We start from the raw sequence: 1,081,863 nt of genomic DNA, 5'->3' as shown, positions 1-1,081,863 counted from the left end.
TGAGTGCAGACTTGCCTACAACAGAAGATTATGGCTGTGGACAATCTGTGTGGTTCTCTCCAAGACGGGGTATTTCAGCTCACATTGGGATGAAAGAACAGGAATTCAAGTGGCTTGGAAGAGATTTTCAATTTTTTCACATGCAACAGAAGAAAACTGAAAAGAATCTGAACCATGTACACCCTAACTGCAGTTCACCGTTAGTGCTGAGGTGATGCGATGGTACTCACCAGAGTCTCAGAGGCAAAGAGAAACTTCCCTGAGGCCAGCACTAACATGGCCGGGGACAAGCAGGAAGAGTTGCCCCGTTCCACTCAGCAGGGTTTACTTGAGCTGTGCAGAAGGGTCCTGCAGTGCCTATTGACAAGACAGTCACATTGTAGGGAAATGGGGTAGCTAGTATTTCCAATTACTGAATTGGGAAATTAGCTCCTTTAACCCAAAGCCATGAGGTAATGGAATAGTCCAGTTGAAGTATAGAATGGCAGTTTGCACGGCTCCCTCTTATCTGGCTTTGTCAGTACTCCCACCAAGGCTGGAGAAAGGCAATAAACCACTGAGCTAACTGGATGCCAACCCAGGATCCTTCGACGTGAGAGATGTTTTTGTGGCCTTGGGAAGCTGGAAGGGAAGGCAGTTGGAGGGAAGACTGCAATGGGAGAAATGAAATGCTGGGTGAGTTCAGCAGCTTTCCAGATCCACAGAATTGCCCCGAACATGCCATGGACTGGCCTCCAAAACACTTGGGTCATCAAGATGCACCAAAATCCCTGAGTAAAAACCTTAATTTGCAATGGAAGTCAAGGGGCGCCTGGCTGGCTCAGTCAGTGGAGGGCAGCTCTCTATGCTCAGGGTCGTCAGTTCGAGCCCCATGTTGGGTGTAGAGATTAAGATCTTAAATAAAAATACAGTGGAAGTCAGTGAACATGAAGGATTGGTTTGAGAGAACTTCTCTCTGCAAGAATGCATACATTCCATGAAATAATGATCCTATAACGGTCTGAACACCAGCACATTCTCACATGTACCAAAAACAGATGAGTATGTGACTGTTGGGAGATTGCATAGGTTTTCAAAGGGTGACAAACATCTCGACTAGTCCTAGACTGGTTAGTGATGGTATTTGAGGCCTACCCCTACTATCATTTCTTAACTTTCTTTTCAGGTCAGTGTGTTCTAACATTTCTAGCCTCTCCAAGACCCTACCTTAATCATGAAGGCTAACTTCTTCTCTCTTCTCCTAAGAGCAACCTCTACCTGGGCTGGAAATGGCATTGAACTAGCAAAAGAAGTGGATTCTATACTAATTCTTCAGTGGAGTCGCTGCATGAGCCTTGGGCAAGTCACTCAAACTCTTGAGGTCCCTCTCAATTCTAAAATTGGATTCCTTCAATTCCATGGGTTCTTGGGTCCCATCCTGTGGAGTTCTCATTCCTGAGACATCCCTGCCATGTCTACCAGAACCGGTCAGTAAGCCGAGTTCTTTGACAGGTGTGCAACTGCTCAGAGCCTGAAGGTCCTCACCTATAAACAGGGAGAATGCCTGTCTCTGTGTATCATTAGAGGATTAAATGAGCAACTATAAATATAGCTTAGAACAGTGCCAGATATATAGAAAGCACTAAAATGTGTGCTATCATTAACACATCCTCTCTTTTTGGCTCTCCTTGCTTATTGTTAACAACGTGTACACCATGTAGAAGGCTTTTTTTTTTTTTTAGAAGGCTTTTTTAAATGGGGTCTGCCAAGGAATATAGACAGTAAGTTTCTCTCTCAGAGAATTTACTATTTAAAGATTTTTTTTTTTAATTTATTTGACAGACAGATTACAAGTAGGCAGAGAGGCAGGCAGAGAGAGACAGGAGGAGGAGGCAGACTCCCCACCGAGCAGAGAGCCCGATGCGGGACTCGATCCCAGGACCCCGAGATCATGACCCGAGCCGAAGGCAGAGGCTTTAACCACTGAGCCACCCAGGCGCCCCGAGAATTTACTATTTATTAGCAAACCTTAATCTGAAACCATAGGAAAAGAATACATTATCCCCCATTAAAATGGACCTTTCTAAAGCAGAGTCTAAGGCCTTGAATATCCCCTCCAGTTGGGGAAGCCAACAATCTAAAGGTTATGCCTGTGAGCTGGGAGCTTCAAAAAAAAAAAAAAAAAAAAAGGCAGGCCTGGCTGATTGGGGTCTCACATCTCCTTGCTTATGACAGTAAGTCTGCAGGGGCTAGGGGAGGAGTGGCAGACTTCATGAAACTGTAGTCTTGTTGTGGTAGTGCTGGAGATGACCCAGACCTCAGGAGCTGGGACAGCAAACTTGTCTCTGGCCTTCAGAGCTGAAATTCCCCAGTCTGGCATTGGACCAGCCCTAGAGAATCAGGAAAGTGGCAAGCCATGGAAATGCTCAGCGTTTGTGCCAAGGAAAAGTTTTGACCAGAGTTTTCCATGCAGGATTGTTTCGTGTGTGTGTGTGTGTGTGTGTGTGTGTGTGTGTGTGTGTGTGTGTGAGAGAGAAATACTCTGTAACCTCTGATTCAAGAAGAAGGTGAGCTGTAACAAAGCCAATAGTGGTCTGGTTAGGCCAAAGGGGTAAAAGGGTCAGAGTTGGACCCCAGCCCACTAAACCCTCAGGACAGACCTGGAATAGGGATCTAAGAGCACACTCGTGGCACTTGGAGAGGACAGGCAGAGAAACATGAGACAGGAGGGTTTTGAATTGCTGGTGGAAAGAGGCAATGGAATTATACTTGGGGAAAAAAAGCTTTTCAAATAGAACACATTCACCAGAAGAGCAGCCAGAGCAAGGGTGGGAGACACTGGAGGGCATGGAAGTGTTCAGACCTAAATTAGCGCTTTTGACCTTGTCCTGAAGGAGGTGGAGGGGGGCGGGGGGAGGAGGGGGTTAGCTCCATCATCCACTTCAGCCCCCGCGTGTTCGAGAGAAAATGGCCTGGCCTGGCCTCTGAGGCTAGCATTTTCCTGACATCTTGCTATTCCTAAAGTGGTTTTTTGGTTGGGCGGAGGAGCTTCCCTTGATCTCACCCTCACCCAGCGTGACTCCAGGCTCTGATTACAATACACAGCCACGGCGGCACGATTGAAAATGGCTGGCAAGGAGGCACAGTGAGGAGAGAAGGGCCTGGTGCAGAGAAAAAATCCAGGCCAGCCTAGCCTGGACCACCCTAGCCCCCAGAAAATCAACATAAGTTCCTTAAACTCAGACTAACGCCACCCATCCCTGTACCATTCAGCAAGTCTGACCCCTCCAGGATTGCTGCATGCCTCCCTGACATTTCAGCCCCTGGGGATGGCAATAAATCCCTTGGAAGACTTCAGAGAGGAGCAGCAAACACCCCGGGGCGACTGGAGGAAAAGATCAAAGGAACCAGAGGGTGGGAGCTGAGGTGCTGGGGCTTGAGGTATGCAGGGACTTAAGGACAGAAGCAGACCCTTCCGAGTTGTGAGCACTCCAGGGCCAGAAGAGGATGGAACAAATTTTAAATGATATCTGCCCAGTTGCAGGGCCGGGAAGACTGGTTCAAATCACTGTGCTCTTCTTAGCTGTCAGGTCCTGGTGAGATCTTTTTCCGAAATGAGCTGGGAGAAGCCGCTTAAAGCTCAGACCCCTTTATCTTTATTTCTGTCTTAAACTTTCCTGCCCAAAGGAAATTCCTGCATTTTGTTCCCCAAGTAGCGATCTGGAACTCCCTGGGCAGAAGCTGCCAAGCTTCACCTCCTGGGAAAGACTGGTGGAGACTGCCTCATTCCAAGTCTGACCGTGGGGCAAGGGATGGCATAAAGGCAAGCTTGTCCTTCTGCTCAGGCCATGTCCAAATCCTGCATCTCCCTCAGCTTGTGCTTCTGTAGAGGGACCTGTGAGGATGTCCCAGGTGTGGGCTCCTGTTGAATGAGAGTATTCCTAGTGAAGCCGGTAGAGTCTAGTCAGCAGCTACATGAGACCTACTCACTCCTCTCTCCTCCCCTGACTTGGGGTCCAGACAGCAACCATCCTTCCCCCTAAGACCAGCAAGTCTGCTTGAGATATCCCTGAGGAGTGGGGTTTGAACCCCCTCCCTCCTTAACGGCTACACTGCTTTTACCTCTTGATTCCTCGTATTAATGTGTTTCGGAATGGAGAACTCAGGAAGAAGCAAGTCCTTGGATTCCACTTGGAAGAGAGGGAAGAGGTTTGGCTAGGCTGAAGTCGGTGCACCAGACAACAGGAGCAAGGGGGAGCCAGGAGGAGGGATGGGAGCCTGAAAAGAGGACCGAGGTGAGTGTGCCTCTGGGTCTCCTTCAGGAAGAAGTCAAACTTACAGGATAGACTGGAGTGGTTGGGGTAGCGGGCCCTAGAGGCCAAGCTCTGTCTTCATTCAAGACAATCAGCTTGTTTGTGTCCAGCAAGATCATTTAGATTTTGTTTGCAGTTGGGGTTGGCTCTTGTGATTGCTGATGTGTAGTAATAGATCAAAGACTCTGCCACAGCAGCCTTGGGTGCCCGTGGAGCCAGGAACAAGGACTTGGCTGTCAGAAAGGGGATCTCTGGGGGCGCTGGGCTGGCTCAGTTGGTAGAGCTTGTGACCCTTGATCTTGGACTTGTGGATTCGAGCCCCACATTGAGTGTAGAGATTACTTAAAAATAAATTAATTTTTTTAATAAGATTTTATTTATTTATTTGACAGACAGAGATCACAAGTAGGCAGAGAGGCAGGCAGAGAGAGAGGAGGAAGCAGGCTCCCTGCTGAGCAGAGAGCCCAATGTGGGGATCGATCCCAGTACTCTGGGATCATGACCTGAGCCGAAGGCAGAGGCTTTAACCCTCTGAGCCACCCAGGCGCCCCTACTTAAAAATAAATTATTAAAAAAAAAAAAAAAAGGAAGGGGATCTCTATCCAGGTCCTTGCTGGGGACACCTGACCCCACGATTAAGTGACAGCCTCTTCAATTCCTGGATGGTACTTAAGCTCCAGGGTGCCCACCTTCAAGATCTGGAATGATGGGAAGCCTCTTAAGATGATCTCTAGGCACCAGAAGGCAAGAATCTGCCTATGCTTCTGCCTATCTCTGAGGGCTACCATTCAGCTGGGTCTATAGGAACAGCCCGTCCTGGAGCTGTGGGAGGCACTTCTGGCCCAGCTGTATACCACAGGACTGCAGGCTCTGTCAAGTGGAGCTCCCAGTCCAGAAAGGGAGACATTTGAGCTCCACAGTTCTGCTCCTTTACTTGCTCCCTGCCCCCATGCTGAGTGCACTGTGAGCTCTTCCCCAGAGCGCCGCACATTCCCCTACCCGATCTTCCTTTCCTCTTTCCCGGCAGGTCCACCAGCCCCATGGCCAGCCAGCCTGAGAGCCCAGGTCATTGCATAGTGGGTGGGGAGAAAATGGGCACTTGGGGAGGGAAAACTTGAGCCCAGCTCAGATCTGTGCCACCTGCTGAGCCCCACAGTCTATCGACTTCCTTCCCTTTGGGCCCCAGTGTGACTTCAAGGCCTAGGAGAGGCTCAGCTGCCCAGTTTCCCAGGCTGCTTCTGTTGTTCAGCCTGCCTCCCTCTGGGGCACACTGGGGCTCGCTTTGGAAGGGGCAGTGGGGTCAGAGGGTAAGACTGAGAAGTGGCTACTGCATCGTCCCTGCTTTCTCATGACCAGAGCCTCCTTTGCCCCCCCAACCCCATCTGGGCATTTCTGTCCAGCTGCTGCTTCCCCTCAGTCCCAGCAGAGAGGGAACTAACAAGCTTTATTCCATCTGTAAACTGTCTCCTGAGCCTTGTGTCCCTTCCTGGTGCCAAGAAACCTCCTTCCCTCATGCTCTGAGTCAGAGCACAGTTGCCTTAGAATAGCAGAAGTAGTGAGTCAGGGTGAGATGGGGGACTAGGAGGGGTGGAAAGTGGGGGTCCAAGGTAGCCTGGGGAAGCAGAAAGTAAAACCAGTAAACTCTGTGAAATGGGCCAGGTCACTAATACTTCTGACCCTGAATTTCTTCACGTACAAAGTTGAGATGAGGCTTACCTTCAGTGCTATCGTGCGGATTTGTGCAAGCACACGCACGGCCCCTGACACAATGTCCAGCACGCAGCAGGCTTTGGATAAGGAGAGCTGCTCCTATTGTCATCATAATCATGTCTTCACTCAAGTCCAGTGACCTGCTGACCTTTGGCCCCATGTCCACAATGCTGGTGTTAAGCACTGTGTTGAGGACAAGCAGAAGTAGGGAGTCCCGGTGACTTCAAAGATGTCACCTTCTCCTACTTATTCTCTCTTGGGATTTACGAGAACCCAATTCTAGAAATAAACCTCAGTGTTGGGAAATGCTGGGTTCTCTTTTTGTCCTAAATCCTTCCGAGTTAAGCCAGCCACAGAAGCGTCTCCACAGAGGTAGAGTTTGAAAACAAGCCGCTGGTGAGGAGGAAGTAGCAGCAGCGAGCCAAGGAAGCAAGAGGCACACACAGCCACTGTGTCCCATCCCAGGTGCTTGCTGGGACAGTCCAGAGAGCTTTGGTCTGTCCAGGACTATGGACTTCCCTTTCAGAAAAGCCAATCAAGAGAAATCCAAACTCAGGAAACCAAAATGAGGACAAAGGGATTCATATTACATACAAATGGATTCCTTGCAAAAGGCTTTTGATAATGCCCATCTGCTGTGTAAGAAGAGGCCCCCTTGGGTGTGGGTGTGTCAGGTAAGCTCTGAGTGAGTACTTAACCAAGGAACCACTCCTCTTCAGTACACTCTCAGTGATCTGTCAATCCCCAACCTTGCCCAAATGGTTGACCGTCCCCACATGTAGAAACTTCCCCCATGGAAGAAATTTCTCAGGTTCTGCTATCCATAAGGATTTTAATCTCTCTCTCTAAGAAGTCACTGACATCAGAGCTAAAAATTCCCAGTGGATCATTTGAATTCTCCCTTTTCCTCCCATTCCTTGGCACTCCCGAGTGCTGGCCAGGGTTCTCGGAGCCGGTTCCCTGCCAGCACCTTCTCCCCAGTTTGAAACGAGAAAATAGTCATTATAGGGTCAAAGATCTTTGTACCCCAAGAACAAAGCAAAGTGTTTAGAACAGTAGTCTTCCTTCAGAATTGTAATCCACAAGGAATAAAGAACAACCCTCCTTTATGAGACCAGAAGCTTTAGGGGATTAAGTTAAAAACTTAGCAAAGTGATGCGACGTGAAAGAAAAAGATGAGAAATGAAGGTCTATCTTTATTCTTCAGTAGGCACAGTGCGTTTCGGTACTGGTGTCCTGGGGCTTGGCGAGGCTGGATGGTGAATGTATGTCTTGGCTATTATGGCTCTGTGGGAAACATGGATGAAAGCAATTCCATCTTCTCCTTGTGTCCCCGATCTTGTTCCCCACCAGCACTACTGACAGTAAGTATGCACAGATTCCATGTTCAGCAGTCCATTCCTGGACGCATATTCTAGACATTCTCATCAAGGTCCTGAAGGGGACCTGAACCACGATGTCCACTGTGGGTTTGTGGGTGGTGCCAGGGAAGTATTTGTCCCTGTGGGAGTAGGTATGCCAAATGTGGTAGCAGCCCAGTCCCCCAAGGGCCACACAGCCGCAGGCAGTAATGGATCAGATATACTACTCACGGCAACATAGATGGATCCTAAAAGCACAAGGCTGACTGGAGTGTCAAACAGAATAAGAACTGTAACACCCTACCGTGTACGCAGATTAAAAATGCATGCACACAAGAGGAATGCACATTTATCATAAAAACATTAAATGAAAGACACACATGACATATAGGAGAACTGTCTCCCGTGGAAGGAAGATGAGCTTAATGCACGAATAAACCAAGAGAAGAGAGGGCCACACAAAAATGTGTAGATTCATGTTCATAGCAGAATTATGCATAATACCCAGAAGGTGGAAACAACCCAGAAGTCCATGAGCTGGTGAGTGGATGAATGTAGGTGGTCTGTCCATGTAAGCGGTGTTATTTGGCCATAAACAGGAATGAAGTAGGGATACGTGCTACAACACGGATGCCCTTTGCAAACATCATGCTGGATGAAAGAAGCCAGTCACCGGAGCCTCCACATGTTGTATGATTCCATTTATATGAAATTTCTAGAACGGACAAATCTGGAGAAACAAAGTACGTTAAGGTTACCTAGGGCTGTGGGTGATGAAAATGTGTTAAACTTAGACTGTAGTGACGGTTCAGCTCAGTAAATACACGAAAAATCATGGTACACTTTAAATGGGTGAGTTTCACAGTATGTGAATTTTATCTCAATAAAGATACTGTCTTTTCATTTTTTTTTTTTAAGATTTTATTTTTAAATAATCTTTCCACCCACCATGGGGCCCGAACTTACAACCCTGAGACTGAGAGTTGCACACTCCAGTGACTGAGCCAGCCAGGGACGCCTCAATAAAGATATTTAAAAAGAAAAACAGGGCGCCTGGGTGGCTCAGTGGGTTAAGCCGCTGCCTTCAGCTCAGGTCATGATCTCAGGGTCCTGGGATCGAGTCCCGCATCGGGCTCTCTGCTCAGCAGGGAGCCTGCTTCCCTCTGTCTCTCTCTCTGCCTGACTCTCTGTCTACTTGTGATCTCTCTCTGTCAAATAAATAAATAAAAAAAAACTTTAAAAAAAAAAAAAAAAAAAGAAAAACAGGGTGCCTGCGTGGATCAGTCAGTGAAGCTTCCGACTCCTGATTTCGGCTCCGGCCATGATCTCAGGGTTGTGAGATCAAGCCCCATGTTGGGCTCCACACTCAGCTCGGATTCTGCTTGGGAGTCTCTCTCTCTCTCTCTGACCTTCTCCCAGCTTGACCACATGCTCTTTCCCTCTAAAATAAATAAATAAAATCTTAAAAAAAAAAAAAAAGGAAAGAAAGAAAAAGAAAAACAAGATGGAGAGTATGCTCATGTGTTTCCCGTGGGTCCTTCCTCTTTGTGCTTCTGGTTTCATACTGGAATTGGGTGAGCTTCACCTACCTTAACCCTGCCCATGGGCCACTGCCCTCAAATGGTGCACACTTGCCTCTGGCCTTCCGGCTTGGAAACCCAGCACTGGCCTACGACGCCCTGGAACCAACTCGGAGCTGATTCCAGGGCAGGACTGACTGGCTCCACACAGCTCCCTTCCTCCACCCCCTGACGTGGCTTACAGCCAGACTGTAGCCGAGGGTTTTCTCACAATGGAAGTTAGAAAGGACATATTCAGGGCCTATGCGTTCTGTTAACCAACCATAAGTTTATCCTTAGTTGACAGTATGACACTAAGAAAGCATGTTTTTCCTTCCTGGCTTTGCCAGCATTAGTTGTGAGACTTTTTTATTTTTTGAAAGTTTTTTTTTTTTTTTTTTTAATAAGTAATCTCTACACCCAATATGGGACTTGAACCTAACAACCCTGAGATCAAGACTCGCACACTTCACTGACTGAACCAGCCAGGCACCCCAGTTGTGTGACTCTAAAGTGCTACCTCTGTAAGTCTCAGTTTGTCTCTTTGGACCACTACGGCCAGGGCAATGCCCATGACAGCTCCTAAAGCCATGATGGCGAGAGGCATGGTGCTGGGCTGATGAGCTTTGATAAATCAGTTCACCTGGAAAATCACAACTTGCCTCACAGTGGGCGAAGGTGGAAGGACATTGAGAACATGAACACGATGCCTACCACAGGACCCCATATTTCACTTATAGATGGGAAAACTGGGGTCCAAGTTTGTACATTCAGTTTGTGGCAAATCTAAGACCAGATATTAGTGGTGTTGCCTAGAGTTGGCTGCTTTTGAATCAATAATGGAATAGAGGCCTTAATGGGTAATAAAACCCCATCACCCCATCACTAGGGAGCTTCAAGCCGAGGCTAGATGGCATTGTGGCTATAAAAGGAATGACCACACTGATCTCCAAGAGAGGACGGAAAGCTCTGTTACAGACATTGCATGAGAACAGTGTGGAGACGAGACAGCTAATCCCAGGGTGGGATGGTGGAGATGGGGCCCTGCACCAGGAACAGGTTGATCCTGTCTACTTTCTTGGATTTGCAGCTTCCTGAGAGAGGTTCTGTCTCCCCTTTACCTCCCCCTCCTCCCTGCCCAATTCCCAGGCCGAGGGGAGCAAGCCAGGGCTGGTAAATTGTGTTAGCTCAGTTTCCTCCCTAATCCTTCCCTCCTCATAATCTGATTTCCAAGGGACGGGGGAAAGCAGGGCCCAGGCTCAGGAAGAAATGTGTTCCCTCGTGTCCACTGGGCCTGCTAATTTGATAGGACTATTTGCTGAGCTTCCACAGAACCCCCATTAGGAACAAATTTCATCTGGTTTCCACAGCCCTCACCCTGAAGAGCTCTCTGGGTCTCAGCTCAGAAGGAAATTCAGCTTCCAATTCAATTTTTGCATAAGGAAATGAAGTCTCTGTTATAATAACAACAACCAGAGATTGAGCACCTACTGTGAGTCATCCCCAGCTTTGTATTTGATGACTCCCTAGGTGGGCAGTCGTCCCCCCACCCCATGAGTTCACAGGTGCTGCAAGCTAGGTCCTTTGGCTGATGATTCCATTTGTCATGGGATCCTCCCTCCAGATGAATGGATTTGCCCTTGTGTCTGGCTGGGGTCTTTGGCCAGCCCCAGTGAGATCCTCAGGGTAGCTGTGTTTCTGGGCCAGGATGGCTGCTCACACGTGAAGCAGGCTCTCAGCCAGTCCCCTCTCCTTTCCAAGGCTTCCTGGTGTCTGAGAGGTGCCAACAGCCTCTCAGAATGCCTATCCGAGCTCCCCTTTGCCGTGACAAACACCGACGGCTGTGAGCCCCATTTTGAAGCTCAGCCCGCCAGGCGTCCTGGCCAGTGTGCATGAGCATGTTAAGAAAAGACACCGGCTGCTGGAGAGAAGCAGCTTTGCAACCTGTTAGCCGTGGGACCTTGGAGATTTTTCCTAAACTCCAAACTGGGTCTTCCTCATCTAGGAAATGGCAAAAGTAGAGTAGAGCAGTTGTGAGAATTACGGGAAAAAGGAATGTGCAGCGTAGTCTCCAGTTTCACTGTGTGGGACGAGAACTATGAATCACCCCCGCTCAAGTGTGTTCCCAGAGCCTGAACCACCTGTGTGCTCCGGCATCGGGCCCTCCACTTTGACTTCCTCCCCAGGAATCCCCGGGGACTCACAGGGTTAGGGGGAAGGGAGGGGGCTTGCCAGATTGCTCATAACATGGAAACTGGGGTCTCTTGCTTGTTTTTCGAGGGTCCCTGTCCCCAAGGAGACCATGACACAGACAGATGACAGATAAGGGAATAAATATATAAAGTCCTATGTGGTGACACAAGCTGTGTTCCAGGAGACATCAGGGAGGCTCCCGGATCCCCAGCTAGGTGCCGGTGTCCTTGCCACCCAGGGAAGTGACAAGTGACTTTCCTTGCCCCATGCTACCCAGACAATAGGCTCTTGCCCCCTAGGCTGTCAGCTGGCTACTAGCATCAGTCTGGGTGCACAGAAGTACGGCGGGCATTACCCCCAGCCCAAAGAAGCCCCTTCCTGAAGGCTGTTACTGAGGGGCACACCTGGGCTCAACCCCCAGCTTCTGCTCCATCACTGGTGTGTGTGCAGATTCCGGGCAGCCTTGAGAGACACTAACTCCCCTCTCAGAGAGCTCCATGCCTGGCTCTCCCCAGCTTGTTTTCCTGCCTTTTTCAAATTTATTCAAATATCACCTCTCCCTGACCACCTGATCTAAATCAGACAGCCCCAAGCATGACCCCCACTCCACTCTCCTCCCTGTCCTGCCTGCCCATCTCCTTAGCCAAAACTAAGGAGCGACTTTAGCAAGGTCATAGGATACAAAGCCCATATAAAAAAATTGTATTTCTAGGATTCATTTGAGTTAACTTTTGCATATGATGTGGGGTAATGGGTGAAGTTAGCTCTTTTCATATGGATATAAAGTTGTTCAAGCACCATTTGTTGAAAATGTTATTGTTTCTCCAGTAAATAACCTGTGCTTTTGTAAGAACGTTGGCTGACTATAGATCTTTTGGTCTATTTCTGAGCTCTATAATATTCCGTTCATCTATATGTCTACCATTATATTAATACCACAGTCTTGATTATGTAGCTTTGCATGAAGTTATTTTTTAAAAGATTTTATCTAGGGGCGCCTGAGTGTCTCAGTGGGTTAAGCCACTGCCTTCGGCTCGGGTCATGGTCTCAGGGTCCTGGGATCGAGCCCCACATCGGCCTCTCTGCTCAGCGGGAAGCCTGCTTCCCCCTCTGTCTCTGCCTATCTCTCTGCCTACTTGTGATCTCTGTCAAATAAATAAACAAAAAAAAATCTAAAAAATATATATTAAAAAAAGATTTTATTTATTTGGGAGAGAGAAAGAAAGCGTAAGCACACAAGTGAGGGGAGTGGTAGAGGGAAAAGGAGAAGCAGACTCCCCACTGAGCAGGGAACCGGACCCTGAGATCATGACCTGAGCCAAAAGCAGACGCTCAACCGACTGAGCCACCCAGGCTCCCCTGTAATAAGTCTTGAAATCAGATATTGTAAGTCCTCTAAATTTCTTCTTTCATAACATTGTTTTGAATATTCTACATACTTTTAATTTCCACATACATTTTAGAGTCAGCCTCTCAATTTCTCTGAACAAACAAAGCCAACTGGCATTTTTATTGGAATTGTTTTGAACCAATAGCTTAGTTTGAGGAGAATTGGTATTTTTTTTAAAAAGATTTTATTTATTTGACAGACAGAGATCACAAGTAGGCAGAGAGGCAGGCAGAGAGAGAGGGGGAAGCAGGCTCCCTGCTGAGCAGAGAGCCCAATGCGGGGCTCGATCCCAGGAACCCGGGATCATGACCTGAGCTGAAGGCAGAGGCTTTAACCCACCGAGCCACCCAGGCATCCTGAGAATTGATATCTTAACAATATTGAGTCTATCAATCCATAAACATGGTGTATCTGTCCCTTTAATTGGGTGTTCATAAAATTTTCAAGGTAAGGGACACCTGGATGGCTCAGCCAAGATAGTTGAGCATCCGACTCTTGGTTTCAGCTCAGGTTGTAATCTCATGGGTCATGGGGTCACGCCCCTGGTTGAGCCCTGAATCCTGGGCTCCACTCTCAGCAGGATGTCTACTCAAAGATTCTCTCCCTCTGCCCCTCCCCCCACTCCCTCTCTTTCTCTCTCTCTCAAATAAATAAATCTTCAAAAAAATTAAAAAGTAAAAATTTTCAGCTAACATAATACTTAATGCTGAAAGACTGAATGCTCTTCTCCAAAGATTGGGTAAAGGGTAAAGGGCAAAAATGTCTGATTCACCACTTCTTTTCCATGTTTTACTGGAGATGCTGGAGCTCAATCTCACAGCCATGAGATCATGACCATGAGACCATGACCTGAGCCGAAACCAAAAGTCAGGCGCTTAACTGACTGAGCCACCCAGGCACCCCTAGCTAAAGTTTTTTGTTTTTGTTTTGTTTTAAAGATTTTATTTATTTATCCGAGAGAGCGAGCACAAGCAGTGGGGAGAGGCAGGGAGAGGGAGAAGGAGGCTCCCCAGTGAGCAAGGAGAAAGGGACTTGATTCCAGGATCCTGGGACCATGACCTGAGCTAAAGGCATACACTTAACCAACTGAGCCATCTGGGCCTCCCAAAGTTTTTTAAAAGATGTTCTTTTCAAGGGACCTGGGTGGTCCATTTGGTTAAGCATCTCACCCTTATTCTCAGCTCAGGTCTTAATCTCAGGGTTGTGAGTTCAAGCCCTGTGTTGGGCTCCACACTGTGGCACCTACCCAAAGGAAGAAAAAAAAAAAAAAAAAAGATGTCCTTATCAAGTTAGGAAAATTCCCTTCTATTACTTGTTTACTGAATGGCTTTTGAATTTTGTCAAAATTTTTATGACTCTAATCAGATGATCACGCAGGCTTTTAAAAAATTGTTCTAGTATGGGGAATTACATTGATTAATTTTTTAATGGCAAACAAACATTTTATTCCTGGGATAAACCTGATTTGGACATGCCTCATTTCCCTTTCTATCTACTGTTAGATTTGATTTGCTAAAATTTTGTTAAGGGTCTATGTACTTTAGAGATTGATTTCTTCTTAATCTTCTAATCAAATCTTTTGTTTGACTTGGATATCAGGGTAGTGTTGGCCTTGAGATATGAACTGGGAAATGGCCTTTTTTCTTCCATTCTCTGAAGGAGTTTGTGTAGAATTGATCTTATTTCTTCTAAATGTTAACCTAAATGTAACCTAAATGTTAGGTAGGATTTGCTATTAAAGCCATCTGAACCTGGAGTTTCCTTTATGGAAATTTTTTTTTAATCAATTTACTTTAAAATAATTTTTATATTGTGATAAATTCCATGTAACATGAAATTCACCATTTTAACTATCTTGAAGTATATAATTTGGTGGGATTTCCTACATTCACAACATTGTGCAACCATCACCATTATCTAACTCCAGAACTTTTTTATTTTCTTAAAAAGAAACCTCATACCTCCCAATTTCCTCTTTCCCCCATTCTCTGTTTAAACACTTCTACTTTCTGTTTACATGTACTAGCCTATTCTGGATACTTTATAGAAATGAAATAATATAATACATGGCTTTTTGTGTCTGGTTTCTTTCACGTTGCATAATATTTTCAAGATCCATCCATGGGCACCATGTATCAGTACTTCATTCATTTTTATTGCTGGATGATATTCCATTGCATGGATATGCCACATTTTGTTTATCCGTTTATCAGGATGGACACTTGAGTTGTTTCCTGTTTTTGACTATTACAAATAGTGCCTCTATGAACACTCGTGTACAAGTTCATGGGAACATGTATTTTCAATTCTCTTGGGTAGGAGTGGAATTAGTAGTTCATATGTAACTCTGTTTAACTTCTTGAGGAACTGCCAGACTGTTTTTCAAAATGGCTGGGCCATTTTATACTCCTGATAGCAATATATTAGGTGTCTGAATTCTTCATGTCCTTGTCAACACTTATCATTTTCCATTTTCTTATTATAGTCATACTAGTGCATGTGAAGTTGTATCTCATTGTGGTGTGGAGTTGCATTTCCTTAATGATTAATGACTTAGCCATATTTATATCTTCTTTAGAGAAATGTCTGTTCAAATCCTTTGTCCATTTTAAAATTGGGTTGTCTTTTATATTGGTGAGTTGTTTTTTATGTATTCTAGATATTAGACCTTTATCAGATACATGATTTGTAAATATCACATTCTGTGGGTTGTGATTCCACATTTTTGATAGTGTCCTTTGATGCATAATAATTTAATTTTTTCCCTTTGGTTGCTTGTGGTTTTAGTATCATAATTAAGAAACTACTAAATAGGGGATGCCTGGGTGGCTTAGTTGGTTGAGCCTCTGGCTCTTGATTTCAGCTCAGCTCATGATCTCAGGGACATGGGATCAAGCCCTGTGTCAGGCTCCTTGCTCAGCAGGGAGTCTGCTTGGGCTTCTCACTCTCCCTCTGCCCCTCCTCCAGATTGCTCTCTCTTTCTCTCAAAATAAATAAATCTTTAAAAAAAACTTAACAAAAAAAGAAACTACTACATAATCTAAGATCACAAGCATTTATATCTAAGAGTTTTATCGTTTTACCTATTACATTTAAATCTTTGGTCTAGTTTGAGTTAACTTTTTAATATAGGGTGACATAGGAATTCAACATCATTATTTTGAATGTGAATATCCAGTTATCTCAGCACCATTTGTTATAAAGACTATTTCTCCCCCATTGAGTGGTTTTGACAACCTTATAGAAAATGAACTGATCATAGAGGTATAAGTTTATTTTTGGATGGTCAGCTCTATTCCATTGATAGACATGTTTATCCTTTGTCCATACCACATTGCTTTAATTATGATAGTTTTGTAGTGAGTTCTGGAATCACGAAATGTTTGTCTTCCAACTTTGTTCTTCCTTTTTCTTTTCTTTCTTTTTTTTTTTTAAAGATTTATTTATTTGACAGAGAGAGACACAGTGAGAGAGGGAACACAAGCAGGGGAAGTGGGAGAGGGAGAAGCAGGCTTCCTGCCAAGCAGGGAGCCCCGATGCAGGCCTCGATCCCAGGACCCTGGGATCATGACCTGAGCTGAAGGCAGATGCTTAATGACTGAGCCACCCAGGCGCCCCTCCTTTTTTTTTCTTTTTAAGACTTATTTATTTGAGAGAGAGACAGACAGACAGACAGAGGGCTTGAGGGGGGGGGTGGGATGGGTAGAGGGGAAGCAGATTCCCCATTGAACCACCCGGGCAGCCCCTGTTCTTCCTTTTCAAAATCATTTTGGTTATTCCAGTTCCTTGCATTTCCATATGAATTTTAGGATCAGTTTGTTCATTTCTGCAAAAGGGGCCAATAGAATTTTGACAAAGGTTGTACTGAATCTGGATCAATTTGAGAAGTATTGCTAGCTTAACAATATTAACTTTCAATCAAAGAACATGGAGTAGATTTCAATTTTATTTAGGTCTTGTTTAATTTTTTTCAACAGTGTTTTGTGTGTGTTTGTGTGTTTAAGATATTATTTATTTATTTGACAGAGAAAGACACAGCAAGAGAGGGAACACAAGCAAAGAAAGTGGGAAAGGGAGAAGCAGGCTTCCCGGAGCAGGGAGCCAGCCGGATACGGGGCTGGATCCCAGGACCCTGAGATCATGAACTGAGCTGAAGGCAGATGCTTAACGATTGAGCCACTGGGCACCCCAGTTTTGTGGTTTTCAATATGTAAGTCTTGCACTTCAGCAGGAATGATTGATTGATTGATTGATAAGTTTTTTAAAAAGATTTTATTTATTTATTTGACAGAGAGAGAGCACAGCAGGGGGAGTGGCAGGCAGAGGGAGAAGCAGGCTCCCTCCCGAGCACAGAGCATGATTGGGGCTCGATTCCAGGATCCTGGGTTCATGACCTGAAACAAAGACAAATGCTTAACCAACTGCCCACCCAGGCACCCCTCCTATAGAAATAATTTATGTCTCCTTTCTTTTTTCTTGATCAGGCTATCTAGATGTTTAAGAATTTTATTCATTTTTTCAAAGATCCAGCTTTTGATTTCATCAATTTTCTCTATTGTTTGTTTCATTAATCTGTTTTTTCATTTTCTTTTTCTTTTTTTTTTTTTAAAGATTTTATTTATTTATTTGACAGAGAGAGATCACAAGCAGGCAGAGAGGCAGGTAGAGAGAGGGGAGGAAGCAGGCTCCCTGCTGAGCAGAGAGCCTGATGCGGGGCTCGATCCCAGGACCCTGAGATCATGACCTGAGCTGAAGGCAGCGGCTTAACCCACTGAGCCACCCAGGCGCCCCTGTTTTTTCATTTTCTATTTCATTAATCTCCACATTATCATTGTTTCCTGCTTTTGGACTAATTTAATTTGCTCTTCTTTTTCTAGTTTCTTAAGGTGCAAACTTGCTTTATTGATTTGAGATCCTTTAATTTTTTTAATATAAGTGTTTGATGCTATGAGTATTTGTAACTTTTTTCAGTTTTATTGAGATACAATTGACATATCCAAATTTTTTTTTTTTTCAAGTAAGCTCTATACCCAACGTGGGTCTTGATCTCATGACTCTGAGATCAAGAGTCACATGTACTACTGAGTCAGCCGGGCTCCCCACTATGAGTTTTATTTTAAGCATTGCATTGACTGTATCCCACAAATTCTGATATATTATATTTTCACTCAATTCACAGTATGTCCTTATGTCCCTTGGATTTTTTGTGGTTTGGGGTTTTTTTGACTCTAGATTTTTTTTTTTTTTTTAAAGATTTTATTTATTTATTTGACAGAGAGAGATCACAAGTAGATGGAGAGGCAGGCAGAGAGAGAGAGAGAGGGAAGCAGGCTCCCTGCTGAGCAGAGAGCCCGATGCGGGCCTCGATCCCAGGACCCTGAGATCATGACCTGAGCCGAAGGCAGCGGTCTAACCCACTGAGCCACCCAGGCACCCTTGACTCTAGATTTCTTTAAAAGTGTTCTTTAGGGGCACCTGGGTGGCTCAGCGGGTTAAGCCTCTGCCTTCAGCTCAGGTCATGATCTCAGGGTCCTGGGATCGAGCCCCACATCGGGCTCTCTGCTCAGCGGGGAGCCTGCTTCCCCCCCTCTCTCTGCCTGCCTCTCTGCCTACTTGTGATCTCTCTCTCTGTCAAATAAATAAATAAGATCTTTAAATAAATAAATAAAAATAAAAGTGTTCTTTAAATTTCCAAATATTTGCAAAATTAACCAGAAATCTTTCTCATTGGTGTTTAGTTGAAGTCTCTTGTGATCAGAGAATATACTCTGATTCACTTCAATCACTTTACATTTATTTGACTGTTTTATGGCCCAGAATATGTCTGTTTTGTTGATTGTTTCTCACGTGCACTATAAAGGAACTTAATTAAGTAATGCTGTCCTTAAGTGTATATTATAAATATCAATTAGATCAAGTTGTTCTATATTGTTATTTTTTATTTATTCTATTACTGGGAAAAGTATTGAAATCTCTAACTATAATTTTGGGTTTTCCAATTTCTCCCTTTTATCTTTTATGTTGTAAAGCTCTTTTATTAGGTTTATATACATTGAGGATTATTATGTCTTCTTGATGAATTGATCCTTTATCATTTGAAAGGTCCCTCTTTATCCCTGGTAATATTTGAAAATTAAGATGTTTCCATTTTTAAAAAATATTTTATTTATTTTACAGACAGAGATCACAAGTAGGCAGAGAGGCAGGCAGAGAGAGAGAGAAGAGGAAGCAGGCTCCCCACTGAGCAGAGAGCCCAATTTGGGGCTCAATCCCAGGACCCTGGGATCACGACATGAGCTGAAGGCAGAGGCTTAACCCACTGAGCCACCCAGGCGCCCCTGTTCATTCTTTTTAAAGTTTTATTTATTTAATTATTTACTTGAGAGGGAGATTGGGGGTGAGGAGAGGCAGCAGGAGAGAGAGAAAATCTTAAGCAGACTCCATGCCCAGCATAGAACTCGACGTGGGGCTCAGTCTCTCTACCCTAAGATCATGACCTGAGCCAAAATCAATAGTCAGATGCTTAACTGCCTGAGCCACTCAGGAACCCCAAGTTTTATTTTAATTTAACAGCTTTATTGAGATATAATTGACATGTAATATATTGCACATATTTAGAATATATAATTTGGTTATAAATTTTGATAAATGTATACACCCATGAAACCATCTTCACAATCTGGCTCTCTTTTGATTAGTGTTTGTGTGGTATGCTTTTCCCATTGTTTCACTTCTAATGTATCTCTATCTTTACGTTTAAAGTGGACTTCTGGGTACCTGGCTGGCTCAGTTAGAAGAGCACACAACTTTTGATCTCAGGGTTGTAAGTTTGAGCCCCACATTGGGTGTAGAGATTACTAAAAATAAATAAATAAACTTAGAGAAAAAATAAAGTGGATTTCCTTCTCTTTTTCAATAGAATGACAATCTCTGCCTTTCAAGTGGAATATTTAGACTATTTTACTTTATGTAAATATCAATACACTTGGGGTTAAATGTATCATCTTACTATATGTCTTCTACTTTTCTTTTTCTTTCTTTTTTTTTTAAAAGATTTTATTTATTTATTTGTCAGAGAGAGAGAGAGCACAGGCAGACAGAGTGTCAGAGGGAGAAATAGGATCCCTGCAGAGCAAGGAGCCCGATGTGGGACTCGATCCCAAGACGCTGGGATCATGACCTGAGCCGAAGGCAGTCGCTTAACCAACTGAGCCACCCAGGCATCCCTACTTTTCTTTTTCTTTTTTGAAGTAGGTTCCATGCCCAGCTTGGAGCCCAATGCAGGGCTTGAACTCAAGATGCTGAGACCCAAGACCTGCACTGAGATCAAGAGTCAGACACTTAACCTACTGAGCCACCCAGATGCCCCTTCTTTTTATATTTTTTAAAAGATTTTATTTTTAGTTAATCTCTACCCCAGTGTGGGGGTCAAATTTATAAACCTGAGATCAAGATTTTCATGCTCTACTGACTGAATGATCCAAGCACCCCTGTTTTCTACTTTTCTTTGTTCATTTTCCTGCTTTCTTTCTGACTGAGTATCTTTATGAATCAATAGTATCTCAACTATTATCTCCATAACTCTATGTTTTTGCTTCATCTTGGGAATTCTCACAGCTCTTAGTTTATCCACATGGTAGAAGTAAAAAAAAAAAATCCTATAAGTTGATTACAGTGTATAAGTGAGTGTTTGCCGAGGTATTGATGACTGATGATATGTTGATGTTGACCTATCCAGATGACATATTTTCATTTGAGTCATAGTTTCACCCCTTCCAAAAGTGATTAGTAGGGAAAGTTTTCTGATCCAATAAGCCAAGTTCTTTGGGCTTATTTGACAAGTACATAGCCACTTAACCATGGGTTATGAGAGGTGACAGGACCTTCCTCTCCTGGTTGTCATGAAGATTAAATGAGATAATGCATTAATCCCACGTACAGTGATTGAGCACACACTAGAGAGCAGTCACTGCTCTTGATAACTAAGGTACATCAAAGAACAAAACAGACAAAAATCTCCATATTCATAGAGCTTATATGATAGTAAAGGAGGACTTAGAATAAACACACAATCTACGGTGTGTTTCATGATACTCTGTGCTACATTAAAAATAAGAATAAAATAAAATAAAAATAAAGCAAGATTTTGAATGTTGGGAGGTTTAATTTCAACTAGAGTGGAAGGCCTCACTGAGAAGATGATGCTTTGGTAAAAATTAAGGAGGTGAGGGAGTGAGTCACATAGGTCTCCGGAGTAAGAGGGCTCCAGCCAGAGGGAACAGCAAGTGTGAAGACCCTGGGGCAGGAGTACTGCTGGTGTTTGGGGAGTAAGGAGGCCCATATGGTTGTTGTTGGGTGAGGGAGGCATAGTGGGAGATGAGGTCGGATTGTTCAGGGTCTTGAAGTCTATGGGAAGGGTTTTGGCCTTTGCTCTGAGTGAGAGGAAGCCACTAGAGCATTTTGTGCAAAGGAATGACATGATCTGCTTGACGGCTTAGCAGAATCCCCTGTGTGGGCTGCTGCATGGAAAATAAGCAAAGTGGGTAAGGTCTGAAATAGACAGACCAGCTGGGAGACTGTGGCCGTAATCCCAGCCAGAGGAGCGTATCAAGTACAAGAGCGAAGTGAATGGCCCAGCAGGTGCCTAAGGCAGGGACTCAGTCAGATTTGGGTTGGTTTCCAGGAGCAGAAACACATTCACTCTGTCACAAGTGAAAACAGTCAGGTCCAGGGGCATCTGGTTGGTTCATTCAGTGGAGTCTGCGACTCTTGGTCTTCAGGCTATGAGTTCAAGTCCCAGGTTAGGTGCGGAGATTACTTAAATTAAAAAATCCTTTAAAAAATCATTTAAATCAAAAAATCCTTTAAAAAATCATTTAAAAAAATGGGGGTGCCTGGGTGGCTCAGACAGTTAAGCATTGGGCTTTGGATTTCAGGTCAGGTTGTGATCTCAGGGTTGTGACATCAAGCCCCGGCTCAGGATCTGCACTCAGCATGGAGCCTGCTTCAGATTCTCTCCCTCGGGGTGCCTGGGTGGTTTAGTTGGTTGAGGGCCCGATTCTTGGTTTCAGTTCAGGTTGTAAGTGATCTTGGGGCTGTGGGATTGAGCTCCCCACTCAGCAGAGTCTGTTTCCCCTTTCCCACTCCTTCTGCCCCACCCCCTGCTCAGGCATGGTCTCTCTCTCAAATAAGTAAATCTTAAAAAAAAAAAAAAGATTCTCTCCCTCTACCCCTCCCACCCCCCCAACCCCAACTTGTGAGCAAGCATTCTCTCTCTCTCTCTCTCTCTAAAAAAAAAAAAAAGGAGAAGTGGGAAAAGGGAGGTTCAAGTCCAGAGGATGGTTAATAGGACAGAAGGGAATCTGGACTTGGGAACCAGCTAATGAGTTGGTGAACTGCACCCCCCACCGTGGGTCTCCGTGGTCAGTTGTCTGTCACCTGCTCTCTCTCTTTCTTTGCTTGATCAGGACGGGGCTGAAGAGGAGCTGTCCTTCTCTCATGTCCAAGGATGTCCCCTCCCCTTTCAACTGGCCTGACTTCCCATTATTGATTAGACTAAAGCAGCTCCTGACAGGCGCAAGTCTCAGCCTCTCACAAAATCCTCTTTCCAGTTCTATTATTTTAGATTTTTTTTTTTTTTTTGGACAGACAGAGATCACAAGTAGGCAGAGAGGCAGACAGAGAGAGAAGAGGAAGCAGGCTCCCCGATGAACATAGAGCCCTATGCAGGGCTCGATCCCAGGGCCCTGGGACCATGACCTGAGCTGAAGGCAGAAGCTTTAACCCACTGAGCCACCCAGGTGCTCCTCCAGTTCTATTATTAATAATGATAATAATTTTTTCCATTTATGTCCATGTTTCATAGTTTTTTTTTTTTTTAATTTATTTGACAGAGAGAGATTACAAGTAGACAGAGAGGCAGGCAGAGAGAGAGAGAGAGAGGGAAGCAGTCTCCCTGCTGAGCAGAGAGCCCGATGTGGGACTCGATCCCAGGACCCTGAGATCACGACCTGAGCAGAAGGCAGCGGCTCAACCCACTGAGCCACCCAGGCGCCCCAATGTTTCATAGTTTTTAAAGCTGGAAAATAACATATTCTAGGAGGGCAGAAAGCATTATGGCTAAGATGTGGGTTCTGGAACCCAACGTTTGGAGTTAGAATCCTAGTTCCACCACTTCTTAGCTCTGTGACCTTGGGAAAATTATGTGACCTCATTTATAAAAGCCATTTCATGTGTGTGCTTGAATTGCTAGTCCATGCAAGTATAAAACTCAGAAGGCACAGGGGCGCCTGGGTGGCTCAGTGGTTTGAGTCTCTGCCTTCCGCTTGGGTCGTGATCTCAGGGTCCTGGGATCGAGCCCCGAGTCAGGCTCTCTGCTTGGCAGAGAGGCTGCTTCCCCACCCCTCTGCCTGCCTCTCTGCTTACTTGTGATCTCTTTCTGTCTGTCAAATAAATAAATAAGATCTTAAAAAAAAAAAAAAACAACTCAGAAGGCACAAAAGGATATACAGTAACCACAGTTTTCCTCCCACCCTTGCCTCCTGAATCATCTCAACAATGGAGTTGACTAACTACAGTGATCAGTTTCTTAACCTTCTGGAGCCTCAATTTCCTTTTCTGTGAAATGGGAACAGTGACACTCGCCAGCCTCCCACCCAGAGCTTTTACAAAGATCAAATGAAATAATACATGCAGAAGAGCTTCACCAGCAGCTGCAAAGGCTACACCAGTGGAAGGAGCCAGTGACTCCTGAACTCGAGACTGCTTGCAGCAGGTCCTACCTTTCAATAGCCAGAGTCCATCAGACTGTCCTCATGGATCCCAAGTCTAGACTTTGTTGAGATAAAACAAACTGACTCATGGAGTCTCTCATAATTTTTGAATTGTCGAAATCCCACCTGTCTTTCAAATCCCAGCTCAGGTGTCCCCTGTTCTGAGAGATTTTCCCTAGTTCCTCATGCCAACCTCTCACCCCAATTCAGATGTGCTTGCTATCTCTTTGGGACCCACACAATCTCCTTCCAGATCTTTCTCTCCTTTGAGAGGCATTTCCCTTGTTTGCTGACATATTGCAAGGCAGCCCTGTGTGGTGGGTAAGCAAAGCTTGGATCCTGGTGTCACTTCCTGTGGGCTGTGTGACCTACCTCTACACCTCAGTCCCTTCATCCATGGATTTTGGTTAATAACCACCTCTAAGGCAACACTTCTCAGATATTTTGGTCTCAGGACCCAAAAAGAAATTTTATTTATGCAGGTTATAGCTGAATACTTATTTATCAAAAAATGTACACTCTTGGGGCGCCTGGGTGGCTCAGTGGGTTAAAGCCTCTGCCTTCGGCTCAGGTCATGTTCCCAGGGTCCTGGGATTGAGCCCCAAATTGGGCTCTCTGCTCAGTGGGGAGCCTGCTTCCTCCTCTCTCTCTCTCTCTCTCTGCCTGCCTCTCTGCCTACTTGTGATCTCTGTCTGTAAAATAAATAAATAAAATCTTTTAAAAAAATTTACACTCTTATTTATAGCTATATTTTTGTTTATCCGTATGTATCATGTTAAAAATTAAAACTGAGAAATTAAAACATTTATTTATTCCTTTAAAAAGAACAATAGCCCACCCATTGCACGTTAACAATGTTATTTTTAGTTTTAAAAGTTATTTGTGCGGGGCGCCTGGGTGGCTCAGTGGGTTAAGGCCTCTGCCTTCGGCTCAGGTCATGATCCCAGGGTCCAGGGATCGAGCCCCACATCGGGCTCTCTGCTCAGCGGGGAGCCTGCTTCCTCCTCTCTCTCTGCCTGCCTCTCTGCCTGCTTGTGATCTCTTTCTGTCAGATAAATAAATAAAATCTTAAAAAAAAAAAGTTATTTGTGCTTTCCAAAACAAAAATACTTAGGAGAAGAATGATGTTCTTTTACATTTTTGCAAGTCTTTTCAATGGAAGATAGCTAGATTCTCATTATTTATTCTATATTCAATCTGTTGAGATATGTACTTCTGGTCGAAGTATATGAAGACAATCCAGCCTCATGGAGATATGCAGTTGGAAAAGACAGGAGTATTTAGCATGGTCTTTTTCAAATTATTGTGAATATTCTTTTCGACATTATACCAAAAATCAGCAAGTGGGAATTTCCTAAAGATCAACTGTGATGCATAACCTGAATCTATCCAAAAATCTTCTCATCTTCTGTCCCATTGAAATCCCTATCTTCTACTTCAAGTTTATCTTTAACCCACGCAGGATCTTGCAATTTCATGCATTTGTCATTTGGAAAATATTGTTTTATTGACTATGCAAATCTTCTAAAACATTAGATAACATTTGTTATCAACATTAAAAAAAAAAAAACCCATATGGCTAATATCACCAATTTCATCAGAAAAGTCTTTAAGCATCAGGAAGCTGTCAAGTTCACGGTGGCAAGATACAAGTTTCCCCAAATTCTATCTTACTGCTGTTCTCTTTGAAGCGGCAGGCTCGTTTTATTTTTGAGAAAATGCCTGCCAAATATCCAAATATGAATACGTGATTGTCTGTCAGGCTGTCTTTCAAGTCAGAATGATGCTCCATGAAAATGTGGCTGATTTAGGTCCCAACCCAAAAATACAAGTACTTTTCCTCGAGACAGCCACTGTACTGTAGAGGGCAATCGCCGTATTTTTTGTGTACTTCTCATTCTGTCGCACAGAATAGTCAAAAGCCAGGCACTCGGGGAGATTTAACAAGACAATAATTCTTACTGCCTCGTCAAGGACATTCCTCAGTGAAACTGGAATCCGCAGATGTGTGGTGGTGAGCCATGGCCTTAGTAGAGTTGGGTGCCACTGCCTTGACTCCTGCTCCCACATCAGCGTCCTGAGCCCACCATGGCTTTGTACCATTGCTGTTGATGTCCACACAGCGAAGAAGGCGAATAACATCTTAGTAGTATCATGCAAATAGTTCTAACCTTGAGGGATTCCTTGCAAGGGTCTTGGGAATCCCCAAAGGCCAGCAGACTATACTTTGAGAACCGCTGCTCTAGGGTTGTTGTAAGAATCAGACAGAAGGATGTATGCAAAGCAGTTGCCATGGTGCCTGGCACATTCTAAGTGCTTCCTAAATGCAAGTGATTCTATTTATTATTCAGCATGATTTCACATATTTTATCCCACAATGACCTCTCTGTCCCACCCTATCTAGCCCAGTCTGCCCGTGTAGTAGGAGTTCACTGGATGGTATTCATCGAGGAGCTTCTCAAGGACATGTATCTGTAGCCCAGAGGTTTGCCTAGTGTCCAGCTTATTTAAATGAATAAATTAGTGAGTCAAGGTCTATCTATATGCCAATTTCCCTTGCTGAGTGTCTGCGATAGACTGACTTTTCAGCCAATCACTGTGCTAATAAGGTCAAGCTGAGGAGCCGCGGAGAGGGTTAGGCAGCAAAGTAGGGGAGGGGAGCCCACTGAGAGTAAAATGTGGAGGAAAGGCAGGGAAAATCTTCGACTCGTGTAAAGATTATAAACAGTCTGCCCACAGACCAGGCTTGCCCACTGATGCCTGCACAGTGCTTTACATTTTAAATAGCTCCCAAGAAGAGTGATAAGGGAGTATAAAGCAGGAATTTGCAAAAGAGGAATCTGAAGGCTAAAAACCATCTGAAGAGATGTTCAAACTCATGAGTAATCAGAGAAATGCAAATGAGAAGAGCAACGAGATCTTCTTTTACACCTTATCCACGGGCAACATGGGAGAGCTAGTGATACCCGGCTTTGGTGTGGAGGTGGGTAAACAGGGACTCCCATGAACTTCTGCTGAGCAGGTGAGCTGCTGTTCTGAAGCTTAACGGGACAGCGGCTAGTCAAATGAGGCCCAGGCTCCCTAGGACACGATCTGGGCGAGTATCCTAAATGGATTCTCCAGCTGGTGCCTAAGTTGGTAGAAGGCTGCCGGAAACCGTTCCGTGGGGCAGTGTTTACGGGTGACAGAGAACCAGAGGTATCTGAGGGTCCATCGCGATGGGGTGAAGAGGCGAAGTGTGGTGCGTGTCCATCATGGGTTACTGTGTCAGTTGGGTCCCCACAGGACCCAGATGCAGGCTTGAAAGGGGTGAGTGAGGATAGTTTAGGAAAAGACTGGTTATAAGGTGTGGGCATGGCTCAGGGAGACCAACAAGGAATGGTAGAGCCCCGAGATCTAACAAGAGGGACGAGTGGAGAGAACAACTGAAATCCGCCAGAACTGTAGCTCTAAGGGTGGGAGCCTGGCAGAGGCTGCGGCCTCAGGGAGAGGGACTCTGCTAAGGGCTCAGTAAGGAGGGAGGGACACACCCTGATGCTGCTCTTTCTCCCTGCCCTCTGATCTCCTGATTGTGTCCCTGACTGGCCACGCCCCCTGGGAGTTCGGAGGGCAAGGGAAGCCAGGGCATGGAGCAGGAAGGAGACAGGTAGAGAGGAAAGCTCAAGGGGCAAATGCAGACTACTGATCGGAAGAGTGATGCTCTCGGTGCGAATAATGAACTAGATGTGCACGGAGCAACAGGGATGGGTCTGAAAATCTAGGGCTGAGAGTAAAAACTAAGAAACAGAATGAGATCCACAACACAATGCCATGTACGTCATTTTAAAAATGCATACAAGCTGGGGCGCCTGGCTGGTGCAGTTGGTAGAGCATGTGACCCTCGATTTTAGGGTCCTGAGTTCGAGCCCTGCACTGGGCACAGAGATTTCTTTAAAAAATGCATAAATCTAATATATATATATAATTATAATCATATATATATAACTATATATATCATATGTTAATAGAATTACATATAACGGCATAAAATACCTGGGAATAATTTTTTTTTAAGATTTTATTTATTTATTTGACAGAGATCACAAGTAGGCAGAGAAGCAGGCAGCGGGGGTGGGGTTAAGCAGGCTCCCCGCTGAGCAGAGAGCCTGATGCAGGGCTCCATCCCAGGACTCTGGGATCATGACCTGCGCCGATGGCAGAGGCTTTAACCCACTGAGCCACCCAGGCGCCCCCTGGGAATAATTTGAATGGAAGATGTGTAAGTGCCATACGCTGGAAATGAGAGCACATTCCTGAACGAGACTGAGAAGCAAACAAGCAGAATGATAGGCCCTGTTCACGGATCGAAAGAATCAGTATCGTGAAAACATCAGGGTTCCTCAAATTCAATGCAATAGATTTAATGCAATCCTAAGCAAATTCTAAAATTTATATAAAAATGCAAAGAACCGGGTGCTCAGTGGCTCAGCCGGTTAAGCGGCTGCCTTGGGCTCAGGTTGTAATCTCTGGGTCCTGGGATCACGCCTGCTCAGTGGGGAGCCTGCTTCTCCCTTTGCCTCTCCCCCTGCTTGTGTTGTGCTCTCTCTGTGTCTCAAATAATAAATAAATAAATAAATAAATAAATAAATAGAAATGCAAAAGACTAATAATAGCCAAAATAATCTTTAAAAAGAAGAAAAAAATGTAGAACTCCACACTACCTGATTTGAAGACTTGTGATAAGACTGTGATGATCAAGGGACGCCTGGGTGGCTCAGTTGGTTAAGCGGCTGCCGTTGGCTCAGGTCATGATCCCAGCATCCTGGAATCGAGTCCCGCATCGGGCTCCTTGCTCAGCAGGGAGCCTGCTTCTCCCTCTGCCTCTGCCTGCCACTCTGTCTGCCTGTGCCCACTCTCTCTCTCTGACAAATAAATAAAATCTTTTTTTTTTTTAAAGATTTTATTTATTGGGGCACCTGGGTGGCTCAGTGGGTTAAAGCCTCTGCCTTCGGCTCAGGTCATGATCCCGGGGTCCTGGGATCGAGCCCCGCATCGGGCTCTCTCCTCGGCGGGAAGCCTGCTTCTCCCTCTCTCTCTCTGCCTGCCTCTCTGCCTACTTGTGATTTCTGTCTGTCAAATAAATAAATAAAATCTTTAAAAAAAAAAAGATTTTATTTATTTATTTGACAGAGAGATCACAAGCAGGCAGAGAGGCAGGCAGAGAGAGAGGAGGAAGCAGGCTCCCTGCTGAGCAGAGAGCCCGATGCGGGGCTCGATCCCAGGACTCCGAGATCATGACCTGAGCCGAAGGCAGCGGCCCAACCCACTGAGCCACCCAGGCGCCCCTAAAATCTTTAAAAAAAAAAAAAAAAAAAAAGACTGTGATGATCAAGATAGTGTGGTAGTGGAACAGGAGAGCCCAGAAGCAGATCCATGCAAAATACAGTTCACTGATTTTCAGAAAGACATCAAGGCAATTCAGTGGGTAAAAGAAAGTTACATCAACAAAGCGTGCTGGAACAACAACAAGTTACTCATATAGAAAAAAATGAACCTTGACCCGTCTCCTACCATGCACAAAAGTTAGTTCGAAGGGAGTTGGGGGAAATTGGAGGGGGAGACGAACCATGAGAGACTGTGGACTCTGAGAAACAAACTGAGGGTTTTGGAGTGGCAGGAGGTGGGAGGTTGGGTGAGCCTGGTGGTGGTTATTATGGGGGCACGTATTGCATGGAGCACTGGGTGCATAAACAATGAATTCTGGATCACTGAAAAGAAATTAAAAAAATTTTAAAAAATTTTAAAAAAAGAAAGAAACAAAGAAAAGCTAGTTCTAAATGTATCACGAGCCTAAACATAAAAGCCAAAACTCTAAGGCTTCTGTATGAAAACATAGGAGACCCTCTTCACAAACTTGGAGTAGACAAATTATTTTTTAGATGGAACACAGAAGCAGTAAACCTAAACGAAAGAAACCAATGCATTTCCCTTCTTTTCTAGAAGAGTCCCTGAGTCTCCCTCCATGGCTGGCATGCTTCCTCTGCAGCTTGAGGTCTTAACACTCCCCCACATATCCCATGCAAAGCCCCCAGCCCTCCGCTCCCCCTGCTACCGTGTTTCCCCAAACCGAGGACCTTCTGGGATCATTCATATAACTTTGCCACAATTAACTCAACTTTTTACTTTATTTTATTTTTTTTTTAAGATTTTTATTTATTTGACAGACCGAGATCACAAGTAGGCAAAGAGGCAGGCAGAGAGAGAGGAGGAAGCAGGCTCCCTGCTGAACAGAGGGCCCAATGTGGGGCTCGATCCCAGGACCCTGGGATCATGACCTGAGCCGAAGGCAGAGGCTTTAACCCACTGAGCCACCCAGGCACCCCTCAACTTTTTACTTTAAAGCAACTCACTCCCTTTCACTTAAATCTTGCTCTACCTTCTTTAGCTGTGTCTTTTTTTTTTTTTTTTTTTTAAGATTTTTTTATTTCACGGTGGGTGTTTAACAAGTAGGCAGGCAGGGGGTGGGAGGAAGCAGGCTCCCTCATGAACAGAGAGTCCGATTCGGGGCTCGATCCCAGGACTCTGAGATCATGACCTGAGCCGAAGGCAGAGACTTAACCCACTTAGCCACCCAGGTGCCCCTCTTAGCTGTGTCTTAAACAATCACTGCTGTGAAGTCCCTGGTTTGATACGCTGGTCATTTTTCTCTATTATATATTAAAATAAATCATTAACTATTAAGGGTTTCTGAAAATGTGTGAATAACCTAAAATTATTTTATGTACTGCCCTTTTTACATGTTCTTGGGAAGGTGTGTATAAGGGTATGTGAGCATGTATGTGTGTGTCTGCAGGTGTGTGTGAGTACGTGTGCATGTGTGAGCATCTCTGTGTGTGTGTAAGTGTGAGGGTGTGGGAGGTGAGTGTGTATGTGTGTGTGAGTGTGCATGAATATGCAAGTGTGCATCTGATCGATCTGCTGTGTTCCTGAGTGTGCCTGGAGGTGTAGCGTCTGTGAGTGTGAGGTGGGCTGGGCCTGGAGGAAGACGAGACAATCCACATAATGACGAGTTTTGGAGGAGGGTGACCACCTCTCCCCTACCCCCTAGCAGCGAACCCCACTCACCAGGAACTATGCAGGGCAGAGAAAAGGCATGTGGCCAGCGCCCCTCCAGTCACTTCCCTGCCTGGTATCCACAGGCCCTCTGAGGAGTAGGGAAGTCTGTCCTTGGCCAAGGGAGCACCTGGTTACAGCCAGCATCCTGGTAACGATCACCAGGGACTGAGAGTACTTCTGGGAACAGCAGGAGCCAGCAGGCGGGGGCAGATCCTTGTTGCTATATTTATAGGTCTGCATTTAGCATAGGACCTTGAGACAAGGGACTGAGCTCCCAAGGTTTCAATATGATCATCCCCCTGGCAAAATCTTGTGTAAGGGACATTTTTCAGGAGTTCAGAGAGGTTAGGTAAATTGCCCAAGGTCACACAGCTAGGATATTCAGAACCAGAGCAGAACCCAAGTCTTCTGGCTCTAAGGTCAATGGTTTTTCTCTGACAGCACAGGTAGCAGGGGGCCCCCAAAAGCCCTGTGCAGCCACTCCCTGGATGTGAGAAACCAGGCAAGAATGCCAAATGTCACCTGATTTCGCTCTGGTTGTTATCAAATGGGTCAGCCTCCGTGGTCTTGGCTAAGTGGTTCTTTTGAGCGTTCCCATCCGAGTACCGAAAACCCACGCAGGGTGTGGCACTCCACACAGCTCCCAGCACACCAAGGAAGTGAGCAAACAGAACTAATGTAGCTTGAGGGGCTAGGGCAGGTCCTGGCTGAAGGTGAGGGTCTCCAGGGAAGGGTAGGGGCCCCCAGAGCGCTGGGGACACTTAAGGCGGGGGGGGGGGGTGGTGGAGATCAGGACTGGGACTAATTACCAAGCAGAATGGAAGCACTTAAACAATTCTGGCACATTCTGGCTGTGTGTCAGCCTTATGCAAAGATTTTTGTACTTTCACTCTTCTCGGAGGTGGAAGATGAGGCAATTGCTCTGTCCTTCCCTTCTTCTGTCCTCCACTCCCTAGCATCATGGACTGAGCCCTTGATAGAGAATCCCTTTTTCTGAGACTTCAGGCTTTCCTCTTAAGGCCTTCCACTGATTGGATGAGACCCACCCACCTTGTGGAGGGCGGTCTGCTCTACTTAAAATCCACTGATTGTAAATGTTAATCATATCTAAAAAAATACTGTCACAGCAACAGTTAGGTTAGCATTTTACCAAATAGCTGGGTACCACAGCCTAGTCAAGTGGACATGTAAAATTAATCATCACATTTTCTTTGACCTCTAGGAAAGATGAGCACGCCCTTCCCTCCGTACTCCATACCTACATGCTATTCTTGAACTTGGTACCGCTCCCTCATAGAAACACCACACTATCTAATGCTATCTGCTTGGCTTTGCTCTTCTACAGATTTTCCACCCTGTGTCCAAGGTACGAATTTGTGTTATTTATTTTCTCGGGACTCTGGGTATTTATTCTCTGAGGATTGAAGTTTTTTCTTCACCTTTGATCAATTTCCCAGCCATTTTTCTCTTCAAATATTGCCCCTTCCCCATTCACTCTTCATTCTTCTGGATGTGCTGGCTAAGGTGTGCTAGAGCTTGTCATTTCTTTCTCTATATCTCTTGGCCATGGTTGTTCCCATATTTTTCTTCTCTTCACTTTCTCACTGTGTACTAGCAGAGTGATTTTTTCCCAGAGTTATAACCCAACTTGCTAAGTGTCTTATTCTGCTGTTCAACCTATTAATTTTAATCATTTATTTATTTATAAAGATTTTATCTGTTTATCCAACAGAGATCACAAGTAGGCAAAGAGGCAGGCAGAGAGAGAGGGGGAAGGAGGCTCCCCACTGAGCAGAGAGCCCGATGCGGGGCTCAATCTCAGGACCCAGAGACCCTGACCCGAGCCAAAGGCAGAAGCTTAAACTACTGAGCCACCCAGGTGCCCTAATCAATAATTTATTAAGACTGTATTTTTTCATTTCTAGAACTTCTTTTTGGCTTGTCTTCCATCACTTTTTTCATATTATCCTTTCTCTATTATTGTTTATTTTCTTTCTTTTTTTTAATGTTTTTATTCTTAAGTAATCTCTTTGAGTCTAAGACTCAAACCCACAAACCCGAGATCAAGGGTTGCAAGCACTACTGACTAAGCCAGCCAGGCATCCCTTCTTTTAAAAAACTCTTTATAATCACTTAAAATGTTTATTTTGTTTTTAGATTTGTCTATTAGTTCTATTTCTGAGAGGGTGAATTTTTCTGCCTTTTTTTCTTGTGTTTTGTTTTGTATTTACTGATTTTCTCTCTCTCTCTCTCTCTCTCTCTTTTCTTTCTTCTTCTTCTTCTTCTTTTTTTTTAGTGATTTTCTCTTATTGATAGTTTCTTTCCCTGCATGGTTTGTAATTTTGATTGGGAACTCATCCTCACTGGGAGTTGTTTTTGTTAATGGGATTTTGTGAGCCCTACATTGTGAAAATGTTCTTACAGAATACTTTGGGGTTTGCTTTTTTCAGGGTGTTAAGTTCTGGGCTAATTCGTACGTTAACTTTTGGTGCAAGAGTTCTGGGGCCAGGGATGGAGTGGGAGGAGTCCACCTCTCTTCCATGTGGGTCAGGCCCAGAACTCCCATCTTTCACAGGAACTTTTCTCTCACCCAAGCCCAGGATGCTGAAAAAGTGTTGTTGCTCCTTCTGCAGGCCAGGTTGGTAGAATTTTCCCAGCCTCCTTTTTCCCTGACTAGGGCTCTTTTTTAAGGGTCCAAGCCTTAAAAGGATAAGTTCAGGGAGATGAATTCCAGCTCTCCTCCCTCAAACAGCCTAGGGCTATCTCCTGTCTTTGAAAGGACCTTAGAACTCCAGGCTCCAGGCCTGAGAGCCTTTGCCTAGTCAAAACCCCATGAATCATAGGCTGAGTTCCCATTCCTTACCCTGGATTTGAGTTTGTGCATTATCTCTGGAATCTGAGGATTTTCTTTTCTTTCTTTTGAGCTCAGCTGTGTTGTCTCATGTTCTACACAGCATATGGTGGCAAGGAAAAGGCAAACTGAAATAGGTCAATCTGACATGTTGCCAAAAGGATTCTGACACATTGATCTATGTATTGTCCAAGTAATATTAGTCTCCCCCACTAGACCGTAAAGTCTGTGAGGCAGGGACTGTGTTGGCTTTCGCTCCCCAAAACAGCTGAGCATATGGGGAGAGCTCAATAAATATTTTTGTAAATGGATGAATGAAGAAACTCTCTCTGGGGAGATTAGCATCTAATTCATAGGACTGCTGGTAGAACTTAGCAAGAGAGGGTATGTCAGATGCTTGGTATCTGGTAGGAGCACAGAGATGGCATCTATTATAATAATCATGTCTCTTAAGGCAGAGGCTCGACCATGGTGGTTTTCCTATAATTCAGCTCCTAACCCTCAGCTCAGACATTATTTCTGGCCTAGTGGGGCAGAGAGGTTCCGTGGGTCCGGCCTCCTGATCCTTCCTCAGAGGACAAAAATCAGCCCTTCCTGCCAGAACAGCATCTTAGTTTTATCCTGAGCCCCGATGCCTGGATATGAATTGGGGAGACTCCTCCCACCACCACATTCTGATTGATCCTGTCCTGTCTAGGGATCCCTGACTGTGCCATTACCAGTGACCCCTCTTGTGGCCAGGATTTTTCTCTAGAAATCTTCTTTTTTTTTTTTTTTTTTAAGATTTTACTTATTTATTTGACAGACAAAGATCACAAGCAGGCAGAGAGGCAGGCAGAGAGAGAGGAGGAAGCAGACTCCCTGCTGAGCAGAGAGTCAGATGCTTCCAGGACCCTGGGATCACTACCTGAGCCAAAGGCAGAGGCTTTAACCCACTGAACCACCCAGGCACCCTAGAAATCTTCATTTTTGAGAGGTTTGTGGAGGAAAAATGCATGTAACAGGTAATCATTGATCTATTTTTGTATCTTAATTAATCAAAGGCATTTAACTGCCAGGGCTTCCAATCAGTAAGAGGTGAGATAATTTTAGCCCAAAGCAAGGAAACAACATTTCAATCAGGCTGTGCAGCTTTTTTTTTTTTGGGTGAATGCATGGGGCACCGTCTTTCTCCATTCCTAACCCAGGGATTTGAAGACTCCAAATGAGAAAGTCCTGTCCTGGGGGGACCCCCTAGTAATAGCAGTGCCTCACACATCAAACCTAAAGAAGACACAAAGAACCTTCTAAGATGGGACCCAGGGGCAACCTTAGAAGCATTAAAGTAATCCCAAGAAACTAGTTGGCAATAGTGTGAGGCGAGAGTGGGACTGACAAACGGCACATTTGGACTCATGCAGTCTCAGGAGGAAGATTTATTACTTTAAAAAAAAAATTTTTTTTTAAGATCTTATTTATTTGACAGACAGAGATCACAAGTAGGCAGAGAAGCAGGCAGAGAGAGAGGAGGAAGCAGGCTCCCCGCCGAGCAGAGAGCCCGATGTGGGGCTCGATCCAGGACCCTGGGATCACGACCTGAGCCGAAGGCAGAGGCTTTAACTGGCTGAGCCACCCAGACGCCCCTCAGGAGGAAGATTTAAAATGTATGTGTGGGGGGAGGGTGGGTAACATCTTTTTTTTTTTTTTTAAGATTTTATTTATTTATTTGAGAGAGAGACAGTGAGAGAGAGCATGAGCGAGAAGGTCAGAGGGAGAAGCAGACTCCCCATGGAGCTGGGAGCCCGATGCGGGACTCGATCCCGGGACTCCGGGATCATGACCTGAGCCGAAGGCAGTTGTCCAAACCAACTGAGCCACCCAGGCGTCCCAGGGTAACATCTTCTTGAGCGTGTTGGAAGGTGTATTCAACCGATGAGGGGAACTTTGAGCTATGGACTATTAATAATAATACATATTAAATTCCTATTATGTATCAGGCACCCTAATTAACTTAATGCAATTCCTCAAAACCCACCTGTGAGGTTGGTACTGCCCCCCCCTTTTTAACGATTTTATTTATTTATTTGACAGAGAGACATAGCTAGAGAGGGAACACAAGCAGGGGTAGTGGGAGAAGCAGGCTTCCCGATGAGCAGGGAGCCCAGTTCCAGGGAGCCTTGATTCCAGGACCCTGGGATTATGACCTGAGCTGAAGGCAGACGCTTAACAACTGAGCCACTCAGGAGCCCCGATACTGCCCGCCATTTTAGAAATGAGGAAGCTGAGTCAGAGAAGCCTTAAGGAACTTGCCCAAGGTCATGTGGCTAGTAGGTCAAGAGCCACTTGTCTGACCCCCAAACCAGCCTCCAGCCACTGGAGACCTGGCTCTCCTGTGCATGAGAAATGAGCATCGAGTACTGGGTCTCAGTTTTGGCTGCTGGTTGGACTCTCTTGGGGAGCTTTAAGAAATATTGATGCCTGGGTCCTACAGCTATGGATTTTTCTTTAATGGAGCATGGGGACTTTTAAAGGTTCCCCGGTGGGAGGTGGTTCTAACATGCAGCCAGGGCTGAGCGCCCCTGGCTTTGCAGGTACCGTGCCCACCACCTGACCATCTCCAGGATTAAGAAACAGGGCAGAGAAGCCCCCGCCAAGCTCAAAGTCCAAGGTTGGTAACTGGGGCTGGCCGGGAGCCAAACTGGGAACTAGGCACCAGTAATGATAGCACGATGTCAATCACAGAGACAGACAATACTTTGATCCTGATATATTGAGCTGTACAGGTGCTCTAGCCACGCTCACAGCAAGGTGAGGAGGTAGGTACAACAATAAATTTCTCCAGTTTGTAATGGAGGACACTGAGGCACAGACAGCTTAAGTGCAGGGTCACTTAGCTAGGCTGGGTTGGGCTGCTGACCCCTGGCTTCTCTATACCACCTCTCTAACCCAAGGCCACTCTCAGCTTTGCAAACCCTGCACCCCCCCACCCCCCTTCCCCCCTCCCCCCTCCCCAGAGGTCTTGTACCAAGGACAGCCCTCTGGTGCCTGATTGGCTGGGGGCCTGCTCTGCCAGGGAGAGGTGGGGGTGGGGAAGGTGGAATCCTGTCCCCCTAACCCTAATGGGTCTCCCAGTCTGGTAGGGGAGTAAGGGCAGAATCCCCAGGCTCTTAGAGCAGACACAGTAAGCCAGGACCTTGCATGTTGGGGGCACTAGGACACAGAGGACTTGAGGGGGTTGGGGCTCCTCCCAAATCCCCAGCTGATGGAGGGATCCTAACCCCAGGGGGGCAAGCATCCAAGACCCCTCTGAACCTCAGTGTTAAGCATCAGAGTCTGGCTCCCTGGGCTCTCTTTATGGCCCCCACAAAGCATCTAGACAGAGACAGGACAGTAGTCAAGACACATGTAGTACAGGGCCAGACCTTCAACGCTGTGGACACCGCTTCCCCTCTCATAACAGGCCCTCCCCGCAGGTTTGGGGCGGGGGTGGGGGCGGGGAGCCACCTGAGCCAGTCTGGCACTGCTAGGAGCCCCTCCCCCACAGCCATTTCCTCCCCTTACCCTGCACTTCCATCACCAGAGCCCGGCGAGGCTGTCCAGCCGCTTCCTGAGCTCTGACTGTTCATGGTGAATGGAAACTCTGAGAGGACCATGTCTCTCTGCATTTCCCCAGCAACCAACAAGGGCCTGGCACAGGGCTTCTTCAGAAATGCTCACCAGGCGGAATTGTTCTCGGCTGGCGGTGCGGCCGGGTGACTCAGCCCATCCTGAGAGATGCGCTTGGACCAGGGCGTCCAGGCCAGTCAACCCCTGTTAGCCAGCCTGGAGTCAGTGGTTCCCTGGCCCAGGCGCCCCGGGGGGGTTGGGTGGGGTGTGTCCACGGGGGGCGCCGTGGGGATGGGAGCCGAGGGTATTCAGGTCCCAAGGCCCAGGGTGCCCCAGACCGTCCAAATCAAGGTCTCGTGGCAAAGGCCCAGGCAGACATGTGACTTACACAGTCCCTTCTGGTGTCACCTGAGGGTCTTTGTGTGACAAGACAGGAGTGTTAGCTTACAATACAGTATCCGGGCGTAGGTCCCAAACCAGATGAATCTATGCCTCTGACCCATCCCTGAGGGATTCCTTTTTTCTTATTTTCTTATGATTTTATTTGCACAGTAAGCTATAGGAATTTCTGAAGGACACCAGGGTGAGGAAGAAGCAGGCCTGGCCCCCAGGGCTACCTGGTGGAGCGGGGTGGGGGGGGGGACCCTGGGGGGATGAGGAGGCAAGTCTGTGGAGGGGGGCTGGGTGGGGGCTTCCTGCAGGAGGCAGAGCCACATTCCTCTCATTCCCTAAGAATGAATTTCTGGAGCACCTGAGGGGCTCAGCGGCTTGAGTCTAACTCTTGAGCTCAGCTAAGATGTAGATTTCAGGGCTGTGAGTTCAAGCACCCTATTCGGTCCCATGATGGGTGTGGAGCCTACTTTAAAAAAAAAAAAAAAAAAAAAGGGCACCTGGGTGGCTTAGTGGGTTAAGCCTCTGACTTCGGCTCAGGTCATGATCTCAGGGTCCTGGGATCGGCAGGGAGCCTGCTTCCTCCTCTCTCTCTCCCCTGCCTCTCCTGCCTCTCTGCCTACTTGTGATCTCTATCTGTCAAATAAATAAAGTCTTAAAAAAAATTAAAAAAAAAAGAATGAATTTTTTTTTTCTTAAGAATTTAAAATTTGTGTGAGAAAGCACGCAAGAGAGAGCTAGAGAGAGCATGGTCGGGGAGGAGAGGGAGAAGCAGACTCCCACTGAGCAGGGAGCCTGAGAGGGACTCCAATCCCAGGACCCAGGGATCTTGACCTGAGCTGAAGGCAGATGGTTAACTGACTGAGCCACCCAAGCATCCCAAAACAATGAATTTCTAAGAGTAGAATTTCAAGGGTGGTAAACAAAGAGGCAAGAGGAGCTTTTACTTATTTACTTCTCCATCCATTCATCCATCCATCCATTTCTTTGCTTCCTCTAATGCGCTCCTGGGGCTAATCAGCTTGCCCTAGCACAGCCTCCAAGGTCGGCTTCTCTTAACCTCCCAGCCTGGCTGAAGAGACCCATACAGAACTCACACCAACCCCAGGGAAGCTGCATCCCAGACAGAGAACAAGTGTTGGGGGGGGTGACTTTGAGTCCCAGGAGAGCTCTGGGAGCCCCTGCTCCTAGCCCACAGATATGACCCAGCTGTTCCTGGGCCTGTGGAGCCCCCAGGACCAGGAATGAAAGAGACCAGGATCTAAATGGCCCCCAGGGCTGGCTGAGGGATCCCTGGGAGGCTGACCCCGGGGGGCAGCAGCGGTGGCTCTGGTGACCATGGGACCATCCTGGGAATGGGCTCTGGCTTCTATTCCAGAAGCAGCTCTGGGGCAGACATGCGGTCTTCTAGGTGCATTAGCCTGAGCCGAGGCCCCTTCCTCATAGCATGTGTCCAGGGCAACACAGGCTCACGCATTCAGTCAACACTTGCTATGAGCCAGGCACCTTGCTTGGCTCTGCAAGTCAGCCCTGAATGACACCAACAAGGCGGGACTCTGGTGGAGAAGGAGGGGAACAGACACCAAACTGCAAACACATCAGTACAGAACCTAATCAGGTCAGTGGTATCAGGAAGAAGGATGAAGCGAGATAAGGGAAGAGAGAGTGGTTGGTGTGGAAAGGTGAGCTATTTCTGCTCCTGGGCGGGGGATGCCTTGGAAGGCAGTGAGCAGAGGCCTGAGGGAAAGGAGTGGAGCCAGCAGACTGGAGGGAAGGAGGGAAGGAACCTGCAGGTATGGAGGTTCTGCTCCCAGAAGGAGCTTGAGGCGTGACAAGGAGGTCAGCATGGCTACCGTGCTGGAAAGGAGAGTGTGATGGCAAATGGGGGTGCAGAGGTAGGAAGGGCTGCATCTCTGCGACCCACGGGGCCCCGCTTTTTCTGTGTGTCGTGACAGGAGGCCACAGGTTGGCTTGGGAGGAGCGAGGAGCGAGGGATTTGAAAGCTGCCAACTCTTGGGGAAGTTGAGACAGGAGGATTCGATGCTGGGATGGAGGCAGGTGTGAGGAAAGAGGAGGAGGCAAGTCTGGTTCCTAGGTTTGCCTCCTGAGTTTCCAAGCCCACAGTGCTGGCGAGGGGAACTTAAGAATTCTGCTGGGGACCCGTGACACTTGAGGTGTCCAACTGTGGAGACTCTGGCTTGTGGCTGGGGATGGGAGGCTGTGAGGCTGGATCTGGGGTGGGGTCGGGTCTGGCTTACAGGTGGGGCTGACAGGTGGAGCTGACACCTCTGGGAGAGATGGAATCCCTGGAGAAACTGAGAAGTGAGGAGAGGCAAAGTGAGCACCGAGCCCCAGGCCTCTACCACGGAGGTCCGCTAGAGGAGGCCAAACCAGCCCAGGAGACCAAACAAGAGGAGCTGGACAAGAAAGATGAAACCAAGTGGACAAGGCAATGTGACCAAGTGAAGGCACACCGGCAGGAAAGGGGCCAGCTGACCTGCGCCCAGACTGCTCATAGGTGAGAACATTTAGACCGGCTTGCTGGAGGCCACGGGTGACGTGGACCAGAGAGCCTCAGCGGGGTGATGGAGACTGAGGCCTCGGAAGAGTGGGTGCAGCCATGCGTGGGACAGAGGGACAGCAAGGGCAGACAAATGTCCCTGAGGGCGTTCGCTATGCAAGGGAACAGGGAAATGGAGCCAGAGATTAGCCAGTGGCACCTGCAGGGTGAAGAAGGCCATGGGCCCTAATGACCTTGCTGAGAGCTTTCAGAGCTGCAGAAGTAGAAGCGGACTGTTAGTTGGGAGGCCGGCATGTCGTCCTGGAGACTGGAAGGAAAGACATAAGGAAGGAGAAATAGGCAGGCAGCTCTGAAGGGGATGGAGGGCCTCTGCCAAGGCTAAAAGCCTCTGACTTAGCAAACAAGGGGAAAGATGCTTAAGTAGCGCCCCGTTATTACCAGCCAAGAGCAGAGCTGAGATGGAGGCTGGTGGAGGAGGGCCCCAAGATAAAGGGGGAGCTCTAGTTAGAGCCCTTTTGCCCCAGGCGGGTCCTAAGAGCTGGCCAGGCTGGGATCCAGCATGGGATGGGACATCAGCAAACAGCCAGCCTCACAGCCCAGGATTTTCTTACTACTAGATGAGGCATTGGCTTAAGAAGCCATCGGCTCTGCTTGGGGGCCTGGTGACACAGAGGGGCTAATAGACCTCTGGCAGGGAGAGGCCCTTCTTGCTGTCTCCCCATTCCGGAGGGCTTCCTCCACCCACACTAGTGAAATAGTGAGGATGGACTTTTACCTCTAGAACCTGGATGAACCAGTTAGGATGCCTTAAACCAATGTAACAGTGATGCTCGCAACTCAAAGTACGGTCCCTGAACCAACAGCTTCGACATTAACTGGGGTCTTGCTAAAAAATATAGAAGCTCAGACCTACCGAATCAGTCTTAGTTTAATGAATTCCCAGGTGATTTGTAAGCACGTAAATACTGGCTTATGCAGCTGGGTCTCAAATTAGCTGTACCTTGGAATCACCAGATTTTTAAAAATATTGGTGCCTGAGTACCACCCCACCTTCTGCAGACCTCCCAGAAATGCTGACTTTACTGGTGGGGCTGTGGCTTGGGCATCAGGAATCTTAAAATCTTTCCAGGTGATTCCAACATGCTAACTTAACCACAAACTCTGAAAACCACTAACTGAAACTGTGAAGAAATTTATTTTGGGAGTTAGATTCCAGGGTTCCTCCAGGGTAGGTTCAGCAACCCCCCTGATGTAATTGAGGACAAACCATTATTAGAGGGTTTTTTGATCCTTAGGTTGGTCACCTCATGGTTGCAAAATGGCTGCCATAGCTCCTGGAATCATTCACCCACATAACAGGGGTCAAAAGTTGGGAATGAGGTGCAGGGCCCATGTGATGAGTTTGGTTTTGGGCTTCTCTCCTCTTGTCAAGCGGGGAAAAAACATTCTTAGATCCTTGTATAGATGTCCCCTTCGTTCTCATCAGGCAAAGACAGGTCACGCTTAGCTGCTGGGGAGACTGGGAAAGTGAATTTTGGGGTTTTTCACTGTCCACAGCAGGAAGCAGAAAATGGAGAAGAGGGCTGGAAAGGCTCCCGGGTCTGCCAGAAAAGGCACATCTGAAATACAAAGGCACAGGTGGCAAGCTTAATGCTTAACACATGAAATAACTGAGTCATTAGTTAACTACCCCCACCCCTAAGCAAGAAGCCACTCCCTGACTCCCCCAAATGGGAATGTTCTCAGAGGCTTCTGGAGACCCTGCCCACTTGGCCCAGTTTATGTTTTGGTGGAAACTCTTAATATTTCCATTGTCTGACTTGAGAGTGTTGAAATTATTCATCTTAATTAAGTGTTGCCTAGGTGTTATTTTGACAGAGACTCTTACCCATTGAATTTTCTTTACCTCTTCTTTGTTTTAGAAGCCAAGAAGGAAAACGTGTTAGTGGGAGGGCAACTTTCCTGCCTGCAGCCTCTGTATCTGAAAGATTGCTGGAAGAAATGACAGTCAGGTTGGCCCCAGGATGGCCTGCCTTCCCACTCAGCCAGTCTTTTAGAGTCTTGAAAGGCAGAGAGAACTCTTTCTTTGCAGAAGTAGCTGCCCGGGTTCCAAGATAGGTCAAATAACATCCCTCACCTAAGTAGACCAGGTGCTGGTTTCACGAGGGGATATTTATCCTCTGGACTAAAATGTGGATTCCTAATGTGTACCAGGAGGTTTTTGTGAGGAGAGGGAGCAAACAAGTCTACACAGGTGACCATGAGCAGCCTCTCAGTGTGGCATTTGACCTGAGACTTTTTTTTTTTTTTTGAGCTGAGACTTGAATGGACATCCAACCATAAGCCAGTCTGGGTAAACAGAGTCGCAGAGGAAATCACAAGGGAAAAGACTCGTGTGGGAATGAATTTGGCCATTTCTAGGAAAGATGGAAGCCTGGGAAGTCTGAAGTGACAGGACCAAAGGTATAGATATTTTTTTTTAAAGATTTTATTTATTTATTTATTTGAGAGAAAGAAAGACAAAGAGCAGGGAGAGGGGCAGAGGGAGATGGAGAGAGGGAATCTTAAGCAGATTGCACGCCCAGCACAGAGCCCCATGCAGGGCTTGGTCTCATGACCAAGCCCAGACCAAGAGTTGGATGCTCAATGGACTGAACTATCTTTGGCCTCCTGTTACAGATGTTTTTAAAATGACTTTTGATACACACACATATGTATATATGGCTGGCTTGTTTTCCAAAATGAACATATATAGTTCACGGGTCCAGTTGCTAACAGTTGTTATTCCTGGGGTGTGGGATGTAGAGGTTGACATGATGAGAAAGGGGGCTTTAAAGTTTCCATCTTCTGCATGATTTGAATTTTGGCTAAATATTTTGGTATATATCATTTGTAAAACTTAAAGTGACCTAATGTTTTAGAACATTGGTAATAAGCAAGGTGGTAGATAGAGTGTTTTATTATTCTAAATATTATATATGTGTTATATAAATTCTGTTATTAGTATGAAATATTTCATACCAAAAACTTGATTTTTATAAAGTGTATTAATTTATACATCACCAGGTAGTTCTGAATATGACAGTTTCCCTACATACACACGAAGATTAACGATTATTCCTTTTTAATAGTTTTGCTTCTTTATTCAGGTGTAGGCTCTGATTCGCTCTAAGCCACTTCATACTCTTGTAGGTTTAAGTTTTTTGTCAAATGGGAAGAAAGATCTGACTAACCTCTCAATTCCCTAATAGAATTGTTCAGGAAATTTTTTTTTTTTTAAAGATTTTATTTATTTATTTGACAGAGAGAGATCACAAGTAGGCAGAGAGGCAGGCAGAGAGAGAGAGAGGGAAGCAGGCTCCCTGCTGAGCAGAGAGCCCGACGCGGGACTCGATCCCAGGACCCTGAGATCATGACCTGAGCCGAAGGCAGCGGCTTAACCCACTGAGCCACCCAGGCGCCCGAATTGTTCAGGAAATTAAATGAAACGGTAAATGAAAGGCACTCTGTAGATTTTTATTTTTAAAAAATATTCATTCATTCATTCATTCAAGGGGCAAGGAGCAGAGGGAGAGGGAAAGAGAGAATCTTCTTTTCTTTTTAAGATTTTATTTATTTGAGAGAGAGAGAGAGAGCATGTGCGCGTTTGCACGGCATGAAGCGGGGAGGGGCAGAGGGACAAACAGACTCCCTGTTGAGCAAGGAGCCCAACGTTGGGTTTGATCCCAGGACCCAGAGATCATGACCTGAGACGAAAGCAAGAGTCAGATGCCCGACGACCAAACCATCCAGGCACCTCTCTGCAGACTTTTAAATGCAGTAGAATAGAATGGAGGAGGAAAGAGAATTAGAAAGGAATTTTCACTGGGAATGAACTCCCCCTTTAATCACATCTCACCAAAGCCAGCGGCTTCTCAGTGCAGCCTTCCTGGACTCTACCATTCACCCTGGTCTCTCCATTCTCTTAATTCTGTCTCGAATGTTCTTGGCTACATGATGTGACCCTTCAGTGGTTTTGTATGCATTGACAATGACCTCCCCCAGAGAAGGGCCCCACGAAGGCACCAAGTCCTGATGGTGGGATTTGAGGCATTAGGGAAGAGGTAGAGAGGAGATAATTTAAGGGGAAAAGGTGATCTTTTACAGAGACTTGTACGTGTTGGGAAGAGCTTCAGATTAGGCTGTGGAAGAACTGAGTTCTAGTCGTTCAGGGACGAACTCTGAGCATGTCAAGTCTTTTCACCTCCCTCGTTTTGGTTTTCTTGAGCTGTGTGTGGGGCAGTTTACGTTTTTGTTCTGTCATTTACTACCTGCGAGTCGTGAAACGTCCCTGTGGTCCACGTGCTGTAGAGTCCCCACTCTCTGGGTCTCCTCCTCTCCCAGGAGTGTGAAGACGCAGCTTGCTGGTGGCTGGGTGGGGTGATGGGACTAGATCACTTCCAGGCAGAGTGAACCCCATGGGCCTGGTTCTCCAGGCTCCCTCCTGCCCTGCCCCGGCGATTGTGGAAGGAGTCCTGGCATGGACACAGTGTGCGGAAGGGTCAAGGCCACTGAGATCGCTGAGTCCCTGCACGGAGAGCTGCTGTGGGAGTGGGAAATGGACTCAAGCTACATAAAACCACTGAGATTCCTGGGACCTTCTGTTACCTAGACTGGCCTCATGAACGTACAGACTGAGCCTCAGTTTCCCCTCCTCTGGAGTAATGACACCTGGTTTACATGGTTGTGGTGAACACTGAATGAGAGAGAGAATGGGTGTCAGATTTGGTGCTCAGTGTCGGATCATGGAAAGACTCACTACACGTTTGCTCCTTGCCCTTCCCTAGCAAGATGCTCATTCTTGGCAAAGACAGGGAGGCCATCTGACCAGCCCTTCCTGTGGACCCCTGGGGCATGACAATGAGGTCAGTAGCTCCCCATGGAAAGAGGCACATAATCGTTATAAAGCAGCAGTTCTTCTGAGTTCTGTCTGTCCACACTTCCCGTTGCCTTCCATGTACATCCCGGGGCAGGAGTTTGGGGTTATTGAGCAACTGGGACTGAGGGCTTCTGTCATCCACCTTCCACTTGAAACAAGCCTTGGCAGCTGCACTTTCTCCCCTCCTTGGCCCCTAGCTGCCTCTGTCCTGCTGGGAGGGGACCATGGGAGTGGGGGTGGGGGAGGGGAGGGAGCCCTCCCCATTTACTGTGAACGGTCCCCTTGGTGCCATGAAACAGGGAAGAAAGATTTGGGACTATGGGCATCCAGTAGTAGGGCCCTCGCGCCTCACTTCGTCTATGCCTTGACTCTAGTCACAACAACAGAAGATAAATAAATAAATAAATAAATAAAATGAAAACAGACCTCTGAGCTACAAGTGCTTTTTTTTTTTTTTTTAAAGAGGAAAGTTTATTGAAATGGTGGTGCATGGAACAGAACATGAGCCTGAGAGTTTAATGGAGAGAAACCCCCACCCCCACCCCCCGGGGAAAGCACGCTTCCCTTGTGAATGATGGCAGGGTCTGTGGGAGGCACAGCTCTGTGTGGGGATTCCTGCAACCAGTCCCATACATACTTTCAGGTGCCTCAAGACAGCAGTTTCCTGAATCCCACCCACAGGAGTGGACAAGAGAGGTTAAAGTGTTCTTAGGAATTTGAATTAGTTCAATGGCAGAATTTTCCAGAGCCAGTGACTCAGGACTGAAATCCCACTGAAATCCCCCAGCCCCACAGGTCTAGTTATGGAGGAGAGGATGGGAGCAACTTGGAAATGCTTTTAGCCGAAACTTTAAAGACTCAAAAGAAAGTCAAGTCCATTTTCAAAGTCTGGGCCTGGCTGTGGGAGGCCCTGGTCCTACTTCAGCTGCTCTCTGAACCCACAGGGTCTGTGGCCGACAAGTAAGGAGCTATCCCAGAGAGTTCAGAAAGATGGATTCCATCTTATGAGAAACAGATGACTCCTTGCTCCGAAATGGCGAGCGCCTCCAGGAATCCATCCTTGTCCCTTCCTTGTTCCAAAGCAAACACTTGCCTTGGCTTCTGTTCTCACGCCCAGACGTGCTCTGTGGGAGTGGAGCTCCTGAGCCAAGGACCTGGGACTTGAATTTGAATGGAATTCAACAAGCCTATCCATGAGCTGTGACCACAGAGTAGAGGGACTGCCTTCATAACGAACCTTCCAGACTTAAACATCCACCTAAGTGTCATCCCCTACGACATGGTCACCTCAGTGGGCCACACATTTGTATCCCAGGTGATTATAATAGCACGGGATCAGCATTTACGGAGCATTTACCAAGTGTTAGGCTCTGTGCTAGAAACTTCTGGGTATTTCTCATTGGACCCTCATAGTCCCATTACCAGATGAAAAAAACCCGACGTTTAGCGAGATCAAGCCATGTGACCAGTGGATGATAAGGCTGGGAGTCAAACGCTGGCCCAAAGCTCTCCACTCCAGGGTCAGAATGACCTTGAGAACTTCGAATGACTGCTGTCCTTCCAGATCCTCACTGCTGGTGTGAGGGTTCACCTTCACTCAGGTTCATACCTGGGAATCAGGAACTTTCACATTCCTTCACTATGTCGTTGAAATCTCCCCCGTTGGGAGGCATGTGGACAATCATCCCAGCCCCCAGCCATTTTCAGGACAAGCCAGGGATGCTCAGAGAGGGTAAGGAACTTTCAGGAAGTGGCAGTGCAATAACTCTTGGGAATGGACTTGATTTTTTTTTTTTTTTTAAACAGCCAAAAGCTATTTGGAGCCAAGTCTAGTAATCTAGGTAATACATCCGACTTGGCAAAATTAGGGATGTTCAGCATAAATTTACACAAGACTTATCATCTTGCAGGGTTCATAGTCTGGTCATGAAGGCAATTCCAGAAGAGGCATTTCGGGAATGGTCAGAAATTTCTTTCTGGTCTGAACCAAAATCTGCCTCCTTGTGATTTGCTCCTGGGGCTCTAGTTTGAATCCTGGAGCCACAGACTTGGCCCCATCACCACCATTCTCCATACCCCACTCTGTCCTAACAAGCTCAGTTATCTAGGTTAGAAGCAGCAAATGGAAAAGATGAACATGCACATTACGTCTTTAACCTACAATGTCCAGAGAGTCAGCTTTTTCCAACAGCCTGATGGATAAAAGTATAGTTGCTTTTTTCAAGTTTATCAAGTGACTTTAACACAGGGTTGAGAACCACTGTGTTAAGAAGAAAGGACAATTTAAACCCGGAGCAGCTCAGTAACTCCTAGCCCAAGGCGGCCCAGGAACCATGCCCCAGAGCTGGGCTTCAAGTCACCCACCAACTGGACACACCCACTCTCCTTGACCCACAAGGGTTCCCTGCGCTTGGGGTCCCAGCAGGGACAGCGAGGGAGAAACAGTGTCTGTGACATGCTTTTCACCCCCAGCAATGCTGGATTCCTTGTTTGGAAGGCCTCCGTGTGGGATGTGCTGTCTGGATTGCTGGAACGCCGAAGGCAGGCAGTGCTCAGGTGCTCCTGGGTTCTGACTCTGCTCAGCCCCCACATGAGGGTATAGCCCTAGTGACATGGTCCGGGTCCAGAACCAGGAGAGGCCTGTGTTTGCAGACATTCTCTTATCACACGGGATGGTTAGATATTGATTCCTCTGGAACTATGAAGTAAGCTCTGTTGTAATAGGGTAAGAAATTCAAATTTCCAGTGAGATCTCACCTCCCAGGGATGAAGGCAGGCAGGCACCCCTCCCCACCTGCTCTAGAATTCCTCTAGAATTCTGAGGGCCAAAGGAAGCTCCTGTCACTACCTTTCTTCTGATAAGATTTTGAGTCCTTCTCTAATTTAATTTAACCTAGCCTTACAGGGATTAAGTGTAGCATCAGTGCCCATAACTTCAGTTTGGGACATGAGGAAGGGCTGACCTCCTGGCCCTGGATCTGAGCCTGATAGGAATAACGGGCCTAAAGGAACCAAGGCAGGGATGGGCGGGGGTTACCTCTACCAAGGCTCCTCTGGGAGCCTGCCTGCTAGCCAGGCCTGGCCTCCATGGCCCCTCCCTCTGTAGCCCCTCTATTTCAGCCTCCCCAGTGGTCTTTTTTTCTTAAACCCAAAGCCTCCCAGGACGTTCTGGTCCCAGCTCTCTGTCAGCTCTCTGCAGCTGAAGTGGCCTTTTGGCCATTTGCCTTCCATGGCTGTCTCTACTCCCTTCCCTCAAGTCAAGGACAACGACAGGAGGGAATTTCAGGCCAAGAGCAAGACATGGTTGTAGCGGTTAATCAAATGCCAGCCATCTATTTACATGACTACAAATGAACTGCTTCCATGGACACAGTGATTTTACATGCTGTGCCATCCAGATGATCTTGTGTGATAGTTAATGTTATGTGCTTACTTGACTGAACCACTCATGCCCAGATGTTTGGTCAGATATTATGGTGGGTGGTTCTGGATGAGATTAACATTGAAATCAGTAGATGGAGTGAAGCAGATTGCTCTCCTTAATGTGGGTGGGCCTCAACCAATCAGTTGAAGGTCGGCCTAGAACAAAAAGACTGACTCTGCCCTAAGTGAGGAAGAATTCATCTTGTCTGATGGCCTTTGAACTGGTTTGTCAGCCTTCTTCCTGCCTTTGGACTTGGGCTGAATCGAAACACTGGCTTTTCCTGGGTCCTGAGCCTGTGGACCTGAGCACTGGGACTGCAGTATCCGCTCCCCTGCTTCTCAGACATTCAGAATCGACCAGAACTAACCATCTGGCTCTCCTGAGTCTCCAGCTTACCAGCTTATCCTGGGGATGCTGGGACTTGCCCGCCTCTACTATCAGGTGAGACAATTCCTTATAGTAAGTCTCTTTGTCTCTCTCCATATATATCCTATTGGTTCTGTTTCTCCAGAGACCCCGACCTTGCCTCACAGATATTGCTAATATTCCCATTTTACAGATGGAGAAAAGGGCCACCCTCCCCACCCCCCACACTCAGGTGTATGCTGCCCTGCCCTCTCCAGCAGCACCAGCTGGATCCCGCTTACTCCAGCTCTGCTCTCCTCCTTCCCTCCTTCGGATCTGCACCTGCGCATCTGGCTCACCTTGTCTCGGTGGAAGCCCTGCCTCCATCCCTCTGCCCACCTGGTCCCGGATGTGCCTGGATCTAGGCTCTGTGATTCTTCCCTGCTTTCAAAGCCAAGTCCATATTCCTGGGGGAGTTAAAACACACTTGCTGGCCTTCATTGGTGCAGTCACTTCCTTTTTAAACAGTTGGAAATATTTCAGGACCCACATGATTCCATTTGGTTGTCAAGCCACATCATTGTTTTGGAGAGCAGGCTTGTATTTCCTGGAGACTGTGCCTAATCTCCATGCCTTTCCCCACCTCTTTACACATTCCTTTCTCACTCCAGACAATCTCCTCCTTCATGCAGGTTTATTTCCAAAACAACTCAGGGAAAGGTGTTCGGCTGGCCCATACATTTTGAACCACTGTGTTTTCCCAAAATCTAGGGGGTAGATGAGCTGCTTCTTGGCCATAGGCTGGTTAATTTTTGTGCTAGAGCAAATGTATTCTGACTTTTTGATGGTAGAAAGAAAGGAAGGAAAGGAAGAAAAAAGGAGAGGAAAGAAACCAATAGCAACACCTAACAGCCAAATTGATATGCACATTGTGGTAACAATTCTGCAAGAACAGGGGGTACTCACAGACAACTTAGCCTCTGGCCGACCAGGAACAGGGGGCACCGACAACCAGCAAGCCATATACCAACCATAAGATTGTATTTGCCCAAGTACTTTTCCCATCCCTATTCAAAAACACTTCAGCACATCAATGCTTCTTCCTTCTGAACATCCAGAGAAACAGGTCGGTGAAGGGGATGGCTCGGGCTGGTGGACGGAGGTGGGAGACGAGAAGATCTGCGAGGCCCGGACAGTGTTCTCTGTGAGACTTCTGCTCAAGGCTGGAACCCGGGACCGGGGTCATAAACTATGCCACAGTGAAGTTAGGGAAGGTGGAGGAAAGCTTTCCAGAAGGCAGGAGCATGAAAGAGGGTTTGAAGAAAAGGCTTGTGGAGGGCGTGCCAAGAGAGCCCTGAAGTAAAGTTCCCAGAACCCTCCAGCCCTCTGGTTAAAGGACCATTAACCACGAATTATCGTCCAGGCTATTCTTTCTGTCTGCAATCACAGCCATGACAATGGATGCTGCAAAGGTCAACCCCAGAGCTCCTGTTGCCTAATCCATTTAGTGAGGGCTGGAGGCGGAAATGAGCTGATGAAGTTTGTTGTTGATCCAGACACGTTTCAGCTGGCCGGCCGCACAGTCTGTGAGAAACTCCAGATGGAGTTAATCTCTGCGTCCTGGGCAAGGAGGGCGGCTAAAATTGACCCTGAGCCCATTCAAGGTAAGGCACAAGGAGTGAAAGCTCATCTCCGCGTCCTTGGTGAGGACTCCCGGTGGGGTCCTGACGGGGAGTGGGCACTCGCCCAGCTCGGGGCAGAGGCCCGCCTGGGGCACCAGACCACGCAACTTGCCTGCTGTAGAAGGACCCCGGGCTCCGGCCTCCTGAGCAGCTGCTAGGCCCACAGGAGTCTGGGCTGCCCCTTTTATCTGGAGTCATGTCAAATCCCACCTGGCGTTGCAAAGACCCACCCAAGGGCACCCAGTTAGATAGAGGACGAGCCAGGCCCAGAAGCCGAAGCATTTCCACTCCACCTACCTGTAGCTACCCCGCCCCACCAGAGGCAAGTAAACAGCAACCTTGAAGCCTCCAGCCGGAGGTGGTGGGGGATGGGGAGCATGGAGCCATACCCGTCTCACTCGCTCCAGTCAGGCTTTCCAGCAAATACATATTGAGCCTCTGCTGCTTCTCATGCACGGTTCCATGTGGCGGATGAGGGCACGGAGGTCGGAGTCAGACCTTGGTCATTTAATTCTTCTGAGCCTTGATTTCCTCATCTGGAAAATGGGCAACATTCATCGCTGGGCCTCACACATACAGTGAGGGCTCCATGAAAGGAGGCTACATAAGATGAGGGCCTGGCCCCCAAGAAGTTCTTGGTCTCTCAGGGGAGCCAGATTCGTTAATAATTGTTCGTAGTATACATGACCACAGTGTTTCACTAGCCAACGCGGGCTCTGCCACTCACCCGAGGGACGACTGCCACAAGTTCCTCAACCTCTTTAGAGGGCCTGGATCTGCTTACTTGCGCATGGGGATGATATAAATAGCGCGTATATTTAGGGTCATGGATTTGCGATTTGGACCTCATAAATACGAAGGACCCAATGCTCAGGAGGCATCAGTAAAGTAGTATCAATTCTGAGGTGAAATCAGAGAATCTTCACAGGAGAGGTGACATTTGAACTGGCTTTTGAGCGGAGTTTTACAGGGAGAAGTTGGGCAGAATGGCATGGACCAGGGCATGAAGATGTGGAAATACGGCATTTTCAGAGAAGAGCGAGCAGCGTGACAAGTCTGAAGCAGGGAGCTTGTGGGAGGGCGGGGACGAGGGCTCTGGGAATAAGCTATGGTGGCCATGTGCCCCATGTAGAGAAATTTGACCTTTTGGGCAATGAAGGCCAGTGGAGGTTTTTGAGCTCAGGTAGGACAGGGTCAAATCGGCCTTTTTAAGATGTACTTTGTTAGCACTTCACTGGCTGCTGGTTTTTTGTTTTGCCAAGAGCCATGTTATAACAGCAGTAATACAATAGTGATAAACTCCTGAGTAATTGTCAGCACGCTGTTGGTTGCCAGTGAAGGAAAACCAAAATCAGACTAGGAGCGCTGGTTTTCAGATATGTCCACAAGTTCTTTGATCTTCCTTCCTTTGAGAAGGATGCCCCTCCCCTTGAGTGGAGGCTTAATGTCACAACTCACTTCTAACCAGCAGAGTAAACGGAAGTCACCGTGCACTTGAGAGACCAACTCAAAAGGCACTCCTCATTGCTCCCTTGGACATCTGGTCGTGGGGGTGTCAACTGCCACGTTGTGAGGACACTCAGTCAGCCTCTAGAGAGCCCACGGGACGAGGAGCAGAGGGCTCCCACCACTGACCACACCGCTAGCCCCTGGGAAAGCATATCCTTCAGACCCGGCCCAGTCAGGCCTTCAGAGTCCTTGGTAATACCCAGACTGAACTCCTTGGAGGGACTCTGAGCCAGAACTGCTCAGCTAAGATCACCCCCAAATCCCTGACCTATGGAAAGTATGATATGGGAGATGTCAGTTACCGCATCTTGCTGTAGTTCGTTGGTTTGTGCGGCGACAGGTAACCCACCAGCGTATGCAACCCAACAGATCAGGCAATTAATCGGAGCACATGAATTGAGAGATTCTGAAGTAGGTACGACTTGATGCACAGGATCAAAATATGTCGACAGGATTCAGTTTCTTTTCAGCCCTTCGATCTGGCTTCCTCTGCATTGGCTTTTTTTCAGGTTCCCCGTGTTGGCTCCTGAGAGCTCCAGGCTCCGGTCATCCTTAGGGTTAAGATCTCCAGGGGAAGAGACTGTGTGACTTTGTCCCAAGGGTATGCCTTTCATTCTGATTGGGTTCCATGCTTATTCTAAACCAATTATTGTGCTCTGATTGGCCAGGCCCATCATTTGCCATCATTAGGGGTGGGGCCACCCTACCAGCAGGATGGGGCCTGGGGCAAGGGAGGTGCCTCCCTAGAGGAAAATCAGGGTTGAGTTGCCTGGAGGGGAAATGGTTGCTGGGCAGTGAAACAATGGGTATCTATTATACCCACATTTGCATTGTACTTGTGTGTGTGTGTGTGTGTGTGTCTGCTCTGTGTTACTCCACAATAGACACCCGATCTCTTGGTTGTTCCTCAAATGCTTTAGCTTCCTCCCTCTCCTTTAGGTCTTAAATGTTACTCAATGAAATTTCCCCTGAACACGCCATTTTATTTTACTTTATTATTTTTTAAAGGATTTTATTTATTTATTTGATAGGGAGAGACACAGCGAGAGAGGGAATACAAGCAGAGGGAGCAGGGAAGGCAGAAGCAGGCTCCCCGCAGAGCAGTGAGCCCAATACAGGGCTCGATCCCAGGACCCTGGGATCATGACCTGAGCTGAAGGCAGATGCTTAATGACTGAGTCATTGAGCCACCCTGAACGTGCCACTTTAAAAATGTCACCTCCTGGGGCGCCTGGGTGGCTCAGTGGGTTAAGCCGCTGCCTTTGGCTCGGATCATGATCTCAGGGTCCTGGGATCGAGCCCCGCATCGGGCTCTCTGCTCAGCAGGGAGCCTGCTTCCTCCTCTCTCTCTCTCTGCCTGCCTCTCTGCCTGCTTGTGATCTCTGTCTGTCAAATAAAAAAAAAAAAATGTCACCTCCCTCTACTTCTCCACTGAGATATTGTGATTTTTTAAAGTTTTTTTTTAAGCAATCTTTACACCCAAAGTGGGGCTTGAACTCATGACCCTGAGGTCAAGCATTACATGCTTTTCTGACAGAGCCAGCCAGGTGCCCCGATACTGTGATTTATAATAAGAAATATATATTTGGTCTTTGTGTCCATTTTTGGCACAAAGTTCCTAAAACCCTTCAATTTCCTGTGTGATAAGACTGACGAAGTTGCTCTTATTGAACTCCTTTCAATAACACCTGGGTTTATGTAAATGAGGTGATTTTTGGAAAGCACTGGGTGGTGCTGGTTGTGGGGGAGGGGGGAAGGGGGAAGGGGGGGAGTGGGGGTAGCCAACCATGTGTTGGAAGGGTTAGACCCTTCAGTCTCATCCCCCTGATCTTCAGGGAGAGGAGAGGGATCGGAGGTTAGATCAATTGCTAGTGGGCAATGATTTAATCAGTCATGCCTGTGTAATGAATCCCCCATAAAAACCCAAAAAAGGATGGGGTTTGGAAAGCCTCTGGGTTGGTGAACATGTGGAGAACCCAGGAGAATGGATCCTGTCCCCATAGGCACCACTTCCATCTGGCTGCTTCTGAACAATATCCTTTTATAATAAACCAATCATCAAGTAAGTAAAACGTGTCTGAATTTTCTGAACTACTCTGGCAAATTAATCAAACCCATGGAGGGGGCTGTGGGGACCTGGAATCTAGAGCCATTCAGTCCAAAATCGAGGTGACATCCTGAACTTGGGATTAGCATCTGAATCTTGCAGGTGTGGGAACTTAACCAGTGGGGCCCGATGCTGGCACCAGGTAGGGTTGTAAAGGAGTTGAATTGTTGGACACCCGCTGGTGTCAGGGAATTGCTTGGTGATATCGAAAAACCCACATTATCAGATCCCCATAAGCTGTTCCCTTCCCTGCCTGGGTTTTTTTTTCTTCATACTATCATATTGTTTTCTTCATTTATCTTATTATCAGTCTCCCCTGCTGGAATGTCAGCTCCACAGGGCAGGGATTTTTGTCCATTTTGGTCACTGCTATACCCTGTGTGCCTAGAACATAGTAGGTACTCAATAAATAATGATAGGATGAATGAATGAATGTTCACAGTCATCCTGTGAAGTAGGTAGAATCAAGGTGATTCTCCTTCCCTCTCTTTCTCTCTCTTTTTTAAAAGATTTATTTATTTATTTGAGAGAGAGAGAGGTTGTGCGAGGGAGGGTGGTGGTACACAGAAGGAAAGAATCTGGAGCAGACTCCCTGGTGAGGTGGAGCCTGAGGTGGGGAGCCATCCCTCCAGCCCGGAGATCATGGCCTGAGCTGCAGTCAAGAATCAGACACCTAGGGGCACTTGGGTGGCTCAGTGGGTTAAAGCCTCTGCCTTCAGCTCGGGTCATGATCCCAGGGTCCTGGGATCCAGCCCTGCATTGGGCTCTCTGCTCCGCGGGGAGCCTGCTCCCCGGCCCCTCTCTGCCTAGTTGTGATCTCTGTCTGTCAAATAAATAAATAAAATCTAAAAAAAAAAAAAAAAAAATTAGACACCTAACCAACTGAGCCACCCGGGCACCCTGGTGATACTTCTTTTATAGATAAGGACATTGAAACTTTTTTTAAAAAAAGATTTTATTGGGGCGCCTGGGTGGCTCAGTGGGTTGGGCCGCTGCCTTCGGCTCGGGTCGTGGTCTCAGGGTCCTGGGATCGGGCCCCGCATCGAGCTCTCTGCTCGGCGGGGAGTCTGCTTCCCTCTCTCTCTCTGCCTGCCTCTCTGCCTACTTGTAATCTCTCTCTGTCAAATAAATAAATAAAATCTTTAAAAAATAAAAATAAAAAAATAAAAAAAGATTTTATTTATTTATTTGACAGAGATCACAAGCAGGCAGAGAGATAGAGGAGGAAGGAAGCAGGCTCCCCGCTGAGCAGAGAGCCTGATGTGGGGCTCCATCCCAGAATCCCAGGATCATGACCTGAGCTGAAGGCAGAGGCTTTAACCCACTGAGCCACCCAGGCGCCCCCATTGAAACTTTTTTTAGAGTAAAAAAAATTTTTTCCAGGTGCCTGTGTGGCTTAGTGGGTTAAGCATCTGCCTTCAGCTCAGGTCAAGATCCCAGGGTCCTGGGATGGAGACCTGCATGAGCAGAGAGCCTGCTTCCCCCTCTCCCTCTGCTGCTCCCCCTGCTTGTGCTCTCTCTCTGTCAAAAAAATAAAATCTTACATTTTTTTTTCTTTCTAAGTAAATTCTACCCCCCAACATGGGGTCCAAACTCATGACCCTGAGATCAAGAGCAGCACACTCTGCCGACCAAGGCTGAAAGGCACCCCAAAATTTAAAAAAATGTTCACTGAAGCATAGTTTACATATAACCTCGTATTAGCTTCAGGTATCCGACGTAGCAACTCGACAATTCCCTCCGTTACTGTGTACTCACCATGACAAGTGGAGCTACCATCTGTCACCACACAAAGTTATGACAATATTATTAACTCTATTCCCTACACTGGACTTTTTATCCCTGTGATTTATTTATTTTATAACTGAATGTGTGCACCTCTTCTTCCTCCCCTCCCCCTATTTTGTCCATCCCCCACCCCAGGATACTGAAACTTGAGAGAAGGATCCTATTGGCAAAAAGATGAAAAAGAACTTTAAAAAAAACCAAAACGCCAAATTCCTTTAATTGTTGAGTGCTAATGAGAACGCGGCAGAGGGTAACTTAACGCATTACAGTGTGTTCCCACCAAGTGAAGGTTAAATGGTGCCCTGATGAGCGGTGGTTCTGATTGAGAACGTAGCAGGAGAACTGAGTCGTCACGGGGCACCTGCTGGATCACAGTCAGCCCTGGGAGCCGCCAGCCCCCTCCCCCCTCTCCCCGTTTCCTTTCAGCAAGTAGCAACAGTCACGTTCAAATTAGAGTGGCAACTTTGAATCTTACTGGCTTAATCGTTTCTGGTGAACAGGGATTTGTAAGCTTGTTTTGATTTTACTTGCAAACCTAAAACCTCAAGAAGTTTGTATCAAGTTTTAGGTTCGTAAACATTTGAGAAACATTAAAACAAAAATTAAGTAACTTTGTGAGAATTTGTATCCTTTGCAGAGGGCTGAGCTTATGTTCAAGACTGAGAGAAGCTGGGTTTCAGAAGACTCAGTCCTTCTTGTCATGGGTGGCAGAGAGAAGGAGCCTGAGAAGGATGTTCTTAGGACAGGGCTCAGGGCTTAAGGACCACCAAGCCCTTACTGTGCGGGGGACTAAACTGACCGAGGGAGCACAGGTCCTCAGATCCCAAGGATCTTTTTTTTGATGTTATCCTGCCAGCCAGATAAGGATACCTGTCCTCCAGAAGATACTCTTTTTTTCTTTTAAATGGTTTTATTTACGTCATCTCTACCCACGACATGGGGCTTGAACTCATGACCCCAAGATCAATAGTCGCATGGTCCCCTGACTGAGCCAGCCAGGTGCCCCCCCCCCCCCCCCCCCCCGATATTCTTTCACTTCTAGGAAGTTGAAATTCACTTCCAGGGTTGAGCTTCTGAAGACCGGTGGAATCCAGCAGCTAAGAGGGGGAAGCTGAGGTTAATTGAGTTCCCCTGCAGCAACTCACTCCCCAGCCCCACAGCTGGCCCACCGGCTCCTAAAATGGGGCAGGGGAGTGTCTACTCAGCAGGAATTTCCCAGCCCATGACCTGGGGGTTTTGCTCTGGTATTTGCCCGGAAGTAGAGCTCACTATGGGAGAGTGCATGGCCCTCCCTGGAGGAGTGAGGTTGGGCAGCCACCGGGCATGACTATCTCTGCATATCAGGGTAGGGATATATGCAAAAAGATGAAAAAGAGGGCAGCAGAGAGGCCAGATGTTCCATCCCCTGACACCCAAGGCCGGAGAACTGGGAGGAACATGGAAACTAAAAAAACTTCTGCCTGCTCCGGGCCAGTCCTTCACCAGAGACCCTGCAAGAAGGAAACTGACCGTGTTCTCTCCTCCCCTGAGCAGCCTGTGGTGGGAGGGGCAGGAACTGGCCTATAAGCAAACAACCTTTCAGAGATGGGGGGAAGGCAGGGGCCTGGTGAGGGCTGGGAGCTGAGGGCTGAGGCACATGAGCATGATGGCCACGTCAGTGTCTCCAGAATTGGCTTCTTGGGTGGTCAGAAGATCTAGGAAATGCTTACATGGACTATGTCAAAGGATTGGCCTTCCAGGGCCTCTCACAGCTTGATGAGGGAAACTGAGGCACAGAGCTAGAATGTGCCTAATGCTATTTTTTTTTTAAATTAAGGTGTTTTTTTTTTAAGATTTTATTTATTTATTTGACAGAGAGAAATCACAAGTAAGCAGACAGGCAGGCAGAGAGAGAGGAGGAAGCAGGCTCCCTGCTGAGCAGAAAGCCCGATGTGGGGCTCGAACCCAGGACCTGGGATCATGACCTGAGCCGAAGGCAGCGGCTTAACCCACTGAGCCACCCAGGCGCCCCTGCCTAATGCTATTTTTCATTCGGCAAAAATTGAGCTGGACCACCTATAGTGTTCTAGGCCCTGTGTTAAGCTGTGTAGGAAAAAGAAGAGGGATGAGACCAGAAGGGGACAGTAGGAAAGAAAATGTGGACAAAGAACACAAGAAAGCAGAGAAAGTTACCTCAGTCATAAATGGTGTCTGAGGGAGTTCAGGATAAAATGTGTTCATGAATTAGATCGCTGCTGGGACTGGCAACAAAACTAAGGTCTCTGACCAACTGAGCTAGATCAGTGATCTTCCCTCCCTCCTTTTAGCCTTCTACAGATACTGCTGTGCCCTTAGCTCTCTTAGGAAGAGCCAAGAAGGACCCTATTACCATTAGTGGGGTAGGGATAGAGATTCAGGACACGATGAAGGAAACACCCAGATCTTTGGGCTGGGAGGTCCACGGTACTTTTAATTTCTAGAATCTTGCAGATCCTACTCTTTCTGTGTTTCCCCATGGGGACTTACATGGCCAGTGACACAGAGTGGGGGAAGAAAAAGGAACTTCTGAGAATCTAAGTGGTCTGCTGCCTTCCAGACACAGGGCTGGCCCTCTACATTCTTGATGTTACCTCATGGGGCAGTCCAATTCGTTTCTATTCTCTTGGCCTGTGCCTGTCTGTGAGTATATGTTAGATGATGAATGCTAGGGGAAGAAGCCCATTGTTTGGGCCCAGCTAGACCAGAAGGTTTGGGAGGAATAGGGCTCTTCTGTGTGTCTCCTAGCATGCTGCCTGGCACTGAGTGGGTGCCCAATAAGTACTTCCAGAACTCATAGACAAGAGAATTCCTCCTTCGTTCTAAGGATACTGGGTCATCTACTCCAGAGCAAGGTTCTTTCAATAGCAAAGCATCTACGACTTTCTGGGTGACTCATTACCCCAGACTGGGGCAGGAGACGGCTGCCTGCAGGGCTGGTGGTGGGTGAGGCTAGTCTCAGAGCCTGCTGCTGGCAAGTCAGGAGACCTCTATTCCTTGAGCAGCTCCGGGGAGAGGCCTGACTGGGGCCTGAAGGAGCATGTTGTCTTCCCTACCTTGACTTGAGCAAACTTCTTGGGCCTCCGTTTCTGCCCCCTGGCCTGTAGATTGGCAAGAACTCTGCCCACAGCCTGTTCCTTTGTGGTTGCCTCCAGAGAAATGCAGAGGATGAATGGAAAAGGGGCAACAGAGGCTAAGCCTCTGGAGAGAAAACGGTCAGGACTGCTTCCCAGATGAATCCTTCCATTTTCTTTCATGACCTTACCTCACTCCATTTTGGCTGTGCCCACATGACCCCAAGCGTTTTGTTTTGTTTTTAAGGGGCTGTTTTCTTTTCAACTTTTAATTGAAAAGTCATATGAAGTGGACATGCTCGAGCTTCCCACCAAAACAAGCCCAGACAAACAGCTCCAGCAAGGGCTCAAACAGCCTCCAAAACCATCATTCACGCCATACTTACTAAGCACCAACTGCCTGTTCTAAGAGGGACATGACCATCTGGCATCTTTATCTGGTGTGGTGCTGGGCATAGAGCAATCGCTTGCTAAATATTGAATGAATTAAACTTGGGGAAACCGATATATGGCTGCCGTTGTCCCTTATCTCAAGCCCCAACATGGGGCTTGAACTCAACAGCCTGAGATCAAGACCTGAGGTGAGATCAGGAGTTGGATGCTTAACTGACTGAGCCACCCAGATGCCCCTCAAGCAGCTAACACATTATGAATCAGTTGCTATTGGGGTGCCTGGATGGCTCAGTGGGTTAAGCCTCTGCCTTCGGCTCAGGTCATGATCTCAGGGTCCTGGGATCGAGCCTGGGATCAAGCCCCACATCAGGCTCTCTGCTCAGCAGGGAGCCTGCTTCCCCTCTTCCCCGCACCCCCCCACCCCCGCCTACTTGTGATCTCTCACTGTCTGTCAAATAAATGAATAAATAAAATCTTTTTTAAAATTTTCAAATATTAAAAAAAAAAAAAAGAACCCAGTTGCTATTAAAATGAATACCAGCAGGAATTGAAGTTAAAAGGTTGACAAGCCTATGGAAGATTAAACCCCTAAAAAGAGCCCACTCCTCACCCACTGTAATGGCTGAAATTTAAGAAAAAATTGGTAATACCTGTTAGGAGGATGAGGAGCAACTGGATTTCTCACCCCTGCTGCTGGAGAGCCAATTTTTACCGCCCATTTGAAAAAGTGTTTCGCAATATCTACTAAAAGGAGACATGGGGCGCCTGGGTGGCTCAGTGGGTTAAAGCCTCTGCCTTCAGCTCAGGTCATGATCTCAGGGTCCTGGGATCGAGCCCCGCATCGGGCTCTCTGCTCAGCAGGGAGCCTGCTTCCTCCTCTCTGTCTCTGCCTGCCTCTCTGCCTACTTGTCTGTCAAATAGATAAATAAAATCTTTAAAAAAAATAAATAAATAAATAAAAGGAGACATAGACCCATTCTATGACCCAATAATTCCATGCCTAGGTATATACCCAAGAGAAATGAATGCATACGTTCACCAAAATGCATGTAAAAATGTTCATGGCAGGGGCACCTGGGTGGCTCAGTCAGTTAAGCATCTGACTCCTGATGTCAACTCAGGTCTTAATCTCAGGGTTGTCAGTTCAAGCCCCGAGTTGGGCTCCATGTTGAGCCTACTTTAAAAAACAAAAACCAAAAAACAAAACAGTGTTCGTGGCAGCTTTATTCATAGTAGCTCCAAACTGGAAACAAGGCAAAAACCCATCAATAACAGAGTGAATAAATTACTTAGGATATACTTACACAGCGGAATACTACACAGCAAAACCAGAAAAACAGAAACAAATTAACTACTGATGCAAGCCCCCAGATAAAGAACTCTCATAGATATGAAATTGAGTGAAAAACCCAGAAACCAAAGTGTACAGATTGTACGATCCCATTTATATGAAGTTTAGAAACAAGTAAGTACAATTATTAGCAGCAGGAAGTCAGAACAATGGTTTCCTATGTTGATTGCGAGTATAGGTTGGGAGGAGGCACGAGAAACCTGAGGTGCTGAAAATGTTTTATTGTAATGTGGGTGGGAGTTTCATGGGTGTAAACCCAGGAGAAATTTCACTGAGCTGTATGCGGAAGATTAGCACCTTTGGGGAATGTGTTCTACCCCATTTTAAAAAAAGATTTTATTTTTTAAAGGAATCTCTATGCCCAGTGTAGGGCTCGAAATCATCACAATCCCTAGATCAAGAGTCACATGCTCAACCGACTGAGCCAGTCAGGTGCACCTGTATGTTATACCCCAATTGAAAAAAAAGGATGGGGGCGCCTGGGTGGCTCAGTGGGTTAAAGCCTCTGCCTTCAGCTCGGGTCGTGATCCCAGAGTCCTGGGATCGAGCCCCATGTCGGGCTCTCTGCTTAGCGGGGAGCCTGCTTCCTCCTCTCTCTCTGCCTGCCTCTCTGCCTATTTGTGATCTTTGTCTGTCAAATAAATAAATAAAATCTTTTAAAAAAAAAAAGGATGGATATTATAAACATGCGTATACCTTAGTATCCCTAAAAAATTAACATTTTAGTAATTCTGTTCTCTCTATAGAATGTGCTAGTGTATGGGACTTGTATCACCAGTGTGAAGGCCACTAGTGAGTCCTGGATGGAAAGACTGGTCAATCCATCACCTTTGGTCCATCCCTCGGGGCCTCCTCCCTATTGAGAAGACTAAGATCATCAATGATTGCTTCAACCCACTCCCTGACCCTCTTCCCATTCACTGATGGACACCCATGCTCATCCTTGGAACCCTTCCCCCCTCTCAGAGCACCAAGGCCTTTCCTCCTTTTTTTTTTTTTTTTCTTTGAGATTTTGTTTTTAAATAATCTGTCCACCCAACATGGGGCTTGAACTCACAACCCTGAGATCAAGAGTCGCATGCTCTGCTGACTAAGCCACCCCTTTCCTCTTATTGGTCCACCCTTTAGCCTATGTTCTTGAATCACCATGGTCCTGTCTCCTCAAGAACTATTCTGTCTCTCACTTTTCTCTTGCTTGCATTTTCAATTTTTTCCTTTCAACTGAATCTTTCCTTTCAGACCACAAACAGCTCAAGTTTCTCCTACTTAAAAAAAAAAAAAAAATTTCCTCTTTTGGACCCCACCAGGAATGCCCTATATATATATTTTTCCCTCCTATCCCTTCTATATCCTTCCTTCACTGACTAGTGTCTCTTAAATTCACAGCTTTGGCCACACTACTAAAATTCCACAGGCAAAGGACACTACTGAATTTTCAATGATCACATGCAAAGAATGCTGTCAGGCCTTATTTTCCTGATACCTCTGCTGCTGCTGATTCTCCTCACTTTGAAACTTGATACCTTTGAATTTCAGACACCATGAGGTCCCAACTCTCTGTGTTCCTGCTGACCCCCTCCTCTCTGTCTCCTGGCGGGGTGGGGGGGGTGGGGGGGTGGATATTGTTCTTTACACGCCCTCCCAAGTGCTGCTTCTCCCAGCTCCACCCTTGGTCCCCTCCCCACCCCCACTTAGGCATCCTTCATGGGTGGTCTCATGGTTGTCAGTACCATCTGTAGACCGTTCACTTCCAGATCTGTTTACTCTGAGTTCAGGGCCATGCGGCCAACTGATTGATGGACAACCGCGTCTCAAGGTTCTCAGAGCACTTCAAGTTCAATGTGTTCAAACTCAATCCAGGATTCTACTCCCCAATCTGAAATTCTTTATCTCAGTTGGTTGTACTCTGCCACCATTCGCCAGATCATCCCAGCTAGAAACCGGTAGTGAAGGTGGGGGTTCTCGTCTCTAGTACTATTGATATCTTAGGCTGAATCATTCTTTGTTGTGGGGAGACTGTCCTGTCCCACTCGGAGATGTTCAGCGGCATCCCTGGCCTCTATCCGCTGTATGCCAGTAGTGACCTACCAATTGTGACAACTAAGAAACGTCTCCAGACACTGCCAAATATTCCCTGGCAGGGAGGGTGTCAAGCTATCCCAGGGTTGAGAAACACTGGGTCCAAAGCATGGGTTAAGGAGTCAGTTATCCGTGTGTAACCTTGCATGAGTTAGCTACCTGCCCGAGCCTTAGCTGTTTTTCTCTGTAGGGTGGAGGTAGTTCTCTTCTCATAGGTAGGGCTTATGTAGATCATACAGGAAGTGTATGGTCTGTCCCCAGTGGGGCCCTGGGCGAGAAGAGCAAAAACTCCTCTCTGTCCTCATACTGAAACTCTGAGTCCTCTCGGTTTTATATTCTGAGTGTTTCTACCCACTCTTCTCTTTGCAAAAAACTCTTCTCTTTTTGCAACTGACTGAATGTTCCTGTCCTGCCAATGTTGCTATGTTGCAAAGCCTAACCCCCAGAGTGATGCTGTTAGGAGGGTGAATAGGGCATGAGGGCAGAGTCCCTTCTGCCACATGAGGACACAGAAGATGCCTTCTGGCAACCAGGCCACGGGCTCTCACCAACACCGAATCTAACCTTGGACCTCTCCGCCTCCGGAACAGTGAGAGGTAAGTGTTCTTGTTGAAGCCACCCGATCTACAGTATTCTGTGACAGTGGCCCAAATGGACCAAGACACCGTTCCTACCTGGCTGACTGCAGCTGCTCTGCACCTGAGTCTCACCTCCTGTCCAGCCTGTTTCCCTCGGATCCTCACTTCCCACCCAGCCCTGGGCCCTGTGGGCTGGCAGCTGCCCACCTCCGAGGTCCTACCTCTTGCCCCTCCTGGCCTTGAATTTCTAGTCTAGCCATGCTGAAATGTTAGGCATTCCTTTTATACCCGTTTCCTGCCCCCGTGTACTCAGACTGATCCTTCTGCCTGGAAGAGCCTCCCACACTTGCATCTTGCCGACTACTTGCTTTGAAGGCCCACTTGAATTTCACCTGCTCCAAAAAGTTACACCTGGAGCCTTCTTTCCCCGGCTGGCCTGAGTGGTCGGAGCTTTCCCCTGTCTGAGCTGCTGTCTCCTTGCGCTGTATTTTTGTTTCTGCATCTTGTCTCTGCTGGGCTGCATGGCGAAGGCATTGTGTCTTTTCATCTCTGTATACATAACATCTAGCACATTCCCGGACACGCAGATGGGGCTCAGCGAGTATTTATTGAGTGAGCCAACGGCTACAGCACCCTATTGCCCTCTATGTTAGGTTTAGAGCCATAGTTTAGAAATGGTTATAAAATACTTCATGAATCTACTCTCTCTGGCTCCGAGGCAGGGCTTCCCCGGCCAGGGGCTGTGGCAGGCAGGGCACCGACCAGTAACACTTGCATAAATGTGAGGTTGACTAATGTTGCGGGGAGCCACACCAGATATCTGCTTACAACAGCATCTGCCAGCAGCTCTGAGAGACAGAGGCACAGTCTTCAGCTTTTTCGTCTGTGGCCTTTCGAAGTATCCTAATCCATGGTCCTTTCTGGAGATTCACTCTTCTCTTTACTCCTTCACTGGCCTCTGGATGGACAAGCTGGAGTATCTCCAGTTGGCTCAGCCAGTCCTTGGGGCAGAAATATAAAAGTACTACTGTGTGCATGATCTATCGGAGAACTGTTCTTCCGTCTGGTATCCCCCAGAGGAGCCCACCAGGAGGTCGCGCCTGCCTCTTCCCAGTATCTGTCACAGCTCAGGTGGTGTGTTAGACTCTCCTGACTAGGCCCAGGGAAGGAAGCCCAGGCAGGCACCAAGAAGTTAGAGGTGTTTGGCCAATCTTGCCCTCCTTCTTCCTCCAGTAACAATTAAGGCTTTGTTTGTCAGGCCTGAGGTTACAGGCTTGGTCTTGGAGTCCTGAAAACGTGCTAAAATCCCTTTTCCAACCCAACCCTTTGAGCCTCAGTTTGCCCATCTGTCAGGGGTGTGTGCTGGGGGCGGGGCGTGGAGTAGGTAGACCACTCAGGGCCCTCCCCTCCAGTTTTCAGGGTGCTGCTGGCCTAAGAGGGTAAATCTTGCTTGCAAACCAGCGGGGACCAGCAGGGGATCCCGGAAAGCCGGGCGACGTAGGCGCCACCGGGAAGCCCTTAGGCAGAGCGGTCCCTAAGGCCGGAGATCGGGCCAGAAAGAACCCTGTAACGAGGCGGGAAAGTTCTGCGGCCTCCGAACACCGTTCGCGGGTCAGACCCGGGTCTCTCGGAGCGCAGGGGTCGACTGGGTCGCGACGGGAGGGGCCGGGCGGGGGCGGGAGGGACGGAGTCAGGAAATTCCCAGGAAATTCCTTTCCATTCCGGCATACCCTGCCCCCTTTCCTTGGGTGCTGACTTCTCCGGATCCTAGGAAGGACAAATGAAATACTTTCCGGGTTTGCTCGCGTCCCTTCTCCAGCCTCTGGCCGCCTGGGGCTTGGCGCGCGTGGGGGGCAAATTCAGGCCGGCTCGCCCGAGTTCGCCGCCTTCCCGCGGACGCGGAGCGGGTCCAGTACCCGGCGGCGACCGGAGCTCCGGGGCGCGCTGCCGCTCGGTCTCAGAGCTCGGGGAAGCGTCCCCCGGCTTCGGTCCCGTTCGGCTTAAGCTGGTGTCACATGAGCGGCGGAGGAGTGGGAACCCGGGGAGTGGGCGGGGGCGTGCGCGCCGGGAGGGGGCCCGCCCAGCCACCTATATGCGCCGCGGCCCGGCTGACGGATGCCAGGAATTCCCAATGAAAGGCGATGGGGGGAAGTTTGGGCAACTCGGCCTGGCCAATGGAGAACCTCGGGAGGGCTCTGCCCCTTTCCCCCGCCCCCGCCCGCCTCGGCTCCCGCAGCGCTAGTGTGTCCGCCTCGCTCACTGTGCGTGGAGATTTAGGTCCCAAGCAGGCAGTCCGCGAGCTCCAGCCGCAGCCGCCGCCGCTTCCTCCCGCAGCAGCTATCGCGAGCAGCGCCGCGGCGGAACCGGGCGCAGGGGAGCGAGCCCGGCCCCACCAGCCCAGCCCAGCCCAGCCCGACTCCCTCCCCACGCCGGGGCAGGAGCAGCAGCAGCCGCCGCCGGGAGAGAAGGTGGAGGAAGAAATCCAGCTCGTAGCACGCGCGCACCATCATGGACCATTATGATTCCCAGCAAACCAACGACTACATGCAGCCCGAAGAGGACTGGGATCGGGACCTGCTCCTGGACCCGGCCTGGGAGAAGCAGCAGAGAAAGGTCAGCAGCCTCCCAGCCCGCCGCAGCCCCCCGGCTCAAACAGCTCCACCCGCCGCGCTCCCGGCTCCCGGCTCCGAACGGGCTCCAGGCTCGCACGAGCGGGGGCGGGGGATACGCGGGCGCTGCGAGGTGGGGTGTTGGGTTACAGGCGCGGGCGGAAGGGGGAGAGCCCCTTTCCCAGAGCCCGCGAACGCAGAGCCCGCGAACGCAGAGCCCGAGCGCGGGGAGGTGGGGCCGCCGGCGAGCAGGTCGCCTTGGGGTCCACGATTCAGGCCACCCGGCTGCAGCTGCACGGCCCCCGCGTGGGCAAGGGGTGGGAGGCGGCGCTTCCCGGGAGGCTGGGGCTGAGCGGCTGGCTGCTTGCTCCGGATCGATTTTCCTTTTCCTTCCCCGCCCCCTGGCCGCCTCTCCAGATGGCGTGCGGTGGCAGCGCGCTTCCTGGGCCGCCCTGGACTGGGTACCTGCGGGGGGCCAGGATCGCGGGACTCTGCACCTTCCAAGCCCAGCCCGCAGGCCGGGGGGAAAGCGGGCGCCCCGGGGATTGGCCGCCACCTTTGGGTCTGCCTGGAGGTGTGGACCTGCTGGAATGGGGTCGGATCCGAGAAAACTAGGAGGCAGAAGCGGGTTCCCCAGGCAGCCCTGTGGGGGCGGGGTCAGGACGGCAAACCGTTTTATTGCTTAACTCAGCTGCGGGCGGACACGGGTTTGCGTTTGCGTCCTGCCCCTCCGACACCGCTTATTCCTGGGAGAAGGCGAATTTGGGCAACTTGATCAGAGTTGACGGGCTCCAGGACAAGAGGTTGTTTACTGGGATATTTGGGGTCAGTCATTGGGGAATTCCTGCTTAGCCACCATCCCCAGGCATCCAGACGAGGTGTGCTGGGTGCGCACGCCGCCACAGGGGCTGGCTCGGAGCTGGCGATGGGACCCGGGCACAGTGGCCGGTGGCAGGAAGAGGTCCGAAACCACTCTTGTGGGGCGGGAGGGGAGGGCGCCCCAACCCTGCCTCTGCTTCCTGCCTGTGCTGTGAGCTCTTGCCCCAGGCGGCCACGTACCCTGAACCCCCCCCCCCCCCCCGCCGCTGTCCGCTCCCATCCGGTCCCTCCTCGTTTCATCTCCCCCCTCCACCCCCCGCTGATCTGGGAATGGGGGGGGGACAGGATGGCGCGTCCCTTTGGATAGTGCGGTTAGGGCTGGGCTTGAGGGAGAACGCTCATGTCCAAAAATGGTAACATTCATTCCCTTTTTTAAACTTAAAAGGGGGGGAGTTTAGGGAGCCGACTGAAGTTTTTTTTTTTTTTTTCCAGCCAAAGGCATCCTGTATTAGCTCACTCAGGAATCCTAAGCCCTGAATCGGGGCCCTTTTACTCACTTCATCAGACAAGCAGAGGTAATTTAAAACACACGCACAAAGGGCTTCCTCAAAGCCTGAGACCTGAGACCCAGGCGGGGGCTTCGGCTGGCCGGGCTCTATAGGGTAACAGCAGAAGGTCTCTGGGTTGGAGCTGACTTACTTGCACCGTGACAGTTGCTTAAACATCCTCCCCCTCTTCCTGTTGCCCCCACCCCCTCAGGGTCTGGGAGGGTGGATCTGGGGGAGAGGCTGTGACAGCCCCCCACTCACCACGCTTATTTCTTGGCACAGTTGGGCTGTTGGTGGAGCTGTGAATGGAGTGGGTAATTTGGAGATTCTCATGGGGGCAAGGGTAGGGGCTTTTTAAAATTTCAGGATGAGGAGGCCTTCTTGAGACTAGATTTTTTTTCTTTTTTTTAAAAATTTATTTATTTATTTGACAGACAGAGATCACAAGTAGGCAGAGAGAGAGAGAGGAAGCAGGCTCCCCGCGGAGCAGAGAGCCCGACGCGGGGCTCGATCCCTGGACCCTGGGATCATGACCTGAGCCGAAGGCAGAGGCTCCAACCCACTGAGCCACCCAGGCGCCCCTTGAGACTAGATTTTAAGTTGGATAGGGGGAGGTGGGATTAGGGCGGTGGATGTCTTGGGATCTTCCATAGGGAGTAGAGGAAACATCCCTGTTTATGGAGCACCTACGATGTGCCTAGTTGTGGCACAAGTGACAGGACTGTGGGATGAAGTTCCTGGGAGGGCAGAAACTCTTGTCTCCCCAGTGTTGGTCACTGGACCCGTGTATAGTATTGTATATTATCAAATGAATGACTGTATTAAATACATTTGGGGAGAAAAATTATATTGTCTCTGTCTCTTTCTCTGTATACACATATATAGACTCATGAAACTCTGATGTGGGTGCTGGTGGGTGTGGGTGCCTCTGCGCAGCCAGGTGGGAACAGGGTCCTCTGAGAAATCTGGCCATCTAGGGGGTAAACTTGGTTGTTTAAGAGCTGACAATGGTAGATGTTAGCCTGGCACACCTGAGGCTGAGGAAATGAGCAGAGGGGGAGTAAGCAGTCCAGAGTCCTAACTGGTGCGTGGGGGCAGGGGGCTGGAATGCAGCCATCTTAGGGGCAGGAAGCTTCCCCTCACTTGTCCTTGGGTAGTGAGGAAGGCAAGAAAGTTGAGCTTGGCATCCAGAGCCTGTGAGGATCTCTGGACCAAGGGGAGCCAACATGCGCTTTGGCAGGGTTGATGGAGGGGGTGGGGGTGTGGGACAGGCTCTGGGCCTGACTTTGAAAATCCAAGGGTTGTTTTTTTTTTTTCCCCCTGCAGTGAATTCTGTAATCTTGCGTGGGCCTCTTTTTCTTGTCTGAAAATCTCACCTAGTTCTCGGTGGGGTGGTGGAGATAGAGGGAAGTGGTACTACATGGGAGATCAGACCTAAAGTAACTTGTTGCCTTTTTTTTTTTTTTTTTTTTTAAAGATGTGTTTATTTATTTGAGGGAGAGAATGCCTAAGTGAGAGGGGCAGAGGGCTAGGGTGAGAGAGCATGCTCTCAAGCAGACTGAGCTGAGCACTGTGCCTGGGCTCGATCTCATGACCCTGAGATCACGACCTGAGCCAGAACCAAGAGTTGGATGCTCCACCAACTGTGCCACCCCAGGCGCCCCAACCTGGGTGTTTTGACAGCCTCCCTGCTGAGCGTGGGAGATGAGGGATGAGGGGGATCAGAGCAGACTAGTGGACAGAGGAGGCCGGCTATTCTGGATGGAGGCAGGAGGGTGAGAGCAGGTGGGTGGGAGGATACAGTGCGGTGGGATACAAAGGCTTCTGGGTGGGAGGCAGAAGCCTCTGTTTTTGGCCGTGGTGCAGTTACAACAATTGGAGAGACTTCGGGCATAGTTTCTCTGAGCTACTATTCAGCAAATATTTTGAGAGCACCTACCCTGGAAGGCAGGCCCCATTCCAAGTGCTGGGGCTTCAGCAGAGAAAGCTCCCGACAGGTGCTTCCGATCTGTTTCCTCCTCTGTAAATGGGCCGCATTCCTGTCCCCGCCCTGCCCCGCCGAGCCCTCAGGGGGTCTGACAGGCCTCTGATGGAATGATGTGGCAGGAAGTACTTCCCTGGTGATTGGAGAGGCCTAGGCAGAGGCCCGTAGAAGTCTGCATCGGTGGGCTGTGGCTTGGCCCGGCTTCAAAGAATGCTTCTGTGCAGAGTTCACGGGGCTGGCCTCCCTGCCTCCAGACACAAAATGCAGTGGCTTAGGGAGTGGGCTGGCCTTCCCCATCTTCCTGACCTTCGAGGCTGAGCTCTGAATCCGCCTTTTTGAGGGGAGCAGGTCTGAACGCCCCATCTTTGCCAGGTGACCATAGCCCTGGTTTCTTGGCTCACGTGTGTCTTGCGCACACCCTCCTATGTGTGCCTGCCGGACACCAGGCCAGCTGGAGAGAGCATGGACTCTGAGTAGCACCCTGGCTCTCCACTTGAGAGGCTTGTGACCTTGGGCGAGTTACTTTAACCGCTCAGCCTCCAGTTCCTTATGTATAAAAAGGAGCTAATATCCCCACCTGCTGGGTTGACGAAAATTTGTAAAATGGCAGTTTCCAGCTGTTAAGTTTTATTCTCTCTGCTCTCTTGTCTTTTGAATCCTGGAGGCTCAGGTTTAATGGGCATTCCCACAGGTGCCAGTCCTGGGGTTTTTAAAAATTTATTTATTTATTTTATTTTTACATATAGGAGCTTAGTCAATGTTTGTTGAGCTAAGGGTGTTGAAATAGGCATTCACCTGGCAGGTGAATGAAGGCCCAGGTCCCTAGTCTGCACCCACATCGTGCCAGGTCTCAGGAAGATGGGCCCCTTGTTTACACTCCCTGCTGGCCTGAAGGATCATGGCAGGAGCTGGCCAAGGCCACCGGTCCAGGGGGAGGCCTGCTATGGAGGGGTTTACCTGGGGGGGTTTACAGGACGTCCATCTGCCTTGAAGGTTAGGGCTGCAGAAACCAGAGTGATGCCCAGTGGAAGTAAAGTGTGCAGGAGGCGAGAACTGACTCGGTCCAGTCCTCCTGCCCCTCACCGTTCTGCACTCCCGCCTGCCTCAGTCGGTGCCTGTGGCCGTGGCCGCAGGACCCAGCTTCTTGTGTTCTGTGCTGGATCCCTGGTGCCTAGTCCAGGGCAAGGTGTCGGGAAACACAGTACCACGCAGGGCTCCCAGCTCCGGGGTGGGAGGTAGGGCCGGGGATGGGACACTTTACATTCCAGACAAGCTGCCCCATCTTGGGGCTATATCCTGGCTCCAGCCTCTGCAGATAGACATGCTCTGGATACTCTGGGTTCAGATCTTGGCCCCCCTCCATGGACTTCCTGTGTGACCTTCAGTGAGTCACCTGCCTGCTCTGTGCCTGATGATGCCCAGTGGGGAAATGAGGAAATTAATCATTCCTGCCCGATAAGAGTCGAGGGGAGGTTTAAACCAAGTAATGTGTGTAGGGAATTTAGCATAGCACGTAACAGTGAGTGGTCAGTAAATACATGTTTGAGTAGAGGAGCCAGAGTTTCTGTGGCCTTTCCCACATATTCTTGGAGATAAGGTGTAGCATATAAAGCCATCTTAGAAGCAGCTGACTCCTATGGGGCAAGGAGTATGCCGAGCTGTGTCCTTGTTGACCTTGGGCCTTGAAGTGGACTCTGGCTCCTTCTGTGTCACTTGACCTTTCTGTTTGCTTTGTCCCTTCACTGTAGAGTGGTGTAGAATCCTTGCCTACCCTTTACCTACCTCCTGGGTATCCAGGATGGAGAGATGAATGTGAAGTTCCTGAAAGCTCTGTCAGTTTGTTACAGGACAGGTAAAATGACCCCAAAGCATGAATGTCCTCCAGCGGATACGGCTTGGAGTGTCTTCAGGCCCCACGGTCAAGTAGCTGAGGGCATTCTTGAGGCCCTGCCCATACCTCCGGGCAACCGCCAGCCCTGCTTTGCTCTAGGACTGGTTACAGCTGCTTCCCCTCCCAAACCTGTCTCTTGTGGGTGCTCTGAGAACACGTGCCCCATGGTTTGCCAATGATTGCCAAAACCCGTAAGAAAGCTGGACGGGGGCATGGAGCCTTGGGGCTGCATGGGTGGCTCTGGCTGTCACCTAGGCTTTGCTAGGACAGATGCGAGAAGGCCCAGAGCTCACTGAGAACCACATTGCCCAGTTTTGAGGAGTGATGAGATCCTGGGGAGCTGTTGGTCACTGGAGTCGGGCTTGTAGGAGTGATAGGCCCCCAGGCACCAATTTCCTGAAGCTGACTTCTTGAGGGGCCGCTGCCAAGGCTGTGCTCACTGCAGTGGGGGTGCGGGTGGGGGAGGCCTGGACCCATGGGCCCTTCCTTGCAGACAGTTCTGGGTGTGAGGAGGTAAAACCAAACGGGCATCCTGTAGTTTGCTGGTGGTGGTTGGGATTTGGGCCTCTCCTCTCCTCTAGGAAGGTCCAGAGCTGGGCACCTGGCCAGTGGCTCCAAACTGTAAACCTGGCTTAAGGACTTGTCCCACGAAGCCTGGTGCCTTCTATGCTTCTAAAACAGCCTGGGCCTGAGACCTGAGATCTGCTGCTGTGTGTCTCTAGAGAAGAGCCAGGGTCTCTCTGCCCCACTACCTTCTAGTCCCTTCTTAGTGTAAAAACATCAACGAATTCCCCTGGTGGAGTCCCATCAGCGGTGAGCATTGGCTGAATCCGGGTTATCTGTCTTGCGCTCCACCCACCTGGGGTCATGCACATCCTGGTTTCGGTGGAGAGGGAAGCAGAAAGCTAGAACGTCGCACCAGGCAGCGCCCCAGATGGCCAGAGGTGTGGTGTTGGCTGCTGTGGGGCAGGAGCCAGCCCTGCTCCCTGTCCGCGCTGGTGGAGGAGGGGAAGAGCTGGGGCCATTGAGCTACTTCCTGAAGGACTGGCGGTGTTTAAAGATTCTGCTGGGAAGCCCCCCCCTTTCTTGGCAGTTGGGGTGTGTGTGTGTGTATAAACAAGGGCAGGGCAGGAGGGAGCCAGAAGTGTGGAAGGGCAGACCAGAGGGCAGGCATGTCTAAGCTGCTTCAGCTCACCGGCCAGCACCTGCTCCCATTGTTCTCCCTCCTCGTCCTTCGTCCCGACCTGACCTCTCACCTTTCTGAGAGACTAGGCTCTTTGTACCGCTCGCAGGTGGGGCTCTTGAGCCCCATACCTGTGCAAGCATCATGGGGACCATTCCAGACAGTTCACCTGACCTGAGCTGCCCCCACATGTAACTCACCCAGGCTTTTCCTAGGTGGGGTGTGCAGCCAATGGCCTGTGGTCTTAGGGCGCCTTCCCCCCAGCTCTGTTTTTCTCCCCACTGAGTATGCTTGGTGGGCACACATCTCTGCCAGGGCCTGGGGACCTGGGCTCGGTTACTCACCAACGACACTGGAGAGGCTTCAGACCCACTGGCTGGTTTGGACAGGTTAGTCTCTGCAGAGGTCATGGCCAAGAGGCTGTAGGAAGAGGAAAACCCTTAGCCTGGTTCCTAAGTCCTGGCCACACTGGGTCAGCCCACTCAGACTCCTGATTCAGGCCCAGGGTGGGTCCTCACTGCTGAGGTACCAGTGTCCTGCTAAGCACTAATTGCCCAGACCTGGTCCTGCTGGAGGCAAGGGGCCTTGGGAGTGGTGGGGGCAGGAGACCCAGCAAATCCAGGGCTCAGAGCCAGCCTGGAAGCCCACCTTCCTCTTTTTTTTTTTTTTTTAAATAGATTTTATTTTTAAGTAATCTCTATACCCAACATGGGGCTTGAACTCACAACCGCAAGATCAAGAGTCTCATGCTCCACTAACTGAACCAGCGAGGCATCCCCTCCCCCCCTCTTTTTAACACATCAGGATTTCTCACTGGGTCCTAGGCTAGGCATCAAGTCCAAGCTCCCAGAAACCTTCCTTCTCAGTGTGTAGGGGGTAAATTTTTACAGAGAGGGCTGGTCAGGTGCTCTCTTTGCTGCTTTGCCTGCCCTCACCCCTGCTCCCATGTCCTGCCTGGGATTATCTGGCAGGTTCTCAGCACATTAGGCACCTCGAGTCTGGTATAGTGATGCATTGGTCCCAGAGCCACGTGGGTGACCATCATGACCCCAACATGCCCGCCCCCTGCAACGTGTGCCCCATTCAGCCCTCCCAGACAAATATGCAAAAACAGTGGCAGTCCCCAACAACCTGGGCATGGTCATCTTCCCAGACCAGAGCTGGGATTAGAACTGTACTTAAAAAAACCAACCAACCAACCAACCAACCAACCAACCAACCAACCTTTTTCTCATCATATTCATAGCGGCTCCCCCCATCTGAGTACAGGCCAAAGATCAGGCTCTGTGTTGGGGACCCTGTGTTGAATTAGCACATCTGATCCCGTGAGGCGGGCACTTTATCCCCATGTTACAGATGAGAGAACTGGCTCAGAGCAGCAGCGTAATTTTCCAAGATCACACAGCCGGTCAGAGGAGGGCCTGGATCCCAGGCTGGGCAGTGTGGCTTCCCTGTTTGCCTCCTCACCACTTTGCTGCTTATCAAAGAAATGCTTGTGTTATCTGAGAACATCTGACCAGAGACAGACAGAGATGAAAACATTCTGGAATTAGATAGTGGCTATGGTGGTACAACCTTGTGCATACATGAAAAACCATATACTAAATAAACTAAAACTTGCTCAAAATCTCTATACATTAAATATATGTAAATATAGTCTAAATATATATAAATATACTATATAAGCAGAACTTCTAGAACCCGCTCAGATGGGTGACTTGTACGGTATGATTGTGTCTTCATTTAAAAAACCTGAGAACATGCTAAGTGATACAGAGGAGAAAGTGACAGTTGCCTGTCCTCCCACCTCCGGAGCTCAGTGGCCTCTCAGGAGTTTCTGGTGCTCTCTGCCTCCTGGCCCCTCTTCATCCTTTGTGTCTACCTGTTCTCTCTTGCTCACTGTTTACTCTGAGGTCAGGGATCCAGGTTCATGGGGACTGAGTGGGAGAGCCACAGAAGAGGAAAATAATCAAGAGGGGCATCTTTCATAAAAAGCTTGATGTGACCCTGTGCTTGGAAACTGCTTAAGAATAGATCACATATAAGGACAGGCAAGTAGAAGGCGGGGGTGGGGAGGGAGGGGGTGGCTCTCCTCATTCCCCCAAGGCCAAGTCTCACCACACCTGCTCTTCTAAACCCTGTTGGTTGGGAGTGCTTCCCACCTTCTGCCATCCCCAGGGTTAATGGGGTGGGGTGGGAGTGTCCACGGGGGGGCAGCTTTCCCCAGGGCTCGGGTCCTGGGAAGTGGTGTGGGGGGCGGGGTCCTCCCCCAGGAGGCAGCTGCACGCTCTCAGGGTTGCTTAGCAATAGTGGGAAGAGGTGACTTAGCCCACTACAGAGGCGGGAAGAGAATCAAAAGCAGCCAGGGATGGAAATCGGGAGTAGATGCAGAGGATGCTGTTACCCTGGAAACTGCCTGCTTGGTCCTGGGCTGTAGCCGGCTACTTTGGGGCTGGGGTCTGCTCTTCATTGAGAGGTTGTGGGGTCCTCTCCAGGCCTGCAGGGTGGGGGATACAGAGAAACGCCTCTTGCACGTGGCTTGCATGTTAGACATGTTCTCTCCGTTTAGCATCCACAACAACCTTGGAAGGGACGTGGGATGATCACTCCTGACAGATGAAAATCCCAAGCCGGGAGAGAGAAAGTAACATGCTCACCAGCTGCAGAGTGAGAAGGGCCTGGGAAGGAAGGTGCTGATGCCCTTGGTCTTTATTTATTTCTTTTTTAAAAAATATTTTATTTATTTATTTGACAGACAGAGAGCACAAGTAGGCAGAGAGGTAGGCAGAGAGAGGAGGAAGCAGGCTCCCTGCCAAGCAGAGAGCCTGATGTGGGGCTTGATCCCAGGACCCTGGGACCATGACCTGAGCTGAAGGCAGAGGCTTAACCCACTGAGCCACCCAGGCGCCCTGCCCTTGGTCTTTAAGGGGAACCTTTTGGTTTAAAGTATTTCCCAAGCCCGAGACCTGGGAGGTTATGTAAACACTGTCTACCTCCTGGGGAGGGAAGAGAAGATGAGAGAGGGAAGGCTGGAAAGGAGCATTTTCTGCTTTATATGAGCCTACCAGTATTTATTAAGAATGTCTTGGTTCCCCAAATAAATAAAATAACTGATTGTTACACTATTTGAAGGTTGTATGGTTTGAATTACCTCAATCTGTCAACCCTTGAAGGAAAGTACTGTTATTTTCCTTGTTGCAGACAGGGAAACTGAGGCTCAGAGAGGTTCAGTATCTTTTCCAAGCACAACCAGCCAGTAAGCCAGGTTATGAATGAGCCCAGGCAGATAGACCTTGGAACTCAGCTCTTAACCATAAGTACCGACAAACCTTTTGGTATTCTGTAGTTTATGTTTTGAGAGACAAGGCTTATGTAAATGAGATAGTAAGGAACAGCTAAAGATGGTTTATAATCAAGCACTCATTATAGGATTCATGGTGGGGGCTTTTTTTTTTTTAAGGTTTATTTATTTGAGAGACACAGAGAGAGAGAGAGAGAGCGTGCACAGGAGTGGGAGCTGCTGAGAGAGAGGCAGGGAGAGTATCAAGCAGTCTTCCCAGTGAGTGTGGAGCCAGACGTGGGGCTTGATCTCATGACCCTGACATCATGACCTGAGCTGAAACCAAGTCAGTTGCTTAACTGACTGAGCCACGAGGTGCCCCAGGATTTGTGGTTTTTTTTTGTTGTTTTTATTTTTATTTTATTTTATTAATATTTTATTTATTTATGACAGAGAGATTACAAGTAGGCAGAGAGGCAGGCATAGAGGGCGGGGGCGAGGTGGGGGAAGCAGGCACCCCACTGAGCAGAGAGCCCGATGAGGGGCTCCATCCCAGGACCCTGAGATCACGACCCGAGCTGAAGGCAGAGGTTTAACCCACTGAGCCACCCAGGTGCTCCTTTTTTTTTTGTTTTTAAAGTAAACTTTGCCCCCAGTAGGTGGCTTGAATTCATGACCCTGAGAGTTGCACACTCTACTCACTGAACCAGCCAGGTGCCCCGTGATTCATGATTTTTAACATTTGCGCTTTCACACGTGGTTTTCTCTTCGTTAATCATGATGAGCAAACTTGTGAGGTCTTACTCCCTTTATATACAGAGGGCAAGTAAGGTTCAGAAAGGTTAAATGACTTTGCCAGGATCTCTCTTTCAGCTTGAACACGCGCGGAGTTGGTTTTGAATCCAAGTCTTTGACTGAAGGGTGTGAGAGGCTAAGTCAGGCGAGCAGGGCCGACCCAAAGTTACCTTTCCTGGTTGATAAAGGTAGGAGAGCATTCTTTTTTTTTTTAAGATTTTATTTATTTATTTGACAGACAGAGATCACAAGTAGGCAGAGAGGCAGGCAGAGAGAGAGGGGGGAAGCAGGCTCCCCGATGAGCAGAGAGCCTGATACGGGGCTCGATCCCAGGACCCCGGGATCATGACCCGAGCTGAAAGCAGAGGCTTTAACCCACTGAGCCACCCAGGCGCCCGAGCATTCCTTTTTTTTTTTTTTTTTTTTTTAAAGATTTTCCTTATTTATTTGACAGAGATCACAAGTAGGCAGAGAGGCAGGCAGAGAGAGAAGGGGAAGCAGGCTCCCCACTGAGCAGAGATCCCGATGTGGGGCCCGATCCCAGGACCCTGAGATCATGACCTGAGCTGAAGGCAGAGGCTTAACCCACTGAGCCACCCAGGTGCCCCTAGGAGAGCATTCTAATTGTATTTCTCCATGTTTCTGAGTAGAAGGAGTAACAGGAATAGACAGAGGTCCCCTGAGCCTGAAGGGCCCCCTGGGTCCCTGGTGGCCTCTGTAGAGCTGACCCTGGCTTTTGGGAACTGGCTTCCCTGCTTCAGGACTCAACCCTGTCCCTCCTCTGTTGCTGTGCTTCCCTGAGCCTCACCTGCTCGTTGTCTTTCCCTTTGTTTGGACACCAGGGGAACGGGCTTTGAACCAGGGAGCCTAGGCTCACTGTTTATTTTTATTTTAAATGGAACCCAAAGCTGGAGGTTCTTGTTTAAACTGTGAGATTGCTAAGAAAGCTGGGGAGGGAAAGTTGGGGGGCTCAGGCTGGAGTTGAGTTCAGGCTTTTCAGTGCTGCAGGCCAGGGCAGGGGACAACCCTGGGGGGTGGAGAACAGTGCCCTTTGTGACCCCCACTTTCAGCTCAGGTTGTAAATCAGAGCCCCAAGTGGTTCAGTGGGTGGCGGAAAAGTGGTCAGGGGGTTTGGGGGAGGGAGCCAGTGACAAGCTGTCTCCTCTCTGTCTTGGTTTACCTGTTGCATGCTGGTTGGTACCAGGGGCCTGGTCAGAGTGCAGACACAGGGCCCACACGGGAGCATTTTTATGGGCCCGAAGATTTATTTTATTTTTTATTTATTTTTATTTTTATTTATTTTTTTTTTAAAGATTTTATTTATTTATTTGTCAGGGACAGAGGGAGTGAGAGCGAGCGAGCACAGGCAGACAGAGAGGCAGGCAGAGGCAGAGGGAGAAGCAGGTTCCCTGCCCAGCAAGGAGCCCGATGTGGGACTCGATCCCAGGACGCTGGGATCATGACCCGAGCCGAAGGCAGCCGCTTAACCAACTGAGCCACCCAGGCGTCCCTATTTTTATTTTTTTTTTTAAAGATTTTATTTATTCATTTTACAGACAGAGATCACAAGTAGAGAGGCAGGCAGAGAGAGAGAGGAGGAAGCAGGCTCCCTGGTGAGCAGAGAGCCCGACATGGGGCTCGATCCCAGGACCCTGGGAACATGACCCGAGCCGAAGGCAGTGGCTTTAACCCACTGAGCCACCCAGGCGCCCCATGGAAGATTTATTTTTTAAAAGCCATCTGTAAAGCTGATTGTAAACGAATGGGAACAGAATGGAGGGTGCTGAGCTCTATTTTCAAGTCCTCTGTAGGTGAAACGCCAGGAGGGGTGGGTACATTGGGGTGGGTGGCCTCCTTTGTGCAGGCCTCCGAATGGAACTTGGCTTTCCGTCTTGCAGGACAAGCCGTGAGCCCTGCATGTGGGTGGGTGGGTGGGTGGGGGCTTGGTGCCGTCGGATTCTGTCTTCTCTCCTTATGTCCGATGTCGGACTCTCCACTGTCACAGCTTCGGGTTTGGGGAGGGAGAGAAGTGAGGCTTTCAGTTCTTCTCAGTCCCAATGCCAGGAAAACAGGATCCCCACCGCCCCCCAGTCGGGGTCTGCGGTGGGGAGGGGGCACTAGGCCTCCATGTCTGTCCTAGGTGTGCAGGCCGCGCACACGTGTGAATGCAGGTACATGTGTGTGTGTCTCTGGCTCTCAGAAGCCCCTGTGTTGATTTTGGCCACTGTCTTGACTTTGGCAGAGGAGTGGCTCCCTTGCAAACACCACAGACATCCTCCCGGTCATATATAATGGCAATTTCCAGTGGAGTTCCTGATATTTCGGAAAGGCCTTTCTTTCCAGGAACCTGAAGTACTTTTCCAGACTTGGCTCTGGGAGCCGGGAGATGGAGGAGGGGGCTCATGAGTCGTGCTTTCCCGGAGCAGGGGAAGCGGGGCCAGACCCCTGGTTTCCTGTCCTTTATCCTGGATCCTGGCTGGGACTGTTTGGAGGTATCTTTGCAGGCATGAAACCCCAAGGCCTCCTTTTAATTTCGACGTTTCCCCAAACTTGAGACTCTGTGAAAGCCACTGTTTTTGCTTCAGTTAAACAGTACTTAATTTAGAGGTTCATTGTACATAACTAAAAAACAAATTAAGGAAGGCTGCACTGGGGTGTCAGTCCACTGGGCCTGTGTGGGCTGCTGGCACAAACAGAAAGGCTGCAGTGGGGCACAGGGGTGCCAGACTTGGGGACCTATCCCTGATTTCCCCTTCCGTGGGAGCTGCTGGTTCAGGAGGCCCAGGCCGAGGGAATTTGTCTGGGAATGTGGAGCTGAGCATTACCCCGCCCCGTGTGCGCCAGCCCGTTGGGAGCTGTGGGCCAGGCATGGTCAAGTGTTTCCCAGATATTAATTCATTTAGTCTTATTTTTTTTTTTTTAAAGATTTTATTTATTTATTTATTTATTTACTTATTTACTTACTTACTTATTTATCTATCTGAGCAGGGAACCCAATTCAGGGCTTGATCCCAGCACCCTGGGATTGTAACCCAAGCCAAAGGCAGACGCTTAACTCATGTGCCAGAGACCCCTCATTTAGTCTTTATGAGATGACTTAGCTGGAGGTAAAGAAATTTAGAAAGGCCTTTTGAAAGGCTCAGATAGTTCCAACTGGTATTTCTAGGTTTTTCTAGGCCAGTGTGCAAAGACCACGTGTGTTACTGGTAGAGGTGAGGTGCTAGGGTGCCTGTCTCCCATGCTGTTCCCATCCTCCCTGGAAGTACCGTGGTCTGGTGCTCGGTGCTTTCTGTCCTCAGGGTGTGTTGTATTGTGCAATCCCTGCCTTTGTAGTCGTCTGTATTTTAAGTGGTGGCACAGCCAACGTGTGTGCACGCTGTCCTTTCTGCTCACGCCTTTTCTGTGCCCTGGAGCCGTTGAGGTTGGCCTGGCCCGCTACCCTACCCCGTTTCATGGGGGAGACCACGGCTAGGGCCTGGAGGGGCTGAAGGACCTGAGGTGGTGGCAAGGTGGCAAGGGGGCTTCCAGGTGGAGGCAAGACCAGAAGCTTGGTTTCCTGCCTCTGCGGGTTGCTCTCTGTGTTACACCTGCTGCTCCGCACCTCCCCCCCGCCGCCCTGCCCTGGTTCAAAGACTCCTGGTATTTGAGGAGGAAGGGCAACTGCAGCCAGCCTCAGTTTCTTCTTTCCTTTCCTCCCACATGTGTTTGGGCACCCGGCTCCCATTTCTTGGGGACCATTTGCACCCTTGCCCGCTGCCCTCCTTTCCCGGGGCCTCCGAGAGTCCGCTTCTTAGGGACTCGCTGCTTTGCCAGTTTTTCTCCTCCCAGAGTAGCAGTTGTGGTTTTTATTGCTTCTTGATGAAGCAGATGCGCAGTGACAGAAAGCTACTGTGGATCTGGGAGTGCTTCTAAATGAGTATGCATTTTATGTCTCACACTGGCATCTTGCAGTGTTGGGAAGTTAGTTGTCCTCTGCACGCAGGGTTTGGGAAGAGGCCAAGGTGGGGAGCCACAGCTGAGCCCTTCTTGGCTGGGCCCCAGGGGTGGCCGGTGGGATTCCAGATATGTCTCCGTGCCCCTGGCCTGGTTTCCTGGCTCTGGCCTTTTCTTCCTTCTCTGCTGGCTCTTGGCCCCTCAGCACTCGCCTTGCCCACTTAGCGCCTGGGCAGAGGATGGAGGGGGGGTGGTTGGAAAGGACAGGCGTGTTGGCAGCCCTCATCACCCTCGCTTTGGGCATTGTTGTGAAACGCTTGGCTCTGAGGACACTTGGAGGGTTCTCGGGATGTCACTGATCTATGAATGACTTGGGGCTCCTTGGATGATTGGACGTGGGCCTGTGGGGGAAGTCTCAGGAGCCCCCTCCCCGCCCCCCCGGGAGGAGGGTTGTCATCTGGGTCTCCTGGAGGCTATGCCTCTGTGATCTAGACAGACTCACGTCACCTCATCCCAGAGCCTGGAAGCCTGGAAGGGTGGCTCTCCAATGTGACTGGGCATCAGAATCACCCAGAAGGCTTGTTAAAATGCAGATGCTGGATGCCATTGTCAGGGTTTGTGTTTCTGCGGGGTGGGGCCTGAGAATTTGCATTTTTAACAAGCGAGCAGGCACCTCAAATTTACTAGCAAAGGAGCTAGACACAAGCAGGGGCGAAGAATGGGGCTACTTGGCAGTCTGCTGTGGAGGTCTTTTTTTTCTTTTTTTAAAGATTTTATTTATTTATTTGACAGAGATCACAAGTAGGCAGAGAGGCAGGCAGAGAGAGAGGAAGGGAAGCAGGTTCCCTGCTGAGACCCCCAACTCGGGGCTCGATCCCAGGACCCTGGGATCATGACCCGAGCCGAAAGCAGAGGCTTTAACCCACTGAGCCACTCAGGCGCCCCTGCTGTAGAGGTCTTGACAAGATGGAGACTTTGCTGATACCACCTAGTGCTTCCTCCCCCTCCCCCTAAAATAAGTAGAAGCTGCATTCTTTCTCGATTTGGGTGGCCCAGGCCTGGGGAGGGAAATGGGCTCCTGTACCGTGAGCAGGGTAACTCCTCGGGAGACCCCTGTTGGCACAGGGTAGGTGCTCAGCAAGTATTAGATGTGCTGAATGGTGACAGTGGGTGCCTTGGGAGGGGGTGTGGCAGGGTGGCAAAAGCCCAGGTCACCAAGGGGCACAGCAGTGGGGCTGAATTTAGGGCCCAGAGCAGAGCCCTGATGGCTCCCCAGCATCAGAGGTATGTGGCCTGGAGTCTGGAGGAGGCCAGAGGCTGGGGAAGCATCAGCTGGAGATGGGGTCTGAGACTAGGATGACTTCAGGCCCTGCTACGCTGCTCTGCACCCCCTCTCGGGGTGTCTGAATGCTGGGCGGCCTGGAATCTGTGCACTCTACCCCCCCCCACCCCCCAGCTCCCTCTTAGGCAGTCCAGCTTCCTCCTGTGGTCAGCGGCCAACTTCGGATTCCTCTCCTGAGGTCCTGGCCATGCTGATACGTCCCTCTGCTCCCTGCCCTGGTAGCATTTGGCTAGGGCCCCTACTTCAGAAAATCTTAGGGAGTTTCTGGTCCTCTTGTATGGGTTTGGGGGCCTCCAAGGAAGTAAAACCTCCTTCCAGCCCCAGCACTCAGGGTTCTCTCTCAGGCAGAGGATGTCAGCAGCCTGCTGTCCGTAGCCACAGCAGCCTGGGGGTGGGGGGCAGTGGAACCCGACAGAAGCTTCAGAGCCTCCCGCTCACCAGCATGTGGAGTCCAGCAGGACCTTGGTCCACCTGCCTCCCTTTCTGTGGGGACCCTGGTGGGTGGCGTTTAGGAAAGGAGCGTGTGGAATAACCATTCTCTTTGGGACTGTCAGTTTGGAGAGCTTGGGAGTGCCAGGGAGGACCCTGTTCTATGGCCTGGGAACAAGGAGAACAGGCATGCAGGACGTACTAGGCCCTGTGGCTGCTGTGTGATGCTGGACAAGCCATGCGGGAGTCTCACCTGCAACACGAGGGGGCTGGGTTAGAGCACGGTGGGAGAGCCGTGTTGTAAATGGCTTACCTGTGTCATCACATGGAGGTGATCTCTAAGGTCTGGGCAATGCCAGCATTCCATGTTTCTACCCTCTTGATGGGGGTTGCTAGGTAGAGCCAAGCACTTCTAGAGGTGACCTTGAGGTTGATTCCTGGGCTTCCCAGCCTGGCCCTGAACTGAACTATTCTGCCAACACACAGAGACTCTTATCTTCAGAAGTCTACCGTGTCCTCAGCTTTCAGGAATTTGTTCCCACCCTCTAGGCAGGGCGTGGGTGGGGCCAGGTGAATGAGTTTCCCTTACGGGATCCACTGGTGCTCTGTGTTTTGGGCCCTGCGTGTACTCTTATTCTGGAAATGCCTGCTTGGGTGTGGCCATGTGGGAAGCCTGGTGCCTGTGGAGCAGAGGGAGCCTTATTTGGGATTGGCAAAGGGTCGGTTAGCTCAGCTTTCTGGCCTGGGTGCTCCAGGTGTGGTGTGGGGGTGAGAGAGCATCTCTTCCCACTGCAAGGTGGACCGTTCATAATCTGTCTTTTGTGTAGGCTTAGCTGCGTCATGGGACTGGTGTGAGGTGGGAGAAACTCCAGCCTGCACCAGGGAGCAAGGATTTCAGCCTGGAATCCGCCCAAGGGACGGGTGTCAGTAGGCGGCCTTGTCCTTCACTTTGTTTACTTCCAGAACCCAGCTCTAGCCCTTCTTTCCCTTGCAGCGGTGGGAAGAAATCGAACCATAGAATGCCAGAGGGGACTGTACTGTCACCTGGTCCCCCCCAACCCCCCCCCCCCCCCCGCCACCGATAAAGAGACTGAAGTCCATAGTGGTGATCTGACTTATACAAGGATGCTCTGCCCTGGGTTCATTCCTCATGGGGCTGGTTTTGGTAAGGGACTGTTTATTCAAGCCCCTATACAGCGTCTTCTGAGGTCATGCTTGTGGGTGGGCTGCAGAACACACCTGCAGACAGGCGGGCAGGTGGCCTGAGTTGCTGTTTCCGAAGGCAGAGGGATGGAGCCGTTGCAGTTCTGGTTAGCATGTGGGTGGTCGAGTTCAGGTGGATTTCACACATGACAGCAGCTGTGCTCTGCCAGGTTGGAGGTGGTGAAGGACAGGTGGGTTGTTTGTATGACTGTCCTTATACTCAGATGTTCCTGGGACTGCCTCCTGAGATTGCCGTTGAGGAAGGGAGGGAGGAATGAGCCGAAGGGTCAGGGCTGGCGGCGCAGATGGGACTAGTGGTCACGGTCCTGATACTTCCAGCTCACGCGCCCGCACACCCAGCCCTGTGGCATCACCCACGTGAGCTTTAAACCACGAACCCTCAGAACCACACTGTGGAGTAAAGGTACTCTTCCATTTTCATCTCCACTTACACAAGAACTTGAGCTTTAGTGAGATTGAATAATTGTCCCAGCCCACACAGCTCTTGCGTGGTGTTCTTGCCTTAGAACCAGGGCTGCCTGGCCGGAGCCCACAGTCCTCACCACTGCCCTGACTGGGGACTGAGAGCCCCTCATTCGGGACAGAACTGGGTCTCCACCCTCCTTGGGCCCCAGATACACACACACTCCTGCACTTGCCTGCAGAACCTGGGGTTGCCCGTGGCTGCTGCGTGGTGCTGGACAAGCCAACCCTGCACCTCACCTACAACGTGGGGGGCTTAGTGATAGGATGGGGGGGTGCTCTGCTGTCAGCGCTGCTGGACACACCAGGGGCCCACGCTATGTCAGGCAGTGGACATGGGGCCAGCTCAAGGCTAGATGTGGGCTTCTCTTGGCCTCTTCCCTTCTTGCCCATGTCTTTTCTCTTTTCCTCTTGCTCCATGTGGCACCCCAGGCACTGGCCATCCCCAACACTGGTCTTGGGAATGAGGTTCTACTGGGCCTTGCCTCTGGGGAGAGGCAGAACTCCCTGCCTTCCTGGGAGCCCAGGGGTGCTGGCTGTGCCTCTGCTGGCTGCCTTGGCACCTCAAGATTTTGGCCATGTCCGGGTTGGGCTGACCCCGTGTCTGTGGAGGTCCCCCAGGTTCTCCCTTCCAACCTAGTCCTGGTGGTTGTGGGCCCTGCGTTTCACATCACGCTCTTGCTTTATCCCCACAACAAGGTACAAGGCATCAAGGCTATTTACAGGTGAGGGGAGCAAAACCCCGAGGAGTCAAATGTGCTGGAGACTCAGATTTGCACCTGAGAGTCAATAGGTCTGTGGGGGCTGAATTGCTCATGTCCCCCAAGGCCCAGAGGGAACAGAAATGGTGGCAGCTGGCTCCAAAAGTCAAAAGCCCAAACCCCAAATAGCAAGGAAACAGTGCTCAGCCTGGCTGCAGCATCCTGGGTCTGGGCAGGCTGGGGAGAAGGAGGCGCTGGCCGGATGGGAAGCTTTCACAGGTTCGTGAGCATCATTTACCCGTTCGGCTGTGCTGGGGCATCACTCCAGAAAGCTCAGGCAGGCCAGGGTGTTGGTGCAAGGACAGCCAGAGCCAGTCTGGGCCTGTCTGGAATCTAGCCTTGCCTCTGGGATTTTGTTCTTTGCCTTCCACGCTCCATCATCTGTCGGGGCCTGTTTCTAGGCCAGAGGGGCCTGGTGGATAATACTCACGCAGGAGTCATTGGAAGTGACTCTTCTAATGCTGAGTGCCAGGCGCCGGGCTTGGCTTTTTACCACGAAGCACCGGGACCAGGGCTTTCCATGCGCTGACCCATAAAATCCGCACACCACCACTTCGAGGTGGGCATTAGTATCCCCATTTTACACATGGAAAAATCGAGGCCCAGAGAGGTTTAGTAATTCACCCTGAGTCCTGCCGCTGGTAGTAGGTGGCAGAGCAAGGATTTGAGTCCAAGGGTTTCCACTCAATAGGACCATGATTCCCTTGAAGTTGGGGACCTCCCTGTGGCCTTTTTTTCAATCTCCCAAGCTGGCCTAGCCCCTGATACTCAGAGGGCTTTAGGAAAGTTGTAATGATAGAATGAAGGGCGTTTGGGTCCTGCCCTTTGAGGGAAAGCTGTCTTTGTTTGGCAGGTATCCTGGCCTGGCTGCCTGTGGGCTTGGGAGATCGGCAGCAGCCCTGCGGCCCACGCTTGGTGTCCCACAGCCATGTACTAAATGGGGCAGCGCCCCATTTAGTAAGGAGGCAGGGCTGGGGAGACAAGCCCAGGAGACATGGCGCCCAAAAGCTCCTCCTTAGCTCTTCTGCCCTTTGGGGAGATCAGAATTGTCTTCATGTCGCACGTGCCATCAGGTGTTGAATTTTCCAGGAGGGATAAGATAGCAAATAATTTAGGATTTTTTTTTTTAAAGATTTTATTTATCTATTTGACAGAGATCACAAGTAGGCAGAGAGGCAGGCAGAGAGAGAGGGGGAAGCAGGCTCCCCGCTGAGCAGAGAGCCCGATGTGGGACTTGATCCCAGGACCCCGAGACCATGACCTAAGCCGAAGGCAGAGCCTTAACCCACTGAGCCACCCAGGTGCCCAATAATTTAGAATTTAATCCAGTTTTCAACTCATGGCCAGGGGAGAAGGGGTTGTTTCTTATTTCTCACTTTATCTACAGTGCCTGGCTAGTGGTAGGCACTTAGGGAATGTTAGTTGCATGAATAAGTTAAAAACAAAAAACTTACTATGGAAAATTCAGATACAGGAGTAGAGGATGGTATAATGAATCCCACTGTACCCACGACCCAGCAGCGAAACTGCCCTGTCACATTTAGCCCTCTGGGCTAGTTTGCTGTGAGATGCGCGTGCTTGGTGTCGCATGAACGGCTCTTCTCACGTGTACAAAGGACAAACAGAGGTGAGCTTACAGCCCTAATGCAAACTCAGCCTCGTGTCACCTCCATTCCGGGCACGGACAGGGCCGAGCTCCGGGCTTGAACTGCTTGGTAACTGGCGACATGGCCCGGCGGCAGCCCCAGGGTGGGAAGAAAGTCTCTGAAGGATGAGTTCAGCCGGATATTTGAAGTGGTGAGACATACTGTGGGGCCGAAGGCCCTGGAGCCAATGATCATCTGCACACTCATTTACTCATTTCACACTGTGGGTCATTTCATTTTTTAAAATGACGTTTTTAAACATTTATTTTTTTTTTTTAAGATTTTATTTATTTATTTGACAGATAGAGATCACAAGTAGGCAGAGAGGCGGGCAGAGAGGTGGAAGCAGGCTCCCTGCCGAGCAGAGAGCCCGACGCGGGGCTCGATCCCAGGACTCTGGATCATGACCTGAGCCGAAGGCAGGGGCTTTAACCCACTGAGCCACCCAGGCGCCCCTAAAATGACGTTTTTAAATCCGAGAAAGAGTATGGAGAATAGTATAGCGAAAACCTATGTGCTCACCACCCAGATTTCACAGGTATCAATCACCTGCTCTTTCTAGGTCAGGGTCAGGTACTTGAGAGGCCAGTGGGTGACAGGCCTGTAAACTGGCTCTTCCTTGTCACAGTAAAAGATGTTACATGCAGTTTAGTGAAGGGAGCCTGGGGAAGGCCTCAACCCACCCTGGAGGAGACAGGTGAGAGTTATAAAGTAAGCTAAAAATCAAATCTGGGGAATGTCCGGGTGAGTCAGGCCAGGGGGGTGGTGGCAAAGGGCGGGGACGTGAACCAGGCAGAGAGTGTGACCAAAAGCATGAGCAATGAGTACCAGGCTCTGGCCAGGGTGGGGCAGGGAATGAGTGAGAAGGAGTGGGCTGGGAGCAGCCGGAGAGAAAGAGGCATGGGGGTGGGTGGCAGTGTACCCCGTGAGTCAGCAGAGGGGCGAGTGCGGCCATATTAGGGGACAGCCACGGGCTCTGGGCTTGTCCTGAGTCCTGCTCGGCTGTCTGAACTGGACACTGCATGTCGAGAGAGTTGGAGACCCATGCGGTCTGGTGGGGAGGATGGGAGCCGTGTCAGGAGTCATGGAAGGATCCTGGCTGGGTAGAGAAGGCTCCAGGCCCTGTAGCAGGGCCCAAGGGAGAGAAGTACTCTACTGGTGGGAGTTGTGTGGGGGAGATGGAGTCTAGCTCAGAATTTGTAATCGTCAGACTTTCCAGAGAAAGAATGAACTGCGGGGTCATGAGTTTTCTGGTCTTGTGTGTGTTTGGGTAGACTTGTTGAAGCCCTTGGGGGTGGTGGGGGGAGGAGGGCCCTGCCTTGCCCGGCCCCCAAGGTCCCGGCTCACTCCATTCTCAGGTTTGAGGCTAGGGAGGGTGGGGTGGGTGACCCCTGGCACAGGTGGAGGAGGTGCTGGCTGGTTGCCATGGGAACCATCTCGGCTGTGGGTTTCTAGTTCTGAGGATGCCCTGGAAGGGAATGAGCTCACTCCACCTGTGAGGTGGTGAGTCAGCCTCCTACTTGCTCTCCAGGGTGAGGCTGCGCCTCAGACCACCGGTGCTTCTCTGCCTGACGTGGGCTGTCGTCTCTGGAGAAGAACTGGACACAGTCGAGGTGCAGCCAGCCGTTCTGGCCGCTCCGGGGACCCTGACTCCAGTGGAGGCAGGAGGAAGCTTGTAGTCGCTCAAACCTCGGCCCTCAGCAGGGGCTGAACCACCCCATCCACTGGCCTGGGCACCAACTGCAACTGTGCTGGCCTTGGGCTCGCAGTCGCCTGGGCTGGACGGACGCAGAGGATGTGATTGTAGAGGTGCGGGGGCCGTGGAGGGAGGCCCGCAGGCCATTTGTGAATGTCTGTCCATCAGGGCTGAGGGTAGTTTCTGGGGATGGATGAGGGAAGCTTCCTGGAGGGACTGGCATTTGATCTGATATGGGGAGGCTGAGGGGTCACTTGTTTGCCAGTCAAGTCCTAGGCATTTGGAGGTCAGCGGTCATGGCCGATGGCTGAGGCCACTCTCCACAGCCGTGTGCACAGGTGTCTAGGCTGTTGTTCTTATGAGGGTGGGCTCAGTGGACGGCGATGTCGAGGAGCTCCAACAGCTTTCAGGGCACCAGGCATCTTCCTTGGAACTCTAAGCCTTCCAGACCACACCCACTGGGTTCCGTTCCCTAAGGAGCGAATGGCAGCTTATAGCCTGTCCCCTCTTCCAGTATGACAGCCTTGGTGGGGAGGGTGACATGGGAAGGCCGGGAGCTCTGGCTTCTGCTTGCCTCCTTCCTTCACCCACATGGGCTTCTGTTTCCATTCGAGAAGATAAACAACTTCGAGGGGTGAGAAATGACCATTTAACCTTTTTGTCTAAACACACAATTCATAGTTCCAGAAACCTGTTTTTGTTTTCACCCCCATACATGCATTATTTTTGATAGTGGTAATCATAGTGTATATACAGTTTAGTTCTGCTTTTTTATTTCTCCACATGGGATTTTATCAAAGATTTTTTTTTTCATACATAGCTGCACAGCCTTTGTGTTCTTTCCCTGGAGAAAATGAGATCCAAGTATAGAGTTTGCTTCATGAATATTTTTTTATTTGTACCTTTTTTTTTTTTTTAAAGATTCTATTTATTTATTTGACAGAGAGATCACAAGTAGGCAGAGAGGCAGGCAGAGAGAGAGGAAGGGAAGCAGGCTCCCTGCTGTGCAGACAGCCCGACGCGGGGCTCCATCCCAGGACCCTGGGATCATGACCTGAGCCGAAGGCAGCAGCTTAACCCACTGAGCCACCCAGGCGCCCTTTTTTTTTTTTTTTTTGCCTGTCTCCAGAAAGCGTTTGAGAAGAGCACATTAGAAGACTCTTGTATAACAAAGTTTTAAAGTTGCAAGATCTGAGTTTTGTCAGGGTGAGGAGGAGGTAGTTGAGAAAACAGTGTTATAAGAGGTTAGTTTTTGTAAGTTTGCCTTGACCCTAGTTTGGAGTTTCCTGGTAGCCAGAGCAAAAGGGGAAATTTGAATTATCATACGTTTGTTTCTAATAAAAGGAAGTATATCAGTTCATGAGAGAGACACTTTTTTCTAAGTACTGAATACCAGGAACTTTTCCATTTTAGGAGAGTGGTACGCCGGCCAATGCTGTCAGTAGTGGTTTCATGGAACACAGAGATCTTTTTTGCATAGTAGTTCTTCTTCTCTTTTTTCTTTTCTTTTCTTTCTTTCTTTTTTTTTTTTTTTTAAAGATTATTTATTTATTTATTTGACAGAGATCACAAGTAGGCAGAGAGGCAGGCAGAGAGAGAGGAAGGGAAGCAGGCTCCCACTGAGCAGAGAGCCCGATGCAGGCCTTGATCCCAGGACCCTGGGATCATGACCCGAGCTGAAGGCAGAGGCTTTAACCCACTGAGCCACCCAAGCGCCCTCTCTCTTTTTTTTTTTTTTTTTAAAGATTTTATTTATTTATTTGACAGAGAGATCACAAGTAGGCAGAGAGGCAGGCAGAGAGAGAGGAGGAAGCAGGCTTCCTGCCGAGCAGAGAGCCCGATGCGGGGCTCGATCCCAGGACTCTGAGATCATGACCTGAGCCGAAGGCAGCGGCTTAACCCACTGAGCCACCCAGGCGCCCCTCTTTTTTTTTTTTTTTTTTTTAAGATTTTTATTTTTAAGTAAGTAATGTCCACACCCAATATGGGGCTTGAACTTACAACCCCAAGATCAAGAGTCACCTGCCCCACCTGAGCCAGCCAGGCGCCCCTGCGTATTGGTTCTTAAGTCACACCCCAGGAGACATGATGTTAAGCCACAGTTAGATGAAGGCATTTCTGTGAAAAGACGAATAATGAAATATCATCCTCTGCTTCTAGAGGTTCAGCCTAGGTTCAGCCTTACTCCTTGCAGATGCTTCTTATGGGAGACCCTCACTTGAGGCTGGATGTCTGGGCCCGGAGAGCCTTCTGTGTGGACTCCTGGCGCTGTATTTGTTTGAGGTTTTCCGAGAGCTTTACAGAGACGAGAACTGTTTGCTTTAGGTATGAGGCATGTAGGACCAAAGCTGCTCTTTTGCTAGGAAAACGAGAGAGTGTGGCCCATCTCCCTTTTCAGAAGGAAGGCGGTAGAGGTCAAGGATGTCCTCTAGAAGCTCTTTTGGATTTGCTCCGTGTCTCAGCCAGGCATTTCTGGCCCAGGCTCCTTGCTGCAGAGCAGGGATGAGGCCCTGCGGGGGGGAAATTGGCTTGCCTGTTGAGGCTGTGCCTGGCGTGGCACCTTTACCAGCTGCTTCTCTCCTCACTGAGGTGACAGTTTTCCCCTCTTCTTTCTCCCAGTGGCGGACATTTCCATGCTTTCCAGTTTTTGGCTATCGTAGCTTATGCCTCTGTAAATACTCTTTTCATGTGGACACTTCCCTGCATTTTAGGTGAATATTTGGGATCAGAGTTAATTGGAGATGACCATTTTACATATTCATCAGTCGCCTTTGTAAGATGGACTGACTTAATATGCCACCAGCAATATACAACCTACTTTTTTTTAAAGCTAATTAAAAAGGAAAGTAATGCTTATTGTGGAAAATACAGCCAAGTATAAGGAAGAGAAGAGAGATGACCTGGAATTCTACCATGCTGAAGAGTATGGAGGTGTTGGTTTTGGGCACTGCTGGAGTGAACCTGCTGCCCCTTGTCAGGCCGGGGTCGGAGCTGGGACAGTCCCCTCTGAATGGCCGTCCTAGGTGTCCCCTACCTGGCAGGGGTGCCCGATTTTCCCCGACCCAAAATATCTTAGCCACTAGCCTGCCTGGCTGAGGGCTTACATTTTTAACCTGAAGGCCTTGCTCACATTTTCATCCAGTGTTAAATGTGTGGAAGGTGACTCAGAAAACTGTCAGGACTTAAATATTTGGGAGGAAGATGTGAAATATTATCCCCCAGTGACAACTTAGCAGATTCTTCAGGATCTCCCCTACCCAAGCATGCCAGGGCAAGACCTCAGGGATGGGGGCCCAAGCTGGAGGAGCTTTCAGGGAGAAGTGGAATCCGTGTCCTGGAAGTTTTTGCCCAGACCTGGCTGCTGACCACAGTCTTCAAGTTCCTGTCTCTCTGTGAGGCTTGTCAGAAGGACCAGGGTGTTTGGTAACATTGGAGGGAAGTGGGTTAAGTTGTAGAAGAGAACTAAAGCTGCCGCCTCTCACTTCTCCCCGTTCACTTCCCCGGCCTGGGCGCCGCTCTCCTGTACCCCTATCTGTGGGAGGAAGCCTGGGGGCAGGAGGGCCGGCTTCCTGCGCTGGCCAGGCCCCTGCTGAACTCTTGGCTGGGCTGCTGGGTCTGGGCTGAGGGTGGCCGCACCCCCAACCTGTGGTTTTTCTTCTGTCCCCGGGCAGCTCTGCTCTCACCTGTGCGGTTACGTATCTGACAGAATTTCCCAGATGCTGGGATAGGAAGAGGAAGTTGGACTGTTCATGAAATGACTTGACCTGAAATGGGGAGGAGGCCTCAGTCCCTGGGAGCTCTGAGAGCCAGCTAAAGATTTCTTAGGTGGCCTCAAATGCCCATGTGGGTGCTGCATCAGGAACACTCATGCACCAGTGACACCCCTGGATGTTTGCATCATTTTTGAGACGTGAGAGACGAGGCACAGAAGCTTCCTCTCTCCTGCAGCTCTGGCCCTCCCTGTTGTTCAGCCTCACTGAGCCCTGGATATGTGGAGTTGGGCACTGCATCTGGAGGTCCATGGGGGAGGAAGAGGTTGCCCTTCCATGACAGTGTCGTAGAGTTACCCAAGCCCCTGTACCCACCTGTGGGTGTCTCAGAGGTGCACCTAGGGGGTGCTGATGCTGAGTGTCCCTAACATTGAGTGTCCCACGGCCAGCCCATCCGACATACTGCCCAGCTTTCCGGTGTCCAAGGGCCTTGGATGACCAGATGTTTGGAGCCGTGGGATTCGCCAGAGGGATTCTTGGCATTGGAACATTTCCTCTGGGGCACCGAAGAGGGAAGCCACTGGAATGTCCCAGCTGCTGTTCGGGTTGTCCGGGTGAAGAGCTTCCTGTCGGGTCCTCATGCTGCCCCAGCTTGCAGCCATGTGTGCGGGCCGGGATTGATTTGTTCTGTCTGGCTTGTAGACACGCTACCCTCTTTGCCTCTCCCCACCCAGAAAACCACAAGGAACTGTAAAGGCTGGTCCAATTAAGACTCCTGGTAATTGGGAAGGAGAGAAGGACTCCTGAGGAAGCCAGCCGGCTTGTGCTTTGCTCTGAGGAGTGAGGCAGAGGACAATGACGGGCCTCCTGCCTACATTTGATTAATTGAGGACCCACTCCAGGTGACCCTGTAGGTCTTCTGGTTCCAGTGGGCATGTCCGCTCTCTGCCACCCACGGGGAGAGTTTCACTCCGAGGCCATATTTACTAAAGGGGGGTCCCTGGCCCCACATAGGGTTCATGTACGAACCATTGCCTCCTGAGCCTTGCCCAGACCTGCCAAACCAAATGCTCTGGGCTCAGAGCCCAGGAATCTGCATTTCTAGCAAGCACCCTACTTAATTTTTGGATGACACTAGAGACTTCTGTGAAGGATTCCCTGGAGAATCTTGTTGCTTCAGTCTGAATGTAGAAGTATCCCCAGAATGTGAACCAAATGTGTCTCCTGGGTTCTAAACCCACATCAGTTAGTGGGAAAGTAAGGAAAGGAAGGAAAATCTGTTCTTGCTTTCCTGGCTGTACATTGTTTGGGGCCAGTTGGCTGTCTGCAAGGCTGTTTTATTTTATGTTTAAATTTAATTCAGTTTTTTGTTTTGTTTTGTTTTGTTTTGTTTTGTTTTAAGTAGGCTCCACGCCCATTGTGGGGCTTGAACTTAAACCCTGAGATTAAGGGTCGGCTTGCTCTCCTGACTGAGCCAGCAGGTGCTCCTGCTAGGTGGCTTTAAAGCAGCAGTGCCGGGGCACCTGGGTGGCTCAGCCACCTGCCTTCGGCTTGGGCTGTGATCCCGGGGTCCTGGGATTGAGCCCCGAGGCAGGCTGCCTCCTCAGCGGGGAGCCTGCTTCTCCCTCTCCTGCTTCTGCTTGTGCACTCCCTTGCCACCCTCCCCGGTCAAATAAATAAATAAAACCTTTAAAAAAGGACAAAGGAATCCTTCAGTGCTCATGGTAGAGGCCGTGCTTTTCTCACCCTGGGCTTTTTGAGGGGCCCCCTCTGCCAGACAGGTGACCCTCCCTGCTCCCCGAGCACAAACATCTGTGTCCTCCAGTGACCGTCCAGCTCTGTTGTTTGGTTTCCTGTGGAGAGAGGGCTTTTCAAGTTCTGCATCCTGCCTCGCCCTGCGCCCTGCCTTGTCCCACCTTCGTGACCTCTGACCCTCTAGTGTCCACGGAGCCAGATGCTGACTGTTGTCTGGATTCTAGCTTTCAGGCAGACGGCGTGACCGTGGGGGTTTGGGTTGGCTCTGGCTGTGGGCGCCTCCTCGTTGTCACGCTCCTGGGTCTGTCCAGCCTGGGCGGCTGCCAGTAGCAGTGTGTTTTGTTGGCACAGACTCAGACTGGCCCCTGGAGATGGCCCCAGGCAACGGGAAGCCTACAAGGCCTGTGAGACTCCGTTTACCAGGGTAGTTCGACATCCCTGGGCATTATTTTGGGGGCTCTAGGTCCCTTGGCTGCCTGTCTCTCTCGGGAGTTTCTCAGGGGGGATGTGGAGCTGCGGGGCCCACTGTGTGGAAGGCGATCAGAGATCTCAGATGTGGGGGAGATTGAGTTTGGTAGAGCAGGCCTCAGGGGAGCCCCAACTTTCTCGTGACATCAGAATGGACTAGCGTTAGCAGGGTTAGTATGGAGAAGGTGGGCCTTGGAGCGAAGGCACAAGTTAAAGGACCCATGGAGCCCTTAATTCTGAAGGCCCAGAGATAATGAAATCTTCCAGGCAATACAGTTAACTGAGAAACAGTTTCGCCAAAAAGAAGCGTCCAGTCGGGCAGGGTTCTAGGTGATTCAACAAGTGGGTCCCCGGCTTTCTGAGGGTGCTCGGGATTGGTGTGGCCCTTGGGTCAGTGTCTTGGCTCACTGAGGTAGTGAAAGCTGTGCCAGTGCTCACACCCTTCGGCCAGGTTGTTCTACACCCCCAGCCTCCAGGATTTTGTCCGAAGACAGCTGAGTCCGGCTGAAATAGAAATGCCCAAGGATATTCTCTGTGCTATCTGGGAAAAAAGCTCCCAAGCTTCCATGTCTAGGGAACATTAGGGGAGGAATTTCACAAACCTTCTGTTACCTGATAGTGTCGGAACATTTCTTCAGCCTTTGAAACGACATTTATAAAGATCATACAGAAATGAAATACTCAGTGGTCTGCTGATTATTACAGAACACTATATGGTATGTGCCTTGTAATCCATTGCAGCTGTCAAAACTGGTGTAAACAAAAATAAGAAGCAAAAATGAAAATGTCTCTGCTGAGGTTATAGGATGAAATTCCCTTTTTTTTTTTAAAGATTTTATTTATTTGAGAGAGCAAACACAAGCAGGGGGAGCAGCAGGCAGAGGGAGAGGGAGCAGCAGACTCCCCACTGAGCAAGGAGCCCAACTGGGGGCTTGATCCTAGGACCCTGGGACCATGACCTGAGCTGAAGGCAGTGGTTTAACCCACTGAGCCACCCAGGTGCCCTGGGATGAAATACTTTTCAAGAAAAAATAGTATTTCAGTTTTATAGCAAGTCAGGTAATTTCTACCTGAAGCACCATCCCTCTCTAAATATTTTTTTGAGGTCACTGGCCCTTTGCTTGAGTAATGGCAGCTCCGTGAGATTTTACCTTGTGTTCTGAGCATGCTCAGTGTATGCCGCGTACTGTCAGGTGCTGCAGAGTGCACAGAAGGTATACAGAGTGGTTCTCCCGAGCTGAAGGGCAGGACATGTGTCGCTTGGTTGGGGAGATGGGCCAGCTGATTAGTGCTTGGTGCTGGGGCATGGCCCTGGCAATGATAGGGGGCCTGGGGAGGTGGGGGGAGGATAGGTGGATGGTCTGGGCCTTCAGCTGGGGTGGGAAGGACCTGTAGGACCAGGAGAGCTTTCCAGACAGGGGAGGAACCAGTCTGGCAGCCCAGCGGAGTCCAGTTCTCTTGAGATGGGCTCTGTCTGGGTCCTCGCAGCCTTGCGTGAGAGCAGAGAGAAAGAAGACGCCTGTTACTCATCTGTAGAGACTGTCAGCTCTAGGCCTAGAAATGGACTCCTAGGAATCTCCAGAGTCCTCGAGGGACAGGGCTGGTGCTCCCTGGGAGCCGGCCGCCCTGACTTTGCAAGCCCTCTCCGCACTTTCCAGGGGCAAATCCCAGGCGCAGAAACCACCTCTGGTAGGCTGCCCTTTGGTCCCTCCTGGGCTGGTGGTAGAGGAGCGGCATTTCTTTTCCAGTGACCTTTCCTTTTAAATCTGTCCCTGGCCTGCATGGGTGCCAGGCGCTCCTGGGGGGCCTCCCCATCCACACTTGCCATTTGGGGACTTTGACATTTTGTTTAAGCAGGGATGTGATTGAGAGCGTGTGAGAGTGAGAACCGGAGGTGCTGGCTCTTTAAGGCTCGGCCTTCAAGTGAGTTTGGCAGAGGAGACACCAAATGTTTAATTTTAGGGCCAGGAGGGGGTTGGGGAAAGTCCCTACCACATCTGGTTTGTGTTAAACCCTTCCCTTCAGAAAAGGGCTGTGTTTATGGTTCAGATCCGGCAGAGCTGGGGCAGGAGGGGCGCCCCTTTCCCCTACTAGGCACTGGGGCACCAAGAATGCACAAAGCTTCCTCCTGGTCCTGTGACGCCATCCTGAGCTGAAAGGTTCTAACTTTGAGAACTCTCCGACATCCATTTTATCCCTGAAGTTCCAGCAGATGTTCGCCTTCAGACGGCCTCCAGCAGCTGGGATTGCGGGGCTGAGCTCTGTCCCTGGTGCCCCAGAACTCCCCGGAGTTGGCCGGCTGTCAACTCGCCTGTCTGGAGTCTGCGGGTCCCGGATGGTCAGGGGTCAGTGGTGCTGCTGGGATCCCGGCATCCCAGAGACGTTCCAGGCTGTCAGAGCTGGAGGGTCCTGCAGACACCAGCCTTAGACCCCTTTTGACAGATCGGGAAACTGAGGCCCAGAGGGCTGAAGAAGCTAGTCCGAGGTCACACAGAAAATCAGCAACAGATGTGGGATTCAGACCACACTTTCCTGGCTCTCAGCTGGCTTGGTGCTCTTTTCGGGACCCCGTACGGCTTCCCCTTCTGCCTGTTGTTTGTTTTACTCTTGTGGGCTCTGCTCTCTCTAAGGGCTGGCTTGGGGACAGCGTGTGGGGTGGAGACATCCGGAGGCTGTGAGTGCCTCGAGGCTGGGCAGCTCACTGGTTTCCCAGCTCTGGCTCGGCCCCTGGCACAGGGCGAGAGCTTAGAAAACATGAAGTGAATGAATGGCGTGGTCTGAGGGTGGGGGTTCTAGTGCTTCTGTTAGAAGCATTGCTTCCTGGGGTGGGGGAGGGCACAGGGGTTACTGGGCATGGGTCCCTGTCTTGAGGCGCTCCTTGTTCCAAGGCCGTGTCTTGTCTTCCCCAGCCCTTTCCCAGTTCTGGAATATCACCCAGCGGATATGGAAGCCCATGGTTTCAGAGCCGAAAGGAGCTGGCTGATAGCAAGCGTTCCATCCCTTTCAAGTGACAGAGGAGGAACTTGAGGCAGGGCCACTCACTCAGCTTGGTGGTGGGAGCATCAGCACGCGAGCCCCTGTCTGCAGCCATCCTGTGTGCTCGTGGAGGAAACAGAGGGTGGAGAAAGGAAAGGCCTGCCTGTCCTTTGCGCCTTCTCCACCCTGTGTCTTCCTCCATCAGATGAACATTTTCTCCGTCTCCCTCTTCCTGTGTCCCTGAAGTGGAGGTGGAGGATGGGAGGTGGTTTCCCCAAGAGCCCTCCTGTGCAGGGACTGGGCTAAGTCATTCCCTCGTGGCTTCCTAGAAGGGGAACTGGGGCAGACTGGCTCATTTCCTCCCAGAGCTGGAGTCATCTTGGAGTCTGAGCCCAGGGAGGGGCACGCTAGTAGTCCTTCGGCTCTGGCCCTGGGGGCACATCTCTGCTGCTGTTTTCATAAAGGGTGGGAGGCCATGGGCATGATCGCAGGCCCCTACCCAAAGTCCACCTTTCCTGCCTTCGGGGCGGGTTGTGTTTCTTGGGCAGGCTGGCGCTGGTGGCAAGGGGACAGTCAGGCGATGGCATTGCTCCACTGTGTAGAGTGGGCAGCTCCGTGGGTCATGATTTGAAATGTGTCGGGTTGTTAAGTCTTTAGGTTTTGTGTTTAATCTTCATCTCTCTGTATTTTTATATATATATAGAGAGAGTTTATGGTAAAATACACATAAGATTACCATTTTTACTATTTTTTTTAAAAAGATTTTATTTATTTATTTGACAGAGAGAGAGACAGAGATCACAAGCAGGCAGAGAGGCAGACAGAGGCAGAGAGAGAAGCAGGCTCCCCACCGAGCAAGGAGCCCAATGCGGGGCTCGATGCCGGACCCTAAGATCACGACCCGAGCTGAAGGCAGCGGCTCAACCCACTGAGCCACCCAGGCGCCCCCATTTTTACTATTTTTTTTTTTAAAGATTTTATTTATTTATTTGACAGAGAGAAATCACAAGTAAGCAGAGAGGCAGGCAGAGAGAGAGGAGGAAGCAGGCTCCCTGCTGAGCAGAAAGCCTGATGTGGGGCTCGAACCCAGGACTTGGGATCATGACCTGAGCCGAAGGCAGCGGCTTAACCCACTGAGCCACCCAGGCGCCCCCATTTTTACTATTTTTAAAAAAGATTTTATTTAGTTAGAGAGAGAGAGAGAGATCGTGTGTAGGGGGAGGGGTAGAGGGAGAAGCAGGCTCCCCACTGAGGAAGGAGCCCGACACAAGGCTTGATCCCAGGACTCTGAGATCATGACCTGAGCCAAAGGCAGATGCTTAACCAATTGGCCCACCCAGGTGCCCCCCATTTTACCATTTTTAAGTGTGCAGTTCAATGGCAGTAAGTGCATTCACTTGCTGTGAATGTGTCGTGTGACTATACCGCCATCCAAGCTCCAGAACACTTGTCATCTGGCAAAACTGAAACTGTCCCCGTTAAACACGAACTCCCCATGGCCCACTCCTCCCGGTCCAGGACAGCCACCCTTCCATCTTCCCTGTGAATTTGACTGCTTTAGGTACTGGGTTGAAGGGCAGTCGTGCACCCTTTGTCCTTTCGGATCTGGCTTACGCGCTTCGCCTCCTGTCCTCTGGGTTCATCTGTGTGGTGGCCTGTGTCAGCATGGCCTTCCTTTTCCTGGCTGACCGGTACTCCCTGGCATGTGTACACCACATGCTGCTGACCCATTCATCTTTCAGCGGATGCTCGGATCGCTTCCACCCTTTGGCTGTGGTGTGTGATGCTGCTGTGGACACGGGTGTACAAATATTTGTTTGAGTCCTTGCTTTCAGTTCTTTTCTGTATCTACCCAGAAGTGCAGTTGCTGCATTTTATGGATTGGCTGTTTATTTTGTTTTTTTTTGTATTTTTTTCTCATTATTATTTTTTTGTATCGACTGTTTATGCCTTTTGGCCACTTTGAGCCCCCACAGCAGGGTTGGTAGGTCAGCGGAGGGCTCTGGACACCTGCCCTTTTTCTTCATCCCTCAGGGCCAGGTCCCTGGTCTGTTGGCCTTGCCCCAGTAGCTGCCCGCAGAGGTGGGCAGGCTGGCCAGCTGGGTCACCACGGGGGTACCATGGCTACTGCCGGTTGTAGCACAGAAGTCTGGAGAAGTCTGGGGCCACTGAGTTAATGAGAAGCTCTGGCATCTTCTGCTGAAGATGGGCCTTTTTGGCCCTGGTCCCAGCCTTGCTCCTGCTGCAGATCCTCGGAGGGGGACTGCAGCGTCCTGGGCACTCTGGGGAGGAGTGGGGGGACCCAGAACCTGCTGGCCCCACTCTCCCCGACCCCTTGTCCTGAGCTGAATCTGTGCCAGAGGCTCTCCTGGAGGGTAATTGTGAGAGAGATTTTTGGCCCATTACAGAGACTAATGTAAAATTTCCTAGCTTCCTTTGGAGAGCAGTTCTCTTTATTTTTTTAGAAGATTTTATTTATTTATTAGACAGAGAGAAACCCAGTGAGAAGGGGACACCAGCGGGAGGGCAGAGGGAGAAAGAAGCAGACTCTGGGCCGAGCAGGAGCCCAATGCGGGGCTCAGTCCCAGGACCCTGGGATCATGACCAGCGCCGAAGGCAGACGCTTAACGGCTGAGCCACCCAGGCGCCCCTGTCTGTTTCTTGACAGCAGAGCAGCATCTCCTCTCCACGTCTGCTGCCCCTGCAGCCCACCGCTGGTTCAAGTTGGGCCCTCAAATATGGCTCCACCCCAGAGCCGCATGTGGAGCAAACCGGTTTCTGCCTGCTGGCTGGTGTAGACCTCCACCACTAGCCAGGCCCCTGGCTCCCTGCAGGGATCTGTGCATCATTCCTTCTTGGGTGCCCCACTTGGCAATGTTTAGTGATCTGTCAGCCCCATGTTGGCTCCCTGAGGCTCAGCAAGGCAGGCAGAGGCAGCAGGGGAAGGAACTGTGGAACTGGGTGCTAGGGAACTCCTGGAGGAGGGCTTGGTCTTTGCCAGCTGGGCTGCTTAACCCTCTGGAGCCTCAGTTTTTCCATCTCTGAAATGGGGGGTCAAAATCTGACTTACAGGGTTGTGGCGAAGAATCCACGTGATGACCGGTACATAGTGCTTGCTTGGTAAGCAGGTGTCACTGAATGTCAGCTGTGGGCATTGCTCTGTCCTCTAAGTGGGAGGGGAGCCACCAGCCAGCAGGCTTGGGTCAGGTCCTGGTGCAGGAAGGCGAGGTCTGGGGACTGCCTGGTGCTTTCCTCTGTTGCTCTGAGCCCCCGGGAGAGTCTGGATGAGTAGAGGAGGGGTGGATCTCCTCCGCCCACCCCCTGCCATCACTGTCATGGGGGCAGCTGCGTCTTGCTTAGCAGGGATTACTTGTTTTCAGGGAAGAAAAGGGCCGGGGTACCTTGGGCTTCATTCCAATGCCACGTGTTCTTAGATCCCAGCACCATCTCCTGCCAGACCCTCTTAGAACCCCGTCAGCACCAGGCATTCTGGCTCAGCACTCTCTCTAAGCTGGGTCACCGTATGACTCTTTCTTAGGTGGGTCTCCCCCACCTTCCTAGATTGCAGGCTCCAGGACCCCTGTCCTCCTTGTATTTGGGGACTATAGCGGTCTCTCTCTCCAGGCAGTGGGTGCCCCTTTCTCCTACAGGATAGGATGCTCGGGACCACCTGTGCATGGATCCCGTCCGGGCTCAGGGGAGGGAGCAGGGATAGTCCCACCTGCTGCTGTGTTCTTTTTGTCCCACCCTGCGGGAGAGTCCGTCTTACAAAGGCTGCAGTGTGCTGAGAGGAGCCCAGCTTTGTGTTGGCAGTTCTGGGGTGAAGGGAAGCTCTGCCATCTTCTTCCTGTGTCCTGCAGTCTGTCCTGCAGGGTCACTGCCAGGACTAACTGAGAGGAGGGACATCGGCCACCCTGGGGGCTCCCTAAGCGTGGGCGGGGCTTGTTACTTCCTATGTGCACACAGAGCCAGGGAGCGCTTTTAGCAAACCCTTCTTTTCCTTCTCTGCACGGGGGAGGTGGTGCAGACTTCCTCTGTGTTTCTCGAGCCTAGAGTTACCCCAGCTTGCTCGATGACAGGACTCACTGGAAGTACTTGTTACTTGTTAAAATGCTGATTCATGGGTCCCACCCCAGAACTCCTGAACCAGAACGGCGGTTCTTGGGGTGGGATCTGCATCTTCAGCATGTTTTATAATGAGGCCAGTTTTGGAAACTCTCGCATTTGCTACTCTCGGATTCCTGTCCCAGCGGCTGTTATCATTTGATTTCACGAGAGCCCACTGAGACAGCTGTGAGGCAGGTATGGCCCCCCATAACATCAAAGACTTTCTGAGTGAGGAGACCGTGAGGCTTCTGGGATAGACTCAGGCTCTGTGTTCCCTTGTGGTGGAAGCGGAATTAGAACTCGGACCTCGAGGTGCCGTGTGTGCCCATTGTGCCCGCCAGCATTCTACTGAAGCATGGAAAAGGTGGGGGAAGGAGAGAGGTGGGGTGACAGGAAGGAGGTGAGTTTCGTGGCTGTGGTGGTAGCAGAGGGGGAACAGCGGTGACCTGCTGCTGCCCCTTGAGGGAGGCCGGTGCAGACCAGCTACAGTGAGTGGGTGGCAGGGCTGTGGGGCAGGCAGAGCTTCCCCAGGTGTGCCTTCTGAAAGTCAGGCCCCAGCTGAGCATGAGAAGCCATGGGCTTTGTTCCAGGGCCGCAGGCTTTGTTCTGCGCATCCACAGATGGGAGGGTAGGGAGGCAGGAGGGGCCAGGTGAACAGGGCTTGAACACTGTTTCAGGGCCATTGATGGAATCCTGGAAGTCCTGTGGGTAGCTAGTGTCTACTTCTCCCGTCCTTCCCCCCCCTGTTATGATTAGGTCTGGGAAGCCTTCTAGAAGTACAGGCAGGGCGAACCCCCCAGCTCAGACGGTGGAGGGCAGAGTGTGTGGGGAGTGAGGAATGGCTCTTCCAGGGGCAGGAGTCTGCTGCCTCCCCTCCTTCCTTATTCCCAAGGTTGGCTTGGTCCATGAAAGGAAAACCTTTTTTAGGTTCTTTGTGTGCCCTCCTCCCCGCCATTTCAGTTTCCCTACAAGAAGCTCTTAATGATTTCAGCCTGCTTGTCTCTGGGTTTTGGTGGAAAGGCTCGGAGAGGGGGGTGGGACTCACTGGACTTGGTCCATTAGGCTCTTTGCTCTAAGGCTCAGCTTGTCTGTCCCTTCTGTGCAGTAGGATTGCCTTTCCCTGGGGAGCTTCAGGTGTTCCTGTGCGGGCTCCACACCTGGAGGGTGATCTGCCTGGGTTGGGAGGACATGGGCCAGTGGGCAGTGAGGGGGGACGAGCCTCACGCGGGGCTTGTGCACATCACCTGCTGCTCGGCACTTGGGAGAGTCAGGAGAGAGGAGGTCCAGGCTGACTGAGCCTGTGGTTAGAAGCATGGGCTCTGCAGCCTGAATTCTGCAGAATTCACCCATGTGCTGTTTGAGATGACCTTGAGTGACTTTGTGAGCTGTGTGTGTGCTGTCTCATCGGTAAAATGGGATTGATGATAGTATGTACCTCATAGGGAGATTGGGAGGATTAATGGTGCCGATGCTGACTGAGCACTTGACAGTGGGCTTGGGAGGGTATCCTGGTCTCTCAGATCCTTTCTCTCTTGACTTTCACACTAGATTGTCAGTCTGAGAACTGCCGAGACCCTCCTTTGGTAGTTATGGTGAGCTGCTGGAGGTGTCTGGGTGGGCATGGGAATTGGTGGAAAGCCGGGTATCGGTGGATGGCACCTTAATCCATTCATTCCTTCATCTCTTGGCTCAGGTACAAAATTTGAGGGTGACCTCTGATCCCTCCCTGACCCCCAGGTGTACTTGCGCCCACCCACTTAATCTGTCTCCACCACCGTCACCCTGGTCTAAGCCACTTTTCTCTCTTGCCCGGGCCTTTGTGTGGTTCCCTGGCCATTCTCTGCTGACGTTCTTGTCCATGTCTGATCTGTGCTTCACACCAAAATTAGGAGTCTCTTTCCAAGATGCAGGTGTAGTTATGGGTCAGCTAGCACCTGATTCCAGCACCCACCTCATCCTCACCCCCTGACCCTCCGCTGAAGTCAGACCTCTTCAGGGGCTTCCATTGTTCTTAGGAGAAACCATCCTAACCTCCCGAAGAACCTCAAGTCCTGGTGGCTGGCTGACCTCAGCCTCTGCCCCCCACCTTCTTCCTGCACCATCTTCCAGTGGTTTGAGCAAGTGGGTCCTTGTGCCTGAGCACTGGGATCCTTTGCCCCATCTGCGTGGGGCGTCACCGCCTGACCACGCCCAGCCCCACACACCTGCGTAGGGTGACCCTATGGCTTGGTTTGCACCTGTTACCCTGATGTAATTATTATTATTTTTTTAAATTTAAATTTAATTAGTTAACATATAGTGTCTTCTTAGTTGCAGAGGTAGAGATCAGTGATTCATCAGTTACATATTACCAGTGCTCATTACAACATCATGTGCCCTCCTTAATGCCCATTATCCGTTACCCCATTCCCCCAGCCCCCACCCCTCCAGCAGCCCGAAGTTTGTTTCCTGTGATTAAGAGTCCCTTACGGTTTGTCACCCTCTTTAATTTCGTCTTGTTTTGTTTTCCCTCCCTTCCTCTATGCTCCTCTGTTCGGTTACTTCAGTTCCACATATGAGTGAGATCATACGATAATTGTGTTTCTTTGGCTTATTTCGCTTAGCGTAATACTCTTTAGTACTACCCGTGTCATTGCAAATGGCAAGATTTCTTTTTGATGGCTGAGTAATATTTCATTGTATATATATATTACACCTTCTTTATCCATTCATCAGTTGATATCCCCCATGTAATTATTAACAGCATCTCCTTTTATTTTGAAGTGCCCCGGTTTGGATGATAAATTACCTGGTTCCCTTTCACGTTCACAGTCTTTTCATCTAATTAAAATTCATCAGCTTTAAAAATTCATTAAAAATGCCCGTTAAATGGCCCACTCTTTTTTTTATAATCATTTTTTAATTTTTTAATTTTAATTTTTATTTATTTATTTATTTTTTAAAGATTTTATTTATTTGACACACAGAGAGAGAAATCACAAGCAGGCAGAGAGGCAGGCAGAGAGAGAGAGAGGAGGAAACAGGCTCCCTACTCAGCAGAGAGCCCGATGTGGGGCTCGATCCCCGGACCCTGAGATCACGACCCGAGCCGAAGGCAGAGGCTTTAACCCACTGAGCCACCCAGGCGCCCCTATAATCATTTTTTTTTAAATTTATTTTCAGCATAACAGTATTCATTGTTTTTGTACCACACCCAGTGCTCCATGCAATCCATGCCCTCTCTAATACCCACCACCTGGTTCCCCCAACCTCCCACCCCCCCCCCACCTCTTCAAACCCTTCAGATTGTTTTAAATGGCCCACTCTTGATTTTGGTTCAGGTCATGATCTCAGGCTCAGGACATGGTCTCAGGGTGTTGAGGTCCAGCCCCGTGCTGGGTTCCATGCTCAGGGCCGAGTCTCCTTGAGAGTCTCTCCCTCTGCCCCTCCCACTTGCACTCTCTGGCTCTCTAAAATAAATAAGTAAATCTTAAAAAGAAGAATATCCACTGACTTCCTCAAGGCAGCAGTCCGTATGGGGTGTGAATGCACACTCCTACACACACATGACCAGGTTAGGGCCCTTTTTTAGCCCCAGATCTTCTGGAACTTTGTCCGTATGCATTTAAACTCAGCTTGCAAATATACAGTCATTTATATGAGTGATTAACATTTGTCATCCCCAGCAGACTGAAGGCTCCTTGATTTAGGAGCCCAGTGTGTGACCCCAGGGCCCATGTGAATCTGGCTCCTGGCTCCCAGGCGGGGGATCCTGGAGCCTGGGCGAGTCAGGGCATCTGCAGTGGACCGCTGTGGGGGAGGCTGCTGACATCAGGCCAGTCCAAGCCCAAACAAGCCAGTTGCCCACACTCTGGCATATACACCCCTGACTTGGCTGCCCCTTTAATTATTCCTGATCTCTGTCAATGGGCTTTGTGTTCAGAAAGCCAAAAGAGACCAGAGTTCAAACCCTCTCTCCATCTCCCTAAAGTTGAGACTTGAAGAAAAACCTTCCTGGCCCATTCTGCATCCCCAGGGAGCCACCAGGTCCAGGACCTTCTCTCGTGGCTGGATGTGAGCGTTGGGGGTGACTCTTAACCCTGTGTCCTAGGCTGACCTTTAGCTACCCTCCTTGATCCAGGCCCAGAGATGGTCTGAGGACAGCTGCACAGGTGCCCGTGTGGCTCTAGACAGGTGCAGGACTGATGCAGGATGGTGGGTGAAGCTGGGTGGTTGGGGCAGGTGGTGCTGGCTGATTCCTCCTTTATTTCCCAGCCTACGTGAAAATAGAAGGCTTCCTGGGGCTGAGGCTTTGGTGTCCTGTGGACCCTGGTTCATATTTCAGTTCTGCCTCTCACTAGCTGGGTGCCTGGGAAGGTTGTGAGCACCTCTGACCCTCGGTTTCCTCCTCTAGCCCAGGATTGTTGAGCAGGTTTGCTGAAGTGTTGGGTGCCTCATAAAGTGGTAAGGATAGCCAACCTCTCTGATCTCATTCCCTCTCTAACCCCCTCCTGGAGTCCAGAGGTCCCCATTGCCTTTAGTGCCCCTTTTGTGGGGGGCTTGACACTCTGTTTTTCTCTGGACTGAGGTTTGGGGGAGGCTCTGTTGCCCGCTGGCTGCCCCTGCTCAGTTTCTGAGGCTAAGCCCAGCGCTGGGGAACAGAGTGCCTGTGGCACTTCCTGCTTTGGGGGAGGCTGTGATCACACTCCCCCACAGACAGATGCCCCATGTCCTGCCCAGTCCCAGCAGAGTTGGAGGGTCCTGGTCAGACCCACCTGCAGCTACACTTCTCCTCCTCTCCACCCCGCCCAAAATGTGGACATTTCTGCAGACACATTCCTGTTCTTCAGCCTCCTGCTTCCTGCTGCTGATCCGTTTGCTGCCCTGTCCCTTGAGCTGGGCCGGCCACGTGGCCAATAGGCCCACCATGCTGGCTGCCAATGCGCCGTACCCCCTGTACTCCTGTCTGGTGGCCAGGCTGGGCGGGCAGTGGTGGCATGGGCTGCATCAGCCTGGGCCTGGCTGTGCTCTTCTTGGCTCACAGGTTGTCTTTGGGGCCTTAATGGGGGATTTGGGGGTTTCTGTGTTGCTTTATAATGTGCTGATCTGTGTTTGGGTTTTGAGAGAAGAAACTTTGTTTTCCGGGACCTCAGGTGAGGAGAACTGACCTAACTAGGCCCTCAGCTCACAGCCCACTGTCACTGCAGGTCTGTGTCTGGCCACTGTACTCGCTGTCTTCCTTACAGTGGACCTGCAAATTGTTCCCAACCCTGCCCCTTCCAACACAGCTGATGGGATGATGAATTTTCTCCCTTGGACCCGGTGGTCACCGAGGGAGGAAGTCTCTGAGACGGCGACTTCCAGCCCAGAGCATTGCTGGGGGGCCAAGCAGGTGTGCCCGCCGTTGTTCCCGACCTAGTGCTGGGTTGCTCTTCAGCAGGGCGTACGAGCCCCCGTTTCCCTGGACCCCAACAACATCCTAATTGTTGCCCAGTCTCTTAGGTGTAAAGGGACAATTGTGTGACTCAGGAGGTACTCTGTGTGCCCCGCCTCTCGTTCCCTTTCTCCATTCAGGGCTCCAGGAACCAGAAACTTCCTGTTAGGCATGGGGTAATTGCTGTCCCAGCGGAGACTGACAGAGATCTTCTGCAGAAAGCCCCATTCCCCAGGGGAGTGGCAGAGAGTCTGTTGTTGCTCAGGAAGTTTGCACCCTACCCCCAACCCGCTTGTGCTGCTCCCACTGCCCTTGGACTCTGAGTTGGCACCGCCACCCTGCTTTTTGCTTGGGGCATCTCTGGGTTCCCCGGAGCTTGGAGCTTTCCCTTGGGAAGGCCACATTTCTACCCGTATTTGGGGGAGGTCACGTGGACTGGGTGGCAGTCCCCTCCGGAGCACGGTGGGAGCATCGCAGCATTGGCTTCGGTCTGGGCCAGACTGGTGCCGAGGGCCCATCGGTCATGTGTCCTTGGCTGGGTCGAGGAGGCCAGGCCCGGAGGTGCTGGGCCACGGGGCCCGCCGCAGCGTGCTGACCCAGACTCAGGGACACACACGTGCCGAGGGGACCTCCCGCACTCCTGCGTGGTGCCCGCTGACCGTATGGCACACAGTGTGCGTCTTCTTGCAGGCCTGTTTCTGCGGAGTGTGGTCTCCTAGATGGAGGCTTCAAGAGGCAAAGTCAAGGGTCACACCTCAACAACACAGGGAAGTCCAGCTACGGGCGAGTCAGCCAGACCACAGATCCCCATATTTTATGAATATGAGGCTGGGCCAAATCCTTGTCATCCGGGGAAGCTTTCTGTGGAACCAAGTGGCCCATAGCTGTAATCGTCAGTGCCAGAAAAACCAAATGACCTCACTTTTGGGTGGCTTTTCCTTCTTTGGAGAAGGAATGTGTGGGCTACTTCTGTGAGCTCCAGCCTTCTGAGGCCTGTGTGCCAGCGGACCTGCGGGCCAGGACTGGACTCCAGACGTGGGGGAGGGGTCCCAGGCGAGGTCATCTCCAGGTCCACGGTGGGGAGCAGGCCGTCCTCACACTGGTCTCCAGAGCGAGGTGTTGCTCTGCAGCAGGGGTGGCCAGGAGCAGATGCTGTGGGCTCTGAGCTGCCCTGTCGAGTAGCTGTTCCTTGGGGAGACATCAAGAAGGCCCGTGGTACCTCCTGTACCTCATGGTTTAAGCCTGGCCCCACCAAAGATGAGACCCATCCCTGTCACCTTGGAAACCTCCTGCTAGCTTGCTCCTGGGCCACAGTCAGTAGCTGGCTGGTTCAGTCCATACCCTCGCACCTGGATGCCTGGACAAGGGGAGGGTCCAGGGCATGCCTTTGTGGCTGGTTTCTTGCCAGTGGGACTGACGGGTAAACAACAACAACAAAACCGCAGTAAAAGGCTTAGTGGGGTCCTGGAACAGTTTAGTCTACTTTGGTCTTTTTTTTATAACAGCTTTTTTGAGATACAGTTTACATACAGTTCACCCATGTCAAGGGTATGGTTGGAAGGCAGTTAGCCTACTCACAGCTGTGCAACCCTCCTCACCGTCAGCTTGAGAATAGTTTTTTTTTCCTATAAGATTTTATTTATTTATTTGATAGAGTTGGGGGTAGGAGAGCAAAGCAGGGGAGTGGCAGGTAGAGAGAGAGGGAGAAGCAGGTTCCGACCTGAGCAGGGAGCCCCATGTGGGAGTTGATCCCAGGACCCAGGAATAACGACCCAAGCTGAAGGAAGATGTTTAATGACTAAGCCACCCAGGCTCCTCTGAGGACATTTTCATCACCTCAGAATGAAAACCTATGCCCCTTCGCTTCACCCCGCTTTCTCCTCTGCTCCCAGCCCTAAGCAACTAGGACTCACTTTGTGTCTCCGTAGATAGCTTTTTGGTTTTTAACATCTAGCGAGCCCTCAGTCTGCATCTGGTCATGGGCTAAGCCCTTTGCATTCGCTTGCACAACCCTCCCGCCCGACCACCCTGTGGAGTAGATGCTCATATTTGTTTTTGTCTTCTTGATATGACAACTGAGGCCCATGGATCGGGATCACAAAGGCCACCGGGATCGGGATCTTTGGCTGACGGTTGTCGATGGCTGCATCGCCAGTCTTTGCTCTCTGGCTGTGGAAGTGGAGATGGTGGAGGTCGCTGACCTTCGTGGGCCAGGTGCTCAGGGGACAGCCTTGGCTTCCTCACAGGGATCACAGGGCCACCAGTCTTTTAAAACAGTTCCCCATTCTCTCAGAAGCTGACAAGTTCCACCTACACAGTAGGGAAGGTGCTGAGCTGCCCAGGCTCCCCTCTGCCCTCTGAGGGCCTTTTCGGGGAGGCAGTGCGAGTTCTCCCCAACCCGGGTGTGTTCATCAGGTCAGAGGGCCTGCCGGGTTGAGCCAGTCAGGCCCCTGCTCCTTTGTCTCCCAACCTGGGCTGCAGGTGGACATAAACGAGGGAATGGACAGTCCCTTGCTCCCCTGGCTGGCAGGCTGGTCTCGAGGAAAAAACAACCACAGGAAAAACAACCACAGGACGTCTTTCTTTCCAGCCTGTAGAGCTCTGTGAATGATTAACCTTGATTAAACAGAAGGGGTTGGGAAGTGAAAGCAGGATGACCCCAGATGTGTATGGGTTCCTGCTCTGTTGTGTTTGCTTCCATTGGCCTCATTTTGACAGCAACCTGCAAAGTAGGAATATTATGTGTCCCCATTTGTCAGATGAAGCGATGGAGGCCTAGACAGGTTAATTCAGGTCCTGCAGCCAGTGAGGGATGGAGGCGGGCTGGATTGAGATTTTTTAAGAGTCTGCCGTTGACATAGCGCCAGGCCATCTTTGATTAAGTACATAAGATCTAATTTGGTCCTTTCTGATGCCGTGCTGTGTAGATCTTGTGGTTTTGTTTGTTTGTTTTTTGTCAGAAAGAGAACATAAGCAGGGGTGGGGGGGTGGTGGCAGGCAGAGCAGGCCAAGGAAGAAGCAGACTCCCTGCTGAGCAGGGTGAGATGCGGGACTGATCCCAGGACTCTGGGATCATGACCTGAGCTGAAGGCAGACGGTTGACCTACTGAGCCACCCAGGCATCCTGCTGTGTCTTATTATCCCCATTTTATAGGTGGGCATCCTGAGGCCGGGACTAAGGATCCTGCCCAGAGAGAACTGGTGAAAGGTGTAGACTGGGACGGCAGCCCCAGCTCTGCCCGGTTCCGCAGTCCAGCTCCCTGGGGTGCCCCAGCCACCTGCACCCTGAGTCTCTAGGATGCCAGCCTTCACGTGGCCTGGGGGGCAAGCTGTGCGAGAGGTACCCTTTCCAAACAGAGGAAGCTGCCCGGCGGTTCTCAACTTTGTCAGCAACCGCTCCCAGGTTGGGGGAAAGAACACAGATCTGGGTGGAGATGTTCTTGAGGACTCTGCTTTTCATCTCGAGCGAGCCAGCTGACAGCTTGCTTTGAAAGGCTGGCAGCGTGCCCTTGATAAGTGAACCAGATACTCCTGTTTATGTTACGAGAGCAGCGGGCATCTGAGATCACTTCTGGGCAGCTCTTGGCCTACACACACCACCCAGTGCCCACACCCTGGCTGGCCTGGCCACGGGTGGGGACCAGAGGGTCTGCAGGGTGGCCGGCGGGAGAGAGAAGGCACCCTGGCAGTGCCCGAGGATGCTGTGGAGAACTCAACCCCGAGCACGTGCTGGCCCAGCCCCCTCAGGGGTCCCGGGCCTGATGCCCACCCACTGCGCCAACTGGCAGCTGTGGTGGAGCACCCGCTGGCAGGGGGGCTGCAGAACTGGTTTTTGACCCTGGGAGCCTAGACCACGTCCCTGGTTGCTCTGCTCCCGGGATAGAGGGGACGCACTGAGAATGAGCAGCCAGGTACCACCTTTAAGAGGCTGAGAAACTAGACTGGGGTTTTCAGGAGCCTCTTGACTGGGGAGTGCTGCCTTTCCTCTCGCCCCACGATTAGCAGTTTACCAGCTATTGGGGTGGATGTGTGTGTGATTGCTGGCTTATTGTCCTGTCCCTGCCCCCGATTATGACTTTCCCTGTTCTCCTCCCATATTCTACATGGATAAGGCACTTTAAAGTTTTTCAGAACCCTTTCTCTTTGTGGTATCTTATTTGATTCTCTTCCTAATTCTTTTAAGTGGATGGGACAGTTTTTTCCCTTTTGATTACTTTTTTTCTTTAGAAACATCTCCCCCCGCCCTGATAATAAATGAGCACGCATCCCTCCACCCCTGTCCCCAGAATTCCCAGAGAAATGGGAAGTTCCCTGTATCCCATCCCAGAGGTCTAACTTAGAGAAATGCGTATGTGTGCAGACAGACTTTTCTTACATTTGCATAGCTTTTTTTTTTTTTTAATAGGTAATGACTGTATCCAGTATAAAATTCAAAAGAAACAGAAGGGTATTCTGTAAAAAACAAATGTCCTTCCGTCCTCTGTCAGGAGGCCCCAGCTCCCCTCCCTTCCAGGAACATTCCAGCATACAGCTTTTGTGGGTGATCCACTGAGCTCCCAACAGGTATCTGGTTGTGAGGACGGGAGCTGTCAGTCTCGAGACTGAAACACTGATCATACTTGGAGTTCATGGAGATGAAACGTCCCTAATGGAATTTATTGGCCTCTTTTGATAAGGACCAGAGCCTACCAATTGGAATCAGCCCTATAAGGAACAAAAGATTGCCCCTGGTGCTCTGTTTGGCTGTGCCTTTTTTTTTTTTTTTTTTTTTAATTGTATAGTTGCCACAGCATTCCATTGGTTTTAGGTATACAGTAGTGATTCTGGACAATTCTATACCTTATGCTATGCTCACCCCAATTGTAGCTCTCATCTGCGCTTCTGTCTTTGAATTAGGCATGTTATGATGGGAAAAGTTGCTGGATTCCGGCCTGCCAGGTATGAGGGACTTGTTTGGGGTTCCATAGCTGGAAGGGGTCGAGGTCACTTATCTGGGATCACACGCACACCAGGTCCTCTGAACAATAGCTCCCCTGGAGTGATCCCAGAGGAGTGGGAGGGTGTGCCTGGGAGAGGTGTGGGCAGCACGTGAGCCCAAGGCCTGGGGTGGCTGGGTGAGACGGGGCTGCTGTCTCCCCACCACGGCCAGGTGATCTTATTGGGCTGCAGGTGGGTTATCTTGTTTCCTCTGTCGTGAGACCGATAGAAAAGGCACCTTTGTCAACAGAGGCTTCTCTGGTGAGGTCAGCCAAGAGTGGACGGCCTGGATTGTGTTCCGAGGCGAGTAAACATCCAAAAGGAAAGTGCTAGCAGGGAGAAGGGCGAGGGAGCAGATCGTTAATGCGGGTCGTATTTGCAGATGCCTGATGCAGGGAAGCAGAGGAAGTCGGGCATTCGCTTCCTGGAGCCCCGGCGTCTTCACGCGTGGATGGGTTTTGTTTCAGGGGCTTTTCACGTTCCTGGGGTCACTCACTTAGCTTTGACCCTGCTGCTGTACATACGGTTCTGTATCCTGCTTTTTTGTTAATTATATCTAAGGGTTCTTTGCATAATAATACATAGTTTCAGAACCTCTCATTTTGGCCATGTAACGTTCCATTAAGTGGATGAATCATAATTTACGTTACTGATACTTTATTAGTATAATTGGGGCCGTTTCTAATTTTTTCCTCTCAAGTAATGCTGACAAGAACATTTTCTTACTCATGGCCTTAATTTAGCAGTGTTTGCCCAGAATAGCGCCTAGGCATTGGGCTAGGGCTTGCGTGGACTTCAGTTCCCCTTGGTGGGGAGCTTTCCCCAGGAGTCGTACGGCGTCATCCTGCCTGCTGTGACGTCATCCCGCCCGCTGTGACGTCATCCCCGCCTGCTGTGACATCTTGCGGGGCCTTGTCTCGGTACCCACCCTGCCATGGGAATGAACAGGAACTTACTTTTGCCAAGGTAACAAGTGACAATCGATACCCTTTGTTTCAATTCACCAAGTATGGCAGCATGAGTGGTACCTTCCACTGTCCCCCCAGGTGACAGGTATCAGTCCTTGATCCAGCCCAAGTAAGGGGAGCCCCCGCAGCCCCGATAGGAGGTCCTGTCAGCTTTTGCTGCCAGATCCCTGGGCGGCTGGCACCCCCGCTGTGGTGGCTGCAGGGGTGCCTGCGCACACACCGTTGCGTGCTTAGTACTTGCGTCAATACCTTGTACGATCCTGTTCCTGTGTGTGCCGCTTTTTTTGTTAGGAGACTTAGAAAGATTTCATGTTCTCCCATTAAGGAGCCAGAGACCCTAGGAGTCTTTTTTTTTTTAAATAAATATTTTATTTCTAAATAATCTCTACAGGCAACATAGGGCTCCAACTCACAACCCCTAGATCAGGAGTCACTTGCTCTGCCAAACTGAGTGAGCCAGGCATCCCAGTCCTGTTTTCCTCACACTTGCCCCTTCTGCTCATTTATTTAACCTCTTTGAGGCTTCGTTTCCTCCTCTGTAAAATGAGGATGATAAGAGCACCTGCTTCACAGTGGTGTTGTGAAGATGTAGGAGTTAAAGAGGGTGAAACACTCAGAAGAGGGTCTAGTCCACAGATGTGCTTAGTAGAGTTAGCTGCTAATACTGTGATTTAGGGCATGTGTTTGTCTCCTTTGGGCTCTCAAGGGATGGTGACCTTTGGTTGTCACCACTTGAAATGGGGAGATGTTAGTGGTATCTCACGGGAGGGCCCAGGGGAGCTCCTGGACATCTGTGATTCACAGGATAGGCCCCCCGACCCCTGACAAGAAACCAGCCCCAAGTACCAATAGTACAGAGGTTGAGAAGCTCTGCCCACACGTTTAAGTGTGACTCTTGGTAACTGAGCTCTTTGAACATATCTCTAAAGTAACTTTTTCAAGGACTGCCTTAGTCTCTCAGAGAATCAGCATCGTAAGGGAACGTTGCTCAGTGCCCAGGGGTGTGTGGATCCCTCCCCAGCACCCTCACCAAGCACATGCCGTTGGCAGGTAGCACACTGGACATTTGGTCTGTTCTGACACTGAACTCTAGCCTTCCTGGCACTGTCCTCCATCCTAATACTAGTAGCCACCGTTCTTTGAACCTTACGTGTGGGAGATCGTGCTCAGCGGTTGCCATGTGTTTGCTGCGTCTATCCCCTCACCATCCTTGGAGGTGGGTTCTGTTCTTACACCTAGTTTACAGATGGGCAAGCCAGTGAAGTCACTGGCCCACAATCGCTCAGGGGCAGAGCTGGGACTGGGCCTGGTCAGTCTTGCTCTCAAATCTATATTCCTTACTTTGCCTCCTGCCTTGTCCAGCAGACTTATTTGCTCATCCATGGGAAGGTCTTTCAAATCTTTGAAGAGAGCCCCTGAGTCCTCTCTTCTGTCCTCTGGTCAGACAGCCCCAGTTCTCAGAGTTCCCTGCAAAGACATGTTTCTGATCTGCTCTCCATCCAGAACGCTCTCCCATGTCTTGGTGACCGCCTGCCTGCTTCCTGGCTCTGCTCCCGTCGCCTCTCCACCACGCTGCCCCCAGACAGGCTGCCCCTCCCACGCCAGCTCTCCTGATGGGCCGTCAGCTCAGACTCTGTGCCATAGCTGACCCGAGTCACCCAGATTCCATCTGGTTGCTGGTGTCATTTCACAGTGACCCATTTTCAATGATACTCTGTAAGATTTAGCCCACCGTACCTGCAGCCTGAAATCTGCATTGTCCTGGTGGAGCGGAAAGTGTGTGGCAAGGGGAGTCAGGAGGCTGGGTTGTGACCATACCCGACTTGGTGGCCTGCGAAGAGCCACTTGCCTTCTCTGGTCACGTGTCCTCCCTGGTAAAGGGAGGCTTTGACATGGGTGCTGTTAGCATGGCTTCTGGCTCTAACATTCTTCAGTGAAATGTGTTGGGCAGCAAGAACTTGTAATAATGGTAGTTTTGATTATTGTGGTAGCAGTGAGAATAGGTAACTATCAGGCAGCCACTCTGTCCCAGGCTCTTTTCAGGGACTTAAATGGCTCGTCTTACGGAATCCCCAGGCCCCATGTGTTCTTACCCTCTTCATATTATCCCCGCTCTACAGGTGAGCGCCTTGAGCAAAGCCACACTGAGTCGCTTGCCCACCATTACCACCTGACCCAGAAGTGGTGGGACCTGGGGTTTGCGTGATCTTCTTTAGAGTGAATCCTTCCAGACTCCCAGATGCTTGCTGTCCAGAGTGATCCTCTAGTCAAGTGCCCTGACTTCCCGTGTTTTAGCATCTCACGTTTGACTACTCCTTCTCCCACCAAGATGAAGGCTGTGAATGCTGCTTGACTTTAAAGGTTCAGCCTCTGATTCGTGCTTATGGGGTGATCTTCTGTACCCCAGAACCAAGCTGAATATGATAATACAGATACTCTTTTGGAATCTTAAGATATAGACAATAATGATGAGGCTAGTGACTGTTTCTTAACGCATTTACTATATTTCAGACGTATATTAATACTGTGTTATCATTAACATAAATTAGCAATATTAAGATTAATATTCTCTTTTTTCAAATTTTTTATTGTCTACTTTTATATCTTATTTAAATTTCATCACAGTTCTGCCGACTGGATGCTATTGTCTATTCCCATTTTACAGATTTGAAAACAGAGGCTCAAAGAGACCAGTGTGACTAAAGTCACATTCTGGTGCCTCTGAGCTGGGAGTGGGAGAGAGCACGTTCTCAAAAGCCACTTGTTTTCTCAACACATTTTAGGGGAAATATTTACTTGTTAAAGACATAATGGAAAAAAAAGTATTAGAGGATTCTCTGTGACAGCAGGACTTTGAGGCCCATAGAGAAAGAAGGTAGCTCCATGGAACTCAGCCTGGGCTCAAGCACCCTCCTTCTTCTCCCCTATCTCCCCTGTCATGACGTGTTCATCTGTCCCCCCACCCCCAACTTGGGGCCTGGCCAGGCCTATTGGCAGCCCTGACTTTCAGCCATTAGATAGGGTTAGATATGCAGATTGGAGGTGGGTAGATAGTACAAGGTCTGAGAGAGGTTGAACCCAGGTTCTGGTTCTCTGCCAGCCCCTCCCTGTCTCCCAGCACCCTCAGAGGTTGCAGCCGGAGGAGGGTGAAATGGGAAAGGAACCTGTGAGCCCTTCCAGCATGGGGCCCCAAGCACATTTCCTGAGATCTCCCAGCACCCCTGAGCCCATTTCTGCTGCAGAGTGTGTCCACCAAAGGCCCATCGGCGGCTTCTTTTCTTTTTTTTTTTTAAGATTTTATTTATTTGTCAGAGAGAGAGGGAGAGAGAGCAAGCACAGGCAGACAGAATGGCAGGCAGAGGCAGAGGGAGAAGCAGGCTCCTGCTGAGCAAGGAGCCCGATGCGGGACTCGATACCAGGACGCTGGAATCATGACCCGAGCCGAAGGCAGCTGCTTAACCAACTGAGCCACCCAGGCGTCCCTTCTTTTCTTTTTTTAAGATTTTATTTATTTGTTTGAGAGAGAGCGAGCAAGCACCCACAAGCAAAGGGAGGGGCAGAAGGAGAGGGAGAAGCAGACTCCCCGCTGAGCAGGGAGCCCGAGCCCAGGACCCTAGGATCATGACCTCAGTGGAAGGCAGACGCTTAACTGACTAAGCCACCCAGGTGTCCCCCATCAGCAGCTTCTGTCTCTTTAGACTGTGATCTGAAGAAGGACCCATTGATGGGGCTCTTGGAACAATAGGAAGGTCCGATAGGGTGAGGCAAGGTTGGGACTAAGGCCATAAGATGGCCCCCTGGCCTTCATTTGAGTGAGGCTGGACCCTAGCCCAGCGGGGGTAGCACTCCTCACCACACTGGGATGCGTGGCCTGGAGGCCCTGGGCCCTGGGTCTCTAACTATGGGCATCACTTGTAGCTGTTGGCTTTTCATCCTTGTTGGAGCTTTGGGGCACTGCCAAGGAGCAGGTGCAGGTGTCCTCCTCTATCATAATGTTGGAGCGTGAACGTGAAGACCAAGGTCTGTTCGTACATCTTCACCAGCAAGTGGGACATCTCCACCCTTTGTTCATCTGGTGGAAATGACTGGAATTCTGTGTTTTGAATTTAGTTTAATAAGTCCTTCACTAAGGAGCTCCTGGAGGGCTGCCCTGGCCAGGGAACCAGGACTCTTCAGTCCAGACACAACAGTGGGGTTGTACGCCGGAGGCGAGCATATGGCTGCGTGGTGCCCACATTGTCCTCCCCACTCCTTTGCCCCATTGGTTTCTTCTCTGGTGAGGATCCATAGAGTCGCTGTACAAGTCATGGGCCTCCTGCACCCCACACCACAATGATAGTCCTTTACCATAACACAGCAGAGTTCTCAGACACACGGGGTGTCATATTGGGAGCTCAGGGCTGCACTTCAGGGTGGGACCTGGACAGAGTTTGGTGGCTGAGGGCAGGGAGGAGACTGCAGGTGGGGGGCACAGAGCAGGTGAGTCCACGGGGAGAGCAGCTGCTTTATCTCCTCCTCCTTATCACCGATGGCACGCTTTCGAAGTGACAGGCAATTTACAAGTGTTTTCTAGTTAACCCTTCTGACTTCTTAAAGTGCTGTCACTGTCTGGCTTTTACTGGTCAGGGAACTGAAGTTGAGGGAGGGTAATCTCAGAGTCACACAGCTGGAAAAGAGTTGAATCAGATGTGGTGCACCCTGACATGCCTGGTCTCAGCCCGAAAGTGACCTCCACCCCTTCCGTCCCGTGGCCTGAGCTGCGTGAGAGGTGCTGCTTATTGGTGGAACTTTCCTTCAGGCGCCCCTTCAAGGCAGTCACCTGTCGGGCCCAGGATGGGACACTGAGGGTCTCCCAGTGGCGCGCAGCTCCAGAGGCCTCAGAACCAGGGCTTTGTGTGGGAGCCATGAGCAAACACAGGTGCATTTCTGTCTCCCAGAGCTCTGAGCCTGGCTTCCCCAGGAAATGGGGTCGGCTGCTTTCAACAGCATTTTCCTCTTGCAAAAGCAGTATTTTTTTTTTTTTTTTTTCAAAACCAGCCTCTTCTTCCCCTCATCCCCAACCCCTCTCCACAGCTGAGCGATAAACAGATCTCATGGCCCCCAGCTGTGGCCAGTGCGGGTGATTCCGACCAGGACCTTGGCCACATTGGACCCGAAATTGCCCCCTGCTGGGGGGAGGGGCACTTCCCCTGGAGTCTGTAGGAAACCCCAGGGCAGAGGCTGAGTGTGGGCCTGGAAGGGAGGTGAGAGCAAGGCGCGGTGGAAATTCCAGATGGTGGTAGATGAGAAGAAGCTGCCCTCCCCCCGCATACCTATCGTGATGACACTCGGGGTGGGAGTATGTGGACAGGTCACAGCTGGGAGAGGATATGGAACCACAAGATAAATTCTCTTCAAGATTACAAAGTTCTCTAATGTTTTACAACAAAAAAATTTTAACAAAATGAAAAAGGCTAAGTACCCCCTAGTCTCCTGCCAGGTCATGGTGCCAACACTAGGGGCAGGGCACCCAGTAAACAGACCTCCTCTGGGTGGTCTTACGCTTCTGGAGGGTCCCCGAGGGCGCTGTTTGGCCCAACAGCCCGCTGCCCGGATACCTCCCGGCATCATCCACAGGTGCATCTGGGTCTTCTAGAACTGTCCCCCCCCCCAATCCCTCCAGCTTTGCAAGGCCCCTTCACCATGCTCCTTCACCCAGCTATCCAGTTTTTACATTGTCTGGAATGTGCACTGCACAGGGAGTTTTTGCTGAGCAGGGGTTTTTGCTCTTTTGGTCACTGCTGTGTCCCTGACCCTGTGCTCTGGAACTCTAGGCAGAGCATTGAGGCCACACCCTCTCCGACAAGTGGCCAGGTAATGACCGTGCACTGGGATAGGGGCAATGATGGCGTGGGTGCAGGATGCTTTGGGCTCTATGCCCCCAAACCAGGTGTGGCGGTGGGCTGTCAGGAAGGCTTCCGGGAGGAAGCGATTGCTGAGCCTGATCTTGGAAGATGAGTGTGAGCTAGCCAAGCATGGCGTGGAGGACATTCCAGCCTGAGGGTCAGAATATATCCCTGCTCACCCTCATCTGTGTATCAGGCTTCCCAAAGCTTTTGGATAGCACCCACAAGCCTCTTCTCCATCGTGGGAGCTGACTGGCAGAGTGGAGTAGCGTTTGTAGGGAGAGAGAAGTCGCCTCATGAGGCGTGATTTAAAGATGAAGACTTGGACTTTGGGGTGTCGTTGCGCTGCCTCCTCCTCCCCACCTTCGTGGACTGACACCGTCCTTCCTCCTTGCTCACTGGCTCTATCAGCTCTTGCTCATAAACCCGAGCAGCCGTTTCTTTTCTGCTCACGATCACTGGGGTGCCATTCCTCTCTTTGGCCTGTTCCTTGCCACTTCCCTTTGTTCCCCCCCCAAGGGCAAGAGGAAGTGGTGGAGGAAGGGGGTCATGAGTCTGGTGACCTTTCTGAGGAGGAGGGGTGGTTCTGGTGTGCCTGCTACTGGTTGAGTAACACACCGCTCACCATTGCAGTTTTGCAGGGCGGGTGGGAGGGGAGCTGACTGGCGCTGCTGGGGGCGGTGGGGGGCTGGACATGGGGACTTGAGACCCTGTGTTGTTGAGGATGCCGTTTGGTGCATAGAATTCTGGAGTTGCCAAGAAGTAGATTGCATCTGAAGCTGGAGAGCTCTTCTTTCTGGGGAGAGACCCTGCCCCAGTTTTAGGTGGGCTTGGGAAATGGAAGCACCTGCTTCTGTCTCTGTTCCTGGGGTCAGCCTGTTCCTCGTGGGAGCCACGAGGTGGCGCTGTCCTTGAGGGACTGCTTGGTTAGTCCCGGGCTGCTTCAGTGTTGCTGCTCTCCCCTGCCCCTTGCCCCTGCCGCAACCCCTGCCCTCAGACTGGAAAATCACAATATAGATGGACTTTCATTTAGTCTCCTCAGAGTCCCTTCTGGAATTCTTCCTCACACCTTTGCAGCTGGAGGTGCCTCACACCCTGACGCCAGACAGACACATACACACATGGGCACATTGGGGTCCTCCCCTTTCTCTCCTTGTCCTGACACCGCCTGTGAACTGTGAACCCAACAAGACTCACTAATTCTTTCCTTAGCCAGCTGCCAAGTGGTCAAAGATTTATTCAACTCATTTGCCCTGATAATTAATTAAGGCTCACTATGCCTCCCCTGGGGTATTCTGCCGTGTAACTGTGAGGATGGAAACTAACCCTAAGAACCTAAGAGGTCAGTTGCCAGCCCTTCTAACGGCGCGTGGAGAGGCCGCAAAGGAGGGTTGCCTGCCCATATCATCCACACGGCACCTGGAGAGGGCGTGGTAGGCGGGGCCCGGGACCCACCAAGGCCCCTGTGAAGGCCTCAGAGACTCTGGGATGTGTGGGGAGCCTGACCTCTTGCTCGTCTTCCCTTTGCCTAGACGTTCACGGCATGGTGCAACTCCCACCTCCGCAAGGCAGGGACGCAGATCGAGAACATCGAGGAGGACTTCCGGGACGGACTGAAGCTCATGCTGCTGCTGGAGGTCATCTCAGGTGAGGGGGGCCACCCTGGCCAAGGGTGAGGTGCTTGCCTGTTGGGTTCGGCCACAGTGGGGGGATGCTGCCTTGACACGTCAGCTTCTGCTCTGCCTTTGCTCGTGGTGAGGCCTGGGTCTCTTGGAAGAAGCTGGGGTCGCCGTGTGTGAATTCAGACTAGGAGACTGGGTTTGGTCCTGGCTCTGCTGCCGGCCATCCACGTGCCTCAGGACCCTCATTTGCAAAAAGGAAGAAGGTCCACCATGGCTGACCATCTTCAAACCTTGGCTCTACTAGTGCCTCTCCACCTCTATCCAGATGATCCCACTCCCTTATCTGGCCCCCAGTGAAGAATTTGGATGTCCAGAAATCTGGAGAGACAGCTCCCCTTGAATGTAGTCCTCTGCCTTCTTAGGAATACCTTTCCTCCACCATGCCTTCGAGGTTGGTGGTTCCAACATTCTCGCCTTGGTTTATACGCTGGGTAATCTTAGCTACTCTCTTCACTTTACCTTCTACCTCAGTATCAGTGACGCTCAGACCTGGTTTCAGTCCAGCCTTTTCCCTCAGGCCCCATCTCCACCCAGATGTCCCCCCAGCATCCCCTCAGTGTGCCCAGTATGCGGACTACCCTTGGCCCCGACAGACCTCTTTCCTATATTCTCCGTCTTCTTCTCCCAAACCTAATGTAGAGCTCTGAGACAACGCTTCCTTTGCTTTGCTTTCCAACTTGGCATTCAAGTTCCATTCCTTCTATTTCCTTCTTCTGTTAGCCTTTTAACCTCTGCCATGTGGTGTCAGTGTGGGCCTTGCCAGCTCTCACCTAGATGATCCGCAGAGACCTTGGACCCCTCCCAGCTCCTTCCCCACCGCAGTCCATCCTCTGCATGGCAGCCGGAGGGGCCGGCTCAGGCCCAAATAAGGTCTTGCTGTCTCTTGCTCAGAGCCCTTCAGTGCCTCCCCAGGGCTCGAAGCCTGTAGCCCACATTCCTTCACGTAGCTCGCAGGATCTTTTGTGAGCTGGCACCTGTTTCATTTTCAGCTAACTTCCCAAAAAGGTATCAGACCTCAGACCCTCTGTCACCCCAAGAGATGCGCAGTCCTCACCAGGGACGGGCTCTCTGCCCTCTGTGCTTCTGCACAAGCTCCAGCCATCTTGTTCCCCAGAACTTTTAAATATCTTCCTGCAGGTGAAATTTGTGTGTGGGAGAATGGAGATGGGGAAGGGGGATTGTGTGTGTGCGGTACAACCTATGAAACAGAAAATTGAATGTTTTGAACATTTTCAATTTCCTGGACTATTTTGTAAGTCCCTTTGTTGTGCAGACACACCAGCATCCACCTGCGACTTCTCTGTCACCCCTCATGGAGACCTCAAGCCCATCAAACACCGCCTCCCCCTCCCCCCCGCTCCCTTCTCCCTCGAGCCCCGGCAGTCACCCTTGTCTTAGTTTCTGTGACTGTTCTCGGCACCTTGTATTAGTGGAATCAGACAGTGTATGTCTTTCTGTGGCTTATTTCATTGTAATGTCTTCCAGGTTCGTCCATGTGTCCCGTTCTCCTTCCTTTTTGAGGCTAACATTGCGCTGTACGTACACACCGCGTTCTGTGTACCCATTCATCTTCTGGTGCACACTGGAACTGCTTCTATCTTTTGGCTCTTACGACTAGTGCTGCTGTGAACTGGGGTGTACGGATATCTGTTTGAGCCCTGCTTTCAGTTCTCTGGGGTAAATACCCAGAAATGGAATTGTTGGATCATATGGTAATTCTAGGTTTAATTTTTTTAGGAGCCACCATACTGTTCTCCTCCAACTGCCTTTCTGAGTGTTCTCCCCTGCCTCCTCTTCTAACATTTCTTAGTTTACACAAACCTGGTGTTGTTCTTTTTCATTCTTCCCGGCTCATCTCAGGGTTTTCTTCCAGGGAGGCTTTCCCCAAATGAGTGGCTGTCCTCAGGAGGACAGGAGCTCTGGGCTCCTGTCACACCCCGTTCATTCCTCTTGTCATTCCTCTGTCATGTTCGTTTGCCCACGGTATGATCATTTTTGGCCCATTTGTGCTTTTCTGCATCCCACGCTCAGCTGCTTGGGGCAGGGATGGTCTCATCTCTGTCCCAAGTGCTCAGAACGGTGCTTGGCATGTGTGTGATGGTCAGCAAATATTAGAGTGACCAGATGCCCTGTGCTGGACTTTTCTGCAGGACTAGCCACATATTCCCCACCAAACAGGTGGGCCTGTGCCCAAGGGGACCTGTGCATGTCTGTGAACCGGGGTTCTCTCTTTCCTTGGGGTGGGGAACATTGAGTCACTGAGGCATTGCATTTTCTTCCTTGAGCATTGTGAGGTGAGTAGAAGGACAGAAGGAAGGGGCTGGTGCCCCCAGTGGTCTTCTGAGGAGCGTCCCCAGACCACCCCCGCCAGAATCTGCAGGAGTGCTTGTCCACATGCAAAGTCCTAGGCACACCCCAGGCCACCTAATTTCCAAAATTAGGAGGCAGGGGAAGGGGGCTGGGCATTGGAATTGCGAGAACTGCTGGCCTTGCTGCCTTCACTGTCCCGATGGAGAAGTCCTGCTCCAGCCAGGGTACACAGCTTGGGGGCTGGCTGGGGAGCCCAGGCTTGGCAGGACCTGAGGGCTAGGGCTTCAGCAGGAGAGCTTCAGGGCAGGGGGCGGGATGCGGCGCTGCCTCATCCGTCCAATGGGAGGGAGTCCCCGGGGCATTTCGTCTGCCCAGGGGGATGATGGGGTACCTCGCTTCGGAGGCTGAGCAGGGGCCACAGCCTTGGGAGAGCTGCAAGTGGAAGGTCTTAATTTAATCATTAAAACCCAGCTGTGCTTCCTTGGGAGCTGCCAGGCCTAATCACATCTGTGGCAGGAAGTCTGTTCTCCAGAAGCTGGGGTGGAGGGGGCCTGAGAGGCCCCCTGGAGAAGTGCTGTTCCCACATTGTGGCTGCCCAGCTCCTTGAGCTCTCTTGGCAAGGCTGCAAATGTCCTGGGTGTGGCGGGGAGGGGATTGCGGCTGGGTGGGGCTGTAGACCATGGCAGGTGCACTGGTCCTGAGTTTCGGGCTCTGGGACAGTACCCAGCCTCCTGGAATCCCTGGCCTTTTAGAGATTCTAAAGCTATGTGTCCTTCCCTGGTATGGGCATGCATGTTGCACATTTTAATTTTGAGTTTTAGTTTAAAGAGGTCCCTGAATGCCTCTGTTCTGAGCTGAAAGTGCTCTTAATGGGGTGTTTGGAGAACCAGCTCTTTCCCTGCAGCTTCTGACCCTGGAACCTGCGTTGGAGGAGGGGGTGGACTGAGGGTGGGGAGTTGGCTTGGAACTGAGCCAAGGATGCCCACAGGAGGCAGTGGTTCTCGAGCGAGAGAGGAACACCTTGGGAAGCTCTCTTTGAACACTAGGGGACTTTTTCAGAATATTCTAAAGTGCCCACACATCTTCCCAGACGAAGCAATATAGACTAGAAGGGGTTCGGGGCCTTTGCATGTGCTGCTGTTCTGCTTTGATCATCACTGCCTGCTGTCACAGCGCAGCTGCACTCCCACTCAGAGGCCTTTCCTGACTATTCCACAACTCCTTCATGCCCCACCTGTCCTCCTCTGCATGCTCTTTTTAGGCATTTATCCTTCTTGGTGTTTGTTCGTTTGCACGTATTTGTGTGTTTCTCTGTTGAAGCTCTGTCTCCTCCTGGTCCAGAAGTGTGCAAAGGCAGGGAATTGGTTTGTTCACCCCTGTATTCCTAGCGCCTGCCAGGTCCCAGACACAGGGGCTTAATACAGATCAGTTGGGTGGGGGTAAGCACTGAGGTCTGAGAAGTGGCAGGAAAGAGGCAGGGCTGACTCTCCCTGTCACTCCCTGCGAGGGGGCCCCTTGCTGCTCATGGGCGAGAGTGTCATGAGAGCAGCCGTGCTCCCAAGAAGCAGCACTTGACCGTCCCTGCCCTCCCTCTTGATCTGCATGCAGGGGAGCGCTTGGCCAAGCCGGAGAGAGGCAAGATGAGAGTACACAAGATCTCCAACGTCAACAAGGCCCTGGATTTCATAGCCAGCAAGGGGGTCAAGCTCGTGTCCATCGGAGCCGAAGGTGAGTGAGGCCCACTGTCTGGCTGCTTGGCAGAGCCTGATTTTCTGTTCCCTGTTCTCTTGGCCTTTTCTCCCCTGACTCCTGGGTTCCCACGCTGCTGGGTGCATTGGGAAGTGGGGGTAGCCAGCACCTCCATCTGGTCAACCTGCGGATTCTTCATGTAACAGCTACACTTGCCGTCCAATCTCGGCACCCCCCACGTTGGCTCTGCCCCCTGGAAAACCACGGGCCTGCTCCCTGGTCCTGACCTGGAACCCTCCCACCCCCAGCTAAATCCTGGTGCCTTGAGATCCTGTGAGAGTGGAGTGCCACCTCCCTCACCCACGGGCCTGCCTGCACTCTGCTGCCTGAGGCAGAGAATTCTGTTGCCTGGAGAGTGTCAGACACGGGCTGGGTGGAGGTCTTCCCAGGGGTCTGTGGGGAAGACTGATGTCCAGAAGCCTTCAGGAACATTCCTAATAGCATTTTTCTATAGATTAGCTTCTTGACTCTTTTTCTTTCACTTGAAAACAGTTTTTTTTTAAAGCTCCGTATACATTGTTATTCATTTGTTCTTAATGGTTTAAAAGAGGCAGTGCAGTTTCGGTGTGCACTGTGGTGTTCTGGAAGGATTTGGGGAGGGTGGAGGAGAACGGAACACCGTAGGCAGGCTGTGTCAGCACTGTGCCCTGTGGATTCATCCAGGACTCCCTGGGCACCTGCTGTGCAGCACCAGAAGTCTAAAGCTGGGAAGCATTTCCATCCATTCATTCACCATTTGACATGCACGCATGGCTGTGAATGCCCGAGCACTCACGCCCTGGTGGGTTCTGGGCCGGAGAGACGATCTCACTGATCCCTCACATGGCCTCCCTGGTGGCTCTCGTCGTTACCCTCATTGGATGAGAAGGAACCAGATGCCTAACGAGATGAAGTAACTTACTGAAGGTCCCAGTGTCTCTAAGTGGCAAAGCCAGAGTTGAGACCAGGTCTGTGTCGGAGAAATCACCCCCCATCGCCCCCCCCTTGAAGAGGGTGGGGGACTTGCTCCAGTAAACCAGAGGAGCACATCTCTTCTCTGGTGGGAGGAGTCTAAAGCTCTACCCGCCCCACCTTCCTTTCTAGAAATGGAGGGATTTTATATTGCTACATCAAAGGTGAATTTTAGCACAGTATCGGCAAACCACAGTCCGCGGTCTCAAATCCGGCCGACACGGGTTTTGGTACATGCTGGAACCCAGCCACACCTGTCTGTTTACATTTCTCTTTGTCTGTTCTCCTGCTACTGTTGGCAGAAAAGTTGTGACAGAGACCGTATGGCCTGCAGAGCTGAAAATATTTCCTATCAGGCTTTTGCAGAACAATTTCGCCAAGCCCAGGCTTACTGGGGACTCGGACTCACGTTTGAGCGGTCGTGGGTGCCACCCCGTGTGTCCCAGCACACCCTCGGCTGTGAAGCAAAGTCCGTGTCTTCTGTGTCTGTGTGGTGTGCACAGCAGGTGCTCAGGAGATGTTCGAAGGACTCACACCTAGCAGGGTATTTGTTTTGTGAGTGGAAACATAGTCTCTTCTTGAAAGAGTAGTTTGCTCTATTAGGGAAGATTAAAGACTTGGCAGAAAGAGTTTCCATGAAGCAGGGCTGGGAAACCAGAAGACGGCGCTCGCCTGGTCTGGTGTAAGCTTACATGTCCCCTGGGGCAGGGCAGTAAAGGATGTGTAAGGGAGAGCTGGGGTGATGGTAGGGATGAGTGGGGATTCTGGAGAACTGGGGAAAGCATGTCCTTCCTTCTAAGCGGGGCACCTGCCAGGCAGGTCTGATTGTTTGTTGCTATGGGGGGGGGGATACGGGTCCATCATGGCAAGAGCTTTCCATCTTTTTTCAAAAGAAGCCAGAAATCCAGATTTTTAGAAAGAAAAACAGCTACCTAACAGGTTTTGTTTTGTTTTGTTTCTGTTTTTGTTTTTTAAACTCTGAGCAATATTTCTACCCTTTAAAAAAAAATAAAAAATTTAAATTTAAAATTAAAAAGGTCTGAAGGGGAGGAGGAAAGGGGAAGATGGGAGAGAAGAGCACTTGCTCCCAGCTCTTTGGCTAGACAGGATGCTTTGCCTGGGCTCTCCCTTTCTGCCTGTGAGCAGGCCTGTAGGGTGGGTCATCAACCACATTGTGTAATCCCGGCAGCTGAGACTGAGAAGAGTTGCTGGGGTGGAAGCCGGTGGTGTGGCTGAGCACAGGCTGTGGGTAGACTCCTTCTGTGGGGCAGAGCCAGATTGAACCCGGGAGTTCGGGCTCCAGAGCTGAGATCTGAGCCTCTTTTCATCGCTGTAGACGCGGCGTGTGGGGGCCGAGGGCAGGACTTTACTGTGTGCTTGTCCTCACCTACGGAGGGCTGGGTCTGCTTGGCTGTCTGTGCCTGTCCTGGCAGAGGGCGAGGAGCAAAGACAGATCCAGGCATAAACTCCATCCGGTGCCTTTGACCTTCCAGGAAGTCAACCAAGCTGGCCACGATTTCTGATTTGTTTCACACGGGCCTCGCTTCTCTGAAGATTTTGAAAGGCTTCTTTAAAATGAGATAATCCTTGGGGCGCCTGGGTGGCTCAGCGGGTTAAAGCCTCTGCCTTCGGCTCAGGTCATGATCTCAGGGTCCTGGGATCGAGCCCCACATCGGGCTCTCTGCTCAGCAGGGAGCCTGCTTCCCTTCCTCTCTCTGCCTGCCTCTCTGCCTGCCTGTGATCTCTGTCTGTCAAATAAATAAATAAAATCTTTAAAAAAAAAAATAAAATAAAATGAGATAATCCTGACCTCCTCACTACCCTAGGGATTCCTTGCTGTAGGCCGAGCCTTCTACATTGAAATCACCTCTCCTGTTTCAAACTGAGCACTAAGATCATGTGCTAGGATGTCTGCCCTGCCATGCCAGGAAACTGGATGAGGCCACAAATGGGGTTTGTTTATTTTAATGAAATGCGGTTTATTGCTATAGACTAACATAAAACACAGTGGAGCCAATCCCCGGAGTGAGCACTCGTGGGGGTCTGGGTGGGAGAGGTGCATCCTGGGCTGAAGGGGGCAGGCCTATCGTGGGCGAGACCCCAGACCTTTAAAAGATTATCATAGGGTGCAGGACTAGACTCTGGTGAGCCCCTGACGGGAAGACCCAGGCCCAGGTGGCCCTCTAGGAATGGAATGGGTGCTCTGGAGGGGTCTCTGGTCCCTGTCCCTGAAGGTGTTTGCACGGAGGCTGAAAGCAAGGGATTTCCATATGTCCAGGTGGGATTAGAATAGATCCTTGATTTAGGATACACTTGATTTAGAATGTCTAGACTTCGTGGACTTGAGACTTGACCTAGGTGAGTGGTTCGTATTTAACCCCGTGAGAGGACCAGAAGGATTTTTTATCTGAAGATCTTTGGGCAGGGAAGGCCTGATGGCTTTGGGTGCCAGGAGCCTGGGCGTGGTCTTGATGATGGGTCACCTGTGCTGGGGGTGAAGCGTAGTGTGGGTCTGGGAGCTGGTGACCCCTGGCGGTCTAGTTTCTGTCATGTGGAATGTCTTCATTCTACCATCTGAGTCATGCATGGGGGGGGGGGGCAGGGGGCGGGGGGGGGGCAGGGGGCGGGGGGGGGCTGCCTCCATAGGGTGGGGGCAGGGGGTCAGTGCAGGATGTGAACGCCTTGTGGCAGGCTATAGACCAGGAACGGCAGAAACATGGCTCCCCTTCTTCCTATACCCACAGCAGACAGTTTAATCTGTCACCACGTTTTGTCCCCAGGGCCCAGTGTGGCCTTGGGACCCTCTTTTGAGACCCAGCTTTCCTGGCAGCCCTCTGACATAAGGCTGCTGGTGAGTTGGGCATCCGTGATCCAGACCCACAGATGCCTGGGAAAAGGATTTGTTCTGGGGACCCTCGGGGTGGGGGGGCAGGGGCTATGCTCTGGGGATGGGATAGGGAGGCAGCGGGCCCTGAGGCTGGGGTGCTGTAGGGGGTGTCAGCCCACTCTTTTTGCCTGTACTTGGCTCTCCTCTGTCCTGCAGGATATGGTATGAGTGAGACTTCAGTGAGCAGAAATCCCTGGGGGTTTCTGGGGAAGGGAGGGAGGAATAAGTGGGCAAAAAAGAAGCCACTCTTGTCTCCCTTAGTGCTGGGAGGGCACCGCACTCGAGGCCACAGGAGGCCCAGGTATTTGGCCTTCACAGGTCGGGTGCGGGGGGAGCCATGGGATGGGGTAGAGGCAGGGGGCCAGTGCTGCAGCCTCTGCCCTCGGAAAGGTCAATACCTCGCCACCTGAGCCTCTTCTAGATGTTAAAAAAATAATCCCCCGTGTTGAAAACACTGTCCATGAAATTTCACACTTGCTTTTTCCACTTTCCATATCGTAAAGATTTCTCCAGGTCATTAAAAACTCGTGAAGGTAATTCTTAGTGGCTGTGTTCATGGTTGAGCACAGCGGTGCTCTGTTCCAGACCTGGGTCCTGCCCTGGAGGAGCCCGAGTGTGTCTATGATCTCCCAGCCACGGGCCTGGGTAACCTCTGCCTGTTCACCCGCACGTGGGTCATGCCCTCCAGTGCTCCCTCATTCATTCATTCATTCATTCATTCAATAGATGTTGATGGGGGGCTTTCTCTGTGCCTGGCACTCCCTCTGCTGGGCTCTAAGCAGTGATGCAGAATGGAAAAATTGTTCCCCTCATGGAGCTTAGGGTCTGGAAGGGGAGAGAGAGAAAATACACATGCACGCATGCGTGCGCGTCAGGTGAAAAATAATCTAGCAGGAAGTGCAGGTGGGAGGTTTCCAGGAGAAGATGAAGTGGAGATGGAGGGAGGTGCGGGACAAGTCTCATGGATATCTGGGGAGGAGAGAGCTGTGGGGAGGCCATGTGACCTTGGGGGGGTGCTGTCAGGGCCCCATTGGTCATGGGCGTGGACTCTGAGGCAGGTGGGAAGCTGCGGAGGTCCTGAGCAGATGGTGACGGGCAGGGAGGGCATTTACTCCATTGCACATTGTACTGGGTGTATTTCTGCTTTCCAACTTCGGGCCACAAGAAATGACCCTACAACAGGCCCTGTCATACAGCAGCCTTATGCTGCGTGTCCGACCGTCGGCTAGGCATAGATTCCTAGAGGGAGAGTTCACTGTCAGGAAGTCGAACAACTTCAGGGTGCTTGATCCTGTTGCCAAATTATTTTCCAGAAAGTGTGTTTTTGTTTTTGTTTTTAAAGATTTATTTATTTGAGGGGCGCCTGGATGGCTCAGTGGGTTAAAGCCTCTGCCTTTGGCTCGGGTCAGGATCCCAGGGTCCTGGGATTGAGCCCCGCATTGGGCTCTCTGCTCGGCGGGCAGCCTGCTTCCCCCTCTCTCTGCCTGCTTCTCTGCCTACTTGTGATCTCTCTCTCTCGCAAATAAATAAATAAAATCTTCAAAAAAAAAGATTTTATTTATTTGAGAGAGAGAGAGCGAGCACTGGAGCATGCATGGGTGGGAGGAGCAGAGGGAGAGAGAATCTAGAGCAGACTCGGTGCTGAACATGGAGCCTGACACGGGGCTTGATCTCACGATGCAGAGATCACAACCTGAGCCGAAACCACAAGTCGAATGCTAAACTGTGTGTGCCACCTGGGCACCCCAGAAAGTGTTTTTTCACACCAGTTTACACTTGTATCCACAGTGTGGTAGGTAGCCTTGTTTACCATCAACCCATGTGAAGGTGTGTGTTCCTTGTTTTTTAAAGTGGCTAATTTAATAGCTAGGAAAATGTTATCTTCTTTAATTACAAGAGAGATTGAACATATGTATAAATTGGTTATATTTTGTGTTTTGTGAAGTATTTATTCAGGTCTTTTGCTTATTGTGAATTTAGACTTTTTTCCTTATCAATTTATATCAACCCTTTAAACGTTATGAAACCTTTGGAAATCACAAGTGAAAGGGCGTTTTTTAAAAAAATCTGTGGGCGCCTGGGTGGCTTAGTCGTTAAGCATCTGCCTTTCGCTCAGGTCATGATCTCAGGATCCTGGGATTGAGTCCCGCATCGGGCTCCCCTGCCCGGCAGGGAGTCTGCTTCTCCCTCTCCCACTCCCCCTGCTTATGTTCCCTCTCTCGCTGTGTCTCTGTCAAATAAATAAATAAAAAATCGTTAAAAAAAATAAGAACCAAGTCTTGAAGGACTGATTCTTCACTGAGTAACCCTCACCGCGTCTCCCAGCCTGCTCTGCGCGGTGCCAGCTGGCTGTTTTACTGCTTAAGGAAGGTGGTTGTGTGCTGCTCAGTTCTCCATCTCTCACCCAGGCAGTCTGACTCTGGTCTGTGGCCCACTGGTGTCTGCGGCTCTGGGAGGGCTGTGTGAGGCCCTTGTGAGCAGGAAGAGTCACAGGCTGTCCACTGCCCGACGTGAGCCCTCTTCCTCCTCGGCACCCCGATGTGGGCTCAGCAGAGTTGCCCCCCCCACCTGGGTATCGATAGCAATGCTCTGCCCCTTGCTGAGTCTACAGCGGCATACGGTTTTGCCCTTCCTTTTGAGGAAGATGATAAGATCTTAGAATGTAGGGGCGCCTGGGTGGCTCAGTGGGTTAAGCCACTGCCTTCGGCTCAGGTCATGATCTCAGGGTCCTGGGATCGAGTCCCACATCGGGTTCTCTGCTCAGCGGAGATCCTGCTTCCCTCTCTCTCTCTCTGCCTGCCTCTCCATCTACTTGTGATCTCTCTCTGTCAAATAAATAAATAAAATCTTAAAAAAAAAAAAAAAAAGGATCTTAGAATGTAATTTCCTTAGTGGAACTCACTCTTGCTTAAAGGGTCTGCGGGAAAGACCCTAGTGAACGTGGGCTCGGGATATTGGGAGTTCCTGGAAGTTACCCCTTCTCCCGGTTCTGTTAGGGTTTTCCTACAGTCAGTTTTTCAGGTTGGAAAAAAAAAGATATTTCTTGGTTGCCAGATGGTTAGCTGAGTACCTTGCCGTGGGGCTGGGTTACTGTCTCCTGGTTTGGAAACAGGTAAGGGTAAGGAGTCTACATTTGATTGGCATAGGTTCAGCTCCCAAGACTGTTAAATGGCTCCATGTCTTAGGCTCCTTAAAGATAGGTTTTTTTTTTTTTTTTTTCTGTTTATATTCCCTGCCTCTGGGCCTGGTACAGGGAAAAAAAAAATACTTCATAGAATTTATAGCATTTTTAAAAAGTCTCGAAGTGTTGCTTAGACTGAATTTTTAATGGATTATCTCTTAATTATGATCTTGAAGTTGTTGTTTGATTTTTTAAAAAATATGCTTTGGTGCCCAACTAATGGCATGGGGTTGATTCATTTTGATCGATTCCTCTCGGTTGTGCCTGCACTGGCTTTTTGGGTGTGGATGGCTCACAGAGTTGCCAGAACATTTGTGATGATTTAGAAACCTGTCCCTCTTCTCTGTCCGTCTCTCTTGCCTTCTGTGATGCACCCACCAGAATGGATCACACCTATCTCGTGTCCCTGTCACCCCCAAGGAGGCTTCTCTCCTGGCACCTGTGATAACCTGATGGTACTTTAAAAACATAACTTCTTTTCCCTAGAGGTGGAGCTATGTGGTCTTTGATTTCCTACGTGGTCCACGCAGTGATGTGGGCACTCCGGGAGTTTTAACTCTGCCTCAGCTAATAGCCATCCTAACGTGTCCCGATGCCGTTTCTGTAGAAATCGTGGATGGGAACGTGAAAATGACCCTGGGCATGATCTGGACCATTATCCTCCGTTTTGCCATCCAGGACATCTCTGTGGAAGGTGGGTCTCCTGCTTTGCTTTGTTAGTCCCCAAGCCCCCTCCTCTCCTTGACCCTTACCATCACGTCTTCCTCCCTGAGCTCAGTGTGGAGAACCCCTGACCCCCTTCAGTGGGGGCCTAATCATGGGCCGCCTCCTGGGTTTCTTGCCCATTGGTGGCATCTGCCATCCCTCTTGGTCTGTAGAGAAACTAGAACTGTTCAGGTGCTGGTTTCCACTGGCACATTGGCCCCAGGGACTCCCACTCACTTGGGGACTGCCTAGGGGTGCATGGGGAAGTATTGGCTCTTGGGTTGTTAAATCCAAAAGGGTAGAGAAATAGCTTAGCAGCCGGGAGGCCATGTAGCAGGGCTCCTGGTGGACCCTAGGTCCTCCACTTTGCTCCCATAGCTCCCTCTGGTGGCCACTTCACAGATCTTTAAAAGGAGGCCTCTCTAGGTTGGGGCTGCCATCTCGTTAAACTTGGGGTCCCACACTGGCATTTTTTGAGCTTTATATCTGATGTGTGTACATTTATTTTGTAATAAATTATATTGAGATATTGATATTTGTATCATGAAACACACATACCAAAACAAATTTTAAACAGGTGAGATGGAGATAATATTTTTAAAGTATTTTTTATTCCTGGGACACCTGGCTGGCTCAGTTGGTGGAGCATGCTGACTCGTGATCTTGGGCTTGAGTTCGAGCCCCACACTGGGTGCAGAGACTCCTTAAAATAAATAAATAAATGAATAAACACATAAACTTTACAAAATATGTTTTTATTCATTTTCATGACCCAGGAATCATAGATTTTTATTCAAAGTAATTCTTTTGATGGAAAGAATGTAGAATAAATTGCTTTCTTATGGAAATTTTGGTTTGACATGTGATGCTACAACCATGGGAAGGCCTACATTTAGGGCTGAAGCAGTTGAAAAGGTGTCCACAGTAGTCACTTCGAACATGGATCTTGTTAGGGATGGTGGCTATAAATCCATTTTCAAATTGCCTTCTTGATGAGCTCATTTTGATTCTTTGGGGACTGATTCCTTCTCAGCTCTGGTTAAATTGTCGTTATTTCAATCTTGTAAAATAGCTGATGAGCTTGAGCTGAGGAGAAGCATTAGCTTTGCTGATTTTTTTTTATTGTTTGTTTGTGCTTGAAATACTATCTTTGCAGAAATCATTTCATGTCATTTAAATGTCCATTTTGGGGACGCCTGGGTGGCTCAGTTGGTTAGGCAGCTGCCTTCCGCTCGGGTCATGATCCCAGCATCCTGGGATCGAGTCCCGCATGGGGCTCCTTGCTCGTCGGGGAGCCTGCTTCTTCCTCTGCCTCTGCCTGCCATTCTGTCTGCCTGTGCTCGCTCTCTCTCCCTCTCTCTCTCTGACAAATAAATAAATAAAATCTTAAAAAAAAAATAAATGTCCATTTTGTGAATTGAAAGTAAATGAGATCACCCATGAATCCTCTCCGCCCGGTACCATTTCTGCAATTCATGGATGCGAGCACAAGGGGGCAGTGTGGTTTGCCGTCTGTGCTGGGAACTCCTGGGGTCCCCTCAGACACCTACCTGCTTTACCTTACAGACACGGGTCTGCTTCACACAGCAGCGGTGTCCATCCACGCATTAAATACAAGGAAACTTCTTAGATAATTCTAACACTTCTGCCCCACACACGGCTCTGTGCACTCTGCACGGCCGGAATACCCCTCCCCAGAGATCCTGGGACTTTTCATAGACGGATCAGACATAGACCTGACACAGATTGCTGATATACTTTGTAATGCTCCATGTCTTTGAATTAAAGGGAATAATGGGGGAGATATTCTGAAAGCTTGGAAGGCCATTATATCAGTATTTAAATGTGTTATGTGGCTAGCTTGTAAAAGCGGCCTCACTCACTTCTCTGTTTCTCAAATAACTTGTCAAACTTCATTGAGGAAACAGACTTAGTGGCCTAGTAGCCCCAGGGTTGGAATCTAGGGGTCTTTGTATGGACCCCTCATGTGAACCAGTGTGGACCCTGTGGGCACAGTGGGGTTCCCATGAGTCAACACCCCTGCCTATGCTGAGCCAGCCCACTGACCTCTGCACCCGTTGTCCCCCTCCTTACAGAGACTTCTGCAAAGGAAGGGCTGCTGTTATGGTGTCAGAGAAAGACAGCCCCCTACAAGAACGTCAACATCCAGAACTTCCACATAAGGTCAGTGGCTGGCGGCTGAGGGGCTCTTGCAGAACCTGGACTGTTTCCCACCAAACTCCTCGGCCCCCTTTGGCTGTGGGTAGTCTCGGCTCTGGAACAGAGCAGAGGTCCCTGGGGAAGAAGTTACTTTCTGCGGGGCGGGGGGGGGGTGGTGGTGGTGGTGGTGGTGCCACAGACCCTCCAATGCCACCTTCCTCCCCAAGGAGAGTGTCCAGAAAGTTCTAGCCTGGGGTGCTGGAACAGAATGGGGAATGTGGGGAATGCAGGGGAACAAGAGAGACCTGGATGGAGAGTAGAGTTGGATGCGGTAGGTGTCTTAGCTTGCCAGGCCCCACAGAATCTTGACCCCAGGGCCTGGGATTGTGGCAGGAAGAAATATTCCTTCCCATCCTGTTTTAAGTCACTCCTCCAAAGCACTGTGTGTTCATCTCTGGAGAAAAGGTGGGCCCTTCCAGTCCTGGTTTAGAGCTTTTTCCCCTTGGGTGGTGCCTGGCCCCACTCACCGGCCTGCCCCACTTTCTCTCTCCCTCGGGCAGCTGGAAGGACGGCCTTGGCTTCTGTGCCTTGATCCACCGACACCGACCTGAGCTGATTGACTACGGGAAGCTGCGGAAGGTACGTGAGCCTACCTGACTTCCTGCTGGGTCCCTCCTGGGTAGTGGGGGGGTAGAAGGGCAGGACCGGGGCCCTCTTCTGAGAGCCCATGGCCATGGTCAGGGGTGTCACTCCCCTTAGACTGGCCCCAGAGACAACCTGTAGAAGTAAGAGGAAAGCCTCTTTCCTGTGAGGGCCACTTGGCTGTCCCGCGTGCATGGCACCGTGCCCTTGCTGACCTGAACAGCCCATAGCATATGGGAACCACCGTAGGGCATTGCTGGGGTCATGGGATCCTCACTGCCATTTTCCCCTTCTATTTTCCGGGGTTTATAAAGTAGATGTAGTAATTACGGAAGCAATAGCTTCCGTAATTGAAGCTGTTGTATGTTAGAGGCGTTTGCTCCCATCCAGGGCCAGGACTTGCTGGGAAGCCCCCGCACATTCCCGCCGGACTCACTGAAGTTTGGCTGGGGGATTTCCTTTAGCTGCTGCTCAGTTTCACTTACGCTCTTGGCTTGAAGCTGCGGGGGGTTTTCCTGAACCTGTGCATGGGTTGAGAGGCAGATTGGGAGGTGGGAGCTGTTCTTAATCTCGAGGTGGTTCTGGTGTCCGGGTTGGCCTAGACCTTGGAGAAGTCTGTCCGGGACCACTCTGAACTCACTCACCAGCTCTCCTCTGAGCCCATTCCGGTGCCCAGAGGCCGCCCGTGGAGCCCTCCCCCGACCCCCAGCTGATGATCGGGAGCTCAGGTTGGAATGGTGTCAGTCCCTGTGTGACTCTCTTGACAAGGCAGCTTCTAGAAATGCCTGTTCTCCACTTGATTCTTGACACTAGGAGAACGCAGTGTTCAGTGAAGACCCCCACGTGGCTTGTGGCCTCAGAGGCCAGGCTTGATGTCGCCAGTGTGGGAGCTGCCCTGACAACTCCGTGATGGTGTCAGGGCCTCAGTTTCCAGGGTGTGGCAGAGGAAAGGGGTAGACTCCCGTTTCCTCCAGTCGCTCGAAGCCAGACCAAAGTCTGAGGCTGGGCCCCGGGCCCGCTTTCTTTCTTTTTTTCTTTTCTTTTTTTTTTTTTTAATGGTTTTATTTATTTAGTAGAGAGTGAGTGACAGAGAAAGAGCAAGCGAGCGAGCGCACAAGCAGTGGGGAGGGGCAGAGGGAGAAGGCTGAGCAGGGAGCGTGATACGGGGCTCGATCCCAAGACCCTGGGATCGTGACCTGAGCCAAAGGCAGACACTTAACCGACTAAGCCACCCAGGTGCCCCTTGCCCACAGCCTGGCCCTGCACATGTCTTTGGTCAGTGGTCCAGCTCTTCCCAAGCCACTATCTTAGTGGGTGGGAGGGTCCCTGTGCTCTAGCTCAGCTTTGTGAGGAAGACAATCAGATTGAGAACCCCCTGACTTACCTGAAAGCTGTGTGGCCGAATCAGACAGAATTGAGGTGGGAAACCCTAGAGGTGATGATTTTTTTTTCAAAGGCATCATCATGTACCTCCTAACTGTTTGCCTGCTGCACCTCGGCGATAGGCATGCATGTGCCTGTCCCTGTGTCTGTGTGCTGAGGGGACAGCCAGTTAGTTAATCCATAGCTGTTTGTCACCCTGTATAAAGTGGGGCCCTGCTAACAGTGGCTGTCCGGTCCCTTCCCCCATGCCACAGACTACAGGGTCTTAGCCTTCCAGGAGGTGAGAATCTAGGGCTCTTTGTCTGCTGCCCGGTCAGCTGCCCACCCCCATGTGTCTTGTCTTTTCACTGTATCACTGTGTCTGTCTCTCCTCTTTTTAATTCAGTAGCATCATTAAAATCCAGCCCAGATCCTAGCACAGACCTGGTCGCACTGAACCCTGGATGCTTTCCAGAAAGCACAGGTTACTGGAGCCAAGCGGTGTTTGGATGCCGGAGAGCTCTGGGGCTCTGGCTGGGAAGCTCTTCCTTCCCATTGTGGTCTTAGCTGGGCATGGGACCCTGGCTGTCCGTGGAAACTGAGCATGGCCAGCAGGTGTAGCCCGGTCCCGAGGGCTGCCTAAGGCCCTGGATGGAAGTGATTTCCACTGCTTGGCATTGTTTATGTTTTTGGTTTTTTTTAATCATTCTGGAAGCTATCAGAAACTTTCCCAGGAGGACTCTACCTTCTCTTATTTTGAGCAGTTTCTTCCTGAAAGCATCTGGGTGAATGTACTTATTTCTTTGTAGCTTTGTGATTCTCGTCTTAGCACATGGGGACACTGAGTCCTGGGCTGACAAAAACCAGGTTTTGTCTGGGGAACCGGGGAGTAGCGTGGGAGGACCAGCAAGGAAATCCTATCACTGTGTGGTGGTTTTTTTTCCCCCATGTTAAAAAATTCTTTTAATTATGGTAAACATACATAACATAAAATGGAATGTATATAAAAACACAAAGCATAGATGATATAAACACTTGAGCCGTGCTGAGGTGTTCAGGGCAGGGGCGGGGATGTGTCTCCAGTGCTCTTGGTCCTGCACAGCTGAGACCCTGCACCTGTGACACTGTTGCGCCCCGCTCCCTGTTGCCCTCGGCCCCTGGCAGCCACTGTCCTACTTTGTGATTCGGTGAACTTGACTGCTCTGAATGCCTCGTGTAAGTGAGTCATACAGTATTTGTGTCTGGCTTATTCCCTGAGCGAATGTTTCCAAGGCTGACCCAGGTGGTAGCAGGTGTCAGACTCTCCTTCCTTGGGAAGGCGGGGGACCAGTCCATTATAGGGACACCACATTGGTTTGCCTGCTCACGCGGCAGCTGGCAGTTGTGTCATTTTTGCCTCGTGGCTTTTGTGAACGATGCTGCCTTGGATATGGGCGTATAGATAGCAATTTGAGTCCCTGCTTTCAGTTCTTGGGGCTGTACCCCCAGAAGTGGGGTTGCGAGTCCTGTGGTGGTCCAAATCCCCCCACACCGTGTGCCCAGCGGCTGCACGAATTTGCATTCCCACCCCCTGTGCCCAGGGGCTCTGCTTTCTCAGTCCCCAGTTCGCGTTCTGGAGATGGCAGCCCACGTCAGGATAGTCACATTGTGGCTGTTTGAAGGAGCCGCCAAATTTCATGGAAAGGGAGCAGCTTGAGGTCTCCTAGTCCAACTCTTGAATAGCAGAGGGGAGACTGAGGCTGGGCTGCTGAGCGGCAAAGCCGAAACCAGAAACCTAGAGGAGTGGCGCCCAGGCCAGTGATCTGCTCTCAGCGGGCGCTTTTTAGCCGTTTTTTTCTTGGGCTGCAGGCCAATACGCTTCACCTTCTTTCTCTCACAAACTGAGGCTTGAGGAGGAAAAATGGCCCTTTTACCACCCACCCAGCAAGCTCTAGAGGGAAGCCGGCCTTGTGCACACCAAGAGCTGGGCCCTGGGGATCAAGCCCCGGGGGCCAGAGACATCCTGTCCGCGTCCCCGTCTTTGATCACCCAGACTTCTTGGACCCCCCCCATGCCTTCATCCTCTTCTTCCTCTAGGATGACCCACTCACAAATCTGAACACAGCCTTCGATGTGGCGGAGAAGTACCTGGACATCCCCAAGATGTTGGATGCTGAAGGTAAAAGGTGTTTCCTTCTGTGCCTGTGGCTCTTCCCTCACCGGCCAGTGGTGGCCAAGACGGGTGGGGCCCGAGGTGGGAGGGGGGGAGGTCTGGTTCTGCGACATCCTCTGGGGACCCCGGTGGGGGTGTGGGGGGACCTACCTGTGAAGGATTCCTCATTCCCTAGTGGTTTGAAGGGGAGGCTAGCTTATCGGCTTCAGCTGCCTGAGGATGGTTCTCTATCTTGGAGCTGGGGTAGTGGGTGCTGGGGTGGAGCGGTGTTCCTCGTTGTAGGGGAGGGAAAAACTCTTTTCCCCTACCTCCTTAGGTGCTCCGGGTGGGATCCTGTAAATTAGACTGGCCAAAAGACAGATTAACGAGAGAAAAGCAAACAGAAGTCTATTAACATGTGCATTCACAGAGCTCTCAGTGATGAGTACTTTGCAGGGGTGGTTAGGAATTTGGGGTCTAAAGCCACACCTGACTTGTAGGGGAAAGGGAGGGGGACAACCAACATTTATGGAAAAGCAAGTGGCTTTTTAGAAAGTTGCCTGGTATCTTAGGAGTCTAGGAGGGAGAGGTGATCGTTGGTGACATTGTCTGGGACCATTTTCAAATCAATAAAGCCAAGAAGAACAGTATATGAACTTCCGTATACCCCTCCTCCCGAAGACACAATGAGATTTTGCCACTTTTTCCCCCTTTGGTTTTCTTAGTTGAAATGTTTTAAACCCCAGACATCACAGCATTTCACCACGACATACTTGAGAATACATGCCTTAAAAATGTGGATCTCTTTCTCTGCAGCCCTAAAGCAGATTTCGTGCCTAGCACGGTGACTGTCATTCCTTGATATATCTCTTGCCCAATTCAAAATCAGATTTCCCTGATTATTTTTCTCGAGAGTTGGTTTGTTTTAATCAGGATCCAAATAAGGTCTGCATGTGGCATTTAGTAGTTCTCTTTCTTCTGCCTTTTCCTGTCTGTAGCACCCACCCATCCCGTTCCTTTTTATTCCTGTCGTTGGATTTGTTGCAGAAGCAGGGATGGTCCTTATTCTGGGTTTGTTGTTTGCTTCCTTGGGACACTGTTTCTCTGCTCCCCCTACCTTTGCTGTTCCTGTAAGTGGAGGCTGGTGCCAGAAGCGGGTAGGGTTCAGGCTCAGCACCTGGGCATAGAAGACTTAGGGTTCTGTAAGCTTCTTCCCGCGTCACATCACGAAGAGCGTCATGTGTTTGCCAGCTGGCTTTTAACTCTGGATTTTTCTTGCCAGACATTGTCGGAACCGCCCGCCCGGATGAGAAAGCCATCATGACTTACGTGTCCAGCTTCTACCATGCCTTCTCTGGAGCCCAGAAGGTACCCGGGGCCCCCTGCTCCTTCCTCGCACAGCACACCTCATGCCAGGCCCCAAACCATGCGCCCCCACCCTGCCCGCCTCTTCCTGGCAGTGGGGCCCAGAGGGTCTGTCTCTCTGGTAGAGTTAGCTCCTGGGGCCAGTGTGACGTAGCGTGCTGTTCTTGCTCGGTGCCTCCTACCCTGCATCTCTGCTCCTTTTCACGTCTTCCTCTGCAGTCTCTGAGAAGACTGGGCTAGAGCTTGCCTTCTGGGGCCCAGAGGGCTGGCTTGAGCAGGAAGAGCTGCATGTGTGAAATCAGGCTGGGGGTTCTGGATGCCTGGAAGGTGCAGTGGGCAGCAGCCCCTCTGTGCCCACCTTTGTTGAAGCTACAGGCTTTCACGGAGCTATGGGGCTTCCCCTGGGGAGGCATCTCCTGTCTCCACTGACCTGTTTTACAAAGGTGTCACGAAGCCCCTACCTTTCTCCCATTCACGAGCATGATTTAGCAAATCTATCCACAGCTTTTTTGGACCCTGGTGCCTTTTATATCCTTCTGTATCCTGCCTGGGACCCACATGTGGGGTCACTCTACGCTCTGTATTCACAGACATAAGCACAAACCCTTGGAGTGGGGTGGGGGAGGAAGGAGGAGGTGGGCGGCTATGAGCCCCTTCAAATGTCCTGGCTCAGTTTTGCTCAGGGAGGCCTGAGTTTAAAGTCCAGTTGTGCAGGTTCTGCACTGCACAAGGGTACCACAACTAAAGAGCACCATTCATGCCACAGACACTGAAGATATGAATATTTTTGTTACTAGGCTTAGCTCAGGCAGCAGAGTCTCCTCTCCTAGACCCCTCTCACAGGCAGGACCCTGAAAACACAACATGCAGGTCAACACAACTACAGACCACAGGCTGGGCCTTCATGGTTTCAGGCCGTGGACCTGTCCCATCATGTGGATGTGCTTAGGCCAATTTCCCACCCTCTGCATGGAGTCCGAGTGACCTGTCTCCATATGCATGATGGGGGTGCTCCCCCCACCTCTGCCCAGCCTTCCCCTCTGCTCTCTTCCCCCCTTCCCTGTCTCAGCTTATGCTCTGCCCTGCACCCCCCGACCCTCTCCTCCCACCAACTCATTTCTCCTCTTTCTGCCCATTCCCTCATTTGCCGTCTCTGCAACTGTCCTGTATTCTATCTGGCCACCATGGCTGTTTGGGTTTATTCTGTGCTGCTGCCGCTCCCCTTTCTCCTCTCAACCTCTTCTCCTTCTCTGTGCAGATGTGTAGGCACGCTAAGGCCGGATGGGAAGGCCATGTGACCTATTGTTTCATGTCACTGCCACGCCTTCTTGGGTACGCAGAAGGTGAGCTCTCCCTCGGCCTCGCCCGCTCTCCCTGCCACCCTTCACCCACCTCTTCCCGTCCTCCCGTGGTGTTCCAGCAGTGGTCAGATGGGGCCGTGGCCCCTGCAGTGACAGGAGGGACTAGAGAAGGCCCCTTGCCTCTTGTGCTCTCTGAACCTTGGCCAGGACACCTGAAAGTGCCTGGGAGCCCCAGCCTCTGGCTGGCCCCCTGTGTCTCTGTCCACACACGCTGGGCTTAGTGGAGGCCATAGTGGTCTCAGCTCCTTCCCTGGACCCCGAGTCGAGAGCCCTTATCCCAAGTGGTGGAGCTCCTGGCTGTGCTTCCTGACTACTCCCTGAAACATTCAGAAACCCCTTTGTTTTCTCTCCTTCCCACTTAGGCAGGACCATCCTCTCAAGTTACCCAGCAGACAGGGCAGGGAGAAATCTGCCCTGCCTTCCCCCGTAGACGTGGTGTAGCTGCATGCACCACAGGGGAGGCATGGGTGCCCCATAGACCTTGGGGATTTGAATACTTGTTATTGAAGTAATCCTGCAGATGGCAGGAAAAATAGGCTCTAACATACCGGTATGATAGTTTTCCGCTAGAAGTGCCTTGGGAAGAAGCACCTTTAAGCCATTCCGCAGATGTACCATATGGGCGAGCAGCAGCCCTGTTCCCTGGCTGGGTGGGCACCCAGAACCCTCCTTGCCTTCCTTCCGGCCTCGCCTTCTTGGCACAGAGACAGGAAAGCCGTCCTGCTTGGAGGCTTCCTCACAGGTGTCCTGACCCTCCCAGGATCCCCAGCCCCTTCCAGCCTCTTTTCTGGTCTGCCTCTTGCTTCCAATTTCTCTCTGTCCTACCACCGCTGCTGCTGTCTTGCCAACTTCTTCTGGCCCCTCTGACCCTCCACCTTTCAGCCAGGCTGTGAGCAGCATCTGTCTACTTGCTCCGCGGGCCCCTCCCCACACCGGCCCTGATACCCACAGAGGGCCCACTTGCCTGCATCCATAGCTAGAGGGCGCTCTGCTGCAGGGTTTCCAGAACTCTTTCTAGCTCGTCCCTCTCCCCGGCTCCTCCGAGGGTTCTGTCCTGGGCTTCATGCCTGCTGACACTGGCCTTCCCTGTGTCCTGGCTGATGATGATGCTCGGATGGGAGTGCATGCTTGCGTGCGAGAGCGTGTGCGTGTGCATGTAGCCGCCTGCTCCTCCCCTCCCCCCAGATCTCATGCCACCTCCCCCATGCCCTCCTCCCTCCCTCTCATCCTTGTTGCAACCATTTCACGCTCCTTTTGTCCACATTCAAGGACAAGGTCACCAGTGTGGGGCTGGGAGTGGGGCAAGGGTGGTGGTGTGCCTCTCAAGGCTGGGGTCGAGAGCCTCTCCCAGAGTTATCCCTAAACTTCAAGGATTCAGGCACCTGCTTAGAGCCAAGCAGGCCAGGGGGAGGGGAAACTTTGCCCTCTCCTATGGAAGAAAGAGGGCTCTTCCAGACCCACGCACTCTTCTTGTCTTGACCGTTTCCATGTCTCGTGCCGGTCCGGGGACAGATCCTGAAACCCATGCCCAGTACCCTCAACTGTCTTTTTCTTGTCAAGCCTTGGAGGGTGGAACTAGAAAGGCAGCAGAGTGCCTCGTGTGCAGGCTCGTGTCTACATGTGTATGCATGCACGCAAGTCTCAGGGTCCGCCTACCCATACAGGTATGTGGTGTGCAAGTGCACATCACTGGTTTTCTTTGTCGGACGAGGACCAACTTCTGTTTGACATGATGGTTTGGGTTCTGATTCTTTCTCAGTTTTCTTTTCCCCTCCTCTTCCCCCGTGTCGATTTCAAATCAACAGAAAGGAACAGCTTCTGTTGATGTAGTTGGTGCTTTAAAGTTCATGGTCTGTTGGGAACGACCATGAGAAATAACGATCTACGGCCAGGCTGGCTCTGCTGTAGGTATTTCTGGGCACTTTGAGGAGTAAATGGTGATGTTTGTATCTGTCTGGCCCTTTGGTTGCTTTTTTTCACGTTGTGAATCTCCTACAGGAAAGAAACACCATTCCTGCCTTCAAGGGATACATGGTCCCTCTAGGGGAAGCCCTGATACCCAGAAGCCAACGATGGCTGCGGTGTAGTCAGTGCCCACTTTGCTGCAGACTTGAGCAGGGGAGGGGCAGGCCAGGGGGCTGCAGGGCTGCATAACACGGACGCTTTCTTGAACAGGAGGCCCTTGAGCTTGGGGGTCTTTGGGGTTGGGTAGGGGTCCTCAAGTGAAGATGTGGCAAGGGTAGGGAAGGAAGTCCCAGTGTGGGGGACAGTGCAGCCTGCGCGGGGAGAGTGAGCTCGCCCTGCTGGCCAGGTCTCTCCCACTGCCTGGAGCGAGTCCCCCAGGGGAAGCCAGAGATGGCAGCTTGGGAGCATGCTGAGCCCCTTTGCCTGTGGGCCCTGCTGGTGGGGACACTGGGGCTGGGTACTGATTTAGATGTAGGGAAGGGCTGAGCTATGGGAGGAAGGAAATGGGCAATTCTAGGTAGATATGGGACATTTTTGATGAAAAAGGTCACAGATGACATTTTGGTGGCATTCATCTGAATCCCTGTGGATTGTGGGTGGCAGAGCCATTGTGCGTCATTTGGCCACATTTGGATGACAGACGAGACGCCACCTTAATTCACTACCTGGACCAGCGAATTCAATGTTGCTTTTTAGAGCAGCAGTCTGGCCTGGGATAGCTGCGCTTCGCGTGATAGCTAAGTTGTTAAGTACTCCAAGAATAATAGTCCCTCACTTAAAAAATTTAAAAAAAAAAAAACAAACACTCATAGGAAACCAAACAGATTGTTCTGTGTTAAGCTGTATGATAATACAACTTAAAGTAAGTCATGAAAAAATAAACCAAGGTAAGGTAAATGCAAATTTCTAGAAGTCTTCCTTTGGCGTTTAGAAGTAGTCCTTTTGCCTAGTGTTATAAAATTCTTTCTCAGCCCGGTTAAGATATTTGTGCTTATGTCCCTTATCTCTTGTAAATTCTGTTAACATCAGAGAGGCCTGGGTGGTCTGGTTCCTCCTCTCTGTTCCAAAGCAGCCCATTTCCTCCTGCTGGGAGAGCCCGGGAGAACCCGAGGCCAGCACTCTTCAGGGCGGTGTTCTGATGGGGCTTCCATTTCTCTTTCTCTCAGACAATGAATCTTTCCTCCCCTAGAACAAATCTTTCCTCTGAGGCGTCTTTATGACTTGGTGGTCCTTGGTACCTCTCTCCCAAATCCTTCCATAGTGATGGAATTCTTGTAGCCACGGAAGAAATCATTTCTAGAAAACTAGAAAGTGGGACAACTAAGGTAGGCCTCGGTCCCACCCTCAAGGGTCTCACTTGCCTTCACCACAGCGAGTGTGTCCCTCAGGCCTGCCTTCCCTGCGTGGCCTCTGTGGCCTCCTGGGCCGGGGGTGGTGGATGACTGGACCCTTCAAGGGACCAGTTTGGAAGCGGTGTCACCTTGTAGGCTTCTACAGGGGGAGTTATGCAGTGAGCGAAAGACGGGTCAGTGAACTTTCTACCTGTCTTTTTTTTTTTTTCTTTTTTCTTCTCCTTAAAATCAAGTCTGGATTCCAGGAGGCTGCTTCTTTCCTAGAGGGAACCGTGGGAGCTGGGAGGAGTTTGCAGATGGGCCGTTGCCATTTCTAAACTCTTGCTCTGTGAGGCCTGTGCTTTCTTTCCGAAGGCACATTTCCTGGTTATAATGATCACTTTTCTCAGTCTCCTCAGGTAAAGCCACCTGGGTGTGGGCGGGCTGAGTTGCAGGCTTGGGAAAGAAGTGGGACTCTCTGAAAAATCCCCAGGTGGCCCAATGGGGAACTGGCTCCCCCAGACTTTATCTGAAAGGACGCTCTATTGACCCTGGAGCTGGCAGGCTCTGAAGGGAGGGCAGGGCTCCCAGGGGAGGCTCCCAGGATCTGTCTCCTACCATGCTATGAACACAGGCCTCATTCAGTCTGTCGGTTTGACAAAGTGGCACACAGGTCAAAGCTTAGGACCACTGAGCTCAGAATTTCAAGATGAATCAGGAAGGTAATGAGGCCAAGGAGGACTTTATCCAGGAAACATGGCAATGGTAGCTGCTGCCTGCCTGTGGTGCGTGGCCGTCTCTGGTTCTTACCCACCTGGTCAGCATGCTGGACTGACTTACCTGTGTTACTATGGAGACCACTGCTCCACCCACCTGGAGGTCTCCCTCCCCAGCCTTCAAGGGAAGTGGCCCTGGTGACTTCAGGTGGATTGCTATCCCCAGCCCTCCTCATGGGGCACATCAGCCTGTTTCCTATGACCTTGCTCTTTCCAGGACCCCATAAGGAAGGAATTTCCCTCTTCGTCACCTTTTGGAATTCTCTGTGGTTACCTGTTGGTTCTTAAGAGGAAGGATGATCCATGAGGGGTTCCACAGCATCTCCAGGGCAGAGTTAAGCTGAAGGGCAGAGGGGTGACGGTCTAAGAATGTTACTCCTTGCCTCGGTGTCTTGAGACCTGGGATTCAAAGCACCCATCCCATCTTGGAGGCCCTGTGGCCATTCCCACAGTTGGACCTGTGGGAGGTCTCCTTGCTCCGACACCTTATCCTGGAGGGTGCAGTCTGTTGACTTGGAGTTTGAAAGGACCTTTATGCTGACCTGCTTACACACACACACACACACACACACACACACACACGCATCCCAGCAGCCCCTCCTAGTCACATGATTCAGTGGGGTATGTCCTATTTGAAAAGTTCTGCAAAGAAAAAACACTTAACATCTTAAATATTTCTTTCCAGTTCAAAGCACCCTCATTCTCTGGAAGTTCTTCCTTATGCCTAGCCTCCATTTATCTTGCTGCAATAAAAGCTCATTTTGTGTTACTCATCAACTGGTTGTGAGGTCCCATCTTTCTGTTCCTTAAGCCCTTGTCAACTGCAGGGTCACTGTCCTCTAGGGCCCTGGAATGCATATCTGTTTTTTCATTGGCATTATCTGCTCCCATCTCTGGGCTTTCTTTCTATCCCAGGACCCCAAAAAGGCTCTGTGTTCCCTTCCCCCCGGAGGTGGGTCATGATGCAAAAAGATGAGTTTAAAAATCACCAGAGCAACTGGTAACTTAGGGCCATCTGGCCCTTGCTGGTGTTGGGTCCACAGCAGTGTCCTCTGGAGTTTCTGGGCCTTTACCTCTGATTTCCAGTCAATCCCCTCTCATTGCTCTTGTCACCAGGACCCAAGGGCTAGCAGAAGCCCAGCTCTCACTCAGTGAGAGACCCGCGCTTAGCTTTCCCGCAGGCACCTGTGCCCAGCTGCCTGGCCATTCTTCCCATACTGAGTTGATCCTTAAGTCTTACCCTTCGTAACGTAGAGGGTCTCTGAGTCTTCTCTGATATTCTTGGGGCTTTGAGCCAGGAGCAGATTCAGTAGCGATCTCGAGAGGCCCTTTTGCCTCTCAGCACCTTATTCCAGACTCCCACCTGTGAACTTCGCCATCTCCTGAGATCCTGACTGATCTAGCCTGAGAGCCTGAGCCTTGGGAATCCCAGGGCCTCCACTTAGGATTCTAGGCTGTGTGTGCATTTTCTCATCTTTTTACCTGAGCTGAACGTTTTGATTGTATCAGCCATTATTATGTTAGTGTCTTCCCAACATGCAATGGTTGGCCTCAAACTCAGGTCCTTCTCCAGGGATCCCCAGTTCAGCCACCAAGATCTTTCTCTGGGCTCCCTTGACCTGTGGGACCCAGCATGGGCTGGTAGAGGCTGGCGAGGAGGACGTGGATTCAGAGCCTTGGGAGCTGCCTTCCTGCCATGTGGAGCTGCTGGGGTGGGAGCTCCTGCTACCCTGGGCTGACCATGCGCACCCCCCCACCCCCTCTCTTGTTGCCAGGCGGAGACAGCAGCCAATCGAATCTGCAAGGTGTTGGCCGTCAACCAGGAGAATGAGCAGCTCATGGAAGACTATGAGAAGCTGGCCAGCGATGTGGGTACCTCATGGCTTCTCCTGAGAAGAGGCTCTGCTACCCCACCCTGGGGGAAAGAAGGAGCCCCCAGATCCTGTCCCCCTCAAACCTGTCCCTGGGGCACAGTCTGAGGCTGGGTGTAGTCCTTGGTCCCAGCACAGCAGATCCAGGGAAGCTTTGGCTCCTCTCCCCTTCTCCCAGGAGGCAGAGGCAGGGCCGGGTTCCAGGCTCCAGAGAGCCGAGTCCTGGACCTTTTCTCTCATCGACAAACAGTAAGCCTGGCGAACTCTGCACCTCTCTGGGTCTTGGTGTTTTTCACTTGTCGGGTGAGAGCTAAGCCAAGAGATCTCTTTCTAGTCTGGTATACTGTTGTACTGTGAGTGGCTTGGCCTAGAAAAGGAGGACGCCTGGTTCAGAGAGGATGTGAACTGGAGAGGGACCAGGGCTGGCTCCAGCTAGCTTAGCAGCTGGGGCTACTCAGGGGATAGGAGAAGACAGTGCTGGGTCTGCTGTTCTGCCGTTGACTGTATGTGGGTGAAGGCTCCCCTTGCCTCTTCCTTAAAAGAACTCAGCCTTCTGAACCCAACCTCTTGGGGGATCTGCCATCCAGTGTAGTAGGAACCCAGGTGCCGGGCTTCCTCCCTGCTCTGCCATGCTGGCTTGCTTACCTTGGCAAGTTACGTGACCTCATGGTGCCTCAGTCACCCCTCTGCAACCTGGGGGAGGATCACAGCACCTAACCCCATGGGGGGCCTGTGATTATACCAAGGAGTTTGTTTAGGGGACAGGCTGACCCCTCGCCGGCGCTCATTCTATTTCCTGTGACCGCCAACACTCCCTCCCCCACACCTTCTCCACCATTGTCACCTCATCCGGGCTGTCATTCCCTGCCTGTGCCCCAGAAGCCAGCCCCTTCCTTTTTGAGTCAGAGATCCTCATTCTAGAATTCTAGGTGGCCAGGTGACAAGGGCCTTGGGAAACAGCTGGGCACCCCCTCCCTGGTCCGGCTGAGGACACTGAGGCCCGACCAGGTGGTAGAGCTGGAGCCCAAGCTCAGGTCTCCTCCTAGTCGAGCTGACCTCCCAGCAGGTCTGGCAGAGCAGGGGCTGGAGTCAGCCTCTTCCCCAGGCAGACAGGAGGCTGGTGGCCAGGCTTGGGGGGGGGGCCTGGGACCTGGCCTCGTGGCCGGGGAGTGGGAGTCCGGACAGAGTGTGCCATCAGGAGGGCCCTCCCAGTGTGGGAAGGACCAAAAGGCCATGAGGAGGAGAGGGAAGCAGCCCCTGCGCCGGCTCCCAGCACCTTCACCCCTTCCGCCCTCCAGCTGCTGGAGTGGATCCGCCGCACGATCCCCTGGCTGGAGAACCGGGCGCCGGAGAACACCATGCAGGCCATGCAGCAGAAGCTGGAGGACTTCCGGGACTACCGGCGCCTGCACAAGCCGCCCAAGGTGCAGGAGAAGTGCCAGCTGGAGATCAACTTCAACACGCTGCAGACCAAGCTGCGCCTTAGCAACCGGCCCGCCTTCATGCCCTCCGAGGGCAGGATGGTCTCGGTGAGCGTGGGGGAGCCCGGGGCCCCCCGACCGACCGCTGGCTGCTCCCCACCTGCCCCCCGCCCAGGCTCAGCCCCCTCCTTGCCACTATTCCAGGCCAGACTCGCCCTCCCAGCACCACCTTCTCCCCCACCCCTCAAAAAAACACCTTTGCAAGCAAAATGCCTCTTTACATATTGAGCCAAACAGGGCTCCATCAGTAGCAGTCAGGATAATTTTTTTACTGCTGTGGAATCTTTTCAAGCACTTTGTTTTACTTTATTATTTTTTTAAGGTTTTATTTATTTATTTGTCAGAGAGAATGAGAATGTGAGTACAAGCAGGGTAGCAGCTGGCAGACAGAGAAGCAGGCTCCCTGCTGAGCAAGGAGCCTGATGCAGGATTTGATACGAGGACCCCAGGATCATGACCTGAGCTGAAGGCAGGCGCTTAACTGACTGAGCCACCCAAAGTGTATTACCATACAAAAAAATGTAATGGCTTTTTTTTTTTGGGGGGGTAGGCTATTTCAAAGATACGAACAGGCAAAAAACAGAAAATAGAAATTACCATAATCTCAATTATCAATATCAACTTAAAAAAAATGTTTTTTAGGGGCACCTGGGTGGCTCAGTCAGTTGGGCATCCAGGTCTTGATCTCAGCTCAGATGTGGATCTCAGGGTCGTGAGTTCAAGCTGGGTGTGGAGCCTACTTACGAAAAAAAATGTTCTTTGGGAAAGATTCTTTTAGTCTATGTAAATATAATTTTTAAGGAGATCCTAAAGCATGTTTATTTCATAAGCCGCTTTAAAAAAGAAAAAAACTAAAATTATATTGTGAATGGTTTTCCAAGTTGTTAAATTCTCTTCCTGTAGGTTACTTAGGTTATTTCTGCTTCTGCTTATCCTGTCCTCAGACTTGGGAAGGAACATTATGAGCCAGGGAAACATGCAAAAAAATGTTTAAAAGTTCACCAGGATAAGCTTTTGCCCTTTAAAATGACAAGTCCTGAGACAGTGTGGGGATACAAAGCAGGAAGAGCATGGGATGGGGAAAGCAGGCAAATGGCGTTGGAAGGAGGCAGGATCCCCGGGGACCCTGGAGGAGAGGAAGGAGTCTCCAATTGTAGTCTTTTTCCAGATTCCAGGCTGAAACAGCAGCTTTTAGGTGGCTAGAGCCCCTGCTACCCGGAGGGTGCTGTGTGTGAGTTAGAAGGGCCCCCCTGCCCCTGGGTGGGTACAGCCTGTTCCTGGGGCCCCCAGGTGGCATCCAGGCTGGTTTTCCCCGTGTCTGCCCAGTGGGCACCCTGTGCTCATTGTAGGAGCGACCCTGCAGGTGGTTTCCTGTTTGAAGGGCTGGGGTTCTCAGCAACTGTCACTGTGCTCAGATGCTTGGCCAGCTCAGCCAGACCAAGGTTCCTGCAGGCTCCACGTGACTGCTTAGAGCTCATGACACATCCAGAGATGTGGGCTCTGGGAGCCCTGGGAGGCTCCTATCCCTGCTTCCCTCACTCAGTTGTTGCTCCGTTCTCCGGCTGGCCCTACATCCTGTGATTGGTCAGCGTCCTGGGCCTCAGAGGGCCTCGGACTCTTTCCCCAAGGGCTGTACGCCAAAGCCCTATAGCTGGGTGGCCCATGTGGACTTGGGCCTAATGCCCTGCCCGGGAGGCCTGGTGCCCCGGAGCCTGGGAAACACCAAGGTGGGGCTGGGTGGGCATGGCTGACATGGGGAAGGGGCTGGGGTTCTCAGGGACCAGCAGGGCCTGACCCTGTGCCTCCCATCCCTACAGGACATCAACAATGCCTGGGGCTGCCTAGAGCAGGCAGAGAAGGGCTACGAGGAGTGGCTGCTGAATGAGATCCGGAGGCTGGAGCGGCTCGACCACCTGGCAGAGAAGTTCCGGCAGAAGGCCTCCATCCACGAGGCCTGGACGGACGGTAACGCCAGCCCAGCCTCATGCCTCCCCCGGGGATGCCGGCTTCCATGCTCCACTGGCCAAACCACCAGCCCCAACTCCTTTCTGTCTTGCTCCTTGTTTGTTTTGCTTTGTCTCTTACTAGTTGCTCTTCCTTAGACAAATTCACTGGCCTTTTGGGTGACTCCGCTTCCTTGTCTGTAGAGTGGGGATAATCACAGTGCCAACTTCGTAGGTTTAGGGGAAACGAATGAATGAGCACTTCGGAAGCACCGAGAAGGATTCCTGGCCTAGGACGAGGCTATGTATGTGTGACTCATTGTTGGTTTTGGTCACTGCGATGATGTCTTCTTCCCTGAGGCTGTTAGCTTGGGTTCTCATCCTGACTCTGCCACCCAGAAGCAGAGTAAGTTTGGACCAGCAGCTTAGCCTCCAGGTCTCATTCCCCCATCTGTGACATGCAGGGGACCAAGCACCCTCCCCTGTGTCAGCATCCAGGGCTGCTGGAACCAAGGGCCAGACATTGGCTGGCTTCACACGGCAGAAACGTGCTCACTCCCAGGTCAGGAGGAGTCCGAAGCAGAAGGGTCGGTGGGGTTGGTTCCTTCTGGAGGCTCCAAGGACGAGGCTGTCTGTGCTGCTTCCTGGCGTCTGGTGCTCCATGGTTGTCCTTGGTGTCATTGGCTTTGTTCAGTCTCTGCCATCTCCCATGGCTGCTTCTGTGTTTCTCCTTTTTCTAATAAAGCCTCCAGTCATTGGATTTAGGGCCCTGCCTAGTCTCCTATGACCTCATCTTAACTAATTGCATCTAAAAAGACCCTTTTTTCAAATAAGGTCAGATTCTGAAGTTCCGGCTTGACATGAGTTTCGGGGAACACTATTCAACTCGGTATGCGTCCCCCTAGGGTTGCTGTAGCGGTAAGCATCTTAAGGACATTTTATGCTTAGCTGAGTGCCTGGCAGGTAGAGCACACTCCGTAAATGGTAGCCCTGGGGATTCTTCCTCCACTGCATGCCCTGTTGCTGTTTCTGGCCTCCAGTGGTAGTGACCTAGAGCCCTTGCCGTGTTAACAGAGGTGAGGTGTGTCTCCATTACTCCAGCTTGGAGGCACTTGGGGCCACACCTGGTGTCTCCCTGTTGGCAGCTGAAGTTAATGCCAAAGAAAGAAGAGTCACACCTGGAGTAGGCTTTTCCTAGAACTGGGGCCAGGGCTGGAGAGGGACCCACACTGCCCATCTCCTAGGGTCCAGCCATTTCAGCTGGAACCTCTGGCGTAGCCTCTGTTGGCTGGTGGGGTAGGGTGCAGTGTCTCCATGCTCCCCCATCAGCTCTTAGGCTGGAGACGATGAGGGACGGATGGGCTATACCCTGTGGCGTGGTGGGGGATGGGCACGTGCTTGAGTCGGCCTGAGGGGGCCGGGGTTAGCTCCATGTTGCAAGTACACAGTGGTGCAAGCTTGCTATCTGCAACACCCCCCCGCCCCACTGCCAGGTGCACCTGGTGCAGAATGGAAGTAGAAATCACACCAACTCACTCACGTGTGTCAGTTACAGCTTCCCCAGGGCCCGGGCACAGCTCACAGAAAGGTACAGAGCAGGGGCCAGCCCCGTCAGCCAGTCCTTCACCAGCAGGGACATGAGAACGGCTGGTGTGCGGGCAGCAAATGGGGGCACAACCTCTGGGCAAAGCAGTCTAGCTGGGCACGTCCACACCTGGCTGTGGTGCCGCCTCCTGACCCAGGAATTCTTGAACCTGTCTGAAGCATGAACCTGAACATGAGGAAATCACACGTCTAGAGAGATTTGCCGGGAGACCCTCTCTGATAGCACAAGCTGAGTGGTCTGGACGCCCCACGGTAGGGGGACAGGTGTTCACACCAGTGGTGACTCAGCCACCAGAGGGGACACATGTAGAAACTGGAGCCAGAGTAGAGACTCTGAGGATGGGCTGCTGAATGTTTGAAAGCAGGAAACACAGCTTCCATCTCCCTGAGGGTTGTGACACGGCATCCGTATAAGGAAAGATGGAAAAAGAGTAGATAAGTAGGCTCATCGTTGATTTTTTTCCCCCGGTAAACTTAACATATTATTGTTCTGACTTAAAGAATAAGAAGTAGCAGGTCACCTGTCTGGCTCAGTCGGAAAAGCATGTGACTCTTGATCTTGGGGTCATTTGAGCCTCACCTTGGGTGTAGAGATGAGTTAAAAATAAAATCCTTTTTTTTTTTCTTTTTAAGATTTTATGTTATTTATGACAAAGACAGTGAGAGAGGGAACACAAGCAGGGGGAGCTGGAGAGGGAGAAGCAGGCTCCCTGATGAGCAGGGAGCCCGATGGGGGGCTCGATTCGGGATGCCAGGATCATTACCAAAGCCAGAGACAGACGCTTAATGACTAAGCAGCCCAGGTGCCCCTAAAAATAAAATCTTAAAAAAAAAAAAAGGTAGAGGGAAGGAAAGAAAGGCCACTTTGGGCACGGTCTTCCAGCCTCCACAGCCCGGCCTTCATCTGCTGAGACTGGCTGAGCTTCCCTGATGGGCCCAGACGTGCAGGGTGGGGGCGTGCAGGCCAGGCCAGGGCAGCCCCTGTGCTGGACCAGATGCTTCATGAGACAGCTGGCAGACGTCGTATAGCAGTAGTCCTGGGGAGTTCGTTTCTCATTCCGTTTCCTCCTGGGAAGCAGAAATCCCAGACGTGCCAGCCCACCCTGTTCCTAAAGAGAGAGCGGCACCACTGACAGAGAAGGTTCTGGCCACTGTTGGATTCTGTGTAGAGTGCCGTGGACATGCGGACCACAGCGAGATAATCAAGGGGAGAGGTCCCCGCAGGGCTGCTGGGGGCCAGCAACAGTAGCTGGAGAAAGATGGGGCGTCCCTGAGGTGCTTGACTGGTTCTTTCCTGGCTGTACCATGGGGCATAGCCCAGCGTAGCCTTCGGACATAACCACTCCTCGTGGCCCCATACGCGTCCCATGGAAAGTAGCACCTTCTCCGACCTGGCCTTGTGGCGGATGTTCCAGCTGCGCGTTGCTTTCTCAAACTGCCGATGGTTGATCGCTGTATGGTGGGCATCTGGGGACATGCCCCGGAAGTGGGGCTTTTGGGGCCCTGACGGGTGGACGGGCAGGTCCAAGAAGATGGGGCCTCTGGCTTCTGCTCAGCCTTGTACCCCTTACCCCCGAACGCAGGCAAAGAGGCTATGCTACGGCAGAAGGATTACGAGACCGCCACCCTCTCGGAGATCAAGGCCCTGCTCAAGAAGCACGAGGCCTTTGAGAGTGATCTGGCTGCGCACCAGGACCGCGTGGAGCAGATTGCCGCCATTGCGCAGGAGCTCAAGTAGGCGCGGGCGAGGGCTGGGGCTGCTGTGGGAAGGGGATGTAGCTGTGCAAAGCAAGGAGGGTGGGTACAGCGGGCACCCGGGCGGGAAGGGCACCGATACAGAAGGCAATGAGTGTTGCCCCGGGCAGAGAATGAGCCGGTGACCCTGCTGCTGAGGGCATCCAGTCCTTCCCTGTAACTAGTGAAGGACCAGAGCTCTCGCACGGCCTCGGGGTCAAGACCGCCTCCAGTGAGATGTGGCAGGGGCCCCTGGAGAGAACTGGCCTTATTTGTCTCCCGGCGGTCTTCTGAAAGCCAAGGAGTTGGGGGGTCTTGGGGTCCCTGGAGGTCTTGGGGAGCATGCCTGGCTTCCCTGTACCACTCGCGTGCCCAGCGCCGGGGAGAGGGGAGCAGACCCTGGAGGAAACCCAGGTCATTAGACTCTTACTGTCTCTCCCCTTGCAGCGAGCTGGACTATTACGACTCACCCAGTGTCAACGCCCGGTGCCAGAAGATCTGTGACCAGTGGGACAACCTGGGAGCCCTAACCCAGAAGCGGAGGGAAGCTCTGGAGGTGTGGCCCCTGAGGGAGACGGGGGCCTGCCCCTAGCAGCTCTGGGTGCCTCTTGCTGCTTTGTGATTCCCTTTGCCTTGGGCCAAAAGGCCCCACTGGGTTCCCTGGATCCACTGTGGCCTACATGTCGAAGGTTCACTCTGGCGCTGGTTTGGGCTTTGCCTTGTGGAGATGCATCCTTTCTGGCCTCCCAGTCTCATGCACTTCACAGCCCAACCCCAGCCATTTGAGCACTTTCCTATTCTGCAGATCAGACTGAGGGTTGGGCTGGGTGAATCCTGTGTGGAGGGTTTGTAGACCCCACATTAAGAACCAGTGTCCCAGAGAAAGCCTATTCTTTCTGCCTGCCTTAGTCTGGTCTTTCACACCTAGACCCCTGCAGGTCAGCAGTACCTTGGAGGCTTGGGGTGGGGGTGGGTGGGCAGAGAGTGGTAATTCTGGATAGGACTCTGCTGAATACCTCCCTATCTACCCCTTCCTGTCAATTTTCACTCCCAGCGGACAGAGAAGCTGCTGGAAACCATTGACCAACTGTACTTGGAGTACGCCAAGCGGGCCGCACCCTTCAACAACTGGATGGAGGGGGCCATGGAGGATCTGCAGGACACTTTCATCGTGCACACCATCGAGGAGATCCAGGTGTGCTGCAGACCTCTCACCCCCGAAGGCTGGCTCCCTGAGGCCCCTGTGCAAACCTCACCCCTACAGGACTGCTCTTTGGGACTGGGGATAGCAGCCAAGGATTTTCTACATTTGAACAAATTGCATTTTATATATTTTGATTAGGCAACCTATGCAGACAGTATAAAATCTATAAAATAAAGATGATAGTCCATAAATTCTCCCTCCTACCCTAGAGCCCTTCCCAGAGTGAAGCAGTAGGCCCATGCTATCTCTGCCTTTGCAAGCAAAAATATTTATTTATTAAGATTTTATTTATTTATTTGACAGACAGAGATTACAAGTAGGCAGAGAGGCAGGTGGGGGAGGAGGGGGGAAGCAGGCTCCCTGCTGAGCAGAGAACCCGATATGGGGCTCGATCCCAGGACCCTGAGATCATGACCTGAGCTGAAGGCAGAGGCTTTAACTCACTGAGCCACCCAGGTACCCCAAAATGTTTATTAATGTGTTCTTCCCCATACCCCTTTTTAACACAAAAAGCCATTCTTACTATATACTGTATTTTGAACCCTTATTTTTAACTTAATGTTTTGGAGCCCATTGCATAGCAGTAAATAGCTCCCCCGTTCTTTTATACAGCTGCAGGGGATTGGATTTCAGAGATTTTACAAAGGAAGCCTGGGTTGGGGAAGATCACCTGGGGGAGCAGACCTTGTCCTTGACGTGACAGTGGGTGGTGTACACTCTAGGGGTGGTCGCTCCTGATTTCACCAGTCCTGAGGACGAAGCTCTTGTTAGATGGCTCTGCCTTCACCTCCCCGTGGCCAGCCCTGCCCACCTGGTTCTCAGCCATGAGCATCCTTGGTTGATGCTTCTTCGTCTCCCCGCTGGTGTGGAGCCAGGCTTTCAGTGTCCCTCCTGCCCCCACCTCCCACTGTGGGACCTTTAGGGCTCCCTTAGTTCTTGCCCACACGAGGCACCATCATTCTACTTCTCTTCGACCCAGGGACTGACCACAGCCCATGAGCAGTTCAAGGCCACCCTCCCTGATGCCGACAAGGAGCGCCTGGCCATCCTGGGTATCCACAATGAGGTGTCCAAGATTGTCCAGACCTACCACGTCAACATGGCGGGCACCAACCCCTACACAACCATCACTCCTCAGGAGATCAATGGCAAATGGGACCACGTGAGTCGAAGGGCTGGGTGGGGCATTGGCTGGGCTACAGAAGGTTTTATAAGGGCAGGGATTTTGTCCCCTTTTTTGGTTGACTTTTATTGATGTTCATGGATTTTATTTTTTTCATTATCACACGGTAAGCACTCATCTGTCCAGTTAATGAACGATGGAGTTTCTGGAACTGGTCACTCCTGTTCTATTACTGCCTCACTCTTTCCCTTCATGCCTCCTCCATTTCCTCATCTGAAGTATGGGACACACGGCTGGCCTGTTACCCACATCCTGTGATTGTCCCCACCCCAGGTGCGGCAGTTGGTGCCACGGAGGGACCAGGCCCTGACGGAGGAGCACGCCCGCCAGCAGCACAATGAGAGGCTACGTAAGCAGTTCGCAGCCCAGGCCAACGTCATCGGGCCCTGGATTCAGACCAAGATGGAGGTGGGTCCCCTCACAGGAGGCAGGGATGGCTTCCGCCCCTTCGCAGCACTGTCCCAGCCAGTCAGGCTGCCCTCTCTCCTCCTAGGCAGAATGCCGGTCCCAAGCCCACGATGGGTCTGTGACCCTTCAGGGGGTATGGAGCCTGTCAGGGAAGGCCAGTGGGTTGATTCCGATCTCTGGTTTGGGCGCAAAGACCCACCCAGGGCTGCCACTAAAGAGCCACACGAGAAAGTGCCACAGATGTATTGTTGATGAATCGCTGATCTATCGTTGACTTATTTGGCTGACCAGGTGTCCCTTCCTCCTGAGCGGAGAGCTTTGTCAAAGAGAAGGATCTTTACAGAGAGAGAACTGGGCCTTGGGCAAGTGTGGAGGTTTTTTGCTGAATTATTGGGCCAGATCCTGGGGTTCTCTCTGTAGATCAGGGAAGGGTCCCTGTTTGGGTTAGAGCATGGTGTTCCCGTGAGCTCGAGGGCAGAGACCATGTCAAGCTCATGGTTGTCTCTCCTGCACCCCACCCCCACCTGCTTAACCATGCATTGTGCATAGTAGCTGCTCAGGAAATACTGGCTGGGTCGGATTGAGTGCACAGAAAAGGCTTTTACAAACAAGTTTTGTTTCCATAAGATGAAGTACAGACAGAAAGGGGGCTGAGGCCTGGCCTGTGGGGCAGGTGGGATTGAGGCAGGCGGAGGCAGGCAGCCTGGGAGCAGAACAGCAGGTGCGTGGCCACCGAGGAGACATGTCAAGGGCTCTGAGGCTGTGGGGAAGCTGGCTCTGTGGGCAGAGAGAGTCCCTGAGGTGGGTGATCGTTGGAAACACAGCTTGGGCTGGGAATTTGAATGGCAAGCAGAGGAACGAGCATTTAGGTTAGGAACTGACCTAGCTGCCCCCTTCTGAGCCTGAGAGGCACCCGGGAGACGGGAGGTGGAGGTATGTCATCTAGCGATGACAGTGCTTCTCATATACCTTTATGATGCTGTTTCCATACCAAAGTGTATCCCTGCTGACTGGGTCTTGTTCTTGGTGGACTGATTATCATTGATGGGTTCCCTGACACTGGGGTGGCGGGTGAGGGGAGGTACCAAGGAGAATCATGTGAGGGGCTGACCGATGACCTGGGTGCCCCAGTCCCTACCCCAGGGACAGAGTGGGGCGGTCTGACAAGGGCTTCCTTCCCGGTGAGCAGGAGATCGGGCGGATCTCCATTGAGATGCATGGGACCCTGGAGGACCAGCTCAGCCACCTGCGACAATATGAGAAGAGCATTGTCAACTACAAGCCCAAGATCGACCAGCTGGAGGGCGACCACCAGCTCATCCAGGAGGCGCTCATCTTCGACAACAAGCACACCAACTACACCATGGAGGTGGGCGGCACCGGTCTTGCTTCTCCAGGACGGGAGCCCCGGATCCCCTTCTGCTTCCCATACTCCCGGGCTGGGGCAGGGGTGCAGTTACCCATCTTCTAAGGAAAGTGCTCACAGTAGGAGGACAAGCTCTCGCTTGGGAGTGAGGGCATACTCACCACTGCTCTCCTCTGGAGCTCTGGGTCTTCGGGCCCTTCTGAATTTCCCGGGAGCTTGTCGAGAATGCAGACTTCAAGCCTTCAGCTCCAGGATTTGATTCACTAGGTCTGGGCAGGGGCTGAGAGGAGTCTGTGTTTCGAACAGGCCCCTGTGATTCAGCTCAGGTGGTCTCCAGACACTGGCTTAGACACCCGCTTTCCAAGTGGTGAATGGTTTGGACCATGAAGGAGAGTGCGTGTGGCTCTGGAGTGGGATATGCAGGGCCCTCCCTCCTGACCTGACTCAGGCCACCAGTTCTGGTCTCTGCTGCCTCAGGTGGAGGCCACCGCCCTCCTGTGCTTCCCCTTTCATCATCTGGGTCCTCTGTCCCAGTGATACTATAAATCTGGCTGGAAGTCTGGATTTGGTGGCTTGGGCCATTTCCACGGTTGGGGGGAGGAGTCGCCAGGAGCAGCCAGGGCCCAGGCCTGGGGCCCCTTCGCTGACAGGCTCCTCATCCCCCCAGCACATCCGCGTGGGCTGGGAGCAGCTCCTCACCACCATCGCCAGGACCATCAACGAGGTGGAGAATCAGATCCTCACCCGAGATGCCAAGGGCATCAGCCAGGAGCAGATGAATGAGTTCCGGGCCTCCTTCAACCACTTTGACCGGGTGAGAGCCCCACTGCCCACGCTCAGAGCAGTCCCTAGCCCCTGCCCCAGGGCCCTGGAAGGCAGTGTGCCCAGGAGGTGGGCAGCCATGCTGGGCCAGTTCCTGGGCAAGGGAGGGAGAGGAGGAGGGAAGCAGGAAGGCAGCTTGCCTTGACTCTGGACCGCACAGCTGGTCTCAGAAAGCCTGTCCTGGTGTGCTGTGAACTTCCCCACTTTTCTGGACCAAGAGCTCATACAGTGAGTGGAGAGAGGATCACTGGCCCCCGACACTTGTTCTCTTGCCACGAGGAGTCAGTCCTTGGGAGCGAGGCTACCCTAGCCTCAGGGGCCGGCCTGCTGTCCCCTGTCTGTAGGGACTGTAGCTTGCCTCTGCCTCAGGACAGAGGAGCAGAGGCCCCCTCCCCTATGCCACCCCTCAGCAGCCTTTGGGGGACTCTGGGGGCATCAGCGTTCTCATCCCAGCTCTGGGACAGACTGAGCTGTACATGGGCCATCCCTCCCAGTGCCCTGGGGCTTCTGGGTAGCCAGACGGCTGGGAGCTTGGGGTTCGGTGCTGCCCACCACCCCTGCCTGCTTCCCTGTCCTCCAGCCTCCTGGGTGGGTGAAGCCCTCTTGGAAAGTGGCATCAGGGCCTTGGGGCTAGGGTGGGCTGGGCCCTTCTGGGGGAGCTTCTCACTCTCCTGGCTCACCATGGTCCCCTCTGGCCTGCTTCCCGGAGCCGGGCTGCGTGTGCCAGGGAGAGGGCACCCACTGGGCCTCATCCGTGTGTCTAACTGTGTGCACTTTTTATTTCCCCTCCTCCCCTGCCCCTTCCACCCTCCACCCTCTCCCTCCGCATGCCTTTGTCCCCATGTCTCCCCACACGCGCCACCCTCCCCCCGGGGCATGGCCCACCCCCTCCCCTCACGGCCTCCACCTCCCTGGCACCGCATGGCTCGCTGCCTGGCGCACGGCGGCCCCAGGATCACTCCGGCACGCTGGGTCCCGAGGAGTTCAAAGCCTGCCTCATCAGCTTGGGTTATGATATTGGCAACGACCCCCAGGTACTCGCCTCCTGCATGGAGCACACTCAGGGGTGGCATCCGGGGCGAGAAATAACGCGTTTCTCCTTTTTCTTTTCTCTCTCTGTCTGGATCTCCCTGTCTCCCCTTTCCTGTGGGCCTCGGGGGCTCGTCCTCTCCTGCTGTCCCTGCCTGGCCCATGTCGGGCTCCTCTTCCAATTGCTCCGACCTCTGACCTCTGCCCTCGGTCGTCTTTTGTGGGAACCTGCCTGGGGCCCATCTTCCTCTCTCCTCATCACTCTCCACCGTGTGGACGGACTTTTGCCTCTCCCTGTTCTCTCTCCTCCCCATGGATGTATCTCCTTCTGTGTTCCTTTTCCCTTCCTAACGCCCCCGATCATATATGTCGACCTCCCCTTCTGGCCATCTGTGCCCTGTCTTCCTGGCCCCGGGCCGGCCCTTCCTCCTCCTGCCTCTGACCCTCCTGTGTCTTGGTGCCACTGGCCCCACAGAAGAAGACAGGCATGATGGACACGGATGATTTCCGCGCCTGCCTTATCTCCATGGGTTACAACATGGTAATGTAAACCCCACCCTCTGTTCTGACGAGGGCCCGCCGTCTGGCCAGGGAAGCCGAGGCCTGGCGAGGGCAGGCTGGACGCCCTCAGGCTAGGGGCCTAGGGGCTGCCCTCCCTGGAGGGGCCTCACGATTCTGGTCCGTGGGGAAGCTGGTACCTTGGAGGCTGGGCCCAACCTCGTGGACTGCGTGTGTCCCAGAGGTCTGGCCCTCTCACCTCGGTCTCTGTGCTGGTGTATTTTTTTTGGTACTTCCTGTGGAGGTGGGCTTTTCCTTTCCCATGGTGGCTGGTGGGGCTGGCCCCAAGGCTAGCAAGAAGGACTGGAGGTTTGAACTTCCGGATAGGGTTTGGCTCGACTTCATCTTTCAGGAAGCACAGAGATTTCTGCATCTGCCTTGGGGGTGGCTGCAGCCAACGCGCGCCACCCCTTGGCCTTCACGGCCTCCTCCATGGTGTAACCTCACACACGGGGGCCTGAGCTGGGCCGCCGGGCAGGTGCCAGGCCTCAGTGCAAAGGACAGAGCTTGTGGGCTGCCCCAGGCCAGGCCAGGGCACAGGCTCGGGACGCAGGGAACCCAGGAGTAAATCCCAGCTCTGTCATCACCAGCTTGGGGAGCGGGGTGAGGTGAGGGGACCCCTACGGGACTGTGGCCAGGGTTCACCGAAGGAACTTTGTGAGTGTGGCTCCTGGGTCTGACACACAGGAAGTACAGTGTGGTGGGGGGACCGCAGGTTGTGGAGCCAGACCATCCAAGTTCAAATCCCAGCTCTCTTACCTGCTGGCTGTGTGACTCTGAGCAAGTCACCAAGCCTGTCTGGGCCTCCAGTTGCTCATCTGGAAACCTGATGGAAGTCATAAGGACCTGCGCCATACAATGGGGGGGGGTGTGTGAGAAAAGAGGTGAAAGGCATCCAGCCGTCAGAAGAGTGCGGCTTGCGGTACCTGTCACGACTGGCAACTATTAAGCTGTCGTCAGCATTGTCCTCACGTGCACTGACAGGAGCCTGTGGGGTGTGGGAAGCCTGAATGGAGTCTTCGCTCTTGGGTCTGATGTCCCTGTAATGCCCTTAGGACAGCCGCAGGGGCCACTGTGTTCCCCCCTCTAGCAGCCTCAGGGGCGTAGGTCCGTATGAGACATTCCCGGCAGCCTGTGGCTGAGAGGCTAACAGGCCTGGGGTTGGTTCTTCTCTCCAGGGAGAGGCAGAATTTGCCCGTATCATGAGCATCGTGGATCCCAACCGCCTGGGTGTAGTGACGTTCCAGGCCTTCATTGACTTTATGTCTCGGGAGACGGCCGACACAGACACAGCAGACCAGGTCATGGCCTCCTTCAAGATCCTGGCTGGGGACAAGGTGGGTCTCCAGTGGCGTGGGTGCTGTGCAGGGTGCACCCTGATCTGGAGGGGGGGTCAGTTGCACCCTGCGGCCCCTTCTTCCACTGGGCTTCCCCCTGCTGTCCACCTCCACCCATTTTTCTAATGTTTTGGGATCAGCTAAGGTGTTCGGGCACAGCGTGAGTCTAAGGGGGTCTCCTTCCGGGAAGCGGGACCCCTTCACACTCAGGCGGGAGTGATGAGTAGCAGAGGCGGGTAGAGTGGGGTGAGGACGTGACCAGGTGATGGAAGGGCCGTCTGAGAACTCCGATTTCACCCTGCTATCGCACTGCACTCAGGCGTGGACCACCAGCAGGGAGCGGGAGGGAAGTGTGTGTCTGATTGGTCTACCCTGAGCAGCAGTCAGTTTGGGTTTCCCAATTTCCCAAGTTCCCTGCAGTACCCTGCCTGGCAGTGGAACAGTGGGAGTGCCAGCAGAAACTGGCAAAGTGAGGATGTCTACAGGTAGATTTCCTTTCTGTAAAATTCATAGGATAGTCCTTCTGCCATCCTTCCTTGAGACTGAAAAGATGGAGTTATAAAAAGCCAAAGCCAGTGGGGAGCATTATTTCTAAAATGTCTCAGTCTATAAGGGAGAAAGATTGAGCCAAGAGAAGTTCCTAAAGGTCAATTTCTAAAGTTTAAGGACACCCTCTTAGAGTCCTGGCACCTGGAGTTGGAATGACCCTTGGAAACCATCTCCTTGAGGTGACTCTGGGTCTCTGAGGTCCAGAAAGGGGCCTGGGTTCCTGGCTTTTGGAGTGACCTAGGGGTGACCCCACTCTCCTGGCATTGGGGGCCCACCTCGTGGGTCCAAGCCTCCGAGTGAGCTGTTCTGGAGGCTGAAACTCCCCAGAGAAGCAACTTCCCAGTAGACCTGTCACGGGCACGCAGAGACCTGGGCTGGGAACCAGGGGAGGAGCGGGCAGGCCCGCACCTTGCAAACCTGGTGGAGGTAGCTGTCCCCCGCGGCGATGTCACGCTTGGATGCTCACTGTATTTGTGGAAATTACATGATCTTCAGAGTGCTTGCTTGAGTGGGTGTGCCTCCCTTGTGTTACCAGAGTCCCTGCTGGTGGCTCCAGCCTGTGATTGCTGCAGACCAGAGTGATACATGAAATTACAGGTGCAGTTAGCATTTGAATTAGCTTGGAAACAGGCCAGAGTGGTACAGAGATGGCAAAGAGGAGATTGAAAATGAACGTGTATTTTGTATATGCACACGTGTGTATGTATGCACGTGTATGCATTATAAACACGCGTATATATATGTATACGGGATACACGTGTGGATCTGTGCGTGTGCGCCCGTCTCTGTATCCAGAAGCAGGAGTAGGGGACAGGGCGGGGTGCTGTCGCCCATAGTGACATCCGGGTCCCCCTGCCAACTCTCTCCGCAGAACTACATCACGGTGGACGAGCTGCGCCGAGAGCTACCACCCGACCAGGCCGAGTACTGCATCGCGCGGATGGCCCCCTACACCGGCCCCGACGCCGTGCCAGGTGCTTTGGACTACATGTCCTTCTCCACGGCGCTGTACGGCGAGAGCGACCTCTAACCCGCCCGCCCAGGCCAGCGCCCTTGCCCTGCCCGCTGTGCGCCCCTGCCCTGCGCCCCCGCTGCCCCCTCTCCCGCCCGGGTGTGGTCTCCGCGCTCTGCCTGGAACCGGGGAGCCGGGACCCATGTGGCATCGAGCCTCCCTGCCCGCAAAGTGACAGTTTACAAAATTATTTTCTGCAAAAAAGAAAAAAAAAATTACGTTAAAAAAAGTAAAAAAACAAAAAACCAAAAAACCACATATTTTATTATAGAAAAAGTATTTTTTTCTCCACCAGACTTAAATGGAAAAGAGGAAAAATTAACTGTTTGCACCGAAATGTTTTGTTTTGTTGTGACATAGGACAGTAACCAAGCACAACGTTATATTCTATACTTTTTATCAATTTTTTTTTCTCTCTGTATCATCTGCTGTATTCATTTCTCCAATCTCATGTCCACCTTGCTGTGGGAGTGGAGGGGTGGGGGTAGGGGGGTATCTTGTCAAAAGGCACATTGGTGCATGTGTGTTTGCTAGCTCACTTGTCCATGAAAATATTTTATGATATTAAAGAAAATCTTTTGAAATGGCTGTTTTTTAAGGAAGAGATTTCTGTGTCTTGTCTTCTCGTTTTTAAGCCCAGAGGTGTGGTTAACGCACTTTTTTCCTTTAGTTTTAATATTGCTGATTAAAAATGAACAAGATTGGAGAGTGTGGACAATTTTGATACTACTTGTCACACACTGTATTAAAGCAACAGCGCTACCATGACCTCTCTTGGCCTGCTCCTTGCTTACTGTTTTCCAGAAGGGTGTGTGGAGTCAAGGATGATGGGGTCCACCTGTACCCAACCTTAATAGGTTTTTGACCCTGGCACATTCCATCCTCCTATATTTTGCTATGTTTATTTAATTTTTAAAAAAAAGGGTGGTTTCCTCAGAAGTCTCTTTTTTTTTTTTTTTTTAAAGATTTTATTTATTTATTTGACAGAGAGAGATCACAAGTAGACAGAGAGGCAGGCAGAGAGAGAGAGAGGGAAGCAGGCTCCCTGCTGAGCAGAGAGCCCGATGCGGGCCTCGATCCCAGGACCCTGAGATCATGACCCGAGCCGAAGGCCGCGGCTTAACCCACTGAGCCACCCAGGCGCCCTCCTCAGAAGTCTCTTAAATGAGTTGAAGATAAAGTCATGGATGTGTAAGGAAGGGATTCTGTAATGATAAGTCCTACCTTTGTTTTCTGTGGTATCAGACAGCTCTGTGATACCTGTGTGCCCCTCCCTTCTGTTTATTTTTTCTATAAGGGAACACACTGAACTGTCTTAAAGAGTCCTCATGTTTTTTGCTATTCAAAATGTTATCCAGTCGGGGCACCTGGGTGGCTCAGTCGGTTAAGTGTCTGCCTTCGGCTCGGGTCATGATTCTGGGGTTCTGGGACCAAGCCCCATATCTGGCTCCCTTGCTCAGCAGGGAGTCTGCTTTTGTGCCCCCCTCTGCCTCTCCCCAACTTGAGCTCGTTCTCTCTCTCAAATAAATAAAATCTTAAAAAAAAAAATGTCCTGCAAACAGCAGCCTTCCAGCATCATCTGGGAGCTTGCTGGAAATGTAGTCTCGGGCCTCACCCCAGACTTCAGAATCTGCATTTTAACAAGCTCCCCAGGGCATCTGTGTGCCCCCCTCTACCTTCTCCAGTTTTTCCTCCTTACGTGTATCTCCTCCCTGAGGCTGTTTTTTATTTACAGGACAGGGAGAGAAGACTATCGGTGGTAATACCAGCGCAATAGACTGCCATTTCCAAAGTGGGGAGACTTCACTGTAATTCCTTTAGCCATTAAGTGGCAATAACAGTGCTATTGGAAAGCCAATGCATATCCATAGAGCTCCTAGAATCTTAGAACATTCTAGAATACTCACTGCCCAGGGAAGGAGGCAAGCAGACTGTTTAAAAGGAAGGACATGGGGTAGAGGTTGGCATTTCCTTTGGGGACATTCCTGTCCGATTAACCCCTAGCTGGTTAAAAGTCCAGTAAATGCTCGCTGTCGGTCTGCCGTGGGTGCAGCCCCATGGGGGAAAATCATGGAACAAGGCCAGAGCCTGGCCTCAGAGGCTCAAAGTCCTTTTAAAGAGGCTAATACACAAGATTCCCTGTCTTAGCTATTTACTTGCAAGTCTAACTGAGGGCACAGTGGTAGAGGAGTAGAGGAGGGGGAAGTTGTTCCAACCGGACGGTTTCCTAAACCCAAGGTACGAGCACTTGACCATACCACAGTTTCTAGAGGTACGATCAATCAGCCTTTTCACCACTCAGGTTAGAAAAGAATTGTGTAAGTGTCATTTGGACGAAAGTACGCTTTTACTGAGTCCATATCGTTTAAAGAAATGCCCTTACTTGATATTCCCAATATTCAAGTGTGCTTGTGTGTGTGCAGATGGCTGTAGTTACTTAAAATTTTCAGTCTGTTAAAGAGGTAAACATTCTAAAATCCGTTTCTGAAGCTGTTTAGGTCATCACACACATCTTATATGGATAATGTCATTTTTTTCTATAAGAATAAAAACACTCTTGCTTCTTCTAATCATTCATACATGTAACAATTAACCACTCCCCAAACAATCCCGTTTAACTCTCCCAAAATAATTAAGTTCCTGTAAATATTTTAAACATACTTACAGATTTTAATAATTATTCCTGGTACCTTGGACTCCCCACGGAGGCAAATTTAAATTGAGGCCGCAAATTCTTGCTCAGCACAAAGCAACTGAAATACTATAAATGGAAATCGAGTCCTCTGGGGCGGCTCAAAGCTGTTTACTGACAGTTCCCTTCCACCTCTAAAATGAAAATCACATCTAATCTCAATTTCACATTCCAGGTAAAAACCCCAAAGCGAATATATGCCAGATTCTCTTATGACTTCAAGCTCCTTAAATTAATCCACAGGTTGTCCTGAGTATAAAACCTCTGAATCTTAATGCTGAGAGTGGGATCTATTTCATCCTTCTATTTCTTTCTACCTAGGAGATCTCAAGTTCCCCTGGTGTTCGTTGCTGGGTTTTCGGGTTACAGGTTGAGAATTGTGACATATCACGTGGGGAGTCTGAAGCCGGACACAAGATGAGGCGTTCGTCCACTTTGGGATTTCTCCCAAGGCCCTGGGGAACTCAGGGCATCGATGCTAGAGTCGGGTGTTGCTTGCTGGGTCACCAGGGCCCCTGAGCCCAGGCCCCTCCTCAGGTACTTCTGCAGCCTGTCGCCTTACTCCCTTGATGGTCTTTTGTGTCTCACTGTTGGCTACTTTTCGTCATAAACCATTCCAGCTTACTCTGAATGATTGGGTGCATGGAATTTTCTACCCCAACGAAGGTTGACTGTTCCTGCGTCGGTGGGTTGAACACATTGCATCTTTCCCGCCGAGGTAGGGCATGAATTTCTTCTGTGTTTTTATCTGCCTCTGCCGCACACCTTCGGAGGTATTTTTGTTGACAGCCTGATAAAGGCCAGTCCGTACATACAGCTGCTCTTTCTCTGGCCTGTCAAGCCTTCCATAAAATCCTGCGAACATTCCAAATCCCAGGCCTGTCTCAGGAATCTGCTGTGTCCTGTCACTGGGCCAACTCAGAACAGTCCCCTGGATACAAGACCGATGCCCGAAGGGTACAGTCAGTAGAGTGAGCGAGTTACCAGAACTGAGAACAAATAAGGTTTCCTTAGGTTGTAAGGAGCTCAGGGGCTTTGTGGGTTCTTTGGCCTGTGCTAAAGGGTAGGGCTGCTCGGCATGGATGGTGTTGAAGGGTGGGGCGTGCCTCTGGGTCGCTTCCCCTATACCCAGCCCTAGACGGGTCTGCCTTCCTGTCACCCAGGGAAGAAATACAACCTCTTTCGACATCAGTGCCTTTCAGGGGAGACACATGGGCTCGGGTGGGCCCTGCTACTTCCCAGCTGGGTGCATAACCTCCCCACATGTGGCTCAGTCATTAAGCATCTGCCTTCCGCTCAGGTCGTGGTCCCAGGGTTCTGGGATGGAGCCCCTCATCGGGCTCCCTGCTCAGCAGAGAGCCTGTTTCTCCCTCTTCTCCTGCTTCCTGCTCCCCTGTTTGTGTTCCCTCTCTCACTGTCTTTTTCTCTCTCTTTGTCAAATAAATAAAATCTTGGGACGCCTGGGTGGCTCAGTTGGTTAAGCGGCTGCCTTCGGCTCAGGTCATGATCCCAGCGTCCTGGGATCGAGTCCCGCATCGGGCTCCTTGCTCGTCAGGGAACCTGCTTCTCCCTCTGCCTCTGCCTGCCATTCTGTCTGCCTGTGCTCGCTCTCTCTCCCTCGCTCTCTCTGACAAATAAATAAATAAAATCTTAAAAAAAAAAAAAATAAAATAAATAAAATCTTAAAAAAAAACAAAAGCAAAAAAACACCTCCCCACGTGGTGTCAACAATGCTGCTTTCTGTTTGAGTTGGCCGGTGGTAGGCATTTAATAGGTGACAGTAAGTATTAACACAGTTTTTTTTTTTTTAATTATCTGTGCTTTGTTAAGCTATTTTAAATATTCTTAAGGCAAAAAGGCCTGGCCCTAGAAAAATACTAGTAAGGGGAGTCCTCTTCCAGTCTCGGAGCTCCGCGGTGGGCTGAATCCTGGCCCTGGTCCCTGGAGCCTGTGATGACATCTTTTACATGGCAGATGGGACTTTGCAGAGGTAATTAAGGGTCTGGAGATGGGGAGATTATGCTAGATGGTCTGGGTGGGCCTTCAGAAAGGGCAGGTCAGAGTGTCAAAGTCAGAGAAGGAGAAGTGATGGAGGCAGAGGCTGGAGTGCTGTTGGGCTGTAAGCTGAGGCATGTGGACGGCCTGTGGGAGTTCGAACCGGCAGGGAAACGGATTCTCCCCTAGAACCTCCTGAAGAAATGCAGCCCTGCTACTGACCTTGGCTTTCTGAACTCCAAAACCATAGGCATAAGGCATACCCTGTTCTACGGCACTTTGCAGATGATGTGTTGCTTACAGGTTGAAGCTTTGTGGCCACCCTGAGTTGAGTAAGTCTTGGTGCCATTTTTCCAACATTTGCTCATTTTATGTCTCTGTGTCAATAAAGTATTTTAAAATTAAGGCATGTGCGTTGTTTTTTTTTGGACATGTTATCGCACACGTACTAGGCCATGGTATAGTGCAAACACCACTTTTTATGTGCATTGGGGGACCAGACAGTTCAGCTGGCTGGCATTATTGCGATGTTTGCTCTGTTGTGGTCCAGATCTAGAATGGAACCTGGAGGAGCTCCGAGCTAGACACAGATAATAAATCTGTGTCGTTTTAAGTCACTACGTGTGTGGTAGTTTGTTACAGCAGCAGTAGGAAACTAATTCATGCTCTGTTGTCCAGGTCTCTGGGAAGCCTGACTGCCTCCCTGATGTCAGTGGTCTGGGTTAGAGGCTTGAGGCCCTGGAGAAACCACACCAGGCTCAAAGGACCGAGTTGGCGATGTTGGTGCTCGGGAGGCAGCCACAGCCGTTGGACCAGACCCCCTAACCCTAAACACAGTAGCCCACAGAGGAGGGAGATGGAAGCCACACCCAAAAGGGCCAGAATGGCTGGGCCCAGCAGGAGGTGGGGGAGCTGGTTAGCGGCACGGGGCTGAGAGGCTGAGGGCTGCAAGCAGGACACAGTCTGGACACTAAGTTGTTGGAGAAGATCAGGAGTAGAGGTTTTGTTTCATTTTCAGTCTCTTTGGATCAGATCTAATGGAGCTGTCCCCTTGTCCTTCCCAGAATTTTCTGGGAGCCCTCCCAGGCTCTACTCACTGCAAAAATTCTTTTTAGTTCCAAATTTGGACCCAGTGGTGAAAGCATTTCAGGAAGAGAGGAAGGAGCCATTACAAGGTAAGAGCATGGGGAGTGCCAAGGGAGGGGTGAGAGATTTCCAGGGAAGCTTAAATGGGCCTCCATGGCGGGCGAACTGTGGGATGAAGGACAAGAATGTGGAATGTTAGTGTCAGAACACTGTTGAGGTCATGGAGTCCAACTTTGCCATTTGACAGAGGAGAATATTACAGCCAGAGAGCAATGCCTTGCTTGAGGTCACAGAGGTAGGTTGAGGCAGAGCTGTGGGAGTACCCGGATGACGTCCCCCAGAGGTACAGAACATGGTGGCTTCAGCCAGCGCAATGGGGTTTGCTCACTGGTTTCACCCTGGCCTGTGTGCTCCCCGGGAGTGGAGGGTGCGGCCCCACTCAGGCCACCTGGACTTGGACTGGGTGTGACAGGACTCTTACTTGCCAGCGACACACAAGCCTCTGCCTCCCCACAAAACTCCCATGAGTGGGCTCTCCAGGTGGATGCTGGCTAGCCAACAAACAGGACATGCTACACGAAAGTGGGAAGGAATGGATTCCTGGCCCTGATTAGGGGCTGCGGCTGGAGGCCAGGGGAATTGGGGCTGGGACGATGGGTGGCCAGCATCCCAGTCAGAGGCAGCTGCTGTCACTGTCCTACACGTACCCAGTCAACTTCCACCTCGAGCTCTTGCATCTCTGTGCCTGGGGACTTTGCTCCCAGAGCCACCGAGGGCCACCCTGGCTGAGGACGAGGATGAGGACAAGGCAGGCTACCAGGAAGAAGCTTCCAGGAAGAAGGCGTACCAGCTCCCTCCCCCTCGGATGGCATTATTCCGAGTCTCAGGTTTTGCAGTTTCACAGTGTTATCCCAACAGGAGTCAGTCCAGCTGCCCACTGAGCTTACAGCACAAGCAGCCACCAAGAGACTGCTTTGGGGCTAAGCCAAATGAACACACAGCCCATTCTCAGGGACATGTCTGAGAGCAACTTGACCTGAGAGCTAGACCCTTGAGATGCACTCCATGGGAGTCTCACGCTCAGTCCAAACACTGTCCTAGAACACTGGGACCTGCTGGTCAGAGAACCTATCCCTGCTGCCGGGTTGAGAAGGAAACATCAAGTGTGCAGGGAGGGGGCCGTCTCCTTTCTCTAGGCTGCACCCCGTGTGTTCCCTCACATGAAGCTGGTGGCTGGAGGCCGGGGTGGGGGGTGGATAGGGAGCCTGCTGTGGGCTTGCAGAGAAGAGGGGAAACCTGGTGTCAGGATGGTGGGCACTCAGAAAACTGTCCCTGGGCACTTGCCGGAGACCCCAGGTTTAGGAGCAAAATTCCCATTTTATAATTCAAGACAATGGGAAAACAGAGTTCTTTCTGCAAAACTTTTCTTTATAAGTATATTTAGGACACATCTGTCCACTAAGCGCTGCCTGGAGAAGGGTGGGCATTTGGTAAAACAACGTACCCAGAGTCCAGTAAGCCCCCATTAAGGCTTCCACCCCCCCCCCCACCCCCCCCCCCCCCCCCCCCCCCGCACACTACTACCTGAAAATGCCATTTGGGAAAGCGGGTCTTAAAATGAGCTGGGTTGATGTTGCCCTCCAGTGGCTAAATGTGTCCTTACAGCGCATGGCAGGTGGAGAGCCGCCGGGAGGAAAACCAAAGCGCTCACAGGGACATCGTCTCCCGCTTCCATTAGCTCTGCTACCAACAACGTGTCTCGACTGGGTAATTTCTGGGATGGGGAGGGCCCTTGATTTGTGGCACAGAGGGATGGCAGAAGCAACGGTGCACACTTAGCAGGGGAAAAACAATGGCTAACATTTCTTGAGCGCTTAACTTTGCTCGGGCCCAAGTCTTAACTCATTTACATGCATGTAATCTTCACACAGATTAATTATTATTATCCCTTTAAAAACCAGGACACCGGGGCACCTGGGTGGCTTCATTGGTTGAGCGTCTGCCTTCAGCTCAGGTCATGATCTCAGGGTCCTGGGATTGAGCCCCGCATCGGGCTCCCTGCTCAGCGGGGAGATTGCTTCTCCCTCTCTCTGTTCGCTTCCGTACTTGTGCTCTCTCTCTCTCTCCGTGTCAAATAAATAAATAAATATATATATAAGAAAATAAAGATAAAAACCAGGAAACCAAGTCACAGAAATCTTAGGTTAGTGGCAGAACTGGGATTTGATTTGTTCAATCTACTAGCGGTTCTCAGACTCTGCTGTGTTCAGGAATTGTTTGGGAAGTTTGTCGAAGATGCAGAGTCCAGGGCTCCCTCTCTTGAGAATATGATTGAGTAGGGCCTGAGAGGGGCAAAGACAATTGGGAATCTGTCCTTAGAAATGTTCTGGGTAGAATTCAGTAAGTAATCCAAGCAGGTTCATGGGGCGCGCTTTGGGAAGCACCAAAGTAAAATCCCATCATTGCCAGGAGGGTGATTTTGTTTGGACACAAGAAAGAACTTTTTTTTCACCCCCAAGATTTTATTTATTTATTTGAGAGAGAGAGAATGAGTGGGGGTGCGGGGCGGGCAGAGGGAAAGGGAGAAGCAGACTCCCCATTGAGCCGGGAGCCCAATGAGCGGCTTGATCCCAGGACCCCGAGATCATAACCTGAGCTTAAGGAAGATGTTTAAGTGACTGAGCCACCCAGGCGCCCCAAGAAGAAATTTCTAGTCATATACACAGATTGAATTCACGTCTGCTTGCCAAGCATTTTGATAGGTGCTCTCATGAACACAGTCTCAGTCCCCCTCCTTGGTAACTCTGGGAGCTCAGTGTCCCAGTGTGCCGATGACGGTGCCTCTGAGAGAGCGACCCCTCCCTTCCCAGCTTTCTTCTTTTCGTTTCTTTTCGTTCAGCATCCCACTCTGGGTTTACAGTGGGTCTCCCATGATGCCCTCCAAAATAGGCCACTTCCACACAGGGATTATTTTGAACTGAAGGTGATTGAGAAGCAGATACAAGAAAGGCTCCCCGTCCTCCTATTGGCCGGAAAGCAGAACCCGCAACTGAGAAAGGGTCCCCTTCTTCCCTCTCTACTGGAAAAGACGGAAGTTGGTCACCAGAGAGAACTCTCTTTGCCCACAGTGGCCCCAGAGGAGCCTACATAACAAAACTTGCTAAAAACTAGCCCCTCCTTACCATTCATTTCTTCATTTGCCTTCCCACAATTTGCTGCCCTAGAAACTCAAAGTCTTTTTTCTTTGTCTTATTGCTTCTCTAAAAATGTATTGTTCTGTCGAGATGCTGTTTAAAGTTCTAACCACCCTTTTTTTTTAAGTTAATACAGTTCTTTTTTAAAGATTTACTTAAATCAAGAGAGCAAGAGAACACAAGCAGGGGGAGCAGCAGAGGGAGAGGCAGAAGCAGGCTCCCCGCTGAGCCGCCCACCCCCCACATGTAGCATTCCATCCCAGGACCCTGGGGTCACTACCTGAGCTGAAGGCATATACTTAACCCACTGAGCCACCCAGGCCCCCTCTAACCACCCTTCTAAGTTACCCAGCTCAGTGCTTCTGGCTTCTGTGGGAGGAATGTGTTAATAAACTTCTGTTTTTCTCTTGTTGATCTTTTTCTCATTCAAACTCCAACCTTTGTCATTGACTTACATTTACTTTCTTTGGTACTTCAAAATGAAGGATAACTTGGTATATTAAAAAGTATATGAAGATTAAAAATTATCTCAATTATCTACCTTTCAAAGCAGTAAGAGAATTCCCTCTGTTTCGAGGTTTTCCTCTAAAGTATAATGATCATTATTTCAGATTTATGATTTTCACAGAGAAATATGGCTTGAATCAATAATCATCCATCTGATTGATGGAAGATCTAGCATTTAAAATAGACAGGGATGCCTGGGAGGCTTAAGTCGGTTAAGTGTCTGATATTGGCTCAGGTCTTGATCTCAGGGGCGTGAGTTCAAGCCCCGTGTTGGGCTCCACACTGGGCATAGAGTCCTCTTAGATACATGATAGATAGATAGATAGATAGATAGATTAGAATGGACAAATAACCTGAGTCATTCCAGAAGACCTATCACTTGTTAACCTTGCTTTTTCAAGTTCGTGAAGTATTTGTTCATTTTTTTTGAGACTCAGAGTCCAAATACCTATGGAAACAAAACTCAGAAGAAAATTTTTGTACTAACATTACATTTGCTATTATAGAAATGCTTCTAGAGAAAGTGGAAAATACTTCTGAAATCTGTCTTTTGTTAGTCTAATTTACAGTGCCCCAGTCAATGAACCTGAGATGGGTAGAGGAAAAAAAAGGTTTCCTTTCCTTCCCCGGACACCCCCGTGGAAATTAAGCACCTTGAGGTTGCTGGGGACATTTGCATTGTCTGGCAAGGGGCCCAGAGTTAAGTGTAGGTAGTTGTATTGTTGAGCGGAAATGCCCCAGCTGCCGGGAGCAGGCATGAGGAGGCTTTGCCAGGCCTATGGAGCAGCCGCCCCAGGTGTTGCAGGGTTGGGGGCTGGGCATCAATCCTGGGATCTGGGGGAGTGGGTGGGAGATATGAGCTGCAATGGGCCATTTGGGAGCCAAGTCCCAGTCATCGCGGGGTTGCTTTTCATGGGAGGCCACAGAGCACTATCAGAGCCGGGACACGGCGCCGCCTGCAAGGAAGAGGTCCTGTGCCGGAAGCTGAGGAACCAGAGCAGCAGGAAGCTGAGGAACCACTCGCAGCCGGCTGGGAGGAGGGAAGCTAGCTGGCTCACAACTGGGCATCCCAGCCCTGCGGCTCCTTGTGATCATCTTCCGAATAAACCACTTGTTCTTAAATCCCCGACCGAGGGTCTGTTTTAGGGAAAACTCAAACCAAGCCGGTGCCCCTCCACCCGGGGCCTAGAGCCCCTGGCATGCTGCTGCTTCGTTGACAAGCTAGACCCCGAAGAATATCCAGCAAATAGGAAAAACTCTGGTTTGCAGAGTTTGCTGATTTCTGAGGTGTGAGTGCTCCCACCAGGGCTGACTTCCATCCACCAAGTTGATGTCCTGCCCACGAGGTAGAAAGGAGGGGCCCGGGCTCTGCACAGCCCCTTTCCTGGAACACCCGCCACACGCAGGTGTGTGTGTCTGCTCCTGCTCCAGGTCCCTCTGTGGTGGCCTGTCATCTCAGCCCTCAGCAGTGTCCACTCCAACCTGGGTATGAATATTTGTTGAGCTGATGAGAGTCACAGTGGTAGGAGAGTTGAGGTTGGTGAAGAAGGTTGTGTCTGCGCAGAGGGGAAGGGACCCATGGGCGTGGGAGAGCCACGGGCTGCCTGGAGGTAGTCTTTTGGCTGAGACCTGAGTCCCCGAGCATAAATTTCAAATCCACCAGGCCTGTTAGGGAGAAACTGAACACCCAGTGGTCAGCAAGATAAAGCCCAATGGGGGTGGGGGGGGGTAAGGGGCATGTGGGGGAATGTCAAGCCTTTGGGAAGCAGGTGGCTGCAGCATAGAAGAGGAGAAAGGAGAGATGTCCCTCAGTCTCTGGGGGACAGCGACCCTGGTTTGATCTGCTACCCCACTGGCCCTCCTTAAGCCCCCAGGCTGGAAGCCAGGCAGGACCGCCAGTGGCCCCCCCCCAGCTAATTTTGAACCTGGGAGCCCCAACTTGGGCATCCTGCTGGTCAGTTCCAGTCTAACAAGAGAAATTGCAATTTGTGTCTTTCCCCAAACTTCCACCTTTGGGAGCTTCTGCAGTCTCTTTCCCCAGGGCCTTCGGGGAGCAAGCTGGGTCAGTAAAGACCCAGTGGGCTGGGAAGGCAACAGGGAACCGACAATGAGAGTCTGGGAGGACGGGAGGTAGAGATAGGCCAGAGAGACCAAGTTCATTGAACAGCTGCAGAACAAGGTGAGCTGGGAGCCATGAACCAGGCTTTCTAGAAGCTTCTGAGCTTGGAGCTGAATATTAAGGATTCAAATAGAGCAGATAAGAATGATCTACTTACCCTGGAGAATTAGCCAGAGCCTGAGGACAGAAATGACAAACTGGCTTTGGTCTTATCCCCCCTTTATCTAGAAGGCATGAGACTCGGACAGCCTACGGGGGAGCATAGGGGCAAGCAAACCTGGGTTTGAATCAATGTTGCTTTGGCTGTTTACTAGTTTGGTAACCTGGGGAAGACTATCTACCCTGGGTCTCATTCCTCATCTGCGAGCTCAGGCTCCTGGGGTTGTGTAATCATGAATGCTAGCTGACCGACATGGTGCCAGCAATAATTAGTGTACAATAAATAATACTGGATTTCATCGACTCTAACCTGTCATCAATTTTTATTTCTCAGTTTATGGAGATATTGTTGAATGCCACCAATTTTAAGGGGCATCTTTTGGGGGAGAATGCTTTTACCACATGTATCTCTTTTTTTTTTAAGATTTTTTTTTATTTATTTGACAGAGAGAGATCACAAGTAGGCAGAGAGGCAGACAGAGGGGGGGGGGGGAAGCAGACTCCCCGCTGAGCAGAGAGCCTGATGCAGGGCTCGATTCCAGGACCCTGAGATTATGACCTGAGCCGAAGGCAGAGGCTTTAACCTACTGATCCACCCAGGCGCCCCTTACCATGTGTATATTGTACACTTTATCTCACCATTTTATTTGTCAGTTCTACCTCATTTAAAAAATAACATCATCTTTATTTTATGCTCTTCTAAGAAAGAAAACCAAGTGGCCATATTAACCGATCTGCCGTCAATGGTAAGACCCATCCAGATTTCAGAGATAATAAAATGTGAAAAAAAAATGGGCATCTTAGCACTGACAATATGCTGTAGTTCTTTTTTTTCTTCTCATTTGTGGTTTTTTATCCTTCTGGACGTTTCTGCCTCTGGAATATTGTAGAATGTCATAACCCCTCCCTGAGCTCCCAGTCTCTGGCTGGGCTGAAGACGTGGTTTCTGAACCTCTTGCCCTCTCTTTCCCTTGCATAGGCTGCTGCCCTCCCACTGCTGGTGCTTGGGGGCTTGGGGTATGTGTGTCCTTTCGGTTTCAAGGGAAAGGAAGTCAGGGTCTACAGTGGCTCAGACTGTGTCCTGGACTTTCTGTCCTCCAGGGGCTATAAATGTGGGCCCACATGGGTCTCCTATCTTTTGGGAGGCTGACAGGCCTCTCTGATTTCTCCCAGCTAAGGCACGCAGAAGTTTAGGACACAGTGAGACAAGTACATGCTCCCTTAGTCTGTAGCGCTCCAGGGGCTGGTCTCTGAGGCTGGTGCCACACAGGCCCATGTCCCTTCAGTTCTCTGTCCTGTCAAATGTTTTCTTTTAATGCCCAACTCAATGACTTGACTTTCCTTTTGCCACACTTTTAAGGCAAGGCTGATGGCAATGAAGCAAAAATTTGTTTCCAAAAATTTTTTGTTGTTGTTTTGAGATATCTTGGTTGAATCGTTGGTAGTTTTGTCTTATTCTTCTGTATGAAAGTTAAATCTGCACACCAAAACCTACTGACCCATTCACGGAGCTCCTCTTCAGTGACCTCTGAAACCCTAACCCTGACCTCGGTTTATTCTGGGTAGTTGGACACCGAGAAAAGCGGTTTTCTTTGAAAAATGCACAATATTTTTTTTTCTTTAATTTAAGAGAGTGAGTTTTGGGATTAGATCCCCCACTTCCCGGTGTGTTGCTTTATTAATGAGGCTACAGAGGGAAACTCCTGAACATTATCTTTGTACCCATGAATGTGGATGTGTCTGTAAAATTCATTACCAGGAATGGGATTGCTGTATTGAAGAGTATGTGCTTTTATAACCTGATAGGCTAAAAACTACCTCTCATTTGTGTTCCCACCTTAATGTTTAAGAAACCCATTTGTTTGAAGATGAGCTTGAGATTGGATGCCTGGGTGGTTCAGTCAGTTAAGTGTCCTGGGATCAAGTCTCAAATGGGGGCCTCTTGCTCAGCGGGGAAGCTGCTTCTCTCTCTGCCTGCTGCTCCCTCTGCTTGTGTTCTCTCTCTCTGACAAATAAATAAAATCTCAAAATAAATAAATAAATAAATAAAAGACCTTAAGACCATCTAATAGGTTGAAAGCTGCATAACTAATTTGATATGCAAAGTGGTAGGGATCATCATCAGTTAGAGGTCAGCGTATTTGTATGTGTGTGAATGCAAAAACATAATCTTTTCATTGCCAAAGGTTTATAAATTGTGTGCCTGGGACTTTTTAAAAACACTGCTTTACCGAGGCCTGATTGGTAATTAGAAAGCTGTGGATATTTAATGTATAAAAGTTGATGTGCTTGTGCCTGGCACCGTTTAAGTCTCTCCATCCCTGGAAAGCACACAATTAACATAATAAATTAGACATCACAGTTGTGATGGGACTTTTAAAACGAGGGAAATGAAGTCTGGCTGGGAGGACCTTGCCGCGATCCTGCTTTAGGCCAGCAGATGGCGCCTGTGCTCCCCCAGGGGCCACCCGGCTGTGAAACTGTACTTAATATAGTAACCTGATGTTGCCCTGAACGTATAATTTTCAAACCTCCTATCCCACCACAAGGAAAACCTCGGAGGATTTTCTTCTGGGAAGAGCAATTAGCTTAACCTCTTAGGAGGAGAAATTGCATCCCCGAGCTTCACTGGGAAAGTAAAATATCCTCCCTAAGCGGTCTTAGGGGGTGGAGAGAAACCACCAAAGGCCTTTGGGAGGGAGGGGGTGCTGGGGAGGGCTGGGAACTGCAGGACCATGGTTAGAGGTTGGGGTGGGAAGTGGCTCGGATCTGAGGACATCAGTTCCCAACCTGCCAGCCTCTGGGTTTTGGTGGGAGGGTGGTAGAGATACTGAGGAGCCGCAGGATTACTTGGGGTGGGGAAGGGGCCTCCCACCTGAACCCAGCTCAGGCCTATGGGGACCAGGCCAGCGCAGGAGACCTCCCTCCCTGCTCCGCCCCCATATGTAGTGGTCAGATGTCACGGGGAAGCAGCTGTGGCACGGTGGGTCTGGTCCTGCGCTCACAGAGCCTGCAGTTTGGGGTGGGAGCAGAGCAGCATTTGGTGGGGTCTTCTCCCAGTCAGGGGACCCCGATCAGTTGCCTGAGACTCTGGACACCCTGAGATTGGAGAGAAGACTGGAGGGAGTGATCTGAACCAGAGAGAATGACCTAGAAAGGCCCGGACAACTGGAGGAGAGCCAGCTACAACCACCGATCATTGGGGGAGAGTGGGGAGCTTGGAAGAGGGGGTGGGGGTGAGGGTTGGGCCACTTGTCACTAGGGCTGTCAGTAATTAGAACCAAAGGAAGCATCCAGAGGGCCAAGACTGTGTGACTTTGGGCAAATACTTAGCCTCTCTATACCTCAGTTTCCTCATCTGTAAAATGGGAACAATATTAGGATCAACCTCATAGGGCGATTAAAAGGGGTAAACACAAAATAATGCTTGTAAAGCATGTTACACTGTCCCTAACGCCTAATAAGGTCTCAGATGGTTGTCGTTGCTATCATTTCCCATCATCATCACTATGAGTTGTCATCTGCTGGAAGGGCAAGGATGGGAAAAGCCAGGAAACCGATAGGCATAGAGAGGACAAGTCATGGGGCGGGGGGAAGGCAGAGCAAACTGGAAAGTGAGGGAACAGTGGGCAAAGTGAGCGAAGGCCAAGAGGTGAAGTGTCAAATGACAAAGGTAAACAATTTAGTAATGTGTTTGGTTTCTTTTATTTGAGGGAAAACAGTCCATGAATGGGGGAGTACAGAGCCTCACAAACGTGAGGCAGGCTTTCTGAGGGATGTGGGGCAAGAGGTTTTCATGGAAACACCGCGTGACTGGCTGTGAGTCCGGGGATTCCCTTAAAATCAGGCGGGCCCTATTTTCCAGGGTGAGGTTAGCCAGCCACCCCTGAGTTGGAGGATTGTGATTGGTGCGTTAGGTTTCCTGACAGTGACGCACTTCCGGTTCAGTGCCGCCTGACGTAGGTTTAGACCCGTGACATGAGCCCAGGCCCCGGGGTGGGGAGGGGGGTCCGCGGCCATTTTGTGGGTCCCGATGTATGAATTACCTTTATCCGAAGGGAATAGTCTGAAGTCCTCGCTCCTCTCGGAGCAGCCTGAGGACCGGCCGCGGCAGCGCCTGGAGCTCGTTAGAAATACACACTCTTGGGCCCCAGCCCAGGCCTTCTGACTCAGAGTGTTCTGTTTATCAGGCCCCACAGATGGTTTGTTTGCGTGTTGGCATCTGCGAAGCATCCTCCGAGCCACGACTCCTGGGGGAAACTAGTTTGGTGGGGCAGAGAGAAGACGGGAGAGGCAGGTTGGGACCAATCAGTGCACTTGCCCCTGAATATTTCCACATGCACGTTGTTAATTAGGACTCAGTATTTGTTTACAGCCCCGCTCCCCCCCCCCCCCCCCCCACTTTGAGGTAAAACTTACATACCAGGAAATGTGTGTATTAACTGTCACAGGTGCATCTGCCGACCAAACCAGGCTCCAATCAAGATGTATTACCAGCAACCAGCAAGTTCCCCCAGGCGTCTTCCCAATCAGTCCCTGGCGTTCTGCTTGCTTTCCCACCAGAGGTTATTTTGCCAGTTTTTTTTTTTTGTGTGTGTGTGTTTTTTTAGATTTTTTTTTTTTTTTTTTTGACAGACAGAGATTACAGGTAGGCAGAGAGGCAGTCAGAGAGAGGAGGAAGCAGGCTCCCTGCTGAGCAGAGAGCCCGATGTGGGGCTCGATCCCAGGACCCTGGGATCATGACCCGAGCCGAAGGCAGAGGCTTTAACCCACTGAGCCACCCAGGCGCCCCTATTTTGCCAGTTTTAGGACGCCATGTAAGTTAGAACCACACGGTAGGTTTTGTTGGCAACACTACTTTCACTCGTCGTAATGTTTCTGACACATCCATGGTCCGTGGCATCGCGTGCATCTGTGATCGGTCCCTTTTCCCGGTGCAGCTGTGTTGTCTCCGCACGCCAGCGTCTGTTTGCCCACCAGGTTGTTTCGGATTTGGGGTTCTTAGGAGGAAGGCTGCCAGGAACATTCCTGTATGAGTCTTTTCTTGAACATATGTCTTCATTTCTCTTGGGTAAATACCTATGAGGTGGAATTGCTAGGTTATAGAGGAGGTGAAGGTTTAGTTTTATTTTTTTTTATTTTTTTTTTAAAGATTTTATTTATTTATTTGACAGAGATCACAAGTAGGCAGAGAGGCAGGCAGAGAGAGAGGAGGAAGCAGGCTCCCCGCTGAGCAGAAAGCCCGATGTGGGGCTTGAACCCAGGACCTGGGATCATGACCCGAGCCGAAGGCAGCGGCTTAACCCACTGAGCCACCCAGGCGCCCCAAGGAGGTGAAGGTTTAGTTTTAAAAGAAACCTCTAGACCTTTCCCAGAGTGGTTGTATCATTTTATGCTTTTATCAACAATGTATGAATGTTCCAGTCAACATTCTCGCGAGCATTTGGTTTTGTCGGGCTTTTATTATTTTTTTTTTCTTTTTTAAAAGGTTTTATTTATTTATTTGAGAGAGAGAGTGTGAGAGGGAGCAGAATAGTGGGGAGGGCAGAGGGAGAGGGAGAAGCAGGCTTCCTGGGATCATGACCTGAGGGGAAGGCAGATGCTTAACCAACTGAGCCATCCAGTCTTTTCATTTTTTGCCATTTTGATGAGTGTGGAAGGGTATCTTACTGTGGGTTTACTTTGTGCTTCCTAATGATGCCTAATAATGATGATTATCTTCTTTTATATGCTTATTGGCCATTTGCATATCTTCTTTTGAAATCTTTTGTTTAAATCTTTTGCCTCTTTAAAAGTGGGGTTATTTGTCTTTTCAGGACAGAGTAATAGGAATTTTTTCTATGTCCTGGATACTAGTCCCTTGTCAGATATGTTTTGCAAATATTTTCTGTGAGTGGATCTTTACAGGAATCTCAGCTATTGGGTTTGGCCCCAGGCTGGGCTTGTGTGGGTGTGGGGCTGGAAGCCGAGTGGACCGCTTTGGGGTTGCTCATTGTATGGGACCACGGACCCCTCCCTCACAGGGCTGGTGTCAATAGGGAACAGAGAAAACACAGGTGAAAGTCCTTTGTAAAACATAGCAAGATAAGCGAAGGTTTATCGTTGACCTTTTAACCACGACAGGAGGAAGGACCATTTCTCTGCTTTTTCCCCAAAAGTGCAGTCTCGCTTGGGAGCAGGAGAGAAAAAGCTACTCCTTGGCAGGAAATGGCCTCTCTGGTTAAGATCTGAGTGGTCATAGTGGAACGCCTAAAACAGTACAAGTTTGGTATCACATGTGGGCTCAAATCCACATTCTGCCAGATACTATCTGTGTGCTCTTGTGCAAGTCCTCATTTCATCCGGACAGGAGAAATAACACCTACCTCGGCCGGGTCGTCGTGAGGATTCAAACAGCTTTTATGTTGGTGGTATGATTATTTGCAGAATCGTATGCTAAGAGGGCAGCAGGTGCTTGCGCGGTCCTCACAGTGAACCTTTGGTGTGAGTCGTATCACTTTCTGGTTTGGTTTGAGGCAGTTGCTGGTTGCTTAGAAGATGCTCCTGGAGCCACACTGTAGGAAGCTGCCTTGAAGGGGTGCTTCCAGGAGCCGGGTCTGGGGAGCGCAGCTCTATGCGCCTGTGCCACAGAGGAGCCACCAGAGGGCGCTCGCCGCCTCCTCAGGGCCTGTGCTGAGACTGGGAAGTCCCTGGCCCGGCTACCCACGGCTGCCCTGCTCTGTGTCCAGACTGTTCTCTGTGGCATTTTCGAGGGTGGAGTGTAGTCTCCAGAATATTCCCGTTTGGGGATGGGGACTAAGTAGCCCATGGGACCCTGCCCAGGAAGGCCAGGGAGGGCAGTGTTGGCCTCTGTTCCCCTTGAAAGTTTCCTTGGGACAAGGGTTCATGCAGGGCCTGAGGGCACAGGGGAGGGAGCCAAGCTGTTGAGCAGCTTTCTGGGCGCCCTCCCCCCACCCTTCACACCCCTGTCACCTCTCTGGACCGTGTGTCACATACCCCCCCACACACCCCGTTGGGGGTAGGGAATAACAACTCATGGCAGGGCAGGGCTGTGCCTGACCGGGCATGACTCTGGGTCTCCTCTTGGCTTCCTCTGTCTCAAAGCTGAGGAGTATTTGGCACTTTTTCTCCAGAGATCCTTGGGCTCCCACCTGGCCCTTGCTTACTTCCGTCTCCCCCAGAGAGTTGGCTGGGAGTGGCAGTGGGGAGTCCCTCTGTGCACCTTAAATGCGTAGAATAGCCCTTGACTTGGTCCAGTTACTTAACCTTTGTGCTTCATGGAAGGTGTTGGGGGTGAGTTCATAGACCCCCCGGGTGCCCCTCCCTCTAGCTCTAAGATACACAGCCCCATATCAGAGCAACAGCCTCATCCGCACTTCCTTTCTGGCACATTATCCTTGTTCCTGGCACCATCTAGGCTGCCCCCCCAAGTCCAGAGCCCAAGTGGGGCTTACCCCAGAAAGAGGGGCCCTTGGCTCTCCTTGGCCATGGCAGTGAGCCCTTGCTAAGCCAGTTCCACGCCAGCTCAAACCCACCCCTTTAGGCAAACAGGTCGGGGCACTGACCCCAGAGGCCAGGGGCCAGTGGCTAGCAGTGCTGTCCTGGCCAGGCCTACCTGCCTGTACAGGGCAGCGGTGAGGCCTCTTGGCCTCCCACCCCCACTTCCACCTCAGTCAGGGCCAATGGATCTCTTGCTCCGCTTTCCCTCCCAGCAGGGGTGGGCAGGTCGATGCCTCCTGTCCCAGAGTTCTCTTAAGCAATCCAGTTCTCAATGGCCCGTCGATGATTGACCAGGCCACCAGCCTGTGACTTGGTCATCGAGTGTTCATGTGTCTGGCAGGCAGAACCCCTTGTTCTGGAGACATGCTGTCTAGGGAAGGAGACCTGGGGGGAATTCATGGTGAGCCAGCACGTAATGGGCCACCCAGTTTCTCAGAAGCCACATTCCTTCCTCTCTCCCAGAGGCCATGTGACAGAGCCGCAAATGCTTTTCCCTCCAGCTGAGCCATTAACCATCCAACCCCTGGTTTACTCATCCGCTTGTGCACGGCTCCCCTCTCCCGACCACTGGCCCCCTTACTCAGCCACCTATCCACTTGCTCACTAACTGGGGGCTGTGGGCCCGCTTTTCTACTCACTCGCCCTCATGCTTGTCCACTTGTCTTCTTGCTTGTGCACTCCCTGCCTCAGCCAGGGACGGTCTGTCTGAACACTTCAGGTACTGGTCCAGGGCTGGGAAGAGCCAGCAAGGAAGTGCTGAGTAGTAAAGGGCAGAGCCCCCAGGGGTCAGAGGGATCAGATGGGAATCCTGATAGTAGGGTTTCCTGGCCACGTGACTATGGGCACATTCTCAAATTTCTGAGTACGAGTCTCCTCATCTGTGAAACAGAGACCCCATGCACCTTCATTCTCCCAGGGTGGGTGTGAAGATTGGCTTCAGGATTAATTAAAGTACTTTGACCAGAGGCCAGGAGCTGTGGTTACCGGGCCTCTCAGTGGCCATGTCCTGGTCGCGGGGACCGCACTTGGCCCACTTCCCCGTGGCTACCCTGTCTCATCCCTGCCTCTTAGCCAGGCCGTGTTCCTTGGGCAGGTGGCCCCCACACCCAGCCCTGAAATGGAAGGCGGTAATCACTGCCTGCCCACGCACCCTTCCCTCTGCCTTCTCGCCCACGGGGCGCTCTGGGGTTGCATCAGGTCAGCCAACACACCTGGGACATCCAGCTTGCTGCTTCTCTTTTTGCAAACAAGTTCTCCATGACAGCTGTGGGGGCAGGGAGGACAGGCCTCGAGCATCAGACCCCTTGAAGGGTCATTTTCCCTTCTGTCTGAGGTCCATGCCTGGCCAGGACCTGGTTAGCTCCCACCTGGATCCCCTCCTCAGGCCCATGTGGACTGTTCCCTTCAGCCGTTCTGGGGGCTCCTCGGGGGCAGAGGATGCTTCCGGGCTGCAGAAGAACGGGCTGAGCTGGAAGGGTCAGCTGGGGCGGGAGAGTGGGGAGGGCCAGCTGAAGGGGCGCTCTGCGGGTGTCTTCACCACCTCCCCTAGACAGCCTGGCCAGGGTTCTGCACAGCATGTGGGGGAGTGTGGCTTGCTAGCCTCGGCTGGTGGAAACCTGCAGAACTGCGGGCTGTGGACTTCGGAGTGGGAAAGACAAGAATGCAAATCCTCTGCTGGCCCGGTGACACTGAGTAAATTACTGGTAAAAATCTCAGTCGTTCAAGAAATGCCTGCCAGGGGCGCCGGAGTGGCTCAGTTGGTGAAGTGTCTGACTCTTGATTTCAGCCCAGGTCATGATCTTAGGGTTGTGAGATCGAGCCCTGAGGGGGGCTCCTCACTGGGTGTGGAATCTGCTTAAGAATCTCTTTCTCCCTCTGCCCCTCCCCCAGCTCCCTCTCTTGAGTCGGGGGTAGAAAGACAAAGAAATGTCTGTGTTGTGCTGAGCGGAGAATGAGCCTGGCACCCAGGAGGTGCTCTGGCATCAGGGGACGCCGCTGTGAGCAGTGGCAACGTTCCAGCCTGGGTGGCCGTGGGCCGTTTGACTCAGCCCAGTGCCCTGACAGCTGCCTCTTGGAGCCTAAGTTGTCCTGTTAGGGCTCGGAGGGATCCTACCCTCCCCTCAGCCAGTCCGCAGGGGCACCTCCAGGGAATAAGCTTCCTGTATTCTGGATGGGGGTGTCGGGGGTGGTGGTGAAGGAGACGAAGCCCTCCGGCCCATGTTTTCAGACTGATTTACTGAATGGACCGGCCTTGGGCTCAGCTGCAGGACCCACCCAAGCAGATGCGCCCCACACTTCAGCTGCAGCTGCCTGTGGGGTTGGGGCCCCACCTCTGGACTCCCTGGCCATGAAGTCAATGTTAGTTTGATTAATTCACTCAATTTTAAAAACAATTTTATTTATTTAATTAGATTAGGGGGAGGGGCAGTGGGAGAGGGAGCTTCTCAAGCAGACTCCGTGCTGAGCATAGAACCCCATGTGGGGGTGGATCCCATGACCGTGAGATCATGACCTGAGCCAAAATTGAAACTCGGTACGCTTCACCAACTGAGCCACCCAGGTGTCCCTAGTTCACTCAGTTCTAAGTTTCTAAAGGACAGGGACCTTTTTTCCTTTAAACCTGTGTTTCCTTGTTGCTTAGTCCAGCGACTGACTCAGGCTGAATGAGTGAAATGAATGGCCGTTAGGCAGGCTCGAGATTAGAATGGGGTAAAGGGACAGTGAATACCATGTCTTGCCTGGGCCCTGAAGGGGCAAGGTGGGCTCCCCAGGTGGGTGTCCCAGAGTCCTGTGCACTGCCCGCTCTGGGCCTTCTGCCTGTGCTGAGCTGGGAAGCCTGGCATGTGTGAGTGAGGTCAGAGGTTTCCTATGCCCTGTTCCTGCATCCTAACACCCATTTCCTACTTGGGGGTTGGCACCCTCTTCAGGACAGGAGTGCTGTGAAGGTGGGGACTGCATGGCACCTGGCATATAATGGGCGCCTAATAAACACTTGCCCAGTGAGGCATCTGCTCACTTGCTGGATGGACCTGGCAGCTCAGCCCTGGGGACCGCTGGGGCCAACGCTCAGGACCTGGCCTGCCCAGCAGGCTAGCTCCAGGGCTGAGGCACCACCCAGCCTCATACCCAGTTGAGAGGGAGGACTTGAACCCCAGGAGGTTGGCCAGGAGATGGAATTTCCCCGGAGGAGGTGGCCTCTTTAGCCACTTCTGGTCGGGCCCAGAGCAGGGTGACTGGGAGGCCACCTTGCCCCACCAGGGAGCCAGTACTAAGAAGAGGCCAGGTGACAGCTGGGGGAGAAAGTGTTTGTCCGCAGCGGCGGCCCACCTCTAGAGCAGCGGTGTCAGGATGGGGCCCTCCAGGGAGCAGGCATGCTCACTTGTCACGTTTCCACCGTGGGGCTCAGGCTGGGATCTCATCCTGCTTGGCCATGGACTGGCTGTGACCTCTGGGTGTTGCTTGTCTGCCCCGAGTCTGTGTCCTCATCTGTGAAATGGAGGTGCTTCCATACAATGGAGCATTATTCAGCCATAAAAAGAAATGGAATACCAAGCCGTGCCAAGATGTGGAGTAACCTTGAAAATGTGCTAAGTGAAAGAAGGCAGATGCGAAAGGTCTGGCTATAGGAAATATCAGAACAGGCAATCCAGACAGACAGAAAGCAGACTGGTGATTTCCAGGGGCTGGTGGGGAGGGGGGAATGGGGAGCAATGGCTTCCTGGATGTGAGTCTCTTTTTGGGGTGAAAATGTTTCACAACTGGACAGACATTGGTGCGGTTGCACGATGTTGTGCATGTGCTAAGTGCCACTGAATCGTTCGCTTTAAAAAGATTCCTTTTCTGTCATGTAAATGTCGCCTCAATAACAACGATGGCGACGGCATTGCTACTGACCTCACTAGTTGGTTGGGAGCCTCTGGGGAGACAGGGCCTGTGAGGCCCCGGCTGGATGGATGAAAAAAACAGCTGCATCTTCCACCCCTACCCCCACCCCCCACCGGCAGCCGCGCTGGTCCCCTTCCTGGCTCTGCCCTAAACTCTGGGGTCCAACACAGAGGCCAAGGTGGGGATGAGGGCATAGGCCAGCAGATCCCTGCAGCCAGGGGACAGGGGGACTTCGCTGGCTGCTTGGCCAGTTGTGGACCCCGGCTCCAGCCTCCAGTTTGCCGAGGAGCTTTGGGTTGGCCCTCCAATCCCGGCCCATTTCGTAATCTGCTCATGCCTGCTTCTGCCTGCCTAAGAGAGTGTATGTGACCCCTGCACGCGACACGTCACCTGCATCACAGCTCTGTGTCCCAACTCCCATCTTCTTCATGGTGCACACCACTACCGGGCAATGTGTCAGGATTCTCTTGGTTCTTGTGTTTATTACGTGTCTTTCACACAGAAAGCAAGTTCCCAGGCGCCTTGGCCGCTCAGTGGGTTAAGCATCTGCCTTCAGCTCAGGTCATGATCCTGGGGTCCTGCTCAGCGGGGAGTCTGCTTCTCCCTCTCCCTTGGCCCCTCCCCCTGCTCCTGCTCTCACTCTCTCTCTCTCTCTCTCCCCCTCTTTCCGAAATAAATAAACAAAATCTTTTTTTTAAAGTCAAGTTCCACAGGAGGAGATACTCGATCTGTTTTGTCCATAACTATTTCCAGCGCCCATTGCCTCAGTAGGTGCTGGATAGATGTTGACTGAACATATACACGAGTCCTCCTCTCTACATGTACTCTGTCCTGAGTACGTCAGTAAACAGCTGTGCGGTCCGGGCTGTCATTATGCCGATGTGGCCGATGAGGGAGCTGAGGCTCTGGGACCCAGGACAGCCACCACGGAGCTGGGATTTCTACCCCGCAGCCTGGCATCAGAGTCCTCACCGTGACCCACCCTCCCATGGGCCGTCTCCTGCCCACAGAGCTCCTGGTCTAGAAGGCAGCCTTGGGCCCGGAGCACCCAGCATCCCTGGCACGTCCCACTCCAGGACCTGGGCGGCCCCACACTTACCGCCCTGGAGCCTTTTTCTCAGGCTCACAACTGCCTCAGCCCAGCTACCTTCCCTGAGAACCTCTGTCATAAAGAAGGTGAGGCCGATCTGGCCTGTCTCTCCACCCTCAGGCCTTCCTCACCCGAGGGAACCTCAGTTATAAATACGGGGTCACGCCTTGCGCTTGTATTCAGCACCTTTCATCTGGGGAGCTCCTGGCTGTGGGGAGCCTAATTAGCTCCTCTCTGGGAAGAGTGAGTAAGAGCTGACGTCCCAGCGGGGGCATTGGCTCACGAGGGCTGGGGCTGGCCCTCCCCCGGGAGAAGTGGGCGCACCACTGTGTGTGCCACTTACCCCTCTGTGTTTCTCTTTGCCGCAGGACCTCTTTGTAAGGGCCCCCTCTCTCCAGCTGAAAACGAAGGCCACCATTTCCTGAGTGCTTACCGCGTTCCAGGGGCTGACTGAGCCCCTTCGTCTATGGAATGTAGCCACGTGCTCCAAGCATGGTGACACGAGGGCCGCGGGACTCCCATTATCAAACCTTCCTCCTTGTGTCACGGTGGCTGGTGCTTCATGCGGGACGTCATGGAATTGTCAAGAAGCCCTTATTAACACAGTGCTTCGCGTGGAATAAACACTTGGTAAATGGCAGCTGGTACCATTCATCTTCAGAACAACCCTATGAGGCAGGTACTGTGTGACCTTCATTTCCCAGAAGAGGAAGCCAAGGCCCAGAGAGGTCAAGCCACTGGCTGAAGATCACACAGTGAGTTGGGAGCAGAGCTAGTACTTGAACCAAATTGGTTTGAGGCTAAAGCTGCTTGTAGCTTTTCAGGTGCTCCTTCCTCCCTCCCCTCGAGGCTATTACACCAGGGAACTTCCTTGCATCTTTGTAGGGTCACTGAGCAGAGGCCTCTACTCATCCATCCTCCAACAGTGTGCGGGCAGGCAGGGCTTACAACAAGACGTCTGGGAGCTTGCCTCCTATACCTCCTCCCCACCCCCCATTTTTCATATGAGAAAACAGGGGAAGGCAGACTGTGCGGGGGTGGGGGGGGGACAGGCCTGATGGGAAGATGCCACGTCCTCACAGCAGGAGGAGTGAAGAGGAGTGTAGAAGGGTTGCACATTATCCCTCCTGCTCCCTTTAGCCCACTGACAGCAAGTAAAAAGCGTCCTCACAACAGCTTCCATTCTGTGGGACCCGGCGTGGCCTCCAAACAAGGAGCTGCCCGAGGGACATGTGGGTGGGATAGGGGTTCATGCTTCAGGCTAGGACTGAGACTGGGGGTGGGGGGTGCCCGGCAAGGCACTTGGAGCAGCAGGACGGTCCAGGGCAGGCCTCCTCTCTCTTGCGGCGTGGCTGACATATCACCGGAGGGGCTTTAGTTCAGATCCACAGTGGGCACTGAAAAATGTTCATTGGAGCAATGGCTGTGTCCTGGACTCACAGTAGGGAGATGAAATGTGGAATGTACAGAGGGGTAGATGATACACCATGTCTTCTCCCCATTGCTGGGTGAACCTGGATCCATCAAATGTGGCTGTCCTTTAGGCCTTGGGAAGGGGCCGAAGCAAATCTGGTTCAGGCAGCAACAAGTCGGTGGGCCACAGGCCATTTATTGAGCGTTATAGCTGCCATTACCGAGTGTTTATTCCACAAGAAGTACTGTGCTAATAAGGGCTGAGGTTCCCGCAAGTGGGACACCTCCCTTGGCTTCCACAGCTTCTCCCTGCTTTACCTGCCGCCTCGCCCTCCCTCCTTTCCTCCCCAGGCCTCTCCCCTCCTCCTTCTGGCCTCAGCTCAAGGCTGTCCTCAGAGAGGCCTTCTCCAACAGCCCATTCCAAACTGAAAGGAGTTTCCCGTGTAGGTATATGCTCTTCGAGCACCTTAGTCTTTCCCTTCACAGGAACTCGAAAAAGTTTTGAATGGAATCTTATATTTATTTGTGAGATTATTTGTTTAAAACGAATCCATCTCTTCTGTTACAGAAAGCCCCACAAGGCTGCTAACCTGGTCATGGTTGCTTCTTGTCCTTAGTGCCTGCCAGGTGCATGATATATTCAAGGGGCACCGCCAGAATCCCCAGGATAGGATGAACAAACTGAGCCCCTTGTTCTGTAAATGTGATCCTAGGACCAGTAGCGACAGCAGCCCTGAACACTTGTCAGAAATGGAAATTATCTGCCCTTGAGTGTGGGACGCAGCAATGGCGGGCTTGAAGCAACTGCCCGGGGCATCGTGGTGCACGGTGAAGTCTGAGAACCACTGGTTAGTCCAGCCCAGGAAGCAAGTCCCCTGCTCTTCCATCGGCGTGCACGTGGCTAGCGGCGGCAGCGGGGACCGCCTGTGAGCCGAACCGGGCCACGTGTTCAAAGGCCGCCCCAGGGGCAGCCCTAGTGGGAGGAGGCGGGCCGCGGGTGGACGCGGGCCCCGCGCGTCGTTCGGCGGGCTGGCCACTGGAGGGCAGTGCGGCCACGTTCACGGCGCCCCCGCGAAGGCTGCGGGCGGGAGCGGGAGCTGCCCTCGGAGGCCAGCCCGGGACCAGCTGGGGCGGCTTCAGCCCGGAGCCGGGGAAAGGCGGCAGGGGAGCCAGCGGCCTCGCTCCCGCCGCCCCCACCGGTGTCCTTTCGAGCGAGGGGCGCAGCCGCGCGCCCCCCTGACCCCTGTCTCCCCGACGGCCCTCCCTGCCTCGCCGTCCAAGGCCGGCCCGGTGGCCAGTCTGGCTCGCCTTGGAGCCGGAAGGTTCGGCGGGACTGCAGGACGCGCAGGGGAGGAGATACCGTCAGGCCGCCTGGGGCACCGCGCCAGAGAGGGCGGCGGGACCTTGACAGCCTCCCCAAGGCAAAGGGCAGCCTCCCGCGTGACCCCTCCGAAGTGCAAAACAAGTCGGCCATCTTGGCGGCCGCTTAACCCCCTCGTGGCCTGGGGCGGTGGCGGTGGCTCAGCCTGGGGTGGGGGGGCGGTGTTCAGGGGTTCGGGGGCGGGGCGGGGGAGAGGGGGACCTGGGGTCCGGAGGCCCCCGTGCCAGGGGAAGGGGGAGGGAGACCCTGGCAGCTTCCCCAGGGGTGTTCGGAGTCCCATCCATTAGCTAGAAGGAAAACCTGAGTTTTTGGAAGTGAACCCGGTTTGTTGCCGGGCACCCCCTTTCTTGCCCCGTGCTCCAAGAGCATAGAGTCAGAGGCCGTAAAGTGGCTCCTCCTGGGCATCGGGCGTTGGTCCGGAGTCAGGATCTGAGATGAGTGTGTATCCAAGTGTGGTATCTTGTTTCTCACAGCATGAAGTGCCACTCCTTCCCAGGCCACACCAGTGTCCAAGCCAAGGGTCAAGGACTGCCAGCCAAGCGCTGCATCTGAGTGGCAGTTTCCTCTCAGTCCTCTTCACCATGAGGACTTTCAGTGCCATTCTGAATGCCACTTGAGGAGCCACAGGCCCGTGAGGCCACACCACGCCTGTTGTAGTCTGTCTGACCTGGTCACATATCCATACTGTCTCTCTGTCATTTGGTACTTTCCAGCTTCTAGAATATTCTTAATATTGCCAGTCCTTCAAGATCCAGCTTAAATATAACCTCCAGCAGTAAGCCTTCCTCAGTTTCCTTCCCTTTGGTGCCAGCAGACTCTGTCTCTCCCCTCCTCTGCTCACCTATGGTACCACTAGCCTTTGCTAACAGGACTCTCCTGTTTTCCTCTGTGTCTTCCCCCACTGACTTGTGGGCACTGGGAGGGGAGGGGCCATGAGATGGTGGTCTTTATTTTCCCATTGGCGCCTCACACATGTAGGTCATTCAGGAAAGGGTTGTTGAGAGTCATGAAATTATCAAATGGGTTTTGGTGTTGGAAACAAAATTCCCAAACATTCTGAACCTTGGGCAAAGGGACAACATATAATGGTGTTTTCTTAAGCCCTGTAATGGAATCCTTTGGTGTTTCTAATTGCTTTAAGTTATTTTTAGTAGAAATGTCAGGGTGCCATAAGAATGAACGCCATGGGTCCGAGCTTGACCAAGAAGACTAACCACTGAGTCCTGGGATGCTGCTCCCTCTGTGTGGCCTTGGGGTGGGAGCCTGTGATGAGGGATGCCAGTCTGCAGAACAGATCCTAGGGACCAGCCAAGGAAGGTCTAAGCTGGACTTGAGGTCATGATTTCAGGCTGAGATCTCCAGAGGAGGCAGAAAAGAAAGTGCCTGGAGAGTCTTGGAGGAGGCTGGAGCCAAAGGAAGAATCCTTTTTCCTTTTAGAAAGAATAAACCAAAGTGCTTCATGAAGGGCTCCAGAAAACCCCTTTCATGCCTCACCCACAGATGATTTGCTGAACGCTCATTAAGGGGAAAACAAAGAGGTGGTTTTGTTTATTTATTTAAGAGGAAAAATGAATGAGCTGTGACAAAACAATTTGAAACCAGGCCCCTCTGAGACCTGGGCTTTCACTTCCTTGATGGGAAGTAAAACAGAGAATCGAATCCCCCTCCAAATAAAAGTGAAGTTAATAATCAGACAGCTCGAGCCCTGGCCACATCCTGTGTCAGCTCCCTCCCTCCCTTGGCTCACTGTAGATAGCAGAGCACCCTCCCGAAGCCCGAGTTGGTTTAACTCTTTCCTTCCCATCCCAGGGAAGCCCAACCCTCTGGCGCAGGTCTGGCCTCGGCAAGGCTGGCTCTCCCCAGGCCTGTCCATGGGGTCCTGTCCCCGACAGGGCAGCCAGCCTGCCTCTTGGGCTCTGGCTGATCAGGTTAACAATCCCTGCCTCGAGGTGACTGATGTCTTCTGCTTGTCCAGCATGGAAGCCCAAGTGGCCGCAGGAGGGCCGCACCCCCAGGCCGCATTCCTTTCCTTCTTTACCCTTCCAGCACAAGGCTAGGTATCGTGTCTACTCCAGCCTCAGGGCCTCTGCTCCCTGCAGCCTCTGGAGTCTGGCGGTCTCCAGGAGGCGCATTCTGATGGAAGGAAGCACAGACATTTAGGACTTCTGACTGGCGTTGAGAACTGTACTCTGTGCATGTCCCGAGCTGCTTTTTATGAAGACTTCAGGCTTCCTTCAAATACCTTCCCACCTCGTAGCACAGTTATTTCTTCCAGGGGACGTGGGGTTGTTAGTAGTGCCTCCCCAGCGGGCTGAGGAAGAACCCTCGCTAATATTTACTGAGGATGGTTTCTGTCTGGCCATCATTGCAAGCCCCAGCTCTGCCCTAGAGACCCACTTGTTATCCTCATTTCACAGAGAAGACCGAGGCCTGGAAGGCTAAGCACGGTGTCCATTGTTATGGCGCTTGTAAGAAGTGGAGCTGGGATTCGAACTAAGGCATCGTGGCTCCGAAGCCTGTGCTCTCAGCCCTGGCCCTCGAGGTCTCCCAATGGAGATTGCTCTTTTCTCTGGAGCGGGGGCACCCTCAGAGAGCTTAGAATAATCCCGTGAATTCATTTCAATATTTCCAAAGCCCAACAACCTTTTGAGAGTGTTCAAATTTTGTGTAGAGATGCCTCCCTCTGTTCTGTTCCTTCTTAGGGGAGAAGGGGCAAAGGACATGCAGCCGGCGGACGCCCGGTGTCCGGTGTGAAGGAGAGGCGAGGGCGTGGAGCAGGTTGGGATGGGACAAACACTTCCATCTCTTGGCAAGAGGCATAGAGCAAGAATCTAAACACTTGGGGTGGCTGTTTCTGAGCCACAGGACTGCCTTCTGCTGTGTCCCTGTGAGCCACCAGGCTCTCCTGGGATCCGAGCCTTCGGATGCCATGGCTACTTAGATTTGTCCTTGGGAAGGGGTCAGTGGTCCACTCCCCTTGCCCAGACATTTAGAACCTCATCCCTGTCCCTCTTCATGTGGGAGTGTGTGTTCTGCTGCCCCCTGGGGTCTGGAGGCCTTCATGACCCCTAGGCTCCAGAAGCTCCCTGTAGGGGAGTGCTGCTAAGCACAGGGCCTGCTGTCCATCTGTGCACCCTGAACTCCTTGCCCCTGTCTTTGGGAATGAGAGGATCTGGGGAACATCTGCTTTCTTAGGATGCAGTTTGCCATTTGAAGCCCTGGCCTGAGTGGAGAGTGCCCTATTTCTCATTTTTCAACTCATTCTTCAACTAGAGAGCAAGTGGGGGCTCCATCCAAAGTGGCCTGTTCTTCCCAGAGCAGGGTGGCCCTTCTGGAGAGGGAGAGGACAGTAGTGGCTTCTGTGACACCCAGGAAGATTCCTGGCCCAAAGAGGTCTCAGAGTATGTGTACCTTGACTTTTATCTAATTTCGATGTTTACGTGAGGCTGCTGCCATTCAAACAGAAACCTAAGATGGGGTGCCTCCACTGTGGCCCCGAGAGGCAAAGGGGCTGATGTTTGCCGACAGCCCCTCAACTCAGACCCATCCTTTATCAGCGCTGACTTGTGCTAAAACACTTCATGTACCTTAATCTCATTTAGCCTCACATGCTAGGAAACGGAGCACGTGTGGTAGTCCCCATTTTCCATTTGAGGTTAGAGAGGTTGCCCACTCTGCTATAATCTCTCTCTGCTGGAAAAAATAATTCACTTTACTTCAAAATACACTGGAACCAACTTAAGGATCATTTTCACTGAGTTTAAAAGCAGTGCCAAATGAACTCCAGTCTCTTCAACTGTTTCTCCCCAGCCTGTGAGGCCCTGGGGGATGGGATGGCAGGCACTCTTGGTTCTCATGTGTGGGGGGGGAGGAGGGTTTGGGGCACTTTCCTGCCTCCTGGGTGGTGGTCTTCCCGCCTCTTCTCCAGCTCTCCCCACTCCTGGCAGGTGTCCCACAGCTTCGTCTCCTGTCCAAGAGCGCATGTCCTCGGGAAGTAAATATCATGTTATAAGAACAATAAGACGCAAATCCCCGAGTTAAAAACATTTCAGCTTTTATGAACTTCAGACATTTGATTATGGAAAATTTCAAACATATACAGGAGGAGACATAGGAGTACGATGAAGCCCCACGTACCTATCACCAACGTCACCGACTCTTGGCCAAGCTTGTCCACTGACACCACCAACTGCCTCCCCACCTCCCACATCACATTGAAGTAAATCCTGTATCACAGGGCATACCGTCTCATCTGCAGCATTTCATCACGTATCTCTAAGAAAAGGGGGGGAGCTTGTTAAATTTAGCCACACTGTCTTTATTTCACCTAAAAATTAACAATACCCCTTACATGTTAACAAGATTGAGTGTTCCCATTTCTAGAACATTTTTGAACTCTTTGCTTTTCTACTTTAAGAAAGAAAATTGGCCCTGAAATAAGAATTTCTCAGCATTTGGTCATATCCTTACACTCTAGCTCCTAAAAGGACAGATCTCTGAACTTGGATGGAAATGCCCGGTTAGTAAGTTTCTAAGGCTCGTGATCCCCGCGTAAGCTTGCTCCCCCTGCCACCCTTGGCCTGGCCGGGGCTGTGCACGTAGTGGGTGCCAGGTAACTACGTGCTGGGGTTCACGGAAGGATGAACACATGCAAGGGTGGGGATGTAGCCGAGTTGAGCTAATGCGGGAGGACTGGAGCGCAGCCCCCTGCGTCCTCCCACCCACGCTGTGAGTGGCTGTCCTTGGCTCTCTGCGCAGTGCTCCACCCGCCAGCTGCCTGGGCCTCCTCTGGGACCCTCTCCTCTCTTGCTCAGGATACTTGACTGTGTTCCAGTGACTCCGTGGAACCCCACTTTGTGGGGCCTCTGGCTTTCTTCCTTGGTCTTGCCAATTTGCTGCTGAACACACAGCAACAGTGGACTAGGGGTACTTTTAGGGAGGGGGAGCTGGTCACATGTGCCAAGCGCCTTGCTCATCTGTCCTCGTGGCCACAGCCCCAGGAGATGGGGGTTGCTGTCCCTGCCATTTCCTAGCGGAGGAGACCACAGGAGACAGGTAAGTCCCTTGCTTGCCTAGGCAGTGACAGTGCTGGGATTTGACTGCAGTCAACCTTGAACATGGGCTACTCTTCATTGGTTCCCAAGTGTTAAGACTGGTTTGGCAGACTGCTCAGTTGTGTGGCCCAGGACCAGGCACTTACCCTTTTGAGGGCAAATCTCAACAGGTTGGGACCTTCAATCACCGTGTACTTTTCCCTGCCATGTTCAGATCTTCCAGAGATAGAGCCTGACTTCTTACTATACACACCCTTCTCAGGAGATTAGCTCAGTTGAATGGAATAAATTTTAAGTCATTCAGCCTCTAGTTTCCTGGTTTGTCTTTTTTCACGGTTAAATAATAGTTTGAGTCATAGATTGTTTGACTGTGGCAGGTTGGAAGATGAAGAGGGATGAGAAGAAATCGGGTTGAGTTTCCAAGGCTATAACCTAGATGTGATCCCTGCTCTATGTGTGGCCACATCTCTCAGTTTTTGATAGAAGAAAAATGTGACTTTTGGAATGTAGAGAAACCGGGGTCAGGTACTTAAGAATTCTTGGGGAGAAGAGCCAAAGTGGGCATAGTTTCCTTTGGCCCAATCAATCAGAGCTCGGCCAGCGTGGTTTCCCCTTGGCTGAATTTTGGGGGAATCAGTTTTAGGTGGCCTGGTGAGCTCGGGGCCCTGTCCACCAGCAGCCCTCCCCACCCACGGCAGACGGCCTGGACATGCCAACACTGGGCACTGTACCAAACTCACGTTTTTACTTCCTTTACTTCTTGATTTTGCCTTGGTTTGCTTCAGCTCACTCCCCAAGGCCTGTGGCCCTAGGGAAATGGACGTGGGGGCAGAGGTAGGTGTGATTAAGTAAGGGAAATGAACGGCCTAGCTAGACACAGAGGAGAGACACTGGCTGACTCACAGAAAAAAAGAGGGGCAAGAGAAGGCTGAAAGGCCCAGCAGACAAAGGGAGAGGAACCAGCGTCTTCTGCAAGAGTTCCTGGGATTTATAAGGGGAATATAAGGCATTGAAGGTGAACTCAAGAAACTAAGCTGTTTGCCACCCTAGCAATGAGAAAACTGTAGCTATCTTTATGTCCTGTTGGGAATGCCTGGAAACAATTTTAAATCATCTAAGTTGTTTCTAAAAGTTGCATTTGCTGGGACTCCTCGGGCTCTGCACAGAGGCCTGCAAGCCGGCTTCCAGGCACCCCTGCTGTGTCTGAGGGCTGGGTTAGCCCTGGTCCACAGAGAGGTGTCTGGGAAAAGCTCCCCCTAGGAGAGGAAAAGCTCATGGTACAGCATCACACCCAGTGCTTCTCCGTCACCAGGCTCCTCCTGCTCGGATCCCCCCAGTGGGCCCTGCAGAGGGCACTACGATGGAAGCCACCAGACTCAAGTGCGACCTGCAATGGATTTTGGCCTCACCCTAGGAAGACGAGCTCTCCCCATGAAAAAGACCGATGGTGGGGGTGAGCTGGGGAATTGTAGGACAAACAAGAGCCTGCAAGAAAGCTTGCTTTTCTTTCTTTTTTTTTTTTTTAAAGATTTTATTTATTTATTTGACAGAGAGAGCTCACAAGTAGACAGAGAGGCAGGCAGAGAGAGATAGGAGGAAAGCAGGCTCCCTGCTGAGCAGAGAGCCTGATGTGGGGCTCGATCCCAGGACCCTGGGATCATGACCTGAGCCGAAAGCAGAGGCTTAACCCACTGAGCCACCCAGGTGCCCCGAAAGCTTGCTTTTCTGGGACTGTCCTCCGCTCAGTGTTAGAAGTGTCTGAAGTCACAAAATGCACGAAGACTCAGAGCGTTACCCAGTGTGGTTGGTTGAGGGTCGAAGCAGTTTTAAACTCATTGCTGCCTCTCTTTCCCTCCTGGGTCTCTATTTTGTTTTTCTGGTGTTGTTTGCTTTCCCATTCTTCTCTTCTCAGAATATTTATAACTGCCCTCCTCTTCTTTTTCCTTCTCAAGTCCCTTCCCCACCCGACTCTGCCTTTTTAGCATAATTTTTCTTTTCTCTTTTGGCTTTCCTTGTTTTACATCTGGATTCCCGGATGGTTTATTTTGTCTGTTTCCTGAGTTCCCCTCCTCTCCTCTTTCTTGTTGCTTTTCCCCTCCTTTTCCTTCAGCATCCATGCGTTCCCCTCAAGCTTTCCTTGGGCCACACAGGTTTAGGCTTTATTCTTGCTCATTTCTTTCAGCCGAGCTGGCAAGAAGGAGGCCACAGCCGGCAGGCAGAGCCACGGCGGCACAAGATGACCTGAGCATCAGAAGATTCTCCCGCAGCCCTGGTGTCCCTGGAAGAAGAGCCCCCTTCTGGAGGGTGGCGGCGCTGGGGACAGGGTTCCTCTTCCTGCTGCGAGGGTTCACATGGGCTGCCAGGCTGGAGCTGAAGGTTGGGGCAGATGGTGTTTCCTCCACGGTGTGTGGGCCTGGGCCCCATTGCTCAGGGAGGCCGTGGAATCCGTCCCTCTTGGAGTGGACAGGTGGGGGATTCACCGGGATCCCCCTAAAGGTGGGCGCTCTGGGGAGGTGCATGGGGAATGCATTTCTAGCAAAGCTCTGTGCTGTGGGTGGGAAGACTTGCAGTATGGGGGGCTGCCTCTTGGGGGAGTCTGGGTGTCCTTTGATAGTTGCTTTCTGGCTGAAGACCCCCTCCCAACACCCCCAGCCCAGCCCAGCCAGGGGGCGTTTTCAGGGCTCCAGGAGAATGGAAGTAGTGGCTGATCATCTCAAGGTGTCTTAAAGGTGGCTGGCCACTGAGGAGCAACACAGACCCCACCTGTGGGAGGCCCTGAGGCTCAGCCTCAAACTGATAGAAGCAGGTGGCACTTCTCGAAGGATGCGGTGGCAGAGAAACCCTAGAAGTCGCAGCCGCGCCCCTCCCATGTGGAGTGACAGAGAGGCTCATCCTTGCTCTGCTCCCCAGCTGTCTGAGGCAGAGCGACTGGAGTCCATCTGGCCGTCCCCCACCCTCCCCACCCCCGACCCATGCTTGCCTCCCACCCCGGGCTCTCGGTGCCACTGCGGCCTGGCTGAGCTCTGGGGTGGGCCTGGCTGAGAAGCGACTTTGTCAATGCATACCTGGGATGCTGGGGCCCCAGAGCCCCCATGGATGTCCATCCGGCTGCACCATCCTCTCCTGGACCCCATGGGGATGGTGGCCACGTGCTGCTCCACGAGTGCCATCAAGGTCTCCCTTGCCTTCTCTACCCCTGGCTCGCCTGCCTGGTCGCCTCCGTGCCTCATCATCCTTATCAATGTCCAACGTTCTGCTACTTTGGACAAATATCATTGATTATATATAGAAGCTGGAGAAAGAGCTTTGCTTATTTTATAGTTTGCTTCTGTTTGCTAAGCCTTCAACCTTAGAGTCCAACTCCTGGCATCCAGCATCCTCTCAGACTCCTAGAACCAGAAGGTCCAGGAGCCCACAAGTCCTCATGCCTGGGCCCCGCTGCCCCACTTTGTCTCTGGTTGAAGGCAGAGCCTCCCTCACTGCAGAGAGGCCCATCCTAGTCCGGAGGGACATTCAGGGGACTTAAGGGAAGGATGGGGAACTTGCTTCTAAGTTCCCCTCTCAACTCTGGCAGGAAGGCTGGGGGCAAAGACCTGCCTCTTGGATGTAGGAATTTGGGGGGGGGGCGCTGGGAGGGGAGCTAGGGGCCTAGCAGCCTCTCGCCCTTCCCACCTGAGCCCGAAGAGCAGGCCCCCACACCCTGCGGTCTCAGTGCCCCTCATTCCTGCCACCTCCCTCTGTCTTCCCTCTTCCCACATACCACGTTGTATAAATATTTAAACCCCCAGGCTGGCAGTAATCTTTCTCTAGCCGCTTCCACGGTCTCTGGGAGAGCTTGTTCTCTCCCTGAACAGCTGCAGCAGATCTGGTTGCCTTTGGTCAGACGAGGGCAGGCCCTGGTTTGGGGGCCCATGGCCCCCGCAGGGTGGAGGGTTTAGTTGGCAGGAGAAATTCAGCTTGGGAGAAGTCACGGGGTGGTGGCAGAGTTCCATCCTCTCTCCGGCTGCCTATGTGCCGACCCTCCAAGAGTTGTCAGCTCCCTGCTCTGGCTGGGGGGGTGGATCCTGCTTCTCGAGGAAGAGCTCCCCAGGGTGGGGTTGGTCCCTTTCCGGGCTGGGCTTTGCAGGAGAGGCCAGAGGATAATTCCAAAGCAAAGGGGCTGGGGCTAGGACAAAAGAGAAACTTAGTTTACTTGTGAGCACTTCACAGCTTCTAAGTATGCCTGCGTCCTTTATTCTCCCTGAAGCAGCCACCCTAGTTGGGAGCAAGAATTCCCTGGAGAATCTTCCTGTCAGGCCTCTCTGGGCCTCCTGCCCCAGGCCACCTTCCCTCCCACCAGTCCCCGTTCAGTCCTTCTACCCCGGGGGGGGGGGGGGGTGAGGAGTGGAGAGGACGATGCTCCTTTTCCCATCTTCCCTGGTGACCCGGGAAGCAGGAGTTTTGCCAAGGAACAAGACTGGCATTTCCTGGGTTCTCAGGGGCCGAGCAGTGTGTGAGGTACTTCGCCATATTCTCATGTAATTATTGGAGTCATAAGCCCAGCAGATTTTTTAGCTTCCTTGTATGTCTCCTCTTTCTGTCTTCAGAGAGCACCAAGTTCCCAGACACAGGGCCCTGTCTTTCTCTGGTCCTTTCGGGTTTAGTGGGTACCTCTGAGAGCCAGCCGGTGGACACAGAGCTCACACCCCCTTCCTGTGCCTCAGTTTCTCCCACAGAGAGGCGATTAACCTGTGTTCTATAAAGCGTTCCAAATTCAGCACAAGAGCAGGTTTTTAGGAAGCCACATGGTGGTTTCATTTAAACCCTTTTCCTACGTATGGGGGTGTGTGTGACATGAGAGATGGTTCCGGTATTAGGCACAGAGAAAAATGTGTGTTCGGTGCTTGGGGGAGGCTGAGGAGAAGGAAGACAGGATTAAAAAGGCCTAGATTTCATATCCAAAAAACCCCCAAATTCAAACAGTAGAGCCACTGATGATAGGGGTATGGGATGTTCATGGGGCAAGGGACAAAGACACCCACACTTTGTGCTAGAAGGCAAGCAGCCAAGTTCAATCTCTCACTCTCTCGGGGGGCTCAGACCCCTTCCAGGAGTGGGAAAAGAGCAGAGGTCAAAGGTGCCTGGATGAGACTGCTTGGTGTTCAGTGGGTAGAGAGGCCCCTAAGGGGGCCGGGTTTGGCCTGCTGGGGAAGACACCAGGAGGAAGGTCGGAGAACACAGCTCAGAAGCCGTGCAGCTGCGAGATGCTCCTGCTTCACCCCCCAAAGGTGAAACAAAACCCAAATAAAAGCCTGACCCGGCAGATAGTAATACTCCAGAGCCAGGGCTGGTGTGCAAGCAGCCCTCCCCCCGCACCCGCCTTCCCCCTTGTGTTTCTATAAGCGGCTGAAATAAATTTAGCGAAACAACCCCACCCGTCTGAGGGCCCAAGATTTCAGAGCAGTGTGACTCTTTACTCTGAAAGCCCCTGTTTTTCAGAGCTGAGAGCTTTTTGCTTAAGTTCCCTTTGGGAATGGAATGCTCTCAATCTGGAAAAATCATGGTCCTGCAATCCTCTAGTTCTCATCGATGACTAGGACTTCCCCACACTAGGGCTTGCTAAAAGCCGATCTGCACATGGGCTGCAGCTTCAAGTGGTCAAGGCGATGGGGCTGAGACCTCGTTGGATCCACTGGGGCATTTATTGTAAGATTATTCTTCATGATGTTTGAATGTTCAGCCAGGTCCCTCTGCTGTCTGTCCTAAGGGCAGCGGCTACGGCTGGCTAAGTCATTAAGTAGAGAATCACTTCTGGAGAGCCTACTGTGTGTTTGGTCCTGTTCTAGGCACTGCAGGGGGAGTTGAGAACAGAGAGACTGCTCTCTCATGGAGCATAATCCTCGTGGGAAGGGAGATGTCCAAAAGGGAAGTGACTATTAAAAAAAATAAAAACACTTGCAACTAAGGTTGCACTTAATAGTCAAAGACTGAATGCTTTCCCCTAAGATTGGGATCAGGTGAGGGCATCCACTCCCATTATGCCCATCCAATATTATACCATAAGTTCTGGATGAGGCAATAAGGCAAGAAAAAGAAATGGAATGGATGTGATCGGAGAGGAAGAAATTAAGCTGTTCCTACTTGCGGATAACATAATTGTCTATGTTAAAAAAAAAAACAAACACACACATAGGGGCACCTGGATGGCTCAGTCGGTTGGGTGTCCGACTCTTGATTTCTGCTCAATCATGACCTTAAAGCTCTGTGCAGGGTGTGGAGACTGCTTAAGATTCTCTCTATCCCTCTCCCTCTGCCTCAGCCCCCGCTCACGTGCATGCTCTTGCTCTCTCTCTCTCTCAAAACAAACACATAAAAAAGCAAAACTCAAGGTATCTACAAAAAAACCCACAAAACAACCTTACAACTGAAGTGACTTCTCTAAGATCAAAGGATACAAGGCCAATACACACAAAACTGTCTTCCTATAAGCTAGTAATGAAGAATTAGAAACTGAAATTAAGAGAAATATTATAATAGTTTCTCCAAAGGGGGAAATACTAGGTTTAAATCCAACAAAACATGTATAGGACTTCTATGTTAAAAACTACAGAACACCAATTAAAGAAATCAAAGACTGCAATAAATAGACATACCATGTATGAGGATTAGAAGACTCTACACAGAAAAGACATCATTTTTTCCTGAATTGATCTATAGATTTAACATAATTCTGATAAAATTCCCAGCATGACTTTTTTTGTAGATACAGACAAGCTAATTCTGAAACTTATATGAAAATGCACGCAGCTAGAGTAGGTAAGACAATTTTGAAAAATGCAAATCAACTGGGAGGAATTACATCACCTGATTTTAGGACTTACCACAAAGCTACAATAACCAAGACAGTGTAACACTGGCAAAGGAATGAACACACACATCAATTGAACAGAATCAAGAGACCCATATAGCCATGGCAAATTGATTTTTGGACAGGCACAAACAATTCAATGGAGAAATGATTGTCTCTTTCATAAACAGTGTTGGGATTGGACATGCAAAGGCAAAAAAATGAATCTCAACCTAAATTTCCCATCGTTTATAAAAATTAACTCCAAATAGATCATAGATCTAAGATCTAAGTGTAAAACATAAAACTATTAAACTTCAGAAGAAGACAGACTCTTAATGATATACAATCAGGCAATGAGTCTTGGACGGGCCACTAAAAGCGTCATCCACAAAAGATAAAACTGAAAAACTAAACTTCATTGAAATGAAAAATTTCTGTTCTCTAAAAGATATTTTGCTCAGAGAATGAAAAAATAAGGTGTAGAATGAAGAACATATTTGCAAATCACCTATCCCACAAAGCAACTGGTGCCAGAATATATAAAGAACTCTCAAAATTCAACAATAAGAAAACAAATGACCCAGTTAGAAAATGGACAAATGGACTTGAACAGATACTTTACCAAAGAGGAAATACAGATGGCAAATAAACACAGGAAAAGATATTTAACATCCTTAGTCAGGAATGAAATGCAAACTAATACCACTACGTACCTATTGGAATGACTGACACTTAGAAGTGTTGGTGAGGATGCAAACCAATTGGAAACTGTCATGTATTGCTGTTGGAGATGCATAATGTATATCCACTGGCAAACAGTTTGGCAATTGTTTATAAACTTCCACATACACTTACCATTTGGCCCAGCAGTCCCACTCCTACTTATTTACCCTAGAGAAATAGGCACTGTGTTCACACAAAAATCTATACACAAATGTTTCCTGCAGCTCTATTCATAACGGCCCCAAACTGGAAATAATCCAGTGTTCTTCAACAGGTGAATGGATAAACAATGGTGTACCCAAACAGTGAAACAGTAGTCTTCAATAAAATGGAATGAACTCTTGATACATGTGAAAACATGGATAAATCTGGAAGGCATCATGTTGGGTGAAATCGTATATACTATGCGATTGTACTTACATGGCATTCTGGAAGAGATGAAATGACAGTATAGGGAATAGATCAATAGTTGGGGACTAAAGGATGGGGAAGAGTATGACTATAAGGGGATAGCATGAGGGAGGTTTTTGGGGGTGATAGAACTGTTCTGTTTCCTATCACAGTGGTGTTTCCATGAATCTATTGATGCTGTAAGTCTGTACACCAAATATAGGTCAGTTTTTCTGAATGTTAAATTAAAAAGTAAAAAAATATATGTTATAGTAATGATTATATACTCATAAACTGATACAACTACTCTGAAGGAAATGAACATGGCAATGAGGACATAAAAGATACCTTGCCTTGTTGGGGGCAGGCAGATGTCAAGAATGGTTGAGGAAGTGATGATTGAGCTGGATTCTAAAGGATGATTTAGAACTTACTTGGGCCTAAGGAAGGTCAATTCAGATAGAAGAAATAGCAAGTGTCAAGGCCCTGGGGCAGAAGGAAGTATCTTTCATTTTCATCTGAAACTAACCAGAACATGGGGAGTGCCCTGAGGGGTGGGAGAGGCAGTGATGGGGAGGGAGTGGTATGAAAGCCCAGGCTGGAACCATAAGGAGGTCAGATTCTGCTAGACTGAGGGTAGTTTTATTTTAAAAGGATGGGCAGCCAAGGGTTTTAGAAAGTGTAACACAAGATCAGATCTAGGTTTTGAAAAAGATCACCAGGGTGCCCTAAGGAGGCGGGGGGGTGGGGGTGGGGGTTGGAGGGAGAGCAGGGATAGAGCCTAACTAAGTACATAGGAATCTTGGCATTGAAAAGAACCTCTAAAACTAGCTTTCCCAGTTTGGGTACTATTCACATTTTGGGCCAGATACGTTTTGTTGGGGGGCTACTGTGTGGATATTTAGCAGGATATCTGAACTTTACCTACTAGATGCCTTCCTTCCCCCAACAGTGACAACCAAAAATGTATCCAGATACTGCCAAATGTTTACTGGGGTGGGCGAAATCATTCCTGGTTGGGAACTACTGCTCTAAAATAAACAAATCCAGTGTTTCTGGCTTCATAATAGAATCATCAGGGGAGCTTTGAAGATATGGACGCTGGGCCTCACCCCACAACAACTTAGTGGAATCTTCGGAGCTGGGGTGGGATGGGGTGGGACAGGGCTTCTGTATAGTTTTAAAAGCTCCTCAGATAATTCTGCTCAGAGTGATGTTTGAACACCACCTGTCCAGTCCAACACCCTCCATCTACAGAGCAGAATAGGGAAGCCCAGAGTAGAGAATGACCTACTGAATGAAGAAAAGGAGCTCTAGAATCCGAGAGTCCTGACTCCTAGACCAGTACTCATTCCATTAGACTCTGTCACCTCTAAACAGCTGCACAGAATATTCCCTGGGTGAGCTGCAGAAGCCCAGCCTCCCTGAATGACCAGCTCCGGCCATCGGAGCCTCCCAGTGCTAAGGCTGCCATGTCCCCTTGTGGCAGAGCCCAAGCCATCCCTTTCTGCCACTGCTGGAACCTCTGCGATCCTTCCTCTACTCCCACTGCCAAGTGTCAATAGCAAGGTTCAGTAATGACTGAAAAATGTATTGTGTACCTACCTAGGATCTACTCCTGGGGCCCAGGTAATAGAGCTGCCCTCATCCTCAAGGAGTTTCTAGTCCAGTGGGAGTAAATAGATTAATTCCCATAAAATGTAGCTGAAGTCTGAAGTGGCACCACTGGGAGAGAGAGTCACTTTGCCTGCTCAAGGAGCTGCCTGAAGTCCCAGCAGAAGGAACCTCTTGAGCAAAGCCCCAGGGAGAGGTGTGCAGCAACCACCAGCAACTACCCCAGTTGGGAGGACTCGAGGGCGAGGGGCTGTCTGAGCTAAGCACTGGCTGGGAGAGTGTAGCCTTCCCCACCATCCCAGAGGCTAAGGGACCTGCTCTTGGTTGTGCAACTGGTGACTGGCCAGCATAGTTGGGCTTCCCATCAAAGTTTAGGTGGCTCAGAACTCATGGGGTTGTGTCCCCAGGCAGGCCCAGGCAAGAGAGCAGGAGGTGAAGCAGTGGTCAAAGGTGTTAGCTGACCATTTCATGGATGTTTATACGGAAGAATTTTTTTTTGCAAAGGAAATACTCCCCCAAATAGGTTTTGTGGTGTAGTGAGGAACCAAGAATGGTTTAGTTTACATACAATGGCTAGGCATATAAAAGGGTTCTGGTAGGCCTGAAACTTAGCACTTTATCTGCCAATTTTAGGCAGTATTATTATCCGTATTCTAGAGATGAGAAAACAGAGGATTTGGTCACGGTCTTGAAAAGTCACACAGCTAGAAAATGGCAGAGCCAAGATTTGGATCCAGATGGCCCAACTTCAAAGTCTTGGACCACTGATTCTCAAACTTTAACGTCTGAGTCACTAGCAGGAAATTACTAAAAATGCAGATTCCTGACCCCACCCCAGAGCATCTGATTCACTGGGCCCCGGGCCAAGCCAAGGAATATGCATTCCACAGGTACTACAGGTGAACTCTAAACCAGGTAACTCTCAGGCCACACTTGGCCATACTCCCTCTCTAATCCAGAGACCTTGCAACTGTCCCAGGGTCTCAGGCAGCAGAAGCTGGGGGGTGGAGGGCACCCAATCCGATGAATCTGGGGCTTGTACAAATGACCTGAAGCCGAAGGGCTCTAGGATGGCAGGTTCTGTGTTGCAACCAGAGCCAGGAGGGGATCCCAGGGAGCGGTGCCTTGAGGGGCAGTGGTGACAGTGACCAAGGCCTGGCCCACTAGGGGCCCGGTACCCCACTCTCACCTGCTGCGGGGTGCGCCCACGGTCCAGACTGGCCCATGAATATGTCTGTCGCCCTTCCCTCATTCCGAGGACTTTCACTTTTCTCCTTGAACGAAACCTAACACCCCCAAGCCAAAAGTACCTGGCTAGGCCTTCCTCGCGAGGATATCGGGCTGCAAGGGAGCCAGGAGGGCCCGGAAGTCGGGCCTGGGACGGAGGACCCGGGCGACCGCCTCCCGGTCGGAAGCGGCAGTGCAGGTGAAGGGGCGGCCTCTCCAGACCCGGCGCAAGTTAGGAACCCGAGCGCCTACTGTCTCGTGAAGGAGGCGGGGAGGGCGGCGCACGGCTCTCGCAGGGCTTCCTGCCTCGGTGGGGGCTGGCGGTCATCCTCGCCGCCTTCGGGCACCTGCAGAGCACGTCCGGCCGGGGCGGGCCGACTCCGGTCCTCGGACTCCCAGCCCACCTCGGCCCGGCTGGACGCGGCTCGTCGGCCCGCCGGGTCAGCGAAGGGTTAAGGAGGCTCGCTCCCTCCCCGCGGCTCCCTCACCCTTGGAAAGTCCCCGAAATGACGTTTCAACCCGACAATTAAAAAAGAGTTTAATTATAGAGACAGGCTCTGGGAGCTGGAACAAACTCGGTGGGTCGGCGGGGCCGGTAAACAACTCCGGAGGGAGCGGGCCAGGCCGCCGCCCCGCCGAGCCCGCGCCCCGGGAGCGGGGGAGGGGAGCGGCGGCCGGGAGTTGGAAAAGCGGAGGAAATTCGAGGAATCGGCGTTTTCTTTGGGGGTGGGGTGGGGGTGGGGGGGAAAAGGAAAAAACGAATAAAGACTTTTTCGCTAGCTTGCGGCGCCGGGGCAGCGTGACGATACTTCTGGCTGGTCCTGCAGCCGCGGGGGGACAGCGGGTGCGGGCTGGGCCTGGGGCCGGGAAGACGGCCCCACCCGCTCCGGGGCCCCCTTCTCCCTCGCTTCTTCACCCCTCCTCCGTTGCCCCCAGCAGAGCTTTGCGAACCCTCCAGAGTTAAAGACCAATGGGCCTTTTTTGGTGGTGGGAGGGGGAGGGAGATAAAAAGACAAAATAGCTTCACATCAGGACGCAGACTAACCTTGTGGTTTTAACGCGCAGCCTGCTCTGTCCTGAAATCTGGAACTCATTACCTCATCACCAAGAAACTGCACGACGCCCCCCGCCCCGACTTGGAGGGGGAGCATGGGGAAAGGAGCGAGCAAACACTCCTTTAAGAAAGAAACTTACACTTGAATGATTTAAATTAAGGTGGATGGAAGTTATTTCCCTTTCTGGCGCTTGCCAGATTTCAAGAAAAGCTGAAAAATGGGAACGAGGCGCGGTGGGGGGAAGCAACAGGAGGCTGGACAGCAGCAGAAGGAAAGGCGAGGGGCAGCGGCCAGGTTAAAAATGGGGCCCGTCATCAGTTTAAGTCAGAGGGGCCACATAACAGCAGACCGGGCTGGGATCGCGTAGATTCGTGGCTGCAGCAGAAGTTGTGTGTTTCTGAAAGATGAAAAACAACCGGTTCCTTTCGTTGTGATTTGGAAGGTTTCCCTGGGTCCGCTCGGAGGTTGACGAATACATCAGAAATGTAATAAAAATGCGTGTGTGGGTGGGCGGATGGGTGGTGGTGGTGAGAGCGCGACTCGAGCGCTCTGCTCCGCCCGCCCTGTCCTTTCCAAAGAAACGTGCTCATAATGGGGTGACCTAATTACATCGCAATGGAACCCGCTCTTAGCCACTCAGCGCTCGGGGTTTCATAACAGACCCGGCGGCCTCGAGTGCTGGGAAGAAACGTGCGAGGGCTGAGGAGGCGGCCGGCACGCGGGGAAATAGGAAAGAAACATAGCCCCGCGATTTCCGCCTGGGTCTTCGCTCCAGCACCCGGGCGGGGGCCGTGGGCGACACGTTAACAACTTTGTATTTGGGTGGATGGAGAGGCATGCGAACCTAACAGTAAATATATAACAGTCTTAAAAGGAGTAATCTATTGGGGAGGGGGCTTTCGGTTTCGAGGATCTGCTACCCTCCTCCCCCCACCCCGCCAAAACAGCGCAGCGTGACAAGCCATATGTTCCGTTCCCGTGGGGGCGGGGGAGAAGCAACAAGAAGTTAAAAGTGTTGCCTCCCCCATTTCTTTACCTTCAATTCTTGCCAGAGTAACTTTTTTTCATTGTTCAAGTGTCTAGGGGTGTGTGTGTATGTGTGTGCCCCCTAGTTCAGAGCGCGCGTGGAAATTGGTGCGTTAATTATTATTTTTTTAAGTGGGCGGGAGGGGGCCGGACTGGAAAGGGCATTCATGAGGGTGCGGGTTTTCTTTATGAAAAACTTTAAGGTTGGATGCGTGAAATAAATCCCACTCCCAAGCCTGTTAAACAAACAAGCAATCCTCCCGGGTGGTGGGCTTTTCCGCGGCTCCCCCTCCCGCCGTCCTGCTGCAAAGCGCAGGAGAGTGTAGACGCGTGCGGCGCGCGAAATCTTGCGGCGCTCGCCCGGCGGGGCCGGATCCTCCCCCGGGAAAAAGTCTCCCTAGTTTCCCCACCACTCTACCTCCGCCACGTCCAGCTGAGGACAAAAACAAAACAAAACAAAACAAAAACCACCCCGAAACCCCTAGACCTGAATGCTTTGTGCGTCCCAAATTCCCGATCTCCTGGCCCTGCCCAGTTGGGGAAGACAGCCGAATGAGGACGAGAACTCGGGAAACGAGTAAGTTATGGGGGGCACTTGGAGAAGTTTCGGGGGAGATCTGCTCAAGATGGAAACCGCAGCCCGGGCTCTAAGGACGGCCCTTCTGCTCCCGCTTGCAAAAAGAGAAAGTCGAGCCCGCCTTCCTGCCCGACAAAAAAACAACACAACAACAAGAACCCCGAAGAGGGTGGAATGAGTGATGTCACAGAGCCGCGCTCGCAGCCTGACAAAGGGGGGGCGCGCCCCTCCCCCTCGCGCCGCGCGGCCCCAGAGAGGGGCGCCCCAAGCGCGGGGTAGCCGAGCAAGCGGACTCGAAACTTTTCCTCTTTAAGAAAAAAAAGTTGTGTGCGACTCCCAGTCGGGTTTTTTTTTCTCCCCCCTTGGGCTTCTTTCCTTGTTTCCCCTCCCCCTTCTTCCTTTTGAAAGTTTTTTTTTTTTTTTTTTTTTCCCCGAGTTTGACCGCATGGCTGATTCAACTTCAGTGTCAATCAACTTTTTTTTCCCTCCTCTTCCTCATTTAAATAAGTTTAAAGCTCCTCCTCCCCCGGCCCACCAAATCTGAACTTTATAAATTGGGCTTCGCGCGCCGCGGCGGGGAGAGTCAGAAAGGCGAGGGGCGCCGGGAGCAGGAGTGTGGGACTCCAGACCGGAGAGCCGGAGGCTGCGCCTTCCCCGCACCGAGACCTTCGCGACACACCAGATCCCGTCCCTGCCCCCGTGCGAGCGCCCAGGATGACCACCACCCTCGTGTCTGCCACCATCTTCGACTTGAGCGAAGTTTTATGCAAGGTAGAGTGGGGCGGAGGATTTGCTTCTCAAAGTTTTCTTTTTTCTTTTTTGCTTAAAGAACCCCTAAAAGTTCAGGTCTTGGTAGGCAGGGAAGAGAGGAGGGGAGGCGCGATGGGTCTTTTTTCTGCCTCGTTTCCCCCCCAGTTTAAAGGAATTTGGCTCTCTCCTTTCCACCCTGAGTTTCATCAGGTCTTCCCGGCGACTGCATAGGAATTTGGAGACCAGAGATTTGGGGGGCGAAGTTGGAGTGGCGGGGCTGCCCGGGGGGCGCGGAGCATTGGCGGACTGGGGCAGTCTTGGGGTGGTTCTGTCGTCCCTAATGGGCTGCTTGAACCGGGTTTCGCTGATCTGCTTGGCTCGCGCTCTGGGTCTCGCCGCCGCCGGAAGGGGGTTCGAGTCTCTCCAGCCACACTGTCAGCCTGTGGGGTCAGCAGGGGCGCCTTTTGGGGAAGTTGAGTCTCGGGAGGACGTTTTGCTGGGAGATTTCCCCCTCTGATGTGGAAGGGCTGGGAATGTGCGAGAAAAAGGCCAAGAGTTGTGATTCAAAAGGATGTTGCAAAACGGGTTTGCAGTGGGGCTTCAGTTTGCCCCAGCGCGGTCAGGCTTCCTTCTGTGATAGCCTTTGGGGTGCTGAAAACTTTGGGGTGAAAATGGGACTGGGGTTGACCCGCTTACCTGTTTTCCGAGGGAGTGGGGGGACTCGACAACAAAATGCCCGCCTGATGAGCTCAAGGGGCTCTGTGAGGAAGGATTTAATGGGGCCTCCTTAAGTGGTGTAGCTTGCCAGCCGGTGTGGGAGGGAAAAAAGAGCTGGTTTTAAACACTAAATGTTCCAGGAGTGCGGTTTAAGTGAATATAGCAAAAGCCTATGGATGTTAAATTATTTTTGCCCCCTCTCCCCAATTTGAAAGCAGGGAGCTGCTAGGCTACTTTTAATTGCTAAAGTGTTTTGCCTTCTTTTAAACACGTCGGGTCATGTCGCTCTCTCTTCTCGGCTTGCTTCTCCAGTCGGCCCAGCTGCCTGGGCCCCAGGGCTGCAGGGCTGGGGTGCAGGGACGCCGAGGAGCTGAAGAGCAACATCAAAAAAGTTTGAATTTCAGCTTCCTTCCCTCCTTGCGCTTTCCCAGACTCCAGTTGTCCTGGTGGCTCCCTGAGCCTTCCAGCACTTCCTTCTTTTCCCGGCTTTCTCGCTCTTTGATCTATTTCTTTTTTTTTTTCTCGCCCTTTGCAACCCCCCTCCCCGCAGGACTTTTTAAATGAACCTTATTGTTGGGAACCGGCTCTCAACTTGGTTCCTGTAATCCGCTCCGTGGGGTGGTTGCTGTTACAGATTCCCGATCCCCTGCAGCTGATCCTAAGGGACCAACTTTAGAATTTGTACAATGACACCCACATGGGCTGGGAGCCAACTCCCAGATCCCCGGCTTGCACCCTTTCCAAATCTTGGGTATAGATTGGGCAGGTGACCAGGGGCCCATTGGAACAGAAACCTGTTTGTGGTGGCTCTGCTTCCCTCCCCCCAAATCCACTATTGACTAGGAGGCGGGTGGGGGGATGTGGTGCCTTCCTTTTCCTTCCCACCTGCAGCTTTGCGTTAAAGATTAAACACTGGAGCTCTTATCCACGCCTGCCCTTGCAGCCAGAAAACTAACTGCAAAGGCATCTTCCCAGTGGAGGGGGTGGGGTGGGGTGGGCTGAGAATGGTGGGGAGATCATTGTAGAAGACACCCCTTCCCAAGCATGGGGCAGTGAATTTTGTTTTAGGAACCCCATCGTTCTCCTGGCGGTGACCCCACACCCCTGACCTAGGATTTTTCCTGCCCGCTTCCTCTCCCCCTCCTCTCAGCAAGATAAAGCAAAGGCAGTCTGGAAACCTGTTGCCAAAGGAAGGGAACACTTCTGAAGAAGGAAGTTGAAAGTCTTAGGCCAGGTCGTGTGAGTGTGTGGTGTGTCTAGTGTCAGTGAAGGAGGGATTGATTAAAACGGAGGTACTCCTAGTGTCTCTTGAGGTTTACCTGTTAGGGGGAAGGGGAGTCTAGAGAAGTCTGAGTTGTGTGAGATATTTTGAGCTGAGGAATCTATTTGGGAGGTAAAGAAGTTAGATTTTGTGGATCAGCGTGGTACTTTTGGGGACAGGATACGGGGGCACGTTCCAGGGGTGTGCAGGGAGTAGGGTGCGTGTGTAACAATTTCATAGTGGTCGCGATTTTGTGGTTTCTTCTGTATGGGACCAAAGTAAAGGTAGGTGGCTGGTCTGGGAGGAAGAGTGGGAGGGCTTGCTAGGACAGAGTTAGCAATGGTTCCTTAGAGACACTAGGGGCATTTCTGCTGGTGGAGGGGGATGCCCTTAGAGGTCCCTTTCTCACCCTGGTGGATGGCCTTTGTCACTGATCACACTCTCTCTCCCCTCTCTTCCCTCCAGGGTAACAAGATGCTCAACTACAGTACTCCCAGTGCAGGGGGCTGCCTGCTGGACAGGAAGGCGGTGGGCACCCCTGCCGGCGGGGGCTTCCCCCGGAGGCACTCGGTCACTCTGCCCAGCTCCAAGTTCCACCAGAACCAGCTCCTCAGCAGCCTCAAGGGCGAGCCAGCCCCAGCTCTGAGCTCTCGGGACAGCCGTTTCCGAGACCGCTCTTTCTCAGAAGGGGGCGAGCGGCTGCTGCCCACCCAGAAGCAGCCGGGGAGCGGCCAGGTCAACTCCAGCCGCTACAAGACGGAGCTGTGCCGTCCCTTCGAGGAGAACGGCGCCTGTAAGTACGGGGACAAGTGCCAGTTTGCTCATGGCATCCACGAGCTCCGAAGTCTGACCCGTCACCCCAAGTACAAGACGGAGCTGTGCCGCACCTTCCACACCATCGGCTTTTGCCCATATGGGCCCCGCTGCCACTTCATCCACAACGCCGAGGAGCGCCGTGCCCTGGCCGGGGCCCGGGACCTCTCCGCTGACCGTCCCCGCCTCCAGCATAGCTTTAGCTTTGCTGGGTTTCCCAGTGCCGCTGCCACCGCCGCTGCCACGGGGCTGCTGGACAGCCCCACGTCCATCACCCCACCCCCCATCCTGAGCGCCGATGACCTCCTGGGCTCACCCACCCTGCCAGATGGCACCAATAACCCCTTTGCTTTCTCCAGCCAGGAGCTGGCGAGCCTCTTTGCCCCTAGCATGGGGCTGCCTGGGGGTGGCTCCCCAACCACCTTCCTCTTCCGGCCCATGTCCGAGTCCCCTCACATGTTTGACTCTCCCCCCAGCCCTCAGGATTCTCTCTCGGACCAGGAGGGCTATCAGAGCAGCTCCAGCAGCAGCCACAGTGGCTCTGATTCCCCCACCTTGGACAACTCAAGACGCCTGCCCATTTTCAGCAGACTTTCCATCTCAGATGACTAAACCAGGGTAGGGAGGGACCCCCTGCCTACTCCACCCCGCCCATCCTTCTTCCCCTCACCTCCCTACCCATCTGATTCCCTACAACCCCTGCATTAACAAGGTTAAGCTCAACCCCTTTCCCCCAGAACCTTGGAATGCCCCCCTCCCCCACTCCTAACCCTCCCCCCTAACATAAGGACAAGTCAATTTGTCAGTAGCTTCCTCTGGCTTGAAACCCCCCTCTCCTCAATTTTATAGCCCACTTACCATGCATAACAGACAAGTCCCATATTTGTCAGTAGATGCCTTTTCCCCCTCGGCTTAAGCCTTAAGTGCCAAATCACAAAAGAAAAAGCAGTAACAGTTTACAGAAGCAATTTAGTGCCTTGTAATCTAACTTTGTCACTGTGACTACATTACCTCTTCAGCGCCAGAGGGCACCCGTGGGCCTCCCGGAGCCTCTGCCCATGGGGAGGGGGAGGGGACCCAGAACCAGCAGCTCCCACCACTGGCGGCCCAACTGCACCTTCCCTTACTTCAGCCTCCCACACACTTCCTCCTCCCTCTCCCCATGACCCCCACACCCCTTTTGGGAGAGTTGTTGCCAGACTCGGGTTTTTGGGGAAACCTATCTTGACATTCAAAACCTTTTTCTTCCCGACCTGAACCTCTGTTGACTAATCTTGCCTGGGTTCGTGTAGGTCTACAGGAAGGAAGACTGAAAAAGTGGATGAAGATTGTGATATAAGTGGGACTTTGTGATTTAATTGTTTTCTTTTTTTTTTTTTCTTTTTTTTTTAAGTGGGGAGGATGGGGAAGCTAGATGGACTATGAGAGACTTGATTTTGGTGCTAAAGTTCCCCAGTTCATATGTGACATCTTTAAACAAAAAAATAACAAAAAAATGAGAGAAAAGCTAAAAAAACATGTAAGGGGTGAGCAGTTAATGGTATTCATTCCACATACAATATCTGTGTAAAACGATTTCCTGTAGAAGTAGCTTTAATGGTTTTTGCTCTAGAATACCGTAGGTCTATCCTTAGAGCACTCACGCCATGCTTTTTTCCCTGGGTTTTAAACTTCATATAACTTTCAGAAATTGGAGAGCAAAAATTTTGCTTGTCACTGCACATCAATATAAAAAAGCTTATTTAACTTATCAAGACGTATTTATTGCCAAAACTATGCTTTTTTTTTGTTAATTTTGTTCATATTTATCGGGATGACAAATCCATAGAATATATTCTTTTATGTTAAATTATGATCTTCATATTAATCTTAAAATTTTGTGACGTGTCTTTTTCCTTTTTTTTCCACAGTTTTAATATATTATTCTTCAACGACATTTTTTGTAACTTTACACTTTTTTTGGTTATTTTATTTTAAAAAAATGAAAAATTAATTTAAAAAAATGCAAAAAACTGTTGGATTATTTATTTTAGAAATTTCCCCCCTTTGTGTTGGACTGCAAATTGAGTTTCTTCTTCTTTAGGCCTTTTCACAACTAGGACTGAGAATGTATGTCAAAGTTCTGTGACAGTACAGAAGGAAAACAACTTTTAGGTATGGCTTCTAAAAGGGAAAAAAAAAAAAAAGAAACCCTTTGACTTCCACGTGCCCATCTCAAGACATTCCGACTGCAGATTTGAGGTTCTGGATTCCAGATTTGGAGTTTCCAAGGTTAATGCAAACAGAACTGGCACACACATTAAGATGAATGTAATTATTATTCCTCTTGCTGGTCACTACCGTCGCTTTCTATTTCTTTCTTTGTGTGAATTTATTTAAAAGAAAAAAAAACTTTTTGTAACGACTATTTGCAGTTTAAAAATCAATAAACCCCGTTTTTTTTCAAGAAACACGAATGGTAAAGCTGGTTTTACTTTGTGGTTTTACTTTGCCTGTAGGTTTGTCCTATGTATGGGATGCAGGTGCTCGGGAGGAGGAGGGCCCCTGATTGCTTTTTTTCTTCCTCCTCAGAGCTCAACCTATGCCTGTTGATCCGGGGAGTTTCAGCGGAGAGGGGATGGGAGGGAAATTTATTGCAAAGGAGCCCAAATTTCTCTATTAGTCTCCTGGTGTATTGGTTCTTGATAGGGGCCAGTCTTGGAGGGTTGCTTTGGAGGGCCTCAGAAAAGCTTGAGGCCCATGCTTCTCCAGTCTTCACCAGTCTGTGGTCTTCATTCCTTGGGTGGTACCTGGAGTGCCAAAATGGTGCAGGGGGAACCTAGCACATGGGACTCCAGCCAGTTTGTGTTTGAGTGAGTTCTTTTGACTCATTTCTCCCACATGAAATTGACCTGAAACTCAAGGCTCTCAACACCTATGGGGTGGTGGGGGGGCATGAGGAAGTACTGTGGGCTTGGAGAGGAGCATCTGGGATGGTTGGGGGCCCAAAGCAGAGGCCTGGGGATGGGGGTGGTTCTCCCAGGAGCTGACATGCAATTCTGTATTTGGAGGGGGAAGTGGCTGTTAAACCCATCAATCATAACAGGAAGTCCTCAGGAGTTCCCACCACCTGAGTCTTGTTACACCCCTGATACTGTACAGAATAAGTGGTTTTTCATCTTGGGGAGAGCAGGGTCCCCTTGGCTAGAAGCACTGCAGCCAAGGCCAGAGGACCACGTTGAAGGGGATGTTTTGCCTGCCAGCTGGGCTGGATCCTAACGAAGACCCTGAGTCTGGTTCTTTTTTTTTTTTTTTTTTTTTTAAGATTTTATTTATTTATTTGTCAGAGAGAGGGAGAGAGAGAGAGCGAGCACAGGCAGACAGAATGGCAGGCAGAGGCAGAGGGAGAAGCAGGCTCCCCGATGAGCAAGGAGCCCGATGTGGGACTCGATCCCAGGACGCTGGGATCATGACCTGAGCCGAAGGCAGCTACTTAACCAACTGAGCCACCCAGGCGTCCCCTGAGTCTGGTTCTTAAGAACAGTTCTTTTTGGAGAGGCAGGGATGGATTTTGCTTTTGGAGGCAGCCTTTGGTTCCTTGCACTCAGTAAGTGGTGGGGGTGGGGGAAAGTAAGTTGAATTTCCTCTTTGACCCCACCTGGCCTCTCCCAAAGGCAGTTGGGTCTGCTGCAGACATTGGTTGGGCTGTCCTTGAGGCTTGGGATGACCTACCTTACCTACCCTGTCAACTTTGCTTTCCTGGCGAGCAGGCTCCTGCTGGGGAGCAGATGCATGAGGGAGAAAAAAGGTCAGTTACCTTTCCTAGGGCCCGGGATCCTGGTGGAGGTAGGGGGAAAGCAGCCCTCCTTGGGACTAGAGTGAATCTAGGCTGCTTGTCCCTGAAGGAGGGAACAAGGATATGTGTGTGTGTGTGTGTTGGGTGGTGATGGTGGTGGTTGGGGCATGTGATCTCACTGACTAAAGGCAAAAAGATACTTAATTGTTTACCTTGAACTCATTCCCGGGAGGCAGAGATGAGCATATGGCAGACATCTTTCTATTTCTTCAGCTCATGGTGACACTGGTTGGGTTCCCGGGAGCAAAGAATACCCACCAACCTCCCTAGAATGGCTTCTGTTGGAGTCGGTCCCTTAAGTGATACCAGTGGTAGAAGCATTGACTCCTGGAGAGTAAGGATTGCCTGTACAGGAAAGGGGAGGCTCCCAGGGCTTTGGGAAGCACCCCATTCCCAAGCCTTGACCCTTTACCCCACCTAAGCGTCTCTGTGGGAAACACACAGTCTGGGATTGCAGCTGCTCAGGCCTATACATGGTTATCACCACAATGTTGGATGCCTTTTGCCATCTAGGTCTTTAAGGTAGAGGAGAAGATAGGCTCAAATCTATGTGGGAAAGGAACTGTCAGGAACACTTTGGGCCCTTTCTTCCAGGCTGTTAAAAGATGGGGGGGCCTTAGCAACAAGCCTGTGCTGTAGGCTGGTGGGGGTCCAGGAAGGTGTGAGCCCAGAGCTGGCATGAGACCTCCATCCCTGAGCTCCTCCACAGCAGGGAGGACAGGAGCCAGGTAGGGGTGGCTGGAGGTAAGGCCTTTGCCAAGGGAAGTGGAGTAGGAAAGGCCAGTCTGCCTTTGTCAATAAAGTTCTTTGAGCACAAGGACTACCTCCCCACCTGCTGTCCCCAACTTTGGGGCATTTCTGGTTTGGGGGCCCACATCAGGGCAGGGCCTCCATGGCTGTTGACCTGGCAACCCATGGTCTGATGCTTGGGTACAGGTCTTCCCTTGGAGCAGCAAAAGGCTGCTGAGCAATGACTTACTTCTCTGGGCCAGGAAGCCTCATTTTCAGGGGGAAGGTTGGGGGGTACATGCAGCTCATCAGCATTCTGCTGAGAGGAGGGCCTTTGAGAGAGCAGGGAGCAGACATGAGAGAGGTTTTACAGCCCATTGGATCATGAAGCCCTGGTTGCCAAGGGGGCAGAGAGAGTCATGGCAGGAGGAAGTTTCCATGGCATGAAGGACGAGAGGAGATGGAAACCTTTAACCTGGGTTTGAATCCAACCTCCCTTGGTGTCAGCTGTGCCTTGGGCGGGTGACTCAACCTTGGATTTCTCATCTGTGCCTCAGAGGTGACTGATGATCAAGTGAACAGGGAAAAGTTAGCAGGATCGAGTTAGCAGGGACAGCTCTTCATAAATGTCAGGTAGTCTTAGAATTTCGTGTGTGTGAGCTCATTAAGTGCTCACAGGACCCCATGGAGGAGGCATGTCTCTCATTTTCCATATGGAGAAATTGGGGTGCAGAGAAGTTCACCAGTTGGTCACACAACTCGCAGCGTTGGGATCTGAACACAGGCAGGCCAGCTCCCTGCTTGCCTTTCACCATGTCACCGCCCGCCGTTCCGAGTACGTTTGGCACAGTCCCTGGCACATAGTAACTGCAAATCGACCAGTGTCAGTTCCCATCTCCCCGGGCCCCTGGAGACTCTGTAGAGGCACAAGAAGCATCCAGTCAGATTAGATGACTCTGCACACACCCCTTCAGTGTCATGATCTCATGTCGCACGCGGCCTGGGGTTGGCATGTTTGGAGGACAATGCTTGGGAGGAGGGGCAGGCCACCCCCTTGGACTTTCCCCTTCTCTGCCTGCCATGGGGTGGCTTCTGTTAATGATCAACAGAGCAAAGGGTGCCCCAGGGCCACCTGGGGAGTTGGCCCTGTGCCCTTCTTCCCCTGGGATCTCACTCCCCTGCACGTAGCCAACCATTTAATCACGTCTGGCTGGACTGCCTGAAACAGCACCTGAGTTCAGAAGGGGAGGGGACAGGGGAGACTATCCAGGCTCCTCACCTCCCTGGCTGCCTTGCGGATGGGCCTTCTCAGGCCGGTTTCTGGTCTGCTGGGCACAAGCAGGGACCCCGAGAGTTGGGAAACAGGCCAAAACCTTGGCCTTTTCTTGAGGTCAAGGCAGCACTAGAAGTCCCTGCATTGACCCATGTTTTGGTGGGTAAAGCTTAAATTACAGAAAATCTTCTGGCCTAAGGGCCTACCATGCTTTTGGAGGAGTCACAAAGGGTGACATCTGAGTTACTGTCGTGGGAACCTAGTCTCTGAGCAGCCAGGGCAGGGCTGTCCCCATGCCAGGCCAGGTTCCCTCCTCCTGCCCGTGACAGCCAGCTGCTGGTCAGGGGATGAGGATGCTTCCACCACATTTAGCCTGTTTGCAGTTATTCCGACATATTGGCGAGGACCAGGTCTCAAGGGACAGAGCTGGGAGTGACAACCGTACCTGCACCATCAGCTCGAAGCACAGTGAAAATAAATATTGGCAATGGCCAAATCTGAGGCAATTTTCTCACCACCTGGGGCCAATCGTGTAGCTGCCCCCTGACTCCCACTTATACCTCAGGGAGAAGGAGCTTATGACCACATGGGACCGAGTTCAAGTCTACCCACCCCTGTGCTGTAGGGGGATGGGAGGCTTTGCTGCCCACCCCCTCTGTGAGAAGCTGGTTTTGGCGTCAGAGGGCCATGGGTTCAAATCTCTGCTCAGAGTCAACCTCACTCTGTGACCTCTGGCTAAAAACAGAGCAAGCAGCTTAGAGACCCAGCTTCCTCATTTGCAAGATGGGATGAGGACAATGAGATGATGGTAATAACATCCAGTTCAACGGGTGAACTGTGGTGTAGTCACACAACAGAATACTTTACAGCTGCATAAAAAACAAACTACTCATAAACACAGCAACAAACATGAATGACAAAAACATAAAGTTAAGTTGGGGGGCACCTGGGTGGCTCAGTCAGTTAAGCATCCAACTCTGGATTTCGGCTCAGGTCACCATCTCAAGGTCGTGGGATCAAGCCCTGTGTCTTAATCTGCTTGTCCCCCTCCCTCTGCTTGCTCTCTCTCTCTCTCTCTCTCTCTCTCAAAAAGAAAGAAAGAAAGAAAATCTCTTATTTAAAAAAATGTAAAAATCCCATAAGGTTAAGAGAAAGAAGTTAGTCCAAAAGAGAGCATGTTGTGTAAGCCCATTTATATGAAGTCATAAGCAGGTGAAAGTGATCTACAATGGCGAAGATTCCATTAGAAGGCAGACTGCATACACACCGGAGCTCAAGGAGCTGCCTGCTGAAGATCTACACACTTCACTGTGTGTACGTCACACGTAAATGTCAACACCTATAACATTGCTCTAAGTGTTCCTACAGATTCGGGAAAAGTGAAATTCACCAAAAAAATGAAAAAAAAAAAAAAAAAGAAATGAAATGAACACCTGGCCCGTTACAGGCACTCAGTCTGTTGTGGCTGGGTTTTGTAATAGCCACGACCTGAGGACATCAGTCTGGTTCCCGTTTCCTTTTCATAGAAGGAGGGAATGGGTTTTGGAGCAGTTGAGCAACTTGCCTGCGTGAAGTGGGATTTGGACTCGGGCACATGGGCTATTAAGCCCACACACCTGCCCGCTACCCCGGACGCCCCTCAGGGCACGGATATCCCTTCCTGAGAAAAGCTTGATACACAATCATCCAGACACAAGCAAGTGAATGAGTAAATTTAAAAACTTTAATTAGTAAATATAATCATCTGCATTTAAGAATGAGTTTCTCACACCGCATATTCCAAAATTAATCTCCTGTGGCTAACTGGTACCTCCCACACTTTGTGTAAGGAGGAGGGAGACCAAGTTGGAGCCTGGCTGAGCTCTGTCAGAGGGGCTGAAGAGAGGAGAGCATGGCTGGGCAGGCCAGCATCCCTGTCCTGGGATTCAACCACGTAGCCTGCTTGTCCAGGCCCATCTCTCCCTAAGGCTGATGGGGGCTGTGAGGCCTCTGAGGGGCCTGCCTGGCCCAGCCGGTCTTCCCTGGCCCTCAGGCTCAAGGGTGCCTGGAAGCCTCACGTGGCCATCAGGGCACCACCTTTGACCTCTGTTCCATTCCACTCTTTCGGGACTTGGTTCCAGTATTAAGGCTTTGGGAGAATGTTCTTGGGTCCTGCTTGAGGGAGCTACCCAGCTTGGCCAACAGATCTGTCCCCCCGAACCTCTGGCGGCAGGTTCTCTAAGGGCAGGTTCTCAGTGCTCTGGGAAGGGCCCAAGGCGTGGTGGGCTCAGGCAGCTGGACAGAATGTCAGAAGTTCACTCAGGGTGGTCCAAGTGAGCGCCTCCTTAAACCTGGCACTCTTGGCACCTCACTCGCCTTCCTCTCATTGTAGCCCTGTCCGACAAGGCCTGAATGTGGAGCCCTGCTCAGGCACATACAAGTTGTGTGACCTTGGGCAAGTCACAACCTCTCTGGGACTCATTTTCCTCCTCTAACCATGGGTCTGGAGACACCCTGCCCACTTTATGGGGCCGCGCTGAGGATCAGATGCGGTGGAGAGGAAGGAGTTTTAGGGATGCAAGCCGCTGGACAAAGGCAGCATTGAGAGTGTGGCAGTAGCTTGTGACCCTCTGGAGGGAAAAATCCCCTCCTCCCCGGGTGTTTTCATGTCATAACTGGGTGCACCTTACGGATGGGGCCCACTTTCTAGAGGTTCTGCCTTGAATTCATGTGCGGTGTGTCTGTTGTAAGTGATTCTTCAAAATGTACACAATAAACATAAGAGCACTGCTCAGGGTTTGTGGAGATGTACTATGCACCCCAAGTGCTGGCTTCGGCTCTCCCTCACACGGTCTCACTTGACAGTATGTATCAGCAAGCGCCATTATTAGACCCATTTTCCAGATGGGGAAAGCCGGGCTCAGGAAGATGTCAGCATTCCGTCCATGACTGAGCTGCAACTGGCCTCCACCCCACCACACAAGCTCTCAGCCCCCACACTCCAATGCAGAGACAGACGTTAGATATTAGATCTGGGTTCTAATATTCACTCTCCCCTGGGGACCCACAGGCATGGAAGATAATGTCTCCCCTCAGCCTGTCCTTTCTTGAGATGTTGCCCATCCCATCTGGTTACTCTCTCCACAGCCCAGGGAGTCAGGGTGGGGAGCTGAGAGTGGGCTTATTTTCTGCCTCTTCTATAAACGGGGGAACTGAGGTACAATATAGAGGCGGGGAGTGCCCTGGGATCATCCTCAGTTGCAGCAGCTGTCTTGAAAACCAAGTGCCCGTGTCGGCTGTGCTGCAGCCTGGCTGGTGGTGGTGGGGGAAAATGTCACTGCTCAGAGTGGGGGTGTCGCCCTACCTAACGAGTGATGGGGAATCCTGGCTCCTCCTGGTGATGACTCTAAGCGGCCTCACTGTCCACCTGAACGTGGGACCTGGGGGGCGTCCTCTAGAAGGCAGTGGCTGGTTGCTGGAGTTCCGTTCCATCTTCTGGTGCTTTCTCTTCTGAGAGCTGCTGCCTGTTATCATTTAGTCGCATTCCAGCATTCGCCATCCACCCAAGAAAGTCATTTATTCCTGCTAATGCAGGGCTCAGACGGGGAAAACGGTAGGTTCTTGAGCTGCAGCCAGTCCCTGAAGCTGGTGAGAGCAAGGGAAGGAAGCCCTGCTCACCAGTGCCCGGGCCCTCCTCCTAACCTCTCCCATCCGCCACAAGCTGGGGGCAGGAGGGCAGAGCTCAGGGCTCTTCACGGATTGGCTCCAAAAGGCCTTGTTTCCGCAGGCCGCTTTCTTCCTGTGTTCCTGACCATTTTACTGCCCAGCCTGGAGTGCCCTGAGGCATTGTGGGCAGCCAGGCAGCTGGTTTGGACTCGAGCAAAAGCCAAAATATTTTTGGTTTCTGTGTTGTCCTTGCCTCTGCTTCTTTTCCTTCTCTCCTGCAGCTTTGGGTTTGGTCTGGAGCTGGAGCCGAGTCTCCCTGCACGGTGGATGGCCCCTCGTGAACCGAATGATGCACATCAAAGCCGAATAGGAGGCCTGGCCTCTTCGGTGCCTCGTCAGATGTACATGAGGATTCCTGGACTGCAGGTCCTCACGCGGAGGGGGTTAGGGAACTGGGCTTTCTCTTCTTAAACTCAGTGTTAAAAATCACCAGAGGATTGGAAGCCCACGCCAGCATGAAAGCGAACCCGGGATTATGTATTATTAGTACCACTACCCAATTGTGCCGCGCCCGGCTGGGAGGCTGGAGGGGACAAGTCCCACCCTGGCCATCATTTGCTGATGAACCTGAGTGGCCACTTCTTATTTCCAGCCTTGTCTTTGAAATAAGGGAGTTGGACCATTTGAGTTCTTAGTTTTGTGATTCCGTGAATATCTTAGAAAGCAAAACGCACAGAGCCAAACTTCCTTCGCCATTCCGAGTGATGGGACAATGGAGCCAGCACTGTCGGCCCTCGACCCTCAAAAGCCCCAGAGAGAGTTCTAGACAGAAGGGAGTTGCTGTGGCGTGTGAATGATGTCAGGTGACTCACGTGGACGAGTCTGGCCCTCTAGAAGTTGATTGTCTGAACCTCCTTTGAAGTGGTGGTTTGAAGCACTTTTACTGACTGGAGGTTGAATGAGAACATGTAAGTCATCTCCTTGGTATGTTGTATTTTCCCAAACACACCATTTAAAATCAAAACATTGAAACAACTGTCTTATTTTAGGATTCTGCTTTGCATTTGAACACGCTGCTTGACATCGTTAGCTGACCGGTTTCTGCGACTCGGAGAACGAGTGGCTCCTCCCAGGGAGGTAGATTTCAGCTCATTTCAGGAAAGAGCTTTTTAACAAGCCCAGCTGGCCTTTCAAGGTAGGGAATTTCCCATCTCTGGTAATGTTCAAACCAACGCTAGGGGCTTACCAGTCTCTCTCCCAGGCTCTCCATGCTCTCCCGCCCACCAGTCAGGGGATGGCAGAGTGATTCCCTGACACCTTCCCCAAAGTGGTCCCCTCCTCCTTACCCTTTTGCACCATTCTGGTTTACTTTTTAGTACTTATCAGTCTCTGAAAGTGTCACACTCATTCATTATTTTTTTCCTAGGTCACCATCTTGCCAAACTCCAAGGTCAATCTGGAGACGCAGGCAGCCGAACCCTTGTTCCCTGTTCTGTCCCCAGTACTCCTTCTCTTGGCACTTAGCAGATGCCCAGCACATACTGAATGGGTGCAATTTTGCTCTGGTATAGGCTTTCTAGCATCTGAGGCTCTGAGCCCCTCATCCTCCAGGATTAGGCCCCTCAGGAGTGTGGTTGCAGATGCTGGAAGGAGCTGAGGGAGAGTAGAGCGAGCCCTGGGGTCAGGCAGGCAGAGACGCTCTCGCTTGCCATATTCTTGGGGATGTCACCCAACCATATTGGGTCTTGGTTGCTTCATCTGTAAAAGGAGAGGGCTGGATTCAGTTGTCTCAAGGCTCTTTCCAGCTGGACCACCTTGTGATTTGTATGTTTGTACTCACTCCTCTGTTCCCAAACTGTTTGTTCAACTTCCTTTTATTGGGGGTTCTAGGACTATTAAAACAGGAGAAAAAAAAAACCAACCCCAACTAAGTAGCCTTGAAAAGTGAAGGGTAAACACAAGTGTAAATGGATTATTTTATTCCACAGGACAAATTACAAGGACCGCAGGTAGTCCCCAAGGTAACTATTAAATTAAATAATCCCCAGGTTAAATATAGATAGTCCAACCCGGTCACAGATTAACGACTGAGGATGTTTTCCCTTGATACACTTTAGCCATCTAACAATGCGCTCAGCTTCAACACACCTAATAATCTCTGATTTGAAATATACTTTATAAAGAGGTTTGTACATTCTTCCTTCTCTTTGGTTTCTCTAGGAGATGGTGAGTACACTTGGATGATTCCATTTTACTGGTGAGAAAATTAAAAATAAGCTTTTAAAAAATTTATTTATTTATTTGAGAGAGAGAGACAGAGACAGAGATAGCGAAAGAGAGCATAAGCAGGGAGGAGAGGGAAAATCAGGCTCCTTACTGAGCAGGAAGCCCCACACAGGGCTTGATCCCAGGACCCTGAGATCATGACCTGAGCTGAAGACAGACACTTCATCGACTGAGCCACCCAGGCATCCCAAAAATAAGATACTCTTCACCACACCATGAAAGCAGCCCCCTGAGGCTATTTCTGGCTGCTAGCATGTGCTGACAAGCAAGGTCAGAGATGCTAATTTTTTGTTGGTAGATAAATTTGGGTTTGGCCACTGTATATTCCTTTCTTCCCTACATAGTCCTCTTTCTTTGTGTTTCTGGCAGAGCTTTCTTCTGTATCCTGAAGTGTTAGCCCACATGCTACCCACAACAGCCACAAATTCAGAATTACATCTGTGCCAAATTTGTCAACACACAGATAGGTACTGGGTATTAACACAGTGTGAAAGGTGCTCAGGTGCTCTAATGGTTCGAAAAGACAGAAAGTGTGATCTTTGTTCATAAAGAGTTTGCATTTCATTTGGCTCGTGATACTCTGCAGATTGGGTGGGACACTGGGTGCCAATGAGTCAGAGGAGGGAGAGGCTGGCAAGGACCAGTGTCTGTCTGCACCACACTGGCCTGGCTTTAGGGGTCCTGGAGGGACCCTACAACTTCTCCAAGCCATCCATCTCAGGGAACTGAGTGTGAATGGTGCCCCCTGGAACGATGTATCATCATGGCCCTGTATGATGAGCAGCTCACAATGCAGAGACATAGTCAAAGGATGGAGAGCTCTCGAGGTCCCTGTCCACGGTTCGAGTCAGCCCTTGGGCCGGGAAAATGTACTGTGCCTTATACAATATTTCTAAATATTTTGAGCCCACATTTAAAAATCAAGAGATTAAAAAAAATAATGACCCAGTTTTCCAGCATCTTTTGAAACCTTGGTGTATCGATTGACGTGTCAGTCACAGATCTAAGTAGTGTCCTTTAAGACAGGGCCTGTGCTGTCTGGCTTGTCGCTGTCCCCACCCCTCCCCATAAATCCCCAGGACCTTCTACACCTTTTTCTTCAATGGCACTCACATCTCTATTAAGAGTAAGAAAAATAAAAGCCCAAGAGGGCTGTGTGGTTTAAAAAAAAAAAAAAAAAGGAATAGGGAAAAGCCCAGTTCTTCATAGAAACGAAGAAACGTGCAAAGGGCAGTGCTGTTGGAGGAATTTAGCCCACCGGGCTCACTCCTGTATGTTACTGCTGGGCCCTGTGCCAGCGGCGTTTGTGGGAACCACGGCAGATTGTATAACAGAAGGTACCGCCTTGAGAATAGCCCTAATAGCTGAGGTTTATTAAGGGCTTATAGATGTCGGGGGTTACCTCATTTAACCTTTCCAGCAGCCCTGCGAGATAGGTACTGCCGCTACCCCCGTCTCAGAGTGGGGAAACAGAGAGGTTCACCAACGTGCCCAAGGTCACACAGCTACTTGAGGGTGGAGACAAGATCTGGATACAGGTCCGCCTGACCCCAGACCCATTCCTGCTTCTGCTTCCTCTGTGCTATGGGGCTCTAAGGCAGATACCACCCTGCCCCTGCCCGCCTGCCCCTGCCCGCCTGCCCCTGCCCGCCTGCCCCTGCCCGCCTGCCCCTGCCCGCCTGCCCCTGCCCGCCTGCCCCTGCCCGCCTGCCCCTGCCCGCCTGCCCCTGCCCGCCTGCCCCTGCCCGCCTGCCCCGGGTGATAGAGACCTGGCATGCGCGTGCGTACACGCATGCGCTGTATCTCAGCGCCCTGAGCCGTCTTGGCAGCTAAGAGGTTCTCGCTAAATATGTTTGAATGTGTGCTCTGGGAAGTCGGCCCCTGAGTACCCGCGACTGAACTTCTTCCTCTGAGTACGACATACTGCTGGGGGCTCAGCTGGGCCCTTTTGCCAGATCTGGGCAGGGTAAGCCAGGAGGGATAGCCCCGCCTGCTCCACACCTTTCTGTTCGAAGACTGGCTCTTCCTCATCTCTGTCTCCGGGTCTTTCCTCCTCCTCCCACCCTCACCCTGCAGACCACGAGATGAGACAGTTGGTGGCTGGCGGGAGTGAAGGGCAGAGCAGCAACTGTTGGCAAAGGCAGCTGGTACAGGAGATGGTTCTTCAAGCCACGAAGGCCCTGTAAGGGGCTGTCCCCGAGTGTGTGTGCACAGGGGCCGTGGGGGTGAGGGCGGGGGCAGTGTCTATGCAGCTGGCTCCCGGACTGGAGTGCGGGAAGCAGTGGGAGCAGAGGTAAGAGGCTGAGGGCCCCGGTGAGTCTGTGTGGAAGCCCTAGCTCGGTGCCCACTGGTCTCAGTGGCTTAGTAGTAAACGCCAAGATAAGGATCTGAGTGCTGGTCGCTAATTTGAGAGGTAATCCCAGGAAGCCCCAATAGGAGAGTAGGGAAGTGAGTCGGAGAAGGCAAGGCAGCCAGTAAAGGGTTTGTTTTCAAGTTAGTTATCCCAGGGTCGGCTGGACCTTGATCTTGTTGGGTCAGTCTAGGAACCAGTAAAGGACACAGGCCTTACAGAAGCACCCAAGGGGCAAGGGAGATGGGTCTTCATACACCAATCCCTCAGTCACGGGTTGAGGGTCACTTGGGCCTTCTGGCCTGCTGTGAGGGTGGGTAGGTGGGGTGCTCTAGTGTCCAAAGAGAGCCCCCAGGCGGAGATACAGGTGCTATAGTGGGCTGTTGGACAAGGATGCACTGAAATAGGGAGGGCGGGGTGGCAGATGAACCCTCCCCACACCCCTCCCATCCATGTAGGTGGAGCATTATGTCTGGAGCTTGGGATGTTCACAGAGGCTCTACACCTGTCCCCTATCAATTAGCTTTTGCTATATAATAGACCTCCCCCTAACTCAGTGGCTTAAAATAGCAATCATTTATTCAACTCACAACTGGGTGGGTGGGCAATTTGGGCTGGGCTTAGTGGGGTCATCCTGGTCTCAGCCGTGCTCAGTTGTGTCTCTGTGGCCAGCTGGAGGGTGGGTTGGGGGCTGGCCGGTCCAAGACAGTGTCTCGTCCCATGGCAGGCTAGCTGCGGCTTGCTCTCACGGCTGTGGCATCACTCCAAGAGAATGAGCGTAGGCAGGCCAGGGCTCTGGAAGCCCAGGCTTGGAACGGATGTAGCATCACTTCCACCGCATTCTGTGGGCCAGAGCAAGTCATCATGCTTGCCCCGATTCAAGGGATTGGCCAAAAGACTCTGCCTCTCGGTGGGAGGAGCCGCAAAGTCACGTTGAGGAGGATAGGAACATTTGTAGCCGTTTTTACAAATGATCTATCACATGTCCCATGCCTGTAGGCATCTTGTGGTCTGGTGGACAATCAAAACCAGTGTTTGTTCTACTCTTTCAGACATAGTAGGAGTCAGAAGCTGTCTGGATCAAGTGTGGGAACGTCTCTGTCCTATAATATCTCCTCCACTGATGCTTTCTGTTAAGCGATGTCCTTTCTTTGGTTATCTTTAAGAAAGCAATGATTTCTGAGGGATAGCACATTAAGCCTCTGTTTACAGAGGCAGTGGTGCTATGTGGGTGAGGAAAGCAGCTGAGTGGCGGTAGAGAATGTAAACCACGTTTGCTTCTCTTTTGGCCAGTGTCTGAAGCTTTCCCCATTCAGGAGCGCCTACCATCCTAGTCCTACGGGGTGGCAGCAGAGCCCGCCCCTTTAGAAGATGGAGTACCGTGTCTTCCCTCTCCCAGGTTCCCTTTGCAGCCAGGCTGTGGGCTAATGACCCAGGCTTTGCCCATCCAACTTGCTTGCCCCTGTGTTCAGCATAGGAGCTGGAGATGCGAAGAAGTGGGGGTCAGTAAAGTCTGCCTGGAAATGGTGGGAGTTCCGGGAGCGGCTCTGACTGTGGGGCTGGGAGCCGGGTCCGGTGCCCGTGGCAGCAGTGTCCTCAGTAGACAAGTCCTGGGGTGTGTGTTGGGGGACAGATTCTGGCTGTCGAGTCTCCAACTTGGTTCTTTAGCTCTTCCCCATATTATGTGAAGTATGAAGTATCCTTTTAGTGAATTTCTGTTTTGCTGGAATCAGCCAGAACCTATTTCTGTTGCTTGCAGATAAGAAACTCTAACTTATATGGTGGGGGTGGGGAGGGAGGAATACAGAAAGAGCAGGGTTGGGGGGGAGGTTGACAGAAAGAAGAAATGGGTTCTATGTCACAATTTTGCCTGATGAGGCCCTGTTAGGAACTGAAAAAGAAAACCAGCTTTTTTTGAAAACATATGATAGTTTATTAGTTTAAAAAATTTTTTGGAAGATAAAAGATTTGACCCTTTAAGAAGCCCCTTGAGGGGTGGGTGCCTGGGTGGCTCAGTTGTTTAAGCATCTGCCTTCAGCTCAGGTCATGATCCCAGGGTCTTGGGATCAAACCTGCATGGGGCTCCTTGCTCAGCAGGGAGCCTGCTTCTCACTCTCCCTCTGCTGCTCCCCCTGCTTGTGCTCGCTCGCTCTCTCTCTCAAACAAATAAATAAAATCTTAAAAAAAAAAAGAATATTTTTTAAGGACTGGTACTTGCTTGGCTAATAAGCAAAATGTTTTCCTTAATAGAAGATACTTTCGTAGAAAAGACATAGGTGAGTGGATCATGTAGGGTGTTGCTGCTTCTTTTGGTTTACCATCCCTTAAGGAAAGTTTACTTTTGAGCTTGGGGAAATTTGGCAGCTACTTCAAACGTAGGTGACATCACCAGGCGGTATGAATTCCCCTCCCTACGTAAAATGCAGAAGAAATACAATTCCAAAAGGCAGGTCAAAGAGCATCCGAACAGTGTACAACACAGCTCTGCTGTTTCTCTTGAGTGGTTGATAGTTCTTTTTTTTTTTTTTTAAAGATTTTATTTATTTATTTGTCATAGAGAGAGAAGCGAGAGCGAGCACAGGCAGACAGAGTGGCAGGCAGAGGCAGAGGGAGAAGCAGGCTCCCTGCCAAGCAAGGAGCCCGATGTGGGACTCGATCCCAGGACGCGGGGATCATGACCTGAGCCGAAGGCAGCTGCTTAACCAACTGAGCCACCCAGGTGTCCCAGTGGTTGATAGTTCTTGTCCAGACATGGTGGGGTGGGGGTGCAGAGGATAGGTGCCTAACAGGAGTATTTCTTGGGCTGTCTGGGGTCATACCGTCACCTTTGGGTGCCCACCTCCCCACCATCGCACAGCTAAAGTGCCTCCTGCAGGCCCCTGGCTGCGTCTCTCCACTACACTGCTCTTCCTAAATTTACCTGAGCTGCCATGTAGAACCCTGTTGTGTTCCTGCAGTACCATCTAGCTCAGAAGAGAGCAAATTCAGGTGTTGTCCCAAGGGCTGGGTCCACAGAACTGAGTGGGCAGGGAGGAGAGAGACCGCAGGCCAACTCCCCTTGAGAAGGAGACGATGCAGCCTGGAAAGCTAGACTTCTGTGTGAAGAAATGTTGAGAAGCTCTGGCCCATCCCTGTTCACGGGTGGTGGGGGTCTGCTGAAGGGTGTGGAACATCTTCGATATTAAGACATCTGATCTAGGGCACCTGGGTGGCTCAGAGAGTTAAGCCTCTGCCTTCGGCTCAGGTCATGGTCTCAGGGTCCTGGGATCGAGCCCCGCATCGGGCTCTCTGCTCAGCAGGGAGCCTGCTTCCCCCCCCCCCTGCCTGCCTCTCTGCCTACTTGTGATCTCTCTCTCTCTCTGTCAAATAAATAAATAAAATCTTAAAAAAGAAAAAAAAAAGACATCTGATCTGCAGTAGTTCTAGTGGAAGCCCCTCCTTCTACCCCAGGAAGCAGGACTGTTCTGACAATATCTCCACGCCGGACCAGCCAGGGGGTGCTGGGTGTGACCTGAGCATGCTCAGTTCAAATACTCATGGGTCAGGAGAGTCCATGAGTGGTTCTCACCTGCAGTTCTCACTGTGCCTCCTGGAAGCCGAAGAAGACCTTCTTCTTGGCCCTTGGTGCCACTGACTGGGGATACTCAGTCAACCAGCCGTAGCCTTTGCGGACAGTTACAGAGAAACTCTCCACCTTGACGGGCTCTCCTTCCACCTGTTCTTCACCTCAGCCCAAGTTTTACGGAGACTGTAAAACAGGTTTCTAGGGATCAAACGGTTTGCCCGTATACGAAGGCAGTCAGGAGTGGAAATCCAGTCATTTAATTTCAAATACAGTGCTCTTAATACCGCTCTATTAATCTTGAATCTGCACTGAAGAGAAAGGCTTTAAAGTAGAGCTTAGTTAGTAGTCTTCCTTCGGATGTAACACACTTTAGGAATGTTCCAGTCACCTTTTTATGGCATCACCTCTGTGGGGATTAATTTTATGTGTCAGCTTGACTGGGCTAAGAGATGCTCACACAGCTGGGAAAACATGATTTCTGAGTGTGTCTGTGTGGGTGTTTCTCGAAGAGATTCGTATTTGAATTGGTAGACCCAGGAAAGAAGAGTGCCCTCCGCAGAGCTGGTGCCCATCATGATTTTCAGTGACGGCCTGAACAGAACAAAATGTGGAGGAAGGGAGAATTTGCTCTTTGAGTTGGATTGGCCATCTTCTCTTGCCCTTAGACATCGGTGCTCCTGCTCTCAGGCCTTCAGATTAGCGCTGGGATTTACACGATTGGCTCCCCAGTCCTCAGGCCTTTGGACTCTGACTAGGACCAGAACTTACGCTATAGGCTCCCCTGGTTCAGACCTTTGGGATGGACTAGAACTACACCACTGACTTCCCTGGCCTTATGCTTGCAGGTGACAGATGGTGGGACTTCTCAGACTCCATAATCCTGTGAGCCAATCCCTGATAATAAATCCCTTTCTATGTGTCTCCATGTATCCTATTGGTTTTGTTTCTCTGGAGACCCTCAACAAACCTCAGTTCCCCTTCCCCACATGATCTGCAAACACACTCTTCTCATTGCCTCCCGCCCACGCTGCCTTTCCTTCTTCTGATGGGTACGGCCAGTGTGTCAGTACCTTCCCTCATCCCATCGCTGGCTCTAGGTAGTTGGTACACAGTGGGGTGTCAAAGACCTTGGTAGACCATGGGTCAATAGGCCTGTCTTCCACTGATGTCAACTTTACTGGAAAAGTGTTGGGGGGAGAATAACACTACCACATGTATCTACCTAGGCAGGAGGAAGTACACTTTGAAGAAGAGCATTTTTTTAATCATTCTAATTAAGGCAAAGAAATTCTTGCTTGCAGCAACTGTTTCCAGAGATAGCCCTGGACCTTCTAGAGACAGCTCAGTCTCCTCAGCAGGCCATGGGCGTTATTTGCTGAAATACCACCCTCATTATCTGAAAGGCTTGTTGGGTGTCTACCATATGCCCCAGGACGATGTACTGAGTTCTTGTGTTTCTCGTGTGTTGTTGGATGACTCTTTCAGTCCACTTTGCAGCTTTTGTAGTAGTAAGAGCGAGTGCCTACTATGTGCAAGAGTAGGGTTGGGACGAGGGAGAGGCGAGCAAGGCACCTAGGACATAAAACTTAAGGGTGCACCTGATGCCAGCCTTGCATTAGCATAACCCAGAGAGAGCGAGAGCGAGAGCCTTGTTGAATTTTGCACCATACACTCCTCCCCTCTCCTCGGTCCTGCCCTGGTTCTTCAAATCTGTCTTCTCATATGCTTTGTCATAACAGCCTCATTGAATGGGTGGGGAAAATCCGAAGCCCACGGTTGTTAAGAAACTTGCCCGGGATCCCACAGCTGGTCCCAGCACACTGTTGCCTGATGCTGACGTTACCTCCTTTACTCTTCCCACAGCCCTGAGACGTAATGGGCACAGATAGTATTGGTTCAAAAGGACGGGCTGCTAAATTTCCAGGAATTCTGTGAGTCAGCTGTTAAACACAGCCATTATTAAGTAACAAACGAGACAACCGTAAGTAATGAAATAAATTCTATCAGAAGTTAGTGTACTAAGTAACCTCAACCCATCACTTTCTAGTTCTGGTTTCCGAGGGTCAGGAGGGACTCCTGCCTCTGTGAAGACGATGGAGTGAGGGGCTCTCCGGAGAGTGGAAGGGGAGCGGGGAGAATGAGACCCTCGGATTTAAGTTTCAGCTTCCTTCATTCCAGCTCTCAGTGTCCGTTTTCTCATCCACAGTTCGGAAGCAAAGGACAGATGTCACATTGCCGCCAGTGGCGATGTCTGTGGTGTCTGTCACATGCTGTTGAACACAGCTCTTAAATGCTTTCTGACCACTCGGTATGTGCCAAGCATTGTTCTAAGGCCCTTGCTTATATTTTCTTATTAGTGTTCCAGCAACCCACTGAGATAAGGATTGTTTTTCTCCCGTTTTTAGATGGGGAAATAGCCTCGGCACAATGGAGTACCTTTCCCAAGGTCACACAGCTGGTACGTGGCAAAGGCAGGAGTCCCTCTTGGACAATCCCTGGGACCTAGGAGATGCTCAGTGTCCCTCACTGATCAGCTCCCGTGGCCCCCCATCCAGGAGATGTCTTGGGCCCCAGGGTCATTTTCCCTGGGAGCTTCCAGGTCAAGTGTCAGAAAGCATAAAGAAAGGCCCATCAACTTTTCAGATGGTGGGTCCCAAAGCTGGCCCAACCCCAGAGCAGGCAGGGGGCAGAATCCAGCCTTCTGCACCCAAACCCTCCTGTCCTCCCTGTCCAAGGGCACCTCTAAGGCAGCTGCAGCTGCTGCTTTGGAGCAAAAAATCCCTCCTCTGTAGGGCGGGAAGAGGCCGGCTCCTCCCTGAGCCAGCCGGATGCCACTTCTTCCGGTCATTCTCCAGGGCGGATCCATTGTAGGAATCAGCCAGGCTGGCCACAAGGAAGAAAAACACCCGCTTCCCATACTCCCAGCACCAGTGGTGGAAAGCTCCAGACTTGAGCTCCCTGAGACCTCTCCCTGGGTCCTGGGAGAAGTCATCAGCCCCACTGGGGTGACATGCCTCCATAGCCCACAGGCCAGGAGGGGCTGACAACAGAGGCTGAGGAAGCCGTGCGCCTCAGTGAAGGAGCATGGCTCTGCGTACCAGGCAAGCCTGGGTTTGAATCTCGCCTCTGCCTCTTACAAGCTGGGTGTCCCTGGCTAACTTCTCTGAACTTCAGTTTTTCCTTCCACAAAATGGGAGAATACCCAACTTAGGGCGTCTTACAGAGTTATGGTTTAAAAGTCAAAGAAATGTGTACCGAGTACCTGAGACATGAATGGTAGAAGGAATGGAATAAATGGTAAGTGAGCGAATCCTCACAGCAGTTGTATGCCAGGCGCTGCGCTAGGCAAGGAAGGTCCACACAGGGGCAGACACAAGCACAGGACAGAGAAACCAGGAAAGAAGGTGCCAGGGTGGTAGAGTTGGGGAAGGGCAGGGAACACAGGTGGGGCCTAACTTGCCCCGTCCAGGAGTTCCCTGAGTTATTGCTGTGGCCTACTATGTGCCTGGGGGTATCATGGGGAATCCCTCTATGGGTACAACCCAGCCCTTCCCTCTCAGACACAACACTGACATGCACAGAAAATTCAAGGACAGTACAGGCGATAAAAGTCTTAGAGACTGGGGCTCTCAGCCGGCTCAGTCGGAGGAGTGTGCAACTCTTGGTCTTGGAGTCATGAATTCGAGTCCCACGTTGGGTGTAGAGATTACTTATGAAAATTAAATAAATGAGAAAAGCCTGAGAGACCAAGGTGTGAGGAATCATAGAGTGAGAAATGCGGTGCACCTGAGAGGGATGAAGGACCCTTGTTCAGACTTGCAGAAGAGACCTGCCCATGAGGGGAGGCCTGAGCTCTACCCTATCTTGTTTAACAAGGTGCAGGACAGAGGAGGGCCCTGGCCAGAGCTTGCTTTCCTCTGCTCCAGCAGTCCTTCCGCCAGTGCCCCTGCTCTGCCTCTACTGCTTGGGCCCAGGGCTGAAACACCGCAGGAACTGTCTCTATGGGATCTCGAAGCCCAGCTGGGAGCCTGACTCGCTAGCCTGTCCCCACTCACATCCTGCAGGAGTGCTGGTGCCATGCAGGGAGAGGGAGTGTGGAGCTCAGGAAACAAAGCCACTTGCAAGTCCCTTGTGGGCTGGGGAGATTGGGATCGGAGCTGGCCCCTTGTCCTGGATCTGTTTCTCCCTCTTTGGCTCCTTCTTGTACGACTTGGTCTCGGCTGAGTTCAGTGGACCTTCCTGGATTGAAGAGACAGTTCCAGAAAGAGTATGAAGGTCATGTGAGGGAGGCAAGTTGGAAGATGAGGTCCTCCCCAAACTTCCCCTGCCAGACCCCAGCAGGCGTGTCCTCCTCCCTTTCCTGGAGGCCCAAGTGTGCTCCTGCAGCTCCCTGCCCTCCTTTTGTCGGAGGTGAGTTTTCTCTTACAGCACACTGTCTTTGCGACAGCATGCTGGTGTCTGGGGACACAGCCTCCTAGTACATGCGTGCCCTTGTGTTTTACCAAGAGGCTGCCTTTCTCCCCACCCAGTAACAGTGAACCCTTAATAAGCACTAAAGAAGACAGCGTGGTGATAGCCCACTCCGTGCTCCATGCCCATGTGACATTAAAAAGGGATCTGTTTTTTTTTTTAAAGATTTTATTTATTTATTTGACAGAGAGAAATCACAAGTAGGCAGAGAGGCAGGCAGAGAGAGAGGAGGAAGCAGGCTCCCCGCTGAGCAGAAAGCCCGATGTGGGGCTTGAACCCAGGACCTGGGATCATGACCTGAGCCGAAGGCAGCGGCTTAACCCACTGAGCCACCCAGGCGCCCCAGGGATCTGTTTTTAAAATTAGGGGAGCAGATGAAATGCTGAGTCCACTTAATCGTGTGGGGCGCAGGGCTGCCTGGTGTCTGTGCTAGCCGAGCTCGCACCTGTGTCGGCGGCAGCACTGTCCTGTGATGCCTGCCAGGGTGTGTGTGTTTCCCCCAAGTGCATTTTCATGTTCCAGATCACATTACTCTCAGAGAAGGTGACTCTTTTTGGAAGAAATAGGCTGTCTCTCTGCTCCTTATGTGGGGGATGGGAAGGGAGGCCGTAAGAATTGGTGATTACAAGAGTGGGCTCCGGGGGCGCCTGGGTGGCTCAGTCAGTTCAGAGTCTGCCTTTGGCTCAGGTCATGATCCCGGGGTCCTGGATAGGGTTAGGGAATCCAGCCCCTGCCCAGGGGAGAGCCTGCCTCTCCCTCTTCCCCACTTCCTGCTCCTACTTTCTTTTGCTATCTCACTCTCTCTCAAATAAATAAAACCTTTCAAAAACAAAACAAACAAAAACCACAAGTAGGCTCAGAAGATGGAAAGCCGGGAGTTTGGTCCTGACTTTGGTCTTTTGCTCCTTGTGTAACCTTAGGGAAGGCGCTTGACCTCTTGGAGCCTCAGTATCCTCATCAGTGCAGAGCCCAAGAGTGAATGTCCTTACAGAGAGCTCGGGTGCATTAGGTGGGGTCCTGTGGGAGTGACTGGGCAGGCGGTCCATGTCAGGGCTTTGGGGCCACTTCTTGCTGTGTGATTCCGGGAAGACCACCAGCGTCCTGAGGTTTGCTCACGTCTGCAGTGGAGGCTACGTGTCTGACCCGTTTTACACAGTTGCTGTGAGTTAGGGGAGGGTCAGATGAGGTCTCTACACCATGAGGGGCATGCGGTAAGTGCTCAGTAAACAATGGCCTGTGACAGGCTGGCGTGAGGGGCTAGGAAAGGACAGGAAGATGACATCCTTTCCCACTTGGCTCTTTCTGTGTTTCTCTTCAGAAGCCCGGTTCTGGGCCTTGGGGCAGTGAGCAGCCAGCCGCTGCCCAGCAGTGGAGAGGGGCACCCTCCCTGCTCCTTTGCTTGCCCCGGCCTGGCTTTCGGTGGCTCTGGGTAGGTCCACGTCCGGCCACGACAAGAACCACACTCATTTGCAGCGTCCTTACTGTGGAGGCTTAAATTCAATGGCTCTGGGACCGTGGGGCCGCCATCTCCTCCTACGACTGGGCCATGTTTTCATTCCTAACCATCCTCCCTCACCCAGAACACTTGGGATTCTCTTGTCTCCAGCAGAACCCCAAACACCTCCCACCCTCTCATTGGGATAGCGGTTAATTAAGTGTCTGTCAGTCACAGAAACCGGAGGCAGATATCAGATGACTGTTCCCTCAGCCTTTTCCCGGAAGGCCCACGTGGGCTGGTTTCCTCAGCTCAGCAACATCGGCGCTCCTTGACCGCCAGTCTTCTCGGCCACTTCTCGGCCCGAGATGGCCCTGGGGCTGGTGAGCAGCTGTTGTCCATCTCCTGGAGCCAAGCAGGGAGCTTAGCCTGCAGTAGACAGCCGTATCTGGTAGGGGCCGAAAGGAAAACAGCCTGCTGGTTATTGGGCTGCCGTGAAAACTTCAGCCCTGGAGGTCTCTCACAAACAGGATAGAGTTTCATCTCTCTGGAATGTGTTAGGGCAGCAAGGTCTACCCGTCCTCTCTGCCCAGATGAAATCCATCTTCCATGAAGGACTGGGCCCCACGTCTGAGCTGCACAGAACTACACAGATCTCCACGAATAGAACATAGAGCTCCACTCATGGCCGCCAAGGCCTTGAATGACTATCTTTTTCCAGGTAACGTGTTTATTTCTTTAACTCCCTTGAAGGTGAGGATTCCATCCACGTGATCTCCACACATCACTTAGCATGGCGCTGGATACTTCTAAGCATCCACTGAGGCCCCGTGTAGTTAGGTGGCTGCCCCTGAGAGGGGAGCAGAGCTTAAGAGGATTGGTAGGTTTGGAGGAAGCCAATGAAGGGCTGGAGTTTGGGGAGCTGCCTGAGGAAAGTGGGCTCCACAGGGCAGGGCTGTGGAGCTCAGTGCTGGGGACAGCCAGAGAAGGTAGTAACCTGGGGGAAAAGGACTGGGGCCTAAAGACAAGGAAGACCATTGACGGCCTTTAGAGCTTTGTTGAGAACTATCCCTGGAATCCCCCACATGGCACCTCTCTTTGTCAGCATGGGGTTCAGACCTGACTGCTGACCTCCAGCTGACCTCCAGTTGACCTCCAGCAGACCTCCAGCTGGACGGGAAGGGGTGCAGGAGAAGTGTAAATGAGATGTGGTTTCAGGAGAAATGGGGACTTGGGTGGGCAGAACCGAAGGATGAGCCTCCAGGCCAGGAGTGATACAGGGAGGCAAGGACTCAGAATGGCCCAGACCACAGGGCTCCCTGCAAGCCTGGGGATGTGGCCGCACCCTGTGTCCTTAGGGAGGGATGGAGCTCTGGGGTTGACCGACCTGGGCTGACCCTGGGGTAAGACGGAGAATGACCAACAATGGTGGCCATGGCAATGTTTCACACCTGTGGGGTTTCACAGTTTACAGAGGGCTTTCGTACCTGTTAGCTCAGGAACAGGGAGAGGGTGGAGACATTTAGTTGCCTCTACCGCATCTGCTTCCTGGAGGGCCTTAACCCTGACCCTCCCATTTCCCCTCCCTCTTTCCGGGACTGAGCACTTGTGATGAGCTGTGCGGCCTCGCGCAGATCTAGAGCCAGGGTGACAGCAGGGACAGGCTCTGGAAGCATGCTCCTCAGAGCAGCTCTGCCTCCTCTCCCTTAATCCTGCCCCCCTCCCTCCCAGAGGCGTGGTCCTACAACTGGCTTCCCTGGGTTCCCAGGAAGGCCGGGGAGGCAGAACCCCTCTTTCTGTGTCTCCCAGAAGGGAGGAGCTCTGGGCTAGGAGGAGAGCTGAGCTTTTGGTACCTATTAGCATCACAATAATCTGTTTCTTTCCTCACCTGTTCTACCTGCTGGCCACACCCCCAGCTTTTCCATCTTGCTCTGCCAAGGGCACTCTGGGTCCACCAGCCCCGAAGGTCAGAACCTGTTTCCCACACTGAGTCAGATCGCCACCTCCTTCCTGACAAATGGCACACGGGGCAACACCAGTCCTGGCCTTGGTAAATTGCCCCGATGTTCCTCCACCAGCCCGTGAGAATCTTTCCAACTTGGGGATTCTAGCTGCAGAAACTGCACCCAGCCTCTGCAGCCTGCCCTGGGCTGGCCAGGGATGTGACAGAGGCAGAGGAAAAGTATGTGGAAGCCCAGAAGACCATGTTTTTGACAAGAAATAGGGGCATGTATCAAAGATCAAGAGCAGCAGGCCACAGGGGAGAACTGCCTCTCGTGGAGAGATGGGACAAAGGGGTCAATAGGAGACACCGTGGACTTCAAGTGTAGGGTGAGGAAGGGGAAGGTCAGCTGAGCCCAGGTGTGTGGATCTGGTCTGGCTACCTGGAAAGCACAATTAAGTTTGATGTATGTGATTCTGAACTGATGAGACTGGCAGATCAGGACACAGATGTAGCTTTTGTATGTTGGGTGGACTCACCTAGAATTTTCAGGCTAGGACATAAAAGTGTGAGTTAGATGGTCCCACCTATTTGAAACAATGTCCTATTACAACCCAGACCCACAAGACATTGTCCCTTAGGAGTCACAGAAAGAAGTATGGGGTACTGTGAGAGTAACAGTCCAGCATCATGAGAAGTCTGTCTTTAATTAACTAATTAATTAAGAGAGCATGACGGGGAGAAAGGGCGGAGGGGGAGGGAGACAGAGAATCTTAAGCAGTTTCCATGCTCAGGAAGGAGCCTGACACGGAGCCTAATGTGGGGCTCGATGTGGGGTGGGGGAGCTCGATTTCATGACCCTGAGATCATGACCTGAGTCAAAATCAAGAGTCGGACGCTTAACTGACCGAGCCCTGCGGGCGCCCCACGCAAAATGAGAAGTGTTATGGGGAGGGCTGCACGGTACAGGAAGAGTGGTAGAAGGTACTGCAGTCTGGAGAATTTGATGTCATCCCCTGGCATCAGGTGACCGTTTGCCTGGAGAGTCAGTGGGGAACTAGAAGAAAAACATATAGTCAGCTTGGCTGGGGCACATCTAGGGTGCAGAAACGAAGTCAGGGTAGGTGTGGTTATGCTGTGGTAATAACCACAAAATCTTGGTGGCTCAGGATAACAAAGGTTATTTTTCATTTATACCACGTGTCTGTTGTGTGTTGGCTGTAGGTCTGCTCAGCGGTTTTCGCTCCTGGGCTGATGGACAAATGCTGGGACTTTTTGATCTGGGACTCTGACGGTGTCCTAGCAGAGGGAAAAGAGACGCCATGACTCATTCACTGATCCCCAGCACTTCTGTCTGGAAGTGACACCTGTCACTTCTGCTCACGTTTCATTGGCCAATGCAAGTCCTCTGGCTGAGCCTAAACTCTCCTGGGAGAGCAAAGGATAATTCTCCCCTGATGACCAAAAATAAAGTTTACCACAGAAAAGGTCCTAAAAGTCAGTTTCTGCTTTAAGCCATAATCTAGCCACGAAGCTGGCTTCTCAAGCTATTGCTTTCCCTGGGTCGGGGTGTGTGTGTGTGTGTGTGTCCTTTTCAGGACCATGTTTGAGGCATAAATATTTCTCTTGTCTCCATAAAATGAAGTGCCACAAAATTGTAGTTTTGAAACGTCCTGTTGTCTGGTTGGGGGTGTTTAGGGCTGTGGTTTATTTTTGTCCAGGGAGCAGGTCCATCCCCAAACACCCTGACCTGGCCAGGTTTTAGCTCTCTCTGTGCTGTTGTAAATCCCAGGGGCTCCCCTCCATCAGTATCCGCATCTGCCTTGCTTTTGGTGTGTGTACCCACTCTCCCTGTTTGACTTGCTCCAGGGACCCCCGGACTGCCAAGGGGGGAAGGGAAGGGCATATGCCTGGCAGGGGAGGAGGACCTCACCCCTCTCCTCATAGTTCAGTTGGTCTGAGAAGTATAGAAATATGTTTTCTTTGGGATGTGGCTCAGATACTTTCATTTCATGGAATCTGATGCCTCCAAATCCCAGATCTTTTTTTTTTTTTCTTTCCAGGCTGGAGTGCCTCTGGTATGAAGTGACAGTCTGGAGAGTATTAGCAGCCACCCCTTCTTTCTGGGTCAGGATCAGGCTTATGTAATTAGAAGTCTGAAGAGGAGATGGGGAGACAGTCAGACTCACCCCGGCCAACAGCCTTCCCCCACAGCCTTCTGGCTGGTTGTCACAGAATTCTAGAGCAGGAAGAGACCTTGTACCTAACGACCTCTCCTCCATCTCCTCCCAACTGGACATTTGAACATCATGAGGACCAAAATGCAACCCACTTGTCCTAGGTGTCAAAGGCGGGGCTTCACATGACCCCATGGGCACCCCATATCCTATCCTTCAACTAACTTCCAGATTGCTTCCCTCCACCCCTCCCCATCTCCTCCAACAAGATAAACACATCTGTGACCCCATCCTGAGGGGACCTGGGGGAAGGAAGGAGGGAGGAGAGATCCTCCCCAGTGCAGACAATCACGGACTCGGCCTTGACTTGGGTTGTTATGATAGGACTTGCCTCTCTTCTCCAGCTGGTGGGAGTACTGACCCCAGGGAACTCAAGTCCTGGGGGAAGGAGAAGCTGGCCAGGGAGAAAAGATAAGAGAGAGAAGGGGAGGAGTCTGGCTAGCTCCCACCTCCTGGTTGCTGTTCCAGCCAAGTGGCTGAGCTGGAGAAAGAAAACTGATAACAGATAAGGATGCTTGCTTTCCTGTGGCCTTGTTTACCTAAACTTGAGTTCTTGCTGGTCCCTGGGGGTGGGGTGAAGGAGCTTTGTGGGTAGAAGGCAGTGTGGGGTTCCTGGACTAAAACTTGGTTTCAGCCGCCTGAGGTCTGAATGGCTCAAGGATCTTCTCTTACCTCCCAGCACCCCCTCCGCCCAGACTTCCTGTGCGAAGCCAGCTAGACAATGGCTCAAGTTGAAATACGAGGCTTTCCATGCTTGGAGTAGGGCCTTTCACCCCAAAAGCAGTGGGCTTGGTGACTCTGCCTCTCACCTGGCCTCCTGGGTGTCTGGGCCCCTGGGTAAAGATCTCCAGCCCCAACAAGCCTTATGGTAACCTCCTTGAGCTAATCTAAATATTCTCTGCCTTGCTTTTTCTGCACGGCATTCCTCAGCCTCCCTGAAAGAAATGGAGTCTGAACATTATCTGAGGAGCTGAAAACCATCCAAAGGGCAGTCACTATGTGCTGGGGAATAGGCACAGAGTAATGAAAAAAAAAAAAAAAACAAAAAAAAACAAAAAACAGACCCAGCCCATGCCCGCATGGAGATTCAAAGCACTTAAATGATCCTGTGAAACATGGGCCAAGGCAGGATGTGCTGTGGAAGCACCTAGAAGACACCTCACCTTCCTGATGGTTGGGAAAGACTTTCTGAAGGATGAGCAGGATTGTCTCGACAGCTGAGAGAGAGAGACAGGGAAAGAGCATCCCAGACAGATGGAAGCACTGGGGAGGAGAAAGAAAGTGGGGTATGCGGGGGTTGGGGGGAAGAAAGTAGTGGTGTTTCGTGAGACCCATAGTGGGAAGGAAGCAGTAGTGAGAGATGAGGCTGCAGAGGCAGGCAAGGGTGAGTAATGGCAGGCAGAGAGAAGGAAGAAGGGGGACCTGGGGGGAGGAGAAGAATGGGAGCAATGGCGGACTGGCTGGGGTGGGAGATGGAAAGACTCTAGGAGACTTTCCTCTACAGAGAAATGATAACCACAGTCATTTCTGAGATACTCTTAGCTGGTAACTCTTGGGGCAGAGCCCTTGCCAGGCTCAGCTGGTGGCCTTCCAGCGTCAATGCTCCCCAAACACTTGTGGGTTTGGGGCTGCCTCCCGAGGATTCCTCTTGGCCTCAGCCTCACTGTGGTAGGCATCTTTCTGGTCCCTCAGCCCAGCCCTGGGTGGTGTGACAGGACACCAGACTGGTGATGTTGTCCTGAGTGGTCAATGTCCCTGAAGCAGCTCACCCAGGTAGGAACCAATTCCTTTGAAGCTGTCTGCATCTGCCCACCATCCCCATCTTGCCCTCATAGAGCAGTAGTTAGAAGGATCCAGAATACCTTTCTAACTGAGCTGAAATACGAGGCTTGAGTCACCCCCAAGACCCATCAGCAACTCTTTCATTTGCCCCTACTCATCCCTTCTTTCCTTCCTTCCCTTCCCTTCGATAGTTATTGAGGGCTTATCAACTCTCTGGAACTAGCACACACTAGGTACCTTCATTGGCTCGAGCTCTATATTTAATCCAGGAAGTCCCAGAGCTGGTAACACTAAGTTTAGTGGGTCAGGGTACAGGTTCCAACATCACATCATGGGGGTTCAAATTTTCTAACCACCTCAGTGACCTGGAGGAAATCTCTTTTACACCTCAGTTTCCTGATCTGTAAAACAGGTAACAATAGGACCTTTGTGTAGGCTTTTGGTGGATTAAAGGAGAGATTTCTGTATAAGGTTTTGTGTACAGTAAGTCACTGAATATTAGTTACTACTGTTTATATACGTCAGCTGCTTACTTTGGAACAGGAAGTTGTTAGGAGGGAATCTTTTTGGAGTTTTTTACTGAGATGGTAACACAACAGAGTTAAAGCTATCTGTGCTAAAAGCAACTATTTTTGTATTCACTTCCAGTATTTATTATGATGATCATGATAATAAAAATCCAGAAGTGCATAGAACTTTAGGCTTTCTTTTCATCTACTCCAGCAAACTGCTATATATAGATTCAGGAAATGACCGTGGTGTATGCAATTCTCACCCATATCCACGCCGAGATGTGAGAATGCTGGATTTACATTCCGTTCCATCCCTTCCATCTTGTGTGATTGTGGATAACATCTCGGAAGCCATTTCTCCTCATCTGTTTGACGGAGATGATAATATCCTTTCTGGGTTATGGAAAGTAGCCCTAATATGGGCAAATGCCCAACACATAACAGAGAATTAGTAAATAAATGCTAATTCCTGTCCCTCCCAGATGTAGTGTGGGGTTCAGAAAATGGGAGGTATCAAGGATTTTTTGTCCCCAGGCTGGCCCAAGTCCTCTCCAGCCTTCCCATAGGAAGCCCCCAACCTACCTGAGAGGACCAGAAACTCTGCTTTAAAGAAGTAGAGGGGGTCAGCCACCCTCTTGTTCTCTCTCTGAGGCCAGTGCAGGGAAGGGCCGGGGGCCATGTCAGCTTCCCCAGCTGGCCCAGTGGAAGGGACCTGGGAGTGGGAGAAAGCAAGGAGGAAACACTGTCCTGGGAGCACTCTTGGGGGCTCTGTCCTCTGTTGTCAGTGTGGCCTGACAGCAGCTGGGGAGAAGAACTGTGGCATGGGCTGGTGGGTAAGCTGGGGATCTCAGTGCTCCCGAAGAGCCGATGGAACAAACAGACACAATGAGAGAGAATCTTCGATGACTGGGGTTTTGCGGCTCCTTAAATCAGGCTGATGGGAGCAACCTGGCTGAGTTGCCTAAATCCCCCTCCCCTTCCCCCATAAAGGGACTTTCTCAGACAATAGGAGAATATTATGTCAATAATGAATGATTTTATGGGGTGCCGGGGTGGCTCGGTTGGTTAAGTGTCCGACTCTTGATTTTGGTTTTGGTCACGATCTCAGGGTTGTGAGATCGAGCCCCTGTTGGGCTCTGATTCCATGATGCATGTGGAGCCTGCTTAAGATTCTCTTGCTCTGCCCTTGCTCTCCTCTTAAAAAAAAAAAAGAATAAGTTTTTGTTTGTACATTTTAGAAATCACAGCATTCTTTTATATCTGTTTTCTAATTTCTTTTTTTTTTTAAAGATTTTATTTATTTATTTAAGAGAGCGAGAGAGAGTGAGAGACTGAGAGAGAGCATGAGACGGGAGAAGGTCAGAGGGAGAAGCAGACTCCGGGATCATGACCTGAGCCAAAGACTGTTGCTTAACCAGCTGAGCTACCTAGGCACCCTGTTTTCTAATTTCAGTCTTACAAAGAGGCAGAAAGGAAGGTAATATTCCTATTTGACAGGTGAGAAAACTGAGGCTCAAGGGGACTAAACCGCCTGACCAAGAGCACACAGTTCCTGAGCTGGAATGGCAAGCCAGGCCTTCTAGTGCCAACATACTCACAACTGAACAATGAACAGGAGTTCTACAGGTAACTAGTGATTGGCCACTCAAATGATGCAGAACTTTCTTCATTAAAATTTTTAAAAGATGAAAGTACTATCCGGCTCTTAGTCCTTTTCAGATTCATCGACTTCTTCTGGGCTTGGGAACTGCGTGCCCATGGGAAACGCTCTCCGGGGACAGAGAGACATACAGCACTGCACAGCTGGAGGGATTTGTGGCAGCTCGCCCTGCGGAGGGATTTTCAGAGCTGCTTGTTAATAGGTGACTAATTGAGGTTACAAAATCATGCTGTCTGGACATCAGCTGTCACCGACAGGATTAGGAGCCTCTCATCCATTTAGTCTGTCTCTAAGAGATGACACAAGCAGTGGGAATGTGGGGCCTTGGGAAGCCCCATTTTCCTCTCTGGGCCTCAGTGTCCCCATCCGTAAATGGCTTGTTCTCCACTCACCCCTCCCCCCACCTGCCATCCCAATTACCTTAATTTGATTTTCTGTGTGCAGGTTGGTGGAACAAACATTTCTGGAATTCCTGGAAACCAGTCTGGCTCTGCTATTACCGAAAGGTGGCTCTGGACCCGTCATTTAGCCTTTCTGGGTCACGGTTTCCACATACAGGAAAGACTGATGGTGGCTCTTTGGGGTCCTTCCAGTTCTAGTGTTCTCTAAGGAAGCCAACCACCAGGGGTGGGCTGGGAAGCCCAAGAGGAAAGTGAGGCCTAGGGGTTGCCTGGATGGGCCCGAATGAAAGGACCCAGTGGCTGGGCAGGGGCTCATAGAAGCCAGTGGAGGGAAAGGAGGCCGGGGAGAGGGCCTGGAAGGGCAGAGTTAGGAGCTGGGACTGGGAAAAGGGGCTCGGAATACCTGGCTACCTCCTCAGGCCTTGCTCGTCCTGCCAGGCTATCTCAAAGGAGGTTCCAAGGCCCAGACACAGGCTGGGGAGATGCTATAAGGAGCCTGGAGCCAGTTACAGTGAGACAGGCCTCTCTGCCTCTGCAGGCCTGTCTGCCTGGCTGAGCCGGTCTGTCTGAGGCAGGCAAGGAGCAGAGAAATCCCGCAGCTGGAGCTTGCTGGGAAGGCCAGAGCTGCCAGGCAAGCACAAGGTTAAAACCATAGGACTCCCCCCTCTCCCCCCCCCCCCCCCGCCTCCCCTCCCCACGCTGTTATCTGGAGGCAGGGCAGTTAAGAGGGATGGGGGAGGCAGGAGGGCTTACAGGATCGTGGCCTAGTGGTTCCCTGCAGCTCTCTGGCCTCTTTCCCATGAGGGCCACTGCCCTTCTTTAAAAAAGGGCCCTGGGGGGCGCCTGGGTGGCTCAGTGGGTTAAAGCCTCTGCCTTCAGCTCAGGTCGTGATCTCAGGGTCCTGGGATCGAGCCCCACATCGGGCTCTCTGCTCAGCCGGGAGCATGCTTCCCTCTCTCTCTGCCTGCCTCTCTGCCTACTTGTGATCTCTCTCTCTCTCTCTCTCTCTCTCTGTCAAATAAATAAAATCTTTAAAAAAAAAAAAAAGGGCCCTGGAACCACGTCGAATCCTGCTGCTTTGAGAGACCTAGAAACTCAATCAGGGCGCAGAGCAGAGAGGTCTGAGGGCTATATTCTCTTCCCAGCTAATGGGACCTGAGTTTCAGCTCTTGCTACTCCCTCCTAGCAAACTCGATCTCCCCTCCATGCCATCATCTTTTAAAGAAGGAGAAGCGTCTCTTTGGCCACCGCTCTCCCTCTGGCTCATATCATGGGAATACATGAGGTCCTGTGGGTCCTTTGTGAGGCCCTAGGAAACTATGGAGGTTTGAGGCTCAAGAAGAGCCCGATGGTGTTATCAGGACTCCTTGGGTCCTGGCCACCATGCTGGTCCCAGGCGGGACGTGGTTAGCTGGGCTCAGGCTGAGCAGGAAGCCAAGTGCACTTCCTTTTCCTCTTAGTACAACTTCAGAAACCTGGGGCCCTCAGTGCTTGGAGTCATCTGATTCTCCTTGCTCAGCAGCTGGGAGAGAGTGAGGGTCTTGGTTTCCGCACGGGAGCCCCTGAGTCTTCTTAGAAAATGACACATGTCTAAACCAGCCTCGTAGGCCATGAGCAACTGAAAGAATGTGACTGCAGGGACCTTGGCCCTGAGAGGTCAGCACCCTCTGTGATGAGAGGGGAAAAGTTAGGGGGCTTGTGTAAGATGTCTCCTATGAGCTGGAGATAGGTGTCCCAACCCCGGAGCCTGAAGGCTGATCCCAGGGGGCTGCACCCCAACCATGTGACCTTTGTCATACAAAAGCTCTCTGCCTCAGGTTTCACATCTGTAAAACCAGCACTATAGTAATAATATGTGCCTTGCAGGATTGTTGCAAGAACTAAACACGATCTAGAATGTTAGTGGTCCCGGTGGAAGCTTTAGCAAGTTGAAAAAGCTGGATCACTGTTGGAGAGGAGAGAGAAGACAGAGCAGAGGGCAAGAGGGGTGGGCAGATGAACTTTCCTAACCTTGAGATGATGTGAACTTAGGTAGAAGTCCAGTGGAGACCCAAAGACACTAGTCTTGGGGTGCAGGTCTGGCCCAGGCAACAGCATTCTTTGGATAAAGTTGTTTGGATTAAAGGGATGGAGGTTGTAGAATAAGCAGGTTCTGGGGCGCCTGGGTGGCTCAGTGGATTAAGCCACTGCCTTCGGCTCGGGTCGTGGTCTCAGGGTCCTGGGATCGAGCCCCGCATCTGCCTCATCATCCCTGCTGGGATCTCTGCCTACTTGTGATCTCTCTCTCTGTCAAATAAATAAATAAAATCTTAAAATCTTAAATCTTAAAAAAAAAAAAAGAATAAACAGGTTCTCCCAGGTATCCACCCTCCTTCCCTCAGCCTGCCAACAGCTCATCACTGAAATGCTCAGAGCCCAAAGGCCTTTGGAGGCAAGTACGGAGAGGGAGGGCGGGTTCTGTGGTCAGAGCCTAACGCCAAGCATGGGGACTTCTGTTCTCCTGGAAGCTGCTTGTTACATTAACTGGAACAAATTTCTTAACCAGTCATCCCTGGGCAAAGGGTGAGGCAAATAGGTCTTGCTGCTTCTGAGCTGAGTGACCTTGAGCATGTCATTTGACCTCTCAGCCAGGGTTGCTCATCTGTGACAAGGATCATAATCAAGCCTCCTGAGGAATGCTGGTGAGGACGGAAATGCAATCACCGTGTGCTTTGGTCCTGCGTGGTGACTGGAAGGAGTGATTGCGAGCGGCAGCCTTCACTTGCTCATGTCAAGGGGCAGGCCTGGCCACCACCTGGAGTGAGCAGAGGGAGATTCTAGGATCGTCTCCATCTCAAACATGGCCACTGGGGAGCTTCAGTTCAAGGTACGCAGGGCCACCAGTTCAGAGGGCAAGGCTGAACAACAGGGAGGAATGTTCTCTGTCCAAGTGTCTGATAACTTTGTGGTGCCACCTTAAGAGAAATCGGTTTGGAGCCTCAGTTCTGTAAACTGTGCAAGTCCTACCCCCTTCCGAACAGAAGGAACAAATGAGAATTAATTAGTAAACGTGGCTGTCAAACGTGGTCGGTGTTGTTATTAACTTAATGTGTTTGTTTAAAAGGGGAGCGGGCCTGCCCCTGCCTGGGCATGGGAGCTGCCAGCCAGCCAGGTTTGATGGGAAACCCTGTAGATTGTTTCCACATGCGACTTTACAGCACAGATAATTAGTTGCAGCGGTGGAAGGCCTTGGAGGCAAGGACCCAGGGGCTCCGGTGATGGATTTTGCAGTCCTTCATATAAAGCGCAGAGGCAGTCCCTCAGGGAAGTTTGGTACCAGGGAGAGGGTGCCCCAGGCTGAGCACCGCTGTCTGGGCCAGCAGGCGGGGTGACGGAAGGTGTGGGGTGGGTAGGAGAAGATGATGCCGAAAGGCTTGTTTGTAATGAACAACCTGAGCTTTCTAGAATGGGTTGGCGTGTGAGGGTGGGCAGAAGGCATCTCTGTTCGGAACGCTGCTTTAGTTGACTCTGGCTTTCTTTGGCTTTATTCACTGCTCCTTCTTTCTGTGTGCTGGGCCCCCGAGTATCTTGGTCCTGTCTCCCAAGGCAGAATGGAGTAGTGGCCAAAAGAAAGGGCTCTGGAATCACACTGCTTGGATTTAAATCCTGGCTCCATGACTTCCTAGCTGTGTGACTTAGGGCAGGTTACGTAACCTCTCTGTGTCTCGGTTTCTTTCATCTGCAGAATGAGCGTGATGATATTTTATAGAGTTGATTGCAGGGATTGAATAAGTTAACATTTGTAAAGCTTTTAGACGGATGCCTCCCTAGCACATGGTAAATGCTATGTAAAGGCTGGTTAAACGAATGAACAGGTTCTCATTGCCCTGATCTAGTGGCAGAGCGGGCTGCTTGGGTTGCCCATGTATTTATACGATTTCCTCTCCCCCACACCATTTCAACACACCGTCTAAAAACAGTATGTTTTCCGTGTGCTTTTGACATTTCATTGCATGGCTCTTTCTGACCCCTTGGCAGCTTGCAAGCTACCTACCCTGAACCCATCATGACTCTGTGCACCGATGGTCTTCCTTGGGATCCCCCGATCTTGCCAGCTGCTGTGTTCTTTGCAAGGTGATTCCTCATCAGGGAGGGTGAACCGGGCCTCTCTCTACACCATCCTCACAGTGCATCTGCCTTGAGTGTTGGGCATTGCCTGGACCCCAGCAGAGCACTGTTCTTGAGACATGTGAGCCACGGGTGTGCTGGGGCGTTGAGGTGTCTGTTTGGGGTGTGGTCAGTGCCTGGAATCCTTAGAGTGCCACGGATATCTGCTGTGATGGTTTGTCATGGGGCCGAGCCAGAGTCTTGTACGCCTTCATGAGGGGTATTTTATGGATCATCTGCTCAGTTTTTGCCTACTTTGGTGTGACCTAACTCAATATTTTTTTTCTTTTTTTTTTTTTTTAAGATTTTATTTATTTATTTGACAGACAAAGATCACAAGTAGGCAGAGAGGCAGTCAGAGAGAGAGAAAGGAGGAAGCAGGCTCCCCGAGGAGCAGAGAGCCCGATGCGGGGCTTGATCCCAGGACTCTGGGATCATGACCTGAGCCGAAGGCAGAGGCATTAACCCACTGAGCCACCCAGGCGCCCTAACTCAATATTTTCAATAGCAAAGATGGAACGCTATTGAAAAGAGAGCTGGAAAATAAAAGCTAGTGTAAACCACAAATACAGGTAAGTAATCAGCAACTATTTCACCCGGAAACCTGGGCAGACTGTGTGGTTGGTTAAAGGTGTGTATAGGCGTGTTGTGTGTCTATCAAGAATCTTTAAAATGTTCATGTCTTGGGCACGTGGGTGGTTCAGTTGGTTGAGCGACAGCCTTCGGCCCAGGTCATGATCCCAGAATCCAGGGATCGAGTCCTGCATCGGGCTCCCAGCTCCATGGGGAGTCTGCTACTCCCTCTGACCTTCTCCCCTCTCATGCTCTCTCTCACTCTTTCTCTCTCAAATAAAAAAATAAAATCTTTAAACAAAATGTTCACATCTTTCAAAATAATATCACCTCTGGGAAGCCATCCTCAGGAAACGCTACGAAATTCACAAAATGCTTTCTGCACAAAGATGTTCTTTGTGTAGCTGTTTATAAAATTGTAAATAACCAAAACATCCAGCGTTTGGGGTAAGGTGATGGAAAACTATGGCTACACCAGTTCCAGTGGTTTTCAAATTTTTGTAGCTTTGAGTTGCTTGAGAAACCTACTAGAGTGAGGATTCCCAGCCTCCACCCCTGGAGGTTGATGGAATGGGTCTGGGATAAGATCCAGAAATCTGCATTTTGAACATACCCCATATAATTCCAATGAGATGTTCTGCAGTTCACATTTGAGAAAAGTGATCGACGTAATGGGATATTTTGCAGTTATTTAAAATGATGTTTATAGAGAGATTGTAATAACACGGAGGAATGTTTTAAAATAAAAAAAGTATGTAAGATTGTATATATAACTCTGCATCCAATTATGAAATAACACTATGTAAAACAAAGCAAAAATGTATAAAAACGTAAACAGAGGCAGAACCTCAGGATGGCTGGGTTATGGCGATGTTCTTTTTTTGTTGTTTTTTATATTTTCCAAAATTTCTGAAACTGAGTATTATTTTTATGATAAACACCATAAACGTATATGTTTAAAGCAGAAATTGTTCTTTTCGCAACAAATTAAGAGGCTCCCTGTTTTGGGGAACTCATACTCTGAGGGGTTTCATTTTGTCCGTAAACAGACTAGGACCCTGAGGCAAAGCAATGCTGGGTTCTTCATCTTCTGGGGGGCCCGGACCCTTCTTGGAAGCGCTCACCGCCCGGCTTCCCCTACAGTTAATAAACTTCTAGAGTTATCCAGCGCACAGTTGTCCCCTCCCCCCACCCCAGTCATTGTTAAGAGCTTCCGCCTAAAGAATTCTTAGCATGGGATGGGATGGTGGGTTATTTTGTGGAGCTGGACCATTTCAATGCAGGTCTCTTGAGAATATTTTCACTGAGATCACGGTTCATGCAGGACGGTGAAGTCCTTTCTCAGGGAGTTGGAGATGGAGGGAGCACAGCTGTTTTCTGAGAGACTCATGCATGAGCGTGCTATCGGCACCCGCCATAAGAAACACCACCGACCACGTAGCTGAAACCATAGAAATTTCTTGTCTCTGTCCTGGAGGTTGGAAGTCCGAGACTGAGGGTCAGTAGAGTTGCTTCCTTCTGAGGGGCCCGAGGCGAGGGTCTGTTCTGGGCCATTCTCCTGGGCTCATAGACATCTTCTTCCTCGGTCTTCACATCATCTTTCTTCTGTCCAGGTTTGTGTTCAAATTCCCTCTTCTTAGAAGGTCACCAGTCATATTGTATTAGAATCCACTCTCATGACCTCATTTTAACGTAATCAACCTCTTTAAAGATCCTATCTCCAACTGTGATCACATTCTGAGGTGAGGGGAGGTGAGTCAGAACTTCAGTATATGAATTCGGGGCTGGAGAGACACACAGCTCAGCCCAGAGGAAAGCTTTACTGAGCAGAAGATGGTAGAAGGTAGCAGGAGTCCAATGGTTCCCCAACAAGTCAGACTGAACTGTTGGAATGTGTCCGGTAGCTTAAAAATGGAAGGTTCGAGGCAACGTGAGCTGTTTTTCACTGAGCCCAGGCCAGAGAGAGCGTGCTCAGGCCTGGCTTGCTACATGTCTGGTGCTGCTGGTAGGTATGTGCCCCTGCCATGGAGACAGAGCCTCAGCTTAACCCGCTTCTCTCTCTGTCTGGTTGTTGGACTTTCCAATCACATGACCAGGGTTGGGGGGTGTTGGGGCAGGAACCTGTCCAAGCCTCCCCTGCAGAAATGGGAATAAAAATTCCTGTCCTGTCTATCTCACAGGCTGTTGGAGATAAGGTAAGGAAGGTGCTGTGTCAACTCCAGAGCTCTTTCTGTCCCCACTAGTTAGGTAGTGCAGGGAACATCCTGTCTCACTGGGAGCCGGTGGGCATGAGCCTCTGAAGGCTTTCGGTTCACTCCTGCTCAGAAACCGCGTTCAGGAAGGTGGGGCAGCTTGGCCTCTGATTGTGCCATATGTTTGTTGATAAAGCACCATCGTAAGGCCCCTTGCCAAGGGCCTCCGGACATTGTTAAAAAAAAAATAAATAAATAAAACCGCCTTATTGTGAAAGTCACATATGTTCCTTATATGAACATTTATAAATGGGACATAAAAAACAAATAAAAATTCCCCATTCCCTACCCTTCTACCTCCTTCCTACCATCTGAAGACACCCTCTTGGCCCCTGCCCTCATGACTTCGTATCTTCCTCTGTTTCCTATGCATATACGAATCTGTATGTACATACTTTAAAAAAATGATAATTTGGTTCATACTGTTTGAAAACTTGTGTTTTAACCTAATGAGTACCTGTAGCCTTCTTTTCCACATCATTTCATGTAGATGGATCTTGAACCTTATTTTTTAAGTGCTGTATAGTATTCCATAAAACAGATACACTAATGTGTTATTTAACCGTTCCTTCTCTAATGGACTTTTAAGTTATTTCCAGTTTTAAAAAACATGATGAAAATGACTGTGGTGAATATCTGTGAGCACTTTGGCGAACGGCCCTCTGTAAGATGAAACTCTAGACTTGAAGTAAGTGACTCAAAGGGGATATTGACACATTTAAAATGTCCATAGGTTTTGTAAATTGCTCTCCAAAACAAAACAAAGATTGTATCAATTTACACTTTCTCCAACAGTTTCTGAGAATCTGTCTTTCCCGATATCCTTGCCGGCAATGGACGTCATGCTCTTTTTTTGCCATGCATTCTCTAGAATGTCAAGGCTGCCTATTTTTTTGAGATTATGTTCTTTCATTATCTTCCCAGAGGTACTCAAATCATGATCACAAGGCCTATTGGAGAGAAGCAGCAGGGTCTAAGACCACAAGGACTTGTCAACAATTTACTTCTCAAGGAGTCCTTTGAGCACTGGGAGCTTATCCAAGGGGGACCGGGATTTTCAGCCTGAACTGGGTTATGGCACAGACCCACAGAGAAGCTCCTGTCTATCTTTCTTTTCCTGTGAGAGAGGAAAAAAGAAACGAAGGCGAGTTTGAGCATCCAACCAGACCCACTGACCTTGAAACAGTTCTCTAGCTATCTGTCTCTCATCTGATTGGTTTTTCTGCTTCTCTAAATAGTGCTTATTGGGGGGGTGCCCCTATGAAATGCTTAGAGTCAATCAACTCCTTATCAGCAGGGAAGGCTGGCCTTGCCTAAGCTCATTCACCCCTGATCTCGTGAGGACACAGCGGACACTGGCCGCTGCCCAACTGGGGGCGGGGGTGGTGGGGGGAGGCCAAATGCCTCTTTAGGATACCAGTCATCCTGGGGCCCCAAAGCAATGAGTAAAAAAAAAATGCAGTTCTGATAAAGTTATCCAGAATATTGTGTTTGGAAACACATAGAAAGAAGCAGTTTTTGTAACTGAATAGATGCAGGTTTTTCATAGTGTTTTTCTCTTGAATCCCACCACAGATGGTGCCATATGTCTGGGGCTTAGGATTCGGTCTGAATCGGCTCCTCTGGTATTTTCTCCCAGCCCCAAGTCATGGCAGATTAAGTGTGCTCTGAGGCTCTGGGATTTTCCAGTCTTTCATGGAGGCTCTGCCCGCTGCGATCCTTGAAATGGGGCTTCGTTGTTTCAGTGATTGGTTCAGAATAACTACATCACAGGGCAGTGGTGGGGATTTCACTGAAAAGCATGTGAAGGCACCTGACAGTGTCGGTACTCAGGCAATGTTAATTTCCTCCCCTCCTAGAAGCTTGTTCCATCTGAATCATGGGATTGACAGGGCAGGACTTTGAAGACTTTCAAAAGTCCTTTATTGCTTTAGATGCAAAGTTCTAGAAAAACAAAAAGGGAGAGGTGTGAAATTGGCATTTTACTACCTTCCCTTGAGGCCGTAGCCTGTACGGTGCCCACCACAGGGTCCTCATAAGCATTTTTTCATTGAGATGAGCTGAATCGAATCAAATCATGCTTGTCTTCACTCTGTCCAAGGTGAAATATGTGTGATTCATGGGGCAAAAGCTTTCCTCCTTCCTGGAGCTTCTGAACTGCATTTTCACAACCTATGGAGACTTGCATTCCATGTTGGAGGGAGAGAAGTCAAACTGTGCATCTCCACAATGGGCTAAGCTCGGGGCTGCGTGTTATCTTCCCAACAGCACTAGGAGTATGTTACTTTCTGATCGGAGAGCCAGAGTTCCAAGCATTTCTTCCCAGGGTCACACAGGTGATCGGAGCAGAGCGGGGACTCAGTGGCAGGTCTGCCTGACAGCATTCTGCTCACCACCTTCCTGGCCTCGGGCTGGCCGGAGGGAGTCCATGTCAGGAACAGCAGCTGATTTTTGAGTTTAAGGTCCAAGTAGACGGAGAATCCCCAACTCCCACACCTTCCTGGTTAGCTGGAATATCAGGCGGCTCAGAAGCACCACTGCTGTGGGATAAAGCTGTGTCATCCCGGGCCCAGGAGTTGGACAGTGAGGGACAGAGAGGGCTCTGTAGGGGTCTCAGTGAGATGAGTTTGCAGCCTCCTTCACCGCCCAGGCCTTTCCGTGTGTCCTGATCAAGACCCTTCCATTGAAACTTTCTTAGGAGAGGCCCACCCTTTCACTCAGCCCTAAGGGACCACAGTGGCCTCTTTAGAACACATCCATTCATGGGTTCTGTCAATCACTCCTTCACCTAGTGGCTGTTCATCGGAGCCCCACGTGTGGGCCTCGCCCCATCACTCTGGGTGCTGGGGGTAAAGCAGTAACAAAGGAAGACACTGTCCTTGCTCTCCAGAGGCTAGCTGGGCAGCAGAGAGATAGCTAAAGTCATCAGTCACAGAGGAAAGGCATGGATCACACTTTCTTAAGTGTGACAAGGAGAAGAAGGTGCCCAGAAATCTAGAAATAACATTTACACTGAGACCTAAAGGGCGAGCTGAATTTGGCCAGGCAGAGAGATAGAGCATTTACATAAACCCACCAGGCTTGTTTTAGTGCTTTACAAGTACTAACTCACTTAATCCTCCTAACAACCCTATGAATAGGTGCTATTATCATCCCCATTTTAGAGATGAAGAGCCTCAGGCTCAGAGAGGTTCAATGACTTGTCCAAGGTCACCTACCTAGGGAAATATCTGAGCCAGGATGGACCCTCATCAGCATATAGGTGGTTCTCAAAACAGGGTCAGGATGGGGTCTCCTGGGTGTGAGCACAGCCCTAGAGCAATAGGACCCTTAGATGGAGCCTGGAGTTAAGGAAGACCTGGCCCAGCGGACTGAAAACAGTACTCAGGAGGGTGGGATCAGAGGCAGGCAGGTGGGGGGCATGGAAGGAAGTATTTCTAGAAGGAAGGAGCTTCACCTGGCCAAATACTGCCAACAGGTCGGGGGTGAATGAGGACTGAGAAGTAACTGGTAGGTACCCTTGTAACCCTTGGCAAGAGGCGAATGGTGAGAGCAAAGCCCAATGGTAAAGGGTTCAAGAAAAAAGAGAGGAGGAGAGGAATTTTAAATTTTGAGGAATTTTACTCTAAAAGGAAGAAGATAAATATGGTGGTGCCTGAAGAGTGACCTAATCCCAAAAGATTTTTTTTTCTTTTTCCAAGATGGTGGTAGTACAACATGCGTGCACATGGGGAAGGGCTAGCGCACCCAGCACCCAGCGACACCCCTGGAGAACACGAGAGGTTGGAGTCCAAGGGGAGCGCACAGCTGGCCTTGGGCCGGGCTGCTTCACAGGGGTCTCTGCGGGTGGGCTGACGGCCCCTGCCCCCTGCAGCCTTCCCGAGAGTCTACAGCGGCAGCCCTCGGAGCAGCAGGGCTCCCTCCCCGGGTGTCACCAGCCTTTTGCTGATGGTGCAGGCTGAGGGGAGAGGAGCTGACAGTGGGGGTGGGGTTCAGGCTCAGCTGCATCCTTGCGGAGCTGCGAGCTGAGAGAGTCGGGGAGGGTTAGCTGCACCAACCAAAGGGAGTTTTCTAGACTTGGGCAGCCCTTGCTTTTCAGGGGCGCTGGGAATCCCTGCTGTCAACGTAATAGACTTGGGAGCCACATAGCATCAGCTCATTGGTCCAAACAAGATAGCCGTGAACCCTATTCCCGCAAGTTTACTTAAACTTACAGTAGAGTTTCTAATGCATAAAATTGGCCAGTCGGTGCCCTGGGGTGATGGACTCCTCTTCAGGGTCTGAACGGTCGAAATGCCCTGCCCACAGGAAGCGCTGCAGGTTCCAGCCCAGCACCCCGCCCCCCAATGGGTACCTTCTTAGCCTGGCTGGGTCTGACGGAGAAATACACAAGACAAAGAGAGGGGAGGAACTACATTGGGAGAGCTTTGAATGCAAAATCAGGGGATTCCCCATTAGGGAAAAATTCCTCTGGTTAAAAAAAAAAAAAGAATTGGGTAAATGAGGCAGAAACGCGGCGCTGTAAGACACCAGGCACACCACAGGCCTGCTCACTTCATTAACCACTTTCTCATGTAAAAAAAAAGAAAAAGTCTCAAAAATAATACATAGGTAGATAGCCCCCACCCTCCACCCAGGAGAACGTGTGTCGATTTCTCTTTGCCCCAATTTATTGTAGGTTGTATTGTAAGTCGTCTTCCTACAAAGTAATAAAATGTAAATGTGGGTTTTAGGTATGCTAATGTTTCCGGCTGGCTGAGCTTGAATTCCCAGCCGGTTACGGGGCGAGGGGCCTACGAGGAAGCTGTGGGAACTGAGTTGGGGGTGGGTAGTAGAAGGGAAAACAGAAGTTCCCCATTGTTTCAGTTTGAGAAAACCGGGATTTGGGAAACCGTGTGATTTGATGTGAGCAGGAGACCTCAGAAGGGAATGTATCCATTAACTGTCCAGAGGCAAGTGGGCTTTCAAAGAGCTGAGAGCAGTGAGCAGCCCCTTCGGATAGTCTGTCCAGCCACACAGTAGGAGAAGAGGAAAGACCTGCTTCACCTCCAGGCAGGGGCTGGTGCTCTGCCTCTGGGAGGCTGAGCTTGATTCCTCTTGAAGCACCCCCAGCCCCGGAAATGGAGCCCAAAAGGGGCCCCCCAGGTCACTGGGAGAAGGTCCCATGGTTGCCTCAGCAGAAGGCTGGGAGGCCTTCTGTGAGCTCATTTATTTCCTTCCTTCCTTCCTTCCTTTCTTTTTCTTTTTCTTTTTTAAAGTTTCATTTTTAATTCCAGTTAACATCCAGGGTTCTGTGAGTTTCAGGTGTACATTGGAGTGATCGTGAGCTCATGTTTTCTCAAATCAGTCTTCCAGTTTATAATGGAAATGGGTGGTGAGGGAGGATTCATGTATAGAAATCGGTTAAATTCAAGTTGATTTGGTAAAATAGGAAGTCCGTGTCACTCCAGAGTGGAATCCATCTGGAAAGAAGTCACAAAAGCACGTGACTTGGGTTTCTCCTTTCTGGATGGAAGATCCAACGTTTGCTATACTTTGAGGGCAGGCTGGGCCCCACAGGGACACTCCAGGGCAGCTGGGGAGACCCCAGGGTGGAGGCATGGAGGGCCAGGGAGGGGAGTGTGAGGGTGCCTGGGTGTGCTTAGGGGGCCAGACAGTAAAGAGAGGCTGGAAATCTACGAGTGGCGAGTTGAAGTTTATTAACAGCTGTGAGCTTCCAAGAGCTTCAGGGAAAGTGATTTGATTCAAAGAGGTCTTGAGGCAGATAGAGAGGATGGAACAGGGGAAGTCTGAGAAGGAGCTTTGAACTCTGTTTCAGAGATGATGGGTAAGGGGGACCGATGCTGGGGAAGGGTCATCCAATTGGTGGAGAGCCGCAGAGGGGACCAGAAGGGGTTACCAGGTGAGGAGAATTAAATGCAGTTATAGGCTGGGTGGCAACATGTGCATTTGTAACTGTTGCCAGTCCCTGGGGACCTACTATGTGCTGCCAGACTGTGGCCTCCCTGTGTATTGCTGGAACCTAGCATGGTGCCCGCACCTAAACGACACTCTTCCGTTGTGTGTCTGATGAATGAATGGATGAAGAAATATAATAACTAAAATGTCTTGAAGCCACTGTAGAAAACAGAGTGGTAGTTCTTCAAAAAAATTAAACATATGGTCCAACAATTCCGCCCCTGGGTCTGTACCCCAAAGACTTGAAGTGGGGATTTGAGCAGATCTTGATATCCTTACACCACGTCCTCTCTTCTGGTGCCAAGACAAGACCAGAAGGAGAATCAGAGTAATCAGCAGAGTTCATGCAGGTACATGTATTAAGCACCAGCTGTATACTCAACTCTGTACTCATTACTAAGAAGATCAGATAAGTAGAAACACTATTCCTGCCCTCAAAGAGATGACTTAGTTATGTGGGACTATGCAGCAGATATTGATCTCAAAGGACCTCAGACTGGACAGGACCAACCCCGTGGGCTATGAGATACAGAGGGAGCAACTCAGGGTCGGGGTGAGATAGTGAAAGACTTCTGGAGCCAGGGTTTCCTGGGAAGGAGTCGTCCGCACATATTACATTATGACAGAAAAACCCAAATGTGTAAATATAAACAACATTTGTACAAAGTCACAATCCCTAAACTGCAAGGCTAGGATTCAAAGATCTCAAAGAAAAAAATTGTGGTTTTTTTTGAAGATTTTATTTAATTTTTTGAGAGAGAAGGCACGCACGCGAGGCTCACGCGAGCTCGGGTTGGGGGAGGGGCAAAGGGAGAGGGAGAAGCAGACTGCCCTGTGAGCCCGGCTCCATCCCAGGACCACTGACTGAATCATGACATGAGCCAAAGGCAGATGCTTAACGGACTGAGCCACCCAGGCACCCCCACCCCCAAAAGTTTTACTTTGTTTTTTTGCTGTTATTATTTTGGGCCAAATATTATCTGGCAGCAGAACTTGGCCAGAACTGGAGAGGCTCTTTACTGTTCTTACTTAAGCCCCTCCGAGTGAATATTGATGGGTTCACTGCAGAATACTGAGTACATCCTGATGGTGGGGCACTGCCCCGGGGGCCCACCGAGGGTGGTATGTTAAAGATGGTTATGGATCATGACTTCCTAAAATAAGAAAAAAATAAGTGAGGGGCACCTGGGTAGCTGAGTCATTGGCTCAGGTCATAATCCCAGTGTCCTGGGACCAAGCCCCGCATTGGGCTCTCTGCTTGGCGGGAAGCCTGCTTCTCCCTCTCCCACTCCCCCTGCTTGTGTTCCCTCTCTCACTGTCTCTCTCTCTGTCAAATAAATAAATAAAATCTTAAAAAAAAAAAGAAAAAAAATAAGTGAACTAAGGGAGACAAAGAAAGACAAATACTGTATGATCTTACTTACACGTGGAATCTAAAAAAACCAAACACAGAAAAACCAACCAAATTCATAGATGCAGAGAGGAGACTTGTGGTTGCCAGAGGTACAGGTTCAGACAGAATGGGGGAAGGTGGTCAAAAGATACAAACTTCCAGTTATAAGATAAGCAAATCCTCGGGCTATAAGGCACAGCAAGGCAACTATAGTTAACGATAATATGCTGTACATTTGAACGTTGCCAAGGGGCACCTGGGTGGCTAAGTGGGTTAAGCCTCTGCCTTCGGCTCAGGTCATGACCTCAGGGTCCTGGAATGGAGCCCGGCATCAGGCTTTTTGCTCAGTGGGGAGTCTGCTTTCCCCTCTCCCTCTCCCTGCCTCTCTGCTTACTTGTGATCTCTCTCTGTCAAAAAAAAAAAGAAAAAAAGTTGCCAAGAGAGCAGATCTTAAAAGCTCTCAACACAAGAAAAAAAAAAGTGGTAATTATGTGTGTAGATGGATGTTCACTGAACTTTACTGTAGCAATCATTTCACAGTATATACATCTATCAAATGATGAAATTGTATACCTGAAACTAATACTATGTTATATGTCAATTATATTTTAACCAAAAAAAAAAAAAAAAAAATCTTTGGACCAAGAGTTCACAGGTCAGATCATGCGATCAAAGCATTTTGCCAAATGCTTTTCCCACATTACCTCACTTCATCCTTATAGCAGCCTTATGAGACAGGTCCTATTACTATTGCCATATTGCAGATGAAAAAACTGAAACCAGAGAAAGTAAATAGCTTGCTCAAGGTCACAAATTTGTGAGTGATGGGTCCTGGTTGGAAGCAAAGGTTGTTAGTTTCCAGTAGCCTCTCAGTATGGCCTTGGTGGGAAGAGTTTCAGAGTCAAAGTGAAGAAGGACCAGATTACGGAGGCCCACGGAGGAAAAAGCTGGAGGGGAAAGGGAACCCCAGATCTGGGCTATCCATCTGGGTGTTGATAAGGAGGGGAGTACAGGTGAGGGTCTGAAGTGACCCCCAGATCAGGTAGGACAGGGTTTGGGGTGTTAGAATAGCTGGACCTCTTAGGGGAGTCTGGGCTCCCTGTGGCTAAGGCTGCCATTTGGAGAGCACAGGACACCAGAAAGCCTAGGTCCCCAACCTTGGCTTTAACTCCCAGACATAAAGGGCCCCCCTTAGACCTGCAGCCATTCCACTTTCTGTTGAAAGAGGAAGCAGCCCTAGAAGATCCCCTTTACCCACTCTCTGTGGTGTGAAGAAGAGGAACCTGGATCTGATTTGGATTTTTTGAAGAAATCTTGCCTTAATGTGGACCAATCCAACTTCTTCATTTGCTGTCCCAACAAGGACCATGGTAGCTGTGCCTCCTCAGGGACTGGCCAAGGGGACTCTCGCAGCCAGGGACCCCTGAGAGTGGAGTTTCCCAGCCCTGGCTCTGTGACTCCTTGGGATGCCTCTAGTTATCTCTGGGGCTACTGGAGGATTCTTAAGGCAAAACTAAATATTGAAATACATTGACTGCAAAAATAGACCTATGATAAGAAATAAGGCTATTCCAACCAGTATTTCCTTGAAAAGGAAAGGGGAGAGAGACTTATAATATTTTTTAAAAGTTGCCAGTATTCCAGGGATTCATGGCTGGCTCACTCGGTGGAGCATGCAACTCTTGATCTCAGAGTTGTGAGTTCAATCCCCACACTGGGCATGGAGCCTACTTTAAAGAAAAGAAAAAAAAAAAAGAAGATGCCAGTATTCTAAAAACGGTCATCCATCCATTCTTCTTCTTTTTCTTTTTAAAAAAAATTTATTTATGTATGTATTTGAAAGAGAGGGAGTGAGAGAGCTTACAGGAGCAGGGAGGGAGGAGCAGAGGAGGAGAGGAAAGAATTCGTGCAGACTCCATGATGGGCTCAGAGCCTGATGCAGGTCTCCATCTTGCAACTCTGAGGTCATGACCTGAGCCGAAACAGAGTCGGATGCTTAACAGACTGAGCCACCCAGGCACACCAAAACTATCATTTGTTTGAAAAAATGGCTCCAACAATTTCCTCACTGTTTGACTTTGGCCATGTCTCTTAAAGTCCTAATGAGGTAGGGCTAAAGATGGTCCTGCCAAGGTTGTTGGGAGGATTAAGCGAGATGGGGTTCGTGAATGTGCTTTGTAAATTATAAGGCATTACACAAAGGCGAGAGATGAATGCTCTGGGTCATCCCCCAGAGCAGAAAATCCTACCATCTTACCTGTACTGATTCTCCTTTCCTGATGGAGGAGGGATCTGATAGGTATCATTTGGAGTTATTCAATCCATACTTCCTTTCTCTAGTCCTCAATTTCCATATTAGGGTAGGCCAGGCCATGCGGCAGTGATAAAGAAACATCCGCGTTTCAATGTCTTACCACAATCAAACTTTATTTCTTGCTTTGATGAGCATGGGTAGGACCTCTTCCATCTTGTCCCCATGCTGGCAGAGCCTATGGGCTGTAAGTTCACAATGGCAGGGAGATAGAGGGATGGGGGAGAACATCATCTCTTAACTGTTTGGATTCAGAAGGGACGCATGTCACATACAGACTATTGGCTATAATTAATCACACGATGCCTACCTCCCTGCAAGGAAGACTGAGAAATGCAGGGGAGCACACGGATAGTCAGTGAACGCAAATGGGCTTTGTCATGGTTTCCTCAGCATTCAAGTGGGAGGCTTGGACCACAGGACCTCAGAGCAGCCATCACCCAGCTCTAGCCTTCTGGGATTATTTGAGCCAGACCCCTAGAAGTTGATGACCTATGGTGAGTGTTGGTGTCCCAGGCTACTGCACATGAGCTTCCACAGGAAGAACTATAGACCACCCTCCAAAAAGTCAATTTCACTTTCCTCGCTGTCTCCCAGACCCATCTCTGCTGCTCCTCCATGCAGTCCCAGATTCTCCAGCCTGTGCGGTAAGAAGGCCTACAAGTGGCTCCACACCAGGGCATGTGTTTTGCTTTCTGAAAAATTGGGACCCTCCTTGACGCGGGACATTGATGAAGAGCTGACTGCCAGGCTGCTGGCTGGTCGGGACCCCCTGGAAGCCCTGGGCCCCTGAATCCACTTTCTCTCCAATGTCTCTAGAGGAACTTAGCCATAACTCTAAAGACCTCCTCCATTTGCTTCCTCCTATTTCCCTCTTGATCTGTGTCCTTCCCACTCCTCTTCCCTCCCAGTCTGGTGGGATCTGAACTGCTCTTAGCAGAGATGATTAAAAATGGTCTACGTGCTTTTAAAAGGCGTGGTGAGGGTACACCTGGCTGACTCAGTCAGTGAAGATTGTGACTCTTGATCTTGGGGTTGTGAGTTCGAGCCCCACACTGGGTACAGAGATTAGTTTTAAAAAAATCTTTAAAAGGCATGGTAATCACTAGGATCCTGCATGGGTTGACCAGGAACAAACTTTGGCTCCCTTCCTTTTTTTCATGCAGTGTCTGGATTGGACAAAGATCAGGAATGGGCCATAGATACATTTTTAAGTTTCAGCACAGGCGGGCCATAAACTCCCATGCACTCTCAGGAGAGGAACTGAAGGTGCTCAGCTGAGCCCATGTGATAGCATCATGTCACATGCTGCTGGTCTGACTCTGTGCACGTCCCTGCTGTGATAACTGGGATTCTCCCTTTTCCAGGAGACTCAGTATCCACCTTGGATCTCTGCTCTATTGTAGGGTTCTTATCATGGTAGCCTTGCCTATGTTCCTCTCGGCAGGAATGTCAGAGGTCTTAGAATATTGCTTTTCCTCGATCACTTATCACCATTGAGTAGCCTGCTGGCTAGAATGTGGGCCCTGACTTGGTGAGAGAGTACTGACTCTAAGTACTTCTGCAGCTGGGTGTAGGCTTCCAGTACTGCTGTGTCTGTGCTAAAGTTCTTCAACATTGCTTCCATCCAGAGGTGGGATCTTGTGTTCCTCCCCTTGAATCTGATAGTCTTGTGAGGGCTTTGATCAGCAGAGTATGGAGAAAGTGATACTCTGTGACTTCCAAGGCTAGTTCATAAAAGGTCCTACAGCTTCAGCTTCTCTTAGAATACTTGTTCTTGGAGATCAGCTGCCATGCTATGAGACACCCCAGCCACATGGAGAAGCCACACGGAGGTCTACATGAGCTCAGCCTGTGGGTCATCCCAACACTGGTACAAGACATGTGAACAAAGACACCTGCCTTCGTTCCTTGGAATACAGATCACTTTGATTTTTTTACTGATAATTTGTTTATTGTAATTTATTAAAAACATTAAAAATGTTTTATATTAATTTTTTTAAAAGATTTTATTTATTTAATTGACAGAGATAGCACAAGTAAGCAGAGTGGTAGGCAGAGGGAGAGAGAGAAGTAGGCTCTCCGCTGAGCAGGGAGCCCGAAGTGGGGCTGGATCCCAGGACCCCGGAATCATAACCTGAGCCGAAGGCAGCCGCTCAACCAGCTGAGCCACCCAGGCGCCCCAAACATTAAAAAATTTTAATTTAAGTATCATTGACATATGGTATATTAGTTTCAGGTATACAACATAGTGATGTGACCATTATATACATTATGAAACGCTCACCATGATAAGTGTAGCTACCATACAAAGTTATTATGATATTACTGACTATATTCTCTATGCTGTACTTTCTTCCACATGACTTACTTGTTTTATAACTAGTTTATACCTTTTAATTCCTTTCACCTATTTCGCTTATCCCCCTACTCTCCCAAAGAAGCCTTTAGATAACTCCAGCCTCTACTCTTCGGGTCCTTCTGCCTCCACCTGTAGCCGAGTTTTCCAGCTGGAGCCCTCAACATGGAGCAGAGAAAAGCCATCTCTGGGGGGCACCTGGGTGGCTCAGTGGATTAAAGCCTCTGCCTTCGGCTCAGGTCATCATCCCAGGGTCCTGGGATCGAGCCCCGCAACGGGCGCTCTGCTCAGCAGGGAGCCTGCTTCCCCTTCTCTCTCTCTGCCTGCCTCTCTGCCAACTTGTGATCTCTGTCTGTCAAACAAATAAAATCTTGAAAAAAAAAAAGCCATCTCTGATACGTTCTGTCCAAATTCCTGACTCACAGGATTTGTGAGCCTGATAAAACGGATGGTGTTTTATATCACTGAGTTTGAGTTGGTTTGCTCCATAGCAAACAGGAAAACCACCATGTCCCTCTGCCCTTAACATGAAGATGAGCAGATCACTGTCAGCTTCTAAGAGGGAAGTCTCTAGCAGCAGGCTGCAGGACCCCTTCCTATCCAATCTCTTTAATGATGACTTATAGGGAGTCCCCACAGCACCCGTGGTAAAAACAACGGAAGGATCATTTGAAACTTGTGGGCATCACGTATTGTGGTATTTAGGCAGGACTCTGTGGGCTGGGGTCTGCATCCTGAAAGATCTCCACTGGCTATAATGAACCTGAACCCTGCACTTAGGTTTTAAAATCCAGATGTATTTGTACAGCATGGATTAGGGGTTAGCCAGGTGAAGGGAGGGTTGACAATCCCGGGTGAGACGGACCCCTGGAGCAGCTGAGCGGGGCCTGTGGGTAGAGCACAGGAAGGAGTGACTTGAGATGACACTGGTAAGCATGTAGGGTTATGTCAGAAAAGGTCTCAAGGGCCCTGGTAGGAAAGCTATGAAAGGTGCTGGACCCTGGGGTGGGTTTACCCTGCACCTTTGCCCTTGGGAGCTCAGGCATCTAATGGATCTGACCAGTTACCCCCTTGCATTGCCAATCTTCCTTTCAGATCCTAAAATGGTATATGATTGGTTAAGCTAACTTTTAAATATACAAGCAGGAACCCAAGGACAGAAAGGGCTGGGCTTCACAAGAATTTATTCTGTTGGATTCTCTGGGGTCCCGCCGACCATCCAGTCCACTCACAGCATTGAACACATAGCACGTTGGCGTAACCCCGTGGGGAGATGGCTAGACTGGGGGTCCTCCTGACTCCTTCCCTTGGCAAACCCTGGCAGTGCTCATCTAATGGTTTGTGGTGGGTCCCCATCTCACTTCCAGATGTTGCTGGAAAGGCTGGGGTAAGGAGGACCCCAGATGGGGATGAATTCCTGGGACCACTGTGTCTAAGCGTGGTGGGTTATGAGCCCTGTGGCACATCTTTTTATGCAGACCCTCGTCTGGGTGCAGGGCCTGGGCAGGGTGAAGACCCTGCCAGCATATGACCTCTGGGTGGCTCAGTGGAGGAGGGATGGCACAGGGGCTGGTGGGGCATGGCCTCTGGCTCCCTGTTTATTAAGAGGCCATGTCATAGGCCTGCGTATCAGGGCTGTGGAAAAAACTAGGTGGCCGTGTATGGAAGGAGAGGCCCCCCTAAACTGCCTTCCGAGCCTTGTGGGTTCGGACAGTGAACATGCTTTTGGAGACTCCAAGCAAGGAGCAGAAGGGCCTTTTCTGTTCCTTGAAATTTAGGATGGAGAGGCCCATCCTGAGATGGCCAGCTTGCGTAGCCACCTGATGCTCTCCTTTACCTGCAGCTGTCACCGTGCAAGGTTCTTCAAAGCCAGCCTGTGCCCATGGCCAGGGGCTCTCCTCTCACCAGTGCTTGGGGGCTGGGCTCCGCAGAGCAGGCAGAAGAGAGGTGACTGTGACCGCTCTCTGAGCAGGTGAATGTGGCAGACTGACTTTTCATAGAACCACCCTTGTTTAATTCTCCCTTGTTTAATTCAGTGATCCTTTGAAACAGGTATTATTCCCATTTTGTAGATAAGGAAGCTCAAACCCTGAGAGGTTAATGGGCAGGACATATTGTTCGTTAGGGGCGGAGCCAGGACGCAAACCCCCGGCCACGTCCACCTGACCCTGAACCCAGGGCTCATAGCCACCTTTGAAAGGTCACCTTTCAAAATGTTTCAAGGAGAGTCATGGACCAGCAGGTGGAGACCCCGTGGGAACAGGAAGCAGCTGAGAGGTGGTCCTGAGGAGTATGGGCCTGGGAATAACCACATGGGAGACATGAGCTGCTGCATGATGGCCCAGCAGAGTTCTCCCTTGCCTTCCCTACTTCCCACCCTGGCCCTACTGAGGGGCACAGGCTCTGTGGACACCATCTGACCAGCTCTCAGGCCTCACCTGATTGGGACTGGGCAGAGAGGTGCCTCTGGATCCCCGAGACTGTATCCTCTGGGCTCAGCTTCCAGGCTGGCCAGGCCTGGAGGAAGGCAGGCTCTTGGTCTGGGATGTCAGGCATGGGAAGAGGACAGTTGGGTGTGACAGGACTGAGGTGGGCCCTGAGGAAACACTGAGGTAGCCTGGGGGGTTTCCTCACGATGAACGCGGCCCTGGGCGACGGCTTTTGTGGGACAGAGCCCCATAGTGAGGGGCCGCCTGAAGCTTGCGTCTGGCAGAGGAGGGTGCCATCCTGGTGGCCAAGGTCCCAGGGTTCTCTGGGACATGGAGGCCTGACAGTTCTCTCTTTGCAACGTCATTTTCTTCTCTGTCAAACAGACTGTTTCAAGTTTTATAGGAAGCTTACTGGATATGGTGCCTGAGTGCAAAACTCGGGGGGTGGACAGATGGGTTGAGGGACACTTGAGGCAGGCGGAGGATTTCGAAATAACTCTGGATTTGGGTGAAAATTCTAGGTATGGACTTGGATGAGAGAGAAACATGGAAGCTGGCTGGGAAGAAACTCTGAGGCATTCCAGTCAGAAGCACCTCAGGGCTCTTGCTCTCTCTCCCTGTGCAGAAAGGCATCAGAAAACTCTGTACCTACTGACAGGGTAAGAATTCTGGAATACTTTGTTGGGTGAAAAAGCCTGGGGCACAATATCATGTATATATGCTGTTATGCTACCTGAATGGGGAAGAAAAAAAAAGAATGTAAAGGGCAATGATCTGTAATCATATTTGCTTGTAACTACACAAGTGAAATACGTAAGAAATGAATAAAGATGGGGATATGGGCTTAAGAACTGGACAGATGGGGGACAAGATTGGAATGAGGCATGACCTATCACCTTCTATGCTTTCACTTCTTTTTTTCTTTTCTTTTTCTAGAGAGGGAGAGAGAGTGGGCGAGAAAGGGCAGAGGGGGAGGGAGGAGGTGATCTTAAGCAGGCACCACACCCAATGCAGAGCCTGCCATGAGGCTCCATCTCATGACCCTGAGATCATGACCTGAGCCAAAATCAAGAGACAGGAGCTTAATCGACTGAGACACCCAGGTGCCCCTCTATGTTTTTATTTCTGACCATGTGATTATATTACCTATCTGAAAAATAAAATAAAATGTCCTTTTAAAATTTTGGCCAAAAAAACCAAACCAAACCAAAACAAACAAGCAAACAAAAAAACCAGCCAAGGGGCACCTGGGTGGCTCAGTGGGTTAAAGCCTCTGCCTTCGGCTCGGGTCATGGTCCCAGGGTCCTGGGATCGAGCCCCGCGTCGGGCTCTCTGCTCGGCGGGGAGCCTGCTTCCCTTCATCTCTCTCTGCCTATTTGTGATCTCTGTCTGTCAAATAAATAAATAAAATCTTAAAAAAAAAAACAACAACAGCCAAAAAACCCTGACCAACCAAAACCCCCAAATCAACCACCAAACAAACCATCTAACTCTTAGGTGCTCTCTGGGTCATTGCCTGCCATTTCCTCCCCCTCCACCCCGCTCCAGTTCTTACTGCCTCCTTTCCCTGATTTTTTAATCTGAGTGCAATTCCAGGCCTCCTTCTTTAAAGTAGAACAAAGCTTTCCAAGCCTAAAATCTCTGTGGGGTTGTCCTTGACTAGATGTAAACGTTGATGGTAGTTGGTCCCCTTCAACCTATCAAGACTCAGCCTCTGAAATCCGATTGTCCGACTCTCCAGGAGAAGGTGAGGCGGTCCCTGGCCTTGGTAACCTGCCCCACACTCCAGTCATCTCCAGTATGTTCTTGAACATTCCACGTGGACACTCCCGTCTGGGCCCGTGCACCTGCGCTCAGGAACGCACCCTCTGCCATTATCTGTCAGACGACCTGGGCTGGCCAACATTACACCTCTCCAGTAATCTCTTGGTTCTTTCCTTGTCAGGCTAAATAAGCTTGATCCCCATCACTAATCTTACCACCCAGTCGTCACGCTTCTTTTGAAATCACTCTGAGCATCTCTCAGTTTCTAGAGCCTCTGTTATGTAACAGGAGGCTAAGCCCTAAGTATGTGGAGAACAGTGAGAAGAGCGCCATGTGGCTTTTCTGCCTCCTTGCTCAGGTCCCTGTTGGACACTCAGGCAAGTCTCTTAGATGTTATTTTTTGCAGTTTATGGAGCACTGCTAGCCCCTCGACCTCAGTCCATCGGGTCTCCTTACTGTCTTACTATTTCCACTGATTCAGGGTAAGCTTGGCCCACTGTGGTCTTTATTTAGATCATCTCTATTATACCTGTGGGTAGATCTTATAAGCAGGCCTTGGCACGGCTTTATTTGTGGGTTTCCTTTTAAAAGGTCGCTGTGAAACAGGAAATGTGACTAAGAAAATCTTCTTCTTCCATGAAACCCTCTTCATTAACTGGAAAAAGGCACCCATCCCCTCTCCCCCAGTACTTACTCATGGCCCAAACAGACACGTTTCAAAAGAACACATAGTTCCCAAAACACTGAAAAGTGCACTGTAAGGCTCACGTGTGAGGCGGGTGGTTCTTTGTCAGGTTGCTGCCATCTGGGGCCATCCTTGCGCCGACACGTGCTGCCTGTCACTGTTCTTCCTAGCGTCTGAGGGCGGGTGGGAGCCTCGGAGGGCTGGGAGGACGGGTGTGCAGCTTAAGAGCTAGAAGGGAGGGGCGTACTCCTATGGATAAAGGCCGAGGCGGACAGGACCCCTGGTCTCCTGGCTTCCCAGCCACATTTGTCTGGTTAAACCACACACCCATCTCCTTCAGCTTCTGGAGGGGCCCCATGCATCTTTCTTCCTGTAGAGAAGCCTGGTGACAGGTGCAGCAGGGACACAGGCTTGTTGGGAGGGACCCTGGGCACATAGCTCAGGCTTCCTGGTGGGGCTTTCTTGAGGAGGCAGTAGTGGCTATACTTGGGATCACCTGCTTTGCAAAGCACTGCTTTGCAAACTTGCTTTGCTCTTCTCAGCCACACAATAGGAAAACAATAATATAGGGTTATCATGAGATGAAAAGAAGTTAAAACACAGAAAACATCCAGGACAGTCTTGGTACATGTGTACATGTTAGTTATGATTATTCTGATGAGTTGATTAGCTTTCCTCCTTTCTATTCAATTAGAGAATTTGGCACCAACCGTGGGCTTTGTTGCGAAAATGGCTGCATTGAGGTTTTATCCTTGGTCAGCCCCTCAATGGCCAGTAGTTTGCCTTTTTTTTTTTTTTTCCTTAAAGATTTTATTTATTCATTTGACAGAGAGAAACACAGCAAGAGAGGGAACACAAGCAGGGGGAGTGGGAGAGGGAGAAGCAGGTTTCCCACTGAGTGGGGAGCCCTATGCGGGGCTCGATCCCAGGACCCTCTGATCATGATCTGAGCCAAAGACAGATGCCCAACGACCGAACCACCCAGGTGCCCCAGCCAGTAGTTTGTATTAAGAAGAGATGAAAAAAATATATAGATGGTCCAAATGCATAGTCAGTACTGCTGGAGTCTAGGGGGGCTTTCCAGACAGGCTGTGTGGCCCGGGAGCCTGAGATGGCCTGGTTCAGGCTTATGAGCAGTGCCCGCCCCTCAAAAACATTGAGTGAGGGGTGTAGTGGGCCCTATGGCTACGGATATTATTATGGAGAATACAGATTAAGGTGCAGAATCTCCGGGGGCTCAGGCTCTGTGTAAGTGAGCCTGACGAAGACAGGGAGTATGGGAGGATGTGAGGGGAGTCTCGGCCAGGCTTAGGGGCACAGGGTCTCCATTTGACTCACCCCTTCAACTGCTGCTCTCACTCCCAAGGCCTTTGTCTGGATGCTGGGAAATTCCTGGGGGATGGTTAAACCCCACCTCTATCAGGCATGACACTCTCTTCCTGAGCTGGGAGTTGCTTCATTCTGCGTTACTGAAAATGTGGTCTTGCTACACCGGAGGAAGGCTGGGTCATCAACAGCGTGGGACCCTGAGTCAGCAGGACTGATCAGCAGGACTGAACGGGGGAAGCCAGAGCCACAGCCGCCATGTGTGAAGTTAATGAGACCCAAGTTTTCATAAAATTGTTGTTTCTAGGGCATGTGTCTGTGCATGAGGCACTGATCTGCATTCCTCTCACATCAGCACCGACCTTTTGGCTCCGTCCGCTTCCCCAGCGGCAGACACAGCGGGGTCAGGGTCCCTCTGTCGGGGAGTGAAGCAGGTTTGCTCAGGTACAGGGACACTCTTCGCCGGCCTCTCCACTGCGTCTAGCCAACACTTAGGCCTGGCTTGTGCTCTGCTTGCAACCACAGCATTTTCTTTTCTCAGCTACTTTTGGTGGTTGGAGGAGCTGTGCCTGCTGGGATGTATGGGGATGGGCCATAGTTGGCTTGCTGTGAGTGGAGGGGGTGGAGGGTTTCTTAGAAATTTGTTCTGATGTCAGTTATATCTCAATAAAATGGCCCCCACCTCCTGTGACACAAAGCTGGTATTCAACAAATACAAACAATTATGACCCTGCCCCCAAGAAAAAGAAAAAAAAAAGTGCTCTATTTCTCAAGGGAATCAAAACAAGCCTTAAATTCTTTTATGGATCCCTCCTTGGGATCCATTCCATATTAACAAAAATGACAATGGGCCAAATTTTCATTGATTTGGATTTGTCATGAACCTAAATTCCTGAGTAAAAAGAATTTTTGGTAAACTTCAAAGTGGGACTGCTAGGTGTTCCCCATTGATGAACCTAGCATTTAAAAGCATCGTGTCCTGCTCTTCCTTTTTTTTTTCTGCTTTCTCCGGGGTCCCTCACTTTCCTTTCTGAAGTTTCTTATGCCAATCTGGGGAGAGACAGCAGAGAGAAAAGTGGGAGTTGGTTTGGGGGTTTGAAACGGGAATGAGTAGACATTTCCAGTTCCCAATACCCCTCTATCCTGAACGTCTTCTGTGTTCAAAAACGCGGCTCTTGGCTGCTTCCATGGCCTTGAAGTGGGACTTGCTTCTGCCCTAGGCCCTGGGCCTGGGTCGAGGCACCCCCTCTCCCAGCCTCCAGGGCATGGGCTGGGAGGACCATGTGCGTGCAGGGGTGGGAGCCTCACACCCTAATGGGGCTGAGCTGGCCATAATGCCTGTCTCTCCCAATTAGTTCCCCAAAGGGAACAAAGCCTTATTTCTTTCCTCTCTCAGTTCCCAGGCGCTGACTGGGGAAAAACAATCCTTGGCAGCTCAGGGGTTAAAAATAAAACACAGCAAGGGGGAAAACAAGCTGGGCAGCTGCAGCGGCTCCTCAGAGCCCACTCCAGGCTAAACAGAGGCCCCAGCAACTCCTTGGAGACTTGAACCCTGGGCGATGGAATTTTCCCTTGCATGGAGGCTATTGTCCTCTGGAAAGGGCCAGGGCCAGAGGAGGGCCTGGGGAGCACTGATCTCCCCCGAGCTCGCAGCCAGGAAGCTCCTGAGAGCCCAAGGGCTCTGTCCCACCCAGCTGGGGTTGGGTGAAAAGGCACTGGGGGCGCAGTCCACCCCTCCCCCCCTGAGAAAAAGGGGGGGTCCACTGGGGGGCTTCCAAAGGCCTGGGCACCAGTTGTTACCCCACTCCTCAGCCTCAACCAGCCAGTCACTGGGATGGAATAAAAGGCTTGGTTCCCTTGGCAACGGCAGGGTCTTTGGTCTTTCACAGAGTACAAGATGGGCTTGGGGGAGGGGGTTGGGGGGGCAGCCTGGGAGGAGGTGAGGGGAAGGGGGGGATGGGCAGCCTGTTTACTAACGTTGTTTGAGGGAGGCTTTTGTAGGTTCTGGCCTGGGAAATGCAGGAAACCCTAAGTGTGGGGGATGCTCTTTACTGCTTCCCAGTTTCAAGCCACAGTTGGTGGTCCGTGGTGGGAACAGGACTGTGTAGGCCTCACGTTGACTTCCTGGATGGCTCAGGAGAGTCAAGCAGAGCCTACCTTTATAGGTACCAAGGCCTGGCCCTGTTTTATTACTGGAGACCCCTGGAAGTGTTGATAGATGCTTGAGCCCATAGAGAGCTATTTGTGAAGCCGAGATTAGAATAGCAGGCGCCTGTCTCCTGGGTCTGATCTCGATGGACCAGACAAAGCTATTTTTAATATCAAGCAAGAGAGTTGCTGAAATAATGACAAAGTGCAGAGCCTGGGCTGACTTTGTCTCAAGCACTAGACTTTGTGAAAGGAGTTAAAAAATCTCTTCACATACCAAACAGATGCGTTTAGCGTCCGTGAAAACAAATGATAAGGGACAGGAGACCTTGACCCAGGGTTTTGGGATTAGAGGTCCCAGCGTGTTGTCACTAGCACAGAGGTGTAAGGGACTCTGGGGGTTTTAGATGGTGAGGGCTTCAAACCTGGCATTGACAGAGAAAGCACCTTTTGCGATGCCTTTCAAAGGGGGTGTGTGTGTAAAGCAAACAGAACAAGAGAATCGGCAAGTTGATATGGTGGCTTAAGAAGAGAGATGACCAGTGTAGATCAGCACACTCTTCAGGAGTCTTTTAAAATGATTTTCTTTTAAAAAATGAAAAATAAAACAACAACAAAAAAATCCCACCCAGATTCCTATCTGGTGTAGCCAGGCAGGTCTTAGAGACAATGAAAACTAGGTTAATGGTTGCTTCTAGTAGACGTCTTGCTGAATTCTTTAGCTGCTGCCTGAGAATTTGGGGGTGAGGAGGAGTCAGGGGAGAGGTGACCGAGTTTCCCACAAAGTGGCCAAGGCCATCATCGGTGAAGTACTTCCTCATGCACTGTCAGTTCCTTCAAAGCTCAGCTCTGGTGGGTGGGTCTTCCCTGAAAGACACAATTTGAGGAAACCTAGAGGGTGGGTCCTGAGATGAGGAAACACCTGGGTGGCAGGTTCTTGATAAGGAAACAACCCTGAGATACCACTGTGACTGCTTTGCTTGCAGGACCTGTGGCCAATCAGACGGCTGCCTGCTTTAATCATCATCATCAAAATGATAATAATAATAAAAAAGGAATCACTTATCACCTAATTAATTTACTTACCAGCTGGTGGCTTGGCAGAGAATAAGTCTGAGCAATGCAGAATAATCACCCATTTAGAAAATATGCAGAGAATGGGAACCCAAAGAAGACAAACTAGCATGGGCTCACCCCATCTGTGGGGTCGTTCGGGTATGTACGGTTATTTCAGCTTAAGGACAATTCAGCGAAGTTGGTGTGATTATTATTCCCATTTTGTAGATGAGAAGACGGAGGCCTGGGTAGGTTCATTCACTTGAGCAAGATCCCATAGCTGCAGGTAGAGAGAACTGGGTTTTGAATCCTATCTGATGATCTTAGATCCACATAACAACCACTTTCAGATACGAAATCTCAGAAATCTCGCTTGATTCTTGAAACCTCTTATTAAGGCGGGAGATTATTTCTGTTTATAGCCTCAGAAGCTGAAGGTCATGGAGTTTAAGTGACTTGACCTAATCACAAGACCAGTATGTGGTAAAGCTGTGACTGCTCTGGGGCTTTTCCCACGGCGGCATGTGGCCTTGTCTCAAGTTCCATTCTTCATGCGTCTAAGAAGATTTCAACGTCTGCTATTTGCTTGTTCATTGATTCATGCAGTCATTCAGCTAGTATCTGCTAAGCACCTGTCACAGACAAGGCATCGAAGGGAGCAGAGAACGAATTAGATTTTTAAAAACTCCCTGGGAGTAAACGGATTCTGTGACCTTGCCGTCCTATGTCTGTAGTTGTGGCTGTCAGTGGAAATCTTCCCACATCAATGAACTAACTGGTGTGTCTCATTCAATAAGCTGATAAATTTACAACAGGAGAACAATAACAGTAGGAATTCCTGAATCACAAACAATCCGGGGACACCTTGCTCCTTCAAATGGACACAGTTATTCAGCAAGCTTTGGCTGGACTCACAGTGACATGGGAGTGGAGGTAGAGGGAAATGAATTGTGGCCAAGTCTCCCGGGGGCCCCACGTTTGCACAGGTCCCCCAGCCTCAGGAGCATTCCTGTCTCCCTGGGTCCCTGGACTCCGTGCTGAGGGGCCCCTCCCAGGGACAAACTTCCTCCCCCATCTGATTTCACAGGCCAGCTCCCTCCTGGACAGAAAATTGGCCTGAGTCAGGCTGTATACTGGACATGTTCCCTACTCATCCATCGGCACAGGATTCCTTTTTAAAGATGATTTCTCCCACGTGACTACCACGGGGAAAACCCCCCTCCCCAAGTGACGGAAGTCACCATAATACGTCACAAGAGATCAGAAGCTCTTAAAGGCAAGCAGTTCATGGTTGTTGCTTTTGAAGAGTACGCAGTTTTAGGTGCACCCGTGAACAAAATTTCATCCTATCCCCGTGGCCCAACATTTATTCATTTACCTGGGTCAAGGTCCAGGTCTAATTAGAGCACGAGGTAGAGGGAAGCGAAGGTGATTTTACAAGGAAGACAGAGACCTAAAGCAATGAGGGTGGAGGGGAGAATGGGCCTTTGAAGAGAAAGAGTTGATTTAGGTATTCATTCAACAACTTACATATATCCAGTGCTTTCCCTGGGTCCTGGTCCTGCTCATGTTTACCTCGTACCCCGTGCTTAGTAGGATCTTGTGAATTGAGGGCAGGACCAGGTTGTACAGCCTCCCTCAGAATTAGGGGTTGACCTCTGAGAAGGTAGAGACGGGGCGGGGAGGAACATGAACACCAGTGTTCCAATGCTGACCTCCACCTCCGTCTGTGAGGCCTGGGTTTTCTTGCTGAAAAGTCCCCCGGGAGACTCTGATGGGGAGACACAATTGCCCTTTATGATAGGAAATAGTCTAAATTTTAGAGGCTCTATTGGGACACCCTTCACATTCTTTTGGTAAACATTGATGGCTCTGCTATTCATAACGGAGACCCAAACTTTTTTTTTTTTCCTCTTTCACATTTTGTTATCACTTTACTTAATTTTATTGCTCAGAACCTCTGCCTCTTTTTCCTTCTGCCTAGCTTTCCCTTTTCAAATAGGACTGCTGGATTTAGCAAATCAAAATATAGGACACCCAGTTAAGTTGTAATTTCAGATAAGCCACAAATACATCTTTAGTGTAAGTATGTCCCAAAGAATGCATGGGATATACTTACACTAAATAACTATTTGTGGTTTATCTGACATTAAAATCTAACTCAGGTGGCTTGTATTTTATCAGATGACTCCGCCACTGGCCTTCCACACTTGAACCTCTTTGGATTTATATTTGGATTTAGCCCATCTCAGGGCAAAGAGTTTCCATGTTTGTTATCTTCTGTGTGAAGCAGTGTCAGGAGAGGTCGTCACCTTTTTTCACTAACTATCCTCTTCCCTGATATTTCAGAAAAATGGTGTATTTCTGTGGAGTTTATTTTCCTTTAATTCTGTGGGGGTCCACGTTCACATTTGGCTTTCCAAATAGGAAAGTACTAGGCACATCTTATGTTTTCCCATGACCAACTTATATATTCCTCCCATTTCGGGGAGGGGGTCAACTTTCCTCGGGTCTTTGGTAGAGACCGAATGGATAACATTTAATGGTACCATGAATCCAGATGTGAAGCCCCAAGGGAGTTAAATATCAGCAGGGAGAGAGTCAAGATTCTCTGAGGTTTCCCCAGGTTCTTTCCTGATAAAGTCCACCACATTCGCCAAAAACCAGTTGTTTCTTGAGCACATAGAAGGTTCATAAGGGCTATAAAGCAGTGTAGGTCCATTTGATAGAATCCTTGAAGTCTATACATTTTGCCTTTTGCTGCCGTGTATGTTGTATGTGTTATATGTGTTTGTGTATTGTATGTGCGTATGAGTCTGATTACAACCCAGTAAAACAGCAGAGAGTGTGGAGAAGGAATTAGAGGTAAGAAAGCTGATACTGTGGTCCCGATAGTGCTTTCAACACAAGAGACTCCACAATGGAGATGGTGACTGTGTTCAGAGGCTTAAAGTATGAATCTTCTTCTCTCTCTTCTGCTTTCCAAACAATGCAATATAGTTCTCTAATTTTTTTTTTAAGATTTTTTTTTGGGGGGCCCCTGGGTGGCTCATTTGGTTGAGAGCTGACTCTTGGATTCAGCTCAAGCCATGATCTCAGGGTTGGGGGATCGAGCCCCATGTTGGACTCTGCAGTCATCCGGGAGTCTGCTTCAGATTCTCTCATTCCCTCTCCCTCTGCCCCTCCCCACTTCCTGCTCACATTCTCTCCCTCTCTCAGATACTTAAGTAAATAAATACATAAATAAGATTTTATTTTTAAGTAATTTCCACACCCAACATGGGGCTTGAACTCACCAACCTGAGATCAAGAACCATGTGCTCTACTGACTGAATCAACCAGGTGCCCCTATAGTTCTCTAATTAAAAAAAAAAACAAAACTGGACACCTGGCCGGCTCAGTTATCGGAGCATGCGACTTTTGATCTCAGGGTTGTGAATTCGGGCCCCATGTTGGGTGTAGAGAGTATTTAGAAAAATAAAGTCTTTTAAAAAATAAAAATAAAGCCCCAAATTTGAAACTGCTTCTATTTTCTATTTTTTTAAGTGCAAGGTCTTGCTATTAAAATACCATTGACTATAAAAAGAAAACATGGCATTATAAAACTGTCAAAACATGTAAATGCTTTATCAACTTTATATATCATTTTCTGAGTAACTTTTGCATGATCCCATGATGACAGAGCAGTGCTGCTGTAACTGCAGACTTGGGTCTGCCTGGCTGAAAACCCAGGTCCTTCCGTTGTTTTTTAGTAGAGACCTACTAGCTGGACCTTGCAGGAGAGTGTCTGTTCAGAATCTCAGGGGTAAATCGCCGATAAAATAGACATGGCTTAAAAAAAAAAATTAATCTCAGGGGTAAAAATCAGATGGATTTCCTCACTTTATTACTAAACTATTTTTCTATTGTCTGAAAGCTTACATGGCCTCCCTATACAATAATTGATTTTCATTATTGATTCTCCTGCACAAAATTCATAGGGCTTATGAATGAGTCAGCCATGAAAAGGCAATTATAATAATAATAACTCCTGTTTCCTGGATGCCAGGTACCAGGTGCTGCGATGACATTTTAATTTCACTGATTTAATCCTTGCCATCATTTGGAGGTCAGTCTAGCCCCATTTTATAGGTGAGGAAATGGAGTTTCAGAGAGTAAGATCCGACAGCAGTCATTCTAGAGGCTGAGATTCAGAATGAAGAGCCTGGTTAGGTGCAGTGGGGTTTCACTGTATGCTAATCATTTAAAAATTCCATCACCCCTATGGAGGGTAGTAACTGTATGAATCAGAAAAGGAGAGTATTTTCCTCCCATCCTCCTTCTCTAAGCTGTGGGTAAACAGTTCCCATCTTAATAAGATCCTTAGAAGAAGAGAATGAGAGAGAACAGCTCAGACGGAATCACAGTTCACCCAGGAGGCTTAACCCTTTGGATGCCTGCGAGTAAGTTCAGGCACTCACTTTCTGAAGGAGCCACAACTCTGACGCGCCCTGTTAAACAGTCCCTTCCCTTGGAGTTTGTGTTGTAAGGGTTGCGGAGTAAATCTGTATCTTCATTTCTTCCCAGGCCACAGGAGGCTCATCTTCCATATTAAACAAAGCATCATGCATTCCTGAGAACGCCTCTCCCACTGACTTGTTTTGACAACCAGGAGGGAAGATGGGAGGCCAGTAGAATGGGCTGCTGAGGGCCTGAGAGGATCTAGGAGAGCCCTTTCCAAAACACTGGTTGATTATTTCCAGCTCCCTGTCAAGCTGGGCTTCTCAGAGAACCCGTTTATCAAAGGGGAGACTCCTGGTTCTCTAATTACCCACCCCCCAGAGGGTGTTCTGAGCCTTTATCACCCTGATGGTGACCTTGTTCATGTCCATGATTCTGGCCAAAGGTTTGTTTGTGTTTCCCTGAATAGGTTGAGCATTTATCAACCATTATTGGTATTTCATAACTCTTCCTCATGGTGTTGTAATTAGAATTCTTTTGCATTCTCGAATTTTGACATATGATTGTTTTTGTATGCGATACTTTGGTTTCAAAACCACAGTTTTCCCCTTGTGTGTTTGTATGGGCATGCAAAAAGGAGCTTAGGAGACAGGATTCTCCTAGGACTTTCAATTACAGTGCTTTCTTTCCGGAAAGCCCCATTTGGCACTATTTTGGTAAAGGATTTTATCATTCAGTTATGGGTTTCCCTGCCTTTATATTCCCGTGGTGGGTATTACTTCCCATTTTATACAGGCAAGGAGAGATTATTGCCTAAAATCTTAGTGATTTTGCTTCCTCCCAGAATAGCACTTTTATCATTATGTAGCAAGAATATCTACACAGATTTATTTGGTAAAGATTCTATTCAAAGGTCTAGGTACTGATTAACACTGCTTGCCCCACTGAACAATGGGTGTAACCTGGGTTTGATAAACCAAATAAGACCTTTGTCTTGTTTTGCTGGCTGGCAAAATTGCCTGTACCATAAAATCCTTCAGCCTCCAAGGAGAGGCCAGGATTCTTCTGTTATGACCTGGTTTTTATTTCCTGTCCCTGATGGGCAGCTGAATCAAGGGAGGCAAGTGCTGATAGGAAAGGCCTTGAAGATGTGTGTGTGTGTGTGTGTGTGTGCGCGCGCACACGCGCGCTTGTGGATGTAGGTGCCTATAACACACTTGCGCACATGCTCACAAACATATCACCAGCTGGGATTCTGGTTGTGGGGGATGGGATGGTGAAGCAGTCAGTTGAACAGGGAACATTGTTTATACCCAACTCTTGCTCCTAAGTGTCCACATCCTTTTCCTCACCTGCACTGGTCTGGGTCACTTTGCTCAGGTGGATGAAACAAAGGACTAAGGAAATTCCAGCTCCGGTAGTTTCCTGAAAGAGCTCCTCTGGTATCCTCTTTGATGTCTGGAGGATAGCGAGTTTGAGTATGAGACTGGACTAGTACGAATCCACCCCTCTCTTGGGAAAACTGCTTGGGCTTGTTCCAGAATGGGGTCAATAGTGTCACACTTATTTGCTAAAAATAGCCCAACTTGCTAAAAACTTAAAAAAAAAAAAAAAAGGAATCCTACTATACCACAGTGTAAGTCTCACAGCTCTCAGAATCCTCCCTGTACCTTTGGGTGAATCCCTAAAAGTGGGTTCCTTGCCCCATTTCCTGACATGGATCTGGTGGTCTTCAATATGAAAGAAAGAAACATTAGGAAAGCCCCACTCCAGTGAATTTGATGCCTGTCGTGGCTATGTTTTAGAATGCATTATTTGGAGGAACTGAGGATGCTTAGCCTGGGGGTGGGAAGTACTCTCAAAGGAGATGAGGCTTATAGCTTTAAAATAGACTTATTTAAGGGTGGAAGGGTGGAAGTTTCTGGAAGGAGTATTTTGGTTCTGTGTAAGAACAATTGTCTAACAGTTATCCAGCAAGGAGTGGAAAGCTTCCTTGAAGGTGCAGAGAAAGGGCCCAGTCTCAGGATCCTGCATGCAGAGGACAGCAGGGATGTTGTAATGTGAATTCCAGAAGTACTCGAGTTCAACTGATGACCTCCAATGTTCCTGCCAGCTCTAAGATTATATGATTCTATATCTGTAATTTTCCATTTCCCTATTAAGAAGAAATTTTCCACATTCAAATTTGTTTTAATATTTGATAAAGGTTGTAGGATGACTTTGGCTCTCTTTGCTCTAACATGCGACTTACCCCTTTTCCCCCTGGCTTAATACATCACATCGCAAAATAACGTCACAACACAAAAACATCAGTGCTCTTTGTTGGACAGAGGAGATGGGAGTTTACTGACTGCTTGGTAGGAATGTGCTGGTTACATGGGATCTGGAGTGGAGAAGTTGGGAACTCTGTATCTTGCCTCCTACCCAGTCTCTGAAATTCTTCCACCCAAAAGAGATCTTACCTCAGTCTTGGGTGGTAGACAAAGCAGAAGTGGTCTGGAGCCTGACTGCTCCTTACACCTACTACCCTGGCAGATCCTCCAGCATTCTTCCAATCCCCCCACCCCCACAATTCCATATCCTTCTCATGGACCCTGTATAATACGGATATCCTCAGGAATCCTCAGAAACTCCTAGCTAGGACAGAGTGAACTTTCCTTGAAAACTAACGCTCTTTCAAGTGCTCCCTCCATTGAGCTATTGGACAGAATAAAAACCTTCTATTAAAAAAACAAAAACAAAAACCAAAGAGAAACATTAGCCTAAACACCCATTAAATACTAGATTATAACTTTGACTTTAACTTTTAAGTAGAATGTTCTTTTGTTTAAACAACGTTAAATCTTTGCCTTGAAGCAAAGATTGACTGGTTGATTTTTTCTTTCAGAACACCTTTTCTTTAAGAACACCCTTTTTCTCTCTCTCTTGGGTTAAGTTTATGTTGCAAGGAGAGTTCTAGGAGTTGAAAGTAAATCTGATAATTCGAAAATGAATAAACACATACTAACTGATTTTTTTTTTTTATCACTGTTCACTTCAATTACTAGAGTGTGTCAAGGATCTGAGATATGAAGACCTCACCCTGGATGGAATCGCTGGGGACCCAATGTTCAGCAATTCCAGCAATCAGCAAGGAGAGGTAAGCATTAGCTCTCAGATTCCTTTAGCTAAATTTCAGACTAAAGGCCATGAACAAAGGTGTCCAAAGCTGTTAGAAGCAGTTCAATTAGTCACCAGAGGGGTATGAATTTAAGAGACCCCGAGATACCATTACGCATCTATCAGAATGGCTAAAACTTAGAAAGAATGAGATATTCAAGTGCTGGGGTAGACGTGGGGCAACTCGCAAACTCTCATGCATTGCTGGTGGGAGTGTAAATTGGTACAACCCGTTGGGAAACTGCTTGGCCGTACCTGGTAAAGCTAGAATGCCCAGGGTCCAGCAATCCCACTCCTAGGTATAACACCTAAGAGAAAGGAGTTCATGTGTTTTCCAAAGAAGTGTGTACAAGCCTGCTTTTGCAGTTATATTCCTAGCCACCACCACGCCCCCCCCTGCCCAAATGGGACCCACCACAAATGTCCATCAGCAGGAGAGTGGAGAAAGAGATTGCCATGGAATCCAACACTGAAATAAAAACAAACAAACTGAAACTACTGATACCACAACATCTTTTGAATGAAAGAAACCAGACCACAGGGTATCTCATGTCAAGAAAGTTCAAGAATAGGAAAACAAATCTATGATGATGCAGAACTCTGCAGACTGTGGCAAGGGGTGGGAAAGGGGAGGTAGGATGAAGATGTTCTGGAGCTCAGTTTGGGTGGTGATTTCATAGGCGTATGCATTTGCAAAAATCCATCAGGCTGATAATTTAAGATGAGTGCATTTCAAACTGCAGCGAGATACCACTTCATGCACTACCACGAGGAGAACAAAAAGATAGTAACAAGTGTTTTGTTGACGGATGAATGGATAAACAAAATGAGAATGAGAAAATCTCATTCTCAGAGCATTTCTGGCACAGTGAAATATTCTCCAGCAATAAAAGGAATGAAGTACTGAGACCTGCTCCAGCATGGATGAACACTGGAAACGTGCGACAGGCAAGAGGCTGGTGACCAAGGGCCATGTATGTTGAATGATTCCGTTCCCGTGAGATCCCCGAGCTGGTAGATAGGAGAGAGGTTAATGGTTGCTAGGGACTGGGAGAGGATGCAAGGAGGGACTGCTAATGGGTCCAGGGTTTCTTTCTGGGGGAATGAAAATGTGCTTAAATAGTGGTGATGGTTGCACAGTTCTGTGAATATGGTAGAAACCACTGAACCACACACGTTAGAAGGGTGGCCAGTTCTTTGGGCGTCTGATTCTTGGTTTCACCTCTGGTCATGATCGAGGGGTCCTAAGATGGAGCCTGTGTCAGGCTATCAGGCTCTGCACTCAGTGGGGAGCCTGCTGAAGGTTTCTCTTTCACCCTCTCCATCTGCCCCTCCCCCTGCTCGCTCACGCTCTCTCATTCTCAGATGAATAAATAAATCTTTGAAGAAAAGGGTGAATTTGATGGTATGTGAATTACACGTCAATAAAGCTGTTTTTTAAAAAACGTTTAGTGTGGTTTGTGTGTATTTACACTTGGGAGAGAGAGAGAGAAGAGTGAAGATGAATTCTTCAACTGAAAACCACCACCACAGGGAAAGAAATGTGAGTTAAGGAGAGAGAGAAGAGAACTGATTTGCTTGAACATCTCCCCAAAGTGTCAAGTACTTTACTTACGGCATTTCATTTAGTTGTCACAGGAGTCCTGTTACACAGGCATTTCCACATGAAAGGTGAGGAACTGTCTTCTTCAGTAGCTTGCTAAGGTTTCCAAACCCAGGAGTTGTGGTCCATGGCTGTTTCTCTTCCCCTCCTCTGCCCCTCAGGTGCCTTCCTCCAAGGACTAGCGTTGCCTGGGAGCTGATTTTGTCTGCAATACTCACGTGGCCGAAGAGGAGAGGACACTGAGACTAGGCACGTGATGTGGCTTGTACGAGATCCCACACCAGCTTGAGTTAAACCCTGAGGTACCCATGTAGGATTCTTTTGTTAATAGTTAATAAAATTAGTAGCACTATACTAAGCCCCTCATTAAATAGCTCTGTTTGGTCCAGTCATCTCAGAGAGCAATCTGGAAGGGCTCAGAGCAGCGAAGATGTGTCTGCCTGGAGCCTAGAACTCCCTCCTGGGATTCTCACTCAGAGCATTTCTGGCACAGGGAATCCAAGCATTCGCTTCTACCTTGTTTGTGGCAAGTTAGTGGTTCATCCCCAAGGGAATAGATAAGTTAACTGTGGTGGACAAATACTATGGACTATTTCCAGCTCTTAGAAGCAGGGAACTATAGGCACATTCCAGAATATGACAATTTTCTTACAGCTGGGGAAAAAAAAAAAGCAGGCAACCGAATGTTCTTTAGCACATACTGTTCATAAATTAAAACACAACTTCCCACAAAATAAAATGGTATATTTAATGAGGATATATACATAACAAAGACCATCTAGAAACATATTTGTGTAGTGACCTCTGGGGTGAGGTGATGCAGTGGGCATGGTGTCGCCATGAGCAGAACAGCATGATTAAGTCAATTCTTTATCCCCTGAGGCCTCTGAATTCTTTTTTTTTTTTCTTTTTTAGCAGCATCAGATATTTTATGGAGACAGAAATTTGTCTCCTATATTTAAATGACAGAGGCTTGAGTTCACCTGAAAGTGTCTAAATCGAAATCTACAAAGTAAGGAGAAATTCCTGTGAGAGAGTGTTCCCTGGCTGGGTATGTTCTTCCGCCCATGCTGCTGGCCTTTCAAGCACAGCTCTTCGAGGGGCTCTTTCCTCCTTTCCACTCTGACATTCATGACACAGATCTTCTTCTTTTTTTTTTTTTTAAAGATTTTATTTATTTATTTGACAGAGAGAAATCACAAGTAGGCAGAGAGGCAGGCAGAGAGAGAGGAGGAAGCAGGCTCCCTGCCGAGCAGAAAGCCCGATGCGGGGCTTGAACCCAGGACCTGGGATCATGACCTGAGCCGAAAGCAGTGGCTTAACCCACTGAGCCACCCAGGCGCCCCGACACAGATCTTCTTGAAGGCAGACCACTACACTGCTTTCCTCAGAAAGCCCACTGGCCTGGAAATGGGTTCCAGGTGAGGAAAATTAAGGCACAGGAGGGGAACATAATTTGGCTAAGGCGGGTATTAGGGGGCTGAGTTATATCCACATTTTGTATGTAGAAGTCCTAATCTCTCCATACCTCAGAATGTGACTGTATTTGGAGACAGGGCCTTGAAAAATGTAATTAAGTTAAAACAAGGCCATTAGGGAGGGCCCTAATCCAATCTGACTGGTGTCTTTATAGGAAAAGGAAATTTGGACCCACAGACCCAGGGCGTGGGGGTGGGGGTGGGGGACAGGTATAGAGAAAAGGGCTTGTGAGGACAGAGTGAGAAGATGGCCATTTGCAAGCCAAAGAGACAGTGCTCAGAAGAGATAAAACCTACCACACCTTGACCTTGGACTTCTAGTTCCCAAACTGTGAGACAATAAATTTCCATTGTTTAAGGCACTCACATCATTGTCAACTGCCAATAATTTTTTTAGAAGTGCCACAGGCTTGAGTAAATATGTAAATATGTTTAATTCTGTGAGCTTTTATGGCAGCTCTAGCCAATGAATACAGAGCTGAGATGTAACCTCAAGAGGTTAAAAACAAGGGGCGCCTTGGTGGCTCAGTGGGTTAAAGCCTCTGCCTTCGGCTCAGATCATGATCCCAGGGTCCTGGGATGGAGCCCGGCATCGGGCTCTCTGCTCAGCAGGGAGCTTGCTTTCCCCTCTCTCTCTGCCTGCCTCTCTGCCTACTTGTGATCTCTGTCTGTCAAATAAATAAATAAAATCTTAAAAAAAAAAGAGGTTAAAAACAAGTTTTGGTCCATTAGGTAAGTTGTCCTGTAGGTCTTGTCTTAGTGAGCAAAACCCTGGGGAAATCTTCCTAATAAAGACATCCCTGAAGATGTGTCTACCTGGAGCCCAGAACCCCCTCCTGGGATTCTCACTGAGCCTGGGTGCCTCAGTCGGTTTAGCATCTGACTCTTGATCTCAGCACAGGTCTTGATCTCAGGGCTGTGAGTTCAAGCCCCACGTTGGGTTGAATGCTGGGCGTAGAGCCTACTTTATTTAAAAATAAAAAAAAGCCCATATCTTGGTTGGAAGAGCTGACCAAGGTGGGTCTCTGGGAAGAACAAGAGGAATTCAACGAACTCACCCAGTCCTAGCACCCTACAGTTAGGGAAGCCCTGAGCAGTTGGCTGACTGACAGGACACCTGGCAGTTATGGAGCCCCAGGTGAGGGGGAGTCACCATACTTGGGGAGAGAGGTTCAGCTGGCAGTGCCTCTCAACTGCCAATAACTCCTTTACAAGTGCCACGGGCCTGAGTAAATATGTACTTCTCATGAGCTTTTTTAAAAGACTGCTCACTCAAACAGGCCATTGTAGGTTTTTAAAAAGCCCACGTTCCTTCTGATAGCAGACCAGAGATTATTGTTCCTATATCAAAGGACCAGCGAAGGTTAACAAAGTTCAGAAATGGCGGGGCTGAGTCTAGATCAATCCACAGGGCTGAGGAGGTATGCCAGTATGTAGGAAAATGTCCCAGCAGGGAGTGGAGAATAAAGGTTACTTCCTGTACTCTTGAGTTTTGGTGATGTGGAAGCAAAGCACCACCCATTGTTCTTGGTAGAATTCATGGTGCCCATGTCTGGCTTGGGTCAGTGTCACTGGGCTTCTAGGAGTCCAGAAGTTTTACTGGTAAAGGACAGATTAGACACTATGTGTCTGCGTATTTGGGGAGGGGGGAACTTGTAGCGGTGATTTGGGGTAGGGATGTAGTGGGAAGGCCGGCATAAAAATAGGCAGAAAAAAGGGGAGGAGGGACAGGTCAAATTCCACTGGCTCCCCGGAAAGGTTTGAGAACCTCTGAAAACTTGGGCTGTTTTTCAACCAACAGCGGGCAACCTTGGGGCCTGCCTTCGAACCTCGTTAATGCTCATAGGCAACACCGTTCCCACGCTATTATGCTATTGGTCCATGGCAGACCAAGCCAAGTCCTATAGGATTTAAGGCAGCCCAAGCTCGTCTGGACCATATGAACTTGTTTGCTTGGCTGGTCTGGTTGAAATACCTGTTGAAGAAGGTGTCTCAGTTTATCTTGGCTCAAGGCGGTTGTCAACTTCCCATGCCCATATTTAAGGTATTGTGGTTCCCAGTGGAACCCAGCTCGATAGTCTTGGGGACTTTATGTTCTACATCTACCACTTACATGGCATGAGACCTTGGCAAGCTACATAATACGTGAGCCTCAGTTAGCCCAGCCATAAAATGGGAGAATCATTTTGACTCCATAGGGTTGCTGAGAGGAATAAGTGCACTTGATCTTTGCCAAAAGGCCGAGAAGCAATGCTGAGAGGAGTAAGTGAAATAAAAATATAAAATGCTCCTGGCACAGGGTGGGCATTTAAAAATATTAATTTCCTTCCTTTCACTCAAAGGAAGTTTGTGCCATTCATTCATTCGTTTATTCAACAAAATCTTATTTATTTAAAAATAAATAATAATAATAAATAAATAATAATTAATAATAATACATGGGCTCCACACCCAACATGAGGTGCCAACTCACAACCCTGAAATCAAGAGTCACACACTCTACCAACTGAGCCAGTCAGCACCCCTGTTCAACAAATTTTACGGAGTGCCAAGTAGAAGCTAGCAAATGATGCCCCCTGTGCTTCTGCAACACGGTGACCCAGATATCTCAGCCCTTATGAAACATTTAGTCTAGTGGGTAAAAAGGAAGGTGGAATCAGGTGTAAGGGAATTGTGGCGTCATGTTTTCTCAGCCTTGTTCTTCGATATCTTGTCACTTGGCCATGGGGCTAGACATGAACATGATGCTCAAGGGGAATTCTGTGAACCAACCTTGGGAACAGGACAGCGGTGACTCACAACAGGTTAGTTTCCATCAGCAGCAAACGAAGGGCTGGGGACGAGGTCAGGGAGCCCAGCAGCTGTCACAACAATCACCACCATCTCCTACTTATGTGGGACTCTTCTCCCCGTGCAAGCTAAGTGCTTTCCGGGCATTACTCAGTGAATTCTCACAGCCTCCTCAGGTGGCAAGAGGGGTGGAGATTATTAGAGATGAAGCATGCACGGCAAGAAAATAAGTGCTTTGCCTGCAGTAACACAGCCGGCAGAGGCGCCTGATCCAGAATTGGGTTGCCCAACTTGGAGCCCATTGGCTCACATTCTGACCTTCAGGGCCGTGAGGTCAGGATGCTGTGTGAGGCTGTGGGAGGCGAGACCGATGGTGGCAGGACAGCCTTTCTGCTTGTTCCTACAGTCTTGAAATAAGGGTTCTAATTCTGTGCTGTATTCTGTTCAGGTAGCCCTGAGAGTTCCATCTGTGGATACCCCAGTGTCTGTCTCTTCCTTGTCCCTTGATACTGTCCATAGGATGTTAATGCCATGGAACCCTAGAGGCAACCTAGCCCAATCCCTTTGTGTTACATATGAGGAAACTGAGGCCCAGAGAGATGAGATGACTTACTCACATATGCACAGATGGGACGTGGCTGATCTAGGTCTGGAGCTCAGCTCCCAGCCACCACAGCTGCCCTCCCAGCTCCACCACCAGGAAGGCTCCCAACAGGGGTCTGGGTTTACAATCCCAGCCCTCCCTGTTCTCATCTGCCACTCCTGACATCCCACCTTGGAGTTTCTACCAGCAGAGTGCCTCTTTGGGATTTCTCCTGGAACCCTGCCTGCCGTGAGTGCTGTCGTGGGCACTATCGACAGGATAGATGCCTGGAACTCGCACGGCATCCTGGAGCGTCCAAGCAGGGGAGCCACAGCTGCCGCCATCCTTGCTCTCGTCTGCAGCACCCGCTCTTCTGAATCACCTTTCTCGCTTGAGTGCCGAGTGCACTTAGCACATGTGGGAATATTTTCCGATGACAGTAACTTCTTCTCCGCCAGAGATAACATCTGTGTTAGTAAACTCTTTTACCTACCAAGCTTGCCACTTTCTTCCACCACGCGCTCACACACCTCCGGGGCCTCCCGTCCTTTAGTCAGGGGTCGCCATCTTGGACAAGGCTGTCTGCGGCCTCCGTCCGCTGACCATCCCGCCTCTCTCATCGTTTGCCTTCTGGAGCCTGGTAGGCCAGCCGGAAATTGCACTCTGCCTCTCCCTGTGGGGTCCCCACGCTTGAAGCCTTCTGGTACAAATGTGGGTAGATGGCCGTAGGTGGGGATGATCTACTTTTTATGCTTGTATTTTGATGTGAACTTAGCACTTTTTGGGTTTTTCGATCTTCTCTCTCTCAGGGTCCTGGGAGCAGGGAGGCTTAAGCTTTGTAGATCCCCATGGCCTCCTTCCTGGGAACACTCCTCACAGACACTGCGGACCTCAGTGTCTGAACGGACACTCACAGACACTGCTGCCGCTGGGATGCTGCTGCTGAAGACTGCGCAGATGGACCTCTCTGCCTGCCCATTTCCCCCCAGCGCAGGTGGCCTGGTCCTTGCCGTCCCATAGGAGCTTGCTGTGGGGGTCCCAGGGCTTTGGTTCACAGGAAGGAAGGAAGGGAGAGAGGAAAGGTCCAGGTGCAGTGAGGGTGAGAGATCACTGATTCTGCTATGAAATAGGTCCCCTGTGGCCCAAAGGTGACGCTGTCTAGGGACACAGCTCTAGGATTCTACAAGCACCGATGGGAGGCCTTCCCATGGAGCTGTGATTTAGCCGTCATCGGGTGGTGTGACGGTATCAGCACTGGGGGCGTCAGAGAGTGGATGTGCTCAGCCTGTCCTTTTCGGTTGAGAGAGATCTGCTTTGGGTGTCTGCTGCGTGGACAACCTGTCCCCGTGGAGCTAGCTACCTAGCGCCTCTCTTGCCGATGCTGCAAGCATTGTGCCTTCGTCTCATCCATCTGCACGCTCTGAGAAGTGGTACTACTACCGCCGTCTTGCAGATGGGGAAACTGGGGCGTAGAGCAGGCCTGGCGCAGAGTGAAGTGAGGCTGAGAACATGGGTCTGACCCCAGTGGGCAGGTCATGCTGCATCCTGTCCTGTCCACATTCACACCTAAACCCAAACGGAAGGAAAAAATGGCTTCAGAAGGAAAACAGTGTTAGTCATTTCTCTGATGGTCAACATAATATATGTCGACTGTAAAAAAAAATTCCAATGGTCACCAAATTTGGGATGTATGATTCCTCAGATGGGGAGGAAGGGGGAAGGTGAGTGGCTTCAGTTGTAGTTGTAGGCCTTCTGGTTTGGGTTTTTTTTTTTTTTTTTTGGCTTGGTGAGTGCGTGGATGTTATATTTTTCTTGATTTCCTTACTGTATATCTTAAATATTGCACACTAAGCTCAAATCACTCAGACAATCTCCAGAGCATAAGATTATTGGAGATTATTAAAAATGAAGGAATTTAAACTATTATTTCTAATACCTGGGGCATTAAGGACTGAAGGACTGTTTAAGGAGCCAGAAAGGGGAGCACTTCCCGTGAGAATGGAGGAAAGCGCTTGGGCAGAGAAACAATCATGGAATTCGTTGTTATGAAATCAAAAATTATATCAGGCATTCTGCAGATAGTTAATGGGGGTCTATATGTGTCAAGCACTGGATTAGGCCCTAAAAAATAAACACATTCCTGTTCTGGAGTTTTCGTTCTAATGAGAAACAAAGGTAAACATAGGCCAGTAGTCAGCAAAATCATTGTAGAAACTGGGCTGACGGCAATAAGAAGGGGTTTAAGTAGAGCTAACATCCCAAGGGAGAAGGCCCCTTGGAAGGGAGGAGCCTCCAGTGGACTCATCTCTTGGTCCCAAAAGTTTCCTCTGTCATCTCCCACTGCAGATTTGGGGAGCAGCACAGCAAACTCGGAATGAGGCGAGGGAAGAGACAGAGCCAGTCTGAGGCACGCCAAGGAGGCCTAGAAGCCCCAAACTCGACCAGTCTGGGGCTGGTTCCACCCTGGGTGTGCCCAGAGCCTGTGCATTATACTCTAATGAGGGGTTGGGCCAATGGTGGTGTGTTTCTTTCTTTTTTTTAATGAGGTGCTGCTTTGCATAGATAAATACTATGATTGTGATGTGGGAACTAAATGGCAGATCATTATGCAAAGAGCACTGGCAGAGGTGAGATTATGAAACCAGTTCTGCTTGAGGCCTGCTCCCTGAGCGTGGGAACTAGGAGGTGCCTGACTGTCTGCGCTTCCACCTGGGCCAACTGGCTGGAGGCTGCTGTCCCAGCGCATCTCATGACAGCTGGTCCTGGACAGGAAACACTCCCCTTCACTGTGTATCCCAGATTCAGAATCCCAGGAGAGGGGAACAGAAAGGGGAAGGCAGGTGGCTCCTCCACCCACTGTCGTCCATGCTCTTGCAGTTGGTGGGACCAAAACTCTGCCTTTAACGGATTCCTGATTGTGGCCAAACAAGAGTGGGGGCTTCAGGTGTCCCGCAGGAGACTCCAAGAAATCCTAGGCCTGGGGGGAGGCAAGAGAACAGGGAAAGGAAGAATGACCTTGGTTCTGAGTGTCCAAGCTGGTTTCGCAGCGGGGGCAGCTGGGTCTCAGGGAGATGCAGGACAGTCAGAGAGGAAAACTCCAGCAGCCTGGAGAGAGGCAGAGAAGATGGCCGAGGAGGGAGTCCGGGGCTCCAGCATCCAGGCCGTGGGTGCTCCCGTGATGCCTCATGAAAGGGGGACTCAGAGCTGCTGGAGTAGTCAACCAGCTACAAAAGGCAGTACACACAGTTTGTGCTTTGATGCGCCCACCCATCTGCCTTTCGTCAGGCTCAGAAAACCGGCTGAGGGTGAGCATTGTTGACAGCTTCCAAGAGGTCAGATCCAGGAGATATATAAAGCCAAGGTCAGCACTGCCAGGGAGGAAGACCCAACAGCCTGCATCCCAGGTGTTTGGTGCCCTGAAGCCTGCAGTGAGAGCGCCCCCTACAGAGCACATCAAGGAGAGGCAGCCTGGGGAACAGGAAGCCGGAGAGTTTATCAGGCAGGGCAAAAGCCATCAATCCTTTTACTCAACCAACAACTATTTGTTGAGCCACTCATTTTTTCATGGAAGTGAAATCAGAATAACCTCCTTTGTTACACATCTGGAGAGCAACCAGAGTTTTCCTTGGTTCCTCAGCACACTGTTACAGCATCAGTTCCAAAGAGGAAGTGAGACTGGCTAATGGTCTTCATTACATCCAGATCTCCCTTCCTACTTCTACTGGCAGGGCAGCTGGAGAGAGGCAGCATGGGAATTGGGGGAGGTGGTTCCACCTTTCCCAAGCTCTTGGGACTCAGTGGGACGTCTCTGGATATTCCCTAGACATGTTGGGTGATGTGGCAAGGAGTGTTAATGATGCAATTCAATTACGCCAGGCTGTTAATGAGCTAACTGCTGTATCTTCATTATGCATCAAATACTGGAAGACATTAAATGCTTACAGTGTCCCAGGCCTTCCCGATACAGAGCATCATGATTCTGTAAGAAGCTCGGAATCCCTACTTGTCCAGCTTCTTCAATGACCTGATCTTAAATTGGTCCGTAAAACTAACTGTGACTCTTACTCCTAGGGCTCTAAGAGAGCGAATTCATGGATGATTACAATATTCATGTTTCATGCCATCCCAGGAATGGTCTTTGGATCTTGTTCTACTCTGTTCTCATTGCCAATGCCCACCACAGCACTGATTCCAGTCCTGGGAATGAGTTCTAAGGAAATTACTCAACAAAGCAAAAAACTGCATGTTCCAAGATGCTTGCTGCTGTTAAAAATGGGAAACAACTTAGCACGGAGGAGATACGAAATGCTAGAAAGCTAGTTGAGAAGATGATAGCAAATCTCTACATGGTACCTTATACAACCACTAGAAATGGGAATAATAATGCCTTTGCAGAATGGTGGAATATATTTCTTACTTGGCAGCAAATGGAAAAGGTAGAATACAAACAAGTATATATATTTTGGTAACCTGTAAGGTATGCATTGTTTTTAAGGCTGTTTGCACAAGAGATAATTGTATTAGAATGGTGGAATGCTGGGCATTTTATTATTTTACAAAATTAGTGTTAATGTTAAATATAATGTAAAAGCACTCTAAAAGAAGAAAAAAATGTTAAAATATCATAGAAACCCTTCATGATTAGCTGTTTTCCCTATGACTCTGAACTTGATTCTCAAAGTGAGGCGTAGGGTGACTTTGACATTATTTTCAACATGCTGATTTAGCCCTGCCTCACCTGGGACCAGAACCTCCTACGACAGTAATCCAAGAATCAGAAGTTCAGCCAGGCTGTGAAATTATTCTAACACACATTCATGATTGAGAACCACTATTCCAGAAGTTCTCAGAATCAAACTGTAAGCAAATGACAAGAGGGAGAAATTGATTTTCTCTCCTGAGAAGCAGACCGATTCATTGAAAACTAGTATGTTCAGGAATCAGTTCATCAATCTTTGAATTTACCAAAGTTTTCAATTTAGCAAACTTATCTTAAACTTGTTTTAAACAGTAATCTTCAAAAATATATTCAATGAATATATTCTCCACGAACATCTGATTGCATTCTGCCTGAATATGTTGGTAACTATCCATTAAGAATATGTTCCTGCATGATTCAATATATTCCTCAGGAATATATTTCTTTCTTCTTTTTTTTTTAATAAAGATTTTTATTTATTTATTTATTTGACACAGAGAGAGCACAAGTAGGCAGAGAGGCAGGCAGAGAGAGAGGAAGGGAAGCAGGCTCCCTGCCGAGCAGAGAGCCCGACGCGGGGCTCGTTCCCAGGACCCCGGGATCATGACCTGAGCCGAAGGCAGAGGCTAACCCACTGAGCCACCCAGGTGCCCCAGGAATATATTTCTTGCAAAATATTTTCATTAAATAATATGCTTAAAAGAAAATATATTCATAAGAAGTATATACTTATATGAAAATAAAGTCATTCTATGTCTCTGAGCTTTTGACAAGTGGAAAATTCCTTAAATCGCTGTTAAGAAAAAAAATTTGTTGAGAATATTCAATAAGTTTTTGTGAAATTAGTGAATTTAGTGACTTCAAAGTTGTCGTTCAGCAAATTGATCCTTTGAGGGATTCAACTTTTGTTGAATTGACCTAGAGTCCTCTCAAAAAGCCCAAGGGACTCTGGGCTATGCTGAGGTTCAGGAGCAAGTGAAGGTCCAGGCGGCTAAGGTCAGGTCAGCAGGCTGAGTAAGGATCTGGGTGTGGGAGGTGTCTCCTAAGAAGAGGTCCAGATACTCACCCTGAGAGTCCTGAGGAGGCCAGTGGTAGCTCTTCCTCTTTCCACGTCCAGTGGGGGCTAGAGCCTGCCAACTGTTTCATCAGAGGGGAGAAGGCAGCCTTTACCAGTTAGAGATGTTAAGACCCATTCTATGGAGTTTCGAAAAGGGAGGTAATGGTTTGCAACAGAACTGGAGAAGTGGGGACAGATTGCACTGTTAGAGGGAGCCACCGTATGTCTTACACCCCTTACCTAAGGGGGTACTTCCCCACGAAATCTCCTTTCTCCCCTGGGTGACCTTCCTCTGTGACTCTGCCATAGCTTTGTTGCTTACGCAAATTCGCACATGACCGCCATTTTGGGCTTCACCCTGACAGTTTGGCAGCTACTGGAAGAGCCCTCAGAAGGAGACTGTGTTGGTGCCAATGCCCACAGAGAGTCTTAGATAATCCCTTACAACCTCAGGTCACATCTACTGAGTGTTTTCCATATTCGAGTCAGTGTCTTGTCAGCTTCCATGCATGGTCTCACTTAAACCTCACTACACTGAGACCTAGAGATGCCAACTCATTGCTCCAGGCCTCATAGACCCTGAGCAGTTGACCTGAACTTTGACACCAGGTAGGTTGGCTCCAGAGCTTCTGCCTCCTTTGATTAGAGAGAAACTCTTAGTTTTATGACCTGAAACCCATCTATCTGCTGCCAGTGTAGTCTTGAGGACAGATATTTAAAGAGAAAATCAGGAAGTGAAGGAAGACGTATTCTCATAGGTGGCCTGCTGTGAGCTTACTACAGATTTTTCAGACTGGGCCAAATGGACTCTGGTTCTTGGGACCAACAGCAGATGAAAGCTGGTGATTCCCTATTCAATAAAAAAGGAATCAATCAGCAATACAGGTCCTGAGGAACTCCTCTGAGTGTCATATCCCAAGGGAGATGCAAACCAACTGACTTAAGCTTGTTTTTGTTGGGTTGCTTGAGAAAACACAAGATGTCCAGTTAAATTTGGATTTCAGATAAACAACAAATAAATTTTTAGTGTAAGTATGTTCCAAATACTACGGGGGATATACTTATACTAGCAAATTTTGTTGTTTATTTAAAATTAAAACTTCACTGGGAATTTTGTATTTCTATTTGCTAAATCTGGCAACCCAATTTCTTCGGGGAGATAGCTCACAACTCAGGCAGTGTGTTAATAAAGACAGAGTGAGAAGTACAGATAATGGGGCCTTTGGAGAAGGGAGAGTTCTGGATGTAAATCCAAGGAGGTAACACGGTCTCTGGGTAACAGACTCAGTGGAAGGAGCTTTGTGATGGGAAGGGTTCTTGGCAGAGCTGGTTCCTAAGGATAGGAGGGAAGGATCCAGAGGAGTAGAGAGGAGGGAAGCCCCCAAGACAATGTAGGGACAAGGGAATGTCTAAAGGGGCTTTGTGTTGGGGAGGATCAGAAGTGAATGATGGGTTTGTGGAGGATCTTGAGTGTCCTGCTAGGGATTTTCGACAATGTATTTTGGAGAAGGACGGGTGGCCAGTTGAAGTAGGATTTTAGGTTAGGAAGGTTAATCTGGTGATGGCACAGAGGACTGGTGGGAATAGTGAGTGGGGCTGGGAGCTGAGCATGAGGTGGTGAGGGTCTGTGGGAGAAGGTGACCAAAAGAATATTCCAAAGCAATGGCCTCAACTTTCAGGTACAATATCCAGGTGCCCATCAGGAAGATCGGTAGCCCAATGTGACTATCTTCTACCAAGTGGGAGATCTGGGCCCTGCTGGGTACGGAGGAGGAGAAAGCAGCCGTGGTTGCAGAATCTCACAGGGAAGATACTCATGTCCTTGATGCCCTCTGAAGTCTCTCACCACAGAAGATGAAGGCAGAGTGAGTGTTACATCTTGTTCTCTTTTACCCACTGTCCCTACAACACACACACACACACACACACACACACACACTCACACACCCTACTGTTGCTTATTCAGTTTATTAGGTTTCCACAGAAAGCGAACTTCTGTTCTAATCTCAGATAATATTTATTCGGGATGCAATTTCAGCCTTGCATTCTATTGTTTTGCCTCCCTTGGAGCCGGTCTTTTAAAGATCTATTCCCCTGCCAAAGCTGACCCTTCTTCTGTGGGTCCTCTTGCAGCTAAGACAACCCCTATTGCTTGTAAAGGGTTTTGAGATGCTCTAAGGAAAAGTACTTTGACGGCACATAGGATTACTGCTACGCGGCCAGCTCATCCCTTGCTCTGGCCCTGGCAGCATGCCAATCCTGAAAAGCCCACTCAGCTGTTCTAGGTTTTCCCAGAAGAGCTACCTGGGCAAGAAAGGAGAGGCCTAGACATGTTGGAGATGGCAACTGTTCCAGCCCTTTCCCGGGACTGGGTGGGACGGGGCAGATCCACAGGGGCAGGGCAGGAGGGAGGAGGCTGCTCCAGCAGGGGCAGAGCCCTGGGTACCCTGGCTCTATCTGATCTTCTCCCTACCCTGGGGTGATTGTGGGCTGGGCTTACAGCACGGGTGACTTTCCAGAATAGCCTGGAGGACAGGTGTGGCCCCAGTGAAGAGGGAGAACATTAACCCCCCACCCCCCCAGCATGTGATCAGTATTCAGTGAATGCAAGGTGTTCAAACCCTAACTCAAACACCTCATTTCCTGCCTGCTGCTGGCAGGTCTTAGGCTGGGTGACTGCTACTTCTTCCTCCCACTGGGCAGAGTGGGCGTGTGTCTGTCTTGGTGTCTTCCCTGTGCAACTGACCAAGGCCAAGGTGTGCTTGGGCTCATGTCTCTTGCAGGAACACGGCTAGCTTGCTCATGCGAGGACAGCTTGGCCTTGGCATCAAGGTGACCCAAACTTCAGGGGTGAGAATGCGGTGGGGGGAGGCAATGTGCTAACTGCCCATTCATCCTCACCGTGCCAGCCACTTTCCCATGGGCAAGACTCACAGGCTCACCTTAGCTTCACACGCCATTGCCCAAAAGCTAAACCATGCAGCCCATTGGGGGTCCTACCCCAGCCCCACAGACCTGCAGCCTTTCCTGTTCTTTCGGCAGCCCTGGCCTATGCATGGACTGGGTACCCTTTCCCTGAGTGTCCTTCTTCCATCAACTTCTCTGCTTGGGGAACTCCTTAGGGGACAAAACTTGCCCCAAAGTCATCTCTCCCATGAAACCTGCCAGTTTCCTCCTTTGATGCCTTCTTCTTAGGGCTCTCTTCTGTCCCTTTGCTGGAGAGCGCACTTAGAAAACCTCTTGCTCTGGAAGCTTTGTGTCCCCAGCTTTCAGCCCTGTGCAAGTCTCCGTGATTGCTTCTTGACCCAGCCTGGGTCCACTGAATGTTTGGGGTCTAGCCTGGCTAGACTTGGAAGTTCTCTGGGAGACGATGCCTACAACCTGGGCTTTGACTTCCCTTTCCATTTCCAATGGCCTCCCCAGAGGTGGGCTGCTGACCCAGCAGGAAGTCCCCAGGTCAGTGCCCATGCACACCACCTGTGGCTTGTCTCAGCCTCACACCCGCCTTCTCTGGCTCTTCTCTGAGGCACCGGGTTCCTCCTTTATCCCCCAGACTCCTCCACTGACCGCTCCCTGGCCTTTCTTGCTGAGTCAGCCCTCCGCTAATTGCCACCAGCTGGCCAGGCAGGCTGCCTTCCCGAGATGCAGCGGGCTGCCTGTGCAGGGAGGCCGACCCTGGGTAGCTCTTGTGCTGGGGGAATTGGCACTGCTTCCTCTGGAGAATGTTGGGGGAGCTATCCTAGCCACGCCCGGTGTGGGGTGAGCTGGGAAGAAAGACCCAGGAGAATGTAGGGAGATGGGGAGTGGGCCTGGGGGAGACCAAGGGTCCTCCTTCTACTGTTCTCAGACTTTCTTTACAGCAGTGGTTCTCAAAGAGGCAGGGTGATTCCCTTTTCCAACCCTCACCTGCCTGGGGCATTTGGCAACGTCTGGAGGTGTTTTTGGTTGTCACAACTGGCAGGGGGAGGGGAGAGCTGCTGGCATTCAGTATGTAGAGGTTGGGGATGCTGCTAAGCGTTCTGCAATGCGCAGGACAGCCCCACGACAAAGTTTTACTTGACCCACAGTGTCCACAGGGCCAAAGTTGAAAACCCTCCTTTAGAGAAAAGAGGCTGGGGCGGGCTGGGATAGGGGCCTCACGTCTGAGAGGAGGGCTGGAGTGGGTTTTCATTTGTCTGGGGACTTGTTCTTAGGGCACATGTGCAGCCTAACCTGTCCCTCCGGTCCCCACAGGGAGCCATCAGCATCTCCCTGCACTCGCCCTGCTCCTCACTGCCCTCCCCCATCCCCACCCCACAATTCAGGTGGGGGAGGAGGGGCCCATTTCTACAGCCAGCAGGCATTAGATGTGGAGAAAACCTCTTACCTTCCTTTATTTTGCTCCGTATCAGCTCATGGTTTAAGAAGGGCAAGGAAGCAAGGACTTTCTTCCCATTTTTCTAAAAACATTATATATGAAGGAACATTTTTTTTTCTTTCATCCCCTATATGATAATATTATTCACCACCATGCACTGATTGCTTGCTTTGTACCTGGAACTTTCACACACATGATATGATATCATTGTCACAACAACAACGCTCTGAAATAGCTACCATTATTCCTTGAAAAAAACCCCAGCTGAGGTCCACACTAGTTGTGGAACTTGACCAAATCACAGAGGTAGAAGGGGTGTTGCTGAGATTGGCACCAAGCCCTTCCTCCCAATCGGTGAATGGAACACCCCAGCGATTTCTCCTGTAGGAAGTCAGTGTCATAGAGGAACTTTTCTTTCTTTCTCTCTTTTCTTTTAAACACTCTACTAAACCAATAGAAGAGCTTTCTAAGTGAAAAGGACCACAGGGGTTCTCATGTCTTCCAGAACAATAAGGGTATGAGCAAGGGGGGACCAGGAGAGAGGCTTCGGGCCACCAGGCAAGAGGAGGCTGCCCGTGGACGTGACTGGTTCCCGGTAAGAGTGACTAATGCTGCCATGAGTCAGCCTGGGCCCCGGAAAGGTCCTCTTCCTCCTCCAGGCCCCATGTTCCCCAGCCCTGGGGGTGATCAGGTGCCTGGAAGGAAAGACCAGGTGCCCCTCCCAGAGAGCATGGTCTGGCCGTCTTCTACTCAGGCGTCCATCTGTCCATCCGTCCATCCATCCGGGGAGCTCTTGCTGGGCTGCTGAGGGCCTCTGGAGCTTCGAGGCTGCAGGAGGCAGGCAGTAAACAGGAAATGGTTAAGTAAGAGCAGGTGGGGCATGCCGGGTGCTGGAGCAGGGCAGGAAATAGCTAAGCGGCTGAATGGACTCAAAAGAATGTTCTGCCCTCCTCCCTGAGGCTTTGGCCAAGGGCTGTCCACCCACCCCTCCCTGCCCTGCACTGAGAGGCACCCAGACCAGCAGCCGGCAGACCCCCCGCTGCCCTCCTCGGTTCTGCTGGGGCTGGGAGGTGCTGGGAGGAGAGGGCCCAGAGTACAAGGAAGCCCAGCCAGGAGAGATGGGGCAAGAAGGAGGGGGTCCCTTCCCTCCAGGGCTGTGAGCCAGGCCCATCTCCAGTGGCCCAGGAATTAGGGATTGGGGGGCGGGGTGTGAGCAGCCTCTCCAGGCCCCAGAGGTTGTTTTCCTCCTCCTGGTTCTTTGTTCCCTAGAGGGCCCTTTGTGTTGACTGAGGCTCCTACCCTGGGCTAAGCCCAGGGCTGGAACAGTGGCCTGGGATCTGGACAGAAAAGGCCGGAAGCCCCAGGGGCCTCCCCTGCTCTCCCCTTTGCTCCTTACAGCAGCAGGTGTCCCGGCAGAGGGGTGGCACTCTCTTATAAGGTGAGATGAGGAGCCCGAGGTTAGGGAAGTGGCGTGGCTCACACGAGGAAAGGGGAGAAAAGGGCGCTGGGGCTTGAACCGCACCCCTTTTGCCTCCCTGCCCTTCTGCTGCTGTACCTCTGCTCCTTGGTGCCTCTCCTGTGCAGAGAATTTTCTTCGCTCTACCCTGGAGTAAAATTAGTGGTGCTCTGGGTGCTCTCCTGACCCCATTCTTAGGGGACCCACCCTCGTGGGCAAGCAGGGCTCTGCTTCCCAGGGTCCTCTTGCAAGTGGGCTGCTTCTCTGCTGAGCAAAGGGTCCCATAGCTCTGGTCTTGCAATGTCACTGACACATTACTGTCTGGGGACTCTGGGGCAGCCAGGTATGAATACCCAGCCCAGGCCTCAGCAGGCACGATTCCCTGGGTGCCTGAGGGGCCCACGGGGACACTGAGGCAGGTGTAGCCTGTTCCTGGTGCTGGTTGTTTCTTGTTCCCCAGCACATGACTCCTGGGTGCGGCAGTCTTGCAAGGGGGAGTTGAAGGCCTTAGCCCCTGAGTAGGGGGAGAAGCTGTGCTCGGGTGTTTTCCTGATAGCAGTGGACATAAATGGTATCTCAGCCCCCAAAGAATGAGCACAACCAAGTTGATTGGGTATTATGTTCTATTTGTTTATAGTAAGTATATATTTAAGTATGTGCATGTGTGGATTTACATGCATACTGGTGCATGTAATCCCTACAGCAACCCAAAGAAGAGGTACTCGGATTATTCCCATTTTCCAGATGAAGCCTAGAGAAGGGAACTGACCTGCAGTGGTGGGTCAGGTATTCTGACTTCAGCCCAGGGCAGCTGGCTCTGGCCCACACTCTGGCAGCTTTGCCTGGGTGGGAGCCTTTGAGGAGGCCCCATTTGTTCTCCTCGAGGTCCCTTGTAAGATCCCTGTTCTGTAGGAAAATTTCCTTGTCTCTGAGGAGCCAGAATTTCCTGGGCATCCACCAATATATCCGAGGCTCTCGGGTTCTCTGATTGAGAATGCCAGAAAAGAGGAGGAGAAAACAACTGGAGAGCTCGTCAGTTCTCCAGGCTGGGCCATGGGCATGGCGTCTTCCCTGTACCACTGTTATGGGGCCCTGGGGAAATTCTGCCATCAATTCTGTTCATTCAAGAGCTGTGGGTTGGCACCAACTTTGTGCCAGTCCCTGGGCTGGGCACTGGGAGGAGCCAGCTAGAGCAGACCCATCTCGTGTGCCCTGGGGTGTTGGTGGAAGCAGAGGAGTATTTTTTTTTTTTTTTAAATGATAGGATTTTTTCAGAGTCTTGGTAATGAGAGAGATTTTGCGTTTTGTGACTTTTTTTTTTAAGATTTTATTCATTTATTTGACAGAGAGAGATCACAAGTAGGCAGAGAGGCAGGCAGAGAGAGAGGAGGAAGCAGGCTCCCTGCTGAGCAGAAAGCCCGATGTGGGGCTTGAACCCAGGACCCGGGATCATGACCTGAGCCAAAGGCAGCGGCTTAACCCACTGAGCCACCCAGGCGCCCCGCAGAGGAGTATTTTTGTGCATCTTTTGATTTAGCGTGGTGGATGCTCAGAGGTGAGTGTGTGGGTGGGGAGTGCGGAAGGAGGGACTTGGTACTTGGCAGAGCCTGGGAAGTCCAAGGAGGTGTCCGGCAGGTGAGCAGGATTGGCTGAGACTTGAAGGAGGATCCCACTCAACCAGGAGGAAGAAAAGGGGTGGGCATGGGGAGCAGAGGGGACAGTGCAGGCAAAGGCTTGGAGGCCTGCTGTGCTGGTGAAAGCGGAGCACAGAAGCACCTCAGCATTGCTAGAGGCCGCGGGCCGGAGAGGACCTGGTAGGGTTGGCATCACAGGGCCAGGGAGGCCATGTCATGGTCAGGGCTCTGGAGCTTTGTCAGCCGACTTGTCCTGGCCTGAAAGACCCTCCACAGAGAGAAGGGCCTTGAGGGAGGACAACGCAAGAGGTGGACCCCCCGCCCCAGCCCCCTGCTTCAAGAGTTACGATGAAGCTACAGTGACAGAGACAGTAGAAGGGACAGAAGAATGGACGTTTATGATCATGGACATGGTAAACAGTGCGCGAGATCTGCCCCTCACCCCACGCACAACTGCATTTTGAAAAGTGCAAAGGGAATTCAATGGGGGAAGAATAATCTTTATAAACAAGAAATGGTGCTGAAAAATTTGGACACCCATAATGAAAAAAAAAAAAAGTCTTGGCTTCTAACTCAAATAATATCAAATACAAAAACATAAGAGAAGGAATGAAAAGAAAAAACCGTAAAAGTATGAAAGAAGAAAACATAGGAGAAGAGCTCTGTGACTTGAGTTAGGCCAAGTTTCTTATTAAGATACCAGAAGCGTGATCCATGGAAGAAAAATGGACAAGGTGGACGGACCAAAATTAAAAACTTCCGGTTTTCAAAAGACACCTAAGAAAATGAAAAGAAAAACCACAGACTAGGGAAGAAAATGTTTGTAGAATCTGTATCTGACCAAGAGGACTTAAATTTAGACTATATTTAAAAATTCCCTAATGTCAGTAATAAGAAAACAAACAATTTGGTTTTTAAAATGGGCAAAATATTTGAACACACACTTCATCGCAGAAGAGAGACAGATGGCAAATAAACCCATGAAAAGACGTTCAACATCATTAATTACTAAATTAAAAATCATAATGAGGATCCACTCTATCTAAAAGTAGTTAAGATTCCTTAACTACTTAAGTTCCTTAATGGAAGAAAAAAAATTTAGAAATTAGAAATTTAGAAAATTTAGAAATTTAGAAATTTAGAAAAAAATTTGTAAACCTCCAAAGCTGACGCTACCAAGTACTGGGGAGGATGAGGAGAAAATGAGACTCTCATTTGCTGCTGGTGGGAATGCAAAATGGCACAGCCCCTGTGGAAGATGGTCTAGAGGTCTAGGGTACAGTTTAGCATCCGCTCACTCTATGACCCTGCAATCCCACCATTAGGTACTTACCAAGAAAGATGAAAACTTACATCCACAAAAATGTGTATGCAAATATTTATAATGTCATCTTTCATGGTGGCTGGAAACAAGGTACAACCAGTGCAACAGAAATACTCTTCCATTAAGGAAAAAATGAAACGAGATGGGATCGGGAGGGAGACAAACCATAAGAGACTCTTAATCTCACAAAACAAACTGAGGGTTGCTGGGGGGAAGGGGGTAGGGAGAGGGTGGTTGGGTTATGGACATTGGGGAAGGTATGTGCTATGGTGAGTGCTGTGAAGTGTGTAAACCTGGCGATTCACAGACCTGTACCCCTGCGGCTAATAATACATTATATGTTAATAAAAAAAATAAAAAAAAAGAAATATCCTTCCATTGTATACCTTGCATACATCCTTTCCTTGCATGCATGCATTGAATGGATAGACACACTGTTACGCTATCCACTGAATGGGACACAGCTCAGAAGTGAAAACAAACTGCTGGTCATACCACGCACAAATCTCAAGTGCACCGGGCTACATGGGAGGAGCCGGACTCTGTGTGCAAACCCTGTGTACAAACTCTGCATACAAACCCTGTGTACAAACTCTGTGTACAAACCCTCTGGCTTTGTACCGCAGGATTCCATCAGCAGGCACACCTTGGAGCTATCTCGGGTTTGGGTCCGAACCCCTGCAAGAATGTGACTATCTCAGTAAAGGGAGTCAGGTGAATTTTTTGGTTTCCCAGTGCATACGAAATTACGTTTGCATGGTACAGTAGGCTATTACGTGTGCGATAGCATTCTGTCTACAAAAACAATATAGCCCTTCATTAAACATGCTAACCATCATCTGAGCTTTCAGCGAGTTGTAATCTCAGATTACGGATCACTGTACCAAATACAACAATAATGAAAAAGTTTGAAATACAGTGAGGATTACCAAAAGGTGACCCAGACACACTGTCGGGAAAGCGGAGCCGAAGGACCTCCCCATGTACAGTGGCCGCAAACCTCCAAGTTGTGGAAAAAAGAAACACAATATCTAAGAAGTTCAGTAATGTGAAGGGCAGTAAAGGAGGTATGCTTGCACACGACATTTTGGAAAAGGCAGAACTACAGGAACAAAAAACCTAGTAGTTTTCCCGGCTAGGGCCAGGGGCGGGGTGGAGCGGGAACACTGGAGAGTTTAGGGGGTAATAGAAACTATTTCATACCTTAATCGCAATGGTTACATGACTACATGCATTTGTCAAAATTCCAAGAATTGGATTTTAAAATGGATGAATTTTACCATATGTAAATTATATCTCAATAAACTTGACTTTAAAAAAACACAGTGCGCTAGGTTATACAACCTCATGTTATAACTAGGCTCTAGGCCTGGGAGCTGGGAAGACTCACTTCTGCTCTAGTTCCTGGTGGGCCATTCTGCCCCTTGGGACCCCACCCACCCACCAACGGAAGCCTTGCTCTTTGTGATGCCAGGGGACAGGAAGGGGAACCATTAACGAGCCCCTCCTCTGGGGTGTTGTGGTCCCTGTTTTTATTAAATGCAAGTGCCCCTGGGAGGGCGAGTAACTTAAGTTGAGGGAGGCTCTGGCAGAATGAGAGAGGGGGATGGAAGGAAGGGAAGGGAAACAGTTTCTGTGAGGCAGGAGAAGGGTGGGGGTCGTGTGGGAGGTAAGCCTTCAGTTTGGTTGGGGGGTACTGGGCTGTACCAGTGCACTGTGAGTGTGTTAGGGGGGAGGGATTAGTAGCAACATGGAGGGCAGGCCCCCTCATTGCTTTGGCTTAGTATGCAATGTCCTTTTTCCCCACCGGGCAACCATAGCCCCTGCTTGGGCTTCCTTCCCCAGCACCTTCCTCCTCTGCTTCCCAATTATCCAATCCCAATTATGGGTTGCCCAGAGAGATTGGGAGATTTTTTAAAAAGATTTTTATGTATTTATTTGTCAGAGAGAGAGAGCGCAAGCAGGGGGAGCAGCAGGCAGAGAGGGAAGCAGGCTCCCTGCTGAGCAAGGAGCCCGATATTGGACTTGATCCCAGGACCTGAGATCATGACCTGAGTCAAAGGCAGACACTTAACCAACTGAGCCACCCAGGCATCCCTATTATTCCCATCTTCTAAGTGAGGGCACTGAGCGAGGCTTGCTGAGTTGGTACAGGGCAGGGCTGGGACCGAGTCCAGGCCTCCGGATGGCCAAAGTCATGTTTATGACCGCAGCATCATCCCACCTTCTGCCCCACGCGGAGGAAAGCCGCCATCCAATTCCAGCCCCAACCTGGCAGGTCTTCAAGTTTATCTGCCGTAGAAGGACTGAGAAACAGAGAGGACACTGGTCTCTCCCACAGGATGCAGGCTGGAGCTGGAAATGCCTGTCCAAGACTGGACAAAGGGGGCTAGGCAGGGATGCAGCACCTTTCCTGCGGGACCTTTCCCACTTACTGCATTCACCGGGGATATTTTCCACGGTGTGAAACACAGGACCACCTGCTCAGGGGGCCCAGAGGCTTCGGAAAGGTACCCCGAGGATGAGCCTCCCTGACTCCATGCTCTCGCGCTCAGTATTTTGGACAGAGGGAAGGCACGCGCTTGATGTTGAGTCCACGGCAGACCAGTAAGTCAGAGTCCCGGTTGGGCTCTGCTGTCTAGTAAAGCAAAGACGATCATTCATGAATTATGTGGGCGTGATATTGTGGAACAGGGCTGGTGGATGGGCTGGTGTGGGGGGGGCGGTGACTCATTTCTGGAGGCCTTGAATCAGACCATTGTTATTTCCTTTGGCTTCCAGTGGACCTAACCCAGGCTCCCCTAATCACCTACCTGCCTCAGTCCCTGAATCAGAGATGCGGGCTCTGGTAGGCCTTAATGCAGGCTGCAGCCCCTTAGAGAAAGAGGCTTCCAGGAGGAGGTGATGTTCTAGGCTTTACAGAAGGGCTGTGGGACAAAGCGGGAAGAGGGGGCTTGGTCGAGGAGAGGTGATATTAAGACCACAGAGAGAGGGAAGTGCAGTATTTTCCTTGAAGCCAAGAAAGCTCACAGGGCAAAGAGACAAAGTCTGATCCTTGAGAAAGATTAGACTGTCTTTTCTCTCCCTCTCTACCCTTTCTCGAGAGCTGGAGAGAGGAGAGGCAGAACTAGGAAGAGTCTGCTGATAAAAGCAGGCTTTGGCACGGCCGTGGCTTGGTGCCTGTATTGCAGCTGTCTCGAAAATATCCCTGAGGGAGAGGCTAGAGCTCGGACTGCCTGTGTGGAGCTGTCAAGCAACCAGCAAGCGGGGACTCCCACGGCCCCAGGGCTTCCGGACACCCCCAGAGGAGCAAAGCAGGGAGACCCTCCTCCTGGGGTAGCTCTCTGAAGGCAGGGTGGAGTCTTCTCTTCTCAGTGCCCTGCCCCCTCCCCCCACTCTCTTTCTCCCTTCTCCGTCCTCCCTCCCTCCCCCCTCCCCGCTCCCTGCTCCCTCCTTACCGTGGGTGCATCCAGAACTTTGGACAGGGTGAGCAAAAGCTCATCAAGGAAAAGAGGCCCAAAGAGGGTGTGCAGGAAGATACTGGGAGGTGATTCTGGGGCAGTCACCGTGGGCAGTCGTGCCCGTGCCCATGGAGCCAAGAGAGGGGGCAGGCCAACCGGGACATTTGACAAACTGTTCAGGTCCAAGTGGGAGGTGCCGGGCCACACTGAGTCAGGGCTCCCTTTATGGTTCGGAATGGTGCCCGGCTTTCGGCAGACCCAAGAGACATGGCAATTATCCAAATTATCTTTGTCGCGTGAAAAACACAGTACACAGATCGATCCCCTCCTGAGACATCTAAAATTATTACTCGAATTGCACCATTTTAGCCCCCAGACAGATTTGGGGAATATATCCATTGCACGAAGCCTTTTGTTTTCGTGGGGAATGTGCAAATGGCAGGTTATTAGAACTCCTGGGTCTTTGATTTGTTACCCTTCTCTTCTGTGACCTCGGAGGCCCCATGCCCAGGCCAGTTTGCTTCACGGATAGGCCGGACTCCTTCTAGATGATGACCTGGGTAGCAGAAATGGGGGGTGTGCTGCTTAGGGTTTGCTGGGCAGGCGAGGCCCGGGGCTTGCAGGTCTACACGCCTCTACAGGAGGAAGCTGAAACACGGGCAGGGTGGGCTTCCTTGCTTTGGGGCACCAGCCCAGGCGTCGCCAGATGTGAGCTCTGCAAGGGGCTCAGAGACCCTAGTCCCACCCCGTCCTTCCTGGGAGTTCTTCCTAGAAGATTCCAAAGGTTGCTTGCTCTGTGTGGGCACAGATCGCATGGTCACTCATGCTGTTCCCGCTCCTGCCCACCCCTGTCTGCATACATTGCCAGGCCCTGTGTGCTCTGTCCCAGACTTTACCGTGTCCCTTACCTCTCTCCTGGGAGAGAGATGGTTCCACACCTGGGTTGCTCACGATGCTCAGCTAATCCAAGGGGTTTGGAGCCATGGGTATGCTCTGAGCGAGGCTTCTGGGAGAAAAGCCTGTATGACTCAGTGCTTCCGGCAAGTGTGGTGAACAAAGGCACCGTCTGAGCAGGAGTTGCCATACAAAGAAGCTCGTGGTGAGGGTTAACAGGAAGCCGTGGGCTAGAACACAGCGTTCTACTCACTTTCCCTGCCTTCTTCCCTACCTTCCTCAGCCCCTCTTGCCTTGCATCCTCTAAAACTCAGCCATGAACTTCCAGGCTCCTTGGCGTGTGTGGCATTCACACCTCGCCCCCTGACCTCCCAGCCCGCCCCCCCATTTCCCTCCTCATTCTCACATCTCACATGCTGGCCACACTCATCCACCCAACGTGGGTGCCAGCGGTGGGCTTGGGGGCTTGGGGGCTTCTGGGCCTTTGCACCTGCTGTTCCCTAGGCCTAAAACACGCTTGTTTCTCCGCGAAGATCCTCATCTTTCAAACCCAAATCAAAATCTCCCTGCCTGGAAGCTTCCCTGGGTCCCCACAGAGGCTAGGGCCGTGTCAGGGAGAGTTGCCAGTCTCACTGAGGGAGGGTTGACCTCGGTGCACTGTAATTAAGCCTTGGCCCTCCTGTCTGATTCCCCTGCCCGAGTGACCCCCGTCAGGAACTCCCGCGGCACCCCGCAGTAGTACGCACTCAATAAACGGTCCTGTGAGTGAAGAAACGAGGGAACGTGCAAGCGGCTGCTTGAGAAAAGGAAATGGAGAGGCATCTTTCATGGGGAAACCGGCCTCTGACACCTTATTTGGGGGGTCCTCTCCTGAAGTCGGCTTCGGGCGCTGCTTCTCCCCCTCCTGCCCTCAGTGCCAAGGGTTCCTCCAGAGACTGGACCACCCGCCTGGCCTCTGGGAGGCATTTCTTCCTCGATGCTCACTTGTGGCTTTTCCGGTCCATCCAAGTGCAGGTCTGGCACATGTGTTGGGGACTCATTGCCCGTGAAAGCCCGGAGATCTGGAGTGGATTAAATCAGAGGAAGGACCTTACTCTGGGCAGAGAGACTAGAGAGAACGCCCCAGGGCTGCAGCAAGAACTGGCAGGAAGGTGAGGCTCCCCCCAGGTTTAGGGAGGATTCCTTTTTGGGGCAGGGAAATCACAGGAACAACTGGTTGAGTTGAGCTTGATCTGGAGGGGTCTTGGGGCCCGAGGCAGGGATGGGGAGGGAGGGGGCGGATGTATGGGGTTGGTGGTGGGAAGGGAAGGGGTGGGCGAGGTTTCACTGGGAGGAAAGAAGGGAACGGGAATGTGGGGGGCTCAGAGGCCCAGCTCAGCAGCAGCTGAATCTTCAGTCCCTGCAAGTATCTGCAAGGAGAGCTGGGAAAAGAAGATGAATCAGGAAGGGCAGGGTCCAGGATCTTGGTGGAGGGCTGAGCAGCTTGGAAGGGCTAACTGGCCTGGAGGTTGCTGGGAGCACAGGCGGAGAAGCAGGAAATGGACTTTAGGACAGGGCCCAAGCCGGGAATGGTTCCGGACCTTCTCCTTCTTCCTCACAGTCAGCCTTCGGGGAACCCGAGGGATCTGGGGCCCAGGCTAGGTCCTTGAGGGACCCTGGTCCCACACAGCAAGCCTGCTTCCTCACCAGCCTGCACCCCGCCCCTGGCAGTTTGGACACTAATAGCCCACGGCACCCCAGGAGGGGGTGAATGGGGATCCATTTGTTTTTCCAGAGTTTGACCTCTGGGTAAAACTCTTCCCCCAAAATGTGCCGGTTTAAGTGAAAGCGATAAATCAGCCCCTTTGAAATGCAGAAGTAGCGTGGGGGAAGCCCGCTTTGATATGCAGCTTGGAAACGGGGCACTTAAAACCTGGGTTAATTCTCTGTCCGGCTTTATTGGAGGCCGAGAAAGGAAAGAGGAGGAAACCCAGGGCCACTCATTAAGTCTGGGGCACTTGAAAGGCCTGGGGCCGGGGCCGAGCAGCCGCTAAGAGATCACGAAGGCAAGGCGACCCTGGGAAAAGCATCCCTGTCCCCGACCAACTCTAATCCGGGTTCCCACCCAGACAGATGAGACGTGGGGGGTGGGGGGCGGTGGAGCGGGATTGGTGGGGGGAGGGAGTGGCCGGGGAGAGGCTCCTGAGGATGGGGAGGCGGTTGCTGTGGAAACGGAGTCGGGGCGCCACAGAGGAGAAAGCCAAGGGCCAACCACGCAATTTTCTGAAAGAAGCTGAGAATTGAAGAGACTGTGGGTCTCCCTCCCTGGGCAGCTCCTGCTCTCAGGGGCCTGGGGCCGCAGCCCTTCCATGGGAGCTGGGTGGGGTGGCTTGCCTGCGGTGGCCTCCGGGGCCCTGGTCTGGGCATTTCATTAGAAACATCTGCTCTTCATGGCCTCTGTGTCACAGGGCGGTCTGAGGGCTCCACGCAATTTTCAGGCAGGGGTGGGGCTCTGGGGATATGGACCTTCCACCATCCCATTCCAGAAGGGAGGAAAGGCTGAGTATGGGGACACAAGGCCCTGAGGTAACTTGGTGCCGCTGAGGTGACCCTGAGTCCTGGGTTTCAGGATGGTTCCCACTGCTCTCCCCACAGGTGACAAGTCCGTGTCTTGCTCGGATGGGTCAGGCAGAAGGCTCCAATCTGAAGCTGGGACAGGCCGCCGGTAACTAACTCTACAGGGGGATTCCCTAGAACTTCTGGAGCCTAGCACCCACAGCCGATGGCCAGTCCTGTCTCCTCCAAGGGGCCGCCGGCCCTGGGCTGTGGGTGGGGACGCGCGGGGGACTGCTTGGTTGCTGTCTTCCCAGCCCCGCTCCGCCTGCTCTGTTTTTTCTTGCCCGGAGGTAGGCAGTTGGTGGAGGATGGGAGCCGAGAAATTAAGAACCTGACCCTTTAGAGCTTGGTGCCGCCATTTCAGACAGGCCAGGGTGGACAACAGCTGACAGGTTCTTGTCACCCTCTTTCCCCCTCTGACCTTGGGGTGCTGAATTCTGGGGAATGCATTCATCGTGCAGCTGGACGGACCATTGCCCCACGCAGATCCTGCATCAGTGGGCTGGGCGGGGGGTTTGCCTGCAGAGATGCTCAGGGTGAGCTTAGCAGCCAGTGACAGAGGCCTTTTTGGAGCCCTCAACCCTCCTCAACCCAGCCTCTCCCTCATCACGGGAACGGAGAACCCATGTCCATTTGGAGGAATCTCACCTCCCACTCAGGCGCCAGCCCACCTTGGGCCATGCAGGGCCTCTGAGGGTGGCCAGGATCTCCCAAAGCCTTTCCCTGTGTTAGAACAACATGCTTAGAATTGCAGATCTACGCTAGGTCTCAGACAAGGAGTCAACGAAATAAATCACAGAAATGACTCACTTTAAGCTCTTTTAACTCAGGGCAAGCTGAAAGCCCCTGGAAGGCAGGAGCAAAGCGGGGATTTTTCTCTCTGCCACTCCCTATCCCTGAGAGATAGGAGGGAGGAGGGGCGAAGGACCAGGCCCGGCTCCCAGGGAGCTTCTGCCCACCTCCAAGTTCCTGTCCTGCCCTTGGGGGTGGCCAAGAGGAGGGAGTCCTCCCTGTACTGCTTTGTCATGCCTCTCTCTGCAGTCATCACCTTTAGTTTCCAGATTAAAAGAAATGAAATGACTGGAGCATTTCAGCAGGGCTGAAGCAGCAGGAGCTGGAACACCCGCAAGCTTCCATGGTCTTCTAGAAGCCCAAGGAGGAGGCACCGTGTTGTTCTTGCCTCCTTCACAGCTGCAGGGAAGGAGGGGCTTGGGAAAGGGGGTGGGGGTGGGGAGTCAGGCTCACGAAATGCCTGCCTGGTAGCAGAGCCAAGCGGGATTAAGAAATTTGGGCAGGCCAACTGGAGATACAGTCCACTGAAGACCCCACAGACAAAGGGAAAGATGAGGGAAAAAGAGGGGGTAGGTGAAGAAGAGAGGAGGGCAGGCGAGAAAAGGCTGACCGCAGGGGCTGGGGGAAATGTCAGAACGATTCCCTGGTCAAAGGCCAAATTTGTGTTGTCTGAGGTGTTGCTGGGAGAAAGATCTGTGGTGGCTGCGGTGATGGTGGGTGGATGAGTGTGCCTGCCTTTGTGTGTGCAGGAGGCAGGAGCCTGTGTACTTACACACACACCCACACCCACACACACACAGAGCTATTGGGTAGGCCTGTGCCAGAAACTGCTGCATTCCTCCTAACCCCAAAGCCAGCCCCCTTTCCAAAATGCTTTCTCATTATTCGCAGGCACATTTTTCTTCACCACACTCGGCTCTTGTTTCTGTATTTCTACACACTCGCTGCCGTGGAGACCCTTCCCTGCTCTGTACACTGTGAAAACACCTGCATTTTATTAATGCTGCCTGGAGCGGGGCTGGGCCGGGCCCCTCTGCGCCCTGCTCTCCTTCTCCACCATGCTCAGCGAAGCGCGGCATCCGCGTTAACCCTGTGTGGCTGGGTCTCTGTCCCGGAGCCCTGGGTCCCCCGAGGGGTGCAGACCCTGCCAAGGAGCTGGAGATGCCCTACGTCGACGAGGCAGGAGCTCCGGGGACATGCCCTGGCTCTACGCTTTCCTTGCCCTGGATTTTTGATCCTTTTCTCTTATCACTGGTCCTCAGTTTCTCTCTCCAGAATGTGAGAACACCATTTTGTCTCGAAAGGAATCCTGGCAAACTTCTAAGACAAACTCCTTAAGGAGCCTGGCCCTTTAAGTATCTACTCCGTCCTCTTGCCTCCAGGAGCCATTGGGATGAAACCATTACAGAAAAATAACTGCTTTCCTCTTTAAGATATTTTAAATAAGGAAAGCATAAAGAAGAAAAACACCCCATAATCCTATCACCCCGAGAGTCGCGTTAACATTTCTTTTAATGCAATACGTGCATATGACTTAAAACAACAACAAAAAAAAGCGTGGATGGTATCACATGAAACTTCAGTTTTTCTTCCCTCAAACCGCAGTTGGTCCTCCCGAAGGTAATAATTCTTTTTTTTTTTTTTAAAAGAAGGTCCTTTTTTTTTTTTTTTTAAGATTTTATTTATTTATTTATTTTCAAGATAGAGATCACAAGTAGGCAGAGAGGCAGGCAGAGAGAGAGAGAGGAGGAAGCAGGCTCCCTGCTGAGCAGAGAGCCCGATGTGGGGCTTGATCCCAGGACCCTGGGACCATGACCCGAGCCGAAGGCAGAGGCTTTAACCCACCGAGCCACCCAGGCGCCCCCCGAAGGTAATAATTCTTAACAGTTTGTGCATCCTTCCAGGGAAAGAATTTGGGTATACACTGACATCTTTTTTTTTTTTTTTAATTAAAAATAAGTCTGGAATTCTTGCAGTATCAGCACAGGGAGACCCCCTTCGGTCTTTTTAATGGTTGCATATTAATTTGTGGTATGGCTGAACCACGGTTTATTTAACCAGGCTCCTCGTAATGGGCTCGAGGCTGCTTCCAGTTTAGAATCTTACAAACATTGCCGTAGCGAGGGTCTTTGGATACCTTCCTTGGGTGGACATGTATGAAGATATCTGCCGGGAAATTCCGAGGAGCGAAGTTGCTGGATCAAAGGACATGTTCATTTAGCATTTGTCTACTGTTTTTTAATTTTTTAAAATCTTTTATTTTTTAAAAAGATTTTATTTATTTATTTGACAGAGAGAGAGAGGTCACAAGTAGGCAGACAGAGATAGAGAGGGGAAGCAGGCTCCCTGCTGAGCAGAGAGCCCGATGCGGGCCTCCATCCCAGGACCCTGAGATCATGACCTGAGCTGAAGGCAGAGGCTTAACCCACTGAGCCACCCATGCACCCTTATCTACTCTTTTTAAAAAAAGAGCTGTGTTTTCCTCCTTATCCATCTCCATTTTTTTCTATCAGGCAAACTCCTAGCCACCTATCAGAATCCAGCTCAAATTTCGTCTCCTCTGTGAAACCTTCCCTGATTGATCCAGGAACCTGCTGGCTTCCCTTCCATGCTTTCTTAGCCCTCTTACTTAAGCCTTAGGGTAGCTCAATTTTTTTTTTTTTAAGATTTTTTATTTATTTGACAGAGAAGTCACAAGTAGGCAGAGAGGCAGGCAGAGAGAGGGGGGGTAAGCAGGCTCCCTGCTGGGCAGAGAGCCTGTAGTGGGGCTCCATTCTAGGACCCCCAGACCATGAACTGAGCTGAAGACAGAGGCTCAACCAACTGAGCCACCCAGGTGCCCCCAATTTTTTAAAGTGTCTGTTCTCCATACAGGATTGCAATATGAGCACATTGACATCTCTCTTGAGGCACAATACTTTTGTCCTTTTTAAAAAGATCTTATTTATTTGAGATAGAGAGAGACAGGGCACAAACAGGGTGGGGTTGGGGAGCAGCAGAGAGAGAGGGAAAAGCAGGCTCTCCACTTAGCTAGGAGCCCAATGTGAGGCTCTAGCCCAGGACCCTGGGATCATGATCTGAGCTGAAGATAGACACTTAACCGACTGAGCCACCCGGGCGCCCCTGCTTTTGTCTTTTTAAAAATTTTCTTTGTGCAATTCCACTCCTGGGCATATGCCTAAGAGAACTGAAAGCAGGGACTTGAGCAGACATTTGTACATCTATGTTCAGAGTAGCATTATCCACAATAGCCAGAAAGTAGAAACAACCCAAATGTCCACAACAGGGGAACAGATCAAAGGCAGTACAGTAGTCTCCGTTACCCGCTGTTTTGTTTTCCCCACCTCCAGTGATCTGTGGTCCATTGTCCGGGAACACCTGATCCTCCTGAGGGAGCTTCAGAAGGTCAGTAGGAGCCCAGCACTACATCACAGTGCCTGTGTCATTCCCCTCACTTCGTCTCATCCCATAGGCATTTTATCATCTCACATCATCACAGGAAGGGTGAGTAGAGTGAAGTGAGATCTTTTGAGAGAGATACCAGAGTCACATAAGTTTTATTATGGTATATTGTTGTAATTGTTCTATTTTAATTTTAGCTGTTGTTAATGAACCTTTTACTATCCCTAATTTATAAATTAAACTTTATCATAGGCATGTAAGTATAGGAAGAATATACTATATATAGAGCTTGGTACTATCCGTGGTTTTTTGCATCCACTGGGGGTCTTAGAATGTATCTCCTGTGGATGGATATATATATATATACAATGTATATATCTACAACAGGAGCCCTTAAAGGAATGAAATTAGGACACAGGCAACAACTTGGATGAACCTCAAAGATATCACGCTCAGTGAAATAAGCCAGTCGCCCAAAAAAGACAAATATTGGGTGATTCTACTAATATGAGGTACATAGCCCAGTCAAATTCACAGAGACAGGAAGTGGAATGGGGGCTGCCAGAAGTTGGGGAGAGAGAGAATGGGGGGGGGTTGGTGTTTAAGGAGTGCAGAGCTTCCGTTTCAGAAGACGAAAGTTGTGTAGATGGACGGTGATGATGGCTGCTTTGCCTGTACTTCATGCCATGGACCCGTCACTTAAACATGGAGGACGGTAAATGTCACGTTACGCAGATTTTACCACCGTGAAAAAAATCGTACCACGTCATAGACTCAGATTTTTTTGCAAGGTCTCTCCATGGGTCGACATTACCAACCCCTTACTTCAAGGCAATGCTGACCCATCCAGGATGGGAGAGTACTTATCCTATTTTCAGATATTTCCAGGGAAGGGAGCCCATTACATTATTAGGCAATCTTTTCCAGTGTCTCAAAACCCCAGACATTCTTGGTACTAGACCTTTCCTGCTGCACCTGAAGTTAATTTTTTCTTGGTCAGTAAGTGCTTTGTCAGGCCACTGACTCTTCACACACTCAGAGGCTCTGGTTACACGTCCACCCCCCCCCCCCCCGCCCCTCCAACCCATGTCTGGGCCAAGGGCACCAAGTAACAGGCTTGTGGGTGGACTTTGAGGGCCTCGTGAGACTCTCTCCTGCTTGCATCTCACCAACATGATGGATGGAAGGAGCCCACCCATCTGTCACCTCATTTGTGATGCAGTTTGTGGGGGTTCTAGAGCTTTTCTCTCTCTCGGCTCTCACCTCTTCACCCTTCTGTTGAAGGTCTTTTGCTGACAGGGTGGTACCCCACCCCCCACCCCCCAAAGGACAGGGGCAGATCTGGTGACTCATTTCAGTAAGTCCCTTAGACTCTCCTCTGACTAGAGACTGCATGGCCCCTTAATGAGCCGACTGGAAGGTGTACTTGGTTGGCGTGTTCTCCATGGCCTGGAAGATGTGGACCTCGTTAACGTAGAGAACACTGAAGGCTAAATGAGGGAAGAACAGGGGCTGAAAAAGACACCATCCTCTGGGTGCCTGTTGACGGCAGGCTTTCAAGGCCTGACGCGGCTGAGAAATGTCAGGAGCTCCGAGGAAGTGGGGCCTTCTCTGTTGTGAGGACCTGCTCCCAACCCCCTTCTAGGGCACAGGAAGGGAGGGGGCGAAGCTAAATGGCGGCCCCACCCTTGGTGGCTCAGATGTCACTGCTACCACAAAGGAAAATCCGTGTGGGGGTGGGCACTTCCAGAGACCTCATTCTCCTGCAATTCAGGGGATCATAACATCACCCCTGTGCTCCTGTGCCAGACCTGTCCGCCTCGGAACATTGTCAGTGGGCTTGGGTTGGTGCTGACGTTTCTGATTTCAGCTCATGGTTTATATGAAGGGCCTGGCCTTGAGAAGAGGCTGAGCCCTGAGGAAGACAGTAGCCCTCATAGGTCCTTCATCTAGAGTGGAGATAAGGAAGGAGAGTCCCCGGGGTCAGTCCGGTGCCTGGGGTCTCATACGAACCAGACGATGGGCACTGATATTCATGGGGTCTGTGCATCATAAGCTGGTCTTGGTCCTTTACGTTTCCCAGTAAGCTGGAACGTGGAACAGAGTGAATTCCAGATGCTCTGATAGAATTTTCTTTATATTCAGGTGGCTCAAGGGCTGTCTTCTACAAGCATTTTGGAAACGCTAGTACTCGCATTTGATTGTTTTTGTCTCTTTCTTTAAAATCACAGTGTGTGTGTTTATTTGTTGTATATATTCCTATCACACCCTCCCGCCCCCAGACCACCCACCCGAGGAGCTGGTTTCAGGAATCACCGTCATGTGCTGTGGAAGGTTTGGGAAAGGCTGCTGGGTCTCACATAAGGAAAAGGATTATATCTGTGTTATTCACCGCTGGCTTCCCAGGACCTTGCACACCGCGGGGAAATAGAGGCTCTGATTCATAGCTCATAAATCTTACAGACAGGAGACAGTTCACTTGAGTTGCCTGATATTCCACAGAACATCAGCCGCGAAACCAGGAGGAGAGTCTCCTCTTCCAACTTCCTGTTCTCGGCAGGAAGCCATGCCCGTCACTTTATAAGCGTCCTGGGGATGGCTTTAGGTGTCAAGTAGCTCTCCAGGGGGAAGCAGTGGACAGGGCTGAGTCTTGAAGCCCAGGACTGTGCCTCTGACAGGATGGGTGGGGCTCAAGGGTCTTGAAGGCCCATCCTGTGGTAGTCAGCAAGGAGATTGGCTTGGTCCTTGGACTGGAGTTTCCTTGGCCTAGAATTGCCTAGAATAGTCAGGCTCTTAGCCTGGACTTGCCACATAGCCGAATGTTAGACCCTGATCACTGGAGGTGGTCCTGGAAAGGGTCTTCTCGCAGCCTGGTCCTTGGAGCTGAGGCGGGGTTGGGCCCTCTCCTCTACGACAGGCTCTGGAGAGCCCAGAGAGAAAGGGATAGAGCATCGGCCTTGTTCCTCCCCTTAGGGTTCTGTTCTGTTTCTTAAGAAGAAGTCTCCTTCCCCGTGTACAACTCTGACTAGATCAGAGTGTGAGCAAGAGGGAAATTGTCTTTCCAAGAGTGCTCTGTGCTTGGATTGACCATCTTTGCGTCCTGGGGCTGAGAGCAGAGGCCAGAGGCGGAAGCTGAGTGACGCTTTGTGTGCTGGGCCTCACTTCTGGAAAACCAGCCAAGACCACTCCTGAGACCGTAGGCTGCTCTGGTCTTTCCCTTAGCTCCCGTTCTTTGGACTTCCCCAGGGTCAGATGTTCTTCCACATAAACTCTTGTTGTTCAGACTGTGGCCCAAACAGCCCGAGGCCTGAGACAACAGTGGTTTTGCTGAGGCCATCAGAATGCTCAGTCGCTGGCCGGGCCCATGCCACCTCACAGAATTGGTGTGGCTGCCGCAGGCTCCCTATGGGATAATCAGCTCACCCACTTAAAGTCCATCAAAGGACTGGGTCAAATTCTGGTCCCCTTTCTGCTCATTTGCCCTGTCGTCGCCCCCCTCTCCCATTGCCGTGCTCCCACCCCTCACCCCCTCTCGGCACCATGGCCCACAGGGACCCTGACACCTGGGACACCTCGCACAGCCAGCTTTTCTCAAGCCAGACTCCATTGCTGTGAGGAGTCTGAAGGCGTTTTCTTTGAAGGATAAGTCGGGAGAGGGTCAGAGAGTGCTGAGAAGTTACGCCTGTTTCTTCTTTCTTTTCCTTTCCCCCTCTGGGGCTGACAGACCAGATTTTTTTCTTTTTTACAGTACATTTTGGCAAGCCCCATTTTTTTCTGACAGAAAAAAAAAATAACAGGCATATTTTGGGCGATTACTCAACTGGGGTCCTTTGTGACAGGATATGCAGCTGCGTGACTAATGGAGCTGGCTTTCTCCTGGCTTCCTTCCCCTTTCAGAGCTCTTGTTTACTGCTCTATACTGAAAAAAAAAAAAAAAAAAAAAAGCCATAAGCTACAGATTTTATGTAAAAAAAAAATGCCTTGTGAGATACTCAAAGGCAATAAATCCTTTGGATATTCCATTTCTAGGGCTGCAAACTCCCCACCCTCTCCCACTTTTTCTTTTCAAATGCTTAAGCTCTTGACTCACGACATGTGAATCTTCTTCTCCCACTCCCATGTTCCTGCTTTCTTCTGAACATATGTCCCCCAGATCGTGTGTGTGAGTGTGTGTGTATGTTTGTTGCGGGGGGAGCAAGATGGGAACCATATTTTTGGTGCTTAACTCAGCAATTGCTAAAGGAAGGAATAATGACTTCCAGGGGCCTTGGGACCTTTTTCTTTTTTTTTTTTTTTTTCCTCCAAGGCCTGTGTGTTTCCATAATCTATGACAATTTTGTGGTGTAAGCAAAAGTTATTACAAAACACAGAACTAGCCTGATGAGGAAGGGTATGTTCTAAACAGGGAGAGACTGTCTCTTTTTAGAGGAAATCCAAATTTTGTTTGGCTTTGGAATTGAGAATCCTCTGGCTTCCCATAGAATGTTTGGAAGAAACTCTCCATCCAACGTACAGTGGTCGACAACTGGAACTGGCCTTTTAGTTTTTCTCGAGATCAAACAGCTTTGTATTGCAAAAAGGGTCTGGCCTGTGGATGGGTAAAATGGACTAGCTGGTCAGGTTTGGTAGAGATGGGCTGGGGTAGAAAAGGTCCACGACTTGTGGCCACATGATGGGTTCGAGCCTCAGCTGGGATCTGGAGTAGGTCATTTAACATCTGTAGGTCTCTTTTGCTCTCCCATGAAAATTAGGATAGTATCCCCTCCGCCTAGGTGGCTGGCAGGAAAAGTGAGGTGACAGACTCCAAGGCGCCAGAAGGAACCGTAAAGAAGAATTCAGTGAAGTTTCATTCAGATGGCTGCTCCAGCTTTAAGCAGGGGAGAGAGGTTTGTTCCAGAAGAGCTCACGACGAACGGGACAGAGGCTATTTATACAGCGGCCCGGGGATGCAACCTATGGGGGTGTTTCTGAGGTTGGTATTGCCTCCAAGTTTGCCAAGTCCCTAGTCCTCTTCCATGTTGGTATCCTAACGTCCCACATCAGAATCCTAACTTTGATCCCGTTACTTTCCTACTCAGGAAACTCTCATCAAAACCATACAAAAGCACCACTAACCCCCTCTCCTTTTCTCCACCTACCTTTCCTCTGACTAGCTTATCCTTTGCCCACGCGCTGCCCCAGAGATGTGAACACTGAACGCAATTTACTCTAACCTCCCCACCCAACACTTCCCCCGATGAGTTGCTTCGGGGACCCTTCCTTCTAGTCCTCTTCCCGCTGCTTTCTGGTAAACCTTGCTCATTTGTCATTTCTTATAGGTTAGGTCACCTAAAACTTAGCTTTTCCGAGAGTCTACACCAATTAAGGGCTCCTGGAGGGGATACCCCAAACCCTCCAGCAAACCCTAACAACTATCTTTCTTACTTTCCAGAGCTCAAGTCTAATGTCCTTAGCGAAGGCAGTTGACTTGATTGCACCACAGGGTAAACTGAGGCACCAGCGAGGGAACCAGCTGGCCAGGGATCACGTACCAAGTCCCTGACACAGATAGGAATAGAAACCCCACATCCTGATTCCAGTTTGCCTAGAGTTTAAAGAGGCACCTTAGCTTGGATATCCCAGAATAGTTTCTCCCAGGCTGACCAGCTGTGAAGTGATATGTTGCAAGGGTTATTTTTTGCCTTGGCTTAACTCTTAAAAAAACACCCCAAACTTCCTAAAATCGGCCTAAGAAAATCCATTTCTCACAAAGCCGTCTGCTTGCCAAGTATAAACCTAGTGTATTACATCACGGACGCCTTTGGGCCTCATTCTCGGCTTACAACGACACTCAGGTATCTGAATTAAATTCAGAAATCACAGTTTATTGAAGGAAACAGATCATTAAGTCACTCCACTGGACTGAAGCCGTCGACATTGCTTATTTGGAGAAGCTGAATGTTGAATAATGTTCTCTTGATTTAGGTGGACCTGGACGAGCTGGAGTTATTCAGCAAAGGGTGGGGCCAGCCTGTGGCATGAGGCCTTTGGGGGCTGCTAGGAAGAGCGGAAGGGACTGCGGTGTGCTGGAGCTGCCTTGCATTGGCTGATTTTTAAATTTTCAGGAATTTTGTGAGCCAGTTCAACACAGCCATCATGAAAATGAAATTATATAAACCTACAGTTGGATACATTATATTAAAAACAACAGTAATAAATACTAAAAACAGATCACATCCTCATTATTTGGCTTCAATTTACTATTCTGTATGCTTTTGTTACACCTTCTTATGTCCCTATGGTGGGGATATCGTACTTGTGTGCAGCTGTTCGTCTCTTCCCAGCACCACGTTCAGTAATCTCCCATGGGGTGGTTTGAAATCACTCATGGGGAGAATAGTTATGCCACGGAAATGGTCAAACTCTACAATCGGGGCTTGATTTATGGTGTGAGTTGTATCCTTGGAAAGCTGATTGTTATATGTTACCACGCCCTCCTGGAAAGGTGAGTCTGTGGACCGCTCTCTTGGAGTCCCAGAGTGGGGACCACTGCAGCAGGAAGGTACATGGCTGAGGGACAGCTGTGGATGAGGAAGAACTTACTCTGGAAAGAGACCAACACAGGGGATCCAGGGGAAGAGCCAGCAGTCACAGACGAACCGATCAGAACAGGAAGGGGGAACATGTACTAGACTGGCTAAGTTGTGATGTACTACCGGATAAGGTTAGATAGGAGAAGAGCCATAATGACTTCTACGTTCAAGGTGAGGGTTAAGGCTGTATAACCACAGTGCTTTAAAGTTTTCGAGACCGGGGCGCCTGGGTGGCTCAGTGGGTTAAAGCCTCTGCCTTCGGCTTAGGTCACGATCCCAGGGTCAGAGATGGAGCCCCGCATTATCGAGCTCTCTGCTCAGCAGGGAGCCGGCTTCCTTCTCTCTCTGCCTGCCTCTCTGCCTACTTGTGATCTGTCAATTAAATACATAAAATCTTAAAAAAAAAGGTTCTCAAGACTGTTTTTTATTCATGAGCTCTTCTGACCACTGGAACAGAACCATGAGGTAGATGGGTAAGTTAGCTATCAGCCTCGTACCCATTTTACAGATGGGAAACAGAGGCAATGGGTGGCTAAGTAGTTCACCCAAGGTTACTCTCTCCATATAAATAGCTAAGGTGGTGCTTGACGGAGAAACAGATATGGCACAGACTCTGGGTCCGACGTATCTGGGTTAAAAAGCCAATCTTGTCATTTATGTAACTTTGATAAAGTTACTTTCCCTTAAAATTTTTTTTTAAACTGACAAAATAGGGACAATGCCTAGCTGTCACACATTTGCAGGGAAGTTTGGTTTAAATGAGATAGTAGGTGTAGGGGGTACTTAGGATGCTCTCAATAACGGTTCATTTCCTCTTCCCTCTTACCACGATGTTTTAAAAGTATTTATATTTGATTTTGAAATGCAGTATATGACTCTTTTGACCAACATATTTATTTTTCTAATTATAATCTTTAGGTTTTAGTAAAATTATTCTGAGTAGTTTTGGTGGAAACTAATTAGAGGAGGAGGGGGCGGAGGTAGGGAGGAGAGGGGGAGGGCCTGGAAAGAGCTAGCCCAGGGTTCAGAGTTCATAAAGGGCGTCTTCACTCACAGGTCATGGGAGAGAATTCAACCACACTGTCATGTTCAGCAAGGCCTTTCTTTAAAAGATTTTATTTATTTATTTATTTGACAGACAGAGATCACAAGTAGGCAGAGAGGCAGGCAGAGAGAGAGGAGGAAGCAGGCTCCCCGCCGAGCAGAGAGCCTGATGCGGGGCTCGATCCCAGGACCCTGAGATCATGACCTGAGCTGAAGGCAGAGGCTTTAACCCACTGAGCCACGCAGGCGCCCCCAGCAAGGCCTTTCTGTACACCAGAACCTAGAGCTCCAGATGGCCTGCCTTTTCCTGGACCTAGGCTTCTGTGTCACCATTGGCAGAAGTGGGAGGGCCTAGCCTCTTAGCCCTCTGTCCCCTGAAACACTCACAGCCTCACCACCATGCTTTGTCCTGGGGCAAGACCAACTGCACAGGAAGCAGAGGCCTCAGGCCATTTCTCATCTGGGCCAAGAGGCAGCCTGCACACCCACCAGGATTCCTGCCCTTTCTGCCCAGATTTATCTTTCTTTTAGCACTTATCTCTCTATGCCATGCTATGTAATTTATAAAACTGTATACTTCGTGAGGGCGGGGCTTTCTGTTGATTTCATTTGGGACCTAGAACAGAAACAGGGAACATGGAAAGCTTTTGCTTAAATAGTTACCCAAAGAAAAGAGTAAAATGGGTCATCACCCCACTCCCCAGTTTTTTTCTATTTTAAACAACAGTCCATTCTTTGACGGAGTTCGGTGGACTCAGATTTGGCTCAGGCCTCATGAGCATATGTAGTGGTGGTGGAGGGTGTGGTCAGAGATCTGAGACGGAACCCCAGGAAGAGATGGGCAGCACTGGGGATGCTCTGATGACTGTCCCACCGGGACTGGATGAGGCAATGAAACTCTGTGGTTAAGAGCATGTTGGTTAAAATCTGGCCGCTACCACTTGTTAGCTATGTACTCTGAGGCAGGTTATTTTCTCTCTCTGAGTCTCATTTTTCTTATCTGTAAAATGTGGATAAAAATATCCATAAGGTTATGACTTGGATTCATGAGACAAAACATGGTGCGTGCTTAGCACAGAGCCAGGCATGGAGAAAGGGAGCTGGTATCCCTCATGTTGCAAAGGAGGTGGAAGAGGGGGTTTGTGCACGGTAGATGAGCACGTCTGGGCGGGGGGGCTGGAAGAAACCACACATGCTCAAAGCCTGAGCTTCTGCAGACACAGCCCAAGCCCAACCAGCCTGGCATGGGGGACTGCAAAGGGGCTTTAGAACAAGGATACGGATCCAGGGGAACCTGGCTGAGGCTGTGGAGCTGTCACAATCACAGCTAGCTGGACCCAGAGGCTGCAGGCATGACCCGAGTGACTTTGTGTATGTATGTCGTCTAACAGAGCTTTCTCTTCTTGGGCCAAAAAAGCACAAATGCACCTCAGCCCGTGGGAGAGTATATAACGGGCAGCGGGGGCAGATACCAAGGCTGAAGACATGTCCATGAATACAGGACACAGGGATTCATGCAAAGCACAGAGTTGAGGACAACGGGGTTCAGAGCAGTAAGGAGAAGAGATAGGGTAAATGGGGGAGGGCAGCCTCATTTTTCTTGTACAAGGCAGTCAGTGGTTTCATTCTGAAAGGGGGCATTAGGGCAGGGGGCTTGGTGAAAGGGCAGGAGAAGACACATCAAGGGCAGGAAGTGACATATATGAAGGGGTCAAGTTCATGTGAAGAGGACTGGGCAGTGGGGAGCAGGGCAAGCTCGAAGTCTGTGCAGCGTCTAGGCAGGTCCGGATATGCCCATTGCTTGGCAAACAGTCTATCGCCCAGTGGGCTCCCTGGGGCCAGCCTGACTGAAGCCCGAAAGTCCCTCTTCTGGGGACTAGAAAATGAAATGTCCTTTTCTAGCTTCGACCTTGAGCCTCTGTTTCCTCATCTGGGACACAAGGAGGACCATGCCTGGCTTCTTCACCTGGTCCTCACCAGGCACTAGAGCACTGAGAGTATGCAGTCCGTCTCCCAGGCCTGTCTGTTAGGAACTCCTGGGGTCTTTGGTGCCGGGTGCCCCCCAGACCATGCCCTTCAGCAAGCTGATGGGGTCCCATGAAAAGTGCAGAACGGCCGTGGTTGGTTCTGACCTTCCGCTGGCCTGCCTGCAAGGGGAGAAAATGTCCCTGGAGGCTGGGTGGAGGGGCTTGTCCATCAGTCAGTGCTGCTCAGGCACTAAACACATGAAGGGACGCGTGCAGAGCACTCTGGGCTCTTTGTTGGAAAGCCACCAGAGTGAGACAAAGGATGCCCTCCCTCTCAACATTCCTCAGCGAGGGCCCCCCTGCACCTGCCCCACCCTATAAGCGCCTGTGCAGGTGTAGACGTGTACACTCTCCTGGACGCTGGCTCTACCCCCGACAGTGTGCGAAGCAGGTGCACATTCCTCTCCCTGGCCTCTACCTCTGCAACTGTGGGCATGCCACCTTCCCCTAATCTCCCGGGGTCTCAGTTTCCAGAGCTACAGACTAGGAGCCATAGATACTCTAAACCTCCTGCCCGCTGGCAAACCTTCCAGAAGCGATTATGGAAGTTTTATTTTTTATTTATTTTTTTAAAAAAGATTTTATTTATTTGACAGAGATCACAAGCAGGCAGAGAGAGAGGAGGAAGTGGGCTCCCCACCGAGCAGAGAGCCCGATGTGGGGCTTGATCCCAGGACGCTGGGATCACAACCTGAGCCGAAGGCAGAGGCTTTAACCCACTGAGCCACCCAGGCGCCCCTATTATGGAAGTTTTAGATTCTCTGAAACCTCTGTGGGCCAGCCTGTGATCCCATGCCAGATGCGGCCACTTCCCAGGTTCAAGTTCAGGGCCTTTGGTGTCTCCGGCAATGAGGGTCTAAAGCCAGCCTGCTGAGGTGGGACCTTAGCTTCTCCTTACTAGCTGGGTGACCTGGAGAAATCACTTTAACCTTTTCTTGCTGGGTCTCTCATCTCTATGAGGAAGAATCACGGTGGCATTTGCCTCAGAGGCCGGTACAGCTGTAGCATGAGCTCATCCATTGGAGTTATGAGTTAATGCAGGAGTTAACACAAATGTATGAGTTCACACTGTAAATGTGAGGTGCTTAAACCAGCGCCTGGCACATAGTAAGCCTAATTATATAAGTGATACCCGATAAGAACAATTACCGATCTCCATTTTCCACCCCAGTTATTATTCTGGCCCCATTTTCCTGACTTGCTCACGATAGCCTGAGGGCCTGGCCCTATTTACCCTTGGCTTGCTACTACCACAGACACCCCAAGACTTGTGGGAGCAGTGGGTGGAAGAGAGGTCGCATAAAGCAGGATGGGCTAAGGACTGAGAAGAGAATGCGCGGTGCTCAAGAGAGGGCCAATGACAGGAGAAAGGCCTAGAAAACAGTACGAGGGAATAATGCCCTGGCTAACCTCTCAGAGGCCTGATAGCGCGAGGGAGTGGAAGAGTGTCTGTGGAATTGTCCTCGCAGCTGGGGTGCCCCAGCACCTACATTTTAGGTGAGTGAGTCTTCATCTTTGTGTTCCTTGCATGGGGTGGGGACTCTTCCATTGAACTACATGTGAAAATTAGTGTAGTACCTGTGGCTTCTGGGTCCCAACCCCAGGCCTTTTCTTAGCACCACTGTTACTGAGCTGGCCCAGTAGGGAATCAGGAATTCCCTAGACACCCGAGCAAGCTGGGAGAATGGGGAGCTGTCTCATGCCCAATTACCTAGGCTCTGTGCTTCTTCCCTCTGTCCTTCCTTTCTTCCTGATTAATTTATTTATTTTGGGGGGGAGGGGCAGAGGGAGAGGAAGAGAGAATCTTCCAGCAGACTCCAAGCTGAGTGCAGAGCCCCCTGTGGGGCTCCATCCCATGACCCCGAGATCATGACCTGAGCTGAAACCAAGAATCGGAAGCTTAACTGACTGCACCCCCTGGGCGCACAGTCCCCCCCACCCCATCATTTGTAATGCATCCCATGGCACCATGTTAGGTTTGTGCCAGATAAACCCTCAAAGACTTGAATTTCCCAAACTGTATCTCAGAAAAGCAGGGCCCCAACTCAGATGTTTTTAGATCCCCCTCAAACTCCCTCTAGATGTTGATAATACCCCAGTCCTGAAGATATGATCTTAAGGAAGGGGGCAGGAGAGGCCTGCCTTGTTTATCTGCTGCTTCTCTTCCTCTCTCTCCTCTGCTTTTCCTCCTGGCCAGGAAGAGCTTTCTATGTTTCTTCCCACCTAGGGGAAACTTCCTTGGGTTACCTGCTGTCTTTTCTGCACTATGATAAAGTCCCATTATGGGATTTCCTGACTTTGTGCTTGTTATTTAAAAGGGAGATTTTAGAATTGAGGAATCCTCTTTCCAGAAAGCCTCTAGCAACTCAAGAAAAGTCGGCTTGGACCTTCCAGGCTGAGCAGTCGCCCGTCATCCCAGATAGTGTGCCCTTGGCAAGAAGAAGCCATCGTGAGAGATGATTCACAAAGGAGAGGAAAATACAGTGGTTTAAGATGTTCACTGGTATTATCCCAGCACATTGAGGAAAGAAAACGTATCATGACGCTATTTCCATATAATTCGACGTATCATTTTGTGCTTACAAAATAAATCGGAATTTAAAGTATTTAAAATATTTAAAACAAATATTTAAAATAAATGGGAGGGGCTTATGGTCTTCTCTGCATGGTGGCAATCGACATGATTTTCACCTCTTTCTTTTTGGCTCAAGCATATTTTCTACAATTCATAGGTTACCTTAGAGTAAAAATTAAAAGACAAAATGGATGATTTCTGACATTTGATGTGAAATTTTCTATGAAACACAAAATATATATACTTCATAAATAAATATATGAGTATCTGTAAATGAATGAATGCTTCATTTGTAAAGAATTCTATATACCACTTGATTTATATAATGAAATATTATGTAATATATAGTACATATAATATACAATATGATATATACTATCCATTGGTTTATAGGTGACTATGCATAGTAAAATACTGGAAGGAAATATAGCAAAAACTTTCAATAGTTTTCCAGTATTTCCCAATTAAAAAAATTTAAAATTATTATTATTATTATGATTATTTATTTATTTATTTTTTGCACGGAGCATTGATTACTTTTGTAATCTGAATGAAAAAAAATATGTGTGTGTGTGTGTGTGTGTGTTTCACTTTGGTGAAAATAGAAATTGTCAAATTACTTTCAGATCATTATTTCTGTGTGTGTTGGTAGGGCTATCTGCTTTTCTCAGCATGAAAACAGGCACAACTTTTTCCCTGTTCGGCAGCTTCTAAAAGTCCGGTTCGGCCCCTGAAGTTACCACAGGATTTGATGTTTCCATTTGGACAGACATGGCTTGGTCATGGAACTGGTCCGCGTGGTCAGGTGGACTGTGGGTTAGCATCTAGGTTTGCTTACAAACAGCAAAAAACCCACACGGTAGAGAATGTTCTGGACTTAATTTCCATGCACGAGGAGCTCTGTTTTGTAGGCGTGGCCTGTCTGGAGGGGCTGGACAGGAGATTAATCAGAAACACCGTTCACAGGCCAAAGCAAGCGAAAGGTGGAAGACAGTCTGAAGGGGGATGGCGAGACTGCAGGGTGGCTGTCCAGGCCCCTGGGGAGAGCACCATGACTGTCTCATGGTTATTTTCCATCCCTTATGACCTATGGGAATTCCCTGATGCCTGTGTAGCTGTTTGCAATTTGTCCTTTGGCTAGAGCTTTCTAGATTGCTGGGAGAGAAAACCCCGATTTCTCCATTTGTATTCTGGGGTGCGTAAATAGCAAAGTTTTAGGTTCCCACCCTCTGGGTAGGGAGTAGCCCCAGGAACTTTTACCTAATATGTAAATGGGCTCCAGAGAAAGAAAGGTCTGACTGAGATAGGTAGATCTAGACTGTCTGGAACTTCTGGGTCCAGATGGGTCCATCTGCAAACAAGGACTTAGTGTATCTCCTCCCAGCCCCGTTGTCCTCGGAGTTCTCTGAGGGAGCTTCCTCTCTGCCTAGAATTTTGAAATTCTCTGATGGAAGCTTGGTGTAATGGCAAATGTACTTTGGAGGCCTCAGAATGTTTTCCACTCTTCACCAATCAACCTTCCACAAAGTAGTTTTTAAATCCTTCTCTAGCACTAATAAGGATTGAGAAACAATAGAGGTTTCATGCTCTTGTCCAAATTGCATGGAAAGTTCCAGGGGCAACGGGAGGGAAGGATGGGGAGGAGAATAAAAACAGAACATCACGGTCTCAGGATGTCCAGCTTAAAATATTAGCCTCTGAAACTCACAGCTTCAAACATGTCACCAAGTCTGTAAATACCATTTGCCTCACCTGAGGTTGTAAAGCTAACATTGTTTTGCTCCCTGGCTTTGCGTGCACGGTCTAGTTTGACTGCAGGACACTGTTCACCCAACCACCGCCTTCCACAGGCCTCTATGGGATTCCAGGACCACCAGGGACTGCCTAGGAAGGGAAACTTGTTATACCACTGTTCCTGAGAAGGGACCACTTGGGCCCATACTCACAGCTAATGAAACATTTCTGTAGTTCTTCCAGGTTATACCACTTTCTGATCACTTCATTATCTTTTTGGAAAAGCAATCACATCTGTAAATATTGCCTAAGGCCCCACAGTGCTCAGAGCATTGAGGAGGCATCCTTGGGGCACATGTTCTGGGATAAGGTTGGGGGACACATAGACTCAGGGAGACAGAGTGGCCTCTGTCTGAAATAAAGAACATGTGCAATAGTCTTCAGGAAGGAGGTCAACTTTATTTGTGTGTGCAGTGGACAAAAAGAGCCACGAGCTGAGAAGGAGAGGACTTGGGGGTTCCAGGCTACCCAGAAGTGTGGCTGAGAGTTGGGGGAGAGAGCAGAGGGCAGGGCTGGAGCTGGGTTGCAGAAGATGGGCAGAGTCTAGATAGATATTGTAAGCCAAGGGAGCGGAAGGAGCAGGATAGGGGGTGGGTTTGTAGGTCGGTCCCAGGTGGACTTCATCAGGGAAGGCATGGTAGAGCAGAGTGGAGCAGCGGCAGCGTGGGGCTCCATCATGGAGGTCTTGCAATGTTTCTTTTCACTGTAAATTCTGGTGTGCTCTTTTCCAGATAAAGGCATATTGCCAGCAAAAACTCATCCAAAAACCTGACATTTGCTCCAGACCTCTTCTTCCTGTCTCCTCCCTCGTACTGACCCACTAGTAAGCCCCCAAGCATGGACCAACCCCAGACAGGTGGTTTGCCCAGTTATCATGGGTACCTCGTGGACAGTCCAGGCAGCTTTCCCTCTGTGGGGAGCTTCATTCTGCCAATGGAGCTGGACTGGGAAGAGCCTGGATCAAGGGTTTGGGCTGTGTCTCCACAGGCTACCATCTTGGGAGGGCCAGTGGCAGACGCCAGGAGCTGGCTGGCGTCAGAGAACAATCTGGTAACCACTGAAAAGACCCTCATCCTCATAGGGTAGATGAGCCCACAGACACTGGCTTGGCTTGGCTCACCTTGGCTGGAAGCATTTCCAGGAGAGAAGAGCGGGAAAGGGATGGGTAGTGAGAGGGAGGAAAGGGTCTTTGGAGTTGAAATGAGATAATTGTGAGCCCCTAGCTGCAAACAGACAAGGGTTGGCCTTGGACCACGCTGCTGGCAGGTGTGACTCAGGGGTCACTATGGCCTGAAGCACTCCAGTGGGAGATGAGCGTGGAATGGACCTGCCAGGGCAGCAATGCGGGCAAAGGGGAAGACTAAAAGGAACCAATGGCTAGGAAGGCGAGGTGGAAGGTGTAATGAGACAGAAGATGTGAGGGCTCCGGATGGGAGAGGGAAAGCTGTTGCTGGGGATTGGGGGGATGGGCCACTCCCAGGGGTAGGAGCTATGCTAGCGGTTGGTTCTTGGACACTTTCCATGACCACCTTCTTCATGGATTCATGAGACCAAGAAGCGAAAGTAAGGGAAGAAGGGCTTCTGAGCAGAAATGCCCCATAAACAAAGACTGATTGCCACCAGCAGAGCTGGAGGAGGGGAGAAGGGCACACTTGCCACTCCTCCCTGCCTCAGAATGAGGACTTTCTCACTCAACGCCTGTCCATATGTCCATCCATCCCGCCAAGCCCCAGAGCCCCATGCTGATTTCCTTTGGAAGAGCCCCAGCTCCTGGAGTGGCCGTGGCAACAGCAGGGCCCACGGACGGCTCCAATCCCCAACTTCCCATCACAGGCGAGGGTCGGCCTGGTCCGTGGAAGTTAAAATAACACACTAGCTGTTTATGAGCAAGAGCCTTCAATAAAGTCATCGGTTGGTTCTCTAGGCAGCGTGTCTAATCTTCTCTGGCTGCCTTTCTAGCCGGCGGCTCCTGATCTATTTTGGTCTTTCTCTTCTTTGACTCATTCTGGGACTTCCGTGCCATAAATCTGGGCCCCCTCCAGAGCCTGGTCCCACCAGCAGGCAGACAATTCAGAATTAGCTGTGGTCATGGTTGTCCAAACTGACAGGCAGGGAAACTGAGGCACAGCAGGCTCCAGGACCTTGTCTTGTCTCCCACGGTGACCCAGAAGCACAGCTGCCAGGAAGGCCCAGGGTTCTGGCTGGGACTGTCACGCCGGGGTTTGTAGGGAAGGCTGAGGGCCATGTGAACTGCTGCAAAGCTCTTACTGGGCCATACTTGGTACAAATCCCAGGGGCCTGGAGGTAAATGAGACTGCAGTGTGTGTGTGTGTGTGTGCCTGCCTCTCAGGGTTGATGGTGGTGTTTGAAATCATCCCCATTCCTGTAATTTGACAAGCACAGTCTAGAGAAGGATCAGAAAACCCAAAATAGTGGGGATGAAAGAGAACAAAGAGCCTTCCCAAAGCCATGGCTCAAGCTGTGGGCAAAATGTCTTCCTGTTTCTCATGCAAAGCCCCTGCCACTGGGCCCAAGGGGCTGGATGGGCTGGTTTGGCCAGTCCAAGGTCAAGGCTGAACTCCCAACTCCAATCCCTCCGGCTGCCCCAGGCCTCTCTGGGTGCAGGCTGACGTGTTCTGGAGAGGGGAGTGGGGGTCGGGGAGGCAGGCAGGCTGTTAGGGTTTCAGACACTTTCTAGGTGCCTCGGGGGACCTACATATTTCCTATGTAAAGTTCGGTCTGTTTGCAATTAGGCCTCTCTTCTTTGCTTATTTCCGGAGAGATTAAAAATAGTGAAATCAGCTTAATCTGGGACTCTCTGAGATCAACACGGCCACTGTTTCCAACAGCATGAAAATACCAAGCTGTCCCACCCATGTTCATGGGTCACACCACATGGCAGGCCTGGTGGGCTTTCTGTAATGAAGGAACTTTAAGTTGCATGAGTTCTCAACAGATAGGACTCTGTTTTTTGACCCCAGCAAGGATATTTTCAACTAAAATGGAAGGGATTCCACACCACTTTGGGTCTGAAATCCTCTCTTTCCTTCTAATGAGCTCAAAGCTGTGAACACCTTGTCTGAAAAGTCCACCTTGGTTCAATTACTTCACTGGTTTTAGCGTCTCCTTAGGGATTCAGCCACAGAGCACATCCCAGGCAGCTTCCGATACAAGGACGCTGCCCCTGACCTGTCACCGTGCTGTGTTCTGGGAGGCCGGGAGCCTTGTCACTGATCTTCAGCAGATCTGGCAAGGAACAGCTCCCACGTGGGAGCTGGCTCTTCAGGCCAAGGAGGGCCACAGGTTGGAGGAATGCTCCCTTTTATGTGCTGCATTAGTCAGAATGGGAGCGCTCTGCTGCCATAACAAAGAGCCCCACATGTCATTGGTTTCACCACCTGGGACTATGATGTTGGACTGCTGTAGTCAGGGGGGACAGGATGGATACTTGCTGAGATGCCTTTAAGGGCCAGCCCTCTAAGTGCCTGACGTCACTTTTATCCACATCCCTTTGTCCAAAAGCTAGTCACGTGCAAGGGAGGCTGGGAAACGTGGGATTTGAGTGGGCGGGCATCACTGGAGGCTTTGGCCAGCCATCACCAGCCATAAGGGCACTGAAGCTTAAGGAGCAGCATCAGAGAAACCTCTCGAGGCTGTCGGCAGAGCAGTACTATGAACTGATGGGGCCTGTCTCTCCCCCTACCCCCCACCCCCAACTGTTTCCTCTTGGCCTAGATGCCCGCAGGAGTGTGGCTGCCTCAGGGAGGCATCCTGGAACTTAGCCCCAAGCTGGATGCCAGGACGAAGCACATAGTAGGTAACTGGGGTGACAAAGATGAAGCACCTGGGTTATTAGTGACCATCAGAAGGCAGGGTGAGGCCCTTTGGTTGGCAACACAGGGATCTATAATAACTTGTCTTTATTGGGTCCACAAGTCAGGTTTCCTAGCAGACCCACCAGGTGAAAGGTCTTCATGTGTGCTTCCATTGAGGTTCTCCTACAGGAAGCACCCAGGGGTGGGCACTCCCTCCTGTGTGCCTTAGCAGACACCCAGAGGTGGTCTGCTCTCAGCTAGGACACTGGGGGATATGTCTTCAGTCACTGGGGACCTTGGGACAGGGCTAAGGGCTTTTCTGGGACTGTGCTGGGAGGGGAATTCTGCAAATAGTGAAAAGTCAACCAACGGAGATTTAATAAATAAGGGCTGATTCACATATTTAACATCAACAGAATTAATAAAGCATTTCCTCCCGACAGAATTAAATGATTATCATGGATTTTCTTCTCTGCTGAGAAGAAATCCTTTGTCAAAGGGATGGTCTTTGTAGTGTCCATCTTGGCCTTGTCTTGAGAATCTAAAGCTGAACCCTCACTAATATGTGGACAAGCAGGTGGGCATATTGGTTCACACTGGGTGTGACGGTTCATTTTACGTGTCGACTTAGCTAGGCTGTGGTGCCAGTGGTCTGTTCAAACACTAGCCCAGATGTTTCTGTGAAGGTATATTTTAGACGTGAATCACATCTACAATTACTTAATTTTAAGTAAAGCAAATGATCTTCCACAATGTTGGTGGGCCTCATTCAATCAGTTGAAGGACTGAACTGCAAAGGCGGAGAATTCCCAAAGAAGGAATTCTGCCTCCAGATGGCAGCGTAGAAAATCTGTCTGAGTTTCCACCCTTCCGACTCAAGATTGAAACATCATCTGTGACCCGAATCCAGCCTACCTGTTGCCCTGCAAGAACCAAAGAGACAATTCCTTTAACTCTCTCTCAATCTCTGTCTCATTATATCTATATCTATAGATATATCTGTATCTGTATCTATATCTATCCATATATCTCCTATTGGTTATGTTTTTTCTAGAGGACTCTAACTCTGTACAACTAGGAGGAAAGCTGATTAAATTAGAAGTCGTCTCATGTTTAGCAGACATTTATATTAATTCATAGGGAAAGGGAGTAAACTAAAGGGAACTACAAGTCATGATGTATAAATAAGAGGTTTCACTATAGCAGTAATAATTGCTATTATATTAAATATACAACATGGGATGTAACAAAGGCTAAACTCGATGGAAATGGCTTTGGTGTTTTAGTAATTTCAATTCCAAGGAGGTGGTGTTTGCTGGTGTAACTTCCTGTCTGGGGCTCAACCTCTTCCTTCCCCTCCGGGTGCTGCTCTCCTCACATCAGAAGCCTGCGTGTGTGCACCCGAGCCACAGCCTGTGCTTGCAAATCCCGTGCCTGTGCCTGGCCCTGCCTCCTTTATCTTCTTTCCATTCTGCTATGTATGTACCTTGAAGCAACTGGCGACTAGGGCTCTTTGGTTGCCAGAGAATTTGTCTCGAGGTGCTTTAGCCACAGAGAAATCTAATGGTCCATGTAACTAAAAGGTCCAGAATTAGGGTCAGCATCAGACACAACTGGATTCAGGGTTAAAATAATACGCTCTTAGGACTTGATCACCCTTCATAGCTCAGTTCAGTTCTTCGCTGTCTTAGTTTAAGACTCAGTCCTCATGTGACCAGAAGCAGCAGCAGTTCCAAGCCCTGTACCTCTCAAATTTGAGGTTCAAGGGAAAAGAGGGTGTCTTTTTCCCAGAAGCCCTAAGGAGAACCTCGAGGCATTTTATTGACTCTGATTGATCGGATGTCCTTTCCTACACCAATCACTGTGCCCAGGAGGACGGGCTGCACTGATTGGCTGAGACCTGGGTCAAGGGCTTCCTCCTGAGCCAGCAGTGGTGTTGGCTGAGCTGGGACTTTCATGAAGGAAGAAGAGAGGACAGGGTAGGATTCTCCAGGAAGGAAGTGAGCATGGGTACCAGAAGAGAGTGGACGAATGATGGATAGATAAAAGGACAAATGAGAAAGCTTAAATATTCTTAATCTTTTTTATTTATAGAAAAGCAGCTCTGGGGGCAGGGTCTATGTGAAATTTGTTCACTCTTTTTTTTTTTTTCCCTGATGTCCCCGGATCCCTTTCCATATGTGCTGGTGCAATTGTGACTTCCAGGGTGATGTAAGTTCCAGCAGGAACGTGTTCTTCCCTTAAGTCCCTTTCCCAACACCCTGCTCTATTTCCAGAACCTGATACAGACTCAGTTGGGGAGGAGGTAGGGGGACTATATTTCTGACAAAGCAATGTTTCCATTTCACACATATGACTAATAAGGAATTTGGCCAGGAATAGGTCTTTTGCAGTTTTGGAAACCCTGGCCTAGACCATAAATCACTGAATGAGGCTCTAGCCACATCCCTTAACTTAAAACTCAGTTTCCATCTGCTGAGGGTCCTGCTTGGGCAGTGAAGCAAGAGAAGAAATGACCTTGAGTGTCTAATGGTGTCATCCCATTGGGACAGGCCCCAGGCCTGTGGGGAGGTCACCTTCCCATGGCATGGCCCTCAGCAGTGATCTGGGGTCAGGCAGAAACTCTGGGCTTGGCCCCTCACTCCCTTCTCCTGCGGCCTTGCCAATACAAGCCTTAAAAGTCATGGAAACATCTCTAGTTTTCAAACTCAAGGGATTCCAGCAACAGAGGTCAGAGAGTGGAAGGTCACATGGGAATATGTGGAAGGGCAGATATCTCTGGGCAGAAAGATGCTTGCCCTTGGAGCATCTGTGTAAGTAAGGGAGAAAGGGGATGAAAGCACAGAAGGAGCATGGCTTGGGCCTCTCAGGAAAGAGAAATCAGGAGTTGAGGGGCATTGGCAGGGAAAAGAAACATGTCTAGGCTGAGAATCCAGGACACTTCATCAGGCATTTCCATTAGGACAGACATCCAGAAAACCTCAAAGCTTCTGACATAGAGGATAACATGACACGAGATGGCCCACAGAATGAGAGGGCATGTTGATGGTTTGGTAGGAATGGTTCAGTAGTAAAGATTGGGTCGGAATGGCAAAAAGCAGACCAATTCAAGGTGATCAAATTTAAGGAGGACACAGTAGATAGAAGATTTAGTGGCACTGAGTAGATATCTTGGGGCAATAAAAGAAGGCATTGTCCTCTCCTAATGGGGAGAGCTGTGTTCCTCCATCTTGGTAGAATCTCCAACTTTCACATAGCCCAGATCTTGGGGTAACCTTGTTTCGCCCTTTACCAACTAAAAATAGTAGGGTGAAATGTGACTGACCAGAGAACCTTTGACCTCTTTTGGGTTTAGCTTTTGGACAGAGTTAAGAGACTCTTCTTCTGAGTCTTATTTTGGTAAGAACATCATTTGGGGGCGGGATGGGGTGGGAAGAAGCTCTGTAAGGGCAGGCTGAAGGGTACCGCGTTTCTTTAGCTTAAACACGTAGGAATCATACTTGATGATTGGGGAAATTTAAGGTCATGCCAAAAAGGGACAAGAAAGGGGTATCAGATAGAATGTAAAAAGCAGCCTCCTAGATGATTCTTTGCTTAAAATTTCTCTTGAAAATAAGTAGTAGGACTGGGAGCTTCTCTAGCTCTAACACAACAACAACAACGGTGCTTTCATTTTCTTTCTCCTGTAGTATGTGGGCAGATTACTTGAAGTTCAAGTTCCCTGGTAGCCATAAAGAGTAAAACCTTGCAGCACATTGCTAGCTTATCCTAGCAATACCCTCAGAGGTGAGATTTTTCTCTTAATAATAATCTGTGATAACTCTCCTTTCTTAAGTGCTTGCAATTTGTCATAGTGGTAGTCCTCAAGGTCAGCATCCTAGAGCACAGAGCAGGGGGAGCTGGATGGAGAGGGGTCCTGGAGGAGTAAATGGACATGCTCAGCATGAGTCAGGAAGTGGGGCTATTTGAGGGAAACTTCTGCTTTGGGGTTCAGGGATCATGTCTTTCATGTAGAGGCAAAGGGAAGGCTTCTGAAGACTTCAGAAAGAAAATGCTGACCATTAGGAATCAGCGTGGATTCCCCAAGAAAAGATATGGTCTACCGGTTGTACTTTTACTGTTGGGGGGGGGCATGGGATTCCTAAGTTTGCTCATGGCATTGCAGTAGGCAGCAGAGCAGGAAACTTATGGTGCTCTTGAGGACAGTGAGGGCTGGAAGACAGTGTACACGTAGTGGCTGGGGATGTGCTGATGGAATAATAAGCAGACAAATGCACTGCCCCTCCCCCTCCAGCCCTTGCACTTCAACGGTCTGTCTCTCTAGAGACTAGGAAGAACTTTCTCCTTCTTCTCCTTCTTCTCCTCCTTCTTCTTCTCCTTCTCCTCTTCCTCTTCCTCCTTCTCCTCCTTCTTCAATTTTATTTATTTGACAAAGAGAGACAACAGGAGAGGGAATACAAGCCAGGGGGAGTGGGAGGGGGAGAAGCAGACTTCCCGCTGTGCAGGGAGCCTGATGCAGGACTCAATCCCAGGACCCTGGGATCATGACCTGAGCCAAAGGCAGCTGCTTAACGACTGAGCCACCAGGAGCCACTGGAAGACTTTTCAGAGGGCAAGCTTACCCACTCACAGCTGGAAGGAGTAGCTCATACCTTGGGTAAGAGAACCAGAATCCCCAAAGATGACAATAGTTTGGATTAATTCTGGTAACATGTAACAGATGAAATATAGTAGGGCTAAGTGTACCTCTGGGATCTTGGTGGGGGAAACAAAAGGAACTATACACATCCAGGATGGGGCAGATGTGAAAAACGTGGGGGATTGGTGTTGATGGTAAACTTGACATTGAGTCAACATGCACGATTCCCAAGAAAACTGGTGTTATCTTAGGTGACATTAATTGAAGAAGGGCTTTGAGGATTGAGGAAGACTTTCTCCTGTTGGACTCTTTACTGTCCATCCCATCTGGAATGCCACAGCAGGGGTCACTTTTAAAGGAAAAGCCCAAGGAAACTGTACTGCATTTGGGGAGAGGCATGGGGAAGGGGGAGGGGCCCTGACAGCCTGCTGCAGGGGGACCACGTGGCAGAAAAGCAGAGGAGACAAATAAGAGGAAGGGCTAACTAGAGAGAGGTCTTCAAGGTGGTCATGCTGGAGAGCGGTGTCCATGTCATGCAGAACGCAAGCACCATGACCAGTGGGTGAAGGCTAAAGGAAGCGCATCGAAGCTCTAGCTGCTGCCAGTCAGAGTGGGGTCTGAGGTCGTGAGTCTGCTCCCCCTAGAGGTGTTCTGGCCGAGGGCTGAGGGAGAGCATGCCCAAGCACCGCATGAAAAGGACGGTCGTGTTATTTCAAAAGGAGCTCTGCTGACTCTGAATGCCTGGTCACATGAGTCATGTTTGCACACTGCACTGCCTTCACTTCCATCCATCAGCCGTGGTGATTGTTGATAAGCACGCCCCATAACTATTTGAGAATATTTGTGAAGGTAGGTTTCCCCAGTGTAATGGAGAAGCCCTGGGCTTTGGTGTTGGGCAGACCTGGGTTTGAGTCTCATCTTGGCCACTTCTGGCTATGAGACTTCGGACAAGTCCCTCCGTGTGCAGCGCCACTGAGCTTCCAGGTGCTGGCCCTGTGTGGGGAGCAGCAAACGGATGACATGCCTATCCTGGGGAGCTTGCTGCCCTGTGTCTGTCACTGCCACTGCAAAATGGGACAGAGTGCTGCTGCTTTCTGGGGTATGGTGAGGGAGGGGAGACAAATGTGCAAGGAGCCTGGGCTCAACCAGAATTGGTTTCCTTTCATTCTCTCCCTTACAAGTAGCTCAAAGCTGTGGACATTGGCAGGAAATTGTGGGTGCCCAGAAATGCTCGTGGGCACTCGTGTGAGATCTGTCCCCCTCTGTCTTTCCGAAGGTTGCTGAGTGTCAAGCCTGCCCATAGCTCACTCCCCCATGGAGGCCCTTCCTCCAGCAGCCGTACTCCGTTCATGCTCCCCCACCCCTCAACTTGTCCTTGGAGATCCTACCCACAATTTGGTGGCAGTGTGTGTGTGGAGGGAACAGGTGGAGTGGGGAGGTTGGTGGCCATTTAGGGTGGTAACCCTTTCTTAGCAGGTGGAGGCTGCCTGGTCCTGTAATCCTGGGTTCCGACAGCAGTGTTCTTAGTGTCCTGGGTTGGGCAAGAAGCTTCCAGGGTCAGGAGTCTCCCTCAGACTAAACAAGTCAGGGTTCCATCCATTTTTCAAGGTTCGGCGCAAACACTACTTCCTCTGGGAAGCATTGGTTGGTTTCTCCCCATCCCCCAATATTTTCTACCCCGTAACCATGCACTGTCAAGGACTGGTCACTGTCTCCCAGCCACAGTGTGAACCTTCAAGGGCTGGGACCAGGTGTTCTGATTTTCTGAACCCATACGACATTCAGCTCCATGAAGACACCTGGGCTCCCGATAAATCTTGTCGTTTGATTCTTTTTCAACCTTCCTCTCACAGATCCCGTTGTTAAGTTGAGAGCAGGAGGAGTAAACAGTAAGTTAGCATTCACTTCTCCAACCAACATTTTACAAAGGTCTCGAACCCATGAGTCACAAACTAAAACCTGCCCACAGGCATACCTCATGCAGTGGACATTGTTTGTTTGTTTGTTTTGAAATTATTATTATTTTTTAAATTTTTAAAAAATATTTTATTTGCTTATTTGACAGAGAAAGACACAGCGAGAGCGGGAACACAAGCAGGGGCAGTAGGAGAGGGGGAAGCAGGCTTCCCGCCGAGCAGAGTCCGATGTGGGGCTCGATCCCAGGACCCTGGAATCATGACCCAAGCTGAAGGCAGATGCTTAATGACTGAGCCACCCAGGCGCCCCTGTTTGTTTTTAAATTATTGTCAATGTTCAAACCAAACCAAACCAAACCCTGGAGATCTGATACAGAACTTGAGTTTTTAGGCTCTTTCATAGCTGAGACTGAGTCGTGGCTTTCCCCTGTAGATCGGCCATCTCTGGGTCATGGCAGTCCCCAGCCAGCTTTACTCCTCTGGCTTACTGCCGGTCCCCACAGGGATCTGAGTTTAGTTTGAGAGCTACTGACATCAAGAGGAATCCTATGAAATTTCGAGCTTAGCAACATCTGACTTCCTGGGTTTATTTCCTGACCCACTGTAGGATGTGCTCCTCCAGCCCAATCCAGGTCAAGATTCTTTCTCCCCTGATGCAACCAAATCCTAATCCCCTTGTGGTTGCCGATGCCTCCCATCGCTCTTGCTGCCAGCTCTGCTGGCCTGGGACGCTGCAGAGCTTTTGGGGAGTGCTAGGTGGGCAGGTGTGGCCCCAGCAGGGCAAGGCTCCAGGTTGAGCCCAGAGGGCCCCAGCAGCTGTCTGTCCATGTGTCAGTTCCCAGGCAGAGGAAGGCCGTTTGGGGAGACAACCCACTCAAAGGCTGGGCCACCTCTCTAGAACCTCCTTTCAAAGACACCCCTGGAAGTGACCCTCCGCTTGGCCCGGTGCAGTGACCTGAGGTTGCCCACACTCTCGGGGCAGGAGGGACCCTGCTGAGGTCCCATTTCCTGCCCTCTGCAGGCCCAGATTTCAAAGCTGGCCATTTACTCTTCCTTCTCCTCCTGCCTGCCTCCCACCCTCTTCTCCCCAACATTCTTTTGCTTCTTGTTTATATTGCAGAAAACATCTGTGAGCGTAAATGGCTGAGACGAAAGATCTTGGCAGAGGGCTATTTTTCTTTGCTTGGCTTAAAGGGGACAGATGAAGACTTCAGCCTCACCCTCCCCTTCCTCAGTGTGACTCCCTCCCCCGCCTCCGCCTCCGGGAGAGGAGAGAAATGGGATCTGAATGAAGACAGACCAGAAGGTGGCCCAGCCGGCCCCAAGCCCCCAGGCAGGGGAGATTGTTTTTCCAGTAGAACAGGCTGGCCCGGAGGAAAAGTCTACACGGAGGGCACAGGGGAAGAAGATGCTCAGGCTTCATCTTCTACAGCTGGCTTGGCCCTGTTTGCCCCACCGGCTCTGCCTTCTCTGCCCGTAGTCCAGGCCGCAAGGCCACCTGCCTCAGCCCGCAGCAGCCCCTCGTTCCTGGCACCTGGGAAGGCTGTGAAGGAGAGACTCCCCCTCCCCAGCGACCCCTTCCCCCTTGCTCTTCTCCTGAGTGGCTGAGCCATTTTGCAGGGAGTGACCGCCTGGGTATCGCGTCCTCTCTCTCACCTCAAAGGAGTTGGTTTTGGAGAAGTTGGCAACTTCTCTGATGCTCAGTTTTTTCGTCAGCTCTTCTGCCACTGTCACGAGTCGGGGGAGGTCAGTGGCCTCTGTCATCGGGATGAACCCCTGGCATGGGTACCCTGTCGTGGGTACTCCGACAGGCCTGTCGCAGTTGGCTGGGGCCCCTGATTCTCTGTCCTGGTAGTCCCTACATCACGGCTCGGTGGCCCCAGGGTTTCCAGGATGGATTAGGGGATCCCACAGCAAAAGGCAAAGGCAAAGGCAGCTTCCAGAGAGTGCTCAGGGAGCTCGTCCCACCCCATCTCACCTGCCTCTTTCCTGAGTAGCTCCTCTTGGAGTCCTGCAGTGACTCCCAGGTTCTTGGGAAGGGCAGGGCCAGAGCTTCGAAGGACATCAGCATGGCAAGGCAGTTGTCATTGGGGAGAATGATGAGCAGGTTCTTACCAGAATGGGACATGGAGCAGGTAAGATTTTACATAGGTATAGGAGGAAGAAAATTTGGCACAGGGCCTGGCTTAGGAAGAAAGCAGCTGGTGTTTGAGGACAAGGGCAGGAAACTTTTTCCTGGCCACAGCATCATCCAGCCTGGATCTACTAGGGTCCCCAGTGGAATTCAGGGACATTTGTTCATGGAAGATGAAGCCAGTGGATACAGAGCAGAAGGCCCAAGCCTTGGAGACCTGTCCTGAGGTTCCCGGGCATGCCTTCCATGTCTTCATAGGTCTCCGTAACTTCCATGGAGATGTAACCTTTTCCTGTGCCCAGGCCTCCCTCTGTGGAGAAGTGCACACCTAGGAAGGGGAAGGCTGGGTCTGCCTCTTCTGTCAAAGTCAGAAGCACGAAACCCCCAGTTTGGTCTCTGATGCGGGGAGGTGAGGGGATGCACCTTGGCCACTAGCTCATGTCTGCTCCTAGGAGCTGGATGCCTAGCCCTTGTGGCCATGGATACAGAAGCCTGGCTTCCATTGGGCTCACTTAGTAATGTTAGTCAACCATGTATTTAAAAATGGGGAATCTGGGGGCGGGGCACCTGGGTGGCTCCGTCGGTTAAGCATCCGACTCTTGATTTCAGCTCAGGTCATGATCTTGGGTGGTGAGATCAAGCCCCGTGTCCGGCTCCATGTTCAGCAGGAAGTCTGCTTGGGACAGTGTCTTTCCCTCTCCCTCTGCCTGTCCCACTCTCTCTCGTATGCACGCATGCTCTCCCTTTCTAAAATAAATGAATAAACTCTTTAAAAAAAATGGGGAAACTGAGTTCTGAGAAGTCAAGCCACCCAGCATCACACCACGGTTACCTCGCGGTAAGTCACAGCCAACATGGGAGCCTGGGGTCATCGCCCCTCTCTGGTCGACCAGCAGTATGCTACTGGTATATCAGCTAGCATCGACAGGTGCTTTAAGGAACGTTCTGAAGTGAAAAGTCCCGTTTCTCTGTCACACCAGCTACACTTCAGTGCTTGTGAGCCCCCCGTAGCTAGTGGCTGTCATGTGGACAGTGTAGATACGGAAATTTCCATCTCTTACCATGGTGACTAGACTAAACTGATTTTCTATCCTTTTTCAGCCACACAGTTTAAACTATTTAATTCAGTTATAAATTCCTCTATTCTCCTGACACCTATGCCCCCTTCCCCTCCTGAGTCTGCCCCCAAGGAGAGGGTAATTACCATCCCCTCTGGGGGTGACTGGGAGCAGTACAGAACAGAGAGGTTCCACGGGGGCAAGGGCCAGGCACTCGGCCCTGTCCTCTCTGCCACTCTGAACCATCCTCGCTGTGTCTGTGCGGAGCCAGGGCACGCGGCTGGTCCCCTCTGGGCTGGGGGGCCACGGGGCCTGACTTCTTCACCCACTGGGGCAGTCCCAAAGGTCACACTGCCAGCATGCCGTCGCCCTTTCAATCACCCAGCCCTCTGAATGGGACCCTGTGAATGAGCTTTGTGCGAACACAGGAGAAAGGGGCTCTGTCTGGTAGCTGCTTGGAGTCCCGCACAGAGGCCAGCCCTGTGCAGGGCCACCCTGAGAGGTCCAGCCTGGGACAGGCAGAGACCTCCAGCATCATGCGCGAGCCTCCCTGTTCCCATACTGTCTGTGTGTGCTGGACCAAATCCTCAGTCACCCTATGGGGAGAAGGGGCTGAAAGAATGTTTGAATCAGGCAAAGCTTCTATCCCCTGCTGAAGGGTTTGGGCACGGTCTCACTGGAGGCCCCAGCAGCCCTGGGAGGTAGGAGGGGCCCCTTCCATCCTTCCCTTTGGCAGATTGAGATGACTGAGGCACACACAAAAACCCACCCCAGGTCACCCAGCTAGATGGTGGCCCAGGAGGAGGTGCCTGGAGCCAAGCGAGCCGGTCCCTGGGTCTCTCTGAGAAACGGTGGGGCCTCAGATCTGGATTGGCTTGAGCCCCTTTCACTTGTGCTATATATAAATGGGTCAATCCGTTTCGCTTCTCCATTAGCTGGGGGCTCCCAGAAGGCAGGGCCCTTGTTCTGGTCCTTGCTAAGAGCCAGCACCTGGACCGTGCCTGGACCCTCAGAAGATCCTGAAGAGACATCAGGTGGAAATGGCTGGGGCTGAATGCAAGTGACTGAGCGGGCCAGCGGCGGTCCTCTGGCTCACGTCTGCTGGGAGACGGTTACCTGCCTCCAAGAAAAAGTGGGAGCCAGAGCCTGGAAACGACCTATTATGTCCTTAACAAGACACCAGGACAGAGAGAAGAGACACCAGGAATTTTCGAAGCCAGGCCTTCTGGAACATTTGGTGCTCCCCCAGACCCCCAGATCCTAGCCTCTAGTTCCTCTCCTGCCCCTTGGCCCTGGGTGTTGGAAGCCTGAAGCTCACCCCAGGGCTGGCTTCCCTGCTCACTCCCTGCCAGGTCCCCGGGCTGGGCGGAGAGTGTAAGCAGGCAGGAGCCGTGTGGCAGAGGGGCCCAGGCTGCACCAGGAAGCCTCAGCCAGGATGAAATCAATCTGCCCATCTCCCCCCACTCGCCTGCCCTCTCCCCCGACCTGCCCAGGTCTGCAATTCATCCGCTGTCCTCAGATGCTGTTCCTGCTATCAGATGATGAAAATGGAGATTCATCTTGAAGAAAGAAAGAAGTAGCTCGCTCTCCCCCCACACCCCCCTTTCTGAGTCTATTTGAGCCCCTTTCCTCCCCCCTCACCATGTGTTCCCGAAACCTGGGGCTGTTCCAAGTCCTAAATGTGCTGGAAAGTATATCCCTGAGCAGCTGCGAACCTGCTCAGGCTGCAGTGGCCCGGGGTGGATCAGAAACCGGGAGACAGGCCGGCTAACAATGCAGCCCCTTGTTCCTGCGGGGAGGGAGATCACCATCAGCGCCGGGGCTCCTGGGAGCGAGGGGCGGTGAGCTCACACACACACACACACACTCACACCCACCATTTACCTCTGGACACCATCCACCCCACCTTGGCCCCCAAAGAAAGGCTGGGGAGAGGGTCCATAGCAGGCGGGAGACAATCGTGAGCGGCCAGCTGGACTAACTTCTGTCTAGGCTGCTTCTAACTCAGCCTCCTGCTCTTTCCTTTCCCTCTAATGTCATTGGGAAAGCAGGGTGGGGATCTGGAGGGGAGGGTTTGCACAAAATCAAGCAGGATTATCTCAAGGTCTTCCACTGAGTTGGGGGAGCATGGAGGACAGAGGGATTCATAAGCCAGAGGGGCTTCTTGGAGCTCGAGAAGTTTTGGGGAAGCGTCTTTGCAGGAACCAGACACCCTGAAAAAAAGAGTTTGCAGGCAAGTCTCAAAACCCGGTCAGAGAGTTGGCAGCCGCTCAAGGCCGCGGTGGAGTCAGGGGGCCTCTCCATCAGGCCTGATTACAACCACTCACGGTCCTGGCCAACTGCAGGCACGAAGTGCCAAGTACCCACGGGGGTCTGAACCACCCACAGAAACTGCGCTATTCATACTCACCACATCCTGGAGAGGTGGGGGGTGTTCTCTGGTCACAAATGGACAAACTGAGGCTCAGGGCCACCTCACTGCCAGCCTGATGGTGACAAAATTAGATGCTCCGTTCCTTGACCCAATGCCTAGTGGTTGGATTCTTGCCTCCGGACGCCTCCCACAAGCCTGGTGTAAAGGTGGGTGAGGAACAAGGACTGATACCCGCACTCCCCAGTGTAAATGTACCCCAAAAGCCCCATCTTCCTGTGAGAGGCAGGCTCAGTACACATGTGCTGGGAGTGATTCCAGGACAGAAAGAGGCCTCAGCTCCACGATGGACACCGAAGGGTTCCCTCCACTCTGGAGCATCGGGGTCACCTCCCATTCTCGTCCCTCTCTTTGTTCCTTAGCCACTGCGTCTGAGCCCCGCACTTTTTGTATCAGAATGAGTTCTCAGATCTGCTTTCTTCCCTTCCCAGTCACCATGGCTTTAACCCAAGCTCACCTCACCTCCTCCTGAGTTCCCATTGTAGCTTCTCCCCTCATCATCCCATTATGCATCTGTTATCATGCTCCCCAGCTTAAGAATCTCCATGTTTTCCCTTATCCTCAGCACCAAGTGCCAGCATCTGTCACACAAGGCCCTTTATAAACAGAGTTCAGCCCCCGTTTGTCCTTATCTTTTGTTTTTCCTCCCCAGGCACCCGCCATGTCAGACACATTGAACTGCTCAGTGGTGCCCCTGTACCTTTGCATGAGTTCTTCCATCCACCTACAGTATTCTTTCTCTAGCATCTGCCCAGAAAATGTGTGTCCATTCTTCAGAGCACAGCTCAAATGCCTTCTAACTCCAGGCACAGCCCTGCATTCACACCTCTATTATAGGCCTTCTTTGAACCGTAACCATCATTTATCTATTTGTCTAACCCATTAGACCAGTGGTTCTCAACCTTGGGGTCACATTGCCTCCAGGGAACACCTGGTCATGTCTGAAGACATATTCGTTGTCACAGCTTCGGAGAGGAGCACGATTGGTATCTAATGGGTAGAGAGGCCAGGGGCACTGCTAAGCATTCTGCAATGCACAAGACAGCCCCCCACAACCAAGTCTTGCCTGCCCCAAATGTTAATAGGTTGCAACATTGTGCACTAGAATGTGTGTCTCTGGTGGTGACTTCTTACTTGTATCTTTTAGTCTCCAGTGCTTGGCCTAAAAAGGTGTCCAATAACCGTTTTGAGAATAAATAAGCAAACAGACTGACTGACTATTTCATATACTCTCTATCAGTAGCATGAGACTCACTTTGGAACCACTAACTTAGAACTCAAGAAAGCTGACTAATCGTGAGCGAGCATATAGAAAAGGATGGAATAACGTGTCCTTGAATCAAAATTTGCTTCCAGTGCAGAAAGGACTGATGTGATCCGTCGGAGTGGATCTCAAGTTAGGTCAGGATGCGTGTCTTCACTGTAGTGCTGTGGTTTTCATGAGCCAGGAGCTTGGGATTGAGAAGGGTTAGGTGAATTCCTCCAGTACGCTCACCGGACAGGAGTCAGACCTTATTGAGGCAGAGAACGCAAGACCCGGCTCCACATCCTACATGGGTTATGGCCAACTTGGAGACGGTACAGAAAAAATCCATGAAAAGGATGAAAGTTCTGGACACCTAGGCTTGAAGAAGAAAGGCAAAAGAATAACCTCAAAAAAGTGATGGTTAAGGGAGTAGGTATTTTCCAATAACACAGGAGGTTGCCAAATGGAGAGAGTGACCCCCCCACTCTTTGGCACCCGGGACACAAGGAGAAGAAGCCAGTGGGAGGTGGATGGGAGTGGGAGGGAGATTCGGTGGCTCCTGGACAAAGTGAAGGGATGGCAAGAACTCATGGAGGCTCATCGCTGAGAGTCCTGGAGGACTCTGTGTTTCTTACTTGTTCCCTAGATGATATCCTTATTCCACCACCAGTACTGACGGAGAGCTGGGGAGAGGGCGGTCCAGGCTTTGGGTCTTGCTTCTAGAATTTTCCTTTGAACTGGGAAGGTGGGAAAGACAAGAGGAGCCTGGGAGGCAGAAGGAGGAATCTCAGGGAAGGGGGAAAAAAAGGTGAGAAAGCAGGAGAAAGGAAAGAAAGCAAGAGCGAAGAGGCAGATGAATAGACATCGGGAAAATGTCGAGGCCTCCGCATCTGGAAAACAGACCGGGGTCTATATTTAGACTGCCATGACTTGCAATAATTTGTGTGAGGGGGGGAAAAGGAAAATGTGAAGTTGGCGTCGTTTTGGGGAGGAATGAATTATAAGAAAAGGATGGCTTGATAGGGGAGAGGCTCAGCCCTTGGCCCTTAGGAAAGGACATCTGAAGAGTGCAGGCTATCAAGGGTGAGTGATGGTGTTTACTGAGGCTCGCTCAGCTCATGTCCCTGTCCCCAGCTGAGACTTCACGGGCATTCCTGGGAGTCGAAGGGGTCTGGCTACCACAGCACCAAGATGTGTCCGTGATGATGCAGGGTGCTTTCTGGAGAAGGAAGGGCCGAGGCAGAGGCTCTGCAAGGGGCCTCAGGAATACGTGAGCGGCACTCTGTAAATCCTAGGAATTTGTATATATTGCTGAGGCCTTTCTCCAGCTGGATTATAAATAGAGGATTAGTTCAAAGGCAAAGAGATGGTGCCAAGCAAAGCCTGCAAACCAAATACAGTAAAACCTCCTAAAGCCCCTATTGGTTTATTCCAAATAGCATCGAAGTCAAAGTAACGGCATTTCCTGGGTTGACTAGGTGCCCCAGCGTCTTTTCAGGGAAAGTCTGGAGGTTCCAGCAGATCTGTTGTGAAACCTCTGTTAACCAAAGAGAAAACTGTCATTGTGGAGAGTGAACCTTGCTAGCACCCTATAAGTTTGCCTTTTGAAACATCACATTTTAAAAAATGCAATCATTCCGGGTGGAAATCTTTCTTTAAAAGAAGTCACAAACTTCCCAGTTTTTAAGATAGGATCTACGGGTTTTAATTTAACATTTTTGTTCTTCCCAGAGTCATTTTGATCAGCTTTCGTCACTGTGCTGTCCAAACCTTTGAGATATGTGTGGTCATTTGTTTCTAGTCCAAGTGGGCTCATATTGCATGATTTTGGGGTTCTTCGGTCTACTTTTTTATCATGGAACATGCCATTTCATGCCTTTGGTGACCTCATGACCCAGCTTCTTTTAGTCTGCTCTGGGTTGAGAAACCAGATAGGCAAACTCGTTAAAATTCTATGCAAAGAAAAAGTAAGTAGATTATGAGTGAAGAACTTAGCCTTTTCTCTTCCACTTGGATTCATCCAGTCTTTCATAGAGGGTAATAGTTCATCTAGCTCCCTGGGGACAGTTGCTTTGAATTATATGCTACTTTAAATAAACCAATATGAGCCCATGAAGATAATTTTGGCTGCTTAGACGTCACTTGGCTTCTCTCCAGGTACTGGGCTGATTTTAGAGAGTGAGGTGTTTGGGGAATTGTGTTCTGGGTAGATGAAGTCTTACCCCATTTGCAGTCTTCATTCCCAAGGCCCTTGCATTTGAGGTAAGTGGGTTTTTTGCTTACCTATATTTGAGGTTGGTAGAGTGATTAAACCCAGTGTAAGAAAGAGATTGTACACAATCACCCTGGCCACTTGTTCATTAATGGCTCATTTTCTATCTCCTGGAAGTTGATGGGGACTTCTGAGCAGGATGCTGAGCAAAAGGGGCACATTAGAGTACAGAAGGAGGGTGCCTGGGTGGCTCAGTCATTGGGCGTCTGCCTTCAGGTCAGGTCATGATCCTGGAGTCCAGGGATCGAGCCCTGAATCTGGCTCCCTGCTCAGTGGAGAGTCTACTTCTCCCTCTGACACTCACTACTCTCAGGCTCTCTCTCTCTCTCATTCTCTCTCTCAGATAAATTAAAAAAATGAAAAAAAAAAAAAGTACAGGAGGATAAGGGCACCTGAGTAGGTTGTCTCCAACTCTTGATTTCAGCTCAGGTCATGATCTCAGGGTTATGAGACTGAGCTCCTGGTCAGGCTTTGAGTCTGCTCAAGATTCTCTCCTTCTCTCTCTCTATTCCCCCAACTCTCTGCTCACATGCACTCTCTTTCTCTCAAATAAATAAATAAATAAATAATAAATAAAATCTTAGGGGAAAAAAAGAGTGGGAGGATAGTGACTCTAAGGTATTGGGTTATATTGTTCAGGGAAGCAGGAAGAAACTGGATATTCAAAATGGCTGAAAACAAGCCAAGCCAGCCTGGGAGGGCCTAAAGGTCCTTGAGTTGTTTTTGGCGTCTTCTGATTAAGCAGTGAAACTCTTTCTGTGGTTAATTAGATTTGATGCTTTGTAAAGTCCTCAAACAGCTGATTTCCCATCAGCAAAGACTAGACATTCCTGAGAGACATTAGGCTCCATGAGGGAAAGTGACTTTATATTCTCATAGGCCAACAGGCCAAGAGGTGACTCTCAGAGGCCCTGCAGCCAGGCTGTCCCCTCAAGTCAGCCCTGTCAGCGAATCTCACATTCTTTCAGCAGTGTCCTGAGAAGTGCTCTTCCTGACTCCTGCATGAGAGCTTGGGGTCAGGCTTATTCTGCTCTCATATCAGGATCAGATTAAAAGACAGTTGGTCTTTTTGCTGAAGGTGTTCCTCATGGGCAGTCTTTTCCACATGCAGATCTGAGGAAATCTGTCCTCAGCAGCCATGTTCTGGAGCCCATGCCTCATCTCTCCCCTTAATGTGATTGGACCAGGGGTAGGCATCTGACCCAAGCATGGCCACTAATTGGTGACCCACCAATGATGACCAATGACTGGGGTGGCCTGGCTCACAAAGATGAGCTGAGGTAAAGAAATCCTTTCAGAGGAATCTAGGATCGAAAATGGAAAGACCGGGCCAACTGGCAATGGACACTGGGGTGAAAATGTAGCTGTGGAGTGGGGACCCTGATGTTTGTCTGGAAGCTGACCATACTTTGGTGAAGGGGAAAGTGGGTGTAAGAATGGAGGGTGTGTTTCCTGAGAACAAGTAGAATGCAAAACCAGGGAGAGAGAGGTGTGTGAGTTCCTCACAGCCCGGCTGTTCTCATGAGTCTACTTAAGCTTGTGTTTCTGTCTGGGGATTTCTAGGATCTACGGCCTCTGCAACAAAAAGGGCTTCGTCTAAGACTCCTGCTATCTCTCTCTCTCTCTCTCTTTTTTTTTTTTTAAGATTTTATTTATTTATTTGACAGGCAGAGATCACAAGTAGGCAGAGAGGCAGGCAGAGAGGGGGATGGAAGCAGGCTCCCCGCAGAGCAGAGAGCCGGGTGTGGGGCTGGATCCCAGGACCCTGGGATCATGACCTGAGCTGAAGGCAGAGGCTTTAACCTACTGAGCCACCCAGGTGCCCTCCTGCTATCTCTTTAAAACACTTTCTTACGTGCCCGGAGCTTGAGGCTAGACCCATCTTAATACGTGCTTCTCAAACCTGAGGAATTCCATGTCTGACTTTTCCCCAGAGGACCCATTTTCCAAGACTTTAGTCCCTAAGTTGTCTTTTTCTCATCCCTCCTAAAGATTTCCAAATCCTTCATGTTCCACTGCTTTGACTAGTACCATGGTTGCCCCTGGGGATGGCCAGAATTGGTTTTTGTGCACATCGTGCTCCTGGCCATCTGTCCTAGGACTGCACTCTGCTTGATTTCCTAATGACAGAGTTGTCCTCTGGGCTGACTCGCAGCTCTGCTTCTCCTTCCCCCAGTTTCCCCAGGGTCATTGCTGTTACAAGATGTCAGGGCAAGAAGGGACTTAGCAGTCATCTAGACCAACCCTGTCATTTTAGTAATGAGGAAACTGAGTCCCATAGAGGCTACATAACTTGCCCAAGGTCAGGCAAAGTTGAATAACTTGCTTTTCTCTCACTGTGTACGTGCATGCCACACATGTGAGTTTTTGCCATTTTTGAGCTTCATCTCAATAGTTTAAAAATTCTTCTGCAGGGATGCCTGGGTGGCTCAGTCGGTTAAGCGGCTGCCTTTGGCTCAGGTCATGATCTCAGGGTCCTGGGATCAAGTCCCACGTCGGGCTCCTTGCTCCGCAGGGAGCCTGCTTCTCCCTCTGCCTCTGCCTGCCACTCTGCCTGCCTGTACTCTATCTCTCTGACAAATAAATAAAATCTTAAAAAAAAAATTCTTCTTCAAGCTTCAGAGGGCGTTTTGAAGTGTGCATATTCAAATTCAAATACATTATTTGTAATCCTTGGTGACTGATCAAGATGAATGTGAAGATGTTCCACAGAACCCTGTAAATGCCTAGGGTAAAATGAACCCACAAATATCCTACCAATACCCATCTTTTATATGGCTGATCTCTGAAGTAGGATATGTGCAAGCTAACTTATTGGGGTAAGTGAAAAAGATTAGGATGTCTATTAAAAACATTTTTTTACTATAATACATACAGTATAAAACACAACATACACATATATATTTGCAAGTTTACATTTTTTTTTTGTAATAAGCATGTGCAATCGACCTTAACACACAGTTCGAGGTCACAGTTGCTGTTCACAAAAAGACTATATAATATAACGTGAGGGAGATTGTGTAAATTCACCCTAACTCTGCTTTATGCAATCCTACTGGAAGAGGAGCACTTGTACTTCAGAACTGGAAACTCAACAAGAAGAAAATGATACAATATTCATTTTTTTCCTAAAGATTTTATTTTTTTTTTTAAAGTCCTCTCCACACCCAGTGTGGGGCTCAAACCTATAACCCTGAGCTCAAGAGAGCCAGGCACCCCTACAAAATACTTTCAATAAAAATTGATTTAGCTCTCTTAACTTTTCCTTTTTTTTTTTTAAACTTCTAAGGAAAATAAGAAGAGACAATTACTTTGTTACCATGAAAATACTTTTTTGTATCTTAAATAAAAAGCCAAAGCTATACTTAATGGCACAACATTAGATGAATTCTTGCTAAATGCAAGGATAAAATAAGGATGCTAGCTACTACTTTACTATGCAGTTTTATTCCGTAACAATAATTTTGAAGTTCCTCCCATGTAGTAACATACAATATGGCAATAGGAGGTAAAACTCTTGGAAAGGAGAGAAACAAAATTAAGCTACAGTAAAACTGATTAATGTAAGCTACAGGAGTAACTACCAACAAGAAAAGCAAATCATGTCAACATCCTCCAATGATCTGAGAATACACAGATAGAAATTCCTTTATATTTAGAATGTTAATGTTGGAAGAAATCTTCAAAATATATCTGACCTACAGAAGATGCACAATAAATAGTTGTTGAATGCATGAACGATTAAATGACATAAATAAGGTCACTTTAAGAGAAAATGGTTTTGCTTTGTGTCAACGAAGAGGGACCCAAATCACAGAGAAGGAAAGGACTTTATTCAGCAAATAGAGCTGAGACAAATTAAAGATTTGAGAGAAAAATGGATTTAGAAGCTCATTGCACATTGTTTCCAAATAAACTCCATATGGTTTAGAGAGTTAAATGCAAAAAAACAATCAAAAGAATCTTTACAGTTATCTAGAAGGAAATGTAAGTGTATAGATACATTTAATCTCTAGATGAGAAGGGACTGTAGGCCACGGCAAGAAAGATTCATGAAAGAACTGGAAATCTGATTATGTGCAATCTTTTACATGCCTTTACTTTGGAAAATAATAGACAATTAAAAAAGCAAACAACAAACTGGGAGAAATATTTGTAGCAAAATGGGAAACACATAAGGTATTATCTTGGAAGAGACCCTGTAGATTGACAAGAAAAACAAAAATATAAGCCAAGTTAGGAGCATGTAGTTAACATAAAAAGAAGTAGTTAACATAAAAGACCAGCCTTGGGGGACGCCTGGGTGGCTCAGTTGCTTAAGCAGCTGCCTTCAGCTCAGGTCATGATCCCAGCGTCCTGGGATCGAGTCCCACATCAGGCTCCTTGCTTGGTGGGGAGCCTACTTCTCCCTCTGCCTCTGCCTGCCATTCTGTCTGCCTGTGCTTGCTCTCTCTCCCTCTCTCTCTCTGACAAATAAATAAAAAATCTTTAAAAAAAAAAAAAAGAAAAAAAAAAAAAAGACCAGCCTTGGGAAAATGACAGGTCAATTTTACTGATGATCAAAACTTTTTGAATGATCATTTTCTATCAGAGAAACAAAGTTTTGTTTATTTCTTTATTCTTTTATTTAAAAAATTTATTTTATTATATATTATTTAATTTTTAAACTTAAATTCAAGTTAGTTAACATATAGTGTAGTATTGGTTTCAGGAGTAGAATTTAGTGATGTAACACCGAGTGCTCATCGTATCGTGTGCCCTCCTTAATGCCCATCACCCAGCTACCCCACCCCCCACCCACCTCCCCTCTAGCAACCCTCAGTTTGTTCTCTATAGTTAAAAGTCTCTTATGGTATCCCCTTCTCTCTGTTTTTATTTTATTTTATTTTTCCTTCCCTTCCTCTATGTTCATCTGTTTGGTTTCCTAAATTCTACATATGACCAAAATCATATGATATTTGCCTTTCTCTGACTGACTTATTTCGCTTAGCCTAATACCCTCTAGTTCCATCCACATTGTTGAAATAACTCAAAGCTGTCACCTTTGTAAGGAAACAGGCATTTTCATTCACTCTTGGGGGAGAGGAAGCTGGCCTTGTTTTACTGAAAAGACCTTTGGCCATAGGCATCCAGAGCCTTGAAAATGCTCATCAATTTTGTTCCATTAATCCCACTCCTGGGAATTCTACCTATGGTAAGTTTGCTAGATTTAGCAAATAAAAATATATAGGATAATCAGTTAAATTTGAATTTCAGGCATATAATGAGTACTCTTTAAGGATAAGTTTGTTTCTGACAATATTTTGGGCAACTTATACTATAAAATTACCCACTGTTAACCTGAAATTCAAATTTAACTGGGGATCCTGCACTTTGCCTGTTGATCCCTGCTTATAGAAATAATCTAAACTGCAGCAAAGATTTATGCACAAAACAAAGCTTTTGTTTGCAATTTTATTTATATAACAGTAAAAATACTCAGAGAAAAAAAAAAATCCTAAATTTCCAGCAATAGGAGAATGAGAGAGGGGTCTGTGTCCGAAGTCGGTTTTTTAAAAAAATATTTATTTATTTATTTTTAAGATTTTATTTATTTATTTGAGAGATCACAAATAGGCAGAGAGGCAGGCAGAGAGAGAGAGAGAGAAGAGAGAGGAGAAAGCAGGCTCCCTGCTGAACAGAGAGCCCGATGTGGGACTCCATCCCAGGACCTTGGGATCATGACCTGAGCTGAAGGAAGAGGCTTCACCCACTGAGCCACCCAGGCACCCCTGTGTCCAAAGTTTTTAATGCCAATACTTACAAAAGAAAATAAACTTTAAAAACCAGCAGGGGCCCCACACCCATTAGGATGCGACTATCAAAAAACCGCAGAAAAGAACAAGCATTGGGAAGGACGTGGAGGAGAAATTAGAACCGTGGGTGTGGCTGGTGGGAATGCCAATCCGTACAGCTCATGTAGGAGAAGGTGTAAAACATTAAAAATAGAAGTACCATGTGATCCTGCGACTTCACTTCTGGGTATATCCCCCAAAGAAGTGAAAGCAAGGTCTCCAGGAGATGATTTGCCCACCCGTGTTTATAGCAGCATTACTCACAACAGCTAAAGCAGAAAGACAGCCCACGTGCTTATTGGTGGGGCATGGATAAGCGGAATATGGCACCCGCCTGCAGTGGAATGCTGTTCCGATATAAAAAGGAAGGCAGTGCTGACATGGGCTACAACACAGATGACCCTTGAGGACACGACACTGGGTATACCTAAGGCTGTCACAAAAACACAGGTGCTGTATGATTCCAGGTTCAGGAGATGCTGGGAGTAGTCAGAATCCTAGAGACAGAGGGTAGAAGGGCGCTGCCAGGAGTCGGGGAGGAGGAATGGGGAACTGGCGTTCGAGGGGGACAGTTTCAGTTCTGCCAGATGACAAAGAGTTCTGGAGATGGACGGTGGTGATGGTCGCAGGACACTGTGCATGCACTTAGTGTCCCCCAACTGCATACTTAAAAATGGTTTAGATGGTAACTTTTAGCATATTTTACCACAGTAAAAAATTTTTTAAAAACAGAAGAGGAGGGCCGGAGCTATGAGCCCGAGTGCATAAAACAATACACTCAGGAGAGAAACACAAAATGTCAACAAGGGCCCTCCCGAAGCAGTGACACGAGGGGTTATTTTTATTCTCTTCTTGGTACAGTTCTGTTTTGACTAATTCTCCAGCATGAGCACACAAAACCTTTTTTGGGGCTGGAGGGGGTGGTCAGTAAAACCAATTAAGAAAAATAAAATAAAACAAAACTGACTCAGGGTCTGATGGAAACCTGCGTTGTCAAGCTTGATGCCACAGCTAGGAGAGTGGGAAGGGGAGCCGGGAAATGTCCTGGAGGCAATGCTTCAAGCTTTCTCTCCTCTTCAGGGTGTGATTCTGGAAGGAGGACAACCCTTAGGGTGGTCTGTGGGCTTCAGAAGGTAGTAGGGAAATCTGTTTCCAGATGGGGCCCCAGGAGGTCCTCTACGCCTCAGAGGTTTGCTGTCCATGGCCCTTAGATGGTCTCACAGAGAAGGGTTCCTGGGGTGGGGGGCAGTTTCAGGAGCTGGTGGTGGTAGGAGGGATGGGAAGAGAAGTGGCAGAAAGAGGTAGGTCCTATAGCCACGTGACCCGGAACAGGCCTTACAGCAGGGGTCCTGGGCCATGGTCAGGCACCAGAAGGGAGGGGCAGACACATGACCCTGCATGGCCCTCCCCCTTACCCCCCCCCCCCCCAAAGACCGTAGGGACAAACTTCAAGTCTGAGTATCCAGTAGGTGCTCACTGCATAACTTACGATGAACAGGTAAATGCTTGTTGCATGAATGAGGATGCCATGATGACCAGGGTAAGTCTAAAACAAGGCCCAGGAAGAGGAAGGGAGAAGGGGGAGTCTTGGGACAGAAGAGGAGGGAATAGACGGAGGCAGACAGAGGCAGAGTGCCCCCATAACAAAGAGTAGGCAGCTCCGGGGAAAGGCTGGCGACCCACCCTGGGAGAGGCCAAGTCCAAAATGGAAGCTGAGAGATGGCGGCTTTCTGATTCTAGCACCTTCTCTCATGCAGAGAGGCCCTGCCCCCCTTTCCATCTCAGTTCTTCTTCCCTGGGAACCTGTGTCTCTGCAGGGAGTGGGGCGGCTGGACTCAATGCTGTTGGGTTTGAGGCATGGCCTTCGAGGAGGGGTGGGTGACCCTCCCAGACCTTCCAGAGAAGGGAAGACGGAGGACTGGGCTGGTTTCTTTCCTGGCACGTGTTTAGCGTCAATGGTATTTTCCGTGAGTTATGTGTTCTGAACACATGTGCCCCTTCCGCAGAGGACCAGGATAAAAGGAAGTGATACAGGCAGACCTCATCCTAGCGCACTTCACTTTATCGTGCTTTGCAGATACTGTGTTTTTTACAGACTGAAGTTTCAAGACTGCTGTGGAGGAAGTAACGGCAGATGTGGTGGAAATAGCCAGAGAGCCTAGAATGAGAAGTGGAGCCTGGAGATGGGACGGAATTGTGGCAATCTTGTGATCAAACTTGGACAGATGGCGGGGGGACGGAGTGGCTTCCTGCAGATGAGCCAAGAAAGTGGTTTCTTGAGGAGGGATGGTCTCCTGGGGACGGTGCTGCCAAGACTATTGAACTGACCACCAAGGATTTATTTAAATAATTAATTAATTTATTTTTAAAAAAATTATTTATTTGAGAGAGAGACAGTGAGAGAGAGAGAGCATGAGAAGGGAGAAGTTCAGAAGGAGAAGCAGACTCCCCATGGAGCTGGGAGCCCGATGCGGGACTCGATCCTGGAAGTCCGGGATCATGAACCGAGCCGAAGGCAGTTGCTTAACCAACTGAGCCACCCAGGTGCCCAACCACCAAGGAGTTAGATTATGACATAAATGCATTTGATAAAGCAGCCTCAGGGTTTGAGAGGATGGACTCCAATTTCGGAAGAAGTAAAGTGCCCTCGAACAGCGTTGCATGCTACAGAGAAATCGTTCGCAGGAGGAAGAGTCGGCTGACATCGTGAACTCCGTCGCTGTCTTATTTTAAGAAACTGTCACAGCCACCTAACAGCCAGCAGTCATCGGCACCGAGGGGAGACTTTCCACGGGCAAAAGATTACGACTCACTGAAAGCTCAGTTGATGGTTAGCACTTTTTAGCTACGAAGTTGTTGTTTTTTTTTTTTTTAAGATTTTATTTTTATTTATTTGACAGAGAGAGAGAGAGATCACAAGTAGGCAGAGAAGCAGGCAGAGAGAGAGGGGGAAGCAGGTTCTCCACTGAGCAGGGAGCCCAATGTGGGATTCAATCCCAGGACCCTGGGATCATGACCTGAGCGGAAGGCAGAGGCTTAACCCACTGAGCCACCCAGGTGCCCTGTAATTTTTTTTTTTTTTAAGATTTTATTTATGTATTTGACAGAGAGCACAAGCAGGGGGAACGGCAGGCAGAGGGAGAGGGAGAGGCAGCTGCTTAGCCGACTGAGCCACCCAGGTGCCGCAGCCACGAAGTATTTTTTAATTAAGGTATATACATTTTTTAAAAGACGTGATACTACTGCACATCTAAGAGACTACAGGAGAGTGTAAACATAACTTCTCTATGCTCTGGGAAACCAAAACATCTGGCAGGTTTTGTTTCAGTGGCCTGGGACCGAACCCGAGGCATCTCCGAGGTGTGCCTGTGAAGGGGAGGGAAGGAGAGCGATTCTACCGTCCACCTGTGACCACTTCTTCACTTCCCTCTTCCAATGAGGAAATAGGACGGCCCGACTAAAGTACTTGCTTATATTACAGGGATCTGGTTTAATCTTTATTCCTTTGCTGCTGCCATGCTCCTCTGGGCTCCCCTTCTCCCTGTAGCACCCAAAGCAGAGTTGACAATGATGTTCGTAGCTGTGGTGGCCACATAGATCCCGCCGACTTCTTCCGGATGCTTCTATTAGGTGCCCTTCCAGGAGCCTCAGACCCACCATTTCCCGAACAGAACTCCTTGTTTTCCCCTCAGACCGGCACTGCTCTGGCCTCAGTGGAGGGAGGAGGCACCTCCTTCCCAGGCGAGGGAGGCAGGAATCACCATCCCCATGATATTTCTGAATTGGCAAAATGGTCAGGGCCTCTGGCTTTGTGTTAAAGTCCTGACTCTGCCTCTCACTAGGTGTGTGGCCTTGTGGCTGTTTCCTCACCTTTGCTAGTCTCAGTTCCCGCATTTATTAAATGGGTATAAAGAATGAAGACAATGCCTGTAAAGCCCTTAGCAAGTGGCCAGCACATAGGGCACCTGCGTGGTAAGAGACGTTGTCATTACTACTAACACTGTCCTCTGCAGACCTTCATCGTCTTATATCTGAGCTGGGTCTTGGGCTTGCTTGCCTCTAGCCTCCTCTCTTGAAGCCTCCCTCCCAAGTAGCAACCAGGATGAGCTCAGCAGCATACACAGAAGACCATTATCAGTCTCCTGCTTAAAGCTCTGTGGTCTGCTGCCACATGGGCTAGTCCCCACACTCAGGGTCCTGCGGACACCTCCCGTCGTATCGCCCACCGGTTTTGCTTCAATTTCACGGTCAGAGACACTAAACTCTGAGACTCCTGCCTCATCTGCGTCCCAGCACCGGCTCCAATACACACACGGTGCTGCTGCTAGTCACAGCTCCTCTGCTCCTAGGAGTACCTCGGTCCCTGCATTTGCCGCACTGTAGTTTAGGATCTGTTGGTATGTCTGTCACCTGTCAGAGACGAAGCTTCTTGGGGGCAGGAATTTTGTTTGGATCCTTTAGGTATTCAATACCCAGTGAAGTGCCTGGCCCTCAGTGGGTGCACAGTAAATGTTTGCTGCATGAGTTACCAAGTATCGACACCAAGTAAAAGTCTTTACAGAACAGGTTACTGCTGATTCTTACGACAAACTTGGAGACTAAGTACCAGTACGCTCATTTCACTGATGGGGAAACTGAAGCTCAGAGAGGTTACGTTTGCTCAAGGTTAAGGTGGCTATGTCTGGATTCGAACCCAGATCTTCTGACTCCTAACCCATATTCCTGCCGCTGCACCACAGTGTGTTGTTAAGCAAAGATAAAGCCTTCCCAGGGGCTCATGGGATGTGCTTACGGAAGGTGCTTGGAAATCATTGTTGGCTGCTTCCCAAAGCCTTGAGAGCTGGCTCAGCCCCACCGCTCCCGAGGCCTGTGGGACTCCAACTGAAGGGCTCTTTTTCAGTCCCCCTTCCTTGAAGTCTCTGCAGTAGTACTGGAGTCTCTCTATTTCCCAAGCTGCCTCCTTCTGCTTTCCTTCTTTGGCTCCTCCTCCCCTTACCTACTAAATGTGGACACTCTCCCTGCTTCCCCATTTGCATTTCTGTTGCCAACACCCTCCTTCTGATCTTGGTCCCTGTCCCTGTTCTGTGGCAGAGATGACCACCAGATTGCCATTCCCATGGCCAGTGGGGACTCCCCGTCCAGGTCCCCTGCGTGTGGGTGGGGCCAAGTGGCTGAGGTCCGGCCAATGGAATGTCTGGCTCTGGAAAACCACCTCTGAGATCCTCCATGTTCTCCTGTGGCAGACGGTTGTCTACTGAAGGGTGAGCCGCACAGCTTCCCTCAGTCAGGATCCTTGAATTACCACAGGAGCAGAGCCCCACAGGTTGGCGTTCTGTGAGCAAGAAATGAACTTCTGGTGTGTATCTCAGGCTGGGGAGGCTGTTGCAGTAGCCAGGAGGCCTCCACTAAGATCCCTAACTGACCTTCATGTTCTTGGGCTCTCTCCACCCCAGGAGCCTCCTCATTCCCCTCTCCCCTATATCCCATTGCTAACCCAATCTTCCTTCAGTCCATCTGGGGCATGTCCCTGTCTTGCCCCCAAGTCTTCAGCAACCTCCTTCTCATCTACAGACACAAGGACAAGCTTCTGGAAGAGGCATGGAGACCTCAAGCCCCTGGCTTCTTCTCATGTAAAATCAGAATACCCAGAGTTGCCCAAATGTATCCTGCCCACGCTCATGTTTTCTGTCTTCGTCAAAATCCCTCATTTAGAATCCTTCTTCCTCCGAGATGGACTTTTCGGGTCATCCAGCCGTACCAACTGAGGAGCGCCCACCGTCCTCTGCCTGTGTGTCACCCAGGGCCCTCGCTGTCTGCCCCACCCTGCAGGCGTGTGTGCTCACTCCCACTGGACTGTTGGTGCCCCGAGCACAAGCCCAGGCCCCCACCGTCACCCCCGGGCTAGCCAGAGCCCCCTCCTGCCCACCCCTCCAAGCCTCCATCTTTCTTCTCGAGGGTGAGGTCGGGGATTGTGGAGTATACACAACCAGCTCGTCCATCTTCCTCCTCCCAACACACTCACAGGGCTGCCTGGGTGACCTTTTGCATCTGTGGATTCCCCTCATGTTCTCTCTCTTTTTTTTTCTTTTCCAACACGGGGTCTTGGAGCTCGCTCTGAGGCCTGGCCGGGCTGGGAAGAAGTTGTCTGCTCAGTTATATTTAGGCTAGCAGAGACATCAATCCAAGCCTTGTTTCAGCTGGATCCCCAAGCACGTCCCCACCCACTCCTAACGAGAAGCCGTTTACCTCCTCCGGGTCCCAGGCTCCATTTCCGACCTTCACGTGGCCCACACATGTGTGAGCGTGTGGTAGATGTCCGTGAACGCTTGCCCTCCCGGGCCACGTTCAAAGGAGGGTCTCTCTCCTCTTCCAGGCCTTCCTTCGCTGGGACTTTTCTCTCCCTTCTGTCCTGAGGATCTTGTGACCTTCTTCAAGCTCTCTTTCCTCCCAGATTAGCTAGTAGCAAACCTCGTTGATGCGGAAAACATGGCCTCCTCCAGAGCTTCTCGGTCCTGCCCTTCTCCTTGCCCACAGGGCAGCTGCCCTGGCGGCCATGGGGGAGAAGCAAACAGAAGACAAAGACCAGACACTGAAGCAGAAAGCGGGGTTGGCAGTCAGCTAGAATGTGGGAGGAGGGGCCCGCGCATAAACATGCCTTGTGAGCCGCCTGTGCGTGTCTGCGGGTGTGCACACGCGTGTGGAGCGCACCGAGGGTGCACAAGAGGCCGCGCACGGGAACACTGGGGCCGACCCTTCCTACTCCTTGACTTGGCGACTGCAGCCCTGGTTCGTTTCCATCCCCACTGATGAAACGCTTCTTTATGTCTTATTCACATCCTGTCTTGACTACCACAATTGTCTCCTTGCCGGGCCCACATGTCTCTCATCACCAATGGGATCCAAATGTTGCTGACAAACTAATCTCGCTGCCTTTGTGCTGCAGTCACATTCCTCCACTTTTCCAAAGTTTTCTCTGTCTCCCATCCCTGGGCGAATCGCACACACAGACCACCGCCTCTCTCTGCGTCTCTGTTTCCCCCTCGGCTCCCGCTCCCATTCCTCTCTCTGTTTTTTCTATGGGCTCCTTTCCCTCCTCTGGCTATTCCTGGGCTCCCAGCTCATGCAGGCCTGTGCTGGTTTCCTGGCACGAGCTCCTTGCATTGTGTACTCTGTCAGCCAATGTTTATGGAGAGTGACAGGCACTCTTCTAGGCACTGGAGTGAAGCAAGATACAAAACTGAGGACAGCGGTCAGCAAAGAAAAACAGAACGGCCTGTCGAGGACTGTAAGTACCACGAAGGAAATGAAAGCAGAGAGGGCCAGAGAGCAGCTCTGTCTGGTACAGGGTGGTTGGGAAGTCCTCCCCCAGGACACCGGGAATCTGCTCCCCACCTTTCTTCCATGCGGGGCTCAGGACTGGCCCAACATCCTCCTGCTTTGCCAGAGGCCTCCCCTCCCATCCTTCTCTTTGTGTGGATCATGCTGACCTTGACCTTGAGATCAGGGGAGGCACTGGGCATAGCAGGAAACCTGTGCATTATTGACTCATGGAAGATTCACTGGGCAGAAGGAACCAAGCGCGCACACATGACTCCCCAAACATAGGCCCAGGCCTCTTGTGTTGCCCTGCCCAGAACAAAAATAGTCATCTAAATACGGCATCTGAATGATGCGTGGGAGCTCTGCTTGAATGCCCCATCAATGTCCGAATTGTGTCTCCCCTTTCCTGGAATCAGGGAGCATCCATTGGCATTGGTGATCTGACTCTATCTGCTTGGGCCAGGCCTCCCCCTGCTCCAAAGACCATAGAGCTCACCACATGGCTGCTTGATGCCCAGTGGTACCATCTTCGATTTTTTTTTTAATGGTTTTATTTATTTACTTGACAGATCACAAGTAGGCAGAGGCAGGCAGAGAGAGAGAGAGAGAGAGAAGGGGAAGCAGGCTCCCTGCTGAGGCTCAATCCCAGGACCCTGAGATCAAAGGCAGAGGCTTAACCCACTGAGCCACCCAGGTGCCCCATCTTCAGCTTTGAACAGCCTAGAGGAAAAGCGTCAATGAACAATTTTATTAGCAAGTGAAACGACTAACATTAAATTAACATCAATCACAATTACAACCAGGTTTTTAACAAAATTGTCATCTCTGGCTGTTTTCCTTCCTGGGAGGGGGAAGTCTAGGAGGAGTAGGAAGATGAGGTCTGGCTTTCCGTTTAGATTGCGACCAAAGTTATGGATTGCTCATCTTTTCACAGAGGCTCTCGGGCAGTCAGCTCACCAGGCATAGGCATGCTGCCCATAACAATTGTCCTTGGCTCAGGTCTCCTAACACAGTCTAGCTGGATCCTCCCCCCGCCATTCGTCAGCCACCAGCCTCCGCAGGCTGCCCGCAACCAGGATGTGGCCAGTCTGAATCGATGCACGCTGCAAGTATAATACACCCACCAGATTTTGAAGACCAAGTACAAAAAAGCAAACACGAAACCCCTCACTGATTATTTTTATATTGATTACACGTTGAAATGATATTTTTGGGCTCAATAAAAGGTATCGTTGTATGATAATAGATAAACATTGTATACGTAATAATACTTATAAATAAAATGTATCTTTAAAATTAATTTCATCTGTTCATTTTTACCTTTTCTTTTTCAAGGATTGTATTTTGAAGTAGTCTCTGCACCCAGCATGGGCCTCACACTTCCAGCCCCAAGATTAAGAGCCGTACTGTACGCTCCACTGACAGAGCCAGCTAGGCGTCCCCATTTTTACCTTATTAATGTGGCTATTACAAAACATAAAATTGCATATGGGGTTGTCTTTGTGGCTGCCGTTACCTTTGTATCAAAAAGCGCTAGCCTGGGGTCAGACCTTTGCCTTCTAGAACACCATTTAGGGCAGTTACTGTTTGGTCAACAACAATCGTACGCAGAATTCCACTATGGAAAGCAACTGACAGTGGGGCTGCTTAGGTGGAAGGGGGGGTATTTGTAGGGAGAGGAGGTTGGGGTGTCACGGAGGGGGGTGGCTGAGACTGGAGGAGGAGCCCTATCCATTCTCAGAACCCGGCCTGGCTCATTTATTATTGGATTGGGTCATCCATTCATTTGAAATGGGGTGTGGGGGACTACTTGGAGAAGGGGGCCCCCATTCAATCACCCTAAGTGGAATCTGATCGTTATCTTGGGATAAACATTCCAAATGGAAGGTGAGTGCTGGGAGATTAGGAAGATAAGGAAACCATATGGCCCTGTCAGGAGGCTCCCAGGCCCTTATTCTTGAAAGGATTAATGAATCCAAAGGTGGGGGGGTCATCTTGGTGCTGTTTTTTGAGGAGGAAGGAATCCCAAAGCTCCAAATAGGGATGTGCACCGTCTGGAGAAGGAGGATTGGAACTCAGGACTCTTTCTTGCCTTCCCTGGCTTCTCTGCCCCTCTGCAGTCTGTGCGCCCCCTTCACAACAAAGCCTTTCTAAACTGCATTTAGGACTCAGGCCTGCGGAGGCTGGCTTTTGGGATCTGGATTCCTACCCCTGCTTGTCCAGCAAAATTTCCAGAGATTTTATCTCTGTCCCTCTAGCTCCCAGTCACATATGCTGGCTATTGGTGCATGTCAAGGTGCGTGTACAGGGGAGAGGGGCTCTCTGGGCAGGGCTGGGGGTTGCTGGGACTCAGGGCCACACGGTGGGGCAGAGGATTGCCAGCTGTGGAGGAGGGCAAGTAACATGAGCCCTGGAGAGAGGGATCTGGGGCTTCGGGGAGGGGGAGCTGGAGGCTACGGGCTTTTGAGCACGTTCTCTCCTCCCCTATGTCATGAGGCACTTCATCCTTCATTCCTCTGGCACTGCCTGTCTTGCACAGCTGTTCTCAGACCCACAACTGGAGACTGTCAGAGGTATTCGGTTTAGGTGCAAAAGTGGGTACTCACGGCAGAGAGGGTGGCTTCAGGACGGTATGATAGAGGTCCCTGGTGAGTAAGAATAATGTAAGAAATGACCCTATTTACCGAGGGCTCATTTTGTGCCAGTGTCTACTTGGATTCCCTTGTTGAATTCACAATGGCTTGACAAGGTAGGTGTCATTTTATCGAGAAGGAAACTGATGCTCAGAGAGGCTGAGTCACTTGGCCAAGGTTGCACAGCTATGTAGAACTGGGGCGGGGAGTCAAACCCAAGAGGCTGGACCGTAGGGCCCAAGTTCTTGATGTAGACGGTGGCCTAGCGCTCAATTATTCCCATCAGACCGCATCTGGGAGGAGCATTTGGAAGACAATTGCCTGCTTGGGTTGTGGACAGCCCCAAGGTAACAAGCAAGGCTGGTGGTGTCTGTGTGCCCACCAACTGAGTCTGGGTGGTCACACCTTGCCTGTGGGAGGGAACCCAAGTCCACTGTTGTCCAAATAGCCCTGGCCAGGAAGGGGTCACCCTGTCACCTCCTCCCCCGGGCACGGTCACATCGTAGGGAGAGGTGGGAACAACGGGGACAGCGGGGGTCCCACAGAGTTCCAGCCCTAGGCTTCCTTGCTTCAGGCTGGCCCTGGCCAGTGGCCTGATTTGGGGGCTTTTCTGTGCTCTCAGCTCATCTAAACATTTGGAGCAAAACAAGAAAGCCAACAATAGACGTTTGTGGGTTAGAGGACAGGGCTGACTTCCCCCTGGGACTCAGCACTGTTCATAAACCATCCCAGCTGCACTCTCACGCTGGGGATGTCACTGGAGCCTCCTTGAATCACAGCCTTGTCCTCGCTGGGGGCCGGCCACTGGCTCCTTTTATATATCGTTGGGGGATGCGAGCACCGGCAGGGCAGCCGGCTGCTCAGGGGGAAGGCATGTTTTCCTGCCTGAATTTTGGGAAATCACATAGAAAAGATGCATCCGAGCCTGGCATTGCAGCTCTGCCAAGTCCTCCCCTGACAGACGTGTTCTGATCAGAGCTGTTTGCCCCACAGGAAAAGAATCAGCTTTCTATCAAGTGGACTCTGGGCATTGCCCCAGAGAGAGCTCCAGCTTCCAAGGACCTGGAGAGTACGTGGAGGGCACTACCTTTGGGAGCAGGCTGGCTGGCCAGCGATGGTGGGGGTGCCTCAGAAAGGGGCCTGTGGGGCATCGTGCTGGGTGGGGTGGGAGGCAGGCCAGGGGTGGGCTTCTCTGAACTGAGCCCCCTCAGGCTGTTTAGACCATGGCTTCCCATGGTCACAGTCAAGGGCAGCCAGGCAGGGTGTTAGGCACAGAAACATTCTGTGGGTGGAGGGGTGCAAACCGGAACTTGGACCCCCTTCTTGTTCACAGCTGACCCAGGGATGCCTGCCCGAAGCCCAGTCAGGTAAATCCTCCGATCCAGTACTCCTGCATCTACCCCCAGACAACCGAGAGGGGCTGACGTGGAGTGTCCCCGCTTGGATGGCATCCCTGGAAAAGGCTGGAGTGTTTCTAAAGAGCCTGTTCAGACATCACATCACAGTCCCAGCTGGCCAAGAGGTTCTTGCTCTCACTTGGCTACCCTCCCTGGGAAATGCTTTGGATCAGACAGCACTTCGGGGTTGTTTCTGCCTGGGGAAAGTGGTAAGAATTCAGCAAGAATCCCAGGATTCTTGCTGGAGAAAAGTCAGTGGATTTACTAAGCAAAAGTATTCACAGAGAACTGTCCAGGAGGTGAACAGGGTGGCACAGCAGTCCTGGGACTGAAGACACCGCTGTGGGCAAGACGGCCTCCAGATGGGGGCACCTTGGGAGCCGACCGAGAGCAACCTGGAGACTAACGGCTTGGCTTCTGGAGAATGAAGAAAGGGCTTTTCTTTAGTGCCTAAGAGGTTCAAAATGGCCATGCCAGGTCACACCCGCAAGCCCTGACAGATAGTCTTGTGCTATAGAGCTCTTCCAGAGGGTCTCCCGCGCCCTGGGTCGCTTGGTCACATAGCAGATGCTTCCCGAGGGCTGCTGAGCACGCGTGCTGAGGATGTGAAAACGCACAGGAAACCTCCTTGGCCTCAAAGCTCCTGCAGACAAGCAGGCCTGGTTCCACCAAGCGGAGGGTGGGCAGAGGGTGGTTCGGGGGCAGCGTGGAAGCGTGAGGCAGGGGACGGAGACCCCGGAGCCGAGTCCTCAACAACCAGCCAGGAGCTGGCCGCACAGCCTGAGAAGAAGGACAGCTGACCCAGGCAGAGGGCACAGACTGGGCAAAGGCCGAGGGGGAAGACTATGCCTCCTCCCCACCTCTAGAGACAGCTGGAACGCTGGCTATGACGGGAGCGGGCCCCCAAAGAACAGAAAGGCCAGCCCCGCATTCTTTGCTTTGACTCTCATGGTTGTCTGTCCGTCGGGCACAGGCAGGCTGTGAACACTTCCTGGCACGAGGGCCCCTGTTGAGTTCCATCCCGTCTGGCGCATTGATTAAAGGCCTGATCCCTGGCTTTGGTGCTGGGGTGGCCCCCACAAAGAACGTGCCCATAGGACACACTCACCTTTCCTACCTAAGGCTTTCCTGAAAATTCGCTGGCCGACGTGGAGGCAAGAGGCAAAGAGCCGGCTTGAAAGCTGTAAGGGAGGCTTCCGTTCCCCGGGGGCTGAACATTATGACTGTATGTTCTTGATTTCTTGTCTTGTCTTCATTTCTTGATTTCCAGTCTCCCAGCAACACCCTCACCCTTGCTCTGAAAAACTGTCATTAAATCAGTGCAGCTTTAGGACGGAGGGAACATGGGAAATCCCCGATCACACCTTTTGATACAATCTTTGTCCATGTTAGGTCCAGAATGTCCTATACGCTCTCGAATTTATTCTTCTCCTTTGCAACTGAGCACACAGGAGACTGGCCGAAATCCAGGGAGCATCTGATGGAGGCTGTGCATTCCTCCACTGGCTGCACTCCTAATGATTTCCATCTTTGTCTCAATTATATTAAGTTTAGGAGACCTGCCCTTCTTATCACCAGCATCAGCACTTCATTTTTCCATTTTCCACTCATTCTTAAAAAATAACAAGGTCAAAATGCAAGAACATATTCAGATACTTCACACACACTGCGGAACAGTCAAAAGGTGATGCCGTTGAAACCAAACGCTCGGCCATGAGGCAGCGTTCCCACGTGATGGCTTGAAACGTGAATTCATCTGCCAACTCGGGAGAGCTTCAGATCAGTGGTTGCTGGCACAGGGTGCCGGGGCGATGGTGTAGGTCAATGTAGAATGTATGAAAAGGAAGCATCGGCCAGAGTGAAAAGTGCGAGCGGGAGGTCGTCTACAGGGATCCCACCCTCTGCGGCTCAGTGGGGTAGAAATCCTGCCACCTCCTGCCTGGATACACAGGTACCGTCATGCAACGGGGCTGTTGGTGACGGCTCTTCTCCAAGCAGACTGTACTGTATCACAGACATGCCCTAGGACACCTTCCAACATCTCTGAGTCTGCAGGTGTGTGCACGAGGGACCACCAACCTATTTTCCTATTTTGCACATTTATCACAGAGAGAAGCCAATTCTAGGTAACACTTTCCCAAGCAACTCAGCTGTGAGCTGATCTGCAGGCAGAGGGGGCTGTTATCATCCCCAGAGATAGGGGATCAACTCTGGCCAACAGAGTGGTGAAAGGACACTTAGTGTTGCTTGAAGAAATTCCCAAGACCGAAGGGTGCCTGGAAACAGGTAGCCAGAATTTCTCTGCCACTTAGCAACCCCAGCAGCCGAACATGACTTAGGTTTCTAAGCTTGTAGTGAGTGTGGTCCTAGCACACTTAGCAGTTCTGAGGGATAGGCCGAGAAGAGACTTCGTCTCTCCGCAGAGCTGTGTGAATACCAGGAACCTTTCCTCAAAGCTTCTGGCTCTTGAATCCTTTATGTGGGAAGGATTTGTAAGGAAGCGGTAAGTGAAAACCTGGTCTTTATTCCATGCCTAACTAGCCCATTAGAAGGGAAAGAATCCAATCATGGACATAGGAGATCTGGCCTCCAGGTTCCCTTCAGCCCCGTCTTTCTGAGGGGTTCTGGATAGGTTCCCTCATTTGCCAAAGAAGGAGGTTGGTCTGTTTGAGCTCTCAGCTTGAATACTCACAGTCTTGGTGAGTTGAGACAACACGTGAAATGTGGATCAAAGCATGATTTAAAAAAAATACATCTCAGGATTCACTTGTGGTCTTTGCAACTAGAAATGTGACCAAGGCAATGTAAGTCAACCCTCAGATTTATAACAAACCATGAAGGAGTATTCTGGGGGCTCCCCATCAGGCCTAGAACAACCACAACAAAATGACAAAGTTCTTTGCTTTTGAACCAAATCCTCCCAAGCCAGTTCCTCCTCCTTCACCTGCCCTGGGTGGAAGGTTTACAATTTCCCTTCAAGATTCTGAAGGGTATGGAGGCTTTGGTCACAAGCAAAAAGAAGAAAACCTCCTTTTGATTAAACTGAGGCCCAAACACTTCCCAGAGTTGCTAAGGCCCACATTTTGTGTTTTGCTTAAAGTTTCCGAGACCTTGTCTGAAAGGCAGTGTTCCCTTACCCTTAAAGTAGAAAATGGGACGGAGAGGTGGGGTTTGTGATTTTTATGTTGCAAACCTTCCCAGTGCAAGAACACCACCTCCTCCTCGCTGCCTCCTCCTCCTTGCAGGGCAGGTAAACAAACACCTGAGCTGGGAAGGAAAACTACCTGGGAGTCTGCAGGGAGCCCACAGGACTGGGGGAGGGAGGGCGTGAGGGCAGAGCCAGCTCTCCAGCGAGCTGAAAGCCTACTTTTGTTTGAACTTCATCCCAGTCCTCACCTACCTACTCTTGAGAGGGAGGGACCAACCCGGGAAGGTGTGACTTCCCCGAGGGCCCATTCCTAAAACCTGGCAACAAGAGGGCCAGAAAGCTGTGGGTGCAGAAAGCCCGGGGTGATGTCCTTTTTGCAGCGCCCCTTGGGGCCCCAAACTTGTGGAAGGAAGGATTCCACACCCCACACCCACCTCCCTCCGTTCGGGTAGGTTTGCGCTGGGGTGCCACACTTTTCAAGGTGACCGAGGGATAGGTACTTTCTAAATGCACAGCGAGGGACTGAAACCAAGCGTCTGACTTCCCGGGTTCGCACCCCCCGGGCGGTCCGGGGACTGGTGCTCGGCTGAAGCCTCAGTACCTCCTTCCAGGCGGGCTTTGGAAATGCTTCTGTTCACCCTCAGGGTCCCCATTTTCTGATTCTTACTGTTGGGGACCCCCCGCCCCCAGCCTCTGCATCCACCCCCAAGACGCAGCCCAGGCGACTGCAATGGCTGAGTCAACTTGGTGAAACAAGAGCGTCCCCAATGGGCCGGCTGCCCCCAGCCCCCTTCGCCCCTCGTTCGGCCCCACAATGCACCCTTGTGCAGCGCCTGCAGCCAGGCCCGGGGATTTGGCGCAGGGATGGGGTTGGGGGGCGGGGGGGGAACAGTCGTCAGATATTTAAAACAGAGCCGAGGGAACAAAGCAGGCCTTTGTGCACCGAAGCAGCCGGGAGCTGGGAGAGGGCCGGCAGCGCGAGGAGTGCTCAGCGCATGCGCGCGGCCCGGGCAGTGCTCGGGTTACCCAGAGTTTTCCACCCGGGTCCGCCGGGCCTGCGTTAACCCCTTGCCGGCCGCTCTCCAGAGGGCAGGCGGACGGAGACGCCGCCTTTCATCTGCTGGCCGTGACATGTTTAATTGAAAAAAGAAATAGTCATTTTCCGTGTTTCTATAGGAAGCACAGATCATTAAAATAAAATGATATACCAATTGGGAACCCACATTTTAAATGAGCGGGATTTAATGGGACACTTGGGCCGTGTGAAAATCAAGGCATTTCGAAAAGACGGCTTCTTCGGACGCTAGTGAAACCTTTTAAAGTACTAGCTAGCTTCTTCTGTCTTGTGTATGCTGGGTGACTGGCTGCTTCGTTTTCCTGTTTCCAGTCACTTGGGAGTTAGATCTGTTGGTTATTGTCAAGGTTCTGACTTTTGTTTGGGGTAGTGGCCTGGATGCTGTTTATTTATTTTTTAAAAATAACTAAATAGAGGTAGAGTGTGCATGGTACAAAGATGAGGTTGGGTCACGAACTAAGGAATATAATTAATCTCCTCTATGTGCTGGAGTTTCTTTTACAAAGACAGAGGGAGGGAGGGAGAGAGGAAGGACAGAAGGAAGGAGGGAGGGAAGGGAGGAGGGAGTTATTAAGCACATTTTGTTGTGTTGGGGAGGAGATTGAAGAGGTCTCTCTAGTAGCAGAGACTAGGAGTGACTCGGGGATGGGATGTCCAAAGTACTCCATCCTGCTTTATACTGGCAATGATCACCTCCCCTGGTGTGTAATGAGGAGTGACAGGCAGAGCCTAGGGAAGTTAACTGCAGATTTGGAAGTGAGTTATTATGCTTGAATTATCCAGATGAATGGGAAAGGCAGTCTCAAACCTCCAGGTGATTCTCAGCCTTCCAAACAAAGCTCCTGGGCCCAAGTCTGCAAGGTTGGATGGACAGCCCCAACAAAGCAAGTCATGGGGAGTGGAAGGAATCAAAGGGACATCACATGACATGTATGCTAGGACTCTGTATCAGCTTACTCTGCTCTGCCTGTGTCCATACACCAGAGGAATTTATGGCTCTTTCTCTTTGCTACAGAGCTTCATAACCAGGTGGTCCTAAGAAAGCAGAGATTTTGATGTGAGGTCATCTTGGCAAGAAGCTCCCTTACCATCCTTGACTTCCAGGTCTCCAGGACAACCACTGTTGGGGTATCATGGGCACCGGAGCGTGTCCCTTAAAGTCCACACTGGGCAGATAAGCAGTTTTTTGGCAACTGTCATGTAGCAAATTCATTCTCAAATGAGAATGATGTATGTGTTTTTTTCCACTCTCTTCTACATTCTGGGCCAGAATTCTGGGCCTAGGACATAGTCTAAGAATGTACTTCGGGATGTGAGTTAAGAGAATAGTGTGAGGAAGGACTTGGAGAAAGAAGTACTTCTAATCTGAAACTAATGCTGTACTGTATGTTGGCTAATTGAATTTAAATTAAAAAAATTTTTGAAAAGTACCTTTTTCTAGACAGAGGGACAAAGTAGTTTTCCTTTTGGCTTCCCGAGCCCATAGCTCATTTCTTCTCCCTCTCCAAGCTCAGTAAAGGAAGTTGTGGTAGACTGTCTCCAAATTGGTAGTCCCCAGTCTTTCCCTCCTGATGTTTGGATGCTGCTTCTCATCTCTCCAATCTGGGATAGCCATAGTGACTGGCTTGACCAACAGAATACAGTAGGGTACATTCTGGAACTTCCAAGGCTTGGTTATAAGAAGCTCTGTGATATGTCTGGGTCTTTTAGAAGATTTAGTCCTGGGATAATTGCTCTAAAAACCAGCTACCATCCAGTAAGAAGTCCAAGCTACACAGAAAGGCTGTCATCAAGAACCCCAACGGGGGAGCGCCTGGGTGGCTCAATCGTTAAGTGTCTGCCTTCGGTTCAGGTCATGATCCTAGGGTCCTGGGATTGAGCCCCACATAGGGATCCCTGCTCAGCAGGGAGCCTGCTTCTCCCTCTCCAAATCCCCCTTCTTGTGTTCCCTCTCTTGCTGTGTCTCTCTGTCAAATAAATAAATAAAATCTTAAAAAAGAAAATGGAAAAAGTTTGGACCTGCCATTCTTTAAAAAAAAAAAAAAAAAAAAGAACCCCACCTGAGCTCTCAGCCAAGAATCACATCACTGCCAGTCTTGTGAATGAATGGCATCTACTTGCCTGTGCAGCTCAGTAGAATCCTGGGGGGACTCCAGCCCTGGCAACCACGTGACTGTAACTGCAAGAGATCCCAACTGAGATCCATCTTGCTGGGCCTGGTCGGCACAGGTGTAAGAGAGAATAGCGAGTTGTTTTAAGGCACTATGTTTTAGGACATCTGTTACATAGCAACAGGTAATTGAACAGGCATGCAGTGCTGGGTGGGAGTGAAAAGAGAGGAGAGTAACTCCTGACAGCACAGTCACTTTGAGGGACTCTATTTCTCTTTCTTTCCCCCTCGGCACCGCCAACACTCCCTGTTCTTTCTGAGCCGTGCCTGGCCTACAGCACAAAAATCTTGTCCTGCTGCGGACTGTCACGCATGTACTCTCCTCCTCCGTGGGGTGGCAGACACCTGAGGCTAGGGCCCTGTCTTATGTGATTCCTACCCGCCCCGCCCCCGGTACTGATTGGTCAGACTGCTCTAGGGACTACTAATGTGGAGACTAAAGGCTGGAACAGCATCTCTCAAGGTGGTGAAGTGGCTTTGGCTTTTGATCTTTGACACTGAGTACCTGAAATCTTATGTCCCTGCGGCTGGGCCCACCTCGGGGCCAGCCACGCCGTGGGGGAGTCTGAACCCCACCAATACTCTGGCCACTCAAGGGAAGGAGATCAGGGCCAAGGGGGCAGTTGCAAATCTCCTGATTGGATTTGTCCCCTCTGGAGGCTTTCGAACCAGAGAGAGGACGCACATGACAGCTCTGGGAACCAGAGGGGTTTTGTAACGTGTGGATGGGAGGAGACCCCACGAGAGTGCAAGCCCCCAGGACTCATTAGTGGCACCCCCGGGAACAGCAGAGAGCCCATGGTGTGAAGGACATTTCCACATGTTCAAGGCCTCCCCCAGCGGTCCATCACTGGACGTGTGTGTTTAAGCCACACTGGGGTCAGTGGCAGAGATGCAGGTCCATGTGTAACCTGGTGCCTACTCAGAGGCCCTGCTAAACCCAGTACACTCTCCCAGCTTGTGAGAGAGGGAGGAGAAAGGCAGGGCAAGGGCAGCTCAGGAGAAGTTTCTTTATCCCTTTAATAAACATTCACCTGGGAGCCAAGCTTGCCTCCAGGCACTGGGCATGCAGGGGAAGGCAGTCCCCACTTCCAGGTAAAACATCTTCTGGGGGGAGATGCAGCTCAGATGCACGTCACCTGTGTCAGCAGAGCTTGGCTGCCAGTGAAGATCATGGGAAATGTGTCTTCCCTTCTCATTACAGCTTAGCCTTCTGACTTCATTTAAAGACCCGTAAATACCCATGCTGTGAAATGGTAATGGGTGTGGGCACAAAAGCCACGTGATCTGGGTTCAAGTCCTGCCTTCACCAGGACTCGCTGGCTGCGTGATCTTGGGAAAGTTGCTTAACCTCTCTGAACCCCTGCCCCATCAGGGGTAAAAATAAGTGCTTCATCTCAGGATTGAATGGGGATTTGATGAGACCCCTTTGATGGCAAAGCAAGCACTTAGCTCCATGCCCATAGCTTGTTTTCTGAGCTTCGGGAAGACTGAGAAGATGGGCAGATGTCACACGATATCATTCTGGGGAAGCATTCTGAGACAGGGCAGCTGCCTCTGCCCACAGGTATGAGTTACCGTTGTGACATATCCCTGTGATGTGAAGAAATCAGTGAGGGACCGCAGCCCATTCTCCTGTACCAACCAAGTATTTGCTCGAACTCCAGTCCTTTTCCCAAGCAGCACACCTGTGTTCTGCCACCATTCAGACGGTGTTGTCAGCTAATCATTCTGAGTGTGGAATACGTTCTCTGGTGAGAAGCCGGGCCCTCCAGGGGAGGGTCGTTTTTCTGAGAAAATGCCCACTTTACTTCATCTTTCGGGGTCTACTTCCTGACCAACAGGCTCCAAGTAAGTGAAGCTAGAGCCCAGTGTCTGGGAAAGATTCCAAACCCCTGGTGTTTCCAACACAGAGGGGATATACTTACTGTAAATCTTTACTCTCCTTAAAGTAGTTTAACAGAAATAAGGGATTTGATCCTTCCTTAGTACATCTCAATAGTTCAATTTTCACTGTCATCCGAACTCAGGACATAGAAAAGTAAAACGTAAAGCCTTACTGGGCCTACTGGTTTATCCATCATATTCCATTACCTTCTAAGAAGTCTGTCCAATTAGCATATCTGATCACTTGAGGAATACCTGGCTGGACTATTTGGGTGGTGGCAAGGGAAGGATTGGCTTATTTTCCTCTCCAGATGTAATTCTTTGGGCTCTCCACCCAGGGTCACTGCTAGCTCACATGGCATCTATGTGCAAATAAGGAAAATTTACCCCTTCCTCCCTGTGGATGCAGCCACGGCAGGGGTGGGGGTGGGGCAGTGTGGCAAGCAGAGTGAGGGCTGGATTTCAGTCCTCACTCACTCTCTTGTGCCGTGAACAGCCTACATGGCTCCACATGGTGGCCCTGTCTCTACCCACATCAGCAGGGTCACTAGCTGCAGTTTCTCTTCTTGGAGATGTATCTGCTGGAGGGGTTTGGGAGGGGTTACTCACTGCTGTATGTTAGAGATGGGTTTCCGGAGGCCCAAGAGCAACACCTTAATGGGGGTATATTTTGAGGTCTGGGAGACTTTCAAGGCATTTGTAGGAGCGGCACTTTTTCAGGGACAGAGAACCGGTCTTTGAAGTTAAGGCAATTCTGGGGGATAGAACAGCTGGTCAGTCTGCCCACAATCCTGCTGGGAAACCTGACAGCAAACGGCCTTGGATTTGCTCATTTGGATGCTTTATGGTAATTTCCAAGAACGCTTTACCCTTTTCTGAGAAAGAGAGGGTAGGCTCATGCATTAGTCTCCCCTTGTCTTCTCTTGAGCTTTGGTCTGTGGTCGGACATCTGGGCACAGGAGTTTAACCCATCTCTGCTTTCATATCTAAATCCAATCACCTGTCAAGAGGCTGGCCTTCCCTGCTTTAATGAGTCCCTTTATGGAGTTCTCCATGGTGCGATCTGTGGGGGGCGGGGGTGGGTCCGGAAGACTCCCTGTGGGATCTCAGGGGTATCATCTTCCCTAGTTGTGACCCAGCAAACTCATATCTAAAATGGAATGAACAGTACACAGCCCGTCCATGCCATGAATAGGTTCATGAGGACTTAGGACTTTAAGTTTAGTTAGATTTTTTTGGTAAGTAGGTACATTAACAAACCCAGCACCAAAACCTGCTAGTAAGCAAGGGCTCTCAGGACATGTGGAGATATTTGTTCATTTCCTAGTTTATTCGTTCAGCAAACTTTTACTGCATACTACCATGTGCCAGCTCTGTACGAGGCTCTGGGTGAAAAGGCAAATGAGAAAAATACCCTCTTGCTTTCTGTTTAAATGCCATTTCTTTGGGAAGGCTTCCTTGACTATACCCTCCCAAGGCTTGGGACCCCTGTGTATATTCCCTTTTGGTAAACAGCCCTGTACTTTAATTACTTGATCCATTTTTATTTTTACCACTAGACAGCTTCAGGAGTGACCACATCAGGTTGGCACTCAATTCTGGAGCCATATGCCCCCCCAAATATGGATTGAATGAATCCATTTGTTCCCCATCTTGTATACCAGATCAGAGTCCTCCCATGATACTCCTGTGTATAGGGCATCCAGCTCCTGAATCCAGGCAGGGATTCATCTGTTCCCTAGAGGGTCAGGACCAGATGATTGCCAAGGACCCTCCAGCTTGAAGCCCACAGTTCTAAGACAGATGGGGCTCTAGAGGCCTGGACAGTAAACAGGGACCAGAGCATGGGGGTGTGGGCCAGGTGAGAGGCATGCTTGCAGGAACATTCCAGGTGCCCAGACTCCAGACCTAGTCCCTTCTTTAGGAAAGAAATAAAGATGTGAACTGGGAATGCAGCTCTGAAGAGGAACCCCCTGTGGGCCTGATGCTGACCATCCTCCACTCCTAGCACCTGTGCTCCAGCTGGGGGAGACTGACCTCCAATGGGTCTGCCAGAGGCAAGGCCTGCCTCCTACACCTGAGAGCTCCGTGTCTGGTTACACTCATTGTCACTGTGCACAGAACCGAGGTCACTCCTGGAAGGAGATTAGCTGGGCCCTGGTTGCTGACAGCACTGTTGTAGTCTTCCCTGGCCATTAAATCCTGGCTTTGTTGTTCTGTTGTCAATAGCAACAGGAGGCAAGACAGTTTTCTCCATGATGCGAGGTTATTTTTCTCTCCTGTTAGATGAGCTATAACCAGCCCAGGGCCCTTGCATGCAGGCTGGGTGCTCTGGGCTCCCCATCCAGGCCTTAAAATCCACACCCTATTGGCTGGGGAGGAAAAGGTCAGGTTGGCTCTGCCCAGGCACACTGGGAGTGGAGGATGAAGGAGGACCTGTGAGTGGGGAGTTACCAGTTCTTCTAAGATTGGGCTCAGTTGCCCCTCTTCAGTTTTAATGGTTACAATATATCCACGGTGGCTGCCTTGGGTATGCTTAAAGCATAGGAGTAGAGGAAGAAGAAGGAGAGGAAAAAAAGAGGAAAAACAGAAAAGGAATTTAAGAGAAGAAGAAAAAGAGATGAAGAGGGAATGAGAAGAGGCAAAAGTTGTCTGGAGAAGTGTGAAACCCCAACAGCAGCCTCTGGCATCACTTGGGTTTTGAAGACAAAGTGGGGTGACCACACAGGCCTGGATGAAAAAAAAATTGGGATTCTCTCTGGATGAGGCTTTTGCTTCCCATTGGGAAGGAGCTGCCATCATGGATGAGTAGACGGATGGGTGGATGTTTGGGTGGATGGATGGATCCCATGGATCCCATGGACAAAGACCCATGGGATAGGATTTGCCAGGGATTGAATGAGTGAAAGGGGAAGAAACAGAGTGAAAACTGAGAAAATCCAGTGATGGGGTGAACCATTTTAGACAGGGACTATCAACTATGATATTGGTGCCAAGCACTGGCTGGGTGGGGGAGCCTCTCTCTGCCCCATCGTTGTCTTAAGTAAACATATGACCTAAGAGAAAAATAGTATTTACTATACAAATAGTCTGAACAAAAATCCCCTAGCCTTTGTATTACCCAATTTTCCATCTCTAGGTCCTCCTTTACGGGAACCCCAGAACTGTCACTGGTCAAGGCATTATGTCTACTTTAACTAAATCCCTTCCAAGACCAAGAGAATTTAGCTTGGATTGATAGGCAAGGGCCTGACACACAATTAAAGGAGGTGAGGAAGATAAGCTTCAGATTAGTTTGAGGCTAGGAAGAGTAAAAGAGCCTCAAAACTGTCAGTCGCTCCTACTCAGGGATTTAGAGTATTAATTACTCTAACAATAGCAAATCATTGAGTAGATTGTCTCTTTTCTCCCTCCAGTAAAAAAATGTTAAGTAAAGACCTATTCCCAGGGAAGGCCCAGTGGGAATTAGGGTCAGGGTCAAGGGTTAGGGGTTAAAGCGTCCTGTTCTCTAAGCTTGGAACCAATACTGTGGGTGGCTGGCAGAGAGGTGAGCAAAGCTTCTTTCAGGAAGGTCCTTACCAGAAATCAGACTGCACAGAAGGATACTGTGAGTCAAGTTTTAACAGCTAGTGGTGGTAGGAGCAGGTCTAAAGGGGCATCAAGTAGAGGCTGTAGGGTAAGTATGCCATTCTTTGGGCCCTGCTACTGTAGGGCTCTGCTGACTCACTTGGGAATCCCTGAGCTCCTGGTAGATCTAGTCCAACAACCTGCCTGGGTGCATTCTCAGGTAGGTCTGGGTTGCCTTCAATACCAACAAAATAATAGGTCAACACTGGCCTTTTCTCTAAATAAGATGCAATGTCATGTTCCAACCTCTGTAAGAGTTGAAGAATGAGAAGGTCTGGTTCCCAGAGAGGTGTAAACCTTACCTGAAATCTTGGAAGTAACCCTCTAGAGAGAGAGGAAAAGAGAGGGGCTGGCCCAGGAGTAGTGGCCTGGGAGACTTTGGCATTGAGTTCCAACATGGGCAGGGGAAGGGTACATTATATTAAGGGCAAGGGTCAAGTGAAACTCTAGGAAAAACATCAGCCCTGGAGAGTGAATAAGCTTGTCATGTTAGAAGCCTCTAAGGGAACTTAAGTGTTCCTTTGATCAAGGGAAAGACACAAAAGGTACACTATGCAGAAATAACCTCCCCAGGAAAGCAAGTAGGTTTAATGGGTTTTCACAGAAGGGTAGAAGACCATTTCACCTTCCCTCTCTCAGGACAGGGAGATGAGGATGCTGGACCCAAAGGTTATGGTTCACTTTTATGTCTATCAGGATAGACAGCCACTAACTCTTTGGTTCTTTTTGCTTATGTATTCCTTCCACTGTTCCTCTGGCTCCTGTTTCTAAATATACTTCAGCCTGGGGGAGGTTGTAGTGCCCAGCCCTGTCTAACTTGCTTTCTTGACCTCAGGAATACTTTTGTATAAAACTAACCTTTTAAAACTCATGTTTTTTCCCTCTTTATTATTTAAATTCCTGATTTTTAAAAACATTTTTCTTTATTTGTGTCTTTCTAGTTAAAAAATAAAAATGCCTTCTCCAAGGTGCATATATCAGGAGGGGAAAATTTCTTCCTCAGGTGTTGAACCCTACTGGCCAGGGCCAAATACTGAGTAGCTTGTATAAACGTGACCTTGATCCTAAAATGATGGCCATCCCCATGTAAGTGATTTTCATTTGGTCTGCTGTTTTCTTAGGCCTCAGCAAGTTTTATCTGTTGCTGAGATCTGGAGGGAAGGACTTGGATTATCCTATGAAGCAGAGCAGGAATTCCAGTGTGGGAGTAGGAGACAATAAAGAAAAGGTAAGTTGTGGGCAGGGGGCCCTAACTGCCCTATGGCTGCTGCTGTGGCGTAGTCTGATGGAATGGAGTTTTGGATTTATAAGGCCCTAAACAGTCAAGGCTAGGCTAAGGGCAAACTAAGGAGAGAGTCAGAAAGTGATCTGCTTAAGGTCATACAATTAGTGGGCAGTACATTGTTCAGTTAGGGACAACATCAATAATTCTATAGTATCAGGGTCCCACTGGGAAGAAGATAGAGAAGAATTTAATGAAAGGATTATTTAGCAGGTTAGATCAGGGTTTAAGGGGACTAACAAAAATGGTGTGATACTCAAGGTTTAATAACACTGAGAAGGCATTACCATCCCTAAGTCCAAAGGGTCATGAGAAAGGAAGATTTACTAGAACCTAGAGAGAGATCCTGACAGGGCCTGTGACCTATGACCTCTGCCAAATCCACAGTGATTTGGCAGAGAAGGAATTAGGGGAATAAATGATCTTCCTGCCTTCCAGTTTCCTTCTTATACCTCTCTTTGCCTGAGCACAACTAGAAACCAGAAATCAAAGGAGCCCTACTGATGCAGTACAGACAGATCCTCTAAGGTACAGGGAAGGGTGAAGGGTGGAGAGTAGATCTGGAGAAGCAAATGGAAGCTATCCAGCCACTTGGGAATACAAGTGAGATTTGTTTTATAGGCTTCATATTTTTTTCTTTTCTCCATTGTCCTACTTGTTCCTGCTAGCCTGTGGATGCTAGGGTCTTCCTACTGCCTCTGTACACCTTGGGATCCCCAGTAAGTCATTACTGTCTAACTTTTGGGCATGCCTTTCCTCACCATTATTTCGTTATCAGAATCATGTCTTAAGATTTCTGCTTCTGGCCATGACAGAGCAACAGGATCTAGATTCACTTTCCCACCATGAACAACTAGTAAATTAAACAAAGTAGATGCATTGATGGCATTTGATACTGCACAACAGGCAGTATGAGACTGTGACACCTGAGATAAAGGAAATAAATGAGATGATTCCAATGATCACCTCAGTTTCTGATTGGAGACACATTTGGGTATAGAGAAAGAGAAGGAATCCCAAGCTGTCTGGTGGTCTTGCTGAGTTAAAAGACAGAACTTGAAGGTCAATGAAACTTTGGATGGAATTGTGGGGCAGAGTTCTAGAAAAGTGGAGGCCTATATAGAAAAAGCCTCAGAAATCTGCACAAGGTCTTCTTGAGTATTTGCTTAATATGAAGATGTATACAGAATGAAACTCCATAAGGCTGGGGAAAGAATGATCAGGAACTATCAGCTGAATAATTCAGAGTTTACATGGGATTGATAAATGTTCAAATATCAACCAGTTGGATCTCTCAGGGCATTTAATAGAGACCCTGTAAGGGTCATGCTGACTAGTAAATTTAAACTGTTCCTAGAGAAACTTTAGACCCACCCTAAAAACCTTAAAACATTCCTCTAAAGGAATGTGCTTATCCATAAATGACCTAACTGCCTTCCAGATAAAAGCTCAACCTTTTAAAAAGAAAGATAACAAAACAAGACAATCAATAATGTAACTTAAAGTAATATCCCATCAAAAATCACTAGACTCATCAGGTAACAGGAAAATGTGACCCATAACTAAGAAAAAAAGATCAGTTAACAGAAACAGACTTTAAAATGACAGAATTGGTAGAATGAGCAGACAAGAACATTAAAACAGCTATAATAAATATGTAAAATATGCTTAAGGATTTAAAATCATGAATAGAATGAGGAAAGAATGAAAGATCTATCTATCTATCTATCTATCTACCTATCTATCTATTCAGATACTGAAATGAAAAGTCAGTGGATAGAATTCAAAGCTAACTGGACACTACAGAAGAAAAATAAATGAAATGAAAACAGAGCAATAGAAACTATCCAGAAGGAGGCACAGAGAGGAAAAACAAGACAAAACAAAACAGAAAAAAAAAGACGAGTCTCAGTAACCTGTGGGTCAATATCTTGTGGTCTAACACAAGTAATTCAAAAGAGAAAAGGGAGAGAAATTTTTGATAAAACAATCACCAAAAATCTTTCAAATTTGATTAAAAAAACTATAAGCACTTAGAGACCCAGGAATCACAATGAAGCCCAAGCAGGATAAACAAAGAAAACCAACAAAGAAAATCAAATTGCTAAAAATTAGTGATAAAGAGAAAATCTTGCGGCACCTGGGTGGCTCAGTCGTTAAGGGTCTTTGCCTCAGGTCATGATCCCAGGGTCCTGGGATTGAGCCCTGTGTTGGGCACCCTGCTCGGCGCTTGCCTGCTTCTCCCTCTCCCACTCCCCCTGTCTGTGTTCCCTCTCTCACTGTCTCTGTCAAATAAATAAATAAATAAAATCTTTAAAAAAAAAAAGGAGAGAAAATCTTTAAAGCAGCCTGATGTAGATATATTTTATGGAGGGCACAAAGATAACTGCAGACTTCTGATCCAAGCTATGCAAGCCAGAAGGCAATGGGGTGATATCTTTAATGTGCTCAAAGAAAAACTGATCAACCTGGAATTCTGTTTCCAGCAAAAATATCCTTTAAAAATGAAGGCAAAATACTTTTTGAGAATCAAAAAATCTTAGAGAAATATTAAAGGAAGTTCTTTAGGCAGAAGGAAAATAATACTTGGATTTACATAAAAGAATGAAGAATGCCAGAAATGGTAAATAAGAGAATAAATACAAAACACTTGTTTTCCATTTAAAAAATTTAAAATATTAAAGCAGGGGCTCCTGGGTGGCTCGGTTGTTAAGCATCTGCCTTCGGCTCAGGTCATGATCCTGGGGTCCTGGGATCGAGCCCTGCATTGGGCTCCCTGATCTGTGGGAAACCTGCTTCTCCCACTCCCACTCCCCCTGCTTGTGTTCCTTCTCTTGCTGTCTCTCTCTCTCCGTCAAATAAATAAATAAAATCTTTTAAAAAATACTAAAGCAAAAATGATAACAAAGTACTATGGAATTTATAACATGTAGAAATAAAATGTTTAACAACAATAGAATATAGGATGCGAGACTATAGTTAATAAGTCAATATAGATGAAATGAAATCATAAAGAGCCCTTAATCCAAAAGAAGGCAGTGAAAGATGAAAAAGAGAATAAAGAACAGATGGAACAAATAGAAAACAAATAGTACCTACACAGAACAGATTTTTTTTCTTTACCTACACCAAACAGATCATAAGTACATTGTACGTACTTGTAATTAAGTGCAAATGGCCCAAATTAAAAGTCAGAGATCATTAAACTGGATAAAAAAACATTTTAAATGAGATCTGTATTGAATGTGAAAGCATAAATAGTTTAAAAGAAAATGAGAAAAGATACACCCTGCAACCCTTATCATGAGGATGAACTCTATCAACAGAGAAAGAAGACTTGAGGACAAGGAATACTATCAGAGATGAAGATGGGTAATTTCATAATGATAAAAAGAAAAGTTTTTTTTAAAGAAGACATAACAATCCTAAATATGTGTTTACCCACAAACAGAGTTTCATAATATATGAAACAAAAACTGACCAGACTGACAGAAGAAATAGACAAGTCCACAATTATACTCTGATATTTCATCACTCCTCTTTCAGGAACTGATGGAACAAATAGGCAGAAAAAATAGAAGATTTGAACACTGCTATTCACCATTCACGAATTCACGAATGGACAGTTTTAGAACACGCTGCTCCACTCAACAACAGCCGAATACATATTTCTTTACAAGTCCCATGGAATACTCATCAAGATAGACTACAATTGGGGACACACACACACACACACACGCCTAAGCTAATTTTTAAAATGTAAAATTTTATTATAAAATAATGAAATTAGAAGGAAAACCAGGAAGATGTTTGGAAAATGCTCACATATTTATAAGTTAAATATCACATTTTAAATAGCCCATGGGTCAAAGAAAGCAAACCAAGGATAATTTAAAATGATTTTGAATTGAGTAAAAACAAAGGCATAACATATCAAAATTTATGGGATTCAGCTAAAGCAGAGTTTGAATGAAGTTTAAAAAAATATTATTAAAAACACATTTATTGAGGGGCGCCTGGGTGGCTCAGTGGGTTAAGCCGCTGCCTTCAGCTCAGGTCATGATCTCAGGGTCCTGGGATCGAGTCCCACATAGGGCTCTCTGCTCAGCAGGGAGCCTGCTTCCCTTCCTCTCTCTGCCTGCCTCTCTGACTACTTGTGATCTCTCTCTGTCAAATAAATAAATTTAAAAAAACCCAAAAAACAAACAAACAAACAAAAAACACATTTATTGAAATGCAATTTCCATAGCATAAAATTCACCTGTTTTAGGAGTACAACTCAATGATTTTAAGTAAATTTACAGGGTCATGCAACCATTACCATAATTTGGATTATCTTCTTCTGGTCCCTCAGAAACTGCTGTTAAATTGCAATTGCAATAAGGTAATAGTTGTTAACTTTTCTTCTTGCCCATGCAGCCAGCTTAACATTTTAAAATTGAGATACAATTCAGATAACACAAATTCATCATTTTAAAGTGTGCAATTCAGTGTTTTTTACTATATTCACTATGTATTACATTAACAATCATCATCTTATTTCAGAATATTTCTATCACCCCAAAAAGAAACCTCATACCTATTAGCAGTCAGTTCTAACCTCTTCCCTTCTCCCTTGAAAATCATTAATCAACTTTCTGTTCTTTTTTTTTTTAAAGATTTTATTTATTTATTTGACAGAGATCACAAGTAGGCAGAGAGGCAGGCAGAGAGAGAGAGAGAGGGAAGCAGACTTCCTGCTGAGCAGAGAGCCTGATGTGGGACTCGATCCCAGGACCCTGAGATCATGACCTGAGTTGAAGGCAGTGGTTTAACCCACTGGGCCACCCAGGTGCCCAACATTCTGTTTCTATGGATTTGCCTATTCTGGATATTTTACTTATTTATTTATTTATATTAAAAAAAAAGATTTTATTTATTTATTTGAGAGAGAGAGAGAGCATGAGAGGAGAGAGGTCAGCGGGAGAAGCAGACTCCTTGCCGAGCAGGGAGCCTGATGTGAGACTCGATCCTATGACTCCAGGATCATGACCTGAGCCGAAGGCAGTTGCTTAACCAACTGAGCCACCTAGGCGCCCCAATTCTGGATATTTTATATAAGTGACTCTTACACTATGTGGCCTTTTGTGCCTGGTTCCTTTCACTTAGCATTTGGATGGAATTTTAAAGCTTTAAATGCTTATATTAGAAAAAAAGAAAGATCCACTTTTGACATAGTTATCAAGACAGTTCGATAGGAATAGTCTTTTTACTTTAAAGTGCTGAGACAGATGGATATTTGTATGCAAAAATAGAAAGTTGTATCCCTACGTCACACCAGATATAAAAATTAACTCAAAGGAGCAAAGAGCTAAATATATAAAATTCTTAAAAGAAAGAATAACATGAATCTTTGTGACCTTGGATTAGGAAATGATTTCTTGTCTGTGACATGAAAAACATGAGAAACAAAAAGAGTAAACTGGATTTCATAAAAATGAAAAACATTTGTACAAAAAGATCCTATCAAGAAAGTGATAAGACAACCACAGAATGGGAAGAATATTTACAAATCACATATATGATAAGATATTTGTATCTAGAATGTATAAAAAAACTCTTACAATGCAACAATAAAAAGACAAACTTTCGAAATTTTAAAAAGAGGCAAAGGATTTGAACAGACATATCTCCAAAGAAGATATACAAACGGCCCATATGCACATGAAGAGATGCACAGTATTTTAGTCATTAAGAAAATGCAAATCAAAATCACAATGAGCTACGACTTCATACCCACTCGTATGGCTGTAATAAAAAGGAGATAATAACAAGTGTTGTAAGAATGTGAAGAGATTGAAACCCTCCTATATCACTGGTAGGAAAGTAAAATGGTACAGCTGCTTGGGACAACCATTGGACAGTTCCTCAACAAGTTAGACATAGAGTTACCATATGACTCGGCAATTCCACTCTTGGATATGTACCCAAAAGAATGGAAAATACATATTCACTACACTTAACTATGAACGTTCACATAAGCATTATTCACACTAACCAAAAAATAGAAACAATCAAAACAAGCAACCAAGGAATGCAAAAATAAACAGTGGCATATCTGTGTTATGGAATATTAGTCAATCATAAAAAAAGAAATTCTGATTCATGTGACACCATGGGTGAATCTTGGAAACACGCTATGTGAAAGAAGCCAGACACAAAAGGTCACATACTGAATAATTCCATTGGTACAAAATGGCCAAAATATGCAAATCCATAGAGACAGACAATAGATTAGTTGTTGCTTGGGGCTGGGAGGAGAGAGGAACGAGGAGTGACTGTTAACGGGATTTCTTTCTGGGGTGACAAAAATATTCTGAATTAGATTGTAATTGATGGTTACAGGATCTTGTGAATATGCTAAAAACAAACAAACAAACAAAACCCCTCCAAAACAAAAAACCAAACCACTGAATTAGGAGCTTTAAATGTAAATTTTATGGTATGTGAATTTAAAAAAAAAAAAAAAAAAAGGAGCTGGGGCACCTAGGTGGCTCAGTCAGCTAAGGATCCAACTCTTGGTTTGGCTCAGGTCATGATCTCAGGGTCATGAGATCGAGCCCTGTGTGGGGCTTCACACCCAGTGGGGAGTCTGGCTTGGGATTCTCTCTCTCCCTCTCTCTCTGTCCCTCACTGCCCCACTCCCCAATAAATAAATAAATCTTTAAAAATAAGGATCTGATAGAAATGACTTTATTCCTCAGTATTGATAACTGATAAAGGCTTAATGTGCCACTCTTTTTGTTTTAACCTGGGCCAACCTCTCCTGCCAAAGTCTACAGAATTTATTTTCTCAGAAAGTCTGGCTCCTAGGACTTGTGATTTTATTCTCAGCTGTGATTGCTACTGGGCTGCCTCCAAAGCCTGAAGAATCCTATAACAGGTCATGGAGTTTGAATTTGTTATTTTAGGATCTGTGCTAACTTTCCTGCCATATGAATTCTTTAAAACCCATTGTTATCTTATTCCCATAGTCAGGTTCAGTTGGAAGGATAAAAGATGAGAGTGAGGCCCTTTACAGTTTACAGAAAGCATTTTCAGATTCACCACTCTTTTGATGTTAGACATTTAAATTGAAACGCGCATTATGACTGGCCCCACAGCGGTAGGCCCTGAACTCTAGCCCCGGTTTCTGACTCCAAAAATCTTAGTCTTTCTTAGAACAAGCCAAATGCGTTTGTGAACAGGTCATGGAGAAAAGACCTCCCGTTCAGCCCTCCAAGGATATTACACAGGCTCTTTGGCATTTAAACAACAGCTTCCGCTGAGAATCGTCCATTGGTCTGCATTATACAGAATGACCCCCAAATCAGTCCTGGGAAACATCCAGAGATTGAATGGCTTGCTCCAGTATGCTCACCTCCTTCACCGTGCTGTTTAGGGACCCATTTTCCCTCCTGCAGCATCACAGACACCCCCCCCAGCACACTTGGGTGCCTGCACGTGTGTGCACATGTGCACACATACACACACACGCATACGCACACAGACCTCTCTTTAGGGCTGAGAACTGAGTCACCCGGTTGCCTTCTCCTAGCAGTACTGTGATCTGGGCTGAGTCCCCTCTTGTATTATTTTCCCCCCCTTTTTTTTTTATTATGGTAAAATACACACAACACAAAATGTACCATTTTAATCAGTTTCAAGTGTACAATTCTGTGACATTGTTCCCCATTTGTCTCCAGAACTTTTTCATCTTCCCAAATTGAAACGCTGTATCTGTTAAACACAAACTCCCTGTCCTCCCCTCCTCCCCATCCCTGGCAACCATGCTCTATCTACTCTCTACTCTACTTTCTGTGTCTATGATTTGACCACTCTTGGTGCCTCATATAAGCAGAATCCTACACTGTGTCACCTTCTGCCACTTGTATTTCTCGATGGCAAAGCATCACCTGATTCCAGAGCTGGCCCATGGGACCGGGTGTCAGATGGCATGACCAGCCCAGGAAGAGGGACAGCAGAGCCCGGAGAGCACAGGAACAGCCCTGGTCAGCATCGGGGGGAGGGGGGAGCTCTCCCACCCCGACAACAGCTGGAAATTCTTTCTGCTCTGCTGCAAACTGGGTGTGACAAACCGGAGTCTTTTCAAACCCAGTCCCAAACACAGGCATTCTCCCCTCGTCAGTCTGTCTCCTGGGCCTCAGCGAGACCGCTGTACTTCCCACGCAAAGCAAAAACATTCGACTGTGGGAGTCCTTTCCTGGGTCAGCTTGCTCCTGCTTATCCTTGAAAGGGAGCATGAGCTCCTCCTGAGAACTGTTTTTCTGCTCCAGGTTGTATGGAATGTGGTATAGAGGACTCTCGAAAGGTCCCTTGCTGCTCCCAGCAGCGACGGCGCCATCCACGCCGTCCCCAGGGTGGCAGGCCGTTGTGTTTCCTCAGCCAGGTCTTTGAAATTTACCAAAAGGATTTGAGTCTCAGGCATGATCCTTCCACTGGCTTTTGTGAAGGTAAACGAACCCATTCCTTCTGAAACTGAAAAACAGTATCCTTCGCTGGCTTTGATGTAAGGCCACCGCTAGACTGGCAGCAAGGAGAGCTGGAAATGAGTCTAACAGGCGCTGGGATGCCCCAGGCCGAATCTGGTGGTTGGGCTGAGGGCATTCTGTGCAGTGGGGGCCCCAGCACAAAGACCTACACAAGCCCTTGCCGAATGAAAAAGCTTGACTGTCTCCAAATTCCCACAAAGTGACCTATGCGACTACCTGGTGTGGACGGTCATACAGAGGGGTGGTGTCCTATTTGACTTTTAGAAAAACACACTGATTTATTTATTTTATACAGTGCATGTCCTTAGAGGAGCTTCAAACCTTAACAAGCTTCAGAAATCTTCCTGCTATGAAAACCATGCCGCGGGGAGTGCAGGAAATGCTCTGCCCACCCCTGCAGAAGACCTAGCTGGGGGAAAACTTTACCGTGGGTGTTGAGGGTTAGAGGGGTGAGAGATTTAGAGGAGAACATTTTTCCCTGGAGACGTTGGGGCTGATGGCATCCTTTGCTAAAAAAGGTGAGCAAGCAATTTCCCTAGAGGTTCAGAAAATGGGACTGTACTCTCTGTTGGCTATTCAGTGTAGGCCTGGGGGTGGTGGCAGAAAAAGGGGCTGGGTGACCCCTGGCTCCTCATCCACGGTCTCTCTGTTCTGATTCCATTCCACCCAGTGTGTGGGAAGAAGAGTTGAGGACAGTTGGAGGGCATGGGCCATCAGATGATGGGTACTTTGTCTCTCTAGAATGGCACTAGAAACCAGGAGGCCAGTGCTGGGATGTGATGCTGCCATCAACTGGCATCAAAGACCTGGGGCCACTCTGACCACAGTTTTATCGTCTGTAAGATGAAGGGAAAGGATGTGCAGTTTCAGGTTGGCCTGTAGGACCACACAGCCAAGGGGACAACACACACACACACACACACACACACACACACACACACTGGGATGCAGTTGTAATAGGAAACAAATACTACTTTAAGGGCAAATGGGGAACTGGAGAGATGGATTCTACCTTTGGGATCTTACGGGTCTCTTAGAGCAGTGGCCTATGGATAAGGCCTTCAGTATGGTCAGACGAGGTGCTGACAGGCATGGGAGCAAAGAAGAGGAGGTGTCTCTGACTGATAAGACAAGTGAACAAAAAGAGGAGCCAGAAAACTGGGTGAGTGCAGGATAGCAAGTTCTGGGAGGGGAAAATTGGGGGTTATGATCTGGGAACACCTCACATGGCAGGTCCTCAGTCAGTATCTTCGAGTGATGATGGCCGTGACAAGGACCGGGCTGGAAGGTCAGGAGGGTGTCTCCTTGGCTGGGGACCCAGGAGCAGCGCCAAGTCCACATGGGTTTCTGAGAAGGAGACTGGCCACTCTGATGGGCATGGTGCCCAAGGGCAGGTGGACACAGAAGGGGAGACCCAGTGGCAGAGGGGAAAGGTCCAAGGGAGAGATGACAAAGGTTTGAATTTAGATAACAACATCAGGATGGGGAGGGATATACAAAAGAAGGTTCTGCAGGCTTCTGGAGGCTGACCAGATATGCAAGGAGAGGAAGGTGGAGAGGAAGACAGTTCTGAGGATTTTGAGCCTGGGCAATGGGAGGGGTGGAGATTCATGAACAGAGATGGGCAAGCTCAGGAAGAGCGATGGGTCGAGAGAGGGAGGTGATCAGGGTAATGGGAAAGTCTCTGGGGTGTCTACATGGGGTGTGTATCGAGAAGGCCATTGGGACTTTCAGTGGCTACTTGGGCTCATGGCAGGAAGGGTTGAAGATGTGGGTGTAGGTAAGAAGGACAGGGTGTGCGGGAAGGAGAGGCTGCGCAGAGGGGCAGGGAAAGAGCACCTGCACGGAGAGGAAAATGGAAGCCTGGGAGGAGGGTGCCCGGAGAGCCCGAGGAGGAAATCTGGTGGTCGGTGGAGGCTGAGCTATGAGAGAAGGAGGTCCTGGGGGTGGCTCCTGGGCCACCGTGGGAGGAAGGCCTCTGAAAATGGCCCCAAGCAGCAGCCAGCTGCCAAAACCTGAAGAGAGGAAATAGAAGCAGAAGGTGTAAGGGCCCCTAAAAAGAACTTTGCGATAAATGGAACGAGAGCAAAACGATGGCAAGCTGAAAGGAAGTGGGGCCAAGGGAGGCCATTTGAGGATAAGGAAGACGCAGCCGGGCTTCTCAAATGTGAATGCATGTTTGCACCACAGGGAATCCCATTAAATGCAGCTTCTGATCCGGGAATGAGGGCAGGGGATGACAAAGCACAAAGGGACAGGAGCCAATGATGTCCCACCTTGGGCGGGGTGAGTAAGTTTGTTTTGGAGAGCATGGTGTTGGTGGGGAGGGTGGTCATGTGCCCTCAGACCAAGGAAGGGAAGATGGATGTGTGTGGTGAAGGAGCCCTGGGGTGGGGAAAGAGGCATGGGGAAGCCCCTCCAGAGATGCCTGGACCCTCGGGGTCCTGCAGATGGAAGGTGGAGGTGGGCTCTTGGTGGAGGGTGACCCAGGAGGATGGAAGCCTCAGGGACCATGGTCTGGCTGACTTGCCATCCAGACGGGAGAGCGGTGCCTTGGGTAAGTTGTGTGGCTCGTGTGGCCACAGAGGGAAAGGGTGGTGGACCCGCGAGGGTTCCTCAGCCCGAGGGGGCACATGAGAGCTTGTAGGAAGAGAAAGCTCCCAATGGGACATGGGGTAAGGACGGTGAGCACAAGAGAGAGTGGGAGAGAAAGCAGGAGAAAGGAAGCGGTGAGAGGGAAAGCCAATGTTCCAGAGCCCTTGGGGCTGAGGTTTGGGGGGGAGCATTGGAGGTGGCTCAGGGGACAAGCAGCTGAGATGCAGCAGGCCGGAGGCTGTGCAGGCCAGAGGCTGAGGCACAAGGAGAGGGAGGCTGTGGAAGGTCCTTCCACTTGTTAGCCACAGCTCCTGTTTGGGAGCCATAGTGGCAGAGGGGGCCTGCCCTGTTCCTGTTCACTCAACCCCCGCTTCCCGAGGCTCCTTGAGCGTGGCTGTGGGGGGGATGCAGAGGGCTGAGTCTCTTGCCTTTGGACCAGGATGGGGAGGGAGGCTGTGAAAAGTGACTCACTCTGTGAGGACTCATGGGCACCTGCTCGAGGACACACCATGGTCACTGCAGCGACCTGCAGCTGCTACCCCAGGCCAGGGAAGGTGGCAACCCCACTCCGAGGTCAAGCCATTCGACCCTGAGATTCCAGCAGTCAACCTTTCCCAGCCCCTGCCCCCCCCACCTCTCCCACACGGCCAGACCCGTCTGGAAGCCGGTGAGCGCTCCTGGCATAGCCCTGGGTGCGGGGAGCTCTGCTGGGGACGGAGGACAGGCCATCGGCACTTCCTGCCCTGGGACGACAAGCCAACCACCCGGCTGGACACCCCACTCTCAGCTTGTTCGGCTCAGTTTGATTCTCTTTCTCCCCCTGGCGAGCTTCAGTGTGGAGCTGTTTGCGGTTCATCAGCAGTTTATGGAAACTGTGGCATCTGGGGAGGAAAGAGGAGGGACGGGAGTTCTCAGACGCCGTGTCCTGGGCCTTCCCTGTAGGTCTCCCCAGGCCTGGGTCGGGCCTCCCTGGGCCAGACCCTCAGCTCTTCTCAGAGCCCCTCGTGGTGTACTTTTTAGGCCCCTTCAGACGTGGACCAATGCCTGCCAGAAACCGCGTGGGCTCCTTCCCTCCAAATCAGAACTTCCTTTCTTTCTTCCCTCTGCAAAGACCTGGGGGTTTCTTTGCCTTTCAGCCCCCGACTCTTCCTCACTTTGCGAGAAGGACGCAGGAGGTGGGGCGTCTGGCCTTCCTTCGGCCTTGTCCTCCCCGGTGATCTATGGCTGCTCCCGCATTGCCAGACCCGCTCTGTCCCCTTCACCACAGTGGGAGGGGGATGGGTGGGGGGTGGGGGACACAGCCTCCGGCCCTTCCTGGCGTTGCCTCCTCCACATCTGTCTGTCCCGTCATTCTATCCACCCATCCCTGTGTTCCTTGTCCCTGCCCTGTGCCCCTGGTGATTTGTCCACATTGGAGGAGGGAGGCTCTGAAGGATTTGTGCAGAGACCCTGGACAGGGGAAGATAAATGGAATTTGCAATAAATCTAGGAGCAAAGTTGTAACTTGACTTAAAAACAAACAAAAGGGCCAGAACTGCACTTAAGCTCAGCAGAAGCTCATCTCCCAGTGTAAACAGAAAAGGGTGGACGTGGGCCAAAGAGCCTTGCTCTGGCCTGGGACATCCAGGGAGGGGTCTGGAGCAAGCTGGCGGCCGCCCACTTCCTCTGGAAGGGACTGGTGGCAGGGAGAGGTCTCTGCAGCCTCGTGAATAGAGAAAGAAGATGCTGGTCCTGTGGCTGTTTGCCTCTCATTTTTACATGACTTACCCTTTTGAAATGACACTCTCAGGATTGGGCTGAGAAGGCTGTTTGGGGGGACATGCCTTCTCAGCCTGTGACTGTGGCAAGGGTCGGCGGAAAAAAGCTTGGAGCTGTAGAGCACAAACCCAAGTGATGGGCATGAGCTCCCAAGGCCTCAGTCTTCCCCAGACTGGAACAGTAGGGAGTTCACTTAGACCTCTCCGCTGGCTCCAAGGGGCCGAGCTCACCACATTAGTTTCCCCTCAGACAGTGGCCTGCTCAGCATGACCTTGGAGGGGTCACTCAGGTGGGAATTGCCATGACTCGCTTAGAGGCAACTACCACAGTTACAGCATTTTGCCTTTACATAGAATTTTGAAGTGCTGCACAGATCCTCTGTGTGGAACAGATACCGGCAATGTTTTACAGGTAGGAAAACTGACACAGAGAGGGAAAAACACCGATCCAAGGTCACACAGCATATCAGCAGTTGACCTCGGTCCGTGCAGTGGAAAAGTCGGGTCTTGAAATACAGTCAGCTGACAATGAACTGTGTGACCTTGGGTGAGTTACTTAATCTCTCTGGGTGCAGGCTTTCCTCTATAAGAAGCAACTCCCTCCGAAGTTTAAGCAGATTGGCTGCCCCCCCTAATAAGCCCAAGCTGCTCTGTGCCTGGGCTTATTAACCTCCGAGGAACCGAACGGTGTGTCAAAGAATATACAAAGCCACACTTTAAACATGGCACTGGTTTCTGGAGCCTCATTTCTATACTTGGGTATTTCTGGGCTTCACATTGGAATCACCTGATGAGCTTCTGACAGATACCCACATCAGGTCCCACTCTGAGCAAGCGAAGCAGCATCCTGGGAAAGTGGTTAGTGCTCTGCGTGTTCGAAGAGCTGCCTGGGTGAGCCTCGTATGCAGCGTGGGCTGGGTACGCTGATTCACAGTTCCGACTTGGCAGCTCAGGGAGCCGCAGAGGTTCATGCCCACAGAGAGAAGCAGTGACAGACAGACAGCTCCCTACCCTCTACCTCTCAACTACTGCTCAGACTGGTGTGCAGATGAGACCGAATTCCAGAAGCCTGCACCCCCAACAAGAGGAAAGGGAGTGAGTTTGGACAGAGGTGGAGAAGTTTGTCGGAGTGGAGGCAGGAAGGCTGTTCTGGGTTCGGTAGTTTCCCCCTAAAATTCATGTCCCTCCAGGACTCTCAGAATGTGTTCTTATTTCTTATTAAAATAGGGTCATGGCGGACGTGATTCACTAAGGTGAGGTGGAATAGGGTAAGCCCTTAATTCCTTGTGAAGTTTAAGCAGGAGAACGACACAGAGAGGTAAAGACACCTACCCAAGTTCACACAGCAAATAGGCAGTTGGCGTAGATCAATGCAGTGCTAAAGGCAGGTCCTGGGATACATTTCCTTACAAGAAGAGGAGAGACACGCAGGGAGAACGCCTCATCAAGGTGGAGACAGGGAATGGGCTACGGTGCACCCACATGTCAGGGAACACCCAGGAGAGTTGGGCAACCATCAGAAGCTGGAGAGAGGCCTGGAACAGATGTTCTCTGAGGCCCTCAGCAGGAGCCAACCTTGTGGACACCTTGATTTCAGACTTCCAGCCTCCAGAATGATGGGGGAATTTCTGTTGTAAGCCCAGCTTTACCAAGGTTGTGGTCCTCTGTTACAACAGCCCTGGGAAACGAATAGAGGCTGACTTTAGTGCTCCTCCTGGGGCACTTACACCGGGGCTGTGGCGGGCTTGGGGCTGAGGATTCTGGGAGCTGGGAAGGGAACAGCAGTGGGCTCATTCCACAGAGCAGCTGAGGGCACAGAGTAAAGTGTGATCTGCCCAAAAATGTGCGTCTGTGCAGGTAAGACGAGAACAACGGGGTCGGTTCGTTCATGCATTCCCGCACTCATTCACCTCCCACTTGGGGAGCCCTACTATGTGCCAGGCTCGGGGAACACAAAGATACAGAGACCAGAGCCAGCCCTGACCTGCCCTGCAGCTGAGGGGTGTCTACGGCTCCTCAGCGAGGAGACTGGGTCAATGAACACTAAGATTTCTTCCAGTTCTGACAACTGGTGGCTGAAAAGGGAGCTAGGGGGTGCAGCCTGGTGTGGAGCCACCGGGCTGCCACCTGGGCATTTTGGGAGGCCACGGCTATCTCTCTGCCTGCAGGGGACACGTGCCTGTGAGGACATGGAGCTGGAGCCCTGCTTTCCTCCGTAGGCACAGATGGGGAAGCACGCCTGACTGGAGGGCCACAGTGGTCAGAACAAAAGCCGGGCCTGGCCTGCCCGTTGCAACCACTGGCGGGACACTGGAGGCTGTGAGACAGGCCTCAGCAGCCACCACTAATCGTACAAAACTGAAACATCTAGAGAATATTTTCAGCCCATTTGCACTTATCAAATATCACACTGGAAACCCCAGAAATGTGTGTAGGATCCTTTCCAGAACGAGGGGGATTTCACAAATCTGGCCCGGTGCAGGGTGAGTTTCTTGGAATTTCACCCTTGGAGCGGGCCCGGTCTTCCTGCTCTGGTCCACCCCACCTGGGTCCCCAGGGCTCCGGCCCCTCCCCAGCCCACCTGCCACATGCCCAGGTGGCTCTCGAGACCCACCCTCTAGCCACAAGCTTGTCTGTGCTCCTCTGGCTCTTTGGCTTCCCCTTCCTAGCTCTGGGAGGCCCGTGGCACTCAGCAGCTGGGGATTCTGGCAGTCTAAGAACTCCAGAGTTCAGGGCCCGAGGTCGCTGTGGCCTCTGCTGTGGTTTCTCTGAAGCTCCATTTCATCGGGGCCAGAGGTGAGCACTAGCCTCTGGAGACCCCAGCAGGCGGGTCTGAAGCAAAGTTCAAGGAACAGTCACTTCCAGCGTGGCTGGGGTGCTGAGCGTCTGGGTCAGATGCGGCCTGCCAGCCTTTGGACAGGAGGCCATGGGACCGGGGGGACTGGAGAAGTGGCCCAAGGCAAAACGCCGTGTACCCAGCTTCCTGGCTCGGGCTTCCCACCAGTTTAACTATAGCCGTCATCATTAGCTCCCTGAATGCTTTTATTAAAAGTTCCATGTTACCCAACACTTGAACATAATTAAAACAGAACAACCGTTTGCAGTTAACTTTACCTTTTATGACCTCGCAGATTTTTACAAGGATGTCCCAGAACGCCTTCTTTTCAAAGGAAAGCCAAGAGGTATGCCAAGGGCCCCAAGAAAGTGCAGAGAGCAGAACCCTGAAACTCCTCATACTCATGAATGAAAAGATGAAAGAAAAAAACATGTACTGTGTTTTTATGGTCATAAAAGTAACACATGGTCACAGAGGACAGTTTGGAAGACACAGAAAAGTGTAAAGAAAGTCAAATAGAAGCCACCCACAATCCCACCCCTAGAGACTACTGTCAGTGGTCTGGGTGTATATACCCTTCCTCCTGAGTATGAAAATAATCTCTTAACATCTGCCCCTTTTGAAGAAAGGTACAAACAGACTGGGGCGCTACAATTCATGCTTTCAACAATGAGGCTCTAAAACGTGTCCTATTTCAGGCAAATCTGATATAGGGATCAGTAAAAAAGTGTCAAATGAATTAATCCATACATAGGCAAGGGCCTGCTTTGTCTAAAGGACTCCACGATGCCCTGTGGGGCAGATTAGAGGTACCCGCAGCAAGGCTCCTGGCCCCCAAGAAGGCAGAAGGAGAGGACAAGCCATGTGGAGAGTGGCTTTTGACATTTGCTTCCTCCGCTCCTGGCAGAGCTCACGGCTGCGCCCTCAGCATGGTTTTCTGCAGTGAGCGGCATGGAGCCCAGCACAAAGGCTGTGCACTGTGTTTGGCTTGTTCATTGACTGAACAAATATTTATCTCGTGCCTACTCTGAGTCTGGAGTTTGGGGGCCGGGGGAGGATGCTCAGGTTTTGGTGCAGGGAACCATTGTGACGAGGGGAGCGTTTTATGAGAATGACGGGAGCACCGGCTTGCCGGCTGCTGGGCCGGTGGTTGAGCTTCTGCGTCCACTCCGCTAGGCCACGGAGCCCAGATACTTGGTGAAACAACAAGCTAGATGTTGCTCTGAAGGTTTCTTTCAGATGAGAGTAACCTTTAAATCAGTAGGTTTTGCGTAGAGCCGGTGATCTGCTGTGGTGTGGGTGGCCCGTATCCATTCCGATGAAGACCTTGAGAGAAAAGATTGGAGTCCCCTGAGGAAAAGAGAATTTTGTTGCCAGACTGCCTGTGGACTCAAGCTGCAGTTTCAGACTTGCAGCCGATCGCATGAGCCAATTTGTCAAGTGTGTGTGTGTGTGTGTGTGTGTGTGCGTGTACCTGTATCTATTTGCACGTCTGTATACATCAGTGCGTGCTCGTGTCTACGCTAGTGTTCACGTGTGTCTATTTGTGTGGGTCCACTGGGGGCTGTAGGCAGCAGGGTGAGTTGGTCACAGAGCCCCTAGAAGAGGACCTTGGTTGATAGATTTTCAGTCAGTTCAGACAGCTTGCTGGGGGCGGCAGTGCACACTGGTCTGGGAAGCAGGCAGGAAGGGGGCCAAGTGGGAAAGCAGGTCCTGTGGTGTCTGGAATGGGAACAGCCCACAGGAAAGGGGCAGGAGACTCAGGTGGGTTTGGGAAAAGGACAGCCAGAGGCCAAAGTGGTACAGAGGCCTGGGAGATAGTTCAGGGACACACATGTGTCAACGCTGCCTTAGATCACTGCCCAGGGATGGGATTTTGCAAGGACTGAGCAGGTTGGGATAGTAGGGGCCAGCACTGGGGGTTGTCTACGGGGAGGAAGGTCTCTAGTTCAGGGCAGGGAATTGATTTGAGGACAATGGTGACTTCGTTTGAAACTGTTGGGCTGCAGGAAGTCACAGAATAAGACTTTCAAGGGTGAGGAACGGGTAGTGACCAGTGTCATGCTCCAGAAAGGACAAGGAGAATGAGGACTAGGAAGAGCCTTTGAGCTTACAATGAGGTGGCCTTGGTCACCTCAGTGGAAGTGACAAAAGCCGGTGGGAAGGAAGGGAGCAGTGGGTAAGCGCGTAGGGGAGCAGCTGTTGTACTATGATATATGGAAATGAAAAAGGAAAACAGGATAATAACACGAGTGGACAGCAGAGTTGAGTGATGGGAGCCCCATGCATATTTGAATTAGGAATGAAACTCAGTCATCAAGATATTTAGCCCTGATCCCATTAAGTACTTCCTCTGAGAGTTAGCAAACCGATATCCTTTAATCATGCCTTATATTTATAAAGGCCTTGCTCCAAAGAACTCCAGGTGCTCAATAAACATTAATTAATTCACTCTTGTAGCCTCCTTTAGGGAAAAGGCAGTGGCAGGTATCATCCTTATGTTTACAGGCACGGATACTGTGGCAGAGATGAGAAGCAGGTCCATGCAACTGGTCAGGTGGGAGGTGTCATGCCTGGCTCTCCCCCTTCTGCTCTTAGGCCATTCCTAAGTCACCCACATCTTTCCAGGACCCCTATGTCAGTGCTGAGACTTGGCTATGAGACAGATCAACTATAGGGTTCATGCTTTAGAGGGTAGACTCAGGGTAATCCCGGGGCTCCGAGAATGAAGCTATTGTCTGCTCTGTCCTGGGCCATATGGGGGCCTGAGCAGCTTGCTCTGTCTGCTGAGTCCTTAAGGGTCACAGACAAATGCTCGGTCTAAGCAACCACAACATTGTCAAACTCAAGGAGGTACGCGGTGGTTCCGTTTGTGTTTCCTGGGCACCCTCACATGGGAAATTCTCCAGTGCCTTCTAGTAGCGAAACGCCCCCAGTCTTTATGCTTTGTGCCGTGCAAGACCAACCATTGATCTCTAAAGCCAATAACAATCAAGGACAGCCCACTAAGATGTTTGAGTCGCCTCTGGCGGTGAGCTTGGGCTTTATCGGGCCAGCAAGTGAAGGGGATCCCCAAGATCTAAACAGTGAAGTTGGTCTGCAAAGCCCCCCAGCCATGGCAGGTAGAGGGACAACTGAAACCTGAAGTCAGGCTGTCCTTTCAGGACTGGGCCTGCCAACACCTGTTGAGCTGTGTGAGCCGGCGGTACTAAGAGCCCTAGCTAATGAGCCCTGGCTCTTACGGGATCAGCTAAGTGGTTCACATTCCTAGTCCGGTGTTTATGCCACTTGGGTGGACCTGGGAAAATCAAGGGGCCACCGGCATGTTGGCCCACAGCCAGGGTTTAATTAAGCCCCAAATCTTCAGTGATTCCACCAGGGGCCTGATCCTCGTGAGGCCAGCCAGAGGGAGAAGCATCCTAGGGAGCACTGGTTCGGCTTCTTTTGAGTCTTCCCCTCAACCCATTGTTTGCGGAGGCCTTGCTTGTTAGTGCAAATAATCCCCTCAAAGTCACAGAGCAGCGTGCAGAAAACCCGAGGACCAGCCCTGCACCCGAGCAGCCTAATTATGGCGTCTCTCCTGCCACAAGCAAGTTGTTTCCCACACCCGTCTGCTGCATTCGGTGGGACGTGGAGATCTGTGGGCAAAGAGAGGATAGATGAGCGTGGTAACACTTTCCTTGGGGGGTTTCTGTTGAAGGATTCTTGGTGTTTGATCATAAATTACCAAAGATAAATCTTGTTCAGGAAATGGAATGATTAGGGATGACTATTTGAATTAGAAGGCCCAGAAGGTCCTACCTCCCTGCAGGGCGGAGGTCTGGGATCCACAGCCGAGACCTAATCTCTGGGGGACCAGCAGACTCCTGGGAAGGAAGAGAGTGGTAGGAAGTCCTTCTAATGGGGGGAGGGACCTGGGATTTCAGGGGATTTTTATCTTTTCCTTCATGTCCCAATCCCTCTTTCATTGCCTTGGAGCAGAGAAATCCCAGCCTTTTACAATGAAGGGGAAGAGGACCAATGCCGGGATGGGCAGTCGTGGGGCAGACCCACCTTGTGTCTGGGTGGCCAAAGGTGAGAATATTTTCAAAGAACCGCTGGATGAAGGACGTGGCTGTGAGTGAACCGCAGGTGGGGCTGGTCAGAAGGAAGAGTGTGGGAAGAGAACTGGAGCGTATCCTCTTTCTCTAGCTTATTTATCCTTTCATTTGAAGACTGTAAGGGGTAAGTCCTTGGGTCTTGGGGTCAGAGGGTCTCAGTTTCCACTCTGGAAAATGCCACCTGGAAACCTGGCCCCACCCCATTTGGGAGCCCACCAGCGCCACAGTTCCTGTACCTACAGGAAGCCAATGGGTCTCCCAGAGAGGGCGGGGCCGGATTTCTGCCCCTTGGCATCCCTCTTCCGCAGCCGCTGGGAAGGTAGCACGCTCGCTAGCCTCCTGGATCTTTCCGAAATGAGTTGTGATCTGTAACGTTAGGATGGCATCTGGCGCTTAGTAAGTTTTTTTACGTTGGTACCACCGTCTTCCTCCTCCTGAGCCTCGAGCTGGTTGAATATGGAGATTTGCCCATACAGCCAGAGCTCCTGGCAGCCTCCCTGGGTGCAGAGAGTGTGGGAACAGGGCACTGGCCTGTGTCTGATGGCTCGCACGGCAGTGGGTCATAAAGCAGCAGCAAAGGGAGCGGCCTGCTCAGATAGGGCGCGGGAGATGAAAGCCACGGTGTTTGCCTTTCCAAAGTGCCGCTGTGTTCCCGAAGGCCTGCAGCTTCCTCTGCCCTGCTGGGGTTTTTTTTTTTTTTTTTTTTTTTTCCTTCCCAGTTCCTCTCAGTGATATCTTAAGAGGCAAACTTCCAGCACTAACAGGAGGTCTTTTGTTCTCCTTTTCTCTAAGTGGACTTTAACCCAGTTACGACAGATGAGTCACTGTAAAAACAAACAAATAATAATACTCCATTTTCTTAAAGGCTCTTCCATGCCTGCTGACAGATAAGGGGGAACCTGACACTGCACTGGGCCTTTGGGGCTGCTCCCTGCCTCTACCTTATGGAGGCACAGTTCCGAAGAACCTTCCAGAACACACCAGAGCCCAGCACTGTGGAGCCGTTCAGCAAGGCTCTGGCTGTTTTAGAATTGCATCTGATTTGGGGTGGCCCTGGGGGGCTGCAAGGAATTTTGGTCTCCACACAGTCCTGGTTGAGATTTACAGTCCTGGATTTGAGTAAATTCTGGACATGCCTCTTTTCACACATTATTTATATGTGAAACAGAGTTATTAGCACTTGATTCTATCAGGAAGGAATTTGTGGTAGAATATCTTCTGCTCTGTTAGGTGACATATGAGTGCAGCCTGTGTCTATTCCATAAAAGTTCACCAGGCACTTGGGCATTGGGATTACAGAGATGAGAAAGACCCACTTCCTGCTCTCAGGTAGTTAGACATGTAAGTAAGTGAATATGGTGACTTTTTTTTTTTTTTTTTTTTTTTTTTTTTTTTTTTTTTTTTTTTAAAGATTTTATTTATTTATTTGACAGAGAGAAATCACAAGTAGGCAGAGAGGCAGGCAGAGAGAGAGGAGGAAGCAGGCTCCCCGCTGAGCAGAAAGCCCGACGCGGGGCTTGAACCCAGGACCTGGGATCATGACCTGAGCCGAAGGCAGCGGCTTAACCCACTGAGCCACCCAGGCGCCCCAATATGGTGACTTTTGATACACGTGAGATGCAACATGTGTCAAGGTGGGGTAAGAAAGGGGATGACCTCTCCATCCAGAAAGATTGGGAAAGTCTTCTTAGAGAAGATGGCATTTGAGCTAAGTCTTGAACCATGAGTAGATATTCATCAGAGGGTCCGGGAGGAATGGGGCAGATATGGCAGGGAGAAGGAGCAAGGGGCATAACCAAAGGACCGAAACCCATGGCAGGTTGGGGCCCACCCTGTGCAAACCCCCTCCAATCCTTGTCCAGGCATTTTTGCCTAAATGCTTGAGTAGAGCTGGACCCTCAATTTCCTAAGAAGTTACCGTCTCTGGATGAACATTCTTGGGACTCGGGTCTGAGATGTCTTCAGGCTGCATCAACCATTAAGTCCTGTGTGGGGCCACTAGCCCCCAGGTTCAATGCTAAAGAGTACAGCCATGGCTTCCGAGGGGTGATGGGATACATGTTCTATGGGAGGCTGTCAGCCACTGTGTCCTGACTTTGTGGAGCTCAGACGCATAGAGCAGTACACTCATGTTCCCAGTGAGAACATCAGTCTAATTGCCTGGAAAACTCCTACTCATTTTTCACCCCGACTTACAAGTCCTTTTTACTGTGAAGAGCTTCTAGAAGCTGTGGGTAGAATTAACAACACTCTTCTTTGTGCACCTGTGGCTTTTTCTTTTTACCTTGCTTTAGGCTTTAACCTGTTAAAATCTCTCAGTTTCCCTTAGTGCCCTTCTTCTGGGCTGTGAACTCCTAGAGGGGATGGTTGGTAAGGCAGAGTCTTTGGTTCAGAGTACAAGGTGTTCAGTTGATGTTTGTTAAATGGACACGTGAATGAACGAATGAGGTTTGAGTTGGTGTTTTTGCATAGTCTGACAATGATACCAACAGAAAGTTTCACCTTCATCATCATTGATAATAAAACAATAGAGCCTAAGGATTTCCTACTGAAAGCATCACTTTGTACATAGGTAGATTGCTCACCCCAAAGGTATTTTCACTTGAGAATTTAGATTTAAAATCAGATTGAGCCCCCCACCCCATGGGGTTCTAGGACCAAAGGAACCCTAGTCTGTTTTCCCAATCTGACTTCCCTGCTATGGCTAATCCTGGGAACTAAGGAGTGAGGATCTTTAGTTTAATCTGTTGAGTTTTCATCCCGTAAAATACAACTCTTCATTTCTGTGTCTATCACCCAAAAGTGAACATCTCCCCAGCTTGTGATCTGGCAAGGATAGAGTAGAATAGACTTCTTTCCAGCAGGGTCAGTCTGTTTTTTCCTTCCTTCCTTCCTTCCTTCCCTCCTTCCTTCCTTCCCTCCCTCCCTTCCTACCCTCCTTCTTTCCTCCCTTCCTACCCTCCTTCTTTCCTTCCTTCCTTCCTTCCTCCCTCCCTCCCTCCCTCTCCCGTCCTTCCCTCTCTTCTGCCTCCCTCTCTTCCTCCCTCCCTTACTTCTTTCTTTCCTTTCTTTCTCCCTCCCTCTCTCTCTATCTTGTGAGGAGTCTTATCAAGGGCCAGGATGGTGGGAGTCTTATTCTAAGGGTAAGTGCTCCTCAGCTGGCCCTTCCTTGCCCACTCTTTATTCTCTTTATTTCCCCATCCCCAGGAGATCACGAGTAGAGGGCACGAAATGACATCAGCAGTAGGGCTGGGGCAATCATAGCTGCTGGGGTGGACCGGCCTCCGATTCTTTGTCTGCCTTGGGAGACTGCCGGGCCCTGCTTCAGACCTCATCTTCTGGGGCTGGATTGTGGCTTTAAATGGATGAATTAAAAAATTCCAGGAACAAGCTTGGTCTCAGAAAGGAGCTGGTTAATTCCTTCTGCGAGAATGGAAACCTTGGTCTCCTGATATGTGCAATGACAGGCACCAGAGGAATTTTCCAGTACAAGAGAGGAATGAGTTTTCCAAGGACAGGCTGAATGAGAAAAGCCACCATCTGACCATGCACCAGAATTAGGTAATGCGGCCCCCTGGGATGGCAGAGATGACCAGCTGGAATGGCGGACCGGAAGGACAGTGTCGCTCCCAGCTACCTTCTAGGTGTATCGCTAAGATCTGCCACTGATGGGAATGGTGACTTTGGGACAGCTGGCACACCCGTAATGCCATTTCCAGTGAGGAGAAGGGAACGATCTTGACCATTCTGCTTTGGAAGGCGATGCTGAAAGTAAGAGCTGAAACTAGATGGGTTTTTAGAAATCTGAGACAGAAATGGTGTGCTCCAAGGCCTGTCTCTATTCAGCAGCAGATTTTACAGTGGTTTCCTTCCATGAAATCAGTTATCACTCCCTTTGTCCACTTTCAGGTCCCCCTCTATGTGGGATGCTGTCTGTGAACCAGGCAAACAAAACCCAAATGTGTCAGATCCTTAGCTGTGTTTTTACCAGTTCCCTTCCTTGTCCTTCCACGGTTCTCCTAGTCCCACCCTTGCTTGCTGCGACAGCAGATTTTCACAACTCTAAGGGATAAGGCACAACAAAAAGGCTCAGAAGAAGGGATGAATCACCCTCATGTTTGAAAACCCTCGGAGCAGCTGTTGGGGTTTATAATTGTCCTCTGTGAGCTCATTTAAGATCCGTGGTGAAGTTTGTTTCTGGTTAGAAGAAAAATTGGTTTTGGTACCATTGATTCCCAGTGTCAGGTGGGAAGGAAACCTTTCCAAAGCTGTTACTCCCAGTGACTAATTCACCTTGGTGATGTTGCTTAGGACATCAGTTGCTCTGTGCCTCTTGCTTCTTAAGTATCTGTTGTGGGAAGGGCTGAGAAATTTGAATTTCCAAAATAAAATGGAGAATAAACATGGGATAAGAAACAGGAAATCCATTTTCTGGCCTTTAAGACAATTAAAAAAAAAGATTTTATTTATTTACTTAACAGAGAGACACAGCGCGAGAGAGAACACAAGCAGGGGGAGTGGGAGAGGGAGAAGCAGACTCCCGCTGAGCAGACTCCCAAAGTGGGGCTCGATCCCAGGACCCTGGGATGGGATCCCCGGACCTCGGGATGACCTGAGGCGAAGGCAGATGCTTAAAGACTGAGTCACCCAGGTGTCCTATTTTTTTTTTTATATAATTTTTTCCCCAGTTTTTGAAATAATATATGTTTATGGAAGAAAGTTTGAAAAACTAGAGACCAGGTCACCTGGGTAGCTCAGTTGGCTGGGCCTCCGACTCTTGATTTCAGTTTAGGTCATGATCTCAGGGTGATGAGATCAGGCTCCGAGTCAAGCTCCTTGATGGGCATGGAGCCTGCTTGAGATTCTCTCTTGGCCCTTCCCTCCCTGCAAAAAACAAAAAATAGAGACCAAAATTAGAAAAAGTCAAGCCAAATCTTATTACTCAAGAGATAGCACAGTTAACATCTTTATACATATTTTTCCAGTTAAAAAATATAGACAAAACTTTTTTCTTACAAGACTGCTATGTTCTGTCCAAACTGCTTATAATTTGCTTTTTCCTTTTGATGATATGTTGTGAATGTTTTCCCATGAGATTAAGCCTTCTTCTAGCACATAATTTTAATAATGGCCCACTATTCCATTATACAGATGTTTGTGTAACTAATACCCTATGGGTGACATTTAGGTTGTGTCTATTTTTTGCTATTTTAAGTGACATAATGTACATGCTGGGACATTAACTCAGGCTGTTCCATTGTCCTGATCATAAGTCACGTAGTCCTTCCTCAATAGCCATTGGTCATTCTATAGGCCAGAGAAACTACATCACAGGTGATTTCATAACGCTTTCTCAGAACACAAGGACAAATTTGATCTACTCAAACAGATTAAGCCTTGCAGGTTCTCTTAATTGCATAGGAACACCCACCAATGTAAAATGACAGTTGTGTTTAACTCATTTATTCATAAATGCACTATTTCAGACAAAACACGTTCCCTTGTTTGGTTTCCCTTTGACTCTGGTCACCTTTTGATAGGGAAGGTGAGCTTATTGTAATAGAAGCAGAAGCTTGTAATGAAGAAGGTAAAGCAGGAGATGCACCTGGAAACATGCATTCTGGGGGGAATCACACACCATTCTGATTCGTACTCTGTGTTTAGTACTACCGGTATCACTGTTCTGCTTGGTTGGAGTAGAAGGTTGAGAGGGAAATAGCAGAAAGGCTCAAGGCTCCCAGCAAGCCAAAGGGTTAAGAAGTCTTGGCCACTGAGCAAACTCCCAGCTGAGTATTTGGGGCAGAATCTAGGCCACTGGTTCCTGGTTTGAGAAACTCAAGTAGCCCCCTGGGGGTGTGCCTTACGTGCTTCCTGTTTCCATATGGCTGGCACTTTAGACTCGAAGGAAGGCCCAGAGGAAACAGGCTGCCAGCTGAAGGGGCAGGTGCTTCATGCCTGGGAGCTTGGTCTGGGTGGGGAAGATCAGCAGAGTCACCCCCATGCCATCACCCCTTCTCATCCCAGTGGCCCCATACACATCTTCAACAGTCATTAGAGGACAGGATCGCTAAGGTAAACATTCTCACTTTAAGGCAAAGTCTAGACCCTCTTGTCATCTCTGAGGACTGAGGTTTCCAGAAGAGGCTGGTAGAGGGAGAGAAGGAATTCAAGGGGGATGGCATAGGAACACACATGATGGCTGAAATATGCAAAGTGTGAGAAATTAAAAATTGGCAGGGGTTGAATGGTGGCACACGTGCTCACATCCACTCACCCACTCACTCACTCACAGTTTAATGGGGTTTCTGGGAGGAAATTGTGATCTTCAATGTCTATATAAAGCCCTGGAGTGAGCTCTCAAAAGAGAGTGAGGGTGGGGAGATGGGCGATCACAAGGTTCCCGTCAGGCAAACATGTTTGTCTTTCCTCCCTTCTCAGCTGCTCTGATATGTCACCAGACACCCTTGCCCAGTCTGACAGTCCCATGGCCACTCACAGCACCCAAGTGAGCTATTCCTTTCTGCGCTGCTCCAGACCTGGCTGATGAGCTCAGTCCTCTCCTCTTCTAGGAAAGTAGGCCGAACTTCTAGGAAAGATTTACTACAACAGAACATGGCCACATTCCACCACCTCCCTCAGCTACCCTGGTCTTTCCTCCAGGCTAGAGATGGATGTGGGGGAAGTTTATGCAGGGGATGCTGGGAATAGATCAATATTCCTGCCCTGGGTGACCAAGTTGCTGGGTGGGCAAAGGTAGCAGGAGCCTCTCTTCATGCCCAGGACTGAACATCATGGTGCCACATAAATGCCAGCCCAGAGAATTCCCTACCTCCAACCTGAATCTTGGCCTCTGTTCATTAAGAAGAAACAGCCCCATGCTCACTTGCCAACCTTTTATACAGAGGATGTGAATTCCCTCTCTGTCCCATCAGATTTCATCTCTCCCTCTCCTGGAAGCCTACAGGGACAGATCCTCACTGGTTCCTTCTACAGTTTTCTTCTCCCTACCAATGGGACAACTTGGCCCCTACCTGCAGCCTCTGCCCACCTCAGCCTCAAGGACCTCATGTGATCACAGGCTGATGAGAGCTTAAAAGCCAACCCAGAGAGCTCGCCAGGGGGAGGCCCAACTCTAAGGGCATGTCAAAACAATTCTGTGGGATGGGCACCATTATCCCCATTTTCCAGGTGATGATACTGAGCCCAGAAAGGTTCATTACTTTTCCTGAGGTCACACACATCGTGAGTGGCAGAGTGAGGATTTGAACCTGGTAGCTTGGCTTTGGAGTCCTGCTCTTAAGGCCATATTGCAGATGGAAATAAATTAGCACTGTTTCTACCTGTCCTGCTGCTGTCCCAGATCTGACCTTGGGCCCTGGTCTGACAATAGGATTCTCTCTTCCTCCTGTGCTTGGGCTCTTACTTTAGCGACTTCCTGGTATGCTCATCTCTCTAGGATATCTTAGGATACCCTATTCTTACTGTCCCTCATTTCAAGTTCTGAAATCCGACCCTAAGCCCATGCTGATGGTCATTGCCATGGACCTTGCTGACAGATCGCAGACAAGAAGATTGATGTCTTTCTTAACTGTGGGTCCCACACAGAGCTCTTAGCACAGTGCCTAACCCACAAGAGGTGTTCCATTTACATTTGCCGAGGGAAATCAGTGGCAAATGGTCAGTGCCTCAGTTTCCTCATCTGTTCAATTAGAGCAGCATAAATAGAGTTTTGTGAGAATGAATTAAGTGAATCTATGTAAAGCTCTTGAACAGTGTCTGGCATGTGGCAAGTACTCTATAAGACTAGGCAGTGCTAATTTTTTTTTTTTTATATACAGGTGGAAGATCATTCTGGTGAAGGCTTTGGGCTCTGGGTCAGAAGCCAGGATTCGAATCCTATCTCTGCCACTTCTCAGAGTTACGATCTTTGGCATTTGACCTAAACGTTTCCATGCTTGTTAGCCCGTTTAAAAATTGCATAACAATACTTGTACCTCCCAGGGTTTTTTGAGAATTAAATGAGATAATATTTACTAAGTGCCTGGCACAGAGAAAGATATCACTACGTGATAGCCAAAAATGCTTAATTATACTATTGTGAGTATTTTACAACTGAGATACATATGTTCAAAGCATTTTTGAGTCACTCAGTCTTCTCTTCATGACAGATTCCTACTTCTTTTTTTTTTTTTTAAATATAATGATTCCACAATTCTATACATCACTCAGTGCTCGTCAGGATAAGTGTATTTTTAATTCCCTTCACCCATCTCACCCATTCCCCCATCTGTCTCCTCTCTGGTAACCACCATTTTGTTCTCTGTAGTTATGAGTCAGTTTTTCGTCTCACATGTTTTGTTTCTTAAGTTCCACATATGGTGAAATCCTATGGTATTTGTTTTTGACTGACTTATTTCACTTAGCATTATACCCTCTAGCTCCACCCAACTGGCTGCAAACAGCAAGATCTCATTCTTTTTTATGGCAGAGTAATATTCCAGTGTGTATGTAGACCATATCTTCATTATCCATTCATCTGTTGGTGGACACTTGGGCTGCTTCCACAGTTTGGCTATTATAAATAATGCTGCAGTAAACAGAAGGGGACATGTGTTTTTTCAAATTAATGTTTTCATGTTCTTTGGGTAAATATCCAATAGTGGAATTACAGAATCATATGATAGTTCTGTTTTTAATTTTTTGAGACGCCTCCATACTGTTTTCCATAGAGGTTGCCCCAGTTTGCATTCCCACCACCAGTGCATGAGGGTTCTTTTTTCTCCACATTTTCACCAACACTTGTTGTTTCTTGCCTTTTTTATTTTAGTCATTCTGACAGGTGTGACGTGATGCCACATTGTAGTTTTGATTTGCATTTAATTTTGTTGATTATTTCTTTCACTGTGCAGAAGCTTTTTATTTTGATGTAGTCCCAATAAGTATTTTGCTTTTCTTCCCCTTGCCTCAGGAGACTTTGTATCTACAAAGAAGTTGCTACAGTTGAAGTCAGAGACATTACTGCCTGTGCTTTCTTCTAGGAGGTTTTTTGGTTTTGTTTTTTGTTTTTTTTAAATTTCAGGTCTCACATTTAGGTCTTTAATGAATTTTGAAGTGTATTTTGAATACATTTTGTGTATGGGGTAAAAATGTGGTCCTGTTTCATTCTTTTGCATATAGCTATCCCAACGCTTTGTTTCCCAACACTATTTATTGAAGAGACTGGCCTGAGTCCCAGGTGCCTTTGACATGGACAGGCCCTCAGATGACGACTTGAGGTCTCCGGGCTTTCTTTGCTGTGGGAACCAGACTCTGAGACAGGTGACCCCAAACCCTGCAGGGCAGGCTAGCGTGAATATGCTGAGATGCAGGCAAACTGGGTGGGATTGTAGGTGTTGATGTGACGAGTGCCCAGACTGGTTTCAAACTCGTGACCTCTCCACCAAAGACTGGTTTCATCTTGTAACACTGTCAACTTGGCCCCACCTGAGCCTCTGTGGACTGGCCAGCTGGGGGAGTTTGGAGAGATACAGAGCCATAGGAGCCTCACCTCTCACTCCCATCCCTCAGCCCAAACCTTCCCTGACACACAGAGCCTGACACACAGCAAGGCTCCTCAGGTAACGGGCCAGAGACTGAGCCAGTGGGAGCTTTTGGAATCAGCATCTGGGAGGACACACCGATCGGCTGTCCCGGGGTGACCTGTGTGGGGACAGGCAGGGGATGAATGTAGAGGTGAGGGTGGAGGCAGGGACAGAGGCTTCGAAACGGGGCTAAGTCTTAAGTGAAATGTCAGTGCCATTAACAGATACACACCACGAACCCAGATCTGAATGCGTCTGGAGTGTGTGTGTGTGTGTGATTTGAAGAGCTAAGGAAAAAGGGGGAAAAAATGAAAAAGAAAAAAATAAATAAAAGTCTTTTCTTTCCCTGTAACCATTAGAAAGAAAATGAAGTCAAATTGCGTTCAGGGCTGTTGGGACAGAGGAAGAGAAGCAAGAATGGAAAAAACAGGCCATAAAGATGCCAGGGCTGCTTAAGCAGAAACATCTGTTGAAGTCATAAGACTCGGGCCTGGTCAGGCTTCTAACAAACCCAGGAAGAGGAGAGTGTGTGCTGGCTCAGGGCGATCCTCGTCCGCCCCATGCTGGGCCCCTGGGACCCGCATACGTGCAGAGCAGATACCTTCTCCGGGGCTCTGCCTGGGCCAGGCTTCCAGCAGGAGAGGAAAGGAGAGGGAGGGGAGGGAGAGGCGTCCCCAGGTCAGGAGCAGTTTGGAGCATGTATTTATTTCAAGCTTTAAATTCACTGGGACAGCCTGGGGAGCCACATGTGTCAACCCCTGCAGCTAAAGAAAGAAAAAAATGAAGGAGGGGGAGGAGAGGGTCGGTTGCTGACCTGCAGGAGTGGGGAGGCTGTGAATGCTATTTGCAAATGGGGACACCACTTTCTTGTTTGCGATTTTCCACCTCAGCCAAAAGCTCCTGTCTTCTAATAGCTACACGGACCTCAGCTAACGCAGAGTGACCACACTACACTCTCCAGGCCGTGCTCCTTCTAGGCATCCCCTCATTTAATCTTCCAGCTCCCTATGGTCCCCGGGTCCCCACAATGGGCAGAGACTTGCATGGCATCTTCTGAATTGCCTTTCTAGGAGGAAACCGAGGTTTAGCCAGGTTAGACGAGTCGCCTGGTTGTCCCGGGAACCAGCCGGCACACTTCAAGGCACACCCGGGAGCTGTCCCTCTCTCTGTCTCCCAGAATGAATTCGAAAAGCAGCGTCAGCCAAGGGCCACTGGTGGGAAAGCAGCTGGGAAAATGAGCCCAGCGGCCATGCGCTCACGGCCCCAGCGGGCCCCTGCGGCTTGTGTGTCACTCTGCTCTGTCGCCTCAGCCCAGGCAAGAAGAGGGAGCTATGGCTGGAAGAACAGGCCATCACAGAACAAAGGGAAGTTGGTCAGTGCTCCCCGCCACCCCACAGGGATGGAACACTATCGTCTCTCAAGGAAATGCAGAGACGGTAAAAGAAACGAAATCCAGAGTCTATATTACTAGCTTGTGGGAAACGGTCAAAGTGCCATTTAGAAGGCTCCATTCCCAAAGTCAGATGCTGTGTGCGTCTCCTCTTCCTAGAAGTCCCTCCTGGCGACCTGGCCTTGCCTGTCGGTTCAGTCATCTCCTTCTCCTACCTCCATCCTACCACAAGGGCACCTCACCACCCTCGCCTCACATGGGGGATGGGGGGAACTGGAGAGGAAAGGCTACAACAGTTGGCCTGGGGGTTCATGGTCAGGGGGCTATGAATCCTTTCAGAAAATATAGAAGTGAGACAGCAAGACTTGGCCAGCCGAAGAAGCCAATGATAATACCATTCCCTGAGCTACCAACTCCTTGCCGCTAACCTTTATTCAGTCGGAGCCTCCTGGTGCCAGGCCCGTGCATCGTGTCAACCCTTTAGGATAGGTAATATCACCTCCGCTTTCCAGGTGAGGAAGCCAGAGCTCAGAGAGGATGTTTCTGTGCCTAACGTCACACTGTTACCGAGTGACAGAGCTGGGATTAAAATCCATGCAGTCAGAGATGGAAGCACCCATATGTTCTCTCTTGTGCTCCAGAAAACTCCAACGTGCCTCCAAACACCCAGCTGTCTGGTTAAAACATTATTTCCTGATTAAGGAGCCGTCTTAGACCTGCATCTGCAAGGCGATGGCCCCGCTTGGGTCCTGGGACCAGACTTTGAGAAGAAGCGAGGATCCACACCCCACGGGCTTTCTCCACCCATGCTATCTGTGCCATGAGGACTGGCGCTTCTCTGGCTCCCCGGTAGCTCTGCCACCAGAGCAGATGGAAAAACCACCCGTGCAGCCCAGTCAGTGACGGCGATGCCCTGGTTACTGCTCAGGGTTTCTCACCCTCGCCACCCCCCTCAACACCAAGCAGAGTAGAAAAACCCCACCCAGCTTTAGGTAGGAGAGGCTGGCAGGCCCAGAAGCGGATGTTGGGGCTGCCCCTCTACCCCCACCAGGGGCTGGGATAAGACTTTGATATGATTCTGTATCTTGGGGGGGAATCTGTGTGATGAAATCTCCCCCAGTTGGCCTCTCCCACGAGCTGACAGGAATTTCCTGTTCAAACCAGCAGAGGAACTCGGGTTTGCTTCTCCAGGGCCAATCTTGGTGGGAAAAGGCACAAAAGAGCAAGAAGGCAGAAGCTGCTTTTTTCCTGAGCCCAGACGCCTTGGGTCCCCGTTCTGCTCCATTGGCAGCCGGGGGGAGGGGTCTTCTGTGGATTCTCAGTTGCAGCCCTTGGGGCTGGCTCCAGGGCTCTGAGCACAGATCTCTCAGGAAGGCTGGGGTGACCTGCATTCCACAGAAAGGAGGGGCCAGGAGACGCTCTGGCTCAGGTCTGCCCAGGAGCACAAATACAAGCTAGAAAGACAACCCAGGAACCCGGCCCCTGCAGCCAGCCCCCTGACAGCACTCCTCCTTTCCTGTCTCTCAGCAGACCCCGCACAGGTGCCCGGCTGGCTCTGCTCGCAGCAAAGGCCAGGATTCCCTGGTGGTGGCCCCGTGGAGATCGGAGCCAGGGGAGCCAATTTTTAAACAGATCTCTGGAGTTCCATGGAGTCTGTGCCAAGAAGGGGGAGTGTCTGCATTGCAGGGGTGTGGGGTGGGGGGATGGTTACCGGCTCTGGGCCCATAGCCCCTTCCTGGTGGCCCAATCATGCCTCACAGACATGGGTCTCCCCGTCTCCTCTGCCCAGCTGCCTCCTCCCCTGACACCGCCCTTTCAGGATCCACTGTACATGCAGGGGTGGGGTTGGCGGGGAGGACCAAAGACCCACACGGGCTTGTGCACCGGTGGGCATCTGGAATGTATCAGCATGACGACTGGTGAGGTCGTTCCTTGGAAACTCTGCAAATGTTTGCCTTGGTCAAGAATAAAGGTGTGTGTGGAGGGGAAAGGTCGGGTCAGCCAAGGAAACAGAGGAAGGGCTGGAAGTGGATGCTGCTACGGTCTGGTTACCAGGGGTTTCTTAGCACCAAAACGCCAACAGTCCTGGGCCAATGGCAGCCTTTGGAATGGGACTACGGTGGCTCTGTCCCTCCTCACCAGCCTTAGAGAGTCTGGATCGCAGCTTTTCTCCTCCTTAATGATCTGCCATTCCCCAGGCTAGGAGGTGATGGGGTGGAGGGGTGGAGGTTTGGAGGGGAACTGATTGCAGCAGATTCACCATTAAAGGAAAAGCCTAATGTAGCGGGATGGGGTCTGCTGCGGATGAGCGGTTGCCTTGGTGATGCTAATGAAAAGCAGGCCTGGGCGAGGTCCCAGAACCCCCATGGGCTGAGTTATCTACCCCCTCTGCCGCTCCCCTCGCCTCCCCACCATCAGCCTCAGATCAAACTCTCCGAATATTTATAAAATCTCAACCAGAAACAGAGAAAGTTAGCCGCCCAGCCAGGCGTCTGCCCACGTCCTTCCGGAGCTGCTCGGGTGACAGTCTCCAACGTGCCTCATTATTCTAGTTTTCTTCCTTGCAGGGAGCAGGGTAACCAGAGCAGGAGGGGGAAAAGAAAAAATGTTTGCTCTGCCCTATTCTGGCTGGTTTTTGAGTTGGGGAATTTACTTGGAGTTTAGGGGCCTTATTTTGGGGAGGTTCCCTTGTCCCTAGCCCCTAGTTTCCCTGGGCCACTACCTGCTCTTCTGTCCCCAGTCTGCTTTTGCATGCTCCAGCCCAGACCCTCCATTTTGTTACTGCTTGGCTGCTTACTCAGCCCCTTCCTGCTGTGGCCCACCGGCTTCTCGTCAGGCCCTGGGAACGTCAGAAGCGACACTTGTTAAGATGAGAATCAGGGCTTCCAAAATGAAAATGCAAGGGATTATGGGGATTGGTAGCAGGAGGAGCCGGCCCCCTGGCCACGGCAGAGCAGGAATTAGGCTTGTTCTCTCTGGAGAAAAAGGGAGACAGGAGGGAATTTGGGCTGGCCTGAGAAAATCCGGGTGATCTCTGATAATCGCTCCTTTCTGATGGTTATTAAAGTGGAGAGCAAAGAACTTGAAAAACAGAAGGTATACAGAAGAGGGCTGCAGCTCTGACTCTGTCCTGCCAGTCAGCAGGGAGGCACCGTTTCCCATTCCATGAGTGTATCGCGTGATCGTCTTTCATGACAACCCCATCCTTTGAGTGACAGAGACTTCCGTGTGGAGAGGCAGCGGGGGTTCGTGGGGAAGTGCCAGATTGGGTCAAGAGGGCTGCATGTAATTCTTGCAGGTTCAGCCTGGCTATGTTATAAAACCTTTCTCTCTCTTGGTTTTACCTTTAAAAAAAAAATGAGGCTTGGACTGGGTGGTCTTTAAGACCTCTTCCAGTCCTGTGATCTTTATATAACAAGCAAAGAATAATAATGTCGTATGTTGGGGCGCCTGGGTGGCTCAGTGGGTTAAAGCCTCTGCCTTCGGCTCAGGTCATGATCCCAAGGTCCTGGGATCGAGCCCCACATGGGCTCTCTGCTCCGCAGGGAGCCTGCTTCCCCCTCTCTCTTTGCCTGTCTCTCTGCCTGCTGGTGATCTCTGTCTGTCAAATAAATAAATAAAATCTTAAAAAAAAAAAACTTTGAAAAGAAAAAAAAATAATGTCATATGTTATCAAAGACTACCGTGAACATAATTCATGTGACCAAGCGTGGGGTCCAGGTGGTAAAAAATACAGGTGAGAAAGCTGGGGGAAGGATTAACGGAAGGTACTGGGAACCTTTCATTCGGGGGGAGCCTCAAGTGTCTCTTGAAGGATGAAAGGGACTGGGACAGAAATAAGGAGCAAGTTGAGCAGATGCTGGGAGCAGGGGGAGGAGCTTGGGGGAGGAGGTGCAGTAGGTGGAGTCAAGGAAGGTGTTGGGAAACACAGGAAGGTGACGGTCAAAAAGAGGACTGGACCACACCATGGGGGAGGACTGTGAGTGTAGGAGAGACAGAGGCTCTCCTGGTTCTCTGGAGATCAGTGGACCTGCCTTGAGTGACTCCCACCAACACACAGCAGGGAGAGGTGAGAGGAAACCAGGTTGGTAAGTAGAGGTCAGAGCCCTAGGCCATTGGCTCCTGTGACCTCAAGGAGGCTTCAGGATCTGGCTGAGGGATCTGACTCCTCAGAGAGAGTTTTTTTTGTCACCTTTCTGCCAAGGAGGCCAGCCAAGTGGCACAGGCAGGTGGGGATTAAAGTCAGCGAGTGTGAGAGGAGGGAAACAAACTCCCTACTGTGTCAGGAGTGTGAGACCATGATACGTGAATGACCCCGAGGCAGGAGGTGTTGGGCCTGGGTCAGGGAGATGCTGGGCATCCTGAGGACTCTTCTAGGAAACCTATGGGGCTCCTCCTTCTAGTATTCACTGGACTCTCTCACTCCCACTAGGCCCCAGCCTCAGCCTAGTGATGAGAGTGGCCCACACATCAGGGGGTGGCTCTGGCCCTCCTCCAGCTATGGCCCAGCAGCCACAGGCCAGGTGTTCACACGCGTTCACAGGTTAGAGGGCCATTTTCCCAAGAGTCACCCATGTTCTGCTGCTGGACCTTGCTTCAGGTACGGCGATCCTCCCCGTTCCCCAAGCTTAATCCTAATGCCAGGGTAGGACTCAAATCTAAGTCTGTTCTGCCAGCCAGAGCGGACTGCCACTGGTGTGCACACCTGTGGACATCAGCGGGATGACCAAGGGGTGGCTTTGGGGTGGGTGTGGATGTGGAGCTGGGATACATGGGCTGGGCGTCACGTGTGTATGCTCAAGGTGCTTCCTAGTGCCAGATGGAGTCAGAGAATGAAGCCAGCCCAGGGCTGGTTCTCCTTAGGCCACTATGCTCCAGTATGAAACTCCAAGGAATCCACCAACTAAATTCAAATTTCACCTTCAGAATGCCATGAAGGTATACTTGTCAACTTATGAGAAGGCAACGTATTCTATTTAATAGTTTATTAGCTTAATTTGCAAATTTCATATACTTAGACATACAGAAGTATGTATGTCCACTGTATTCTTACCTGGACCTCCAAAGTCAGGGGAGTCTACATTTCCTAACCTAACCCATTTTATAGCCTGTCCTCTGACTTATATGACACTAATGGTCACCTGGTCTCTGAAGAGCTCATGCCCTTCTGATAAGCCTGCAGGTGCCTCAGGCACACATGATAGGCAAACCCAGTGGACCCAAGACCTTGGCAAATCACCCCACCCTGCAACTGGTTCCAGCAACATGGCGGCCCAGAGTCCAGGCCTGCAGAGGGCCCTATACGCCTCCAAATGTGTTTCTTTGGCTTTGATCAGCCCATGAAGCTAGGGGTCCAGTGTGGGCAGGCAGGGCCTGTTCACAGGAAGGCAGGGTGGGCTCCTGTGTGATTCTGAGGGAACCTGCAAGATCTCCTTGGCTTGCCAAAATACCTGCTCTCCACCCACTTCCTCTGCCTCCACCAGTGAAGCCTAAAGTTTCTTTATAGGTGCCAAAGCCTTTAAGTCACTTCTAGGTCTCAATTCCATGCCTTTGCCCCAACTCTTATACTCTGCAAACCTTCCCCACCCCATCCTAGAGGCAGACTGCTTGACAAAGAAGGGCCTGGTCAGAAGTGACCCATCCCTTCTCCTTCAAAACCACACTGTCATTGTAACTACTCTTCTAGAAGTAATTCATGCTCATGGCAAAGATCACACATCTTCCAGAAGGGTAGAAGCTTCTGAACCCAGTTGCCTTTTCCAGAGATGACCATGGAGACACAGTTGCTTGTTTCCCTTGTAGGAACAGTCTGAGCATACCCAAGGCTAGATCCTTTTGGATCTTGGCATTCCCATCTGTGACTTGAGATCTCCAAGGGAAATGATACGGAGATGAGAACAGAGTCATGCCTAGAAAGAACCTTGAGGAAATGGGCCTGGTTGGAAGGGATAGAGAGTGCCAAATGACGATGACATGGAAGCAGAGATGTCAAAGAGGGAGGGAAGAAAGGTGGAAGAGTGTCGCATTGTGGAAACTGTGAGGGAAGGCATGGCCTCACAGATGCCATGACAGAAGATGGTGGAAAGTGTGTGTCAGGGACAGCAGAGGGCTCAAGAGGATGAGAACTAAGAACAAAGTCACTGGGGTGATTGAGGGAGTTGTTCAGGGGAGCTGCAGGGGCAGAAAACCACCCACATTGGTAACAGTGTCTTCTCTACACTGGTCACGGTTCTAAGTGCTTCCCACATATCAACTCATTGCATCCTGACAAGAATTCTCATCTGCAGATGTGCAAACTGAGGGGCAGAGTGCTAAGTATTCCAAGATCACACAGATAGAACAAGGCAGAGATGGGGTTGGAAGCCTCTGAGACAAATGTAGTGTAGGTCAGTACACTCTACCCAGATCATAGCTGGTCTAGGAGCAGGATGTGAGGATGTGGTGCCAAGTGGAGGAGCCTCCCTGATGTGGCTTCTGCCATGTCCAAAACTGCCCATAAAGTGTCCATGTCCACCATCTTCCAGAAGACTGAGACTAAGGAAGAAGAGGAGATAACTTGAAAAGGGAAATGAAATGAGAGGATCCTGGAGATCGGGCCCCACTGTGTCCTGGGATAGAGGCAGCCAGCAGAGGCCTCTGAAGGGGTAGCTCAAACGACTGCTCTACAGGAAATCAGTGCCTCCTGAGATGGCACCTTTCTTTCAAAATCTTCCCCTCAAGGCTCCACGCTTGCCCTGTTGAACACTTTCCCTCTTCCCAGTCTCTAGTCCCTGCCACCAGCTCTCTTCCACCTCCTCTTCCTGGGGAGATGGTTTTGAAAAGGCCCTTTGTGGATCCCTGGGCCCTTGACTGTGGGGTCATGGGCCACATTTAGCAACCATGAGTATTTGCTCCCTTGCATTTTCTCTCCTGGTTGGCCAGCCCAATCAGAAAGGATGTTTGTAGGGAACAGAAGTTGGGGTCAGAAATTGTGTGCCACACAGCAAGCCCAGTTCTATCTAGGCTGATTTGGGAGTTACTGGTGTGTTTAGATATCATGCAAATAGATAGCCAGATAAGATACAGAAAACCCAGTGCAACTGGGGTTTCAGACAAACAAGGAATAATTTCTGAGCATAAGTATGTCCCAAATATTTTATGGACCATATTTACACTAAATATATACATGTATTTAGTGTATGTATACATACACACACACACACACACACATCACTGTTTATCTGAAATTCAAAGTTAAACGATGTTCTCTATTTTTATTTGCAAAATCCGGCAATGTGTTTGCTACCCTCAAACACAAAGCTACGCCTGGCTCCCAGGACTCTGTCAAAGAGAAGGCCGGGCAGTGCTATGCCTTTGATCTAGTGGACCTGCTTAAGTCCTTGTACTCCAGGAATAAAAGAAATCTCTGAGCTGCCTTCATTCTTTGTCTGAGAAGCTCAAGTGCCAAGTTAAGAGGTCCCTCCCCCAGCCCCCTCTGCCTACATCTCCGTGGGTGGTAACCACAGAGGGGCAAAGGGGGGAGCTTGGCGATTTGGAAGCAGCTGGACAAAGGTCTTGAAACAGAAGGCCGGGGCTCGTTCCTCATATGGGAGGCTCTGAAGTGACTTGTTCTTAGACTTGAATTCTCAAGGTTGAGGAAGGCTACGCATGCAAAGGGATATTGGTGGTGGTCTCGCGCCAGAGGGAAACCAAGCCTACGACCCAGATCACTGAATACCTCACTACACCCAAAAGCTAGGGAGGACCGAACACAAACCCATTAGATATCCCTCAAGTGCACGCTCCTCTCCTCCTGTCTCTCTTCACCCCTGAATCTGCCATGTGCTGGAAGGCACATAGGTTGTGACATGGTGTGTAAATCCAGACCACTTTCCTGAACACCTTTGTGAATTTTGGTTTTCGCAATCCTGTGACCTACTCTTTCCAACTTGGTCTTGGAAGGAGACACTTCAAGGTCTTTTCCCTATGAAGTAATATATTTTTTTGAGGAAAGAGATTATCAAAAGACATTCAGGACCTGGGACTTGGATATGAAGCTCTGTTTGTTTATTTTTAACAAACTGTGTAGCACGTCTTGCATGAGGTGAGCCAGTAGATTACGAAAATCTCTGTGAAGGCTGCCATGTCACACTATCTGCGGAGGGAAATTACTTTATTCATTTTTTGCTTAAGTTGCTTTCACCACAATTAACAATGAGATCTAACAGCTATAGCCACATTCTGCCCTGTGGGCAGCAACATGTTTGATGCCAAACACACATCACAGAATCAGGAAGGTCAGTGTGTTTTTCAGGAGTTTGCCTGATGGAAATGAGCCAGCTTGAAGTCCTACAAAGCAGCAGGCACACCCAACATTCCCTCTGAGTTACAATAATCCAGGGAAGAGATGATGGTAACTTTGACCAATGAAGCAGCAGTCGAGGTGGTAAGAGGTTGGCTTCTGGATTTATTTAGAAGAAACTGCCAACAAGATTTGTTAATGGGTTAGGTGTGGGGTGTGAAATCCCCAGAGAAGGCAAGGATGACTTCGAGACTTTTGGCCTGAGCAGTGGAAGGATGGAATTACCCTTTACAGATATGCGGAGGTTGAGAGAGGGGCTTGTTGGGGGAAGTGAATCAGGAGTTTGATTCTGGATCCGTTTGTCTGAACATGCCCAGTAGTTATCCCAGTGGTGGTGTCAAGTGGGCATTTGGCTCTGCTGTTCTGGAATTTAGGGGAGAGGTGCAGGCCAGAGATTCAGTTTGCAAGCTGTCAGCAGGTAGATGTCATATCAAGCTGTGAGAGCATGAAATCATGAGGAGCAAATGAAGACAGAAAGGGGGAGGGGTCTGAGGGTGGAGCCCTGAGCTCCTTCTCTGTGATTCATCAGCAATGCTAAAGAGCCATGCTCAGCCTTCTGTGGCCACTCGGGTCACCCACGGCAACGGCTGGTTCTTTTCAGGTTTTCCAACTCAAGAATAGGCTTAGGAGTGAGTGATGGTTATAAGGTGAGGTGCAGGCCTGTTCTGTTGGACCCAGAAGAGGTATTCAGGGAGACGGGCAGAACTCGGTACTCCTACAACCAAGTTTCTACCTAGCGAAGCAGGCCAGGAGACTGGAGGTGTGCACAGTGGGAGCCGCTATGAGAGCATGGAAGCCGGGCTACATAGATGGGAGATCTTGGTTGGAGACGGTGGTGTGCTGGGGCTCTGTGAACCAGAGCTGTGGGCCAGACAATGTCCCATAAAGTGGGTTCCAAGAGGCTGGCTATACTTGGGCAGGTGGGTGCTACAGGAAAGGGTCTAGGTAGATGAGATGGGAGAAGGCAGACAAGAACCTTTCAGAGCAGTGCCTCAGGGATTGGGCTCTGCAGACAGGCTGAGGTGGGCTCAACTTGGGCAAGCTACTAAACCAGGCTATCAGTAAGGAGTTGAGTGGGCCACCTGGGTGGCTCAGTCGGTTAAGCATCTGCCTTCAGTTCAGGTCACAATCCCAGGGTCCTAGGATCAAGTCCCACATTGGGCTCCTTGCTCAGTGGGGAGTCTGCTTCTCCTTCTGTCTGCTGCTCCCCTCCTTGTGCTCTCTCTCTATCACAAACAAATAAATAAAGTCTTGAAAAAAAATAAGGAGCTGAGCATGCTATCAGTATGGAGCTCGATCAATGACCAGTGATCCATAAGCAGTAGCTGTTAGTATTTTAACGCTCACTCATGATTTTAGGACACTGTGTCTATATCCGGGCCTACTCAGACAGAGATGGGAGGATACATTTCACAAAAAGCAGAGACAGCACACCGACCCTCTAAGACATGAATCCAGTTTTTAGAAAGACCTATACTGAAGTTTTACCTTCAAGATAGGACATTTATTTTTATGAAGTGGGGAGCAGCTCCCTTATTGAGAGAAACACACTTTGGAAGAACGTGACTTTCAGTAAGAACACTTTGTTATCCCCAAGTGTGACAAGAAAGGGAGGAAGGCAAAGCAGCAGAGTTCAAAGCCCAGCCCCGGGAAGGCGGGGCAGATGGACTGCGCTGGTCACTGTATTAGCAAATAGGCTGACCTCAGCTGTAAGACACTAGGGAAGTACTGTCCAACACATTCTTTTTAGGAGGAGGACTGGAAATGCACCCTGGGACCAGCCTCACCCTTTCATTTTGAGAAGAAACGGAGGCTTAGAGCAGGAAAAGAATCACCACAGGTCGAATGGCTGGTGGTTGGAAGCTAAGACCAGGTCTGGGAAAGCAGAGCCTGCAGAGTGGGATCTGGGTGAGGCGTGAGGAAGGTGTGAAGGGTAAAAGGTAGGAATCCTGGCTTATGGTCTGAGATGCAGAACCCCATGGCAATGACCAGCCCAGGATTAGATGGTTTTTTCATTTTCAGTAAAACACAGAGGAACGATGAGTACAGTCATTAGAATAATACTTCTACATTTCGCTGAGGAAGCCTCTAGATAAAAAAGAGTGAAGATTTGTTCTTGGTTATCCCTTTTTGAGGCTGGGCCTTCGTTTTTAAAATGATTAAAATCATAGGTGATGGGGATTAAGGAGGACACTTGCTGTGATGAGCCCTGGGTGTTGGGTATGAGTGATGAGTTATTGAATTCTACACCTGAAGCTAACATTACACTGTATGTTAACTAACCGGAATTTAAATAAAACCTTGAAAAAGAAAAAAAAATAAATACATGCACAAGGCCATAGGACAAGAAAGGCCCAGTATCTTTGCTCTAGTGATCCTGTGGAGGGGCAGCTAGTTCCTTCTGTTCCCATGAGCTCAGACCATACAAACCTGGCATTGTCCCCCTTTCTCCCTGCCCTGTGGTACCTCCTCTTGAGTTATGGTCATCATGGAGATCAGGTTGGTTCTCTGGGTTTTAAGCAAAAGGTCAAGGCCTGAGAAGACTTGGAAGCAAACTGGAAAATCGGCTTCCCTCTCCAGAACTCCCTGTCAGCTTTTAAGCTCCTTCTGTTTATACAAGTTTTTGGAGAGGGTATTGGTCTCTTGTGTTCTGATATAGGTGTTGTTCTCTTAAGCTTGCTTTCCACTAAATCTCAGCAAAACCACAAACAGAATGGTCCTGTTTACTTCTCCTTTATCCGAACTTTTTCTAAATAAAAGAAAATTAAGGGGGCACCTCGGTGGCTCAGTGGGTTAAGCCTCTACTTTCGGCTCGGGTCATGATCTCAGGGTCCTGGGATCGAGCCCCGCATCGGGCTCTCTGTTCAGCAGGGAGCCTGCTTCCTCCTCTCTCTCTGCCTGCGCCTCTGCTTACTTGTGATCTCTATCTGTCAAATAAATAAATAAAATCTTAAAAAAAAAAGAAAGAAAATTAAATGCTTTCTCTTGATTTTGAAATATACACATGCTGAGATCTGTTGAACCAAGGCAGTGGTCAGCTTAGCAAGGAGCATGGATTCTGAGTCAAGAGTTGGCTCACCCAGCCCCGGCCCACCTTTGACCCTTGCCGGCCTTCCACCATACCCATGCCCCAAAGCAAGTCCTGATCTCATCTCCAACACAGTCAATCCAACAACAGAGTTGAGGGGAGTAATACTGATCTAATTGTTAAGAGGCAATGAGGCCTCCTACCCAGAAGCTCTAAAGTACTGAGACCCAATCCCTTCTCCAAGAATGTCCCCTGCATCTCTCAGCACTAGTCATGCTCGCTGCTTTAGTGTCTCTATCTAGAAAGTAAGACTCATTCCTCATTGCCAGACACAGTAGAAATGATGCCAAAAGAATAAGGGCTTTAAGCTTCATGCATCCTCAGCGTCCCTGCAAAGTTCCTGATATCTCATTCTCCAAAGCCTGGAGAACCACAAGAGATGAAATTTGCTGCCTGGTGGGCAAACAACCCAGTTGTAGGGTGGCTGCTTGTTTCTAGAATGAACAGGGCAGAGGGCTCTGGCAGTTGCATAGCCTTCCTCTTTGGGATAATCCCAGCTCAACAAGGGTGTGTGTATGTGTGTAGTGGGGGAGGTCATAGGAAAAGGGACATAATGTGTTCTGGAATTGAGTAGGCAAGATTCGGTGTTCAATTTCAACTTACTAAGTGGGGTCCCAAACCCAAAGAAGCACCCACTGAGTTTATTTCATTCCAAATCTGCTGGACTCCAAACCTTTGTAGCTTTTCAATCTGGGGAAAAATGCAGTCCAGGGACCTCCAGAGAGACATCAGAGGAGGCTCATTGTATAAGTTTTGGAGTCAGACAGACCTAAGTTTGGATTCTGGCCTCACTATTTAGAAGCTATATGAACTTGGGCAAGTCAAGTGACTTCTCAGAGTCTCAATTCCTTAATTTTCCAACTGGGGACAAATGAACACACCCTCATAGAGTTCCTGATTCAGTAATTTTGACAGAATATCCCTGGCTAAGCAGTAAGGCAAGACATCGAAAGAGTGTGCCCCAATTTCTGGCTCAAAGGAGATGCTCAGTAAATGCTATCACTTGTTATCTAAGCCCATTCTCATGGTCTCCTATTAAGGAAATAGTCATTCTTGAGAAGCTTCTTGGAAGCTAAGGTCTTTTTAGTTAAAGATTTTTTTTTTTTTTAAATAGGCTCCATGCCCAGTGTGGAGCCCAATGTGGGATTTGAACTCATGATCCTGAGATTGAGACCTGAGCTGAAATCAAGAGTTAGACACTTAACTGACTGAGCCACCCAGGTGCCTCTAGTAAACAGCTTATTAAGGCAATGAGAAAATCAGTCAAAGAGACATATTCCTGTTGTCTAACCTCAGAGTGGGTTTGAATAAGGCTTCCCTCACCCTACAGTCCCTTTAACCCCTTGGCCTATTTTCCCAGTCCCCCCATACTCGGCAGCTTGAGATGAAAACCCTGGCTAAAATGTCAGGCTTTCACCCCTCTTTGAGGACCTCTGGAATTGACTAACGAGGTCACCATAGGTGCAGCCTTGCCCTTAGCCATGAAAAATAAATAAATAAATAAATTACTGTCTGTTGGAGAACAGTAACAGGAGAACCATGTCCAGAACCTGGTGCTGTGGGGATCTCAACAGCACTGTTTCAGTAACACATTTCTGTTTCACCGGTCCAAGGTCCACTGACCATTAGGCAGGTCTGGTGGTTTCGACATGGGAGTCCAGGTGCTCCTGTCTCACTCTGGAAGCCCTCAGAGCATATCTCCACATGCTGCTGAATTACTAGATGGGAGGATAGGAGCCATCTTTTAGGAGAAATCAACAATGGTTTCTCAGTTCTATTACTTTAAATAATGTCCAGTATGTCGGACATGGTTTTGAGGGCCAAGCATTCAACCCAGGTGGCCAGCAGTGTTGTTAGTGAAGAGGTAGTTGCTGGTCATCCCTGGCTTGCTAGAGTCAGGGGGAGGGTGGAGAGAAAAGCTTTGGATTCCCTTCAACAGGTAAGTGAGCATAAATAAATAAATAGAGAGATAGCTAGATAGATGATAGATAGATAGATCCCAGCAATATGTGCTGCATGTTCTTGTTCGCCAGGATACATGGAAGGAACTGGGGACCAGGGCGAAGCTGTCTTCATCTTCCAGCTGAATGCAAGGTCTTCCACCTGGTGGCCCCGGAACGGGCATAGGTTGAGACCTGGGATCTGGACAGTGTCTGGAAGCTCCTTAGAACATCAGGTTTCTGGGGCCCCTGCGTGACTCAGTCGGTTGTGTCTGCTTTCAGCTCAGGTCATGATCCCAGGGTCCTGGGATAGAGCCCCGCATTGAGCTCCCTCCCCAGCAGAGAGCCTGCTTCTCCCTCTCCCTCTGCTGCTCCTCCTGCTTCTGTGCTCTTTCATCTCCCTCTCTCTTTGTCAAATAAGTGAATAAAATCTTTTTAAAAAAATCAGGTTTCTGAGGGGAGTTTGGGGGATTCATATATCCATTCAACAAGTACATACTGCAGCTTTGGTCCCAGGGGGAATGACAGGTAGTAAACAACAGAGACATATCTCATGGATTATTTGGTGATAATTTTATGGAGAAAAATCAGTCAGGTAAGGGGGGTAGGGAATCTTTAGGTAGAAGTTCCAGCAAAGTCAGGGTGTTTTGTTTCTTTATGTAGAAAGTCAGTAAAGACCTCCTTGAGAAAGGAACAAGCCAAGATTCAGGGTTGGAGGAGTGCAATCAGAGAGAAGGACTAGCAAGTACACAGGCACTGAGTCAGGCAGGAACCTGACTTTCCTGAGGAACATCAAGGAGTCCAGCGTGGCTGGAGAGGAGGAGAGAAAGATGGAGAGACAGAGGAGGTAAGGGCTGAGAAGGGACAGGGCTCAGTCATGTGGGCCTCTAGGCCACCGTGAGCCTCTGGCTTTTACTAAATAAGATGGGAACCCCTGGAGGATTCTGAGCAGAGAGGGACATGAGCTGATGTCCTCGGATTACCCTAGCTGCTGTACCCCACAGCTAGATTTGAATCCTGACTCCACATATGACCTATAGTATTGTGAATGAGCTACTTAATCTCTGTGCTTCTGTCTCTTTGCCTGTAGAATGGACTAGTAGTACTCATTCTTCATAGGGTCCTTCCTAGGGTTGTTGTAAGGGTGAAATGAAATAATGCATACACAGTGCCTGGCATGTAGTAAGAGCTCAAACATTAGACATTATTACACTGCTGCTGATGCTGTTGGTGGAACACGGGCAGTTAGGAAGGCAAGTTCTACAGGGGCAAAGGGGTACTGAGATTGAAGTTGCCAACAGGAAAGTCAGTCATGGAACCCAGGGCTCACTGGGAGGTCAGGAGAAGCAGCAGTCAAGAATGGGTGGACAGCCCAGCTCAAGAGTCCAGGTGATAGTCTGTAGGTGGGCAATTGGGGGGAGGGGTATCCCAGGAGTTATCTGGGTGGCTAACTGGAATCAGGAGCACCAGGTCAAGAAACCAGGAAACAAGGAGCTGGGTCCCAGACAGAGTGTAAAGAAGGGACTCTCCAAGAGGTCCAACTGAAGGACTGTCCAGTTGCAGGGACAGCTCAGGAGCCAGGGACCAATGCCTACATCTCATTTCAAGAGTCCTGATGGACTTCGGGAAGAGCAAGCTGTAGCTTCTAACAAGATAGAAAGCAAGGCAGCTGCTGACCCCGTCTAGCTCACAAGATGAGAAGCGGAGAGGTAGTTGGGCAGGTTCCATGGGGCAGGTTGGGGCTGATGTGTGGGAGAGTAAATTAAACCCACTGTAGGGTTGAGAGACTCCAGGGGACTACCAGACGTTTCGCAGAACCCACTAGTGTATTTGGGTTAGAGATAATATCTTGAAAGATTGACCAGACATTTAAAAATGGATTACAAACATCCCTGCTTCTCAGTCAAAAGCTTAGACACAGGGCATGGGACAAAAACCAAGGTCTCGAGGCCACGTTTCTGTACAGACTTTGAACTAGCTATGAGCCGGGGTTTGAGAGGCTACGTGGGCCAACAAACTACTCCAGAACGTCATATTTTCTAGTTCTTGGGATTGGGCTTTATAGGTTTATTCTGCTAGGCACTGAGATAAAAATCAGTGTTCACTTCCTGTGTCGGCCTCCAGCAGCCCTGTCTTCCCATTAGAGACTGTTCACTCTTATTTTGCTCTTCTTCTAACAGTCTTGATTATCTGGCTCTTGAGTGAGGACCTGAGCTGGGGTGTCTTTCAAAACCAGTGAGCCAATAACCAACCAAAAAAACAATTATTAACTGACCAACAATGAACCTACTAACCAAACCCGGTAGGCAGAACAATGGCCCCTTCAGGATGCCCATGTCCTAATTCCTGGAAACCCTGTGTATGTTATCTTATGAGGCAAAGATGAATTGACGTTGCTAATTGGCTGGCTTTAAAATAGTCATATTGTCCTGGATTGTCTGTGAGGGTCCAATGTAATAACAAGGGTCCTTAAAAATAGAGGGAAGCGGAAGAGGAAATCAGGGTGATGACAGGTGCGAAGGACTCAACCCAGGACTGCTGGCTTTGCCGATGGAGGAAGGGGCCATGAGCCAAGGAATGTGGGCGGCCTCTAAAAGGAGGAAAAGGCAAGGGAAGTGGGTTCTCCCCTGGGGCCTCCAGAGAGGAATGCCACCCTGCCAGTGCCCCAATCTCAGCCCGGTGATACCAGACTCCTGACCTCTGGCACAGTAAGGTAACGAATTTGTGTAATTTAAGCCACTAAGTCTGTGGCAATGTGTTCCAGCAGCAATAGGGAGGTTAGCCCGGTGACCACACAAACTCTCTGTCCCACTCAGTCCAGCCCGGTGCTGCAGCACCTGGGGCCCTCAGCCTGGTTCTCTAGCTTTAGGGCATGATGTCACCTGTCTTGTGCTTACCATTCCTTGACTCTCCCTACCTCTTGCCTCTGCCAGTGTTCAAGATTCCTCCTCTTTTCTTAATTTTTAAAAGTTTTTTCAAAAGATTTTATTTATTTCTTTGAGAGCGAGAGAAAGAGAGAGCGCACAGGTGGTGGGAGGGGCAGAGGGAGAAGCAGGCTCCCTGCTGCGTGGGGAGCAGGACCTGGGGCTTGATCCCAGGACTCCGGGATCATGACCTGAACTGAAGGTAGACACTTAACTGACTGAGCCACCCAGGCACCCACAAGGCTCCTCCTGAAAGGGTTCTTATGTCTTCTATTTGCACAGAGCTTTCAGGCTTACAAAGCACTTTTGGTGGTTGGTGTGAAATTGAGAAAAAACAACATACACGTGAGTGCTTTGCAAACTGGAAAGCAAACACAAGCAAAAAGTTGTGAGAGATTTTGTGTGTGTGACTCTCCAGGCATCCGGCCCAAGGCTTCTGAAAGCCCACAGGGCTTCTTCCCTCGGAGTGCTGGCCACAGTGTCTTGAATGAGAGTTCCCTATAGGCAAAAGTTACCCTCTCACTAGGTCTGAAGCTTCTTTGAGGGCAGGGCTCAGGACTTCCATATTGATCTTGGCAACCTTCATAGGGAGAAGCTTAGCTGTGGTACAAGTGGCCATGGGGGTGAAAACAAGAGTCAAAAGATCACAGGAGGTTGCCAGGGGCACTGGCCCACCTCCCTGCTTAGGCACAGACCCCAGACTCAGACTCCCTGATGACAGGTCCATGCTTTCTCTCAGTACCCTGCCTTGGTTTCTTTTAGGTCCTACTATGAATTCTTCCAGATATCTCTGGCCCTTGCTTGATCCCAGATCTTCTTTTTTTTTTTTAAATTAATTAATTAATTTTCAAGAGAGAGAGAGAGAGAGGGAGAGGACACACCCAGGGGGAGGGTTTGTGGGGAGGGGCAGGGAGAGGGAGAGAGTATCTCAAGCAGACCCCATGCAGAGTGCAGAGCCCAGCTCAGGGCTTGATCTCATGACCCTGAAATCATGACCTGAGCTGAAACTAAGACTCGGACACTGAATTGACCGTGCTGCCCAGGTGCCCCTGATCCCGGATCTTCTTACATACAGTCACACAGCCCCACGAAGAAAGTCTTGATTCTGGGCCCTCTCCTAATCTCAAGCTCCCTCACGGGTCCTGCCCTGGGCTCTGCTCCAGGCAGGACAGCCCTCCGGCTACTCCCTGTTTCCACAGGGTGGGAGAATGGATGCAAAACAAGGAGCCACAAGGCAGAGGGACCTGGGTATGGGGACTCAGGGGCCACCAGGGCAAGCTCACTCTTCTCTCTCTCTGACACAGCTTGTCCTGTTACTCTGGGCCACTTTAGGTAAATGGGGGGAAAAAAACAATGTCTGTCAGCTACAAAATGAACCCATCAGGAAAGTACTGTTATTGCCAAGTGTTCTCAGAGGCCATGACAAACAAAGAAGGTGAAAACCTGTCTTTAACATCAGACTCCAGTTCCTGACGGTGGCCCCTGGTGGCCTTCTGTGCAGAGGGGGGCCTTAAAAAGAGAGCCCTTGTCCGCCTGGGTGGCTCAGTGGGTTAAGCCTCTGCCTTCAGCTCAGGTCATGGTCCCAGGGTCCTGGGATCGAGCCCCGCATCAGGCCCTCTGCTCAGCGGGGAGCCTGCTTCCTCCTCTCTCTCTGCCTGCCTCTCTGCCTACTTGTAATTTCTGTCTGTCGGGTAAATAAATAAAATCTAAAAAAAAAAAAAAAAAGAAAGAAAAAAGAGAGCCCTTGTCTACCTGCCCTCTTTCCTTTTCCAGGCTTCCCTGGCCTGTTGCCTCAGCTCCTGGGGGAGGGGCTCCCAAATGAACAGCCCATGGGTCACAGAGGCTGCTGGGATTCAGGCTGCTGTCCTGCCAGGCTCAGTGGCAAACCTGAGAGCCCACGGCAGTGTCTGCTGCTGGCTGTGCCCTTTCTCTAGTGGCATTTCCATCTCCAAGGAGGCAGCCACGTCAACACAGGACGTTCAGTGGTCAGCGTCTTGCCCTCTGGGCAGGCAGGGGTGTCCCCTAGCAACTGGAGCTGTGATCTGCATATGTATCTATTCAGGACTTTCTTTCCCTGCTTCCTTTGAAACAAGCTTGCCCTATACCCAAGTTCCCTGTGAACCCCATACAATGAAAACAGCAGTTGACAGGTTCCCTGTAACTCGTGAAATCTGAGTGCATCCAAGGGGAGAAAGAGAGTGCTCATTACTGAAACACAAAACGAGCCCCTTTCAAGGCACAGCTCGTCTGGCCCTTCAGTTTGCTGCCGCTGACCCCACTGCCCTTCCGAGCACAATAAGCCGAGGGAGGAGAAGGAGAGAGAGGTCTTCACTCCTTAAGTTGCCGATTGATCATCCTCCTAACCCCTATGGGGGCTTCTTGGTCCAAACAATTCAGGTGACAGAGGTCAGGGATCCAGCCCATTCCTTGGGGAGATCTTAGCTCTCCCTGCAGGGACTTTCCCAGGTGAAACAAAGACAACCTCGAGAAGCCTTCAGAAATTGCTGCTGAGGATGCAGAGCAGAAACAGAGAAAGGGGAAATCAGAGGTGTCCAGAATCACAACACTGGGCCTCAGCCCTTTCATCCAGCCATACCTCAACCCCCTTTTCACACTCCGGGACTGGGCCGTGCATTGTGGAAGTCCAGTCGTGTCCATGCTCCAACATGGCGGCTAATGGCAACCACCTGGGAACAGGGTTGGGGAGAGAAGCCAGACAGAGGGTGGAAGCGGCTCTATTTCTGCCCATGCTGGCTTTTAGCTGATCAAGCAAACTTCTAACATGCAAAATATCAGAAAAGGAGAAAGAAGAGGCAGAGAAAGGAGAAGGAAGAAGGAGGAGGAGGAGGACTAGGACAAGGACAAGGCTGAGGCCAAGGAGGAGGAGGAGAAAGAAGAAAGAAGAAAGGCTTTCAAAGGAAGCCTGTAGAGATCTGCTGCCCATTCCTGAGGCTGTCCAGTGAGGGCTCTGGAGGATCCAGCTCCATATGGTTTGAAAGGTAGACCCCGTTGCGCACAAAGCAACACAGGCTAGTGTAAGTGAAAAAATACACTGGGGCTTTGGGGCTTATTCCATCCAGTCCTTAGAAGATCAAGAGATGGCTAAGCAGGATAGGGCTTTGTTCTTTTACTCCTGTTTCCAGAAGCAGTGACTGAGAGTGAGCGTGCAGTCGTGCTGTGCCAATAATCTCTTTGGGTTTACCTGGGGACCACAGGCAGCCATCTCACCACCGGGCTTCTGAGTTTATCATCAAGAAATGCACTGTACCACTTGCAAGTCTCTAAATATGCCTTGTACTTTGATTTTTCCAATACTGTCCCTTCATGCTGAGTGCCGTCCCTGCACTCCCCTATCTGGCAAATTCCTGCAGTCTTCAAACTACATTATCGAGGGCTATGTTCTTTACATACATTCATTTCTTAGCAGTGTTCACATTGGGATCTCTTTACTTACTCTGTCGTAAGACTATCATTCCTCTGAGTGCAGGATCACTGCTTGTTTGTTTTTTCCATTTCAGTATCAGTGGTTAGTGCATAGTAGCTACTCCATAACCTAAAGAAGGGAACTAAATCATGATAAGGATCATTGTTTCTTGTTCAGGATCTAGATTGGGTTTTATCCAGTCACCAAGGACTTGTGAACAGGGCTCTGGCATTGCATAACCCCAGGGATCCCATTCACATAGAATATAATGTGAATAGGGCCCCTGAGTCTATGAAATACGGTGGTTTTGCTTATGACACTCCCACCATAGGCCAGGCTAATGGGGGAATTGAAGTAACAACCTACACTTTAGTTACAGAGACAGAGTGAATATGGAAAGATGCAATAAAGACATAGTCCAGAGTAGCCCCGTCTATGGGTGCAGCTGGAGACTTGAGAAAGGAGAGGTCAGTGTGGATGATAGTCTTTGGGAAAGGCTTTGTGAAGAAATTGCACTGTCCATGATCAATGTGGTAGAAAATAGAATGATAAAAAAAAAAAAAAAGCATGCAAAGCACAGAGTAATTTTAGGGCAGTGAAACTATTTTCTATGATATTATAATGGTGGATACATGTCATCGAACATCTGTCTGAACTCATAGCATGTACAACATGACTGAACCCTAAGGTAAACTGTGGACTTTGGGTGCTAATGATGTGCCACTGTAGGTTCATTGACTGTAAGAAATGCACCACTTTGGCAGGGGCTGTCGATAGTAGAGGAGACTGTGACTGTGTAGTAGGGACAGGGGGTGTATAGGAAATCTCTTTACTTTCTGTCAATTATGCTGTGAACATAAAACTTCTCTAAAAAATAATGTCTATTTAGTAATTAGAAAAGAATGAGTCTATTTGGGATATTAACAAAGAACAAGTATATTGAAAAAGATTAAGCAAAGCCCATTGGAAGATAACAAACAACATGGCCTGACCATAGGTGGTGGGAGGGAGTATGGATTGAAAAGTAATAAGAAATTGGGCTGGAGCGGTAAGGTGGGGCAGACAATGAATTCTTGAAAGCCAAGCAGAGAAGTTGGGACTTGATTTTGGAGAACATTGACCTTATAGGTTTTAGGGAAGTGATAGAACGAAAATAGTAGATACAGAAGTAGAGTTTGAGGAGTGTTTAGAGCAAAGAGAGACTAGAACATTCTCCTAGTTATCAAGGCACCAGGAGTTTCTCCAAGCTCCGAAGCTGTATGCTGTGATCTCATGACTGTCCACAGACAGAGCTGCAGAAGAGGGCGGTTGATCTGATAGCCGTGAGGTAGATCCTCCAATGCTCCATGAGCATGACTTTTCTGCAAATGGATCAAGGTCACATGATGAGTGGAGCTGGCGTGACAGCATGTGAGACAAGGAATGCTCAAGCTTGAGGGCCTGGCCTGGCTTTGCTGCTTACTTACTTTGTTGCTGTTCAAAATCTGACTTTGATGTTGTTTTCCTAATATCTAATAAGAATGATAAATAAGACAGTTCTGTGGACAATGGGCTTTCTTGTTTATTGTTCACCATTTTTATGCTCTGGATTTTTAGTACAGAATGTAAGAGATGAAAATGTGGTTTTCTGTATCTTGAGAACCAGACAGTCATTCAACAAAGAGTTATCGACTCTGAGGACAGAGTGGCAAAAGAAATAGACAAAATCCCCTGCCTTTCCAGGGCTAAACTATTCTTGTAAGAAGCATGTAACTTAGTTTCTCATCAGTTGGAGGGTCACGGGAGTCCTGGAATTGTGCAGCCTGGAGCAGCCAGGAGAGAAGGGTGACAAAAACCAGAGAAATATGGGAGGTAGGGGTTGGCACCAAGAAAAGAGAGTAAGCTTACTTTGTTCTAGAAAAGTAGTCCTTAAATTTTCTAGCCAGCATACCCAAGGTAGGCAAGTAGATATAGCCTCCCTCAACAAGAGTGACTTGTGGCCACAGTGGTACTGGGGAAGTATGGGAATAGCAAACACCCTGAGAAAGAAGAGATCACGGTTACACTCCTTAGCTGTGTGGGGATAACCTGATGGAGGCACACAGGGGAGCAGTTGCTTCCTTTCCACACATTCTCCTAAAAAAGGATCTTTTTAGCAATGTCTTAAAAGATGTTACTGATAGGAAGATGTTAAGCCCATCATGAAAACACGCTGGGGAGAAAGCAAGAGTCAGTCTGTCCAGTATGTTGTTGAGATACTAATGATCAGGCATGAGATGCAGAGAGAAGTGGGGGTCGAGAAGAGGTGAGCCTTCTTTATATGTCTGGATATCGGAATCTGGTGAAGCTGCTGGCCGGCTCTGGAGAATTATTGTAAAACTGGGCAATGGATCAAAGTCACAGAGTGGTAGATTCCATCTAATATAAGAAAGAACTTCCTGAGGATGGAAACTTTCCAACAGTGGCTGAGATGTCTTTCCCAAAGTTGTGTGGGTCCCATCCTGGAAGAATTCAAACCCTATGACGGCCATCTGTCAGAGCACCCTGTGTTGGGATGACCAAGCAAAGCCTCTAATGGTTCAAATCGCAGTTTCTGCTAACAGAAGGTAGAGTCCTGAAGAGTAGGCTGAATTTGAGGGCTAGTCTTACCCAGAACCCGGAGAAAAACCTTCCAGCAACAATCATAGGAGCCCCTGAGACTGGTTCTTAAAACTGAATGCCAACAGAATCCATTCCCTGCCAGCTCTTTGTCACCGAGGGCTTGGCAGTCATTCCTGGGTCGTTACTTGATGCTTGGAGGCATTTTTAAGATGGCGGAAATGGAGACGTGAGAAGGTGAAGGGCGTCCTTCAAAGGGGAGACTTATCTAGGACTAGAACACAGTGAGGTTGCTCTCAGGCATGCTGGCTCTGACAGAGTCCATTCTCCTCTGCTCTGGGCCCTCCTTGGTCTCTTTGGAATGTTTCAACAGACGGCTCTAAATCACCTTTGGCGGGAGGAAGCCTGGTTCTCACGGGAGGGCCTGAAATGGGCCCCCGATAAGGCAGCATGTCCTGTCTGGCTCCCCATCCACACCTTCCCAGCTGGGCCCGCTGTGGATGCGGCAGAGTTCAAAGGCACTGCTTCCCTTGGACTCACATCAAGGACTGGAATGAGAAAAGGGTCCTCTGACCTTCCCATAGAGAAGGATGGGACCACCTTTGTGTTCCCTGTGTTGAGAGGGGGAGTAGATTTTTCCTGTCACTATTGTGTTTTCAGGCACTGGACGTAGACTATCTGAAAACAATCATCGGAAATAGTCTTTCACCTATGGCCACAGGCTGGAGCCTGGCCCAGTGTGGGGAGAGGCGGTGTCCTCCCAGTGGGAACCTGGTGGCCCGTGTTAAGGACACTCACTAGGGGGCACGGCTGGGCTTTCCTAGTCCCTGCCCTAAACACGGGTGCTCTGCGAATCTCTTCCGGCAAGGCCACGGGCTCTCTCAACGGGAGACAACCACCTGGAGGAAAACCCCATCCTAAGTCCCATAACCCACTGCAATCTCAACGTTTCCCACTTCCCCCTCAACCCGCTTTGAAAGTCAAGACCATTTCAAGCCTGACGTTCGGCCCCCTCCTGGGCTCTTGGGAAGGTGCCACGCAGTGGTGGTGAGCCATGTGGGGAGACAGTCGGATTTCCACCCATCCTGAGGTTAAGGTTGCTGGGTGCTGGTAGTGGGAAGCTGACGAACTCTGTGGCTGGAAATAAAGGGTGGGAAGGCTCCTCCAACCAGAGCTCCCCCGCTCAGGCCTGGACTGGCCTCCTTGACCATGCCACATTCTTTCTCCCACTCTGGGATAGATCCCCAAGCTCCAGAGGCCTCCTCTTATCAGACAGGGCCACAGCAGTGCTAACAGGGGCCGTCCAGACTTCTGTGGCGTGACCGCTCCTGAAAGGAGCCCAGACAAGCCATGGGCCAACACCCACAGGCTGAAAGGGAGACGGGGTACATTAAGGAGGGGAAAAAATGAGAAGCGTGAAGATTTGCACCAGACGGATGCCGGCCCCAGCACGCCTCTCTGCAGGCTTTCCCCACCATTCTCTGCTGGCCCTGAGGTTTCAAGGACACAGTGGAGAAAAATCAAGCCCCAAACTGATTAGGACCCAACTTCCCCCGCAAAATGTAGATCACCCCATTTTTTGCCCCCAACACCCGGTGGAACAAATACTATGAATAGGCCCAGCCCCTTCCCAGTCCACTCAGGGTATGCAGGGCCAGAGCCCGCTTCTCGAACACGGGCAGCTGTTCTGAAACAGGTTTGGGAAAGTGATCTTTGGCACATAATGAAAAGGGTGTGCATGTGGGGGGGGGGGGCGGGTACCCAAGAACTCTCTATCAGGGCCAATAATATTTTTAATTGCCGAGAATCGGCCCGTGGCTGTTGCTCAAGGCTGGCCAGGGATCGGAAACTCATTTCAGAGGAGCTAAGAGAGCACGTCCCAAGGACTATTCATGACCGAGCTGTCATTTCTGATGGAAAATCAGGTGACGCCTCAGCGTTGATACAATCCTCTCCCCACCACCTCTCCCTTTTTCATTCCCATCTAGAAAGGGAGCAGTGAACTTGAGCAATCTGGGAATGTTGGGCTCGGCCCTCCCCCGAAGCATGACCGATGGCCTCTTTTTCGAGCCAAATCTCTCCCTTTGCAGGCAGCTGTCAGGAAACCACAGAAGGTGCTTTTGCTTGTGCAAGGGCACAAGAAATGGCTGGTTCTAATCTGGAGAAGAAAATGAATTAACAAGGCAGCTACTTATGGAAGAATGTTTTCTTTCCTTCAGCCTCAGCCTGCATATTTTCACAACATGTGTACTCTGTTACCTTGTCACTTCCCTGTTTTCTTTGGGTAAATAACTGGGCTCTGGACTTAGGGGAAAAAAAAAGCCAGCCAGCCAGCCAGCCAGCCAGCTCGGGAGTATCACCGGGAAGGCTCGCCCAGCTGAGCTGGAAGGGAAGAAGAAGCACGCTCTGGGCATGAAAGGGGAGCATTGCAAACCCAGCCTGGCCCGTTCTGGGTGGGGCTTTTCACTGACCTCTGCAAGTCATGGTGTGGGAGTTAGAGAAGGGAGGGCAAACCTGCTCCCGCAGCCTTGGGGCCGGCAGGCCCGTGGCTGGGGGAAATAAAGAACTTTTCTCCTTTGCCAAGTCAAATGGAAAGCCCTCTCTGAACTTGACAGAGTCAACAAGGCCCACCATGGCTCTGCTCCCAGCCTCTGCCTTCCCACCGGCCAGGTTGCTGCCAGGGTGAGGGAGGTCGCTCTCCCAGCCCCCTCACTGTGCCCCACTGTGAACCTTGGCAGGACCCAAGTCATTCTGTGGACTAGCAGGAGTAGGATCTTCTTTGTGGAGACCCATGGCCGGTGTTTGCATGTGTAGGCAACATTCTCCGTCTGGAAAATGCCCGAAGGTTCTTGAGTCTCTGTCTTGCAGAGGTTTTGCTCGGTCCTTCTTCACTTCTTTGGACTAGGAACGCTCGCCTTGGGTTGTCTATGCCATACACCCGATGAGTGTACAAAACCACATCGGTTTCACCAACATGATACCTTTTAGATATGCACTGGTGATGAGGGTGCAAGGGAATGACTAGTTTGTGGGGAACGATGAGTTACTCTGCTAAATTCAGGTCTTTTATTCATAAGCTATAGCAACACTTATCGCTTAGGTCTTCACAGCGAGTCATTAGAACAGAGAGCCAACACTGGCATTGCTCTGAATATTGCACAGCACGTAGAAGGAGTTAGCTTACCACGCTGTGTTTACAACACACCTGTGGGTATTGGCTCCAACCTGTACGGGGAAACCAAGGTAGAGAGCACTCGGAGGCTGAGACCAGCACAAAAGCCCCCACAGGCAGCAGGGCGAAGGCACAGGAGGATTAATTGGGTGTTATGATGGGCTTCTGCATATGTGCATTTCCTTTCTCCATCTGCTCAGGACCCTTTGATTCCAACCTTGAACTCCCTATCTCACTTTGTAGATCACACAGCCTTCCTCAGACAGAGGTTTGGAATTCAAGACCAGAGGTTTTGGTTGCAAAGGTCTGGCCCCCATCTGTGGAGCGGTTCCTTCAGGAGTACTGGAAGGAGCTGCGAATGTCCCTCAAGGTAGGGCCACTGGGAGAGGAAGGGGGACACCACTGCCACCTGTTCCAAAAGACGACTTGCAGGGCACCAGGGGCTTTTAGCAGGAGGAAAAGGGAGACCCCAAAGCTTTCTGGGCACAGAGAGACAAGGACACTCACCAAGAATAAAAATAGCAACTTGCCTTCCTCCAGCCCTGGCCGCTCCCAGGACTGCTGAGCGCTTGGCCCGTGTGATCTCATCTACTCCCCACTAACCCCCTGGGGTGGGGACTGTTGTCCTTCTCTCCCTGGGAAGGTACAGAGAGAGGACGCAGATTGCTCGAGTTCACCCTGAGACAGCAGACAGGTGACAATCACCCAGGCAGGGTTCCAAAGCCAGGATTTTCGCTCACTATGCTGTGCTGCCTTTGAGGAGAAGCTGAAGCAGCTTCCTCCTCAGAATTACGGTGTTCAGGAACTGCTCCTCTGTCTGGCTTGCTGATGGCACCCCCAGATCCGGGACAAGTTTCTACCAGCACCGACCCCGGTGGCGGAAGATTGGAACGTCTCTTCTCTCATGGGGCTAGCAGTGTTTCCCCGTGGAACCCTACCGTGCTGGTCCCTGAGCTGTCACACTTGGGACTGCACCGCCGCTACCCAGCTCCCCAGGTGGGAGCCCGCGCTTCCCTGGTTTATACTTCAGTCGTGCTCTTGCATTTCTGTCTTTACTTCTTCCTAGTCACCTCTGCTGAGTGTCCTGAGCATGCTTTGGGGTGCTGAGGCCCCTGTGAGGGTGCCTGGCCAAGCACTAATCCGCGTTTCTCCAAGGGTGGCCCCTTGCCACCAGCACCAGAGTCTCCCAGGTGCTTCAAGAACGCACATTCTCTGGCTCTGCCAGAGACCTCAGTAAGATTTTCAGCATCGAGACTGGAAATCTGCATCCTTAACAAGCTCCCCAAGGGCTTCTGATGCTCCCAGAAGTCCGAGGCCCACCATAGAGGCTTTCTCTGAATTGGGTTGTGTTGAACATGAGCCAGATGTGGCCAAGCAGAAAGTGGGCAGTGCTGTGCTGCACTCTGCCTCTCGTCCTTCCGAGGCTCTGGGGTGGGCACCGCGTGAGGAGCTCACAGTGTGCTTGGGTACAGGCACGGGTGTCCTCAGATGGGGAGGCTGTGGTGAAAGGAAGTGGGGAGTGGCAGAGGAAGATGTAGGAGGCTGTGCGCCATCTCTGCCAGTCTATTTAGAAGTCCTAGATGGGCAAAGGCCCCAGCAAAAAGTCTCCAGCCAAAGTTCCAAGCAGAATGCCTTTTCCAAAACCCCATTTAAAAAGGCATTCCTGAATCTGGCCCATTTCCTGCTGGAGGATCCCAGCAGGCAAGATGGCGTGAATCAGACCCTCGGGCTTTCAGAAGGAAGTTAGGCAGCCTTGCAAAGAGGAGAAAGCAGGGCGGGAGCCCCAGGTAGACCACCCGGTACAGGGGAGGCAGGGGAGTGTGGGAGGGTTAAGAGCCATTTCAAGACTTCTGAAGGCCACTTTGAGAGAGGCCTAGGAGAGAGGTAGCTCCTCCTAAGGGACCCTGAGCCCCAGGCTCGTTAATGGCATCCCAGGCAGGTTACTGTGTCCAGAAAATGAAATGAAGCTTTTAGTCAAGTCAGTTTGGAGTTTGGGGAAAAAATTAAAAAAAAAAAAAAAAGTTCTTTTTAAAGTCCTTCATAAAATTGAAAAAGGAACGGGTTTCCCTCCCCCACCTCACCAACAACCCCAGAACAACTGAACACAAAGGACTTGAAACTTGGCGCGTACTAAGACCTCCATGAAAATAATTTCCCAGCTCATTTGCAGGGAAAACAGTGCTCTTTTTGTGACTACGTATAACATCTGGGCATGCTCTGTGGAAGTAACGCAAGTGAAAAATCTATTAGTTGGGAAAGTGGGGCACAGAGGAGATCGAGAAGGAAGTGGCGTGAGTCGGGGAGCCTCTGGGTGTGTGCAGACATGACTTCTACGTGTCGACCTATTTGTGCCCCCGTGGAACTGGGCATGCCATGTCACGTGTCCTGGTCTGGGTCTTCTCCTCTGAAACAAGGTAGGGGAGGATGCTGCTTGGCTGGCAGAGCTCCTGCCCTGTGGCCCTGGGACACCCGGGCGGCCACACGGTGCCTCTGTCTAGCCAGCATGCTCCTGTCCTCGTCAGAGTCCAGTCCGGGCGAAGACAGACCTTTCCCATCATCTCGCTGGTGGGAAAACCACAGGAAACAGATGAAGAGCAGCTCTGTGGTCTTTAGATTAACAAAATTAGGGCATTACTCAGAATTGCTCCTATGATTGGTATTTATATAGTGTCATATATGTATTTATTAGTGTCATATATTCTATTATGTCATACATCACATATACAAATCACATATACCTGCCGTCTGTATTTATATAATGTCATATGCAGTGTCATATGTATTTATATAGTATCATATATATGGTATCATAATATATGATCACGTATATATGATACATTATAAATATTTGTATACATATTACAAATAATCCATTATATGATAGTTATATATAGGTAACTATATTATATGACATTATATAAATACTAATCACAGATACACACACACAGTGGCTTCTCAGTGAGACCGTGGACAATAAATGTTTGACTCCTATTGTGGGTTGAATTGCATCCCAAGAAGGCATATTGAGGGCACCTGGGTGGCTCAGTGGGTTAAAGCCTCTGCCTTAGGCTCAGGTCATGATCCCAGGGTCCTGGGATCAAGCCCCGCATAGGGCTCTCAGGGAGCCTGCTTCCCCCTCTCTCTCTGCCTGCCTCTCTGCCTACTTGTGATCTCTGTCTGTCAAATAAAGAAATAAAATCTTTAAAAAAAGAAAAAAAGAAAAAGAAAAAAAAAAGGCATATTGAAATCCTTATCTGTGAATATGACCTTATTTGGAACTAGGGTCTTTGCAGAACACTAAATTGGAAGTTGAGAGAAGGTCATGCCAGAGTAGAGTAGGCCCTTGTTCCAATGACTTGCATCTTTATAGGAAGGGCCACAAACTTAGACATCCACAAGGAGATGCTGCAGACCCAGGAGGAGAACTGCCCCAGGAAGACGGAGGCAGAAATGGGCGTGATACGTTTACAAGCCAAAGATCAGCATGGCTTCCAGAAACCACCGGAAGCTGGAAGAGGCAAGGAAGGAGACTCCCCTAGGGCCTTCTGGGAGCGGGGCCCTGCTAATACCTCAATGCAGACTTCCAGCCTCCTGAGCTGTGAGAGAACACGTGGCTGTCACTTTAAGCCACCCAGTTAAGGACCGGAGTGTGGTACCTTGTTGGAGCCGCCCCAGGAAACCAGCATGGCTCCCACAGCAGAGTGATGGGGAAGCACTGGTCAGGCTTTCGTATCTGCTGAGCCCTACCCACCCCCACCCTCACCTATCCCACCCCCCCACCCCCCCACCCCTGTCTTGGCTGCTTTCCCTGGCTCTCTCTCTCCTGGGGAAGTGGTGGGGTGGAGATATTTAAGTGTTTCCAACTGAAACCAACACTTGAAAGGTTGTGAAGGCCCCCGCAGCCCCTGCTCCTCTGTGGTGATGGCTGATGGCTCAGGCCACACCTCTACCCCCCTCAGCCCAAGCTAGATCATCTGGAAATGGGGAGCGAGGAAGACACTTCACAGCCTGACTCTCCCGGCACCAGCACCAGTGGCTTTGAGCCCTCAGAAGGTGGTGGGAATTTATGGTAGTCTGCCTCTGGATCAGGGTTCCTGCTGGGAGAGGTTCTCTTTTTTCACTTTAATGGTACACAGGAATTCTCCCCACGCCCCCTCAAAACAGCCTCACATCTTTTTAAAATTTGCACCCTTTTTTCAGGCTGGTTTCCTATGGTGAAGGAGAGGCTAGGAAATGCCCAATAAATCATCCGTCTGTCCTCACTCAATTGAAAGGCAGGAAATGCCGAGAACAGTCCTTTACCTTTTCCACTTTGCATATAACAAGAGCTATTGGGACCTTTCGGAGGGCAGCCCCTCTGACAGCAATATTAATTCTTCAAGGCCACTGGAGTTGTTTCCAGGGACTAGACCCAAGGGGAAAGGCACATTTGGGATGTTGATTGCCTTCACTACCAGCACTTACCATGGGCAAACTTTCCAGGACTTGCCCTGGGAAGGTGGGTCAAAGCGTTTGCCATCTAGATGGTACAAGAGCTAAACCGTGTCCAAGAAGATAATGACGCCTACAAGGGAGTTGATGGAGAATGTCCAAGGAGAGGTTGAGGGTGCGTGGGGAGGAACAAAGGATGCTTTCTGGTAGCCAGCAAAGATTTCTTGGAAGAGGTGAAGAAAGTTCTGGGCGGAGGTGTGAAGATTCGCAAGGCTTGGGAACATAGGAAGAAGGGATGAGACTGTTGGAGAGGCTGGGGATTCCTGAGAACAGCCTGGAATGGGGGTGAGAGAGGCTGAAAAGCGTGGCTTACCCAGGGAAAAGTTGAACCCCATGGCGCGTGGAAAAGGTCAGGTGGCATGGCAGGGAACAAGGCTGGAAAGGTAAGCAGAGGTGCATCTCTGAGAGGCCTTGAGAGCCCGGCTGAGGATTGAGAACCTGGAGAGAGGGGGACTGGAATTGTGCTTGTGACCACTTTGACTCACAGTCAGAGAAACACAGAAACTCCTAAGGCTTTCATGTTTAATGGGATCTCCACCAGGCATGCAAGGTGGCGATCTTCTCCAGAAGTCATGCAAGGCGTCCCCACACAGTACATACACACCACACCCTCCCCAAACCTCCAGTGATATTTCCCCTCTAGCTCCCCCCACTCAGATTATCCCTCAATCTCTCCTTTTCTCTCATTCTCTCTCTAGCCACCTCCCCTTTGCCTGCTCCACCACCATCCAGCCTGGGGGTCCCCCGACCACTGTGGGCTCCTCCTCTTCTGACCTGCCGTCCCCTCCTCAACTCTGGCATCTGCCATTCAGGACAGGTGAGCCTCTCCTTTGGGAATTAGAGGTATCTTCTGCTGTGCCCACTTTTTCCCCTATGACTAGCCATCTGGCAAGCCTGGGGCTACAATCTTCTATCTGGCTGTGGCTTCTGGAACAATCTGGGGGGGTGTTGGGAAAGCAGGCCTGCACTGCAAGGAGGGAGGGTGCAGACAGGAGAGCAGGGAGGAGGCCCCTGGTTCCTGGGGCAGGCCTGAGCAGGGCACTGAAAAGAAAAGACCCCAAAGGGAGATAGGAATGTCTGACCAAAAGGTGGCCCTGGGTCTGGACAGACTTTCAAGTTTGAAGTCTGTCCCCTTCACAGACTGGGAGCCATGAGCCTGAGTCTGTTCTGTTTACTCAGCTTCTCTAGGCTTTTTGGTGAAAGTTCGGTACATATGTACTGAATAAATGAATGTGGGCAACTCAGTGAGTAACCCAGCAGTGCCCCAACAGAAGAGAAGGGACCCTCTGCAACCCCGTGGCAGGTGATTGGGTTCAGAACACACTACCCCAAAACACTGCACCTTGGCATATCTGGTATTTTTAGCTGAAGGAGTCTGAGAAAATGGCAGGAGCAGGAGTGTCACTCTGCCCTCCTCCTTCCCCACCCCACTGCTCGCCAACACTGCTCCCCTGAAACAGGTCACAAAACCCTCACGTGAGGGGTGCCCTTCCCATACTCTTATCCCCAAAGGCAAAGGGACAACGAGAGGAGTCCTGGCAGACAGACTTTGCTAAGCTTCCCCCAGTTTACTACACTTGCCTCCTGTCCCATAAGCAGCGCATTCCTCCACCACGGCCCACCCCTCAGCAAACCTAGCATCACAATACTCACATCCAGCTGTTCCTTCAGGCCTCCGTTTCCTTGTGGAGGGTCCCGAGTTACATACAATGTACACCACACAAATAAGGACGCTTTCCTCCTGCTACACTCTCTCTGTCAGTTTAATTCTCAGATCCAGCCAGGGACCACAAGAGGGGCAAGGAAAACTTTTTCCTTCCGTATACAGGTCAATGAACAGACGTGCCAGGATTCACCTGCCCAGCTGTCCAGGAAGGTGGCAATTCCAACAGGTGAGAGGGAGGAAGCCTCCCTCCATCAAGGTCCCACTTGCCTGCCTCCCGTCTGCCCTGCACTCATTCACACATGGCTGGAATTACAGATGGTATGAGACCTGCCTGCAGAGACCTCGAGTCCCCCTCCCACCAGGGTGGTCCAGGGTGGTCCAGGGTGTGACATACCCACTTCCCTTGATGTAGGGTTTTTCCCTGCGGTATCTGCTTTGTGGATCGATGTCAAGTCTTAATGTGTTATCCCTTCCAGAAATGTTGTGATTATAAAAGATGTCCGTGCTGAGCAGGTAACACTTACCACAGGAGAAGGGAAGGAGGGAAAGGGAACAACTACGTATGGATTCCGAATCATGAGCTAGTCACCGTGGTAATGTTCTTAAGGGTTTTTCATTTATTCTAATACCTCTGCTACTAGTCATTCAACAATTACTTTTCGAGCACCTAATATGGTCCAGGCTTGTTTTAGGCATGGGAATAGAGCAGGGAACAAAACAGACAGAAATCCTGTCCTCATCACACATTCTAGCAGAGAAACAAGAAAATGAATAGAATGCATAGCCTATTAGAAAGTGGTCAGTGCTGTGGAGAAAAATAAAGCAGGGAAAGAAGACAGGAAGTGCTAGCTGTGGGTGTGGGTGGTGGGAGGGGTGCAATTAAAGTAAGGTGGTCCGGGAAGGCACCACCAAGAAGGTGACATTTAAGCAGACTCCAAGAGGGTGGGGCGTGAGCTGTGGCCACATCTGGAGAAGATTGTAGGTATAGGAAGCACCTGCATAGGGAATGGTCCTGTGGTCTGTTCCAGGCACAGCAAGACCAGTCTGGTAGGTAAAACACTAAGCCCACTCTCTAAACATGGAAATAACTGGCTCTTCCTGGTAGCTCACCAGGTTAATTCATCTTGCTAAGGAGGTCAAGTTTGCAGGCAGAGGATATACTCGTTTTCCAACAAAAGTTATCTTGCAAGGACAGAGGACTTGGTCACAAGAGAACATGTTCATTATTCCGACTCTGTCCTTCATGCTGGTCTGGAGCCCAATTCCGCTGCTGTTTGCACTGAGACCGGTCATGCTACCTGAGCCTGTTTTCTCTTCTGCAAAATGGGGGGATAACATTGAATAACACCTATCCCAAGGGATGAAGCTAATATATTGCATAAAGCACTTTGTAAATGGTGACGTGCTGTAGAAATTGTTCATTGTGGTTATTATTAGAGCACAAGAGCAGCTCACGGTCTATGTCCAGCTCAGGTTGGGTCTGTAAAGCCATTTTCATGGGCAAAGAGAACTACTTAGTTCTCCTTGTTAGGTTGCAAAACTATTTTTACTTAGGTGTGGCAGTAATCTTCCTATTTGGGGTGGGAAAAGATTTCATGAGGCTCTCACCAGCCCCTCTGAACTTTGGCTGGATCTGTCAGACCATTTCCCAAACCTGAGTTAATCCCATCCCCACCCTTACCCTCACCTCATCTCAGCTTCTGTCTCCCAGCTTTGCGGAGAGACTTGGGTGTCTGTGCCAACGGTGTCTATTAAGTCCTACGGGGTGACCGCAACTGGGTTCTCAGCGGTGCCAAACAATTTTCATCCTTTGGTTAAGTCCTTGTTTCTTCTTGTGGTGAGAGCTCGGCATCCTAGTCTCCAGCCCCACAGCCCCTCCCCTCACTTTGGGCCCATGGCTGGGCTGCAGCTGCACTAGGAAGTACAAGTTCAACCACACAGGCTCCTCCCTGCCTGGACATTCCTTATCAGACCTCAGTCTCCCCTTTACTCCACCCTTCTTCTCTAGATCCAGAGCCAATACCATCTCCCTGCGGAGGGGATGATCTCTTCCTGTGCTGATGGCCAATACCACACTTCCTATAGAAGTAATCAGAGTGACCCCACAGAACCTAGGAATAAGGAAGCTGATTGTTGTATTGTTTATATTAAAAACTGAGAAGCAGCTCTATGTCCAACCAAAGGGGATTGATTAAACAGATGATGGGTGCAGCCATGAGAGGGCTAGGCAAACTTTATAAACAGCATGTCCCAATCTTGCTAAAAGCCAAATAAAATTGGCAACAGCACATGCCAACATGTGCATATGGGGGGAAAAAAGACTGGAAGGAAACATACAAAGATATCCACCACGATTATCTCCAGGCGATGAGATTATGCATGATTTTTACTTTTGGTGTTAGCTATATTCTGAAATGTCTCCTGTAAGCAGGCAGTATTTTTTATGATTAGAATAAACAGCAAAAATATGACTAACACTTCTCTGTAAAAGCTGCATGCTCTTCTAGTTCTTTTTGTCCCTTTCAATGCAGCCTTTCCCCGGTGGGGGTCTGGGTGACAGCTGGACAGTAGCTCTCATTACGTGGAAGGCCCAGAAGAAAACCATAACCAAGTAACATTACCGCGGGAGCTGAGGCATGCAGAATGGAAACGCCTCGATGGCAACATGTTATTACTAATTTTTTTTTCCCCATCATGGGACAGGTGTTTAGAGGAATGTGGTAAATCTGCTTCAGATAATTTATTTTTTGAATACTACGGTTATTTCATTTTTCTGCCTCTGTTTATATGAGAACCTTTACTATGGGGAAGTGTTTAGGGCGGATACTTTGTTCTAAGCCCGTTTGACCTTTTTACTTGAGGCCCTACTGTGTGCTGGTTACCGGCTGCTGGTGTTTCTTCCCAGGGGCTTTGGAAATGTTTGGGGATGATTCTGATTGTCCATATGACTGAAGGAAAGTGCCACCGATTTAGTGGGTGAGGGCCAGGGTTGCTAAGCATTCTATACTATCGGGGACAGTCCTGCGTAACCAAGAATTGAGGTCCCTCTCAGGCCACCACCCTGAGGGAGAAACTGTCAACTGGACCGTGGAGGCAAACAAGGTCTGCAAGGGCCAGAGAGAAAGGAGGGCACAGCTGCTCCTCAGCCTTATGCTAGGATTGAGGGTCACCAGATCTCCCCAGTTTGCCAGTGGAGCCAGAAATGTAGATGATGTAAAAAAGTATTTTTAAAAAATACTGCCCGAGTCAAACAAAACACATCTGTGGGTCAGATTTGGCTCTCAGGTGGCCAATCGGCAACCCTGTCCTAGGGAAAGACACCGTCCCTGTCTTCATGAGAGGAGTATGGCGGAGCCTGAGGTGTTCGAGTTCAGGTTCTAGAGTGGACCAACCTGGGTTCAAATCCCAGCTCTGTCATTCACTACCTACGATTGCAAGCAAGGGAACATCCTCTGATCCTCCCTTTCCTCCTCCCTAAAATGGAATTAGTGGGAACACTCACTGGTTCTATTACATAGCTGAATCCAGGTGGGGAAGTCCCCAGTGAGGTGTGCGTGGGAAGGGCTTCATGAAGTAGATCGCAGTCTAGAAGCAGTCTTTTCTGCAGACAGTCCACTGTGCTCGGGGCTGAGAGCTTATACCTAAGTGTAAGAGAAAGCCCTGACCCAGAGGTGTTTTCATTCTGGAAAAAGAGATAAGCTCCAGACATAAATATTGTAAGCTGGTCAGATATACCAATGAGACTGACATCAGACAGTTTCAGGAGACCAGAGGCCGGTACCTCTCATGAAGGTGGTGGGGGGGTCGGGGCATTTAGCCGGAGAGAGAAGGACGGAAGGAGTGGCCTAAGCCAAGGACAGATTATAAAATCAGAGTAAGAACTGAACGCTTACCACCTGCCGGGCATTCTCAGGGCACTCCACGGGGTGGCAAATAGGCGACCTCATCCATGGGAGGGATAAGGCACGAGTCAGGAAAGGTCCCAGAGCCGGGGCATGGGGGCACGGACTGCCTGGCCAGAGCATGGTGGGCTAGTCAGCGGGCAGGGGAGTGGAAGCAAGGAAGTGAGATGCAGGAGCAGTACTCTGGGGTGGGACACAGGACAGGGTGACTTCGGAGGCCTGGAGACTAGGCAGGGGACTTGTGCGGAGGCCAGGGGATGGGGGGTGGGGAGACCCGAGGAGGGTTTTCTTTACCAGCTCTTTGTATAGACCCAGTTTGTGGGGGTGGTGGGCAGTGCTGTCAAAACTGATTACAATTTTAAACTCCTGTCTTGTACCACCTCCCGCTCTCCCGCCTCTCCTTCCTCACCCTCTGCTCGCATGTCCCTATTCTCCACTGACCAGGCCTCATGGTTATCAGTACCTTCTCCTTAACTATTTTTGAACATTTTGGAAGCAACCCTTTCTTTCACTCATCTGCTGTTATTTTCAAATCTCTCCAGAAGGCCTGTACACCTCCCCCGCTCTAGAACACAGAGCGCTGTGGGGATGGATGGACTGGGTACAGCACGGATTCCAGACTCCCGGCCCATCAGGGCTCGCTGACGTAAAACCCCATACTGTGTGTGAATGTTCTGTGGAACATTTTTTGTTGTTGTTGTTGTTGTTTTGTTTGGTTTTGTTTTGTTTTCCAGGGGAAAATTGTTAATCCACTGGAAGAACAAAGTGTTTCCAAGTTCTCTGACCCATTTACACAGGAGGCCCATCTTTTTCTCCAAGTAGACCAGGCCACACCTCTCCTAGGGAAGACTGTGGTTAGCTGGGATTCTGACTTATTCTATAGGACTATAGGATGGCAGCAATAAGACCATTTTGCTGGGGACATTTGATGCCTAAGCTTCTCTAGACCCTAACCTGACTTAGTCCTGATCCACGCACCTTCCCTGTAAGGCCTCTTCAGCATGAACAGGTCGCAGCTGTCCAGAACTCTTACCCGAGTCAGAGTGGACCAGGGTTTTCATAGGCTGTCTTAAAGACGGCAAGTTTCCTGTCACCAGAGGGGACCAGACGTCATGTGCTAGCACTAGGATCCTGCCGTGGTTTCTCCCAGGAACTGGCAACAAAGAAACACCTATCAGACCTTTTTTCTTTCTTCTAGAGCCTTCTATAAAAATGTGTCCAGGGCAGGGACTGAGCACCAGACGTGGGCTAACAACACTGTGGTTATCTGGCCCCATGATTGGGCGCAAGTCACTTCTCTTCGGGTTGGACTCAAGCATTCTACGACTTACAGACAGAGGCTCAAAAACGAAGACCTTTCCAAGTCCAGCTCAGAGCCTTGGAATTGGGATTGTCCTGCTGAGGAGCTGGGACAGACAGCTTAAAGTCTATCTGGTGGCTTCCGAAGGACCTGACGTGGCCCTGAGCTCAAAACTCTCAGCTCCTACTCTGATTCCCTGTGCCTGAAAACACCAGCCCAGAAGTCTCTCCCAGGGGTGATTTGAATCTCTGACCCTGTTCACGGGTCCTGTAATCAAATGCAAATTACGCCTCAAAGCACCAAAGGGGTGGGAGGAGCGATTAGCTGACAACCCTGGGAGCGGCTGCCTCTGGCCCTTGGGAGTGACAGCCCCCCACAGGGGGAGGTCAGGAGAGAAAGAACAGAAAAGGGAGAGAGCTCAGGAGGGGTCAAGGGCCTCCGGCAGCCCCCACTTCATCCCTAGTATGCCCTGAATATGGCCCTGGGTGGGGGTCTAATCCCCAGGCAGGCCGCCCTCCGCACTCTCTCTGCAGGGTCAGGACCCCCACCCCATGTGGTACTGGGTGTACTCCGGCCGGTCTGCCTCCGTGCTCTCCAGGCGAACCGGCAATTCTCCAGGCCAAGGGCCCAGACACATCCGATCTGTCCTTCTCATTCCTCCCCAGGTTCCAAGAAGTCAGGCCTGAACACAAAAAGGGGTGGGGGAGGGGCCTGATGGGGCCACCGCTTGGTGAAGAGGGCGCACAGAGGATGGCAGCGCCAGCTGGGCCCAGCTCCCAGAGAGTAAACCAGACTGTTCTCCTCCGCTCCCCGCAGCCCTCTCCAATCAGGGCGTCTAAAATTACCATATTTACGGCATCTGCTGCCAAGCCCGGCACCAAGCAAGATGAAGAGCGGTGACGCACAAGCCGGGAAGAAGAATGCGGCAGGGCTGGGCCGGGCTGGGCCCCAGCGTGTGCGCCCCACGCCGGAGAGCCGGCGGCCCCCGGTAGGCGGGCGGACACGGTTCACCCAGCACTGAACCCAAAGGGAGGTGGGAGACCGAGATGTCCTCCCTCTGCCTCCCTGCTCCAGAGAACTGCTGAGGCCCCGGAGGCAGGATCGCTGAGCCCGAGCCGGGCAGCTCTGGTAGAGACCAAGGCAGGGATGGTGGGGGGCGGGGGGCGTGTGGAGAGCAAGTTCTGGGTCGGGGTATCCACCTCTCTGCATCAGCCTGGATTCTTCTTTCTCTGGGAGGGAAAAGGCCCAGGAAAATCATGACTCATGACCAGCAGACACTCTCTCAGAGAAGTTCAGAGCCAGGAACGACCTCAATACGACAGAGACTGGGGGAAGGGATGGGGGCTAAAGACTAGGCCCGTAGACTCTGAGGCCAGTGCAGGTTGTCCTGGCTCAGAGGCTCACAGCAGATGCCCTGGAGTGCTAGGACTCTGAGGGACAGGAGTGCTAGACCGGTCTGTTCTTCCCTTTAGCTAGAGCATCTCCTCTTTGGTTTCTTTTGGGTCCTGGACTTCTCTTTAAGTTCTCATTTCATTCCTGCAATATTCAGTGCCTAAAATAAGGCACTGGCTTGTGCTATAGGGCAGGAAAGTAGTACACGAGTACCAAGAAGGAAGGCAGAACCAGGGTTGGTTGGGGCAGGGAATGCTGAGGAAAAGAGGTTAGTATTGAGTGAAGGTGAAGATGGGCACTACCTCATGAACCATCTCCCAGAGAAAAACCTCTTCCTTGAGAGAAATGGAAACAGCCGCCATTTGCAATAACCCTGCTGGAACCTGAACCCAGACCCCAAGGTGGGGGCCATTGCTCAAGCAACTGCTTAATCCACATGAGCCATTTTTGGTAGGAGGTGATAAGAGGCAGGATTTGCTGGTGTTTGAGTTGTAGCTGCCCACTCAAAAAATGTTTCCAAGCTGAGAACTCCCACAAATACGTACCCTTTAGCCTAAGACTAAATCTGGCCCCACCCCCTGGGTCTGTTAGAAGGGGAGAGTCCTGATAAACGACACAGATGTGTTTCTGTTCTTCTCTGTGACCCAGAATTGCTAAGAGCCTCCCTTTACCACTAACAGGGTAAGCAAAGGGCAGTATCAGTCAGCCAAGATGGCAGCTTCTATTCTCACTGCTCTTGTCCTAGGTGGGGCTCAGATTTCTCAGTGGTGGCGAGGAGTCCCCATCTCTTCTCCTCCTACTTCTTGGACTGCCCCTTCTGTCTTTCCATTGCTCCTCTTTCCTACTCTCTCATTAAACTTTGTATCTCCCAGGTTCAGGCTTCTGTTGTCTCTTCAAATTCTATTCTCCTTGAGCAGCCTTACTCTCTGTTGGCTTCATTTATCACCAAAAATCTGTGACCTCAGCCCCAGCCATCTCCTGGAATGCCCACATATATTTCCAACTGTCTGCTGAACATCTCCAGTCGGGCATTCTACAGTTGTCTCAAATCACACATGTCCAAAACTGATCTCATTATCTACGCTCTCCTGCTTCCCACGACAAGTCCCTCCTCGGGTCCCTCCCCTCTCCTTTCTGTCTCAATGGTATCACCAGCCACTCAGACATCCCAATGGAAACCTTAGAGTCACCTCTGACCTCTCCCTCTCCCTCATCAAGGTCTGTCAGCGTTACCTCAGATGAGTCCTTTAAATATGTCCCCCTCCTCCTGTGCCACCATTGCCCCAGATTAGGCTCCCAGCATCTCTCGGCTACTATAGTCCTTCTTATGGGATCACCCACCCTCATGCCCTCAGATCCCCTCCACTCTACAAACAGGAGACAATTCTCTGAACACAGATCTGATTTGGAAAATATTGCTAAGGGCCCACCTTCTGCCCAGGACTGGGCATACAACAGTGAGTCAGACCAGGTGCGGTCCCTGTCCCTATGGGGCTCGCATCCCAGCTGGGGATTCAGACGGGAAACAAGCACAGAGCAGACAAGTTAATAAAATACTTCCATGCTGTAGTAAGTTCTAGGAAAGAAACAAATCAGGGGCTGAGGTCGGAAATAATGGGGTGGGGTGGAAATCTGTGCCACCACCCACATAAAGACCTCCAAAGTCTCCTCATTATGCCCAGAACAAGGTTCAGACTCAGCTTGGCAGGCAAGGCCCTTGCCAATCTGGCCCGATCTGTTTCTCAGCTCCTCTTTCACCACCTCCTCCCCTCCCCCTCCCTCCTAACCCTGTGCTCCACGTCCCATTCTTCTTTGAATTCCCAGACCTATGTTTCCTGGCAAACAACAACCAGGTAATAAATGTTTGGGTGATCAATATGTGGAAGAATGAGTGATGGACAGAGTTCCCTTTAGAGTCGGGCCCTTTCCCCTTTTTCATGTCTGCTTTCTGGTGGAAGCTCCTTCCACTGAGTCTCCATAGTGCTTCTCACACTATTTCTGCCCCAGGTACTAATAGTACCTGACTGTCTCTCCTGGTAGGCTGCTAGGGCAAGGACAGTCTTGTTCCATTCTGAAGAAAATGCCTGGCACAGAGCAGGCGCCTGAAACATGCCCGTTGAGTTGATGGGAAGAGCATGAAGCAAAGGGAAGTGATTGGTATTCTTTTTAGACCGTGTTGTGTTAGAACAACTCCAGTGGCCAAAATGGTTGGGTGGAAAGAAGCAGTGTGAAGACTCATTGCCAAGTGGACAGCCAGAGGCACACACCTCCTCTCGCTCCAGGAACAGCCTCAAAGAGCCCAACTTTGTCACCATGCCTTTACTTTGGGGAAAATATTTTTGCACAAAGCGGGGAACAGTGAAGCAAATACATGCCCCTGGAAACTGGTACTCAAAGGTCTGCCTGTATCCATGAGAACGGGAACTCCCTTGGGTTGGGAGTTTGTTCTAGGGCTCAGCGTATCCTTTCACAGGATCTATGAAGAACCGGCTCCTTTCCCATCTGAGCAGCCTAGGGTACTTGCTTCTTTCCAAGGACCTTAAATGAAACCTAACTTCTCCGCTGTTCCCACATCCCGTTCTTGGAACTCCTTAATCATTATTCCCTGAGGCCAGAATAATTGAACACAGGGGTCTGTTGGTCTTTGGCAAATACACTTGGCAGGGAGGGGGGAAAGTGGACAGGGAACCAACCATAAAAAATTTTCAATAAAAAAATCTGATTAAAGGTAAGAATAAAAATGAGAGGTAGATTTTGTGAATTATTTTAGGCTTAGTGCCTTCTCTCAGAAAGTACTGGGCAGGTGCCAATCTGCCTGGCTTTCTCAAATCACTGATGATACGATTGAATTTCACACATGGTCACCTTGTCATCCTTTCTTTTTTGAATCTCTCCAGAAAGCACCCCACTCCTGACCTGAGCATTTCATTAGTCCTATCTCTTTGGAGACCATTTCAGATTTTTCTTGACAGCCTTATTTTATTCTCTCTGGCTCGATGTCACCAACCGAACTGTCCTCAGCCAAGCCTCCAAAGGAAATATGACCCACTTGCTGCGTCAGATCATTTGGAAATAGATACAGTTGGCTTGGAGTCACTCTATGCAGGGCTATAAAATTGCTCTCTCTCCTTCTGAGTGGGTTGGGTCAAAGCCCAAACTGAGGCAAGAGGTTTCCAAGGAATACAGAGCAGAGGGCTATAGTAAGTGGTGGTGATTCAGTCAGTGGTCCTCTTGCTTCTGAGTCACTATTAACCTTCCACTGGCAGCAAGTATGCATAGACTGCCTTCACAGTCAAACAAAATAGTAAGGTCTTCAATACTGGGGTTCATGAAACATTTCACAGGAGTAGCAGGATTGCAGGGTTGGCGTGAATCTCTTCATTTAAGCCAATTTCTAGTCTAAATTTTTGTGTTTCCAAGAGAAATGAAAGTTAGTTAAATTGATTGTGAGATTTACATATCTTGTGTAAGGTTGGCAAGGTGTCTAAATTTCTATTGGGCCAACTCCGAAAAACTACCATTGAAATTTTCACATATGTGGTCCCAAGATCTCTTTGGAATTTCACATGGTATCAGTTTCTTCTTTGAACTAAATTTGCACTGTGTCCTTTTATTCTAACCGCTTGAGAGGCTTCGTGGTCTAGTGAAAGAGCCTAGGTTGGAATCAGAATACCAGGGTCAAAGTCCCAGCTCTCTCATTCTTTGTGCAAGGTATTTAACATGCCTCAGTTGCCTCATCTACAACATGGGAATTATGCTACTTGTTTTGCAAACCATAAAGCAACATATAAACATAGGAGAGTTTTGGCCTTAGCAGTGGCTCTGTGGTTGAAAATGAAGTGATTCTCCTGATGCTACTGCAGCTGGAGGCCAAAGCAATGCAATGAGAGCATGAATGTGGATGGTCAGGTGAGCAGGACACTGATTGCCCTGATAAAAAGCCTAGTTTTAACTCAAGCCAATTCCTCTAATCTCATTCATTAGGATTTTTTATATGATCTTTTGCTTAAGAGAAGTCTTAGAAGTAAGCCATTTAATCTTGTACTCAGTGGAAGAATTTTCCTCCATTTTTTCACCAAGAATATCTTCACAATGCTTGATAATCAATAATATGCCTTTACCGAATGGGTTCTAGGTCCCAGACTTCTATCTTCTAGAGAACAGGAATAAGTCTTTGACTTCAAGGGATTTAGTCCTTTGAGGAAGAGGTCAACAGACCTCTAGAACAGATACTCAAGGACAAAAAGCTAGAAAGGGGACAAGCTGTCTACGGCAAGGGTTGGCAAACTAGAACCCTAGGGCCAAATCTGGCCCACCACCTATTTTTATAAAGACAGTTTGGTTGGAACACAGCCATGCTCTTTTGTTTCCATGTATATTATCTATGACTGATTTGACACTACAATAGCAGAATTGAGGAGTTGTGACAGAAACAGTATCGCCTGCAACACTTGAAATATTTACTATCTGGCCCTTTATAGAAAAAGCTTGCTGACCTCTGGTCTAAGGGAATCAGGTCTTTTAAAGACTTAACCTGGGTCCTCAAAGTTGAGGAAGAGTTAGCCAAGTGGAGAACAGGAGAAAGGCATTTTGCTTCCGTCCAACAGTGAGTACAAAGAAATGGAGTTATTAAAGGGTATTTCCGGTTTAAGAAGCAGTGAGAAGTCTCAGTGGTATGTGACAGAGAACAGTGGGAGATGAGGCTGGCAAGGTGGACTGAGGTTAGACAGAAGGACCCTTTAGGTCAATGTTAATGTGTTTGAAATTAATCCTGTAGGCCTTTGATTTCCAAATGGGATGGACATCCCAGAGTTCCATAAGAGGATCCATCAGGATTCAGGCAGAAATTATTAGAATTTTAACTTCATTTTTATCTAAGAAATAAGAAATTGGGCTTTATAAAATTTAATATACACATTGACACTCCATTCATGGCCGTGGCCATGGGTCACAGACCGTTCCTGAGATAAAGCATCCTGTGGCAAGATTTGGCTCTGCACGGGCTCACTGGTGTCCTCAGTCCTCAGTCCTCACTCTTTACCAGGCTTTGAACCAAAGATAAGTCACTATAGTTTATGTGTTCTTGGTTTGCTGCATTATGGATATTATCTAGTTCAACCTCACATATACAAAATGGACAAGGGGACTAAAATTATTCCTGCAGAGAAACCACGGATCAAAGACTGTATCAGTAGTGTAAGCATAGGTAAATAAGAAGACGAGCGTTTATACTTCTCTTAGAATGATTTCTCTTCAGTCATATTCTAGCTAAAAGGACGTACCAAATTTTCAGATGTGACAAGAAGGAGAGCCAACCACAATTAGAAAATCCCAAGAGAACCCTCAGACATAGGGATTCACATCCTCTCTCACTTATGATGAGCTCTGCCTGAGGCATTTATCGTGCTTTGTGATAGCAGGTAATGACAGCACAGTGACGCCATCGTGATTAGTAAATTTTAAGCTATTGCTTAGGTCAACTTGATTTCAGCTTTCTAAAACCTTTAATCTTGTGTATGCTTTCTAATGTCTAACACAGACATCATGTGTTAGTAAAGAAATACACGTGTATAATGTAAAAATATATTTATATATATAATGGGAGTACATATTCAAAAATTATTTAATTTTAGGGTTCTATCAAAAACAACGGTCTCAAACAAAAGGCATAAATACTAAGAGCTGTTATTATAAGTTCTGCTCTGCCAGCTCTCTCTTCTTTCCAAAATGAATGGTGTTAGGCCCAAGCAAGGCCACAGAGGTTTGCACTGACAAAATAGTTCCGTGACGAGCAAAGTGAGTTGGGTGACATAAAAGCACAGGAGTAGGTTCCAGAGATAAGAAAATATACCCCAGGAATACGGCATGCCACCCAGACCCAGCTTTCGCCTCTGACCTACATGGGTTTCCAAGGCAAAGGATTCTTCATTCCTGAGGGATGTAGCCACTGTTTCAGCCAGAGAGGCCATTCCCGGTGCTGGCTGGCATGATGAATTGATTCCAATGGGCAGATACATTCTATCAAGACTGTGACTGGAGGATGTGGCTTCTGGGAAGGACTATGGCATTTCTCCTGGGAAATGGGCCAGGGAGGCCATTAACCTATTCCAACCAGTTCTTCCCAGGCATCTATTGCTTGCTACAATGCACCTAGTTGCCAGATTTGAAAAACTTAACTTATATCCTTTCCAAGTCTTCAAGAACAAAGGAAGCTAGGCAGACTTAGGTAGGGTGAGGGCCTGTGGCATTCCCTGGAAGATACGGCCGGGGCAGTCCCTGGGAAGGAACCAGCATGGGTCTTGAACCTAAACCAAAAGCCCTGAAACATCAAAGGGAGTTTCCTTCTCTGTGCTCCATGAAGGAGGCCATGCCCTCTTCCTTGCCTTCTCTTTAAAGTGCTGGGCTGGGGGGTAGGGATAAAAATAAAAACCAAATGAAAGCAACAGCAACCACTTTTTATGGACCAAGTTGGACTTAGAAAGGGAAACGAAAAGCCTGCTCCGGCTTTCACGCCTCTATGTCATCTGGCCCTACTCTTCAGGTGGATTCCTCTTTCCAGCAATGTCTGTTTCCTTTTCTCAAACACACCATCCAATTCCACCCTTTGCTTCTGGTTGAAATTCTACTCAAACTTGGAGCCTTGCAAGCCTCCATCGGCTTCATCTATCTTCCCTCACTGCTCCAAAACCCACCCTCTCCTTCTTCTCCTGGTAGCCAGTTCCAAATTCATTAGGGCCCCCTTGTGTGTTTCCCCAATCATTTCAGGTCTCCCCAGCTGACTTTCTTGCGGGGGGGGGGGGGGTTGTCATTACATTGTTTCCACAGGACCTGCTTGATCTTGAGCCTCAAAACCAATGCTAGGAACGGAGAATTCTTTGCCCATGTTTGACCTGAACAGATTGTTTTAATTCACTAGCTCTTGTGTTTAAAACCAAACAAAAGAAGGAACAAGATGGGATTCACTCATGACCTGGAAGCACTTGGAAGGGGCCGAGAACAGGCAGATCTGTCCAGGGGATTCTCTCTGTCCTTGTGAGCTCGGCCCAGCTGCTGGGGACGGATGCCAGCACAGACAAGCTCTTCGGAGGCCACAGCCTGCCAGGATCAGAGGGCCTAAAGGAAATACCACCACAAAACACGAGCCTCACACTCTTTCCTACTGCATCCATCAAAAACAGCAAACGCAGGAGGGCTTAGCGGACAGCAGCCTGGAGGATGTGGGGCCCTGCTAGAGGCCACAGTTTAGCATCCTTTCACCCAGATGAGGGAAAAAGTCCCTTCTTTTCTCACCCCTTCCCCAAAATTAAAACAATGAAAATCACTCATTATCCCAATAATTAAGTCCCATTCAGCCAGCTGACAGCAGCCAAAGAATGATTTTTCTGTGCTGCGCTGTGTGGCTGCCCTCCATGGCCCCATTCATGGGCCACTGTGTGCATTTAATCACCCCGAGCGGGCTGAGCTAATGAAATGCTGGGGCCTTGCCCTGCCCTGACCCCGCTGCTATTTCTATCTGAGCTCAGCATGTCCTTCGCTTGACAGTTGCAACGGAACAAGCAGATTTCTCTCTTCCATCTATGGAGTGTAAAGAGCCTATTTTGGCAGCCTGTGGGGCTGCGGACCCCGCTGGAAAACCAGTGAATGCCCCCGGAGGTTAACTTGCAAAGCTGTTTTCCAGACTGAGAGGCTGAGCACCAGAGACCCCAAGGCTGGGAGGCCCGTAGGCCTAGGAAAGGAAAGGCGCGGGCTCCTCGGGGGGCAGGGAGGAAGGATGAGCCTGGAAAAAGTAAGGGGCCACGCCATGGGGCAAGCTGATTTATCCGATGCAAACCTGAACAAAAGCTCTTTGTGGGTTATCAAAAAATCTCCCTCCCTCTCCAGGGTCAAAGTGAGAAAATCCATTCCGTTTGGTTTCCAGTTCGCAGGGTGCGGTGAAAGGGGGGATCCCTGCCGAGAGATTGCTCTCTTGACATTCCTAGCTGTTGTTTTAATGACTCCTTAAGATTCAGAAGTTAGGGAATAGGATGCCAAAGTTACATGCATGTATCTGTACGGAAATGTAGGGAATTACACTTAGCTAATGAAAACAACAACAACCCAGTTTTCTCTGAGGAAGTTGGAGAGAAGAGGCAAAAAATGTATTAAATGTGTCAGCATGGCGGCTTTATAGAGAAAATACATACCTAATGAAGGACTTAAATCAGAGGGGACAACTCAAATGCCCCCAGGGGCCAGAGAGGACACCAGGATGACTGAAGGGAGGCAGGCGGGGACCAGGGCACACTGGAAAGGCTGCCTCACCTAGAGAACACCATTGCTACATAGCCCCGACTCCTTTCTGCCACATAGGCAGGTGGGCCGAGAATGACATGATTGTCCCTGTTTTGTTCAAAAGAGAAACCAAACATCTCTATTCTTATATGAAATCTCCTAATCGTTAATGCTGGAAACTAATTCAAGATGTTTAAAAAAAAAAAAAAAGAAAGAAAAGAAAAGAAAACCCAGCATGCTAGCCAAACTAAATATGTTGGCACACATCAAGCCCATGGCTCACATTTGTGGGGCCTGGGGCAAGAGGAGAAATGGAGGCCACGTCTCATATGTCTAAATATTGAGAAGGTATAAATCAAGCTCACTAACTGTTAAACAAAATACGCTCTGTCTGCCTACAGTGAAGAAAATAGGCTTTTCTAACGACCTGGTAGCCAGGTGTGAGTTCAGAATTCTTGGGATGGAAGTGAGGCAGCAGGCCGGGGAGAGCTGGCTCCTGGCCCCAAGTCCTTCTTTTCCCACCTCCCACTCCATCCTGCATTACCAGGGTCTTGTGTACTCGTGTGGACACTCCAGGCCACACTCTGGCTAGCCCCTTACACCTCACATGGTCACCCCCTGGATGCCACTCAGGCCTCGTGGTGCCTCCATCCATGGTAAAGTCTACCCTTGGGAAGGCAGACCCAAATGAACTTGGAGACATTTGACGGTGAACTGCAGGGTTCGGGGATCCAGGATGTGGTCCAGGGGTAGGAGCATCATCTCTGAGAGGTCACACCTCTTTGGCCCATGCGATTAGACAACGGCCAGAGTGAGGCCCTTTAAAGAGTGAAGTGTAAGGCCCCATGTCAAGTTTAGATCCCTGGCTTAAATAATCACATGCCCAGAAATGAAGACATCCTGATTTGGGGCCTGATTTTATGACTAACTAGCTATGTGACTGGGGTAGATCTCAATCTTCTGATGAATCAGTTTCTACATGAATCAAATGGGGACAAAACCAACTCACTTGAGAAATAAAATGAGATTATTTAGTGAAAAGACTTTAAAGGTAGTAACTAGAAAAATTTTTTAGAAGATCAAGAAAATAATAATGCCATGTACACAAGTTTTATCAAAGAGAACAAATATCTGAAGGTCTCACTCAAACGGTATCATTAAAAATCTATTTTATCCCAAGATATGGGCTGAGTCTAGAAGAATTGAAATGATAGTACTTTTCATTGAGGGTCTTTTCTCATTTCCAACAATCCCTCAAGATGGGTCTCCTATCACACTGATCTTAAAGGATGTTGCTGAGGTAAACAAAGCAAAACAAAAACAAAATAAATTTGCAGTGATTCATGATTCCTTTCCAAAAACGGAGCAGCCCCTTTTAATCCACAGTAGAGCAGGATCTCTCTTTAGGAACACATGTGCTGTTACTGTGCTAGCCATTCCAGAAATGTCAGGTCCCATTTCTTAATGAAAGAAAACCCATGGGAAAAGCGGCAAAGGGAAAAGAGGGAAAAAATACGAAAAATCTCTGTAGTGACCTAAATCATGAACAGGTAAGACTTTTATTTTTAAAGACAAGAAAAAATAACTTCAAGCCACAGAGGGAGCCAAATTGTACATAGGTAACTTGGTATACCTGGAAACATCCATGTGACAGTAAACTGAAGAGTTCCTTCCAAAGAAATATTGTCTGATGTTGATAATCAAGTCAAAGCATGTGTGGTTTGGTCCTAAAAGAGATCTTTCTCCTCAGACCAAGTCAGGACTGACCCCGAAAGTACAGCCAGAGAGGCGCTAAGGGGTTTTGTGACTTCTCAAATATCCAGGAAGGAACTGGGAATTGTGAGCATTTGTTTTGTTAGAATGCGTAGCACTCATTTCCTCTTCTTAACACCAACCACCCTGTTTTCCTTTTGGGAGGTAATCTCTTTCCCTTAGGATGAGTCTGTGGGTAGAATTGGATAGGAGGTTTGGGACCTCCTATCCAGTTAGGCCAATCAGTTGCTCCCCTGTGGAATGTGAGTTTTGAGCAGAGGGACAAAGAGAATGGAAACATTAGGAAAGTCATTGCATCCAGATCTAGTATCCTGACCAGACTTTGGGGACCCTTGTTGAGGTTCTTACCTCCTAGCTTCTGAAGCCTGATTGCCTCTTGCCCTTTTCTGAGACTGGTTCTCCACTCTTTCCTTAATCCTGTAGGCCCCCTATATCCTCCTTTTAAACTCCTTTTGGTTTATGTCAGCCAGAGGTGCTTCCGTTGCATGAGACCAAAGAACTTTAATGGATACAATAGCCCCAGTGCTCTGTGGGTACTGACCCTCAGTCCCATTTACCAAGTGCTTCTGGAGACCTTAAGAGTGTCCTGACCTCAGGGAGCATATGTCTCACTGTGGGACATGAGCCAGAGGCCTAACGCACAAACAAATTTCCTCTACCCAGTTACACATGACCATTTTCTTTCTTGGTTTTCCTGAAATGTTGGAAGGTTCATTAGTTTTTCCCTTCAGAGTGTGGGCTGTTCATAAAATGGCCAGCAGAATCTTAGCACTTCAAAGGGCGCTTCCAGAATGAGTACGTAGTTGGAATCGGGATGACAGTGAGTCAGCCTGGTGATCCTCAGGCCTGCGGGGAGATCGATGTGTCAATATCACATGCTCAGAGCTTAGCTTCCAATGTGCCTGACTGTCCTTGAAAAGAGTTAGTGGAAAAGGCTGAGGGTTTGCTAGGTGAAACTAAAAATAACAAAGAAGGGAGATAGTGTGGCGGGTAAAGATATGGAGGAAAGAACTGGAAACTGACAGCAGAAAGTGCCAGGTTCATAGTGAGAGACGAACAAGAGTATATGACATCTGGGGCAGCAAATGCCCTTCATTAGCTTTGAGCCTAGCTTTTGAAATCAGCAGTAATATTTATTGTTTCATTTTTAACCTCTTTGTTCTTTGGTCATTTACCATCATCTGGGCTCTTAGCTTGATATCGCTCTGTATGGCCCCCAACCATAGGGAGATGGGGTAATTTGGAGGTTCAGAATATAAGGGCTCCAGAGCCAAACTCCAACTAGAGTTGTGTGTGGACTTCAGCTTTACCACTTGCTAGCTCCACAGCCTAAGGTGAGTTGTTTAGTCTCTTCGTGCCTCAATGCTCTTATCTATAAAATGGAGTAATACTACATGTAAAACACTTAGCTGTATCCCTGGCACAGTAAATAATAGCTACCATTATTTATTCGACAGATATTTACTGAGCATCTAGGATCCCAGGCACTCTTCTAGTCCTTGAGATACATCAGTCAACAAAATAGACAAAGATTGCTACCATCACAAAGTTTATATGCTAGTGGGGGAGAGACAATAAACAATGCTGGTGCTGTTATTAATATCTGACCTAATTATTATCTGACCCACTATCTGCCTTCTCCCCCAAACTTTCTGGAACTCCTTTAAGTCCTTATCCTCCTCTTTAAACATTCTGTTCATCTTGGTGCCTTCACTGAAACCTGGGTGGCCTGAGTATATATGGCTTTCCCCATTGCACTCAGAAATAGGGTCTGCTTTTCCTCTTATTGTCCATGTATCCCAAAGAAAGTTGGCTTCCTTTGCTTCCCACCGCTCCTTCCATGCCTTTTCTCCAACTTATCCTATAAAAACCATAGCTCTTCGGATGGTCATTTCTTCAGAACATCTAACCCCTCTCCATTTTGTTGCTGCCATCAACCATGTCTCCATTAGTCATCTGTTTATTCAATACTGGAGAACCCGGCTCACACTCCTCCCAATCACCCCTATTTGTCACCATTCTTGGTGACTTGAACATCCCTGGTCTCTGAGTTCCTTGACCTCCTCACTTCCAGTGATCTGTTCTTCCACCTTGCTCAGCTACTTTAAAATGGTCATAGCCTTGACCTGGTCATCACCCCTTCCAAGTCTAGATTTTAATTGTCATATGATCCAACCACCAGTTTCATCTTTCCAGCCACTTTCTCTAGTGTTCCTATTTCTATCATATAAGCTCACCTGCTTCTTTATGTGCATTTTGTTTTATTTTGCTCCATTTTGTTCTATCTAGGTCAAACTTGCCTAGAACACACCCACGCTGGTCAAACCCAACTACTGGCTTAGGCTGAAATGTCAGTGAGGCAGTTTAAAATGAATGGGGAAAATGGCATCCTGAGTTGACTGATCCTGCGTTAAGTCCAGGACTACTATAGTTCTCAAATGAGTACTCAATACTGCCCAGAAATTTTGCATTATTTCTCTAGCAAGTTCATTCTAATTTTTACAAGGTTACTATCTGTATCTCTTCTCCCCGTCAAACCTCTAATCATCACCCGCTCTCAGCTGATGATTTCAACTTACGTCTCATTGAGAAACAGAAATAATCAGACTGAAACTCTCATTTCCCCATCACCACATCTGTTAAAGTACTGGCGTAGTATCTGTGTCCCTCTTCTTGTTAAAGCCAAACCCTTCCACTTGTGTTTTGGGGCCCATCTTCTCTGGATGTCTCAAGGACTTCATTTCTAACGTCAGCCCCATCTCACTTCTGCACAATCAGCCCCTTCTACTTTACCAGTTACTCTAACAGCATCAGCAATAGACTGCCCAGCTATCTCTCATCTTTAAAAACTCTCCTTCATACCACATTCTTCTCCAGCTACCGTCCTATTCTGTCTCCCTTCAAATTAGTTTTATGCAGTATATAGGGAATGCTGTTGACTATTTTAAAGAAGACTTTATTTTTTTAAGAGTAGTTTTAGGTTCACAGCAGAATTGACCAGAAGTTACAGAGACAGTCCCCTGCCCCACCCAACAGCTTCTCCCATTATCAACAGCTCCCACCAGAGTGATTGATTGTTATAATTGATGAACCCGCATTGACGCATTACCAAAGTCCATAGTTTGCACTGCAGTTTGCTCTTAGTCCTGTGCATTCTACGGGTTTGGATAAATGTATAATGACATGTATGGATATCCTCTGTGCTCTGCCTATCCATCCTTCCTCCCCGCCCCCATCCTTTCATAATTTCTATACTGATGTTATCTTCAGGGAACTGTCTCACTTCCTTTGTATTTATAATGCTTTTCCTATAGTATGGATTATCTTATCTTTAAAGGAAGATCACTTGTCTTTTCTCTTTCTAACTCTTACATCTGATTTCACTTTCTTTCCTCATTGCATTGGCAGCACAGATAATAAGTATTATCTCCTTTTCCCCTGTTTTTAACAAGAATATAGCTGAGGTTTTACCACTGAGTGATGTTTACAAAGGTATTTGTTATATACTCTTTACCAAGTTAAAGAAGTTCCCTCCTATTCTTAGTTTGCTGTTTTTATAGTGGAGAAACTTCGGATTCCATCAAATGACTTCTGCATCTATAAAATAATCATGGACCTTATCTCTTTTCATCTGTTACAAGTGGTGTCTGACATTAGCAGCTTCTGATGCTGGGTCATCCTTGCATTTCTTAGATAAATTCCACTAGGAGATTTTTTTAAAAATACATGCACACACTCTATCATCATCATCTCTGGTAATGTTTTATTTAGGAATTTTTCATCTATGCTTATAACAACAAGTCTACAATTGTATAGTCTTGGGTTTTATATCAAGTTTATACCAGCCTCATAAATTGGGAAATTGTCCTTCTTTTTCTATACTCTAAGACAGTCTGTATAACATAGAGGTTAGCTGTTCCTGATGGGTTGGTAAAACATTCCTGCAAAACCACCTAGGTTCAACATCATTTGAATGGAAGATTTTGAACAGTGATTCACTTCCTTCATGGGTTATTGGTTGATTTAAAGTATCCTTGATTCAATTTTGAAAATTAATTTTTCTAACAATTATCAGTTTCATCTATTGGCATTAAGTCGTTCATAGAATTGTTCACAAAATTGCTAATCCCACTTTATTGTGATTTTTTTTTTTTTAATCCCTAGTGTATCTGTAGTTATGAGTCATGGTCTCTTTTTTATTCTTAATATTATTTACTGTTTTTTTCCTGTTTCTTGAGCAGTCTTTAGAGCTTCATGTATTTTACCAGTCATTTTCAACAATAACTTTTAACTTCTGGATTTGTTGATTCCATGTTTTGTTGTTGTTGTTTTTCTTTTCCATTAAGTTCCAATCTTTATTATTTTGTTATCTGTTCTCTTCGGACTTAATCTGTTTTTTTTCCTTGCTTCTAGACTGAAATTTTTAACTTCTTATATTTATTTTTTTATTAGTGAATTTCAAGTTTATGAGTTTCTCTCAAGTACTTTGGTTATGTCTTCAAGCTTTCATGTATAACAGCATTTTTCCTTTTTTAACACAAGTTACTTATGAGATTAGTTTTTCTTATTTAATTTCATTGTGATCAGAGAACATGTATGTATAGCATCAAATCTTAAAAATTTGTTGAGACCCCTTTTGTGGACAGTTATGTCAATTCACGTAAATGTTCAATGTGTTCTTAGGAAAGAATATGTATCCCTTATTGTTGGATTTTGAGTAAAATGTGTAGCAGTTTGTGGTTTTATCTTTTAAGTTCTTAAAAAGTGCCTTTGTAAAAACGAGTTTCAATCTCCTACTATGATTGTATATTTGTAATTTCCTCAGTTTTTATTTTATATATTGAGGTTTCAAGTTTGTGTTTTTAGGGGCATATAGATTCATGATTTTTATGTCTTCTTGATGGAGAGTTCCTTCTATTATTATGTGATTCTCTTTATCCCTATTAATATCAATTGCTCTGAATTCTATTTGTCTGTTATTTATACTCCACCACCATCTTTCTTTGGTTATTTCCTAGTATGGTTTACCATCTCTTTATTCTTAAGGTTCAGTGTGGGTTGGCCTGGTATGTGTTTTGAAAACAGCCTATAGCTGGATACTTAAAATTCTAATCTGATCATCTCTGGTTTCTAGTAGGTACATTTGATCCACTTATACTTACTGTGCTTACTATTATATTTGACTTAATTCTTCCATTTTACTTAGAGTTTGCTATTTATTTTCTTTATTAGTTTCTTCATTTTTTCTCCTTCCTTCTTGCCTACTATTAAGTTGATAAGGTGTTCTGTGTTCTCTGTTTTTCTCTTTGCTGGGTTGGAAGCTACAGATTGAAGTTCATCTCAGCTCATGATTACTCTAAAGTTTTATCACACACATTTGATTTTAAATGTTTCAAGGTATAAAGATTTTTAGTATCTATTCTCTTGACTGGGAAGGAGTCTTAGCACATTTTAACTGTCTAATTAACTGTCCCTCTCCCATCAGATTGTATTAATTAATATTTTGATTTAAACTTTATTTTAAACTCCAGATTCACTTATTTTTATAATCAGTTGAAATGCATTTTAATCAATTTACTTCTGTACCCACTATAGTTTTGTGATTCAGATACTTTACCCAAGACTTAGCCTTTTTCTCATTATAATACATCCTCTAAGGGTACTTTTAAGTGATGATTCAAGACTAACAAACTTCATTCCTTCTACTTCTAAAACTTTCCTTATTTTAACTCTCTTTTAAGTGCCAGTTTAGCTAGATATAAAACTTTGGATTAACAGTTTTTTCCCCTCAGATCTTTGAAGATACCACTCCATTGTTTTCTGGAATCTCTTGTTGCTACTGACATGTCTATTATCAATGAAATTGTTATTCCTATATATATTGTCCCTTTTTTTTTTTTTAAATCCTTGAAGGTCTATAGTTTCACTACAAAATATTTAAATGTGGATTTATTTTTTTTATCCTGCTCAGAATTCAAAGTGCTATTTCAGTTAATAGTTTTACAAATGTGGTTTCTTCAGTATCTCCTCAATGCTTTTCTTCCAGAACTGCTACTAGACATAAATTGGAGCTTTTTAATCTACCTTCTGTGCTCATAACTTTGACTCTGGGATGCATTTTGAGTGATTTCTTCCTAACTACCTTCCCATTCATTGATCCCCTGTTCTTCAGTGTCTTGTCTAAAGTTTATCTTATCTACAGATTTTACCTTTTTAATTGGTTCTTTTTCATATTTACCAATTCTTATTTTACTTACGCACACTTTGTTTCACAATTTCCTTTTTTTTTTACTCTATTTCATCTGCTTCTTATTTCATTTATTTTTTAAAAATTATTTTTATTAACATATAATGTATTATTTGCCCCAGGGGTACAGGTCTGTGAATCATCAGGCTTACACATTTCACAGCACTCACCATAGTACATACCCTCCCCAATGTCCATAATCCAACCACCCTCTCCGTACTCCCCCACCACCCAGCAACCCTCAGTTTGTTTTGTGAGATTAAGAGTCTATTATGGCCTGTCTCCCTCCTGATCCCATTTTGTCACAATTTCCTTTTAAGAATCAGTATTATTCCTCTTTATTTAAACACACTTAGTTTAAAAACTTTGCCAGATTATTCTCTTAATTTCTTTTGGATGAAATTCATCTAACAGATGTTAATTTTGTTGACAGTTTCTCTTAGTGGATATCTTTATTTGGATGCCAGTTGGAGTGTGTGTGTTGGGAGTGGGTGGTCCTTTTTCTTTTCTTTCATTCTTTCTTTTTTTTTTTTCTTTTTTTCCTTTTTTTTCTTTTTTACCTATTCTATCCTAGAGATTTTATAGAGATCTCTGGCTCAGAACCAAGTGATGGTTTGAGATCTTGCATAGCCATGGTAGTAATGATGATTCCCCTAGTAGTTGAAGCATCCTGGTTTCTGTTTCTGGGCTATGACTACTTCCTCCTGCCTCCAAAGGCCTACAATTTCATAGAAGCAGTCCCAGATAGTGACATCAGCATCTTTTTCAACCTCCTTTCCCTAGTGAGAAAGTTCCACCTCAGTGTTTCATTTCTAACAGTGAGTCTAACTTTAGTAGTCTACAATGCTTGGAGCAATTTAGTCCCTGTTACTCCAAGGGACTCTCTTGTCCAGCTCCTGGATTTGGAACTCAGCTAACTGTGGTTTTAGCCCTGTTCACTGTCTCAACATTAATCCACCCCAAAAAAGAACAGCAACTGCATTTCCTGAAGCAGAATGGGTTGGGAATTATGTAGACTTGAACAGAACAGGGTGTCAACCACAGACTCATCACTTACTAGATGGGAGGTTGGGGGAAATTTATCTAACTTGTTTGAGCCTCAGTTTTCTCATTGGCCAATTAGAAATGATAAGAACTTCACACAAGATTGATGTGATAAAGTTTAAAACAGTGTCTGGCACCCAGCAGGTGCTCACAGCACATATTAGAATGATTATTAAACAGTCAGTTTAAAAGGTAAATATTTTGTTTCAAGCAAATCCATATTTGCAGTCAGAATTTTTTTCTTACTAAATATGGGCCCTTGACTCAGAGACTTTCTCTTTCATTCTCTTCATACCTCCTTCCTGGAACTTATTGGTCAAGATGTTTAGAAATATGAATTTTAATGGACTAATCATGGGTTATTACAAGAGAATAGGTAAAATTTCATTTTTTAAATACTTTATGATTTATATCCAACTTCTAAAGTGTTCTTAAGATAGTTTATAGGAAAAGAATTATGTACAATAAGTTGGATGAATATGAGAAAGGTAAATTTAAACCATAGAGGAGGAAGAGAAAATAATTATGACAAAAAACCTGAGCTAACCGTTACTGTAATTGAGCATTAAATTTGTTCAAGGCTTCTTGGCAGCTAAAAGCAAAAAAGAGGAAATGTGATGGGTGACATAATTCTCAGTGGCTAAAGTTTTTCTCTTAAGGAGTTTAGCAAGGTTATGGTGGTGTAGCAACCATTAGGGAGTTAAGCTCCATTGGGGCTGCATGATGTGGAGAAGAAAGTGTTCTTTACAGGGGATGGTAGAGTCTATCCCTATGGCTTTAGCAACAGATTGGATGACTTTGGCTTTGGATGGCTTTAGAGCAAATCTGACCAGAGCCAGGAAACTGAGATTGATGACTTTTTAAACAATAATATTTTTGAAATTTCAGAGAATAAAAATACATATTTATTATGTAAGATTTGGAAATACAAGAGTATAAAGAAACAAAAATACCTTCATAATCCCATCACTTAGAAGCAATCATTAGTAAAACTAATGAATTTCCTTCTAAACTCTTTTCTATGTGTACTTATATTAGCTGACTTCTTACAGTTTTCTTCTAGTTAGATGACTCTCTAAATTAGAAGGCCTTTGGCCCAAGTGGTGTTAGATTTAATAGTAAAAATAGCTACTGCTTGTCTATTGGATGTTTAATGTGCTCCAGACCCCTGTATTGGTATTTCCAGTCCTTCTAATACCAACAGATACAAGGCAGTTTTTCTAATTTGCAGAGAAGTTATGTAACTTGTCTACATCATACAGGGAAAGGAGAGCAAAAACACAGATTCTGGAGTATCTGACGGTGCAGCTTATTCTCCTTCTTCTACCAGGTGCTGCTTCCCTGAGACATAGACCTCTTCCTGGAACCTGCTGCTCACCTGGGACTCCTGGGAGTGGGGGGTGCCTGGGTCTGACATCGTCTTGGGTGACTCATGGGCCCCAAACAGCCAGCACAGAATGCAGAAGGAGCTCATTCTTTCCCTACCCTCTCTCCTCTTTCCTCCCCTTCCCCTACATGCCAGAAGTCAGGAAGCTAAACTGCTTAGGCTCCCAGGTTAGCTCAGGCAGCTGTTGTGATGGTTTTGGCTTCTATAAGATTTTCAAATACAAACCTCTTTTACAGAAATAAAGTTAAGAGAAAGCCGAGAATGTCAATTCTGTTCTTTTCAGTCCCAACGATACTGAAGAGCATGAAGAATTTTTGTTTGTCGTTGTTATTACTGTGGTTTGTAATTGAAGCTTTGTGCAGATGTGACTTTCTTCTCTCCTGAGCCCCTGAATCTGCCCAGAAACTTCTTTGACGAGCAAGTCATAGATCAGAGGGTCCTGAAGCAGCCTCCAAGTAGCCAGTAAGAGCCTGCTCCCTCAGCATGGACCAGGTCACGTGGTTGCCAGTGTAGGCTGGCTGCCACACCCAGGAAGGCAGCCTTTTGTGAGTGGCCTCTGGCCAACACAAGCAGTGTCCTGGGCTCTAGGGGTGCCTCCTGCCTGAAAACTGGCCAGTCTTCCCCCATCTCTGTCACCACTTCTGGGGACCTATGAGCTAAGTCTTGAAGAACCAAGAGGCCTAAATGTCAGGGCTCCTGGTTGGCCACACAGTGAGCTGAGCTAACTGAGAACAGAGCTCTGAACACTGGGTGCGGGCTGGGCTGCCAGTGGGAGTGAGTCAGCCACTGCGATGTTCTCTCTCCACTACACTTGCATGGCTCTAAGCACAGGCCTTGGTCTTTCCCTACAACCACTCATCTGACCCTGGCGCGGCAGGGCCTGTTTCCCAAAGGAGATGTTTGGGGGGAAGCTTTAAAAGAGGATGTCGCACACCTGAACTTCAACCGTGCGGTGGTAGTTCATGTCCATTGCCGGAAGCATAATACACGGCAGGCCGTGAAGAAGCTGATTTTTCTGATGTGCCAAGTGACTTGCCCCTGAGATTTAGGACCCATGTAATTATAATAACGTCAGAACAATAGCAGTACTAACAACAACTAACGCTTACACAGCACTGAACACGTGCCAAGAGGTTCTCGAGGTCCTTTATGTTGTATTTCCCCCCTGTTTACAGATAACACTGAAACACAACAAATTTAAATAACTTGCCTGATGCCACACAGCTAGTAAGAGAGACTGAACCTGAACCCCAGGAATGCTAGTTTCTCAACCCAGCTCAAGAGTTTGGCTTGGATCTTCATGTGAGGGGAACAGCAGAAGATTGGAGAAAATCACATTTTCTAATACATAACTTTTTAAACCCAAGGGTGGCTCAGGTTGTCCCCTTGTGGTTCTGTCATGCTGATTCCATATTCAGAGATCACAAAAGTCATGCCTGGCTGTCTGGAAGAGGAGGAAAATCCCCCAAACCTTGTGCTGGCTGAAAGGATCTGGCCTTTTTGATTGGTATGAAGTAGGTGGGATGTCTGGACCACACCAGCAACAGTGCCCAGAAGTGAAACATCCCTAGCTGAGAAGAGGCCCCATACTGGGAGAACTCTGATGGCTGGAGTGTGCGCATACAGATGGTGCTTGGCCAGGAGGGCAGGGAGTTTTTAGATGGTCATTGGGAAAATGCCAAGGTGACCATTGTGATTTTCCAGCCCCAGATCGTGAGACGTGGGGTTGTTGTTGTCTTTTGCACTGCAGTTGTCTACCAGGCCCTGGATTCGTTTTCTATTGTTGCTATAATAAATTACCACAGATACAGTAGTTTAGAGCAAATACAAGTGTCTTATCTTAGAGTTTGGGAAATCCAAAGTCTGACACAGGTCTCACTATGATAAAGTCACAGTGTTGAATGGGTTGTGTTCCTTTCTAGAGACTCTAGGGGGAAAGTACATTTTCTTGCTTTTCCAGCTCCTGGAGGCTGCCCACATTTCTTGGCTCCTGGCCCCCTTGCATCTTCAAAGCCAGCAGTGGGCCACATTGGATCACTCTGGTGCTGACTTTTCTGCCACCCTCTTCCCCATCCCAAGACCCTGTGATTGCATTGGGCTCACCTGTGCAAGCCAGGATAATATTCTTATTTTCAAGTCAACTGATTAGCAACCTTTATTCCATCTATTACCTTACTGTTTCCTTTTCATAAAATACAACACCTTCACAGGTTCTAGAGATTAGGACACAGACATCTCTGGGAGGCCATTATTCTGCTGATCACAGGCCCCAAATGTAAAATCTGAGCCTCCCTATCATGGATGTTTGTAGCACAGTTGAGAGCCTGCTTAGCAGCTGGTAGTCTCTGCTGCATACTAGAGAAGAATCATGGGGGACCTGCTTCAGAGAAAAGGCTAGGCAGTCCATATACGATGTTCAAAAAGCTGCAGATGCATCCACATTCTTGAGAAGACCCAAAACATAAAAAAAAATCTCGAGTTTCAATGCTTTTGCTCGTCATCAGAACCTAGATAAAGAACCCATCCCATGGGGTCAAATCAATGACAGAGGCAGCTGGGAATCCTCTGTAATGACTGCCAGGGACAGTTTATAGGAGAATGTGAGCCTTCTCCCACAGTTAACTTATCCCAAAAATCTCAAAAGCATGTCTCCAGAACATTTTTAAATCATGTGTTCTAGATCTGTTAGGCACACTTTATATAAAACCAGTTTGAGCCTGTAGACATACTTAGCCTATCTGTCTACTCGGGAAGTTAAGTGTAATATATGTAATGTGCTTATATTTCTTGATCTCAAAACACCTCCTTCAGGAGTGTTTCTCATGCCAACACTCTAGTCGGTTACCCACTCAGAGTATCCACACACTATCTATGTCCATACATTTTTAGTCTGTCCAGCCTAAAAAGGTTGGATTTTTACATTTTAAGCATCTTGTTATATATGTTTCAAACTTTTCAGTGCTTCTAAACCACTCTGGGATCGTGGCGGGAGCTCTCTCTGTTGGTCCATTATGAGCAGTGCTGATTCTGGTTACATTCTCGGGCAGGTCATGTGACGTCTCCTTCTCTCACTTTCCTCATATGCAACATGAGGATAATAATAGTACCTCCCCAACAGGGCTGGAGTCAGGAGTAAATGAGTGAACCATGCAAAGCCTTTAGAACAGTGCGTGGTACTTGGTGAAGCTGTGCTACATCTTGGCTCTTATAATTATTTAAAAGATCTAATAACACATGAACCTTTTCTCTTACAGTCACAGAACCTGCCATTTTGTTGTCTCCAGACATTGACATTCACGCCATCTTGAGGGCAGCAAATACATTCCCAATCAAAGTGCCTTTATTGCTTTGCTCTATAGGAATACTATTTCCATAAAGACTGTTGCTTATAGTTAAGGCAAGACATCAAGACCCACTGTCAAGTCTGTGGAGTCAGTCATACTTATGCCTTGGCCAAAAGAAAGCTCCTCTTCTCAGCTTGGGATAGGGGAATCTAGCAGAGTGGGTTCTCTGGGGCTCTTTGGTACCACATTTTACCCTAATCCAAGCTCAAAAGGGAGCAGCCTCCTCAGACAGTGTGACGTTGCCCTAACAGTCAATCCAGTTCTATGAATTCAAAAGGCCGCCATGAAGATCCCTTGGCCAAGACAATTCTAGTGTGGCTTCAACCTCCATACCCCAGCTCCACTTCCATCTCTGTACTTTGGGGCACAGTGCTGAATGTCACAGAACTGTCCTATAGAGAAGCACCAGCCCTAAGGTTTCCACTCCACCCCAGGGCCGCTAGCTGACCTTTGACCTCTTGCTCCATATTCTGCTTCCGGCTCTTACAGCAGCGGTTACCCAGGCTGACTCCAAATGGTCAGATTCCACCAACTAAGCCCAGAGGACTTTCAGGGTCGGAGAACCTTAACTCCAGATAGCACTCAGGCCACATAAATTCCTCAAATATGCACCCCAAAACAAGAGTCCCCAGGGATTCAGTTTATCTCACCAAGTTTCAGCTGAGGGAAAAACATTCTAATGGCATGTAAGGAAAGCTGTCAGCGAACTGTTTTTGCTCAACATCAAATGCATTCCAGGCCTTATCTAATCAGGGAGTCTTCTTCACAGCTGATGCAGAGGCGGTTCCTGGGCCAGGAGAGAGGCCTTGATTTTAAATACAAAATGATGGTTCTTTTGGCACAGGCAAACCTGGTTGGCAGCTGGAGGTTCGGAGTGACCCCTGACCCTCTCCCACAGTTCCTCCCGAGTCCTGCTGCACAAAACTAAGCCATGCTCAAATCCCAGGCTCTAATTGGCTCTGGTTTGTTTTGCTTTTCTATTCTATCCAGAGCTTCAAAAGGCGTTTCCATAATTGTTGGAGGCATGAAAAAGGCAGGTTTCAGCTTTCCTAACTGGAATTGGAGGTAATTACTGTCTTGCACACACGAGCCGGTACATGCTTCAAATCAGATGGCTCTGGGTTGTTTTATAAAGTGTAGCTGGGCCTCTGAGCCAGGAGAGGAAGGATTATGGAAGCTTCCAAAGGCTCTGTTTCAGAGAAAGAAAAATTCGGACATCTCAGAAACCGTGAGGGAAGCGTCCATATTCTTCTGTGGTTACCTGAAGCTCTGCCCAAGAGATTTGGCCTGAAAAAATTGTGTCCTCAACCCCAGCTTTTCTAGGATGAGGCGGCTTTTCTTTGGTCCTTTCAAGAGACAGAAGCTGACACCCCACATAACTCCCATCTTGCTTGTAATCCGCCTCTGTGGGCTTGGCCTGGGCTGTCCACCTGTGAAACCTCCAAAGGGGGCAAACTGAGTCAGGCATGGTAAGAGCCACCTCCAAGAACCAGATTGGGGATTCACTTCGGATTCTCAGGACAGCAAACACAAACATGGACAGTCTCTGGCTTCCGGCGCACACACACCACCCGGAGTGTGGACTGGGAAGCAAGATGCTGTTTCAAATCTCAGTCTGCTAGCGGTGTGTCCACAGGCAGCTGATTCACATTACTACTCCTCCACGGCCTCACCTCCAGAACGAGAATGGTGACTGGCCCAGCCTCACAGGTTGCTCTGGCATCTCAGTGAGGTCAACCTGTGTCGAATGCTTGGCCTAATATCTGCATATGGCGCATACCCAATAACAGCTATTGTTAATAAATATAATTGTCACGGGCACAACCATGAGGGCCAAAGGGACCACCCTGAAAATGGTGGAGGTTTTTTAAGATTCTAGAGATTCAGAAATAGTGGAAGAAAAGTGGCTGCAGGAACAATAACAGGAAGGGGAAGGGGAAGCATTGGGACAGCCCCCACCTCAAAGTGTCTTCCCTCCCAAGGGCATCACCTTAAACACATTAGGTGGTCTGAAATTCCACAGATGAGAGATTAGTTCTGCCTTTCTTCAACAATATATCTCAATGAGAACTAGCTGGTTAAACAGCATTCACACATCAGTGTAAACTGGTTTATTTGGTTTCTTTCTAATACCTACACACTCAGCAGCTTGGGGGTTAAGGAGCTTGGGACTGGGGAAGGAAGAGATAGTACTAAGTCAGTGTCATGAAGCACTGCCTGGGACAAGGCCAGTCCAAATTCCTAGAGCTCCAGTTCAATTCACTCACTGGCCCACAGACAGCCTGTCTGGCTCATGAGACAAGAGGAGCTGGGAGTCAGATGTGTGCTGGGGGCCCTGAATTACTTTTTTGATTGTTTGGTACTCACATATGGACATCCCTCTTCCAATGGCTTCCAGAACTGTCTCCTCTCTGCGAGCACCTCCTTCTCTGCCAGAGAGAGGTCACATATGGCAGCCCAGGGCACAGAGCTCAGACCTTACTTCTCCTTCTGCACATCACCCCTAAATTCTATCTCAGGAGGGCTCGAGCCTGCCTCTGTGTTGCTCACTCCCAACCCAACTTCTCTCTTGATGTGGATATTTAGTTGCCTATTGGACATCTCCCCTTCGTGTCCCAAACTCTCCACAACTCCTGATGCCACCGAAAATGAAAAAACGAAACAGCGCATTACCAAGGTCTCACGTAAATGTCGTCATTGCAGATGATCTTGCAAAGCTGTTGACCTTCCTCTTTGTACCATGTGCTCATCTTTCACAGCATGTACGGCAATGTATAATCACATATTTACTTTCATATTTATTTGTGTAACATCTGTCTCCCAGTAGACCCTAAGCTTCATGAGGACAAGATGAGGTCTATCTGCCGTCTGTTCCTCCCGACACCGAGACCAGTGTCTGACATAGACTAAGTCCTCACTATATATATTTGCTGAATGAATGAATGATTTCAAAGCGGACACGGGTCCCTGGAACAGGAAGAGAGTTTCTATGTACAAAAAAGGGCTATGAAACCTGGCAAAAAGTACTTGAGATCACATCTCGTTTTCCCAAAATGGGCCATCTGGCCACTTCCCCTCCCATTTGATGAAGTTTCATGTTTAATAAAAGCCCTGAGCAGTTGGAGCAAACACATAGGGCTTGATGACAAATTTGAGGAACGGCAGCAAGACTAAATGACCGATATGCGGAATGCCTAAATTAATTCATAAACATGGCCGGTTCTCAATTATCCATTCCAGTGGATAATCTAATAGCCAGTAATCTAATAGTTTGTAATTTAATAGCTTATAATCTTGAAAGTTTTACATGTGGCTTTTGTGAATTTGCATCAGTACATACGGAGTTCTGATGGTTTAGGAATTCACAATACTCAGAGCTCAGATGTTCAAGGTCAACATCCCCAGTCGCCTAGTAGGGACTTCTCTGGGCTCCAACCCCATGTGGAGAAAATACTGCATTGTGTTTGGGAGGAAAGCACATTCGGTTTCTTTTGTTTGTTTCTTTTGTTTTTCTTTCTGGTTTTGGTCATAAGAATTGGGGTCCAAACTCCAGCTGTGGCACTTACCTGCTCCGTTTACATGTTACCTGGCTGGGTCTTTGTTTTCTCATCAATGCCTACCTCCCAGGACTGCGATGAAATTTTTCAGGAAAAATGAATGGGAACCACTCACTCTGGTAGTGCAAAACAAATCAAAAGTGGGGATGGGTCATCCAAACTCTCTGTTTCCTAGCTGAGGAAAGAAAGATACCTCTTTTCATCTTTTCTTTTCTTTTTCTTTCTGCCTCAAAGGGATGTCTCTTCCAGGCTTGGTGGGCTAAAGTAAATAGGATCCTTGCTTTGTAAATCACATTTGGTTGTGAAAGCTTCTGCTAATGCCTGTACAAATCTGAAAGAAAAATGCTGTCTTGAGCAATCTAACATGAGAAACAGGCCGCGGGCCCTCCCTGGGCTCCACCAGCCCTCTCAACAAAACAAGTGATGGTGCATTTGTCTAGGCATTTGCCCATGTCATCTTGGGTCCAAGTCTTAGGGTTAGAAAGTAGAGACATCCTAAGATCCAAGGCTGATCCAATTTTCTGTTGGGGGGGGCGCGGCTAGAACCCCAGAGTTCCCACCTCCTTTTCCTGCCATGAAGTTTATATCTCGAGGGAAAACAGCTGTCCATTCTCAGGCCAACTGGGACTGAAGCCAGCTGTTGCTTCCAGATGCCAAGAGCCAGATGTACACCCACTCTTCTCTCCCACTCCTTGAGCCTGAAGTCTTAAACTTTACTGAATTTATTAATAACCTTCTCAACATGCTAAAAATGCATTTCCTCGGGCTCCCCCTCCAAAGAATCAGATCCAGTGAGCTCAGGTTGTCCGAGAAATCTATATTTTAAACAACAACACTACCAGCCTCATCTTTTCTTTTCCCTAGGAAATTCAAATGTCACTGATCTGAGAATCATCCTTTGAATGAAAATCTCTATAGAGAAGGCAATGGCATGCTGGTAAATGTTTAACTAGTTTGGGAGTGGAGAAAGCCTGATTTGCAGCTTGCTGGTTTCCGTGATGTAAATGTTCCCACCATGGTCCGTTCCAGCCACCAACATGACATCATGATTTTGAAGTCGGGAAGAGGAGTGTGCAATCAATCGTTACAAGCTCATAGGAACTGGTTCCAGCACGCCACTGGGTAGAAACCTCTAGATGCCTCCAAATGGTGTTTCCTGGGCTTTGGCATAGATAGAAGGGCCACTGTTCAGCCCACGATGTCACATCCCTGAGTATTTTTTTCCCCTCAGGCCTTAGCTCTTTGAAGGGTTTGTTTTGGTGACTGGTTCCCAGAGACCTCTAGGGGTTCCAAACCAGAGAGAGGAAAGAGAGAAAGAGTTCCAGGAAAGAAAAGGCAATTAGCGTGGGATGTTGGCCTCAGCCACACTGTCAACCTTGTTCGACCCAGCTTTCAACAGGGAGGATGCAAACACCTGCTTCTGCCTTCATTTGATAAGCTTTCTGGTCAACTCCCATAAACCTGATCCTGCTGACCTGGAGAATGATGAAAAGGCTGAGTGTTGGGGACCTGAGGGGATGAAAGGGGATGGGGGAGGACCACGGGGTGGTCATATGACCCGGGGTCGACAGCGGCTTAAGGCTTCCCCTTTGTCTCCCTGCTCTGGCCCCGTGTTGGAAGGTTCTGGTGATTTCCTCCCGCCCCCGACCAGGCCAACAGATGTGGAAAGGTCTCCAGTTCCCAGGGATCCGGACACAACCGCTTGTTGTTTCCCTGCTTGCAGACGGGGCCTGTGATCACAGACAGAACAGCTACACAATCACTCACCAAAGAGCTGAGCCCAGTCAGGTGCGGGGTTCCAACCTACTCTGCATTTCTGCAGCAAGAAAACCGTGTGAGCAAAACTGGACGAGAGTGAAAAAGAACCCCGCCTCTCCCTGTGTTCTCTAAGTCGGCTTCATAGGAATGCCGAGGACTGTGGGAGAGACTGTGTCTTTAGCTCTGTCTTCCACGGTAATAAAATCCTCATGGATGCCGTAACCGTTTGAGCACACGCCACCTTTTGGGCCTGCTGCTTTATCTCATGGATGTGAGTAAGGATCCCTGCCCATGTTAAGCCTGGAGTTTGAAGGACACTGCTCCTCCAATCGGGATGTCTTCTGCAGTCGACTGAGCTTTCACTGAGCATTGGATGGAAAGGAGAGAAGAAAAGGCAACAAAGGAAAGGGTGAAGGTATCAGCCTCCTCATTTACCTTAATTATTCAACACAGATGGTCTGAGAAATTTCTCTCTGCTTAGTTTCTCTTGCCATGCACATACCTTTATGAGTGGGGCAAACAGAAGCATGAAAACATACTAACTTCCCTTTAATAAGGAGCTTGTCTCACATCAAGTCCATCCTCAAGAATAAGCTGATGCCTAATCATATATTTTCTAGCTTATGCAACAAAGGATGGCCATTCTAGTTGGACACAAAGACCCGGTACATGTATGTCTCAGGATATAGTACATTCACCCATAAACGCTGCCAGTGATAGAAGGGCACCCTTCTTTTTAAAGCAATCATTCTCAAAATACGATCTGTGGAACCCTGGGGTTCCCTGAGACCCTATGACTATGTCTGCAAGTTCAAAATAATTTTTATTGTAATACCAAGTTATCATTTGCCTTCTTCACTGTGTTGACATTTGGGTGAAATGCTGGTCTCAGACATTGAACTGGGGGTCATGGTATCTTCACTGCCAAAATGTCACAGGACAAAAATTAAAAAAAAAGGAAACCAGTTTTGACTTTAGAGTGTCTTAGATGAAGCAGTCAAAACTGATGTTCTGAAATCTTGCCCCAAGTGCAAGTCTTTTGACTATTCTGTGTGGCGAACTGGAAAGTAAGCATTCTGAAGCACAAAGGTGGTTTTCAGGAAAGCCATTCATGAGAGGAGGAAGTTATGAGCTGAACTAGCCCTTCCATGAAACACCATGTTTGCACAAAAGGACCCAATAACCTTGGCTATTCAGACTTGGTTCCTGGACAGACACTTTCTCTCAAATGAACAAACAGAGCTGGTCACTTCACGAAAGATAACTGACAGTAGCTGTTTTCAAAATAAAAGCTTTCAAGCAAAAATTCGAATTTTGGAAAACTTGGATCTGCAGCTTAACACTTTCCCAATACGCGAGGAAGTTTCTGATGAGACCAGTGCTGTCATTAGCAAATGTGAATTTCTAGTTTTCGTCATGAAATATATCCAATTTGGAAAATCTGCATAACTTAGTAAAGCAATGTTTTCCAAATGACCCATGCAGAGCATCATGGGATCACACAAGGGCAGAAGAGCCATGCAGAGCGCAAGACAGACCGAATGGATTCTAAAGTATCCGAGCAGGAAAAGTTCATTTTGATACCATTTCAGGTGTTACATTGCAACTAACATTTCCTGAACTACCATTTGCTGAGTTTTGTTAGAACGTCATAGAAGAATGATAGGCCACCCCCACTACCCAAAAGTAGAGCATTCCTATGAAATCTTTTGTAAGCTGAAAAGGCATTAAAGAGGCAATCACCATTAATTTCTGTGGAAAAAATCTTTTGAGGGTCCTAACTCCAAAATGCTTCTCGTAGGCTTTTCTCATACCTTAGGACACATCTTGCTAACAAATGCACCTCAGAGACGCAGTTCAAAGGTCTGGTGGCTAGACGCTGGGATGCGGAGTGTGGTTCCCGGGGAAGGGGCCGGGCGGGGCTGCTCTCACTGGCTGGGGTATGTGCCGCCTCTAACAGGGCTCCCCACAAAACAAATGCTGAATAAACAGTATTTTCGGGTTTTTTTGTTTTTGTTTTGCCTTTTTTCATAAAAGTGAAAAATCCTCTTAGGATTTCTTTTGGTTAATTAAAACAGTCACTCATGTGGGTCTTTCATAGAAGCAAAATGGTATAAAACACACTTTTAAAAAGTGGGGGTACTTGTAACCACAATTATCTGAAAAAGTTGTTAAAATAGCCCTCCCTTTTCCAGCTACCTATCTATGTGAGGCTGGGTTTCCTTCAGATACTTCAATCAAAACAACATTCAACATTCACAGCTGATTGAATGCAGAAGTAGATATGAGAATCCAGCTGTCTTCTATTAGGCTGGACATGAAAGAGATTTGTAAAAATGTAAAACACTGTCACTCTCCTCACTAAATTTTGTTCTTTTTGTTGTGGAAAACACAATTATTTTTACAAGATGCTTGTGTTAATTTTAACTTTTTAACAAATAAAAAATTATGAATTTAAATGAAGTAATAAATATGACTATTCCTATAAATGAATATTAGATGGATTAACAAATAAATATTAAATATTCTTTTAAATATTCTTCTGTTTTAATTCTTAATATGGTAGGTGATTTAATTATCTGTTATTGCCTAGCAAAATACTCCACAACCAAGTGGCTTAAAACCACTATCATCATTTGTTACCCTCATGGTTGCAGTGGATTTGGAATTCAGAAGTGGCTGAATGTGATAGTCATCTAAAGGCTTGACTGGGGTGGAGGATGAGCTCTCAAAGCATCTTACTCACAAGCCTGGCCATTTGCTGCTGGCTCTTGAGAGGGGGGCCTTGGTTCCACCTCATGAAGGTCTCTCCCAGGATACTCAAAACATGGCGGTGGGCTTTCTCCAGAGCCAACAGAAGAGACCAGGCAGAAACGTTGAGTCCCTCTTGGGATCTAACCTCTGAAGTCACACACCCTGTCTTCTGCCACTCCCTACCGGTCACTTAGACCAGACCTGATCCATGGGAGGAGAATACACAGGGCTCAATGAATGCTAGGAGATGCGGATCACTGGGGATACCCCCAGGATTCATCAGTAGATACTGCCCACAGAAACAAAAGCTTTTTGGGGTTTTCAACACATTTTGGTGTAAGGGAGTCCTTAAGACCAGAACATTTGAGAGCTGATAGCCTAAAGGAGTTGATTCATATCTTAAAAGGAGGGTCTTTCCTCTTCTCATCCTCCTTCTTTTTCTTCTAGTTTTTTTCTCTTGTTGCTTATAGTTATACCAGCACTTAGCTTCTTGCTCCATGAACTTGGAGGACACTGCCTTCTAGCTTTGTTTCTTCTGAATTGCAATTTATTGGGGACTCTCTGTAACCCTAGTTTGTTGGGTTTTTTGCTTGGCAATGCTTGGGGCCTGCTTCAGTCCTATTCACCCTCTGATCAGGCTCCATGAACAGACCCTGCCTCCAATAGGGGGTCACCAGCAGGCAAACTTGGGTCACTAGTGGGCAAAGGCGACCAGCTCTGAACAAACGGCCTAAAGGCAGTGGAGAGAGCTGTGAGCAAAACGGAACAGGATCCCTGCCCTCATCTTTGCTGTTCCTGGAGCTTTTTGTAAACCCTTGTGGCACTCACTCCCCTGGGGGTGTCAGGCAAGCCTCCGTAGGAGCACAGGTTCTGATGTGTACAGACCTTCTCCTACCTGTGTTGTAGAAGACAGTAAAGAGAATCATGCACTGTGTGCAATTTTATTTAAAAGAGTGCCAGAATGTTCTTGAGCCTCTCAGTCTGTTTTTTTTTCCCCCTTTGTGTTTCTTATCGGAAATGAAAGAAAACAGCCAGGGGAGATAGGATCTCAGGTCAAGAAATCCTAGCAGGTAATTTGCGAGTTGAAAACAAATCTCCCTTGAAATGAATTAAGCAGGTGAAGGGGATTCCGCTTCAACTCTTAAACCACACCTTATCCTGGCCTGGCAAATGACTTCCTCCCAGCCGCAGGCAAATCCCAACTCCCACCCATTAAATGCCTGCAGTTAATAAATGTTAAACAGCAACATAAACCCCGAAGTGGAAAAAGGAAGACTGATGGAAGGCCAAGATACCAGAAGGACCGCTTGAGAACCTTCCTTGGGAGCTGCATCCAGAGAAGGAACTTTCAAGCAAGGAAGCAGGGCCTGGGCTGGGGGGGGTGTGTGTGTTGGTGGGGGGTGGGGTGTGCCCAAGACATGACTGTTTTCAGAACATCAGAGCCAGGTAATAGCTGACTTAACTTAAAATGTTTTTCTTGATCAGACCTGCCCACTTGATACCACGAACCACGTTCAAAGCCTTCAAGTTGCCTGAAATCACCAGAATCTGGTACTGAGCCCTGATACGAGTCACGCCTCCTGCTAAGGACGCCAGGACTGGAAAATCCCAAACTCAGGTCCAGATAAGTCCACTGAGGGTTGGCGAGGAGGTCGTCTTATAGGTCCGGGGAGAACCGCGACAAAGAAGCATCAAGTTATGCTCCGAGGAATTCACGAAGCATCACTTTTTATTCCCACTTTACAAAACAGAAGACTGAGGCTGGGAGAAGTCGAGCAGCCCCACGAGCTAGTCAGCAGCAGAGCCGGGAGAGAGACTCGTGGGATAAATCATAACAACTGTCATTTGCTGAGCACATTTGATGAGAGAGGCGAAATACCTTGTGCTCTGTGCATGTTAACTTTTTCATTTCTTGGGGGTTACTTCCTTTCTAAAGAAGTGAAACTGTCTAATTGAACTTCCTGCCATGTTGGAAATGCTCTGTATCTGTACTGTCCGGTCCCATCAGAGTCACCAGCCCCGTGCGGCTATTGAGCACTTGAAGTGTGCCAAGTGGGACTAAGAAACTGAATTTTTTACTTTATTTCATTTTAATTGATTTAAATTTAAATTAGCACACGGCTGGTGACTACTGCATTGAACAATGTAGCTCTAGGAGGTTCAGAGTAGCTTTTTTTTTTTTTTTTTTAAGATTTTATTTATTTGACAGACAGATCACAAGTAGGCAGAGAGGCAGGCAGAGAGAGAGAGAGGAGGAAGCAGGTTCCTTGCTGAGCAGAGAGCCCGATGCGGGCTGAGCCGAAGGCAGAGGCTTTAACCCACTGAGCCGCCCAGGCACCCCAGTTCAGTAGCTTTTTAAAAAAAGCTTTCGAAAAGGGGTCGCCTGGGTGGCTCAGTCAGCTAAGCTTCTACCTTCAGCTGAGGTCATGATCCCAGGGTCCCAGGATTGGGCCCTGCATCAGGCTCCCTGCTCAGAGGGCAGTCTGTTTCTCCCTCTGCCTCTCCCCCCATTCGTGTTCACTCTTTCTCTCTCTCAAGTAACAAATAAAATCTTAAAAAAAAAAGCTTTCAAAAACTTGGTAAGTAGAAAGGCAAAGGTTGCATCCCAGTCTGACAGAACCCAGAGCCCATGGCTTTTTCTTCTCCCTTCTATTCCCCAGTGAGGTAGCCTGCATTTTGCAAAATGAGAGGCCCCGGGAAGGAAACTGCTGAGACAGTATACAGTCAGCCAAAAATACAGCCAGGCCCCCTAAAGGCCAGGTCTGTACTTGAGTCTGATTTTTCTGTGTCTAGAGGCCCCCACAGAGTGGCCCAATATCCCAGCTAGATGATCGAGACCCTGCACCAGCCGCTTTCCAGAGCTTACCAATAGTGGCCCAGTTAATGGAGGGTTCTATGACTCATGGGTCCCAACCCTGCTATTTAAACATCAGCATTTCCTTTTTTGGGGCTTAAGACTAATTGGTATAGAGGTGGTGAGTTCCCAGGCCCAGCCCCATCTTGCTGAAACACGTAGCCCTCAAAGGTAGAGCTACCATCCACCATGTGTCTGAGTGCAAATGTTTAACCCGAGCCGGCCTGTCATGCTGTCGTCAGCTTCCCTCCAGCCTCCCGGTATGCATCCCTGACAGGTCACTGCCCTGCTCTGAAGCCTCCAGAGACACCCCAGGATGCTCAGAACAAATGCCAAAGCCTTCCTTCCCTGAGCCGGCCCCACCCACTTCTCTGACCTCCTGTCCCAGGTCGTGCCTACCATTCACTCTGCTCCAGTCCCTGATCTCCTAGCCGTTCCTCAACACTTGTCACCCTTGTCCTCGTCCCAGGCCTGGAATGCTCTTTCTCAGACTTGAATGTGGCTCACTCTCTCTTCATTCAGCCTCTACCCAAATGTCACCTCTTCAGAAAGGCCTTCCTGCTCCACTGTGTGCAACAGAGTGCACCCCCACCCCGATCTCTCTCTACCTGGCTGTATTTTTTTTCCAGGTACCTATCGCTAGTTGATGCATGTATATATCTACATACATACATGCATATTTGTTGTTGGTGCCGGTTGGTTGGTTTGCCTACTGTCTGTCACCCCCACTAAGATGCAAACAGGGTAGGGACAGACATTGCTTTTTTTCACTCCATATCTCCAGTGTCTAGAATAGAGTCTGGCACGTAGGTGCTCACTGAATATTTGTTGAAGGAATCAATGAATAAATGAATGCACGTGTGACTTCTTACTCTGAGTGCAAGGGGGTGCGCAGGGATGGGGAGGCTCAGGCTTGGCTCACTCTACACAGATCAGGGCTTCTGTGGCTTGGATACTGAACCATGAGAAACTAAGAGATCTGTTGGTTTAATTTCTTTTGCCCTGAGAAAGTTAAAGATCACGGATAATTCAAAACTCAGTGCCAAGTTCTCTATTTATAATCAAGGAATTCTTCACATAGAGGTAAACAAGAGCCAAGGACTGACAAGTGAACTGTGGGAGGAGAATGATGGGAAACAGATTGAGGAAACTGCGTGCCTTCAACAGACCTGGGTTCCCACCAGCACCCACTCAACGTTGGATCCAGAGAAACCTTAACAATTTTCAGTCCCAGAGTCATTTGGGCCAGTATACGCAGGTAAGGGGTGTTGGGAGCGAGGTGGGGATTATAAGTAGACACCAGCAGGTAAGTCCCATCTCTTTGTGACAATGATATCACTCAGCCATCTGAAAGGTACACCCAGGACAGCAGGTGTTTCTCCAGAATGCCCAGGCTCACGAAATTTTCCTAAGACCTGGATTTGGGGGGTGGGGGCAGGATATTTCCTTTCCTTCTTTAAGGTATTCCACAGAATTGTATCTCTTTCATTTCATCTCAAAACTTCAAAGAAACAAAATTAGCAGTGTCTCGAAGTGTCTGACGCACAGGAGGTAATCAGTAAGTACTGAATGAGTGAATGACAACGTCAAGGCAAAGCGAAGAATGATATAGTTTAGCAAACCCTGATTGCTGGGAACCATGGGCTGGAACCTCTACTCCAGCTCCAAGGCCTCAGTTTCCCTATCTGTAACACTGGCCTGGATGAGCTGGTGTTGAATTTCCCTCCCAGTTCTGACACTCTCTCAACTTCTGAAAAATTGTATTACGGCTTTATTGTGGATTAGGTCTATCTAGCTGGTGTCCTACTGAAAGCAAGCCTTGCTGCTCTGGAGACCGTCCATTGTTTTCAAGCACCAGAGGTTATTAAATAGCAACTCTCCCAAAATATTTTTCATGTCCTTCATGAAAGAACGTTCTGGAAGGTAGCCATCATCAAAATAGGAAGTAAAGCCAGGCTGGTGTTCCATTTAGCAGATAACACAGACTCAAAGTTCCTGTCACCCCATATGGTGATTCTGGGAGCTTGACCAGATTTCAGAGGTTTTGTATTCAGAGCGGTAAGAAATCATCTCTGTGGCTTGTGGGATTTAGTACCTATTTCCCTCCTTTCCTTAGCTCGGGACTCTGGGTGCCAAGATAGGCTCCAGCAACTCTTCTCTCAGGGCCTTGGTGCAGCTGGTCTAACGTTTGAGGAGAGCTCGCCCCACTGGCACGGCCAGGAAGCCCAGTGCTGGCTCAGGCAGCTCCCCTGTCCACTGCAGCATTTTATTTTAAGCTACATGGAAGCCTGTCACTTCCCTCTACTCTAAGAAGTGTCCTAAAGCACGGGTCCAGTGGAATTCAGACTCCTCTACCTTTCTGACTCTGTTCACTGTATTGATGTACCAGGAGGAGAAAGGACACCTCTGGTGAAGAGTCTGAGAAAAGAGACGGGACCGGCTTCTGCTGGGGAATCACCCTCGGCCTCAGTTTCTTCAGATGTGAGGTCAGAACAGAGTGCTGGCAGGTCGCCCTGCCTCTTCCAGCCTCAGGATCCACCCTGCCCCCTACTCGCAGCTCAGAGGCAGTGCCAGCCCCTTCCCATGAGGGAGTCACAGGGGGCATGTTATGTAACTTCCATCGAGGCGGGACTCCTCTTTTTCTTTTCCTTTTAATGTTTTTAGGTACTCTAGGAAGAGAGAAACATTTTTATGATCCCAGTAACCAAACAACATAATGAAAATCATGGCAACCATCGGCCTCATAAAACCCATGGCAAAAGCCTCCCCGTTCTCAAATAAGACCCTGGGAATTCCATGCTCTCTGAAGCCCTAAGTGGTCAGGACCTTGCTGAAGGCCTTGGGACGCTGGCTGATGGTTGATGAAAGGATTTTAACGCGCCACTGAAATTCTCTTTTCCAAAATAACCACTTTGAAACCTGTTAATTACAGACACACAACCAGCCCCAGCCCCCCCAACAGGACCCGGGGCTTTCACCAGGGAGAGCCCAGCTCCAAGGCCGGCTGCTTCCATGACGCTACACATGCTTTGTGTTGGGTGAATTAGCTTCAGGAAGAGAATCCAAATTAATTAAAACCACATGGCCCCTCCCCTCATCCCCAGGCTCCTACCCCACCTCCCTCCCCTGGAGACAGAGGCCAGTTCAGTCTAATTTGGTCCAGTGTTTTTGTTTCCTAAAATCTGTCTTGGGCTCTGGGCCATTAATAGGTTGCAGCTGATTTTAATCTACATGAATCAGAGACCTCGCTTCTTTGGTTTTAAGGAGATTACAAATTGTGTGTCCCACAAACGGGATGGAGGGGAAAGGTCCTGGGGAGGGCGGGGGAAGGGGACAGATCCTGGAAGTCACAAAAACTCTGCTCTCCATTAAGTGGGTGGGTTTGAATGAGCCTGTGATCTCTCAAAGCTGGGGGAGGGGACTGAAGTGGAGGCGAGGGTCTTGCGGCAGTGACCCCATGGTAGGAACACAGAACCCGGGCCTTGTGAGCAGAATTAAAATAAAGGGTCCAGAGGAGCGGAGAGGTCTCTACTCACCTATCTTCAACACATCCATTTCCCAAGTGTTTCCTGAGCACCTATCCTGAGCTAGAACAGGGCTCTGTAAACCATGACCTATGGGCCAAATCGGGCACACAGCCTGATTTCATAAATAAAAGTTTTGTCGCAACACAGCCATGCCCATTTTTATGGATCGTCTATGGCTGCTTTAGTACTGTGGCAGAGACCCGATGGCCCACAGAGCTGAAAATATTTACTACGTGCCCCTTGTCAGTAAACGTTTGCTGACCCTCAGCGGGAAAAGCACCCGATAGCTGTTGCGCTTATGTGACGATAAAGGACAGACGTAGGACCCACTCGGTTCCCACATCATACCAAGATCTAGTTCCTTCTAAACATCACTCTTCAGTGTCTTCATGTCATTTAACCGATGGCAGTAAAGAACAATGCCAACAGTTATGCCACTCAGTTAAGGGTTTAAAGTACTCGCCCAAACAGCCCTACACTTCGGCTTCACAGATGAAGGAACAGAGTCGCTGAGATAAAGCAACCCGCGGAAGGTCACATGGGAAACAGCACTGTTAGGAAGAGCCAGGCCTCCGTCCATCAGATGATGGTGATGAAAGGAGCTGGGGGGTTTAACATGAGACTACTCCTTACATGTGTTGTACTGGCCATTTGCAAAGTTTTCATGTATGGGTCTATAAATAATCCAGTGAGAGGGTCAGAAAAATATCCCTCCATTTTTTAGGTAAAGGTGTGTAGCACTGAATCTCAGTGGATGGGGATAAGAATCGGGCCAGACCCCTTGAAAAGTGCCTTTATCCAAGGCCCAGTGGCTGGTGAGTGTTGGGGGTACTCAGTGTAGGCCTTTGATGACTTTCACCCAGTCAGGACCCCAGGCTGCCCCACATGCTCCAGTGTGCTTATAAGATGGCCCTTGGCCTTCAGGGACCTCCAGGCTAGCAGAGGAAGACTCAAGGAAGGGGTGTATTATGATTCTATGACACGCACAGTGATGGAGGGTACATGGGATTCTTGGGGAGGACAGAGGAGAGGAACCCCACCCTTCCCTAAAAGCAAACTCCTCTATAAGGAAACCTGATGCCAAAGTTACTGGCTGGAAATGCAACCAGGCCCCCTCTCAAGGCTGTTGGGGCAAAGCAATTATTGGGGTTATTGTGGGGCCGGGCAGGGAAGCCTAAAAAATCAGCATCCTCCCAGGGCCTAGTCTTGGCAGCAAATGGACGGTGCCCAGGAAGCTGCTGCTTTGGAGCAGGAAGGGCAAGTGCAAGTCTCTTTTTACAGGAGCCCATTTCCTCCAGGGCTAGGCCTGGCTCCAGGGGGAGACCCTTCCAGCCAAGGAAGGACAAGTCCCAGGCTGTGATCACAGTTGTCTGGAGCACTCTGGGAAGTGGCTCTGTTGGCCCTTGATCAGAATCACAGGTCAACAGAGGTCTGCACTAGCTTGCATAGAAGGTTAACTCTATGTAAGGGTCCCCAGCGAATAGAAGCTGAGAGGTCCTATGAAAGATAACGATCTATACCTCATTGTCTCCTATTCCACTGCTGCCTCAAGGTCTTTTTTCTTTGGCAAGCTTCTTCCTGAACTTTAGGCATTGTTTCAAAGGAGTTTCAGAATTCACTGAGGAGTCCTGGGTCCCTGTCTTTCTAGTGATGAGATTTTGTGTGAATTGCTTAAGGGCGATGGAGGAAGGCTCACCGAGCAGGGATGAAATACAAAGCAAACTCCACAAAGCAAAAGCCTGGGAAGTGATCCCATTGGTATCTTTGGGTCCCACCACCATGGGAGCCCCACGCTCAGAAACAGCCTGAAGCAGGGCTTAGACCTTGGCCTGTTAGAGGACAAGGAATGGCTCCTCTCGCTTCTACCTCCCAGGGAGCCTCCTAACACACTCCCTGACTGGTACTCTTTCCTTCCACCAGCACCAAAGGTTGCGGGTGTGATCCTCAGAGCTGTGTTGTGTCTAGACTTGGATGCCTGATAGGTTTGGGCTCTCTTTCATGGAACCCGACAGCCAGGAGATTGTGCTACTCCTTCCTTGAGTGTAGACTACAGGAAGAACAAAGGCCCATGACCCTCACACAGGTGCACCAGGAACCCATGTGTGTTCAGGGCAACTGATCCAGCGAGGTACCATACTATGTTGAAGAACAACGGTGGCTCCGTTGACTCTGATCATGGCTTCCTGTCCCTTCACTGGAAGAGAATGCGACATGGTTAATTAGCAGCCGCTGAGCATTTATTATGATCTGGGTGTCACATGGATGAATATATTGGTGAGGTAGATGCTGAGGAGGTTGCATGCCAAGGAGTTTGTTTATAGAGTGTGGTTTCTCCCCATACTGAAGTGTTCAGCAATGTCTGCTCACAGGCACATCATGGTGGCATTGGGTCAAAGTCCCCAACGTCACTGGGGCTGCCAGTCCGAGGACCCTGTACGATCTGGGGCCCTCATACAAGAGCAGAGTGCTTAAGTCAAGCTCTCCCCTTCTGTGCCACCACACAAAAGTGAGTCAGAAGAAAGCAGAGTGAAAAAGCTCATAAACACTTCCTGGGGCCGGGGTCACAAATGAAATCTGGGGCCAGGGTCAGAAATGAAATCTCCGAGAGGAACAACAAGTTTAAAAACACATACACACGCGGAAATGTCCAGCTGCTATTGGAGGAGCAGTTCGGGCACTAAAGTGGTTTTGGAGTGATGAAGGATAGAATTTTGCAATTAGATCTCTACCTTCTCTGGCCCTTTAAAAGACACAGGGCAGTGGCTCCCCTGCATCTGCTCCCCCACCCTCTCAAAGTACTCTGTCCCTCAACTCACCTCTGATGCCTGGAGTTTTTGCAAAATTATATTTTGTGTCCTGTATAAACCGGGGCTGGTAATTAGTACAGGAAATGAACTTCACAAGCATCGAATGTGCACCAACCTGTGGCATGGGGAGTTGCCAAGATATTCTTCTGAAGATTTTCATAAACTCTTGAAACTTTCTTTCAGCTTCCCCTTCGCACACTTGAATGTGTGCACACCCATCATATGTGTGCACCTACCCAGACACAGAATTTCCCATTGCCTCCAACACACACGGACAGAGGTCTGTGCGCATACACCCACACACTCCTGTTCTCTAAACTTCCCATAGGTCCCCACTACCTCCACGTATAAATTCAAGCATCCAGGCTTTTTGCCCCCCTCAGCCTATGCCCAGCACACAGGAACCCGGAGCCATAGTTACAGCCTGAAGGGCGCACACGTGCATGCGTGTACACACACACACGCACTCACACACACACACGGAGCCACATTCCAACTGGTTCAGTCATAGCTGTGACAGGTCTGGGTCTGCTTTGCTATTGTTTCTCCATTGCCTCTAACGGGGCATTCATGTCAAAGAGATGAACCTCTGTAGCATTTGCCCCAAGTCAGAGTGTTGGGAAGGCAGCTTTTTTTTTTTTAAAGATTTTATTTATTTATTTGACAGAGAGAGAGACAGAGAGATCACAAGTAGGCAGAGAGGCAGGCAGAGAGAAAGGGGGAAGCAGGCTCTCTGCCAAGCAGAGAGCCTGATGTGGGGCTCAATCCCAGGACCCTGAGATCATGACCTGGGCTGAAGGCAGAGGCTTAACTCACTGAGCCACCCAGGCGCCCCAGGAAGGTGGCTTTTAAAAGTATGCGTGGATGGCAGAGTGAAAAGCAGGGATAGAGGCATCCCTCTGGGTCTCCTGCCTTGGGCTCACACACTAATGAGCATCGTTCTGGGCTGTTTAGGGCGTTTCTTTATGTGCTATTCCATCTGAAACCAGGCTGAGAGGATGGAGGCTCAGCTGAAGACCTTCGGCAAGTCCTCTCTCAGGGTCCTGCTCTGCCTTCCTCTTACGGCTCCCGGTGTCCTAGGCCCGCCCAAGCCACCTGAGCACAAGGCCTGGGTGGGAGGCCACAGCCACATGAGCGAAGACTAATCTGGGTAGAAACTCAAGGAGATGAAAAGAGGCCCCGAGGGACCACTCCCCTGTGGAAACGCTGAGGGATAAGAAGAGCTGGTATGTAGAGGACTCCCGAGCCCTCCCTGAACAGTGGGAAGTGTCGCACTGCATGGACAGAGGGGACACTGTCTGCATCAACAACAGGACCGGCTACTGTACGACTTCATCTTGTGCGTCCAAGAGCCAGACGGATGTCATGCATCTAAGAAGCGAACTGGCCCGGAGCTGTCTCAGCGGGTCGGGACAGGGGGCATGCTGTCCCTCGCATCCTTTAGAGACTGCCGTTCACTCGTTGGTAGGCACGCACGGGGCTGCGACCACTTTCACACTGCTCCACTCTGCTGTCTAGAAGTCTGTGTACTTTGTCCTTGGCCACTGCCTGTAACTTACCAGAAGTCCCGGTGTGCAAAAGTGAAAAAAGCAGATGCTATGGTTACAAGGAGAGGGGATGAGTTTGTTGTGTGTGTGAACGACGTGGTGGGGGTGGAGGGTGGTCCCATCTATTCTGGCTCCATCCTGATCCTTCCCCCAGCTCTACTTCAGGGACTCTTGGAGGGGGGGGGGGTTTCCGTGGACCCCAGTTTGAAAACCATTACCATAAAGCAAACCCTTTCCTGTGAGGGTTGTTGAACTTTAGTACCCAAGGACACACACAATGACAAAGAGCGGGTAGGCATTTGACAACATTTCAAGTTAGCCTTTTACATACTATTGATTTGGGTTGTGGCCCATATTTGATGCGGTGTAGAGAGTTACAGACCCCTTGCTAAAACTCTACACCCCTGAGCACAGGTCTGCAGCTCACAAATTGGGGATCACTGCACAGAAGCTAGAAGAACAGCAAGAAGTAAGACCGGGGTCCCAGATGGAGTCATACTATGAAAGGGCTTCAAGGTCTAGTGAAGTAATTTGTGCCTGATGCTATTCGGCAGTGGAGAACCATTAAAAAGCCATGTGCAATTATTATTATTATATTATTAAAGCCTAGAAATGACATGATTGGACATGAACCAGAAAAAAAAAATTATTCCTTTGCAATTAAGTCCCCTTACCCACCTCCAGTTGTCTGAGCCACAACATCCACTGTACCCACCAGGAGCAATTTCCCCCCAGAGCTTCCGGGTGCGTGTCAGTCCAGACATCACCTTCCTGTCTGCATCATCAGAGGGGCTGTCTGGCATGTTAGAGCCCACTGACGTACACAGTGAACACGCGCCTGAATGAAGGAACGTGCATGCCGGTAAACAGAGGGGGATTTATACTGTGTGCAGGCCGAGGTGAGGTAGAAGCCCTCAGCTTCGCCTCCCTCATTCCTAGACCTTCTCAACTCCCACCCCCAACCTTCCGAACCCCTCAGAAAACTTGGTTTTATTTGCAAAGCCGGGAAGCGCAGCTGGAGGTGGCACCCAATACAGGTTTGGGGAATGAGGTCATGTTCCCTTTACCTTGCGGAGAACTGCGAGAGCTTTCAGTCCCCCAATCCATCTGCGCCTAAAATGAGGGGCCCTGTGAGCATGCGCCTACCGACTTCAGAGAGGGCCGTGGGGATGAAGATGTAATTAGAGCCTGTGAATGCTTTGTGCTTCCTGGATGAAAGACAACACTCTTAAGTTTTATTATCTACCTACTCTGCTTTTTTATTGTTCCAGTTCCCTTCTGTTTTTCCTTTTGGGGGTCTGTGTAAACTTTATTAGGTATTAATTTCAAAAAAGGCCTCCTTGCACCTCAGAGAAGGATTTTATTTGGTGCCTCAGAGAATTTCTTTCCATAACCCGGACCCTCAAAGGATTCCTCTCAGTCAGGGTGAAAGCGGCCTGCGTGTATTCAGCTGCTCAGTTTGGTTCAATTTAACAAATATTTACGAAGCATCTACTAACATATGCTGAGCCCCGAGAGGCAGGGCAGGCCTGGCAAGAGGGGGAAGGTTGTGAACTTTGGAGCCAGGCCTCCTGAGGACTGAGCTCCAGCTTGGCAGCTCTGTGTGGTCCTTGGAGAGCCTTGGTCACTTCTTGAAATCTCTGTTTCATCACCTGTAAAATGGAGATAATCCTATCCATCTCTCCAGGCAAAGTAATAAAAAGATATATATCTCACAGCGAGTAGTGGGTGGCAGGTCAGTCATTTCCAGCCGCCCACCCTCTCTTTAGGATCTGGTCTCTGGAGAAGTGGGAGAGGAGACGCCGCTACCTTCATTTCTGTCTAGTCTACCCTGAGGCCCTCCGTCTAGTCCCTGTTCATCCATTTTGGAAAGAATGCCAGCTGGTTAAACCAGCAGTTCTGGAAAGTTCTCATCTCAGTTCCCCCCAGCACTGCTGGGCAACCCATTTCCTCGACACATTCCCCCTCTACCTAAATACCTCCCAGACCTCCACATTAGTATCCCCCTCCACCCTCCCTTCAAACCCATTCCCAGGAAGGAGAAGAAAAGAACTTTCCCATCCCTTTGAGACGGAGAGCACAGTGGAAATGGCTTTGCTCTGCTGCACCCACTTCACGGTCTCCTGGGAAGGTGAGCTGCAGGCAGCGGGGAGGGGCACGAGGCCATCAGGGTGGGCTGAGGTTGTCCAGTCCAGGCAGCACTAACACAGCACTCAAGGCAGAGCCTTTTCACAGATTCCCTCACTCCCCGGAAACAACACGGAGGATGACCCTAGAATGTTCCCTGGCAGATACCACCGTACAGTCTGAGAGAAGTGCACTAAAGGTGTCCACACGGGACCCTGTCATGCCCTGAATGAGGCTTCTCGCTGTTTCTCAGGTTGCCAGGGAGGAGAGTGGACACAAGGAAGCCGCGAATAGGCACTGAGAGGCCAACACGTAGGAACTTCAGCTTCGGAGGGGCTGGGCGTCCCCCAGACTGCCGAGAGCACGGAGCTTGGAGGTGGCCTGTTCAGTCTGTTTGCTCTTTCAGAAGTGTGCTAGGGAACCCAGGAGTTATTGTTTCCCCGAAAGGTAGGCACTCATCAGGTGGGTGGTCCTAGCATTTGCCCTGGGCTTTGATTCCCTCCCTGTTCTTTTCAGGACCACTGTGGGGGTTAGTTCCCCCAGCCCAGCAGCACTGGGAGGCTGGCCGCACCGTGCCCCAGTGCTGGGTTTTCCCACAGGCCCCCGCAAGGGCAGCCTGCTTGCCTCCAGAAAGCCCTGGGCGGCCCGTGGGGCCGGGGGGGAGCAGGGCTGCAGCTGTGTACTGCCCACCCCCACTCCCTAACCGCCCCCCCCCCCCCCCCCCCCCCGCCCACCGCCTGCAGCAGGCTTTGATCAGTTCTCCTGGGGGCTGTGTGCAGCCTGACCTCCCATCTCCAGTGCCTCTCAGGTGGAAAGTTCTGTTCAGCCTGTCTGTGTCTTCAAAGGCTCTCCTTCCTTCAGGCTGGGATGAGACTGATAATGGTTCTCAGTTTGCTGTCCTGTGATCTCCCAGCAGCCCCCATCCTTCCATTGACAGGCTTCTGCTTGTTTGCTTGGGCTGCTTTGGCCGAACTCAAACCACCTTTCTGGTTGAGGAAGCACATTGACATCCTCCCCCATTGAGGCGCCTTTGATGGCTCAGATGTGGCCTCCAGCCCAGACAAAGGTGACCGGGCCACCGCAGCTGGGCACCTGGTGAATCAGACTCTGGGCGTCGGGCAGGGCAGCCGTTGGAGAGAGGCAAAGGACTCCCTCAGCCCGCAGCGTTCAGGAGGAACGCTCAGCTCCGCCCTTCCCGCCCCAAGGCCCCCGTAGCTTTCTGACCCAGCTCCCCTCAGGAATCCAGCTGTGGGGACTGAGACATGCGCCACCTGCGCCCATGTCTGGACCTTGGCTACGTGTTGGAGAGGCCGTGAGGCCCGCAGATGCCAGCTTCCCAAGAACTCAAGCTATTCGCTGTCTTGAGCCGCAGGCACCAGGCCAGCCAAATTCGGGAAGTTCCTTTTAGGGCCTATTATTTCCAATGGCTGTGGCCTTCTGGCCTTGGTTCTCAGTCCAAGGGGTAAACAACAGCTGAGCGGCCACTCCAGGGCCCACTTCCAGCGCGCTTCCCACCCCTGCCACTGACCCTGAGCCTGGGCCTCCCAGCCCCCTGCCCAGGGTGAAAGGACAAGGCCTGGGCGACCCAGGTGGCTGTGAGTGAGTCTGGGCAGGATTGCCGCCTCACCAGAGGTCCAGGGGGCCTCAGAGCGGCGCGCTGAGCCTCCCTGTGTGAGGGGTTAGGCTGCACGTTGCCCTTCGGTTTCCTCATATTTAAAATGAGGGCGGCCAAGGGCAACAGGAGCGGTCAGGAGAGCATCCTTCTTCCCCAGCCTGATAGCACAGTGCTCTTCCTTCCTTTTGATCATACTCAAAACAACTGCGGCCCTAGAACAATGAGGCCGGGAGGAGGCCGGAGGGGATTTATTATGCTGTTGTCCTGTGGCACAGCCTCGCCTGACTTTATCTTGCACAGAGGTCTGCGTGGGAGGAAATCTGGCAGGCCCTTGGGTCACCTCCCTGCTCCTGCACTGCCTCCAACTCAGGACGCTGGAAGGCCCGGGAAGAAGCTGTCCTGCTAACCCCGCCCCAGCTGAAGCAGCAGCCACAGGGAGATGAGTGCAGATCTCTCCCAAACTCCGGGACTCCGGGAAAGGCACAAGACTCCAGGTGTCGGGCCTGCCCGAGTCCATCCTGCCAGAGACAGGGCCCCAGTGTCCGTCCTGGGCGGACGGACAGGTTCGAGTAGAGCCTTGCTCTCCAACCAGCTTCCTCTCTCTTTTCCTGGTGGTGGTGGTGGTGGGCGGGGGAGTTAGCTGAATGGGCTGTTTGTGGACTGTCCAGCATCTCACACGGGTCACAAGGGAGAGGCCCCTTGAGTAGGGGTTTCATTCCGCCGCCCCCCACCCCGGGCCCATGGCCGAGGCGGGAGAAAGGCTGGGAGCCTGGGGGCTGAGAATATCTTGATCAGTATCAGTTGGTACTAGATTTTCCTGGAATGTGGATGTTTTGCCGTCTATCTGCTATTAGCAGGATCTAACCAGATCCTCACCCAAATTGTACTGTCAATGGCGCTAATATTTAGGAAATAAACAAACCATTCTCATTAGCCAGCTGGGCACTGAGGGGCACCCGAACAACCGTCTTCGTGAGTCTGGAATCTTCCGTAATGCTGTGGATTCAGCACAGGTCTGGTGTCGCCATCGTTCCCCAGATGACCTTGAACAGGCTACATGACCACTCAGAGCCTCAGACTACTCATCTGTAAGATGCAGATGAGAATACCAACCTCGTCGAATTGTTTTGAGAATCAAATGAGATAATGTATGTAAATCACATAGTTGGTATTAAAGGTTCTATAGAATATGGTCACTACTATTAACCACCATTTCAAATAGTGTGAGGCTCTGACCTGACCTCCTCAGATCCTGAGTAGCATCCTCAAGTGAGCTGTGGGCCCTGCTCTCAGCCATAAGGGGTGAATCCACAAGGATCTCAGGAGGAAACAGACCTGCAGCCCAGAGTTGACAAAGTTTGCCTCAGACTCCAGCAGCAAATCTGGGCACTGGGCATGGTTTTCTAGATTCTCTCTCTTTCCTGTCACATCATCTCTTCCTGCAGCCCCATCGTATTAGTTTCCTAAAGTGGCCGGCAACAAATTGTCACCAACCTGGTGTCGGAAAACAACAGAAATTTAGTCCACCACAGCTTTGGAAGCCAGAAGTCCAAAACCAAGATGTCAGCAGGGCCATGCTCCCCTCAAAGGCTCTCGATGAGAACATGTCCCTGCTTCCTCTGTCCGGTGGCTCCAACCATTCCTCAGCTTGGGGCTGCATGATTCCAGTCTCCACCTCTGTGCTCAAATGGCCTCTTTTTCCTGTGTCTCTCCCTTTGCGTGTCTCTTATAAGGACACTTGTCATTGGAGTTAGAGCCCACCTGGGTAATCCAGGATGATCTTATCTCAAGGTCTTTAACTTAATTACATCTGTAAAGACCCTATTCCAAAGACAGTCACATTCACAAGTTTCAAGGGTTGGGATGTAGACACGTCTTCTGGGGCTGCCATCTAGCCCACCACATCCATCTGCTCTGCAAAATGTCCCATTGGATTATGACTCAAGGGTCAAGACAAAAGCGTTCACTTGTGGCTGGTGACAAGGCTCACTCATGCCCATGTTGACATGAGTGGTTCTACAAGAAAGAGGCGTGGTCCATCTTCGAAAGGTAATCTGGCTGTTGGTTCTTTGTTTCCTGGAGGGGAGTGAAGACAAGTTCCTCTTGGCCTGTGAAGACCTGAGAAGTATCTGTGTTCTAGGGCAGCATTTAAGTCAGAACTATGTCCCAGGGCTTCTTGCTCTTAGCCAGATACAGTGGCGTTGAAAAGTCTGCTATGCCTCTAAAGGCTTATGAGGGAGCTGCGAAGACCTACTTTGAACAGTGTGTTGAGTCTCCTTCCTGCCGAGCCCACTGGAAGCATGAATTCTCCCAGTACTCATATCTTTCCCCTTCTTCCCTTCTTCTTGCCCTCCTCCTAACGCCTTATGCTCAGAGAACACACCCAGGAGACCCTACCCCTCTCTTTTCTTAAAAGCCTCCTCTGGCCATCCTCCCTTCTCAGGGCCATGCTCTGAGAACTACCCCCCTGCTCTATTTCCTTCTTTAGCCCATGTTTGGCCATAAAGATCCATGTCTAACAGAAAGGACACTGTCCCAGGGCCTCTAAGCCTCTCTCTCAGGAAGGTCCTTCTTTCCAAATTGCTAATGCTTCAGCTATCAGACTGTGAGAGAAGAAAGATTATCATACAGCAGTATTTTTTATTCTTCCAATCAAATGATATTTATATATAGATTTAACACAGGCCTTGACTCCTTCCAAGTGGTTTCAGGAAAGAAACCAGCTCTATGCCTGTTTCTTCTGACCAGTCCAGTTCAGGGAGGGTCTGCAGATGGCCTGGCCTTTCTCCTCCACAGTTACTATGAATAACTTTGCTTTTGTCGCTTTCTCTGTAAAGGTGTTCCTCCTCTTTCTGACTCACTGATGGTAATGGGTGGCATGTGTAGAGTTCAGCCTTCATAAATATGGAAGCTCCAAACACTGGATCACATACTAACAGAATTTCAGCTCAAGGTGGAGAGTCATTATGATCCAACAGTCTTTTGAGAATGGGGCAGTTGTGACTCCCATAAGGACAAAATCTGACCTGTGCTTCTACATTGCTGGTGGCATGCAAAATCGTTCAGCCATTGAGGAAAACAGTATGACAGCTCTTCAAAGAGTTAAATATAGATTTACTCTATGACCCTGCCAGTCTACTCTTGCGTATATCGCCAAAGAATTGAAAAGAGTTCCTCAAATAGGTACACATGCATGCAAGCTCATAGTAGCACTATTCAGATAGCCAAAAGGAGCAAACAGCCCAAATAGCCACCAGTGGATGAATGGATGAGCAAAATGTGGTTATGTCCATACAGTGGAATATTAGTCAGCCAGGAAAGAAGTGTAGTATTGAACTATGCTACAAGATGGATGAACCTCAGAAATATTCGAGTGAAAGAAGCCAGACCCAAAAGGTCACATACTGTATGTTTTTATTTACTAGAACTCTCCAGAATAGGTAAATCCATAGCGACAGAATGGTGATTGGTAGTTTCTAGGAGTTGAGAGGAGGTGCAGGGGGTGGGGATTGGGGAGCACTGACTGATGCCCATGGGGTTTCCTTTCGGGGTGATAAAATGTTAGATACTGGTGGTGGTTGCTTAACATTGTGAAAGTACTACTTGACCCTGAATTGTTTATACTTGGACATGTTTTGTGTTAGGTGAATTTCACCTTGATAAAGAATTCAAATGTAAAAAAAAAAAAAAAAAAAAAAAAGGCCGAGCGAAAGAAAAATCTGACTTTTGTGCTCTATGCACACAACACCAGCCCCTGGTCTCACACTCACTTCACATGTCCTCCCTTCTTGGGCACATCTGTGGGCCCGTTCTCAGCGCCAGAACACCAGATTGGCTTCTGGGGCAGATTACTGTCAAGCTTGTTCTTGATCCTCCTTCTGAGGCACATCCTCTGAAATTCTGTGGCTAGAGCTGAGTCTACACAGCAGCAACCAAATGACTGAGCAGAGAACAATGGGTGTGGGTGAGAACACCTTAACCGCCAGACTATTTCCCAATATTTTGTTTCTGTGGTGGCAACATGGATTTTCTAAGCAAGAGTAAGAGGTTTGTGTATTTCCCTGTCTTTAGGAATTTCTACAGGCTAGGAAGGCAAAGAACCCAAGGGACAAGATACCTAGAAAAAGAGGATCAAGGCCTGCATGAAGCCCACCCAGGGTTCTCTTCGAAACTATTGTTTGTTGAAGTTATGGGGGAAGAAAGTTCATGCTCCCATTGTATTTGTTCCAACCTCATTTAAGGAATAGGAAGGGACCTTCTCATTTTGTGTTTCCAGAACAGAGAAGATTCGGGACTATAAGGTGAAAAACGCCTATCAAAGGAACTAGGGCCATGGGGACTTCCCCATATTAAGGGATAGAACGTTGGAAGTCTGATAACTGAGCTGTCATTCACCCGGGCCGCTTGCTGGAGTAGTCAGAGGGGCCCAGTGCCTGTCCTGACAGCATTGGCAGCCCCGTGTGGAAGTGGGCGCCCGCACTGCGGGTAGCGTGGCCTAATGCGCATGCTCAGTCCGGAGCCCCCGGAATCAGTGCCCAAGGTGATAGGAAACGCGCCCCCGGGGTTGGTAACATCTGAGCCCAGAATTGTAGGAAGATTGAGACAGGGGACCCGCCTACAGGCAAGGAAGCACGGCAGCTGCTTGGCATATCTGGGGAAGTTGGTGTGTGATTCCCAGGAAAAGGACCGCATGCATCTCTGGAACATGCCGGAAAGGCTGGGAGTGACTGAGAGGTTGTCGTTGGAGAGGTGGGGAAGAGGATGGGTTCCGGGAGGACCCTGGAGGCTTTAACTGGATTGGTGACCTTTCATTTCTTAAGCTGGGTGTTGGTGCAGGGAAACTCCTTATGCCTTTTTGTACGGATGAAATTGTCTCAACGACTTTCGATCTCTGTGGGAAAGCCCGTGGCCCGCTGCGGCTCAGGAGCCCTTGCAAGCCTCGAGCTTCGGAGCTTCCCACTGCGGGGGAACGAAAGCTGCTATTTTGTTACTCCCTTTGCCAAGGTCTCCCAGGCAACACCTCCACAGAAAAAGCAGGACAGAGAGCTTGACCCTCCCAGCCCTGGGGCGTGCAGTTACTGGAACTGTTTCCCATCTAGGGAAGTGGGAAGAGAGAGGAACGAGTCTAAGCCCCATTTTGTGTCCTCAGGGACAGCTTATATGCCCCTTGATGGACACTGCCCCAAGTTCTTTTTCAAGTGAATTTCCCTTCAGCTACACTGTTTGCTTTTCCTGCCAGCGCATCCTGCCCCCTCCGGAGTGGTCCTGAGGAGGAGACCCAGCCCCTGCCTTCCTGGTGTGCAGAGCTTAGAACAAGAGCCCTCTGCCCATCGGACATCCTTACCATTTCCAGCTATTGAGTGTAATCAGGTGTGCCAGGATCTGATTTCAAAGCCCAAATCCAAGGGGCTCAGAGGAATCCTTTCTCCCTGTTGCTCCAGCGGGAGACAAAGGGGACTGAACAAACAGGATATGCTGAAGCCGCACAGAGCACGGCCCCAGCAAGACCGCCGGCCCGCCGGGCGGGAGGCAGGGCTCAACGGGACAGCCCTGGAGCTGGGGCCTTGGCATGCGCAGTTGATCATGTCCCAGAGAGAGAGAAGTAAGGAGCAGGACAGGAGGAGCAGACCCTCGGATCCCTCTGACAGCCTCTCTGGAGAATGGTTCCTTAGGGATAGTCATGCTCTTGCAGGGTCTGGGCAGTTACGGGGTCCCTGCCTACTGGAAAATCCTGACCTGGGCCATTCACCTTGCAGAAGCTGTTAACATTTCTAGAAATTGTGGGGTGGGAGAGAAGCGAAACTCAGGGATCTACAAACAAGTCAGAACTGATGTGGGGTATAGTTGTGGGGGAAGACACATCGGTCACAGCCCCATATTTGGGTCCTGGTGATTCCGTGTGTCTCTGTCCCTCTTTCTGTCTCTTTTACCCCAGACTCTGATTGCTGGGCTTGGGAATTTATATCTGGTGAACTCTCTCAGTCATGAACTTGACAAAAGAGTCCAAAGTCATCCTGGAGAACAGAACCCTTTTTAGGAGGGTAGTTCCTTCTCTCCCTCCTACTGCCCAGTTTTATATGGGAGAAATCAGAGTTTAAAATAATATTCATCAGGCACCTGCGTGGCTCAGCTAGTTAAGCCTTTGCCTTCAGCTCAGGTCATGATCCCAGGGGCCTGGGATTAAGCCCCGCATCAGGGTCCCTACTCAGTGGAGAGTCTGCTTCTCCTCCCTCTGCTACTCCCCCTGTTTCTGCTCTCTCTGTCAAATAAGTAAAATCTTTAAAAAATAAAATAATATGTATCAAGACCAGATTTGAAAGCAAACAGAGGTCATTGAAGGCAACAAGAGTAGGAAGCCACTTATGCTGGAAGGGGAGAAGCTTCTGGGGTTAGGCTCACCTCCCTGACCAACGGCGGAACTTAATGTTATCTGCCCCCAGTTCACCATCTTTCAGAGATATGGTCACTGGTGCTTTCAATCAGGGGTAGTTGGAATATTGCTACAGGTACCCCTGGTTCTTCCAGGCCCTGGGGGGACACATGTCATATTCTGTGGATGAGGCAGGAAGGACAGATGTCCTCCAGGACACAGGGTGGTCCCACACAACTGGAGAACTATGCCAGCCTTTTACTAATAGAGCAACACTGGTGGAATTGGTTGTTTCCAACACTCAACTCAACCCTGAGCCTGTCCGACCTAGAGTCTTTGAACATAAAGCCTACAGTAAGAGTATCTGAGAGGGAGTAGCAGATTCTAAAGGTCACTGTTGGCTCTAGATGAAATAAAAAGCACCCAGAAAATGAAAACCTGCATAACATCCATAGCTCATCGTTGTCTCTAAAGCAGCTCTGAAATAAACTCAAAAGTTTCCAAGAGACATTTTAATCTGGCATAAAACATCGGATTTATGGAGATGCATCGGTTTATGGAGGGGCTGATGTTCTGGGAACTGGGGATTCAAAGACTGCCTTTCAGATAAAATAGGTCTGGCCATATACTAAGTTGCTTTGCCCTGTGTGGTGTAAATAGTTGGCATTTGCCAAGAAGGGCTAAGAAAGAAAATCACAGCTTGGAGTGGGTATATGGAAGGCACAATGGACATGCCGGTTAGAAATGATTTCTGTTTATGTGGAGACAGCATGATCAGAGCTTTTCCTTAGGTAGGTGGCCAGAGTGAAAACTGAGTTGGGGGCAGTTCCTCGGGGGGAATTCTAGCTACATTAAATGAACTAACGAGGGCCCGTTTGGGAGGGGGCAGGGGGAAACCAGCAACACATCCAGATATTTCTTAAAGGGAGAGACTTGAGGAATCCATCACTCCACTCATCAGCAAACGACCTTCCTGAAGAATTTGAATTCTAGAGAGACCACGAGCACAAAATTGCAATGTCTTTCAGAACTTGATTTGTGATTCAAGATGAACTGCTGCTAACTCTGGGGTTACTCAGGTGGGGAGGGTGGGAACGATAAGGCTCATTCATCAAAAGGTGGCAGGAGAGCCCTCTGGGTGGTAACTGAACAAAGGGAGAAGGTGAGCCCAGGTGGAGAAGAGAAAGCCAGGAAGAAAAGAAATACTCTTTCTCTCATCTCCTGGTGTGGCCAGGAGATAGATCTGCTTGAGGAAGCTCAAGGGGCTTGGTCTAACCCGAATTCTCGCTCAGAACCAGAGGGACTGGAGCCTGTTCGAGTAGAACTGAAATCCTTCCTCTGCCACTCACTAGTTGACTGACATTAAACAAGCTACCTAACCTGAACTTTGGCCCCTCACTTGTAGGATGGGGTTAATGGTACCGGCCTCAGAGGGCTGTTAGCGAAACAAGTAAGCATTTATTGAGCACCTTATATGCGCCAGGCTTGGTGTCAGATACTGGAGAGACCATGGTGAAAGGGCTGACAGATTCCCGAGATCACTTGTGTAGTGAACTGGGTGCAGACCCTGCCTAGCATATAGTAGCTGATCAACAAAGTCCTTATCCGTGTTTTCCAGCCTAAGATGATTACAGTCATCCTGTGTGGGATGAAGAGAAGGCGGACAGGCAAGACTTTGCTGAGTAGTGATGGTGGAGCTGAGACTTGAATGACAGCAAGGATCTAGTCCTGGGATCTTCACCCCCTCCCCCCAGACCCTTTTCACTCTACCATCTGGGCATCTGCTGTGTGCAAACGGTTTTGCCAGGCCCTTGGGCCTGACATGACACAGCACTTTGTAGCTTCAAACTGGCTTTCCATGTCAGAACAAAAGTCAGCAGTTTTCAAATTTTTCCTTGGAGCAAGTTATTCCATGGAGATCCTGTAGGGATGGTGGGAGAGATTTTGAATTCATATTCCCTACGACTAGAGCAGTCCTTCTTCGATTGGTTTTATAGCCCAGACCCCTAAGAAAAAGCCAACTATTTACTGAGTGTCTTTGATGTGTGTGACCCTGGTCTGCTGCTTTAGGGTACTCAGTGAGCAAGTAGGCAATGCCTGGCCTCCAGAGCTTATACTGTAGCAGGGAAGACACACAGGGATGGGTAGACATACTGAGTTATTTATTATGTTGCACGGTGATGCGTGCTTTGGGAGAGGAAACGTAGAACAGGATGGGGTAAGGGGTGTGGGCTGCAATTTAAACAAGGGAGGTCTCATGGAGAGGTGACATTTTGGCAAAAAAGTTAGAGGTAAGGGAGTCATACCACTATCTGGGAATGGAGGTGAGGGCATCAGCTATCGTACTGTCCGGGGGGAACAGGATCCCACAAGGAGTTTGAAGTATAAAGTCCATGAGGGGAGGCGTGTTTGATGATGAGAGGAAAAGCAAAGAGAACGGTTGAGCATAGCTGGTGAATAAGGGGGAGTGACAGGAGATGGGATGGCAGGTGCTGGTGGGCACATTGGGTTCTAAGGGACAGTGGAGAGACTCTGCTTTCAGTCTGAGTAAAAGGGAGCCACTTCAGAGATTTGAGCAGAGGAATAGCATGATCTAATTTAAGTCTTACAACTACGGAATGGGTCACTGCATTAACCCAGGTTCAGGCCACCGGTGAAGGTTGGAAAACCACCCATTTATCTACACGGTCATTCCCATGGCCCCTTGGAGCAAAGACTGGGCAGATTACATCTATGCCCATTTTACACATTGGGAAAGTATGACTCAGGGGGGTTACAGGGGTCCTCTGAGAGCACACAGCTGCAATGTGGTGGGCTGGGGATTGAAGACCTGTGGCCTCTCATGACTTGGTCTTGGATGGATTGCTATCACTCCACTGTCTGTCTGTCTCTCGTGTCCTTGAGAACTGCCTCAGTGCAGACAGAAGACCACCCACGTTTTACTTGGTTTTTCAAAATTGGTGTTTTATTTACTAAAGTTACACATTAAAAAACTCAGTTGTCCCTTAGGGTTTAAAGTTCACCTTTACAAATCTTATTTTACTCTAGTTATAAATCACAGATGCTCAAGAAAAGTTTGTGACGTCCTTACATTTCAAAAGCCCCTTCCCTGCCTTATGCTTTAACAATGAACCCAATACACTCCACCTAGTACATCGCACAACATGTATCCCACGGTAAATCATGCCAGAAAGGAAGAGAGAGCCCTGTTGGAGGTCTGGGCCAGACATGACCGTGACCCCAGGCCTTGGTGGGGGGGCAGACTTCCTGCCAGGCACCCTGTTGCTGGCCAGGGTACATGACAGAAGATTCAAGAGGCACCTGGATAAAGGAAGAAAAGGAAAGCCTTTCTCTTTCTCTATTCCTTGTCTCCCTTTTTACCCTTACTCTGGAGAAGCTTTGTGAGGGCAAAGTCACAGGATGATAAGCAGAGGCTCAAGGGGCAGCTTCCCAGAATAGTCTCTCCAAGCCTCTCTCCCCTTCTGTCCACTGTCTACACCCCCCACCCCGCCCTCAGTGCATTGCCGCTCTTCTAACTCCTCTGCCCTCCCTCTGCCTCCCATGACTCTAGTCTTTCCCGGTCACCCTCCCTCCTGCTGCCTTCCTCCCCTCCCCTCCTGTTCTTCGGGCCTTGTGAGCTCTCCGCCCTCCCCCTCCCTGCGTGTCCTTCCAAACCCACACTCTTTGTTGCTGAATTCAAGGTTCTCAATACAATAAAGCTTTGATGATTAGCCCCGATTGAGAAGGAATGTCAGCTTAAATTAATGAAGGGTCTGAATAATAGAATTTTAAAGCAAAGTTTAGTTGCTTTCACATTTGTAAGACATCCTTTCCACAGGGAGAAGCCTTCTCATTCAAATGCAGTAAAAGCTAATGCTGAGAAATGGGGCAATATGTCTTAGAAACTCTTTTAAATGCTTTAACAGAAAGGGCCCCCTATAATTGGCATATACTTTCTTTGAATCTGAGTGTTTCTGCTCCTAAAACCTTTCATTTTTAGCAGGCAACATTTCTTTTTATCACTGATTTCACTAGGCTTCTCTCAGATCTCCCACAGTTTCAACTCCTGAATTCTTTATGACAGAGACATTTCCACATGGAAGGCCTCTAAACATTTTTAATTTTCAACTTCATGACCAATACATGAACACATTCTTGTTTGAAAAAAATTGAAACCTTAGAAATAACAATAAGTGATAGCCTTATAAATAATACAAGAATTCATGTCCCAGTTTATATCACTTTAAGGTGGTAACAATGTATGATCTATAGCAAACTTGATCCCACACAAAAATCCCTTTTCAGGGGTCCCATCCAAAGTGGAACCACCTACATCTGACTGGGTCTTGATTTCTTGTAAAAATAAGGCATCCATGAGGTAGGTAAAGCCCCACACTTTTCCATCTCTCCCATTCAGTATCACTGGTGCCTCGATCCATTTCCATTTCCATACTCCTGCATTCCACCCCTGAAAGGAACACTCACCAAGATGAAATGAATAAGGCAAATGGCAACCATGATTAAGTCTAGATAAGGGTACTTGGGTGTTCAGTATGCTATTTTCTCTACTTTCCTGAATGCTTTAACTTTTCATAATAATAAAAGAAAGACTTACAAAATGCTAATAGCAAAACAGCCAAATAATCCTTGGAAGAGAAAGAAACTGATTCTAGTTAATGCTATCCTCCTCTTCATAGGGATTCCCAGCCCAGCACTGGGCAAGGCTGAGCCTTACTTACAGGTACAGTAACAGAAGAAGTGCATGGTGTACTTCTTGGCAATGTGTCTACATCTGTAAGCCCTTTCATATATTTTCTTCTTTTTCTCTGGGGGATAGGTAAGGCAAGTGTTGTTCCCATTTTCCAGATGAGGAAACAAAAGATTTGGTGACACTAGTTAATAATGCTGGCTCTGCAATTGCAGGGTCATAGGGAAGCTCTATTTTTAATTTCTTGAGGAATCTCCACACTGTTCTCCAAAGTGGCTACACCAGCTTGCATTCCCACCAACAGTGTAAGAGGGTTCCCCTTTCTCCACATCCTTTCCAACACATGTTGTTTCCTGTCTTGCTAATTTTGGCCATTCTAACTGGTGTAAGGTGGTATCTCAATGTGGTTTTCATTTGAATCTCCCTGATGGCTAGTGATGATGAACATTTTTTCATGTGTCTGATAGCCATTTGTATGTCTTCATTGGAGAAGTGTCTGTTCATATCTTCTGCCCATTTTTTGATATGATTATCTGTTTTGTGTGTGTTGAGTTTGAGGAGTTCTTTATAGATCCTGGATATCAACCTTTTGTTTGTACTGTCATTTGCAAAGATCTTCTCCCATTCCATGGGTTGCCTCTTTGTTTTGTTGACTGTTTCCTTTGCTGTGCAGAAGCTTTTGATCTTGATGAAGTCCCAAAAGTTCATTTTCGCTTTTGTTTCCTTTGCCTTTGCAATTGCACTACTGGGTATTTACCCCAAAGATACAGATGTAGTGAAAAGAAGGGCCATGTGTACCCCAATGTTTATAGCAGCAATGGCCATGGTCGCCAAACTGTGGAAAGAACCAAGATGCCCTTCAACGGACAAATGGATAAGGAAGATGTGGTCCATATACACTATGGAGTATTATGCCTCCATCAGAAAGGATGAATACCCAACTTTTGTAGCAACATGGATGGGACTGGAAGAGATTATGCTGAGTGAAACAAGTCAAACAGAGAGAGTCAATTATCATATGGTTTCACTTATTTGTGGAGCATAACAAATAACATGGAGGACATGGGGAGATGGAGAGGAGAAGGGAGTTGAGGGAAATTGGAGGGGGAAGTGAGCCATGAGAGAGTATGGACTCTGAAAAACAACCTGAGGGTTTTGAAGGGGCGGGGGGTGGGAGGTTGGGGGAAGCAGGTGGTGGGTATTAGGGAGGGCACGTATTGCATGGAGCACTGGGTGTGGTGCAAAAGCAATGAATACTGTTATGCTGAAAAGAAATTAAAGAAAAAAAAATGCTGGTTCTGTTGCTGCTTTCTTACTGGGGCAGCAGCCACTGTTCTAGGCACCCGGCACTGTTCTAGGCATCCACACGTATTAACTAATTTTATCATTACAATAACTCGGAGTCCCATGTGTAAGCTGCTCAAGATTGCAAAACTAAGTAGTGGGCTGGAATACAAGCCCAGGCAGTGTACTCATGAGCTAGAACTCTTAAATGCCTCCATCCTCACTTGATGGCATGACAGATGTCTTTCTAGTGGTCCAAGAGTGGAAATCTGACAACCTCCAAGCGTCACTCAGACTGGAAATGTGCTGATTTGGCCCATCCAGTATTTTACAATGTTTGAATTAATTGCTATAATTTAAAAATGTATTTAAAGAAAGATTTCATCGGAAAAATGCAGATTTCTTGCTCTCTTGAAAAATCAGACATACTGACAACGTTAGGCTGGCATCCCACAACATGGTAATTGGCTGGAACTTAGTATACATGGCCCCTGTAGGCAGAGCACGGTCTTTCCAATTTGCCCATTCCCCACTATTCCCTATTATTGCACCTGGCCTCTTCTTGCAATTCTGTTACCTAACGTGAGCATTTGAGGTTGCAATCCCTGCACTGTAAAAATCTACACCCCCAAAGAAGTAGACTGTAATGTCCATCCTGGTGGCATCAACACACTGCCTAAGCCATAGATTCATCCATCTGTCTATCCATCCAACCATCTCTTCATGTATCCAAACGTCCATCTTTTTGCTCTGCCTACCTTAGCCACCCTCCCTACCTAGCTCAGCCATTCTCAAACTGACTGTACAGAGTCCCATCTGCCATTTCCTGACCAGTATCTACTCTTCTCCTGCCCAGAAGGGCAGCGTCAGAGGATGGGAGATGATCTGTTGAGGAAAAGTTATGGCAGCTCATATGGACTGAACATTGTCGTCCCCCACTACCAATACCAAATTCATATGTTGACGTCTTAACCCCCAATAGACTGTGCTTGGAGATGGGCCTTTAAAGGGAGGCAATTAGGATTAAATGAAGTCATAAGAGCGGGATCTTAATCCAAGAAGACTGGTGTCATAAGAAGAGGAAGAGACACTCAGAGCCCACACATATGAGGAACCATGGGAAGACACTGTGGGGAGAGAGGACTCAGGAGAAACCAAACCAAATGGCACCTTGATCTTAGACTTCCAGTCTCCAGAAGTGTGATAAAATAAATTTCTGTTCTTTAAGCTATTTTGTGTGGTATTCTGTAATGGCAGCCTTAGCAGACTAATAGAGCAGGAAACCATTTTTCATGTGTCCCCCACCTTCCCTTCCACCTCCTCAGCCCTTAGTCCTTTTCCCGTGCACAGACTAATCACCTGACATCCAAAGCCATTTGGACTAGTTACTAAGAGAAGTCGTCAGCAATCCCAGCTAAGAAGGTCTGCTATTTCTCCAGCAGTGTAAACACAACCATTGGGATGGGCTGGGAGGGTGGGGAGAGTATGGGAAGATGTCACTAAAGAATTCTGTCAGTAAGATGCACTCAGGACATTTCACTAAACCTTGTGTACCTGAAATAGGGAGAAGCTGCCCGAGTGTACAGCATAAGGGGACTCTGGAGCTTACATGTGGACATGGAAAGTATTAGTAAAACCTAGGATGGCTTAAGGAACATTGGGAGGCACAAGTCCGTCCAGCTAGTTGGCTGATTTTAACAAGTTGGTTTTTTTCCTGGACAGTCTGAGTCCAGCTTAGACAGTGATGGTCAGAATAATTACTGCAAAATTGGCTTCATCCTAAGGTTTCCTATGGGTTTCCTCCAGGTGTTCTCGTTAGAAAGGCTTATGTTATTAACACAAAGATAGGTGGTTGCTGATTAACCCCAGAAGGGCCTCGAGGACTGGGAGAAAGCCAAACTGGCTTCTGCTCCATCTCTGCAACAGCTTTCAAGCTGTTAGAATGGTAATGACTGTGGAGTTGGATGGTGGTATTGGAGAGAGATGCTGGACAAACCCCAGATGGGTTTTCAGATCCCAGGGGACAGACAACGGCAATAGATTTCAACCTCAGATCCTAAATGGAATGAGCAGAGATCTGGATGTCATCCAGAGGAACTGGCTCTAGAATCCCAGAGCAGCAGGTTTAGAAACACCATCAGAGCAACCTTCCCTGCCATTATCATAGGCTTCTAGGGAAACTGCACTTTTGGTCGGTAGATAAAAGCTGGAACAAGGTTTGACGAATGATTTAATCAACACTGACATACCCAGAGCTTAGGAAAGGGCAGGGAAATCCAGGGCTGTTTAGACTTGCCTCTAATTCACTTCTAGCCTCACAGCCACTGAAAAGAATACAGAGATGCTGACATTTGAATGTAGGTGTCTGGGGTTGGCCTTTTAACCAGCTGATATGGTATAAAGGCAATGGTCTCTATTGAGTAAAAGGCTAAGCCCAGTGTTGTAATTCAGTTCTCTCCCAGTCCTTTCCTTGATGTGTGAATTCACACAATGCATCATTTCTCTGACTCAGATGAAACAGGGCAATGCCACGCACGACCAGTCCTCTAAAAATATCAGGGAGATTTGTGAAAACTGCCAGTGAAGAGCTTTGGGCATACTGGGAGAACACGACTGGCAAAGACCTTATCTACATAGACTCCTTCACTTGTGTTCTAAACCATATTTTGAAAGTAAATTGCTTAGGACTGGATATTCAAGACTCTGGGACCAGGGCTCCATGAGGCCTGAGGGTGGGGACCTGGGGAAATGCAGAAGTCTTAGACGGGAACTAGGGATCCTTGCAGGGGTCAGAAAAAGCTCTGGGGGATTAGCAGAGCCAGACTATCTTCCTGCTCTGCTCCATCTGGGTCCCTTGATGGAAGTTTCTCATGCTTCTGCTGATGTTTGATTTTTGGGGAAAGGGAAACTGTTCCAAAGATCAAGAGAAAGAGGAAAGGTACCTGAGTCCCATGGTGGGAATGGGATTTTTTTTTTTGGCTGAGAAAGGATTTTATTTCCATCCCTCCTTCCATGCCTTTCTCCAATCTTCCTTATATTCTCAAATACATTTTAAGAGCTCTTCCTCCCCACTTGCTAGTCCTATACCTCTGTGATCGCACACTTCAACAGGGTGAGAGGCAGGATGCTGGATCAGGAGTTGGTGGGTGAGCAGTGATAGGAGCCGGGGCTGTGCCTGGAAAGCAGGCCTACAGTGATGAGATGGGGGGATGAAGAAGCAAGAGAGAATGAGTATCTGTGGCAATCCCAGTAAGGGTTCAAAGAGCCCACTAAGGTCCATCACGTCCTCAGCCCCTCACAGACCCTCTGAAGGAAGCTGCTTTGCCCCACCTTCTGCAACTTGGGCAGACATGCTTGCAGCTCATCCCTCAGCCCACAGCTGACTGGCTGGCTAGTGACCAATGATGTTCTCTGAGACAGAACAATAAGATGAGCCTGAGGCAATGAGATTGTCTCTTAGGAATTTTAACTAAGAATACCAAGGAAAGAAGTCAATGGGAACTGAAGTTGAAAGGCTGAGGTATATAAGGAGGAGCTCAAGACCCCAGGATGGGCCACATGCAAGCTGAAGTTTTGAGTAGGCAGGATCCACTGTCTATAGGGCAGGTCTGCTGGGACATGAGTGCTTCAGGTAGAAATACAAAGGGAAGCAGAGACTCAGAGCCTCTGAGATAATAAATCCCCAGGGCTGCCTCTTCTCCTAAAGACTTTCCAATTCCAGGCTACTTATACCCTTAAAAATACCTGTTCCTTTTTACCTGAAGTAACTGAGACTCTTCTCAATGAAGAGAGCCTTACTATAACTAATAATTTGTAGCAGTTCCGTGAAGGTAAGCTGACATGGAATTATCTGAAACATTGCTTTGGGGAGAATGAGCAGGCTGATTCCCTTAGCAAACATGGCTACTGCCACTGCTTACTTGGAAGCATCTTTGTATTTGAGATCAGGTTTTAGACAGGAAATATTGTGTCCTAAATTCTCCCTTTGTTCTTATGGTATCAGGGTAGGCCAAGACTATGTTTGAATCCTGAAGAAAGGAAGTCTTGGCATCTACAAAAAGTGGGCTGGTCTTAGAAAGCTAAGTCCTTTTTAAGTTACTAAGATCCAGGTCTACAAATCTCTTAGAGGAAAGCTTTGAAACCATGACTTTTTACCTAGTTAAAAGGAGAAAGAGGTGTGGCAGCCATGTTGGTTCACCAGTGGGATCTCGTGAATCATTTCTCATCTCCAATTTCAGGGCTTAGGAGGGCTAAACTGGAAGGAAAACTGAGAGCAGCTCTTGTCAATATGAGACCTCATCTATTATGTCCACAGCCTGTTGGAAATGTCCCCCGGCAAGGCTGCCATCAGCACTTGACTGAAAACACATGGAAACAGCCCACTCAGAGCAGGAATTCATTATTGGAAGAATAATAAGGGAAAGTTTTTTTTCCCCCCTCCTCTCCTCTCTCTCTCTCTCTCTGCTGGGAGAGCTGCTTTCTGGAAAAGTCACAGGGCTTAGAGGGAATTTGAATCATGTCTGGTAATAAGGGGAGGAATGGAGGAGAAAGGGCATGTTTCCAGAAGCCCTTCCATACAAAGCATGATGGTTATGGGCAACTCAAAATTAGTTGTTCCATCTTAGATGTATTACTGAAATCAGGCCATGGCTCCCTTTAACCCCTTATCCTTTCCTAAGGTTACTAGTGTCTGATAGCTCCAAGGGAAAAGTACCCAGAGTTAAGTGGTTTTCTGTGGCTACTCCTCTCTTTCAAAATGGTTGCCTATAGACTAAAAATGGGCCAAAAAAACTATTTGGTCTTCTTTCCCCAACACTAGCCCATAAGTCTTTGGTGTATACTGGGTGATTCAAGGAAAGGTATGTGCAAGGGATGAGTGTGAAAGAAGGAGATATGTGCCAGCTCACTGGCTACAGCATTATGTGGCAGACATCACAAGGGCTCACTAATATCTAGTTCTCCTTCCCTTCCAAATACAGGGGAGGTTTGTGTTTCCCACCTCCTTGGAGCTGGGTGTGGATGCATGACTGCTTGGCCATGACAGCAGAAGTGATATGTGTCAATTCTTGGGGAAAGCACTTAATTGCCAGTGTACAGTCTTTCTCTCTCTTCCCCTACTGTGGCAATTGTAGAAGTACATAATGATACTGAAATGGAATACCAAGTCGTCATATGGAGGACAGCATCCCAGGAGAGTCTCTCAGACACACAGACTTTAAGTCACCAAGATTTTGGGGCTTGTTTGTTTAGGCAGCAAAACCAAGTCCATCCTGATGTATGCCCAGTATTGATTGGTCTAGTCTCTTCCCAGATGTCTTTGGAGTTTCTGGAGAACTTGGGCTCCATCTGAACACTGTGGTTACTGAAATTCAGAGAGGTCGACAATGTGCTTTCTCTCACAATTAGGATATTTTTTTGAGGATTGCGATGGGCTCCCTCCTTCCATTTGAGCAAAAGAGGCCTCTGTTGAATTCTGTAGTAGAATAAAGAAAACACGTTCATAGCCATAGGACGAAAGTGATGGTGACAATATTGAAACCAAAGCTAAAAAAAAAAAAAAAAAAAAGACACTCCCAAGGGGATCTAAGATCACACTTTTAAGGTCAGAATCTGATATTTTGTACTTGCTCTTGCCTTCATTCCCCATTTCCTCCTTACCTAATCCTCATTCTCCATCTCCAGAGTTCTCACTTGGCTCTCCCAGTTTTGCCAGATCATCTTTTAAATCCTGTCCCTGAGGGGCGCCTGGGTGGCTCTGTGGGTTAAAGCCTCTGCCTTCGGCTCAGGTCATGGTCTCAGGGTCCTGGGATCGAGCCCCACATTGGGCTCTCTGCTCAGCAGGGAGCCTGCTTCCCCCCCACTCTCTCTCTGCCTACTTGTGATCTCTGTCTGTCAAATAAATAAATTTAAAAAATTAAATTAAAAAAAAAATAAATCCTGTCCCTAAGCAGTAACCTTGCTTACAACATACAAGACCCAATGCATAGGAGTCAGCACTTCTGGGTTAGTCCAGAAATGTTTACTCTGTGGGCTGACAGGGACCACTTCTGAATCCTCACTAGGATTGCTGCACATCTACAGAGTAGCTGGAAGGTCATCACAATTAGGGAAACAAAGTTGGACTTTGACATGTAAATGTATACGTACACACACAGATAGAAAAAAAAAATCAGTGAGTAGCGTCCAAGGTCAATACAAGATACCTCACTACCTGTCATGGGAGGTACCAGATTGGCCACTTCTCAGCTCATGAAAACCACCTGTGTCTTCTTTCTTGTGAACGTTTCCTGGGGCAACTTTCCTGAGCACGTCTCCTAATCTTTCATCATGGTGGAAAGGGAAGGAAGTAGTAATGGGTCTCTACTAAATTCTCAGCATGCTGCGCAGGCTTTCTGCAGCCTCTCCTCCCAGGGGAAGATCAAACCATTGGTGTTGCTGTTGGTGATTCTTCGGAAAATACTCACGGAGTTCCTATTCTGTGCACAGTACGACACTGAGTACTTTAGTGAACTGAAGATGACAAGAAGTTGTCACAGATGTGAACAGAAGTACTACATGGGTGAGGGGTGAGAGAGGAAGAAGCATGACTGAGTGGGTTCGAATCCACCTTCCATCACTTTCTAGCAAGAGAGTGAACTTTTGCCTCATTCCTCATCTGCGCAGGAGGAATGATGTGAAGTCCTACTTGGTGAGACTGTTAGGATCAGGTAAGCTTATACATATATAGTGCGTGTCAGACATGTAGCAACACTTAATAAATACTGGCAAGATGCAAAAACGGCACGTAGGTCCTGTCCTGGCAGCGTGGTGTGTGGTGAAAAGCCCTGTTGAAACTTGGAGCGGGAGAGTGTGGGACTGATTTGTCAGTCACTGGGTGTAGAGCACCATCTTAGGGTTTCCTGGGGTCCAAAAAATAGGCTCAAGGAGGAAGACATCTAATCCTTGCCATTTGGGATGGTTAGACAACTTCCTCGTACTTCTCTCAGACACTGCTGAGTGCCCTGTTTTAATGTGTGAACTGTTGAGCTTTTCTGTCCTGGTGGGCAGCGAAAGCGGAGAGAGACCGAATTAAGAATAAAAGAATAAAAGAATTAAGAATTAAGAGAATAAAACATCTTTCGCAACTTCTCAAATAGTCCCTCGATGTTTGAAATTAGTCAATTCATGTAGTAAGAACTCATAGGAAATGTACATTTAATCAGTCGCAAAAACTCAGCTTGGTTTTCACAAATGTTCTATTGAAGACCACAAGTTCCCAAAATGCATCTCGCTTCAAGGGAAACAAATGACCACAGTCTGGAAAGTCTGCCTCCCCGACCTCTTCCAGGTCTACCAAAACCCTCCCTGCCTTCCAATGCCCAGCACATGGTTTGCTCTCCAGGAATACCTTCCCTGATTCGCTCCAGCTGGATAAAATGTTCCCAGCCTTGCCCTTGCAGCATGCGGCTTGGATGAACATCTATCATATCATTTTATTTTATTCTGTTTTACATTATAGTTAGTGGTATATGGTCTTCTCCATTTCTCACAATATAGTTCTTGAGGATGGGACACATATCCCGTTCTTGTGAGCTGCACCGCAGCATCTGGTGAGGGCTCAATAAATACTGAGTTATTAAAACACTGAGTCATTCACTCACTCTTCACTAATCCGTACCTACTTTGTGCACAGCGTTCTGCGGGGCACTGATGGGAAACACAAGCTAGGGTAAGACCTGACAGTAGCCTCCAGAGCATTTAAAAACCTCTGGAGGGAGAGCAGCTCCAAAGCGATTCTAGAGAGGACGGCTTGGGGGACACTAACAACTTGGGTTAGAGAGGTCCCCTATATCAAAGGCCGGGAAGATCTGATGCCTGCCTTTGAAGGAGCTGAAGCCCCCAGGCCTTGCACTGAACCCAGTCTTGAGGCTTTGGTTGGAAACTTCATGGCAGTAGGAGGGCGTGGGCTGGGTGTTCTGCTGGAAACAACTAAATTACCCTATGGGTCACCAGTTGGTTTATTTGCTAATTGACTGGCTCAGCTTTGGGCTTTAAATCTAAAGAAATCATTTCATCCTTTATTAAATACTGCATGAATCTCACTCTTTGTCCTGCAGGGGCTGTACACAATATACTAGTGAAACTTGAATTTACACCACAATAGTCATGCCACTAATGACCTTCCAAATGCCACTAATACCAGACATGTCCCGCTTCGCAGTTGGATCCGAACCTGTCAGTGAATTCTGAGCCCATCGACCTCCCTCTGACACAAGAGCAGACCCCACACCCATGACCGCCCCCAGCCTCCCCATCTTTCCATGATTTAATTGCTGAATCAGTAACTCTTTGGAGACCCCAATTCCTTTACACCCACTCTCTTTATATGGTGGACAATACTTTATTCGGAAATGTTCCCTCCTGTAATTACAAATCCTGTTAGTCATCCTCCTCCTCTCCCCAGGGGGATTGTGGGCTTTAATTAATTAACGTGGCTGAACCGCTTTGAGGTGCCTGGTTGAAAGGTGCTATGTAAGTGCAAATTATTATTATTATGGCTGTTGACATCCAATGGCGGCAAAGCCTTCAGCCCCATGCATCTACAGACCTGAACAAAGGCTTCTTCATCCTCACCTTCCCTGCTACGTCTGAGATGGCTGGCTCAATGGTATGGAGGCAAATCTGTTACCATCTCAACATCAATCAACTAATTAATCCCCATTATGTTGGCTTCCGTTTCCTTCTTCCAAGCAGCACCATCCTGTTTCATTTCACAAATCGTGTGCCCAGCAGCTCTAGACAACGGTCATAGTGTGTCCCTGTGGCCTCTGTTGGCCTAAAGGAGTTTAAAAAAAAAAAAAAAGGGAGAGAAAATACGTTTGGAAAAAAAGAAGTGTTACCATGAAATACCCTAACTTCTCACTAATAGTCTAAATAAAACTTTCCTTCCAGCTGTAGTCCCCTTACATACATGCATACCTTCCTGTTACCTAGGGAGCCAAGAGCCTCAGAAAGCAGAGACCCCCAGAAACACAGCTTAGGTGTGGGGTAAATTCTCGCAGTCATGGCTTGACTGCTGAGAGCTCCAGACAAAAGCCCTTTCCGGGCTGGGTGGGAAGAGGTCATCCAGAGAAGTGGGAGCCCCTCTTTGGCTTCCTCCACTAGCTCCAGGTTTCCCCTGAGAAAGCCAGCTGCCATCTGTAGCCAGGAAGTCCTCACAAAGACAGGGGACCATGATTTAGATGTTTTGTGCTGCACCTAGCAAACCTCGGCCCTTAACAAATGCCCAGTACTTCCACTGTGATGGTAGCCATTGAAAGCAGCTCTGTGGGGGAGACGTGGCCTCTTGAAGGGACGCTGCTGACCAAAATGCTCCTTACAAGGTTGTGCCTCAGACCCTTTGTTAGCATGGACGTGGGCGAGCCTCAGGGGGTCATGTCTTCATCTGCCTCCATTTATCCTCCCTATTGAAGGGCTCCTTCAGGACATCGGTCAGTCTCTGTGGGAAGTGATTTGGAGGGCAACAAAAGAACTTGGGCCCTTTGGGGGGCCTTCAGAATTCAGTAAACATCTGGACACGGAAGGCCAGGTTCTCAAGCAGTCTAGCTGGGGACATGTCAAAAGAGAGAAAAAGCTGTGTGTGTAGTGCAAGCTCTTAGTTCTGTGGTGACATCTGTGGGAGAAAAACATAGCCACCCCAGTAGGTAGATAGGAAGATTTTTCAAAAGCTCCTCTATTTGTCAGTTTTTGTGAGGGCAGAGTACTGTTTGTCAGCTCTTGGGGCATGTGCGAGGAAGTAGAAGTTTCGCATGGCTGGGGAGCAGCACGTGATGGATGTTCCGATTCTCAGTGCACGATGAATAACCCGTGGTTGCACAAGCCTATCCTGGGAGTTGTTGTTAAGCATTTCTGTTATCCCTGAGGTTTGGAAAACACTTTCTAGTCAAGGTGACTTGTTACATTCTCATCAAAAGCACATTTTAATTGACCAAAAAATGAAGTACTGAGGCTAAGGGATTTACATTTCATCACATGGTGAAATTCAGGATCTGAACTCTTGACTCTCAACATTCCCTTTATTATTGAATCAATCCATTAGAACACATTAGTCAGCATGATTCAACATTAGTCACATGGCACTAATCAGCATTCCCCAGGGTTCCCAAATCTATCCTCAAACAGGGAAAGAAACTGGCCTCTATCAAGAGACAATGGAATGCCATTTTCATTGGTATTCAGGGGCTGACGTCCAATTCAATCCCCCTACCCCCACCCCCTACTCTCAGGAACCTTCCTCAGTCATCCATTTGGATTGATTCTATTTCCTTTATCCATATAACATTATTTGAACCTCAATAATAGGTGTCACAGTTTGCCTTTGATTAAACTTATTTTGTTTTTGAGCTAGTTAGATTTTGAGTTAATAAGAGAGAAGGACCATTTCCCTACCCAGGCTTACATCTCCTGAGCACTGTGGTTTACAAACAATAGACACCTCAACAAATACCCACTGAACTGAACTCACTGAAATGGAGCTTAAGTCATATTCCAGAAAGAACACCAAGTCCTTTTGGAAGAAGTTATCAAAGAAAATCAACAACCTGAATTGATTTAACATCTTTTAGTATCATTACCTGGGCATTTTCACAAATGCAAATTGTTAGCTCTGCAAAGATAGCCAAATGGCTTCCAGGTGCTAAAAGAGTGTGGACCCAGTCTAACTATAGTCCAGGCCTTGGAATAAAGTTTTTTTCTATAACCTTATTCCAACTGACATTTTGTTCCATGTGTTAAAAAAAAAATGTGGAGACAGGAAAAAACATTTTTGGGGGAAAATGTGTTTAGTCTATGACTTTGGACCCAAATTCATACCCTGCTTTGTGCTATAAGCACAAGTAGCTCTTGTTCAAGCATCTTTCTTGCATAGCATATAATATCAAAACACATACTAAAGTTTCTGCTTGTGAGAGATTCTGTTATAGGTGCGGGACCAAGATTTTTGGTGTTGATCCTTGCTGGCATTACTGATTGTGATACCCTACTTCTCTGCTCTGGATTCTCCAAAGAGGGTCCTGATAGCATTTTTAACACACAATATTTACAACACAATATTTATGTTGCATTTCAACATTATGCTATAAGCCCAACCCTAGGGTCTGTACTATTGCACCCTGGGGTCTAATCTCTGCAGCTGGGCTCCTCTGAAAAGGATGTATCCCTGAATGTTCATCCCCCCTTCTCTCTCATGGTAAAAGAACTCCCAAAATTTAGCTGGGAATATGGACACCCAGATAAACAACTGCATTTCTCAGTCTTTCTTTCCATACATCTACAGATTGGCCAACATGATGTAAGCAGAAATAATGTGTATAACTTCCAATTAATATCCCTAAAAGAAGGAGGATGCCCTTTCCTCTCACCATCATTGTCTACTCCATACAAATTCTGCTACATATTCTGGATGGAGGTCATGATGCTGAGCCATTGTGGACTATGATAACAAGGGCAACATCCTAGGTGTGATGGGGCAACAAGCTAAGAGCCTGGGTCCTTAGACAAACATGTGGTATGAGCTGCTGTTTCTAACTCTGGACTGTATTCCTCTGTAATGCTATGTGAGAAAGCAGTAAACCTCTACTCTGTATTCCACTGTTAACTCAGATTGTGATTCCGTCCAGCTGAACTTACAACCCAACTCAAGAACTTCTTTAAGGGATTGCTTACTACCATCTTAGCTTAGGATCCAGGACAGGACTGGAATATTCCCAACAGAGGCTCATGAAATCTGAGAGGTAAGTTACCAAAGGGGCTTCTGTGATGGAAGATGAGAGGCCCAAACCCATTTCTGCTTTAGTAAAATCTTAGGAGTTCTAAGTACCTAAAAAGGGCTACAAACATAATTTGGAGGCAGTGAACACCACTTTGCCTTTCTGGAACTCAGTCTGCTGACCTGAAAATAAGGGTGATGGACAAAACTAAAATCTTTCATTCTTAGAAGTGTATATAGCTAACTTTGGGAGGAATTAAGGTAATTTTTGTCAACCAATCATCTAAGTATATGCATAAAGCACATATGTTGTGCAGAAGATCCCTCTAGAAACTATGGAAGGATTATACCCCAATGGCAGAGATAAGAGGCATCCATAAAGAATACAAAGAAGACTGACCATGGAAACATGACAACAAACTCAGAATTACACAGAGCTGTGTAGAAATGGTCCACTACAACCAGCGGAAGTTTAAATTGGTAAACATCCTTGGAAAGCAACTTGGGAATATATGGAAAGATTAGAACATGCATCCCTCTGACCAGTCGTTCCACTTTTTCTATATACCAGAAAAATACTCACACCAGGCTACCAAGTGGCATGTGCAACAGAATTCACTAAGTTAACAAATGATTGAAATTTCCATCAATGGGGGAATGGATAATGTGGTTCATTCATACAATGAACATGGATGCCTCATTAAAGTGAAAGAACGTCGTCTATGTGTATCAGAGTGGATAAATTGCAAAAACACAACATGAAGTAACAAAAGCGAGTTGTGGAATGATGTGTACAATACACCATCTATGCAAACTTGGAATATACTCAAAACAAATCATTATATTATGTGTGGATTCACATACATGTAGAAAAGTTCTTCAGCATGAGGAAAAGGATGTATATCAAATCCAGGAGAGTTTTTACTTTTGTGGAAGAGTGCAAGGCAGGGAAGGGATGGACTGGGAGTTTTTTGTTTTGTCAAATTTCATTCCTATAATAATAAAAAAAAAATCTGAAGCAAATGTAACAAAATTTGAACATTTGCTAATTCTGGGTGTTCAAGTCATGGGTTTTATCAGTTTCTGTGCTGTTCTGTATTTAATTTTTTTTTTCCACACTGAAAACAAAATCTCTCTTTGAAACTAATAGCCAGAGTAAAAGAAGTAAACAAAGCAGAGGGCTGGTGTGAGGAGATGTCATGGAGAGAGGGAATGTGAAATAAATGTCAAAAAGGGGGAGAGAACTGGCAGAGGGGCATCCTTCCTCATCTTCCCTGGGGAGCTCCTCCCTGAGAGGCAGGCAGGAGCCACAGAGGACAATGCCTTGGCCTGCCCCAGCTTTCTGAGGCTGCAGGGGCACCTGGCAGCTGAGGGACAACGTGACAGACCTGCTTTGCCCTCTTCTCTGTGACCTCTGGGAGAGGAGCTCACTTTCTCTGCTCCACTGAATCCCAGGGCTCTCTGCCCAGGCTCCCACAGGAATGTAGGCTATGCCAGGTGTGTGGGTTGTATTGATCAAGCAGACCTCCATCCCTGGATGGAAATGGATCGAGAACCTTCTGGGTCACTTTGAGTCCACCAGGCAGAAAACATTTAGATGGGTTACTAATTCCAACTGAAATCTGATGAACTTAGATGGTGGTATTTGGGGGCAAAGAATTTTTCAATAAATCATCCAGTTGGCTCAGTGACTCAGAAAATGGGGTGGAAGAATTTAACCCAACTTTGTGACAAGAGAACAAATAGAGGAGACTGATGCCTCTCCCAATGAGCTTCAAAAGGTGCTCAAACAACCATTCTTGATTTTACAAGAAAGATGAGGTGGATAGCTGTCCAGCTCTTAAGAACAATCATTGTTTCCTTGTTTTCTGGTTTCTTCTGAGTCCCTATGTTAGATGATTGGAAAAACAGGAAACTAGCTTCATCTGCAGAGTCTCCTCTGGACACTTCTCAGGGTGCCCTGGGCTTCCCTGAGCTTCCCCAACCCCATCCCAAGGTTTACGCTGCTCATTTAGCCTTGAACTAGCAGAGGACAGCACCCAAATCAAAATGCAACCTGTCATATCTAATTTTAATTTTTTAAAAAACGACAGTAAAAACCACCACTCTACCCTACCAAGAAACTAAGCCATTATCTTCTGTCCTTAACAACCTGGCTTTTGTTCTTCAAATGCTGCCTAGATACCCAGGGCAATGGAGAGAGTAGGGGAAAGGAAGGTGATTAAGGAGGAGCATCTGCTGACTCTCCCTGGCCAGCCCCGCTTCCTCACCAGGTCAACCGGCCTCCACTGCCATGAGGCCAGGATGAAGGCCAGGCCCGCTCTGGGAGAGCCTGGCCTCGGGTTTTCCGGAGACCTCCCACAGCATCAGCAACACGACCTGGCTGTTTTCAATTACACAATCTTAATCTTTATTTCTGGCCTGACACAGAGGTCCAGAGGTCCCAGCTGTATTCTGTCGGGCACAACATTTGGGGCTTGTTGGGGGAAACAAAGAACGTGACCAGAGCAGAATGTGGGTCAAGTTGGAGTTCACTGTAAATGCTCCCTTCCTTTCTGCCGCCATGGGGTTTTGCGGGCCTACCCCATTAAGGCCGATTCCCAAAGCCAGCTCTGCTTTTCCCTCTCCCCTGGGTTCCCGCACCCCTTAGCCTCACTCTGAGCCAGCCAAACTCTCCGCTTTTCTACCCAGTGGGCACTGAGTCTTTCATGGGGGGAACTCTGGGGATAAAAGGAGAAAAGGATTTATGGGAGCCACCCCTGCACCCTCACATTTCCCACCTCAGTTGCACAAAAGGGCTGTCTCTCCCTCTGCCAGGACCTGGCCCCTCTCAGAGTCTGAACCATCAGGAAGCTGGTGGCTTCCACTCCTTTGGGGCCAAGTATTTCCAGGATGTTGAGCCCAACCACCAGCCAGGACCTCAACAAGTGCAGGACAGACAAAGACGCAAACAGTACATCATTATCATGGAAATGGCCTGAGCTGGCGGCTGCTGAAAATGCCAGGAGGGTGGGTTTTCTTTTACTTTTTCTTTTCTTTCTTTCTCTTTCTTTTCTTTCTTTCTTTTTTTTTTCTTTTAGCAAAGGGAGAATAGTTCCGCTTTCTATTTTACGACAACAATAGCACGGACCGGCTCCTTCAAGTATTTCAAAAAGGAGCCTGAGAAATCTCTAACCAGGCCCCTCCTTCTCTCTGGCCTGCCGATGTATTGTTCCTCCCATCCCAGGGAACAAAGGGGCAGGAAGGGTCTAAGGCCCCCAGTTGCTGGCTCTTCTTAGCATCCCTAATCCTTGAGAACTGGTGAGGGGAATGGCCTGTGGAGCCGGGAAATCGAATTTTGGCCTCACCTTTTATTCCCACCCTCTGCTTATACACACGGGAGCACTTCAGGTATTATAACCTTCTGGTCAGCAGGCCCATAGGAATCTTGGACTTGCTAAGGGGATAAAAGGCACTGAGGGATCATTCCCACATTCACTAACCCCCTGAAAAAAAGGGAAGCCTGTAGGAATTGTTTCTTCCCACCACTCCAGGCTGGCTCCATTACAAAGACTGACTGTCCAGCCCCAAGGGGCTGGGCTGGCAGTCTCTTTTTTTATTGGTATCGAAGGAGCTGCCCTCACCCTTCCAGCCCTTCCCCTCTCTGACTCTCTGCCCCTCAGCCAGGGATTGCATTGCCTGCCCCCCTCCCCCAATTCCCCAGCACTAGGTACCAACCAACCTCCATACCAACTTGGGGCTATGGTGCCAGAGCAACCCCCTACACAAGGAAAGCCTCTTGGCCTTGGCTGCTTGTTATCTTTCCAAGGTTACCACCCAGGAATCAAAGGGTTCTTTGCATTACACCTGGGGAATTCGTGCAGGTGAGTTTTTTTGTTTGTTTGTTTTGTTTTGCTTTGTTTTTTTTTTAAGCTTAGTCATCTGGTAAGAGTGGGGGGGGGAAATAAGCTTTTACGTTCTGCTGTGTGAAGATCTCCAGGTACAACTCTCCTGAGCTAAGTGTTGAGAAGTATGACATCTCCTAGGAGAATCAGATAAGCTGAAGGGTTAAGGCCTTTAGAGGTCACCTACAGTCCAAGTAAGAACACTTTGCACTGCATATACACAAACTCATAACGCACACACACAGTCACACAAGGGACATTTCATGGAATAGTGCAATACGTGTGACGTCATCTGCTATTTTCTATTGTCTTCTATTTCATTTTTAAAAATTCTGGTTGTGACTCATGAATTTCATTTCATGACCCACCAATGGGTTGCAACACAGTTTGCAAAGTGCTGAATCAAGGTTGACCTTGTCGTTTTCATGCTTACAAAACTAGGGAGACAGAGATTTTTCTCATGATCACACCAGAGCTTGGAACAGAAATCCACGGGGTCTCTCCACTAAAGGAGGGATCTCCATTTCTCTCAGGCTCAGAGGTCCTTTTTGTTTTCCCAAAGTCTTGGGAGCACAAGGCTATTGGGGAAGGAGAGCCCAGAGGTCTGTATTCGTGGCATTCCTGCTAGGGGCTGAAAGGTTCCACTGCCTCAGAAAACCTTACAGTGGGAAGGGTAGCTGGGGCAGTGCGGTTGAGAAAAAGCTTCCAGGTGAGGCACTGTGGATTCCCAGACATTTTTTTATTTCCTGGTTGGGGTTCCTGCATCATCGGACACTTTCCTGAATTTCTCGTTCCTGGACACACAGCTATAGGGCAGCCTCCTTTAGTAATCCACCTTCTTTGTTTTCTGGCTTTTTCTGATAATCTTTGCAGGTATTTAACCTCTACCAATTCATTTTCTTTCTAGCCTCCACTTTCTCACTGTAATTCCTATTTCCTGTCCAAATCACGATCTTACCAATGAGTGTCAGAGAGGCAACTCTGTGAAATTTGTGCTCACAAATACTATCCAAAAAGTTATCCAGATTAGGTCAGGCTTAGAAATGCTGTTTACCAAAAGGCCCAGTGATCAAGATAGAGGCAGTGTATCAAGGCTCTCAGTACAAGTCATCTGGGCAGAACTGCTTCTTTGCTTCCTGAAATTGCCTTGTAACCTTCCGTAGAATTTCTTAAAATCTCCATCTAAATTTGCTACTTAGTCGATTGCTAATCTTTTAGAAAAGCCTCTGAAAATGAAGAGCCAAAAGCCACAGTGTGTCCTGGGTAAATAAAGTTCAGTTTTCTGATGGCTTATTAGTTATACACCCTTAGAGAGTATGTAACAAAGGGGCCTGCTGTTTGCTTTGCTTAATCTGGTCTTAAAATCTCTGCTTCTTTGTCAGAAAACAATATTTGCAATTGTAAAAAAAATATTTACCAAGGAACTTGGATAGCATAAGTCAAAGGCTAAGAGCCAAAGGTCAGTAGTTCTTACCCCAAGTTTCCCTGGACCCGAGTCCCTGCTGTGGGGCTCAGCTGCACCGAACAAACAAGCTGCTTTCCGGGTTCATTAAGAAGCAGAGGTTTTAGAAGGGGAAGGAAAGGGAAGGCTGCAGCCTGCTCCTCAGTCCAAAGCATGAACCCTCTGGCCTGCCCCACAAAATTCCTGCTACCTCTTTGCAGTGCAATGTGTCTCCATGGGAATATTGTAGGACTCGCCCTGTTTCAAAAACCTGGCGAAAGTACTCAACTTACAAAATCCTAAAGGGCAGCTATTTCTACCATCGACAGCAATGCCAGCATGCTCCCCTGGGGTTCGGGCCAGATGTTCACAGTGCATTCTGTGGGGAGGGCCCCCTGCCTGACAGTGGGGGACAGATGTGCATCCGAGCCCTTTGGTGTGGACTGTTTTCAACCTAGAAAGCAGCTTTGGACATCTGGCCCTGTGCGCTCACTTTGGTGGTGTCCGGATTTGCCTCTCATGTCATTATTTTCTGCAATCTCCAGAAGATCCAGCATCGGGAACCACCCCATAGATCAGTGAGTTCCAGGTTGTGGCGGGGGGGGCACTCTATCAAGAGTCATAACTCCACTTCTTCTGAGTCCCAGGCCCATGCCACCAGAGCAGGTCAGCAGGGCCTGGCCCCCAGTTGGGACTAGGGTAAAGAGACCAGAAATGGAGTAACCAGAAAGAGGCCAAGGAAGAAGTGCTCGCAGAGACATGACTAAGAGCCCCACAGGCAGCCAGATCCGATGGTTTTGCAGGTCCTCCACACTGGTGTTAGAGGCCTACCACCTGCTTCCTTACTCCATAGGATCTGCGAAGAGGTCTCGGGGTTGGCAGCTCCTAGAGGGGTGCTTTAACCCTCTCATTCTTTGTCGCACTCTGTCAGGAAATTCTGCAGTTCTCCCCCAGCCCTACCTCTACCCTCTGTTAAGTTCTTGTTACAATTGCCAATCTCTTTTATCTCGTTAGGATAAATATCATTGGCAAATTCATCTTGGCCTTTGATTCTGTCCTGAAGTAGTTTCTATCAGGAGCATAGTAATTATCACCAGTGATAGGCAGTCCTGAGCATAATCAGCTTAAAGAAATGGCTTAATCCAAGGATCTTACCTTGAAGAACCAGGCCTTCCTTCTCGATGGTGTAGGCAAATGAGGTGAAGGGAGCCAGAGGGGACTTGGCGATGAGAATCTGCACATAAAGCATATTTTCCCAGGGTTAGTCAAAGGGGATATCAGAGATAAACCTCTATTCCCTCCCCTTCCCATTTTAAGACTAGGTGGGAACATGTGACTACAAGCCATAAAGTTTATTTTAAAAAATTATTTAAGAACCAAATGAGTGTTATTCCTTCAATTAGTTGGTCATTTTGGAAAGCTATACATTGATCCCAACTATTCTGCCACTGAACGTCGTATTCTTGAGCTGGTTCTTCTAGAAATGTCTCATTATTTTTAAGTCACATGCTTAAACAGCTACCTTTCTGCCCAAAGATAAACCTAGACTGATTTGCTAATCTTATTCATAAATTTAGGTATTTTGCTAAGAAGAAATTCAAAGCTACCCTCAAAGATTAACCCTCATTATAAATATTCAAAACAACTCCATAAAAGCAAAGCTATGATCATTTGCTTTGTTGGCCCCAACTCTTCACCAAGTCTGTATTCATACTGTTTGCCACGTGACCACATTTCCTCTTACTTAAGGTGTGGCTGTTTCCCATGGTCCTGGACCATGGTTTTGGCCATGTAACTGGCTCTCCTAATAGGTTCTTTGCCTAGGCTTCAAGAAACCTCCCATATCTTCACTTGCTCATATGCTTCCGCTGCCAGAGAAAAACCTGTCCACATTAACCTGCTCTCTCAGAAGGAGGCTGAGAGACACCTAGAGCAGTGCCCAGTCTAAAGAGCGGACCTCCAGAAAACCCACGTAACCATTAGTTAAATGCTTATTACTGTATGCCTCTGAGACTTTGGTGTGGTTGTCATGAACCATCATTGCAGCGATAGTTGACTGATACACCAGCCAACACAAAATATCAAAAATATTTTGAGCAGTGGCATTTTCCTAACAAAATACCTATTTTAAAAGGGATAGTCGGGCACCTGGGTGGCTCAATTGGTTGGGCAACTGCCTTTGGCTCAGGTCATGATCCCAGAATCCCGGAATCGAGTCCCACATGCGGCTCCCAGCTCCACAGGGAGTCTGCTTCTCCCTCTGGCCTTCTCTCCTCTCATGCTCTCTCTTACTCTCTCTCACATAAACAAATAAAATCTTAAAAAAAAAAAAAGAAAAGAAAGGGGATAGTCATTTGGTCATTAAAAAAATGATTACTATTAACAACTATTACCATCTTTCATATGGTTCCACAGAACCACAGAACTGGCGGATTATTTTATTATAACAGTTCTCTTGAAGGAGGAGGAAAATCAGTTTCCTGCTTTACAAAGTAACATCATCAAAGATAGTGACAGTTTAGCACACAGCCACTTAGGTAATCAGGGGCAAGAGAGAAGGAAGAAGTACTTTCAAATAACCAAAAGGCTTACATGTAATATCTCAATTTATCGCAGTTCAACAAACATTTACTGACTATCAACTGTGAGAAATGGTGGTATAATGTGGTGGAAAGATCACGGGTTGTAGTCATAGAGTTTGAATCTTGGCTCTTCCACTAATCAGCTTGGTGCCTATGGCAAGGCCCTCATAGCCACTCTCCCTTCTTCTTTTTAGTTAATTAACTCCCCAGGTTTCAATATTTCTTTGCCTCTTTTGCAACTGGGTGTGGCCATGTGATCACGCTTTAACTAATAGACCATGAGTATAAGTGACAGGTAGCACTTCCAATATTTTGAAAACTTACGCTTTTATTAAATAATTATGTGCTCTCCACTTTCCCTCTTCCCAAGGACAGGCAGGGACCAGCTTCTACCCCATGGAGGTGGACATCCTGGGAGACAATGAACCACATGGGAGAAGCATCTGTGCTTCCCACCTGGGGTCACCTGCCCTCTCAAGATAGAGCCACTTGTCTGAATCGCTGAATTCCCAATGTTTTTGCTACTATGGTATACATAGCCTGAATTCTAACCAATACTGTGACTCTGCACAACCTAATCTTTTGGATTCTCCATTTTCTGTCATGTAAAATGGGGATGACAACACCTACCTAAATGGGATTATCGTGAGGATTAAATTAAATACATAAAACTCCTGTCACGGGGTCAAACTAACAAAAACATTTCCAAACAACTCATTGCGGATGTTTCCCAAGTGCTTCCCTTGATTTTCACTCATCAAAACCAAAAATACTTTACTTTTACCAGAAGGATTCAACTCAAGTTAAATCTCAATAATTTTTACTATTGTTCCAAAGTTCTCTAGATAAACTTGCTCGTCATCCTCAGAACCAATGAGTAGATGGTATAGGTGGGTATTTGCATCTTCATGTCAAAAACATCTCCCCTGAAAATTAGACGGAAACTTTCTGACAGAGATAGTTTAGGGATGGTTCAATGTGAACTTTACAGATGCCCCCTTGGTAGGAGAATGGCATAACAGAAGAGAGGCTAGTGCTTCCTGAACTTCAATGTGAGTGTGAATCACCTACAGGTCCTGTTGACATGCAGTATCTCATTCAGTAGGTTTTGAGTGGTGCCTGAGAATCTGCATTTCTAGCGAGTTCCTGGGAGATGCTGATGTTGTGCTCCATAGACACATTTTGAGCAGCTGGTTTCCAGGAAATTAGCCTGACTGAAGAATCTAAGACGAAGAAGCCAGAGACAGGAGTCCTGGAGCCAATTAGAAAGCTACTGTGATAACTCAGGGATGAGATGACAAGGGCCTCAACCACAGCTGTGTCACAAAAAATGGGAAAAAAGGAAATGGAGAAAAGAAATATAAACCCTTTAGATCAAAGAGCAATAGAAATAAGCTAAACATATCCAAAACCTCAGATCTTTACTGTCTGCACGAAGCAACTGTACATGAAACCGAAAGGCTATAAATAAATCATAATCAATAAAGTAGCATACTATATTTTTGAAAATTATATTACCATTTTTATTGGATAGACTGCAAAATCCAGGACTCATGAAAACAAAGGATGTGATATTCCAGTGCAACACAACAAATGGGATCTAAGCCTAAGCCTCCAGCTCAGTGGTGCTACCTCCATCACTTGAATGCTTCTGCTCCCAGCGAGCACATGCTCACCAGAAGGGACCTCACACAGGGAAGGAGCTCCCTTCCAGGGAATCACAGGGTTTGGGCAGGTCATTGATTAATGTCCTGTTCTTCCCGTGCAAGGTTTAAAATGGATAATCAAGAGGATGATTTATATGCAGTTAGAAAGAGGAAGTGATCAGTTATGTCAGATGAATCCCACTTCCTTGTTTTGGAAAGAACTTCCAGATTAATAGAGGAGAGAGCTACCAACAACATGTAGTACCTAATTTTCAGCAAAAAAAAAAAAAGTAACAAATTCTCAATATCCTTCTGAATAAAGTGAAGACGGTTGGGCTGGATGTTAATATCATTAAGAGGATTTGTAAGTGACAAGAAGATCGAGAGCAACCTCTCATAGAATGTACTGGATTCTAGCCTTGGTCTTGTCAATGTTCAACATTCTTACTGACCCGGATAAGGACATTAATGTATTCAACCACATCCATACAACAAACATGGGATCCACCAGGAAACAGAACTGACAAAAATTGCTACCGTAATGCAGCTTATAGCCTAAAGGAAGAAAAAGATAATAAACAAAATGAATAGATAGAATATGTGGCATATTAGATCATTATACATGCTGTGGAGTGGAAAAAAAAAAGCAGAGAAAGAATATAGGTCAATTTTAAATAGAGTACTGAGAGACGACTTTACTAAAAAAGATGGCATTTGGACTTGTGGATCATGTAATTAAACCCATTGATGGGATGCTGAATATGGTAACAGAAGACAGAAAGTTTAGGGGTGCCTGGGTGGCCCAGTGGGTTAAGCATCTGCCTTTGGCTCAGGTCCTGATCCCAGGGTCTGGGATAGAGCCCTGTGTATCGACTGCTCTCCCTCTCCCTCTGTCTCACCTCCCCGACTGCCACCGCTCATGCTTGTATGCTCTCTCTCTCTCTCTCTCAAGTAAATAAATTAAGTAAAAAAAAAAAAAAAAGTTGTTATATTGGATTAGATAATCATAAGATCAAAACAAATCTCAGTTTAGTTAAAAGGTTGGAGCAAATATTTAAGAATGAAATTTTATCAAAACATATGTAAGGCCTTGTCCTTGAGGACAGAAGACCCACTACTGGTTGCAGAATGGGGGACATGAGATTCAGCATTCAGAAAATGGATTAGGAATGCTAGTTAACTATAGTTCAGTGTGAGTTGGTTATGCGATGTGGTTCACAAAAATCTAGTGCGGTCTCAGGTTGTATCATCTGGAACAAGAGAAGTGGTGGTCCTTTTCTTCTCATTCAGCAAACCATACTGGGTGCAATATGTTTGGACTGGAGCCTAAATTCCAAAGGGGAAACCGACAAATAAGGGAACAACTGGAGGAGAACCATCAAGTGGTTAAACACACAAAGCAAGCCATGACCACAAACACTTCAACGCAAACATGATGTTAAGAGGTCTGGAGTGAAGGTGTATATTGCTTTTATTTATGGGTTTTCTTTCTTTTTTTCATATGAGTTTTCTGATCTGAAGATTCTGTAGTGTTACATGGTAGAGAGGGGGAGTGTAAATCGCTTTCAAGCCTAACAGATTTCAGAAAAAAAGTGATGCTTGCCAAAAGTGAGTCTTCCCTTTTGAAGACTTGAATGAATATCCCATGCCCTTGTGCCTCTCTGCTTTTTCAAACTACAAATTATCCTTTTCTAAAGCAAACAACCCTCCGTGGTAGATAATTTGGCCTGTTCTATTTCAGATGTTCAGTCAGCCCATAAATTTGGGATGTTCTGATCATTGTCTGACTTGTGCTGTTGTCAAGTATCATCCCACCTTCTTCAATAATGACCTACGGGGAGGGTCTGGCTGCTTCATAAAACTCTAGGACCCTATGAAAAATTTTTATCATACTCAACCCTGTATGCAATGTGTGAAGTTGGTTTTAGAATCCTCTGAGGGTTCACAGAAATATGTAGTTGGGCAAGAATTAGTACAGACCTTGGGGAGCAGAAAGCCCAGGGCCCCACAAGGCAGGTGTGTGATATTGTGAGCTATTATCCCCCCCGCAAATAGCCAGATTGTTGTTTTTTTGTTTGTTTTTGTTTTAGATTTTTTTTTTTTTTTGACAGAGCACAAGTGGGCAGAGAGGCAGGCAGAGAGAGACAGGAGGAGGAGGCAGGGTCCCCGCCGAGCAAAGTACCTGAAGCGGGACTCGATCCCAGGACCCCGAGACCACAACCCGAGCCGAAGGCAGAGGCTTTAACCACTGAGCCACCCAGGCGCCCCAGATTGTTTTTTCTTGAATGTTTCCTTCATAGCAGACTAGTTCAGCTTTACACTCTAATGAATATATTTTCTCCTCTCTTCACCTATTCTTGCAAGGAAAGTGGTCATCACTACTTTAATATGAGGGAGAGGAGAGGCAACATGGGGGGTTGAGGGGGTAGGAGAAGAATAAATGAAACAAGATGGGATTGGGATGGAGACAAACCATAAGTGACTCTTAATCTCACAAAACAAACTGAGGGTTGATGGGGGGAGGGGAGCTGGGAGAGGGGGGGTGGGGTTAGGGATATTGGGGAGGGTATGTGCTATGGTGAGTGCTGTGAAGTGTGTAAACCTGGCGATTCGCAGACCTGTACCCCTGGGGATAAAAATATATGTTTATAAAATTCTTTGGAGGAACACTGAAAGTTCCTCCAAAGTCCCAAGTCCCACTACTATCTGGATGTAATTTCCATTACTTGCACCACCCACCCATCTATACACGTACTTATTCAACCCACAAACATTTACTGGGCACTTTCCTTTGTGCTAGGCACTGTTCTAGAGGCAGGGGATATAGCAGGGGGTGGGACAGACAAGGTCCTTGCTTTCATGGAGCTGACATTCTGGTGGCAGAACATAGACAATATAGGGAAGCCTTTAGGACTTTGAGCTTTTTTCCCCTGTTGATATTCTTCTATGAGTTCCTCATTCCTGAGCACTCATTCATTCATTCAATCTATTCATCAGTAAACATTTATTGTTGGGCCAAGCAGATTCAATTTGCAATGTGTGAATTTGCATTTTTTAAAGGACTGCTATCTATTTTGACCTCAATTTATTTCTTAGGTATATGTTCTGAATTCTCAGATGGAATTGCAAAGATCAGGAGCATGTTCTTTGATCCCACAGCCATCCCTTTTATAGGGCCCAATCCAGTGCTATGTACAAAGTGGACAAATGATTGATGGGTATCTTCCTCACAGTTCTTTACTTTATCTGGGTGCTATATGTGTGAAGGTCTCTCCCAATTTACAAGTGAAAACACAGAGACCTAGATATTCCAAATAAAACGTGGAAGGGGAAGTCAGTCCTTGGAGCTCACTAGCTTTCCCTTATAGATTCTATTCTCCTTCTTTTATGTCCTGTCAGGTGCCTATTTGGCTCTGAAGAAATAAATTGTCAACTGATTCTCTTTAGCTCTAAGGTGACAGCTGATTTAAACCTTCCAGTGTTACCCCTTCTGGTGTTTGCATTTTAATATAAGACTCTTGAAGGAGCTGAAAGATCCATTACTCAATGAATCTAAAGTGGTAGAAAATCCTACAGGATTGGGGTGGGTGAGGGAGCCTTCCGGGGTTCCCACAGTAATGATGTTGGTGATGAGGTGATGGTGATGTTGATAAGAAAGCAACAACCCTTTGAGGTTGTTGGCTTATAAGTGCTGAAGTCAAGATTCCAGCCCAAGCCAGCTGGCTCTATAGTGCATACTTTTAACTACCATGATGGTAGCCCCTAATCTGTCATGCATAGATCAATCTACTTCTCTGGGATAATACATCAAATGAGGCAGAATATATAACAGCAAATAAGGGCACTTTTTCCCTGCAGCATGGATATTTCACAATTGAGGACAAAGAAGGGAACTGGATAGGGCATCCATGCAGGTTGCCTTGGATGTTCACAAGCTCCCACACTGGCAGTCTTGTTTCTGCCCTTCATTTCTGAATATTCAGATCCTACCTATTCCTTGAACCCCATACAAATGCCGCCTCTCCCAGAAAGCTTATGCCAATTTCTCCAGCCTGAGGTAATCTGTCTCTAATCCCATCACACTTCATCTACACCTCTCTAATAGTGCTTACTGCCTTCTCCACGGTTTCACAGTTAATGTCACCTGGACTCAATGCTATGTATTTGATGTTGAACATCAACATCATGGCTGCTTCTCCTAGTCCCACCAATCCCCAGTATGGTGCCAAATACATAATAGAAGTTCAGTTATAAAACCCAACAATGGAGGAGTGAATAAATGCACAAACTGGTGACCCTCAGAAGCCCTGACTCATACGCACTTTGAGAACGTAGCAGGCACCTCTCTTCAGAGTTGGGAGACTTAGAAGATGCCATAGAAAGAGCAGCTTGCCCAGTCAATCACTGCCAAGACTCTCAGCTTGGGCAGGTCCAAAGTCAAGTCTTTGGTTTTAGCTTGCTATAGCATCACATGTTTTTCCTGGCCTGATCCCACTTCTAAGAGGCTCAGAAAGTGGAAACGGAGCCATAAAGCAGAAAGTGCTGGCCATAGGAACCTCAAGGCTCCCCCAGTATGGTGACACCTTCTAGGGATAGTGCCTGTGTCTTTCTGAAGTGTAGGTGTGATCATCCCCGCATCTGGAGCAACCCAGTCCTGGCCTTCTCCTTCATGGGTGGTCAGGAAGGCTAGCGTGGAGCAGATGGCACAAAGATGTCAGAAACCTTGGGTACAGACCATCCTGGAGGCTGGCTTTTATAGAGTTCTGGTGCTGGCAGTTTACCTGAGTTCCTGCAATACAGCCCCAACTTTAGGAAAAAGTGAGTTTCGCCTTTATGGCCTAGGAAAGTAGACATGAATAAGCAGACATGTGCTGAGGATAATCTGGCACCGATTCTTCCACTTTCTCTTCTCTAATTCTTGTGCCAGACAGGCTTCCTTGAACACTGCTAATGAATCCTTCCTCTCTTCTATTTCCTTCCCCTCCCCACACACTACCCCAAATCTCACACTGGTTGGGGGTGAAGGGCAGAGTAAAACCAACTGGCAGAGGAAAAGAATAAGCAGAAGAAATTCTTCCTGTAGGAGCAGGTGGTAGGCCTGGTTTTCTTTCTAACCCTGCTCTCTGCTATAAAATTTAGAGCCCAAAGACAATGTAATATGTTGAGCCAAGACAACTGGGCTAAAAAGCAATTGAGATAGCTGAGAAATACGACTTTACATCCATCCACAATTTCCTATTTTGGTACTTATTTAACCCTGCCTCAGTCTCCTCTGTGATCAGCAAGATGATGTGGTTGTTGATGAATTCAGCAGTGATGTCCTTGTTGAATGCATCAGATACGTTTGTCTGCATGCAAGGGTCCTTCTGAGAAGCAAGGGAGGAAACCTACTGACTCTGAAATGTCCTTCAATAGGGACCCTATTATCTCACTTCAACTGGATGCCTGGGCTAATAAAACCCATTGCTAAGCTAAACAAACCTTTCCTCTAGCTGCGCCAAGTGTCTGCGACAGAAATCCTTCATGCCAGGGATTTTCCTTCTTGTCCAAGACTTAGAAAAAGGTTGTTTTCTCAGCTGCTTTGAAGCCCAGGAAGACAGCCAGGGAGGCAAACAAGCCAGTCAGTCTTGCCTCAGATAATTCAGCAGGCTTTTGATAACCTCAAGTCTTCTGTCTCTTCCCCAGGTTGAGCTGAACTCTCCAAGCCTAGGGACAGAAGGGCCGGAAATGCTCCAGACAGGAAGATCTCTGTGGTTGGGAGAAGGCCACAGGGCCAGGGGGGCTTGAAGTATACCCAGAGATTCTCAAAGGAATTCCCTAGTCATTGTGTTAAGAGAGCTGAAGGGAAAAGTGGCAGAGGTCCAGCTCCCAGTCTGCATCTGGATCGTATACTGATTAGAATCTGCTTCATCACTTGGAAAATCACTCTCCATGGAACGCTGAAGTGTTAGTACCAACAGCTTTGCAAGATTATGAGGGGAGAGTAGGGAATGAGTTTCATGGCATCTAAACTGCCTTCTCAAAATAGGGGCGTAAGATCTGTAGAAGTAATATAGTACTGGAAAATGACAGGATGGAAAAATGAACCATATTTGAGCAGGCATGAACTTTGTAATTGATCTACATGTGGCCTGTTTCACTACTTTCCCTACAGAAATTAGGGGCAGAAATTAAGTTGATCTGAATTGCTAATGAAATATAATTCTAGACTCGGAAGATTCTCCTAGAAATTTTGGCCCTGAGGCTATGAGATCTTATTCCCCTGTAGAGTATTACCATACTCTTTCATAACATCTCTCTGGCGATTATTTAAAAATGTTTATCTATAATACATCAGGTCCCCAAAGTATATAAACTAAAAGAGCTAGCTCCCTAAAGAAAACATTAATTTCCTCAGACCAATAGGATAGTAAATTATGATAATATTTCTTCAGGGTCAGAGTGGCATTTTGAGTTTATTATTTTTTCCCAGCATTTTATTATGAAAATTTTCAAACATACAGCAAAGTTGAAAGAATTTTAGAGTGGGTACCCAAAAACCTATCAAGTAGATTCTACCATTAACATTTTATTATACTTATCTATCCATCCATCCATCTATCCATCAGCCCATGTTTTATTTTTTTTAAATTTTTTTAAAGATTTTATTTATTTATTTGACAGAGAGATCACAAGTAGGCAGAGAGGCAGGCAGAGAGAGAGGGAAGCCGCTCCCCACTGAGCAGAGAGCCTGATGTGGGGCTCCCATGTTTTATTTTTGTTGTTGTTGCATTTCAAAGTCAATTACAAACATCAGTGCACTTTCCCCTAAATACTTTGGCATGCATATAGTTACCTATAAGCTTAATATTTGTTCATATATTTTTAAAGTCATGTTGTTGTTTTTTTTCCAGTGAATTTCACATGAGATTGGAAGGGTTAGTGATTTTTCCCAAATTATACTAACATCAGAGAGAATTTAGTGATTACATATACATAGATAGCATACATAATCAAAGATTATGGGTCACTATTTCTATATTAAATATCAATTTTATTGAGGTATTATTTATATGCACTAAAATTCTTTTTTAATATAGATACTTAAGCTATAAATTTCTCTTCAAGCACTGATTTAGCTGTATCACATAAATTTTGGTGTGTTGTATTTTTGTTTTCACTTTCTCAAAGTATTTCCTAATTTCCCTTATTATGTTTTCTTTGACTTATTGCTTCTTTAGGAGTGTGTGTGAGTATGCATTTAACTTGCACACATTTGATGATTCCCCATATTACTTTTATTATTGATAACTAATTTTATTCCACTGTGACTAAAGACATTTACATGGTTTCCTTTGGGCTCAGTTTATGGTGTGATATATGACTTATCAAGGAGAATGTTCCATGTACACTTGAGAAGAATGTGTATCTGCCATTATTGAGTAGAATGTTCTACAAATGTCTATCAGGTCTAGGTGATTTATAGTGTTGCTCAGATCTTCTTTTTCCTTATTGACCTTCTGCGTAGTTCTGTTATTGAAAGTGGGTAATAAATCTCCAGGTACTATTGTTGAATTGTCTACTACTCCCCTTCAATTCTGTCAGTTTTTACTTCATGTATTTTGGTGTTCAGTCGTTAGATGCATATATGTTTACTATTGTTATGTCTTCCTGATTTATTCACTTTTTTATTCTTTTAAAATGTCCTTTTTTGTGGCACCTGGGTGGCACAGTTGGTTTAGTGTCTGACTCTTGATTTTGGCTCAGGTCATGATCTCAGGGTCATGGGGTTAAGCCCTGTGTCAGGCTCCACTCTTACATGGAGTCTGCTGGAGATTCTTTCTCACCCTCAGACTCTCTCCCCATCAGCACTCTCTAAATCAATCAATCAATCAATCAAAAAATATTTTTAAAAAAGAGAGTCCTTTTTGCTTTGAGTAATAATTTTTAAAAAGATTTTATTTATTTATTTGAGAGAGAGAGAGAGAGAGAGCATGAGCAGAGAGAGCAGCAGAGGGAGAGAAGCAGACTCTCCACTTAGCAGGGAGCCCAGATGTGGGGCTTGATCTCAAGACCTTGAGATCACAACCTGAGCTGAAGGCAGACTCTCAACTGACTGAGCCACCCAGGTGCCCCTCCAGTAATAATTTTTGTCTCAAAGTCTATTTTGTCTGATGTTGGTAACCAGCTCTCTTTTGGTTACTGTTTGTAAAAGAGTTCCTGAAGCCAGTTTCAATGTACGTGTATGTTGAGACTTCCCCACACCCAGAAGCTATTCTCAGACACCAATAAGCTATTCAAGAATTCAACTCAATGCTGACACTATCTACCTGGAGACAGAATCAGATTCCACAGGTAAAGGACTTAGTCCTAAAAGACTGCCCTCCACTTCAGATACCAGTCACAAGCTCATGTTACCCATGCTTCTGACAAACTGGCCATATTTCAGAGGTTCCATTGACTCCCTCCAACTTTGGATGCCAATCACAAGTTCAGGTTATTACCCATACTTCTGACTGACTGGCTACAAGTCAGGGGTTCCCATGACTTCGTCCTTGGGTTCAATTAATTTGCTAGGATGACTCACAGAAATCAGAAAAACACATTTACTTACTAATTACTGATTATAAAGTATATTAAAGTACACTAATTAGCATCTAGATTAAGAGATGTATAGGGTAAGGTCCTGAACAAAGGGCCTTCTGTCTTCATGGAACTTGGGGCCTGGCATGGTGGCATGTGAAAGCATTCTAGATCCCCAATGTGGAAGCTGTCTAAACCACCTCCTTTTGGATTTTGTAGAAGCATCATTATGTAGGCATGATTAACTCGCTGCCCACTGGTGACTGATTCAACCTATAGCCCCTTTCCCCTCTCTGGTAATCAGGATGTGAAAGTGTAAGTTCAGACCCCCTCCCTATTTATGGTTGGCTTTCCAGGCAACCAGACAGCATCCTTAGGTGCTTTGCAAAAGTCACCTTCATTAACATAAACCCATTTGTGGTGGAAGGGATTATCAAGAATAACAAGACAACTATTTCACCTTTATGGCTCTGAAGCATTTTCAGGAACTGAAGACAAAAGACTAAGTATTATAACACAAGGTGCTCCATTGCTCTTATCGATAGCTCAGGAAATGACAAATTTTTGGGATCTGTGAGCAAGGAACTGTGGATGAGGACCTAATATATAGGAGAAATATATTTGGGTCATCTAAATCACAGTATTGCCATTTGCATGGTATGTATTTGTTCATCCTTCCAACCAATTTGTGTCTTTGACTCAAAGATGTGCCTCTTGTAGAAAGGATTTGGTTGGATCATATACATACACATACATATATATATCATATATATATTTATCAATGTCTGCTTTTGATTGGAATATTTAGTTCATTTACTTTTAATATAATTATTGATGAGGTAGGATATGTCTGCCCTTTTGCTATTTTTCTGTAAATCTTATGTTTTTTTGTTCCTCAAATTTTTCCATTACTGACTTGTTTGTGTTAGATATTTTTCTAGTATACCATTTTAATTCTCTTATTTCTTTTACTATATTGTTTTGAGTTATTTTCTTATTGGTTGCTCCAGGAATTGCTATTAAAATTTTAACTTTAAACAATTTAGTTCAGATTTGGTAACACTTTAATTTCAATTATTTACAAAAACTTTGCTTCAATATAGCTCCATTATCCTCCTTTCCTTTGTACTATCGTTATACAAATTATATCTTTATGCATGTTATCAACATAGTTTTGTATTTATTGCTTTATGCAGTTGTCTTTCAAATCAGATAGGGAAAGAAAAGAACTACAAAAAACACATTATATTGTCTCTTAGATTTACCTATGTATTTACTTTTACTGAAGTTCTTTGTTTTTTCATGTGGATCTGACTTACCCTCATGTCTTTTCATTTCAGCCTAAAGAGCTCTTTTAAGTACTTCTTGTTGGTCAGGCATACTAGTGACAAATTCTCAGATTTTGTACTTCTGAGAGTATCTTACTTTATCCTCATTTTTGAAGGATAGTTTTGCTAGATATACCATCCTTGGTTGACAGTCTTTCTTTCAGCAAATTAAATGTCATTCCACTGCCTTCTGGCCTCTATGGTTTCTGATAAGAAGTCAGTCAACTAATTTTACTGAGGATCCTTTGTACGTGAAATCACTTAGTGACTAATAATTGAATAGCTAATGATTAAAAAGATTCCCTAAATGCCTTGGACCAGTAAGTTTCTCCACCTTTGCCAAGGGTTTCTCTTGTGTGTTGAGGCATGACTTCAACACTCCAGCAAGCAGTTTAAAACTCTACCTTAACCTTTACTTCTTGCTTATACAGAGCCTTAAGGTCAGCCAGAAGTGAGAGCATAAGGTCTTCTTAGGTCCCTCCTGGGCATGAGCAAAGCCTGGTGCATTTGTGTAGTCTTCCAGGTTCCCTGATATGTAGGACATTTACAAAGCCCCTTGTGGACATCTCAGTCCCCAATTATTTTCTTTAATTTTTTTTCTTTTTCTTGTCAGCCTCTTGTTAGCCCTACCTAGTAATGGGAACTTAAACAGTCATGATGGTAAGTAATTGTCACTGATTATTTTCAACAAATTCCCTGTGGGTAGGGCTGTTCACACAGACCAAGCTCTGAGGCAGGTCAAAAAGGTCAAGCCCTGAGAATGGAGCTTTCAATGAGCTATCAGGTCAAATGGTGACAAATCTCTTGGATGGGGCTTTTGGGGAGCTGGAAACATGTTCTGCCTCTCCCAGTGGCTGTTAGGCTGCTGGCTCACAAAGTTATCATAGTTGAAAGATGGTTGGCTTTCAAGATTACTGTAGAGCTGGGGAGGAGGAGGATGGGATTAGGGAAAGTTGACACAAATGAATGACACAAAAAATGACACAAATGTTGTTGTTCTTATAAGGATTCTTCTGCTTTTCTTGAATAAATACTCCTCAAATTGTTTTAAGCTATAGTTAATTTCCAGAGTTCTAAAAAAGTTGATTTTGACAGTTTTTGTCAATGTACTTCTTGCTTTGTGGATGTGCAGACATTTGGAGTGTCATACTCTGCCATTCTATATATTGACTCTCTCAAGGCAAATTTTTAAACATCCTGATTCCATATTCATCTGTTATCACCCCCTATTCTTTTTCTGTTTTAAATATTTGCACAGTTTTAGATGGCTGGTTGGTTTTTAATTAAGAGAGAGCATGTGAGTGGGGGGAGGCATGGAGGGAGAGGGAGAGAGAGAATCCTTAAGCAGACTCCCTGCTAAGCACTGAGCCAGATGAGGGACAGATCCCAGGACTCTGAGATCATGACCTGGGCCGAAATCTAGAGTCAGATGCTTAACCGACTAAGCCACCCAAGCACCCTTGTTTTATTTTTAATGAACTTAATGCTTATACACACTTTGAAATAGCAAATAATCCCATTTGGTATTATTTTCCACTCCTTTAACTGAATTTATGTTGGCTATCATATTTTTAATTTCCAGGATTTCTTTCTTGTCATCTATTTCTAATTGAGCACATCTTAATCTTGCTAATTCTTTAATTCTCTGAGATTAATTATGTAATTTATGGGGTTTTTCTTCTTCTTCTTCTAAATTTTGCATTAGCTCTAATTCCTCATGGAATTTTTTTTTCTTTTTTTTCTGTTTGTTTTATTCTCTCTTTGATGTAGGAGGCATTTCCAAATTATCCTTGGTTGTTCATTCATATTTAAATTATATATGAAATACATTTTATTCTAAAAATAAAACTAGAACTACTATGTATATGGACATTTGTGGGATCCACTAGAGAGTGATCAATGTTAATACACAGAGATGCCTTCTCAGAGGCAGACTGGTATTTTAAAAAAGAGTTCTCCAATCTCTTGTCTAGTTTCCACATTCTAGAAGCAGGGCAGAGAAAGATTCACCACTTGGCAGGTGTAATCCCCTGTTTTAGCCACATGCCTCCCCAAATCCTCTGCTTTGTTTGGAGTCCCAAGCCTGAAATTTCTCAAATTCATTTTCTCTAAAGATAAATTTTGGCCTTCAACCTGGGTTGGAGAGATTTATCACCTGGTTGTCCAGGGTGACAAAGGGGGACCAACTATTTCATATATAATTTCCAACCAGTCTGTTGTCATCTTCTCTACCTTCTGTGATACCTGGTGCTTCCAAGTCCTGAGAAAACCTCTTGTGTTCGATTGTTACACTACATTGAAGGCACTTTGATTTGCAGTTTCCTCTGTTATACCTTGTCAAAATTCTGTCACTTCCTGTCTTCCAATACTTCGCTGAAATCCACTGATTATCTCAAAATAATTCTCAATGTCTTTGACCTTTCGGATTAATATCTTTTATTATTATTAAACTGAAATAATTTCAGATGGATCATGAGAAAGAGTAGAAATAAACATAAGTGGTTAAACCTCCACATTAAAGAGGAAGCTGTCTTTGAAAGCTTTAGTTCTGTCTCCAATCAGGTAGTGATTTGGTGGCATCATCATAATATTAGATTTGAGGGTCAGTTACAAACACGCATGCACGTACACACACACACACACACACACACACACACACACACACACACACACCATGCATGTAAGTACAATATATATGAAAAAGTTCCTCTCAAGGGTGCACAATATAATTTTTAATTATCCTCAAATCATGCTCCTGGGAGGCTAAAAAATATGCGTTGGGGCCAAGTATGATCATCATTACAAAATGTAAAGTGCTTTGAATTCAGTCAGTCAGGCCTTCACATATTGGCTGTATAACTTTGGGCATTCCAACTTCTCCAAGCTTCACTTCCCTCATCTCTAAATTGAGCACAATAAAACCACCGTCAATGGGCTTATTGCAGAGATTAACGAGATGAAGGAAAAGAATGAAAAATGTGGTACTTCATAAGTACCTAAGAAATGTTAGCTTTTCTTGGCCATGGTAGGGTGGGGGGAAGAACTCAGGAAAAGAATGCAGGAAAGTTAGTGACTTGCCCTCTCTTGAAGGACAGTCAGCTCAATGACCTATCGGTCTTTGCTGTCCACGTGAGAGTGTTTGTGTGTCTAAGGCTCATGTATCATTTCACCCACAGCCTGTAGCACCGTAAATTGAGGCTTCAAATGAGATGCCTAACCATTGCTCAAATTATTAATATTACCATTGGGTGTTGCTATAGGAAGAAGTAAGAACTGGATGGATCCCTAGTAAGTTCATGGCCATCAAATATCATATTTAAACATTGTTCTCAACTTAAAAAAATCAAGCTAATGGAAGTATTGTTGATTTTAACTTTCAAATAAGTATGAGCTGGTTTCACTGTTACCTAAATTTGGAAATTTCAATCTAGCTCTGACCAAAGCAACCAAACACTGTTACACACAATTTCAAGTGACAAAGACCTATTCCCTTTCTGTCATAAATCAGGAGTATAAAAATGACCAGGAAAAAAAAAATAGATGCACAGGAGGGCTGTCCTGATATAAACACTAAGCTCTCTGAACATGCAGTGAGGCAGGCCTGGCTTCCCAGCACCATCCACAGGCTTATAGGAAGCAGAGAAGGATCTTCTTGTCCAGGCCTGCTCAGAAAGACAGCCAAGGTAAGGCAGCTCTGGTCTGCAAAGGTCACAGAAATAAGGTTCTGGGTGTGTGACTATTATGGTAAAAAGATGCCAGGAACTCCGAGGGTGTGTCTTGAATTCTGAAGCACACATCCCTGTTACATCATGCTTGGGCCACACGGGATTTTCTTTTGTCTCACAGGAATTGATTTGAGGAAGGCAACATGTTTCTATGTAAAGAGGCTGAACTCTGGGCTTGACATATCCAAAAGCAGCTGGTCAAGTGGGACTGGTTTGTGTAATGTACCACATCCCTGGCTCTGTTCTGATGGGTGGAGAAACTATTGCTAGTGGGAAATCAGCACACTCTTTCTTCAGAGCATTGTCAAATTAATCCCCTCTGTTAATGTAGCATTCTTACTATTTCCCTAAAGCCCTCCCCCAGTTAAAAAAAAAAAAAAAAGGCAGAAGACAAGGAGGAAACACAAGACAGGATTGCCAATGAGTTTAAGAGTGTAACAGAGATACAGTAGAATATCATTCCCATCCTTTCCTTTAGGGCCTCAACTAAATCTAGTTTGAACTAATCTTTGCAATAAGCTTAGTAAGATGGGAGAGAGCTGGAACTTTATACAGTAACTCTTTGGTGTTGTCAGCATGTAACTGGGGACCTGTCAGTTTAATAACTGTATTTTTAAGATTTTTACAGTGAGTGTGTCTAAATTTTACACAAGATATAAATATACAGTAACTCATTTTTCAAGTATTGTTGAAGAATTAAGGTATGTTGAGTCTACAGAAACAGGCTCATAGACTGAAAAAATTCAAGAAATGGGGATCTGCAGGAGAAGGACTTTAGAAAGAACTTGGTAAGAAGAGCTTGATAGAAACCAGATTGTTTGTTAAGTGGAGTAAAAAGTTGTCCTATTTCTTTGGGAACCCACCAGGTTTCCATTTGGGGGTTACTTCAAACATCAGGACTCTTGGTGGACTTGGGGTAATAGTAGTGATAGGAGCTAACATTTATTAATTAAGCTCTTACGATGTGCCGGGCACTGCTGTAAGACATGTAATCCTCCTATCAACCTTATGAGGTAAATACTATTACTATTCCCATTTAACCAATGAGGAAACTGAGGTACAGGTCAAGCAAGTTTACTGATCAATATAGGGGAGTGTCTGGCTTCCCATGACTAGAACTTTTATTGATAGAAGCCCAAGAACAAGGGAGCCTGTCAGGGAGCCACTTATGGGGTCTGATTTGAGGGGTGACGGAAGGTCCCTAGTCACAATCTTCCTCCTCTCATTGACTTGTTATGGTCTGAAATTCTCAGCAGAACCAAGATTATTTCGACCAAATCTGTGTCTTCAGGCAGCCTCTGTGGTTAACACAAAATGTACCATCAGGCAGAGCATGTTCTCCAGAAAGAATCAGTAGGTAGGGGCGCCTGGGTGGCCCAGTGGGTTAAAGCCTCTGCCTTTGGCTCAGGTCATCATCCCAGGGTCCTGGGATCGAGACCCACATCGGGCTCTCTGCTCTGCAGGGAGCCTGCTTCCCCATCTCTCTCTCTGCCTGCCTCTCTGCCTACTTGTGATCTCTGTCTGTCAAATAAATAAATAATATCTTAGAAAAAAAAAAAAAAAAGAGTCAGTAGGTAATCTTACCTGAAAGGCTGTACCCTGAAGCTGGGAATACAGATGAATACTGACCATGAAAAAGGTCAGAAAACTGACCAACATAAGATGTTCCCTGGGATGGGAAGTCTGGATGGGGCCCTTTGTGGGGTACAGCATGCTTGGCACTGAACCCCCAAAGGAAGGAGGTGTGGGGGTATTAAATTCTTGCCTTTTTGTCACCGTGCTAAGGATTAGCCCTGCTAGGAATTTTTAGGGGCCTTTTAAAGTATCATAACCCCACTAGCACTTTTTATTCTTAATGTTGACCTGAGTGCACTATGGGACCATTTACCAGTCCCACTAAACAATTGGCTTTCTCTTTTTTTACCCATCCCTACACTATGAATCTAGTTTTATGTTCTTCTGATTATATAAATAACACATGTTCATTATAAATAATTCAAGCAATATAGAGTTATGTAGAATAAAGCAAACCAGCCCCTTTCCAGCAATTCTGGGTGAGGGAAGCTCTTTATGTCAGAAACTAAAGAGCACAGGGTGGGGGTCTAAGCTCTCTGCTCTCCCCTGGGGCCCTCTGGAGGAGGAAGAGAAGGCAAGTCCAAAAGATCTGGCCTTAAAAAGTCCTGAACTCTGGTCCCACGCCTTCCAATGTCAGCTTCAATCTGTCACCCTCTGCTCCTGTCCTCCCACCAGGCAGGGAACTGCTTTCTGGAATGACACACAGGAACCCTGGCTTGGCCCAATTAGGAGGCACAACAATGTGAAAAGCCTCTCCTTTGTTCCCTCAGGGTACCCATCTTAAATAACAGCCCTCCACTTTCCCCCCTCCTTCCCAAGGATTTAATCATGTTTTAGAAGTAAACTAGAGCTCTGCCTAATGACTACAGGACAAAAGCTTTTTTCACAGAGACAAGAGCCCACACACTGAAGAGTTTTCTCAGTGCTCAGGCAGAGTTCTAACCCAGAAGGAGGAACGAATTAGAGGTAACCACCCTAATGATGCCTTAGATCCCTGGCTACCCAGGCAGGCAGGTTCACCCCTTGGGTAGCCAGCCACGACTCTGTAAAAACTGAGATACTAAAGAGGGAGAAAGGTGACAAAAGAAAATGGAAGCAAAAAAACAAAAACAAAAGCCAGGTTTAGCAACTCAAGAGCCAAGCTGGGAGACCTCAGTCCTGTGGGCACTAGAATCCCAGACTCAGAAGTCACGTGATGAGGGAGCGTGATCTTGGAGGGGGGTGGGGAGGAATGAAAGGGGAGGAATGAAAGAGGGGGTGAGCCTAAAGGAATCTCATGGTTCTGAGCTTGGATTATTTGGTGAGACCTGAGCCATTTTCTAAGCCATCTTCCTCTTTATTTTTTTTTTTTAATGAATCTTTTTTTTTTTTAAGATTTTATTTATTTATTTGACAGAGAGAAATCACAAGTAGGCAGAGAGGCAGGCAGAGAGAGAGGAGGAAGCAGGCTCCCTGCTGAGCAGAGAGCCCGATGTGGGGCTCGATCCCAGGAATCTGGGATCATGACCTGAGCCGAAGGCAGCGGCTTAACCCACTGAGCCACCCAGGCGCCCCATCCATCTTCCTCTTTAAAATCGGGATCAAGAGAGGGCACCAATTAAGGTGGGCCTTATTAAAAGACATTTAAAAACAACTATATTCAAAGATCCACTAAGTCCAAACTAGTACAGAACAACTTTTATGGAGTATTTGTATCATGTTCGCTATGCAATTTGGGGTTCCCAGGTAGCAGGGCTTAGTTAGATAAGGTTAACAATGAAGCAAAGCATCCCTACTAGAATAACAGACTTAAATCAGCTATTTCTGAAGTGAAACTAAAGACTACTGCTTCTCTAGCATGGCTCAAAGTTATTTGTTTCTTTAATTAAAAACAGAAATACCTAGGGGCGCTCAGGTCATCATTCCAGGGTCCTGGGATCGAGCCCCACATCGGGCTCTCTGCTCGGCGGGGAGCCTGCTTCCTCCTCTCTCTCTGCCTGCCTCTCTCCCTGCCTCTCTGCCTACTTGTGAGTTCTGTCTGTCAAATAAATAAATAAAATCTTTAAAAAAAATACCTAAAGTATTTTGAGTTTAAGAAACACAATATTTCCTTCATTTTAGTGTCATCACCGTCTTGACCACATTTCTGTTATAGCCACACCACAGAATACTATGCTGCTATGACAAAAAGATTAGTAACTATATTTACATGGCAAGATTCTCCAAAATGTAAGGATGATTCAGAAAGCAGGTTACAGAACATTAGATGTCGTGAGCACACAGGTATTTTCATATACGAATAGAAAAAGTCTAGAAGATGATATACTTTTGGGGGATTTTCCCTCCTACTCTGTACTATTCTACATTGGTTGACTATTCCGCCACAAGTATGCATTACTTTTATGTTTCCCATCACAGAACAAATAAACAGAAGCATCCTGTGTCTTGTACAGGTAGGAAAAGTCAAGTTAAAGAGAGGGTGTGTGTTCTCAGGCAGCCATCTACCCAGGATGTGCAATTCATTGCTGCCAGAAGTTTTCTCTTGAGCAGGCAGAGGCTCTAGCTGAATGCTACTGAAAGCAGATCATGCCAGAATGAAAATACAGGACCTAAAAAGGGCAGACACACTTTGTAATTATATAAGGCCATTATATTTACAATAAGCATAAGCAATGGTTACTTAGGGCTGAATGACTTATTTAATGTTATACTAATTCAACAAATATTTACTGAGAACCTCCTATGTCCCAGGTACTGGGCTAGACATTAGGGAAAACAAGGATGGATATGATGAGGTGCTTGCTCATAAGAAGCTAAATGGCCAGCTTTGAAGTAACCCAGAAGGCCTCAGGAATCCGGAAGATGACACACGCTGAAAAATACTCGCTTCCCAGCTCCTTGCTTCAGGACGAACAACGGTCTGAGGCTTTGGGGGCTTAAATGCCTGTTCTTCTTGCTTTTCCAGATTAGAGGTCTCCTGGTAGAGTATATGGCTCATATAGCTACACATCCTTAATGTGAGTTTTCTCTCTCCATCAGTCAAGCGAGACTCCTGCATATAACCCAACAGTCCTTACCCCCAGACTACCACATTCGTAGCCTCTTGAAAGCCATGCTTGGCTCCCTAGTGTCTTCTTTTCAAAACTCTTCTGTGGGTCCTTCCCAACCTGGGCCAACTCATTGCTCCAGTCTCTCCTCTCCTCTCCTCCCTCCTGATCGCTCAACCTGATTCTGCCGATTGAACATGTCAGGCACACCTTTAATCTACAGGGGCTGTTCTCTCTCCCCTGAATGAACTATGGTAAAGCTCCACCTAAAAGTCACCTCCTCTGTGCAAAGTCACCCCTCTCTTTGCCTCCATTATGAGGCCTCGATTATCAAATGACTCCCAGGCTTACTCAGCCCATTCCAGTTGTCAAAAATACTAAAATAATGCCATGTCATTTGGCAGAATGTTGCTGTTCATACAGTCCTCAAGGACCCCATTGCTTCACTGGCCCAGGACCCTCCTACATGACCCAGAAATTAAGGTACAATGTGAGGGGTTGAGGGTGGCTCCACAGCCCACTTCTCCCAAAGCCTGGCATCCATTGTACTGGGTCCTTTCTTTTTTTTTTTTTTTTTTTTTTAAGATTTTATTTACTTGACAGAGATCACAAGTAGGCAGAGGGACAGGCAGAGAGAGAGGAGGAAGCAGGCTTCCTGCTGAGCAGAGAGCCCAATGCGGGGCTCGATCCTAAGACCCTGAGATCATGACCTGAGCTGAAGGCAGAGGCTTTAACCCACCGAGCCACCCATGCGCCCCCCGGGTCCTTTCTTGTGCAGAACTAGTTGTGAAATGTTTTTACTATCATCCTGCTCATCACACTACATTGTGGTCAGTGGTTCCTAGGCTTGCCGATCCAGCTAGATTTTGAAACTGTATTTTATTCTCTTTGGCTTTTTCCAGAGCCTAGCCCAGTATATGGGACATGTTCAGTAAATGCCAGCTTGCCAAATGACCACATTTCCCAAATTATTACTAATGTCATCTCAGTTACTTATTTGATGCCACTTTTGAACTGGAAAGAATATTTTACAGCCCATCATTAATGATTAAGTGAGACTAAACCAGAAAAGGCTGTATTTTTGCCATGGAAGAAATGACATCAAGGACTTTCATAAAGCTTAATATGTGGCAAAGAAGGCACAGCTAACTAAAACCCTGAAGTGATTTTTTTAATTGCTTTTAAGTCATTATTTTTAACTTACTCTTTATCTGAACCTTTTCAAAGAGCCTTATAAACCAGGAAAGCTATTTAATAAAAATTTCATGCTTTTTTTCTCTCTATAGTAGTGGAGGTGAATAAGGAAAAGGAGAAAAGAAAATCAAGGAAGGAAAGAGCAAACATAAAAGGAGGAAGAGAAAAAGCAAGGAATGGAATCATCTAGAAAGGAGGAAGGTGAACCTGAGTAATCATAACTTGCCTTTACCTAACGGGAGGATACAAACACCAATTTAATAATAAAGTTTCTCATTAGTAGAATTTTTCTGCCATCACATTTGTACATAATTATGAGCAACCTGTGTGTATATTATTCAGTACTCTTTCTGTTATAATCACAGAAATGCAACTGAGACTAAATGAGAAAGGAAACTTACTGGCTTATGTAATTGGAATGTTCGGGGGTAACTGACCTGAGGCACAGTTGGACCCAGGGCCTTAAATGATGACCTCAGGACTTCTTCCCCACGAAACATTCTCCAGTCTCTTGGTTTTGTTTCTCTTTAGGTTGACTTCACTGTCATTCTCAAGTGGGTTCCCTCTACACGGTGTCCAAGATGGCCACCGGGAGCTCCAGGCTTACATTCTACCAATTTAGCAACTCCAATTGTTCCAGCAAAGTCCTGGGTTTACTCTAATCGGCTTAGCTTGGGTTAACTGATTACTGCAAACCAATCTCTATAAAAATGGTATGTGATTCTTCCTTCGGTCAGACCTCCAGACAGCCGGTACAATCAGCCCTACCTAGATAATCCAGGCTGAAACTTGAAGAGGGGCATTTCCTTATAAGAAAATCAGGGTGCAGGATTGAAAAGAAGGGGTAAGAGATCAAGGGAAAGCAAAAACACCAGATGTGTACCATGCCCTTTAGGAAGCAAAACAATCTAGTGGCTAAAATCACTTTAGAGTTAGACGGACCTGAGCTTGGCTCCTTTTTCTACTGTTTAATGAATGTTGTTAAGCTTTAAAACATTTTTTTTAAAAAGATTTTATTTATTTATTTGACAGACAGAGATCACAAGTAGGAAGAGAGAGGCAGAGAGAGGAGGAAGCAGGCTCCCTGCCAAGCAGAGAGCCTGATGTGGGGCTTGATCCCAGGACCCTGGGACCAGGGCCCGAGCCAAAGTCAGAGGCTTTAACCCACTGAGCCACCCAGGCACCCAAGCTTTAAGACATTTTTTAACCTCTCTGAGCCGATTTCCCTATCTGGAAGATCAGGGTAATCATACCCATTTCATGGTGTTGTTGTAAAAACCAACCTCATAGTATACTGTAAAGAAAATGTTTGTATAGCTCTTTTCACGTGCTGGTCACAAAAATGGCAGCTGTTAATGTTATTACCAGCATGCCCTGGGGTGGCTGTAGAAAGCACAAAGGCTCTTTCCTACAAAAATGGGTGGAAAAGAAGGTGCATAGGCATAGCCTAGATGCAAGCCAAGGTGCTCAGCCTCATCTTCAGGCCCTCTGGAGTCCATTGGTTTGATCTTGGTAGAATCCCTGCCTCCAACTTCCTACACTCCTCTCAGCCCAACACCATATTGCTTTCCCTCTCCTGTGCAGATTTAGTAGGATGGGCAATCTCACTCATTCTCTGAATTGATCACTTTCTATATACCTGTTCATGACTTTGGAAAAGTCCTAATTATAGATTTACCAGCATAAGAACAATATAACTTGAAAATGCCCAATGCCTAGTTACATTTAAGTCTACACTTAAGAATGAGAAGTATACTACATCCAGTAGTGTTTCAATCTGTGGCCCTGTGAGACAGACTGAGGAGGCAGGGATTCAGGAAAGCGAGTTGATTTTAAGATCTGCAGAGTTGTACCTTAGGTACAACTTAGGTACCTAAGGTACAGAGTTGTACCTTAATTTAGTGGACGATAATTAAGAACAACAACAATTAACAATGACTTAACCTCTCTGTGCCTTAGTTTCCTCACCTGTGAAATGGGGATATTAGTAGCTACGGTACAAAGCTGTGATAATTAAATGGCTAATTACACGCATAATGGTAAATGGTTAAGCCCTTGGTAGATGTGCTCAGTGCCGGGTGAAGCTCAGAGCCCTGTGAGGCTGGGAAGAGAAGCCAGCGGTCTCCTTTCCTAGCTTGTCCCTTTCTTTTAAGCCTGTGGGCCAGCTCTTTAGCCTACCAGCAGAGTGTGAATGTGGGAGGACATCCTGTAGTTCTAGTTTGCTGTTGGCTTTGGGCTCCATAATGAGGGTCTCTGCCTACCTCTGGACCTCATAAACACAGACTTGAGAAGAAAAATTTGCCAAAGTTCAATTGCATATCAAAGGAAACCACAGAGCCAGAGAGCTCCCTGAGGACCCACACAGCCGCTTTGTCTACTGCCAAGCCATGGCCCCAATGCATGGATACGCCTGTAAGCCAAGAGCCAAAGCCACAAAGTTCCACCAGTTCATTTAGCCTTGGCATTCAATGTACTGAGGGATCTGTTATTTGGGTTGTTGTCTCATTGTTAAAGGGTAAAAACAGAAACATCCCCGTCATCGGAAAACTGGTTTACTAAATTCACCACCACTACCCCAACCCCACCCCAAACCCTACCGTGAGAATAGCTCCACTGCCCTGTGTGACGAAATGGAGCAAATGCCAGCTTCTCCCCACTGGTGAACCCTGATTTCCTTGTGGTGATTCCTTCCCACGAGCTGACTTGGATGGGCCAGTTGCTGCCCTGCAGCCAGTGTTTGGACTGGGGTCCACCCTGACTCAATCCTGAGCCCCTTGAAATGAAGCACCCTTGATGGTTTAGTTTCTATCCCAATAGCTTTTCAAATCTTCCCCAACATCTGCCCTCAGCTAAAACATACAAACAAACAAACAAAAGTCTTAAGTCCTTCCACGCTTGGGATTTACTTATTTATTCACATAGTGCCCCCCAAATCCAGTGACTACAGCTTCTCTTCCTGGACGCCATGATGCTTTGAGTTCCAAAAATGTCCCCAGATGGAAAGCTACATAGAGGACTTACACCAGAGAATTCTGAAGTTACAAATAGTAGCTTGTCTTGGAGACGTTTATTTCCTTTAAGTCAACAAATAGATGTGGGGCATGTGCTCTCTGCTGGGACTTTGAGGAGTGAGTCAACCCTGCCTTCTAATTTAGCTGAACACCTAATGTGGCAGGGAAATGGTAGCAGGTAATTGCATTTACAACCATGTGCAAAGGAAATGAAGAGAGCCATTCCTTCATGCTGGTTGAGAAGGATGTTAAAAAAAAAAAAAAAAAAAAAAGATATCATCAAGGCCAGGCCACAAAGAAAAAGTAGGATTTTTTCAAGTGAAGGATGTTCCAGGCAGGTAAAACACAAACAAAGGAAATCGGGCTGGAAAGTTCTAGGCATTACCACACACTGCAAAGTCTTACTGGAAACATCTCAATTATGAGATTATGAGTAAATACTACATTATGAGTAAAAGCAAGGTACCTAGAGCTAGCAATACTTATCTGTGAATTCTGTTTGAATGCTCAAAATTCATCTTTTACTAGAAGAGCTTTTACTATTTGAAGCACACAGTTGTTTTGTTTTGTTTTGTTTTAAACAAGTTTATGTTTTTAGACAGGAAAATGCAGTTCTTAAGAAGAGACTTATGCAAGGCTGGGCAAAAGTTGGTATCTTACACTCTGCCGGCGGCCAGGCTATAGGCCAACCTCAGAATTCCCGTTTCCTACATACCCCCAGACCACCCTGCCATCTAATCAAACCAACCCCACGTCTTGGTTTTGAACATTTAAAGATGGAAAGAAATGGGACAGGTCAAAATCTCAGATTCCTCGGCTTTCTGATTACTTGCAAATCCACACAAGGCTCACGTATCACTCTCCTCTCATTTTGTCAGCATCTGAATTTGTTTGGTTGTTGCATGAGTGATGAAAACTTAAAAGCTATGTTGATACATACAGCCTGTGGAAAACTACTCCCAGGTTCTCTGCTCTGAGAATACCAGAGGTACGTGTACGCATTCTTATACACCCAGACTATCGGTCCACTTGTGCACACACTCAACATCACTAGACACTCGCTCAAAAAATGCAGTGTACTGTGCACTGACTTGATGGGAAGCCACAGGCTAAGTTCTCAGACACCGGCCAAGAAGAGATGGGATCCAACCCATCTCCAGACCACAGGAAAAATACTTTCAACCACAGAGCTGGCTGCAAAATATTCTTTTTGTAGGAAACAAAATGTTTCCAGCCCTGGGATTTTTTTTTTGGTCCTTTCACTGTTATTGAGTAGGAAAGGCAAATGCTTAAGCAAGAGGCCAAGTAAACATCTAAGGAAACCAAAACCAGGCTCCTCTGCTGGGAGAGTGGAACATAGGGTGAATGAGCTGCATGCTGGACAAGCCCCAGGCCTTTAGAAGCTTGGGCGGGGGGCAAAGGAACCCAGGCAATTCTTTGTGTATTAATGGCCCCAGCTTAATCCCATTGCACTGCAGCTCCGTTTATTAACTAAGTAGTCTTAGACAAGTGACTTGACTTTTCCAAGCCTCAGCTCCTTAAGTGTCAAGCATGAATGACCATATGGATTATCATAGGTTACTGTAAAGAATAAATGAAGCACATGTACAAGTCAAACAAGGCCCAGCACAGAACAGCCACTCAAGAAACGGTATTTGTTAGGGTAGGTGCAATGACTCTTACAGGTTACTATAGAACTATTTTCATGGACTGTTAGAACCCAAGAATTCTAGCCCCCGTACTTTATAAATAAGTAAACCGTCCTAGAGAGATGAAAAGTATGACGAAATCAGCCAGTAGTAGGCTCAGAGCTAAGACCCAGGCTACAAACTGGACGCAGAGGGCAAAGGGAGCTATAGGACACCCCATCAGAGAGTACGCAAGTGCTATTGGTTGGTGGTGGAGCTCAGATTCTAGTGTGCCTAAGAGTCACCTGGAGAGTGTATAAAAATGCAGGTTTCTAGGGCCACCCCTGGCACTAATGATTTAGCCTGGGAAGGCCCAGGAATCTGAATTTTTAACAAGCTCTGCAAGTGAATTCCAAGAGGTTTTCCTCCAATCTCTGGTCAAGAAGCATTACAGGAGGAAGTCATTGGCCAAATAAATAGTTGAACTGAATGCTAGAGTTGTATCCTATGGTGTAGTACAAACAAATAATGTGGCAAGCCCTGTCATGAACATTGTACAAAATAATAAATGAGGTATGCCATGACATTGCTTCTTCTTCTGGATCATTAACTGTTTCATAGAAGAGGAACCTACAACTCATAGTTGTTTGCCCAAGATAACGTATCTAATTAGAGACAAAGCTAGAATTTAATTCTACAATAGCACTGTCTTTTTCACAATGGAGAGTCTCTTCTTTCTAGGTACCTTCACCTTCACCTGGAGGTGAAGACTGGGCTTATGTAATTATGTTATATGTCAGAATCCATGCATTAATTTTAATCTCTGACATAATAAACAAAATCATCCTCGCTTTTTGGGGCATTCAGATGGAAAAATCCTCTCATATTACTTCTGGGGCTCTAATTCCATTAGCTCTGTTTTAGGCTAATGGAAGAAATTTAGGAGGAAGAATAACAATGCCATACAATGCTGAACATTTCAGGAACACCCGAACTACTTGCATTGGTGTACACCACCTGCTTCCTTTTCATTAAATTCCTTCTCCTTCTAATATAAAATATATACCTGACCCCAAGTTCTATAAAGTTCTGTGCATCATCAAATAACCACCCAAGTATCCTAGTTCGTGGGTACTATGCAAAAAAAAAAAAAAAAAAAAAATTGGGGGAACTTCCTTCACATCCCAAATAAATCAATATGTGATTACGTTCAGAGTCATTCTTCAAAGGATGGAGTTTCAGCTGTTCTGTGTAATGATATAGTGATATAAGAGTCTCTTAGCAATTTCTGGGGTTTTGCCCTCACAGACTAGCAATGATGGTTACTTTTTTACTGTTTGGTCCAATACTGAAGGATCTGAGAAAGTACATAATTCTAGCTCCTTAACTTCTACTTTTCTCTGATGAAAGAATTAAGAAAATAATAATCTTCATCCCTCAAGAGACCTTTCTGAAAGTTGCTCTGAAATGTGGGTGATATAGCAAAGTGAAAGCCATGGCCTGGTTGAGGAAACCAGTAATGGACTCTGATGTTTGATGATGCTTATCCTCACAAGAATCTCATAATGTTCCAGTTCACTAAATTGGTAATAGTGGCCTTAGAAAAGATTTTTTATGATTTAGATGATCTTAACAACGATTACTGGCCAAAGAAGAAGAATATGGAATTCTCCTTATAGAATCTGAAGTGGAATCTGAATTAGAATCCAAATACTAACCACTTAACCATCCTTTCCCTCCTGCAGAGAATTCAGGCCTTTAGAGCTACTCTGTTCCATGTCATCATTGCATTCAGAAGTTGCCAACTTCTCTTCCACAACACGAACCCATTAAAGGATGGGAGTCTACCATGTTTTCAACAAGGGAGGACCAGGGTCTTGTGTGTATACAGACCCTGGAACATTTCAACACACCTCTTATAGAACAGGTTCTGTTGGTTTCAAACCATCAGCCCCTTCCCCCCAACACATATTTCCAGACATTAAAATGTTTCCTGAGCTTAGATACAACTGGAAAATTTTGGAAAATCCCACAGGAAGGAGAGTGGGCCGAGAGAGCTCCTTTTCTCATGCCATTCAGGAAGCACTAAACAAAATGTTTGCCTTCCAAGACAGCTCAACCTAAGAACCTGACACTTAGGGCTGGAGAATCACAGTTGGCAGAGGAGTTCTTTGGGGAAACTGGGGCAATGGAAAGTATTTGGGGTCTTATGTTAACCAAGTGCCAATCAGAGAGCTTATGTAGAGCATGTCTGTCAAGGTCCATCAGGAAAACAGGACTCATCCCACAGAATTTAAGGGAGAGAATTTAATGTTGGGAACTAGTTACAAATGTGTTGGAAGAGCTGAAAGGAAAACAGGGGCAGTGAGGCAACCCAGACACTAGCAGCAGTAGGAAGCCACCACCATCCTTAGGGCTGGAGGAGCAAGGGAAGAGGTTGTTACTAGCACCCAGAAAATGGAGTTGCCCAACTCTAGCTCTTTGTGGAGCTGAGACCACACAATGGTCATGGAGAAGGACTAGTGTTACCACCATCTGAGACACCACTGGAAGCAGAAAGAGGGAGGCTGAAATACACGACTTCTCCCATACTTCTGCCCTTCACCCTCCTTTCAGGACCCCAAACTAAGCAGAATCATGGAAAGGGAGCCTGAGAAATGTAGATTGTAGGATCAGTTCTGTGTGGTACCAAGCAGAGCAGGGGAAAGGCTGAGGGGATCTGAGCAAAGAAGCAATCAATTTGCATGACCTTCTAAGGCATGGATTCTTGATTCCCAATTTGTAAATGGGGATCTTTTAAAAAACCTTGAAGCCTAAACTAGTAGTAAATTAGGTAATGATTCCATATCCCTCGACTTTAATATGCCAGAATTCACTGGAGAGGAAGACACAGTTATCCATAGGGCCCTCTCCTCTCTGGGCTCAGGGGCTTGCATGCAAAGAGTTTGCACCTTTCCCTTTCCCTTTCCCTTGCAGGTATTTCCAAACTTCATTTTTCATACATTGTGATGACCATTGTCTTTTTATAGAACTCAGGGTTCTAAAAGAAAGAAACAGTATCAAGGGTAGAGAAGAGAATATGGGTGGCTGGCAGCAACAGTGTGGTGTATATAGGGAAAGAGAAATTTTTGACTCAAGATTCTGCACAATGATAAGAAATCCCTTCTGATCTCCAAGCTAATCACTGAAAGCAGTCATTGAGATCTGGGAGGAAGAATGGAAGCAGCCAAACCATCACATAAAGCAGGGCTCTTCTTTCCCTCCCAGACCTGCTTGTCCTCCATTTGATGAGTGATGACCTCATCGACTCACTTCCATCAGAAACAAGCCCTCCTTCCAGATGCTCTCTCTGTGTGCTTAAATGCTGTTGCTCCTGCCTCCTGACCATCTCTTATCTCTTCCTTCTTCTCCATCTCAGTGGCCACTGCTTTGGTTCTGGCCCTCATTTCTTTCCATCCTATTTCAAACCCATATGGCAAACTTCTGCCTGAGAGAACCTTGTAAGTACCAATCTGATGTCATAGCCCAGCTGAGAGCTCTCAGTGGGTCTTCTGAGAGCTTTCAGGGTCAAGTCTGATTTGCCCTGCCTTTCTTTGCTTTGCCTTTATATACAGATTCCATTTTCCCTGCCCCCACCCATTGCACAGACACACACATACCCTCCCCCACAGCACTAAAGAAGTGCTACTTCTTTGCAGTTCCCACCCTAGAGCCTTTGTTCATTTTGCTTCCTCAGCCTCCTTCCCCATCTACCTGGCAAACCCTGATACACCGTTCAAGTCTTCTCTCAAACACCATAACCTCCTCTGAATCCTTCCCTGATCAGGTCTTCCCTGCTGAGAGTTCTGACCATCCTAATATTGACACCATACTGTACTCTGTCACAATTCTCTCAATACCTACTTGTACGTAGTTACATGGCCATCTCTCTCAACTAAGTATTCTCCCTCCCCTATGGTTCTTCAGGGCAGGAAATTAGACTTTATTTGACTTCCTATTTCCAAAATTTGACACACATATCTACCCAGAAAAGATCTGAAGGTAGAAAAAGAGGAGGGAGGGATGGAAGGAAAAGGGAGTGTCCAATACAAAGAAAACTTAATGGTCTAGTCTAGATAAAAATGCAAGAGTTATAAGAGGATCCATGTCTATGGTTAGAGCACATGCAAAGGACTATTATTACAACTGCAGTCTTTAGAAGATTTATTGCTAAAGATTTTAAGTTGTAACGTATACTGTTTCTTAATTGAGGAAAAATATTAGGATTTTTCAGAAATGGAAAAAAAGACTTCACAGATGCTGTGGCAGTCACTTAGCCAACTTGTTTCAGTGAGTTTTCTTTGAAAATATTTAGCCTTTGGACATTACACGACATGTCATGAGACCCATACGCACTAGGGTCCTAGACACAAATGAAGCCTTTGGTAGAAATGCCTGCTGTTCACTTTGAACTGAGATTATAGGCTGGTTCTTAGACTGGCCTTCTCAGGTCAATGGGATGAAGTGCTAAAAGACTCTTAGTAGAGCCAATTACAGGGATCTTGAAGTGAGGTCTAAATCAGAAAAGGGAAGAGGGAGGCATAAAAAGGTAAGGCTAGTGCTAGAATGGAGTCATAGGTAGCAAACAGAGATCAGTCACAAAGAAGAGCCCAACGTTCCTGTGCATGGGTAGTATAGGAGAGTATGTGTGGACAGAATGCTACATAAATAGCTACAAATCAGGGACACCAGCCTGGTAAAAGGGAGGTTATTGAAAGGTTAAAAACTGCACTGGATCTCCTGAACCTCTGTACTCTAAGGACGGACCTGTAAGAGAACACAGAACGCCAGAGTTTTCCCATTCCAGTAGACATTCATTCAATCTCCATTAGGGTGCTGGCATAATAGATTCAAAGAAGAACAGACTACTCAGAGAAAATTTAAAGGTAAACCATGAAATTGATTACTCTGTGGGGAAAGTGACTTTGCAAGGACAGAATAAATGGCTGAATATCATTGATATGTCATTCTGTATCATCTATGGGGGAAGAGGTTCTCTCCACAGGGTGCACCATGGTACCTCCTTGGTCCTGCAGGTTCTCTCTTGAGGAGACCAGGAATGGGTAAGTACAGGTCTGTCCCCACTGTGGGCAAGATGCTACAGAACATTTCTCCTTCTGCTTTGACATTGTAAATATCAGAAATTGAAGTCAAACCCAAAACATGGAAAAGATGCTGGCTAGAAAGGTTCCAGAACTTGGAATCTGAGAAAGGAAGAGCCAGGACTTCCCGTGACTGAATGGGGAGATGTCCCATGGAGCTCATTCTTCCTCAAGCGTATTCTGTTGCCATATAGAACCACACTGTTATAAGAAATAACTGATGATTATTTAACAGAGATAGAAAAAGCTCCCTCAAGGTAATGATTCATTCCACTCTTCGAAGGGAGCGTTCTACCTAATACAACCATTGAGGGTGGCCACACCACAGTGGTTGAATGAAGAAATTTCCTGCAAGCAATTCCAAGCAGCAGGCATGAATAATCTTACTTTAACAGGGGAGTCAGTAGAGGATAATGGTTAAGAACCCAGGAATATAGGGAAGGGATTGTATGTATGTGCATGGGGGATGGGGGATCCTTAGAAGTCATGGGACTTAGAGCAATTTTTAAAAGTTCTATAAACTTCAATGTACTTCAGTGTAAAGGCTGGAAGTATACCCAGTAATATCTATCTCATAGGGTAGTTGTGAGGTTTGAACAAGAGAAGGCCCACAGAGCACTTAGCAGAGTAATTGGTACAAAAGAAACTCTTAATAAATGGTTGGGTAGGCAGAGCAAAGAAGTCTGAAAATGAGGGCTGGAGGGGTTTTGGGTGATTTGTTCTCAATCCCTACCGGATATACCAGGTGCCTCTGTTCTAACTTTTTAAGGTTTATAACAATGAACCTCATTCCAAAGTTTTGACACTCAAGAGAATTTTGTTACTTAGAGTCCTGGATCATAATCCCAGCTCAATCTCTCATTGCCAATTCTGAGTTGAGGACTGAGAAAGTAAGCAGTGGGGTATAGCCACTGTAGCTTGGCTCTCGAAGGTGTTCTCAAAACCATAGTCCCTTTGGTAACAATAAAACAAGGGTCCAAGACTCAAGCACACATGCTCTTTGTCCTAGATGCCAGAATTCTTAAGCTCTGCCAAACCAAGAAGGGAAACTTTCAGAAAGATACCCTCTGTGGAAAATCTCTGCTTCAAACATTTGAACTCTAAGGCAGTTGCCAGGAGCCATTGATTTAAAAATCCAGGGGAGGTTATGGGGGTGGGAGGAGCAGGGAGAAAGTGTGCAGAGAGGGGCAACAGGGTAAAAGGAAGGTTGAGGGAAGGAAAGAGTGCATATGTCAACTCTCGGATAACTGAAAATTCCCAATTATTTAGAGTAGCAGAAATTAGAAAAGCTCAATGACTTATAATGCAGTTGACAACCAATCATGCATTAGATAATGTTTAGCATATCATAAACTGTTATGGTAATATCATCAGATATTACCTAATTCCAAATGAATCCTAGAGACATATTTGATTTGTTTTTCCTTATACCTCCATCATGTAAATCCTCTCTGTTTCCCATCCCCCTACACCTAATTTCATAAGCTGTAAAGATTTTAGAAGGGTCTGAAGCCCCACTGCACACTCTGCCCCAATCAGGTTGAAATACAAACCAGCATCGTACCATGTTGTGACCCTCTCAGCTACAGTAGACCTCGGGGAGAAGCAGAGACCATGGGCCCAGGCAGTGCACTACTTGGGCAGGCATACTCCCCTGGCAACAGCAACCAGATGACGAATTCTCCAAACTGGCTCTGCTTCAGCCACATGTGTGACAAGCTGTGCTATTCAAATCACACACACAGACAGGGCAAGGAGCATTTCTGAATCATAGTCACATGCCAGGAGTATTTCTCAGCCAAATAACGGCAAGAGCAAGAGGAAAAAAAGCAAGAAGCAGCTCATCATTTCCTTTTTAAAGTCCCTGGCCCCAGAGTGGGAGGTGCTGTTCTAATAGGTAATTTAGTAAGCTTTGGAGGTAAGCTAAATGACATTCTAGATCCAGTCATCCTTGGGGAAAAATCAGAGAGAAAGATAATAAGGACCATTCATTGCAAGCCAAAACAGTCATCACTAAGGCAAGGCCTCATTTTCCAACACCTCATTTGATTTGTAAAGTTAAAAAAAAAAAAAAAGGGGGCACCTACATCTCAGAGGACATGGCAAACTTGGTCTCAAATCTTGAACTACTACTGAATACAAGTTATTAGCTCATTTCTCTAGCTCAGTTTCTCTGTAAAAAGGAGACGAAAAGATCTCTGTTGAAGGTTTGTTGTGGGGGTCAGTGGAAATAATGCATGTGAAAGGATCAAACCTGAGGCCTGCAACCAAAAGTACTCAATAAAGATTAACCCCCTTTCCTCCTGAGACAATAAAGAGGACTTGAAATTAGTGTTGCCTGGAGCATCAGAAGCCAGCAAGGATTCTCTTCACTACGGAACTGTAGGATCCTGAGACAGCAGGAAATGGGTCTCCATGCAGGCGGCCTCCTTACCCCTGTTCCACTCTGACTTTCTCAAATAAAGATGCACAGACGCAAAAATATGAGAATCGCAAAGCCTCTCCCATTCTGAGAAGACCACGCAAGCAAAAGACCAGAAAACTCCAAGGTTCCCAAACCATCCCATACTTTTAGCCTACGAAGCTAGGCAATGGGAATCTCGAGATGAAGGGTGGCTCTCCGTGAGCACACGTGACCATTTGTGGAAGGGGGGAGAGAAGACAGCCTTGCTTGCAGGATGTTGTGTATTAAGAGAGTCATTTGGTTGGGAAGTCCATGCTCACTGTGAAGTTCAACTTAGAAAAAGTTATGTATTCACCAAGAATTTAAAATGCTGACTTTCTTCCTTCCTTTCTTTTTTCTTAAGATTTATCTATTTACTTGAAAGAGAGAGAGCATGAGCGAGAGAGGCGGAGAGAGAGGGAGAGAGAGAATCTCAAGCAGATTCCCCACAGAGCATGGAGCCCCATGGGAGGCTCGATCTCATGACTCTGATATCTTGACTTGAGCCAAAAACCAAGAGTCAGTTGCTTAACCGTCTGCATCACCCAGGTACCCCTAAAATGCTTTCATCTGGTGATTCACTGCAATGTGGGGTGGGATGGTACTTTTAAAAAATATACACTTTTTCACAGAGTTCTGTAGAAACTTTTTACAAGCCACTAAGAGTCATAGAGGATATAAATATTGCTTTGCCTACAAACCTAGTCAATTGATTGGGCTACGGCACTTTTTTGCCCAGAGTTTTCCTATTAAAAGTCAGCATAGTAGAGTGAAAATAGCAAAAGATTAGAAATGAGCAGACTTTAATTCCACTTCCATTTCAGCTGCTTATTAGTTGTGTGACCCTGCCTAAGTCACTGAACCTCAGTTGCCTGCCCCTATCTGTAAAATGAAATGGCTAGAATACAGTGTGGTTCTGAGGCCCACCCTGGTGAGAATCACCGGAAGTGCTTGCTCTCACTAAATGGTCACTGGGGCTGGGCCTAGGAGTCAGCATTAACAAGCACCTATGATTCTTAAGGTCCCTGTAGTAGAGAATCCCTGAATAAGATCATCTCTAGGAGGCATCTCAGATGGGACATGTCATATCCTAAAGGCCTTTAAAGGTTCTAGTGAAAGAGCACTGGTTCATTTGTAAATCAGTTCATAGTTTATGTAGCCATTGCTTTTCCTAACCAAAGATGTTGCCCCATTTTCTTCTCCGTCATAGCTAACCAAAGCCAAAATACAACATCCTGTCCAACCTTCATTCTCAAATGAGCCAAATACATTTAAGTGTCCTTGACTCTCAGGTCACCGCCTTGTCCAAGAGATCTCATAGCTGTTTCCTATGTTGTTTCCCAACTGAAAACACTTCTCTTCCCTAGCTGACAACAAGGTCTTCAGTTTGGTTCCAAAGCCCTGTGTCTCTTCCATTTCCTGCAACAGCTGAGATTTTTCTGGAAATCTCTCATGCACATATTTGCCCTGGTTTACTTAGCCAGTTAGAGCTGGGAGGGTCACTGCATAAGGGGATTAGGTACCAGACAGTGTGTGAAAATAAAACTAGTCAGAGCTGGCGGAGAATGATAGAGCTGATAAAATACTGGGACGGTAAATGGCTCAGTAAAGGGGAAGTCACCTAAACACTGTGTGAGTGGAGCAGTCACTCAGCCTCTCGTATCATAGATCATAATCTTCAAAGACAGAAACATGGACATGTACTAAGTCTTCCATAAAAACAAATGTATTTGATTTATAATAGTATTCTTTATTCATAGATAATGTCTTCTCTATTTTTTGGTGTTCAAGTACCTTTTCCTCTTTGGAATGGTGCTAAAACTTACTTTTACAACTCTACTTTTTAAGGACATTTAAAACCCTGTGATGGTTTCTAACCCCCTGCCCCACCCTTACTTTGTTTTGATTTTGATTTGAATTTTTCTTGACTCCCTGTGGCTCAAAATCTTCTAGGAAAAACTGATGCTTCCCCTCAGCAAAGGTACATTGTCTATCACGGCCAAGGCACTGAAAAGAAGACCCCCATCAGAAGCATGGGGGCAACTGTACTAATGAATTTTTAACTAGGGATTTCCAATGGAACCCCTTCCAGGGAAAGTTTTCTCTACTTGAGCCCATCAAGAACTAGGGATTTTTTTTCCCCCAGAGGGACTCCAATGGAATTTGGCTTTTTTGTTTTGTTTTGTATTGTTTTTTTCTGGTAGGCAGTAGGGAAGGCATTGCTATTCCTATCTCAGATGCAGAGACAGAAACAGGGAGTGCCCATGGGGGTGTCTATGTTGTCCCTTCTCAGATGGAGCCTGTCTCTAAGCTCTGAGTCTTAGCTCACTGCATTCATTTGCTGTTACTGCACAACTTCAGGCAGGATTTCCTCAGATTTTAATACATTTGCCTGCAGGCCTACAAAAAAAAAAGGTGGGGGGTGGAATCCTTTTAAAAGTCACCATTCAGATGGGATCGGGAAGGAGACAAACCATAAGAGACTCTTAATCTCACAAAACAAACTGAGGGTTGAGGGGTGGGGGGGTGAGGGGGAGAAGGGGAGTCAGGAGAGAGTGGTGGGGTTCTGGACATTGGTATGTGCTATGGTGAGTGCTGTGAAGTGTGTAAACCTGGTGATTCACAGACCTGTACCCCTGGGGCTAATAATACAATTTATGTTTATAAAAAAAAATAATTAAAAAAAAATGAAAGTCACCATTCTGGGGCTTCTCTTTTACACATTTTCCCAATCGGCTCAATACCTGTTCAAGCACTTCTGAGGGAAGAGTGTGGGCAGGGGGTTAGATTTCATACTCAAGCAGCTCTGAAAAGGGATGAAACATTTATACCCAAGGCAATGTACTTGGCTGAGATTCTATGTTCCCTTTGCTATTTCTGCAGACATTTATGCTTAGAAAGAAATTTCTCCCACCCCCGAAGCCAGAGTTTTCCTCTGGCTGGATACACACACATACACACCAGTCTCCTTGCCTAAAAGCAGCAGACAGGCTGAGGTAGAAAGACACAGAATAAACACAACGATCTGGAACCATTTAACAAAGGGATAGGGGTTCATTTTTGAGGGAGGACCACTAACCCTGAGTTCCTCCCTGGGGGATTCTGCAAACAGCCAGACATAAAACTACGACTTCCATGAGGTAAAACATCCTCTTCAATGTCCTTCTTTGGGTGAATATGATTGTGTGCCTGACATTCTTGCCCCAAACCTACCCTTCAGCTTATCTGGGAGAACAGATTTCTCATCTTTCCTTCAGTTAGTCAGTCCTCCATTAAGCCTATCCAAGCACAGACAGCAGAACTCATGACTGTTGGAAGATGGCAACAAAGATTTCTTATCCTTCCCCGCAGACAAAGTCCGCAAGCTGCCCGTTCCTTGCAAGCAGCTGTGGAACCCCTCTCCCTCACTTTGCTTGGGTTTAGGCCTCTGGTTTGCTTACACAGAGGAATTCCAAATACGATTTCAAGGAAAGCCTGACTCTCACTCTCCCATAGCCCCCAGCAGGCTAGTTCTGCAGAAAGACATTCCTATATTTGTTAGTCGTACAGCACTTCATTATAAGGATCTGCTGGTAATTGTCAAGGTCTGATGCCAACCTTTTAAACTGACAATTACTAATACTTTAAAGGAACTATTAAGCTGTATAACCCAATTCCTACGGGGAAGAGTGATTCCAAATAAGCAGTATGGCCTTCTTTCTCAGGACTGGGTTCACATAAGGATATGAGGAGTTTCTCTCTCTCTCTCTTTCAAAATATATGTACTGAATGTGTAAATGTCAAGCACTGTTCTGCTTCTGAGGGTATACAAATAAGATTCAGTCACAGCCTTCAAGGGGCTCACAATCCGGGTTTCACTCATGCAAGAACAGAGGAAAGTACGAGGTGCATCTGTGGGCAAAACTGAGGAAAACAGGGCTGATTAAACTCAGTGTCAGGAAGGCTCCACAGTGATGGTGTTTTAAGTTTTTAAAGATTTTATTTATTAATCTGACAGAGAGAGACACAGAGAGAGAGAGAGAGGGAACACAAGCAGGGGTAGTGGGAGAAGGAGAAGCAGGATTCCCGCTGAGCAAGGAGCCCGACATGTGGCTCGATCCCAGGACCCTAAGATCATGACCTGAGCTGAAGGCAGATGCTTATCGACTGAGCCACCCAGCTGCCCCTTAAGTCTTTTAAAACACAAAATGCATACTGAGAGAAGAATTATATCACCAGAAAGGAGACACTAAATACTTCCCAGATGCAAAACAACCTGGGACCTTGAGAAAAGCCTAAGGATTCCAGTAAGGACCAGGAGTTTGAGAAACATTATGGGTCTTGTCAACAATTTACTGGGTACTTTATGCTCTTCCCCTCAAGTGTTCTTTAACTTCCGGGTGACTTCTAAATAGCAGATGAAAATATTATTATAAAGTCCATTTAAATAAACCTACTATATGAAAAAGTTCTCTCTTCCCAGTTTGTTGAAACGAGAGAGTCATAATATTTATTTCATCAAGAGGGTGTGAAGCTTAGTTGGGATTAATTTCCTTCATTACTCCTTCCAGAGTACTGCAAAATTTATATAATCCCATATGTGGTTCATAGGAACGGACTTCACGATGACTTGATGAGAAATAGTATGAATATTTCATCAAGTTTTTCCATCATTCTTTCACATATAACCGCCCTCACTCCACCTTTTCCAGCCCCTCATGATGGCGCACCAGGTCACTGCCAGCGCCTCCTGAAGGAAGGCTTCAGCCAATCCATTACATGTGCTGCTGCCTCATCAAACACCCCAGAACCTTCCTTTGCAGTGGGGACTGCCCTCCCCTCCACTCTCACTAGACCCACCACGCACGTGCCGCGGGTATGGTCCACACATTCCCCTCTTTCCCCAGGTCGATTGTGAACGTACGTCTTCAGGGCATCGACTTACTCATATTTTTAATCCATGGCATCTTACATGGTAACTAGCAGAGAAGAGCTGAGCAAATAAAGCCTTGTCAAGTGACTGAGGGCGCAAACCCTCTGCTCTGGTGACAAGGCCAGAACCAAGCTGTCTTCGGAACATGGGACCTGCCCTCCCGTTTGTCTTCTTTTCCCGTTCCTCCTCACTCTGCATTTTCCCTTTCCTCTCTCAGTAATATACATTTATCTATGTAGGACAGTGGTTTTCCGCCTTGGCTCCCGGCGGGGAGCTTTACAAATAAACACAGGTGCCCGGCCCACCAACACACGTTTTGATTTAATGGGGCAGGGGAGGGGGGCGGGCTCTGGTGTTGGTATTTTGCAAATGCCCCTGTGATGAGTCTAAAAAGCAGCCAGGCTTGAGAGACACTGATCGAAAGTGATAACTCAGGCTGCGTGGGCGGCTCAGTGGCTTAAGCCTCTGCCTTCAGCTCAGGTCATGATACCAGGGTCCTGGGATCAAGTCCCACATCAGGCTCTCTGCTAGGCGGGGAGCCTGCTTCCTCCTCTCTCTCTTTACTTGTGATCTCTCTCTCTGTCAAATAAATGAAATCTTTAAAAAAAAAATAAAATGATAATTCAAGCCTTGTCTTTTAAAAAGGCTAATGGGCCTCTGGTGAGTTTACCTTGCTCTGGTTTCAAAGCAGGTACCATCTCAACCAGTTATTAGGTAACAAATCCGACACCACGCTTGACTAGTAGTTTGTTCTTTGACTTGTGCACTTCATTTTTATTATTTATGAGTGTAAACACACATGTACCATCTCTCACACTTGACCAGAAGAACCTCGAAGGCAGGAACTCTGTCTTCTACTACTTTGCATCCCCAAGCCACGTACAGGGTGGACCAAAAACACATTTTTGATTACCAAAAAAAAAAAAAAAAAAAATCCAAAATACTGAAAGAGGAGGAAAAAATAACCCTGGTAGAGACCATTTTAATTCCACTTTAAGGACACATCTTTGGTAAGAATAAAAATGTTACACAAAGGGTGGGGCAGTTTTGAAGCAGACTAGAGAAAGAGTAAATAAAAGTCAAATGGAAAAAAAACTAAATTAGTCCAAAAGAAAATGTTTCCCAGCTTCTTAAGAGGGTTTTTTGCAAATACTGAAGCAGAATAAACAAGAGCATTAACTTGGCTTGTGCCCTGATAAGGAGATTTCTTTCCTGATTATATAATTTTACAAAGTTTCCAGGGTGTAAAGAAAATAATCAGCCAGCGAGGACTCCTTCCCTTGGACTATACAATTCAGCTCTTGGTTTAATCGGCTCGCAGAGCTGCTCAGCTTGACCTGACCTCCTTCCAGCCCTGTGATCTCAGACTAAGCCTCACATTCAACAGCCCTGGCGTAGAGCTCAATGTCATAGAAACGGGATAAAACATAATCCTCATTCCATGTCCTTGATCCCTTGGTGTAGTGGCCTCTGTGCACGGGTGGGGGTGGGGAGAGCTATACCTGATATCTTTTCCTGGCAGTTGGTGTTCCAGAGATCTGGCAATACTAGAATGTAGGCATGTTTTCCTACTAAGTAGTACTATAAGGAAGTATTGCTTGGAACAACTACCTTAAAGACTAGCTTAAGGTACTTTTTTGTGCACATATCCCAGAAAAGGTTTATCTTCATATGGCTTCTCTACTTTGTCAAGAAGTAAGACCACAGGAAAAGCTCAGTGAATCACGATGCATGTCCTCTGCCAAAGCGAGATAAGTTCATCAGATAGAGACATGTTTTCTATATCAAATTTCATCCTAGTTATTAGGCCACAAATTGAAACACTGGTCCCAAAAGGCACACACACTTCTATAGATTAATTAAGTGCAAGTTCTTCTGCTTGGGTTGGCCATTTTAACACTGGTCATATTTTACTTTGCTACAGCATTTTATTATACTTTACTATTTTATTTACATATTTCACTAATTAGTGTTTGAAAACATGATTCAAAAGCATTTAACTCTGCTCTTGATTGATTAGCAATGATAGTAACATGTTGTCCTTTGTAGGTTAAGATAACATCACTGACTCATTTGATAGGATATGAGTTGATAAACTGTCACTGATCTATCCATGCTGTGCTCCTCATTCCTCTTGTGACTAGTGGCCTGTGTTTGACCCTGTGAGCCAAGAACCAAGAGCCACCAGAATCCTGCAGTTACCAAAGAGACATAAAATAATAGTGTTTGTCCTACCAGCTATTTCCTATGAATGTCTAAAAAATGGAAATGACCGCCTAATTTATTAAAACTAAAGGAAAAGACAAATATGGCACTAACTTCTTTATATACTAACAAATGCTAGCTGGAATTGGTAAAACAAGGATCTGGGAGTCTGGAGTCCATGCTATTATATATAACAGACTATATCACAAAATCAGTGTGCACCATCTGAAACCTAAAACAGAGATAAACTACCCATTTTCAAGGAATGGGATTGAAGATCCATGAAAATGAATGGATCCACACTGATTCACAAGGAATTTTGCTTACCCAAATAAGAGTTTAGGTAGTAGTGCCTGACAGCTGCAAACTGGGTTTATTTAACATAATTTATAACCTCGGGTATAAAACAAAGGTCATTGGGTTCTACAGGAACACCTCTGGCTCTGAAAAGAGAAGTAATGGATTCAGAACCCAGGATACTTGAATCATCGGGGAAAAGGTATCACTGAGGTAATGAGCACGCCAGGGCCTGAAAACTTAAGAATGTTCCCCTAAACGAAAACAAGCAGCTCCATCTTCTCAGAACATGGCTGACTCAATCATCAAGCTGGAATGTTATTTACACAGTCCCAAGCAAACCAAGAAGAATCCTCTGGTCTGTAACCAAGGGTACTCGGAAAGTTATGTCTGGAACAGGCAAAGGCTCATGTCTGTTTCTGATGATTCCTGACTCCTTGGAAGACAGCCAATTTACCTAATGCAGGTGAAGGGCAACAGCTCCCCACCACCTCCCCCAGAAAGGACCACCAGCATGATATTTCATGCCTCTTTAGTGAATAACCTGGACTGTAACACATTTAGCAAGATGGGCAAATCTGGATTCTGAATTTTGCCCCATCCAACAAATCACAACAATCACCCTATCTTCTTCCTCCTCCTGCTTGTGGGAGAGGTTATGATGGAACCTGGTCCACACAACAGAATAAAGTTGAGGTTAGGCATCGGGAAAAATGAATTCCCTAATTATGAAACATTTTACCAAAGGTGTCAGACTGTGGTGTTCCTTTCTTTGAATGAAAAAAAGGGTTGTAGAAAGTTAAACTTTCTGGATGGAACATGGAGGGGTGGGGAGACAGTTCTCATTTGAGGCCAGGATAGAAACCATCAACAGGGAGCTCTGAAACAGCTGTCGTCCTTTAGGGGGTCTCTCCAGCAAATTCTGGTACTTGAACCTATTGGCTTATGAGTTAGTGCACAAGTACCCATGGTCTGGGGAATAGTTTATCACATGGCAGGATCTGTCTGGCCTATGGTTTTCAAAGCATATTAACCTCAAGAAAAAGCATTGTCACTATTTAATTTGTCCACGAATTATCTAGTCCTCAACAAATACCAGCTATTTGGAGAGTTTGAGATCCCTAGAGGGTGGAACTTGGTCATTTCCAAGCCATTGGCAAATATCAAGAGGCAAGCTAACTCTATGGGCTTTATTCTTACACATTTTTTCCTGTGAGCGACTGATTTCCCACTTCATTATAACTGCTATTGGGGCGGGCAGGGATGCTCATTTCTTTACCTGCCCCGATGGTGTTGGCCCAGGACAGAAAATGTGGCCAATGCTTTCAGGAGATGAACACTCAGACTGCTAAGTACATCTTGTTCTCTAAACTCAACAGTCAGAAAACATTGTCAAAGAACTCACCTGTCTTCTCTCTGAACCAAGGGACTGGAGAATCAGCCGGGTGTTCACACTGTGACTCCAGGTGTTTCCTAGGGCAGCTGTCACACAGCTGGATCCAGAAGTGCCTGAAATGAAATAGGGCAAAACCATGACTATGAATGCCCATTTCTTGTAATGGTGTTTCCCATAAACAAAAGTCCAGTCACTGCTCATTGCTTAGAGACTCCTGGGGACTCAGTTCATTACCATAAAAGTTGACAAAGTAGAGAAGAAGGACAGGGTTAAGAACATGAGACTAAAAATAAAAACCAGCATGAGTTTCCTTTAGCCTCAGTGAAAGGGACCACCACTAGGCTAAAAGATAACAGAGTTATATATCAATAAGAGCTTGCATGCAAGGCAGCTTAGAGCCATTGCTAATAAAAAATTGAGCCACTCAACACCCATGGCAGAAAGGCATAATGCTACTCCATAGAATGAGAGCCAGTTATGAAACAGTCTTAGTTTAATAGAGTTGTAAGGCTTGTTTAGATTGATAAGAGTCTTAACTCAATTTTCCTAATCAATATAGAAATGGTAGCGTATGTATATAATATTCCTTTACCCTTCCAATCCTTGCATACACACACCCAGAAGAGGAATACGAAAGATCTAACCATTTCATATCTAATCTGTATTAGACAGCCTTATCCCCAGAGAAACATTCTTTCACCTTCTAAGACTTTCCTGTAAGGGGAGGGATCTGAAGGATCCATCCGAATTTCCAGTCTACTCCAAGTTGTGCTTCACCTACTACCTTCCATCTCCACAGCCTCGCTGATCCCTCTTGACATCACCAAGAGGAAACTCTTCCTTCTCTCCTCCTCTTCTTTCTCCTTAGAGGCAGGTTTACTAGTCCCACCACTTAGAAGCCTGCCCCCCCCCCCCCATATCTGGCCCATTCTGAGGACTCCTCTGAATTCCTGAGCCTACGTTGGCCCTGAGAGGAATCCTAGCCCTATAGGGAGCACAGTAGGATATTCATTGTGCTTTGTAATCTCAAGATGCTGTCTCTCTGCGACGAGGAGACTAAATACAGAGAGGCTGAAGCCCACCAGATCAGTAGATAAAACAACATGAGGCCTTGAGCTTCTCATTCATTGACTGCTTACTGCATCCTCTGATTCCCCCACTCAGTCCAGAGTATTGGTCTTCTTTTCTTTTCTTTCTTTTCTACCCTGTCGTCTTTCAGGGTGGTCTACCAACTCTGCATGGCCTTTGCATGGCCGTACACTCCTGGGCCCAAATATTACAGCAGATGAATGTGGGTCAGCGGTTCTAGGCTGGAGGTGATTTGTTGGCAATGTCTAAGTGGGAGGGCTACTGGCATTTAGAGGGTGGGGGACGGTGATGCTGCTGAACACCCACGCACAGGACAGGCTCTCAACAAGGAATTATCTGGCCCCGAACACGAGAGTGCTGAGGTTGAATGCCCCTGGGTTAGACAACACCAACCATACATTTTCTCCGGCTCAAGCAGGGACAGGAATGAATTAGATGGGAATCAACAACTGGGACCACAACAAGCCTGGGGAGTTCCAGATGAAGAAGAATTTAGCATTGGAAAGAATAAAATTTAGGGTGACTGTAGTGTATCATGCACATCACTCAAAACACACACAAATTCATCTGAAAACAAATTATCTAGACCATGCTCATAGGATCACACCACTCCCTTGCTCAAACTCCTCCAGCAGCCCTCCGTGCTGAGGACAAATACTAACTCTTGAACAATGCATCTGGGGCACTTTGTCATCTGATCCCAAGTCTCTCTCCGGCCCCACTGCTCTAAGCTTTCTCACTGGATGGTCTCCTGTAACCTCCTGACTTCTCTGTCCCCATCCTCTTTGACCTCTTGGCAACATCTGATAAAACTTCCCCCCCTTCTGGCATCTAGGATCTGCTTCTTCTGCTTCTTCTGGATCTTGATGAGTGTTCTTTTCCTTCTCTGCTTTTCTTCTCCTTCTCTTCCTAGTTATGGGTGGACCACAGGGGGCTGACAGTGACCGATTTTTCTCCTATCACCCACGTGCCTAGGAAGGTAATGTGCATTTAGTAAAGAGGCCAGGTGTTTGCATCTTAAAATGCAGGAATCCTTTATTGCTGCAAAGAGATATACTTTCTTCCATTCTTCTTAAAATACACATCCTTCTTGTCTTCCATCTTCCCCTTTTTGAGAGAGACATAATAATAAAGAAATATTTTCTGTTATAAGAAAACCAACCCTGGAAAGGCAATAGCAACTGATTTTTCTTCTCTTTTCTTTTTTTGTTTTCGCATTTTTATATAACAGCTTTTTTAGATAATTCACACATCATACAATCCACTGAAAGTGTACAGTCCAATGGTTTTTACTATATTCAGTGTTGTTCAAGCATTACCACAATTGGCTTTAGAACACTTCATCTCCTCAAAAAGAAACTCCATGTGTCTTAGCCATATAAGCCTCAAGCCCCTCTCTCTGCCCCCCAGCCCTAGGCAACAATTACTCTACTTTGTGTTTAATATGAACTGTTAGGAGATGGACGGGGAGTAGTGGAGACTGTGGAGAATGAGTGCATCTATCCATGATCACAAGGGGCAGACCTTGGCTGCTCTGGCTAGTGCTGTCATGTGACAAAATGAGTTCAGAGTCAACCACATCTTTTGACTTTGAAAAAAGAGAAGCCAGAAGGAAGTCAATGTTTAAGTACAATCCTCTTGACTTAATTTAACAATTTCTAAAAATGCACAAATGAACATACTTAGGAGCCGTCTATCACTCATTCTCACAAAGCTTGCAATGTCTGCTCCATATGGCGTGTCCTCACTGTTGACAAGGCCAACACCATGACCTGGGTGATTTTGAAGCCTTGTCTCAACCTACAACCCACCTTAGCACTTGTCCTCCATTTTCAACAACAAGAATTACAAGTCTGACCTAATGAATTTCAGCACCATAAACTGAATATCTTCAAATCAAGCTTATGTCTTCCCATATAACTCACTCTTCCTTCTTTGTCCCTTTCTTTGGTCTTCTAGTTAATCTGGTTCAGAACCTCAGTTCCACTTTTAAATTTCTCCTTCTCCCATGCTTCTCAGTTCCAATAAATTGTGACATTCTATTGACTGAACTATAAAATCTCACCTATATCTTTTCTCCTACCCTCTGTTCCTCCTACCCCAACCTTAGATCAGACCCTCATTAGCTTTCACCTGGGGGTGAAAGCTGCTAGAACTTCCTAACTGATGTCCATGCTGCTGTCAGTTCCTAAAGTCCATTCTCTTTTCTGCCTGATTAACCTCCCCAACCACACATTTAAGCACACTCCCCTGCCACTTCTGACCAAGCGTGCTCGAAAACTTTCAGCAACTCCCAAGTGCATCCAAAGAGCTCTAAATTCCTCAGACTGGCATTCAGAGCTCTTCTAGTCTGTGCCCAACCTGCCTTTCCACATGGCTCCCTCCATTCCACTTCATACAGACTTTGCTCCAACATAATCACTTCTTCCCCATGTCCCTTCCCCACCTGAAATGCCTCTAGGTCCACACATTATCTTCGATACCACCTCCTGTGTGGCACTTTCTTGGCCCTCACAGACATACTGTCTTCCTCCTCTAAATTCCCATAATGCTTTATTTCCCTCTCTCATGTTACACCATTTTCTCTCCTGTGGTATATTCCCTGTGTGTGCTTTTCTTAACACCCCTAACACATATCTTAAGAGGGTCAAATCCATGTCTGATTTATGCTAGGCCAAATCACTTAATTTATGCCTCGATCATTCTGTGTCACTGACACACAGAAGATACTTAATAAATCCTGATTAAATAGTTACTAAGTTATTCCTACTAAACTTTGAACTATGTTACATATATTTGTTTTAGCAGCAGATTTACATTCTTAATTCTATCTTGTTTAATCTAAAATTAATACCATGTTCACTTTTTTTTTTTTTAAGATTTTATTTATTCATTTGACAGAGCTCACAAGTAGGCAGAAAGGCAGGCTGAGAGAGAGAGGAAGGGAAACGGGCTCCCCGCTGAGCAGAGAGCCCGATGCCGATGCCGGGCTCAATCCCAGGACCCTGAGATCATGACCTGAGCCGAAGGCAGAGGCTTTAACCCACTGAGCCACCCAGGTGCCCCCCATGTTCACAATTTTCAAACAAACTTGTTAGAAGCTTGTTGCTTAGGGGCCTGCTAAGTGATAGGATGAAGTAAGGCTGAGCTTTCAAGTTTGCCACAAAAAACTATATTTAGACTAATAAGTCAAGTGCTCAGAAAATATACATTTTTTTAAAATAATAAAATTATAGGCACTTCTCAGGTCTGGAAGATGTTTTCAGGAGTCAAAACCATATGGCCAGTAGTGACTATTTAAAGAATGCCATGTCCCTAAAGCAATGAAAACAGTGTAACAATGTACCCATGTACCTGGCTGCTTTCCGGGCAGGTAAGCTCAGGGCCTGACGAAAGGCCAGCGAGTGCAAATGACCATGGGAAAGCTTCTAATGGGAACCCTGAGTGAGCAGCTTGTGGAGGAGTGCTTACAAACATGATGCCCCCACAAGAGCAGTAACAGAGGACCTTGAAAGCTAATGATAAGAAAAGACAATATTTTTAAAGTACTACAAGGAGGCCCTAGGTGAGCCTTTTATATGAGGAGGGCTTACGTCTTGTTTGAGCTTCATCTGTTAGTTATATCTTTTTTTGATCCTCATGGAGGTAGGGAATATCTTCACCCCTATTGACAAACTAAAGCTGTGAGGGATTAAGGTCATTCTCCCGAGAGCGCGTGGTTGGTTAATGACAGGGTCGGGACTCAAAGCGCGCCGACTGTCTTCACCGCTACTCCAGTCAGCCTTCTCCAGGCTCCTTATGTCAAACAGCCCACAACCGTGTCAGCCCAGTTGACAGAGGGCCTCAGGAAGGGCCTGAAGAGAGAGCCTGGAGGCCCGTCTCTGAGACGACACTGATGCAGGCACAGTGCGAGCATCTCATCACTCATCTGAATCTGTGTGTCACTCTGGCTCCACAACCAGCTTCCTCTGTTCTGATATACGCTGATAACTCAGGGCCAGGGGTTTCCAGAAAGATCAGTGCATGCCCTGGCTTGGCAAGTTATTTTACCTCGCTCAACTGGCCCAGCAGCTGATTCGTGTAAATCAGGTGGCCTGGAACTGACCCTCTCTGGTGGAAGCCCCTAAAAACCTGGCCAGAATTGAAAAGTTATTTCACTTGATAGGACCCTGAAGAGTGGCTATAGGTGGTGGGATTACTTGAAAGAGAAGTGGAAGAGAAGAAGGTGGGAAAACTGTCAGTTAATATAAATTTATAACTTTTTAGAAGACTTTATTTGTTTGAGAGAGCACGTGCACACAAGTGTGTGGGCGGGGGGGGGGCGGATTGCAGAGGGAAAGGGAGAAGCAGACTCCCTGCTGAGCAGAAGCCCAACATGGAGCTTGATCCCTGAGATCTGACCTGAGCCAAAGGCAGACACTTAACCCACTGAGCCACCCCAGTGCCCCTTTATTTGCCGCTAGAAAATATGTCTCCTGTCTTTTGACTTTCAAACATTTCTGGCATAAATAATCATTAATGCTGTTTATGGGAAATTAAAGGTAGAAGGAATCCACTTGCTGGCCTTTCAGAAAAGGTGTTTTCCTGCCCAATGACCTAATTGGTCAGGAAAGAGATAAGTGAGTCTTCTCTACACTCATTTTAACCGGAAGTTCTAAAAATTAGGGCACTCTCTGCCTTTTTCTTTTTTGATGACTCCAATACTTAGACCTGCCAAGGCAGAATGACTTTATTTTACTGGAATTTGGTTCATTTCAATACAGATAGAAAAATCAAATAAGTGAACTCGGTTTTGAAAATATTTTCATTATTGGGGATTTTTCGTCACCACAGGATTGAGCTTGTGGAAGTATTTGAGTAAGCTACATGGAGAAAATCTAATTTGTTTACACTGAAGTCAAGTCTCTCTAAAACAGACAGTGGGGACATGCGTTCTCCACTCGCTGAGATTCTCTTAGGTAAGTCAGAGCATGTTTTCTTTCTGTGATTGCTTACCCATCTGCGTAAAATGTGAATAATAATTCCTGCCTCCAGGCAACCAAAGGTTTGTGGTGACTCACAGATGGAGATATTTGATATGTATAAATGACAGAAACAATGCTAATTAAACACTGAAAATGAAATTCTAGGGAGAAAGAGTTGAATTATCATCTTCTACATTTTTTATTCTATTACTAATGACGCAAGCTAGAAAAACTCAGTCATAAAGTGGTTAAAAAAACAGGACTTGGGTTCTGGAATAGCCTTATGACCGCTATCTTTTGGATCCAATTCCCCGTGCTTGTGGAGTGGGAGTTGGTTATGAAGACACATTGCTCACAAGGCAAGGGGCTCGCTCCCTGTTCCGCACAAAGGGTGTAGTCCTTGTGTAATCAGACTGGAGGAGGATAATCAGGTTGCTATGTAGCTTTGATTTCCAAAAAGGTAATGCGCTTCTGGTACCAACTCGTGTCAGTATCTAGAAGAGGCCTGTTGGGGCGCCTTCAATGCAGAAGCTCCTCCTTTGAAAACATTTCAATTTATAACTCCTGTGCTAAGCATTTCTGGGAGGTTAAACTGAATCTCTAGTCCATAATATAAAAGTGTCTGCCCTGTAGCACAAGGATCAACTTTAAAAGGATAGACTTTTCCATGTTAAAAATAAGGCAAGTATAAACAAAGCACTGACTCCCAGGATAGCGGGGAGGGGAGGGGAGGAAGGAAAAATTCACAGCCCAGGAGAGCTGGATATCCTGCACAGTGGTCCCTCCTGTCCCTTTAGATGAAAGACAACTTATTGAGATTAGAAAGAAGAAAGAAAGAGAGAGAAATGGTGGGAGGGGAAGGAAGGAAGGAAAAAAGAAAGGAAGGAAGGGAGGACGAACAGAAGGGAGGGGGGGAGGGAGAGAGGGAGGGAAGGAGGAAGAAAAAAAAATAACCTATAAATCTTTTCAAGACTGCAATAAGTTCAGGAAGGAGATGGCATGTTACCATTGGAATGAACAGTCTCTTTCTTATCTTTGTCCTCACATTCTAAAACATGTTCTGTGTAATGCATGGCAGCATATGGTCAGCTGCTGGCTACACAACAGGACCCTGGAGTTCTATTTCCGACTTAGCTGTGGGCTTTTAATGAGACCGGGTGGGAGGAGAGTGATGTATCAAAGAACATCAGGGCAGGCCTTGTTAATAACCAGTTACTTAGCCTCTTTGAGCCTCAGTTTCCTCGTCCGTGACTAGGGCTTGTTGAAAATGGTCTCAGAAGTTCCTGCCTCTACTAAAAACTTTGAATCTATGGCATTTTGATGATAAGAAATTAGCTCTTCATTCTGGGCCTCACTTTTTCCAGAAGTTTGAGAATGTTCTACTATGTGTGCTATCTTTGAATGGCTGTACCCTACCTACCACCCATGTAACTTTGAAGAGAGGGCAGACAGGTGGTCCTTTTCCTAAGAGTAGATTTCCCTCCAGACTAGGAATTTTCTTAGTCTCTCCTACCTAAAAACCTTATGATGGGTAAACATGTGATGGCCAGTCGCCAAGTCCCAGCAAACACGGCTTCATAACAACAGAGCTTAAGGGTGGGAGTCTGAGTGAGAGACTAAAAATCAGAAGGGGATTACCATCCATTAAATTCAGTTGCTCAGCACAGATTTTTGTTGGATCACTCATTTGAACTGGGGAAGTGATGGAGAATCTTGGTTAGCCCTAGTCGAAAGATGAAGTAGGGAAATATGTAGATCTGCTTTTCCCTAAGTTTCTCAGAGTAGCCTAAACTACCTCTGTTAGTAGATCTTCAGGTCTTGCTTTATTTGACAAGGAGGCCAGAATTTCAGCAAGCAATGCTGAAGAGGATGAATGGGGTGTAAAAGGAAGAGGACTACCTAGGACTGGCTATTTCTAGAATAAGGATTCAAGAAGACCTACAAGCTCCATGAGGCCACGGTGCAAAGGTATCACATAAAAAGAGGTTTGGACAGGCTCACACATCTATCCTCCAGCAAAATTAATTTCCTTGGGGGTTTGTGGTTCATTAACTGAACCTGTGAACCAGCTGTCTTCAGTGTGCACTCTACTTCCTCAGGCCTTCAAAATTGACAATGGTCTGTAGGTCAAGTTCCAACGGAAGTGATATTTCTGACCTAGCTCTATAAATAGAGCACTGGAAAAAACCCATCAGCTGCAAATGGCCCAGGAAACACACGCTATCTATTAAGTAAGTAACCGCAGTATCTGCACTGCCATTTTAGATGAGAAAAAAATATCTTTTGTTATTTATAATCTTCAGAGCTTTGAGATTCTCAAAATACTTTAAAGCTATTAGTCTTCTTTCAGATTTACAAATAAAAGATCTGAGGCATAAAACCACACAATAACTGCCTCAATATCATCTGCGCCCCGAGGAAGGCATTTGGCCCAGCAAAGGTGAAGGCTGCTTCACTTTGGTAAAGCAGCAAATTTCATCCCAACATCTCTGCTAGAGGTGAAAGATCTGAATTCAGGCCAGAGCCTTGACTTGCACAACACACCTAGGATCCACGTTCCAACAAAACTCGTTAGTGAGGAAGGTTAGAAACGTGAAGAAGACAAGACAAGGTGGGGCAATCAGAACTTTTGGAATGCAAGAGTTAGGGATGGGTTAATCCTCCACAGCAGAAGGAAGAAACAGAGTTAGTTAATCACTAGGATGAAGACTGGTATGCGCTAGCACAAACCACTCAAACAGCTCCATTGGCTTTGTGTGGGGAGAACATACTTGGAGTTTTCCGGAGTCTTAGTATGGTTATGTAAGTCATCAGCCAAACAGGACACTTTTGAAAATAAAATGGGGACATTTTAATAACTATATTGGGATAACAGAGATGAATCAGGACTGTTCTGGGCAAACCAGGATGCCTGTGGGAAGTCTCTAGAACAGGAAGAGGGTGCTCAACTAGAATGCATCTAATTTACCAATCAAGAGTACTATAGGGGACACTGCACAGAACTGCTCTGGTGTTTGCAGTGACAATCATGAACGTCCTCAAAAATAGCTATGAAAACAGTAACAGGCATGGGAAGAACAGAACTCCATGTCCGAAGAGAGAGAATTAATCTTCTTCCATCGAGCTCTGCTTCCTACTTTCCCCAAGAGGCCTTGCCCCAAAACCTTTCTCCAATATGGCTTTCTCCACCTACCTTCTATTTAAGAGGGGGAGAAAGTCCTGACTGGTGACCTGTGGCCAGGTCTCCTAACCCTTTGAAAAGAACTCTTTAATTAAAAATAAACTCACTCATTAGAGAAAACATATACTATTCCTAAGTGAATACTAGCAAAGAAAACAAAAGCCCAAAGATTTCAGGAAATCTGAGGCATTTTCTTCCTGAATTTAGGCTTAATTCAACATCAGCCAGGAAGATGCTTATGTGAAATGGGTTTTCTCCTATGGCAATGTGTTCTAGTGCTCACTGTAATAAGTGAATTCCTCAAATCATGCCAATCAGCAATCTTGGTATGAGCTTTGCTTTTCTGCTCTCATTGTAGAATCTGAGGCAACAGGAGGATACCAGAGCTGGATTTTACTAAATCCTGGTATTATATATATATATATATTTACTAAATCCTGGTTATCTCATTTGTTGACTGCCTGATACTTTTTTCAGGTGACTATTTTTTTCTGGCTGAAGCAGAATAAATACAGTCACCTAATCTGATTTCAGATTATCTATAGTCCTAGCTGCTGCGGGGGGGGGGGGGAGGGGGGAGAAAATCCCCCTCAGAGGTAGGCATTCAGCCAGCTGCCTCCAGAGAAAGCTAGGAAGGAGAAAACAGGGCATATCCTTTATCAGTTACTGCTCCTGGGGAGATTTAAACTAGAGTGAAGTCGTGTTTGGGAGCTTTACATGTCCAGGGAACTTGTCTGGACAATGGTAGCCTACCTGACTGCAGAGCAAAGGGACACACTAATAGTGATGGGGAACAAGCTCGCTAGGCAAACCCAGGACCGGGAGAGAGGGTCCCTTCCCAAAGCCTCAGGTGAGGCTGAACTGGGCCCAGGTTAATTCTGCTGTTGCTCAGGCTGGCGCTGCATCCCTGGCTCTTCACAGGTAATAAGGATGGGGTGGGGGGGTGGGATGGGGGAATGCTGTTGTTTATCAGGAAATATGTTCTTGAACAAAAATCATTAGCGCAAAAAGACATTTCAACTACATACAATGTCTAACCCTGGAGTGGATCTTCAATCAGAAAAAAAAGAGAAGTTGCCATAAAGGACACAATTGGGACACCTGACAAAGTTTGACTTTGACTGGCATATTAGATAATAGTATATCAGTGCTAATTTCCTCGGTGAGATCATTGTATCGTGGTTATTATGTAAGAGAAGTTCTTGTTTTTCCGAGATAAATGCTGAAGTATTTGGAGATGAAGGATCATGATAGCTACAGCTTACACCCTCAGATGGTCTCATAAAGATAACAATAATAAATTTGTATTATAAAAAATAAGTTGATAATAATAATATGAGGGAGATTTAAAAAATGTGACAAAATGTTAGAAGTCTAGGTGAAGCATGTGTGGGAGTGCATTGTACTTTCCCTGGAAATTTTCTGTAGATTTGAATTCTTTTACTTAAAACAAACAAACAAAAAGAATCAACCTAGAGTAGGTTGGCCTACTCTAAGAGCTGACTTGGGTCACTGCCAGAAAATCAGAACATAAGACTGGATCTCTGGAGAAATTACTAGGGCATTGTTTCATTTGCATGTTTATGCATCAGAATCCTCTAAACCAGGTAAACCACTTTTTACAATGTAGACCCCTTGTCCCCATCCCAAACCTAAGGCATCAGCATCTCTGAGGGGTGATGCCCAGGAGTCTACATTTTCAAAAGCCTCTCCCAGATGATCCCTATATGCATTAGAGTCTGGAAAAAACCATGTACCAGGCACTTGCAGTTATAAACTTCTCAGACCTCATGGACAGCCCAAGTACTGTTATGGAGGCACTTGCGTTTAAAAAAAAAATCTCCAGCTCCTATCTTGTCATGTAGCTCTGCATTCTTTTCATCAGTGGGAGACACCAGGCTGGTGAATGCCCTTTGGCCCAGTTTTTAAGACTCCTATCTGCTGACTTTATCCCCCACCTTACTTCCCAAGAGGAATAGGGAAGCGATGTAAACTGTTTAGAAACGCCATAACTCATCTGCTTGGAGTTGTTGTCAGAGGAGCAACCCAAAACACTAAGTCAGAGAGTGGAGGCAGGGCAGCTGACAGCCCGAGGCATGGGACAAGATGGGGCTGGTAAGGAGGCCCAGGTTCCCCTCAGGCAGAGACCCTCATTAAGGGCTCTGGTCAGTCAGGCTCCTTGACCTGCTTTTCCTCCGGACACCAAACAGAGCTCAGTTTTCAGAACTCGGGCTTCCCTGTGTTTCTTCAGTGAGAACAACAACAGAGCGCCAGCAAGGGAGAAAGAGAATCAGGTGGGGCAGGAGCTAAGAACCCTGAGGTGCTCTGAACATTCCAGAGAACACAAGTGCATCTGACTAATGCAACTTAAAAGGCACTAATCAACTGCTCCCCTAGGTCCCACCCATCAGTGTAATCATTATTCCCATTTCACAGACTAAGAAGCGACTTTACTGAAACCCACCTTGTGTGAGGCAGAGCTGGGGCCCGGGCCCAGGCACGCTAGCACTCTCTGCTGACCAGCTGCCTCCCTTTTGGCCTCAGAGAGCACATTGCTGTGGAGAATGCTTTTAATTATCACCTTGCCCCGAGTGCAAAGATTTATTGTTACGCTTTCTTCCCGCCCCATTTCAAGCACCCCTTTGGGAAGCAGCAAGATCGTGATAGGAATCAGGATATTTTTATGCATGGGAGGGAATGGAATGCTGGCATCACATGTGTTTGTTGCCCCTGAAGGCTGTAAGAAGGAGGATGGGAGTTAAGAAACAGAACGGTGAATAGTTCGGTGAGGCGATCCCTGGGTTCTCAACACCCTGAGTTTTAGATAAGAACCCCAGGGTACTTGAGGTATCTTTTCCCACACTGGGGAGCTCAGCTGGGTTGCCAGGTTCCTGCAGTTCAGCTTGTGTTCCCTTGACATCTGGAGCTAGGCTTCCTGAGTCAAGGCAAGGAGAAGCTGCTGCACTTCTCCCTTTTTGGGGTGTGCACCCAGATACCCCCCCCCCCCATGGTTGTCCTGTCAACATAAGGCTCTAACCAATTGGGGCTACAGAAGAGGAGGAAAACTCCATTCATGACCAGAATTCACAGTGGCCCCTGGATCACAAATTGCCATGTATGCATTGCCCAGGTGTGGGGGATCTTGGGCAACGGAGATGACCTTCCTTTAACTTCCTCCAGTGTTCCCTCACAAGACTGCCCTGATCCCTGGCGGTATAGTCAAGTATTTTTAGGCAGGCGCCTCATGGCAGGAGAGGGAACTGGTGAACAAAATGTGCTGATGCTCACAGGACTATTTTAATTGGGGGGAACTGGTTTTGGTGACAGCAGGCAGTCAGTACACATCTGTGAAATATGAGTTCTTGAGCAAAGCAATTTCCTTCTTCCCTGAAGGCCACTGTTTATCTAGAAAAAGGACAGAACTATGGATTTACTGAAAATGACCAGATTCAACAAAGTGATCAAGACCACCCACTTGGTATAACTTGTCCCATAGCTCAGACATCACTTGGTGTAAGACATTACGGTAAAGAATCATGAGGTAACGTTTTGGAATAATTAGTATGTTCCAGACCCTAGGTTCAATACCTAACACACATTATCTCGATGAGGGAGAGGCCATTATCATACCAGTTTTCTAGGGAAAGAGGTTAAGCTACAGAGGGAGTAAGTTATTGCCCAAGGTCACCCTGCAAATGCCACAGCAAGGCTTTGAACAGTCTGACTCGTCACTTCTTTCATTATTTCTTTCAGCTATTTAGAAAATATTTAAAGAATGACCATTCATATCTCTCTCTCTCTCTGGGAGAGAAGACTCACCCCATTTTCTAGATACTACACTCGCGCTCCTTTCCTCATTAAGTTGTAATATTCAATTTCTTATTCAGAGTCATCTGTGCCTGTCTAGAAAAGCATATTTTAATAATGTTCTTTCCCTATTGTTGGGAAACTCTTAGTCATACGATACATTTCTAGAAACTGATACCAAAGAAAAATAAGTCTCCAGGTTCTGTAGATTTCCAACTGAAAATATGTAAAATAGCCTTAGTTGCCAAAATCGTGATTGGCTTTCCTTCCATGAATATAATCTCCACATCTGGTTCACCTCCTTTGCCAGAAGGATATGATTATATATCTTTTTTTTATACCTTAGGATGTTTCTATTTTATGACATTTCTAAGTGGAATTGCTATGTCAATCATCATTGCAATCCCATTGATAATTACTTCTTTTATCAATGTTAACTCTACAATGAAAAATAAAGCAGCAGAAGGTAAATGTGAGAGAGTCAGAAAAGCCCCACAGGAAGCCAGTTAGCCCTTACTCTCATCTGTAATATGGTCGTGGGATAGGAAGGGGGTCCATAATCATGGTTAACATTCACATGCATCCATAATAGGACAGAAAGCAGTTCCAAGTGATACAAATCTTTTAGTCATCCCAATAACACCATGAAGTTGGATACTATTATTACCCTTATTTTAGAGATGACAAAAATTTATCTACATTTATGGAGCTAGTAAGTGGTGGACGGAGGATTCACTGACAGACCCCTGAGCCTGTGTTTCAGCCTTGCCCATGACTCCAACAAGCAGTGAGGGCTCGGAGTCCTTGTTCTCCCTGACTTCCCACAACCGCAGCTGAGTCTGACCCCAGCAGTGGATTATTATAGCATCCTAAGCCAAGGATGGCCCATAAAGTTTTCATGACATTATCATAGACTCATCTTGTTTATGAAACAGAGTAATGGTACACACAGAAAAATCACGTATTAAACATTTTTTTAGTAACAGATTTTATCATCAATGTTTTAGGGAAAGTGACATGCCTAAGGTCACACACTGAGTCACGGGGTCAGTACTGGTACAAACGCCCCTTCCTGGACACTCCTCAGACGTCAGGATGTGTTGCTTCACTGAGAAGATATGGCCTCCCCGCCTGATCAGGCACTTCCATAACTGCGTACAGCTCTGTGTAAGACCAAAACGGTCATGTACCCACTTCCCAGCAGCCCCAGCTCTAAATTAAAAACAGCACAACAGGGGCGCCTGGGTGGCTCAGTGGGTTAAGCCGCTGCCTTCGGCTCAGGTCATGATCTCAGGGTGCTGGGATCGAGCCCCGCATCGGGCTCTCTGCTCGGCAGGGAGCCTGCTTCCTCCTCTCTCTCTGCCTGCCTCTCTGCCTGCTTGTGATCTCTGTCAAATAAATAAATAAAATCTTAAAAAAAAAAAACAAAAAACAGCACAACAGCAATGCCATGGTAGCAACAACAAAATTATAATAAAATACATGGTGGAAAGACCTTTAGGGTGTAAAAATGTCCTTAAACTGATCATCTAGGGAAGAAAAGGGAGGGTTCCTTCTTTTAAGAGGCAAGTGACCACCAGCAGGAACATAAAACTCATTATTATTCTGTATTTTCTTTTTGCATGACTGAAAAGTTTTTACATCCTCCTCCCTCCCATCCTTATCAAAAGAATACCCCCAAGACAATCACAAACTTTAAAAGTAGCAACGTATCACTTCAAAAAAACTTAAAAATCAAAAATCAAAAAACCCACAGAGGTTGCAAAACAGCTTTGTGTGGAAGAAGGGCAAGTTTTCTCTTAAGAGAGGCTAATTTCATAGGGTTGGGAAAGAGAGAGGGGGAAAGGGTGGGAGCAGAGAAGAAGGGGAGGCGGGAGAGGAGGGGATAAAGGAGGAAGAATCGCTGGCTTTAAAAAGCAACATTGTCCAGAGAGGTGAAAGGGAACAGATGGCCGTGGAGAATGTGGCCCTCAAAGCCCAGAAGAAAGGGGCAATGCTGACAGATCTTGCTGTTTCCCATTGACGCCTGAATGTTCTAGTGTGGGGAGCCGAGGCCAGTGCAGGGGACAGACCTCTGTTCCCAGCGGCTCACTGGGGCACTGGCGCTGAGGCTCACTGAGAAAAAGAGCAGGGGAGGGGTGTGGGGAGGGCAAGCAGCTGTGGCCACAGAGGGAGGGACAGTGGGGGGCGTGCGGGCTTCCACAGCCTTCTCTTCTGGCCTGCCCGGGAAGGTCAGCCCAGCGCTGGTCTGGGCCCTGGCAGAGGTGAAGGAAAGGGCAGCAGCTGGGGCCCAAAGTCTCGGCGTCTTTCCCCGAAACACACTGGGGGAGGCATGTCTGGGACAAAATAGATACCTTGAGAGAGGGAAATGAAGAAAATATTCCAAATGCTTTTGGAGGATTGAGACATTCAAACTACAATAAACAAGAAACTTGGGTCTTTGAAGGAGGTCAGAGATTCCTGCCAAGTAAATCCCGTATTATTTCATGGAGGCTCAGGGCAGAGAAGGGATTTGGAGAGGAAACACAAAAGTGAGTTGGTGGCTGACCCAGGACGGAAGGAATCCAGGCGTCGCTTTAGAGGTCTGAGTTGGCCCCCAAAGAGATGGGGGACTCACAGTGGAGCATCACAGGACACAGTGGGGTGACGGGAGAGGCAGAGGGGGCCCCCGCGGCCAGGCGTGTTCATGTGTGTTCACATGTGTGAGAAGGACAGGGAGCTGGGGGCATGGCTTGCGGGCCGTTGCCTGTGGTTGTACCACAGCGGAGGACGTTACTGGAAACTCACAGGTTCCCCCCCAAGAGCGACGTGAGTGCAGGCACCTCTCGCCTCCCATGAGGGAAAAGCTGGACAGGCAACCGCTACAGGAGGAGGTCTGGAGAATGGGTGTGAGGGAGGAGGGTTTGTGGAAGCGGCCATTAGGGAGAGGCCCACAGACTTCAGGGGACAAAGACACAATTGGTGCATGTTCCTTAATATAACTTTGGGAAAATTACAGTTCCAAATGACATCTTGAGCTCTCCCTACCCTCCAGAGGACGATGATCAAATCTGGCCCTGCTCCTACCCACTAAGGAGGGAGCCACATTCTTCCTGGCTCATTGTCCTGCTGGCCCACGAGAGCTGCACGAGCTCAAAACATGTCTCCGGTTTTGATTTTCTTTTCCTGTCTTCCTGACCCTGAAAGTGAGAGAGAGACCTGAACTCAGGACGGAGGGTCTTCAAACAGTGGGGTAAGAGTGTGGAACAACAGTTCCTTCCTCAGAAAAAACATTCGGAAACATTCTCACATGTCTCAGGCGCCCAGAAACATCGCTTGCTCATTGAGCCCTTGGTGGGGAAGGGGACATTAAAAGGTGGCTCTAAGTGTATTTAGTGACCTGGCAAGTTCACGTTCACTTGGGCTACATCCCTGTTTTCACATGCAAGAGAATGACACGATGGCCATTAGGCCCCGTGTTTTGCACCGTACGTACATTTGAGTTCCTGAGAAAACCCCCACAGAGCGAGATAGTAAAAAAAAAAGATCAACCATGATGAAGACCTTGCGTTTTATTTCTCCGCTTCACCCACATTGCTCCCCGGGCACTTTTAGATTTAGAAGCTCCACTAATCAACCTTATAAACGGCAGCCCAGCCGCTGCATAGAAATTACTTTGTATAGCTTCTCAGTGAAATTACCCCAGGGGATAGAAGATGCCCAGGGCTTTAACAATCATAACATAACACAGCCTCTGTATGAGAATAGAAGACAAGTACACTTTGACATCCCAATTGAAACTCCAGGCTGAATCCGACACAGAAGAATGTCATTACCTTTCCCAGTCTGACGGCACACTAAAGAAATTGGAGAAGGGGAATACCTATTAGGTCCCTGCTAATCCTCCTCCTCAATTCAAAGCAGGGCTAGTCCCTGGAATTCATTTCTGAGTATCCTTACTCTCCACTATTGTTAAACAGCTCCATTGATAAGTGCTTGCAGCTAATAATGCTTTCTACTGAACTCACCCCTCCTTGTTCCCAGCGGCTCAAAGCACTTTACAAATATCACCTGATTATTCTTTATAACACTCAAGTGAGCCCTATAGGTGGAAAGGTTCATTATCTTCTCCTTAGCAATCGGGCAAATAGACAAAGGAAGAAGTGACTCGTTTAAGCCAACAAAGCAGAGGCAGAACCGGAACGGGAAACCCGGCCACCCTCCTGACCGAACGCGCACATGGCCTATGTCAGCTTGCAGAGACGTTCTGCTGACAAGGCAGGATTCTCAGGCTGGGGGCTGTGTTGGAATCAACAGTGTTGCAGAACTTGCAGCACTGGCTGGAGGGGAAAGGGCAGGAGATGAGATGGAGAAGCCCCACTTGAATGGTCTTGACTAGTTCGGGCAAGTCACTTCACCTCTGAGGCTCAGTGTCCTCCTTAGGAAAAGGAGGGCCTTTGATTAGAGGATCTTGAAGGTCCCTTTCAGCTTGCAGATAACTAGTGAAGTGCGAGTTTCAAAAGAGGGGTTCAAGTTTTCACCAGCCCCTTGTGGTGTCTGGGCTCCATTTGTCTTGTAAGCCTGAAATAGCATTCTTGTCTCCTTACAGAGTGCTCTCTGTCATCCATTGTTCACACAAATGATAGTGGGGATCAGATCAGTCAGTGTAAGGCAAGGAATGAAAGAGGCAGTCCTGGGATATCAAGGCCAAGGGCTAAAGAGAGATGGGGACAGGCAGGGAGTGGGATGACGGAAGACTAGAATGGTCATAAAAAGAAGAATCGGCATACATTTTGAGTTGCGCCGGGGTCCTACCTACATTCCAGGGAACGTAGGACAAGTCCTCCAAAGCTAAGAAGGCCCCAGAGAAACAAGGTTTACTTAGCTTTTTCTAAGTACACGATTCGCTTGCCAACACCCAAGCCCCAGTGAACAATGCCCCAATGTACCTTGTCTTGGTGGTTTTCCACTGAAATACAATTTCATTTTAGCAAAAAACACCAACATGCCTTCAAGTTAATTAAAACTGGATTTTACAGGTGGCTTCATAGTTTATAATTTATGTGACTTGAGCCAGATATGCCGGAGCCTTTAGAAGATCTGCAGGGTTTTCTCTCTGATCTTTTAAACTTTCTTTCCCTAAATGATGCTTTGATACTCTTCACTTGCCACAGAGAAAGTTGGGGAGAGAGGACACTTAGTAAAACCAACATCTGTTTGCAGGAGAAGCAGCCCCCCACAACTGGGATAATGACCCTGGAAAGAGTTTGGGTGATGAGCCGATTATAGTGACTGGATATGAAGGACCGACTGCGCCGCTGCCAGAAAGAAACACATTTTTGTAATTTCTCAGTTGTTTCCATTGGCCTGGCTTTCCTTGCATTCACCATGGGAACTGAGTCAACACATTTTCTTGCTTTTCTTTCGGTGACTGCAGTGCCTCCTCCCCGCACACACAGGGAAAAAGAAGCAAGAACGGATAGCCCCTGAGAAGTGAAGGCTTGATGATCCACAAAAATGGGTATGACTTTATTTATCTCCAGGTCCAGCTGCAGAAGTGACTAGTTGCAAGCTTTATTCCATCTGCTCTCTCTGAGGACCTCAGCCTGACCTTGTGGAGCCTTCTTTCTGGGAAGTTAAGGAATTTCCAGGATTAGCTCAAGTCCTGAGGCTGCCAACTGTGACCATCTACAAAGCTCTCTTAGGTAATGATTCAGACCCTACTTCTGCTCAAGGCCAAGACAGTCCCCAAGGAGTTGGAAATATTCTCATTGCCTGGACCCAGACAAATAAGGCCAGTTGACCCCGGAAGAATTTCAGAAGGGCAAGCTCAGCATCTCTGCATACTAAAGACTCGACAACTGATACATCTATGACAACAGAAATGTAACTGAACCTGAAAAGTGAGGATTAAGAGGTTGGATCAGAAACAAGTTTAAAAAAGAATACCACAGAAAAAGAAGGAAGACGGGAGAGAAGGGAAGGGAAGGAAAGGGAAGGGAATGGAAGGAAGGGAAAGGAGATGGGAAGTTTAAAAAAGAATACCACAGAAAAAGAAGGAAGACGGGAGAGAAGGGAAGGGAAGGAAAGGGAAGGGAATGGAAGGAAGGGAAAGGAGATGGGAAGGAAAGGGAAAGAAGAAATGGAAAGGGAAAGAAGGAAAGAAAGGGAAGGAAGTAAGGAAAGAGAAGGAAGGAAAGGAAAGAAGGAAGAAAGCCTCATAAATTTATTTATTTTTTTTTAAAGATTTTATTTATTTATTTGTCAGAGAGAGCGAGGGAGAGAGAGCAAGCACAGGCAGACAGAATGGCAGGCAGAGGCAGAGGGAGAAGCAGGTTCCCTGACGAGCAAGGAGCCCGATGCGGGACTCGATCCCAGGACACTGGGATCATGACCTGAGCCGAAGGCAGCTGCTTAACCAACTGAGCCACCCAGGCGTCCCAGAAAGCCTCATAAATTTAATACAGTTGACATCTACCACCTGATTCTGGAGAAAGGCATCTTCTGAACATCTCCTGAACTAAACTTTTGAATTCTCCAGCAGAAGGCCAAGTTTCTAATGGCAATCAGATAGAATGCCAAGTTCCTCTCACCATCACATCTCAAGATGAGGAAAGAGGAAAGATGAATCAATACTCTCTCTGTGGGGGTGACCTGGAGAAGAGGAAGGTTTTAGATGCTACCAGAGACGGCACTAGTTTAATGCAGTCTAGATCACCCTAATCACTCCTCAGCCATTGCCTCCTAAAGAGTACAGACATCTGGCTGAGTGATGGAACATCAAGCTTCTAAGTCCATTCTGTGACCTCCTTCAGCCTTAGTTTTCCCATCTGAAAAATGAGGGAGCAGGACTAGAGGCCTCCAACACCCCTCCCATTTCCAAGACCTCCTGCTACTATTGTATCTCTGCATTCATTGGCTCCAGCATTTTCCCCACCATAGTACACTTTCTTTTAAGCTTCATCCAGTGCTGGTCCCAAGGGGTCCCTGACAGTATCTGAAGAGTGTCATGTGAAGAATTTGTACTGGCTAACAGGGATACTTACTTCTCTTTACTCCTATAGGGGAAAGTTAACGTCAGAATACTAGTGTTCCAGCTGACCTCACTCAGGAAAACCCATTGGCATATGCCAATAGATATAATCCAAAATGGGGAAGGATAAAGACCCAATCGGGAAGATTTAGTGTGGAAACCAAAACTATAACAGGCTAACCTCTTAGTATTAAAATCTAGGAAATAAATGAGTAGCTTTTTAAATAAATGACTGGAACCTCAAGGTTTACATGTTTCCACTACTTAAGACTTGTAGTCTAGTTATGACCCCACTCAGCAACGATATCCATGACAATGGATTTCCACAATGTTAGTTGAGGAAATTTTAAGAACAGTCAGCAACTTAACAGAACACTTCATTTAAGGACTCCAAAATGTTACATAAGTATTATTTCTTATGATCCCAAACAGATGTGGTGATGAGACTCTCCATTTAAGAAATAAGAACATATTACAGACTTATCTCAAGTTAAAGCATAAGCTAGGACTTGAACAGAGACTCCAACAAGCCACTCAGAAAATTACCCACATTCCTAATGTGTTACATATTATCAGAATACCTGGATTTAAAACAGTAGAGAGAAATTCAGAAGATTCATTGAGAAACAAGGGGCCCAACTCAGTCTCCAGTATCTCAGTGGTCAACCTGGCAACTCAGTGGTCCATTTACTTACCACATTATTCAGAATTCTCCTGGAAGCCCAGCCAAGGTGGGCCACGTCTAGATCTAACAAAATGATGAATACAGATTCTAATATGTGTTCTTAATTTAAAAAAAAATAAGTTTCCACTTTTTAAAAAATGTTTTTTTATTTTAACGATTTTATTTATTTATTTGACAGAGAGAGATCACAAGTAGACAGAGAGGCAGGCAGAGAGAGAGAGAGAGAGAAAGGGAAGCAGGCTCCCTGCTGAGCAGAGAGCCCGATGCGGGACTCTATCCCAGGACCCTGAGATCATGACCTGAGCCGAAGGCAGCGGCTTAACCCACTGAGCCACCCAGGCGCCCTAAAGATTTTATTTTTAAGTAATCTCTACATCCAACATGGAGCTCAAACTTACAACCCCGAGATCAAGAGTTGCATGCTCTACCCACTAAGCCAGCCAGGTACCCTAAGTTCCACCTTTTAAGTTATCTTTCAGCTCAATTCATAATGCAACTTCCTTTAGAGAGACCAACATTTAAGATAATTTCGCAGACCTAATATATTAAACAAAAGAGCAAATCACAAAGTATTATGTGTACTACAGTCTAATTTTTTAAAAAATTTACAAAAGTATTTGTATTGCATAGAGAGGTGCCAAGAATTATAAACACCGATATTTTATATTATCTTACAATAGTAGGATTACAATTTTTATTTTTTGGCTATATACTTTTTGTTGATACATGCAACAACATGGATAAATTTTATAAAAATAATGTTGAACAAAAGAAATGGTACCAAAGAAAATGTACTATATGATTCCATTTACATAAAGTTCAAAAATAAGCAAAGCTAATCTGTGGTTGTAGAAATTCAGATGGGGGTTACCTTTGGGTTGGGGAGATATGAGTAGTGACAGGAAGAGGGAGCCCCTGGGTACCATTAATGTTTTGTTTCTTCATCTGGGTGCTGGTTATACATGCGTGTTCACTGAGAAAGTTCATGGTGTTGCACACTCGTGATGTACTAGGGTTTTTTTTTTTTGCTATATTATACCTAGTTTTAAAAGCTACTTAAATGAAAACAAAACAAAAGAAAACCTGAATCCCAAGGTTTCCATACGCATTCTGTGGGGAAGTCGAGAAACAACTGTCTTTCAGGTGGGGAAAAAGATCTCAAATTACACTTCCAGTTGCACAATTCTCTCCTTTTTGTGGTGGTGATGACAAAGACGACATGACTCTATCTCTCTAGTGCCATCCCTGAGAAAGGGGTTGTGGAACATGGCTCAACAAAAGCAGGACAAGAAACACAGATCCATGTCATGGATAGATCCTGACTCATTACTGTCAGCATCCTTCACATCTCCCTTGACAACACTGAATTAATGGTGACTCTGGAAATCCAAGTTCTTGTCTCACTCAGGCTCACTCACAGGGTTGATCGGGCCGCATCAGATGCAGCCACACTGTGATGTCCGTTCCTTCACTGAGCTTTCAGTCACAAAAGCAAACAAAACATGGCTAAACCCGTAGAAGAGATACTCAGGGAAGGCTGAGAACTTTTCTCCCCCAGTGCCTAATCAAGACCTAGCACAGAAGAGGGGCTCAATAAGTACTTTTCAGGTGAGTATATAAATGAAAAGGAAGAAACTGTTACAGCTCAAGTAGGAGTTATCACGAATGGTAAAGGGAAGGGAAAAGGATGGAGTAAGGTGACATGTTCGATTGGTGTATGGGTTTCCCCCTGCTATCTAAAAGCAGACCGTGCCTCTGAAACTTTTGTAAACTGAAATGGCATAAAGTGAACAAGCAAACACCACGAATTTATATGGAAAGAATTCTGAGTGTTCCCAGATTCAAAAAAATCACCTCTTGCAGGCTTTTTGGATACCTTAGGACACATCTTGCTAATGGATGCAAAAAAGAAGTGGAGAGAAAGTGCAAATGCTCACACAGTCCAGAGCTCTGGTGGCTTTAACCTGAGATGCTACAGAGTGTGGCTCCAGGGGAAGGAGCCAGGCCCCATCCTGCCTCTGTGAGGTCTCAATGCAGAACCAATGCTGCATGAAGCCTATTTTTGCTCTTTCTGTAAAAACGAAAATCCTTTGGATTTCTCTCATTAATAAGAACAGGTACCGATGTAGCTCTTTCCTAAAAACAAAGTGGAATAAAACAAACTTTCGAAAGGTGGAGGATACCCATATGTCTCCGAAGGTCTTTTCAGTGACCCTCAAGCACACTAACTCAGGGTAAGGCACGGAGAGATTTGTGTTGCTCTAGATATTTGGTAAAACCATTTAGAACAGCATGGCCCATTAGAAATATAATGCAGCCCACAAATGTAATTTAAAATTTTCTAGTAGCCACATGAAACAAAAGAAGAAAAAGGTGAAATACATGTTAATTATATATTGCCTTCAGTGCAACATATCCAAAATATTATCCTTCGACATGTAATCAGTATGAAAATCAAGACATTTTGCATTATTTTTCCGGATACTGTATTTGGGGGGGGCAGAGGGAGAGGAAGAGAGAGAATCTTAAGCAGGCTCCACGCCCAGCATAGAGCCTGACACAAGGGCTTGATCTCACAAACCTGAGATCGGCACCAGAGCTGAAATTAAAAAGTCTGACATTGAACCGACTGTGCCACCCAGTCGCCACTCACTTAGGGCACATTTCAGTGTTTAACAGTCATGTGTATCTACTGGCTATTCATCGTCTAGGAGATCCATCTAGTGAGAGTTCTTTCAGAAAAGATGAATGGGCTGTGAACGTGTGTGTGTGTGCACATGCATGCGCGTGTGTAAGAGAGCTTGAGAGAGAGAACGAGCGAGAGACTAGTTTGATGGTATTTAACACCAGTCTCATCTGTTCCTGAAGTCAGCTGCGTTCCAACCCTTAGCTCCTACAGATACATCAGTATCCCTGCAAAAATTTGCACTTTTGCTTACACTACTTTGAGGATGCTTTCTGTTGCATGCAATAGAGTCCGACCTAAAAGAGGTGACTGTAGAGAAACCATGCCCTCTAGGTGTGTCCTGCTTTAGAGGCACGATGCCTGTCCAGTAGTCGACATTGTGGAATTTATAAATCAAGAAATAAAGTTCTTAACAGAAATTCTACTCTGAAGGCTTTCCTGTCACTTGCTGGAGGTTGCACAATCAATTTGTACATCATTTTTGAGAACAAATGAACCAGAGTCTAGTTCCAACTTGAAATATTCCAGGTGCATTTTCGCTATAAATTGTGAATCCAACAGGAGTTTAATAAGGTGCAGGCACTACAAGTTACCTGGATGCTATCCATCCGAGGCCACTGCCATGGAGCAGAAATGAAAATGACAGCCTTTCTACCAGCCAGCATACCTCCTGCTTCATCTCAGGGCTTGTCTTCCTGCCAACACGCATTTATTTCTGTGCGTCTTCAGTTAAACATGGAACTGGCATTTGTGGGGAATGGGTCCGTGGTTTAATTGTGCTGAGGAAAAAAAAGGAGCAAGCGATGGCTGCTGATACCATGGACCAGATGGTTTTGTTACTGAAAGGCCATCAATAATTTCAGCATTTCAGTATTGCTTTTCATTCTGCTCTGTTAGGTCCAGACCTGCACAGGAGAGGTGACTGGACACACAGTTTCAGCTTGATTCGGATTTTCCTGTGTCGTAAACCAGACTTCAACTGACCCAAGTTGTATATGCTTTCCCTGTTCCATGGATATCATGGCAAGCGGTCTTCCAGTGAGCTGGAAAGGTAGCAGTAAATGAGAGGCAGAAACAATCCCCTTCCTGCTGCTCCATGAGAAACCCCTCTAGAGACAAAGAGAGAGAATTCTGTAAAGAGGAGTTCTGGATCAGCTTTCAAAACCAAAATGCTAACAGCACATGCCATCCCGGGAGATGGGAGGAAATAGGAAGGGTCAGTGGGGTACTAGGCAGCATCACGGCAAAGAGAGTCAGAAAGGACCCAAAAAAGCAAGCTCTCCGTCATCTCCTGCTATTAAAATCCCTGGATGAGCCCTGCCTGGACTGAATGTGGGAGGAAATTTGCAGAATTAGCTGCGACCCCTGCCATCCGGGGAGGTGTAAGATATTTAGTGGCTGTTTTACAGCAAGGAGAGAAATAGGAAACAGTATGTTATTGCAACATTTGTATGAGTCCTAGGCTTGTAAATGCTTCATATCCTGCATAGATCATTCAACGTTTGAGTTGGGAACTTAACTCAATTGTCCATGGAGCTGTTCCTGATTTGCTCTGGTTGCAAGGGTTAAGCAGGTCAAAGAATATTTAACCTCCAATATTTGAATTTTCTGCCCATCATAATTACGAGTGGGAGAGACACTTAACAGATGGAGCCCCCAGCAGGAAAGCGGGATTCCTGGGTCCTGCCAATAGCTTGTGTGTGGCCTTATGTATAAGTCCCTGCTTTTTCCCTCAGAATTTCTGTTTGTACAAAGGGGGCAGCAATTACTTCCAAAGGAGAAGTTGGCCTAAATATGGATGAGATCACATCTAAATAACCTGCAAACTTTGGAAATCATGCTGAGGGAATAGAGCAGATGGAGTGTTTAAGAGACCACCTTAAGTGACCACAGTAAGTGGCTAAAGGTACAAACTCTGGAGCGAACCTCTGGATTTCAGTTCTGGTTTTGTAACTTACTGGCTGTTTCCTTGGGACACACTGCTTAACCTCTCAGTGCCTCAGTTTCCTCATCTATAAATCAGAGCTAATAATAGTACCTACAAACTCAAATGATTTCAAATATGTGAAATGCCTAGAGTTGTGTCTGGCATATATGTAAATATTAGCGTATTTTGCTATTAATAAGTACAGCATACTTCCTTTTTATAGCTGGAAAAGATTTCACAAAATATCTAGCCCTTCTCAGAAAACACCCTTTCACAGATGAGAAAACCAAGGGTCAGAGAAGTCAAAATAAGTCAACAGAAATGATTTCCATATCTTAGCCAGCACACCAGCAGAGACAATGACATTTCTGAACTATTCTCAAAAAGTGCCCTGAGTGTCACTGTTGAATGCTCTTATTGCTAGACTAGGACTAGAAGAAAGACATGTCTTTTTGGATGTAGTTCTGGGGGACAACTTAGGCTTTGCTTTCCTGGCTGCCCAATGGGCTCTCCTGTGAGACCCAGAAAGCAGAGAAGAGCGTTTGTTTGGCGGTACAGTGCCATCCAGCTTCCAAGATGGTCAGCCTAAAGTTGCCAGTTGCCTTGAGGGAGTGCTAGGAGGGTGGGGGTGCTAGGGGTGAAAGGACCAAACCTATTACATTGGCTAGCAGAGTCTTTGGAAGAGTGAGCTAAGTCTGGAGGGTTACGTTTCTATCGTACGGGCCAGGAAGCCTCGACTCAATGTCATGCAGCAGTGAGGGGTGGCAGACCTGGCAGGCTGCCTGATGCAGAGAGGCTGTGGCCCAGCTGACGGGAGAGTCGGGCCGAGCAGTCCCGCTGTTCCCTGGAGATCTGGAGCCAGCTCATAGCCAGGGGAAGTGAGGATTAACACAATGTGGTGTCCGAGCTAATGAGTTAGCAAAACAGAGACAGATGGCCATTGTAGTAACTTAAGTCACCCATCTCTGCAGCGCACTCCCACAAGCTTCTCCTCTATCTTCTCTGTCCATCCTGGAAGGCCACGGTGACAGGGAAATCAGCCTACGTAAAGAGGGGTTGTCACACTGCTTTCTACACACAACTGTCATCCACAGTTCGGGTGTAGTGGTGGAGAGGAGATCTTTCAGACAGCTTTGGAGAGATACCGACCTCTGGGTCTAGAGGAAATGCGAAGTTATTTTTAATGAATTCTTATTGAGGCTTGTGATAGAATTCCTCGTAACAATTGCTTAAAAGGTGACCAGTTGCATATCAGAATGCTAAAAATGGGTATAATTTGCAACCCAAGGATGAAAACAAGAAAAGGGAACTTTTATTCTGACCCCAAAACAACTTTCTTTTAGTCAAATCAGTAGACTGGGGAATGGTTTCCTTCACAGGAATTTACCACAAGTGATAAATGATGTTAGCACACATTGAGACCCGACATGTCAACCTGGCTATGCCAGGAGGCAAACAACTCCTTTACAAGTTATTTATCACCCTTCTCCTCTTTTAAGTCCCCCCCCCCCCCAAACAACTTCTTTCCCGGTGCTTATTGTTTCCAGGTGTCATTAGTGGGCCAGCTGCTTGGAGACTCACCTGGTACCAAGACCAGCCAGGAGAGAGCCATACTGGGCAATCCTACCTCACACTTTTGAGAATTGGTTCATTTCTCCACTAATCTCTTTTAAAAAAAAAAAAAAGATTTTATTTATTTGTTTATTTGACAGAGGGAGAGAGGGAGAGAGCACAAGCAGGCTCCCTGCTGAGCAGGGAGCCCAATGCTGGGCTCCATCCCAGGACCCTGGGATCATGACCTAAGTCAAAGACAGACACTCAACTGATGGAGCCACCCAGGTGCCCCTACTAATCTCTTTAATAATAAAATTCCACCATGTAAACAACAGAAGACTTAAAGGAAGAAAAATAATTTTAAAAATCCTTGATTTATGCATTTCAGTAAAAATTTTTCCTCCCTATTCTTAGTTCCTCCATTCAATAAGGTAAGAAACTTAAAAAAAAAAAAAAAGTGAAACTTCACTGATACAAATGGGTGTTGCTTTTTCAAAGTGAAAAGCTGACTCATGAGAAGAAATTTAAGTGGTCACTGAATGATTTAACAGACCATATACCTAAATAGGGATATTGAAGGAGAAGCTTGTAAGCAGAAAGTACTCCTACCCACAACCCCAAATGTCCCACTCAGTGAACCTCTCAGGGGCTACCTGCTCACCTCTGTCTTCTTAGAAGAGGCCTTGGGACTTACAGAGTACAAGTGATCAGTTTTAAGAAGCTGCAGCTGGTAGAGTCGACTTTAGACCAAATGATGTCTGGGCAAATATTTATATTCTGCCTCTTATCATATGCCTGATAATGAGGGGCAGCGAAATATGCTGGTGGAGACCTTGAGTGGTGGGTGCAGAGAGTAACACTCTGAGGAAACCAAACACAACCTTCTCGGAAGTGGAACTTCATTGCGGAACACACTTTCCAACCCTGAGGATCCACTGTCTTCCATGGGAAGTAACTAGGCACAGCCTCCTGGCTGTGGAGGATATCCTGAAGAAGTGAAAGTGATAAACGATGAGCATCTAGTTCAGTTACATTTACTCTGCGTATGTCCATGTCATACACTAGAGGGTTTTCTCCTCCTCAGCACTGTTGACATTTTGGGCCGGGTAAGTCTTGATTGTGGGAATTGTCTTGTGCACTGTAGGATGTTATGCAGTATCCCCGGGTAGAGCCCGGTAGGATTCCTCTCAGTTGTGATAGCCAAAATGACTTCAGATGTTGCCAGATGTCCCCTGGGGGGCAATATCACCCTAGGTTGTGAACAACTCGTATATTAGTATACGTGGTTAGGTTAAAAATCTTGAAAAAGCTTGACTGAGAGCAGTTATAATCTTATGGTTGATACTTTGAAAAATTAAATAATTAGCTTGTAAAATGTGGTTTTATCTTGTTTAATAGGACTCCAACTCACAAGTATCCAGAGATATTAAAAATATGGAAGGGGAATTAGTACCAAATGACAAGAGGCATTGGTTGCTTCCAGGGAAGGGAAACTTAAGAGCAAATTAAAAATTGATTGATTTTCTCCAGTTGTGGTTTCTTATCTAAGAAGAAGAATCAGAGTAAATTAAAAGAATATAATAACTATAAACAAAGCCATCTGGTGTCAGAAAGTATAGTGGTGTGATCTAAAGACCAACAGAGCTGGGCCCAGTCGGGCCAAAAAGAGCCACGTGACACTATGTTAGGGAAGGCTTTTTTTTTTTTTTCCCACTTGTTCCCAGGAGTCCTTTCAGCTTTAATCATGCCACCTTCCTAGCCCAGGAAGCTATCAGCACACCATGAGCAGAACATGTCTTTGAAGTGTGTGTGTGTGTGTGTGTGTGTGTGTTTTAATTAAAGTGTGTTTGACACACAAGGCTACGTGAGTTTCAGGTGTACAACACCGGGATTCAACAGCTCTATGCCCAACCCTACATTTTGTGTTTGGCTCACTACAAGTATGGCTCCCATCTGTCACCATACTATGCTATTATGATACCAATGATAACACCATATCCCCTATGCTATACCTTTCATCCCCGAGACCTGTGCATTCCATAACTAGAAGCCTGTGCCTCCCACTCCTCTTCATCCATTTTGCCTATCCTGCCAACACCTGGTCCTCTAGCAACTATCAGTTTATTCTCTGTATTTGTAAGTGTGTGTCTGCTTTTTTTGGTCATTTGTGGTTGTTTGTTTGTTTAGATTTTACATATAAATGATATCATACGGTATTAGTCTTTCTCTGACTTATTTCCCTTGGCATAGTACCCTCTAGGTCCATGTTGTCACAGATGGCAAGCTCTCATTCTTTTATATAATATTCCATTGTAAGTATACACCACATCTTCTTTATCCATTCATCCACCAATGGACACTTGGGTTGCTTCCATATCTCGGCTATTGTAAATAATGCTGCAGTAAACATAGGGGTGCATGTACCTTTTTGAATTAGCATTTTCATTTTCTTTGGGTAAACGCCCAGAAGTGGAATTGTTGGATTGTATGACATTTCAATTTTTAACTTTTTGAGGAAACCTAGTGGTTTTCAGAGTAACCAGGATATATTTGTGCTGGTCCAATCAGTGAGATGGCTGGGCCAAGTTAAAGCCAGATAAGGGAATATAACCTCAAAATCTTAATTTCATGAGCATTTGGTGAGCAAATTGATTATACTGAGTAGAATTTGAAGAGTGTTAAGTTCTGCATCTTTGTGGAAAGACTCTGTGTTGTTATCTAGAATTAGCAGGTGCCTCACATAGTGCCCTCTGCCATAGCTATTCTCTCAATGAATGAATGAAGAAATGGTTTTAGAACCTAATTATAGGAAACTTCTACTGCATGACTTTTAAACAGAAACATATCAGATCAATTTAGGGGACTTAGGAAGGAAATCAGTATTGCTTTAAAGGAAGCTCACCTTAGTAAAATTAGTAAAATTCTCCTAAGAAATGGGTAAAAATATATTTCCCAAAGGTGACCACTGGGTAAAGTGGAAAGACTAGAATACTGGTGACCCAGATCCTAACTTGCTAACTAGCTGTGTGATTCTGAAAAGCCACTTCCTGTCAGTGCGACTTGGTTTCCTGAATCAAAATAAGAGATCGATTCCAGCAGCTAAATTTGACAATTGACAGGACAAAGAAAACAAAATATATAGGGAAATTGGAAAAAGTGAGGAATTCAGAATAAACAAGACAATGATTTCATGGTTTAGATTTCGTGCTTTTAATTTAGAAGCCTATCAACATATGCCAATTAAACTCACCCTACCGATCAGATCTAACTTTAAGTGACTGAGGTGCCCATCTCATTTATTTATTTATTTCCTAAGATTTTATTTATTCACTTTGACAGAGAGAGAGATAACAAGTAGGTGGAGAGGCAGGCAGAGAGAGAGAAGAGGAAGCAGGCCCCCCGCTGAGCAGAGAGCCCAATGTGGGGCTCGATCCCAGAACCCTGGGATCATGACCCGAGCAGAGGGAGAGGCTTTAACCCACTGAGCCACCCAGGCACCCCCCCCACCTCATTTATTTTTACGAGCCTGGAGCACCGACTCCTTCAAATGGGAGGTTGCCTATTGTGGGTCTACACAAAGCACAGCCTCGATGGAGGTAGAATTAGAATGGTTTCCTTCCTGCAATTTAAGTATTCTGACCTAATGCCGAGAACCCTGAGAGCGCAACAAAAGATTTGGGATAATATTTTCACTGAAGTGACACTGGAGGGGGGTGCCAGGTTGACTCCTGACTGAGTTATGGCACAGCACAGCCAAAGAGACTTGGCTTTTCTCTGTGGCCTTTTCAACTGATGACTCTCACCAAGACTGTAAAAGCCAATGATCCCTGCTCCATCCCCCACCCCATCCCTCTATGGGGAATTACAATATGATTAAATACTCTTAATTATCCATACACACACTGACATCCTGAGGAAACTGATGAAAACTACCTGGCAAAGAGCACAGGTGTGCATTAGCTCCAACCATCTGGGGCCTGTGGGGGCACTAACCATAGTCCTTGACTTTTACTCCCTAAGCAAGATGTCATTCTGAGACCATGTGTGTGGTTAGTTAAGCATGTGTGTTTCAGTTTCACTGAGTGGATATGATCTGCAGTTCCACTCTGGTCCCCTCACAGTCTTAGCTTTTCGAGATGACCAAAAACCCCTGTCAGAAAGGAACAGCTGGGAGGGAAAGAAGCCTCCTCCCTGGCCCAGTAGAGCCAGAAAATGCCACATGGTTTCCAGGAGCTGCTTAGAAGCCCACTTGAAGCACAAGAACATCTCCAGGACCCTGGGGCTTTGAGAAAGAGGCAATTTAAGAGAATGACAGTAAAATAAAAGCCTGGAACTTCAGGAAGTGGTTCCAGGGACAATAAGTATATACAAATGATGTGGGATCACTTTTTCCAAGCCATCCTCTGCCACAGACAATGCAGTCAGATGACGATAAGTAGCATTTATGAGTATGTGAGCACACACACTATGTTTATAAATACCATAGCGGCGACCAAGAGTGGAAGAAGGTGAGTGGATCCCTTTGTGACCTGCAGCCTGTCTCTTCCCTGTGGCAGCTTCACCACACCCATGGGAGCCCAGCTCACCAACCAGCCCAGCAAGAGCTGCCTTGATCAAAATGTGATGTCCCTGGTCACTGATAGTTCTCTTGGGATTTAAAAGGAAAGGAGCCAAACCACACTACAGGAGAAGCAGACAAAACATCTCTTCCCTTCCCATTCAGACAGATCCTCACTACAGAAATCATCTTCCCACCACCTCTTCTGCTCTCCATTCTAACCTTCAGACTTGCTTCCATGTATCTGCCTTGCTACTTACACTTCCCACTCCTCCAGCATTTCCCATCTCTCCCTATGGTAGGGGTGAGTATTTCAGTCAACTCCAGGCAGACCAAGTGACATCATTTCCCATATCCACTCTAAGGCCTAGGAAATGGATCAGAGACAGGAAAGAAGATAATCCCAGAAAGGGGATTTTCTCTGCCGGTCTCCCAGTGTACCTCTCTCTCAGTAGTTCCCTGTTCTTTTCTTTTTAAAGCACTTAGCAGTTGTGGAGCAAATCCTGTCGACTTCGAGCTTGAAAAAATGTTGGCAAAACTCTGTATAGCAAAAATCATCTCTGATGAATGAATTTTTATCAGAAGGATGATAGAATGTTTTTTTTTTCTTAAGATGTATTTATTCAGCCAGTTATCTTCCAATAAATATTTACTGAGTAATTTCCATGTACCAGGAACTGGGCTGGGTGAGACCGGCTATGGGTCTTTGGTAAATAATGGCATGTGACTTCTGTCAGGCTGAGTAAGCCCAGCAATGTCAGTCTATCCTTGAGTGAGAAGCTCCACTTAATGATTTCCTAGTACAAATAACAGCAGAACAACACAATATGGCAAACAACTACCCAATATATCTTTGTTGCTGTTATGGAATGAAGATGCATTGTTGGCAAGAACACATAAACTGAGTTCCCACAAGACACCTCTCTGAGTCTGAGCATCCTCATCTGTGAAATGGGCGTCAAGCTACTGGCTTCATTGATCCCACAAGCCAAGTGAGAAGCAAAAGAGATAATGTCTGTAAGAGTGGAATGCAGACATAAACTACTGTCATGATTGCTCAGTCTTGAGGTCACTAACAAGAGTAGCTCAACTCTTCACTTCAACCAACACAGAAGCTCTTCTAGAGGGAGGTGGGCTCAATGAGATCAGTCACCAGTAAATTAAATCAATCCTAAAGGGAACGAGAAATAGCTACTGGCAGAAACATGCTCTGTATAAATTAATACCCAGTGACTGAAAACAGGGAATATTTCAGTTATGAAAACAAAAAGAAGCCCATGTGCTAACAGACTTCAACATAGTGGGGTGGTCCCCAACTAATTAGGTCTGGTAGGATGAGGATAAGAGAGTTAAAGCTAATATTTTGTCCCACCTCTATATCCAGTTTATGAGCCTACGGAAACAGTCCGGTGCTTCTCAAACTGGAGTGATATATGGACTCCTTCGGAAAGGAAAAAATTATTCGAGACATCCAAAACACATTTAAGAACCTCCAGGAGAACTTAGCACCTAGGCAACCTTAGACCAGGTTTCAGGAATCAACTTAAGAAACTTAAGATTTACTTTTGAAAAATGTCTTAATTGCTAAAGATTGCCTTTATGATATCTTTCAAGCAAACACATAAAGAATGTAAAATCCCAAAGAATACGCAGACCCCAAATCCCCACAGCCCTCAGTCTGAGAAGTACTGACTTCTGTCTCACCCTTTCTTTTTTATGGATGAAGGAACTTGGGGCCTGTGAAGACAAAGTGAGTCTCCGAAGCCACACACATGGCTCTTAGCAAAAGTGAGCCATTAGCCCAGCTCTTCTACTTCTACAGCAGGGCACTCTCCATCTTTCGACAAGGCCTCCTCTGTTTGCAGCCAAGCTGGCTCCAGACAGATACTGGTATTGTGTTAGCCCAGAGACAGGGAAGCAGATGGAGGCGAGGAGGATTGAAGGGGAGGTGATGTGGGTGTGGCCGAGGCAGGACATCACTGCGGTGCCCCTCGGAGAGCGAGTTTGTTAAGAAACCCATTTCCAAGGCCAGATTCTTTTGCTCACCATTGAAACAAAGAAACTCGGGGTGGAAAGCTCAAGCAGTCTGAATAGTGGTAGAATTTCTGCTTAACAAGTTTGGGCAGAAAAGTAGGAAGAATACCATCTCAGGCTAAAAACTGGAGAGGAACTGCAGAAGGCATGAGGCTATAATTCAGGGTGGCCAATTTAATCAGCTCATATTCATTAAACACCCACATCCACATGATGCTTTACAACAAACCCTTTCCTCACTCTGAAGCATCCATGGGCCTCTTTGAAACAGGCCACCCTGTACATGTTGGGAATCTGGCCAAGGTGTTAAGGCAACTGCCTCCCTTCCTAAGAAAAATAGGGTAGATTTTTAGACAACCACAAGTAAAGGTTAAAGCCTCTAGTTTTACATTCTATCTGAAAGCTGGGAAAGACCTGGGGAATCTGTTTTCCAGGAGTCTGTTCTTAGAGCTCAGTAACATATTAAACCCTTCCATTTTGGACCAGAAATATCTATACTATCTACCTTCTCAGACTTTACCCTGCAATTTCCCTGGACGCGTTCTCCCTCCTAATTAGAGCCAAACTCAAGTGCTTTATTAATATTCCCACATAATGACCCTTATGAAGCTTTATGGCCCTTGAGTTATGTCTAATTAGCCAATCAGCAATTTTGGTCACTTCTGGCCTTTGGATAATGAACTCATTGAAACTACAGAAAGCATCCTTACCTCTGCCTATTGAAACTGCCAAAAATATCTTCAGCTTTACCGATTTATCAAGCAACTTTTGATTGCAATCTGATGAGGGGGCTGACTGGGCCCACTCCCTTGACATTCCCCTGGAGCTGGGCTTAGCAAGCTTCTGGTGTCAGGTGTTCTCTGAACACCACAGAGCAATGCAACACAAATGATTCCACTTGGGTCCCTGCCCAACTGTGTTGGCAGGTACTGTGACTATTCCTGATACTTCCAAAGATGGTGACCCACACAGGAGCATAGCAGGTCATGAGGAAAGACTAAAAATTTGCCCTGACATCAGACCATTCTCTGATAAATTTCTCCTTCCTACATGATGATATCCACTAGAAGTCCCCAGGAAGCTCAAGACCTTCTAATTATAGCTTTTAATACAAAGCACACAGTAGGTGTTCAACTAGTCATTGCTGAGTGATTGGTTGTTTTTGTTTTTAATTTGGGTTAGTTTCAACAGGTGGTTTAGGAAAGTGAGATGGGTTCAAGAAGTAGTAGATACAAAAGGAGAGGCAGCATAGCTTGTTTGCAGTGACTCTGTGTGTCTTCAAAGACATGAACAAGGAAAAATAGGTATTTGTCAAGGCAGTTAGGCATATAGCCATAAGAGCTATAACATAATAGGGCCACTTTAATAACACCATCACTTTTTATTTTTTTTATTTTTTTTAAAAGATTTTATTTATTTATTTGACAGAGAGAGATCACAAGTAGTTGGAGAGGCAGGCAGAGAGAGAGAGAGAGAGGGAGGGAAGCAGGCTCCCTGCTGAGCAGAGAGCCCAACGCGGGACTCGATCCCAGAACCCTGAGATCATGACCTGAGCCGAAGGCAGCGGCTTAACCCACTGAGCCACCCAGGCGCCCCACACCATCACTTTTTATAAAGTCCTTAGCTGGTCCTTTGGCCTTTGTCTTGGGTATGCATGGAATAAATAGCAGGTGTTGTACCTGGCAATGTCCCTCTAGTTCAGGAGTAAGTCTGGGGCCCCTGAATCCGTAGGAATCCTCTAGCTTAAGAAACAGAACATTACCAATATTCTGAAAGCCTCTTATATAATCCCTCCCCACTGGCATTATCTTTTCTCCCAACAAGAGTTAACCTTCATTCTAAACTTGGTGATTTTCATTCAAGCTCTTGTCAATAGTTCAAAAACCCTGTCAAATTTACACAGGATAAGCCTTCCCAAGCCAATACAAGGAGGAAATTTCTTTTATTTTTCACTGGAATTAAATCAGCTAATTCATTAATTTATTCAACAAAGGTTTCCCAAGTACCCACTGCATGTCAAGCAAAGACTTGGGCACTAGGGAAATAGCTGTGTAAAAGGCATGGTCCAAACCAGACAAGTGTGGTCCCTGTCCTCACAGAGCTCAAGGGTCCTCTGGGAGGTGTGTCTGGCACAATCAGCTGGTAGGGAAGGGCATCCTTGAGAAAACACCATAGGTGGAGATCAGAGGCAGAAGACCCAGCACCAGGTGTCAACAAAGAAAGGGAATCCTTATTTAACCTTCATAGTTTGTTTACTAGGCTTAAACCTTCAAAATGCAGGGTCTATAAAGAGAAATAGAGTAAACAGTGAAGAGTTTGGAAGCCATCGCTCCAGGGTGACCCACTAGCCACAGAAGCTGGGATGGAAGAAAGAGCGCATTAGGCAAATTCAGCTTTACCATCACACACAAAGAGATGAAGAAAACCCCTTGCACCCTGGCTCCTGACTGCCATTGCCCAAGATCAAGCCTCAGAACAGCTTCAGGTCTAAATAGGGTGGTGCCGTTCTCGTTGTGGAAGCAGTTCCTTCTCCACTAACCTTTACAAACCATGACTGTGTCAATTTTTCCAGGCAGGAGAAATGGGTGGAAAGCCAGGCCACATCTTAATAGGGCCCGGGTGAGCTAATGGCTGTGATTATTTCATTGTCTCGGATTCACGCCAGCCCAGGCTCATCAGATACAGGCACGATCCAGGAGAAACATGACCTCACTTTCAACATGGGACTGCACAGTCAGATGCCAATAGGAATTTAGCGATCCCTTAACGCAGGTAAAACTGAGCTCTTTACGGTTCCAGCTAATGAGAAGCATACCAAAGTTACCTAAAACAGTAAAGCTAATATTGACATTAACATACTAGATACTGTTAGGGTAGGGGAAGCCAGGAAAAACTTCTGAGACCATCTGTGCTAAGTGTGTCACATCCATAATAAGGTACGCATTTAAGATAAATTGCCATCTCTTTAAATGATTAAGTACCAGATTTATAGAAAGCTATAACCCCACTGCGACTGCAGGGTTGTTAAGAAGTTAGGGCTATAAAGGTGAGACTCTCAAGATTTCAGTGGTGTCACTAATTGTCCACTGACTCGCAAAAGTCTTTCCCAAGGTAACTTTTGTGCTTCAGTTTTCCCAACAAGAGAAAATTTCCCAGCAGTTCCATCACTGAGAGGGCACAGCTGTGAGAAGAGCAGGGGTTCTGCAATAAGAAACATACAAGCACTCCTGGATTTGTTTTCAGAACCTTCTACTATACCAGGCCAACATCTACTAGAAGACCCTGGAAAGCACAACACAAGGCTTGATGCATTTTAATTGCAGCTTATAGCATGTTCAATCGTTAGTCATGCAATACACTTCTCTTGTGTCCCTACTATGTGCCACAGAAAGACCCTATTCCAGACACTAAGGACATAACAGTGATTAAAAACAGACTCTCTCCCTGCTCCAAGAGAGCTTAAGATTTTGCTAAGGGAAGCACCAGAATTGACTCTTAACTCCGTTGTGAGCCGTGGCACTGGGCAACCTACTTAATCTCTCTGTTAAGTCTCATTTCCTCATGTGTATAATGAAGACAATATAAACTTTCTGGTATGTGAACATGCCTAAAATTATATCTGGCACATATGATGTGTCTAAGAAATGTTGGTTCTTTCCTTCCTTTCTCCAAATCACAAAGAAGATAATAATATTTACAGAGTTTCAATAAAAGATGTTTTACAGATACAAATAACCAAGACATATTATCACCGACTACATGATAGGCAATGTGGTATAGTGGAAAGAAGCTGTCCAGCTTTGGAAACAGAGAGACCAGAGTTAAATTCTTGACTCTCCCAGACTGGATATGTGGCTTTGGGCTGTTTAAACCTCTCTGGGCCTCCATGTCCTCATTTGTGAAATGGCAATGAGAGAGCAGTTCTGAGGATTGAATAAGATAATAAATACTACGTACCTTGGGTAATCAGTAAGCAGTTGCAAGTAACTAGGTAATTTGCCAGTAATGAGGGAACACACACACAGAGCCCATCTCAAAGAAATTGGTTTGATTTAATTACCATAGTACTATTTGTACATACTTTTTTCTATTTACTTCATTTATTCACAGAAACATAAAAATATATATCAAAAGAAAATATCAGTGCCCTAAGAATGGCATACATCACAGCAGGTTTCCTGGGGAGAAGTCCTCAAAGGGGCCATGAAAAGGTAATGCATTACCTTAAAGAGGGAAGTTCTGCTTGATTCTCATGTTGCTATTCTTTCAGGGACCTCAAAAGAGAAAAAGGTACCTCCTTTAATTTCACTATTTTTTCTTAATCATCTTAATCATTATTCCTTCTTAATCGAGTCCAGCTTTTTTACTTTCTGGTGAGCAGAACACCAAGCAAGGATCTTAGAATATCAGAAATCTAATTAACTGCTGATTACACACAGCATTTGAGCAGAATTCAAATACCTTCTGGAAAGCACAATAGATAAATACTAGCTGGGAAGTCCTCTAGTCAATATTCTCCTTCCCTAAGCACCCACTGTTGGGTCTGTAGTATATGCAGGTATGAGATTCAAGAGCTCTTTCACAAATATGAAAGAAGCATAATGTGGATGTGGAATGATGATTTAATTAGTTTGTTAAGTAAATGTCTCTAAGTACCTTAGTGAGGGACAAAATGAGTTGAGTCAGCTCTGGACAGCTGGGAAATATGCCTCAAGTACTATGTCTTGATCCAAGTGGGGAATCATGGAAAGAGGCAAAGGGTCTGAGAGCCTCCCTCTCCACACACCCTACTGGGGCAGGGGAGTCCTCAGAGGGGGTTCACCTGACACAGCCACCAACATTTTATCCCTTCTTCATAGAGATCACTTCCACTAGCTCACAGAGTTGGCACCCACTTAGGGAGTCCTATCCTTTTTCAGAACTCTTTCTCTCTCTGCTGAGTAAATTACCAAGTCTAGACTTAGCATCCATTTTCTCATGAAAACATGAAGGAATCCAAGGTAGTGGTGGCAAAGTATAAAGACTGTCTGGCTATTCTATCAAATCTTCTCCAGTTTCCAATATTTCCCTCTCTGTTCTTCACTTTCTGCTGACCATCTCATGTCTTATTTCACTAAGAAAAGTGAGGCTATCAGAAGAAAACAACATCATCCTCGTATCACCAAATCTATTAGCCTGCTTTGCAGTTATACTCATGTAGTCTTCCTTCTTTTCTGTTCCAATGGATAGCCAGTCTTGCTTCAACCTAAGTTCTGCTTCAACCTGCTTTAATCTAATCAGCATGGACTTGTACCCAACCCTTCCTACATTCGCTAGGTCCTTGCACTAGTGGCATCTTATTTTCTCTCCAACATTATCATATTTTCCCTTTCTACTAATTATGTTCATAACTACAAAAATTAAAATAAAAAATCTTTGACTACTCCATTTCCTTGTTTCTAGTCATAGCAAAACACGTTTAAAAAGTTGTCATTGCCCTCTGTTTTTACTTCCTTGTCTCTGACTCTTTCTTCAGCCTACTCTAGTCAGGCTTATATCTCTAACACTTCCCTAAAAAACATTTTTTCAAGGTCACCTTGACTGTATCCTGCCAAATCCATGGGTCAACTCTCAGTCCACACCTCACTTGATTTCTCAGGAGCATTAGGTCTGGCTCCTTTCTTCTTGAATGACTTTCTTCATTTGGCTTCCAGAAAAATCCCATGCTCATGGTTTTCCTCTGACCTCACCATCCCTTCCCTCCCAGACTCCTTAAAGATCTCCCCTCTTCTCAGCTTCTAAGTGTTGTTGTACCTGCAAGATCAGTCTTTAGCCTTTTCCCTATCTTCACTTCAGCCCACTCTCCTGGCCTCCAGACTCATATAGTCAGCTGTCTACCTGACATCTCCACTTGCCTGTCTAACAGACATTTCAAACTCACCTTTTCAAGGACAGAAATCCCTCCCTGTTCTCCTTCATCCAATCTGTTCCTCTCCTCAACAAGGACAGATTTTTTTGGCCTCAATAATAACTCCATGGAACTTCATAGGAAAAAAATAAAACCATTTCCAGAGTCATCTAGGTCCCAAAATCTAGAGACAAGTCTTGATTTTTTTTAATATTCATACTTCATAATTCAATCTATCTGCAGATCTTGTAAACAGTTTCTTCAAAATTTATTGTGAATCTAACCACTTCTCACTCCCTCCACCACAACCACCTGGCCCAAGCCACCAGCTCTCACATGCATTAGTGTTGTGTTTCCTAGCCCCTAACTAGCCCCTAACTTCCACTCTGCTCCCCCATATAGCCCATATTCCATACAGCAAGCTGAATGATCTTTCTAAAATGTACATCATGTCATGTCCATCCCTGACTTAAAACTTTATGTCATGCTTAGAATAAAGTCTAAACTCCTTCCTTGCTTTATATTTCCTAGTCCATGCTTACCTCTCCATCCAACTCACCAGTTTCCTCAAGTCATTGTGAATATAAAACTAGATATACAAAGGAACTTTAAAATTATTAGGTACCATAAGTAGATGATGATGTTGTTACAGTTCTATTGGATCGGTTGCCCTCTGGGAAAGAATTTCAATATGTCTTCTAAACATAAACTGTAATTCCTGCCAATAGCTGTATATTATTACAAACAGATTGTGTAACAGGCAAATTCTTTCATTCTCATTAATGGGTTCAGTCATTACCCTTTTGCTATATATTTAACTTTGTCTTTTTCCCCTTCTGGATGTGGGATGTCCCTTGCAGGAAACAGCAGCTGTGTCACTAACCCTGGACATGGTCCAAGGCCATTTCCATATCCTGTGGGAGAAGCATTCCCTCAAAGTTTGTTTTTGCAGCACAAAGTAGAAGAAAGACCATTTTTAAAAATATACATTGTGTATAGCAGTTTTTGTCCAGAAGTGACATCTGTATGACCCGGAAAGATGACTAGGTCTCCAATTTTGTAGCTTGTACTGAGCTAGTCATTACAATTATTCCATCCATTACTTGGATGCAGTAGGCTCCGTAATGGAATCTAACAGCCAGAAATAATGTATAATGGCTTAGGAGGGAAAATGAAGGATGTGACACCCATTTTAAAGAACAGGAGTTTACAGAAGAGGAAAGTCATTGACTGAATTGCCCCAAAATTCCAAAGCCAAGCAGCTAACATTTTTTTCCCTTCAAAAGGGCAGGATGCCAGTTTCACATTTTGCCCAAGAAGGAACAACAGTATGACCAGAAAAGAATCTTAGAAAACACAGCAATATGTTGTGGATCACCAATACTACTTCCTGACTTCTAATTTTCTTAGGGAGGTTTTCCGTAATTCAACTCAGTGGCCCCAATCTGTGCAAGAGCTGGTGTGCAGAGGTGCAACATGCCAAACCTGATCTAATGCCAAGAAAATCCTGATGGTGGTTTCCTAAACGAGTTTCTGACTTTCACAAATAGCCAAAACCATTGGCACTAAGCTATTTGCCTTAAGTGACTTTTATTTTTAGATGAAAAGTCAACAAACACACGAACAATCTGGGGATTCAAGCAATGAGCCCAATGGGTGATAACAATATGGAGTCATGTCTCAGGTCCCAAGAGGGGATGAATCACCGGCCTCCTCAGGACAAGCCAGAGCTGAATGCAGGGAGGAGAGCTGGGTACTGGCTAAACTGGACAGCCAAAGGATGCAGGAGGCTGTTGCATTTCATGGTCACCATCTCATTGCACACAGAGAGGGCAAAAATACAATAAAACTAAAAAAAAAAAAAAAAAAAAAAAAAAAAAACAGAGAAGAAGAGAACAGATTCCACAGGTACCCTGAAGATAAGCCACAAAATCCCAATATGATTTTGCAGTCACCCTTCAGATGTTTGCAAACTATTTCGTTTAGCCTCCTTCAGGCTTTCCCTTCTAATTCTTAGACTGTACATCTCTCTTACAAATTCACTGCTCTTTTTCCCTTCTTTATGTTCCCTACTTTTGGAAATAGGCATGGCTTTCTTGTCTTAGGACTTCAAATTATTTATCTCATTCACCACTTTGGGGGTGAAGTAAAGACACTAGAGCAGCTTTGGTAACAGATAAGCAGCACACATACTGCCACTCCCCCTGCATGGAGTCCAAGGTTGCTGCCTCTGGACAGTTACAATACAGCAGCGCAAGCCACCACTACTGACCATTTGGAGTAGAAGGGAAGATGGAACCTATTTGCCATTTCCGGCTAGAAGAATCCAGGTAGGATGGTGGAGAAGGAGCAAGGGAAGAAACACATCTTCTCTATAAGAAGAAAAACATGATTAATGACAAACCCAAAACCAATACAAGAGAATTCAAATGTCTGCCTTTGCTCTTTTTTTTTTTTTTTTTTTTTTTGGTCAGAGAGAGAGAGGGAGAGAGAGCAAGCACAAGCAGACAGAATGGCAGGCAGAGGCAGAGGGAGAAGCAGGCTCCCTGATGAGCAAGGAGCCCGATGTGGGACTCGATCCCAGACGCTGGGATCATGACCTGAGCCGAAGGCAGCTGCTAACCAACTGAGCCACCCAGGCGTCCCTGCCTTTGCTCTTATAGGTGGTCACAAGCCTGAAGATTTGGCTCTTGTGGGACAGAGTATGCCTACGAGGGAGGACATGGGTTTTGTTTCGTACTGGCTGCCCTGGGATTCTGAGGAATTTATTTCTCTTCTCTGAGGCTGTTTACTCACTTGTGACTATGCAGGTAAAATAGCTGCTTTACAGGTTTCTGTAAAAATTACAAGAGAAAAATGAAAATAAATACTTGGGTCATGATTAAAGATAACTCCTATTCTGATTAGCCATCTGGTGTTTTAGTTCTTAGAAGCAACTCTACCCAGCTTTAGTAATATTTCCTTAGTGAAAAAACACCACCTTTAAATTGAATCAGCAATAAATAAATAGTAGAATTCTGCAAACTCTTTCTGGCATCCAGAAAGATCAATAGCTATTTAGATAAGAATCAATTCTAGAATGTTCCCCCATGAGCTCTTCTTTTCTATTGGTTGCCAGAGATCTCAGAATTTCATACTCTTAAAGATACATTTCAAACAATGCATTTTTCAAAAGTTTTCCTTTGCTTCCCCTTTTCTACCCAAGTTGTGACTCCAACAGTTGCCTCCATCACACAAAAATCCCATTTCTTCAGGACCCAACAGAACCACCTCTTGATCCCTCTCCTCCAAGAGAAGATGATGATTTTGGCCTGCATCTTTTATCTGGATCATACTGATCACAAACTTTAGCCTTTCTGAATAATGTTTTCCAGTCCTGAATCCTCTGCCTAAAACACTCTTCTACATTTTTCTGCCTCATGGATTCACCTCTTGTCACCTCCATTAGCCTTCTCTGAACTTTCCCATTCCTAAGAAATAATGGCGTCCTTCTCATGCATTCCTTCAATCCTTATACGCCTGAATTTCAAATATCTCTTCATGGGTCTTACTCTAATTTATGTTTTCTTTATATTTTCAAGTCTGGAATATAGTTATTATTAAATAAATTTTGAATAAGCAAATTAATGAATGAACTAAGTACTCAGCTTTTCAAATGGCCCCTTACAACTCACACACAAGGGTATAGGTCTGTGCTAAGTCTTGGAGTCCTCCAAATCAACTGTAAAAATAGGATAGTGAGCTTTCCATTTCATAGATACCATCTAATTTAGTCTAGATAATAAAACTATTACCAAGGAAATGAAGATCAAGCACAATTTGAAAAATATTACTGGCATCATCTTTTAGTTCCAGCTATACATCTCATGAATGGTTTTATGAAGTGGCCATTTTCTAAAGGCTTTTAGGTTGCTCGTCAAACTGGACCAGACACAATTACAAGGATTCCACAGCAGTCTGCAGTCCCTTCCTGCATTTTATAAAGAGCACTTCAAAATGCTCTGGAAAAATCTGTTTTTACATCCCAAAGCTCCTGAGAGTGAAATGTTACAGTTGGAAGCTGCCTGAAGCTCATTTATACACTGAAGTTATTAATCCCCTTCTTATATGTTTGATATAAGCCCTAGGGCACTTGGGAGAGTGATCCAATTACCCAATTCAGAGAATTGCCCTTTTCTTTCAACCAAGTTCAGGGCTCTGAAATTTTGTCCCACCAATGACTTTTTGTTTCAGTCAAACAAGGTCATGGAAGAGGCCAATATCTGCCAAGGCCAACAGGGGTTTCATTTACATGCCCACTAATGCGAGCAACATAAGAACCTCTTGAGAGCATTCAACTAGGGTGTGGGACAACAGCCTGTTATTTACTTACCAGCTCCCAGAGCTACCACAGGCAGTTTCTTGCTGTTCAACATTTTTGGCTACCATTTTGGACTTAATCAAACTCATCCTCCATGCATCTGGAAGATATAGTGGAAGTTGCCAGTAGGCAAGGAACCTCTAGGGATACGTTTGGATGAGTCCTGAGGGAAGGTGGCTCCACCAGGCACAATCTGCATTTCCTTAGAGTCGAATATTTCCAAAGATGGCCCCTTCGTGACAGTAGATCAGCAGTTTTCTTTTACGGTTCATCATCTGGCACAGACCTATATTAGTTATTTTTATTTGCTTATATTTGTTGTTTCCTTTATAATAAATATTAAAATATGAGTTGGTCTACTTTAGCTAAGACTGGAACACTTCCAACATGGCCAGAGAGAAGATGGTCTGGCCAATGTCCTGTCACTGTCAGAGATACAGGCTATCTGTTGGGGTGGACTGTGGTGTGTTTGTTGTTTGAAGCTAATGAACAATTGAGAATAAGCAGTTAGCAGACGGTCCAGAGAAATAAGGCAAGATGTCAATCTATTTACCAAGATTTCCAGGACTCCCACTTTAGAATTTGTGAACAAATCAAATGACACTAAGGTTAAGAGAAAAGCTCATCTTAGGAATGTTTATTAAATTCAAGCATAACTAGCTATAAAAAAAAAAATGTTTCTTCAATTTACCAAATAGTGATACCAGTCTTTGAACTGTTCTGTGTTTGCAATACAGCAATCAACAGAAACATCTGGAAAACTCTCCTTCCTGCCTGAGTATTTCACAAATGTATTAAAATTATCACTGGAAAAAGGTCAGGAAATGAAAAGGGAAGGGAAAAAATATTATATTCTTCCAGTGGCCCAATCATAAAGGCAATAGTTTTTGCATCTGATATGTCAAAGAGGTGACAAAATTTTATAAACAACTGGAGAGAAGACTGATAAAAAGCAAAGGAAGAAAAGATAGCTTAAAATAGAATTTAGAGAGTCATACAGTTTCTGAAACATACCGCTCAGATGAGAGAGTATCTTATTTTGGGAACAAGAGGAAAGAATTAATAGACCCTACTTATTAGTTAATGATCTGGTCAGCGAAAGCCCTGGGTTTTAATCTCAAGCCTTGAAATTCATCATGTGGTCTGGGAAAGGCTTACTCTGAAGCCACCTAACCTCAGTTTCTCCAGATGAAATACGTACGTTGTCTGAGACAGCATGAGTCACCAAAGAGAATGACTTTGAAAATAATACTGCTGGCACATGCAGACTCTGAGATTCAACTGCCTTCAGCAGTCCGGAGACCTAAAACCCCGGACAGCCTAAGACAGAGGAGAGTTGCGTGCATTCTAGCAGGGCGATCAAGATGTGGGTAGACACCATCTCACATCTTTCCTTGTTAAACAGCTAAACTGAGCACAGAACCTGACTCCAATAGTCCATAATTCATGCGCAGGCCTCTGCCTTCCTTTGTAGTCCCCGGAAGCTCTGGCATTAAAGCCACTGGTCTGTTCTGAGGCAACCCACAAAGTACTCTTCCCTCCCACCTCACTTTCACTTGGCTGTGAATTCCAGCCCCGGGTATCCAGTCCCAAGCACATTCTTTGGGCCCAGGATAGGATGAGAAATGCATCGGCTCACTAAATCCCTGGTGTACTCACCCCAGAGTGGCCTCCCCACAGCTGAGGGAAGTCAGATGCCAACAGGGAGACACAGGCATCTCTCTGCCCCAACACCTGCCAATTCCTGCCTGAAACTATCCAAAGAACGCCAAGGTCTAGGGAACAGGAGTGGGAAAAGGGTAACTGGCAGGACGGAAAACACGATCCCGGTCTCAAAACAGCAATAAAAATAAAATTAAACCCTCCCCCACACACATAAGATTCTTTATGTCTTCAATTGAAGCTGCCTGAGTACTTCACACTGGAACTACGCGCAAAGGGATTTTCTGCACAAACAAACCACACACACAACAGACCTTACTGCTCCCTTGAAGGGGCTTATTTAAGGCCAAACAAGGCCTCCCATCATTCCTGGGAGAGATCATTGTCCCCCTTGTTGCCACAGCGCCCTGTGAGGCTGTGGGAAACAAATGACCTCAGAGGCACTGCAGTGTGTGTCACTGCAAAAGAAAAGAGAAGCGAGGGGGCCGGGGGAAGGAGGGGGTCTGCTGGCTAGCAGAGCCCTCCGTAGTGCAGCCGCCCTCCAATGGTATCCCTCCAGGCACAGCAGGAAGGAGGCGCGGGGACCCCAGGAGTCTCCAGCCAGCCAGTAACGGGATTAAGCTCCCATTCCCCAGAAGCAAAGCATCTTTCTGGATGTCCTGCTGCTCGTCCTGATCAATCTGGCCTCTAATTGGCCCTCCTCACAAAGTGCCCACTGACTGCTAGTGTCTCACTTTGTTTAATGGGTGTCTTAAGTCAAGACGGGGCCCTCCTGAGGCCCATGCGGGGCGAGTGGTGGCGGAGGGAGGGGAGAGGGGAAAGCCAGGCGGGGGAGTGGGCTATCTGGGGAGGGGGCAAGGGACAAACAAATGGGCAGCAGTCCAGAGAGAAGGCAGCCCGAGGCTGGGCAGGGGGAGGAGGAACACAGGATGGGGAAACAGAGCTGGTGTCAGCCCTGAGCAGACCTCTCCCGGGGCAGCAGACTTGGGCTTGGGCACTGGGGATGGAAGCCCATGCAGCCTTCCTCTTGCTCAGGGCGCGGGCCTCCAAACAGGCCAGCAGTGTGGCCTGAGCTGGCTTTTCTGTAGCAGTTCTCACCCTAACACATCATCAATTTTACCTCTACTTTAAGGAGCTCTGTCAATCCAGCGATTTCCATCTTATATGTGGGCACGCAGAAGCATGACAGTGAAGGGCAGTCTCTGAGTCTTTGTAAGTGACACCTTTACCTTCAGCACACACAGAGACATCTCACACACACACACACACACACACACACACACACACACACACACATACACACACACACACACACACACCAGTCTCCGTTTCTGGGGCTCCCTGGTAGGTTACAAGGCTTCTGGAAACATCGAGATGGAGCATCACCTTTACCATTCCGAGATGACACCCGCTCTGGCCCTCTGCTCCTAGCCCTCCTACCTGAACCACAGAGCTATGGGGACCTCAGGGTGCCCAGCAAAACTGCGGGAGGAGGACAAGAGCGGGAGCAGGGGAGCAGAGCAGGGAACGAGGGAGTGTGGAGGCCTGCCTGAGTCGGAGCCTGCGCCCCTGAAGGTGATCCATCTCCACACTGGGAAGCAGGTAGAAAACACAAAGAAGTAGAAAGAATTAAAATAAAATATTATATGGTCATACATATACATAACTACATCATAAAGTTTCTGTATGAAGTTCCTTTTATAGATGTGTGCATTATCTATGCAAATATGGAATGCATGGCTGTATACATTTCTTTTTACTGACTGTTTAATCACCGATGTTCATTTGCCAAATAGTTACTCAGTGCATAGTACCCATTTTTGGAAAAGAGCTGCAAATACTGAGTTTATCTCTAAGCTTTGTTTTGGCCTTTATAAAGAGGGAGGCGTGGTGTTTTGCATCTCAAGGGTAACCTAGACCGGTAAGGGCAGCTGAATATGAAAAACAATTTTGTACTAAAAACCTTTCCTCACAAAATAGCCTCAACTGGGCTAATACAGGTTTCTGCAGTAGCCTGGCAACTGGGAAATACTGGTTTGGAGAGGCTGGGTTTGGTGCACAGAGGTCCTGCCCATTTTGAGTTGTTTCCCAGGAATGTGGGACACCTCTGGGTTGCCCTCCTTCCTCCTGGCGGTGCCTGGGGACGTGCGAGAGCACCAGAAGCTTCCACAGATACACTCAATTCCCTGAAAATATAAATGACAGATAAGAATGAGAAGGATTTGGTATAGTACTTTTTCTATGAGGTTTCCGTTAGGCCCTAGGCTTAGTATTTTTCAGATTATGAAAGAGCATAGGCTCCAGGACCAGAAGCTGGGACCCAAGCTCCCCAAATTAACCTTTCTGTTGTCTCCACCATCCTTCCTGGGAAATGAGGCTAGTGATGGTACCCACATCATCAGGCTATTGTAGGAATTGTAATTATGCTATAAAAATATGAGTCAAGGGGCACCTGGGTGGCCCAGTCAGTTAAGTGTCTGACTCTTGATTTCAGTTGTGAGATCAAGCCCTGTGCAGGGCTCCATGCTGGATGTGGAGCTTGCTTAAGATTCTCTCTCTCCCCCCACTCTGCTCTTCCCTCCTTCCCTCTAAAAAAAACATAATATGAGTCAATACATGAAAAATTCTTATAATAGTGCTTGGCACATAGTTATTAGATATTAGTTGTAGCAATTATTAATCTTAATTAATGTATTTCCCTAGTCTCACCCCCTTTTAGGAATTTTAGTACCCCATTCAAGGATTAATAAACATGACAAGAGCTAACATTTACATTTTTTAGGAACTCACTACATACCAGGCACTAGAGGTCATTTATATGTATTATATGTATTTAATTCTTATTCCATGAGGGAGGTCTGCAGGCATCATCTTAAGACCTCTGACAGAGGCTCTGTAATAGCTTGACCCATATGATATGGCTGATCTTCAACTGTTCTGGTTCTATAAAAACAATGACTTCATTTAATTCAGCCTAATTTCTTTCAGGTGACTAAAAAGAGATCAGGGAAATAAAGACTAGTTTAAGGAAAGTAGATACCTGAGACAAGAAGGCTACCCTTTGCTCCATCCCCAGCCCTGGAGCTAAAACATGATGAGAGGGTATGGTTCCTAAAGGGAAACCAGAAGACAGGATGGTATCAGGTATAAAAGGAGAGCAACTAAGGGTCCAGGGAACCCAGTTAAAGGACCAAGAGTTAAAGGCATCAGAACAATATCCCCAGGCTCAGAAAACAATTTCGGGGCCATTCATTCAATCAACAGATACTTCCTGAGCATCTAATGGGGGGCCACGACCTAGAGTGGAAATGAGTAAGATCTGCCTTCCAACTTTGGTACAGTCATTTGCTAGTTATGACAATGGCTGGGTTCTTAACTCTGAAGCCTTGATGTCCTCATCTTCAAGCTGGAGATGGTGCCCCCTGTGATGTAGGGTAACTGGGAGGATTAGGGATAACACCAGTGCCTAGCATGTGGCCTGTGCCCAGTAGAGCATATTACCATTACTGTTACTACTGCTGTCCTTGTTGCCACTGCTGCCACAGGCATTGTGTTACACACCCAAGGTTGCTCCTTGCTCTCACAGATGGCAGCCATGGAAGGAAGGCTCAGTGCATTCAGGGCAGCCTTTTATGGCCAGAGGCCTTCAACAGCGAAGGGTGGAGAGAAAGCATTCCAGGAGAGGGAGTGGCACCTGCAAAGTGGAGAAGCCCAAGAGGCCGGCCCAGAGCTGGGAGCTGGGAAGCTGCTTAGGTTAAGAGTGTGTTTGGTGGGGGAGGGACAAGGAAGGAGACAAGGCCCCCGGAAGGTGGCTGGGCCACCGGATGGAGAAGAACAAGTAAGAGCATATTCTCCTCTACCTTCACCAGGAATTCAAGGACGAGGAAGATTAGACAAATTTTAGGAGATTCTTCTTTAAACTGATGCAGAATTTGGGGGGGATTGTTTGAGTGTTTGTTGTTCGAGACCAAGAAGCCTCATCCAGGCTGCCCAGGGCTCCCCTGCAGCCTGCGAACACAGAGAAGGTCAAAAGGAAACAAGGTCAAAAGGAAACAAGTAAAAAGTACCCAGGCCAAAGGCAAAACAAGGGTGTTGTTGTTGTTGTTGTTTCTTTCTCCTTCTTCCAGTCTCTGAAAGGACCCGTCTCTAAAGTCTCTATTTCAAACAAAAAGAACAGACCTTTCCAGCTTCTAAATATTGGCAGAGATGAACAGCCGCTCTTTTTAGAGAAACAAAAAACACACCACCCACCACCCACAACTTTCAGCAACATTTTTGCCAGCAGCGTTCAAAATGATTCCCTTGAGTTAGCCCAGAGGAACCCTCAAAAGGTGAAAAAATGCGCAGATATGCATGGCTTCTGCGGGAGGTCATTGCCAGGCCCTGCTGCAAGGCTCCTGCCCAGTCCCCCTGGTGCTTCCCTCCAGCAGCTGTTGGGTGTTCACTGCTCAGCACTGAGAACCAAGGAGAGAGGGGGGTTTCGGCTTCATTCTCCCCAGAGATGGCCATCCACCCCCACCCCCCTACCCCACACCCGCAGAGCCCTCTCCCAAAACAACAAAACGTGCTGCCTTTCCACAAGCTAAAAGGAATCCAGTCACCCAGAAAGGGAGACTTTATGAGCTTTCTGGGGGCTCTGGGCGGATGGAAGGGATTAAATAGAGGTGTGCTTTATGTCTTTTGTAGTTGACTCTCCCGCTGCCCCCATGGCGTAGCCAATTCCCCACCCTCAGACAGGTCTGCTTATTTCTGTGGGTGAGTTCTCTTTTTCCTTTCTGCTCCTCATGGTTTTTTGTGAGTTGGAGAGAGGATGCAGTAAAACTTCCATTTCAGATGCATCATAAAACTCAGAGGGGCTGGCTGATGGCGGCTTTAAGCAGGTGGGGCACTCTTGGCTGTCCTGGCAGCTCCCCTGCGGAGAGGTTGCCAAGAATTCGGTTACTACTTGCTAGGACCGAAGCAGAGGGGCCCGGCCCAGGGAGACCTTCTCTTAGCATTGGCATCTCCAATTAGCACTGTGAATGTCTTCTTTTGTTAAGGATACTCAAGTATCATGGTATAGTAAGTCATAGAATATTCTTAAAGTATCTTTCTAATGGCTTAAAAATTTTTTTCTTTACGATAGGCTTTCATATCTTGCGATCTATCTTACAAATAATTTATAGTCCAGACCTCGCATTCCATGGACCAACCAGACCAGAACACTCCCAGAGTTTTCAGACTGCACTAAGCAATTAAGTCACAATAGGAAAAATACAAACAGGCAAGAGAGACACACAAAAGATGCTCGATCTCTCTAGCAATCAAACAAAAGCAAACGTAATCAACTATAAGATATCATTTTCATATAAGAGGTTCACAAAGATTGAAAACAAATGTAACCCCCAGTGTCACTATGCAAATTGATACCTTCCCGACAGGTAGCTGCCAGTACATATAAAAACAGAAATTTGCCCAACAATATCACTTCAGGAATGTATCTTAAGGAGATAGACAAGTCTGGAAATCTGTGTGTAAAAGGATGGCCACTACAATTTTTTTTTTATGATAGTAAAAAATAGAAAAAAAAACTTCAATAATCAACAATTGGGAAATGCAGAGCTATTTAATGGACTATCATATGTGCCATTCTAATTAATAATGTCATTGTTTATACGAACATTCAGCTGACTCTGGGGATATTACTCAATAAGATTTGTATTCATGTTTTCTTTACACGTTACAAAGAGGTAAAAAAAATTGTGTCTCCAAAACCAAAGCAAAACAAGAAGTGGGATGTAACAACATATTTGTACTAGGATCACCAAAACAGGAATGCCAGCTCTACTATTCCTAAGCAGGGTCCCTTGGGCGGCAGCCTACACCCCTCCAGTGATGAGACAAAGTCCTCTTCCTCATGCATCACAGTCCCCCCCACTTCCCAGCACCAGAGAGCTCACAGCCTTACTGGAATTTTTCCTAAATGCTGAAAGGTACTCAGATAATACTCTCATACTGGGATTACCTCCTCCTTTTACAGAAAGGGAAACTGAGTCACTCCAAGACCAACAGGCTTACACAAAGGCATTTTGGACCTCAGAACCTGAAATGGGACTCCAAATTCAAAATTCAATCTTGAGTTCACCACTAAGTTGTCTTTTTCTCACTCGAATCCTGGGTGATTCCAGAGGCTAGACTGCAAGGTCCCAAGGGTTGACCTGACTTACCTTCCCACCAGACAGCAGAAGGTTTTGGGGCCTTTAAACTTCTGAGGGCCCAGTTAAAACCATTATTAGAATATGCACAAGTTCATACAACAGGCACACTATGTCTCTTTCACCACAAACAGTAGTGACTAGGGCTCCTTTTTCTACATTCTTCACTACTTTACAAGTCATCTCTTTGTCAAGAAAACATTATCATTATAGTCAACACTTGTAAATAGTTTCTTGTTTCATAGAACCGTGATGAGAAAGGATCACACACTTGTTTTTTTGTTTAACATCACAGGTGGTTCTTATATTGTGTACACGTGATTTGAGCATATCCCTTAGAGACCCGTGGGCTTGGGTTCCCCACATGGTTATACCAGTTGGGTGGCCTGAGCTTCCCAGAAACCTATTAATAGAAGCATAGCTGTGTGGACACAGGGAAAGTCTTCCTGAACCATTCCCCCAAAGTCGCAGCTTTTCAGAAAAATTTTAAGTGAAATGTTGACAGTTCTGTGCTCTATTCCTCCTGCTCCAACAACCAGATAACAGTGGCCCAGGACCATGCCCCGTAACACCACGCTCTCTGTTCTACTATAACCTAGCTCTACCTCTGCTTCCAAATTTTTATCCTCTCTGCTGTTGACCCAATGGCTGCCTGGAACCCCCCTTTCTTGACCCTGGTCTTTGATCTCATCTTGCCCAAGGGCCAAGGAAGCTATTCAGGTTCATATGATTTCACTGGAATACAGTGATTTCAATCCTTTATGAACCTACCAATACCAACAATGCATCCCTTTATCTTCCTCTATGGGGTTAAATAGGGTGACCATAATTTATCTCCTATATTTTTCAAAGGTAAAATGGTACTACCAGCAATTATGCCAAAGACACTAGGCATAGACCAGAACAGGCCTCAGAGTTGGGATGTATACTCATCCTAGGTCTCAGGAAAACAACACAAAATAAGGAGAGGTTAGGGAAGAGGCCAGAAAGAGTTGCTTTGTTCTCAACCTGCTTTCTGACATTGCTAGTAATAAAAACCCTTAGAAGCTTCCAAAGAGTCGAGCGCTTGCTTTAGGAACTAGAAAGATGAGAGAAGTTTTATGACCATACTTTGTAGGCTAAGTATGGGGAAAGAAATAGCACCATCCCCACCCTCCCCATTATATCCTTCTTCCTGACCCCATCAGATTCCTACCTGCTGATAGTTAAAGCAAAGGACACAGGCCAATCCTTGGGGTCCTCCTAAAGGATAAAAAGGAGTGAATGGGTTCAGGTGCAGACCTAGAAGAGCTTCAGAGAGCTTGTATTGCTAGGGTCCAAGAAACCCCTGAAGCCCGTAAGCCCCTTCCAATTGCAACAAGGTAGGCAGTTCTGTGTCTCAGTGCCTGGTGAGGGGGGATGGGAAGAGAGTGGAGAGGAGTCCCCAAGACCATGCCCAGGGCAGCAGTGAGAGAAAGCTGTTCTGGTAATCCAATGTTCTTTTGAACTTTTGAACTTAACGTCCCTTAGAAAGGGCTCTGGTCAATTAGGATCAGCTGGGATCTCTGGTGGCATCAGCCTAGGAACTAGGTGCTTCTTTGGAGAGGAGTGTTCTACAATCCAAACAACCATCTTGTATGTGAATTCTTAGAGCTCACCCATCTGCAAGTTGGAAGGTTTTAGGAGAAGTATCTCCATGTGGGGAAAAGGGTGGCCTGGTCACTTCCCAGGTACTTGTCAGCTTTCAGAACGTGTCCATATGAGGCATGAAGAATAGCCAAAGGACAAATAATTTGCTTTGGCATCCTTCCAAGTGATAACGAATAGTCAGAGAAATACAGCATCACACAGCTGTTTAGGCCCTCTTCTTATTCTATGTTCTCTCCTCACCCAGTCTCATCCCCTGACTCATTCTGTTGTTCATTCATTCAACTAACATTTCTTCATCCACTCAGGGTTCAATTATCATCTATGGGGAGATGACTCTCCAATGTGTATCTCCAGCCCAGACCCCTGTATCTTCTTGGTATGTCTTCTCAGTGTCTTAATGGCACCTCAAACTTGATGTCTCCCAGGCCAAGCTCATATTCAGTCCTCAAATTCATTCCCTTAACTTCCTCCCCTCTACCATTACCCCAGCGCAAACAACAAGAATATGCCACCTGGAAAATCTCATCTGCCTCCCACCTGGATTTTCTGCCATCCCATCCCATGCCTCTAATTCTTTATCCTGCAGCCAGAGCGACCTTTCCAAAAAAGCAAATCTCACACTTCAACCCACTCTTTGCTTGAAACAAGTCAATGGTTTCTCTTTACTCATAGAGTAAGGACCAATTCTCTATCCTGGTGTGCTTCCTAACTCTTCAGGCAGCTGTACCTAAGAAAGCACATATCCTTACTTTCAGGGTGTCTCACATGGCCAGTGTGCACTCTGACCTGTTTTCATGCAATGCTGTCCTTTAACCAACACCTACTCACCCTGCTAGCTGCAGGACATCTCCCCGGCAAAGTCCTGAAAAGTATGTAAAATTCTCCTGTAATGCTTTCTCTTAGCCAATGCACACTCTCCTTTGAGGTAAGGATCACAGCTGTAATCTGTCATTTACTTTGAACTTCTTTGATTCATGCCTGTCTCCTCCTTCAGACTGGAAGCTTTGTGTGGACAGTGGCCGTGTCTGTGTGGTTTACCATAGGCGTTCATTAAATAATTATTGAATAAAGATAAGAGAGAAGGAAGAAGGCAAGGGAGGGTGTATTCCCATGCTCCCTGGACACATTCTGAACTCCCCTACTTTTGGAATTTTGTTTAAGCTGTTCTCTCAGTCTGACAGATTTTTCTTCCTCCTGATAGTCAAATCCCTCATTCCCACCCAAAGCCCAGTTTCAATGTCTCCCTTCTGTATCTGCCCTTCATTTCTGGCATCTTTTTGAATCTGGACTGGATTAGGGTGATTCACATGCACAGTCACCTTTTGAGAGGGTCCACATTTCATTTGTCTCTCTCTCCCACCCTCACACTACCCCCACGGCAATCAACCTCTAGATTTAGGATAGTGCCTTCCACGGGTTTACAGGAAAGAACTGAATTCAGTTAGGCACCGTTAATAAGGCTGGAGCCATGACGAGAAGATTTCTTTATTCCAGAGTTAGGAGTTGTCATGGTGTATGGTCACACTGCTACCTGATACCATCCTACCCAAGAACTTCATGGAAGCTATGCTGCCAGTTCTGCTAGAGTTAGAACAAAACATTTTTTTTTTTAAACTAGGCTTCCTATCCAGTATGGAGCCCAACACGGGTTTTGAACTCATGACCCTGAGATCAAGACCTGAGCTGAGATCAAGAATTGGACATTTGACCAACTGAGCCACCCAGGCCCCCCTCTGCTAGATTTTTTTTTAAAAAGATTTTATTTATTTATTTGACAGAGAGAAATCACAAGTAAGCAGAGAGGCAGGCAGAGAGAGAGGAGGAAGCAGGCTCCCTGCTGAGCAGAAAGCCCAATGTGGGGTTCGAACCCAGGACCCGGGATCATGACCTGAGCCGAAGGCAGCGGCTTAACCCACTGAGCCATCCAGGCGCCCCAGATTTTTTTTTTTTTTATAAGAAGCCAAACAGATGCGATTTCTATCTTCTAATATCCCACTATTGAAAATAGAGGATCAGAATAAGCACATACTTAAGTGTCAGCATTTGGGTAAGTGTGTTTAGTGGGTTTGATGAATGGAGGTGGAGGGAGTTAGCTACCCTGGGGCAACCATCACCTCCCCTTCACTCCATCAGGGAAACTCTCTTCACTTAATTCTATTTACTTAACATGAGCCTAAAGAAAACTTGTTTTACTTTATCCATCTGTCTCATGGTTGCCACAATATAATTTCCAAATGAAATTTCTAAATGCGGACCACACACGCTATTTCAGCGGACCAAACCCTGATTTATGCTAAGACTGGGGGAAGGGAGATACTCTGCAGGAAGATGCTTAGCCAGCAGTTTTCGGACAGCCAGCCGTTGCTTGCAGATGTCGTGTAGTGTCTCAATTACTTCTGGATTTGGCCCATTCTATAGTTTTATCATCTATGTTCTAGCAAGTAGGCATGAAAGTCAAAATTGTGATTCCTAAGACAACCATGGTGATAGAATATAAATTAAAAGGCCCTTGCTTGCTTAGCCTTCATCTGAAAACATCAGAATGCAATTTGTTGGACAGATTCTATAATCTGCAGATGAAGGCAGTTATAGGGCTCAAGTTTATCCAGCGTTAACAAGCCCTAATAGTCTAGTTCAGCTCAGACATAACAAACGGAAATGGCTTTAAATTATCCTTCCCTAGAGACATGATTTCATAAGAGAACAAACTCTATATGCTCACAGAGAGATTTCCAATGTAAACATGTGGTGGAAGCTAAAAGCTGCAGCAGGGTTTTAAGCCTGGATATGCCAATGGGAGGGTATTTGATTTCAAAGACACCGATTTCCTCCCAGTGCAATAGCATGCATGCTTTTTTTGCTGACTACACTTTGAACTGCAGAATACACACAAGCTTGCATATATGTGTAATTTTATAGTTTTCTTTCTAGCTAGGATATTAATAGATTTTTGCCTTTTCCATGCACAAGTATGGCTGGGATACAGATGCTTAGGGATAGAGTTCCTCACGGAAAACACAAGGTTCACTCATCACCTGGACTGTCTGAAATGTAGACCGGCCTCCAAGGCTTTGGGAAACGCAAGGTGAGCACTTCCACATTCAAGCAGGACATTAACCCAGCCCCCTCTGAATATGAAAAAGTGAGGAAAGGAGAATTCCCTTGCACTACACAGGGGGGAGAACACCCTAGCTTGTTCCTTTCAGGCTAGTCAGGCCTAAACAGTCTAAGACCAAGACTTGACAATGACAATCATCTAATGTCCATTTGGCCTAGATGCCAAATGAAGTCTACCTCCTGTTTGTTGAACGGCCCATCAGCTAAGAAGTTTTTGTATTTTTAAATAATAGAGAAAAAATGGCAAAAACAAACAAAAAAAACAACCCCACACATTTGGGACATGAAAATCATATGAAATTCAAATTTCAGTGTTCATAAAGTTCTATTGGAACACAGCCATGCCCCTTTGTTCATGTATTGTCTCTGGTGCTTTCACACTCAGGGGCAGAGCAGCTGCAACAAACACTAAATGATAGTACAGACAAAGGGCTGATATCCAAGATCTATAAAGAACTCCTCAAACTCAACACACACCAAAGAGATAATCATGTCAAAAAATGGGCAGAAGACATGAACAGGCACTTCTCCAAAGAAGACATACAAATGGCTAACAGACACATGAAAAAATGTTCATCATCACTAGCCATCAGGGAGATTCAAATCAAAACCACATTGAGATACCACCTTCCACCAGTTAGAATGGCCAAAATCAGCAAGACAGTAAACAACAAGTGTTGGAGAGGATGTGGAGAAAGGGGAACCCTCTTACACTGTTGGTGGGAATGCAAGTTGGTGCAGCCACTTTGGGAAACAGTGTGGAGATGCCTCAAGAAATTAAAAATAGAGCTACCCTATGATGCTGCAATTGCACTACTGGGTATTCACTCCAAAGATACAGATGCAGTGAAAAGAAGGGCCACCTATACACCAATGTTCATAGCAGCAAGGGCCATAGTCACCAAACTGTGGAAAAAACCAAGATGCCCTTCAACAGATGAATGGATAAAGAAGATGCGGTCCATGTATACAATGGAGTATTATGCCTCCATCAGAAAGGATGAATACCCAACTTTTGTAGCAACATGGACAGGACTGGAAGAGATTATGCTGAGTGAAATAAGTCAAGCAGAGAGAGTCAATTATTATACGGTTTCACTTACTTGTGGAGCATAAGGAAGAATACGGAGGACATTGGGAGATGGACAGAAGTGAGTTGGGGGAAATCGGGGGGAGAGACAAACCATGAGAGACTGTGGACTCTGAGAAACAAACTGAGGGTTTTGAAAGGGAAGGGGGTGCAGGATTGCGTGAGCCTGGTGGTGGGTATTATGGAGGGCACATATTGCATGGAGCACTGGGTGTGGTGCATAAACAACGAATTTTGCAACACTGAAAAATAAATAAAATAAAATTTAAAAACAAAAAACAAAACAAAACAAAAAATACCACATAGCCTGCAATGCAAAATCGAAAATATTCCTGATCCGGCCCTTTACAGAAAATGTTTGTGGATCCCAGGTCTAAACACCTAAACTATGAAACAAAGGCAATATGGATCTTCCATTCTGGGGGGTTTGTTTTTAAATAAACCTATGCACTATGGCTAGGAACTCGCAAGTGAGTTAAATATACTTTGTGTTTATACGAGAATCCACTTATCCAAAGTTGAAAGCCTTTGTACAGTTCTTCCAAAACCACTAAGTCATGTGTGAATCATTTAGACTGAGATCACAAAGTCAAATAGATTTAGAAGCCAGGCAGAAACCACAAGCAAGAAATCTTAATTTTTATTAAAAATTTCCTGAATTTGAAAATGTTATAGGATTCTGGTCCAGTGGGCACCAAGCTGCAATCTCTGATTTAGACCACGAATATACCCCGGACTGTTCATTTTTCAGCTGCTTTAAACTGTAAGAAAATTGTGTTTTGCCGAGTATTTTCTATTTCTATATAATCAAAAAATAAAAGTAGTTTGCATTTATCATCAGAACCCAACACATAAGGTCTATTTGTTTTAGTGACTTTAATTACTTTGGACTGTAAACTCTTGGGAGGACCGACCGTCCTTCTGGCTTAACTCATCAGTGCCTTCCGCAGCATGGGCCACACAGTGGTCACTTGGTAAATACTGGCTGACTCGGCCAGCAGTCTTCGCTTCTTAACTTCTCTCTTGCCCTGTTGGTTTCTGAAGCCTGGGTGGAACACTGGGCAAATGCATTTATTTCATCTCTGCCTGGGGAAATGAGTAGTTAAACTACTCCAGAAAGAAGAGCCTCTCTAAAGCATCAAAGTACTGTCTCAATCCACACAGATATCCTCTACTTGGGCTCCCATGTGATCCTCCTGTGTGGGTGTTTGTAAGTTCAAGGCCCAGAGTGATCAACAGCCCTCTCAACCCTGTAAGGAACAGAGGCTGCTAACATCAGTAGCTGACGTTACTGTAAAGCAGAGCGTGCTTCTGTTCACAAGCCTGCTTCTTACAGCCCTATCTTTGCAATGCAGAGCCTCCTGCCCATTTTGTGGGAGTAGCTAATTCTACATCCTCAAAGGTGTAGGAAGGAGAGGAATATCACTAACAACAATACCGACACTGCTGTTTGTTCACACATATAAACACACATTTAGTCAACAAACATCTCTGGGATGGTTCTCAAGTGTCACATACCATGTTATGTATCAGAGACAACAGAAGGAGTAGGACTTGAACTTGGTGCCCAGGACCTCTCGGTCTACCGGAGGCAAACAGTGTTGCAAACAGTTCATTAAGAACAGAAAGAAAGAAAGAAGATATGTGTTGAGGACAACAAGGCAAAGAAGTGGACACAAAGAAGAGACCGCTTGCTTCTTCCCAAAGGTGAGTTGTCAAAAAGGCTTCAGAGAGGAGGGATGCTCTGGTTGAGTCTTGACAGCTAGGTCAGTTTTGGGGGAGGCTAGAAGGCACAAATTATAGACAGAAGAGCAGCAACACAACCCCACAATGTGAAATAGACTAGCCCCGAAGAGGTACTCGGAGCTCTTCACAATGGCTCTAGTGTATGTGCTTTGCAAGGGAGGGGGCTGATGGAGAAATGAGGCCGAGAGAGAGACCATTCAAGGAGATATGGCTGGGGCACTCGGCAGCTGCCAGACCCTTGAGGTCCCTGCATGTATGCTAAGGAGCTTGGACTTAATCCCAGAGGCAGTAAAATGACCCTGAGGGATTTCAAATACAACAGTAACACAATCACACTGTTGCACTGGAAAGAACACTTTGGCCATGGTACAGAAGAGGGAATAAGAACTACAGAGTGGGGGGTGCTGGACCAGACCAGGCAAGAGAAAATTCAAAGTGTGAACTTAGACACTGAATGTATGGCTGGATATGGGAGGTACTGAGGAGAGAAATCCTGATCATGGAATAGATGTTGTGGGGGAAGGGGTAGCAGAGAAGAAAGGAAATCTACCTTGATTCTGAGGTGACGGGTAATTGGTGAAGCTAGTCATCGTGAGAAAGGATAGAGGATGAGGAATAAGATCTTTTTTTGCTTAAAAACAACAATAAAAGGAGTCAGTGACTTCCTGATTATAATCTAGGCTAGGAAACCATATCAAATGAAGTTGTGCTTCAGGGTGTCTTAGAAAATTCTTTTTCTGTCCTTGTGGCTTTTGAATGTCATGGATTAGATTACCATGCTGAAGATGAAGCCATCTTAAATCTGTTTTGGAAAAAGATAGGATATAAATAAATAACACAAAACATGCCAAAATATTTAGTTTTTAAATCCATTCTCTACACATATTCAAAGACAAATATATGATCTTTCTGAACATTTTTGTGAGGATTGAGGGGACCATTAAATTATATACATTTCCCACCTGAATTCTGAGCCCATCAAAAGAAACAGAGGAAGCAGAAGACACGGCTTGGGAGCATATAGCAACAGTGGGCTTCCCCCGACATGCCAGACTAAATTAGGCCCTGATGCCTCTGTGGCGCTGATACCTTCCTTAGACTCAGCAGTCAGATGAGCCATTCCACTTCCCCCGAGAAGGAGTGATGAGGAAGCGGAGAAGCCAAGAGCTTCTTAAGGAAAACCCTTCTTCACAAAGAATAAGGACTTTCCCCTAATGCCATTTCCTAGTTTACTTTTAAAAATTAGTCTTTTCCTAACATAAGCAGTGCATATATTCAATAAACATCAAGAGGCTTCTGTGTCCCAGGCACTGGATGAGGGGCAGGAGATAAAGGAAGACAAAGTTCTGTCTTCAAATGTTCACACCCTATTTCAGGAAGCTGGATCTGTAGAAGGAAGATAACCAAGTGAGAGTAGAGAAGCAAGCAAACTATTTGGAAGCAAGGAGGAAGTAACAGTTAGTTGTAACTCTGGGGACTAGAGAGAATATTAAAAAGTACTTCAAATTTTTTTCTTTCACTACTTACAGTATTTGAAGCTGTCATTTCATTTTCATTAGTGAAGGCTTTTTTCTTCTTTTCTTTCTTTTTTTTTTTTTTTTTTGCCAAGGATGTGAAAGTGTCTGACATGCAATTGTGTAATGTATGGGTGGACAGCTGTTCTTTCTGCCTACTCAACACCCCATCCCCCTTTTCTGGGAACAAAAGCCTTCCTTTCCTTTGGAGAACTGCCCCAGCCCCACCTTTGGGGCCCCTGTCTTTCTGCCACAGGGGTAGACAAGTAATTCAGTGGGTCAGATGGACTCTTTGAGGGTACTGACTTGAAGGCAAAAAGAAAAAGGACCCCACGTCTTTTTAGAGCCTAAGTGATGAGGACCAGGGAAGCCGCTTTGTCACCATGTGGCAGAAATTGCTGAGATTAAAACCAACAGGAGGACAGCAGAGCAGAGAGATGGAAACAGCACTAGAAACAATAATATACTGTTGAAAACCCAGTTAGATCCACCCCTTAGACTTCTCAATTACCCTAACCAATAAATTCCATTGGATTGGTTACCTGCACTGAAGACCCTAGATAATACAGTATTTGTCATAAGCTTACAAATTACTTGAAAACATTACTTACAGATTGCTTCTATTATACCTTTGACATAAAATATTCAAGTTGAAACTTCCACAAAACTTTATGAAGACCCTTAATACTTTAAGATATGTCCTAGGAATTGACAATTAATTCTGTAAATGCTAATGCCATTTAATGATGAAGCTACTCTGATATGGTATCATTTATCAGCTATCCCTTTTAATCGGTTTTTATTTTTCCAATTGTATCATGCTTACAGCTCAACCTTCACTAATACAAGTTTCTACGATTTATTTTAATCCATCATACCTTTCTTTTGCATTACAGTTTACTGAAATACAGTCACTTGGTTCTTGTTGTCCTTTTAAAGAGACAAAATTCATTTTCAATTCTAACTTAGTCATTAACGGTGTGCTTTATCTTAACATTCTATCTGCCCAATCCATCTTAGCAGCATCTGCAAGGTTAAGACATCATCCATAAGTGGAAATTGTTACTTTCACCTTCCCTGAAGGTGAAAATACCAGCAAAATTAGAATTCTAAACAGCAGGAATGAATGACCCTCTGTTTACACTGCAGTAAAATAAAGACAGTGAACCCTATATTCCTCTTCTTGCCCTATAAGAATAAAACGGGACAAGTTAGAACACGTAGAGATCTCTGAACACCAAAGGTGGCAGAGTTACTCATCGCTTTTGTATTTTATTTTCTACCAAATTCTAATCTCTTGTAGAGTCAAGTATCATGAATGTCTTTGGCCATCCCAGATAATGTAAGATGGTGGCAAGATGATAGAAAAAAGAATGAAAGCTTTTTCTACTCTCCTTGGTAACTCATTCCAATATTTCAAAACACCTGGAAGTTATTTCTAATAAATACTTCTAAGTAAACACTATTGGTGAAATACTACTGAATACGAGCCTTGTGCCAATTACTGCTATATTCCTCCTAAGGCATTTCCTCCTTTATTTTAACCCTTTTGTAGACAAAGATAAGGCAGAAGACTTTTCTATAAAAGATCATTATAAAGTCACATCTCAGCATTGCCTATGATAAAACACCTCAATTCCTTTAAACATTATCTTGGTGATTAAAATTATATGCATTATAGAAAATGACTATGTCATTAGACTGTTACCTTACTCAACTACTTCTCAATTCTTACTACTTGGGAGAAGCAGATTTGCCAAGGCTCTAATTTTTTCAACACTTACACTGATGCATATTTATAAAAGGGAGAACTAAACACAGAGAAGAGTATATTCAGTGTTTGGCTTAGTGGCTTCTATAAGGTTAAATCATCCTAATATATGGAAATTGTTGCTTCTCGCTTTCCATAAATGTGAAAATTTTGACAATGAAGCTGAAATCAGAAATAAAGTTATTTGGTATAGATGCCAGGGTAGGATGGAGAATAAGAATACAGAAAGTATAGAGAAATACTTTGAGACATCTGAACAGCCTCCAGTCTGAACTCACACATGGGGGCCCTTGGCAGCCATGTTGGAACAGTGCTATCTGATTGGAGTCAGGGCATATCCAATCACCTATGCTAGGCCAACTATATGTTCCTGCAGAAACTTAGACTGAGAGGTGCTAGTCAGTCTGGACTGGTCCACTGAACTGAGGATCCGTAAACTTGGTTACCAAAAAGGTACCATGTTTGGCCAAGTGCTTGGTGAGCGGTGAGAGTGGTCAGCAGAGAAAGAGAAAAAGAAGGAAGCTGATATATGGAGAGAAGCAGAGCAGCTGCCTGGGTCCTGCTTCATTTCCAGGTGTGGATTTCTTATGAAGCCCAGATGGGTCTCATGCTCTTAGGTTTTGCTAAAGTCTCCTGCTTCCTCCTGGTAAATTTCTCTTTTTTGTTATGACAATTTCAGTGAGTTTCAATTATTCACAAACAAAAGATTTCTAACCTAGGCAATAAGACGGTGGTTCTCAATTTTGGCTGAATGCCTCCCAAAGAGGTTTTCAAAAGCACAGATACCCCTGTCTTGCCTCTAGGGATTCTGACTCATCAGGTCTGGGACAGAGACCGGACAGGTTAAATTCCTAAAAACTCAACCCGAGATCTCATGGAACGACAACTATGGAATAGCTGCTGAAAGCTAGGCATCAAAGGAAAAAGGACATTTTTGGACCAAGACACCAATGGCCAAAAGGGAAAAAAAATAACCACAGGATGGAAGAGTGCACCCCACTTCCACAAAGCCAGATACTGTAAATGACTAATCTCAGCATTTACTTCCACACTGAACAAACTGTGGTCCATTTCAGTCATCCGTCATGAAAGAGGCTTCAAAGTACTTCAGGTTTGATTTACATATCAACAAACTGTCCCCTGCAACTTTAAATCGAAGTCATTTTGGTACCTGGAAGCATCAAATCTTAAAAAAAAACAAAAACAAAAACAAAACAAATCTCACTGAGCTGGACAATTATAGGTTGCAATGAGCTAGGCTAGGCACAAATGAAATTAAGATGTGGGTGTGTACAAAAGAGGCAATTAAGTGGGAATTTGCTATAGAAATTCTTCCCTGAACAGGAAGAAAGTGAGTCCAAAAGTTGATTGTATTCATCTGACAGCAAGATTAACACCCAAATTATGGAATAAATTAGTAAGTAAGACTGCAAGTGAAATCACCCTCTCATTACTTTGACAAAGGAATTTATCTCAGGTTTAGAGAATGGATCTTTTTTAGGGTAGATGAGAAAGTTTACTGTAATATTTATAAAAAATAAATTTTTTTTCCACAACCATGAAAAGGAAATTGATAATACCCTACCCCATAGAAATCCATCTTTTAGAACTGCATTATTGGGGAAGGAGGCACTGGGAACAAATGAAGATATAGTTACCTCACTTGCAAAGCCTGAGAATGAATTCTCTACCAGTGAATGGGCTGATGTCTGGAAGTCACATTGGAATTCATATACAACAGCAGAAGTTTCCATAAACTGATACAGGAAAAGAGAATCTAATTTACGAGTTACAAATCTCCATATAATAGGTACAAATTTGGCAGCAAGTGGAAATATGTGATCATCTTATGTTAAGGTTCAAGGCATCTGTCAAAATGACTACAGGAGTTTGGGGGTATTTCCTTCTTGAAAAATGTTAAGAACTTGCTGGTGATTGATTGGAGAGCATCACGATGGCAATCTGAGTATTAGACAGTAAGACCTCCAACAGGAAGAGCTGTCTCCTATGGTCAATGTCACAGCTGAGCGGCCCTCTGTGCGGCCCCACGTGTACCAAAAGGGAAAAATAAGTGTTGGACGAAATATAATGAAAAGAACACACAACCAGCATCACACATTTACCACATTGTTCTGGACCACAAAATACTTTACTTTTTAAAATTCTGCTTTCTTAACTGCAAAACTAAGACTCACCCGAGTCAAATAAGAAGAAAGATACTAATGACAGCTTTGAGAGATAGGTATGTGGTTTATGGCAAAAGAAGGCAGAACCATAATTAAAGATTCAGTTTCCTCAATAGTTTGTTCTAGGAGTGATGTAATAATAATAGCCAGCATTTGTCAAGCACATATACCAGGAACCATTCTTACACAGTACATCGTTAACTCTTTAACTCTCATTACAGCCCCTGAAATAGGTGATCTTATTATTCTCACTTTTACAGTGGCACAGAGAGGTTAAATACCGGCTAAGGTGAAACAGCTGGGAAGTGGAAGAGCCAGGATACACACCCAGGAAAGTGTGACTTCTGATAAACCTCTTCACCTCTGTTACACTGCTTCCCGGAATGCAGTGGCCACGTAGACTTCTCACTTCTCTCCTTGTGTCTTCAAGTATGGCTGCCCTCATGGCTAGTTCCACAAGACAAACCTGGGGTGGGGAGCCTGGTTGTCCACAGTGAAGGCTCAGAAAGTAGAATTTCCATTTATTCCCACATTCCAGAGCTTTTGTTACTGGAAAATCAAGAGTCACAGATTCTGGTACCTACGCTGGTTAGCAGGTGAATTTGAACAAGCCTCTCCAGACCACAGTTTCCTCGTTTAAACAAAATAATTACATTAGATGATCCCTGAGGCAATTTTCCAGCCCTCTGAAAAGTTAGGGGGGGAAAAGGGAAAGATTCTAGGCCTCTCCTACAATTCTCCACATTGTCGGGTCTTACCCGCGCCACCCTCCCTGAGTTTATCAGCAGCTGCAGGAAGGTAAGTCAGTCGTGGTGAAACACGTAGGTGGCAGAAAGGAAAGCCCCTGTGCCTGGGGGCCTGGAAAGATGCAAGTCATAAAATGGCGGCAGGACTAATGTGTGCTGACTGCACAGACGCGTATAGGACGATCTTCTTTCCTAATTCTGCAAACATTTTACATTCAGAAGATACAGAGAAAATGATAACAAACCCTGTTTGTACATTTTCTTCAGTCTTTAAATAATCCTTGGTCTTGTACATTAAAAAATATATCAAGCCAAAGCACCGCCATTGCATTTCCTTCTCCTGGTGACAACCATGATCAAGAATTTGGTATTCACTCTTCCGGTCTTTTTTAATAAATACAAATATGGAGGTGTGGGTACATAATCTTACCTGTGGGGCACAGAATACCTCTCAGGCACACATCTAGAACGGTAGTTATTGGATTGCAGTGTGTGTGTGTGCATTCCTGTCTAACTAGATGCTACCTGATTATTCTTCAAAGCGACTGTGCCAATTTACTCTTTCATTAGCAATGTGAGTTCTTGTTTCCTCACAGGCTCACCCACATTGAGGAGTTTATTTGGTTCTGGTTCAGGTTTTGGTAGGGTGTTTGTTTCTTTTGGCGACATTGATGGGTAAGAGTGGTAGCTCATTTTGTATTTATTATTATTTCCTTAAAGACTTGTTTTGTTTTTTTCCTTAAAGACTTGTAAAGTCGAAGACTCAAGTTTTGTCTTCTACAATCTACCATTTTACAGCCTTTGCCCAATTTTCTATTTCTATTCTTATTTACTCACAGAACATGAATATGCCTAATTTCCTAAGACTAGAGGGTCAGAGGTTACAGACTAATTTGGGAACCCCTGGTTGGCCCCAAATGGGTCAAGGAGCTACATGCTTGGCTGGCAGACTTGTAACAGAACCAGCATTCAACAGGAGAAAGAGTGAGGTGATTCTAGTCAGGAAACAGCTAACTAACTGGTTAATCACAGGGCAGACAGGTTGTGGACAGGGCTCCTGGGGTCTTTTTCATTTGCCCAGCCATTGTCTGATCACTCTGCTATGCTGTACCTCTATGTCCTACTCATTTGGAAGGAAAAATATATGCCAGCCTTGCCATCATCTCTCACGGGGGATGAAGATCTCTTGGGCTTTCCAAAGAAAGGTTTCACATAGATGAGATGAACTGAAAATGTTTCTTCTTGGCTTACAAAACATTTCAGAAAAAAGCAGATGAAACGAACTGCGGTGGAATTGGAGAAAGGTTTATAGCTGTATTTCTCCACACTTGAGTTTTTCTTCTGAGAAGTGGGGGGAAATCATTTTTGTTTTCTTTGCCCTGGGGCTAACTACAGACAGCCTAGAGTTGGGAATGCAACCGATGTAAAATCTTCTCTTTCTGTGAGGTGAGGGGATATGTGGCATGAACTATTCCCCCAAGAGAACTTGGGTCTTTTCACATGTAGGCCACGAGGCTGCTCCATGGCACTGTCCCTAACTTTCTCAGTGGAGAAGAGCCATGCACCCTACAGAGGTTTAGAAAGAAAACAATACTATGAAAGAGATCTTAGTCTCTCTGGATTTTCTTGAAATAAAGATCTCGTGTCAAGCTCTGACTGTTAAAATGAATTGTATTTTGATTAATGACCTTTATTCTGCTAAAAAAATAAATGACCAAAGTGTGTGTTTATATATGCAGAGATGTATATTATACATATGTGTGTGTGTATCTCCTTTGTGTCCGTGTGTGTGTGTATACCAGGAGTGAAAGAGCCAGCTGTTCTAGCCATTTATGTTGGGGGAGGGGGATGGGTGGGTAATACAGTAAATTCTGTTGAAAGGAAATTATGGGCAAGAATCTGATACCCTGAATCTTTCAACGAGATGGAGGTCAGGGAGCAAGTGTAGAAATAAACCTAGAAACTAGCTTCTTGTTTCTTATCAGTTTTTTTAAAAAGCAAACATATAATGCACACTCTTTTTGGAGGTTGGATTCTTGTTGTTTACAGGTGTCTGGTTTGTTTGCTTGCTCGGCTGTGTTTCTCAGTTGATTTTTCTTGCATAATTCAACTGGGACGTGAGTTTGGGTGGGGTATTGTCAGGTCCCTTTGTATCAAAACCACCACGCCCAGCAAACCCTTCCCCCAATACGTTCAATGACTGGTTCGCAGACCTGCTATTCTTCCCTCTCCCCAGTTACTCCCTGTAACCTGAAACTAAGATCTAGAAATTATCAGTTGAATTTATTTAGAATAACTGATTGAGGAGTCAGTCAACCTCTGCTTATTAGCAGATTCACTTAAACGTTGGAAAGCTTCCTGGACAAATTACTTTAAAGTGACCATGTGGGCTCCATGGAGGAAATGACTGCTGGTGTGTAATACATGGAAACGGCAGTGTCTCAGCTATGTGGCCAAGGAAGCTTCAGAACCCAGTCGTGGAGCTAATTAGCACATGCGTGGGCGCAGGAAAACTACAGCCCAGGGAGCTCGTGCTTGTACAAAGCATCCTGTGTTGCCACACAGAACTTGAGACAATGGCCCAAGTCGCAGAGAAGAAAGTGGAGCAATCCGTGGCCCTGAAATGTTTTTCTTAACCTTAACTTTTAAATAGGTTTGGGTCCATCAAAGTACCAATAATGCCAACGCTACTGCTGTTTAGAATAGCCTTTCCATGTATAAAACTAGAATTATTTCCCTAGGTGAAATCCATTTTCCTGAGTCTTGGTTTGAAGTCTCTGGGTGTCAAATGAGTCTGGTCAAGTTACAGTAAGCAGTAAGCCAGATCCTTCCCCAGCGTCAACATTAAATGCTCCGGACTCAGTGAAACCCACATACTTAATTCTAGCCCTCCAAAGCTACTGACACCAATGCTGAACAATCACATTATGGGTTTCATTTCTATAGTTAATGCAGAAGTGAATTATGATGTTCTGTCCAACAGCAGCAAATGAAGGAGTAGAAAATAGAAGTCCTCGGCTTTATCATTACATTTTTTGTTTCTGTTCTTTGTTTTTCTGATACTGTTTGTCCATACACGATATTTACTTCTTTACAGGCACGTTATGGGTGTTGGAAGTACCTTCTGGACAGAAGCCACACCTAAACCAAACCAGCCAGTGTTTGTTCATCTTACAGTTTAAGATATGCAGCAGGTGGTTTCAAAATTCTTTTGAAAAGCAAATCCATGATCTGGTAATCAGAATCTCAGTGAAGAGGAATCTGAAAGGTCATCTAATCCAACCTTCACCCACTAGAAGAATCCTATGTGCTTGAAAAAAAATCCTTACTCCGTACAAATGAAATGTCTAAGGCCATTTTTTTCTTAATATACTCAAAGGAGGAGGCCAGCATCTGCCACCTTGTTCTTTACAAGAACTCTTCCTATACTTAAGTACCATTTATTTTCTCCCTTCAATCTTCTTTTCTTTAGGTTAAACACCCCGCTTTCATCGTTCTTCAGAGATCTGATTTTCCATGCTTTTAATCATTTCAATTGCTTTCCACATCCTCTCAAAATGCACCGGCTCAAGCCAGGCACACTGGCTGAATGAGAGCTTTGCTACTAATGTTTCATTAATACTGACTATGGTGACTCAGTTTTTCATGCCAGGTTCCTGTTAACACAGCTACTATCATGTTAGATTTTAAAGTTGAAAAATACACACATAAACTCACACACACATTCACAATGGATTCTCTGACCTCTTTCACTATGGTATCAAAAAATGTATATATTTTTAACATTAACTTTGTTTAAATGTGAAAACCCCTAAATCGTTTAGAGTGCTTTTTGGCCCCTAAGGTAAAACCCAGACTTCACGGGGCTTTAACATTTAATCACAGATGTCACATGCAGCTGGTGATATACCTTGTTATCAGTCCCAAGTCTCCTCCTGGAATTCCCAAATTCCATATGCGTGTCATCCTGCTTTCTAGTGCCAAAGACAAGGAAAAAACACTCTCGTTCTCTGGGACTTGCAGCTTAAGCTGACTATACTATCTTCTTAGTAGCTTGTGGTCTCCACGGGGCTGTAGGTTCCTGAAAGGGTTGAATTCTCAGATGTGTGGATATTTTACTTAAGAGTCTGGGTTTAAGTGACAGAGTGCCAACTCAAGTTGTCATGATGGGCAAAACAAAAGGTAGGGCTGCTAATGGGCCACACTTTCAAGGTAGGTGGACCAAGTGCTTGAGTGCTGATGGCGTATCTTCCCCACAGCTCAGCTCTGCTTTCAGAGTGCTGGCTGTCTTCAGCAGGATTCCCCTACGTGCTGGCTACGGGCTTACATTCTACCAGTTTAGTGACCCCAGCAGACAGAGGGGGCCCCTCTTTCTCCGTAGTTCCGGCCAAACTCTTGTGGTGGATTCTCCTACCCTTAGCTTGACTCATATATTTATCCCTAAACCAATCACTGAAACTCTGCTTGGTCTGATCCAGGTTCAGAGCTAACCTCTAGAGCTGAAGGGTGACATCAGCCTCATATGAACCTTACAGACAGAGATCCAGATGGGAAAACTGAAGTGCTGTTTCAAAAAAAAAAAAAAAAAAAAAAAAGGAGGAAAGAAAGCTTGTCAGGGGAGGCACAGCATGACTCTACTGCTAGGCCTTCAGTCTCTCCTCATGCCTTTCAGGGAGTCCACAGTGGCCTGGTGTGTGACACACAGTATGGGGTCAGTAAAGAGTGAATGAATGAATCCACTGGCTAGCGGCCTAGCCCATCACCAGCATAAGACCTCAGTAGCATTGCCTTGCAATGCACAGAAGAAAATGTTTGCTGGGTTGGGATGGGGTGCAGGGCAAAGGGAAAAGGGCTGAGAAGATACAGTTCTTGCTATAGAATTTCAGAAAGGGCAACCCAAGAGTTAGAAAAATCTCTCCTATGGATTAAAAAAAAAAAAAAAAAACATATAGTTGAAGTCAATAATGAGAATTCCCTTAGCATTTCTTAGATCCCCAATTCAGTGAAGTTCTGATGAGAATTTTGCAGTGACTTTAGGGCAGTGTAGTAAAAGTGTAGTAAAATCTGTAGTATGACCACAGATATAAGGCTGGACAAAGGTGTACGAGGTATATGAAAAGGAGAAGGGGTCAAAGGGCCGCATAGAGAAGTGGGGCACTTCTATGGGGCACTGAATAGCGGTAGGATAGCTGTTCCAGGAAATGACCTACCTTTTGAAAGTGACTTAAGGGGTTTATGCTGACTGTCATAGTAAGATGAATGAACACTGGTGAGTAACTCAAAGAGTCCACACTGTGACTTCCAGACACTGTGCTGAAATGGGTCATAATCATGTTTCCTATGGCACAGTGATTAACTTTTAAATTCTAGTTTATTTGGCCTTTTTGGAGTCACAGATATTCCTTGGCAATAATGACTCGATATTTAATTTGACTACCTTATACTGTATTTTAATAATAATACCTTCTCAAAGATTACTATCCACTCATATTGTTAGAACTTGAAATAATTAGAGTCTGTTTACCCTTGGTTCCTTCTTGAGTCTTAAGCTAATTATAAAAATATTTGTAAGCAATAAAAATAGCCTTGTTGGGTAATACGGGCCTTGGTATTCAAAGCAAAAGGGAACCAGGAAGTTTAGTTGGGTTCCCAAAGGAGTTTTTGGCTGAGAAAGGTTTGGGAAACATCATGCTAGAAGCCTCCAAATGTAATATATTCTTGGCCTAAGCACAGTAGGAGAAAGCAGTGAAGAGGAGGGGAAATGAAGCAACTCTCTTTGTAAAAAGAATCTCTGAAGAATAGCATTTTTATTCTCTGTGCACTCTGGACGAAAACAAGCTAATTTATTCACAATTCTCCCCAACCCCCCCAATGGGCTAAACTAATAAGACACTGAGAAAAATAACTGAGATCATCAAATTGATGAGGTAGTAACTATGGCAGAAATACTTCGTAGCCTATTAAAAATGTAGCTTGCCAAAACAGATAAAATTGAAATACACACTCCTACCTCTAAAATCAAACATGCAAACATGTCTTCCGGGTATATTCCTGTGGGTCACTCCAGATTTAGTCTCCATCCTTCTTCACCCTGCTGTCTGCTTTGGAATCTGACTTGGGTGGACCACATCAACAGGACTCTTTCTTGGGCCTGGCCACTGGGGGGCGCTAGCTGGGGACTGAAGGGGGTATAATGGCTGTGGGCTGTGGGTTGCCCAGGCCTTTTGACAGAAAGTCTCAGATCCTGCCCATCAGCCTCCCTGTCTCCTGTTTCCAAAATCCAGCCCATCTTCTTGCCCTTTCAGTCTAGGGGTACTGATGGAGACAATGATTATTGGCCTCAGAATACTGCACAAGTCCTGTGGTCTCCCTGCACCTCTGTCCATTACAAGGGCTTTTTTTTTTAGTATTCAGGTTTTCTGAATGATCCTAATGAAAGTGCCATCCTGATGGGATCCTGGCTGATACAATATGTAATGTACTCAGTTGTAGAAAAAGTTGTAGAAAAAGTTCTAGTAAGTAACCTGTGCCTCCTTTTATTTCTAGTCCTAACATTTACTGCTATTTTTATTAGAGCTGAATGCAGGCCAAGCCTAGGCATTAGGAGGTTTATGACAAAAACTGACTGTAGTCCTCTCCTAACGATCTAGACACAGATACAGAGTGCACTGGAACGAGGACTGCTTGGCTTTCATCACATTGACACAAACCTGCTGCTTCTTCCCCACTGTCTTCAAAAATCCTGACCTCATCCTTACAACCTGGCACCCTTTGCTTCTATTGGGTAGTGCTGGGACAAAGAGCACTGTTTGTGAGAGTGTCCAGGGCAGTACTAACACACAGTAAGAACAACTGGGGAGATAAGTCTTACTTATTAATGAGTAATAAAATTATTCAGTTAGTGATTCATAAAAGATAAAAAGAATTTGCTCTAACCCTGAGCACCTCCATGGCAGGAACCATGTCTCAGTCATGATTCCAGTCCCAGACCTAGCTCAGTGCCTGGCACTTAGTAGAGACCCGTGAAAACACTGAGACGTGTCAGTGCTATGTTTTAAGGGGCGGTAGGATGGTAACTGCTATGGAAAGCCCCACTTGTGTGTCCTGGGTATACATTTCTGCTGTGTATACAGTTCCTCTCACTCTTCTTCACAGAAATATCATCAATGGCTTCTTCAGTGGTGGCTAACCAATCTGGGTCATGGACATTCCCCTTTGAGAATCTGACACACCAACAGATCCACAGAGGTCAAGGACAAAAAGTAAAACAAAACAACATCTTAGTTAAGATGCTCTCCACAGTCTTGAAGCAGACACGTTCCCTGTGTAGAAAAAGGGCAGGGCACAAGGTACTCCATGAGGAATCCAAGAAGGCGCATTCCAGTCCAGACTTCACAAGACTATAACCCAGAGGAACTTAACTTTCTTTAGCCAGAATCCCACTTCTGATATGGGACACCTACGGCTGGTGGTGGTGATGGCGATGACAGTTGTCCCTATGGGCCCAGGTGCTGTGCTAAGCCTCATAGCATCCTTATTATGTAGGCACTAATATTATCCTCATTGTAAAGATGAAGAAGTTGAGACACGGAAATTTAGCAGATGGTTCCTAGTCATAAAAGTCCCTCATGAGGATCTCAGGATTAGAATCCAGGTAGTTCTAGGGCACCTGGGTGTCTCAGTCCATTAAGCAACTGCCTTTCAGCTCAGGTCATGATCCTGGGGTCCTGGGATCACGCCCCGCATTGGGCTCCCTGCTCAGCAGGGAGTCTGCTTCTCCCTCTCCCTCTGCTGCTTCCCCCACCCCTGCTCATGCTCTCTCTCGCTTATTCACTCTCTCTCTCAAGTAAATAAATAAAATCTTAAAAAAAAAAAAAAGAATCCAGGTAGTCCCACAAAATGCTTGAGCATTTGCTCACATCTGCTATTGCTCCTTAATGAGCTAATACCTGCTACTAATTACTTCAACTCACTAATGGGACCTCATGAGCACAAGTTTGTCGAGCATCTACTGGAGCGTAAGGCAGTGCTAACTGCACTGGGAGAGGCAGAGATGCAGGAACCAGTTTCACCTGAAGAAAACAGAAATGCTAGGAAAGGAAGTAGGTTCAGTGCCTCATTTGCAATAAGAACACGGTACAGCAGAGCTGTGAGGAGTAACTGTGGCAGGGCACAAGGATGAGGGAGGTAAAGCAATGAGTAACGGGTCTAAAGTAGCCAGTAAAGTGACATAAACTTCAAGGGAAAAGGAAACTTGACAATCTGAAAAAAATTATTGGTAGGAATGAAAATGTGAAGTAACCGGTAAAAAGGACAGTCACACTCTAGGAGGAAAAAGTACGTTCAACATTAAACTACACCATGAAACACAAAAGTCTGTTTCTCACACAGACTCAAATATATTATCTACGTGATAATATATTATCTCAAATAAATTATTTACGTGATATATAAGGAAAATAAGTTATGAAGAGTCTTTTCTATCATTAGAAGATGCCACTTAAAAGCAGGGAGGTACACTCTCTCTCTCTCTCTGCTTGCCTCTCTGCCTTCTTGTGATCTCTCTCGGTCAAATAAATGAAGTCTTTAAAAGAAAAAAAAAAAAAAAGCAGGGAGGTACAGAAGGGAGACTGTGTCAAGTGAGCCCAGGGTCAGCCTGGGTGGGAGACCCGTATCTCCAAAATGGACAGTCCTGATTCTGGGGCTCACTGTGTGCCAGGCCCCATGCCAGGCGCTGGAGATGACCAGGATAGGATGTCTACCCTAAAAAAGCACATAATATACCAGGAAAAACAAACTGCTTTGCAATTCATTATAAAGACTTCGTGATACCCACGACTACAAGGGATGAACAAAGAGTATAGAAGACGAGGCCTGGAAATTCCATCAAGAGTATTCCCTGCCCACAAATGTCAACTGGGAGCAGACAGACAACTGTTCAGTCTACCTGGGTCCAGATGGTCCAGCCTAACACTGTCTGAGTAGACTTTAGAACATAGAACAAGGGCTCCTGGGTGGCTCAGTCGGTTAAGTATCCAACTCTGGATCCAGGCTCAGGTCATGATCTCGGGGTTGTGAGATCAAGCCCCATGCTGGACTCTGAACTCAGTGCGGAGTCTGCTTGTTCCTCTCCCTCCCCCTTGCTCATGCGCACTCTCTCTCTCTCTCTCAAAAACAAATAAGTAAATAAATAAAACCTATAAAAAAAGAGAGAACATAAAATAAGAGATCACTTGAGATCGACCCAAACAGCACTGTAGGTAAACTACATGTAATTTGCTGATCTCTCGGGCACTTGTAAAGTGAGTGACAATGTGTACAACTATGGGGGAGGTTTTACTCCTGCTCCTCTAGGAGGTTAGTAAACTATCCCGGCCACTGGTGACTGCAGGTGCCCGCGCTAGCTCCTTCTCTCACTTCTTTTCCTGCCGCTCCTGGCTGGCTTCAACGGCACACCCCGGTTAGCAGGGTCTCTGAACTCCCGCATGTTCTCTTAGTAAATGAACATCGCGGTCAAAGGTCAAGCTCGGCCTCTCAGAAGACTGTCTCTGCTCCCACTTTCGCTCTCTGGAGGCAGAGCATTGGGACATCACTTCCTCGGCCGCGGGGCTCAGGTTCTCCAGGGCTATTTTGTTTGTACTGTGCCTCCTCTCCGGCAGGCCTCCCAGTTCTCTAAGGAACACCACCCTTCACGGCCAAAGCCTTGGACTCAAGGCCCAGTGAGGTCACAAGTCGGGGCTCAGCCCAGGATCTGGCACATAATAAGGGCTCAGTAAAAGTCTGCGGCAGAACGAAGACGTAAGTGAACGAATGCCCACATCTCTGGGCCTCTAAGGGGTCTTGCCCTCGGCTGCACAGGCAGCCAGGCTCAAGTGCCATAGCGGGCGCCGGTCTCACCAAACATTTCACCCTCCCATCTGCTCCCGCTCCTAGAGTCCATGGTCTCCCTGGGTATTCCTGTCTACAGCCAGGAAAGCCTAGTCATCTTGTCCCTGGGCTCTCCTGGGAGGAGGAACAGCTTCTGCGCAGAGGGCTGTTGGGAAGACAAGCCCCGAGAAACAATGGTCCTCCTCTCTGTATTCTTGCTTCCCGTTTTGAAATTCTCACTGTTGCCACATCTACTGGTCGAGGCTACTAAAGCCATACATCTCCAACATCAAACACTACCCACAAATGGGGAAAAAGACATGTAGTATTTTTTTATTCTTCTGCTGTCTTTGCCAATTGTATCTCTAACACATGAGGGCATCATGGTCATGGGGGTCCGTGTAAATAGATCTATAAAAGTGTGGACATATGTACTACTGTGCTGAAGGCCAGAATTTACTCATAGAAAACAGTTTTTCTCATGTAATTTTATATTTCCACCCACCAAAACTTGCCCAAGATATGCATGACAACACTCCACGGCCTCACTTTAGAGAGTGCCCATGAGTGATGTGCTGATTTCTCTGTCTTGCACCTTTCAGCCGCGCGTGGCTGTGCTTTTCCCAGCTCTGTGCTTAGTCCTTCACCCACTAGGCCTGCAAAGCTGGGACATTTTCAGAGGCAGCGCTTTGCATAATAAAAAGGTGTATTTTAACTGTCCCTTTTTAACCCTTTCACAAGATGCTAATTAAAAACGTTCCTGGTAGTCATGGCAAGCCAATGCCTGCAGCCTTCTGCTTATAGGCATATCTCCTTTCAGCCCCCATTAGAATCCCAGCACAGGACCAACCCCCGTTTGCCCCTGCACACACTTATCGATGGCTTTGTTCCCCTGGCCTGTCCTGGGGGTTCCCATCAACCTAACACAAAACAGGGAGATAATGGGCTTTCAACAGAACACATCGATGAGGCCTAGAGGCAAGATTCTACTAGGTGCCACTTGCCTCTAGGCCAACAATTTCCTAGTCTGCAAAAGCTCAAATGAGCCAATCAAAACACACTGATAGAGGGCCATTTATGCACAGGGCATGAAGAATGATACATAACCATCAGAAATGTGGCCCTCATTCCCCCAAAGAAGCTTATGATCTAGAAGAGGAAAAAGGCTTTGCCCTTAAATCGATGTCCAGTAACACTTGGGCCACACGGGCTGACAGCCAGTATGAGGTAAGGGCAGCAAGGGCAGGTGGATACAGAGGAGGGGAGGGAGGAAAGGTTTCTGAATGAATTGGAAAGGGAAATAATCAGTCTGGCCAAATACAGGTATACTAAGACCAGACTGTCAAAGTCCTTGAGTGAAATTACGGAATGTGTTATTGTACAGTCCTTGCAAAATGCCACTTGGACTTATTTTGGACCTTGAAGGTGTCAGACAGGACGTTATGGTTTGTTTGTTTGTTTGTTTGTTTGTTCTTGGGGTTTTTTTGGCTTTATTATATTTACTTATCTAATACCATGCTTACTATATGCTAAGCGCTGTTCTAAGTGAGTTATGAATGTCAACTCACTGAATCCTCACAACAAATGTTACAAAGTCAGGATGATTTTTTTACCCTTCTTACAGATGGGGAAACAAGAATACAGGATTTACTCTCTTGCTCCCAAGGAAGAGCAGATTATAGGCCAAATGCTTCTGTTTTCTGAGCCCCTCAGAGACAATGAAATGCCAAGGGCACAGACTAATCAATAATGTCTTTCCAGAGCTTCTTCTGAAATCTTCTAAGACTATCACTTACTGAATTGTTCCGGAAAGCTCCGTTGGCAGCAGCATTCCATCACCCAGCAGCATTCCATCACCCAAAAGGAAGGAGATTAAAAATGTCCAGGTTTACCAAGTGTATGAATTGACGAAGTTAGATGTGCAGTGGGGAGAGGGGTTCCAAAAGGGCAGAGGAATGTGAGGAGTGGGGAATGGCCGGGGCTGCCCTCCTCTCAGAGAAGAGAACAAGATGATTTTTCTCAGACATGTAGGGCTGAGGAAGATTCTAACAGTATACCCCTTTCAGTTTGATCTGCTGTTTTCCTAGTTTACCTCTTTTTGTTTTCAATTTCTTTTTAGAATTAGAATGACTTGATTTTGGAAACTTTGAGGAGTGCGTGGTGAAAGGAAACAGGAAGTAGGAGAAATGTAGTGCAACGGGGATGTGGAGCCAGATGAAGAGAGAGGCGAGGAGAAGAAAGGAGACCCGGACACGACGACCAGGGGGTAAGAAGATGAGAGGCGTGTTAGAAGTCAGAGGAGAGAGGGTGGGATAACTTTTCACCAGAGGCAGTGTTCCAGTGTGACCCTAGGAAAGACATTCTTCCAGACCCTTGGGTCCATCACACACGGTTTGAAAAATGTCATTGGGATGTTTGGTAGACCACACCCATAGAGATAGTTTACACTTAACAACTGTGGCCACAGCAGATGATGGGAATGGAATGGATAAATTCATGAACTTTCCCAGCTGGAACAAGTAAAGCTTTACTTGACGAGCTCAAAATGCTGACAAATCATTTTGTATAAGAAGTGAACCAGGGGGAGCAAGCGTTGGTTCAAAAAGAAAATGGTGAGTGGCTGTATATCTTTGCCACTTCTTTACCAAGTGGAAAGCCGTGAGGGGGGAACCCATGGGAAAGAGAGGTCTCTGTCTTTGTCAAGATAGTTGGCTAAGCACTACGGCAGCCCTGTGGAACATAGACAAATGGCCATTTCGGAGCAATCATGTGATTCCTATGTAAGCCCATCTTGGAGCTGTTAGCTATTTACAGTCTAATGCTTAAAAGTCTCTTCAGGCTCTTTAAAGATATTAAAATGATGACACATTTTAAAATGTGGTAATAAAGTTCCTGGGCTCTTTTCCTCCATTGGTTTAATCATTTTCATATAAAATAGGAAACATCCAAAGTTAACATCTTCCCTTGCCCAAATTTCTGTGTCTATTGCAATGCCACACGACATGAACAAAGATTACTTAGGGCCAATTTCAGATGGGAAAGTGCTCTATCAACTCCAGCTAGTGAGGAACAAGGAGATAAAGGGATGACTCCAATGTCAAGTCAAACTGGGGGCCCAGGAGGCAGTGGAAGAGTGGGGATCTAAGGGTACCACGTGTGGTAGCACAGAGGTTAAACAAAGGGGTTTTGGAGTCAGAGGTAACTGAATGCTAATCCCAGGTCTGCCTTTCCTTGGCTCTGGGAACTGCAGCATGGAACTCAATCTCTCTGGACCTTCATTTCTTCATTTGTAACAGAAGGATAACAAACCTGCCCCATAGGGTTGCTGGGCAGCATGAACTCATGTAGGTAATGAAGGTAAAGGCATGGTACCTTGCGGCACTCGGTACATGATGGCTTTTCTTATTCTCAGACACATGCTTAAGCAGAGCCCACTTCACTAGGCCAGACAGGAACTTTATAGAAGCAAGAATTCAAGAGGGTCCAAAGTTACCCTGTGGAGGCCAAGGACTTCTGACCTCATCATCTGAATTAGAGCCAGAAAACGAAGAAGTCATCCAGGTGGTTTACAAAGTATGACTTTGAGCTCCACTAGAGCTACGAGGGTCACTCCCAACAGAAAGGGATCCTGGCACTAGCCACACAAAGATAAAGAAGGATGACGCCTTCCACCTTTGTATGACTAATCTGATTCTATTTCCAGTTTGATCTCCTAGATTGTTCTGTCTGGATTCAAAACTGATAGTGACCTTCAATAATCATAAAAACTCCCAGGCTTCTTGGGCAGCTTTTTTTATTATAGAAGTAAGTTAGGGTCACCAGATTTAGCAACTAAAATGACAAGATGCTCAATTAAGTTTAAATTTCTGATAAAGAATGAATCTTTTTTACTATAACTGTGTCCCAGTGCAATAGGCACAATGAACTCATACTAAAAAATTACTTGTCGTTTATTAAAAAATGCAAATTTAACTGAGCATCCTGGTACCTTTTATAACCCAGAGAGTAGCAAAGCAAAGTCACCTCCCATCCTTAATTAGTAATGCATTGGAAAATACCAAAAGAGAAAAAAAAAGTCCCACAGTTTCTAAATTTACAGACTTTAAAAAAATAATAATATCATTTCCCCACTCAGGGATTTTCTTTTTAAATATCTCAGTCTAGAGCAAAAAAATAACAATGGGAGGGGACTTCCCCTCAGATGGCATGTAAGTGGTTATTGGTAGACAGACGTTTGAGACGTGATGCTTGTTAGAGCACTGACCTCTTGCTGTTTTAGCTTGTCTAACAAGGCCAGCAAGCTAAGTTATGTTCTTCCAAAAATCTCTCCTCTTTTTTCCTCATGAAAAAAAAAAATACACATACAGAAATTTTATTTCCCTAAATGAAGCAGCATTTTCTTTGGCAGTTTCAATGCCACAAAAGACTATGAAATTAACCTCTGGGGCCTACAGGGCAAGGCCCAGCAGTGCTGGCCATTGTTTCCAGCTACAGCTACAGCCTGGCTGTTCACACTGACCTCGGAGAGAGAGGTGGGCCATGTTGCAAACACGGCCACACAGTAGGTGGACCGCCCATGCAAACAAAAAAATGCAAAACTCCCTCTTCTTTGGTTATATCAAAACCAACTGAGTTCTTTCCTTCCTGATTGAACGCCAACAATATTCCTTATTTTTCAAAATATCCCCAAGCAACCCCAGGTTCAAGGTCCTCGGCAACTTAAATTTAGAGAGAGGTTTACCCTGTGGAGTCCTGGGAATTTTAAGCAAATGCTACCACTCTTCTTCTTCTTCTGTTTCTTCTCAAACCTCTAATCCACTCCCTGAGTCTACTTAGGTACAGCAATTACCCCTTCAAAGGTTAGCAGCCAAAGTTTCAAGGAGCTGTTTTTTTAATCGTCTTACAAGTATTACATTAAACTTCTGGGCCAGGGTACAAGAGGCCAATGGCCAGGTTGAACTGGACAAACAAATGGAAAGGGTTCCAGCTCACCAACCTGGCTCCAGAATGTGCTGGCCCAAGAAGTGCTTTTTAAATCATGGGGAACCACTGGTGAAAATCCACTGGTGCTTTGATGGTGGCCCAGTAGGTGGTGGCTTCATGGTGAATCATAAAAGAAGAAACTGAAGAAGGAAACTAATCATCATATCATCTTGGCATAAAGCCTACATAAGGGGATGAACTGCCTCTCTAGGAAGCCTTCCTTGATACAGCCAAGGGAAGCGACAGTGTGTGATTTACTTAATTTCCCTGTTTCTGACATAGATATATACAAATAGTGTAGACGGTATGACACATGGTCAACCCATCTTGGATGATTCACTGTTTTCAGAACATAGCTCGCCTACCTCCGAGCCTCTGCTCACACCTTTCTTCTGAACCCTTTCCCAAAGCTTGCCCATGCCTGCTGAAATCCTACTTTTTGTCAAATTTCCACTTTTGAGCTTTTTGAGCTTTTGAAATAGCCCATGGGCTACTTCTTCTAAAAAGACTTCTTGAGATAGTTTCTCTTTTGCCTCTAAATTCCTGATATATTTTGCTTTTTCCACCCATATGTAGTTACCACATGTAATTGGAAGTAACAGTAGACTTGTTTCCCCCACCAATAACAAAAGCCCCTTGGAGGCAGGGACCAGATCTCACAGAGCCTTGTTCAAATGGAGCAAAGGACAGGTATTCAATTCATGTCAGCAGGATTGATGCAATTATTAACTATGTCTTTGATTTCTTAGTAACATCTTCTCTAGGAAATCGTTGCTTTGATGACCTTTCTGATACAACGCAGCACTTGTCTCTATCACAGAACTTATGACATCATAGTGAAACTATCATATTATAACCTCTGAGCCAATAGACTCTAAATTTTCAAGATAGGGACCTTGTTTCATTCATCTGTGTGTCTGCAGTGCCTAACATAATATCTGAAAATGAGACGGCATGTAAACAAATCTTTGATGAGATATTAAAGTGGGCTATGAGTTTTTTGAGGGAAGGAGCCACACATTCTCATCTTCTGCACCTTCTCTTTATAATCAAGAAACAGTCACTGATGTTGATATATGAGGTAGGTTCTACAGCAAATGATTTCTCAGTTCTTTCAAGTTGTACTATCTGATGAGCAAAAATATGGAAAAGTGGGGGCACCTGGGTGGCTCAGTGGGTTAAGCCTCTGCCTTCAGCTCAGGTCATGATCTCAGGGTCCTGGGATCGAGCCCTGCATCGGGCTCTCTGCTCAGCAGAGAGCCTGTTTCCCCTCTCTCTGCCTGCCTCTCTGCCTACTTGTGATCTTTCTCTTTCTGTCAAATAAATAAATAAAATCTTTTTAAAAAAATATGGAAAAGTCTTCTGAAATACAAATGCTAATCTCAAAGTGTCACATATTTTGAGAAACTCGAGACTTAGTTGTCTCCAGTGACTTGTTGGGTGGCCTTCCCTAGCCCAAGAGCACCTCAAAAATTTATTTTGCACTTCAACAGGACCTGCATTCCAATTATGATTATTTGATATTTTCAAAATAACTCCAGCTAAAGTTGTAGAACTAGATTGTGGTGATGGTGATATAATTCTCCAAATTTACTAAAAATCATTGAATTATATACTTACAATGAGTGAATTTATATTATGTAAATTACACCTCAATAAATCTGTAAAAAAAATTACTTTAGACTATTCAACAACAGGGATGACATCTTATTTTTCATTTTGCCATCCAGGGTCTACCATCCTAACAGATAGCATAGTGTGGCTGTTTGGCTGTTCCTTGTTAGCCAGGAGGTGCGTCCAGGCCGGCAGAAGTGCTCAGTCAGGTCACCAAATGTAAACAGCTCTGCAGAGGTCACCACAAAGGCACTGTTGTTCTATCTCATAGCCGAGAAGGAAAGGAGAGTCGCCATGGAATATCTACTCTCTCTTGCATCCCTAATTAGAAACATGTGGAAGAGGGCCCACCCACGGGTCAAATCAGCCAGAAAGGCCTCCTTTCTTCTGCCTAATGTTGCATGTTGGCTGAAGAAAGAGCTCTCCCTGGGCCTGCCATAGGAAAGGTTTCAAATTATAAAAGTATCTATGAAGGCCACCGTCAAAGCACCAATGGATTTTCACCAGTGGCCCCCCATGTTTTAAAAAACACTTCCTCGACTGATACATAATTAGTGCCAGGTTGGTGCATATGACATATGGTAGCTTGTCCAGTTCAGCCTGACCGTGGGCCTGTTGCACCCTGGCCCAAATTATATACTGCTCAAAACACTCACGGGTAGGTGAAATGCAGAAGTCACAAATATATAAGCTCTAGGCAGTGCCTTGGCACTTCCCATCACACATATGTCTGAACTTTTTTTTTTTTTAAAGATTATTTATTTACTTATTTATTTGACAGAGAGAGACACAGTTAGAGAGGGAACACAAGCAGGGGGAGTGGGAAAGGGGGAAGCAGGCTTCCTGCTGAGCAAGGAGCCCAACTTGGGGCTCGATCCCAGGACCCCAGGATCATGACCTGAGCCAAAGGCAGATGCTTAATGGACTGAGTCACCCAGGTGCCCCAGATTTCTGCATTCTTTCTTGTGATTCATTTATATCGAACTTAATACTTTGGTTCTTTTCATTTTACAGCAGCACCAGTCTCTAAACTGTCTCAGTGAGATACAAAGAAAGTGAATGAGAGATTATATAAACTCTGTTAACATCCTAAAGAAAATGCCATATTAGTTGAAGATGCTATTTATTGTAATTCTCCCCAAAAGCAATACTCTGTTCTCATTCAGAAAAGCCCAGTAAATATACACCTTTCTTCAAACTCTAGGAGATAGTGACTTGTCTTAGTAGTAGTAAATTGATATAAGGTCAGCACAAATAAAACTAAAGTTTTCCTTTGGATCTAAAGAGCTACAAAAGCTGGCAGACCAAATTACTTAAACACACCAAAATGGTCTTTTTTTTTTTTTTTTAAACACAAGGAGTAATCCACACTAAGACTGTTGTGCTGGCCCAACATGGGGCCTTTTGCAAAGATCAGATAGTCTAAGAGGCTCGCTTTGATCTGACCAAAGATGGATATTTAATCTCCTATGCAGAAGAAAGCTATAGTTTTTAGATTAATTGCCCGACCACAGATCTGCTGCCAAGCTGCTCCAAGTTTCTCCTCCTAATGCGAAATAAAATGGCCATTTACTTTAAACCATGTAGTAGAGCCAGCTCGTGCCAGAGAATATACATTCCTCCTGCACTCATTTACCAATTAGGTAAAAGGTCAGTGCATCATTCACGTGCATCAGGAACAACAATCAGTCTGTACTCCACTGTCTCGTCTAAGTTTGCCAGACAGAGGCCTGGGGGCTGACAGTGGGTGATTCGTGGAAACTAAAAAACAGAGAGTTCATTTTGCATAGAAGAGTTATCTTCTTGGTTGAGATGCTCATCTAAAATGAGACAAAGATTGAAAGGCCTTCTAGGGGAACCCACACAAAGCACCCACTACAGAAAACTGAGTGGGTTCCAGCAGCTAGATGGTGGTGTTAGTAGGTAGGGAGAGGGAGTCATATTTAGAACCCATGGTTCCAGTGACAGTGGTTGTATGCGCTACAGGAAAGTGACCACCACTGCCTGTCACGAAGACCAAAGGATCAAAATTGGACTCACTGGTTGATCCTGAATGAATTTCCAACCCTGCCTGTGTCTGCCTCAACCATTAAAACATAAATAAATACACCCACCCACTTTGGTGTGAAATGAGGTTGCATCACATTTTGGGCTCCATAATCAAGATGTGTCTTATTAATATTACACTGCTCTGTAGAATGAAGCATGTGGAAGCTTTGGGTTTCCAATATATGAATGAATGCCAGTAACCATGTGGTCAACAGCCAAATATGAAATCAGATTCTCTGAAAAGAGGCAAGCATTTTAGGTCTGCCTTTCAAGAAGCTGCAGCCCCACCCAACTACTAAGGTCTAAACGGAAGTGAGTTAACACCATTTGGCTGTGTTTTCTTTGGCTGGCCAGTGCCTCAGTGACCACCTCCAAGAGAAATCTGCACAGGGCAAGCAACCTGAACGAGTACACAGGGGTCAGAAGGCTGGGGGTAGGGACAAGAGAGGACATGGCAGAGGGGGAGTAAACTGGGCAGTGAATTGTCCTTTGAGCAAATGCTTCTTTGTCTCCAGGCAGAATGATTATAGGGAACTTGCTTTGAGCACTCTTGGACTAAACTTTCCAGATACTTCTCTGAAGAGTGAATGACTCTGATCAAACCCAAATCAGCAGTTGAGGAGGTAGAAGAGGAATTTGAGAAGCTGATGACTCACTCCTCTGGCACACTGCACTTGGTAGCCCCTAAGCTAGGGCAGCCAGGCCTCGAGAGGCAAAAGCAATCAGAGGCCACAGGGGTCTTTATGCTCCTTGCTCCCTGACTTCAAAATAGTCAACAGAAAAAGGAGGAAATCCGTAGCTAGGAAACCTGGTCCTGAACACTCCTAGCCATAGTCATACCATTCTGTAGGCCTTCTATCAGCAAAACCATTGATATCACTCCAGACCTATCCCACCCCACAATCTCCTAGACTGTCACTCAACCTATGATGGTTCCAGGGGAACTACAGGCCCAAAGTGAAGGACTCCTTTGTTCCCATCTCTGTGATAGGACAACATGTGGTCCTGAGTGCCAAGGTACTAAGATAAGAGGGGTGCTCAAAATACCCAGATGGCTGGAGAACAAAAACCCTGAGAACAGAGCCAAATTTGCACAGCAGACAAGGGCCACTGTGGCCAGGGCTGGAAGCACAGTGCTTGTAGTCCACAGGCAGCAGCGGAACTAAAGGGAAGCCATCCCCCAACTCAGCTGGTGGGAGTTGGGCAACTTCCCAGCTGGAAGGAGCTCTCAAACACATCCCTGTAAGCTACCCACGAAAGACAGAGATGCTGTTAAAAACAACAAACAAAAGGAGCCGCTAATCAAGAGGAACTTTAGATTTAAGAATGGGATTCAGTCATCCTTCCAGAAAGATGCATGTCTGGACCAAGGCCCAAGAGCATGACATTCAGCTGCCGTACCCCTCTCTGGGGCCCAAGTTTGGAGGCGCTGAAAGAAGAAGAGATTCACAAAGGAGGCAGATGGGAAGGATCCCATCCACATGCAGTGTGGTTCCAATACAGAAGATTAGAATTCACCAGGTATAAGCAATCGCAATTGTAATCGGCTGCTTGGAACTGAAGTCACGTTTTGAATAAGAAGCCAGCAAAGACCTCAAAACTCCTATCACTCCCTTTCCCTCTGCACTTTGAAACAGTTCTAGACGTTTGGCGGTTGACGCACAATGCTGGAAAACAGCGACCACTGAGCTTGGAATCACCCCAGGTTCTGACTCCTCAAGACACCGCAAGCAAGGGCTTTTTCTATGGTTAGTAGAACAAAGGCATTTTGCATAGATAACCCTAATGACTTAATTTTCTTTCCAAGCTTAATACTTATAACTAGGCTATTCTGTTAATAATGGCCCTGCCCTCCATTTCTTTCTTAATATTTTCAGTACTATCCAAATTGCTCCTAGCAATATTTTATCTTCCATTAATTCTTCAGCCAGAAAGGCTATGACATTGCCAAGCGAATCAATCAGAACAAGACAGTGAAAAAGAGAAAGCATAACAGCTTCATGATAGGCTGGCAAAATCCATATGCTGTGGAAGGAACTGATAACCAGACATCCTTGTTTAATTGGGCCTTGAGAACTATTTAAGTGGTTTCTACATTTTTGGTTTTTTGGTTTTTGTTTTTGTTTTTTCTCCTGAATATCCAACCAACTGCCTTAGCTCAAGGGGAAAGAGAGGCACACCTGTTGACCGAGCCACTGTCAGATGGCAGCAGGTTTAAGACTGAAGGGTCTTGGCTTTCCCACCAACTTTGCTTTGACGGCTAGACAGAACAAAGGCAAAGCAACAGAGTTTAGTTTACGACATGTTTTCAGCTGGAAGACAACAGGAAAACAGAATGGTGGATTGGTTCTACTTCGGCTACGAAGCAACTGAGAGGTTCCAGGGAACCCAATTTTGTTCTTCCTGCTTGTCTGGGTAGTGTCAGTGCCGACCAAGTGACTCAGTCTTCCTCATCAGAAGCAGCTGCTCCGTGTCTAACTTACCCGTGGGTGCAACGCCTTTTGTCAGCATTTGTTTTCTTAAAACACATTTCTCCTTCATGGCATTGCTATTCTATATGGACTGGGGCCTTTGTGGATGAACAGCACTCAGTTAACCCCACAAATGACAAAATACTATATGATTTCTACAGCATGAGTTAAAATCACAGAGCTGAGTTTCAGTGGGTCACTTTGCTGAATTATAATATGTTTGGGGCCAATATCCACTTTGTTTTTTCATCCAGCCCTTGTCTCCGCCACCCCTCCCCCCGCCCCTGGCCATGACATCAACATCTATGTGTAGAGTCTTCTAAACACCACTGGTGCTATTTTAAGTATGATAACAGAGGGGGGAAAGATGATCTTGAGCTGAGATAGCACAAGGATTGCAATAGGAACAGGATACCCTTTGAAAAGAGAATGCAAGCTCTTCATAAGAGCAAGAATTCAGGATGTCCTAGGTCACGGTTGGTGGCATTGTCATTTATCACTGGCTGCAGAACACAGAGGCCAGATTTCCTGGGAATAAAAAAAGGCTTTTTTCCCCTGAATTTTCTCTTGACATAAACCATTATCTATTTGCAAGAGATGAGGGGAAAAAGGGCATAGACATATGCTAGAACTTCGAGCCTTTAAAATAGTAATCGTCTGCTTCCCAAATGGCCACTTAAGTCTCCTTTTTTAAAAAAAGTAATAATTTCCTCTTCAGACAAAGCTGCCTAGAGGTGGTCTGTTAAAACTGATTTTGTTGGTCTTGTCTTTTTTTTCCCTAGTAGATTGCATATTGGGCTGCAGTTAATAAATTGGACATGGCACCAACACCCTAGTCTGCATTCCTCCATGCACAGAATCTTCCTGGAGGGAATGAGTTTCATGTATACAAAGATGAGGTGTCCAGGGCTGGACAAATGGGAGGTGAGGAGGTACAAGGTAATGGAAGAAAGGCCACTCTTTCTAAATGGGTACATCTCCAACACACTGACAGAGACAGGAGCTCCCAGCTGGGGGAACAACTTACTCCAACTTACTCCACAGAAGAGGCTGTGCCATGACTGTAATATCTTGAAAAAGTCTGTGAGAGAGGAAGTGAAATGGTTCACAAAGGAGTTAAGAGGGAAAAAGCTAAAGAAAAGGCTAGAACCGGGTTCGAAAAAGCAAGGCTGCTCACCACTCTATAGTTTCTTCTGTTTTAGACAAACTTGCTTTCCTTAGGGAGAAAGGCCATCTGCTTTTTAAAAAGACTGCCCTCTTCCCCCTCACCTTCAGCCTGACTGGTCCTCCCTCAGGCACTCAGACCTGTATTGTCCTGACAATAGCGTGGAGTTGTCCACTATGTTGGGTTCAGAGACTTTGGGTGGCTCACAGGCTTCGTGGCTTCCTACAGAGCACAAGCGGGGAGGATGAAAATATAGAACATTTAAAAATTCATCGGGTGATAGGAAATCAGGCTTGGGTGACTGAGGGGCAAACAGCCCATAGAGTTTTGATGGGATCCATTCTACCCTGGAGTGAACACGGTGTCTGATCTTACTTGTGCCCAGGCTCTGCCAGAGGACAAAGAGATTTACACAGGACAGACACGGCAACCTCGTGAGGTTTACAAGTCTCCCCAGGAGCCTCTACGGGGCAACCGGCTGATTCAAAACTTATTATTTTTTGAAGCCTTGAATTACAGAAAACAGGAATCTAAATGAAAGATATCCATGCCTGACCATGGTCTCAAACTAACACAAAATACAGCAGAATAAAATAAAATTACAAAAAAAAATCATATTAATCAAGTTATGTTTCGCATGATAGATAGTCAAGTTGATTTACATATACTGTCTTGGTGTATCTAAGAATAGTCCTTATGTAATGTCTTCACACGCTCTTGAATTTCCCGAAGCATCAAAGCTAGAAGTATTCATTTCTTTTGGTTAGAGGAACTAGTTAGTGGCCAACACCAGAGGCTCTATGTCCATTCCCTCACAAGCTCTCAGGCAGAGAGCCTGACTCTCCTAGAAATTGCAGTGTTTTACAACGAACAACATTGCATTTAAAAATGCTTCTTTAGGGAGATGTAATAAAAGCAACTACGATCTTTATTATTGTTGTTGTTAGGAAAATACTGAGGAACCTTCCAAGCACAGACAGAGACCTCCACGTCCCTTACATGGAGCGGCCTGGAAGAACCACTTGCCAGCACCTTCATCCACCCCCTGATTTTCATCTCCAGATAAAATGAAAGCTAAATCTAGCAGGAACCGTTTGGCTCTCTGCTCTTGGAAGATGCAGTGTTGTTTTCGTCTTTGCCTTTCACATCTCTCTATCTCTCTGTGATTCTCCTTTCTTCCTACCTGAAGATAAATGCTCTTTACCCTTGAGCCTGCCATTTTCTGGTGCACGGCCCTCTGAATCAAGAGGCTGGTGATGAGTGATGACCTTGCTCGGTTCCTTTCACAGACAGTGCCAGTGGCACTGATGTTGGCTTCTACTTCAGCAACTGGGAAGTACGCCACAGAAATCCATAGGCAACGGGGCTGCTCTGTCTCCAATGGGCCCATTAGACAGGTGACACAGAGTTGCCTTCCTAGGTGAGGCACATGCGCTATCTTGTGCACTCTCTTAGTTAATGAAGGGTCTCGCTGTACGAATAGCTTTCCCAGTCCATTAGAAAGATAATTCACGGGACACCTGGGTGGCTCAGTTGGTTAAGCCTCTGCCTTCGGCTCAGGTCATGATCCCAGGGTCCTGGGATCGAGTCCCGCATTGGACTCCTTGCTCTGCAGGGAGCCTGCCTCTCTCGCTGCCTCTGCCTGCCTCTGTGCCTGCTTGTGTGTACTCTCTCTCTCTCTGACGAGTAAATAAAATCTTAAAAAAAAAAAAAAGAAAGAAAGATAATTCGCTAAAGGATCTGTGAACATTTCTAAGAATTAAATATGGAGCACTGATCTTCAAATGGCAGGAACAAAACAATATAGAGCTGCATCTGAGGGCTGACAGAGAGATTGCTGGTGTGTCACACGACCACAAGGATGTCCCCTCTGTTTTATGAGTACCCTCCCGCTCAGTACTGCCCATGAGCTCAGATCAATGGCAGCTTTTCCAATAGAAAGTACATTTGGTTTCAATTCACTTTCGTAACAACAGAAACTAATGCTTAGCAAGATGGAGAACACTAAACGTTATTGTTCCAGCTGAGGAATGACTGGCTTGGGTGGCAGGAAGCAGAATAGTCTCTTCCCTAGAGAAGAAAATGCCTGTGGGTAACAACCCTCATTCCCAAACAGCTTTCTTCTTCTGCTTCTTCTTTTTTAAGTGACAATGAAAGAAAATCAAAGAATCATCTCAAATTGTAGAAGTGGAAGGGATCTCAAAAAAAAAAAAAATTGTCATGTGACTCAGCCTCTTCTAGAAGGTTTTTGTTTCTTAAATAATTATATAAACCCCAAGGCACTGTGATTTAATAAGGTCTAAGGGCACAGCAAAGTACTTTATAAATTATTTTCCTAAGCTCCTTGTGGAGCCTTTTATTATCTTAAATAATGAGAAAATGAATAAGATTCTTTAAGATTTATAGCTTTCGGATTCTAGAGGTTGTTAAATGGAAAAGGCAGGCATAGGATCCAAGTTGTATTCTTTTGGCAAAAGAAAATGCCCATGCCATTGGTTCATGTCTCAAACAACCAGAAACTCCCTCTCCATCGCTGTAATTATTCAGAAATACTCTGCCAGTTACATTCCCTTTTCTCTCACTGATGGAAAGAAGGGTGCATTAGATAAGCTAATACAATGGAAGAATTCTGATGTACAAGATGTCCTAATGAAGGGTCCTTCAGGGAACCCCCCCCAAAAAAAATCCAATAACCACCCAAATAGGGTATTATGTAATTCCATCTTTGTATTATGTAGCACATGGCAAGGGGAATAACACTGTCCACCGTACATTCCTTGAGAACCTCCAATCAAGGGCGCTAGCCATTTGAAAACATGTTTCCTGGCTTCAGACTGGCTATAAATACATTTAATAAGGATGAAAAAAAAAATCACTGCATCATTTACAGTTCTCTCTCAACTCCAGCCGACAAAAATCCAGTCCAGATGTTTGTTTTGCAAGAATAACAGCAAGAGGGTGAACTTCAATTGTGAGCATGAAAGCCCCAGGAGGAGGGGGTGTGTTTGTAGAGAAAGGGACAGCGAGGTTGACAGAGAGGGTGTGGACAGACCTGGTTTGATACTGATTTAACAGAAACACAGTAATTAATTTATTTTGTGTGTAAGAAATCCAGTTTACTAGCCTTGCCCCTGTCTCATCGCCCCTTTCAAAGCCACAGGGCCTTGGCTGGTAAAGCCTGAAATGGTTGTTTCATAACCTTTGCTTTTAAATTAAACAAATGACCTCAGATTTTTGGAGCAGTTGTTGACTCAGGGGAAAGTATGCCATTAAAAGTGTGCCAGAATCGGATTTAATTGGTACAAGTCCCAAAAAGTGCTCGAAAGAGAACAGGCTTCCCGCATATAGATTTCAGGGAAATTACTCAAAGGCCGCACAGCTTTGTCAGAATTCGAGATGTGAAACAAGGCAGCTGAAAGACTCCATATCAAAAGGGTAAATTCAATTCAGGAGATATTAATCTGATTACCTAAGTGAGGCCGCGAATCGGATATGCTCCATTGTGCACCCTGTTCAACCTGGACAGCTGGAGGAGCCAATGGCTTCCTTTTCCCCGACATATAATTAAGTTTTAAGAGATGATCGAGTTACGGATACAAAGTTTTAAGAAATATTTCATTCAGGAGTGGCATTTACAGTGCTCGCCTGTTGCAAGAGACATTGTTCACTTTATTTCCTTGAGCCATGCTGGAGAGTGTGTGGATCGGGGCCTAGGGACTCGGTGTTTGTGTTTCGAGCTACAATAAATGCCCTCTGTGCACCTGCCTGGAGGAAAAACCAGTCCAGCCGCCTCCCTAGACAAAAGGGCCCTGTATTAAGTGCTGAAAACCCAGACGTGAACTGACCCTGTCAAATTCCAGATAGAAAAAACAAAAAAGAATCAATATTTTTGTCCAATCCAAAAAAGAAGCTGTCATGTAGGTTTCTGGCTTTCCTTTCTCATCCTCACTGAGTCAGAACAACAGTGACCTGTCAAGAGAAGTCACCTTCTTTCTCACGAGTCTCCTCACCTTTCTAGATTTCTTTCCTGATGGTGCAATCCATGGCCTGGTGCTCTCTAAGCTGTCCTCCAGTGATCAACATACACTCTTAGCTCCTTCTCCACCAGGCCCTTGCCCTGGAACCCTGGAATCTCATTTCAGTCTCTAAGGTCGTACATCTTCCCAAAGAGATTGCATTACTAACAAACATGTTTTCAAAGATCTTGCCAATACACGCTTATCACAAATTCCACCTGCACTTAGAATTGCAAGAATGTTTATCTGTAGAGCAAAATATCAAGATCCTAGTTCCTCCATGCCCGCCATGGTTCCTGATGCTAGTTGGGCAAAGGCCAGGCTGGGTCATGTGTACCCATCTCGATGACTCCTTCAGAGTGCTGCTCAGCTTGGGCTTCTTCTAGAATCAGTCATGCTAGTCTCAGCTGACCTGTGCTTCCTTGTGAAGGAAAGTGATTTCTCACAAAATTTGAAACCCAACTAAATGAGGTTTTCTTTGTGAATTTCACCAAGCCACGGGCAACTTTACCCCAGTTCACTGATGAATAAATGAAGACGTGCAAGGTGACTAGCTCAACCTAAGAGTGCAGCTTGGTTACAAAACCAGAAAGGATCCATCAGATGCAATCTCCAACTTCTCTAAGCCAGCCCAGAATAGATGGTAAAATTAATGGAATCATGATTTTGGTAATTATTGAAAACCGCCATACATGGTAAGGCTTTGGCTGCAAACCATTTTCAAATATATCTGGTGAACAGCTAAACCCCTTTTAAGGGTTAACAGCTCAACCAGGTACTCAAGGTTGCCTCAACTGCTTCTCCAAACTCTGACCCTGAGGGGCAGGAAAACTAGATGATCAGTACAGGAAAGCCAGGTTCCCTAACACGACTGTTCCAGCAAGATGTGCTTAATTGTTTGTGTCTGGAGTGAGCAAAGGAACCAAGCACAGTTTATCTGATTTGGTGCTCATGAAATAGCTGGCCAAGAAAAACAGTCCCCCACCACAGGTGCTCAGCTACACAAAGCTACCTTGGCCAGCCTGGCGAGTTCTCAGTGAAACACATGGCTGATGTGCCGCCTGTACCTTTATGAGCGATGGAGGCTGTCCGCAGGCTGATACAGTCGGCCCTACATACACTGTGATTCAGGACAGACAGGTCAGGGAGTCCATCTTCCTTGTGTCCTACTCTTCTATGATGGTGGCCCACGCCACCGAAAGATCGTGATGGTGGCCCACGCCACCGAAAGATCGTGATGGTCACTCCTTTCGATGAGTGCCCCAGACATTTAAAATCTGCGCCCTCATCCTGGCAATTCACTAAGTGCCACGCTCAGTGGGACTTTCACTGTCTAGTGTGTGTGGACCTCACATGCTGGCCTTTCCTTCTTTTCTTATCTTTTCCCGTCCTATCCATTGTAGTGCAACATGTACAACCAATTTAGATGTAGGTTTGGCTTCATTACAGTATGCAGGAATTCTAGGATTCCGAGATAAGGCTGACAAAAATTAGAATTAGCCTTTGGGTTCTGGAGGGCAGAGGCCAAGCCTGATACTGTTCTTGTGGCCCTTGAACACTCGGCAAGCTTTTTACATGATAGATGCTTCATACGTGAATGAACGAACAATTGAAAGAATGGAGGTGATGCTCAAGTTTTGGGCTCAGTCTCCTTCTTTTCAGGACAGTAGAGAGCTTTGCAATGAAAACAAGGAAGGGAGAAATTTGAACTGTCCCCGTGACATCAGTGGCAGGCATAGATATGATGACTCACTGGGATGTGGGATGAAAGTATTAGAATCTATTTCATTTTTTTAAAACCTCTATTTCTGATGTGTTTTATATAACCTAATGGCATAGTAGCTCTATATTTTACAGAGCAGTTTTTCATATTTTGGGCAGTGTGCTTAAAGACGATTGGTTTGTGGATTAAAAAAAATGTGAAGATTGCTGCTCTACATAACCAACGTAATAATAACAGTGACGAAGGGATGTGCCAAAATGTACACAGAGGGTTTAGTCCAGCCTAGGGTTTTGCTTTGTTCATCTTTAAAGAAGAAACAGAGAAGCTTGTCTGAAACTTGAAAAAGAAAGTATCAGTTGCCCTTTGAAGAAGCCAGCTTCGCAAGACATCACCCACTACTACATCCTACACATCTGGGTGAGGGAGCCGAGGCCCAGAGGAGTTAAGTGACTTGCTCAAAGTAACACAGATGATTTGTGGCAGAGCTGGCCCTTGAACACAGGTCTCCTCATTCCGAAGGCAGGGGCTTGTCTGCTGTTTAAAAACACCTCTTCTCTAATGTCTGTCTGTAAAGAGACTTCAAGGTGCCTACAAAGAAATGGCCACAATTATCATATCACTTAGCATGGGACCCTCTCTACTTGGCAACGGCAGGCAGAAATCCGTGACCAGAAGCTCAGTGAGGCAGCGGTATGATCATCTTGTAGAATTGAGTATAACGTGAGACACCTGGGTGGTTCGGTCGGTTAAGCCTCTGCCTTCAGCTCAGGTCATGATCTCAGGGCTCTGGGATTGAGTCCTGCATCCGGCTCCTTGCTCAGCAGGGAGATTGCTTCTGCCTCTGCCTGTTGTTCCCCTGCTTTACTCTCTCTCTGTCTCTGACAAATAAATAAAGGAAATCTTTAAAAAAAAAAAAAAAGGAAGATTAAAAAAAGAAGAAGAACTGAGTATAATGTACTGATCAAGGGCACAGACCCCAAGCCAGACTCTCTGGGTTTGAATCCCAGCTAATCACTAGTTAGCTGGCCATCAGCAGCTTATGTAAATGTTCCATGCTTCAGTTTCTTTGTTTCTGACGTGGAGGTAACAAATGAACCCCACAAAGCTGTTGGGAATTTTCATGCTCGGTACAATGTCTGACACATAATGGATGCTCCTTACTCTTGCTAGCAAAAAGGAACACAAAACAGATACTAATTTCCATAGGGCCATTTAAACCATTGGCTATTTTCTCTCACCACCTAGCAAAACATGACAGATAAGCCGTGTCTACCTATAAGGCGCCTTGATAGAGGGAAAGCTCACCTGATGCTACTCAGATGCCCGAGTGCACCAAGAAATCCCCTCCAGGCTGATGACTGGGACACCAAAGTCACACCTGGCCACCCAGACTTCAAAATAGTTAATTAAAGCTTATTATAAAGTTCCCATTACCTTTAGAAATCTAAAGCTATTCCCACCCAAAAGTAATTCCCCTCAAAGAGATCAAAATCCTAATTCTCTAGTTTCATCCCCATTTCCTCTAACCTATACATCACTCCCTGTGAAATCTCTTGGAACCACAAAATCATCCTGTCTCTGGCCTGTTTCAGTGGCTCCCCGCTCCCCCTCAAGGAAGAATTCAAAGTGGCGGATATGATGAGAAGCACCTTTCACAACCCACCCCTGCCTATCTCGACAGAGGGACCTCTTCCCTGCCAGCCATAGCACCCCTCCCACAGGGCTCCTGTGGCAGCCTAGAGTGTGGCACACTCTAGCCCTTTATATGGGCTTTTCTCAAGGCCAGGAGCACCTTCCCATTCTCTTTCTTCTCTTGGAAACCGTTACGGATCCTTCAAGATACAGCTCAAGGGTCTCCTCACTGGAAAGCCTTCCTGAAGAACTCTCATTCCCAAACCAGGACTCCCGCCCGGGTGCCACCCAGCAGTATCCTCCACCCATGGCCATCGGAGCACACTTACTTCACTTACTCGTTCATCACACTTCCTCCCACCTGACTGCGAGCTTCGGAAAGAGCAGGGACTGTAGATTCTGCCTCTGTACCCTTAGCACCTGCCGAGCACAGGACCCAGTAGATAGTAAGCTCCTCAGAAATATCCATACTGTATATCAGACTCAACGGCTTCCACTACTACGCTGCTGTAAATGGGAGAGAGTTCGCCTTCAAAGGCAGAGTTATTGGGCTCCAGTTCTTTCCCTTCTGACACTTTCCCTGCACTGCCCAATGTTATTTATCATGTACACTCAGTGCAGGTACATAGTTAAAGCTGACTGCACTTTGGAGGAATTTTAGAGCATATATGATTATGTCCGGTGAGAAAAATCACAATAGTGGTTTCATGCTTCTTTAAGGTAAATACATATCTAAAGCTTTAAATAATTCTTTGATTGCTCTCACGTTGCAGCTGAGGTGCCTCAATCAGTCATCAAGTATTTACTGAGTAACTACTATACCAGGCATTATTGTAGGTTCTGATGATCCAGTAGTGAACAAAAGAGACAAAGGCTCTTATCCTGAAGCAGTTTACCTTCTAATGAACACAAGATAACACAAGCTATTTTCCTTGGTTCCAGGCTGGTCCCTGAAGGAGTCAGGAGGATCTTTGTGGTTGGGCCTTGGATTTACCCCTTCAGCTCCAGCAGCCACTTACTCATTGACCTTTATTTCCTGGGCTCTACCTTTAAAGATTTCAATGACTGATTCTATCTCTGGTCTATAGCTTTCTTGGGGGTATGTTCTCTCTGTCACTTAACTTAGAAGCAACTTATTTTGCTTCTGGCCTCATTTATCCATATATTGTATTTAAAAACAAAAAGAAGTTTGTCTCTTTAATCCTCAGCCCACTGGGGTACCATCCATCCTCTATGACTAGAAATAATACTCTCTTAGCTACTTGTGTGGGTCTATTAGTTTAGAAACATGGTTAAGAAAATCAGTATCAGAACCCAGAAAGACCTGTCTTCTGTTAAAACACAGAAACCCCTCCCCAACACACACACACACACACACACACACACACACACACACATATACACACACACTTGCATTTAACCCATAAAACTCAGACCCTCTCCTGAGTGTAGGGAGTAATTCTGTTCCAGCATATCATAAATGGTGGAAAGGATGTTCCACTGAACATTCTTCTATTACCCAGCTGCTATCTTGGCTTCTCTGGCTTATCTTGTTTGTGTGGTAAATCTTATCAGTGTGGTAAATGATGGCCAAGCACAGGATATAGTCTGCACTAATGTGCTGGTCACATGTCCCTGAATAGGAGGTGACTTGTACACAGGCAAGATTAGGCCTCATGTCTCATCAGATAATATTATTTCAAATAGGCAGTAGATTCCAGATAAATAGAAGAGACCTCTCTCATCCCTGAAAAAAAATTCTAGGGTTGACTATAGATATAAAGAAAATTAAGGAGGAATCAGATGATTATCTGGGACTGGAAAAAAATATTTTCAAATGTTATTGGGTTTTTTTATTTTTGGTTTTTGTTTGTTTGTTTGTTTGTTTGTTTTTAAGCAGTGTATTGGCACAAAGGCATAGACAAGCAATAGGTAAGTAATACCAAAAGTTGATCAAGAAGGAGAGGATTCTGAGAATGGATGTGACTGATGGGATTGACAAAGGTACACACACCTCTGGGTTTATAAGCAAACTGCTTAGTTGGACAAAGTTCTTTAACTCGATGTTATGTTGGGGTGGGGAAATCTGCTCTTCATCCATAACGTGTTGTAAGAAAAGAGTGCCCCTTATCCATACACTCACTGAAAAGACAGGTGTACTCGCCACATTCATATGACTTCTCGGCCATGGGTGACAGGACCAAAGGACCACTCATCCGCAGAATTACCAGGTGTAAAAAGGTAAACTGGACCAATCAGATCATAAGGTCAAGGGCCAGTGCATTGGAAACCTGAGGCAGGGATGAGGAAAATGAAGAGAACAACTTGTTTCCAATTCCTGTGTAATCAGGCCATATTTAGTTCCTATTTGCACGTAGCCATGTATCCTTACAGAATAACCTAGTGGAGAAAAATGTAAGTTCTTGAGCCAGACTTCTGGGTTTAAATCCTGGCTCTGTCAGTAATTGTGTTGCTAAGCCTCAGTTTATCTATAAAATAGGATAATGATTACCATCCACCTCAGAGGGTTGTTGTAAGGGTTAAATGTAACAATGGATGCACGAGCCAGACATACAATATGTGGTGCATACTGTTAGCTACTGTTATTAAAAGTTCTAACTTTTTGTAAGCAAACTTGACTGGGTTTCTGTTTCTTGCTACCAGAAGGGCCCTGAATAGTCTAGTAACTACACAGTCACAGACCTGAGACAAAGCCTGGTGACCCAATAAAGGCATATGGCTACCATGAGTCCTTCCAACATGCCTATCTCCACTCTTAAGATAGTCTCCTTGAGAGCTCAGATGGAGATACTTTAATCTTGATATTCTTGGTGCCTTACACAGATAAGAGATTTACTGAATGAAGAGTGGTTCTCCAAGTATGGTCCCTAGACCAGCAGTAACAACAACTCCAAAGAATCTGTTAGAAATGCAAATTATCTGGCCCCTACCACAACTGAATGAAACTCTTAGAGAGGGAGCCCCGCAATGTATAGGTTAATACCCACCCCTTCCACCCCCCATCCCCACCCGTGGTTCTGATGAATGCTGAAGTTTGAGAACCACTGGAATAAAGGTTCTGGTGTGGAAACACAACCACTCCATATCCTTGACTAAAGAACAGCCCTTTTCTATCTAGGGAGATCATCTATCTTCTTTGACTGAGCATGTGGCTTTGGAAGGGATGCACATGGAACTGTAAGGGAGGAAAGAAACATTCCTCGCCAGTCAAATAAGCCTCATCAATCATGTTGATCAAGGAAATGACGTGTTGCCAATGGATTATCCTCACATTCTTCTCACAGGGGCTTTGGGAAAAATCATAAACTCCCTAATGTGGCATGCCAGATGTCCACGATCCACGCCGCGTACTTCTCAAGCTCATCACTTGCATTTCCTTAATATCACCCCTACGCTCCCAGCCATAGGAATTACTGCAGTTCTTCAAATGACCATGCTTTTCCCATCATATCTTTGATAATGATATATCCTCTACCTAGTATGCCATTCTTCCATCTCTGTATTCTTAGCACTAAGTATAGTTCCTGGTACATACTGAGTGCCCCCATTTCCCTAAATGAATGAGTTCATTGTCTCCCTACTTCCAATCTCCCTATCTCTAAACCATCCTACACATCTCATCTAGATAGTATTGAGAGCATATAGTTATGATCATTTCAGCATAAAATCTAAATTCATTCTGACATTCAAAGTCTGGTCCCAATCTACTTCTAGGTTTATTTTAAGTGACCGCCCCAGGCAAATTAGGCTCCTTTGCCCTCTTCCCAGCATATCCTGCATTTTCCTACAGCACAGATTCCATATTTATTGGGTACTCTCCAGGAACTACAGAACACAGGAGTGATCTAGAAAAAGTCCCTGACTTTGAGGAGATTATAAGAAAGCAAAGGAGGCAGACAGTGAATGCACAGACAAATTTATAATATGAGGTCAGGTAGTGATAAGGGTAATGAAGAAAAATAAAGCATGCTTGGGGGTAGAAGAGGATGGGATAGGGGTAGGGGCCCCCTCTTAGATAGAGAGGTGAAGGAAGACGTCTCTGAGATGACACTTGAGCAAGACTGAACACAGTGAGGGAGGAGCCCAAGGAGAGATCTGGACAAGAGCTTCAGTCAGTAGGAATAACAAATGGAAAAGCCCAGAAGCAGAAACACTTTGGTGAATTTGAAAAACAGGAGAGTGGGCTTTGAGGCTAGAACAGATGGGGGTGGGGAGGAGAAGGACAAAAGGGTGGGACATGGCCCATTTTGAACTTAATGCCTTAGTTCACAGCATTTCCTGATCTCTACTCATCTTTACCTATTGAAATCCTACCTATCCCTCAAGGGCTGTCCCTTACATTTTCCTCCCTGGACCCTTCAGTTTCCCCTCTGCTGAAAGAGATGTGCTCCCTCCTCTTCCTAAATCCTGGAAGCTCTGGTGCATACTTTCTCATCTGAAAGCACCACCCACATTCTACCTAATAATATTCACCTTTAAACTATTCTCAATCTACACTGTAAATATCTTGTGGGCAAGGACCATATCTTGCTCATTTCTGGATTTCTTGTAACATTAACATAGTGCATATAGTAGGGGCTCCACAACTCATAAAATCATCGGCTGGAAGGCACTTGAAAGTCTCTTCATCTAGCCAAAAAGTTTTTTTTGGAGGGGCCATAGCTCTAAAACTATGCTAATATATGCAGGAATGCAGCTATTGCATAGGAAATGTCAGTATGACTGAATGAAATGCAGCTTAATCCAACTAGAATTTATTTAGTGGCTTATCAGAAAAATGAGGAAAAGCAAAGCCCTCAGAGAGATCTGAGCCTAGGTCAGAGCTCAGCGGGACTGTCCTTGGGCTAGACCACCTTGCCAGACCTTGTTATAATCCTCCCCAAATCCTAGTAAACATTACAAATGCATTCTGAAAGTTTTTCATGCCACATTACAATGCAAACCAAGTTATTCTCTGGGCACCACTCCTAGAAACCAGCTATTCATCCCTCCTCTATGATCTCTGACCTAGAGGCCTCTCATATTTGGTACTGAATTCTCTTTGATGATGGTAAACACGGATCTTGTCTCAGAAAATCCTTCCAACTTGAAGCCCTCTGGGATCACACCCCCTCTTGGCATCCCATTCTTGGGCTTTTGGCCCTGTCATCTCTGTAGTTGAGACAATTGACAAAACTGGCTTTGGTGTTCTCGTCCCTTCTGCCTTCATGACACTGAGATGTTAACGGGAACATGTGCAGATCTGGGAAATTAGCCAGTAAATCCTAAGTAGCGAAGAAGTCTGAGGGTGAGAGGAAAATACTTTCAAAACAGCTAGTCCAGCCCTCCCACGAACCACCTCAAAGACTGCACCCCAAGAAAACTCTCTCTCATCTCATTTGATCGTAATGTACCTCATGCTTCAAATGTGTCTCTCTTTGGCAGACTACTGCTAGCAAAACAGAGCTCCTGACCAAGAAATACTTCCTGGTGGCTGACTTCAATGTTCCCTTTCTCCTGTTGGTCCCTCTGTCTTGATCCTGTTACCCCCTGGTCTCCCTGCTGGACATGTTCAACAAGTTCCTCTCCCTTTTGAGATTTACAGCTTGTCAGATCTTTGTAGGCTCTGTCCACCCTCTCTCAACTCTAGCTGCCCCTACCTCACATAATAGTTAAGTAGACTTTCTTTAGCTAAAAACACAGGGTTTGGGTTCTTTTAATCTTTTTCTATAAATTAGGCCTTTCATGGCATCTGAACAGTTGCTGGAAGTAAAATACACCCAGCTAAGTGCCATGGATTCTTGAATACTAGGGAGGGTGGAACATGGTAGGTGCGTGTCCCTTGTGAATGGAAGGATGTGGTTGTGTGTTGGTATATGTCTGTGACTTTGGAATCAGAAATCGAAAGGTCACCAGGACACTTAAACATTTTTATCCAAAACTCCTAAGAGGCAGCTGTAGCCAAATCTAGGAATTTGCAGGAGGGGTTCTTCTGTTCCTGGCACCTCCACTTCTCACTTATTGTGTGGCTTTTGAGCAGTTCCCTTCTCTCCTTCATGCTTCATTTGCTTGAGGTGGTTTAAGTGATTTGTCATTTTAGGACATTTCAAAATACTATAAAAATGTTAAGGTCGGCAATGCTGATCACAGGCATTAACATTAACCTCATTGTCACGTGGTGACATTTTATGTTTTCAAAGCAGTCATTAGAGCCAACCTGTACCAGACGCCTGAGAGGTGGATTTTTAGAGCTGCCCCACCCATACTCATTTGTACATGGTCCTTCCCAAACCGAGGCACATTTTTAGTTTTGGATTGGGCTTTGGAAGGGCCTCGGAGCTAAAGTGTGGCGAGAGCTCTGCTAACTTGACCAACCCACCCCAAAGTCTGTGGTTAATGGATTACAAATTTGGGTAATGCTGGACAATAAATTACAACTATCATAATAAAGCTGAAAGTACACACAATTTAAGCAGAAACACCAGTGTTTTTTATCGGAAATGAAAGAAACCATTGATCATAGCAACTGTCTGAGATTAGCAGGGAGCCACATTTTCAAACATCCTGCAGTAAATCCAGAGCAGATCCAGCTGGAAAGCAAGAGTGGAAAGGAAACTTGAAAATTCATACCATGCTTTGAAGTCCGCTTCTTTCACAACCACGAGTCCCTGATTCGCCCCAACCGTTCCGAGCTGATTCGCCCCAACTGTTCCGAGCTGCTCTTACTTGTTGATTTATTTTAGAAGAGACACAAGCCATGCATGGGCATCTAATCTTTCAAATGGACTCCAGCTTTTTGCAGGGATGGTTTGTTAAGGAGTATGAATCCCAAAATACTTTCTCTTGCACATGAAATCAGCCATCAATTCAACCGGAACAGAAAGGCTTCTACTACTAAAACTAGAAAGCACTCTTGGTTCTAATGAGTACTGCTTTTTCTCTTGTGTTCTTTCCTTGACCCATCCACGCACTTTCAAGTTTTAGTTCTTGAGTGCTATTATCTATCAAAAACTATTAATGCAGATAAAAGGATCCTAACATGCCAGATGCTGGAAATGCCAGGATGGGGAGCCTAATAATGTCTTCCTTTCCATGAAGCCAGCTGGGGCTCCTGAAACGGGCCACATCACCACACTGAAGGGACTGCTATCCCATTAAATCATCAGAGGAGAGAAAGCCGACGGTGTGGGTTGAGCAGAGCTTCAATCTTGCACAGGGCCCACTGTCGCCATACGTCAACCTCACCTACCAAGTGTGCTTGTGTGGACAGGAGCCCAGCCGGTCCTTCTGCCCAAATCCCAGGTGACTTCAGAACAGGGTATGGAGTCGTAGGCCAGCTGGACTGTTAGATCCTTTCTCTACTGATCATTGTGGGGAACAGAGATACTCCCTAAGAGAGAGATCCAGTCATCCTTAGTATTTTTGATGACCACCAGGAAGAACTGGCAAGGGCATCTAAGAAACATGTCCTTGGCCTCAGAACAGTCACAGTAACCTAGTCAATAATCAGTCAGTCAACTTTGTAATAATCTAGTTGCCTGAGTTTCTGTCAACAAAACAAAAAACTAAAGAAGAAAATACTTTGATTCACAGTGCCTGGTCAAGAACAATGTAGATTCTAAAACCAGAAATCTGGATTTCTGCCCTTAGGTTCACAGGGCAGTGAATTTTGGTCAGTTTGCGTAAGTCTTGAAGGTTCCATTCTCCCCACTGAATGAAATAATGTTTGTGAGAGGCAGGCTGAAAACTGACAAGCACACTGCACCTAAGGGAAGTTATTTCAGTTAAAAAGAAAAAAAATTCAATTTGCCCTCATTCTTTCTCTGGGCACAAAACTACAGGGCAGGAATGATGTGGAGAAAGTCCTTGACCTCTGGGGTCCACTCTTCTCTTCTTTGGCTCTCCTACCTGGGAGCTGGATAATCCAACAGTAGAATGAAACTCCAATGAAGGGAATCATACCATGGACCCAAGCAGTGAACAGGGTCTACATCATCCAAGCAACAACCCAGCCGTAAGCTTAATGGCGGGGGAGGGGGGGACCAAAAAACTAGCAACACAAAAACAAAGAACTCTCAACTTTACAGACACTGGGAGGGCAACAGCTGGTCAGCTGAGATTAAAGGAGCGTGAGAGAGCACCTCCCCATCTCCTGACTTCTCCTCCCCCATAGAGGTTCCTGCAGCCAGCCAGGGCTCAGCTTTTACAGCTCTGTGAAGATGACCTTGTTCCAGCTAAGATAGGGGCTCTTTTGATCTCAGCAGGGGGATGCTCTGGGCCTGCAGCTGGCAGATATTAATAGTACAGGATCCGCTGGGGTGGAAGAGATCTCTCCGCTGGGCCAGGTCACTTATATTCCCGGCTCTGCATCAGAGCAGAAGGGACTTCATCTTCCTGAATTGGCCCCTGCTGGGTATTTCCCTTAGGTCAACTCAGATCATTTTATTGCTGGCTGCTCTTGGCTGCTTGTTCTCACCCCACAACTGTTTTCAAGGGAGCACTGTTGAAGCTGGGCCCTCTGCTCTGCGGCTGAACTCTATTACACGACAGGGTGGACCTGGAGCTCACCTCTCCAGTGTTTCTCACTCTCACTGGTTTGCGCATGCGTATTCTTGTGTACACGTCCGTGCGGGAGAGAGCAGAGAGCGGGAGAGACAGACGGACGAGACCAGAATGGCTTGCAGAGTGAGGAGATGGTAATGTGGGGTGAGGAGGCTCTTCCAGATATGCTAAAGTATCACTGCTAAGATTCCTGTAGACCCTTTCTATCAAGCGTAGTCTAGGAAATACAAGGCCATTCTGCCCACTCCATAAGATAATTCTAAGACCCGTCAACAAGTCAATGCTCCTGATCTTCAGATGGGAGAGCTAGAAAAGACTTAGGCAATTTTGTATTTCTATCCTGAGGCCCAAAGTCACGGAAAGACCTGCCCAAGGTCACAGGGCTAATAACACCAAAGCAAAGTTGGTACAATGGATCCCGGAAACACCAAAGTAACTGATACCTATTAACAACAGTGGTATTAACAACCATTGCAATGTATTTGGATAGGTATAAATGCTTTAAGAAAATTGTCTGTTTTAGTTCACTGGTAAGGAACTTCATTATAGACTTCAGGAAAAATATTTCTATAGCCTCTTTACCTGCTCAGCTATGCAAAGGAAAGATCTAGAAAAATCAATTGTTTCCATTCTCCCTAGGATTTCACAATTTTAAAAAAGTTGTCTAAGGATGAGCTGGTAAGTCTCCCCTTGTCATGAGAACACCTTTATCATTTTCTGCAAGCGGTTACACAGAGCCCCCAAACAATTACCTCTGCATCTGTCCTGTTCCCCTTCTTTGCTTGAGATAAACCAGGAAGCCAAGACAAAGCAAAATGCTGCTACTTTTTGGTTTTTAAATAAGGAAACAAGATATTTTTTTCCTCCTCAAACCTGAATAAATGTGTGTGTATGTGTGTGTGAAATAATTACAGCAATTTTTAATGAGGTGCTTTATGTGAATCTCATGGTTCCTATTTACAAAGTATTTACTATGGTACCCATTTAGCATTTATTTACTGCCTATTATGTGCCTAGAACTAGCTAGTCACTCAGGATACAAAAAGAATCCAAGATAGCCCATGCCCTTAAAAAATCTGCCAATCTAGTCAGGAAACCATGAAAAGTTAAATTAATTTTCCTGGACTTTTTCTCTATAAAGCAGAGCAGGTAGAAGGACCACAGAGGAGGAAGAGGGAGCGAGACCAGTGCAGACTGGAACAAACAAGGAGGTTTTGTGGGAAGAGGTGGTCTTTAAATAAACTTTGACTGAGTCGGAGGATTTGGGAAGAGAGGAAGCGGTAGAAGTAAAAAAGGGAAATGCTATTCTAGATAGGACGAGCTGTCCCTGCAGCGGCTAGGGGCAGGAATGGGGAGGAACAGGCAGAAAGTCAGTGTGCTTGATGTGGGAGCTTCCTGGAAGGCACTGTGAAGAACCAAGGGGAATGGGAAGGACAGGGCAGACTGTGAGAGTGAGGAAGCACCGTATCTAGTGGTGTTTTGGAAACTAATCCACACAAAAGAAAAGAAAGCAAAAAAACCCAAAAATCCTGATTTTTAGCATGTGCAGATTCCCATGGTGTAAATACTTCTACCCTGGCTGATTTCAGGCTGACAAACCACAAATTCCTGAATATTTTAAAATTGAGTCTAGCCCATTCTCAGAAAATGGGCTGATACAGTTTCCAGACTTCAGGGTAGGAGAATGACATGGTAAAACTAAGCCAGATTGGGAGAGTTTCATTTGTAGTGGAAGAACGGAGATGGTAGAGGCTGGAGTTGGGAGGGCCATTTTGGAATTTATATAAATAATCCAACTGTGAGTTTAATAAGTCAGCTGATCACAATACAAATCACAAATAAGAGGTACCTGGCTGGCTCCGTTGGTGGAGCAGGCCACTCTTGATCTCAGAGTCATGAGTGCAAGCCCTACACTGGGCACAGAGCCTACTTTAAAAAATTTGTATTATCCATAGACTTTTTTTTTTTTTTTTTTTTAATTATAAAGAAGAGGGGGCAGAGGAAGAATACATTTGGAAAGAAGAACCAAGGAGACTAGAGGAGAGGAATTCAGGGAGGGAGGAAGAATAAATGATTTGGGTTTTTAGTCCAGGTGATGACAGGGAGGGATCATATAACACTAAATGTGGAAATAGGGGACACAGAGCATTTTACAGTTTTTATAAATAAGTAGTTTCTCACTCTGAAAAACACCCCCAAGAAGCAGGGCCGTGGCCCTTCCAATTTTTGAGTCCACAGACTGCGGCCAGTCCACGGAAGACCACCTGGGCGGTCAGGAGACTTACAAGCCTACAAAATGCCATCTGCTCCCTCATGAACACTTCTCAGAAAATGGAAGTCCAGAGGGGTCTGTCACAGCTATGCACATGTATCCAACCCACAGCCAGCAGAACTCAGAAATGTCACATAAGAACTTTCAATAAAGCTAGAAACCACCCACTGGCGTGGTGGTGTAATTCCCCTAGCTACGTAAACCATAGCCAGCCTGACCTTTGCTAGCATGGGAGGGTGGAGAAAATTTTGCTGATTTACCAACGTAGAGAGTTTCTCTTAACCCTTCTATAACGCTGGTCAGGAACGTCACATCTCCAACACCTGACAATGGTGTACATTTTTAGCCAGTCTAAAAGCACTCAGCACAGACAAAAGGCTGAACTCCTATGCAAACACCAGTAAAGCAACCTGTGAGCGTCAGTCTCAAAAATCAAGTCACTTAGCAGTTGCCCTTATACTAAGGACCCCAAATCAACGTATGGAGGTGTGACAGTCTTCAAGGTGGAGGTTACAGATGTCTGTGAGGGTGACACACTCGGATGAAAAAGGAAGCTGGCCTATAGAGACGGGGCATGAGCCTCTCCAAATGCAGGGAATCAGATGCCGGGGAAGTTGGCTAAGCCTGAATCGCCAGGCTCCGGCTGGGTTCACTGGCCAGGGCCCCTCAGCCCAGTCTCCCAGTGCCACAGGGGGCAGAAAGGCAGAGAGGAGAGGCGGTGGGGCTATACGTCAGTGTCAAGTTTCTGCCCCTCTAGGACAGATCCCTTACCTTCAGACAGGGACAAATCATCAGCTGGAGACACCAGGTCTGCCTGAGAAGCTAGAGCTCCGCTTAGATGCGTAGTAATTTGATTCGTCAAGATAACCTGTGAACAGACAGGGAGAAGGTGGGGGAAGGGAGAGAAGAAAGAGACCAAATTAATTATTAGAGCTCTCGAAAGAACAGACTGTGGTTCAGGAGAGGACTGATAAGCACAGGTAGGAAAACCCCAGTTCTGACTTTCATCAGTTTCATCTGCGGGGCAAAACATCTGGCAAAACCTACAGGTCATTCAAAACACAGAAAAGAGGAAACAGGCTTCTTTTGGAGCTTAAACCACTAATTGGTTCCTTCTAAGTGCTGAGTAAATTGGGTCTGAGAGGTGTTAGCTAAATAATGGAAGGCTAACCAGAGAATTAAGATGCATCTGAACGTATTTGATCAAGCTTCAAGTATTAGGATTATATCCACAGCCCAAGATATTGCTAGTGCTAAATAAAACCAGTAATCTGAAACTGGGATGCCTGTGGCTTCTTCCATATTAACTCCAAGTCAGGGTTTTATTTCCAAATTTGTGAAAGTGTAATAAGATTCATCTATAAAGGAACAACCCTCTTCTTACAGATTCGTTGAACTCCAACAAAAACATTCCAGTCTCATTATGCATTTAAAACACAAATTAATATAATCCTACCTATTCAAAATATGGTTCATAACACCGAAAATTCCTATGATTCACTGCCACACTGTGACATCTGATTCAGTCAAGAAACTATTCTTTCCCTTAAAAATCTTCATTTATAAAATTTACTATATTGTTTAGAAGCCTGAAGGAAGAATAAAATACAGATTCTCTCCTGGAACATTACACCGACTAACACCACAATTGTTTCCCAAGGTTTGGTGGGGGTTCCCATCATGCGGAAAAACTGTGGGCATTTTGGTCACTCGGAGGAAACGTCCCTTCTGAAAACAGTACCAGGCACTTGGTATCTGGAATAAGCATCTAGTTGGACCATCTTGGTCTGTCCCGGGGGTCAGCTATGGTTTTGCTGCCCCCGAACTTGAAGAGAAATGGAAACGATCTCTATTCTTCATTGTCCAGCTTTTCAGCTACACCTCTGTCATTGTCTCTTGAACAAACCAGGGACACGTTATAAATCCTCTACCAATGGCAGCTTAATTGGGGACTGAGAGGGGAGCATGATGGCAAGGTCAGGCAAAGAAATGAAGTACTCTATTAGCAAAGACAACCTTGGCAAGGTCCGTGTGTGTGACCGAGGCTTATGAGTGTCCAGCTGCTCTGAAGCGACAGTCAGACCCTGCAGCGCTCTTCTAAGTACGCGCTCATCTCCTCTGCATCCTTCTGCTTCCCTGCTTTTCATCTGGGCTGGTAAGAATCACACACGATGTGTCTGCATTACAACGGCTTTGCAGAGTGGAGTAACAGCCTGCTCATCCAAAAACAAATGTGCCTTTGTAGGAGTATGAATACAAATTATGTTCATTTCTCTCTTTATAATACAGGGCGTGGGCTTTGGAGTTGTATTAAACTGGGCTCAAATCTTGACTCTGACACCACGCACCCTGGGAAAGTCACTTCAACGTTTGAGTTAAGTAGCTTTATTTGTTCACAGGTAAAATCTACCCATCTTATAGAACTGTTACAAGAATTAAGTGAGATAAACAATGTGAGGCACCTAACATAACGTCCAGCACGTAGTAAATAATCAATAAATGGGAGCCATTGTTATTGGTGTTGTTTTCTTCAGAAACGATGCTATATAAGTTAAATATCTATTTAATATATAGTAAATGCCATGTGCTTCAGACAATTAGATCTAACAGGAGAAGTCTAAACCACAAATTTCTACACTAGGATACACTTTAGGATCTAATCACTCCTCCCAATCTTAGCCCTTCTTAAGTTTTATTCAATGATCTCAGTAAGAAAAAGATAGCAATCATTTAAAGGCAGGCCCATAAGGTACTGGTATTACTCTGAAAATACTATTTATTTATTTATTATGAAATACTATTTTTTTATTTATGCTTTATTTACTAAACTACAAAACAATGTATCTGTTTGTCCTAGTTTTTAAAAATGTGAAGCTTCTGAGAGATTAAAATAGGAAAGCTCTACTTTTTTTAGAGGATTCTTCTGAAAGATGTCTTGGTAAAAATGAACGAACTTTAATGATATGGCAATAATAATACAAAAAAAAATTGTACTGAATACCTCCCATGCAAGGCCTGTCACCATATTCACAGGGGGAAATAAAGAGTAAGGGCTCTGTATGTCTTCTCTAGAAACTTGTAATTAAGAGATGAGCCACCTACTAAAATATTCAGATCATTTTTTCCCCCTCTATTTTAATATTTCACTGGTCCTTCATGGAAGCCTGTCCTGAGGTGGTTTTATTACACAGAACTAATAAAGTTATGTCCAGCAGAACCTCAAACCAAACTCCAGATGTCCCTCAGAAGGTACTCAGCTCCATTTCCAAATCCAACGAAAGACGAGGTAGAGAAGAAGACATTTCACTTTCCCAGGGCAAAAGTGGTTTTGCTAATAATCCTCTCCTTTTGCATTAGGCACCCGAAAGCCAAATCACTGAAGGACACGCAGGAACCAAACTCGGGGCTTTGCTAATCACACCATCGTACTAAATTGTTGTGGTTTTCTAAATCCGTGTTCAGCAAAATGATAGAATGGAAACATTTTCAAATAGCATCGCTGACAAATAACCCCAGCTTGGGCAGAAGCCTATAGATGGGTTGTCCCCTGGAGACCGGAAAACTACATCCTTAAAATAACCTGTAAAATACTATTACACATTGTAAACAGAGTCTTAAACTACCTGTTTCTGAAAATTTGTTCCGACTGACACTTCAAAAGGGCTTCCTTGCCACTTTACTCCATTGGAAAGATCAGGGCTTCTGATGCTTGGCGCTCTATTTGTGGGAGAGCAGTCTGCACAGTAGTTAGGGTAAGGGCTTGGGAGTCAGACAGACCCCAGTTAAGATCTTGGGCTCCAGCACTTTCTAGCTGTATGACATTGGGCAAGTCCCATACTTCTCTGGCATGGTAATGTTGAACTCACAGGGTTTTGTGCCACTGGATAATGCAAATAAGATCCCTAGCATTAGTGCCTGACCAGCGGTAAATGCTAAAATGTTACTACTCATCACTGTATTTGGCTATCCTTTGCTGTCTGGTACTTTCCTTTTTAGGTAGAGAACACACCTGATTCCCTTTTCTATGTCATATAGCCCACTGCTGACAAAGACCAAACACTCATATGTTCAAAAAACCATGACAATTTAAATGAAATTACATCCAACATTTTTGCCATTTCTCTGAAAGTATGGCTTATTGAAAACACACCCCCCCCCCCCAGCCCTACCCTCCATGAACTACAGATCAAAGGCCAGAATGGGACTCTTGGGCTAAGGGGAAGATATGCTGGTTTTTTGTTTGTTTGTTTGTTTATTTTAATGGTCATGATCACATCTGAAGCCAGGAGGAGACGAGTCTAGCTTCAAGTTTATTGTTCAGGAAGGAGAATACCATCCGCCTACTGGGAAGAGGAGGCTTTGTAAGTCGGATAAAGTAACTATTGTCTCCACTCAACTCTGTATGTAGAGAGACCACTCACTCCCAGGGCTTCTCCATTCTGCCCTCTGGGTTGCAGGAAGCTTCGGGTACACTTGGCTTGCAAATGGCCCTCTCATCATGCCACAGAGGCCTTGAGTCTCATTTTTAGTGCTCCTCTCCCAAGGCAAAACTGGGGTGAGACTTCTGTCTCTAAAGACCATGTCCCTGGGTTCCAAGTTTTCTCTGGCATTATCTGACTTCTCTAAGTGAACCTACTCAGTCCTTCTATGTACAACGTCTATGCTCAGTTTAAGGGTACAATAAAGCTCTTTTAAAAGAAGAAACTTTAGGGTACATATTCAGAAATAACCCAGTAAGTCCTGCTTTCACGGTGAACAGGACTTAGAGAAAAAAAATGTGGAGAGTTAGGAAATAGTTAAGGATCAGGTAAACTAATAAGGCAGATGGGTATGAAGGATTATCATTTTGGTCAGAAGACAGGGTCCTATGGATGAAAAAGCCTAACTAACACACAAACAGAAATATGACTCATTTCTGTTAAGTATTAAAAATAAATAGGTTCAGAGAGCAAATAACTGGAGATAAGAAGGTAGGAGCAGAATAAATTGATCAGAGCCATCAGCTCCAAGGCTCAGGGGGTTGGGGAGGTGCAGTCCAGTGGGCAACTGGCCTGCCTCTCCACGAGTCTCTGTGTCCAGTGCACACCGCTCGCCTTCAGTAGACCCATCCTTCCTTGGCTATGCTATGACCAGGCTCTACCTATGCTGTACCCATGCCCCCTATCCTACTCACACTTCCTGGTCCAGAATATATTCTACCTTAGGGGCCACTGTCTGTCTGGTCTGATCTACCCTCCAGTGAAGTATTAGAAGTATTTCTGCTGGGGCCTCCAGGAGCAGCCCATGGGAATACTGGAAAAAGGGGCACAGAAGAGAAAGTGGGACAGCCCTGAAGAAATCAGGGTGGAGAACTGTAAGATCTAAAGGCACAGCCTTTGGCAGAAGAAGCTCCTTTTTATTGGACTCTTGGAGGGTGGCAGAGAAGAAGGACTTCATGGTAAGCCTGGGACAGAAGAGGTTGGAATAGACTATCTGGCCCTCTTTGGTCAGCAAAAGTAATATTCATGGTCAGCAAATCTATAACTCAGTATTTACAAGTCAGATTTTTTTTTTTAAGGACCTAAATATATGGCACACGCCCTCATTCAACTTTCTGTTGGGGCAAATGAGAGGCAAAATCTGCAAGGCTCACTTTCCACCAGGTGAACTGGAGTTACCTGCCTGAGGCGAGCAGCTCAGATAAGACGAAGGGATGCGTAGGCTTCCCTGCCCGCCCTTTCTCCTAAGGCAGCAGTGGGCAGAGGAGAAGAGAGAGGAGCCCTCAGCTCAGACCTCAGGATGGGTGACTTCTCCAGGCCTGCATGTTCCAGTCTAGAGAATCTGATCTATAGATTTCTTTGTTTATTATTTTTAATGTCCAGAAATGGGAAGATTATCGAAGTGCTGCATTGTAACAAGCCTGATTTTGTGGCAAGAGTCCTCTTGGACTCCGATGCCACAAAATAACCGTAAGTCAAGTCGGTAAGTAGTGGCAACTTCTACAAAGGAGCCAAGCATTTGAGGCGGTCTGAGTCGAGCTCTGCGTATCATTTTGGTGGTGCTCAGTGGGCCTGGATGCACGTGGCACGTCATTTCCGAGGCCCACAGAAGGCCTGGGATCTAAAGCTCTTCATGGAACTCATGTCTCTGTACAAGAGTTTAGCGGGGGAGGCTGGGCTAGAGGAATCGCGAGGCCCTTCCAGGTCATTTCTATGCCCATAAAAACACCCACTTCCTCCTCCCACCCACTTTCTGTCAGAAACCTGCTACACTCTAACACAGAGAATCAGACAAGTTCTGAAATAGCTTTAATTGGGCCTGTAGCGCTAGGTGCCTCGGTGGTCCTGAATCCTCCCAGTTACTCAGGAAAACAGGCAGAGAAAGGGCATCGCCCACGCAATGGAGAGAAGGGCTGGGGGATGACTTTGCTCAAACTGCCTGCCCGAAGCCCAGTCGAGCACTCTCAAAATGACAGGCTCTGCTTTTCATAGGTTCTGAAGTCATAGTTCATTTTTCCTTCTTTTTGTACTAAAAATGGTCTATTTTTCGAAGGTATAAGCTTTTTTAAATTGTTATTTTTGGTATCTAAAATGATCCTAATTGCCAGATAAGTGGGTGATCGAGCCTTTCTATCTAAACATAGGCCTTGGTTGGCTAAGTCAGAAATTCTGGGTTTTAATCCTGGCTCTGTTAAGGGTTGCTGAATGTCCTGTTTATAAGAAGACAGAGGCCGGAATTTTCCTGTGAGAAATTGTTAAGGTTCATTGAGTCCTTTCATCACTGAGGCTTGAGAGAAAGGCCCTGGAGTGGTTTTCACCATACTCTCCTCTTGATTCCCAACCATGACGGTACGGTGTCTGCCCCAACCCATTCTGCTGTACAGGAGCTGGGAGTGAGAGGGAAAGGAGAAGGGCCCCCCCTCTCTCCTCCTCAAGAAAGTGGGGGAGCGCACGAGGTGGGGGGAGGGCAGCTCCGGGTGCAGTACAGGAACAGAGGGAGTGCCCCCAAGAGAGGCCTAGAGGCCCACACTCACAGACACATGCCTCTTCCCTGACTCTCCCCATCCCAACCCTTTCCTGTCACTTCCAGCTTTGAAAAGAGATATCCAGTATTTGTTGTGAACTAAAGTCAGACCAAATATTTTGGCGTTTGAGCGTCACAGTTCTGGTTTTACTATTCACTGGCTTAATTTTGCCAAGGTCTGGAAAATTATAAATCATTCCGTTATGAAAAAATAATCATTCTTCTTTAGTGTCAGCCCAGAGAATATCAACTGTCGGTTCTAAAAGAAAGAACTGATAAGGTTTTAGTATTCCAGCCTGCTTGAAGGTCTGTAGGACAATTGTTTTCTGGGAAAATCTGAAAGGCCATGGGGGATTTTCCTTTCAAAATATTTGTGGTAAAAGGACCAAACTTCAATTTGGCCTGAAGAAAACACTGTTGTGGGAGTCAGGCATCCTGCCTCGTATTTCTGACTCTGTCACTAGCCTGCTGTGCACTTCTGGAAAATGCTCCTAACTTCTCTGAATCTAAAAAGTGTTGAGTCCATAAAAGACATAAAGAAAATGAATCTATTACCGCTATAAATGTAGCAGGCTGCTATGAAAAATGTTACACATTTCAATTCACATCGTGATGAGTGTTATACTTAAAATTTCCTCTCATCATTGATTCTCATCATCTCTACCCTCGAGAAATCCATTTTACACAGAACCAATTGGCAGTAGCAGAGGAAGAGAGAAGGAAAAGAAAAGAACAAAGGCCACAACTTCAAATAATTTGGTATTTATTGTGAGAATACTTTCAAAGCTTGATAAAAAATTCACATCTCTTATTATGAATCCAGGGGGAAAAAAATCTCTCTCGGAGGTCTCACTGTGGAAATTCACAGGCGATGCTCAAGAGACACTGCTTAGGAGGACAGTCCCTAGAGTAGGAGAGTCCTGAACGAAGACACGGGCTCAGGACGAGGCCACAGAGATGGAGGAAGAGAAATGAGTCTCCACAGCTTCGCACAAACACACACTCAATCACACAGAGACTGATGACACTACTGCTTCTATGTCAGCCGTTATCTAGATCAGAGTTCAGAGACAACGAACGCAAGCAAAACTACATCTGCCATTTGGTCAAAATAAAGATACAAGAAAACTGCAGCACGGTAGGGTGGCTTTGGCTCACTTCTGCAGGGGTGCACATGCAAGGGGGTGCAGTGGAAACCCGGTGGGGGGCAGCTGCTGTGTGGGCGTGAACGCTCTGGTTCCACTCTCACCGTGCTCCTCCACGGCTCCAGTGGGGCTGAGGTTAACACATGCCGGTTCCGGGTCTCAAATGGGGTGACAGTTGTTGTGAGGCCACAAACAGCAGCCCGGTATGCTGTTTCCACCTGCAGCCCAACCTGGGCGACATCCTGTCAGTGATCTTGGGCTCGTTGCAGGAAATAACACGCAGCGCTGGTGACCTGCGACAGTGGGCTCACAGCAGCTTCAAACGGCGCCTTCCCCAACCGTGGGCCATTTTGCCCTTAGCTTGGGATCCGAGAGGTCTGTGGCCAGCTGGGGCTTGGAAGCGAACAAGGCCAAGTGCTGGATGACTCTGAGGCTCACAGATGTGGAAGGAACCTTCCTACCAGCCTTCACCGCGCTGTACATTTCTTGCGGCCGAGTCACTTTTGGTGGTTTGTTTGGTTGTCCTCGCCCACTCCCTTACTGCCCACTGAGCCCCATAGAAAGGAAGGGGAGGTGAATTTCCAACAGCCCCCTGAGTTTCTGCTGACCTTTTTAGGTGTTTTTGTTAATTGATGGTGCTTTCTATTCACGTGTTTGCCTGGGTTCTGGGGATTCCCCTCCTTTTGATTTGCAAGGAGGGTTAGAAAGACACAGCTTCGTGATCAGTCCGTCACAGGCAGCTACTACTGACTGATTTCCCCTCCTTAGACTCATTTGAGACCAAGAAAAGAGTTCTGTTGAGTCACTTGCTCCCCAGGGGTCTGAAAGTATGGCTCTTGGGGGAGTCCAGCCTGATAAACACCGACTTTGCTGTTCTCCAGCCCCAGCCAAAGTTATAGCAGCCTGTCCCGGGGAGGAGCTGAAGCCCAGAGGGGCCTCTGATCTCACCCCGCCTCTGAAAAACCTCCAAAGAAGAACAAGCCAACACTAATCTGACTTCTGTATCTCTGTGCCACTCAGGCAAATGGCATTCCAAGGGCTCTCTGAACTCAGAAACTGGGTGTGTGCATTCAATTCTATCTCCAAAGTCAATCTGTAGCATAAAATGAGAGCAAAGATCATTCACAACCTGTTCAAAAGGAGTCAGAACATCTGCCTAGGAACAAATTTCCAAGACAGCAGCCTAATCAGAGAAGTCTTTGAACAAAAACTATGTATTTGATATTCTCAAAGAAGGGATACTGTGTAAAGCATTGGGTTTTTTTTTTTTTTTTTTTGAAGTGGGGGAGTTGGGAGTTGAAGCTATCTGTCTATATCCATACTTAAATAAATGACATCAACATCCACAAACACTAATAACCTATAATTAAACAAAGTCAACATAAAAAAGACAGAAGAGGAATAGGCCCAAAACAAATACATTAAAATGGCTAAATATTTACATGGCAAGTGAGGATGGGAAATGCCCTTCCATGGCAATGTCCTTGGAGTGGAGATCTTTGATCGTGGCCACTAACGAGCCAATCCCATCATGTGCTACAGGCCCATAAAACGATGTCCTAGCCAAGAGCAGATCACACTCAAGGCACAAGCCCCAGTGCCAGATGTCAGATAGGTTTTCAGTCTCCAGTATCTATTCTGGTGGCTTGGGAATGGCCACTGGGAGCTCTGTTCCAAGAGAAAGTGTGAGGTTGCGTTGGGCCCCCATGGTTGCTGGAGGGGACGGTGAGGGACATGAGCTGCTAATCGGAACTGCACGAGAGCGCTATCCTGTCATGTTTCCTCCCTCATTTTCGTTCGCCTGCCTTTTCACCTCTCACCTCACGTCATTAACAGGAATAGCGACTGCACTTGATGTATGCATGGTGCTTTACACTTTTCGGAGGATGCTCACAGAGGGGTCTTAGCCACTCCTCACTGCCTCACGAGAGAAAGGGCTCTTGTGTGTTAGGAGGGTGGGCTCTGGGGTCAGACCTCCTGGGTTTCTGCCTCAGCTCTACAACCACCCAGCTGTAGAATTCCAGGTAGATGATGTAATCTCTCTGTGCCTCATTTTCTTCAGCTGCATAATGAGAGAACGATTATACCAGTTTTGAGGATAAATGAGTTGACACAGAAAGCACTCAAGACAGAGCCTAATAACTAGCAGGTGCCTAACAACTCTCTGCTTTTTACTTATTATTCTACCCACTTCCATTTTTTCCAGTGGGAACACTGAAGCTTGTGACATTTTCAGTCTTCTCTGGGTTTCTCGTGGTTCACTCACTCTGGCTCTCATCCCCACGCCAAGTGTCCCATGCCAAAGCTGAAATGTCATCCTTCACTCTTCTTCCAGCTTCCATCTCTCAGGACCAATTCAAATCCCACCTCTTCCAAGAAGTCTTTCCTCACCATGCCAGCTGCAGCAGACTCATCTCTCAGTTCCTAATGCTCCCACTTGCCAACCGGTCCCAAGGAATTTAGTACGAGGATTTTTTTCTCTGTGTCATGGATGTGATTCTTACCTCTCTACCCACAGTGTAAATGTTCTGAGATTCCATGTGTCTCTGCCTCCCTGTCCCCATTCTAAAGGCGGGAAGGGAGAAGAGGACTAATGTCTACTTCCTGTGGATCCAAGCCTGTACCAAGTACTTTACATACATGAGTTCATTTCATCCTCACACCTCAGTGAGATAAAGGTCACTCCCCTGGTTTTGAAGATGAGGAAACAGAGGCTCAGAGGAGTTGAGCCATTTTCGGAGACGGACAGCTAACGCATGGCAGAGCCTAGTTCAAACCAGGTCTGTCTACACCTGCAGTGTGTGCTGGCTCTACCACGTAAAAGTTCCTTGACACGAACACGCACATTCTCCTGGATATTTGTGGATTAGTTTCCTCAGAGCACGGCATTTGCTGAGATCAGACGGACCAAGGGCCATGTGATTTAATGCAAAATCACATGTAAAGGAAAACTGAACAAGATGTTGAAGACTTAGACCAACTTTCAGCAGCAAGAAGAAACCAGTTGACTGTTAGAATGCTGTTTGGTGGCACTGGGAAATACTGAGTCTTCGGCGCGGGGAGGAACCATGCTCCAGCAGGTATGGCGAGAAAAAAGACACAGACTCCTGGATTCTATTTCTGTCTTGGCCACTAACCTCTCTGCTAATATTTTCACTTCTGCTAACATGTGATGACAAGAGTTTCAGAAGAAAGGCTGCCGCATGAGAGCAGAAGAGGATGGGCAGTTAGCTGGTTAGATGTAGTAGGGCCGCAAATGGCACTGGGATCTGGAGAAGGAACTCCATAGCCCGGACGAATCCCATGGGGGCCTTATCTTTCCAGATCCACTTCAACTCACAGGGGACAGCCCTGGGTAGCTGCCCTCCTTAAATATAAATAACCTAAAGGGACTGTCTTCAGCTTAGTTAGGATCCGCGTGAGCCATTCAAAAAGCTTGTTTTCTGACTTGAAATGATGTTTGCATGCATTTTCTGACTGGTTACACCATACACTGGTGGTGCTAAATAAGAAAAAAAAAAAAATCAGTCAATTCTTCATGTTTGGTAATTGATTCATGAGGTATATTAGTGCCGGTGTTTGTGACAGAAGCCCTGGTCTGTCTACGGTGGAGACACGGCTGGGATGGATCCTCATGATCCTCATGAAAAGGATCAGAGCTTTGTTCTTGGTCCTTGACATCATCCAGCCAAGAGGCCGGGCCTGGAAGCACTGGTAACCCAGGCAGGTTTGTGGTCATGGTGGCAAAGATTTAAGGGGCATTATGAGCCCTTTGAAAACAAGAAACATGGGAGCTATGGATGGTGGCTTTCCATTTCCACATATCTGAAGTCCCACTGACTTCAGAATCCTGGGGCTGTGGGCAAGTCTTGTGGATGATTTCCTGCTCAGATCCAGGCCTAGAAAGGGATCATGGCTGAAAAGGAACAGCCAGCTGCTTTGGAATGGGAGGACAAGGAAGCTCTTCTCTGTCTGGTTATTTACAACACAGTGCTGAGGCTCATGGACTCCTCCTGCCCTCCCCAGGACCACACTGAAATGACTAAATCTGCCTGTTACTCCAGTGAATCCAGTCAAATAAATAAGTCAATTCTTTTTAAGTTTGTGGTCTCAACTCCTTGTTGGTTTATTGCAAAATTAAAGGGCATACAGAGTAGAACCATCAATCAGTAACCAGCAGAGGAATAAGCTCTTTGTGGAATGTACTGAGAAGCAGGAAAGAAGAAGGGGAAAAAAATGAAAAGAAACCTCATGAAATGGTCATTTGTTAGGAGAACAGAGGGGGGGAAATCCACATTTCACATGCAGCATCATTTAGGAAAAGCCTTATTAAAGGTTTCCCATCTCACCAGGAGAGCAAGCATAGGAACGCAAACAAAAATCCCTCAAAATGATCTACCATTTATCAGTGTTGGTTTCTTGTGGCCTCTGCTGTGTTCCATAGACACAGCCAGAGATCATGGGCCATGCGGCTGGAACAGTGACTCAGCAGGCTCAGGACCAGGGCAAGGAGACGAGATACCACTAATACCACTGCGGTTTATACAAGGCAAACATAACTGGCCCCCTCCATGCTTCATGTCAACCTGACGGTCCCTTAGTACCCCGTTATTAAAGCACCTCCAAGGGACACCTGGGTGGCTCAGTCGGTTAGGCAGCTGCCTTCAGGTCAGGTCATGATCCTGAGGCTCTAGGATCGAGCCCCACATCGGGCTCCCTGCTCAGCAGGCAGTCTACTTCTCCCTCTCTCTGCCCCCGTGACTGCTTGTGCTCTTGCTCTCTCAAATAAATAAAAATCTCAAAAAAAAAAAAAAAAGGCATCTCCTTAGTACCGTGCCTTATCCAGAATGTATAATAAATGTGATTTGATGAGGGTAAAAACTGAAGAGCATAATATAGTCTAGAGGAAAAAATCTAACCCTCACTGAGTGCCCACTGGGTGCCAAACAGTATGCTCAGTGGCTTATGAACATAACTTGCTTTAGCCCTCACTGCAGCCCTACGTGGTGGGTCACATCGCTCCTCCACCTTGAGGATAAATGTATTCTGTAACTGGCATAGCTTACAGCAAGAAGCCACATCTATGTGACTCCAGAATCACTTCTTTCAACCAGAATCACCACGCTCAAGCGCGGCACTCGGAAATCTACTGCAGATTTTCAATTCTGCTGCAAGAAATGAAGTAGGTAGAATTGGAAATAGCAGAATGGAAACTCATCAGTCCTATGTCTACCTTGCACATTTTCTGCTTCAAATAACTTCCTTCTCTGGACAACTGATACTCTTTCCTCCCCACTCCCTCTTTTTTTTCTTACTGACATATAATGCCTTATTTGTTTCGGAGGTACAGATCTGTGATCCATCACTCTTACACAGTACACCGCGCTCACCATAGCACATGCCCTCCCCAATGTCCACCATCCAGCCACCCTATCCCTACTCCCCCCTATCCCCCCCAGCAACCCTCAGTTTGTCTCCTGAGATTAAGAGTCTCTTACGGATTGTCTCCCTCTCTGGTTCCATCTTGTTTCATGTTTTCCTCTTTTCTCTTATGATCCTCTGCCTTGTAGACAAATGATATTCTTGACCATTTCACAAGAGAGGAAAACAAGGCACCGAGAGGTGGAGGGAATTGCTCACGCTAGTAAGCAGACGAGCCATTAGACCACAATGTGGTTCTCATTCTTGCCCATGACAAGATGTGCCTTTTGAAATAATGGTAACAGGGAAGAATTATTTATGTTGCTTTAGAAAAGATAAAGGGGCTATATACACACACATACACAAATACAGAATCTCCTTATCATCTCGTGGTAAGGTCGGTATTACATCTCTTTCCACATCAGAGAGGAAAAGTGAGTAGCCTAAAGTTTTCAGCATATATATGGATCCAAACCTAGGTCCACTGACTCCTATGCTCTTCGCACTCCTTGCCCCTGAAGGGGAGAGTGCCTCCCAGAAAGGAGTAACTCTCATGAGAAAGCTGGTCTCAGTGTCTTTCTGAAACAAGGAACTGCATATGAAGTTGTGATGCCCAGTGCAAGGGGATCTTGGTTTTATTTCCTCTCCCTTCAGAAGTGACTATCCACAGTGCTGCAGCCTTTATGCTCTCTTCAAAGGTCGTCCTCTGTTACTAATGTGAGGCTCAGTTAAGTGCTGGTTATGGTTTATTAGAAGTGGCTCGATTCATGAATTCAGCAAAGGAGTTCCTAAGAGAGAACAGTAGAAGCAAAGAAGTGAAAGAAAGCTATATCTGGGACTAGGTAGCTCTGGGGCAAGATTGCAAGGAGTTAAAGAGTAAAGTGTATTTCACGGCTTCCCTCCCCAACCCCACCATCTTCTTTCTGCTGTGAACCCCATGGGCTTTGTAGGCTTATCCCGCGCCACGCAGCTAGAGCAGAACCCCTCCCAGGCGTCCTTCCCCAGCCAGCACCACCTTGCAGCGCTTTGAAAGCCCAAGACTCCATTCCTGTACCAACCACTACTACTCATAAATCCACACAGTCTCTTCTCCTCTTCTCTCTTTCTAATGAGCTAAATCTTAAGTCTTAAGTGACTTTTGCTACATCTCTTTCTGCTACCAGGGAGGGTGCCCAATGATGTACCAATTGCTCTAATGCAGTGATTCTGAAGTGATTGAGGTGGGTGTTGAATCTAATCTTCTGACTCCAAATTCCATGTTAATTCCTCTACACATTCTTTCCCTCCCCCTTCTGAGATAGAATATTTAGCTCCACATCTGATTGGCGGGGCCCCCTATAGGTACTGAAGCATAACTCAGGAATCAGCTGAATATCTGACAAAATAAAACTACTCAAGTCTCTTTATTTATCACAATCTGAAATGCAGATAAAATAGTTGTTAAATACTAACTAGGTCAAAACAAAGCGAAGATACGACTGCTGTTTTTCTGGCAAAGGGAGGAGTAGTATGAGTATTACTCTACAAACTATAATGAAAGGGAGCAAATAATCCTTGTCATCTGGAGGGTGAAGAGAGAGAGCCACTGGGGTCTAGAAGATGGGAAGAATGCCTTCTCACTGGGGGACTCAGGGAAGGTGTCATTTGATCTGGGCCTTGAAAGAAGGGTGCGATTTTGTCATTGAGAGTTATGTGGAAAGTTCTTATAAATGGCAGAAGAGGCCCTAATATTATAAGAATTTGAACTACAGAGTATTTTAGAGGAGGATCTTAAACTCTGGAATACTGGCAGACACTAAAAATGTAATCCGTTTGTGTCAGAATAGACCAGGCATCTATTCTAGAAATTCCTTTTAATCCAAAGAGGTCTTTGAAAAGCATGGAAAAAGCAACCCCAAGAGACACTAGAGGGACCAACCTTGTAGGAAGGAGATACAAGGTGCCTTCATAGCTTCATCCTGCCACTGAAGTTGGCTCCTACAGGGCAGGTTCTCACAGTAAAATAACAATACTAATAATATGGCAATTGAGAAAATCTCAAGTGTTGCGTACATGCATGTGTGTCTCAAATTGTATGTAGAAGCTAAATTCTGCTAAAACACATCAAGGGTACCAGTCCCCATTACAGAGGAAAAGAAAAGCCCTAATCATATGCAAACAGGGCTTAGGAAAAATCTTTACAAAAGACCTCTTAGCAACTAGGGGAGTAGGAACTAAACTACAATAGCAACCAAAAAGTCCTCACACGACTATGTGTCCTGTGTCTGTTCTGGTAGCTTCCCCCAATCCCCTCACAGGCAGAAGAGATTCCAGCAGACTGCAGAGCTTTCCTGCCCTGGAGAAAGAAGACATTAGAAACTAAAGCAGACTCTTCTTCAAAATCTATTTTTTTCCTGCCAGTTACTTTTCAACATGACTGACAAGAAAGCTTTCCACTTTCCTGTTTATGTTTTCTAAGTCAACAGCAAACCTCAACTAGACGTTCAAATAAAAACATTAATCAACACAACATAGGAGCATATCACTTCCAGGTAAATTCAGTCAGCTATCTGGTAGGACTCGGAGTTACACTGGAGTCAAACTAGGTAATCAGCACTTACTGTGAATGACACAATGAAAGGACAGAATATGTGACCCATAACATAAAGGATCTAGGTAATGATCATCAATAGATTAGGTGATAAGCCAATAGGGAACTTGGCAATGGAATGACCAGCTGCCACCATCTGAACCCACTGATCAATTTAATCAGTGTTAAAGGTGACATGACAAGACATTATTGTCTTATGGCATGATAAAATAGGAAGTAAACAGCACCACCTATAGAATATTTTTGCTTAAAAAAATCTTAAATCCTAATCTAATAGGATATAGAAGAACAAGTTAAATGACACTGAGGGGGGTGCCTGGGTAGCTCAGTGGGTTAAAGCCTCTGCCTTCAGCTCAGGTCATGATCCCAGGGTCCTGGGATCGAGCCCCGTCTCGGGCTCTCTGCTCAGCAGGGAGCCTGCTTCCCTTCCTCTCTCTGCCTGCCTCTCTGTCTACTTGTAATCTCTGTCTGTCAAATAAATAAATAAAATCTTTAAAAAAATAAAATAAAATAAATGACACCAAGGAAACCATCCACCAAATCAAGAATGTGAGATATTCTACATCCAATTTCTCCAACAAATCTATGTCAAGTGAAAGAGGGGTTGGGGTGTGCTATTACAGAATAAAAGAAAGGGAATATAACAACCAAATACAATTTGTGGGCCTTATTTAGGTCCTTATTCTAATTAACCAACTATAAAAGGACATCTTTGAGACAATCAGGGAAATTTGAACATAGGCTACGTGTTAGATGATATCAATGACTTGTTACTTCTGCTAGATGTGGTTTCAAACGCCCTTTTTAATTTAAAAATGGAGAACAGGTGGAGAAATATGTTCTGAAGAGAAATTCAAAAATATAAGGAAGGGAGAAAAGGAGGGAGAGAAAGGGAGAGAGGGAGGGAAGGGAGAGGAAGGAAGGAAGGGAGGGAGAGAGAGAGAAAGGAAGGAAGGGAGGGAGGAAGGGAGGAAGGGAGAGAGAGAAAGGAAGAAAGAGAGGGAGAGAGGAAGGAAGGAAGGAGGGAGGGAAACATAATCATAGTACATTTAGTAGCTCTCTGTGAGTTCTTCCTTTGGCACAATAACATAAGTACTAAATATGGTTTTAAATAAATGTTAAGATGAGACCACACTGGGAAGAAGGGAAGAGTGAAACTGACGGGGAGAATGGTGACTCAGTGGTCATCCTTCAAAGGGGAAAAGCAGACTTAGGGCCGGGAAATGCTGTTTTCAGTGTAAGTATTATGATTATTAGATTTATAAAATAATATCTATGTTTTACTTTGATGAGAACTAAAATTTAAATTAAAGAAAATGCACAAGAAGTATGTGAGGAGGAAGTTAGCCAAAAAATTAACAGAAAGAATAGCCAGAGATGCAAATGATGGCAATGAAGACTTGAACCCTAGCTAGGGCTGCCAGGGGCCCTGTGGGACTCAGGTGAGTGCATGGGTCACCTGGCAGGTAGATCTGGGCTGCAGAGACAGATGCAGCAGGATACCGGCCACCCACCAGAAACATCTGAATCACGGAGCTCCCTTATTGTCAACTCCATACTTAAATACGTAACTTCCCAATAACTTGATTTCACATTTAACTTGCTTTGAAGGGGAAATGCACTTAGAACAGCCTGCCTGTCCAGTGCACAGAACAGCTGTCTTTTTCACTGTAAAATTAACAATCTGGCATTCGGCTTTTATAGCTCAGTCTGGCCTGAGAGCTTTGGGACCATAAACAGGGCCAGGTCCACCTGAGTGTGATAAGTTCTGGGTCAAAATTTGGGCCGAGGCCAGATCACCAAGTAAAACCCCTCTTGTGAGACCTTCCTGATTGGGCCAGCAGCTTCCTCTCTGAGGGCTGCCCTGACCTCAGGGTCTTCCCCACATTGCCCTAAGCTCCCCCATAATGACCCTGTTGGTGCCTATCATTTCCCTACATTACACTGAGTAATTGAGAGGCAACTACATCCAAATCGCTTCTCGGAAGACACTGTGGACATCTGTGGCTCTTCTCAAGCAAAGATACTCTTCACCACATGCTTTCAGGATCCCACAGGACACTGTGGGCAGAAGCTGCAGTTCCCGGGCTTTTAAAATATAGAAAGTGTTCATAAACTTAAAATACAGTACTAGATTACTTCAATTTTTTAGTAAAGGACATAATAATGAATATTATTGAGTACTTTTAGAGTACTAGCTCATTCAATCCTCACAAAACCCTATGGAATGGTGTAGGACCATTCCATTTTTTTATTTCTATCTGTCATCTGTCTATCTGTCTATGGAGAAGGTACAGTGAAGTTGTCTAATTTGGTCAGGGTCACACAGCAAGACAGACCACAGATCCACGCCTGGGCCGTACAGTGAGGGGGTCTGGTTGAGGTGAAGTGTCTTGCCAAGACTCACACAGCACATGAGCAGAGCTGGAAAGAGGCATCTCTCTTCTTACAGAAGGAAGTGGAAGCCAATCAAACCCCCGAGGTATCACCATCTCCCCAAACCTGTGTCATTGCCTCTGAACAAGCTAGCCAAAACCCAAGTTATATAAAGTTCTCCCAATGATCACCTGGTGGGGCAGAGCCCCTGTGGCGACTCAGTCCTCCAAAATTCAAAAATAACCCGAGATCATAATGGAACTATTTCATTAAATAACAAAGAAAGGAGTATGGCACATAAAAATTGATCACCATTCCATTTTCAATCTGAAACAAAAAACTCACAGACATAGCAGCTATTTGCTTTACTTCCCCTGGAGAAGACAGAATTGGAGGAAAACAGTGTCATTAATTTAGGAGGCTCCCAGAGTCCTAGTATTATTCTTTTCTCAAACATACCATTTATTGGAATAAATGAAACAAGATGGGATCGGGAGGAAGACAAACCATTAAAGACTCTTAATCTCACAAAACAAACTGAGGGTTGCCGGGGGGAGGGGGTTAGGGAGAGGGTGGTTGGGTTATGGACATCGGGGAAGATATGTGCTATGGTGAGTGCTGTGAAGTGTGTAAACCTGGCGATTCACAGACCTGTACCCCTGGGGCTAATAATACATTATATGTTAATAAAAAAATAAAAATTAAAAAAAAACCTACCATTTATTGAGCAGTTTACTCTGTATGAGCAATGAGGCTGACTTCCAACACCATCATCACTGTTCTCACAAGAGCTCAGGGTAATGGATCCTTTCCTGTGAGCTGGTCAGTCTGCTCGTGGATCTCTTTAATCCTGACCACCATCCTATTCGTCAGGCCATAGTATTATATCCATTTTACAGGTAAAGAAAGTGAGCTCACAGAGTTCATAAACATCACAAAAGGTCATGGGAGAGCTGGAACTTGAAGCTAAAGCCCAGATCCCAGATTTACTGGAATGCAAAGTCTTCTTAGCCACCATGCTATACTTTCTCTTTTGATCTTTACAACACACCTTCAAGACCAGTGCTATACTCCTTATTTTGCAAATAAGAAAACTGAGGCTCAGAGAGGTTTAATCACTTTCTGAAGACACACAGCTGCTAAGGGGCAAAGCTGGGATTATATCCAGGATCCTGTGACTCCAGAGCCCAGACTCTTTATCACTACATGGTATCAGCTCTCCTTTCTCTGGGACATTAGCTCATTCATTCCGGGCATATTTACCAAGGGCTTAACTATGCACCAGGCACTGTTCTAGGCACTTAGGCATACCATGTGAACAAAAGAGCAAGAAATCCTTGCCCTTGGAGTCTGTATTCTACCAATGGGAGGCAAACAATCAACACAAGAAGTGTTAAGCTAGGGGTCAAGAAGTGACTATTTCTAGGGGAAACAAGTTAAGAGTAAAAAGATTTGGTATAATGTGTGAGAACAGGTTGCAATTTTAAACAGAGTGGGCAAGAGGGGCTTCAGGAAAGGAGAAGTATGAATACAGACTTGAAGCTGAGGGCAGCAGGCATGTGGCTATCAGTCAGTCTTTATCCCCTCCTGAGAAATCTTTAAAGAGAAATCCTCTAACCTCTTTATATCCTATCCCATGTGGAAATACCAAGGAAGCAGAAAAGTTAAAAAACTAAGGGCCTTTGCTTGCCCAAACTGCATACGGCAAGGTGATAAGAAAATATGCACATGGCTCACCCACCATTACAGATGGGAACTGTTAAGGCTGAGCAGCTGTGCCCAGGCAAGGACGGGAAAAGTGCTACATATTTTACTCAGAAAGAATTAGCTCCCAAGGTACAAGGTCTTTTCCAGCAGTCCAGCTCTTGGTCTACAGATGTTAACATTATACAACTATTCCCATAAAATGGCTCTGCGTGACAGAGACTGGCTGAACCCCTGTAACCCAAATGTGCTATCTCTAGAAAAACCAACAAGGCGAGCTATGTTGCACTCTCCATGAGTACACAGGGCCCAGGCCATCCCCCTGTGAGAGTCGTTACACTGCAGGGGTCATCCAGGAGTTCAGCCTGTGACTGTGGGAAGTTACAGAGATAATCTCTCAAAATCCAAATAAAAATAGAATTCCTCTCTTAGGAAAACCCTCAGAACTCATCCTTCTAGTCCAGACTTTCTGATAAAAAAGAGCTAAAGCTAGGCACTCAACTTTGGTACTTGGCCTCCTCTATAAATGGTCCCTGGGTGAGCCATCTTCCTCTTCCTCTTCCCAGGCACATTTCTCTGGCCCCATCAGAAGACTCAGCAATCTATATATCTTACAGGGCCTCTCTCATACTGGGCTAGGTCACAGGGCATCTCACAAATAGAGGAACTAAAGAAGCAGTTCAGTAATGGAAATTAAGGTTGAAAGGTGTTATCAGAGTTAATGTTAGTAAAGTATAAGGATTATTTGAAATTTCTTTGTGGTTTGGATTTAGTTATTGACCGATAGCATCAGAGTGGTTCTATAATAGTTATTTCCAATTGTGCAAGCCCAGAAGCTTCAGATCAAGTGAACAAGGATGCCCAGGGCTCTGGGGCAAGGGCTGTGGTCCAGCATTAGGTCCCTCTGCTTTCCCTGATGCAGGTTCTGCACAATAAACAACAGAGAGAGAAACAGAGAAAGAGGGAGAAGGAAAAGCCGAGAGAGGTAAATAACGAAGAATTCCCTCCCTCACCTGTTCTACAAGTTATATGTTTATTGAGCAGGCACTGGGTGACAGGCACTGTTTTAAGTTCTGGAATAACAAAGAACAGGACCAGTAATACCTGGGTGCCTTAAGAAGTGAGTGTACACACTAGCCAGAGTCCAGCGGTATATAAGGAGACCAAGAGATGGGCCAGTCAATTCCAGATACGGTGAGTGACATGAAGAAATCAAAAACAATGTGTGGGCTACTGACAGGATAGTCAGGGAAGTCCTGTCCGAGAAAGGATGTCTGGGCTGAGATCTGAGCCCCAGATCTGGGGTGTCATGGAGTTCAGGGCACAGACTGAGGTAGAAGAGTCAAACATTAAGGTTCTGAGGCAGAAGCAATCTTTGCCGTGCTCTAAGAACCCAAAGAAGACCAACCTGGCCGGAGGCAAGCGAGTGAGGAGAGGAATCAGGGAGGTGGGCCAGGCTGAGTCAGGCAGTGACTAGGATGCCCCGGACAGAGGCTTCAGATTTGGTTCCATGCATAGTGGGAGGCCCCTGGCAGGTTTCAAACAGGAGACTGATGTGATCTGGTTTGTTTCAAAATCTGCTTATTCTGAGGAATTAAAACTCCAATATTTAATCCCCCTTGTGAAGGTACAGATTTTGTGTTCGGTGAAACCCACTTAAAATATTCAGGAGGGTTCAATCCCTCTTGGCCAAAGAAAGGGATGAAGAGGGGCGCCTGGGTGGCTCAGTGGGTTAAGCCGCTGCCCTCGGCTCAGGTCATGATCCCAGGTCCTGGGTTCAAGCCCCACATCGGGCTTTCTGCTCAGCGGGGAGCCTGCTTCCTCCTCTCTCTCTGCCTGCCTCTCTGCCTACTTGTGATTTCTCTCTGTCAAATAAATAAATAAAATCTTTAAAAAAAAAAAAAAGAAAGGGATGAAGAAAGAAGGGGAGAAAAAAACAGAGGGAGGGGGAGAGAGAAAAGGGGAGGGAAAGACAGAGAGAAAGGGGCAGAGAGAGAAATAGAAAGGAAGAGGGGGAAAAGAAAGAGAGGGAGAAGAAGGGAAGGAGGGAATGTCCAATGAGGTTCTACTTCTTCAGGTTGCTAAGAGTTGGGATCAGGGTAAACAGTGAAACACAAGGCCCCAGAAAGACAGCGCAGTAGAAACGACCCAGTAAGGGCCTAGGCTGAAGCCGGGGAGTGTGTTCACAGCCCTGTTTTCTGGGTGACCAGAGACCCAAAGGAAGAAGGTATGTGATCCCAATGCACCAGCTGAATCTTAACAGTGGCGATGGCACAGAAGAAAAGTGTTCTAGCTGGGAACACTTTCAAATAGGATTCCAGTTCACCCAAGGCAGGATGTGGTCCCACTGTGTCCGTCAGCAAGTACTTATTACATCTCTACCAAATGCAATGTAGGAACAGAAAAAGATGACAAAGCGAATATCGTGTAAATTACAGACGCAGTGTGCCTTTGAGGACTTGAGAGTCTCGGAGGGAAGCTGGGAGAGAAGGGGGAAATTCTCTGTAGTGGTGGTCAGAGCTATCTTCACATAAATATGGGTATTCAGAGGTAAAGCTCCAACCCAGGTCTTTGGATTCCGGGTTCAACAATGTCTCAGGTGAACGGATTCACAAAGCCCATGGTTTATGATTCAAACTGTAATGGGATGTGATCAGACACTCCGCCAGCTACTTCCCCCAAGAAGACAAAGGTCATCCATAAACAGCCACTTGGCTGAATCCACTTCAGCAAATTCAATCTCTTCCAAACCACCATCAGTTTCATTTCCCTATGGGGAAGCTACAAAATGTACATGGGAGGAAGTGAGAGTAACCGGCTGGTGATCATTTGTCTTTTTGAAAATGCGCCATCTACACATGACATGTATGCATACACAGAGACAAATGGCAGCTTCGGGGTGTGTGTATGTGTGTGTGCGCGCACGTACCCACGTGTATGTGCATATGTATGCATTCTAACAGCTCGTCCAGGAAAAATAAGCACGACCTGAATATGTCAGGTGTGTCTACAGAGGATCTAAAGTGGTACCTCCCAGAGTGAGGATAAATTGGCCTGGTTTTTCTGACTAGCAAGGAACGCAATTCTCTCCTCGCTGCCCAGAGAGAAATGCTAGCTCCATCAGAGGGTTTGTTTTTACGTTAGTCTCTGCCCTCCACTCAAACTACTTACAATAAACGTGGCATTTAGTTCACCTGTTTAAGACAACAGTGATTTATAACAGTAGATGATACACCACGTGGAACCCTCTGGCATATTCCATGACATCTGAAAACTTCGGTTTCTATCCATGTAAAACGGGAACCGTGAGACTCGAGTGGCTCCGAGTCAGGGCAGCAGAAGCTTCAGCACGGAATCGACTGTGTGAAATATTAGGAGAAAGCCCTGTGAACATCTTTTATGCTATATTCATACCCAAAGTGATACGTATGATTAAACTGATGTTAACTCAGAACTATCAGCTGAAGAGACATGAGGCTCACTTGTGGGCCCGTGAGCCAACCATTCCAAAGAGAACTTCCTCTGCAACCATGGGAGGACTCTCCTTCAGGGGCTCTCCAGGCACCAAGGAAGCTCTGGCACAGAATTCCTCTGTGAAATGGCTCATATCTACAAGGGCCTTCCTTTTGATCGACATTAATATTTGCTAAATGACCCATCAAGTTCTAAACACCTACTTTTCATCTACCTACAGAAGGTTATAGCAACCTTCTGAGGTGTATAGGAAAGTCATTATTGTCCTCATTAATATGATTAAACCGAGGCTCAAAGAAGTTATTGGAATTGCATTTTCTAGAGGAGGTAGGATTCTAATCTTAAATTTTGATCATGTCCATCTATCATTATTTCCGTTAAGCAGTAAATTAAAATTAAACTTTAGCAAAACCATAGCAAATCAGAAAGCAAATCAGTGTTCGCCTGGGGCTGGGGAAGAGAGGGAATTGATCGCAAGGGAACACTCTGGAAATTTGAGGGGTGATGGAAATATGGTTATCAGGTACACCTATTTGCCAAGACTCATAAAACTATGTGCTTCACATAAATTAAAATTTAAAAAATTTGATGTTAATGTAGCCTCCCAATTTTGTTTCACATGAACAAGAGAAATGATTGATTATCATGACTCCTTCTACTGCCTTTGTCCAGAAAATCCAGCATTTCGTTTGAAATCTTCTTATGGTAAATATATCCTCTGTCGTCATCTCTTTGATGTTAAATGCAGTGAGTGACATTAAACTTTTCATATGTATTTCATATGTATTTACCTTATCTTGGTTGCTTAGATTGAGATATGTTTTTAGTATTTGTGGTTGTCACACTGTTTCTATTATTAGAGTTACTCTGGGGATCAGAATCAGCTGAATTGTTCACATGGAGAGCTCAAAACCAAAACAGTAAACATTTCTAAAGAGTAAAAAATGTAATGTCCTTCCTGAAAGCACAATATTCTCCCCCTTTTCAAATTTCCTTTTACCCAGCAGAAGAGCATACCAGGTCCACAGAGGCAGTGAGGTAGACCAGCAAGTCTACTTTTCAGGGTGAGTCCCTAGTGAGGACTCAAGGCTTTGTTCTCCCACTTTGGAGCTGATACAGAATCCTGAGTCTGTATTCTTAGAACCCAGACCTATATCTCTGTGGCTCTGCGCAGTACACAGAACTACATAAAAAACGGTTTGCTGATGTTTTTGATAAAATAATAAAATTTAGGGGCGCCTGGGTGGTTCAGTGGGTTGGGCCTCTGCCTTCGGCTCAGGTCATGATCTCAGGGTCCTGGGATAGAGCCCCACATTGGGCTCTCTGCTCAGCAGGGAGCCTGCTCCGCCCCCGCCCCCCACCTGCCTTTCTGCCTACTTGTGATCTCTCTCTGTCAAATAAATAAAAATTTAAAAAATCTAAAAAAATATATTGAAAATCATAATAGTAATAACATTTACATCTTTTCACAACCCTTTACACAGTGCTTTCACATTTGTTACTGCACTTGAAGTGACAATCTTGGAGCTTGGTACTATTATTAATCCTATTTCATAGAGGTATCAAAGTCATCATGAATATATGTAACTTGTCAAAAGACACTCAGCTTTTAGATGGTAGAGTAAGAATTTTGTCTTACAGCCTGTCCTCTTCTCTTTCATACACTCACTCTAATAACTCCACATAGATCAAAACTCCACCCTCCTTCCAGAGAAGGAAGTATCTAGAGTCTATTTTCAAGAGCGCAAACACTGATCATTTTGCTAGGCAAGGACTTCCTTATAAGTAGGGAAAGAAAGAAGGAACAAACATGATGAGATCATCCATCTACCACTTATTAAGCCCCAAATGTATACTTTATCCAGTCTGGTGGTCCTACATCTTACTAACTGTGCATAACCAACTATATGTAAAATTCATATTTTCCCAGGGTGCCTGGGGGGTTCGGTTGGTTAAGTGGCTACCTTCGACTCAGGTCCACATCAGGGTCCCTGCTCAGTGGGGAGTCTGCTTGTCTCTCTGCCCCTCACCCTGCTCTTGTGAGCACGCGCTCTCTCTCTCTCTTACTCCCTCAAATAAATAAATAAAATTTAAAAAAATTAATTAGATAAAATTCACATTTTCTTGAGCATAATATTCATCCCTCAAAACACTAGCCATCCACTAGATGGCTATAGATAGCCAATAGAGCCACTCTGTCCTCTATTAGATCTATTAGATCTTGTGTGCTCTTGCAGAGCAAACTGTTTTCTTCCACTGGGCTACTTGAGTCACACCAATAAAATAGCACTTACTATCTTATATAGCGTAGTTAATTATTTTCATACCAGTATGTCCCACTGGTCTGGGAGTACCTTATAAATAAGGCCCATGTGGGGCATGAGGCTGGCTCAGTGGGTGGAGCATGTGACTCTTGATCTTGGGGTTGTGAGTCCAACACCCATGTTGGGTGCAGAGCTTAAATAAATAAATAAATATTTCTAACAAAAAACAAGGTCCATGTGTCATTCAGCTTATTGCCATTGGCACAGCACCTGACACATAGCAGATTCCAAGGAAATTATTGCTGAAAACTCACTATGGAACCTAACACTTATGTGTGACATCCTTAACCATAAATAACTGATCCATTTTAAGAGACCAAGCTTTACTGAGGCCTAACCACTGTCCCAAAGACATAGAAATTCTGCTATTATAATCCTGCCTCCAAATCTAGTTTAAGAATTCTATTTTAACCACTGATGAAGATTATCACAGATCTCTAGATCATAAGGGTCCATTCACTCCAGACATCAGGGTAATAGGAAATCCTATCAGTTAAGTGAACCAGATATAGGACAGGATGCTGAAATCCAAGACTATCCCACTCAATCCAAGGCATCCAGTCACTTGGCCAGTATTCCACCTAATCCACTTGACCTAGATTATCCCATTATTTCTGATCAGACTTTGTGGTAAGCATTATATGCTAATGCAGAGGTACAGTTCAGAGAGATGAAGATCTTTAGATACTATATTCCATGTTTTTCCCACTATACCATGCAGCCTCCGTACACAAACTTTCAATTTGAGATTAGTAATATCCAGACAAGGCAGATGAGAGGTGGTAAAGGAGGTTAAAACACAATTCAAACCCCTCTCTCTCACTTCCTGCCATCCATCTTCCTTGGGTCTTGAAAGCTTCTGGCATGGCATCTTATTCAGTACTCTGTAATCCCCCCAAACCAGATTCTACTAAACTCTTTTTCTTTTTCTTTTTTTTTTTTTAAAGATTTTATTTATTTATTTGACAGAGAGATCACAAGTAGGCAGAAGACAGGCAGAGAGAGAGGGGGAAGCAGGTTCCCTGCTGAGCAGAGTGCCCGATGTGGGGCTCGATCCCAGGACCCTGAGATCATGACCCGAGCTGAAGGCAGAGGCTTAACCCACTGAGCCACCCAGGCGCCCCTAAACTCTTTTTCTGATTGAACTAATTCCCAGCCTCAACCTCTTGCCTCATAACTATGTCAAGGCTCCATGAAAGTTCCAAAAACCAACTTGAATCCACTCTTCCTTTCTTCTCTTTTCTAGCCTCTAAAAGGTAAATATCCTATAAGATGCCTCCTGCATCTCTGGCATTTCCCACAAATTGGTAAGTTCTCTGATACCCTATAGTACTACTCACTGGTTCATCTAAAACATTCTCATGAATCCTTGGCCATCCAAAATACTAGCTACTCAGAAAACTTTCTCTTCTTTTCCGCTCTGGTAAATTCTACCACTAAGCTTATAAACCTCAGATAATATAACAGAAATCTTGTTCCATCCCTGCCTGTAAGTTATTCCAAGTCGCAGAATTCCTAGAAAACTAAGAACTTTTAAGGCATTCAGACTTCCCTGAAGATGGCCCCAAATGGACTAGGCATGTTGACCAATATGACAACCCTACCCCTGACTACCAGAAGACAGGGTGTCAAAATAGTCCTACTAATTTAGAAGCCATCGTCCTAGAGACAGACACAAGCCCTACCCTAAGCTATATACTCTAAGCTCTACCCATTGTTTTTAGTGAATTCTGATGGAGGGCATGAGAGGTCATGAAACAGAGGGTATATCTGCAGAGCCATCTCAAAGGTTTGGCAAAATGGGACAAGCACCCACCCCTCTGTTTTGGAGACCTTGGCTGTTGCCAGAAGAGAAGTATAAGCCAGTTAGAAGACAAGCACCCAGAAGGTGAAATTTACATATGAAGTAAATTTGCCACTGACTTCTCTTTGGGCTTTGCTTTTTGGCAATCCTTTTCCCTACTATATACGTTGTTTATGATTTTTGCATTCTCCCTTCTGATGATCAAGGCTGCCATTAGTGCTCATTGAAACCAGATGTTTTCCACAAGAAAATGTCAGATGAGGGGAAGGGCTAGACCTGTTATGAAAAAATGTAGGCCTTACAACTTTCCTCCTCCACAAGACTTTGCAGATTTGACTCAGGTTTCCGAATTGAAAGCCTGACACATTCTGTTTTGCTTACAGTAAAATGCAGTTTCGTGTGTTCAAATAGGACCTAGTGTCAGAAGAAAAAAAAAGCACTGTGAAATATACTACTCTTTACTGTACATGTAACCAATATTAAATAAATCTACAAGGTAAAATTAGCATCAAGTATTCATAATGAATGTTAATATAAAATAAGATTGAAGTTCAGAAACCTTACTTAAATTTGGCTGAAAATATGTCATTACCACCACTGAGACTATCTGCCCCATGAGTCCCCATTCAGTCCCAACCCATCTATATGGCTCTTTGTATCCTTGCTTCCTTTTCACTTCTTAGGTCTCCCCTGGCTTCTGTGAAACCAGAAATTCTGCTTTTTCTAGAAGCTGGTTAGGTGTGGGTTATCACTTGCAACAAAGAATCTTGACTAAAATGTCATGCTATGCATTAGAATTTTGCGTTCAAACTCCTGGGTGGGCAGTTTGTTTTATAAGCAATCTGCAAACATTAGGAAAAGTGCCAGCAGATTTCCTGTTACCTACAATCCTTACAACACACCAGTGAGGTAGGAATCATCTTCTCAATGCCCCTGAGAAAACCGAGACTCAGACACTAGCTCAAAAAATGAATGGCTGACAACCATGAGAGACTATGGACTCTGAAAAACGATCTGAGAATTTTGAAGGGGTGGGGGGTGGGAGGTTGGGGGCACCAGGTGGTGGGTATTGTAGAGGGCACAGATTGCATGGAGCACTGGGTGTGGTGCAAAAATAATGAATATTGTTATGCTGAAAAAAATAAAAAAATTAAAAAAAAAAATGAATGGCTGACAAACTGGGGAGGAGTCCACCTTGGCGGAGGAGACTCAGAATTCCATGGACCTCCTAAAGAAGTTGGGTGAGGGGGCAGGTGAATATCAATTCCAACTGGGCTTAGAAAAAAGCCTGACTGGTGTGCTGGGGTAGGTTGTTCCCTTCCTCCCTTACCAGATCTACAAGTTTTCTGCATCGGATTAGACAGACTGGGCTGGGGATGAGGCTGGGGTGGAAAGCAAGTAGAGGGAGTGGTGCTCCAGGGCAGCTGGGGAGGGGGACAGGCAGGTGCATGCAAGTTTGACTTTTACTCTGCTTCACCCCACAGTGTCTCAGGTCCCACCCCAGCCACCTTTGGCCCATCTCATCCGGCCACAGCCACAGAATAGAAGGAAGACTGGCTCCTACAACTGCTGACGCCTCCCTGGCTCTTCTTTCCTGCACTGCAGCTTTTCCCTCCTTCTCTGGCTACAATGTCACAAACACACAGGCCGCAGCATTCGCATGGAACAATGCACAAGTAAGCATTATTACAAGGTGAAGGGACTCTAGGGAAAAGAGCAGGGGTTACCCATCCTGGCTAGGATGGCTGGAGCCCTGCACTCACTAGAGGAAAACTTCTCACCCAGAAACTATCCATCAGCCCCCTAACCTTCCTGACTTCAGAACCCGGCCTTCGATTCCCTTGTTTCTCTCTCTTTTCTGTCGAATCTCAAAAGTTCCTTCAGCCTCATCCTTTTTCCACGTATAAAGCCCAATACCAACCCTATACTTGTTATTGGTGTTGGGGGTGAGGGTGAGTTTGGCTCTCAGTGATGCCCATTCCTGTGCTCTAGGATCATCCGTGATTTAAAAAATATTTAATATAGAGGGTCATATTTTACATCAGGATTGCATTCTAAAGTTGGCGTGTAAGGCAAAATTTACGTAGTTAAAATTACCCTGGAAAATCCCTTAAGCCTCCCAGTAAAAAATGTACGATTCTGTAGTTATAAACCGCACAGTAATATGTGTACACAGTAATATGCATAGCATATAACTAAAATTACAAGTGCGAAATACAATTCTGCAGTATTTTTAATTATCAACAAGAAAGTGCATAGCTGAACTCCAATAAATTCGGTGGGATGCTGAGGCTACTCCTCCGTGTCTTTCCCCAACCCCCACAGGCTCTCGGCACACTCGTCTAAATAGGCTTAAGGGCTCCATTTACATGAAAAGACAGACAGCTCCGGGAACCTTTGAGGCCTTCTTCTCTTAAGATACACAATCACCACAAAAGGAAAAGGGAGAGCATTCTTTCACACAGATCTCTTTTCCTGTTTTTGCCTTGTGGCAGGAACAAAAGATGATTTCTGAAAGAGAAAGCCCGTAAGAAGTGCAGGCAATCATGGCTGTTCTGGGCTATGAACGGTGCCTAGTTTCAGGCTTCCTTTAGCTGTGACATCCTGGGGATGCAGGAGTCCGCCTGACCCATTGGCCAAAGGTCTCTGAAGGATGTGCTCGCCTTAAGAGGAAAACACTTCTAAGGAACCAAGCAGAATTGAATTAGAAACATGCACCCTAGCTGAAGCCTGGGGTAGAACAAAACTTATGTTAAGCGCTTAAGGATTAATGGAAGATTAATAACTTTTGCGAATATGCTCACAGTCCTTTAAGAACTCATTCTCCAAGTACATCTTGAAATATGGTATCAATGACTATTTATGTCACTGGTTGAATGTTCTCTTAAATGTGAGAAAAACAGCTTTTATCACTAGCCTCGCTGTCTTCCTCTCCTGCCCATTTTCCCCCTCCCCACATACAAATACACAAACAAGGTCTCATTCACACTGGCCACCTTTTTGTTGAATTCTCCAAGCTTGCTCCTACCCCAGGGCTTTGACATCAACTATTTCCATCTATCTTGAATGTTTTCCTCAGTTTTCTCATCATTTAGGTCTCAGCTCAAACTTTCTGCTCAGAGAGGCCTTCTCTAACTACCCGTTCCATAGCAGCCCGTCTCTCCACCACTGCCCACCCACCTCCCTGCTGTCACCTGCCTTGTTTCCATTTCTCTTGACACATTTATCACTATCTAAAAATACTTCAAATATTTGGGGTATTTGTTGTTGTTATCTTTTTTGCTTTTGTCTGAGTTCCTCCACTAGAGCTCCTTCGATGACAGAATCTCTGTCTTGTTTACCATTCTCTCCTCATTGTCTGGTTCGTGCCTGGTTCAGAGTAGGTGTGCAATAAATGTCTGATGAGAGAATAAATCATTCTCAAGCTAAACAGACATAAAGCTGTGGGCCATATAGCCTTAGCCCTCCTGCCTGAACCACAGCATGAGGCCCAGGCGCCATGCCTATCCTGTCCCTCATACTTTATGCACCAGGGAGAGGTCAAGAAAGAAAATGAAGCTTGAAGAGGTCAACGTGCAAGTGCAAAGTTATAGAGAGCCAAGAATTATCGTAGAATTGATTGGTCTGAGATTCCTCTATATACCATTTTCTCTCTCTGACTACTGAAAAAAGGGGAGAGATGTTAGAGATGTAGAACCATCACCCATCAGGAATATCGGGTACATCACTGTCTGAAATCCCCAACAAAACTTAGTTGCCATGCTATTAATGAAAACCTATGCTCCTACTAACTGGCCTAGCCAGCCTCAGTAAGAACATAGGGTTCTAATCTAGGATATTATGGGGGAAGCAAGCATGGTTATGACATAACCACTAGATCCATGATGCTTTCTTATTTCACTAAAAGAATATACCACCTACTTTTGTACCTGTTGAAATCAATTCAACAGAACTTACTAAGTACATTGCAGACCAGACACCATGCAGAGTGCTACAGAGGACATGACACTGAGATGAGAATCAGTGGGCTCAGTATCAACAATTTGACTGTGGGAGGCATAAGACAAACATAAATACATAAGGTTAACAGAAGTACCAGAAGAGGCCCAGAGAGTGCTCAGTTATTACTATAATGAATAATCTACTCAGAAGGTAATATACAGAAGGCTGATGGACCCAATAATAAATTTATGTGTCCCTGTAATCTGAGCTATAGAAAGCACTGGAATAGGCAGCTAGAGAATCAAGGATACAGCAGCATGATAGTTAAAAAAAAACATGATGAACAGGGGACAAACAAATATTTGTCCCCTTCCAATGTGACAGACATCATCCTTGGTACCTCTACAAGGATTATTTAAATTTTATAATCACCATGTAAGGTAAAAATTCTATTTTTATCCTGTGTTACACATGAGAAATGTGGAGCTCAGAGAGCTGTGATAAGTGACACGAATGGGGACACATCAGCATTGGGCCCAATCTTGACCCAGCACCCAGTCCCCTTTTCATTCCCCAAAACCATTTCCTTGATCAAGATGTCATATAACCCACCTGTGTGAGACAGAAAACCCACACATCAAATGATTCTCCAAATCCAGCTTTTTTTGGTGATAATTACATAAACTTGTGAATTAAAGACAAACAAACAAAAATATGGATGTAAGGAAAGCTACAGAACCCAGAAGGCAATTTCTTTTCCAGATGGCACAGAAATAATGTTACTAATTTTCAGCTATATGATTTATTTTTCAGAAACTTCTGGTACAAATATCCACTGGAAAATATCTAACTACAAAACAAACAAACAAACAAAAAGACTAAAATAAATGTAATCACTGACTGCTTACCAAAATTTTCTAGGATGACTAAGAGAATTTAATTTTATAAAATGTGTTGCCAGCTTCTTTGAATTGACCTGAACGCTAATGTAAACAATACACTGGTGCCCTGTGCACGTACCTCCCACAGACCTGTGCTCATCCTCAGGTCTACACTTCATTGTACTTGGAATCATATGAAAAAAGAGCCATTTATAACCATATTGTCAAATAACAACTGGCATTCTTGACCTTGTCCAATTCTCCAGTCTCTAAAAAAGGCAAGTGCCTTCTTACTAAATCACATGTGATGAACCCACCAAAGGCCTTTTATGAATTCTATCTGTGCTCTGAGTTTTTAAACCATCCTCCTTTTCTCTGCATTTTGTTCAGTGTTTTCAAACAAGAAAGAAAGCAGACAGGCTGAATGGAAGGAAGATTGAGTGAGGAAAGACCAACATCCACAACTTCCTAAAATCCTCCAGCTTCCTCTAAATGTGATTTCCAACACTGAAAAATTCATTCACATGCAACTAAAAGTAACATTTAGGGGCGCCTGGGTAGCTCAACTGCTTAAGCAGCTGCCTTTGGCTTTCGTCATGATCTCAGCCAGGGTCATGGCCCCCTGATGTGAGCCTGATGTGGGGCTCAATCCCAGGACCCTGAGATCATGACCTGAGCTGAAGGCAGACGCTCAATTGACTGAGCCACCCGGGGCGCACCTTATTACTTTTTTAAAAGGAGTTTTTCTTTTTTCTTGACCCTATCACCCATTTCTCTTCCCTTCTCACCGCCATACCCCCAAACTCTGGCAATCACTAAATTTGTTCTCTGGCTCTATGAGTTTGTTGTGTTTATCACTGTTGTTGTTTAATTCCACATATAAGAGACATCATATGGTATTTGTCTTTGTTTTATTTCACTTAGCATAATGCCATCAAGGTCCACCCATGTTGTTGCAAATAGCAAGATTTCATTCTTTTTTATGAATCAGTAATATTCCATCACATGAATATATACCACACCTTCTTCATCTGTTTACCCATAGGTGGAGACTTGGATTATTTCCATGTCTTGCCAATTGCAAATAATGCTGCAGTGAACATGGGGGGCACAGGTGTCTCTTTGAGACTGTGATTTCATTTCCTCTGGATAAATATCCAGAAGTGGATTTGCTAGATCATGCAGTAGTTCTACTTTTAATTTTTTGAGGAACCACCATACTGTTTTCCATAGTGGCAATTTACTCTTTCTACACAGCAATTTACTCTTTCAAAAACATGAAGTATAAAAGAAACAAAAGACACAGACTCTACTTCTACAGTACTTATAATTAAGTTAGGAGGCCAAAAATCATCACAGAGAACATGTTAAAATCTTAATATATCTGTAGATATAAAATTTAGGGTTTTATAGTATCTATAATGGGAATCTTTCCCCAAAAATTACCAACCCCATAACCTTAACAAATATGTTTTCATTTATCCATATTCCCCTCTCAACTTGATTCACATATACACAACTATATAATTTTGTGTTCTGCTTTTATTGCTTACCATTCTACAAAAATTCTTATCAATGCATAATCTTTAAAAATCATTTAATTTGAAATTGTTATCAATAAATGCACAGTATATTAAGTGTGTATATTATAGTTGAACTAGACATTATTCCATTGTTAGACACTGGGACATTTTTTCTTTTGTACTTAATGTTGCAATTAGTTGGACTGGTGCATTGATCATTTTGTAATTTTTTTTTCAGTTTCAGATTTTCTTGCTTTTCCCTTAGATCTTATATCCCTAGCAATAAAACGTTACATATGAACTTCGTTCTTAGAAATATCAATTACTTTTAATCTCTTTAATATATCTTATGTGAATAGAACCACATTTTATGTTGATAACTTTAGTACTTAATGGAACTCTATTAGGCTGCTTCCTGGGCCAAAGTTTATCTTTTTGTACAAACTGTCAGATCTGTAGAAGTGTAGGGGCAAGAGAGGCTGGTGAAGGATTAAGACAATAGGTGGTGGGATTTGACCCAGGCCTTGGAAATACACCAGGATGGTGAACTGACTGCAGAGAAAAGGGACACTAAAGAGAAGGAAAAGGGCTTGGGAGGAAAATCAAGTCATTATAACCAAAGTATAATGACTGAGTAGTGTGCTTTCCAGGCCCATTTCCCTGAGAACAGAAGAGGTATCACTGGGGAACAGCTGTGACCAGGAGGAGAAGGGACACACTATGGGAGGGACTGAGAGCCAGACACAAGCACTGAGACCTTCCCAACTAAAAGTAATCCAGAGTCACAGTCATCAAATCAGATGAAACATTTAATGGACTACGTGATACGTCAAAAACGTGACTTCAGGTACCCAAATCTTTCTGGCAGAATGAAGAGACGCCTCTTATCCTCTCCATAGAGAACACTTTGCAGACGTCAAATGTCAGGGGGCGTGTCAGAAATGGCCAGGGAAATGGCCACCAACATTGGCCAGGACAGGTTACAAAGGTGGTGTAACTTCAGTTATAAGGGCTATACGTCCAGGGACCAGCCCACAAATTCCATGCCAAAATAGCGTAAATCTAGAGGCATTTGTCAAATTCAGTGTGTCATCTGACCCAGTCTAGTCAGAGGTAAGGTGCAGCATATATATATATATATATATATATATATATGCGCGCGCGCACACACACACACACTGTGGTCAACCTATATATATATATATATATATGTCCTGGATCCAGATGAACTTTCTTTGCACAGTATTTATTATTCTAATAAACTAAATGGAATGTTTAGAGATGACTGGAGCAATCTGATTGGCAAACTTACAGGGCATTAATTCTTCCAAGGTGACTGGTGCATAAAAAGTGAAACTATAGCACTCATGTAAACAATCCACCTGCCTCATTTCCCTCCCCCAGGCACCTCTAATTTTCAGCTTATGTTAGCTGTAAGACGAGCTAATGTTTTTAGTGTAGAAAAATGGCATTACTCCAGACATAGAACTTACTTTAAGAAAAAGAGGACAAATTATATAGCCATACAGACTGTATCAATAGGTATCCATGACCAGGGACTACGATGAACTGCTATTACATTTCAGCAGAGAGGTGAGACCATGGCACGAGGTTTTCAGAAACTAAATCCTGACTTGTTCAGGCATCAGAAGTTCTACTTTAGGTGGAAAAACTATGTGATAACTTTTGCCCATAAATATGTGTACTTTTGAACTCATCTCAATGAAATGACCACAACTCAACAATACAGTTGAATTGTCTCACTCTTTTAGGTCCTTCCCTATGGGTACTGTGAATAATAAGAGAGAATGATTGTCTTATGGGGCAAGCAGGTTATAAAAGGAGCTGGACAAGTCAGATATGAAAGCAGGCCTTGAAACTATGGGGCCAGACAAGCCCCATAGAGAGGTACACATCCTCTTTCCTGGGTCTAGACAAGCAATGAGGTAGGTGCCCTTTAAGGTCAATTCTTTCTTTTCTTTTCTTTTTTTTCCCCCTAAGGTCAATTCTTAATTATCTCCAGTTAACTGTCTTACAATTACCTTTACTGTTATTCTCCACCTCCCATTGATATTATTAATATTTTTAACCCTTTCTATCAACCCTTTTGTTTACCTCCATTTCTAAGTTTATTCTTAGACTCCAAAGAGGAAACATTTTTGGAAAATAGTTGAAACACAAACCTTGAGATATTAATGTTTTCAGAGTGGCCAGTGAGAGAATAAAAGGAAAAGAAAAAAAAGGAACAAGAGCACAGTGAAGGAGGAAGAGGACGAGAAAGAAACAAGGAAGAGAGAGAGTGGGAAGAGAGGTACTCAGTGGAAAAGGGGGAGTATTTCTTAAGGAATCTCCACACTGTTTTCCAAAGTGGCTGCACCAACTTGCATTCCCACCAACAGTGTAAGAGGGTTCCCCTTTCTCCATATCCTCTCCAACACTTGTTGTTTCCTGCCTTGTTAATTTTGGCCATTCTACTTGGTGTAAGTTGGTATCTCAGTGTAGTTTTGATTTGAATCTCCCTGATGGCTAATGATGACGAACATTTTTCATGTGTCTGTTAGCCATTTGTATGTCTTCTTTGGAGAAGTGTCTGTTCATGTCTTCTGCCCATTTTTTGATGTTGATTATCTGTTTTGTGTGTGTTGAGTTTGAGGAGTTCTTTATAGATCTTGGATATCAGCCCTTCATCTGTACTGTCATTTGCGAATATCTTCTCCCATTCCATGGGTTGCCTCTTTATTTTGTTGACTGTTTCCTTTGCTGTGCAGAAGCTTTTGATCTTGATGAAGTCCCAAAAATTCATTTTCGATTTTGTTTCCTTTGTCTTTGGGGACATATCTTGAAAGAAGTTGCTGTGGCCTATGTCGAAGAGGTTACTGCCTCTGTTCTCCTCCAGGATTCTGATGGATTCCTGCCTCACGTAGAGGTCTTTTATCCATTTTGAGTTTATCTTTGTGTATGGTGTAAGAGAATGGTCAAATTTCATTCTTCTACACATAGCTGTCCAATTGTCCCAATACCATTTATTGAAGAGACTGTCTTTTTTCCACTGTATATTTTTTCCTGCTCTGTCAAAGATTAGTTGACCATATAGTTGAGGTCCATATCTGGGCTCTCTACTCTGTTCCACTGGTCTATGTATCTGTTTTTGTGCCAGTACCATGCTGTCTTGGTGATCACAGCTTTGTAGTAAAGCTTAAAATCAGGCAATGTGATGCCCCCAGTTTTGTTTTTCTTTTTCAACATTTCCTTAGCAATTCGGGGTCTCTTCGGGAGATTTCTTAAGAAATTAAAAATAGAGCTTCCCTATGACCCTGCAATTGCACTATTGGGTATTTACCCCAAAGATACAGATGTAGTGAAAAGAAGGGCCATCTGTACCCCAATGTTCATAGCAGCAATGGCCAAAGTCACCAAACCGTGGAAAGAACCAAGATGCCCTTCAATGGACAAATGGATAAAAAAGATATGGTCCATATATACTATGGAGTATTATGCCTCCATCAGAAAGGTGAATACCCAACTTTTGTATCAACATGGATGGGACTGGAAGAGATTATGCTGAGTGAAATAAGTCAAGCAGAGACAGCCAATTATCATATGGTTTTGCTTACTTGTGGAGCATAAGGAATAACACAGAGGACATGGGGAGATGGAGAGGAGAAGGGAGTTGGGGGAAATTGGAGGGGGAGATGAACCATGGGAGACTGTGGACTCTGAGAAACAAACTGAGGGTTTTGGAGGGGAGGGGAGTGGGGGGTTGGGTGAGCCTGGTGGTGGGTATTATGGAGAGCATGTATTGCATGGAGCACTGAGTGTGGTGCATAAACAGTGAATTCTGGAACACTGAAAAGAAATAGAATAGGAAAAAAAAAAAGAAAAGAAAAGGGAGGGTATGAAAGGGGACGGAGAGGGAAGAGAATAAGCAACTCTAGTTAGAATCATAAAGAGTACTTTTCCAGAAGTGAAGGGATCAACGCAACAAAGGGCATATGCTGGACTGTTTTTCAGCCTTTCCCAAATCACCTCTTAATCGCTCAGCACCTAATGAGTATTGCTAAAGCCCAATGGTACACCTTGTATTCAAATAGATAGAGGTTCTTCCTAATGTTTATGCCATGGACCCCCTTGGTGGTTTGATGAAGCCTATGGACCCCCTCCCAAAAATAGTGTTTCTAAGTGCATAAAATCCATAGGATTACATAGAAAACCAATTTTATAGAAACCTAGTTTCTAAAATAATTTTTAAGTATGTGAAATATTAGTAAATATGCTTCTGAATCCATTACACAGCAAAATCCAGTAGTGGGTCTCATATGAATATATGATGTTAAAGTAATGATGAGTATAAAAATATTTCAAGATATCTAAAACAACTAAAATGTAATATTGAATATCTGTAGTTTAAAATCATGGGTACTGCTAATATTACCGTGGTTTGTTGCCTACATTCAAAATTGAAGGAAATGTCCATTTCAGTTATAAAGGTTAGTGAAAATGGAGACATAATACCTTTCTCATCCAAGTTCTGAATTCAGAAGTTGGGAAGAGCAGGTCCATTGACCCTAGGATAAGAAACGCTTATTCTATTCTCATATAAAGAATAAAAACAACTGGAAAAGTTAGTCTCTCTTGTTTTATGAACCTTTTAATTTAAGGGCAGCATCAGAGTCCACAAAATTATATAGACTAAAGTTGCTGAGAAAACCAAGAACTCTGAAGAAACGTGACTGAAGAAACAACGAACGTGAAGTGGCACTAATTATAAAGGCTCTTAGGAAAGGCAAGTCCTTTCCAAAGTCCTAAAAAAGTACTAACATATTGGTGACATTGACTAATTGAAAAACTTAAATCTGAGCCCCACCTCATATTACACATCAAGGTGAGAGCCAGACAAATAAGAATGAAATATAATTAAGACTACTCAAAACACTAGGGAAAAATATGGGTATTTTTCTTCTTTGTTTTTAGTGATTTTGAGACAGAGTAGGATTTATTTTTTTTTAAAGATTTTATTTATTTATTTGTCAGATAGAGATCACAGGTAGGCAGTGAGGCAGGCAGAGAGAGAGAGAGGAGGAAGCAGGCTCCCCCCTGAGCAGAGAGCCCGATGTGGGGCTCGATCCCAGGACGCTGGGATCATGACCTGAGCCGAAGGCAGAGGCCTTAACCCATTGAGCCACCCAGGCGCCCCGAGACAGAGTAGGATTTAATACAGTACTTGAGGCTTAACAAATATACCAGTAAAACATATGGCAAAATAATGAAGTGGGGAAGAATGTGGGCTCACAGATCAGACTGCCTAGGTTTACACCACTTCTATTTATATGACTCCCTCTGCCTTAGTTTCCTCATCAGTGAAACAGAGATAACATACCTACTTCACAGGTTTGTTATAAAGAGTAAAAATATATAAATTTATGTATATACAACAGTTGACATGGCAGCTAAGTGCTAAAAAATGTTTTATTTTTATTATGTAAATATGTGTTATTATTGTCATTATTATAGCTTCTTTTAAGGTCGTTTTAAGCCTAAAAAAAGAGGTGATAAAGGAAAATACTAATATATTTGATTATATAAAAATTTAAGACTTGTATAATCTGTTACAGTTATCTGCTATGGTTCTATAAACAAAATTAAGAGACAAATGAAAAACTAAGAAAAATAATTGAAATAAATATGAAAGACAACAGGTTAATAGCCTTACCATATAAAGAGTTCTTATAAATCCATATAAAAACACACATTAACATTCCAGTAGAAAAATGAATAAAGGACATAAACAGAAAACTCACAGTAGACAAAATACAACATGTAAAAAATATTTCAGGATGTAAGAAAATAGCTAAAGTAAATGTTAAATAGAAAAATATTGGGCCAAAACTACACACAGTGTGTTAGTTTTGTGAATACTTGCACAAATACATTGAAAAATTCATAGAAGTAAATACACGAAAATGTTAAATCCTAGTTAGAGGATTATGAGTAAGTGATTTTTATTTTCTTCTTCATATTTTTCTGCCTTTGTGAGTAGAGAATTTGGCCAAATTTACAATGAGGAACATTCCTTTTTGATTAAAACACACACACACACACACACACACACAGAGCATTGCTTGAAAAAGTGAAAAATTAGGAGCCATCCAACTGTCCATCAATAACAAATGGGTTAAAAATGCACGTAATATGTATGCATGTATTTAATATAAATAGGCGACTGTTAAAAAAGAATACAGCATATTTCTTTCTGCAGTGTTTTTACATAAAAAGAAACAACTTGCAAAACAGTTTATGTAAGCATGACCCCATTTAAAATACTGTGTCTATTTCTCCATTATTTGGCAAAAATATGTGTGTGTGCATGCACTCACACGCACGGCATGCCTGGAAGGAGGGGTGGTGAAGGAGAAGTAGGAAAATAGATTAAGGCCTGGGGGGGGCGGTGTATGGAATTTCCAGAATCGACAGGACCATGTTCACATTCACATGTAAATTCAAAAATACATATCCACGCTGGATTTACATAATTTAGATGGTTCCTATTTCTCCATTCACATAATTTCTCAAGACCTACACAGACTATTTCCAGGAAAACCAGAACCTAATCATGCTCTAAAGCCCAAAATGTCGACAGCTGAAATACAAGTAAGTGTGTGTGTGTGTGTGTGTGTGTGTGTGTGTGTGTGTGTGTGTGTTTTACATTGTATTTTGCTGTTTTCAAGTTTTAGCTGCCTGGTTATAGGTATACTCAATTTCTTCAGGCTGTAGGATTAAAAAAGGAATTTGAGTTCTTTCTCTTCTGTAGAAGCTACAAAAGACCCTTTAGAAATAAGGGATTTAAAAAGAAAGTCTACTGGCTCTGAAAGACACTTCTTTTAAATTCTCAATAAAAATCAGTTCCTTCCTGCACCTTACAGGTTACAAAGGCTTCCCCAAATGGCAGACAGGTCCATCTTTATGTGCATGGCTGAGTGAGAACTGTGTTCCGTCATAACAGACCCTGGTGTTTTTCCTATAACATCGGAAAACGGAGAATTTCTACATAAATGTGTTAGCATAACATCTTTAAACAACATTATTCCTTCTCATTATCAAAAACAACAGTATTTCACATTTTTATAAGGGTTGAGCTGGAAAAGCACAGCACTAAAGTCTCAAAAAAAATCTTCAGAGCAATGAGCCAAGACTCTGGGCCCCGCAGACATGGAGGCAACCTCAGGTGTCTTGTGCACACGGTGGGGGGGGGGGGGGGCGGAGGGGGGAGGACAGTGGTGTGTTTGCAGGGCACTTCAGAGAACAGAAGCCCATCATGGGAAAGTCTTTTTCTTAACATTATTTCCTTTATTCTGTTCTCCTAAACATTAGAGTCAAGTGACAACTCCTCCACATTCCTTCAAAAGTTTCAACAGGTTTTGAGCTATTTACCAGCATTTAAAAGAGAAAAAGACTCTTCCTTTCTGTAGCTACATTCCCCTCTGAAAACACAACACATGCTTGGCTCCTTCACCTCATGCTTTTAAGAAGGAATTTTAATGGGATGGAGCTCCTCGAGGTGCACAAACTTAGGGGGGGAGGAGCACAATAGTAAATTATACAAAGAGTCTGAGCCCACTGGCCACTGCCAGTGATGTAAAGTCCATAAACAAAATGTGTCTTAAAGAAAAAAAAAATTCCTCCTTGAAAGGTGCGACAGAAGAAGATGAATCGCTGCTTTTTCTCTGGGTCTGTCATACAAGAGCCAAGGACTTGTCAATGACTCCAAACAGCAGGGCCTTGACAACTGGTCAAAGACAAAGTTGTTTTGTCCAGCGTCTCTCTGCTCTCTGGAAGCATTTTCCTCCCAATTAATGTAAGTTATGAGGCTGCACTGAGGAGCTCAATAAATGGAGACTCGAGAAGATTCGCTGGCTCTTTCATGCTGAAAACCACGGTAAACTGATAGCTACAGCTTGTGTCCACGAGGGTGCAGGTGCCGGAACTTCTGGTCACCCTCTGCTCACAAATGTGAGCCCCCAGCTCTCCTCTGTCATCCTGTTTGGCCAATATTCTCTCCTCTGCTATGAATGCCCCCACCCCAACACGCTATGCCTCAACTCTACCCTCCCGTTTTCTTGTGGCTAGACCCCAGCTCCTCAAGTCTCTGGTTTTGAGATGTCGTTCGGATGTAGGTGTCAGGCCCTCAGTGAATTAAGGCTGTGAGCAGGGGCTGGGCAACGGCCTGTTCCCAGAGAATTTGGCCTATTCTGGAAGTGGGTTTTTTTCCCCCCAATGGATAAAAATAATAAAACCACTACCCCTGTGTTGTTAACTTTGGAAATACAAATCCAAAGAATTCTGCCAAGATACAAAACCATCTAATTAAAGAAATTGTTTAAATTTAAAGAAATTGTTAAATAAGGGTTATTTCCCTTAAAAGTAAACTACACAGCTCTATACCTTGAACATTATAATGAGAAAATTAAGCTGCTTGACTCAGAAACAAATATAGAAGCAAGCCGTGACTCATTTTTACCATTGTTCTATTCCAGAAACTTAAAAGCATGGCCTGCATAGCGAAGATCCACATAAAAATGCACAAACCCATTCGCTGTAGTCCTAAGAGCAGAAGATATCAATTAATTGGAGGGTGTGAAAATAAAGACAGAACAAATGGTGGGGGGGGGGATAAGGAGGGAGGAGTGACAAACAACAGCAAAAATATAAATAATTCAGAATGGATGCTACGTACAAAAGTGGGAGCAAAGCCAGGCTATAGTTCAGAGACTGGATGTAGGGTTATTTTGTGCAACACATTGATTCACTAAAGCACCAAAGCAACTATTAGAGGAAACAATAAAAAGGTCCCCTCCCCCTGGAAATTTGAACCCTGCTTTGGAATTTTTATGACATTTCATTCTTAACAAACAAGAAAGTCTCACAGTCCCCTTGTAGCTTCAAAGCAGTACTGGGGTGGTGGCCTGCGATAGATACCATTGGTCTGATTTATATATGTTGCTTCAGGTATGCTCAAAAGTCATAGGGTTTATTCTTTATGAAAGAGAAGCAGCTCTGGCAGGCAGACCAATAAAGCCCCCCAACCTACGGGCTTATCCGGATGACTGCCGCTCACCTGGGTCACTTCTACAGGCCCTAAATTTGCCAGTGCCTTCTCTGTAAAAGTAGGGTCGTACCAGCAGCCCCAGCTCCAAACTACAAATGTCCTGAGATTCCCAGGTGGAAAGTAGTGGACAGTGTGGTGGGAGTCCCTGTGTAAAACTACACACCAGTTACTCTTTGTTTTATGCAACAAGTGGGCTCCTGAAAAGTCAAGCTTTAAATACTTTTCTTTTCATGTTTGTAAATGGAATCATTTACAATTCACATCAGGAACTTGCTATTTAATGAAATCCGATTGTGGTTCCAGCTGTAAAGCACAGAATCCTTCCGTAATTAAAATAAAATCTTTTTTTGGATCCATTTTAGACATTCGGACTTGGTTTCACTAGAGTTCCTTTAGGAACTTACTTAGTGTCTACTTAGAGTGTTATCCCTAGTCATATATATTTTGTTTGGTTTTAATGCTACTCTTTTCTTTTTCAGCAAAAACTCCAAGAAGTATTTGTGGACCCCAAGTTCCCACTCTTCACAGCTTGGAAGGACACACCTGGTGCTGCTGCTTTCCTTAGCCTGGTGAGAGGAGCCTGGGGGGAAAAGACACTTGGAGAATGTGGAGACGCCAGCAAATCATTAGGGGGGAAAAAAAAACCCCAAAACAAACAAACAAAAAAACAACTGGAGGCAATGTTGCCCCCACCATGCAGCAAGATTTCTAAGCTAAAGAGCTGAACCACCATCCAGCTGCACTTTAAAAACACAAGCCTGTTTTGTATACCTGAGTCGGTGAGGCCAGCATCTTCCGGCTGATTCAGGTCTGCCACGGCTGCCACAGCCACAGACACGACCGACTCAGGGCAAGGGCTTGGGCGCCTTTGCCCCGGACCCTCCATGAGCTGTTGGCGCTCAGGGCAAGAGTGCCAGTGCCACTGGGGGGATCTACTCCGATCTGCCATTTCAAAGCAGCTGCCTGCAGGCCCTGTCTGCCCTCTGCTAGGGGAATGCAATGGGGCAGAAAAATTAAAATGCTGGGGAGCTGGGAGGTGGGGACAACAAGAAAGAAAGAAAGAAAGAGGGAAACCTTAAAGGCACTATCTTGGAAGCATATGTTTTAGAATCACTGCAGCCAGTTCCCTGTCAAGAAAATATTGGCCAGGTTGTCTGGTCCCATCTCCTGCAGCCCCGATGGCTTCTGCCTCCCAGCTCAGGTCTCTCAACCAAGAGTAGCAAGAAACAAAGGAGACCCCACTTTGCGGTGTAGTCATTCTGCCACCTAGTGTTACATATCAAAACAAACCAATGGCCACTTGATGCATTCAAAGAGGAAAAAGAGAATGGAGAACACTGCCTGTTGCATTTGTTTTTTCCTTTCTAGAAAAGAACATCCTTCACTTATTCTGGCAGCCTGGGGAGGCATCACCAAAATTTACAACAGTCCTTTTCTCATTTGAATCAAAAGCCAGAGAGCATTAGGTCTGCAGTTTCGGATGTGAAGGAGAAAGGAGTTAACCTCAAAAACACATCTTAATGATTTCTTAAAAGACCAATGCTTCCCGGAAGGAGGAATATAAGGTCAAGGCAATACCTCCATGTAAAATAAATATCACAGATACGATAATACAAACCAGGAAGCAAAACCACCTAGGACTGGGCAGGGACGGCAAAGCCCCTATACTTTCTGTCCTAGAGAAGAGAAGAAAAAGCAAGCAGAAAAAAACAGGGATTTTACTTTAGCCATCATCGTTTCTTCTTCTTCTTTTTTTTTTAAGATTTTATTTATTTATTTGACAGACAGAGATCACAAGTAGGCAGAGAGAGAGAGAGAGGAGGAAGCAGGCTCTCCACTGAGCAGAGAGCCCGATGCGGGGCTCAATCCCAGGACCCTGGGATCATGACCTGAGCCAAAGGCAGAGGCTTTAACCCACTGAGCCACCCAGGGGCCCCACATCATCGCTTCTATAGCTAACTCATGGGGAGGTCATAAATAGGCTGTAGCCTATTGGAGAGAAAGTCTTGGGTTTGAGTCCCAATTCCATAGCTTCCTGGCTGGGCTGGGTGAGCTGTTCAGGTCACTGAGCTGTGATCTGCTTTACTAGAAAACAACTGTACTTATGTCTATTCTTCCTACTTTCACAAAACTGTCCGAGAGGATCCATTAGGTAATGTGCGTGAAGGCATTTTGTCAACTATTGAGCACCATGAAGACCATTTCCCCACGCTATTATTCCTTTCTCAGGTTTACCGTTTACGTGGCCCCCGGTGGAAACAGCTTGAGTAACCAACTTGACCTAGAGTGCTAGTGTTTACCCTCAAATAAAGTGCTTTTATGGCTAAAAGAAATATTAAGTAAGAAATATTCAAATATTCATGTAACATATGAAAATATCCCCCCCCACTAGACTAAGGAAAAATTACCACTATAGTTTAAAATCCAGGTACTCCAAATGTTTCTCCTTAAAATTACGTTCCCTTGAGAATGATAAGGTTATCTTGATTAGCTGTTTCTACTAAGATCGATACAGTTGTCCAAGTTCTTAAAGTGACAGAGAGCCTGAACTGAACTTTTCCTCTCATGGGCATGGCCTGCCCGGTGATGATCAACCAAGCATCAGGAACTCTAGCTTTTCATTTCTGTTCCCACAATAACCAAGTTGGGCAACTGCAGGCAAGTCACCTAACTGCTCTCAATTTCGGTTTCCAAATGTGCACAAAGTAAAGGGTAGAATTTTAAAAAAAAAATGTTCCTTCCAGTTCTAGAATGAAAAGTGGTTCTTCCACTTTTGAGAGTGAAATTCAAAGCTCGGGGTAGACCAGCTATACTGTAATTCTTGAGAAAAGTCCTAAGAGTTACGTAAATTTCCAGTCCCTGGACAGGAGGGATAGCCTCAGGAGAGATGGCCACTGCAGAGAGGTATTTGTGTGTTTTCTATCAGCATCTCTTAAAGCTGCTCAGAAACCACCGTGGGCTAAAACCAACATATTTTGAGAAAGTGCTTACCCAGCCACCTACCTAGGCTTTCAAAATTCCAAAAGAAGATTTTGCTTCCATTTAGCTCTGAAAACACTTTTTGCTCTTTTTAGTAATATTTTTAACAATGCCAAGAAAAGAGTTCTATTTATCCAGATTTCCTCCCTCCCTACAAATGTCAACATGACTTGGGAGTACAGCACAAACAGCCTGGAGTTTTCATGATGTGAACATCAAACCAAAGTCACATTGCAGAGGGATCAAACTTGGAACACGATTGCCAATAAAGGATAGATACCACTCATGCCTAGAAAAAGCCAGCCGTTGATTTCTCTTTCAGAAATCATAACCACAGTGGGCTCACAAGCTCTTCTTGCTATATGAAAGCCACCTTATTTTAAATGTCCCAGATACCCTCTCCCTTGGGGTGATGTCTGTGCCTAGTCTTGTAAAAAAATGCTCATCTTTGCTCAGTCCCACTGGTGGCTGCTAGGTCTGTATATGTCGTGGATACATTTGGGCCAGGAAGATTTAGTCCTTTACCTTCCCCCAACTACTGGAACTCCCATCACCCATATCAAAAGGATTTTTTCAGGCCTTGCCAATAATCTGCTGGAGGCCATGGAAACAAACTTAATCAGGGTTCTCATCAATCTTTCTCCGCTGGCCAAACAGAGCCAGGAGGCTAAAAGGAAAGGTGGTGGTGGACTCTTTTTTTTTTCCCTCCCTCAAGACACACTTCAGTCCATAGAGTTGGGCCCACTCTGGATTCCTGGGAGCTAACTTTTTTTTTTTTTTTTTTTGAGGAAAGTTCTGGGATTTCACATTTGCCTCAAACTAAATACACATGAAATTTTGAGTCTAAATTCCACAGCGCCTTTTAAAAGGAGGGGCCTTGTCTCCCCTTGGTTTACAAAAACCCTGAAGGCTTGTTGTAGCTCATTCATTTTGGCAGTTTTCCAGGACAGCTGACAAACTGAAAATAAGCACGCTGCTGTCCCCCCTCCCTTACACCGTATACCACCTTCCCCCATCTCTGACAACCAGCACTCCTCACTTACACACACACACACACACCCAGAGAGTCACAGACTCTCAAAAAAACGTAGGTGAACACCACCTCTGCCTCACGGCTCAGAGTTTAGTAGAGATCTTGAACGTTCCTGGTTTGAGATTATAAATATGAGTCATCACTGGTTTAAATCAGGCTATAGGATTAGAGCCCTCCTCAGTATGTGAGAGCAGAACTTCACCTTTTGGGAGATATGTGTCTAAGGTCAAAAATCTCCTTGGAGACAGGCCTGCCTCTACTCCCAAACTGCCTCTGCGTTTCTGTCCTTTTTGATAAGCGACAGGCAAAGATAGATAGGATAACGTTTGTTGCACAATTTGAAACAGCTATTTGACTCCATGCTCTGGAACCTCTGTTGGAAAGCTGATTGGGAGACAGACATAAGCAGCATCACACACTAGCAAATCCCACCAGTGCTATAAAACCAAATGATGGGCTCCAAGTAGACAACTGGTCCCCCATGTAAGGCACCGCTGCCATGTGCCATTGATATATTACAAATCTGACAAACAATAGCTGGAAGTCTGCTTGACTCAAACTTAGCAGTAGGTCCAGTTCCCCAAACTGGGGAGGAGAAATAGGAATTCAATTTGTAAAGCCTTCCAGAAAGAACCACTTCCTCTGAAGTATTAAATTTATAGCCACCCCAGTTTGCTGGACCTCACCCTGCCTGGGGCTCTTCTAGATCACAATATGAGTGGAATTAAGATCCCTAGGATTAGGACAAAGCCTGATGGCCTAGAGAGGATGGAGGAAACAATGAGGACATGGGCCACAGTTCTACCTAGGTGTTTTTACCTTGGTGTCAATCAACACATCTCAGCTCTTTCATGTTAGGATATTCTCCAACAACTCCTTCGAAAAGAAAGATGATAAGCTTTTCATACCGCCCTCACTCAACTACCAAAACGTTAGGAGATTATTTTCTTTATGAAGTATGCTGATTAATTGCCAAGGCAACACCTGTGCATCCCCCCTTTTTTTTGCTATGGGAAGCATTCTAGGAAATTCATGTACAAGACTGCCCAGAGATCACCCACCCATTGGCTTGGAATGCAGTGTGACCAAAGGCATTTCCAGAGAGCTCACAGGGCACAATGGCTATGCATGGGTGGATTTGCTGGATGGATTAGACAAACCAACCGCAACCTTTCCATCTTTTGTTTCGATTCCTTCCAGTAGATTGGCCTTGTTACCAATACTGATGCCAAGACTAGCAATTGCTTGCAACAAAGAATTGTTGTTAACCCCTACCCCCTGCTTCATTCACCCTAATTATTCTCCAACAATACAACGGCTTCAAAAAGCCTCCAACTGTCCAGCAGACACTATGGGCCAGAGGAATCACTGAACACAAGCAGCCTATCAGTAAAAGACAATACTGAAGCAGCTTCTGTCTGGGCATTTGCCCCATCTTCCCTGAGACAATGGGAGAGAGAGCTCAGGGAATAAAAAGGAAGTCCTACCCTACAGACCTTTTGTTTGTCTGCCAATGCTATATCTGTTCCAAGTTCTTGGGCGTATCCTTTACCACTCCCAAATACAGGAAAAGCCTCAATTTCCTAGGAAATGCAGCTTCTATGTTTTTGATGAATTCTTATTGCAGCCAAATCAGACTTCAGTGAGGATTCCGGTTTGGATTTTTTTTTCTTAAGGTCAAGTACATCTTATATACCAGAGATTTGTGAGCCACGGAGACAATTCATAGCAAAAGCAATAACAACATAAACAGTTCTTTCCGTAACATTTCAGATGACAGCATGGAGCCCGCCGACACATCAGCACCTTTGCTTTGTGTTTGGCTCTTTTAAACAAATAACATGCATTGACAAAGTAAATGAACAGATAAATAATAGGCTGGAAGCAGGCCAACATGAAAGGGAACCTGTTTAAGAAATTGAAATTGATATAATAATCCTGAAGGTTTCCAAGCAGGGAGAAAATAGAGTCAGCAGAAAATTAAATGAGAGGAAGCTTCTGTTGATTACAAATCAACACGTAATTAGATTGGGAAGCACCCACGGTGATGAAATGCCAGCAGAAGTAAAAGGTCACTTGTTTCCAATACTCAGTGCTGTCAAGGCCCATGTTTAAGGAGAACAGATCAACACAGTGAGCCAGAATCCCAAAGATATCCCGGAATAAAGGGGATTCATTATAGTCTATTTGAGTCATCAAGTAGTGTATGTCCATATGTAAATGGAATATGGGACCTGGAATGTGTATAGTATGTCAGTTACTGTAGAGCAATTGAAGCAATAAAAACTGAGGCTCCAAACCATGCCCACAGCAGAGCTATAAATAAATGGACAAAGGGAAACTCAATTCCCAAAGGAAGGAAAAGGCTGGATCAAAAAAATCAGCAAGCTCTAGACCTTAGAAAATACAAATAACACCAAGCGTGACAACTTCACCATTATGTTACTCATTAATTCTCACATGTTGGTGACCTAACCAAAAAGAGAAACTATTAAAAATATGAAATCATGCAGAAAGTTGCTTTTCGCATAAAGATTTGTATAAGAAAATTTACCATAGGAAGAAATTCGAACAATACCTTATAGAAGAAAAAAAAGAAGAAACTTCAGTTTACTGGAACTTGTAAAGGCTAAGAAATGTAATCAACTTGAAGATATGTCATTAAGAAAACAGGCATGATAATTCCAGGTAAGTTCGGGGTGCATTTTCAAAAATTATAATACCAAAAATTGTGGCCACAAAAAAAGGGGAAAGAAATGCCATCAATTATCATATGTGAATCAAGGCAGTGAGTGATTTGAAAATAACCAGTACCAATTTACTTTAAAATCTCTCATAGATAGTCCCAGCTTTTAGATATAAATTAATTCTAAAGATCATGTCTTAAATTAATAACAGTGATAATAATGCATAAGGCACACACTACTTATGGTGTCATTAGATGGTTGATATTAAAGTTCACTGTCCAGAGGCCCCTTCAAGGAAGGACTTATATAGTCATGGGGTCTATGGTCAGCAGATGGCTTCCGACATCAGCTCCTTTAGAGTCTTAGTTTTAGAGGGCCCCTTGTCCGAGGTCATGCCCTTGTAGGAGTAAATCACATCCTTTTAACTAAGAGGCACAGTTGGGCGGGGGTGGATGGGTATAAAGGCCACAGCACGTTCTAGAGTGAACCTCATTTTAAATCATAATGATAGTTCTTTTTTAGTGTAGTGCAGGGACTTTTTAAATGGAACTTGTTGCAGAATTGGCAGAAGCTCTGTTGGGTCTGTATCACAGCTCAGTTCCTCCCTCTGCTCAGTCCCACTCCTTTCCCTTCCTTTCACAAGCGTTGATCCCTGCAATGTCTTGTATCTAAAGTCTATCCAGTATCTGTTTTTGCAGAATGCAACTTGAAGCAGTTAACTGCTCCAAACTTCATTCATTTTTTTTTAAGATTTTATTTATTTATTTGACAGACAGAGAGAGATCACTAGTAGGTAGAGAGGCAGACAGAGAGAGAGGGGGAAGCAGGCTCCCTGCTGAGCAGAGAGCCCGATGTGGGGCTTAATCCCAGGACCCTGAGATCATGACCTGAGCCAAAGGCAGAGGCTTAACTCACTGAGCCACCCAGGTGCCTCTCATTCATTCTTTCAACATGTAACAAATATTTGTTTGTTTGTTTGTTTTTCAAGTAGACTCCATGCCCAGTGTGGAGCCCAACACGGGGCTTGAACTCACGACCCTGAGATCAAGACCTGAGCTGAGACCAAGAGTCAGACCCTTAAATGACTGAGCCTCACAGGTGCCCCATCAACATATAACTTATTAAACACCTATTATGTACAAGGCCCTGTTCTGGATCCTGGGGGTGCAGTGCTGAGTAAATCCCTGTTGCTACTGCCTTCAATTCCAGCAGGGAACAGACAGCACATATATAAGCAAGTAAATGTGATCAATTCACACAGTGATAAATGGCCAGAAGAAAATAAAACAGGGTAATCAGGGTAGAGAATGTACAGAGGAGGTGTGAAAGAGGAGTGCTACATTAGCTGGGAAGTGCAGGGAAATCTCTAAAAGATAACTTTCTAGCCAACATGATGAGACATGCAGCTGTGAAGATCAGGTTTGAAAGCATTCCAGGCAGGAATGGACTACTGCAGGTGCAAGGGTCCTGAGGCAGGGACAAGTCTGGAAGGCTAAAGGGACAGTTGGAAGGCCAGGTGGTTGAAGGTCAGTGTTAGGAGATGAAGTCAGAGAAGAAGGTATGGACCAGCCCACGTATCTTTGCTACTGGACACTCAATAACTCAATGGAACTGTCTCTTATTTATCTGGTTAAGAGCACAGGTTAGGGGGTAGACAAGCTGGGTTCAAATCCCAGCCCCACCAACGACAAGAGCTGGGTGAACGTGAACAAGTTACAAACTTCTCTAAACTATAGTTTACATGATAATACATTGATAATAATATCTTCCTCATAAGGTTGTCATGAGTATTAAATAGGAAATTATGGCAAGTATTTACTTAACATAGTGTCTAATCCCTAGCAAGTGCTCAGTAAATTGTAGCTATAGTTCTTATCTTTAACTCCAGCAATTAGCATAGTTTCTAACATTTAGTAGGGACTCAAAAGGTGTGTGTTGATGAAGGAAGGCAGAATCCTGATTGCCACACATTCTATCTTCCTCTGTGTGGACATTAGAGAAAACGATCAAATTTATACCGAGAAGACAAAATTGTGACAAAGACAGCTTTATTATTATTATTATTATTTTTAAAGATTTTATTTATTTGTCAGAGAGAGAGGAGAGCGAGCAAGCACAGGCAGACAGAATGGCAGGCAGAGGGAGAAGCAGGCTCCCCACAGAACAAGGAGCCCGATGTGGGACTCGATCCCAGGACGCTGGGATCATGACCTGAGCCGAAGGCAGCTGCTTAACCAACTGAGCCACCCAGGCGTCCCAAGACAGCTTTATTATTTATCTGTTCAATATTTATTAAGCACTGACATGTATGAAAAAGTAGACTGCCTACTTTCTCGGGGCTCACCACCTAGAAGGGGAAATGAGATCTGCTATTATTATCATTTTCTGGGCAATCTGCTATACCCAGGAGTTCAGAGACTGGAGGTCACCTGTGCTCCTTAGCTAGGGCGGCTAGGGAGGGTACCTTGAAGGGTGATGGGATTTTTGACAGGCAAAGATGAGAAAAGAAACTCACCTGGGGCAAACAGGATGGACTAAGCCAAGTGTAATGTATAGAAGGTAAATGCATCTTTAGGGAATGATGACTAGCTCAGGCTGGCTGGTGGACAGGAGTTTATGGTGGGGAGTAGGGAGAGATAGGTCTGGAAAGGACGGTACGGACTAGCTTGGATGGACCTCAGAGCCAAATCACAGGAGATAAGAGCCAGAGGATCATGAGAGGCAAGGTGTGGCCAGGCTGAGACAAACTGATCTGTCAGCTGTGTAGAGCACTGACCCCAGCAGGGGCCATCTGGAGACAGGGTGGACACTACAGATCACTTAATCCTGATATTAACCCAATGAGTGTCCTTTGATAAGGAAACTGAGGCAGTGCATGTCCAAGGTCACAAAGTTCAGAAGTGACGAGGGTGGAGTATGAATTCTGGCTCCAGAATTCATGAAGAGAAAGACATGATGAGGCAGGGGAACCATGTGATGGTCTTTTGAGTGGTGGGAAAATACACATGGGCTGAGCTGCCTGGAGTACAGTGGAGAGAAAGTGGGCAGAAACAAGTTTTTAAAAAACAAAATCTGGGATGCCTGGGTGGCTCAATTAGTTGAGTCTCCAACTCTCCGTTTCGGCTCAGGTCATGATCTCAGGGTCGTGGGATCGAGCCCCACATTGGGCTCTGTACCCAGCATGGAGTCTGCTTCTCTCTCTCTCTCTCCCTCTGCTCCTCCTTCTCATCTTCTTCTCTTTCTCTCTCTCTTTCTCAAATAAATAAATAATAAAATCTGAGACCCCAAAGAACTTAAATTTAAATGGAACCAGTATTTATTAGACTTTGCCAAAATGATGAAACCAAATATTTTTTCATTACATTATGAGTGGTAATTTTAAAAGAGCATTAATATATTTTTCTCATAATAAAGGAGAAAGAATACAAAGAGAGAGGAAGAAATGGAGAGAGAAAAAGAAAGTCATTCAATGCTGAGTCCCAATGCTGACTAGCAGCTTACAAGATGGAAGAACGTGCCATTTGGATTTGTCAATGTACCAGAGCCCCACTGAAAGGGAAAGACAAGATGTTATAGAACAGGCTCCGGGGAGCCTCGGCGTTTAAGGCCGTGATGACACACAGCTACTGGCTAACAGAACAAACGATAAACATGCAAAGATGGCAAGTTCCCTGGAACTGCTTTTCTCAGTAGACACATCACCTAAGAATGGGGTTTTATTTTAGTTTAATGAGATAATCTATATAAAGTGACCAACACAGGGCCTGAGGTGAAGCAAATGCTAGTTCCTTTGCTTTTCCTTCTCGGCTTCTTCCCATCCTAAATAATACAAAGGTAAGTTAGATAACCTTTCTCTGATACCTTCAGTGGAGGGGAGAAGAACCAACAGTCCTATAAATCTACAGAAAGAAAAACATCAAGGCAAGCTTTCCATGGGTTCAAGTTCTTGAGTTCTGGCATCGTTTATGAGTGAGTTGAGATGGGTATGAGAATAGAACCTGTTTCCTTGAGAAGTAAATGAAGGCAGGGATATGAGCAAATATTAGGCCACGTGAAAACAAAAGTCCTTTTGTACTCTGGACACTTTATTCTATTAGTGACTCACCATAAAGAGCCAGTTGCTGTGCCAGGGGAAACCTCTAACTTCTTTAGAGAAATAATCATCCTTTCTTACCATTTTACCTCCTAGTATTTGATGAGTAAAGCCCTTCTAATGAGGTATCTCATTAGGCATCTGGGTTGAAGCAGCACACAGGATAGGCTTGTAGAGTCCTAGTCGTCTCTGCCGCTGGGGCACTCCAACCTCTCTTTCTGTCCATTCTCCTTGAGCAGACAGTCACCAGAAGTTACTGTTTATGGTCTGTCCATCCTCAAGCAGTTGGGTAAGCAGCATGAAGTTGAGGCTGTTAAAGGATTCCAGATCCTGGGATGAAAGGTGCTGTTTTAAGTCATCCTACTCATTAAGGCTAGAACAGGCACAGGCTGTGGCTCTGACCATATACAATGAGGCCTGTTCTGAGGTGAAGGAAACCTAAGATCCAAGGCGGTCTTTAAGATTGCAGATGTAACACCCAGGGTAATAAGGGGTGCCCTATAAAAACCACTGCCACTGATAAAGAGGGGCTGGGAGTTCCTGCACAATTTCAGTGTGACACTTAGCAAAAAAGGTCTTCCTGCTCCAGATGGCCATGTGGACACTCTCGTGGTCAGGCTCTGGCCTGGCAGACTATGTGAAAATAAGAGAGGTAGTGGGCTGGAACGATGAGGCTGATGTAGCTTTTACACGTCCAACCTGAGACCTTCCATTGTTTTATTCATGTATTGAATTATACTCTAGGGAATTCAAATTTACTCAACTACAAACCTTGTCAGTAAAGTATATTTAAGGGGAAAACAGAACAGAATATTTGAAAGGAGATTGTTGAAACATCTGATGATTATAACAGACTCTGCTGAACAACACAGCCTCATGTGGTTCTTCTGGCTGGAAATGATTACAAAGGAGGCTTCAGAGTCTTAGGACGGGGTCAGTGACCCTGGGCAGGACTGCCAGAATGGGTGGGTGGAAGTGAGAAAGAGCAAAAGAAGAGAGCAAGCAGTGAACGAAAGAAGAGAGCGGTGGGATGAAGAAAATATATCAAAGTTGGGTACTAGAGTGGGGTAATAGGGCTCAATGAGAGAGAGAAGAAAAAAAAAGGGCTATGAAGAAGTACAGCTTTCTGGGCAGAAGTAGAACCTGAGTCTGGAGCAGGACCAGTACCCTTTCCACAGAAGGTCAGTGTCTTGGTCTGCTGGGGTTGCTCCAACAAACTACAGTTCACTGGATCACTCATGAACAACAGAAATTTATTTCTCACAGTTCTGGAGGCTGGGATGTCCAAGACCAGGGTGCTACCAGGGTCGGGTTCTGGTTCTTTTCCACACTGCAGACTGCCTACTTCTCATTGTAGCCTCGCGTGGCAGAAAGAGCAACAGAGTTCCCTGGGGGTTCCCTTATAAGGGCACTAATTCCATTCCTGAGGGCCCTGCAGACCACAGCCTGGGATAACACAGCAGTACTTGATGTGGTCCAGACATAAGAGCTGAGACCAAGCTGAGAGTTCCAGGGATGAGAGAGCGTGAGCATAATCGATCAGTAATATTCCCTTATAAAAAGTAACAAATCCATTTTGTAAAATATATATACACATTTAAATCAAATCCACACTGAAATGCCAGTCCACAACAACTAGCATGGCTATAAGACGGACAATAAAAAGTCCTGGTGAGAGAAACCGGAACCTGCGTACACCGATGGTGGAAATGTAAAATGGTACAGCCACTCTGGAAAGCAATTTGGCAGTTCCTCAAAATGCTAAAACATAGAGTTAACATAAGACCCACCCCACCCCACCCACCAACCCCCACCACCATCTGAAAAAGACCCAACATTGCCACTCCTCGGTATACTGCCAAGGGAAATGAAAACATGTCTTTGCAAAAACTCGTGTACAAATGTTCATGGAAGCATTATTTGTAATAGCTGAAAAGTGGAAACAACTGAACTCCATGGGGACGGAAAGTAGATTAGTGGTTGCCTAGTGGTGGGGTAGAGGGTGGTGGGGGAAAGGAATAGGAAGTAACTGCTGATGGGTACAGGATTTCTTTTGGGGCTGGAAATTTGTTTTAATTCAATAGTGGTAATATCAGAACTCTGGATAAACAAAAAAACCTGAATTTTCCACTTCACCTGTGTGACACTTCCGGTATGCAAATTATTATCTCAATTATATGTCAATAAAGACTCCATACATTTTAAAACATCATATAACTTTGAAGGATTCTAAATAATTTTACTAGTAGAGCCTACATTCGAGTGAGCTGGGTCAAGTATAAGAAAAGGAGGAAGGGGTGGAGACTTTGGCAAATGGAGGAGGCATGCCCAGTCTAAAGGGGGCAGAGTCATGCAGGTCTAATCAGTTGTCAACCTATAAGAATGCAGCCCAATGTTGTAGATCTTCCAATTTTTAGCAGAAGTCAAAAACCTGGTAAGTCTCAATTTTTTAATACACTGAATTCATATTTTCTTAAAGGCATCATTGAGGCATCCGAGTAAAGTACGTCTGTGAGCCAGTGGATCCCATGATCACCAACTTGTGACCCTGAGTCAATACATGTACCTTTCCTTCGCCGTTAGCAAAGCTGATTGCATTCAAGATGCTCAGAGGCCTCCATATGCTAACCACTGGGAAAATCTAACCAGGTGACAAATACTCATCAGAGGCCTCTTAGGTATAAGGCACTAGAAGTTAGGGACAATGAGAAACAAGAGAAAAAAAAATCATGGTTAAGTCAATTAGCATTTCAAATGGAAAGTATGGCTTTGAGGGAGGGGGCTCCAGCAGCCTCTGCATAAGACAGTTCCATATATGGCCTTATAACCAGGCTTGTAAATTCCAGCCCACTGCTGGGCCCCATCCTGTGATACTTAAGACCGGCTCTGGACTATCTGAATTCGTTTATTTTTCATTGCTGCAGTGAACAGCAGGAGGAAATCGACTCAGAGTTTCTAAATATGCTTAAGAGCTTCAGTTCAAGATGCAGCTCATTCTTCCCAAGTCAAGAGGGAACAGACATTTGAATCCAGGTACTCTATAGGCTGGAAGAGATTTAAACCCCAGAGTTGGCTCAAAAGCAGAAATATTCTTTTCAATCATTCTCTCCTGCAGAAATTTCCCAGGATAGGGAGTTTTTGCGGCAGATACATCACTGCTCACATAATTGAAATAGCAGGTGAATAAAGGGGGGGAGGGGTCAGCTGATTTGATGAAGGGTCATACAGGTGTCCTTGAAAAAGAACACGCACTGGAGAAGCAATTTGTGTGCTTTCTCAGAGACTCAGGAACAGACTGTTACAATTAGTTAAGGGGTTGCATACAAATGACACTCCTTTTGTGTGAAGGACTGCAAATCTCTATAGGGCCGCCAGTCTTTGGAATCCAGGTCAGCCGGGGAAAGCTGAGTGGGAACATGTGTTTCTGTGGCTCTGAGAACGATTCTCCAGCTCCTCCCGAAAACAACACACACAGATAACGGCCTTCAGGGGGTCAGTGTTCTGCTAGCCTTTGACTGAGGCTTCTAACCTCATTATGAAATTTATTAGTCATGTGCAGAAAAACAACAGAATCCCAAGTATGTCTTGCATTGAAATGACAAACACAGTTGTGAAACAGCCAATTAGTGAGTCCTAAAACTCTCGACACAGCACGAATAGATTTCTGATCTATAGTCTGAACAGAATATACTCTCCACTGGCCCCTTTTTCTTCTGTGTCATTGATTTAATCAACTTCAAGTACTTCAGGGACCGCTCAGCTGATCTCTTTCTTGACCTATGCTCTGATCACCTGCTGGACTTCTCAACCCCAATGTCTCACCTCATTAGCACCTTAATCTCAACTCAACATGTCACAAAGTGACCTCGTCACCTTCAAGGTTACCTCTCCTCCGGATTTCTCAAATGAAAGCATCATGAACCACCCAGAGACCCAAGTCCCTACCCTGGGTTGTCTAAACCTCAAGCCCTGTATCTAACCAGTCATTACAGTCTGACTCTTACATACATACAGTCTTACATACAGCCCACTTGACCTCTGAGACGCGTCTCCCATCTGTCCCCTTACTTTTTTGCCCCCAGCCCCCATGGCCACTTCTAGACTAGGCAACAGCTTTCTAACTGGTCTCTTGTTTACCCTCTTCTCCCATTCCACACTATTATCAAGAATTTTCTCCCTGAAAACACAACCAAATGAAGTTACTCTTTCTTTAAAACATCCATGAGCTTACAGGTTAATGGCTTAATGTACTATACAAGGTCCATCACAACCTTACCCCAACTTACTCCATTTTGTCTCATTTTTTGGCCACAGCCCCATTTTTAAAAACGCCTTACTCTACCTTGAACATGCTATGCTCTTTCAGACCTCTTTGTATTTACACATGCTGTTCCCTCTGTTAAGGATGTTCTTCCCCCCTCTGTCAGTCAGGACACTTTCTATATATTCTCGAAGTTCCAACTCAAGTGTTTCCTTTGCAGAAATATGTGCTGCTTCCCCTGTGCTTTCTTTTTTTTTTTTAAGATTTTATTTATTTATTTGTCAGAAAGAGAGAGAGAGTGAGCACAGGCAGAGGCAGAGGGAGAAGCAGGCTCCCCACAGAACAAGGAGCCCGATGTGGGACTCGATCCCAGGACGCTGCGATCATGACCTGAGCTGAAGGCAGCTGCTTAACCAACTGAGCCACCCAGGCATCCCTCCCCTGTGCTTTCTAAAAGTATTTCGCTCATTCCAATCGCAAAGCACTAACACAACATGTAACTTCACGTCGGGGTGATGTCTCCATGACCAGTACACTCAGGTCCTTAATAAATGTCTGTGAATTGAACGAATAAACCAGGAGATTAAAACATTACTGGGGCGCCTGGGTGGCTCAGTGGGTTAAAGCCTCCGCCTTCGGCTCACGTCATGATCTCAGGGTCCTGGGATCGAGCCCCGAATCGGGCTCTCTGTTCAGTGGGAACATGCTTCCCCCTCTTTTTCTGCCTGCCTCTCTACTTGTGATCTCTGTCTCTCAAATAAATAAATAAAATCTTTTAAAAAATAAAATAAAACATTACAAAAGCAAGAGAAGCAGACTTTCCAGTATAACTTAAAAATATAATCATGAATCTAAAAATAAATACTTCTTCTAAAATAAATTTCATGATAAGGAATATTGCCCAGATGAAATAATGTAATCGATATATGTGATCTTGGCTTAGACACCCAGAACTAATATTTCAGTCCTGCAAGTAAGAGTCTCTTAGGGAAAACAACGAGTATAGTGCCTGACAAATAATAAGCAATATATGTGTGTTTGCTGTTATTATTATTAGGGTGTTATGATCTGACCCATAGTACATCTAAAGAGATATAAATCTATTATGTCATGATGGAATTTTACTGGCTAAGCGGCCTACAATACTAAACCTTACATTAAGGAACTAAAATACCCACACATATCTAGGTTTCCTAATGCACAAGAAACTATCCTACTTCAAACACATGAATGAGCCAACAGCCTCCAGCCATAGCCCATATACTAGCATCTGAGGACAGTATGCTTAAATGTTTCCGCAATATCTTCTAGGTTTTTCTATAGACCGACAAGCCAATTTATCTAAACAGCCTATCCAGTACCTACAGCTATGTTCTAGAGACCTAAATGAGTCAGAAGATGAAAATGATTAATCAACTTGGAGAGATTTGAAACCTGGAAGAGAGCCATCCTGTGAGTAAAACTTTGGAGCTATGGGATTGCAGCCATTGGAAAGTTAGGGGATTTCCATGGTTGAAAACATTTGGCCGGTGTGCTGTAGCCCTCTGACCTTGCAATAAAGACAAAACAATCTGAGCTGGGTGATTTACCTCTGACAATATCCTATGTCTGCTACCTTTGGCTTTTCACTCTGACTTGACAAAACTGAAGTTATTCCCCCTCAGTGTTATGACTTTGGAACTGGCTCAGAAAATTCCCTCCGCTTTTTTCCTCCCAGTGGATATCATTCTGGGCCCTTGGCTTCACTTTTATGTGTAGTGAGGCTTAAATCAGAAGTATACGTAAGGCACCTAGCTGAGGACTTGGCAAACAGCAGGTGCGTCTGTTCTTTTTTAGGCCAGGTTGATCCCCCAACACTCAAGGTATATAGGACCATCTTGATTTTCATTTTTGACAACTGTTAAACTGGTAGAACCATTTAAAATTGCTCTTCCTACCCAAGATCTGTATCACTTACTATTGTTCCTCACTTCACCTATTTGAATTCTTCCAATTCCTTTGATCAAGCACTTGATTTTTGAAATAAATTTTTTTTTTAAAGATACTACTGTAACACTGTCTGGCTTTTATTTTTCTAAAATACTACAGACACTGCATCTGAGCAATATAATTACATATTCCCTGTTTGTAGTTTAACATGTGATGCTTTATTAATGCAAGGACAGCTTCTAAAATTTCTGATCTATTTATTTCCACCATGATATCTTGACTTCCATCTTCTTGCTCTTTCACATATGTACGCTGACCTTTTTCTACTTTCTTTCATTTAAAAATATGAATCACTTGGATTTTATTACCATTTATTGCCATCTCTTTCCTGTTCGGCTTTCTGTTCTATCACTGCATCCGTAATACAATCTTTGTGTCCACTATCAATAATGGGTCAGCAGGATATGCTAATGCTTAATGGTTTATTGGTCTCTTGTCCCTGTTTCTCTCTTTAATATAATCTATTTTCCTTATGTAACTTCTTAGGATCTTGTTAACTTAATAAATAAATGAATTTAGGAAAAGCTTTCAACTTAACTCTTCCTTACCAGAGGGGGGAAAAAAAATCCAAGCATCCCTCCGTTGAATAAACTAGTTGCTTGAGCATGGTCACACATCTCCATATACATACAAACATAGCTACATGAAGTTTCACTGGCAGGGTTCTTACCCACTGAATCATGGGTCACAAGGCGCTTGGTGAGCAATGATAGATAGTTGCTGCTTTGCACAGCACTTGCATGGAGAGGGGCCCCTTGGGGATTGTGCCTTCTGGGTCACAGGTCAGTAAAAACACATTGGGGATTAGCAGTGAGGAAAAAAAGCTTGGGAGTGAGGCACTAGGGTGCGATTTGGAAGAGGAGAAAGAAAGGGAATTTTAGGAAAAGGAACAGAAGTTATGGACTATAAGACCAAATAAGGAAAAGAAAGGGAGAGATGAAATAGGGTTAGAGAAAGAAGCGTTTAGAGAGAAAACACAAGAGTAGATTAGAGTAGAGTGGTTCAGGAAAAGAAAGAAATCAGGAACAGAGGCAAAGAGAGAATAAAAGGTGGCAGCAGCTGGTCCTCCACTTGAGACAAGAACGCATGAAGGAATATATTTAGGAATAAGTAAATACAGATGAGAAAACATTCCAAATCAATGTGTCATCCTCATTTTAAAATCCCCTTTGTTATTATAATCTACTATCCACAATATGGCTTCTGGTTATAAATCCCTCAGCCTATAGAAGCAGAAATATCTGTCTTGCTGATTCGTTTGAAGTCAGTCCCTCTCATCAAAGCCAAGTGGTAGGTTTATAACCCAAGCAGCCAATCAGACACTCTCTTGGGAATTTGAATATTTAGCTGAACAGTAAAGACCAGAAAATGTCTGAAGTGGATTCATCCCAGAAGTGGTACTATGATGTGAACTGTCTATCCATTTCTGTTTCTTGTATTCCTAGAGCTGTCCTGGTCTGGAAATCTATTCGTCTGTTCGCTTTACTTTTCTTTCAGTTCTATGACCTACTTCACATCCATTCAAATGTTGCTCTTTTTTTTTTTCCTTTAAGTTAGCCCAAGTTAGTTTGTGTTGTTTGTAATAAAAAAGTCTGTTAATACAATCCACGTTCTGTTGAATCAGAAAGTCACTGCGTAAGATGGTCCTACAATCTGATGCCTTTCGTACACTTCTCAACTGGTCACAGGCCCATTCTCCATGTCTTTTCAGCCCTGGATCTCCAGTTGAAAACGTTTAACTTATTCTGAAGGGCAGGAGTAGAATGCAATGATGTGCTAGAAATGAAAGGAGTTATTTCAACCTCATCAAAGTTGAAATATTAGTGTGAGATGAGGATGTAGCTAGGTCTCTGATGGCCCCGGAAAGTGGCCACAACCATTCTGTCAAATCCTAAGCCATTAATCTAGAGGGGAGGCAATGTAAAGAGTGGACTGGGGTGCACAGATAGAACTGATTGGCCACACAGCTCTGATCCTGGCCCCAGACTGAAGGCTTGTTTCCCGTAGTGGAGCTGGGATGCTTGCCCTGTGGGTTACAGTTTTCAGGGGCAGCCTCTCTGTCTGGAGACAAAGTGACTGAACAACTGAAGAGGAAACACTGTTCAGCATATGCCTAGGGCCTTACAGGAATGTATCCAAGCCTAGGACTGGAGACTGGGGCCTGGTTATTCCCAACATCCCAGACAGTACTCTCTTCTGAAACTGGCTGTGAGATTAACCCAGATTTTACTGTAGATTTCTACTCCATGGGGCCATTTCATTCATTCAAGAACATTTCATATGTTCTTTCTGAACATATGAAATCTTGAAAATGACAATTCCTTTTATCATGTAGATGAGTAAGCCAGGAGGGCCACCTTATATAATGCCACATTCTTACCTAGACTGAGAAATATCCAGAAGTCTCAAACATTATTTCATCACCTTGGTTCTTATCATACACTATTCTAAAATGCAATGTGTTGCTCATCTTATCCACGAAAATCCCTCCCAGATAATTTTATAAGAATTCCTAACTGCCAAGAATTCCAAAAGTAAGCCAACTATACAGTTAGGCCAACCGTGACTAGGTTCTCCAACTTCTGCTCAGCACGTGCACCCAAATGTTTATAGCAGCAATGTCTACAATAGCCAAACTATGGAAAGAACCTAGATGTCCATCAACAGATGAATGATAAAGAAGATGTGGTATATATACACGATGGAATACTATGCAGCCATCAAAAGAAATGAAATCTTGCCATTTGCGACGACGTGGATGGAACTAGAGGGTATCATGCTTAGCGAAATAAGTCAATCAGAGAAAGACAACTATCATATGATCTCCCTGATATGAGGAAGTGGAGATGCAACATGGGGGGTTAAGGGGATAGGAGAAGAATGAATGAAACAAGATGGGATTGGGAGGGAGACAAACCATAAGTGACTCTTAATCTCACAAAACAGGGGTGCCTGGGTGGCTCAGTGGGTTAAGCCGCTGCCTTCAGCTCAGGTCATGATCTCAGGGTCCTGGGATCGAGTCCCACATCGGGATCTCTGCTCAACAGGAAGCCTGCTTCCCTCTCTCTCTCTCTCTGCCTGCCTCTCCGTCTACTTGTGATCTCTCTCTGTCAAATAAATAAATAAATAAATAAATAAATGGTTATTGTAAAGACTAGATATAATACATGCAAATCACTAGCTCAGTTCTGGCACAGAGTGGACCCTTCAAACATAGAATCTACCCTTATTGTCACCAATAATAATTAATGGCATAATAATACAACTGTAGAACAATTCTATAAGAACAAAACTAAATACATGAATTCCCAGCTGATACTACCTTTACATAGGTATACCCACCATACTTAAAGTTTTTTCCAATTAAATATTAGAGTAGAGATTTGCATTTAGGTTGGTCAGACTATTGGACCTGAAGGTATCTATGTGCATAACCAATCTGTATACTATCTCCAAAGAGATATATACCCTAGTAGACTAGTAATCTTTAGGAAGAAAGCACAGGTTTAGTGACAGGACCTGGGAGGGGTCTGGCCTCCTCAGGACTAGGCTGAAGAAGAGACCATTGCAGAGAAGGGGACAGTAGGGTTGTTATCTGGGAACTCAAAACTACTAAAACTTACTGAGATCTAATACTTATTGCATTCTTAGTACTAAACATAGTCTCACTGGTATTGTTTCATTTAATCCTTACAACATCCTCTGACGTAGATATCAGTATTATTGCCCCCATTTCACATATGTCTTAAGTAACTTATCTGAGCTCAGCAGTTGCTGAGTGGCAGAATAGGGATTTAAACCCAAGAACCTTCAGACTAAATGACTGGCCATAGCCTTGGGCCCCAGTGCAGGGGAGGGGCGCAGTCCTGGGGCTCCAGAACCTGGACCTAGGGGTTAGGGAAGTACCACCTAGCTTTAGGGCATGTAGAGGTCCATATCAGAGGGTCTGGGAGGAGAGAAAAAGGAGAAGAGGCTCTTTGAAGAAAGGCAGGAGAAATTTATGAAGCCTTAGAAGATATCTATCTCTACTTCATGTTAGTCTGCCTCTGACCACAGACTTGGGACAAGGGAGGCATTATTAAACCATTAAGGGTATCTATGTGCCTGGAAAAATCCAAAAGCCTCTTTTACTATCTAAAACACTTTTTCTTTGAATTAAAAATCCTTTAAGTCTCCATCAAAGTTCCATTCTTACGACAAGCACTTAGACAGTGCCCACCATATTAATAGGGCACAATAAACATTTCTGGAAGGAAGAAAAGGGAAGTGAAGGTTTTTTTTGTTTTGTTTTGTTTTTTAAGATTTTTATTTGTTTAACTGAGAGAGAGACAGCGAGAGAGGGAACACAAGGAGTGGGAGAGGGAGAAGCAGGCTTCCCGTAGAGCAGGGAGCCTGCTGTGGGGCTCGATCCCAGGATCCTGGGATCATGACCCAAGCTGAAGGCAGACACTTAACAACTGAGCCACCCAGGAGCCCCAAGGGAAGTGAAGATTAAAAAAAAGAGTAGAAATGATTCTCAAATACTATATCAGAACATAATTATCCAAGGCCTAGCTCAGTGAAAGAATACTGACCTGGTAGTCAGGAGATTTGGGGTCTACCCAGCTCTGACTATAGCCATATGAACTGGAATGTCATTTAGTCTTTCTGGCCCTCTGTTGGCTCATCTATAAAATGGGTTGGACAAGATGATCTATAAGTGAGATAATTTGTAAAGGGGTTTTGATCAACAGCTGGCCTAGAGAAGGCTTTTAATCTATGTATACTAAATATGATGTTTCCCATTTTTTTAAAAAAGATTTTATTTATTTATTTGACAGAGAGAGAGAGATCACAAGTAAGCAGAGAGGCAGGCAGAGAGAGAGGAAGGGAAGCAGGCTCCCTGCTGAGCAGAGATGCAGGGCTCGATCTCAGGACCCTAGGATCATGACCTTAGCGGAAGGCAGAGGCTTTAACCCACTGAGCCACCCAGGCGCCCCAATGTTTCCCATTTTTTAAACTCCACTCTAAGTCATTTTGCTGGGCCCCCTCATTTTACAGATGAGAAAAGTAAGGCAGAGAGGAGTTAAGTGATAAGTATAAGATCACCCAATTAATTACTGTACACCCAAGAAAATAATCAAACTCCCTCAACTCTCAGCCTGGTGCCCTTTCTTCTACATCACAACTGCTTCCTGACTTGATTGGTCTGCTTGCTTCTCTCCTGCTACCCAGGAGGAAGCTTTTAAAAAATAAAACCACCACATGATTGATGGGATTCCAGGAAGCCCTCAAATCCATGCTACTGTCATTTAAGCAAGACCCATCTCAAAACACCCAAAGAGAATGTATAATTTTTAATCCTCAGAGATAGAAATTCTACCATGTTTCTCAGTAGTTTACTCCAGTTTTACTTGTTACTAGATACTTCCTTATGTTCCAAATCCTCATGCTATAGTTTAAAGCTCTTGCGTTGTCCTCAGGTGAGATGGAAAACGCTATGTTGTGCTGAGTCTTTTCATAGGCAAAGGTGGCTATTAAATTGCCCTTTATCCTTCTTTCTTCCCAAGCTGCCTAATCCCAGTTTCTTTAAATTCCTTCCTACTTCTTCATTCCCAATGCTTTAATCACCTTTGTGGCTGAACTCTCAGCCACCTCTGGACTCAACCCCTCCTTGTTGATTACAAATCACAGAACTGGGGATGATTTCCAACTATGGTTCTGAATGTTGACAAGCGAACTGATTGTGTCATGGTTCCAATAGGATAGTTCCCTCAATTAGCATTCCACGACCATGCTTTGGTTTGTAAGACTAGAAGCCACCCTATCTGGGCTGAACGTAGATGATTTGCAGCTTCTCTGCAGCAAACTTAAATGTGAACCGGCTATCTCCTAACTCCTAACTCCTAACTCCTAGCCTATTTCTAACTCGTTCTCCTCCAAGCAATCAGGGAGAACTAACTTTAATAAGAACCCAAATTATTTGAACAGGAATCCTAAAATGTGTATTAAATATGAATATAAGTAGGTTTGGGTTTTGTTTATCACTGTTCCTGCATTTGTACACATAATGCGTGGTTTCTAAGAAGAAATGAGTTGCCAAAGCACAGTTTACTTATCATGTATCATCCCTATAGTGTTTTCTGTTTATTTGTACAATCCTTCTAAATTTACAATACTTCAGAAAAAGAAAGTTTTTCTAAATTGCATAATAGTGTGTTTAAATCTTCTTCTATAACAAATATATCTTTCTCCTCTGTTTTCTACATATGCTGTTGAGGCTTTAAAAAAACCAACTTTTTAAAATGTTTCTGTTGTTTCCATTAAAAAAAAAATACAAGATCATGGTAGTATAAAGTTAGCAATCTCCTGAGCCATATATTAACATGGACTTAATGAATATTTATCAGACACCTACTAGGCACACACTAGGTACTTGAGGACAGGATGGAATGTGAGAGCAAAGCACAGTATGAACCTGAAAAGCTTTTCAGAGGAGGTGACATTTAAGTTGGACATTGAGGAATGAGTAAGATTTCTGGCTGACACCCAAACTGCAGGAACATAAACCAGGCAGAAGTAACAACGAGCCAAGAAAGGCAGAACAGCATCAATTATACAGCTAAAGAGACATTGGCCTAGGAAGTGATTGGGAAAGAACAAAATTGGATTCTGGAGAGATGCTATTTTTACAATAGTTTTTCCAGCTAAAAGCGGTCCTTGAGAAGTCATCTAAGTACTGTTAACAGAGTCACGCCATTTCAGTCCACTCTCAGTTTGAGAAAACAGCTAATTAACATTAACAGGCTTCATGCAGGATGGAGACTGCATAAAAGGAGGCACTTTAAAGGCTGAGCAATCCAGGGAAACAAAGTCATTTGCTTTTTATGGCTTAAATAATTTCACCCGCTACGGTTTCATAATTTTTCTTGGTTCCACAAAAGGATTGTTTGGTCCCACTTGGCAAACATGGGACTTCTTTGCCTACGCATGTGTGTTTCTCAGCAAAAAGAACAACAACAAAAAAATGTGGCTGAGGCTGATTTGTAATTTTTCACTGTGGCTTTGAGTCATGTATGGTATCAGCACAGCTACAGAAATTGGGTTTGTCAGCTCAGCCTCCCTCCCTGCCAGCCAAGCAACAGAGCATGAAACAGAAACCATAAAGAAACAATAGCAGGACTTGGGGGTTATTTACTGTTGTTCTCCAAATACATCCTAGTGACAGAATGGAAAACGGTCAACTGGGAATCCAAACTATATTCTCATCGAGGCCAGGATAATTTCTTAGGATAGGATTTTTCTTTTCTCTCTTTTATTATTATTATTATTATTTTTTTTTTTTTTTGAAAATTTGTTAACAAAGGAGAAGGAAAATGGTTGAGCAATGTCTGAGAATGGTTTGGCAGCATAGAGCATGTGTCTCAACTGGCCAGAAGGTATTCTGAGGTATCATGGCAGAATTCTCAACCCACTTCCCAGTAACAATGACACATGCCTGTAGGCTTGCACAGCATGAGACTCTCCCCAGTCAACTGAGGGAGTTAAAGGACTGGGTGAGAGTTGGTGAACCTGGAGGACTTGTATGAACACTATGTGTACGTGCTTATAGACACACACACACACTCACACACACACACACACACACTCACACACACACACACACACACATACATTTATGAGCGTGTCTCCTTTCAATAGAAAATGAAAAGCTATAGAAAAAATACCTATTCACTAGACATTTATTAAAAATATGAGTATCTCCGATCAGGCCTTGGGCTGGGCAGGGATAATAAGTAACGAGCAAGGAACCCTGTCTTGGAGGGGATCCAGAACCAGAAGGAGAAAAAGAAATGTAAACATCTTTGATCTGGTGTGGGTAGGAAGGGAGAAGGGGAGTTCCTCTGGCCCCCAACTGTGATGTGGGCAACTCTGTAGATAGTGACTTTTCCCACTATGCAAGACAGGAAAAATGTAAGAGACAGTCATTTTGGGGGCACCTGGGTGGCTCAGTGGGTTAAAGCCTCTGCCTTCGGCTTGGGTCATGATTCCAGGGTTCTGGGATCGAGCCCCGCCCTGGGCTCTCTGCTCTGCGGGGAGCCTGCTTCCCCCTCTCTCTCTGCCTGCCTCTCTGCCTACTTGTGATCTCTGTCTGTCAGATAAATAAATAAAAATTTTTTAAAAATTAAAAAAAAAAAAAAGAGAGAGAGAGAGAGACAGTCATTTTGGAGAGAAAGACGAACAGCTGAGACTCAAGCACCAGAGCTGCAGGTACAGCATAATAGCCTGGAGCTAGCAGGACGCCTGCAGGGAACGCTTGGACACGTGGGCCTGGAACTTAGGAGAGAAGTCTGGGCCTGAGGCAGAGATGTGAGGCTTGTCAGAGTTAGGGTGGATTCCACATACACAAGTAAGAGACCACCCAGAGAGAATGGACAGCGAGAAGAGAACCAAGGTATCTAGAATGCTGTAATGGGTGGCATTTCAGCAAACACCTCATGGGAAATCACTCTGTGTCGTCATTTTATGAGGTACTTCCAGACATAGAGAGGTGCAAAGAATGGAGTTCCAGCCCTCACAGAAATGACTACTCCTTATGGGTATTTGAGTAAAACAAACATTTCTTTCCTGGTATCAGCGGTACTTCTCCTAAACGTACACCCCAACTTTACTAAAATGACACAGAAAATATTATTTTATAATTTCTAGCCTTCTCAGCACATCTTACTACATTTTTTATTTTGTTCTTAAATTTAGATTATCCATTTGTTTGTTTCGTCTCTGCCGTTAGAATACTAAGCTCCTTGAGGTCAAAGGCCACTATAACATTTATTTCTCTTTTTAATTTTCAAGACTCTACCTGAGAATATTAACTATCACTTAGTGAGCATGTAACATATGCCAGGCATTATTTGTGAGTGCGGTACGGAAGTTATTTCACTTGAACACCACGACAAGCTTACGAGGTTGGGATTACTCCTCCATTTCACAGAGGCAACAATCAGGGTATGGCCTGATTAGCAAACGGCAAAGCCAACACACAGATCCAAATCTGTCTCATGATCACAGGAGCAAATCATGCTCTTTTTAAATATCCACGTGCCATGTCTGTATGTCCACTTCTTGTGAAGAGGAAACAAATGATCACCATCAATGACAGGAGGGAGGTTTTGTAATAACTGAGGACCTGCCATCAAGCACCTTTGTCCACGTCTACCAACTTTTGGGACTACTTTAGAAAACCAATTAGCATGCTTTGAGCAGCACTCCTCTTTAAGACTATTTGGCAAGTGTCCAAACTTTGGAGGCATAAAAACGTGATGATTGAAAGGGGGTTGGTTGTTATATTCCCTACATAATGAAGCATACCTATTTAAAAAGTGGAATCGGTAACATCTGAGGCAGATTTGCAAGGTTGGCCTTGGACCTTTTCTTCTGTGTGTAACTAATACTGCATTGGGCAACAAAATTGGGGGCTCAAAGGGATCTTATTAAATTAAAGGATTAAAAAATCAAAAAGCTAAATGAGATTCAAAAGCACAAATTTGACAGAATGTCCCTGGAGGAGGAATAGAGGGGATTATTTGGCCCTTAATATACTGCGTTTATCAAGCAAGCAAGAATAAACAAAATATGGTGTGTCCATACAATGGAATATTATTCAGCCATAAAAAAGAATGAAGTCCCAACTTGTACTACAACCTGAATGAACCTTGAAAACACTTAAAGAACATCTAAAGAAGCCAGACACACAAGGCAACATACACTGCCTGATTCCATTTCTATGACATGTCCAGAATTTGCAAATCCATAGACACAGAAAACAGATTAGTGGTTGCCAGCAACTGGGGGGAGGAGGGAATGAGGAGTGACTGCCGACAGGCACTGGGTTTCCTTTCTGGGGCAATGAAATTGTTCAAGAATTAGATAGTTCCAATGTTTATACACCTAGTGAATATACTAAAAAACAAAACAAAACAACAACAGTGAATTACACACTTTAAATGGGTATGTGACTCACAGCTTAATTAAAAATTACAAGTTAAAAAATCAAGCAAGACAATGAGATTCATGAGAAAAAGTACTTAGGAATCACAAAACAATCTTTTCTTTATTAAGTAATTGGTTAGACCCTATGGACTATGGCATCAAGTTCTGGGATCCAGATGGTTTCTAGGAGAGTGTCAAAGCTGATTAGACTTGTAAAATAAGACAAATGGAATACTAAAGAAATGGGAATGATTCTATCTAAAAACCCAAAGTAAGAGGGGAGTGATTTAATCAGTTTCTTCGAGTATACAGGGATTCTTAAGCAAAGAAGAGTCACCAGCTGCTTTCTATCTCTTGTGAAGATAGAGCAGAAAGAAGCCACTCCAAAGATAATACAAGGGATTTAGGATAGACACAAAAAAAGTGTATCTTTACAGTCAGAGTTTAACAAAGGACAAGGTTACTCAAGGAGGCTGTGGGCTCTCCACCACCTCTGAAGATCTACAAAATAAGAACAGAGGCATTAGGACTTCCGGGAACGTTTTCAAAGCCCCATTTGTGAATGGGTCCTCACGCTACTCCAGAGGACACCCTTTGTACGGTAAGGTGACTGAGTGGGATAAAGGGAAAGACATCCTATGGACTAGAAGAAGTCCAACTGGGTTTGTGTTAAACTAAATTTCTTTAGAAAAATTTCAATTTCCTGTTATTTTCCTTCATAACACATCTCCATGGGAGAAAAAAAGAAATTATCAAATTCTCCTGCTTCCAAATGAGCTTACAAGATCTGATACACAAGGTTTGGGTGTCCTGTCACAACACCACTCTTCCTGTGCCAGACATTTTAGCTGCTTGGAAGTTCCCTTTCTCCCTATCGTTTTAAGAATTTTGTCATTTTTCTCTAATTCTGAAAGTATCTCTGCTGTCAGCCTTGCACCCACCTACCCAGTCTGTCACAATGCAGGGCTTTTCCCCTCGCCCTGTCACCAGAGAGTGTGCGACTGTTCTCCTGCTGCTGTCCACAACCTCTGAATCATCCGCCATGTCCAGCGGTGCCAAGTGGGAATACTGCTAATATCCATACACCCTACTGTCTAACACATTGTCTCTTCATACTGAGAATCCTACAAATTTGGACTTTTAGATTATGCTGTCATCTATGTTAGTTGCCTGCTTTTTCAATAGAGAAGCATGAATTTTCCGATATAAATACAGTAATTTTTCACAGTTCTTATGTGTTTTTCATCTCTAAGGAATGATCAACATAATGATGTCTAATTATACACTTGAAATTTCTATCTTTTGATTAAATAGATATAAGTCAATGTCAGTGCCATGTCACAGCACTCGCATTCTGAGAATGGCAAATTTAAGTCATCACTTACAAACTGGCATGCTTTCTAATAAGCGCATATTTGTAGAGTACCCATCAGAGAGTATCACAAATATTACCGACAGCCATATAAACTGCCGTGAAATGTTCCGCCAGCTGCCAATACTACTTAACAAAAAGTAGGCATCTCACCTTACTGAAGCCAGAATCAAAATTAGACCAGAAATGAATCAGGCAAAATTACAATCTTTTTCCTGACCCTCAAACTAACTTGGAAGTGAGATGGGGGTGGAGGAACAACATCAAATAACCTTTACAAGTCAGAACAGAACAGGTCTTAAAATTGTTTTTGGCTCCACTGCCCCTAGGTCAGCTCCTGAAACAGAAGTCAAGCTGTGACTTATAGGCTTATATTAATTTTCCTTATGCTGCTTAATTTTAGTAGCATAGTTTCCACATACTCTAATTTCTTGTTTTTGGTGTTGTATGACATGTCTTGTAAATAGTGTGAAGTTGGTTTAACTGTACAACATTAAAGTTATATCCCCATTAGGTCTATAATCTAAAGACCTGCTACTTCTAGATAAGGAACAGTTCTGACCTCTGGGAACTGCGGAGAATTATGGAGAAATCCAACAAGGCCCTCTTACTTGCTTGAGACTAACCTTAAACAAGAAGGCCTTGCGAATGTATACAAAGTTGTCCTTTCAAAACCAAGTAGACAAATACTTTCTACTCCAGTCCCAGAGTCTTCCATGACTTGCACTATTTTAGAAAAATATCCTTCCATAAGGGTGTCCAACTCTCTGTACCACACTGCACAGATCCCACTCCTCCACGGACTAGGAAAATGAGGCTGATATCATATATTAGCTTGGCCCATAGCCACAGAGTTCCATCAAGTAAAAAATCTTGTGACTACCACTCGAGGGCAGGGATTGCGTATTTGTCATGTTCGGAACACATCCTTGGAGCATGCTTCAGACAGGGTGTCCACCCAGTAATACAGCAGCCCTTGCACTCTGACGGGACTAAGGTCCCAACTGCCAGTAGCCTGACAGGAAGAACCCACTTCCCCTATCCTGCACATCCTCCTCATAGAACACTGACCCACTGAAACAGCAGTTACATTCCTGATCAAGGGATCTTTACAAAGGATCCTTCCTTGTAAAAGAGCCTCAGCCTCCATATTAATCAACCACAAATGACACATCTTTACATTGTGCAGGATTAAGCTCTCCGACATCTCTGTATTACTGGTAACATGAGATTCAAAGTTGGGGGGTGGTGCTTGGGAAGGAGGGATGAAGAATGATCTCGAAGCAGCACTGAGGAAAAGTATGATACCCACCCAGCATCCAGGTCTGGTGGCAGGAGACAGTAGAAAACAAAACTGCCACCCCTAAGAGGACAACATGTTCAGAAGAGAGACATATTTCTGTTAGAGTCAGAAGGTGAAAATAATGTTCTGAGAAGAGGTTGGGAATATAGGAGATTTTGCTGATGCTGGATTCTGAATTCTAGGGGACAAAGGACTTGGGGAGAAGTGGAAAAGGAGTAGAAGAGAAAAATTTGAATTTGGGAGGTAAAGGATTTCATACAAGTTGGGCTTCTTGTGGTGATATCTAAAAAGTGGTTCAGGCATAATGAGATCAGAGCTGCATTACTAGGGACAGATACTGGGGACAAGGCTGAGAGTGGGATTAGAGAGGGATGACCATCCAGTTCCTTTTGACCCCTTCTTGATGAAGGGAGGAAGTCCAGGGAAGTGGGATCTTATCCTTCTCTTTATCCCTGATGATGGAGGAGGTAATAAATAAATGCACAGAGGAATATCACATACATTAAAAATATTTCTATGTGATTCTAGATTTAATTTTATGACAAGTAAAAAGGTGAAGGAACAGCTGGAATAATGGAACTTAGATGGGATTCTTTAAAAAGACTTTGACAGTCTTATCTGGGAAAATGTAAGAGAAAGTTAGGGATATTTCATGGCTTCTGGGAAAGTGAAATAGGAACGTTTGGTCTGATGCCCTCTTAAACATTTACAAGATACTAAAGTGGAGTTTACATTGGGAAAGTTATAAAATCTTGAGATTCAGTTTCCTTATCTGTCAAGTGGTTAGAAGTGGGATAATACCTAATAATACCTATCTCCCAAGACTTTCATGAGGATTAATGCTGTAATTAGTTATGTAAATGCAAGCACAGCATCCAGCATATGGTATAGGCCCAATAAATGTATTTTTTATTTGAATATAGTTGACATGCAATGTTACGTTAGTTTTAGGAGTACCCAAAGCAATTAACAGATTGATGCAATCCCTACCAAAATACCAAAAGTATTTTTCATAAAAACCAGAACAAATAATCCTAAAATTTGTATGGAACCACAAAAGACCCTGAATAGCCACAGAAATCTTGAGAAAGAAGAAGAAAGCCGGATGTACTACAATTCCAGATTTCATGATATACTACAAAACTGTGGTAATCAGAATACTATGGTACTGGCACAGAAATAGACACACAGATCAACAGAATGGGATAGAGAGCTTGGAAATAAACCCATGATTATATGGTCAATTAGTTTACGGCAAAGGAGGCAAAATTATACAATGGGGAAGACAGTCTCTTCAATAAATGGTGCTGAATGGAGAGGAGAAGGGAGTTGAGGGAAATTGGAAGGGGAGGTGAACCATGAGAGACTATGGACTCTGAAAAACGATCTGAGAATTTTGAAGGGGTGGGGGGTGGGAGGTTGGGGGCACCAGGTGGTGGGTATTGTAGAGGGCACAGATTGCATGGAGCACTGGGTGTGGTGCAAAAATAATGAATACTGTTATGCTGAAAAAATAAAAAAAAAATTAAAAAAAAAATAAATGGTGCTGAAAAACTGAACAACTACATGTAAAAGAATGAAACCAGACTACCTTTTAACACCATACACAAAAATAAACTCGAAATGGATTAAAGACCTAACTATGATACCTGAAATCATAAAAATCCTAGAAGAGCACAGGCAGTCAAGCATAAACTATTGGGATTACATCAAAATAAAATGCTTTTGCACAGCAAAGGAAACCAATAACAAAACAAAAAGACAACCTATTGAGTGGGAGAAGATATTTGCAAATGATATATCCAACAAGGGATTAATATCCAAAATATATAAAGAACGTATACAACACAATAGTGTAAAAAAAAAACTGATTAAAAAAATGGGCAGAGGATCTGAATAGACATTTTTCCAAACAATATATTCAGATGGCCCAAAGACATATGAAAAGATGCTCAACATCACTAAACATCAGGGAAATGCAATTAAAAACACAATGAGATATCACCTTACACCTGTTAGAATGGCTAAAAACTAATAAACATTAAATTACCCTTTTAATTTGTTCCTCGTAACAAACGTATGAATCAAATGTTATCTCCATTTTAAAATGCAGAATAGATTTTTACTGAGATTCAGTAACATATTTAAGATGCCTCCTTTACTAAGAGTCTGAGCTGGGATTTTTGACTCTGCTCAAACTGATGCACCAAGGTTGGTCTGAGCTCTTTCTGCTAAACCTCATTGTCTCATCTTTGGGTTTTTCTGCTACAGTTAATATCAGAACTGACTTTCCCCAAACTAAGAAACATACTCCTTTGTAAATGTCAAACATAGTAAAACAGGTGTACCTAGCACAGGCCCACATGTGAATCACTCTCAGACAAGAACCACCTGCATTCACTGATGGCAGTGGTGGTGAAGAATAAACAGAACATGAAGAGAAGGGGTGCCTGGGTGGCTCAGTGGGTTAAAGCCTCTGCCTTCGGCTCAGGTCATGGTCCCAGGGTTCTGGGATCGAGCCCCTCATCAGGCTCTCTGCTCAGAGGGGAGCCTGCTTCCCCCTCTCTCTCTGCCTACCTCTCTGCCTACTTGTGATCTCTTTCTGTCAAATAAATAAATAAAAATCTTTTAAAAAAGAATATGAAGAGAACATTAGGCACTTAAAAATCTCATAATAGGGTGCCTGGGTGGCTCAGGTTAAGCCTCTGCCTTCAGCTCAGGTCATGATTTCAGGGTCCTGGGATCGGGTCCCGCATCGGGCTCTCTGCTTGGCAGGGAGCCTGCTTCCTCCTCTCTCTCTCTCTCTGCCTGCCTCTCTGCCTACTTGTGATCTCTGTCAAATAAATAAATAAAATCTTAAAAAAAAAAATCTCATAATAGCCTGAGATTCTTTATGATTCTAAGTGAGTTCCTCTATGTCATAAGGATATAGTTTGGCTCAGTTTTCATTTGTTTCCTCTTTATGTATTGAAAAGAACCAATTGTTAATGAAAACCAGTGAAGCAGCTGCAGAGTATAGTATAAAATGTGCTAAACAGTGTAAAGACATAGATCCTGACCCTGCCTAGCCACTGGGCACCCAGATGGCCCTGGCGGGTTCATAACCTCTCTGGTAGTAATAATCTATTGATTGAGAACATGGGTTTCAAAATCAAAAAACTCTGGGTTTGGTTCCAGTTCTTCTACTTACTACTGTGTGACTTTGGACAAGTTATGCTCTTGAGTCACAGCTTCTCCATACCCAAATGGAGAAATTAATACCTAACTCAGAGAACTATTATTACAAGGATTAAACAAACTACTGCAGATAGTTGGCACAGAGTCGGTGTTCAAAAAACATCTGTTATAATTGTTACCACCACACTCTCTGAGTTTCATGTTCTCTGTCTCTGAAATGGGACAATAATACCTGTCTAGTCTCCTCTGTTCTACCTTCCAAACAGGATTATTTGAGATGACTATTGTGTGTAAAATAGCATTTTGTAAAAATATAAAAGGCCATACAGGAATAAGGAATTATTATAATGGTAAGTCAGGAGAGAATTGAATACATTATTGCTGCCAAGTGACAGGAATGATTACTCTCGAAATTTTGGGGAAATGATAACAAGTCTTAAAGGTCCTAAATATCCAGCTGAGAAAAACAAAATGTTCTTCAGGTTCTCAGAACTCCAAGTTCTTTTTTCCATAATATAATTGGAAGCCCTAAGGGTCCATTTAATTCACAATATAAACGTAAAACAACAACAACAAAGTTGAAATAAAGGGAAAGATGGTTTCACAGATTGCCCACAAAACTGGGAAATTGTTTACTACAGCACAATGCAATAAAGAGACTTACAAATTGAGTCCTGGGGGAAGGACACAAGCTATATTTGTTGCATGTGGATATCAGAGGCCAGAAGTTGGCTTCTTCTATTCTGTGAAGTGCCATGTGCGTAAATTTGTAGACTGTCATTCCCTTTAACTCAAAACACTGGTGAACAAACAGTTGGAGCAAAGCCACCTCCAGAACATGACCAGCCATAGCTCTCAGAACATTGACCATCTCTCATTGCTCAAACAAACTCAGCCCCTAAATCATTGCCTTGCTTAACTCAGAGTTGTTGTTGTTCACCAATGTGAATCTTCACTGATCCCTGAGAATCTTACAGAAGGGGGTCCACAGAAGTCATCTGGGCCCACCAAGCCCCCCAGAGCTCTCACAGCTAGAAGTGTCTTTTTCATACAATTCCCTACAGAGGCAGGACATTTCAGAGACAAGAGTGCCCCACTGGCTTGGTGGCCCCTGCTGGAGTTACAGTTGACAAGTACCAAGGCTAACACAATTCCCCTGTCCTAAGGCTTCCATGAAGGGCCTCCTGCTACAGAACATTCTGGTCTCTTTTGCAGCTCTCTCCAAGGATTCCAGGAAGAACTTCTATACAGACATGAACTAGGCTCCTTCTCTCTCATTCAGAATACAGAAGTCATTGTTGTCTTCTTTTTCTTTAAGATTTTATTTATTTGACAGACAAAGATCACAAGTAGGCAGAGAGGCAGGCAGAGAGAGAGGAAGGGAAGCAGGCTCCGTGCTGAGCAGAGAGTCCGATATGGGGCTCGATCCCAGGACCCTGGGATCATGACCTGAGCCAAAGGCAGAGACTTTAACCCACTGAGCCACCCAGGTGCCCCATCATTGTTGTTTTCTTTAAGCAAGTACATGACAATATTGACTCATTGTACTTCCCATCAACAAACAACCTTAAAACTCTTCCCTATTACTTGCTAGCAAGTAAAAACTCCCACCTTCCTATTTTGGACTTAATGTAGTATCTTGGTAACTTCAGTGTAGGACTCTACATTGACTTCTATAAAATTTTGATTCACTGGCTCTGGTAGCATAGTATAGTGGTTAAGAACATGGGCTTTGATGTTAAACAGCTAGTTTCTGTGCCAGCTATATCTCTTATTAACTGTGGAACTTGAGTAAATAACTTCACATCTCTGTGCCTCTATGTACCTACTATCAATTAGAATATTAATAGTATAAACGTCAGAGGGTCATTTGAGGATATAGGAGGGAATATACGTAACACATCTGACATTCTATCTGGCACATAGTAAGTCCTCAGTAAGTATTATATGTGGTTGTTATTAGCAAACCCATCCCATCAACCTACATAGATCTTTCTAAATCCTTGTTCCTCCTATTGGCGATGTTAGCCATCCCTTCTAACTTTGAGTGAACCATACATTACACAACCACATCTTTTATGCTTTCATCAAAATTTTTAAATGAGTAAACTGGATAGAACAGCATCAGCAAACAGATTCCGGAGTCCTTCCAGATGGACATCACTCAGCTCAAAACTAGTTTGTTAAACACTTGTTTAACCAGCTATGAATCTACTGAACTAATCCCAACTAGACAATAAGAATATAATAAAAATCATGCCAAATTCCTCCCAGAAAGAAAAATGCACTCTATGACATTCCTATAACCAATCAGATGATGGCAGAAGAATAAAAGGATGCTAGAAATAAGAATGTGTTGTTTTTTGTGAGCTCATATTGGCTCTCAGTAATCATCACAAGATGTCATTTGCCTTGGTCGTGGTGGTGATGTGTCCTTCCCCTAGGACATTTAGAGGCCTGAAGCCTAACCCTACTTGCTTGTCTTTTCTTTGGAGCTAAATATTTCCTAGGGCTTATGAGAAGGATGCTGAAAGATGACAGAACACCATATACTATGCGTCTTTTCTAGACTATGGTTCCAGAGATTGAGCCAGAATACCTTGGCTCCTTAAAAGTCCTCCACGGAAGGGTTCACTGCCATGTTACGACTCTCACTTATAGAAGGAAGCAGGTAACCAGACACTAATAAGGGCACCAGACCACAGTACACAGAAAGGGGAACCCTGTGCATAGGCAGCCAGGCCTTTGACCTAGAAGTGGAAGCAGCCCTACACACAAACAAATCAGAGCCAGTAGGCGATGGGTGGGGAGGGCAGGGGAAAGGTTCCTAGAGAACACTTTGGGCTAGGCCCCTTGTTGATTTTCGACATTCCTACCTAGGAAATGCACCATGAGCAACGCTTTCATTCTGACCACAGTGCATTAGTCAGATAAACAGACTTCTCAAAGAAAAGATCAAGGAAGACAATGCAAATTTTTAAGTGTGGGAATGTCTCTGACACTGAACCGAAGCTTGAGAACTTGAAAGTGAAAGTGACACGAAATGAAGTGAAACCGGTTTGCTGGTCAAGAATGGAATGTGAAAATGAACCGAACATCTTAAATGGAGCACACTTCTCATGACCCCTCACTTTACTCCATGACTCAGACAGGGAGTTTCTGCAGTACATACAGAATTCTGTTCGGTAGAGTGACCTACCAACTCTCTTCGGACGACCTTACCCCATCTGGGGAATAACTCGCGCCCCGTCATCATGATAATGATCGCAAGCATATTTCCCTGCTCTCACAGAGTGCTACATAGATTATGAAGCACTTTCCCGAATAGTTTCTCATCTGACCCTCACACAAACTATGAGGCTGACATTTTTGTCTGTTTGTTACAGGTAAGGAAAGTGCTTTAAGTTCAAGGATTTTTTTTTCCCATGATACCACAGTTGTAGGGGCCGCAACTGGAGCCCACCGGACTTCCCTGCGGGCAACCCAAACACACACAAGGTCATTCTACCACCCTTCATCAGCCCAAAGCTTTATCGCCCAAACAAACAGACCTGGTTTCTGAAGGGATCTGTGCGCATATATACAACACAGCTTTACCAGCCCTAACATCTTTAAAATAAAACACACGTGGACAAGCCTGTTTTTTAGGTAATCCTGCATATTGAGCCCTGGTATATTTGAATACAGGAACAGAACTACTACCTGCCTTTACTTGCTTTAGGCCTGGCATATAAAACCTGGTTCCATTGTTACCTGGTCTCAAATTCTCCAACTACAGAACTATTCTAAAGATATTCCTAGAGCGTGTTTTACTCAGATTCACACAGCCTGATGAAATTTCAGTGCCAAATAAGGAAAAAGATGGTGTGTAGCATTCCCTGGAGGTATATTATAGCCTGGCAAGCAGCTTCCTGCAAGACCCATTTAAAAAGATTAGCAGGAGGAAGACATCCAAGGCTACAATAAAAGAATTATCACTAAAAGTTCTCAGTATAATTCCTTTCTTTGAAGCCTAAACACAGTGTCTTCTAACATGATGGTAGCTGAGGCCTGTGTATCCAACGGGCAGTAGATCCCTGAGGGTACAGAATATTTTAAAATCACCTTCTGAAAAGTAGATTTAAAGGGGACTTTTCCATTTTTCAGGCCTAAATATCCTTTCTCTTTGTCCTCACTTGAGCTCTTTCAAATGTTGAAGATGACTGAAGTGAAAAAGACAACAAAGAAAATTTTAAAATTCTCTCGGAAAACCTCATCTTTTTGAAGGGAATCTTGGTGGGAGGGATGACTTCTCCTGAGGAAGACTCAGTGAAGCTGTGAAAACACAAGGCTCTGGGAGCCAGAGAGGTCACCCACCAAAGGCGGCAGCAGGGATGGTCAGCAAGGTTTGCCGTGCACACTGTTCGGCCCCTGAACTTAAGAAGGAGGACGGCGGTTCCCAGACGCCCTTGTTATTCCTAGCATGGTGACTGGCTCACCCAGCGTTCTATAAATACTTGCTGACTGAAAGCAGATGAAATGGAAACAGCCTCCCATATGTCCCAAAATGGTAGATACCAGCGTGCTTGAGTAGTAGTCTTCTCCATGGGCAGAAAAGAGAAAGACATACGATTTTGAATCTAATGTCTTGAAGTCCTGCAATGTGAAGGATGAGAAAATCGGTCTCCAGACTGGAGAGTGCTTCCCTGAGGTGCTACAACATACAGCATGTCTCCAACCCCTGAACACAACAGAACTTCACCTCAGGACAAGCCTGTCACAGATCTCCACAGATCCCATTCAACTCAGAAAATATTTTACGTTCAAGTTAGCCACAGGGTTGCCTTGTGGGTGCTGGTTACCTAGCTGCTTCTTAACACAGAACAACTCTGTGCTGGCACAGACTTGGTACACGTCTAGAGTATAATGTGTCACCCCAAAGAGGTGTTGCTGCTGACAAGAGATGCTGTCATATATGACAGACAGCTACAGACCTACGTGCAGTGTTGGCCGGCCTGTGTTCAAGCTCCACATGACTGTAGGGACATGAACATATCATTTCACCTGGCTGAGTCTTGGTGTTTTCGTCCGCATTGTGAGAGGCTGAAAGTGGGTCCCTTCAAAGATCCTTTCTAGTTTCTAGCACTTCAAATACTCCATGACTCTGGGAAGAAAAGCAACTAAACTCAAACCTCTTGTTGCTCACATGCTGCAGAGAAAACAGGTTGATGCAGCAACAGGTCACAAAGACATGGATCCTATTAGCAAAAGCTCAGCCCCTTCTGTGGCTGAAGGGAATGGGAAGAATATTTTGGCTTTCAAGGCGGGCAAAGATTTGGTTTGGACCTCTCTCTAAAGAGACAGCATGTCTCAGCAGTTAGAAATGGTGCCAGTAGCCACAGGCTGGGTCACTGCTTTTAGTGAGGGAGGCCCAGCGTGCACAACACAAATTTCTTAATTACCATTACTATAACCTTTACCACACCTTGTTTTTCTTGGGGGCTCTCCTGGTCAGGTAATCTGAGTTAGATTCAACCCAATTTATAAAATTTGAAACTTTTCCCACTGTAGGTAAGATTACATGCTATTTTAAGAAACCTCTTGGGGGATGAGGAAATATGTTGTTTTTCTTTTAAATATTATACTGTATATCGATTCCAAATGCTAACCGAGCTTTTAAAGAAAAACATGAGTTCCCTAAAAATAGCCTGTCTACAATGCCTCTTAGATTTGGACACTTTATACACAAAGCATAACTTGCTTAGCATATAATTAGAAACAAAATAATATTTGGTGAATATATCTAAAAGGATAAAAAAAAACTAAATATAAGTGTCAATTTTTTTTAAGATTTTATTTATTTGTCAGAGAGAGAGAACAACCAGGGGGAGCAGCAGGCAGGGCTAGAAGCAGGATCCCTGCTGAGCAAGGAGCCCAGTGCTTGATCCCAGGACCCTAGAATCATGACCTGAGCATGACCTGGTTAAGGCAGATGCTTAAACAACTGAGCCATCTAGGTGTCCCTGTAAATGTCAAATATTAATTAATGGGAGCTGCATTGCTACTTTAAAGTTGTACCTTCAAAAAAATCTCAAATGACCTCCGAAATCCATTTTTAAAAATATTTGGTAACCAAACGTCAAATCCAAAGGTCTAGTCTTGGTCTTCAGTTTTCCCTGACCACCCGTGGATTTGCTGAAAACCTTTCTAGTCTTAACCTTCATGACTCTACACAGGACTGGCTCTCTTTTTCTCCATCCCCTTCCTGGGCTATTCTTATTTGTCTCCTCTGTGTTCTACCACAACATCTTCATGGATCTCAAAGTTCAGTGACCATCCTATCTCCTTTCTCTTTTAGCATGATTCGCATACAGCCTCACCTTTGGATTTGGCAAACTCTAATTGTGCTCACCTCTAACTCTGGGTAGATGACACCCTAACCTTAATCACTAAATCTTACCCTCTTACGTGTGTTTCAATTTTCTATCTCCCCAACTGCATGCTGGACACTTTTACCATTTTGCCTTATTGTTATTTCAGACTTGGAAGCTATTCAAAACTGAGTTGAGCAAGAAAGAACCTTGTGGGGATGGACTAAAACTGAAGGTATCAGAATGATTTCACAATTTTTAAGATACACACACACATATTTTAGAAATTGTGAAATCACTCTGATTTCACGTATAGATACATACACCTACATATATATACATATACATACATATAGTATATACATTTATTTATTTATGTATTTCCCAGCTGTGTCAGCTGAAAGGGCCAAGAAGCACAGAACATACCTACTCCCAGAACCTGGTCCCTACTACACTTCCACTAAAAAAAACTGGGGAGTCTTGGAGAAATGGGTGATTTAGGGGCTGGGGAAGGATAGGTACAAAATGAGCCTGGAATTTGCTGAAAAAAAAAAAAAAAGGAAAAATATGGTGGTGATATGACACAAGAACACAGTGGCTAAATCTGGGACAATTTGAGCCTCAAAATAATTCAGTACAGTACTAAAATGAATAGGAATGCATGAGTTCAAACTAGTAAGAGATGAATGTATGGATAGGTGGATGGTTGGATGAGAAAAAGAGAGAGCTCTCTTGCTTAAAGAAAAATGTCTAGCGATGACTGGTAAATGTGGAGGAAATGTTAGAGTTGGAAAATCATGATTTTGTAGCTGTTTTATTGAGCCTGGACTATACAAGAACTAACAATGAATACTAAATGTGGGTAGATGATGAAAAGCAAGAAATTTATTCTCACTGACTGCTTAGTGCCTGAAACGGAAAAACAGTAACTATAGAGGAAAATTAGATAATACCTTGACCTAGTGGTTGAAATTTACATCACAATGAGGGGCAGATGGACATTACGTTATACCTCCAGATATGTTAACCTGAGAAGGACAAAACATCATCTGGCTGGCAAGGCATCACCTGAATCTAACTATAAGGAAACAGCAGACAAATTAAAAAAAAAAAAAAAAAAAAAAGCATGTAAGGGAGGAAGAGGTATCTTTCAAAAATGCCCAAGTCTTAAAAAATAAATGCTATGAATATGTTCCAGATTAAAAGAGACTAAAGAGACATAACAACTAATTGTAATACCTAAATCTAGACTGAATCCTGTGCTAGAGGTAGGGAAAATGCCATAAAGGACACCACTGGACCACTAGATTAACTGACAAAACAGTATGAATCATAGATTAGACGAAAACACTTAATCAAATTTACTGAAGTTGATAATTACCTAAAGGTTATATAAGAGAATATCCTGTTTCTTGGAAATACATACTTAAGTATTTTGGGGGTAAAGAATCAAGATGAATATAATTTACTCCCCAAAATCAGAAAAATATTATGTATATGTATATGTACATGTAGTTATTTAGATGATACCTACATAGTGGGTGGGTAGGTAGGTAGGTAGACCGAGTACAACATTATAAAGCAAAAGTAAGGTGTACCTGGGGGATTCATCCGACTCTTAATTTCAGCTTGGGTCATGACCTCAGATCACGAGATTGAGCCCCACATCAGGCTCCATGCTAAATGTGAAGCCTGCTTAAAAGTCTCTCTCAAGCACCTGTGTGACTCAGTTGGTTAAGTGTCTGCCTTTGGCTCAGGTCAGGACCCCAGGGTCCTGGGATCAAGTCCCACATCGGGATCAAGTCCCACATCAGGCTCACTGCTCAGCAGGGAGTCTGCTTCTCCACCTGCCCCTCCCTCTGTCCTTTCCCCCATGCTCATGAGCACGTGTTCTCTTGCTCTATAAATAAATAAATAAATAAACAAATACATTTGTTTTAATGTATTTAAAATGTGAAATACTAGCAACAGATGACTCCTGCTAAAGATATTTTAAGATATTTTAGTGTCCTTTTTTTTTCCTTTTTTTTTTTTTGGTTTGCTCTCACTTTTTTTTTTTAATTTGAGTATAGTTGACACACAATTTTTTTTTTTAAAGATTTTATTTATTTATTTGACAGAGAGAAATCACAAGTAGGCAGAGAGGCAGGCAGAGAGAGAGGAGGAAGCAGGCTCCCCGCTGAGGAGAAAGCCCGATGTGGGGCTCGAACCCAGGACCTGGGATCATGACCTGAGCCGAAGGCAGCGGCTTAACCCACTGAGCCACCCAGGCGCCCCTTTTTTTTTTTTTTTTAAAGATTTTATTTATTTCATTGACACACAATGTTACATTAGTTTCAGGTGTACAGCTTAGTGATTTGGCAAGTTTATAACTTATACTATGTTCACTGCCAAGGGTAGCCACGATCTGTCCTGTGATATGGTTGTTGCACTATCACTGACTATATTCTTTGGACTGTACCTTTTCAGTGTGCTATTTTTATTCTTACAACTTTTCCATTCTTCCAAATAAAAAAGTAAAAAAAAAAAAAAAAAAAAGCCCAGTAAACAAACAAACTTGGATTGAAATGATTGATCCTAGTTTTCATGCAAGCTATCTCTACCACCATTTACTATTCTCCCAGGAAATCTTGAAATATTATAATTGTCCTTGGGACTCTTCCTTCTCTCACCTCTCTGAGGCATTCCACTGAATATTGCCTATTCACCCTTTATAACGTTTTACATCTAGCTTTTCTTTTGAATTCCTACAATCACCACACTATTTCAAGCGTCTATTATTTTATTGTATTTTGTTTATTTGTTTATTTATTTTGAGAGAGAGAGAACATGGAGGGGGCAGGAGGGGGAGAGGGAGAGGGAGAGACAGAATCTTAAGCAGGATCCAAACCCAGCATGGAGCCTGATCTTATAACCCTGAGATTATGACCTGAGCCCACATTAAGAGTCAGTCAATAGTCAGAACAGCTAAAATTAACAAATGAGAAAATGACAGACGCTGGCGAGGATGCAGAGAAAGGGGAAACCCCTTATACAGTTGGTGAGAATGCAAGCTAGTACAGCCACTCCGGAAAACAGTACAGAGGTTCCTCAAAAAGTTGAAAATAGAGCTACCCTATGACCCAACAATTTCACTACCAGGTATTTTCCCCCAAAAAACAAATGTAGTGATCCAAAGGGGCACCTGCACCCCAATGTTTATAGCAGCAATATCCACAATAGCTGAACTATGGAAAGAGCCCAGATGTCCATCAACAAATGAAGGATAAAGAAGATGTGAGATATAGATATATATATCTATCTATATCTCAGCCAACAAAAATGAAATCTTGCCTTTTGCAGTTAAATGGATGGAACCAGAGGGTATTATGCTAAACGAAATAAGTCAGTCAGAGAAAGACAATTATCATATGATTTCACTCATATGTGGGATTTAAGAAACTAAGCAGAGGATCATAGGAGTAAGAGAGAAAAAATAAAACAAAATCAGAGAGGGAGATAAACCATAAGAGACTCTTAATCATAGGAAATAAACTGAAGGTTGATGGAGAGGAGAGGGGAGAGGGTGGGAAGATGGGGTCACTGGGTGATGGACATGAAGGAGGGCATGTCATATAATGAGCACAGGTGTTATATAAGACTGATGAGTCACTGAACTCTACATCTGAAACTAATAATACACTATATGCTATATGCTAATTAATTGAATTTAAATAAATTAAAGACTTTTTTAAAGTTGGTCAAAAGTCCATCATTTTACAACAAAGTATTGCTACGATCTGCAGATTCATCACTCCAACACGAGGCTCTCTCTACTGTAAAACATCTTACACTCCTCTACATATATGTCTCGCAACAGTATTATTTTCAGTCTGTCACTTATTCATTCAGACTTTCGCACTGGACTCTGTATTGCCTAAAACAAATGAATAGATCAACCAACAAATAAGTGCCTAACTTCTTATCCTCATGTAAAAAAAAGTTAATTGGAAAATAGCACATTTTCACGGCAGAAGAAAGTTGCAAATATCAAAGAAGATCAAAATAAAATTGAAAATATCAAAGAAGATAAAAAAAAATCAAAAGGATCAAAGGAGAAAACTTAAATAACTCATAGTCTCGAAACGTATACATAACCACTGTCAACAGCTTGTTGTTTGTCCTCCCTGATTTTTTCCTCACGATACATATATTTTACAAAATTGGGATCATACTGTACATTCTATTTTATGAACTACATTTTGCACTCCTCCCCATACCATGAGCATTTCCCCATTTGAACAAAAAGTTTCGGACAACATGATTTTTGATAGCTAAGAGCACTCCATTGTATATGTGTAATCTAACTTAATCAGTTCCCTGAGTTTTGGTTTTTCCCCCAAGTTTTCATTCAAAAATATTCGTACATACATATTTTTATTCATTTCTTAATAATGTCCTTAGGAAATCTGTTTTTAAAAAACTTAAACTTTTTTTTAAAAACTTAAACTGAGGACGCCTGGGTGGCTCAGTGGGTCAAAGACTCTGCCTTCGGCTCGGGTCATGATCCTGGGATTCTGGGATCGAGCTCTGCATCAGGCTCTCTGCTCAGCAGGGAGTCTGCTTTTCCCTCTCTCTCTGCCTGCCTCTCTGCCTACCTGTGATCTCTGTCAAGTAAATAAATAAAATCTTAAAGAAAAAATAAAAAAATAAAAAAAATAAAAACTTAAACTGAATCCCATCTTCTATGAATTAATCTTCTACTATTTAATGTATACAAAACATACTATGACTTTTCACTCCTATGCTTTTACTCCCTTTCTCATGTTGCCTTTAGGTCCCCTCTATGTCAATCCAAATCAGAATCAGGCAACATATCTTAAATGTCTTTGTATCACAAGTCCTCAAAAAATGGTCTTTGAATGATTACATCCTCTGTATTCTTCCAGACCTCACCCAACTCTCCCTTCTTCCATAGATCCTTCCTCATGACATCTACAGACCAGTTACCCCTCCTTCCTGTTTACTACTGACACAAGAGATTGAAATATTTTCTCTCATTGACGCCCAGGTGACAAGTACCTATGTCTCTCCCATTTGGCAGGTAGGAGAAACATGACATGGAAAGGTGACTTATTACCGAACTATCTGGTTCTGAGTCTCGGAGCAGGTTTTAGAGACCGTGCCCTAAGAGAAGTCACAAGAACTGTGTTCCCTGGGAGAATTTTGTGATACTTGACTTGCCTCTGTTAGGCCCTACATGTCTGATGAAAGCACATTTTGACTGGGTTAACTTAATGTAAAAACCAGATGGTTTTAAAATTAATTATATGCATGGATACTTCAGGATAATGAATTCTCTTTCCAAAAGTATCACTAAGATTCAAGAAGTGACCTTTTCATTATTCTCAGGTAGATATGTTTCCTAGAGCAAAGCTAAAACATCTAACTGAGAAGGGGCTTTACAGGGGCTTTATTTAATAAATAGACACAAATGATTTCTACTTATAAGCTCAATAAATGATATCTGAATAGAAATTTCTAACGTAGATGAAAGTTCTAGAGTACAAAGCCTCCTAATATGATTGCATTTTAAAAACAGATTCCTGAGGACTCAGAATAGCAATGGGACCAATATTTCAGCAAAGCAGTCAGGACTACTTCAGACCCTGGGAGTGAAATCTTAACACTACCACAGCCTCTGGGGCTCCAGCTGCTGCCTTAACACATTCAGAGAGAAAAATCACTGTTTTATTTTACCGAGCTCCTTTAAGTAAAATTTTAAGCATGAATTAACTAGGTCATGGGCAAAGCCATCATGGAAGCTACCTTTGAGGTTCATGAGAGGAAGGATCTCTGAGGATTCCATTAGAAAACACATTTATAAAATTTGTTCCTCAGCATTTCTTGGTCTATTTGGGAATTTTTTGTAGTAGAGCTTTATGCACACTTTTTTTTTTTTTTAACAATTTTAATGGGAAACACTTTTTTTAAAAAGCCATGACACAGCACTGTGCGTTGCCCTCTCCAAGATGGACAGGTTCCATCTTGTCAAAGGGAGTTTGGAAGGGGCAGCTAATATGGCTGTAGTAATCCCCAAATCAAAGTCTCCATGCGGATGGCCTATGTTCTCAGGCTCCCTCATGCTGGACACTGAGATTGGTTTCAGGGACAAGGAAGGTGCCACAAAAGAAATGATTAAAAACAACTAGAGGACGATTACTCCTTTGTGACTCCCGCTTGAGAGCCTGAAATCTGAGCAGAATTCATCTCAGTTTCTCTAATGAATTCCTCTGCTGCTGTCATGCGGTTAATTCTCCACATTTTCTACTACTCTGATTATTAAAAAAAAAGAAGTAAAAAGGAAAAGGAGCCAGCCAATATAAACATCAAAGGGTACTCCCACTTCTGTGGCCTTCAGATATTTTCCAGAGCTGGATTGTGGGGACAAAAGAGAGTGTGGGGGGGGGGGGTGGAGGGAGCGGCTTGATTTCTGTTTCCTCTGGGAGACGTTGGGAAAATCGGCCCCACAAGGTCGCAGCGCAAGTAGGTGGCAAGTAGGTATCACTAGGCAGCAAAGGTTTTCTCGGGGAAGCTAGATGTTCCCTTGGCTTAGCCAGGCAGACCCCAGCTACTACTGAATGGTGGCATGGGGAGGATGAGAACTGGGCTCTCCCTAAAGATGGGCTAGCTGCAGACACCCTCCACGGGGCCTCAGACCAAAACACTGAAGGGAGCTGGGGGATGAGGTGGAGGAAGGAGGCGGGAGGCAACTTGAGAAACTTAAAACCAGCATAACTTTTCATTTCCTGAACTTAAAGCAAATAACTGTTGTGGTATTCACTGGGGTTTGAGTTTTTTTCTTCTGCCAAGCCTGCAGACTCCACCACCGTCGGTCTGAAGTTAACAAGAGGAGACTGAATGGGAATAAATGTAAAAACCTATTACAGGGATATAAGAAAGTTAGGGACAGGAGAGTGACCGGGCTGAATAAGAGTTCATGTGAAAAAGATCTAGGGTTTTAGTGGACTGTGCACAGTGTATGAGCCAACAGTGTGACCTGGCTGCTGAAGAATCCAATGCAATTCATTTAAGGTCTGATTAGCAAAAGTATTGGCGTTCACAATAAGGGGGGAAATGGCCCCCCATGCTCCACACTGGTCCAGACACAGCTGGAATGCTGCCTCCACTCCGGGTGCCAAGTGTTACAGAATACAGAAAACTGGAGCATGTGAAGGGTGTCACGGGAAGAAAACGGGAAGGGAAATCATGTCACATGAAGAATAACTGGAGAAACCAGGACTGCTTCAACTGTAAAAACAGAACTTCTTGGGTGGGGGGTGGTTAAATATCTGCAAACAGCTGAGGAGTCCTTGTGTGGGAGACAGAGCAGACTTAACTCCCTATCTCCAAAGGGCAGACAAATGGGCAGAAAAATAACCCAAATTAACAACACAATTTCTAACAATTCAAATTGTTTCAAAATGGGATAGGCTGTTCTGTGTAATAGTTGCTTCTCCAGCAGTGGAAGTGCTCAAAGCCTAAACCTTCCAGGGAGGTTATGAATATTCTAGCATTACGTGGAAGACGGGGCTTGATGGCTCATCAGATTCAGAACCTGAGAATTATGATGAGACAGAAATAACATTAAAAAATAAAAGGCACCCACCGTTTGCTTAAATCCATCTATATATCAGTGGGAAATTTATTCAGTCATTCAACAATACCACCATGGTTCTTTCCGTTTGTATTAAGAGGCAATAAGGAAAGCCTTTCTTCTGTTAGGGTCTTAAACTAAAGAAAGCATTGTTTGTAGGAACGACAGCATTCTAACACCCTTTCTACTATGTTTATTAACCTGTTCTGCCTTTTAGATTATCTTATTGTCAGAAACTCCAAATGCCAAAAGAGCTGAACTCCTTGAGAGCAGGGTCTACATCTTATATACCTTTGTACTCCCAGGACCAAGCAGAGATCTTGACACAAAGTAGGTGCTCACAAAGATTTGTTAACTGTGCTAGGACTGTGCTAGGTTATGGGAATATAGCAAAAAACAAAACAGACCTGGTTTTAGCTCTCGAGGAACTTGCAGTCTAGTGGGTGCCACCCGTGTGCAACAAAGTCATGAAAAGAAATACATGGGGCTTCTGGGTGGCTCAGTCAGTTAAGTGCCTGCCTTTGGCTCTGGTCGTGATCCCAGGGGAGTGATCCTGGGATCCAGCCCCACCAGCTCTCTACTCAGCAGGGTAGCTTCTTCCCCCTCTCCCACTCCCACTCCCCCTGCTTGTGCTCTCTCTCTGTCTGTCATCAAATACATAAAATCTTAAAAAATGCATAATTCTAAAATTATAATAAATACAAAGAATAAAAAGTAAAGAGAAGAATGAGGGTTATAAGGAAAATCTAACTTTGTTAAGGGAGTCATATTTACAGAGTCAAGAAGGAGAATGGGAGTTAGCCAGGTGAAGGCTAGAGAAAGGAAGACTATTCTGCGGAGAAGAAAGAAGCTCTCTAAAGGTGTTGAGAGGGAGAAAAGAGTGAATAGGAAGCAGAGGTAGGACCACACAGGACCTCACGGGCCAAGCTATCATTTCCAGGTTTAATCCTAAATGCAACCAGAGGCCAAAGAAAGACTTTAAGCAGGGAAGTGATAGAAACCATCCCCCTGACAGTAACAACCAACCAGTGCTGGCAGGGATATAGAGAAAAAGGAAACCTTGTGCACTGTCGGTAGGAATGCATACCGTCATAGCCACTGTGGAAAACAGTACGGAGGTTCCTCAAAAGATTAAAATTAGAATTGTCATATGATCCAGTATTTCCATTGCTGAATATTTACCCAAAGGATACAAAAACACCAATTCAAAAAGTTACATACACCCTTATGTTTATTGCAGCATTATTTACAATAGCCAAGATATGGAAGCAACTCAAGAGTATATCAGTAGATGAATGGATAAAGAAGATGATATGCAATATTACTTGCCATAAAAAATAATGAAACCTTGCCCTTTGCAACAACTTTGGGTGCATCCAGAGGGTATAATGGAGTGAAATAAGTCAGTCCAAGAAAGACAAATACCATATGATCAAACTCATATCTGGAATTTAAGAAATAAAACAAAGAAACAAAGAGGCAAACAAACAAACAAACAAACAAAAACCAGACTCTCAGCTATAGAGAACAAACTAGTGGTTGCCAGAGGGGAATCAGATGGGAGGTGGGGAGGATGGAGGAAATAGGTGAAGGGGATTAAAAGTACGCTCATCGTGATGACATTAAGTCAGAACAGAATTGGGGAATCACTATATTGTAAACCTGCAACTAATATAACACTGTTTGTTAACTATATTGGAATGAATGAAAAAATGGAAGGAAGAAAGGAAGGAAGGACTGAAGGAAGGACCTGATGGACAGAAGGAAGGAAAGAAGGAAGAAAGGGAGGGGAGTAAGGGAAGGAGGGAGGGAAGGAAAGAAGGAAGAAAGAAAGGAGAAGGAAGACAGAAAGGACTAGAACAGTGTATTTTAATGCATTAGTGGTTCACAAAATGAATTCAGTTGGTCCATGCCTAGGATGAAAAAAAAAAATAGTTTCTAAAAACATCAAACTGCAACCTACAAAGTAAAGGCAAGTATTACTTTATGAATCTTTTGTTTCAGATTTACTTAAAGATACACAGCACACACACCTATGTATGTGTACTGGGGTATCATGAATATATATATATATATATATATATATATATATATATTTTTTTTTTTTTTTAAAGAAACAACTTGGAGACATTTCTCAGGCCTTGAGCTTTTTTTTTTTTTTTTTTTTTAATTTGATAGACAGAGATCACAAGTAGTCAGAGAGACAGGCAGGAGGGAGAGGAGGAAGCAGGCTCCCCGCTGAGCAGAGAGCCCGATACCGATACGGGGCTCGATCCCAGGACGCTGGGATCATGACCCGAGCCGAAGGCAGAGGCTCTAACCCACTGAGCCACTCAGGCGCCCCCATGAATATATTTTTTATTGTGAGTCACAATCAAAAAGGTTTGAAAGCCACTAATTGGAGGGAATCAGAGTGAAAACTGGGAAACCAAATAAGAGGTGAATAGAATAGTGAAGATATAAGTATGTTGGGAAGTGGACAGATCCAGCCGATACCTGGAGACAGACATTGGGAAGGACTTGGTGAATATTTCGAGGATGACTCAGGTTTCTGGCACCCGTTAACTAAAAGACTGAGTGAACAGGTGAGTGAACAAAGGAGTAAATGATGATGGCCCAGTAAACTTGTCTAAAGTTATAATTTTCTTCATATTTAACACATAAAAACTCTATCCTATTTAAAACTGATTTTCCCTCCTTGGTTTCCACAGTCTTCTCATGAGCTTTACAGATAGGGCCCACGTCTACTTCAACCTCACAGTCCCAAGGCCCATCACAGGAACTGCTCTGTGGAACATGCTCAGTAATTACGGGCTGAATGGGTTAATGAATGGAGTGAAATAAAAGTGATAAAGTCAGGGCACCTGGGTGGTGTGTCAGTTGAGTGTCTGAGGCTTGGTTTTGCCTCAGGTCATGATCTCAGGGTCATAAGATGGAGCCCCGCATCGGCCCCACGCGCAACGCAGAGTCGGCTGATGTCTCTCTCTCCCTCTGCTCCCCCTCACCCCCTGCTCTCGCTCTCAAATAAATTAATTAATCATGAAAAAGTAGTCAGTCTTAACAAGAAAATGAAATGTCCTGTATCTTTAAAGTCAAGGAAGAGCAAATCAACTTGGGATAGGTTATTATAAATCTCCACTTATTAATTAAAAGTCATGTTTTATAAAACCAAACGAAAACTGTCTTTAATTACAATCATACTATAAAGGCACTCTCACTCCTTTATTGCAGAGGACTAATAAATCTTCAAAAGTCTTCTTCTACCATGCTGTCCCATCTCATTCACACTCTGTGTTTTCAGATTTGCAAGAGATTCAAAAGTTCTAAATTCACAGTCTAAACATTACTCAGATTATTCCCATGTACTTGGTAGAGGGCAGATATAATCCTCAGTTTAAAAGAAAATAAATGAGTTATGGAAAATGTCCAAGAAATCTCAAGCCACCTAGCAACAGAAGCCACAGTAATCCACTCCTTGCCTTCTGGTTTGTAGTCAGCCCTGTGGCACTCTGCTGACACTCTGCCTAACACCATTCTTTGTTGATCCTGGTACATTCAAGCCGTCTATTAAACTTCCACTCCCTCGGGGGCAGACACTGTGTCTTCTACTCTTACTGTACTGTCCATGATGCTTAGCAGTCCTGAACACACTAGACACTTAATATTTCTTGACTGGACTACCATGAAGAATAAAATGGAGATCTGCTGATTAAGAAGCTGTTGAACTGACTCCATTCCCTTCACCAAGCCATGCTGGTCTTGCATGCAAGTTTTATCTCCAGCCGACCCAGTCTTCCATTACAAAATAGCAATTGCCTCTTTCCAAAATGAAAAACATTTTCCATTGTAAATTATACTTGCAGCTGTGATGTTGAAATGTTCCTCAAGCAAAGATTTTTATCTGTGCTGCAAAGGGGAAAGTGTAGCTCATAAGCTTAATTCTTTAAACAAATCCAGTAACTCTGTTCCTTTGGTCCCAGACAGCCTTCTGAGCTTGTTTGTTTGTTTTCATGCCCCCCACCGTCCCCCGCCCCCCAAGAGGTTCCTGTTAGTAAATTACCCACTGCATGTGATCACACCAGGACAGACTACTGCTGGTGTGAGGAGTATGATCTCTATGCTCTCTTACAGCTAACTTGCCATCCCACACAAAAAGAACAGTGAAAGGATAGGTACAAGCAAAGAGGAAGCCCAGGTTAAGAACATTGAAAGAGGTCTAAACAAATATGTTCAGTCAGAAAAGCTCATTCCCCAGCACTCTTGCCTGACTTGGTGAAAACAGACTGAAGGTAGACATCACCTTTTATTCAGGTCAACTGCCTCTCTTAAGTTTTAGGCATCAGAAAAGGGCTAATTATATGTTAGGTCACATATCAGTCACTGAAAACTTGAAGTACTCATTTCATGAGGACAGTACTGACCATTTTAAAGAGAATTTTGAGTTTGACCAAGTGTTTTACTCTCAGTCTCTGAGCTCTTCCTCACAACAGTTCTGAGAAATCTGAATATCACTGTTTCTCCATATATTTCTGAGAGAACAACAGATGCATGCAGCTTTGCACTGAGCCGATCATTTGGATACTGCTTAAAGACAGGGTCCTGGTTCTCAAAGTTTGCCTCTCATAAAGGAGGAAAATGTGTGCAGAAATCAATTATAATACAAGGGAGAGTGAACCAAGTGCTCCAGGTCAAAGAGAGTGGTGCAAAGAGTGGCATTTAAGTCCAACTGGAAAGCAGTGGGCAGAATTCAATGATGGAAGGAGCCATCTAAGCTCTGTCTTGAGAGATGTCAAGTACGCAGGAGATGAAAGAGAAATACCAATCTGGAGTAAGAGCATAACTCAAGTCACAGAGGTGTGTAAATGCGGGCCATATGCAGGGAACCACGTAAAACCTACGTTAGAGGTTAGAGCACAGGTCTCACAAGTGATCATCAAGCGAAGAGTAAAAGTTCACATGAGTGAAATCCACAAAAAAGCTATCAGCAAAAAGTAAAGGTGATTTTAAAGTCTGGAGACATTTTGAATGCCTCAAGAAAAAGCATCTGTACTGGCTTTAGTGTTACAAATCCAATAGGATAAAGCTGACAAATCAACAAACCTGAAAATATAATGTACTGCTGTATTTTTAGATTTAAAAAAATCCATTTGTGTAAGCAACTGATTCCAAAATTTATTCATAAAATGATCCTACCCAAATTCCTGGATCTAACACCCCATTTCAACAAGGGTAACTCACAAGATAAATTCTCACAAAATAAGGTAAGGGTATAAAGGTTTTAAAAAAAAAGAGAGAGAGAAAGAGAGAGAAAGAAAGAAAGAGAGAACTGACATTTAAGGTTGCATACATCAGGTTGGGGGACAGGAAAAAGAGCTGTCTGGTGAGACCTAGTCTGTTTACATTAACATCAGTGAGAACATATGGTTAAAAACAGACACTCTGAATTCTGGATAGCAAAATCTGTTTTCAGAGAGACAATATATAACATTTGGTGGCTGACATTTAAGAACTAATCTAGTTTGGGGCCAACTGAAAGAAATTGTCTGGAGAGCACTGGCCTAATGTTTCTGTTGTCATTAGCTGAAACTTAAAGATTACAATTTGATCATTTCAATTTGGAATAGAAAACTGTTTTCAGAAAGGCCAATATATAATATTCGGTAACTTGTGCAAGTCAACACGGAGTCCTCTTCTTCTCACAATGAAAGGGAGAGACCATCCAAAAGGAAGACTTCATGAAAGGCTCCTTTCAAACAGTGGCCCTTGCTGTGTCCTCTTAATTAAGGGTTCATAAATAAAAGGACACAACAGCTGCAACTTATGATTAACCACGGTATAGTATTTCAAACTGTGAATAACATTATAGTTATTGCAACTAACAGAACTCCTTACATTGGTTCAACACATGACCTTGGTTTTGTCTGGCCTGTAGGTGACCTGAATTGAAGAGAGATGTCTGGGTTGAAATTTAACTCGGTGTCTGAAAAGCTATGTCACATGGCTGGAAAGTCAGTAATGTTGCAATTTTGGGAACCCCTGCTCCTCTCAATGTGATTGGATGGTGTAAAGGTAAATCTAAGAAGAGCAGTGAAAAATAAAGCTAATTGGTCACTCTAGGACAACCCTTGAATAATGTCCAAACATTTGCAAACTGTCTGAGTAAACCACTCAGGTTATTCTTAAACAACGAAGGTAACTTTACTGCCTGCCATGGGCAAGTGCCCTTTAGATTAACATGGTAAACAATTCTTGAGTGATTAATGACATACACTCTTTCTCTGCCCTCTACTGAGGGCAGAACTCTCTTAAGGAGAGCAGGAAAAGGCTTTACCTCTTGATTTATAGGCTAAGACCAAAGCAATCTGAGTTTTCTCTGAGTGTAAGAATCTATTCCTGAGGAAGATATGGGCTCTCAAAAGAGGGACCACAGAAGACAAGGGAGAAAGGATCTTCTGTTATCTCTTTTCTCCATTAACTATGCTCGGAGAAGCTGCCAGTGTCCCTCCAGTCTTATTTAATTAAATGGGTTCAGGACCTAATTCTAAGAACTATTTTCCCCATGACCATTAATAGATAAAAACCAAAGGGAGAGCCTGACTTTTCTTATTTCAATTGGTAAGTAATCATATCACTTAGTACTTAGTTTTTTATCATAGAAACTCCAATACCTTTTATTGGGTTGTCTTTAAGTGGCCTGATCATGTACGGTTTTAAACTGTAACACAGAGAGGCACCTGGGTGGCTCAGTAGGTTAAGCCTCTACCTTCAGCTCAGGTCATGATCTCAGGGTCCTGGGATCGAGCCCCACGTTGGGCTCCCTGTTCAGCGGGGAGCCTGCTTCCCCCCCACCTCTCTGCCTGTCCCTCTGCCTGCTTGTGATCTCTCTCTGTCAAATAAATAAATAAAACCTTAAAAAAAAAAAACTGTTACACAGAAACTCACCTTTCCATAAAAGCAGATCTATGGTCTCCATAAAATCATGACCAAGGCAAATATGATTAATACGTGTCAGTTTATCACTAGTTCCATCTTAACTCAAGGTAAGATTTAAGCAATTGCATTTCTACTCCCAAACTCTGCCAACAAACCACTCAATTCTTCTGAAAATGAACAATAACATTTAACATAAATGCATTCTTTTTTAATTTACAATATAGCCCTTCGAAAAAGGATATTGTTTCTTTAAAAGCCCTGCAGTGATATACCATTAACTAAAAGTAGTTGGACTGTTGGTATTGGGAACTAGGAAGATACATGTTTCCCAGGAAAGAGGAGTTTGCTTGGATCTTCCATTTCATTATTACTAACAAAATGCATAACAATAACTGCATGAAGAACTGAAAATTCATTAGTTCTTATTTAAATCAACTGGATAAATTGCTAGCTTCTAGAGAGATTTTGATTATGATCTTGAACTACTGTGAGCACAGAACAGATCCTAAATGGACATTCATTAACTTGAGCCGATTAACCATAGGAAGGAAAAAATAATTTTTTAAAAATTTATTATTATTTTATTAACATATAATGTATTATTAGCTCAGGAGTATAGGTCTGTGAATTGCCAGGTTTACACACTTCATAGCACATACCTTCCCCAATGAAAAATAATGTTTTAAGAACAGAGAGCTGAGATAAAATTTTAATCTGAACTTGTTATCTTGGTACCCCCTGATTATAGAATAAAAGGCATCAACAATGACTGATTATGTGAATAAATAAGCTGATTAATTAATTAATGGGAGAAGGGCAGTTCTAAGACAAGCTAAGAAGAGAGCAAGCCATCTAAGTCACTAAGAATAGTAGAAAAAGGATGTCCACGTGGTGCTATTATTTACCTATTTCTATATATACCTTTCAAAAAGGAGAGTTTAAAATCTGAATTAGTGCAAAATAATGATATTTCAGCCTGGATATTCCTAGCACAGAGAAGGTAACTAGACGAGCCTCATTTCAAATAGGGAAGTTTCTTTATTTCCTTGGAGGGTCTAATATAAATTAAAGGGATTGGTTTCAGGATCATCTTTCAAGGAAGACTACCAAACCCTTTTGTTAAGTCAAGTTACTCTAAGTAAGTTTTCTGAGACCTAGCTTAAAAAATGCATAAATACCATTTCCTTTGATATGTCAGCAACTCTTAATGGGAGAAGTAATTTTGAAATTAAATATCATTCCACTTCTTAAGCAATTTAAACTTAGATTTAGGAATTTAAGGGAAAGATCTGTTGCTTTTTTCTACTAGGAATAAATTGTAAGAAAAAGGAAGTCTGATCTTAACTATCTTTCTTTTCTGCCTAATACCTCAGGTATTAAGATTTATATTTTCTTTTTTAAAGATTATCAATTTTAGTAAAACTTTATCAAGTGGGTAGAAAAATGGATGAAATTTGTTTTTGTTCATGGATCCATCATTGCCACTGAAGAAATCAATAATATAGGCTGTATCTCTCTTGAGGCTAATAGGAAGGAAGTGAACAAATATTACTTGGTGTCACAGTCTCACAAAAAATACCCTTTAATGTCCCTTTCCATAAGGAAATCAACACTAGATGGAATGAGGAAATTACAGTGGTCACTCATTCATTTAAGCACTACTAAGTATCTCTGGAGCTATAAGAATGAACAAAATATGGTTCCTAGTGGGGTTGTCTAAGCTTCGCCCCTCACGTGGGGGACGGTGGCTGGATGCCCCGTTGTTTAAAAAAAAAAAAAAAATATGGTTCCTAACTCTGAAGGTTCACAATATAGGTACTAATTCAGACATGACAAATTCATCAACTGTATATTTAAGATTTGTGTACTTTATTGTCTGTAAATTATACCATAATAAAAAAAAAATTAAAAGGGTGAAGACACATTAAGGTAAGTTATACTCTAGCATCAGAATCACCATAATAGAAGTAGAGAAGAGGAAAAAGGAATTATTTTCCCTGTCCAGGGAGTCTAGCAAAGCATGACCAAGGAGCTAATGAACACGTGAGCTTCACCTAGCAAAAAGCATCCTAGCAGAGGGTAAGTCAATGCAAAAACACAAAGGTGAGAAATAGCAAGAAATGCAATGTAGCTGAAATGCATGTACCTGGGATAGGATGCTGAGACAGGGGAACCCCCCCCCCCCAAAATCTGATGAACCAAGCCAATGAATTTAAATTCTACCCTACAGAGCAGTCAAGAAAGGTTTTTAAATAGGAGAGTGACTAGATCAGATTTGTTTCTAAGTGAATAACTCATTTCTTCTTTCCAGAGTAGATCAACATCACCTCTAAACTCAATTGGTTTTCATAAGCTCATTGCTGGAAAGAATGTCAAGGCGGGAAAACTGCTTTCCTGAAATCATTAATTCAAGATTCACACTATAAATACAATAACTACAAATAATGTGTTGGCCAATATGAAAGTAGAGCCATGGCCCAACCTAAAACCTCTTGCTTAGAAGAAAAACAACAATAATAACAACAAACCACCCTTCAGCTCTCTTCCTTGTAACTCTGTAAAGTATTTACCATCCAAATCAGGGTTTAAGGGGTTCTCAAGGAATATGAGAAAAGAAAACAGGTATCAAAAATCCTCCTATAAAATTTGTCTAAGATGTAATATGAGAAAATTGTGCAAAACAGCATATATAACATAGAAATACATTTTTGTTAAGAAAATGAATAGTTAGTTAGAATAGTTAGAAAATGAATAGTAGGACACCTGGGTGGCTCAGTCATTAAGTGTCTGCCTTGGGCTCGGGTCATGGGTCCTGGGATGGAGCCACGCATCAGGCTCTCTGCTCAGCAGGAAGCTGCTTGCTTTTCCCTCACCCACTCCCCCTGCTTGTGTTCCCTTTCTTGATGTCTCTCTCTCTCTCTCTGTCAAATAAATAAATAAAATCTTAAATTAAAAAAAGGAAAATGAATAGTACATATGTTCATATATGTGTTGAGAAAGTTTGAAAAAATATCAAAAACCTGCTTTCAGCAATTAAGTTTAAGATTATGGGAGACTTTTTCTTTTTCTCCATAACATATTTCTTAAAGGTGTGAATTTTAGAACTATGTATTATTTTTACAGAGAGAAAAACACATGAAAGATCAATTTAATTTAAATAAAACATTTCAGTGGTGGCCTGTAATCACAAAGGTTGCTGGAAGCCAGATAAGTGAACTAAGAGCTTCCATGAGAGACTCACCACTAACAAGCAGGTTCATCACATTTCTATAAGGTCAACATGACATACCAACAGGAGAGTTTTCAGATTAGCCGGCAAGCCTCATCTATCTGCTTCTACTCTCTCTCCCTAATTTACACAAGAACATGGTGTAATTCCTTGCTAAGATAATTTTTTCCCTATGGACTTTAAAATGATGATTTGAATGCTGATTAATTTATGGTCAGTCTATACCAGCCACAAATAATCTTCAGTTTTTGCCTTTGTGAGAACAAATATGCATTTGGGGCCTGTGGAATTTCCTCTTCTTAAAGAAGCAACAAAACCCAAATGGTGAATTCAAGAGATTCAAGATTTCTCCATGCATTCCTACACAGAAACTCTGAATTTTTTTTTATTAAAGATTTTTATTTATTTATTTAACAGAGAAAGAGAGATCACAAGTAGGCAGAGAGGCAGGCAGAGAGAGGGAGCCAGGCTCCCCGCGGAGCAGAGAGCCTGATGCGGGGCTCGATCCCAGGACCCTGAGACCATGACCTGAGCTGAAAGCAGAGGCTTTAACCCACTGAGCCATCCAGGAGCCCCGAAACTCTGGATTTTTAAGGCTAAATCTAACCTGCTAGCAATAACCTGCCAGCATTACCTTATATAGTTAATTTTCATTTTTCAAAGTACACTCTTATACATTGTTTCATGTGATTCTCATAATAACTCTGGAAAGCAATTGGAGCTTGAAATTATCTCCATCTTTTTTGTTCTTTATGAGTTTTATATCTTAAGAGATAAAGGAGGGGAAGTAAATACAAAAGGAACACATACTCATAAAATTTTGAGGGAAAAAAAATAAAAACAGTATAAAAACAAACCAAAAAACAAAACCAAACAAAAAATCATTTCATAATCTCACCACCAGACATAACATTATTACTCTTTGATTGTGTAGGTTTCCCAATATTTCTTCTCTGTATTCCATTAAGCCCATTAGAAGATGAGCAAATTTTCACATGGCTAATGAATGTCACACCCAGAACTAACACCCATGAACAGTATCTATCATACCAGGAAATTCCTTCCTTCTTACTAACTTGTTCCTTTTTCAAAATGTCTATACATTACAAAGAAGAAAGCTTAGAAACACAGATTTTGGTATATTCACATTTTGTTTCGATGTACTAAGTAAACTTACCAATGGTCTTAAGACATTAGTACCTCTAGTATAAAAACAATTGTCAAGCTCCGTAATCTCTAAAATGCTCTTTAACTCTGTAGTAATTCTAATCTCCTCTGAATGAAAAATGGCCAGAAGACAGGGTCAAGATTCTGAGTCAAAAGGATATCAGATGTGGGCAAGCTAAGTAAATCAAAATCTCATAAAGAAAGGAGTTAGCCAGGGCGCCTGGGTGGCTCAGTGGGTTAAGCCGCTGCCTTCGGCTCAGGTCATGATCTCAGGGTCCTGGGATCGAGTCCCGCATCGGGCTCTCTGCTCAGCAGGGAGCCTGCTTCCCTTCCCCTCTCTCTGCCTGTCTCTCTGTCTACTTGTGATCTCTCTCTCTGTCAAATAAATAAATAAAATCTTTTAAAAAAAATTTATAAAAAAAAAAAAAAAGAAAGGAGTTAGCCAAACTAGAATCAAAATCACAAATCAATATGTCATACTTCGGAACAAGGGTCAATCAAGGAAAGAAAAGAAATATAAATCTGGAAGGACGAGGCTGAACCAACAAATACATTTGTGAGAGACCACTGGTTCAACACAAAACCTATTTCCTTTTCTTCTTGGACACAAAACCACATCACATTTCCTTGTTGTCCTTGCAGTTCAGTATGGCCATGTAAGTCCTAGCCAACAGAATATGGGTGAAAATGATCTGAGAACACTTCCAGGCTTGGCTCCTAAAAACCTCACAATTTGTCATCCTTCATGCTCTCTTCTTACAGGGTGACTCTGGAAGTTATCTGTTGAATATGGTAGAGCCACAAGATAGAAGGAACCACACGATGGAAGACAATCCTGCTTGACGAGCCTCCCATTAAGCAAGAACATCTAGTAAAACCTGATGCGAGCAAGAAAAAATTTGTATTTATTATGTCATTGAGATTTGGGGGTTTGCGTATTACAACAACTAGTGTGCGTATCACCCTGGCAGGTGATGCATAAGCCAGGCCATGTGGACAAGGCCAGACTCGGACATAGTCATGGATTCCCTGTTTTACTCAGTCTAGGGCCACACCTGCTGACCAGGTTTTGTAGGCAAATTCAGCATGCTGATTCACTTTTTGTCAGTGCACTGGTATTCTGAATCTCACATAAGCTAAGAAAATCAAATGATAGATGAAATCATTCTTGTGTTATAGGCAAATCATGAAAAGATTCAACAAAATCCAAATGTCCACTCAAGTTTTGAGGAGACTTTTACAGTATTTTACGGGGAGAAAACTGCAAAGTAAATTAGAGCATATAGATTTTCCAAATCAGAAATGCAAAAGGGAGAGAGAGAGGAGCTTACGAATTAAATGTTTGTGTCACCCCCCCCAATTAATATGTTGAAACCCTAATTCCCCCCAATTAATATGTGGAAACCCTAATACCTTGGTATTCCAAGGTGGGGCCTTTGCAAGGTGGGTCATGAGGATGGAGCCCTCATAATTCAACTAGTACCCTTATCGCAGGAGACACAAAAGAGCTTTCTTCTTTCTCTGCTCTTAGCCATGTGAGGCTACAATGAGAAGGTGGTAAAGACAGAGGGAAAGTAAAACTAATATTTTTTCAAAGTCTATATCCTAGAAACTTCCACATATATATTCTCAGTTAATCCTCACAACAAATCCGTGTGATAGTTATTACTATCCTCATTTTTTTTTTCAAAAGAGAAAATTGAGGGTCATAGCAATTAAGTAATCAATCGAAGGTTTGACATCTAGAAAGTGGTGGAGCCAACAATAAGCCCTACTTTTTCCTCCTGCAAAGCTCACGTTCTTTTCACTACAGCCTTGTTCTCTTTGTACATGATATTTGTACATGTTTCAAAAGATTTGCAAAAGTTTCCTTGACCCTAATATACTTCTTGGATGGCCCCAAAGGTGACTGCCTTATGTCTCACCTCTTTAAGTACAGTCATAGAGTCAATGTCTCTTAATTCCTTAAGAAGCAAAGAGACAAATGCCTCAAAATTTTTTCCCAACATGCTTTGGGAAGGTGCCTTAGAACTTATCTCTGCAGTGGACATTTGTTCCAGCATCTGGCGGGTGATGAGAAGATCTCTGGCTCTTTCTCACTATATGAACACCAGGTGCATGTGCACGTACACACACACGCGTGTGCGTGCACGCACACACACACACACACACATACACTTTAACTGGCTGCATTTCAGGTCACTTGACCTTCAAGTGAGGTTACCCATAATCAGACACTGGTATATATCAAGAGGACATATGAAAAAGAATCCAAATTGAAGGGGATATTAAAACATTTACAGAACTTACATATTTCCTGTTCAAGCAAGTTCTGCTGCCCTCAACTCTGCAAACGCATTTGTCTATATTATGTTAAATCATTACACTGAAGATAAAGTTAAAACCGTCATGCTACCCAAAAAAAAAAAAAAAAAAAAAAAAAGGCATGCTGATCTGAACTAGTGGATGACAGACTGAAATGCTTATAGCAGTCAAAACTGGAAAAGAGTAAATCACAGACTTACCCCATACACCTCATAGCTGTTAATTTAGCTTTGGAAAAATCTCTCTTAAAGCAGAACTTTTAAATGGAAGCCACAAGATGGCCTGAATAACGGCAGTGGTTTGTAAGGGAGGCGGATATCCCTTGGAAGCATAGGGACCACACAATAGACATGAGATGGCTTCTCAAATACCTTTTTGCTTCTCCCACTATATCATCAGGGCGAATACCTCATAATGCTCTAGGTCTTGAAAATCTTAATCTGTAATGCACATATAATTACATTCTTTAGGATGGTACTGGATCTAAATAATAAAAAAAATAAGTGTTCTGTTTAAAGCCAATTGTACTTATTAGCTATGTAAGACTGGAGAACAGGATGCCTGACTTTTACTCAGAGTTTTTCCAGTGACTCACTGTGTAATTCTGAGGACATAGCGCTTTGATCTTTAGTTCCTTAGTCTATAACCAGAGAGTTTTAAATTGTGCCCCCCCCAATCTTTTTCACAAGGTACCCTCTTTAGCTTCTTTTGCCCTCAAGATGAAAGGATCTATAGACGTGGAAAATTGTCGTTTAGTGATTTCCTATATCCCCCTTTCTAGTATTTCAGCCATTCTCCTTTTACATCTGAGGGACACTGCAGAGAAATCACTGCTGTGCACAATCGAAGCCACAGGCTTAAAATTTCACTGTTGGAGGGGCAGGCTGAGAAGGAACAAGTCTGGCTTTAACACCACAAATATCTCCAATTACCAAATGTGGGCAGAAAGAATACAAAAAACAAGGAAAGACAGAAAGACCCTTGGTATTCTTCAAAGCTTCCCTTTTGGGATGAAAGTTCTATTTTGAGCTTCCAAGGCAGAATGCCTGGGCAGCCGGCACACCTGGAGTGCATTAGTGGGCCCTGGACTCAAGGTGAAACAGGCTGAATTTCATCTAGATGCTTCCCACAATCCATTCTCATAAAAGCTCATAGTAATTTACCAGCTTAGGAACACGGCATGGTATTCATGGAGCGCTGAACCCTGGGATTACCTTCCAGAGTCACTGGATAAATCCCACTGCTCATCTATGTAAACACACTTTCATCTTGATTACCTTTAGCTCAAGGAGAGTTTCATTTTGTTTGCTGTGGCACAGGGTCAAGACCAAAACCCACCCTGAAATCACTCTCATAGCACTTCCAAAGAACACCCAAATGGTGATGTAACTAATGAGTGAGTTTTTGCGTTATGCTATGTATTCATCTAAATACAAAACACCAATGCCTCTATTGTTTCCCTTTCCTCACCTGCCTCAAGAAGGTGATACCAGCTTGTCTTCCAGTTCCCCATTTAGTGCCCCCAACTGTACACTTGGTGCCATAGTCACCAAGCAGGCTCCAACCTTGCCATGGCAAACAGTATGGCTGCTCCCACCCAGAAAAACCCCTGGTCTTCACCCCATCTCTTTTCTGTATGTCTTCAGGTATAACTCAGAATAGGGCCTACCTGGACACTATGACGACTGTATTCCGTGCCTCTGTTCCCTAAGGTGCCTCTCCCCACCCCCACTTTCTTAGGGAAGAGGTAAAGCGAGGCCACAGGCTCTGGAGCCAGACATATTGTTTTTGCACTCTGGCTCTGCGGTTTATTATCCATATGACCTTGGAAAGGTTACTGAGCCTCCCTTTGCCTCAGTTTCTTTATTTGAAAAATGGGGATAAGGGGGTAGCCACCTCATAGAGTTGTTGTAAGGATTAAATATAGTGTCTTAGAATAGTGTCTGAAATGTTGTAAAGCATTCAACAGCAGGATGATGATCATGCTGATACCTTCAATATCAAGGTCAAGTACTTTCTCTAAAAAGAGTACTCCTCTAGCTGACCTTCATAGTACAACCCCCTCATGCTGTAGGATAAAGGACTTTGGGCAAAAGACCACAAAGGGCACAACAAAGATGAATGACATGGAGCTCTCAAAGCATGCTGCACTCCATCAAACTAAATGCTCTAAAAATTTAGCCTATGGCTCCAAATCTACCTGAAGTTGGGGTATTTTAAGATGGTGAAACATCTCTCCTTGACTGTTAGAATGACTACTTGAGTTAGACAATGCTCTGGCCTACAGATGTTCCTCAGGATTGAAAAATTGTTGTTGCCAGAGACCAAACTCTAGTCACAGGGTGCCAGGTAGGAAGAAAGAGTAGAAAAAGAAATACACCCCACTCTCAACATACGCACACATGTGTACCTTCTACTGTTAGTACAAGAACTAGTGTTTTGAAATACTCTAAGACATGAACTGGCTGGAGTCCTGTGTTTCTGGCTTCAAGCCATCTGTATCTCCAGCATCATGTTAGGCCCAATACTCCCACAGCGTGAAGGCTGTATTTGTCTGTTTACTAGCACTGACTGAATAGTAGTCTAACACACAAGCTCTGTGGTAGCATTACTCCCAATACATACAAAAATAATGTAGCATAACATTTTTCAAGACCTACATCTTCCTGAATTATATTATTACTAGAGATTTTCCTTGAAAAGAAATATTCCATGTGCCATATAAATATTATCAATTTCTAAGTTTACTATGACATAAGAAAAACTATAAAGCATTGCTCTAGACAACTATCAGAAAGAAACTTAATAGGTCCCAACCATTTCCTGAGAAACCAGTAAGTATAAATCTTGTGACACTATGCCTTTAATAATCTGTACTTTGATTTCTTATCTGTAGGTCAGCAAGAAATACATTTGTCTCAGAGGATTGACTGGAGGGCAGTACTGGCCATACGGGCTTTGAACTTTTTAGGTAGAGGAAAAAAAAGAATAAATATTTATTTTAAATTTGCTGCATGAAATGTGTCTTATCCCCAAACAGATTCTTGCCAAAAAAGAAAAAAGAAAAGATAACAGAGCCTCATCCTAAAAACAAAGCCTGAAATCCAGGGCTTATATATGAGGAATATCTACCACATTCTAGTGTAACAAGGAAATCATATACCACTAAACAGTAATTTGACTGTAGAAGGAATGCTAACACCTACTAGCAGCAGCTCCTTTATCTTCAAAGGAAAAACATTAATGAAGGAAGAAGGGGTTTTAGAGGACTTTGCAGAAAGGTGGCATTGATCTCACCTGCCTATGAGTCAAAATGCCAAATAGAAACATACTCCCACACTCCCACGTCTACAACCAAAGCATTTGGCATTCTCTGTGACTCAGACCATAGCAACCGTTTTCTCTCTCTCTCTAGAATCTCCTTCCAAGTGTTTCTTATTTTACCTTCTTCAACACCACCAAATACTTTGCTTTAGTTCTGACCTCAAAGAATCCTGTCTAAAATCTGCCTAAAAATCTGGGGCAAAACGATTTTTTTTTTTTTAAATAACATGAACATCCTCAGTTGCCAGCCATACAAAACAGGGGCAATGAAATGGATGTGCTGATGTGGGGGTGGGGCGGGATTTTTGTGGTGCTTTACTGAGAATTCCCTCCTCTCTTGACTGTATATTCTGCCAATTTCCAATATGCTAGCTATGAGCCAGAACTAGGAAGAAGTTGTAACACTCCAGATGCACCCTAAAAACTCCTTTGTTGACTTAAAAGAATAAGATAAAATCAAAAGGCCTGACCTTCAAACTTTCAACAAGAAGGATTTGGAAAGGAATGGGATTGAACAGGCTCAGTTACTTGGATGATGGATCTCTTAATCCACTCTCTACTACCAATTCCTCATGTGTGGTTACAGTCAAAGAGTTCACCCCATTTCTTCATTCATAAGATCAGAGGGTAGAGGCAGGGGGACAGTGACAGAAAAAAGAAAATCTGCTCAGTTCAGCACACTGCAAAATGGCAACTGGTATACAACTAAAATGATAAGGCATAAAAAACAGTAACAGCCTTTCTCCTATGGCTTCAGAAAAAAATATTTCAACTAATTGGGTTCCCAGGAAACAAATTCATATAGAATTTTAATACAGGGGTCCAAAGGTTTAAAAAGCTATTTATCAATGAATTCATTCCAGATTTTTGTTCGGTAAAGAGATAATGGGTTTCAGTTGATACTCGCTGCTGTTGTCAAAACAGCCTCGGTGCAGGAAGGAGGGTGAGAAAGGAAGAAGACCCTGATAATTGCCAAATAAAGAAGGCAGCATCGTCACCAGCTCCTTGCTAGAAAAATAACATTATGAATGAAAATGCTCCTGAGATGACCTAGTATTCTACCTGCTTGGATGAGCTTCCTCCTCTCCGGAAATGCCAAGGTCACATACACTGAGCTGTTAGAAATACCTGGGTAGGAAAATATTTTCCAGCAAGGTGACCTTCTTTAAAGTGTGCTCAGCACCTGGTCATCTGTGAAAAAGGTTGATTTTTCTGAAGTGTCAAACCCCAAACAGAACTACCAGCAATAACACATTCAATGCACTCTTCTGCCATCATTATTCTTTTATATAGTGCTTGTCAATGATCAATTGACAAGACCGAGTAAAAGGTGAGTCAAAGGTCAGAATGTTTGAACCCCTTGGCTGGAGTTAAATTCTTTTAACCCTAGTAAAGCTTTTTTAAAACCAATTTATTTATATATGTTCCCAGAGCTTCAGCAGGCTTTTTTTTTTTTAAACTTGATTGTTTTTTATATGCATTTCTTCATGCCTTTCTCTTCTTCCCTCTCCCACTCCCATCCCCTCTTCTTCCTCCCCCCCACCCCTTCTTGTCTCTCTCTCTCTCTCAAGTTAATTTAGAATTGCTTGGAGAAGCTTCAATGATAATGCCAAAATGAAAACATTTTTTATATATTTCCCCCTTATGAATGGAACTGACTTTTATCCTAGTGAGAGAAAAGATAACCATAGTGATTGTTTGTTTTTAAAAGAAAAGTCCATTGAGAAAATTGAGTTAAACTTGAAAAATGGATTTCGGTAAATGGAAATCGGTAGAGCATGTGTAATTAGATCACTCTGGCACTGGCCGTCAACAAGGATCATTCTAAAACAAAAGCAAAAACAACAAACCCCTCAGTTGCCTTGATGTGCCTGTGCCCACCCACGTGCCGGGGCAGCTGCTGCTAGGCTGAGAGTCTTTCTGGCACCCAGGAAAAGGTGGTACTTGTAAAAGTTCCCAGGAAAAACACCACCGTGTCTGTTTGTGTACAGAACGGCGTGCTGTTTGCCCTTGGGAGTAGATGTGGCAATGTACACTATCGGTAGTATTCCGGAGTCTGGAAGAAAAGCCTTTCACAAAAACAAGTCTTAGTCCTCAATATTATCTTTCTTGGCTTATTCTGGGAGTTGTACTCTGGGCAAAACTCCTCTGCTCATTTTGCAACGTGCCTCGTTTGTGGATGGCACACTCGATGACAATATCATGAACAAAGTGATTCAGAACAGAGCTCTAGTAAAAAAACAGAGCTGGATCCTGGCATCATGCAGTTGATTAATATGCCCTGGGCCCATGAAATACATGCTCTCGCTGCTAATTGAAACAATCCAGAAGCCTTCTCTGGGAGTTACCTAGGCGATATTTTTCCATTACTCTATCCTCTCTTGGCACTGCTAAAACTATTTTAAGATTGGTTACCATTTCATTCCCAGAATCAGGATAGTCATGGTCCAAAGTTTACCTTTTTGTATTTAAAATGAACATGCCTCACAAGTCTTCAATATGAAATATTAACACTAGAAATTCATGCAATGTTCATCCTCTCTGGAGACCAGAGGGCTTTACTAATGCTATTTTCTTTTACTTTTTAATGCGTATTCTACCCCTGAGCAACAGACACCATGATCCTCATTTCCTGCGTGGAGGAATCATCCGAGGATGATTGAGGCGCCCGAGGTGAAGTCAGTGAAACTCAGAAGTGAAATCTGAATTTCCTGAGTCATGGCTGTAGCACTAGATTTTAGTATCTTCTTTGAGGTATGATGAAGGATTTGAGAGCTAATTCTTTGAGAACAGCATTTCAAGAATACAGGCTTTGGAATTATTTGGCCCTGACATTGAATCCCAGTTCCACTACTTACTGTTATGGATCTTGAATAAGTGACTGAACCTCTTGTGCCTCACTTTCCATTCATCCATGCAAAGGCCCAGAAAAGTAGATAGGTGTAGAAAGGTGTGAGGTGGTATGTTTTCCAAGATGCATACCTAACAGAGAAAGGCTGCCTCCTCCTCATCTCCTAAAGATGTTTTAAGGATTATATGATTGGCAAAACAGCTTACAGTCGGAGAGCCCAGCTAATAGAACACAGCACCCAAATGGAGTCCAGGCTCAGCAAGAGGAGCCAGTCCATTAGAACACACACCTGGAGATGTTCTAATGCTCGCAGGAAGCAGGCTGCTCTGTCAGCTACCATGATGCAAGAGCAAAGGTAGGGGAACAGGAAGCACTTGGATGGCAGATACTGCAAATTCTTGCAACTACTTTAAAAACTGAATATGTAGTTAAACAATGGGAAGTCATTGTCTTGGAACTGTCAAGAGTTTATAAATGAAGAAGTCGAGGTCCAGAGAGGTTCCCTCAACAGAATTGCTACAGTAAGAGGTAGTACAAAGATCTGAACCCCAGGTCAGACTGATTCACACATTTTCTACCAGTACTCTGAATTTACTAGAAGATAATAATTCAGTGTATAAATGTTAACTGATAATTTATCTCTGCCACCTGGGATTTAAATAGACACCAACACCCGAATTTGGTTTGGGAATCATAAAAGAACCCTTGTCCTTCTGGTGAGATACTGCACAGTTAGTATCACGTCCCAGCACTGATTTAGACAGAAAAGAATCACAGACTGAGTCAGTAATAGGTCATCCTATACAACCCCAAATAGGTGTTTCTGAGTTATTTTCCACGTAAAGACTACCTCCCATCATAAAGACGATCTCCACATAAAGACTAGCTCCTGTCCTATGTGAGGTATGATGAGCTCATCCTGAACACAGGTGGGAGGGCCATGGACAAGTGTCCCTACCAAGTCTTTATAAGTCATGCCTACAATGAATAAAGTGAAAATAATCAGTCTGACTCATGTGATACTTAAATTAATCCTGCATGACTGATGAAATTCAGATCCTGTGCCTCTTTGGTATGCTTTATTTCTATTATAAACACGCCAATGATCTTTAAGTTCAGCTAATGCATCCTGAATTCTTTCCCTCATCACTGACACCAAAAAGATAGGAAAAGGAGTTTGAAGTCGCAAACATCCATTGAGAAAAGAAAAAAGGATGAAAGAAAGAAAAAAACTATGGGGAAAAAACAAATGGAACGACAAAATGTGCTACATCAGTATAAACAAAGATCACGTAATCCAACTTTATCAGCATCGTTTTATTTAATTTTTATTCTTTCAGGGAAATCCTGATCACCGGGATTCAAAGTATGGCTGGAAAAAGGAGAACATTCTGTTCCTTTCTCATGGGCAAATATTATTAATATCTACAGTAACTGAGTACCATTATTTGCAAGAAGAATTAAAATAAAAACCAAGATGTGGATCACACCACTGAGCTCATCATCTAGTGCATTACATTTTCTTGTGTTACTCAGGATTCAACAACAATGAGGTTGCAATGAACTCACTCAAATCACTGCAAGTTTAAATAGTTGGGTCAGAGTAGGTCTCATTGAGAGGATGATTTAAGCAAAGACTTGAAAGGGATGAGGAAGTTAGTTATGGATGTATAGGGGAGAGGAGCATTTTAGTTCAACCCAATAGGGAGAGTCTTACCACATGCTCTTGGATTTACTCCAGCACTGTTCTGTATCTTCAATGTATCTTGTCTTATTCCCATTGCTTTATTTTAAAATAGCTTTTGTTAAAGGGCTCAAAACACTAAGTCTAAGTTGCTCTTGTCTTAGCCTAGGGTCACAGAGGCCCATCAAGATTACATCCTTGTCTTAGTCAAAATGATGTTTTTTCTCTTTCTTCTTGTTCTTTATTCCTTGACTAACCTTGACTCTAAAATCTACCAGTAAGTGGAACTTACCAGGGCCTCCATTAGAGTCGAAACGTGCAGAGTAAAAAACTAGTATTATGTGCAGAGTAAGAGTAGATAGCAGCGTATGTAAGGGTCATTAGAAAGATAAAGGGGAGAGAGTAGGAATTAATAGGCGGCTGCTAATCACTTCTATAGCCAATGCTACACTGGAAACATCATGACGAAATAATCTAAGACTTGGGCTAGTCAGTACCATAATTACAAAGCTGCCCTAAAGAGTAAGTTTCTAGTGGTTAAGGTTTCAGTGGCTAAAACTTTCCCCTTCATGGACCAATATGTGGCCACAGATGTCCATATAATGATCGATGTAGGAGTATTTTGTGTATCTTACCCATCTTAAGACTTCACTCTTTCAATGGTAAGCATTATTCCTTGAGTAAATATTTATCTATGCAGTCCAGTGGTTATAGCCCAAAGAAAGAAGCCAGGAAACATGGATCCTATCCCATACTCTGCCTCTGCTCTTCAATATGACAGCTCAAAAATCATTTCTCCTCTAAGTTCCCACTGCAACTGAGATAGCCTATGCCCCGGATCCAAGTCCTGGGGACCTTTACACAAAATCACTCCTATTCCACATGATTCTTATTTCATGGATGGTGTCCAGACCTTGGAAACTAAATCAATGAGTAATCACTCTATTCTTGTCACCTCTGAGATTGTAATTAGGACTTCAGTCCACATTAAGAAAAATCTGCAGCCCAAAGGTGATCCCCCAGTTAGATCTCACTACACCTGATGAGTGCTGTGTTGGAGAATAAAGTCTTGTTTCTGAGGTCAGGTTTCCCCAGCTCTTTGCAGAGAATATTATTCTGATAAGTTTAACCCAGGCTTCAGTGGCAACAGATCAAACATAAAAATTTATTAACTACAAGTGACTCAAGCCAGCCCTACCTGGTTTTATAAATAAGAAACAAAAATGAGTTAGACACTGAGCTAAGCATATAAGAGTATACACCCATTTGAATTCTGCCACTGGCTTGTTGTGGAACTTCTGGCAAGTCAAAACTTCCCTGAGTCCAACAGCCTCATCCGTTTAAAAAAAAAAAAAAAATTAATGATATTTTACTAACTAGGTTTTCACAAGCAATAAACTTAAAAATGCCTTTGAAAAATGCAAATGCCTGGAGCTGTATAATCAGTCACATCATCTTCAGAGTAAAACAAAAGCCCAACTCCCTGTGATCCAGGTGTCCCTACACTCAATAATAAGAGACCTTGGAGATTTGGCTCAGAAATGAGTAAACAGACTACAATACAGGAAGGGCAAGCTACTGGGAAGGGAGGCCAAAGCAGGTTAATGATTCACAGGATTAAGTGTCTTATTTCTCTTTCATAACAGAGGCTTGACTAGCATACCCAGCCAAGCACAAAAAGCCATCAGTGGTTAAAAGGAAATAATTGAATGGGAAAGGAACCATGGTTCAGGTCACATCATTTTAATTCTCTTAAGTTCTTCCTTTTTAAGTGTCTTTTTTCACTTGAAATTTGGAAGATACCAGTTCAACCTGGATACATGGAGATTTAATTATTTTTCTTACCCAGGCAACCACTTACATATTGTAAAAATGAGTCTCTCAAAGCTTACGAGTTCTTGTAGAAGAGCCTGGCAAGTGTTCTGAATCCTGTTCTTAGCTTCTTGCTCTGTGACTTAGAAAAGTCTCTTAATCTAGCTAAACTTCTTTTTCCTTTTTCCTCCAAGTTAGAAAACAGAAATTAGGAACTGGGCCCATTAGTGCCTGGCTCTCCCTTCCTTAAGTAATATGCTTATACTTTGCAATATGACCAGAGGTCAAGTCAGTAAAGCCAGCACAAGTGTACATGTAAGAGGTTAAAAATGTAATGACAGGAAAACAAATATACGGTATCCACAGCCTTCTCTGGGCAACTGAGGAAGCAAGCATTTCCTTACCCCTTCTAAATGAGAACTGAACAATATAAAGGAGAAGGGAAGGTATAAATTGAGATTGGGGGAAGAAAGTGTTTAACTGAAGACCAAACAGACCGTAATGGCAAGAAGTATATTAAAATTGGCTGCTGATACAGAGGGGTTAGAGTTTCAAACATTTTCATCAATCTCAAATAAGAATATGATATATGATGAATAAGATGAAAGATAATCACTGCCTAAAACTCTGAATTTAATTTTTTTCTTTAAAAAATGATAAATATTTTCAGTGAAAAGACTGTAGTTTTTACTCCCTTACTCCAGAAATGATTCTTCAAGAAAAAGAGAACCTCTTATATAAATACAGGCTCAGTCAGGCTGTGAATCTGTCCACCTGTTCACACAGAAGAGTGAGAGACCACTGCACTAGCTGGGGTGTGGAGGCGGAGCTAACCCGGATGTTGACCCAAAAACTTTCCCTGGGCAGGTGGGTCTTGCCCTGCTAAAAATTTACTTTGCTCAACCAAAGGCTAAAACCAATACACAAAGCTTTTATTTTGGGGAACTCTGGTCTCAAACTCAAAGGCATTACTCTCTGCACATTTTTTTCTTCTTTCACATAAACCTTTTATGCTAAAAAATGACAATAAAAGGTCTCACGGCCTTTCCAAATAGCAACTTGCTTTTTACAATTGTGAAAAATAAACACAACCTATGTGTTCAACACTAGAAGGATGGCTATGGAAATTATGTTACAATCATGGGATAAATTATTATGTTGCCATTAGAACTATATTTACAAAAATGTTTTTAATAGGATGGGAAAATGGTCATGATAAAATGGTAAGTGAAAAATACTATGTAAAAACCATACATAAAATATGAGCTATACTATGTGAACATTTTAAGTGTATATAAAATAAGACTAGAAGAAATATAGGAAATATAACAAAATGTTATTAAGCGGTAGACATTTCAGGATTGAGTTTTGGGTAATTTTAATCTCAGCCTTCCTGAGATATAATTTACATACCATACAAATTCACCCATTAAAAAATATCAGTGGTTTTTAATCTATCCACCAAACTGTACAACCATAACCACAGTTAATTTCAGAACATTTCTATCACTTCCAAAAGAATCCTGTACCCTTTAGCTATTTATTATCCACAAGTTCCCCATCCTTACCCTTAAGCAACCACTAATCTAATTTCTATCTCTATTTCTGGACATTTTATATGAATGAAATCATGCAATGTGCAGTCTTTTGTGAATGGCTTCTTTCAATGGGCATAATGTTTCCAAGATCCATCCACATTGTAAAATGTATCAGTGCTTCATTTCTTTTTATTGCTGAATAATATTCCATTGTATGGACTTCCCACATTTTGTTTATTCATGCATCCATTGATGAGTATTTGTTTCTACTTTTTGGATATTATGAATAATGATACTGTGAACATTCCTGTGTAACCTCTTTTTAGTTATCTAGAAATAAGCATACACCCAGAAACAGTTGGGTGATGTTCAAAACATCATCGTGCTCCCAAATTTTCCATAAGGTATATATGATACTCTTGTTATTTAAGAAAAAAAGTACCAAAAAAAATATATCCTTTTGATTCTCATTTTCTTGCGTGCCAGTGCTTCCCCTGCCCAATCTCTCATTCTCTCCTAAACCCAAGCCAGGCATTTTGTCGTTAATTAACTAAAATGTTTTTAATGAACGCTTGCTCTGAACTGGACCCTGTACTAGGCAAATTAGAGGATATGAAATAGGAAATGAGGGCTTTGCTTTCAAGAAAGAGATGCAGCTTAACTCTAGAGAAAATGCTTGGGAGGGGAAACCACCAACATTAACCTAGGAATTAGAGGAATCTAGCATACTCAAGCAGGGTGGGTTTCATCCTGCAGTTAAGAGTGAACCATTCTACTGCTCAACATAAAACCAAAGACTTCTCTCATACGCCTATGCTCTCACGAAGAAGTCAGAAGAGTGAACTTCGCAATCATTACAACCTTCTGGAGAAAAGGCATTTTCCTAATGAAGAATCAAAGGCTGGGAGATGGTTATAAGGTTCTTTCCACCGCAGCTAAGAGCCCACGGAATAGTATGATCTGTTATTTTCTGTGTGCATGCACACATACATGCAAACAAGACTTGTATCCATTTAGAAAAGGCGGTGATGTCAGGGCAGTATAAGAAAGTAGGGGAAATGGCACTGCTGTAAGGCAAACTAGGAGTCCATCTAGGACCTCCAGGTCAGAATGAGCCTCTCAGTTCAATGCACGCATCATGACTAACTTGCAAGAACAACCTGCCCTGCCGTGAACGCATCCCACTAACTGCCTCTCAGACCAGCGGGGCCACAGGACAATTCAAGCCAGGAGGACTCAGCAACATCCACGCTGAGAGTTGTTTGTGATCCAAGACATCCCACTGAGGGAGGGAATTAACTTTTTAAAATGAAACTTACTATTTAAAACATACTTAAATGTTCTGAAGAATAATATAATACCCAGGTACTCAACTTATGATATAAAATATCAACGAGGTATAGTGTAAGGAACAGATAAATGGGAAAATCAAATTATGCGAAGTTAGTGACCAATAATAGATTTGAAAGGTTATAATCATCAGCAAGAGGTCTAAGACTAGGACAAAATGCTTTGGGAATAGAAAATCTGAATCAGGCACTAAACAAACAAGCAAACAAAAAGAATGAAACCCGGCTGCTTTAGGATAATGGAAGTTGTTCCAAATAGGACTCTTGCCTGGGCACTCCCTTGCCTTCCTACATTGCAGCCTCCTTTGAAACAGTGCTTTTCCCAGGGTACCGGATGAATCATCTGATAGAAAAATGAAGAAAACAGCCTCACTTTGAAAGGAACAGAGACTAAAATTCATTAAGGTCCCTATGCATGCCTAAATCTTCAGGGAACAAGATCTACATAATCTGCTGTTACAGCGATTAGGAAAACAACAACAGCTAGAATAATCCCACCCCAACCACCCACCCTGAAAACTGAAATAGGAGAGTGCCAAGAGTGAAATGCTTTAATGGAGGTATGCCCAGGTCCTAGCACTGGAATAAAAGCAAGTTTTAAAGGGCAAGTCTGAAATGTACTTGCTGAACATGACCTGCCTTGCTAAGCCTGGTTCTTGTCATGGCTATTATGCCCTCAATTTCATGAACATCATGTTCACTTGGAAAGAAAAAAAAAAAAACCTTGCTTTAGTAGTAATTGCACATCAATATGAGAGTCCTATTATTTCTATTAAGTTAATTAACCTATTTTTGAAAAGTATACAAAATAGGTCACTTAAGTGGGTGTGACCTTACCCAATGAACTATGCTTTTAAACTGTCTCCAACTATTAAGATTTATAGATGCCTTTATCAACATCTTAGTTTGAAAAGACTGGCTGAGTGAAAGGCATACAGCACCAGGCAAAAACAGCTTTGGTCCCTATCAATCAGCCTATTATAACTTAATGATATTTAGATGATGGGATTAGATTTTCAAATTGAATGCTGCTTAATCTAAATTCCAGAGTGCTTGTGTAATCGTGCCATATTTTAAGGCTTGGGCAAACAGTCTGAAGGAGAGAACTTGTGTCTGGGGTCTATAATAAGAAATGTTCTTCCTAGGTTGCTGAGGAAGAAAACGGTCTTACTATAGTACACGTATATGGGCAAGCACTGCTTCTAAATGATCACCACCGTCCTCACCAGAGGCATAAAAGGCCTTTGCAGAACTGAGCATGCTGCTAGGAAACAGACAAACATTTTGTCTCAGGTTTTGCTTCTGATCAGATGGCATAAAAATCCTAAAGTCCGGGGCACCTGGGTGGCTCAGTGGGTTAAGCCTCTGTCTTCAGCTCAGGTCATGATCTCAGAGTCCTGGGATCGAGCCCTGCATCTGGCTCTCTGCTCAGCGGGGAGCTTGCTTCCTCCTCTCTCTGCCTGCCTCTCTGCCTACCTATGATCTCTCTCTCTGTCAAATAAATAGAAAGTAAAAAAAATTCTTAAAAATCCTAAAGCCTGTTTCTATTACCTTTAATAAAATTGCATTTAGAAAGTAATAATGTCCTTTCAACTCTCGTCTCACCTGAGGTCTCTGGTTCCATGACCATGATGTGGCCCAGCCCAAGGAGTGCTGTAACCGATAACATGTAGCTGACAGGAGACATTTGCAAGCTCTCACATTCTAACAAAACGGTTTCACTATCAGAGAGGTGCAGGTCACAAAAAGGAACATTAAATCTCCCAAACGTGATCACCTTCTTAAGATCTGTGAGCTCCAACACTATGCATATGAAATGTTCCCCATGTTGAGACCTCAATTAAAAAATAGTGAGTTGTGTCAAAGCCACAGAGCAGCACCCCAATTTAATTCATTTTAAACCCCTGCTAGTAATCTACAAGGCACTCAGAAGTTGTCTTAATAATTTATGAACTAGTATATGGAAGCTGGCTCCTTGACATCTCCAGAAGAAAGTCCAGGCTTCCTACTCTTGTCTTTGAAGCTTCAGTCTCTATTCCCACCTTCATTTTGCTTCTAACACAGCTCTTCATGGATGCTTCCCTCTATGGAAGGTGACGGACTGGTTATTTCCCCTTCACTGTGGTTTTCCTCCAACTTCATGGCTTTGCTTGTGTTATTCCTTATGCAAAAAGGTTTCCTCACCCCGCTGTGTTCAAATCCTACCCACAGTTTTTGTTTGGCTGTGACATTCTGTACATACTTCAGAGGTTTATTCCTTAGAGAAATGGATCTGAAGGGATTCTGGACTCAAAGACGGAAAGTGGGGCTGGGGAGTACTAAACAGAAATGAACTGGGCTGGGAGGTTGACAAAAGTCGGTATAGGGAAAGACAAGATCCCCACCTATAGCCTCTTTCCTTCCCTCAGCTCCCTAAACCCTGACAACCATCTGTTTCACCCTCAAAAAGAAAACTGAAAGTTTCCTCTCTACACAAAAAGATGAGCTAGAAAGAAAAGACATACAATTACAGGTATTTGGAGCTCCACCCAGAAAATATTGGGATCCATGCCTACAACCCTCTAATGAAGACACCAATCAACATAACTGCCCATGTACCTAGAGTTACCAGTGCGCGGGTGTCTGCACGTGCACGTACCTCTTGCTCTCCAATATGTAGGGGTTGCCAAGGATTAGCAGACTTCTGAAGAAAGCCTCCCAAGTGAAAGACAAAGAGCAAATCTTAATCCCACCAGTGCTGTGTCATAAAAATAGCTGGTGTTTCCCAAGAAACAATCATATTTAAAGATTTTAAAGAACGTTGTTGGGAATATTAAATGTATGATTTTCAATATTCGGCATCTTGTACTTTGATATTATATTGATGATTATCAGTATAATGATAACAGAAACTTCATATGCATCTTTTATTAAGATTAAGTTAAAATGTAGCTTTAACAAAGAAGTAGTAAATGAAGAAATATAAAGTTGGTATATTTATATTAAGATAGTGTACATCCTAGGGGCACCAGTTGCACCAGTTGGTTAAGCATCCGACTCTTGGTTTCAGCTCAGGTGGTGATCTGAGGGTGCTGAGATCCAGACCTGCATGGGGCTCTGCGCTCAGGGTGGAGTCTGTTTTGGGACTTATTTTCCTCTGCTCCTCCCCCCGGCTTGCTCTCTCTTTCTCAAATAAATAAATAAATAAATAAATCTTTAAAAAAAAAAAAAAAAGATAGTGTCCATTCTAGGGCCACTGTCACATCTAACCAAAGTCTAACTTCCCTGGGCTTGTCCCAAGCCCCAAAAGTGATCCTCCATCTTCTTTCTCTATACTATTTCTCTTTTTCAATATAGAAATTACAACTCTCATTTCCTCAGAATTCTCCTCTTGGTGAGCTAGCATGAAGAAATGGATCTGCTTGACTAAAATACACTGAAGTATTTAACTGCTAATACATTTGTGTCTCCTTCTAAGGTGAGGGTCCAACAAAAGAGGATGCTGGAATGAGCGAACCTAGGTTCAAGCCCTAGCTCTACCATGTCGATGGAACAACCTTAACTCAGTGAATTGCTCTGAAGTTATATTTCTTTATCTCTAAAACATATGTGATAAAAATCTTTCATAAGGTTGTTTTCAAAATTAAATGAGATAATGTTTACAGAAGGACTTTGTAATTATAAAGTTCTAAGAGGGCAAGGTGTGCAAGTGGAATATCAGAACCTTAACAAATGAGCTTCATAGTGAAATTTCAGACTATCTATGAAATCTTTGGGCAGGTGGAAGGGCTAAAGGAACATTCTTGTTGGCCCTTCAATCACACCGTTAGTAAGTAAAGACCAAGTACATCCATCAAATCTTAATCTGGGTACTTTTTTAAAAATTTTTTTATTTATTTGACACAGAGAGAGAGAGATCACAAGTAGGCAGAGCAGCAGGCAGAGAGAGAGGGGGAAGCAGGCTCCCTGCAGAGCAGAGAGCCTGATGCGGGGCTCGATCCCAGGACCCCGAGACCATGACCTGAGCTGAAGGCAGTGGCTCAATCCACTGAGCCACCCAGGCGCCCCATTAATCTGGGTACTTTTTAAGGCCATTTCCATTCAATACTAAAAGGGAGTGGGATTTGAGCAGGTAGATAGGGTCACAGGACTTTACTTCACCCATCCACCCAATCAATCAATGAAGATACCTCTGTGCCAACCACTGAGTCGGACGTTTAAGTACAAACATGAACAAGATACAATCCCTCAAGTAGTCAACTTAGGAAGAGAAGGACAAAATAAGTGCCATAAGTTCCATAGGAACTACGTAAGAAGTGCACAGGGTATGATGGGATACCAGGGGGGAATCAATTCCATTTGAGTCACAAGTGACATCATGCTTGAATTGGGATTTAAAAACAAATAATCAAAATAATAATAATAATAATAATAAATAGGTATTTTCCAGTCAAAGAAGTGGATGGAGAGAGGGCAGAGAGTTCAACAACAAGGATATCTAGGAATCCATAACCTTTAAATGTTGCTGGAGCAAGGGTCACAAGAGGATCCAAAGCCAGAAACAAGGTAAAGATCACTAAGATCTCAATAATCAATATAAGGAGTTTAAATCTTATCCTGTAGGACAGAAGAGGCCATTAACAATTTTTTCTGGTGAGAAAGTAACACTTTATGATATGCATTTGGGTAAGGTTAATCTGGAAATGGTATTGAGAATAGTCCTCTGTCGGGTAAGTCCGGTTGCAGGAAGGCAATTACAGCCACTCAGCAACAGAGAGCAAGAATTTCAATTAAGGTAGTAACAGAGGGAGGGAGAGAAGGGGCATAAAACCCTGACAGTCAAATCCACAGAGTTTGAGGGGAAGTGGTAAGACCCTTCTGACTTGAGAAAGGGTGTTTCCGTTCAGAGAGAGGAAATTCAGGAATATTATATTAACGTAAGTTTTGTTCATTATTGAGCTAGAAATTATCAGAGGCCAGCCAAGTAGAGAGGCTGTCTACTTACTTGAAAATTTATGGGTCTAGAACTTTTTCTTGTTCTGGAAAAAGACCTAAGGTAGAAACATAGACCTGAGAATCATTAATAGATTGGGGCTAATTGAAATTATGAATTCAGCAACACTTTCCTAAACACTTCCTTTGCTGCTACTTTACTTAAGCCTATGTCACCAGGTAAGTAGTCTCACTCAGATCATTTAAAATCAAGGACACTTTGAAGATGTGACTTGGTTTACAACTAAAAAACAGTAATTAATTAAAGTGTTGGTACAGATAACAAAATAACTCTTCTGAAAGTCATCCCATGGATCTTACTATACTCTGGGTCCAATTAAAAGAGAAAAAAAATTAAATATGGCAAATGAAATGGAAAAGTTTACTCCTAAGGCTTACTCTTCTGAACTACATAAATATTTTCTACCCATTGGGTATAGCACCTTTTATCTTCTTAGACTATAAAAACTTTATACTTTCTCTTCTTAGTTTTAACTACATGCCTGCCAGGTAGGCAAATGGACTAAAACTTGTATCTTCATGGCATAGCTAGAGAAACTAAAACCTAAGCAGTAGAAATAAAGTGCCTCTGCTTTCCCAGCAGGTCATTAAAGTGAAGCTGGAAACTGAATACAACTTTCCAAACTCCTGGTTTTCACTGTATGCTGCCACCATCATCAATCAGGTTTAGGATGGTACTGCTAGGTACCGGGCATTATATTCATGGCCCCATATCAGATTATTCTCTTACACAGAATAAGATACTAATGCAGAGATCATTGGAGGAGTGGGAGTAGAGGTGTGAGTAGGAAATTTTCTCTAAAGCCTTTCAGTGATTTCTTTATGTACCATGTTCACCAATTTAAGTGGATTATTACAGAGTATGCCAAACTAAAAAGAATTTTATAAAGTACTTGCAACCTCAAGTGTAAAGCCAATGCAAAAGATAATCTATCTTGGTAAAGAGAGTTGTTCTAACCATTACTAAAAAAGAAAGTTTAATGAGGCAGACAAGATGATACAGGGGGTGCGCCTGAGTGGCTCAGTGGGTTGAGCCTCAGCCTTAGGCTCAGGTCATGATCCCAGAGTCTTGGGAAGCCTGGGAGCCTGCTTCCCCCCCTCCCCCTACTCTGTGCCTGCCTCTCTGCCTACTTGTGATCTCTGTCTGTCAAATAAATAAATAAAATCTTTAATAAAAAAAAAAAGATGATACAGAGAGCTGGTATGAGACTTGGAAACTTATACCACCAGATCACCAGTTCAAATCTAGTGGAGGCTTGGTGTAACTGGAAGATACTTTGATATAATAGTGTTTTGTCGGCTAGTGTGAAATAACTGATCAGTTTCATGCCACTACTCACAAGTCAAGAATCTACATCACAAGATAAATAATACTTCTGACCATATTAGGACTCTTTGCCTAAGAGAAAAAGTCTATATGAATAAAGTCTGAATTTCTACCTACATACCCCACTCTCCTCCATAAAAGCTTACCACTTTCTCACTGCTCCATCCAAAACAATAACCTTTAGATGGTTGTTATCTCTGTCTGGCAAAGCTTGCATGCCACTGTGCAATCTTACTTTCCTTCTGAGATGAACCACAGAAGTTTCCAGGTTTATATGCAATGTTAACTGGTGCAAAGTTCCCAACGTGTTATTAATGGGACAAAAGAAATTTCATTTTAGAGAGATTTTCAAATCTCCCTACAGAAGGACATCTGAAAGTACTTAAGAAACACACTATATTTCTAGTGGTTGAAAGGGGGAGAAAAAAAAAAAAAACACCTCTGTCTTGCTCCATAAAGGTTATTGAAAATACCATGCGATTAATGCTATTTATATGGCGTTGAGCTAAACTCCGAAAGGTAACACTTAACCACTCTGTTTACCAAGTTAATCTACCAGATTTGTTTACTTTGCCTGATTTACGAAGACAAATATGTTGAGTACTGAAATGTTTTATCTGGCCCTGGGAAAGGAAAACTAAAGGAGTGTTGTGCTTTTATTAATAGATAAGTGCAAACAGGCCCTATCCTATCAAATGAACAGCTAGGACCTTTGGCCACTGTTTACTGAAAATAAAATTAGCCTTGGCTGGCAGGTACTTATCAGATCTGAGAATAATTAACTACTCACATCTGGTACATGTTACTGAAAATGCTAGTGGGAGCCATTAACTTTGGTAAGGGTTATTTTTCCTGAACAGCTAACATCCCCCTAACATTCCATTGGAATGTACTCTTTCTTCCCAAACACACTCATGGCAGCACCAAAAGCAGTTCCACAAGCTATTTCTCCACTTCAACCCAATAGGAAAACAGTTCTATTAAAAAAAAACAAAACAAAACAAAACAAAAAAACAACTACTGAGACATGGTTGGTTCCTAGCACACCCCACAGTGCTCCCCAATGGGATCGCCTGCCCAGCAAGCACTAGAAGCTTTGCAAAAAAACCATGGTCATTTTACGTTAATCAATAATAACATTTTGCACTTTAAGTTTATTTGTTTTTTTTCCTCAAAGAACTTCAAGGAACATCACCAACACAGAATAAAATGAGTGCAGTTTTGACAGTTCAAAAGGAGAGCCAAGGAACCAACATCCCGCATTACCAGTCAGTTCAGAAGGTGGTAATCAAATTCAGGTACATTGCACCTAGTTCATTTCTTTTCTATCCTCACAATTCTTTTACTAGGTAATAGTTTTCATGATTTTATTAAAGGAAAGGAAATGCTCCAAGGCATTCATATAAACAAGCAATGCAAAATAAATCATTTTATATTTATGTCATGGGAGCTAAGAGACAGGAAACTCAAGGGCTCTGCAATTAGCTTGCTGTGAAATTCTAAACAGGTCAAATGACTTGTTTAGTCAAGTGACTTCTCATCTCTCTGCTCTATAAAACTGGAAATACCGACTTACATAACAAAGCTGTGGGGAGGAGTAAACTTCTGACAGCACCAGGAAAATACTCATCAACAGAAAGATAAGGAATTCCAAATCTCCAAGAACATTTCTTCTCAAGAAAAATAGTAGGCCTATATAATAATAAATTATAACATTTTACCCAGCACCATTTATCAAGACAAATTTAGCAAATATTACTGCCTATTGTAATGTGACAAAAGAATTTGCATTTTAGTGATTAAGACCTTGGGTGGTTTGAAAATCAGAAGTGGCCTTATTTCCAAGGAAACTGCAAATTGTATTCTATTAACAATGAACAGGTGGCCTACCTGTACACACATCTCTCACTAAAATATGCTTGGTGGGTAGACATCAGACACTCTTGTAGATGAGGTCATGAACTAAGAAACAGAAGGCTCAGGATATGGAGCCAGTAAATAAAGTTTGGGCAACAGAAGAAAGTAGGAGTACCATGTGAGAAACAAAGATAACACAGGGGAGGGAAGACAGGCCCCCAAAGAGGAAAGAAACACAGAAGAAATAGAAAACCAAGGAGTATTTTCTGGATTAGGCAGTATGGTCACGTGAAGGAGTGAAGCCACGCCGGTGGGGATGACAAGTGTGAGCTGTGAGGAGTCGCAAGCGATCAAGAGAGATGTGAGGAGGGTTTTCCAGTGAGATATCAAAGCAAACAGGAATTATCTGGTGGAAATCGGAGCAAATGTTGATCTCAGTTGAGTCTAATGAGGTTGAAAAGAACCAGAGAAAGGAGTGGTTTCCATGCATGTAGTCATGAAGCATCTGGAACATAATACTGAAGATTTATTTGTGTAAAACTGGCAAAATTAGAAAATGCTAAGCCCCAAATCTTCCAATTCCAGTAATAAATTTGATTTGCTGGATCATGAAAGATTTCTTTCGTGAATGCAATCTGTAGTATCCCCCTAATCATTTGATTATTCTACTGGAACACTACTTGCAGTTAACTATAGAAAAAGCTTTCCTAGGATGATTCAGATTTGCATACTTTAGAACTCACCTGCAGTATCAAGGAAGGAGATGGTCCAATCTATTTTATTTTTTTTTTAAGATTTTATTTATTTATTTGACAGAGAGCACAAGTAGGCAGAGAGGCAGGCAGAGAGAGTGTCAGGGAAGCAGGCTCCCCGCTGAGCAGAGAGCCCAATGCGGTGCTTGATCCCAGGACCCTGAGATCATGACCTGAGCTGAAGGCAGAGGCTTAACCCACTGAGCCACCCAGGTACCCTGATCCAATCTATTTTAATGTCATTAAATAAGAAGGTTGATTTTTCTGAAGTGTCAAACCCTGAACAAAACCAGCAGCAATAACAGATTCAATCCACTCTTCTGCCATCATTATTCTTTTATATAGCACATATATTATACCTCTTATTAAATCTCTTACTTAATCATTAAATCTCTTATTATCATCAGAATTTAAAAAAATACTTTGGCTGGGGCGCCTGGGTGGCTCAGTGGGTTAAAGCCTCTGCCTTCGGCTCAGGTCATGATCCCAGGGTCCTGGGATCGAGCCCCGCATCGGGCTCTCTGCTCAGCAGGGAGCCTGCTTCCCTTCCTCTCTCTCTCTGCCTGCCTCTCTGCCTACTTGTGATCTCTCTCTGTCAAATAAATAAATAAAATCTTAAAAAAAAAATACTTTGGCTGAAATTTTTAAAGATATTCCCCCTGGTATAGAATCTTCTATTTGAAATGTTTACAAGGCTTCCAAGATAAACTTATATATTTGTTTTTAAGGTATTCAGTATTTGATTTAAAATATCCCTAGATCTACGTTTTAAGGAAAATTCATATGGCCTTGGAATGAAAAAGTTATGCCTGGGAAGTTAGCTAAAGCCTGCATAAAATAATTTTTGTAAAGGAACATATGTGCTATTTCAATTTACCCATTAAATAAGAGAATGCAGTATTCAAAAATCAGCTGCTATGACAATAAAAGTCTCCCTTAATTGAGAAGTTACTTAATTGTACCTAGATATTTGAATTATTTCAGTCTTGCTCTTTATTACATCGTTCTTTCAAAATTTATGTTAATACTAAGAACCTGGAAATGGAACCCATAAAGCAGGGTGTCTCAACTCCAGCTCTGTTGACATTTGGGGCTGGGTAACTCTGGCTGTCCTGGGACTTCAGGATGGTCTCTCCTCATAGCCCCCACCAACCACCCCGCACTGCTCTGACAACCAGAAATTTCTCCAGATGTTGTCAAATTTCCTCCAGAGGCAAAATCACCCTGTTGGAAAAGTACCATAGAGAAATGGCAGCCATGATAGTTTCATGGAGAAACTTGAGAAGGAACATGGTATACCAGGGAGACAAAAGGTGTGGGGGAAAGAGCATAGAAATTAGAGTTAAGCAGATTTGGGTCAGAATTCGGACTTAAGCACTCATCAGCTGTGTAGCCTTGGGGAAATTAAGTTAACTAAGTCTCAACTTTCTCATTAATGAAATGAGAATGACATCCCAATAGACATTTGTCTTTGCCATTCAGCATCTCTTCGGGGGTGGGCGGAAGCAGTTAAGAAGTCCCCCTTCTTTTAGGGCCTTCTTTAGCGCTGTTCTCAGACTGAGCATTGAACCACACTTAGCCAATGAAAGAACTACCTCCTCCAGGCCTTAATTAATGGTGCAGGGATGGGCATGTGACCCATGCTGGGCAGATTATAACCAATTTTGAGGCCTCCATTGGAGCAATCAAGAAAAATGTATTCCCTTTCTGAAGTTTCTAACCACTAGAGCATAATTCCAAGGCTCCTGTGTGGGAAAAGCCAACTGCAAAAAACAGATTCAAGGGCGCCTAGGTGGCTCAGTTGGTTAAGCGACTGCCTTCAGCTCAGGTCATGATCCTGGAGTCCCAGGACAGAGTCCCACATTGGGCTCCTGCTCGGCAGGGAGTCTTTCTCCTGCTGACCCCTCTCCTCTCATGCTCTCTCTCTCTCTCTCTCTCTCATTCTCTCCCTCTCTCAAATAAATAAAATCTTAAAAAAAAAATAGAAGGAAAACAGATTGAAAAGATGTAGATCTCAAGCCCTAATGAAATGTATTAATATGTGAAGTCAGATCTACCCATTAGATTTTCAGTTGTTGGCTAACATATGTCCTTTTACTTTATCTTAAGTCAAAAAACCTCAACAAACCCCAAGCATAAAAAACATGAAAAAAATTACATGGAGGTACATGATGATTAAACTGCTCAAAACCAATAGAAAGAGAAAAATGTAAAAGGAACATGAGAAAGTCTTTTATTATCTGGAACCAAAAGAGTCCTATCTAATAAGTTAGCTATCTAAAACAGTTGTTGACAGGACCAAGTAAAACAATGAACACAACAAGCCTATAAAGAGAGTCCTTCCCTGATTTATAGAAATAAAAACAAGCACAACTACATAAGAGGTGAAAACACAATACAGTAAAGGATCAGAAAATAGAACCCATGACTTAGCTTTGAGCTCTTTTCAATAAACTGGTAGACATTCTAAGTAAGCTTAAATTCACAGGGCCAAAAATTACTATGCTTTGAGTTACCTACAAGCAAGTCAATGAATAGGGCATACAGATTCTGATTTTTCTTTGTTACCATCATTTTTAGGTGACTAACAGAAAGGGCTTGCTTTGAGTATAGTTTCCACGGCTTGATTTTTTTTTTTCAATTTTATTTAGTTATTTTTTTTTACTGCCGAAAGGTGAAAGAAGGGATTTATAGAGTTAGGGGTTAAATAAAAATAGCAGGGCTGGGACTAGGGTGAAGCAAAGGAAGCACCAATCTCAGATGCAAAATCTGAGAGGCTGCCAAAAACCCAGGATTCAAGATAAAATAGTATTTTAATGCAATTTTTTAGAAGTCAAAATTAATGTCAAAAATCCTTAATGAAGGAAATACCAGAATTTTAAACAAAGACAGGATCAGTACCACTGTATTTTCATTTTGCCTCAGGCTTCAATATGGCTCAGCATGGCACTGCTAAAGAGAGTAAAATTGCTAAGCTATAAGAAGCATAGACATTTCTACTGTTCACAAATAACACCAAGGACCTAAATCACATGAGAGGCAACCTAAGAACTCTGAACTGAAAGCCAAGGGACTCAAGTTCCAGTTCTGCCAATATGAAGGTATGGAACCGCAAGTTATTTGACCTTTTCTAAGCTTTAGTTCTTTCAAACATAAACCGGAAGGACTACACCAGGTAATTATTAAGATCTTTCTTAACTCGAAAGTTCAATGATTACATTCTAAATCTGATTTCCTTTGATGCCTAAAGACAAACGATACAGAATATGTTGTCCTTCCAATTCAGCATCTGTGTTATCTAGGAGCTTATGGAATGACAGGCTTTAACCATTCAAGTCTTTCTTGTGGAAGGAACCCAGGTGGAGGGCGATTTTGTTTGTTCAATATGAGTGCTTTCACATGTTTCAAACGCTATTCGATTAAAAGATCCTACGAGGGGGAGGTCAGCAGTTTTCTGTCATGAGTATAGGGTAGCATGGTTGCTCTGGGTCTCCAGAATCTGAAATAATTCACAGGCCATCCACTGACAAGCCCATTGAAGCATAAAGGAATCGAGTTAATAATTTGTAATTCCCAACAATTTCCAGGAATAGGAAAATGAACATCTAAAATCAATGATGACAAGTGTCTAGAACAGGCATAAGAGAAAAAAAGTAATCTCTTAATTCTTTTAAAATAGCATATTAAATTAAAAGTTCTAAGGCAGCAAATGGTTTAGAAATCTCTGGAAATAGAATATAAAAGTTGAATATGAAAAACTAAAATGTCTTTGCTCATAGGTTCATGCATTTAAGATTTTTTTCAATTTTTTTGGTGAACCCTAAGAAATAAAGTGTTCTTCAAGCCTGAGAGATAAAGGACTCAACAGCTTTTTAAAGGCCTTCATAGATAAAAACAGGTGCTATTATTTTTTAAACTTTTTATTATGTAAAATTTCTAACAGACACAAGGTATACAGGATAATATTATCCCCCATATACTCATTAACTGCTTCAATAATCATCAACTCATGACCAATCTTACTACATCTATAGTCCCACTGATTTCCCCCAATTCTCATAAAGAGGTTTTCACTTTAAGCCCAAAAATAAACAAATCTTTTGGGGCTTCAATTTCCTTGTTTGTAAAACACAGGTAACTGTAACTAACCTCCTCACCTACAAATAAAGTTATGAAAAATAGCCAAACCCTTCAACCATCTTCTAACACTTACTGTGGTATTTGAACCACAAATGGAATCCACTTGTGTTTAAAAAAAGTCTTTCTTTTAAGCAGTTCAAAGTGCTTTGGAGAATTTATCTTTCATTCTCCCAGCACCTCTATGTGGCGAATGGAAGTATTTTATTCACCTTTCGCAGATACAAAAATTTTTTAAAAAGGAAATGATTCGGGGCGCCTGGGTGGCTCAGTGGGTTAAGCCGCTGCCTTCGGCTCAGGTCATGGTCCCAGGTCCTGGGTTCGAGCCCCACATCGGGCTTACTGCTCGGCGGGGAGCCTGCTTCCTCCTCTCTCTCTGCCTGCCTCTCTGCTTGCTTGTGATTTCTCTCTGTCAAATAAATAAAATCTTTAAAAAAAAAAAAAAAGGAAATGATTCAAGCCAGATCATATGAAAAATTATTAGTAGGTACAAAACTAAGTGCACATTTTGTGGGGCGCCTGGGTGGCTCAGTGGGTTAAAGCCTCTGCCTTTGGCTCAGATCATGAACTCAGAGCCCTGGGATCAAGCCCTGCCTTGGGCTCTCTGCTCAGCAGACAGCCTGCTCCCTGCCCCCACCTATCTGCCTACTTGTGATCTCTGTCAAATAAATAAATAAAATCTTAAAAACAAAAATAAGTGCACATTTTGTGACTCCCCATGTTCTGTCATTATAATATGCCACTTCTATCAGTATATGTGGGTAAAAATGGTTATTTTCCCTAAATAAAATGGATGTACATAAGGAGTTTGTGCTTTAAAAAGAGTAGTGCTATATAATATGTAGGCCTTTGAATATACTAACTGACTTTAAAGCTCACCTTGTAGATTCACACAAGAGCACAATCTTAATTTAGTTGGTTCAACCTACCTAAAAAAAGACAGTGAGAAGTAAAGGAAGGGAGGCACCTGGGTGGCTCAGTGGGTTAAAGCCTCTGCCTTCGGCTCAGGTCATGATCCCAGGGTCCTGGGATCGAGCCCCGCATCAGGCTCTCTGCTCAGTGGGGAGCCTGCTTTCCCTCTCTCTCTCTCTGTCTCCCTCCCCACCTACTTGTGATCTCTGTCTGTCAAATAAATAAATAAAATCTTAAAAAAAAAAAAAGAAGTAAAGGAAGGAAATTAAATACACCTGTGGTTCACTGGAATTGAACAATTATAGCTTGCCATTTCATAGGGTTGAAATTTAAACTATTTACTTGGCAGATGCAAAAATTACTTCAGTATTACACTGAAGAATTATACCGTTTGGGCCCAGTCCATAGTGCCACAGGCACGGATGATGCAATTTCTAACTCAGTTGCAGAATATTTTTATAGCACTTACCAAGTCATTATAACTTCATATATTTAAGAAGCTTTCCTTCCGATTCATACAATGGTCCCTGTTCATTGCATTTAGTCAAGGCAAGTTGGGATGGTGTGGGGGAAGAAAAAGAAAAAGGCCATGACAAAAGTGCGGTGAGGACAGTCTACGTGAATGAGGCCTCCCAAAATGTTGCCTATTATTCATTTCATGGGATACATCAGGGCAAAGGCTCTTTCTCTTTCTATGGTCTCAAAGATAGTAAGCTGTGACCTTAGCAATGTTCTAGATCATAGCAGAGATGACATCTCTGTCATAGCAGAGATGACAACTACCTAAACATTCAAATGAATGGCTTAAAAGCTTACATAAGGGGATTCTTCTCCAATTACTTTTCTCCAGGTTTGAAAATAACATTAGAGGCCATGACCTATCTAACACCTGGCTCCCTAAGGCTTCTTGACAAGCCAAATAGAAACCAGCAACCAGCCAACAGGTTTACATTATATTTTTAAACATAATAGTTTGTTACTGCTAGTATTATTGTTTATATTGAGGGTGCAGAGGTCCTGTGAATTGCTGCTTCTAAAACAGGCAGAAAACAGAATTAGGATACAGGAGAAAGGATAGTGAACTGGCAGTTATGCCGCCTAGGTTCTCTTCTTTTACCTGCACTAACTGGTTCTATGGGCAAGGCTAACGTGCATCAGGACAGCATTTTTCACAACTGCCACATGGAATACATCGTCCAAAGTAGTTTCTAAAATTACTTTCAGTTCTAAAATTCTTAGACTACTTAATTCCTTACCTTTTATTCTATTACTCTATTTAGTGTCCCCATGTTTCATAATGTCACCCCTTTGATATAATGTGCTTAAAATCATCAAATTTTAAAATCATCGAATTTGATTTACATCAAGTAGATGTTAATCATTTATTGATTAGCTTATTGAAAACGTTTAAGGTGGGGAAAGAAAAAGAAGCACTCCTATTAAATGAGCTTTTAATCGCACTCTTTTATAGGTGCAAGTTAAAATAATAAGATTTTCTAGTTCTTCTCTAAATCCCACCTAATCATAAGGGCCATTTTCTGAGATTGAGAAATGGCAGTTTATAAAAGGATAACATACAGATGGCTGGCCTAGCATCTGACACATGATAGAAGCTAGATAAATATTTGGGTACCTCACCTTCTCCCCCAGTTCCCACCTTCCCAACACCACCATCTCCACCTACCACAAGTCCTTTATAAACTGCAATACCTTCTCTCATTCTTTTTTAAAGATTTTATTTATTTATTTGAGACAGAGAGAGAGCATGAGTTGTGGGGATGGTCCGAGGGAAAGGGAAATACAGACTTCCTGCTGAGAAAGGAGCCCTCTGTGGGGCTCAACCCCAGGACCCTGAGATCATGATCGAGCCAAAGGCAGATGTTTAACTGTCTGAGCCACTCAGGTGCCCTGCAATATCATTTTTTCAATCAGAGACGCACTCAGCCAGGTTGAGGACTCAATTCTGAACGAAAGTTTATACTTTATGTAAAAGAGTTCAAAATGTCACCAGAAAAAAAAAAAAACAGTATCAAAGTTCCTGTTTTCAAGCTGTCAAAAACATGGGGTGCTTGGGTGGCTCAGTTGTTAAACGTGTGCCTTCTGCTCAGTTCATGATCCCAGGGTCCTGGGATTGAGCCCTGCATCAGGCTTCCTGCTCAGTGAGGATTCTGCTTCTCCCTTTCCTACTGCTGCTCCCCCTGCTTGTGTTCCCTCTCTCAATGTCTGTCTATCAAATAAATAAATAAAATCTTAAAAAAAAAAAACTGTCAAAAACAGCCTTGGGTGAATTACTAATAAAAGGAAATTTGTTAATAAGTGTAAATCATCATAATTCATTATTGCTCAAATGTATTTTATATTTTCCCAAATACTTCCTGAATAAATGTCACTTGGTATGTAATGACCTTATGATAGTGAAATTAAATATGAATAAACATAGAACATATAATAATAATAATAATTTTAAAAATACCTAAGCCTTCTTGGTATATGACATATACAACTTACCAAACTAAGACCTAAGCAGAGTGAGATATGCTATTGCAAGTTTCAAAAATGCCAAGAGAAATCATTTTTCTAAGGTCCTTTTGTGACTGAAAAGAGAGATTCGCCTAAAAGCTCATCATTAGATAAAGGAGTAACCAGTCTTCCTCCACAAAAGGGCATTAAAAAAAACTAAGACTAGCAATGTAATAGAAAAATATTCTGGAATTTCAAAACTTGAAATATAAAAGCCCTTCTCTGTGGAGATGAACTCCCTCCATTTTCCAAGGGCTCTGTCAACATCACCAACCTCAAACACTTGGCTCACAAAAAAAATGTGATGACGCAGGAAATTGTCTGGAAACAAACAAATAAACAAAAAAGTATTCTCTCTTTCTGGAACCAGAGCTGCCCCAACAGAGCAGGCAAGCAGCCAGTTTGTCAGGGCTTCATTTTAAAGTTGGTTTTAATTGTTCCATTCCAATTCAATAGTCCAAGCCCCTCTTCCCAGAAGTACAAAAGAAGGGGGGAAAAAAAGATCTTACAAGATATTATCTAGCTCTTTCTTCACTAGCCCCAAATGAAGAAACTCTAAGTGCTAATTAGCCGCATATACTGGGCAGATGAACTCCAAGTCTTTGTGTCTTTCTAGTCAAACTTAGAAGGGTCTCTATCTGCTCTGAGGGCCTAGTCAATCTGAAACTCACCCTAGATTCACAGTTGCATCCTAATCATTGCTGTTTATTCATGAACTTTTCTACTTCTCAAACTATCTATAAAAGGAGATAGGAGTTGCAGCAACTACCTTATCACATTCCACTTGGAGTTTTGCAAACATTTATTGACTTGGCTAACATTATAGGGGCTGTAAGAAGTGGAAGGAGATAATCTACATTTCTTTAGCTTTTTGATATTTTTTCCTGCCCTTTTCTTGCCAAAGATCACTGCAGTTCTCAGTAAGGTGGAAGGAAGGAAGGAGAAAAATAAGCAAAAACAATTCTCACAGCTATAAAGAAATTAAAATAAGGGGCACCTGGGTGGCTCAGTGGGTTAAAGCCTCTGCCTTCGGCTCAGGTCATGATCTCAGGTCCTGGGATTGAGCCCCGCATCGGGCTCTCTGCTCAGCAAGGAGCCAGCTTCCTCCTCTCTCTCTGCCTGCCTCTCTGCCTGCTTGTGATCTCTCTCTCTGTCAAATAAATAAATAAAATCTTTAAAAAAAAAAAGAAATTAAAATAATACCATAGTATGACACCAAATTTGTTCCCTTTGAATCATTTCCTTTTTACAGAATGGATTCAATGAAACTTAAAATTTTAGTGGCTTCGCTATGTCATTTTCCCCAAATTCAATAACCTGCCCATTGATATGGTAGACAATTTATACAAGGAATTTCATTAGGCAGATATTTGTGAAGGATCTGAATAGAACAAAGAACAGATAATAGTAATTCTGAGATTAATTCTTTTTCCATACTCTCAATCATCATGGATATTTCACTTAGAGACTCCTGCTTCACTATTGGTCATTTCTAAAACCATGTTTGGAAACTTAAAAGAAGCTCTTTTGCTTCTGACCAAGATGGAGTAAGAGGCACCAGATTTACCCTATCACCTCAAATAACCAAAAGGTCTTTTAAAAGACAAAACACATGAGACACTAAACATCAAGGGGCACCAGGGTGGCTCAGTCATTAAGCATCTGCCTTCAGCTCAGGTTATGACCCCACCGTCCTGGGATCGAGCCCTACATCAGGCTCCCTGCTTTGCAGGAAGCCTGCTTCTCTCTCTAACACTCCCCCTGCTGTGTTCCCTCTCTCACTGTGTCTCTTTCTCTGTCAAATAAATAAATAAAATCTTTAAAAAAAAATAGACACTAAACATCAAGCACTGAAGGATGGTGATCCCTTAGAAATGGAAAACAAACAAGGAGAGCTTTATAACTGCCCCAACTTACTGCCTTGAAAGAATTTCCAGGCCATGGCACAGGGAGAGGGAACCCAGGTAGAGTTCAGACTCACTGAGTTGAGGAGATGGAGCTAAGGATCTGGAAAGAACAAGGTACTAGCGTTCATAAGTGAGATGTGTGGAGAGTCTCTCAAATCTTCAGCAAAGTGCTGATTAGTGCAGATATGTGAGGAAACTACGTGAAGCTAGAGAGAGAGTGATCTGAAAGAAGTATAGAGAAGAGTACCTGGCACTCAGACAGGGCTCTTCCTATGAACCAGATTAGAAAACTTTATAATTCATAGAGCATTGGGAAGAATACTCAGAAGAGTCTTGGCTTAACAGTGGAGAATAGTTAGCTTTAAATTAAATGGTTCTTGTCTTGCCAAAACAAATATTAAAAGCAAGATCCAAAAAGATCCAACTGTTTCCAAATGATTTAACTGCATCTCAAAACAAAGCTCAAGATTTGTAGGAAGACCAAAATATACAGTACCCAAGAAGGTAATATTCACAATGTCTGGCATCCAATCAAAGATAACCAGACACACAAAGAAGCAGGAAAGTAAGTCTCCTATGAAGAGAAAAGTCCATAGAAATGGACTCAGAACTGACATAGATGCTAGAATGAGCAGACAAGGACATTAAAATTATTATGACTATATTCCATATGTTTTAAAACTCAAGTAGAAATACTAAAAAGAAAAATCAAATTTCTAGAGACAAAAAATACAATATATGAAACAACAAATATACTGGATGGAACTAATGGGAGACTATACAATGAAGAAGTAGGAGACACAGTAGAAACTAATAACAATAGAAATAGACAATAACAATTAGTGAATTTGAAAGAATAACAGTAGAAACTATCCAAAATGAAACACAAAGAGAAAAAAATTTTAACAAATATGAAAAGAGCATCAGTGAGCTGTTGGACAGCTTCAACTGGGTTCATATACGTGTAAGAGAAGTACCTAAAGAAGAGGTAAAGAGAGAAAAAAAATATTTGAACAAATAATGGCCAGGATTTTTCCAGATTTGATGAAAACTACAAATCCACATATTAAAAAAGTTCAACAAATCCCAAGCATAAAAAAATATTTAAAAAATTACATGGAGGTACATGATAATTAAACTGCCCAAAACCAATGAAAAGAGAAAAACTTAGAAGGAACATAAGAAAAAAGACATGTTATATACAGAGAAACAAAAAAGATAAAGAGGAGTGCAGTTTCTCGTTGGAAACAATGAGAGTGAAATTTAGTGGAACAAGAACTTAAAAAAACTGAAAGAAAAAACTGCCAACTAGAATTCTGTTCTCAGCAAAACTATCTTTCAAAAACAAAGATAAAATAAAGACCTCTTCAGACATGCAAAAGCTGAAATAATTTATCACCAGCTGATGTTAACCACAACAAATGATATAATAAGTCCTTCAAGTGAAAGGTAAATAACACCAGGTGGAAATTAGGATTTATCCAAAGGAATAAAGAACAATGGAAATGGTAGTTACTGGTAAATACATAAGATATTTTTATTACTTAAATATATTTTAAAGATAATTGCTTAAATAAAACTGTACTATAGGATTTATAACTTATGTGTAACTTATCTGTAGGTAAAATATGTGACAACTACTGCAAGGCCACTGTAAGTTTCTTTTATTTATATGTAAAGTGGTGTAATACCACAAAGATAGACTGTGGTAAGTTAACAATGTATACTATAAATCCTAAAGAAACTACAACAATAACTAAACAAAGAGTTATAGCTACTGAGACAACAAAGAAGGTAAAATGAAATTGTGAAAAAATAGTCCAAAAGAAGACAGGATGCAGTTAATGTACAAAAAAGTCAACTGTTTTCTTGTATACCAGTGATGAACAATTGGAATTTGAAATCTAAAACACATTTTACACTAGCATTTAAAAAAGAGAAAGACAGACACTTAGGTAATAAAGTATGTACAGAGTCTATATGAGGAAACTATAAAACTTTGATAAAACAAATCAAAAGAGATCTAAATAAATGGAGAGACATTGCATGTTCACAGATATGAAGACTCACTATTGTCAAGATGTTGGTTCTTGGTTGGTTCTTCACAACTCAATCTATAAATCCAATGTAATCTTTTTTTTTAAGATTTTATTTATTTATTTGACAGAGATCACAAGTAGGCAGAGAGGCAGGCAGAGAGAGAGGAGGAAGCAGGCTCCCTGCTGAGCAGAGAGCCTGATGCGGGGCTCAATCCCAGGACCCTGGAGGCAGAGGCTTTAACCCACTGAACCACCCACGTACCCCTCCAATGCAATCCTAATCAAAATCCCAGCAAGTTACTTTATAATATGGACAAACTGATTCTAAAGTTTCTATCAAAAGGCAAAAGACCCATAATAGCCAACACAATATTGAATATGAAAAACAAAATTGGAGGACTATAACTATCAGACTTCAAAACAGTATAAAACTACAGTAATCTGACAGTGTGGTATCAATGACAAAATAGATAACTTGATCAATAGAACAGAATAGAACCCAGAAATAGACTCACATAAATATAGTTAACTGAATTTTGACAAGAGAGTGAAAGCAATTCCATGTAGAATATTCTTTTCATGAAATGATGCTAGAACAACTAGACATTCACATGAAAAAAAAATGAATCTAGACACTAACTTTACACCTTTCACAATATTAACTCAAGGTGAATGATAGAACTAAATATAAAACAGAAAACTAGGGTGCCTGGGTGGCTCAGTCTGTTAAGCGACTGCCTTCAGCACAGGTCGTGATCTTGAGGTCCTGGGATCCAGCCCTGTGTCAGTCTCCCTGCTCAGCAAGAAGCCTACTTCTCCCTCTCCCTCTGCTCCTGGCTCCTCTTGCACACACACTCTCTCTCTCAAATAAACAAATAAAATTAAAAAAAAAAAAAAACACACACACATATAAAACTAGGAGCCCCTGAGTAGCTCAGTCAGTGAAGCAGCCAACTCTTGATTTTGGCTTAGGTCATGATCTCAGGGTCCTGGAATCCAGCCCCAAAGCAATCTCCATACTCAGCGGGGAGTCTGCTTGAGGACTCTCTCTCTCCCTCTCCTTCTGCCCTTACACTGCCTGCTCTTTCTCTCTCCCTCTCTCTCTCTAAAATAAATAAATAAATCTTTTATACACACACACACACACACACACACACACACAGAGCTATAAAACTTCTAGAATATAACATAGGACAAGATCTAAGTGACTTTGGGCCTGGCAATGAGTTTTTTGATATAACACCAAAAGCACTATCCATGAAAGAAAACATTGTTAACTTGAATTTCATTAAAGTTAAAAACTTCTGGGGACCTGGGTGGCTCAGTTCATTGCATGTCCACCTCTGGCCCAGTTCATGATCCCGGGACTGGGCCCTGCATCAGGCTCCCTGCTTAGCAGGGAACCTGCTTCTGCCTCTGCTCCTCTCCCTGGCTCATGCATGCTTTCTCTCTCTCTCTCTCACTTTCTCTCATTCTCTCAAATAAATAAATAATCTTCTTTAAAAAGTTAAAAACTTCTGCCTTGCGAAAGACACTTATTAAAAGAATGAAAATAGACACCACAGACTGGGAGAGAATATTTGCAAAACACATATTTGATAAAGGACTTGTATCCAAAATAGTCAATTGACTTTAGAACTCAACAATAAGAAAACAAACACTCTCATCTAAAAATAGGTGAGGAATAGGAGACCTAAATTTCGTCTGATCCCAGGAATTGAGCTAGATAGTAACCAAAGCATTCTGAACACCTACAAACTCAACAGGAGATCAAAGAAAAGAGCAACAATTCTATGAACAGAAAAGCAACCTCTTCCCAGAAGGTAGGACGTGTGGAGAAGTGAATCCAAGGTAATTTACAGGAAGATAGACCGCAGTGGGGTAGGGAGTCTCTGTCAGATGGCTACCGGCAAGTGAGAGAACAGCAGAGCACTAAATCAGAACTTTTAGATGTCAGCTCTGCTAAGGGATGTCACTCCAGTGTGGTCACAGGACCCGCGGGGTCACAGAAAGACTGGGGATGCCTAAGTGTGGCAAAGTTCCCAGGTATTGAAGTAGGGAAGCCAGCTGCAGAGACAGAGCCAAGGAGTAGGTTCTCAGATCAGGGTTGCCATAAATGGTGATCCAAAGCACAGCTGGGCCACTACTCTTTGAGCAGGGACCTCATAAGTGGCAAATCAGAGAGACCCCTCTTCCTCCACTGGGAGTCGCGGCGTGGGAGTGCACTGCCGTAATCTGATGGGTTTGGAAACTCCAAATGGGGCCATGTGCCAGACATAGAAACACCTGGTCATGGGCCAGGTGAGCACAGAGTGTGTGGCCAGAGACCAGGGAGACAGGAGTGATTGTTTACTTTTCTCTGAGGGCATACTGAGGAGTGGGGCCCCAAGCTCTTGGCTCCAATGGGGCCAGAGATTGGGAGGCTGCCATTTTAATTCCCACCCTCCAAAGCTGTATGGAAAGCTTTCAGGGAACAAAAGCTACCAAGAGCAAACCGTAATCAAAAGACACAGGGTATCAGAATGGATAAAAAACAAAACCCATCAATATGCTGTCTACAAGAAACTCATTTTAGACCCAAAGACACCTCCAGATTTAAAGTGAGGGTGTGGAAAACAATTTACCATGCTAATGGACATCAAAAGAAAGCTGGGGTGGCAATCCTTATATCACATAAATTAGATTTTAAGCCAAAGACTATAATAAGAGATGATGAAGGACACTATATCATATTCAAAGGGTCTGTCCAACAATAAGATCTAACAATTTTAAATATCTATGCCCCTAACATGGAAGCAGCCAATTACATAAACCAATTAATAACACAATCAAAGAAACACATCGACAATAATACAATAATAGTAGGGGACTTTAACATCCTCTCACTGAAATGGACAGATCATCTAAGCAAAAGATCAACAAGGAAGTAAAGGCTTTAAATGACACACTGGACCAGATGGACATCACAGATATATTTAGAACATTCCATCCCAAAGCAACAGAATACACATTCTTCTCTAGAGCACATGGAACATTCTCCAGAATAGATCACATCCTGGGTGACAAATCAGGTCTCAAGTGGTAACAAAGATTAGAATTAATAAAATCATGAATGAAAGAGGAGAGATCACAACCAACACCAAAGAAATACAAACAATTATAAGAACATATTATAAGCAGCTCTACGCCAGCAACTTAGACAATCTGGAAGAAATGGATACATTCCTAGAGACATATAAACTACCAAAACTGAACCAGGAAGAAATAGAACACCTGAACAGATCCATAACCAGTAAGAAAATTGAAGCAGTAATCAAAAATCTCCCAACAAACAAGAGCCCAGGGCCAGATGGCTTCCCAGTGGAATTCTACCAAACATTTAAAGAAGAATTAATACCTATTCTCCTGAAACTGTTCCAAAAAATAGAAATGGAAGGAAAACTTACAAACTCATTTTATGAGGCCAGCATTACCTTGATCCTAAAACCAGACAAAGACCCCATCAAAAAGGAGAATTACAGAGCAATATCCCTGATGAACATGGATGCAAAAATTCTCACCAAAATACTAGCCAATAAGATCCAACAGTACATTAAAAGGATTTTTCACCATGACCAAGTGGGATTTATTCCTGGGCTACAAGGTTGGTTCAACATCCACAAATCAATGTGATACAATACATTAATAAAAGAAAGAACAAGAACCATATGATACTCTCAATAGATGCAGAGAAAGCATTTGACAAAGTACAGCATCCTTTCTTGATCAAAACTCTTCAAACTGTAGGTATAGAGGGCAGATACCTCAATATCATAAAAGCCATCTACAAAAAACCCACAGTGAGAATCATTCTGAATGGGGAAAAACTGAGAGCTTTTCCCCTAAAGTCAGAACACGGCAAGGATGACCACTATCACCACTCCTGTTCAACATAGTACTAGAAGTCCTAGCCTCAGCAATCAGACAATAAAAAGAAATAAAAGGCATCCAAATCAGCAAAGAAGAAGTCAAACTCTTACTCTTTGCAGATGATATGATACTTTATGTGAAAAAACCAAAAGACTCCACTCCAAAACTACTAGAACTCATTCAGGAATTCACTAAAGTGTCAGGATATAAAATCAATCAGTTGCATCTCTACACACCAACAACAAGACAGAAAAATGAGAAATTAAGGAGTTGATCTCATTTACAATTGCACCCAAAATCCTAAGATACCTAGGAATAAATCTAACCAAAGAGGCAAAGAATCTATACTCAGAAAACTATAAAGTATTCATGAAAGAAACTGACACAAAGAAATGGAAAAACATTCTATGCTCATGCAATAGAAGAACAAATATAGTGAAAATGTCTATGCTGCCTAGAGCAATCTACACATTTCATTCAATCCCTATCAAAATATCATCAACTTTTCCCAAAGAAATGGAACAAATAATCCTAAAATTTATATGGAACCAAAAAAGACCCCAAATAGCCAGAGAAATGTTGAAAAAGAAAACCAAAGCTGGTGGCATCACAATTCCAGACTTCAAGCTCTAGTACAAAGCTGTCATCAAGACAGTATGGTACTGGCACAAAAACAGACACATAGATCAATGGAACAGAATAGAGAGCCCAGAAAGGGACCCTCAACTCCACGGTCAACTAATCTTTGACAAAGCAGGAAAGAATGTCCAATGGAAAAAAGACAGCCTCTTCAACAAATGGTGTTGGGAAAATTGGACAGTCATATGCAGAATAATGAAACTGGACCATTGTCTTACACCACACACACAAAAATAGACTCCAAATGGATGAAAGACCTCAATGTGAGACAGGAATCCATCAAAATCCTTGAGAAGAACACAGGCAGCAACCTCTTCGATGTCAGCCGCAGCAACTTCTTCCTAGAAACATCACCAAAGGCAAGGGAAGCAAGGGCAAAAATGAACTATGGGACTTTATCAAGATCAAAAGCTTTTGCAAAACAAAGGAAACAGTCAACAAAACCAAAAGAACTGACAGAATGGGAGAAGATATTTGCAAATGACATATCAGATAAAGGGCTAGTATCCAAAATCTATAAAGAACTTATCAACTCAATACCCAAAGAACAAATAATCCAATCATGAAATGGGTAGAAGACATGAACAGATATTTCCTCAAAGAAGACATCCAAATGCCCAATAGACACATGAAAAAGTACTCAATATCACCCAGCATCAGGAAAATACAAATCAAAACCACAGTGAGATACTATCTCACACCAGTCAGAATGGCTAAAATTAACAAGTCAGAAAACGACAGGTATTGGCAAGGATGTGGAGAAAGGGGAACTCTCCTACACTGTTGTGGGAATGCAAGCTGGGGCAGCCACTCTGAAAAACAGTTTGGAGGTTCCTCAAAAAGTTGAAAATAGAACTACTCTATGACCTACCAATTACACTACTGGGTATTTATCCTAAAGAAACAAATATAGTGATCTGAAGGGGCACATGCACCCCAATGTTTATAGCAGTAATGTCCACAATAGCCAAAGTATGGAAAGAGTCTAGATGTCCATCAACAGATGAATGGATAAAGATATGGTACACACACACACACACACACACACACACACACACACACACACAGGAATATTATGCAGCCATCAAAAAACCAAAATTTTGCCATTTGCAACAACATGGATGGAACTAGAGGATTAGGCTAAGCAAAGTAAGTCAATTAGAGAAAGACAATTATCATACGATCTCACTGATATGAGGAATTTGAGAAACAAGACAGAGGATCATAAGAGAAGGGAGGGAAAAATGAAACAAGACAAAACCGGAGAGGGAGACAAACTAAGGGTTGCTGGCGGGGGTGGGTGGGTGATGGATATTGGGGAAGGTATGTGCTATGGTGAGTGCTGTGAATTGTGTAAGACCGATGAATCACATACCTGTACCCCTGAAACAAATAATACAGAAGATATACAGAGAACAAATAAATATATGAAAAGATGTTTAACCTCATGTCATTAGGGAATTGTAAATTAAAACAATGAGATACCACTATATACCTACAGCTGAAATCATCAAACCCTGGTGAAGCAACAAGAACTCTATCTACGTCATTGTTGGTGGAAATGAAAAATAGTACAGTCACTTTGGAAGACATTTTGGCAGTCTTACAAAGCTAAATACACACTATCCTATGTTCCAGCCATTCTACTCATGAGAAAAGAAAGCAGGAAAGAAGGTATTTAATCATGAGAAAAGAAAGCATACCTATATACAATGACTTAAGGGCCAAATGTTTATAGTGGGAGCCATAAACTGGAAAGAACCCAAAATGCCTATCTATAGGTAAGCAGATAATTAAACTGTGGTATACACATACAATGGAATACTATTTAACAATAAAAAGGAATGAGGTATTAGTACATGTAACATGAGGATAAATCTCAAAATAATTAAACTGAGCGAAAAAGCCAGACCAAAAAGAGTTTATGCCATATGGTTTCATTTATGTAAGACTCTAGAAAATGCCAACAAATCTTTAGTGAAAAAAACAGATCAGTGGTTTCAGTGAGGAGGTTAAGATGGAGAGGGATGGGAAAGATGGATTAACAGCCATGTGAAAACTTTTGGGGATGAAGGATATGTTCATTATCTTGATTGTGGTGATGATTTCCCGTGTGTATACATATGTTAAAACTTATCAAATTGTGCTAAAGATCTGCTATTTACTGGATGTCAATTATGACTCAATAAAGCTGTTAAAAAAGTTTTTTTTAATCTCCCAATTTTGGTCTTATGTTTCACTCTTTAGTCACAATTCCTTCCTGCTGGGTTGTCAGTCTCTGTCCACAATAGTCAGTTGTTTAAAATATAAAGAACTACTTCTTCATTCCCATTAAACAGAAAATATTTAATAAAAACCTAATGTATATAAGTCGGTAGATCGAGCACTTGAAAGGGATACAACTGGATAATATAGGGATAGATATCAGAATACAAGGAATAAGTACTATTGAGGATGATATAGTGTGGTGGCAGGTGTAGTTTATTTCAATAGAGTATAAAAAGACTCAGAAAATGATTAAACAGGAAGGCAAATTTTAGGTCATGGAGATCCCTTGCCAGAAAGCTTTTAAAAAAATGGCAGGGTTAATATGTCAGAATTCAAGAACACAAAAGAGGTCAAACACAAGTTCTTAAAGTAAAATTCTTTTATAATCTTTTCATTTATTAAATGGTAGTATATTAAACCCCGATGGGAGGACATTAGACTAGGGAAGAGCTTATTTGGAAGACACATTTACTCATAGTATTTTTTTCTTTATGAAAACTATGGGAATACGTAGTCCCAGTATCATCTAATTGAAATATGTCTCCTGAATTTATAGACTTTAGTTGATTGTTGTAAAATTTATCAACTTTGGCACTCCTCCCTCAAGGGCCAGGAATCTCTGGCTGTTATACCTCAAGTGGAATAAGACTCCTAGAGAAATTCTTTTGCTACCACAACTATTTCAGTGCGGTTAAGTGGTGAGCCCCAATGCTTGCCAAAATTCCTCTGGTTCGATCCCATCTGGATGAACCCAAAATATAGCAAAATAGCACCTTCTACTTCCTGGCCATACTTGATTGTCCAATATTCTTCTAAAATCATGCATAATTTTTATCTATAAGAAACTACTGGCCCAAGGCTTTTAATCTAATATGGGACACTGGGTACAAACAGGCACAAGGAACAACCATTTAATTCTTAATCACTGCTACATTCTCTTTCCCTTTCATCTTACTAAAAAAGTAATCAAGAAAACCCTAAGAGTGTTTACACCTTTTACGTGTCTAATCATAGCTATGGATCAAATTATACGAGCTTGAAAGTCCCTTGGCAATTAAGAGTTCCATAAGGAGGACCCCACTAAAGCACAAAGCGTCTCTCTCTAGTTCTCTTGATGTCTGTATAAAATCTAAGCCAAAGCTCCTTCTCCCGAGCGCTCTATTGCAGAAGTAAAACTCTTTCTGTCTAGTTTCTCAAAGTCCTTCCACCCACTTCAAGCTTAAGTGAATTCCAGTCAACCGATATCTATGCAATCCGAGAGGCCCTCGACAGAAATTCCCCTGAATCATTAATTCTGAAGCTTCTAAACCTTCTTTAGCTCTTCTGGACTTTGTTAATTCAAACTTAGCTTTTGTTTTCTAACTCATTCCTTCTCTCCATACTACTGGGTTCAGACAAGATAATTCTGCTTCCTTTTAATAGAACAATCCTAGCCCCCCTTTGTGTTGAACATAAGATAACTTATTTTATCTATTTTTTTAAGTAAGTTCCACACCCAGCATGGGGCCCAACATGGGGCTTGAACTCATGAACCTGAGATCAAGACCTGAGCTGAGACTAAGAGTCAGATGCTTAACCGAGTGAGCCACCCAGATGCCCTCATAAGATAACTTCTACATACAATTCTAGACTAAAGCCATTTACTACACAGTTCAATGAGTTTCGGCATAACACTAAAGTTCTCAAACTACTCAAAAATAGGAACATAACATTCTATATGGATTATATTTTAGATTTATATCCTAGTGTTTAGCTTAAAAAAAAAAAAAGCAGGGGGTAAAACCAAGTACACTCCAGATGTCTTCTTTGGGTGAGTTCAACTTGTAGAAAATTTTTGGACAAGATACACTGCAGCTAAGTACAGATGAAAGCCATAAAGAAAAGGGAAATGCATGAATCACAGTCATGGTATAAATAACTTGCAGGAATTCATTTCCAGACAACTCACTTCATTCATACTTCAATGCTGAGTTTAGGAGAGTACTATTGAATAAGAGAGGGTCAGAAGAGCCATTTATAAAATACCTACCTTAAATTATTATTTGTGCATATTAACACTTCCCTATGATCAGATTTTTGTAACAATAATAATTTATTGAATGTATGTATAACAGGTACTCTATACAGATTATACAATCCAATAGTCACAATAACCCTAACATATTATTGTTATTATTCCCATATTAAAGAGGAAGAAAGAGTCCCTGAAAGTTTTAGTTACTGGCCCAATTTATCCTGCCAGTAGGGGTAGAATAAGATACTCAAAGCCAAACGTGGCTCCAAAACCTGTGCCCTTTCCAGTAGAATGCACTCACTTGCTGTTGAAGTACTTATTACTAGTCTAGTGCTTTGGAAAATTCCTGACATGTGCAGCCTGGCGTAGTATAGCAGAAAAACACTTATGAGCCCAGGCAGTATCAGGTATGTGACCTTGGCCGAATCATATCCCTTTTGTAGACTTTCTTTTTGTCATCTATAAAGTGAAGGGTTTGGATAGTTAACATCTAGGGGAACTTCCAGCCACAATGCAAAAAACATGTAGTGGGAGGAAAGGATGAGTGACAGAGGGTTACTTGGGTATTAGGAACACTATAGCCAAACACGTTGAAGACTAAGGAAAACAGACAGGCAGAAATGAAAGGATAATGTAGTAATATTGCATTCCCATTATGAATAAAAAGACTTTCTATAATATATAAAGTTAAGCAAGATCCTATCACCAAAAAATTTGACCAGACTCATGGTTTGAATTTAACATCAATTAACATTTAAATTATATGAAATAAAATACAAAATACATACAGACAAGAGAAACTACCAGACAAACCCACATACAGATACACTTTGAGTTTTGTTTTTTTGTTTTGTTTTGTTTTGTTTTTTTCACAAGGTTCTGGAGACTATGTAGGCTTCCTCTTATATAAAAGAAGGTATGAACTGGTGAGCCAGGCATGGGGTTTAAGAGTTGATGGAGTTTCTAGAAAGAGTGGCAGGGAAGAACAACCCCTTGTGTCTAAAAGAGCTCTATTCATGAACAAAAGAGAAATGCTGTACTACAAAAGACAATGACTGTATAGGATTTTTGTTTGTTTGTTTTTCTTCTAACATTCATGCCAGCAAAGTCAGTCTGTGCATTGTGGAACAATTTAAAACCTTCATAATACATGGCTTCTCCTTATACTCAGCCAAGATTCTTCAATAAGATCTCCTGATTCTTCCCTGGTTTTCTAAAATGATGAGAACCAAGTGCCTCTTTGCTCAGCTGCCATCACTAAGAGCCAATACAAGATGTATGTAGACAAGATCCGTGGGAAAGCAGCACAGGCCAGAGGTGAAAGGCCACTAGCGCTAGCTCTCTACCAGCTGGGGCCTGACAGACAACGGATGGCCAAGAGCTCTCTGGGCCTTGGGAGCCCTAATGGTTTGGGATATACTGTCAGAGACGAGAAGGGGTCAAATTTCTAGGCTTGTGAGAGAGTACAGAGGCTCCGGTTATTCATCTTCAGCTCTCTCAATAGATAAATATGTTTTATGTGGAAAAGAAAAAAATAAATAAAAGACAATGAGCAGCCTGGCAAAGGAACCTAAGACAAACCAAATCTTCCACAGGATGTTCGCAGACCAAAAGGCTGAGGAATGTAGATGGGGGATAAACCTCTCCAAAGAGGAAGGGAGGGGAAAAAAAATTAAAGCCATCAGTTCTGACATTTGCCAAGGAAGGAGAGTGAAAACACTGTTCAAACGGTCTATAAACCAGGTAAAAGTGACTCGGTTCTGAGTCTACACACCCTGACAACACCCCACCACCAAGGCCGCCACCCCTGTGCCTCCCCTGAAGACTGCAGTTGCTTCCCAAAGTCCCGGAGAGCAACAGGCGGAATATAGTGACAGCTGGAAGGAAGGGGATTAGGCGAGGACTTGGCATACATAGAAGTATAGCCAAAAGGCACAAATATGAAGAGAGAGAGAGATGATTTTCCTGTGCGGTTTGTGTGTGTTGTATGGGGAGAAGCTCAGAATACGAGCTAGCCAAAGTTCTGGTCTTGATTGCCTGAAGGATTTGGCAGGCTCGGCCTTTCTCATGGCAGGCGGGCCAGGAAATGAAGCTTTTAGCTGTCTGCTTCAATGTTTTCCTCACTGTCACCATTTTCATGTTTGGCTCCTGGCTCATTTGTATTTTCTTCTTCTTTGGGGATTAGCACGTAAGTGTGGACAAAATCCATTTTGGTTATTCAAGACTGTGTCATTTCCTTCCACACCATCTTTGTCAACTAGGGACTTCAAGAACATGAAATTCTGACAGAGTACAAAACAAACCATAGAATTAGATGATCTGAAAGGGACCTTGGAGGCCATCTAATCCAGCCTCATTTTACAGATGGGGAAACTAATAGCTAAGAGAAGTAAGGTGATCTGCTGAAATCACACTGCTATTTAGAGAAAAGTTGGAACAAGCATCCAGCTCTCCCATTCCCATCCAGCCAGTGCCCGGTTCACAGAAAGCTGTGCTCCTTTAGGATCCATCTCAGACAACAAGCTAATCTCCCTGCACTGATCCCTTTTTAAATGAGGACTTAATAAGAATCGTGATGTTTTTCCCTCCCCCTCTGTTCTCCCCCTTCTGCTTTCTGATAAAAAATTCACACACAGGTTTGGTAATTAATTATCCAAAATGTTAGGTCTCAAGAAAAAGAGATTTGGCTATCTATATAACTAATAGTACTCTGAGAAGATGCTACCTACAACTGAGCAGAATGCATGTCACTAAAAACAGACTTCTTCAACTTAGATGTTGACTTTCATGTGTCATGCATAATTGCCACTATTATTAAATCATGAAGATAGTGCTGTTACCCAAATAAACTATGGCTTCAGTGTAGCCTGCCATGTTGATTTATAAGGTAGCAGATTAATTTCAGGTCTTAGAGATAAATTAAGCAAGTATTTTACTTTATTTTATTTCATTTAAAGATTTTATTGATTTATTTGAGAGAGAGAGCACAAGTAGGGGAGGGGGGAGGAAGAGAGAGAGAAGCAGAGTCCCCATTGAGCAGGGAGGGAGCCCAACACAGGGCTAGATGACAGGACCCTGGCACATGATCTGAGCAGAAGGGGGACTTAAGCAGGTATTTTAAAAAGCAGTATTTCTAGCTCAAGGAACAAATTTTAAGATCAAAAGATAATATTTTCACTTGAAAGAAAAAAACTATAAAAAATTGAACTTGTATACAAGAATTATTTCACAATTTTTCCCTTTTGTCAATGGAAACAATTTCTGATATTAAGAAAAAATAGGTGAGATTTTCTAATTTTCTAATTTTAATTTTTAAATTCCAGTATAGTTAACAGTGTAGTTAACAGTGTAGTTAACAATGGTAGTTTCAGGTATACAATATAGTAATTCAACAATTCTGTACATTACTCAGTGCTCATCTTGATAAGTGTACTCTTAATCCCCTTCAAGAAACAGGTGACTTTTAAGGGCTTAAAAGATTTGGACTCTGTGAAGTTTTTAAGTGTGAAGGGGAAAGTGGATATAAATTGGTTTACATGTAAGGTCATAACTAAGCAATCAATCCAGTTTTATCAAATTATGGCTTGTTCTGACTAAAAATATTTTTCAGTACTATAGAAACCATTTTATGTGACTTTTTTTTAAACTTCTCCTCTCTTCGGCACCTCTACTGCAAGAATGGAGACAATTTCTCAAGAATCAGACTGTGGACATTCCAGAAAATGGCAACATGATTCTGAAGAGACACACAGGTACTATATAGGGGCCCCAAGGAAGTCTATGGAGGAACCGCAGTCGCAGCAGTAGAGAACTCCATCTCCTTGGAAAGAAAAACATCTGCAGGGTATCTCAAGTCCAGAGAGATGAGCGAATTCTTGAAGGAAACAACGCTGAACTTGTGTCAAATTCAGCTGCTTTGACACAGTAAGCCACAATAGTTAAAAAAGAGTATCAGAAAATTGGGGGATGGTAGTTACATCTTTGAAAAAGAAATAGTTAGGGGCACCTGGGTGGCTCGGTCAGTTAAGCGTCTGCCTTTGGCTCAGGTCATGATCCCAGGGTCTTGGGATGGAGCCTCCTCAGGAAACCTACTTTTCCCTCTCCCTGCTATTCCCCTGCTTGTGCTCACTCTCTCTCTCTCTCTCAAATAGATAAATAAAATCTTTTTTTTTTTTTTAAAGAAAGAAAGAAAAAGAAATAGTTCAATGCACTGATGAATAAGGTCTAAAAGCTGCATGGCTAGAGAAACAAGATGCTGGGTAATTCCTAAGGAAAAATGACATCATTGTTGTGTCAAAGTAAGATTATTTAATAGAGAGTACTTGAACACATTATATAGCAAAAGACAAAGACTTAAAACAAAACAAATAATACTGTCATGGTAATAACCAAACCTAAGAGAACATGGTAACTTTCAGAGTTGCCACAGGAGCTTTGTCTCCCTATCTTATTTATTATTAAAAAAAAAAAAACTTTTTTAAAAGATTTTATTCCTTTATTTTTTTTTTAAGATTTTTATTTATTTATTTGAGAGAGAGACAGTGAGAGAGAGCATGAGTGAGAAGGTCAGAGGGAGAAGCAGACTCCCCATGGAGCTGGGAGCCCGATGCGGGACTCGATCCCGGAACTCCGGGATCATGACCTGAGCCGAAGGCAGTCGTCCAACCAACTGAGCCACCCAGGCATCCCTTATTCCTTTATTTGACACAGAGAGAAATCATAAGTGGGGTGGAGGTGTGCACAGAGGGAGAGGGAAAAGCAGGCTTCTCTCTGAGCAGACAGCCCGACGTGGGGGTCAATTCCAGGATCCTGAGATCATGACCTGAGCTGAAGGCAGAGCTTAACTGAGCCACCCAGGCTTCTGTCTCCCCATGTTTATACAGAGTGCTAACTATACACAAGGCATTTTGCTAGCTGCTGTAGTAGATGCAACCATGAATAAACTGGTCTCTCCCATCAGGGAATTTATCATCTCACGTTACCTCATGTTCCTTCCAGGGAATGAGAAAGGTCTACGGCAGCAGTTCTCAAATCTTTTGGTTTGGGGACCCATTTCCACTCTTAATTACTACTAAGGACTCAAGAGTTTTTATTTTTGAGGGATATGTTTACCATATTAGAAAAGAAAACTGAAGAATTTCTAAAGCCCTTACTTGTTAATTCATTTGAAAATAACACTAATAAACCCATAACATCTTAATATAAATAATATTTTATGAAAAATAACTATTTTCTAAAACAGAATAATTTGGTGAGAAGAATGATATTGTTTTACACTTTTACAAATCTCTTTAATGTCTGGCTTAATAGATGACAGATTCTGGTACGTGATTCTTCACTCAAGGTGTTATATCATACTTCACAGGTCCCCTAGAAAGCTCCACTGTATACTTGTGAGAAAATGAGAGTGAAAAAGGCAAACAGAATGTCTTAATATTACAATGAAACTACTTAGACCCCAAACACCTTGAAAAAAATCTCCTGCCCTCCCCCCCAACCCCGGGTCTCAGACTTCATTCTGAGAACCACTGGTCAATAGCAATAAAATAATGTTCAAAATTGGGTAAATTCAGAGTGTGAATTCAAGCTTACTTTACTTGAGGTTTTAACTTAGGGACATCTTATTGTAACAGAGTTCATTACTTAGACTACTAATTCTAAGGTGAGACTTGTTTTCTTGTGAGACAATCCTGGTTGCACGATGGGTCTGTTGTGTTGATGGCCTCCTCAAAAGGCTTGGGCTGCATGGAGGTTGACACAATGATGAAGGGACATGCATGCCCCCCTTCAGCTGGGGAAGTCCTGATTTCGTCCTACTGTCCCAGAGTCCTCATTAATAGAATCCCTTCACTTGGAAAAGCATTCTAGTTTGGATGATAAATTCTATGGTCACCTTGACAATGCCTTGCAAAAGCAGTGCTAGCATTCTGCTTCTTCCCACTGTGTGGACAGGTCTAAAAGAAGCCACATGGGGTTTGACGCACGGTAACCTTCCACCCGCCACTTCTCCTAAAAGATAGCCAATCGAGGGAGAAAATTCCTCATGATCTCTTGGTTCTGTGTCTTCTCTTGCTTTCTTATATTGTTGATAGCAACCATTCTCGACAGTCCTCTATGACAGCATGCGCTATTAGTTATTTTGCTACACACCTAGTTCGTAGTTTGAACTACAGGGTGTGACTCTTGCCCAACTGCTTCAAATTGGTTGGAATATGACCTATAGATTGAGGGCTACAAATTAACCAGACTGGGTTAACCATGAGGCTAATAAAACACTAGGCAAAACCTAGTGCATAGGTTCACCCCCTAACCAGAAATCGAGGCAACCTGGTCAGACAAGAGACTTCTTTGACAAAGTATTAAATCTACCAGGCCTAACTCGGTGAGCATGGTAGGGGGGATGAAGAGGACTGGAAAAGAAGTGCTGTAAATTTCGATTAGGGAACCTTGAAACTGACACGAATTTGGCTTTGCATCCCCAAGTGGCAGAGAAACCTCAGCGGCCATCCGGTGCTTTTAGAGAGTAGGGTAAAATTATAAGAACATTTTTATGAGTTGTGGCTGGCAAGCCCTGGCCTGTTAAAGCTCTTTAAAAACCAATGCCTTGGTGGAGGTAACATGTACTGTTTACTGTAGCTCTGGTTGTTAGGGGTTATGGCTAAGGTCCCCATTTTCCATGACATCAGCAGCATTCCAAGGGAAGTGTGTGTCAGTGACTTTCAGTAATGACTCCTTTTTCCAAATGTTCAAAGCTTCTGCCAAGCTGCCCTACACCTGCACACCAGCTGAGTTAGAGGAAAAGGAAAAGCGCGATGGATTAAGTGGGATTTTTGTCTGGGTTACTTAATGAGACTAAAGGCTTTTCTTCCTTCAGTGTTTGGTTTTGGGTAATAAATTGATACCAATCCCTTCAGGAGTGACATGATTCATCCTAAACATTTCATAAACCAATTTGACTATCTGTCATGACCTCTTGCTGTCATATTCTAGACTAGCATTTCAAGAGTTTTCTTCAGCAAGGAAAGTTTAGGGCTTAGCAAGATGATCAGCATGGCATGCCAAACACTGGAAGAGGGTTTTGAGGGAGGCATCTCTTGCTCCCCAAATTAGCAGGAAACAGAAGCACTGAGGAGATGTTACTGTGTAGCTGCTTTAAGGATCACCTAGCTGTCAACATTTCATATCAGATGTAAACCGTGAAGGCAGCAGCAGACCCACTCCAGAGCCCATCCTCACCGAAATAGGGATCTGGTTAACTTATTCAAGAAGTGTGTCAGTGGTAGTGTCACCAAACGAACGGGGTGCTTACATAAGACCTTTCTTTTTTTTTCTCATTTTTTATATTTATTTTATTTTTGTAAGACTTTTATAGCAAACTGTGACGTGGAAATACCGATGCTTCCAATGAGGACATGTTGGTGAGCTGCACAGATAAATTTGACAGATAACTAGTTACACAGCATTCTTCTAGGTAAGGGCAGTGAGTTCTCCCATTTCCTACTGGAGGATTTATTTAAATAAAATATGCTCATTAAATACCTCCTCCAAAGATGGTTTCCTTCGTAATCTGGGCATTTTGTTCAAAAAGGGGTAATATTGTATTCTTGTGTGAAATGTAAAAAAGCAAGTCATGCTTAATGATAATGCCACATTCGTGTATTTTTGTTCAGCTAAGAGGTAGAAAACAAAAGTCTTTGCTTGCCTATAAATTCTGACATCAGTTCCCACCAAAGTAAGAATAAGTAAAAATAAAATCTGAATTCTTGTACTTAAAAAAAAGACCTTTATTCCAAAAGGTTACAAGCATTTTATCAACATTAAAACTCATCTGTATTCCTGACAATGCTCTAAGAGGTGGCAAATACTAGTTCAGGATGGTAGAAACTGGGAAATCAAATTAAGGAGAATTAAGTCCTCTTCCAAAAGTGAGGCAGTAGAGCTCAAGGAACCCCACCCCACAGCTTCACCTCTTAGGTAACTGACCCCTTTCCACTTCTGCCCAGGCTTGACGAAAATGCTCTCCTGTCCCAGTCACAGGATTGGGAAAAACAAGCCCTGTTGTTAATGAGGCAAAGTGCGAAGCTGTCAAAGGAAAACAAGAACAATTTTATGTAAAGGTACAGAGGAATGCCCTCTTAAAGATTTTGATAAGAATGATTTATACATTCAATATCTGCTTCTAGGAACAGTATAAGGCAAAAGAGTCCTTCTTTTTGTACCTTAGTTTCTTCACCTATAAAAGCTAAAATAAAAAAAATTGTTTTAGTATCTCCAAGAGATGTTTTGAAATTTTAAGTTTTTGAATTGCATAGAGAACTTTGAGGGAGGATCTCTGAAGAGCTAAAAAGTATCCTCTTTTATGGTAGATGACACAGTTTTAAAGGAAATTCATTTAATTTAGGAAACAGGAATAAATTCATGTGCTTTCCAGTGATTTTTAAAATAAAAAAGCCTCTATAATTACAGAAAACAAGAATCATCTTCATCTTGAAGAAAGACAAGGGATTTTTCTTTTTAAAGTCATAGAAATGATATCATTTGTGATTTATGGCAGCCACACATACAGACTAACAAAAATGGCGATGGGTCCCAATTTCTCTTAGACTTCATTAAAAAGGATTCAAACATGAAAAAATACCAAAGGAATCATTCTCAATCAACCATAGATTGCTTATGAAGACTAAAAAACAAAACAAAACAAACTGTTGAGTTCAGTTCCTGATTTAAACTATGGAAGTCTTAACTACGAAAGTATAATCTCACATTAAATTTCAAGCCTCAGTTTCCCTGAATACTTCTTAAAGGGGAAATTTTACAATTATGGCTTAACAGCAAATTGAGCTACTACCAACTATAAAGCAAGATCTCAATGAAATTTCCAGTAAATTGAATAAACAAAGTTATCTGGGACTAAATTCCACCAATCATCTTCATAAATAAATAAATACATAAATTAGGAAGGAGGGAGTGGGGAGTGTTTTTATCCAAGATGCTTAAGTCCTAAGAAAAAAGAAGAAAAAAAATTCTTTTCTTCTTGAAGATAAAAGATTTAATGAGTTACTAATCCCCTCAGTAAAGTTCCTTTGGTAATTGCCTCTATTCTAAACCACAGTGATTTTGCTAGGAGCTTTTGCTGTTAAAAGATGTTGTCTTATTATGTTAAACTAGACACAAAAGCAATGTAACAAAACAGCAAAATATGCTTCTGGTTTTGTTATGCTACCAACCTATACTTATCCAGAAATTTTAACTGCCAAGTGTCTTTTATCTAACACAGACTTCATCTCTCACCACCCACCCTTCACCACATGAAGTAACAACGTCATTAGGAGTGGAAAACTCTGTGGGAATAAAAACCTGAGCCCTGGAAAAAAAATACTAAATGGGAATCTGCCTCCAGCTCTGCAGATTTTCAAGCTTATCCTGGCCTCTTGGGTCTGGAAGCTAGACTTTTGTACCCAGAATAAGGCTGGAGGAGGAAAGCAGTCTCAAATCACACCCCGAGGGCAAGGAATAGAACACACAGCCTACAGTCCTCTAAGGAGGTTTGAGGGCTCCCGCTACAGAGGATCCTTTCTCATTGGCCCTTGGTGATGTCATGCCCATGTCTCCAGGGCCCAGGAAATGCACCATGACTAATGGAGTGCCTCATTTGTGAATACACATTCCATCTCAGAGAAGCAGCAACAGGCAGAGTTTCAAGGCACTGAAGGCCCAGAGAATGCCAGTCAGCCATGCACAGAGGGCCCTCAGTAGTCCTGAAATAGACTCCTCTTGTTCACCTCCTCAGAACACCCTTCCGCAACTGCTTCTGTGCCTGTGGCCTGGACCACTGCAGGACAGTAACCCCAAAACTGGTTCAAGATTAGTCTCTTTAAGGAAAGAAAAGTGGTCATTGTAATGGGGCACACATCCTTCCAAATTTCTAATGTATTAAGGCAAGGGTTGGCAAACTTTTTTTAGGTGAAGGACAGGATAATACAAACTTTAGGCTTTGCGAGCCATAGGGTCCTGTACTAAAACTACTCACTTCTGCCTTGCAGCACAAAAGCAGCCAGAGACAAGACCTGAATGAGTAAGCTGGGCTGCATTACAACGCTTGATTTTACAAAAACAGGCAGCAGGCTGGCTTTGGCCCATGGGCTGGAGTTTGCTGACTTCTGTATTAAAGGGTGAATCACCTCTTCCTCTGCCACATAGCCAGGCCAAAGGACTCTCAAATAAGAGTGCAGCAACGGGAAAGGATGTGAAGGAGTTGTCAGGACAGACCTGTAATGGTTTGCACATAGTTTACAGAAGTGGTCTGACCCATGGTTTCAGACTGGGGGCTTTTAAGTCAAATGGCCAGGTACGAATTCTGACTCTGCCACTGTTGGGTCCCCCAATAATGGGTCCATGGTCAAAGGAGCGAGACTGATACAAAGCGAAGGTCAAGCAAAGCTTTATTTCGAGCCAAGCATCAAGAATTAAACCGACCGTCAAACAGATCGGTCAGGGCCACCCCTTACAGAGAGGATGACCTCTTTCTTCTTTACAGACTAGCTTTTAGGGGCAAAGGCCATGTGGTTGGGCCTGGCCACGCACAGGTGAGCAATGAGATTGTAACACAGAGAAAGCTGCACAGTCCTGCTAGGTCACACATAAGTGACCAATTGAATTACAGTTTACCCTAGTAGATATTTGAACTAGCCTATCACCTTGGTCAGAATTGGTGCCCAAAGGGCACCCCAAGGGCAGGGCCCATACTCCTTGGTAGACAGTATGCGGCCCCACTGATTGGATACCTCCACCTGGCCTGACCCACCCTTGTATTTGGGCTTTGTTATCTGGGACTGGTTTTCCAGACTTGTTTTTAAGTAAGTTCCGGGGTGGGGGGGGGGAGGAGGGCGCAGGGTCAGGATGCTCTGGCTAAATAGACCCTTACACCACCTCTGAATTTAAGGATTTGGACAAGTTACTTTATTCCTCTGAGCCTTGGTTTCTTCGTTTGCAAAAGGAGGTCCCAAATTATTCTTACTTGGGTTAATATGAAACTTCAACGAGATAATATCTGAACAAAGCTTATTAGCATAGTGTGACATGCTCAATCATTATCTGCCATTATTGCTAGATTTAAAATTAAAAAGTGACCACAACTGCAACCCCAAAGTGAAGAGGCACAGATCACCACAAATGTATGACATGGTGAATATCTTTCCAACTCTATTACTATCTATTAATGCTATCATCATCTTCGGTAGCTACATAGAATTCCACATGGAATACACTAAACTTCCTATTGTTCAACACTTGCTTAATATCTTTAGCCATTGTAAACACTAGTATGATAAACATCCTTAAACATATACCTTTGGATACCTGTTCAATTTTGTTCCTTGGGCCAAACAGGTTTGCACATTTTAAAGAAATTGTCACCTATTCTACCAATTGGCTCTCCAGAAAGGTTGCACCAAATTCTATTTCAACCAGCACTGAAAGGATCTGTTCCCTAATATTCCTGACAATACTACAAATATTTTGTTTTAACACTGGAAAAACTAAGACCCAGAGAGGTTAAATCACTTGCTCAATTTTAATAAGAAATGCTTACTGTTTCCTGTGGCCTACAACTATATATAAAACATTTAATAAAAATTTTGATAATGTCCAATCATTCCAGAACCCATATGATTGGCAATTATTATTATTAATAATTTCATTTTATGTTTCAGAAAGCTGGAGCCCAGAAGTTTACTTAAGATAGCCAAAGTTCTCCAGATAAGGCAAAGAATAGAAAGGAACATGATCAGGCTAGAAAATAAGCTTCACCCTATTATAGGGTCATGCGAGGCTCACTGTAATACCTCAGGCAAAATTTAATTTTCAAACAGCAGAGAAATATACTGCCTTCTCAGGAACTGATTTAATTTTTCTTTCTTTTAGCAATTAGCTAATCCAAACAGAACTGTTTTATTGTATTTATCTATTTATTTATTTATTCATTTATATTTTGCTGTGAAACTAAATAAGCCTATAAACCAAATGTCCTCTTCCCAGAGGAAAAAACTTAAAACCCTGAGCTTTTGACAACAAAGTCACAGAACTAGGCATTTGTTGAAACTGACTTCATTCAATCTATCTTAGTCTCTTGCTTTATTTTCTTCTCAACACTTACCACAGTTTGAAAGGTATTATTTATTTCTTTGTAACAATGAAGTTCCATGAGGACAGGAACTTCCTCAGTTTTGTTTATTTTCTTTTCAGTACCTAGAACATACCTGGCACAGAGCAAGTGGTTTGTAAATGTTTATTAAAATGGATGGATCCTCCCAGAAGCCATCTATGCATTTTCCTAGCTACAACCTCCAAGACAGGTAGACTTTGGCATGTAATCTCTATTAATAAGAGTTGCTATTTCCTACTTATGACATAGCAAAACCAACCAGCTTCCTGATGGTGAAGAGCAGCCTGTTTCTCACCATCAGAGTTCCTAGTCAATTATACCCTAATCAAACCTCCATTATAAGCTGAACCACACCATATGCTGGCACGTGCCAGCAGACCCAGATTTCCCACCTTAACCTTCAACTAGGATATTCTGCCAGTATTTGTCCTTGTAAGTATGTGTACTGGTTTTGCTTTATGTATTTGGTTTGACTCCAAAAGAATCTCCCAAGTGGATCTGTAATTAGATTGAAGTTTCTTATAAAGACAAATATACTACGTGTTCACTGTTTTATAAAAGATGTCTTATTAAAGATGTACTAAACATGGTAGTTGGTAAATTACTTAGGACTGTTCTGTCCCAAATGACTGATCTGGTTCTATGTGGCCAAATATGGTATCCACTAGCCATATGTGATCATTTAAATTTAAATTAATTCCAAAAACTCAGCTCCTCAGTTGCACTAGCCGTGTTTCAAGTGCTCAACAATGGCCACACGTGGCTAGCAGCTACTGCACTGGAACCATGGATACAGAACATTCCCGTCACTGAAGAACATTTTATTAGACAATATGGGATCCAGCCAAACGTGATAATCCCATTCACTTTGCCCACAATTGATTTTTAAATGGGCATGTGACAGAATGCTGGTCAATAAAACATGGGAAAGTCTTGACAAGTGGCTTGAGAAAGGTTTCCATATGCTTAAAAAAAAGAAAAAAGCTTCCCAAGAGATGGTCTTTCTTCTGTCTTTGCATAATATTGGTTTAGAATGTGATGGAAATGCTGCAGTCCTCTTGTAAACCTGAAGGGAGCCAGTCTAAAAGCAAAGTCAACCCACAAAAGATGGAAGAATAAAGCAATGGAAGAAATAAGATGACTTCTTTTTTTTTTTTTTCAGATTTTATTTATTTGAGAGAGAGAGAGTGTGTGTGTGTGAACAGAGAGAGGAGAGAGAGAAACCCAAGCAGACTCTGCACTGACTGTCATGTTATCTTACACAGCAAAAGGGACTTCGCATATATGCTTAAATTAAGGATTTTGAGATGGGAAGATTATCTGGGATTATCCAGTGAGCCCACTGTAGTTACAAGGGACTTGCAAAGAGAGAAGAAGCAAGAGGGTAAAAGAAAGGAAAAAGAGATACAATAATGGAACCAGAGACTGGAGTGATGTACTTTGAAGGTACTAAAAGGGGCCACAAGCCAATAAATGAAGGTGACTTCCAGAAGATGGAAAAGGCAAAGAAATGGATTCTCCCTGAAGCTTTCAGAAGGAAGACAGCCCTATCAATACCTTGACTTTAAACTTCTCACCTCCAAAAATGTAAGAGAATAAGTTGGTGTTTTATGCCACTAAATTTGTGGTAATTTCTTATAGTAGCAATAGGAAATATGGTTAGTTAACTCCCCAAAGTTACCCAGCTTGGACTGGCAATGCCAGAACTCAAACCTTCTAAGTCCAGTTTTCCTCTTACCAAAAACTTCTATGCATTACTTCCTTTTCCATGCTGCTTCCCCAAATACGGGGAAATCTCACTTCAATGCCTTTATAGTATTATATGGAAAAACACCTGATTAACCATAATATGGGGTCACTGTGTAGTGGTTAAGAGTAGAGCCTCTAGAGCCAGATGGACTGACTCTGAATCCTGCCTAGCTCTGCTGCCTTTCAACTAACTTAGGGACTTTTGGGCATAACAGCCATTTTGTGCCTCATTTCCACCACCTATACAATGGGGCTAATAATGTTATCTATTTTATAGATTTATTATAATTTAATTAGCTAATATTTGTGAAGAACATAAGACATGCCCAATACAGAGTAAACTGTATGTGTTTGTTAGAATACTATAAACCTTTAGAAACCTGGCTGATCTGCAAATTGTCACATGTGAACCTGCTCACAACAACAACGACAAATTTAAAGGCTAATAGATAACAAAGAATTAACTCCAAATTAAAATTTCAACTCAGGATGTTTTTTTTAACTAACTTTGATTTCTAAGTAACACAGCTTAGAACTCTTTTAGGATTTTCTGTATGTTTGGGCAAATTACATTTAAGCCAGACTACAAATAGGTCAGCCAGTTTACAGGTAGGAAAAGTGTCTCATTTATACCATAAAACCAACAGGGAATCAGTTTTTATAAATAATAGAAGACCAGGATTTTTTTTAAAACTTGGGCTATGCAAATGGTATTCATTAACTAGTTCATTCAAATGGCTGGACTTCATTTTATAGAATAAGGTGAATGGAAGCCTTTGAGATCTCATATTTAGAATCCTCAATCACTCTTAAGGTAACTTAAGGCTCTGCCAAAAAGTTCCCCAATTGGCAAGAAAGTAGCTAAATATGAGGACTTTTCTCCTCATAACATATTCTCATGTGCATGCTTGTAAGTATTACTTGTTTGGCTTGGTTTTCATCTTAATGGAATGCAGCCACTCCCAAAGCATTAAAACCATTCACTGAGATTTGGACACGCTACATTTTGGACAAACTAGGAAGATTCTTTAACAAGAGATGGGAAATAAGGATATTTAATTGAATCAGTGAAATATTCACAGGCAGCACAAGTCTATAATGGTAAGAAATAAGAATGAAAATATAAACTCCATTAGGTCAGCACCTATGCCTATCCTGTTCCTATTATAACCCTGAACTCAGCACAATCCTGACACACTGGTAGGTGTCCAATATTTGTGGAAAGAACAAACAGACTGCCAAAAGGAGAGGCCAAAGGCTAAATGTGTACAAACAAAGCAACATGGAATGTTGTTGTTACTTTCTGATATGTTCAGGATTGTGTAGAGAGGAAAATATTAGTAAGGTGAGGTGTCTTTATTTGCAAAAGTCAATGGTACAAGTAGAACCTATAATGAAATCTTGCTGAATCTTATAGAGATGCTACCTTCTTAAAAGAGCTGAATTTTTCTTCATTAATTAAGACACCACTAAAGAGAAAACCTGGTACTAGAATAGAGCCAAGCACACACACATTTCACTATACTTAAACATGGTATACTGAATGATTTTATTCATCTTAAATTTAACCATGTCCAAGCTGAGAAAGAAGGTGGAGTAGGTAATTTGGCAATTTAAAATTCTGTAGATTAATCACAAATATATAATAAGAGAGCCATCTTCATCAAAATTTAAAACTTGTGCTCTGCCAAGAACCATGTTAAGGGGATTTTAAAAACCAATTTACAGTCTGGGAGAAAATATTTGTAAACCACATATCTAACAAAGGACTCCTGTATAGGCTATGAAGAAAACTCTCAAAACTCAACATTTAAAAAACAAAGAATCCAATTAGAAAATGAACACAAAAATATGCATGGACATTTCACGGAAGAAGACATGCAGATGTCAAGCAAGCACATGAAAAGATGTTTCGTATCATTAGCCATTAGAAAAATGTAAATTAAAATGGCAATGAAATATCACTACATAATTGTCAAAAGGTCTAAAATAAAAATTAGTGATAACACCAAATGCTGAAGAGGATGCAAAAATTAGATCACTCATGGGGCCCCTGGGTAGCTCAGTGGCTTAAGCCTCTGCCTTCGGCTCAGGTCATGATCTCAGGGAACTGGGATCAAGCCCTGCATCGGGCTCTCTGCTCAGTGGGGAGCCTGCTTCCCCCTCTCTCTCTGCCTGCCTCTCTGCCTACCTGTGATCTCTGTCTCTCTGTCAAATAAATAAATAACATCTTTAAAAAAAAAATAGATCACTCATATATTGCTGATGGGAATGTAAAATGGAACTCTGAAAATAGTTTGACAGTACTTTTTTTTTTTTAAGATTGTATTTATTTATTTGTGAGAGAGAGCACGAGAGTGGAGAAGGTCAGAGGGAGAAACAGACTCCCTGTGGAGCTGGGAGCCCAATGTAGGACTTGATCCTGGGACCCTGGGATCTTGACCTGAGCCAAAGGCAGTTGCTTAACCAACTGAGCCACCCAGGCGCCCCTGACAGTACCTTTTTAAAAGCAAAATTCAATTTATCACACAAGCCAGAATTGTACTCTTAGGCACCTATCCCAGAGAAATGAAAACTTACTTTCATTTAGAGACTTGTACAGGAATGTTCATAGAAGCTTTATTCATAATAGCTTCAAACTGGAAACTATCCAAATACCCTTACAAGGGTGTGTGCCTCCATACCACAGAATAATATTCAGCAATAAAAAGGAATGAATTATATACCCACAGAATAACTTGGACAAACCGTAAGGAAATTATGCTGAATAATTTGAATAATGCTCCCTGGACATTTCTTTGCACCTTCCTGTGAATCTATAATTATTTCAAAATAGAAGTTTTTTTTAAAGTCCTCTCACAATAAATCATTCAGATTTAAGAGTGTTCTATTCTTCTGAAGGTAATCTATGTGATTTTAAGTACCTAGGCTCCATTTTTTTTTAAGTATAAATGATTTCTCTCATACTGAATATTCATTTTTAAATAATAAAATACTTCCCTCCATTCTCAAACTCAAAAATATATCTGGGTAAATATTCTCTGGTTTCCAACTAGAGTAATTCTTGAGTTAGAATATACAGGAAAAAGAAAATTGCAGCTATAACCTAAAAACCAATATGTTCCTACTTTACCTATAAAGCAGGTAGAATATTTGCATCTCTAAGTTAGGAAGTAATAGGTCTTATAATAACAGGTCTTCCAGTTCAAATTCCCACCAACATAAAAATCCTTTCTGTAACATCTTTGATTGATCTTTATTTGAACAGATATAGTGATAAAGTAATAGACATTGTTCTACACACCCACCACATTCCCTTCTGACAAAAGCATCCTTCTTTCTTCTGTGAATTACTTTTCTGAACTGTGGTTCTACCAAGAGCTAACTTTTCCCCACACCCTAGTTCAGTTCAGAGAAGGCACCTGAATCACATGGAATGTCCTGACACTTAGCAGGGGTTGATTTGTCCAGAGTTGGACACCCGAGCCAAAGTGAACCAGAGTCTTCCCCCCAAGATTTTTATCACTAAATGTGATAAAGAGAGTTTCTCTGCTACATTGTGAGATATGAAATGCAGGCACTCTTAGCAGCCATGTTTCATATGATGTACACGAAAGAGTCTGCAGAGAAAGAAAATAAAGCCAATATCCAGAAGAGGAGATGACAGAAAGAGAAATAAGACCAGCTGCATTTAGGTCTCTGGTTCTAATGGTATCTAAGGCCCAGTAGGATGTCTGCCCTTCCCACAGTATGGCTGGTCAGTGCTTTGTTCACATGAAATATTCCTAGTATTTTTCTAATAATTTTCTCCTTTTGCCAACCTAGTACAAGTCAAATTTCTACCACATGCAACCAAAAGAATCCTAATAAAAATGGGAGGTCCATAACCTCACAATGCAGCCTGTTCACAGCTCTAATTGTTAGAATGTTCTTCCTCAAGTTGAAACACAGTAAACTCCCCTGGACATCCCACCCATTGCCATACATCTGTATCAAGTCTCACTTCTTTTCCAAATATGCAAAGATCATGATTACATAACCTGCTGTGAACATCCACTACTTTTTGACTGTACAGCATACATTTCCCTACTATTTTAATAACAGCACCACAGTTCTTTGGGGAAAATTACCTCTACCCTACTGAATGTAGCCCAGTGGGGCTGTGAGTCAAGTGTCCCGCTTTCCTTTAGCCAGAGTGAGCATATGGCCTAAGCTAGACTCCCTAGCCTCCAATCTTGACAAAAACACTAAAAGTTGCTGGAGCATGATCACTCTGGCTATGAAGCATGAAGAATATGGCCACCAGGGCTGCAGAGACCTCTTAAGTTGCTCTGGCCCCTATACGTTCTAAGCTTGATTCTTCAACCCTCTCTTATAAGCTGCTTGATACTCTTCCAACCAGGTATGCTATTGTTTAAGTTAACTATTTAATGTAATCAAAGGGTCCCAGCTTAAACTTACGCCAAAAGTTCTTTTTTAGACTAAGTAATGCCAGTTTGTTGAACTGTACTAATTCATGTGACTTAGCTACCAATCTCCAATCTGATTGATCCCTCCTAGGTAAATTCATTTGTCAAAATCTTTCTGAACAGTCAAACAAAACGTGGTCTGCCCAGAACAGAGATAAGAATAATAGGTCCATCTTTGATCTGGACATGTGTTTATGTTAATGCTACTACAAAGCCCATGACACAGTGAATGAAACTGAGGGTGGATATTTAGTTTATAGGCAATTTTAATTCAAAGTCTTCTTCATGTTAACTTCTATAAAATTAAATATTTCCTGCCCTAAAAGATACAGTTGACTTTTTAAAATCTAAGTAAGATTTCAGTGTGTGGGATTTATGCTGTTCGTTTCAGTTTAGTCTACAAAGGTTTACGACATAACCAATGTTCTGATATGGCTATTACCGACTTTAGGTATGAACTCAAATAGAGACTGAGTTTTATTCTCTGACAGTGTGAGACTATCCTGATTTGACAAAGGAATGAACTAAGAATAATCCTGATTACCAATCTTTACTAAAGGAATTTAAGAATTCTATATTTGCATATTTGAGTTATATAAAGGAATCAGCTAATTAAATTTGTATAAAAGGACCTCCAGGCCAGTGATACTCAAACAAATAAAGCTAGACTTTTATTTAAGGGATGACGAAACAAAATTAGGAAAATAGAAGTGTAACACACACATACACAATCAGGCATACAGACCAGGTACTGAAAACCAGTAGATCACAAAGCCTTATTTGTTAACTCTCAACCATTTGCAACTGCAATGCACTCCTCCCTGACGGTTGCAGGAATTCCCTTGGGAAGAGAAGTGAAGCTGCCACTGTTTCACCCCTTCTAATTTTATTTTCAAGATCCCACTTCAGGTCAGAAACTTCATCTCAAGGCTTTAGTAAGAGAATCAATTCCCACACAAAGAGCGTTTGGAGAGACTGGCTAAAGAAAAATCACTGGACATTTTGTTTGAATTTCTAAGAACTTTTCCATTTTAATTCTAATCATGGTTTCAATCTAGGGTATGTTATGTAATGGGAAGTTTGAGGAACAAGAACTGCTGTAAAGCAATGGTGGGGGATGATAATGCCTAGGAGGGCAGGCTGGCTGCCCAGTCTGTCCCCAACAGTGGTTTTCATTTTGCTGAGTTTTTCTTCATCCACAATCTGAATCACAGCTAATCAGTCTCAAAACCCAATCTATTAAACACAGCAAGACTGGGACCATATACTAAGAGGAGGGCCACATTAAACAAGTTCACAGCACCTGAGGTATATAATCAGAATACGGACCTATTAATCTCCTGAGAGAAGTTCAATTACTGCATAGACCAGGAACACTGGAGTCAGCCAGACTAGCATATTTTTTTTCCTTCAAGGCAGCCTCTATGGACCTGAGAGTGACCTCCAGGAGCTGAGAACAGTCCCCAACTCTTGCTAGCACTGACAGCAAGAAAACAGGACTTCAGTCCTATAGCTGTGAGGGAATGAATTCTGCCAATAACCAGAATGAGCTTGAAAAAAGACCCAGAGCTCCAGATGAGAATATTGCCAGCCAACACCTTCATTTCACCTTAAACAGAGAACCCAGCCAGGCTGTCCTGGATTTCTGGCCTACAGAACTGTGAGCTAATAGATAGGTGTTGTTTTAAGGGGCCAAACTTGCTACATTTCATTAATTTGTTACATAGCAATAGAAAACGAATATACCTATAGACCAAATGTAGTTCCCCAACCATCATCAGTATTATCCAGGAACTTAGAAATGTAAATTCTTGGGACCTAAGAATGTGGAGGGTAGGGTCTAGCAACCTATATTTTAGTAAGCCCTCCAGCTACCTTGGAAGTGCACTAAAGTTCGAGAATCACTGAAGTACAGAATGTTCATATAGACACAGGTTAACATTTTACCTTGTGATTTGACCTCGTCTAGGCTTCAACAGCTGCCCAACATATTTTCTGACTGTTACACTCTTTCTCTGAGATGTGAATGTGCACTCATGAGTTCTCTAGTCGTCTTTCTTACTTTGGCAACATACTCTAAGACAACCATGTAAATATCCACTGTGATCCAATACTTACTGAATCCTAGTTTAACACTAAGGAAAACCCTCCATCATTAAATGAAGCATTTCACTGTTGTTCCCCTGTGGTATCTACATGGTACCTAATGGCTATCTCTCTAGGTAAAGAATAATGTATTAGAGCCTTTACATAGTTGGCTGTGTGTTGCCACCCAAAACACTCAATTTATACAACTCTGATTGTCACTTACAGCCTAGAAGTGAGCATCTTGCCTCACTAGATAAAGAAAATCCATAAGACATAGTAGAAAGTGTCTTGGACAAGCTGTGAAAAGACTGAGGTTCCAATTTAGGCTCTACCATGGACTAGCTACGTAAACTTACACAAGTCAGTTAAAATCTCAAAGCCTCTTTCCTCCTCTGTAAAATGAAGAGCTCAAAATGGACAGATGATCTCTAAAGTCTCCAGCAGCTAAATCAATGTGTGGCCATTACATTCATAGTGCACTCCTCTAGAAGCGAGACTAGTACCCTGGATGACAAAAGAAAGACATAAAGTAGTAGATGATATTGCAAGCAGTTTAGTTTATATATTAACTCACAAGAAGTGGAAAAGACTAGCTACCTTTCCATCTCTAGAAAGTTATCCTTGGAATTAAAGAAAAATTAGACATATTAATTTTCAAAATTACAGGGTTACCAAAACTGAGTTGAGAGTTTAAAATTATTCAATGCCACTTTAAGAATAAGGGAATAACTTACTAAGAGCTCTATGCTTAATAATATATATTTTTAAGATTTTATTTATTTATTTATTTACTTATTTGTGATAGAGAGTGTGTATGTGTGAACAGGGAGAGGAGAGAGAGAGAAACCCAAGCAGACTACACAGAGTGCAGAGCTGGATGCGGGGTTCTATCTCACAACCCCAAGATCATGAACTGAGCTGAAACCAAGTTGGACACTTAACTCACTGAGCTACCGAGGTGCCCCATAAGAGCTGTATATTTAATATCAAGTTCAATTCATGTGAGAATAGAGATATAGAGCAGGATCTATAAGCTCTTTATTAATGAAATTTGTATGTCTATTAGAGTCCGTCTGAAAATTACAGAAAATTTGATTGCTGAAAAACTACTTTTGTGATCTAATTGATTTCTCCTCACATTACTTTTTCTAGAATTTTATTTGTCTAGTAAGAATCTAAGCCAGAGACAGAGAAACAAATAGGGTTAAGCTTCTAAAGGAATTAAGTTTAATATTCTAAAACAAGAATCGGGGAACAACCAACACCAGACCCATATTCTGACTTGCAAATACCACCATTTTTGCAAGGTTTCAACATTTCTCTTAATAGTCATTCGGTCCCAGTGCTTCTACCATTAGGAAAAAGAACTTTCACTTTGAAGTTAAGATAAAGAATTTGTGTAGGTTTTTCTAATTGGGTCATACATTCATTCTTACATTCAATTCAATAGATATGTATTGATCATCTATCATACTTTCTAGGCTCTATGCTACGAACCTGGGGTTAAGAGGCATGGTACCTCTTGGAACTCAGGGAGCTTATATCTCCGGGACAGCCAGACTAATTAACAGGTAGTTCTATCAACAGATATAATGAAAACTCAAAAATTCAAACCTGAATCTGATTACAGATCAGAAAAAAGGACAATAATAAATTCTATTTAACCCTCTAACAGATGATAGATGACCATCTCTATGTTTTAAAGTAATAGTTAAAAGCAACATACTCTTCTTGTCATGATGATTTGACCACAAGCAGAATACTTATTGGTACTTATGGTTCTCCAGGGATAAAAAGCACTAACGCATGCATATACATTGTAATGTACAACTGTCATTTATGCCTATTATTATTATGCAGTGCAACTAACCTTAGAAAATGGACCTTTTTTCCCCCCTCATTCCTGTAACTCAAGGCCATTGTTCACTAAGTCCAGTATTCATTAAGTAGAAATGTAATGAGTACTCTTTGTGTCCCAGCATTATGCTAGGCCGTGGAGAAATACAGATGGAGGGCGTAGTTGTCTCCATGGAATTTGCAGTCTAATAGAAGAAACAACTACATAAACAAATCATTGGAATAGTGTGTGAATTGTGCTCCAAGAGCACATAATCTAAAAACAAATAAACAACAGGAAAAAAGAGCACATAATCTAGCAGAGATGAGAGTGTGAACAGACCTTTTTAGTAGAGCAAATCAGGTGAATTGAGGTGCGTGCTTGATCTATGGTTACATTCAAGGGACTGGGTATAGCTGTTGGGGGAATATAGAGATGAGTAAGACAAAATTTCTACCTTGATTTCAGTGGTAGATGGGGCGAAAAATGAAAAAAATATTTCAGAGGCACTCGGAGATGTGAGATAAGTGTTTTTTTGGAAGTGGAAAGTGCTTTGGAAAAGCAGAGCAAGGAAGACTTTCTTTGCACAAGGCACTGAGGAAGGCTTAACAAAGGGGGTGGGTATTTGAGGTGGCACATTGGCTTATACTCTGGAAGGCTCTATTTATACCAGCAGACATAAAAGATTTCAGTTCTGAAGAGGTGCTTTTAGACTTTCTCTTACTTTAAATAAAGTCTTGACAGAGAAACTGCAATAAGGGTATTTTCTGCAGAAAGAATCCAGCCAAACACCTTGACATTCTCATTCCATATATTTCACACATGGTATCTTTTATGTCTGGGAAAGTAGACTAGGAAATGGTTCAAATACCCAAGGGCCTCAAAACATATACGTTGGAAAGTGTACCTAATTTCCAAAAAAGGTCGGATTGCAAAAGAATCCATTTTGATTGGAAAACAAGCTGTTCACTTGTGGGTCTGGAACAGCTGCTGCAGTTTAGGCACAAAGGAAATGAAAGGCACCTCTGCTGTCAGGAAAGTCCTTGTACAGCCTCTTCTTCAGACCAGCAGCAATCTCATGCTGACCAGAATGTCACATGAAAAACCCATCTGGGGGGACAGGGAGGTAGGCAGAGTTTGATACAGCTGTTCAAAGGAGTGGAACCCTTCTGACTGCTGCTTCTGATCTTTGCTGACAGTGATTTAGCATTGGAAGACTCGCATACAGAATAATCCATAAAGAAGGAAAGTAATTTTGCAACTGCTGAGTGTGAGTTGTTTTCTGGCACACACAGGAGTTAAAAGGCTGCCCCCAGAAAAATAATATGCACAATAATAAGACCAAAGGAATGAAAGTGATCAAGAAATTAGGCCACACTGACTAAAAGCTAAGAATGAGTATTTAAAAACTGATAAAAGGAACGATTATTTTTTTGGCTACTACAGAGGGAAAAAAACAACATTATCATCAGGCCAAAGAAACTTCATGGCTCAAAGACATAGATGTATATAATTCAATCTCCATTCCCGTACAGTTACGCAGCCGAGTTATTCACGTCAGAGCTAGCACCTGAGAAGCCACAGGGCAACACCGGGTTGAATGAGAGCACGCATCAACATAAATACTGACAGTCCTTGCAAAGACCCGCTGTGGGGATGTCTTGCTTTGACTTCACAGGTATCATTTCAGTAACTGTTTTATAGACTCTTTTTATGTGATTCTATGTATCATGGTGCCTTATAATATTTACTATTCTTCAAAATGACACCAAATAATGGGCTTTGATGGAACTGCAGTTCTAAGAACAGAGACTACCATCAAATTTCATGGCAGATTACATGATATTTAAGATCAACTGTCTCATCCATCATCCAAAAAGGGGTTTATCTTTTTTTAATTTTATTTTATTTATTTATTTGACAGAGAGAGAGAGAGCACAAGCAGGAGTAGTGGGAGAGGGAGAAACAGCCTTCCCACTGAGCAGGGTGCCCGATTCGGGGCTTGATCTCAGGACCCTGGGACCCTGACCTGAGCTGAAGGCCAGATATTTAACCAACTGGGCCACCCAGGTGCCCCAGAGAAAGGGGTTTACCTTTTAAAAATAAATCTCTTGAATAAGTAAATAAGTAAATAAATGAATAAATATAAAAATAAATAAATCTATAAAAAGCTCTTCAATATCTAAATGGTTCCAATATCCCCAGAAATGAGGCATTTTTTACTTTCCCCAAGCATATCCAGTCCTCTTGGCAACCAAAGTGAGCAAAGCCAAACTGTACCAATTATCCGCACAAACCTGGGTGTGTGACACGCTAACCAGAGTGCTCTGCCACTGTGCACACTAAGGCTCAGCCTGCCTGTCCTGTAATTTGTGTCTGTGAAGCCCCAGATCTAAGAGTGATCAGACTCTGTGCCCATTTAGCAGAACGCAGGGCACCAAGAGTGATACAGCCAGCCACTGACAAATGCCAGCGTGTGCTTTTTCCATTGCATCGTTTCTTCCAGCTCTCATGGAAACAAGCACTACCACAGCCCCTTGATGAGCCGGCACAGCCCAGTCATCTGGCAGCCACGACTGGTCTCTGGCATCTGAGAAGAACATCAGCGAAAGAAAATGAGAGGATAAAAAAAGAAATGAACACAGACCATTTGTTTCTTGCCCTCTTAAATTCTGCAGTTCTACTTGCTGACTCTAAATTAATTTCGCCTTGAATGCTGTAGAAACTAATGTGAGAGCCTCCCCAGTTTTCAGACCTCTTTGCTATCCGCCTCATACGGGGCTCAGTAACGTTACCTCTGGCTTGCGTGCTCCATAAAGCTTATAACTCACTGACGTAATATTTTAAATAAGGATCTACTTCTCATCCAAAATGACATTATGTGGGAAGATTTAGTTCTGTCACCTGTTTGTCATGAGAGCTTGAGAAACTTCCATAATCTCTTCCATAATCTGTACCTTGATCTCATTAAAATGAGAGCAAGAAAACCTGTCTTTATTATTATTAACTGTGAGGTCTGTTGATTTTTCAAAATGAGCAAAAACTACTTGCAAACTAAGTGACATCAGGGAGCTGGTTCACTGTTTTACTCTTATAAGGCCTCAGAGAACAGAGACGTCACAGTTATGTGATCTCTGAGCTCTCTGCTAGTTATTTCAATGACCTTATGGAAATGTATTTGGTGTTCCTATTAAGCAAGATGTTAGCCTCTCAAATAAGATATATACATACATATATAAGCATGAGAAAAGGAACCTTACATGAAAGACAATATAGTGTAGTAGTTAAAAGCACAGATTGGAACTAAATTCTTCTACATATAAACTTGTGGTCTTGAGTAAGTAAGTTGCTTAGCCTCCTTGCTTTCAAAAACAGTATGTTTGCTTTATAAGGTTTTTGGAAGAATTTTATGAGTTAGAACTCATAAAAAGCTTAGAAAAGTTCCTAGAATGTAGTAAGCATTCACATCACAGATGCTTGTAAACACTACCAATCCAGGAACATTATCAAATCAATACTTCTTCACATCAAATTAACCAACAAGTTTTTAGGCCATATCAACTGTTCAAATTTCCAGCCCTGAGTCCACAAGTTTTGTATAGAAGTTCTCACAATGGGGGCGCCTGGGTGGCTCAGTGGGTTAAGCCTCTGACTTCGGTTCAGGTCATGATCTCAGGGTCCTGGGATCGAGCCCCACATCGGGTTCCCTGCTCAGCGGGGTGCCTGCTTCCCCCTCTCTCTCTGCCTACTTGTGACCTCGCTCTCTGTCAAATAAATAAAGTCTTAAAAAAAAAAAGTTCTCACAATGCCCAGTGTCCAGAATAGTGCCTAGTATAGAACAGGCACTTAATAAATATTTGTTGAATGAATGAATGAATCAGTGACGGACTTCCAGCCCCCACCCATACACCTCCCCTCACCCACCCCCGATCCATTCAGAGCCACAGCTGAGAAGAGCAGGTCTCCTACTTCAGGGGCAGCTTTTCGTATTTTGCCTACTGAGGTTATTCCCCTTTGGAGTCTCAGCTATAAGCAGGAGGCTCCCATTTAGCCTCTTACCCTGCTCAGACCCCAGCTTTGTCTCCTATCCCTTCAACTCTGTGTGTCATGTGCCCATGAAAACCCAGACTCTAGTTCACCAAGGACTGGCAGCTGCTCCTTGGGGAAAATCCTCCCCAATTTTTTTCTTCTGAGAAATGTTCTTTTTTTCAGTTTATTATGGTCAACACTTACTTTTCTTACTTTATCTCCAGATGAACCATGCTTTAAAAAGACAGATTTTCCATTTTAACCATAAATTTTAGGTGTAATGTATTCATCTTCTATCATATTGCTAGATGTAGAATTCTCTACAACCATTTCTTTTTTTTTTTTTTTAAGATTTTATTTATTTGACAGAGAGAGATCACTAGTAGGCAGAGAGGCAGGCAGAGAGAGAGGAAGGGAAGCAGGCTCCCTGCTGAGCAGAGAGCCCGACGCGGGACTCGATCCCAGGACCCTGAGATCATGACCTGAGCCGAAGGCAGCGGCTTAACCCACTGAGCCACCCAGGTGCCCCACAACCATTTCTTTAAAATGGTAAGAGTTGGTTATTAGAAAGACAAGGTATCTGAGTTTTGACATTATATCTTAACTCTTTGGACAGCAGAGAATTTTTTCTTTTGTGTATTCCAGATTAGAACACATTTATTATTACCTCATATAGGAATAACACTAGCTAGCTATCGCTTCTCGGCCTTTTGGCTAAGATCAAGTGTAGGAATAACGCTAGCTATAACTTATTGAGTACTACAGTGCACCAGGCATTTTACATATATTATCTCTAATCATTACAGTAACTTTACAAGCATTCTTTATTAGCCTTATTTTAGGTTAACTGAAAGCCAGAGCATTTATGAAAATTTTCTAATGTCTCAAGGTAGTAAGAAGTTGTAGCAGACATGTATTATGGCATCTGCCTACCCACATTCCTCTAAGGGATATTATTTTACCCTGTTCAGGGGTAGTAGTCATTCTTTATACTATATGATCCTACCCCTCTGTCTCTGCCAAGTGAATGAAAGGTACTATATTGACCTAAGAATCCACAATTTATATGTTAGTCAATGCTCTCTGACTAACCTAAATGTTGATGTGGGCCAATCAGGTTCTCTCTCCTTTTTCATATGAACTTTGCCAGTGGTGGGTTATCTCTAACAGTCACAATTTCCTTTAACCAGTTAAGTGTTGGGAAAAACAAAAAGTCAAGAAGTTCTAAACGGTCATATTTTTGAGAACAAGTGACAAAGGACTATAGTTTTCAGCCCTCTGCCCCATTTCTTTGTAAATGCACCATTTCTTATTTAAGTAAGAAAAAGAGCCTAATTGGAAGTGCTGTAAGGAACAATACAATAACTTCTATAAAATTTTTCTACATCTCTATTAGATCTCAAATATTTATGAGACCAGAGGAAACAGGAAAAAGAGCCATTATTTGTTTAAAATTTCCCTGCTTGGAATTGGTTAACTTTGAAGCATTTAAACAGTTTCGACTGTCCCTTATCTTACTAGAAGGAGCTCAAGTCAACAGAAGCCCTGAACAAAAATGCGTTCATTTCCTTTAATTATACTAATGTATTCATTTATTCAATGAATATATATTTGGTGAGTACCTACTGTGCTCTCAGAATTGTGTTGGGGGCTAGGAAATACAGTGGTGAACAAAACAGACTTGGTTCTTGACCTCACAGTATTTACATTCTAGCAGGAAAAAGATATCAAACAAATAATTGCACAAGTAATTACTTATAGTAGCAAAAAATGCTATAAAAAGGAAAATAATTATCTGATAGGAAGACCAAAGAATGAGGAACTAACACAAAAATACGACCATTACAGATAAATCTGACTCATTATAGATACAAAATTTTAAATAAAATACTAGCTAACAGAATCCAGGTTGCAGCACCTTGAAAGCATATTCAGCATGACCAAATGGGGTTCATATAGGAATATGAGGACAGTTGAATATTAAGAAATCTGTTAATAGAGGTACTTGGGTGGCTCAGTGGGTTAAGCCCCTGCCTCGGCTCAGCTCATGATCCCAGGGTCTTGGGATGGAGCCCCACATCAGGCTCTCTGCTCAGCAGGGAGCCTGCTTACCCCTCTCTCTCTCTGCCTACTTGTGATATCTGTCAAATAAATAAATAAAATCTTAAAAAAAAAAGAAATCTGTTAATATGATTTACCATATTAGATCAAAAGAGATAAATCATATTGTCACCTCTATACATGATAAAAGGTATAAGATTCATCAAATTCTTTTTTTAAAGATTTTATTTATTTATTTATTTATTTATTTATTTGAGAGACAAAGAGAGCACAAGCAGAGCAGCAGATAGAGGGAGAGGGAGAAGCAGGCTCTCTCCTGAGCAGGGAGCCCGACGTGGGGCTCCATCCCAGGACCCTGGGATCACGACCTAAGCCAAAGGCAGCCACTCAACCAACTGAACCACTCAGGCATCCCTGATTACCAAGTTCTTGATTAAAACTCTTGATTAAAAAAGAATATGTATCTGTATTGACTGCTTACTACATTCTAGGCAGTTGCCTAACCACTTCATGAGTTTTAACTCATGTAATACTTCCAAAAACCCTATGCGGCAATAATATTATGGCCAAATGCTACAAGGCCTAATAGACCTTGCTGAAGATTTCAGATGCCAACATAAGGACAATGGGAAAGCTGCTGACAGGGTCAAGCAGAAGCATGATGTCATCAGATCTGCATTTTATAGAAGATCACTCTGTCTACAACATGAGGGTACAAGAGCAGATATGAAGCAACCAATTAAGAAGTTATGAGAGCAGTCTCAGTGATTAACAGAAACATCAGGTCTGCCAAGCTACAAATTTGGGAGATTATTAAAACTTTAACTTGGGAAGAGCTACTAAGAGTTATTGAATAGAGAGATATTGCATGTACAGAGGTATTTGAAGTGAGTTGGAAGGGGGAAGAAAGTTAGAACTAGAAAGACCAGTTAGGAAAGGACTACTTGATAAGGCATGAGGTAATGAGAATCTAAACTAATGTGATGGCAGAAAAAAAATGGAAGGGAGATAGACATACAAGACACACTGAGCACCAGGACAAAACTCCCAGAGCCAAATACACACCTGTACCAGGATGATGGATAGTTTTGTTGTTTTTATGCACTATGAGCTCCTTATGAGCTCCCTTATGCCCAAACACATCTCATTCTTCTTCTTATTGCAGCAATCAGCACAAATTTGGCATATGGTAGGCTCACAACTAGTCAAATAAATAAAAGAAAGAATGAACAAGACATGAATAGCTAGAATCAAAAGACAAGAAATAAACAAATTTGGCAAGGATGCAGGATGCACTATTGTAGAAATGTAAATTGGTGCATCTGCTGTGGAAAACAGTGTGGAAGCGCCTCAAAAAATGAAAAACAGAAATACCATATGATCCAGTAATTCCACTACTGGGTATTTACCCAAAGAAAACAATAAGACAAATTCAGAAAGATATACACACCTCTATGGTTACTGCAGCATTATTTACAACAGCCAGATATGGAAATGGCCCAAGATCGATCAACAGGTGAATGGATAAAAAAGATGTTGTATATACATACAATGCAACATTACTCAGCCTTAAAAAAGAATGAGATCTTGGGGCACCTGGATGGCTCAGTGGTTAAAGCCTCTGCCTTCAGCTCAGGTCATGATCTCAGGGTCCTGTGATCGAGCCTCTGCTCAGTGGGGAGCCTGCTTCCTCCTCTCTCTCTCTGCCTGCCTCTCTGCCTATTTGTGATCTCTGTCAAATAAATACATAAAATCTTAAAAAAAAAAAAAAAAGGAATGAGATCTTGCCATTTGTAACAACATGGATGAAAGTAAAGGGTTAAATGCTAAGCAAAGTAAGTCAGAAAAAGACAAATACCTTACGATTTCACTTACATGTGGAATCTAAAAACAACAACAATAATAAAACAAATGAACAAACAAACAAACAGACAGACTCTTTAATACAGAGAACTGGTGGTTGCCAGATGGGAAATGGGAGGGTGGCATGGGCAAAACAGATAAAAGAAATTAAGAGGTACAAACTTCCAGTTATCAAATAAATAAGTCATGGAGGTAAAAAGTACAGCATAAGGAAATATAATCAATAATATTTTAATACTGTTGTATGGTGACATGTGGTGACTCCACATCTGGGTGAGCACTGGGTAGGGTACAGAATTGTTGAATCATTATGTTGAATACCTAAAACTGATAAAATATTCTATGTTAATTATACTTTAAAACTCAAATACAAAAGAAAAACCCTCAAATACATAGACAAGTAATTTGAACAAACTGGTGTTCTGTCAACTATTCCACTATATTACAAACTATAAAATAAACCTAAGGAAAAAAAACATGCAAGACAGTCACAATGACAGAGATATTTTTGGAATCACATTCAGAGTTTATGCCTGTTCTTTTTTGTTGCAAGGGTTAGGAGAGAGGTGATGCTTTCCTTTAAATATCCTCATGGAACTGTCACAAGGACAGACAAATGACAGCAAAATGAAGTAGTGTGGGATCCTAGATTGGATCCTGAAGCAGAAAAAGAATATTAGTGGGGAAAACTGGAGAAATTTAAATAATGTCTATAGATTAACAAATAGTATTTTATTGATGTTAATTTCATGATTTTGAAAACTGTACTGGGCTTAAGTTAGATGTTCATATTAAGGGAAGTTGGGTGAAGGATATACAGGAACTGTCTGTACTATTTTATAACTTTTTAAAGTCTAAATTATTTCAAAATAAAAAAGTTAAAACAATAAATGCTTTTGTTGACAGCAAATCTTTATTTTTTAAAAGTATAGAACTACCGACAACAGAAGAAAAAAGAAAAATAAGTCCAGAACAAAGGCTGGTGAAAAGGTCAGTAATCTATTTGGGTAATAAGTTTCTTGCAAGGGGAAGGGTTGATTAAAAAAAACATGGTATGCCTTTAAGTAAATATGAGACTGTTTTCCCTTACAGTTCATAAATGGCTTCTAAAGGCAATTCAAAAGGACGAGTTCTAAAAATATTTTTTGCAATGACAGCATTGTTGGATTTGTGTAAAGAATGGCTACATTGAAGAATAGCAGTCATTTAAACAGTGTACTTACAGTATATTTATTTTTTAAAAAAATCACTCTTCAATACCTTCTGGTCACACCTCAGGGTATTAAAGCCGTTTCTGTGCACTCAGTAAGTAAAAGAAAAGTTCACTGAATGCAATAATTTATCATGAATCCTCCTGCTTTCTAATGTAGGAGACCAAGTCAGTTTTTAGACTTCTCTTCTGTTATGGATGATCTTGTTTTACCTTGCTGAGCTTGTGAGCAAATTATTACTCTTTAGCAGAAATTTGCTATTCTTTGGTGTGGGGGGAGTGGCAGGGGGAAGGAAAGTACAAAGAGAAACAGAGTGAGAGAGAGAGAGCAGCCACAGGCAGCGTGGTCAACAAGGTCAGTTCTCCCGGTCATACCTCTGTCGGTCTCACAATGTATTCTCTCTAGATCAACACTGAGCATCGACTGGACATATTCACCAATCGGTTGGTCATGACATCTGCAGCATTTTATGGAGAATTTATAACTCAGAACCTTATCCATGAGCTAATAAGCTCAGATATTCACTCATTAGAATTTGTTAGAAGGCCTTTGAGCCACATAGCCAAAAAATAAAAGAAAATAATATATAAAATTATATAAATATTCATAAACAATTATCCAAATAGGTACTATGCCCATGTCTATAACAAAACAGAAGCATTTTATTTATTTATTTCCCTAACGAAGGAACATGGTATAGGATATAGGCTTACACCTTAGAATCAATGTCCTAATTTTTGTCACTCTTCTTTTTGCCACTTAATTTGCCCACATTTTGCCCCTCTTGCTTATAAAACACATGTAATAACACTGTTACCTTCCAGGGGACTCATGTAAATTAATGAATATGGCTGTAAAACATTTTGCAAACATGAAGTGTTACATACTTACTTATTCCTTGACTGTGCTCATTATATTACCCACTTTGAACCTTAATATTTGCTTATAACTCTACACTTCAGATTTCCCCAAGGAAGAAATTCCAACTTTACTTGCCTGTGGCTTTATAGACATTTCTTTATATAAGCAAAGTCCCAATTCAATAGGACGCAGAACCATGAACAAACAGTACTAACTAAAAACCAAGCACTATTCACAGATGCTCTCAGCCTGTGAATGTACAAAATGCACCCTAGTCACAGTTAGGCACATTCAGTCAACATTCCCAGTTGGGGACTATAACAGAAATATAACGACTCAGAGTTAGAGAGTAAAAATTAAAAGTTCACAATATAATCTAGTGACTCTCAAGTTCTCTGCTTAAACAGAAGACCATATTTTCTCACTATCCAAAGGACAGAATCCTATGTGGACTAAAAGAAAATTTCATATCTGAACAATATTTGGGTAATTTGGCCTGTTGCTCTAACTTTACATATTTTATCAATGAACCACTTTGAACTACTGGTACCCATGCTCTATCTTAGCCTACCTGAAACTATCACCAACCTGAAAACACATACTAAAATTTACTAAACACATACTAAAAATTACTAAGATAATTAAATGAGACAGTACATGAAATATTCTGCACAGTATCTGTTATACGCAATAAACACTAATAAACAGTACTTGCAAAAAATGACAAATAATTAATTCTGACAAATCAGTTGATGTCCAATGAAAATGATATTATGGAAGACTTAGAGAAATACCAGTATTTTTACTTGCACATTAAACCCGTGACAAAGAGAGGCACCTGGGTGGCTCAGTGGGTTAAGCCTCTGCCTTCGGCTCAGGTCATGATCTCAGGGTCCTGAGATCGAGCCCCACATTGGGCTTTCTGCTTGGCAGGGAGCCTGCTTCCCCCCCTCTCTCTACCTATTTGTGATCTCTCTGTCTCTGTCAAATAAATAAATAAAATATTTAAAAAAAAACAAAACAAAAAGAAACCCATGACAAAGAAACACAGTTTGATAAATATTTAGCCCATATTTGGATAATAAAAAATTCATCACAAAATGAAAGATGGTAGCTACATTTGCAGTGAGCTACACTTGTGGTGAATCACTATGCTCTCCTCATGAAATTAATATAACATTGTGTATCAACTATGCTCAAAAATTTTTTTAAACCTCATCACAATGAGAGTAACAAGATTAAGAAAACAAATACTTTTGATGTAACAATTTTATGTCAATATATTATAAAATATAACACAGAAACCATCCCATTTTACTGTAAAAATTTAATGGCAAAATGCTATGCAGAGCCCTCAAAAGCTTCCAGTGAAAGAGTGACTAACACACTAGGATGGTAAATAAGTAAACTGTCCTTTGATTGGATTACACTCAGATTACATAAAGGAAGGATGAATATTATGGTAAATCAGTAAGCAATCTATAGAGATGGGTCAGTTTGAAACATTTGGTTTGTTTTCTAATACTGTAACTTGGAACAATTTCTGTTATTAAAAGAAAATTTAGTAGATTCAGATCTAAAACAACAACAAAAAAACATGATTCAGTGCAAAGCATATTGTTCAATGAGGCTGAGGGGTTTGCTATGACTCAGGACTGGAGAGCTGTCACCAATAATGATCACAAGTATGTAGGATAAAATAGTAGAACAATTATAAGTGCCACAACTCCTAGGGCATCAGCGAGTTCACACAAGAAAAACTATACATGTACTGATGTGGAAAACACTCGAAAAGATTAAGACTGCTTGCATACCAAAAAATTCATACTGGAGAGAAGCTATGTCTGTACTGAATGTTGGCAGGCCTTCAGACAGAAGTCAGAGTTGATTACTCATCAGAAGATTCATACTGCAGAGAAACCTCATGGAAATAGTATCTGTGGGAAATCTTTCACTTAGGGAAATCACATCCTCAAGTGCATCAGTTAATTTATACAGCAGAAAAACCTCTATATGAACGAATTTATGGGAAGGCCTTCACTCACTGCCATGACTAACATGTGCAGAAACCTCCGAATGCTCAGACTTAGTTTCTCCATGTAGTGACCATGCTAAGGGCTCCGTCTAGTCACCCCGACAGCCTCGAGTCACCAGAATATTCATACATGAGAGAAAAAGCATTTGTTGTTTGAAAGTGATAAAGCTTTCTCACAAGAATCATATCTAATTATAAAATCCATGCTGCAGAGATCCGTATGAATGTGTTATATGTGAGAAAGCCTTCAACAAGAAGTTTCTCATTCATACGAAAGACAACTCCTTCCTGAGAGGACCTCCAACAATGCCCAGCAAAAGGAACCTTTCCTTGTTTATACCAGTGTCCCTGAGCATCAATCACACCTTTCTACTGACAGCTGAACACATTAGGAAAAGCCTTCCTATAGAATGTACTAAAATTTGCATTTCTTTAAATATTATCAAGCTTATCACTGGCAAATTATAGTTCTTCATCTAGGAACTACTTGTTCCAAACTCTTACCTTTTTCTCATGGATTTTCTTGATTTGTACAATTCTTAACATATAACGGATATTAACCACTTACTTGTTATGCATTACAAAAATTTTTTTCCAGCTTTCATTATATTATCATTTACAATAAGGATGATATTGACTCAGCAAAGTTAGAAATAACAGACTTCCTCCAAGAAAGTTAAAAATACCTAATATGCAGGGGCACCTAGGTGTCCTAAGCAACCTAGTCCTGGTCCCTAAGCAACCAACTCTTGGTTTCACTCAGGTTGTGATCTCAGGGTGGTGGGATCGAGAACAGCCTTGGGGTTGGGGCTCAGTACAGAGTCTGCTTGGGATTTTCTCTCTCTCTCCCTCTCCCTCTGCCCCTCCCCCCTGCTCTTGCATGCATGTGCTCTCTCTATAAAATAAATAAAATCTTTTTTTAAAAAAAGGTAGCTAATGCAAATTCTAGTGAAATTAATAAAAATCAGTAAACCAACTATATTTTAAACATAAGTATGCTATCCTACCCAATAGAATCTATAAAATATTTTCAGGCAAAAAAATTAGATAGATACCATAGATCAAAAATCCTATGAGAGTTCAGAGAACCTTAAGCAACCAAATTTTAAAAGCATGTCTTTGTCATGTAGGGGAAATACTGCCTGATTACATGAGGTAAATATTCTGTGTAGTGAGTTTATTGAATTTGTAAAGAGGAAAATGGTGATGACATACCCACTAAATGTGATCTATATTCTTAATATAGCTTAATATATTCTTTATACTGAAGTCTCGCTTCCTGAGTGTTAATTGAACTGGCTTCAAAAGCATCTGGCAGGTATCGCCTCAGATGACCAAAGAAGACCATCTCCTGGAGCGGGGAAGCCTGGGGAGCTGCCACCACTTTTCGCTCTGAATACAGCTCCACAGAGCCAGCCAGGACACAGCTGCAGCCCAGCTGTCGGCTTGGATTTCCTATGGCTACACTAAAAACAATCACCCCACCCCAGCTTGATCACATGATAATTAAATTTGAATTACTATAGCTAAGACTCACAATGTTTAAAATTTGTCAAGAATTGAGAAAGACTATCTAAAGAAAGAATTATATTTGAGGTTGTGTCATCATGTACCCCAACGTACATTTTGTAATCTCGTCTGAGATCAGGTCAACAAAAGGGCTGATCAGATTTTGTGGAGAAGATAAATATTACGCTGGCCAATTGAAGAAGGAGAGAAATCTATTATTAAGGCCTATTATTGATATAAATGCCATTAATAGAGCAATCATCATATTGACACTCAGAAAAACGCACAGCTCACCAGACCGTAAGATCTCAAGAGCAGGAAACAAGAGATGACCAGTTTTTCTAACATCAGCCCAAGCACATGTGGAACACGTAATAAGTACTCAATAAATGGGTTCTGAATGAATGAGAAAGGACGCTGGCAGAATAAGTTGTATAATAGTTAAATCTAACTAGGTGACAATGGTGATGATGGCCTGATGATTTAATTTCTTTTTGTGATACAGAGAAAATAAGAAGTAGAATATCCCTAATTTCCCTAGACTCTGTCCCTTCTGGCCATGACTCTCAGAATGAGTGCTCAGCAACTTCCTGATTATAAAGAGGAACAGTGTTGATATCTGCTCTGGAACACAATCAGGAGGAAAAGGCAGAAAGCATTCAGAGTTAACCAGAAGCACCTCTTTGAGGACTAGGAAGCAAATACTACCCCCAACAAAAATCTTCAGTAGGTTCAGGCTTACTTTCAATAGTGATGTGTACCTTAGTATATGTATTTTTAAAGATGGGGAACCTTGCTGGAAGCCTCTGACCTGGTGCCTACCCCACTTACTTTGTCGAAGCTGTACTGAGTATAGGAGTTGTAGCATAATCACTGGGAAGGCCAGACACTCATTTATGTAAATTATATCAGAGAAGTAGGGAAATAATCAAGACACACTTATTTTACTAGCACTTTTCTCCTGGTCAGAGAAAATGCTGGATCTACCCTATGGGAGCACTGGCATTGTAACCTTTCATTATTATTCCCCAATGTGGCCTTATAAATGGGGAACTATGGGATCCCCAGGTCACTCCTGTGATTCAGTTTGAAATTGTGTCCATGTGCATGGCTGGAGATGGTGCCATGTGCTAGGCTCTTGGGAGACATGGAAACAGAACGGATACTCCAAGATGGTGATAGGCTCTACCCTGTGATTAAGATGGGTGGGCAGGGAGCACGGGCTACAGACAGGCACACTGAATCATGGGATTCCTTAATCTCAGCCAAGGGAGAGGATGTGGACCTGTCCTGTGCATCAGAAAAAAAGAAAGAAGGAACTGAGAAGATAGCAAGCAAGATCTCCGAGGAAGGCAGTTGAGATTGGGACTTAATGAATTATGGAAGACTGCTGTTAAGTGGGGTTGAAAATGTAAAAATGCAATGGAAAGAGAGGCTTCAGAGACTACGACTTAATGAGTACAATGTTATCCTAGGATTTCTAACTGTGAATGCTCGTTGTATTTCCCGTATGAGGTTATGCTGTGGATAGGTTACACTTCAAGAATCAACCCCCCAAAGGCTCAGATAACTATTCCTTAAAAGGCAGTCCCACGTGCAGCACTGTATCAGCCACTGGAGCCCAGCACAGAACCTACTATGTGCGGGCAGGAAGGGGGAAGATAGCCTAGTGAGGCCAGCTGTTCAGCCGTAGTGGGGCTTGAGGGTAACCTATAAAAACACATGCCCAAACAATGAGCAACGGGGTCTCGGAGACAGGGAGGAGGATCACACAGGTAACCTAACTTGAGGGCCTGGAAGGTATACAATACAGTCACAAATCAAAGGCTTAATAAGGTCGTTAATACTTATCACCCCAGGTGACCATCTGCTTTCAGTCTGTGGTGGGATGTAATTGCTCCCTTCTTGCTAGCAGCCATTTCAGGAGACCCCAGGGGCACCTCTGGCCACCTGCCCAAGGTGGTCCTTCCCCTTTTGTCTTTTGGCTGGAACGGAGAGGCACATTGCGGTAAAGGAAGTGGTTTGGTGAACATGACTGGATTTGCAGTTTAACCAAAACCAAAGTACTTAGAAGAATGGCACTGTAGTGGGGCTGTGCTGTATTTACTTCTCAGAAAAGAATGAACCGCTGCACATTTGATATGGGAAGAGAAGCCTTGTAAGCAGACACCTACGCACCAAGAGCAAATAACTGTTTAAGATGGATGAACTAAAAAGACACGCACCAGTACAACCACATGAGAGTTTTGTGTATGTAAATTTGCTTGCTTTTTAAGCCACCGATATCCTGTTTCTGAAAATTTATCCCTAGCCCCTGTTCTCCTCTAATAGAACCCAATCAGTTTCTGACAGCTCTTTCCTAAACAGCTGTCTTTCATTTAATTTCATTTAGTGTGCAAACCGTTTCAAGTTGCATGCACAAGCACACTGTGAAGAATTCATTTTCTCTAGTTTCCTGGCAACGATAAAAGAATTTAATAATAAAAAAAAAGTTGAACTTTGGCCTGAAATGTTGCTGTCCTGCCGAAATGGTGAATTATACAAGTGGAAGTGATCCAAAGGTTATTTGGTCCACCCCCTACCATGCAAAAAGAGTCTAAACAGATCCTTTCGTGTAATTATCTTACTTGTCCTTTTAAAATCTTGTAAGAAAAATTCTACATTCTCACTAAATAAATTTGGTCCAGACCTTGATAATTTGAAGAATGAACTTCCCTAGGGATCAGTGCAAGGGGGGAAAAAAAGGATATAGGACTCACAAACTGGAACAAGTCAGAATATAGAATTTAAAAAGCAAGTATGATACTAGAGTACTTTTACAGGAAAGTATCAGGGAAGAAATTTGTTTAAAAAGCTGAGTTCTTGGAAGAGAGAAACAAATAGTGCCCAACAGTTTAGAGCACAGACTATAGAGTTTCATGCCCACAGATTCAACTTCTACCAATGCTATTCTAAGACATGGTTCTCTTGTCTATAAAACAGAGGTTAACCACAACATTTATTGAGCTCATACCACCTTTTGGGCAGTATTGTGAGTGTTTTACATGTATTAATTTATAGAAAAATGCTATCATAGTATTGTATAGATTAAATAAAACAATATAAAGCAATTGGTACAATCATTGTGTACAGTAAGTGGGAATAATCATTATTTCAGCTTTTGTTCATGAAAATCTAAACTGATCATCAATAAGACTTTGGCACCCAAAGACCTAAAACAAAGAACTAAAACAAGTTAACACCACTTTGCTTCCCCCTTCCACCCCGCCCACCCCTGGCTACTTCCCCTCTATCCAGTATAGGAAACAACCTCGAGACAGGCATGAGAAAGGAAGGAAATTCAGCTTTGTCCTTTTGCCTGAGTAATAATGGTAAGAAAAAGGGATTATGGATAGTATGAACACCTTCCGATTTCTTCCAACCAGTTAAGAATCTCCTCATCCTCTACTTTTCACTCCAGTCATACTCCTTGAAACATTCTGAGTTTCTAACCCACCAGGATCTTGAATGCCTCAAGGGTACTTCAAAGAACAGGCCTGTTGTCCCTTGTACAGTTTTGCCCCTATCTTAAACTTCAACCTGACACAGAAGACATGCTAAACTTAACTTTCCCAGTTTCTCAGGGGTTCCTGAATGTGACAGTCTTTGGAAATGGCAAATGTCTAGTTATGAACTTCAGCAGAATCTATTAATAATACTTCAGTCTTAGCATCTCTCCAGGCACTAAAATCAGATTTCTCTGTTCAGTTCAAGCACAACTTGAACTCAAGGTGACTATGAAGTCACTTGTCCAGGAGATTTTTCCGTATTTGGGGGAGAAATATTTAGTGCAGAGAAGAATGGTTTGTCTCAGATTGAGAGCAAATATAATATCTAGCTAATAGGGGAAAATAAATGAGAAAACTGATTATTCCTTGCTAAAGGAAATAATTTAAAATTTTTAAAGCATAATTTCCCTGAGAGTGAAAACCGGCAAACTTTGGTATGAGTTATTTAAGAAGTTTATAAAATTACTTAATTATTGGGGCGCCTGGGTGGCTCAGTGGGTTAAGCCGCTGCCTTCGGCTCAGGTCATGATCTCGGAGTCCTGGGATCAAGCCCCGCATCGGGCTCTCTGCTCTCTCGGGGAGCCTGCTTCCTCCTCTCTCTCTGCCTGCCTCTCTGCCTGCTTGTGATCTCTCTGTCAAATAAAAAAAAAAAAAAAAAAGAAAAGAAAAAAATTACTTAATTATTATTTTCTGAGGATTTTTTATCTAAAGCATTGTGTTAGAAGAAGAGGATGGATGATATCTCAAGATTTTATTTAACTCCAAGATGCTGTGATAATTCAAATCTTTTTCTAGCATAAAACTTTTTTTTTAGAAATTCAAGTGAACAAATGGACATTATTTAATGTACCCACTCCTACTACCTTTAAAGCCTGAATAATCTATTCTAGTTTAAGTAAAATAGATCACCAATTTATTCAGGGTTCAAACTGCTTTGAAGACTAGAAAAGAAAATTTTTTAAAAATATGCCATCTCGCCAGGGAAGGGCTGAAAGCAACAACTATAAGGTTAGGCAGAGATTCAAAGGAGCTAAATTTAGAGCTTGCTATCACTTGAACTGGGCACAAAGACTAAGAGGCAAAGGGAAAGTTGCTGGTGAGTAGGACCAATGCATACAAGAGTTAAGATTAACAGTTTAAATGTGGCTGAAACTGAAGCCCTGGTACAGAATTCTCTCCATGTATGCCAATACTTGGCAGGCAATGACTACAGGGACATTCAATTTGACAAAAGGTTAAAACATAATCTTTTTTAAAAGAGAAGACCAGCAAAGACATTGGTGATGCCACTGTCCTGTGTTATCAAGTACTACCACCCACTCTTTTCCGTCCAGCCCATATTGCCATCACTAGCAAGTACGCTGGAGCCAGACACCACATTCAGAACCATGGCTCCTTGCTGTCTATACTCCAGGCCCCAAATAACTGGTTTCTTTATCCAATCACCCTGAATTGTCTAGCAACTACAGCAGAGGATCCCTGGGCACTCCCTGGGGAAATGCATTGGGAATTTCAGTGGAAAGGAACTGTCCACCAGCAAAGAGTTTACCTTCTCGTTCTCCTAAGCCCATTATTTCTCTCAGGAAGCTTTGCTTCCTATTACATAATGCTTTGAGTAGGACACTCATACTTCTCACTAGCACCATGCCAGAACATTCAAGAAAGAAAACCTACTTCAATTCCATGTTTATTAAAAAAAGAGGATATGTATGAATTCATACCATAAGCTGGGCTCACAGACACATTATAAAAGTCATATTCAACCTGCCTGCATTTTATCTAACCATGAATCATTTCTACACTGACCCCCCAAGATTCTTGTGCTCTGGCCAAGGAGCATTTTAAGTGTGTGGCCATCAAGTGCCATGAATAACAAAGAATGCAGGAAAAGCAGTTTCTAAATCAAATCCGTACTCTTGAAAATAAACACATTTTCAAATGATGTAATTGTAACAATATGCCAGTCGTGGTTTGAAAATTAATATAACATTAAGGTTTGGTTTTTTTTTTAAAGACCAAGAAGGAAGTGTAAACAAAAATGACATCATATTACTCTATCATTTTTTTTTTTTGCCTGTATGTAATAATACTAGCTGGTGGAAAGTAAGGCAGTAAATAGATATACAAAAATAAAAATTAAAGGTCTTCATGGATAAAGCCTAGATTACATTATACTCAAATGGAAATAACCCAAACACAGAAAATCCAAAACCGAAGTAATAGATCTTTAAATACATGTAACAGTTTTAATGAGATATAACTCACCATAAAACTAACCCCCTTAAAGAATTCACTATTATCTAGCATACTCACAGAATTGTATGACCATCATCAGTACCTAAATCCAGAATATTTTTACTACCCCCAAAAGATACTTTGTAAACTCATTAGCAGTCACTCCCCATTCTTTTGCTCCAGACCCCGACCACCACTAATCTATTTTTTTTCTCTATAGATTTGCCTATTCTGGACACTTCACATAAATGGTACCATGGGGTATGTAGCTGTTGTGCCTCTTTCACTTAATGTAATGTTCATTTATGTTACTGCACCTATCAGTACCTTATTCTTTTTCATTGCCAAATACTATTCCATCCTATGGATATACCTCATTTATTTACGCATTCACCAGCTGACATCAGTTGATAAGATATTTGAGCTGTTTCCATCTTTTGGTTATTATGAATAAGGCTACTATGGATATTCATGTGCAAGTTTTTATGTGAACATATTTTCTATTATCATGGCCGTACACCTAGGTGCAGAATTGCTGGGTCATTTGAGGAATGCCATACTGTTTTCCAAAGTGGTTACAGTATTTTACATTCCCACTAACATGGTATGAAGGTTTCCATGCTCTTACACCTCATCAACACTTGTTATTGTCTATCTTTCACAACGTCCTAGTGGTGTGAAGTGGTATCTCATCCTTATTTTGATATGTATTTCACAAATAGCTGTTGAGTATCTTTTCATGTGCTTACTGATCATCAGTATAACTTCTTTGGAAATATGTCTACTCAAATCTTTCATCTGTTTTTAATTGGGTTATTTATATTTTTATCGTTGTGTTTCAAGTGTTAATGTTTTCTGGAACATTAGACCTTTATCAGATACAAGATTTGCAACTGTATTCTTCTATTCTGCGGGTTGTCATTTTACTTTCTTGATGGTATACTCTGAAGCACAAAAAGTTTTTTATTTTGATGAAGCTCAATTTATTTTTACTTTGGTTTTTGGTGCTTTTGGTGTCATACCTATGAAACCAGTGCCTAATCCAAGGTTACAAAGATTTACACCTGTTTTCTTTTAAGTCGTATAGCTTTATAGCTTACATCTATGTATCTGATCCACTTGATATATGGTATGTGATAAGGGGCTAATTTTATTCTTTTGCATGTGGATGTCCAATTGCCCCAGAGCTATTTATTGAAGAGACTAATTTTTCCTCCATTGAAAAAATTTTTCTCCATCTGGCACTGTGTTTTCCAGCCTTTCCCATATGCAAAAATAGGAAGTAAGCAAAAAAGTTTATTTAAAGGTGATCTGCCACATTGGCATTGTTGAAGTTTTCCTTTGTTGTTATCAGATTTGCATTGCCTCTGGCTAAATATATTTATTATTATATTATTTATAATAATATAATATCAATATTAATAAATATATTTATTATATTATTAGAATGTTTGTCAAAATTCAATTGCTCATAAATGAAAGAGTTTACTTCTATATTCTCAATTTTAATTCACAGATCTATATTTCTTTTTTTTTTTTTTTTCCACAGATCTATATTTCTGTCCTACACCAGTACCACACTAGCTGGATTACTATAGCCCTGTAGTAAGTTTTGAAATTAGAAAGCCCGAGTCCCTCCAACTTTGTTGTTCTTTTGAAGATTGTTTTGGCTGTCTGGGTCCCAGTGAACTTCAGGGTCAGCTGGGTTTTGACAGGGATTGTGTTGAAACTGTAGATCAATTCGGGGAGTATCTCCATCTTAACAATATTGAGTCTTCTGATCCGTACTCATGAGATATCTTCCCATTTATTCAGGCTTCTTTAATTTCTTTCAACAATGCTTTATAGTTTTCAGTGTATAAATCCTACCTTTTTTTTGGTTAAACTATTCCTAAATATTGTATTCTTTTTGATGCTCAAAGCATTAGGTTTTAGCGTCTCTTCTAACTTTCTTGAATCATCAAGGTAAAAAATAATTCTATCCAGAGTCAAGCATGTTCAGACCAATCCTGGATGTTATAAACATGAGGAAGGAGATAGTATGGATCTATCATGAGGCAGTAGAAGGGAGCAGAATATAGATTGGAATCAAGTAAGATAGGTTCAAACTAAACCTTCATCACTTATAAGCTACAGAATGCTGGAAAATTTTTTTTTCTTCTCTAGCCTCAACTTTCCCATTTATAAAATTAAGAAAGTATCTACCTTGTACATTTTATATAGATTATAAACAATATACCAGACATAAACTTCTTAAGTTCACCACATATCTTTAGACCCTAGATCAATGTCTGAGGCATAGAAAGTACTCAAATATTTGCTAACCAAATTAAAAAAATGTCGGACATAGCATCTAGCAAAAATAAGAACTTAATAAATGACAGCAATAGTTATTATCATTGATATTTTCAACATTAGTATAAATAACCTAATGCTCCAATGAAGTGAGTAAACCAAATTATGCCAGTACCACAGCCTGAAGAAAGTGGAAGAACAAATATATTTAGCCAGAGGTAATGCAAATCTGACAACAACAAAGGAAAACTTCAACAATGACAATGTGGCAGATCACCTTTAAATAAACTTTTTTGCTTACTTCCTATTTTTGCATATGGAAAACACAGTGCCAGATGGGGGAAATATGCCAGAATAGCTGGAAAAAAACCCCAAAACCTACCATGTCTTAGTGCCAGCTAAGGTGGCACTCTGATTTTTCAAAAATAAAATGGAATGTTCCTTAGATCCTCATTTCCTATAAAGTTCATTGTTTCAAAAAGAGTGAAAGAAAAGTAGAAAAGATGAAAAGACAAAGAACCCTATGAATATGCCAAGCTAGAAACCTCAGTTTGGGGGTTCTTAGAGTTTTTCAAAACTACATAGGAACATCTGTAAAAATAGGACAAAAGGACAAAAACTAATGTTTAAACCAAAATTCAAGTCCAGTTGCCATGTGCAGATTCTAAAAATGCCTTCTGATGTTTCAACAGACTGTGCTTTTTCATTTCCTGTAGTTCTATCTTCTAAGAAGAGGGAGCCACTGTTTTGCATTTAAGACATGGCATTCAGAAAGACTCTACACTCTGACCTTGGTGCTCTTCATTACTAATTAATTGGTTTGAAAACCAATTTTTTCCATTTCTATTTCATTCCCATAACTGCAAATCAAAGGAAGATGATTCTACAAACTGTCACAGATAGGCTAAAGAAATAATAAGATCTTTTAGAGTGTCAAATAAATAAAAACTGTATATCCTATCATTAACATTGCTAACCCTACTCCTATGCTTTTTTAATAAGCTGCTTATTTCATCAAACAAAAGTAGCTGCTCTCATTGATAGGCAGGATTTAAAAGACTTTTCTTACTATAATAAGAGCAAGAAATCTACTTATAATTATAAATAGTATGTTAAGGCTACATAAAGTATTTGGAATCTGAAATTAAATTCCAAATATTGTTATCTTGGTATGCATTCTGTAATTATTTCAAAGTCTTCCTTTGTCCTTTCTTTTTTTTTTTTAAGATTTTATTTATTTATTTGAGAGAGAGAGACAGTGAGAGAGAGCATGAGCGAGGAGAAGGTCAGAGGGAGAAGCAGACTCCCCATGGAGCTGGGAGCCCGATGTGGGACTCGATCCCGGGACCCAGGGATCATGACCTGAGCTGAAGGCAGTCGTCCAACCAACTGAGCCACCCAGGCGTCCCTCCTTTTGTCCTTTCAAAATTAATATTAAAGCCAATTTTTTTCATTTTTAAACAATGCATGGACTTAGTAAAAAAATTTAACAAATAAAAGTTTAAATGAATGTAAAATTCTCCCTCTCCATAGACCCATTGTCTTACTTCCCCAAAGAAAGCACTATTAACTGTTTCTTATTAACAACCTGAAATTTTCCATGCATAGGCAAGTATACCCAATCATACATACACAAAAGAAATTTCGATTCTACTGACAACTACAAACCATCTCCTTTAATATAAAATAAAATTATACATGTATCTAAATATTTTATTATCAGTATATCACTATAATATAGTAATCAGAGAATTTAGGTGCTTGAAGCAACCCTGGGAAGCATTTATCAATCTCGTTTTATAGTTCAGGAAACTGAAACTCGGTTAATTAAAAGTAACTTGTCCAAAGTTAGTTTTAACCAGAGCTATTCCTAACCGACCGCTTTGAAGTTCTGGTATTTTGTTCACTGCATGATTTTAAAGATATTATTATCCCCTAATAGACCTTAGAACATCCTTCTTGACTGGAAAAAAAAAAAATTCTTGAGTTTAAAGTGAAGAAGATATACACTGTTAGTCTCTCCCACAGTTTTAACCTTTCACTGTACTAGGGGGCGATTTCATTTAGTTTCATCCAAAACAACACTTCTGCCTCCTGGGCAGACTCAACAGCCCTATTCACATCTGTAGTCTTAAGTAAACAAGTTAAAATAAAGTGCAAACCTTACGAATTTAGCTAACTCCCATGCAAGCATAGTAAAATTATGGATTTGGCTTTCCTTGAACACCAAAGAATTCAGAGAACTGACAGGGCCCAGCCTGTGACATGCATAATAAAAATGAATAAAGATATCTCATTAGGAAACTCAAGAGAGCAAGTTCTTGGTTTCATGAGTGAATGAGATATATGGTGGATTCCTTGTAATCCACTTAGAAAAATCACATGGGGCAGTATTCACCCAATTGGTATGTGAGCAGAGACAAGACGTCAACAGTCTAAAGAAAACCTTGTTCCAAAAGCCACTGTGTTTAGAGCAAGACTCTGCCATGATGGGAAAAGTCCTTTACTAAATGAATGCTGGTCTAATATGCAGTGAAGTGGGTAGATTAGATAATCCTGTTTTGGTTACACTATGTGACCACAAGCCTATCTTCTAAGTGCTTTGTTTCTTAGTTTACCTGCTTTGCTCATTGTACAGAATACAAAAGTATTTAGTACTGGTTTGGGAAGAGGCATGGGTTTCAGAGACTTTGGACAAACAAAAGTCTTGCTCAATGAACCATAGAACTTACTCTGCTTTTCGACTTCTTTTAATTTAAAAAAACAAAAAACAAAGAGCCTAGAACCAGTTGTGCGCCTTCCCTCATGTCTTTGCAAGGTTCTATAGAAGCCAGAATCTCCGTCCTCTATTACATAATCTTGTCGTTGACTTTTAAACCCTTCAGAATCACACAGAAATAGAAACTGCCCCTTAAGCCTGACCTGGCACTAAATACTAAAACTTCTGTAGATTGTTAGCAGTAAAAATGCCAAATAAAAATCTCCCGGATACACTCTCTCACCCTGTGTATGTTGTTACCTTGAGTTTCTGGGATTTGTCTCCAACATAAACAGTCCTATTGTCACACTGAAGGAGGTTACCTCAGCCCTTCTGAAAACTGGGACTGCGTGAGTTCTGGTCTCTAAAACAAAGACAAAAAGAGGATGGGCCAGACAAGTGACAACTAGTACCTACCACTAGCACCGACAACTAGTACTGACAACCAATGCCAACAAATGCCAACCCCTGCTTCTGAGGGGTACAAGATATACTGAACTTGCAAAATTCCCTGTACTTTTACAGTTGTAATTAATTGTATTTTTCAACCACAAAGCATCTTTCTTTTGAGAAGTTATTTAATACTAATGCCTTTAATTAACTGCTTTCTAAAAATTTGTTTGCTCCTTATCTGAAGTTATTTGTCAGAAGTCAGTAATATATTTTCTTCTCCTTTATCCTAGTTGGGGCAAGGACCCTTCCTTCAGCCTATCCTCTAAGGATCTAGAAGAGCTTCCCTTCCTCAATTGGTACTAAAAATTTTAAATAACCATGCACCACGTACCTTAGAGAAAATAAAATGAAGAGTTACTATAGGTTGGGGATGCAGACATAAAACATTGTAAAATAGCAGTCCTAGAAACCCACACTGTATTCATAGGAGGAATAGTTTAGAATCTCAGTGATTGGCATCTGATAACCAAATATTTTTGCTTTTGTTCTTCACCTCCTGGTTGCCTAACTTGGGGCTACTTGTATTTTTTTAATCACCATATTCTCCATGGCAGGAAGAAAAACATAACAGATTGAAACCCAATGTGGTCATTTACATCCTAGTTGCTCTCCTAAAAAGTTTGCTGGAAATAGAGATTGACACTATTAGGCTGATTCACATGAGGTTCTGAATTATACATAGAATTCATTTAATTGTTTTATTCATAATTGTTTTATGAATTATTCTTTATAAGTCAATAAAATAAGATGCTGTCATTCTCTCCCCTGAGTATAACACTGAACCCTAAACAGCTCAAAAGATATGCATCAATATAGGAAAAAAGAGTTCTGATGGGGGTCAGGATCTGAGCAGAGTCCCTGCATATCTCTCTGCTAGCCGAATGCCCTAAGGAAGCCACTGACCCTTTCTGGGCTCAGTTTACTCTTTGCAAATTGGTAGGCATGGGTCAAATGATCTCTAAAGATTATTTGATTTTATTTTTATTTGATTTATTATTCATTATTTTATGAAAAATAATGAATTATTTTTAGCTAATTAAATATCCATAGACCCTTTGAGGCAGGTCATCTCACATTAAAATTATTCATAAATATTAGGAAAAAATAAGTAAGGCACAATGGAGGAATGAGAGACCAGTGCCTAAACTGAGTAAATAGAGGAACTAAGTACCACAGCAGTTTACCAGCCTTGGAACAGGAGCCATTAACCTTTAGACTTTCAGAATTAAACTTCATACAACAGGCCAGAGTTTCACATGTTCCACAGGCAAATAAGTATCCAATATGATTTGTAAAATAGTTTGAAAAGCCATTTTTTTTTCCAATAAAGACATTTGTATTTGATCATTCTCCTCTACAGTTGAGGTCGTTGCAAAACACTTCTATCTCCTTCCTTTCCTGTCAAACTCACATATGTTTACAAGGGCCAGCTCTAATCCAAGCATGAACGAGGTCATGAGACAAGAGCCTGATCAGGAAGAAAGTCAGCAAGAACTTCCCCCACCCTTTGAAATTTTAACTCCTGTCCGGGCACTCCCTCTCACCCCATACTCCTCTCATAAAATGTGGTATTTATTTATCTTTGATTCTCCTCAAAGGTGCCTAGAGAAGCCTGTCGAGTGAGCTGCCACCTTCCAGATTTAATCGGTTTCCCTGAGTTGCTGGGCAGCTCTAAAGGCAGAAACCAAAAACTCTTCCGCCCGATTGGGTTTTCTCAATACAAGAGCTGGCATGGTCTCATACAAACTTCATTTAAGCGGAACAATAACAATATTAAGTTCCCTCCTACAACAATGGCTCTAGTGTTATTTGGTTGGGTTGTCACTCCACCTGTCAGCTGCCACAAGAGGACAACGAATTTGCAAATTGACACAGTTTTCTTAAGAATGTTCTTTCTTGATTTTCTCTTTGGACTCGACATTTCTGTAGCTCCTGTTCTTCAAGGGCATGGGGCTTATTTAAACACAGATTTTTACAACTTAACTGGAAGGGCGCCCTGCTTGCACATGGGGAACTGCCACAGAGCAGACTTAATTTATGTATTAAGCAGGTGACAGAGCAAGAACAGCGGTCACAATTATGATTTCTTGTCTTACTTAGGCAAAAGGGTTTAAGCAGGTTTATCCAGGGTTGCAGACTAGATTGGGGGTCTGGTGAAAGAAAATGGTAGTATCTCTATCCAGTTACAGTAAGGGAATTTTATATACATCCACAACCTGGGTCAACTCAAAGACATAAAGACCTAAGATGCTTTCACACATCTTTGACTGCCACAATTAAATACAGAGAGATTGGGGAATCTGTCCCCTAAATCAGTCCGTATCCTACTGTGTTAGGAGCCTCTGAACAATAAAAATCTATGAGTTGTCCTCCCAGAAAAACAATGAAGAAGTGACAAGCCGTTGAGGAGAACAAGGGGACTTTCCCATGTTGGGATTTTTCAGTTTCAGAAAATCAAACCATTAAAGGTATTATACAAATTATCGAAAGATAACAGACTACATAATTAAACAATAAACAATGCTGATGTTTAACAGTCTTTTCACTGCCGTCTCCAAGGTCTCTAGAACAGGGCCTGGTACGTAACAGATGTTCAGAAATGTCATCCTCTCTGCCCAGAACCACCCGCCCTCCCCCCAGAAACAACACCATGGCCCCACAGCTCCTCTCTCACTTCATTCAGGTCTCTGCTCAAAGGTTTCTTCTTTAAACATGCCTTGCTTGACTCTGATTCTAGGACCTCCTTATTCCTCTTTGTTTCCCTTATAATATGTACTACAAACACCGTGTATCTGTGTGCTTGCTTTTTAATTGTCTGGTAGGTACTGTTTTTGTTCACTGTAAGATCCCCAGCCTCTCAATATCTGGCACATAGTAAGTACTCAATAAACAGTTACCAAATGAACAAACAATTAGACTGGATCACAACCTACAGACTTACTCTATTCCATATTCAGTCAGCCTGCCAATAATTACTGGCTATTCACTAAATGCTGGACACTGGCTAGGAGTAAAGAACCTGTGTTAAGATTAGGCCCCTATATATGAAAGTCATGATAATAGTTTAATAGGGGACGTGTCATGACACTGTGTATAAGGGATATGTGAGCAAGGAAAAAAGGCATCTAACTCAGACAGCAGAGTTGTCATGTTCTCCCAGTGATGTTACAGTTAGGTTCTGCAAGTAAATAGCACGTGGGAGGACACAGAGCACATAGCCTTAAGATGAAACCACATGGTCAGCAGAGAGAAAAGGCAGGACGTAAGACCAGCACAATGCAGGGGCTTACTTAGCATGAAGGGCCAAAACAGTTAACTCAATTCTGAAAGGTGGAAGGAGCCACTGAAGGTTCCAAGCTGAGGTGTGACAGGATCTGACTTACATCTTAGGAATAGCCCTCTGACAACATCAGGAGGAGACAGAAGTGAAGCAGGAAGTCCAGAGAGAAGCAGTAAAACTAAGACAACCCATCCCAACATTCATTCATTCATTCATTTCTTCAAGAATTTCTTCAGGAATCTGAGTGCCTGCTTAGGCAAGGCTAGGTGCAAGGCTCTCCGAACAGGAAAGAGTAATGGGAATGGAAAAGGGCCAGCTTCAAAGCTGTGAAGTAGGTAAAACATAAAGAACAGGGTGATTGATAGGGACGTCTATGATGACAGCCACATGTGTGGTTCAGGTAACTAGGGGGGCAGAGCAGTGCCACTCATCAAAATAAGAAATGGAGTGGGAAACGGGGTGGGAAAAGTGTGGTGGTAACTTTATTTGGGGGGAAAGTTATATGGGAAGTTTCAGATGATTTGAAGTACTAGTTGAACATCAAACTAGAGATGGCCTTGAGGCAACAGGATATTCATTACCTTCATGAGAACATGAAGAATGCTGATCTTCATGAGGAAGCTGAAAAAAGCCTTCTGTTCTATGTAACTATGTAAACTCTCGAACACTTTTATAATGGCACCCCCCTGAGATTCCAAATTTCCCTACTCTTATCCTGAGGAAAGCAGTCAGATTAGTTAAATGTATTTATGCTTTCATAAAAAATTAAATGTATGCCTTTACTAAAAGTTGAACTTGGAGAAATATACATTAAAAGACTAATTTTTCAGAAAAATAACTCTTGACGTTCATACTCAACAATGGAAAGCATGCTACTAACATGTTTATCAAGAGAGAATGGAAATATCCAACAATGGAAAGCATTCTACTAATATGTTTATCAAGAGAGAAATCCATAATAAATGATGGAAAATTCGAAGAAGATGAAAGAAAGGAGGAAAACCAATGAGGAAAATGAACATGTGTCCTTGACATTCTTAGCAGGAAGGTGACTTAACTATCAAGTCAGGAAAGCTTCAGCTGATCTTAGATGCGTTATTTGTACATTTATATTCATCATCAGCAAAGGGATATGTCACAGTTTGTACAAACTGTGCAAAAAATTTAAAGATTAAGAAACATAAGATCAAGGAAGAACATAGACAGGAAAATAATGCTAGGAATAAGACCAGTGCACAAATGTATACTGCTTATTCCTCACAGCCATTAGAGATACTCCGCAAATTTGGCCCTCACCTTCCTAGTAACTAATGTAAAGAAGAAAGTACGAACAAGTGTAAGATTCATAAGAGCCACATGGTTTTTTAAGAAAATGAGCCAGTGCATCCAAACTCTGAGATCTGAGAAGAATGTCATCTCCAGATCATCTCAGAGATGATGCCACATGGTATAAGTGGCCTTCTCATTAAAACCTCACAGACGGGGGCGCCTGGGTGGCTCAGTGGGTTAAAGCCTCTGCATTCAGCTCGGGTCATGATCCCAGGGTCCTGGGATCGAGGCCCGCATCGGGCTCTCTGCTCAGCAGGGAGACTGCTTCCCTTCCTCTCTCTCTGCCTGCCTCTCTGCCTACTTGTGATCTCTGTCAAATAAATAAATAAAATCTTAAAAAAATTAAAAGAAACAACTCACAGACAGTAGAGCGGACTTCATGCAGCTATTTGCTGTACCATCCGTCATTAAAGGCCAGTGACTTAACACCTCTATTCTAGAAATATCATTTCTCAGAAGTAGGTTTTTGAGCAACTGGACAACAGAGAATTTAAAATTCTAATCTCAGGGTGCCTGGGTGGCTCCGTCACTTATGAGTCTGCCTTTGGCTCAGGCCATGATCCCAGGGTCCCCAGATGGAGCCTGGTATTAGGTTCCCTGCTCGGCAGGGAGCCTGCTTCTCCCACTCCCTCTGCCCCCTGCCCACGCTCACTCTCTCTCTCGATCTCAAATAAATAAAAATAAAATCTTTAAAAAATTTTTTTTTTAAATTCTAATCTCTAAAAGGAATCTGAACACAGATTTTTTGTGATGTAACTTAAAAGCGCCACATCCTTTAGCAATAGCTTGAACAGAGGGTAGGGTTAAAGTCCTCTTAAAAAATTAAGGAGTCTGGGGCACCTGGGTGGCTAAGTGGGTTAAAGCCTCTGCCTTCAGCTCTGGTCATGATCCCGGGGTCCTGGGATGGAGTCCCACATTGGGCTCTCTGCTCCACGGGGAGCCTGCTTCCTCCTCTCTCTGCCTGCCTCTCTGCCTACTTGTGATCTCTGTCTGCCAAATAAATAAATAAAATCTTTTAAAAAATTAAGGAGTCTAATGAAGACATCACATTCTATGCAAATATGGACTTTTTAGAAGATAGGCCATGAAAAATACAGTGTAGTCAGGAAGGAAAAAAATGAGCTTTGGAGTTATGTTTGGCTTCAAAACCTGGTTCTGTTACTTATGGCTGTACAGCCCAAGAATAATCACTAAACCTTTCAGAGTCTGTTTCCTTTATCTATAATATGCAGGTTGTAATGAGGAATAAATGAGATTATAAATATAAAGTGTTAGTATAGTGTTGAATAAGTGGACATAAGATAAATGAGGGGGCGTGGAGCAGAATACCAAGAGAATTAACTATAGCAAAAAACAGTACATGTGATAGTGAGGGGAAGGAAATACAGAACCTGTATCGGGCAGGGGAAGACTCCTTCATACTGTAACTAACTGAGTTTGGTGCCAAAAGAGTGCCATTTCTACTAATGGGAGTATATCATGTTCTCCAAGAGTGTTGGTTGAAAATAAGTTGAGAACACAGTTCTAGACCACGATCTTCTTTGCTTCCTTCAGTTGCATACAGTTAGTCAACATTCAATGTTCGTTATGAATAAGAAGAACCTACACATCAAATGACAAAGGCCAATAAAATAACTCACCCATCTACTTTATAAGTAATAAGCACTCACATATCACCTCTGTGTATCATCAAATTTAAGATACAGCCCAAAGCATACATGATAAATGACTTAATTATAAACCTATACTTGCCAGGGAAAGAGTTTTAATTTAACAAGCAACATAAAAGACAACCAGAGCCTGTTCTCAATAGTAGCCACTCATTTTGTCTTGTGGCAGGTGTACACATGCACTTGAAAAGAAACATCTGCTTTCCTTATTATAGATATCGTCACCTAAGGAAAAAAAGAGAAGTTCCTGTTTCTCCCACAAAAGCTTTAAAAACCAAAACGGCACAACCAGACGTAGTTACCTAGAAGCATTTTTCTTCCTTACAAGCATCTTGCTTATGAATCATAACACTTAAAATATTTTATTTCTTTTTTCCTTCAATTAACCATTTTTGCCTAACCTATTTTCCCATCACCTCTTCTAAATCGTATTCACCTATCCCCGGACTACTGGGTTAACCATTCCTCTCAGCCCAGAGTACACTATGACTATCAGCATGTGGAAGGCCCCTCTCTTGGTTTAATTTAAGTGGTTTTTTTCCTCTTTATCTCCAATCCCCATTCTCTCTTCCTTCTACCTAAGAATTACTTAATTGTCTGGCATCTGTCTTTGGATATGGAAAGTTTATTTGAAAGATGTAAAGTGTCGTTTTGTGTGTTAAATTTTTCATCAGTGGCAACGTGCTATGCATAGCCTTCTCTCCTTTCTCATTAAATCCTCTTTTCAAACTGTACCCATGATGCAGCATGGTCTTTTAGTCCGTACTGAACTGTTGCATCGTATTACAAATAACGAATCTGTTACCTCAAACAATGCTAATATATCTAAACATGACATCTAGATAAACTGAAACTTAAATGTAAAGGTGGCTAACAGTGGGGCACCTGGGTGGCTTGTCGGTTAAGTGTCAGACTCTTGTTTTTTGGCTCATGTCCTGATCTCAGGGTCATGAGATCGAGCTCTGTGTCAGCTCCATGCTCAGCCAGAGTCTGCTTGGATATTCTCTCCTTCTGCCTCTTCCCCCACTCATGCTCTCTCTCTCAAATAAATAAACATAATCTTAAAAAAAAAAAAATAGGACGCCTGGGTGGCTCAGGCCACTAAAGCCTCTGCCTTCGGCTCAGGTCATGATCTCAGGATCCTGGGATCGAGTCCCACATCAGGCTCTCTGCTCAGCAGGGAGCCTGCTTCCTCCTCTCTCTCTGCCTGCCTCTTTGCCTACTTGTGATCTTTCTTTATCAAATAAATAAATAAAATCTTAAAAAAAAAATAGGTGGCTAACAAAAAAATGTCAGATCAGAAAGTAACCCCGCGGCCCTAGAATCTAAAAGCATAACTCCAAGATTAAAAAAAAAAAAAAAGTTGGAGGAGAAGATATATATCTGATGAATTCAAAATTAAGGTCTACATCAACACAAAGTCTTAAATCACAATAGCACAAAGTCAAATAACTAGTATATAGAGACTAAACTTCACTGATAATTGAAGAAGTGCAAATTAAAATGAAGTATCTCTTTATATCCATCGGTTTAGAAAAATGAAAAGTCTAAATATATAAAATGTCAGCAATGATGTGGGGGAAACAGGAGCATTCAACTACTGCTGGTGGGACACGGAGAGTGCAGGCTTTTCCGGAAGCATTCTGGCAGGACTTGGTGACTTTCAGAATGTGTGCTCTTTTAAAGATATTTATTTATTTATTTTAGAGAGACAGAGCACAAGCAGTGGGGAGGGACAAAGGGAGGGAAAAAGAGAGAATCCCAAGCAGACTCCACGCTGATGCAGAACCTAATGTGGGACTCGATCCCAGGACCCTGAGTTCATGACTTGAGCCAAAATCAAGAGTCAGATGCTTAACCGAATGAGTCACCCAGGCACTGCCAGAATGTGTGTTTTGGATGACCCTGCAATCCTACTCCTGAGTACATACCCAAGAGTACAAAAGGTTTCTTCATACCAGTGTTTATGGTAGCAGGAAGAGAGAATTCACTTCTTATTTTATGCAATACAAAATTGTGTAGACCCAGAAATGAAAATATATATGTATTATCTCTATAACATTTTTTAAAAGATTTTATTTGTCAGAGAGAGGGAGTGTGCACAAGCACAGAGAACAGCAGGCAGAGGGAGAAGCAGGCTCCCACTGAGCAAGGAGCCTGTTGTGGAACCTGAACCCAAGACTCCAGGATCATGACCTGAGCCAAAGGCAGACGCTTAACCGACTAAGTTACCTAGGCGTCCCGCTATAACCTTTATAAAGCAATGATTCTATCATGAATTTTCTGTAAAGAAAAAAAATTAGGGCATGATAGCAAACTTGAAGCACAAAACGAAAATAATATCTCACATTTGCACATAGTGTATTATTTTCCTATAGGATTAAAGGAATCTTGCCTAAATAACTAAATACTCTATCTACAAAGGTCCTAAATATGTCATACAATCTGAACATTATTTAAATACAATAGCAATGTACTTGGAGACTTTTAAAATTTTTGGACAGTTTATTAGAACTACAAACCTTACTCTGCTATTGTAGCTACAATATGATAGGAAATCAAAGGAGAAGAGTTGAGTTTTCTCCCCATTCTTTCTCTGTCAAATAAATAAATAATCTTTTAAAAACTAAAAAAAAAAAAAAAAGATTTAAAAAAGAGTTGAGTTTTTTAAGGTTATATTGGTCATTGAATGACAAAAGTGCCCTGCTGCCTTAAAATAAGTAGTGTAACCAGTTCTCAAGAATTATGGCATATAAACCCTTAAGTTTCACAAAACACAATGCTATCAGTATTCCAAGTGCTTTAAAGAAGGGTTTGATGGGAGCACCTGGGCGGGTCAGTCGTTAAACATCTGCCTTTGGTGCGGGTCGTGGTCCTGGGATCAAGCCACATATCAGGCTCCCCGCTCAGTGAAGATTCTGCTTCTCCCTCTCCCTGCTCCGCCTACTTGTGCTTGCTCTCTGTCAAATAAATAAATAAAATCTTTTGTTTTTTTTTAAAGAGAGGTTTGATGGACACTGGTCATGTTAGTGTCGCACTCAATTACTGAGTTCATGCACACATGTGGTTCTGGAGTCAGACATTTCTCCAGGTGCCTGGGCTTTAAATAAGACAATAATTTGGTCACTCAGGAAAATTAGGAAAAATTTGAAATATAATATACATCTCTACTTTTTTTATAGCAGTCTTTTACAGCATCTCTACTTTTCATGTACTTTCCCAAACATTAGACATAAACCTGAAATGATATCACCTGGGGCATAAAAACCCACAGAAAACTGCTGCCTCTCAAGAGAAACCACTGCCCTGAAGTGTGCTTTAGATACAGTGTCCTTGGGATGCCTGGGTGGCTCAGTGAGTTGAGCATCTACCTTCGGCTCAGGTCCTGATCCCAGGGTCCTAGGATCAAGTCCTGCATCAGGCTCCTTGCTCAGCAGGGAGCCTGCTTCTCCCTCTGCCTGCTGCTCCCCTTGCTGTGCTCATGCTCTCTCTCTCTCTCTGACAAATAAATAAAAATCTTTTAAAAATAAATAAATAAATACAGTGGTACTTGCCCAGAGCCTGCTTTTTCACACACACACACAGAAACACTGACCTTAGACAGAAGCTACCAAAAGTACTACATTCAGAGGAGGGAAAAGAGCAGGGAGCGAGACGGAGACCGGTTCTTGGCAAGGGCGGGAATCCGAGAGGCCCAAGCAGATTGGAACGGATGGCTTTGTTCCATTCAAAGGTCATTTGAAGTCCAGTTATTTTTACGGTAGGGTATTGAGTTCTGAGATCTCTGATACACCCCCAGGGAACCACCAAAAGCTACTCTCCACGCTGTGCCAGCCCCCTGCCAGCTCACTAATGAAGGCGAAGAACTATAAGTGCACCCAAATAAAACACAGGAAAAGGCGAAAAAGGACTCCAAGCTGGTTCCACTCCTTTTATTTCAGGAGCAACCTTTTCTGCACTTAGGGACTAATGAGTCATGAACAAGAGGTGGAAACAAATCCCATGGTGCGTTACCTGGAGGGACAACACCATCGGCCTTTGTGCTCAGTGGCCGGTTCAGTTTTCAGAGCATTTCCCAGCAAGGACCAAAAGCAACTAGAACAAAGGAAAAGGAGCAGATACTTGAATTGTCTCCATTAATACTTCGGGGACCTGGGTGCTTCAGTGTGGAAATGATGGTGCTGGTGGGAAGGAATATATAGGTAAAGGAGCCAAGGGAATCAAATAAAGATGACTTATCTGAAAGGTTCATAAAAACTTTTCTTTCTCCTGAGTTGTTATGTTGAACAAACTTAACTTTTCTAAGGGACATGAGCTCTGATCCCTCAGCAGACCTTTAAAAGGAAAACAGAAATAAAGCTTGAGGTATTTTATTTTTCCATCCTTACCACTTAATTAAGAAGGGCCTTCAACTGTTCAAGGTTTTAATTGCCTTCTCCTCCTCCCCAGCCTCCTCCTCTAGTAAGGTCCATAGTGTACCTAAGCCAGAACCAAACACACCCAAAGCTTCTCTTAAGGAGGGAAAAACACCAACACAAATATCCTAGACACCATCTCTCCCTTCCTCCTCTGCCCCAACTCTCTCCCCTCTCTTCCCCTCTGAACAAGCACACAATTTACAGCATCTACTTCCTGGTATAAAGCAGCTTTCCTGGCATGACTGAAAGCACCAAATGCTGCAATGGCAGAAAGTTCCCAATAACCTGCAGAAAAGGAAGAAGGGGGAAACGAAGTTATTAAAGAGAAGAAAGAAAAAAGAAAGATTGGAGAAAAGCTAAGTCTGTAAAAAATTAGTATCTTCTAACTAATCTACATTAATGGAAAATAACAGGGATCTAGTAAAATTTGATTTGCTTCCCTATGCCTTAAAAATCTAGAATTAAAAAAAAATTTAGAATTTTACCTCTTTTCTCATTAATTACTAAGATGACATGTAGGCCAACAAAAGATGTGGGGTTTTTTGTTTTTTTTTTTAAGATTTTATTTATTTATTTGACAGAGAGATCACAAGTAGGCAGAGAGGCAGGCAGAGAGAGAGAGGAAGGGAAGCAGGCTCCCCGCTGTGCAGACAGCCCGATGTGGGGCTCGATCCCAGGACCCTGGGATCATGACCTGAGCCGAAGGCAGCGGCTTAACCCACTGAGCCACCCAGGCACCCCACAAAAGATGTTTTTAACTGGCCCAGAATTATCGCAAGACTTTGGTGACTACCAAAACTTATACCATGGACATCACCATTAATCTCTCTTAGACCCATGGAGAAAAAAAAAATCCTCAATTTTGATTTGGTATTCTAAAATTAATTCAAAGTAAGCACACTAAGGGTCTTACAATAGTGAATAATAAATTATTTTTATGTAATTAACAATAATATCTGCTCCTATTTATTAATATCAATAATGTGCTGGCATATAAGCATGACCTCTAATCTTTATAACCATAATGCAAGTTAGATATTATCAAGTATCCCTATGAGGATATTAAACACTAAATGATGTGCTTAAGGCCACATGAGCTTACTGAGTGATGGAGCCAGGATTTGAATCTCGTTTTTTTCTGGCTCCAAAGACTATCCTCTATTAAGCCACAGAAGAATGTGAACTATCATCAGCCCTTTAATATTTGAACAGTAAAATTTAAGCTTAATACTAGGATAACACTGAGTTTTCTACAATCAACAATCATCATATAGATCAGTAATAATGAAGAGTCCTAATGAGAATGGCATAGTTGCAAATTAAAATAGATTGACTATAGGTGACCTTTAGGTTGTACTCCAACACCTGCATAAATTTCCAGAGGGTCTCAGAACACCCTGCTACTCTGATTGTTTAGATTAAAATTGGACGTCAAACCCTAACCCAACCTATAGGTTCAGAGTCCAATTCCAGCATATACCTGCTACCCACAATAAAGACAATCATCAAATGAATGCAGCCTTTAGGGATCAATAGCCCTTCGGGAATTCAGAAATGGAGGTCAGAGGTCTCTTGGTGTCTCTGTCACTGTGAACCTTCAGGAAGCCCCAGAAGTAGAATTCCTTGAAAGACTGGAAACTGATCCTTCTCTATCACTAACAATAACCCTTCAGTTTGAAGGGTACCCCTATCTAAGATCAGTCTTTCTCCCTAGACTCATCCCATCTGAAGTTGTTCCCATCCCCATGTTCTCCTCTCCTATACCAACCTCCATGTCTCCACTGTCTCCTTCCTATGCGCATTTAAACATGCCCAAGCCCTCGTGACTTTCCCCAGCCCATACCTCCTTCACATACTATCTTCAGTCTATTCTCTTCCTTATAGCCAAAATACACCAAAGCATGACCTGCACTTGTTGATTCCATTCACTCATATCCCACTTAGTCTTTAACCAAATTTATTGAACTCCTGCCACCATCAATCTACCAAAAAAGGCTCTCAAGAAGTCAACAATGCTTTTCAGTTGCAAAATCCAATGTCATCTTATCAGTCTTCATCTTCCTTGACCTTTTAGTTGAATTCAAAACCATCAAATACTCCATTCTTTTTCAAAATTCTCTCTTCCCTTTGTTTCCATATAACATACACTCCTGATTTTCCTCAAATTTCACAGCCTCTCCTCCTCAGTTTCCTGAAAACACCTCCCAGTATGTTGCTATGCTAGGCCCTCTTCTCCCTATAGGGATTCTCCCTAGATAATTTCATCTGCTTCCCTGGTTTCAAACAAACCGACTATTTCCTGAAGAATACCAAATCTATATATCCAGTCTAAACTGGCCTCTATCCCTAGAAATGTAGACACCATCTGAAGAACAGGATACAACAAGGAACAAAATAGATATGATCCCTGCAATTCCTAAGTTTATTATCTAGCTCATCTTCTTGGATATCTTAAAGGCACCTCCAAAGGAAAAAATCAAAAACTGAAATCAGTACCTGCCCCCCCTCAAAAAAAAAGGCCCATTCGTCCCACTCTACTCATCTTCATGAATGCTACCAGTCTTCACTCTTTTAATTAAGCCAGAAACCTGAGAATTATTTTTGACTCTTCCTTTGATCCAATCAATTACCAAATCCTAATGTTTCTACCTCCTAAATGTCTATAAAATCTCTTATCACATCCCACTTGTCACTATCCAAATCCAGGCAACCACCATTTTTCATCTATATTACACCCAACAGATTCTTCACAGATCTACCTGCAGGCTTATTTCCTGCCAATTCACTACATATAGACAAAAAAACAACATAACAACACACGTCACCGACACTGAGACTGGCCTGTAGCAGGGACTTAAAATAGTTTGTTAAGTGAATGAATCAATCAACTGATCAATCAACCAACCAATTCAGAGCTCAAGGGCTAGCTTTAATGATTCTTAAAGAATTTCCCAAAAATTGAGTGGTGGCCTTAAAAAAAAATATTGCCCCCAAATTTGTGCCTTTGTGTTGCTTTGCTGCTCCATATCACAAAAACTGGGGAAGTGCCTAAGACTATTGAATATTGTTGGGATCCATATTTAAACCTGCTCTGTAGGATCACTGTGTATGCCTGCATTACTGACTCTCAGTTGAGGACATTTTTGTCCCCCTTGGGCTATTGGTACTGGCATCTAGGGGATAGAAGCCAAGGATGCTGCTAAATAGACTAGAATATACAGAACAGCCCCTCACAATCAGGAATTATCCAATCTAAATGTTCATAGTGCCCAGATCTATAGTTACAAAATCAAAGTACTACCACAGTAACAGTAACACTATCTCCAAATGCCACAAGATCAGGAAGTCACAAGATAATAAACCTTTTTATTTTCTCTGAAAAATGAGATATGACACATTCTATAGTAAGTTTATGGGCTTCTCCACCTATAAAATGGGGATAAAATTTAAATAATGATTTAGCATTCTAGCTCTGGGAATAAAAAATATATATATTTGAAACAAGTTCTAGTAAGATTTATTCACTTCTTAATAGTATGGAGGATCCTCATAAAGTTAAAAATAGACCTCCCCTATGATCCAGTAATTGTACTACTAGGTGTTTACTCAAAGAATACAAAAATACTAATTCTAAGGGATACAGCAGCTTGATGTTTATAGAAGCATTATCTATAATAACCAAATTAAGGGAAAAGCCCAAATATCTATCAGTTGATGAACAGATAAAGAAGATGTGGATTGTGTATATATACACAATGAATATTACTCAGCCATTACAGTGGAATACACATACACACACACACACACACACAGGAATATTACTCAGAATATTAAAAAAGAATGAAATCACGTCATTTGCAACAACATGGCTGGAGCTCGACAGTATTACACTAAGCAAAATAAGTCAGTCAGAGAAAGACAAATACTGTATGATTTCACTCATGTGTGGAATTTACAAAACAAAACAAAACAAAACAAACAAATATGGGGGGGAGAGGAAAACTAAGAAATAGACTCTTAACTAAAAGAACAAACTGTTGGCTACCAGAGGGAAGGTGGGTGGGGGGATGGGCTAAATAGATGATAAGGATTGAGGAGGGCATTTGTTATGATGAGCACTGGGTGTTCTATATATATATGGTTGAATTACTAATATCATACTGTATGTTAGTTAACAGGAATTTAAATAAAAACTTAAAAAAAACATTTATTCATTTCTTTATTTAAGAGTCCTTTATCTACTCAGAATAAAAGCGACCAGAATAGAATAACAAAACACCCCACTATGCACATAATGTTCTATTATTCCTTTCCATGTCTCTGAGAAGCAAGATTGTTTCTCTCTCGCTCCTGCCTCTATCTTCTTTACTCTATTCAACCAACCATAGCATGGTTGGAAAGTATCTTATCTTTTTTAAAAGATTTTATCTATTTATCTGACGAGAGAGAGAGAGAGAGCAGCATCAGAGGGAGAAGGAGAAGCAGACGCCCCACTGAGTGGTGAGCCTTATGTGGGGCTCTGTCCCTGGACCAGGACCCTGGGATCATGACCTGAGCCGAAGCAGATGCTTAACTGACTAAGCCACCCAGGCACCCTGGGAAATATGTTTTATTGTCCATTGTATTAGTTGATTTGTTTCCTCTTCCTAAGATAAAGAATAAGTAGACATCTTCATATTTCTTTTAGAGAACAAAGATAAAAACAAAAAATCTGAATCAAGATGCTTTATTTGCATGAATGGAAACATTTTTTGGCAATCAAGAAATAAATAGTCTCCATTTCTATTTAACCAAATAGCCATTAAAACAATGGCAATATAGAACAATTCTAATGGCTTTTTTTCTACTTACTGTCCTTCATAGATATCACACTTTTAAGCAATGGTGTTTGCTGCAGAAAATCAGAGTAAGCTCAGAGACCAGCAGTTATAATTTATTGAGTGAAAAACTTAGGGGAAATAAATACTCCAGTGATCAAATATGAAAACCTCCTTTGTTTGTTATGACAACATTCCTTTTTTGTGCTTCATATGACTCAGTGAAAATTTAGCATAACCTACTATATAGGTAAACAAACATGCTCAATGATTTTGTTGTATAATTACTGTATCTGATTACGACTTTAGGAGTTCTTGATCATCAAACGTACCAGCTGTGGCTTGAAGAGAGTGACATGATGTAGGCTGAAATTGTTTTGATTATCTATACTCATCTCACCCTAAGAGCTTAGATGGTTCCCATTTTCTTAACACCACTTTATCAATGATGCACTTTTCATTAACATGACTTCTGTGTCACCAAATAATGACTGTCTCATCTAACTGAAACACTGTATATGTCATAGTAGTAAAAATCACAGGTTAATAATTGTAACTCTTTAATTTGCCAACAAAAGCTATGACCCAGCACTTGTACAACATAAGGATCCCAACCAATAGCTTTTACTTTAGGTGAGTACCCCGGGGAAAGAGACTAGAACTAGATAGGTTAGTAGTGTGTACATGTACCCAGAAGTCTATACACAAACACCTTAGATGTGTCAGAATAGATAGTTCTCCATTACTACCAATATCCAGGTCCTGACTAAAGCAGGAAATGAATTTGAAAATGAAAGATAAGCATAAAGTAACATTAATCATTGTTAATGAAAATAAAAGATAGGCAACAACCTATGTGTCCATTAGTAAGGGTCTAGTTAAAAGAAATTGTGATCTACCATATGACCCAAACAATACATACCATGAGACCACAACAATAAGGAAGTTTTTTATGTACCAACATAGAATGATTTTCAAGTTATATTATTAAATGAAAATATGACATACAATAATAATAAGTAGTAGTAACCATTTGTGTAAAAAGGAAAATCATTTTATGTATGTATATATTATATACACACATATATACATATACATATATATCATACACATACACATATATACACATTATATATACACACATATACATACACATACACTCAATAACTCTCTTCAAATCAGTATAGGACTTTCAATGACAAAGAGGCAGCATTAAGGTTTAATTAATGACTTCAAAAAACTTTTTTTCCTTAATTGTGCATAAAATATTTATGGAAACAAAAGAGGCTAGTAGCAGGAACTGGGTTTTAAGGAGGCTAATATGGTGGTTTGGGAAAAAGAATGAGTGAAAGACTTCTTCCTATATACTGCTCTGTACCCGTAGACTTTGAACTAAGTGAATGTGTTTCCTATTGCAAAATAAATAAAACTGAAATTTAAAAACATCTTACTTGCGGGGCACCTGGGTGGCTCAGTCATTAATCTGCCTTCAGCTCAGGTTGGGATTGAGACCTGCGTTGGGCTCCCTACTCTGCCGGAAGCCCACTTTTCCCTCTCCCATTCCCCCTGCTTTGTTCTCTCTCTCTATCAAATAAATATATAAAATCTTTAAAAATAATTAAGTAAATAAATAAATAAATAAAACTTTTAAAAAAAATCTTATTTGCCAAAACATTCCATAATCATTCACTGGGGGGGAAATTATTTATCATTCCCTTCTGTTATCAGTGGCTTCTGTTAATGAGTAGATCACAATGTGTGCCCCAACTTTCCACTAACATGGCAGTGGTAAGAGCTCCTAACAAAACAATAATTATCTTAAAAAAAAAAAACCCTCTATGGAAACTTTTTACTCAATAACTTTCTCTTCAAATCAGTATAGGACTTGCAATGAAAAAGAGGAAGCATTAAGGTTTAATTAATGACTCCTGATCAAACTTATTTTCCTTAATTCTGAGTAAGGGGAAAAAGTAGATGTTTTTGTTTAATTTATTTGTCTGTCATTAGGAAATACATATAAATACAGAAGTAAGTTTTGATACAGGTGGTTCCAACTTTAAATGCCAGAAAATAAGATTCTGTGCTAGCTCCTCTCTTTCTAAACAACACCTGTATCATTTAATGATAGGACTGTGTGACCTGGACACATGTCCCAAAGCCATAGCTAAGAGAAAGTTGAGCATTGCTCTTCCAAGCTGGAACCATAGCTCTGCCCACTCATTCTAGGAGCAGACTTAAGAAGCATTTGACTCTTTGGCCACCTTCTGACCGAAGAGAAAAAATTAAATTAAATTAAAAAACACCCCCAGTATCAGATATGCCAACTCAAACCCTCTGATCTCTGAACACTCTCTTTAGTACTCAAACAGCACTAAACAATTACATCCTTTATTTTCTTTTTATTTTTTACTTTTTTTTTTTTAACAGTTACATCCTTTAGGCATCTCATTATAGGACAAAAATTTTTAAGTTCTGTTTAAGAGCCATATTAAAGTAACAGAGACTTTAACTGTTAACTCCTGACTTTAAAAGCTACCAGGACAAGGTAATTTTTTTAAGGTCATGTTAGTGCTAAAGACCTTTGGGCTTCAACTAAGTACTTGTTCTCACTGGACTTCATAAATCATACCAGGACCAGGTTTTCTGCACAGCCTTATAAATAGTTAGGCATTACTTTGGCTCTGAACTTCTGCAAAATTCTATCAATGAATAGTTTGTGTCCAAGTTTCAATGTCCTCCTTTTTTTCTCTTATGTTGACATTTAAATATTACTAGTTTATCTATAATTAATGGTGACACCAAATATTGACTACTAAACTATTTTTTCTTTTCTCAATCAGTATCAGACTACACACAAATATATATTATATATATGCATATATATATATTAAGTATTGTGGTAAAACACCTGTTCTTCAGCTGAGAAATTAGATTTTTTTAATCCTCTTAAAGAGACCACCAAATTCAACTCTCAGTGATGACATTATTTCATAAATGATCATTTAGGTTAAAAGAAAAGAAGGAATTTGAGCAGACCAGAGACAGGTTTTCAAAAAAAAGGCTGAAACACTGACCTTGAGCTATCTGCACTTCAGACTATGAACACCCCTTTTTGGTACCCCCTTCAATAGTCTGGAGCCTAGGTTTTGATGGACACTCAAAACAAATGCAGCTATTCAAACATTTGCCCATATCTGAAAAGTATCTTGAGTACTCAAGTGCATTATGGAATGTGATTAACATGCTTTGATTTTGAAAAATCCCAGGAAAGGAAAAGAATGTAAATAAAAGAATAGAAAATCTACATACACACACACACAATTGGACATTATGGAATCAGAAGTATGGACAGAAAATATACAAATAAGATTAAGTTTATACATACAATAAACACTAGCCCATTCATAAATTCTCCATGAAGTAAATGGGAAGCAACTGTTTCTATTCTCATTTTGCAATAGGAAAATCAAGGCATGAAACAGAAGAGTAACAATGTGGGGGGAAGTTTACAGGTCTACCAAAGTAATGACTGAGTAAGAACACTAAGCTAGTCTCTTGATGTCACAATCTACTGTTCTAATCTTACCTTATCACATTAGACCTCATTTGTTCTTCCTATCTGTTCTTCAGGAAATTTGTGAACTATCTAGTAACCACCATTATATATAATTATCATTTTCACATATACAGAATATAATTGTAGGCAGGTGTGAAACATGGGGGAGGAAGGGGAAAAGACATGGTCTTCGATTTCCAAGAGTTACGTGTGAGTGTGCACACATGTGTTTGTGGGGGCAGAGGAGGCATGAGGGAGGGAACATACTGGAAATCTTTTTGGAAACAGAGAGGAATGAATAAAATTTGTTTTAAAATAGGTGGCTTAGATGCAGCCTGATATCATATAGAGTGAGAAAAATATTTTTTCTTTAAAAATATTTTGTCTTTTGTCTTTCAATGTTTTTTTAATTCACAGGACACTGAGTACAGCAGCAATGAAAAATCAACTAAAATATATAGATTTCCTAGAGATAGGCAGGCTCATTCTAATTCTAAAATATTAGTTTATACTGCCAGTGATATGCGCTACAACTAATAATGAAGGGAAAAGTACTACTACAGTATCCTCGGCTTGCTCAAACATATCAGAGTTTGGGCAGAAGTAAATGCTAAATATTGTTCTCAAGTAGAGTTTAAGATCTCTGCGGGGTGATGTACATTTTTTAAAAGGCCACAAATATTATGAAAATCAATTGAACCATAAGCTTCTAAACAGAATATGACTACAATTTAAGCATAATGGTAAAGACCACATGAAACTTTAAAAGTAGAGTGAGCAATAATTTGCCTATAGAAGTTTTGATTGGACATATACCTTAGGTGCTCCTTTCCTGAAATCACACTGGCAGAGTGGAAGGTTATCATGTGAACAACGGAAAACAAATGTATTAAAATGGATACTAGACTCTAAAAAAGAAAATGATTATTTGGAAAAAATAGGCTCTGAGAAATATCCATGGCAAAGGTGGTTAGATCCTAAGACCATAAAGATTCCAAAAGCAAGGTTATGTTAACTCCTTTCTGGCATGAAAATTTGGATAGCCATTTAAAATAAATTCAGGATTTTAAATAGACCAAGTTATAGTTAAATATACCAATGACCTACTCAAGTAGAAATCAAATATCTCTGTATTACAGGTAAAGTTGGTCTCTTAGAAAACACCAAACAATTTGCTAAGTCAGCTACTAATTATCTTTATAAGGTTTTAAATATGATATTCCACTGAGACAACCTTCTTCATCTTTATTTTGGAAAAAAAAATACTAAAGGCTTAGAACCTGACATATACGTCATATTATTTTTACTTTATCATGATCTGTTGATAAACTCTTCCTTTGGTAGAAAGAATAAGAGCTTAATATAAACCAAAAATGACACCCTTCAAATACTGCAAACCTAAATGCAGCTTAAATACAGATAGCCTGTCTTTATATTTATATATATAATATATTATATATATAAATATATAATAAAATATTCTTAGTCATTCAATTAAAAATATACATATATCATTTGAAAATTGAAAGATTAGAATATGCAAAATGCTTCTTTAATATCTGTACATCATATCTAGCGTACTGGGTAGCTCACAGACACTTAAAACACTGGTTATCTTCCACCTTATATACATGTAAAATGTGATATATTTTAGTGTGATATATTCCTAGCAGTATAAGACATACAGCTCATAAATTTGGGGAGGAAGGATTGGGCATTTTGCTTGTTTTTGCAATTTGAGTTTAAGATAGTCTTTCAGCATTGGTCTATACAAATGTACATGTGTGGACACTTAGAAAAATATACAACTTGAAACATTTCAAGTTTATATAGAGCTTCTGCATAATCAGTTGGTTAGTCCTCCCAGAGTGAAACCTAAACAAGATAACCTATTAAATAATGAACAGTCTAGTGGACAGAGTGTTTACAAGTACCCTGAGGCCAGGAACCATGTCTTGTATTCTACATTCTGCCCATCACCTAGCATGGTGCTTTGCATGTGATAGTTACATAATAAATACCCGTTGCCCAAAACAGACTCAAACAGCCCAAATTCTGGCTTTACTTCTACCACTGACATTTCTGAAAATGAAATAAATATTTCGGGAATGTCTAGCCCATGACTTCTTCCATCTCCCTTCTTAGAGCTACTGACCACAGTACAGAGAAGAAAGCCTGAGCCTGCCACTATTTTAATCTCGTTTCTATTACATATGACCTTTTCTCCTTGTTTATAGCTGATTGGATCAAGGGTAAACTCATGATTCAAACAAAGGCAATGAGAGCATCTCATATGAAAATTTGAAATTAGAGGCACAAAAACTGGTATTTAGAATCTAAACAAGTCAGTGGGGCAGAGTATTAAAACAAAGGTTCAGCTGAGTTTCTCCCAGCTAACTTAGTTCTTTTTTCTGAGGCTAGCTGCACAACTATTCCTTGAATTCTGAGAGATCCCTTATATTCTTAAAGAAAAATTTCACTTTTGAGTTGTAAGTAATAGAAATGAACTAAAATTGGTTAAGCAAGAATCTAGGGCAAGTCACTTCTTTTCATAGGTGTTACAACACATGAAAAATATGAGATGTAGTCTTTACATAAGCAGGTCCTTATGTAAGTTAGTTCAAACTTCCTCTCAATCAGGAATTCCTTTGACAGCCCTCTAAGAAGTAGCTCATGCTAACTACTTTTGAACAGAAGAAGCCAGCTCTAGTTACCAGGTCCCTTTCTAGAAAGAGCTAAAAATCCACCTTTCTGTAACTTTGATCCAGTGGTCTTAATACTGTCTTCAACAGAAATTTATATAAAATGTATTCTGCTTTCTATGTGCCAATCTTCTAGCTTTTTGAAGAGAGATGCCCTATTAATCCCTTATATTCACTCTCCTCCAGGCTAAACTTCTCCAGTTCATTCAATTCTTACCCATACTTGATAAGACACTTGATAAAATACTTATCAAGATAAGATATTTGATTTCTGGGTGCCTGGGTGGCTCAGGGGGTTAAGCTTCTACCTTCAGCTCAGGTCATGATCTCGGGGGTCCTGGGATCGAGCCCCACATCGGGCTCTCTGCTCTGCAGGGAGCCTGCTTCCCCCTCTCTCTCCGACTGCCTCTCTGCCTACTTGTGATCTCTGTCTGTCAAATAAATAAATAAAATCTTTAAAAAAAAAAAGATATTTGATTTCTGTCCCTGGCTACTGAGATGTCACCACTAAAGGAACTCTGCATTCAGCTCCCCCATCTGGGAAGAAAGGGCATGGAAAAAGTGCCTCTATGTCCAGAAAACATTTGTCTAATGAACCAGTAATACTCTCCCAGTTAGAGCCAAGGGAACTGATAGCAACCCAATTTCAAACAAGCAATAACAAGACTTGATATTCCCTTCAACATTTCCTTCCATATCCATAGGTCCACCCACTGTGTCATGCTGCCATGTTTTCCCCACATAATTACTTTCACCAGTCGGTAGAAAGTAGGCCTAAATGCACTGAGGCATTTGTATGTCCTTCTTCAGTTTCTAAGGCATAGACAGCTCTGATCAAGGCATAGCAGGTAGTACCTCTTTGCTCAAAAGCATATTTTTTTAAGGCACACTAGCATCTGGTACCAAGTCATCTCATGGCACAGAAACAGAGTATTCAGAGGAAGCAATTTCAGAATGGCAGTGCAATGATCTTTAAAAAGATCTTAGGAAAAATCTTGTTGCCCATTCATAAAAGCAACAAGAATGCTGGCAAATGTCAAAATCAACTCTTTCAGAACTTTGGAAATTACCCAAAGGCTTGCAACAAACAAGAATTTACTAGATGATCCAGCTATTCCCACTGAGGTATAAACCTAAGAGAACTGAAAACATGTCCATATAAAACTTACACATATTCGTAGCACCATTGTTCAGAATAGCTAAGAAATGGAAACAACCCAAATGCCTTATCAACAGATGAATGAATAAATAAAAATGTGGTATAGCCATACAGTATATTTGGTAATGAGAAAAAATTAAGTACTGATACATACTAAAAAAATGGATGAACCTCATGCTAAGTGAAAAAGGCTACTCACAAATGGTCACATACTGTATGATTCCACTAATATGAAATGTCCAGAAAAAGCAAATCCATAGAGACAGAAAATAGATTAGTGGTTGCCAGGGTCTGGAGAGTAGGAGAAATGGGAAGTGACTACCCAAGAGTGTAGAGTTGCTTTTTAGGGTGATGAAAATGTTCTAAAATGTTCCAAAATTAGGAGCACCTGGGTGGCTCAGTTGGTTAAGTGTCCAACTTCTGATTTCAGCTCAGGTCATGATCTTGGGGTTGTGAGATCAAGCCCCACATTGGACTTCGCCTGCTTAAGATTCTTTCTATCTCTTTCCCTCTGCCCCTTCTCTCTCTCTCTCTTTCTCTTCCTCCTTCTCAGAAATAAAATAAAATATTCCAAAATTAGATTATTGGTGATGGTTGTGCAACTCTGTAAATATACTGAGAGCACTAAATTATAAATTTGAAGTGTTACAAAAAGTCATTATTTTAAAAAGAGTTTTCACTGATCTAGAAACTGTTTACATGTTTTCTCACCTTTGTTTCTTTGACTGTGTCTTTTCCTCTGCCTGGATCACATTCCCTTTTACTTCTAACTACTGTAATCAGACCCATTCTTTAAGAGCCCATCCAAATGCCATCCTTTCCACAGAATCTTTTCTGATCCTCCCAGAGTGACTTTTTCCTTCGGACTTCCAGAATACTTTCTCATGCTTTAGCTCACCTTAAACATATTAGCTTTAATAATTCTTTGTGAACATCTTTTATCTTCCCTACTAGATACTAAGATCCTTGGGGTCAAGGATCATGCCTTCTTTATGTAGATATACCTTGAGTGTGTAGTAGTTTACTCTTAACCTAGAAGGTCTTCTCAAAATGTTTGGTGAATGAGTATGCTTTGCCATATGAATAAACAAAATACATTTAACCATCTTTATACAACAGTCTAATACTTTCCATTTTTTTCCCATCTTGTTTCTTTTTAGGAACATACCATATATTTTTTTTTAATTTATTTTCAGCATAACAGTATTCATTGTTTTTGTACCACACCCAGTGCTCCATGCAATCCATGCCCTCTCCAATTCCCACCATCTGGTGATACCATATTTTTTAAAAAGATTTTATTTATGTATTTGACACAGAGAGAGATCACAAGTAGGCAGAGAGGCAGGCAGAGAAAGAGGGAGAAGCAGGCTCCCCGCTGAGCAGAGAGCCAGATGCGGGGCTCAATCCCAGGACTCTGAGATCATAACCTGAACCGAAGGCAGAGGCTTAACCAACTGACCCAACCAGGCGCCCCAGGAACATACCATATATTGCTTGAAGAATTGATCACCTGAAATTTTTCATGTCATGTTTCACATCAAATGTGGTCTCTATTATAAGTCTGTTTTTCAATGCTTTTCCCTTAATTAAAACACTATATTTATTTATATAGACACATATGTATATATACATATGTATGTTTATATGTATGTGTGTGTGTGTGTCTGTATCTTCCAGAAAAAGTAGAAAAGCAAGAAAAGTGAAAAGTTCTAGAATTATTTATATTACCTACCCAGCAGAAAGACTAACATTTTTCTCTATTTCCTTACATACATTTTTCAATACATCATTAACAGTTTGAGATCCCAAATGTATGTACAATTTTATAAAATTTTTCCCTTAATTATATTTCATCATTCACCATTATATTTCATCAAGCTTAATTATATTTCATAAAGCCATACAAATTCTTTGCAAACATGAAATTCTTTCCTATAACTGAACCAGATTCTTCTTAATTCTCATAATATTAGGTAGCTTTTAAAATTTCACTATTATGTATATGACAACAAATTACTTAGTGAATAATCTTTCTGTATGTTTTATTATACTTTTGGAATATATAGCAAGTCAATAGATTGATGTGACCAGGTCCAAAGGAAGAAACATTCTTTACAAAATAACATCCATTAGCTTTTCTTTTTCTTTTTTTTTAAGTATAATATACAATGTTATATTAGTTTCAGGTTTACAACATACTGACTCAACAATTCTATACATTACTTATGCTCCGCATAAGTGTAGTCCCCGTCTGTCACCATACATTATTGGAGTATTACTGACTGTATGCCCTATGCTGTACAACTCACCTCCATAACTTACTTATTTTATAACCAGAAATGTATACCTCTCAATCCCCTTCATCTATTTCACTTATCCCCCGCCTGTCTCCCCTCTGGTACCCACCAGTTTGTTCTCTGTATCTGGGAGTCTGTGGAGTTGGTGGGTTTTGTTTTTTGTTTGTTAGTTTGTTTTGCTTCTTTGTTTCTAGCTTTTCTTTATCATAAAACTTCTGTACAATCCCTAAAGAAAAAAATTTTAAATACATAAAGTATATAAGAAAAATCACTCACAACTGATGAATGTGTTTTGAGTCTTCCCTGTCAAATACATGAGATCATGTTTTATGCAGGTTATTTTTCTATCTTAATTACCATTGTAACATAAGTATTTTATTTTTTTAAGATTTTTAAAATTTATCTATTTGACTGAGAGAGAGGTTGAGACAGAGAGCGCACAAGCAGGGTGACTGGCAGGCAGAGGAATGGAGAGAAGCAGACTCTCTGCTGAGCAGGGAGCCTCAGGTGGGACTCAATCCCAGGACCCGGAGACCAAGACCTGAGCCAAAGGCAGTTGCTTAACCAACTAAGCCACCCAGGCGCCCATAACATAAGTATTTTAAAACTTAATTAAAAGTTTTTGTAGGGGCGCCTGGGCGGCTCAGTCAGTTAAGCAGCTGCCTTCGGCTCAGGTCATAATCCCAGAGTCTTGGGATTGGGCCCCACATTGGGGTGGTGGGGGGAGGGTGGCAGGTCATTGTTCCGCAGGGAGCTTGCTTCTCCCTCTCCCTCTGCCTGCCACTCCCCCTGTTTGTGCTCTGTCTCTCTCTCTCTCAAATAAATAAATAAAAATCTTAAAAAAAAAAAGTTTTTGCCGGGGCGCCTGGGTGGCTCAGAGGGTTAAAGCCTCTGCCTTCGGCTCAGGTCAGGATCCCAGGGTCCTGGGATCAAGCCCCGCATCGGGCTCTCTCCTTGGTGGGGAGCCTGTTTCCTCCTCTCTCTCTCTGCCTGCCTCTCTGCCTACTTGTGATCTCTGTCGAATAAATAAATAAAATCTTAAAAAAAAAAAAGTTTTTGCCAATATTTTAATGACTTCATAATACTATACTATATAGATATACAATTACATATTTAATCACTGAGGAATATTTGGGTTGTTTTCTATTTTTATTGTAAATAATACTGCAGTAAATATCTTTGCTTATAAATATTTATATACAAGTATGATTATTTCTTTTAGATAGACTTTCTATTAACAGATTCCTGAGGTCAAAAAAAAAGGTTGTGGGTAATTTCAATACCCCTGATATTATGACATGAAGTTACATTCCAGGAAAGTTATAATATTTCATACTCCCAGAGGTTTATAAATGTGACCATATCATACACAGCATCAGGCATTATCTTTAAACAAAACAAAACCAAAGAATTAAAATTTAAGAGTGCCTTTTAAATCTATGATTTTATTATTTTTGTATTTAAATATATTACATATATTAACATATTAACATATAAATCTATTAATATTTTATTTTTTCCATTGCTCTTAGGATTAGGAAGTTCTTCTCTACTGAGATTCACATCAATGCTTCCTGATACTTTCTCCTATCTTTTTTTTAAGTGCTGTAAGTATTACTTGGGAAATATCCAATGGAAATACAGTATCTACTTCATTTTTTTTTGTTTTGTTTAAATTCCAGTTAGTTGACATACAGTGTAATATTAGTTACTGGTGTACAATACAGTGGATTCAACACTTCCATACATCACCTTGTGCTCATTACCGCAAGTACACTCCTTAATTCCCACCACTCCGCCCCCATCCCTATTCTCCTACTGCCTTCCCTTCTGGTAAACAACAGTTTGTTCTCTATGGTTAAGAGTGTTTTTCCTGGTTTGCCTCCCTTTCTATTTTTTTCCCCTTTGCTCATTTGTTTCGTTTCTTAAATTCCACATATGCGTAAAATCATACGGTATTTGTCTTTCTCTGACTGACTTATTTTGCTTAGCATAATACCCTCTAGCTCCATCCACATCATTGTATATGGCAAGACTTCATTCTTTATAATGAATGACTAATACTTCAGTGTGTGTGTGTGTGTGTCTATACATATATCTCACATCTTCTTTATCCATTTATCAGTTGACACACACTTAGGCTGTCTCCATAACCTGGCTATTGCAGATAATGCTGCTATAAACATCAGGGTGCATGTAACTCTTTGAACTAGCATTTTAGTATTCTTGGGTAAATACCTACTAGTGTAATTGCTGGATCATATAGTAGTTCTATTTTTGACTTTTTGAGCAACCTCCATACTGTTTTCCAGAGTGGCTATACCACTTTGCATTCCCACCAACAGTGCAAAAGGATTCCCCTTTCTCCACATCCTCACTAACACCTGTTGTTTCTTGCGTTGTTGATTTTAGCCACTCCAACAGGTGTGAAGTGAAATCTCTTGGTAGTTTTGATTCATATCTCCCTGACAATCAGTGATGTTGAACATCTTTTCATGTGTCTGTTGGCCATCTGTAGGTCCTCTTTGGAAAAATATCTATTCATATCTTCTGCCCATTTTTAATTGGATTATTTGGATTTTGGGTGTTGAGTTTTATAAGTAAAAAAAAGAAATACAATATCTGTTTCAAAAAATGTATGTGCTCAAAACTAACAAAACTGGAGGCAAAGTTAGAATGAAGTTTGAAGGAATCTCAGATGCTTCTGCTGCTATCATATCAAACTAAAGCAAAAACAAGTGTCACTTTACTTGCAATACTATAGACAAAGGGAAATTTCATTGAAGAGGGAAAATGTAAACTCTGAAGAGAAAAATAGAGAAATGAAAGGAGAAAAGAAACTGGACTAAAGGAAAAGATTTTATAATGCTAAAATGTTCAAGATAATTGAAATTACCTTCATTTTCAACAAACTCGAAATATAAACTTCCAACTTTATAAAATAGATAAAGGAAACTAATTTTTAAGAAGTATTTGAGGTCTGGAATGTAAGAAATATAAAATACAATATTCTGGTTGTTAAAAGGAACTCATATCAGATAGTGTCATCTACTGGCAAAGGATAATACTGTAACCCAATTCTAGTAGACATTAAAATATCCAGAAAGTATCTATGTGATATTTTACCTTATACTTTTATAACAATATAAAGATCTTATTTGGGGGCGCCTGGGTGGCTCAGTGGGTTAGGCCTCTGCCTTCAGCTCAGGTCGTGGTCCCAGGGTCCTGGAATCGAGCCCCACGTCGGGCTCTCTGCTCAGCGAGGAGCCGCTTCCCCCTCTCTCTCTGCCTGCCTCTCTGCCTACTTGTGATTTCTGTCTGTCAAATAAATAAATAAAATCTTTTAAAAAAAAAAGATCTTATTTTTTTAAATACTCAGTAAGATTTCTACATCTAGCATTGCTTATTGATCCTTTGTGCCATTATCACATGATTGCTCTACATCTCACATGGTAGGATTTACCAGTGAAATCATCTGATCTTGGACTTTGGTTTGTTGGGAGACTTCTGATTATGGAATCAATATCCTTACTGGTAATTGATCTGTTCAGATTGTCTAATTTTTTATGATTTGGTCTTGGTAGGTTGTGTGTTTCTAGGAATTAATCCATTTCTTCTAGGTTCCAATATATTGGTGTTTTAATCTTTTTTTCAGAACCATTATTAGGGAATAATTTTTGCCTTTGATGATGCTGATTTCTCTTAATATACATAGTAAAAAATATAAACTAATACTGTTTATCTGCAGAGCATCAGAGTTCCTGGATACTTATATCATATAAAAATATGTTAGTATATCAATAACCATTCATCCCCCAAGGGATTTAATAAGGGGGTGAGGAGGATCACTTCCAAAATCATCTTATGAGACTAGCCCTACCATGATACCAAAACAAGAGAAGGACACTACAAGAAAATAACATTGCAGGTTAATATTCCTAATGAACCTAATGAACTAATAGATATAAAAATCCTCAACAAAATATTACATAAACAAATTAAATAATACATTTAAAGGATCATATGCAGTAATTAAGTGGGATTAACTCCAGGAATGTAAGGATGATTCAACATCTGCATATCAATCAATGCAATACACCACATGAACAAAATGCAGGATAGAAATCATATGATCCCATCTCAGTCATGGGATGCAGAAAAAGCATTTGACAAAACTCAACATCCATTCATGATAAAAACTCTCAACAAGATGGATATCAAGGGAATGTACCTCTACATAATAAAGGCCATGTAGGACAAGCCCACAGCTAATATACTCAATGGTAAAAAACGGAAAGCTCTTCCTCTAAGATCAGGAACAACACAAGGATACTCATCTTCACCAGGTTTATTCAATATAGTGCTGAAAGTCCTAGCCAAAGCAATTAGGCAAGAAAATGAAATAAAAGGCATCCAAATTAGAAGGAAAGGAATAAAAATGGTCTCTATTTGCAGATGACCTGATATATACAGAAAACCTTAAAGACTCCACCAAAATAAAACTGTTAGAATTAATAAATGAATTCAGTAAAGTTGCAGAGTACAAAGTCAATATACAAAAATCTGTTGCATTTCTATATACCAATAATGAACTATCAGAAAGAGAATCAAGAAACAATCTTATCTACAATTACATCAAAAAGATAAAATACTTAAGAATAAATGTAACCAAAGATGTAAAAGACCTGTATGCTGAAAACTATAAGTCATTGATGAAAGAATTCAAAGAAGACACAAATAAATATAAAAATATTCCATGCTCTTGGGTTAGAAACATTCATATTCTTTATATGTCTGTTCCACCCAAAACAAGCTACAGATTCAACACAATCCCCATCAAAATTCCAATGGCATCTTTCAAAGGAATAGAGCAATCATAAAAATTAATTTTATGAACAACAAAAATAATAATAATTTTTTTAAAAACCACAAAGGACCCTGAATAACCAAAGCAATCTTAAGAAGAACAAAACAGGAGGTGTCACACTCCCTGATTTCAAACTATATTATAAAGCTACAGTAATCAAAACAGTATGATACTGGCTTAAAAACAGACACAAACCTCAAAAGAAAAGAACAGAGAGTCCACACATTATAATTAAAGATTGGCTCTAAATGTCATCTTATGATATACTGACACAACTGAGTACTATGCAGTTGAAAAAGGAGTGGGGAAAATTTTATGAAATGATACAGAATGATTTAAGGATATATTAATAAGAAAAAGTACAGAAGAATATCTATAGTATGCTACTTTTGTTAAGAAAGAAATAAAAAAAAGGGAACAACATAGGAGGAAAGGGAGGTGACTCTTCTCTGAGTAAACTTTTTTGTACAGCTCTTTTAGAAACTTTGCATGTAGGGGTGCCTGAGTGGCTCAGTGGGGTAAATCCTCTGCCTTCGGCTCAGGTCTTGACCCCAGGGTCCTGGAATCGAGCCCCACATCGGGCTTTCTGCTCAGCAGGGAGCCTGCTTCCTCCTCTCTCTCTCTGCCTGCCTCTCTGTCTACTTGTGATCTCTATCTGTCAAATAAATAAATAAAATCTTAAAAAAAAAAAGAAATTTTGCAAGTTTTACACAAACACATACACACTCAATTAGAATGGAAGAAAACTCTAAAATGAAATATAAACAGAAACAAATGAAGCAAACATATTTCAAATGAGTAACACAACTACATTTGGTAAAGAGCTACAAGAGGACAGAGAATGGAAACCAACCCAAGTTAAACACAGTATTTGCAGTATCATAAATACAACCACATTTATTAGGCTAAAAGCAAAATAACACTCTAAACAAATATTGAATGCTACTTTGTAGGGTTTGTTTTTACATATGTATGCATTGACAATTCTCAAACTGTCTTCTTTGTATTTTAGGATTGAATAAATAAGTAAGTGTATTGAGTATAATGGAGCTGGCTTCTCACTGTCAAAGATAGGAGCTAAAAATGCAGAAAGGAAGTGTGATAGAATGAACTCTATTGTGCTGAACTGGAATTGAAGTTATCAGTAGGAATGCATGGTTTCTCATAGGAATAAAGACAAAATATCACTTTTGTGGTATTACTGCTCAAAAGGTATAACTTGAATCTAATCATAAGGAATCATTAGACAAACCCAGAATGAAGCTCTTTTTATAAAACGGCCTGTACTCCTCAAATACATCAGTGTTATAAAAGACAAAGAATGACCAGTAAACTGTCCCAGAGTAAAGGAGAGTAAGAGGCATGGCAACTGAATGCAACATATTATAGGGATTTAAATTTGCTATAAAGGCTGGCATTAAAACAACTAGAAGAATCTAAGTAAGGTCTATAGACTAGATAACAGTATTATATTAATGTTAATTTCTTGATATTAATAACTGTTATCATGGCTAATAAGAGATTGTCCTTGTTTTTAGGAAACATACATGGAAGCATTTAAGGATAAAAAGACATCATGTCTCCAGTTCCAAAATGGTTCAGGAGAGAAAAGTGTGTGCATACATGCATGTGTATCTATGTAAAGCAACTGTGGTAAAAATTAACATCTGGAGAATTTAAGTGAAGGAAATTATACTAGAACTCTTTGTATTATTTTTCCAACTTCACTGTAATATATCAAAATGAAAGGTTTAAAAGCTAGTCCTGTTCACTGCTGCAACCTCAATGCTAGAAGCTGGCAGAGAGCTGGTATTCAATCAGTATTTGCTCAACAGATGAAACCTCACTATTAAGTTATAAACGCTAAATTCAAGTTAGAAAGAAAAAACAGAGATTGGAACCTCATGAGGAATCAAATATCTGCCTCCTTTCCCCATGACTGCAAAAACATCAGATACCCAGACAGACAACTGAAAGAAGGAACTATAGTTTCTACTCTATTGAAAAAAAATTTTTTTCCCACCTTTGTTATGTGTATTTGTGAACAATCTATCAGCCTAAATGCTATTATTACCCACTGCACACATACATAAGCCTGATGTCAGAGTAAAGTGAGATCAACACTTACCAAGAAAATTACATTAGGGTATTTGTCAGAGATAGTGAACTTTTGAAGACTAATCATTTAAAATAACCTAAGAGATCTAAGGACCCTAATTAGAGTTAGTCAAGAAACATCCAGTTACTCATAGGAAAATTAGGAATAAAAGGTGCTTTATGAAATATCCAAAAGTTTCTTTCTTCTTGACCAGAGCATCTGACTTCAATATCAAAGGACTACTGATGGTATGGCCATCAGTTAAATAATTTTAGCTGGAGGGGAGCAATCACTTCTTGAAAAACCATTTTATCTTCTTATTCTCTATAATTCATTCATTTCATTATTTACCCAGGCAATTTATATTTATTGAACACTTACTACATGCTAGGTCCTATGCTAGCATTCTGGTGACCCAAAACCCTGGAAGTCAATGATGCATATAAGAGATACCTCAAAAAGACAGGTTCTGCTTGCCCACTCACTCATGCTTTCATTCCAAAGAATAAAGCAAAGACAGGTAGACAGCTTATTCACATCAAAGATTGGCATAAACATTCCTAATAAATAGTTCCATACTTTTAAGTTTCCAAAACAAATTTCAAGAGCCCAACACAACCTTTCAGAACTATTCAAGAGCAGGCAAATAGCTTTTTTTCCCTAAAACTATACTCTGAAGATCTAAAGTAAAAGCATTCCTCCAGCTTCCCAATTCTGAAAGGATCATTCTAGTAGAGAATTAATCAGTATTTAAGTGGCAGAGCCCACAGCTCAATTAAACATTAAGGTATAGAAACATTCTTTCCAACTGAATGGGCAGTGGGTCTATTCCCTTTTTCTATGGATGAAGGTCAAGCCTACGTAGGCTAAATATAAATATGGCTACCTATAAAACTAATGGGAATTAAGACAGAACAAAAAGGGCAGAAAACGGCACATTTTGGTGTCCATATGACAGGGAAGCATGAAGTGAGACAGGGAAGTGAGACAGATAAAAGGAAGACCCCAAAATAGTTAAAGAGAAAGGGATCTAGAAATGACTAGAAATGATGAAGCAAGAGTTAGGAATAAGGAAAGAAAAGGCTGAATGGAAGGAGGGTTTAAAGTTAGTAGCAATGAAGCCAGCTGCAGGAGTCTGTCCTCTCATTCAAAGGCAAGTCAGTTCATTATACCTAAGGGTAAGTTTATCAGTAAAAAGAAAAAAAAAAACTACTTAAATTCCATCTCAGATACAATGCGCAGTGCTTGGCACATAGTATATGTTGGATACACTAAATGTTAATTATCACTGTTATTGTTAATTAATTAATAGCAGCAACTGAAGAAATAAACCTTGATGATGTTACCCAAGCTGGACTTAAGAAGAAAATTAACACATTTCTGGCATACAATTCCCTGGATGTCACAGTGCTTCTTTTAAATTATGTCCTCAATGTGATAGGTAATGTCCTAATTGCCCTAGAGGCTGAAACAGAGTGAAATGCAGAGAAACCCAATATTTCTGTCGTGTTCAATGGAGTTTGGAGCATGTAGTTTTGTTATTATAATTTGCCTACCTGTTTGTGTACCATTTACAATTCACCATTCTAAACGTCTTAACCCTCAAGTTTCCTTCTTAATTTTGAAAGCTAGTGAGTTAAACCCATCATGTTCCTAAAAACTGAGTTATTGAAAAAGAAAAAATATATGTCAAATAAATGTGAAAAAAAATGTTCAGTCTTTTTAGTAAACAAAGATTCCCCTGGGAATTAGATTAGTAAAGTTCATTGTTAAGAGCAACAATCTTTGTCTTGTGACAAAGGCCTTAAAAATGGGAAAATTCATCTAGAGACTTCACTTCTGGGTTTTTATTTTATAGAAACAACCAAGGTTGTACATGAGAATTTATCCATAAGGATGTTTCCTACATATTTATAACAGCAAAGAAAATATTGGAAAAAAGAAACAATTGATATTTCAAAGAATAGGCCAGTTAAGATTATACAGCCATTAAAATCATGATCTAGAACTTAGTAGCATAGAAAACACATTTGATATATATTTTTATTTAAAATTTAAAAAGTAGTTCATCTTTTTTATAAACTTACTTGTTATTTTCAAACACTAGCTTTTCTATATAAGCTTGAATGTTATTTTATCCAGTTTTTTTTTTTTAAATCAGGATTCTAGCAATCTGGTAATTTTTGTTTTAATTTATCCTTAAAGATTTTAAAGATTGTTGACACTGCTGTAAATGGAACAATTACTCTTTTTTTTTTTATTCTAGTTACTTAATGGTACAGAGAAAAGCTATATATAGCTATATATATATTTAGTGTCTGGTCATCTAATCAGATTTTTCCCCTTATTAATTCAAATCATTTGTTAATATTTCTTTCAGAGTTGAATGTAAAACAATTAATTCGCTTAGAAGGAGTTTCTTAATGTACAGTTAAGAGGAAAAGATTAAAATAACTGTATATAATATGATCCCATTTTGCAACACATACAAATATGTCATTATATATTTGTATATGACAAAATAAGCTTGGTAAATGCTTAGACACACAGCTTGTTCAACATGGATGTCTACAGAGATGATGAGAAGGAGGGTTAAAGGAGGAAAGTAAACTTTTTTCTATAAAAAATTCAGTGTTTTAAAAAGATAATCACGGAAAGAAACATGACAAATGTCAGTGTGTTTATGAACAGAGATGCCTAAAAAGACTGTCATCAAAATGTTCATAACTTCTTATGGTGATAGGATTTCAGGTACTTTTTATTTCTTTATATTTTTATGTAGGAAAATTTTTTATATGAAAATATATTACATAATATTAAAAATAAGTTCTTTTCAATATGTGTATCAAAAAATGGTACACACCTGGGGCGCCTGGGTGGCTCAGTGGGTTAAGCCGCTGCCTTCCGCTCAGGTCATGATCTCAGGGTCCTGGGATCGAGTCCCACATCGGACTCTCTGCTCGGCAGGGAGCCTGCTTCCCTCTCTCTCTCTCTCTCTCTGCCTGCCTCTCTGCCTACTTGTGATCTCTCTCTGTCAAATAAATAAATAAAATCTTTAAAAAAAAATGGTACACACTTGAGCATGCTGGTAGACTGATAAGGCTTTCAAAAGGAAAAGAAGAGGAATTCGATGGAAGGAAGTGAAAATAATAGTCCAGTGACTTTAACTATTACGAAGTAATGGGGACAATGCTAGAGAAGGAAAGAAAATGAAATAAGCTTTTGAAGGGTACCTGCTTTATGATGATAACGAAGAAAAGGAAGAGACAATACCCACTCAATCTTTATCATGGTTTCACTAATGAAAAAGTTTATAGTCTAGTTGGAGAAAAATAACTTTCATAATGACATAATTTCATCTATCTAATATGGTGTGTAAGAGGAGTAGAGAGAAAGGAAAGACCTAGGTGGACTGAATTAAGAAACACTTCATGTAAGAAATAGAACTTGAGGACTTGAATAATACATTAAACAGCGAACTGAGGATTTTCTAGTTCTGTGAAAAAATAAGATCAAAGGTAAGGTATACTGGCTGAAATGCATACCAGTGGACTGCAAAGGTTGCTTCATGTGAGGAGCAGGAAATAAAAGTATGCAGGTGGGGGTGGCCAGGTCAGAGAGAGCCTTAAAGGACAAGCTGAGACATTTAGGCTTGATGGTCAAGGCATTCTTGAGCAGAGGAATGACAGGAGAGGAATGTTCTAGAAAGATAATCCTGGAGGTGGTATGTAAAGGGGTGAGCAGTGAGAGAAGAAGGAAAAGGGCAAAGTAGGAGGCTGTTGGGAGCAGTGAAGACCTGGATTCCTATCTTGGCTGTGGTGATAGATAGATACACAGAGTCAAATACAAGAGATACCTTGAAGGACTATTTGGAAACTCCTGCTATAAAATCTCAAAGTCTTAATAATCATTTCAAGGAGACCTTGAGCTCTAGGAGGCACAGATCATCAGCACCTGGGAAATGTGGAGTTGTTTGTAATCTAGAAGGTGAAGGAAAGGGCAAGGAATGACTTTGTGAAGGGAAAATGGAAAGGCCTCCGGTATTAGCAGAGAGCAGGGACACTGAGTTGGCTAAGTTTTCCGGGGCAAGCGTGAGTGCCATCTCTGTGCTCCAGTGAGTCCTGGCACCTTACAGGATGTACTGGCCTGGCCCAGGCTCTAAGTAGCATCTCTAAAAGCTAACAAAATGTCCAAACTGCAGATCCTTGATTCAGTTCTATCCTATAAGCTCTACCTAGGCTGATCTTAACCTCCTAGTAAATGAGTAAAGAATGTTTTGATTACTCACTATGTAGCTATCTAAATATTGTAAAAGTCAGTTACTCCCTTGTATATTTTATCTAGGTGTTGGAGGAGTGAACGCCCAACAAATATGTCCATATCATTTTCAAAGCAGCCTTTCTTCTGATAAGACTTCTTCACCATTTAGAACTTGTTGACATACTAAATGCTGCAGATAAGATTTCGGTTAAAAATTTTTCATTTTTTAAAGAGGACAGGTTCCTTTTCCTTCCCTCTAAAATAAAACCTCAAAGAGCCAGTGAGTGGGAGAGCAAGCAAGAGAAAGCGTGAAAGAGAGAAAGACAGAGAGAGAAAAAGAGAAAGTAAAAGAACAAGAAAATAAAAGAAAAAGATAAAGAGGAAAGAGAAAACAAGAAAGACTGGAAGAGCAAAAGAAAAAAGAGCACAATATGAAAAATGTCTAGCTTTCTTTCCTGTTGTCTGCATTTTCTCTATACAGTGGAGCCCACTTAAAGGAGCCAACTCATTTATTAGACATTCCCTGAATCACAAATTCATAGCACAAATATATCTATCCTCATGGTATCAATAAGAGGAGATAATATTTGTAAAATGCTTAACAGAGTGCCCGGCACATTGTAATTATTCAGAATGAGAATACAAAATAATAATCAACAGAAACATTAGCAGGCCAAGACAGTGTTCATACAGCATGATTTCAATTATATTAAATTAAACGAAAAAAAAATCAGAAATATCCTAAAACGTTAAGAGTCCTCAGCAAAAGGAATGATCAACAAAATGAAAAGGAACCCACCAAATTGGGAGAGAATATTTGCTAACCACAGAGCTGAGAAGGGGTTAATATCCAAAATATATAAAGAATTTCTACAACTCAATAGCAAAAAACCAAGTAATACAATTAAAAAATGACCTGCATAGACACTTTTCCAAAGAAGATATTGAAATGGTCAACAGCTACAAGAAAAGTTTTTAGTGTACAAAAGGCAAACAAAAGTTGACTCTAAAGAAGCTTACTTCTAAGCAGAAATCCCACTTATGTAGATACATGACATACTATAATAAAAGTCTCCTGTGGTGAACATATGATGTGATGTGACCTCTTAATATGGTAGAAAAATTGGAAATGTTTTAACTTAAAAAACCTTCCAGAATCCTATTATCTTATTTTAATTTTTTAAAAATTACACATATTATAAACCCTATACTAGAAAGGAAGATCTTTTGTCCAATGAGCTGAAACTGGACCACAGCATAATTCTATCTGATTTGTAGAGAAATATCAATGATTATTTCAATGACTAACCCCATTTAATACTGAAAAAAAAAAAAGTGTGTAGATGGCTCTAAATTTTTTAGAAGCAATGTTCCAAAAGTCTACAAGATGAACAAGCTATTCCACAGAACCTTTTTCTCTACAGTGAAATAAGGTATTCTGCAATTTCCAGAGGAAAAAGCCAGGGCTTCTGCTGGTGCTGATGTTTAATCTAAGGAGGAAAAAACTGACAGGAATTGAAGATAGCCTCTGTGTCCAGACTTGAAGAAAGAATTAAAATATTTCTATTTCTAACATCTAATAATTGTCATCCTTTGAATCTATAAGGCTTTTCTTTTTAAGCAGTTTGCCCATCTTGCTATAATGTGTTGAATGTATCCCCCCAAATTCACATATTATACCCCTAAACCCCAGTGTGAGGTATATAGAGGTGGGGCCTCTGGGAAGTAATTAGTTATGGATTAGGTCACAAAGGTGAGACCCTCGTGATAGGATTAGTACCTTTATTAAGAAGAGGTACACAGAGTTCTTGCTTTCTCCAGGCATGCACACGTGCATGAAGGCAATGAATGTGAGTACAGAGGAAAAACAGTGCGTCTACAAGGAGGCAGAGAGCCCTCACCAAAAACTGAAGCTGAAGGTACCTGGATCGTAGATGTCCCAGCCTCCAGAAATACGGGAAATAAGTATCTGTTATTCAATCCACATAATCTATGGTCTTTTGTTATAGCAGGCTGAGCTAACTAAGGCATTCTCTCTTCTCCTATCCCATTTTACACCTGGCTTGTCCCCCAGTCACTAATACCTGCTATAGGACAGTGATAAAAAGAGAGCTAAGCTGGGACGCCTGGGTGGCTCAGTTGGTTAAGCAGCTGCCTTCGGCTCAGGTCATGATCCCAGCGTCCTGGGATCGAGTCCCGCATCGGGCTCCTTGCTTGGCGGGGAGCCTGCTTCTGCCTCTGCCTGCCATTCTGTCTGCCTGTGCTCGCTCGCTCTCCTCTCTCTCTGACAAATAAATAAAATCCTTAAAAAAAAAAAAATAGAGAGCTAAGCTATTTTTACATTATTGTTTCACTTACTTATCGTGAGAATCCTTTGCTCCTTGATGTTAATTTCAACTGCAGAACATTTTATACTTCTCAAAAAAAAAAACTTATAAAAACTAAATTAAATTACTTTTTATTATATGATCCCCATTTGTTTTTGTTTCCTGTAAGACAAATGGAATTGGAGCAGAAAATATTGTTCACCATTCCCAGATTACATATTAAGATACAGAGTTAAATATCTTCCTTCATACTCAAAAATTAACTGGATTAGAATCAGTAATAATTTTTTATTCTGCTTCTGCTGTGTAAAAGCACTGTGGGAGATAAAACATATGAAACAAGAGCTTCCCTCAAAGTGTTTACCTATATTCATTATTATCCAAGGTATGCCCTCAACAATGCAACAAATCATTTTAACTTTCTAAAAAGTAATACCATCAGACTCATGGGATCCATCTTTTCCTGCCAACTTCACACAAATCATCCTGCTGGAAGAGACTACAGTTGGGCACAAAGTAAAATGTCACAATGTTCCCACCAGTCACTGATAAGCACTCACTAACTGGATTATTACCAGTAAGAAAGGGAAGCGCGGAGGGACAAAAAAAAAGGGTAGAGAAAGAGAAAGAAAAAAAAAAAAAAAGATGATGTTTACCAAGTTGTCTGTTTTAAGATAACCAGGACCAAGTTTTTCTTTTTTTAAAGATTTTATTTATTTGAGACAGAGCGAGCGAATGAGAGGGGGGAGGGCAGAGGAAGAAGCAGACCTCCCACTGAGCAGGGAGCCCCACGTGGGGCTCGATCCCCGGAATTCCAGGATCATAACCTGAGTTGAAGGCAGTCGGTCAACCAACTGAGCCACCCAGGTGCCTCCTCCAGGACAAAGTTTTAAGAAGAAAAATGCAACTTTATTCTGATTCTGAAAGGAACATTTAGAATTATTTAAAGAAATATATGGAAAATTGGCCCAAATAAACCACTTTAGACCTATACCAGTATGGATCTCTAATGGTGACCTAATACTCTCACCAGCTCAGCCAGTGCCAGGATAAAGTCAAGGACTCAGAAAGCTCTTTTTGCTTCTTTGGCATTTTAAACAGTTTAAAGAACACGTGGATTAAGGGGGGATAAAAACCATCAGCACTAGCCCAGTGATATGCTTATAACCTCCTGCACCCCACCATTTGAAACAAAGAAGAGTCTACCTCATTCTGTCCTTCTCCTTACATCGGTTTGTAGAATTTGAAACTAGAATTTCCCAGTACTTCCTACAAGTTGGTTTCAAAATAATTTGAACCTGAAAACATCCATATCAATTTGTTTAAAATGCTTCTTCCTTCTGCTGGATGCTTAACTGCACTGTTGTTTTCTCAAGGAGACAGTGAGCAATCATTCAAGATGCTGGCATTTTCTGGGCCAGTTACAAAAGATAAGAAGCAGACAGTAGACAAGAAGAAACCTGCTTTTATCTTCATGCTGTGTTGCAACCTGTTGGGCAACAGAAGTTCAGTGCCATATTTAGCCATATCCTTCCCCTGTTCTGTAAAAAGTTTATGGGGTAGACCTCATTTGTAAAGTCTCAGCATGCTTCCTTCTTTTATAACCTTTTCTACAAACTGTAATGGAAAAGCTACCTCGCGGTACCTTATATAACATAAGTTCTCTCAGGATTTCGCCATCCCTGGTCATTTGGCTTTCGAACCAAAAATCTGCCCTGTCTTATTCTCCTTGGGTTCTTGTTGTTGGTGGGGGGGGGTGTTTATTCCAACTTATTTATTCAGAAGAGGGCTGTTCTCTCTACCTGCTTGCTGAAAACCTTTTTTCTAACATTAATTTTCAAATTGTGTCGGCCCAAGGTTGCAGATCAGCTCTGCGACTTTTCTAAAGATTTGCAGATGAAGCCAGAGAAGTTGGGTCTGGTTTGCTTCTGTGGAAAAAGTGATACGAGCAAAATTGGAAACTACTACTTAAAAATTCCAAGTTCCAAATCTGACTGAAAATATTTGGGGCTTGAATTCCATTTTTATCCCCATCTAAGAAAATGATGGTACTAAAAACCTGTTTGTAAAGTTCCTGATATTTCTCAGTCAACAAATATCTTTTCCAAAACAGCCTTCTGATCAGTATAATGCAAATGAATCACCAATAAAGCAATTAAATTCCACCCAAAATATTCCTGTACTAAAATTCAAAGGAAAGTGCTTGGCAAAAATGCATCTTAGGATCTGCCAAACCCCAAACATTTGAAAATAAATAACTCCAGGATCCTTTTCCAAGCCCCAAGAAGCAAATGGCCACTGCTCTTTGAGAATGCATGTTTCTGAACATCTCTTCTCCTTGACTTCATAGCCTAAGCCCTTCAGCGTCAAAGGTCAAGAACCACCAACCAAAGAATTAATACGACTGAAGCTCTAGGTAAATAAACTTAAAACTCCAAAGCTCTGACAGATAGATTCTCACACAGTTCATCTGTTGAGAGATTTTTTTTTTTTTCCCATTCAAGGAGCATTTTAGCCTTAGGATTACCTTTCATTCAGCAAGGATCACCTACATTCTCACTCTAGTGGTTATTACAGCAAATCATGGGGTGTTGAGAACTTGGCTTCCTCCATCTTAATAAAACAGTTCAAGTCCTAGAGGCAGTTAATCCTTGGAAGGCTTGGTGATCCCATCCCCTGACATGTTTGATAAATATGGAAATTGTAAAATGTTCTGACTTGTTAAAATTTTTTCATCCTGCTTACCGTGCTTGTTGGCCTTAACATGCACAGAGTGCTGACTTGGCATGCCCAGGGGCCTCCATCACCTTCTCTATTGTGTACACACTGACAACCCCTGAAGCATAAATAAGTCACACTTCACAAAGAAATGTTTATTCTACACTCTAATAGGGACTCTCCTTTTCTCAAGGAAACAAAAGTATGGCAAAGGGGAGGGAAGAAGGGTGTGTACAAAAAAATGCAGCAGAAAGGAGGGGGGAAAATCTCAATTCTAAATGATTGCAAAGCTGGAGACAATTTAAAAAATCTGGGTTGGGGCAAGTTGTGTCTACAGTTGGCTGAAAGACTCTAAGCAAATCTTTCTTTCAGAGTCCGAAATTACTATAGTAAGAAACAAGTATTCCTCTTTGGTTAATGAATAATATAGTTTTCTTTCAGTATCTCTTATACTTCCAGTGGGTCAACTCCCCCTTTAACACCATTCAAAGTCAAGAAAATGAAATACTATGATCATCTGTATATCTGGCCATCCATGAGCAAGAAAAGAGGATCCAGTGTCATGAGTAGACCCAACTTCTACTCATCACAAATAACTAGTCATCTTGGAGATTGAATAAACAACTACAAAAATACCAGAAAGAGGGCCTGTAACTATACAACCTGGGTGTGGTGTCTAGAAACCCTCCAGACTCCTCCGGGCACAGTATTCACAGGGAAATTCTATGAAGAAACCACAGAGACAATACGCTGATGAAATGATGATGACGCACTGGAATACTTAAAAATTTATAGCCAGCTGCACTCATCAGTCACAGCCATTCCTGATATTCCCAGATCCAACTGTGGAATTCCCAACACTCTGACCATTTCCGGAAGATTATCTTTATGGCATCCCCTGAGGCTGCGGCTTCTATCAAACTTAGAAATGTGAGAGCAATGGCAAGAGATCACGGGGAGGGGGGGGTGGATATGAAGGTCTCACAGATGCAGAGGTAGGCAACCTTAGTGAAAAGAAAAACGAGCAGTAAAATAGCTGAGTGGCACAGAACTGGAGGGAGAAGTAAAGAAGTCAAGAGTCAGGATGGTATACATACTATTAAAACCATCTAAAAATAATTGGAAGTTACTGGAGCTCTTCAGATGGTTCAGGTGGTTCTCAGGACCTAGGGAGGTTTAGGGTAGGCAGGAAAACAGCCACCAGATAATTCCAAAGGACAAGAACTTGGTCTGTGGATGCTGGGGAAGGAAAAAAGAAAAAAGAGTGAAAGTGTTGACCTTTCAGCCTAGTCTTCGGACAAAGATGACTTTAGGAGAGAAAATAATCAAAATGATGGAGAATATTCTCTCCTGACTTCCTATCAACACCAAGTTTCTTAAAAGAGCTGTAGCTCAAAGCAGCAGAACATGAAGAAAATAACACTGCAGAGAGAAAAGGAGACCAGCCAAATCAATGACAAAGTCATCCATCTTCTGACAGGCAGAATACTCTGGAGTCCAGGTCAAGCCTTCTCAAACCTCAATGTGCATGAAAATCACCTGGAATTTGTTAAAATGTAGATTTTGACTAATTAGTTCTAAAGTGGGGCCAGAGTTTTTGCATTTCAAACAGGCTCCCAGATAATGCTGACACTGCAGGTCCACAAACCTAGCTGTGCTTAGCAAAGGTTAGTATGGATCTTAGTCAGGTAAATTCTGGCTTGCCCCATGACCCTGGAGAAGTTAATTCTCTAATTTCTCAGTTTCCTCATTTATTAAATGGAGAGAGCAATACCTACCTCATAAAGCTGACATGAGGAATAAATAAAACTATTTAGCCTAATGCCTCCTCATTACCACTACTAATACGGTATTTTCCAAAGTGCAATACACACACCATTGGTGTTACAAGGACAAACTTAAAAGCTGTAATTTGTAGGCAATATTTTCATAGTTATTAGAAAAAAAATTACTGTTACCTTAAACTCAAGATTTCATGGGTATTATCACTTAAGAAAAGACCGAGTTTAAAGGAAAAAGTCAATCTAAAAAACTACCAAGTAAAGAAATGTACAAGAGGTACATGGATATGACAAAAATGAAGGGGGTGGGGCGCCTGGGTGGCTCAGTGGGTTAAGCCACTGCCTTCGGCTCAGGTCATGATCTCAGGGTCCTGGGATCGAGTCCCACATCGGGCTCTCTGCTCAGCAAGAAGCCTGCTTCCCTCTCTCTCTCTCTGCCTGCCTCTCCGTCTACTTGTGATCTCTCTCTCTATCAAATAAATAAATAAATAAATAAATCTTTAAAAAAAAAAAATGAAGGGGGTGATACTCAACTGATAAAACTTTGGGAAACATCAATTAACACAGGTTACTAAATTTCTGAAGGGAGGGGTTTGACCCAATCATCCCATTATGCAGAGTAGGTGTGTGACAGAGTCCTGAATGTATTTCGAAACCTTCTGGTCACTCAAGGTTTAGAAACCACGCTTTAACCAAGTATATTCTGACCCACACTGACTTGTATATATTGCATACCTACACTATCATAAATCATCAAACTATCCATAAGGCTAAGGAAAACAATTCCGTGGAATGAAGCCATTTCCCCCTTTGATAGGTAAATTAACCAATCTAAACTACCTCTCATAACTGAACTAAATAATAGAATTATGCCTCCAAGGAAGGAAAGCTATGATTTCATAAAGCCAGTATTATAATGTTTCCTCTTTTCCCACAAACATTTTGTAACACCATTCTAAGGTAATTTGTGGTCAAAGAGATGGATGTGGATGACTGAACACTTTACAAACGAATTTGTCATACTCTTTAACAACAACCTGCAGAGCTAAGACAGGAAGTCTGAAGTCATACATGAGCTGGGAAAAGAGGCAGCATGTTTGTGAGTAGCATGGTTTTCAAAAGAGAGCTATAAAAGGATTCCTGATGTATTTTGCATCTGATGTCTGGTATACTTGGAGCAATTTATCATTCTTACAATTCTGCTGTAGCTGGTCGATGGTTCTATTCAACCTAATGAGCAAAAACGAAAGTGAACACAGACATATGTCAGAACTTCACTCATTCATTTGCCCATGATGTGAACCATTTCTTTGCTGAATTGGATAATAGTTTCGAATACTGGAAGAATATTTTCTAAGTTTTTTGTGCTATGCATAATATACTGGCTGAAGACATGACATACTTCAAGTTTAATCTGCATTATTAACATTTTCTCCATCACTTTCTCAAGTCTAGACAATTAACAAAACAATAAATCAAGTCCTGATTTGGGTTTGCCAATTTCCAGTGTTAATGCTTCTCCTGTGGCTGATTTCAGGTTGCCAACATGACCTCAGTGAACATGGAGTTGGAAGAGATGTACATAGTAAACATTACATAGTATTTTCAATACAAATGCAATAGACACAAATGATTTCAGAACCATAGATAGTAATAAAATGTGTAAAAAGAATTATGAAGTAATGAGTTTTGAGAACTTTTTCAATATAATTTTTAATTGTAAGTTTATATAATTTAATTTGTAATGATAACCAACTTACACAATTTCTAAAAATTTAATAATTATCTCTTAGAAGCTTGTAGGGGCTGGCTTTAGCACACCACTCGCCAAGAACTACATCCTACACATAGTTGCTAATCCCACCAGATTTACACATCAATTTTGAGTTTTCCTAGTTAAAAATCTCTTACAGAAATATGGCAAACCTTGTGTACTAGAGACAACAGCAATAAAAATGAACTAACGGATATTACAATCAGAGTTTTTATATAGCCAAGTTTGTGGTTAACTACAGAAAATAGAAATAATAGAAATAGGCCACAAAGCCTTAAGGAAAGCAACTGACAAAAGCACCTTTGCATCTTGGGAGAAAGAAATGTAGGCAATAGATATTTGTTTGAGTAAAAAAGGACATCAGGTAAGAATAAAGATATTTGCATCAATTTTCACAAATAAAACTAGTCAGAAAGACTTGATTTCCTAAGCGAACCAAAAATAAAAGAAATAACTGCTTACAGGGAAACAGAAATATTCTTTCTATAGACAACCACCAAATACAAATACTTTACATACCATCATTACATGCCAATACCAACTTTCTAATTTGTAAAAGATAAAAGAGGAAATTATAAGGGAACCCATAGCCAAAATAAACTGCTCAGGGAATGAGAGAACTTATTCCACAAAATTTATGATGTTAACTAGCACTTTTAAAGACTTTCAAAAACAGGTCTGCACTGCTCTGGTAAGTATTTGAAAAACCAAAAGCAGTTAAGTTGTTCTCAGTCCCTTAGAAAAGTTCGATTAACCAGCCAAAGTTAAAAAGGGTGAAAATTCAGCTACCTTCCCTTTCACGGAGGACAGGCTTATATGAATGACTTTCCAAAGCGGACTGTAATATTCTATGGAATTGTTTCTTTCAAAAGTAGGTCTTCAAAGCTGAAGGAAACGTACAGCACACACATTGTTTATCTCTACAAGATGAACATATGGAAAAATTTATAACTGTCAAGTGTCATTACACTGCAAAACAAACACGTGGACGTATACAACAGGGATAAATAGAGTGAGATTCGTTCACAAATTGGAGATGCTGAAAGCAACTTGGAAGAGTTTACAAAAATTGCAAAGTTTAAGAGATCAGGAGGACAGTGGTACTAAACTGGCTCCACAAAAAGATTGCATGCAATAGATTCCACTGTTCCTTCCAAATGATAACACAGGTTTGGGCATGCAGGTTAACTTGAGAAGCAGCCCTTAAAGAAAAGGAAAGAAGAAAACAACTCCTGGCTTGTGTTAAAAATTCCAAATAAACATTAGGGATACTAAAAAAAAAAAAAAAAAAAAAAAAAAACCAGGAGTAAAACCATTAAAATCACAAATTAAATAACAAGTGAGTGATAAATATTATAAAGAAAACAGAGTTGAAAAATTATTTTAACAAAATATTTATTATATTTTTATATTTATTATATTTATTTTTATATTTATTATATTTATTATAAAACAAACCATTTAGTTTTCTTAAGAACTTTAATGAATAGCAGTATAAATTGCTGAATTCGGCAATTTTAAAATATAAGCCAAGCTGCAGTAACTTTCAGGTAAAAAAGGAAAAAGGGGGGGGAAAGGCACTAACTGTATATTTTAAAATAGGGATTTTGCAGTTTTCTCCCCAAAATCCTCCTTCCATGTGGACTAATATTAGAATATGCAGTATTCCAAAAGTCTGATTTTCAGGGGCGCCTGGGTGGTTCAGTGGGTTAAAACCTCTGCCTTCGGCTCAGGTCACGGTCCCAGGGTCCTGGGATCGAGCCCCGCATCGGGCTCTCTGCTCAGCGGGGAACCTGCTTCCCCCTCTCTCTGTCTCTGCCTGTCTATCTGCCTACTTGTGATCTCTGTCAAATAAATAAATAAAATCTTTAAAAAAAAAAAAAAAAAGGTCCGATTTTCACATACAGAGCTTTAATGAAAAAAGAAATATCCCCCAAATTTCTCAATATCAGCAGTGCCCTGAAAAAACAAACAAACAAACAAACAAACAACAACAAAACCCTTCCTAAGTGGAGTGTGATGACAGAGAAGTACTCCCAAGGAAATAAAAGTATTCTCTGTCTGAAGCACACTGGCACTAAATGCAGAGGCTGAAATAAGGCTTGGATGTTCTATTTTCTTCAGTCCTCAAGTCATTACTTTAACAGGCAAAGAATAACTAAACAGCAAAACTTTGATGGAAGCACATACTTTCCACACACTCTAAGTGTCACAGGCCTGTTTAGAGAAAGGCCAAACAATCTATGGTGTCTTAGTCAGAAGGGCCAGAATTAGATGTTTCTGACTAAGGAGACTATTTCTGCCTCTACCATGGCCTCATTTTGTATTGTCAGTGAAGAGATTTATCTGTTCCTTGCTTGGCTTTAAAAATAAAGATTGAGCCACATAACCTCTACTTAGCTTCCTAGAATATTGTGGCATGATAATAAATAATGCCCATAAAAGTTTTTATCTCTTCAGGGAGAATAAAATGAATTCCGACAGAGGCAAGAGAGGTTTTAGAGGTTCCTGAGAGATCAATGCTAGGTCAAGGTGGAACACAAGGAACAGATAAACCACCGATCACTGGAAAATGCCTGTTAACCCTTCTTATTTACTTTCCAGGTAAAAATGGTCTTTGAAACTAAACCCATAAATTGTCATCTAGATCATATCCAATTTCTACTTCTACTATATCCACTTATGCCATCACTACAAATTATAACATAAGAGCAGGTAAGAGACAACTGGAGTAAATAGACTCATGATTGGAAAACCTGAGGAAAATTTAGGGTTCTTGATTTCTAGGCCTGGCTTCTCCTAACATTAAAAAAATGAGGAATTAGAAAGTTAGATTAAAAAAAAAAATAGATCTCGGGCCTCTTTACGGTCCCATCTGTTTCTCTCATGAGAAGTCATCAATATGGCTGCCAAGATTTCTTGGTGGGAAAATTATTTTGTAAGATGAAACAACCGCACTTAATTGAACCTTAGTTTCTGGATATGTGACAGAATTTGCATTTAAGTTATTAAGGACTGGGGCACAATGGTTTCAATTGAATCTTCTCTCTGAAGGCTCTCATGTCTGCAAGGCATATACTTTATATATTTTCAACTATTGTACATATAATGATGGCAACAGTTTACTTCTTTTTTTCCCTAGAAGTTTGATTCACAATAGCCACATATTTCAAATAGCAGATACTTACTAACATACTGTATGACAACAGAGCAGCATTCAGAGATTTATAATGTCATGTGAAATCCCACAGAGTAAAAAAGGAGAAAACAATGGCATATATAAACAATCTTAGCAAAATTTCTACATCTTGACATAGTTTGTGTTTGTTCCATTGACTACAATCTTAATCCTTAGGGTTTGAAATCTACCCTATAACTAATCTTGAATCATTATCATCTTCTAAGAAAGAATGGTAGGTCACTTATAATTTTTAGCTTTAATTCTTTTTTTTTAAGATTTTATTTTTATTTATGAGAGAGAGAGAGCAGGGAAAGGGGGGGGGGGGACAGTGGAACAAGCAGTCTCTGAGCTGAGCTGGCAGCCTGACATGAGTCTTGATCTCACCACCCTGAGATCATGTTCTGAGCCGAAATCAAGAATTGGATGTTTAACCAACTGAGCCAGGTGCTCCAAACTAATTCTGATATTTTATCTGTTTTACAAAGATACCCGAATGTGGTGGTGTTCTCTTAGCCTATGTCATTAATAAATTGGTATCAAGATAATAACAAGAAGGCAATAATACTAAGAGACCTTTGAAGACTGTGACCACCTTTATATGCTCTGTAATGGTAGGCACAGTTCTACCAGATGGATGAGATCATGAATATAAATCACCACTTTTTTTTAACTCTCACTTTCAAATTCATTCAATCTCTCTGAGCATAAGAAAGGGTGGCTTGGTGACTAAACACCAAGTAAATTGCAGAATAGGAATTTGAGCCCAAGTCCGTTTTGCTTCAAATGTCTGTGTTCCTTCCACTGTGCCATGGGGCCTCCTATCGGGGTACAATATTTTCTGCTTCTAGTAGGGGAAGACAAGGCCCTCTCAGTGTCCAGAATATCAGGGGCAACTCCTGCTGTCCCAACTCTTCCTAATACCATCAAGCAAAAGGAAGTGTGAGGGATGAGGAAGCTGTGCTGATTGTTGTTCCCTATCTAATTCTAGAAATATTTTTCCCATAGAAATAGAGTTAATTTCTTCAGTGGCTACTAAAATCCACCTTCTGAAGTGTTGAAGTTCTAAAATAGTAAGGAGGTAAGTTTTCCTTACATATTAGTTCTCAATAAGGGAAGATGAATGTTATATTTTCTTATTTACATATCCCACTCAAGAATAGAACTCAGAATCTGTCTGTGAGAAAGTTAATTCTTCACTTTTTAGAGATGTATACTAATTTTCCTTGTATTACTTCATGTTTTCACAGAATATCTGAGCATGTGTATAAAACATAAAAGCTCACTTTGAACACTTCAAAACTGACATCCTGCCAATCTTCTTAATAAACAAATACCTTAAGTTATTTTTTAAAAGATAAAGAAAAAAGAAAAAAAAGTCAGTCCCTGGAAGTAAGAGATAAAAGGATGAAATCCATGAATATAAACTCCTAGGCAGTTTAATTTATATAAGAGGAAAAGGTAAATTAAATTATTAGAATCCAAAAGAATCAGAGATCTTACTACAACTAGAAAGCAAACCTACCCCCAACACAGATTTAGGATGTATTTAACCCTGGAAGCCCAAATTCCTTTTAGTCACATCCTCTTTTTGCTTCTGCATGAAATCCAAGGTGCATGATGGTAAAATATCTAATTTGCAACGTTAGGAATACCAAACTCTTCAAATAAGCTCCCCAGGTTCTCTGGGTAAATTGCCAGAAAAAAAATTGTTGAAAAAAAAAATTATATGGCTTACTCTTTCTCCCCAAAGAACTTCTTTTGTAACTGTCGAGCATAGCCTTTCTTCTGGGGGACTTTAAAACAACAGATTTATCTTTTTTGCTAAAAGTGGTATATGGGTCGGCCTGAAAATGTGCAAAAGGGACATCCATTACTTAATTAACTCTAGCTGATGATAATTTTCTATCAAATGTAATTATATAGATAAACTATCTTCCTAACATTCTTGTTACAGACTTAAGAAGGAAAATAATTTTTAAAAACAAAAGTTTAATCTGTTCTAGGTCAGAAAAGAGTTCTGAAAATTCTATCTTCCTGTGGTATGAAGGCTTCTGTAATTGCAAGATTACGAATCTTTCCCTGCAAAATTTTTCTAATTATGTTTCTGACCCAAGAAAGATATACTAAAAAAATGAACAAAAGCTCCCTCAAACTACATTATCAAGTAGTGAAAATAGTGTTCATGTCAGTAAGGCAAGGAAAACCAATGTATACTGATCCATTTGTATCTCTGATTAAAACAAAACAAAACAAAAAAAAAACCAGACTTCTTGGGACGCATGGGTGGCTCAGTCAGTAAAGCTGCTGCCTTAGGCTCAGGTCATGATCGCAGGGTCCTGGGATTGAGCCCAACATCAGGCTCCTTGCTCGGCGGGGAGCCTACTCTCTCTCTCAGCCTCTGCCTGCTTGTGCTCTCTCTCTCTGACAAATAAGTAAATAAAACCTAAAAAAAAAAAAGACTTCTTTCTTAGGAATAATGCAATCAAACACAATCATTATTGACTACCTTCTATACTGAAGTTTTCAAAAATAAACTTAATGAAAATGTTTCTTAGCTAGCAGGTTATATTCAGCCAGAATATGAATGCTTTCCAGAGCATTCATTTTTCCCTTTTAAGGATGATTCAGCTCCAGTGCGTACTTCAGCCCAGTGGTGACTGAAAAAGAGAGGATCATTAATCCATCAACAGGTTCCCCCTAAAGAGTCTCCCTGTGTGCAAATGCCTGTGGGAGGGGTCTGAAGGGCTAAAAATGTCTAAGCTATAATCCTCTGTCCTCTTGGTGCTTTCTATTTGGCCTGGAGAACAAGAAAACTCACGGGCCTTTATTATCTTTTAGGATACACCACAGTGAAGACTGCATGATTTAAACACAGCTTCTAGTTGAGAAACTTCACAAAATTATCCATGGAAATGTCATCCAAATAAAGCTGGAAGACTGAATGAAAGTTGGCAGAAGTGCTGATTTTAAGTGGCATTTTACACTCAAAAGCATCCAAATGGGGGGGGAAATGTGGTGTTTGTAGTACAGAATGAAAACAAACATTAAAAGATTTTAAAATAAGGAAATGTGTGAGGATAGAAAAATAAGAGCATGTGTTGAAAAGCAGTCTTACTATTTCTACAGTTACTTATGTTTAAAGAAATATTCGAAGCTAAATACAGGAATACCATATGCTGCTCTAAACCCTGACAAATGTTGCGATATAGGATGGTTTTTCTCCTCCTGTTGCTAATTAACAAATTTAACAAAGTTTTACTGAGCGTCTACTATAGGCCAGGCACTATTCTAGGGAATACACTGATGAACAAAAAGACATGAGTCCTGCCTTCAGGGATCTTGAGAAGAGACAAGGAACTATAACATGGAACAAACACTCTATGAGGACAGGATAATACAGAACAGACCACAGAGATACCAAGCATATAGGAAGGCCCGTTTGAGGAAGTGTAGGTTGAGACCAGAAGACTAAGCAGGAATTAGACAAAGAGGGATGATGAGGGGCGACTGGGTTGCTCAGTGGGTTAAGCCTCTGCCTCCAGCTCAGGTCATGATCTCAGGGTCCTGGAAGCGAGCCCCACATCGGACTCTCTGCTCAGTGGGGAGCCTGCTTCCCTCTCTCTCTCTCCCTGCCTCTCTGCCTACTTGTGATCCCTCTCTCTCTCTCTCTCTGTCAAATAATTAAATAAAGTCTTAAAAAAAGAGAGAGAGAGATGATGAAAGAAGGAGAGAAAGAGTATGTGAAATAGCTCAGAGGCAAGAGGGAGCAAAACAATATGAGAAGAAATTAAATTCAATCAGAAGAGGGAACACACAAGGAGAACAATGGTATAAGATAAAGCTAAAGATACACAAGCAGGTTCTGATCAAGAAGCCTCTGTCCTAAGGAAAATAAGAAGTGACTGGAATGTTTAGAAAGAGCAATAACATTATCACCTTTGAATTTCTTAGAAGATCGTTCCATTTACAGTGTGGATATGGAATAGAGTGGTGAGGGGTAAATGGTACAAGGGTATTGTTAAAATCTTGTGAGAGATGATAGCTCCTTGGACTGGAATTGTGACATCCAAAAAAAAGAGAGAGAGAGAGATGTGGAAAACCTGAGGCAATATTTAGAAGGTAGCATTGTCAGAATTCTGCTTACATGATCAGGAAATGTAGAGAGTAAGGAAGAAGGAAACAAGGGTATCTTCCAATTTTCTGACTTGAACCATTGGAAAATGAAATCACTGAAGGCAGATCAGGTGTGAAAGGAATGATATTAGTATTAGGAATAAAATTTAAAATGTTTGGAAAGCCCAGGAACTACTGTGGGTTCCAAAATGAGTAGAAGGTAAAAAGTTGAGAATGTGATGGGGAAGAGATAGATACAATGCTAAATGGGTAAGTAGAGCAGTTTTTAAAGACGAATTTAATAAACTTAGGAGCAAGTAGAAAGGAAGGTCATAATAATACAAAGACATTTTTTCAGAGTTTTTAGTTGGTACCAATCACAGAGCTTAGCACTTTGAGGATATTCTCTTTTAATCTTCACAATAACCCTAAGACATAGGTATTATTATTCCCAACTAACACAGGAGGAAACCAAGGCTGAAAGTAGTATATAATTTGTCCAAGATTAACAGCAGACCTCAAACTGGAACCCAAGTAAGTCTGATTACAAAGCCCATGTTCATCATCACTAGGCTACGAGCAGAATTTGGGATTCAAGAAAAATCAAGATCCCTCTAAGATGGAAAAGGTTGGAATCCAGACTGTCAGGAATGAAGGAAAACCTTTTTTCCAAACAGAATGGACAGAGGAAAATAATCACCTAAAACGGTCTATACCTTAGATAGCAGATGAGAAAGGTGTTTTCCAGAATTGGAAGTAGTCACTTGCTGAGTATCAAGACAGAATTAGGAATATGTTTGAGAACAGCAGAAAATAACTGAAATTGTCCTTCATTCATTGAACGAAATGTTTTGAGTGCCCACCCTGAATTGGGTACTATTCTAGGCACTGGAGTTACAGTAGTAAGAAAAAGAAAGATAAGGTTCCCTGTTCACATGATCTTTATGTTCTTGGAGGGGAACACATCAAAGAAACAAGTAAATAAACATGGCCATTTCACACTAGGCTACTGTAATGGAGGAAGTAATGCAGGGTAACAGGACTGAGAGTGTTTAGGGAAAGCTGTTTACATGAGATGCTGGGGGAAGGTCTGTGTGAGGCAGTGGACACAAGCTGACAAGCCCCAGGTGAAGCATGTTTTACTGGCAAATGGAGAGTTATTTAGGGAATAAAATAAAATTAGGGAATAAGGGCGCCTGGGTGGCTCAGTGGGTTAAGCCGCTGCCTTCGGCTCAGGTCATGATCTCAGGGTCCTGGGATCGAGTCCCACATCGGGCTCTCTGCTCAGCAAGAAGCCTGCTTCCCTCTCTCTCTCTCTCTCTCTCTGCCTTCCTCTCCGTCTACTTGTGATCTCTGTCAAATAAATAAATAAAATCTTTAAAAAAAAAAAAAAATTAGGGAATAAAATAAGGGTAATGCTGAAAGGATAAATGAGGTGGGTACCCACGTATTTGCAGTGACATTAGTCTGCCTCTATATTCTTCTCTAAATAAATTCGGCAGCTCAGGAAAAATTGCAGAAAAAGCTCCAGGGTCACCCATGTTTGGGAATTTACCAGGCCAATACAACTGATAATTGGGGCACAGGAGTTTAGTAAGTTGACAGGAGAAAAGTTAGATTTAAGGTCCATGGAAGCTAAACCAAAGAGCAAGGATAGAGAGTTAATTGTCCCATATAATCCCAAGTCCCCATGAGGCTGAAGATTTGGTGATAAACTGGGAAGATAAAGAAATTATTGCCAGAGGGAAAAACATCTGAATTTTAGAAAAGTGGTAAAAAGTGGGCAGAAAAGAGGCATGGAAGAAAAGGGCATCAAAGATGTAGTTTTTAAAGAAATGGAGAGAAAAGGATATTTGAAGAAGAATAATGGGAGACAAGGCAGTACACATACATAGAAGACAGAAAATGAAGTGGAGGCGGGGGTGGGAGGGGAGGCAATGACAGCTCAACCAACTGTTATTTCTTTCTTGTGCTAAGTAGCTAAAGCATCCTCAATGAAGCAGAGTATTTTATAGCAGGTAAAGAAATAAATGGTGGCCTAGCTGTTCACAGGGGAGAGCTGGACCTCAAGTCAAAAGACCTTCCTAAGAGTGGTTTACCAATTCTGAAATCTCAAACATGCCTGCCATCATTGGCATCTGATCCTTGTGTGAAGGAACCATTTCTCAGGGTGCGATGCTCTCCATCCACAATTCTCTTTTACCCCAACTCCTCTAATATGACATTAACATAGTAAAGGAAGACATCCAAGAGAACCACTAGTCTGGAATAAACATCCTTTTAGACAAATTTAAAAAAAAAAAAAATTGTGCTTTGGGAAAAAAAAAAAAAAGAACCAAAGCTGCCATGTTGACATCAGAACAGTAAGGCAGTTTATTTAGAGAGTCATTTGAACAAGGCAGACACAGTTTAAGGACCCAGGGGGGTTTTCAGTTTCCACCATCTGGTTATTTCCCCTAGTCCTCTGCCATGCATCACAAAGCTCCCTGTGAATCCACTTAAAAAGGAAAAGAGCTAACATTCCTCTTTATTTGCTTTAACACTGCCCTCAATAAAAAGTGGTACATCCAAAGGATAAAGTAAATACTCAGCTACAAAAATCACATTGCAAAAATATATTTCTTTATGTGGAAAGGTGTTCTCTTTTTATTGTTAAGTATTAAAAGTAGGTTATAAATTAAGATGTTGAATATGATCTCACTTTTGTAAGACATATTATGTTTTTTATTGTGATAAAATAAACAGAACAAAATTCACCATTTTTAACCAAAATATACATAACAAAATTAACCATTTTAACCATTTTCAAGTATACAGTTCGGTGGCATTAAATGTATGCACACTGTTATACAACTATCACCACCACCCCTCTTCAAAAATTTTTCATCTTCTCAAACTTAAACTCTGTACCCATGTACAAAAACAATGAATGTTTACATAAGAACACAGAAAAAGTCTGAACAAATGCATACCAAAAATGTTAATGGTGGATAATGCAATTATAGGTGGTTTTTCTTTTCTACCTTTTAGTTCTCCCTATTTTCTGATTTTTTTTCCTAAAGGAACTGCATTTCTGGTGTAATTTTTTAAAGTAAATTTGAGTGATTTTTAAGAAAGACATTGATACTTCAAAAGAAAAGAGAAACAATATCAGGGGCCATGCTCATGACTTTCTATAGATATGAACTAGTTACTAAAATATATTCTATGAGTGATCTAAAGCAACTCAAATTTTCTACGTATTTTTAGAAAGGAAATAAAAGTCAATTATCAGTTGCCTATAAATATTGCAATACTCAAAAATAAAAATGACTATAGCACCATAGACACCTAAATGTCCCCCATTGCCCATTTTCCCCTTCTTCCTAGTAATAAGAACTCCAGCTCTGAGCTGGGTACACTGATGCCCAACCAAAAGAGAATTATTTCCTGGTTATCACTCTTGTAATTAGTTGTGGCCACGTGACTGAATTTTGGCCAAAGAGGAAGTACTATTCTTCTCTCCTCACTGGCTGTAATACTGACTGAAGGGTTCAAGCTCTAGGAGCGATCTTGGACCATGAAGCAACCCTAGGGATGAGGAAGCACTAAGCCAGACATCTCTATTTTCATTATATGCAGTCAACCTAATTGTAACTGAAACAATTACCTTCTAAATTGTTTTCCCTCCAATTTATCTTACATCCAGTCCTATACCTTTATCAATTATTATTGTGAAAAGAATACTGGTAAATAATAAAACTGACCAAATACAAAGATAACTAATTTTTAACCTTCTTCCTACTTGAATTCTATATACAATCTGCCACTGTCAACCAGGCCAACTTTCTGAAACTTTTCCTTGAAACAACACTTTGTAGATTTTGCTTCCATCTTGTTATTTGTTCCTTTTCAGTTTCCTTACAAGGCTCCTTTACAATCTGGTGGTCAATTTCTCTAAACTGTTTTGACTATGATTAATTTTGTGTGTGTGTGTGTGTGTGTGTGTGTGTGTGTGTTTAATCGCTGTTTCAATAATCAAAATTTCCCTGAAGCAGTCAGCTATGGAGGGACTTAATCATGTTCCTTCAAAACTAGTATGTTGAAGCCCTAAACCTTAATGTAATGGTATTTGGAGACAGGGCTTTTGAGAGGTAATGAGATTTAGTGAAGTCATGGGTGTGGGGCCCTTCTGAAGAAATTAGCGCTTATATAAGAAGAAACGCTCAAGAACTTGTGCTTCTCTTTCTCTCCCCGCAGCCCTGTGAGGACACAGTGAAAAGGTAGCCATACACAAGCCAGGAAAAGGAACTGAGTCGACTGGCACTTCATCATGGACTTCCGAGCCTCTAAAACTGTGAGAAGATAAATTTTACCAGTTCCTTGGTATTTAATTACAGCAGCCTAAGCAAACCAATATAGTTATTCACTCAATTATTTAAGACCTAATAACTAATCACTTACTGAATGCTTACTATATGCCAAGAACATGACATATCTTATCTCTAACGCTCTCAGTAACCCTGAAAGCTAGAGATCATTATATTCATTTCAGAAATAGGAGGCCTGAGACCCGAAGAACATTACCAAAGTTCCCATACCTGGTAAAAGTGGAAGAGTCAGACTTCAAACGCAGGCTTACTTACTCTAAAGTTCACCAGCCATTATACCCCATGGCACACACAAGTTTCTGCCTCAAGGAGTTTATGGCATTTTAAAGAGGCAATCCAGACAAATAAGAAGCTGAATAATTCAAAAGGCTAATAACAGTAATGACAAAAACAAAGAAATAGTAAGAAATACTAGGAGTTCATAGGAGGGAGAGATCACTGAGGGATTACTGTTAAACCAAAACCTTGTTGAAGCCCATCCAAACCAAGTAAATAAAGTGATAAGAGACATTTCAACCTTGGAATAAAGGTAAAACTTTAATAGAATTTGCTTTGATATTTAAATTAGTACCTTTAAAAAGTCACCAAAAAAGCACTTTCCTTCTACAAGGTGATCTTAATCTTCACCAGAAAAAATTACAAAGAAGCTTAGCTTTTCTAAAGTGTCTACTAAAATTAAACAGTTATTACTAAAAAGGGACAGGAAAAGTAGTTAAAACTATTTTCTGGAAGGTCATGAAATTATATTGCATGCTTGTTTTTGAAGATATAGGTATCCCTGCTTTCCGAAAGTTCCCATTATTACACCACTTGAGTTTTGCAAAAGACCCTCATTAGTACTGTTTTCCCTAACCAAAAACAAAAAACAAAAAAAACCTGAAGAGGATTTTCACTTTTAAGAAAAGAAGACAGAAAGCAAAGAAAGCATTTAGCATTTGTTTTGCAGCAAGACCTTTCAGAGGCAGCCCGCCCCCAAACAGCGAGGGCAGCCCACCCTGCTCCTTCCCCTGGAACCACACTCAGCAGCATCTCAGCACCAAGCTGCCATAGCTTTGAACTGTGTTTGTTGAACATCTGTGCTTTATCTCAATTTATTTTGTGTATCTGTTAGCAAGATGTGTCCTAAGGTATCAGAAAAGCCTACAGGAGGTTTATTTGGGGGCCTGGGAATCCTCAAAAATTTTTCCATACAAATTAATGATTGTTGCTTCTTCACTTTATGCCTTTTCTGCCTACAAAAGTTTTCATAGGAATGTCCTACTTTTGGATAGTGGGGGAAACCTGTAATTTTCAAATGTCGAGAAATTCCTTTATTAAAGTAAGGAGAGCTATAAATGGTCAAATAAAATTTTATTTTTTAATATATTCATTTTTTTTTAAGTTTATTTGACAGAGAAATCACAAGTAGGCAGAAATAGGCAGAGGCAGGCAGAGAGAGAGGGAGAAGCAGGCTCCCCACTGAGCAGAGAGCCCGATCCCAGGAGCCTGGGGTCATGACCCAAGCCGAAGGCAGAGGCTTAACCCACCAAGACACCCAGGCACCCCTCAAATAAAATTTTAACAACTCAGGTTAGACAGGAATGTAGGATACACAGGACCTAGCCTCAATTCTGGAACAATATATCTTCAATTTTCTTACGGTGATGGCTAGCTAGCTACTTTAACTACCAAGTAGTTTTTAAATAGATAATTCTGGAGTTAAGTGAAAATGTTAATGTGGGATAGTTTTATAAAAATTTGAAATCTCCCATGGAAATCTATGATAGTCTGCACATAAAATCTAGGAGAAAAAAACAAATCCAGTATTGATCCATAAGAAGCAAAATCAGTTTCTACGTTCTATTGGTTGTGAGAAGAAATTAAAATTTCTCAACAGTAAAGATCTATTTGGATAATGCCTTTTAATTAAAAAAATTAGAGCTATTAATTAGAATTGGTTTTCTGACAAAAATGGTATTATTTTTCATTATAAAGATACAATATACTCCTCACTGGAGATTTGGAATATGAAGACAAGGATAAAGAGCACAGTATGTCCTTATAATCTCCAAACACTAACATTTCTTTCTACTTAGCATATTTTTATATCTCTTAAAAATTTTGACCATTCAATGTAAATTAAATAGCATTCTTCTTGCTTGCTTTTATATTTCACTTAAATATATGATATTTTCCTATATTGTTATAAAACCTTCAGAGAAGTCACTTTTAATTCCAGGAAACATTCCAATGACTTTATTTAACTACAATTCACTTTAAACAATTAGGTTGCTTTTTGTTATGTTAATAATGTGGTGCTGAATTTCTGCTTTTTCCAACTTGCAGATAATTTCCTTAGCACAGAATCTAGCAAATTACTAGCCAGAATCACAATCACTATTACCCAGGTCTTGGGTAAAGAGACATGGTGGAGTCAGCCTGTACTGGTTCATGAGTGCTGCTTGTTAAATTTTCAGAAATTTTCTAAGTCAGCTGTTAAATATACATAGCCTTAAAAATTAAACTTTGTAAATGTACAGTTAAATAGATTTTATTAAAACAAAGATGACAGATACTCAAAACTCACCATTTAATAATTCTGTTACTGCAGTTCACCATTATCTTTGCTGGGAGTTTCTTTTATCTACTGTACCTATATGGTGACAATACTACCATATAATGCTGTCTGTCCCACTGTGCATCTCCTCCCACTGCCACGTTCAGTAATGGCATAGTTGGTAGCATGAATTTGGCCACAGTAGGAATATTCCTATCATGGGAACTGGAAAATGCTGCAAATGAGGGCCTTTTACTCCCCTAAAGAATCCAGATAATTAACCTGATTATTCAAATGGTGAGCTATCCATGTATCTTATTTATTTCACCCTGAAACTGCCTATTTTTCTATCTATGCTTTAAAGAACCCTCAAAAAGGTGGAAGCAGACACTGACATCTGACCTTGTTATTGTTTTCCTACTTGAGCCACTCAGTAAATGCTTATAAAGTATTTCTGAAGACTACTGTGTTGAGTGGCTGTCAGTGATACAGAAATGTTAAAGTCTTCAAGTAAAGAAGATAAGATCTGCACCATAATGATTTAATAAGATAAAAAATGAGAAATACCACAAGATAAAATGATAGAGGGATGCAAAGAAAGGAGACATTATGTTCTGCTGAAGAATTTTAAAAGGTCCACTAAAGATACAGCATTTTTAGACAAATAATATCAGAGAAAAGTGAAATGGTTGTTTAAGGCTATTGAAACCTCTAACCTCTTCCTTTCATAGCATTTTTACAGCTGCTTTATAACATATCACTCCCCCATCCGATGTTATAATGACTATTGCTATTGATACTTCTGCCCCACTATGCTACTCTCCCTTCCAGAGCAGAGCTTTATCTTTGTATTCCCATCATAACAAATGTTCAATAAATGTATCTTTGATGAATGAGGACCTTGCCACTATCCATCAAAAAGTGGCATCTATTTTTCTCCCCTTGAACTCGGATGGACTTGTGACTGTTCTGACCAACAGAGCAGGATAGAAATGATGTTCTGTAATTCCCAAGGTCATCTCATAGGAAGGATACAGCTTCTGCATGGCTCTCCCTTTTTGGAATGCATGCTCTGAGGAACCCAGAAAGCCACTTACGGAAGCCCAAACTAGGTCATTTGGAGAAATACGTGTGGAGAGGAACTGAAATCTCCTAGCCAACAGCCAGCAACACCTGCCAGATACATGAATGAACGAGCCTTCAAATGATTCTAGTTCCTACCCTTTGAGTTTTCCAACTTCAGACGCTGTGGAACAAAAAGAAGCCATGACTGCTGTGTCCTGTCCAGATTTCTGATCCACAGAATCTGTGAGCATAATAACAGATTATTCTATATCACTAAATTTGGGGTGATTTGTTACACAACATTGGGAACAGGAACAATACAACTGCCACACTTAAGATTTGCATTCCAACTAAAATCAAAAAGATTTTAAACTGGTTTACAAAATTAAATATAATGCAAATAGGGCACAGATAAAACACATAGAAACTCATAAAACAAAGTAGAAACAAATGTCAGGCAAACAACATATTATTATAAAAACAACAGTAACTAATAGCTAATGCCTCCATGCATAAGGCACTGCAAAGAGCCTTGATCTAACCCCAAAAGGCCTATAAGGATACTGGTGTTATCTCTATTTTATTAGTATATGTGCTGCCGAAGCGAGCACTCTATTTTATGTATTACATACAAATCAGAAATAAAATAAGACTAAAACTTAAGACTTAAGTTAAGACTTAAGACTTAAGACTAAAACTATGAAAACATATTTTTATCTTGCTTTGTTGCTTCAGATGGCACTTTGGGGATTCTTGTAATGGGTCGTCATCATAACGATTGCTAATATAGACCAGCGGTTGGCAAACATTTTCTTAAAGGCCCAGATAGCCAACATTTTAGTCTTTGAAGGCTATGTATAGTCTTCGTTGCACATTCTTCTTTGTTTTCTATTTGTTTGCTTGCTTATTACCACCCTTTAAAAATGTAAAACCATTCTTAGCTTGTAGGTACTACAAGAATACGTTGTGGGCTGGATTCTGGGTCACAGTCTGCCCAACAGACCACTATGGGGAAAGGCTGAATAGTACCAGTTGAATAAGCCCACTTTTATTATAATATTTATAATAGCATCTACAGTTATACTAAATTAAGAAAGCATCGTTTCTGGCTTCAGCCTATTATTACCCACTAAAACCACAAGCCTCCCTGAACTGTTGAAAATGTAGACCCAAACATCCATAATTTCCATTACAATAAATGTCTATTCATAATTGACATCACCTACTCTGAAAAGGTCTGGAAAACTGTGTGAAAGAAATTATCTGTCTAGGCTCTAACTGCTTTTCTAGGCATCTACATAGATACTTCTATGTTTGTTTATTAAGATTCAAGACACCCCAGTATAACTGATAAAACACTGAACACTTCTAACCTTTAGTGTCGCTCCTTTGCAAGAAAATGTTTATTATTCTTGGCAAGAAATGATGGAAACTGGTAAGAAATAGCCAGACTACCTTCATATGTAAGTGAACTGGAATTTTTAGGGAACAGTTCCCCCTAGTAAATTTGTCTACACACTGCTTAATCAACCAAATTTACAGCTGTTAACAGGTTGTGCCTCTGTATTTCCGAACATACAAATAAACTTCTTAATCAGAACCAAAACAGCTTTGGAGTCCAGTTGTTTAAACTGGAATTGGTACAGCCAGTACCTAACTGTAGTTAAAGTGACTCTCAAGGAGAATCACAACCTTAGGAGAAAAGTTATTTTCCAGTTTCCTCAAAGCTACAGAGATGGTGCTCAGCAAACACTTCTGTGACCATCTAAAACTGAAATTACATGATCTCATTTAAAACATGATGCCCGGGACGCCTGGGTGGCTCAGTTGGTTGGGCAGCTGCCTTCGGCTCAGGTCATGATCCCAGCGTCCTGGGATCGAGTCCCACATCGGGCTCCTTGCTCATCGGGGAGCCTGCTTCTCCCTCTGCCTCTGCCTGCCATTCTGTCTGCCTGTGCTCGCTCTCTCCCCCTCTCTCTCTCTCTCTCTGACAAATAAATAAATAAAATCTTAAAAAAAAATAAAATTAAATTAAAAAAAATAAAACATGATGCCCAATCTAATGCCAAATCAAACACACAAGTTTTCAAATTGAAGTTCAAAATTAGGAAGAAGCTAAATACTTACATTCAATTGGAAGAGGAAAGATTTTTGAGAGCCTGTTAATCAGAAGGCCCTTAGAAATTGGAATTTGGGGGGTGCCTGGGTGGCCTAGTGGGTTAAAGCCTCTGCCTTCGGTTCAGGTCATGATCCCAGCGTCCTGGGATCGAGCTCCGCATCGGGCTCTCTGCTCAGCGGGGAGCCTGCTTCCTCCTCTCTCTCTGCCTGCCTCTCTGCCTACTTGTGATCTCTGTCAAATAAATACATAAAATCTTTAAAAAAAATATCAGAATTTGGAAATTGGGAGTACTGGAGTGAGGAAATGAACGCATAAATATAAAAAATGTTACTCATTTTGCTTAGCAATGCATAAGTAAATAAAGTTTAAGAAAGTAAAAAATAATATGTTTCCAGCCCTCTTTACAGACTAAGAATAGATAAGAGCTGAAAACTAGTAGCTAAGGTGTTGGCCATGTCATGTTAATAGAAACGAACTGCCTTGCTGAATTAATTAGTTAAAATAGTCATCGAAAAAAAGAACCAATCCAGTCACTAAAAAGGCACAGATGACCAATTTACATGCTTGATTTTCTTAAATCGCTGAAAAATCAGAAGTATTATTACAAGGCATCTGAAATTTTTATTATTGTGTATGAGTCTTCACATTTCTATCATCTAAAAGACAAAGAAATAGGGGCACCTGGGTGGCCTAGTGGGTTAAGCCTCTGTCTTCAGCCCAGGTCAGGGTCTTGGGGTCCTGCCTCTCTGCCTCCTTGTGATCTCTCTCTCTGTCAAGTAAATAAATAAAATCTGTAAAAAAATAAAAATTTTAAAAAAGACAAAAATAAAAATGTATTTATGATAAGTACAGAATAGAGCAGCTAACCTTATAAAAGAATCTATCACCACAAAAATAGCACTTTGTAACCTATATTACTAGATAACTGACAAACTCTATTTATCATAAGTTGAGCTTAAACAAAGCCATTCCCCATGTGAAACTTAAATTTTATGATATTCAAATACTGTACTATCTGCCAAATTCTCCTTTCCTCAAATTATTCCAGCATGACTTCGACCCAAGTGTCCACAGTAAAAGCTGATCTGAAGAAACAGCTCAGGTATATGTATTTTCTAAGTACTGGGAAGGAATCCGATACCATTTAAAATAATGACATTTAAGCAAGAGTATCTATTTATAAGCATCTGAATTCTTCTGATGGGGAAACATTTTTATACTGACAAAACAGAGCCTATTACTCTAAAACTTATATATTTGTAGCAGGAAGACAGGGAAAGATTTGGGTTGAAAAAATAAAGTGAATAAATGATACAGAACACCAAACGACTGTCAGCTTCTCCGATGAAGCTCTATGTCTAATGATTCAAGGTTTCAGTGTTTTCTTCTCTGAACTTCTACAGAATTTATGGACTAGTCAATCACATGGTCAAGCAGTTGATTATATATTTGTATTGTTTTTTAAGTGTTTTCTTATGTTACTGTGTGTCTTAAAAATTTTTGACTCTCATAGCCAGCTAAACACCCTCTCCCTCTGTCTGCCGCTCCCCCTGCTTATACTCTCTCTCTGTCAAATAAAGAAATAAAATCTTTTTAAAAAATCTAGTAAGGCAGACAGACAATACCGTCAAAAATAATAAAGTTTGACAATAGTACATATTACAATATAGGCGAAAATAACATGTTACCGTAGTCCAGAGGAATCACGCAATCAATCCTGAGTAGAACTGGGAAGACGGATGTTTTGGGGTTTTTGTTGTTGTTGGTTTTGGTTTTTTTAAAGATTTTTATTTATCTATTTGACAGAGATCACAGATAGGCAGAGAGGCAGGCAGAGAGATAGGGCAGAAGCAGGCTCCCTGCTGAGCAGAGAGCCTGATGCAGGGCTCGATCCCAGGACCCTGAGATCATGATCTGAGCCAAAGCAGAGGCTTTAACCCACTGAGCTACCCAGGCACCCTGGTTTTGTTTTTTTTTGGTTTTTTTTTAAAGATTTTATTTATTTATTTGACAGAGAGAGATCACAAGTAGACGGAGAGGAAGGCAGAGAGAGAGAGAGAGAGGGAAGCAGGCTTCCTGCCGAGCAGAGAGCCCGATGTGGGACTCGATCCCAGGACCCTGAGATCATGACCCGAGCCAAAGGCAGCGGCTTAACCCACTGAGCCACCCAGGCGCCCCTGGTTTTGTTTTTTTAAAGATCTTATTTATTTGTCAGAAAGAAACAGAGAGCATACAAGTATGGGGAGCAGCAGGCAAAAGGAGAAGCAGGTTCCCTGCTAAGCAAGGAGCCCAATCAGGACTCGATCCCAGAAATCTGGGATCATGATCTGAGCTAAAGGCAGATGCTTAAATGACTGAGCCACCCCGGCATCCCTGAGAAGACCAATATTTTTAAGCCTGAATGACTTTTAGAATAATGGTATTCTTGTCAAATAATGTGTATTCTTTCTTCAAAATGTATCTTAATCCACCTCCCTTAAATCCCTTTCACTAACAAAGTCTTAAGCACAGATCTTAAGTAGAGCAAATCAAGTTAATTAAGAAAGTGTTAGCCAACTGCTTTCAACATGCCACTACTCTCTTATGACTCTAAGGAAGAGGAGAGAACTTTGGTGACTTCTAATGAGTTTGAGGATCAACCTGTTGCTCCCAAAAAGGTCATTTCTCTAAGCCTCTCATTCCACCTTCCTTCTGAGCTCTTCTCATTTTACATTCCTTTTTAAAGAGACATACTCATTGTAAATGTGATTTGAGGAGCACTTGACTTATGAGTCAGAAACTCGGAGACTGAACACTGGCTCTGCTACCTCCCAGTTGTGTGATATTCAGCAAGTCGGCTGTACTCTATTTCTGTATCTGAAGAAATAAAGTCAATCTTGTGGACACATTTTGAAGATTTATGTAAACTTTTTATAAAGTGAGAAGTCAGGATACAAACTATAAATATGAAGATGAGTAAAGATCCCTATCAGCTAAAATCAGTTCTTTACCTAAGGAGTAACCACTCTACATAGTTCAGGGTCTAGATCTAGGACTGGCCATCCCAAGTTTCTGAGTCCATTTGTTTTGGCATGTCAGGCTAATGGGGGTGGTTTTTAATCTATATCTTTAGAGTAATTTCCCAAGACTCCTGAAGCTTTTGGCTTTGTATCCCTATCCAAGTCAAATAGACTGAAGTTTTCATCTACAAAGAAAAACAAAAGCCTAACTGGCCTTTTTAAAAAACATAATTAGATTAAAATTTCCAATAACTGCTCTGACTCCATTTTTTTTTAAGATTTTATATATTTATTTGGCAAAGAGAGAGAGAGATCACAAGTAGGCAGAGAGGCAGGCAGAGGGGGAGGGGGGAAGCAGTCTCCCTGCTAAGCAGAGAGCCCTATGTGGGGCTCGATCCCAGGACCCTGAGATTATGACCTGAGCTGAAGGCAGAGGCTTTAACCCACTGAGCCACCCAGGCACCCCTGACTCCATTTTTTAAAAGCATTTGTAGTTTGGGAAATTTAAAACCTTTTTATTCACTCTTCTCCTCTTCTATGGAAATGTTTTGCTAAAGTCCTCTATCTAGTCATGTCTTAACTGTCTAAAACAACACTGTCCAACAGAATTTTCTGCAGTGATGGTTATGTTACAGATCAGTGCTGTCTAGTATGGCACCACTGACCACTTCCGGCTATTGAGCACCTATGATGCAGTTGGTACACCTAAAGAACTAATTTTTTACTTTTATCTTAATTTAAATGGCCACTGGTATCTACTGGCTACTATTTTGGACAGCTCGGGTCTAGTCCATGTCTAGCAGAGACAGGCCCATTAAGACTTATAAAATCTACTGAGAAGATTGGCAGCTAGATTGTCCATACCACCTCAGTTATAAAGATGAGCTGATGCTCTTCAAAGTTGGGAGCTAGCCTGCACAAGTGCACCTGCACAACCATTACTCATTCATTGGTCATAGTGTTCCCTCTTCTTTAAATGCCCTCCCCCCACACTGGCTTCAAATGTCCTTCTCCCCTACTGTGTGCCAAGCAAACCCCTATTTATCTTTCAAGGTCAATTCAAATGTCACCCTGCCCATCAGCCTCCTTTGATTTTTTTTAAAGAACACAGTAGAGTGAAAAGAGCTATAGTTAAGAAAAAGGCAGATGAAATTTTGGATCCTTGGGGCGCCTGGGTGGCTCAGTGGGTTAAGTCTCTGCCTTCAGCTCAGGTCATGATCTCAGAGTCCTGGGATCGAGCCCCACATCGGGCTCTCTGCTCAAAAGGGAGCCTGCTTCCCCCTTTCTCTCTGCCTGCCTCTCTGCCTACTTGTGATCTTCTCTCTGTCAAGTAAATAAATAAAATCCTTTAAAAAAAATTCTGGATCCTGGAAATAGTGCTTACTAGCCAGAACTTACTAAACCTTGAACAACTCTTGAGCCTCAATGTTCTCATTTACAAAATCACAGTAGAAATATCAATTTTGCTTATTTGTTGTAAGATTAAAAATTCTGAGCAATATCATATTAAGACTAACATTTATTAAGTGTCTACTTGTAGCAGTCATTGTAGAAGTACACCACAATTTACTTTTGTTCATTTCATTTTCACAGCAACCTAAACAGTAATATGTATCTGTTTTCTTGTTTACTGCCTATCTTTTTTCACTGGGATGTAAGACAGGCAGTAAGCAAGAAAACAGATACAGAATATATGAGTACTATTAAATGTTATGGAGAAAAATAAAGCAGGATAAAATAGAGAAAAATGGACAATGCTAATTTATACAAGAGGTTGTCCAGCAAGCCCTCTCTATTGAGATGAAAATTGAACAGTGAACTAAATAAAGCATGAAGAGTTATGTATAGATATGGGGGAAGACTGTTCCCAGCAGGAAGAACACACTGGGAATGATTATGTAGCAGACCCTATGCTAGATGCTAGACATATATGAGTAAACCAGACAAAGTGATTGTCCTCCAGGATTTCACATTATTGTGAATAAATGAACAAAATAATGAAGTCTCAGGAGTAAAAAGTTCAATGGTGAAAAGAGAAAAATAGAAGGAAATAGAGAATGACAGAAGAAAGTACTATTATTTCTACTTGACAGATGAGAATACTGAGAAGTTAAAAAACAAGTAAATTAAAGAGTAGCTCATTCTTTTAATTACTATGCCATTCTCTTCACCCTTCCCCTCCTAACCCCACCCCAACTCGTATTATAAAATAAAATCTCCACTGGGAACCAGAGAATGGCAAGGAATACAATCTATTCTTTGTTACATCCCTACTATCAGTGCAATGGCACACAGGAGATGTAAAATGAGGTTCAATTAACTAAAATTTCCACTCTAGATATAACATAAAAACTCCATTTTTTTGGAGTTTTAAATTAAAATTAAATTTTAATTTAAAGAGACCATGCTCCTAAGACCAGGAAGATGGTTCTGCTCATTAAGGAAATCCCATTTAAAAATTCAAACCAAGAGGGGCACCTGGGTGGTTCAGTCAGTTAAGCATCTGCCTTCATCTCAGGTCATGGGATGGAGTCCCACATTGGACTCCCTACTCAGCAGGAAGCCTGCTTCTCTCTCTCCTCCCTATTCATGCGCTCTCTCTGCTATCTCTTTCTCTCTCTCTCTCTTAAATAAATAAAATCTTTTAAAAAAATTCAAAAACAAAAAGGGGCGCCTGGGTGGCTCAGTGGGTTAAAGCCTCTGCCTTCAGCTCGGGTCGTGATCTCAGAGTCCTGGGATCGAGCCCCGCATCAGGCTCTCTGCTCAGCGGGGAGCCTGCTTTCTCCTCTCTCTCTGCCTGCCTCTGCCTACTTGTGATCTCTGTCTGTCAAATAAATAAATAAAATCTTTAAAATAAAAATTCAAAACAAGAAATAAAATATAGCATTTAAAGGAAAAAGTGATAGGATTTGGAAAGGAGTTGGAGTGAGAATAGCTACTCAAATGGCCCTAGAGGTTATAACTGCAACACTAAACTACTTACATGGGTTTGGTGAAAGGTGGGGTGGTAGACTAATAAAAGGAGGAGGAATAACAAAGTTATCATTACACAGACATTAACCCAACTGATGACAAGTTAGCAATACACATCAGGACTTATTGACATTATTTGCCAAAGTATTTTCTTCACTGTAAATCCTTAGGATTTAAAATACCTAAAGTTTCAAAGCTGCTTCCTATCACTTAGCAAACTAGTTCACAACTGTCAGCACTCATAAACTAAAGGAAGAAAATCCCAGGGCCATATGGAAAAAATTCTCACCATGCCATAATAATCTAATCATCTGAAAACATCTTATTCATAAATATTGTACTTTTTTCCTAATTAAAAAAGAAATACATATTTATTTGTGAAAATATAGAAAATCCAGAACTATATAAAGGAGAAAATATCAACTTTAATTTTATCACCCAAAGACAGTCACTGTCAATATGATGAGGTATTTCTTTTTCTGTATGTCTATGTGTGTGCATGTTTGATGGTCGTTATGTGAATGACGGCTGTTTTTTATACAGCTGCTATCATACTTTTTATATAGCTTTGTGTCTTGCAATTGTTCACTTAACATTAACATTACATGAAGAACAATCTGTCCATATTTTAAAATGTGAATTTTAATAATGGTAAAATATTCTACTGTGTGCAATTAACCATCTCTGGACTGCTGATTCCAAATTTATGCCATTAAATGTGCTGAGATGAACATAATCATACTTAATCCATATTAAAAACAATTATTTTTCCAGAATAAATTCCAAGAAGTAAAACTACTTATTTAAATTATATAAATATAACAAATTTTATAAGTGCTATCAAATGTAATGTCAGTTTATTTTTCACTATTGAGTTATCTGAGAGTTTCACTCCATACTCACCCATAAAAAGCACCATATTTTTCTAAAATATGCAAGGCAAAAAATAACATATCATTATGTTAATTAGCATTTATTTCATTAATGAAGCTAAATACTTTTCTTTCCTCTATTAGCCACTTGTACTTCTTCTGTGAATTCTTACTTTAATATATTATTTGGCCATTTTTCTATTATAGGTTATCATTTTCCCCTAATCTTATTGATTTAAAAGAATACATCATTCAGAAAGATAATGTCCTTTCCCAATATACATTTAAGAATACTTCTACCTCTTTACTGTTGGCCTTTAAAGTTTTTCTAATGTAAAGATGTTTAAATTTTTCATGTAGCCATATTTATCAGCACTTTGTTATTAATTTGTTCCATTGCATTTATACCTTTGCTTAATACCTTTCTCTTATAATTGGGTTTAAGCTACCAAAACTGTTTACACCTAGAAAATCTACTAGTGAATTTCCAGTAAAATGGGGAAATGATACAACCTAGAACTCTCCAACCATACACACATACACAGTTACTCTCTCTTCTCTCTAAACATATAGACATGTTAAATAATATATATGTAGATTTTTGTTTTATAAACATAGATGAGCTTCAAATTAATAAAGGAAAATCCCCAAATGCCAGAGATGAAAAATGAAAGTCAAAAGAGAAAAATATTACACTTCTTAAGCTATATTTATTCCTAAGTATTTTATGTTTTCTTTCTACTGTAAATGGAATTATTTTCTTAATCTCATTTTCACATTTTCATTGCTGGTATATAAAAATACAACTAATTTGGTTTATTCATCTTGAATCTTGCAACCTTGCAGAACTCTTCTATTTTCTCTAATTGTTTTCTTTCTTTTGGGAAATTCTTTTGGGATTTCTATATATAAAAGATCATGTAATCAGCAAACAGAGCTGGTTTTACTTCCTTTCCAAACTGATTGCCTTTTATTTCTTTTCCTTACCTAATTGCTCCAGCTAGAATCTCCAGCACAATGTTCAATAAAAGTGGCAAGAGCCATTACTAAAAAAATTTTTTAAAGACATCCCACGTTTATGGATCATGGATTTGAATACTTAATATTGTTTAAAGGGCAATACTCCCCATTTGATCTAAGATTCAATATAGATTCTTCTCAGAATTCCAGCTGCCTTTTTTACAGAAATGGACAAGCTAATCCTAAAAACTACATGAAAATGCAAGAGTCAGAATAGCCAAAACGATTTTAAAAAGAATAAAAGTAGAAGACTCACTTTCCTATTTCAAAACTTACTAAAAAGTTACAATTATCAAGACAGTGTGGTAATGACATAAGGACAGGTAAATAGGTCACCAGAATCGATTTATGAGTCCATACATACATCTAAGGTCAAACTGATTTTCAACAAGGGTGCCAAGATTATCTGATGGGGAAAAATAATCTTTTCAACAAATAATTCTGAGACAACTGGATATCCACATGCAAAAGAATGAAACTAGACCCCTACCTGACACTATTTCCAAAAATTACCTCAAAATGGGCCAAAGACCTAAAGGTAAAAGCTACAACTATAGAGTAAATCTTTTTAACCTCAGATTTTGGCAGTAAACTCTTAAATATGATACGAGAAGCACAAACAACAAAAGGACAATAAATAATTTAGAATTCATTAAAATTTTTTAAATTTTGTTTCAAAAGACACTATCAAGAAAATGAAAAGACAACCCACAAAATGGAAGAAAGTAATCAAATCATGTATCTGATAGAGGTCCAGTAATCAGAAAATATAAAGAACTCTTACAGCTAAGCAATGAAAAGATAAATTACACAATTTTTAAAAATGTGCAAAGGATCTGAATAGACCTTTCACTAAAGATATACAAATAGCTAATAAGCACATGAAAAGATGTTCAATATCACTAGTCACTGGAAAAATTCAAATTAAAACCATGAGATACATCTTCACAGTAATTTCAGACAGAAGCCATAATATTTAAAAAAAAAAAAAACAAAACGAAATAACAAGTGTTAACAAAGCTGTGAAGAAATTGGAACCCTTACATATTGCTGATAGGAATGTAAAATGGTGCAGCTGATAACAGATTGACAGTTCCTCAAATAGTTAACATATAGTTACTATATCACCCTGAAATTCTACTCCTCGGTACAGACTGGAGAGAATTGAAAGCATATGTCCACACAAAAATCTGTGCACAAATATTCATAGGAGCATTATTCATAATAGCCAATAAGTAGAAACAGGCCAAATATCTATCAACTAAAATATGGTATACCCACACAATGGAATATTATTTGGCCATAAAAGGAATTAAGCACAAATACATGCTATAATATGGATGAACCTTTAAAAACATTATATGAAGTAAAAGAAGCCAGACCACATTTTATATAATTTCATTTACATGAAATGTCCAGAGTAGGCAAATACAGAAACACAAAGTAGATTCATGGTTGTTAAGGGCTAGGGGAAGGCAGGAGACTGCTAACAGGTACAATGTTTTGTTTAGGTGATGATGAAAATGTTCTGGAATTAGATAGTGGTAATGGTTGTACAACTCTGAATATAGAAAAAAAACCCTGAACTGAACCCCTTATAATGGTGAATTTTATTATATATAAATTATATCTCATTTTTAAAAAGATTTTAAAAATTAAAAACAGAACAATAAACATAAAAGTTAATACTGTATGAGACCAGAAATTTCCCCTTTATGAATTTATCATCATTGTAGCTGTGCTTGTTATAGCAAAAGACTGAAAATGATTTAAATGTCCACTAATAGAGGACTTTGTAAATATAATATCACATAACATTACTAAATACTCTGAAGTTATTTTTCAAAATCAGAAGCTCTCCATATATTGTAAACCAAGAATTTCCTAGAAATACTGTTGTGCAGAAAACAAGGTTCAAAAAATTATATAAAGCAACCTACCAGTTATATTAAAAATACACTTACTCGTATATGGTTTTATATATATTTAAAGAAATAGTGACTAATAATTTTCTAGAGTAAGTGAAACTTTATATCCATAAACTTAAAAACAGATAAATCAATAACCTGATAGAAAAGTTATTAAAATGATCTCAAAGGAAACAGAAAACTTGAATAACTATTAGAAAATTTGAAAACTCATTTTAAAACTACCCAAAAAAGAAACTATTTGCAGTACATATCCCCAACAAAGGATGCATTAATTGTAATATATAAAGAACTTCTATAAGTCAATAAGAAAAAGGGAGACAATCCAAATGAACAAAAACTTGAATAGGCACTTTACCAAAATGACTATAGAAATGGCCAATAAGCATATGAAAAAGGTACTTAATGTAACTAATCGTCAAGGAAAAGCAAGATAACAGCATAATGTGATTGTCAATATACCAACTAGAATGGCTAAAATAAAATAAATACCAAGCCCCAATAAGAATGTGGAATCATCAGAATTCAAAACACTGCTGGTAAAAATGTAAATTAGTTATACAACTTTAATTAAACACTAAAGCTGAACAAAGGCAAAGCCAATGACCATATGTAGGTTAAAGGGGTATATAAATATCTTCACCAAAAAACATATATAAGAATGTTCATAAAGGCCTTATTCATATTAGCCAGAAATTGGAAAGTACCCCCAAAGCCATTAATAGAATAAAGGGTAAATAAATGTAGTGTATTCTACTGTATGATTATTCAGGCAATAGAATACTACACAGCAAATAAAATCAATGGGTTACAATTATACAAAACAACAAAAAGAATCTCACAAATATATTGTTGAGTAAAAGAAGCCATATGCAAAAGAATTCATCCTGTATTATTCCACTTATATATAATTCAAAACCAACCAACCAAACAAACAAACAAAACCCCAATCTACAGTTTAGAAACTGGAGTAGTGGTCACCCCTGGGGAGGGGCAGTGGCTGAAAGGGTATGCAATAAAAACTTCCAGGGTACTAGTAATGTTTAGTTTCTTTTTTTTTTTTAATTTTATTTATTTATTTATTTGACAGACAGAGATCACAAGTAGGCAGAGAGGCAGGCAGAGAGAGAGGGGGAAGCAGGCTCCCCGCTGAGCAGAGAGCCCTATGTGGGGCTCGATCCCAGGACCCTGGGATCATGACCTGAGCCGAAGGCAGAGGCTTAACCCACTGAGCCACCCAGGCGCCCCAGTAATGTTTAGTTTCTTGATCTGAATTACTGTTATATGGATTTATGCAGTTTGTGAGAATTCACTGAACTATACATCTATGATTCATACACTTTTCCATATGTATGTTATACTTCAGCTATTTCAATCTACAGAAAAAAACAGGACATCTGAGTGGCTCGGTTGGTTAAGCACCTGCCCTGGGCTCAGGTCCTGATCCCAGCTATGTACTCAGCGGGGAGCCTGCCTCTCCCTCTCCCTCTGCTACCCCTCCCTTCCCCTGCTTGTGCTCTCTTTCACACTGTTTCTCAAATAAATAAAATCTTTCAAAAGGCAAACAAATAAACAACAACAACAACAACAAAAAAAACCTCCCTCCCACCTAAAAACTTCACCAGGCACAAAGGATATAGAATAAGTTTTACCATACTTTCAGGGAATAAATCCTATGTTACACAAATTTTTCCAGATATTAGAAAATTAGGAAAAGCCTCCAAGCTTATTCTATGATCAGAAAGGTGTAATACTAGAAAGAAAAGTCACAGGGCATTCCTAAACAAAATGTTAACAAGAGAAATCTAGCAATATATTATTTTCAAGTAACTAAATAGAGTTTGGGAATACAAGAATTGTTCAACACTAGAAAGCCATTAACATATTTTATTACATTAACAGGATAAAAAAAGAAAATCCACGTGATTTTCTCAGTAGGTATAGAAAAAACACTTAAAATTCTATATTGATTCACTACTTTAAAAAATGCTCACCAATCCAGCAACAAAGAGAAACTTTCTAACATGAAAAATGATATTAGGAGTCTCTTGAAGTCAGGAACAAAAAGCAAGGTCTCACTATCACCACTTCTATTCAAGTATAAGTAGTATGATGGGCGCCAGGGTGGCTCAGCCGGTTAAGTATCTGCCTTAACCAGGATCCTAGGGTCATGTGATCAAGCCCCAAGTCATGAGCTCCCTGCTCAATGGAGATCCTGCTTCTCCCTCTCCCTCTGATGCTCTCTCTCTCTCCCCTTCTCTCTGTGTCAAATAAACAAATAAAATATTTTTTTAAAAAATAAAAGTAGTAACAGATTCGAAAGGAAAAGAAAAATTGCCACTGTATATGATCAGATTCTTTCCCTGGAAAATCTAAGAAAATATACAAACCATTTTAAGAAACAAGTAAAGTAAATTTGCTGACCTCAAAATCTATATATAAATTCAATTTTCTGAGGCAACAGAAAATTTGTTCTGTATAACAAAAAAATAACTCTCATATTTGAAGACTATTAAAAATCCATGAATAAATCTAATAAATAACACATAAGATCTTTGGGGATAAAACTCTAAAATTACTGAAGAAGGCCTAAATAAATAGAGAAATCATTTTCACGAATGAGAAGACTCAATATTGGAAATGTGTAAATTCTCCTCAATTTAACTTATGAACTCAATGTAATTCTCATACAAATGCAAGAGGACTTTTTTGTGAGAACATATCACAGAGAAAGAGAAGGACAGACTTATAAATGATTCATATTAGAGAGAGGCAAAGGACTTTTTAAAACTTGAAATCCAGATTTCAAGGGTGCTATTTGAGTTTTGTTTTTGTCCATTTCTTGTCTTACCATTTTCAGGAATAACAGCTCTCTCCATTAGCCTTATTTTTTCTAAAATATTCCAGAGCTTCAGAAATCAAAGAAAACAATAACTGAATAAACACCTAAAGGCCAGATAAAAGTTACGCACTAGAGAAATGAAGCAAACCCAATCCAGGAAGCCATCTGATTCTTAATAAACAGTGCAAAAAAATAATAATTTAAAACAAAAAAAAACCAAAATCTTATTACAACCCATCTTAACCTCAATGAACTAAAATGCATAAGTTTAGAATCCTCCACCAAAAGAAATGCAGAATATATTATTTATATATTTTTCTAAATCCTTGACAGTAATTCTATTAAATGTGAACACAGAAAGACATACCAGAGTCTAAGAAATGTCCTTCCAGTATTTTCACATTATCAATCATTTAGAAAACCTAGGGAATCAAGTTTTATTGGACGAGAAAGATAAAAATGGAAGTAACCCAAGGAAACAGATAACAAAGAAAAACCATTCAGCAAACTCTTGGAAACTTGGGAACATGCTCTAGAGTTTAATATTAATGAAATGATCAGCTTAGAATATCAACTTAAAGTAGTTTTGAATAGTGGTTAGGAAAATATCAGCCCACAAGAATTTTCCACAGGCCTTCCCAGATTTATTAGTCACGGCAGTAAATAGGAATGGCCTAAGGAAGTATACTTTTACTATGGGTTACATTTTCTGTTTGTTCTTTTTTTTCTTTATTTTTACTTTCCTACTACTAGGATTCTTTTTTTTTTTAAGACCCACAATGCTTCTCTTAAGGCTCTGGACTATGCTAACTTCCATAAGTATATCTGCAAACTTCCATAAGTATATTTGCAGACTTCCCCACATTTTACACCTTTGAGCCCTTGCTCATTTAGGTCCTTTATAGTAGAATGTCCTTGGAACCCACCTAACATGTATCAAAATCCTATTCTGCCTTCAAGACACAATTTAAATATCATTTCCTCCCAGAAGAATTCTGCAGTAATAATTAACTGCTCCTCTGTCCTACATTAATTCTAAGGAGAAAGAAATAATCAGCCTCTACTACATGCCAAGTATCCTATAAAATAATTTCATTTCCATCTCCTCAACAGTCCTACAAGTATTTTCTCCATTCTGCAGAATGAGAAACTAAAGCTATGAGAGGTTACACAGCACAATAATAAGTCACAGAGTTTAGATTCAAATGAGCCTATCTTATTTCAAAGTCCATGATCTTCATATAATTTCATGTTGCTCTATTATAGCCTTTATCATAAGCTGATCTAATGAGTTATTTATTTTTTTTAAAGATTTTATTTATTTATTTGACAGACAGAAATCACAAGTAGGCAGAGAGGCAGGCAGAGAGAGAGAGGGAGAAGCAGGCTTCCCGCTGAGGAGAGGGCCCAATGCGGGGCTCGATCCCAGGACCCTGGGATCATGACCTGAGCCGAAGGCAGAGGCTTTAACCCACTGAGCCACCCAGGCGCCCCTAATGAGTTATTTATATGTCAGCCTTCTCTCATAGGTTATGAGATCTTTGAAGGCAAAGACCCTACCCTATGTAGGTTTGAATCCTCTCATCCTAGCAGAGTGTCTAATATGCAGAACATACAGCACTCTACTAAGTTCCAGAAATAATATGAAGAAATTAATACAATGTCCATTTTCCTCATAGAATTAGCTCTCATGTGACCTCATGACCATAAAAAATAAGTACCTGGCTTCCAGCCCTAACAGAGTAACTGGGACCAGAGCTATCCTCCTGCTATAAACAGTGAGAACATTAACCCAAATACATAAAAGAATTACTGTCACACATTGGACAAAAGTCAGTGGAGGACCATGATCCCTAACTGCAGGGAAATGAACAAAGTAAGTCCCCAAAATGTCCCAAAAATATCTGACTGGAAGTACTTTCTGGAATGCAACAGAGGGAATGCTAACCTAAGCAGAATATAGATGTCTTATTGAATTGGGGTGACAGAACTCAGAAATTAAAGAGGAGGAAAGGGATGGAATCTGTAGAACAGAGTACTAAAAGGGAGAGAGCTATGCAGACAAGAGTTCAAGAAGTCACAGAGGTCTTCTTGAGACTATGGGTGAAAATTAAGCTGCACAAGTACAGAGCAAATGCCACATAGCCAAGCAAAGTATCATTGAGTGGTAATCAGAATGATATTCAGAACTCATAGAACACTATGTGGCATTTTACCAGCTAAAGTAGAGATCTGAATAAATATCTGGAGCATTGAATAGAGACTCCAGAAGGGCGCACACACTAGTAGCAAACCTAAACTAGCTCTAGAGTAGTGATTCTTAAAAGTTAGAGTGTATCAGAATAACCTGGAGGGTTTGTTAAAACACAGACTGCTAAACACAGTTTTTGATTCAATGATCTGGAGGAAAACTCTAGAATTTACATTTGCAACAAGTTCGTAGATAATAATGATGCTGTTGGTCCAGGTACCATACTTTTAGGATCACTGCTCTAGCAGAAAGACAACTCTAGACACACTAAAAGAAACTTCAAAAGAATTGAACTGATTCACAATTAACTCACTACTTATTATAATCAAGCCTAACAGTCTTTACAGAAAGATAGTAAAATTCTGCATTCAGCAACAGAACATTCATAATACCCAGCATCCAATCTAAAATTATCAGACATGCAAAGAATCAAGAAAATGAGACCCATATACAGGAGAAACATTAGAAAATAAAACAACATGTAAATGACAATATCTAGAAATAGCAGATAAAGACTGTAAAAGAACTAAATGTATGCTCATGGATGTAAAGGAAAACACCAAAAAGAGAGAAATAAAAGATTAGCAAAACAAACAAAAAACAAAACAAAACAAAGACACAGAGCTTCTAGAAATGAAAAACACAATATATGAAGTGAAAAAGGCATTCATCACAAGAAAAGATCACTGAACTTGAAGCACAACAATAGAAATTATCCGAAATGAGGCACAGAGAGAAAAAAGACAAAACCAGGCTCACTATCTGTGGAACAATCAATTGGGTTTAAAGTCTTAAAAGGTAAAAACACAGCACATTGTCAACCTAGAATTCTATATCTAGCAAAAATGTCCTTTAAAAATAAAGGTAAAATTAGGGGCACCTGGGTGGCTCAGCTGGTTAAGCTTCTGCCTTTGGCCCAGGTCATGATTCCAGGGTTCTTGGATCGAGCCCCACATGGGGCTCCCTGTTCAGCAAGGAGCCTTCTTTTCCTTCTCCTGCTTGCCCTGCTTGTGCTCTCTCTCTTACTCTTTCTCTCTATCAAATAAATAAGTAATCTTAAAAAAAAAAGTACTGGCTCAACTAATATCTTAAAAAAATAAATAAATAAAGGTAAAATTAAAAAACATTTCAAGAAAACAAAGACTCAGAGAATTTATTGTAGCATGTTTGCAGTATAAGAAGTGTTAAAAAATAGCATTCAGGATGAAATTAAACATTGCCAGATGAAAACCTTGATCTATGCAATAATGAAGAATACCAGAAATGGTAAATATGTGGCATTCAATATTAATATTTAGTTTTAATATTTGTTAGTAATTTTAAATAATTATAATTATGTTTATTTAAGTTTAATAGTATTTTAAATACTATTTATAAGTCTTAATTTAATTCAATAAACTTATAAAATAAATTTTAATTTTAATATTTAATATTAAAATAAGTATACAGAAGACGTTCCTCCTCATTTACTTAATTCCTTCAAATTGACTATTTAAAGCAAAAAAAAAAATCACCTTTTAACAAGCATTTGTTTGCATCACATGTTACATATATGCAAGAATCTGGGGATAGAGAGATAAATTAGGAATAATTTTTGCTTATGAGGGAGACAGAAAATAAATAACAACAATAATGTGGTACTAAGTATCTTAAGAAGAGTATGTTACTGGCCAAAGTTGGGACAAGGAAAGAAATGGTCACTTCTGTTTGGACTTGAGTGCTATAGAAAACCCTTTACCCAAAGGTAATGCCTGAGTTAAGATTTGAAAGATATATAAGTTATTGAAAAGTGAATTTGGGAATGAGGGTAGGAAAACACAATGTATTCCAGAAAGAGAGAAGAGGAATGAGATAGTGTAAGTCAGAAAGGGAAGAGAGATGAGGCTAAAGAAAGAGAGATGGCAGATCATAAAAATCTGTATCATGAAAAGGAGTGTAGATTTCATAAACTAGGAGTACCTGATAAAATTTTAATTACAGAGTAACATTTTCTTTTGTGTTTATGCATCCTTGTGGTTTTGTTCATTTGTTTTAAAGAACACTTTGCTAAAAGATAAAGCAGAGAAAGGATAGGGTATATGGAAGGATATGAGAACAGAATAAGAGAGAGTATACAGTATAACTTAAGAAATGACTATAAAGATCTAAACTAAGGCAATGAGGAATCACTCTCTCTGTGATTGATACATGTCCTTCATTTGCCTTCCAGGGCACCATAACTTGATTTCTCCCTTAACTCACCAGTTCCTTCTTCTCAGTCTCTTTGATCAATTTCTTTTCTTCCCCCACTCTGACCCAACCTAGGTATCTTTCTGTTGAAGTGCTCTGAGCTCAGTTCTTGTCCATTTTCTCTACTTACTCATTCTAGATTTCATCTAGTCTTTGGCTTTAAATACTGTGTATTTTTACATGACTCCCAAACTTATTTCCACTGGAATTCTTAACTCATATATCTGCCTACTCCATACCTCCATTTGGATATGAAATAGACTCCTCAAGTTAACAAGTGCAAAAATTCAACACCTTCCCTCTAAACTTGTTCTACCCTCAGCCTTCCCATCTCAGTTGATGGGAAATAAAGTTACTTGGCACAAAAAAACTTAGATTGACTCTCTTATACCTAATGTCTAATCTATTAGAAATTCCTACTGACTCTATCTTCAAAATATACCAAATCTAACCTCACACTCACCACCTCAATCGACCACCACTACCAACCACTCCACTGAGGATACTTCCATTTCTTGACTGAATTATTCCAACAACCTTCTATCTAGACTCTCTGTTTCAACTCTTGCTCATACAATCAACTCTCAACCCAGCAGCCAAAATGACTCATTTAAAATATAAATCAGGTATTTCTCCACTGTTCAACACATCCATTATCCAAATGCCCCATGAAGACCCTACATGGGCTGACCACTGTTACCTCTATGACCTCATTTTCCATGACTCTTCCCTTTGCTCTCTCTACTCCAGATGTACTGGCTTCCTTGGTCTTCTGTGAACTCACCAGGGATGCTCTTATCTTACAGCCTTTGTGCTGGCTATTCCCCCTGTCTGGAAAGCTTTTCCCCAGATATAATCATGGCTCCTTCCCTTACTTCCTTCAGGTTATTGTTCAAATTTCATCTTCTCAATGAGGTCTATATAGACCACCATTTTTTAAATTGCAACCATCTCCCACCACACACGCACACACACTCCCAAATCCCCTCTCCTATTCTTTTTCTTTTTTCATAGCATTAACACCTTCTAAAATAATACATAATTTATTTGACACTTAGATATATTCTTTATTGTCTGTCTTTCCTGCAAGTTGCATGGGGGCAGGAACATTTTTTCATTCATTGCTATAGCCCAATCTATCAGAACCAAGTCTGGCACCTGTAGCTGCTAAAAAATACTCCTTGAATGAATAAATTGTACCACTGATGCAGAGAAAGCAGATAAGAGAAACATGAAAAATATATTATAAGCGGGACTTGGCCATCACTAGTATCTGGAGGATAAAGGGGGGAAAAAAATAAAAAGACATGTGGGTTGACATGCATATGTCTAACTTGCGACAGAGGAAGCAAAAACAAACCTGTAAGGAAAAGATCCCAAGTTTAGTTTTGGACATGCAGAGTAAATGACTAAGCTATGTCCTTTACTGAGTTTGTCTTATAGCCCAAATCCTGAAGGTCAAAGCCAAGAACTTTTCACCTGGTAACTAGTCAGTTTTGAAAGAGAGCTATTTTTTTTATGTTTTTGTTTTTGTTATTTTTCATTTCTCTGCAATCTTTTAAAATTTTTAATGTAAATGGAATGTTTTTATTTAGCTAACCTTTTGAAATATTTTTGAAAGTTCTTTTTTAAATTGTGGTAAAATGCATATTACTTAAAATTTACCATCTTCATCATTTATAAGTATGAAATTCAGTAGGTTAGGTGTATTCACGTTGTTGTGGAACCAATCTCCAGAACTTTTCCATATTGCAGAACTGAAACTCTACACCCACTAAACAACTTCTAATTTCCACCTCCCCCACCCTTACCACCTACCATTCTACTTTCTGTCTCTATGAATTTGACTATTCTGGATCCTTCATATAAGTGGAATCATACACTAATTGTCTTTTTGTGACTTGATTATTTCACTCAGCATAATGGTCCTCAAGGTTCACATATGTGATAACTTATGTCAAAATTTTCTTCCTTTTTAAGACTGAATAATATTCCTTTGTATGTATATACTACATTTTGTTTATCCATTCATCCTCTGAAGGACATATGGGTTGATTCACCTTTGACTATTGTGGATAATGCTGCTAAGAACATGAACATATAAACACCTCTCCCATTTCTCTACAATCTTGATATGACTATGGAAAATGTCAGAGATCCTAAATTGGGGATAGAAAGACTAATGGGAAAGAACTAACATTTTGCCAAAGAATCCTAGGAAATTTCAGAGAAAGATAATCTGGCAGAAGCAACAGCCTTAGACATTATAGATGACTTGTAGATCAACCAGAGGGAACCCCCCTCCCCGCCTTAAATCTTGGTTCCTATAGTCACACAGAGGAGGAGCACTGGCTTCTCATTTTACATTTCTAATTGTAAAACTAGATACTACTACTCTCCCCGACCTGGGTGTGATAATGATTTATAAGCTAATATTAGTAGGTATACTTTCAAGATGAAAGACAGAGAGTAACCTTCTTAAATTAAAATAAATTAAAGATAAAACTTGGCAGCATAACCAGTGAATATATTCAACTATTAACTTATCCTTCAGGCAATGCTTTTGTTGGCTTCATATTTCAAAAGCTTTCTCTTTTCAAGATCATTCTTGTCTGCTTAGCAATAATACACATTAAAACTGGCTAAAAACATTTAGCCAAGAGAGCAAGAAAGGCATTTTTCCTCAAAAAAAAAAAAAAAAAAAAAAAAACAGTGGTTAGCATGTATTTTAAAAACCCTTTACATAATATTTTATTTTTCCTTTCAAAGAACATGGAAATTAATAGTCCAAATAAGGAAAAGAAAAAAATACACAAAACTCTGACACTATAAGAGAAAACTCTAAAAACCAAGTTCTACCTCAGAATTCAGTTTCAAAGCAATGTTAATACTGATGATGTACACAAAAGTGTGATCTTGTATGATTATACATAATAGTTAACATAAAGTTAAACTCAGCATTTTCCAGTAGTTCTTTTATGCTTTTCTTTGTAGTTTACATCACAAAAAATAAGTAATACCTGTTTATTATTTTAAATAATAATATAAGTTATTATATTATTACATTATAAGATAGAGTCTATTAACAGATTTTTTCATCAGAGAAATTATAGTATATATCAATTTCCCAACACCTAACAATGCCCAGCTCTTACCAGGTTAGCCAAAAATATTTATAAATGATATGAGCAAAAGAACAAATGAGTGAACAAAACCAGTGAACTTGGATTTGTTTTTATAGTACCATCTTTTCATAGCTGTTACATGATCATCTTGGTTTTGGTGCTAATCAAAATGTGTCAAATTATAAACAAAAATTGTTTCCTGGTAGCAATACTATTTTCCCTTATAAACTCCCATGTTAAGTCCTTCTAATTTCAGGAAGACATTTTAGGAGTGACTAGACAAGAATAAAGCTTCTTGCAGAAGCAACAGGCATGTTTTGATAATAACATAAACAGATGACTCCTACTTCTCAATTTATGGTCAAAGACATTCTCTGCTTCTTAGCCAAATGACAGGGAGTAAGACTGGTTGTAAACAAATAGAGAACACACCACCCAAAGAAGTCAGAGTGCATCTTAGAAATCAACTAGTTGTCGTCCCTGTCTGATGAACAAATTTCTTCTATTGCCAGAGGCCCAGAAGGTAATTTGGCAGCACCCTGGAAAATTCACTGCTTAAATCTCAATGCAATCCACTCCACTTTTCTGTATACCTCAGAGGACCAGAGAACCCTTCTTTATATGGAGCCAAAAATCTATCTCCACAGAACAGCTAACCATGGGTTGTTGTCTTGCATTCTGGAGCCTGAGTCTCCTTCTTACCACTCTTCTAAGGGGTTGCCCCAAATATTAGGAGATGCCCTTATGACCCCTTACAGGCTAAGAACCTGTCTTTCTTTAGTTTGCTTACATGAAAAATCCCCTTATCATCTTAGTTATTTTCTTCTGGATGTGTTTGAAGCTTGTTACTCTTAAAGTGTAATAATCTAATAAGGAACAGTCTGATGCACATGGAATAAAGCAGGACTATCACCAAACCTATTCTGTCCTATTCATGTACGCTAAGATCATACTGTGTTTTTCCAAAAGGAACATAAAGTTGTTCATTCTAAGTTATAACTTAAAGATGTTAAGTCTTTTTTTTCCTACCCCTACACCGAAGCCACTTCTTCCCCATTCCATAATACATAGTATTGTATATTATATTAGAAACTTGTTCTCAGTAAATGTTATCTTCTTTTTTAAAAAAAGATGTATTTATTTTAAAGAGCGAGAGAGCAGGAGAGAGGGGTGGAAGGAGTGGGAGAGAAAGAGAAAATCCTCAAGCACACTCCCTGCTGAGCACAGAACCCAGTACGGGGCTCCATTCCAGGACTCTGAGACCACGACCTGATCCAAAGTCAAGAGTCAGTCACTTAATGAACTCAGCCACCCAGGCACCTCGGTGAATTTTATCTTCATGACCAAGCCCATCATCCCACTATGTCTGAACCTTTTTAGACCTGTCTCTATCACCTATAATTTTAGTCACCCTTCCCCTACAAATTTGATCGGTGTGCCAACTATCTTTTCCTTTAACGTTTTGTTTATATATTATATAACATGAAGCTGAAGACAGATTCCTATAGTATCCCAGAGTCTTCCTTCTAGGTTAACACTTTTTCTTTTTTTTTTTTTTTTTAAAGATTTTATTGATTTATTTGACAGACAGAGATCACAAGTAGGCAGAGAGGCAGGCAGAGAGAGAGAGGAGAAAGCAGGCTCCTCGCTGAGCAGAGAGCCCGATGCGGGGCTCGATCCCAGGACCCTGAGATCATGACCTGAGCCGAAGGCAGAGGCTTTAACCCACTGAGCCACCCAGGCGCCCCGGTTAACACTTTTTCTATTAAATAACTCTCTCTCAGATGGTTCTTCAACCGGTTACATATCAATATGATTGTGTTATCACATCATATTATTCTCGTCCATCTTGTCCACAATGATATCAAGATGGGCCATGTCAAAAAGCTGCAGGGACATCTGTCTTCAGCTCAGGTCATGATCCTGGGGTCCTGAGATCTCGGAGCTTTGGGTTGGGCTCCCTGCTCAGTGGTGAGCCTGCTTCTCACTCTCCCTCTGTCCCTCCCCCCACCCCCACAGAGGCTTGTGCTCTCTCTCACTCTGTCTTTCCGTGTCAAATAAATAAATAAAATCTTTTTAAAGAAAGCTGCAAAAAATTCAGACACTGGTATCTTGTGATTAATAGTCTAATAACCCTTCCAGAGAAGAATGAAATTAGGTTAATCTACCATAACATTTTTTACAAACTCAGGCTGGCTCCTAGAGATCAACATTCTTCCCTCTGAGTACTGAACAACCATCTGCTAAATTATCTAACCTAAAATTTTACCGAGGATTCCCTCCAGATTCACCAATTGTAGGGAACAAGAAAGAGAGAGAACCTACAGATGATACTGCCTTAGGCTCAATGATTTGTTCCCTTTCTTCCACCCCCAACCCCTTCCAAAGTTTCATCTCCAGGGATTCTGACCAAGCTGCAGACAGAAGCACAGGGGAAAAAGGAAACCAACAATGGCTTTTCCAGATTTAAGTGTCCACCCAGCTCCTGTTCCCAGCAGCCTTTCCCATGTTCTTTACATCAGTAAAGAGAAGCAATCACTATCTACTATTTTTGACTTATCTGTACTACTTTTCTTCTCCATTAGTACATGGTATAGAGTTAACTATCTTGAAATGGTTTATATTAAGGCTTCACTTTCCACCCTCTCTGAAAAGAAACAAATGCTAAAATTTTAACACAGCCATAGTCTGTGAGCAAGGAAGAGATTAGCTTGAGATGCAGCTATATGATCATTTACAATATACATATTTATAGGCTTTTAGCTTAAAAAATCCCAAAGTACTTAGCAGTAAAACATACTATACCATTCTTCAGTTAAAAAACTCAAAGAATCAATGCTTAGTTCTTAACCAGTAATCATGCCCAGTAATTGTGTGTGACAGATCAGAATTTAAAGTGAGGAATTTCATAGTCAATTAAAAATGAAGAAAAAAATAAAATACATTTTTCCTACAAAGATAATTCTAGCATTTGTTAAGAAGTTTCATAACTTCAAGCATTAATTCAGTCTTTTAAATCTTTCAGGTTAATATTTGGGAAATATTTCTGAAATTGCAATTCACTTAAATATTTACTGAGTTTCTATCATGGTCCTATACTACACATGTTTCTAGAGGGTCCTGGCTGTCATTAACAACAGGTTTCTGACCATAGAGGACATCTTCTTAGCAAGTAAAGAACTGGTCATATGACAAAGAGAAGCCAAATTCAGAATAAAAGTGCATGAAATGCTATGCTTCCTAATGATATCCTCAAAATGGCCACTGGACTTGAAAGATTTTGTTTGCTTATTCATTTTTGCTTTTGTTTTTGCCTGACTGTCCCATTAGGAACAGTGACAAAATTAATTAAATGGTATTAAAAGTCTAATCACTATACCTGGCTACTATTTCAAAAGAAAGAATCATTTTGTAATTTCCTCTGGAAAATTAGAATCAGGTTCAAACTTAAGAATGTTTCACAGGTGAGGCATATAACAGCCTACATTGGGAAAAATTCAGGGTTAGGCATGTAAATGCAAGCAGAGCAGGCAATTTCAAAGAAAGACATATCCTCAAGGCTAAGGCAATGGCATAATACAGGAAATTCCAAACGAAAGTTCTCCCTGCAATTGTGGCCTTATAGTAGGATTGCCCATCAACCCACTACCTTCTACCCTAGCAAGAATTAAAAGTCACATAGTTGTCATTGTTGTTGTTGTTTTAAGTATCTCATTTCCATTTCAAAATGCAAGGTCAAAAGCCATTAATTCATGTACTATTTTAAAAACATCTTTCTTTTAGAAAATGTGTCAGGAATTTCTATTGTAGTCTACATTACATCATAGACACCTTAGCAAAGTAGAATCATAGAATTTCAGAGTTGAAACCCAGGATACCACCTAGCGTAAGGCTTTCATTTTTCAAAGGTCCTAAAGTGATCTGCCTAAAGTCAAGCAGCCAGTTAGTGGATGGATGAAGAAATAATGATCACACATAATTTTGTTATTTGGTCACTGCTGGACACAGGGCCCAACAGACCACACTGATAATCCTTATTTTTTTTTTAATAGGAATCATACTTTGCCTGACAGCCGAATATTTTACATGTTAAGTGTCTGCTAATTCAGAAATCTAATAGTTTTCATTTAAATGAAACTAAAACATTTCAAAGCAAACATAACTACAGAAAAATGGGTGAAGTTACTGTACATTTTACAAACCATATTATAATAGTCTAAGTGTGTAACAGTCAAACAGCATCACATATAATTAAAGATATATTCAACGTTGTCAAAATAGAAGATCAAAACATTTTTAATACAGCAGGGGCCATCATTTTCAGTGGCTAGTTCCTTGATTATTCCTTTAATTCACACAATTCAGTGAATCATAGTGCCTCTTCTTGCTGTAGTAGAAATATGCCTCAAAAAAACTCTATTTTGGGGGGCGCCTGGGTGGCTCTCTCTGCTCAGCAGGGGGCCTGCTTCCCCCTCTTTCTCTCTGCCTGCCTCTCTGCCTGCTTGTGATCTCTCTCTCTGTCAAATATATAAATAAAATCTTTTTAAAAAAACCTCTATTTTTTTTTACAAAAATAGAGTGAACATGAAATATTCCCAAGTCATGTCTATGAAAAGATTAGTGCATGATCAGTTTTCTATTAAACTTGACCCTGGAAAAAATACATGCTATGTTGTTTTTCATTCTTAAATCAGATTCTGATCCAAGTATACAATTTTAAGTTACAAGGAAGAGTTCTTCCCTTTATACTGTGGCAAGAGTATATCATCTGAGTAGATCATCTGAGTAGATCACCCTTTATACTGTGGCAAGAGTAGATCATCTGAATTACCTGATGTTTCCTGTTTGTTGGATTTTCTTTGTTTGTTTGCTTTGTACTATTTTGTGTTCAATACCTTCCAAGGCAATGAAACACTACCTACTACCTGAGTGATTCAGTAAAAAGGAACTGAGAATAGTATCACTTGACTTGATACAAAAAACTCCCATTTCGGTTATTTCACTCCTCTAAACTTTGGCTGAACCACACTGACTGTTACTTCGCTGGGGAAGCGATTGCCAAGTTATCCACAGGCATATACACACAGACAAACCACAATATGGAAAATGTCAGCCGTTACTCCTCTAAGAATATCTCCACTAAAGTATGTGCTGAGTAACGAGGAGTGATTCAGTAAATTCAGATAAATGCAGTTAGAGTAAGCCTTCAGAGATAAAGAATCTACTGAGATAATAATTGGCCCAGACAAGAGTTGAGAAAGTCAATACTAAGGATAATATATGTTCTTCATCAAAACTGGAGAAAATAATGTTCTGGGAGTTCCTTAAAGCCTACTGATTTAAAAATCCTAAATAATCCTGAATAACAAATTCAAGCTTACGATGGACCTTTATAAAGAAGTAATGGGATCTGGGGAAATCAGAACCTATAAAAGGCTATAATACATCTTCTCAGATTCTGTTTTCAAAATGGAAAACTTTTAATTTGTGCTTCCCCTTAAAACCTGGGATGAGCCAATTTCTTAGAACTCTGCTTATTTGATAATGAGAGGATAATTAAGGATGATAAAAGATTTTTTTTCTTGACAACCTGAGACATTTTCAATCTTGAGAAACATATTTTTAAAAGTCCAAGATCTGGGGTGCCTGGATGGCTCAGTGGGTTGAGCCTCTGCCTTTGGCTCAGGTCATGATCTCAGGGTCCTAGGATCGAGCCCCGCATCGGGGTCTCTGCTCGGCAGGGAGCCTGCTTCTCCCTCTCTCTCTCTGCCTGCCTCTCTGCCTACTTGTGATCTCTCTCTCTGTCAAATAAGTAAATAAAATCTTAAAAAAAGAAAAAAAGTCCAAGATCTTTCATGCTAATTTCACTGCCCACTGAAATACCAGGTCGGATGCAAATGCTATTTTGGAACTCTGTATATGGAAAAGAGGTCAAATATTATTGCAAAGGGTTTCCTTAAAGGAATGATGAAAAGAAATAACACACGCCAATTAGTACAGGATTCACAGTGCATGCCCCATATTATATTATACTCTGTAGTAGCCAATTTCCTTCAAGATTCAATAAAATAAAATAATACTTCCATTGTTACCATGGCATTCTTTGACCTCCTTAATTACTGAGAGTTCATTAATCTGATATATCCTTGTCTATATGTTTTAAAGCATCCTTTTAATCTATATAATACGTAAGAACTTCTGACCTATGATATATTTCATTTTTATTATAGGCCAAGTATTATACATCCTTGGAAGTGTACAGAACAAACATTCTGTCTCCAAAGAATTTACAATGTAATCTGGGGACAAGGACTCACAAATAAGCACACAGCACATGTGTATGCACAGAGAGAGAATAAACTACAACAAAAAAAAAGTCAAAGTATAGTAAAAACAGTTATGCAAACCCAAATTTCTACAAAATTAAGGACCTGTACTCTTAAAAAATGTCAATGCCATGAAAGACAAAAGCTAAAAAAATTACTCGAGTAAAGAAAACTAAAGAGACATGACAAAAAACCTTCTTATCCCCTAATCCTCAGATTAGGGGGAAAATAGCTATAAAATTTATGATAGAAAATCAGCAAAATTTGAATATGGACCCTATATTAATAATAATAGAGTACTGAGTTTGATTAATATACTATAGTTATGTAAAAGAGTGTCTTTGTTCTTAATAGGCACACACTAACATATTTAGGGTGAATGGTCACAACCTTAGTAACTTACCAGCAAATGGTTTTGAACAAAATTACAATGATAAATATGTATATATGGATTTAAGAGAGAAAGGGCAAATGTGGCACAATATTAACAGTGGATAAAACTAAGGGGATGGCAACTTTTCTGTAAGCTTGAAATTTTTTCAAAATAAATTTTTTACCTGGGTGGCTCAGTCAGTTAAGCGTCTGCCTTCAGCTCAGGTCATGATCCCAGGGTCCTGGGGTCAAGTCTTGCATCTGGGAATCCTTGCTCAGCAGGGAGCATGCTTGCCTCTGCCTACTGTTCCTTCTGCTTGTGTGCTCACTCACCCTCTCTCTCTCTCTCTGACAAATAAATAAATCGTAATAAATAAGTAAATAAATAAATTTTTGGTTCAATGAATATTTAAGCTATAAAAAGACCTTAGAGATTACCTGATTCAATCCTAGACCTCACTTCACAAATGAAGAAACAGACCTGACAATTTGGAATATATGGCTAATAGCATAGATCAGTGGTCTCCTAACTTTTTACTTGCCTCATCAGGAAAACATTTTAGGCATGTACATTATTTTATGTCTTCTGTTTGGGTACTAATTGATTTTGTACATTATAAAACTCTGCAAATATTTTTATCTCATCCTAGTTATTTTTTATTTTTTATGTAAATTTCTAATATTTTCATTCTGCACACAGAGGAGCACCTTGACATTCTGTCCCGTTATCCCTACCCTGGTGACCACTAAGCACAAATGAGGCATATATAGTATGAATAGACTGTCACAAAAGGTCTGACTAAAGTGGCAACTGAAGTATTTCAGGACTTAGATAAGTAAATAGAGAGGACACAAGGGCAGAGGGGCCAGACTGAACAAAGACACACAAAAGGCAAATAAGTAAAAATAAACCCTGGAAATTTTGGCAATTCGTACAGAGGAGTAGTGACACAAAGGGTTAAAAGACAGACTGGTGATGGACTGTTAAAGGAGAAATGACAAACACAGATAATGAGAAACTTTTGAAAGTTTAGAGTAAGAAGGTGTCTTGAAACCAACAATTAACTGTTTACAACAATTAATACCTGGCAGTATCTTGTAAAATTAGTTCAGGAAGTTACATAAGTTATTACTAGATTATTCACCAGGATTGCCATAACTTCTTAGAACCAAACTAAATGTTTAATAAAACTTCATTCTGCCTAATTTTTTTACTTGCCTAAATTATAGCTAACCCTTAAATAATACAAGTTTGAACTGCATGGGTCCTGTTACATGCAGACTTTTTCCAATAAATACAATACAGTACTATAAATGTATTTTCTCTTCCTCATGATGTTCTTAATAACATTTTCTTTATCTTACTTTATTCTAAGAATACAGTATGTAATACATGTAATATATAAAACACATGTTAACTGACTTTATGTTATCCATAAGGCTTATGGTCAACAGTAAGCTATTAGTAGTTAAATTTTGGAGGAGTCAAAAGTAATGTGCAGAGTTTTGACTGGGGGGGGGGTCAGTGCCCCTAAACCCCACATTGTTCAAGGGTCATCTGTGTACCACTATAGACCTATCCATGTTGCATGTGTCAGTAATTAATATCTTTCATTGTTGCATATTCCCTTGTATGGATACACTACAGTCTGTTTATCCATTCACTTGCTGATGGGAAACTTGGATTATTTTCAGTAAATCTAAGTAGAGTGGCTGGACCATATGATAGGAGTATGTTTAACATTTAAGAAACTGCCAGAGGGGTGCCTGGGTGGCCCAATCAGTTAAGCATCCGCCTTTGATTCAGGTCATGAATCCAGGGTCTTGGGATCAAGCCCCATATCAGGCTCCTTGCTCAACAGGGAGTCTGCTTTCCTTTTCCCTCTGTCCTTACCCCCTCGCTCATGCTCTCTCTCTATCTCAAATAAATAAATAAATAAATAAGAAATCGCCAGAGAGTAGAGTGGTAGCTACCAGGGACAGAGGGTGGGGAAAATGGGGAAATATTAGTCAAAAGGTACAAACTTCAGGTTAAAAGGTTAACAAGTTCTGGGAATTTAATATATAGCATTGTGGTAACAACTAATAATACTATATTATATATTTAAACTTGCTAAGAGAGTAGACCTCAAAAGTTCTCACCACAAAAAAGAAATGGTAAATACGTGATGTGATGTACGTGTTAGTTAATGCTATGGTGGCAATCATTTTGCAATATATAAGTGTATCAAGCCAATACTTTGTATGCCTTACATTCATGTAACATTATATGTCAACTAGATCTCAATAAAGCTGAAGAAAAGAAAAATAACTGCCAAACTGTTTTTCAAAGTGGTTGTACTATTTTATGTTCCCACATATATATTCCCACATATAAAATATGTTCTGCATGAGAGTTCTAGACCCTCCACATCCTTGCTTACACTTGGTATGGTCAATCTTTTTTTTTTTTTTTTGGCCAATCTTTTTCATTTTAGCCATACCAATAAGTATGATATCTCACTTTAATTTGCATTTCCCTAATAATTACTGATGTTAAGCTTCTTTTCATGCACTTATTTGTCATCTATATTTCTTCTTTGGTAAAATATCTGTTCAAATTCCTTTGTCTATTTTTTGTTGGGTTGTTTATTTTCTTATTATTAACTTTTGAGAGTTCTTTATATATTCTGAGTATAAGTCCTTTATCATATATATGTCTTGCAAATATTAACTCATAGTCTGTGGCTTGTCTTTTCATTACTTTTTAGAGTTTTATTTAAGTAATTTCTATACCCAATGTGGGGCTCGAACCCATGATCCTGAGATCAAGAGTTGCATGCTCTTCTGCCTGAGCCAGCCAGGCGTCCCTTCACTACCTTTTAAAAGTAGAAATTTCTAACTTTGAAGAAGTCCAATTTATAATTTCTTCTTTTACAGATCATGCTTTTGGAATTATATGTAAGAAACATTTGCCTAATCCAAGAGAACAAATATTTTTCTCTCTATGTTTTCCTATAGGAGTTTCAGATTTTGGGTTTTACATGTAAATTTATGATCCATTTTGAGTTAATTTTTATATAGTTTGATATAAATCATTTTTTTAAAATATGACTATCCAATTGCTTTAGCATCATCCTTTAACAAGACTGGCCTTCTCCAGTGAATTGCCTTTATACCTCTGTCGAAACTCAGCTGCTCACTTATATGTGGATTTGTTTCTGGACTCTCCACTCCTTTAATTGATTTTTTTTTTTTTTTAAAGATTTTATTTATTTGTCAGAGAGAGAGGAGAGCGAGCGAGCACAGGCAGACAGAATGGCAGGCAGAGGCAGAGGGAGAAGCAGGCTCCCCGCCAAGCAAGGAGCCCGATGTGGGACTCGATCCCAGGACGCTGGGATCATGACCTGAGCCGAAGGCAGCTGCTTAACCAACTGAGCCACCCAGGCGTCCCTTAATTGATTTTTTTTAATCTTTATACCAAAATCACGCTGTCTTGATTGTCCTAGGTTTATAAGTCCTGAAGTCAGGCAGTGTTGGGCCTCTAACTTTATCTTCTTTTTCAAAGTTGTTCTTTAAAATATTTTTTTGGCGCACAATGCCAGTGATAAAAATGAGAAAATGGAAGTTCCATTTATAAACACATGAACCCCAAAGCTTTTTCGCTATTTAAAAGATAAAACCATCAGGGCACCTGGGTGGCTCAGTGGGTTAAAGCCTCTGCCTTCGGCTCAGGTCATGATCCCAGGGTCCTGGGATCGAGCCCCGCATCGCATCGGGCTCTCTGCTCAGTGAGGAGCCTGCTTCCTCCTCTCTTCTGCCTGTCTCTCTGCCTACTTGTGATCTCTCTCTGTCAAATAAATAAATAAAACCTTTTAATTACAAAAAAAATAATAAAACCATCAGTTCTAAAAGCCAAGCAATAAATCTTTAAAGAAGACAAAGTACAGGTTTCAGTAGGATTTATTATATAGTCTCCAGTATATATTAAGCATTGTGCAGGTACCATCACTCAGCTCTTTCATTTAGTAACTTATGTAATTTAAACAAAGCTACAATTTTTAATTTAATAACCTGCAATAACAGAATATATGTTTAATATCCATTATTTGCTCAGAAGTATATTAGACTCCAGCTAAAAGAAATAGTAGATAGTGTTTCTATCACAATGATACCCACTTGAAAAGGAAAGAACATACAAAAAAAAAAAAAAACCTTCAATAAAATCAGCATAAATATAATAGAGTAGGAGCTTGGTTGAAAAGTACTGTGGAAAAACAGGGCCAGATGAGATTTTATCATGAAGACCCCTTCAAGGAAATTATAAATCAGGTTTTGAGAGAAATTTTGGTGAGATTATGATAAATGAGATCAGTCGATAGGAAAAGGCATAATGTTATTTAAGAAAGTTTATCCTATAGCACCAGGTAGGTTAAAAAGGTTAAAAAGGAGAATGACGAATGCTAGGGAGATCAGGAAGAAGACTTTTGCTATAATCCAGACATGAGGTATCAGGGCCCAGCCAGAGCAGTGGCTGTTGGAATAAATGCCTTGAGATACACAAAAAAATCTGAAAGCAGAAGTACTTAGTTATTTAAAAATGTTCAAATCTGTTACATATCAGAGTTTAGTAATAATTTTCACTGCATTTAAATATTTGGAACCATATACAAATCACAATTGCATTTGTAACAATTTACTTTTGTGGAGCAGAAACAGCTCTACTCTCATCTTGAACAGTAGTGAGGCTCAGAACTGCAGAGCTGTTTACAGTGAACACTGAGGGACCACAACTACCAAACCTGCCCACATTGTAGCTTCATGTTTATATGACAGCAAGTCAGTAAAGTACAGTTTTTCCTTTCTTTCCTTCAGCAAAATGAGTAGACTAGCTTTTAGCATATGGAAGCACTTTCATATTGCAAGTTCTGGTAGGCGGGGAGAGGGATAATTTGTAAATGCCATCAAATGAAATGTGCACTTTCAAATGAGGCTGATTAGACAAGGTTTCATGTGGCAAAAGTTACATCCAGTAAGTCTTTTCCTTTCTTCACAAAGGGAATGTTCAATATTTTTGTATAAAATGCAGTGGTGATCAAGAAAGATGGAGACTAAGCAAAAACTGTGACATTTGGTCTTAACATCTTTGGAGATTTTCAGGAAAGCACTTGTATTTGAGTACTGAGGATTGAAATTCAAATGAATTTAATTTTTATTTTAAACTCCTTTAGGAATATTAAAGTGGTGGCAGAGGAACATGGCAGAATAGGGCAGAGTTTGGTTAGAAAAAGCAGTCCAGTCCTTGGAGGACTACATTCAAACTCTTCCTGATATGGTTTCACGCCTGTCTCTGCCCCTTCCTCACTTCCCCTTCCACTTCTCCACCTCTTTTAACTTGAAACACAGCGGAGGTTGCCCACTGGATAGGGAAATGTGGAGAAGTACGGGATATGTCAAGAAGAAAACTAAAAGGTGTTAATATCGCTTAGTTGACTTTCATAAGAAGGCCCTGATAGGTCCAGAAGGGCTGGAGGAAGGAATGCAAAGGCAGGATGTAGGAACTGAGTATCCTTTATCTTCTCCAGGAAACATATCCAAAAGTTATTAGCTATGAGGACAAAAGACAGGAATCAAGAGCTTTAACCTTTTCAACTTCCTTAATTTCTCTAATTCAAATATTCCAGTGCTAAAGATAGGAATCTTGGCTGAAACACCTACATGAACAAAAAAACAAAAGGGAAAAAAAAAAACCTTTTTGTATAAATATCAGTAATTTAGCCACCAGGAAAACAAAAATGTGCAAATACTAGCCTAAATCACAGAGTTGACATAAATAAGTCTAAAATACAAACCTAAAGAGAAAGTGAGACTGCTGTAACAAAAATTTCTCCTCTTCTATTCTCACCATGACCAAATCTTACCTATAGCGTTAGAGGGAAAATAATGAAGAGGAACATAACGGTAGAGAAAGAGGGAGAGCAAATAACAACAATAATAATAATAACAATAACAGGATACAAAGGAATATTGGTAGAAACTAAAAACGTAAATAGAATTCCATCTCAGCAAAAGCACAGAATTAAAGTTACCCAAAGAACTGAGGTTTTACTTCCCAGTCACTGTCACTGTCAGACCTCATTCTCCAAGGCTGATACAAAATTATACCATGAATATTATGGAACACGATTAGCCCTGATATTATTTTCAGTCCGTTTGTATACTTTTATTTTGATTAATATTATTACCTGACTTTGGCTTTTCTAGGTGTATGAGAAGATACTGACACAAAATTTCAATGATTGCCCTTTCTTTGTGAATCAAACCCACGAAACTTGGTGGGGGTGGGGGGATAAAAGTAAATTCCTTGTTCTACTTATCTATGCCAAAGGGCTTGGCCAGGCCCATAGCCGAAGCAGGCCATGGATCAGAGACCTTGAATTGCTTGCTACTTATTACCTGTTCTGCTCCAGGCGACTCAAACGTTTGCTTTGATAGTTCAAGGCTAAAAGCCAGTTCTGATAGTTGGCCACAGGGAACTTTTTTTTTTTTTTTTTTAATTAATCACTTCATACAGCAATGCTTCTTCAGGAAAATGATGAAATAGTTCCAAACTGTCCTCAAGTCCCAGCTCATCCTCATTTCCGGCTCTGGGAGTTCAAACTCATTCAGCAACATCATGAAGAGGTTTTTTTTTTTTTTTTTTTCTTTTACAGCTAAGTTCAAGTTTCCTAATCGTTAATCAACCAACATGTACTTAAAAGAGAACAATTCAACAGAGATGCAAGAAGTGAAAGGATTTTGCTCTTACAGAACTGGAATTCTAGCTGGGAAGGGAAATTACCTCAGCCAAATAAAGATAAATATACTGTTTGGTCTAGAGCATTAATATAACAGGAATTCAAAGATTAAACACTAGAGCACACCAGGAAAGTCTAAAGTGACTTGATGAAAAAGGTAGAAGGAAGGTACATATTGAGATCTGAGTTAAGAAAGAATCAGTAATGCATGAAAAACTAAGGAGACTAAGCATGACAGATAAGGGAGATAATAAGATGAAGACAAAAAAAAAAAAGTAAAACTGAACATAATATTAGCGATGGGGTGGGGGTTGAGTATGAGGTATAAATTACTAGTTTAATTAAAGTAGGTGTTTGTTAAGAAACACGGCTGAATAAACAGGCTGAGGCGGTATACGGAACACTTTGCATGCCAAGAAGACTAATACAAACTTAAAGATTTGACCTTAAAAATCTTAAAGATCAGAAGTGATTATTAATCACAGAAGCAGCAGCATGAATTTCTTCAGAAAAGGCAGTTTAACAGCAGCATGAAGGTAAAGATTGGAAGCCAGCACAGAAGTTGGTGGAGTCATTTAGGTGTGCAGTGATAAGAACCTCAACTGGCGTTAACAGCTTCCATCTATGAAGATTCAACAGTATTTATCGAATGCCTGAATGTTTATCATGTGCATGTGGTATTATTGGCCCACAGAAATTGTGACGTATAATAAATGTTCTTTGTTGGGGCGCCTGGGGTGGCTCAGTCAGTTTAGTGTCTGCCTTTGGCTCAGGTCATGATCCCAGGGTCCTTGGCCCAAGCTCCATACTGGGCTCCTTGCTGGGCAGGGAACTTACTTCTCCCTCTCCCACTCCCCTTACTTGTGATCTCTCTCTCTCTCTCTATCTCAAATAAATAAATAAAACATTTTTTTTAAATGTTCATTGTTTTAAGCCACTAAATTTCAGGGTAGTTTTTCTAAAGTAACCTCCAAACCCAATGTGGAGCTCAAACTCAATCAGGAGCCACATGATCCAGGACTGAGCCAGCCAGGGCCCCAGGGCAATCTATTGTAGAAATAAATAACTAATGCAGAAGTGAAGCCAGCAAAGGGGACACCAAGAGGGGAGCCAAAAAATATACTGCACTGAAAGACGGGCAAAAATGTTCCAAGTAGGGGCGCCTGGGTGGCTCAGTGGGTTAAGCCTCTGCTTTCAGCTTAGGTCATAATCTCAGGGTCCTGCGATCGAGCCCCGCATCGGGCTCTCTGCTGAGCAGGGAGTCTGCTTCCCCCCTCCACTGCCTGCCTCTCTGCCTACTTGTGACCTCTCTCTCTCTGTCAAATAAATAAATGAAATCTTTAAAAAAAAAAAATGTTTCAAGTAGAAGATAGGTAGATGAGGTCAGACCTAAAAGAGAAATACAGGATGAAGAAAGCCTATAAAAAGGTTATTGAACTTGTTATAGTTCACAACTAATTAAAATGAGATAATGTACAAGGAAGCGCTTAGAAGAAAATGGTGATCAAATTGTTGTTTTTTTTTAATTTTTTAAAAATTTTTTTATTTGAGAGAGAAAGTGCAAGAGAGCATGGATGGGGCAGAGAGTGAGAGAGAAGCAGACTCCCTGCTGAGCCGGGAGCCCGATACAGGACTCAATCCCAAGACTCCGAGATCATGACCTGAGCAGAAGTCAGATGCTTAACTGACTGAGCCACTAAGATGCCCCTCCCCATAACAAAATAAGAAGATTTTAATTTATTCAAACCTCTGTCACAGTACCTACCACATGGTGTTATAAATTATTTATATGTTTGCCATCCCTACTACCTATAAGTTCCTCCAAAGCAGGGATCTGTAGCTTATTCATCTTTGAAGTCTCAGTACCTAGAACAATAGCTAATCCACTGCAGATTTTCAGTTGTTAATTGAAAATTACTAAATGTTAGGGCACCTGGGTGGCTCAGTCAGTTAAGAATCTGCCTTCAGCTCAGGTCATGATCTCATGGTCCTGGGATCGAGTTCCACATTGGACTCCCTGGTCAGCAGGGAGTGTGCTTATCATTTTTCCTCTGCCTCTTCCCCCACTCATGCTTGCTCTCTCGCTCTCTCTCTCTCACACACACACAGACACACATAAATCTTTTTAAAAATTTTAAGAAAATAAAATTACTAAATGTAGTAAAAAAAAGTCTTTCCAAACATATTCCTAGATCATAGATTAGTTTTGAGGACTTAAGATTTTTCTTCCATATCTGTCTCTGTTGAATAGTATCTCTTCACCGTAATTCCCTACTTAACATTGTCCCATTTGCCCACCTTAGAAAACTAGCTGAGGTCCTTCTATCATGTATGTTTTCTTCTGCATTCTTCCACTGATTCTGCAGACTTCACCTCTGATGTTAAAAAGACATTTAGGTGTCTTTTCCCTTTCCAAGTAATTGATACTCAGTGAATTAAACTGAGTATGTTTCTCAAAAGATAATAGAATAGTAAGAATTAAAGTCAGAAAGATGAGTGGACAACCTATCATCAATTGTTAGACACCATTCATATTAGTGTTTCCTGCATCACCTTTCACATGAGTCTCTTGAGTTTCGATGTCTTCATTTCTGTAAATTCCACTGCATTTCAGACTCAGTTCTAACTCAATTCTAACTGAAATTTCCATTTCAATTATACTGAACAGAACAATCCTGAATCTATATTCTTTCATGTCTGTCTTTCCAGATCATTCCAAATTTTGGTTTAGAATGTTAAAATACTTATTTTGGTATACAGAATATAAAATTCTGTATTCTCTTCCCCTCAGATTGATAATCGTCTGAATGAATTAAGTAATGAAGTAATTAAGAGGCTATTCTTAGGAGAAACTTAAGTAGAAGCATAAGAAAAAGAAAATGAGGTGAAGTTATATAAAAATAAACATTTAAGAAAACATCAGATGCTCAACTTTTTAAAGGTCTATTTAAAAACAAACCAATTACATTGTTAATTTTTAAAGTGGTCCTGATACACTAAATTAATAGATTAACTTCACTCCTTAAAAGAGAAATAGGCTACTATCAATCTTAAGGAGTTATAATCCAGACAAATCTTACACTGAACATGTTTATGGGCATTTACACAGAACAGCTGCCACCCAGGATGACTAAAATAACACAAATTAGATGTAATTGAGTTAAAGGACCACACCAGGTTTGTAATTCAATTTGTCCTATGTGGTTTGGGTTTGATTTTTTTTTTCCCCTCCAGCAAACCACAGTTTGAAAACGTCATCAAATGGGAAGTACAAAGGAATACAAATATATAATGAAAATATTTACCATGTACAATTTACATAAAATTTACTTTAACAGTTTAGACAATTTTTAAGGTCTGAGCGCAACAATTACTTATTTAATACAGCTTCCTTTGAGGGTCCTATTCACTAAAACTTCTCACTGCCAGTTTCTCACTCTATCATAATTTATCCTAGCTGTAGGGTAAAATTTTTTAATCTAGTTTTGATCAAAAATTTGTTTTGCTCTAGTTTCCTAACCTAGAAGTATAGAACAGAATCCAGGTTAGATTCAAGGCCATTTATAGAGTTAAGTCCAAAATCTTAGGGTCATTAATGAGAGTCAAAAGTAGAGCCAGAATTTTTACCACAGTGGACCTTTCACCAGCCTTAGACATGGTTGATTATACTTTGCTGATAGATGTGGCTAATTACATTGTCATCACTGTGTTGATAATTTTGATATTTATAGGTGTAGCCAGCATAGACCTGTCCCTAGAAGAATGTTTAAATAAGATGTCCTAAAACCAACCAATCCCAAACCTTTGTTGGGATCTGCTCATACAGAGCAATTTGATTACTGAGAGATTTTTAAGGAAAAGAGTTATGTTTAGAAATCTAGTGTTGCCTCTCACTGTGCTCTTTCCATATGAAGCCATGGATTTGAAGCAAAATTTGAGGTAAAGAATTTCCGAATGAATATGTTGAGTAATCATCTCTCAGTTCATGCCACGACAATAGTTCCACATAAAGCCAAAGGGGCCGATGTAACAGGCTTCATTTCAGAAAATTCTGCTTAACAAGATTTCTCTGATAATTACAGTTTAAACAGAACATAGCAATAGGAGTGTGTATTAACTTGACAACCAATCAGAAAACAAAGTCACCTTTTTTTATATTGATTACCTATAAAGTAGTCTGAATTCCTGCATGTATTAAAAAGTCATTTTGCCCTGGAAAGAGAATGTATTTTTACTGAGATACTCTTGCCGCTTTGGTTTTTGGCTCTGGCAAATACAGATATGAAAGGCAGCTGGCCTAAATAATTCTTCCTTGCAAAACACTCCAGAACACACCACATATGATCCCCTCTAAAGCCTAGGTTCTTCCAGCTTACCTAAGACTCCAAAACCACACACAAGAAGCTTACACTTCTTAGGTTGTTCAAACAATAAAGTTATTAATCATGTCAATAATAAGAGAAAATGACTTTTTAATCATATTTTAATAATACTGGTATGGGGGAAACAACGTTTTTAAATTAGGAGAACTAGCTACTCAGTCTTCTGCTGGCTATCTGACACCACCTGAAGTATACTATAAATCTTTGTGAAAGACAAGGCCGAGAAGTACTACTGGCTAATTACAGGGGTCTCATGTATAGACCAAATGCTGAATACAAGATGACTAAGAATATTGCCAGCTAGAACATGCATAAGGCACTCAAACTATCTTGAGAGCCTAATCATTGTTTTTAAGCCCACTCCCCCCCAAAACAATGTGGTTCCATTCTTAAAGGGAGAAAAATGCACTAACGTGGCAAGGCTATCTTCTATAGTAAACACATTCACAATGAAAAGTCATCTCTACATCTTTAAAATGTTTGCCTCCACTGAATTAAATAAACTTTGAATTATGTAGCCATATGTATGTATAACATACTAGTCACACAGAACACAAACTCTCCAGGAGGCAGTCTGGAATATATTAAGAACCATGCATTCTTCAAGACTCAGTTCAAATCCTATCTACTACAGTTCATTCCCCTCTCTCCATTTTCCAAATTTTCTATGCTATCAAACTGCCTAAGTTTTCTCTCTTTTTCTTTCTTTCTTTTTTTTTGGGGGGGGGGGCAGTGCAGAGGGAGAGAGAGAATCTTAAAGTAGGTTCCAGGCCTAGCAGAGACCAGGGTCTCCATCTCAGGACCCCGAGATCATGACCTGAACCGAAATCAAGAGTCAGGCACTTAACCGAATGAGCCACCCAGATGCCCCAATAACAATTTTTCGGAGTACAAAGCTACAATTCTGCTGAAGTTTGCAGGCAAAGAAAGGAAAAACAACAGAGATGCAAAGCATGTCAAACCTCTCTAATTGCTATGCTTGGTTACTCGACTGATTGGATTACAAACTTCAAGAGGAATCCAAAGGTAACCTTGTTTTACCTGCAAAGCTATATACCTGGAGACCAATTCTACTAAATTTACAGAGAGAAAGAAAACATGTTCTACTGGCATAAGAGGTAAACAAACTTAAATTTGGAACTAACCAAACACCAACCATCTTTCAAAAATCATATGAAACTGCTGAATAAGAAAACAGATCCATTTTTACAACATCAGTTCACAATGTCTTGCTTCCAACTGAGACTGGTTTGAAGCATTCCAGAGTAGTTTACCTACTGAGGTATAAACATATCCATTCCATTTCAGCATAGGTTATACAAGTTTCATACATGTTTATAAATACTTTGATTGTGAAATATATACTGTAAAAATTATAATCTTAATTTTTCACATCATAACAGAATAGTCTCCAGATGCAGAAAACAGCAAACACTGCTGGACTTCATGCAATCAATTGTCAGTTTTGCTCACCAGTTGGACATTAAGCTTTGAAAGAATTCTCACATCCCCCTGGGGTGACATCAGTTTGGAAAGAAGTACACATGAGAAAGAATGCATTTCTTTAAACTCTTCCTCAAATATCTCCTTTCATCTACAATTTTTTTTTTTAAAGAGAGTTTACTGGTGTTTTGCATCAAAAAAAAAGAAAAGAAAAGAAAACCAAAACCAAAACCAAAAAACAAAACAACAAGCATTTTTCAGGAAAGTTAAGAGTCTCTTACCTGTTTTTGTAACAAAAAGCCCTTAATTACAACGTGAAAAGTGGAACTCAGAAAGAGAACTTGACATAATAGCTCCACAGAAAGTTAAAATTCAAGCAAAATGGCAAATTTTACATATGGCTTTCTATTCCAAGTTTACCTAAATGACAGAACTCATGGAAAATATTTGAACAACATAAAAATACAACTATCCTCTGCCCCCTCCCCACAAAAAACAAATAAACAAACCTGAAAGGTGGGTCACTAACTTTGGTAAAAAGCAGCCTTTTTTGTGACTCAATACATTAGAGTTGGAAAGAGCTATGTGAAAACATCATGGATTTACTCCTATAATGTTACAGACCTTTCCTTTTCTATTAGTTTTCAGCTTTGTACTACCTAACATAGAGCATGCTTTGTTGGCCTAAGAGAAATGATAGACAAAAACTTTAGATGACCTATTCGGAGAATTTTGCTCACTTTCAAGAACTTTCTTAAACAGTGCAATAACCACCCTACTGCTGCCATTAATTTATATAGAATCTCTACCAAACAGCACAAAATAACCAGCAATGGTTATCTTTATTATTTCAGAAAACATCCCTTTGTAAGTTAAGAGTCAGAAATAATCTACTACGTGCTACAGATGGGGAAATTTAAGAGCAGGGAGTGACCTGCCATCACAAAGTGAGTCAGTGATGGGCTGGGACTGATTCCCCAATTCCTGACTCTTAATCCTTTGCTCTTGGTGTATTATAGGACCTCTTAAATCTTTAAACACTCAAAAACACATAATAAGTACAAACATCTCACAAGTACTTTCTCAGAACCTCCCCCTCACATTGACTCAGTCCTACATTTTGGTGGTAATAATAATACTTGATAGTTATGAAGTCCTTTGACAGGCTTACTTTTAACATTAAAGGAAACATTCGAGGAAGAGTGACAAAGAAGTAGCACAAGTTTCATCTATTTCAATGTTACTAAATCATCTATAATCATAATTAAACACAACCTAAATCAAGCACAAAAAAAATGTCAATTTATCAGAATGTATTCTCCAAAATAAAATTGTCTGTAATTTAAAAGAATCCTAGAGTTGTAAAATCCCTAAAAGATCATCTAACACCCTCATTTTACAGATATCAAATTTGCTTCTTGAATTAATTTGGGAATTTAAATTAAGTGCTAAACAGAAGCAATTGAGGAAGGAAGACTTAAGCATATGGAAAAGGGAAAACCAGATGTATACATACCACCAAAGAGCCCTGGTTACATTTAATTTCCAGCAATGCCAGTAATTGGGGGGTCGGGGAAGGGAAAAGGAGGGGGGAGGGTGTTAATGTCAGTGATGTCCTTTGAACTGGGTCCAACAGTGCTTCTAAGACAGTCTAATTTTTAAGGAAAACATTCCTCCCCCAGCCAGCAATTGCAAGCTTCTTTCTTATTTAATTGGCAGCAGGATCAATACTTGCTTATTGTACTTTTTTCTCTATTACCTTCTAATTGCCCATATGAGATCACCAAGAGAAGAGGAAAAGGACAAGCTGGCCCTAGAGATGATACTATACGGTAGAAGTTGAAAAAAAATGTAAGAAATCATCTATATTAATATGAAAAGATCTCCAAGATATACTGTAGAATCTAAAAAGCAAGTTTACCAAATAAGAGGCAGTATGATACCACTTTTGTGGGGAAAGCAGACACAAACACATACACAAAACAGTACTATACATCTTTCATAAACCTACTTATCTACCCATACGTGTACCTCTAAGTCAATGCAAGAAAAAGATCTGAAGGATAAACCCAAAAAAGATAATAGTTGTCATCTTCTGATGTCTGTGGGAAGATGATTGGGATTGGGATGATGGTGGTGAGGGGAATGTCAAAGTAGCCTTCACTGATACTCTGAATGTTCTGAACACGTTAATATATTACTTACATAATAAAAAAATAATTTAAAAAAAGATTTAGACATGTGAAAAATGGAGAAAAGTTAATCAACAATATGCAAAGGTTAGGTAAAAGCATGCCTGGGCACAAACAGGAGAAAGCCTCTACTTCCTAGGTAAAAACCTGCTATTTTCCTTCATTCCATTTATTCTGTATACCCATCATCTCTAGCTCCATCCTGCTGACTCTTAATGCATCAGTGTAAAGGCTCTTAGTGGGTTCTTTTTTCCAAAAAGAATATTTTATTTATTTGAGAGACAGAGAAAGAGAGCAAGAGAGCACAAGCAGGGGGAGCAGCAGAGGGAGAGGGAGAAGCAGTCTCCCCCCTGATGCGGGGCTTGATCCCAGGACCCCGAGACCATGACCCGAGCCATGACTGAGCCACCCAGGTTCCCCTTTTAGTGGGTTCTTATCCACTCTTTACTCCCTTGGAAAGTGAAATAAGGCAGGAGTAGTAGGTAGCTAAGGGTAATGAGTTTTCTCTTAATTCTTGAACTATAACAGGAATCTACTAAGGCTCTTTTCTTCTATCCTCCACATATAAAAACAGGAGCTGGCTCTTGACTATGTGGACCAATAGGAAGGAAGCATTCCTCTAATACTGTTACAAACCAGCTCATCACTGCTCTGGCTCGACTTCCTCATGGAATTGGGTCCTTCCTCTTGGCTGGCATCAGGCAGAAGTAGTCTGCACCTCCTAATCCGACCTCTGCTCTAACAGTTGTCCCTAACGCCTGGTTCTGTGCACATGGCTCGTTTCTTTTGTCCTATTGTGTCAAAAGTATTCTTTGTCAAATTTCCAGTGTCCTCAGTTGTTTCATACAGTTTATCAAAGAAGAGTATTCTGTGAATAGGGAACAAGGAACAGTATGATCAAAAGCACAAGGAGAGGGCAAGCTCCGGGGACTATAAGGAAACTGGTGGGACAGAGTAGATGACCATGTGTGCTTGGCAGCAGAGAAGTGGGGGGTGGGGGACGGGAACTGTGGCAGGAAATAAGGTGAGAATAAGTAGATTGGGGCCAGACTACGAAACACTTGCATGACAAGCTAAGGAGGTTAGACTTTATTCCTTCAACGTAATAGGGACCCATCAAGGGTTTTTAAGTCAGAGAATGATATGGTTAGATCTGTCTTTAAAGAAATTTGACAGCACTATGGAGGATGGATTGGAAAAGGAAAGCCTGAAAGTAGATAAGCAGTTCTCCCTAGAACTGGAATGAAAGGTGAAAAAGGCCTAGGCAGGGCAATAGCTATGAGAAGGGAGAAAAGGAAACAAACATATTCAAAAGCAATTTTGGAGACAGAAGTGATAGGACTTGTTGATAGATTGGTTGTGGAGACTAAGAAAACATAAGGACTCAAGATGAATGTGAGGTTTCCAGCTGAGAGGATGGGGAGGCCATTAAAGAAGATAGAGAATAGAGGGAGGGAGGAGTTGTTTAGAGAGTGTGTGGAAAATTGAGTTTGGAATTTGTTGAACTATATGCTAGCATATCCACTCTCAGTAAGTTCCAAATGGCTAAGGATCTTGTTTGCTAATTTTCTCTGTGCTGCACCTAGGTACAAAGCCACATGCGTTCAATTCACGTTTGTGAGGACAGTGATAATAATGCTAATTTATTTATCCCAGGATAATTGAGACTTGACAATATTGAAGGTATCTCTTCAAGGTCCCTGAGTGGAAAGGAAATATGAGAGAAGGAGGTTTGTTTTACTTTTCTGTCAAATTTCTTCTTTAGTAGTTTCCAAAATAAATTTCCAATAATAATAGAGCTTTCAAAAAGAAGGCCCATTACTAAGAGCAGCCTGGGGCAGACCAGAATACCTCTCTCAACGTTACATTCTACACATTCCAATAATCAAGTCACATCACCTTTAATTCTCTTTCTTGTTCAGGAACCTGTACTACCACTTAAGATTCTAAAACTTGCCACTCCCAAGAGTCAAACATAATCAGAGCCATTTAAACAATTTGAAAACAAAAAACACTGCTGTGTTTTATTTGAAAAATCTTGAGAGGGGGACCTGGCGGGGAGAAAAGCACCATTTGTTCTGCTTGGTGTTGTTGTGCAACGTTTTCTGGGGTTTGCCTTGTAGACATGTTGAAATCATAACTAAATAAATCAGCTTCGGCAACACAAAGAAACAATATTCCCTCCCCTCTTGGACGCCTGAAGGAAAAACGGCATCTTCTCCATGATGTGCACACACTTTGGAGCTGCTTTGTTTTTAATCCTCTGCCAAGTCAAGTTTTAGTTTTATTTTAATCTCAGTAACCACAGTAAATTCCAAATCTTTGACAAGTAAATGCTTTCTTCCTTGCCAGAATCCCACTCACTTTCCTTTCTCTTAGAACTTAAGAGTTCAATAATGCCTGCACTGCTGATCTCTTTTCATAAGCAAGAAAATAAACACACTATAAATTAAGTATATTTCCTGATATTTACAAGTTTGTCTACATGTGAAATAGGTTAAGATAAAGTTATATCATTCCTGCCCATCATTTTAAAAAATATATATTCACATGTACTATAGGAGAAGAAACAGATAAGAAGCCATGAGATCTGGGCTCAAGCCTCATTCATTTTAGTTGACTGGATAATGTTAGTCAAGTAACTTATATTTGGTTTCCTTATACGAAAAAGTTAGGGAGGGACGCCTGGGTGGCTTAGTTAAGCATCTGCCTTTGGCTCAGGTCATGATCCCAGGTCCTAGGATAGAGTCCTGCACCAAGCTCCCTGCTCAGTGGGGAGCCTGCTTCTCCCTCTCCCTCTGTCTGCCGCTCCCCCTGCTTGTGCTCTCTGTCAAATACATAAATAAAATCTTAAAAAAAAAAAAAAGGTTAGAGAAATAGGCTGACTGGTTTGTAAAGGCCCTTCTCTTTTATTTTAAAATTCTGATTCTTAAGTTCATAGCTATTACCTGATTTTTTTTAATACATGGAAAGCAGTCATTCAAAAAACATAGTCAAGAAAAAAAACTAGTTTTTGTGGTAAAATGGAATAAACCTCAGAAATTACCTAACCCATACAGCTTTGAAACTATATTCCAAGAGCTATATTATTTTGTTTATTGGAAAGATGCTATCGTTTAAAGAAAAAGATTGCAAACTACTAATCTAACCCAACTCTGTCATTATAGATGAAAAAACTGAGATCAGGATTGGAAAAAGAAATGTAACAAATCCTGATGGCAAGAGATAAAAGGTCATGATAAATTTAAAGAGAAGTGAGGATATTAAACTATGTATTTTATTTTTTTTTAAAAAGTATATAAACATAAACCTCTTTTTCAGGGTAATGTATTCATTATATTACTTTCACCAAAATATTTTTTTAAAGATTTATTTATTTATTTTAGAGAGAGAGCATGTGTGCACAGAGGAAGGAGCAGAGGGAGAGAGAATCTCAAGCTGACTCCGTGCTGAACGTGAAGCCCATTGTGGGGCTCCATCCCATGACCCTGAAATCGTGACCCTGAGATTACGACAACAGCTAAAACCAAGAGTCGGATGCTCAACTGACTACACCACCCCAGGTGCCCCTCACTAAAACATTTTTACTATCAATATTCAAAAAAACACAAAATATACAATGAAAAATGCAACAAATGGGGCGCCTGGGTGGCTCAGCGGGTTAAAGCCTCTGCCTTTGGCTCAGGTCATGATCCCAGGATCCTGGGATCGAGCCCCACATCGGGCTCTCTGCTCTGTGAGGAGCCTGCTTTCTCCTCTCTCTCTGCCTGCCTCTCTGCCTACTTGTGATCTCTGTCTGTCAAATAAATAAATAAAATCTTTAAAAAAAAAAAAAGAAAAATGCAACAAACGATCCAAAACCTCAACATTGAGAAATATTGGATATTAACATTTAGTGAATATCACCCCAGACAGCTATTCACATATACAGATGAATAGATGGATGAACAGTAGCAAATTTATGATTTCTGAGATGAGAACATACTTTTTTTTTAAAGATTTTATTTATTTATTTGACAGACAGAGATCACAAGTAGGCAGAGAGGCAGGCAGAGAGAGAGAGGAAGGGAAGCAGGCTCCCTGCTGAGCAGAGAGCCCGATGCGGGGCTCGGTCCCAGGACCCCAGGATCATGACCTGAGCTGAAGGCAGAGGCTTTAACCCACTGGGCCACCCAGGCGCACCCATACTAACTTGAAAATAAAAAATACTAATTTTGCTTTTACTTGAAATTTACAAAAGCTAAAATAAAACTGAAGAAATTTTAAACCTTAGATAACTGCTTCTTCACTCAGAAAGCAGTAACTGTGGAAAAGTCCTAAGTTTTAGAAAAGTGATTTAAAAAACCATAAACAATAGATAAATAGTACTTTATACCTATTTTAAATTTTAGACATTATTGGTAGAATTATTGCTATGAAAGATAAGGAGTTTAATTTCCATTTCCCTCCCACCTACCTCCAACCTTTGCTTTACTTTGCCATGATGTATATAATGCTTACACTCTGTTGTTACCACAGTTTCCATAGTTCCTAAATCTTAGACTTATATATAACTTTTTTTTTTTTTAAGTGGGATTCACACCCAGCATGGAGCCCAACGCAGGGCTTAAACTCTTGACCTTGAGATCAAGACCTGAGCTGAGATCAAGAGTCTGGAGATTACCTGACTGAGTCACCCAGGTTCTCCAAAATATATATATATCTACCTGACAGACAGAGATTACTAGTAGGCAGAGGGGCAGGCAGAGAGAGAGGAGGAAGCAGGCTCCCCACTGAGCAGAGAGCCCGACGTGGGGCTTGATCCTAGGACCCTGGGATCATGACCCAAGGCAAAGGCAGAGGCTTTTACCCACTGAGCCATCCAGGCGCCCCCCTCTAAATATATTTAATATTCACAACTCATTGTTGTTTTGAACCATCTCTTGATTGACTCAGTTTTAACAAGTAATGGGGTGCCTGGGTGGCTTAGTTGGTTGAGCGTCTGCCTTCGGCTTAGTTCATGGTCCCAGGGTCCTGGAATCGAGTCCCATATCGGGCTCCCTGCTCATTGGGGAGCCTGCTTCTCCCTCTGCCTGCAGCTCCCCCTACTTGTGCTCTCTCTCTGTCAAATAAATAAATAAAATCTTTAAAAAAATTTTAACAAGTAGGTTTTTCAGAACTTTCTCATAGATGCTATATTCTCTAGATTCTTTCATATTTGGGAACTTATATGCCTGTTGCCTGTATTCTTCAGCAACAAGTTGGCTAGATATAATGCTCTTGGGTCATACTTTGGATCTTACTTCCTTTTTATCAGTATTTTGTTGCTACTGCTCCTCCAGTGTTGCACTTGGCTGTGGAGAAATCTGAGAACGGTCTAATTTTCTCCTTGCAGATGACATTTGCTTTTGCATGAATGAGTGAAGGAGTCCTTCTTCAGTAACATGAGTTGGAAAAAAAAAAAAGAATATGAGTTGATACTGAATCTCTACCAGTTTTAGTATTCAATGTAACTTTTTGATCTGCAGATTCAGTTTTTCACTTCAGTGACTTTTGTTCTATTGATTCTCTAAATACTTTCTAGTCCTATTTGTGGGGTCCTCTTCCTCACAGACACCAGCAATCTTTTTTCTTGACTCTTCTTTGTATCTATCTCATTTATTACTGTTTTTTTTTTAATATTTTTATTTATTTATTTGACAGACAGAGATCACAAGTAGGCAGAGAGGAAGGCAGAGAGAGAGGTAGGGAAGCAGGCTCCCCGCTGAGTGGAGAGCCCGACGCAGGGCTCGATCCCAGGACCCTGAGATCATGACCTGAGCCAAAGGCAGACGCTTTAACCCACTGAGCCACCCAGGTGCCCCTCATTTATCACTGTTAACCAGTTTGCTTTAAACTATCTTTTACCCCTGTGTTTACTGCGATTATTTCAAGCTTTTGCTCCAAACTATTAAATTTTCAGCCACATCTCTTCTATTCCCCACTGGTGCTGTATCACTTATCAGTTTGTCAACAGTGTTGTCCTAGGCCTTAATTTGTTTCCTTAGTTCTACAACCTCATTCTTTATCGATACGAATTTCTTAAAATTTATTATTTCTATCTGCATATTGGAGGGTGAGTCTATGTGTGTGTGTATCAACTCATATTCTTTTTTTTTGTTTTCCAACTCATATTGTTACTGCATGAACTACAAAAGTCCAAAAGACTACACACCAAAATTTTAATAGCTTTCTGTAATAGTCAGTGATTTTTTTTCCTTTTCACCTATCTAGACTTCCAAAATTTTTTCACAATGAACATATATCTACTACTTGTACATTGACACTGATAAACAATAAGTATATCATATATGTATTTTTAGGGGAAAAAATTATATTTCTGAAAAAAATATTGAGAACAGGAGAGATGAAATAATTTGTCTAAGGAAGTTATTGGTAGGATTGTAGCCTTAAACTCTACTATGCTATTTCCAAGATGTTTTCTTCTGACAGCATAGCTTTAAGTTTTAAAAGAACTGAAGAATCCAGCCAAGGACTAATTATCTTTATGTCAAGGATCCAAAATGCATAACTTTCCAAGAATAATATTCTTGCTCAAGTTATATGTGGTTGCAGTCTGTGTAAGCAGTCAGATGACCAGCATACAATCTATATCATAGACAGAGACACACGGTAGGTGTGAGTGAAAACCACTCCTACTTTCTTTCTGACTGATTTTATTCTATTTCAGAGGTTAAGCATGTATAGACCTCAGATGGTTTTTCCATGAAAACTGTATCTAGAAAAGGAAATTCCTCTCAGACTCTGGCAAATGGTTGGTTAATATGTGTAAGCTCTATACAATGTTTTTGAAAATATATTTCTCTTAAATTTATTTCCTCTTAGATATATCATGGATATATTGCTATACTTATATTCACTCTGAAAGCAATTTTTTAAAATTTTACTTTTTTATGTATTTATTTAAGAGAGATAGCAGGCATGCACGCACACAGGGTTGGGGGGACAGAGGGAGACAGAGAGAATCTCAAACAGACTCCCCACTGAGATTATGACCGGAGCTGAAATTGAGAGTCTGACACTTAACTGATGGAGCCACCCAGGTGCCCCAGAATTTTTTTTAAAATAAAAGATAAAGATGATAGGCTCTTCTGAAATTTTTAGCTGGAAAAAACAAGAACCTTCAGTGATGGTTAAGAAAACAAATATAATCTATAAAAAAAATCATAACGATCTGAATTTTTCGGAACAGATGAAATGATGTCATAGAAAGATCAAGTGACATGGTATCAAACTATTCCCAAATTCGAGTCTCAGCTCCTACCAAGCTGTGTGACTTTCAACAAACCTTTTAACTTCTCTGAAGTTGATTCTTCATGAACAGTATTTATTTCTATCAAGTAATATATTTATATACTTATTATAGAATATTAACTTTATTCTTGCATTTTTTATATAAAATTCATAAAGTGATTTTACAAAGGTGGTCTCATTCTTGGTAGTAATTGACAAATATAAAATTGATTTTAAAAGTTAGTTGTCAAGGGGCGCCTGGGTGGCTCAGTGGGTTAAAGCCTCTGCCTTCGGCTCAGGTCATGATCCCAGGGTCCTGGGATCGAGCCCTGCATCGGGCACTCTGCTCCGTGGAGAGCCTGCTTCCTCCTCCCTCTCTGCCTACTTGTGATCTCTGTCAAATAAATAAATAAAATGTTAAAAAAAAAAAAGTTTGTTGTTTAAAGGGGAACCCGGGTGGCTCAGTCAGTTAAGCATCTGCCTTCAGCTCAGGTCATAATCTCAGGGTCCTGGGATTGAGCCCCACATTGGGATCCCTGCTCAGTGGGGAGTGTGCTTCTCCCTCTCCCTCTGCCGCTCCCCGCCCTTGTGCTCACTCTCTCTCTCTCAAATAAATAAATATTTTTTAAAAATATGCAATTCTTTTAAAAAAAATTAGTTGTCTATACACACACACAAACACACTAGAAAGAAGACATAGAATGATAATTTTTAATTGCTTTGTAAACTAATCATTAACCATCTGATGACACTTAGAGGTACATCAGGATATTTATCCCTGGGATATCTTTTATTTTGCAATGTTAACATTAAAAAAAAAAAAAGTACTGACCAAAGGAACCAAGGAGAATCAAACAGGAATACCGTGAAAGTTGAAAAATAATAATCTAAATTTGAGAACTGATAACATTGGCAATTGATTCCTACTTTACACATGTAAACCTTAGTAGGTTATAGAATAAAACATAAAAGTGAATCTAGAAATCAAGTAATACAAGACATGTCATTTATTATAGGTTAATATAACAAAAGTTATTTGAAAAAGTGACTAAAGCAAAAGATGTGGCAGGTAACCTCTGAAGCTTCCTTGAAATATAATAGAAAAAGTCAAAGTAAATCTAGAGAAAGGGCAGAAAAGTCAAGGTAAGGGGGGGAAAGGATGATTTTCAAGGAAATATTAAAAAGCTATTTTATCAGTCTAGAAAGTTTCTTTTTAATGTCTGGAATATTCTAACAAAGAAAACTAAACTTAATAGTTGTATCCATGTAATGACTTTGGGTGCCCAGTTTTATAATTTACTGATGCAAGTTAAAATAGATGGACTCTTTGAAGGAGGATCTATTAGTAAAATTTGTTTTTACTCAAATAAGAGCTGGAGCATCTTCAAAAAGTATTGAGACCTTATTCACTTTGCTCCAGCTCTGTTTCATCAAATTTGCATTCAGTCCCCCAACCCTATTCCAGAAGTCTGTCCCAAATAAGAATAGGGATAAAAATAAAAAGGAATATTTGTTCACTATAGCTTTTATCCAAATTTCCTGTTTACTGTATTCAGTCTTGATTTCATATGAAGTTTATTTGACAAGCACTTGGTGGTAAAACTAGACACCAAATTTTTCCTTCATGAAAACCAACGTGGGTGGTTTCTTTGTATTTTTCATCTTTTTACAAGAGGGTACCTCTTTGTGGTGGCATGAAACCTCATATAGCTGTGTGAGACATTCTGCTGCCCAGACTGACTAGGCATTGTTAATTCCACCTCTCTGTGTTTTACTGGATGAATAGTTATCAGAAGGTTTGGCCAATCTAAAGACAGAAAAGGAAAGAAATGCATAAACAAAATCATAATCATCAAATAAAAATAAAGTTTAATGTACAGAGCTCTTTGTTAAGCATTATGCAAAATAAGCATATATTATCCCTGCCTTCCAGAAGCCTCAGTGCTAGAGCAGATGATGTCGACACAGACATATAAACAGACTTTCACAATGTAGAACAGAGACTTGACGACTGCCAGTAGAGCAGAAATAAATCAACAACAGCTAAATATTTACAAAATGTGAGAGATTTATTATGTGCAATGTATTTTGTATAATACATAAAATAATCTCTGGAATTGGTGACGGTTAAGTAAAGATACATTTCTTTTGTGTCCTGATGCTACTCTCTCTCTGATTCCTCATGTAACCCTTAGGTTTTAAACTACAGTGACTATTTGTTGTTGCCTATAAAAATGAAATAATAGCATTTAAATTTCTTCCAGGTTGCATATACTATAAGTGCATAAGCTCAGGAAAATATAGCACAGAAAATTATATTATTGTATTATTATTATATTACTGTCATTTCTAATGAATTGAATCAGGGCAGAAATTCAATTTTTAAATACCTTATAAAAATATTCTCACATGATATACTTAATGATACCAACTTAGACATTTGGGAACAAGAACTTATGAAATAGCTGATCAAATATTTTGAGTAGAGACAGGGAATCTGAGGGTGATATAAATGGTATTGTCATTCCCATTCAAATGTTACTTGTTTTATTTCTCTGAAATTTCCTCTGGCCATCTTCATTTCTTTTTTCCTTTCTCCAATTTCCTTTCTTCTCACCTTTTCTTCTCCACCTCTAACTGTGGGATCTACAAATACAAGCTCCCCAAATAGTGGGAGGAACCAGGGACCTTTTTTCCTTGATTCAAAATAGAAGGGAGACTGTTTTTTAAATATTTTAAATACATCATAAAAAGACTCCAAATTGGAAGACCTTACAAATTATCTGGGCTCAGTCACAATGAACAACTTTCAGTCCCTGAAATGTGTCCTGTTCTTTTACACCCAAGTGTTTTTACACTGCTTGGATCATCCTTCCACTCACACTCTCCAGCTTTAACCAAACAACTATCTACTCAGCTTTCCCCAGAAGTAAACCTTGAGTCTTGCTTCTGTACTTTTCCCCATACATGTTCACAGCCTCCTGGGTTTCTCCTCCTATTGTGGCACTTATCACATCCTATTTTATTCACCTAATATTAACTTAGATCTATCCTTTACAAGACTGAAAGGTCCATGTAGGCAGGAACTAGGACTTTTCGTTAACATCTGGCACACGGTAGACATTCAATGAAGGTTTGTTGAAGAAATGAAATGACTGGGGAACCTGGGTGGCTCAGTCAGTCAAGCGTCCAACTCTTGATTTTGGCTCAGGTCATGATCTTAGCGTTCTGAGCCTGAGCCCCACATCAAGCTCTGTGCTCACTGGGGAGTCTGCTTGAGATTCTTGCTCTCTCTCTGCCTGCCCACCCCCAGCATGCACACATACTCTCTCTTTCTCTCTAAAATAAAATAAATAAATCTTTAAAAAAAAAAAAAAAAAAGAAATGAAATGACCAAAGAAATCACGTAACCTCCAGAGCAGCTCCACCCAACAGAGCTTTCTGCAGTAATAAAATATTCAAATAGCTATGCTGTCCAGAATGATAGTCATTGGTGTGGCTACTAAGAACTTTATATGTAGCTAGTGTAGCTAAATTTTTAATTGTATTTAATTTTCATTCATTTTAATAGCCACTTGTGGCTATCACTATTACAGTATAGCACTAGAATCACAATATGAATATAAAATATTATGCATGACTTGGTTTGCTTATATTTTTTAATGAATTGAACTTTCAGTTAAAATTAGTTTGCTCAAATAATTAAAATTTCTAAAGTGAAATTTCTCTTAACAGAGTATATACTTTTTGAGGTCAGGAATTTTACCTTATTTGTCATCTTCTTATATATAGTAGATATTTAAAAATAATTTTGTGTTTAACTGAATGATGATACCAGTTGCTCAAGTTTAAAGCCTTTGGTGTATCTTTTATTTTTTTCCAGTTGAAAACTAAAAAACAGACAACTCCCATAAGGTAAAACAGAACAAAAGGATGTTGTGTTATATGGACTGACTGTCCTCTACAGTATCAAGACCTGAAGAAAAGACCTGAAGTCTTTACTTCCAGAAAAAGAATTAAGGAAATTTGTTTCCTAAATATGTACCACATCTCCTACCTCTGCTCCAACTTTGCTTACACTATTTTCTTTGCCAAAAGCTGAACTCTCACCCCAATGCCATCATAATCTGTCCAAAGTCTACAATGTCTAGCTCACATGCCCCTCCTTCATGAAGCATTCACCTTGACAAAAAAGAATGGGATCTCCTCTTATCTAGACAGTCCTCTTAGATGGTTCAATTCCACTTTGCTCCATAGATGTTTGTCAAGTTCATTAAATACAATCTGTGTTAGCCACATAGAATTTAATGCCTCACTTTTCTAAACTATAAGCAATATCTATATGTAATATTTCATTTTTATCATAACAAGTTCTGAAAATTAAATGTCTTCCTGGATTGAGTCAAACATCTTTTACACATTAGCCTGTTTCTTGATTTGGTGTATTTCCAAACCTAGAAAAGTATCTTTCCTATGAAACAGATGAAATCAGAAACAAGAGGAGGCAGACACTGTGTCATGAAAAACCAGCCACTGAGTGACAGAAAAGATATGCTTGGCTAAATCCCAAGCTACATTCCTAGAACGAATTCTCAGTCCCTGAAGAGATTCTGTTTTCTTATACTACTTGAAAGTACCTTCAAGTCCTAAGTGTATATTACTTTTTTGTGATCCAGCCATACACAGTAACAGTACCATCATCATTTATATTTCTGGATCCAAGATAAGTGCATCAGCATGAATTAGCTGACAACAAAATTCTTCACATTTCTGAGAGAGACTTTCATGGAATTTTCTTCTGTCCTTTTAAGCAAAGGAAAAAAAAAAAGGATTTTACTAGAGACAGGCAAGAAACTAAATTAACTCTCTATGCGCAACTATGTCCTCATTGAAACTCAACAACTCATCTCATTTTAACTACCTCTTACACAGCTACTCCACATCTTTTCTCCTCTCTTTTTTCCTCATTCCCTAACAAATGGCCTTACTTTTTTTTCTCCTCCTGCATTTGTCCTCTCTACCAAGGAGTCCCCTGTACCTTCACCCATCTTTCGTATTCTTTCTCTTCTTATCTCTAAATATTCTCTCCCAGTATCAATACCTTAACCCATATACCTGATCTCCTTCTTTGAGACTCCAAGATCTGTCAGTAATCACGCCCTATTTCCCAGGACCTTCTCTCTCCTTCTCCAAAGATTCCTTTCCCTATGCCTACAAATATGTTCATTTTCCCACTTAAAAAAAAAAAAAAGATGAAGAAGAGAACAAGCCTTCCTTTCAGCTTAATCCTTCTATGGCTAGTTTATAAGAATTAAGTTCATTTTTTATAAGGTACTTCATTGTTTAACTTTCTGAAATTTTCCATCCATACCATTATAGTAAAACTATCTTCCTAATGGCCATCTGTGACCTCAGAACCACCAAACTTAAGGGTCTTTTCTTAATCCTCAGTTATTTCCTCCTCTGTGGAGCATATGACACTAGAGACACTAGACACTAGAGCATATGACACTAGAAACAATTCTTGTTTCCAAGTCAAATGCTGGTCTAGAAAGCAAACATGACATCCAGTATCTATACCTACAAAATGCCTGCCATCATTTGGCTCACTCATTAGACACAGGAAAAGAAGCAATAGACTCAGTGGGTCTGTCCCCAGTGGGAAATAAGCCCACAGAATCTCACCTATCAGGTGAGCTCAGGAATGATAATGTAACATTGGCACTGAGACTGTAAGCCTCTGATTGTTCTTACTGTTCTGTTGATTAGCAGTCCTAAGAGCTTCTGTGATGTTTAAATGGCCAGAACAATGGAGTTAACTCAAGTTGGAGGGCTACTATAATTGATTTCCCAAAAATTCGGGATGGGGGGGAGGCACACTTCTTTTGACAAAAAGGCCATTTGCTGCAAAGTTTCGGCGGAGGGCGGGGGGGGGGGGTTCACAGTAGAGACTGCAGCAGCCTCAGCAACACAGGGTCACACAGCATAAGAGGGGCCTCTTAACAGACTTCTTTCCCCCCTCTTTGATCCCTCTTACTAACTTCTTTTCCTCTATTCAATCCCCAAAAGATATGTATTTCTTAAGGTTTCATCTTCAGTCTTCTCTTCCTGTTTCTTTCTCCTCTTTACCATTTTTTGTGCCCCTACTACACATTCATCTCAAGTACTTATAAATCTTTTTAACTCCCTAAGCCAGCTCTTCCTCATATTCCTGTTTCTGTTACTAGCATCATCACTGCCCTAGCAACCCAAACGAAATCTTCCTCAAGTTCTTTCTTTTCCTTTGTTCTCCACATACAGTCATGGCTCAGTTCTGCTGATTCTGCCTACCAGTTGTTTCCTCCTTTCTTTTCCATTCCCACTGCCACACCTTACGTCAGGCCCTCATTATACTGTACCTGGGCCTCTGCAATGTCCCCTCAATTCACTTCTTAGTTCCAGTTTTCCCTCCTCCATTGCATCCTTCCAGTTAATCATCCTAAAGCACAGCTACTGGGTCCTCTCCTGTTGCTGCACTGTGTAGAAAATAAAGTTCAAAATCTTCAGTTAACTTTTAAAACCTTTCATGACCTGGATCCAGCCTTCACTTCCTATTTTCTCTCCCACCACTGTCTTCCCATAAAAGCTATCCTTCACCCTACCTCAGCTACTCCCTGCTCCTAAGTATCTCCACATCCCCACCTCTGCTCCATCTTTGCTCACACTTTCGTCCTTGCCAAAAGCCTAACTCTCACCCCAATCCTATCTTCATCTGTCCAAATTCTACATGTACTACAATGTCAGATCCACATGCCTCTTTCACGAAGCGTTCATCTTGACAAAAGGATAAGATCTGGCTTGTCCACAGAGTCCTCTCAGACAGTTCATTCTGCTTTGTTCTCGAGATGTTTGTATATTTATGTTCTCTACCTAACTAAAGAGTAAATTCTCTGAGGACAAAAACAATACCTTAGTAGATGGGACTAGAATATGTGCTGAATAAATGAAGTCTCACAAAACAGCTAATGCACTTACAGGCACTCAGCTCAAAATACTTTTGTACTTAAAAATAATAAAAAGGTTTTTTTGTTTTGGGTTTTTTTTTTTTGTTTTGGTTTTGGGGTTTTTTTTTTGCTTTTAGAATCCTCAGAGAGCTCTGAAGTTGCACTCTTCCAAAATTCTCACCTTATACAGTGTTCTTGAAAACTTTCAAAAGTCTGGACAACATTTTTTAACTTCCAGTTATCATTTTCTTTATGAATGAAGCCAGGGAGAATTTTCTACTTTTGGTCTGGGCAATATCTGATTATCCAAGGAAATGATCTTTTGTGAGGATACTGGTATAACAGTATCAACAAAACTTATAGTACCAAAAAAACTGAAGAAATTCTGGAATCAAAACAGTAGAAAGAGTGACTAATACTTTATTTGGCCTGGTCTTCATCTATTCCAATGAAGAACTAATTTTAAATACCTGTATATTAGTTTGACCATTCTAATATCATTTGGAAATATCTATTGTTTTTATCAGCATTTGGAAATCACATGGGGTTATTTGCTCAAAAGAACATGAGGTCCAGAAATGTTTCCATATGTTAGAAAAATGGTTTCATCATTTTAATGAGATGGGGGAAAATGTGGTTTATTTTGCAAATAAAAATTAAGCTATAGAAGGTGTCCTTAGAAGAATGAGTTTTTTAGGGCTAGCCATAAACAACTTTGCTACAGAAGGTGTCCTTAAAGTTTTTTTAGGGCTAGCCATAAACAACTTTGCAGCCACAAGAGATCACCTCACAAATGAACAGGAAAGAATAAAATCAATTATGATTTACATAAACTTAAAAATACTACTATGGTTAAAATATTATTTAATATCTAAATTCACATAAACTAGAACTCTGGCCTTGATAAAAAGGCCCATTCTTTTGGGACACTCGTGATCATATGATCAAGATGAGACAGGTTCCAACTTTCTGATTTCAAAACCTTTAGTCATTCTTACTCCACTCTGTCCAAACCTTTTAAACTAAGAGGACAATAAGCTTTAGGGAAAAAAATGATTATTACCTTAAAGGCTAAGGTAATTGCTTTATTTTAGTTAACAAATAACTTAATTTTCCATTTCTATTTTTCTGAAAATGCTCACAAAAATTTCACTTAATAGCACACTACCAGAGAAGAAAGAAAACCAAAAGCCCTTTGACAACCAGATGATACCATTATTACAGATCTCATCCAACTCTAGACCAAATGAGTAACAGTATATTCAATGGGCTCCAAACCACAGGCTAGCAACTACATATACTGTAAGCAAATTTGTCACAAAAACGAAAACAAAACAAAACAAAAAAAACCTGTAACACTACATGTTGAGTAGCTTCTATCTCTGGACCCTAATTCCTAGTGCAAGAGATATATACTATATCCACTCTGTTCCAGAAGATGTTCTAAGATCACTGTCCATTTGTAGGAAATAAGGAGATAACATTTCTATGACTAAGGGAGTTCAAAATGTTCCCTAATCTAAATTCAAGTTAGGATGATTCTAGAACCAAGCCTCATGACAATCCATTTTTCAAAAAGGGTCATATCTATAATGTTCCTGTAGACTATAATAAATAATTATGTATATCTGGACTCTGGTATGCAATAGGAATACTAACCTATATGTCCAGTTAAGTACTTAATCTAAATATAACTCCAGGAGTGCCTGGGTGGCTCAGTTGGTTAAGCGGCTGCCTTAGGCTCAGGTGATGATTCCAGGGTCCTGGGTCAAGCCCCGCATCGGGTTCCCTGCTCAGGAGAGCCTGATTCTCTCTCTCCCTCTGCCCACAACTCTGCTTACTTGTGCTCTCTCTCTATCTCTCTGTCAGATAAATAAATAAAATCTTAAAAAAAAAAAAAAAATTGCAAATAAATAAATAAATAAATCTCTAAAAGACAGAGAATTTTCCTTAACAGATGGAACAATTATTTACGAAACTTTGTCATAGTGGCCATACTTCATTATGATCAGTACTCATTTCTGAAAAATATCATGTTTCCTGTAGTTGTAAATGTTTTGCTGGACTATGTAAAGTTCTCTAAAACAAGAGAGTAAACAGTGTTTCTTAAATATCTTATTGAAGATATTGCTTTTTTAGGCAGATTTTTCCACTATTATAAATACACCAGTACACAAGGTAATTTAAGTGTTAAACATTAGTGACTGCCTGATAAACACACAAATGAAGATAAAGTTTTTTGTTTTAAGACCAAATATTTGCCTTTCTACAAAAACCATCTTAAAACTGAATGTTCTTAAGTTGAATCAAGACTTGTTTCCCAAGTGATTTGCTTCAAACAAAACAGACCTGTTCCAAAAGAGATCTGTATTTTAATCAATAATTCTGAAAGAGTCACATTACTGATAGTGACTCTCTCGTAAGAAATTCTTCATATGAAAACAGCAACTATTTCTGGAAACTAAAGGAAAAACAGAAAAGAAAACATAGACAGATGAAGACAAATATTTAACAGAACAGGATGCTTGGGTAGCTCAGTCGGTTAAGTATCTGCCTTTGGCTCAGGTCATGATCCCAAGGTCCTGGGATCAGGTCCACATTGGGCTCCTTACTTGGAGGGGAGCCTGCTTCTCCCTCTGCCCCTCCCCCTGCTTGTGCACATGTGTGCACTCTCTCTCTGACAAATAAATAAATAAAATCTTAAAAAATACATATTTAACAAAACATCAACCATGGGTCAGACACTAAAATGAGAGCTAAGAATAAAGGTAAATAAAACATAGTCCTGGCCCTCATGAAGTTTAAAATCAATTTGATGACATATCTATATTTTTCAAAAGAGCCATCCAAATTGCTATTAATCTACAAGTGAAAGCTAATCATGTCTTGAAGAAAACTCTTTTCTAACCTGTGGAATAATCTGCTCCTCTAAACAAATCAACCTGACCTTCCCATTCCTCTGTGTCTTTGGATGATTTTACTATGTATTCCTTATGCTGTTTATTCAGTCATCAGGGTATCTAACACATGTTATTAACAATGATGATGATGATAATAATGATAGCAATAGCTAATGCTTACTTATTAAGCATTTATTAAATTCCAGATATTGCACTAAACACCACATTTAATATTTAGTCTAATCCTCACAATATCCTATTTGGTAGTTACTACTGTTATGTTTGACAGAAATAATATTAAAAGTTCACTGTTTAATTAAAAAATATTAGATCAAAATAAGGTACTTGAATGTATCAAATTAAGGAATCTAATTTTACCTCTTGATTCTTCTATCTAGAACCACAGGTAATAGCTTAACCAGAAATATATAACTATAATTTTAAGTTATAACTACCTACTTCTCAGCAAAGTATATGCAAAGGTTAGGACAAGACAGGCAATAGGGAAGAGAAAAGTATATGCATCCCCCCACTCCTTAAACCTGTGTCCAAAAAAAAAAGAAGAAGAAGAAGAAGAAGAAAGAAAGAAAGAAAAGAAAAAGAAAAAAGTATAAAATCAATTTGTATATCAAATGACTTACACCAATGATTTTTGTCTAATCTAAAGGAACTCTTTTAACCTGTGATGAAATTTAAGATTTAGGAATTAATTTCTTCATTTCTTTACTGGGAAGATCTAACAACTTTTTCTCCTCTCTATTCCATTTTCTAAAATAACCTTTTATCTGACTAAAAGGCTGAATTGATAAGAAGTATTTTCAAGTTCCCCAAAAGGTATCACTCGATTCAAATCAGTACCATCTACAAAGAGTTGAGAGTTACAAAACCCCGTGGTTAAACACACACCTTCAAGGCCCAAATTCACTCAGAATCTCTGAACTGCAGTCCCTAAGAGGAACCAAGGAGGAACCCCTCCATCTCCAAGATACCAGTTTGGGAAGATCTCTCTCTTTTCATGATCCTGAACTGGAGAGAAAGTAGCAGACCCCTTTAGGTAAAGTCCTAATTATAATCCTTAACTTTCTAAGGGTCATAAAATTCTTTGAGAATCTTAAAAGGGCAATGGACTTTCTTCCCAGAGGAAAGTTCTCCAAGAATGAACACATAAAATTTTATACCATTTCAGGAGTTCTATGAACTTAATGAAGCCCAGTCAATGACCTCAAGTAAAAACTCCTGGTCTGTGTTGCCTTATCAATTACATATCTTTCTATAACACCAGGACTTAGGATCATATTTGGGAAAATAACAGAGTTAAACTTTTTGAAGAAAAATCAATTCACAGAAAAAAATGTTACATGTCCCAAGAAGAAAGGGGTAGTACTTGGCCATTTGGGGGTATCCCGAGCCTGGTTATACACCAAAAGATCTTACCAAATGACACAAGTGAAGCCATCTAGAAGTTACCATGGTCTTACTATGTACAAACTACATTATTTTCTCAGACTCACATTACTGATTGACACTTTCTTGCCTAGATATTTTAATACCATTTAATCAGTGGAAAATTTTGACATTCATATATTCATGTTTTCCTTACTCTTCCTGATTCTTATCTGGAAAACAGTTCAGCTTGTGTTGCTTTTTTAGTGTTGATTTTATGATTTAACTGTTAAGAGTTAGAGAGGGAAGTCATGCTTCATCCTTGGCTTCTATGAGTTTACCTAAATAAATATTTTAATATAGCAGTACATTCAAGCTAGGTATGATTCTATCTTTCTCTTTGGTTAAAAAGGCTCCCTGGTCTATCCAATAACCACAGTGACTCTGAAATACATCTCTGCATCTTTAGGATCTACTTCCAATCTTGTAGATTTCAAAGAGACTCCATCAAGTATCTTATAATCTGCAAGATTTGTAAGGACAGGGCCTGGTCAGTTTTGGTCACTATACTATGTCTAGTGCTTAGCATGACTAGCACATACCAAGTGGTCAAAAATATAACTTTAATGCATTGATGAAATTCTTGAAGCAGTTACTTGTTCACCCACTAAGTATGTGGGCTTGGCAAGTTACTAAACATCTCTGAAACAGTTCATTTATTAAGAAAATGGAATAATAATCCTCACAGTTATTCCTGAGATTAAATAATTTTTAATTATTAAATATACAGTGTAGTGGTAACGAAAGTACTATAATTATCCCTTAATATACACCTATATTTTAAGGCCTATTAGAATAAATATAACTGAATTTTTTAATATGACAAGACAATAAATGGATATGATTGAAATTAATTTTACAACATTTTTTTTTAAGATTTTATTTATTTATTTGACAGAGAGAGAGAGATCACAAGTAGGCAGAGAGGCAGGCAGAGAGAGGAGGAAGCAGGCTCACTGCTGAGCAGAGAGCCCGATGTGGGGCTCGATCCCAGGACCCTGAGATCATGACCCGAGCTGAAGGCAGAGGCTTAACCCACTGAGCCACTCAGGTGCCCCTACAACAACATTTTTAAAATAAGTAATAATAATAATAAAGGGCTGGGAAAAAAACTAGGAGCAGAAATATTAAATACAGGGACAAAGAAGGAAAAAATTCTCATAAATAAGGCAATATTTTGAAAGAAAATAAGTTCCTTATATATTTGTGGCTTAAAACACAACTAATACTTTCCAAGTGACAAACCTGGCAAAACATAGCAACTGGGAGATTTATATTTGCTAAAATTATTATCCAGCTCTGTCAAAAAAAAAAAAAAATCCTTACTTCTTAGAGGCACGTACACTAACATGAAATTGTCTTGGTGGTGTTAAAAAAAAAATAGAAAATAAAAAGGCCCATTAAAATGTGCTTTAGCTTTTTTTCTCTCTAGTACTCAGCTCTTTAAAAACTAAGGCTAAAGCGCCATCTACTGTGTCTGTTAGGATCACATCAGTTTTGTTGGTTTTATGAGTGCTGAAGAAATGCAAACTAGCAAATTAAGAATCTGGGTTGGGTTTTTTTTAATATTTTATTTATTTATTTGTCAGAGAGAGTGCACAAGCAGAGGGAGCACCAGGCAGAGGGAGAAGCAGGATTCCTGCTGAGCAAGGAGCCTGATGTAGGGCTCTGTCCCAGAACCCTGGGATCATGACCTGAGCTGAAGCAAACACTTTAACCAACCGAGCTACCCAGGCATCCCTAGAATCTGTTACTTTAAAATCCTATCGCAAAGAAACAAAAGAGGGTGTGCTTTCTTCCCCACTATATATTTTTATACAATATACATCACTGTAACTTAGACACACACATTGTTGTGTCTTAGCAATCATTTTTCCTGCTTTCTTTACACTCTTCTTATGCAGGTCTGAACCCATAAGAAAAACATCACAACAGGGAGCAAAATGCTTTAGATAAACATGTAATAATAACAGCAGAGTTTTATTGAGGGCTTACTGTGTGCCAGATAGTGTTTAAAGTGGTTTTTACTCAGTATCTCATATAATCCTCACAAAACCCCACTGAGACAAGTGCCATTAGTATCACCTCCATTATACAGATAAGGAAATTGAGGCACAGGAACACTTAGCCCAGGGAAACACAGCCAGTAAGTGACCAAAGTATGATTCGAACCCAGACATTCTGGCACCAAAAACCCACTTCTTAACCATGATACCATGCTTTCTATTACTATCAGTGGGTTTAAACAATTATTAACCACACTTCTGTCATCAGAATTGCATAGGACAGGGATGCCTGGCTGGCCCAGTCAGCTGCACCTTTCTAAGGCTTGTTTGAGCCCCATGGTGGGCATAGAGGTTACATAAATATAAAATCCTTAAAAAGAGAGAAAGAGTGCTGCATAGGACAAATGCTACATCATGCTTTATTTCAACATATTCTAACCTCATTCTATCTTTAGACTTTTTTTTGTATATCTATTTTTAGGAAGCATCATTTTATATAAAGAACTTGTTAAAATACCTAGGCCCTACTGTGGAGATTCTGATTTGATATGTCTGAGCTAGAATTTGAAAGCATTGTTTATAACAAGTTCCCCCCAGTGACTCTGACATGCCAGTCTGGAGCCCTGCATTTAGAACCATGGAGATTTAAGACATATTTTATTCTTGAGCTATCCATCTGCTCTTAAATTATAAGTTCTACGACTTTTCTCTTATTTTAAGAGTTTAAATACAGAGAACTGTGAAGGCAAACTCTGTCATAAATTCAAATATGTGAGCGATTTGGTGTTTATATTGACTTTCAAAATAGGGAAGCAACAGAATGGTAAACAGAAATTTTAAATTTTGTTTTAATAATCACAGAAGAGTAAAGAAGAAATGAAGTAAACCTCCCTAACTGCTTCATATGCAGTCTTTCCTGACCCTCCAGATAATATATTCTCTGTACCAGGGGTTTTCAGAAGTTATTCCAAGGATTCCCATTGAGGGGGAGAAAAGAAGACAAGGATTCAGTACCATCCCTATCCCACCTTCACCTAATCAAAATGAAATTTCTATAGACAATGTTTAAGATCATTGACTCCTCCACTTATGCTGGTGCAATTAACTGCTATTTGTTTCACATGTATACACCACCCAGCAAATAAAACCAAGCATTTTAAAGTAAGGAGCTGTGACTCATTGTTCTTTTGAAGTAAATCAATGGATGGATGGATGGATGGATGGATGGATGGATGGATGGATGGGTAGATGGATGGATGGATGGAGATGGGCCGCCCAAAGCTCCTGTGACAGTTGCTATCTTATATCTTTACCCAAAGAGTCTTTTTTCATTCAATAGATGTAGGCTTGCTGATAAAATATAAATGCATTTTAAAAATCTCCAGTTACTGGGACGCCTGGGTGGCTCAGAGGGTTAAGCCTCTGCCTTCGGCTCAGGTCATGATCTCAGGGTCCTGGGATCGAGCCCCCGCATCGGGCTCTCTGCTCAGCAGGGAGCCTGCTTCTCCCTCTCTCTGCCTACTTGTGATTTCTGTCAAATAAATAAATAAAAACTTAAAAAAAAAATCTCCAGTTACTACACAATCTCCTGTTTCCCCTCTAAGAGTATGTCTGGGGTCACAGATCTCTAAAATTTTAAAAGCAGAAGATCGCTTATTAACATGATATATTTAAAATGTAATGAAATGGATGTTTTAAGAAGCATCTAAATGACATGTAAGATATACATATATGTTATACATACATAATATAGTAAGTTAAATGACATTCGTGAAATCAATCAACGAAGAACTTATTCTAAAGGAAATCCTTCCATTTGCAACAACAAAACCAGGGGGACATTACATTAAGTGAAATAAGCCAGACAGAGAAATGCAAATACTGTATGATCTCACTTATATGTAGAATCTAAAAAAGTCAAACTCACAGAAAAAGAAAGTAGAATGCAGTTAGCAGAGGCTGGGGTGGGGAAAATGGAGAAATGCTGGTCAGAGGGTACAAACTTTCAGTTTTGAGTAAGTTCTAGGGATCTAATGTACAGCGTGATGACTATATTTAACAGTACTGTACTGTATACATGAAATTTACTGAGAACAAATCTTGAACATTTTCAATACACACACAAAAATAGTAACTATGTGAGATGATGAGTGTTACTTGACTGGGGTAATCATTTCACAATGTATACATATACCAAATTGCTACATTCCACATCTTAAATTCAAATAACTCTGTCAATTATACCTCCATAAACCTGGGGGAAAAAACAAAGCAGTGCATCTAAAGATTAAAAAAAGAAAAGGTTATTCAAATACTATTACACAAATATTTTTTGCAATTTCTCATTGGTAATTTACTTCAGAAATTGTTGAAGTAATATAAAGAAATTAGTTTTTGTACTTTATATTTAAAATTTACTTCATCTGATCACTCCCCGTATTCATTACACTGGATTCTAAATGACAACTGGCTATATCAAAAATCAAAAATAATCCCCAAAATGAAGACGTGCTACCACAGAAAATAGTTAGAAGAATATACTAGAAGCTTCCCCCCACAAAAAGAAAGAAGCATGCAGAAAATGAGTATATAATCTTCTGTGACCATTTTAAGGGAAGCAGCTTGTCATTAAAAAAAGAAAAAGAAACTCAGACATTATATTTTTAAATCACTACACTTTAAAATTACAACTACTGCTATGGAGGTTTTTATTTTTTTACATATCAAAGTGTCTTTTGTCCTAAGTCTTCCTTTCACAAGAGGAATCAAGCCAAATCCTTTATTGGGATTTCATAGTCTTCCTCTTGGAAAACTTGGCAGGCCTTGGAACTTCAGTATATCAATATTACTCCTGCTACTTCACGTAAACCTTCACTTCAAGTTTGGTGTGTCTGACAGCACATTGCCCAATTCTTCCATTATTCCAAATACTCTGAAGAAGCTTCCCAGAAATCCCTGTTTGGATCAGCAAAAGCAATTTGGTGTCATCAGCAGATTTCACCATTTCCTTCTGGAGTCATTAAAACATTAAACAAGCATGATCTTGAGTTCCTACTATCGGAGTTCCTACTATTAACCTCTCTCCAGCTGAAGTCAAGCCATTCTTTGCTATGTTGTGATTCCCATCATAAAACCAGAATGTGTTTATTTGCTAAAAGTTTAAACTTTGATGGATATTTTTTTAACTGAAAGTTGCAAAATGCATTACGAAAGTAAAGAGAAAAAAATTCCCAAAGGAAAGGCCAAATAATCCAGCAATGAGAAATAGTCCCTACTTGAATTCTCTTATCCCAGTGCTCAAACCACCTCATATTCAACTGATTCTAAAACCTCAACAGACTGTTGACCTTTGCCCTCCAATTATTTACTTCTTTTATAATTGTATGAGATACCTTATTAAGCACATTTTAAAATTCTATATGAATTATAACCGGCAAGTTCCAACCACTTTATTAGCTACCCCCCTTTATTACATTTGAAGGGGAAAAAGCAAACAGTCCTTACTCAGAAAGTGAAAAAGCAAATAGCTTTCTTCTCAAACTGGTCTGTGCTCTGAACAAGAGAAATCACTCTTTCTTTTATTCAAGTGCAAATCTGTTTGAAGCTTTCAGTCTGCTTTCCCAGCCTGCTCTCTGCAGCTGCATAAAAGATGAGACGTGGGAATGAAAGAAAACTAGATTGGGGCCAAAAAGCAATACTGTCCATATGCAAACTCACTCAAAGAGCAGCAAAGCTTCCATACATCCCTTCCCACATTTTCCAGCCTAGCAGACCCCCAGCCAAAAGGAGGAGGTGCTGTGCTAGCCCATGTCCAATCGTGTTTAAAACAACATCTTCTTATATGTAATCAGGGGAAAGATAAGGTTACTAGACACCCTCCCCCCAACCCTCCCCGGTCCTCACAAGGGCTGAGGTGGTCTCGGACCAACCTTCTAGTTTGAAGTTAGATGGAATGAGGCAGTCAGGGAGCCCATGGAAAAGACTCTCACAGATCTCCTAAGCTGCTTGTGGAGCAAGAGACTGGCAGAGGCACGGCAACAAGAGCAGGATTGATTCTACCTATCTTACCCATGCAAAACCAAGGCACAATCTTCCCCCCAGAAAGCCAGATCTGCTGTAGACTTTCAGAACGTCTGGCGGCCCTTTAGCCTACATGCAAAGGTGTTAGCTAACCTTGTAATTCCAGCAATCTACTCAAGCCAAACAGTGAACCACACAATTGAGAAAGTTCACCATCAAAATCAAACTCTGCTGGGATCAGAAGAGTATTCTCAAGGGTTTTTACTCAGATGTCATTATAACTCTATGTTATTTTTAATACTGTTCTTTGGATTTTGCCCCACACAGAATTCCCAAGTTACAGGAGGACCAGGAACAATGTCCAGATGTATAAAAAGCAAAAATACTTCCCTCCTACTTGTGGATTCCAAGATAAACACCACAAGAAGCACGTGTGACTAAACTCAGAGCTCATTCCAAATTAAATAGTGCATCATGTGCACAGTGTAGGGCTTAAAAAACAAAACTGCACAAATATTCTACACGGTTCATAAGCCAGACTTGGGTGACCACATGACCATGTTATAAGAAGGAAACATGAATTGGAGAGTAGGGGTAAAGGGTGAGAAAAGTCTTAGTTATGACCTTTCCCAGAAAATTGGTGCTATTTTCAGAGAACATTTGTATAATATGGGACATAGATGAAAGACGAAATAGTATTTTTCTTTGTTTTTTTTCTTACTGATGACCCTCAATTCTAAAACCACCTAGCAAATAGAAAACCCTACAAAAATTTCAAAATCCCTAGCTAAGCCATGCACAAACATCATTAAACACACATACACACACACACACACACGGAGGTAATGAATACTTAAATGTCTGGCTGGCCAGCCCAGACCGAATCCTTTTGACCTATAAAAAAGGTTCTAGACAGAGTACATGGAACTTTAGGGGGGCAGGGAAATAGGACATTCAGGTCATGGGAAAAGACTTCTATATTATTTTTATCGTGTTTCAAAAACTGAAGTATAAAATGGATAGAAGGATGGATAGATGAATAGACAGTAGATAGAGAAGTAGTTTAGTTGAGTTTGGTTTTTCTCCCATAACTTATCCTAAGTAAACCTTTTAATAAATTAAGACTTGGAAATGTTTACTTAAATATCTTGATTTTTAAAAATTATGTAATACTGACAGATACAAAAGAATATATATACTATGTAAGTCATGATGCATAATGAAAAAATATATACCTATGAACCCATTACCCAATTTATGAATTAGAATATTCCTAGTCCCAATCAAATTACACATGGGCCCTTCCTGAATTCCCAACTTCCTGCTTCCCTCGAATTGGTCATCACTATCCTGAATTCTGCAATTATTTTATTCTTGAGTTTTATAAAAATAGTTTTTACTGCAGCTGATATAGTTTTCAAATGTATTTGGTAATCCACCCCCCAACCTGTGTATGCTTCCATAATGGGGAGAAAAAAAGAGTAAAGTCCTTACCTCCATGTATGAAAAAAGGATCTATCTATATATCTTCCTCCATATGAAAGTACCTCAAGATCAGGAATTATGCCTTATTTACTCTAACTTCACAGTACCTAGCAGAGTAATAGGTATAGAATCTGTCAAATAATTATTTTTCAACCACTCTTTCAAATTAGAGCCCGAATGTCTTAATGTTTCACCGTCAGAGCCGGTCAACAATGAATACTGCTCTGTGGATTATTATCTTTCTTTAGTGATAGACTTCCTGTCCCCAGACCCTAGGGACCAAGTTTATCAATTATCTCCCTAGACTACAAATCAATATAACAGTCACTACCTCACCTAACCACAATCTAGATACACATCTTGGATGGCACTGAAATTGTCAAATGCTTGACAGAGTGCTGATTCCTTCATCTAGAAAAACACATTATCACATGGAAGTTTAATTTAATAGTATTTGAGCTATACTTAATCACAGATACCAATCAGACACAGAGGCATCAGTTGTTGTCTACTGAAGGACAGCATCATCTACAAAGCAAATTATACACAAAATGAGTGAGATACTCCTGCTATTTGACAGCAAAGAGTTTCACAACCATATTAAAATATCTTTACATGATGTACTGAACACAAGTCTCTCTCAGGGGCAGTGTTCTAAAGGATAAGCCTACACTCTCAATTATGTCACCATTATGCAATATACTCAGGATTACAAATTTGTCCTTCAGCCTGGAAGAGCAAACAGTTAATGTGGCTTCAGATTCAGACTACGTTGTGAGACCTCCCCAAACGTATTAGTGTTATAAAATTTCTCTGACTCATCATTCTGATCAAAGCACAAGATTAAGATTAAAATTAAGAAGATCCAAAAGATCTTTCTGGGTGTGGAGAGGAGTCAGAAGAGAATGTTCCTGAAGGACTTCAAGCCAGTCATAAGACACCAATCTAAAAGATCTTTCTTAAGAGACAATTGCAGTGTTACTCCAAAAGGTTTAATAGTTATACTTTAGGAAGCAAATTTAGGGAACTGTTACCATAAGTAAGTGCTATCTGTAGTCTGGAATTAATTCACATATTATAAAAAATGAAAATTTAAAAAATTTTAAAGCACTGCAGCACATACTAATCTACTTTACAAAACCCCATCTTTTCACATAATAATGAGAATTCTTAGGAATCCATGTTGATTTTGATAGGCAATTCCAGGGGAAAACCTTGAAAAGGTGATCATCCTTCTCAGAAGACTTTTAGTGCTCTATTTCAAACACTTAATGCAAAAAAAGAAAAAAAAAATCGCTCATCTGTGCCCATCATTTACCAGATATAACCATCTCTTCTTTTGTGTGTGTGTGCAGAAAGAGTCTGTAGGTTTTTTAAATTTAAATTCAAGATAGTTAACATACAGTGCATTATTAGTTTCAGGGGTAGAATTTAGTGATTCTTGAGTTGCATGTAACACCCAGTGCTCGTTACATCATGTGCCTTCCTTAATGCTCATCACCCAGTTATCCCATTCCCCACCTACCTCCGCTCCAGCAACCCTACTGTCAAGAGTCTCTTGTGGTTTGCCTCTCTTTGTTACTATCTTATTTATTTTTCCTTCCTTTCCTCTATGTTCATCAGTTTAGTTTCTTAAATTCCACACGAGTGAATTCATATGGTATTTATCTTCCTCTGACTGACTTGTTTCACTTAGCATAATACCTTCTCGTTCCATCCACATCATTGCAAATGGCAAGATTCCATTCTTTTTGATAGCTGAGTAATAGTCCACTGCAAATATACCATATCTTCCGTATCCATTAATCCATCAATGGACATATGGGCTCTTTCCACAGTTTGGCTATTGTGGACATTGCTGCTGTAAACATGGGGGTCCATGCGCCCCTTCGAATCAATATTTTTGTATCCTTTAGATAAATACCTACTAGTGTAATTGCTGGGTCATCAGGCAGTTCTAATTTTAACTTTTTGAGGAACCTCCATATTGTTTTCCAGAGTGGCTGCACCAGTTTGCATTCCCACCAACACTGTACGAGGGTTCCCCTTTCTTCTCATCCTCGCCAATATCTGTCATTTCCTGAGTTGCTAAAATTTCTTCACTATTACCACTGTACTTTGGTAATACCAAACTGAAGATGTGGTAAGGGGACTAAGAATGCTCTTGAATGGACTACTTGGAGAGACTGATCAAAAATATGGGCAAGTGACTGCAGCTATTTCAGTGTGCCATTCTGTATTCATCAAAGCAGTCTACCTGCTCAGTTACTATGGAGCAACCTCTCCACTCAGGCTGTGACAAAGACACACTCCATTTTCTCTACCTATCTCCCACTCCCCCCATTTAAATATGAGTTTTATAGTGAAAAGGTTACTCTCACTATACCTAAAGTCAAAGAAAAACAACAGCTTGTAGCACTATGATGTCAATCAATTGGGAGGGCATTTCTTTGATGGTGATTTGACAAAAGTAGAACCACTGTCATCCTTGCTGGAACCAGTTGGCCCATTATTGTTTTTTGCTTTATTTTTTGTTATATCTCAAGATCATATCTTGCCTGGGCCAAAAAAAGAAGAAAACAACTACTCATTTCTCATCATCCCAACTCCTACCATTTCTCTACTGATTTGTAACTAGGATAATACAAAGACAATAGGAGGAAGGTGTGACACATGCTAAAGGACATTTTGCTTTGCTCTTTGCAGTTTGTTCTTTTTTGGCTTCCTAAAATTACTTTCCATACTGACTGAGGGAATAGTTTTGAATATTACTGAAAGACAATTGTCAATGTCCTTGTTCATCCCCTTAAATGACAAGTTACCTGATATAATGAAGCACACATAACACAATAAATCTAAACCACCTTATTTCACCATGTTATAATTATTGCATTTATATGTATATAAATATATTTGTGCTTCAAAGAAGCAAGAAAGTGAAAAGACACAATGGGAGAAAATACTTGAAAATCAAATATCTGATAAGGGACTTAAGAGTCAGAATATATAATAAGCCTTAACAATTCAATAATAAAAAGACAAACAGAGGCACCTAAGTAGCTTAGTCCCTTGAGTGTCCAACTCCTGGTTATTGCTCAGGTTGTGATCTCATGGGTTATTGGATTGAGCCCCACCTTGGGCTCTGTGATCATCAGGGAGTCTGCTTGAAGATCCTCTCCCTCTGCCCCTCCTCCACTCAAGTGTGTGCAGGCTGTCTAGGGTAAATAAATCTTAAAAAAAAAAAAAAAAGACAATCCAATTTACAAATTATGGTTTTTTTTTAAGATTTTATTTATTTATTTGACATAGAGAGAGAGATCACAATTAGACAGAGAGGCAGGCAGAGGGGGAGGAGGAAGCAGGCTCCCTGCTGAGCAGAGAGCCTGATGTAGGGCTCAATCCCAGAACCCTGACCTGAGATCATGACCTGAGCAAAGGCAGAGGCTTAACCCACTGAGCCACCCAGGTGCCCCCAAATAATCCAATTTAAAAAGAAAAAGAAATGTGCAAAGGATTTCAATAGACATTTCTCCAAAGAAGATATACGAATGGTCACTGGGCACATGAAAAGATTCTCAACATCTTTACTCATTAGGGAAATGCAAAGCAAAAACCACAAGGAGATACCACTTCATTCCTATTATTAGAATGGTTATAACTAAAATTAAAAAATGGTTATAACTAAAATGAGAAAAAAAAAAAAGACAAGTGTTGGCAAGGGCCTGGAAAAATTAGAACTCTCATTCACCGGTGATGGGATTGTAAAATGGTGAAGCCACTTTGGAAACAGCTTGGCAGCGCCTTAAAATGTTTAACACAGAGCTACCATATGACCCAGCAATTCTACTCCTAGGTATATAACCAATAGAAATGAAAATACGTTATGGTACTAGATACTGATAAGAGTTGCACAAATCTATGAATATGCTTTTTAAAAAAACAACTGAATTGGGGCGCCTGGGTGGCTCAGTGGGTTAAGCCTCTGCCTTCGGCTCGGGTCATGATCTCAGGGTCCTGGGATCAAGCCCCGCATTGGGCTCTCTGCTCAGCAGGGAGCCTGCCTCCCCACTGCTCTCTCTCTGCCTGCTTCTCTGCCTACTTGTCATTTCTGTCTGTCAAATAAATAAAATAAATAAATAAATAAATAAAACCAACTGAATTGTATGGCATGTGAATTATATCTCAATAAAGCTGTTTTAAAATACGTTTCTGGGGCGCCTGGGTGGCTCAGGGGGTTAAAGTCTCTGCCTTCGGCTCAGGTCATGATCCCAGGGTCCTGGGATAGAGCCCCACATCGGGCTCTCTGCTCGGTGGGGAGCCTGCTTCCCCCTCTCTCTCTGCCTGCTTCTCTGCCTACTTGTGATCTCTGTCAAATAAATAAATAAAATCTTTAAAAAAATAAATAAATAAAAATAAAAATACGTTTCTGTTATTTGAAAACTTTTTGTTCTTTATAAAATAGCAAGGATTATGAGGTCTATAATGATTTGATTTTTCTATTTTCTAATATGTATTCTTGAATATGAAAGTTCCCTGGCATTCAATAAATAGCATTCAATAAATAGATGCTGATCTACTGACACTCACCTCTGGTATAGAACTCGCCTGAAGTGAAATCCCTCTCTTCTCATCTTTTGCTCCTCTACTCAACCTTGACTTAATTCTAACACTCATCATTATAAAATGAAGTCTTCAGCAAGTCCTATTGCCTAAGTAGTAAATAATGGGTGCCATCAGTCCCTATTTTATTTTTGAAATAAGAAATAAGAAAACTATAGCTTGGCTATTTATCCAAGGCAAAGCAAAGCAACAGAATCCACATTTTAATTTAGGAGTTGTATTTACAGAATTGGTCTTACAAGTCCATCTCTATCTTATGACTGGTGTATCTTCTGGTTATCTTTGAAAGTGCACTATATCTTAAACTTCAAAGTAATTGTTAAGGGAAGATCTTTCTGGCATATCCAAAAACTCTCTAAGAAAGATTCCAGTATAAACCTACCTTATACTAAGTACACTACAACTATGATTTATTCATTCTTTCGCCAAAATTTTTTGAGCACTCACACCTGCCAAACACTGGACTGCATAAATGAATTAAAGGAGACACAGGCACTACCATAAAACAATTCACCAGTGTGGAGAAATACAGAATGTCCTGTAAACAGGCAATGACAATGGTGTGCGACAGTAGAGGCAGGTATATGCCGCTGTCAGGAAAGTCTTCAAAGTCAGAAACCTGAATTCTACAAAAGGAAGGAAGTCTGTAAATTCTAATCAGGAGACAGCTTGGTGAGGTCCCCATCTGATCCTAGCATTCATAAAACACATTTAAAAACCGCCCCCCCAGCCATTAGTAAAAGACAAGTAACAGACTGTATGTTCTACATGCCTGAATTACTAGCCCTTGAGGAGCTAATTTTCAAATACATTAATAAGGATACTTCTTCTTAATTCCAGAAAAGGTTTACTCTGATAGGAGAAATTGATGATATGAGAGAAACAAAACTAAAAAAATACTTGTTTCCATATTATTTAACATATACTCTACAAAGAAGGGGTCAAGATTTTACATTGAGATATTTTAAGTTCTCTTTATCTATAAGGGGACCTGGCTGGCTTACTAAGTAGAGAACATGCAACTTTTGTTCTCAGGGTCATGACTTTAAGACCCATGACTTCAATGGGTCATGTTGGGCATAGAGCTTACTTAAACAAAACATAACAAACAAAAAAAAAGGAGTCTAAACTCCCTTTACCTATGAACTCTCAGGGTGGGAAGAAGATCTTGTTCACTATGGTATCCTAATTCCCTGACTCTCATTAAATATATGTCAAATAAATGAATTATCAAAAAAATGAAATCAGCAACAAATGTCATTTTACTACTTCCTTCACAGTATACCTGTTTCTTTTCTCCTTTTCTCTTCTCTTTTCTTGCCCTCCTACTTCTTTTATCTTTATCTCTTCTTTTCTTCCTTTCTCTCTTATTTTAAACCCATGTCTTCCAACTGCCACCAGTTGCTCTCACTGGCCATTATTTTTGCTAGATTGATCCCTCTGGCAGCAATAGAACACTTGCATTTTCTAATTATAAAGCTCCACCTAGTGGTCTAGTGGTCTAGAATTGACTTAATTCTAACACTCATCATTATAAAATGAAGTCTTCAGCAAGTCCTATTGCCTAAGTAGTAAATAATGGGTGCCATCAGTCCCTATTTTATTTTTGAAATACTCCCTTTTTCAAAATACTCCTATTTTGAAAAACTCCCTTTATCTAGAAGGTACCAGATAATAAAACTGGAAACCCTGAAAGTTAACTAAGACTGAGATACATCAGTGACTTTCAGTTCCTCTGTTGTGACAGATTGGTCTTCTAATGGCATCAGATACACTGAACCCCGGTCTTTTCATATCCACAACCAAGTTGTCCGAAATTACCAATGTTGATACTCTACAAAGATGCACTGTCATATTTACTTTATTTCTTACCCTAAAACAGATAAATTATGTTACTTCAATTCTGGAAGAATTAGCAAAGGTACAATCCACTGAGATATTTTATTTAAATTATACTTTAAACACTATAAAATACAAACCTAATTATATTTTCCTCTATCTGTGATAAATGTTTTCCAAACTTATCTGATCATAATTTACAAGATGTTCAGTGACATTGTCCTACTCTTCCAGAATCAGTGACAAGGGCCTGCAGATTAGCCTAAGAGGCAGTAAATGCCTAATTTGAGAGAAAGCACCAAAAATTATGTCCAGATAGCTCCCTGTGAGGTTTGCTAAGAGGTAACAAAACTGGCAGGTGCATTCAATCAACCCTCCAAGGACAGAACTAAGGCAAGGCAGGGGAGAACCTGGAAGTGTGGCTTCTTGGGAGCTGGATCATTAATAAATGGGCACTTCAAGAAAATGGTGGTACAGATTGGGAGGTGAAGATATCTGAAAGAAGGAGAAAGTGTCAGCATGGTCCTAAGTTGGCTGCTGGCTGAGCTGCAGGACCTATAAGCACCTACACATAGAGATACATGTAGTTAAACTGTCTGGAGGTTTCTGGAAGAGAGCTAGCTAGATTAGTTCATGCCCAAAGTCAAAACCCCAAAAGACGACAGTAGAATATGCAACTTGCCTGCTAACCAAAAAACTGGAGCTCTTGGCAGGCACATAAGAGGGTCTCATCAATTCCAATGTTCCCAAGTGCGGAAGCATAAAGTAAAAGAAAGATGGGGAAGAAGGTGCCCCAGAGTGTGGCTCAGTTGGTTAGGCATCCAACTCTTGTTTCAGCTCAGGTCATGATCTTAGGTCATGGGATCAAGCCCTGCATCAGGCTCCCAGCTCACCCAGGAGTCTGCTTGAGATTCCCTCTTGCTCACATGTTCTCTCTCTTTCTCTCTAAAATGAATGAGTAAAATCTTGGAAGGAAGGAAGGAAGGAGAGGCAAGGCCATCAGCATCTGGCAAAACTAGAAGATTTAGAACACTACTCTCTGCCAACCACTTTGAAGACCTCTAATTCCCCTTTTCCCATACTCTGTTGCCAACATAGAGGGTGTGGATCTTGAGAAGGGAGAATGAACACTATCTCTGAGCTAGACCACAAGCAGCCTGAGTCACAGCTCTAGCCTGCACTGAGAGACTATACTTCCCAAAGTTTTATGCTGACCTAGACTATTTTAATAACAATAAAATATATATCCATATATACATACATACACACACCTATACACACACACACACACACACACACACACACGCACACACACACACACTTGGAAGTTGTGAAATGTGCTCCTGAAGTCTCACATAGAAAAGAAAATTTGGGAAACAATACTTGCTTAAGTCCTAATAAACTGAACTTACTCAATAAATTGGTTATAATAAGAATTACCACAGCACTTTTTAAAAACACAGACTCCCAGCCCTCCTCTGGACTCAGATTTTCCAGGTCTAGGGTGAAGTTTAGGAATTTATTTTTGTTTGTTTGATACTCAACACTTGTGTGATACTTAGGATCATACAAATCTGAGACACCGTGTTCTAGGAGGAATCACTTAAACTCCTACATGTAGGACACCTATTCTGTGAGAGAGCTCTCACACTTTCTTAGTCCTTCCTCTTACTCTATGCTACAATCAGAAATGTTTGCTGTTTCCACAAGTAGTACTACAACTCCATGTCTGTTCTTAATACCTTCTTTTCTTGAGATGAACTTTTCTCCATATTCATGTGGCTAAATATCATCTAGAGCACTTTAAACCTTCTGCTTTACTACATTTACTTATTTATATGTCAAATTCCTTTTTTGGGGACTAAGAATTGTTAGAGGGCTAGAGTGACATCCTAACTTCTCCTGTATTCCCAGGACATAGCACAGAGCCTAACATTTGGCAGATGCCAATGTTTGTTGAGTGAATTAATTAATGCACCCAGGAGGTTAGACACCATGTATTATAGGAGCTCAGCTACCATAAAAATCTTACACAATACTAAAACTTTAAAGTAATAATCTTCATTTAGATATTATCTTTTTCTCCCACTGCAGTTTTTCCTTAATATACTCACTTATCTATTAGCTGACCAAATGAAAAAGCAGATGACACATAAACATGGTTCTATATTTATAGGAGAGAAATACTAATGTGACACAAAACTGCCATATTTTATGTTAGAGCCAAAACATACAAAAGAAAAATTGCAGGCCTAGATCAAATAGATTTATAATTAATTAGGCCATCTTCTTTAAACAATAAAATTTGAATTTGCTTTTAATCAATCCCCAACTACAAAATAACTGCAAAGCAAAGAATCCCACAAGAAAAAAAATCGTTGGGATAACATTACTTTACTGGCATAAGTCAGTGGGATATACGTCATCTTGGGAAGGTAAAAGAAATTATTATATTAAAAATTCAGTTGCTTCCATGTCTAAAATTAATAACTGAAAGTATTTTTCTTCACACTACTACATAGCCGTGTTAAAAACAAGATATTCTTATAAACACAACAGAACCATACATATAAAATAAAAACAGAAAAATGCTGATAAATGTATATATGAACTTTAAATTCTTTCAACTCATAATAAACAATGGTTTCCCCACCCCCCATCCTCTGCAAAAGGAAAAGGAGAAACAGAAGAAGCTTTGTCTTCTAGAGTATCACATGGACTATTCTTTGGCCAACCCAACAGTCAGCCCTAAGCTCTTGGTTTGCCAGTTCAATTACAGACACTTGAGGAGCTAAATACTAGAAGTTTAAGCTTTCATTCTAACTATGAGTGGTCTAGGAGTAGAGTAACAAACTTTATAAACCTTCACAGAATACTGTAATTGCCTGTTTGCTTGTGTGGACTCCCTACTACAGTGTAAGCTCCCTTAAGAAGAGCATTCTCTAAATCTCTGAAAGAACTACAAAACACTTTCAGAATAGTCAACATGTCATGTGTCAGTTCAGTTGGTTTCTTAGAGCCATCTTCCCTGGATCTTACCTCCCTCTGCCCCCCCCCCCAAAATCCGTACCGACTATCTTTAAACCAGCTATCAGCTGTCATCCTGGACAATCTTTGACCATCATCCCAGGAATTTATTTATCTCTCTGCAGCATTGTATCTCTGTTTTTCTTGGATTTCTTGTCTTCTTTTTCCCTTCATATGTCTTTCAAGTCTTCCCTCTCTTTTTGATCCTTCAATTACTTCCTAAGAAAAGATGTATAGGAGATAAATTTTTTGAGACCTTGCATGTTGGAAGATATCTTTACTCTATCCTCATAATTAGTGTATGTTGGTGGTATAGTGGTGAGCATAGCTGCCTTCTAGCCTCATAATTGTTTGGACAGAGAAATACATGTCTGTGGTAATATTCCCTCAGAGCTTTGAAGGCATTACTCCACTGTTTACTAGCTTCCAGTGTTAGTTTTGAAAAGTCTGACACTATGCTATTCCCTAATCCTTTCTTTCTGACTGGTTTTTACTCTCTGAAATGTCCTAGTAACTCCTCCCACCCCCTTCATAGTGCTGATGACTTTTAATCTATAAATTCATGTCCATAATTTCTGGAAAATTTTCTTGTAGCATTTCACAGATAATTTCCTCCCTCCCATTTTCTTTAGTCTGTCTCTCTGAATGCCCTATTAGGAAAAAGTTAGACATCCTACATGGATTTGCTATTATTATTAACATATCTCTGATATATTTGCCTCTCTTTGAATTTTATTTTCTGGGAGATTTCCTCGATCTCCCAGATTTTTTAAGTTCTTCTGTTATATTCTATGATCTCCTTTTCTCTGAACATCCCTTTTGCAACCTGTTACTCTTGTTTCATGTAACAATATATTCTCTAACTCACTAACTCTCTAATTACGTCAGGTACTGTGCTAAATGACATTTACCATCTCAAATTCGATATATTTAGGACTGAACTCCTATCTTCCCCCTAAAACATGCTCTACCCACAGTCTTCCTCTTGTCAGTTAATAACAATTCCATATATCCAGTTCCTCGGATCAAAAGTATAGGCTCCTCTTTTTGTTTCAAACAAAAAACATATCCCAAACCATCAGAAAATCCTGTTGGCTGAACTTCCAGAATGTATAAGGAATTCAACCATTCCTTATCATCTTCAGTGCTACCATACTAATTAAGCCACAATCACCTCTCACCTGGGCTACTATGAAAGCCTCCAAACAGTTTTCTCTGCCTTCATCCTTAGCCCACCCTTCCCCCAGTCTGTTCTCAAGATGGCAACCAGAAGCAGCCTTTTAAAACCTAAGTCAAAACTTCCCTCAAATGTCACTTCTCAGTGATGCCAACCCTGAAAACCCTAATTCTGCACCTGCTCTCTTCCCTAATCCATCTCTCCCAGCCCCCTGCTCTACTTGTTCTTTTCTAATAGCAATTACTATTTTTAACATACAATGTCTGGCTATCGCTTCTAGAACAATAAGCTGAACAAAGGAAGAGATCATCATTGTTTTGTTCACTGATGTTTCCCCAACACATAGAAAAGTGACTAATAACAAATATCTGTTGAATGAACAAATGAGTAACTTTGATATATAAGAATAGTGAGGCCTACAGAGATTAACTTGTCTAAGAAGACATAGCCAAAGGGGCACCTGGGTGGCTCAGGGGGTTAAGCCTCTGCCTTCGGCTCAGGTCATGATCCTAGGATCCTGGGATCGAGCCCCGAATCGGGCTCTCTGCTTAGCGGGGAGCCTGCTTCCTCTTCTCTCTCTGCCTGCCTCTGCCTACTTGTGATCTTTGTCTGTGAAATAAATAAATAAAATCTTAAAAAAAAAAAAAAAGACATAGTCAAAACATGAAAAACCTGGTTAGAACCCATGTTGGCCTGTTACCAAAGTCTACATGTTTAAATTAGATTGCCCCTTGACATGTTCGTGATTAAAATGAGGTAAATCCTCCACAGACTTCCAAGTTTGGAGGGTTTTTTTCTTATATTTCTAACAAAGGGAAAAATACATTCCTATGTATAAATTCAGAGGGAAAATGTTTCTGCAAATGTGTCAGGCTGAAGAATGTGATGGCATTTAACTCAATACAAAGGCCAGCAGAGTAAGCTAGACTGGAAATTTCTTTGAGTCCTTCAACTACCTGGATGAGAACAAGGTTGCCAGAGAAACTTCTAAGAATCACTGACCCCCTGGTAGGTAGGATATGTATTCCTCCCACTTTTACTTAGCAAGGCATGCCTTTGAGATACACAGTATATTTATTTTTTCCAGTATTTTCCAATCTTTCTTCTAAAGACTTAAACACATGCTATTATGTATTTTAATTGTACTATTGAAAAGTTTTTGGCTACTTCCTCTATTCCTATTCAGATGTCTAAATTACATATTCTCCTTAAATAAGGGCTAGGGAGGAAAAACCTTCAGGCTCCAAAAGGAAATATTACTTTTTTGCATTGGCAAGCTTAGAAAGTAAGGATAGAGAATCTATATGTTGTAACTTAGACAATACTAACAAAGAGAAACAAACTCCTGTGGTACAAATATATAATTTGATAAATATTTTATGTGTTATGTAAGAATGACACATTTTACCCCCTAAAGTCAAGAGGAAAGTTGGGGCAAGGCCTTTTATGTGTTTTTGGCAGTAGGTCTGGTAGGCAGGCCCTAAACTGCAGGAAAATAGGACCCTTATGCTTATTTTCCTTCACACTGCTTGCCTGATGTCATTTCCCTCCAGCAAGGATGACGGAAGCCAATAAAACTAGAGGAATCAGTTCTGGAAAAAATAGTAAGCTACTACTAACGTAGGAAAAAAAGCAAGTAGTAGTAAGGAGTCTATTCAAAGAATTTATACAGGCCATTTTCTTTCTCCAAAGTATGACAATTTTTTCATTCACTATTTAACTCAAATTTATCCAATAAACCTTACCCAGATATTGCAGCAAATAGTTACGGCTTTTTCCTGACTGGCACCTAATCCATACTTCTTCTAATAAATAAACCCTATTTCTTTTGGAAAACCCCGGATTCTTAGACCATGAGTTTGGGAAGGGTTACATCCCCAACAACAGGGGCAGAGTGTGCCATCCACGGCCAGCAGAGGCACCAAATCCCCCCCAGCCATAGAGGGCATATGACCAGGCAAGTCTCACCAAAATGAACCCCAACAACTTGCACAGGAGCTACAAAGAGGAGACAAAATGGGTTGAAAGCTATTTTGCCAAAAGCAGACCCTGAGAATGAGGGAAATACTGAAGAAAGCAGAAAAGAAAGATTAAGAGAAAGAAGACTGAATCCTGATGAAATCATTTGAGTTTTCTGGATTAAATCTCACTTGAACTTATACTACTTCCAGACTAGTAAGAAGGAACAAGTTTGTGTGTGTGTACACACTTTAATATGAGGCATTCACCAGTAATTCTTTTTTTTTTTTTAAGATTTTATTTATTTATTTGACAGAGATCACAAGTAGGCAGAGAGAGAAAGGGGGAAGCAGGCTCCCCACTGAAAAGAGAGCCCAATGTGGGGCTCGATCCCAAGACCCTGAGATCATGACCTGAGCTGAAGGTAGAGGCTTTAACCCACTGAGCCACCCAGGTGCCCCACCAGTAATTCTAATGTAAGGCATTCAAGAAACACTTACTATTGTCGTAGGAAGCAGTGCAAATTATACTTGATTTCTGGAAAAACTAGAATTGCATAAATGAGACAAAGACCAATTTTCAGGGTTCAAACAATGTAAGCAAGTATTTTATTCACTCAGGCTGTTAGCAAAGTCCAGGAAGACAGTAGAGGCGGAGTTGGTACAGTACTTCTAGAATTATTTCTACTAGCTTACTCTGCAAACGTTCAGTTTTAGATAAACCAAGTGAATAATGAAATGTGGTATAATTAAGAAGAGCATCCTCTTCCCCACTGAACAGTTTTTATTATTCCCAAAGTCTTTTCCTTTCTTACTTGTTTCCTACATCTGTCCCTTTCAACTCCATTTTCTTGCTCTACTTAGACACCATGATCTTGCCAGCACCAAGTTAGAAATGACTCTCCCAGTCTTACTATATCAAAATTAAAGTGTCATTCACTAATTTGATCAAAAACAATATACACCTTGGTCCTAAAGCCAACATCTTAGTTAACAAAGAAACACTAGGGATGTACCCACTCAATTAGATGCAAGGTAAGGATACCCACTTTCTCCACTACTATTCAACACTGAACTGAAAGTATTAGCCAGTGAAATAGGCAAGAGCCTTATGAATTGGAAAAGAAAATGAGCTCTATTTTCAGGTGACATAATAGGGTTACATCGAAAACCCTTGAGAATCATAATAAAAACTAACTGAAAACAATAAAAGAATTCAATGACATAGGAAGTTATAAAATTAAAACAGAAAACAATAGCCTTCATATGCAAGCATATTAAACAGTTAAAGGTTAAAGAGAAAGAACAAATTCTACTAAATATAATAAATAAGATAGGATTCTTAGGAATTAATTAACAAAAAAATGTGCAAAACTTATATGAAGGAAACTTTAAGACACTCTTGAAAGGTACAAAAGTGGACCTGAACAGATGAAAAGATATCTGGGATTCTTTGCTAGGATGATTCAACATCATAAAATTACTGGTTCACCTTGAATTAACTTAGAAGTTTAAATCAATTTAATAAAAATACCAATAACCTTTTTGGGGAGAACTGGACAGCTTGATACTAAAATTCATATGGAAAAATAAACATGCAAAAATATCCAGGAAAGCACTGAAAAAGAAAAGCTATGAGAGGGAACTACCCTACTGAACATTAGAACATAGTAAAAACCTCTATAATTAAGACATGTAGTATTAGCACATGAATAGACAGACCATTAAGTAGAAATAGTCCAAAGCTGGACCCAAATGCATATAAAACTTAGTAAAAATACAGGTGGCATCTCAAATCACTGGAGCAAAGATGGATTTTTTTTTTAAGATTTATTTATTTATTTTAGAGAGACAGAGAGAGCAAGTGGGGGAACAGGAGAGGGAGAGAATCATCAAGCAGACTCCCCACTGAGCACAGAGCCCCACACAGGGCTCAATCCCACATCCCATGAGATCATGACCTGAGCTGAACCCAAGAGTAAGACATTCAACCTACTGAGCCACCCAAGTGCCCCAAAGATGGATTTTTAAAATAAGTAAAAAATGGTGATGGGACAACTATTTAGCCATTTGGAAAAACATAAAACTAGATCTATACATTAAATCATACACACAAATAAATCCCAAAAGGATCTGAGATCAAAATGTGAAATATGAAACTAGAGTTGATTTTGTCATTCACAGCAGTTATTTTCTACAAAGTCCCCCCAAACACTAAATTAGCAAATACTGAATACTTACTCCTAGGGGAAATACAGGATTAGGTTCCCGAAGCCTCTGCTCGTAATATTTTCATCAATTGACCAATATATAACTTGTTTTACGTGTGCTGCTGTTTAAAGACATCTTATTTAACATATATTGTTGATTAACACTGAACTCGCTGCCAGCAGCACTGGGTAACTCATGCCTAAATGAAGCTTATCTCTTCACTCTGTGGGGCCCATCACAACCTCCTCGTGCTTAGGAACACCAGAGAGCAGAGCACAGGGCCCGTTTTAAACAGCAAAATTACCAACAAAAAGCACAGAAATATGAAAACAACTCTTGTTTACAGTATACGAGCTGAGAGAAAAAGGCAGAGCATCACATTATTCAACCTCAGTGGGGATCGTGAGGGCTGGATGAGTCCCATTTTTCACCACTCTGCATGTATCTGCAAATGACTGTGACAGCACCAAGACTATTAATTAGGGAGTTACAAATAAATTTTAGTGAAGAGCCAAACTCACAAATACAGAATCCACAAACAAGATGAATTATATGTGCATAGTCAAAGAAAACATGAGTGGTTTCCTCTTTAACCTCAGTAAGAGGAAAGGCTTTCTAACTATAACTCACATTCCAGATTTACTTAGAAGAAAATGTAGATATATTTGACTAATAAAAAATTTATGTATGGCAAAAAAAAATTACAAAATTCAAAAGAAAATAACAGAGAAAATATGTATAAAATACATCACAGATAAATGGCTAATACTACTAATGAATTTTTAAACTTAAAAATTAAAGGAAAGAAAACCAATAACTCAGAAAGAAAAATATGGGGCTCCTGGGTGGTTCAGTGGCTTGGGCCTCTGCCTTCGGCTCAGGTCATGATCTCAGGGTCCTGGGATCGAGTCCCGCATCAGGATCTCTGCTTGGCAGGGAGCCTGCTTCCTCCTCTCTCTCTGCCTGCCTCTCTGCCTACTTGTGATCTCTCTCTCTATCAAATAAATAAGTAAAATCTTTTTTAAAAAATTTTTAAAAAATAAAAATGTTTAAAAATTCACAATTTACACAGAAAGATATAAAAATAGCCTTTACACATAACAAAAGATATTCACTCTCACTCACAATAAGAGAAATTCACTAAGATACAATTTCTTAGCCATCAGATCAGCAAAATTAACAAGTACAATAACACACTATGTTGGCACTCTTATACATTGCTAGTGGGAATGCAAATTGGCACAAATGTTGTGGAAAATTTGGCAATTAGTAACAAAACTACATGTGAGTTTACCTTTTGACTGAGCAATCCCACTTCTAGAAATTTACCATGACGATATACTTTCAGCAATACTGACATACATATGCATGAGGCCAATTGTTACAGCATTGCTTACAACTGCCCCATACTAGAAAATAACCTAAGTGTCCACATAGAGGAAAATGGTTGAATAATGAAATAAACTATAGTGTAACCCACAACACAAGAGACTTTGACACAGCTATAAAAAAGAATGAGAAAGATGTCTATTGACTGATGGATTCATTTGCAGGTTCCACGTGTAAATGAATCATGTACACAACATTTCCAGAGTAAGTAATCCACAGAGATAGATCACAAATTTATTATCTAACACATAATAAATTGCCAGACAATAGGAGGAGGGGGAAGTAGAGAATGACTGCTAATGGGTACGGAGTTTCTTTTTGGGGTGATGAAAATGTCCTAGATTTAGACAGTGGTGATGGTTGCAAAAGGGTAACTATTATTGCTTGTTAATTATACCTCAATAAAAGTCTTTTTTTAAAAAAAGATTATATTATGCTGCCTTATGTATAAGAAATGAAGGGAAATAGCATCTGCATGTGTATGCTTTTGTACAAAAAGAAACACCAGAAACAAAGGAGTTTGGTTATCTACTGGAGGTAGATAGAACAGAATGGAATGATGAGCAGGTAGAAACGGGATAGAGGAATGGGGGTCGGGGGAAGGAGTGACTTTTCTTTCAGTATATCTTTTTGTATACTTTTAACTCTTAGAGCTATGGTAAAAATATATCTATAAATAAAACCAATTAGGATAGGAAAGGAATTCTAAAATGACATACTAACAGTACTATATTTCAAATGTATAACATGGTCACACTGGGGTAGGAGTGGGGGTTAGGGAAGAAACCAAACTAACTTTTGAGCACAGTATTTGAATTATATTCCCTCAGACTAAAGATTTTTTTTAATTCCAGATGAATTATGAATTCTAAATAGTAGGAGGTTTTCCCCCAGAGGTTTAGGTCAGGATTTCTAAAACTACTTTCCGTGTACTGTATGATTTAGTAAATAAGTAAATATACTATGAACAATGTGACATATACTATGAACATTGGAGAAGAGAATTACAAATATGGAATGGGTAAGAAGAGAATGAATCCTGTGGTGCTGGATTAGAATAGTATCAGTATGAATTCATGATTTTATATAGATAGAAACAGAAACAGGTAAAGCTATAGACATAAATGGAAAAATAGATACATACGTATATGTACACATACACAAACACATATTTTTCCCCCTGGATCTGTCTGCTATGAGGACCTAGAATTGGTGAACACACCATATCCCTACATTTTGGGTAAAAGGTCTATTTTGGCCCATAAGGACTATTTCTACAGGTAGGATTAGGAAAGCACAAGATGAGTATAAAACACGGTTTTATGTTAGAAAGTAAAAAAGTGCCCAAAAAATGATGAGCATACGTCAAAAGAACATTGAAGCCAGCTTGAAAGGGTTCCCATTGGCCTAATCTGGGATAATTTCAGGAACAAAATAAATAATGATAGTAATGGTTTTCAGCTCACTGAGTAAAAAAATATCCCTAAGTTCAAACTTTAAAAATAAATATATATATAAATAAATGGGGAAAAAGGAAACTTATTCCTTATACTAGAAATCTAATTAATAAGTGCAGATAAAGTGATAGTATTAGAAAATCATCATTTGCCAACCATCATAGTAATAACTGATTCAGGCAAGAAGCCTCAGTAAGTGCTAAAACTACAGTGAAAGTTTGAAGAGTAACAGGATATATACCAAGTCTCAAAGTAGCTCTTCACAAGATACTTCTTAATTTCAAAAAGGAAAACAGTAATTCGACAGTGGAAAAGCTTGGCAGACACATCCCAAGTAAAGTGACTAAAGTTAATATCATCAGTAATGGGACAAATCAATATCATGGATCTTCTGCTATGCTACACTGAAAAGATCACACATCACTTTTGTGGTATTCCTGTCAAAAAAAGCATATCCTACAACCAAGCGTAAGAAAACTCAAACTGAAGGACATTCTACTATTTAGGTGCATATTTAAATAAATGGGCACGAATATTCATGTCAAGGAACAAAACACTCATAATCATATTTGACCTTCCATTCAACACACATCCGTTGATGATTATTGCCTAAAGTTTTTCATAAGAGTTACAAAATGATAATCTTCTATTTCTATCATTCCTTCCATATTTATCAGCCAGAATTCTTCCATAAAGGGTTCTTTGATTTCCCTACAGTATAGCTAATACAGAAAACAGAGTAAATGCTGAATTATTTCCTTTAAATTCCCAATTTTCACACTAAGGAATTAGTGCTCTAGATTCTTCAGTGGTTTCCTGTGAGAGTTGGGTATTTCTCTTTTTATCATAATTATATATATGATATTTATACATTAAATGTGTTTCAATCAATTGCGTGCTCTTTTTTTTCTATTTGTTTTTTTTTTTTTTAAAGATTTTATTTATTTATTTGACAGAGAGATCACAAGCAGGCAGAGAGGCAGACAGAGAGAGAGGAGGAAGCAGGCTCCCCGCTGAGCAGAGAGCCCGATGCGGGGCTCGATCCCAGGACTCTGAGATCATGACCTGAGCCGAAAGCAGCGGCTTAACCCACTGAGCCACCCAGGCGCCCCTCTATTTGTTTTTGAGCCTGATATTTTCTCATTGGCCGACAGAAGCCACTCATGCCCTTTGAAGTTCAGTTTTGGACATAATGAATTTGAAGAGCTTGTGGGACTTACAAGAAGACAGACCTAGCAGGCAATTGAACAGGGTTCTGAAGAAAGAGAAAATTCTTGATGTTCCTTGGTTTGTTGCTGCATCGCTCCAACCTCTGTCTCTGTCTTCACATGGCCTTTGTCCCTATGTGTAATTCTCTGTGTCTCTATATCCAAATCTTCTTCTTTCTCTTATAAAGATACCAGTAACTGGATTTAGAGCCTACCCTAACCTAGTATGACCTCATCTTAACTTGACTACATTTGCCAAGATTCTATCTCCAAATAAGGTCACAAGCCCAGGGACCAGGGATTAAGACTTGAACATACCTTTTGGGGGAACACTCAACCCACTACAAACCTCTTCACACTCTTAAAAAATAATGAGGTTGCCAAGAGCTTTCTTATATGTGGGCTACATTCACCGATATTTACTGTATTAGAAATTAAAATTAATTTAGCATTTAAGTACTTATATATTCAATTTATTTCAAAATAACAATAAGATCATTGCATGTTAACTTAAACAACACATTTTTATGAAAAATAACTGTATTTTCCCCAAAGAAAACTAATGAAAAGAGCGGCACTATTTTATATGTCTGCAAAAAACCATAGGAGACAGCTGGATTCCCATATCTACTTCTGCAGTCTATTGCAATGTAGGGTTTTGGGTGAAGTATCTGAAGATAATCTGGCCTCACATAGATATGTAGTTGGAAAAAAAATGAAGTATTTCAATGGCTTTTTCAGATAACTACAGACATTATTCCTTGATGCTACACCAAAACTTAGCGTCATTTTTTTTTAAGATTTTATTTATTTATTTGATAGACTGAGATCACAAGTAGGCAGAGAGGCAGGCAGAGAGAGAGGAGGAAGCAGGCTCCCTGCTGAGCAGAGAGCCCGATGCGGGGCTCGATCCCAGGACTCTGGGATCATGACCTGAGCCGAAGGCAGAGGCTTTAACCCACTGAGCCACCCAGGCACCCACTTTAGCGTCATTTTTTTAAAGATTTGTTTCAACATGGACTCTGAAACTGTATCAGTGAACTTTTTGTGCTATTATATTAAAACCCATTTCTTTACTTTGCACTTCAAATGGATCTTTACCCATGCATGATTCTGTAATACCAAGAATTGGTCATGTGGAATATGCTAGTTATGCAGATCTACCCAAACTTAACACATTTCAAATACCATCAATCTCATCAGTAAAGTCTTTCAGTATTGGGAAATTTTCCACATTCTTATTTTCGCTTGAAAGCTTAGATTTTATCATTAGCAATGATAAAACTCTATTCATTTTTGAGAAAATTTCTGCCAAATATCAAAGTCTGAACAACTACATAGTTTGTCTACATAGTTTTTTTCAAGTAAAAATGGTGTCCCGCAGCAGTGGGGTGGGAGGGTAGCAGGAGGGAAACAGCTAGTTTATTTATTTTTTTTTAAAGATTTTATTTATTTATTTGACAGAGAGAGATCACAAGTAGGCAGAGAAGCTGGCAGAGAGAGAGAAAGAGAGGGAAGCAGGCTCCCCACCGAGCAGAGAGCCCGACGCGGGACTCAATCCCAGGACCCTGAGATCACGACCCGAGCCGAAGGCAGCGGCTCAACCCACTGAGCCACCCAGGCGCCCAGGGAAACAGCTAGTTTAGCTCATAACTCAAACATCTGCAAAAGTACTATTCATTAAGACAATCATAAAACTTCAGAATGCAGAAGTGCTTTATGAGTATTTACCACAATGTTGATTAGAATAATGAAATGTACTCAAGGGGCAAGACTTAATGAAATTAATAATTTTTACTGATTCATTCTTAAGCAAAACTAGATCTTTTTCACAAGTGTGTGGCAGTGAAGAATCCATTACTAATTAATGATTACTAATAAAATTTGGTACCAAGGCTTTAATTTGTGTTATGGCAACTACAAGTCTACCCATCATTGTGTTTTCACCTTCACTACAAAAGGCAAATAATGACTTAGTATAAATATGAAAATAATGACTTGGCACAGTCCTGAAAGAGTCTCCAGATCAAATTTTGAGGACCACTGCTATACATAAGTGTTCCTCAACTTTGATGTGCATCACAATCACCTCTGACCCCAAACTAATGAACCAAATATCTTCATATATTGACAAAGCACCACTACAGGAATTTTAGGGGCACCAAAGTTTGAAAATTGCCTGCCTAGATGGTAAATGATAGATAGAACTCAGATTATAGCAGTGGGAATAAACAACAGGATATAGTTAGCAAGAAACCCTATTTAAAACTAAGTCTTGGGCGCCTGGGTGGCTCAGTGGGTTAAGCCGCTGCCTTCGGCTCAGGTCATGATCTCAGGGTCCTGGGATTGAGTCCCACATCGGGCTCTCTGCTCAGCAAGAAGCCTGCTTCCCTCTCTCTCTCTCTCTGCCTGCCTCTCCGTTTACTTGTGATCCCTCTCTGTCAAATAAATAAATAAAGTCTTAAAAAAAAAAAAGCTTTAAAATAAAACTAAGTCTTTACAGATTGTCGAAATGTAAAAATACGAAGAAAATTAAAAACATCAAAGGTTTTGAGTCTTGATTACTGAAAAAATGGTAATAAGATTAAGAGAATGAGAAAAGTCCTGAGGAGCCTATGAAGGAAATAGAGAAATAAGAGTGAAAATGAATTATTTGTTCCTAATCTTCCTGGCCAGAATTAATCCTTCCTTCTTCTATGCTCTCACCAAATGTTGTTTTTATCTCTATTTTTAAACTTACTTCACTTAAAATTTTACTTCATCCTGCATTATATTACAGTGAGCTGTTTTTTGTCGATCTCCCACTCAGTAGAAATTAAACTCCTTGAGTGCCTGAATGAGCTTGGGAGTACCAGTCCTGGATGCTAACTGTATGCTCTTAGAAGTGCTATCTAATCTCTCTAGACTCAATTATATCATGTCTAAAATAGGGATAAAATGACCTACTTTTGAGGGTACCTATAAGGGTAAGAGATAAATTTTCCTAGTTATTAGCATAATACCTAGCACTAGGTAAAACTCAAGTAACAATAATATAATCAATCAGCATAGTTGTGATTCCCTTAAAAATATTCCTTTACAGCTAAGACCTTTCTGAGTGAATACAGACCTTTGGTAATTCTCACTGTAAAGCATACGACAGAAAGTTTATTCTCGATTAATTATAGAAATGATAATCTAATTTGTGAATGGAATCATCCAATTTATGCTACAACAGGCTTATTAAGGCCTCTAGAAAAATGGACAAAAGAAGTACAAGTTTATAGTATGTTTTGCCACTTTGGAATGTTGCATCTAATTCTGCATAAAAGGTAGAAGAAAAAATCTCAAATAAAATTCCTAGATTGCTAGTGGATTGAATTTACTCATGCAAACCTTAACCCTCATATATACAGATAATTTACAATTTATGGCAGAGCAATGAAATTCTTTTCTCCATCCATGTAACTGCTTCCCCCTCTGTCTCTGCCTGCCTCTCTGCCTACTTATGATCTCTGTCAAATAAATAAAATCTTAAGAAAAATTTGGCAAACACCTTAGTCATAATTCACCAACAGATGAGACATTTTTATTTTTTTTTTATTTTTTTTTTAAAGATTTTTTTTTTATTTATTTATTTGACAGACAGAGATCACAAGTAGGCAGAGAGGCAGGCAGAGAGAGAGAGGGAAGCAGGCTCCCTGCTGAGCAGAGAGCCCGATGCGGGACTCGATCCCAGGACTCTGAGATCATGACCTGAGCCGAAGGCAGCGGCTTAACCCACTGAGCCACCCAGGCGCCCCCAGATGAGACATTTTTAAAAACCATTACGAGGGACGCCTGGGTGGCTCAGTTGGTTGGGCGGCTGCCTTCGGCTCAGGTCATGATCCCAGCATCCTGGGATCGAGTCCCACATCGGGCTCCTTGCTTGGCAGGGAGCCTGCTTCTCCCTCTGCCTCTGCCTGCCATTCTGTCTGCCTGTGCTCGCTCTCTCTCCCTCTCTCTCTCTGATAAATAAATAAATAATTAAAAAAAATAAAAAAAAAAAATAAAAACCATTACGACTAAAGAAATTTGATCATTTTACAGATTGGGCTCACTAATTCATACGGATCTCATCTTTTTTTCAGCATTAACATTGTAAAGAACTATTTCAAAATCAGATCTACAATACACAATATAAATCATTATACAAGACTCTCTCCAGATTTAGGTCTATGCTTTTCAATTTAATTCCCAATTGGTACCTAATCCAAGTTACTGCATAAATCTAGCACTATACAAATCTACTGAAATATAAAAAATTAAACAGTACTATTCTTCTCAATAGCCAAGATACAGAAACAAACTAAGAGTTTGTCAACTGATGGATGGATAAAGAAGACATGGGGTGTATGAATAGTATTTAGCCATGAGAAAGAAGGAAATTCTGCCATTTGTGACAGCATGGATGAACCTGGAGGACATTGTGCTAAATGAAATAAGTCAGACAGAGAAAGGCAAATACTTTATGATCTTACTTATTCGTGAAATTAAAAAAAAAAGTTGGATTCATAGAAACTGAGAGTAGAATAGTGGTTAGCAGAAGCTAGAGAGGAGAAATGGGGAAATGTCGGTCAAGAGCACAAGTCTTCAGTTATAAGATAAATAAGTTCTAGGGATCTAACTTCCTACAAAAGGAAAAAGAAGTATCTCTAGTCTACAAGAATCTGCTTAATCTGATTACTACTTCCCCTTCCACCTAAGAGGTATTTATTTGCCTCACAGAAGAGAAATTCTGGAAGCAGAGTGTCCGTGGCTGACATCCAATGGTATCAACATCCTTAGCACTTCAGTTCAATACATCATGGGCACGATATAGTTGCTGCTCCTTCAAGGTAAAAAGGGATAAGCATTGAAGAACCATACCGGAATATCATTTCCCTTTTATCTGTTAAGTAAAAGCTTTCCTAAAAGCTTCGTTCTCCCCACTAAGAAGCCTTCCCTTAAATGTGGCAAACTGTATTTCTGAAATAGCCACTCCAATATATTTATCTCATCTTGTGTGTTCTTTTCAGGGTGTGATAGAGCTCTCTAAGTGAGAGGTCATGTCTCTCCCTTTGCATCTGGGTGGGGACTTGTGATGGTGTCAACCAACACAGTACAGCAGAAGTGATGCTATGTGACTTCTGAGGCAGGGTCATAAAAAGAATGCGGCTTCCATCTGGGGCTCTCTTCCTCAGGAAACTCTCAGAAACTAGTGAACATGTTGAGACCAAGTATAAATGTTGCAACTGGGTCTCTAGCAGAGACGAGAATTAAATGCCAAATAGCATGAACAAGTGTTCCTATGATTCCAGCCCCCAGTCTCAGAGTCTTCTAGCTGAGGCCTCAGACATCATGCAGTAAGAAATAAGCTGTCACCACTGGCCCTATCTGAATTCCTGACCCATACGAAAAATAATGAAAGATTTTTTTAAGTCACTATATTTTGGAGTAACTTAATAAGCAGCAATAAAGAACTAAAAAGATATCATTGGCCAGCACTGGGTTACATGTCTACCTTCTGCTGTCTAATTACCTGGGAAATCAGGGAACACGACTGCCAAGAACTCTTAGCTAAGATGGGCACACACTGCCACTGAAAGACAACCAGGGTTCTAGTAACAAGTGGAAGATAGAAATGAGTATTGGGTAGGCCACTAACAGTACCTGCCACAACCACTTAGTTAAAACTTATTATTTCCTATCTTATATCATATTGATCTTTTCTTAACTATATGTTTTATATCCACTAACAGAATATAAGAGTCTTGAAAACAAAGACTACTTATTACAAAATGCTTTCAATGATAGTTACTCTAAAAATATTAGCTATTTAATTTCTGAAGGAAAATGTTTAAACTTTAGAAAGAACTTGAGGTCCTAGAAACTATGAGGTTCTGTGCATTTATTTCAAAGTGCGCAGAAAAAAATTGGTAATTTTTTTAGTTTTTTCTAGTTTTTTTTTTTTTTTCTTCAGAATAATCTCTCTGGGAAAGTGCTGGAGCAACTGAACAAATGAATAAGCTTTGAAGACCGCTTGTGGTATACAGACAAATAGCAATGTACTCCAGAGTTAGAATGAGTCGAAGCAATGGTATCTAGAAATTCTGCCCAAAGCTGACCAATAAAGGCACTCGCCCAACCCTTTATGTAGAGATAAACATTGGTATGGGCTAATTAACAATTGCAGGGTACTTCGTAAACATAAAGTGTTAAATATTTATTTTTAAATAGTCTCATTGATTTATCACTAAATGATAATTTATTCTTAGTAGAGCAGGAACCTCACTATAACTCCCAAAATGACACTAGCCCCTAAGTACTCCAGACCACTCATGATTTCTACTGAGTCACTGACTCTATTTCTTTAAGTAATAAGAATAATAATATAGAAACCAAACATAATTGCAATTTAATTTTAAAATAAGCCTTAACACTAATCATTTTAAAATAAACCTTAACACTAGAAGATATTCCAAAATTTCTATTTTAGCTAACCCGAAGTTAAGTGCATTATCTAAATTTCAAAAACCCTGATTCAACATTCAAATAACTGAAGCTGAACACAGACACTAATTCAGGTTCAGCTGGCTATGAAAATATCAACTAATATCCACATAGTGCTTCAGAATTTATAGTCCTTTCATAGATATATAAATATATATTCCTGTAAAATTATTACATATGAAAGTGCTTTGTGAACTATAAAAATCTCTATAAAGGTTAGTAATCTAGCAATATATGTTTACTATTATTCATTTACTAACATTATTAGTAATAATAATATTAAGCCTTATAATCAGGAACTTTTATCCCCTTTCTACAGATAAGGATACTAAGCCTCAGAAATGAGAGCTGACTAATCCACAATCACATAGCTAGTGAAAATGTATTTGGTTCTGAAAAACCATATTTTCTGACTTGAAATTCTAGGTACTTTCCACTGCATCATACTGTTTCTACAGAATGTTTACTTTTTAAAGCATGGTTCCCAGAGACTAGAAGAGAGAGGTAAGAGGTAAGAGGAGAGGGGAGCCCGAGTGTCTCAGTGGGGTAGGCCTCTGCCTTAGGCTTGGGTCGTGATCTCAGGATCATGGGATTAAGCCCTGCATCGGGCTTTCCCTCTCTCTCTCCACCTGCCTCTCTGCCTACTTTTGATTTCTCTCTCTGTCAAATGAATAAATAAATAAAATCTTTTTAAAAAGGGGGGGGTAAGAGGAGAGGTCTATTGTTGGATAGAGAATCGTCATTTCCAGGCCCAGCCCATGTTATTGGACAATCCCGTAAACTAAGATTACAAAGTAAAACAAAAAAGGAGATTCATGGGACACCTGGGTGGCTCAGTTGGTTAAGCGGCTGCCTTCAGCTCAGGTCATGATCCCAGGGTCCTGAGATCAAGTCCCACATCGGGCTCCTTGATCAGCAGGGAGCCTGCTTCTCCCTCTGCCTCTGCCTGCCTCTCTGTCTACCTGTGCTCACTCTCTCTGACAAATAAATAAATAAAATCTTTAAAAAAAAAGGGGAGATTCATTCAATACAGTCTAAAAAATGAAATCAATTTTAGCAACTTTGAGCTAAGAGCATTTAAAAAATTTTTTACATTATAACATTTTCAGTATTTCTTTAAAATACTGTACTTTGGTCCTTATAACTACAAGCATTGCTTTATTCCAGTTCAGGTCAGGGCTGTCCCTCCCTCAAACATATACACTAAAGGTCCTTTGAGTCCTGATGCTTATAAAAACTACCTTAACTTGTAAGTTCATAGGAACTTTTAATTAAATTCATGAACAGCCAATTTTACTAGACACATCTGGCCATGAAACTAAAATGTCTCCTGTCTAGTCACAGCACGTATCGAGTTTTCATTAAATCTCAAAGCAGAATCTTAGGAGGTTGTCTGTACTTCAGATGTTCCCCAAGAGAGGTCCAAAATACAATTATTTGGGAATTATTTTCCTAAAACAGCATACATATCCCAGGACTTAAGCTACAAGGTTGTCAATTTTAGCTTAAGAATACAGAAACCCAACAAGTCTTTAGCACATTCACTGGCAGATAAAAAGCATTAATTATACTCCTAGCATACATGTATGATTTATACATAGGTAAAAAAGCAATTAAAACTGAAAAAGCTTGCTTGAAATAGTGATATCACTCACAGAGAGGTACTTCCACACAGCAATCAAAGCATTAAGCAAAGTGTGAGACTTTCGTAAGAAAAACGGCTTGGAAGAAAGAATTCTGAGCACCCAATAGCTTTTAGTATAACAATAAAAAGCAAGGGGGCAGAATAATTTTGACTACTGTATCTTAAGAAGCAGTGTTCCATTATGAATAAGAATACGTGCATTGGAATCAGATTTGAGTTCAAACCCTACCCCCTCCACTTACTAGCCATGTGATGTTAGGAAAGTTATTTAATCCTTATAAGCCTCAATTTCAACTATAAGACAGGAATAATATAATCTATCTCACAAAACTACTTAAAGTATTAAATGAAAAATGCTTGAAATGTACTCACTATGAAACCTGAAACAAAAGTAAATCCTCGATAAGGTATAGTTATTAACAGCCATTTAAGCCTGTAGACTATTTACATAAACTAGAACAATTTCAACAACTACTTACTTTTGCCAGTAAACTAATTAACACAAACTCTGAGTCACTAAATAAGGTCCTTGATCTTAAAAGGGACTTCAAAACCCAAACATTTATGATCAAAAATTAATTTTAAAATTTAAGTTTAAAACTAAATTTTAAAAATTTCAAACTATTAATGTTAAGAACAAGAGCCTTTGTTCTCTTTCTAACCCTATACATTTTTCTCACCTATGACCATAAAAATAATCTCAGGATTAAAGAGCTATCATTTGATTCAAATGTTTTACTTTTAATAAGACATTTCCGGGGCGCCTGGGTGGCTCGGTGGGTTGGGCCTCTGCCTTCGGCTCGGGTCATGGTCTCAGGGTCCTGGGATCAGGCCCCGCGTCAGGCTCTCTGCTCGGCGGGGAGCCTGCTTCTCCCTTTCTCTCTCTGCCTGCCTCTCTGTCTACTTGTGATCTTTCTCTGTCAAATAAATAAATAAAATCTTTAAAAAAAAAAAAAAGACATTTCCCAGCAAAGAGTGAACCAACATTAAGAGAATAGAAACAAATAGGAAAATGTGAAATTGATAAGATTATATCTTGTTCAATATTAAGAATAAACAAAAGGCAAAAAAAATACACAGGAAACAAACTATTCAAATGAGAATATCTAATTTTTATCTTCTATTTTAAATTATCTTATTTGTATTAAGAGGCAAAACCTTTAAACTATAGTTGTTACATATTTACATAGACTTTTAAATGTACAGACAAAATTTTTAAATCTTACGAAGTTAATTAAGTGCCTACTTCGATTCTTATACTCAATAACAGAAAACATCCCAATTGGGGTAAAGTTTTCAGTTTTAAAACTAAAAGTTAAAACTAATAGTTCAAACTCTATTAAAATTATGAACTATCAGAGGAATAAATTTATTAACTTAATAAACTTGTAACAGGGAAAAACAGTGTGTCTGACTCCATATTGCTTCTACTTCCTTTGCTGCTGTGACCTCTAACTCAGGAACTTCTAATTAGCCCTGTTTCATAAGCACGTTAATCATTGAAGGAATTTTGCTCACGGCTGAGATTTGCAAAAGCTACTTTTTTACCCAAAACCCATCTCACTTTAGGAGATAAGGAAGTATGTACAGAAATGACTATGCTATGCTTAAGATTTATAGGAACACATGACCAGATTCCTATACTGAAAGATCAAATGACCAAGGACAAAGAAGTTACACGACCGTCCTCCGATGTCTACAGTCACCTTTTGACTCCAATCCCCAATGTTTCTGAGCAGAGAAGGATGTGATATACTTTGAGAAAACTATGTAGCAGTTATGTACCTTTACAAAAAATAGATAAGCAGACCAATTAAGACATTGCAGTAATAATCCCAAAAAGAAGTAGCAAGTTATATTATTTAGTCATGCAAATGCTTTCTTAAGGAGTCTTAGACAAATCATCTTATTTGTCTGTATCCTTGTTCTCACATGAAAATTAAAGTCCGCCACTCAGCCACCTTAAGTTCTAGAGCTGGAAAATCCTACAAACACATCAAGGCATATGTAAAATAACATTAAAGACTATGACCTGCAACTTGTTTTCATTTCTAACTTCTTAGCAACATAACTTTGGAATTATGCTTGTGCTTTATCAGTTTAACCACTATTTATCTTTCTCCAAAAAAGCACTCTCTTTCTGAATAAGAATGTACAATAGGGATCAAGGTGAGATATGACAGAGGCTCACCCGGCTGGCTGAGACAGTAGAGCGTGTGACGCTTGATCTTGGAGTTGTGAGTTTGAGCCCCACATTGGGTGTAGAGATTACTTAAAAATAAAATCTTAAAAGAAAAAAAAGATTGGACATGATAGAGTTTAAGTAGAGCCTATGAAGATCTCGCTACCTGGCTTTATTTCTCTGTGTGCAATCTATAGTCCCAAGTAAAGGACAGAGAAGGGCTACAAAGCTACTTACATAACTACTATAAAGAGAAAAACAACAGTAGACAAGATACAAGTTTCCCCCATTATTCTAAAGTATAGCATTCCTATGAAAACTTTCATAACCCAAAAAGCCATAAGGTGAAGAAACAATTACCATTAATTTATATGGAAAAAGTTTTGAGCATTCCCAAACCCAAAAAATCATCTCTCTTAGGCTTTTCTGATACCTTAGGACACATCTTGCTAACAGATGCACAAAATAAATTGAGATGAAGCACAGATGCTCACAGACACAGTTCAAAGCTCTGGCAGCTTGATGCTGAGATGCTGAGTGTAGTTTGGGGAGAAGGAGCTGGGTAGGGCTGCTCTCCCTGCTCGGGTGTGCGCTGCTTCTATAATGGTTCACAGTAAAACAAATGCTGAATGCTATTTTCACTTTTCATCTTCCTTCGTAAAAGTGAAAATATTTCTTTCAGTTAGCAAAAATATGGACTTACAAAATGTGGAGGATAGCTGTACTTACTTCATTCGAATTATACCAGAAAGCTATCTGTCTCCCACAATATACTTATTTATAGAAGCCTAAGAACAATGTTTTATCTTTATGACCTCAGAGTGCCTCGCACAGAGTTCTGTACACAACTGATGAAGATGGAATTAAAAAGAAAAAGAAGAGAGTCAGAGATCCAAAGAATAAGTGTGTTAACCAGGCAGTATGAGGGTCCACGCAGTAATAGCATCCATCAAAAAAACAGCTAGAATACGATACAATGGTAAGACACGATTTTTCTGAGAAACTTACAGCACTGTGAAAAAGAATATTTAGAGGAAAGGTAAAAAATACCAAACATCTGGAATGAGGTAACTACTCAAATTAATAATTAATGGCTACCTTTTACTCAATGTGTCAAACATTGTGCAAAGAACACTACCGACATTATCTCATTTAATCCTCACACCCCCGTGAGTCAGATATTATTATCCCTGTTTCTCAAATAGGAAACTAAGAGCTGGAGCTAGGATAAATAACTTACTCAGGGTCATAAAATCAGCAAACAGTGAGGCTATGATTCAAACCAACATCTAACTCCAAAGCTGCTCTTAACCACGAGGAACCTGGATGATGGCACTGAAGGTGATGGGAAGTAATCAGGTACTGAACATATTTTGAAAATGTAGCCAGCTAGATTTGCTGAAAGACAACAAGCAGTGTGAGGTAATATCTTATAGGACCAGATGACTGAATCAGTGAGATCCAATGCCTTAGCAAAAGTAAATCCCCTTCTGGCCACTACTTTCCTTCTCTAGATACAACCAATGGCATCTTTTCATGAGCTGCCAGAGCCAATTTATGCATATAAAAGCATCCCAAACCACTCTTTTTTTTTAACTTTTTATTTTGAATTAACCTTAGACCCACCAAGCAAGTTGCAAAAAGAGAATTCCTATATGCCCTTCAACCAGCTTCTTCTAATGTTAATATCTTATACACCATAGTACAATTATCAAAACCAGTAAGACTAACGCAATACTGGTGACTAATTTTGCCAGTTTTGAGCAATTACAAACAAAGCTTCCATAACTATTCTTGCACATATCTACTGATGCCCTGTGTCTCAGGGGTCCCCAGGACTACTCTCTGGGAGAAGATTCACTGAAAGGACTCACGGGTTTCAGAAAAGCTGTTACATTCAGTGATGGCTTATTACAGCAAAAGGATACAGACTAAAATAAGCAAAGAGAAAAGAAGAATGAGTAAAGTCCAGCAGAAACAAGGCACAAGCCTTCTTGTTTTCAAGCTTTTCTTGAGTTGCATGGAGAGCTGAATTCTCCCAGCAACAATGTATGACAACACATGGGAGGTGATGTCAACAGGAAAGCTTGCCCAAGCACTGGTGCCCAGAGGTTTTACTGGGGGTCAGTCACAAGTCATCCAGGACCTGCATGACTAACCACAGCTTTCAGATTCCAGTCCCCAGAGCAAAATAAGTGTTCACCATAAATCAAATTGCTTGCATTAACTATCTGATTCAACTGGTACTGTGTAGTCCAAGGCCTCAGGCATACAAAAACACTCTTTTTAGAAAGAATATTCCAAAAGCTCGGAATTTGTCTCCCAGGAGCAAGCCAAGAGCCAATCCTGAGAAAGACAGACCTTTCTCAGGAACGTGCTGGGTTTGGGCAACCCACACCAGCTGAGTTAATCCTTTCCTACACAAGCTATGAGTGCATTTCTAGGCTCTCATTCATTTTAACAATGGCACAGTATTGTGCTATCTGGATGCACCACTACTAATTTAGCCAATTTCCTACTAACTAACCTTCAAGATATTTCTAGCTCTTGGCTCCTCTCAACAATAAAAACAAAGTTTCAGAAATTTTAAAGAGCTACACAAAAGAAAATATAATTTTCTGGAATTATAGTCGCTGACTGATAAATAAAGGTTTAGTCTAGAGTGTGAGTTTCAGTCACCTGAATGAATAAAGAGTAGCTTTAAGAATAACCTGATTTCAATGGGAGTGAGCAAACAGAAGTCATTTATAGAAAAGAAAAAAGTTGTAAAGGACTTTTCTCATCTCATAGAAGTGTTTGGTGTTTGCTTTCAGTAGTTAATAGGAAAGTAATCAAAGTAAACCAAAAACTACGTGATTTCTAGAAAAGCATACAATAACATTACACAATAGCAAAATATAACTCTAGAGTTTTGATAACTTTTTTTTTAAAAGATTTTATTTATTTATTTGACAGACAGAGATCATAAGTAGGCAGAGCAGCAGGCAGAAAAAGTGGAAGGGAAGCAGGCTCCCCGCTGAGCAGAGGGCCTGATGTGGGGCTCCATCCCAGGACCCTGGGATCATGACCTGAGCTGAAGGCAGAGGCTTTAACCCACTGAGCCACCCAGGCGCCCCTGAGTTTTTTATATACATCTAGAGTCTAGGATTCCTATTCTACAATCAGAGTAACTTCATCAGGCTTTCACCATAAATGCAAATACTGTATTTTTATGTTAATGATAAAAATAAATTTTGAAATTAGAGATACATACACTCTCCTCTAACCTACAAGTCATAAACATAATATTCCAATTTTGTAAAATAAAACCTCAATTACTTTAAATGTACTGGCTTAGTTTCCCATTAATTTTTTTAAGCTTTTATTTAAATTCATTAGTTAATATACAGTGTAATATTAGTTTCAGATGTACATTTTAGTGATCAATACTTCCATATAACATATTTTTTTAATTTTTAATATTTATTAATATCTAAAATGAGGTACAATCCTACAAGAGTAAACCTACTTTGCACAATGAGACAGTTAAAGGTAAAAAGAAAGAAGTCCTGGTCCATATGAAGTTTACCATTAAACTGAGAAAAAAAAAAAAAAAACAGTATACTTTCACGCTTTTGTCAAATAGTAAGTTTAACCTTATATGTGGCTCACTTAATACAATAACAGAAACAAATAATTTCCACTAGTTAATGGTTTTAAGCACTTACGTCTTTAAAATAAGAAAACGGGGCGACTGGGTGGCTCAGTCTGTTAGGCATCTGCCTTCCTCAGGTCATGATCTCAGGGTCCTGGAATCTAGCCCACATCAGTTCCCTACTCAGCATGGAGCCTGCTTCTCCCTCTGCCTTCTGTCCCTCCCCCCTGCTCACACATGCATGTGCTCTCTCTCACCCTCTCAAATTAAATCTTTAAAAAAAAAAAAATAAGAAAATAATAAATACACATATTTTCATTCATTCTTCTGTAAACTGCTTTAAACATTCAATTAGGGGCACCCGGGTGGCTCAATAGGTTAAGCCTCTGCCTTCAGCTCAGGTCCTGGTCTCAGGGTCCTGGGATCAAGCCCTGCATTGGGCTCTCTGCTCAGCAAGGAGCCTGCTCCACCCCACGCCTGCCTGCCTCTCTGCCTGCTTGTGATCTCTCTCTCTGTCAAATAAATAAATAAAATCTTTTTTTAAAAAATTTAATTAAACATTTAACTTAATGAACATCATTTAATTTAATGAATATTAATATTTCAAAAGAAACCTTGCTATGCAATAAATTAGAGCAACACATATTCTCAAAAGGTGTATGCGTTTTGGTGACAACAGAAAAACTTTATAAGCACATCTCAGTGAAATAATTTGGATTTTAACAACTTTCAATGAAAATAAGACTTCTCCTTCTTTGATTATTCAAAGAGTATACCCAATTTTTTCTTGATATACCACTTTTCCAAATACATTAACTGGTACTAGTTCCCATATACTAGAAAATATTTATACGATATCAAGAGATGAAGATAGAACAAGATAGAGGGGAAAGAGACAAAAATCTTGAATGCTACTCATATACCAACAACTGAATTAATTCATTGAATTCTCTGAAACAGTAAAAATTTAGACCTTAATATTTTGGTTTTTTTTTTTTTGCATCTGGGTTGGCTTGTTCAAAAATACAAATCTGAAGCATTTTTGAGGCAGCATCATGAAAGCTAAAGTCCTTTTATCTAAGCAATGTATTTTTATTCTCCTTTATTCAAATAGCTTATAAAACTCTGAGATGGAAAACAAAGCAAATTAACAAAAGAACACAGCTAACATGGCATACTATAAAGGCCAATATAAAAAAAAAACGGCAAGAATGTCAGCAGTAAGCATAAAAATCAAATTATGTTTTAAAAGATAAAAATTTTCAAATGCATATAAATATCATATATATGTAGTAAGTATATTTTCATAAGCCTTAATTATAATTTTCTTTTAACTTTTCAGGTCCTTTCATGAGACATTTAAAATTAGGTCCCTTTTACTCAGGCAACAGGTACATGTTCTAGTAATCATACCACTACTTATCATCATTTAACCAACTTCCTTATCCAGCTCAAGAGAGAAAACTTTAATTTCAGTCCCTCTTTATATATGTTGAAGTTAATATACAACTCTGTGTTATTATTTCAGAGTTCTGTATATGCTTTTTTAAAAACTGAGATATAACTGACATTGTGTTAGTTTCAAGTGTATAAAATATGATTCAGTAATTATAATTTTATTAGCTGTTATTTCCTAAAGATTATTTGTCTGCAGTATGAGACACTGGAAATTAGAGAAATATAAGACACAATCCTGTCTTTAAGAGGTTTACAGTTCATTATAATTCTGTAGGTCTCAGGAAAAAAAAGACAATCCTGTAATAGAAAAAAATCCCAGAACTGGCATCCAAAAAGATCTTGCATTCTATCCACTATCTGTCTTCTCCTATGCTAAGTATCCTTGAACAAGTCCGATCATTATTCAGCCTCAGTGTCATCTGTAAAATGAAAGGGCAGATCTAAGTGACCTTTAAGGTCTTTTTTGGCAAGAAATCTTATTATTTTAACCTAATACATAATTTACAATATGTATAATAGCTATTCTGCCTACGGTAATTAGAAGTCAGTGATAAACAGGCAACATAAAGAACTATAACTGCAATTTATTTTGTATAAGCAATATTTTAATTCTTTTATGTTATTTTCCACTAATATCTATAAACACTTATAGAGCCTTCTGCTTTTTTCCAATACTAGCATGGACACACTTTAAGAAGACAAAGATTCTCCATCATACATCCCAATAGCAGAACGTCCCTTATACCGCCCCAATAAACTTCAGGAAATAAGACTCTCCAAGACTTATACAACTGCATCTCTCAAACTGTTGTCTATAAATATGTTCAATGGTCCGTAAATTCTGAGAATTTTTACTTTTTATGTTTTCATTTTAGTGATGACCTGAAAATATTAGTATAGATGCTTTATCATTGAAAACTGCCACATGACGTCAGTGTCTGTTTTCAATCAAGTGGGGCCAAGTAATACCACTTTAATTGTCAGGGACTAATGAGAAAAGAGCAATGGCAGACTTTAAATATATATGCATTCCACACCCCGGTGAGGGCCAAATGATGTCACCCTTTCCAAACAGAAAAACGTTCTGTGGTAGCCCAAATAGAGAAGAGAAGTGGGAAATTTGAGTCATCAAAGGAACTACACTAGAATATATACATATATATTCCCAAAAGAACCTGTCTCATAAGTTAACTTAGTTCTATTGCACGCAATAATTTGAGTTAGCAAATTATCATCTATAAGAGTAATTAATTTGAATAGTACTGTGTTATTTGTAAATGCAACCCACTTTTACAGTTTCCTAGTGTGATCTGATATGAAAAGTTATTAACTAGTTTTATAATTCTATTTTTGTGATATTAAAATAAAACTGAAGTCAATAATGGGGGTTCATGAGACTATTACTTGCACTTAAAATTGGGTCAACGCCTTAAACTAGTTTGAGGAAACACTGCTTTTATGAACAGACTGCTCTATTTCCTTCTTCCTAATCCCATAAACTCTGGACTTGTGGTACCACCAGCCCTGGGTGCTTAGCCTAAGGAGGAGGGTCCAGATCAGGGGTTGACAAACTATGACCCATGGATCAAATACAGCCCTCCATCTGCTTTTGTAATCAAAGTTTTATTGAACCACAACCATCCCATTTGTTTGCAGATGGTTAATGGCTATTTTCAAGCTATAATGGGAGAGTTGAGTAGTTGCCACAGAGACAGCACAGCCCACAAACGCCTAAAATATTACTATCTGGCCCTTTACAGAAAAAAATATGCTGACCAGTGCCCCACATGAGCTAACAGGGCAAAATGAGAATGGACCCACTGGCGTTTGAAAGTCTTGGAGCAAGCAAGTGGGAAACAGAGTATTACTGTTCCTGGAAGAGAGATAGTAAGATTCTCTCAGCTGTAAAATGAAGGTGTTAAATATTAAGTTATAAGCTTACAGTGTTTTTCAACTGATCATTTGTTAAGCTATCTGTGAGGCTCTGTGCTAAGTATTTAATTTCATTCAAAAGAACAACAAGTTTCTACCATCAGGGGAAAAAAATTTTTTTAAGTATCATCCTCTAAGTTTGGGGTTTTTTTTTCAAGCTTATTTATTTAAGTGATCTCTATCCTCAACATGAGGCTCGCACTCATAATCCTGAGACTCATGCTCCTCTGTCTGAGCCGGCCAAGTGCCCCATACTCTAACTTTTCTAAGAATCTATCGAAGACTATCACTATACCACTGTTTTAAAGTTGGGCAAGGGGCGCCTGGGTGGCTCAGTGATTTAAAGCCTCTGCCTTCAGCTCAGGTCATGATCTCAGGGTCCTGGGATCAAGACCCTCATCGGGCTCTCTGCTTCTTCCCTCTCTCTCTGCCTGCCTCTCTGCCTACTTGTGATCTTTGTCAAATAAATAAATAAAATCTTAAAAAAAAAAAAAAGTTGGGCAAGTCCCACTTTATACATTAGGAAACAAAGATGTAAAAGTTAAGTTAGTTATACAGGTAGTAAATGGAGGAGTCTAAACTCTAATCTGGTCCATTTAACTCCAAACACTATGCTAAAAATTACTGTAAACTACAATTCTTTGAATATTGTAAAAGTTTGTGAGAAGAAAAATTCTCACCCAAAACCCTCTAGCAAGTAATAACTATCTTTGAGGTAAGTTTTGGCATAATTTGATTTTTCAGAGACAGCCTCCACAGACATTTAAAAAAAAAAAGGCATTAAAAACTCTGTGTGTGTGTGTCCTCTCTACTTGTTCACCTGAAATTCTGTGAACCAGAGCAGTGGCTGCCACTACTGACCATGCATCAAAACAAAATTTATCCCTCATGTGTCTTTATTAAGGCATATAGAACTCTACTCTCCTAATGCTTTATATACATTTAAAAACATATACAAAATAAAAGTTTTAGAGATAAAAAGTAAATATGGATGTTTCCCGTGTTTTATTACAATACCCCAATGTATCATCTTAAGTCCACCATATGAAAGCACCACTTTGGGTATCGGTGAGGAAGACAGTGCTTTCCCTTCAGGAAGTAGAGATAAGACTTGAAATGTAAATGAACCGGAGACCTAAGATGAAATAAATGAATATAAATTTGATGAAATGGTGTTAATGAGCTATTTCTTGTTAGAGGAAAAGGGCTAGAATATAGGACTGCACCACAGTGTGGTGGTTGTTGGAATTTGCAGCAGTGTAATTGGCAGCAAATATCCAACTTGGTGTTTCCATCAGACTTGTCTCTACTGCATATTCTCTGAGCAACTGTTTATGTCTCTTATAACAGTATCAATAAATTAGATACACCAGGCTTATGGACACTACGTTTTTTTTAATACTGGGTTTCCTAGGTCGGCCATATTATGAAATAAATGCTTCCTAATTTGACTACACTTAGCATAGTACAAATTTACCCCTTTTCACGGCTCCAAGACCACCCACATTGAAGCAAATAGTCTTCTTATGTAGACAATGAAATAAATGGATCTAGTCAAATACATCTAACATGTGCATAGGATTAAGGCATCCCAGTAATAGCAAGGGGATGAATGTGAGTGTTATTCTCTATTACCTAAACTTTTAGAGGAATCATGAAGTCTATGAAGTGCCAAGAAATTAAATAATTATGGAAACATTTCAATTAGGTAGTAAAAATAGACCATGTATCTATTGAAAAGTTGTATATGCTACCATTTTGTTTTAAGACAGGAACATGAGGGGCACCTGGGTGGCTCAGCCAGTTAAGCATCAGACTCTTGATTTTGGCTCAGGTCATTATCTCAGGGTTGTGAGATCCAGCCATCAGGCTCCCTGCCGGGTATGGAGCCTGGTTTTAGGATTGTCTCTCTCCCTCTTCTTCTGCCCCTCCCACCCTCTCCCTCTCTTAAAAAATAAATAAACAAACAAAAAATAAGACATGAACTGAAGCTTAAAATACAATATATACTTTATTAGTATCCCAAATATGTGAAATCAATCAAATATTTCACAAACATCATAAAAGAGAAAGCTAAGTCCTTAGTGTGATCAGTCGTAAGAAACTTTAAAAAGACGTTTAACAAAATGTCAGAGGGGGAAATGGCCCTGCCTTGGTCTTCTGCAGCCCACACATGCTCTGGATATTCTCCTAAGTTACCAACTGAACATCTCAAAACTTTGAAAGAGGACCAAGTCACCAATGCCACCAAATGTCAGAGCTTCAACATCCTTGGGGGCCTTAAAAGTCCCTAAAATTTAGAATTTTACAGCTATATACAATATCTTCTTCATCCCATCAAAAAAAAAAAAAAGTTAGTGAAGAGTATATCCTATATAAACTACTCCAGAAAGCTTCTTTTTGTGACTTTCCACAAAACTAATAAAATATCTAGATCTAACTCTCAATTGGTATCATAATATCTTGTTATACAACACGAATGAAGAAAGAACAAAAGAAGCCCTTGAGAGATCAGTTTTTCTTCAACCCTGTGGGAGGATGTTTCTCCTTAACATGCTTATAAGTAAATAAATAATCTCCAGAAAGAAGTCATGAATTTAAATTACAAGTTACTGATTTAATTTTTGATTGTAAGATCCAGCCATCAGGCTCCCTGCTGGGTATGGAGCCTGGTTTTAGGATTGTTTTAACTATCTGAACTCAAACTGAGACATTTCAGCTTTTTAGAAATTTGCCTCCGCATTTCCATTAAGGATTACTATATTTCCAGCAGTCGTTTAACGTGCTGGCAGTATTCACAAACTGTCCAAATATGATTAACTTTATAGACAAAGATAATAGTTTTTAAAAAAAAAGGAAGACATGTTTCAGAAAGAAGAATTAGCAGAGACTAAGGATCGGTTGGATTATGTTTCTTACCTATAAGTCTTCAGCAACTTGCTCCTATAACTCAATTGGAAAAAAACCTACAAAACTGATTTTGAAGCTAGATAATAAAACATGAAATAAAACTTCAACAACTTGATACTGTCCCTTAAATTCTGAAGACAACAGCAATTTTTTTAAAAAGAAGGCTGTTAGGCCAAAGCTTGAACTGCTGAAATAAACTTAAAGTAAATAAATAAATAAATGAAATAAACTTTTTAAAAAGTGATTAAACACACTTAGTAATTAATTCTCTTTTCCTTGAGGTAACAGAAACTTAATATCAGAGAAGCAAGTTCTGAATCATAAAAGATCCTCCGGCATAAGTGCTTCATTGCTTTTTGTTTTTGTTCCTTGAGGAAAAATTAACATGTAATTTTAAAAACACGCCCTGTTTGGGTGTACAGTTCTGAGTTTCAACTTACACTCATATAGCCACACCACAATCAAGATATTGACCATTCCCATCATGCCAGAAAGTTTCCTCATACCCACTTACAATCAACCTCACCTTCCCATCCTGAGCCCCTGAAACCACAAACCTGATTCTCACTTCCACAGCTTTGCCCTTTGCAGAATGTCATAAAACAAATCACATAAAATGTACCCATTTGAGTCTGGCTTCTTTCCTTTAATACAGTGCTTTTGAGACTCATCCTTTTTGTTTATTTTAGCAGTCTGTTCATTTTTATTGCTGAGTGCTATTCTGCTATATGAATATTCCATTACTTGAATATGAATTTATCCATTCGCCAGCTGATAAATATTCATGTTGTTTATAGTCTTTGACTATAGTGAATAAAAGTACCAAAAATGTTTCCGTGAAGATTTTTGCAGGAATATAATTTCTTTGCATTAAAAAAAAAAAAAAGAATACCTAGGAGAAAGACTGCTGGGTCCCATAATTAAAAATGTTTAACTTTTAAAAAACTGCCAAAGTGTCTTCCAGACTGGCTACACCATTTAGCGTTTCCATCAGCATGGATGAGAGTCAGAGATGGTCTCCACCCTCGTCAGCATCCGGCAAAGTCAGGGCTTTAGATTTGGTTTTTGAGCCATTCTAATAGGTGTGTAGCAGGATTTCATTATGGCTTTAATTTGCATTTCCCTAAGAACTAATGATTAAGCATCTTTCCATGTGCTTATCTGCCATTTGTATATCTTCTTTGTTTATTCACATCTTGGGCCCAGGGGGTATAGCTCAGTGGTTGAGCATTTGACTGCTCATCTTTTGCCCATTTAAAAAATTACACTATTACTGAGTTTTCATAGTTCTTTATATTTCTAGTTACCAGTCCTTTAACATATAAGTTATACAAATATTCACTGCCAGTCTGTGGCTTGTCTCTTCATTTTCTTAAGAATATCTGCAGAGGGGGAGCCTGGATGGGTTAAGCCTCTGCCTTCGGCTCAGGTCATGATCCCAGGTCCCACATCGGGCTCTCTGCTTGGCCGGGAGCCTGCTTCCACCCCCTCTCTCTGCCTACTTGTGATCTCTGTCAAATAAATAAATAAAATCTTACAAAAAAAAAAATATCTGCAGAGGGTAGAAGTGTTCATATACTTTACAGTTCATGTTTTTTTTATCACGAAGAAATCTTTGCCTTGCTCAAAGAGACAAAGATTTTTCTCCTGTATTTTCTTCTAGAAGTCTTATAGTTTTAGGTTTTATGTTACAGTGGATGATCCATTTGGAATTAGGTTTATGTAATGGTGTGAAGAATTAGTCAAGTTTTGTTTTTTTACAAACAGATATCCAATTGTTCTAGCACCGTTTGTTGAAAAACTATCCCTTTTCCATTAAATTACCTTACCTTCTTTGTTCAAAATTAACAGACCATAATCTACTTATTTTCTGGACTCTCTATTCTTTTCCACTGATCTAGGAATCTACCCTATCACCAATATAACACTGTCTTATTTGCTATGGCTTTATAACAAGTCTTGAATTCAGAGAGTGGAAGTCCTCTATACTCCTCTTTTTATAAATTGTTTTGGCTATTCTCAATCTTCTGCTCTTGCACATAATTTCAGTCGCCTTGTTGATTTCTACCAGAAAGCCTATTGGGATTTTGATTGGGATGTGTGTTAAATACATACAGTCATTTGGAAAGAAATGACATCTTGACAGTATTGAATCTTTAATCCATGAGCATGGTATGTTTTCACTTATCTAGGTCTTCTTTGATTTCTCTAATGAATGTTATATACTTTTCAGCATTAAAATATTACACATTTTGTCATATTTATCACTAAGTATTTCATGTTCTTGGTGCTCTTATAAAAAGTTACAGGTTTTCAATTTCCATTTCCAATTGTTCATTACTAGCATATAGAAAAACGAGTGATTTCTGTATAATCCATATCCCGCAAAATCACTTGTTAGATCCAGTAGCTTTCTTTTTTTGTGTAGAATCTTTGGGTTTTCTACTAAAATTATATGATCTATGAATAAGTCTTATTTCTTCTTTCCTAATCTGAATGTACTTCAATTATTTTTCTTGCCATATTATGCTGGCTAGGATCTACAGTACACTGCTGATTAGAAATGGTAAGATTGGGCTATCTTATCTTTGCTCCCAATCTTGGGAAGAAGGATAGTATTTTACCACTAAGTATAAGTTAAGTATGATGTTAGTTGAAGGTTTTTGTAAATGCCCTTTATCAAGGGAGAAAGTTCTCTTCTACTCCGCTTTGTTGAGAGTTTTCATCAAGAACAGCTGATGAATTTTGTTGACTGGTTTTCTTTCCTGCACCTACTGAGATGATTTTTTATTAATATGTTGATGGGATGGATTTTATATTTTAATGTTGCATTCAAAATCTACCTTGCATTCCTGAAATAAGCTCCACTCGGTCCCTTCTTATTTATTGCTGGATCTAATTTGCTAATATTTGTTACGGATGTCTGTGTTCATTTTTATAATGGACATTGGCCTGTAGTTTTCTTGTAAATTTTCTGAAAGGCTTGTATAGAATTGATATTTCTCCTTTAAATGTTTGGTGGATATTACCAGTAAAACCATTTGGACCTAGAGTTTTCTTTGTGAGATTTTTAACTACAAATTCAATTTTTTAACAGATATAGGATGATTTAAGTTATCTATTTCTTTCTCAGTAAGTATTCTGTGTCTTTCAAAGCATTTGTTCATTTTATCTCAGCTATCAAACTTAATGGAATAAAGCTATTTATAACATTCTTTTAATATCATTTAATGTCTATAGGATCTATAAGGATATCCCCCTCTTTCATTCCTGATATTACTAATTTGTTTTTTCTTTTTCTCCTGGTCAGTTTGGGTAAAGTTTTATTAATTTTATTGGTCTTCTCAAAGAACTAGCATTTTATTTCACTGATTATTTTTCTCCATTGTTTTTGTTTTCAATTACATTGATTTTTGCTCTTTACGATTTCCTTCCTTCCGTTTATGTTGGGTTTAATTTGTTCTTTTTCTAGTTCTTACAAGCTTAGATCATTGATTTGTAATCTTTCTTTCTCACATAAGCATTTAACTGTATAAATTTCCCTGTAAGCACTGACTTAGCCTCATTTCACAAATTCTGATATGTTGTATTTCCATTTTGATTTACTTGAAAATATTTTCTAAGTTCTCTTGTGATTTATTCTTCAACACATAGGTTATTTAGAAGTGTTTTTGCTTCATTACCAAATATTTGGGGATTTTTACAGACATGTATTAGTGATTTCTAATTTAATTCTTTCTGTGGGTCAAAAAACATACACTGTATCATTTCAAGCTTTTAAATCTATTGAGTTTTATTTTATGGCCCAGAATACTGTCTATCTTGGTGAATATGTCATGTGTACTTGAAAGAAATGCATTTTCTGCAAAAAGTGAGTGGAACATTTTGTAAATGTCAATTAGATCAAGCTGGCTACATTTTTCAGGTCTTCTGACTTTCTGGATTTAATTTGCTAACATTTTGTCTATGTAATCCATCACAAAGAGAGAATATTGAAATCTTCATGCATGCAGGCATCCTTGCATAAAAACATATACAAGCATATTTAATGTGGCATTCAAATTTAATATAGATTACACTTTTAAGCTTTTCCCCATTACTAAAAGTATTGCATGTTCACTGAAAAGAAATTTTAAAATTCAATTAAGTACTCATCCCATCACCTAAGGTGATTTTACTCTTTAGTCTTATTTGAATGAAATGATATCCAGAGTGTCAAATTCCCAGGCATGGTCCTGGCCCAGTCCACCATCTCAGATTCACAGCCAGAGGGCAGACTGGAATGCTTGGCTTCCTGCCTACTCCTCAGAGGCCATCAGACATTCATCTACCATAGTTCTACTAAACTGAAGTAGAATCTTGTCTACTTCCTGGCTTTCTGACACTATATAGATCTCTAAAGACGTTCCCAAGCTTAAGAATATTAAGAATTCTTTTTCTTCCTATAAGATGCCAGTGTAATCTGAGTACAGCTCCAATATGATAAGACATTCTGCTACCTAATATTGTATTTTATTACTATCAGACATAATAAACAATATTAAAGATAGGATCAAAATAAAGCTAAAAGCAAATATTAAAAACTTAAGTACAGTGCCAATATAAAGAAGACTAACTCAAGTCCAAGGAAAAAAGCAGTATCTGCAATTCATACATTTGAAAATATTTACTGAGTACCTACTCTGTGTTAAGCACTATTTCTGCTGCTGAGAATAAAGTAGTGAAGAAAGTAGACAGTCCTTGTGACCACTCTGTGGGGTGGAGGAGACACATACACAATCAACATAAATATATAACATGCTAGAGGGTGAAAGTGCAATGAAGAAACAAAGCATACAGGGAGATGGGGAGGCAGGGAATGTGGTTAATACTTACATGGTCAGGAAAGTCCTCATTAATAAGATAACAGGAAAGAAGAAATCATTTGGATATTTAGAGGGGAAATATTTCAGATGGAGAAATAACACTTTTTGAAGCAGGAATGTTTCTTTCTTTTTTTTTTTTTTTTTTTTTTAAAGATTTTATTTATTTATTTGACAGAGAGAGATCACAAGTAGACGGAGAGGAAGGCAGAGAGAGAGAGAGGGAAGCAGGCTTCTTGCTGAGCAGAGAGCCCGACGTGGGACTCGATCCCAGGACCCTGAGATCATGACCTGAGCCGAAGGCAGCGGCTTAACCCACTGAGCCACCCAGGCGCCCCTGAAGCAGGAATGTTTGTTGGAATGTTTGAGGAACTATAAAGAGGCACATGGTCTGCGATTTTGAAAGGGAGAATAAATTACATAGCGACATATTGTTTTCAGCTAGTTAGTCCATGTCTAGTCACCTATTCAAAGCACACCTTAAAAACTTAAAAGTTCATGATTTTTCATTTAAATATGGTAATTAGGCTACAAAAATTCCCACACTTCCCAAAGGAATTATTTTTCAAAATCCTTCTAAAACTAATACTAACTTTTCACAAAAACCACTACCATCTTGTGTTACAGAAGTGCATATTACATTTGCACTTTTATCTCTAAAGAGAAAAACAAAGGCAAAGACAGAGAGATATGGAAATAAGTACCTATTCTTTCAGAGGGCACTAATAAAAATGAAGAAAAGCAGAGCCCTTTTCTCACTTAGGAAAATAAATTACCTCAGAAAAAAACTGAAAAATATTAGCCTACAACTACTATTTAAAAGCAAACAAATACAACTTTTAAAAAGTGAATTTTTACATTTTACATAGGATTAAGTCAACAACCAGCATGAATTAATAAAATAAGTATACATACTTAACTTTTCCAAACAATCAAGTAACCTTACAAAATATTTTTCAAATTCCCCTGGCCAGGGAAAACATGGATCTGGATTTATCATTTTAACCAACTACAATAAAATTTAAAAGATGAGCGTCATCTGGGATAAACTTTACAACCCTTGACTTCACCAGGAATTACATCATATAATCCAAAATATGAATTAAAAAGCCATTAAGAAAAAAAAAAAAAAGCCATTAAGAGGGACGCCTGGGTGGCTCAGTTGGTTAAGCAGCTGCCTTCGGCTCAGGTCATGATCCCAGCGTCCTGGGATCGAGTCCCACATCGGGCTCCTTGCTTGGCAGGGAGCCTGCTTCTCCCTCTGCCTCTGCCTGCCACTCTGTCTGCCTGTGCTCACTCTCGCTTCTCTCTCTATGACAAATAAATAAATAAAATCTTTAAAAAAAAAAAAAAGCCATTAAGAAATGTAGAACTTTTTACATGCCACATTTTCTTCCTTGACTTCTTGCTTGGGCTTATAAATCACAAAGGCTGTGTGGTAGTTTACCATCTTGGTACACATTACAAAGATCCAATCTTTTAATTTTCCAAAACACGAATCTAAAAATTATAAAATCATAACTAAATCTTATCTCAGTTTAAGGAATTTTCTTATCTTCTGTTGAGATGATGTCTGGCTGAAATTGAAAAGCCTGACAATACAAAATGCTGTTGAGGCTGCAGAATAAGCAGAACTCTCCTACGCACTGCTACTGGGAAAGCCATCAGTCTGCACTTAAACCTTGTAGCTTACCTACTGCAAACATTTGCAAGATACCTGCATCTTCAGATTTACTAATCACAGTCCCCACTATGGAAAGTGGGGTCAACAGTCATCATCCAAGATCCTCTTACTGACACTTTCATTACTATCACTCTCAATATAACATGTGATAGTCAACCTCTGGCCATTTGGAGCAAACCAAATCCTACAGAGTACAAGACAGTACCGACCATAATAGCATAATATCTAAATCTAAAATATTTATAATACTGACAAATACTGCCATAAAAGAAACTACAGAAATAGACCTAGGCAATTTCATGTAGTTTTAATAGTTAATATTTACCTCGATGTGACAAAGTAATTCAAACGTACACAGAGAATCAACAATGAGATGGAGAAAAGGACTGACTATACAGGAACTTTTACAAACAACATTTAATTCTGCTTCAGACTCCAACTGTGAAAAAGAAATCTCAACAGATGAATGAATTTAAGAAGATGGTTATGTTTACTATAGCAATTAGACCATGCTACCTTTAACACATCATCTGTTTTACGTTTTCTTCTATTTATATTAGCTGATATTTATATTTATATTTATATTTATGTTTATGTTTATGTTTATATTCTGATATTTATATTAGCTGATATTCTATTTATATTAGCTGATATAAGTCAGTGAACTTAACATAAAAGAAAACAAAGAACAAGGGGAAAAGAGAGAAAAAGAAAAAACTTACTGGGATTGAAAATTCCTCAGCCAAATACTTCAAGGAGGATGCTTCTCTTGCCAAGAACTTGTTTCTTTCTCTCATGTTGCCTTGAAGTTGTGTATCAAACTCCTTTCTTACCACAGAAGCAACAGAGTCAATAATTACAAGTTTAACTCCCTTTGAAATAATTTCTTCTTCCAAAGATTCAATCCTATAAAAGCAGAATTTGCAAAACAGTAGATAAATTTAAGATATAATATAAAACAGGGTATTGCAGAGATTAACCAACTTAAAAACAATGACAACAAACTGTTCTTCCCTAAGTTACAGTAATGATTGCTAGTATTCAATAATCGTAACTTATGTCCTGCCCTTCTATACATACAGCACTCTTTTTGAAAATGCACCAAAATGTTTTCATTTAATTTTATTCTCTGGTTCTCCTATGATACTGCTAATTTTAGGATAAAACTGCTTTTCCTAGCCCAACTCCAAAATGGTCCCCATTTACTCCCACCTTGTGCTGACAGCCTTGTGCAGTCCCCTCCCACATTTACCAGGGTTGGTCTATATAACCAACAGTATATGACAAAATGATGGTATGTCACTTCTAAGAGTAAGTTACAAAAGACTATACCTGCCATCTTGGGCTCTCTCTCACTTGCCCCCTTTCTCAGATCACTCTGTCTCAGGGAGACAAGTTGCCATGCTATTAACAGCCTGATGCAGAGGCCCACATGGTGAAGAACAGAGGACTCTGGCCAACAGCCAGCAAGGAAGGGAGGCCTTCCAGCCAACTACACAAGTGACCCTGGAATTCTCCAAGATTCTCCAGCCCCGTTTGAGGCTTGAGATGACCACAGCCCTGGCCAACAGCTTGACTGCAACCTCTTCTGCAACCCCGAGCCAGAAACACTCAACTAAACCACTCCCAGACACCTAAGCCTCTGTTACTACGTGAGATAATACATGTTTGCTGTTTTAAGCTGCTGAATTTGGGGGGTAACCTGTTAATGGAAAATAGATAATAATGCACCCCTTAAATAATTCAATCTAGGGGCGCCTGGGTGGCTCAGTTGGTTAAGCGACTGCCTTCAGCTCAGGTCATGATCCTGGAGTCCTAGGATCGAGTCCTGCATCAGGCTCCCTGCTTGGTGGGGAGTCTGCTTCTCCCTCTGACCCTCCCCTTCTCATGCTCTCTCTCTCTCTCTCATTCTCTCTCTCTCAAATAAATAAATAAAATCTTTTTTAAAAAAATAATTAAATCTAAAACATTTCACTCATTCAGTATGTTTTCATTTTTAAAGAAACATTTCATCCAACAGGCTGTAGCAAATAAAGAACTCTGAAATAATTATTTCCCCTAACCCTAATACATATGTAGAAACTTTTTTCACTCAGCTGAAAACATAAAAAACAAAAAATAAATCTTCAAAGTATTACTAAAATACCAAAATCTAAAGCAGCATACCTTTGTAGAACTTCATCACAGCTGAGTTCCCGATAAAGATGAACCTTACTGCTTGTCAAAAGCAATTTTTCTTCAGTGTCAAAATATCTGGGAAAACGAGATTCTGCTATCTCAACCAGTCTGTATGGGAGAAAAATAACACAAGTAAAAATAACTAATGATATTTAAGGCCATAATGCTGAACTTCTAATGAATTTTACTTAGGAAACTCATAAGCTATAACACTGGAACAAAAATAGAGCAGGTATAAGCAAAATAAACCTTCCTTTATAAGCACTAAAGAGGTCAACGGCCAGAGCATGAGACCAGCAAGGGCTTTCAGATCTCATTTAAGGTCAAGTAAGCAACAATGTAACTGAGAGTTATCTTTCTAGGAATAGATATGTTTTTAATAAATGATAATTTGACTAGCAGCTGTAAGATATGTTTAGTAAATAAGAAAGTTATTTCATCATGAATGAAAGGAATATATTTGAACAAATATATAATACTATGATTCTAACAATCAAAGATCAGTTAAGTCTCCATGTCTCAGAACAGAAAAACATGCTTTCTAAATTAAAATGTAATATATACAAAATAATTGCTATCTAATAACTTCTTTGTAAACAGGACATTATTTTCCATTCATAGAATTGCTGCTATTCTTTTCCTCAATCTCCTGTTGAGTTTGTAGGTGCTCAGAATGGTTTGATAACTCCCTAGCTGAATTCCTGGGACTAGATGATCTTTAGGTCCCTACTCCTCCACCATCTGTTACCTCCCCCCTCCCCAGGGAATTATCTTCTAAACAAATAAATGTTGTCTAGTATTTCTTTAGTGGAAAAAAAGGATTTTCTATATTCTGAACTCAAAGCCAGCTCTAATGCATGGGGCAGGCCAAGTGCAGGAGGGTGACAAGGCCAAACACATGCAAGTATCACCATTAATAGCTTAAGACATGGAGCTCAGTACTAGAAACTTCAAATGTTTCTGGTTAAAAATATAAAAAAGTGTAAATCTTTGAGTATAACTGCCTCCTATTTAAAATGATACTTTATCAGCCTGATTCTTAACCATCCAAGGATGACTGGGAGAAAGGACTATAAACACAAAAATCACCCTATACTTTATGTTCCATTTAAAGACGCAAAAGTACAGGGGCACCTGGGTGGCTCAGTACGTTAAAGCCTCTGCCTTTGGCTCAGGTCATGTTCCCCAGGGTCCTGAGATCGAGCCCCGCATCCGGCTCTCTGCTCGGCAGGGAGCCTGCTTCCTCCTCTCTCTCTCTCTCTCTCTCTCTCCCTGCCTCTCTGCCTACTTGTGATCTCTGTCTGTCAAATAAATAAATAAAGTCTTTTAAATAAATAAATAAAGATAAAGGCACAAAAGTACAAAGAACAGTGTTTTCATTTGTAGATAGTTAATGAGTCCCAAGAAGAGGCTGAGAACGCTAAAGAGATTAACAAAATAAACTCCTCACATGTATTATAATCAAAAATGAAAAAGAAAAATCTAAAATAAAGAGAGAAAACTGGTCAATAATATTTTTTAAAAGTATATTTTAAACGATTGGGGGGGGAGGCATCAATAGGTTGAACAGGAAAAGGAAAAATTACCAAAAGATGTGTAAAGACTGAGAACAAAATGGATCAAGTGAGCTTTCAGAGGAAGTGCATGAGAGAGAGACGAACAGGGTGGAATAACGGAAGAAATGAGGTAAGCGATGAAAGCAGGAAAAAATGAGATGAAACTGGCACGGGCAGGACAGGCACATTTTAAGGATTGGAGGAAAATGTGTAAATTTCTTGATTAGGGCAACTATTTGCTGAGTTTGGAGCCAGAGTCAGCTAAAAACTCTGATGCTTGGGACCCACTGATTTTTAATAAGACAGGTGTGGCAACATCTGCCAGAAACATGGAAGTCTTTAAAAATTGGATGCCCGGTTGATTAGGTACTGAGTACTTACCTCAATCAATGAGTACCTAACTCACTGGCAACAACAACTGAACAAATGACAGACAATAATAATTTTCTGCCTTCAACACTAGGCTGAATTTCCACTGGTGCCTCGAGTGGTAAAAAGCTCTGGAACTTATTACTGCTCTCTCATTCCATTAAGTCCCCTCAGAAGGAAGGTGGTCAATGTATGAACACAAAGTGACTTTATTCACAGTTGCCAGGCAAAATAACTGTATCAAATGGTTATTTATATACCAATATGCTTTCTATAATCAGTTTCTCCAAGTATTTTGTGTTTTAGAAAAAACATCTAAAAATGTATATAAATCATAAACCAAATACACATGTAGTATCTATATGCCTCACACTAATTGTAGCAATTTCTTGTGACAATCTTCATCACAAAGATCTTTCCTGGCTAGAGTAACAACAGAGGAGCCTTACTTTTACATAAAGTTTGAAAGCAATGCCATCTAGTGGACAACTTTTTCATAAAAAGTATTCTTTTCAAGAAAGCACTTAAGATTTATTCATTCAAAACATATTTATTGAGGGACGCCTGGGTGGGTCAGTTGGTTAGGCATCCAACTCTTGGTTATGATCTCCCAGTTGTGGGATCAAGCCCCACATCAGGCTCTGTGCTCAATGTGGAGTCTACTTCAGCTTCTCTCTCCCTCCGCCTCTCACTAACTCTCTCTCTCAAATAAATATTTTTTCAAATACGTATTTATCGAGGACCTACTATATGCCAGGCACCATTCTAGGTGCTAAGGATGTGACAAAGGACAAGAACAACAACAACAAAAAAAAAACTTCCCTCATGGAACTTACAGTCTACTGAGAGACAAATATATTTTATACATCAGGTACTAAGTGCTCTAAAGAAAAATGAACCAGAATGAGGGAATAGATTGTGAAAGATGGAAGCAAGTGCTATTTTATGTAAAGTGGTCTGGGAAAGCCTCTTCAATGAGGTGAATTTGAGCAATGGTTTAAAAGAGATGAGAAAATGAAATATTTTATATCCAGTGGAAGAGACAATAGGAAAAGAGAATTATATATAAGAAGCACCTGGGGGTGATCAAGGAATAACAAACAAGGAGGCTAATGTAGCTGGAACATAGGAAACAAGAAGGAGAATAAAAAGAAATAAGGTCAGAATGCCTAGGTGGCTCAGTGGGTTAAGCCTCTGCCAGGGTCCTGGGATGGAGTCCCACATAGGGCTCCCTGCTCAGCTGGGAGCCTGCTTCTCCCTCTGCATTGCCCCTCCCCACTGCTTGTGCTTCTTCTAGCTCTCTCTCAAATAAATAAAGAAAAATCTTTCTAAAAAATTAATTAATTAAAAAGGAAATAACGTCAGAGTGCTAGCCAGGGGCCAGGATCATATAAGATCCTTAGGACTGTGGTATTTTGTTTAGGTATTATTTAGTAAACTAAGAAACCTGGAAGCAGAACTGACACAATCTGACTTTTTTTTTCTTTCCAGAATCACTCTATCAGATGGAAAAGGGGCTGTACATGGAGCACGGGTAAAAACAAGACCAGCTAGTACAGTAATCCAGATAAGAAAGATGATAGTGACTTGACCTGGGGAAGAGCTCAGCTGATTAGAAAGACCTGAACTTAATGTATAGTTCAAAAGCTGAAGGAATTTCTTGGCTAATTGGATGAGCATCTGGAGGAATGGAATTACCATTCATTGAAGTGGAGAAGATTGGATTCGTTCCAGGTTTTTGTTATTAGTTCCCCCTGTGACTTCACAGCTCTTGTATAAAAGGAAATTTAAATGTTTTACATTAGTGACCACATGACAACTTGAAATAAAACACATGCTTAATGTAAAAAAAAAAAGTTTTCCAAAATTCTAGTTGAAATATAGCATCATAAATGTGCTGAAATAGAAGTTTATGGTTTCTCAAAGCTTCTTATACATATGTAATATTTTCCTGTTCATTAATTCAGTATGTATTTGTTCAACAGTGTGATATAAATATAACAATGTGAATCTATTAGTCCTTTACAGATTCCAGATAATTCCCAAGTTTTTTTTTAAAGTACTTATGAATTCCATTTCTTAGAACCTCTTCAAGATCTTCCCACTAAATCGCCTAGATTCACAAATGTTAAGGCAGCTAAAATTAGACTAAGGTGAAACCTACCCAGACTCCTGAAACCATCTTAAAAAACATCTCTCTCTCTCTCTCTCTCTCTCTCTCTATTGTTTGCCCCCACGTCAAAGATCCTGGATTCATGCCAACAAGCAAATAGGTAAATGGTCCTAAGACCACACTGGCAATTACCTTCCTAATGACCCAAAGTCATGGCTAGCCACTAACACTACATGCCTCCCTTCTGATACACTGATTCAGAAAGACTGACACCTTATAAACAGTTGGCTAGGGATTGGAGGGCACTGGCTGTGGGGTACCTGGCACCTTGCAAGGTGACAGGCAGCTCCTCAGATCTAAGCTTGGCCACTGTTTCCACACAGAAAAATACAACATACACCTCTCCTTTGTACATGGAGCTCTAACAGTTACAATTTTACATGTGTCCCTCAGTTTGCCTCACACACATACCCACTTGCAGTTCTAAGACCCAGCTTTATCATCCTTTATCCATTTTTTTCTCCCAAAATTATATTTTGAAAACCTCTATTACTATTTACCATCCTTCTTCATTCTTAACTCTAGTTCCATCTTTTCCTAATTACCTCCAACAGGGATAAGACAGTAGTCCCTCAACTCACATATTCTAGAATTCTCATGGTCACCAAAATTTCTGTACAGGTCACTAGATTAATCTCTTTACCCATATTCTCAAGGTATATATAAGCACAGAGTATCTAAGACCATATCAGATCTTAAGCATAAGTCCAATAGTTTAAACAAATAAATACAGACTCTTCTGAATCAATCAGAAAGGCAGACCCAGAACTCTTCTTGCTTAACATTCCCCTCTCCACAAGGCAGTCCTTGAATACCTGAGGGTTAGTACCAGACTCTACTATTATGCTATTATTAATTAGTTTGGAGATAAAATTTTAGTCTAAGGTGAACAAGCATACTTAACATACTATTTTAGATTATCTTCTCCAAGATATATAAAAATACACTGGTGTATTGCTTTAAAAAACAAAACTAATTGGGGTGCCTTGGTGGCACAGGTGGTTGAGTGACCAATGCTCAGTATCCTCTGGCTTGGGTCATGATCTCAGGGTCATGAAATTGAGCCCCACCAAGACAGGCTCTGGAGCCAAGTCTGCTTAGGACTCTCTCCCTCTCCCTCTGCCCTTCCCCACTGTGCATGCACATGCTCTCTCTATACCACTCTATCTAAAATAAATAATCTTTAAAAGCATATATATATATATGCTTTTAAAGTGTACATATATAACTAAAATATATATAAATATATAAATAACTTTATATATAAATAAATATATAATTTCATATATATAAAGTATATATATATAACTAATCTTTCCAAAATGTTTTTAAATACATCAACTGCAAGGTTCTTTTTTTCTTTTAATGCATTTTAAACTTACACAGTTTTATTTACTCCTCCTTTGTTTTTTTCCCTCCTTCTTGATAACAAAAGTAACTTGCAATTTATTATTAAAATTAAAAATTACAATTATTTTCCACTTTGTATCATTTACCCTAAATTCTCTATAAGCAAATTGAGGGTTTTTTTTTAAAGATTTTATTTATTTATTTGACAGACAGAAATCACAAGTAGGCAGAGAGGCAGGCAGAGAGAGAGGAAGGGAAGCAGGCCTCCTGCTGAGCAGAGAGCCCGATGCCGATGCCGGGGCTCCATCCCAGAACCCTGGGATCATGACCTGGGCCGAAAGCAGTGGCTTTAACCCTCTGAGCCACCCAGGCGCCCCGCAAATTGAGTTTTTTGTTTTGTTTTCTTTTCTTAAGAGCAAGAGGGAGTGGGATGGGGGACAGGGAAGGTTATAGGGAGAGAGAGATAATCTTAAGCAGGCTCCATGCCCAGCATGGAGCTCGATGTGCGTCTCAATCTCATGACCCTGAGATCATGACCTGAGCCAAAATCAAGGGCTGGACACTTACCAACCGACTGAGCCACTCAGGCGCCCCTTTACACAAATCCTTTAACCTTCCTCAGAATAATCCTTCAACTCAGGTTCTCATTTGTGCTGATAAGACAGCTTGCTTGTATGCACAAAATGAAGACACTGCTACATACAGAGGCATACAAAAAGCTAAAACATATTCTTCTTTGAGTCTCATTTTCCATGCTGTTACCTCTTCTCTAAGTCCAGAAATGATCCCAGTGGTGACAGACACACTAATTACCTACCAATATCTATTCCCACTTCTTCTTTACTATGAGAACCCCAAATTTTACTCAGCAGCCATGTTAACCAGCCCTAGGGAAACTTATCATGCTTATTATAACAATCTTTTCCCCCTCCTTTCCCCACCCTCCCTTGCATATAGGGGTGTCTCAGTGAGAAATCTGCATGACAATTCCAGAGGATGAAAAGGAAATCAGCAGAGGGAAGGAGACAGCTATTCTGAAAACATAATTTCCTGATAAAACAGATAGCTGGCATTTCCCTTCCCACTGACTGGGAATGCCCCAGCCCTACTAGGTCTCCCTGTCATCACTGCTCGGCCCGATCAGTGCCCGCAACCACCTACTCACTGCTCTGTGGGTATTGCAGCAGAAAGCTTTCCTAACTGATTAACTAACCTTCCCTCAGTAAATCTAAATAGGGGTCAAGCTGTAATAGCACAAATGAAATAGCTCCAGTCTCTGACCTCGCATGACGAACTCTCCAGAAGGAGAAGGAGCTACTCCAGAAGGAGGATTGGTACTTTTGATTCCACCTGACCCTATCACCACACCTCAGAATGCAATCCATGTGGCAGCCAGATGACCATACTCTTCCAGCCTGTGTAGAACAGACTAGAAAAGTAAAAACAATGTAAATTTCAACCCCTATCCTCCAATGACCTTCATTAAGGTTCCCTGTAAATTATGAAACATAATTCCAGGGGCACCTGGCTACCTCAGTCAGTAGAGCAACCAACCCTAGATCTTGGGGTTTTGAGTTTGAGCCCCACACTGGGTGTAGAGATTACTCAAAAATAAAATCTTAAAAAAAAAAGGGGGAAGAAATAAAATTCCAATAAAGGGACTAAAATTTTACCTCATTTCCAACTTTCCTTTAGCTTGTTGAAGGTTAGTCACTGGCATTTTAAACAGTACATTTCATTTGGACAACCTGAGTGAACCAATGTCTTGATTATCAGTGTTAGCATCAAATGTATTTCAGTGTTCAGATTTCCAGTGGTCTCATATTCTTATGCTTTCGTTCTTTTTTACCATTTATTTAAGATCCAAATAAGTTCATCACATTGGAACTGACCAATACGTCTTTTTTCCCCAGCTTTATTGAGATATAACTGGCATATAACATTGTGTAGGTTTAAGGCATACAATGTGATGACAGCAATATACCTTTCAAATCCCTTTTAATCCAAAGGTTCCTCCTCCAAGTCTAACTCCAAGAATCATTTGTTCTGTCATTTGCCACAGTTCAGATTTTGTTGACTACATCTCTCTGGTATTGTTTAACATGTTCCTCTCTTCTCTATATATGTTGTAAACTAGTAGTTGGGTCTGAAAGCTTGATCACACTCAGGCTTGACTAGTCTTCCATCAGGAGGTACCACAATGAGTAGTTTTCTTTTTGTGATGTTAAGCCTTTATGTTTATGAGCTATTTTCACTCATGATACTTCTGACATCAAATATTTGAGTTTTCCATAAACCGAGCAATTTTTTAATTCCCTATCAACATCAACTGGGTATCAGACACTTAACTATCAGGAGTTAGCTCAGACTTCACAGGTTAAGGGCTCAGACCGACAAGACTGCCCGCCGCCCACCCCCCCCACGTCAAGGCCTGAATCACAAGTCCTAGACCTCTGGGACTATTAATACTACTTCTACTTCTGACCCACTGAGCAACTACAAAATAGGAGTTCCCACACATCCCTCCTCAAGTTCAATAATTTTGCTAGAATGGTGCAAAGAACTCAGGAAGGCATTTTACTTACTATTACCAAATTATTACAAGAATAAAAGATACAACTCAAGAAAAGATTGGGAAGGGCTCCATGGCACACCACCTTCCCAGCATCTTGTGTTCACCAACCCAGAAGCACTCCAAACCCTATCATGTGGAGATTTTTGTAGAGATCCCATTACATAGGCATTATTGATTAAAGCACTAGCCATTGGCAATTAACCAGTTACCAGCCTCTTTCCCTTCCTCAGAGGCTGGGGGGAATGGGTGAAGCTGAAAGTTCCCACTCTATAATCATGTGATTGGCCACCAGCTCCCATCTGAAGCTTTCCAGGGCCCCACCAAAAATAATCACATTAGCATAAGCTCAGGTATGTTTGAAAGGTGCTGATTATGAATAACAAATGATATGCCTGGCACCTCTATTAACTCGGGAAATTCCAAAGGTTTTAGAAGCTCTTTGGCCAAGAATCAGGACAAAGACAAAATACGAATTTCTTATTATATCACAGTATTCAATGCCTAGGTCCATTAGATTGCTGGGGTTTTTAATTTGATGATATTCTATCAGTCCTTCTTCATTTATTATTGCTGGAATACTCCTGTAAAAAGACCTATTTGTTACTCAGTAATATAGTTCATATAGAAAAAGAATAGATGTTTGATTTCCTTTTTTCTCAACTCATTTTCAAACTAACGAGTTACTTCTCTAAAGCTTCCTATACTGCCAATTAGCTGCTTTTCATTTCTTTATATTACAGACTTATGAATTTAAACATAGTTCACAAGTTTTAATCTACTGTCATTATTATCTTATTGGTGGTCAGTGTGTCTCATCTTTGGCCAGTGGGAACCTGTTCAGGTTGACTCCTGAGTCCTAAGTGGTCTTTGATAACTTCCTGGTCATCTGATATGTTTCAGACTCAACTTAAAAATTTCCTGCACCAGTGCTAGAAGCAGCCATTTCCCCAAAAACCCTCATTCCTTTTAGTAGGAAATGGTGTCTGGTTTTCACAATTTGAGAGTAATGCCTGTCCATTCATTTATCAAACATTTTCTGCGCACTTAATGTGTGTCAGTCACTAGATTTGGCTTTGAAGATACAAAGATATAACACAAACTCACAAAGCTGACAAACTTATGGCATATACTGAAAATAGATAACAAGCAATACAGAACAAAGAAAATAAATTCCAGGCAAAATAATCCATTTGGAACTTATCTGGTCATGGAATACACTTTGATCTAACTAGTATCCTTAGAGAGAAATAAGAGAGAGACGTGACTCATAATGACACAGTTAAAGACAGACTCAAAGGACTATACCTATACTACGCCTTGACTAAACAGAATTGAATCAGTCTCCAGACCTATAAGTACTCTTGCTCATGAAGGTTAATCAGAGCAGGGGAGGAGGAGGACCAAACTTATTTTCAGATGTACAGAATTACCCAAATAACCAAATGCCTCCCATAGAATGTTAAAGGTCCCTTCCAAATTAGGAAATCTTTCCTTCCCAAGCGCAGATACACTTACTATCAGTGTGTTTATGTTGAATAACATACTGTTGCAAAGATTAAAGTGAAATACTTCTCAATCAAAATGTATTTTGAAATGTGCAACTTTTCCATTCACTAATATTTTACTCTCAACTAGAAATGAGTTACAAAGCACCTTACCTTTTGCCTTTTTTAATTAAATTTCCCTCTTCCCCATTTCTACTTAACATCCTTCCCTCTGTTTCTTAAACTTCTTTTTTCCTGACTTTCTGCAAAACACCGCTTATCTAGGAATCTCACTTAAGCCAATGACAAAGGGATAGAAAAGACAAAAAGAAACTGCTTCCTGTGTTAATCTTAAAAGGAAAATTCATTTAAAACAGCATCTAACATTCTGCATTCTCACAAAGAAAAGGTAAATGTTAATCTGTTTGAAAATGTTACATGCTATAAATAAGTTATAAAATAGGACATTACAATGGAAAAGAATTAAATCTCCCACCTTTCAGCACTAAATGCTGACTCTGTGTCGACGTACACAACAGCTCCTTCTAATCCTCCCATGTTGGTGGGTAACGTGGCCAAAATGCTCATCATTATACAAAACTGAGTTTTTCCACAACCTGGTGGGCCTGTAATCTAAAAAAAAAAAATTACTTACATAAATATCACAACTAGTCAAAGCAAAATCCTTTTAAGAACTTGACACTTGCACAGTCCCACTAACCTGGGTTCCTGGAGTTCCTTAATAAATCTTAACATTCCTTAGAATGTTCCTTAAATATTCTAATACATCCATTGTAAGGAATTAAGTCCTTCCCTATATGTCCTAATTGATACTAGATACCATCTTGGGGAAAAATGAGAAAATAGTCATTCAAATCATGGTCTGTGTTCTGTAGTTCAAATAAAAAGCTTTGGTTAAGAGAGGCTAGAGGGTGCATATACACATTTAGAACTGGGAGTTATGTATCTTTTTCTCATTAAGACATTTATAAAAGGAACTTGAAAATATTTAAGAGGCTTTAATAATTGGTTTAGCATTTCTTATGCGTTGGCCTTTTAGAACAATTTTGTACTAGTCCCTTAAAAAGCTACTTTGATCTTTATTGTGAACAGTAAAGAATTTAGGAGTGAAGAGTACTGATGTATACAATTTATTTTCAAATGCTTCAGCAAAAAAAAGTGTGTGTGTGTGTGTGTGTGTGTGTGTACAGAGAAAGATTAAGCAACTGTAACAAAATTCAACAATGGTTGACTCTAGGTGATTCATACTTTGAAGTGTGTTTTGAAATTTTAGTTGGTGAAAGCTATTCTAAGATTACAAAATTTGGAAATCAAGAGGATAGAGATGGAAAAAAATAGGAAATGCTCAAGTACAACTAGAAGTAATGAATAAAAATTAATTTGAGGGGCGTCTGGGTGGCTCAATGTGTTAAGCATCTGCCTTCGGCTCAGGTCATGATCTCAGGGTCCTGGGATGGAGCCCTGCATCGGGTTCTCTGCTCGGCAGGGAGCCTGCTTCCCCCTCTTTCTCTGCCTGCCTTTCTGCCTATTTGTGATCTCTGTCAAATAAATAAATAAAATCTTTAAAAAAAATTAATTTGAAAATGTTATTAAAAAATCCCCTTTAGGGGTGCCTGGGTGGCTCAGTGATTAAGCATCTGCCTTCAGCTTAGGTCATGATCCCAGGGTCCTGGGATGGAGCCCCAAATGGGGCTCCCTGCTCTGAGGGAAGCCTGCTTCTCCCTCTCCCGCTCCCCCTGTTTGTGTTCCCTCGTTCACTCTCTCTGTCTCTCTGTCAAATAAATAAATAAATAAATGGTCTTTTTAAAATGTATATATATAAATATATATATATATTTATAAATATATATATATATTTGTGTATATATATATATCCCCTTTAAACATATGCTATTTGTCACACTGGCTGCTGCATCCAAATATTAAGAACCGAAACACTATCCCTTTTGTAAAAGTAACACTAATAATTGTAACACAATTTTTCACAAAGGAAGGGAAAGAACAAGAGGGAAGGAAGAGAGAAAAAAAATCTCAGAGACGAAAAAGTCTGAGCTAAGACTTAGACTATAAATCTTTGAATAAACTGTCTTAAATACATCATGAAGTAGAGAGAAGTAAGCAGGGATGACCCATGAGTCTACATCGCTTGTGCCAGTGGTTCTCAAACAAGTGAGCACTGGAATTGCCTGGCAAGCTTATTAACCGGCATCTCTGGTTCACTAGGTCTGGGATGTGGCCTGAGAATCTACATTTCTAATAAATTCCCAGGTGATGTTTATGCTGTTGTACACTTTTGAGAACCATAGCCTAAAAATTTAAACTAAAGCTAACCTTCATTTATCAAGGCTCAACATTAAAAAACAAAAGCTCACAAGTTAGAAACCACGTGCTGATTTATTATAATCTCTAAGCAGTGATTTAGACTTTCAGAATAAATTGTTGATACCAATAACAGTTTGCCAGATCATGAGTCATCAGTGGAAAGGGGTCTCCAAACTTTTTTGATTACATAGTCTGACCAACCAAAAACAAACAAAATTTATTATGGCCTTCCAATGTACAAATATTTATTATATACATACTATTTTACTAATACATCCTATACAATATAAAGCATATATAAAGTAGGGATTCAAACATTTAAAATAAGCATTCAAAATAGTTCCATATCCTTTTTTTTAAAGGTTTATTTTTATTTTTATTTGTTTATTTGACAGAGAGAGAGCACAAGCAGGGGGAGTGGGAGACAAAAAAGCAGGCTTCCCGCTGAGCAGGGAGCCCGATTCGGGGCTTGGTCCCAGGACCCCAGGATCATGACTTGAGCTGAAGGCAGATGCTTAACAACTGAGCCCCCCAGGCACCCCTATTTTGTTTAAAGATTTTATTTATTTATTTATTTATTTATTTTATTCCCCGCTGTGCAGACAGCCTGATGTGGGGCTCGATCCCAAGACCCTGAGATCACAACCTGAGCCAAAGGCAGAGTCTTAACCCACTGAGCCACCCAGGCGCCCCAAAACATTACCTTCACTTTGAAGGGATGTTGTCAGAGTATACCACTGATTTGGGTGGCTGGTTAATTTTTAATCTGCTATGAAATATATTGCATAGCCACTTTTCATATAAAAAAGGTCAGCAAATCTGACATATCTTTTCATTTAAAAACACATTTCAGGGGGACCTGGGTGGCTCAGCGGGTTAAGCCACTGCCTTCGGCTTGGGTCATGATCTCGGGATCCTGGGATCGAGCCCCGCATCGGGCTCTCTGCTCGGCGGAGACCCTGCTTCCTCCTCTCTCTCTGCCTGCCTCTCTGCCTGCTTGTGATCTCTCTCTGTCAAATAAATAAATAAAAAATCTTTAAAAAAAAAATAAAAAAAAAAATAAAAACACATTTCACCTATCCTCAGTGGGTAGAATTCAACAGCTCTTTTCTTTGCTGTGAGATCACCAAAGAAGCCCTTGGGATTCAAATGATCTTCATGGTCAGTCCCCATCTCATTACAGAGTGCTAGAGAGATTCCTCACTTCACTAACCAGGTTTTTATAAAAATTAACAACACTAATATCATCCTGAAGCACTCTCCACACATCTGATATCAACTTCTGTGTTGCTACAGATAGCCTAAGGATAATAAAACAGAAAAGTTCAAAAAATCTTGAGAGAGAACGTCTGTCCATATACCTACCACTTACCTACCATTTTTACTACTACTATGACTAGACTAGCCTAATCTATCCAACAACCCATCCCTCTATCCATTCATCAATCTATCCCAGGTTTGGTTTGGTTTTTTAAAGAATTTATTTTTAAGTAATCTCTACACCCAGTGTGGGGCTCAAACTTAGAGCCCCAAGATCAAGAGCAGCACATTCCACCCACTGAGCCAGTCTCAGTGTCAGGTTTTTTTAATGCATTTTAAAGTAAGTCAGAGACCTCAGCATGCTTTCCCTTAATAATTCAGCATGTATATCATTAATAGGAATTTAATATGTTTGATTCTTTCCTTTTATAAGGTAAATTTTACATACAGTGAAATGCATAATCTTAAGTTTACCATTTGATGAGTTCCAACAAATGTATACACACATGTAATCTAAACCCCTATGAGTCAGAACATTACCATCACCCCAGGCAATTCCCTCATAAACACTGCTTTATGTTCAAGAAATTATTTATATTCAAGAAGTCATATAAACATTGTATTATATTAAGGAAGCTTATTAGGAGAATATATCTTCTCTGACCCATCTTTAGTTTAATGGCACACACAAAAAATTTATTTCCTGTATTTCCTGTATTTATTTCCAATTTATTTCCAATTCCACAATTTCCAAAAAATTTATTTCCTGTATTTCGTTACTGAAAAAAAATCAAGCTAAAATGATCATCTGGGTCATGGTAGAAACTTCTGTAGTTTATATAGCATCTTTCTACATTGAATAATGTGTCTTAATTCTCTAATTAAATTAATGATTTCTATATAACTTCTGACAGTATCTGTCCACAAATGAATCCATTTAAGTTGTTGCCGTATTGTTTTCTATGCTTTATTTCATTCATTTTATTGTAATGGGAAGAATAAGTGTGTCCCTAGTATTAATAATATATTACATTTGGTCTTTACTATTAAGAAAACTCAAAAGAGGCTTTTAAATATCTATCATTAATTTTAGTGATATTTTTCTACATATTGAATTTGTATCACTTGACTTTAAATGTCACTAAAAACTTATGGAAGTTTGTCTTCCTATCCCGTGTGTTTTTTGTTTTTTGTTTTAAGATTTTATTTATTTATTTGGAAGAAAGAGAATGAGCGAGCGAAAGTATGGGAGTAAGGCAGGAGCAGAGAGAGAAGGATAAGCAGACTCCATGCTGAGCATAGAGCCTGACACGGAGCTTGATCCACAACCCCAAGATCATGAGCTAAGCTGAAATTGAGTCAGATGCTCAGCTGACTGAGCCACTCGTGTGCCCTATCCTGTGTGTTTCTTAATTATGATGGCTTCCTATTATCATTACTCAGTATTTCAAGGGACAAAAAAACAACAAAAGTTTCAATATAAAGGGTAATAGATATAATCCCTTATATCAAATTGCCCTTAGAATTTCAGAAAATTTTGGATGTCTTCTCAGATGGAATTAGATTGTCAAGGATTGACTTCACTAGTGGAGGGAGATTCATCAGCTGACTTGACTATGCACATGGTTCACTCCTAGCACATTATTAGTATGGACTCCAGTATACAGTTTCTTCGCAGGAATCTTTTTGCCATTTGTTTGTTTTGTGAGATTTGGTTTAGTCAAATCCAAAATCCACCTAACTAGGTATGCAGAACTACAATTCATCCCAGTACGCTGAAAATAAAGGTACAGCAAGGTACCTCTGCAAACCTTCTGTAATACTTCCTCACGGACTATACCTGACATATGACAGTCTGACACACAGACCAAGTGAAGATGCCAGTGTCACTCTATACATTAAATACTCATTAAGGTTTGTTTCACTTTTTAGGTTGAAATACCAATAGAAGTTAGAAATTTTTTTTCCCACAAACTAATGGACCATCTTACATACCCTGCTTTGGAAACTGCTAGTTTTAAAGAGCCCCAAACACTCTTTTATCATTATCAAAGATGGTATGGATCAAATTAATTATCAGAAATCAGAAGAAAAGTAATTTTTGTCAGTAAAAGTTGGAAGTGGATCTAGAAAATGAAAAACAGTTACTCTTCAGAGTGCTAACTAATGGGAGGAACAGAGGACTACCTTTCTATACATACTATCTACACACCAGGGTTTTTTAGGTTTTTTTTTAAGATTTTACTTATTTATTTGACAGAGAGAGAGAGAGATCACAAGTAGGCAGAGAGGCAGGCAGAGAGAGAGGAGGAAGCAGGCTCCCCGCTGAGCAGAGAGCCCGATGTGGGGCTCTGGGGCTCGATCCCAGGACCCTGAGATCATGACCTGAGCCAAAGGCAGAGGCTTAACCCACTGAGCCACCCAGACACCCCTACACACCAGGTTTTATATACTTTCTAAAATTTAATGAGCTTAAACCCCTTAAATCCTTTGCGATTTTTAGTGGAAAGGTAAAACAGGCCATTATTTTAATTAAAATGATACACATGAAAACATTCAGTAATATATTAAGTCTCATGAAAATGTAAGGTATTCTCATTATTCCATCTTTAAAGAAAACATGTAAAAAAATCTGAAAACTTAAACAAGTAGAACTAGTATTTTTTCTACTTCATATTTTCACGTACTATTCAGCATAGTCTAGGGAAAAATAGAACATTATGTGAATAACATTATAAGATTTCTGGGGTTGTTTGTTTTGTTTTGACTTTGCATTTGAAGTTGGATAATTACATTAATTTAAGCTAAAATAACTAATTTCTAATTCTTTAGCAATCTCAGATCGTCTTCAATCATTTTTCACTCTCTTTCTAGACTCAAAAAAATTTATGCTGCATGCAATTCGGATGGGCTGACTGGAGTTAAATTTCATTATTTTTTCAGGTTTACTTAGTGGGTTAAAACATTTCAACATTAATAATTTTTAGCTTCAGATAGTTTAGCTCTGAATTCTCCCAGCCAAACCACAAAGTTTCAAGTTGTGTTCAGTTCCCAGGTTCAGCTCCAATGGTGGTTAGAAAGAGAGAACATGCCAAACCAGAATAGTCTCAGTTAGTTGTTTCTTGGAAACTCTAGAGTGAATACAACATTTACACACAGAAAACACCAGTAAAATACAATCAGCTTCATATAGTTTAGATCCTGGGCTTCAACCCTGCCTGAGAAATAAAAGAACTGAAAGAAAATAACCAGTGGTGAGGATCACTCAAATATCAACAGGAAAGCAAATATTAACAATTAGTTTAAAGGAGAAAGAGAATTATTCCTAAGCAAAGAAAGTCTAGTTGTACTGAAGTAAAAATGAAGCCTAGTCATTCTAATCTTTAGAGAGACTGAATGGTTGAGATGAATGTGAAACCTGGACCTGATAGGACCTAAAACCAAGTTAACTCTCCTCTCACTGAAGATGGGGGCAACAGGATGGGCCATCTGCCAAACCAATACCTCACGTGAGAAAATTTAAGGACTGCCTGGTTCTGATCTGAGAAAAGAGCCTTTGGAAACTTCATATCATTTTTTTAAATGATGCCCCTCACCCATCTTTTGTCTCCATTTGCTCTACAATCATGTAGAAACATAATTAGGCCTTTGATCTACAGAATTCATTTGAAAAATAACTAACTCTCAAAATCCTAAAACAAACAACAAACAAAATCTCAATCTCAGAAAGGCCAGGTAGTACTTTGCCTTGTGAAAAAAACCTTGATCTTAAATTACTTTACATCAACATGTGGAAGATTTTATATCTTGGATTTTCTCCACTATTCCTTCTTATTTCATATTAATAACTGCTATCTTTCAAGTACATGGGAAGGGACAAAAAAGAAGGGAGGGGAACTGAGCAGAAAAACACAGGAGGACATGGAAATGACAAGTACCCCAAGCTTCACAGTTAAAAAAGAAAACATCAAACAGTATCAAGGGACATCATCATCCATTTAACAGTCATATAACATGTGCTATATAAAAGATTCTATGAAATCTTTATGGAGAAAGACATTTATTTCTAAACCAGGAAGTGAGCGAAGAATTAGGAGCAATGATCCAATCAACCACACCCGCTAAGATCCTGTATTAGGACCGGGGCTTATCTTGCCTTTCAAAACACTGGGCAGGATAAACAAACCATGTCAGCGGATTATGGTCAAGGAATGCGAATTGGAAGTTTCTCCCTAGTAATCCTACTGCTGTTGTCAAACATGGAGCACACCTAACCTGGCTGTATTCTGAAGGAGATGAGACCCATTTTGGCCAACCTACACACCCATGAGCAAGAAAAATAAATGTTTGCTGCTGTTGTAAGCAGTGTAAGCAGCCAAAATTGACTAATCAAAAATTCATGCCCTGTACTTCACTGTTTATGCATTCCTATCACATGCCTGGTCCTTGAAGGCACTTCAGTTTACGATCCTGCCTTATTAGCTCCAGTGATCTTGCAGGCCACAGCTAACCTTGCCAATAAGAAAGAATAAGAACTGCATATTTAACTGTTCTGAGGAGAAATCAGGATGCCAAAATAGGACTAAGTGACAAAAATAGTCACTTCCAAAGCAAAACTGACCCGCTCAAGGACAAGTGGTCTACTTAAATCATGAACAAAGCATAGAAATGCATCAGGAAATACCAATAGTAAAAACGTGCTACATCCTTTCTCAGTATTTAGAGCAAGGATCTGGGTATAATCGTCCCTCTCAAATGTTGTGAAGATTTGGCAGGCTTCATAGGTTTACACTTCCAGAGGTACTCTTGAACAAAGATATGCAGATCTTATATCCCCTATCTGTTGACATGAGTTTGGACCAGTTCTCTAGTCCAATAACCTCAGGATTGCAGTATGAAAACACTTTTTTTTGGCAATCCCTTTAAATACAACCTTAATTTTACCAAGTCATATTAGCATCTTTATTCTACATTCTTAGTAGGGGTGATCTTGACCCCAAGGATGAAACCTGCTTTTGGGATGGGGGTGGTTAGATTTTATTCTTTTTCAACCTAAAACACAGATAAACAGACAGTACATAAACAGGCATATAGTGTATCTGTGGGATTAAAATCCCATGGGGAAGGAAGCTTCATTAGAAAAAAAATGTCTAAAAAGCTCATAAGGGGAGAAAATGAAAACACGATTGAAAAACACTGATTTAATGTACATGATCCCCTATGAGAAGGCTACCATGTGGTTTGACCTCCACATTATGTAAACTTTTAAACTGTAAATTTCAAACATAGTAATATTCAAAATTCAAACATAGTAATAGCAGATGCCGAATTATCTGCTTAGATATTCCTCGAGTAAGGAATCTGATGTTCCCAGGGAATGGGACAAAGCCCCGCAGTTCAGTTCCATCTGTGATTCTGCAGAGGCGGTTTTGCTTTGGTTTCTCCTCTGCTGCTTCTGCTTTCGGCACGAGGAGTGCTTCTCTACTTCCACTTTTGATCTCGGTGCTGTAACTGCACCTACACAGATTCAGCGACGTCCACATCAATCGAAACTGGGCATCAGGAAGGAGCAGCTATAAAAACACTAGCAGAATGTTTCCAGACTTATTCTTACTCCCTCTTTCGTCTCCAGGCCTCATCTAAGTTTATCCTACCAGTTGCCTTACCTCTCTCACCAGGAACATCTACCTCGTATCTGGGACTCTAGGTTTGACCTTTTAACCAGAAACAAAGATCATGCAAGGCAATTAATTAGACACCTCCAGTGATACCATATTAGTTCTCTATCATTCTGTAACAAATTACCACAAACTTAACAGCCTAACACAACACCCGTTTCTTATCTCACACTTCTGTAGGTTCTCACGCTTCCGTAGGTTAGCAGTCAGTCTGGATGGGCTTGACAGGGCTCTCCGCTCAGTCTCACCGGGCCAAGATCAAGATGCCAGCGCGGCAAAACCGCCCACTCTGCAGCTGCGGATCTGAGCTGTTTCCTCTCTGGCCGTCCTCCGAGGGCTGCTCACTGCATAGAGAGGCCACCTACCTACCTTCCTTCTCACGATCTTTCTGGTTTCTCCTCTAGCCAGAGAAACCTCAGTTTTCAAGGGCCCATGGAAGCAGATCAGTAGATCTCCCTGTCTTAAAGTCAACTGTGCCACAGAACATGCCATAATAACGGGAATGCTAGCTCATCGCATCCACAGGTTCCAGGCATTGTGGCACAGCATCTCTGGGAGGCCATTTCAGAATTCTGTCTACCACAAAGTCTCTGGGAACAGAGAAGTAATAAAGTTTTTTTAAGACTTACACACACAGACATTGGGGCGCCTGGGTGGCTCAGTGGGTTAAAGCCTCTGCCTTCGGCTCAGGTCATGATCTCAGGGTTCTGGGATCGAGCCCCGCATGGGGGTCTCTGCTCAGCGGGGAGCCTGCTTCCCTTCCTCTCTCTCTCTGCCTGCCTCTCTGCCTACTTATGATCTCTGTCTGTCAAATAAATAAATAAAATCTTAAAAAAAAAAAAAGACTTAGACACACACATACACACACACACACACACGCATGCATACATATATCAACACACATATACAGTAATAGCCAGGCTCTAAGAAGGACCCCATGATCTCACTCTGGTATTCACACCCTTCTGTACTCCCCTCCCACACTGTAACAGGTGTGTCTATGTAATAGACTACAGCGGAAGTAATGCTATGTAACTTCCAAAGCCAGGCCATAGAAGACAATGCCATTTCTGCCTTGTTCTCTAAGATCACTTACTCTAGGTGAAGTCAACTGCCATGTCAGGAAGACAGGCAAGTAGTCCTGTGGAGAGGTCCGGGTGGCCGATAACTGAAACTTCCTGCCAACAAGAGCCGGGACCAACTTCCCAGCCACATAAGTGAGCCATCTTGGAAGCATCCCCACCACCTCCAGTCAGGTTCTCAGATGACTGCAGCCTCACCAATACCTTGACTGTAATCTCATGAGACCTTAACCAGAAAACCAGCTAAGATGCTCCTGAATTCCTGACTCACAGAAACTGTGAGGTAATAAATCTTTCTTGCTGTTTTTAGCCACTAAACTTTGGAATGATTTGTTAAACAGCAATATTTAACAGATCTATAAATATGCAGCTAAGATACACAGATATTAGAGATATTTAAGAAAAAAACTCCTAAAATGAAAAAATCACTGATGTTCATCAATAAAAGATCAGTTAAGGGGGCGCCTGGGTGGCTCAGTGGGGTAAAGCCTCTACCTTTGGCTCAGGTCATGATCCCAGAGTCCTGGGATCGAGCCCTGCATCGGGCTCTCTGCTCAGCGGGGAGCCTGCTTCCTCCTCTCTCTGCCTGCCTCTTTGCCTCCTTGTGATTTCTGTCTGTCAAATAAATAAATAAATCTTTAAAAAAAAAAAAAAAGATCAGTTAAGTAGAAAACTCATATTCCTTAAGTGTACTATTGTGATAATTTTTAATGGTATACAAATCAAAATAAATATAACATTAAAAATTACTAAAGTCTGGCTTATTTCAAGATCCAAGGAGAGAATATAAAAGACATAGCAATAACCAAAGCATTACAGTAAACAAGCACTACGTAAGTGTTTAAATACAAACTCATTCTCTCAACTAATACTTATTAAGTACCTCCTACATATGCTAATCCTGTGAATCTAACTATAAAGACATAATCCCTGCCCACTTGGAATTTATTCTCCAGTGAGGAAGACATGCACTAATTAAGCATACAAACGCTACAGTTCTAACAGTGACAAGTGCTATATAGAAGAACCAAGTACATGGTTCAGTTCTCTAAAAACATAGGACAATTCTAAATGTGTTAAGTCAAAGTACAATAAAATAGGCTCAAAATACATTAAGTAAAAAATAATAGAACTACAAGTAAATTTGTCAATTCAACAACATTTTAACAACCTTTCTAAATTACTATTAGGTCAGGCTGAGAAAAAAAAGTTGGTAAAGATAAAGAAGATTTGTACAACCCAAATAACAAGCTGAATTTAATGGTCATATATGCAGAGCATTTAAATATTAGAGAATAATCCTTCTTCTAAATTGCACCTAGAGTATTTTTATAAAAGTTGATCACATATTACACCTTAAAACAAGTTTCAGAAATTTTTAGAGAATCAGTATCACATAAAGTTCTCTGACTAATGAATTTAGGTTAACAATCTAATTTTTAAAAGATAAATTTTTAAATAAGTAATTTAGATTTTCAAAAATTCCAAATAACTCATGAATTGGAGAAGTAATCATAATGGAAATTTTAAAATACCATTAAAACTAAATAAAAATGAAACTGCTATAATTTTCATTTTATACAAATAAATTTCATTTTATATTTTAAAAATGAAGCAATGGATATTCATAGCCTACAAGAGCAGAGTAAAAAAAAAAAAAAGAAAGAAAGAAAAACTGAAAATTAATAGATTAAATGTACATAACTTTTTGGGGTGTAGAAATAATCTCACAAAACATGCTATTACATAGAAGGAGATAATAAAATAAAAGAAATCACTGAAGTAGAAGAAAAGATAGAGAGGACCAAAAAAGAACAACAAAAAGCACAGTCCTTTGAAAAGACTATAATAGGGACACCTGGGTGGCTCAGTTGATTTTCTGTCTGAGGCTCCAGTCATGATCCCAGGGTTCTGGGATGGAGTCCTGAATCCCACCTCACACTCCTTGCTCAGCAGGGAGCCTGCTTCTCCCTCTGCCTGCCCCTCACCCTGCTTTCTCTCTCTCTCTCTCTTTCTCTCTCTGACAAATAAATCATAAAATCTTAAAAAAAAAAAAAAAGGCAAAGAATAATAATATTCTAAACTCTCACCAGACTTTTTTTTTAAGATTTTTATTTATTTATTTGACCGAGATCACAAGTAGGCAGAGAGACTGGGAGCAGGCTACCCTGCTCACCAAAACTACTCAGTAAGAAACAGAAAACCATAAATAGTCATGAATAGTCCCATAAAGCATTAAAGGAATTTATTTCATTTTTTTAAATCTTCCCACAAGGAAAATACCAAGATCAGACAATTTTTCAGAAAATTTTTATCAAATATTCAAGAAACAAATAATTCTAATTTATACAAACTATCATAAAATATTTAAAAAGAGTCAGTATGCAATTAACTCAATTAGTTCACAATAGATCACACAAAAATTAACTCAAAATAGATCATAAACAGGGGCTCCTGGGTGGCTCAGTGGGTTAAGGCCTCTGCCTTCGGCTCCCGTCGTGATCCCAGGGTTCTGGGATCGAGCCCTACGTCAGGCCCTCTGCTCAGAAGGGAGCCTGCTTCCCTTCCTCTCTCTCTGCCTACCTCTCTGCCTACTTGTGATCTCTGTCTCTCTGTCAAATAAATAAATAATCTTAAAAAAAATAGATCATAAACAAAATGTAAAACCTAAAACTGAAACTTTAGAAGAAAACATAGCAAAAATCACTGTGTCTTTGGCTGGACAAAGAATTTGTAGAGATGACCAAAAGCACCATCAATAAAAGAAAAAAACTCATAGACTGGGCTCCAAAAGCTGCCATGAAGAAACCAATGAACAGACAAGCCAACGATTGGAAGAAAACAATTGCAAATCCTACATCTGATAAAGGACTAGTATCCAGAATATATAAAGAATGCTTACAACTCAGTAACAAGAAAACAACCAATTAAAAAATAGGCAAAAGATCTGACTAGACACTTCACTTAAGAAAATACACAAAAGGGAGTGTGTGGGTGGTTCAGTCAGTTAAGCATCTGACCCTTGATTTTGGCTCAGGTCATGAGGTCAGGGCTGTGGGATGGAGCTGCACCTGGGGCTCCACACTCAGCAGGGAGTCTGCCTGAAGATTTTCTCTCCCTGTCCCTCTGCCCCTCCCCCTGCTCACGCAAAGGCATTCTCTCTTTCTAAGATAAATAAATAAATCTTTAAAAAAAAGAGAGAAAATACACAAATGGCCAGTAAGCACATGAATAGGTGTTCGATATCATTAGTCATTAGAGAAGTGTAATTAAAACTACAATGAAATTGGCAATTCCGCAACAAGCCTGGCTGTGAGAGTGCAGATGGGGTTGCCTATTGTCCCCCAGTGGTGCAAGGGGGAGAAAAAAAAAAAACCAACAATGAAATACCACTCACACCCACTGGAATAGCGAAAGTCAAGAAGATAAACAATACTAAATGTTAGTGAGGATGCGGAGAAACAAACCATCACACTTTGCCAGTGAGAATGTGAAATGGTACAGCCACTTGGGAAAGCAGTCTGGGGGTTTCTTAAAAAGTTCAGCGTATCCATTATCCACTCACTCCTAGTAATCTCCCAAGAGAAACAAAAACCTATGTCCATACAAAGACCTATCCATGAATGTTCATAGCAGCATTATTCCTGCTGGGTGAAAACGAAACAATCTAAGTGTCCATCAACTGAGGAATGGATAAACAAAATGTGCTGCAGCCATACAACGCGATACAAATCCACAGTTAAAAGGAACAAACTACTACTACATGCTACAACACGGGTGAACCTCAAAAACATCGCACTATGTAAAAGAAACCAAACACAAAAGACTACATATTAGATGATCCCACTTATATGAAATGTTTAGAAAAGACAAATATATAGATAGAAGCAGAAAAACAGATGAGTGGGTACCCTAGGCTGAGGATGGAAGCAAGGATTACCTATAAATATGCATGAGGGAAATTTTTAAGGTGATGGAACTGTTCTAAACCTGGACTATAGTGATGACTTACTAGAAAATTACTTGAATTATCCAATTAATAATCGTTGAGGTTTTATAGTGGTTAAATTGTACCTTAATAAAACTGCTTTTGAAATAACCAAATGATTTGTGAAAAAAATTTTCAAGCTCATTAGAAATCAGGAAAATGAAAACTAAGATCATAGATGCCAAAGATGGGCATAAGTTAAGAAATCTGATAATACCAAGGAATGAAGACATGGAGCAAGAAGAATTCCTGAACATCACTGGTAGAAATTCAAACAGGAACAACTGCTCTGGAAAACAATTTGTCCTGATTCTGCAAAGTTGCATTATGCACATATCCTATAACCAGGAAATCACTCCAAGGTAGATACCCTAGACAGGATCCAGATAGTAAATATTTTAGGCTCTACAGACCATGAGATCTTTACCACAACTAACTCAACTCTGCCTTCTATCATATAAACAGCAGCAGACAAAACATAAACAAATCAGCATAGTTGTGTTATAATAAAACTTTGTTTACAAAAACAGACACCAAGCTAGATTTGATCATGGGGCAGTAATTTGACAATCCCTGTCCCAGCGAAATACTTGTACATGTGATGCAGGGGACATGTACAATTTTCAAAGTATTTGTTTATATTAGCCGCAAACTAGAAACAACCCACAAGAAAAAAGATAAATAAATCGTGGCATATTTTCAAAATGGAATATGATACAGCAGGAAAAGGGAATTATACTCCTGTCACCTGACACAACATGGTAAATCTTAGAAGACATTATTAAGTGAAAAAAAAAAATTCTCAGAAGAGATATGATATGAATTAATCACAGAAATGATTTAATAAAGCTCAAAACAAAGCAAAACTAAATAAATGTCATAGCACCTATTTAGGTACATAGACAGTAAAAGAAAACTATAGGGGAAAAAAATTTTAGGAATGGTAAAAATTCAGGACAAAGATTACATCTCAATGAAGGATAAAGATAGGATCAGGGAGAAGCCCACGGTTAGTTTCAATGGTTCTGGTATTGTTCTGGTTCTTATTAAGTCATAGGGTCATAAGACTTCATAACTTACACATGCAGAATATATTTAATCTTATATATATATATATATATATATGTATATATATATATATAATATACATTAAAATTTTGTTAATAAAAGGTAAATAGAAATACTCCCTATAGTCAACTGAAAAAAAATCCCAAAACAACTGAAGAGGCTACCTGTAACTAAAACAGGAAGTACAGAACTGGCCACTAAAATGCAGTCAGAGTATCTGGGCTCCAAGTCCACCAAGCAGATCATGACAAAACACCAACGTGGCTGGTAACTAACACTTGGATTCAGAAAGAATTGACAAATGCCAAGTGAAAAAGTATTAAAAAGTATTCTAAAACATTTTTTTAAATTAGTTGTTAGTTAATCTTAAGTTCAGTTTTTGCTATTTAAGTAACTTTATAACTGTAGAACACTGCCGTTACAAACTCACTTGAAGAGGTCCCGCTAGAGTGCAAAAAGATTACGTATAGTAAGATTCTGGCGCCATCTGGTGGCAGTACCCTGCAACAGCAGGGGGGGTTGTTTCTTTGAAAGATTCGCTCACTCATATATCAACTATCTAATAGGCATCCTCCAAGCATAGCACACACATATTTTTAAACCTTTCTTAGAAGACAGGACATAAAATAAGGTATAGTATCTAAAACAGAATGCCCATTTTCAAGAAAAAAATCTACACTGGAATTCATGACTATGAGAATGTCAGAGTTTGCTCTTGTTTGCTTAAAATATCTAAGCCCCTAGAAGTCTCAGGCAAGAAGTTCTTCAGGAGTATCCTGGTAAGTGCGTGAGTTACCACACTGGACCAGTAAGCACGCCAATGCAGCATGCAGGAAAGAAGTGTGGTAGTTTCTAAATATCTTCAATCTCACTATGGAAAACAATATAGAGGTTCCTCAAAACAATTAAAAATAGATTTACATACAACTCAGAAATTCCACTTCCGGATATATACCCAAAGGAAGTAAAAACTATTTCTTCAAGATACCTGCACTCCAATGATTATCATAGTAGTATTCTCAATAGCCAAGATATGTTAACAACCTAAATGTCCATCACAGGTGAATGGATTTAAAAATGCAGCATTTAAGCAATGACCACAAGAGCCAATTATGGAAAGAGCCTAGATGCTCATTGACAGATGAATGGATAAAGAAGATGTGGTATAGATACACAGTGGAATACTATGCAGCCATCGAAAAATGAAATCTTGCCATTTGCAACAAGGTGGCTGGAACTAGAAGGTATTATGCTAAGCAAAGTAAGTCAATCAGAGAAAGACAATTATCATATGATCTCACTGATATGAGGAATTTGAGAAACAAGACAGAGTATCATAGGTGAAGAGAGGGAAAAATGAAGATGAAACCAGAAAGGGAGACAAACCATAAGATACTCTTAATCTCAGGAAACAAACTGAGGGTTGCTGGAGGGGAGGGGTTTGGAGGGATGGAGCAGCTGGGTGGATGGACATTGGGGAGGGTGTGTGCTATGGTGAGTGCTCCGAATTGTGTAAGACTGATGATTCACAGACCTGTACCCCTGAAACAAATAACATTATTTGTAACATTAATAACATTTATTAACATTATGTTAATAAAAATAATAATAATAAATGGGGCATATATACACAATGGAAAATTACTCAGTCATGAGGAAGATAACCTCCCATGAGCAGCAACATGAACGGACCCTAAGCACATTACACTACGTAAGTCAGAGAAAGAAACATACTATACAGTATCAGTTACATGTGGAATCTAAAAAGTTAAATCTGTAAAATTAAAAAGGCAGTTAAAAAGGCGTGGGGTGCGGAGATAAGAGTGATGGTGGTTGGGGCACCCAGGTGGCTCAACTGGTTAAGCAACTGACTCTTGATCTCAGCTCAGGTCACAATCTCAGGGTCTTAGAGACTGAGCCGCGCATCAGGGTCCACCCTCAGGACAGCCTCTACTTGAGATTCTTTCCCTCTGCCCCTCATCCCCCTCCCAGCTCACCTGTGTCCTCTCTCTTGCTCTAAAATAAATAAATATTTTTTTTAAAAAAAGTGATGGTGTTTAACAGTACAAACTCGTAATGAAAAGTAAATAAGCCACAGTGCTCTAATGCAGTCTAATGAATATAGACAGTAATATTATACTATAATTATGTGGTAAATATTGCTACATCAGCAATCATATTATAATATACAAATGTATTAAAGCAACATTGGTTAAGTGTCCAACTCTTGATTTTTGGCTCAGGCATGATCTCAGGGCTGTGAGATCAAGCCCCACATGGACCCTGCTTTAGATTCTCTCTCCTCCTCTCCCACTGCCCCTCCCCCTTTCCCCTCTCTAAAAAAAAGAAATGTCCTTGAATTCTTGACACTTCTTTCAAAAAGTAGAGCCAATTTTCCCTTTCCTTGAATGTGAGCTGTACTTAATGACATGCTTCTTAAGAAGACAATGTGGCAGAAGTTAATGGTGTGTAACTTCCACAACTAAACCATCAAAGGTTTTGCCACTTCCATCTTGCCTTCTTTTGGATTACTCACCCAGGGGGAAGTCAACCACCATGTCCTGAGGAACTCAAGCAGCCTGTGGAGAGCCTCTTTGGAGAGGAACTGTGACCTCCTACCAAGAACCAGTATCAACTTCCCAGTTACATGAGTGAGCCCTCTTGGAAATATCCTCCAGCCCCACCACGCCTTCAAGACACTGCATCCCTCACCGACATCTCTGAGTTAAGCCACTCCCAAAGAAACAGAAATAGTAAGTATCACTTGTCGTTTTAAGTCACTTCATTTTGAAGTAATTTGTTGTGCAACAACGCATAACCAACACAGCCTATCACATCCTAGAACCAAATCTTATCTACAACAGAAACTAAAAATAGCTCACTTCAGTTTAATACCATGATTTGCCCACATGTTAATAAAATTTCAAATTTTCCTTCCTCATACACTAAGTACTGTTCCTTTTTTAATTCCCTCAAATCGCTTCATGCTATTTCATAATATTCATCAGTTTCTAAGTTAATTTTAAGAAACAGCAACCGAAGCAGACTTCAGGTGGTCAGCAAGGACTGTTCTGAATATCTTTATTTTTTGAAAAGCAACTATACTAGGTCCTGAGTGGAGAACCATGCCCTTGAGGTATGAACTAATCTATGTTTCTCAACTAAACTTTTTCTCCTGGCTCTGAACGTTACAGGCCAGTGGGAGATTTGGAAAGTTTCTCCTTTACCTCTGTGAGGGATCCACAAGCCACACCACCATGCAGGGCTTCATCCAATGCAGAAAGGGTTGTGGCTAAGAACGCTGGGGAGAGGGGAGCAGACATCTGCATCTTCATCCCATAAGCCTGAACAAGAAAAAGAAGACGTTCTTTTCAATCTCCATGTCTATTCAAAACCAGAAACCCACTCCAAACCTCAGTTTCTAGCAGCTGGAACCCCAATCCATCTCTCTTTTCCTCCAACATTTATTTGTTTAATGAATATTTAGTCCATGCCAGAGACTATGCCAGACTATCCTATATGATAGAGAAGACAGAGGCCCTGCCCTCATGGTACCTATGGTCACCCAGCAGTCGAAATTAGGACTGGAAACTAGGCGATTACAATACAGATATCAGAGACACCATGACAGGGAGAGTGGACTCCCAGAGACAGTATATACCTCATCTATGCATTCTGTGATCCAGGAAGACTTCAGGAGGAGCTGGATGTCTGAGCTAAGAGGTGAAATAGCCGTTAAGCAAAGGAAATGCACATACTCCTGCCAAAGAGCCAGAACACACAGAGAAAGGGAGAAAATGGAAACTAAGAGAAACTACAAAAAATAAAAAGAGTTAGAATGGTTGAAAGATGGCGTGTGGTGACCAGCGGGGCCGGTGATGGGGCTAGAGAAATAAACAGGTGCCAAATCACGAGGAAGAGCCTCGTTGAAGTCTGGGGTCAATGTGGAAAGCAAGAAGGAATGGCGCGCTCAAGTTATCTTTGCAAACCAAGGTTGGTCTGTGAAGAATAGCTTGCAGGTAGGGATGGTAACCTGAGAAACGGCCCCCCCAAGAACTGTCTGCACCAAATCCTTGGAACCTGTGAATGTTACCTTCCTCTGAAAAAGGGCCTTTAAAATGTGATTAGGGGCGCCTGGGTGGCTCAGTGGGTTAAAGCCTCTGCCTTTGGCCCAGGGTCCTGGGATCGAGCCCCACATCAGGCTGTCTGCTCCACAGGGAGCCTGCTTCCTCTTCTCTCTCTCTCTGCCTACCTCTCTGCCTACTTGTGATCTCTGTCTGTCAAATAAATAAATAAAATCTTTTAAAAATAAATAAATAAATAAATAAATAAATAAAATGTGATTAATGTGATTACATACCTAGCAATGTTTAAGAACACTTACCTCTACAATTTCTAACATTTTTTTTAAAGGTTTTATTTATGTATTTGACAGACAGAGATCACAAGTAGGCAGAGAGGCAGGCAGAGAGAGGGGAAGGGAAGCAGGCTCCCCGCTGAGCAGAGAGCCCGATGCGAGGCTCGATCCCAGGACCCTGGGATCACGACCTGAGCCGAAGGCAGAGGCTTTAACCCACTGAGCCACCCAGGCGCCCCTACAATTTCTAACATTAAAAATTACTACTATTTTGTGAGATTAAGAGTCACTTAACTATTTTATCAAATTGCCCAAATAAACTGAGGTCAAGCCATAGAACAGTAATTATTCCTTCCTTCCTTCATTCATTTATTTTCAACAAATACGGAGTACTTACTACATGCCATATACTATGATAAACTATGGGAACAGAAACAGTTTCTAACCACTTCCAGTTTACAACTTAATAAATCTATATATCAAATCCAAGGCCCTTCTGCTTCTGTGAAGATGTAGGAAAACCAGCATATTAATATTTGTAAGCGACAAATGTGCCCACTTCTGTCCAGTCTCACCTATTAAATTCTTAGATCATTTAAACCATGGATTATCACATTTTTCTAAGGCTATACTCAGGTACACTTAAAAAAAAAAAAAAAGAAAAGAAAAACTACAGAAAAAAGTCATGTGGTATACATCTGATTTAGAAATACCTGAATATTGTCTACAACATATCATCAGGCTATTGCCTGGTAGGTAGGCTTGGAGACATTTTATCAAACGTACAAAGGCTGTCCAATCTGTCAACATTAAAGTACTTCCTTTGCCACTATAAGAACACTAATCACTAGAATAATAGAATTAGTGACACATATAAAAAAGACTAAAATGAAGGAACAGGATAAGATAGGATAGTATGTATACAATATCAGAGATGATAGTATGTATATAAATGAAACAAAAAGGAGTATTTTGGTATGCCACTTCACCAGTTTTTCTTCTATGGTGGTGGCTGCTTCTTCTCAGACGCATCATTACTTCATCTGATTTTAAAGTGTTGGCTTCACTCAGGACTTGGTCTTACGCTTATCTCATTGTCATATTTACACTGAGGACTCCCAAACACAAACTGCTCAACAGACCTCTCCTTCAGATAGCAGGTCCGAGTACTGAACTGCCTGCTTCGTATCCCCACTCAATGCTTCATAAGCCCCTTACATTCAACAAGTACTAAATTAAATCATGATCTGCCTCCATCAAGTCTGATCCTTTTTCCAGCATTCCTTATCTCAGGAAGTGGTACTACCCAGTTTCCCAAAGCAAAAAAAATCAAGGACTCATCTGTCACTTTCCTGTATTTCACCACTACCCACTGGCAAACAATCACCAAGCCTACTCATTCTGCCTCCTAAATAGCTCTCATAACAACACACATAATGCCATCTGCACTGACACCACTCGAAAAACGCTCATCAGAACCACTTTCTGTCTGGAATATAGGAGTAGATACCTAAGTGGTCTTCACGAATATTTTTCTGCTCCTTTCCAATCACTTATCTGTGTTCAAGACTGAGTTGTTGTGGGGGTTTTTTTCTCATTAAATTTTTGTTTTAATGGGTCTCAAAATTCTGTAACAGATTTTTGGTCATGTTGTTTTCATTAAAAAGTACTGATTTTTAAAAATTAATAATAAAACCACACACAAAAAAACACAAATGGTCCTCAAAACATTCTCCTTTCCTTCTGAAGGTTTTATGATGAACTGTTATCAATAACTAGTCTTTTACTATTAATTGACCAATTGACACAAAGAGTTCCGAGACCATTCTTCCACCACTGATTAAGACTGGACTGGCAGGTACTGGGCATAATACTCATTTAGCCTTCTGAGCTTTCTGGGCAGACTTGGTGACCTTGCCAGCTCCAGCTGCCTTCTTGTCCACTGCTCTGATGACACCCACAGCAACCATCTGTCTTATGTCACCAACAGTAAAATGGTCCAGAGGAGGATAATGAAGTTCTTAACACGCACAGGCTTGCCAGGAACCATATCAACGATGGCAGCATCACCAGATTTCAAGAACTTGGAACCATCTTCCAGCTTTTTCCCATAATGATGATCTATCTTCTTCAGCTCAGTAAACTTGCAAGCAATGTGAGCTGTGTGACAATCCAGTACAGGTGCATATCCAGCACTGATTTGGCCTAGATGGTTCAGGATAATCACCTGAGCTGTGAAGCCAGCTGCTTCCACAGGTGGGTCATTTTTGCTGTCACCAGGCACATTGCCATGATGAACATCTTTGACAGATACGTCATTCTTTTTTATTTTTTTTTTTTTTGTTTTTGTTTTATTTGAGAGAAAGTGAGAGAGACAGAAATAGAGAGAACACAAGCAGCGGGGAGAGAGAGAAACAGACTCCCCTTTGAGCAGGGAACCTGACATGGGGTTTGATCCCAGAACCCTGGGATCATGACCTGAGCCAAAGGCAGACACTCAACCAACTGTGCCATGCAGGTGCCCCCAGATACCTTGTTCTTGACATTGAAGCCCACACCGTCCCCAGGAAGAGCCTCATTCAAAGTTTCATGCTGCATTTCAAAAGACTTTACTTCAGTGGTAACACCAACCAGAGCAAAGGTGACCACCATGCCAGGTTTAAGAACACCAGTCTCCACTCGGTCCACAAGGACAGTACCAATACCACCAATTTTGTAGATATTGTGGAGAGGCAAACACAAGGGCTTGTGGTTCCAGAAGTGCAATCCAGAGCTTCAGGCAATGTGGTTCCACTGGCATTCCCATCTTTAGGGTGAATTTCCGTCCTTTGAACCGAGGCATGTCAGCACTTGGCTCCAGCATGTTGTTACCATTCCAACAAAAAATTGCCACAAATGCTACTATGTCGGGATTGTAGCCAATTTTCTTTTTTTTTTTCTTTTTAAGAGTTTTTTTTTTTTTTTAAGATTTTGTTTTTTGTCAGAGAGAGAGAGAGAGAGAAATCACAAGCAGAGGGAGTGGCAGGCAGAGAGAGAAGCAGGGTCCCCGCTGAGCAAGGAGCCCCATGTGGGGCACGATCCCAGGCCCTGGGATCATGACCTGAGCTGAAAGCAGCCGCCTAACCAACTGAGCCACCCAGGCGCCCCTGTAGGCAATTTTCTTAATATAGGTGCTGACTTCCTCAACGATTTCCTCGTATCTCTTCTGGCTGTAGGGTGGCTTACTGGAACCCAGTTTGTTAACACCAACATTAGTTTGTTTTACACCCAGTGTGTAAGCCAGAAGGGCTTGCTCACGGATCTGCCCATTCTTGGAGACACCTGCTTCAAATTCACCAACAACCGGGCGCCTGCGTGGCTCAGTTGGTTGATCAACTGTCTTCAACTCGGGTCATGATTCTGGAGTCCTGGGATCGAGTCCTGCATCGGGCTCCCTGCTCAGCGGAGGGTCTGCTTCTCCCTCTGACCTTCCCCCCTCACACTCACTCTCTCTCATTCTCTCTCTCTCGAATAAATAAATAAAATCTTCTAAAAAAAAAAAATTCACCAACAGCAGCAGCAACAATCAGGACAGCACAGTCAGCCTGAAATGTGCCAGGAATCTTGTTTTTTTATAAAGTCCCTGTGTAAGACTGAGCTTTTTTTTTTTTTTTTTTTTTAGAAATTGAAGATTTTATTTATTTATTTGACAGAGAGATCACAAGTAGGCAGAGAGGCAGGCAGAGAGAGAGGAAGGGAAGCAGGCTCCCTGCTGTGCAGACAGCCCGATGCGGGGCTCGATCCCAGGACCCTGGGATCATGACCTGAGCCGAAGGCAGCGGCTTAACCCACTGAGCCACCCAGGCGCCCCATAAGACTGAGCTTTTAAAAACACAGATCATACCCTTTTAGGACTTTTTATTGCTCTCAGAATAAAGTTCAAAATCCTTTACATGTCTGCAGGCCCCATGATCTGACTCCTGCTTGCTTCTCTGACTTCATCTCTGAGGTCAATCTGCTCCTCACCGCTTTGTTCATCACATCAGCCTGATGTTACTGCCCGGAAATGCCATCCTCCCTCTCTCACAGGGCCTTTACACATCCTGGTCCCCCTGCCTACAGACTCCTCCATGCTCACCTTCTTCCTGACTTTGCCTATCTCTCCCCTATTCATCATCCTTCAGGTTTTAGCTAAAGTGTCACTTCCTAGTGGGAGCCCTTCCTAGCCCTGGAACTAGGTAATGAACCCTGTTCTTAAGTTTCAGAGTTTTTTATACTTTTCCTTGGTAGGACTTATCATTATTACAAATAACTGTTTATGTACTTATATGTGTAATGTTTGACTTCTCCCACTGGACTGTAAGCTGCATGAGGGCAGGATGTTACCACGTTCACTACAAGATCCCCAGGACCTAACAAGAGTACATGCTACATGTCTGGCCCTCAATAAATACCAGTTAAAGGAATATATCAATGAACAAAAATATATTCCCTGGAAAAATGTACTGAAGCTAAGCCAATGTTTACAGCAAGACTCAAATCTAGAGAATGCTATAGAAGTGAACATACAACAAAGGAGAAAGACGGTTTCTAGAGCAGGCATCTGGAATGGTACTGATACCTTAGATGAAATGGTAGCAGAAGTGGAGACGAAAAGTGAATTTCCTGCCCATGCTCTCTTTAATTCTCTAACTAGAAATACGCCATATATGTTGACCAAACAGAATGACACATGCCAAACTAAAACACTTTCTTGGTGCTTTACAAGCTTCAAAATAGTAACAAGTTAATTGAACCTAGTCACAGCAACATCACTTACTATTTTAGCTCTCCTCCTTCTCCCATAAAACGAAGTGAGCTGTTCAAGGCTTGGAGGTCAATGACAAAGCTAAGACGTGCCAATACCTATCTCCAATTCTAATTCTTCTGACTACTCTGCCTATGAGGTATATTCTTAGATCACAAGCTAAATCCGAACAAAAGAAAATACTTCATCTATTCATTAATTTCACAAATTTCAAATGACACTAACATCCCTTCCTTCATACTTCATAGAATTGAACTCCACTTTTTTGCTCAGTGGTTAACAAATTTCAGTATAAGATATAAGGTAAGTAATCTATAATTCACCTAAATAAATACATTTATAAAGCACTAAACAGACTTCCAGGCACTCTTATTCTGGGAAAACAATATCTTTTCTACCATGCACCAAATCTACATGTTGAAAAGCTGAAGTTATGAGACAGAAAGTATAAAATAATTGTACCACTTGACAAGGATTTGTTATAAAAGACTTTAACTCTTCTCAAGGGTGAGTGAAGTTTTTGGGTGTCTAGGTGGCTCAGTTGGTTAAGCAGCTGCCTTCAACTCAGGTCATGATCTCAGAATCCTGGGATCGAGCCCCACTCAGGCTCTGTACTCCACAATGAGTCTGCTTCTGCCTCTCCCTCTGTCCTTCTTCCCAGCTCATGCTTGCTCTCCCCCTCTCTCTGTCTCTTCTCTCTCTCTCTCTCAAATAAATAAAATCTAAAAAAAAAAAAAGAGCGAACAAAGTTTTTAAGTATTATCTAATCAATAAGCAAGTAGAAACCCCGTATGTGTACTTTATGATGTAGAGTGATGATTATAATAGTATTACAGAGACTGGAACATTCTAAAATTAGGAGGATATTATAATTTAACCATGAGGTCCACAAATTCTACCCAAACAAAAGACACAGATGTCCTTTTGAAATATCACTATTAGCTACAGGGGAAAAAAAACTTCCTGTTGCTTCCTCATTCCCATAATTAGGAACTGTCTCCCATGAGTTTATAAACTATATAAATTTTTCACATATTCTCATTAAAGGACTAACTTAATGGTGTGAGTCAATATTTTTGAGGTGTTCATCTCTATTTTTGCTTTTGCCTCATCCCAAATAGGATTCTATTTTTTTTTAAGATTTATTTATTTCAGAGAGTGAGCACGCAGAGGCAGATGGAGCGAGAGGCTCAAGCAGACTCCACACTGAGAGTAGAGCCCAACACAGTGGCTCAATCTCATGACCCTGAGCTTATGACCTGAGCCAAAACCAAGAGTTGGTTGCTTAACCAACTGTGCCCCCCAGGCACTCCCCAAAAAAGATTTCCAATGAGATTAAGAATCATCTCAAAAATCATAACCAAATCATAGAAAAATACATATATATATACCGTTTGCATCTGTGGGGCACAGGCCCTGCTGACCATACATAGAAGTTCATGGACACCTCTATAACTAAGGCCGGTCATCTTCATAAGCTCCAGTGGGGAAAGACATAAAAAGTCCTAAAGAGACATAAAATGACTATTAAAACATATATGTGCAACAAAGATACTGGAATTAAAAAGAAACTTTTAATGGACACTATCCATGTATAGATAAAGCGTAGTTTGTTGTAGATCACAGGTTTATATGTTTCTTATAGTATTGCCCCCTATATACCTTAACTGAAAGATATGATGCCATAAACTTACCTTCTAATCCTCCAATTTACTTAGCATATATCAGAGGACACATCAAGTGACATCACATAGCAGCAGCCTCCAACCCAGGTATATATGAGCACTGCCCTGTGCTGGAGTTTGGGCACAGACACCAGAAAGTTCAGGTTGAAACAGATTTCTTACTAAGCTATAAGATCCTTCAGAGGAAGTATTTAATCATTGAGACAATAAAACTGACTATGGAATGAAATGTTAAGTCTCATACTTTTAAGAGTGTTTTCAAGTATGAACATGAGGATTATTAAATATATTAAGAAGAAACAAAAACACCATTAACACACAAAGCAATTTTTTTTTAAATTGTAGCATACTCTGAAAATCTGTCTTATTAAGGATTAAATCTTAACATAAAACCTTATTTAACCCAAGAGGGATCTGCTTCACTATTGTGCTTAAAAATGCAACATCTGGGGGCGCCTGGGTGGCTCAGTGGGTTAAGCCGCTGCCTTCGGCTCAGGTCATGATCTCAGAGTCCTGGGATCGAGCCCCGCGTCGGGCTCTCTGCTCAGCGGGGAGCCTGCTTCCTCCTCTCTCTGCCTGCCTCTCTGCCTGCTTGTGATCTCTCTGTCAAATAAATAAATAAAATCTTAAAAAAAAAAAAAATGCAACATCTGGGGTGCCTGAGTGGCTCAGTGGGTTAAGTCTCTGCCTTCAGCTCCAGTCACGATCTCGGGGTCCTGGGATCAAGCCCTGCATCGGGCTCTCTGCTCAGCGGGGAGCCTGCTTCCCCCCTCTCTCTGCCTACTTGTGATCTCTCTCTTTGTTAAATAATAAAATCTTTTAAAAAAAAATGCAACATCTGCTCTATCCATTTCTCTCATTCAGTGATAGGAAAATTATCCTCTTGCTGGCAAGAGACATTATCCATTTTTAATACCATCTCCTCATCTAAGTCCTATTTCTTACATCACTGCAAAGTTTCTCTCAAGTGGATGAAACTTCTATAGAATCCCAAATAAATGGCATGAGTATACTTAACAGTATGCTATAAGCATTCTCCCCGACCCAAAATGAAAACATAGTGGAATCTGGATAAATGAAATCACATTTGAAAATACAACGTTAGTGGCCTTTTACTTTATATTATTATTTTTTAAGATTTTATTTATTTATTTGACAGAGAGAGAGACAGCATGATGTAGAGTGATGATTATAAAAGTTAGTATTACAGAGACAGGAACATTCTAAAATTAGGAGCATATTATAATTTAACCATGAGAGGGAACACAAGCAAGGGGAGTGTGAGAGGGAGAAGTAGGCTCCCTGCTGAGCAGGGAGCCCAATGTGGGCCTCAATCCCAAGACCCTGGGATCATGACCTGAGTCGAAGGCAGACGACCAACATCTGAGCTACCCAGGCGTCCCGTAGCCTGTTATTTTAAATTAGCCTCTGGAGAAGCACTGTCATTTATCTTTTTTTTTTTTTTAAGAAAGTTAAATTTTCATATTTCAGGCTTATTTTGGAGTTATTAACATATATCTATAATTAATTTGTACTTCAATTTTCTCCAAGAGAAAAAGTACATAAATTTTACCTGACAGGTAACAATCTGATATCTGTTCAGACGGTCACACAGCTCTTGTGATAATCCCACTCGTCTGAGTTTCTTGCTACCCATGCCTAAGGACCTGATGCAGATGCAGCAGGAAAAGGACCCTGAAAAGAACTGGAAAAGGGCATAATCAATAGTAGATAGGCTATCCAAAACACACTACAAAATAAAAACTCTTCAAGCTTCTCCAGATGCAAAATGAAATGTATAGTACTTAAAATATTACTGATAAAATAAAGAATGGCTACAGAATCTTTCTAAAGGTCTACCAAACATCCACACAGAGAAACAAAACAACATAAAAATGTGCATCTCACACAATTCTTTGGTATTTCTTACATTAATATAAGGACACCACTTCTCATTTGTTTAGCATCTTAAGATTTTCAGTGCATTTATAAATTTTATTTGGATACGTAATTAATCCTCAAGGAGTATTTCCAAGCACTCCTTAGAAAGCCTTTACTTTCACTGCACTGTAACAACAATAAATCTACTGTGCACCTACTAGGTACCAGATACTGTTCCAGAGCTTTACATAAATTATCACATTTAATCTTCTCAACAGCCCTATAAGAAAGTCTGATTAATTATCCAGTTTTTACATATGAGAACATCAAAGACTAGAAATGTTAGCTATTCCATTGTCATCAGAAAAAGTTAATGGTGGGTCCAAAATTTCAACTCAGGAAGTCTGACTCTAAGGCTTATCCTCTTAACCATTTCACCCTACTACAAGCCCATAATCATATTTAACTTCTTTTTCTACGAGGCAGAGCGAACCTCTGATTCAGATGAGATTTTATTATTTCAGGTCTTATTTACAAACTGAAAATGTCTTTATTGTTTTAGCTGCTCACATTCTCACATGCAATTAAATTTCACTCTTGTTGTTGAACCTCACTGGGGCTAAATGAGACTCGTGAAATATTTGCCTTCAGAGAACTAGAATACAATCACTGTGATTCCTTTCATAATGCATGCAAAGGAGAGGTTCTGTTATCTCACTGAGATGGCAAGATGTCCTTTGAGTAGAGTAGAAAGAGAAACTCTTCATTGTTCCAGGCAATAAGGCAATATAGTTATCAGAAAAGAAGTAACAGTCTGGAACAAAATCACACAGTACTGATAGTGTAGATACCAGTTTATTTCCAATATCATGGCCCAAATTTCTACATAACATCTAAATTCTCTGAATCAAATGAACTCTCTCCCTCCCTTTCTCTCCCTCTTCTTCCTGCCTTTCTCTCTCTCTCTCTCTCTCTCTCTCTCTCTCTCCACACACACACACACACACACACACACACACACACCCCTCCCAAACACAAAATACATTCCTCTCATTCTCCAGTGGGAGTTTGTCAGTATTGATTTGTTTCCCAAATAGTTTACCAAGTGATATCTGCTGTGTCATTTCCTAGTGTCTTTACAGATCAGATAGTTCTGAGCAATAACACCATTTAGACCGATAAATTCAATCAAAAAGGAGAACCCAAACTTCCTGGCCTTTTACAATAACCAACTCTGCTATCTCAGCCTCATTAGGGCCACTCCCATCATCATATCCATACTGCCTCCGGTTAGTCCTTGACTATCAAAAAAAAAAAAAAAAAATCCATTCATTTGCTCCTTCCACACCTCCTTAATCACACACTCTGTGAGTCCTGGGGTACAAGAATCATCTAAGCATATTCCTTACCCTTTGGGAACACGCAGTAAAAGATGAAAAGAGATGTATACACAAATAATTACAGTCGTGCAGTAAGTATTGTCATTGATTTTTAAATGTGCTATGGAAGCCGACAGGAAAAAGCACCAAACTGGTCTGCAAGGGTCAGGTCAGTACCACAATCCTGCCACAAATCCTGAAAATTTGCTCCAATCCTGTCACTGTCCACCTTTAAAACTACCCATGAGACCATTAGACCCTGGGATAAATTCCACACTTCTTAAGATCGCATAAAGACCCTTCATCAACTGGTCTCTCACTTCCCTCTCATTCATGTATCTGATTGCAAGGTCCAGACCTCGGCTTTCCTGGCAGCTACTTCATCTCCTGGTGTCTGTGCTTCCTCATCTGTAAAACAAAGGTAATTCGAGTATCTACCTCTTAAGAATGTAGTGAAAGGTTAAGGGATTTGGTGCCTGACACACAGAGCTATCAATACAGGCAGCAAAACGTCATTTGCTGCCTCACTTACCAGCTCTCCAGCCACGAGAGATTGGTAGGTTGCACAAAAGTCAGTTAGTCCTGACTCCTTGACTTTCCTCCACAAAGCCTGCCCCCAACTCACTCTCTTCCTCTCCAATGTTCTCATCATATTTTGTACATATTTGTTGGATAATCCTATTAACGTATTATTACAGCTTGCGTGTTTGTTTCTTCCACCAGAGACTTAAATTCCTGCTGTGTGTGCGCGCACGTGCCCACACCTGTGAACAGGAGTGAGGGAAGCAATTCCATCCTGAAGACTGAAACCCTCCCTCCTCAACAAAGTAAAAATCCTCACGTAAGATGTTCAATGAAAACAGTTACGTAATGATAACAGCTCATATTTATTGAGCCCTTATTACGTGCCAAGTACTGTTCCAAGAGCTTCGATCCGATGTTTTCCCTCACTTTTCAGACTAAGGATACTGAGGTATTGAGTTGAAAAATTTGTGCAAAGTCTATCAGCGGGCAAATGGTTGAGTCCGCATTCCAATCCAGAGATCGAACTCCTCGCTTTAACTACGTCTTCTTCAACACCACCAGCAGGCGAGCAGACCCTAAACTTCGCTTAATGATGGGCTCCCCTGCCGAGACCCCAAACAGCATCAAGAGGCGAAAATGTCACCCGAATCCCCTAAAAATAACTTTTGCCAACAAGGAGCAGTTTCCCAGCATCTCCCACAAAAGAAAGCCAGAAGCCCCCAGATCAGCGGCGGGGTTCCTGTTAAGATACCTATAGGCCTAGGGGAGTGTACTGGACCAAAGAGAGATTCACCCCTACCCCGAAATCAGCAACACAGAGAGGGGCCCAAAGAAGGAGCAGAAAATATTGAGCGCATCCCATTTCCCCACAAACGCCCCCCACATGAAACTTTCCAGTACCGGGTCTGTGGCATCCAACTTTCAAAGTTTCCCCCACCCCTCACAGTTCCCCGCGGAAAGCGCCGCAAAGCAACAACCCAAATGCTGACTGGGTCATCGCTCTGGCGAAATATCCAATCAGAGGTAGGAAGAGAGCACCAGGTTAGCTCCCCTGCTTGCTGGGAATTGTAGTTCTCACTACAATCAGTCAAAGAGTTCCAGTCAGTTTCTCGTTACAGTGGTTATCAAGGTCCTGTAGAGGAACAGCAGCAAGGAGTGAAAGAAGCCAGGAAAAACCTTGCTTGGAATTGTCTCTTTTCTTTGTTTTGTCATTACATTTATAAAATGTGTAATGGACCAGAGAGACATGTTAATTTTCAGGGAATAAAAACCCATCTACCCTAGAAGAGGTTTTGAAAGAGAGCTTGGGTTTGTTTGGGTTTGCTTTTTTCTTTTCTTTTCTTTTTAAGATTTTATTTATTTGAGGGGTACCTAGGTGGCTCAGTGGGTTAAAGCCTCTGCCTTCAGCTCACGTCATGATCCCAGGGTCCTGGGGTTGAGCCCCACATCCGGCTCCCTACTTAGCAGGGAGCCTGGTTCCCCCTCTCTCTCTGCCTGCCTCTCTGCCTACTTATGATCTCTGTCAAATAAATAAAATCTTTTATTTATTTGAGAGAGAACGCGCATATAAGCCAGAGGAAGGGCAGAGGGAGAGGGAGAAGCAGACTCCCCGCTGAGCCTTACTGGGGCTCCATCCCAGGACTCTGGATCATGACCTGAGCAGAAAGCAGAAACTTAACTGGGATAGCCACCCAGGTGCACCTGCTTTGCTATTTTCACCACACTTTGATGATGAAATGGTTTGGGAAATGCTGCGTGAAATTGCTTAAACTGAAAACACTTAATGGGGAAACATGAGTCTGTAGTTTAAGAAGACCATAAAGAAACCAAACAAGTTTCTGTGTAAAAGCAGCTGTGATAAAGAAGCTTAGTAAACTGTTGCTTTAATACTCAGTTTCAGATTGCAGTATTATATTTGCAAAAAAGCTTTTGCTCATTCTTTGTTCTCATCTCTCAGTGCACACTTAGTCTTATAATTTAACCTATTGTATCCTAATTACTGGCATGCGCTACTCACTGGACTCTGAGCTCTTTGAGGACGGGGTCCACAACTTAGCCTGTAAAATAGGGACTCGTACCCCATTCAATTAACTGTTGTCAGGCAAATGAGCAAATAAATTAATGGAATTGGGCAGAAAATGGGTATTCAGGATGTAGGATTCTGGGATTATAACAGCCCAGTTGGATAGAATAACAATG

The 1,081,863-nt window shown here is 44.3% G+C and overlaps 3 protein-coding genes and 3 long non-coding RNA genes across 15 annotated transcripts; 4 read left to right on the top strand and 2 right to left on the bottom strand.

Moving 5' to 3' along the window:
- Nucleotides 1-65,196: 65,196 nt before the first annotated feature.
- On the top strand, nucleotides 65,197-163,091 carry ACTN1 (actinin alpha 1). Of its 4 annotated transcripts, none has more exons than XM_047736864.1 (22): nucleotides 65,197-65,595; nucleotides 119,376-119,490; nucleotides 123,444-123,563; nucleotides 131,211-131,297; nucleotides 133,405-133,492; nucleotides 134,029-134,107; nucleotides 137,549-137,630; nucleotides 138,886-138,971; nucleotides 146,177-146,269; nucleotides 147,571-147,801; nucleotides 149,571-149,718; nucleotides 152,885-153,035; nucleotides 153,483-153,591; nucleotides 154,090-154,230; nucleotides 155,219-155,401; nucleotides 155,696-155,830; nucleotides 157,020-157,199; nucleotides 157,864-158,010; nucleotides 158,972-159,052; nucleotides 159,523-159,588; nucleotides 160,784-160,942; nucleotides 162,363-163,091. In XM_047736864.1, exons 1-22 carry the CDS (start codon nucleotides 65,491-65,493, stop codon nucleotides 162,519-162,521), a joined length of 2,745 nt encoding a protein of 914 aa, XP_047592820.1. In that variant the 5' UTR covers nucleotides 65,197-65,490; the 3' UTR covers nucleotides 162,522-163,091. The 4 variants fall into 4 exon arrangements, with proteins under 4 accessions (XP_047592820.1, XP_047592823.1, XP_047592822.1 ...); XM_047736865.1 differs by lacking the exon at nucleotides 65,197-65,595 and adding an exon at nucleotides 100,941-101,000; XM_047736867.1 differs by lacking the exon at nucleotides 158,972-159,052.
- Nucleotides 163,092-196,170: 33,079 nt separating this feature from the next.
- On the bottom strand, nucleotides 196,171-207,205 carry LOC125104030 (uncharacterized). The gene is made up of 3 exons (XR_007128567.1): nucleotides 206,407-207,205; nucleotides 205,324-206,079; nucleotides 196,171-198,743 (listed from the first exon to the last, which is right to left on the bottom strand). It is a non-coding gene; the product is annotated as an uncharacterized LOC125104030 (long non-coding RNA).
- Nucleotides 207,206-208,577: 1,372 nt separating this feature from the next.
- Nucleotides 208,578-214,012, top strand: ZFP36L1 (ZFP36 ring finger protein like 1). The gene is made up of 2 exons (XM_047736210.1): nucleotides 208,578-208,790; nucleotides 211,213-214,012. Exons 1-2 carry the CDS (start codon nucleotides 208,734-208,736, stop codon nucleotides 212,170-212,172), a joined length of 1,017 nt encoding a protein of 338 aa, XP_047592166.1. The 5' UTR covers nucleotides 208,578-208,733; the 3' UTR covers nucleotides 212,173-214,012.
- A 79,583-nt stretch (nucleotides 214,013-293,595) lies between these two features.
- LOC125104031 (uncharacterized) lies at nucleotides 293,596-300,398 on the top strand. The gene is made up of 2 exons (XR_007128568.1): nucleotides 293,596-293,756; nucleotides 299,051-300,398. It is a non-coding gene; the product is annotated as an uncharacterized LOC125104031 (long non-coding RNA).
- Nucleotides 300,399-400,127: 99,729 nt separating this feature from the next.
- RAD51B (RAD51 paralog B) lies at nucleotides 400,128-1,080,786 on the bottom strand. Of its 7 annotated transcripts, XM_047735892.1 has the most exons (13): nucleotides 1,080,565-1,080,786; nucleotides 1,077,453-1,077,584; nucleotides 1,075,586-1,075,699; nucleotides 1,068,279-1,068,395; nucleotides 1,050,129-1,050,265; nucleotides 1,040,114-1,040,233; nucleotides 1,038,670-1,038,853; nucleotides 669,950-670,046; nucleotides 563,435-563,538; nucleotides 519,910-519,988; nucleotides 498,794-498,804; nucleotides 497,541-497,543; nucleotides 488,456-490,737 (listed from the first exon to the last, which is right to left on the bottom strand). In XM_047735892.1, the coding sequence occupies exons 2-13, from the start codon at nucleotides 1,077,534-1,077,536 to the stop codon at nucleotides 490,567-490,569; spliced, it is 1,221 nt and encodes a 406-aa protein (XP_047591848.1). In that variant the 5' UTR covers nucleotides 1,077,537-1,077,584; nucleotides 1,080,565-1,080,786; the 3' UTR covers nucleotides 488,456-490,566. The 7 variants fall into 7 exon arrangements, 5 of the variants coding, with proteins under 5 accessions (XP_047591847.1, XP_047591846.1, XP_047591848.1 ...); XR_007128523.1 differs by lacking the exons at nucleotides 488,456-490,737; nucleotides 497,541-497,543; nucleotides 498,794-498,804; nucleotides 1,080,565-1,080,786 and adding exons at nucleotides 501,576-507,156; nucleotides 510,271-510,498; XR_007128524.1 differs by lacking the exons at nucleotides 488,456-490,737; nucleotides 497,541-497,543; nucleotides 498,794-498,804; nucleotides 1,080,565-1,080,786 and adding exons at nucleotides 501,576-507,156; nucleotides 510,297-510,498.
- LOC125103903 (uncharacterized) lies at nucleotides 449,246-474,430 on the top strand. Its single transcript, XR_007128525.1, has 3 exons — nucleotides 449,246-449,315; nucleotides 471,197-471,269; nucleotides 474,286-474,430. It is a non-coding gene; the product is annotated as an uncharacterized LOC125103903 (long non-coding RNA).
- Nucleotides 1,080,787-1,081,863: the final 1,077 nt, after the last annotated feature.

Source organism: Lutra lutra, chromosome 7 (genome assembly GCF_902655055.1).
Source record: "Lutra lutra chromosome 7, mLutLut1.2, whole genome shotgun sequence".
Classification (NCBI taxonomy): Eukaryota; Metazoa; Chordata; class Mammalia; order Carnivora; family Mustelidae; genus Lutra; species Lutra lutra.
This window is presented reverse-complemented; position numbering and strand designations above follow the sequence as displayed.

What these genes read in the sequence shown, in the direction of transcription:
- ZFP36L1 (XM_047736210.1), top strand. Translation starts at nt 208,734, where the DNA reads ATGACCACCACCCTCGTGTCTGCCACCATCTTCGACTTGAGCGAAGTT. An exon ending in TGAGCGAAGTTTTATGCAAG is followed by an intron (nt 208,791 to 211,212) that starts GTAGAGTGGGGC and finishes TCTTCCCTCCAG; the next exon opens with GGTAACAAGATGCTCAACTA.
- RAD51B (XM_047735892.1), bottom strand. Translation starts at nt 1,077,536, where the DNA reads ATGGGTAGCAAGAAACTCAGACGAGTGGGATTATCACAAGAGCTGTGT. An exon ending in GTGCCCCACAGATGCAAACG is followed by an intron (nt 1,068,396 to 1,075,585) that starts GTATATATATAT and finishes TTTCTTGTTCAG; the next exon opens with GCTTATGGGATGAAGATGCA. An exon ending in CTTGTGGATCCCTCACAGAG is followed by an intron (nt 1,050,266 to 1,068,278) that starts GTAAAGGAGAAA and finishes TTTTTTTTTTAG; the next exon opens with ATTACAGGCCCACCAGGTTG.
- ACTN1 (XM_047736864.1), top strand. Translation starts at nt 65,491, where the DNA reads ATGGACCATTATGATTCCCAGCAAACCAACGACTACATGCAGCCCGAA. An exon ending in CGTGTCCATCGGAGCCGAAG is followed by an intron (nt 123,564 to 131,210) that starts GTGAGTGAGGCC and finishes CCGTTTCTGTAG; the next exon opens with AAATCGTGGATGGGAACGTG. An exon ending in ATATTGGCAACGACCCCCAG is followed by an intron (nt 159,053 to 159,522) that starts GTACTCGCCTCC and finishes CTGGCCCCACAG; the next exon opens with AAGAAGACAGGCATGATGGA.